Source organism: Narcine bancroftii, chromosome 1, assembly GCF_036971445.1.
Source record: "Narcine bancroftii isolate sNarBan1 chromosome 1, sNarBan1.hap1, whole genome shotgun sequence".
NCBI lineage: Eukaryota > Metazoa > Chordata > Chondrichthyes > Torpediniformes > Narcinidae > Narcine > Narcine bancroftii.
The window spans coordinates 466,882,244-468,035,676 of NC_091469.1; the positions used below are offsets into that span (position 1 = coordinate 466,882,244).

The following is a 1,153,433-nucleotide window of genomic DNA, read 5'->3' on the forward strand; positions in this document are numbered from 1 at the left end:
AATATGAACAATAACATTATAGATAATTAACCCCACCCCCTCCCCGAAGTTTACAGATGAAGTCCAGAGCAACCCTTACTAAGCAGGGCTAAGAAGACACTTTAAGAAAATCATCCCAACGATGAGTGGTATCAACCAGCTCTTCATCCTGGGCGATACCATTTTATTCAAACAGCTGCTATGAGCAAAGCACGACCAAGGCTCTCAACTGGCTGAATATTTGCTCCCATCTTCACCACAGGTTTACTTCAGAGAAAATTACTTTTACAATTTTAAACTTATCTTTTTTTAACCTATTTTTGAAATTATTTATTTTCCTCAATTTTTTTTTCTGGTTGTTTGAGAGTGCAGTTGCTTGAATTCTGGATACCAATGGTTTCATTGTACTACTTAATCTCTCTCTCTCTCTCTCTCTCTCTCTCTCTCTCTCTCTCTCTCTCTCTCTCTCTCTCTCTCTCTCTCACTTCCTCTTCCTCTTCCAAATAATCTCTCCCTCTCTCTGTCTCTCTGCCTCATGTCCCAATGAACTCTTTGAGAGTTGCTAGCCATTTTAATTACCATCACCTTATTTTAACCCTAATCTCGATAAAGAGTCCCTATTCAAAATGTTGTCTGACCATTTCTACTTACGAATTCCTCTGGCACCTTGTTGTTTGCTTAACATTCCAGCATCCGCAGTCTTCATGTTTCTCTGAACATTTTTTCTGTTAAGGATTAAGAGGTTGTAATTAAAGGAGAAGAGGGGATGAGGGCAAAATTGAAAGTAACGGAGAAGACACAGCTGTCAGCCCTGTCAATCACGATGAAGGGAATGGCATGGTTGAGGATAAAAGAAAGCATCTCAGAAATCATTGGTATGGAAAGTTGGTGTGAGTATTGAAGCAGGCGGCCATATGGCATTAAATTTTAATGCAGAGTACTAATTAAATGTTACAGGATGGAAAGAGAAATAAAGACATAGTAAATGTACTGTTGAAAGCATTTACGGTACCAGATCTGTGAGATACAAGCAAAGCAGACAACTTCTACGAGACGGTGTCAAGCTTCTAGAATTGCCCCTGCCAGGAAAGTGGAGAACATCCATAACATTTCTGATTTGTGGATGGTTGAAACATGGAAGCAGAAATAGGAGAAGAAGTAGGCCATTCAGACATTCAAGCCATTCAGTGTGATCATGGCTGATTCTCCATTCAATACCTACTTTCTCTCTATAATTTTTATCATTTATCTCTCTACTGCCTTGTAAATATTGAATATCTTGACTTCCACCTGTGACAGAATATATAGATATGTTTTTGGGAGATAAATTAGGAAAGGTTTGTTAGAGTAGGTTACATACAAACACTTTAAAACAGATCTTATTTGAAATACTGAAGCTCTGCCCCATACTAGACATAGCGGGGCCTCAGCTTTTGCAAGAGCTTTGAAGAGTGCTCAAGAGACCACTAATGGATTGTTGTTTACAAAAGGCAACAGATGAAAGATCCCGCTGGAGCTGGAGTTTGTCTGGAAGAGAACTTGTTGTTCCAGGAGGGTCATGTGGCTTTGCAAGCAAAGAGAGAGAGACACATACACACACAGAGATCACTTGTACAGTGTTACAGCCAGCAGAAGTAGCTGGGACTGGAACAGGACAAGCTGGCAAGCTTACGGAAAGCCTATTTGAAAGAGAGCCTGGTCAAAGCCCTTGTGGTTCGTGGAAGAGGAGAGGACTGGCTGTTTAATGCTTCACTTCAAATAAGAGAAACAAAAAGGAACTCTGTGGTGACCTGAAAGAAAGAGGTTATCATCTGGAGAACCCTGAGGAGGCAAGTTTTGTCAGCAGGACACTGGAGTGGTGGAGTAAAAAAAGAATCAGTTGTGGATGCCATCGTACAACAAATCTCTCTCTGAAAACCAGCAAGAACCTTCCTGAGCGGTAACCATTTACCTTTCAAGCACCAAAGCCTGGTGAACTTTATAAATGTTAAGTTCTGTGCACAGTATAAGAATTGCCTGCAACCAGTGAACTTGGAGGACTGAGAAGTGAGATTGGACTGTGAATCAAAGAACTTTTCTGAACGTACGCACACATTACATACATGTTCACTCAGAATTAGAAGGGGGTTAAATAAGTTAATAGTGATAAGTTAAAGTTTGATTCTATTTTCATTTTTTAAAGATAATTAAAAGCAACCTTTGTTTAAATAACCATTTGTCTTGGTGAATATCTATTGCTGCTTGGTTTTGGGGTCCTCTGGGCTCATAACAAACGTCTTCTGCACTAGAGTATTCTACAGATTCACCATCAAGCAAAGAAATTTCCCCTTATACTTGTGCTGATACCATTATCTGTAATTCAATCCACCATTGTAGACTCACCAGCCAAGGGAAATATTCAATCGGTTTTCACTATCAGAATTGTATTCATTGAGATACCCTGCCTTTCTTCTGAACTCAAGTAAACACAGACATGGTTGACCCAATTTCTTCCTGGTGATAGTCCTACCATCCCTTCATTGAAGTTTATTTTTGAGGATGTAAATGGTAAAATAGTTGCTCCATAAACCAACAAATGCACTTTTATGTAAGACTAAGAAAATGATGCACAGAAGTTCATGTAGCAATCCAACTAGGTGTTCGGATATTATTGATTCCAAAATCTCTTATTTGACAGAATAAAAATGCAATAAATAAAGCTCAATTACAAAAGTTGAAAAAGGGTGGGGGCTTGGCTTTACCCAACTTCATGTTTTACTATTGGGCAATTAATATTAGACATTTTATATTCTGGATTTTTTATTCTGATAAACTTGAACATCCATTATGGGTAAATCTGGAGTTGAAATCAGTTGAGAAATTTTTGATAGTTTCTCTTTTGGGGGCTGTCCATCCTTTTTCACTTCCCAAGGTTAGTAAATTGATAGCCAATCCTATACCCAAGCACACATTACGGATAAGCTTTCAGTTCCAGAGGTTTTTTGATTTAAAAAAAATTATTCTGTCTGGTTTTATTCCATCTATTTTTTTTTAACCATACTATATGGTTACCATACTATACTATAACCACTTACAGCACAGAACAGGCCAGTTCGGCCCTACTAGTCCATGCCGTAACAAATCCCCACCCTCCTAGTCCCACTGACCAGCACCTGGTCCATACCCTTCAGTCCTTTCTATCCATGTAACTATCCAGTCTTTCCTTAAATGTAACCAATGATACCGCCTCAACCACGTCTGTCGGAAGTTCATTCCACATCGCTACCACCCTTTGCATAAAGAAATTTCCCCTCATGTTCCCCTTATAATTTTCCCCCTTCAATCTTAAACCATGCCCTCTAGTTTGAATCTCCCCCACTCTTAATTTAAAAAGCCTATCCACGTTTACTCTGTCTGTCCCTTTTAAAATCTTAAACACCTCTATCAAGTCCCCTCTCAATCTTCTACGCTCCAGAGAAAAAAGCCCCAGTCTGCACAACCTTTGCCTGCAACTCAAACCTTGAAATCCTGTCAACATTCTTGTGAACCTTCTCTGCACTCTCTCTATTTTGTTTATATCTTTCCTATAATTTGGTAACAAAAACTGTACACAGTACTCCAAATTTGGCCTCACCAATGCCTTGTACAATTTCATCATAACCTCCCTACTCTTGAATTCAATACTCCGATTTACGAAGGCCAACATTCCAAATGCCTTCTTCACCACACCATCTACCTGAGTATCAGCCTTGAGGGTACTATTTACCATCACTCCTAAATCAATTTGTTGCTCTGCACATCTCAATAGCCTACCATTTAATGCATATGACCATCTGTGAATGACTGAAATGTTTCTTTTTGGAAGGCTAAGTGTATTCTTTGTTTTTTGGATTTGTTTTTGGAAGATTATCTTATGTCCTTTGAGCAACTTTCAAACAAGCATGGTCTGCCTAATTCACATCTGCTTAGATATTTTCAAATTAGACATTTGTTTGAACACTACATTACCTCATTTTCCCTGCTACATATGGTCAGATATGGTTAATGCTATTTTTTGTTTGAACCCCTCCCAGAAGGGTTTAATAGCAATTATATATGATATGTTATTAAAATTGCCACCAGTTTGACTGATAAATTCAAAAAGGGTGTTGGAGCAGGAGCTTCAACAATATTTTTGTGCAGAAATGTGGGAAAAGATTCAAACTCATTCAATTTAAAATAGTACACAGAGTACATATGTCCAAGGACAAGGTTGGCCATATTTTTCCTAATTTTAATCCAATCTTTGATAGGTGTAATTCACAAGTGGCTTCATTGACCCGTATGTTTTGGTCCTGTCCAGTTTTGGAAAGATATCTTTGGTCTTCTTTTAGTAATTCTTGCAATTGATTTACAGCCAAGTCCCTTAACTGCTCTTTTTGGAGTTTCAAGAGCAGATGTAGGTCATTGTCCGGCTTCTACTCATCAGATGATAGCTTTTACTACCCTGATGGCGAGGAGAGCAATTTATTTTAGATGGAAGGAACCCGCTCCTCCTACTATCGTCCAATGGTTTTTGAAAACAATGGCTTGTTTGAATTTAGAAAAAATTAGAAGAGCAACATTTGATTCTTCTATTAAATTCAAAGAAACTTGGCGTCCATTCATACAATATTTTCGTATGATATAAATTCTAACGCTTTTCTTTTGGCGTTGTTGTCCCTTCCTGACATCATCAAATCTTTCTTGTGGGTGAAGACCAGGCTTCTTATGTCTGACGAATGCTATTCCAAGGTTTTCCAGTGTACTTTTTTGTTTTGTTTTTGGTTTTTATACTTATTTTTATAGATTAGTGCAGGGGGTTTTACTATAGTGTGAATCTTTGTGTCTGGGGAGATGAAGGCTATTATTTTTCATTGGTTGTTGTATATTATAATCTCATCAATCATGTATCCTTATTCTCTCTGTTCATTGTCAATTGAATGTTTCATATTATATTAAAATTCAATAAAAAGACTTAAGAAAAAAACAATCTAACTAGGTGTTCAGCTCTTAAAACCTTTTGCAATGAAGGCCAATGTGCTACTTGTCTCCTTAGTTGCTTGCTTCCCCAGCTCATTTGCATCCAATGATGGTGTACGTTGACATTCGTGTCCCTTCATACATCACCATTTTCCAGTCTCTCTCGCAAGACATCAGGCCTTGATGGCATACCTGGCAGGGTCCTGAAAATATGTGCCAACTAACTAGACTAAGTGATCATGGATATTTTCAATCTCTCATCGCCAAGTAGCCGACTGTGATGAAATGCTTTGAGAGGTTGGTCATAGCCAGAGTTAATGCGTACTCAAGTAAAGATCTGGACCCTCTGTAATTCATCTACTGTCACAGTTGCTTCACATCAGATGCAATATGACTGGCTCTGGATCACTTCTTATACAACAACAAGACTTACATTAGGCTACTCTTCATCGATCATAGCTCAGCTTTCAACACCACACTCTCATTACTGGTTAACATATCTTGGTGTCAAATACTCTGAAGATCTGTCCTGGGGCCTCCCTGTCGATGCAATCATAGAAATTACAGCACAGAAATAGGCCTCTTTGGCCCTTCTAGTCTGTGCTGAACCACTTTTTTTTTTGCTTAGTCCCAGTCCATAGTCCTCCATACCTGTCCCATCTATGTACCTGTTCAAATTCCTCTTAATGTTAAAATTGAGCCCACATTCACCACTTCAGCTGGAAGCTCATTCCACACCCCCACTAATCTGTGTGAAGAAGTTTCCCTTCATATTCCCCCCCAAACCTTTCCCTTTTCACTCTTAACCCACGTCCTCTGGTTTGTATCTTACCTATCTGTTGGGTGCTACCAGTTGCCCCAATAACCACAGAGGCAAAGACTGAGGGGAACAATAGGCTTTATTACACGAGACTGCTGGCCCGGGTCCAGGCCAGGGAAATGAGGGGAGCGAGAGGAGACTTGACATTTATGGCCTGGGTCACCGGGGAGGAGTCGAGGAGAGGATGTCATCAGGAGGGCAGGCCAGCCTGTGCCTGTAGTACATACAACCATATCATTACACTACCCTCAGTGGAAAAAGCTTATCTATGTTTATTCTGTCTATCCCCCTCATAATTTTAAATGTCTCTACCAAATCTACTCTCATTCTTCTACGCTCCAGGGAATAGAGCCTCCTAACCTGTTTAACCTTTCCCTGTAGCTCAGTTCCTGAAGTCCATCCAAGTAAATCTTCACTGCACTCTTTCTATTTTATTGACATCTTTCCTGTAGTTAGGTGACCAAAACTACACACAATACTCCAAATTTGGCCTCACACAAGTTTTATACAACTTTGCCATAACACGGGGGCGTGGCAAGACGGCGTAGAGTCTAGACGTGCAATCTCGACCTCTCCGGCCAGACTTTTAAAAACCTGTTTTTTAACCCTTTGTTTTCAAGTTTAAACTTTTTAAATTTTAGTTTAAAGTATTAAGGAATTATTATGGCCACTAATGGTAAAAAGACTAAACCTCAAGTTCATAAGAAGTTACATTTTTGAAGTGCTGAAGATTTGGGGCCTAGACGACTTGATACAGCCCCAGGCTCAATCTCTTCATTGTCTAAACCCCAAAGATTGCCTGTGGGGGCTGAAAAAAAAAACTTATTACTCACCAAATGAAGGATGGCACTGGAATTACTTGTTCTCCGGAGGAAGGTGCATGTTCCCAAGAAGTGGACCCCGATTTGGAAAGCCTTTCGATTTCAATGGAGGGAGCACGCAGGAAGACGACTCCATTGTTTGAAGTGCAACAGGTGGCATTTCAATCTGAAGAAATCGTTTTTCTTTGTAAAATGATGAAAAAACAGTGAGATAAGGGGGGAGACCAGCGGCAACTCCCTGAGGAAGTTGGAGTGCCGTCACTGGGAGTCCAGACCCGCAGTAAAACTTTTAAAATGCCTTCTGTTGAGTTGCAGCAGGAGCTGCAGTTACCTTGTTCTGCCACTATGTCAGAGAGAGCAGAGCTGAGCTTTACTGAATCACAGTGTATGCAATTAAATGAAATTATTCAAGCTGTCATAAAACCTTTGTTGACATCTCAAATGAATGAAATGGCTCAAATGAATGCTGGTATAAGTTCAGAATTAAATAGGGTTAAGACACGTGTGGATGCATCTTATGAAGAATTTTTAAAAATTCAGACTGGTTTTTTGGACTGTAAACAACTAGTGACTTCTAACACAGAAAAAGTGTTGAAGGTGAAAAAATCAATCATAGAATTTGGAGAATGTGAGAAGGAGCTAGGAAGAAAAATAGATTATTTGGAGAATCAAAGCAGAAGGAATAATATGAAAATTGTTGATTTGCCAGAAGGTATAGAAGGACAAGATCCTCTTCATTTCTTTAAAGACTGGATTCCGCCAGTATTAGGGCAAGAATTTTTCTCTGGGGGATTGGTACCGGAAAGAGCCAATAGAGCTTTAAGAAGAACACCCTCAGCTGGTCAAGCACCGAGACTGGGTAATAATTCGATGTTTGAGTTATTTGGACAGAGAAGCAATACTTCGACTTGCAGTACAAAATGTGAGACAATAACAAACCCCATTATTGATTCAGAATAGCAGAGGCTGTTTTTAACCTGATTTGAGCCAAGAGGTCATTCAACATCCACATCGATTCAATCCAGTTAAAGAAGTTTTGTGGCGTAAAGGTTATAAGTCTACTATTCGTTACACGGCAGTGTTGAAGGTGTTTTATGGAGACTATCAATTTCGGTTTTTTGAAACTGATCATGAAGCAATGATTTTTGCTGATTCGTTGCCAGATATAAGAGGACAAAGTCGTAGTCCACCATTATCTCCTAAAGAAAAATGTGGTTGTTCTGGAAATGGAAGAAATGGCAGAAATGAAAAAACGGGAATGGAAAGAGTCAACCTCCTTCTGAAATGGGATCTTCAAGATTGGAATCTTCTGGATGAAAAAAAGAATTTTCTTATTCTATTTTTTTCTTTTGTTATTATGATATTTTGATGTTATTCTTTGTTTGGCTGGGAAGGGAGAGATTTGCACTAAGTTCTTTACTAGTCATCAGCCACTGGTGGGTGATCCACACCCAATTTTTGTTTAGGGGATTTTGGGGGGGGGGGGGGGATTTTCTTTTTTTTTCTTTATTTTTATTTTTTTTTAGTTTTTAATTTGTGATTTTTTTTATTGGAGGGCCTTTATAAAAAGTTATATATATCTGAAGGAAAACAGGAAACTGGATCGATTGATTTTTTTAAATCACAGTTGAATGTACCGATATTAGAGGAAGGAGATATACAGGAGTTAGAAGAACCATTTACTGATTCGGAAATTAAAATGGCTATGATGGAAATGCCAAACGGTAAATTGGTTCGGGAATTTTTAAGGAGGGGTAAATTTTCGAGAGTAGCTTTGAATAAATTAACTTGGAAATATGAGTTGGGGGACTACGTTTACCACATTTTCAAAATTATTATGAGGCAGCCCAACTTAAATTTATTAGTTCATTGATGGATTTGGTACGGCCTCCTCGTTGGGGTAAAATTGAGATGGCAAGTATTTCTGAATTTGAAATACACCAATTTTTGTTTAGGTGAAATATAAATTTGTTACAACAATATAATGTGCCTATACTAAAACATTTAAGGAAGTTATGGATAAAGAAAAATAAAATGATAGGCTCTAGGGGTAAATTATTGGCTCCAATGTATAATAATCAACTTATTTCTTTTTCAATACATAATCAAAGTTTATTGCATTGGAGATTTAAAGGTGTGAAAAATTTGGGAGATTGTTTTAAAGAGGGCAAGTTTTTATCTTTTAATCAGATGAGGGAAGATTTTGGTATTGATAAGAATTCTTTATTTCTTTATTATAAAATTCGATATTTGGTAAAATGTATGTTTGGTAGAGATATGATTTTACCTAAAATGACTAAATTTGAGACTTTTCTTATGAAGGTACCAAAGAAGGGTTATATTTCATCTATGTATCAAATATTACAGGATGGTATGGATAAAAAGGGTTGGGATAGATCTAAAATTAAATGGGAAGCGGATATTGGTTTTATTTTTTCTGAAGATGATTGGTTAGATCTGTTATGATAGTGTAACTAGATTGATAAATGCACGTTATGCAATGATTAATTACAACTTTTCACATCAATTATATTTGACACCTGAAAAATTAAAAAAATATGATTTTCATGAATCAGATTTGTGTTTTAGATGTGGTGATACGGTTGGAACTTTTTCATGCTGTTTGGTTATGTATACATATACAATCTTTTTGGAAGAAAATTCAATCGTTTTTAGAATATTTGTATAAGATTAAAATAGTTTTATATCCAACAGTATTTTTATTGGGTAGTTTGCAACCTCTGAAAGGTTTGGGATTAGATAAATTCCAGCTTGCTTTTGTATATTTAGCTTTATCCGTAGCGAAAAAATGTATTGCTAGTACGTGGAAAGATATGAATATGATTGATATTAATAGATGGCACAATGAGATGAAATATTGTTTAATAGTGGAAAAAATTACATATGTTTTGCATGATAATTATAATTTTGTTATTAATAAGTGGCTGTTATACTCAGAATATTTACATTTCAATTTATATTGATTAGATTTTAATATGTATATTTAACTTTTTCTTTAATATTCTTTCTTTTTTCTTTTTTTATGGCTCTCTTTGGGAGAGTTGGCTGAAGGGGGGGTTCTTTTCTTTTTTTTCTATATATATATAAAAAAAGTTCATGTTTATGTTTAATTGCTGCATATGTCATATATTATTTGTTTTTTGAATGAATAAATAAAGTTTAAAAAGAAACTTTGCCATAACACCCCAACTCCTGTACTCAATACTTTGATTTATGAAGGCCAATATGCCAAAACCTTACTTTACAACCCTATCCACCTGTGACACCACTTTCAAGGAATCTGTATTCCCAAATTCCTTGGTTCTACCGCACTCCTCAGTGCCTTACCATTTACTGTGTACGTCCTTTCTCCATTTGAACTTCCAAAATGCAACACCTCACACTTTTCTGCATTAAATTCCATCTGCCATTTTTCAGCCCACTTTTCTAACTCGTTAACCTTTGAAAACCTTCTTTGCAGTCCACAATACCTCTAATCTTACGTGCCTATCAATGAGTCTTTTGAATGTCCTTATTGTATCAGCTTCCACCATGACCCCCAGCAATGCATTCCAGGTACCCACCAGTCTCTGTGCAAAAATAAAATCCTAACCTCTGACATCTACCCTAAACTTACCTTCTCACACCTTAATCCACCAATTAGCCAACAAACCCCCTACATTTACGAGGGTGGGAGGAAACCCATGCAGAGACAGAACGTAACATCTCCTTACACACAGCGGTGGATTTCATTCTGGGTCGTTGGTGTTTTAATAGCGTTACGTCCACTGTGTCGCCTGTAAAATGTTAAATACCTGCATTAAGTTACCCCTCATCATTTGTCACTCCAAGGAGAAAAGCCCTCGCTCAGTCAATCTTGCTTCATATGACATGTTCTCCAATCCAGGCAGCATCCTGATAAACCCTCCTCTTGCTCTACCTCAATTTTGCTGATGACCAATTGTAGACAGATTGGGTGAATTGGCTTTATTTATTTATTTACTATGTGTGCGATAAGAAAAATTCTCTCATCCTTTTTGTCAATGTTCTTAAATTAGTCTCTGATGCTTATCAACACTTTTGCCGATAGTAATTGTTTCTTCATTTTGTCTAGGCAACAATGATCAATTTAGGGCACATTTTGTCAAAATCCATGCAGGAAGAATGACACCTCGGTTAACAGATCAAAACGTAGCTGGTGTGTGGAGGATGACTGCTTTACACCCATAAAACACAAACAGAAAACCGGTACGAAGAGCAGGGCCATGAGCGAAATTAATTTGCTGAAACGTGAGAGGACGTAGACGCTTTCGTTTTGTCGTCAAAACACAGAAATGTTGGAGGTTCTGAACCGGACTCGCAGCATCCATAGGAGGAAAAGATATATTACCAAAGTTTCGGGTCTGTGCCCTTCCTCAAGGCATGAGTGAAAAAAGAAAGGCTGAGGGAAGAATGGGAGAGGGAAGAGTCCAGACCAACAGCCAGAAGATGTTGATTGGATTCTGACAGTCTATCCTATCTATGACTACATAACGTTATAAACTTCCATCAGATCACCCCTCATTCTCTGACTCTCCTGTTTCCCAGGGCAGGAATAACAAGCACCAGAGGGTGAAGTTTAAGGGAGACTTCAGGAGTAAGTTTCTTACCCAGAGAGTTGTGAATGCCTCGCCAGGGATGGCAGTGAAGGCTGAAACAGTAAGAGACTCCTAGACAGGGACATGAATGGAAGAAAATAGAGGGTTATGGGGTAGGAAGGATTTAGTACTTGTTTTTAACACAACATTGAGGGACGAAAGGTCTCTACTGTGCTGTAGTGTTCTACATTCTATGTTCTAAGATAAGAGGAAAGGTGAGAATTGATTTTGGCTCTGTGAAAGGAGACAGAGGGGAAAAGAGGGGAGAGAGGGGGAGAGACAAATCTGGAAGAAAGGAAATGGGTACAAAGTTGGGTGGGGGGGTTGGAGGTTATAACGAAAACCGGAGAAGATCTTGTTAATGCCATCCGGTTGGAGGGTGCCCAGATGGAAGATGAGGTGTGGTTCCTCCAATTTGCAGGGGTTCTCAGTCTGGCAGTGCACGAGTCCATGGACAGACATATCAGCAAGAGGAAATAAAATGGATGGCCACGAGGAGGAGCATGCTATTGCAGTGAACAGAGCTGAGGTGCTCAACGAAGTGATCTCCTCGTCTGTGTCCAGTCTCTCTGATGATGAGCCAGTTTCTGCTCACTGAGTGTATAGGATATTATCTGCTTCACACATGTTTATGTGAAGTAGATTTGTTGTAAATTTACTTCATCTTTAGTTGACTGCCTCTTTTATAGTGTATAAGTAAATGTTTCATGAGTGTTCCATCCAAGTTGTTTCTATTTTAATTGGTATTTACTTGTGCGCATTGTTTTAAGGAAGAAGAGAGAGAAAAAAAAATTAAATTAAAGGTGACCTAGAGGCATGAATGTCATGTTCTAATTTGTCACATGGAAGAATAGGCAGTTAATAGCCATAACTTTCTTAACATTTAGAGTAAGTACCAATTAGAACGCCTTGGGGAGAAAAGGAAAATGAAGTCAGCTTATATTTGTACTTGTGCCACATGCCCAGCTGGAGTGGCTTTGGTGAAATTCAGTGAAAAGAACATGCTTTGTTTTTGGATGTATGATACTAGAATGAAAAGGAGCTGATTCAATTGGAGATTTTTTTTAAAAAAGACATCTTCGACAATAGTTGCATTCTAAGCATTGCTTGCAAAACATAGTTTGTACCAGAAGCTAACATTAAAATTGCACCTCGGCTCTTTCCAATAGGAACTAAATTTAAAAAAAAATGCTTATTTGTAATAGTAGCAAAGTGTAGCAGGCCATCTTATACAAGACAAATTAGGGCTGATGACCTTCTGTCAGAACCTTGCGGATATACAGCTGAAATGCTAAACGTTCCCTTTTCCCTCTTTTGATGCTCCTGGAGGAGCAGCGTCAGTTTTAGTGATACTGGTTGACAGACAAATGTTGGCAAGCATGTTTGGTGAATTCCTCTGATTTTCCTCAAATACACCCACCAGAGGGAGAGTCTTTGAAGTGTCTGCCGCCTTTTGAGGCTAATGCTTCAGGTTTGGTGAGCACAGAAGTCACTGTCCTTGTGGTGGTACACCACTGGCCTACTGCAGGGGGCAACCTCTGTACCTGCTGAAGAGCATGGGGACAAGACAACACCTGGCCGGCTGCCGATCAGCCAATTTGAACAGACCAAGCCCCACCTCGTCAGGTGTCAATCACTCTCTGGGATATAAGCCTGAGCCGGGCACTTCGAAGACACTCTCAGAGTTTACAGCAGCTCAATCTCAAAGCTGGATCCGAGGAAATTTCCGTTGAATAAAGCCTGTTGTACAGTCTTTTGGTTTTGTGTGTTTGCTTCTGACTTCCTAATTGGAATGGAGGCCCTGAATGTCCTTTGACATGACCTTCCAGATACAAGGACAGATACTTTCAGAGTTAAATGATGATGCCCTCAGACTGTTTACTGTACTTTTCTCTTTGACATTATACCCTGCACTTGTGTTTTACTGTCACTCTATCACCTGCATCTTTGTTTTTGTTCATTCACATCCCGTTGTACCTAGCGGAAGCTGACTGCTGGATAGTGCACAGAACCCCTAGTTCCATTTATCTCAGTGCATGCAACAATCAGCATTTCAATTCCATGGTGTTTTCAAGTTTCTGGAGAAGGTCCTTATCACTGAGACTGCAATGGCTGGCAGAAATCTTGTAATGTCAGGCCAGTAATTTTTCACATTGAAGAAAGTGGTAGAGATTCTTCCCCTTCCCACAATGTAATTCAACTTGGTATGCAAAATGACTAATAGAAACACAGGATGTACCAACAATGCCAATCACAGAATATTTAACAAATGACACAAGGAGTTTTTGATGTGATTTCCATAACTTATTTTGTTTTAATTTAACATACAGGGTAAAAAAAAAACCGTCCTAATTCTGTGATTCTCAACCGTTTTCTTTCCACTCACATCTCAGTTTAAGTATTCCTTATGCCATAAGTGTTCTGTGATTAGTAATGGATTGCTAAACTAATATGAGTGGAAAGAAAAAGGTTTTGAAAACTCTTAATCGCACCTAATTGACTCATTATGTGCATGGTTTCATCCCTCCAAAGGAAATGGGCCAATGACAATTTTTCTCAAGCAAAATATTTCAGTAACAATTGGGTCTAGAGCACTAATTCTCAACCTTCCCTTTCCACCCACATCTCTTTCTTTGGCTTGGCTTCGCGGACGAAGATTAAATGGAGGGGTAATGTCCACGTCAGCTGCAGGCTCGTTTGTGGCTGACAAGTCCGATGCGGGACAGGCAGACACGGTTGCAGCGGTTGCAAGGGAAAATTGGTTGGTTGGGGTTGGGTGTTGGGTTTTTCCTCTTTTGTCTTTTGTCAGTGAGGTGGGCTCTGCGGTCTTCTTCAAAGGAGGATGCTGCCCGCCGAACTGTGAGGCGCCAAGATGCAGTTTGAGACGATATCAGCCCACTGGCAGTGGTCAATATGGCAGGCACCAAGAGATTTCTTTAGGCAGTTCTTGTACCTCTTCTTTGGTGCACCTCTGTCTCGGTGGCCAGTGGAGAGCTCGCCATATAACACGATCTTGGGAAGGCGATGGTCCTCCATTCTGGAGACGTGACCTACCCAGCACAGTTGGATCTTCAGCAGCGTGGATTCGATGCTGTTGGCCTCTGCCATCTCGAGTACTTCGATGTTGGTGATGAAATCGCTCCAATGAATGTTGAGGATGGAGCAGAGACAATGCTGGTGGAAGCATTCTAGGAGCCGTAGGTGATACCGGTAAGTGATTCAGAGCCGAACAGGAGTGTGGGTATGACAACGGCTCTGTATACGCTAATCTTTGTGAGGTTTTTCAGTTGGTTGTTTTTCCAGACTCTTTTGTGTAGTCTTCCAAAAGCGCTATTTGCCTTGGCAAGTCTGTTGTCTATCTCGTTGTCGATCCTTGCATCCGAAGAAATGGTGCAGCCGAGATAGGTAAACTGGTCGACTGTTTTGAGTTTTGTGTGCTCGATGGAGATGTGGGGGGGGGGGCTGGTAGTCATGGTGGGGAGCTGGCTGATGGAGGACCTCAGTTTTCTTCAGGCTGACTTCCAGGCCAAACATTTTGGAAGTTTCCGCAAAACAGGACGTCAAGCGCTGAAGAGCTGGCTCTGAATGGGCAACTAAAGCGGCATCGTCTGCAAAGAGTAGTTCACGGACAAGTTGCTCTTGTGTCTTGGTGTGAGCTTGCAGCCGCCTCAGATTGAAGAGACCCCCATCCGTGCGGTACCGGATGTAAACAGCGTCTTCATTGTTGAGGTCTTTACCACCTTAAGAAATCCCTCACTAATCATAGAGCACTAATAGCATAAGGATTACTTAAAGTGGACTGTGAATGGAAAGAAAAAGGTTGAGAACCACTGACCTAATTACTGAGTATTCTCATATTTGATAAAAATAGGAAGAGAAATACAGATTATGTGGTGTAGGGGCCTACAGCAGAAGGCTCCAGGTCAGATTCTTTGTATGAGTTAAGCTGAAGGAAGCAATGACAGGCATATGGATGAAAGAAAAATGGAGAGAGATGAGGCAGGGAGCATTTGTTTTAGGTATATACAGTATAGTTCAACACAACATCGTGGGCGTACTGTGCTGTAACGTTCTAAGATAATTAGATTGTCATACTTCGATTTTGTTTTTGCACTGTTCCTTAAATGGTGCTTGTTAATTCAACTCCATTCTTTTTCTTTGAAAACCAAATACTGCACTACTTTCCCAACTGCACTCAATCCTTGTGTTCATCTGTATGCTGAGTTTTAATCTTTGTAGGATCAGGACTCAGTGCAAAGGGAATCTGAATGGTAGCAAAAATACCAAAGTCCTGAGTCATCCCCTGCTGACAATATTTGCTCTGTAAGCAGTTATTTTTCTTTAAAATATTTTGATTGATATTTACAATAGAAAAGTGAACAATACAATTATGAAATGTGCTACAAGACCAAGAAGGTAAAAAAGTCACAAAAATGATCATAAGATTCCAAAGCACAATCATGATATAAAATAGAATTATAAAAAAACAAAGCAAATTACATTTCAAAACCCCTTCCCCTAAACAAGGTTGAAGATTAATGTTTATAAATCAAAGTGGCACAATCCTAGAGAGGGACAACACATTAACATCAAATCTTAATTAAATCTCCATGAACAGGCCCCATATCATTTGGAATTTAATATTTGAATCATTGATTGCATATCTAATTTTTTTCCAAATTTAAACATTATGTCCCTTAGTCATTGTGCACATATAGGTGGGGTATTATCTTTCCACTTAATCAAAATTGCGTGTCTGGCCATCAACATAGTAAAAGATAAAATATGGCATTGAATTGGAGTTAGTAACACATCATCTCTTCAGAATGTTCTAAAAGAACAATTAAAGAATTAGGTTCCAATGTTAAATTAATGTTTGAAAAATTTCTTTCCAAAAATTTTCTAAGTTGGGGCATGTCCAGAATATATGAATTAACACCTGTTATACATTTAGCATATTGAGGATTTATGTCAGAATAAAAACTAGACAATTAAACTTTAGACATATGTGCTCTATGAACCACTTTGAATTGCAACAGACAATAATGAACACAAACGGATGTAATGTTAATCAGTTTGAAAACAGAGTCCCAAACCTCATTGGACAGCAAAAAGTTCAAATCCCGCTCCCAGGCATTCTTAAATTTTATTAACGGATCTTGACTTGGACGACCCAATTTGTCATAAATAAGAGATATTAAGCCTTTAAAGGGAGGTTTAGTCCATAAAAAGTATCAAGGATATTCACCTTGGGAGTCCCAGGAAAATCAGGAAAGTAAGTTTGAACGAAGTGCATAATTTGTAAATATCTAAAAATACGAGCTTTGGGTAAGTTAAATTTTACAACCAATTGTTCAAAAGATGCAATGAAAAGGTCTTTAAAACATTTAATACCCAATGTGTGCCAGTCATTGAAAGGAGAGTCTTTCAAAGAAGGTTGAAAAAGGTGAATGGATGTAATAGGTCTGGCAAGAGAAAAACTCTAAAATCCAAAAAAAAACCTTCTAAATTTTACCCACATTCTCAAACTACGTTTAATGAGCGTGTTTCCAGTTAATTTGTATAAAGAAGAGGATAGAGAAGACCCAAGAATTGCCAACATGGAAATATTCTTATTGAGATTTTATCCCATTTCTACCCATGTTGGGCAGTCAACTCGGTTATCAAATTGTAACAAAAGAATCAGGATAGGGTCCATTGACCGCCCAGTCATGGAATCTTGAAATTAGGAAATGCCAAACCACCATTCTTTTTAGATTTTGAAGATGAATTTTAATTAAGTGGGGGCATTTTCCTTACCATATGTAAGAAGATATAAGCAAATCAAGCAAAACAAAAAAAAAAGATTTAGGAATAAAAATTGGTATAGATTAGAAAAGATAAAAAAATGTAGGTAGAATATTCATTTTAATAGAATTAATACAACCAACCCATATCAATAGATAAAGGTGTCCATCTTGTTAAAGATAATTTAACATGTTTAAGTAGAATTTTTTTTCCCTAAAAAGATGTTCATATATCTTCGTAATTGTAATATTGTGATAAGTAAATTGATCTCTCACAATCTTAAAAAGGAAAAGTTCACTCTTATGTGGATTCAACTTGTACCCTGAAAACTGATGAAATTGAAATAGCGAAGATAGTATGAATGGTAAAGAAGAATCTGGATTAGATATAAAAAAGCAAAAGATAATCTGCAAAAAATTCAATAGCCTTCCTGTAAATCCCTGAAAAATCTCTGCACTCACAAAAGGCAATTGCTAATGGTCCATTACTTGAAGGACCATTACTTAAGTCCTTTAAGTAATGGACTTAAAGGACAGCCTTGACAAGTACTCCAGTGAAGATTTAATTAGTAATAATTGAAGTAGTAGGACATAAATATAATAATTTAATCCGTTTAATAAAACGTGGTTCAAAATTAAAATTTTCCTGGATTGCAAATAAATAACCCCATTCTACCCAATCAAACACTTACTCTGCATCTAACAAAAGAACACATTCAGGGAAAAGAGTGGGGGGTAAATATAAAATGTCCAATAAATGATGTATGAATAATGATTTTTAATGAAGCCAGTCTGATCTTCAAAAATAATTAATGGTAATAATTACCATTCTGTGGGCCACACTTTAGCCAAGATCTTCATATCAAAATTCAGTAAAGAAATTGGCCTGTAGGAAGAACATTCAAGTGGATATTTCCCCTTTTTCACAATGTGAAATGCAAGCTTCATTAAAAGATGATGGAAGATTGCCCTGTTTAAATGAGTTAGTAAACACAGAACTTAATTGGGGCACAAGCAATTTAGAAAAAGAGATTTACCTGACTGTAATGAAGAAATAGCAAAAAGTATTTCCTCTTGTGAAATAGGTTCCTCCAGACTCATACGATTATTCTGAGAAAGTATGAGAATATTTAAGCAGTCCAAAAAATCCATCATTAAACTATCAATCGTGTAAGTAGTTCTAACTAGCCATCTATTTAACTGTGCAACTACCACAGCAAGCAACTATTCTACCACTGACAAGCATGAGTTAAATGGGAGGGGGGAGGGAGAAAAGAAACAATTTAAGGAAAAAACTAAATTAATCCTGGAAAGGGATCAATCTTTAAAACCAGTACAGTTCTCTACTCCCCAAATTACTAGTTTTCATGTTCACAAGATCACAAGTCAAAGGAACAGAATCAGGCCACTAGGCCCATCGAGTCTGTTCTGTAAATCTACACTAAGATACTCTACACTAGTTCCAATTTCCGGCCTTTCACCCCATATCCCTTGATGGCCTCATTAATGAGATACTTGTCTATTTCTTGTTTAAATACTCCCAGTGATCTGGCTTCCACTGCTGTATGCGGCAGAGAGTTCCACAGATCCACGACCCTCTGGCTAAAGAAGTTCTTTCTAATCTCAGTTTTATATGGATAACCTCTCATTTTCAGAATATGACCCCTTGTCCTTGATTCACCCACCAAGGGAAACATCTTACCCACATCCACCCTATCTAAACCTTTCAAAATATGAAAAGCCTCTATGAGATCTCCTCTCATTCTCCTCTACTCCAATTAATACAACCCAAGAGCTGTCAAATGCTCCTCATACATTAGCCCTTGCATTCCGGGAATCATCCTAGTAAACCTCCTCTGCACCCTCTCCAACAACATCACATCCTTTCTAAGATAGGGGGCATAAAACTGCACACAATACTCCAAATGAGGCCTCCACAGTGCCCCATAGAGTGTCATCAACACATCTTTATTCTTGTACACTATTCCTTTTGAAATGAATGCCAACATAGTTTTATTCCACCAGTGCTTTGAGGCAACAGATAAAATGAATGCTCATACTTAATTTCCCAGAATAGACAAATCAAGAATTAGAGGACAGGTTTAAGGTGAGAGGGAAGAGATTTAAGAGGAACCTGAAGGGTCATTTTTTTTCACCCAGATGGTTCCATGTCTGGAATGAGCTACCAGAGGAAGCTGCTGAAGTGCCATTACAATGTTCAAATGATACCTGGATAGGAGTTTGGACAGGAAGGACTGAAAAGGAAATGGTCCAACAGTAAGAAAATGTGAATATTAACTTGGTTGGCATGGAAGAGTTGGGCTGAAGGGCCTGTTCCATGTTATATGACTCTATGCCTCTGTTGTTTGCTCCATGCTATCTGAAAATGTAATCTATTAAGATTGAAGGGATAGAAAGATGGATTTTTTTTAAATTGGGGAGATGACACATTGCTGTGGTACAGAGAGATTTGGGTATTCAGGTACATGAAATGCAATGCTAATGTGCAAATACACCAATTCTCTTTAAAGAAAAGTTGGCAGCGCTGCCGGTGCTGTTATCATGGCTGTGCTGCAGCTAATGTGAACCCCAGGAGACCAGAGATTCAGCCCTTCTCCGAAGGATTCAACCACACAGATGGCTCCATACAGGTGTTAAACAGCCTGTTAAATGAGCAGTGTTTTTAAACTAAGATCCTGCATCTATGGATGTCTGTGCTCAGGCGGCACCTGTGTTCAGCAGCGGCCATGAAGGGTTGCAGACACAGGGGGAGCAGTGGACCAGCATATGGCACAAGAAATGGGGAGAACAGCCCACACCCCATTTAGAGGGAGAAGCAGAGGAAACGACCCGAGAGGTCAGTTAAAATGGTGGCTGACCAGCGTGGGGCTCAGTAATTGAAGGACCCACACAGGCTACGGGCTGCACAGGCTGTGGGCTGCTGGGGATTGGCTCATGGGAACCAGGTGTTGGAACCAGGATTCAAGAAGGTGCTGAGGAAAGAGGAAACTTGGTTAGAACTTTGTCAGAATAGTTTGACTAATACAATATAATTTTTTGCATCAATTATATGTTACTCCACAGAAATTAAATGGATTAAATTCTAATTTTTCAGATAAATGTTTTAGGTGTAATAAAGAAATAGATACTTTTTACATTCTACTTGGGAATATTCAAAACTAAGTCTCTTTTGGATAGAATTTGGTTTATTTTTGGAAAGAGTTACAAAAGTTAAGTTTCCTTAAGACCCAAATATTTTTTTACTTGGAAATATTATTGATATAGAATTGAAATTGAAGTTAAATAAATATCAAAAAAGAATTTATTAAAATAGCTCTAGTGGTAGCTAGAAAATGTGTGGCAGCAACTTCAAAATCAGCTGTGTATTTGGGAATGGGTAGATGGCAGACTGAAATAGAGAGTTGTAAACCATTTGAAAAGATTACATATAATTTACGTAATAAATGTGACATTTTTCAAAAGATTTGGAAACCATATTTTCAAACTGTATTTGCAATCACCCAACCTAAATCTTCCGACTCCAAAAATTAAGATATGTTTGATTTAATTTGATAGTTTTAATAGTCTTAACATAACATAACATAACATAACAATTTACAGCACGGAAACAGGCCATTAGGCCCTTCTAGTCCGCACCGAACCAAACACCCCTCTCTAGTCCCACCTCCCTGCACAATGCCCATAACCCTCCATCTTCTTCTCATCCGTATACCTGTCCAACCTTTTCTTAAATAATACAATTGACTCCGCCGCCACTATTTCTCCCGGAAGCTCATTCCACACGGCTACCACTCTCTGAGTAAAGAAGTTCCCCCTCATGTTACCTCTAAACCTCTGCCCCTTAATTCTTAACTCATGTTCTCTTGTTTTAATCTTTCCTCCTCTTAACGGAAATAGTCTATCCACATCCACTCTGTCTATCCCTTTCATAATCTTAAATACTTCTATCAAATCCCCTCTCAACCTTCTACGCTCCAAAGAATAAAGACCTAATCTGTCCAATCTCTCCCTATACTCTAGATGCTTAAACCCAGGTAACATTCTGATCAACCTTCTCTGCACTCTCTCCACTCTGTTTATATCCTTCCTATAATTAGGCGACCAGAACTGCACACAGAACTCCAAATTAGGCCACACCAACGTCTTATACAATCTCAACATCACCTCCCAACTCCTATATTCCATGCAATGATTGATAAAGGCCAGCATAATAAAAGCCTTCTTCACCACCCTATTCACGTGAGTTTCTACCTTCAGGGAACGATGTACCGTTACTCCTAAATCTTTCTGCTCTTCTGTATTCATCAATGCTCTCCCATTTACCACGTATGTCCTGTTCTGATTCTTCTTACCAAAATGAAAATGATTTTACTTAAATAATATCTTCTTTCTTTCTCTTTTTTCTTTTCTATGGAGCTGATTTTATTTGGGGGTGGGGGGGGGGGAGAATGGGCTTTAAATCTTTTAAATCATCATGTATTAATCTTTGTTGTTTTGAACCAGACAATTTATGTATGTTTTTAATGCATCTGTGGAAATTTAAATAAAACTTTTTAAAAAAAGGTGCTGAGGGCAAGAAGGGCTCCCGAAGGGCCTTGGGTGCTGAAAGCTTCCTGATGATATTAGAGGTTTGGATCTGGAACACGGGTTGCCGATGTATCATGCAGGTACATGTGCGGCTGCAGAAGCTGCGGGAGCATTGGAGGTGAATAACAGACACTCAGTGACTCTGGAAGAACTCTCTTTTGCTTCCTTTTCTCTCAGAGTTGCAATGATGCTGAAGTTCGCTGGCCTACAGTTACCCACCACTTTCCTACAGTCTCTTTTCAACAGTGGCATAATATTTGCAGTCTTTCAATTTGCCAGGACATGTTCAGAACCCAGGTAATTTTGGGAAAATTATCACCAATGTCTCTACTACAACTTGTGCCATTTTTATTTTCAGTTTCCTGGGGTGGGTTCCATCAAGATGAGGACTCGTATCTAGCATTAGTTTTTCACCACTACCACTACCTCTCTAGTAATTGTACTGAGGTTCTCATCACCCATTCCATCCATAACATCAAGCTTGGGCATGTTGGACCTGTCTCCACCATGAAGACTGACACAAAGCAGTTGTTCAATGTTGTGTGTGGAAGAAATGTGTCTCTCTGCCTGTCTAGAATGTGTGTCTTGCAGGTGGTCACATGTCCTCCCTGTCTAAAACTAATTCAGAAGTCACATCACATGTCAATCAAGTTTGGACTCTGGTCACCCATGAGCGCACACCTTGCCATTGGGTAATTTAAATCACCAATGATCATTATTGGCTAGAAGCACAGATTAGTAATGTATAAAACATTGATGTATTGCTCGCTCTCGCGCTTTCTCTCTCGCTCTCTCACTCCCCCCCCCTCTCTCTCTCCCTCTCCCCCCCACCTCGCCCCCATGGTCCAAGCCCCAGACATCAATCCATGCCAGGATGCTACTGTGGAAATCACTGGAAGTGTGGTGGGTAAGGTGTGCACTATTCTGAAGCTGAGCCGTGGTATTGCAATTGATCAATACTTGCAGAGAGCTGCACCCCCATTGGTAAGGGAAGCAGGTGTGCGTAAGGGTCCTTCTTTGTAGTGTATGAGCGGGTTGAGTATAGGTTTACCATTGTCAGAGTCCAACTGAAGTCCAAGGTGAATGTCTATATAGTCGCTTAAGTGAAATAGTGATCGAGTACTGCTTAACATTCTCCCATTTGTTTCCCATGTGTTAATTAAAGTTACATGTGATTGTAACCCTTGTGTCCTGATTTGCCTCTCTGTGAACCCACCGAACCTGATACTCTTCTCAACTTTTTTATCTGTTTTTGTATTTTGTGTTAGTTTACTTTCATAATCTATCTTCCCTTTATTCCTTGCTTAATGGTTCTTCTGAGGCGGCATGCCACTAGGCAGGCGAACCAACCCTGCTTGTAATCCACGCAGTGGGGCAGCCAGCCAAAATAGCGACGTCGGGGGTTTCCCTTCTTCTCAGCACCAGGTTTAGAAGCCCGCGCCGGGGGACCACGTGATGCCCGAGTGGCATCGGTGCCCCATGACTGGCAGTTCTCAGCCAGTATAAGTCCAGTCCGGCAGCCAGCAATAAACCAGTTTTCTGCTCACTGAGCTCAACCCGTCTGGTTGTGTGTTCTTTCAGTAGCAGTGTAGCTGCCGCTACACTTTGTCGCTTTTTAATTCATCCCAATCTTCCAGTTTTGCATTAATCATGGCAACTTTGCATGCTTGAGCTTTTATTTTTTTAGAAAATGTTAATGATATACCACAATAGTAGGCCCTTCTGGCCCACAAAACCTGTGTCACCCAATTAACCTAACAACCCCACATGTTTTTTTAAAGGATGGAAGGAAATTGAGTGCTTGGAGAAATTGCATGCAGGTCATTGGGAGGAAGTACCAGTGCTGGATTCAAGCCCGGGTTCACTAACCATGCCACCCTTCAGTTGATGCATACCTTTATTTCCTTAGTTATCCAAGGTTGGCACTCTGCACCTTTTCTGTCCTTGTTCTTAATTGGAATAAAGGTTTGGCTAAGAACTTAAAAAAAAATCTCTTTGAAAGCCTTCCAGTGTTCCTCAACTGACCCACAATACAAGGCAGAGTACATCGTCCAACCTAATCTATTGCATTCAGTGTGGCCTCCTCCACATCAGTGAGAACAAATGCAATTTGGGTGAACTGCTTTTTTGGGTGACCATTATGCTCCGTTTGTGGGTCTTCACTTAAGCTTCCTGTAGCCAACCATTTTAATTCACCCAGCCACTCCTGCAATGTCATGTCTGTCCTCAACCTCATCCATTGTCAGGGCGAGGCCAAACATAAACTTGAGGAGTAACACAGCCTTCAACCTAGTGACATGAACATTGATTTTTCTCATTTTGGCCGACACTCCCAGTCCAAACCAGCCAACTCCTCCCTCATCCCTTTATGGTCTTCTTTCTTTTGGCATAATATACTGGTTTTAGGTCAAACTATTGCACCTTCTGTTTGTATGAGAAATTCAGTCACAGTATGATCATTCTTTCTGTATTGATTTCTAACTATAAAGATATTAATTTTACTGGTCTATTTTAATGGGACATATTCACAGGACAAAATAGATTATTTCCTTTTAGCTTAAGAAGGCTATCACAGATACATTCATTCTATGAACTCCTCCTCAAGACTGTCTTGACCAATTTGATTTGCCCAATCATATGATGTTCCATTCTTACATGCATCCAATATAGATGCACAAGTTTGTTGCATGTGGCACTGACATGTTATTATTTGGTGGCCTTTTGACGAAATCTACCAGTGGTTTTTATTTTTCCCTTTATTATTCCTAACCTCTACCCAGATGGATTCAATATTCTCCTCCTTAGATCTTGTAAAGTCGCTTACAATTGCCCAGATCTCATCCATAAATAAGAGCACTAACCCATCTCCATTACTTTCCTACCTACCTACCATTGGATGTTTAGTTGTCAACCATCTCTACCCTGAAACCACTAAACCATACCCCTTAGTACAGATTGGTGTCACAAGTTTATTGACCGTTTTTCAAATACTATCGGGATTCATTGTCCTTTGAGAATCGAATAATCTTTGTATCTTTTGCATTTGATTTTTCTGTGCACCACTGTTACCTTTCTTTTTTGCTGTGTTGTTTGCATTGCTTCTCCCTGCCTTGCTGCCACATCCCTTATCTATCAGCCACATTAGTTTAAATCCTCCCCAACAACAAACAATCTCCCTAGGACATTTATCCAGGACCTTCCCAGATGAAGACTGACTTGTTTGTTTTGATCCCACCTGTCCCAGAATAGCATGGATTGGCATGTGGAATTATGACATTGTGGCCATTGGTAAAAATTAGTTGCTGGAGGGGCAGGACTGGCAGCTTAATGTTCCAGGCTTCTGTTCTTTAGATACAATAGAATGGGGTGGGGGGAATGAAAGAGGAAGGAGTGGCATTGCTTGTCAGGGAAAATATCACAGTTGTGCTCAAGCAGGAAAGACTAGAGGGCTCATCTACTGAGGCTATATGGGTGGAGCTGAGAAACAGGAAAGGTATGACTACACTCATGGGGTTGTATTATAGACCATCCAAAAATGAGTGAGAATTGGAGGAGCAAATCTGTAGAGAGATAGCAGACAGCTGCAGGAAACATAGTTTTTGAGAGTAGATTTTAATATTCCACATATTGACAGGGACTCCTATACTGTAAAAGGGCTGGATGACTTGGAGTTGGTCAAACGTGTTCAGGAAAGTTTTCTAAATCAATATATAGAGGTACCAACAAGAGAGATTGCAATACTGAATTTCCTATTAGGCAACAAGACAGGCCAAGTGACAGAAATATGTGTGGAGGAATATTTTGGGTCCAGTGATCATAATGCCATTAGTTCCAAGTTAATTATGGAGAAGGATAGGTCTGGGACTTAAGGAGTATTAAAAATGCAAGAAAAACCTCAAGAAAGAAATCAGGAAGGCTAAAAGAACTGAAAATAAATATAGGAGTTGGGATGTTATGGTAAAGCTGTAAAGGACATTGGTGAGGCCAAATTTGGAGTACTGTGTGCAGTTTTAGTCACCTCAAGACAGGAAAGATATCAATAAGATAGAAAGAATGCAGAGAAGATTTACTGGGATGTTGCCTGGACTTCAGGAACTGAATTATAAGGAAAGGTTAAACACGTTAGGACTTTATTCCCTGGAGCATGGAAGAATGAGAGGAGATTTGATATAGTTATTTAAAAGAGTATTTAACAGGGGTTCTACAGCTCACAGAAAATCGCCATGGGGCGCCTGCACCATTTTGGTTTGACACCACCAAGTTCAGGAACAGCTGCTACTTCTCCACTATCAGACTCCTCAACAACAAACTCAATCAGGGACTCATTAAAGGACTCCTGCTTGTGCACTTTATTGATTTATTTTAATTCTCTGTATTGCACAGTCATTTTGTTTGCATTCGTTACCTGTTTACAGTTCTTTATTTGTTTACATCTATACGTTGTGTACAGTTTTTTTTTGTTGCACGACCATTAAGTGATGATTCTGCCTTGTCTGCATAAGAGAATCTCAGGGTTGTATGTGATGTCATGTACGTACTCTGACAATAAATCTGAAAATCTGAATCTGAGGTATTTAAAATTATGAGGGGGATAAACAGAATAAATATAGGTAAAGGCTTTTTCCTCTGAGGGTAGATAAGATATAAACCAGAGGACATGGGTTAAGAGTGAAAGCAGAAAAGTTTAGGGGGAACATGAGGGGAATGTCTTCTCACAGAGTGGTGGAGTGTGGAACAAGCTACCCACTGAAATGATGAATGTGGGAGCAATTTTAACATTTAAGAAGAATTTGAATATCCACAACATTCTCAGCATCGTAGATGCTCCGAAGTGAATCCATATGCAGTTCTAGGGTCATCAAGCAGTCTGTCAGGAGCTGCAGCAACTGGGCACACTTCCTGCACACATCTTCATCAGGATCACTGGCAGCATCCCTGAGTTCCCATGTTGCATGGAAAGTGCTTAATTAAGAAAGGTTGAACAAGCTAGTCCAATACTGACTAAAGGTGAAAGGAATGAGATGACATCTTATTGAAAGATTAGGTTTGGATGTGGATGTTCATGGGATGTTTCCTTCCATGGGTATACATAATATTCAGAGGACATTCATTCATAATTCATTTCAAACAGAAAGGAATTTCCCTCTGGTTGTGAATTGCTTCAATTCTCTGCACCAGTGGTTTTCAAACTTTTTCTTTCCATTCACATATCACCTTAAGTAAACCCTTACTAATCACAGAGAATATATGGTATAGGGATTATTTAAGGTGGTATGTGAGTGGAAAGAAAAAGTTTGAAAACCAGTGCTCTACACCAAAGCACCTTAGAGAAGGAGTCATTCAAAGCTGTGACGAACAGATTTTTGGTTTGTTGAGAAATTGAGGGTTCTTGGGAGAAGGGGGGCAAGTGGGTCTGAGGCCAAGATATTAGAATCTATTATAAAAGAATAAATAACAGAAATAATTGTATCATATCAAGTCAGCATAGATTTCTGAAGGGAAAATCATGCTTGACTAAATCTTCTGAAATTTTTCAAAGATGTGACAAGGAGGGTGGACATGGGAGAGCCAGTGGATGTAGTGTACTTGGACTTTCAGAAGGCTTTTGATAAGGTCCCATATCGGAGATTAGTAGGCAAAATCAGAGAGCATGATGGTGACATGGATAAAAAATTGGGTGACAGACAGGAAACAAAGAGTTGAGGTTAACAGGTCACTTTTGGAATGGCAGGATGTGACAAGTGGGGTCCCACAGGGCTCAGTGCTGGGTCCTCAGTTGTTTATCATATATATTAATGATTTAGATAAGGGGATTATAAATAACATTAGCAAATTTGCAGATGACACGAAACTGGGTGGCAGTGTGAAGTGTGGGGAGGATGTTAGGAAAACACAGGGGGACTTGGACAGGTTGGGTGCATGGAAGATGCAGTTTAATGTGGATAAATGTGAGGTTATCCAATTTGGTGACAGGAACAGGAAGGCAGATTATTATTTAAATGGAGTCAAGTTAGTGAGTGGACAAGTGCACATAATCTAGATGTAATTGTACATCAGTCACTAAAAGCTAGCATGCAGGCTCAACAAGCTGTGAAAAAGGCAAATGGCATGTTGGCCTTCATAAAAAGGGGAATAGAGTATAAGAGCAAAATGTTCTTCTGCAGTTGTACAGGGCTCTGGTGAGACCACACCTGGAGTATTGTGTCCAGTTCTGGTCTCCTAATTTGAGGAAGGATGTTCTCACTATTGAGGGAGTGCAGCGTGGATTCATAAGGTTAGTTCCTGGGATGGCGGGATTGACATATGCTGAAAGGTTGGATAAACTGGGGATGTATATGTCGGAATTTAGAAGGATGAGGGGAGATATGATAGAGGTATATAAGATTATTAAGGGATTAGACATGATAGAAACTGATTACATGTTCCCGATTTTGAGGGAGATTAGGACTAGAGGGCATAGTTTAAGAAAACAGGGAAGGCCCTTTAGGACAGAGATGATCATTTTTTTTTACTCAGAGAGTTGTTGGTCTGTGAATGCTTTGCAGCAGAGGGTGGTAGAGGCGGATTCTCTGGATAGTTCAAATAGGAGTTAGATAAGGTTCTTGTGGACAGGGGAATTAAGGGTTATGGGGGAAGGCAGGGACAGGGTATTGATGATGGAAGATCAGCCATGATCTAATGAATGGTAGTGCTGGCTTGATGGGCAGAATGGCCTGCTCCAGCACCTATTGCCTATTGCCTATTGTCAATCATTAGGTGCAACTTACAACTGTTCCTTTTTGGCTGTTTAAACAGGAAGCTAGGAAAGGAAATTTGAATGGTCTCCTTCACCCTTGACCTGGAAATTATATTCCTTGATTGAGCATCATGTAGGATGGTGCTGAATAACCATTGTAAAAACTCGTGAGATAAATGCTACAACAAACTGCAAAGGTATGCCTGCACTTTAACATCCCACTATGATTGGGAACATATCAGTCATAAATGCATTGTAACTAAGCTGTTGGTTCAAGGTAATCCGGATGATATTTATTTGTCTTCCTGAAGATGGCTGTATTTTCTTTTGTATGTCAGTCAGACACAATCTTCATTTGAATAGTGTATGATATCTTCTGGAATCACCAGGGCCGGAATGGTCCCAGTTCAAGGCCTCAACCTATGCGGTGACAGCAAGAGGCTCAAAATGGTTCTTGGCACCCTTGTGTTTGGGAGTTCCAGACCCTCGCTCTGGAGAGCAGGCATGGGTGGACAGCAGCCAAGTCTGGGAGAAGGCTCGACTGTGATGTGTGATTTGCCATTCCTCAGTGCCAAGACTTGTACATGAACAAAGTGCCAAAAGGCAATCAGTGGGCATAGAGCCAAAGTGGCAGAGTAAGGCCATAAAGAAGGATCCCAAAACTGGAGGCATCACTCCAGGTGTGATGTCACCAATGCTGTGTGCAGGCTTTGTTTACTTTAATTCCCTCTCCATTTCAGAGATTTTGCAGGCAATGGCAATGCATTTTCAGCCACTCTACTGGGATCAGTCAAAATGAGGTGGGGATTGAGCAAAGAGTCATCGATGAAGGCTCGATTCAGATACTTATTGGCCTAAATTTTAACTGCCAATGTGTTTCTGATGAGAAATTGAATTAACATCTCAGCTCTAGACTGAGGCCCAGATCATTTAATCTTGTTTAAATTCCACTACATGAATTATTACTACTGATTAAAAAAATATTAGTTTAGGAGGAAAGAGGGTCTGGGATTCCAAACATCAAATGAGGAGTCATCAGAGGGAGTAAAGAACGACATTAATTTACCCACCTGAATTCTCGCTAGAGGCTTGAACCTAAATCTAGAGGCATCAGTAATCTTTTCTACTCCTGTTTTGCAGCATTGTTTTTTTAATATAATTTTTTATTCAGTACTTCACCTTGAACCACATCAGTAACAATATATACACATATTCAGTATTAAAATATACACAGTGACATTTTCATTTTCCACTCCTTCCCTTCCCTCCCCACTCTCTATAACTTAAAGCAGGAGATGAGAGAAGGAAAAAGAAATAAATAAATAAACGATAGAAGAACACAAAAAAGAAAAAGAAATTGTGTCATTCAATATTTCATATTTAATTATTTTCATACTTGTAACTTGTCATGTCAAGAGATGGAAGTCTGAAATTGGCGGTATGGTACCCAAATTTGTTCAAATAGAGCATATTTATCTTTTAGATATTGTAGGTAATTTTTTTCTAATGAATACACTTGTTCATTTCTATGTACCATTGTTGTATATTTAAGGTTGCTTCCATTTTCCAAGTTATCATTATGCACTTTTTTGCTGCTGTGAACACAGACATAATAAATCTTTTTTGAACCCTGTCTAATCTTAGACCTAATTCTTTATCTTTTATGTTGTTTAACAGGAGGATTTTTAATATTCTATTTTTCATAATTCTATTTAATATTAAGTCTAAATCCTCCCAAAATGTTTTCACTTCTGTACATGTCCAAATTGAATGTATTGTTGTTCCACTTTCTTGTTTACAATGGAAGCATTGTCTGATACTGTTGGATTCCATTCTTTTAACTTTTGAGGTGTAACATAGAGTCTATGGAGCCAATTGTATTGATTCATATGAAACCAAGTATTTATTGTATTAATCATGGTCCCTGCACATAATTCCTTCCATGTTTCATTCTTTATTTGTATATTTAAATCTTTTCCCCATCCTTGTTTGGGTTTATATATTGCTTCATCGTTTTCCTTGTATTGCAATTTGCTCTACATGTTTGTGATTTTAAAAATCCTGTCATAGTGTTTGTAATTAGGTATTCACAGCAGCTACTCTCAGGTAATCTTAGACTAGTTCCCAAATTTTCTTTAATATGTTTTCAAATGATGATATGACTTGGCTTGAAAATATATTGATCCTGGTATTCCACTGAGGGAAGTGAGGGTGATAGAAGTGACTTGAAGGAAATGTTCTCACAATGAAAAGAATGGACTCAGTGGAATTTCTTGTGTATTTTTATTGAATGACAACATTGTTTGACTGGTTTAATGTATCCTAGATTTTGTACTTTAAATGGATGGGAGGGGGGAGGTAGGGAGGGAGGGATGGGAGGAGGGGGGGGGGGTGGAGAAAATGGCACTGTATATGTGTGAAAAGGAGAAAGTGTGTATCATGGTTAATGTGATTTATGGTGTGAAAAATAAAAAATAAAAAAATAAAAAAAAAGGAAATGTTCTCACAAAGAGAAGGATGCAACATTTAACTTGTAAACATCTTAGAGTGTTGGAAAATATAAATGAGATGACAATAGAAGATGAATTAGAAACAAGTATGTATCCATTTCAAATCCATTGCATGAAGTAGCATTTATCTGAGGGAATTACAATGTTCATAAAGAAAACTAGGAATTTATTTGGGTCAGAAGTAGTGACGATTGAGGCCTTGTGTCTGATAGGCAGTGAATAAGATATGATGGCATAATATCAGGAAGTCAACCTATGAAGACCCCTACTTCTAGAACCAATGCATGATTATTTTCACTGACTCCTCCTCTTTAAGGAGCATTAGGTGTGGTGGTACACCACCTGCCTACTGCAGGGGGCACTCTCTGTACCTGCAGGAGTGTACCACCGGCCTACTGCAGGGGGCACTCTCTGTACCTGCAGGAGTGTACCACCGGCCTACTGCAGGGGGCACTCTCTGTACCTGCAGGAGTGTACCACCGGCCTACTGCAGGGGGAAACCTCTGTACCTGCAGGAGTGTACCACCGGCCTACTGCAGGGGGCACTCTCTGTACCTGCAGGAGTGTACCACCGGCCTACTGCAGGGGGCACTCTCTGTACCTGCAGGAGTGTACCACCGGCCTACTGCAGGGGCACTCTCTGTACCTGCAGGAGTGTACCACCGGCCTACTGCAGGGGGCACTCTCTGTACCTGCAGGAGTGTGCCACCGGCCTACTGCAGGGTGCATTCTCTGTACCTGCAGGAGTGTACCACCGGCCTACTGCAGGGGGCACTCTCTGTACCTGCAGGAGTGTACCACCGGCCTACTGCAGGGGGCACTCTCTGTACCTGCAGGAGTGTACCACCGGCCTACTGCAGGGGGCACTCTCTGTACCTGCAGGAGTGTACCACCGGCCTACTGCAGGGGGCACTCTCTGTACCTGCAGGAGTGTACCACCGGCCTACTGCAGGGGGCACTCTCTGTACCTGCAGGAGTGTACCACCGGCCTACTGCAGGGGGCACTCTCTGTACCTGCAGGAGTGTACCACCGGCCTACTGCAGGGGCACTCTCTGTACCTGCAGGAGTGTACCACCGGCCTACTGCAGGGGGCACTCTCTGTACCTGCAGGAGTGTGCCACCGGCCTACTGCAGGGTGCATTCTCTGTACCTGCAGGAGTGTACCACCGGCCTACTGCAGGGGGCACTCTCTGTACCTGCAGGAGTGTACCACCGGCCTACTGCAGGGGGCACTCTCTGTACCTGCAGGAGTGTACCACCGGCCTACTGCAGGGGGCACTCTCTGTACCTGCAGGAGTGTACCACCGGCCTACTGCAGGGGGCACTCTCTGTACCTGCAGGAGTGTACCACCGGCCTACTGCAGGGGGCACTCTCTGTACCTGCAGGAGTGTACCACCGGCCTACTGCAGGGGGCACTCTCTGTACCTGCAGGAGTGTACCACCGGCCTACTGCAGGGGGCACTCTCTGTACCTGCAGGAGTGTACCACCGGCCTACTGCAGGGGGCACTCTCTGTACCTGCAGGTGTGTAAGGGGACAGGACAACACCTGGCCGGCTGTCAATCAGTCGGCCTGAATGGATCAAGCCCCACCCAGTCGGGTGTCAATCACGCTCCGGGATATAAGCCTGCGCCGGTCTCCCGAAGTCTCATTCAGAGTTACTGCAGCTACAGCCAGCCTGGCTCTGTGGAAATCTTTGTGGATTAAAGCCAGTTGTACAGTTTTTACCTTGTGTGTGTCTGATTCTGGCTAACAGCACAACACATTAGGTTTCTTTGATCTTCTAAAAAGCAGCAATGTTATATCCCTTACTACCATCTTCCTTTCTCAATGGGTGTCCATGGAGTCTTGTAGCATGGAAACAGGCCTGTGTTCAGGAAGGGATCAATCACCTCTCCAGACTAATCCCATTTCCAGTGAATAGCCTGTAACCTACTATATCTTGGTGCTCCAAGACATAGTGGCTCATTTGATATTTCTGAAATACCTGAGAACAGCTGCCTCCAGTGCCATCAAAAACAGTGCATGAGTAAAACACGAAAGTCTGCGGACACCGTGGATGAAGTAAAAACACAATGCTGAGAAACTCAGTAGGTCAAACAGTGTCCTTTATATAGCAAAAATAAAAACACATAAACGACGTTTTGGGCTGAGCCCTTCATCAAGGTGTGGAAAAATGTTGGTAGGCATCTGATTAAAGGGATAGGGGAAGGTGTGGTCAAGCCCAAAACATTGGTTATGTGTTTTTATCTTTGCTATATGAAGGTCACTGTTTGACCTGCTGAGTTTCTCCAGCACTATGTTTTTACAGAAACAGATTAGTTGGGGTGAAAATAATTCTTCCTCAAATGCTTTCTAAATCCCCTATCCGTGATCTTAAAACAATTCCCTTGATGGGAGGAATATGGAGGCCTATAGTCCAGGTGTAAGTTGATGTGATTTGGCAGAATAGATGGGCCAAATGGCTTGTTTCTGCACTGTAGTGTTCTATGGAAAGAAAGTGCCCTTAAATTTGACAGGTCTTCTACCTACTTTCACCTCAGAATATCACCTATGTCTACTTTAACTCAGTTGACCACATTGACCACAATAGCCTCTTTTAAACTGCAGCACCTAGGATCCAGGTGCAATTACTGGGGCAAAAGTGCCGAAAGCACATTTTAAATTGCAGGGGGATCTACCCATTAAATCACCAACCTGTCCCCACAATGATGCATCACGAACTGACTGGAAGTACTGTTGGATGTTCAGATGCTGGTTGCCTGGTGACACGCACGCAAGTGCTGCTGTCACTGGCATAAGCCAGTCGGCCATTTTCATTTTCAAATTACCTGTGGACGCGAACTGGGTTCCATGACTACCTCCGAGGTAGGTCAGGGACCAGGTTGGATTCCAACAGGGTTGACCGAGTCAGACCCTTTCTAGCTGCCACATAACTGGGGCACTAACTGGGCAAATTGCCTGGTTCATCCCATTTTACATGGCAGTTTGAAAGGGCCTACTGTTTCTTCTAGACTTGACTGTTTGCAAACTCTGAAGTCCTGGTCCTCCACGTTTTGTTTATTTAGCTTTATTCGAAACTCTGCTCACTACATCCTAGCTCCTGCCAATCCTGTTGGTGGTAGTTCACATTGGCATTTTGGAGTTCTAAAAGGAATAAGATGGGAGGGTTGGGGGGTGGGGGAACAGGAACCCAAGGATTAACTTTTTTTTACACAGAGACTGGTGATGGGATGGGCTGCTGGAGGAGGTGGGGGTTTTTAAATATTTTATTTAAATTTCATACAAGTATAATATCTCAATACAGAATTGTCTTTCATACATCTCCAAACAGTAATACATAATATTTTATACCCCAACCCCTCCCACACTGTCCCCCCAAATAATAACTCCAAAACACAAAAAGAGAGAAACATAGAAAAAAAAGCATACCAAGTAAAAGTAAGTGGAAAGAAAAATACGTCTGGTCACTAAAGTTGCACTAAATTTAATCAAATTTTGCCTCTACGGTATTGAACACAAGCACCAAGGAGCTGATACAGTTTTTGAGGTTTAGGGGATAATTTCATAATGTAATCCCTACAATATGTAAATATGGGCACTAGATTTTTAAGAAATTATCGTATTTATTTCTTAAATCATATGTAATTTTTTTCAAGAGGTATGCAACCATGTATTTCAGTATGCCATCTATCCATTCCCAAATGCAAATGTTTTCGATGACACTGCAATCCATTTTCTTGCAACTGCCAGTGCAATTCTCACAAATCCCTTTTGAAACATGTTAAGTTTTAATTTTGGCCTAATCCCTGATATATTACCTAATAAGAAAAGCATTGGATCTTGAGGAAATTTAACTTTAGTGACCCGTTCCAAAAATCCTCCCAGTTCTGCCCAAAAAGGAAAAAAAGGTACCTATCTCTTTGATTACACCTGAAACATATATCTGATAAATCTGATTTCAGTCTATTTAATTCCTGTGGAGTAGGATATAATTGATATAAAAAAAATTATATTGAACCAATCTGTATTTAAAAGGAATAGGATGGGAGGGTGCGGGGTGGAGGGGGGGGGGTGAGCGCGGAGGAACAGGAACCTGAGGGTTAACTTTTTTTTACACAAAGTGGTGATGGGATGGGCTGCTGGAGGAGGTGGTTGAGGCAAGTGATATTCCAACATTTAAGAAAACAAATTGGATAATTCATGGATAGGGTGGGTTGAGAGAGATATGGGCCAAACATAGACACCAAACTAGTGTGGGTGGAGTAATTTGGTCAGGATGGGAAAGTTGGTCTTGGGGGACTGTTTCTTCACGGCATGACTCTTTTAGTCCAAGTTGTTGATATTAAACATCATTTCTAGCATATTCTGCTTATTCTTCTTGTCTGTTCACCTTCCCACGGAGATTAGCGTGGGATCATAAATTGTAACTGCATTACTATTGGGGTCCTGCCGAAAATTACTGCCTCCTGCTTTAGAACACCTTTAGTTGCATCCTTCCATAGAGAGTTGCTGTTCTTTATTGCCGCTCATTGTTTTCTGTGTCAGTTTTCAATCCTCTTAGATAATTATACAATCCTGATTAACCTTGAATAAGAAATAATATTAAATGTCTTCTTAAAATCCAAGTTAGTTACTATTTACTACATTTCCCTTCTCAGGGTGATTTAACTCCTGAATGAATTCCAGTTAATTTTTAAAATTTTATTTTAGAAATATAGAAATATAGAAGATAGGAGCAGGAGTAGGTCATTCGGCCCATCGAAACTGCTCCGCCAATCAGTGAGATCATGGCTGATCTTAAAGTTCAGTACTCCGTCCCCGCCTTCTCTCTATAACCCCTAATTCCCTTATACTGAAGAAATATATCTAATTCCCTCTTAAATATATTCAATGAACCTGCCTCTACTTCCCTCTGTGGCAATGAATTCCACAGATTCACCACCTTCTGGGTAAAGAAATTCCTCCTCATCTCGGTCCGAAATGGTTTGCCTATTATCCTCGAACCATGGCCCCGGGTTCTGGACTCCCCCACCATTGGAAACATCCCTTCCACATCCATTCTGTCCAGTCCTGCCAGAATTTTATATGTCTCTATGAGATCCCCTTTCAATCTTCTAAACTCCAGCGAGTACAATCCCAAATTGAGCAATCTTTCCTCATAAGTCATTCCTGCCATTCCAGGTATCAGCCTGGTGAATCGCCTCTGCACTCCCTCCATTGCAAGAACATCCTTCCTTAGATAAGGCGACCAAAACTGCACACAATACTCCAGGTGTGGTCTCACCAAGGCTGTGCACAGCTACAGTAAGGTATCCTTATTCCTATACTCAAACCCTCTTGATATGAAGGCCAATATACCATTTGCCTTTTTAACTGCCTGCTGTACCTGCATAGTCGCCTTCAGAGACTGGTGCACAAGAACCCCTAGGTCTCTCTGCACTTCCCCATCTCCCAACCTATTGCCATACAAATAGTAATCTGTCCTCCAGTTTGTATTACCAAAGTGGATAACCTCACATTTATCCACATTGTAGTGCATTTGCCGTGTATCTGCCCAGTTCCCCAATTTATCCAAATCACACTGGAGCTTCCTGACCCCCTCTTCAGTGCACACAACCCCTCCTAGCTTAGTGTCGACTGCAAATTTGGAGATAATACATCCAATCCCCTCATCTGGATCATTAATGTAAATTGTGAACAGCTGGGGTCCCAGTACAGATCCCTGTGGCACCCCACTGGTCACCGCCTGCCACTCAGAAAATGAGCCGTTTATTCAAACTCTCTGTCTTCTATCTGCCAGCCAGTTCTCAATCCACATCAATACCTTGCCCCCAATCCCATGAGCCTTGATTTTGCATGCCAGTCATTTATGTGGGACCTTATCGAAGGCCTTTTGGAAGTCCAGGTACACCACATCCACTGGCTCTCCCCCATCTATTTTACCTGTCACCATCTCAAAGAATTCCAATAGATTTGTCAAGCACGATTTACCTTTTGTTGACTCTGTCCGATCCCTTCTCTGCTAGTCATATGCTCCGCTATTACATCCTTAATAATGGATTGCATCATTTTGCCCACTACTGATGTAGGGCTCACTGGTCCATAATTCCCCGCTTTTTTTCTACCCCCCTTTTTAAATAGTGGGGTAACATTAGCTACCCTCCAATCGATGGGTACTGATCCTGAGTCTATCAAGTTCTGGAAAATAATTCTTAAAGCATCTGCTATCTGAATGTCCACTTGTAATTTATTGGCCTTCAATCCCATCAATTTCCCCAAGACCATGTCCTTAGAGATACTGATTTCTTTCAGTTCTTCCCTTGCATTAGTCTCTATGTTTCCCAACATCCTTGGGAGGTTATTTGTATCCTCTCTTGTAAAAACAGAACTAAAGTAAGAATTTAATTGGTCTGCCATTTCCTTATTCCCCATTATATATTCCCCTGATTCCGACTGCAAGGGACCTACTCTGGATTTCACCAATCTTTTCCTCTTGACATATCTATAAAAGCTTTTGCAGTTGGTTTTTATGTTTGCCGCAAGCTTACTTTCGTAATTTATTTTTGCCCTCTTGATTAATCCCTTTGTCCTCTTTTGCTGCATCTTGAACTGTTCCCAGTCTTCGGATTTGGCACTTTTTTTGGCCAATTGATATGCTCTCTCTTTGGACCTAATGCTGTCTCTAATTTCCCTTGTTATCCACAGTTGAGTCACCTTTTTTGGTTTATTTTTATGCCAAACTGGTATAAACGATTTCTGCAATTCTTCCATTAAATCTGTGAATGCTTTCCATTGTCTATCCACCGTCAATGCCCCTATAAACACCACCCAACCAATCTTACTCAACTCCCGTCTCATACCATCATAATTCCCTTTATTTAAATTCAGGACCTTAGTCTCGGTTTTAATTTCTTCACTCTCCATGTCCAGTGAGAATTCGATCATATTGTGATCGCTCCTACCCAAAGGGCCTCGTACAACAAGATTGTTGATTAGCCCCTTTTCATTGCATAATACCCAGTCTAAAATGGCCTGCTCCCGAGTTGGTTCCTCGACATATTGGTCTAGATAACCGTTCCGTAAACATTCAAGGAATTCCTCCTCCTCAGTATTTTTACTAATTTGGCTAGTCCAATCTATATGTAAATTAAAGTCTCCCATGATGACAGCTGTTCCCCTATTGCATGCTTCTCTAATTTCTCTTTTTATGCCTTCCCTCACCTCTACATTACTATTTGGAGGCCTATATACAACCCCCACTAATGTTTTCCGCCCCTTGCTATTCCTCAGTTCTACCCATATAGATACTGCATCTTCTGAGTTAATATCCTTCCTGTCAATTGTGTCGGTCCCTTCTCTCACCATCAATGCTACCGCACCCCCTTTTCTTTCTTGCCGATCCCTCCTAAATATTGTATACCCCTGAATGTTAACTTCCCAGGCTTGCCTACCTTGCAGCCATCTTTCTATACTCCCAATCAAATCGTATTTGTTTGTCTCAATTTCCACAGCCAATTCATCTACCTTGTTCTGAATGCTTCTTGCATTAAGATATAAAGCCTTCAGATTTGTGTTTTTGGAAATTGGATTGGCTGCACTCGCTGTTAGCTGTCCACTCTGGATGTATATTTGAAAGAATTTGTAGAAAACCATCAGGTATTTTATTCACAATGAATTCTGTGAAATGATTTGCAACAATTAGATTCACACCCTGCATTAAATATTTTTAAAAAATATTTAAGCAACATGTTTAGTTTTTCAGACATTATGACAGTAATTAGGGAGTTCAGAGTTAAGATTATCACAGCCTTTAAGGAGATATGAAGAATATTAGAAAATGAAAATACATATTGAATTTTCATTTCTTAATTTAATTCTTTTTGAATATATTGGTCACAGATTGCATGATGAATGTGGCTTGTATTCCCAGTCCAGTGACCTGAGAACACAAATTCTGGATGTCACCCAAGTGTTGGATTAAATTGTGCTGGAAACACTCAGGAGATCAAGTAGCGTCCATGTATATGGAAGCTTGGAGGTGACTTAATAGAAGTGTACATAATTATGAGAGGCATTAATAGAGTAGACAGACAGCACCTTCTTCCCCAGGGTGACTATTGCCAATACTAGAAGATATCCATTGAAGTTGATTGGAGGAAAGTTAAGGGGGAGATAGCAGAGATTTTACTCAGAGTGGTGGGTACCTGCAATGTTTTTGACGGGGGGTGGGGAGTGGTGGTGGCGAGATGGCAGTGGATACAATAATGACATTTAAAAGACTTAGATAGGCCATGAATGTAGGGAACATAGAGGCTTAAATGTGTGAGGTAGGGAAGGGAGAAGATTTATAGTGGCATTTGTTTCAAGAGGAATAGGAGAGCAGAGATGTGATGTTAAGGCTTTATATGGCATTGTGTGACCTCAGCTGGAGTATTGTGAGCTGTTTTGGGCTCCTCATTTAAGAAAAAATGTGCTGACATTGGAGAGGGTTCAATGGAGTTTCACTTGTAAGATTCCAAGAATTATTTGAGGAGTGTTTAACGGCTCTTGGCCTGTATTCATTGGAATTTAGGAGAATGAGGAGGGAATCTCATTGAAATATTTCAAATGTTGAAAGGCACGGACAGAGTAAATGTATAAGGTTGTTTCCCATGGTGGGAGAGTCTGGGACAAGAGGACACAACTTCAGGATTGAAGGGCATCAGCTTAAAACAAAGATATGTAGGAATTTCTTCAGCCAGAGGGTTGTAAATCTGTCAAATTTGCTGCCACAGACAGTTGTGGAGGTCAAGTCATTTGAGACAGAGATTGAAAAGTTCTCAATTAGCTGGGGCCTCAAAGGTTACACAGAGAAGGCTGGGCAGTGGGCCTGAGTGAGAAAATGGATCAGCTCATGATTGAATGGTGGGGCAGACTTGTTGGGCTGAATAGCCTACTTCTACTCCTAAGTCTTATGGTCTTATATTGGTCGGCACAACTTCTTGGACTGATGGGCCTGCAATGTGCTGTACTGTTTTTTGTTGCATGTTCTCTAAGCTCAACCGGACTAGCCATATAAGTACCATGGATCAGAGGTGAGTATTGTGCAGTGTATGACTTAACTCCTGAGACATTTCCCGAATCTTCTCTGTTTACCTAGATGAGCACAGTTTGTGCAACTCTGAGGAAGCTCAACACCATGGAGGATAAGGGCAGCAGGCACATGGGATCCCCACCTGCATCAGCAACTCAACCAAGTCCAACCCTATGATGTCATGAGCAAGAAAGCATAAAACCAATTCTACTTCCTCAGGAGTTTGAGAAAATTCAGCATTTTCCCAATGTCTCTTACCAATTTTTATAGATGTATCCTGTCTAGGTGTATCACAGCTTGGCGTGGGAACTACTAGAACCATCAAACCATGGAACATTACAGCACAGAAATAGGCCCTTTGGCCTTTCTAGTCTGTGCCACTATTTTTCTGCACCTAATCCATAATCCTCCATACCACTCCCATTTCTGTTCCTGTCCAAATTCTGCTTAAAAGTGAAAATTATCCCACATTCATCACTTTAACTGGCTGCTTGTTTGACACTCACACCATTCTCTACATGAAGAAGTTCTTCCTAAACCTTTTCCCTTTTATCCTTAACCCATGTCTTCTGGTTTGTACTCTGCCAAAGATCACAAAAAACTGAAGAGATCTATGAGTACAGCTGAGTATGTCATGCAAACCAACCTCCATCAACTTTGTCTTTGGTTCCCACTGGCTTGGCAAAGCTTCCGATTATGTTGAAGGGTCCATCTCACCCTGGCCACACTCTCTTCTCCCCACTTTCTCTCAGGCAGAAGATCCGTGATCTTGAAAATACAGAACTCCAGATTCAAGGACTGTTTCTTTCTTGCTGTAATCAGGCTATTAATTGACCTCATTGTTAAAAGATTACACCCCTGCACAATTTAACTGAACTTTTTCTCTCTATTCTGCATTTTATTTTGTAACTCTTTATCATGCATGTTTTGACTGACTGCAATACTATACCAGACTCTATATAGCACTACCTACTTAACTTAAGCACAGGTTGACTGACCTGGATAGTATGTAAAATTAAGATTTTCACTGTATCTTGGTGAGCATGACAATAAACAATACAATTCAACTAAATATAAATATGATGGAGGTAGAACAGAGATTTTCTTTTGGAGCTGTGGACTGACAAGTTTCCAGGCCCTGACAAACTCTGCCCGTCTGCTTTTTTTGCTCATAGCTTGACGAAGGGCTCAGGCCAGACATGTTGGTTAACCTTGACTTCTTATAAATGCTGTGTGGCCTGCTGAGTTTCTCCACATCATCTGCAGACTTTTCTGTTAAAAATGACCTTAAGGTCTTAAAATAAATGATTAATGAAATTTAATTTTCCAAAATTCAGGCAAATTAAGTTATGTTGAAAAAGTGAGGAAGGCAGAAAGCAGGAAACTACAGGTGAATAAATTTGACCCCTGTCAGAGGGAAATATTAGCAGATACTAGAACTTTTTATAGTTTAAAAATAAGTAAAGGCGGACATTGAAAATACAAAACTCCAGATTCAAGTGGTGAAGCGGCTCTCTCCACCTCCACCATGAAAGCAATGCCACTGAAAGCGGCTGCGAAGGGGTGGGCTGATGAAAAAATCCCATGTGCTGTAATATTATGTTGTGCAGGAGATCTGCCTGAGCCCCAAGACTGCTTGAACAGATCTCCAGCAGCGCTCTTACCTGCTCTTCGGTCACCATTATGGATGACATTAAGGCGATGGGCGGCACTACTGCACCACTTGCCCCACCTCCCTTAGCTCTGGAAGATGGCTCCTGATGCTGCTCAGTAAGAAAGCAACGCTGGATCAGCCTTGGAGGCCTTCTCCATTAAAAGGTAAATTCAATTTTTTTTCTTTTCATTGAACTGCCTTCATGCAGGCATTGAAAAGGCCTATTGTTAAAGACATTATAGTGGAATCGCCTCAAAAAAAAGATCATGAGGAAAAGACATGTTTTTGTGAAAGGGTAATCATATATGCAGAAACAATTAATGTTGAGAATGAAATCCAATCAAGAGTTATTGTGGAAATAAAAGCCCAATATGCAAAAGGTAATGTATTGAACTGAATATAAGATTGACAGATGAATAGGAAATATACCTGATGAATGGTTGTTTGAGGTTGTATGACCTGCTGAGTTTCTCCAGCACGTTTATGTATTGTGATGGGAAACAGAATCAGCATAAATGGATTCACAAGATGCAAGGAGTAGTGTGCTGTGGGAAATATCAGAGTTGGGACCTCAACGTCTTGTAATTTATCTAAATGACAGATGAAGGCGTCAAAGGTACGGTTGCCATATTTGCAGATGACACAAAGAAGGAGCCAGTTGGCCTCATCGTGCTCAGTATTCATATTTTGTATGTTTGCAAGATTCAGAACTATTTATTAGGACACTGAAATATCTGCAAAAATTTTGCTTTCTTAGATGATAAGAATGAAGGAATTGTGAACATATTAAATCATTACTTTCATTGCACTCTATTGGGTTTCTTTGCATATGTTGTATCAAGAGATTTCTCCAGGCAAGTTGTTAAAACACATAAAAATGGCAAGATGAATGGCCTCACTGCTCTGAACATCAAATTTAATATTTTCTCCCAAAGACATCTTAAAGCACCATGAGGCAAAATTTAACAGAGATAATTATAAACGTGTTGAAATCTCAAAATATTCCTTGGTTTCATTGTTTTAGATGAGGTAGAAAGGATGTGAAATAGGCAGAGGTGTTGCATTATTAATCAAGGAGAGTGTCAAAGATTTACTCAGAGAGGACATAATGATGGGCTCATCTATTGAGGCAGTGTGGGTAGAGATGATAAATAAGGCCATCACTTTCTTTTTTTAAAAATTTTTTTATTTTTCACACCATAAATCACATTAGCCATGCTACACACTTTTTCTTTTTCACACATATACAGTGACTTTTTCTCCCCCCCCTCCCTCCTCCCAAGCCACCCCCCCCACCCCCCCCCTCCCATCCATTTTAGGTATACAATCTAGGTTACATTAAACCAGTCAGATAATGTTGTCATTCAACAAAAATACACCAGAAATTCTACTGAGTCCATTCTTTTCTTTCCTTCTCCTTCCATCAACTTAGGTAATGATTGTCCCCGGTAGGTTTTCGCTATTGTATTTAATGTAAGGCTCCCATATTTGTTCGAATATTTCAATATTATTTCTTAAACTATATGTAATTTTTTCTAATGGAATACATTTATTCATTTCTATATACCATTGTTGTATTTTCAGATTATCTTCCAATTTCCAGGTTGACATAATACATTTTTTTGCTACGGCTAGGGCTATCTTAACAAATCTTTTTTGTGCATCCTCCAAATCAATTCCAAATTCTTTGTTTTTTATGTTACTTAGAAGAAAGATCTCTGGATTCTTTGGTATATTGTTTTCTGTTATTTTATTTAATATCTGATTGAGATCTTCCCAAAATTCTTCTACTTTCTCACATGTCCAGATTGCATGAATTGTTGTTCCCATTTCTTTTTTACATCGAAAACATCTATCAGATACTGTTGGGTCCCATTTATTTAACTTTTGAGGTGTAATGTATAGTCTGTGTAGCCAGTTATATTGTATCATACGTAGCCTCGTATTTATTGTATTTCTCATCGTTCCAGAACATAATTTCTCCCATGTTTCCTTTTTTATCTTTATATTTAAATCTTGTTCCCATTTTTGTTTAGTTTTACCATTTGTTTCCTCATTCTCTTTTACTTGCAGTTTAATATGCATATTTGTTATAAATCTTTTGATTAACATTGTACCTGTAATCACATATTCAAGGTTACTTCCCTCTGGCAAACTCAAATTGCTTCCTAATTTATCTTTCAAGTAGGATCTCAGTTGGTAATATGCCAGCGCTGTATCTCCAGTTATATTGTACTTATCTCTCATTTGTTCAAAGGATAAGAATCTACTTCCTGAAAAACAATCCTCTATTCTTTTAATCCCTTTTTTTCCCCATTCTCTAAAGGACAGGTTATCTATTGTAAAAGGGAGTAACTTATTTTGCGTCAATATTAGTTTTGGTAATTGATAATTTGTTTTATTTCTTTCTACATGAATCTTCTTCCAAATATTGAGGAGATGATGTAATACTGGAGAAGTTCTATGTTGTATCAATTTTTCATCCCATTTATATAATATGTGTTCAGGTATCTTTTCCCCTATTTTATCTAATTCTAATCTCGTCCAGTCTGGTTTTTCCCTTGTTTGATAAAAATCTGATAGGTATCTTAATTGTGCGGCTCTATAATAATTTTTAAAGTTTGGCAATTGTAAGCCTCCTTGTTTATACCATTCTGTTAATTTATCCAGTGCTATCCTCGGTTTCCCCCCTCTCCATAAAAATTTCCTTATTATTTTCTTTAACTCTTTGAAGAATTTTTCTGTCAGTTGTATTGGCAATGCCTGAAATAAGTATAATATCCTTGGAAAAATGTTCATTTTAATACAGTTTATCCTTCCTATTAGTGTTAGTGGTAGATCTTTCCAATGTTCTAAATCGTCCTGTAATTTTTTCATTAGTGGATAATAATTGAGTTTGTATAATTGGCCGAGATTTTTGTTTATTTGTACACCTAGGTATCTTATTGCCTGCATTTGCCATCTAAATGGAGATTCCTTCTTAAATTTTGAGAAATCCGCATTATTCATAGGCATTGCTTCACTTTTATTTACGTTTATCTTGTAACCCGACACTTCTCCATATTCCTTCAATTTCTTATATAATTCTTTTATTGATAGTTCTGGTTCTGTTAAGTACACTATAACATCATCCGCAAATAGACTGATTTTATATTCCTTGTGTTTTTATTTTTATTCCTTTTATATTATTATCTATTCTTATCAATTCTGCTAGTGGTTCTATAGCTAACGCAAACAATAAAGGTGATAGTGGGCATCCCTGCCGCGTTGACCTGCTTAAGTTAAATTGTTTTGATACATGTCCATTTACTGTCACTTTCGCTAACGGTCCCTTATATAATGCTTTAATCCAATTAATATACTTCTCCGGTAAACTGAATTTTTGCAATACTTTGAACAAATAATTCCATTCTACTCTGTCGAAGGCCTTCTCTGCGTCTAAAGCAACTGCTACTGCAGGTGCTTTATTTCCTTCTACTGCATGAATTAAGTTAATAAATTTACAAATATTGTCTGTTGTGAGTCTTTTTTTGATAAATCCAGTTTGGTCTAATTTTACCATTTTCGGTACCTGCTCTGCTAATCTGTTTGCTAATAGTTTAGCTATTATCTTATAATCTGTGTTTAGTAAAGATATTGGTCTATATGACGCTGGTGAGAGTGGATCTTTCCCTTGTTTTAGTATTACTGTAATTATTGCTGTTTTACATGAATCTGGTAAGCTTTGTGTTTCATCAATCTGGTTGATTACATCCAGGAGGGGCGGAATTAATAAGTCTTTAAATGTTTTGTAGAATTCTATTGGGAGTCCATCCTCTCCTGGTGTCTTATTATTTGGTAATTTTTTTATTATCTCTTGTATTTCTACTGTTCCAAATGGTTCTATTAATTTATTTTGTTCCTCTATTTGTAGTTTTGGTAGTTCAATTTTAGTCAAAAATTCATCTATTTTCCCTTCTTTCCCTTCGTTTTCAGTTCGGTATAATTGTTCATAGAATTCTCTAAAGTTTTCCTTAATTTCTTTTGGATTATATGTAATTTGTTTGTCTTTTTTCCTTGATGCCAATACCATTTTCTTAGCTTGTTCTGTCTTAAGCTGCCATGCTAGGATTTTGTGCATTTTTTCACCCAGTTCATAATATTTCTGTTTTGTCTTCATTATATTCTTCTCTACCTTATATGTTTGTAATGTTTCATATTTTATTTTTTTATCCGCCAATTCTCTTCTTTTAGTTGTATCTTCCTTCATTGCTAATTTTTTTTCTATATTTACTATTTCCCTTTCCAACTGCTCTGTTTCCTGATTATAGTCCTTCTTCATCTTGGTTACATAACTTATTATTTGCCCTCTAATGAATGCTTTCATTGCATCCCATAGTATAAACTTATCTTCCATTGATTCCGTATTTATTTCAAAATACATTTTTAATTGTTTTTCAATAAATTCTCTAAAATCCTGCCTTTTAAGTAGCATGGGGTTTAATCTCCATCTATACATTCTTGGAGGGATGTTCTCTAGCTTTACTGTCAATATTAAGGGTGAATGGTCCGATAGTATTCTAGCTTTATGTTCTGTTTTTCTTACTCTATCTTGCATACTAGCTGATAACAAAAAAAGGTCTATTCTTGAGTATGTTTTATGTCTAGCCGAGTAATATGAATATTCCTTTTCTTTTGGGTTTTGTTTCCTCCATATATCCAAAAGTTGCATTTCTTACATTGATTTAATTATGAATTTGGTTACTTTGTTCTTTCTGTTAATTTTTTTCCCAGTTTTATCCATATTTGAATCCAAATTCAGGTTGAAATCTCCTCCTATTAGTATGTTCCCTTGCATATTAGCTACCTTCAAAAAGATATCTTGCATAAACTTTTGATCTTCTTCATTAGGTGAGTATACATTAAGTAGATTCCAAAACTCCGAATATATCTGACATTTTATCATTACATATCTCCCTGCTGGATCTATTATTTCCTCTTCTATTTTAAATGGCGCATTTTTACTAATTAATATAGCCACTCCTCTTGCTTTTGAATTATACGATGCTGCTGTTACATGTCCTACCCAATCTCTCTTTAATTTCTTGTGCTCCAATTCAGTTAAGTGTGTTTCTTGGACAAATGCTATATCAATTTTTTATTTTTTCAGTAAATTTAGCAGTTTCTTCCTTTTAATTTGGTTATGTATTCCATTAATATTTAAAGTCATATAGTTCAACGTAGCCATTTTATACTTTGTTTATCTTCCCTTTCCGTTTTTCCATCATTACCTTTCCTCCTTTTCCATTTCTGTTTTCTTATTTTAAACCCTTTATAAGACAACATTCCTAAAACATCAAACATTTTCCTTATTCTCCTATTTATAACTTCTTTAGCCCCAATCTCCCCTTCCCCTCCTGAGTTGTCCTTTATCCCTTTTCGGACAACCACATCTCCCCTCTTCATTTGGGTTTGCGAATTCACTCGCAAGCGTCAACTGATTTTGCAGTGACCGCTATTCCCCCCCACCCAGCCCCCCCCGAAAAGATTTCACTTTTCATATGTAACAAAGGTCACTCTTTTAATTCCCTCCTTATTCTCTCTATTCCATTACCTTCCCTTATTAATTCTTGTCTATACTATCTATATTTTCCTCTAAGTACCGATACATTCACGTATGCACATTATACCTATACACTCTTATACCTCTTTACCCACATACATATCATTCGTGATTATTTTTACTCTCATTACACGTCTTCATCTCTCCGTCTATTTTGTAGTTGTTCTGCAAATTTTCGTGCTTCTTCTGGATCCGAGAATAGTCTGTTTTGTTTTCCTGGAATAAAAATTTTCAATACCGCTGGATGCTTTAGTATAAATTTATACCCTTTCTTCCATAAAATCGCCTTTGCTGTATTGAACTCCTTTCTCTTCTTTAGGAGTTCAAAACTTATATCTGGATAAATGAAGATTTTTTGCCCTTTATACTCCAGTGGCTTGTTGCCCTCTCTTACTTTTTCCATTGTCTTCTCCAGTACCTTTTCTCTTGTAGTATATCTTAGGAATTTTACTACAATAGATCTTGGTTTTTGTTGTGGTTGTGGTTTAGGGGCCAATGCTCTATGTGCCCTTTCTATTTCCATTTCTTGCTGTAGTTCTGGAGATCCTAGGGTCTTAGGGATCCATTCTTTTATAAACTCCCTCATATTCTTGCCTTCTTCATCTTCCTTAAGGCCCACTATCTTTATGTTATTTCTTCTGTTATAATTTTCCATTATATCTATTTTCTGAGCTAACAGTTCTTGTGTCTCTATAACTTTTTTATTAGATTCCTCTAATTTCTTTTTTAAGTCTTCTACCTCCATTTCTGCTGCTACTGCCCGCTCTTCCATCTTGTCCATTTTCTTTCCCATTTCTGTTAAGGTCATCTCCATTTTATTTATTTTCTCTTCTGTGTTGTTTATTCTTTTTCTTAAATCCTTAAATTCCTGTGTTTGCCATTCTTTAAATGACTCCATGTATCCTTTAACAAGAGAAAGTATATCCTTTATCTTGCCTTTCCCTTCTTCTTCTATTTCATTGTATTCTTCCTCTTCTTCTTCCTCTGGGTTGGCCATCTGTTGTTTCTTTGTTGCCCTTTTCTTCTCTTCTTTCTTGTTTCCATTGTCTTCTGTGGTCTCTTCTTGCTGCAGGTGTTCTGCAGCTGTCGTTGCCGGCTGTGGAGATCGACTCCCCAGCTGGTCCCCCCTCCCGTCGGTGTGTTTTTTTTCATGCGCGGTTGCACACTTTTACTCGGCTCAGCGAGCCATTTTTGTAGTCCAATTTCTACCGACCTGAGGGAGCGGGTTTCTCTCTCCACCGTGGGCCTCTTCGAACAGGTAAGGCCTTCTCCTTCTTCCTCCGTTGTCTTCTCTTCCTCTCTTCTTACCGTTGATTTTGATTTTTCTTTTTTTGTCGCCATCTTCTTTCCACCTTTATACTCACTTTTCTTTAACTTTTATTTCTGTGCCTTTGTGTTTTCCTTTGTTTTTTCCGACTTTTCTGGAGAGGGCTGGAGTTCACCGTCCGGCCACTACTCCATCACGTGACTCCTCCTCGGCCATCACTTTCATAGGGTTATACCATAGGCCTCCCAAAAGACACAGGGAGGTGTCCGATAATGGAAAGTTTCAAAAGCCACAGGATTGTCATTGTGGCAGATTTCCATTACCCCAAAATTGACTGGCATGTTGTTAGTCCAGAGGCTTAGATATGGCAGAATTTGTCAAGTGCATCCTGGAGAGTTTACTGAAACCGCATGTAGATAGCTCAACCAAAAAGGCCAGGGGTGTGTGGGGGTGGGGGGGGAGGGTGCAGTGTCATCATAGAACTTGTATCGGCAAATGAATCTGGCTAGGTAATGGGAGATTATTTGGGGGACCTTTTGTGAAAAGTGATCATTCTCCTCAAGTTTCAGGATAGCTATGGTCAAGGATAAGCTTGGGTTTTGTAGAAAAGTACTAAATTGGGGAAGGGCAAATTGTGACATGATAGGAGAGGGGCTATGGAGAGTTGATTGGGAGCAGATGTTATCAGGCAAGCCCACATCTGACATGGCAATTGTTTAAGGATCAACTAATTAGAGTCTAGGACCAGCATGTTCTGGATGGATGGATAGAATAAGTAAATAGCAAGGTAAGAAAACATTCGATGATGAAAATTGTTGTGAATGAAGTCCAGAAGGAAAAGGAAGCGCATATAATATTCAGGAGACTACAATCAGGCAGGCACCTGGAGGAAAGCCAAAAGGGTCCATGAGATGTCCATGGTGAGCAGGATTAAAGAAAATCCCAAGACATTTTATACTTTGTTTAAAAAAAAGAGGATTTTAATGGAGAGAATAGAAAAACTCATGGATAAAGGAGGGAATTTGTGCTTGGAATCAGAGGAAGATGTAACTAAATGACTACTTTGCATCAGTATTTACCAAGGTTAGGACAGAGAAAGGGAGCATAATATGGAGAATGCTCATGTATTAGACATTTTGAAATAAAAAAGAAGTGCTATTGAGACTTTTGAGGAGGATTAACGTGGATAAGATCTCTGGGCACGGGAGACGTATCTGCTGTTTATTGAAAGAGTCAAGTGAAGGGATTGCTGGTGACAGGAGAGGTCCCAGAGGACTGGAGAGGGGCTAATTTTGTACCTTTGTTCAAGATGAGCCAAAAAGGATAATCCAGGAAATAATAGGCTATTAAGCCTTCAGCAGTGGTAGGGAAACTATTGGAAATGAAACTAAATGATAGGAGTTAAACACATTTGGAAAGTTATGGTCAGTTTAGAGACAGTCACCATGCCTTTGTGAGAGACCAATCAGGTTTTATTGATTTGATTGTGTTTTTTTGAGACATCACAAAGATGGATGATGAGCGTAGAGCAGTGGATGTTGTTTCCACAGACTTCATAAAGCATTTGACAAGGTCCTTCATGGCTGCCTGATTCAGAAGGTTCAGATGCATGAGATCTATGGTGAGTTGATGATTCAGATACAAAGTAGGCTGGGTCACAGGAAACAGAGAACAGTGGTGGAAATATGGAGACCCATGATCCATGATGTCCTTTGGGGATAGATGTTGGAATCCCTGTTGTTTATGATAGACAAAAATGACTTGGATGAAAAGGTAGATGGATGGGTAAGTAAGTTTATAGATGATACAAAAATTGATGGAGTTGTTGCAAGTGTAGAGGGCTATCAAAAACATAGACCAGTTACAGGTAGCAGTAGAGAAATGGCAAATAGCATTTGATCTGGTCAAGTGTCAGAAATATTAGAGAAATGTATATAGTTAATAGAAGGAATCGTAAAATTTTGAAGTTCTGATGTTGAATCAATGCGGCATGTGTTAATATGGCATTTTTATTGATGAGACCAAAGGCTTGTTCTTGTCCACCTGTCTAGGTTTGGATTTGAAAATTCATAATTTTTTGGGGAATATTTTATTTTATTTTTGATTTGACTCACACAAATCCAAACAATCAATACAATCTCTCTCAACAATGGTATATAACATAGAGTCTGGGGTTTTTTTTCCCTCTTTCCCTCTGCCCCCCCCCCCACCCCCCCCCATACCCTAATACTACAAGAAAAAGATTATACAAATTAAACAAACACAAAAAAAATTATCGGTAAAGAAACAAACCCTTAAAGGAACATAAGAAAAACCCTAAGTAACCGGAAATAAAAAAAAAGATAAGGAACAAAATACAAGAGCACGTCATCTACGCCACGACCCACCTTATCGATCTCAATCGTTCCACGACAGGCACGGATTATTGCCTTTATTTTATTCAGACAGGGCATAATTATATCTGCATACCAATGTGTTGCAGATAGGGTTTCCATACCCTCACAAATGTGTCATATTTCTTCCTTAAATTGTACGTGATTTTCTCCAGGGGAATGGAACTCTGCATTTCCGCATTCCATTGTGTAATTTGAATTTTCTTAATTGAGAGTATCCAGCTGTCTGGCAAATGGTGCTGACAGGTAAGTCTCAGTTTACAAACCACTTGATTTACGAATTTATGCTTAACTCCATTGACTTTGAGAACTAAGTGTCTTTGATTTATGATTATATATTTTCACTATAACTAATAGCTGTTCACTGTAATAAAATACACATAATTTATTTTACCCAGCCTTTTTTGGTTTACAAAACTTCATTGTACAGGACATTTTTTCAGGAATGCAACCTTTATGTAAAGCAGGGAATGGCTCCATTCTTTTCCAAGAATAATTTTGCACCAACCTCCACCCATTCTAAAGGTCAGTTTCACAACTCCAATGGCTCTGAAACTTTTAATTTTCCCAGTTTGTCGGGACTGGATCCTTTTGTAAATTCAAATGGTCAATAGCACAAAGTATAATGGAGAATGTTTAGGGACCACTTGCACGGGGTTCTGGATAGGTTTGTCTGATTCAGAGAGGGAAAAGATGACAGGATAACAGACACATGGTTGGCAAAAAAGGTGAGACAGCTAGGAAGAAGGAAGAAGGAAGTGTACAGAATGTTTAGGAAGCAAAAGGACAGGAAAGAGCTCAAAGATTTATATGGTAGCCAGGAAGAAACTTAAGAAAGGATTTAGGAGAGCTAGAAAAGAGCATGATTGGCAAGTAGGATTAAGGAAAACCCTGAGGTATTCCATGCAAATGTGAAGAAAAAAAGGATAAGGAGAGTGAAGGTGGGGTTGCTTAAGGATAAAGGAGGCAACAAACTGTATGCCTGGAGGCAGAAGAGGTAGACAACCTAAATGAATACTTTGCTTCAGTGTTCACCAGAGAGAGAGAGAGAGCGGCCTTGGTCAATTGTAAAGTCAGTATGGAAAAAGCTTATGTGCTGAACCATGTTGACGTTGAGAATGTGCTGGATCTTCTTGAAAAGATTAGGATTGATAAATACCCAGGACTGGATGAGATATACCCAGGTTACTACAGGAACTGAGGGAAGAGATTGCTGAGGCTTTGTGTCCTCCCTGGCGACATTGGAGGATCAGGGAGTGGCAAATGTAGTTCCCTTGTTTAAAAAGGTTAATAGGGAAAATTCTTGGAATTACAGATAGTGAGTTAGATCAGTGATGGGGAAACTATTGGAGAGGATTATTATGGATAGGATTTACCAGCATTTAGAGCACACATGTGAAACTCAGGTCCGCGGGCAAAATTTGGCCCATGATATAATTATATTTGGCCCGCAAGATCATATCAAATATGTATTAGAGCTGGCCCGCTGGCTGCCGCGCCAGTATAGCGCATGCACAGCTAATACTACAAATCCCAGAATGCTTTGCAAATGCGTTGACGCCGGCCCGTCAGCCCGCTAATCGCCCCCACCTCCTCTCTTTCCTTTCATTAGCACCTGCGACCTGTCACTGAACTCACATGTAATAAACCCCTTACGAAAAATGGCCAAACGAAAGACAGAAAACAGACCTTTCAAGACAGGTGGGAGGAAAACTCTGACCCCAGAGTTTGATGAACTTGCATCTAAGAAGAGATGCCAAGTATCTGGTTTAGACCCAGGTGCATCAGAGTAAATCACAGTGTAGCAAGCTAAGCTTGGATTCATATTTTCTTTGGTTAACTTTGGACTGTTCATAGTTGAAAGATTGGATTTTCATTGAAGCAAGTTGTTATTTTTTTGACTTGTTGGCTTGTGAAAAAAAACATTTAAAAGGAGCTTAAAGGCTATAGAGAAATATTATTTATTGAATATTTTATTTCTCATTTGTTAATGCTTCTTCCGGAAAGGGTTTAACCAAAACTATTATTAAACATTTATTTTAATAAGAAAAAGTTTAACATTACATATGTTGAAAGAAAAGAAAACATGCAGATGTTATTGAAAATTTTCAATAAATATTTAGTTTGGCCCACGACTTAGTCCAAGTTTTTAATTTTGGCCCTCTGTGAATTTGAGTTTGACACCCCTGATTTAGAGAATGATAGTCTTGGGCATAGTAGGGATGGTGTTGTGAGGGGTATGTCCAGCCTCATGAGCCTAATTGAGTGTTTTGAGGAAGAGTGACAGATTATCTTGTATTTTGCATTGTAAATGGACATGTTTTAAAGGTGATAAATTGGGGCAGGTTTTTAGTGTAGATCACATACAAACACTTCAGAACAGATCTCATTTAAAATACTAGAGCTCTGCTCAAGCCAGACAGGCCCGGCTCCGAGTACCTTTGCAAAAACTTTGAGGAGTGCCCAAGAGGCTTCATTAATAGATTGTTGTTTTGAAAAGCAACAGATGAAAGAACTCGGAAGATTACGACCAGAGCAGCAGGCTGTCAGAGTGCAATTTGCTGTTCTAAGAGGGTCATGTGGTTTTGCAAGCAGAGAAAGTCAAACAGGCTGTTTCTTTTGGAGTGAGAGAAAGAGAGAGAGAGAAAGAGAGAAAGAGCAAGAACTGAGTTGTACAGTGCTAGAGTTCAGCAGCAACAGTTGGTACTGGAACAGGACAAGCTGGCAAGCTTGTGGAAAACCTCATTTTGAAGCCTGGTCGAAGCCCTTATGGTCCATACAAAAGTAGAGGACTGGCTGCCTAATGTTTCTCTTGAAATAAGAGAAACAAAAAGGAACTCTATGGTGACCTAAAAGAAAGAGGTTATCATCTGGAAAAGCCTCATGGGGCAAGTTTCTTCAGCAAGACACTGATGTGGCTGATTAAAAAGGATCAGTTTGTGTCCAGCAAACATCAAATCTCTCTCTGAAAACTGACAAGAACCTTCATGAGCAGTAACCATTTAACTTTCAAGCACCAAAGCCTGGTGAACTTCTGAACTTACAAACACATTACATATACATGTGCTTAGAATTAGAAGGGGGGTTAAATTAGGTTAAGTAAGTTAATAGTAATAAGTTAGAGTTTGATCCTGTTTTCATGTTTAAAGATAATTAAAAGCAACTTTTGTTTAAGTAACCATTTGTCTTGGTTTGCTGCTGGGCTTTGGGGTGCTCTGGGCTCGTAACAAGTTCATCTGAATAAATGTTAAATGATGCATTTTGGAAGGTCAAACTTGAAAGCTAAGTACATGGTTAACGGCACAATTCTTCACAGTTGTAAGAATAAAAGGGTCCAAATTCATAGATCTCTCAAAGCTACCATACAGGTTGATAATATAGCTAAGAAGGCTTTTGGTATACTAGCCATATTCATCAGGGGATTGAGGTGAAGAGTCATGAGGCAATGTTGCTGCTCTATAAAACTCTGGTTAAACCACACTTGGAATATTGTGTTCAATTCTGATTGCCTCCCTACTGGAAGGATGTGGAAACTATACACAAAGTGGAGAAGAGATTTACCAGAAGGCAGTCTAGATTGAGGAAGATGTCTTTTGAGGCAAGGTTACAGAGCTAGAGTGAAGAAGGGTAAGAGGTGACTTAATAGAGATCTAAGAGTTTAGGGGAGACGAAAGTGGCAAGATTTTATTTTACACCGTGAGTAGTGGGTGTCTGGAATGCATTGCCAGGGGTGGTGGTCAAGGCTGGTGCAAAAGGGACATTTAAAAAACTTTTAAACGCATAGATGCAAGAAAAATAGAGGGTTAAGGATGTGAGGTGGAGAAGGTTTAGTTTGTTGAGTAGATTTATATAGGTCAGCACAATATCGTGGATAGAAGGCCTGTAATTATTCTGTGGTATTCTATGTACTAATCTCCTCCTGGAACCTTTGAGCTCCGTGCAACTCACACCGCCTCTTAACGTGGACAGATACCTTCAAGCCTTTGGGTCAAAATCTGGAACTTACAAATTGACAGTGGTGACACAGTGAAACAGGATGGTGAAAAAAGGTATTTGGTACGCTTGTCTTCGTTGGTCAGGGTATTCAGGTTGTGACAGAATATGTTATATTTTATATGGTATATAGATATGTTTTAAAGGAGATAAATTGTGGCAGGTTTTTTAGTTTAGGTTACATACAGATACAAAGACCAAAACAGATCTCATTTAAAATGCTGGAGCTCTGCTCAAGACAAACAGTGCCTTTGCACAAACTTTGAAGAATGCCTCTAAGGACTTCACAAGTAGGTGTTAATTGGACATACTGTGGAGTAATGGATTATTGTTTTGGAAAGCAACAGATGAATGAACTCAGAAGATTAGGTCCAGAGCCGCATTCTGTCTGAGTGCAGCTTGCTGTTGTAAGAAGGTCATGTAGTTTTCTCTCTGTGAGAGAGAGATTTCAGTGCTCCAGTTCTACAGCAGCAGCAGCTGGGACTGGAACAGGACAAGCTGACAAGCTTGTGACAAACCCCATTTTGAAGATGAGCTGTGAGTTGTTAGTTCAGCCTGGTCAAAGCCCTTGTGGTCTACACAAGAGGAGAGGACTGCCTGTATACTGTTTCACTTGAAATAAGGGAAAGAAAAAGGAACTCTGTGGTGACCTGAAAGAAAGAGGTTACCATCTGGAAAACCCTAATGGGCCAAGTTTCTTCAGCAAGACACTGAAGATAAAAAGGGATCAGTTGTGGGTATCCAATGAGCAAGAAATCTCTCTTTGAAAGCCAACAAAAATCTTCCTGAGCAGTAACCATTTACTTTTCAAGCACGAAAGCCTGATGAAATTCATAAATATAAAATTCTATGCACAGTATAAGAATTGCCTGAAAATAGTGAATTTGGAGGAGTGAGAAGTGAGTTTGGACTACGAATGAAATAACTTTTCTAAACTTACACATTATATACATGTGCACTTAGAATTAGAAGGGGGTTAAGTTAGGTTAGTTAAGTAAATATAATAAGTTAAACTTTGATCCTGTTTCCATGTTTAAAGATAATTAAAAGCAACGTTTGCTAAAGTCTTGTCTTGGAGAATATCTATTGCTGCTGGGTTTTGGGATCCTCTGGGCTCTTAACAAGGTTAAGAGTTGGGACATCATGTTATAACTGTACAGGGTGTCTGTGTAGTTTTCATTACTAAGTAAAAGCAGTGTCGTTAAGTTGAAAAAGATGCTGAAAACATTCAGGAAGATGCTGCCAGGACGAGAGTTATAAAAGGTTAATCAGGCTGGGACCTGTCTCTCTGGAGTGTAGGAGACTGATTTGAATTGAATTGAGTTGTAATTGTAACATGAACTGAGATACAGAATAACAACTTTGTTATACAAGCTATCCAGGCAAATCCACCTATATGGAGTCATTGATTCATTTAAGTGAACCTCTGGAATTCTCTACTTATGAACCTGGTGGTGGCCAGATCATTGGATATTTTCATGGTGGAGTTTTGAAAGAACAGTGGATTATGGGGTAACTTGCGCAGAAGAGATTAGGGAAGAGCAGATCAACTAAGATCATACTGTTGAGGAGCCTGGTGTGTTGTGTTCTTGTGTATGGTGTCAAGTACTGTAAGTTTTGATTGGATTACTTCTCATTCATCTGAATCAGTGGTTTTCAAACTTCCCCTCCCCCCACCTAAACTCAGATTCTACCTTAACCAATCCCTATGCCTTAAGTGCTCTGTGATTAGTAATGGATTGCTTACTAATATGAGTGGAAAGGAAAAAGGTTTTGAAAACTCTTTTAAACGTTCTTAATTGACTTGTTATGTGCATGGTTTCATAACTCCAAAGGAAATGGACCAATGACAATTTTTCTTTTTTTAAAAAAAACCTTTATTTATTTGAAGAAACATTAATAGTAATACAAAATGCATTCCATAAAGAAAAAAAGAAAATTTTACATGAATATATATTTAAAATTAATTTTAAAAAGAAAAAAAAGAGAAAAAAATCAAATCCCCACCCCCCACCCCATCAGCCAGCTCTCTTAAGGAGAGCTAAAAATATATAAACAGAAATTAAAAATATATAATAAATCAAAATATATCTAAATGCATATATTCCAAATATGGTAACCATTTATTAACAAATAAAGAATAATTGTCATGCAGATTATACGTAATTTTTTCCATAACAATACAAGCTTTCAATTCATTATGCCATCGCATTATATTAATCACTATATTATCTTTCCATGTACTTGCTACACATTTTCGAGCTACAGACAATGCTAAATATATACATTCAATTTGAAATTTATCCAACCCTAATCCCCTTAAAGGAATCATATAACCCATTAAAAAAATAGAAGGATCTAATGGTAACTTAAAATTATATAATTTTTCCAAAATTAACTTAATTTCATGCCAAAATGGTTGTACATGCACACAAGACCAAACAACATGTAAAAAAGTTCCAGTACATACATCACATCTAAAACAAGAATCCAAATTACTAAAAGCATATTTTTTCAATTTCTCTGGTGTTAAATACAACTGATGTAGAAAGTTATAATTAACCATTCCATACCACACATTCGTCAATTTAGTTACACTATCAGGACACGTATCTGCCCAGTTGTCTTCAGGAAAAACAAAAGCTAAATAATTTTCCCATTTAAGCTTAGATGCCTCCCATTCCATCTTATACATATTGTCTTGTAATACTTGGTACATAACAGAAATATAACCCCTTTTTGGTATAGAAGAAATCAATACAGGTAAAATCATCTCTCGACCAATTGATTGAAAGAAAGAATCTGTCCTTCTACAAAACAATCCTGTAATGTTTTTATACCCTTAGAATCTCAACTCTTTAAATGACTATTAAACATTGAAAAAGAAATAAGCTGATTATTATATAATGGAGTTAAAATTGACAATTTACCTTTTGATCCTAAAATCTTATTTTTTTAATCCATAGTTTTAATAGATGTTTTAATATCAGCATATTATATTCCCTCAACAAATTTACATTTCATCGAAATATAAATTGATACACCTCGACTTCAGAAATACAGGCCATCTCAACTTTAGCTCAACTTGGGGGATGGTCCAAATCCATCAATCTACTAATAAATTTCAACTGGGCTGCTTCATAATAATTTTGAAAATGAGGTATTTGAAGCCCACCTAACACATATTTCCAAGTAAGTTTATTTAATGCTACCCGTGGTAGTTTACCTTTCCATAAATTTCTCTTGTAACTTTATTTAAATCCTGAAAGAAACTCTTTGAAAGAGAACACGGTATTGATTGAAATAAATATTGAATATGAGGAAAAATATTCCTCTTAATACAATTAACTCAACCAATTAAAGTTAACGGAAGATCTTTCCACTTAATTAAATCTGCTTTAATCTTTTTAAATAATGGAACATAATTTAACTTATATAAAGATTGATACTCAGTATTCACAATTATTCTTAAATATTTAATTTTATCAGACCATTTCTGTTTTATAATTTTTTATACTCTGAATAATCTCCTTCTCCGACTGGTAAAATTTCACTCTTATCCCAATTAATTTTATATCGAGATAATGTTCCATATTGTAATAAACATTCCCGTAAATGTGGCAATGATTGTTCTGGGCTTGTTAAATATATCAAAACATCATCTGCAAACAAATTAATCTTATACTCTTCATCCATAACTCACATCCCTCTTATGTGTTCATTCTGCCTTATTGTATGAGCTAACAGTTCAATAGCCAATGCAAACAGAGCTGGTGACAATGGACAACCTTGTCGAGTTGAACGCATCAATTTAAACAATGATGAAACTTAACCATTTGTCACCACCCTGGCAGTCGGGTTCTTATATAAAGCTTTAACCCAACCAATAAAAAAAGGGCCAAATTTAAACTTCTCCAATACTTTAAGTAAAAAATCCCATTCGACCCTATCAAAGCCATTTTCTGCATCAAGCGCAACCACCATTGGATGGTTGGGCTGGTGTCGATATACATTGACCAAATTAATCAATCAAAGAATATTATCTGAAGCATTTCTATTTTTAATAAAACCTGTTTGATCAACATGTATCAATTTAGATAAATATTTAGCAAATCGATTTGCTAACACTTTTGCTATTATTTTATAATCAACATTTAATAAAGAAATAGGTCTATATGAAGACAATGACAATTTTTCTCATGCAAAATATTTCAGTAACAATTGGGTCTAGAGCAGTGGTTCTCAACTTCCCTTCCCACTCACATAACACCTTAAGCAATTCCTTACTAATTACAGAGCACTTATGTCATAGGGATTGCTTATGGTGGAATGTGAGTTTTAGGGGGCAGTTTGAAAACCACTGATCTAAAGCAACATCTTCAGATTGAACTCTTCCCAGAGGATAATCCTCAGTTTCATTAACGAATGTGGGAACATCTTTCACATTCCATCTGTTGCAAAAACACGTATTTCTTTGACTAGAAAGATTAAACTATTCAACAGTATTCCAGACAGAGGCTCACTTGGGCCCAGAGCAAACATAAAGCAGGCAGCACCATCAATTCTTCTCTTAATAAAATATCACGATGAAGTCAGTTATACGCTTCCTCTCATTTTACGTATCCCTACCTTCTGAATTTACAGTGATGCATGGTAATTCCGACTGTCAAGACGGCAGGAATATCATTTTAGATTAATACCTTATTTGTTAAAGCTGATATTCAGTTATGAAAATCATTAATTTCCAAATCCAAGCCACCATCTCTCAAGTTGCCAATTTCTCAGAAAGAAGGATATGCTTGATTCTGAATGACTTAAAAACTCTACTAGAACCATCATTGATGAGGGTAGTGATAGGTAAAGGCCTGGGATTCTTAATCTGACACTTGCATGAAAGACCATCTAATTCAATGCAAAAACTGACCAATGCAGATGAAATGTGTAGTTGGGAAACGCAAGAACTGCAGGTGCTGAAATCTTGAGAGAACAAAGAGAAACTGAGGAGACTCAATGAGTCAGGTGGCATCCATGGAGAGGATGGTTGGTCCATGCTTAGAGCCAGGACTGCTTCTGGGTGCTGTTTGATTCACCGAGTCCCTCCAGCTTCTCTTTCTTCACTGAAATGTGCATTTTCTTTCTGGGATCCAAGTCTCCACCACAGTTCTGTTTTATCATGAGAATGAAAAATGATGGATTGATAACAAAGGACAACTTTTGAAGGATATGCAAACTGGATTTCTGTATATATCAAATGTCCAAAAATTTCATAATGTCATGAAAATACAATAAGTCATATAATTTTCAAATTTATATTACATTTGTTTGAGAACAGAGGAGGCAATAAAAAAATAAGATGCAATGGTAAAATGTGGAGAAAAAAACACGTGATCATCTCTGCAGCCTCCATCAGTCATGGCTGACTATGGGTACTGCTCCTCTAGTAACTGGGGTGGCCTTTTCAGAGCACAAGCCAGGGCAGAGTTGATATAGAGATCCGTCTTTGGCCCATGCACTGGGACCCCTCCCGCTCCACTCTAATGACAGGTCCAAAGGAATGACGAAAGTCGATACAGTTTGGTGCCAGCAACATTGCAGGAGTTGTGGTGCTGGGTGCAGCAGTCATTCTCCAGATTTTTCCTCGGGGTTTACTTTGTCTTGGGTAAACTTATACCTCTAATTTTGTTCATTTTAGATTGATCACAGTGTTTGAGCTACCGAAAGAAAATAGACACACACACCGAGAGCAGTTCAGTTTATACAAATGTTTATTACTAATTCAAAAGCTGATTTCACACTACAATATGCAAGCCCTTCCCAACTATACTTATCAACGCTTGGACTGGTCCCAACTGCCGAAGCGAGGCAACGACTGCACACTTGTAGTAGGTTGTCAGGGCGCAGGTAGCAGCTTCTCCACCTCCCCCGACCGGGACGTTGCTCGGGCTCTGGCTGTTCTTCCTTCTTGACAAGGGGTGTTCCCACCCCTCGGAGAGTCTAAACTTCAGCAGCAGGACCACAGGCTTATATACCCCAAAAACAATTAATCATGCGCCTACTCCTTCTAATATTTGTCAGTCAAAATCAAAACTGAACATTACATTCTATAATTTAGAAGATTAATTATTATGGAACCAGGATGTTATAATTTCCTGGTTTATCTCGTAGATACAAAGACTTATTAAAACTTCTCGAGCAAGACAGGTTGTGACCAATTCGTCAATTTCAGAGTGTTGCATTTGACAACTGCTTTCCCTGGGCCTCACAGTGGAATTCCATTTCAAAGTGTATCTTCAGATAAGTCCCCATGGCTGAGTTTAATTACATCTGCTAGTTCTGAAAGTAAGGTGACCTGTGTGTGGACCCTGTGTCGTCAGTTCCACATAAGCAAAAAGCATCTGGGTACATGGTTTTAATCCTCCATTACAACTTCCAAATTCTTTCCCGTAAGCGTGTATAGCTACAAGGCAGAGAAGGTTTGAAATCGGAGTTTTCCCTCTCCTAGATGAGTTACCAACTGCCTGGAGCAACTGGTTCCAAGGCATCAGTGGCCTGCCTTTGCCCCTTTTGCTGTCACTGAGAACAGCTCTGCTGGGCAATAAAAACTATGCCACCTGTGAAGGCCAGGAGTTGGACTTAGCTGCCAGAGGCTGTTTGAGAAGCACACGGTGAAGAGCATCTGTGCAGCAGTGGGAACTCATCCCCACTACCCGACCACCTTTAAGAGCCTTCTGATCATAGAGATTATTTACATATTTTCTTCCCCTTGACATTACTCACTAAAGGAAAAAGGTCACCTTCTAATAAGTTTCGTTGACAATGCCAAAGTTTGAAAGTTAAGAGTTTTTTAAAAATCAGGGATGAATAAGTGTATTGGTTTTCAGAAGCTGTGGAACTAACTCTGACCATAGGTGGAAGAAACATTAATTATGCACAGATCATCAAGAAATTCAGGTGAAAATGATTTGTGGAAGTTATTCTGCATTCACTGCAATGAAGAAGTCAATGTAATGGGCTGGTATTCAAGTTTATTTGGGCAATAACTCAAAACGAGTAATTCTGAACTTGCTTAGGCTGTCAGTTAGAATGCTTTATACATTATTGTGCAATCTATTTTCAAAAGGATTTTGATAAATTGGTGAAGCTTTATAAAAAGGGTAATAGATGAGTCCAGGATTTGTGTCTGAAAGCTGCAATGGAAGGCTCAAAAAGTGAATAATTACTGCTAAGGAATAAAACTGGAAAAAAAAACCCATAATCTTGGATCCTTAAGTGATCCAAAGATAGCATTCTGTAGGAATGAAATTAGAGGGAATGATTATGAAATTTACTCTTGGAAGACTTTTTTAAAGATGATTTACAGATTTGACATTTATTCCTTATCTCTAATTCCTTGTGAGAAGTTTGAATCTGAGTACTCTCCAAAATGGAGAACTGACCAAGTATTATGAGGCTTGGCTACATTCCAGTTTTTTTGTCTCAGACAGAACTGATCACCTGGGCCTCCCTTATCATCACTCTACCCATGTTAGCTGTTGAATTGCTGAGATACAGTGCAAAAAACTTTGCGATCCAGGCAAGTCAATTCAAACTCGAGTTCAACAGGGAGGGCAAAAATAAAACAGAAAGGCAGAGCTTAGAGCTGTGATGAGGTAGGGCAGTGGTTCTCAACCTTATTTTTCCCCACTCATATACCACCTGAATTAATTCCTTACTAACCATAGAGCACCTGTGATATCTGGCTGGGAAAGGCATACAATGTATGTAATCAATTGTTACTATTATTGATCAATGAGGATGAACTGGAAAAGGGCATAACAGGAGATATTTTCTTTTATAATGTGGAAAAGTTATCTGGAACACACACGGCTTCTTCCCATCAATAACTTGTCAGCATATAAAAAATAATTACTGTAGATAATAAAATTTAGCACTTAAAACAGATCTAGCTCCCATGCATTCCATGACCTTACTCAGTAATCAGTGTTTTGCAAATCAAAATGGTTTCAACTATTTAGTCTTCCAAAGGCAGAAGAATCATTGCGATTCTGCATTTATTTTATGAAGATCACCTTGATGTCATTGTACTCTTTTAAAGGCAAGCCTTGAAATGGCATTTCATGCACAGATTCATTCACACAGAGTTGAAGGTAGTAAATGTAACCCCACTTTTTTAAGAAAGAGAGGAACTCTGACCAGTTAGTCTGTTACAAGCCCAGAGGACCCCAAAACCCAGCAGCAATTGATATTCACCAAGACAAATGGTTATTTAAACAAAAGTTGCTTTTTATTATCTTTAAACATGAAAACAGGACCAAACTTTATCTTATCACTATTAACTTAACTAAATCCCCTTCTAATTTTAAGTGAATGTGTGTGTAAGTTTAGAAAAATTCTTTAGTTCACAGTTCAATCTCACTTCTCATTCCTCCAAGTTCACTGGTTCCAGGAAATTCTTACACTGTGCACAGAATTTAACATTGATGAAGTTCACCAGGCTTTGGTGCTTGAAAAGTAAATGGTTATCACTCAGGAAGGTTCTTGTTGGTTTTCAGAGAGAGCTTTGTTGCTCGTTGGACACAAACTGATTCCTTCCAATCAGCTACTTCAGTGTCTTGCCGAAGAACTTGCCCCATCAGGGCTCTAGATGATAACCTCTTTCTTTCAGGTCACCACAGAGTTCCTTTTTCTTTCCCTTATTTCAAGTGAAACATTAGGCAGCTTCTTGCATGAGCCACAAGGGCTTTGACCAGGCTGCACTAAGCACTCACAACCTGTCTTCCAAATGGGGTTTTTCCACAAGCTTGCCAGCTTGTCCTGTTCCAGTCCAAGGTGCTGCTGCTGAACTGCAACCTGCAGAACTGATCTCTTCTCTGTCAGAGAAAAAGCTGTTCAACTCTCACTTCTTGCAAAAAACCATATGACCCTCTTAGAACAGCAAGCTGCACTCCAGACAGCCTGTAGCTCTGAACTACTCCTCTGATCTTTCTCATCTGTTGCTTTTCAAAACAACAATCCATTAGTGAAGTCTCTTGGGCACTCCCCAAAGTTTTTGAAAAGGCCCCCAGGAGCCATCCTATATGGCTTGAGCAGTGCTTCAGTATTTTAAATGAGATCCGTTTTGAGGTGTTTGTATGTGACCTACACTAAAAAAAAACCTGCCCCAATTTATATCCCAAAAACATACAAACACAACATAATCTGTCACAAGTCTTATATCAGCGGTAGAAAAATGCAGGAATCTGTTAAGCAAGTGGCATCAGCGCTTCAGAAAATCATAGGGTTGAACAGAGTTGAGGTGGATTTATGAAAAGAATATATCGTGTTTGAAAGATCGGTTTGAGTTTTGTGAGGTTATTGTTGGTAGAGTAGATGAGAGGGAGCCTATGGATGTGTGGATAGAAGATTGGTTAATGTACATAAAACAAACAGGAATAAATGGTCATTTTTAGGTTGGGAGAGTGTGACTAGTGAGGTGTAAGAGCAAATCAAGGCATCTGGCTTTCATCAACGATTTCAATGAAGGGATTAAGTCTTATAGAATAAAATTGAAAATATGGCACCCTTAAGACAATGAGGAACTAGAATGGCAGATTTTACACTCTGGTGAGTTTAAAGATATAATGGGAAACAGGGCCCTGGTCATTTTAAATGAAGCACGGGAAATGTGTCCTAAACAAGTCTAAAGGCCACAAAAGTGATGGTGCTGGGGTGTGTTTAAAGGGAGCATGGGAAACAAAGTGAATTCAAAGGAGCATGGGAAACAAGGCCCCAGTGAGTCAAATGCCCGGCAAAAGGAGACCAAATCGTTGGAGTTTTACCGTGTGGCCACAGCTGCTGATTGGATGATACAATGGTAGATCATGGTAACGCCAATGGTAAGGGAGATGCAGAGAGATTTTAGAGAGATAGAACAGGCAGTATGGAAGCATGAGGCATGGAATGTGGATAGATGTGAACCCACCTACTGGGTGGATAAATAGGTGCTCTTTTTTCAAATGGTGAGAGATTCAAAGTGCTGGACTTCAGAGGGACCTTCATCCATCCCGTTTTGATAAAATTTCTGTGGGAAGAATTTGAAAAACAAATGGTGTGCCGACATTTTTCTTTGGCTTGGCTTCGCGGACGAAGATTTATGGAGTGGGTAAAAGTCCACGTCAGCTGCAGGCTCGTTGGTGGCTGACAAGTCCGATGCGGGACAGGCAGACACGGTTGCAGCGGCTGCAGGGGAAAATTGGTGGGTTGGGGTTGGGTGTTGAGTTTTTCCTCCTTTGCCTTTTGTCAGTGAGGTGGGCTCTGCGGTCTTCTTCAAAGGAGGTTGCTGCCCGCCGAACTGTGAGGCGCCAAGATGCACAGTTGGAGGCGAGATCAGCCCACTGGTGGTGGTCAATGGGGCAGGCACCAAGAGATTTCTTTAGGCAGTCCTTGTACCTTTTCTTTGCTGCACCTCTGTCACGGTGGCCAGTGGAGAGCTCGCCATATAACACGATATTGGGAAGGCGATGGTCCTCCATTCTGGAGATGTGACCCACCCAGCGCAGCTGGATCTTCAGCAGCGCCGACATTTATTGCAAGAGTATATGACTACTAAATTAAAGGGGCCATACTGCAATTACATTGGACCTTGGAAAGACCACACATGGAACTTTGTGTACAAATCTGAGCTCCCTAACCAAAGAACAATAAATTATGATGGAGGGCATAAAATAAGGGTTTACCAAATTAGTTCCTGGGGATGATAGCGGAGTATGTTGTCTTTTATGCTGTTGACAGTTTAGAAAAGTCAAAGATAATCTTAATAAAACATAAATCTTAAGGCTTTGACAAGAGAAATAGAGGGATGATATTTCCCTTGGCTGGGGTTTCAAAATAATAGCTCTGCAGGATAGTTGAGAACATATTTGCTAAGTATGTAAAATACAGAGATTGAAAGGATATTAATGATATCAAGGGATATGGGGTTAATGGGGAAAATTGGCAGTCCTGAAGTTCAAGCCTGGAACATCAACTGTTTTTTACTTTCTATGGATGCTGTGTGACCTGCTGAGTTTCTCCAACACTTCTGTGTATTGCACTTGACCCCAGCATCTGCAGATTTTCATCTTTAACTCTGGCAATATTTACTACATAACCATAGAACATGACAGCACAGAAAACAGGCTATTCAGCCCCTCTAGTCTTTGCTGACCATCATCTCCCTAGTCCCACTGGCCTGCCCCCATTCCATAACCCTCCAGGCCCCTCCCATCCAATTTAATCCTAAAACACACGATTGAGCCCGCATTCACCACATCAGGTGGCAACTCATTCCACACTCCCACCACTCTCTGAGTGAAGAACTTCCCTCTAATGTTCCCCCCTAAACCTTTCTCCCTTTCACCCTAAAACTATGACCTCTTGTATTTATCTCCTCCAATCTCATTGGAAAAAGCCTACTCGCCTCCATTCTGTCTTTACCTCTCATAATCTTGTAAACCTCAATCAAATCTCAAGAACATAAAATCAATTTATTTGCTGCTGATGTTCTGATATATCTGACAGCACAAATTAACTCATTACTAAAACTGCAGTCCAAATTGGAAGATTTTGGGATTATATCAGTTATAAGGTCAATTGGGATAAGAGCGGTTATGCCACTTATGGCTGGGAATTTTAAACAAATTAAGAGAAATTCTCGATTTAAGTGGCAGCTCAATGGGATTAAATATTTAGATATTAAGGTAGATAACACCCTGCAGAATTTATATAAATTGAATGATCTCCTCTTGCTTTGTAAAATTGAGGATGATTGTAGTGGCTACTATACTAAAGAAATACAAATACATGTCAGAGTAGTCAACTCAAGATTGGGTTATTAAAGCTTTACAAGCAGCTTTTATTCCCTGCCTGCCCCGGGCTCCACGGGACAAGGTGAGACTTTGTTAAGGGATGGCTGCTGGTCCATGGAACCAGCACATTTAAATTGAAACTTGTTAATGTCCTGTGCCTTTCTGGAGGGGACCCAGCTGATCAACGTGCCCGTCCCTCAGCACTCAGTACTGCTAGCATGCCAGCCCTTAGGTAAGTCTGTGCACTGCACTGATGGTGGGGGTTCGCATTATCACGCTGAGCGCCCGCTCGGCCCGCTACACAGCCGCTACATGATCTTAATAGATTGATAACCCTCCTAATAACTTTGGTTGGAAAGGTCAAATGTATTAAAATGAAGGTGCTGCCTAGAGTACAATATTTTGTTTTAAAGTTTTAAACCTTAATAAATGTATCGGGAAGTTTTTGTGGAGAGGTAAGCCTTCCAGAGTTAACTTGGAATTATGAATTGGGAGGATTAATGCTCCCGGATTTCAAAAAAAATATTTTTGGGGAACCCAATTGAAGTTTGTCATCTCCCTCTTCGATGGAGGAGACAAGTCTTCATGGGTAAAATTGGAGTTGCATAAGGTTTGTGAGAGGGTAGCAGAAAACCTTACATATAAATGGAATTTTAAATTATTATCTGGCCTGAAAGAATCCCCCCTATGAAAGCATATAATTACAATATTGAATAAAATTAATGGTCAAATTGGGGACAAGGGGGGGTGTCTTTCACCTAAAACACCCCTGGATCATTAATGGATATATTAATTCCATTAACGATTAATAATCAATCCTGGACACTTGGTCCCAGAGAGGGGTGAAGTGTACTGAGGATTGTTATGAGCAGGGACAATTTATGACATTTGAGCAAATTAGGAATAAATATGAAGTTTTAAATATATATTTTTCTGCTATCTTTAGTTAAAATCTTATTTAAGGGACAAATTGGGTCCAACACCAACTTACCACAATGTAGCAAAATGGAGACTTTGGTTCAAAAGGGAGCATAAAAAAATTTATTTCAAAAATGTATTCCTTACTTCAGGCAGGAACCCCTAACCCTAAACAAGGGCTTGATAAGACAAAGGTGAGAATCAGATTTGGGTATAGAAATTTATCTATTTTGCTGGCCTGACTAATATAAGGTATTAGCTGGTGCAATGTAACTTCTTGCATCAGCTATACCTGACTCTACAAAAGTTACATAAATTGAAATCAGAAATATCAGACCAATGTTTTCGATGTGGTCAAGAAATAGGTGTATTCAACCTGGTCATGCCCTAAAGTGAGGCCTTTCTGGGAAGATTTGGATAATCTCCTGGGGAAAACAAAAATGACTGGAATTCAATACTCTCAGGCACCTGAATTATTTTTATTGGGGAATTTAGAAGATGTAAGGCCTAAAATGAGGCTGTCCAAATATCAATTAAAATTCATTTGGTAACCTTGTACTGCTGTCATAAATCTCATTGTATAACTTGTACAATGACAATAAAAAGCTATTTGATTTGATTTGATTTTGATTTGGGCCAGGAAATGCACTTGGAAATCTGATTCCCAACTAGGTTTAGCCCCGCTGGAAGATAGAAATTCACAATTGTGTTCCCCTGGAGAGGAATACCTATAACCTCAGAGACAGGTATGATGTATTTTCAAGAATATGAATTTCATACCCAAAGTTCATCATGGTAAATTTTTAACAATTCCCCCCTCCTGTCTCTTCCCCCAGTGCTCGCAGCACTGAGGACCCGAGATGTCAGGTTATTTGTCCTTTGATGGGAATGGGGTTTATCCTATGTGACAGATCATGTTTATATTTTATATTGTATATAGAAATGTTTTAAAAGGAGATAAATTGTGACAGGTTTTTTGGTGTAGGTCACAAAAAGATACAAACACTTCAACACAGATCTCATTTAAAATGCCAGATCTCTGCTCAAGCCAGACAGTTCACGCTCTGACTGCCTTTGCAAAGACTGAAGAATGAGAGAGAGAGAGAGAGAGAGAGAGAGAGAGAGAGAATTCAGTTCTACAGTTCTACAGTTCAGCAGCAGCAGCTGGGACTGGAATAGGACAAGCTGGCAAGCTTGTGGAAAAACTTCTCTTAGTTCAGCCTGGTCAAAGCCCTTGTGGTCCATACAAGAGGAGATGGCTGGCTGTATAATGTTTCACTTGAAATAGGGGAACAAGTTTAAAGGCAGTAAAAGTAATGGTGCTGGGGTGTGTTTAAAGGGAGCATGGGAAACAAAACAGTGACCTGAAAGAAAGAGGTTATCATCTGGAGAACCCTGATGGGGCAAGTTTCTTCGGCAAGACACCGAAGTGGCTGATAAAAAGGGATCAGTTGTGGGTATCCAATGAGCAAGAAATCTCTCTTTGAAAGCCAACAAGAACCTTCCTGAGTGGTAACCATTTATGTTTCAAGAACCAAAGCCTGGTGAAATTCATAAATGTTAAATTCTGTGCACAGTATAAGAATTGCCTGTTACCGGTGAACTTGGAGGAGTGAGAAGTGACATTGGACTTTGAATCAAAGAACTTTTCTGAACTTACACACACATTACATACAAGTTGCGATTAGAATTAGAAGGGGGTTAAGTTAAAGTTTGATCCTGTTTTCTTGTTTAAAGATAATTAAAAGTAACTTTTGTTTAAGCAACCAGTTGTCTTGGTGAGTTTCTATTGCTGCTGGGTTTTGTGGTCCTCTGGGCCCATAACACCTTGGTGAAGCTAATCTTTTCTTTTTCTTATTCTTTCTCTTTTCTTACTTTTTCTTCTTGTTTCTTGGGGGGAGGGTTCCTCTTATTTTGTTCTTCTTCCTCTCTATCATCTTTTTATTATCTTTTTCTCCCTTTGGTTCAACGTTGAATTTGCATATTTGTTGAATTATTATGATCTTTCTTTATAATAATTGAATCACATGTTAACTCTTTTTTCTCACTTTCTTTAATTTCGACATGCAGATCGATATTTGCATTATTTTGTAAATATTATGGATGTCGATGTTTTACTTTTTGATTATTCTTTGTTTTGACTGCAAGTTGATTGAAAATTGTCAAATTATAAAAAAAACCTCTATGAAATCTCCCCTCATTCTTCTTCGCTCCGAGGAATAAAGTCCCGACCTGTTTAATCTTTCCCTATAACTCAACTCCTGAAGACCTGGCAACAATCTAATAAATCTCTGCATTCTTTCTCACTTCTTCTATCGCAAAATTCACCGAATAACTTCCAGAAGTTATGCTCAGGTTTTCATCTGTGGGAACTAAAAATTCTTTTTGTCCAGTTTTCATCTTCTGTTGTTGTTAAACTGTGTATTTCATTTTGTTTTTGTTTCTTTTGTCTAATGATTCCAGTTAAAAAGAATATCCAGAGACTGAAGCTGATCTCTGTCACTTACATTCATGAACAGAGCAATAAAGTTCCACTGCTTTAATTTCAATTCTGCAGAGATAATGTCGAAGGATTTGCAACAGGAAGTGCCAAATAGATGCTCAGTCTCATCTTTCTCCTGAGATCCCCACCATCACAGAAGCCAGTTTCCAGTCAATCCAATTCACTTCACAATTGCTAAAAAAAATAAGAGCAGGAACAAAATACTGAACATTTGTGCTCCAGAACTATTTGTAGTCACGCTGCTCCTGTACACTCATAACATTGGCACATACCCAACAAAAACTGGACAAGTCCAACCTAGTTGAATGCTGTCTAATCAGATTCATCTCAATCATCAAAGTGTTAGAAGCTGTTGTTGGCAGGGCTATGAAGTGACACCTGCTCACCAATAATTCACTCACTGATAAAACTGTGTAATGGACATCAAGAGAAAAACACTCACACAAAGAAAGATGGTTGTGGTTGTCAGTTATTCATCTTAGCCCCAGGACATCACTGCAGGTGCTCCTCAGCGCTGTGTCCAAGACCCATCAATTCTTTAGCTGCTTCATCATGGATGTTGGATGTAGATGTTATCTACATGGACTACCATCAGGCCTTTGACAAGGTCCCGCATGGGAGATTTGTCAGGAAGGTATTCGTGGTGAGCTCATAAACTGGATTCGACATTGAAGAATCCAAAGAGTGGTAGTGGATGATTGCTTCTCAGACTGGAGGTCTGTAAGTAGTGGTGTGCCTCAAGGATAGGTGATGGATGCATTGCTGTTTGTCATCCATATCGATGATCCAGATGATATTGTGGTCAATAGGATCACCAAGTTTGCAGGTGACACAAAGATTGGAGATGCAGTGGACAGTGAGGAAGGGTTTCAAAGCTTGCAGAGGGATCTGGACCATCTGGAAAAATGGGTCATAAAATGGTAGATGGAATTTAATGCTGACAAGGGTGAGGTTTTGCATTTTGGAAAGACAAACCAAGGTAGGACACACATGGTAAAGGGTAGGGCACTGAGGAGAGCAGTAGAAAGAGCAATATGGGAATTCACATGAATAATTCCCTGAAATTGGCATCGCAGGTACATAGGATTAAAAATAAAGTTTTTGACACATTGGCATTCATAAAAGTATTGAGTATAGGATTCGGATGTTATGATAAAGTTGTATAAGATACTGGTGAGGTCAAATTTGGAGTATTATGCGCAGTTTTGTTCACCTAACTATAGCAAAGATTGTAGCAGCTACTACGGTAGAGCTACTAAAGTAATACAAACACACATGCCAGATTAGTAAACTCAAAACTGACTTTATTCCGGTTTTACAATGTTCTTTTGTACCACGCATGTCCCGGGCTCCACGGGACAAGGCGGGGCATTGCTATTGGAATGCTTTCAATCCACAGGACCGGCAGGTTTAAATTGATCCTTGCGAATGTCTTGCGCCTTCCGGCAGGATACTCAGCAGGACAATGTGCCATTCTCCAGCACGCAGTACCGCTCTGTTAGGTGAGTATTCACCTGTATGTTTATTTGTTCTGCAGCCCGCAGAACCATGCCGGTGACAGTTCGCGACACCGCGCTGCGTGCTCGCTCGGCCCGCTACACTGCCGCTACAAGATATCAATAAATTTGAAAAGTCCAGAGAAGATTTACCAGGATGTTGCCAGGACTTGAGAACATGAGTTAAGGGAAAAGTTAAACAGGTTAGGACTTCATTCCCTGGAGTGTTGAAGAATGAGGGGAGATCTGAGAGGTATACAAAATTATGATGGGTATAGATCGATTAAATGCAAGTAGGCTTTTCCTCTGACCTTAGGAGAGATAAGAACCACAGGACATGGGTTAATGGTGAAAAAGGAGAAGTTTAGGGGAATATTAGTGGGAATTTCTTCACACTGTGTGTGGGAGATTGGAACAAGCTGCCAGCTGAAATGATGAATCTGGGCTTATTTTAACATTTAAGTAAAATTTGGGAATGATATGGAGGATTATGGACTGGATGCAGGAGAATAGAACTAACCAGTTTGGCATAATAGTTTGGCATAGTCTAGAAGGGTTGAAGGGCCTGTTTTCTTGTGCTGAAATGTTCTACGGTTCTATCAATTATCTCCCTCCTATCATAAGGTCAGAATTGGTGAGTTTTGCAAATGATGGCTCAATGTGCAGTTCAGTTCACAACCTCATTGTAAATAAAACAACCCACACCTGCATGCAGCAAAACAGACCCCATATTCAGCCATGGTCTGATAAGTGACAAGTAACATCTGAGCTTCAAAAATACCATGCAAAGGGGTGAAGGAAAATGGAAGCAGTAGAGCAGTCATGGATTTAGAGAACTCCCCATAGTGAGGATATAAAGGATTAAAAAAAACAGATAGAATCCCATAGAAATTGGCAGGATATGGACAGGGGTCAAACAAAATAGAGAAAATAGGAGAAAAAAATCAAGGAAAATAGAGAGAAAAAAAAAATCATCTTATAGAGAGGAGGAGGAGACCGATGCCAGGCCAACCCAAAGGTTGAAAACAATGACATGGGCACCCAAACGAAGGAACATCCTTCAGTAAGAGAGTTTGTTGGAGAAGGACAGCCTGGGGGAGACTGACCCAGGATACCGTTGAGAAAGGGCCGTGACCGAGGTAGCAGGAGCGTTATTGGGTGCAACGTGACCGGAGGCCCAAGGCCGGGGGAGCTGGGTTGGCACCGAAGTGCAGGTGACGTCAGCCCCTGTGGGTCGGCCGTCAAGAGACAAGCTTGCTGGAGGAGGCGAGCAAGGACCACCTGGGTGGGACTGACTCAGGGCATCAGGAAAGGGCCACGACTGAGGCAGCAGGAGCACTGTCGGGGGTAACACAAGCAGTGGCCCGAGGTTGGGGGAGCCCAGCCGGCACCGAGGGCAGCAGAGGGAAAGACCCTGTGGGGTGATTAAAAAAAAGGGACTTACCTGGTAGTGCTGCTCCATCCAGCGGGCATGAAGAGGTCGGGTCCGAGGGCGTTCGAGGTGTCAGGCTTGGTAGACTTCAGGAACAGAGAGAAAGTGGCGGGAAAGTTGGGTAGCTGGGCAGCCTGGAGGCAGAAAGTGAGGTGGAGGAGGACGAAGAAGGTGAAGATCGAGGGGGGTTAAAAAAAAAATAATACAGGGAGGTGAAAGGCAGAGAAAGGATGCCTTTTGGAAAAGAAATGCTGGAGGCCATTGGCCAAATTAAAAAAAACTTGGTGGCAGGGCTGGGGTCAATGAAAGAAAGATTGGATAAATTAACAGATAGGTATCAGAAACAGAAGAGAGACTTGAGAGGGTGGAAGAAAGGTTGGATAAGAGGGAAAATGAAAGGGATGTGTGGAAGATGGACAGGGTAAGGATGTGGAAGTAGATAGATACCTTAAAAACCTCAGCAGGTGGAATAATGTAATGATTGCGAGGGTTAAGGAGGCTACGGAGGGGAGAGACATGGCGGAGTTCCTGAAAATGTGGATCCCAGATATACTGGGGACGGAACAAATTGGAAATAATCTAAGAATAGAAAGGGCCCAGTGGTCTCTCGCCCCCCTCCCCCCCACCAACCCTGGGGCCAAATCAAAGACAATGTTCCATCCTGGTGAAACTCCTTTGCTGCATTTACAGGCAGTGGTGGTGGGAGTGATTGGGGGGGAGGGGTCCGGCAGAATATGAGGGGGAGAAGGTTTTATTCTACCTGGACATATTGAACCGCTCGAAGGAATCTGACCCAGTAAAAAGGAGTCTTAAACAAAAAGAGATTGAGTTTACCCTCCTTCACCCAGTAACACTGAAGATATTGAGGATGGGAGGGGAAAGAAAGTTTTATTAAGGACCCAAGGGAGGCAATGGGCTTCGTAAGAACCCTGCCACCGTTTTGGTATTAAATGTAAATGTAAATAAGGGGAAAAGAGGGAATCAGGGTAATATTGTATTTTTCAACCATGGCGGGGTGGGGGGGGGGGAAGCTTTTTTTTTCCATAGTTATTGTTTAAAGATTAATGTATATTTCAAGTAAAGAATGAATAGGAGGAGCTCTAGTTAAGGGTGGGAAGACCAAGCAGTAGATGCCGGGATGGATAAAGGTAAACCAGGAGGTGGGAGGGATGGTTTGAGGGTATTTAATGTACTTCTTTAAATTGTTTTTTTTAGTTTGCTGAAGTTTTGTTTCAAACATGGACGGCTGCATCAGGAGTGGGTGGAAAACAAAAGGAACGAATGATAAGTATCAAAGGACAAGAAGGAGGGGAAAACCCTAAGGTAATGGAATAGATTAAGTCTCCCCCTTTAAAAAAAATTATGAAAGAAAAGGAATAAAATAACACGATAAGGCGGGGAGTGTGAATACAGGAAATGGACCAAGCACAGAGGACGCGCTTTTCTTTTCCTTTCTGGTTCTTTTTTGGAGGCGTATTCATTGTTATTTATTTTTTCTTTTTTGGGTTATGGTACGGGTTGTAGGCCCCCATGATGACAGGTCTGGTGCGATCAATGACCACTCGCAGACACGAAGCAAGTAGTCAAAGGCCTTATTAATCAGAAAACCTTGGCACGTTTCTACATGCTGCTGGCTCATGTCCAAAGCAGGCATGGAGGGAGGAGACTAGGGCTCCTGGCCTTTATTAGGGATCTTATGGTGAGGAGCTACAGGTATGGAAGTGGGCCAGCCTGACCAGTCCAGCGAGGTCATGCCTGCAGTACTGTGTTCAACCACAACTGGTGTTGAGATAAACTTTTCAAGTTTATCTGTAGCTATGGACGGGAGGGGGTGGGAATAAATACAGTCTGTGTTTGTGTGGTGTGTAAAATAAAATAAAAATTAAAAAAAATACACACACACACACACACACACACACACACACACTTATATGGATGTTGGAAAGATTTAACTGTTTGTTGAATTCTGTGAGTCTATAAAAATCAAAAATAAAATATAATACCATGCAAAGACCAACTTTAACAAGAGAGAGTCTGACAACCTATCCACGACATTCATTGGCATTATCTTCTCTGAGTTGTCCACCATCATCATCTTGGGGATTACCTTTGGCCAGAAACTCAATTGGACCAGCATGGCATAGAACAGGTGTGCCTCTTGACACCCCAACATCTACATGACAGGATCAAGATGGAATACTCTCCACTGAATGATTGCTGCTCCAACGACTTGCAAAAAGCTCAACAACACTATCCTGGACAAATTAAACTATATCAAAGATGGTACCTGTTCAATGCCATACCCAGGCATGGAAACCTCTGTAGAAAGCTATTAACACAAATATTGCAAGAGGTGCTGTGTAAGCATCCTGCTCATTTGTTCTTTCTATCCCTGGTTAACATAAGACAGATTTAAGGGACTGTACAATATATTCCACTTCCACTTAAATGGAATTAAATTTCCATACAATGAAAATAAAATATCTAAAGTCTGGCAAATAGTAAGGAAATCAACAGTAATTTAAGAATTTCCAACAGAGCAGGAATAATTTTATAAAGAGGCTGGTAGAAACAGGACTCTCAAAATACAAATAGATTGAAGTTCAATGGTATTTGAATAGTTAAGTGAAAATGACTGGTGACATTGCTGAAGTGGCAATGATATAAGACTTCAGAAAACTGAAGGTTCAAGGTGACATCTGTGAAAGGGTGCAATAAAGGAGGCACTTGTCTGAAATGATGCCACTAACTGTATCCGCAACTTGGGTGGTAATCACCTAAGACAATTGTCTTATAGGCTTGATGCTTGCAGAGAATCAGTTGTGCCATCTGTTATGATATCTGTAGCCAATTTGCAGTTTTATTTCTATTGTGTACTTCATCATCTTTCTGTTTTTGTTTTCACTATTCTGACTTTAGTTCCTTCCGAGTCTAACAATTATTTTCACCATGACCCTGATCTTGCCTTTAATGTTGCAGGCCTATTGGAATCTTCCCCATATCAATGCCCCAAATCAGTTTCAAAGAGTGAAATATTTTTGAAATGTAGATTTTCCACAAGAAATTTCTACACAGAGATTCCCATAAGTCTTAATCCAGGTTTGAAGTACTCTAGTTCCTGGAAATCTGAAATAAGATTTTTTAAAAAAACAATCAAATTAGCAGCATCTGTAGAGCAGGAAGAAAACTTCAATACTTTCACCTGAATTGGGAAAAGTTAGAACAAGTTTTAAGGTAGATAGAAGGGAGAAAGAAAGAAAGATCTGTCACAGGGTTAAAGGAAGGAGAAATTGAATGGAAAAACTGGTGATGGAGGGATGTAAGAGGAAAGTAAAATCTTGGAAGAATAACAAAAGAAAATTAAAAATGCTGATGCTGGAAATATAAAGTAAATACACAAAGTACCGTAAACACTCAGCAGGTCAGACAACATCTGTGAAAGTCAAAATTAGTTAATAGTTTACGGTGAGGATTCTTCATTAGAACTGTTTCTCTTTCCACAGATGCTACTTAGCTTGCAGCATGTTTCCTGTATTTTCCTGTCCTACAGGCCACAATCAGTGAGGATTAGTGACAGAACATCCTCCACCATCATTCTCAAAACTAGGGCCCCACGAGGCTCTGCATCCAGTCCATCCCTGTGCACTGTGACTCTGTGCTAAACACTGCTCCAAATCCATCTATAAATTTGTGGATGACTCCTTCGTCATGGGCAGGATCTCAAACGACGACAAGTCGGAAGGTAGAAGGATAGAGGGTCTGGCGGCTTGCTGCCAGGACAACAACCTCTTCCTCAACGTCAGGAATCAGAACTTATTGTCATGAACCACTGACAAAATTCATTGTTTTGTGGCACAGTGCAAACATTTCAATAAACCACATTTCAAAATAAACAAGAATAGTGCAAGAAAAAGATAAAGTGAGGTAGTGGTTGTGGTTCAGAAATTAGATGACAGAGGGGAAGAAGCTTGTGCCGCTGAGTGCCCGTCAAAACCAAGACATTGGTCATAGGCTTCCAGAAAAGGAGTGAAGGTCACTGCCCTGACTGCATCAATGGAGCTGAGGTGGAAATGCGAGACAGTGCCTGAGGGTAGACATCTCCAGCAACCTGGTTAAGCCATGCTGATGTGATGGGCAAGAAAGCGTATTCAGAAGTCTGAAGAAATTTGACATGCCACCTGCATCGCTCAGCAACAAATACACCATTGAAAGTATCCTGTCAAGGTGTATCACTGGATCATTTCCTTTACTTGCCTGTTAACAGCAGCTGTTCTGAGAAATCATGTGTACAAAGGGATTTCTCCTGGGTTATCTTAATACATGTCTGCTTAGATATCATCTGTTAAATTTAATTTTCAAAGGGAATGCTTCAGCCTAAAAAAGAAGACATATTTGTAATCTGATGTTCAATTTAGCTAAAATAAAAGCAGAAAATGCTGCGAATACTCAACACATTAGACAACCTGTGTGGAGGGAGAAACAGAATCAATGTTTTGGGGCAGATAATCTTTCATCATAAGAAATTGTGAATGCTGAAAATGTGACATGCAAAATGTTTGGAAATTGATCATTATTTAACACTAATTGTTCAGTCTAGAAATGTATAATGCAACTACATGGACGATGTGTTGTTCCTCAAGCTGGGCATTGAGCTTTATTGGTCCAACTCACTCAGCTTTTTCACATGCCACAAGTGTCAGATCGATGACCTTTCATCCATTTATCGACCCTTCATCCAAGAGATTCAGGAAGCATCTGAGGAAATTAATCTGGTTAATGTTGTTAGTGGAGCTATAAACATTATGAGACTTTATACATTTAAGGATTTATCCATTTGAAGATAAAATTGATGGGAAGGCATTTATTATCACAGATGATAGAACCATAGAACAATTACAGCACAGAAACAAGCCACCTCGGTACTTCTAGTCTGTGCTGAACCATTTTTTCCCCTCCTAGTCCCACTGACCTGCACCCAGCCCATAGCCCTCCATACCCCTCCCATCCATGTACCTGTCCAAATTCTTCTTAAATGTTAAAATCGAGCCTGCATTTACCACTTCAGCTGTAAGCTCGTTCCACACTCCCACCACTCTCTGAGTGAAGATGTTCCCACTAAGATTTCTGCCAAACTTTTCACCTTTCACCCTAAAGCCGTGTCCTCTGATGCTTATCTCTCTCAATCTAAGTGGAAAGAGTCCTCTCGCTTTTAATCTATTCCCCTCATAACTTGTAAACCTCTATCACATCTCTCATCATTCTTCTACACACTCAGGAACAAAGTCCCAACCTGTTTAATCAAATCCTCTCTGCACTCTTTCGATCTTACTGATATCCTTTCTGTACTTTGGCAACCAGAACTGCTCACAATACTCCACATTTGGCCTCACCAACCTCACCATAACGTCCTAACTCCTGTATTCAATACTTTGATTTATGAAGGCCAATATGCCTAAAGCTCTCTTTACAACCCTGTCCACCTGCGACACACTTTCAGGGAATTATCTATCTATAATTCCCAGACCCCTTTGTTCCTCTGCACTTCTCAGTGCTCCACCTTATACTATGTATGTCCTACCTTGGTTTGTCCTTCCAAAATGCCACACCTCACACTTGTCTGCATTAAATTCCTCTGCCATTTTCTAGCCAATTTTTTCCAGTTGGATCAGATCCCTCTGCAAGCCTTCCTCACTGTGCACCATCTACAAATTTGCCGATGATATCGCGGTTGTGGATTGTATAAATGAAGGGGATGAGTCAGCGTACAGGAGGGAGATTGAAAACTTGACTGAATGGTGGACCAACAACAACCTTGCACTCAATATCACCATAACTAAGGAAGCTGATTGTTGACTTCAGGAAAGGAAAGCCAGAGGTATGCAATCCAGTGATCACTGGGGGAATCTAAGGTGGAGAGGGTGAGCAAATTTAGCTTCTTGGGAATCACTATTTCGGAGAATCTTTCCTGGACCCAACACACCAATGGCATCATGAAGAAAGCACGTCAGCACCTCTACTTCCTCAGGAGTTTGCGGAGGTTTGGTATGACATCAAAAACCCTGGCAAACTTTTATAGATATATGTGTGGTGGAAAGTGGGCTGACCGGCGGCATCACAGTCTGGTATGAGAACACCAATACCCCTGAGCATAAAGCCGTCCAAAAGGTAGTGGACACAGCCCAGGACATTACAGGCAAAACTCTCCCCATTATTGAGTACATCTACAGGGAACACTGCTGTCAGAGGGAAGCAGCAGTCATCGAAGACCCACACCACCCAGTGTTTGCTCTGTTCTCACTGCTGCCATGAGGAAAGAGGTATAGGTGCCACAAGATTCATACCACCAGGTTCAGAAACAGTTGCTACCCCTACACCATTAGACTCCTCAACAACAAACTCAATCAAGGACTCATTTAAAGACTCTTACTCGTGCACTTCATTGATTTTCTCTGCTCTCCCTGTATTGCAGTTTTTTTTACATTCGATATCTGTTTACAGTTTTTTTTTTGTTTACACGTGTTATGCTGTGTACAGTTTATTTTTTTGCACTACCAATTAGTGGCAATTCTGCCACACCCACAGGATAAAGGAATCTCAGGGTTGCATGTGAATGTGATGTATCTATTCTGACAATAAATCTGAAATCTGTCCACAACGCCTTCAATCTTAGTGTCATCAGCAGACTTGCTGATCCAATTTCCCACATAATCATCTGGATCACTGATACAGACAACAAACAACAATGAGGAAAACCACTAATCACAGGCCTCCAGTCTGAGAAGCAATCGTCCACTACCACTCTCTGTCTCCTCCCATTCAGCCAATTTCGAATCATTTTTACAACCTCTCCAGGGATATCTAGTCTTAACCTTCTGAACTAACCTCTGTACTATCATTAATCAGTCCCTGGCTGTCCAAATATGTGTATATCCTATCTCTCAGAACACCCTCTAATAATTTACTCTCTTTATAACCCTACCCACCTGTTAAACCACTTTCAGGGAATTGTGTATCTATATTCCCAGATCCCTTTGTTCTGCCACATTCCTCAGTGCCCTACCAATTTCTGTGTATGTTCTTTCTTGGTTTGTCCTTCCAAAATGCAACACCTCACACTTTCTGCATTAAACTCCATCTGCCATTTTTTGGCCCATTTTATCAGCTGGTCCAGACCCATTTGCAAGCTTTGAAACCATTTTTTTGCTGTCTACGATACCTCCAATTTTAGTGCATCTGCAAATTTGCTGATCCAATTTACCACATTATCATCTAGATCATTGATATAGTGGTCACAGTACTGATCCCTGAGGCACACCACTAGCCACAGGCTTCTAATCTGAGGAGCAGTCTTCCACCACTACTCTCTGGCTTCTCCCATCCAGCCATTGTCAAATCCAGGTACTACTTCACCATGAATACCTGACATCTGAACCTTCCTGACTAACCTCCCATGTGGGACCTTGTCAAAGACTTAACTAAAGCCCATGTAGTCAACATCCACAGCCTTTCCTTTGTCACCTTTCCTGGTAACCTCCTCAAAAAACTCTATAAGATTGGTTAAACATGACCTACCATGTACAAAGCCATGCTGAATATCCCTAATCAGTACCTGGCTATCCAAATAACTGTATATCCAATCTCTTAGAACACCTTCCATAATTTACCTACCACTGACATCAGGCTCACCAGTCTAGAATTTCTAGGATTATTTTTGGAGCCTTTTTTAAACAATGGAAGCCCATTTTAAATATTTCTGCCAAAGCCCCTGCAATTTCTACACTAGCCTCCCTCAAGGTCTAAGGGAATATCTGGTCAGGCCTTAGGGATTTATTCATCCTTATTTGCTTTAAGACAGCAAGCACTTCCTCCTCTTTAATCTCTCTAGGTTCCATAACCTCACTGCTTACTTTCCTTCCTTCCCACGAATCTGTGCCACTTCCTGAGTGAATACTGATGAAAAACAAAATTTAAGATCTCCCCCATCTCTTTTGGCTTCATATGAAGCTGACTTGTCTCCGAGGGGAATAATTTTGTCCCTTACTGTCCTTTTAATATACCTGTAGAAACCCTTAGGATTTTCTTCACATTGTCTGCCAATGTCTTCTTTTAGCCTTCCATATTTCTTCCTTGAGGTTTTTTTTTTGCATTTTTATACATGTCAGGTACCTCATTTGCTCCATGTTGCCTAATCCTCTTTTGTTCCAAACCATATCCCGAATATTCCTCAAAAATCAAGGTTCCCTCAGCCATCTAACCTTGCCTTTGATCCTGACAGGAACATTCAGAACTGCCCTCAAACTAGCAAGCTTGATGGACCATTGAAAGAGTTCTGAGTCAATGGTAGTGGCCAGTTTGGGATCACTTAAAGGCCAAACCAAGACAGGAATGCAGATTTTGAAGTCTGTAGGATATTAGTGAACAAAAAAGGATTTGAATGACAACTTAATAAGCTTGTCTTGATTAAAAATATAATTCTAAACAAAACTCCAGATTTCGTTAAATGAATTTTAAATTATCCATCTATCTGACTCACACTCTCTTCTTCAAATGAATAGTGCAGGTCTCCGAATTTCTCATACTGTACCTAATCACAATGGTTATTAGACTTGTCGCACCCGGCTAGATGGTTTTCTCATTCTTTGGTGATCAGAAATAACAGGCACGTTCAATTACGAGTTTCCAAGTAAACCTTTCAGTTTATCACATAACAGATTTGGAATGAAATTTAAAAATTTTTTCGATTTAAATAGTATTTAGACATACAGCACAGTAACAGGCCCTTTTTGGCCCACAACCCCCTTGCTGCCCAATTACACCCAATTGACCTACAACCCCTTGTATGTTTTGAATAGGAGGACCTGGAGGAAACCCATGCAGACACAGGGAGAACGTGTAAACTCCTTACAGACAGTGCAGGATTTGAAACCCTGGTTTCGATCTCTGGTGCTGTAACAGTGTGGCTCTAACCGTGCCACCTAGTAAAAGGTGATTTTTTTAAAAAAAAATTGGAATTTTATTTTACAATTTTGAATTACAGTTTATTGTCTTATTGTTCTTAAAGTATCTTTGCAAGTGTTGATGTCACCCCTAGATCATTAGCAGGATTTTCTTCAGTTATTCCTCTGTTCTCTCATTTTTACAGCTGTACAAGTTCCAATTTATATTACAAGCTATTAACGACCACTTTCTGCAGGGAAGCTAAAATCTAGGTTAGAATTTCAGTGCTGTTGTGTGGATGTAATTGGATGTTACCCAGATTATGTCTGCATGGGTACCAAAAGTTCCTACAGTCCTATGTTGGCTACTTTATGAAGCCCACTATGTTCTTGTGCATTTGAACGACCAGACCAGGCTGTGATCCAGTTGAGTATACCTCTAAAACTGTACCTAAGAAGTTTGATAAAAGTATTCGGTAATGTACCAAATCTGCTCAGAAAATATTAGCATTGGTGTGCCTTCTTGATAGTTTGCCTTGATGTGCTGGTAACAGGAGCAATCTTCTGATTATATGGACTCCAAGAAACTTGCAGGTACTAATCCTCTGTCCCAATGACATGGGCATGTGCATGGTCCCTCATTCTTTCAAATACCTGTAGTTTATTTATTTTATGACCTTTCAATAATGATATAAAACAGTTCATGTATTTTTTTATTACAACACAAATCTGATTACTTTTTTTGAAGAGGACGGAGCAGTAGACATCTCCATGGTCATTAGCCAGGCTTTTGCCAAGGCTCTGCATGGTTGACTGTCCAGACATTGAAATCACGTGGGATCCAGAGTAATCTTGCTCGTCGGATACAAAATTAACATGGTGGGATTAGTCACGTAGTGGTAGTGAATGGTTGCTTATCAGATTGAAAGCCTGTGACCAGTGGTATGCCTGATGCTTCAGGGCTGGGTTTGGGGCTGTTTGTCATATGCAGTGCCCTCCATAATGTTTGGGACAAAGACATTTATCAATGATAAATGTGAATGGATGTAACATGATTGGCAAAATTGTGGATGACACCAACATCGGTAGTGTGCTGGACATGGAAAACTGTCTTGATTAACTGTGAAAGTGGGCAAAAGAATGCTAGATGGAATGTAACTTGACAAGTGTATGGTGATGCGTTTTGGGAAGAACAATCAGGGCAAGACTTGCACTGTAAATGGTTAGGCCCTAGGAAGCGTTGGAGAATAGAAACCTAGGGGTACAAGTAGGAAGTTCCCTGAAAGAGGTAAAGTGGTGAAGAAAGCATATTGCATGCCTGCTTTCATCTAGCAGGGCATGAGTACAAGAGTTAAGACCTATATAAAAGTACTCCTTGATCAATGTTCTCACCCTTCATAATCACTCAGGATGGGCCCCTGGCATGCAGGTGAGTTATTGAGTAATGGGAGATTAAAGCAAGATTAGTGTTTGATTATAGTAAGTGGTGCTTGATGGTCACCAATGGGCCAAAGGGCCAGTTTTCATACTGTGTGAAATTGTTCCTTCTCATCAAGATCTTTCTGGTCAAGTGATTATGCAGCTCATTGTGGCAAGTCAATCTTCCACCAGCTTGATATGCCCTGCATGGAATGCTGTCAGACATTTTCCCTAGATTAAGAATGAGGCCTGCAAGTTGTTCAGCTCCACTCTCTGATGTAGCAGACAACCTCATCCTCTCCCACCCACCACACGATCGCAGTCGGGGATCCTTTCTCCCTGGAGCATGTGTGTGCTTGTGATCAGGAGTTTTCGGCCCTGATTAATTCACATCCACACATATACAGTCAAAGTCAAAACACAAAATGCTGGAGCAGCTCAGCAGGTCAAACGTAACCGATGTTTCGGGGTTGAGCCCTTCATCAAAAGTACGCAGTTGAAAGTCAGCTATTTTAACATAAAGGAGATTCTTACACGGTCAAAACAAGTTTCAAAACTCCACACAAAAACATTAGCCTAAATTAACAGATTTGGGGACTCTTCAGGATCTGTGGTAGTTTGCTTTGCACGAAGGAGCCTGCTGTCCCTCTGAGGCAACCGACAGCATAGGACGTCCAAAGGCGAGATGAGAAACCAAAGTGCTAATTTTTAACAAATAAGAGTAGAAACAATTTGGAATTGAAACTAACATTCAAACACTGATATAGTAAAACCCTTGGTATTCAGAATTCAAGCAACCGGCAAAAGAAATCAAGGACAATAAATTTAAAAATTAAAATAAATAAGAATAAAATAGGTTAAAAAAAATGTTTAAAATTGTAAAAGTAGATGTTCTCCGAAATAACACGTGAACCTTTGGCGAAGATGGGAGCCAGCGGGGTGCCTTGGTTGTGCTTTGCTTGTAGCCGCTATTTGAATAAAGTTATGTGAAAAAGCAATGGCGTCGCCCATGTTGCTCATTGTTGGGTGACTCTCTTATCCCTGCTTAGTAAGAGTTGCCCTGGTCAGAGGCTTTATCTGTAAACTTGGAGAAAGGTGGGGGGGGGGGGGGGGAGGGTTTGTCTTTCAGGCAGCTGCAGGGAGAGGGAGGAGCCTGCAAATTCAGCGAAGGTAAAATGTTTTCAAAGAATGTGACTGAAAATAAAGTAAAATGCTTTAAGGTTTATGTGTTCATGCAAGTGAAATTTGTTCAGTGTAAGTACAGTATAATATTTTTGTCTGCTAAACTGTTTACTCGTAATGCAGGAAATGTAAGAATAAGTCTCAAACAACTGGAAAATACACTTATCCAGCATTTACCAATCCCCACAGGTACCGGATACCAGGGGTTTTACTGTACTTTTAAAAAATCTATTCACTCGTCTTGTGCTTCCATATTGTTGCACTTCCTTTCCCTGTCTTCTTGTGCACTTTCCATGTTCATTTGCAGACAAGGTGCTCTTCTATCTTCCCCACCACCATATGTCACTTGGCTTACATTCACACAAACCATGTTAATTTAACTCTTTCATTATTTATTTTCTCTCACTTTTTTTTAAACCCCCAAACCAAGGAGTTGATTGTGGACTTCAAGAGGGAATCAGGAGAACATGAGGGGTCAGCAGTGGAGAAGGTCAAGAACTTCAGATTTCTGGGTGTTCACATCTCTGAGGATCTGTCCTGGGGCCGCCATGTCAATGCAATCACAAAGAAGGCCCACCAGAGTCTATACTTCATGAGGAGTTTGAGGGAGGTATGCCACCAAAGATGCTTGAAAATTTCTACAGGTGGACTCAGGAAAAGAAGAAAACTCCAGAGAGTTGTGAACTTGGCCAGGGCAGACTTCACTCTGTCATGGACATCTACAAGAGGTGGTGTCTTAAGAAAGCAGTCTTTACCCTCAAGGTCCCTCACCACCCAGGCCACTCTGGTAAAAGGTACAGGAGCCTGAAGGTGAGCACACAGCAGCCTAAGGACAGCTTCTGTTATCAGATTCCTGAATGGGCAAAGAACCACAGGCACGGCCTCACTTTCTCTTATTTTGTTGCACTATTTATATTTGAAATTTATAGCAATTTTTGCACTGTTAATTGTGCTGCAAAACAACACGTTTCGTGACATGTTTATTACAAATTCTGATCTTTCTCTCTTAGTGTTCATTCTCTTCCCATAAGAGTTAACTTTCCCTTTGTTACTGGGAAATTGAACCTTTTTTCCACCCCCCCCACCCCCCTCTCTGAAGTGCTCTGCTCCTCCATGGAGAATCATCCAGATTTCTCATCGACGTTTCATGTTCACAAGTCTAGGTTTTTCTGTATCATGCAGGCACTTAGTATTTTTTTTTATCTCCTTTTGTTCGTATCTCACACATTTAAAAAAACTCAGAAAATATCCTGTACACATTACACGTGTACATTTATTATTCAGTTGCTCTGTAGGGATACTAGAACACTAGCCACCACACTTTTGGTTGAAGGCCTCCGAGACCTTAAGAAAAGGTGACTTCTAAATCAATGAACAATTCATTCTCAGCCAGCATGTCTCCCTGTAATTTCAGAGCCTTTGTTTGAAAAGTGCCCCTTTTTTTTGTTATTAGCAAACAATCTGCTCTCACAACTGTTGTTTCATTTCCCAACTTGCATATACCATATAAATTTGTTTCCAGATTCACCATTGTTTTGGGGTGACATATAATGGATTTCCTTTCCACAGGTGCATTGATGACTTGGCCCCTCGCAAACGCAGATACCACTGCATTTTATCCCCTTCCCCTACCAGCCCCTCACATTGAGCTTTGCCTCTGCTCACGATGACATTTGTATCGTTCTCCCGGATACATTGTATCAGTCACAGTACCTGGGGTGGGGAGGGAGTTGCATTTGTATCGTTCTCCCGGATACATTGTATCAGTCACAGTACCTGGGGTGGGGAGGGGAGGTTGCATTTGTATCATTCTCCTGGATACATTGTATCAGTCACAGTACCTGGGGTGGGGAGGGGGTTGCATTTGTATCATTCTCCCGGAAACATTGTATCAGTCACAGTACCTGGGGTGGGGAGGGGGTTGCATTTGTATCGTTCTCCCAGATACATTGTATCAGTCACAGTACCTGGGGTGGGGAGGGGGTTGCATTTGTATCATTCTCCCGGATACATTGTATCAGTCACAGTACCTGGGGTGGGGAGGGGAGGTTGCATTTGTATCATTCTCCCGGATACATTGTATCAGTCACAGTACCTGGGGTGGGGAGGGGGTTGCATTTGTATCGTTCTCCCGGATACATTGTATCAGTCACAGTACCTGGGGTGGGGAGGGGATTGCATTTGTATCGTTCTCCCGGCTACATTGTATCAGTCACAGTACCTGGGGTGGGGAGGGGAGGTTGCATTTGTATCGTTCTCCCGGATACATTGTATCAGTCACAGTACCTGGGGTGGGGAGGGGGTTGCATTTGTATCGTTCTCCCGGATACATTGTATCAGTCACAGTACCTGGGGTGGGGAGGGGGTTGCATTTGTATCGTTCTCCCGGATACATTGTATCAGTCACAGTACCTGGGGTGGGGAGGGGATTGCATTTGTATCGTTCTCCCGGCTACATTGTATCAGTCACAGTACCTGGGGTGGGGAGGGGAGGTTGCATTTGTATCGTTCTCCCGGCTACATTGTATCAGTCACAGTACCTGGGGTGGGGAGAAGGGATGCATTTGCACGGTTTCCTCGCGGCTCGCACTTTGCAACTCCTCGCTCACTCGCCCCCTCTCGCGGCGGCCTGACTCCCCGCGCGCGCGACGTGAGCGCGCCCGGCTTTCCGCCCGCGCGTGCAGCGCTGCCCTAAGGAGCGCGCGGGCGTCTCTCTCTCTCTCTCTCACACACACACACACACACACACACACACGACAGAGCTGGAGCAGACATGGCGGTGGCGTGAAGTGGTGGAGATTCCCCTCGCTCCCCCCCCTCCCCCTTTACGAGCACCCCTCCCCTTCTGCACCAGATCATGCATCTCCTCGACCTCGGTGCAAAGTGCTGAAGTGTGGCTTCGACACTCGGACACAAAGAGGGAGAATGGCGGATCGCAGCCTTGATAGTCTAGCTCTTCCTCTCGAGGTGAGGGCGAAGCTGGCCGAGCTGGATTTGGAATTATCCGAAGGTAAAAGCTGATATCCCCCCACCTCCCTCACCCCCCTCACCCCCCTCCCCTCCCTCATGGGGCTTCTCTCCTTTGCTACCTCCTCTGTCTCATTCTCCCTGTCTTATCTTGTGTTGAGTGCTCACACCTTCACTCCAACCCCCTCCCCCCCCCCCCCTCTCCACGATATATTAATGATCAACCGTGTTGCCTTTCAGCTGAAGCTGTGACACTTCACTGAAGGCGAAGGAGGTGAAAAAATAATGTTGGGGCTGGGCTTTGCTCTGCTCCTCGGCTAACGGTTTTACTGCAAGAGGTGGAGAGATGCTCCTCTGATTTGCTGTTGTGAGGGCTGTTATTTCAACTGATTTGTGAAAGGGGGAGAAGTCATGATCAGCTTTTTTGTTTAAGAAAGAAATGCAACCCGTCGCGTCAATTCGTGTTGTTTTCAGTGGGTGGAAATGATGAACGAACCTCAATTTATCCGCCAAACTTAAAGATGAAAAAAATGCATTTGACACGAGAGGCGTGTGTGTTGTGGGAGACACAAAGAGATGGACGGATCAGGACTAGATCCCAGTTCGTGCATGGATGGCAGACGGTGCAGTTTGACTGTAATATCAAGAGACCGAGTGATAGAAAGTGGGAAGAGAATTCGTGCCACTTTGAGGACGATCTGGGATTGTGCTGCATTTCATGCTGGCCGGTCTGGGAACCTCAGCAAATTGCAAGCAGGGTCGTGCTTTTCAAATTAAAACGGGGGCTCTCGTTTGCTGTGAGATCGAGTAGCTTGGACCCGAAACCCATGGGGGTGGGGGTGTGGGGGGGGGGGGTGACTTCTCCGTCCATTGAAAAGATTCCCCGGTTCCAATCCGACGCCCGTTCAGACTTGTCGATCTCGAGTTTCTGTGCTCCTCGTTGGAGACGGTTCTCTTTCCCCAGGCTGAAGGCAGGTTCATCTTTTCCAGGAAGAGCCGGCCTTCCTCCCCTCCCGTGGCTTTGTGCAGCCTTCCCAGACAGGAATGAAGAGAACCCAAGAGCCGGCGGCAGAGGAGCTTCGGGGAATTGTTGGGTTCAAACTGGCGGCGCTGGGCTGACCGATCCAGTTGAACCCTTCGTCTGCTTTCTTCTCCCCCGATCCGGCTCTGCCCCACTCGCCCCGTCCTCTGTCCCACTCGCCCCGTCCTCTGTCCCACTCGCCCCGTCCTCTGTCCCACTCGCCCCGTCCTCTGTCCCACTCGCCCCGTCCTCTGTCCCACTCGCCCCGTCCTCTGTCCCACTCGCCCCGTCCCCTGCCCCACTCGCCCGTCCCCTGCCCCACTCGCCCCGTCCCCTGCCCCCACTCGCCCCGTCCCCTGCCCCCACTCGCCCCGTCCCCTGCCCCCACTCGCCCCGTCCCCTGCCCCCACTCGCCCCGTCCCCTGCCCCCACTCGCCCCGTCCCCTGCCCCACTCGCCCCGTCCCCTGCCCCCACTCGCCCCGTCCCCTGCCCCCACTCGCCCCGTCCCCTGCCCCCACTCGCCCCGTCCCCTGCCCCCACTCGCCCCGTCCCCTGCCCCCACTCGCCCCGTCCCCTGCCCCCACTCGCCCCGTCCCCTGCCCCCACTCGCCCCGTCCCCTGCCCCACTCGCCCCGTCCCCTGCCCCACTCGCCCCGTCCCCTGCCCCACTCGCCCCGTCCCCTGCCCCACTCGCCCCGTCCCCTGCCCCCACTCGCCCGTCCCCTGCCCCACTCGCCCCGTCTTCTGCCCCACTCGCCCTGTCTTCTGCCCCAACTTTTCTGCAAAGCGCATTTTAAAACAAAAAGTCCTGTTGGCTCATTTTTCCATCAACCAACTGCATGTGTTTTTGTCAGCGGTGAGATCCAGGAAAGAGAGTCCAAGCCAGAAACACTGGCCAGAGTCTAAACTTCGCAAAAGTCTTAACGTGTCGGATGCTTCCCCCCCCCCCATTGAAATGCTCCATTCCTGGAAACTTGACGCCTGTGCGCGACTTGACCGCGTCGCTTTCGGTAACTTTTTGGAAAAAGCAGTTTTCCGCTTCAGCCCATTTATGGATTGTGTGGTCTTGGCAACGCATTGGTTGGAGCCGTCCCAACCTTTTGCAACTGAACGGTCTGTGCAGCGCAAGGAGGATCCCAAATGTCGTGGGGGTTTTGTTGCTGTGGCAGACGCAAGTAATCATGTGGCTGACCTGAAGTCGTAGCGTGTGTGGAGCCTGCCAGCTGACTGTTTGAAATCGACCCAGTGTGACTTCCACACTACCTGAACGCTGTAGCGATGAAATTTATGCCACAGCGGGCCTTATGTAGCCTGATCACATCACGTTCACAACTAACAGATGTTAACAACGATTTTTCTTTCCTTATTTTGCATTCGAAATCAATTTACTGTCACCTCTCCATTTGAAGTGAATTTAATCCTTTTTTCCCCAATTAAAAACAGGCTATGCTTTGGCGGGCAAGCAGGCAATGTAACTTCTTGTGTATCTGCTCCCATCAATTAGTATGTATTTTTATAAAAAAAGACGACTAGAAGGATAGGCAGCAGTTCTGGTACTGATCAAAGGTCACAATAAATTACTGACAGGAGTAAAACCGTTCAAAAGTCTCTTCCCACACTTAGTTCCATATCCATGCATTTCCATCCCTTGCGTTAATTTCTATTTACACCGTTGCCGCCGCTGTGGCACATTGTTGTTTGAGGGGCTTCCCATCGGTTTCAGTCCCTCAGTACACGGTGACAGAAGGACTCCAGACCCTGGTCCTTCCCCACAGCGCCCTTGAGTTAGCTGTGCCAAACCTCAGTGCATACCCCACCCAGCGCATTGCTACAGTTGGGAATGGACCAGTAGGCAGCAATGCTGCCCCTGCATCTCCAGTGCTGAAAGACCACTTTGATGTCTCTCATTGAGTTGATGGTCTTCCACCAGTTCTGACTCTGTGCGTGTTCTTGGGAACAGCCCGTAAATCAGAGCCCTGTGTCACAGCTCTGCTGGGGATGAACCTTGACAAGGACCCTTGCATCCTTCTTCACTCCACCTCGTCCCACCAGCGCTATGACAACTTGCATTGTGTGCATTGCTCCAGTTGCAGAGGAAGGATATGACCAGGAAGGCTCCTCTCATGCCAGCCAGGTCAGGTCCAGGTCCTTTTATGTGAGCCCAGGCCATGAGGCATTTTGCCAGATGACCTGGACAGTCTGCTCCGGGAATCACCCCACTGTGTTCATCGAATTCTCATCTCACGGTGTCTGCACAATGTTCTGTGCTGACCACTGCAGGATGGCCTTGTGGTCAAATATGTTTGGAAAAACTTTTCCATGAAGGATAGATGGTGTGGCACAGTCCAACTGACTGGGGCATTGCATGGCAACGGGGGCAGGTCCACAACACCTCGGACAGGTAGAACCTCAGCACATTAGCGGCATTTTGTGCACTTGTACTTTGGTTCCACACACAGCCTGATGCATCCATACATCAGGATGACTGCATGAGGGTACACCCTTACTCCTGTTGTTTGGCAACAAGTACTTGGTGACCCTTCAGACCCTTTCCATCATGGATTTCCACATGAACAAGACTGCTCTGGTGACTGCTAGGGCATAGGTGTGGGGAAATGGGCCACACTGGGCCATGTACAGCAGTACCTGATGACCAGATTCTTCCCTGTTATTGAGAGGGAGCACCATGCCCACAGACCAATTTTCTGGTGGACCTTGATGTTCTGCTTTGACCACATTTTGTTGCACGCCTTGGCCTTTCCAAGCATGATCCCCAACACCTTCAGGTAGATGGATCCCAATGCAGACTCAAAATGGCTACAGATGATGATCAATTTGCAGACTGATCATGTGTGTGATCAGAAGATGGCAATGTCAACCATGTATAGGGAGACCTTGACTCAAGTGTCTCTGCTTCCTGGCAACATCACTCCTCTTATGGCTTTGTCCTTCCTGATGGATTCAGCAAAGGGTTCTATGCAGCACACAAATAAGACTGGAGAGAGCAGGCAACCCTGCCTGGTTCCAGAGCAGATGAGGAAGATATCTGTTTCTCACCCATTAATGTGGCCTGCATTACATATGTCCATTTAGAACAGTTTAATCCAATCTCAGAGTCCCTCCTCAAAGCCCAGTTTGGAGAGCATGTCAATCATTTACCTGTGTGATATTCGGTCAAAAGGCTTCTCCTGATCTAAACTGACCAGGCAGATGTCCACACCTTCTCCTGGACATAGGAATGGTATCTCTGAGCATTACAAGGCAGTCAGAGAAAAGAGGGTTGCTAGTGGGACTAGGTAAAGTTATGCATTGCCTTTCTAAATTGTTGCTTAACCAGAAAAAAAATCTTTCACATTATCCCCTTTAATAGGGTATCGGGGGGGTGGGGGGGGGGGAGGTGGAATGGAATCACTGTCAGGAGATGGAGGACAAATGGAAAAATTACAGTGTTGTCAAATTTAGATTTCTGTCTTCTCACATTTATAGGTTACCATCCACAGATGTGACATTAATATTTTGGAGGATTGTCTATACTGATCATATTAGAGTGATTGCATTAGTTCACAACCTAAATTATTTACTTCTCATGTAACCACAGTGATTTATGAATGATCTGAAATGATTAGGATGGTGGGATTTCTGGTTTTGGTCCTGAGGAGTGAGAGCAATTGACAATATAGGCGCACTTCACCGCATTTGCTTTTCTAGGATAGGAAGTGCTACTTGCTGTTGCAACATCTAGCCTTATCCCAGGTCCAATGAGGGGGAGAAACTGCTGAGAATATACAGTAACAGTCCAGAAATGTGGACCAAACGAGAATCTGGTCTTATCAAACTTTTAAAATATAGTGGGCTTTTGTGTGCATGCGTAAGTGCCACAGATGCATGGAACTCACAGAAATGAACAAATAATTTTTTTTTGTACTTTGCATTTTATATAGAAAAAAAACTATTAAACTATCAAAATCTACTGGTTCATCTCTTCATTCTCCTTAAATTTTAATTTTGAAAGTGCTGCCCGAGAAACCAGAAAATTTGAAAATCGGGACCGACCTAATCGCCAAGCAGTCTGGATTTTAAGACTTTTACTGTATATATTAAAATGGATAAGGGACAGACTTCTTTTGGAGAAGTTCTTTGAGTTTTTTTTTCATTGTATTTTGTTCTTTGCAGAAAAATTACTTTGATATATTTATTGTCCCATGGTTGTTTGAATCACCTTTGATAATTTATTTCAAAACAATTAATCTGGATATAGTTGGGTTTAGTTTCCTCCTGCAAAAACCTGGGTTTCAAACGGGATTAAATTTCAAATGTTAAAAGACCATTTTTAGTTATTACACTAGAATGATTAAGCTGTTTATCACTTAGACCGCTGAAGGGATAGTTTTGTAGTGGCTCGTCGTTCACTTTGAACCACTTCACACAATGGAGTATCCAGGTGGTGCATAAGAATCATTAAATCATTCACCCCAAATCTGCCAATGTCAATTACTCCCCCATGTTTCTGCCTCCTGCTCTCTCATTTTCAAAGATTGCTTCATGTTCTTGATGTCATAAAACATTCTCAGAACTTTTATGATTAAGAAGGTCATAAACTGAATCTCTGCCCTGTTCAATACACCGGAGAAGGTCATGGTTACCTTGACCTTCATGTCAAGCTCAGGCTCCAAACTTTGGTTACCCTTTACTTCCTACAGATATTGCCTGATCTGCTGAGTTTCTCAGCACTTCTGTTAATTTTTCCCTCAACCACAGAGTCTGCAGGCTTTTCTGCCCTGTGCTTTTAAAATCAACTTTTGTCAAATTGATGACGGACAAGTAAACTTCAGCAGATTCTAAAATCTTTGAAGAAAGGAGGGGGAAAATACTACATGGTTTTGATCCTGCTGCCCTCTTTCTTATTTTTTATATCACTCATCCCCGTTGTAGCTTCATTCATTTACTGGGTTGCCTAGCTTTTCATACTGGAAACCTCCATAAAACCATTTAACCTGGACGTACACTCGACTCACCTGTACCCATTGTGCTTATTGATCAATCTTGGCTTTTCATCCTCCCAGTTTAAGATTCCCATTGAAATTCAAGCCCCCCACCCTCCCTCCACTGGTCCAGCTCTGCAAGCTCCAACGACCTCAGAGCTGACAAGGAGTCAGAGAACACAATCCTTGTCCATTGGTAACTTGCCTTCCTCAGTCTTGAGCCTTGTAGCTTTGCACATTATTTATTATTGATTATTTACCGTATTTCACAATCAGTTTGTTTGCATTTTTTGTTGCTGCATATATATTTTGATAGATTTTTTTGCTCTACTGAAAGGTAAAAATTCTGCCTGGCCTGCAGGAAAAAGAATCTTAGGGTTGTATGTGATGTCATGTTTGTACATTGACAATAAATCTGAACTTTGGACATCACCTTTTCCTCCTTTCCTAAAATCCTGGGTTGAATAACACTCTGAAACATAAATATCTGCAGATAGGAGTAAAAGCATTTCATTTCCCCATACTGTTCCCTTTCTGACATGTCTATCCATGGTCTCCTGCACTGCCAGATTGAGACCACCTGCAAATTGGAGGAACATCACCTCATCTTCTGTCTGGGCATCTTCAATCAGAAGGCATTCACATCAACCTCCAGTTTCCGTTAGGATCCACCACCCCACCCCCCCCCCCCCCACCTTTCTTCTTCTCCCTGTTGCCTTTTCCCCAGCTCTCTCTCTCTTGCTCTCTCTTCCCTTTTCCATCTGCCTCCTTTCACAGGGCCAAGATCAATTCTGACTTTTCCTCTTATCATATCAATTAACATCTTTTGATGGTCTGGATTTCTTCCCCTGCCAGTCTACAGCCTTTATTCTGACACTTTCCTGTTCTTTGCTTATACCTTGAAGAAGGGTTCGGGTCCAAAAGTAATATAGCTACCTCCCATGGATGCTGTGAGACCGAATGAGAATCAAACTCAGACCGAGCTTTAGTCACCTCTCTGGATGTCTACTTCTTGGTCCTATTGTCCTTGACTGTGATGGGCCTTCATTCATGTCTGTATTTCAACAACCATGCAATTTCCACGTAACTGATGTCTGAATGAAGATCGAATTATGATTTGATTTTGATGCAACAAATGACCAGCAATCACTAGTTCAACGTTACCAAAGAGTTGAGAAAGGTTGTCGAGTCAGAGACCTTCATCATCTATTGTCATCATCAGAGGAGATGAGAATAATAATGGAGTGAAATCTGCCCAAAGTGATTTCATTTTAAAATCTTGTAATGTTTTTTTTTAAACACTGCTCTCTAGGGATTGCCATTGGTTACTGGCTGGATAATTATGATCATGTAGTGACTCCCCTGAACTCTGTTGGTTTGGGAAGTTAATATAAAGAATAAACCCATTAATTCAACTGAGACGTGCCATTGACAAAATACTTCAGATCATTCATTTTGGCATGACATAATTGCAATTTAAAGTTCATTAGTACTGCGCAATCAATGCAAATCAGTTCAATTCTGGACAGGACCTTGAATTTCATTAAGCAACTTTCTTAAATTTTAGTTGCAAAAAAGAAAAACGTGTTAGACAGCTCAATTTCGAGGAAGGGAAAGGGACCAAAAGGCGTTAGCAAATTTGTACACAATCAGAGCAAATCCTTTTCTTGAAAAATGTAGTTAACACAAGATTGGATTGTTCAAGCAATGAACATTTGTAAACTATTTTCACAGTGTTGAAGATTTCTAAGAGTCCACGCAATAAGTAAACATGATATTCAATCCTAAAGAGGACCTTCATTTATTTATTAAAACACAATCGGTCCTGTGGGAGCTGGGGCGAACCTGTGGGAGCTGAAAGGTTTTGGCTGCTCTCCACTTAAACAAGCTGATCCGAGATGCGTGTGTAGCTGGTTTCAGATCTAATCACATGCGACAGAGACTCCTAGAAAAGGGTGATCAGAGCCTGCAGAGGGTCGTGGGCCTGGCCATACCACTTGAAACAGCACAACAAAATGCAGGCATCTCCTCTGGCAATGCGGCCGCTGCACGGAGACCACAGGTGCCGCCATTTTGGGATGCAGTATCCCAAGTCACCACCATCGAGCACCCGAAGTGCCACTTCTGAGGCCATGCGGTGTCCATGTATGAGCTACCCAGCCAGAGATGCGACTTGTTCTGGCTGTGGGAAGATGGGGCACTATAGAAGGGTATGTAGGTCCAAACCCTCCTCCAGCAGTACCTGTGGTTGGCAGCTGCCACCTTCTTGGACCGCGTCACTTCTGGCTCCACTTCTGGTCAGGGAGGATGGTTTGGTGGGACTATGGGGACAACAACCTGGGACGGCATCACTTCTGTCGGTGAGGAACAGCACTGCATGCATGACATGGGGGCCGCTATCTTGGAGTGTGTCATCGAGCCAGTACAGTAGCAGTGAACTTGACAGTGACCAGACATTGGCTTCAATCATCCTGGACCAGAAGAGTCTGCATAGTTAGCCAGCTCTATGATGGACATTGAGGTAAAAGGTCGCATTACAAACTGCCTGCTTGATACTGGTAGCATGGAGACCTTCATATACCCGGTCACAGTATGGCGCCACTCCCTCGCAGTGACCCCAGCTAAGAGCAAAGCCTTTTTGGCATTCAGATCCCACTCAACCGAGATCCACGGCAGCTGCACCGTGACATTGACTCCGCGTGGCATTTAATTCAAAAACTTTAAACTCCTCATTATGCTACAACTCTGTGCACCGGTCATATTGGGACTGGAATTTCAGTGCCAACACGAGTTCCTAATGGAATATAATGGACCTCGCCCCTCCCTTACGGTCAAAATGACCAAATTTTAAACCACTTGCCCTCCTTGATGAACACGGCCAATCGGCATCCTGAAACTTGCACATTGCACACAACCTGTGGTTTGTCCACCCTCTGCTTCCCACCATTGCCCTGTTCATGAACCTCACCCCTGACTGCAAGCCTGTCGCCACCAAAAGCAGGTGATACAGCCCTGGGGATGACTTTTGGCTGAAGGGTTTATAGAACCTAGCACCAGTCCCTGGAGAGCATATGTGGTAATGGTAAAGAATGGGGACAATCACTGCATGGCCATAGACTACAGCAAGACCATCAAGCAATTCACCAAACTGGAAGCCTACCCACTCCCCTGCATAGCTGATTTGCCCAGTGCTGGGTCTTCTCAACCATCGACTTTAAATCAGCATACTGCCGGCTCCCGATCTGCCCGGAGGACAGCCAATACACGGTAATTGAGGCAGGTGGCCACCTCTACCACTTCCTCTGGGTCCCCTTTGGGTTCACCATTGGGGTTTTCAACTTCCAGAGGGTGATGGATGATCACGGGTTAAAGGCAACGTTCCCCTATCTGGACAACGTAACCATCTGTGGCCATGACTAGCAGGATCATGACGCCAACCTACAAAAATTTCTCCAGATGGACTAAAAGCTCAACCTCACGAATAACCAGAAGAAATGCATGTTCTGCACTTCACATCTGGCTTTATTCAGTTGCGTACTGGAGAATGAAGTCATTGGGCCCGACTCTGATTGTACGTGACCCCTGCTAGAACTCCGACTGCTCCACAGCCTCAAGGCCCTGAAAAAATGTTTGGGGTTGTTCTCCTATTACATCCAGTGGGTCCCTAATTATGCAGATAAGGCCAACCTCCTGGTGAAAACAACCAAAAATTTCCCCCATTGACAAGCCCAAGCAGCCTTCACATGAATCCAGGATGACATCGCCAGAGCGACGATACACACTGTGGACAAATCCATCCCTTTCTAGGTGGAGAGTGATGTGTCTGACTTTGCCTTGACTGCCACAGTTAACCTGGCGGGCAGGCCCATGGCATTTTTTTCCTGAACCCTCAAGGGCCAGAACTCTGGCACTCGGCCATTGAGAAAGAGTCCCAGGCCATTTTGGAAGCTGTATGCCACTAGAGGCACTACTGGCTGGCAAACCATTCACCCTGCTGACTGACCAATGTGCAGCCACTTTTATGTTTAATAACAAACAGTGGGGACAAATCAAGAATGACAAGATCCTAAGGTGGAGAATTGAACTATTCACCTACAACTATGAGATCTTGGTCTGGCCTGGGAAGCTCAACGAGCCCCCTAATGCACTGTCCCGGGGACATGTGCCAATGCACAGATAGACTGCCCCCAAGCCCTCCACAACAACCTCTGCAATCTTGGGATCGCCAGACTCTACCACTTCATTAGAGCTTGCAACCTTCCTTACTCAGTCGAGGACATCAAGGAACTGCCTGGTTTGTGTGGAGTGCAAACTGCAATTTTACTGGCCGGAAGAAGGACTTCAAGGGCCCCCTACCCCCCAACCAACTTCTCAATGTCGGTGATGAGTACTCATGTTTCTCGTTCGCCATCCCCTGCCCAGACATGACCATGGCCATGGTCATCAGATACCCCTGCTATATTCTTTATAGGTCCTCCTTTATGAGGGACGAGTACCTGCTGGCAAAGGATATAGCCATGAGCAGGACTATCAGCTACAACCCTCGAGAGAACAGCCAGGTGGAGAAGGAAAATGGCATCTTTTGGAGGGCAGTCCTCCCATCCCTCAGGTCGAAAGGTCTGGCTGTTTCCCAGTGGCAAGATCCACTCAGAGGCTCTCCACGCTACCAGATCCCTCCTCTGTACCGCTACAAAAGCTACCCCGCATGGAAGGCTGTTTTCTTCCCCAGGAAGTCGGCATTTGGGACCATGCTGCTGTTTTGGCTGACGACCTCAGGGTCCGTTCTGCTCTGGAGACATACCAGGAACCATAAGACTGATCCCCTGGATGAGAAGGTCCACGCGAACCCCAGTATGCTTACATGGTGTACCAGAATGGATGGACTGTTTCCTGGTGCATGCTGGAACTCCCTCGATTGACCAACCAGAACCCCCCGCCCCTCCACGACTACCGGTGACACAATTGGGTACCAAATCCAACCTGGGGCCCTGCCCCAACCACAGATTGAATGACCCACACCTTCCCCCTTCCCCCCTGACCCTATTAACTCTTTTCAGCCACCAGAGACCCAGCCTGTCATGCAAAACACTGCTCAGGAGCCAACAGCTGAACCATAGCCGGCAGACAAGACAACCAGGCAGGCTGAACCTGTAATGGACTTTGATCGTGGTGCACACAATAAACACGTTGACATGATGGAGTGATTAAACGGCTTTAATTACCAAAAACCTGTGCATTACTGATACACTGCTTGGCCAGGTTCTAGGTACAAGTGCAAGAGGGGGCAAGTCCGGGCACGCCAGCCTTTATTGGGAAAATCCAGGGAGGATCCAAGGGAGGGAGTTAGGGAAGATCAGGGAGGTTCGGACTGGCCAGTCCATACATCTATGCAAATGTCTTTCTCCACAGATCCACTTCACCCACCGGACTCAGTTTTTAAAAAAAGAAGAGATGAATGTGGTGGAACCACCATGTAACTGCTATGCTGTCTAATACGAATGTATTGTATGGGCTGGCTCACCCCTGTACCTGTAACTCCTCTCCTGAGAATTCCCATAGAGGCGGTTACGCCCAAAACCCCTACCTCAGTATCTCCCTCAGAAATGGGCCAGCACCACGAGAGACATGTCTGCAGTTTATGTGATTAAAGCTTGTACTCTGACGCGAGTCATTGATCATCAATCTCTGTGATCGATGGACGAGGTTTGTGGAAACAATCGAGTTAAACACGACCATCTGTAGACACCATATTGAAGTAAAAAACACAACGCTGGAGAAACTCAGCATGTCAAATATTACTTCATATTTCTTCTTTTCTTTGGCTTGGCTTCGCGGACGAAGATTTATGGAGGGGTATGTCCACGTCTGCTGCAGGCTCGTTGGTGACTGACAAGTCCGATGCGGGTCAGGCAGACACGGTTGCAGTGGTTGCAAGGGAAAATTGGTTGGTTGGGGTTGGGTGTTGGGTTTTTCCTTCTTTGTCTTTTGTCAGTGAGGTGGGCTCTGCGGTCTTCTTCAAAGGAGGTTGCTGCCCGCCGAACTGTGAGGTGCCAAGATGCATGGTTGGAGGCGATATCAGCCCACTGGCGGTGGTCAATGTGGCAGGCACCAAGAGATTTCTTTACCGTGATGTAGGGCTCAAGCCCAAAACATTGGTTATGTATTTTTATCTTTGCTACATAAAATACAGTTTGACCTGCTGAATTTCTCCAGCATTGTGTTTTCACTTTGTTCCTGCTCCTAATTTGTATATTCGTATTTGAAAGTAGTGTTTTGCATATTTGTTAGTCTCAGCAGCTGCCTATCCCCTGTAGAGTCTAGGTGTGAACTGTAACCTGTAATTTGTTTAGGCCAGCCATTTTGTGGTCGTCTTGAGTTTTCTTTATTGTGGTGTTAAACTTAACATCAGGATGGTTCAGAATCAGGGGGAATAAAAGGGGCAAGGAGTGGCATTGCTATTGAGGGATAGCACCACAGATGCAAAAGGTGATTGTGTTCTGAATCAATAGGCCCTTTCATGCAGCGAAAAAGCCTGACTGTAAAGGCAGAGATTATCCGCCCTTGTGTCAGGAGATTTGCCTCTATGTCCTGTGGCTGGCTCCAAGGCGCCAACTGCAATTCCTCTTGGGGAAGGATCATTGGTCACCCTGCATGAACGTAGTGTCGCTGCAAGTGGCTGGCTAGGGACGGCCTGATGAAGTTGCGATGACGTTGTCAGCTGGCTAACCATCTCTCTCTCCCACCCACTCACCCCTCTCCCTCCATGACCCCCTCAGGGCAGGGGAGCTGGTGGGATCCATCAGGTTGGGTGGGGGAGGTGTGGACTGGGACCCGTCAGGGCTGGGGGGGGGAGCCTGCAGGGGTCGACAGGGCAGGGCAGCCGGTGCATGGTGTGACAGCCTTGCGAGCTGCTCTTGCACCTCACTGGGCTACTTGGGCCTTAACGCCGCTCGTCAGCAGCTCAAAACGCAGCAGAGCAATGGCCATAATCCCCCCCCCACACAGAGCAGTTCCAGCTGTATGGGGAATTATGGATAGGGAAGATGGCCATTTGCTCTCCCGCGTATTTATGACAGGAGGCACCATGGCCTCAGTCGCCCCACCTCCATCGGCTCCAGAGGGCACTATGAGGCACTGCTCAACATAAATGTGAAGCAAGGATTGCATAGGCACCCCAATAGCCTCCAAACTGCCGAGGAGTTTGAAGATTTTGGAAAAGTGTAAAGAAAAATGAGATTGTTGTCATGGGCGAATTCAACTTCCCAAATATTGACTGACACCTTCTCAGTGATAGAGGGGGATGGAGCAAAGTTTGTTTTGTTTGTCCAGGAAGGATTTCTGAGACTAAAGGAGAACAGTCCAATTAGAGGAGTGGCCTTACTGGACCTAGTACTGTCCAATGAACATGATCAGGTGACAGACCCCTCGGTGGGTGAGCATTTTGGAGACGTGATCACAACTCCCTGACCTTGAACATTGTCATTGACAAGGATAGGAGTGTGCAATATTGTTTAAAAGGGAAATGCTCATTACGATGGGATTAGGCAGGAAGTTGGGAGTGTAAATTAGGAACAGATGTTCTTGGGGAAACGCACAGCAGTCTTATGAAAGGTAGTTAGGAACCACTTGCATGGCGTTCTGGATAGGCTTATCTCACAGAGACAAGGAAAGGATGATAGGGTAAAAGAACCATGGTTGACAGGAGAGTGGAACAGTTAGTCAAATTTAAATGTAGACATACAGCATGGTAACAGGCCCTTTCAGCCCACAAACCTGTGCTGCTCAATTACACCCAATTGACATTCTACCCTCGTTATGTTTTGAATGGTGGGAAGAAACTGGGGCACCTGGAGGAAACCCACACAGACATAGGGAGAACATACAAACTCCTTACAGACAGGGCCAGATTCACTGGCGCTGTAACAAGGTTGGGCTAACCGCTATGCTAACCCCGCCGACCCAATATACTTAAGGCTTTGGAGGCAAAAATCAGACTGGGATCATGAGAATTATATTTAGCCAGGAAGGGATCCATGGAAACCTAGCAATGTGGATTTGGACATGGCTTACACACAGAAAGCAAAAGATGGTAGCAGATGGAGCTAATTTTTTTCTGGAGGTCGGTGAGTGGTGGTGTGGAGCAGGGATCTGTTCTTTGTGGTTTTAATAATGACCTGGGTGAAGAAGTGGAAAGGATATAGGAAGGATAAAGGGTTGGGTAGAGAAGTGAAAAATGGAATTCCATCCGGAAATGTGTGAAATGATTAACTTTGGATATTTGAACGTGAAGGTGAAGTTCATGGTTAAAGGCAGGATTCTTAAATGTGTGGAGGAATACAGGCCTCTTGGGGTCCAAGTTCATAGATCTGTCAAGGTTGCTATGCAAGTTAATGAGATTGTAACTGGGTGTATGACATGCTGGCCTTTATCAGCTGGGGGATTGATTTCGAGATCTGCAAGGAAACATTGCAGCTCTACTAAAATCTGATTTGACCACACCAGAAAGGTTGAGTGTTTTGGGGGTTTTCTCTTTGAACGACAGAGGATGAGTGGTGGCTTAATAGAAGTGTATAAATTTTCACTGCATATGTACATTGTACACTGTATATTGCAATAAATTCTAATATTATGAGTTAAGAGTATTGTGTTTGGTTCTTGTTGCCTTGTTATAGGAAGGATGTGGAAGCTATGGAGAGGGTGCAGAGGAGACTTACCAGGATGCTGCCTTGATGAGAGAGCATAACATGAAGAAAGGTTGAGAGAGCAAGGGCTATTTTCTTTGGAAGAATGGAGGATGAGAGGTGACTTAATAGATTATGTGAAGCATAGATAGGGTGACAGCCAGCACCTTTTTTCCCAGGAAGGCAATGTCCAATACCAGAGGATATCCATTTAAGGTGAATGGAGGAAGGTTTATTACCACAGAATGGTGGGTGGCTGGAGTGCATTGCTGGGTGCACTGGGGAGGATGACCCATTAAGTGCGTTTAAAAGACTTTTGGGTAGGCACAGTTGCAAGAAAAATTGAGTGTAATAGGCTGTAACTGAGGGAAGGGTTTACACTTTTATGCCTTGCACTACAATCACAGTATCTGTAGACTTTCCTGTTTAATTTAGATAGGAGTGGAGTAGGTTTTTATAGGTTAGCACAATGTGGGCTGATGGGCCTATACTATGTAGTAATGTTCCCTGTATTCTTTTGTAATAACCAAAGTTTTTTAATAAAGGCCTGGAATTAAGATATTCCCCTGGAAAATGAGCTTTTGTGCACTTTGTATCACACAGGCCTGCATACTGTGAAGGGGTTTCTTTTCTCTGGATAATCCATACATGTTGAGCTAGATTTCTTCTGTACCTAGGCTTACTGGAAATGAGTGCAAGTTCACAGGTTCTAAAATGATGTCTGAAGCCACGCAGGAGACTGTAGATGCTGGAATTTGATTCCAGACACTGTCCGCTGGAAGAACTTGGAGTCAAACTGCATCAGTGGGAGAAAAGGTTGAAGTTTCGAACCAAAACTTTTTCTCCCACTGATGCTGCTTGACCCCAAGTTCTTCCAGCAGATTGTGTTTGTCAAAAATGATGGCTACTCCCATACCAGTGATTAGAAATGTAATTACAAGGTCATTATATATTTTAATTAAAGCGGGAGCAATCTCTTTTTTAAAAGTTATAAATTAATATTTTTGTGCCTTGCGTGTTTTCCAGAAATGTCGTTCTTCAAATTTTGTGGCAGTTCAGTGTAAGGAATTAAATTTCCATCATTTTTAACACAATATGTAATTATACTTCATCTGAAGTGATGTGAGCTGAAATTCATTGTGATGCCTCGACCTGTAAATAAATATTACTTGCTAATTCATTTAATTTTCTGTTTGGCAGTCTGAATCCATTCTTGAAAATCACCTAATACTTAAGATCTTTTGTGTTTTTGCAAATCTTTCAAGGCCTAAATAAGTCTTCATTGTAAAGAATTTGAGCTGTTATTTAAAGGATTATCAGAAATAAGTTCATCTATTTTGAGCAATTTTTTTTTGGAAAACAACTTGCATTTTTAACTTCGGTATGATGCTGCCTTCATCCTGTCCAGTTTAATCTGTCATCTCTGAATGCCCTGACCAAACATTTGATATGGATGCTGGATACAGGTTGCTCTTGATATCTGCTTTGAGGGTTTTATTTTTTGTGAGGCAGTCACATTAGTTAATTTTAATCCTGGGCCAGTAGCATCTCATTCCCATAGAGGTTGGGGAAATTGAACACATGGAATTGGTTTGCACTATTTCCTGAATAGAAACAGGAAGCTGCAGAATTTTGTGATTCTTGATGTTGGCGATGAGGTTGGGGCGTGGGTGTGCAGTAGTGGATTGGAGAGGGAGAGAGTCAGTCGCAAGAAGCAGGTGGACGTCAGCATTATTTACTTGATACAACTTTAAACAGGATGCTCTGATTTTCTGCACAGTGTATTTTTCAAATCCTTAAGTTCCTGATTAAACAGTTGGATGAAAACTTTGACCACCATATGGTGCAATTTGCAGCTGATTTTTTGTTTTGGTCAGTTCGTAATTTTTTTCAGTTATGGAATTTGACAAAAATAGGTATTTCTGATTTTAAAAAAAATCAGGTAAATGTATCAACATTCAGTTGCAATAATAAATCGAAATTTGTCACCATATTAATATCTGGGTGTTTGAAGATGCCCGTTGCTGTCTGCATTTTTCCTAATTCAGGGTTACAACAGTCGTGAATGGTTATTTTGATGTTCGCAAACAAATGCAATCAGTAGACCTTTTTACACTGAAAAGCCACATTATTGCTGTATACACGACCCCACTCTGGAAGCCGGCTTGCTTGTTCACACAAAACTGATAAAATCTGGCTTCATGAATCCAATACACTCCACCGCTGAGACTACCTTACCTTGGGGATCGAAGCTGCCCAATCAGCCTTCGATGCTTTCACACACTTGAAAGGGGAATAAAACATGCCTTTCAAGTGCTGTGTAAAAGGGGCTATTAAGTCATGTGCATAGAGTTTCAGAAGTTGCATTCTTACAGCAAGAAGGATGGTTGGCATTATAAACTGAGTTGGCATTGCCAACTGAGTTACAATGGAAAACAAAACATCAATTAGTTCGAAGCAAGGGCAGAATGATAGCGTCATTGTGGGGGTTCATTCAGGAGACCTGATGGCTGTGGGGAAGAAACTGTCTTTAAGCCTGTTGACAGAAATAAAAGTCTAGGCTTAAAGTGAAAAAAAATGCTGTAGAAACTCAGCAGGTCAAACAGTGTACTTTATGTAGCAAATGTAAAGATACATAACCAACATTTCAGGATTCTGCCCTCCATCAAGGCCTCATGCAGTAATAGAGATCCCTTTGCCTCATCCTCTCCAGCTTTCCTTTGGTGAATTGTAAAAGATGGAGTAACTTAGATATGGGACAGAAAAAAAACCCAGAAATTTCTGCAGAACATATTTTGTAATAATCTGTTTGTTTCGAGCATTAAGATTCAGTGAATAAGTATCTGACTCCTTATCAATCCACATGTTGTATTATTGAAAGTGGTTATAACAAATTAATGTTGCAGTTCAATCCAGTTTGTTCTTGTGCATCCAACAGATCTATTGACAGAGCAACAATGCTGAAGCTGCCTCTGGCAAACCAAACCTTAATTTACATACAAATAAATTGGAGAAGTGTGTGGATATCCTTCCTCTACTTGTGATCAAGGGAGAACTGCATTGTGAATTATTTACCACTTAATTGATCTGTGTGCTGCATGCATATTTTTGTTTGTAACTGAAGACACAACTAACTTTAAACAGTCTCTGTTATGGTTTTATTCAATTTTTCTTCTACTGGAGATTTTCCATAATTTCAGTCATTGCTTGGATGTCATCTTTCAGTTTTAATGGATAAGCAGTTAGTTTTGAGAAACCTTAAAGTGCATTGAATTTGTGTAAAAAAAAAGGTGAAGAAACTACTGATTTGTCTTGGAGACCACTGTTGGCAACATACCTTGCAAAATAGACCGCAATATAATTTTAAACAATTTTTTGGTGTTTTCTGTTCACAAATAAAATGAAGTTGGATAAAGTTCATGACTAGAATGCTTTTATGTGGTCTGCACGCCCGTGTAAACTGTGTTGGTAGAAGATAGAGGAAGAAAGGGATAATATGTTTGTGTGTTCCATATGGCTGTCTAGTTTATCACGCATATTAGAAATCGCTGTGTCTGAAAGGCCTGCTGAGTAAGACGTTGGCAACATCTGCTAGTATTGTGGGGCATTGGCCTGCATTGGGTTTTCTCTATGTGGAAGCAAGACAGGGATTTCAGTTTTTAATCAAAGGGAAAGTATTCCATTTTGTTCTTGTTTGAAGATTATGCCTTGATTTGATGGTTGTTCAGTGTAGTGCTGATGTATGATGAGCTGAAACGATTGAATAAACAGTTTTACAAGGATCAGCGAACCTGGCAGGAATGAGTTTGAAATGTGATCCCTGAGTTGGGCACTTGGCTGTGCTGATTTGGTTATGGGAGAGCTCTGGAGCCGCACCTTAATCTGCTTTTGAAGGTGTGAAGGTCGAATGAAAATGAAGCTGAATGTTTGCTGTCAAATTAAATGGCTGTGTTCCAAGATGCAAGTTTTCTCCCTTAATCCCTGTAGCATTTTGGTGGCGTGTGTGTGTGTGTGTGTGTGTGTGTGTGTGTGTGTGTGTGTGTGTGTGTGTGTGTGTGTATGTGCATGTGTGTCTGTGTATATGTTGTGTATGTATGTATGTCTGTGTGTGGAGTGTTACAAGTCCAGAGGGCCCCAAAACCCAGCAGCAATAGAAATTCACCAAGATAAATGATTACTTTAAAAAAAAAGTTGCTTTTAATTTCTTTAAACATAAAACCAGCATCAAATTTTAACATTACTATTAACTTCTTCTTCTTTGGCTTGGCTTCGCGGACGAAGATTTATGGAGGGGGTAAAAAGTCCACGTCAGCTGCAGGCTCGTTTGTGGCTGACCAGTCCGATGCGGGACAGGCAGACACGATTGCAGCGGTTGCAAGGGAAAATTGGTTGGTTGGGGTTGGGTGTTGGGTTTTTCCTCCTTTGCCTTTTGTCAGTGAGGTGGGCTCTGCGGTCTTCTTCAAAGGAGGCTGCTGCCCGCCAAACTGTGAGGCGCCAAGATGCACGGTATTAACTTAACCTCCTTCTAATTCTATGAGTACGTGTATGTAATGTGTGTATGTTCAGGAAAGTTCTTTGATTCACAGTCCAATCTCATTTCTCACTCTTCCAAGTTCACCAGTATCAGACAATTCTTATACTGTGTACAGAATTTAACGTTTATGAATTGCACCAGGCTCTGGTGTTTACAGGTAAATGGTTACCACTCAGGAAGGTTCTTGTTGGTTTCAGAGAGAGATACTTGTTGCTCGTTGGACATACACAAACTGATTCCCTCCGATCAGACACTTCAGTGTCTTGCTGAAAAATCTTGCCTTATCATGGGTTTTCAAATGATAACCTCTTCTTCCAGGTCACCACAGAGTTCCTCTTGTTTCCCTTATTTCAGGAGAAACACTCTAGCCAGCCATTTCCTCTTGTAAGGACTATAAAGAGTTTGAACAGGCTGAACTCAGAACTCACAACCTGTCTTCAAAATGGGGTTTTCCACAAGCCTGCTGGCTTGTCATGTTACAGCTTCCAAAAGCCACTGCAGAATTGTCCTCCCTCTCTCCAAGATAAATCCTGTTTGATTTTTTCTATCTCTGTGTGTCAAAAACCAGAACTCCTTTCAGGGCTCTAAACCCAATCTTTGAAAGATCTTATCAGCACTTGAGCCCAGACTCCTCCATTTGCACCTGCTTTTGAAAATTCCTTTCAAAGCGGCCCCATTGTCTTTTGTAAAGCCACTGGTGCCTGTATGACTGACTTCAGCCAAGCTCTTACATTTTAAATGAGATGTGAAGTGTTACTCTGTTTGTGGTGACCTACACTAAACCCCCCCCCCCACCCCAATCTATCTCTTTTAAAAACATATTTATATATAATAAAAATATAATATGACCCATAACAGGAGTGTAAATGTCTGTGAGTGTGAGATGTAGCTTGTGTGTATTGTGCATGTGAGTGTATGCTACAGCGCATGTGTGTGTGATGGGAGATGTAGCATGTGGGAGGTGTGTGTGTAGATGTAGTGTGTGTGTGAGAGAGAGATGGAGCTTATTCAATGTGTTCTTTTTTGTACCAGTAGATCATGTGGCAATTAACAATTCGTCAAATGAATGGTTTCCTATATGACAGAAATATCTAACTTCTATTTCCCTTGAGCTATTGAACAGGGCAAAAATATCCCAAGTGATTGCATATTTGATTTCATCTGCACTGACTGTCTGAAAATAACCTCCTGTCACCTTTGTGACATGGCAATCACTGCATTTCAAAAGAAATTCATTGGATATAATTTATAAACTTTTTGCTTTTTTTTCCCCTTGTGCTCATTCAGATTACTGTGAAAGATTCTTAGTGTTTCTGTGTATGGAACAGTACACCATAGGTGAGATTTGGCTCTTTTGCATTGGATCCGAATTGTTTGGGGCATGTTATTAATAGTCCTCAAAGTTTAAAAATTGGCATTGCTTTCTTGAGTTAATGCAAAACAGAATATTGTGGATAATATAAATGTAAATAATTTTAATTCATATTTTAGAATATGGCAGTCACTTTTAAAGACGGAATTTGTTGCATGTCCTTAGTTGCCCTTTCATAATCATGGTCCTTTTGATCAAGGTTCTCCCAGGTGCCCAACTCAGGTATCACATTTCAAACTCTATTCCTGCCAGGCTCGCGGATCCTTGTAAAACTGTTTATTCACTGGTTTCAGCTCATCATACATCAGCACTACACTGAACAGTCGTCAAATCAAGGCAAAATGGAATACTTTCCCTTTGATTAAAAACTGAAATTTGGGTGGAAAACTGCACTCTGTCAACCAAATGGTGATGAAAGAATGGAGATATCTTGCAACTGGATGCAATGTGACTTGTACAAGTTGTGCTTCTTGGTGGAGACATCAGGGGTTTGAGAAGACTGGGTAATGGCAGTAACACCTGAGCCATTGCAATTCACTGGCTGTGCAGGCAACGAATGAATGATGGATGCAGTCCCAACCAACAGTTGTTAAAATCAGTTGAAGTTGGATAAATTCAGCAAAGTCGCATAGCACCTATCGGGGGGGGTAAAAAAATCCCCACCAGCTGATGCATTCATGACATTCTCTTAGAGCTCGTGCTACAGGCTTGTTGGAAGGTCATTGACCTGAAATGCTAACAACTGGTTCTTTGCAGCTCTCTCTTCAGATGCTACCTGACCGGCTTAATGTTCAGCACCATTTTGCTTTTATACCTTCCTGTTTATACTTCAATAACACCACGTTCCACAGAATCAGTCTTCACATCGTGTTTACTCCAAAGATGGCAATAAAATAGACAATGTGAAAAAAAAGATGCAATTAAAAGAAATCCTCAAGGCTTATAAACTAAATAACTAAATAAAATGGACCAAAACAGAGGTGGTTTCTGCTGCTTGCTTTATGTGGCTGCCTTTTATGGATTTTAACCTATCACTTCTTAATGTACAACAATTAATTGTAACAACTTATTGGACTGAAGTGGTTAGGACACAAATGCAGTTCCTTTCTCATTATAAATTGCACAAGGTGTTTGAACTGTCGCCTGTGTCAGATTGTTGAGTGCTTTCTCAGTAAATATATTTAAGACAAGGTTGGATAGATTTCTACACAGTAAGGAAATTAAAGGATATGGGGCAAAGGCAGGTAGGTGGAGATGAGCCTATTATCAGATCAGTCATGATCACGTTGAATGGCAGGGAGAGTCAGCAGGTCAAACCGTATCCTTATGTAGTCAAGGGCTCAAGCCCGAAACATCAGGTATGTATTATCTCTGCCGTTGCTACATAAAGGACATTGTTTAACCTGCCGAGTCTCTCCAGCATTGTGTGTTTTTACCGCAACCACTGTGTCCACAGAATTCTGTGCTTTACGTTGAATGGCAGAGCAGGATCAATAGGCCGGATGGACTATTCCTGCTCTTATTTCTTCTGTTCTTGAGAGTGAAAGTGATATATAATTAGTCTTGCAGACTTTTCGAAAGATTTGCACAGATCTGAAGGTCATTTGACCCACTTTACCCATCGACATTACCAGAGGTTGACCCTGTCTTGATCCCAGCAAAACTTTAGAGTAGCTGGTTCAGAACCAGGTCTGCCTCTCCATATGAAATCTGCATGTATAAACAGCGGGTAATCATTAAATATGAATTTGGGAATCCACATTGATTGCATTTAGGTGCATTGCAATGGCCATGCAATTTCCTTTTGTAATTTGTACTTGTTTGTAGGGAAAAAAAGATGGGAGCTTTTTAAATCTGCAAATGAAATTCTATTTTTGGAAAACAGATTATCAAGCCACATTTCTCCATGATTTCATATGTGAGTCATTGATCATAAACCAGGCATTTTAAAAAATTTCAATAAAAATAACTTTTTCTCTCTATCATTTGATTACATGCATTCGGTTGCCAATCCTCAAGGCTTTTGGGGGCTGGGTGTTTCACAGTGATTTAAATGCTGTGAAAATGCCTTATTGTTGGATTGGTAGAAAACTACTTTGTGATTGCTTTTTTGTTGTTGTTCTTCCACTCACCTTCTTCCAATGTCAACTTCAAAGAGAATGGATTGAATTAAAGATTGAAGTTTTTGTGAGAAGATCTTGTGTATGCAAGATCAAATTTGGAAGTAATAGAACTTCATACAATCATAAATGTGCAACTGAAATTATACTTTCACTTGAACTGTCGTCATAATAATTATGACAAAGAAACAGTGGATAATCTGATGTTGAATGAAAGCTTGCGGCTAACATTGAAAGTTAATTTGCCAGATTTAAGAACTGGAACTTGCTTATTTGTCACAAAATACCTAGAACAGTGGTTAGCACGATGCCGTTACAGAGGGAACGGCCTGGGTTCAAATTCGGCGCTGTCTGCAAGGAATTTCTACTTTCTTCCCTTGTCTGTGTTGGCTTCCTCCCACCCTCCAAAACATACTGGGGCTGTAGGCCAATTGGGAGTAATTGGTCAGCACAGGCACGATGGGTACTGTGCTGCATCCCTACATTTTTAAATTTAAAATTGATACAATGAGAAGGGCGTACTATGTTATCCCAACATGCATACAGCCATGTAAAGAACACAGTTTGCAAAGGGTAGGATTACAGTGAAAGGAAGATCAACACATACAAAGACCCCATTTCTCTTTTGAGAATACGAGTTTAATATTTCTTTCTGCCTTTCAACACTGCTCAAAGTTATTAATGGAGCTGCTCATCAACTGAATATAGTTGGTATTTTAGCACTGATTTAAACTTGGTGAGAAGTTTTTGAAATTAATTTCACAGGTTGTAGGTGGTGCTGGCAAGGCAAGCATTCATTGCCATATGCTGCAGAATACTCAGCCCCCTGACCTGTTCTGCAAGATATCTCCATTTGGTTCAGTCAAATTTCTAATGCCACCCAAATGTATTTCTTCCAATCCCATTTTCCCCTCCCCCCCACCACTTCAGCTCCACTGCATGCTCAACCTGATAGATTGGTCTTAAAATCTTTAGATTGTCAAAAGGGACTGGTTAAAATTTCAAGCACTTGTGATCATTAAGGGTCTGGGACTCATGACATGAATATTATGATTGACTTATCAGCATAAGACTGGATGTTATCTTGGTCTTATTGTATATAGACATAGTCTGTTTCGTCTTCAGGGTGAATTTTTGAATGCAAAAGCACTGGACAACAGACTCATCTATAAGTATAGAGATTGCACTTGCGCTTATATAATAATGAGTAGACTAGAAATAATCGTTTGGCCATGAATTAGTTTTGGATATAAAAGATGTGATTGGTGCGATGCAAGTGAAATGTTTCTTTCATTCTTTTTCCAAACTAGTTACTTTGTGAAGTAATACAATAGAGAGTGGTGGTGGGGCGGGGGTTTAGTTCACAGACTGTGGATAACCGATGTTGATTCTTTTGTGAAGCTAACTGTTTTGCCCTTGCAAAGCACTGTCATTTTTCAATGTCTTCCCTCAACTCTCTATCCAGTTCACCTTTTAATTTTCTTTCATATGTATGCAGTGTTAGGTATATTGAAAACTAGTAAACACAAATACAGGTACATAATCTTTTATCCGAAATTCTGAAAACCGAAACCTCCGAAAACCAAACCTTTTTTCCATGGATGTTGTCTGCACACCAAAGCTTACGTTTGTCACCAAACATGACCTGACATGACCCACCCTTGTCTAGCTCCTACCAGTCAGACGTGCCGGAAGCCTGAGGTCCCCGCTTCTGGCCAGGAGCTCAAAGTGATTTCTTTGATGCAGATGACCACCGGTCACCGACACATCCCCACTGCTGTCGCCGGTCCCGACTACAGTCTCCGTTCCTGCCCGGAGCTTGACGTCCCTAGTCCTGCTGGGAGCCCGCGGTCCCCGCTCTTGCCCGGGAACCTGATGACCACTGGAAGAAGCCTTTAAGAAGGATTCCATCCTGAAGACGAGGGTCACCATATTTTCAGGAGTCTACCTTAATTTAAGCCATCTTATGTTTGAAGTTTTACTGTAAATAAAAAGTATGGTAGTAATTTTAGGGGCTATCTTTATCTCACTCCATTTACCACCCCCCTCCCCCCCCCCGTTCAGTGCCACTATAACCACTCCCCCCAATCCAGAGTCCCTTCTTTCTATTTGGACTGTGTCTTTTTTTTAATGCGAATCTGAAATCAACACAATTATTTAAGGTACTGCTGTTTTACTCTTATTCTATTATCAGAAAAATCCCAAATTCTGAAAAGGGTTTCGGATAAAAGATTATATACCTGTATTTAAAATAATTGCTTTGTTCTTCTTAATGGCATTGCAGTTTAGCAATTCTGTCAGTTTGTCCTGACACATTTGAAGGATTAGCATTAACCCAACTTTCTCTCCTTGCATCAGTTCCAAATGTGTACCATTTAAATTATGTTGTTCTTCATATTTCCTTACAATTTTTGTTTTGACTTTTTGTCTTGAATAAAAACAAAATACCATTCAGTGGGCCTGACGAGATTTATTGATTTTTGTTTCATATTTTCAGGACTTGCATTTTAAAAAAAAATGTTTTCTGTTTAAACATTTTGCCACCTCACTGCTCAGTTAACCCCATTATTACCTGCACATGCAGTGATTTTTCAAGGTGTGCCAATAAGAAATATAGTCTTGATTTGTACAGGCTATGAGTGTACAATTTACGGACAACTCGTATTTACGAACGGACTACAGCAGTTTGTTGGCTTGAGGAAGGAGAACGCGATCCGCAGTTTTAAGTCAGATCATGGTTATTTACCCTTGTAACCTTGCCTCCCAAGCGTAAATCCGATGCAAGAAAAGCTCTGTACAAACCTCCCTTGATGTCTCCTTCAAGAAATTTGACCAGCTGACGCTAAATAAGAATCATATGTACCTGTTCTGACTTACCTGCAAATTCGACTTAAAGACAGACTTAGGAATGGATCTCGATCGTAACCCAGGGACTGGCTGTATTTTCAATTTAACCATGCATTGAGCCTTGTCACACTGAGTGGGAATGGAAGATGATAAGAGATCTGTTTTGTAATCCAAGCAGAATCATTAAGTTTTGTATTTTATGTACCAAAGAATTTTCTAAATTATGTTCCCTTTAGAATAATGAATTTCCTGTTTAGGAAATTCATTGTTCTTGTGATATAAAATCCTGGAAGTGAAATCCTTCCTCCTCTTAATCCCATCATTTTTTCTGAATGAATAGGGAGGCTGAACCATTGAGGCTCAATTTAGAGTTAGTGCAACGCTGTTAATGCGCCAGTAACCCAGGTTCGAATCCAGCACTGTTTATATGGAGTTTGTACATTCTCTCATGTCTGTGTGGCTTTCCTCTCACCTTTCAAAGCCTATGGGGCTTTTAGGTTCATTGGGGTATTTCGATAGCACAGGCTTGTGGCTGGAAGGGGCTGTTTCAATGCTATATGTCTGAATTTTAATAAATGTAATATTTTGAGATGGATTTCTTTTCGTCTGAAGTTGACGCAGAGCTGTGAGAAAGTCAACATTTATGTACACGGGTATAAATCATTCAAAATAATTTTCCCAAGCTGGATTTCTCATCTAAAGCCTCATAAAGGGCCTGAATCCGAAAAGTACTTGGTAAAGTAAGGTTTAAGAAATAGTAGTGGGGCTCATGCAACTAGCTTGTAGAGCACATATTTTTATTGATATGACCCCATCATCACTCATCAGCTTCTACAGATCTTTCATGGAGAGTATCCTATCAGGATGCATTGCTCCATGCTCCACTGAAGATCACAGAAGCTGTAGAGAGTTGTGAATAACACTCGGACCATCACACAAACCTCCCTTCCCTCCATCAATTCCATCTACATCACCTGATGCTTCAGAAAAGCAGGTAATATACTGAAGGACTCTCCTCTTCCTCCTCCCCTCACAACTAAGATTCTAGGTTGTGAAATCTCACATCCGCAGATTCAAGGGGAGTTTTTCCTCATACTGTCAGACGACTGAATCAACCTCACATTTGATAAAACAATGCTGCCCTTATACCATTCAAACTGACCCTTCATTGCTGTATTTGAGTATGGATATCATGCAGAACAAACCTTTTCACTGTACTTTGGCACATTTGACGATGAATTTAAATTTTACCTATTGTTTAGTCACCCTTTGCTATCAGTAGGGTAAGGTGAAAACCTTCATTTAGCAAAGTCTGCCTCATCCACTGTCCGTGACGCTATGTCAGTGTGTTGCTAATCATGGAAATGCATTCTTTCTGTCACGGCAAAATAAATTATACTGTGGATTAATTCTATTTATGGAGCTAATCTTTGGAGTTAATGGGAAACTGCTCAACCCAGGTAACCGCATTTCAGAACCAAGGTCACCACAACCTCAGTAGTCCAGCTGGAGTGTGCAAATGTCACTTGCATTACATCGTCAAGCTTGTTCACTGAAGTATACAAGAGCATGGATCACACACTTCAATGTCCCCAGGACAATGGTCTTCTGCCATCCTGCCCCAACCTTCGTGTTGCTCTCTGATTATTAAAAACTCATGGCGAGACTCTTCTCGCATCGGAACCACCTCATTTCACATTGACTTGATGGAAAATTCACCATTGGATTTCATGCACTTGTACAGCCTTTGGTCAATTGAGGAAAACAATATTGAAAGATTAAGTCACCAAACTTGTTATCGATGGGCAGCAATCTCTGGCGTCTTGTATGCTTCTTGAACTGCCTGGTCCAAGTGCCTTAATACGCTAATATTTCTCCACAAAATCCTTAAAGTTCTCTGGAAGGATAAGATTCCTGGGAAAATTCTCTGAGTGTGTCCTCTCCCAGTCCACTGTTCTTGGCACGGAGGCTCAAATTATGCCCAGTCAGTTCTGTTGGTCAGGCATGTCAACTCCTGAGCCATACAGTCCATTCTGAGCTCTGCCATGGGAAAAGGTTGTCAGAAAGCAGTGTAATATCAGAACAACACGTGTTTTGTGCATTCCAAGAGAAAAGCAAATAGCAAATAAATTTTTATCAAGATATCATACAGATATGCACACCGTTAACCTTGCTTATCTTTCTGCAGTTCCTTGAGAAAGGAGATTTATTGCAGCTACAACAGGGGATCAAAACTCCAGGATATTATTCGACTGTTGAAGTAAATAAATAAGGTGCAGCACATTGCATTGAGATCTTCCAATTTTAGTTCTCTGCCATTCTAACTTTTGCTCTGTAACATGTCTTTTCCACTAAAAAAAAACGCTGCATTTTTTTCCCAAGGGCTGCTTGATAAATAAAGAACAAGTTTGATGTTGCTATGTGAAAATAAATTCTTCCAAGCATCTCGGCTAACTGCCTGATTACATAGTTTGTAATCACATCCATCATTCTGCATCTAAAATATATGACTCAAATGAACAGAATCAAATTAATATATTAATTAAAAAAATTCTTCTAAGACTGCTCTGCAATGAATGTACATCACATCCTTGCAGCCCATGATCATGGGTTCTCCTGGACTTCAGGCATTTGATATCCCTTTTCCAAAATGGGCTTGATGTTTCAGTTAGGTACCTCTGTTTATACCTAAATTATAACACTCCTCATTTTATACTTGACACTGTGATGTAACCCCAAAGCCTGTTTTATTTCTGAATGGTCTCATTACTGAGGAACTTGGACTTGGATTTGATTAGCTGGGGTACTCCCCTCCTTTTCCTTCCCCCTCTGCCCTCCTTCCTCCTCCCACGTTGAAAATGTGAAAGATATCTGTGTATGAATTATTTTAAGGTGGGCTTGTAGCCACGCGCTACTCGAAAGAAGACAAACACCGTGTAGTGAGGTTAAGCTGAGTTTTATTAGGGATCAGGCCCAACTTTTATACTTGCACTGTTCCCGCCGTGGCCCCCACCCTCCCCCCTTGGCTGATGTCACAACATGCATAACAAGAGCGGGTTTCCCCACACGTGGGCACTTTTCTGCATAGCAATGCCCTTCTTCCCTGCGTGCTGTCCCTGTCTGTTGGCTGCGCAGCAAGGCCAGTGCCATTTTGGGGTCGCTGGCCTTTAAGCGGCCCTTGCTGTTCATCCGCCAGTTCACTTGTTGCATGGGCTGCTGGCCTTTGGTTACACTTGCCGCCCAGAGCGCCAGCTTGATTGCCGCGGCGGCAGACCGCAACAGGTTGGCCATTGCATAGCACCTATCACGATAACAAGAATGTCAAAGTTGACTTGTGTATGTTGCACACATGCATACATTGCTGTCCAAGGCAATCAGTGTAGATATTTTGATTGTATTTATCAGTATTCATGATTTTTCCATAAAATAGATATTATTTGAAAAATTCTTTGATAGTAATTTCTGGAAAAGAAAGTAAAAACCAAATTTCAAGAGATTATATACTTATAATTTCAGCCTTGAAATTAATGAGCTCCCAATCAAGGGAATTGAGCCATGGTGAACTTACCAAATAACACATTGTGCTCTGCCACTTATCATTACTGTGTCAAAAACCTAGAACCTTTAGGGCCTTGGTGGGTGTGGGGGTGGGGCCTTTAGCACTCGCACTCGGCCGGCGACATCACATGCATCAGACTTCACTCCATCGAGGATATGTACATCAATATGAGGCGGTGTCTTAAAAAAGCAGCCTCTATCCTCAAAGACCCCCACCACCCAGGCCATGCTTTCTTCACTCTGCTTCTTTTCTTTGGCCTGGCTTCGCGGATGAAGATTTATGGAGGGGTATGTCCACGTCTGCTGCAGGCTCGTTGGTGACTGACAAGTCCGATGCGGGACAGGCAGGCATGGTTGCAGTGGTTGCAAGGGAAAATTGGTTGGTTGGGGTTAGGTGTTGGCTTTTTCCTCCTTTGTCTTTTGTCAATGAGGTGATCTCTGCAGTCTTCTTCAAAGGAGGTTTCTGCCCGCCGAACTGTGAGGCGCCAAGATGCACGGTTGGAAGCGAGATCACCCCACTGGCGGTGGTCAAAGTGGCAGGCACCAAGAGATTTCTTTAAGCAGTCCTTGTACCTCTTCTTTGGTGCACCTCTGTCTCGGTGGCCAGTGGAGAGCTCGCCATATAACACGATCTTGGGAAGCCAATGGTCCTCCATTCTGGAGACGTGACCCAACCAGTGCAGTTGGGTCTTCAGCAGCGTGGATTCGATGCTTGCGGACTCTGCCAGCTCGAGTACTTCGATGTTGGTGATGAAGTCACTCCAATGAATGTTGAGGATGGAGCGGAGCCAGCGCTGATGGAAGTGTTCTAGGAGCTGTAGGTGATGCCGGTAGAGGACCCATGATTCGGAGCCGAACAGGAGCGTGGGTATGACAACGGCTCTGTACACGCTGATCTTTGTGTGTTTCTTCAGGTGGTTGTTTTTCCAGACTCTTTTGTGTCATCTTCCAAAGGCGCTATTTGCCTTGGCGTGTCTGTGGTCTATCTCGTTGTTGATCCTTGCATCATTTCTCTGCTACAATCGGAGAAAAGGTACAGAGGCCTAAAGACGAACACTCAATGGCATAAGGACAGCTTCTTCTCCGTTGCCATTGGATTCCTGAATAATCAATGAACCAAAGACACTGCCTTACTTTTCGTGCATTATTATTTTTATTTTTTATATAGTAACGTTGTAAGATGGTTATAATATGAATGTTTGCGCTATGACGCTGCCGCAAAACACTGAATTTCATGACTTGTTCATGACAATAAATTCCGATTCTAGACTCTTAACTATGAAGCAGTCCCACCTTGCTAGTGATGCTCGTGTACCCAAAAGGGAACACTTGTCCTGTTTTAATTACCTTTACTTAACTGCCTCTGAAATGCAGCAATATATAATATTCTCAGGGCAGGAGAACTCTCTTGCTTGAGAGAAAATAGGGTTCCTTCGCTGTGGTCAAGTTAAATTCCACGAATTGCAAGCTGATGATGTGGGCAATTAATGTTAGTGCAAGTCCAAGAGCAAATATAAATTCATCTGATAGACAGGAAATTGAATTCTAATTTGTGCCTTAGCTCTGTGTGCACATCCATACATGGAGAGTTTGGATAAGCCGCGTCTTTATTCCCTGGAGTGTTGGAGGCTAAGCGGTGACTTTGGTGAGATATAAAATCATGAGGAACGTGGACAAGAGGAAGGCTCAGTTCCCCCCCCCCCCCCCCACCATGGTCAACAACACTGGAATTCAAGGACAGAGGTTTAAAGTGAGAGGAAAGAAATTTGAGAGCAACTTGAGGGGTAACTTTTTCACTTAGCGAGTGGCCTGTATCTGGAATGACTTCTTGGATGTGCTTTCATAGGAAGCAAGAAAAGTGGGTAGAATTATGACATTCAAAAGGCGTTGGACAGATGGAAGGATAGGAAGAAAATGGACCAAGAATTGTTCAAAATTCTGTAAATCTGATTACCTTGCTCTTTCGGGGAGCTGGTTTGCTCATAAATTGGCTGCTGGATTTCATGCGCCTCACTTTGTGATTACCCTTCAATTTCTGCAAAGCCCTTCAAGAGGTACAATTGATAAACACTGGACTGTTCTTTTTAACATAATTTCTTCTTTGGTCCCACTTGCTTATTAATCTCTGAATCGAACTAACAGATCAATGCAAATAAGAATGGATAAGGAACTTGACCTTGCTGGCTAGCATTACTTCCATTTTTGAAGTTTTGGTTTGCCAGTTAATTCTTCCCTGTCAAAGTCCAGACCTCATGAATCAAACTCCATTCAAATACATCAATTTGAGTTCCATTTTCTCATGTGGAACTGTGTTTAAATTGACTGCCAGATATTGTAGCAGTCTCTTGCAAATTGCTCAAAGACAGAATAATATTTGAATCAAGCACAAGCTATTTCAAACAGCTTGTTCCATTTATTGTTCTCTTATTGGCTGTTTTTGCACTAAATTTATCTTAAGTGTGTAAATTGAGTACAGTTTAATTAAAGAATGAATTTCCTATTTCCTCTCAAATTGGAAATCGTCAAGTCTAACTTACTATTAAAGGCCACGTTAGAGGCACTGGACAAGGGACCTGATCCTATAAAAGAAATGGAAGTATGGACTTCACAAGGCCATCAGTAAAGCCAAAGGTCCTGCACAAGGCTCAAGCCCATTGGAACATTATGGACACCTGTTGACTATGACAAGGGATGTATGCCATTGTGTTGTAAAGATCATAGCCGGTTTGCATAACGTTCAACAGTGCAGCACCCCTCAACAAGCTTAATGCATTCTGTGCCCGCTTTGAACAGTGGGGCAGCAACATCTCATCTACTGCATGTGCTCCTCTGCCCATGGTAACTGATGCTTAAGCCAAGTCAGCCCTCTGGAGAAAGAACTTGAAGAAAGCAACTGGTCCAGGTTGAGCCCCAAGCTGTGACCTGAGAGCCTGTGTGGATCAGCTAGCTGGTGTATTCAGAGATCTCTTCAATCTCTCCTGTGGCAACAGGCAGTAATTCCTATTTGTTTCAAGAAGGCCACTATCATGCCAGTATCGAAAAAAAAGCACAATAACTGACTTAAAATAACCATCGTCCAGTGACATTCACCATCATAAAATGCTTTGAGAGGCTGATAATGATTCACAACAAGTCATACCTACCAACCAGACTTGACCCACTTCAACTTGCCTACCTCTCAGATAGATCAAAGGCAGATGTCATCTCCCTGGCGCTCCCACGCACCTGGATGGTGTTCAATAATAACAACTCTGCCTTCAACAACAGAGTCCCAGATAAACTCATCGCAACACATTGAGATCTTGACCTTAATATCACCCTCTGCAACTGGAACCTCGACTTCCTGTCTAACAGTCCGCAACAAGTGAAGGTGAGTAACATCATCTCCTCTACAATCATATTCAACACTGGCATGCTGCAAGGATGTGTACTCAACCCCTTGTGCTCCCTATACACCCATGACCACAGCCAAATACTGTTCCAGCTCCAAGTTTGCTGATGGCACTACAGTCATGGACTGAACATCAATTAAAGATGAGACAGAACACAGAAGAAGATCGAGAGACCAGTGGCTTGGTACCAAGATAACCTCGCTCTCATTTGCTATGTAGGTTATTTATCTTTGTGCGTGAACTGACTTGAGAAGGTTTCTGCTGTTAACCCTGCGGAGAAATCATAGTACTTGTATTTGATTCAATTGGCCACAGTTGGGTTTGATGTCAATAGATTAAGAAAGGAGGAGGAGTCACGTGATGGAGTAGGGGCCGGTAGGAGAATACCAGCCCTCTCCAGAAAAGAAGAAAAAAAGTGAAGGAAACACAAAACCCCAGATACACAAAACACAACAAATAAAAGATAAAGGTGTGGAGAAAAGAAAGAAAATGGCACCTAAGAAAGAAAAACCAAAAACAACGGGAAAAAAAGGAAAGACGCCGGAAGAGAAAGGAGAAGGCCTTACCTGCACGAAGAAGCAGGGATCCGCCGTGGACAGAGGAGCCTGCTCCCCGAGGTTAGTGGAGATGCTGCAGGGTCGTGACCTCCCTACCGTGGGACTGCAAAAATGGCTCACTGAGCCAAACAGAGGTGCGCAATTGCGCACGTGAGGAATCGCGCATGCACAATACACACAACAAGGAAAAAGAGAACAACGATGGGAGGGGGGACCAGCTGTGGAGTGAACCTACACAGCCCGAAGAGCTGAGAGATGCCCGACAGCAGGGCTCCCAGCTGGAAGAAAAGGAAAGCAATGGGAAAGGGAGGGATTAGAAAGAAAAACAGCAGCAAGAGGCCCAATAGATAACTAACCCAGAAGAAGAGGACCAACATCAAGAAGCCATGAAAAAAAAACCCAACAAACTGAGGCAAGCAGCTCAACAAGAAAGTCAGAAGAGACACAGATACAAGGAAGAGAAGTAGAAGACACAAACCCAAGAGCAGACACAGAAGAAGAAGAAGAAGAAGAAGAAGAACACCAAACTCTGTACAGAGGAATAGAAGCTAAAGTGAATGGACATTACATAGATAAAAAAACATTTCAAGAACAAATGAAAGCATTAAAAGAATGGTTGACACTAGAATTTAGTGAAATGTAAAGAAAAATGAAAAGTACAGAAGAAAAAATGAGTAGAATAGAGCTGGTCATAACAGATGTAGGGAAAGGATTAGAAAATGTGGAAGAATGTGTAATGGCTGTAGAACGACTTAAAAAGAAAATTGGAAGGAAGTGACAAAAAAGTTAAAGAAACACAGGAGCTGTTAGCTCAGAAGATGGATATAATGGAAAACTATAATAGGTGAAACAATATAAAGATAGTGGGCCTAAAGGCAAAAATATGAAAGGTTTTATAAAAGAGTGGATCCCAAAAGTCCTGGGAATGCCAGAAATGCAGGAAGGAATGGAAATAGAAAGGGCACACAGAACACTAGCCCCGAAACAACAGTCAAAACAAAAACCAAGATCCGTTTTAGTAAAATTTCTGAGATACACTACAAGAGAAAATATATTGGAGAAGACAATGAATAAAATTAGAGAAGACGAAACACCACTGGAGTACAAAGGTCAAAAATAAAAATTTCTACCCAGACAAAAGTTTTGAACTCCTAAAGAAGAGGAAGGAGTTTAACACAGCAAAATTGATCCTATGGAAAAAAGGCTATAAATTTGTTAAGATATCCAGTGGTGCTTTAAATAGTTATCCCGGGGGAGCAAAACAGACTGTTCTCGGATCCGGAGAAAGCACGAGAATTTGCAGAATGCCTGCAGGACAGAAAGAGAGATGAAGAGATGTAACAAGAACAAAGAACGATGACAAACAACATATAAAGATGTAAAAATAATGTATAAGTAAGAACTAAAGGAGGGAAGAAAAGGGAAGTAAGGGAGAAGGGGGGGAAAGAGGAGGGGGATAAAAAAGAAAAAGAAGAAAAGAGGGGGAGCTTTGTTTTAATGTGAAGATAAAAGTCTTCTGGAGGGGGTTTGGTGGGAGAGAATAAGAGTCACTGCAAAATCAGTTGACACTTGCGAATGAGTTCGCAGTCCAAATGGAGAGGGGAGTTGTGGTTGCCCAGCAAGGGATAAGAGGCAACTCAGAGGAGGGGTGGGGGGCTACTTGAGGTTAAGGGAATTTTAGATGTGGGAGTGGTTGAAGTATTTTATGTTTTAGAAGTGTTGTCATACATTGAGTTCAAAAAAGGAAAACTGAGAAATGAAAATGGGGAAGAGGGGGATGGTGGTGGTGAGGAAGCAGAAATGAGATGTAAACAGAATATGAGATGGCCATGTTGAACTATATGAATATAAATATTAATGGAATACATAACCAAATCAAAAGAAAGAGGCTATTAAATTTACTGAAAAAAGAAAAAAAATAGATATAGCATTCGTGCAGGAAATGCATCTAACTGAAGTGGAACATAATAAATTAAGACGAGACTGGGTAGGGCACGTAATGGCAGCATCATATCATTCAAAAGCCAGAGGTTTAGCTATATTAATCAATAAAAATGTACCAATCAAAATAGAGGAGGAAATAATAGATCCAGCAGGGAGATATGTAATGATAACATGTCAGATATATTCAGAAATCTGGAATTTGGTCAATATATATATGCACCTAATGAAGAGGATCAAAAGTTTATGCAAGATATGTTTTTGAAGATTGTAGATACGCAGGGGAATATATTGATAGGAGGGGACTTTAACCTTAATTTGGATTCAAAGATAGATACAACTGGGCAAAAGACTAGCAGAAAGAACAAAGTAGCCAAATTTATGGTTAAATCAATGCAGGAAATGCAACTTTTGGATATATGGAGGAGACAACACCCAAAGGAGAAGGAATACTCAGATTATTCGAGTAGACATAAAACATACTCAAGGATTGATATGTTCTTGTTGTCAGCCCATATCCAAGGGAGAGTTAGGAAAATGGAATATAAAGCTAGATTGTTATCTGATCACTCACGCCTTTTATTAGCAAAAGAACTGGAGGACATCCCACCAAGAACATATAGATGGAGATTAAACTCCATGGTACTTAAAAGACAGGAAGTTAGAGAATTTATTGAACGCCAAATTAAAAAGTACTTTGAAATAAATACGGAATCAGTGAAAGACAAATTTATATTATGGGATGCAATGAAAGCCTTCATCAGAGGGCAGATAATAAGTTATGTAACAAAGATGAAAAAAGACTACAATCGGGAAATAGAACAGCTGGAAAGGGAAATAGTAAGTACAGAAAAAGAACGAGCAACAAGGGAAGATATAACAAAAAGAAGAGAATTGGTGGACAAAAAAAAACTGAAACATTACAAACATACAAGGTGGAGAAGAACATAATGAAAATAAAGCAGAAATATTGTGAGCTAGGAGAAAAAATGCACAAAATACTAGCCTGGCAACTTAAAACAGAACAAGCTAAAAGAACGGTATTGGCATCAAGGAAAAAGGACAAACAAATTACATATAACCCAACAGAGATCAATGAAAACTTCAAGGAATTCTACGACCAATTATACCTAACTGAGAATGAAGGGAAAGAAGACAAAATAGATGAGTTTTTAGCTAAATTTGAACTACCGAAATTGCAAGAAGAGGAGTAAAACAAATTGATAAAACCATTTGAAATAGAGGAAATGCAGGATATATTAAAAAAAGCTACTGAACAATAAAATGCCTGGAGAGGACGGACTCCCAATAGAATTCTATAAAACATTTAAAGAGTTATTAATTCCTCCTCTCCTGGAAGTAATGAACCAGATAGAAGAAACACAAAACTTGCCAGATTCATGAAAGACAGCAATATTAGAGTAATACCAAAGACGGGGAAAGATCCACTAACACCAGTATCATATAGACCAATATCTCTACTTAACTCAGATTATAAGATAATAGCAAAACTATTAGCAAACAGATTGGCTGACTGTGTACCAAAAATAGTAAAACAAGATCAAACTGGATTTATTAAGAAAAGATGAACAATGGACAATGTCTGTAAGTTCTTTAACTTAATCTATGCAGTACAAGGAAATAAAATACCAACAGTGGCTGTTGCTTTAGATGCAGAGAAAGCCTTTGACAGGGTAGAATGGAATTATTTATTCAAACTATTTCAGAGGTTAAACCTACCAGAGAAATATATTAATTGGATTAAAGCATTATATAAAGGACAAATGGCGAAGGTGACAGTAAATGGATATATATCAAATCAATTTAAATTAAGTAGGTGAACTAGGCAGGGATGTCCACTATCTCCCTCACTGTTCGGTTTAGTTAAAAAACCATTGGCACAACTGATAAGAACAGAAAATAAAATAAAAGGGATAAAAAGAAAAGAGAAGGAATATAAAATCAGTTTATTTGCAGATGACATCATAGTATACTTAACAGAACCAGAAATATCATTAAAAGAATTACATAAGAAATTGAAGGAATATGGAGAAATATCAATGCAAATAAAAGTGAACCGATGCCAATGAATAATGTGGATTACACAGAGTTTAGAAAAGAATCACCATTTAAATGGCAAACACAAGCAATCCAATACCTAGGTATTAGATTAGATAATCTAGGCCATCTATACAAGTTAAATTATCAGCCATTAATTAAGAAATTACAAGATGACTTAGAACATTGGAAAGATTTACCACTAACACTGATAGGAAGGGTAAATTGCATTAAAATGAATGTCTTCCCAAAGATACAATACCTATTTCAATCGTTACCAATTTCCTTAAATTCTTCAATGAACTAAAGAGAATAATAAGGAAATTCTTATGGAAAGGGGGGAAACTGAGGATAGCACTAGATAAATTAACAGATTGGTACAAACAAGGTGGTTGGCAGCTACCAAACTTTAAAAATTATTATAGAGCAGCACAATTAAGATATCTATCAGATTTTTATCAAACAAGGGAAAAACCAGATTGGACCAAGAAAGAGCTAGATAAAATAGGGGAGAAGGTACCAGAACATATACTTTATAAATGGGATGAAAAACTGGTGCAATATAGAAGTTCACCAGTACTGCACCATTTACTCAATATTTGGAAGAAGATTCATGTAGAAAGGAAAAAAAACAAATTGCCAACTACCAAAATTATGATTGACGCAAAATCAACTAATCCCTTTTACGATACATAACCTTTCCTTTAGAGAATGGGAGAGAAAAGGAATTAAAAGAATAGAAAACAGTTTTTTGGGAAATAATTTATTATCATTTGAACAAATGAAGTATAAATATGGAATAACTCATGGTACAATGTTTGCATACCATCAACTGAAAACCTACTTAAAGGACAAATTGGGAAGCAGACTGAGGTTACCAGAAGGAAGCAGCTTTGAATGTGTGATTACAGACACAATGATAATTAAAAGATTTATAATGAACATGTACATCAAGCTGCAAGAGAAAGAAAATGATGAAATAAGCTATAAACCCAAACAAAAGTGGAAAAAGATCTAAACATAAAGATAAAAAATGAAATATGGGATAAGTTATGCACCGGAACTATGAGAAATATAATAAACACGAGGTTACGCATGATACAATATAATTGGTTACACAGGCTATATACCATGCCCCAAAAGTTAAATAAATGGGACCCAACAGTATCAGACAGATGTTTTCACTGTAAGAAGGAAACAGGAACAACAGTACATGCAATTTGGGCATGTGAGAAAGTGAAAAAGTTTTGGGAAGATCTAAATCAGATATTAAAGAAAATCACAAAAAGATTTTTCTTCTAAGTAATGTAAGAAGTAAAGAATTAGGCCTTAAACTGGATGAAGCACAAAAACGATTTATAATGATAGCCTTAGCTGTAGCAAAAAAATATATAATGCCAACTTGGAAATCGGAAGAGAGCCTGAGAGTACAGCAATGGCACATGGAAATGAATAAGTGTATTCCATTGGAAAAAATAACATATAATTTAAAATATAAAGTCACATTATTTGAACAAATTTGGGAACTGTACATGGAACACAACAGAGAAGGCCTACCGCAGACCTCCACCCCCTAAAATGATAGAATGAGAAGAAGACGGAATGAACTGACCCAGTGTGTAAAAGTAGATGACACAATTTACTTGTTTATTTTCATTGTGTGATGACATTGTTTAATAGGTTTATTGTATTGTATATGTTGAATGTTTAATGGGTTTGGAGGGGGTGGGAAGGAAGGGAGGACAGAAAAAAGGGGAGAAAATGACACTGTGTATATTCAAGAGGGAAATGTTTGTGTGTATTTTGATTAATATGGTTCAAAGTGTGAAAAATTAAAAATAAAAAGATTAAGAATGGAATAAGCAGTTTTGTCAATGTGGAAGACTGATGAAGAAACGTGGTCTAGTTGTCATGTCAGGATTTCCCTACATGTGGTCAGGAATCTGGTTATCATTTGATGGAATTTTGCAACAGAAACACTGATAATTGCTTTGGCAATAGCTAGAAAATGTATTGCAATAACTTGAAAGTCAGATATAAATTTGAGAATAGAGAGATGACATGCAGAAGTTCAGAGTTGCATACCATTTTAAAAAATTACATAATTTAAGAGATAAATATATTTTGCAAAGTATGGAAACCACATTTACAAAGTGTGGGTATGAATATTTAAATGAAACTCTGACATTCCCTTTCTCCGAAAATAGATCTCTGTATACTATCAGAAGTTTTATAGTATGGAGTGTTTCAGTAGAGGGTCTCTTGTCTGATATCTTTTCACTCTTCTTTCTTTTTCCTTTGTGGGGGTTGTAATGGATTTTTAATATTACAAAATAATTGAAGTTTTTGTTGTTTTAAAATTCATAAATAAATTTTAAAAAGAGAAACACTTGTAGCTGGCTACCATGAGCTAGGGCTCTGCGGAGCCTATAGCGCAGGAGAGGTTATAGCTGTATGTGGGTTTGCTCAGAAAGAACACGCTATTTCCAGAAAGAATGACACGAACTCCAGTTGAGTGCAGTTAACACTGAGCTTGGCCAATTGCGAGCCTCGTGCAGCTTGCTGGATCGTCGCGTTCGCCCTTCATTTTGTGAGGCACCTCGAGGGGGCTGTGAGGGGCCGCCACACACTGGTCATTTTGTTTAGACACATCCAATTTGATTTACAAAAAAGTATTTAGTTTGGTAATTGAAACAAAATTTTCTTTTAAAAAAAATCTTATTTAGTAATCACGATAAATCATACAATAAAAATAAAACATAATACACACTTGATATTTTACCCCTTACAACCCTAACCCACACAACCCCTCCAAAGGAAGAAAAGAAAAAAAGGAAAGGAAGAAGAGATCAATTAACATATCACTCTTCAATTATTTGCCATGGATCGGAGCAGCATCATCAATGCGTGGGAAGAAGATTAATAATTCAACCCCATATATTCCAAATGCAGGCTCCAGGTTTTAACAAAAAAGGAATAATTATTACATAAATTATATGTTATCTTTTCCAACGGAATACAAGATCTCATTTCTAAATGCCATCTATACTCAAATTAGTCTCATTTTTCCAAGTAATTGCCAAACATTTTCTTGCCACAGCTAGAGTCAATCTCAAAAAAGCAATTTGAAATTTATTTAATTTTAACTCCAAGCTCAATTTCTTAATATAACCTAATAAAAACACCAAAGGGTCAAGTGAAATTTTCAATTTAAAAATAGCTTCTTAACAGGTCCTTAAATCTACCCCAAAAAGGATTAATATTGAATTATCTCAGATTGACAAGAAGATGGATCAGTTTATTTATAGATGGAATTCTCAATTATTAAATAATTATAATTTGCCTGTGTTGAAACATTTAATGTAATTATGGAATAAAAGGAATTAAATTATAGGTAAAATTTTGGATAAAACTCCTTTGTTTCAAAATTTTCTTTTTAAACATTTTTTAAAAATACTCTTTTAAACACGTGTCACATCATGCATTAAGTGAAATATTGCAACCTGGAATACTTTGAATTGGTCTTCTTACAGTGGTGTTTACAAGCTTCCTGGGAGCCTCTGATGTTCTGATTTCTTCACAATTACCTATTTTTAAATTGCTCTTTCTCTGCTTGCTGGGTGGAAACATATTTTTTAAATTAATGAGTCATGCCTGCCCACGCTGCAAGATACCTTGCCATGTCTGGAGCATTTGAAGCTCCCAGCCCAGTGAAGATGGAAGTGTAAGAAAAAAGAATAATGTTCCTTGGATTTCCTGTAGAGAAATTGTGGGTGTTTATTGCTGCCCCCTTCATCAATGAAACTGATGGTGAAGCATTTTCATTCAAACTTCACATTTGACTTTAAATTCCTCCTCTGTACCCTGTTAAGAATAATAAATTCTGTCTTTAGTTATGGGAAATTCCACCACCAGTTTCTAGTTGATGAACCCATTCCCCTTTAGCTTTCAACCTACCCTTCCCCTGATTTCATCCCTCACGACCACATTTGTTTTTCACCGTTGCCCTTGATGGCTTGCTGCAGCCTGATGTGAATGCGAAACTTATTTTCTCATGAAGAAGAAATCATGGGTTAATTACCAAGTTATGTTAGCAGGATCCACAATTCAGAAATACACATCAGGTAGATTTTAAATTTAGCCAGAAATACACATCAGGTAGAAGATTTTAAATTTAGACATATAGCAAAGGGGACAGGCCCTTTTGGCCTATGAGCCTGTGCCACCCAATTGATCTACAACCCCAGTATGTTTTCAAGGGTGGGAGGAAACCCACGCAGACACAGAGAGAGCCTACAAACTCCTTACAGACAGTGCCAGATTCGAACACTTTAACAGTGTTGTGCTAACCACTGTTATGTGAGAGACATGTCTGGGACTGGAGCAATGTTCTCTTTCTTGGAGAAATATGGAGTTTGCCAAAGGTAACCAGGTCCAGTAATTCTGTATGTACTGTAAGAAAAATAGGGGGCTATGGGTGTGAGGTAGGGAAAAAATAGATTTTTGTGGAGCAGGTTGGCACAACATCAAGGGCTGAAGGGCCTTTACTATGCTGTAATCTTCTATAATTCAGCAGGTCAAGCTGCATCTGGGGAAAGAAGCAGATCTAATGTTTGTGCCTGAAAACCCTTCATCAAAACTGCAAAATAAAGAGTAAACAAAAGATGGTTTTGAGGTCTGGAGACCTGAGTGAGGCCAGATTAAGTAAATTAATGGGGGCAGTTAGATGGTGATGATGTGGGTTTTTTTTACTATATATTTATTATGTGGTGTATTCAAAGGATTAGGCTGCACTAATGGAAAGAAAAAAAAGTGAAGCCATTATCACAGATGGATGATCTGAAATGGACAATTCTGATGCAGCCAAATCATTTTTAAAATAAATTCATTCACAGGAAATGGGTTTCACAAGCTGAGCCCACCTTTAAGTGCCATTCTCAAATTGGCAGTGAGCTGCCTTTATTTTTTTTAAATTTAGAGATACAGCACGGTAACAGGCCCTTCACGCCCACAAGCTCCTGTTTTCCAAATAGCCCCATGTGACCAATTAACAGACTAACCCCTGAATGTTTTTGGAATGTGGGAGGAAACCGGAGCACCCATGGAAGCCCATGCAGCTATTTACAAACCTGACCTTATGGACAGCGGCAGATTCAAAATCAGGTCGTTGATGCTGTAAAAGCGTTGTGTTATCCATGCCGTCCTTGAGGTGTGGGATATGCTAACAGTGCTGTTAGAGAGGGTGATCCAGGGTTTTGACGCAGTGATGATGAAGGAACAGAGTTGTGCTTCCAAGTCAGGACAGTGTGTCGCTTAGAGAACAACAGCCAGGTGGTGGTGCTCCCATGTTTTTGTTGCCCATTACCTTCTTGCTGGTAGGGATTATAGGTTATGAAAAAGGCAGCCCGGTGCTCTGATTGTTGGAAGTTAGGGCCAGCACATTTGTTCCTGATGACTGCACCTGCCAAAGGTGCATCCAGCTGTAGCTCCTGACAAACCGAGTTAGGGAACTGGAGCTGGATGAACTTCAGATCTTGTGGGGGGGGGGGGGGGGTGGGGGGTAGAGGTAGCGATAGACAAGAGTTTCAGGGAGAAAGTCACCCCTATAAGTCAGGACACAGATAACTGGGTGGCTGTCAGGAGAAGAGGCAGAAACAGCAGAGAGCACCCCTGTGGCCATTCCCCTCGACAAGTATACTATTTTAGATAATGGTGGGGAGGATAATCTACCTGGGACAAGTCAAGGTAGTTACATCTCCAGTGCAGAGGCTGGCCCCCCCAGCTCAGAATGGAAGAGGGGAAAAAAGGAGAGCTACTGCTATTGGGGATTCATTGGTTAGGAGAGCAGATAGAGGAGGTTCTGTGAACAAGATCGAGGCTCCCATATGGTATGTTCCTGCCAGGAGTCAGGCTCAGGGACGTCTCTGATCAAGTTCATAGCATTCTAGAGGGGGAGGGTGAGCAGCCGGATGTCGTGGTTTATGTGGGGACTAATGACATAGATAGGAGTAGAGATGAGGTCTTGAAGAAGGAATATAAGGTATTAGGAAGGAAGTTAAAGAGCAGGACCTCTAGGGTGGTAATCTTTGGGCTGCTGCCTGTGCCACACACCAGAGAGGGTAGATATAGGAAGTTGTGGCAGATGAATGTGTAGAGTTGGTTCCAGGGCCAAGGGTTCATATTTGTGAATCATTGGGATCTCTTCTGGGGAAGGTCTGACCCCTATAAAAAAAAAAGGGCTGCACCCGAACTGGAGATGGACCAATATCCTGGTGGACAGATTTGTTAGAACTGTTGGGGAGGGTTTAAACTAGTTTGGCAGGGGGGGTGGGAATCAGAATGTGAGTAAGAAAGGACAAAAACATTATGCTAGGTGGCTCCTAATTTGGTGACGAAGGACAGACAAGGGCAAAACATAAATGTAGCCAGTTAGAGGGTTTGAAATGTGACTATTTTTATGCCAGGGGTATTAGGAATAAGGAGAATGAACCCAGAGGCATGGATCAGTATGTAGAACTATGATGATGTGAATGGTACTGAAACTTGGCTGGAGGAAGAGCAAAATTGGCTGATGCAGATGTCTGGGTTTAGGTGTTTTAAAAAGAATAGGATGGGAGGTAGAAAAGTGGGGTGGGGAGTAGCATGACTGGTCGGGGATATAGAAAGGGGGATGCTGCAGAGGGAGTGTCCGATGAGTTGGTGTGAGTGAAAGTCAGAAATAGGAAGGGAGCTAACATTGTGCTGGGAGTCATCTATGCCCTCGGGACATCGTGGAGCAGATAAGCAGGCAGAATTTGGAATGGTGCTGGAAATACAGGATTATAATTATGGGTGATTTCAATTTCCCTAATATTGACTGGCATCTATTGACTACCAGATGGATAGATGGGGCTGAATTTGTCAGATGTGTCTAAGAAGAATTCCTGACACAGTACATGGTCTGGCTGACTAGAGGTGAGGCTATACTGGAACTGGTTCTGGGGAATGAACCTGGTCGGGTGGCGGACATCTTAGTTGTGAAGCATTTTGGTGAGAGTGACCATAACTCACTTAGCTTCAACATAGCAGTAGAAAAGGATAAGAGAAAATTATGAAGGGATGAGGCAGGAACTAGCGAGAATAAATTGGAAACTTGTTTGAGGGTGAAAGCACAGAGGTAATATAGAGGAAGTTTAGGGACCACTTGTGCAGAGTTCAGGGTAGGTTTGTCCCACTGGGACAAGGAAAAGATGATAGGAAAGGGGAACTATGGTTGGCAAAATAAGTCAAGCAACTAGTCACGAGGAAGATGGAAACATACATTGGATATAAGAAGCAGGAAAAAGGAAGGACTCAAGAGGTATATGGTAGCCAGGAAGGAGCTTAAAAAAGGACTTAAGAGAGCTCGAAGGGGGCATTAGAAGGCCTTGGCATATAAAAAATTAAGGAGAACAGAAGGATGATGAGAATGAAGTTGGGGCTGTTAAAGGATAAAGGAGGCAACATGTGACTGGAGGCACAGGAGGTTGGGGGTGGGTCCTAAATGACTACTTTGAGTCAGTATTCACAAGAGAAAAGGACCTTGATCAGGGTGAGGTCAAAATTGAACAATGTGGAAATTAAAGAAGTGGAAGTGTTCGATCTTCTTAAAAACTTCAAGATTGATAAGTCCTGGGGCCAGATGTGATCTACCCCAGGTTGCTGTGGGGAAGAGATAGCTGGGGCAGTAGCTATGATTTTTGAATCTTCTTTGGCTGCAGGGAAGGTGCCGGAGGATTGGAGAATGGCAAATGTCGTCCCCTTCTTTAAAAAAGGTAATAGGGAGGATCCTGGGAATTATAGACTAGTGAGTCTTACGTCAGTGGTGTGTAAATTAATGGAGAGAATTCTTAAGGACAGGATCTATTAGCATTTGGAGAGGTGTAGTCTACTCAAGGAGAGTCACCATGGCTTTGTGAAGGAAAGGTCATGCATCACAAATCTAATTGCGTTTTGTGAGGAGGTAACAAATTAAATTGATGATGGTAGGGCAGTAGATGTTGTTTATGTGGATTTTTGCAAAGCATTTGACAAGGTTCTCTATGAGAGATTCATCCAGAAAGTCATGAGGCACAGGATCAGTGGAACCTTGGCTCTGTGGATAAAAAATAGGCTCTTAGGAAGAAAGCAAAGAGTAGTAGTGGAAAGAAAATATTCTGCCTGGAGGTCAGTGTTTAGTGGAGTGCTGCAAGGATCTGTTCTGGGATCCCTGCACTTTGTGATTTCTATATATGACCTGGATGAAGAAGTGGGAGGATGGGTCAGTAAGTTTGCGGATGACACAAAGGTTTGAGGTGTTGTGGATGGAAATGAAGGTTGTCGAAAGTTATAAGAGGATATAGACAGAATGCAGAGTTGGGCAGAAAAGTGCCAGATGGAGTTCAATTTGGATAAGTGTGAAATGATGCATTTTGGAAGGACAAACCAGAAGGCTGAGTACAGGGGTTTCTTAAGAATGTGAATGATCTTGGGGTTCAAATCCATACATCCCTCAAGGTTGCCACACAGGTTTACAGGATCATTAATAAGGCCTGTGGGATGCTGGGCTTCATTAATAGGGGGATTGCATTCAGGAGTAGAGAAGTCATGATGCAACTCTGTAAATCTGTGGTAAGGCCACACTTGGAGTACTCTGTTCAGTTCTAGTCACCTCATTATAGGAAGAATGTGGAAACTATGCAGAGGGTGCAGAGAAGATTTACAAGGATGTTGCCTGGATTGGGAAACTTGTCTTATGAGGCAAGGTTAGCAGAGCTGGGACTTTTCTCCTTGGAGACATAGAAGGATGAGAAGAGACTTGATAGAGGTCTACAAGATTATGAGAGGCATAGATAGGGTGGACAGCCAGCACCTGTTTCCCAGGGCAGGATCAGCCAACACCAGAGGACATGAGTACAAAGTGAAGGAAGGGAAGTTTAGGGGAGATATCAGGGGTAAGATTTTTACACAGAGTTGTGGGTGCCTGGAATTCCTTGCCATGAATGGTGGTGGAGGATGAAACATTGGGGGAATTTTAGAGACTCTTAGACAGAAACATGGATGAAAGAAAAATAGAGGGTTTGAGGGTAGTACTTTTTTTTGGAAGGAATATATGGGTCACCTCACTGACAAAAGACAAAGGAGGAAAAACCCAACACCCAACCCCAACCAACCAATTTTCCCTTGCAACCGCTGCAACCGTGTCTGCCTGTCCCACATCGGACTTGTCAGCCACAAACGAGCCTGCAGCTGACGTGGACATTACCCCTCCATAAATCTTCATCCGCGAAGCCAAGCCAAAGATATGGGTCAGGAGAACATTGAGGGCCAAAGGGCCTTTACTGTGCTTTATTGTTCTATGTGTCAAAAGAAGCTTGGTTAAGTGCTGTATTGCATCCTGTAGATGGTACCACACCTGCCACTGTGTGTTGGTGGTGGAGTGAGTGAGTTGTGGATGGGAGGTCCATCACTTTGGGCTGCTGTGAACTGTACAGTACCCAGTATCTTGTATTGGTGAAGATGCACTCATTCCATCTCACTCCTGACTTGAGCCATTCTGAGGGTGGACAGGCTTTGGGGACTTGCGAGGTCACTTACTCATCACAGGATTTTGTAGCCTCTGACCTGCCATTGTAGCCACATTGTGTGGATGGCTACTCCAGTTTAGTTTCTCGTCATTGGTAACCTAGAATTGGAGAATTGGATCTTGAGTGTGGAAGGTTACAATGTGACCTGGCTGAAGATGAGATGCTTCTCCAGAACGTATGAGTCCTTGTCTTAAAATTTCAGGAGGCCAAAGACGCGTCAGAGTGGGAGTGGGATGAAGAATTAAAGTGAGAGCCATGAGGAAGCTCAGGGTCAGTCCTGCTCGTCAAAGAAATCAGCCAATTTTCTTTTGGATTCTTCATTGAATATGAGATTATATTGTGAAATGCTGAATACTGCATTGGAAAAAAGTGCAAGTCAATTGGCTCTTCATCTGGAATAACTGTTGGGATTCTTGGAAGGTGGATAGGGAAGAGTCGAAACCATAGGTGGTTTATTTCTTACAATTGCATGGGAGTGTCATAAAACCGGGAGTAGTCGATGGAGTCTGAAGTGCAGACCACGGGGATGAGACCCTTCAAAATGCTGAAGGGAGATCTGAGGGGAATGCGCGAATGGTGATGGTGGAGAAGACGGGCATTGCAAAGTTGACTGGTGGCCCAAGAAGGTGATGACAGGGGAACACTGTCCTTGCTCTATCCAGGAGGAGAGGGAATGAGAGTAGAGGTGCAGATGAGATGCTGTCAATTTCTCCGTCTGAAGCATTTAGTGTTTTCTTTCAGACTTCCAGTATCTGCGGTTTTCTGTAATTCTGCACCTATCCACCCTTGACCATCTCTGATAGATATACCAGTGAAGTCGTTCTTGAAATGGTAAAATTATTTGATTGATTTATATTTTACTTTTCAGTGTCTTGTCATGATTTATTTATTTCCTCATCAGTTGATTATTTCAGTGCCACTTAATGTATTATGCCTATCTATGCATAGGTTCATTCAATATTGATGGAAAGGCAAAGTGTCTAAATAGGAAAATGTTCTTAAAAAAATTATATTTATGTATACAGCACGGTAACAGGCTATTTCTGTCCACAAGCCCGTGCCGTCCAATTACACCCAATTGTCCTGCAACTCCTGGTATGTTTTGGAGGGTGGGAGGAAATCTGAGCACCTGGAGGAAACCCCTGCAGACATGGGGAGTATGTACAAACTCTTTACATACAATGAGAGATTTGAACCCTGGTCCCGATCACTGGCGGTGTTACAGTGTTGTGCTAACCGCTACACTAATCATGCCGTCCTATGGTCTGATAGAGTGAAGGAAATTAATCCAAGAAAGAATGCAAGCATGCGCAGCCTTGTGTTGTAGGCATGGTTTAAAATAGAACTATAAGTTCAGTAATTGTATGCTGTCATCTATTTAAACCGGAACATGGGTCTCTGCAAGTCTGTGAAGCCTGTTTCCCTGGAGATGTCCAACTTGAAAACCATGTACATTTTGGGCTGCATTCTATTCTATTCTTAAATTAGACACTCTCCAAGACCAGCTGCAAGGCTGTTGAATGTGCAATCTCAGGCCATGGCTGAGGCTTCTTTGAGTAGATGCAGAATGTTTAATAAATTGACCATGTGGTGCTGAGGCCTCACTCAGGGATTGTGTTGATGTCATTTGGGGCTTTGACAGAGCAGGTGACAATACTGAGTAATGACTAAAACAATTATCATATTATTCCCATTGTGGGACAAACGAGACTTCAGTATTTCTGACACAGAGTAGAATTTGTTGACTTCATAAGGGTGCAATTTTTAATGTGTCCCTGTGAAATTCTTAAACATTTCTGTGGAATTTATTTTCAAGCAGCAGAAGCCACACAAATATATGAGATGCATAATTTCCATTACTGTAAACGGAAATGCATTTTACCAGTCATAAAACTAGTTCTGTAAAGACTGAACAATATTGCAATGTCAGGTAGAAGGTTGTGTAGACATTTCTTCTCTTGGAGGGTAGTAAATCTGAATTTTTCTGCATCTGACGTTGGTGGAGGCCTGATCATTAAATATATATAAGATAGAGATGTATAAACAATTGTAGAACCGATGGTTATGGGGAACTGGCATAGCAGAGGTGTTGATCAGTCATGAGGAGTTTGGAGGCCTATCCCTGCTCTTATTTCTTTGTGTTCTTGTAACACCTGAACTCGTTGATTTACTATATGTAAGTATATATTTGTAGATTAGCAAACCTCTTACTAAATTGGCCCTTAATTTGCCCATGTTACTCAGTAAAATGGGCTATTCGAGTGGAAAGGAGGTAATGAGGTGCACTGAGCAGCAGACATCAAATGTAAAAGGAATTGTAGCAAGGACAAAGTTGAAGAATGGCAGAGAAAGAAATGAAGGCATGCAGCTGATGTGGGATATCCTCACAGGGCAGGCCACAGATTGCTCGTGTGAAAGCCTTACCTGCTGTTTGAGGCACAAGAGAATTAAAAGAACAAAATAATGCTGAAGTCAATACCATAGTAAGGAATTACATAAGATTCCTATGGGACAGAACTTTCAACTAAAGCCTTAAATACTGGGAATCTCATTCTTTTGTAACTAATATTAATTGACAAGCATGTGAAATAAGCTTATGACTTGCCTCCAGTAGTTTTGATGATTCATTATGCAGTTGGCTGTGCGAACTGTTAATATTCAGAATAAACTCTTCTGTTTCTAGGAGTAAAGATGAATCTGGCTGCTCATCCAGCTGTTTTTTTTTCTATTCTTCAGCTGTGTCCTTGGTATAATTCCGTTTGTTTGTTGTTTGTCTGAGGATGGATGTTGTAACCCAAAATGGAGGAATTTGGGGGTTTGCTTTGATTTGGATGACCATGACAATTTGGAGGTTTCTTGTGAATGCTTCATGTTTGTTTTAGTTGCTTGTAAAATGAAACCAGTTGGGCTTTAGGATGTGTACTTTCCAGTGCATGAGAAATTTGTTTCATCACCAGCCCAAACTTTCTTTCCCCCACCCCCCGCCCCCCCCCATTCTTCCGCTGCAGCAAAACATTTTATGGTCTCTATCTAATCTCACAACTCAAGATTCAACCTCAGCTACTTGCCTTTTCCTGGCCTGACATTTCTGATTTGTCAGTAGTTGACAAACCATCATATTTTACTTTGCATTTTTTTAAATCTCGAACTGTGTTACCAATCTTGAATTCCTATTTTGGTAAAGATCCTCTTTTACGAACGACTCAACATTTTATCTTTGATAAAATATGTTACATATGGGAAAATGGTTCTAATTGCAATTTTTGCTTCATTTATTTGCTTTTAACATTTGGTAGCCTGGTATGTCTAGTCCACTGCAAAATGGCTTACAAGTGTTAACAGTTGTTGAAGGGTACCACTTCAGAGTCACTGAGTTATTGGAAAGAAAATAGAAAATTGCTTTTCCTGGATATGCAAAACAAAGATCTTCATTGTAACACAGTACATGTAACAATAAAAAAATTCACTCATTCATACATTTGATCATCTCTTCTCTGCAGCCTTCATCTCATCTCTTGCTCAACAAAAAAACTGTACACAGTGAAATAGGGCACTCATGGAGTACACCAGAGATCTTTTCTTGGCCTTATAATACTGTTTATACAGTATTAATGATCTGGAAGTGAGGGGAGGGGCACAGAACATAAGGAATCGACGTTTACCATTGACAAAAAAATAAGTGGAAGGGCATGTTGTGTTAATAGTGTTGTGGCCTTGCAACAGGAGATAGATTGAGTGGATGGGTGGAAACAGCCTCTTTGGACTCCACTTGTCCATGCCGACCGAGGCATCTCCCTAATCTCACCGCACTTGCTTGTGTTTGGCCCAGATCCTTTTCAACTTTTCGTAATCATGTACCTTGCAACTGCGAAGGAGCAGATTCATTTCCAAATCCAGATGATGTATGAGTAGAAGGATAAGTTGGAGAAGATAGTCTTCCTGTGTTCTTGTTTCCAGGTGGTATGTGATGTTTAGGAGCCGATGTCAAAGAAGTTGACATTTCTGACTTGGAGTTTGCTAATGTTCGTTAAAATCTCTAAATCCATATCGTATAGTTTCATTGAAAAGATTAGTCCCTACACTACCCCACTCTGTTTCAATAAATCTATTATTTACTACTCTTGCTTAGAACATACATAGAACATTCGATGTTGTGCTAATCTATTTATTCTTACAAAAAAAGAAGTAAACCCTTTCTGTCTCATATCCTCTGATTTCCTTCCATCCACTTCTGTGTAAAAATAAACTTATCCTGATGTCTTCCCTCCCTTCACATATTTGTAAAAATAAATTTCAGAGTCAGTGAGCAGTGAGAATGTTGCCTAATCTCTCTACCGGCACCACCTACGGCTCCTAGAACGCTTCCACCAGCGTTGTCTCCGCTCCATCCTCAACATTCATTGGAGCGACTTCATCCCTAACGTCGAAGTACTCGAGATGGCAGAGGCCGACAGCATCGAATCCACGCTGCTGAAGATCAAACTGCGCTGGGTAGGTCACGTCTCCAGAATGGAGGACCGTCGCCTTCCCGAGATCGTGTTATATGGCGAGCTCTCCACTGGCCACCGAGACAGAGGTGCACCAAAGAAGAGGTACAAGGACTGCTTAAAGAAAGCTCTTGGTGCCTGCCACATTGACCACCGCCAGTGGGCTGATATCGCCTCAAACCGCGCATCTTGGCACCTCACAGTTCGGCGGGCAGCAACCTCCTTTGAAGAAGACCGCAGAGCCCACCTCACTGTCAAAAGACAAAGGAGAAAAAACCCAACACCCAACCCCAACCCACCAATTTTCCCTTGCAACCGCTGCAACCGTGCCTGCCTGTCCCGCATCGGACTTGTCAGTCACCAACGAGCCTGCAGCAGACGTGGACATACCCCTCCATAAATCTTCGTCCGTGAAGCCAAGCCAAAGAAGGAAGTATATGAAACAATACTCGCGCTCTCTGATCAGCTAGTGAAACGCTGTTACAGGGCAAGCAGCCGGGGTTCGAATTTAAATTTTGTAAGTTACAGGAATTACCTGTTTAAAGTGAACTTTCCATAATTAAGGACTACAATTCTGATTTTTTTTCAAATTACTTTATAGTTTGCATTTCTTTTTTTTTAACTGTTTATTCTTAATGCAGGTGTATTATTAAAGCATTGTAAGAGTGAGCCTTAGGCAACCGGAAAATTCGTGTATCAAGCATGTGCAATACCCGTAGGGGATCTTATTTTAATTACCCCCAACCTTTGTACAAAATGATTATTACAATGCCCATTTCTTCACTGAATTGAAACCATTTAATCCCATTTGTGAACGTATCTCTGAAAAATGGCTACCTGCTTAGTTTCCTCAAATTTAACGATTTTAACATTTAAGAAGAATTTGGACAGGTATATGGATGGAAGAGGAATGGATGGCTATGGATTGGGTGCAGGTCAATGGGACTAGGCAAAAAAAAAGGTTTCAGTACAGACTATAAAGGCTGAAGGGCCTGTTTCTTTGTTGTAATGTTCTATGGTTCTAAGTTGAGGTGACATTGTGGACACACACATTGTTAACAATTTCACTTGGGACTTCCAAACACAGACCTAATCTTAATCCTGTCACACTCTCTTCTTGGTTCTGTTGAGCTGAAGATACATAATCTTAAAAACCCAAACCGCCAGATTCAAGGAGAATTTCTTTCATGCTCTTGAATGACTATAAGACTCTTAGACATAGGAGCAGAAATATGCTATTCAGCCCACCGAGTCTGCCCCACAATTTAATCATGAGCCGATCAATATCTCTCCATAACCTTTGATGTGCTGGCTAATCAAGAACCTATCAATCTCTGCCTTAAATACACTCAATGACCTGACCTCCACAACCGTCTGTATCAACAAATTTCACAGATTTTCCACCCACTGGGTGGAGAAATTCCTCTGCTTCTCTGTCTAAGTGGATGCCCTTTAATCCTGAAGTTGTGCCCTCTTGTCCAAAACTCTTCCACCATGGGAAACAATCTTTCTACATCTACTCTATCCATGCCTTTCAACATCTGAAATTTTTCAATGAGGTCCCCCCTCATTCTCCTCGATTCCAATGAATACAGACCAAGAGCTGTCAAACGCTCTTCTATGATAACCCTTTCACTCATGGAATCACTTCGACCCCCTCACTGTACAGGATCATGCCCTTGTACAGTTTTAACTGTACTTTTCTCTGTACTCTGCATAATGATTTTGCAATACTATACCCTGCACTATTTCTGCTTATTGAAACACCATCCTCTGCAGTTTCTTTTTATGTTTTTATGTACTTGCTGTATGAGTTGATTTGCCAGGATAGCATGCAAAACAAAGATTTTTGTACCCATGTTCCCTCTAACTTTTTTGTAGACAGTTTGTGCAAAAAAAACTTATGTTGTGCAATTTTCTTTCCTGTGACAGAAGTATGTGCGCACTGAACGCTTGTGCAAATGTAAACTTGAAATTGTTTCATGTTAATTTTGACACAACCTATCTCTTATGGGTCATAAAACTGTATTGGCATGTTTAATATAATACAAGTGTAATTGAATTCTACGAAGTAATGTATTTAGTTAAGATTTTATTCTATACTTTGAACTACTTTTTTCAGTTTTTTTGTTCCATTAAATAAAACATCAACGAGTATTTCTTATTTTTATGTGATCCAATGCCCAAATAAATTAATAACACTAACATCTTTCAATTCACAAATTATTATTATTAAGGTTGCTGAAAATGGTTAAATCAAAACTCATTCAATGACAAAGCTATCCAGATGCTTAATGTGAAAATCTTCACACATAGCCCAGTTTCTGTAGGTTTAGTTGAGGTAACCATCCTTTTGTGCACACATTAATTTCCTTTTGGGCGCTGGTCTCACAGCCTAGAGGAAACAGTGCTTGGTGCCTATGACAACAAACAATTCAATTTAATCACCACACCAAAAAAAATAGCCTGATGTTAGAATTTAAATTCACTCTCCAAAAATCTATTCGGCACACTGGAAAATCTTGAAACAAGATCAATTGGTGTATGAACAATAACAAGTTTCGACAGTATGGGTAGCATCGTGGTTAGTACAACGCTGTTACAGCACCAGCAACTGTAGTGATAGAGTGCTAGTGATCCTCCTGACCACTAGAGCAAGTCGGAGACTAGTTTGTTGCAGCTAAGGAGGATTCAAAGATGGATGCCTCCACATGGTCATGAATATAGCTAATGAAATATAGTTGTTTTAAAAGAACCAAAGTTTCTTTATTGCAATAAAAGAAACATCACAGTGACCGGGTTTGAATCCAGCACTGTCTATAAGTACTGTCTATATATGTTCTCACTATGTCTGCATGAGTTTCCTTCAGGTACTCCGGTTTCCTCCCAGCCTTCAAAAAGTATGGGGGTTGTAAGTTGATTGGGGTATTTGGGCAGCATGGGGTCATGGGCCAGAAAGGCCTATTACTGTGCTCTATGACGAAAAAAAAAGTTTTCAGTTTTTTACTTTTTGTTCTTTTTCTGAATTAAGCATTTTCTTGAATTCCTGAACAATGTTCTGAATTAAAAGAAAGTGAAGGGAGGAAAGTTAGGGAAGACACAGAAAGATTTGGGTGCCTGGCATGCCTTGCTGTTGGTGGTGGTGGAGGCGGAGGCTGAAACATTAGGGGCATTTAAGAGACTCTTAGATAAGCACATGGATGAAAAAACATAGAGGGTTATGAGGTAGGGAGGGTTTAGTACTTTGGTAGAAATATATAGGTTTGGACAACATCAAGAGCTGTTACTGCACTGTTCTAAACATTTAGGATGTCGGTCTTGATCCTTGAGCCGTGCGTAAATATGACTGCAGCACTGCTTGTTGACTGTTGTGATCCGAATTAAAAACTGCTAATTCCACTGGGTTTTCTTAACAGTCAGTTTGGTATTCCCAGTAGAAAAACAAACAAGACTGGAACAATTTGTGGTGAAGAGCAATTTGAGCTGAAGCTTGTCGTTTATGATGTTAACATGAATTTGGCTCAGAAAAGTTTCATCCTCATCACAACCCACATTCCCAATTAATTAATTTCATGTCATCAGCAAACCTAGAAATGTTATCTTTTATCTTCTCAGCCAAATTGTTTCTCTGGACAGATAATAGTTACAGCCAAACTAGTTTATCTCTGCAGGGCCAATAGTTGCAGACTGCCAACTTCAGAAGGATCATGTTCACTGATCTTAAGTTTTTTAATTTTAGAGTTATAGCACAATAATGAGCCCTTCCAGCCCACGATCCTGCTCTCAAGTATTTTGTTCAGGCACCTGCCTACATTTTCCTTATTCCTTTGGTTATGTATCTATATTTCTGCTATATAAAGTTTCTCCAGCATTGTGTTTTTATTTTTAGTGGATTTCACCAACTGCATTGATCTGACGTGAAATAATTTCAGGTCACATTTTCCAGTCTTGACTGTGGATTATTAAGGAACATGAGAAAACAAACATTCTCAATGGGTTAAGGGAGACACAAGGCTTGTACCAAGAAAACTTTGGTGAAAGAAATAGAGGTGATTACGGACCCAGCAGCTGTTGGTCCTGACACAGCGATGGGACAACGAAAATCAAGATGGCTCAGAAGGTCAGAGAATGGGGATCCGAGAGGGTGAGAATGGTGGGAAAAAGAGGAGACAAGAAATACAAGGACTTTCAGAAAATATGGGGATGAGAATTTTAAAATAGAGGAATTGGACTGGAGACGATGAATGAGAAACAGTGCAAGTTGGAATGAGGACAATCTGAGCGAGTTGCATGAAACAAGTACCTTCAATGTTGTTAAACAATCCGAATAAAAGATGACAACAGACAGGGTTGGGGATTTTGGGTGAAGTGAGGAAAGTTTAAAAGAAGAGTCTCCATTTGAGGAAAAGCCAGAAATCAAATTATAGGGGAAAAGCCAGATGTTAATCAACACCAGAAGTTTCAGTTTGACAATTAAGAATATTTTACTTTGTTTGGCTGCAGGTGATTGTGGTAATGCACTGGTTTTCAGAAATACTGCCATTTATTCATCACATTTTACTTTAATAAGTTGGTAGTTAGTAGATTAACTGCATTTTATCAATGAGACCTGTTGAATGGTTATTTATTTGTGTCAGAAGTGCATACTGTTAAAGTAAATCTGGATGATCAAAAGTAGCATAAAGGAAAACTGTTAACAAAAATAGCCTTTCTTCTCTCTGCTGATTTCTAGTGAATGTTCCATTGTTTTGCAATGAAATAGGGACCCTGAGCTATTTATCGCATGAGGTACATGAGCCACGATTTCAGCTTTGAAAGCATTTCATTGTTCATTAAAACTGTTTTATTCCTCCAATCAGCGACAAAATACTCAGCTATGTATTTTTCATGCAGTAGAATCAAAAGTTCCTCAATGGTGTTCCCCAAAGTTTCCCAATGAACAGTTTAAAGCTGTTTGCATCCAGTCTTTGCAAGTCATTTCGTATTCAGTAAAAAAAATACTGAATTCCAAAATATTATTCTTATAATGTGAATAAAAATAGTGTATTTTGTAAATTTTTGTTATCAGGCTGAAAATAACTTTGATAAGTGTCAATTTCATCAAGAAAGCCTAAACTAACTCGTTACTTTCTCCCAGAGGTACTTACATTTTGGCGCATTATAAACTCTTGTTTCTTATCAAATGTTGATCTCCTTATAATGATGATAAATAAGCCCAAGGTAAATTGTCAGACCTGAATTGCAATTGTTACCATGCCTTTGGTTTGTTCTTCATTTCTATGTGTTAATTGTGAACACCATTTAAATTAAATTACAAGAATAGGATGAAATTATTTTTGTCTAAACTTGCAAAATGCACACTCTTGGGTGATGTTTGAAAATTACCATGCAAAATTGATTAATGCATAGAATTGCTTTCTTGGAAAGTGGCAAAAAGTTATTAAAGAGATACTGCTTTACGGGTCAATAGGGGAGGATAAACGGATTACTCCATCTTTTTTTGCCACCTTCCATGCTTTACTAATAATTGCAAACATTCTTGTAGATAAAAATATCTGGGACAGTAAAACCTCAGGTATCCAGCACCTATGGTCAGGATGCAAGTCAGTAGGACTAGGCATGAACTAGAAAGGCCGAAGGGCCTGATTCTGTACTGTATTGTTCTATGGTTTTCTTGAGATTGGTAGATGCCAGATATGTGTATTTTCTAGTTGCTTGAGACAAGGCCTAACTAATACACCTACATTTAGAATAAACAGTTTAAAAGATTAAAAAAAATACTGTACCTACAATGAACAAACTTCACTTGCATGATTATATGACTTAAAGCATTTTACTTTATCTTCAGCCACTTTCTCTGAAAACATTTAACCGTCGCTGCATATGAAGATTCCTCCCCCTCCACGGAGCTGCCTGAAAGGCGAACAATAATATTATAGATAATTACATCCCATACCCCAAGTTTATAAACAAAGCCTCTGACTGGGGTAACTCTTACTAAGAAGAGATAAGGAAACCCTTTAAGAGAGTCACCCCAACAGTGAGCAGCATCAACCAGCTCTTCATCCTGGGCGTCATCATTGCTGTTTCACTCAACTTTATTCAAACAGCTGCTATGAGCAAAATGCGATGAAGGCATTCTGCTGGCTGAATATTTGCTCCCTTCTTCACCAAAGGTTTATGTGTTATTTCAGAGAATATTTACTTTTAGCATTTTGAACTTGTGTAATTTTTACCTATTATTTTTCTTATTTATTTTTATTTATTTTCCTTGATTTTTTATTTTGCTGGTTACTTGAGGCTGCTGCTTGGTTGAATTGCAGATACCAGGGTTTTACTGTACATTGTAAACTGTGGCAGATTTTATGTTAAATGAAAAAGAGGCAAAACTTCAACAAAGAAAAGCACAATTTAATTAATGGTTAGAATGAACTCATTTATTCACGATTGTATTATTGTATCTTGCCAGTTAATTGAGCACTCAAAGTAGACATTGCCAACATTCAAAGACATTCACTTCGTTAAGTCAAAGCGATGTTTTAGAAATGAGTTTTGAAAAAAAAGTCTTCACAGAGTAATTGATAATCCTTTCTTCCTTTCGGAAACATGATGTAAAACATGCCAAAGCACACTATTATGCAAGTCTAGTTGATTCCATCTTCCTCTCAAATTAGAGGGTAGTTGGCAATGTTTTGATGAGTGTTGTTTTAATACTTTGAATGTAAACCTATTTATTTCTTATGATGTCCTGGTGGATTTATCCAAAGCCTCACAGATGTTGGCCTTGGTACCCCTTTATGTCAATGTGTGAAACTGGTCCATTGGAAATCAGATTAGGAAAAAAAATCTTCATATCTACATTAATGAATTAGGTCTATAAGATGCACATTCTGTTGATTCTTTCCCTTTTGGGAATAAATATGGATGTCATAGATCATATCATTAAATAAGACAGATTTACCCTTTGTTTAGATAAAGGGATTGTTTAATTTAGTCTTATTTTCTATCCATAACTATTTTGGAATATATTATGAAAAAGAGATAGACGGTTAATTTATTATGTTGATAGAATTTCATATTTTAAAAGAAATTTGTTAAATGGATAGGTTTTCTATTTATATTTAATATGTGATATGTATATGATATGACCTGTTGTTTGTTTTATTAGAAGACTTTGTATGTAGGTTTTATATGTTAAACTCAATAAATATATTTTAAAAAGAAAAGAAATCAGATTTTAGGCAGTGGTCATTGCAGCCACAACTGATTTTGTGCTCACTCAAATGGATTTTGGACTGGGTCATGTGGCAGACACCAAATACAAAGACAGCTTTTCACTGCACCTTGGTACATGACATTAAGAAATTCAGTTCAATTCTATTCAGTTGCAGCATCTGCGTGAATTATTTGAGGGGCTACCGTAACAAGGTGTCGGTGTTGTGGTTTTTTTGTGTGAGGTGGAATAGATGGTCAGATTGTGTTGCTGCATCCTTGCCCCTGAACAACCTTTTTGTAGCTTGCCCTTGTCGAAGGCTTTTTTTTGTAACTGCCTTGTGTCATTGTGAATTAGAGATACTTGAAAATAGTTCAAATAGATTTGAAATATTAAAAAAAAATTAAGCTTAAGCTGTAATTTAAAAAAAAGCAAACCCCTGCACTAGTTTTTCAGTCAAGGTCAATGTACTCGATAAGCAGGTCTCATCTCCTCACCCTAGGCCATATCGCCCCCAACTCCAGGCCTCGCCACCCCCAACCTAGTCTCATCACCCCGCAAAACCCAGCCTCATCACCACAACTCCAGCCTTGTCACCAACACCCAGCCTTATCCCCCCCCCCCCCATCGTCCCCCCACACCTAGCCTCAATACCTCCCCCTCACCCCCAGCCTTGTCTCAGATTCCTAGCCTTGTAAACTGACCTGTGATTGGTGAATGCCAGAGGATCTGTACAGAAGGATCCAGGTTTTCCTATGGGTGAATCACAAATCATTGGTATGTATTTAAGAAGGCAAATGGCATTTTAGCCTTTATTGCTAAGAGGATGGTCTTTGAAAAATCAAGGTATAGTTATAAGTGCACAGGATAATAGTGAACGGACACCTGCAATGCTCTGCACAGTTTTACTTTATAATTTAGACTTACAGCATGGTAACAGGCCCTTTGGCGCATGAGCCAATGCTGTCCAATTACACCCAATTGACCTACAACCCCTATATGTTTTGAATAGTGGGAGGAAACCAGAGCCCCTGCGGAAAATCCACGCAGACAAACTCCTGATGGAAGTGCGGGATTTGAACTCGGGTTTCAATCACTGGCACTGTAACAGCATTGCACTAATCAGTACGCTAACTGTTTGCCACCCCACATCCCATTGAATTTTCATCTTGTTACTTTAAAAAAAGGACTTAGATGTCTGAAGGCTGTTGAAAAAAGATCCTTCAGGCTAATTCTTGGGATAAATCCTTCCAAGAGAAGCAGGTTGGCCTGGGAATTTGGAAAAATGAAGGGTGATCTTACTCAGGGTGCTTGATAGGATTGAAGTTGAGATGTATTTGCTTGTGGGAAAGTCACAAAGAAGGGGTAATATTTACATGATAAGGGTTTGTTGTTTGAAACTGAAGTGCAGAAAGCATTTATTTTTAGAGGTTGCATCTGCCTATCACCCACACATTCAACCCACTGGTTCCACAATCCCTTACCCCTACAATTCCCTTCAGCCAGATGGTTCATTACCTGGTTCCTCTCATCACCTCCCTTCTCAGATTCCACAATCTGTGGCCCTCCGTGGTCTCCACTGATCACATCCTTGCACGACCACCATCTCCACGCTTCCCTCCCCCACCTGGTACCCATCACCAGCTCCTGTCTCATCCTTCTCTTCATCATTCTGTCCATCTCCCCTTTACAACCTCAGTCGTAATGAAGGGTCTTGACCTGAAACAGCAACTGTCTCTTACCCTCCATAGATGCAGCCTGACCTGCTGTGCTCCAGATACCAGCAGCTCAAATGGAAGGGCAGTTTAGTTGCTATATGTGGTAGCTTGGTATGTGTGAATTATGTTCTACAAACCAGAAACATTTAATTGATGTTAGAATTATTTGGTAATTGTGGCTGTTTAAAGCTGAGTTCACTTTGAATCTTTTACCTTCTCGTACTTTATCTTTTATTGCTCTTCTTCCCATTGCTCTGCTACCCTCCCCCTCCTGCATTCATGTCCCATCATGTCAACAAAGAAGTCAGGGAAGGATTTCACTAGATCATCTGAATCATTTCAAGGTATCTGATGTATTCTGTGTACTGTTTCAAAATAGTTATGGTTTTCCAAATCTAAAATTCATCAGCTGTCACGGATATGAAGATCTATTCCAATCAGTGTGGGAAAATTAGTGTAAAAATCCAAGGGTACATTTTTCAAGGTTGATGACTGCAAGATGGAGAGAAGATAAATAAATACAATCACAGAGCAGGACAAGAGAAGTGAAGTGATAATAGCATCTCCTCTGATTTTTCTCCTCCAACTTGTGAGCTATCCTGACTTAAATTTATTATTGGGCCAATGCTTTGAAATTCCCAAATGATCATAATTAGGAATGATTGGCGACAGAGCCCAGATCCAGAGGACCAAATGGACTACCCAGTTCTCCTCTTGGAAAAGCACTGTTGAAACTTTTTGAGCTCATATCTTTCAATGATCTGCTGATAGGTATCTATACTGATCATGTTTATATGCTTTTAAAGCAGTGTGACAGATTATGTTATATTTTATATTGTATATAGAATGTTTTAAAGGAGATAAATTGGGGCAGGTTTTTAGTGCAGGTCACATACAAACACTTCAAAGCAGATCTCATTTAAAATGCCAGAGCTCTGCTCAAGCCAGACAGTCCAGGCTCCGGGTGCCTTTGAAAAAACTTTGAAGAATGCCTATAAGCACTTTACAATTAGGTGTAAATTGGACCTGCTGTGGACTCATGAATTATTGTTTTGGAAAGCAACAGATGAACGAACTCAGAAGATTGGGTCCGGTGCCGTAGTCTGAGTGCAATTTGCTGTTCTAAGAGGGTCCTGTGGTTTTCTCTGTGTGTGTGTGTGTGTGTGTGTGTGTGTGTGTGTGTGTGTGTGTGTGTGTGCGTGTGTGTGTGTGTGTGTGTGTGTGTGTGTGTGTGTGTGTGTGTGTGTGTGTGAGAGTGGGAGAGAGAGAGAGTGAGAGAGAGAGAGAGAGAGAATACAGTTCAGCAGCAGCAGCTGGGACTGGAACAGGACAAGCTGGAAAGCTTGTGGAAAACCCCATTTGGATGACGGGTTGTGAGTGCTTCGTTCAGCCTGGTCAAATCCCTTGTGGTCCGTACAAGAGGAGAGGACTGGCTGCCTAATGTTTCACTTGATATAAGGGAAACAAAAAGGAACTCTGTGGTGACCTGAAAGAAAGAGGTTATCATCTGGAAAACCCTGATGGGGAAAGTTTCTTCGGCAAGACACTGAAGTGGCTGTTCAGAAGGAATCAGTTGTGGGTGTCCATTGAGCAACAAATCTCTCTCTGAAAACCGACGAGAACCTTCCTGAGTGGTAACCATTTACATTTCAAGCACCAAAGCCTGGTGAAATCCATAAAGGTTAAATTCTGTGCACAGGATAAGAATTGCCTGTTACCGGTGAACTTGGAGGAGTGAGAAGTGACATTGGACTGTGAAGCAAAGAACTTTTCTGAACTTACACACACATATGGTTAGAATCAGAAGGGGGTTAAGTTAGGTTAAGTTAATAGTAATAAATTAAAGTTTGATCCTGTTTTCATGGTTAAAGATAATTAAAAGCAACCTCTGTTTAAGTAACCATTTGTCTTGGTGAATTTCTATTGCTGCTGGGTTTTGGGGCCCATAACATTTGGGGCCTTGTCTTTTCTGATTGAAAATTTGAGTTTTCACAAAACCAACACTAAAAATAAGGAATCCACTGGTTCCGGTTGTTAAAGTACTAATCAATTTTGTATTCAGTTACCATGAGTAAATAATTGTGTTTCCATTTGTAGTCTTGGAAACATGGATGCTGAATGTTCGACTTGTTAATAATTGCTAGCTTTATATGGATCATTTGTCAATACCTGGGTACCAGATAACAGAACCAGGATGTGAGAGGATGCCGAGGGAGCTGAAGATCGTGCCAGAGATTGGGATCTGGACCTTAGTTTGCTGAAGGTTTGGACTGAAATCTGTGTGGCTGTAGAGCATCTGGGAGTGCTGGAGATACTCAGTGACTCTTAAGGGATTCTCCTTTGCTTCTCTTTCTCTGAATCTAAGGGGCACTGGGCAATTTTTGCTGATGGCAAATATTTGTTCACCTTATGGCAGTCTAAAGGCAATTTGGTGACATATTACACCTGTTTTATTATGACAGTAAAAGAATATTGAATCTTGAAGTTTAAAGGATACTGTTAATTTAAGGAGTTAGATTAAAGAGACGAGGCACAGTTTCTCCTGACGCTTATGTAATACTTTTAAGGTTACATTTGTGGAAGAATCCAGCATCTTTCGGAATGAATTTAATTTGCTTTTGTCCTTTTAAAGATTTTACATCTAAATAAATACCAGTTGTAGTTGCTACATGCTACATTTACAACGATTTATCATGATTTATCAGTCACGTAGTATTATGATCAACACCAGTAACAGTCTATCAAATGTATGAAATAAAATGCAATTATTGCTCCACCAACACTGCCATTTTACAGATGCTCATGCTGGGAAGATTAAGCTGCAAATTTTTGTCAAACTGCAACCTCACCCAAATTTCCTTGAATAATGTACATGAGTAGGGGATACTTGGAAGTTCCAGCTGTTCATGGTGGGGTGTGTACAATGGAACCGACTGATGTGCAGGACCCCACTTTTTGGAAGTTGCAGAGATTCTGAGTGCTGGTAAAATGTTCAAGAAGGAAAGAAATGTGTTTGTTGTATTACTTCCACATGAGGCAATGCCGTAATTATGAGCTTTTACAGTTCAAATTTCACATCACTTTGGTTTAAAATATTTTACATGCTATACTTGAAATGCTAAGCCATAAATTAACCAGAAGAATGAATATTTATCCCGGAAGTTTGAAGAGACCTGGGTAGCAGCCCTGTTCTTACAGTGGCAGAGATCCTCCCAGATTAAATCCTGACCTCCTGTGCTACGTGAGTGAAGTTTGCACATTCTCTCTGTAGTAAGCAGGTGGGTTTCTCCCCTGTTATATGCAGAATAATTTTTGTATATGAAGACATGTAGAAATGTAAAAGTTGTACAATTTATTTTAAAATTAGTCTCTATAATGCAATTTACTGTTGGAGAATACAAATGTTATATCTTAATCAGAGAATTGTTGGGTCATAGGAGGAGGTTATTCAGCCTGTCACATCGGGGCTTGGTCAGAGTAGAACAATCTTGTCAGTCCCATTCCCATGCTTATTTCCTTTGGCCCTGCAAATGATCCCTCTCAAGTGCCTCTGCCATTCCCTTCTGAAAGCACTGACTGCTTCCAGCATCCCCACTGGAAGTGCGTTCCAGATTAGAACCTTCAGGTGTTTGAAAACAAAAGTTCTTCTTGTGATTTCATTTGCACTGAGAACAGGTCCATAATCAAAACTAATCACAATTTTGTACCTGTTGATAATATTTTCTCTCAACTTATTTTGTTGTTTCAAGAACAGTCCATGCTCTCAACCTGGAACCATCATCCTGCACCCTCTTTATTCCCTCCTTGGTGACCAGAACTGGACCTCCAAGTTTGTCTTCAATGGTGTTTGTTCTTCTTCTTTTCTTCTTTGGCTTGGCTTTGCGGACAAAGATTTATGGAGGGGGTAAATGTCCACGTCAGCTGCAGGCTCGTTTGTGGCTGACAAGTCCAATGCGAGACAGGCAGACACGGTTGCAGCGGTTGCAGGGGAAAATTGGTTGGTTGGGGTTGGGTGTTGGGTTTTTCCTCCATTGCCTTTTGTCAGTGAGGTGGGCTCTGCGGTCTTCTTCAAAGGAGGTTGCTGCCCGCCAAACTGTGAGGCGCCAAGATGCACGGTTTGAGGCGATATCAGCCCACTGGCGGTGGTCAATGTGTTTGTTACAGGCTTAATATAATTTCCCATTTCTATGCATCTGTTGAAGAGTTTAACAGACTACTTTCTCCATATGCTCAGTCGCTCTCACAGATTTAGCACTTGTACACCAGATCCTCTGTTTCCATACAGAAGAGTTGAAAACTGAGGTCCTCCATCAGCCAGCTCCCCACCATGACTACCAGCTCCCCCACATCTCCATCGGGCACACAAAACTCAAAACGGCCAACCAGTTTACCTATCTCGGCTGCACCATTTCATCAGATGCAAGGATCGACATTGAGATAGACAACAGACTCGCCAAGGCAAATAGCGCCTTTGGAAGACTACACAAAAGAGTCTGGAAAAACAACCAACTGAAAAACCTCACAAAGATAAGCGTATACAGAGCCGTTGTCATACCCACACTCCTGTTCGGCTCCGAATCATGGGTCCTCTACCGGCATCAGCTCCTAGAACGCTTCCACCAGCATTGTCTCCGCTCCATCCTCAACATCCATTGGAGCGCTTTCATCCCTAATGTTGAAGTACTCGAGATGGCAGAGGTCGACAGCATCGAGTCCACGCTGCTGAAGATCCAGCTGCGCTGGGTGGGTCACGTCTCCAGAATGGAGGACCATCGCCTTCCCAAGATCGTGTTATATGGTGAGCTCTCCACTGGCCACCGTGACAGAGGTGCACCAAAGAAAAGGTACAAGGACTGCCTAAAGAAATCTCTTGGTGCCTGCCACATTGACCGCCGCCAGTGGGCTGATATCGCCTCAAACCGTGCATCTTGGCGCCTCACAGTTTGGCGGGCAGCAACCTCCTTTGAAGAAGACTGCAGAGCCCATCTCACTGACAAAAGGCAAAGGAGGAAAAACCCAACACCCAACCCCAACCAACCAATTTTCCCCTGCAGCCGCTGCAACTGTGTCTGCCTGTCCCGCATCGGACTTGTCAGCCACAAACGAGCCTGCAGCTGACGTGGACTTTTTACCCCCTCCATAAATCTTCGTCCGCGAAGCCAAGCCAAAGAAGATACAGAAGAGTGTTGGATGGTCTATATTTTCTCTCTGACAATGTGCATCAGTTCTCTATGTTGCTTCATTTGACACTTGATTCCCTGCCCTGCAAGTCTGCCATTTTGCAGTCAATTTCTGCTCCCAAAACAAACTTTGTCACAGTGAACTTGAACTCTTCTTATCCTCCAGAGTTGAACATTTAACTGAAATCTCTTTGGTCATTGGTCATCTTCGGTGGGAAGATCACAACACTCTTGTATAAGGGGAAATAATAATGGGTGGTGTATCAAAAGCAAGCCTCATTGAGCCAGTTTCTGCTCGAGTTGGAATTGTTTTTGATATAAACACATATGTTTGGCCATCCCTAAATATTTCTGTCATTATTGTTTGTCTGTGGAATAATTTCATACTCTCTCACATCCCATGAATCATAAAGGAACAGAGCTTTTATAGGGTGAATTCTGAAGCGTTGGTTAAAATGAAAGGAGGATTGGGAAGACAAAATACAGACTTACCAATTGGGCTTAAGTGACCTGTATATATGCTGTATACTCTGACCAAGGAATGTCAGTACACAGTTGTTTGTAAGGAGTCTGTATTACAGATCATTGCAGAATGGTCTTTATGGCATTTTAAATTTATAAATAAAAACACAGTTAGATTTAGTTTGTCTCTGTATATTTCTTTGTGTGGGAGGACTCAGATGGAACTTGATTCATTGAAAATTGTGAGTTACAGAAGGAAGAACGAGGAGCCGGGACAGAAATGATTGTCAACAGGAACTTAGCTGCAAACTAGATCAGTGTCTAAATCATTGTGCCTTCGATCTTACCACCTGTGCAGAACTTGGGTGTGTGGATGATGAATCTCTCTGGAGCTCAGTCTTCTTGGTGATCTTTCAATTCTTGGTGTCATCATGTTCTGATTGGCAGTGTATCTTTTCTACATCTGGCTGGGAATCAGTCTCAACCACAAACAAAATGGAATGCATTTTCTGGATAGAATTAAATCTGCTTGAGCCCATGAGCATTGAACAGTTTCTCACCCTGCCAGCAGTGAGTTGAGGCAAATTGTAATTGGTAGGCGATATAATATTTCCAGTGATAGCATTAGTGTCCTCCGAGATAACTCTCCAAAGTTTTGACAGCCACGATGAACCTATTCTCATGTTCCGCTTTCTTGCATCCCTTCGAGAAAGAGACTATCGTAGGAACCTCACTAGTGATAACATTTCAGTGAAGTTTATGGATTGATATTTTGAAATTAAATTTATGTATTATTTTAAAAGACCATCTGATTTATAATAATAAGTAGTGAAATGAACAACTTAAAGAAGCACATTCAGAGCCTGCAAAGCCTGGTACATTATCTGGTGCTCCCTTTGTGGCCTTTACATCAGAGAGACTGGTTGCAGATTGGGAGATCGTTTTGCTGAGTTCCTCCTCTCTGTTCACAACAACAGTGACATCTCAGTGGCCAACCACTTTAGTTCTGGGTCACACTCCCCGACTCTCATGTCTGCCCACGGCCCACCCTGACCACCCACAAATTGGAGGAACAACACTTTATTTTCTGTCTGGGCGTACTCCAGCCAGGTTGTAACATTGACTTTACTGCTTTCCACTAAACCTGCTTGCCTTTTCTTTCCCTTCTCCCTTTACTGTCTTTTCAGTTCTTCCACCCACCATCCCTCCTCCCCCTCATTGCTGCTGTTCCCTCCCTCCGTTCTCCACCTATCATCTCCTGCCTTTGCCACCTCCTCCCCCCCCACCCACCTTTTTTTCGGACGCCTGTTGGCATTTTTCATACCTTGATGACCTGAAACGTCGGTTCTGTATCTTAACCTTTGCTACAAATGAAGCAACATAGAGAACTGATGCACATTGTCAGAGAGAAAATATAGACCATCCAACACTCTTCTGTATGGAAACAGAGGATCTGGTGTACAAGTGCTAAATCTGTGAGTGCGACTGAGCATATGGAGAAAGTAGTCTGTTAAACTCTTCAACAGATGCATAGAAATGGGAAATTATATTAAACCTGTAACAAACACCATTGAAGACAAACTTGGAGGTCCAGTTCTGGTCACCAAGGAGGGAATAAAGAGGGTGCAGGATGATGGTTCCAGGTGGGCTTCTCCAGCATTTTGTGTTTTTACTTCAACCACGGAGTCTACAAAATTTTGTGATTTCCTTTTGGTACATTAAGTGCACAAGTTTCAGTTTGTGTGAATACAGCTACACAATTTTATTGCAGAAATGTGTTTTTTCCAAATAATTTGGAATGATTGCATCAATATTCTTTTGAAAAATTTATTTTTCACAAATAGTTTTTTGTTATCTCGAGTACTGTAATTATTCCATTTGGTTGGATAGTAAATAATTGCAGGAAATCTTCAGAGAAGCCAGGCCAGACTGCTGGGGTGGGTCAGTCAATAAATTTGGATTTTATATTGAATACATGGGGGAAATGCAGATAGATCGACCAGAGTAGCCATAGGGAGGTTCACAATAGAATCTGCGACAAGATCTCATTAGTGGAGCACTTTTGTACTTCGTCTTTGCCTGGTAGTAAGTGTGCCATTTGCTCATGGAAAGTTCCAAGATCAGACAATGATCGAGGCACCACCTTAAAATATGTATCTCCTTTAAAATCTGGGTCTGAAACATCAACCCTTGGACATTGAAGCTGTTCTTTTAGAGGAAGAAACTAAATTAAGCAAAAACAAAGCAGATGATCCCAAACTGTGCATGAATATCGAGGGTGCATTACTTATGGAGTATGTGATTTGTCATCTATTGCTTGATTGTACCAAGGATAATAGTTCATGCTGGTCCTTTTTTTGTGTGTGTCTTTTGAAATCATTGTGCCCCCCAACAAAGCTGAATAAGCAATTGGAAAGATGTTTGAAATTCAAGCAGGAAGTGCTAGAAGTACTCAGCAGGCTTAGTAGCACAGGAGGAGAGAGAAGCAGTTCATGTTTCCTGTTGATGTTTTATCATGAGACTCTCCTTATCTCTCAGCTCGAGTATTTCCATCCTTTTTTTTTAAAATTATATTTCATGTTTCCAGCATCCTTCTCTTTTGGGAAGGTTTTCTGCCCACTCGGTGAGGAATGGCTGCCTCTTTATTTTGATACTGTCAATATCTCTGCAGATCTGTCCTGGATGCAAACACAAAGAAGGCTTGCCAGCGGCTATAATTAGTGAAGAGTTTGAGTCGATTCAGTACGTCACCAAAGATTCTCGAAAACTTCTACAGGTGTAGCGTGGAGAGCATTCTGGCTGGTGGCATCGTTGTCTGGTTTGAGGATGCCAATGGTTAGGACAAGATGAAAAAACTCCAGAGGGTTGTTAACTCGTCCTGTGCCATCAGGGGCATCAGTCTTCACTCCATCAAGGACATCTACAAGAGGCGGTGCCTTAAGAAAGCAGCATCTATCCTCAAGGAACCTCACCGCCCAGGCCATGCCATCAGGAAAAAGGTACAGGAGCCTGAAGATGAGCACTCAGTGGCACAAGGACAGCTTCTTCCCCTCTCCCATCAGATTCCTGAATGAACAATGAACCCCAGAAACTGCCTCGCTTTGTCTTTTCCTTTTTCTCGCACTACTTTTATTTATTTGTAGGGTGATTTACATAGATGTTTGCACTGCCGCAAAACAACAAATTTTGTGACATGTTCCATGCTACCTGCATAGCTTCCTTTAGGGTAGTAGAATCTGACCAGTCTGAACACTGTAAGGTAAAAACATCATGAGATGGGACCGGAGAAGGAGTCACCCAGTACTAAGGAGTAACAGAATGCAGATGTGACCTTGTACACTCAAGATAAGCTTTGCACTAACAAGAATGATGTGCAGCAGGCTAACAGAGAAGGATAGCAACAGTTTATTCATTGGACAATGTCATGGTATGATCATTTACTAAGTACGTATCCTGAGGTATAAAAAAAACACCACTTGCTGATAACGGCAGAATGCGCCTTCTCCAACTAACACTGTTAGTTGCAAGTGTTACAATCCGGTAATAAAGAACAAAGAACCTTGATTTCAACTCAGTCTGGTGTCTGACTCACTCATTCATGAACAAAGCAGACCTAACAGTCGCCAACACCATTTGAAAAGCACTTTAGGCAATCTTAACATGACCGTTGTAAGTAGTATTCAATTGGCGGAGTATGGATACCATGTCTGTACTGGGTGACTGGATTTCAACAGGAAAGGTCGTATTAGGATGTTGACCTGCACGTTTCGGTTGCAAAGGTGATAAATTGCAATAACGCCTGCTGGAAGCCAAGGATGGGAGGGATGAGAGGCAAATCAGCCTCAGCTGCTAGGCTGCCCATCTGCTGCAGCATCATTTTAAACGGAGGCTGTATGTGCCTCTCCTTTCCCCCACCCCCCCCCCCCCCACCCACCACACAGGGCCACGGGGTGGGGGGGGCACAGACTGAAATCATAATTTTTTTTGTCTTTTAATGCAGTCGGTAGGAGAAAAGTACGAAAGAAACCAAGTAAACAACTGCTTTACAGGGAAGGGGGGTCCATAAAATATCAGGAGAATCTTAAGTGGGGGGGGGGGTTGCGAATAGGTGTTCTACAGAACCTGCTGATACCCTTTGCCAGGTGTGACAGGTCGAACAGAGATCCCCCCACCTCCGCCGAAAATAGGCGACGGATAATCCAAGAACCCTTTGGGGGAGGGACTAGTGGTTGTACGCGGAGTCAGTGGGAATGAAATGACTAGGCATTAACTTTTCATTTTGTTGTTAAGTTAATGGATGCTTGTGTGGTGTCTTACCCATCTCTCCATTTGGTATGACCATTCACGTGCAACAAAGGCCAAAAACAGCTGACGATGCACATGCTCAACTCTATTTTTGCACTGGCATTTTTAGATCAACAGTTTACAAAAGTGTTGCCTCAATGCAAACAATAAAATATTTAGCGATACATAAAGGAATTGGCTGTTTAAATTGAATTATGCCATTTTATACATGCTTTATTGATATTAATTAATACAGACTACTAATGAGATTGCTTTCAGTTTTTTTAGATATTGCCTTTGGATGCATTATCCTGCTTTGTCTGGTGATTTCTCAGTCCACCCTTTTAAAAGTCAATGGAGTGTGTTATGCAGTGCAGTATTCAGATGGTCGTAACCTTCTCTGTTTACATTATGTTTCAACCGTTAGTTTCGATAAGCATCGCTGTAGTTTTCTTTGCATTTGATGGATGTGAGATTAATGTCAATGGTGCCCATAATGGGCTTTGAGAATGATCTTTGCATGTTTTACCATAAGCGTAGTTTTCTACTGCACTGGTGGCCTGTTCTCAGATGAGTGAATTACACAGAACGGAGATTTGGAACTTTGAGCAATCCTTCTCCTTTATCAGTGACCCCCCAAGCAGCTCTATCAATTCAGCAATCTGTTCTTTGTCACTGATATTTATGCAACAATTGGCCTTCTTTGTAATTACATTCTTCAGGACAATGTGCCCAGTTTATTTTTTATGACTTGGCACACTGAGTTGAGGGCTTAATGAAAAGCCTTTTTATTCTTGAGTGATGGCATGTGCTTCATACTTCTTAAAAAAAATTACTTTTTAAACTGCTTGCAGCACACATCATGATACATATTCACAAACTTCATGATCTAATGAGTGTATTAGCATTTTTTGGTAGCTGCTGTGAGACAAAGCGCTCAAGTTCTGTGAACTCCTATTGAGCTGCAGTTGTTCACGATTTTAAACCTCGCCAATTTCTTTCCTTCGATTACCAGGGGTTTAATTCCACTTATAATTGAAGTTGTGTTGAAAACACAGAAAGCTACCAGATAATTTGAAACTGGTGGACAATTTGAAGCTACCATTTAGTGTAATTCCCAGAGTTTGCATCTTTTTCAAACATATTCTTTGCCTTGCAGGTAAATTCAAGTCATTTATTGTCATCTGATTGCACAAGTACAACCCGAGGAAACAGCATTCTCCGGTCCTCGGTGAAAAACATGCATGCACATACAGACAAGCAATACATATGCAGGACAAGTATTTCATCTGTGCAAATAAAGATTGTTTCATGAATACGAGAGTCTCAGATGGTTAGTGTGAGCAGTTCCTTTGGTCATTCAGCAATCTCGCTGCCCATGGGAAGAAGCAGGATGGTGCTGGCTCCAATACTACTGAATTTAGCAACAATGAACCATATATTGTTCAGGGTTCAAGATTGTTGTTCTACTGCTGTTCAGGAGAAAATCCAGGATTTGTTTAAAGCAAAAACAGCTGGAATAACTGATGAAAAATGGAATGTTTGTATTTGTATATTTATGAAGTTCCCTCATGAAGGAACTATAGTAGACTACCCAAAAATGATCTCACGGCAAGTTGAGTCCAGAAGATATCAAAGCAATATTTCAAAGAAGGGGGGGGGGTTAACCCCTATGCCTTGAGTGTTTATCTAAAGCAACACCACATGAGGATTATCTGGTCACGATCGCATTAATGTTTGTCGAAGCTCGCTCTGTATTCCCCACAATAATGACAACACTTCAAAAGCATTTCGAAAGCACCTGGGAGGGCTTCTTCTTTTCCCCTGTAATACTCCCTCTCAACCGTCTTTTGGAAGATGGATGTGTGGTGGCTGCATCGACGCAGAGTTTTTGGCTCAAATTGTCCATGCCAAGCAAGTTGTCAACCCAAGCTTGTCCCAATTGGCCAAAATCTAAACTATTCTTATCCATGTTGTAAAATGTTGCAATTATATCTATCTGTACATCTTTCTCTGGCAGCTTGTATCTCCACCACTGTGTAAAAGAAAAAAAGCCAACTCCTATAACATGTGGCCTGCAGTTTTAAAACATGGAGCATTGTAACATAGCACAGGGTCTTCAACCCTCGACGCTGTGCCGACCTTGTCTTAGACTCCCATACCCAAGAAAAAAGACTCCTGGAGAGGCCGAGAGACCAGGTAGCTGCTTGAATTAATGGGAGGGAGAGGGAGAGAATCAGAACCTTCAAGTTCCTGGGAGTCCGTATTCAAACGACCTTTTCTGGAGCCAGCGCATAGAGGCAACTCTGAAGAAGGCACATCAATTTCATAAGGAGACTGAGGAGATTTGGCACGTCATCAGGTACTCTTTCCAAATTCTGGGGAAATGATACTGGCTGTTGTATCACAGCCTGGTTTGGCAATTCAAGGGACTAGGGATGCAGAAGGCTCAGAATGTAGTAAACGTAAACAAGATCTATCACAGGCTCTGACCTCGCATCCGTTGCAGACCATCTTATTTGTGGCACTGCCTCAAGAAGGCAGCCAACGTGATAAAGGACCTCCACCAGCCTGGTCACAACCTCTTCTCAGCACTACCTTAAGGCAGAAGGTACAGATTCTTGAAAACCAGCACCTCTTGGACCAAAAACTGTTTCTTTCCCACAGGTATCAGACTCTTAAACCTCCCCTTGGTACAGTAATCGTAGACTACTCCAACAGCACCAAAGGACTGTCTGCACTCTTGCAAGTCACTTTATGTGAATAATCAACCTTACTTATTGTCTCTTTTAATTTAATTCAGTTATCTTACTCTCATATTTCTTTCTTTTCAAGTCCAGCACCTGTTCAGCTGCAGCGTGTAAGAATTTCAGGCATATGTGTACATTGTATAATGTGTATGTTCATTAATGCATCATTAACGTCAGTCCCATTCTATCCTGATCTGAGCCCTCCAATCTTGGTAATATCATTATGAATCGTGTCTGCACAATACAATGAAGCGGGATGGTACATTTTTGGACATCTGGCGAATGCGAGGTTCATCCCAGGTTGAGCACAATCTCGCTGATTATTTGTTCTGAGTTAGGATCTGTTGTTTCTTGCCCTGTATTTATCATCTGTGTGAATTATCTTTGACTTTCATGCTCTTGATGGGGGAGGGGGAAGGATTGCATCACAGCATATGTGCTACATTTGCTTAACAGTCACATTTTATAGACGTTGCTCTGTATTCTCTCTTTGGTTTGGCTTCGCGGACGAAGATTTATGGAGGGGGTAAAAGTCCACGTCAGCTGCAGGCTCGTTTGTGGCTGACAAGTCCGATGCGGGACAGGCAGACATGGTTGCAGCGGCTGCAGGGGAAAATTGGTTGGTTGGGGTTGGGTGTTGGGTTTTTCCTCCTTTGTCTTTTGTCAGTGAGGTGGGCTCTGCGGTCTTCTTCAAAGGAGGTTGCTGCCCACCAAACTGTGAGGCGCCAAGATGCACGGTTTGAGGCAAGATCAGCCCACTGGCGGTGGTCAATGGGGCAGGCACCAAGAGATTTCTTTAGGCAGTCCTTGTACCTTTTCTTTGGTGCACCTCTGTCACGGTGGCCAGTGGAGAGCTCGCCATATAACACGATCTTGGGAAGGCGATGGTCCTCCATTCTGGAGACGTGGCCCACCCAGCGCAGCTGGATCTTCAGCAGCGTGGACTGACGACCTCTGCCATCTCAAGTACTTCGACGTTAGGGATGAAAGCGCTCCAATGGATGTTGAGGATGGAGCGGAGACAACGCTGGTGGAAGCGTTCTAGGAGCCGTAGGTGATGCCGGTAGAGGACCCATGATTCGGAGCCGAACAGGAGTGTGGGTATGACAACGGCTCTGTATACGCTTATCTTTGTGAGGTTTTTCAGTTGGTTGTTTTTCCAGTCTCTTTTGTGTAGTCTTCCAAAGACGCTATTTGCCTTGGCGAGTCTGTTGTCTATCTCATTGTCGATCCTTGCATCTGATGAAATGGTGCAGCCGAGATAGGTAAACTGGTTGACCGTTTTGAGTTTTGTGTGCCCGATGGAGATGTGGGGGGGCTGGTAGTCATGGTGGGGATCTGGCTGATGGAGGACCTCAGTTTTCTTCAGGCTGACTTCCAGGCCAAACATTTTGGCAGTTTCCGCAAAGCAGGACGTCAAGCGCTGAAGAGCTGGCTCTGAATGGGCAACTAAAGCGGCATCGTCTGCAAAGAGTAGTTCACAGACAAGTTTCTCTTGTGTCTTGGTGTGAGCTTGCAGGCGCCTCAGATTGAAGAGACTGCCATCCGTGCGGTACCGGATGTAAACAGCGTTCACTAAATCAGTGTTAAATGTGCCTTACAATGAAATGTAACCATGATTAGCTACTCAGACTTGCAGCCTAGCACACTTTGAACAATGGCTGCTTTTTTTATTGCTCTACCTGTGTTGCTACTTAATCTGTAAAAGCAGAAACATAGTATTCTTTTTTATGAAAATTTTTTTTCATTTCACATATGCATTAAAAAACTTACACATAAATTTCTTTGAAAATAATGAAAAAAATTAATACATTGTAATTAAAAAAAAAATTCCCCTCCCATCCTCTCCCCTTCCCCACAACAACCCAATAGAAAAGAAAGGAAAAAAAAGAAAGAAAACATCTGGATAGTATTTATAAAAACGTACTAAAACTATCAAATAAAATCTAGCGTATCTGAATTTTCTTGATTTTAGAATTTAGAAGTCAGAAGGTTCAGGTTGGGTGATTACAATTTAACTCCTACAATTTGTTAATATGATTCCCAAATTTTTTTCAAAAATCTCAAATTTGTTACGTAAATTATATGTAATCTTTTCAAGTGGTTTGCAACGCCCTATTTCAGTCTTCCATTTACCCATTCCCAAATACACATCTGATTTCCAAGTTACTGCCACACATTTTTTGGCTACTGCTAGGGCTATTTTAACAAATTCTTTTTGATAAAAATATTTCTAAGTAAAAATAAAATTGGATCTTGGGGAAACTTAACTTTTGTAACTCTCTCCAAAAAATAAACCCACTTCTGTCCAAAAGGGTCTTAATTTTGAACACTCCCACATAGAATGTAGAACTATATCTTACTCCACAGAAATTAAATGGATATTAAATTCTAATTTTTCACATAAATGTTTAAGATGCAATAAAGAAATGGGGATTTGTTTTGATGGGAAATGCTTTTCCATAGGAATTGGGTGCTGGCACCTTTGTTGTTTGTAACATATACAGTATAATTGACTTGGATGAGAATACAGAGGATGTGTTTAATGATTGCAAATGATACCAAAACTGATGGAGTTGTAGATAAGGAAAGTTGTTTAAATGTACAGTGGGACATATCAGCTTGAAGGTTGGGCAGAATGAGACATATGAGATGGTGCCTTTTGGGAAGTTAAATTCATGATGAAAAGCGTACTGTGATTTTCAACAATTACATACATGATCAGTATGTCGATTGGCAAATATCAGTGCACGGCACTTTGGGCAATTCGGACCCTTCTTTTGTTCTTGAAGTGTTTCTTTGGCTTGGCTTCGCGGACGAAGATTAATGGAGGGGTCATGTCCACGTCAGCTGCAGGCTCGTTTGAAGTGTAATGTTGTGGTTGCTTGACATATGAGACACAAGCTGTGTTCAGCCAAACTGCTTATCTTTTGGGAACCAATCTTTTCTCTTGGTGATTTAATTTTCAACATGCATTGATGACTTTTCATGAGCTAAGTCAATGATGCGCTCTATTAATACTGGAATAAAACTACAATTTTGTCAGCAAGATCTGAGAAGTGAGTTCATGTATATTTTGTGTAACTGTCTGTGTGATATTGTGAGGGTTCAGATGTCTTCCCAGTTCTTTAATTAAATTGTTATAGAAAGTGACAGAGCAACATTTTGATTCATTGTTGCTTTAACTTTGTTCATTGTCATATATTTCAGATCCATGTTAAAGCGATTCTGCAATCTTTTTTGCAAATGGTAGTCTTGGATATAGATGTTGTAAATATGATTGGTTGATATTATTAAACCTCAGCCTCAGGCATATATGAGATTACATAGGGCATCAAGTTAACACTCAGGGTTTTAAACTTGCAATAAATGAACTTTTGTCAAACTCTAAATGGCAAACAGATAATGCAGGATGCAGGCAAAGATTGTTAAAGGTAATTTAACCATTGTGTTAATCTTTTCTTTCATGGCTATCCCTTATAGTTGAGGATGATGGCCTTTGTTCCATTGATTCTCAGAGCGAAGATACCTGTGCACATGCATGTACTTGAGGTTCCACTCCAAGAAGCACACGATGTATCATGTTAATAGTTGTGCCTGTATCAACTAGAAAGTTTAATTTTAATTTAGAGATAGAGCCATGAGCCCATGTCACCCAAATACACCCATGTGACCAATTAACCTACTAACTCTTGTACACGCTTGGAATATGTGAAGCACCCTAAAGAAACACATAGGGACAAGGGGAGAACATACATACTCCTTACAGTCAGTGCCAGATTAAAACCCGGGTCGCTGGCACTGCACTGACCACTGCACTAACTGTGCTGCCCCAAAGTTGATGTGCAAGTATCCACTTCTACCTTTTTCTGCACTGATGATTGTGTTGAATTACAAATGTGTATCCAGGATTAGTAGAATTATTGATGACCTCTGCTTCAACATTTGCTACATGGTCTGAGTTCTAATATTATGGTTTTGATGGGTCCAGAGGACCCCAAAACCCAGTAGCAATAGAACTTCACCAATACAAATTGTTATTTAAACAAAAGTTGCTTTTAATTATCTTTAAACATGAAAACAGGATCAAACTTTAACTTAACTTAACCCCCTTCTAATTCTAAGCACACGTGTATGTAATGTGTGTGCAAGTTCAGAAAAGTTCTTTGATTCACAGTCCAATCTCACTTCTCACTCCTCCAAGTCCACTGGTTGCAGGCAATTCTTATATTCTGCAGAGAATTTAACATTTATGAATTTCACCAGGCTTTGGTGCTTGAAAGGTAAATGGTTACCGCTCAGGAAGGTTCTTGTTGGTTTTCAGAGAGATTTGTTGCTTGTTGGACACACAAAACTGATTATTTCCGATCAGCCACTTCAGTGTCTTGCCAAAGAAACTTGCCCCCTCAGGGTTTTCCAGATGATAACCTCTTTCTTTCAGGTCACTACAGAGTTCCTTTTTGTTTCCCTTATTTCAAGTGAAACATTATACAGCCAGCCATCTCCTCTTGTATGGACCACGAGGGCTTTGACTAGGCTGAACTAAGAACTCAGAACAAGATGGGATTTTTTTCCACAACCTTGCCAGCTTGTCATGTTCCAGTCCCAGCTGCTGCGGCTGAACTGTAGAACTGAATTCTTTCTCTCACTCTCACTCTCTCACAGAGAAAACGGCATGACCCTCTTAGAACAGCCAACTGCACTCAGACAGGCTGCAGCACTGGGCCCAATCTCCTGAGTCCCTTCATCTGTTGCTTTCCAAAACAAAAATCCATTACACCATAGCATGTCAAAATAACACCTACTCGTGAAGTCCTTCAGCAAAGCAATTTCCATTGTTTTTACAAAGGCACTGGGAGCCTGGACTGTCTGACTTGAACAGAACTCTGGCATTTTAAATGAGATCTGTGTTGTGAAGTGTTTGTTTGTGACCTACACTTTAAAAAAAAACCACAAATTATCTCCTTTAAAACATATCTATATACAATATAAAATATAACATAATCCATCACATGGGGTTTTGCTGAATATCAGTTACACAGAAGGTCTGACCTTTAAGGATAACCTGCTCTTCTTGCTTGAACAGGACATTCCATTTCATGGGGGAGGCATGATTTTGAATTCTGCTCATCTTATTGATCCTGGTGATTGGTTTCAGTGGAAATTCCTATCTTGTTATTTGCTTGATCCTTCGATTCTCTTCACAATAGTGTTTCATGGTCTTCTACATCAAAGTATTAGTGATCTTGCAGCTCAGTTGATATCATTTGTAAGGACTTTCTGTGAAAGTACTTCCACCCTGTAACCTTCAAGGTCTGCAATTTTCAGCCCTCACTCATGATGAAACATCTATATTTAGCTCAGTTATGTAGTATTGATCCCTTTCTTCTCCTTGGTGCATCAGAACAATTGCTTCACAGTCCACGAGTTTTTGTCAATTAAAATATCATGTTTTCGATGCTGTATGGGGGTTTGACGGAAACCAGAGGTGAATGTTAATGCCATCTGGTTGGAGAGTGCCCAGATGGAAGATGAGGTGTTGTTCCTCCAATTTGTGGGTAGTTTCAGTCTGGCAGGAGACCATAGACAGACATGTCAGCAAGGGAATTGGGTGGTGAATTGGAATGGGTAGACACTGGGAGATCTCATGCCAGTAATATATCTTTACCTCCTATGGACGCTGCGAGAATGGCTGAGTTCGTCTAGCATTTCTGAGTGTTTTTACTCCTTTGCCCTTGATCATTTACGCAACCTCCCACGTCCACAAGCATAACTTAAATAATGGCTGCAACATTATAATAATATCATAATGGTCTATTATGAACTCCTGCCTACTCTGTACCTCAGCTTGTTCTCTTCTTACAAACTATAAAATATCCACAGTGTGAGCCATAAGTGAATTATTAGCTGCTCTAATAATTGAGATCATTGAGACTGTAAGTCAGATAGCACAGCCACGTCGACTGGAAACTGAGTCCTTTCCTGTAAATCAGCCACCTTCTAAAAACCTCTCTTGAAAACCAAAATATTATTGCCAGTCATTTATAGTTAGGAGCCAAGTGAGTCATTAATCCCTTTCATAAATTGTGCATCCTGCTTTTAAAGTTGGCTTCAAGGAAGTTTTACTCTGCACTAGTGGCGATCAATATATTTAGCATTTGCCACAACCTAATTGATATTCATTATTTCCCCTTGCTCCATTTTCAACATGCATGTTTGAAGCTTTAACTTGAAGTGGGTTAAAGCTTTGGGCTACTTCTTTGTCTATGTTAAGGTAGCTGCAAAGGTGATTATTGATGGATGCTTGTGGTATATGGTGAAAACTTAAGCTTATTTTAAAGAATATTGATCGCTTATTGTGTCATTTAAGTATTTGAAAATAGTTTCTCTTAAATTGAGCCACATGGTTAAGACGAGGATATCTATTGCATAAGAAGATTGCAGAGGTTAAAATTTAAAAATGTTAAAATTTAAACAAACAGACCAGTAACAGACCCTTTCAGCCCATGGACCTGTGCTTCCCATTTACAGTCAACTAACCTACAACCTCTGGAATGCTTTAAATGGTGGGAGGAAACTAGGGCTGGCAGAGGAAGCCCACGTAGACACGGGGAGATCGTACAAACTCCTTATAGACAGTGACGGATTCGAACCTGGGATGCTGGTGCTCCAACAAAGTTGTGCTAACTTGGCCAATAAAGAATAATTAATTAATCAATTTGATTGTAATTAATTAGGGTACTTGGGTGGCATGGACTAGTGGGCCAGAAGGGCCTGTTATCATGCAGTATGTCTAAACTTGATAAAAAAATGTAACAAGGAGTTTCCTTTTTTCTTGTATGGTTATTTGCAGCATTCCTACTGCCTTTTTTTTTCGGTTGTGTTGTTTTGTTTATGCAGTGAACTTTTCTCCTCTCTCACTGTGGGGATAATGGAGAATGCTGTGACCTTGAGTCGGCTTCTTTTACAGGGGTCAGGATTTCAATGACCCTGCAAAACAAAGAGTTACTCTTTCAGTTTAACTTCAGCATCCACCAGCTTTCAGGGATCAGGGTTTTTCTTGGACACTGTATTGACCTTGAAAGCTTCTAACTCAGTCGGAGTTAACAGAAGCTGAGCAAGTATTGATTGACGTGAAGTTCATAATGTTCGAAGTGCTTTAGGATTCGTCACTCTACCTAAAATAACAAAAATCTGTTTCTTCAGATCTCAGAGAAAAAATTGTACATAGTTCTGGGTTGTTTAAAAATGGAGTAAATGTGATCACCGACTTGCAGGCTGAATTGAATGGTGAAGAAGGTTTTCAGCATGTGAGCCTTTATCAGCAAGAATTGGGACATCAAAATACACTTGTACAAGTAGTTGCTGAGATCATACCTAGAGTTATGTGTGCAGGTTTTAATTGCACAGCATTTGGTAACCTGTCATTTGGCTGGAAAGGGTGCAGAAAAGATACATTGGGGTGTTACAAGGACTGGAGGATTTTGGTTTTAAGGGAGAGACTGGATTGGCTCGGACTTTTTTCTCTGCAGTATAAGTGGCTGAGGGGGGTGACCTGTATATGAAATCATTGCAGAGTAGAGACAAAGTGAACGGTCACCATTTTGCAGGATGGTGCATACTAAAACTGGAGGGCACAGGCTTAAAGTGAGAGGGGAAAGATTTAAAAGGGACCCGAGTGGTATCTTTTTCACACAGAAGTTGGGAGGCATTTGGAATGCACTTAATATATAAACGTACAGGAAAAACTAAGCAAGTCATGCAGCGTCCATATTGCATTCGACCCCAGCATCTGCAGACCTTCATGTTTAACTCCGTGTGGAATGATCTGCCTGAGGAAGCTGTCAATTACAACTTTTAAAGAGTTTTGGACAGGTACATACAGTGCATGGGTTGTAAAGAAATAGAGCAAATTGAGCCAAATACAGGTAAACAGGAATGGTTCAGGTTGACAACTTGGTCGGCATGGACAAATTGGCCCAAAGGGCCTTTTCTCATGTTGAATAAGTTCATGATTATAAATTGATGGTAATTAGTGCACATCAAACCTATTTTTCTGTGCTTTGTTTGGAATCTGTTTCCAAATATATGGAGCTCAGACAGCAAAGGGAGTCTTTTGATCTGCACCAGAGGATGCTTTAATTCTGAATTGAGTTCCATGAAATCATGTTTGCACAAAATATTGACTGATTTACAACATCACTTCATGCAGGTCAGTCCTGGGAGTGGCATGTTTCAGATGAAATTAATCCCATTGAAGTGGTTTAACTTTTAATTTTATTTAAAAGATCCTACGCAAAATATACAAAATAAACTAGGCTATGCTGATCAAGGGGGTACATTACGTTATTTTCTCTTTCATATAAAGCCAAGGTTTTAAATATGTAGTCAGAATCCACTGGATTGCAAGTCATTTGTGAAACCCTTAAATGAAGATTGAGGTTGGAGTAGTTCTGACAGTTTAACAGTTTGATTTTATTATCCAGTATTAGGCTGCATTTTGGCTTAAAATTAGTTGATGGATTCTTTTGAATGTTATGGATGAATCGTGGGGAAACAGCTGTGATGATAAGTAAATATTATGCCTTTCCTGGAAACAGAGTTGAAGAGGTGCTGGGCAAGGCAGGCACTGGCCAAGGATACTTCGATTGCAAATTGTCGCACCATTTGGTCCTTCAGTTTAATGGAAGATTCTGATATGCATATATTTTTGTTTGATTAGTCTCTGATTAACATTCATAATGGGGATCACTGATTATCGTTTTGCTTTGCAGATCATTTTTAAGTTGGAGGATCCTTTCAGAAGGTGTCAATGCATAATAATTTACATTAGGCAGGAAAAAAAGTTCAAGCATTATCAATAATTAAAATATAATATCAAAGGGAACTGTTATTGCTTTGCTTTTGAAGTAGTACAAGTATTATTCAAGAGATCTTAATATACTTTTTAACATTATTTAAAATAAAGATAACCTCTCCGAAGATTATGCTGGAAGATGGCATTGTTTTGAAATAGAATTGTACAGTAATTTCATTTTATGAAAATTGCCCAGTGGAAAATACCAATTGTTATTTTCAATCATGTAACGCCAGTAAGATTTCAACAAGGCATAACAGTAATTTGATTTAAAAAAAAATAATGAGCAGACAGCTTAAAAGGTATTAGTACATCATTTTATGGGTACTTTTTGTATTTGGAGATGCTGGTTTCAGAAAGTGTCTTGCACAAATGATTAATGTTTATTTTATTATTGCATTTGCAATTTTGCTTTGAAAAAGTGCTGACTTTGTAAGTTGCTGCATTTTGGCTTCAGAGGTCAGAAGGTTAGAGGTGTCACTTCTATAGTGTATAGATTTTGTTTCAGTTTAAGTGTATTTAAACATATTCTTACTCTTTGATCCCTCATTCAGTATTATATCTAGTACAGCCAAAACTTCTAGTCCCTCTTCTGCTAGTCCTGTTGTGAAAATGGGATGACTCCAAGGTGAATTCCTCCATTGATTTGTTGTAAGGCTAAATTAATGGTGCTGGTGCAGAATTACCTCCTCAGTTCCTGAACCACAAAATAAGATACATGCCTGCTGAGAATGATTTAAAAAAAAAGTAATTGAGCTTGAGGCCATGGTTGTATTTGTAGCTTATCAGCTGGTGGTCCTTGAGAAGGTGGTGCCGAGTGATCTCCTGAACTACTGAAATCCTCAAGGTGAATATACCCAAACTATGTTGTTAGATTAGAATAGTCAACATTTTGAATGGCAAGAACGAAGAATGCAGATTCCATTGCACTCCAAATGAGATTTTTGTGTTGGTGAGATACATAATACACCATTTTGGATAATACGTGTTTTTCGGTTCTTTGAACGCATAGTTTGTGAGGGATTTCAGCAGGAGACTTTGCATTAAATGACAGTGAATTATCTGAATCTTAAACAGAAGGTAGGAGCAGTTTGTTCAAATTAGCCTACAATGGTCTGAGTTCTCTCTCCCATTAGTCATGCATTAACTTCAATTGCCAGGCTAAGTGACTTACAGCAAAGACTAATCCTCTGTGGAAACTAGCAAAAAGCTGAATTACCGCTAATTTTTCTCCTTTTTGTGGAAGCGACTGACCTTCATACATTAATTTAACTGTTTATTCTTTTCCCACATTGTGTTGTGCTTTGCCAGAGATGTTTGAAGACCTGGACTTAAGTAGGGGTGGTGTGATGTCCAAGCAACCAGAGGTTCAATTTGTATTGGTTATCCACCAACTTTGAACTGCACAAAGGGAGCTGAGATAAAGAGATAGAAAAAAAAAGTTGGAAACCCTCAGTAGGTCAGTCAGTGACTTGAGGAGAGAATGACAGATTTAATGTTGAATAACTTTCAAAACTGGAAGAGTTGGTTAGTTTCAAGTAATACAGAAGGTATGGTTGGGATGGAAAGGCAAAGGGGAATACCTCAGAGTGAATAAGACCAGCATGGTCAAAGTTCAGAGTTCTGTTTTATTGTCAGAGTACATACATGACAAGACATCCAACTTCGAATGAGATTCTTTTTCCTGCGGGACAGACAGAATTTTTACTTATCGGTACTGTTCTCAAGAAAAGATGTGTATACAAAAGAGATAAATGTAAACAAGAAGGAAGAACAAACAAACAAACTGCAAGACAGAAAATAAATATTCAATAATGTGCAAAGAGTCCTTAAATGAGAATCTGATTGAGTTTATTGTTGGGGAGTCTGATGGTGGAGGGGTAGCAGTTGTTCCTGAACATGGTGGTATGAGTCTTGTGGCCCCTATACCTCTTTTCTGATGGCAGCAGCGAGAACAGAGCTTTTGCTAGGTGGTGTGGATCCTTGATGATTGCTTCTGCCCTCCGACAGCAGCGTTCCATGTAGATTTTCTCAGTGGTGGAGAGGGTTTTGCCGATGATGTCCTGGGCTGTGTCTAATACCTTCTGCTCAGATGTATTGGTGCCCCCATATCAGGCTGTGATGCAGCCCGTTAGCACAATTTCGACTACACATCACTAGAAGTTTGCAAAGGTTTTCGAAGACTCACTGAACCTCCGCAAACTCCTGAGGAAGTAGAGGCACTGACGTGCCTTCTTCACAATGTCATTCATGTGGTGGGTCCAGCAGAGGTCCTCCAACATAGAGACTCCCAGGAATTTAAATGGTGTTGGTGATTCTGGTGTTTACATCCAACTACCTGATAAATTAACGTGGGTAGTTAGAGAGCAAGAGAAAACAATCAAAGAAACATGTACAAGTTGTCAGAAACCGAATGGGGAATGCAGAAGTGAGACAAAAATTGAGTTCGTGCCACTGGTCAGTTCCAACGCAAACAGGTAAAGCAAATTTGTCAAATTTAATTTCTGAGTTCCAAAAACCTGCAGTGTGGTCAGATGACCTGTTCCTCACAACTTGTCAAACCCACTGGGCATTTGACAAAGAACCTCTGGGATTTTCATTCCATTTAGAAGGAAGGTCAGAGGTCATCAGCTCTAATTTTTTCAATCCAGCAGATGAAAAAGACTCAACCAATGTTACTACTTCAAGGAGAGCAGCCCTAGATTCTTCAGCCTAACTTTAACAATTGACGTTCCTTGCCCTGCCCCTGGAGCTATTCTAGTAAATCTCTTCTGCTCCCATTCTAGGCCTTTCACAATCATCTCTAGAATTGGATGCAGGTCTCCAGTTTTGGCCTAACCAGCGTTCAACACAACTCGTACCTTGGCACTGTTTCTGTTAATGAGGCCGAAGATTCTATAACCTCTCCAAATCACTTTTTCAATGCACTTCACCACTTTCAACAATTTATTCATATGCATGTTCAGATTCCTGCGTTCCCTTTAGAATTCCTTCATTTATTCTACCTTATTATTGTTTCATCTTGTTCTTTTTGACAAAATGCATCACTTCCAGGTTCTTGAGATTTAACATCAGGCAATGCACCTGGTCCAGAATACGACTGCTTTCCCCTCAACCTGTCAAGAACAGCAAGTTAAATTACACCCCTGCATCATCAATCACCCTCTTCATATTTGCATGCCCTAATGTTAATGTTTTCCTTTGGCCTTGAGAAAATAGTTGAAGTAATGGAAATGTTTTATGTTTTGATGTGAACTGCAGCAGTGATGAATTATTTTATGGGAAAAATCATTGGCGGTGTTGCATGCGCGTGCATCAAGGTGCTGAAGTGTGTATTATGATGGGATAATGACGGTGATGATCTGCTAACTGGGGCAGTGTGGAATGGAAGGGTGGTAAGAATAGATAGATACCATGCTCCAAAAGCTGTGCAGCTAAATCTTTGAAATGCTGGCTGGATATATTGGGTCAAGTCAAGTTCACCTGAATGTACAAATACAACACGACGAAACAGCATTCTCCAGTCATTGGTGCAAAGACATGCAAACACACAACCAGGCATAACACACATACATATAGAATTGTATCTGTAAAAATAAATATTGTTTTGTACAAATGAGAGCCTCAGATGGTTCGTGTGAGCAGTTCTTTTGGGCATTCAGCATTCTCACTGCCCGTGGGAAGAAGCTCCTCCTCAGCCTGGTGGTAATGGCTCTGACCCTCCTGTATCTCTTCCCCGACAGGAACAGCTGAAATATGTCGTGTGCAGGGTGGAAGTGGTCCTCAATGATTTTGTGGGCCCTCTTCATACAACTATCCCAGTAGATCACGTAGGTTGGGGAGGTGGGGGGGGGGTGGGGGGGGGGTGATCCTCTCTGCCACCTTTATGGCCCTGTGGATTGGCCTCCCATCATATGCAGCTGGAATACCATTACCTTTTGTCATTTTTCAAGAGGAGGAAAGACATTTTACAACTTTCAAGAAGTATGTTATCTTAGAAGCACTTTTCTTCTACTTTAGCAGATAGATTACAGGTTCAAAGTACTGACCCAGTTATTTCAACAGTAAAAGGGTTTGAATCACAGAGTGGTCACAGCATAGATGGAGGCCATTTCTCCCATTGTGTTCATGCTGGCAACTCTCTGGTTACACACCCTGACTCTTTCTCCGTAGCCCTTCAATTTCTTCTGTATCATGTATTTACTCCATTCCCTCTTCAATACCACAATGGAAATTGCATTCAACACGTCTGCAAGCAGTGCCTTCCAGATTTCATTGCATAAGAACATTTTTCCTCACGTTCTCTCAATTCTCTTGCACTTTAATTTATACTTGTGATCTTTAGCTCTTGACCCTCTCCTCCAAAGGGACAGTCTCTTACTATATACTCCATTCAAACCCCTCCTCATTTTGTATTTACTGGATCTTCTCCTTCTCCTTTTCTAAGAACACTGTTCCAGCCTCTTATAGAAGAGGTGTGATGGTTTCCCTTATCTCAGGAACTAGTTTCGTAAATCCTGTATACCCTCTTTGAAGGTCCATATCATTCTAAAAATGAAGCAACAAAACTGAACACAATACTTAGTCTGATCCCAGCTACAATTTTATAAAGGTTCAGCATAACTTTTATACTCCAGCCCTCAATTGACAAACCCCAAAACTGTTAAGTATTGAGATTAATGTCCAACGTTTCAAACTTATCATGTCCACATGGGAGTAAAAATTCTCTCATGCTGGGCAAGGATTATTTCATGGACACAAAAAACTGTTGATGCTAGAATCTTAAAAAAAAAAATGTCGGCCTATACCTGCTTTTTGCTCATAATTTGACAAAGGGCTCAGACTGGAAATGTTGGTGAGATCCCTTTGCTTCCTATAGATCAGGGGTGGCTAAACCTTTTTGGTTGCAGGCCAAACAATAATGAGCCTGGCAGTTTTAAACGAGTTAGATGGCAAGAGGAATGGTGTTGTTAGACCAGAAAGCGTCTGTACCATTGAAAATTAATTTTCTATCAAAATAACTATGCAATGCCACTGAAAGGTTTGACTGTTGACATTACAGTAGTTTGTTGATGTGCTCACATATTACAGTAGGCACTTCTGTTTTTGCTGCTCTTTAATGAATACAATAAAACTCTTTACTACTCTCATTCAGAAGGCAGTGCAAAATAAGAACAGGAGAAAAGATCAAGGGACAAGACAGTCCCCAACATTCCTCCACAACTCTCACTGAATGCAGCTCATGACCCAAGTGTCCACCTTAATGATTATGATGCCATGTGTTAATAGGCTATTAAAATAGCTATTAATGTTAACAGATTCCTTGCAAATCAAACAAACACACTTTCTCATGACTCTGTGAAAAAGTATTCATTTTCCCACCATGCCTGATATTTTCAGAACTCTGTTGATATTTTCTGTCTTTTCGGTTCCACCATGTTTAATCAACTGAGGTCATTTTTTTTTGACTGAGGTAAATGTTTTCATCAATGAGTGGCATTGCAACGGCTGGTCTAGTAGTTGTTCAAAATGGCAGCGACATCTAGTGTTGAAACTAAGAAGTGCAATGTACAGACAGTGCAATTTATTGTTAGAGACTATGTTCTAATGGGCTGTATTCCATTTTATTTTAAAAATTCTCCCTGGGCCAATTAAAAATGGGCAATGGGCTGCAATTGGCCCAGGGGCCGTAATTTGGCCACCTATGGACGCTGCATGAACCTGCTGAATTTCTCCAGCGCTTTTGTACATTGTGAAAAAACAAACTTATTTTGTGTAAGTACAATTACCAATGCACAAGTCCTGCCATGATTGTTGATTAAAAACAATGTTTCTACATACCAGTTTAAATAAATATAATTTCACATGTTTTTAATTTTTCTCTTGTATTTTTCTCTTTTTCTTGTTCTTCATTACAATGAGTAAGTACACCCCGGCAGCCAAATACAAGTCATGCCTTAGTCTTCGAGCCAGAAGGGAGTACATAAGAACAGAACAAGTCATCAAATTGCATTCCCTCTTTATCAAAGTTCCTTGGGCATCTTACTAAATAATGCCGTGAACCCAGCGTGCACGACTCTGTATTGTAGAATTCTCACAAGAAGACCTCCTTAGCTCCTGCTGAGTACTTGATTCTCTTTTTAAAAAAAATACACACTTCAACATTTGTCAGGGTGTGCATGGTTTCTATTTAATAACTGGTTTCCGAGCAAAATATCCCAGAAATGAGAATAAAATTGCAACCTTTTCACTGAGGTTTGGAGGTTAACCATTTTTCATGGCCTTGGAGAAAAATGAAAACTATAAAATTTGTGATGTAGAGAATTAACAGCTGGCCTGTTTTTCAATTGACTCTGCATTATTTTGAGCATTAAATGGTTAATTAGTATAGGTTTGTGATGTCATCAGAACCACACAAATTAATGGTTGCTGAATGATTAATCTGCTTTAGAAGCATTATTTCTGAATTTTTATGTGGGTGGTTGCTACTTATAATGAGAAGACATTTCTTACTGATGCTATTCAGACAATTTTCTTGACAATTTCCTTGCACTCCAAATCGATAGTGAGAGCTGTTTCACTTCCCCACAATAATTTGGACTGATGACTTAGTTTCAATGCCCCCTCATGTTCACATTATAAACCATACTTGCAGTAAAGAAGGAGGCCGACGAATAAGTTGAATGAGCTTGGGAAGGTAGTCCAGAACCATAGATTAGAATGGTACAGGAGTCATGTTGGGTTCATGCCATGTTCCAGAAGACAAATCCTCATGGTTCCATCACCCCACTCTTTCGTTGTCATTCCTGCACATTCTTTTCTCTCGAGGGACTATCAAATTCTTTCTTAAAATCCCTGTGTATCCATTTCTTCTTCTTCTTTGGCTTGGCTTCGTTGGACGAAGATTTATGGAGGGGTAATGTCCACGTCAGCTGCAGGCTCGTTGGTGACTGACAAGTCCGATGCGGGACAGGCAGACACGGTTGCAGCGGTTGCAAGGGAAAATTGGTGGGTTGGGTGTTGGGTTTTTCCTCCTTTGTCTTTTGTCAGTGAGGTAGGCTCTGCGGTCTTCTTCAAAGGAGGTTGCTGCCCGCCGAACTGTGAGGCGCCAAGATGCACGGTTGGAGGCGATATCAGCCCACTGGCGGTGGTCAATGGGGCAGGCACCAAGAGATTTCTTTAAGCCGTCTTTGTACCTCTTCTTTGGTGCACCTCTGTATTTTATTGGAGAGCTTGCCATAGAACACGATCTTGGGAAGGCGATGGTCCTCCATTCTGGAGACGTGACCTACCCTGCGCAGTTGGATCTTCAGCAGCGTGGATTCGATGCTGTCACATATACAGTATTTGTAATTAACATGTTACAAATTAAAATGCATTTTACATGGTTTTAGGGCAGATTGCACTGGGTTTTTCTTGAATAGTTACAATTTGTTAAATTAACAATGCTTCAATATGAAGTGGGTTAGACCAAAGGATCCTTCAAAAAGCTAATCAATAATTTGTGGTTTTCCTTTCTCCAGAAACAATGCGACTGAACATTATGCATCGCTTCAGATTATCCGAGAGGGCTTCACAGCTAATATATCAGTCTGAATTGTAGCTAAGGTAATACAGATAAAATAAGTCAGTCAGTTAGTGTCCAAAAAAGTTCAACAAGCAATTTTTCAGGTAAAAGTTTAAGGGATTTAAAATAAAATAAGCAGGACACCATTGCAAATTATATTGCCAAGGGATCTCTAATGTTACCTCCATGGGTTGAGAGATGATAAAATACCCATTTAAAAACAAAATCTCAGGCAAGGCTATTTGGCCCAACATGTCCATACCAGGTCAAACAGAGCTGTTGGGACTAATACCATGTTGCAATCTACATCCCTGTCAGCTGCAGCACATCTTTATACTTTGCAACAAGGTGAGGGTTTCTCCCATGAGCACATTTTCAGAAAGAGGTGGAGATTTAGAGGTATAGCACGGGAACAGGCCCTTCTGGACCATGCCCCCCGAAACAGCCATGTGATCAATTAACCTATTGACTGAATTATCTCTGGAACATGGTAGGAAACGGGAATGCCTGAAGAAAATCTACACAATCACAGTAAGAATGTACAAGCTCCTTACAGATCGCAAGGGCTCTAAGGTTCCCATTGCTTCATGAATAACTATTAGAAATTGTCAGTGACTAATTGAATGTCCCAATTTACATTATTATGTACATTTGTGACACCATCTTTAGTGTTCAACTCATTGACTATTTCGATTCATTTTTAATCCATTCATTTAACATCGCAGGCAACATCAGCATTTATTGTCCTTTAGAAGATGGTGGTGAGCTTACCTTCTCAAACCACCGCAACCATTTTGGTAAAGATGTTCCCACAGTGCTGCCAAGAAGAGAGTTCCAGGATTTAGATCCACAAGGAATGCCGATATATTTCCAAGTAATGATGGCAAAGAATTTGCAACTGGAGATTCTGTAATCCAAGGCAGCCCTGCCTCATCAGTGGCCGAGATTGCAAATTTTGAAGGTCAGAGTAACTGCAGTGCACTTTGTAGAAAGCACATACATTGTATTGAAATACAATGTTGGAAAGTGTATGGATGTACACTTTGGGAGAAGAAATAGGTGGGCAGACTATTATTTAAATGGGGAGAAAATTCAAAATTCTGAGATGCAAAGGGACTTGTGAGTCCTCGTGCAGGATACCCTAAAGGCTAACCTCTAGGTTGAATTGGTGGTGAAGAAGGCAAATGCTATGTTGGCATTCATTTCTAGAGAATAGCACATGAGAGCAGGGATGTAAACTCTATTAAGCACTGGTGAAACCTCACTTAGAGTAGTGTGTACAGTTTTGGGTGCTTCATTTAAGAATTACTGGTGTTGGAGAGGGTTCACAGATGATTTACTAGAATGATGCCAGGAATGAAAGGGTTCATATATAGAAATTATTGTCAGTCGTGGACTGAACTTGTTGCAGTACAGAAAGATGAGGGGGACCTCATAGAGGCATTTTTAAATGCTAAAATGCCTGGATAGAGTAGATGTGGCAAGGATATTTCCCATGATAGGGAATTCTAGGGCAAGAGGGCATAAATTCAGGATAAAAGGGTGTGAATTTAAAACAGAAATACAGAAAAATTTCTTTAGTCAGATGGTCATGAGTATGTAGAATTTGTTGCCACAGGTGGCTGTGGAAGCAAGGTTGTTGGGTCTATTTAAAGCAGAGATTGACAGGTATAATATTTGATTAGTCAGGGCATCAAGGGTTACGGGAAGAAAGCCGAGGAGTGGGGCTGAGTGGGAGGATGGATCAGCTCATGATAGAAGGATGGAGTAGACTTGATGGGTCAATGGGCCTCCTTCTGCTCCGATATCTTATGATCTTATGTCAATGGTGGAGGGATAACAGTGTGTTATCAGTCACATGGTCTTTCTTCTGGATGACTTTGAGTTTCTTGAGTGCTTTTGGAACTGTTCTCATCCTGTCAGTTAGAGAATATTCCATCACACTTGAGGATTGTAGGAAGGCCCTATGACTCTCACAGCAAGAGTACGCAAGTTGATTTTTTGATTCTTAGTTTCTTTGAAAAATCTTTTATTTAAAGAAACTTAATCGAGTTGACCATTGTTTGCTAGAAATACCTATAAAATGTTTTCCTCAACTGCTCTGACTCTCCAGCTTTGGGCTTCAGGTGTGCTGCTTTCTCGGGTTCCATTTTGTGGAAAATGAGGTACCTCTCAGTGAGCAGAATCCTAGAACACTGATCCACAATGCAAATTAAGAATTAGTTGTTTCATTCACTCTGGGAAAAGAACAAATGGTTCATGGAGCATTCTGAGAAAGGTTAAGTTTCAGGTGGTAAAAACATAGTGAGGGTATTCTTAAAGGCACAGCCAGACTTCCTCCATCAGTGCTTTCTATCTTAAAATTGTTTTCATCGACTCATAACCCCACTTATACTCTGCTTTTCCTTTCCACCAACCATTCTCTACTCAAGATTGAAGGGATCATGGAAACCATAAAATAAGACATTATTCTTGACCTCAGAAATTAGTCAATTGGTGCCATGCAAATGCTGAATTGTCAACGTGGCATCCCTTTGTAGATGCTAATGTGTTTGAAGCAATCCTGACAAGCAGCTTCTCAATCAGTATAAACATTCTATAAACATTAATGGGCATGCTGAAGCTAATAATTTAGGATATGTGGAGAAACACAAAAGGCGCAGGTGCCGGAGCAGACAAAGAATTGCTGGAGACACTCAGCAGGTCAGGCAGGATCCTTGGGTAGAAATGGTCAGTTACGTCTAGAGATTGACCATTTCTGCTGCTGAATACTGTTGAGTTCCTCCAGCAAATTTTTGTTTGCTCAATTTAGGATCTATGTTGATTGTGTTTTCATATCTGGAGACAGCAGGTGGAAAAGGCAGCAACACACAATCTGCTGGAGGAACGCAGGGGTTGCACAGCATCAGTGATGGGGGCGGGAGAGGGGTGGTGGGGGGAGGGGGTGGGAGAAGAGAATATTGCGACCCAGAACCCTTTATGAGGACACAGATGGGTTATGACCTGCAACATTGACCATTTTTTCTCCCACTGATGCCACTTGACCTGCTAAGTTCCTCTAGCAGATTGTGTTTGGCTTCAGATTCCAACATCTGCAGTCTCTCATGTGTATCCACGTGCAAAAAGTAGGAATCTGTTGCTTTATAAATCAGATTTAAATGGAATTAAAGTGCTCGTGAATTTGTGGGCTTGAATGGAGCTATGTAAATGAGGTTCTTCATTAAACCCTCCTCTACCATGAGGTCATTGCATTCTGTAACAGCTGCCTCTTGCAGAACTCAATCAAATAATTTTGGAACTATTACCTGTCATTATCTTCTTTGAGAGCTGAATATTATCGGATTTTAGAAACAGATTGACAGAGTGTGAGCCAAAGGCCACAATTTAAATTTTTGTCTGGATGACCTTTAACAACCAATGAAGCTTCTTTTGCAGTTTGTTGTGTTTGGAGCGAGAGATTTAAATGACAGACCTGCTATTCACTTACTACTGTCCCTCAACCTGGATAATTTCACGACCATTTAGCTTAATAAAGCAAATTGCTGCTAAATTCATTTGTATTTTCTATCATCTCGTGAAAAATCAAATACAATCCTTTCAAAATAATTATCACTCTCGTTTTGGCTGTTAACGCCATGGAGCCCTGTTATCTCACTGTTGAGTAATGCAGTCAGTCCCATTCTCCTGCCCTATCCTGAGAGTCTTGTATGTTTATTTCCTTTCAGTGCCTATACAATTTCCTTTTGAGATAGATTTCCTCCATTCCCATAGGCAGCGAGTTTTAGATGATTTCCACGTTGAGATTTTAAACAAAAAAATTATTCTTTACATTTGCCTCTTTTACTTTTGCCCATATCTTCAATATATGTCACTGGGTCTTTGACCATCAGCCACATTTTCTTCTTGCCTACTTTATCTAGACCAGCGTTTCCCAAGCTGGGTTCCACGAAAAGGCGCAGGGGTTCAGCGGAAAAAATGGGTAGTAATAACTAAGGCTTGTAATAATTGTTTTTATTTAATTTAAACCTAAATTACTTTTTACCTGTGTTTCTGAACAGCTGCCTCCACGCTAACAAAAAAAATGGCGTCTTGAAGCCTGACGTCATCACCGCAGATCTCAGGCCACAGGACGCCATTTTCAACCAATTAAACTCGGATTTCTTTTGGCGTGAGGCTGGCCACATTTTTAAAATTTAAATGACCACCTCCCCTCATCTTGCTCGCTCACTCCCTCCTCCTTTCCCTCTCTCCGAGGTTGGTGTGGGAACTAGTGATGGAATCGGTGTGGGTGCTGGAATGGTGTTGGTCAGGACGAGGACCTGCATTGATGGGGGCATCAGGGGCTACAGTATGCTTGCATTTGGGGTCACCAGCAGAGGCAACAGTGGGTCCAGCACCTGGTCGGCGGGGACAAGGTTAGCGATGAAGGTGTTGGAAGCTCGGACCTCTGGGCACCAGGGGCTGGGATGAAAACCCACGCCGGAGACATCAGGAGCTTCATTTGTGGGCAGCTGGGGCCAAGGTGGATACTCACATCAGAGGTATTGGGAGATCTGGCCTGTGGGTGGCTGGGGACGGGTCTGAAATCTGCTTCTGGAAGGTCGGTGATGATAGGCATTTGGGGTCTGGGAGGTCGGTGATATTTGTATTTGCAATTTAGTTAATATTCAGTTGAAACAAAATAATCAAATTCTGAAGAAATAGGATTTTGCAAGCACAACTTCAGATTGCTTACTGTTTAAGAAAAATAATTTAAATTAGACTCAACCATGCTCAAACCAGATGCCATTCTACTTCCGGTTGGCTTCTGGTTCGTAACTATGGGGTTCCTTGAATTCCAAGTGCTCCCCAAAAGGGTTCCGTGAGCGAAAACATTTGGGAAGCCCTGATCTAGACATTGTTACTGCCGAATCTCTGCTCAATCTCCTTTTGATCCTTGGAGGATAACTCAAGATTGTCCAGCCTCTCCTTGCAACTAAAATCCCTTGACAATGGAACCATTGTATTAAATCACTTCTGCACCCTCTCCAGCAATTTCACATCCTTCCTAAAGTATTGTTCCGTGTTCTTGTTGTTCCTTAGCAAAATCCTTGGCATTGATCGTGACTTGCTTCCTGTCTATTTCTGCAATGGTTGAAGAGATACTGGGCACCCATAATTGACAGGGACACCAAGTGGGTGATTGGGATGTTGGATGCATCTTTTTTGATTTTGAATTGAGTCTTTGCACACTTCTGATGAATGCACAGTGAAACCCCTGATATCCAGCATCTATTGAGATTGGTAGACACCAGATAAGTGTACTTTCCAGTTGCTTGAGATTTACTCTTACAATGCCTAACTACACATATGCGCCACTTAAGGCCCATTCGGGCAATGCCCGTCCACATATATATATGTCCATGGTCGTACAGGAAATAGTATACTGTATATCCAAACTGATCTGACTGCCCTTATTTTTCCCCACTGCCCTGTATTAGCCATAACTAATCCCACTGCCCTGCTCTCTCCCCACAGTCCTGTGTCGGAACCCACTCTGATCCCACTGCCCGCTCTCTACCCACAGCCCATGTCAGTCCCCTCACTGGCCCCTACTTAGAAATAAAAAGTTTATAGGTACACTACAGTATCCCATATAACTTTGCTAAGTATATAATATAGTGTTCGCACAATATCTACATCGCATAACGCCCAATTTCACAGAGGATGTCATGGACGTTAAGTGGAGAATACCTGTAATAGTAAAAAATACAATGCTGAAGGAACTGAACAGGTCAAACAGTGTCCTTCATATAGCAAAGATGAAAATGCATAACTGATGTTTCGGGCTTGAGCCCTTCATTAAGGTTGGTTAAAGGAAATGCTCATCATACCTTGATGAAGGGCTCAAGCCTGAAGTGTTGGTTATGTATTTTTATCTTTGTTATATAAAGGACACTGTTTGACCTGTCCAGTTCCTTCAACATTGCATTTTTACTTCAACCACAGTGTCTACAAACCTTCGTGTTTTATTTATGCCTAATACACCTGCATTAAGAATAAAAGACAAAAATACGCAAACTTCACTTGCATGAACAGATAAACCATAAAGCATTTTATTTTATATTTAGTTTCATTTTTTGAAAATATTCAACTGTCGCTGCATCTGCAGGATCCCCCATGAGTCCAGAATGTTCAGTTAACCTACACCCCCCGGTACGTATATGTGGGCCAAAATGGCCTGTTACCGAGCTGTATGTCTAAATTAAAAATTAAAAGGTTAGCCACCCCCGGGATAAGGTGACACTTTAAAGAGAGTCGCCCCAATGGCAAGCGGCATCAACCAGCTCTTTATCCAAGGTGATGTCACTGCTGTTTCGCACAACTTTATTTGAGCGAAGCGTGACCAAGGTGATCCTGAAAAAGGTTCTGATCAAGACCACAACTAACTGCACAGAACTACGAACACAGCTCAGGACATCAACACAAACTAAGCTCTCCTCCATCGACCCCAAACTCCTCTCCCCCATCTCAAGAGACATGCTAACATATTAAAGGACACACCTCATCCATTCGCACTCTTCCCCTCCTGCCAGGCATGTTGGAAAACGTGAACCTTCAGATTCAAGGACAGTTTTTTTTTGCTATTAACAGACTCTTGAGCAGAGTTTTCATTAGTAAAAGAAGAAACCAAGAAAATGATTGTGAACTTCAGAAGGAAGTCAAGGGGAACATGACCCAATCCTCGTCGAGGGCTCAGTAGTAGAGAGGGTCAAGAACTTTAAATTCCTGGGAGTCGACCTCTCCGAGGATCTGTCCATTTCTGTGCAATCACAAAATCTCGCTAGTGGCTATACTTTGTGAGGTATCTGAGAAGATTTAGTATGTCACCGAGGACACTCATAAACTTCTACAGGTATACTGTGGAGAGTATTCTTTATTGTTGCATCACTGCCTGGTATGGAGGCTCCAACTCTCAAGACGAGAATAAACTTCAGAGGGTTGTTAACTCGGCCTGCGGCTTCACAGGCACCAGACTGTGTTCCATGGAGGATATCTACATGAGGTGGTGTCTTAAAAAAGCAGCCTCTATCCTCAAAGACCCCCACCACCCCGGCTATGGTCTCTTCACTCTGCTACCATTGGGGAAAAGGTACAGGAGCCGAAAGACGAGCACTCAGAGGCACAAGGACGGCTTCTTCCCCGCAGCCATCAGATTCCTGAATAATCAATGAACCAAAGTCACTGCTTTCGTGCCCTATTATTTTTATATTTTTTATAATAATGTTGTAAGATTGTTAAAATATGAATACTTACACTGTGACGCTGCCTCAAAACCACCAATTTTCATGACTTGTTCATGACAGTAAACTCTGGTTTGCACAGTTTAACTGTACTTTTATCTTTAACATTTTTTTTTAAAACTTTTGTCATGTGTGACAATATACCCTGCACTTTTGTTTTATTCTTGCACAGTTGTACTCTGTGGAGAGATTGACTTGCCTGAATAGCACTCAGAAGAAAGTTTTTCATTGTCTCAGTATGCATGACAATAAACTGTTCATTAGGTGAATGCATGATGGCTGGTGCAGATGCAGTTGGCCAGAGGCCTGTTTCTATGTTCATTGTAAACTACTCAGAGGATTGTTAACATGACTAGCAGAAATTGTAAAGGAATTTAAAGTAAAGAGCATTTGTAGGCAAGGAGTCTGAGTGAGCTGAACTCAATCCAACTTGAAACCTTTGCCTGAAAACACTCTACTTGATGTATTTTCAAATAATTATTTAATATACCACTTCTTAGAGTTGCTTGGTTTCACTGATGACCCGGGTAAAATTAATTTTTCAAAGGTTCTGTTGAAGTGGGGGGAGAGCAGGGGGAAAAACATGATATTTGTTACAATCAACTCTCAGTGGGAACTCACTGCCGGACACTCCGTTTTCAACTGCTTACAGCTGACCACAGATTAGGCAGAAGTACATTCACTCATTCTCCCCAAGATAAAGGACAATGCAGGGAGATTAATGACCCACTGACATCACAAGCCAATCTAGTTAATCAAAATCAGGAACTAATTTAAAACTTCACTGGCACCAATCGATGTTATCTTGGCCAAGTCACGCACCACTTGCTTAAAAAAAAATTAAAATGTGTCTGGGAATTCCTGTGCGACAACGCTTAAAATCTAGGTGGAAAGGCCAATGCAAGACTGTGAAAGGGCTGCCTTATAGATATGTAAAACTATTAGATGGAAGTAATGCATTCCATTAAGTTATTTAAAGTGTATGCATTCTCCCTGGTTTCAGCTTTCAGATTTCATTACAACACAGGCGGAGGCCATTTGGCTGGCTCACAAAACATTCCCATCAAGCACTTTCATCCATTTATTTCCCCATGAAGTATTCTCCTGCCACCTAACCGATGGGTGTCTTACAGTGGCCAATTCATTCCTGTAGCACCACTCAAAATTATTTCTTGCTCAGTGGTTTCAATGCAGATGGCTTATTTAATAAGGAAGTAGACTGGTGGTAAATGGAAAAATTCCACTTCAATTTTTCCCCATCATGATTTAAAAAGAATTTTTTTGGAGAAATATATTAAATGGAAGTTTGTTCACTTGCCAAGAGTGATGATTTCAAAATTACTTCCTCTCTGCCACCTGTGCCAATCTGAAGCACAGATATTTCTTGATTATAGGCAAGTCTCTCAAGACCAACAGGTCACCGTCAGAAATTCAATCCAGCCCATTAATACTTTATGCATAGCCAAGATAAGATGGCAAATAGCGATAGGTTTTAAAATGGTGGTTGCTCTCTGCTGTAACAGCAAGAACTTCTCAGAGGGCAATCATTTTAATTTCACACCCCAATGCCACCCTGGCATGTTTGTCGATGGCCACATTATTGCCAAACCGAGGCCACCCCCAAATTGGAGAAACAACACCTTGTATTCCGTCTTGGCAGTCTCCATGCAGATGGCATCACTATCGCCTTTTCCAATTTCTGTTAAACTGTTCTCCTGTGTGTGTCTCTCTCTCTCTCTCTCTCTCTCTCTCTCTCTCTCTCTTCCCCCCCCCCCCCACCTATATGTATCCTTTCCTCCAGCTTCCCACCCCCTTCCCTTCCTTTTATATTGGAGAGCTGCTCTTAACGGCTCTCTGCCTTCTCCATTGGGATGGTGGTGGAGGCTGGTACATCAGTCGCGTTCAAAAGACTTGCATAGGCACCAGTAAAATGGAGAGTTATGGGCTATGAGGGAGATCAGATTAGATTCAACTTTATTGTCATTGTGCCAGTAAAATACAATTAGCATCCAACCAGATGTTTTTTAAAAAGCACTATATACAATACAAATAACTACGTGCAAATAAAAACAAGTGCATTCAACAAGCAAAGAATTATAAAAGCCCAAAAGTAACTGTCTGCTGGAGATGTAATTCGCACAGCTGAATCGAACAAGCATGCATAAAACAAGCTATTTTCCAAAATCCCGTAAGTCAATAAGCCTTGTGATACACACATGCTGCCATCTTGCCAATTTGGGAAGGGTTGATTGAGGTTTATATAGGCTGTCACAACCTAGCAGACCAAAGGATCCTTCTATATTCCATGTACTCTTCTATATTCTATCCTTGGTAAGGAGTAAACACAAAATTCTGCAGACACGGTGATCGAAGTAAAAACACAATGCTGGAGAAACTCAGCAGATCAAACAGTGTACGTTATATAGCAAAGATAAAGATACATAACCAACGTTTTGGGCTTGAGCCCTTCATAAGGCATGTCAAAACGTGGGCATGCGCCCAAACAAAATGGCGGGGGGAGGAGTACGGTCCCACAGGCAGGTGGTAACAGGTGGATAAGGGAGGGGGAGAGCACCACAAACAGAGGAGGGGTATTGGATTTGTGAATGGGGAGGTAAGGGAGGTGGTGAGCTCAAGGAAAGAAGGGAAAGGGAAGTGAGGGAGAATGGAAAATAGGCGAGTACAAACTGGAGAAGTCAATGCTTATGCCATCCAGTTTGAAATGCCCAGATGGAAAATTAATTTTTTTTTAGACATGCATCACAGTAACAGGTCATTCTGGCCCATGAGTTTGTGCTGCCCTATTACACCCAATTGATCTACAACTCCTGCTATGTTTTGAATAGTGGTAGGAAATCGGAGCACGCTGGGAAAACCCACGCAAATGTGTGGAGAATGTCCCAACTGCTGGCGCTCTAACAGTGTTGTACTAATCGCTGTGATAAGTGTTGCTTCTCCAATTTACAGGTGGTCTTGGTAGGACAGTACTTGAGGCCATGGACAGACATGTCAGTGAGGCATAGAATTTAAATGGCCACTGGGAGATTCCTGTCATTGATGTGGACAGAGCAAAAGTGCTCAGTAAAGTGAACTCCCAGTCTGTGCCTAGCCTTCCCGACATAGAGAAGGCTACAACGGATGCAGTAGATGACTTGCACAGATACACAAGGGAAGTGTTGTTTTACTTGAAAGGACTGTTTGGGGCTCTGAATTGTGGTGAGAGAGGAGGTGTGTACGCAAGTGTGGAACTTCCTGCAGCTACAGGGAAAGGTGCCAAAGGGGTGATTAATGGGAAGGGATGAATGGATGAGGGAGTAACAGAGAGAGCAGTCCCTACGGAAGGTGGAGAGGGGAAGATGTGCCTAGTGGTGGGATCATGTTGTAGGAGGCGGAAATTACGGAGGATAATGCGTTGGATGCAGAGGCTGGTAGGGTGGTAGGTGAGGACAAGGGGAATCGTGTGTTTGTTACGTCTAGCGGGACAAGGAGCCAGGGCAGATGAGCAGGAAATGGAGGAAATGTGGGCAAGGGCTGAGTTCAAGGTGGTGGAGGGGAAGCCACTTTTTTGGAAGGGGGACATTTTGGATGATCTGGACCAGAAGCCCTTATCTTGGGAACAGATACAACCGAGACAGAGAGCTTGGGAGAAAGGAATGGAATCCTTGCAGAGGACTGGGTGTGAAGAAGTATAATCGAGGTTTAATATTCTGTCGTTAATTGTTGATTTCCAACAATCTGTTGTTGCCCTTTGTAAACGCAAAAAAATTAATAAACATCCACTACCTGAAGATCGATCTTTCACATTTATAAATAGCAACAAATAAGGGATCTCAAATGAGCTTAGTCAGTCTTGGAGGATGAAACAAATCTAATGATTGTCATATTGTCAACAGCATTACCTTGCATTGATGTCTCCGAGCAACTGGTAATCCTAGTTATGAATTTGTGCAGAGTGATCTACAGTATGAGGCAAATGAAAAAATGTCTGAATTTATTTTCTTGTTTAGATACCTAAAAAAATAATTTTCATCATGACTTCAAAACCCCCCACTGATACTGGCTTTGTGTGCACTTTCAAGATAAAAGGATAATTTTGGGGTACTTCTCAACGGAGAACCGTATCTGAACTGAGTGCTTCTATACCTGGAAGATATTTGCTCCTGAATAGCGTGGCACATCATTTTCTGAACATGATGGAAATGACACGCTCTTAAATGAACTTCATTCCTCTAACTTGAGGAAATATTACAGTGTAGATGTCAGGTTGCTAAATGCTATGTGGAAGCAGAGAGAAAACGATATGGTTCAGCTGGACCAATGGTCAAATCAAGCATTCCTTCTATCTTTCTTTGCATTAGATCTTCAAACATAGAATGTAGAAATCCACAGCACAGTACAGGCCCTTTGGCCCACAATGTTGTACAACCGAATAATTTACTCTAACAACTGCCTGGAACATTGGTTATCAACCTTTTTTTCAACTCGCATATCGCCTTAAGAAAGCCCTTACTAACCACAGAGCACGAATGGGATAGGGAAAAAAAAATAGATTGAGAACCACTGGCCTAGAATTTCTCTACTGCAAAATTCTACTGCATATTGACAGATTTTTAAAATGTAACTCCGTCATTATCTGATTTAATGTGGTACGCTGAAATGTGTCCTGTATAAATTATAAGATCATATTTAGAACTACACCTGAATGTTGTTGAGGAATTGTAAATCTATGTTGTATGTTGGTTGGGTTTTCCCTGCCCAGCACACAAATATTTACCACTTCAAATGGTTTGTGCCTGAAAGCTTTTGCATTAAGTCGACTTATGTGGCTATATATAAATTCAGCTGTTTGGAATGGCTCTTCATGCCAATTGCATTGCTGACATGCATGTTTCTGCCCCAGTGAAATAGTATGGTATTTATTGTACAAAAGAATTGGTTTTGTTGCTACAACAACTGTAAACTGGCCGGCATAGTTTCAGAAATAGATAATTGCATTCCTGATGAAAATTTGCTCCTGGAAAGGGCGTCTATGTGACCAGTACTGAACAGATTTGCACGTGACCAGGGTTTTAACTAAATCTCAAGAATGTATCAGTGCTTTTAAGCTTCGCTTGATGAATTAGTGGACAATGGTTTTCATTTACCTGCCGAATTTAATATCAAGGTAGATTCTGCTCTGGTCCTTTATTTTTTAAATTTAGCATGGTAACAGGCCCGTGAGCCCGTGCCACCCAATTGACCTACAACTCCTGTACATTTTGAACGATGAGAGAAAACTGGAGCATCCAGAGGAAACCCACGCAGACACAGACAGCGCTGGATTCGAACCCTGGTCGCTGGCACTGTATCAGTATTGCGCTAATCATGTTTTCTCGGCACAGTTAAGATATTTTATTCAATGATTGTAAGTGAAGCAATTGAGAAGGTTTTATCTAGAGATTAACTCAGGTCTAAAATTGTAACTTGAGTTGACCCCCACTATTTTGAACTCAAGCTGAGCCTGAGCACCTATATTTCTTTTGAACTGTCCTAACCAACTGTCTCCAAGGGTCCCATTCCTGTCTTGAGCATGCATCTTGTGACCTTGCCTTGCAAGGCACCAGAACGAAGGCAAAATTTTAAAACTTGGTTCATTTGTAGAATCCTTTGACAAGTTTTTTTTGGTCTCTTCTTATCTCTCGGTGAATCTCATCGATTTTCTCTTTCAGAGACCTCTCATCTTTTGCCCCTTTGCACAGGAACATTTCCCACTGCCTGTCTGGATGTGCCTGGCATGATCTGGGACCAGTGATCCTTCACCCAGGAAGACTGCCAAGGTGAAGGGATTGTGACTGCAAGGTGATCCCCTAAAAGAAGTGATATGGGGGATAGTGCAGAAAATTGTTGCTGAGGTACAGGATCAGTCACCATAGCAGCACTAATGCAGCACCCACCAATCTGGGTACGAATCTGCCACCGTCTGTTAGGAGTTTGTACTTTCTCGCTGTGACCAGTGCGTTTTCCCCTTGTGCTCCAGTTACCTCTAACCTTCCAAAAGCAAATGGGGTTGGTAGATTAATTGGGCTGAACTGGAATAAACACATAAACAAATAATTGTAATGAGTAGCGAAATTGGGGTAAGGGATCACATGGCCATTTCCTGTTTTTGTCCTTGTATTTGACTCCATATTTCATGCAATTTAAGAAAGACTTGCTAAAAGAAAAATTAAAAATACATTTAATTAAAGCTATGCATTTACTTGAAACAGAGAACATGACCACACAGTACAGGCCCTATGGCCCACGATGTTGTGCTTATGTATACCATAATGATACTAAACCCTTCACTACTTTATAATCCTCTCATTTTCTTTCATCCAGGTGCCTGTCTAAGAGTCTCCTGAATGCCTATTGTTCCATTCTCCACCACCAAGGTATTCCAGGCACCTGTGTGAAAAAAATCTTACCCCTTACGTCTCCCCTAAACCTTCCCTCCTTCGCTTTGTATGGATGTCCTCTGGTGTTTGCTACTCCTGCCCTGGGGGACACAAAAAAACATGTTTTCTGTCTACCTTATCTATACCTCTCAAAATCTTGTAGACCTCTATAAAGTCACCTCTCACCCCTTATGAAAGACTTATCAGGACAGGGCATCTACTTAAAGAGAACCAGCCTGACCTAAACCTGAAAACTTGCCATCTTTTTCGTGACTTCTTTGTTTGAAATCTGTGGCCCCACCCTTTGTGTTGTTGTCACCTCCTTGTTGGACAGTAACCAGAATCGAGGGCTGCCCTTGTAAATTGATCACTTTTTAAAATCCAGGTATTGTGAATCTGTGGAACTCCTCCTCAAAGGGTATTTGAAGCAACACCTTTCGATATTTTTATGGCAAACATAAATGACTGGGAAACAAGGGGGTGAAAGATTATCAGAGGTGGTGAGGAATGAAAAGTTGAGGTTAAAATCAGACATGATCCAATTGAATGGTGTGAAGGTTTGGGAGGATGAGAAATCTGTTCCTGCTCCCAAAGTATATGTTTGTATGTACTCCATTCATTGGCATCTTTTGGAACAGTGACATAGGCATGAAGTTTACGTAGTCAAACCCGATCTAAAATAAATGACAGATTTCATGAAATCGCATTGAACTTTGAAAAATATGAAATTTGGTTAGCCTTCAATTTTAAGGGCAGCATCTGGCCACTTGGATTGCCATCGAGGGATTACTAGCGTGGAATCTAAGGGCAAAAACAGGTGATACAATGGTGAAAATCATCTGAAGAGCCGTTCACACGCTGTAGCTTGCTGGAGAAATATGTATCCTTTGGCATTGTGTATGCCTGCCAGATGTTCAGGATCGTTTGTTCAAGGGCTCTGATTTACAATTTTCATGGAAAAAAAAATGCTAATATTGTGGAATAAGATCCCTAGACCACTGCTTGGAATCTTGGAATCTCCAGTAATGAAACAGAAACATCAGTCGCTGGCTCTGTTTGCTATCAGGTTAAAAGTTCTCCTTACTCTCTTTATTCATTGTACAGTGAATAAACGATTATTTTTAAAAATCACTATTTGGCAGGCGTGAATGTCGATAAATGCATTGTTTGGTTTGATTTGGCATAGTGACTTAGTAGAAAGAATCCAATGACGGAAATAATTTTACCCACAACCTCGGATTACATGTTGGCTCCCGTAGCCTACAGTTTTGAATTGTTGGCTTGGAGAGATAAGACAATGCAGACCTTTTTGGCATCCTTTCTGGAACTCTTGGCAGACAGTCTGTATCACATTATTTCATCATCCATGTGAAGAATGTGTTATATGTTCCCAGGTGGTAGGGAACATAGATTGAAAATCGTCATGAATTGTCTAGGATTTATATATGATCCAGATGATTCACGAATAGGATTAAATGTGCTCCATTTTTTTGGTGTGTGTATTTGCTTAAATATATATTCAATAATAAAAGGGCACTTTTTTTTCTGCTCAAGTTTGCCCTGATTAAAAGAAAACATTTTTGTAAGTGGGAGTCTTTGCTCCCATTCGTGGTATGTGCAGAGGTGCCTCTCCTGTGACTTGTTCGGAACCTGAAACATGGGGTGGAGTATGGTGGAGAGATGTCCTTTGCAGCCAAATATGATGCAATTTTAATTGAGGGCATACTTGCACTCCTACAATTCAGCACCAGGTTACTGGCTTTCAACTGAACTAGAATGTTCTTGAGTAACTTTCATTGCGTAGCCAACCAAGCAAAGATTAGGAACAAAGGAGTCTTAAAACTCAAGCAAGGATTTGTCCAACCGAGATAGTGAATTGAAAGGTACATAATTTATCCGACAGGTCTGAAATTTTTAAAAAAATGATATATCGGGTGGTCATTCACGCAGAGACTGACAAGGGGATAATGTGAATTTGTCATCTTTCAAGTACATTTGAGACCATTTATCCTTCAAGAAAGCATGTAAAGGAAGTAAGAGGATCATGCGATGAAAGAAAAACCCTAAGCACCTTTCACAATATAAATGTAACGCAGAGGACATACTTCACTGGCTGTAATGTGGGAAATAAGGTGCACAGCAAAGTCCCAACAGCAGAAATGTGATTGTAACTAAATCATTTGTTTTCAGATATTAAATTATGGATAAGTATCAGCCAGAGAACTCCTATCTTTTAATCGGTAGTGCTATGGGATCTTCTACATCCCACTGAGAAAGCGGAGGGGGCCTTAGTTTAATGCCTTATTTAAAAAAAAGGCAGCTTGAATTGTGCAGCAGAGAGTTTCAAATAAGGTTTGTTCCCCAGTCTCTGGAGTAGAGTGTCAATCTATAACCTTGGGTGAAAATTGAGAACACTTCTACCGAACCATATCTTTCAAAATCTCAATGAATTGACAGAGAGTGGTAGTGGATAATGGTCTGTCAGGTTGGAGGCCGGTGACCAGTGGTGTGCCTCAAGGATCTGTATTGGGCCCATTGTTGTTCGTTATATACATTAATGATCTAGATGATGGGGTGGTGAATTGGATTAGTAAATATGCAGACGATACTAAGATAGGTGGAATAGTGGATAATGAAGAAGGTTTTCAAGGATTGCAGAGGGATTAGGGCTGCTTAGAAAAGTGGGCTGAAAAATGGCAGATGGAGTTTAATGCTGATAAGTGTGAGGTGCTTCATTTTGGTAAGAAGAATCAGAATAGGACATATGTGGTAAATGGGAGAGCATTGAGGAATACAGAGGAGCAGAAAGATTTAGGAGTAACGGTACATCGTTCCCTGAAGGTAGAAACTCACGTGAATAGGGTGGTGAAGAAGGCTTTTAGTATGCTGGCCTTTATCAATCATTGCATGGAATGTAGGAGTTGGGAGGTGATGTTGAGATTGTAGAAGACGTTGGTGCGGCCTAATTTGGAGTTCTGTGTGCAGTTCTGGTCGCCTAATTAGAGGAAGGATATAAACAGAGTGGAGAGAGTGCAGAGAAGGTTGACCAGAATGTTGCCTGGGTTTAAGCATCTGGAGTATGGGGAGAGATTGGACAGATTGGGTCTTTATTCTTTGGAGCGTAGAAGGTTGAGAGGGGATTTGATAGAAGTATTTAAGATTATGAAAGGGATAGACAGAATGGATGTGGATAGACTATTTCCGTTAAGAGGAGGAAAGATTAAAACAAGAGGACATGAGTTAAGAATTAAGGGGCAGAGGTTTAGAGGTAACATGAGGGGGAACTTCTTTACTCAGAGAGTGGTAGCTGTGTGGAATGATCTTCCGGGAGAAATAGTGGCGGCGGAGTCAATTGTATTATTTAAGAAAAGGTTGGACAGATATATGGATGAGAAGAAGATGGAGGGTTATGGGCATTGTGCAGGGAGGTGGGACTAGAAAGGGGTGTTTGGTTCGGTGCGGACTAGAAGGGCCTAATGGCCTGTTTCCGTGCTGTAATTGTTATGTTAATGCCACAGAGCTCTGTGGCCATTGAAAAACTCGATCAAAGAGACACTGGTTATTATGTATGGAAATGTATACTCGTCGATTTATGTTGACGCAGGAAACTGCAATTGCTGTAATCGGGGGCAAAAATAAAACAAACTGCAAGAGGAACTTAGCAGGTCAAGCAGCATCTGATGAGACAGAATCAAAATTTTGAGTCAAGGCTTGAAACATCAAACATTGTTTGAGAATAATGCAGACATGTGTCCTGGATTTTTTTCCCCTCTACATAAAGGGTGCTATTTAAATACAAGCAGTTAATGAATCAGTATAGAAATAGAATATATGTGGAAAGTTCCGTCTATGAGACTGGCTGTTTGGTTTCTCAGATAATCAATTGGATTAATTTATACATTGTTTATAAATGATATCTATAGTATTTGTCTCTGAAAACGTACTATAAAACCAGGTATGTCAAATGATAGGTAAAGGGACTGAAGTTTCACATTAATTTCGGATACACACTTTGTAATGTAGATCTCAAAGTCATCATGAAATTAGAAAACTCAGAAGACATAAAAGATGTGCCATGAATCCCGACTGCTCGATGAAATCTTCGGTCGATTAAGCTGTTATGGTGACTCAGGTTGTAGCACACATCTCAAGAGGTATTGATTACACTGATAACTTAATTTGGATTCGTACCCTTGGCTGGGCTTCTACATTTAATGTTCTTCAATAGACAATAAGTGGGCAGGAAACCATGTGCTGGTAATTAACCAAGTAGAAAATCCTGACCTGAGCGATGGCATTTTTCTATTTTCCTTTCTGAGTCTCTGCTCTATTTCAGGGATTTCAGTCATTGATGAATCTTGAGAATTGTGCCTCGGAGAATAGGTAATGGAGATCCAAGCAGAATATTGAAAATGCACTTTTTTCTGAGAGTAGAAAATCATTAGTCTTGATTTTGTTTTTATCATTGTTCCCACTTCTGCCATTGCCTCTTGCAGCTCACTGCAATGGTAATTTGCTGCATCTACTGCTCCCTTTGAGGCCTCCCCTTCATCGTAGTGACTGGGTGTAGACTGGGAGATTGCTTCCTTGAGCACCTCGGCTCTGTCCTTTGCAATAGAGTGCATCTCCCAGTGGCCACCCATTTCATTTCCCTGTCCCATTCCCTGGCTGACGTGTCTGTCCATGATCTCGTGAACTGCCAGACTGAGATTACCTGCAAATTGGAGGAACAACATCTTATCACTGGTCTGGGCACCTTCCAACCCATGGGTCCCACACTGTTTAGTCCATCAACCCCTTCATGGAATCCTTGATCCCTCATAGACCCCCAGGCAGGCACAAAAATAAATAAATAAATAGATTTAATGATTCACTTGACGTGCAGTTTCCATATTCATTAGCAAGGAAAATGCATATCATGTGCTTGGTGTCCCCCAGGCAGATTGGAGTTTGCCTGCTGAATCCGCCCTCATAGCTTTCAAGAAGTTAAGTGAAATGATATAAAGGTGGAGAATGTCCACCTTGACATTCATTTCTTTGTTCACAATAAAAAGGCCCATCTCTCATTCTCTCTTCCCTTTTCCCTTTGTCCTTTCACAGAGCCAAGATTAATTCTTGGCTTTCCTCTTATCCAGTTAGCACCTTATGGCTGTTAGGTCTGGACTTCCCCCTTAACCTCCAGTCTTGAATTAAAATGTATGTGTAATTTTGGCTTATACCTTGGAAGCAGGGCTCAAGCCTGAAGCTTTGGTAACATATCTTTCACCTCCTATGGATGCTACAAGGACCGGCTGTGTTTCTCCAACATTTCTCTGGATTTTCTGACAATCTCAGCGACTGCAGACTTTCATGTTTCACTCATTCCCTATACCCACCCCTCAGTGTGAAAAAGGTGGCCCTCTGGACCCTTTAAAATCTTCAACCTCTCTTCTTAAATCTACACTCTCCTAGATTCCCATGTCCTAAGAAAAAGACGATGACTATTTACATTATCTATGTACCTCATAATTTTATAAATTGCATTAAGATTTGCTTCTCTCCCACCCCCATCCCATCCCTCAGCCTCCAACAGTCCAAGCCTGTCCAGCCTCTCTTTATAATTTAAGACCACAAATCCCTGTAACATTATCTTGAATCCTTTCTGCAGGCTTTCCACTTTAATGATACCTTGCTGGTAGTTTGATGATGATAACTGCACACAATACTCCACATTTGCTCTCAGGAACATCTTGTACTGTTGTAATATGACATTTCAGCTCCTTTTCTCAGTGCCCTCACTGATGAAGGAAAGCATGCTAACCTCCATCACCACCCAGTTCCAACGGTGTCACCAATATCATGGAACTATATATCTGTATCCCTCCATCTCTGTGCTCTACAACACTGTCCAGAACTTAACCATTCATTATGCAAATTCTGCCCTATTTTAACCAACCAAAATGCAACACCTTGTCCTTGTCTGAGTTAAATTCCACCTGCCTTTCCTTGGCATACTTTCCCAGTTCATCCAGATCCTCTCCTAATCTCACTGTATTTTGGTGTCATCTACAAATTTAGCAACCATACCAGTGGCTATATTTGAACGCACGATGTTAATGTAGATGACAAACATCTACATCAGTGGACCCAGCACTGATCCCTATTGACCTCTGGTCACAGGTCTCCAATTTGAATAACAACCCTCACTATTACCCTCTGACTCCTATTCTCAATTCGGTTAGATAAATTTTTACATGATAGAGGAATTAGGGGATATGGGGAGAAGGCAGGTAGGTGGAGTTAGGTCATAAATTAGATCAGCCATGATCGTATTGAATCGCGGAGCAGCTCCTATTGTCTATTGTCTATTGATCATGTGTTCAAGAATTGAAAATAAGCAAGGCAACAGATCTTGAGTTAACATTTTCCATTATGGAAATTGTAGATCTTGAAATATTAAATCTTTGTTGCATGAATTTGTGCAATTAATTGTCATACTGAGCCATATTATGTTCTCACACTAATGCATGGACTGTAACTTAGATGAAATCCATTTATTCTGTGATAGTGTTCGGTATCAAGGGTGTAACCAGTTTTCTGTTGCCACTAATTATCATAGTTGAACAAAGAACATTGACCAAGACACCAAAGGATATCACATATCTTCCATAATTGGCGTGCATTGCTCTTAAAATTGAACTGTGATATTCTATAATTATTGGTTTAAAGTTTGGCTTCTCTAATTGTATGGCATTCTCTATGCATTGCACGGTCATAGATATATAGGGCCACACAGCACATAACAGGCCCTTTGGCCCAACTTGTCCATGCAGACCAATTTGGCATTCTGGGCTAGTCCCATTTGCCTGCATTTGGTCCATATCCTTGTAAACCCTTCCAATCCATATATCCGAATAAATGCCCTTTGAATCCCATAATAGCCTAGAGTTAATGTGAATTAAATCCACAGTCCTCTCATTCAGAGGTCAGGAAGTTTTCAAATGAATTATTGAGACAATAATGTAAAATAGAACTTGGGTTCTGAATGATGAACGTTATGTACCCTGAACAGAACCTATTGATGTGACTTGTCACCTGAGCGCACAATGATCTGTAATTTCAAACTATTTATCATTTGTACACCATGTGGTTTTGCCTAAAAAGGTTTTCTTTATCAGGAAAAAAATAATTTTATTTTACAATTGAATTTTTAAGCCAATTCCTGCCATTGAGACCCATGCCACCCAATTAACCTACAACCCCGTATGTTTTGGAGGGCAGGAGGAAAACCCACACAGGTCACGGGGAGAATGTACAGACAGCACCAGATTCGAACCCAGGTCATTGTTGTTGTAATGGTGTCACGCTGACTGCTATGCTAAACTTTTGGAAGATTCAAGTTGTGCAAAAGAAATGTGCCTTTTCTTGGATCACCTTGTGTTCTTTATCAACAGTTTTTGTCTGTGCCTTATAAAAGTATTGATGATGCAAGCATATTTTCTTACATTTAATTGAAGGCTAATTAAATTCTTCATGTTGTAGTTAAACTTCACTAGATTGCATTTGTCAGTCTGTCTGTCACATCTGTGCTGAGCATTCAAGCATCAAGTCCCTCGCTCACTTGCAGTGTTCGTAATGAAAGGCAAACGTGCAATTTTCAGTATTTTCTCTTGGCATCATTAGTTGTGACTCATTTGAGTTTAGAAGAATGAGAGGGGTTCTTATAAAAACATATAAAATTAAAGCAAGGCATAGATTAAGACAGAGGTAGGTAAGTTGTTCCCAATGATGGGGGTCATAGCCTCAAGATCCTGGGTAGTAGATTTAGAATGGAGATGAGGAGGAACTGCATTCCCCAGAGGGCAGTGAATTTATGGAATTCACTGCCCATTGAAGCAGAGGAGGTGACCTCAGTAAATATATTTTAAGACAAGCTTGGATAGATCCTTACATTGCGGGGAATTAAAGGATTTGGGGAAAAGGCAGGTAGGTGGTGATGAGCCGATCGTCAGATTAGCCATGATCTAATTGAATGGCAGAGCAGGCTCGATGGGCCGGATGGCCGACTCCTGCTCCTAATTCTTATGTTCTTATGATTGCGTTTGCATCCAAAACTTAAAGACACGGAGTTTTGCCTATAAATTTACTAGAAAGTAGCAACATTTAAAACTAATTGTACTTATCCATCAGCTGCAGAGTTTCTTAATTAAGATACTAATTTAAATAGTAATTCTGAAACCAAGGAGCTCTCCATAATTATTTATACATAAGCTTTCTTATTATTATTCCAAAGTAGTTTTGGGACAATTTGGCAGTTACTTTGTGCGCAAGATTAAGTAAACAGAAAATGAAGAAGATGGTATTGGTCGAGATGTGAAAGTCCTTAAGGAGTATTTTTTTCCTCTTGACACTATCCTCCTGCCTTCTGTCCATTACCCTTGACACCCTACGAATCAAGAACCTATCAACCATGAAACACTACAACACAGAACAAGGCCATTCAGCCCATCTAGTTGTGCTGAACTATTATTATTCTGCTGAGTCTCATTTACCTGCACCCAAACTATAGCCCTCCATAATCCTCCATTTCATGTACCTATCCAATCTTAAAAGTTGAAATCAAACCCGGCATCCACCACTTTTGCCGGCAGCTCGTTCCACACTCACCACCCTCTGAGTGAAGAAATTTTCCCTAATGTCACCCTTAAACACTTCACCTTTCACCCTTAATCCTTGTCTTATCCAACCTCAGTGGGTTGTGTCACTGAACCTCAGTCCACTAATATTGTTTCAACTTTGAGTGATCCTATCAGTATTCCTCCACTCCCCTGCAAAATATTCTCTGTCACATGTATACAGTATATCAATCCCCTCCCAAATCTCCGAAACCCACCAAAAAATAGGCTAATTAAGTTGATGGCCAGTGCATCCTTGGGATTTGCAAAGAAACCGGATCATGTGGGCAATGTAAAAATACATGGAAATGCTGGAGGAACACAACAGGTCTTGCAGCATCCATAGGAGATACAGATATATTGCTGACATTTTGGGCCCGAGTCCTCCTTCAAGGAATAAGTAAAAAAAAAGGAAATCTCAGAATAGAGACAATGCTGGCTGGGGGAAGAATCCAGACCAATGAAAGGTGTTAATTATATATGATAAGGGGAGAGGTGAGAATTGAATTTGTCTGTGTGAAGGGAGACGGAGGCAAAAGGGATCTAGTATGTGATCCCATCGCTAGACCATTACCCGCACATCTGCCTAGGCACCCTCTGCCCCCATGCGCAATAAGGATAGGATTCCTCTTGTCCTCACCTACCACCCCATCAACACATCCTCCTCCTCCATTTCCGCCATCCGCTACGTGATCCCACCACTAGACACATATTCCCCTTGCTCCCCTTTCTGCCTTCCGCAGGGATTGTTTCCTCCATAACTCCCTTGCCCCACTCCTCCCTCCCCCCAATCGTCCTCTTGATAACTACCCCTCTGTCCGCAGGAGATGCTCCAACTGTGCACCTACCTTCTCCTTCACTACCATTTGGGGCCCCAGACGGTCCTTCCAATTGAAGCAACATTTCACTTGTGAACCTGCAGGGGTTATCTACTGCATCCAATTCTCCTGTTGTCGTCTCCTCTACGTCAGAGAGACTGGACGCAGACAAGGAGATCGATTTGTTGAGCACCTTGGTACTGTCCGCTGCAATAGTGTGGATCTCCCAGTGGCCACCCATTTCAATTTCCCATCCCATGTCCTTACTGACATGTCTATCCATGGTCTCATACACTCCAAGACTGAGACCACCACAGATTGGAGGAATAACACCTCATCATTGATCTGGGCACCCTCTAACTGGATGGCATTAATATCCACTTCTCTGACTTTCATTAAAACGAATCCCCACCTCCCTCCCACCCCACTTCCTCACCTATCACCTTCCCCCAGCTTTGTCTTTTCCCTTTGTCTCCCTTCATGCAGACAAAATAAATTCTCACCTCGCCCTTATCCATTTAACACCTTTTGTTGGACTGGATTCCTCCTCTTGTCTCTATTTTGAGATTTCCTGTTTTTTGCTTATTCCTTGAAAAAGGGCTCAGCCTCAATATTTCTTTATCTCCTATGGACACTGCAAGACCGGTTGAGTTCCTCCACATTTTGCTGTGTTTTTTTACCATAATCACATTGTCTGCAGATTTTCGTGTTTCACCCTATGTGGACAATGTGAAAATATCACAAACAACAGCTAAGTTAAATGAGAAAGTACACAAAAGTGCTGGAGAAACTCAGCAGATCATGCAGTATTCATAGGAAGTAAAGGGTAACCAATGTTTTGGGCCTGAACCCTTTGTCAAGGACGACCACCTCGAAGAAATTCACCTCATCACTTGAAGGGAGTTCTGTGAGAGTCTCGCTCATTACTCCCTATCTGCAATTCCTACTGCTCTCGGTCTCTCTCTTTCCCAATCCTTTTGTTTCCTTTCCTCCAGCCCCCCATCCCCTTCCCTCTCCAGTCAGAGCATTTCAGCTTTTTTCTCTTCTACCCTTCCACCTATATCCACCCAATGACCTCTTACCCATTAGCATGTACTCGTCCCTCTTCCTCTTCTTCCCTCCTCTCCTCCCCCACCTTTTTTATTCAGGGACCTGTCTACCTTTTGCTTGTACCTTGACAAGAGCTCAGGCCTGAAACATCGGTTACCCTTTACTTCCTATAGATGGTTTTGCAACCTCCTGAGTTTCTTCAGAACTTTGATGTATTGAAAACAGCTGAGGTCAGGATTGAACCTGAGTCACTGGAGTTGTGAGGAAGCAGTATCAATTCCTATTTCTTTTTTCTGATAATTTGGAATTGGGATGATTGCTGCTGACCTGTAGGATCACAGTTAGAACATTGTTCTTTATAAGCAGATATGCATCCAATACCCAACTAACTGATCAGCTACTTGTCAATCAGTGGGCCATATTGTGATTCCATGTGGGTCTTTAAAATGCTAAATAAGGTACTTTAAATGAGATAAAGATGTGTTTCTTTTTGAGCTACATTTGACTTGAACATATTGCTCAGTCATTATCATTAGTGGGCCATGGCATGTTAGGACTGAAGCAGGTGGGCCTTAGTCCGAAAAAGGTTGAGGACCACTGGCTAGACAAATGATCTGGAAGCCTTGTGGCAGGTGGAAATGAAAACAAACATCCTTCTGGTGATCGCAAAGCTACAGAATTTTTGACAATATCCCACTAGTTCACCCATTTCCTCCGGAGAAGAAATCTGACATCGTTCTCTGATCTGGGCCTTATATGTGAGACAGCGAACCTGGTTGACTCTTTAAAATGTCCTCTGAAGTCGCCACTCTGTTCAGGGTGGGCAATAAATATTTGCATCCTGAGAAATTAATAAATAAAATAGGATGCTAATTCATGAATTTGCCATGATGTACAGTCAAAGTTATAAAAATGAGCATGTGTATCAATGTACACAAAAAAATTGAATCGTCTCATTTACTAAGTTCATCACACTATACAGGTGTGAGCAGTTGATTAGAGCTGTTGGGAGTCTTGATTTTAGTTGAAATCAGCATTCTTTTCCTTGAAGCACACAGGATAGAGTATGAAGTTTAACCCTGTGCTCGAGGAACTCACAGGCTGAGCAGCAGCAAAGGGAGAAGCAAGTTGAGGGAAGACTGAAGGGACAGCTGGGTCCCTCCTGCTCCTATCTCCTATATTTCTGTGTAACATTGAGGTGCAGGACACTAACAAATAAATTCCTTCAGTGATACAAACATAAAGAGGCACAATGGTGTTTATGGAAATAATATATTGGTTCATTTGGAAAATATGGAATATAGAACCGAACATTTGGCCCACCTCTCTGTGTTGAGCATGATGTCCAAATCAAACGAAACATCTGCTGCCTACTGCCTGTCCTCCATTCATTTCATATTCATGAGGCCGTCCAGAAGCCTCTTAAACACTGCTATTGCAAAAACTGCCAGTCCTTCACTGGCGCTGGGTTGATCTGGAACCTCATTTCGAACAGCATTGTGGATTTAGCCACACCCGAAGAACTGCAGCACTTCAAGAAGCTTGCACCTGCTCAAGGGCTACGAGCGATGGACAATTAAATCCTGGCTCACCCTATGAAGCCCACGACCTCTGAGTGAATTAAAAAAAAATACTGTAATTATCAGGCTCTTCAATTCTGAGGAACAGTGGGCCTCCCCTTTTGGTGAAGGATGAAATGCAGGATTTGTATTCAAGATTTGAGGTGAGTTGTCTGAATAAATCAGGTCAAGCGCATCTAGTGCATCAGATGGTCGGGGGAACCCTTGGACATTTCATATAACACTTTTTGCAGCGAAGGTGCTGAGGATTAGATGGACCCTTTGAATACTTTTACCGCTCACCTGCTGAGTGCAAAAGATCTCCAAAGTAGGAGCATGCCAACAATGTAATCTTCATCACTTTGTTATTATCATTCATCCTTTTCATCATTTTCATCAGGCGGGAATAGAGCAAGTGCCGAGCAGAAATGGACAGTTAGGTGGTGTGGAGCCATGACTGGTTGAGTGCATATTCTGACTCTGAGGGTATCACCAGAAAAAGATGCCTGTGGCTGTTCATACATCAGTCAAAGGCGTGGTTCATGAGGATTGGTTATACGTTTCTAAGTTATTTCAAAATAATTAAAAATTATAACTTGCTGAGTTAATGCTTTCTCATAATGATTTGGAACTTTAACAAGTGAAATCTGCCCAGCTGTTATCATGACTACAAAATTAGATTAAAAATAACTAGCACAACCTGCCCCCATAAATAGTAACTGCAATAAAGTTTTAGATTTTGACTTTTGAAATGTGTAAGTTACAAAATGCGGAGTGAACGGCAGTGCTAATATGTATCCAATCATTGATTGTTTCTTCTGCTGCGACCCAGATCACACGCCTGGTAATTTCTTCACCCTCATCAGGTGATATCCTGCTAGGGCTCTTGTGTCTCAGACCCTCCCTGAGGAATAATGAATGAGTGATTGGACACTCAGCACACGCCCCTCTACAGTGAGCTCCCTCCCCCCCATCAAATATGATTATCATGTTAAACTCCACTGTGTTACTTTCAATTATTTACTCTTTATCTTTACATTCGCAAATTTCTATGCACACATTTTGTTATCTCAACAATTTAAGAGCCAGATTTACTATGTCTAAATGAGAATCTTTAAAAAAATTAGTTTTTAATGTTGATTAACATGAAACAAAAGCCTTTTGAGAAGATAGGTTATTGGAAATATTAACATTATTTAACATAATCTCTATGCTGATATGCATATTCAGGAAATAATTATTCATAAAAGAAAAGATAACTACAGGAGGAAAATAATGCAAATCTAAATATTTGAATAATTTATTCCATATTTTCGGTCGTCAAATTCTCGATTCAGTTTTTCTCCTGCTCTCGATTAGTTTGGTAATCCATCTCTTCTTCTCCTGGATAATTGTCTCCTCTTTCCCATCGCTTACCGAGCCACTTCAAGTTTATGTCTTAATCTTTTGTCTCTTCGAATTTTCATTCGAAATGGGAAGTTGAAATTTTATGAAGAGTATTTTGAACCATATTTCTGACTTTGTTTTTGTGTCATTCAGGGAAAGATGTGTGATAGTACAGACCTATCACCAATGTATATAGTTATAGTATCTAGAGTATGTAATGACTGTGCTTACAGCGATTGGCTGAGAGCTTAGCCACGCCTACTGTCTGGACCTTAAAGGGTTGTGTCCCTAGCCAGGTCGGATCATTCCGGACTGGTCGGCCACCTGTGAAGAGCTCCTGTCTTTTGCTAATAAAAGCCTTGGTTTGGATCAACAGGTCTTTGGTTCTTTCGACGAGGTCTACAAGATGTGTTTTTTTTAGTAGCTAATGGAGCCTATCCCTCCCATACAGAAAAATAATAGAGTTTAAAATAATGAAGGACAAATATCACATCCAAACCATTGAAGATGCCTTGATTAGGTGCGTGAAAAGCATTTGTGTTCCAAGCTTCTTAGTAATTAGTGTTACAGTGAGTTAAAATGTTTATTCATTTTCTTTCATGAAATGTTCAGTTTCTTGCAGTGTCATTAAATTTCCATTCACTGGGTGAGAATAAATTTGACTGACAATTACAGTGGTCTACTGCATTAGATGATTGAATCTGGATGAAAATTAATGCTGCTTAGTTTACCATATATTAAGATGTCACCAAAGGTATCTACTGGGGAAACAAAATACCCTACAGGTTTTTCTTTATTGAATATTGCAATATAAGCACTGAACTTTCAAATGCAGTTGTGGCTTCCGAAAGCTTATTTCTGTTACAGATCTTGGAAATTCATAAGTGGTGATGATGAACTCATGGTGGGTTGCACCAACAAAATAAGCAACATTCTGAGGGAATAAAAAGACACGGGGCTAGGTGGGAATGTGGATGGAGCTCACCCATATTCTTGTTGAATGTCATGACAGATTCTTGGTTCTGTGATCTCTTGTTGGTCCTGTTCCTTCTGATCTTATGCAAAGAAAGGACGTTTGAAATATTAAATCATTTGAAATCCTGATGAGACAAGACGTGCTCTAATTTGGATTAAAGTGGATTAGTATTTTACATGACCATAATGGTCTTAAGTCTGTAAAAGAAAAAATGAAGTGGGGTACACTATTCTATTGCCTTGAATCTGTTCTACAATTCAATGAGACATTGAGCGAGTCATCTCTTTCAGTCATTGGATTTGTTTCCTTCAGCAAACTCAGGATAAAAGTGTTCGTTTCACAAAGGATTACGCAGAAGACATTTTTCTGTCTTAATGTTAAAATGTTTGCAACTCTATCCAATTTGGAGGAGTGTGAACGAAAACAAAATGAATACAGTATATAGAAATTAAATTCTACCACTCAAATTTCTTTGTGTTGCCACAATTCAGTAAATCTTACCTCATCTTATTGATTCTTAGTATCAATTCCATATAATTCTTAGAAACATCAGGGAAGAATTGGATTAAAATCATTTTTGAAAAATCAACTTTTTGTTACAAATAGAACAACAAATAGAGCACAAATGTGCCTAATTTGAATGTATTTAGGAACCAGTTTAGATCAATCTCATTTTTTAAAAACTGATTGAGCTATAAAATCATCCATTAGATTTTGAACATTTTTTTCAAAACACTGATGAATTGATTGCATCAGCGTCCAGGAGTTTAAATTTAAAAATCTAAATGATACAAAGATTATCTTGGCCTGTCGATAATTCTGCAGAGTTTATTAAACAAACTTGGCAATTTTATTTTTAAGGCCTGAGACCAAACAGCAATATATGTAGTGATACATGTATTATCTTGCATATCAATTAAAATATCATATTGAAGGCTCTTTCGTTATTCAGTTGGGAAACGGGAAGTTCATCAAATGGAGTGACATTATTATCAGCTGCATTGAGGTACATTTTGCAGTATAGGTACAGCAATAAAAACTCAGTACGAAGCGAGGACTAAGCTAATAGTCTGAACAGACCCAGGCAACGTAATTTTACCAGCTTGCAGTTCTTTCAGAAGTGTGATAATTGTGGGAAAGAAGTTGTTCTTAAATTGGGTGATATGTAATCTCTCTCTTGCGAATTTCTTCTTGACGGGAAGCGGGTGTGGCCAGGGTGGATGAATCTTTTCGTACTTTTGGTGCTTTTCCAAGGTAGTGGGGAGTGTAATAAGTCATGTGGTTTTCGTGTGATGGTCTGAGCTGCATTCACAACTTTCTGCAGCTTCTTGCGTTCTTGGGTGGAGCAGTTTCTGTATCTCACATTATGACTTACTTTTGACGGTGGATCTGTAGAAGCTGTTAAGGGATGCAGATGACATGTCGTAGAAGGTGGTTATGCCTAAGAACTTGAAGATGTCTGCTCTCTTCACCTCAGTGCTGTTGATGCAGACAATGGAGTGAACTACACCCTTCTTCCTGCTCTTTAGTCTTGCTGGCCCTGAAGGAGAAAATGTTGCCCTAGCACCAGGCTGCAAGTCCCTCTATCACCCTTCAATATTTCAACTCATCTTTGTTTGAGATCTGATTGATGACAGTGGTGTCAACTGTGAATTTGTAGATGGAGTTTGGAGCAAGATTTGGCCAGACATTAATGTGTGTATAGGGTGTATTGCATGGGGCTGAGTGTTGGGCACTGATGTTAAGTGTGATTGTGGAGGAGGTATTTTTATCAATACTCACTGATCATGGTCTGCAGGACTGGAAGGATCCAATTGTAGAGGGGGTTGCTGAGGCCAAGGTCTTGGAGTTTAAGCATGATTTTATTTGGGACTATGGTAGTGAATGCAGATTTCAAGACCAGCAGGGTAATTTTCTGCTTTTGTCTCTCTTCTTCTTTTAGTTTTGTCATACTTGTACTCTTCAGGAATTCATCTTAAAAATAAAAGGAACATGGCCCAGAATTTGCTGCCCTGACCTAAAAAAATGTTGACTGATATGAGTTGGCAGGTCTCTGTGGTGAGAGGTTCCTCTTTTCCATTTCTTCTACTTCTGAAGTTTAGATTTATTATCAGAAGACATACATGACATGACCTAAAACCTCAAGACTCTTTACTGCGGGCTAGTCAGAATTTCTACTCATCGGTAGTGAAAAGAAACCTGTACTCAAAAATAGTGCAAAAAAAAAAGATACATACACAAAAGAAAGAAATGTGAACTGCAAATACAGAAAAAAATGAAATATTCAGGAATAAATAATGTGCAAAGTAAACATCCTTTAATGAGTCTTTGAGTTGATGGTGAGGGGTAGCAACTGTTCCTGAACCAGGTGGTATGAATCCTATGGCATCTATACCTCTTTCCTGATGGCAGCAGCAAGAACAGGGCAAGTCCTGGTGTGGATCCTTGATAATTGCTGCTTCTCTCCAATGCCAGCATTCCCTGTAGATGCTCTCGATGGTGTGTAGAGTTTTTGTCTGTGATGTACTGGGTTGCGTTCACTACCACTTGCAGGGCTTTCCACTCAGAGATATTGGTGCCCCCATATCAGGCCTTAACCCACCTCACATCTGCAGAAATTTGCCACGGTTTCCAATATCATCCCAAACCTCTGCAAACTCCAGAGGAAGTAGAGGTGCTCATGTGCTTTCTTCATGATGACTTTGGTGTGTTGGGTCCAGGAAAGGTTCTCCGAGGTAATGACTCCCAGGAATTTAAATTTGCTCACCCTCTCCACCAGTGATATCTCAATGATTGTATATGTGTGATTTTCCTTTCCTAAAGTTTGCACTCAGCTCCCTGGTCTTGGTGACATTGAGTGTGAGGTGGTTGTGAGTACTCCCTTTCATTTCATTCTCCCTCCCCCATGCTGACTCACTACCACTTTTCATACAGCTGACTACTTGTGGCATCGTCTCAAATTTGTAAACGGTGTTGTTGTCTTACTGAGCCACACAGTCATTGGTGTAAAGCAAAAAGAGGAAAGGGCTAAGAACACAGCCCTGCGGTGCTCCGGTGCTGATGGAGATTGTGGAGGAGATGCTCTTGCCAATCTGCACTGTTTGGGGTCTGGAGGTGAGGAGATTCATGATCCAATTACACAATGGGATGTTGAGGCCCAAGTCTTGGAGTTTGCTGTTCAGTTTTGAGGCGATTATGTTTGCATGTGTCCAGTCATTAAGAATCCTGGAGACTTGCATCAACAGACAGACCAGTTCAGTCATTCACATTTAAGAGTGGCAGGAAGCAATAATTTAATAATTAGTGCAGAGTATGAAGTAAAACCTGGATTATACATCTCTGTTTTAGATAAAAACTGTAAAGTTGTGAATCTTTTTATTAATGCAACAGGATCTATTTCTTTTGATTCGTTATAAACATTATTTTGAGGATAATACACTTGGCTCAGCAGTAACCTGCGTAGTTAGTGCAACACTATTACAGCGGTGGCAACTCACGTTTGGACCTGGCGCTGTCTGTAAAGAGTTCGTAGCTTCTCCCTGTGTCTGTGTGGGTTTCCTCTGGGGACTTTGATTTCCTCTCACCCTTCAAAATATATGAAGATTGTAGATTATTAGATGTATTTGGTGGGGGGGATGCACGGACTTGTGGGCCATTGGGGCATATCTAAATAAAATTGTAGATTATTAGATGTATTTGGTGGGGGGGATGCACGGACTTGTGGGCCATTGGGGCATATCTAAATAAAATTGTAGATTATTAGATGTATTTGGTGGGGGGGATGCACGGACTTGTGGGCCATTGGGGCATATCTAAATAAAATTGTAGATTATTAGATGTATTTGGTGGGGGGGGGATGCACGGACTTGTGGGCCATTGGGGCATATCTAAATAAAATTGTAGATTATTAGATGTATTTGGTGGGGGGGATGCACGGACTTGTGGGCCATTGGGGCATATCTAAATAAAATTGTAGATTATTAGATGTATTTGGTGGGGGGGATGCACGGACTTGTGGGCCATTGGGGCATATCTAAATAAAATTGTAGATTATTAGATGTATTTGGTGGGGGGGATGCACGGACTTGTGGGCCATTGGGGCATATCTAAATAAAATTGTAGATTATTAGATGTATTTGGTGGGGGGGATGCACGGACTTGTGGGCCATTGGGGCATATCTAAATAAAATTGTAGATTATTAGATGTATTTGGTGGGGGGGGATGCACGGACTTGTGGGCCATTGGGGCATATCTAAATAAAATTGTAGATTATTAGATGTATTTTGTGGGGGGGATGCACGGACTTGTGGGCCATTGGGGCATATCTAAATAAAATTGTAGATTATTAGATGTATTTGGTGGGGGGGATGCACGGACTTGTGGGCCATTGGGGCATATCTAAATAAAATTGTAGATTATTAGATGTATTTGGTGGGGGGGATGCACGGACTTGTGGGCCATTGGGGCATATCTAAATAAAATTGTAGATTATTAGATGTATTTGGTGGGGGGGATGCACGGACTTGTGGGCCATTGGGGCATATCTAAATAAAATTGTAGATTATTAGATGTATTTGGTGGGGGGGATGCACGGACTTGTGGGCCATTGGGGCATATCTAAATAAAATTGTAGATTATTAGATGTATTTGGTGGGGGGGATGCACGGACTTGTGGGCCATTGGGGCATATCTAAATAAAATTGTAGATTATTAGATGTATTTGGTGGGGGGGATGCACGGACTTGTGGGCCATTGGGGCATATCTAAATAAAATTGTAGATTATTAGATGTATTTGGTGGGGGGGATGCACGGACTTGTGGGCCATTGGGGCATATCTAAATAAAATTGTAGATTATTAGATGTATTTGGTGGGGGGGATGCACGGACTTGTGGGCCATTGGGGCATATCTAAATAAAATTGCAGATTATTAGATGTATTTGGTGGGGGGGATGCACGGACTTGTGGGCCATTGGGGCATATCTAAATAAAATTGTAGATTATTAGATGTATTTGGTGGGGGGGATGCACGGACTTGTGGGCCATTGGGGCATATCTAAATAAAATTGTAGATTATTAGATGTATTTTGTGGGGGGGATGCACGGACTTGTGGGCCATTGGGGCATATCTAAATAAAATTGTAGATTATTAGATGTATTTGGTGGGGGGGATGCACGGACTTGTGGGCCATTGGGGCATATCTAAATAAAATTGTAGATTATTAGATGTATTTGGTAGGGGGGATGCACGGACTTGTGGGCCATTGGGGCATATCTAAATAAAATTGTAGATTATTAGATGTATTTGGTGGGGGGGATGCACGGACTTGTGGGCCATTGGGGCATATCTAAATAAAATTGTAGATTATTAGATGTATTTGGTGGGGGGGATGCACGGACTTGTGGGCCATTGGGGCATATCTAAATAAAATTGTAGATTATTAGATGTATTTGGTGGGGGGGATGCACGGACTTGTGGGCCATTGGGGCATATCTAAATAAAATTGTAGATTATTAGATGTATTTGGTGGGGGGGGATGCACGGACTTGTGGGCCATTGGGGCATATCTAAATAAAATTGTAGATTATTAGATGTATTTGGTGGGGGGGATGCACGGACTTGTGGGCCATTGGGGCATATCTAAATAAAATTGTAGATTATTAGATGTATTTGGTGGGGGGGGATGCACGGACTTGTGGGCCATTGGGGCATATCTAAATAAAATTGTAGATTATTAGATGTATTTGGTGGGGGGGATGCACGGACTTGTGGGCCATTGGGGCATATCTAAATAAAATTGTAGATTATTAGATGTATTTTGTGGGGGGGATGCACGGACTTGTGGGCCATTGGGGCATATCTAAATAAAATTGTAGATTATTAGTTGTATTTGGTGGGGGGGATGCACGGACTTGTGGGCCATTGGGGCATATCTAAATAAAATTGTAGATTATTAGATGTATTTGGTGGGGGGGATGCACAGACTTGTGGGCCATTGGGGCATATCTAAATAAAATTAAAATGTGTCAGTAAAATATGAGGATATTACGCAGCAATGTGTAATAATAATGTGTAAAATAATCTCAAGGTACTTTATAGCGGCCAAGAAATAGGTGTTTTTCTTCATTCAATGTGGATCTGTCCTCAGGTTAAAAGCTTTTGGTTGCAAATTAAATTGTTTTTGGAACGGATATTAAAAGTGATTTTACCTTTTGACCCATTGATGTTTTTATTAGGAGATATTAAGTCGATAGCTTTAAGATTGAGATTGACTATGCATCAAATTGAATTTTTGCGTTTGTCTCAAACGGAAGTGTTTAGCTATTACATGGAAATCGGACTCGGTTTTAGGTATGAAAAGATGGCATAATGAAATGAAAGCCTGTATTCCTTCAGAAAAAATTACATATAATTTAAGAGATAAATATTTTTTCTTTACTAAAGTATGGAGCCCTTATTTGAAAACTACTGGTGTTAAAATTTGATCTCTTGGTCCGCTCCGATGGGTGCCACCGTTCCTGCAGCCAAAAAGTTTAAATGTGATTGTAGTAGATGATAATCTCTTTTTTCTTTCTTTGTAGGTGGGGAAGGGAGGAGGGTAGTTGGGGTTGTTTTTATATAAATGACTAATCACACTATGTCTTTATTAATATGTAGTAACTAATGTTATGTTATGTGATTTTAAAATAATAAAAAAAGGTACTTTATAGCAGGAATATTTCTTAAATAAATGGATAAACATTAATTTCAATCATTGTTTCGCTGAACTTGACAGATAAAGTTCAAAGCAGTGAAACCTGGTCAGTAGACCTGAATCATCTCTTCCTCTTTCGGATTTAAACCTTACTATACCAGATCACGGACTGTCTGAGCAGCGACATGGATCCATTCCAATTTGCCTATTATAGCAACACCCCTATGGCGGATGCCATCTCACTGGCTCTACACAAAGCCCTGGAACATCTGGACAGCTAAGATGCAGATATCAGGATGCTCTTTATTGACTGCAGTTCGGCATTTAACATGATTACTCTTTCAAAACTAATCAGCAAACTCCAAGACCTGGGATTCAACACCCCACTGTGTAATTGGATCCTTGATTTCCTCACCTACAGACCATAATCAATGAGGATTGGTAAGAACACCTCCTCCACAATCTCCTTTAGTACCAGAGCACCACAGGGCTGCATTCTCAGCCCCCTGCTCTATTTGCTGTATACATATGACGGTGTGGCTCAGTTCGACAACAACACCATGGTAGTGAGTTGGATAAAAAGGGGTGATGAGTTACAGGAAGGAGATAGAAAACTTGGCTGAATGGTGCATCATCAATAACCTTGCCTGTAGGGCAAGCATAACTCAGCATCACCAAAACCAAGGAGCTGATTGTTGACTTCAGGAAGGGAAAACCAGATGTGTACAATCCACTGATCATTGTGGGATCAGAGGTGGAGAGCGTGAGCAAATTTAAGTTCTGGGCATCGTTATTTTGGAGGATATTTCCTGGACCGAACACGCTAATGGCATCATGAAGAAATCACGTCAGTGCCTCTGCTTCCTCAGGAATGTGCTGATGTTTGGTATGACATCAGAAAGGCAAATTTCTACAGACGTGTGGTGGAAAGTGTGCTGACTATTGCATCATGGTCTTGTATGGAGACACCAATACCCTTGAGTGTAAAGCCCTCCAAAAGGTAGTAGACACAGTCTAACACCACAGGCAAAACCCTCCTCACCATCAAGAACATCTATAGGTAACGCTGCCATTGGAGAGCAACAGGAATCATCAAGGATCCACACCACCCAGCACATGCTCTGTTCTCGCTGCTGCCATCAGGAAAGAGGTATAGGTGCCACAAGACTCAGACCACCAGGTTCAGGAACAGCTGCTACCCCTCCACCATCAGACTCCTCAATAACAAACTCAGATTCTCATTTAAGGTCTCTTACTTTTGCACTTTATTTTTTGTTTTTTTCCCTCTCTATATTGCACTGTCAGTGGTTTACATTTGTTTACATATGTAGACTATGTACAGTTTTTTATTTTGCATTGCCAATAAGTGCTTCACCCACAGGAAAAAGAATCTCAGGGTTGTATGTGATGTTATGTATGTACTCTGACAATAAATCTGAAACCTGAGATTGGATTTAATTTATCCAAATGAGAGTGTCACATATTTGATATTATTCCTCCCACAAATGTCGGCTTATTTAGAAAAAAAACATAGGGCAGCTGGAGTAGACCTTTAGGATTTCTTCAGAAGATTGGTCTTTCAAGATATTAGGATGGCAAGATCTAAACTGGCCTCAGTTCCACTCTTCCATCTGATCTTCAAACCTCTCAATTTCCTGAACTCTCAAAAACCTTTTCTACCTAGCTAAAGATAATAACTTTAAAATGCATTTGTATTTAATTAAAGATTTTACAATAAATTTTATTTGGCTCCATATCAGTGATTTCAAGTGATGATTCTCAGAAAGAAAATTCTGTGTGAAGGTAGCCATTAGAATCGATGTGATAATAGTGTCATTTTTATTTTAAAAAATTTCACTGACTTTAACCCACTGAAATATTGACTCCAAGGGCCATTCTTCTGAAGATTACTTTTATTTTTCATATCTTACCCCTTCTTTCATAGAATTATAGACTCATGTAAACTTTGATTGCTTTGTTCAAATGGCATTCTTCAAGAGTCTAGAATGAGTTTTTGTTGAGTTGTTGCCTCATAGTGAACATCATTATCTAGTTGTTCCCTTGCCATATTTTTTGAAACCTTCTCAAGGATACAACAGGGAAGAAGAAATGGTTCTTTTTCCTTTTATTTCTGCCCTTGATACTGCAGAATAAGATGCGGCCTGGCCAAGGTGAGCTTGTTCCCTATAAATCATGAATCAGGCCCAGTTACACAGCATGGTGTCTTTTAAGTCTAATCGATTGAATGTGGGTTGCCTTGTATATCAACACTTAATTTTACTTCCGGGCCTTCTCCAACCAGATGGCATTAACATCAATTTCTCTGATTTCTGCTTGTCTACTCTCCATTCTCCCTCCCATTCCTTTTGCTTTGTCTTCTATCTTCCAGTTCTCCATCCCCTTTCCCCTCCCCTCTAAATGTTGGTTATGTATCTTTATCTTATCTACATAGGTACACTGTTTGACCTTGGCTACATAAAATTGACTGAGTTTCTATAGCTTGCTGTGTTTTTATTCAAGCTTTTTGTTCATACCTTTATGAAGGACTCAGGCCTGAAAAGTTGGTTACCCTTTAGTTCCTATGGATGCTGCGTGACCTGTTGAGTTTCTCTAGCACTTGTGTGTCTTGCAATCTTCACCCTGTGCTTTAGATAAAATAATTTTGGTCCCATTACTGCTCTGAAATGACTAAAGCCTAATTCGTTGTAGGCATTTATTAGCTTGCATGTTTCTTGCAGTGTGGTCTGTTGCTTTGCGCCATGCTGTCAGATGTTATTTGTTTATAATGTAAATTTGAACCATTCAAGGGCTCATAATAAATCTAGCTACATATTAAATTGTGCATGGCACTGAGATGATTGCCCCTAACCAGCACAATAATGCAGTTTTGAATGTTTGGTTCCAAAAGTTTCCTGTTGATTTATGTTTTAGATCTTCTTCACCTGTCAAATAATTCAGATTGCTTTCTGTCCTGATCTGTCCTTATAAATGTCTAACTTAAAACACCCAAATGCAGTCAGCAAGGTAGGAACAGGTGCATGCAAATCACCTCAAAGGGCTGTTGCGGTCCCTGGATGGTGGCAAGGGAGGAGGTGTAGGGACAAGTTTTGCACTGCTTGCTGTTGCAGGCGGACAGTGGCAGAGGTCATGGGGAGAAGGTGGAGATGTATGGACCAGCAAATCATGGAGGGAGAGGTCCCCATTGAATGCAGAAATGATGGTGAGATCTTGATTTAGCTGCCAGAAATGATGGAAGGAAGATGCTTTCAAAAGGTACCTGATACTGAAATGCTGTTCTCTAATTCGTGAACGGTTAATGTGATGGATAGCGCATCATCTTTACAGCACCAACGATCGGGACCAAACGGTTAATGTAATGGATAGCGCATCACCTTTACAGTGCCAACGATCAGGACCAGACCAGGGTTCATGTCCCACGCTGTCTGTAAGGAGTTTGTGTGTTCTCCATGTGTCTGCGTTTGTTTTCTCCAGGGGCTCTAGTTTCATCCCACCATTCAAAACATACTGGTGATGTAGGTTAATGGGATGTAAATTGGGCGGCACAGACTCGTGGGCTGAAATGGCCTGTTTCCATGCTGTATGTAAGGTGAGAGGTGTTTAGGAACAAGGCTTTATTGAAATGCCTCATGCTTATTTATATTGTTTAGAGATTTGGTTCTGTCAATGGATTGAGCATTGTGAGAGATAAATGCAATCATTTTGAATTTTGACATTAGAATGGAGCTTATAAACATTTTTTAACATATAGAATAAATCCATGTAGAGACATTAATCGTGAATGCTGAAAATATGAATCGTACACTGATAGTTTATAACATTCTGCTTTTGCCTGGTTGATTTCATACAGAATTAAGAAACTTGACAGCTGACAAGACTCCAGATCCAGACCTACAAGGTTGGATTTGTGTCAACTGGGATTGCCATGAAGACCCCAATAATCTGTTTCAATTATTCTGTGAATGGAGAATCATGATATTCATCAGAATAATAAAATGACTGTGCAATAAAATGCATTCCACCTTGAAAAGACAGGAAAGGCATTGCTTTTTCATTTCCAGGGTCATTATCACTTGGCCTTATGCTTCCTCTTTGCTTTTCTTGCTCATTCTACTGTTACCATTACTTCATGTTTATTTAAAATTTTATTTTACTTGCTATGTCCCCTTTGACAGATTCATTGCAACTCTACAGTTTGTTGACGTCCAAATTCAACAGATGCCATTGTGTAATACAAATGCAGAACATACTTGATACATGTTTGGCCTTTTCAGAGATGCAGACGTACATTCGTGAAAGCAGTTCATGGTGCGTGTCTGAGAGACTGTCCCTGGGCAGTTACAATAATGTACTGCATCCAGTAGGGTACCATATTGAGTGACTTACAACACATTAACTGTCACTGGAATTGATGGATTCAGTTATTTCTTGCAAAGGGAGTAAAACTAGTGGTGATTGAATTGTATGATTTCAGCCCCATGGCAATCTAAGCTTGAATTTTTGGATGCAAACTTTATGATGTGACAGCAAGGCATTCTTTTGGCTTTTGGAAATGCTTGTGGAAGTAAAAGTTTTTGTGACGAATTTCACCTCTTTGTTCTAATTTTGTCAAAATTAATCATCACAAGATAGAGGAGCAGAAACAGGCCAATCGGCCCATTGAGTCTGCTCCTGCATTCCAACCTCAGATGGTCTATCCTCCCACTTGATGCCTTGTTGATTATTATTTTCCGTCTAGGTAAATCTAACAGATTGCATTGATGAGTTAAACTTATCTTGTCAGGTTATTTGATAGAAGATACACAAGAGCATACCATTTTTTTCTTAATGACAATTCCTGAATATATCAACCCTCTAACCATCCATGATTACTGCTCTGTAGGGCTTTCTCAGTCTTAATCAATATCTTATTGGCAGCAATGTCTCCAGCCTTGGGACTTCCCTCCTCCAACCCTTAGCTTTTTAAGATGTTCTTTGAAACCTTCTTCATTGACTGCTTTTCAAGGATGGCTGCAATATTTATTTTGTTCAAGTTTATGGGCCATCTGACTGTCTGTTTACAACCTGCTGAAACTGTTTCGCCAGACCACAGAACACACACAATACGCAGTGCATGGCCTTGTGGGCAGGAAGGGCCTGTATGTCCAAATTTAAAAAAAAAAGTTAAGGATATAATTTAAAATAAATAAATAAATAAATATATATATATATACAGGTGCTCTTCAACGTACCATGTAAGTTGAAAAAATGGTAAGACGAAAAAGAATAACGCACCTGCCCATTTTTTATAATTAAATTTTGAATGCCTTTATTCCACACTGAAAAATACCATTAACATACACAGCTGAAAGCACACTGGGCATGAAGAATGTCTGAAGCGTCGAACTAAAATTAATTGCTGGATGGTCGGGATGCGAGAGAGTCGTGTACCACATCACAAGTGCGGGAACAGATTGGAATTTGAAATTGAAAGTATGGATTTGAACCATCGTAACTCTGAAAAATCTAAGTCAAACTATCGTAAGTAGGGGAGCACCTGTATTTTGGAATCATTTACTCAGCTACCCAATACTGTTCATCAATTTCACAGCCTGCGTGAAGAAGCTATTTTCTAGTCCCTGATTTTGATGCTCCTGTACCTCTTCTTTAATGGGTAATGGGACAAAGATACTGATTGCTGGATGGAAAGGGTTTGAGCCCTAGTTAAGCAACATACCTGGTAAATATCATCAATAGAGGAAAGCGAGACCCCAGTGATCTACTCAGCCGTTTTGATGATCCTCTGCATTGACTTCCTGTTCGAAGCTTTACAGCGACCATACCATGCAATGCGTGCCTGAAATACCAGGACTTGTGTTGTGCCAATAGATGTTTCACTTTGCTGAAGGTGCCTTAAATAGAATTTGCTGTGTTGGAGCAAAGGTAGGTTTTCCTTATTTGCACTGTTCACCGGTGTTTGAATATCAGAAAATTACCTCACAACAGGACATTGGAATGATTAATCAGTTAAAGTGTGCATTGGGGTTGTTAAAGCTAAGTAATTGGCTGTTGGTAATATAGAGGAATTTCTGTGCAACCCAGTGGGATAACGAGAATGTACCAAATGCGGCATGAATGCGTTATTTGTTATTAAGAGAATCAGACGGCAAGGATTTGAATTGTAGGGAGAGGCTGGATAGGCTGCATCTTTACTTCCTGGCGCAGAGGAGGCTGAGTTGATCTTACAGAGATCTATAAGAGCGCACATAAAGTAAATGCACACTTTTTCTCAGGGTAGAAGATCTTAAAAATAGAGGGTTTAAATTTCAGGGGAGAGGGGAAAGATTGAAATAGAGGGTTTAAATTTAAGTGGAGAGGGGAAAGATTGAAATAGAGGGTTTAAATTTAAGGGGAGAAGGGAAAGATTGAAATAGAGGGTTTAAATTTCAGGGGAGAGGGGAAAGATTGAAATAGAGGGATTAAATTTAAGGGGAGAGGGGAAAGATTGAAATAGAGGGTTTAAATTTCAGGGGAGAGGGGAAAGATTGAAATAGAGGGATTAAATTTAAGTGGAGAGGGGAAAGATTGAAATAGAGGGTTTAAATTTAAGGGGAGAAGGGAAAGATTGAAATAGAGGGTTTAAATTTCAGGGGAGAGGGGAAAGATTGAAATAGAGGGATTAAATTTAAGGGGAGAGGGGAAAGATTGAAATAGAGGGTTTAAATTTCAGGGGAGAGGGGAAAGATTGAAATAGAGGGTTTAAATTTAAGGGGAGAGGGGAAAGATTGAAATAGAGGGTTTAAATTTAAGGGGAGAGGGGAAAGATTGAAATAGAGGGTTTAAATTTAAGGGGAGAGGGGAAAGATTGAAATAGAGGGTTTAAATTTCAGGGGAGAGGGGAAAGATTGAAATAGAGGGATTAAATTTAAGGGGAGAGGGGAAAGATTGAAATAGAGGGTTTAAATTTCAGGGGAGAGGGGAAAGATTGAAATAGAGGGATTAAATTTAAGGGGCGAGGGGAAAGATTGAAATAGAGGGTTTAAATTTCAGGGGAGAGGGGAAAGATTGAAATAGAGGGTTTAAATTTAAGGGGAGAGGGGAAAGATTGAAATAGAGGGTTTAAATTTAAGGGGAGAGGGGAAAGATTGAAATAGAGGGTTTAAATTTAAGGGGAGAGGGGAAAGATTGAAATAGAGGGTTTAAATTTCAGGGGAGAGGGGAAAGATTGAAATAGAGGGTTTAAATTTAAGGGGAGAGGGGAAAGATTGAAATAGAGGGTTTAAATTTCAGGGGAGAGGGGAAAGATTGAAATAGAGGGTTTAAATTTAAGGGGAGAGGGGAAAGATTGAAATAGAGGGTTTAAATTTAAGGGGAGAGGGGAAAGATTGAAATAGAGGGTTTAAATTTAAGGGGAGAGGGGAAAGATTGAAATAGAGGGTTTAAATTTCAGGGGAGAGGGGAAAGATTGAAATAGAGGGTTTAAATTTAAGGGGAGAGGGGAAAGATTGAAATAGAGGGTTTAAATTTAAGGGGAGAGGGGAAAGATTGAAATAGAGGGTTTAAATTTCAGGGGAGAGGGGAAAGATTGAAATAGAGGGTTTAAATTTAAGGGGAGAGGGGAAAGATTGAAATAGAGGGTTTAAATTTCAGGGGAGAGGGGAAAGATTGAAATAGAGGGTTTAAATTTAAGTGGAGAGGGGAAAGATTGAAATAGAGGGTTTAAATTTCAGGGGAGAGGGGAAAGATTGAAATAGAGGGTTTAAATTTAAGGGGAGAGGGGAAAGATTGAAATAGAGGGTTTAAATTTCAGGGGAGAGGGGAAAGATTGAAATAGAGGGTTTAAATTTAAGGGGAGAGGGGAAAGATTGAAATAGAGGGTTTAAATTTCAGGGGAGAGGGGAAAGATTGAAATAGAGGGTTTAAATTTCAGGGGAGAGGGGAAAGATTGAAATAGATGGTTTAAATTTAAGGGGAGAAGGGAACGATTGAAATAGAGGGTTTAAATTTCAGGGGAGAGGGGAAAGATTGAAATAGAGGGTTTAAATTTAAGTGGAGAGGGGAAAGATTGAAATAGAGGGTTTAAATTTCAGGGGAGAGGGGAAAGATTGAAATAGAGGGTTTAAATTTCAGGGGAGAGGGGAAAGATTGAAATAGAGGGTTTAAATTTCAGGGGAGAGGGGAAAGATTGAAATAGAGGGTTTAAATTTAAGTGGAGAGGGGAAAGATTGAAATAGAGGGTTTAAATTTCAGGGGAGAGGGGAAAGATTGAAATAGAGGGTTTAAATTTAAGTGGAGAGGGGAAAGATTGAAATAGAGGGTTTAAATTTCAGGGGAGGGGGGAAAGATTGAAATAGAGGGTTTAAATTTCTGGGGAGAGGGGAAAGATTGAAATAGAGGGTTTAAATTTAAGTGGAGAGGGGAAAGATTGAAATAGAGGGTTTAAATTTAAGTGGAGAGGGGAAAGATTGAAATAGAGGGTTTAAATTTAAGTGGAGAGGGGAAAGATTGAAATAGAGGGTTTAAATTTAAGGGGAGAAGGGAAAGATTGAAATAGAGGGTTTAAATTTCAGGGGAGAGGGGAAAGATTGAAATAGAAGGTTTAAATTTAAGGGGAGAGGGGAAAGATTGAAATAGAGGGTTTAAATTTAAGGGGAGAGGGGAAAGATTGAAATAGAGGGATAAAATTTCAGGGGAGAGGGGAAAGATTGAAATAGAGGGTTTAAATTTAAGTGGAGAGGGGAAAGATTGAAATAGAGGGTTTAAATTTAAGGGGAGAGGGGAAAGATTGAAATAGAGGGATTAAATTTAAGGGGAGAGGGGAAAGATTGAAATAGAGGGTTTAAATTTCAGGGGAGAGGGGAAAGATTGAAATAGAGGGTTTAAATTTAAGGGGATAGGGGAAAGATTGAAATAGAGGGTTTAAATTTAAGGGGAGAGGGGAAAGATTGAAATAGAGGGTTTAAATTTCAGGGGAGGGGGGAAAGATTGAAATAGAGGGTTTAAATTTCTGGGGAGAGGGGAAAGATTGAAATAGAAGGTTTAAATTTAAGTGGAGAGGGGAAAGATTGAAATAGAGGGTTTAAATTTAAGTGGAGAGGGGAAAGATTGAAATAGAGGGTTTAAATTTAAGTGGAGAGGGGAAAGATTGAAATAGAGGGTTTAAATTTAAGGGGAGAAGGGAAAGATTGAAATAGAGGGTTTAAATTTCAGGGGAGAGGGGATAGATTGAAATAGAGGGTTTAAATTTAAGGGGAGAGGGGAAAGATTGAAATAGAGGGTTTAAATTTAAGGGGAGAGGGGAAAGATTTAAAAGAGATCTGAAGGGCAACTTATTTATATCTGGAAAGAGCCGTCAGAGGAAACCATATAAGTGGGTACGATTTCAACGTTTAAAAGACATCCAGAGAGATACTTAATAATAACGAGTTTATTATCATACACATTGTGCAATGTAACAAAATTCTTAGTTGATGCAGCCTTACAGGTGAAAAAATACTCAAGCTGTAAAAAACAAATTGAATTGAAAGAGCTAATAAATCCATAAGATAAATAATAAATATTCACAGTAATTTAGTGGAATAAAAGTGACTTGCTATAGTACGGCTGTTTCTTTTGTGTGCAGATATTTGGATAGGAAGAGTTTAGAAGGATATGGTCCAAATGGAGGCAAATGTGACTAGCCCAGAATGCCAACTTAGTCAATGTGGACCAGTTGGTCTGAATTGTCTGATCATACAGTATGAATGAATGACTCTAAAAGATAAGCTATTGGGAGTGATGGTCCAGCTCGGACTGAGCAGGTACAAGTTAAGCCAAACCAGGATAGTTCGACTGATATGTTGTGTTTCTGCCACAGTCGTGTGCTTGAATCATTTTCCTGTTAACTGAATTCGGTGTCGTTTCGTCTCTGGCGTACATCTGAAGGACTTACTGCATCAAAGCACTCGTGTTATTTTGATAGCGTCTTCCTTTGCTTTGCAAGAAAAATAAGAACCTATATTGTGCTTGAAACATTCCTTTTTACTTGAATTATCAAACTTGGATGTACATTGATTCTTTGTGTAAACGTTTTTGTCGAATTACTTTGGATAGCACATTGAGGAAACACCATATGAGAGTCAACACCCTCTTTGTGGGGGGGGGGGGGGGTCATTGTATGCTGTCATTATAGGAGTATCAGAGCCAACGCTACCAGGCTGAGGAACAGCTTCTTCCTTCAGCCAGTGAGAACGCTCACACTAACGATCTGATACTCTCATATGTACAAAACAACATCTATTTTTATATAGATAAAATACTTGTCCTGCACATGTATTATTTATCTGTATATGGTGTATGTGGTTGCACGTCTAACATGTTTTGCACCGAGGACTGGAGAACGCTGTACTTGTACAATCAGTTGACAGTAAACTTAACTTGGCAGACTTGCCCACTTTCCATAACCAAAGAGGGGCTCAGATAGAGTGGACAGCCAGCACCCATTTCCTGGGGCAACAATAATAAATCCCAGAGGACATCCATTTAAGATGAGTGGAGGAAAGTTTGGGGGACATGTCAGGGATCAGTGCTGGTTGCCTTGAATGTATTGCTGGGGGTGGAGGCTGGTACAATAGGGACATTCTTGGACAGGAACATAGAGGGTATGGGTGTGAGGTAGGGAAGGTTTATATTGTAGGTCGGCTAAACGGTCTGTAATGTTTTATTTTTTTTTTAAAAGTGTTTTTAAGATATACCTGTATAATTTTCACCTCTTTCACATGCCTATGGCCATATTTGTGCAAAACTGCAGCTCGACTATGATCTAGTAAAAAATCAGCTTTGCTTTGTATTCGGTGTCTCTTGATGCACTGACTCAGTGCAGTGCATTTAACGACCTGCTGTTCCAGCCCAGCAGTCAGGCAGAAGGAGCCAAGAAAAGCAGGCCAGAATTAAAAGCATAAATAAATGATGCAAAAGCATCTCCCAGCCTGCCAGCACTCACCTCGCATAATGTGCCAGCCAGCACTCATTTAAAAATAATGTCAGCATTGAAATGGTCTGAGGTATTTTTCAGATAGCTTTTTAATGGTATGAAAGAAAGCCTCAAACAGCTGACCGAAAGAAATGAAACCTTGGAGGTGCCGACAAACCTCGTTTTTTATTTTGTCATTTTTCCCATTAGGATTCCTGAGCTGCGTTCTGACATCTTGAAAGATGATAAGTTGTTTTGAACCTTGGATATTATCATATTGGTGGTGTTCCTTTAAAACCATGAAACAAATGGAGAAAAGGTGGCGAGCAACAATTAAGTGCTGTGCGGCCTGTCGCATATGCTGGCATCTTTCACAATATTAAGCTGCCGTGTAATAACTGTTTCGTTCAAAGCCATCAACTGTCACAAGGTTTTATCACAGGCTGAATAACCTCAAGGCAATGATAATTTGCTCCGATGTATTTTCATAGGACTTGGTTATTGGGGAACGTCAACTTCCCTTATATTGACTGGCACCTTCTTGCGCAAAAAGGGTTAAGATGGGGTAGAATTTGTGAGGTGTGTCCAGAAAGGTATCCTGCCACAGTGTGTGGACAGGCCAACTGGAGGAGAGATTATGTTTTTAAGGTGGAAAGTGAGATGTTTAGGGAGAACATTCGGAGGAACATCTTCACTCAGGGTGGTGAGAGTGTGGAGCAAGCTGTCAGCTGAAGTGAATGCGGGCTCGATTTTAATATTTCAGAAAAATTTGAACAGATCATGGATGGGAGGGGAATCAGAATTTATCGTCATGAACACGTCACGAAATTTGTTCATTTGCAGGAGCATCACGGTGCATGGAGTGAAGACTGGTGCCCGCGATGGCACAGGCCGAGTTTACCACCCCCTGGAGTTTGTCCGTGTTCTGAGAGTTGGCACTTATGTATGAAACAGTGATTCAACAAACCAGAATGCTCTCCAAGCTACACCTGTTGAAGTTTTTGAGAGCCTTCAGTGACATCCCAAATCTCCTCAGACTCCTCACGAAGTATAGCTGATGAAGAGCCTTCTTCAAGATTGCATCAACATGGAGACTTCAGGACAGATCCTCGGAGACGCTGACACCCAGGAATTTGAAGATTGTGACCTCTCCACTGCTGAGCCCTGAATGAGAACTGGTTCATGTTCTCCTGACTTCATCCTGAAGTCCACAATCATCTCCTTGATTTTGCTAACAGCAAAGGCAAGGTTGTTGGTGTGACACCACACAACTAGCTGATCTATCTCCCTCCTGTATGGCTTCTCATTGCCGTTTCTGATTCTGCTGACATCTGTGGTGTCATCAGCAAATCTGTAGAGAGCATACCGTCTTGGATGTATAGTGAGCAAAGCAGTGGGCTAAGCACGTGTCCTTGAAATGCAACCATGTGGATCATAGCAAGGAGGAGACAATATTTCCAAATCGTACTGACCGTGGTCATCCAATAAGGAAGCCAAAGATTCAGTTGCAGAGGTGGGGTGCAGAGGCCCAGGGTTTGGATCTTGTTGACCAGCACTGAGGGAATAATGATGATGAAGGCTGAGCTGAGTTGCTGTATTCTCGGTGATCCAGTGCTGAGTGGAGAGCCAGTGGTATTCTGTCTGCTATAGGGCGATTATGATGATAAGCAAATTGCTGTCAGGCCAGTCCTTTGCTTAGGTATGTGTTAATCCTGGCTATGGAGGCCCATGATGGCTGTGATCTGGATGCAGATCAATGAGACGAAACAGAATAACGGTTTGACACAGACTAGATGGGGTGAAGGGACTGTTTTTGGGCTGTAGTGTTTTGTGTTAAAAGATTTAAATTTACAGAGCAGTAGAAATGAAATTGACCATTGCATTCAGAATCTTCAGTAATGGATGAAGAATAACTACAGCATGCTCTTCATTCTCGCTACTGCCATGAGGAAAGAGGTATAGATGCCACAAGATTGTACCTCCAGGATCAGGAACAGTTGCTGCCCCTCCACCATCAGACTCCAAAACAGAATTACTACGCCATGCTCTCTGTTCTCGCTACTGCCATGAGGAAAGAGGTATAGATGTCACAAGATTGTACCTCCAGGATCAGGAACAGTTACTGCCCTCCACCATCGGACTCCAAAACAGAATTAATCAGTGACTCATTTAAGGATTTACTTCACACATTATTTATTGCTGAATATTTATTTTTCTTATGTATTTGCACAGTCACTTTGCTTACATTTCTTTTTTTGTTTATATTTCTCTTTTGTATATATATATATACTTTCTCTTTTTTGAAGACTTTATTTAAAATTTTATAACATGAATACAATAAAGAATTACATTTAAAGAAAAATAGAAAAAAAATTTTAAAAAGGTATGATTACAATATTACATCAGAAAACTACACAAAATAACCCCCCCCGTTAATTGTAACATTGTAACACAAAAGAAATAGTCTAAATTAAAATTAGTCCAATCCTCCCCTCAAAATAAAGAGTGAAGAGTTAATAAAATTGACAATATTATATATGAAAAAAAATACCCACTTACAAAAAAAAGAGATAAAACTTAACCTAAAAAAATTCTAACAACAACAACAAAAAAAAATTGTCAATACTAAAATATCACACTTAAACATATATATAAATCAAACTTAAATGCATATAATTAGCAAACGGAGTCCACTTTAACTTATAAAAAGACATCTTATCCTGAATTGAAAAAGATATCCTTTCCATAGTCAAACAAAATTTCATTTCCAAATACCACTTATCTAAAGTTAGTATATTTCTATCTTTCCAAGTAAGTGCTATACATTTCTTAGCCACGACTAAAGCTAAATAAATAAATGAAATCTGATAATCCTCTAGACCTAAATCAATTAATGATTGCATGTTCCCTAATAAAAATATATCGGGATCTAATACAAGATGGATATTATATAAACTGTTAAAAACAGATTGAATACCTTTCCAAAACTGTTGCAATCGATCACAAAGCCAAACAGTATGCAAAAAAGTATAGGCCGTCTGATCACATCGAAAACAAGAATCCAACTTACTAAGACCAAATTTTTTTAATTTCTCCGGCGTTAAATATAACTGATGAATAAATTTATAATTAATCATCGCTAGACTAGCATTAATTAATTTCCGAATACTATTCTGACAAATTTCCATCCAAGCTTCTTCAGCTATTTTATGTCCTAAATCTTTTTCCCATTTCAACTTATCTTTATCCCAGTCTTTTTTACTATCAATTTCTTGTAAAATACAATACAAATCAGATATATATCCCGTTTTTGGTTTTGAAAGTACATATTCTTCAAAACTAGATTCAGGCAATAAAATCAAATGTCGACCACATAACTGTTTTACAAAAGATCTTAATTGATAATATACAAATATAGAATTTGCACTAATACCATATTTCCTTTGTAATTCGTCAAAGGAACAAAAACAACCCTCAGAAAAACAATCATATAAATTTTTTATTCCCTTCTTTTCCCATTGTTTCAAAGTGGCATTGGAGACCGTAAAAGGAACAAGTTGATTATTATATAATGGCAATCTTCCAGAATATATATTTTTATGTCCCAATTTTTAAAATTTACTTGTCCATAAATTCAATAAATGTTTCAATTTTGGCACATCATAAGTTCGTAATAAATTTTTATTCCATTGAAACAAAAACTCATGAGGAAATTTTTCTAAAATAACCGCCATTTCTATCTTTACCCAACTAGGTGGGTCGTCCATATTCATTAATGCACTAAGAAATTTGAATTGAGCTGCTTCATAATAATGCTGAAAATTCGGTAATCTTAAACCTCCAAATTGAAAATCCCACATCAATTTTCTCATTGCTACTCTCGGAAATTTTCCCTTCCATAAGAATTCTCTAATCGCTTTATATAAATCCTTAAAAAAACTTTTTTTTAAATAAAAGGAATTGATTGAAACAAATATTGTATTCTAGGAAAAATATTCATTTTTATGGTATTACTCCTCCCTAGTAAACCCAAAGGTAGATCCTTCCACCTAATCAAATCTAATTTAATCCTTTTTATTAAAGGAAAATAATTAATTGAATATAATTCTTGAAATTCTGTATTAACATTAATTCCTAAATATTTAATTTGTGTCGTCCACTTCAAATTTGTAATATTTTTATATACTGAATATTCACCTTTACAAATTGGTAAAATTTCACTTTTAGCTCAATCTACTTTGTAACCAGATAATTGGCCATAAATTTCTAAACATTCTTGAATTGCAGGTAAAGAAATATCCGGATCCACCAAATATAATAAAACATAATCAGCAAATAAATTAATCTTATATTCCTCATTCAGAACTCTCATACCTTTAACATTTTCATTTTGATGTATTAATTGTGCTAAAGGTTCAATAACTATAGCAAATAAAGCAGGTGACAACGGACATCCTTGTCTAGTAGATCTTGTCAAACTAAAAGATTCTGAAATTTGGCCATTAACAGCAATTCTAGCCTTCGGGCTATTATATAAAGCCTTTATCAACCCAATAAATGAAGAACCAAAACAACATTTCTCAAGTACTTTGAACAGAAACTTCCATTCCACTCTATCAAAAGCCTTTTCTGCATCCAATGAAACCACTATTGGATAATTTAACTGAAATTTAGATTTATTTATCAAGGTTATTTACCGTAAAATATTATCTGACGCATACCTGTTTTTTATAAATCCCGTTTGATCACCATGTATAATTTTAGGCAGATATTGAGCTAATCTATTAGCCATAATTTTAACTACAATTTTATAATCTACATTTAACAACGAAATTGGTCTATAAGAAGAAACCTGTAAAGGGTCTTTATCTTTTTTTGGTATAACCGTAATTATTGCGTTAGAACAAGACTCAGGTAATTGAAAAGTATTGTAAGTTTGTTGTAATACATCCTTATAAGTAGAAGATACATTAGCATAAAAAACTTCATAAAACTCTATAGAAAACCCATCTTCACCAGGTGCCTTTCCATTCGGCATGTCTCTTATTGCCCTTTCTATTTCATCTTCTGTAAAAGGTTTATCTAACTCTTGTCTGTCTTCTTGATTCAATTGTGGCAAGTTAATATTTTCCAAGAAAGAATCTATTGCGTCTCCAGTTACATCTTTACATTCTGAAGTATACAATTGTTTATAGAAATTACAAAATTCCTCATTAATCTCCTTTTGATTAAAAGTAATACCTGATTTCTTTCTAATCGCTGGTATAATCCTAGATAATTGTTCCTTTTTTAATTGCCATGACAAAACTTTATGAGCTTTCTCACCCCATTCATAAAACTTATGCTTAGTTCGATTCATTAAACATTCAAACCGATATGTTTGTAATTCATTATATGTAAATTTTAAATTAGTTAACTGATTCTTTTGCGTTTCGGTAGCATGTTTTTGAAATTCTTTTTCAGTAGCAGTTATCTTTTCCTCTAAGTCTTCAATATCTTTAATTCTCTCCTTCTTTACTTTAGAGGCATAACTGATAATTTGGCCTCGCAAAAAAGCTTTCATTGCATCCCATAAAACAAAATGACTAGAAACAGAATTACAGTTAATACCAATAAAAATTTCAATTTGCTGTTTTAAAAAACTAATAAATTCTGGTTTTTGCAATAGCATAGTATTAAATCTCCATCTTGAAGCTTTCTGAACATCTTGTGAACTCAAATATTCTAATAATAATAGTGAATGATCCGAAACCAATCTAGCCTTATACTCCACAGATGTAACCCTATCCTGCAAATGTGCTGATATTAAAAAATAATCAATTCTAGAAAAAGAATTATGTCGTGAGGAATAAAAAGAAAAATCTTTCTCTCTAGGATTAACTCTTCGCCAAATATCAATTAAATTCAAATCTGCCATCATATTAATCACTTGGATTGCCATCTTAGACTTTTTAATTACTCTTGGGTACTTATTCAATAAAGGCTCCAACATCACATTCAAATCTCCCCCAAACATCACATTAGAGTTCGATTGTCCAAGGAATAAAGACATATCCACAACAAAAGCTGTATCCTCAACATTAAGAGCATAAACATCAAGCAAAGTCCATGCCTCATTAAAGATTGTACAATTTAATTTTAATAATCTTCCACCATTTTTCTCTTCATTCTGTAACTGAAATGGTAGATTCTTATGTACCAAAATTGCCACACCTTTTGCCTTAGAATTAAACGAAGAATAAAAAACGTGCCCAACCCATTCACGTTTGAGTTTCAAATGTTCCTTATCTGTTAAATGAGTTTCCTGTAAAAAAGCAACATCAACTTTTAATTTTATATATACTTTCTCTTGAGTACAGTTTACAGTTACTGATAAGAAAAAATTCTTTCTGGCCTGCAGTAAATAGAATCTATTCCCCCTCCCCCTCTTCCTCTCTTCCCCTCCCTCTCTTTCCTTTCCCTACTTCCCCTCTTCCCACCTTTATGCCCTCTTCTCTCTCTTTTCTACTCATTACCCTCTTTTCCCCCTCCCACTTTTGCCTCCCCTCCCCTTTCCACTCCTCCTTTTCCACTCCCCCTTTTCCTCTCCTCCTTTTCCCCTTCCTCTTTCCCCCTCCCTTTTCCCTTTTTCTGCTCCCCCTCTTTCCCCTCCCACTCCCCTCTTCTCATCTTTTTGTCCTCTTTTCCACTCATATCCCTCCTTTTCCCCCTTTCCCTTCCCCTCCCCTTCTTTCTCCTCTCTTCCACTCATATCCCTCCTTTTCCTCCTCTCCCTTCCTCTTCCTCTCTTCCCCTCCCCTCTTCCTCCTCTTTTCCACTCATTTCCCTCCTCTTCCCCCTCCCCTTTCTCCCTTGCCACTTTTTTACCCCCTTTCTGCCCTTTCACCTCTCCATCAGTTTCTTCCTCCTTCTCTTTCCCCCTCTCCCTCCTGTAAAAGGTTTCATGAAACAAATAATGATTAGCCCTATGACAGTTCAGTTTCCCCTTAGCTTGTTGTGAAATTCTTTTGTGGTTCCTGTGAAATCCTGTCTCTTCCAAGTATCACCGCCCCACATTTCAATTGAGTGGCAGCAAGCTGCAGAGATGGCTATGGGTGCTTTGTAAATCTAAGTTGTTTTTGCTGTTGCAATTATATTGCTCATGTGAAAATGGAAATTGTCACATAGTATTCAGTTTCCACACAAGTCTTTCAATATTTGCTGGAAAGTAGGTGAGGAAACCAGGTGTAATAGAAAAAAGGAACACTTTCTATTGATGTTAAAAAAGGCTGAGGGTACCATGTAAAACAAAAGTTCAAACTCCCAGAGCTTCCCGAGAAGTGCCCCACTTTGGTGATTGTGTATGGACAGTGGATCTTTACCTCAAGTATCTTTTATATATGTATACATATCTTGAATAGCTTTTTTCACTATCGACAAGTAGAAACTCTGCCTCACCTGAGAAAAAGGAATCTCAGGTTGTATGTATGACAAGAATTCTGAACTTTGAAATTTGGCCTCACCAAAGTCGTTCATCTTCACTTCCCAACTCCAGTACTCAATACTTGGTGATGAAGAAGAAAACCATTGTCAGCTGTGAGAGACTACCTGAGATACTATCAGAGTACTGAGGTGGCTCTGACATTTCAAACACAGGTGGCGATATTTCTGGAGTCAAGGAACATGTTGGTGGAGCTGCCACAAGGCGACATAGTTAGTGTAGTGGTTAGTGCGTGATACTGCACCAGCAATCGGGTCCAGGGTTCGAATTCTGCACTGTCTGTAAGGAGCTTGGAAGTTCTCACCTTGTCTGCTTGGGTTTCCCCCGGGGGCTCTGGTTTCCTCCAACCATTCAAAAGGTACTGGGGTCTTAGGTCAGTTGGGTGTAAATGGGCTGCATGGGCTTGTGTCTTCTGCTTCTACTACTAAAAGTCTCAACAAACAGCGGAGAAAGCTGGTCTCCTGCACATTTCTCATGTTAGGCTGGAGTGCAACTTAGAGGGGATCCTGCAGGTGGTGTGATACATGCACTTCTCTTGACCTTCTTAGTACTGGAAGTCATGGGATCAGTTGGTTTGCATGTAGAAACCTAATGTCACTGTGGTGTTCAGTAAACTGGTTACCAATCTGTAGTCTCTCCTGCTTAAAGAGCATACTGTTGATCCATGTATTTGCTGAATCATAGAGCATAGAAATCTACAGCACAGTACAGGCCTAATAACTTACTCCAGCATTCACTATCTGATAGTCTCTTAAAATATCTTATTGTCCCTGCCTCCACCTTTGGTAGCAACAGCACCCATCACTCTTTGTGTGACAACCTCAAAAATCCCCCTGGACAGACTCGCAAACACCTTAAAAGTATACCCCCTCATGTTAGCCATTTCAACCCTGGAGGAAAACCCTCTAGCCATCCACACGATCAATGTTTCAGGTCACCCCTCATTCTCCATCAATCCAAGGTGAAAAGACCAAGTTTACTCAACCTAAGGCTCTATAAATATCACACTAGCTTCCCCGCCCCACCTTTAGTCACTGTTAAAAGCAAATGCATTGTTTCCGTTGAATAGCATCAATTTTTGTGGTGCTCTTTCTCTACCTTGCTTCTCTGTTGAGTCATACTGGCTACATTTCTGGGGCGTGACTAGGATATTGAACAAACTGTCAAAATATCCAACATGTCTTCCATTTATATTCCAGTGAGCTGGAGAGGTTGAAGTCAGAGCCCTCCTTCTATCCACAAACTTTTACAGATCTGTAAGCTTTTCTGCTACATGTATTATTTATACCTACATTTTAGCCAGTTGCAATTTTGTTTTACATTGATTTGCACTTTGAAATGGTTTTAAATATTTACTGGCTGCAGCGTACCCAAGACAGTTCCAGTTTTGAAGAAGAAAAAGAGAACCTCCTCCTTCCTTTGCTCTGGGTTTTCATTGCCATCACAATTTTGCACTGTCTCTCGATTTATAGCATTTTTCCATGTCTTTCACCAATGAATGGATCTCACGATGAAGACATGGGACCAGATTCCAGCATCCCTTGTCTCTTGTGTAACCCTCATGCGATGAGGACTGTTGGTTGGTTGGTCAGCTGGGTCATCAAAGAGTACATATTTAAATGATCGCAGAAAGAATGGACAAGTCGTTTTACATACAAATAAATGAATCGTCATTCAGGCAGAGGCGTACAGAGTGTGGAAATCTTTGTGACAAAGCATTCCTAATGTGCTGCCCATATGTTCTTTCATATGTTTGAATCACTGCTTGAGTAAGGAACATTAAAAGGCAAGGGAAACGTCACCTACTGGACTGAACTAATTGCTTCAGAGGAAGCAAACATCAGTGCAAATTCGACTGGCGAGAGGGCTTATTTCTTTGATGCAATGTTTTTTGATTTTATTATGGGAAAGGTTGATGCCATTAGCCTGAAAGCATCCTCAACTAACGGTGGCTATTTTCTCATGCGATTCAGGAAATATATTGCCATAGCAACGTCAGATGTAAAGTGCTTGACAGATCTTTGCTGGTGAGATGGGAAAGTTAATTGTACAGTGTGTGGGTAAATTGCTTCCTTGATTTTTTTTTGGTGGTAAATGGGAGGCAAGTGAATGTTAAGAAAAAGATAATAAATTCATATGAGAAGCTTTTCCTCTGACTGCAGGGTGTCAAACTTTTTGGCTTATTTCCCACTCTGGTATTGGATAACTTTATCCCTTTCATGTTTTTTTTAGTTCCACATTCCAATAACCTGTCATAGTGTGCTCAAGTGGCTGCATCCTTCGTACACTGATGTTCACACACAAATCTCAACAGTGCCCATAAAGGGAGACATCATACCCAAGCCCAGCGTTGAGAAATAGAAGCCGAAATAGGCCAAATGGTCTTCATATCCGGCTCCACGATTCAATAGTCTGTTTTGCCAACCAATCCCAATATCCTCTGCTTCTAGAACACTATCAATCTCAACATTCATTTACTTAGGAATTAATGATCTCCTTAGCAAGAGAAGTTCAAAGTTTGCAAGACTTGCTGTAAGAATAAATTTTCTCACATTACTCATAAATGGAGGTCAGAAAGAGAATGCTGGAAGAAATCAATGGGTCACATCCAGCATTCTGCTTTCATTCTAGATTCCAGCTTCTGCAGCCTCGCTGTCTTCTGAATGGAAACCATTTATCCCAAGAACATGCCGCAGGATACAGCCTCTCAACATTGAACCTGTTCAGTGAGATCATATCTCCTAAATTTCGAAGAGCAGGAACAGTAGTCCTCTATCTCCCATCATAGGACAATTCATGGACACTCAGTGGCAATGGGGGCGGCTCTCCTTTGCTTCTCTTTCTCTGACTCTAAGAGGTCCCAGGAAAATTATGCTGATGAGGAAATTTTGTGTAATATTACATTTTCTGTTTTATTACATGATCATTAAATGATCTTGAAAATTGAATCTTGAAGCTCCTAGTCCCAGAAGCAAAGTTGCTCTTCTTGGCCTCCAATTAAGTGCACGGTTCCATCTGATTAGAAGTTGAATCTCTGGCCAATTTCCCTGTCACTTAACCAGGAGTGGTAATTATCAGATAACCAGTGACTGTTCTTAATTCGTCAGTTTAACGACACATCTGGTAGAATTGCCGAACAGTGGGGAAGCAGAAAACTGCAGTTGATGCGTTTGTCATTTCTACTTGTTGACCTTATGTAAGAAGAGCTTTGCCAACAAAATTTCAGATACTAAAATAAATTCTAATTGATATTTAGATGCTATTATTTGCTTTTAGTTGACTATTCCATGTGTACTTTGTTAAACTGTGCAGATGAAAGAAATTGAGGTGAAAGATGTGCATTTAATTAATGTCAATGTATATTTTGGAACATTTATGGTGGAGAAGCCATGTAGGCTTTTAGCAGAAAAACACTTGCTGCCACAACTCAAATACGTCTTTAGATTTGGCAGGCAAAGTGCATTGAATCAAAGTGATTTTTCTGTCACTGCAAAACAGTATGAATAGTGCCAGTTTTTGTCGGGAAATTAATGGAATCCAAATCTAAAACAAAGATTCTGACAAAAACAATTATAGTACTGCCATTTAACTTCGAAAAGAAGTATGTTATTAGAAGCTGCAGTGCTTTCTGTTCAATGATGATGGGCGCTAAGGTACTAATTCCTAGATGAGAGCTATAATTATAATCTTGGGGCAGACTGCTCACAGGTTTATCTCTCCAAAGATGTATGGTCATAATTCAATGACTTGCCTTGATATGAGAAAGCCAAGAAGACCAAGGCAGATGTTAAAAAGCAACCTCCAACGAATGCAGAATCATGGCTGTTCGTAAAAATACAGTTTTGGATATGTGAATATTACTTGTCATATTTAAAAGTAGACACAGTGAGAAGATTTTATTACATTTGCTGAGTTATATTTTTGCTTCTGTTACTCAGAGTTTTGAAAGGGAGAGAGAAACCTCTGTCTTCCAAATCATGAAAGAGTTCTGTCCATTTTCTGGGATACCTTGTTCTCTGATTACAGAAGGATTGTTAGAGAGTCCATGGATTGTATAGTAAGTACAACACTGAGAGAGGCCACTTGGTTTTATGGATTGTGCTGAGTGTTTTGTGAAGCTGTTCAATTAGTCCTACGTCTCTGCTCATTCCCTGTAGGGCTGTAAATAATTTTCCTTCAAATATTTTCCAATTCTTTTTTTTTAATCTTAGTGTTATCTGATTAAGGCAGTGTGTTCCAGATCTTAGAACTCTCTATACAAAAGTTGTTTTCTCACGTAACCGCCTCTTCTTTTGCCAACACCTCTGGTTTTTAACCCTTCTGCTTTTGGTAAACTTCTTCATTCCCTCCATCGAAGCACAACGTTGCTGTCAAACTTCATGAAGGGCTCAAACCCAAAATGTCAGTTATGTATCTTTATCTTTGCTATATAAAGTACACTGTGTTTTTTACTTAACCGCAACTTGCTTTGCTGTAAGTACGACGATATGTCAGTATATCCACAGAACTTTGTTCCAAGTTACCATTTTAGTAAATCTCCTCTGTCCCCTCTTCAAGCCCACCCTCCCCCCTCAAAATATTTGTCAAGAATAGAGCACTGGTTCACTGAGTTGTGCTTTGGAAAATATTGAGGATGTGCATGGTGAATAAAATGAAAAGAAAGACTCTTTCTGAATTGCCTGATTTGAACCGTTTCCTTACTTTGATCATGGTAGATGTAAGTTATTATCCATCAAGTGCAGCTTCAGGAAGAATGAGCCAGAATTCTGTTCCCTTCTGAATTTGTTTTGGGACTTTCCAAGATGGGAGTCTGTGCTGATTTTCAGTGATTATTAGGTGTTCCTCAAGTTGGCTATCATGTAAGGAATATGTTTCCTACCAATATTTTGACTGTTACTTTTCTAAAGCTTGTTTTAAATGAGAGCATCTGATTAAACATTTTGTTCATGTTCACCGTTGAAAATTGGATATTCCTCAAATTCCTAATTTCAAAATTGTTGACTCTTTATGTACTTCTAGGGTAAAGAAAGGGCTTACTGGATATTCTTGTCCAAATTGAGGTTTGGAGGGAAATGGGTCAAACACTGGCAACTTGGGACTGGGTTGGGGACAACTTGGTCAAGTCGGGCTGAAGATCCCGTTTTTGTCTGTAAGTCTCTGTGGCTATGACTCTATAAAGTTCCCTTCTGCCAACATCTCAAACTCCACTAGTTGGTCAGTAAGCCTCTGCAGATCATAAATGCTGCTGATGTTCACAAACCAAATTAATGAACAAATAACATCATTTGTTGCACCAACCTCCACATCCTCTGCAATTTCGCACACCTACTGCATGTTCTCACCACCAGATGCATCTTCCCCTCTCCGCCTTCCGCAGGGACCGCTACCTCTGTGACTCACTCATGCAATCCTCCCTTCCCACCAATTTTCTTCTTGGCATCTACCCCTGTATCCGCAGGAGATGCTTCATTTACACCTGTACCCCCTCTATCACTATCATTCAGACCCCCCAAACAGTCCTTTCAAATGAAGCAAAATTTCACTTGTGAATCCGCAGGGGTCATCAACTGAATCCAGTGGTCCCGTTGTGGCCTCCTCTATATTGGAGAGACTTTGAGCACCTTAGCTCCGTCCACTGCAATAACGAGAATCTTGCTGTAGCCAACCCCTTCAATTCCCTGCTCCGTTCCCTTGCTGTCATGTCTATCTGTTGGCTCATGCACTGCCAAACCGAGACTACTCACAAATTGGAGGAACAAAACCTTATATTCTGTCTGGGCACCCTCCAACCAGATGACATTAACATCGACTTCTCCGGTTTCTGTGGCCCTCCCCCTCCCCCCAACCCTCTGTCTCCTTTCTTCCAGCTCTGCATTCACCAAGCTACCCCACTGCCCCTATCGGTTCTCAGCTTTACTTTCCTGTCCGTCTATCCATTTCCACTTATTGGTTGTTGGCCTGTGCTGCTCCCCCTGCCCCTTCTTCTCTCCTACCTCCTCGCCTTTTTTATTCAGGCGCTTCCTGCTTTAAAGTTATACCTTGCTCGAATCCATATCAAGCAGAATTAAAGCAGTTCATATAATTTTACGAACATTCAGGTGAAGCTGTGTTGGAAATGGCCTGAATGTAGATCTAATCTGTCCCATACAATGGCACTGCATAATGTATTACAACACGTACATTATCCACATTGTATTTTAGTGCATCTTGGCGCCTCACAGTTTGGCGGGCAGCAGCCTCCTTTGAAGAAGACCGCAGAGCCCACCTCACTGACAAAAGGCAAAGGAGGAAAAACCCAACACCCAACCCCAACCAACCAATTTTCCCTTGCAACCGCTGCAATCGTGTCTGCCTGTCCCGCATCGGACTGGTCAGCCACAAACGAGCCTGCAGCTGACGTGGACTTTTTACCCCCTCCATAAATCTTCGTCCGCGAAGCCAAGCCAAAGAAAGAAGATTTTAGTGTACAAAAAAGGTGGAGGTTGCAGTGTATTTTTTATAAAGTTTATTTATCTTTCTCGAGCCTACTATGTGCAAACATCTGCAAACACATCCCATGGGGAGATTGACCAAGATGAGAATGCCAAAAATCAAGACAGTGACATAGGATAAGCCCACAAATGCGTTTGTCACCCCAGCTGTGCTTGGAAGAACTGTATACATTCAATTATTCTGTATGCATTACCACATAAATTATATGGATTATAATGATCCACCCCATCCATAGTCCATATAAACTCAAGGTGGGGAGGGTTATATGAAAACACAGGTGAGAAACTGGAGTCAACTGGTGGAAAATAAATTTAGTGAGCTCATATCCATTCTCTGAGCCATCAAACTCTTCAGAATCGACTGTTTCCTGGGGATAAAAAAGAACCATCTTTTGACCCTACATTGATCTGACCTTTTACTGCTTTAATTCATAACCCATGCTAATAGAGTGACTGTACAGTAGAAGTCTGAAAATCCAGACTGCTTGCGGACTGGGTCGGACTGGATTTTCTCGATTCTCAAGCAATACTTTTAAAATTGAAATTTAAGGAGGAATAAAGAAGAGATAAACAGGTAAATTTTAATAGTTTATTCATGAGCAAATAGGGTATGCTTCATTAATCAAAATAACAAAATAAGTAGTCTTTAAAAAAAAAGTCAACAAGTGTGGTTGCTTGTTGCCGTTCTACATCTGTGGTGCTTACATACAATAACCTGCTAAATTTTAAAAGTCCGGATCCTTGGATGGTTCGAATTTCTGTCATCTGGATTTTTGGACTGCAACTGCAAGTGGAATCACACATTTCTGACTCAGAACTCGATGATTATTTAGCCCATTGCAGCTATGTTCATTGAAAAAGAGCGACTCAAATCAATAGCATCTTCCAATCCCAAGTCTAAAGCCCAGCAGCTCATATATGCGATGAGGACTTTTGCCTTTACCACCATTTCAAGCACTTCCCAGCAACTGCCTCTCCCTGCCCCATCCTCCAGTGAATTTTTTTTTCCCTGATTTCTCATTGAATTCTCTTTCATTGATGCCCTCAGGTTTTTGACATCTCTGCCATGAGAAACAAATTCTTTCAAAGTTCAGATTTGTTGTCAAAGTACCGACATGACATCACCCGAGATTAATTTTCCTGTGAGTGAGGCAGAATTACCACTTTTTGTTAGTGCAAAGAACTGACACATATACATGTAACCAAATAAAGAAATGTAAACAAACAGACCATGCAATTCCGAGAGAAAGAAAATCAATGAAGTGCAAAAGTAAGAGCCCTTAAATGAGACTCTGATTGAGTGTGTTGTTGAAGAGTCTGAGAGTGGAGGGGGAGCTGCTGTTACTGAACTTGGTGGCACCTATTCCTCTTTTCTGATGGTGGTAGCGAGGACAGAGCACGTGCTGGGTGGTGTGAATCCTTGACGATTTGCTGCTGCTCCCCAATGGAACATTCCCTGCAGGTGTTCTCAGTGGTGAGGAAGGTTTTGCCTATGATGTCTTGAGCTGTGTCTGCAACCTTTTGCAGGGCTTTACACTCAGAGGTATTGGTATCCTCATACCAGAACATGATGTAGCTGGTCAGCACACTTTCCACCTCACATCTGGAGAAATTTGCCAGGGTTTCCAATGCCAGACCAAACATCAGCAAACTCCTGAGGAAGTAGAGGCACTGATGTGCTTTCTTTACATGTTTAGTGTGTTGGGTCCAGGAAAGATCCTCCGAGATAGTGTCTCTTAACTTAAATTTGCTCTCCTTCTCCACCTTTGATCCCCCAATGATCACTGGATCGTATCCCTCTGGTTTTTCCTTCCTGAAGTCAACAATCAGCTCCTTGGAGTTGGTGACATTAGATGCGAGGTGATTGTTAATGCACCATTCAGGCAAGTTTTCATTTTCCCTCCTGTATGCTGACTTGCTGCCCCTTTTTATGCAACCCACTACTGTGATATTGTTATCGAATTTGTAAATGGTTGGCATGGGTTAGCGCAGAGGCCAGCACAGTTTAGCGTAGCAGTTAGCACAACACTGTTACAGCGCCAGTGATCAGGGTTCGAATCCTGTGCTGTCTCTAAAGAGTTTGTACATTCTCTTCATGTCTGCGTGGTTTCCTCTGGGTGCTCCAGTTTCCTCCCACCCTCTGACCAGATAGTATTAACTTCAGCTTTACCAATTTCTGTTGGAACCTTCCCTCTCTCCTTTACCCTATCCCTGTGTTTGATTTCCTCCATCTCCCCTCCCCTTACCCTTCCTCCCCTATCAGAGAGCTTACCTTTTTCCCCCTGTCACCTCAGCTTTTTTCTCTCCACCCTCCTACCTGTATCCACCTATGACCTCTTACCTATATTCCTCCCCTCTCTTCTCTCTGTCTCCCTCCCCACTCCCCCCCCCCCCTTTCTATTCAGGCAGCTGCCTGCTTCTTGCTCATACCTTGACAAAGGGCTCAGGTGCAAAATGTTGATTACCTTTTGCTGTCTATTGATGCTGTGTGACCTGCTAGGTTTCTCCAGCTCATTTGTGTATCGTATTCTCTATAGTTCTAGCACAACCTCCTGTTGAACTCCATTTGGCTGCACCTCGACTCCAGCATAACCTCTCTGCTTTTATATTATGTACAAACTTCAGTCTACCTATTTAATTGGAACAAATTGCAAACCTTGATCAGATCACCTCTAGGCCTAAGCCTCTGTAATGTTTACAACCCAAACACCTTTTGCTTTTCCTGTTGAGTACGTCATTTTAGAACATACGTTGCCTATGGCTGGTTCGTCTTAAAGCCTACATCAAGCACAACGTGAAGAGGTCAACACTGCACAGTATTCCAAGAGAGGCTGCACTAAAATTTATGTGAGGATAAAATATTAAGTCTTACAGGCAATTCTCCCATGAACCATTTATTTCATGCACTTGGATTTTTATTTTTTTTATTTGTTTATTTTTCAGGGTCTGGACATGGCTGCCATTTATTGCCTTCACCTAATTTCCCTCACCTAACTGCCCTTGAGAAAGTGTCCGTGAGCCAATGTCTTGAACCACTTGTGCCCCTCCAGCTTCCTGAATGTTCTTTCTTCTCTAAAGAGTTGTATGTGTTTTGTGCCTTCGCCCTGCCCACATAACACTGGAATTGTTCCCAACTTAAATGAGACCCCCCCCAAAAATATGGAAAAGCAACATCTGCCAGTGGTTATTGAGCATTGTTTCTTGTTCTACCCCTGCACAGCTTGGAATCGGTCCCAAATTGTGCCCAGCGAGACTTGTATTTCGGAGAGAGGCCCTCCAGCTCATGTCTTTGAATGACCTGGCAAATTCCTCCCACTCCACAGAAATACCTTTTTTTGTTCCCCCCCCTACACCGCCCCCCCCCCCCCCACCACCATTCCATCAAAGATTTTCCAGTTTTAATTTTTTTTTCTAAGTTGCTTTTGTAAGTTTGTTATTCTTTTAGCCAATGCATTCAGCTCACTACAGGCCAGATTATGCATGACCACAACACGTGGTCACATCAACGTCATAATATCAGTAAAAGCCTAATGCGTCCTCTTGGATCTCATGGAGCTTCAGGCAACGCTGTCACAGCTGTTCTGTGAAGTGGCACAATCTGTAAGTAGTTGCTTGACCTCAGGTGTGGGATCCTCATGACTGTACTGATGTCTGTTTGCTGTTGAAGTGTACTAAATGCCTATGATAATTAGAAATACACCCTGTAGCTATAAATAATTTTAAAAATTGATTCAATAATTTATTTAACAAAGCTTCTACCTGATATGAACAAAGCATTAATTAAACTAAAGAAAATGAAAGAGTTACTTGCATCTAATTTAGCTCTGTATCCCCATGTTTCCATGCCACTGAAAGAGATCACGCGACGTGCACCAGTCTTTTTGGCATCTACTGAGGGGCCAGATAAGAAGTGCATCAGGCTTGCCCACTCAAGGTTTGTGCTCTATCTCAAACCTGCAGATTCTGGAGGTGAAGCAAGCAGTTAGATACTCTGTTGTCAGCCCTCCAACAGGGTCTCTGTCACAACGTTCAAAATGAAGAGTGCCTCACCAATGGTTCTCTTCTGGAACGTCATCAGAAGGTAAGTATGTTTCACCTGTTAACCTGCTGTTTTTTTAAAAAAAGAAGTCTCATCTGCCAAATGATTCTTTTACCAAATATCTTAAATCTGACTGAAATGATCACTCCCATTTGAATTTGTTCTTGGAATTCAAAGAATGTTCATGATCTAAAGGGTGAAAGAAGAAATCTTTGTCTGCTTTCCATAGATTCATGGACATACAAATTTAGTGTCATCTGAAAACCAACTAACTATGCCACCTACAAGCTCCACCAGGTGGTTAAATATCATTGACTAACAAGAATGCACCCAGCATGGATCTCCGTAGCACACAGATCTCTAGTCTGAAAAACAACCCTCCACTACCACCCTCTGTTTCCTTCCACCAAGCCAATTTTGTATTGAATTGGTTAGTCACCGTGGATCCATGTAATCTAATCTTCCGGACCAGGTTATCATGCAATACCTTGTTAAAGGCATTTTTTTTATGGTAAAACTTTTTATTCTAGTTTCCTTTTCATGACCATTAACAAAAACACAGGAGAAAGCCAGGTGATGTTTTTGTTTCCCCTGCTTGCAAGAACAAAGCATTCTCCACTTTAAACAAACCCAAACTGTGCGCAGAGGCAAAACTGAACCAAGATACGCCTCCATCCCACATCAACCTCAATTAAATTCCTGATCTTATTTGGTACAGGAACAATTTTTTTGATTACTAATGCTTGATATCAACTAGTCTCCCTGCTTCTATGCAAAAGGCATATCTACAGTACCAACAATTAACATTTCCACCTTGATGCATTAATACACTTTTAAAAAAATCAGCCATTTCCTTTTCTACTCCACCTTACGCAGGGTGCCCTTTGTGGGAATTAACAGTGATATTTGTTTTTAGGCACAAATCTGTTAGTTTCTGGAATAGGGAAAGTGTTCCAAGGCTGCAGTGCTCCACAGCATCAAACTTGTACTGAAAGGTTTAATGAAAGACAGCACTCATGGCACTCGTGTAACTTTTTTCACAGATTTTCTCTCATTACTAACAAAGGCAAATAAACTTAAATTTCAAAGTAGCATTGATGTAAGATGCTTTCTGATTTTAAATCAAGCTCCTATAAGGTTGTGAGTCAAAGGTATTGTGGAAGTCCATTTAAACAACATCAACTCTGCTCTGCCCTCATCAATCTTCTTGATAATTCCCTCAAAAAAGAAAACTCTTTTAACTCCATGCAGCATGAGTTCCAATGCACACCACCAGGCTGACTATCCCGAATCAATGCTTGCCTTTCGAAATGCTGATAAACCCTGTGCCTTGGAATCCTCTCCAACACTGATGTAAATCACAAAATTTTGAGATTGAAGTAGAAACACAAAATGCTGGAGAAGCTCAGCAGGTCAAACAATGTCCTTTATGTAGCAAAGGGAGAGATACATATCTGACGTAACTTGAGCCCTTCACCACAAAGTATGAGAGAATGCCAGCGAGCGTCTGAACAAAAGCGATTCGGACAAAACACTGATGTTGCACTCCCCAGTCTGTAGTTCTCTGGTTTGTCCTTGCAGCTTTTCTTAAATAAAGGAACCTTCCAGTCTTCTGGTATGCCAACAGTGACCAACAATTATACAAACCTTTCTGTCAGGGTTGCTGCAATTTATTTGTTGGATTGTTTATTGTCGCATATGCCAAACTTCAGTGAAAAATGTTGCGTTGCATGCCAGCCAGACAAGTTAACCAATACTTTGAGGTAATGCAGTGATAAAACAAAAGAACAGGGTGTGATGTTACAGTGATTCCCAAGAATGCAGAGTATAATGTTATGTGGACAAGAGCAGGATATTGTTAAAGGTACAAGGCCATCACTATCATCATGTTGTTGAATGAGTTGCATTTTGTTATTGAAGGTCTGAATGGTGCAGAAATGTAGATTAAAATGTATCTTAAATCATTTTAAAAAAAATCATTAATCGTAACTACATTTCACTGAATGCAGACTCCTGTCTGGTTTTTCAGAAATGTTCACACCTGCAAAATATATACAACTCAAGTCAAAAGGGTGATTGTCTTATTTCTGTGCAAGAAGAAAAGCAATTCATGGGCTAATGGTTAACACTAAAGTTTTAACTCTGAGAGTTACTGTTGGATCTCTCAGTCAGTGGCCAAGAAAGATGACAGTCGGGAGAGGGGTGAATAGAATGAGGGGACTATCTTGTGGTTAGAGTCAAGGGTAGACTAAATGATGCAGAGGGTGTAGTCTTAGAGAAGGTGGAGTAAGGTCCTGCAGCTGAATTATCTAGAAGAGATGGGGAGAGAGGGAGAAAGAAATGGGTGCAAGAGAAGTAAAGAAAAGTCACGCTGGAATGTTGAGGTGACAAAAAACACCAAGGAAGTCCTTATCAGTGGAAAAGCAGAAAACACTGAGGGTGAAAAAACAAACAAGCTGGAGGAACACAGCAGGTCTAGCAGAATCCATGGGAGGTAGAGATATATATCTTTATATGGCCGCTGCGAAACCTGCTGGGCTCCTCCAGAACTTTCATGTTTTTACTACAATCACAGCGTCTGCAGACTTTTGTGTTTCGCGGCATTGATGGTGAGCAGGCTAAAAGAGAGATCTGATACAGGATCAAAACATCTTCAAGGGTGGCATTAGAACAGTGCAGGGCAGGCCACTTGGCCCACCTTGACTGTGCTAAACAAATTGCCCAAATTGAAGTAGAACTCTGCGGCTTGCACGTGATACATGTCCCTCAATTTCCTGCATATTCATTTCTGATTATCCAAAATGCTTGGGACCTGACCTATATCAGTTATCCGGATTTTCTTCTTCTTTGGCTTGGCTTCGCGGACGAAGATTTATGGAGGGGGTAAAAGTCCACGTCAGCTGCAGGCTCGTTTGTGGCTGACAAGTCCGATGCGGGACAGGCAGACACGGTTGCAGCGGCTGCAGGGGAAAATTGGTTGGTTGGGGTTGGGTGTTGGGTTTTTCCTCCTTTGCCTTTTGTCAGTGATCCGGATTTTAATGCAGACCAATAGCATCAACAGAACACTTGGTTTTTTAAACATGAAATAATGTTTAACTCTTACCAAAAAACATGATCAAAAAACATGCTTACAAAATTTCTGCATGACGGTTTTTTTTCCCAATGTTTCCTCCAGTCATCTGCCTCACCAACAATGGTTTTTCTCTTAGCAGCCTGTCTTTGATTCTATTCACTGACATGATTGCTTGTTCTGTTATGAATGTACGTTGCTCTAGTGCATCAATAAGTCTGTCACACATGTTCACAATGTCGCCTATAGGCTATTTTCTGCAGTGTCAACTATCTGCAGAACTTTTTGCCATTGCAGCTATATCTTTGAACAGTAAACGAGAGCTCCGTTGATTCAAAATGGCGCTAACAGCATGTCAGAGCCCCACTTGAGCATGATGGGTAAAGTTGTTTTTCAAACCCTTTTCAACTTGTGATTCCATTTCTCAGCCAAAATTTTTTTTCGGATCATTGAGAATTTTGGTAAACAGTTTTTGGATAATTGGAAACGTACGGTATCGTATCTTGCTTCCACTATGATCTCCAGCAGCCCATTTCAGCCACCTTCCATTCTCTGTGTAAGAACATTCAAGCTGTGAATTTCCTTGAAGTTTTAACCCTTTTGTTATCAAATACATGTCTTCCGGTATATGACATCCTTGGAAGCATCTATTAACCTTGCTCAACATCAACATCAAATGAGTTATTAAGTTTCTTTTTGAATATAAGAAGCAGGATTAGCTGAACAGTACCTTAAAGCTGCTTCTCCATTCAATTGGATTATAATAGTTTCCGTCAGTGCCTTGTGCATTCTTTTCATATACCAGTTGATTCCCCTGTATTTCAAATGTCTGTCAGTCTCTGGCTTCAATTTATTCATCCATTCTGTCACCAAAGGGCAGGAAACACTGAAGAGAAGCAACTCCTTCTCATTTCCTTTTTAATGGGCAAACCCTTGTTCTGCATCATCCTTTAATGAAGGGCTCAAGCCTGAAATGTGGGAAATGTATCTATCTTTGCTACATAACATACCGTGTTTGACCTGCTGCGTTTCTTCAGCATTGTGTTTTAACTTCAAACACGGTGTCTGCAGACCTTCATGTTTTAATTCTATATCAATGTCCCCTACATCAATGTCCCCTACCTCTAGGTACTCCCATTAGAGGAAATATTCTCCTTGTCAGTTTCCCTCAGAAGATCATGTTTCAGGAACATCACTTCTGAACCCCAGTGACTGAGGGAACAACCTGCTCCACCTTTGGTAATTAACAAACAGCAGATGCTAGAAATCTGAAAGAGTAATGGAGGTTGGTGGGAACACTGACTGAGTTGTAGTCTAAGAGTTGCACAACACAGAAATGGGCCTGTTAGCTCATTACATCCATGCATAACCTTGACCCTATCTAGACTAATCCCATTTACCCACATAAGGTCCTTAGCCTTTTATGCATTGGCTCTTCAAGTGCCTGTCTAATGTCTCTTAAATGTTGTGATTGTGTTTGCTTCCATCATAACATTTGGCAGCACATACCAGATATCAACCATGCTGCATGGGAAAATCATCCACCCCTGATCCCCTCTTTTCATCTTAAACCTCTGCCTCTTGCTTTAGAGACCCTGACAATGACAAAATCATTCTTAAAATCTAACCCATCAATACCTTTCATGATCTTCTGTGCTTTGGGCAGATCACACTTCAACCTCCTTCACTTTCAAAAATCAAGCCCAGCCTATCCCATATAACTAAAATTTTTCAATCCAGGCATGTCCTAGTGTATCTTCAAATCACGAACGAGAAACCACGTGTTAGGTCAGAGACCCTTGGGCAAAATTGGGATGAGAGAAAATGTTAGTTTTGAGTTGCAGAGAGATTGGGAGATGGATTGAATAAAAAATTAATTCATATATGTGGCTGTTCTTCATCGACTATAGCTCGGCCCTCAATACCATTATTCCCTTAGTGTTGGCCAAGAAGTTACAAACTCTAGGCCTCTGTAACCCCCTCTGCAACTGGATCCTTGACTTTCACATTGGAAAACCACATTCAGTATGAATTGGAATCAACATCTCTTCCTCACTAATTATCAACTCAGGCGCACCCCAAGGATGCATGCTAAGCCCACTGCTCTACTCATTATACGCCCACGACTGTGCGACCAGGCACAATTCCAATGTTATCTACAAGTTTGCTGATGACATCACAGTTGTTGGCAGAATCACCAACGGCAATGAGGAAGCGTCCAGGAGGGAGATGGATCAGCTTGTTGAATGGTGTGACGACAACAACAACCTTGCGCTCAATGTCAGCAAAACCAAGGAGATAATTGTGGACTTTAGGAGGAAGCCAGGGGAATATGACCCAGCCCTGATCGAGATCTCAGTAGTGGAGAGGGTCAAGAACCTCAAATTCCTCGGGATCTGTCCTGCATCCTCCATGTTGCAGGGCAGCGGCTCTACTTTGAGGAGATTTAGTATGTCACTGAAGTCTCTCGTAAACTCTACAGGTGTACCATGGAGAGCATTCTGGCTGATGGTATCACTGTATGGTATGGAGGCGCCAATGCTCAGGACAATAATAAACTCCAGAGGGTTGTTAACTCAGCCTGCGACATCACAGGCACCAGACTTCACTCCATCAAGGACATCTACATGAGATGGTGGCTTAAAAAAGCAGCCTCTATCCTCAAAGACCCCCACCACCCTCTTCACTCTGCTACCATTGGGAAAAAGGTACAGGAGCCTAAAGATAAGCACTGAACGGTACAAGGACAGCTTCTTCCCCACTGGCATCAGATTCCTGAATAATCAATGAACCAAAGTCACTACTTTTGTGCACTATTATTTTTATATTTTTTATAGTAATGTTGTAAAATGGTGATATGAATGTTTGCACCATGATGCTACTGTAAAAAACCGAATTTTATGACTTGCTCATGACAATAAATTCTGACTCTGAAATAACTGAGAGGGTAAGGGCAGGATTGCCCTATGGGCACATTGCAAAACAAGGAAATTAATGGGCATGGTTCTCTTTTGATCTTAAAAATCATTGATAAAGTTTGGAAAGTGTTTTCCCAAAATCTTCCTCAATTGGGGCATTCCCAAAACATATGAATCAGTGAAGCTTCAAAATTTTTACACTTCTCACAAAATGGATCAACATCTGCATAAAAACGAGATCATTTGAGTTTTGACATGTGTATTCCATGTACCACCTTAAATTGTGCCTTGCACAAACTGAGGGATCATTAATCAAACTAAGAGTAGAATACCAATAGAATGGAAGTTTTCTATGTTGGCAATTTTAGGTTCCTTTTTACCCCTTCCCTTTTCTAAATTGACATATCATCTGATAATGAGAAATAGGTTGAGAATATGGGCTCAATCTGAGGGGGGAGTCATGTGACGTGGAGGACATAGGGTGTGGGATCCTAAAGCTCCTGTGAAAATAGAAAAAAAATTAATTGAAGTAAACAGAGATTAAAATACGAAGGAAGAAGATAAGAATAGTCTATTTACTTTTTAAAATGCCTTTGAAGAAAGGAATTGTTGTTGCTGGTGCAGATGTAGGTGTTGTTCCTGGATATGAAGAGAGGCCTTTGAGGCGGAGAAATCCCAGATCTGGAGTGACAACTAAGGCCCGTCAGAGAGTTGAGTTGCTGGGAGCAGCAGCGAGTGTGACCAGCCTCTTGGCTGGCGAAGATGGCGTTGGGCAAGGACAATAGATTCTTTAAGCAAGGTCAGAGTGTTGCGTTCGAGTGAGATGATTGATTTCAGTGGTGAATTAGCAAGCGTTGTGGAACAAGGACAGACAAGATTTGGAGAGGTTGCTTCAGTCTATAAAGATGTTAAACAAGTCAAATATAAAACTCGGCTACACAAAAGGATAAAGAGAACACTGATGGTGAATAGCACCAGATGATATGGGCATTGTGGGATTATATCAAAATAATGTGGAAAGAAATAAATTATTTAAGATCTGAGGTTAATGATAGAAATGAAAAATATAACCAATTATCAACAAATATGATGAAAGTATAAGAACAACAGGATGAGGAAAATTTGGAGTCTGAAGTTAAGGAAGAAATTGTTGAGAGGAAGATAAAATTGATAAGATTGAAAATTTTTGTAGCAGAAACAACATTAAGATTTTTGTTTTTTGAGGAAGGAGAAGGAAAACACGACATGATTCATTTTCTCCAAGGATGGATACTGAAGGTTCTGGGGATACACCACAACCACAATCAAATGAGAAACTTTGCTCTATAGTAATTAAGTGTTCAAAATATCGAGACAAGGAAAAGATTTTAGCTTTAGTAGCAAAGAAAAGAATAAAGAAAAGTCCACTTCAATATCATGGTTTGAAGGTTTTCTTTTATCCAGATATTACTGCACAGCTGTTAGCTAAGAGGAGACAGTTTAATGAAGTTGGGAAAAGGGACACAAGTTTACATTACATTATCCAGTGACACTAAAGATTGTATTACCAGATGGCAAAAATAATTTTTTTATGGATTACAAACAGACATCAGATTTTGTGGAAACTTTGTCTTCTAATAGGCCGAGTAAATGAAAAGGAATTATTTGGACTGAGACAATGGACTAATAAATTAGAAACTCTGTTCTGATGTAACACCTGGGAGGTGAAGGGTACCGGAGTCCATCGAGCGCTGTTCATGGGCTCATTTGTGATGATGAGCCACAGCCCACATGATAGAGGGGGGTGGTGCTATATTCTTTAGTGCCAATAAAGGGGGTGGGGGGTGGAATATATATATACATGGAGCTACGTTGATGTTTATTTAACTTTAGAGAATTGATTCAACATGGAATTTAAATTGGACGATGGAAGAGATGTGAGATTCTTAATGCATATATGATTAATTAGGATTAATGTTAGATATATTGGAATTTAACTTTTGGCATTGATTTAAAATATAAGAGGTTCAATTGAAATTGAAAATCGCACAGAATTCTCAGACCACAGCCGTAATCAAATCAGATTTGGTGGAAACTTTGCCTTTTAATAGGCTGAGTAAATGAGAACGAATTATTTGGAATAGAGCAATGGACTAGTAAACTAGAGACCTTGTTCTGGTGTAATATTTGGAAGGTGAAGAGTGCTGGAGTCTGTCGTCCGTTGTTTGAGGGCTCATTTGTGGCAATTAGCCACATCTCGTATGGTGGGTGGGTGGGGGGGGGGCTATATTCCTTAGTGCCAGAGGACATTCTGTTATTAAATATATGTGTATGAATGGAGTTATATTGATTACACTGATGTTTTATTTTATTTTAGAGAATTGATTTAACATGGAATTTAAATTGGATGATGGAAGTGAAATGAGATTCTTAATAGATATATGATTAATTAGGATTAATATTTAAAATATAAAATTTACATATTTGGATATGTTATAATGTGTTGGTTTATGTAATCTTTATACATTTTTTTAAAATATCCACTCCATTTTTTCTTCTTTCATTTCCAGTTTTTTTTTAGGAGGTAGGGTTTAGGTCTTTTTTTCTTAGGATCTTTGGGGGTGATTGGGTGGGTTGGGGGCTTCTTTTCTACTTTCTTTTCAACTTGTAAAAGCCATGTATGACAAATCATGAATTAAATGTATGTAACATAATTGATTGTATGGCATCTATAAATAAAATTTTAGAAAAAGAGAATATGGGCTCGATTTCAACATTTTTTGGTTTTAATAGTTTTTCTCTTGCTCGCCTCATTGTAAGTAACCATTTTTTTCAGCCATCTGTTTTAGATACAAGCTTTAAGGAATGGTATAGGTTAGGCATAGATTAGGTATCAAAAGTTATAAAGATCTTTTTGTTCGAGATAACTTTGTCTCTTTTGAGCAAATGTCAGCTAAATTTAATCTTTCAAATAGACATTTTTTAAGATATTTACAAGTTAGATATTTTGTTCAGGCCAAGTGTTCTGATTTTCCTCGAATTTTAAATTCAAATATTCTTGACTTGTTTTTTAACTTATGGTTTATTCATAGAGGATTAATATCATGTGTTTATAACAACTTATTGGATTTAAAAGCAGCCTCAATGGCTGGTATTAAGAATGATTGGGAATGGGATTTGAATATAACATTTTCAGGCTACTCTAATGGAGACAATCTCTAATTATCTGCATAAGATCTTCAATTTTGTTTGTACCTAATGTGTTATGGAGTGGAAATGTTATAGCAATGCTGCTTTGGGGACCATCCACTGGGTAATATTAACAAAGAAGCATTATATCCTTCTTCCAAAATTTCCTTATTTACAAATCCATTGTGAGTATATTGTTTTGATGTCTGTGCTATATGATGATTATTTCCCTGATACAACTATTTTTGATTCCAAACTGCTTGATACAATCCAGCAGTAACAGTAACAAACCACTTGTTCTGACACTATAATTACTTCTGAAAATTTATCTTTTCTTTCAATCAGACAATGTGCGTGTTTCTACTGGGACACCTCGTATCACTCCGCATCACTGCGAATTTTTGTCCCCCGCATCGCCTCGCATCACCCTGCATCACCTCGCATCACCGCAAATTTTTGTCCCCCGCATCACCTCGTATTTTACAACTACCCGAACTGTTTCTACTGAACGATAAATACGCGGTGATGCGGGGCGATGCGGGGTGATGCGAAGTCGCGTATTTTAAGGTCACATATCAAGTTGTTTTGTTTTCCCATCCAAAATGCCCTTCACCATCATTTCCTGCCATTTTGTGATCAAGAATCACTGAAGATCAAATGTCCAGTTGATACTGTCCGACATATTCCAACGAAGAAACAAAAAAGTTATTATAACGACAGACAAGCTTGGGAAATTACTCCAATTTAATGATACACAAAGGAACAGAGGAGGCAATATGAATACAATATAGCTAGCTAGTAGGTAGCTTGTGCAGTATATAAGATAATGCACTCTATGCGCAATAAGATAATGTGCTGTGCCGGTGCGATGATCAATTGAAAAGTGCGGGCGAAAAATCAAGACTTCCGGTACAGCGCAAATTCATTACACGCTGTGTTTCTACTGAAAAATCATCCCTCATATCGACCACCTCAAAAGGTGGACGACGGAGCACCTCGCATCACCGCGCATCGGCCACTACCCGATGTGTTTCTACTGAGGAAAAATTCGAGGTGTTACCTTGCATCACCGCGCATCACCTCGCATCACCTCCCATTGCCCCGAATTTTCATCGCTCAGTAGAAACACAGCCTATTATACTTAATGCACCTAACAAAATCTCAAGCCACAGAATAGTCTGTATTTTGGTGTAATTCTGTTGAAAGTAAGTTAATAGATCTGACAAGATTCATGATTTAAATGAGTTTTGAGGCAATACTTTTTTGAAAGATTGTGGAATTGAGGGCTATGGGGAACAGGCACAGAGGAGAGGTTGATGCCGTGGGGAAGTGGCCATCAAGAGATTGGGGGGGGGGGTGCAGTTGGCCTACTCTTATTTCTGTATTTTCTTCTGGTTATGATAACTTGTTTAAATACATTAAAGCATGGGTAGCCAAACTTTTTTTGGTTGTGGGCCACTTATAGAAAAATATAAGGCGTCATGGGCCAAATAGTGTTAAACCCAGCAGTTTTCAACCATTGTCGGCTCCTTTAACAGGGCATTTAAAGCCTATACAGAGCTGATGGCAGTCAGACTGGGAAGTTGGACTCCCCGTGGGACCGCACTGGCGCCATCATTTTTTTTCTCTAACGTTCAACTTAAAATGGGCAATGGGCCGCAGTTGGCTCGGAGGCCGTAATTTGGCCATCCCTGCAGTAAGATGATCGGTTCATCAATTTTCAATGTCATTTGTGAAACAGAATGCTGGATTGCCTTTACCAGGAAATTTGAATAACTTACACTTGTATACATATTTCATTGACATTTTACCAAGGTCAGTGTGCTGGGATATTTAAAATGGATTTGGGCAGTGATGCCCTTTGTAAGTTATTTCTGTCCTTTGGAATGTGGAGAGGGTTATGTCAACTTCAAGGATGTTTCAGTTTGGGAATTTCCACCAGACAGGATGCAAACTAGCATATGTGGCCTGCTGCTTGATTAAATGTTCAGGAAGGATCCAATTTCTTCCACTCACTGACTCTTTCTTTATCTTTGATTGACATTGTAGCAAACAAAGGTCAATACCTAATCATCAGTGGACCATTTTGAAAAATAAAAAGTGAGTGCACCATGTTCTTCCCCTTCCTATTTTACTGCATGGAATGGGCTCACAGGAACTCATTGCAGTTACATTCCCATATAACCCTGTATAGCTTTTCATCGTGGACTCTTGTTTGAAAGTTGGTGAAGAGAATTTTTAAGTGTTCGTAACTTCTATTTTTTTCGGAAGAAATTGATCGGAGCAAGGTCAAATTAAGTATTGTATTTTGTTGGATTAAATTTAGTTTGGCTTTGGTGTAATATTTTCCATTGGCCCATTTGAAGCTGGAGTACCCAGATAGACAGATCATTTCAAATCTAGTGCACACTCTAATATTTGTTGCTTGGTCTTGGTGGTTTAGTGCACAAGGCAGCGTTTCAGGTTGTAGAATAACCTGGTGTGCCTTTGGAAACACAACTTATTATTACAACCGATACTTGCTTTCTCCAGAAGGGGGGAAAAATGGGTTTCTGAAAGAATTCAGGCAGCAATGGTGGAGTGAAATGGAGATTTGATGTTTTGGTTTAGGAACCCTCTAGTCTAGAGAGTCTGTCCACTAATTGCTTTTACCTATTGGCGAACAAATGGGAAACCTTATTGCTCGTGAACTTTTATGTTTTTTTTAAAGGATCTCGTTATTTCCTTTCAATGATTTAAAGCTCTTATTACAACTCCATCAATCACAGCAGGATGAATGCTTGTTATACCATTGCCCACTAGTTGCACATTTGGAGCTGGATTGGATACCTTTTTAGCATTGTGAAATCTAAGCCTCGATGAAGAATCCTCACAAAGCCAGTCTATACTTCTTCTTGGGCTTCACACCACAAAATTAGAATAAGTAGAGTGCAAAATCAGTTGTTATCCAAGGCTCACCTTCGAATGTAAATGCAGCTCATCTCTTCCATCCACTGATCTGTTCTTGGATTGATGATACTGGGACTACTTCCCGCAAGATGCGTGTAGCCATACATTGGGATTCCCCGACAATGTATCAGTCCTCTGATCATCCTCACTGAGGATAAGAGGAGCATCATGGAAATCCCATCGGCTCGAAGCAGTTCCTTAACATTAAATTCAACCAGTTAAAGTCTGGGGTAAAATGTAAATCTCTCATCCCAAAATAGTAACAAAAAGAGGTCTGTATTAATCCCATAGTATCAGCAAATAATTTGGATCCATTGAGAAATAAAGCACAGAAAAAGGCCCTTTGGCCAGTCTAGTCTGTGCTGAACTATTTTTCTGCCTAGTTCCACTGACTTGCACTTAGCCCATAGCCCTACATACCCCTCCCATCCATGTACATGTCCAAATTCTTAAATGTTAAAGTTTAAAAAAAATTTTAAATTTTTTATATATTTTTTTCTTTTTCACACTGTGAACCATAGCAACCAAAATATTTTCCTCTTAAATATACACAGTGGCATTTTCTCCCCCTTTTCCCCCCCTACCTTCCCTTCCCCTTCCCATCCCCCTCCAAACCCATTAAACATTCAACATATACAATACAATAAACCCATTAAACAATGTCATCACACAATGAAAAATAAACAAGAAAAATGTGTCATCTACTTTTACACACTGGATCAAGTCATCTTGTCTTCTTGTCATTTTAAGGGGTGGAGGCCCGAGGCAAGCCCTCTCTGTTATGTTCCATGTATGGTTCCCAAATTTGTTCAAATAATGTGACTTTATTTTTTAAATTATATGTTATTTTTTCCAATGCAATACATTTATTCATTTCCATGTACCATGGCTGTATTCTCAGGCTCTCTTCTGATTTCCAAGTTGACATTATACATTTTTTTGCTACAGCTAAGGCTATCATAATAAATCTTTTTTGCACTTCATCCAGTTTGAGGCCTATTTCTTTACTTATATTACTTAGAAGAAAGATCTCTGGATTTTTTGGTATGTTGTTTTTTGTGATTTTATTTAATACCTGATTTAGATCTTCCCAAAACATTTTCACTTTCTCACATGCCCAAATTGCATGTACTGTTGTTCCCATTTCCTTATTACAGCGAAAACATCTGTCTGATAATGTTGGATCCCATTTTTTTAACTTTTGGGGCATGATATATAACCTGTGTAACCAATTATATTGTATCATGCGTAACCTCGTGTTTATTATATTCTTCATAGTTCCAGAATAAAACTTTTCCCATGTTTCATTTTTTATCTTTATGTTTAAATCTTTTTCCCACTTTTGTTTGGGTTTATAGCTTATTTCATAATTTTCATTCTCTTGCAGCTTGATGTACATGTTCGTTATAAATCTTTTAATTATCATTGTGTCTGTAATCACATATTCAAAGCTGCTTCCTTCTGGTAATTTCAGTCTGTTTCCCAATTTATCCTTTCAGTTGATGATATGCAAACATTGTACCGTGAGTTATTCCATATTTGTACTTCAATTGTTCAAATGTTAATAAATTATTTCCCAAAAAACAATTTTCTATTCTTATAATTCCTTTTCTCTCCCATTCTCTAAAGGAAAGGTTATCTATTGTAAAAGAGATTAGTTGATTTTGTGTCAATAATAATTTTGGTATTTGATAATTTGTTTTTTTCCTTTCTAAGTGAATCTTCTTCTATATATTAAGTAAATGATGCAATACTGAGCTTTTATATCGTACCAGCTTTTCATCCCACTTATAAAGTATATGTTCCAGTACATTCTCCCCTATTTTATCCGGCTCTATCTTAATCCAATCTGGGTTTTTCCCTTGTCTGATAAAAATCTGATAAATACCTTAATTGTGCTACTCTAATAATTTTTAAACTTTGGTAACTGCAAACCACCTTGGTTGTACTTCTCTATTAATTTATCTAATGCTATCCTCGGTTTCCCCCCTTTCCATAAAAATTTCATTATTATTCTCTTTAGTTCATTAAAGAATTTCTCTGTTAAGGGAATTGGTAACGATTGAAATAAGTATTGTATCCTTGGGAAGACATTCATTTTAATGCAATTTACCCTGCCTATCAACATTAGCGGTAATTCTTTCGAATGTTCTAAGTCTTCCTGCAATTTCTTTATTAGTGGCTGATAATTTAATTTGTACAGGTGGCTTAAATTATTATCTAACCTAATACCTAGGTATCGGATTGCTTGTGTTTGCCATTTAAATGGTGATTCTTTTTAAAATTCTGTATAATCTGCATTACTAATTGGCATCGCTTCACTTTTATTTGCGTTGATCTTGTACCCCGATATTTCTCCATAGTCCTTCAATTTCTTATGTAGTTCTTTTATTGATATTTCTGGTTCTGTAAAGTATACTATGATGTCATCTGCAAATAAACTGATTTTATACTCCTTCTCCTTTATTTTCATCCCTTTTATTTTATTTTCTGTTCTTATCAGTTCTGCCAATGGTTCTATTGCTAAAGCAAACAGTGAGGGAGATAATGGACATCCCTGCCTAGTGACCTACTTAATTTAAATTGGTTCGATACATATCCATTTACTGTTACCTTCGCCAATGGTCCATTATATAATGCTTTAATCCAATTAATATATTTTTCTGGTAGATTGAACCTCTGTAATACTTTGAATAAATAATTCCATTCTATCCTGTCAAAGGCTTTTTTCTGCTTCTAAAGCAACAGCCACTGTTGGCATCTTATTTCCTTGAACTGCATGAATTAAATTAATAAATTTACAGACATTATCCGCTGTTTGCCTTTTCTTAATAAATGCAGTTTAATCTTGTTTTACTATTTTTGGTACACAGTCGGCCAATCTGTTTGCTAATAATTTTGCTATTATCTTATAATCTGAATTAAGTTGAGATATTGTTCTGTATGATGCTGGTGTTAGTGGATCTTTCCCAGTCTTTGGTATTACTGTAATTATTGCTGTCTTGCACGAATCTGGCAAGTTTTGTGTTTCTTCTATCTGGTTAATTACTTCCAGGAGAGGAGGAATTAATAACTCTTTAACTGTTTTATAGAATTCTATTGGGAATCCATCCTCTCCAGGATTGTTCGGCAGCTTTTTTAATATATCCTGTACTTCTTCTATTTCAAATGGTTTTATCAGTTTGTTTGTTCCTCTTCTTGCAATTTCGGCAGTTCAATTTTAGCTAAAAACTCTTCTATTTTATCATCTTTTCCCTCGTCCTCAGTTTGGTATAATTGTTCATAAAATTCCTTAAAGTTCTCATTAAATTATATGTAATTTGTTTGTCCTTTTTCCTTGATGCCAATACAGTTCTTTTAGCTTGTTCTGTTTTAAGTTGCCAGGCTAATGTTTTGTGTGTTTATTCTCCTAGTTCATAATACTTCTGATTTATCTTCATTATGTTCTTCTCCACCTTATACATTTATAATGTTTCATTTTTTTTTGTCTGCCAATTCTCTTCTTTTTGTTATATCATCCCTTTCTGCTAGTTCCTTTTCTGTACTTAATATCTTCCTTTCCAACTGTTCTATTTCCCGATTGTAGTCTTTTTTCATCTTAGTTACATAACTTATTATCTGCCCTCTAATGAAGGCTTTCATTGCATCCCATAATATAAATTTGTCTTTCACTGATTCCGTATTTATTTCAAAGTACATTTTAATTTGGCGTTCAATAAACTCTCTACAGTCCTGCCTTTTAAGTTGAATGGAGTTTAACCTCCATCTATATGTTCTTGGTGGGATGTTTTCCAGTTCTGTTGCTAATAACAGGGGTGAATGATCAGATAGCAATCTAGCTTTATATTCAGTTTTCCTAACTCTCCCTTGAATATGGGCCGACAACAAAAACATATCAATCCTTGAGTATGTTTTATGCCTACTCGAATAATATGAGTATTCCTTCTCTCTTGGGTGCTGCCTCCTCCATATATCCATAAGTTTCATTTCCTGCATTGATTTAACCATAAATTTGGCCACTTTATTCTTTTTGCTAGTCTTTTGTCCAGTTTCATGCAACATTGGATCCAAATTAAGGTTAAAATCCCCTCCTATCAATATATTTCCTTGCATATCTACAATCTTCAAAAAAATATCTTGCATAAACTTTTGATCCTCTTCATTAGGGGCATAAAATCACGTGCTCAGTATTTTTCATTGATGCATGTTCCCACTTGCTTCAAATAGACATCTGTCATAGCCAAGCCAAAGAAGAAGAAAGAAAAAAAGAAGTGAACCGGAGTGGACTCGAAAGGCCAATATGGCCTGTTTCTGCTCCGTAAATGGTTATATGGTTATATATTGAGCAAATTCCAAAATTCTGAATATATCTGACACTTTATCATGACATACCTGCCTGCTGGATCTATTATTTCCTCCTCTATTTTGATGGGTACATTTTTATTTATTAGTATGGTTACACCTCTAGCTTTCAAATTATATGATGCTGCCGCTATGTGCCCTACCCAGTCTCTCTTTAATTTATTATGTTCCACTTCAGTTAGATGTGTTTCCTGCACAAATGCTATGTCTATTTGTTTCCTTTTGTCAGTAAACAGCCTCTTCTGTTTAATTTGGTTATGTATTCCATTAATATTTATAGTCATATAATTCAACTTGGCCATCTCATATCCTGATTACACCTCATTTCCGCTTCCTCGCCACCACCATCCCCATTTTCCCTATTTTCATCTCTCAGTTTCCCCTTTTTAAACTCAATATATGATAACACATTTAAAACATAAAATACTTCAACAACTCCCACATCCAATATTCCCTTAGCCCCAAATGTCCACCCCCCACTCTGAGTTGCCCCTTATCGCTTGCCGGGCACCCACAACTCCTTTGTCCGTTTGGATTGCAAACCCGCTCGCAAGTGTCATCTGATTTCAGTGACGGTTATTCTCTACCACTCAACCTACCCCCAGAAAAGACATTTTTTTTACACATATAACAAAGTTCAATCTCTTTTTTCCCCCTTACTTCCTTTCTTCCCTTCTCTTTCCCTTCTTTAGTTCTTACATATACATTATTTTTACATTTTTATATATATTTTATCGTCGTTCTTCATTCTTGTTGCAACACTTCATTTCTCCTTCTGTCCTGCAGGCTTTCTGCAAATTCTCGTGCCTCCTCCGGAATCAAGAACAATCTGTTTTGCTCCCCAGGGATACATATTTTAAGCATAGCTGGATGTCTTAACATAAATTTATAACCTTTTTTTCCATAGGATCGATTTTGCTGTATTAAACCCCTTCCTCTTCTTTAAACTTATGTCTGGGTAAAAAAATATTTTTTGACTCTTGTATTCCAATGGTTTATTGTCCTCTCTAATTTTATTCCTTGCCCGCTCCAGTATATTTTCTCTTGTCGTATATCTCAAAAATTTTACTAAAATGGATCTTGGTTTTTGATGTGTCTGTGGTTTCGGGGCTAGTGTTATATGTGTCCTTTCTATTTCCATTCCTTCCTGTATTTCTGTCATTCTCAGGACCTTTGGGATCCATTCTTTTATAAATTCCTTCATATCTGTGCCTTCTTCATCTTCCTTTAGACCCACTGTTTTTATGTTGATTCGCCTACCATAATTTTCCAACATATCAATTTTCTGAGCTAACAACTCTCGTGACTCTTTAACTTTTTATCACCTTCTTCCAATTTTCTTCTTAAGTCATTCACTTCCATTTCTACTGCCGTTTCTTGTTCTTCCACATTTTCTAATCTTTTCCCTATTTCTGTCATGACCAGCTCTAATCTATTCACTTTTTCTTCTGTACTTTTAATTTTTCTTTTAATTTCACTAAATTCTAATGTCAACCATTCTTTTAATGCTCTCATTTGTTCTTGAAAAAAACTTTATCTATATTCTGTCCATCTGTTTTACCTTCTATTTTTCTGTGCAGACCTTGGTCTTCTTCCTCTTCTTCTGTGTCTGTACTTGTGTTTGTGTCTTCTTCTTCTCTTCCTTGTATCTGTGTCTCTTGTGACTTTCCTGATGAGTTGCTTATCTCACTTTGGTGGGCTTCTTCTTGCTTGGCTTCTTGCTGTTGGTCTTCTTCTGGGCTGCTCATCTGTTGGGCCTTCTGCTGGTGCTCTTCTTTCCTTTCACTCCCTTTCCTGTCACTTTCCTCTTCTTCCAGCTGAGATCCCTGGTGTCGGGCATCCCTAAGATGGTCGCGTTGTGTATGCCTGCTCCTCGGCTGAGCTCCCCTCCCGTCTGTGTTCTCCTTCTCCTTAGTAAGCGCACTGCGCACTTATGTTTGGCTCAGAGAGCCATTTTTGCAGTCCAGCGTTCGGAGGGGTCGCGACTCTGCAGTGTCGTCACCAACTTCGGAGAACGGGCTCTCTTCGCCACGGCGACTCCCTGTTTCCTCATGCAGATAACGCCTTCTCCTTTCTTTTCCGGCATATTTTCTTCTTTTTTTTCCCATTGTTTTTACTTTTTCCTTCTTGGGTGCCATTTTCTTTCTTTTCTCTACAACTTTATCTTTTATTTGTTATGTTTTATATTTCTTGAACTTTGTATTTTCTTCACTTTATTTCTTCATTTTTGGAGAGGGTATTCCCCTACCAGCCATTACTCCATCACGTGACTCCTAATGTTAAAGTTGAGCCCGCATTCACCACACTCATTCCCACTCTCTGTGTGAAGAAGTTCCCTCTAATGTTCCCCCTAAACTTTTCCTCTTTCACCCTTTAACCCATGTCCTCTGGTTTGAATCTCACCTACCTCAGTAGAAAAAGCCTCCCTACATTTACTCTGTATATACCCCTCATAATTTTAAACACCTCTATCAAATCTCCCCTCATTCTTCTACGCTTCAGTGAATAAAGTCCTAACTGTGTATTTTGGCTAAATATAGGCTATTCACACAAGTCATAACATATTTCAACACCCCACTCTACCTTATACAGAGCAGAATCTATGTAAAGGACTCAATGAACACTTGCAAGTGGAACAGATAGATGAAAGCAGCAAAATTTATCCTGCAAAACACAGAACCAAGCTCATTGGTTATATTCTTTGCTTTAGTTTTGTAGATAGACTCTAGATATTTTACTCTTTAAATCTAAGTTGATGCTGTTATCAACTAATTTTCTCTACATAACCAGTCTCAATGAGTTATGGCTGGCCAGTTCTTGGGCAAGGTGGACAAGGAGACTCTCCCAACAATTCCACTCCAGCCTTGGTGTCTCTGATGCAGCTACAGTCGGAAAAGATTGTCAAAGTTGGTTGATGTGCCTCATCTTGTTGATAATTAAATAAATTTGGAAGGAAAAATAAATTTTTTAAAGATTTAAATGTTTGGCTTGAACTTGTAAAGATCAATTCAATGTGTCCATCTTACAGTTGTTTTAAAGTTTTACCTATGCTTTCATTATTTATTTTTTCAGATGAAATCTAAACAATTGTTTAGTGATGAGGAATATTAATCTTTGACATTTGAGTTTTGGACTCGACCTTTCTTATTTGAAATAGATACAGAGTGCCTCATGGCAGTAGAATTAGTAGACCAGAAAATGAGAAATCACAGTTCCATTCTCTTTACCTTCAGATTGTTCATTTCTGGATTTTTTTTTCCTGGAAATTGATGTCATCAACACTTGAGTTACGTTTGAAAAAAAGTGTTACAATTCACTATGTGGAGTAGATGGATTGGAGCCATGTTGTGGCAGGAATGTAATGGTTTAATGCTGACCATGTGTGTGTTCGTAAAAAAATCGAAACTAGCTTGGATTATTTTAGATAAACTCTTCACTCTGTTTAAATGAATAAAACTAGAATTAAACTTCTAGTTGTAAAGTTTATTTGGAGTAGTCTTGGAGACTCACAAAATTTATTGCCGTGGAATAAATCAGCATGTTTTGGAAAACACCGACATGCAGATAATGTGTCACCCGAATGTAGAATTTGTTCCTCCTCTGCTATTCTTCCAAAAGACTCAGCATTGAAATCAATATCTTTTGGATGTACGTGGATCGGAGGGATATGGATGTCTGGGTGCGGATCAGAATAATATTCGTTCAGCATGAACTAGACAGGCCAAAGGGCTTGTTTCTTTGCTGTAATATTCTTTTGGATTGCTGAATTCACATATTTTGCCAATAATTAACCAGCCGAAACGCATTTTCAGTGCAGTTGATGTTTTACATAATCATGATGTCCTAACTATGGTTAAACAGGTCCCACTCCAGTCTCCAATTTCAGCTAATTTAATTCTTTGCCTCTCTCGTTTTGTTTTCCTTCAGCACATCTTTCCTTCCTGCTTTTCATTTTGCCTTCTTTGTATGATTGAATTAACTATTCCAATTAATACTACCTGGTTTTGATATGATTGGAGTCAGTCAGGAATCGTTTGACTGGTTGAAGAGCAATACTGATTCTTTGTCAGCTCGTCTTGTCAGGATGGCGTGGAACCTCAAGCCTCTCAGACTCCTGCAAAGCAAGTGGTGTTCTTGACCTTCAACCTTATGAGGCACTGCATTATTTGTAAAACAAGATGAGAGCAATTGATATGATGGCTGGCAGGAAGAAATATAGATCCCACAATGGTCAAATTTATAAAGAAGTAGATGGAGGTAGAATTGGGACATAGAACAGCACAGCACTCCGGCCCATGATCTCAGCCCGTGATATGAAGCCAAATTAAACTAAATCCCTGTTGCTTGCATATATTACACATCACCCGACTGTATTCCCTTCACATTCATATGTCTATTTAGAAACCACTTCATCTTTACCGGGCCTATTTCAGATAAACGATATTTTCGGCGAACCAGTCATTTTTAAAAACAGCCCAGTAGCAACAGCAAATTACTTGTAACAGTTTTTAAACAGCAAACAAACAACACGGGAAGGCTTTTTAAGCATTAAAATAATGTTTAATTCTCACCAAAAAAAAACCCAACCTGAACAAAATAAGATAAATCCAACATCAAAAACTTGAAATTCTACTCGGAGGTTTCTCCAAAATTCCAAACGTTTTTCAACTTGCAATGTCAGTTTGGCTCCAAAAAAACATTGAATAACTGAGGATTTCTGATTGTTTAGGAAATCCTCATTTATTCAAAATTATTTGGAGACTAAATGACATCATCTCGACATTTTTTGGATGAATGAGAATTTCTGATTTTTCTGAAATCCTCAATTATCAGAAAAAAATTTCAGAGCCAAACAGACGTCATTTCCAGGTGCAAAACATCTTTGGATAACTGAGGGTTTCAGATAATCCAATTTTGGATAATTTGAGTTGTACTGCTCTTCCATTTCTACCCTGCCAGCCTGTTTTAGGCACCAACCACTCTCTGAATAAAAAAAATACTTGCGTTGCACTTTTCCCCCATTCATTTTAAACACGTATTTGACATCTTTACCCTGGGAAAGATTCTGTCTGCATAACTTTTTTTTTCATTGACTCTCATAATTTTATAAACCTATCAGGTCTTCCCTCAGTCTCCAATGTTCCAAATAAAACAAACTCAGTTTGTCCAACCTCTCCTTGTAAATCCTACCCTCTAATCTATGGAGCTTCCTGGTAGATTTCTTCTGCGCCCTTTCCAAAGCCTCCACTTCCTTCCTGTAATCAGGTGACCAAAATTGCACTCAATACTACAAGTGCAGCCTAACAAAAGTTTTGTATATTTGCAACATTATTCATACTTATTCCCCCCACCAATGAAGGCAAGCATACCTTACACCTTCTTTAGTGCTTTATCAACATGCATGGGATCTGTGAAATGGACTCCTGGATCCCTTTGCACGTTAATGCTGTTGAGAATTCTGCATATACTTTCCCCTGACATTGGACTTCCCAAAATGCAAAGCCTTATGCTTGTGCTCCCTCTTCACAAATAGTTGTTGTTACATTGGATAAGAAGCTCAAAACAAGATGTTTACCATATAAATGCATGAATATGGAGAAGGAGAGTCTTAATGAGACCCATGAAAATCAGTGATGCCCATTGAGCAGTGTAAATAATATCTATAAACTGGAAATGGTTTTCAGTAATGCAATGGTCTGTGACCTTAATACTTCATTGTCTTTTGTTATTGCTTGTACAACTATTGCAGCAACACCAAATTCAAAGCCACTTTCTCTCCAGTGAAAGGCACACTTTGTTGTTTCATATTTTTATTAGAAACATTTTCCTTCTTCTCTTCCACTTACCTCTCCTGTGGCAATGCTGCTGGGGTTAGGAGGGATATGAACCAAACACAGGCAAAAGGGGCCGCTCAATTAGGTATCGAACCATAGAACACTACAGCACAGGGAAGAGGCCATTCGGCCCTTCTAGCCTGTGCCAAAGCATCATTCCACTAATCCACTGACCTGCACCCATTCCATAATCCTCCAGTCCTCTCTCCTCCATGTACCTATCTAATTTATTCTTAAAACTTAAGAGTGAGCCAGCATCTTGCCAACATGGATGAGTTGGGCTGAAGGGCCTGTTTCTGAGACGTATTACCCCATGATTAATCACACTGGGAGAATGAAACCAGTTTTCAACAAACTTCAGCAATTTTAGAAGAATTTTTAACACACTCTTACATTCCCTTGGGTTTGTAACTGAATAGTGAGGCATGGATCGAATGGATTTCATTAATTGTGTTCCGGTTTCTCTTGTTTTCTTCATCTCTAAATCCCTTAAAGAAAAATCCCTCAAACTTCATGTGTTATCACTTAAACTTATTGAGTTCATTGCCCAGTGAAATACAGCATCTGCTGATTTTCTTGTTTAATCTCATTACTGAAGAAGCTATTTTGTCTTCGTTTTTTACTGGTCACGTGACTGCTCAATAAACATATTATGGAGTCATATAGTCTCACAGTATTTAAACAGCCCAACAGGCCTGGCTTGTCCACATTAGGCCCATACCCCTCTACTCCCCCATCCATGTAGTAATCCAAGTGTTTCTTAAAGGAAGCTAATGTACCTGTCTCCACCACTTTGTCTGGCAGCTCATTCCACATGCCACCATCCTCTGAGTGAAGAACTGGCCCCTCAGATTTCTTCAAAATCCCACCCCCCTCATCTGAGGGTTCCTCTTCTACACAAGGAAACAAACTACCACTATTCATCTTATCTATTCCCCTCCAGATTTTATAGACCTCTGTAAGATCCCTCTCGGCCTCTTGCACTCCAAGGAAAACAGTCGTAAATTTTCTTTCCTCTCAATATAACTTAACTTCCCTATTCCTGGCAACAAATTTGTAAACCTCTTCTGCACCCTTTCCAACTTTATAATATCCAATTGTGGCCTCACCAAGGCCTCACTAATAACATCCTAACAGTTAGATTCAGTGGCCTGACTGATGAAGGCAAGCACCCCATGCGTCTCTTTGCTACTCTAATGGTGCAGCCATTGCTATGTATTTGCATCCCAGGCCCCGCTGCTCCATAAGACACTTTTGGGCACTGCCAAGTAAATTCTGCCCTGGTTTGACTTAACCAAATGCAGCACCTCATCCAATCTGCAACCTGTTGCAAACCCAGGTAACCTTCTTCACTGTCCATTGTGGCACATACTTATGTAAAAAAGCAAGGGTCCATAATAAAACTGAGGAGCAGAATTAGGCCATTTAGCCCATTGTGTCTGCTTTGCCATTTAATTCCTAGCTGATGTATTTTTCCTTTCAACCCTCTAAAAGACTAAACCTTGAGGCACTTCACTTCACTTCCTTCAGTCAGGAAGACTGTCTGCCACAACCACTCACTAACTCCTATCACTGAACCAATTTTATATCCAGTTAGTTATCTGGCCTCCTATTCTATGTGCTCTAATGTTCCATATCAACCTACCATATAAGACCTTCTCAATGCTTCAGTAAAATCCATATCACAAGATCACAAGATATAGGAGCAGAAGTAGGCCATTTGGCCCATCGAGTCTGTTTCAGAATATGATCATGAACTGATCCATACTCCCACTCAGCCCCACTCCCTGCTTTTTCCCTGTAACCCTTGATGCCTTGACTAATCATTTAGTCAAGGTTTACCTTAAATACACCCAATGACCTTGGTTCCCCAGCTGCCTAACTGTTAAATTAATTTTTTTAGTATCCCTATATTTTAAATTGTTACCCTTTTATCCTGTAGTTGTTCCCTCTTGTCCTAGACTCCCTACCATGGGAAACGTCCATGCCACATCTACTCTGTCCAGGCCCCCTGTGCTCTAATTGTCAATCCCAGAACTGACAAATGTTGCTCATGTGCACCCTTACGAACCCTTTCGTTCCTGGTATAATTGCAGTAAATCTTCTCTGAACCCTCTCTGATGCCAGCACGTCTTTTCTCAATTAAGGCGCCAAAAACTGTGTGTGCATGCACGTGAATATAGATACATATATAGCTACTTTCTATATATATATAAATAAATACACGTGTGTGTGTGTGTGTGTGTGTGTGTGTGTGTGTGTGTGTGTGTGTGTGTGTGTGTGTGTGTGTGTGTGTGTAACCAGATGTCTTCTCTTTGGCTTGGCTTCACGGATGAAGATTTATGGAGGGGTATGTTCACGTCTGCTGCAGGCTCGTTGGTGGCTGACAAGTCCGATGCGGGACAGGCAGGCACGGTTGCAGCGGTTGCAGGGGAAAATTGGTGGGTTGGGGTTGGGTGTTGGGTTTTTCCTCCTTTGTCTTTTGTCAGTGAGGTGGGCTCTGCGGTCTTCTTCAAAGGAGGTTGCTGCCCGCCGAACTGTGAGGCGCCAAGATGCACGGTTTGAGGCAAGATCAGCCCACTGGTGGTGGTCAATGTGGCAGGCACAAGCTCACACCAAGACACAAGAGCAACTTGTCCGTGAACTACTCTTTGCAGACGATGCTGCTTTAGTTGCCCATTCAAGCATATGTATGACACACACATATAATATGTGTATGTGTGTGAGTATATACAGTACAACTCCAATTATCTGAAATTGGATTCTCTGAAATCTTCATTTATCCAAAATTTTTTGGAGCCGAACTGACCTCATAAGTTGAAAAAAAATTCACCCAACATGAAATTAGAACGACGATTGTCCTCATTTCAGGTAACTCCCTCCCCTCTCTCTTTCCATTTCTTCTTTACCTTCCCCTTTTGACTTTTTTTTCCGACTCTTCCTCTCAAATTGCCTGCTGCTGTCTCCCAGCCACAAGTGGTTGGAAGAATCCCTTGTCCTGGTGTCAATAAGGAGAGAGGCCTCCCGGGCAAGAGCGGGACCTCACACTCAGTGGTGTTCCCTCTCCTTCCCTCTCTCCCTCCCTCCTCAGGGATGCTTCCTGGGCTGGTGGAACACTGACAGGTGTGTCAGTGGGCTCCCCAGTCACTGGAGCCCCTGAAGCCAGAGTCCCAACTCTGAATCCTCCCCTCGGCCTACTTCCCTGGTGTGTGTGTGTGTGTGTGTGTGTGTGTGTGTGTGTGTGTGTGTGTGTGTGTGTGTGTGTGTGTGTGTGTGTGTGTGTGTGTGTGTGTGTGTGTGTGTGTGTGTGTGTGTGTGTGGTGAGCCGAGTGGAGGATTCAGAGGTAGGACTCTGGCATCAGGGGCTCCGGTGACCAGGGAGACAGGAGCCCGTTAGCACACCTGTGAGTCTTCCACCAGCCCAGGAAGCATCCCCGGGGATCATGTCAGGGATTGACAGCAGTGGATGGGAGGTCTCAGTGATCGGCGGCGGAGGTTGGGTTCGTCATGGTTATCAACAGCGGCCAGCAATTATTTTGGTGAGAATTAAACATTATTCTAATGCTTAAAAAGCCTTTTATCAATGTTTAAACATTGATACAAGTGATTTGGTGTTGCTACTGCACCGTTTTTAAAAAATGACCCGTTCTCCGAAAAAAAACATAGGTGCGGTCCCGACCATTTCGGATAATCGGAGTTGTACTCTACATGTGTATCAATTACATCACTGGGATTCGAGAGGATGCTGAGGGCAAAGAGAGTTCCTGAAGGGCCCTGGGCGCTGAAGGCACCCTCATCATGTTATAGGTTGGGATCTGGGCTTGGGTTGCCAATGGTTTGAACTGAACTCTTGCACAGGTGCAGAGGCTGTAGGATAATTGGAGGCAAGTGCACAGACTCTCGGTAACTCTGGGGGTACTCTTTGGCTTCTCTTTCTCATTTTCTCTGACTGTAATAGGCACTGGGCAATGCTAACGGTGAATGTTTGTCTGCCTTATGGCATAATGTTATATTTCTGTTTTGTTACATGATTAATGGTCTTGCCCACGTCTATCCTGTTTGTCACCTCTTCATGAGACACTTTTTTCCACACTGACACTATCTCTCATGCTGGCCCTCTTTAATTTTCCCACGGCCACCCATATGTTGACAGATTCTACCTCTCAGAATCGTACCACTGATGTTAGAGTAACAGGGTTATAGACACTCAGATTATTTTTACAGCCCTTTTAAAATAAGAATTAAAATATAAAAAAAAGTAAAAATTAAAATTAAATAGCACTGCATTTGCCACGCTCCCCATCTCCTCTGATCCATAAATGGACCTTTTCTTTCCCTCATTAACTTTTTGTCCTTAATATCCATAAAATCTTACTGGATTCTCTTGCACTGGCTGCATAGGCCAACTCGAAGCTTCTTTTAGCCCTCATTTCCTGCTCCATTATTCTCCGCTAGCCCTAGCATTCTCTCAAATCTGTCCGTCTGTATCTGATATATGCCTTATTTTTCGTTTTGATCTATGGCCTCTGAATCTTTTATTCAGGGTTTTATGCCATTCCTGCTCTTTACCCAACTGGGAACAAATGCACCCTGGACCCTCCTTATCACACTCTTGAATGCCTGCCATTTAGCATTCATGCTTTTCTTCTCTCAAGATTGAGACTGGTCAACTATTACTAACTCCTGTCTAAATTACGTTAAAATTGGCCTTGCCCCAGTTTGGGATTCCGAGATATTAACATACTAGAGCTGTTGAGCACTCTAGTTTAAGCAGTTGTTTTCCTGTAGCAAGCATTAATTTTGGTTATTGATGCGATACTTCTTCTTTTCTGTTCTAAACCTGACACCAGCCAAAAAAATCTTGCTCACAATCACACCTGTCCCCTTTCAATTGTACTTTGGTTCCTTTTTTTGTTTGTCAGCCAGTCACTTGGTTGTTTCCTCTTATTCTCTGTTTTCAGCAGAAAATCAAACAAAGAACTCACATTCTAATTTTCCAGGCCGTAGCACGTAATAAAATACTTAACAACCACTGAAGTACGTTTTGAAGTGCTTATCACTTCTTGTGATTATGGGGAACCACTGAGGAAATTTATGCAGAGCAAGGTTCCACATAAAGCCATGAGGAAAGTTGCCAGATGGTCTTTGCCAAGGTTTTAGTTTTGGAAGGCCGTGTTGGCTAGTGTATTTAGTGTTAGATGATCTATTACTACCACTTGAGAGAGCAAGCAGCCTATGCCTTGGTTAAATTCATATTAACACAGATTCCCGATAACAATTTTCTTGGCATTATACAGGATTATCAACTTTGATTGTGTGATCATTTCCAGAGTAATATTTGGAGCTGTGTTCATTCAAAAGATACAAGCCAAATCTTTCACTACAATTAAGTAATGCATAAGGGTTAGAACATAGAAAAATACAGTACAGGACCCAGACACTCTGTCCCATATCTGTACTGAACACGATGCCCAGTTTAAACTTAAACTTTGCTGCTTGCACATGATACATATCCTTCTATTCCCTGCATATTCATGTGTACATCTAGAAGCCTCTTAAATACTACTATTGTATTTGCTTCCACCACTACTTCTGGCAACTTGCTCCAAGCACTCAATGTAAAACTTTCCCCACACATTTCCTTTAAATTCCCTGACACCTTACATACAGGTTCTCATATTGACCTTGGAAAGAAGATTCTGACTATCTTACATCATAGACCAGCAGAAAAAGATATTCACCAAGACAATGGTATCTTCAAAACAATGATTTTTATTAATAATATAATTTTTTTTATTTATCTCTAAACTTGACCCCCAATTATGTGCAAATGTGTGTGTGTTTGGCAGATCCCAAACCTTTACAGTTCAGGCATGATTCTGAGAAGTCAATTTCAAAGTTCAGACTTGTAAATCTTTTGTGTTGCAACTTAGAACCTTTAAACTGTTGTTCAAAAATAATTATGGAGTAGGTGAGACTTCTCAAAAGTCATGAATTCTTTCGTAGAGTTGCTTTCAGAGAAATGTTTCTTCACATGAATGATTTTTCCATAATTCCCCTCTCTTGCTTGTAGGTCACAGAACTTGTCATTTCCATGAGAATTTCACAAACCCAGGCAAGGGTTTCAGATGAAATGACCATTGCAGTGGCCACAGTAGCACTGCTCTCTTAACAAAGAGCGACTCTCAAAGTAGCCATCTTTTCCGAAGCCACTTTGATTCTGTGTTCCTCCCTTGACAACACAATAGCAGTCCTTCCTCACCGAATGTTACTGCATTTCTGTTTTCACATGACTCTGGTTTGATACTAAAGACTGATTTTCAAGTGACCCAAATCATATGATTTGCTTGAGCAATACCGCTTTATTTTTATTTTTTTCCCAAATGCACGAGTCATTATGGAAAATGCCCTCCTGTTTAAACAGGTGTCTTTCTTAGCAAACATTCCATTGTTCCAGCTTTTCAATTGAACTGGTTTTATGACCCTGACGCCTTTGCCTCTGGGTTTCAAATGTGTGTGTCTTTGTGTTTCCCTGACCAACCCACAAAGCAATTTTACTAAATATATTTATAATAACCTAAAGATTAATAATAGCGTAATTCTGTAATACCTCTCATAATTTTATAAACTTTCATCGTCACCCCTCAGCCTCCGAACTTTCGGAGAAAATGAGCCAAGTTTATCCAAACTCTCCTTGCAGTTGATTCCTTCTAATCCGAACAACATCCTGTGAAATCTTTTCTCTGGCCTTTCCACAGCCTCCACATTCCTTTCTATAATGGGGCAATTGGAATTGCATGCAATATTTTCAAGATCAGCCTAACCAAAGTTTAATATAGCTGATTCTTAACTAACCGTTTCACGTCCCTTTTTAGGTATGTATTTAAAATATAACACAGTCATAAATTGTGACTAATATGACCTTGGGTGATTGGAAAATGGTGGTGTACTTCCTAATATTTCAGTTTGGTTCCAATTTATTTTTATTATAATTCATAAATTTTAAATATCACAGGATTCAGTTAAATTTAAAGTCTATAATTTTCCCTTCCTCTGAATCGCATATAAATATCTTTAATTTAAAATTATTATGGACTGGCTACTTTGGTCAAAGTAACACAATTTCACTGTTGGTGCTCCAATTCCTCATCTGTATTCTACCCCACCATCTTTATCTCATATTTACACCAATGGCATCTTCTTCCCTGGGATGAGCAGAAATGTTTCACGTTTCTGCATTGACCTCATATTGACCTTGGAAAGAAGATTCTGACTATCTACCTATCAATGCCTCTCTTACATCATAGACCAGCAGCAAAAGATATTCACCAAGACGTCTTCAAGTCATCTGGTTTCAGATTTGAACCTCATGGACATCTGCAGAGCTTGATGCAGAGTCCAAAGTATGACTCTAAAAACTGATTACATAATCAAATTTGATAACCAGATATGGTGCCAGAAAAATCCTATATTGTTATCAAGAATCAGCATCTATTTTGCAGCCTACACTTATAAATACAGAAATTTCTTTGTAACCAAGGCATGCTTTTGCAATCAGGGTTGGGTTAAGGATAATTTGGAATAGTTTCAATATTCAAGATAGGTTTTCTTTATTCTCAAAAAAACTCATTTGGCACATGTTCTAGATTATCATTTACCTACTCATTGCATATATCTCTAAAAGTGGAATTAAGGATGATTGAAATAACTGTTAATATGAAGTAACAGAGACATAAAGTCATACATTGGTGAATCAGACTCTTCAATCTAACTCACCCATGGCAACCAAGTTGTCTACATAAACATTGGCCTTCACTTGAGCTGTATCTCTCTAAACTTGGCCTAAGAATGGGAATAAAGGGACCTTTTCTGGCTGGCTGATACTTTTAACATCGTATATAAATGATTTCGTTAATGGAATTGATGACTTTGGCCAAGTTGGCAGATGATATGAAGATAGGTGGAGGGGCTTGTAGTTAGGGTGGCCATCCAAAGGAGGTCATGGTCATAGGTTACTATATATATTCCTTCGGCATACAAGTCATCATGAATCCCAAAAAGATCTCTCAAAAAATGGGGGTCGACTTATAAGTCGAATATACTTTTGAGTCCTTAAATTCAGCTCAAAATCCAATTTCCACTGATCTGGCGTATAAGTCGACCCTTGAAAAACCAAAAAAAAAACCCCGACTGCAACAGGTTTTCATTGAGACTTTTAATTTATTGTTGTAAGGTGGTTTATATGTTCCTCTTCGGCTTGGCTTCGCGGACGAAGATTTATGGAGGGGTAATGTCCACGTCAGCTGCAGGCTCGTTTATGGCTGACAAGTCCGATGCGGGACAGGCAGACACGGTTGCAGCGGTTGCAAGGGAAAGTTGGTTGGTTGGGGTTGGGTGTTGGGTTTTTCCTCCTTTGTCTTTTGTCAGTGAGGTGGGCTCTGCGGTCTTAAACAACGTATTTTGCGACATGTTCATGACAATATATTCTGATTCTGATACTTGCTGCGTGTTGATTGAGAAATGTACTGCTCTTCTATTTTTTATATGCAATCTTTTAATTTTCATTGCACGTTACAAATGCAAAACTAAAGTTGCGAGTTAATAGCTGGCATGGACAGATTTTCACTGCCTTGTGTTTTAGAATGGTTGAATTTCAATTTATGGACCCTGAGAGTTAAAAAGCCTCGATGCATTGTGAAGAAAAGGAAACCAGAGAACATTATTTATGGGGTTATTTAAATACTTTGTGTTTATAACATACATATTAGTTTTAACATGGTTTAGCTTTTGATTTTTTTTGCAACTCTGTTCAGCAAACCTTTTATACTGAAGTTGGGGTATGACAATCAAGCAGTTAGCTTAAAGCTTGTAATTTATTAAATCCTCTTATATATGACATTTTGTTTGATAACCTTATTTTTGAACAATATGACAAATAGAATTTTGGAGTTTACGAAAACAGGTCTTCAAAGTTTTGCTTTCCTAATAATTACAGGCTATTGTTGACTGCATTGAAAGAACTTCAGAAATGACACGGTGTTTCCTAGTTTAACCTGAAAAACATTTTTTTAAAAACCCATCAGCTTGTTACCTTAAAGATTAAAGGTAGATTTGATTTCAGAAAGGACAATTCTATGTCACAATAATAATAATTGTTGTGAGAAATATTGCTTAATTTATGCACATTTTGTACAACTCTTTAATTGCCACTGTCCAAAGCTGCAGATGGAACTATCTCGGTGATAGCATTATGGAATTATTATTGAAAACTGTGGTCAGGAAGTTCCTTCGCATCACTTCCTTTTTTTTGTGTGAGGCTGCAGGGCAGAGTGGACTGGCAGATCCAACAGATTTAAAAAGAAGCATTTGAAATTGTTATTCTTTGTTCACATGTGATTGACTCCATTTACTATTAAAGCAATAATCCGAAGAAATGGTTGCAACAGAACTTTGTCTACTGCAGGAAGTGATGCAATGGAATTTCCTAGGCATGGCTGCGAAGAAGAAAGGCATAATGGCATCGCCCTAGTATCCAAACATCCCAGTGAGCTGCACGTAATTACTGACACCACCTTTCTTCAACTAGGTACAAAACCTAACTATAATGGTGAGTAACCCTTCACCACATCCACAGTTACAAGTAGGGTAGAATTGTCCTTCAGTGCCTACCTCTGTTCTTCATTTGTTTTCCGTTGTTTTTGTTTGTGGATTGTGAGCATTTGCTTGAAATGTACCTCACCCGAACCGTTGTTGTTTCCATCTTATTGTCTTTGTGTGGCTCTTGCATTAACATTCATAATTGAGAAAGCATTTCCACAATCATCATTGTTTCATGTTCTTTATCTCCAAAATGCATGCTCTATTTATGTTGTGATATACATGTTGGTCAAATTAAAATTAAATCTTCAACCTTCTGCGAAGAAAATAATTGGAATTGCCAAAACTCTGTTACTTGTTGATTTCTGTTGACTGGTTATTCACCTGGTTTATACCAATGTGTTGATGGAAATGACCGCCTTTTGGAGACCCTTCATGTTGTCATGTGGCACTACTATTGAGCTAGATGGAATAGATATAATAGATATGCCAACTGAAAACTGAGCATCCAGGAGGCGTGTTCCACTGCATCAGGTAACCTAAGAACTTGGTACAGCTTTTTGCAGATAAGGTAAAAGAGCAGCAATTGATCAGTGAAGAATAAAGTCATGCAGAACCAGTTTTACCTAAACATGAGATGCCAAGCCGGTGAAGTTGAAACTCAGGACTACATGCAACAACGAGCAACAGAAGCAACTCAGCTTTCTCACAACCAACAAAGATCAAAGCTCTGTTGTGAATGGCAATAGTCAATCAAATATCTTGGCCAGAGAATGCTGAAAGAATTATGGAGTGCCATGTGTGAGTGCCAAAGAAAAGGTTGAAACATTTGCAGCATTTCTCAACTGGAAGAGAATGACCTCAGCCAATTTTATTCTCTTCAAGTGAAATCAAGAAATCACGGAGAGCTGTGACCACAGTGAAGGCAAGGGGTCAGACAGAATTTGCACTGCATTGCCTGCACTCTGAAATGAACCATTCCTCCAAGCTTAGCTGATCCAACACAGTTATAGAACTGGCATCTATCCAACAGTGAGGAAGATTGCCCAATGCCACTCATGAAGCTTGACACAGCCATTCGTATCCACAAACTATGGCTGTCAAGTGTCATCCACAAGATATTATAGAAAGTAAAGACCTCCCGATCCTGTGCTGGAATAACTGAGACCATATGCAAATTGGTGGAGCAACACCTCGTATTCCATTTGGGCACCCTCCAAACCGCATGGCATTAACATCGACTTCTCTGGTTTCCATCAGCCCTACTATCCGAATGCCTCCTTTCCTTTTGCTCTCTCTCTCTCTCTCTCTCTCTCTCTCTTTCTCTCTCTCTCTCTTCCCTTTTTCCTCTCTCCTTCCCCCCCCCAGCTCTGCATTCACAGAGCCACCAAACAAATTCTCACCTTACCTCTCTCCTGTTTCCTGTCCATATCCAATTAGTATCTTTTGACTGTTGGTCTGTACTCCTCCCTCTGCCCTTTATTTTAATTCTGGGCTTGCCTACTCATACCTTGAAGAAGGGCTCAGTCCTAAAATGTCAATTATATATCTTTACCTTCTAGGGAAGCTGTGAGACCTGCTGAGTTCTTCCAGCATTTCTTTGTTTTTACTCCAGATCCTGTGGCCGCTACTACCAAGGCAGGCAAAGGGAGTGTGACAGCATCACCTGCAAGTTCCCCTTCAAGCCACATTCCACCCTTAGTTGGAACTAAATCAGGGAAAGACATTGGAACTCCTGTCCAGTCTTGTGGGAGAACTTTCACCAGACCTACTCCAATCATACACTATGAGTGCTTATCACCTCCTCCTTATGGTTAAGGTCCTGATCAATAAAACAATTTTGTTATCACTTTAAAATGATATTTACAGTAATGCACATTTAATGCACGAGTGTTTCAAAAGTGTTCATGACAATCTCCGAGCTGATGCAGCCTCAAAGCTACCTCACGTGTTACTGCTCTGACATATAATGATTGGAAAAGAGTAAATAAAAGATGAGTGATTCTCAATTTCTATTATGAGTAGCGGGAGGGAGAGTTCTCCCTCTTGTTCCATTTTGGTCTCGCTCTTTGTCCTCTGTGTCAAAGTTCTCAATGTCCAATTTGTCTCAGTGATGAAGTCATAACCAGCTTCAGAGTGAGCGGTGTTGTGTCTTCTCATCTTGTGGACAAGATGTTTTTTTGTTCTATAACATAACAATTACAGCACGGAAACAGGCCATTAGGCCCTTCTAGTCCGCACCGAACCAAACACCCCTCTCTAGTCCCACCTCCCTGCACAATGCCCATAACCCTCCATCTTCTTCTCATCCATAGACCTGTCCAACCTTTTCTTAAATAATACAATTGACTCCGCCGCCACTATTTCTCCCGGAAGATGATTCCACACAGCTACCACTCTCTGAGTCAAGAAGTTCCCCCTCATGTTACCTCTAAACCTCTGCCCCTTAATTCTTAACTCATGTCCTCTTGTTTTAATCTTTCCTCCTCTTAACGGAAATAGTCTATCCACATCCACTCTGTCTATCCCTTTCATAATCTTAAATCCTTCTATCAAATCCCCTCTCAACCTTCTACGCTCCAAAGAATAAAGACCTAATCTCTCCAATCTCTCCCTAGACTCTAGATGCTTAAACCCAGGCAACATTCTGGGAAACCTTCTCTGCACTCTATGTTTGATCAATCAGCAGCTAACTAGAGGGAAGCCATAAGAAACCTTAAGTCTGATGCTGGAGTTTCGGGTAATAGTGAAATTGAGAATTTAGGCGCTCATTTCTCATGACAACTTTTATAACTGATGCATAACTAAACCTAAACTTACATTAATCTCACATTGTGGAACAGCAGGGCGACTTTTTGGACTTTCCAAATACAATTGGATTGGTGTTATACACTGTAGTTCTCAAACTACAAAAATAAAGATAATATACTTGCAGTGGACCACCAATGACAAACCAATGACAGGGCTGGTGAACTTGACCTTCTTCTCAAACCACCAACAAGATTTTTGTTTAATTTTGGTGGACATTCTTTGAGAATTTTTTTTGTTGTCAAATTAACAGCCTTGTTTTACAAATTACTTGTTTACTACATCAGTCGTATTCATTGCTGCCACAAACCTCAAGTCATGAGAAATGCTAATTGAGGTTGTAGCAACATAGTAAAATTACTGGCTGAGAATGCAGAAGACTCAAGCAAGGGATTTAAATGTAAATGGCATCTGGACAAACAAAAAAGGCTTCATAATGAGGATTTTAAAAATTATCGTTCACAAATGTCCTTCTGGAAGAGTGATCTCATATTCTTGCCAAGTCTGGCCTGTATGCGACTCTGGTCTCTCACCACATTAGTAGACTCATAGCTTCCCTATAAATTATTTTATGAGTTCAAGGGTCAATAAATGTTGGCTTTGCTGGTGACCACCATATTCTGAAGATGAATAAAACAGAAAAAAACCTCTAAGCTGCAAAATTGAAAGTTGAAGTCACCATTATTGTCAGTCGTGGACTGAACTTGTTGCAGTATAGAAAGATGAGGGGGACCTCATAGAGGCATTTTTAAATGGTAAAATGCCTGGATAGAGTAGATGTGTCAAGGATATTTCCCATGATAGGGAATTCTAGGGCAAGAGGGCATAAATTCAGGATAAAAGGGTGTGAATTTAAAACAGAGATACAGAAAAATTTCTTTAGTCAGATGGTCATGAGTATGTAGAATTTGTTGCCACAGGTGGCTGTGGAAGCAAGGTTGTTGGGTCTATTTAAAGCAGAGATTGACAGGTATAGTATTTGATTAGTCAGGGCATCAAGGGGATTACGGGAAGAAAGCCGAGGAGTGGGGCTGAGTGGGAGGATGGATCAGCTCATGATAGAAGGATGGAGCAGACTTGATGGGTCAATGGGCCTCCTTCTGCTCCTATATCTTATGATCTTATGATTACTGATTTATTCTTCCCAACCATCATTGATGCTGCGTTAACAATTGATGAGCAGGAGGAACTTGCAAAATGCACCTTTCTTGGGTTAAAGTTTTTTTTTTGGTCAGGATGTCAAAGATAAACTGAGTTTACAGCACCATATCTCATAATTGATTTAACTTAGTAATGGGAACAGTTATTGCCTCCCCGTGCATGAAAATTAATGGTCAGCATGATTCCTCTGGTACAGAAGGCAGGATAGAATTGCAGCCAGTTTTTGTCCCTATAATTGTTGCCAGCTAGCTAGTCAATCTGCTTTGAGTGGACGGAATGTATGGGATGCCCTTTCTAATAACGACTGAAATTCAAATTCGTGGAGCCGACAAGAAGACAGGTTAGAGAAACACAAGAACTGCACACACTGGAGTCTTGAGCTTACAATGAGAGGATGGAGGTCAATGTTATGGGTCATGGCCCCTTTATCCAGACTGGATGCCTTTATCGAGTCTTGATCATGGTCCCAATCCAAAATATTGACTGACCATTTCTCTCTATGGATAATGCCTCAAACACTGTTTCTCCATCCTGCTTGGATTTTGAAAGGTTGTTGACTTTGTAGAGTGATGTTTAAAATTGCCCACGATGTAAGTTTCTCATACCACGTAAACTATCAGACAAAATGTATATCCCAAGAGCATTTGCAAATCAAAATAGTTAAATGGAAGGTATGGGCACTATTAATTAATTGGTCGTTGAGAAGGAATTAGTGCGTCTCTCTCGACGATTCAAGGAGATGGAGGCAGCACTTTAATGGACAATACAAAAGCATGGAGAGTGCAAATAATACGGAATGCTACAAAACTCATTAAAACACATCAGAAATGTTGCATAGTACATATAGTACATATTTGACTGAATGTGCAAAGTAAGTTGTAGAGGTCAGCAGTTAAACAAGTAGATGTGGACAGCATGAAAACAGGACCTTTGGCCCACCAAGTCTATGCCAACCATCACCTGCCCATTTGTACTATTCCCAATCTTTCATTCTCCCCTCCTCCTCATCAGATCGCTCCAGATTTTGCCTCTCACCTATAAACGGGTGACAATTTGCATGGCAAATTGACCCGCCAACCTACATGCTTTTGGAAACTGGAGCAGCAGGAGAAAGCTCACGTAGTCACAGATGAGCATGCAAACTCCACTCAGGCAGCCCCCAGGTTGAACCCAGCTCTCTGTCCTTGTAAGGCAGCAGCTCACCTAGTGGAACCAGTGTGTTGCCCTAATTAAATGTGCTCCAGCGAGGTGGGTGACTGCCCAGCCTGAGTTGGAAGGATGGGGGAAGCTTGATTCAAGCTGGAATATCGCTCAGCAAGAAGTTGTGGTTATTGTGTCCCTGAATGAAGGAATCAACAATAGTTGTAAAAATCTAACTCAAAGTGGTCTGCAGATCATTATAGAAAGAGGGACAGGAATGGTATGTATGACACAGGATAGAAAAGATGCAAAAGAACAAATTTAAACTGTGGCGAGAATCTAAAACACAAAAGCCTGTAGATGCTCTGATTGTAGAAGAACACAGAAATGCTGGAGGAGCACAGCAAGCCTCACTGTGTCCATAGGAGGTAAAGATTTATAACCAATGTTTTGGGCTTAAAGGAGGAGAACTTCTTCTGGGTAGGCTCAGTTCCCAAAACATCAGTAATATATCTTTACCCCCTGTGGAAGCTGTGAGACCTGCTGAATTCCTCCAGTATTTCTGTGATTTTACAATGAATTGAAATTATCCAGCAACATCTCTGGAAAGAAAAGAAAAAAAAATCATTGGGGTTCTGTGCAGAGCCTTAATGGTTGCCGCACACCCAGTGAGATGATAATTGAGTTTACATTGTTGGAACACTGCAAGAGGACAGATTGGGAGTGGGTCAGAGAATTAAAGCAATGGAACTCTAGGGTAAATAATGTCAAGTGAGTGAAAACAGTGCAAAATAATCACCCAATCTGTACAGCACCCCACAAATGCAGTGCGAGTGAGCTGCTACTTCACCTAGAAGGACAGATTCAGTACCCAAATGGTAGGAAAGGAAGAGATAAAATGGTAACACTTTCCAATCCATCACTAGATGCATTGGAAAGTGTTAAGAAAAGATGGAGATAGAGGAACCACCCACAGCATTGCAGAGCGACGGAGAGTCCTTTGGGAATATCAACAGTTGTTCATGGACTGGGTTGGCAGGCAGGTCCGGTGGTTTAATCCATTGAATGAAGATAGATTCATGAAGGAATGATCCTCAACCCATTGTAAAGATCGGGAGGGTGGTAAGGCCTCACTTTGAGTGCTATGCAATTTTGGTTCTTTAACCAAAAAGAAGACCTGGAAGATCTATAGGAAGCAGTACAAAGGAGGTTCACCAAGCTAATACCTTGGTGATAGAACATAGAACATGTCCATGTCTAGAACATAGAAGGTAGGTCCTATTATCAAATAATTTTAGCCTGTATTCCTTGTAGTTTAGAAGAATTTAAACATTTCAGATCTTAAGGGTGCTTGACAAGCTAGATGTTGGGATGCTTTCCGTAGTAAGACAGTCTTGAACGAGATGTCATTTAAAGTACCATATATACTCGGGTAAAAGTCGAATTTTCTGGACGATTTTTAATGTTAAATATATGGGGTTGACTGTAACATGGATACTACTTTTGACGGGCTGAATTTCAATCTTAAATCCAAAATACCATATCAGTGGCAGGAGTCCAAATGATCTCTAAATGAATTTTTAAAAAAACAGTGAATTAATGGTAAAATACAGAGGGAGAGGTCACGTCCCTCAGGCAGATGCTGATCTGTGGTGCTTTGAGGTGTGGTGACATTGGTAATTGGTTGTGAATTTCAAACTTGCACAACCATTGCACTCTCTCACCTGCACATCCATCCAGTGAAATTGCATCTCACTCACCAGCACCACCCCACCCGCACCACCCCGTTACACACCCACATCCAAAAAGCATTTCCCTCTCGTTCTAAGGGTGATCCGCACTTCCCTCACTGGTTTCACCATCGACAGTAAAGATCCTGTGAGGACGTCCATTTGGAAGCAGATGGGCTTTTAAAGGATAGAAAATGAAACTATCGACATCAAACAGAATTACTAACAACATGCAGTTGTATGCAAACTGCATTTCCTCGTAGTACTTTGTTATACCCTGAAACGGAATGATTTAGAGGATAAAACATAATGATAAAAAATGGTAAGAATTCCCAAGCACTCATATAACCACATAAGCATATAACCATATACAGCACAGAACAGGCCAGTTTGGCCCTACTAGTCCATGCCGGAACAAATCCCCACCCTCCTAGTCCCACTGACCAGCACCTGGTCCATACCCCTCCAATCCTCTTCCCTCCATGTAATTATCCAGTCTTTCCTTAAATGTAAATAACGTCCTTGCTTCAACCACCTCTGCCGAAAGCTTATTCCACATCCCAACCACCCTTTGCGTGAAGAAATTTCCCCTCATGTTCCCCTTATAATTTTCCCCTTTCAATCTCAAACCATGGCCTCTGGTTTTAATGTCCCCCACTCTTAATTGTAAAAGCCTATCCATGTTGACTCTCTGTCCCTTTTAAAATCTTGAACACCTCCATCAAATCCCCCCTCAATCTTCTACGCTACAGAGAAGAAAGCCCCAGGCTGCTCAACCTTTCTCTGTAACTCAAACCTTGACATCCTGTCAACATTCTCGTGAACCTTCTCTGCACTCTCTCTATTTTGTCTCCAAATAGTTCAGTCATCCTAAACCATTCATTTCCTCATCGTACCATTTATGTACAGGTACTTGCAACTGTGATCTGTTTTCGGTGAAGAACTAAGCTCGAATTTTACATAAGATAAATGGAAAATACAAGAGTTGTTTTGGCCTAAAATCGAGGGTTGACTTTTACACGAATATATATGTCGCAGAGAATTTTTTTTCTCTCATGGAGGGCAGTGAATCTCTGGGAGTCTGCCCTGACAGATGATGGAACTGGATTATCAGTAGTAAATCACAAAATTCTCTAGACTCTGTGGTTAAAGTAAAAAAAAACAAAAATGCTGGAGAAGTTCAGCAGGTCAAACGGTGTCCTTTATTGTAGCAACAGCATTAAAATACAGAACTAACTTTTCGGGCTTGAGTCCTTAATCGAAGTAAGAGAAAACGCTGGCAAGCGTTTGAGCAATCCGAACTGGATTATCAGATGTATTTACAGTTGGAGGTGGATAAATATTTCATAGGTCAAGGAATTTGAGGATTTGGAGTTGATGCCTGCCTTGATCAAATTGAATGTTTGATAGCATTGAAGGGCGTCATGCCCACCTTCTCCTATTTACTTGTCGTCTTGTGCTTTTCTGTTGATTGTGGAAGCTGATGAGGGGAAGGTGATCGCACCCTTGATCGAACTGAGGGGGAAAAGGTTTAAGAGAAGGTGTGGGGAATAGATGAGACATGGTTGAAAGCTCCCTATAGAATGAAAGATTGGAAACCTAGTGAAAGGGAAAAGGAAGGCATCTCATAGGTTCATATAATTTTGCTATCAGAGCAGATATGGTAGGGATGTTCTGGGTCATAGAATGGTTTCTGCAAGAAACCAAGAAGGAGAGATAGCTGGGACAGGCTGTGGACTTATAATGGCTATTAGAAGGCTAGCAAACCAGTGCCCTGAAATGGGATTGAAATGTCAAGAAAAGAAAGGGAAGCTTCTCATATTGACCACATGAATATGGAAGAAAGCGAGAAATTTGCAGCTGGAAGTATGAATTTTTTGAGTTCCATACAAATGAAGGAAGCAGAACTGATGTAATCATCAATGTAGCAGAAGGAGCATAGAAGGAGGAGCTTAATTTGTTTCAGGCTTCCAGTAGCTGCAGTGATTTGCTCCAACTAATGTTTCATGAGCTCCGTGTAAATACATGATTGAAATGCTCAGAACTCCTGAACACTATTTCACATTTGTAGCCTTAACTGAGTGGTTCTCAACCTTTTTCTTTCTACTCACTATACCATCAGTGCTCTGTGATTAGTAAGGATTTGCTTAAGGTGGTAAGTGAGTAGGAAGGGAAGGTTGAGAATCACTGCTCTAGACCCAATTGTTACTGAAATATTTTGCTTGAGAAAAATTGTCATTGGCCCATTTCCTTTGGAGTTATGAAACGGTGCACATGATGAGTCAATTAGGTACGATTAAAAAAGTGGTTTTCAAACTTTTTCTTTCCACCCACATAACACCTTAAGCAATCCCTTACTAATTACAGAGCACCTGTGGCCTAGGGAATACTTAAATTGGTATGTGAGTGGAAAGAGAAAGGTTGAAAACCACTGCCCATGAGCCCATGCTGCCTCAATTACACACCATTGATCCACACCCCAGGTTCATTTTTAACATATGAACTCCTTACAGACAGCGTGGGATTCAAACCCCAGTACAAATCGCTGGCACTGTAACAGTGTTGTTCTGACCTCTACTCTAACCGTGCCGTACATAAGTATTTGGAACTGAACTCAACAAATTGTATCTTCATGAGAATATGGAATAAGATTAGATTCTGAATGAGAGAGTGACCATTACGCAAACAGATCTCCCCTCTATCATCTCTATCTTCATCTCCCACTGCCTCAGGAAAGTAGTCAGCATATTAAAGGACACATCTTACCTTGGTCATACTCCCTTCTCCTCCCTCCTGTCAGGCAGAAAATACCTCAATTTGAAAACGCTCTGATTCCTTTCCCGTTCTTACCTTAAGTAAGATCTTGTATTGGTAAAAAGATGAGGCCTTGTCCTGTTTAATGGTACTTTATCCCTTGATACCATATCCTACACTTTGGTCTTACGTGGCACTAGGAGCCACGAGGGAATGCAGATTCAGGGGGTACAGTGGATTGGCACAGGGCACCTAAAAACCTAAAATCGGAAGACCATCCCACCCCCCCCTCCCCATTGACAACATGAAGCAGAGGAGATTCCCCCACAGGGTGATGACCATAGCAACAAACCAGTGAAGTGTTAGAGGGTGAAGGATCCTACGTAATGGTGACCACGGCAGCAGACCAGGGAGGGGCTCAGTAGCTGAAGGACCCACACAGACTGCAGGCGGTCAGCGACTGCGGTTGAAGGACTCACTAGACCAGGATTCATAAGGATTCTGTGGGCAAGAAGGGCTCCGGGGGGAGGGGGGGCCTCGGGTGCTGAAGACTTCCTGATCACATCGGAGGTCTGGATCTGGAGTCGGGTTGCCGATGGATCGAAAGTGGTCTGTGCAGTTGCAGAGGCTGCAGGAGCACTGGAGGCATACCCACGGACATTCAGTGTCTGAAGTGACCCCCTTTTACTACTCTTTCTCTCCTACTGTGAAGGAGGCTGGGCAGAACTAATGGCAACACTTCGTTTGCCTTCCAGCAGGCAGAAGGAAATTTCTTAAGGTATTACCTCCAGGTCCTGACAGGATTTTCTCCAGGACCTTGAGAGAAGTTAGTGAGGAAATAGTGGAGGCTCTGGCAGTGATTTTTCAAATGTCATTGGAGACGGGTATAGTGCTTGAGGATTGGCGTGTTGCGCATGTGGTTGCTTTGTTTAAAAAGGGTTCGAGGAGCAAGCCTAGCAATGATCAGCCTGTAAGTTTGACGTCTGTGGTAGGTAAATTGATGGAAAGCATTCTTTGAGATAGTATATATAAGTATATGGAGGGACAGGGTCTGATCAGGGACACTCAACATGGATTTGTGCGTGGAAGGTCATGTTTGACCAATCTTGTTGAATTTTTTGAAGAGGTGTCTAGGAATGTTGATGAGGGTAGAGCAGTGGATGGTGTCTATATGGACTTCAGTAAGGCCTTCGATAAGATTACGCATGGGAGGTTAGTTAGGAAGGCTAAGTCCTTGGGTATTAATTTGGAGATAGTCAAATGGATTCAACAGTGGCTGGAAGGAAGGTGCCAGAGAGTAGTAGTAGATAATTGTTTATCAGAATGGAGCCCGGTGACAAGTGGTGTACCTCAGGGTTCGGTATTGGGACCATTGCTGTTTGTCATATATATTAATGATCTGGATGATGGGGTGGTAAATTGGATTAGTAAATATGCAGATGATACTAAAATAGGGGAAATTGTGGATGATGAAGAGGGTTTTCAAAGATGGCAGAGGGATTTAAACTGCTTAGAGTAGTGGGCAGAAAGATGGCAGATGGAGTTTAATGCTGATAAGTGTGAGGTGCTTCATTTTGGAAAGAATAATCAAAGCAAGACATAGGTGGTAAATAGGAGGGCATTGAAGAATTTAGTGGAGCAGAAAGATCTAGGAATAATGGTGCATGGTTCCCTGAAGGTAGGAGCGCATGTGGATAGGGTGGTGAAGAAGGCCTTTAGTATGCTTGCCTATATAAATCAGTGCATAGAATATAGGACTTGAGAAGTAATGATGAAACTGTATAAGGCATTGGTGAGGCCAAATTTAGAGTACTGTGTGCAGTTCTGGTCGCTGATTTATAGGAAGGATATTAACAAGATAGAGGGAGTGCAGAGAAGATTTACAAAAATGTTGCCTGGGTTTCAGCATCCGGAATACAAGGAGAGATTGAGCAAATTAGGTCTTTATTCCTTGGAACGTAGAAGGCTGAGAGGGGATTTGATAGAGGTGTTTAAGATAATGAGAGGGATAGATAGAGTTGATGTGGAAAGGCTTTTCCCATTGAGAGTAGGAGAGATGGATACAAGAGGTCATGGGTTGATGGGCAAAGGTTTAGGAGTAACATGAGAGGGAACTTTACTCAGAGAGTGGTTACTGTGTGGAATGGACTTCTGGGGAAAGGTGGTGGAGGCAGGGTCAGTTTTGTCATTTAAGAAAGAGTTGGATGAGTATATGGATGGGAGGGAGATAGAGGGATATGGGCAGAGTACTGGTAAGTGGGATTAGAGGAGGGTACTGGGATCAGTGTGGACTAGAAGTCCAAATGGGCCTGTTTCCGTGCTGTAATTGTTTTATGGTTTATATGGTTTATTACATTTTCTATATTATTACATGACATGACAATAGAGGAATCTTGAATCTTAAATCTTATTTTATCACCATCTCCCACACATTTGTTTTTACTTTTGCAGTACCCGTGGAATTAAATCTAGGTTGACTTGGTTGGATAGCACAAAAAACAAAGCTTTTCACTATATCTCAATACATGTGACAATTCAATTTATTTTAAGGCTGGAATTGTGGAAATATGGACTAATCATATCTGGCAAGGAATAATGAATTAAAATCGTAGGCTTATTGAGTTTAATTGGGCGGCACAGGTTCATGGGCCGAAATAGCTTGTTACCGTGCTTTATGTTGAAATTTAAATTTAAAATGGAGCAGGGAAGAATCAATTTCCCACAAACTATAGTGGTAATATTCATCCTGGATCCCTTTTCTCATGTCTAAAGGAAATTGTGACTCTCTTTTTACACCTTGTGATATTCTGAAGATGACTGCATTTTTTGGCAGTCAACATCTTGACAGATTTATCCTTGACCAAGTGCAAGGGAACAGCAAAAATGAATGATAGACAGTGTAAATGGCTATGGAGTTTCCAGAGAATACTTCCAGTCCAAACAGATAGGGCTGATTCATGAGTGTGTAAACAGACAATACCCTGGAATGAGCAAAACATGACGGCCTTTAGATCGAGCAAAAAGAAATCAGAGCAAAATTTTCTTGTCCTGACCAACATTTATCTTTCAGCAAACAGCTCCACAACAGGTATTTCATCCATTTACCTATCAGAAGATCCATTGATGCTATTTCTGTATGAACGATTTATTTCACTGCAAGTGCAGTTATTAAATGGTTATAAACAGCTTTGGGTGAAACATGAAAGTCTGCCAACGCTATGATTGTTGTAAAAACACCAAAATGCTGGAGGAACTCAGCCGGTCTTTCAGCGTCCATAGGAGACAAAGATATATTTCCGACGTTTCGAGCCGAAGCCCTTCTTCAAGGATTAAACAGAAGCAAGGAATATTATGAAAAGTTTTGGGATGCCTTAAAAATGTGTCAGGTGTCAAAAAATTGCAATGATTTTTTTTGTAGCAGAGGTCATTTCACGGTTTAGTCTCAGCATCTGTCAAGGGATGGATCAGGGTTTTTTTTGGTCTATTGCGACTCTCTGGAGATAGACAGGTTTATCCCCTGAACAGTCATTGGGTCATTTTTTTTTTTTTGTTTTGCTGAAGAACTGTTTCTTTCTTACTTGAAGACAGGGGAATCATTTACTTTTGCTGGGTATGTGGATCTCTGTATGGATTTTGTGGAACCCAAAGATTTGAGCTGTCAGAGTACATGATGCTCTGATATATGCACACTGGTCTTTCAGGAGTGCTTGTCAGTAACTGTGGCAATACTTAGAATCTGAATTCTACTCCCTCAACTGTCTCTGCAGGAAGCATCAATATTATATTTATGACTGGAGAAAATGGGCTGGTTAGTGCTTGATCAGCACAAGTTTTGCATTTTCCATCTCCTCTCCCCTCTGCAAATGAAGTTCCCTTATGGCAATAATCTGTGTCGCCTCATGGAACAAATAAGATACAGATCGCCTGGCTTTGACCATCCGTCAACCAATTGTACACACTTGGTGCGCCAGAAGTGTGGACTTTGGACAAATGACATATGAAGCTGCGACAATTATTAATTTTCCCATTTGCTATTGATAGATTTTTGTTAACCAAAAGGAATTAAAGATATAAATAAATTAAATTAATTTTAAAAATTAAATAAATTAAAGATATCAATAAATAAAGATAGAAACAGGCTAGAAGGGCTGAAGGGACCTTTTTGTTCTATAGTTCTATGGAGTAATGTCACAGGTCATGTGTGATTTCATTTAATGGTGGAATAGATTCAAGGAGCAAAGTGTTGATTTCCTTTCTCTATTAGAATGTGTGCCATTAAGCCTGAAAAGACTTTACTGGGTAAATAATCTGTTTTGTCACCTCAGTTTTTCATTGAAGTTGGCCCCATATTTTGTTTAATAATTCTATGGTCAATTTAAACCATCTGCTTTTTCTAGTTACCCAAAACCCAACATTTGTATGTTATTTTACTGTGGAAATCAGAATCCACAAAGCAGTCTTAGTAAAAATCAGCTGATGAATACTGGGGTTAATCAGGAACGTGTGATTGTAGTGCAACACAGAAAAGTGGTGGAGAAATGTAACAGGTCATGCAGCATCTATAGGAAGTAAAAGGTAAGCAACGTTTTGGATCAGAACCCTTCATTAAGATATGAGCAAAAGCAGGTAGGCGCTGGAATAAAAAGGTGAGGGCAGGAGAGGAGGACGCAGAGGGCAGAGGGATGGGTACAGACTAACAGGTAGGAGGTTATAGGGGATTATGGGTGGGAGGGAGGGTAGAAGAAAAAAGGCTGAGGTGATAGGGAGAGGGGGTAGCTCTTTGAATGGAGAGGGAAGGTTGTGGGGAGAGGTATAGGAAAAGAGAGTGATGGGAAAGGGGTTTAATGGAAACTGGAGAAGTCGATGATAATGTTGGAGAGTGTCCAGGAGGAAAATAAAGGTGTTGTTTCCCCAACTTGCGAGTAGCCTCGGTTTGGCAGTGGATGAGGTAGACATGGATAGACTTGTCAGTGTGGGAATGATGTGTGGAATTAAAATAGTTGGCCACTGGGGCATTGCTGTTATTGCAGCAGATATATACTGGGAAAGGTGCTCGTGTGCATATTTTAAAATGTTCCAATTTATTTTTAGTCAATTAAGCAGCATATTTGTACTATGCATGCAATTATCTTGGAAATGCTTACCAACTGGTATCTAGCAAACTAGAACACCACACCATATATTTCTCCTTCTTATCTTCTGCTTCCTTGCTTGTTTGTTTTCTTCCATCCTTAGCCAAAAGCCCCTCAACACAAGGTATCCATTTTGCCAAGATCTTAAAATGAGACTGGTAACTCTGCTTTGTAAATGGCCAATTTCTTAGTTGAAGTTCTTCACTATGTGAAAGGTAGTAAATTTAATGTCATTTTGTCCAACGGCGACGGAAAAGAAGGTGGTTGTCAGGCAGAAGGAGGTTTTTTTTAATGGAAAGGAAGGCTTCTCTTGCCTTTTTTTAATGAACTATGCTCTAAAGAATCTGAGTTTGTGCTTCTTCCACATTTCAATAAATGATATCCACACAAGAACTAACAGGAGTGTAATTTGTTAGGACCAAATAAATAGGAATTAGATTATTGTAAACATGAAAAAATATTACATTGAAATTGTAGGAAAAATTTAATGAAACATGAAATGAGAATTGTACAGATAACTCATTTTACTTGTGATTGATATATGGGATTTTTGCTATATCTCTATCAACTCTTTAGGGTAAAACTTATTTATGAAGCTTTTCTCACTTTGAGAAAAATGGTGCCAGTTTCCACTCATCACACATTTTGTATTTTCTTTAATGCTTTCGTATCTTTATCCTAGATTGTTAAAGCCTTGGAACACCACTTGTTAACAGGATTTGTCAGTATTTATTATGTGTTCAAAATATGGTTTCAAAATAGCCAGTAGTTATAAAGATCTCACTTCCCTTAAGAGATCGCAGCAAAATAAAAATATGAATATTACTTGAATGGAGAGTCATGATTAGCTCAACGCTGTTGCAATGCCAGTGACTCTGGTTCGAATCTGACGCCGTCTATATGGAGTTTGTATGTTCTCCCTGCAACTGTGGACTCCGAAGATCAGGTTATTGGGCGGTATTAAGGACTCAGTTGAGAATCTGAATGATTACACCAGGGCTGTCACAGACTTTATCAAAAGAGCTGTGGATGAGTATGTCCCCATTGAGAGTTTTCCCCAACCAGAAGCCCTGGATGAAAAATGAAATCCGGAACCTGCCACAAGCCACAGGCATTTAAGTCTGGAGATCCAGAGCAATACAAAAGGAGCAAGTATGACCTGCGAAAATCTATCTCCCAGGCAAAGTGGAAACAAGGGACACCCGACTTCTGTGGCAGGGCCTAAATGCCATAACATGCTACCAAACCAAATCTGGTGAAGTAGCAGAGGAAAAAACTTCGCCCCTGGAGGAACTGAATGCCTTCTATGCGTGATTTAACGACAGCAACAGTGAAGAACCACCCCTCCACATACCCTCGTTCCTTGATGACCCCATCCTGTCCATACCTGAGGATGATGTGCTTGCTGCTTTCAAGAGAGTGAATTCGAGGAAACCATCCGCCCAAATGGAATACTTGGCCGAATATTAAACTTATCAATGTATTCACAGATGCCTTCAATATCTCAATCCAGCAATGTGTGGTATCCACCTGTTTTCAAACAGGCATCAATCATACTGGTGCCCAAGAAAAGTGTAGTAATCTGCCTTAATGACCATCAACCATTAGTACTTACATCAACAGTGATGAAGTGTTTTAAAAAGCTGGTGTTGAAGCAGATCAGGTCCTGTCTGAGTGGTGACATGGATACATTCCAGCTCACCTATCATAGCAGCCATCTCACTGGCTCTACACAAAGCCCTGGAACACCTGGACAGTAAAGATGCATTGATCAGGATGCTCTTTATCGACTAAAGTTTGGCATTTCACACCATCATCTCCGCAAAACTGATCAGCAAATTCTACACCCCACTGTGTAATTGACTCATGGATTTCCTCACCTCCAGACCATAATCAGTGAAGATTGGTAAGACCATCTCCTGCACAATCTCCAACAGTACCGGAGCAGCACAGGGCTGCATTCTTAGCCCCCTACTCTACTCACTTTACACCTATGTCTGTGTAGCTCAGCACAACAATAATACCATCTATAAATTTGTCAACAAAACCATGGTAGTGGAAGGGGATGAGTCAGCCTACAGGAGGGAATTTAAAATTTGGCTAATGGTGCACCAATAACAACCTTGTACTCAATGTTACCAAAATCAAGGAGCTGATTGTTGACTTCAGGAAGGGAAAGCCAGGGGTGTACAATCCAGTGACCATTGGGGGATCAGAGGTGGAGAGGGTGAGCAAATTGAAGTTCTTGGGAATCACTATCTTGGAGGATTTTCCTGGACTCAAAACACGAATGGGCATCATGAAGAAATCATGTCAGTGCCTCTACTTCCTTATGAGTTTGTGTAGGTTTTGTATCACAGCAAAAGACCTGGCAAATTTCTACAGAGGAGCATTGGAAAGTGTATTGACCAGTTGCATCATGGTCTGGTGTGGGGAATTCCAATACCCCTGAGTATAAAGCCCTCCAACAGCTCAGGACATCACAGGCACACACTATCAAGGACATCTATGGGGAACATTGCCATCAGAGAGCAGCAGCATCCAGGATCCACACCTCCCAGCATATGCTCTGTTCTTGCTGCTGCCATCAGGAAAGAGGTATTGGTGCCAGAAGACTCACACTACCAGGTTCAGGAACAGCTGCTCTCCCGCCGCCATCAGACTCCTCAACGACAAACTCAATCAGGGACTCATTTAAGGACTTTTACTTGTGCACTTGTGCACTTCATTGATCTTTTAAATTCTCTCTGTATTGTAGTCAGATTGTTTACATTTGTTTTCCATTTATGGTTTATAATTTGTTTACATGTGTACATTTTTTTTTTGCACTATCAATAAGTGGTAAATCTGGCTCACCCGAAGAAAAAAAAGAATCTCAGGGTTATATGTGACATCATGTATGTAGTCTGACAATAAACCTGAAATCTAATTTACCACCTGGAGAACTAAAAGCCTCGAGGGATATGCAAGTGGTGTGGCAAAACAAAAAAGCTAGGGTGAAAGTTGTTATTTGCACTGATTTTCACGTTATTTTTCTATTCCATCATTGTACAAATATCATGCACAGAAGGACCTGGACAAAAGAGCCTTGTTCATTGTAAACCCATGGATTTTTGTTAACATGATGCAAAAGACTGATAATGTCCAGGTAACAATTTTTAACTCAAAACACCACTTTATTTATGGGCAAGGGTGCTCTAAGTATGTTTGTGGCTAACCACCTGCAGTGTTATGGTCTGTCAAGAAATTTCAAAGGTTTACAATATCAAGATAGCCAAAGATTATATCAGTTCACCTTGCCAAGGTGTAACCCAGGCAACAGTGATGGGTGTATGAAGGAAATTGTGGCATTACTCCTGTTGGTTTATGAAGAAAAATGTACAAGAAGGCACTGTAGAGTGGGAAACTTAGTTGATGAAATAAAATGGGATAACGTGGAAGAATTATTGGAAGCTCATGGCCAAGAGCTTACAAATGGAAGCATGTTGGGTTGAACAAGAGACTTCATAAGAGGTACAAGAAGTCATAACATAGCAGCAATACCACTGAAACTGCTGAGCGTGAAAAGGCTTTAGGAGGTATTCTTCTATATCAAGAAAATGATTGGTATCTTAAAAGGTACTGACCCCAATATGCGATGCAGCATGAGATATTGCTGCAAAATGCAAATAAAGTGCTTTGCCATGAAGAGCTTTATCAGAAGATTTCAGCTGTAAAAACTTCTGGGAACCATGCACCTGAACACTTTTTACATGGGACTGAAAAGATAACCAAGGGAGTTGAATTTTAAAAACGTGGCTTGAGAAAAGTGGCATGGTTTTAATAGAATGAATGATTTGCTTGTGATGTGCAGGTTTTAATGTGATGATACCCAAGAGTTTTTGGATTCTAGGCTGAAAGAATAAAAAATGCATTTAAGATAAATAAGTGAGAACGTCTTCATTATTAGGGTTTCAGTGCGTCAAAAGAACTACTGAATTTGACCACTTGTGGCCAATTCTTTAGTTTCTGAATAAACCTACTGTTTGATGCATTTTTTTTGTTATAATGCAAACAACATGAGGAAAACCTTGCAGTTTTTGGTTGACACAGTCAGGCATTTTGATCCCAGGAGTCCTGTGTAACAGGCAATATTTAGTATAGTTGGATATATGTTCTGAAAGTGTATTGTCATATACATAAGTACAATGCACTGAAATTCTGACTTGCAACAAGACTCATATAAATAACATTTCAATAATATGCCATGAGACAGAAAAATGGTAATAAATATAAAAGGTTAGATGAGTAAATATTCACAGTTGCAAGTCAGAATTTGTGCAAAACAAGGTGATGTTTCAGTTGTGCAGACAGATCTGTTGGTGGTCCTGGAGTAGTGGATGGAAGGTTCAAGAGCCTGATAGCTGTTGGATTTTGACTGAGAGGTGCTCATTCCTCAGGCTTATTTGTTTACCTTCTGGCTGCAGGTAGCAGTGAGAAGAGGTTGTGACCAAGATGATGGGGGTCCTTTATGATGTTGGCTGCCTTCTTGAAGCTGTTTTCAGTGGGTGGAAGGTCAGTGCCTGCAGTGGATTTTCTGCAGCTTTCTATGACACTTGTTTCTAAACCAGGCTACGAACGAGTCAGCCACTTTCCACAGTACACCCGTAAAATGTAGTATTCATTAAAGGCTGAATCTTCTCAGGTATCTTAAAGGTACTACAGTGACTGAGGAAGAAGAGGAACATACCTTATTGGAATTCATCCAGGAGGAGGAGCTTGCAGTTAAAGGAGGTGGATCTCAAAAAGTGGAAGTGGAATCTGGAATGGATTCAGTAAATCAGTGTACCGGTGCAGACTCGAAAGGCCAACATGGCCTGTTTCCGCTCCGTAAATGGTTATATGGTTATATGGTTATAGAGGTGCTGGTGTGCCCTCTACATGGTTGCCTTGATGTGCTGCCTCCGGAAAGGTCAGAGTTGATTTTGCATTTGCTTCATACAACCAGGGTCATTGAAAATATTTTTTGGCATATTAAATTTTACCTTAAATTATCTGTTTTGTTTGATAAACTTTAAATTTATGCGGACCATTATCAGATGGTAGTTATAGCCTCATCTAATCTTTGACGTATTGGTGCAAATTCCTCAGCATAAATGTCAAGGAATTTGGCAAGTTTCTGCTCCACTAACAGGCGACAAAGAGGCTAGTGTTGGAATGCAGCTGGGAAACTGCTGGTGAAGTTTGGCTGGCAAGTGTGGGATTTCCATATCGATGTCGGGGAACTGGAGTTGCTGATGTTAATGGCTGGAGATGGCGGCATTTTGGCTGGCTATTCCTAGTAAGTTCTAGCTCCATTATTTTAACCAAGATTGACAGCAATGTTACGTATATTGTGCTCTTCAGACAGAAGAATGACACAACGTTGAACACTTCATTACAGTGAAAAGATAATTGGATCTTTAAACATGAATTACATATTTGAAGTCAATAGCATATTAGTGCTCGGGAGAAGTGCACTAGGTGTCTTTTGGATTGCTTTACAATGTGGGAAATCGATGGCTTTGTAGGCTGAATGCACATTTCATGTTGACTTGAAGAAAAGATCCTTATAGGAATTGTCAGCACTAATTAAGGGAAAAAAAAGTTGGTTTTTGAGCAGAGACTTCTTCAGCAGGTCACTTTGAGTGATTCAGCTTTTTAAGTTTTTATGTTCTAACAGAGGGTCTTCAACCCTCTTCCTCTTTCCACAAAAATACACTACACTCTGACCTGCTGAATGTTTACAACAGTTTCTGTTTTTAATTCCAGCCTGGACAGTTGCAACTTGAAAAGCTCCATGTAAAATCAAATTTGCTGTTTTTTTCCAGGGACATACTTAGGCAAGAAGCCAGAGTATTTAAGTAATGATGGTAGAGCCAAGGTTTAGAGAACCATGAGCATGTACACAAAGTTCGCTACCCTTAACTGAACTGTGTTTCCCACCCCATTGTCCAGACAGTTTTATTCAGCTTAAAGTTATCAATCTCCATTGATGACCCTGTGCTTCCTGTTAGAGTGCAGACTAGAAAACCATCATTTGGTGGGCAGTATTCCTGGCTGACTCAGATATCTGATCTTTTGATCCTGTGCCTTTGAGCAAGTTCAAAGTTACAGGTGCAGAATCATTGCTAATCTCTCAAATCTGCTTCTCCTTGGATTTGGACTGGTCATTCTCAAAGGGGACCATACGGCCCACCCCTGGGGTCCACAGCACATTTAAGGGGAGGGCCATGGACTGAAATTTTAAATTGTTTAAAAGCTGGTAGGAGACAAGTGTGGAATAAACCAACTAAATAACTGTTTCACCGGGAAAGTTGGCCCCATAAACTTTGAGCAGAGTCCTAAGGGGGCCATAACCAAAATAAGGTTGAGAAAATAAGGTTGTTTCTCAAATTTGCGGTCTCACACTAACTCACAGCTGCCATTCTGCAAGTTTTAGCGTGCAAGAACTGTATCTCTTCTCAAGTTTGATGTCTAATTTCTGAACTTGCTGGCATTCAGGATGGTGCTTATTTCGTTAGAATACATCACGACACCCAGCTACTGCTTTCCTGGTCTGTTGCTCAGATTTTAATGTAACTTTGTTGAGTTTACAAGTTCAGCTGCCAAACTTGCAACATGAATACTGGTTTGACTTGTTCATTGTAAAAACACAACGCTGGCGAAACAGCTGGTCAAACAGTGTAATTTATATAGCAAAGATAAAGATACATAGCCAACATTTTGGGCTTGAGCTCTTTATCAAGGTGTGGCGGTACGCCATTAGGCAGGTGAACTGGCCCGTCTTGTCACGCACGCAGCAGGGCAGCTGGCCAAAATGGCGCCGTCGGGGGTTTCCTCCCGACCTCGGCACCGGGCACGGAAGCCTGTGCTTGGCGACCCACGTGACACCCCGGTGACGTCGGAGCCCCCCAGCGTGGTTCTCAGCCAGGTCCGGGCTGGAAGTATAAGACCAGCCAGACATCCTGCAATAAATTAGTTTTGCTCACTGAACTCAACCCATCTGTTTGTGTGATCCTTCAGTTAGCAGTGTAGCCGCCGCTACAATTGGTGACCCCGACAGGTTCAAGCATCTTTGAACTCGACATGAATGACCCTTCGATCAATGCTATAGCCATCAAGCTTCCTGACTTCTGGGTTCAGGAGCTGGAGACCTGGTTCACCCATGCAGAGGCTCAGTTTCACCCCCACCAGATTTCATCGGATTTGACCAAGTTCTACCATGTGGTCGCCACCCTGGACCAGGTCACCGCCAAATGAGTGCTGCACCTTGTTCAGCACCCACCCACGGAAGATAGGTATGGGACCATCAAGCGGGTGCTTACCAGCTCCCTCGGCCTCTCCAGGCACCAGCATGCCGCTTGTATGCTGCGCCTCGATGCTTTGGGGACAGAACTCCAATCGAGTTGATGGACGAAATGCACGCGCTCATGGGTGATCACACCAACTGCCCACTCTTCGAGCGCATCTTCCTCGACCATCAGCCTGAAGACATCCGGCGATTGCTGTCCCAGAAGAGCTTCGTTGACCCTAGGAAGGTCACTCAAAAGGCTCAGGAGCTATGGCTCGAATGATTCCCGGAGGGCTCAGCAGTCCAGCAGGTTACGAGTCACGGGCATGACCATGCCAAGCCCTCCTTTTGTGCTGCGGTGGAACACCAGGCCCCTGCTGGGGCCTCAAAGAGCATAGCCAGAAGCAAGCCATCCACTTCAGGCCTCTGCTTCTTCCACCAGCGCTGGGGAGCCAAGGCTCAGAAGTGTCGTCAGCCCTGCTCGTTCCAGGGAAACAAGCAGGCCGGCTGCTGTTAATGGCTGCGGTGGCAGGCCAACAACACAGCCTTCTCTACCTGTAGGATTCAGTCAGCGGCTGATGCTTCCTCGTCGACACTGGGGCCCAGATCAGTGCCACAGCCTTCGAGTCCTGGAACCGGCCTCGAGAACCTCCCCTTTGTGCAGCCAATTCAACGGAGATCCGAACGTATGGAAACAAGACTGACCACTTCCAGATCGGCCAGCGGAAGTTCTCGTGGAGGTTCACCATTTCGTCCCTCCTAACCGCCATCCTGGGTGTCAACTTCCTCCTCACCCACGGACTCCTGGTCGACATTTGAGGTAGGTGACTGGTAGATGCCTGTACCTTCCAATCCATTCGCCTCAACACCTCCCGCACAGAGCAGATGCAGATGGCCACGGTCAGCACGCCCAAGGACGAGTTTCAGCGTATCCTGGACGAGTTCCCGTCCCTCCTCAAGCCGCAGTTCTCCGCTGTCTTACCACACCACGGGGAGTTTGATTACATCCCCACACAAGGTCCGCTGGTCCATGCCAAGGCATGCCGCTCCCGCCGGATAAGCTCCAGATAGCAAAGGAAGAGTCCTCACATCTGCAGGAGCTGGGGATCATTCGATGCTTTGACAGTCCTTGGGTCTCACCACTCCACCTGGTCCCGAAAGCTTCCGGCGGCTGGTGCCCCTCCGTAGATTATCGACAGCTTAACGACACGACAGTACCTGACCGTTACCTGATCCCTCACATCCAGTTTACGGCCAACCTGCATGGCACGAGAGTATTCTCCAAAGTCGACCTGGTGCGCAGGTATCATCAAATCCCGGTGCAAGCCGAGGACATACCCAAAACGGTCATCATCACCTCCTTCAGCTTGTTCGAGTTCCTATGCATGCCATTCGGCCTCAACAACACTGCCCAGACCTTCCAGCACCTCATGGACACAGTGGGCAGGGATTTGAATTTTGTATTCATTTACCTGGACCATATCCTTGTTGCTAGCAGAGACTGGGCACAACACAAGTCTCACCTGCACACCCTCTTCTTCCGACTGGCCGACTTCAGCCTAATGATCAATCCGACTAAATGCCAGTTCGGGAAAGAGTCCATGCAGTTCCTGGGCCATACCATAATGGCCAAATGAGCTTCCCCTGCCACTATGAAGGTCGCTGCAGTCAGGGAATTCCCACACCCGGACAACCTCAAGGAGCTACAGGAGTTCGCGGGTATGGTCAATTTCTATAACCGCTTCATTGGAGGTGCTGCGCGCATCATGTAGCTGCTCTTCGCCCTCATCGTGGCCAAAGACAAGCCACTTGCCTGGACTCCAGAGGCCAGCAGGGCATTTGAAGCTATGAAAGTTGCCCTTGCGAAGGCTACCCTCCCCATCCACCCACGCACCGACCTGCATATGGTGCTCTCCATCGATCCCTCTGCCACAGCCGTCGGTGCCGTCCTGGAGCAGCAGGTGAACAGACAGTGGAAACCACTGGCATTCTTTAGCCGACTTCTTTGCCCACCAGACCACAAATATAATGCTTTTGACCGTGAGTTGCTGGGCATGTACCTGGCAGTGCGTCATTTCCGCTATTTCTTGGAGGGGAGTCCTTTCACCATTTTACCGACCACAAACCCCTCACTCAGGAGCTCAGTATGGCAAGAGATCCCAGGTCGGCCCACCAACAGCGTCACCTCTCCTTCGTGTCGGAGTTCACCACCGACATTCGGCACAAGGCGGGGAAAAACAACATGATCGCTGACACACACTCTCATGATTGGCCATTTGCGTGATGACACCTGGCCTCGACTTTGACCAGCTCGCCCGGGACCAGAAGGCATCACAGGCCTGCGGAACCAGGACCTCCCGACTCCTCACGGTGAGGGCACCGTCCTGTGCGATGTCTCCATGGACATCCCGTATCCAGTGGTCCCCCAGCAGTGGCGCAGGCAAGTCTTGCACCATATCCATGACCTTTCCCACCCGTCCATCAGGTCCACGGTCCACATGGTGGCAGAATGTTTCATCTGGCACGGGCTTCGGAAGCAGATTGCGGACTGGGCCAGAACCTGCACCCATTGCCAGCTTTCCAAGGTACACAGGCACACCAGAGCATCCGTACAAGTTTTGAACACATCCGGGAATGGTGCAGCCACATACATGTGGACATCGTCGGACCCTTACCCATTTCCCGAGGTAACCGTTACCTTTTCACAGTATACTGCACCACTCGTTGGCCCGAGGCGATCCTGATGCCAGATGCCTCCACGGACTCCTGCTCTCGAGTCCTTTTGAATGGATGGGTTGCCTGGTTCGGCGTCCCGAACCATCTCACCAGTGATCGGGGCGCTCAGTTCACCTCTGCGCTCTGGGTACAGCTTGCCAACAGGCTGGGGATCGAACTACATCACACCACAGGTCAATGGGCTAGTTGAGCGATTACACCGCCACCTTAAGTCGGCACTGATGGCCCGCCTCACCGGCCCTGATTAGGTGAACAAGCTGCCTTGGGTGCTCCTGGGCATCTGCTTGACACCAAAGGAAGACATACAGGCGTCATCAGCTGAGCTGGTCTATGGTGCACCGCTAGCCCTACCCGGTGAGTTCGTCAGCATACCTCACAACCCCCAGCAGTCACCGCAGTCTGTTTCCATGCCTCCGGCCCAGTTGGACTCCTTCACACCCCCACGCTGCCCAGACACGGCACATGGGCCTCTTACGTCCCCAGTGAGCTGCATTCCGCAGAGTATGTTTTTATCAGGCGGGGCCTGTCCACAGCACCTCTACAAAGACAATACAAAGTCGTCCAGCGTTCAGGATCCACTTTCACACTGGACATCGATGGTAAGAGGGATCTGTTTACGGTGGACAGGTTAAAGCCAGCCCACCTCGACCTTACCCAGCCAGTAGTTGTGGCCCAACCCAAGAAGCCGGGCCACCCGGCAAAAAAGGACATTGGCGCCAGTTCTGGGGGGAGGGGCTGTGTGGCGGTACACCATTAGGCAGGTGAACTGGCCCCACTTGCCATTAGGCAGGGCAGCCGGCCAAAATGGCGCCGTCAGGGGTTTCCTCCCGACCTCGGCACCGGGCTCAGAAGCCCGTGCTTTGCAACCCACGGTGACATCGGGGCCCCCCAGCGTGGTTCTCAGCCAGGTCCGGGCTGGGAGTATAAGACCAGCCAGGCAGCCTGCAATAAATCAGTTTTGCTCACTGAACTCAACCCATCTGGTTGTGCGACCCTTCAGTGGCAGTGTAGCCGCCGCTACAAAGGTATGATTGTCTGACTGGTTCATTAGCTGTTTCCAGGTTTATTCAACATTATTGTTTTGTCATTTAATAAAACAGAAAATGTGATAATACATGAAATTTCCATTAATCTACCATTAGGCAGACAAAGATTTGCTATCAGCAAAAATTGTCCAGCACCTTATAGTCACAGAAAGAGAAGCAAAAGAGAGTGTTTCCCTTCCACCCTCCGTGGTCACTTCTGCAGCCTCTGCAGCCACACATCCTTCAGTCCAAACCATCGGCAACCCAAGCTCCAGATGCACACCTCTGACATGATCAGGAAACCCGGTTTTGATACCTAGTACCCCCCCTCAGCCAGTCTCCAGTAGTCCACAGACTGGTCTGAGCCCTTTGACTGCAATCGCCAGCATGAAGTTCCTCGCTTCAAGTTACTAACAGCCTGTGTGTTATTCAGCCTCAGAGCCACTTGCTGTGGTCAGCCCCGTGGGTCGTCTCTTCTGCTTCCCTTTCTCAAAAACAAAGGTTTGAATTCCACGCCAAAAATCCACCTGCGGGAGGAACTCCACCAGTGAGAGGAAAAGGAATTTGCTGACATTTTGGGTCAAAGCCCTTCATCAAGCATGTTTTATGCTCTGACTCCCAATATCTGTAGGTCTCTTATGTCTCGAGTTTTGTGCTCCTGGGCCAAAGTATATTTCCCTGCCACAACTGCATCTGGTAGAGTCCCCACCCTTTAAATGGCCCCGTTTTCTGCTGCAGTAGTCTATTCTCCCTAACTTGTTGATCTTTAGCTACATAGTACTTCCATCAATGTGTCTTCTAACACTGCTTCTGGATGTGGGCTGTTTTCTCAGGCAAACTAATCCATAACTTGGGGCACATGGCCTTATGTTGACCATTGAGGACCCTTTCCACCTCGCACACAGCATCTTTCAGCTGCTTCCATCGGGAAAACGTTACAGGAGCTTCAGAGCCAGGCTGGGAAACAATTTCTTCCCACAGGTAATGGAAATGCTGAACGACCAAAAGAACTACTCACATTAACCATCCAAGACTCTCATTTTCCAAAACAGTATTTATTTATTGTCATATGCAAATACTTAACCTGCATGTGTATTATTTATGTGTATGTGTATTATGTCTGGTTGTGTGTCTGCAGGTTTTTCACGGAGGACCGGAGAACGGTCTTTTGTCAGGTTGTACTCGTGCAATCAGATCACGATAAACTTGACATTTAGAATGAAAGTTAAAAAATTTATTTGTTCAGAGGTTGATTAGTCTTTGAAATTCTCAATCACATAACACTGTTATTGCTCAATCTGTACACTCAAGATCAGGAGGAAATGTGATTTTGATGTAGAGGATTACCCATGTCTATTGTGACACAAGGTTATGATACCACAGGGCCAACCTCTAATTATGTTGTTATGGATATCCATTTCCCTGTCCACCTATCTCCAAATCTGGGGCATGTCTTGATATATGCTGCTTGGGGAATCAGCCATCACCATTAACCTATCTCTGAACCTCTGATACGAACTATCAATTCAATTTTGTAGCCTCTTTTCTTTTTCCTAATGACCCAGACTTTGGAATCACTGTCAGAACTTAGGATTTGATCTTAGAGATGGCTGCCCACAAAGATCTAGCATTGTCTTGGTGTGGATTTCTCCTCTTTTGATGCTGTTCTAAGAAGCTAGGAATGCAGCTTCTGTGATATTTTTAAGCGGTCAATCAATTTTTTGATTCAGAGAGTAAACCAAGAGGCAAATATACCCTGAGCAATTTTTAGCTGAATCGTAAAAATATTTAACAGGGTGCTAAGTCAATATTGGAATGCACACACGTGATTAAGGTGGAGACTGAAACACCATCAAGCCTTTGCCCACCAATGTATCTATGGATATCTTCAACATATCTCTCCAGCAGGGCATTGTACCCACCTGTTTCAAACAGGTGTCAATCGTACCAGTGCCCAAGAAGAGGGATGTAACCTACCTAAATGACCATTGACCAGTAGCTCCCACATCCACAGTGATGGGGTTTTGGAAGCCTGGTGGTGTAGCATATCAGCTCCTGTCTGAGCGGCAACATGGATATGTTCCAATTTGCCTATCGTAGAGACAGGTCTACAGTGAATACTATCTCACTGACTCTACACAAAGCCCTGGAGCACCTGAACAGCAAAAATACATACATCAGGATGCTTTTTATCGACTATAGTTTGGCATTTATCACCATCATCCCTTCAAAACTGATTATAAAATTCTAAGACCTGGGACTCAACACTCAGGTAATTGGATACTGTGTAATTGGATCATGGATTTCCTCATCGCCACACCATAATCAGTGAGGATTGGTAAGAACTTCTCGTCCACAATACCGGAGCACCACAGAGCAGCGTTTTGTATCCCCTCTGCTCTACTCGCTGTATATCTATGACTATGTGGCTCAGTTCGACAGCAGCACCATCTACAAATTTCTTGACGATACCATGGTAGTGGGTTGGATAAAGAAGAGTGATGAGTCAACATATGGGAGGGAGATTGAAAACTTGGCTGAATGGTGCACCAACAACAACCTTGCACTCAATGTCACCAAAACAAAGGTTGACTTCAGGAAGGGAAAAGCAGAGATGTATGGTCCAATGATCATTGGGAAATCAGAGGTGAAGATGGTGAGCAAATTTAAGTTCCTGGGAATTATTATCTTGGAGGATCTTTCCTGGACCCAACATGCCAATGGCATCGTGAAGAAAGCACATCAGCACCTCTACTTCCTCAGGAGTTCGCGGAGGTTTGGTATGACACCAAAAACCCTGGCAAATTTTGACAAATGTGTCCTGGAAAGTGCATTGACTGGCTGCATCTTGGTCTGGTATGGGGACACCACTACTCCTCATTTTAAAGCCATGCAAAAGGTAGTGGACACAGCCCAAGACATCACAGGCAAAACCCTCCCCACCACTGAGAACATCTATGGGAAACGCTAACATCAGAGAGCAGCAGCAATCATCAAGGATCCACACACTCTGATCTCACTGCTGCCATCAGGAAAGAGGTCTAGGTGCCACAAGACTCACACCACCAGGTTCAGGAACAGCTGCTACCCCTCCACCATCAGACTCCTCAACGACAAACTCAATCAGAGTCTCTTACTTTTGCACTTTATTGTTTGTTTTTATTTCCTCTCTGCACTGCAGTCAGTTGTTTACATTTTATTTGTTTACATGCGTACATTGGGCGCCCTTTTTTTGTGTACTAACATAAAGTGGTAATTCTGCCTGGCCCACAGGAAAAAGAATCTCAGGGTCATGTATGTACTCTGATAATAATACAAAATCTAAAATCTATGGGTCAGGGGTGCGGTTGAACCTTTACACCACCTATAGGCCAGGAGTAATGTTGAATGCTGTCCACATGGCTGGACGAGTGCAGCTACAAACAGATCTGACGTCATCCAGGATAATTCAGTCTGCTTGAATTGCTCCTCACTCATCACCCTAAAATTTAATTTCTTCTACCACTCCTCGCCAAAGCTATTCCAAACCCACGAAGTGAAAAACGAAAGTCTGCAGATGCTGCGAGTAGAGGAACTGTGACACTGACCGAGTTCCTCCAGCATTTATGTGTGTTTTTATTCCAAACCTGTAATGCTCACAAGGAAGAATTCAAAAGATGTATTATCCTCTGGGTTAAGAAATTTCTCCTCATCTTGGTTTGACTGGCCAACTCCTTATTTTGAGTCCTGATTCTAGATCCATCAACCCTGAAGATGCCCTGGCAGGTCACGATAAAGGTTTCCAAGCTGAAGTATTTGCTGACCATTTCTCTCTCTAGAAGCTGCCTGACATTATTCCAGCATCTGTGGTTTTTGTGTTTCTCTACCCTGTCAAAAAGTACATTTCAATGAGCTTATCTCTGATTCTGCTAAAACCATCCCCAACAATCACTCTGGTAAAACTCGAACTACCTGCCCCAGTTTATATTGGAAGAATCAAGATGTCTTTTTGAAATCAAGTAGAAACAGGTTTACCTTAAAGAAGGGCTCAGGCCCAAAATGTTGGTTATATGTTTTTACCTCCTCTTGCTGCTGTAAGACCTGTTGAGTTTCAGTATTTTGTTGTTTTTAATAGATGCTGCCAGGACAGTCGAAACTGTAAGTTGAAAAGAAAAGCTCAGAAAGAATGCTTATTAATCTTTATTAGAGTTGACAGCAAATGCAGTTTGGTTAAGTATAGAGTCTGCAAGCATCGAGTCCACGCTGCTGAAGACCCAACCGCGCTGGGTGGGTCACGTCTCCAGAATGGAGGACCATTGCCTTCCCAAGATCGTGTTCTATGGCGAGCTCTCCACTGGCCACCGAGACAGAGGTGCACCAAAGAAGAGGTACAAGGACTGCTTAAAGAAATCTCTTGAACTCCTGCCCCATTGACCACCACCAGTGGACTGATCTCGCCTCCAATCGTGCATCTTGGCGCCTCACAGTTCGGCGGGCAGCAACCTCCTTTGAAGAAGACCGCAGAGCCCACCTCACTGACAAAAGACAAAGGAGGAAAAACCCAACACCCAACCCCAACCCACCAATTTTCCCTTGCAACCGCTGCAACCGTGCCTGCCTGTCCCACATCAGACTTGTCAGTCACCAACGAGCCTGCAGCAGACGTGGACATTACCCTTCAATAAATATTCGTCCGCGAAGCCAAGCCAAAGAAGTGAACATTGGGTACTCGCTTCTGATTCTCCAGGCCTTGGCTCGACTGTCATTACTGAACTCAATTAAAACATATTTGTTTAAAACATTTACATTGCTTAAAAATATTATTTTTCTTCATCTAGTTAAAGATGGGGCAGCTAAGTAGATCCACTACCTCATAACGCAAGAGACCCAGGCTTAATGCTGACCTCTGCTGTTGTCTGTGCATGCTCTTCCTGTGATTGTGTGGGTTTCCTAAGAGTGCTCTGGCTTCCTCCCACATCCCAATCATATGGTGGATGACAGTTTAATTGGCTGCTGTTAATTGCAAGTGGATGGTTGAATGTGGGGCGTGCTGATGAGAGTGTGAGTGTAGCCGAGGGTCAGTGTGGACTGAGTGGGCCTGTTGTTGCGCTGCATGACTTTGTCTCAGGTTGCTCAAGATCTTCTAAAAAGCACTGATTACTGCTGGATATTTTCTGTCCATCAGATTAGACCCGTTTCTCTCTTCTCGTTTTCTGTAACGACATAAAGATTCCCCCATTACTCATCGACTCTTGATTACTTGTTTATTCCTCACTGCTGTTATAGCAGTGTTTTTCCCAAAGGTGTTCAATAAATTTCATGTAATCTTACCTTCCTGTTCCCAATCATCATCACATTTAATTTACGTTACTGCTCTTCAGTTCTTTTTGGGGAAGCTGTTGCTCCTGTGCAGCACTCGTAACACTCTACGTCTCTAATTGTCAGATTAGATTGCTGTCCATTCTTTAAGTTCATGAAAATACAGAATAAACTAGATTTTTAGCGGAATGGGAACCAGAGTGCCAGAGCAGTGGAGGAGGGCAAAGATGATGTGAAAATTGCATGCACCATTAGAGGTCAATGGCTTGTACGTGGGGGATATCCTCTCACGTGCATCTATTTTCAGGCACATCTATTTCAATGTAATGAGTATCGGAGGAAAGACAGATGAGTTTAGAGCGTGGATTGACACGTGGAGTTATGACATTGCGGCTATGAGCAAAACTTGGTTGCAGGAGGGGCAGGACTGGCAGCTCAAGGTTCCAGGCTTCTGTTGCTTTAGATGCGATAGAAATGGGGGGAATGAAAGGCATTGCTCGTCAGGGAAAATATCAGAGCTGAGCTCAGGCTGGGCAAACCAGAGGGCTTGTCTACTGATGCTATATGGGTGGAGCTGAGGAACAAGAAAGGTATGACCATGCTCATGAGATATTATAGACTATTGTTCCGTTGTTTAAAAAAGGCTCCAAAAGTGACCCTGTAAATTATAGGCAGGTGAGCCTGACATCAGTAGTAGGTAAATTATTGGAAGGTGTTCAATGAATTTGGATAAACCAGTGGTTTTCATACTTTTTCTTTCCACTCACATTCCACCTTAAGTAATCCCTATGTCATAGGTCAGGGGTGGGCAACCTACGTCCCGCGGACCAGATCCAGCCTGTGATCTAAATTTATCTGGCCCACAGCTCAATATTTGTCTGATCACCCTCAGCCACTCCAACATACACTGTTCGCCGCACTAAATTGTCAGCCTTTGTCATCTGTGGCCCCAGGGTCTATGCGCATGGATTAAACATCCCTCAGTAAAGAAAATACTTTGAGGCTATATAAATGGTCCCTGTTCCTTCAGGTCATGAACTGGGCAGTGAAATTACTGCGTTCACATGGAATGTTCGCAGAATGTTCACTGAAGTCTCTCCACGTCGTTATAACCAGGAAATGATCATCAACCGCCTCACTTTCCGGGAAATAACTCACCCTGGTGCTCCCGTGAACATGCTTCGCCTTCAGGAGAAACCTGAGACAAGCTGTGCATCAATGGCCAGCTGTCCTGCTCTTGGTTCTAGGTCACTCACCCACTGGGGAATGTGGAGCTGGGCGACCAATGGGGTGAATATTTTGGAGCGCTCCTCCTCTCCCCTCCCCTAAGCTGCCACCACCCATCCCCTGCTTCCCGCTCCCCTGAGCCACTCTCTCTCTCTACCAGCTCTCCTGAGCCACTCTCTATCTCCCTGCTCCTCTGATCCGCTCTCTCTCTCCCTGCTCCCCGATCTGCTCTCTCTCTCTCTCTCTCTCTCTCTCTCTCTCTCTCTCCCTCTCCCCTCTCCCCTGAGTTGCCCTCTCTCCCAGCTCCCTCTCCCTGCTTCCCTGAGTCGTCGTTTCACCCCCCCCCCCCACACCCGGCTCCCCAATCCGCCCTCCCTGCTCCCCAAGCTGCTCAAAAAGGCGCAAAGCCAGATGTGGGACACTGCGACGTTCCTTCATCCGACACTAACTGCAAGTGAAACTCATTTAGTACAAAGCAAATTTCGTTCACTGCAATTCATTCACATCCTCGTAGTTCAAAACACAGAGAAATTAAATAAAAGCGGGAGATCTGGATCAAAGGCAGAAGTTGAGAGGAATACGCAGTAGCTTCTGCTGAGAAAGTTTTCAATGAAAATAATTGTTTCTGATTAATTTTAAAACTCCTGAACAACTTGATGAATTATTTAACAGCAATCAAGTTTAAATGACAGTTTGAAGCTCTCCAAACGCATGTCTGAAATATTTATATCCAGCAAGGGATGGTTTTATCACTTCTGCGACGTAGCTCGTTTTATCAGTGCTAAGACGGATAGCACAACTCCTTGAGATGATGTCTTGCTATTGGCATCGACAACTATGCCACCCAAATGCTTTCAAACAACAGACAAAATCAAGTTTCGCACTGATTGAGCTGCTGTCTGTTGTGGAGTTAGTTATTTTGTAATATTGAGATTAATTTTTCTCCTTTTTGACATTTATGTTTTTTTAATGACTAACTCATGACTATTAGTGCATTTCCAGATACCTTCCCTGACCCGAAATGTAGTTGTTTGGAAGCGTTTTGGTTGATCTCTTTGCTTGAACATTTTCTGTGGAGTTTTTTGATAAATTATCATCAGTTATGATCATACATTGTACATTACATACTTCAAGCAGAGACAATCGAAAACTTTAAATTACATAATGTCTGTGTTTCAGTATTTATTTCATTTATGGTAGCATGAGGGGAGCCCGCCATTCAACCACTGACACACCATCCAGGCCAAGCACGGTAAAAGATTGCCTGCCTCTGCCATAGATGCTCTGTGATTAGTAAGGATTTGCTTAAGGTGGTCTGTGAGTGGGAAGGGAAGGTTGAAAACCACTGCTCTAGACCCAACTGTTACTGAAATATTTTGCTTGATTATAAATTGTCATTGGCCCATTTCCTTTGGAGTTATGAAACCGTACACATAACGAGTCAATTAAATATGATTAAAACAGTGGTTTTCAAACTTTTTCTTTCCACTCACAGACCACCTTAAGTAATTCCTTCCTAATCACAGAGCACATATGGCATAGGGATTACTTAAGGAGGTCTGTGAGTGGAAAGAAAAAGTTTGATAAAACACTAGGATAAACAATTATTTGGATAGTCAGAAACTGGCTATGGAAGAGGTTACCAGGAAAGTTGACAAAGCAAAGGCTGTGGATGTTGTAATTTAGTAACACCTTTGATAAGGTCCCTCATGGGAGGTTAGTCAGGAAGGTTCAGAGGCAAGGCATTCTTGGTGAAGTAATACTTCGAGAGGCTAGTCATGGAGCATATCAAGGATTCCCAGCTGCCCCTTACTGGACCCTCTGCAGTTTTTGTACTGTCCCAACCGATCTAAAGACGACGCCATTGCCACCACACTTCACCTACCCCTCACCCACCTGGAAAATAAAGACTCGTATGCTTGAATGCTGTTCATGGACTTCAGCTCAGCATTCAACACAATCATACCGCAACACCTGATTAGGAAGTTGAACCTGGTGGACTTAAACACCTTTCTCTGTAACTGGATCGTCAACTTCAGTCCTGATCGGAAACAGCATGTCCAACACCATCACACTGAGCACGAGGGCCCCCCAAGACTGCATGCTCAGCCCACTGCTGTTTACCTTGCTGACCCATGACTGTGCAGCGAGATACAGATACAGTTCTAATCACATCAAATTCGTTAACGTCACAACGCTGGTGGGGCTCATCAGCAAGAACGATGAGTCAACTTACAGAGAACTGACGGACTGGTGCAGAGACAACAACCTACACCTGAACATCAACAAGACAAAGGAGATGGTGGTCAACTTTAGGAGAGCCTGGGTGGACCACTCTCTGCTGACCATCGATGGTTCCACCATTGAGGTAGTCAAGAGCACCAATTTCCTTGGCATGCATCTGACGGAGGATCTCTCCTGGTCCTACAACACTAGATCCATTGCCAAGGATGGCCCAACAATGCCTTTTACTTCCTGTGGAGGTTGAGGAAAGTTCAGCTTCCACTCTCCACCCTCACTACATTCTACAGGGGATGCATTGAGAGCATCCTATGTAACTTCCTGAACGCCTGATTCGGGAACTAGACCATCTCAGAACGCAAGTCCCTGAACCATAGTAAAGACTGCTGAGGGGATTATTGGAATCTCTCTGCCTGCCATGATGGACATTTATAATGGCTGTTGTTTGCGAAAAGCCATAAACATCATGAAGGACTCCACACACCCCTCCCACAATCTTTTCTCCCTCCTGCCATTCAGAAAGAGGTTTTGAAGAGTTTGGACCCTCATGATCAGATTGTTAAACAGTTTTTTCCCCCAAGCCATGAGGCTTCTGAACTCTGGGAACACAGGGCTAGCATATGTAACCTTGATATTTAATATGTTATTTATGATGTGTTATTTATAAAAAAAGTTTGAGGTAATTTATCCATGTAAATAGCCAGCTCCATGGTCTGGTTTTCACTGTACACTACAAGATTTATGGCATGAATGACAAATAAACAAACGAGACTTGACTTGAAATGGATTCGACACTGGGTGGATGCGAGATGCCAGAGAGTGGTGATGGATGATTGCTTCTCAGCCTGGAAGCCTGTGACAAGTTGTGTGCCTCATGAATCGGTACTGGGACCATTGTTGTTTGTCATCTATATCAATGATCTGGATGATAATGTGGTAAATTAATGTGATAATCTGCAGAAAGTTTGCAGATGACACTAGATTGGAGGCGTTGCGGACAGTGAAGAAGTTTTTCAAAGTTTGCAGAGGGATCTAGACCAGCTGGAAAAATGGGCTGAAAAATGGCAGATGAAGTTTAATGCAGACAAACATGAGGTGTTGATTTTGGAAGGAAAATCCAAGAAAAGACAGAGACGGCAAATGTTAGGGCACTGAGAAGAGCACTAGAACAGAGGGATCTGGGAATACAGATACATAATTCCCTGAAAGTGGCATCACAATGAATAGGGTTGTAAAGAGAGCTTTTAGCATATTGGCCTTCATAAATCAAAGTACTGAGTATAGGAGTTGGGAGGTTATGGTAAAGTTGTATTAGACTTGGGTGAGGCCAAATTTGGAATATTGTTTGCAGGTTTGGTAATTTTACTATAAGAAAGATATCAACAAGATAGAAAGAGTGCAGAGAAAATTTACTAGGATGTTGCCTGGACTTCAGGAACTGGGTTACAGGGAAAGATTAAACTTTATTCCCTGGAGAGTAGAAGAATGAGGGGAGATTTGATCAAGGTATTTAAAATTATGAGGAGGATGGACAGAGTAAATGTAGATGAGCATTTTCCACTAGGGTTGGTGAGATAAAAACCAGAGGACATGGGTTAAAAGTGAAAGGGGAAAAGTTTAGGGGAAACATTAGGGGGAGTTTCTTCACACAGAGAGTGGAGGGAGTGTGGAATGAGCTGCCTGCTGAGGTGGCGAATATGGGCTCAATTTTAACATTTAAGAATTTGGACAGGTACATGGTTGGGAGAGGTATGGACTGGGTACAGGTTATTGGGACTAGGGAAATAAAATGTGCTGGCATTGACTAGAAGCCCTGAAGGGGCCTGTTTCTGTGCTGTAATGTTCCATGGTTCTATGGTTCTAAGAACTTTGCTTCATAGTTTAGAACAGATAGCTACTAGTGCAAAATGACAAGCCAGTTGCTGCCAGTATAGCCTGTAAAATGGTTGACAGTTTGATTTTTAATGACTATTATTTTTCAAGTAGTAAAATCCTTATTTTCATCTGACTTAACACTCAGCTAGTTCCTTGCGCTGCTCTTCCTTTGAAACCATGTACTATCTCCATTCTGAGAACAAATAGTGCAAGTTGTTCTTTTACCTTGCACAATTGAGAGAAGGATTTGGGTTTCAGAGAGTGATAAAGCTGACATCTGACTTTGATCTGATTAGGTGGCACCTTTCTGTCATGAGATTTTGGACACCCTTTTATGCCAGGGCTTGTTCACAAAAGCCTCTAATATTTTTCCAAGGCTATAGCAATTGTATGAAGGAAGAAAAACTGAATTCTTCTTTAATATTTCGCCCAATATGTCACAAGTAAAAGTTGGTTACATAAGGAAGCAGCCCTTGTCTAAAACTACTCTTTCTGAGGAACAAAGTTATTTTCAGTGGAGTGACCATTCAGTTGGAGGTTGAGCATATTTTGCATTTGACTACTTTGTTCAATGCCCATGTTGATCATAAACCATGCCAATATAATTATAGGCATTGTTCAGTGTTTGAAATGTTTGTAAATTACTTCCAAAATGTGAGAGTGGAAACAAACTATATTTCTTGCATTTATTCTTATAATGATCCAGTGAAATGGCTTCCAAAATTTTGTTTAGTGAGTTTTGGAAAATGAAGTTCCTAGTCCCAGATAAGGAAGGTTGGCATCTCAGTAGTAAGATGGTCCAAACTGCAGGGTAGCAAATGAAGTACTTTTAAATGATCATAACTATTGATGAAATGGGCCAGTCACTGTAGGCATACCATGGTCCCATCACAAGCAATAGGGAAATGACCAGATAAAGTATTTTGATAGAAGAAGGATGTCATAGCTCAAAGCTTAATTCTGTTTCTCCATCTGCAGATGCTACCTGACTTGCTCAGTTTTCTCCACTTCCCAGCAGTTTAATTTTTTGATTTTCCAGGTGTTTTGATGAAGTTAAGTGAGGGACTTGTCCAATAGTGCAATGGTATCTTTTCTGTCCACAACAGGGCCCTCATTAAGGTCTGAAATACAGTCAGTTTCAAAACAGGTTCTGATAGGAGATTTCTATTTTATTTTGTGATTGAGATGGAATGAAAACATTTTGCTAAAATGTAGATTCAGTGTCTCTTGACCTGGAAACTAGCATGGAACCACAACAACAGCATAATGCAAAATCTTATTCTACTTGGATTATTTCTCATAGAGAGGATGTTAAATAAAATAAAATAAATTCAAATTTGGTCATATGAGCAACACATTTATGTGCTAAAAAGATGAGGATTGTCTTCAGAAGTTAACATCAGGAGATCATTAAATTAGAGTTGAATTAGTGCAAGAGCATCGTATTTTGATGGTTTATTTTAAAATCCTGAGACACAAGATGGCAGAACCTATGCTCGGCAGTGCCTTTGAGGGGTTGCAGACTCTGGGGAAGCAGAGGACTGGTGCAGTGCATCAGGAAACAGGGAGAAAGCCTCTGTTTGAAAAGGAGAAGCAGAGGAGAAGACCCACGGGGCAGTGACCACGACAGCAGACCAGTGAGGGGCTTTAAGGCTGAAGAATACAGCAGGCTGTTGGCAACTCAAGGCAAGGAACCTGCACAGGCTATGGATTTCTGGTGACTGAGGACAAAGGAATCAAATCAGGCTGCAGACTGCTGGAGAGTGGCTGAGGGTGTACCAGGTATTGGAAGTGGGGTGCAAGAGGATGCCGAGGGTGCTGAAGGCTTCCTGATGGTATCGGAGGTTAGATCTGGAGCTCGGGTTCCTGAGATTTGGACTGGGTTCTGTGTGGCTGTGGAGGCTGGGGGAGTACTGGAGGTGAATTCATGGACACTCAGTGATTGTCTTTCCCTGACTGTAATGGACTCCGGGCAATTTCTGCTGATGGTGAACCTTTGTGTGCCTTATGGTAGACTAAAGTTAATTTTCTATAATATTACACCTGTTTAATGACATGACCATAAAGGAATTTTGAATCTGACCAATGAAAGGTCCATTTAACTATGTTCACGACGATGAGTAGAGCAGTTCCTATACCTAAGCTGTGATACATCTGGATAAAATACATTCGATGGCACATCTTTCATCATGGGTAAGAGGCCTCAGAGACATCCCAAATTTCCGGAGGCTTCTGAAAAAGTAGAGTCATAAAGTAAACATTCCACCCTGACGACATCCTGGTGAATCACCTTTCACCACAGATGCTGCCTGATCTGCGAACTTCTGGCTTTTCCATTTTTAATTCGCTTAAATGGTTAGCTTTATGTCAGAAAGAACCCATTAACTTGCCTTGTGGCTTGACCATTGCATCAAGATAGCAAATTTAGAAATTAGATATCATGTGGGGGATAAAAACTCTTTTTGAAGTGCAGAAGAACATCAAAACGATGAGGTTTTCCCAGATAATTCAGAGCTTCTGGCCTGTATTAAAAGAATTCATGTGGTTAGCTCTGAGAGCTTCCAGCATGGTTCAGACTTCCAGTATTTGCAGCGTCTTGATTTGCAATTATGTGGTATCAGATACTGGAAATTATTAATGGCCTTGCAGAGGTATAGCAGTATATGTCAGCCAATGTATCCAAATATCACTATAGGTTTATTCCATACTTTCTTAATCGTGTCTTATACACATGACACAGGAGAAGGTCATTTGGCCCAAAGGGGCTATATAACCAGAGAAATCTGCAGCAAAGAAACAGGCCTTTCAGCCCATCTATTCTGTGCCAAACTATTATCCTATCGATGCACCCAGACCATTGCCATCTATATCCCTCCAATCCATGTTGGCTCCTAGCACAGCAAATCCATCAGTTCCAATCCCCTTCTCCTTCTATTCTTGTACCCCTGCAATTTATTCTCTATCATAACTAACTAGTCTTTGGTTCTTTTTGCCATTAACCTACAAGGAAGTACAAACTAGAGATTATAGCTTTAATATAAGAGGGGGAATAGTTTAGAGGAGATGCAAGACATAGAGCGCATAGGTCCAGAAATGCACTGTTGGGAGAGAGGGTCTGGTGAATGCGGATAATTTAGACAGGCTCATGAAGTTGCAGGAAATGGAGGGCTATGAATCATGTGCAGATAGATGGGATGGTTAGCACAGACTGTAGGCTGAATGGCCTTTTCTGAGCTGTCTTGCTCCATAGCTGCCAATTAATCAACTAGCATGTCTCAAGGATACTGGAGGGAACTGGGGCAAATGAGGAAAATCAAAGCAGGCAAGGTAAGTACAGTACATACAAATTTCCCAACCCCTGGTTCTGGAGCCGTGAGCCAGGAAAGTGAACTGTTATCTCACCAACCCACCCACAACTCTGCATTAAAAGGCATTTTGCACTCAACCACCCTGCTGTTGACAGAATTTCAAACAACTTAACATTCAGAGTACTTGAGACATCAACGAGGTACAAATTTCAATTGTATACATAACCTATAAACCATTGATTCCAAAACCTAACTGCTCAGCATAATTTGTCGAGAAAATATTTTCATTTCACTTGTACGAAGCCTGCTACTTTTTGAAAGTGAAACCATCTCACTAATTACATCACCCCCTTGTGAAGTAAAAGTCAATTGGTATCGATTTTAATACACAAACAAAATCAAAAGCTGCAACTTTCTCCAGAAACCTTTGAGGCAAAATTATCCACAAGAGTTTTTTTTCATTCTTTTCCAACCGTTGCAATGTTCTTCAACCACTTCAACTTCATCCACATTTGCTACTCATGAGGTCACTAATTCCATCTATTTATTTTTTTATTTTAATTTTATTGTAACAATTCCTTTCAGCCCACGTTTATTTTAATTTTATTTTAACATCACCGTAGCAATCCCTTTCAGCTCACGAGCCCGTGCCGCCCAATTTCACTCAAATGACTAACAACTCCTGGTACGTTTTGAACGGTGGGAGGAAACTGAAGGAAACCCACGCAGACATGGGGAGAACAAACAAACTCCTTGCAGAAAGCATGGGATTCGAACCCAACTCCTAGCTGCTAGCACTGTTACAGTGTTGAGCTAACTGTGCCACCTTTAATCCATTTGATTTTTTTTTCTCTTTAGATATTTACAAAATAGAGATGATCTCCTGATGTTAGCTTCTGAAGACAATCCTCATCTTTTTTAGCACATAAATGTGTTGCTCATATGACCAAATTTGAATTAATTTTATTTTATTTAACATCCTCTCTATGATAAATAATCCCAGTAGAATAAGATTTTGCATTATGCTGTTACTGTGGTTCCATGCTGGTTAATTATAACTGAAGGAACTGAGCAGGTTGAGGAGGATCAGTGGGAGAAAAAAGAATGATTGATGTTTCAGGTTGGAATAGACTGAGAGTGCAGAGGGGAGATGGCCTGTGCAATGAGGACAGATTGGGGGATTGGACAGGTAACAGTGGGGGAAGTGGTCAATCGGAGGGGTGAAGGATGACAGACAGATGGGGAGGCAGATGCAGTTGATTGGCAAGTACAGACAAAAGGTAAGGGAACTAAGAGGAAAAAAAAGGGTTAGGAAAATGAAGATGAGTTGTACTGGATACGGTTGGAGATGGACAGAGGGTGTGATGGTGGTATTAGGGTGATTGTATGGGTCGTAAATAGGGGACCACCTGTATTTAATTGTCGACATAGAAATGGTGGGCTGAAGGGCCTGTTCCTATGAGTCCATGAACAATACAGTTGGCCTTTCAGTTTAATAAGCTTTCATCAGCACGCTTGCATGTCAGAATCACTTGCAGCTTCACATGGAAAATTGTTCCTTCCCAGAGGTGAGAATAAAAGCAGCACAGCCTCTGGACTAAAGTGAGTTGTTCAGGGTAGAGATGAAAGTTCAGGAGGAGCCCTGTTTTAAACAGAGGAAAAGAACTTTGTCCACAGGGAGGTTAGTTTGGGGAGAGTGATCGGGTCAGGGGTGGTTTGTTGATGACATTTGTGTGGAATCCAGGTACATCAGAAGTGTGCTGCAAAGCCTGAAGTCGTGGGAGAGGTGGAGCCATGGGACAAGGACTAAGGAATAATGAGGTGGGCAGTGGTGGATCTGGAGGGGAAGAAGGCTTCAGTTTGAAGTGTTCCTTCTTGATAATACCTGTTTTTGCAACACAGAACATTACAACACAGTACAGGCCCTTCAGCCCATGATGTTGTGATGACCTATGTTGTGATGAGGTTGTGATAACAACCTCAAAAAAGGAAACCCTCTCTACCTCATCACCCTCTATTTTTCTTTCATTCATCTGCCCACCTTAAAGTTTCTTAAATATGCCTTTGTCATCACTTTACCTCAGATCTGTTGGTGAGTTTAAGCTCCATGTTTATTGGTTCTTGCAACCTTTTGGAGAGAGAGTTCTAGCTTTTCTCCATTGATACAGTGGAGGATGGAATCAGATTTTATTGCCTAGAAACATCATGAAATTGGTTTTGTGGCAGTATTAGAGTGCAAATATTTAAAAAAAATCACATTTCAAAATAAATAAAATAGTGCAAGAAAAAGGAGATTTATTTTAGTGATAGAACCAGTTGCAGAATTGATTTGATTTGATCCTGATATTAAAGAATTTAAAGTTAATCAAGAGCAATATAAAATTAATTTATTTGCTGAAAATATTTTGATCTTCTTGACAGAACCCTTAAGTTCATTACATAAATTATACTTAAGGCTGGAGGAATATAGGAAAGTATCAAGTTACAAAGTAAATTGGGATAAAAGTAAAATTATGGCCTTTACTCAGTGTCGACAAGATACTCAATTTAAATGGCTGATGAATGGAATAAAATATTTAGGGATACAGGTAAATAATAAATTAAACAATTTATATAAACTTAATTATTTACCTTTACTTAAGAAAATTAGAGAAGATTTGAACAAGTGGAAGATACTCCCAATGACATTATTGTGTAGGGTCAATTGTGTTAAAATGAATATATTTCCTAGAGTACAATACTTATTTCAAATATTACCAATAATGATACAACAAAAGTTTTTTTAAGAGTTAAATAAATATGTAAGAAACTTTTTTTGTAAGAGTAAGATGTCAAGAACTTCTTTAGATAAACTAACATGAAAGTTTGAATTAGGAGGTTTATAGTTACCAACTACTATAAGGCAGCTCATACATGGTTTCTTATTTAATTTTTTAATGAGGGAGGAAAGCCAGCATGGATTAAAATAGAAATTGATAAAATAGGAGAGAGAATATAAGAAGACTTTATATATAAATGGGAATCGAAATTGATATCTGGAAAGAGGGAAAAACCTTTGTTGAAACACTTAATTAACATCTGGAATAAGGTAAACAATGAAATTGGAATGGGGAGGGGGTTGTCCTGCCTTTGATACAAAATTGACTTATTCTATTCTCAATGGATAATTAATTTTTAAACATTTGGTCTCAGAAAGGAATTAGATATATAGAAGATTGTTACAAAAGAAGAAATTTAATGTCATTTGAACAATTAAAATAGAAATATTGGATGAAAAACAAATGCACTTTTTTGTTATTATCAGTTAAGGGCTTATCTAAGAGATAAACTGGGTTTAACAAAGTTATTTCTGAAATGTGGTGATGTGGAAATGCTGATAAGTAATAGACATATAAAGAAATTTATTTCAACTATGTACACTTTATTGCAGAATGGGATTCCCAAACAGGGGATACATAGGTCCAGTCAGTGATGGGAGACAGATTTAAATATTAACATTGATGAACAAAACTGGTCAGAGTTATGTCGAGATAGTATGACAACCACTATAAATGTTAGATACAGATTAGTTCAATATAATTTTTTGCATCAATTATATCTCACACCACAGATGTTAAATAGATTGAAATCAGATTTATCAGATGAATGTTTTGGATGTGGTCAGGCAGTAGCTACTTTTTTACATTCTACTTGGTCGTGTCCTAAAGTGTGGCCCTTTTGGATAGATTTAGTGATTTTTTTTAGAACAGGTTATGGGAATTAAATTCCCACAGAACCCAATGTTATTTTTATTAGGTAATATTGAAGGGATAAGACCAAAATTGAAAATATCTATATATCAAAAGAATTTGTAAAGATGGCCTTGGCAGTAGCAAGAAAATGTATAGCAGTAACATGGAAATCAGACACCCATGTAGGTATGGAGGGATGGAACACAGAAATACATAGCTGTGTCCCTCTTGAGAAAATTACTTATAATCTAAGAAATAAATATGATGTATTTTTGAAAATTTGGCACCCATATTTACAAACTCCGGGAATTAATTTATAGTTGCTTCCCCTAAACATCGAATCTCGTTAACCTCCTTAGAAGTATTAAAAGATACAAATGGTCAGAGCCATGTAGTGAGGAGTGTCCTCTGGCAACCAAGTTTCTATCCTTGCTTTTATTACTTTTCCTTATCTTTCTTTTTTTATGTTTTTTCTTATTTCTTCCTTTCGTTTCTTTTCCTGGGATTTTGTTTCTGAGGGGAGGGGGTTAGGGTTTTATACCATCATGTATAATGGACTTGATATTAATACTTTTCTACATTTGCTTTTGATTACATGCATGGAAAAAATTTTGAATAAAATTTTCAAAACACAAAGAAAGGCAAAAAGTATGGTAGTGTTTTTGGTTCATTGCTCATTCAGGAATCTGATGGCAGAGGGGAAGAAATTGTCCTTGTGCTGCTGAGTGTTCGTCTTCAGACTCCTGTACCTTTTTCCCAATGATAGCAGAGTGAAGAGGGCAATGCCTTGGTGGTGGGGGTCTTCGAGGATAGAGTCTCCTTATTTAAGATTGCCTTTTGTAGACGTCTTCGATGGAGTGAGGACTGGCACCCATGATGTCGCAGGACTAGATAACAACCCTCGGAGTTTTCTCCAGTCCTGAGCACTGCTACCTCCATACCAGCCAGTAGGCCTATTCCCACTGCCGGGTAAAATGTCCCCAGGCCACCCTCTCCCCAGGCCACCCTCTCCCTGCAGTCTGAATCAGTAAATTGCCGAGCAGGGGAAGCGTCTAGACGTCAGCGTTTGCGTGCTGAGTCACTTCTTGCATGCCTGCAACAGCCTGTCATCATTTCAGCGGGTACTGTTAGTGCAGAGAGAGGGAGAGGGGTGCAAGTCTGTGTAATAATGAATGGCAGCGGATATACAATTAATTGTTAAAGGCTTGTGGATATGCAATTATGAGTGTGATAAAATGTATAGTGAAATAAAGGAAGAAGTATGTGGGAGAGGTGTTTGTACATTCGGTTTGTGAATTGATTTACTCAATTTATTTCAGCATACATGCATTAGTTTTATTGATTTTTGTGAAAGCCCCCTCTGCCATGACTGTGCGATCTGACTTCTGATAGGACTTCCTGTGAGTGTGTAATGTGTCACTCATTATGTCATCGCTAGGGGCGGGACCAACCCCCCCCCCAAAAAAAATTGCCGGGGAGGGAAAATTACAGAGAATTTGGACCATGGTGTGAAAGGCCCCGGAGGTCCTCCCCAGGAATTTCACCCGAGTCCGAATAGGGTCACCGCTTACCCGTGGTGTGAAAAGGGCTAGTGATGCAACCAATCAGAATACTGTCCAAGGAACAGTCTGATTTCACTCTTAAAATCATTAACTCAGACTGTATTTTGAGATTTCACTCAAAGTTCACCTCCTTCCCCACGGTCTCTGTGTACGTCTGATGCACGGCCTCAGGGTTCTTCTTACCATCCTGAATCAGCCTCCTCCACTTTGAACAGTTACAGGCCAGGGCTTTCTAGGAGTTGTTCCCCTTTTTCAAGGAAGGTTTGAGTAAATTAAAATGTCTTAATGCAGGAACTCTTAAGTTATGATCTGGTACTTTATCTGAGATCCAGGATTCACTACTTTTTAAACTTGTAATCTGCTGGGGGGATTTTATAGAAACATATAAAATTCTTAAGGGTTTAGACAGACTAGACGCAGGTAGGTTGTTTCCAATGCTGGGAAAAACTAGAACCGGGGTTACAGTTTAAAGTTAAGGGGGAAGTTTTTTAGGACTGAGATAAGGAAAAATTTCTTCTCTCAGAGAGTGGTGGATCTGTGGAATTCTTTGCCACAGGAAGGAGTTGAGGCCGGTTCCTTGTCAATATTTAAGAGTAAGTTAGATTTGACCCTTGTGGCTAAGGGGATCAGGGGGTATGGGGAGAAGGCAGGAACCAGGTACAAATCAGCCATGATCATATTGAACAGCAGTGTAGGCTTGAAGGTCCAAATGGCCTACTCCTGCACCTATTTTCTATGTTTATATGACGTTTCTATTTTTGCATTCAGAAGATTTGGATGAGAATTGAAATTCTATTTGAATAGAATGGTTGGAAACAATCCATTCATTGGCTACTTTATGTCACAAATGTTTTGAATATTGTGGACCTGAAGGAGTTGTCTGTTTATACACATAGTAATGAGATGAGTACTTTGCTTATCCGTGGCGTGGACTAAATATTGTGACCCCAGAGGACTCCCTGCTCTTCTGCAAACATAGCTTTTCTCTGAGCTGAAGCAGACAAGGGTTTAGCTTTTGGAGAAACAAGGGGCTGGTCACTGCTGCAGTGTATCAGTTGTAGCTTGTCAGCAGCTTGAAGTACGTGAGAACCAGTAAATGTTTAGTTTGAATTTGCCACCCAGAGCAGTGCCAAGGCAATGACAAAGTTTGAAAAAATAAATGCAGCTTGTTAAAATTCTGGAAATAGCAAGTCAATCAACAAATGTAGCAGGGCAAGGCATGTGACTGATTATCAACACATTTGTGGGTATATAACATGATGGGTGTTCAGTAGGAACTCTTTCCTGCATCAGAGATAGAACAACAGGATGTACGGTAGATTTAGAGTAGGGATAAGAGATTTACAGAGGATTTGAAGATGATCTTTTTCACTAGTAGAGAGGTGAATACCTGAAATGCACCAAGGAAGCAGTCACTCAGCATTTAAAAAGTATTGAGGTGAGCACTTGAATCGTCTATGGTTAGAAGGCCATGGTGGAAGATGGAATTAGAATTCAAGGTTCTTTTTATTGTCAAGTAATAAACAGAAATGTAATAGTGCGCACAATTACCTTAAGTCTACTGTATGGCAGATAGAGTTGCCTTTTGCATTACCTGGTTCCCATTACAGTCAGAGAAAGAGAAGCAAAAGAATGTCGTTCAGAGTTGCTGAGTGTCCATGGATTCACCTCCACTGCTCTACAGCACACAGGCACCAGTTCAATTCAAACCATCGGCAACCTGAGCTCCAGGTCCAAATGTCCGACACAATCAGGAAGCCTTCGGGAGTTCTTCTTACCCTCAGCACCCACTTAAATCCCGGTTCTGATATTCAGGATTAATGAATAGGAATGGGTGTACAGGCGGGCAAAGAAATTGCGGACTGAATGGCCTGTTTCCACGTTTATGACTCTGACTTCATCACAATCTTTTTTTTTTGTTGTGTTTACTTAACAATCCTGAGTACTGGAGTGAGTTGTTGCAAAGGTGGAGAACTGCAAAAGTCATTACCTTCTGCACTGATCTAAGCCTGGATTGTTGTCTACATTAATCAGTTGTTGCTATTGGCATCAAAGGAACTTTACCTCCAATGCAACATCCCATTAGGCCAGTTGAAATGGCTGCTTGAACCTTGTAACTGTTCTTCAGATCTGTCCAATTCTATCGTTGCACCGGTGAACTGCAACCTTCTTCCAACCCTGTAGATTATTACTGGAGTATGTATTTAGATGGAGCTGGAAATACAGGGGCAGAAGTTGATAACTTCTCCCAGCACCCTAGAATAAGATGGAGTAAAGCACGAAAGTCTGAAGCCACAGTGATTAAAGTAAAAACACAATGCTGGAGAAACTCAGCAGATCACACAGCATACTTTGTATAGCAAAGATAAAGGTACATAACCAACATTTCAGGCTTGAGCCCTTCATCAGGGTATGAGGAAAATGTAAGCAGGTGTCTGAATAAAATGGTGGGGGAGGGGCAGGGGAGGAGCAATGGCCCACAGACAGGAGGTTATAGGTGGATAAGGGAGGGGTAGCTGTGAATAGAGAGGGAAGTGGGTGGGGAGCTGGAAGAAAGGGAACAGAGGGACAGGGAAGAGAGGGAGCGCAGGGAGTAGTCTATCAGAAACTGATGTTGATGCCATCCGGTTGGAGAGTGCCAAGACAGAATATTAGGTGTTGTTCCTTCAATTTTCAGATGTTACATTTTCTCACTGAAGAGTGGCCAAAGGAAGAACAAAACAAGGGTTGGAAGTGCAGCTTTTTGATTTATGGTAGAAGGTTCTGATATTCGTTGGCTCTCCTACACAGAGTAGACTACTAAGCTAATTACTAAGGACGTGTCTTCAGTTATCGAGGAATTACACGGAAGGATAAGGATTTCAGCAATCATGCTCTGAAATGTGACCCCAGCCCAAATGCCATCCCATTTCCTTGGATGTTTGTTTACCATTATCCACCTTTATTCCCACTATGATCTTTTCAGGTCTTCCTCTGTCCTGCATTTCTCTCAGTTTGGAGCTCACTGACTCTACTGCTACTTCAAAATTTTCTGTTTCCCGCCCGGTCACTTCACAATGACATTTTTCATTGCTCGTTAACACCCCCCCCCCACCCCAAAAGATCACTTTCCTTTTGTCTTTTTTTAAAAATTTCGATTTCAAAGGTTTGAAATCCAAAAGGTTAGTGTCTCTTTTGAAGCAGTTGCTGTCAGTCTGTTGAGCATTTTGTGCCTTTTCTGCTTTTAAGTTTGTGCGCTCATTAAACTTCTGTTTGGCAAAGTCTTTTTCCTTCAGCTTGGAGCTCCACAGTATGCTGATTCTATTGACAGGGAAATCAGTTCTATTGCTGTGCTTTTTAAAAATAAAACATCATCACAAGAAGCCCTGTACACTCTGAAGGGCACTTGCATTTTCTATCTCCTGCCTCTTATCCCATCAAATCCATGTGATTGCAGCCTGAAACAGGAGTCTGAGTAAATGTCACTCATCGTTGGTTTGAGGTGAACTTCTCACTCTGTTCTCCTTTCTCCTTTAAAACTGGGTGGAGGGGCCAGTGGTGGAGGATGCTGTGATCATTACTGTATATACTCGTCCAATAGTTGAGTTTTGGGGACCAATTTTTAAGGTAAAATCTAGGGGGTTGACTATTACATGCATGCTACTTTTGACCATGGTTAAGTACCTGTGAGGCATTTGGAGCTCGGATGGCTGGGACTGGGTGGTAAGTTCGTGTTCGGGACATCGGGCGGCCAGAGCCAAGGCGAGAGACGGCGGTCGGGGCGTTGGGACCTCTGGTTGCCAGGCAGCCAGGACCTAGGCGAGAGAGAGCGGTCAGGGCATTGGGAACTCCGGTGGGTGAGTGGCCGTGGCCTGGGAAAGAGACAGCAGTTGGGGCATTGGGAGCAACATTGAGCGTGCAGCCAGGGCAAAAAACAGGGGCAGACTTTTACGCACAATACATGGAAAATACCACATTTTTGGGCCCAAAATAGGGGGTAAACTTTTACACGGTATCGACTCTTACACATGTATATACAGTACCAGTGTTGACATGACACTGAAGGAGATGGATAAATTGACAAAGTAAGGCATCAAACCTTAGTTGTCCTCTATATTTATTGAATTTCTTCAAATGCAAATGTTTTCCTAGCTGATCTCCAATAACCAAATTCAGTACCAGCCGGATAGCAAGAAATTGGAAGGAAATGCCAGAATTAAGAGAACCGAATCTGATTTTTTTTTATCTGAACGCAGTTTGAACATCTTCCTCTCATGAATGGACTTCATGTCGCTGTTTTTGTTGAACTGATGAGGTTAACACAGAAATTTTAATTTTGGTAATTCACATCAAACTACAGGCAATAAATACAGTACTGGAGCTTCTTGCCCACAAACAATTATAATCAAGTCAAATAAGACTTGAGAATCTGAGTAAAAATATTGAATAAGAACTACAGTAAAACCTCTGGAATCCGGCACATAAGGGGGTTGGTAGATGCTGGATAATTAGTTTTCCAGTTGCTTGAGGCTCATTCTTAGAATGGTTAACTAATACACCTGCTTTAAGAATAAGCAGTTGAAAAGTCAAAAATGCTATACTGAACAAACTTCACCTGCATGATTACATAAACCTTAAAACATTTTACTTTATTTTCAGTCGCATTCTTCAAAAACATTTAACTGCATGTGCACGCTCTTTCCCTCCCCCCTCCCCCCCCTGCACAGAGCCACCTGATAGATGAACAATAACATTTAGATAATTATCCCCCCTTCTGTTTATGGATATATTTAACAATATACTCAAAAAGATAAAAATACTTACTAAGCAGGAATAAGGAGACACTTTAAGAGAGTTACCCCAGTGGTGGGCAACATCAACCATCTCTTCATCCTGGGTAACACCATTTTATTTAAACAGCTGCTATGAGCAAAGCGCGACTAAGGTACCCCGCTGGCTGAATATTTGCTCCCATCTTCACCAAAGGTTTACGTGTGACTTCAGAGAACATTGACTTTTACAATTTTAAACTTTGAATAAATAAGAATAACCAAAAATAATTAGTCTATTTATTTATTTTCTCTCTTATTTTTTTTTGCCGGTTGCTTGAGGTGGCCAGTTGCTTGAATTCCAGATAACTTTATCTGAATTATGAGTGACTTTATAATTTTCACAATAATTAACCAGGAGTTTGCTTCTTCCTGTTGCAGTAACTTGTATGAAAACAGGAATGGAGGGTGTTTCGTCTGTTGTGCTGGAAGTAGTTAATCATTTGTGATGATCTCGTTTTGCCATTCCAAAAATAAACTTTCCTTTCAGTTCTGTTGGCAAGCCCAGCGGGCATTTTCTTGAGAGAAGAGCTTTCTCAGAAGAGAAGTGTAGCTATAAAGGAGTTGTTTTTGTATTATTGATTGAGATAGACTCCATTTTAAGATCGATTATTGCTTGTGTGGATTCACTCACACACCCTCGGCATACTTAGGAAGTAGGTTTACATCCTCCCATGTGATTTATGCAGTAGAGAAAGTATATCTTTGACAAGGCCTGAAGCTTCCTCACAGGAAGAGAAGGTTAATCGGAAGTGAGGCTATTCCCAAGCTTCTCTTATACAAGAAAAAAATATCAAGAATAGGAAATTCTCAACACATTTGTTAACATTATGTCAGAACTAGATCTGATAAAGAATCCGTGCTCAAAACATTTAGTCATCTTTTCTGTGGTAGATTCTGAAACCTGTTGATTTTCTGTCTTTTAAATTCTTCTTTTGTTTCACTAGAATCCAATTACAACCAGGCTAATTCAAACAACTTCTTTGATTTTTGACCAAGTGATGCCTTTGTCTGTTAGGAGAAACATGACAAATAAGAGTTTCTTTCAAATTTGAGAACAGATTTGAAAGATTGTCCTGAATATGTTGATATTTGAGGATCTGCAGAGTATTTTTTTCTGACCAAAATTTTTGATGAGAAATGAAAGGCGGATTCAATGTTGGCATTCATGGCAAGAGCAGGGATGTGTTGTTGAGGCTTTAATAGGCACTGGCGAGGCCTCACTTGGAGTATGGGTTACAGTTTAGGGCTCCTTATTTAGGAGAGAATCTTGTGGATTTGGAGAGGGTTCGGAAGAATGATTTCTAGAATTACGGGATTAACATGAATAACATTTGATGGCTTTTGGACAGTACTCTTTGGAGTTCATAAGAATGCGGGGGGACCTTATAGAAGCATTTTGAATGTTGAAAGGCCTGGGCAAAATAGATGTGGTCATTGTTTCCCATGGTAGGGGAGTCAAGGACAAGAAGGCACAACTTCAGGATTGAAGGGCACCCATTTAAAGCGGAAATGCAGAGAAATTTCATTTGAGAGAGAGTAGTGGAACCTCCAGAACCACAGGTGGTTCTGGAGGCCATTGTTGGGTGTATTTAAGGCAAAGATTGATAGAAGAATCGAGGTATCAAAGGTTATGGGGAGAAGGCAGGGAGTTCATGATGGAATGGTGGAGCAGACTTGATGGGCCTACATTATATCTGCATGCATATCTTCACAATGAGAGAGTGTGAATGGAGCTTGATTTAGTGTTGACCTGCCGGTCAGTAAGTTAGTTTTGTCAAGACTTTGGAATTTTAAAGCTGAAAATGAGTCAAAAGACAAATTAACAAGTTGGCTTTCAATTTACTGAAACATTAAAAAGAGGTGAGGTCTTCATTGAATTGCCCAGAAATAGGCCCCTCTGTGTCCATAATGCCAATCTAACTGATCCTATCTGCCTGGCCGTGATTTAAATTCCCCCCTAATCTTTTCTGAAACAAAGGAATAACTCAGTGTATTTTCCAGTCTTTTGGGACCTCCTCCATGGTTTTAGTGGAGTCTAATTCTCATTTAGCCTGGTGGATAACCTGCATCAGAGCTAGCACATTGTCTCAGTGGAAACTTTCCCGTTCAGCACAATTGCAATGTGAACTATTGTGATCTTCTTCTTTGCACCAACTTATGGAGTCATAGAGAGCTGGAAATTATGTAATAGGCCTTTCAGCCCAACTCATCTGTGCCGACCAATTTGATATTCTGCAGTCGTCCCATTTGCTTGCATTTTGGTCCTTATCCTTCTGAGTCCATTCTATCCACATCTGTCCAAAGTTTAGATCATTAAATATTTTGAACTGCTGATGGAATCTTTAGCTTGTTGTCCACATTTAAGAAAATGTTAGCAGAAAATAATTTGATGAAGCTTGGTCAAGTAATTTCATATAATCTCTTAGAACTCATTGTTTTCCACACTGGGAAAATAGAATTGTGTTGTTTGAGAATATCTGAAGTTTGGACAAAGTATATCTAAATCTTTCACATGCTTTTCTTATAAAATGTGAAATTATGAAAGCAATGTTGTAGCATTGGTCATAATTTGGCTTTTTTTTCAGTATATATATGTACCTAAAAGATGTTTTAGTTGTGCCGAAAAATGGACATTTGGGCAATGGCATCACTATGTTTGGTGCTCATAGTGAAATTCCCCACCACCCCCCCCCGCCCACTCTTTTCCTTTAATTATCACTTCATTCTCAAAAGAGTTAGTGATCTAGGTTCACAAATATTATTTACCATAATTTTGTATACCATAAAATTTGACAAAAGCAGTGACTATATAAACACCAGCAGCTTGTAATGCATGCAAATGAAACCACGTGATTCGAAGCATCACTGTAATTGGGTAAAAATGACAGTTCTGACCAGAGCGCATTAGAAGGTGCAAAAGGTAAATTAGCATAGAGGTTTAGCCTTGTAAGTATATTGATACCTATAAGATGAGCTTACAAAAAAATGTTTTTGTTGTTCTAACAACCTACAGGGATATTAAAAATATATTTCTCTGAAACACTGGACAAACTTTTATAGACAGTCATTTTGGTGGCACCTGATGCTGTCCGCACCCCTCCCCCAGTAATGCCAGTGCATTTGGCTCAACTCATTTGTGTTCCACAAAAGTCTCCCGCACCCATCCCCCCAACTTTATCTCCTTCAATTAGTACTATGATCCTGCGACAAAACACCAAATTTCATGAATTGTTCAGGACAATAAATTCTGATTCTGATCTTGTATGGGTGGCATGGTTAACGAACTGTACTGCTATCATAGCGCCAGTGACCCGGGTTCGAATCCAGCACTGTCTGGAAGGAGGTTGTATTTTCTCTCCATAACCGCATGGCTGCTCCCAGTTTCCTACAGGCTGGAAGGGACCTGTTCCTTTTGTAATGGATAAATATTGGGAGAATTTGATAAGATTTAGAGTAGATTACATACATACACACATTTTTAAACAGATCTTATTTGAAATACTGAAGAATTCATATTCAGTAACATTGCAGGATTTGGAGACATGCACATTTCACAAGTAGGTGCTAATTGAAATGATGTCATGAAATGAATGACCATTGTTTGGAGGAGACAAACTGGCTGTTAAAAAGTACTTACAGTGTGCTCACAGAAAGGTCACTCCTGGGTTTTGTTTATCTAAGACAACAGCTTGACCAAGGAGAAGAACTCCTGTTGTTTGCTGAAGAAGGTGGGGGTTTTGCAAGCAAGAGAGCCACGTGGGCTTTCTGGCAGTCTCAGTTGGAGAGAGAGAGGGAGAGAACACAAGCCCTCTCAGCTAGCGTGTGTGACACTGAAAAGAGACTGAACAGTCATGGCTGAAACAAGCCAGGAAGAGCTGGTTGGAAAAAGAAAGTTCCAGAGCAGTGGATGGCTGGAAGTGCGATCTGTCTGATGTTTCTCTTGGAATAAGTGGAACAGAAAGGAACTCTGGGATAGCCTCAAGAAAGAGATTACCATCTGGAAAACCCTGATGGAGCAAGTTTCATCAGCGAGACATTGAGGTGGTTAATTGTGGTACCTCAGTTGTGGAAATCCTAGAACAAGAAATCTCTCTCTGCAAACCCTGAGCAGTAAACATTTACCTTTCGAGCACCAAAGCCTGGTGAACTTTATACATGTTAAATTCTGTGCACAATATAAAAATTGCCTGCATCTAGAGAACTTGGAAGAAGGAGAAGTGAGATTGAACTGTGAACCAAAGAACTTTTCTTAAATTTGCACACACATTACGTACATGTGCGCTTAGAATTAGAAGGGGGTTAATTTGGGTTAGTTAAGTATAGAGATAAGTTAAAGTTTGATTCTGTTTTCATATTTAATTTTGATTAAAGACAACTTCTGTTTAAGTAAATACTTGTCTTGGTGAATGTCTATTGCTGCTGGGATTTGGGGTCCTTTGGGCTCGTAACACTTTGCTGTATGACTAATTCAACAAAACAAAATTGCAAGTCATATTCCGCAGCTTGTTCGATGACCATCATGCTTATGTATTTAGAGTTTGGAGAGAATAATCTATGAGAGATTCATCATAAGGATTCTTCTACCCTGATAATAGTTTTAGCCTACTTATCTGAGGAAAGATATGACAGTCCATCAGACTGATTTCAGGGTTTCAGAAAAGATTAGGGGGAATTTAAATCATGGCCAGGCAGATAGGATCAGTTTGATTGGCACTATGGACACAGAGGGGCCTATTTCAGGACAATTCAATGAAGACCTCAACATCTTCTTAATGTTTCAGTAAAGTGAAAGCCAACTTGTTAATTTGACTTTTGACACATTTTCTGGCTCTTTGGCCCACAAAGTCTGCATTGAACATGACACGATGTATATACAGTTGATCAGAGTTGGTCTAGAATAATGACATAGGAGCAGGGATCTGCCATCCAGCCCATCAAGCCTGTTCCGCCATTCAATGAGATCATGGCTGATCTGATGATCGGCTCATCTCCACCCGCCTGCCTTATCCCAATATCCTTTAATTTCCCCTAGTAAGAGAGATGAGGTCAACTACATTTGTGTTCACTGGAGCATAGAAAAAGAAAGGGAATTTAATTGAAACTTACCAAATTCTGACATCAGCAACTATTTTGACATGGAAAATCTGGTTCTAATTCTTCTGAGCTTGATCATTTGCCATCTTAATGCAGTGAGTAGGACTGATGCTTACAGGAATGCAGAGTTTATTGAATCGTGATATTATTTAAAATGAGATGATGATGGGGCACAGAAGGAAGGATTGGGGACTTCATCTGCCCGTCATAGCCGTTAAATTCTTTCCAAATATTAAACCAATGTATGTCCTCATGCTGTAACTGAACAAAAAACATAGAACGTGGACAAGTGCAGCACAGGAGCAGGGCTCTTTGGCCCACAAAGTCTGCATTGAACATGACAGGATATACATACAGTTGATCAGACTGACTTTTGAGCTGGTCTAGAATAAGGACATAGGAGCAGGAATCTGCCATTCAGCCCATCAAAGCCTGTTCTGCCATTCAATGAGATCATGGCTGATCTGATGATCGGCTTATCTCCACCCGTCTGCCTTATCCCAATATCCTTTAATTTCCCCTAGTAAGAGAGATGAGGTCAACTGTATTTGAGTTCACTAGATCTTAGGAAAATGAGAGGGAATCTAATAGACTCCTACAAAATTCTGACATGGTGGGACAGGTTAGATGCAAGAAGAATGTTACTAGTGGTCAGAGTGCCCAGAACCAGGGATAAAGAATAATTAATAAATGATGCCATTCCAGAGTGAGTGGTGAATATGTGAATTCTCTCCCATCGATAGTACTGTAGTTAATTTTTTGGGGCTAGAGGATCAAAGAATTTGGTGAGAAAGCTGGTGGATATTTCCAGTATTCTGCATCTATTTAATTTGGGGAGAAAGCTGGTGGATATTTCCAGTATTCTGCATTTATTTAATTTGGGGAGAAAGCTGGTGGATATTTCCAGTATTCTGCATCTATTTAATTTGGGGAGAAAGCTAGTGGATATTTCCAGTATTCTGCATCTATTTAATTTGGGGAGAAAGCTGGTGGATATTTCCAGTGTTCTGCATCTATTTAATTTGGGGAGAAAGCTGGTGGATATTTCCAGTATTCTGCATCTATTTAATTTGGTGAGAAAGCTGGTGGATATTTCCAGTATTCTGCATCTATTTAATTTGGGGAGAAAGCTGGTGGATATTTCCAGTATTCTGCATCTATTTAATTTGGGGAGAAAGCTGGTGGATATTTCCAGTATTCTGCATCTATTTAATTTGGGGAGAAAGCTGGTGGATATTTCCAGTGTTCTGTATCTATTTAATTTGGGGAGAAAGCTGGTGGATATTTCCAGTATTCTGCATCTATTTAATTTGGGGAGAAAGCTGGTGGATATTTCCAGTATTCTGCATCTATTTAATTTGGGGAGAAAGCTGGTGGATATTTCCAGTATTCTGCATCTATTTAATTTGGGGAGAAAGCTGGTGGATATTTCCAGTATTCTGCATCTATTTAATTTGGGGAGAAAGCTGGTGGATATTTCCAGTATTCTGCATCTTCTTCTTTGGCTTGGCTTCGCGGACGAAGGTTTATGGAGGGGGTAAAAAGTCCACGTCAGCTGCAGGCTCGTTTGTGGCTGACAAGTCCGATGCGGGACAGGCAGACACGGTTGCAGCGGTTGCAGGGAAAAATTGGTGGGTTGGGGTTGGGTGTTGGGTTTTTCCTCCTTTGCCTTTTGTCAGTGAGGTGGGCTCTGCGGTCTTCTTCAAAGGAGGTTGCTGCCCGCCAAACTGTGAGGCGCCAAGATGCACGGTTTGAGGCATTACCAGGCCACTGGCGGTGGTCAATGTGGCAGGCACCAAGTGATTTCTTTAGGCAGTCCTTGTACCTTTTCTTTGGTGCACCTCTGTCACGGTGGCCAGTGGAGAGCTCACCATATAACACGATCTTGGGAAGGCGATGGTCCTCCATTCTGGAGACGTAACCCATCCAGCGCAGCTGGATCTTCAGCAGCGTGGACTCGATGCTGTCGACCTCTGCCATCTCGAGTACTTCGACGTTAGGGATGAAAGCGCTCCAATGGATGTTGAGGATGGAGCGGAGACAACGCTGGTGGAAACGTTCTAGGAGCCGTAGGTGGTGCCGGTAGAGGACCCATGATTCGGAGCCGAACAGGAGTGTGGGTATGACAACGGCTCTGTATACGCTTATCTTTGTGAGGTTTTTCAGTTGGTTGTTTTTCCAGACTCTTTTGTGTAGTCTTCCAAAGGCGCTATTTGCCTTGGCGAGTCTGTTGTCTATCTCATTGTCGATCCTTGCATCTGATGAAATGGTGCAGCTGAGATAGGTAAACTGGTTGACCGCTTTGAGTTTTGTGTGCCCGATGGAGATGTGGGGGGGCTGGTAGTCATGCATCTATTTAATTTGGGGAGAAAGCTGGTGGATATTTCCAGTATTCTGCATCTATTTAATTTGGGGAGAAAGCTGGTGGATATTTCCAGTATTCTGCATCTATTTAATTTGGGGAGAAAGCTGGTGGATATTTCCAGTATTCTGCATCTATTTAATTTGGGGAGAAAGCTGGTGGATATTTCCAGTATTCTGCATCTATTTAATTTGGTGAGAAAGCTGGTGGATATTTCCAGTATTCTGCATCTATTTAATTTGGGGAGAAAGCTGGTGGATATTTCTAGTATTCTGCATCTATTTTCCATGAGCAATTTTCATGATTTTTCCCTCTGGAGAAACGTCCTGATACTGTGTGACAGAATGGAACTGCTCTCTGAGTCTCTGGGCCTGTTTACATAATAGATTACAATGTAATCTGATTGTATTTTTATATCTATCTTCAGATTGCTCTCTTTCCTTTTCGGTTAGAGTACACTATTTTCAACCATCCCCCTCCACTGGTAGGTCTTAGCCATGTGGCGGTTGTAAAAACCTCTGGTGTATATAGCCTCAGATTGAGAATTGTGGGGGTAAACAGCACTGTCCTTACATCTTAGGATTCTGAATTAGGATACAAATTCACAACCCAGTAAAATGAAAAGATTAATATCTAAATCACTTTGTTTTCTGAATACAAATATCAACCAAATATTTAAATGTTTGTGCAACTGAGATTGCAGAAGACTTTTGATTGTGCTTTGATAAGATGAGCATACAGAGGTGCCGGTTCCTAAACAGCTGTTAAGTGAGCGAGCATTTATGTTGGCAGATTTTTACTACCAAGTATTAACTTCTTATAATATATATATACAGAATTGTGAGAAACATTTAGGAAGCCAGACAGCATCTGTGGAATGAGAGAAAAAAAATCATGCCTTAGATCATCTTCGTCCTCATGTCAGAATTGGTAAAGAGAGAAAAACAAGTGGTGTTTTGCAGCAACAAAGAAGGGGGGATGGTGCAGTTTGATAGAATGAGACTAAATGAATTAATTGGGTAGTTAAAGTAGCTTTGAGGAATGCAATCTACTTGTTCGTCTTCTGATTTTTTTGCTGTAGCAGATAGCTTTGATGATCAAAGCTTAAAAAAAAGTTATTTTTTGTTCTTTCCCTTCAAGGCACCGCAGCCATGCTTCATGTGCACCCTGTGATTAAAAAAAACTGCAGTCAAGAAGGTTTCGTTCCATGCACCTGTGAGGTCCTTCAGTCATTTAATGGTCGCTTGGAGTGACTGGCAGTGACTGCAGCACAGAACGAGTGTTTGCGATAAATCATCCTTGATGTCACCCTGTTACTTTCACAAGACCAATTGTGACATTGAAGCAGAAGTTTAAAGCCTGTTCTACATCAAATACTATTTATGGGGCACCCACTGGGAACTGATTGTTAGGAATTTCATATTTACAGTTTCATACAGTATGCAAATTAGAGCTCTAAATAACAAGGCATGGGCAGTACTGTCAGAAAAGAAAGATTTTAAGGTCACTCATTGGATTTAACCAGGTTACGTTAAATTCCCTTGCTGTTCAAGGATTGGGTGTTTATATTAGCTGCTAGATTTGATACAATTCTGTCCAATGATATTAGCTCAGAGCCTCTTGAGGGGTCTAGTGATTTCACATTCTCTGGAACTACCTTTGTCATTGTACAATATTCAGTCTAAAACAATCCTCTTGTATCAGCTGACCTGATGGAAGAATATTAAATTTGCGAGGCATTGGTAGGGTAGATGGAACTATAGAACTAGATAACATTACAGTACATCTAGTCTTTATTAAACTGTTATTTTGTCTAATTCCATCGACCTGCAGCTGTACCATAGGCCTCCATATCCCTCCCATCTATATATCTAAGCAAATTAATCTAAAATGTTGACATTGAACCCGCATCCACCACTTCCGCTTGCAGCTCGTTCCACACTTTGCCATCCTTTCCGTGAGGAAGTTCCCTCTAATGTTCCCCTTAAACATCTCACTTTTTACCCTAACTCTATGTTCTCCAGTTCTTGTCTCACCCAACCTGAGTGGAAAAAGCTTGCTTGCATTTGCCCTAAAAATGCTCCTCATAATTTTCATATGACTCGATCAAATCTCCTCTCATTTTCTTCTGCTCAAGAGTAAAGTCCTTATTTATTCATCCTTTCCCTGTAAACTCAGCTCCTGAAGTCCCAGCAACATCCTTGTAAATTGTCTCTGCACTTCTTCAGTAGGTGACCAAAACTGCTCACGCTGACTATCTAATGTCCTGTACAACTTTAACATTACATTCCAACACCTGTACTTGATATTTTAATTTATGAAGGCCAATTTGCCAAAAGCTGTCTTTACTACCTTATTTGCGTGTGACACCACTTTCAGGGAATTATGTACTTATATTCCCAGATCTCTCTGTTCTGCTGCTCTCTACAGTGCCCTGCTGTTTACCATGTAAGTCTTACTCTGGTTAGTTCTCCCAAGGAATACACCTCACACTTATCCACATTAAATTTCATCTGCCATTTTGCAGTCCATTTTTCCAGCTGATCCAGTTCCTACTTCAAGCTTTGAAAGCTTTCTTCACTGTCGACTACACCTACATTCTTAGTGTCTATTGCAAAATTGCTGATCCAATTTACCACATTATCATCCAGATTGTTGATAATAGATAACAAACAACTATGGACCCAGCACTGAACCTTGAGACACACAGCCAGTCACAGACCTCCAGTCAGAAGGCATTTTTACACAGAGATCCTGCAATATTGCCATAAAGAGGGCTTGTCATTAAGCCGGCTTTGCTTGTTTACGCAGAACCAAACAACACCACATAATGCTGGTCCAGTGTATCATTTTACACAGCAAGCCAGCATTCCAGGAGTAAAAGAGGCGGGACGTGTAACACAACAGCATCGGCGTCTAGTGTGACATATAACATAATGTATTTGACAGCATGTTAGACCCACCTTTTTCCCCAAAAAATGGCTCCAAAATATCCCCCAGGTCTGATATGCAAAGTTAAAATTAGGGTGATTATGGTGAGTAACGCAGACAGTGATCACCGTCGCTGTCACATTTGTGGCCCGAAATGTGAAATTAATGAAACATTAAACACAAGTTTTATCAGGTAAACTTCTCAGTGGCTTTATTCTCCTGTTTCCTTTGTTCTCCTGCTTGTGTTCTTATCTCTCTCTCATACCACGTGACTTCCGGTACATCTCATACATATTCATTATCATGACATCCCTCCTTTAATCAGAAATAAACTTTACCTTCACTTACCAATATCCCTCGGAAACAAACAAACATCGTAACTAATGGTAATACTATAACTCAACTACATAAAATTTACTTCCTACAGCACTCATACATGCACTTTATGATATAAGATTAAATACTGTCCCAAAGTTCTTATTAAAACTATGGCACAAAGTCTTCATATCGTTTGGGCGCTTTCCGGTTTCGTTTCGGCCTGCCTGCGATATTGTCGTCGCTTCTCGGTTGTTCACTCTCAGCGTCGGAAATACTGCTCGCCACGGCTTCGGGTGTTTCTGGCGCTCTAGTCACTTCTTCAGGAGTGCTGGTAACTGCCTCTGGAACATCATCAGGTCTCTCTGTTTCAGCATCTCGTATTGGCCTTCCAACCTCTTCGCTCGATGTATCTCTGGACTGGTACCTTTTTACACCTGATACATTTCTCTTATACAGGACTCCAGTCGGAGACTTGACTGTCACCATACTGCCACTTCTGGATACGACAGTATAGGGTTGATGGTAATAAGGTGTGTCTAGCTTACCACCAGTTTCATGCCTCATTAGAACATTATCTCCTGGCATGATGTCTGAGTACTTGGCTCCACGTTTCGAATCTGTGTACAGCTTTGCTGCACCTTTCTTTTCAGCATCGTGGTCCCTCATCTCCTGGTCGTCTCGGATTTCCTTTATTTCTGGCATTTTTGTGCGGATTTTTCTCCCAAAAAATGCTTCTGCAGGACTTTTTCCAGTGGTTGCATGAGGTGTTGCTCGATAGACAGCCACATAAGATAGCAATGCTTCTCGCCAATTTTGTCCTTCTGCGTATGCAATCCTCAATCATTTTTCAATGGATTGATTATGTCTCTCTACTTCCCCGTTGGCTTGCGGCCATTTCGGAGTTACTTTATGATGGTGGATACCTGTGGTCCTCATGTATTCCGCAAATGTCTCTGAAATGAATTGTGGACCATTGTCAGAGTATAATGTAACAGGTAATCCATATCTTGCGAATATCTCTGCTAACGCTTGTATTGTTTTTTCAGTGGTTGTGGACTTCAACACCACGTACTCATAGTATCTGCTGTTGTAATCTATCACTACCATAATTGATTCACCCGTCGGTAAAGGTCCAAGAAAATCAACAGCTACGTCGATCCATGGTCCTGTCGGGAGTTGCATACTCCGGATCGGTTCTGGCGGATTACTCCTACTTGTGATTTGACATCCGTGACAAGTTTTAACAAATTTCTCTGCGTCTTTATCATAACCTGGCCACCATACCTTGGTCCTGAGGTTTTGCTTGGTACCAACAATATCTAGGTGTCCTTCATGCGCTAAGGATACGATCTTCGGTCTCAATCTTTGTGGTATCACCAATCTGCAACCTCTTAATACACACTGTCCGATTCAACAAAGTTCGTCTCTAATGGGAATGTAAGCCTTGTGAGTACACTTGTCCCATTGTCCACTCTGTATGCATTCTCTTACTTCCATGAGTTCTGGATCACGTTCGGATTCTCTCTCGACTTCCTTCGTAGTCACAGCTTTCGGTGTCGCCTGAATAGCTACGAAGCGTACAAAGCTCTCTGTTTCTGTTCCCAATTCTGACTTGGATTGTGGACCACCATCCTTCACCAATCTGGACAGCGGATCAGCAATGTTTGTTTTCCCTGGAATGTGGATTACTTTATATTTGTAGGGTTGTAGTCTGAGTACCCATCTCTCTATTCTGGCACATGGTTTGGATCTAGGTGCATAGATCACCTCTAATGGCTTATGATCTGTGATGAGTTCATATTCAATGCCGTATAAATGCAGAGAACAAAACAAAGGACTCTACATCACCTTTGTTGACCTCACCAAAGCCTTCGACACCGTGAGCAGGAAAGGGCTTTGGCAAATACTAGAGCGCATCGGATGTCCCCCAAAGTTCCTCAACATGATTATCCAACTGCACGAAAACCAACAAGGTCGGGTCAGATACAGCAATGAGCTCTCTGAACCCTTCTCCATTAACAATGGCGTGAAGCAAGGCTGTGTTCTCGCACCAACCCTCTTTTCAATCTTCTTCAGCATGATGCTGAACCAAGCCATGAAAGACCCCAACAATGAAGATGCTGTTTACATCCGGTACCGCACGGATGGCAGTCTCTTCAATCTGAGGCGCCTGCAAGCTCACACCAAGACACAAGAGAAACTTGTCCGTGAACTACTCTTTGCAGACGATGCCGCTTTAGTTGCCAATTCAGAGCCAGCTCTTCAGCGCTTGACGTCATGCTTTGCGGAAACTGCCAAAATGTTTGGCCTGGAAGTCAGCCTGAAGAAAACTGAGGTCCTCCATCAGCCAGCTCCCCACCATGACTACCATCCCCCCCACATCTCCATCGGGCACACAAAACTCAAAACGGTCAACCAGTTTACCTATCTCGGCTGCACCATTTCATCAGATGCAAGGATCGACAATGAGATAGACAACAGACTCGCCAAGGCAAATAGCGCCTTTGGAAGACTACACAAAAGAGTCTGGAAAAACAACCAACTGAAAAACCTCACAAAGATAAGCGTATACAGAGCTGTTGTCATACCCACACTCCTGTTCGGCTCCGAATCATGGGTCCTCTACCGGCACCACCTACGGCTCCTAGAATGCTTCCACCAGCGTTGTCTCCGCTCCATCCTCAACATCCATTGGAGCGCTTTCATCCCTAACGTCGAAGTACTCGAGATGGCAGAGGTCGACAGCATCGAGTCCACGCTGCTGAAGATCCAGCTGCGCTGGATGGGTCACGTCTCCAGAATGGAGGACCATCGCCTTCCCAAGTTCGTGTTATATGGCGAGCTCTCCACTGGCCACCGTGACAGAGGTGTACCAAAGAAAAGGTACAAGGACTGCCTAAAGAAATCTCTTGGTGCCTGCCACATTGACCACCGCCAGTGGGCTGATAACGCCTCAAACCGTGCATCTTGGCGCCTCACAGTTTGGCGGGCAGCAACCTCCTTTGAAGAAGACCGCAGAGCCCACCTCACTGACAAAAGGCAAAGGAGGAAAAACCCAACACCCAACCCCAACTAACCAATTTTCCCCTGCAACCGCTGCAACCGTGTCTGCCTGTCCCGCATCGGACTTGTCAGCCACAAACGAGCCTGCAGCTGACGTGGACTTTTTACCCCTTCCATAAATCTTCGTCCGCGAAGCCAAGCCAAAGAAGATAAATATGCATGGAACCTCTCACAGGCCCATACAAGTCCGAGTGCTTCTTTCTCTGTCTGAGAGTATCTTCTCTCCACATCTGATAATGATCTGCTGGCATAGGCAATGATTCTTGGTCCTCCAAGATGCATCTGGACCAACACGGCTCCTAAACCAACTGGGCTGGCATCCGCTATGACTTTGGTTGATGCCGCCGGATCGTAATATCCAAGAGTTTTTGCATCTGTCAGGCTTTGCTTCAGCGCTGTGAACGCTTTCTTCTGCTCAGATCCAAAATGAAATGGTACACCTTTCCTGGTTAGTTTCCTTAGTGGTTCTGTCACTGTAGCGAAATTAGGAATGAACTTTGCACAAAAATTGACCAATCCCAGGAAACTCCTCACCTCTGTTGCGTTCTGAGGTGCACGTGCCTCTGCAATAGCTTTCACCTTGGCCTCTGCAGGGTTTAGTCCTTCCCGTGTAAGACTGTGTCCCATGAAGTCCATTTCTGACACACCAAACTGGCACTTGTTTCCATTCACGGTAAGGCCTGCCTCCTGTAGTCTAGATAGTACACGCCTCAACCGTTTGTCATGCTCTTCCTTTGTTGGTGCATGGACTATGATGTCGTCAGAAATGTTGGCAACTCCAGGAATGCCTTGAATAAATCGATGGATTTCATACTGGTAGATCTCCGAAGCTGCATTAATTCCAAATGATAGTCTCTTGTAACGATACAATCCACAGTGAGTCATAAATGTTGTTACATCTCGGGATCCTGGATCCAGCTCTAATTGATGATAGCCCCATTTCAGATCAATTTTTGAGAATACCTTGCTGGTAGTTAGTTCTTGAAGTATTTCCTCCACTGTTGGTATAGGATGTCGTTCTCTAATTATAGCTTCATTGGCCATTCTCATGTCAACACATAGTCTTATGTCACCCTTTGGTTTGGGCACAATCACTATGGGACTGACCCATTGTGTCGAATGTTCCACCGGTTCAATAATGTCTTGTTCGATCAATTCTTTAATTTTGGCTTCGACTTTCCCACGAAGTCCAAACGGTGTTCGGCGCATTGGTTGTGCCTTGGGTTTGACTGTTTCATCTACCGCTAGCTTCAATTGTCGACCTTTCAGCTTTCCTACTCCTTGGAAGACTGCGGGGAATTCTTGCTGCATATCCTCGTATGACTGAATTGAATTGACACAAGCTCCAATATGAAGTATTGCCAGGTCTTGCGTTGTGCTTCTACTCAGCAATGGTTCTCCCCTCTCTTCTATGACCATAAACTCTGCTTCGGTGTACTTATCTCCAGCTTCAACAGTTGCAGTAAAACATCCAATGGTCTGCAATGGCTTGGTTGCTGTGTATGGATACAGTTTCTTGGAACACTTCTTTGAGGTACAGATGATCTTTTTCCTTTTCAACTTCTCCCATAAATGTCGATCAATCACATTACTGTCACTGCCTGAATCTACAATGACCTGCACTGTCACTCCACCAATGATCACTGGGACCTTCTCATGATGTATTTCATTCAACGTAAGTTTGTAACAACTCTGTTCCTCCTGGGTATCATCATCGTCACCGTCTATCTGGCAAATGGTATCTTTCTTTCCAGGATACTTTCCTTTCCCCTAGGCTTTGCCTTTGGAAGTTGTACTCTTCCTCTTATGGTCTGCATTGGACTTGCTTTTGCACTTCTTTGAAAAAAGTGGTCCTTACCTCCACACTTTCTGCAAACTTTGCCTTTGGCCGGACAATATGGGTTTTTTCCAAAGTGACCTCGGTTTCCACATCGATAACACTCCATGTCCTGTGTCGACGTATATCTTGGCTGATTATGGCGATGTGAGAGCCTCTTAATTTGCTGGCTTGAGTTGTCTTTCAGGGTCATGGTATGAAATTGTCCTTCAACAGCCTCTAATGCAGCAGCAATGGTTAAAGCATCGGTGAGTTCCAACTCACTCCCTCTTTCCAGTTTATCTGATCTGCAGTGCTGTACGACTTGATCCAATAATTGGTTGTCCAAATCAGCTGGCATGTAATTGCATCCAACAGCTAGCTGGCGTAGTCTCGTCACGTACTGAGCAATTGTCTGGCCATCTTCTTGTCTCGTTCTCCGAAACAAATGGCGTTGAAATGTAGCATTCGGTGTCACTACATAGTGTGCATTTATTGCATCTACCGCTTTCCGGTACTCATCCTTTCTTCCAGTATTCAAAAGTGTCTTAAATGTTTCCCGAACTGCAGGTCCAGCAGTGAAAAGAAGTAACGCCCTTCTCTGCGCTTTTTGTTCAACTGTACCGGTATCTAGAAATAGGCCACGACTGTCGGCGTAGGATTCAAATTCTTCCAGCCATGCCTTCCACTTCACACTTACAGTACTTGCATCACCCGTTGGGTCAAAATGAGCAATTCCACTATGCGTTAGAAAGTTACCGTCTGCACCAGCCGTGAGGAAATATTCCAGCCCCAAAAGAACTAAGACAAAGAGAAAATTCTTATCACCTTGAAGTTGTGTGTAATCCTCTGTAATCTTGTTTAGTCTTTAATTTTCTTCAAGCTTCTTTCATCCTCGTCGCCAATGTCACATTTGTGGCCCGAAATGTGAAGTTAATGAAACATTAAACACAAGTTTTATCAGGTAAACTTCTCAGTGGCTTTATTCTCCCGTTTCCTTTGTTCTCCTGCTTGTGTTCTTATCTCTCTCTCTCATACCACGTGACTTCCGGTACATCTTATACATATTCATTATCATGACAGTCGCTAAATGGCTCACATTGGAGGCTGGCGGCAGGCTGGTGGCAGGAGTGGGGTGGTGGGATCAATGTGGGGCCTGGTGGCGGGAGGCTCTCCCAGTGGCCCGCTATTGGTCTCCGCACTGGTCATTGTTGTGTTGAGAAAGTGTCAAGTTCAAGAGAGATGAGTCTGGACACAAGGTTTGCAATCAATGTAACTTTTATTAACACCCAACAATTAATAGAAGAGCATGGGAAAGTCGCAGCAGGAATAATACACAGGCACGCAATTTATAAAAAATCATGGGTAAATTGTTACGGGAAACAAACTGGGGAGAACATTAAACAGTACATAATTATTAATTCACACAGGCATTGCAGACATTCGCACTCTAAGCAGGGGTTCTACACACCAGCCCTGAACTCTGATCGTTGGGAGGTGGCTGTAGTACACACAGTACCTGCAGGGGTATATGCACCATCCTTGACCCCTGATCATTGGGAGTGACGGCTCTACTGCATATATCGATGTATAACAATTTGATCTATAGCAATACTACGGTTCAGCTTCAGTGCAGTACGTACCTTACCCGTGACCATTCTAAGTGACTTCCACAGTAATGACCTGGTATGGCGCGATGTCCGGGCCTATCACCACGAGGGGGGAGTTCTTATATGTCCGTGGGACTTGTATGCTGTCAAAAACGGTACACATTCACATAGTTTCTCATCCTGGTCTTGGGATGCCGGATTGCCCTTTTTACACAGACATCGATTTGGCATTGTGACTACCTCTGTTGCCGGCTTAAAGGTGGGACTGTGATGACCCCCCACCACCCCCATTCCATGTTCGAACTTTTTACTCAGAAAGCGTGACATAATAAAGGTGCAATATTCTTGCACTGATGAGTAAAAAGGGCTAGAGAAGCAATCGCCCACTACCACTGTCTGGCTTCTCCCTCAAAGCCAACATTTTATCAAACTAAACTGCCTCATCATGAATACCAAGCTACTTCAACTTTTTTAATCAACCCTTTATGTGAGACATTCTCTTTTTTTTTAATTTTTTTTATTTTTCACACCATAAACCACATTGACCATGATACATACATTTTCCTTTTCAAATATATACAGTGTCATTTTCTCCCCCCCTCCCTCCTCCCATCCCACCCTCCCTACCTCCCCCCATTCATTTAAAGTACAAAATCTAAGATACATTAAACCAGTCAAACAATGTTGCCACTCAATAAAAATAAACAAGAAATTCCACTGAGTCAATTCTTTTCATTTCCTTCTCCTTTCGTTAATTTAGGTGGTAAATGTCCCCGGTAGGTTTTCTCTATTGTGTTTCATGTATGGCTCCCATATTTGCTCAAATATTTCAATATTATTTCTTAAACTATATGTTATTTTTTCTAATGGAATACATTTATTCATTTCTATATACCATTGTTGTATTCTCAAATTATCTTCCAATTTCCAGGTTGACTACATTTTTTTGCTACGGCTAGAGCTATCTTAACAAATCTTTTTTGTGCACCATCCAAATCAAGTCCAAATTCTTTGTTTTTTATGTTACTTAGGAGGAAGATCTCTGGGTTTTTTGGTATATTGTTTTCTGTAATTTTATTTAATATCTGGTTTAGATCTTCCCAAAATTTTTCTACTTTCTCACATGTCCAGATTGCATGAATTGTTGTTCCCATTTCTTTTTTACAACGAAAACATCTGTCAGATACTGTTGGGTCCCATTTATTTAACTTTTGAGGTGTAATGTATAGCCTGTGTATCCAGTTATATTGTATCATACGTAACCTCGTATTTATTGTATTTCTCATAGTTCCAGAGCATAACTTCTCCCATGTTTCCTTTTTTATCTTTATATTTAAATCTTGTTCCCATTTTTGTTTAGTTTTACCATTTGTTTCCTCATTCTCCTTTTCTTGCAGTTTAATATACATATTTGTTATAAATCTTTTGATTATCATTGTATCTGTAATCACATATTCAAAGTTACTTCCCTCTGGCAATCTCAGACTACTTCCTAATTTGTCCTTCAAGTAGGATCTCAATTGGTAATATGCCAGCACTGTCTCTTGAGTTATATTGTATTTATCTTTCATTTGTTCAAAGGATAATAATCTATTTCCTGAAAAACAATTTTCTATTCTTTTGATCCCTTTTTTCCCCCATTCTCTAAAGGAAAGGTTATCTATTGTAAAAGGGAGTAACTGATTTTGCGTCATTATTAGTTTTGGTAATTGGTAATTTGTTTTATTCCTTTCTACATGAATCTTCTTCCAAATATTGAGCAGATGATGTAATACTGGAGAACTCCTACGTTGTACCAATTTTTCATCCCATTTATATAATATGTGTTCAGGTATCTTTTCCCCTTTTTTATCTAGTTCTAATCTAGTCCAATCTGGCTTTTCCCTTGTTTGGTAAAATTCTGATAGGTATCTTAATTGTGCGGCTCTATAATAATTTTTAAAGTTTGGCAGTTGTAAGCCTCCTTGTTTATACCATTCTGTTAATTTATCTAGTGCTATCCTCGGTTTCCCCCCTTTCCATAAAAATTTCCTTATTATTTTCTTTAACTCTTTGAAGAAATTCTCTGTCAAGTGTATTGGCAATGCCTGAAATAGGTATAATATCCTTGGGAAAATGTTCATTTTAATACAGTTTATGCTTCCTATTAGTGTTAATGGTAAATCTTTCCAATGCTCTAAATCGCCCTGTAATTTTTCATTAGTGGATAATAATTGAGTTTATATAGATGGCCGAGATTTTTATTTATTTGTATACCTAGGTATCTTATTGCTTGCATTTGCCATCTGAATGGTGATTCCTTCTTAAATTTTGAGAAATCCGCATTATTCATAGGCATTGCTTCACTTTTATTTACGTTAATCTTTTAACCCGACACTTCTCCATATTCTTTCAATTTCTTATATAATTCTTTTATTGATAGTTCTGGTTCTGTTAAGTATACTATAACATCATCTGCAAATAAACTGATTTTATATTCCTTGTCTTTTATTTTTATCCCTTTTATATTATTTTCTGTTCTTATCAATTCTGCTAGTGGTTCTATAGCTAACGCGAACAATAAGGGTGATAGTGGGCATCCCTGCCTTGTTGATCTGCTTAAGTTAAATTGCTTTGATATATATCCATTTATTGTCACTTTCGCCAATGGCCCCTTATCTAATGCTTTAATCCAATTAATATACTTCTCTGGTAAACTGAATTTTTGCAATACTTTGAATAAATAATTCCATTCTACTCTGTCAAAGGCCTTCTCTGCATCTAAAGCAACTGCTACTGTTGGCGCTTTACTCCCTTCTACTGCATGAATTAAGTTAATAAATTTACAAATATTGTCTGTTGTGCGTCTTTTTTTAATAAATCCAGTTTGGTCTAGATTTACCATTTTAGGTACGTAATCTGCTAATCTGTTTGCTAATAGTTTAGCTATTATCTTATAATCTGTGTTAAGTAATGATATTGGTCTATATGACGCTGGTGCGAGTGGATCTTTCCCTTGCTTTGGTATTACTGTAATTATTGCTGTTTTACATGAATCTGGTAAGCTTTGTGTTTTGTCAGTCTGGTTGATTACTTCCAGGAGGGGAGGAATTAATAAATCTTTAAATGTTTTATAGAATTCTATTGGGAATCCATCCTCTCCTGGTGTTTTATTATTTGGTAGTTTTTTTTATTATCTCTTGTATTTCTACTATTTCAAATGGTTCTGTTAATTTATTTTGTTCCTCTATTTGTAATTTTGGTAGTTCAATTTTAGTTAAAAATTCATCTATTTTCCCTTCTTTCCCTTCGTTTTCAGTTTGGTATAATTGTTCATAGAATTCTCTAAAGTTTTCATTGATCTCCGTTGGATTATATGTGATTTGTTTGTCTTTTTTCCTTGATGCCAATACCATTTTCTTAGCTTGTTCTGTCTTAAGCTGCCATGCTAGAATTTTGTGTGTTTTTTCCCCTAGTTCATAATATTTCTGTTTTGTCTTCATTATATTCTTCTCCACCTTATATGTTTGTAGTGTTTCATATTTTATTTTTTTATCTGCCAATTCTCTTCTTTTAGTTGTATCTTCCTTCATTGCTAATTCTTTTTCTATATTTACTATTTCCCTTTCCAACTGGTCTGTTTCCTGATTATAGTCCTTCTTCATCTTGGTTACATAACCTATTATTTGCCCTCTAATGAACGCTTTCATTGCATCCCATAGTATAAAATTATCTTTCACTGATTCCGTATTTATTTCAAAGTACATTTTAATTTGTCTTTCAATGAATTCTCTAAAATCCTGCCTTTTAAGTAGCATGGAGTTTAATCTCCATCTATACATTCTTGGAGGGATGTCCTCTAACTCTATTGTCAATATCAAGGGTGAATGGTCCGATAATATTCTAGCTTTATATTCTGTTTTTCTTATTCTATCTTGCATACGAGCTGATAACAGAAATAGGTCTATTCTTGAGTATGTTTTATGTCTACCCGAATAATATGAATATACCTTTTCCTTTGGGTGTTGTTTCCTCCATATATCCAAAAGTTGCATTTCTTGCATCGATTTAATTATAAATTTGGTTACTTTGTTCTTTCTGTTAATTTTTTTCCAGTTTTATCCATATTTGAATCCAAATTAAGGTTGAAATCCCCTCCTATTAATATGTTCCCTTGCGTATCTGCTACCTTCAAAAAAAATCTTGCATAAACTTTTGATCTTCTTCGTTAGGTGAATATACATTGAGTAGATTCCGAAACTCCGAATATATCTGAGATTTTATCATTACATATCTCCCTGCTGGATCTATTATTTCCTCTTCTATTTTAATTGGTACATTTTTATCTCTAATATAGCTACTCCTCTTGCTTTTGAATTATACGACGCTGCTGTTACATGTCCTACCCAATCTCTCTTTAATTTCTTGTGCTCCAATTCAGTTAAATGTGTTTCTTGCACAAATGCTATATCAATTTTTTGTTTTTTCTGTAAATTTAGCAGTTTCTTTCTTTTGATTTGGTTATGTATTCCGTTAATATTTAAAGTCATATAGTTCAACGTAGCCATTGCATACTTTGTTTATCTTCCCTTTCCGTTTCTCCATCATTACCTCTCCTTCTTATCCATTTCTGCTTTCTTGTTTTGAACACTTTATAAGACAACATTTCTAAAACATCAAACATTTTCCTTATTCTCCTATTTAAAACTTCTTTAACCCCATTCTCCCCTCCCCCTCCTGAGTTGCCCTTTATCCCTTGTCGGGCAACCACATCTCCCCTCTCCATTCAGATTTGCGAATTCACTCGCAAACGTCAACTGATTTTGCAGTGACCGTAACTCCTCCCCACCCAGCCCCCCTGGAAAAGATTTCAATTTTCATATGTAACAAAGGTCACTCTTTTAATTCCCTCCTTATTCCCTCTATTCCCTTTCATTCCCTTATTAATTCTTATCTATACTCTATATATTTTCCTCTAAATACAGATACATTCATGTATACACACATATACATCTATATACACACACATATATATATATATATATATATATATATACCCACATACACACATACATATAGTTCGTGGTCATTTTTACTCTCATTACATGTCTTCATCTCTCTGCTTGTTTTGTAGTTGTTCTGCAAATTTTCGTGCTTCCTCTGGATCCGAGAATAGTCTGTTTTGTTGCCCTGGAATAACTATTTTAAGTACCGCTGGGTACTTTAACATAAATTTATATCCTTTTTTCCATAAGATCGTTTTTGCTGTATTGAACTCCTTCCTCTTCTTCAGGAGTTCAAAACTTATGTCTGGATAGAAAAAATTTTTTTGACCTTTGTATTCCAGTGGCTTTTGTCTTCTCTTATTTTCTTCATTGCTTTCTCCAATATATTTTCTCTTGTTGTATATCTTAAAAATTTTACTAAAATGGATCTTGGTTTTTGCTGCGGTTGTGGTTTCGGGGCTAATGTTCTATGTGCCCTCTCTATTTCCATTTCTTCCTGTAATTCTGGTCTTCCTAGGACCCTGGGTATCCAATCTTTTATAAATTCTCTCATATTCTTGCCTTCTTCATCTTCCTTAAGGCCCACTATCTTTATATTATTTCTTCTATTATAGTTTTCCATTATATCTATCTTCTGAGCTAACAGCTCATGTGCCTCTTTAACTTTTTTATTAGATTCTTCTAATTTCTCTTTTAAGTCCTCTACTTCCATTTCTACGATTATTTCTCGTTTTTCCAAATTATCCACTCTTTTTCCTATCTCTGATATGACCATTTCTATTTTATTCATTTTTTCTTCTGCATTCTTAATTCTTCTTTTTATCTCATTAAATTCTTGTAATTGCCATTCTTTCACTGATTCCATATATTCTTTAAAAAAAGATATATCCATTGTCTTGCCTTTCCCTTCTTCCATTTCTTTCTGTTCTTCTTCTTCTTCTTCCTCTGGGTTGAACCTCTGTTGTTTCCTTGTTTTCTTTTTACCCTCTTCTTTCTTGTTGTCATTATTTTCCATGTTCTGCACCTGCTGCTGTGTTGCAGGTGTCTCTCTCAGCTGTGGAGATCGACTCCGCAGCTGTTCCCCCCTCCCGTCAGTGTGTTTTTTTTCATGCGCATGCGCGGTTGCGCACTTTTACTCGGCTCTGTGAGCCATTTTTGTAGTCCCGAGCCCGGGACTTCCACTGACCTAGGGAGCAGGCTTCTCTTTCCGCGGCGGGCCTCCTCGAACAGGTAAGGCCTTCACCTTCTTCTTCCGACGTTCTTTCTTCTTCTCTTCTTCCCGTTGTTTTCGACTTTTCTCTCTTCGCTGCCATTTTCTTCTCACCTTTATTTTTACTTTGTTTTAAATTTTAATCTTGTACCTTTGTGTTCTGTGCGTTTTTTTTTAACTTTTCCGGAGAGGGCTGGAATTCCCTGACCGGCCACTACTCCATCACGTGACTCCTGTCTGTGAGACATTCTCAAAGACCTTACTAAAGTCCACGTGGACATCCCTTCTGCCTTTCCTTCATGAACTTTCTGGTATCCTCAAAACAATCCAAGCTCCAATTATTGGAGGCAATCCAACAGAGATTAACTACCCTAAATTCTATTAGGAGAGGCTAAACAAGATAGAAGAATAAAGGCTGATCATTTTAAAACTGGTAAAATTCTACGGTGGAATGACAAGAGAAAAACAAGAATTGTGGATGTTGGAATCTTATAACGGTATAACAATTACAATATGGAAACAGGCCATTTTGGCCCCTCTAGTCCGCACTGATTTAAGTGATCTCCTCTAGTCCCACTTACCCGCTCCCTGTCCATAACCCTCCAATCCCCTCCCATCCATGGACTCATCCAATCTTCTCTTAAATGACAAAATTGACCCTGCTGCAGCACCTCCTCCAGAAGGTCATTTCACTCAGCCACCACTCGTCTGCTGCCACGCGATATGCCGGCCCGATCTTCGCAATTGCAGGCCGTCACAGAACCTTAGTTAATTTAATTGTTACATATTATCACAGAAAATCTCATCTTGAATATTATTTCTTACTATTTGCAATGGGTTAGTGTTCTTGGGGAATGCTCACATAGATTTTTCCATCTCTTGATCATTCATATATGCTTAATTCCTCTCATGTTACTAGCTATCTTGAGCAAACAAAAAGTAAGTTCCAGCTTGAGGGACTCAGCAGGTTAGGCAGTATATTAATTGTTTGCAATTGTATGGCACTACCAGTAACCACAAAGAGTAGGTTGAGGAAACAATAGGCTTTAATACACAGAAGAACCTTGCTGGCTCAGATCCCAGGATAGGAATGGTTGCAAGGGAAGGTGGCTTGATCTTTATGGCCCTGACCACGGGGGAGGAGTTATAGGGTGAGTCATCTGTGGGCCGGCCAGCTCCATATATCGAACAGACAATGATAACTATATACAATGGAGGAAACATATCACCATGCAGTATATTTAGTTAATGGTTGAGAGCGTTTTTTTAACCGTGAACAACATGCTTGCATGTTAGTTTTAGGAAAAGAAGGGTAGTGTTTTTGTTGCATGGTTTGTTATTAAAGTTATGCAATTACTGCTTCATACAATAAAAAACAATTTTATATGACATTGTGAAAATGATGCATATTAGTTGCTGTTTCTTTCTCGATTAAATCACTTCATTTGGGAAGCAATGATTGCAAAACAAAATAAGATAAAATCTCTCTAGATCTTTGCATGATTAACAGCAGCTTTGTTAAATACTGCTGTGCCAATTTAGCAAATTCATGGCATGCTATTTCTTGAACTTAAATGTATTGGATTTGATCTGGAGTGCATTAAAGAGTTGCAGTTGTTTATCCTTGTTTGAATATTGAACCTTTCTTTCCTTGGCTTGGCTTCGCGGACGAAGATTTATGGAGGGGTAAATGTCCACGTCAGCTGCAGGCTCGTTTGTGGTTGACAAGTCCGATGCGGGACAGGCAGGCACGGTTGCAGCGGTTGCAAGGGAAAATTGGTTGGTTGAGGTTGGGTGTTGGGTTTTTCCTCCTTTGTCTTTTGTCAGTGAGGTGGGCTCTGCGGTCTTCTTCAAAGGAGGTTGCTGCCCGCCGAACTGTGAGGCGCCAAGATGCATGGTTTGAAGCGATATCAGCCCACTGGCGGTGGTCAATATGGCAGGCATCAAGAGCTTTCTTTAGGCAGTCCTTGTACCTCTTCTTTGGTGCACCTCTGTCACGGTGGCCAGTGGAGAGCTCACCATATAACATGATCTTGGGAAGGCGATGGTCCTCCATTCTGGAGACGTGACCTACCCAGCGCAGTTGGATCTTCAGCAGCATGGACTCGATGTTGTCGGCCTCTGCCATCTCGAGTACTTCGATGTCGGAGATGAAGTCGCTCCAATGAATGTTGAGGATGGAGCGGAGACAATGCTGGTGGAAGCGTTCTAGGAGCCGTAGGTGATGCCGGTAGAGGACCCATGATTCGGAGCCGAACAGGAGTGTGGGTATGACAACGGCTCTGTATACGCTAATATTGAACCAATTCTGTAGTAAACACAGAAGTCTTCAGACACTGTGGTTGAAGAACAAAACACAATGCTGGAGAAACTCAGCGTACTTTAAGTACCAGAGATAAAGCAACATAACCATTGTTTTGAGCTTGAGCTCTTCATCAAGGTATGGACGAAACAGAACCAGTTCTGGAATGTTTCATTAATAAGCACATGAAAGTATGATGAAATTGAACATTGAATTTCTTATGTGAAAGAGAATATTTTATCGAATCAGACACCACCAATCTAGTTGCAGCCTTCCCGTTTCTCTTTGTTCCTTTTTCCTCCACCATTATCACCAGGAAGTACAGTACATTTCCGATTATCTGAAAACCACTTTACTGAAATTCTCACTGATCTGCCAAAATTTTTTACCTACCATGCTCAAGTGGGACTCTGGCGCGCTGTTAGCACCATTTTGAATCCAACGAAGGTCACGCGTAAGAATTAAACTTTATTTCATGCTTGAAAATCATTCCCTTGTTCTTTGTTGCTGTTTTAACCACTGATACAAGTATTATTGCTGATTCTACTGTGCTGGGGTCGGATCGGGGACCTCGGGCTCCCCGGCAGGTTCGGTGTCAGCGGTGGGGAGGTGTCGGGATCAGCGCTGGCCAATATGAGTATTCTGCTTCTTAAACTGGCCTGCTTAAAGCCATTTCTCAGATATCCAGAAAATGCAGTTAACCGATATACGTCCGATCCTGAGCATATTGGAGAATTGGAAACATACTGTATATCTAATTTATATTTTGAGATTATTTTGCTCTTTGAAGTTCTTTGATTATTCATTCCACAAGAATATTTCATGAATAAATCATCCTTTTCTGACTTCCTATTATTCAATGAACTATAGCCGACCACTACAAAGAAACCCACACACACAGTGTGGCAGGTTAAACTCTCTCAGTTTATTCGGGCTGTAAAGGCTGCTTTTATACTGTTCAAGTTCCTGCCATTTTTGCTGATTGACTGAGTCATCCATATCAATAACAATAGCAGGCGGGAACGTCCATGCATATGAATGCCCTTCTTCCTCATCCTGTTTCTGCTGAGTTAGCTGGGGAGCTTGACCAACGCCATTTTAAGGCTGTTGGTCTGATGCTGCCCCAGCTTCTACCCCCGCCGGTTCGTTGTCCTGGGAGTCACTTTAGCGATCTCTGTCCGCGTCTGCTGCCGCGCGATGTGGCGGCCCGATCTCCGCAATTGTGGGCCGCCACAGAACTTCAGTTAATTGAATTGTTTCATATTATCACAGAAAATCTCATCTTGAATATTATTTCTTACTATTTCCAATGGGTCAGTGTTCTTGGGGAATGCTCACATTAATTTTTTCCATCTCTTGATCATTCATATGTGCTTAATTCCATGAGCAGTTTTGCCTCCATTGGACCTGGGGTGGCACAGTGGTTAAGTGCATTGTTATTACAGTGCCAGCGACCCGGGTTCAAATCCAATCCTGTGCATAAGGAGTTTGTTCTTTCTCCCAATGTTTTGTGGGTTTCTTTTGGGTGTTCCGGTTTCCTTCCAACCTTCAAAAATGTAGGGGGGGGGGCGGGGGGTTGTAAGTTAATTGGGTGTAATTGGGCGGCAAGTGTTTGTAGGCCAGGAGGGCCTGTTACCTTGCTGTATGTCTAAATTTAAATTTCTTAGATATAAGAAGGCAAATTGAATTAAATTGTTTATTGTCATTTGTACTGAGATACAATTGAAAAGAAAACTTTGTTTTGGATGGTATCCAGGCAAGTCAACCCATATTGAAGTACAACACAAAATAAAACAAAAGTGCAGAGCATAGTGTTACAGTGATAAGGTATAGTTAGTGAGATTGAGCAATCATCCATGACTGGTGAGAGGTCAGTTCAAGGGTCTGATAACAACAGGAAAATGTCCTTGAATCTGGTGGTGCATGTTCTGCTCAATGAGCGGAAGGAGAATAGCATGTGACCCGAATGGGATGGGCCCATTAATGTGTTAGGTGCTTTCCTGAGTCAACAGGAAGTGGAGATGGAATCAAAGGAGGGGTGCCTGGTTTGCATGGTGACCTGAGCGGCTATCACAGGTTTCTGCAATTCCTTGTGATCTTAGGCAGTGCAATTCTAATAGCAAGTTGTAGGGCAATCATGTAGAATACATTGTATGGTGCATCTTTAAAAAAAATATTGATAACGGACATTGGGAAACCTGCTGAACTTCCTTAGGTTTCTGAATTGATCCACTGTGTAATGTCTTGTGAGGAGCTTGAATCATACCTGATATCACAAAAAGTGGGTGATATTTACAAAATATTCCTTTGAAGTTTCCAGGGAAATATCTACAGTAAAATAGATGCCCGCACATCTATCTCGAGGATTTCAGAAATAAAAACAACAGAACAAAGATCATGGAATGAAACAGAATTATTAGGTCATTGGGGAAATTGCAAAGAAATGACTAAATTTTTTGCTTAAGGAATTCACTGAGTCATAAAAGAAATGATGACATTTACTTCCCTCAAGTTTTAACGACTTCAGAACTCCCCTTTGCCCATCTTCCACTCACCACCACAATGTTGGCGCTATGACCTTAATGTAGGGAGACCTGCTTGCCAGGCTGTTGCTAATCTGAAAGAGCTGCAGTTTCTAACCCCTGATCAAAGAAAGGGTGTGTTTGTCATTGGAGGGAGGGCAGCAAATGTTTATCAGACTGATTCCTACAATGGCAGAACTGCTTTAGTCGGACAGATTAGGTTTACATTTAAATTTTAGACACATGCAGCATGGTAACAGGTCCTTCTACCCATGCTGCCCAATCACGCCCAATTGACCCACAACCCTGGTACGTTTTGAATGGTCGGAGGAAACTGGAGCACCTGGAAGAGCCCACGCAGACGTGGGGAGTACATATAAACTCCTTACAGACAGTGACAGATTCAAATCCCAGTCACGGCACTGTAACAGTGTTGCGCTAACTGCTACGCCAATCGTGCCGCTCTGATGGGCAGCGTTTGTATTTGCTGCATTTTAGAAGAACAAGGAGGGATCTCATTGTGTTCAGACAACAAGATGATATTTCCCATGGTCGTGGTGCCTAAAAAACACTGTGGCACAATTTAAGGATGGGGCAAGACATTTAGTAGTGAGATAAGATCATTCTACATTTCAAAAGGCATCAGGCAGTGTGGGGAGAGGGTGGAACTAAAGTATTCAGATAGATGACCAGCCAGTATTGTATTGATTGTCTATTTTTCATCAGTGGTTTTAGATATTTTAGTTACCGTGCAATGCGAATGCAAGTTACCTTCGAAAGCTACAGAAAAGCAATTAAGCTGAAATATAGAACAAGAAATGTATCTAAATCACAAGATTACTCAGAAGACGATCACATGGTGATCAAGAAATACTTTTCAATTAATCATTCCTGCTGTCTTTCATGTGCCTTTAAGGCTTTATGGCAATTTATATTTGAGAAAGCATTTATAATTAACATGAAAAATTGTTGAAATCTATGAGCTATTCAGAAGATGACTCCAGTCACATGCCAAGGCATTTCCACTGACCAAAAAGCTCCCTGAGATGATGTATTTTTGAACAGCAGTGATGTTGTTTTCTCTTCCTGTTTATCTTGTCACCCAAATCACCATTTCAAGGAGTCTCAAGGAATGTCAGTTATTATGGAGGTTTAACCCAGCAAAATGTTTTTTTAAATGAAAACAAATTGCTGGAAATACCTGGCAGGCCAGACAACATCTGTGGAATGAAACAAAGTTAACACGTCAGATTGAAGATCCTAGATCAGAACTGAAAAAGAGAAAAAAGCAAGTTAGATTCAGGATGCAGGTGAGGGATGGCTCAGACAAAGGGAATATTTGTGTTAGGGTGAGACCAAGGTTGCCGTTGGGATAAGTTGTAAGTCATTCATCTATGATATTGGCATCACCCATCTCCCCACTATTTGTAATTCATTGCACTTATTTATTTGTATCATTATTCCTTAACTGCCCCAATTAACATACTACTTACCCCAATGGTAAGTGAATTTTAATTATCAAAGCTATATGACACAGTTGTAGCTGTCTTATTGCCTTGCCATTGTTCCTTGTCATCTTGCCAACCACCTCCCCTTCCAACTCTTTTTAAAAGCACTTTCACCCTCTCCCTGGCCTCTAGCCTGTAGCTCTCTGGCCACTATTTCATAACATTAGAGTCTTTTCCTCATTGGAACACTCAGATGAAAATCAATTCTCTTTACCAATCACCAACAGAACATTAACCAGGTGAGCATTGGAAAACGGTGCAATAGCATGGAAGGGCTGGATAGAAACAAAATCTGTGGTGTGATGGGCTAGATGTTGTGGTTATAGGTCTTAAGCTCCCAATTTGATTCCTAGCTCCTGATATTTCTCCAAAAAATAATCTTTAGCCTTTACATTTTAATGTGGGTCATACCCCTTCCTCTCCAATATCCTATCCAACCAATTTGAGTTGGTTCTCACCTTGGCACCAATGTGCCATGTTCTGTTGTGAAAGGATGCTATATGCCCCTCCAATTCATGAATCCTTCGCAAGTCAGATACCCTTCCTCTTTCTCCTTCTTCTTCCTCTTAACTTCCCTTCATCCATCCCATACTTTGTAAAGCTTTCTGTTCTGAGATGCCATGGTCAGAATTATTGATAGTGCCCATTACATGCTGCCTGTTGGTTAGTTATTTTCTCCATGCCTCTGTTCTCTGTCTCAGTTATTACATTAGTTTGTTCATTGTCATTTATAGCGTCCCTCTTCAGATCTTGGATGGTGGTATTTTATTAGGTTTACAAAAATAGTCCCGTATTCATCACTTCCTATTTGTCAGAGCCTCTCAAACTCACTCCAGTTCATTTATTTACTTAGTGTTGTATTAGTCTTGGCAGCATTAAACAAACTTTAAATGATTTACTGCCTCAAGCTTACATAGAATAAAGCATGAACAAGACAAAAATCAACAGCTCCTTGCCATTCTCCAGTGAAATCTTGCTCATTCTTAATTCCTTGTCAACAACTGTGTGATTCAGGATTCCTTTATGGTCACATAATGAAACAGGTAGTAAAATTACACAAAATTTGCTTTCGTCTGCCATAGACATTTTCTCCATCAGCAGAAATTGCCAGGTGCCTCTTACAGTCAGAGAAAGAGAAGCAAAAGGGAGTCCGCCCCCCCAGTCACTGTCCCCGTGGATTCTCCTCCAGTGCTCCCACAGCCTCCGCAGCCACACAGAGCTTCAGTCCAAACCACCGACCACCCGAGCTCCTGATCTGAGCCTCCAGCATGCCTTCCTCATCCTCGGCAACCTTTTGCAGTCCAGTTCCAATACCTGGTACCCTTCAACCAATCTCCAGCAGTTTGTAACCTGATGCAAGTCCTTTGACTGCAGTTGCCCTCAGCCTGTGTGGGTTCCTCCTACAGTCTGTGTGTCCTTCAGTCTCAAAGCCCCTCACTGGTCTGCAACCGTGGTTACCATCCCGTGGGTCATCTCCTCTGGCCTCCCCAGTTTCCGGTGCACCATGCCAGTCTTCTGCTCCCCTGGAGTTTGCAACCCCTCGAGGATGTTGCTGACATAGGCGCTGCCATTCTGGGGCCAGACCCTGCGTTGGCAGGATAAACCGCCGTTGGCTCCTTTCACAGGATGTTTAAAGCCTGTATGGAGCCGTAGGTTGTTGGACTGGGCAGTCGAACCCGCCACTCCTTACTCTCTGCAGTTCTGCACCTGTGGCAGCACTGCCTTGGCAACAGCTTTGGCAGCTCCACAGTTTTTACTCTGTGTATCTTTTTGTAGGATATGAATTTATCCAAAATAGGCTGCTTATTCAACCACTAGGAGCACAATGTCATAATGAACGTCATATTCTGCAATAGTTACTGTACTAGAGATCCAGTTAAGTATGATTTCAAATCAAAGGCAGTTACCTGGAAAGTTAAGATTCAGTCAGTTAAATCTGGATCGATACAGCTAGCACCAGTTTTACTTCTGATTATTGTAAAAAACCTAACCGATTCACTGATCAGGGAAAGAAATTGAATATTCTTGTATGCTTCCATCGACATAAAATCCATGATCAAACTTAAACGGCCTTCTGCTGATCCAATCCTTGAAATGGCTCAGCATGCCACTCGTAGAACCATAGAACAATTACAGCACATAAACAGGCCACCTCTAGTTTGTGCTGGACCATTTTTTTCCCTAGTCCCACTGACCTGCACCCAACCCATTGCCCTCCATACCTCTCCCATTCATGTACATGTCCAAATTCTTCTTAAACTGTCAACTCAGTTGGAGTTGACCCCATTATGCTCAAAAAGATGAGTTACTGCCACTTCCTAAGGGAAGACAGGGAATGGGCATTAAATACTTAGCTTTCCAGTTAAGAAATTCATTTGGTGGATTTCAGAAGTCAATTTGGTCATCATGTGGCATTCCTATTTTATTCTCAAGGTAAGGTTTCCCTTTTGAATTTTTTAGCGGGGAAAGGATTAATGTCGGAGTTATAGATCCAAGAACTTTTTGCCAAAGGATATAAGTTGGTGAACTTGCTCAGATAAGTGACATCCAAAAGAGAAATGAAATGATTGTACGAGTGTCATATAGTAAATATTATGCCTTTTATACATAATGCATGGAATATATGAAGTACCGTTGGCTGATGTGGTGTCAAGTGAGGGCAGGTTTTCTGGCTAAGCAGAAGAGGGATGCACTTTAATGGCACTTTGACAGTATGAGTACAGCTGGGAGCCAGATAGTAGACTTCCCACTCAACCCCATGGAGAATGCTCAAGGCACGGGAACGTTTTCTTTAAAAGAAGCTAACACATATTCCGTTCCTTTTCTTAATATTGATTGAGTAACCCATTATTCCATTTGAGCTGGTTTCCATAAAGTAAATTGAAGCAGATTGAGGTTTGCTGATTGCAACATAGTTTATCTGCAGGAAAGGAACATGCCTCCGTACAAAAGTTTCCCTCTGTGATGTGACTGGAAATATAAACATTGTTATGTTATTGAAGTGATCTCACCAGTATACTCTTAAGTCCCATTGTTAACTAGTCAAATGTTTTGAGCTTTGATCATTTTGTAACAGTGGATATACAATAAATCTTTTGTTGGGGAAGGAAAAAAATCCACTTTTCAGAATGGAAATTTCAGTTTCGCTGTGAGGGTTTAGTAGACATCAGAATCCGTAGGGAACTCTGTCATTAATTTCAGTTTCTCTACCACGTAGAAGTAAACGGGTGCCCAAAGGCGCAGCTGCATTGTTTACATTTGAATCTCAAAAAAATAGTTTTGGTTAACTTTAAATTTAAAAACTAATGCATTGGGTCACCTGGTTACTGTTCAGAAGCAGTGATCAGAATTGTGCTCACTGTGATCCACAATTTTGAAGAGGACGCCATCTAGATACCCCAGCCTTCCAGCGATGCAACCTCCTGGACATCTAACCTGTTCCAAGACAGGAACGTATTGAGTTTCTGACTCTGCCACCCATTTACTCTGTGGAGTCTACATTTCCTGCTGTGAAATTGTGGAGATTTATCTCTGATTGTATGCCAGTTAGCTTGGTGAGGGATTCAATGGGTATTGGACCATAGAACTCCAAAGCACAGAAACAGGCCCATTAAGTGACTGAGGGCAGGAATGTTGAGCAACCGCCAGTCTTAGCATGCTCTAGTTCCATCGAAGGCTACAGTGCAAAACAAGTCATTCGGCCCATCTAGCCTGTGCCAAACTATCAAACTTTAATGACGATTGTGTCTGCTTATGGAGACCGCTTAACACTCCACATGTGGATTGTGAGATTCATCTGTTGCTTAAAAGATCAGATATAAGAACATCTAGCAATCTATAATATGACAGCGTAGTCCGCTTGGTTATAAAATGCATCATGCCTTTCGGGTGATAACGCCAATTGCAGTCGAGTACGTTTCACAGCACCCCATATTTCACTCTGTCTTGGGTTTGACTGATGTTGATCTAAAGTTCTGGAATTTCTATTCCTGGCATAGGGCAAACTTAAATGCACACTGGCCTGAGAGACATTTGAGTTCAATAACACTGAAGTAAATTGAAACACTGTATTTAGTAAGCTTGAAACATGAGAGAAAGGCAAAATATTTTCCTGTGGTAAAATTGTTCAATAAAGACAACAGGAAATTGTTGGGGTTCTCCTTCCATACCTAGGCTAAATTAGTAGAACTTGAAGCATGTTTTGTGTTTTTTCAATTCCTTGGATTCTACATTTGGCATCAATGTATACTGTTCTACCTTTTAGCATTGGTGCCAAATGCCTGCAGGCTGAGTGATGATGAAGATTGTTAAGGCGGTGGAGTGGCATAGCTGGTACTGTTCCTCTCAACTCTAGCGTCACAAATTTCTATTTGTATGTTCTACATTTACTCCCACATCCAAAGCATGTGCAGGAGAGTAGCTTAATTGATAACTATGTTAGTAGCATTTCTGGTGGTGGTGGTGGGGTGGTTGTGGTGGAGTAGGCAATGGCGTCAGTACTGTTGATGTCACCTGGTACGGTAACTTATGGAGTCACCCCCCCACCCCCAACATGGACCTCCTCCTATACCAGACCAAACTAATCCTTAGTAATGTTTTTTGTACATTATTCATAAATCGTAATTCCCATATATCACTGAATGTAATGGCAATAGTAGAGAGATAAACAACTAGCAAAATTAAAATTACACCTCAAATTTACAATATCATTATGCACAGTCGAAAAGTTTTTACATGTAGCTACTACTTCATTCTCAAAAATGTTATTGATCTAGGTTCACAAATACTAATTACAACAATATTGTAGCTACAACACCAGAAAATTTGACAAAAGCAGCGAACTAATACAACACTAGCAGCCACGAAAAAAACAGCATCTGCTTGTAGCGTGAGCAGACGAAGACACATGATTCAAAGCATCGTTATCATTGGATAATAATTAAAAGATTCAAAAAGAAAATTAGGATAGAGTTTTAGACTTGTAGGTATTTATTGATAGATGTAAGATAGGCTTACAAAAAATGTTATAAATAACTACCGGGACATTTTTATTAAAAAGTTACATTTCTGCTGAAACACTGCACAAAAATTTTATAGACATTCCTTTTGGTGTCACCTCCTCCAATGGTGTCACCCGGTGTGGTCCGCACCCCCGTGCACCCCTCGAGTGGCTCCAGTGCGAGTAGGAGTGTGGAGATGAATGTGGCAAATATAAAATGCTGTTAGTGTAAATAAATGTTTGACCATCGAGAGGACTGAGATGGCTGAAAGATGGATTTGCGAAGTATGGCTCTTACTTAAATATTGGAAGACTGTTGGAGTGAAGAAATAATGTAGTGATATCTGTTCTGTACTTTTGCAGGGGTAAATGTTTTTTGTTATGGAAGTGATTTGAAGTTGTGAATAATACTGTTTTGAAATAATTTTGTTTTTTAAATATTTGAGCACGAAGTTTAGGTTAGTGTCATGGTTAATGCAAAACTGTTGGGAGTGACAACAACACGGTTTCAAATCTGCCACTGTCTGTATGTTCTCCTCATGCCCGCTGGATTTACTCTGGGTCCTCCCATGTTCTAAAGATAATTGATCACACGGATGTATTTGGGTGGTGAGGGCTCATGAGCCTGAAGGTTCCTGTGCTGTATCTCTAAATTAAATTTAAAAAATGATCAAATTTTGATTTGTATTGAGTTATAACTGATTTAGCTGGCTCAAAATTTGGATGCATTTAACAAAGAGGATCATTTCTAGATTCATAAATCATGATTGAGTGGTCAAAGGTTCCTTTAATTGTCACATAATATTATTAAAATGCAATATATATGACATACTTCAACATATGTCTTCCATGAGGCAAAGAAAGTGTCATTATGAGCATTGCCAGCCACCCCCTAACAATAGGATAGTTGGCCCAGCAACTAGGGATTGGCTGTAAAAGATGGTATAAGTGCACACAAGTAATTGGTTCAGTTATTAACACAGAAAGGTCAATCGGTCAATTTTAAACTTGAGCACTTCTTGCCTATTTGTATAATTTAATTTCCGCCCTTGAGGTATAATATTCTATTTTTCAGTTTGATTTTTAAAAAAATATTTTTTTAAAACAATGTTAAAGCTGTTTGGCAAGGAGAAAAAATGAATTCCTGATCAAAGGAATAAATGAGCTTATTAGTCAACACTTCTGCATTCAAATCAGAGATTCTGAAAATAATTCATAAAAGGTCCCCACAGTGCTTGAAAATTTAAATTCAAATCGGAAATTGAGATAAATTTAAACATGACGTAACAACACGTAGCCATTGAGCGTGAGTAGCCGGAGCAACGTCCTTCCATCTGAGCAACACTGCCCAACTGGCCATAGAAGTAAAACCTAATACATGCAAATCAGATGCTGTTAGAGTTATGCCACTCTCTCCAACAATTCCAAACAAGGCAGTTAAAGGATTAGGCTTAAAATTTACTTTTAAAAAGTACAAAAAAAGTTTGAAATACTTCATTCCAGTATTTCTCAAGACTCTGGTGTATTTATGCTTTCTTCTAATATGTTTCAATGGTAATAAATCGTGCACATTCCTTTAGGCATTCAAAACATACATCTAATCACGTAAAAATGTAAATTGTCATTCCATGTATCTCATTAAAGTTCTTCATCCAATATAACAGCACTGCTGCTGGTCTGAGCAGAGCAAGGTATGAAAAACTGTTTTGGATGAAGATCAAACAATGGCATCCTTTATCATTTGGGGTTTTAAAACTTGGCTGCTGCTTTATAGTCATTTTCGGTTGTGTTTTCACAAATGGGAGAGATGTCTTCTGTTACTTGGGGCTGCTTTAATGGTCTCAGATCATAAATCGAGGAAATCCTCCTTGGCATTGTTCCTTTCAGCATGGCTAACAGTAATGTTGCAGCATTTGGGTTGCCTTTGATTCTGAGCACATGCAACATTTTGCTCGAGTCTTTTTATTTTGAGAAAATTAGAGTGCAGGGTTGAAGGAGAAAACTTGAAGTATATGCTAAGGCCCACGAGAGGAGGTTTGAGTGTTCAAGTGGTATCAAATTAAGCGTCACATCACAGAAGCATTTGAGACATTGTTAAACATATGTCGTGCATTTTTTTTTGCTACTCTCAGTCATAAACTTTAAAATATTTTGTGAACAATTCTTGTCAAACAAATAATTCTAAAACAATTGTCTTGTGAATTAGTGAACTAGTAGCAACCATGAAGCTTAAATTCATGGTTTATCATAAGAACTGATTACTTTTACATAATTTATGACAAGAAATACTCTATGACTTAAATAGAACTTAATACATTAATATTAATGACCTGTAAAATGTTAATTCTCTGCACAATTAGGGGCTTGGTGAAGGCACAAGACGCAAAGATGGCAGGGTTTATCATTGAATAAAATAGGTCAGTTCTTACATCACCTTTGCGACTTGAATTTAGACATAAAAGATTTCAGCATTTAATGATGAGATTCAAGTGACTTTCTTTCTTTCTGTCTCGCAAGCTGGCATCCAGATCTGGTGTGCATGAGAGGGAGTCAGTGTCTTGGGTAAATTATACCTCTCATTTTGTTCGTTTTAGATTGGTCAGTGTTTGAGCTACTGAAAGAAAATAGACACCCACACCGAGAGCAGTTCAGTTTATACAAGGCTTTATTACTACTAAATCTAAAGCTGAATTCACGCTACAATATGCAAGCCCTGAGCACATGCAACATTTTGCTCGAGTCTTTTTATTTTGAAAATTTAAATTCAAATCGGAAATTGAGATAAATTTAAACATGACGTAACATCACGTAGCCATTGAGCGTGAGTAGCCGGAGCAACGTCCTTCCATCTGAGCAACACTGCCCAACTGGCCATAGAAGTAAAACCTAATACATGCAAATCAGATGCTGTTATCAACGCCTGGACTGGTCCCAACTGCCGAAGCGAGGCAACGACTGCACACATGTAATAGGTTGTCTGGGCGCCGGTAGCAGCTTCTCCACCTCCCCGGACGGACCGGGACATTGGTTTGGAATCTTGAAGTTCTTCTTCTTCTTGCTGAGAGATGTTTCCACCTCTTGGAGAGTCTCAAACTTCAGCAGTGGGACCATGGCTTATATTACTCAAAAGTTGTTTACTTCAGATCTTATCTCTTTGAACAAATGATTTAATTATCTTCAAGGTCTCCTGACAGTCTGCGACCAACAAAAGACAACTGCATCTCTTGGCCTCATGGTGGAAGTTGGATAATGTCTACTGATTCATATGCATCCCTGGGCCTCATAGTGTAAATTTTTTCTTTGGCTTGGCTTCGCAGACGAAGATTTATGGAGAGGTAATGTCCACGTCAGCTGCAGGCTCGTTTGTGGCTGACAAGTCCGATGTGGGACAGGCAGACATGGTTGCAGCGGTTGCAATGGAAAATTGGTTGGTTGGGGTTGGGTGTTGGGTTTTTCCTCCTTTGTCTTTTGTCAGTGAGGTGGGCTCTGCGGTCTTTTTCAAAGGAGGTTGCTGCCCACTGAACTGTGAGGCGCCAAGATGCATGGTTTGAGACGATATCAGCCCACTGGCGGTGGTCAATGTGGCAGGCATGAGGAGATTTCTTTAGGCAGTCCTTGCACCTCTTCTTTGGTGCACCTCTGTCACGGTGGCCAGTGGAGAGCTCGCCATATAACACGATCTTGGGAAGGCGATGGACCTCCATTCTGGAGACGTGACCTGCCCAGCGCAGTTGGATCTTCAGCAGTGTGGATTCGATGCTCTCGGCCTCTGCCATCTCGAGTACTTCGATGTTAGGGATGAATTCGCTTTAGAGTCTTCCTATTCAACTGCATCCTGGGCCCCATGGTGGAATTTAGATTATGTCTTCTGATGCAATTGCATCCCTTCTTTCATCAGCTGGTCTAAATCCTCCATTACAGTCAGTGAGCAGGGTTGCTTTCATCATCAAGATGCCAGGCCACAACATGTAGTTCTGTGGTATTGGCAATTGCTGCAAAATTACAATTTAGATTAGATGTTTGACTATTAGTTACAGTCATCATGAAACTACCAGATTGGGGTAAAAGGCCCTCTGACTGACCAATGTTTTTCAAGGACTGAAATCTGACATCCTTACACAGGTGTTATAATTTTGATGGCGGATTTGACAGTATGCTGATTCTTTGTGTCAGTGATGCTTATAAGCCTGTGAATGAATAAACAAAAAAAAAGAAATTAAATTCCTGGTATTTATTTGTGAAATAGCCAATTGAACCACTTTAATAGCAGGTCTCCGTTAAAGAAATCTGAGAAGATTTTAGTTGGTTTCACCAGAGAATGGGTCATTGGAAAGGAATGGGAGGATTTTATTTTCTGTACCTCAGTTAAATAATTCCAGTTTACTTTTTTTGCTTGGACTGTTTACCCTGGTGGTGGTGGGGGGTGGGGGGGGTGGGGAGAGGTTGAGGGAACAGGTGTGTAGGTGGAGCTGAGTCCATAGCCAGGTTAGCTGTGATCATATTGAATGGCAGAGCAGACTCGACAGGGTAGATGGCGTTGATTCTTGCTCCTATTTCTTACGTTCTAAGTGCCAGACTGAAGATAAGGGGTTAAGTTATTAACAGTAAAAGCAATAATGCTGGAGAATCTCAGAAGGTCAAAGACTGTACATTGCAGAGTGAAGGTAAAGATACATAACCAACATTTCAGGCTTGAGCCCTTCATCAAGGTGTGAGGTAAATGTAGGCAGGCGCCTGAACAAAATGGTGGGGGAAAGGACAGTCCGACAGCAGGTGGTAATAGGTGAACAAGGCTCTGTGAATGGAGAAGGAAAGGGGTGGAGAGCTGGAGGAGATAAGTCGGAGGGATGGGGAAGAGAGGGAGAATGGGAAGTAGGCTTGCAGAAATCGGAGAAGTTGACGCGAATGCCATCTGGTTGGAGAGTGCCCATATGGAACATTAGAAGTTACTCTTCCAATTTATGAGTAGCCCTGGTTTAACAGGACATGAGGCCATAGACAGACATGTCAGCATGGGAGTGGGGCGCAGAATTGAAATGGTTGGCCACTGGGAGATAAAGTGCACCGTATGACCTGCGGAGTTCCTCCAGCATTGTTGTCTTACACGATGTCTGCTGACTTAATTTATTAACAAGTCAGATTTAAATAGCTTTGGTATTTTTTGATTCTTCTTTGGCTTGGCTTCGCAGACGAAGATTTACGGAGGGGTAAATGTCCACGTCAGCTGCAGGCTCGTTTGTGGCTGACAAGTCCGATGCGGGACAGGCAGACACGGTTGCAGCGGTTGCAGGGGAAAATTGGTGGGTTGGGGTTGGGTGTTGGGTTTTTCCTCCTTTGTCTTTTGACATAATAATAAAAAACATGGAAATCACAAGCACAGTTTTGTTGTTCTGCTGTTTGGAAGTCTGGATGCTTTGTCTCCAGAGTGTGCCAGATACCTGCAGGTGGCCTAAGGGCGTGTGTCTGTATTCACAGCAATCCCTTCATGCAGAAAAAAAGTTGTAAATCTCTGATGTAAAGAAATATTTTTTCAGGGTCTGCTTCCAAAACTGGAGAATGCTGAGATTCCATTCCATTCCACACATTTTGGAACTTTTGGATGGGTTTTTCTTTTGTGGTACTGTGAAAATTTATGATGTCGTGAACTTTTTTTTCCTCCCCCAGTGGTCATTATAATGGAGTTGGAGTGGAATGTTCAAACTGAGGCTTGCCCTGGACCCAGCCTGCTATGCAATTTCCAACACAGCAACACTTTTTTAGAACAGGAAATGAGCACTTCACATCCTTTTCAAGCCTGCAACATGATGCTACTTATTCTGGATAAACCCAGTGATGGAGATGAATACATTCACCAATAATTATGCCACTGAGTTCTCAACAGAGTTGAAAGTTTAGTCAGTGACCTGTGAGTGTGGCGATATCAATACTTGTTTTCAGCATCCTTGATCAAATAGTTGAAAGCCAGAAGGAATTTGAAATCCCATTTTTATCCTTGGCTGTCTGGTAACAATAGAATTCCTCTAGAGTCAAAAATTGATTTTTAAAATTTAGTCACGAATAATTGAATCATTTGACCATCAAGTTTTGTTTTTATTTTGGATTATTCTGACACCTGGCAATGCAAACCTGGGCTATTGGTTCAGAAGTAAGCTGTCAAATTTTTATTCATTGAGAAATTGAAACCAAAACTGCTGATGTTCTAATTCTGAGATTAAAAACAGAACATGTTGGAAATACACAGAAAGTTGGGCAGCACCATGGAGAGAGAAACAGTTAATGAAGAGAGAGAGAGAGAGAGAGAGAGAGAGAGAGAGAGAGAGAGAGAGAGGGGGGGGGGGAGAGAGAGAGAGAGAGAGAGAGAGAGAGAGAGAGAGAGAGAGAGAACATGTTATTCACTGAGCATCTTTAAAAGTGAATAATTCACCAGGCCGAGTCACAGCACAAGCATCAAGCTATGGTGCCCATGTCCCCACCTGATCTGTCAAAACTCCATCATCCTGAGCTGCCATCTCAGTGGAATCAAACCCACACAAGGGGGTTGACACTTAACTACTGAGCCATTTAGTTTTGACAGACCACAACAAGAAATCGTTAAGCAGGGTGTATAAATCTTCTTACAAATGTGTAGGGCGAATTTTTTTTCCCATTGCTAACAACCATAGACTCAAAAAAGTTACATTCATGGAATTGAGCCTTTTAGACATTAACCCAAACACTTCTGCAATTATATTAAAAGCACAACGCTGGAGAAACTCAGCAGGTCAAACAGTGTACTTTTTATAGCAAAGATAAAGATATATAACCAACGTTTTGGGCTTGAGCCCTTCATCATGATATGAGCAAAATGTAGACAGCACCCCAAATAAAATGGTGGGGGTGGGAGTGGCAGGGGAGGAGTGCAGTCTTACAGGCAGAAGGTAACGGGTGGATAAGGGAAGATCACATCAGAAAACAGGAAGAGGGGGGATGGCTCTGTGAGTGGAGAGGGAAGGGGGTGGAGAGCTGGAGGAGTGAAAACAAGAGGTATCAGGAAGAAAGGGAGAACGGGGAGTGGGCTAGCAGAAACCGAAAAGTCAATGTTAATGCCATTCGGCTGAAGAGTACCAAAATGGAAAATTCTAAGCTGAGTTTCTCCTGCATCGTCTTTTTACTTCTATCTTAGTGTCTGTAGGCTTGCGTATTTCTCTCTTCTCTCTTCTCTCTTCTACTATTATCAATACAGGTCATATACTCGGGGGGGGGGGGTGGGGCAATGGGGGCAGTGACTTTAAATGTCCTTGACTCCAGGGATGACTCCAACTCTTTCAACTTGCCTCTGGTAGTGCATGCATCAAGAGCATGTTCTGCATGGTGGACGTGTCCATTCCAAGTTACTACTGACCTAGTTGTCTGAGTCCTTGAAGACTTGGCTGCCGCCCTGGGCTTATGAAGGAGCTAAGAGAGTTCCATCAATTTACCTGTCAAGAAATGCATCTGAACATGATAGACTGGAGACAAAGTCCTATCTTCATGCTAAATATGCCATCCCTTGTGGATTTTCACAGAACTGCTGCTCAAAAGAGCAAGATCCTCAGCAGACCGCTCATCTGTATAGGTTTTTTTTTTCTTTGGCTTGGCTTCGCGGACGAAGATTTATGGAGAGGGTAAAAAGTCCACGTCAGCTGCAGGCTCGTTTGTGGCTGACAAGTCCGATGTGGGACAGGCAGACACGATTGCAGCGGTTGCAGGGGAAAATTGGTTGGTTGGGGTTGGGTGTTGGGTTTTTCCTCCTTTGCCTTTTGTCAGTGAGGTGGGCTCTGCGGTCTTTTTCAAAGGAGGTTGCTGCCCGCCAAACTGTGAGGCGCCAAGATGCACGGTTTGAGGCGTTATCAGCCCACTGGCGGTGGTCAATGTGGCAGGCACCAAGAGATTTCTTTAGGCAGTCCTTGTACCTTTTCTTTGGTGCACCTCTGTCACGGTGGCCAGTGGAGAGCTCGCCATATAACACGATCTTGGGAAGGCGATGGTCCTCCATTCTGGAGACGTGACCCATCCAGCACAGCTGGATCTTCAGCAGCGTGGACTCGATGCTGTCGACCTCTGCCATCTCGAGTACTTCGACGTTAGGGATGTAAGCGCTCCAATGGATGTTGAGGATGGAGCGGAGACAACGCTGGTGGAAGCGTTCTAGGAGCCGTAGGTGGTGCCGGTAGAGGACCCATGATTCGGAGCCGAACAGGAGTGTGGGTATGACAACGGCTCTGTATACGCTTATCTTTGTGAGGTTTTTCAGTTGGTTGTTTTTCCAGACTCTTTTGTGTAGTCTTCCAAAGGCGCTATTTGCCTTGGCGAGTCTGTTGTCTATCTCATTGTCGATCCTTGCATCTGATGAAATGGTGCAGCCGAGATAGGTAAACTGGTTGACCGTTTTGAGTTTTGTGTGCCCGATGGAGATGTGGGGGGGCTGGTAATCATGGTGGGGAGATGGCTGATGGAGGACCTCAGTTTTCTTCAGGCTGACTTCCAGGCCAAACATTTTGGCAGTTTCCGCAAAGCAGGACATCTCTGAACCCTTCTCCATTAACAATGGCGTGAAGCAAGGCTGTGTTCTCGCACCAACCCTCTGTATAGGTGCAGTGGGATTATATCGGTCAGGAATTCATGCTTTGGTATGTTTCTCACACTATTAAAATGGGTCACCATCCCCAGCTCAGATTACACACTACCTGTATCATATGGAGCCAAAAGTAAGGCACTGATCAGTTGAACCTTCAAAATAGGAATGTTTACAAGTTTTGAAGAGTAGATATTGCATGCAAAAGCTAGAGAACTCAGCAGTCACACAATACATCAGACAAGTGCCATGTAGATTCTTGACCCCAAGGTTCATTCAATGAACTATCCCCATGAATTTAGATCTATCTGCTCCAAGTTACTGATGTCTCAGTTAAGTTCTTAATGTTCTCTTTCTAACAGAATCTTCCCTCTGTCTTTGTTTGAAAGAAAACAAACCCAGCCTGACCACTCTTTTCCTTATCCTTTTGACTTGGCAACATCATTAAAAAAATCTTGAAACCTCTGTGGTGACATGACCACCAGCCTACTGCAGGGGGCGATCTCTGTACCTGCAGAAGGACCACCGAGGGGCTGACTCCTCCTGGCCGGCTGTCAATCAGCCGACCCGAATATAAGCCTGAGCCGGCCCCTCCCGAGCCAGTCACTTGGGAGCCACCACAGTTGAAACTGGTGTGTACAGACTTTTAGCAGAATAAAGCACGTAGTACAGTGTTTTGTGTCTGCTTGCTGCTACCGCAGCGCGTCACAACCTGCAGCAAAAAAATTGTAAAATTATTGTCTTAGTGTCTGTTATTTACTATCCGTCGTGTGCTGGGGATGCATTTAATCTGGGTTCAATGATGTTTTCAATGTTTAAAGACAGTCTCCTACATTTCTCTTTGTCTTCACTAAAGCTGTTCCCCAATGCATATTTGCTAAGTCATAACTCAGTCAGGATAATTGGCGTTGGCCCAAGTTGAAACTGTTATTCTGGGTCAGTTTCTCTCCCGAAAGAACCTGAGTAAATGTGCCATTGGTGAGAATACACTTACAGCACAAATCTGAGGCCAATCAGCTGAGCTTCAACAGCTTGTGAAGCCAGTGGCCCAGGCCCCAGCATTTTCAGTTGCTTCAGGAATAATCCTCACTTTATTCATCAGGTTAGAAATCAGGATGTTTTCTGATTATAGAATAATTTCATCACTGTCTTCATTGTCCGACAAAATCGACTCCATGGTACCTTATTGAGACTAAGCCAGTCCCTTGACAACCTTGGCATCAAGCATGGCTATGACTAATGAACATCCAGACTCCTGACGAGTGAAATGCTTCGGAGAACCTCTTTGTGTGGTTCAACGGGAAGTTGGCTTGATTGAAGTTCAGGTGACAGCACTGTTTTACCACTTTGTTCTAGTTCTGCAGTGAATTTAGTAAATCATAAGAAGCCTTCGTCCACCATAGTCAAGGTGAATGTGGTGAAAACTACGTCCTTTTCTGAATCTGTAATTCTTCTGACTCAATGTTTTCATTGGGCAATAATGATCATGCTAAAAATTTGGGATACATGTGCTTAGCAAAATGGATAGACAAGGATTACTGAGCATCGAATGACTCATGACAGTAGAGAATTTTAAGAATCCATCCGAGAAGAAATAAAATGGTTACAGATTGGGTAATGATGTGCCTGCCAGTACGAAAAGCTCTATGAGTTTATAAATGACATGGAAATATTGTACATGCATGAAAGTCTGTTTCCAGTATATCATCATTTGTGACGAGGCTATTTGAAAATTATACAGCACATTCTCCATTTATATTTACAGCAGTTCTGTTTCTTTTACTCCTGTAATAGAATAGCATATGCCTGGTTTACAGTTTACTGGAATGAGATGAGACTAGGGGAGAAAGGGTGTCCATGCACTGCTGCCGACCTGTCAGCATTTCAGGCAGACGTGGATAGCAGAACCATGCAGACACAAAGAAAGGCAGCTCTTTGGCCTCCAGTTCTTTGAAAGGCATCTTAAATTGGTCTCACTCCCTAATTCTTTCCTTTTCCCTCTACAAATCTTTTCTTTTCAGACAGTTTGCAAATTCCCTTAAACTTACTGTTAGAAATGTTGATATAATGTAGCATATTCCCATTGAATATAGTATGCTATAATAGAACATTACAGCACAGTACAGGTCATTCGGCCCTTAATGTTGTGCTATTCCTACCAAAAAATACTAAACCCTGCCTACATCATAACCCTCTATTTTTCTTTCATCCTCGTGCCTGTCTAAGAATCTCTTCAATGCCACTAATGTCACTACCTCCGCCTCTGGCAAGGCATTCCAGGCACCCACAACTCTATGTGTAAAAAAAAAGCTAACCCCCGATGTCTCCCCTAAACTTTCCACCATTCACTTTGGTCAGAATACTATTGAATATGTTATGCATTAGTTTTTTTAAAAAAAAGGTTGATAACATAGAGGTATAAGAAATAGGAGCAGGAGTTGGCCATCCAGCCCATTAGCCTGCTTCGTCATTCATGGCTCATCTCCACCTACCTGCCTTTTCCCCCATATCCATTAATTTCCCAACTTGGTAAAAATCTATCCAACCTTGTCTTAAATATGTTTCTTATCCCTCCTCTGCACATTTGATCAGTAATCTTTAGTCAGAGTTCCCTGGTTACCAACTCTTCTGACAAAGATTTTCCCTTGATCATCTGAAATTTTCCAGTATATTCAATCCTACAGTTAGCTCTTCCAGTTTCTACTGTATTTTGAAATGAAACTGAAGTGCCTCATTGCATGGAGACTGACCAACATCCCAACCAGCCCACTGGTGATCCCCTTCCATGTGAGCAAATGGTTCCAATTAGGGCTGTAGAATGGTTTAAAAAAATTATAATCTCATGAACCAAAATGGAATATCGAAATATTTGGATGGCACTGATCTCTATAGTTGCCATGAAGTTGTAATCCCAGAAGGTTAATTGTATCTGCAACGCACATCATTGATAAATGTGTTTATTGTACAGTAAAACCACTGTTATCTGGAATTCAAGTAACTGGAAAAAAATCGAGGAAGATAAATTGGTACAAAATACAGAAATTTAAAATTGTCTTGCTTCGTCATTAGATTGCTAATCCATGCAAGAAGCAAATCTCAAACAACCAAGTTCACTTATCCGGCATCTACCAATCAAGGTGCCGGATACCAAGGATTTTTACTGTATTTAGCTACATGTACTGTAAACCTTTGTTAAACCTGGATATAAAATGGGCTTGCTCGCAGAAGGCAGAGAGTGGTTGCAGATGGTTCGTATTCTGCCTGGAGGTCCGTGACCTGTGCTGTTCCAGAGTAATCATTTCTGGGACCCCTCCTCTTTGTGATTTTTATATATTACCTGGATGAGGAAGCAGAGGGGTGGGCTATAAGTTTGTCAATGACACACGAGTTGGAGATTTTGTGAATAGTCTGGACTGGTGCCAGAGATTGCAAAGATTGATAGAATGTAGAGCTGGGTTGAGAAGTAGCAGATGGAGTTTAACCCAGAAAAGTGTGAGGTGGTCATTTCGATTGGTGAAATTTGAAGGCAGAATACAAAGTTAATGGGGGGACCCTGAGCAGTGTGGACGAACTGAGAGTCATTAGGGTCCGCGTCCATAGGACACTCAAAGCTGTTGCACAGGTTGATAGTGTTGTTAGGAAGGCATATGGTGTGCTGGTCTTCATTCAAGAACCATGAGGTATTGTTACAGCTACATAAGACCTTGGTTAAGCCCCTCTTGGAGTATGGTGTTCAGTTCTGGCCACGTCATTACAGGAAAGATATGGCTGCTAGAGAGAGAGTGCAGAGGAGATTTATAAAGACACTACCCAGAATTGGAGAGCATGTCTTATGAGGATAGGTTGAATGAACTTGCTCTTTTCTCCTTGGAGTGGCAGAGAATGAGAGGTGACTTGATAAAGGTTTACCAGATGATGAGAGGCATTGATCGTGTGGCTGGCCAGAAGCTTTTTCTTAAGGGTTGAAATTGGCTAACACAAGGGGGCGTAGTTTTAGGGTGCTTGGGAGTAAGAACAAGTGGACGTAAGTTCCTTACACAGAGCGCTGCCAGCAACACTGGTGGAAGCAGGTCACAACAACATCTTTTCAGAGATTATTAGAAAGATACATAGAACAGAAAAAAAATAAAGAGTTATACGGAAGGGAAATTCTAGGCAGTTGTTGAGTAAATTATTATGTTAGTACAACACTGTGGGCGGAAAGGCCTGCACTGTGCTATGTTCTATGTTATTCCTGTACCCACTCATATAACCATATAACCATATACAGAGCGGAAACCGGCCAGGTTGACCTTTTGAGTCCGCACCGGTTCACTAGAACAACTCCACTAGCTCAAACCACCCGCTCTCCGCCAATAACCCTCCAACCCCCTCTCCTCCAGGTACACATCCAACCTTCTCTTAAATGTCAGAATGGACCCTGCCACGACTATTTCATTCGGAAGATCATTCCATTCTGCCACCACTACAACATTTTTACAGTTAGCTGCAGTGAAAAAATCCCATCATGATAATCTGCAAGTTCACACATTAAAACAAACTCCTTCTTTACCTTAAAGTCAAAACCTTCTATTATTCTTTATTCTCGTTCAATCTAAAAACTTCTTATTTCATGTTTTGGTCCTGCACCCTTTAGGCAACTTTGTTTTCCCCTTTTCTGTCTTAACCTATCCCATTTCCAAATTAAATTAAGCCTCCTCCCTATTCCTATTCCACACCATGAGCGACAACCCCCCCTCCTCCCCCCCCTGCCCACCACCCCTTCAAGAAGAGTCCATCCCTTGCCCCACTGCTGCTGCCTTGCTGTGAAACAACTCGGTCACTTTCCAGCTTGCGTGCTCAGGATGTCTTTTATTGGATGTGAATTAACATGGCTGCAATAGTATTCAAGCAGTATTCTCAGGGGGTTTCCCCTTCTGTTAATGGCTTCACTCTTGTGCCATGCTGTATTTTTCTCTCCATGCCTCCCTGTCACACTGCATCATGAACAATCCATGCAGTGAGTCAAGGCTCATCGCCTGCGATACATCAACCATTTGTTCTTTTTAAAGCAATACTTTTCACTTGAACGCATGCAATTAACAGGTTAAAAGTTAATCTAAATTAATGTATTATTATTACTGAGTAATCATTATCTTTTGACATTTACTCCCAATGTTACATCCTTTCAGCTGCTTTTCTTTTGTTCATGCATCCAACCAAATCTTGACAATTCCACCTTGACCATTTATAGCAGAAGTGAAATCTTTACATCCTTGCCGTCCCACATACAGTAAATAATTTTGCCCTGTCATCTGCTCCAGCACACTTTCCTTTAAACTTGTATCTAATGCTCTGTGATCTTGACCCCTCAGCTGCTGGAGATCATCAGCCTCAATTGATCCTCCCACAACCCTTCTTCTTCATGTTAAATGTCCACATAACCATCCACATAACAGAATCCAGGCTTTCTCAGAGGTGTCAGTGGCTTTTATTTATGGGATCCACTTGGATTCGAAACCTTTATTGTTTGATAAAAAAAAATGCAGGGCAGAAATGTCAGTGGGCTTTTCATGTATTGGTGACTGAGGAGTTTTACATTTGACCTATTCAAGGCTTTATGCCACAACCACATCGAAACACATTTGCTCAAGTTGCATTCCACCTCCATTTTAGCATCAATTTCAAGTTTTAAAAATAATATGCTTTTTAGAGCCCATACATTGCAGGGATGGTTCTAAACAGATTTTGTACCTAAAATTCTGCATCATTGCATTGAATCTATTGAGCATTTTAACATAAGGGGAAGAGTGTAATCTTTAAAAAGTACAGCTGAAACATTTGTTGGCATTGTCAATTGTATACGTGCAAATGGGATCTGTTTTCCAATATTTACCCTAATCTTTTCCCATTTCCCTTTTTGAATATTGCTGTTAACAGGTGTTCCAATTAATGCAATGGCCAAAATATAGTAAAAAATCAACACAGTTTATACTGACAGCATTTTATTGACTCAAACTTGTGATCTTTTTTCACATTATAATTTACAAAGATTCTTCTGTTATAAGCCACAAGGAGTGCTAAATTCCAGGTTTTGTTTTACGGTTGTCAGTCTTCCATTTGATAATTTAGGCACTAAGAAAATTTGGGTGGCCATTTCCTAAGTACTGTCTTGCCTTGTTTCCCCACCACCATCAGGGTTATTAACATAAAGGTCAGTTGTTTGCTGCTCCGTAAACTGCATTGATATTTATTTTCCACACCAATTAGTTGCTCCATCTATTTCTATAAAAGGTGAATTATGTTATAAATTAAAATCAGCATACTGGCAATGTTGGTGAAGAAGAAACAGTGTAAATGTTATAAATCTGTGATCTTTCAGGATCTAAAATGTTAATTTTATGTATCACTCCACTGAAGCGGTCCTGATGCGTATTTCCAGTATTTTCTTTATGTTTCAGATTTCTAGCAGTTTGCTTTTCAAATACCGCAACAGTTCATTGCATGTTTTTGATGTCAAGCCAGAATAGATTGTTGTTCAATTTTCTTCATAATGCCAGCCTTAACAGATAAAGGAAATCTCCCAATATCAAACAGAAATCATTACATAGTATATAACAATGTTCATAGTTAACAAGCTACTAACCCATGTATATAGGGCTTGAGGCATTTTGAAGTTTGTCCTCAGTTGCTCATTATAATCTTGCAAAATAGTCAAGTCAATTGAATTTTGGAAATTGAGTACAACACATCGCTGCATAGTGTGGATGAATTCCTGCCCACATGTACTTATATAAAGGAAACAGAGCAATAATCTATCACGTTTCTGAGTGCTGTGAAGTCATCTTACACACACAATGCAGCTAAGATCTTCAATGTAGATTGTGGGTGGTGAACCTACTCTGTCCTGTGTCTGTGATATTTTCCATTACTTCCTGAGACCACCAACAGTGGCAGGTCTCAGAAGATAGCCAATCCCTCTGCAGAAGGTTTCAGCCAAAGAATGATGGACTTCTCTTTCAAGAGAGAATTGGGTTAATTCTGGAAGGAAAGTAAATGACAAACAAGACTGTGGATAAAGAGCAATGGGTGGGACAGAGAACCAGCACACATGCAAACCTTAATGACCTGCTCCTTTGCTTTTATCTTTTCTGACGCAAAACTAAATGTTGGTTATAGAACCATGATTAAATGATACATGCCTGGCAGCCAGACATGATAAAATGCTCAGATCCTGAATTAAAACATACAGGCCCTGTGATCATTTGGCTCCAGGGCTGATTCTGCCACTAAGACAAATTGGATCAGGGAAGTTGTAAATGTAAGAGCTCCCTCCAATGGTACAAAGCACATGCTTCAGTGCCCTTCTTTGCTTCATGTCTTTGTCATCTTTATCAGTGCTTTTGCAGGTCCATAAATAGATCATATTGCTAAGTGAAATAGGAAGTCTATTTAGTGGGGAAAAAAAAAGCAATCTGGTGGAGGAACTCAGCAGGTCGTGCAGCACCAGTAGCGGAAAAAGTATTGTCGATGTTTTGGGTTGGAACGTTTCACCAAGTGACCCTTCCTTTCCCCATAATGCTGGTCGACTGCATTCCTCTGGCAGGTTGTTTTTGCCTCAGGATCCAGCCTCTGCAAACTCATGTCTCTCTCGTTCATTTAGTACCTTTGAATGTCTTTAGTTACAATATTTCTAACTTTAACTTTAGGCGCATTTCTTGGGACATCCTGCTTTACGGTTTTGTGCATCAGATTGTTCGAGATGTATAAGAGAAAAACAGTGGCTTTATGTACATACTGCCTCACATCATCTCAAGGAATCCCAAAGTACTTTAGAGTAGATCAAGAGCTTTCAATACAATAATAACAATTTGATCTCTGCAGGATCCCACAGTCTGCAACCACATTCTCTATGTTCACTGACTGATCATTATTGACCAGGACAAAGGAGGACCTACCTGCCTTTTCAATTAAGTTAAGTATACTTGAGGGAACAGTCATCTACTTAGTGATTCATCTGAATGAAAGTCAGTGCTTCCAAAAACGTGACACCACCTTGTTGGTTCTCTAGACTGTCAATCTAGACAGTATGCAGTCTTCAGACTCTGCTCTGTTTTAGTCATTTAAGCAGACTGTCTATTTTTTAAACTGAAATAAAATTTTAAAAGATGGACCCTGATTATGTGAAACACTGGAGTGTTGTTTATATTACAAATTTGGAAGGGGAAAAAAATTAAACCGCGTTCTTAAAAGGTTTCAGTGCTTGATATTGTATGGTGCTTTCAGGGTAGTTTTGTTTTGTAAATATTCTACTCATCACTGCAAAAGAATGTCACAGGCTTGGAACCACACACCCTGCTCACTTGAGGTGCCATAGTTCAAATCACAAGCTGGATGCAAAGTGTAGGTTGACAATCTTGACTCTGTATCTTTGTGTCTGTATCAAAGAAACTCTGTTGTAAGATTGTCCAATTTCTAATACCACTTATCCTATTTTTGTCACATTTATTTCCTGTTTCTTTCCAATGAATGCTGAATCAGGGGCAGTGTTGAGATTTAGATTCAGGCTCATTATAATTTAGATTAAGGTTGGACACCCTCAATGCAAATTGGATTGTACATGAAAACCTTTTTGAGCAAACATGGCAGTTGATTTCAACGCAGCAAGGGCTCAGAAACAGTAACCGAATGAGGAAAAATAGTGGCCGAAGCTCAAATATTTGCTGCTTGTCTTGGAATAATGCCCTTTGATGTTTTCTGGCCATTTGACGATTTCAAGGGATGGTTTAAAAGACAGAAACAGTGTCAAATTTCTTCAGTCCTGGGCTAAAATGCCAGCATTTTCGATGTGCTATATTCTTGGAGCAATGCATGGGTAAGCGTGCAGTTAACTGCCAAGCTAGCATTGGGATATAAGAAATTAAGGAGGATATTTAGAACCATACAACACAGAAAACAGGCCATTTGGCCCTTCTAGTCTGGGCCAAAAACATCATACTGCTAGTTCCACTGACCTGCACCCATTCCATTACCCTCCGGACCTCTCCCATCCATGTATCTAACCAGATTATTTTTTTAAGCATAATTTGGAAAATTTTGATTCATAAAAGTAGAAAATAGGGGAGAAAGTGGAAATTATTGTGGCAAATGGACAAGAAGAACCTGGAATGGAGCTGGGAAAGTGAGAGAAAGGATGGATAAAGGGTAAGACTTGGGGTGAGCACATAGGTACAATAAAATCCAGACTGCTCGGGGATTGGGTCGGTCTGGATTTTTGGATTTTCTGGATCCTTGGACAGTACTTTTAAAATTCAAATTTAAGTAGAATAAAGAAGAGATGAACAGGTACATTTTGATAGATTATTAATGAAACATTTTTTATATAAAATACAAAATATAAAATAAATATTTTTCTTACATTTCTGCAACTTCCTCAGGGTCACTTGCTTCAGCTGTGTATCTGTGGCACTTACCCATGCATGCAAAAGCCTGCTTAATTTTTAAAGGTTGAGAGTTTTGAGAAGTCTGGATTCTGGCGTGGTCCAGATTTCTGCCGTCTGGATTTTTGGACTTTTACTGTAGTTGTGAATGCAATGTAATCTCCCTCCATCATCTCTATTTTTACCCTCTACTGCTTTTGAAAAGCAATTAATGTATTAAAGAACACATCCCATCCCAGTCACACTCTCTTCTCCCAACTCTCTTCATGTGAAGACCCATGAGCTTGAATGTGTACAACTCCAGATTTAAGGGCAGTTTCATTTCCACTGTTGTCAGACTCTTGAATAGACCTTCGATTTGTAAAAGATTCTTCCTTGCACTAATAAACTATATCTTTTCTATTTAACACTACATAATTCACTTTTGTTTTATTGTAACACTATCTCCTTTGTTTTTATTCTTCCACTACCTGTTGTACAATGCAAGGTGGATACCATGCAAAACAAAGCTTTGCACTGTGCCTTGGAACTTGTGACGAATAAACAATTCAATTCATATCAATTTAATTGGTGGCAGAGTCCAGGTGCCACTATTTAAATTCATTTTACTAATACTATTTTTAGTTAGAGAATAAAATCACTAGGAAACCTTTCAGACTGTGACCATTGTATTAACTCCTTAATTGAGATATTGGCCAAGGAGATAACCTTGAGTCAGTTGGTACACAATGTCACAGTTCAGTTACAGAAGTAAACCAGTCAATCTATTGAGTTTGTAGTGGCTCTCATTGCCAGAGTAATTCAACCAGTCTAACTTCCCTAGAGCTGAAAAAAATTACAGTCTGCTGGAGGGAACTCAGCAGGTCAAGCAACATCACTGGGAGAAAAAGAATGATTGACATTTCAGTTGGAACCCTGCATCAAGCCATTCATTAAGAGTTCCGATCCAAGACGTCGATAATGCTGTATCGACCTGCTGATTTCCACCAGCAGATTGATTTTTTGCTCCAGACGCTAACATCTGCAGTCTCCCGTGTGACTTCAGTCTCACTTCCCTGCAAATTATTTCAGCTCTGTTTTGAACACAGCAGTTCAGTTTGGCTCCATTAGTCTGGCCCTTACCAGTCTGGCTCCGTCAGTCTGGCCCTTACCAGTCTGGCTCCGCCAATCTGGCCCTTACCAGTCTGGCTCTGCTAGTCTGGTTCTGCTAGTCTGGCTCCACTAGTCTGACTCCACTAGTCTAGCTCCATCAGTTCAACTTTGGTCTTTTCTTTGGGGTCCTCTTTGCCAATACTCTTGGTTTGAGGAATGGCCATTGAGCTAATGGAACAGTTTCTTTCCATCTGCTTTGTGGGTGAGTTTCATGATTTTATATTTTACTATCTGATCGACTCACACCCTTCTCTTTTCCACAACCAGAACCTTTTGAATCTATCCACATGACAAAAGGCTCTGAAAATCTTTTTGGCCTCCTCTTTAAAGCCTTTGCATCCTTTCTGAAATGCAGCGCTTGCAACTGGGCACGATCTCCAGGTGTAGCCAATTACAAAGATTCATCATTACTTCCTTTGCTTAGGATCTGTTAGGCTTTGCATTTTTACTGACCGATGTACACGTGTCCACCAGAGAGCTCTTGAATTGTGCCGTGCAGTTTACATTGCTCCTCCTTCATTCTTCCCACCAAAATGTAACAACTCACATTTTTTTGCATTAAATTTTGCCTGATGTCAATGCACCCATTCAATTTGCCTCATCCATACCTCCTGGAAGTCCTTCCTCCTTTCTGTGCTCTTCATCATGCCTCTAGGTTTAGCGTTGCCTGGAATTTTGCAGAATTGATCGAAAATTGGCAGAGGGTGATAGTGGAAGGTTGTTTTTTTCCACACTGGAGGCCTGTGACCAGTAGGGTGCCACAGTGTTGAGTGCTGGTTCCATTGGTGTTTCATAATCTATATCAGCGTCTTGGTGAATGCCAGTCTCTAGGTTTAGCATTTTCTGGAATTTGGCACTCTGTACACCCATATCCAGGTCAGTCATGTACGTTAAGAAAAGCCGCGATCCTTGCACTGACTACTTGGGAAACTGCGCTGTACACTTCCCTCCAGAACAAGCAACAGCAGTTCGCTATTCTTCATCTGTTACCTGTCGCTTTGGCAATTTTATATCCAGTTTGCAGACCCTTTATTTCCAATGGCTTCAGCCTTCATGATAAAGTACCTCATGTGGCACCTTTTCGAACATAGTTTCCATGATTGTATTATCCACATCACCCACATTAGTTCATCCCAAAGTTCTAATCATTTTTTTTAGACATACAGGTCATTTCAGTCCACGAGACCCTACCACCCAATTAACCTAAAGCCCATGGTACATTTTGAAAAGTGGGAGGAAACTGGAGCCTCTGGAGGAAACCCATGCAAACACAGGGAGAACATGCAAACTCCTTACAGACAGCATGGGATTCTAGCCCTGGTCCTGAATGCTGGTGCTGTAACAGCGTTGCGCTAAAAACGATGCCATCCATGCCACCCAACTGCTATGCTATCTGTGCCACCCATTAATACATTTGCCAGTTATAATATGTCTTGAAGAAATCCACAGTGGCTTTCTGACCCGTTTGTAACATCTGTAGTTGCCAACTCCTTAGGTACCACTCCTGAGCTATTAGATGTTTTATGCCTTTCTTCACAGCAAATTCCCTGGTATCAACCCTGTAACAACAAGTCAGAGGTCATAGACACATGGAGTTGCACAGTACAGAAACAGGCCTTTTAGCAGAACTTGTCCTGTAGACACATGGAGTTGCACAGTACAGAAACAGGCCTTTTAGCAGGACTTGTCCTGTCGACCAAACTGGTGTTGAGAGACAAGTGGCTACGTGAGGTGGGCATTTGGTCACAGTTCAATTATCATCTTATGGAATGCAGAGCAGGTTTGAGGAGCTAACTTTGCTTGTTGTTCATGTGTGCCTTTTCATTTTGATGATAGATTTTCTTTCCTATGTATTCGAGTGGTGAGTGAACCTTAGACTGGACTCCAGGTGAGCCATACATAAAGAAAACATTTTTTCTACTGTAACTTCATAATTCTTTGATTACTCATCCCTCATTTCTTTGAATGATAATAATATATTTCAATGAGAAATGGGCAGAATGTCCACTGAGGAAAGATTTGACTGGAATATAGAAGGAATGAGCTGTGGTGACTTGGTTGGACCATGTAAGATTTTGATGAGGTGTGACATGGTAATTGTTGAGAAGATGGAGAGGGTGGGCAAATCTAAAAATACAGGTGCAGAAGAAAAACTTTCAAATGTCAGATTCTGGAATCTTGAGCAAACAATGAGCTGCTAGAGGAACTCAACAGGTCAGGCAGTATCCATGGGTAGAAATGGTCAGTCATTGTTTTGGGTTGGCATCCTTTATCGAGACCAAAGTAAAAGGTAACTTTTCATACATGAAGGAGGAGAAAGGTTGAGAGGCTAAAAGGGTATTGGGCAGAAGGTGGGAGAGGTGGAGAGATGGGACGAGGGATTGTTGGGAATGCGGGACAGGGGAATTTGGAGAGAACTAGAAATTAGTGTTTAATAATAATGGGGATACGTTTAAAGTTTGTGAAAATATTTCTCTGAGGGTCATGCCCATGAAACTCACTTTCTCAAAGAGCACTGGAAGTCTTTAAAGGTATTTAAGGCAGAGATGGATAAATACTGGAACTTTATAAAGAAGGGGGGAGGTGAAATGTTACTGAAGCAGGTAAGAATACTGAGTTGAGGTTGCAATCTTATTGATCTTATTTAATGATAGAATCAGCTCAAGGTTCCTTGTTCTTCATTGGTGTGTAATCTAGTTTTCCATTTGTTATAGAACATAAAACAGTGCCACACAGTATTCTACTTTGACCCACAGCATTGAGATGACCTATACAAATCCACTCCATGAACAAGTTAATAATAAAATTTAACTGGTAAAATAGACACTATTTTCCTCTTCCTGTAATGGATCATGGCAGAATAGAGCATGAATTCGCAATTGGATTCTGGTAAATCTGAGTAAATTGCAATTTTTTTTTACCGTGGTCACTACTAGTGTTTAAATGCTGTTCCTGTTCTATTTACAGGATAACTTACTGTGGAGATGTTAAAGCACTACTGTAGAATGTTACAGTCTATTGCAATAATTCACACTGAAACTCAATAATCAGCCTGTATAAACAATCTGCTTGGTGACGAATCTCACACAAGTGCTGCACTCTACAATTCGCACCTTGTACATTTTTAAAATTCCTGTTGCCCTTCCCCCCCCCACCCTTATGCAAGGGCCAAGATGTTACAGACATTTCAGTGTCATCCGCAAACTTGCTACCATATATACTCGTGTAATAGTCGAACCCCGTGTAATAGTCAAATCCCCCCCCGCCCACTTTTGGCCCAAAAATCACATATTTTCTGTATGACCCGACCGCCCACCCATCCAAGCTCCTAGCGCCCCGAACCCTCACCTCAACCGGTCGCCAATCCGAGCTCCTGATGCCCCAACCATGGCTCATCACCCTGACTGCCCGCTCACTGAAGTTCCCGACAACCCAATGTGGACTCTTGCCTGCCCATTGGAGCTCCTGACTCCCCAATTATAGACTCTCTTTGGCTCTGGCCACCTGTCCACATTATAGAACCAGAGAATATTACAACACAGAAAACAGGCTAATCAGCCCGTCTAGTATGTGTCAAACTATTATTGTACCTTGTTGCACTGACTTGCACTCATTCCTTATCCCTCCATATCTCTCCCATTCATGTAACTGCCCAGTTTTTCTTAAATGTGTAAATAGACCCCACATTCTCAAAAACATTGATATAGATGACAAAAACCAATGGAACTAGGACTGAACACTGTGGCACACTAAAAGTTATCAGTCTCCAGTCTGGAAAACAACTTTCCACTATCCATTCTGTGATCTCACCTTGGATCCCAAGTTTTCTAAGCCTGCAGCAGATTGTTCAGGACCTTATTGAATGACCTTGATGAAATCCATTCTGCCCTCGTTAACCTTTTTAGTCGCATCTTCAAAAAAACAATCAGATTTGTGAGATACGACTGCCCATTTACAAAAAAATTCAATGTCATTTTCAAAAGAAATAGTTGCAAAAGTCAGACGGATTATGATTTCACACACACATCCAGCCACACACATACAGACAAATAATACATATGCAGGTAAAGAATTATATCTAGAATAAATAAATGTTGTTTCATGAATATGGGAGTCTTAGATAGTTAGTGTGAGCAGTTCCTTTGGTCATTCAACATTCTCACTGCCCATGGGAAGAAGCTGTTCCTCAGCTTGGTGGTGATATTTCTGTATTCTCTTTCCTGACAGGAGAAGCTGAAAGATACTGTGTGAAGGGTGAAAGGTGTCCTCAATGAATATGTAACAATGATCCCAATAGATCATGTCGAGATAGGATGAGGGGAGGGGGTTGAGGTAGTGACTTTAAAAATATTGGTTTAAAATTCACATTTTCATTTATTTCGGTATGTTACTGAAGATTCGGAAACTTCTACTGGTGTTCCATGGAGAGCATTTTGTCTGGTTGCATCACTGTCTGGTACGGAGGTGCCAACACTCAGGACCAGAAAAAACTCCAGAGGGTTGTTAACTCAGCCGGCAATATCATGGCACCAGCCTTCACTCCATCGAGGACATCTACAAGAGGTGGTGTCTTAAGAAAGCAGCCTCTATACCCAGGCCAAACCCTCCTCACTCAGCTACCATCAGGAAAAGGGTACAGGAGCTTGAAGACGAGCACTCAGCGGCACAAGGACAGGTTCTTCCCCGCTGCCATCATGTTCCTGAATGATCATTGAACCTTGTTTTGACTTTTTCTCTTTAATGCACTATTTTTATTTATTTTGTAAGGTAGTTTATATAATATCTGCGCTGTGATGCTGCCACAGAACAACAAACGTCGTGACGTATTCATGAGAATAAATTCTGATTCTGATATTTTTCGAAGACTGTGCAAGTGAATACTGCTGAAATCTGGGCTGCAGACTTCGGGCTCCTTGAGAGTGGGACTTTAATGGAGTGCCGAGCTCAGCGTCTGAGTTGTGTTGCTTATTCTTGCCTTGAGTGGAGCACAAACTCTGTTTCAGACAAGTTTACTTGTGGGCTGCATTTCCTACTTGATTGATGGTGAATGACTGAAGTAATATTTGATTAACTGAGGAGCATTTTCCCCATACCTGTCACCCCTGCCCTGCCCTTGACACCCCTGCCCTTGACACCTTTCCCCATTCTAAAGGCTCTGAGTATTCGAGTGAAGTTTCATGCATCCTGGCAGATGCTGGTATCTTGCCTAGGAAGCAATTCCTAATTAGCATGCTGAGGCATGAAGTATTGGCCAACTATTTTCATTTGACAGCAAGTGAGGGAGTTTAATCTAATTGCAACCTCAGTTGATCTCTCCACTGAGCAATCACTTGTGGAAATTTGTTGAAGGTTAATTTCTTTCTGCCTGTGTGAGGACAAAACCAATGGTTATGCCCAACTCTCAACATTCTGTTCACTTCATCCTTCATCTGTTATGACTGAAATAAATGATCAAAGAATTATGATCCTAATTCAGAACCTGAAAGTCAGTACCATAAGACTGGGCCTAAGATGGTTGAACTTCTTTTACCAGCTTCATTTTTTTTTCCTCTCCAAAGATTTTTAAGTTTTCCAAGAGGAGAAATCACTATTGAAGCTTTTGACTTTGTTGCTCAGCCGATTGTTTCGGGTTGGGGCATCAACTCCATCCTGCGGCATTTTAAAAAAAAAATTAAATTTTCAGGATCCGGTCATTGATGGCGAGGTCAGCATTTATTACACCTTCAGAAGGTGGTGCTGGGTGGTCACCTTGAACCGCTGCAGCCCTTCTGGAGGAGATGCACTCAAGGTCGGAGATGACGCTCCAGAATTTAGACACGGTGACGAGATCAGGATGGAGAGAGGTTGGTCATGTTTCCACAGGCCTGCTGCCTCTGCTTTCCTTGGTGGTGGAGGCACAAGTTCTAGGGTTCTATCTGCAGTACCTTGTGCAGAAAAGGATTGCATGGGGTCAATGGCCTGAATGGTCTCTTTTTGTGTTGTTCCACAAATAAGGAAGAAATGAAAGATCATCGACATGCCGTTCTCTCTAAGTGTTAAAAACTTAATGACCTCTGTCGCTCCTTTTTCTTCAAAGGTAGTCTGCGTGCCAGAGTTCCATCTTGACCTCTGGTGGCGTGCTGCGTCATGCTGCTGACATGGCTGGATCTTGCTGTGACTATGACCTTTTCACATTCCTTTCTCAGCCACAGGAAAACAGTTGCATCAATGCAGGCATTTTCTCCAAGCGCCTGTTAATTTATATACTGGGTAGTGAATAATTTTCATGTGTAAAAAGTGGAACTGAAATGCTGTTGATGCTTTAGATCTGATCCCTACTCCTGCAGTCTGATCTGCTGAGTGTCTTTAGCATTTTATAGAACACTGGAAGATATTCACAGCTACATCAGCTGACGTTAAATGCAAGATGAGGGGTTCAAGTTTATTATCATCTGACTGTATATATATAACCAGACAAAACAATGTTTCTCCAGACCATGGTGCTCACACATATACATAATTCCTTTCAGCACAGCACATAATAATCACATACATTTGCATAAATATAAAATAAAATAAATATGCATAAATATTCTGGAATAATTCACTCAATTTCGTTGACAAGAGACCCAAAGTGACAAGATTCCATCCATCAGTCTCACAGCCTACGGGAAGAAGCTATTTCCCAGCCTGGCAGTCCTGATTTTGATACTCCTAATGGTAGTGGATCAAAGATACTGTGTGATGGGTGGTAGCAATCGTCAATAATTCTTTGAGTTCAATTTAAGCAATGCTCCTGGTGAATGTTGCCAAGAGAAGAAAGGGAGACCCCAGTGATGTTCTCGGCCATTTTGATGCAGCTGGACAAGGCGTCCTCACTTGCGCTCCTGTAAAATGTTGTCAAGGTGGGGGCTGGTAGCCTTGCCCCCTTCAACCACTGCTGTGCCTTCCTCACTAATATGGAGATGTTAAAATAATGGAAAGGTCATCCATTATTTGCATGCCAAAAAACTTTCTACTATCAACTCGCTCCATAACTGAGCCATTGACGTGCAGTGGACCTTTTCTCTCCTAAGTCCACAATTATCTCCTTTGTCTTGTATTGTCTTGGGTTGTACTCACACCATTTGTCGAGCCTCCTAACCTCCTCTCTGTAAGCTAACTCATTATTGTTGCTGATGAGGCCAACTACTAATTATATCATCCACAAACTTGATGATTCTGTTCGATTTGAATCTGGCAGAGCACTCATGAGTTAGCAGCATGAACAGTAGCGGGGTGAACACAAAGCCCCAAGGTGTGTCAGTGTTCAGCATGAAGGTGTGGTGCACTGTTAGCCAGAATCAGACACACTTAAGGTAAAGACTGAACAACAGGCTTTAATCCACAAAGACTTCCACAGAGCCAGGCTGGCTGTGGCTGCAACAACTCTGAGTGAGGCCTTGGGAGGCCGGCGCAGGCTTATATCCCGGAGGGTGATTGACACCCGACTGGGTGGGGCTTGATCCCTTCAGGCCGACTGATTAACAGCCGGCCAGGTGTTGTCCTGTCCCCTTACACTCCTGCAGGTACAGAGAGTGCCCCCTGCAGTAGGCCGGTGGTACACTCCTGCAGGTACAGATAGTGCCCCCTGCAGTAGGCCGGTGGTACACTCCTGCAGGTACAGAGAGTGCCCCCTGCAGTAGGCCGATGGTACACTCCTGCAGGTACAGAGAGTGCCCCCTGCAGTAGGCCGATGGTACACTCCTGCAGGTACAGAGAGTGCCCTGTGCAGTAGGCCGGTGGTACACTCCTGCAGGTACAGAGAGTGCCCCCTGCAGTAGGCCGGTGGTACACTCCTGCAGGTACAGAGAGTGCCCCCTGCAGTAGGCCAATGGTACACTCCTCCAGGTACAGAGATTGCCCCCTGCAGTAGGCCAGTGGTGTACACATTCACCCCCTTCTTTAAAATTGTCACGGGATGGGGGGGCAGTAACAAGGAATCGCACCCACTAAGTACATACAATATGTACAGGTTGAGATGATTCGGCAGGCGCTGGGGTCTCTGTGACCATTGTAGGACTGGCTCCTGGTCACTAGTCAGAGGGGAAGTGGGGGGGGATGGCAGCAGGGGTGTGTGTGGCTGGTGTGGTGTTGTGCAGAGGGGTGGCCAAGGGGACCGGGGTCGAAGTATGTGGGTCGTATTGGATGGATGGAGGGGTGGGTTCGTCTCCTAAGGCTGAAGCGGGCCCCTGGTGGTCAAGGAGGCCCTGTGTGCCCCATAGCTGCCTGGGGACGGGGATATATGCCCAGTCAACGTCATCCTGGGTTGGAGGGTGGCATGGTGTGGTAGGTGCTCCTGCTGGTGCCAGGTCCCCGGTTGAGATGGTGTCCTCCCTGCCACTGCCGAACCTAACGTAAGCGTAGTTATGGTTTGCATGAAGGAGGAAAACCTGCTCCACCAGGGCTTCGGCCTTGTGTGTCCATACATGCTTATGCAGAAACACCAGTCCTGGGGACGTGAGCCTTGCTAGGAGGGACATTCCAGTTGCTGACCACCTGGGGAATGAGAACTGTAATTTGTGAAGGGTCTCATTGGTAGCCATGCACAGCAGTGACCGAATGGCATGGAGCATCTCAGGCAAGGCGTCCTGCCAGAACTCAACGGCTCACCCTTTTGTCCTGAGAGCTAGGAGGACTGCCTTCCAGACCCCCCCATTCTCGCGTTCCACTTGCCCGTTGCCTCTTGGGTTATAGCTTGTCGTGCGACTGGTCATGATGCCCCTCGCCATCAGGTACTGGCGCAGCTCGTTGCTCATGAAACTAGAACCCCGGTCACTGTGGATGAAGGTGGGGTAGCCAAACATGGTGAAAATGCCCCCCCCCCAAGGCCCTGATGACGGTGGCCGTGGAGGTGTCCAGTCAAGGGATGGCGAAAGGGAAGTGTGAGTACTTGTCCACTACCATGAGGAAGTAGATGTTTCGGTTTGTGGAAGGCAGGGGCCCTTTGAAGTCCTCGCCGAGATGCTCGAAAGGCCGAGTAGCCTTTAAAACGTGGGCCTGGGGGGGGGCAGAAGAAACAAGGTTTACACTCCGCACAGACTCGACAGGCCTCGGTCATGTCCCTGCCATCCCTGATGGTGTATGGCAGATTTCGGGATTTAACGAAATGGTACAACAGGGTGACGCCTGGATGGCAGAGGGACTCATGTAATGCCTGCAACCTGTCGTCATACATAGAAGCGCAGGTGCGAGAGAGGGGATCAGGGGAGTCGTTAAACTTCCCTGGGCGGTACTGGATGTCGTAGCTGTAGGTTGCCAGCTCGACTCTCCAGCGCAGGATCTTGTCTTTCTTGATCTTGCTCTTGTGGGTAGTGTTAAACATGAACACCACGGTCTGCTGGTCCATGAGGAGTATGAATCTCCTGCTGGCCAGGTAGTGGCGCCAGTGGCGGACCGCTTCCACAATTGCCTGGGCCTCCTTTTCAATGGTGGAGTGTCCTAGCTCGGAGCCATGGAGGGTCCTGGAGAAGAAGGTGATGGGGCACCTCCCCCTTGGTTGAGGGTAGTAGCGAGAGCCACCTCGGAGGCATTGCTCTCCTCCTAGAAGGGGGAGTCCTCATCTACAGCCTGCATCGTGGCATCCGCGATGTCTTTCCTGATGCGGGTGAAGGCTTCCTGCGCCTCAGGTGGGCGGGCCTTATCCGAGAAGTGAGGGACCCATTGCGAGTAATACGAAAGCAGGCCGAGGCACCTGTGGAGGGCCTTTAGCGTGGGGAGGAGGGATAACTCCAATAATGGGCGCATCCCTTCTGGATCTGGGCTGACGACTCCATGGGCCACGATGTTCCTCAGGATGGCGAGGCGGGTGGTGCTAAGCACACACTTCTCCTTGTTGTAAGTGAGGTTCAGCTCTGTGGCTGTCTGGAGGAATTTTTCCAGGTTAGCATCGTGGTCCTGCTGGTCACGGCAGCAGATAGTGATGTTATCCAGATATGGGAACGTCGCCTTCAACTTGTGCCGGTCTATCATGTGATCCATCTCCTGCTGGAAGACGGAGACCCCGTTCGAGACCCCAAAAGGAACCCGGCAGAACTGGTACAGGCACCCATTAACCTCAAAGGCGGTGTAGGGCTTGTCTTTTGGGTGGATAGGAATTTGGTTATTCGCCGACTTCAGGTCAATCGTGGAGAAAACCTGGTAGCAGGCAATCTAATTGATCATCTCGGCGATCCTTGGCAGTAGGTAGGTATCCAGCTGGGTGTACCGATTAATGGTCTGGCTGTAATCCATGACCATCCTCGGCTTATTTCCCCCTTTGACCACCAGGACGGGCTCTCCAAAGGCTGTTACTGGGCTCTATAACACCTTCCGCCAGGTGTCGCTGCACCTCCACCTTGATGAAGTCCCTGTCTGCAGCACAATAGCACCTACTTCCAGCGGCATTGGCTTGCAGCCTAGCACAAAGTTGTCCGGGGCTGGGAGGTTGAAGTGCTGTGCAATGTGAGTGGAGGTTGGGGCCCCCCGAAGGCAAGGGTGACACACTGCAGGTGGCACTGGAAATCCATGCCCAGAAGGAGTGGTGCGCAGAGTTTGGGCATGACTAGGAGCCTGAATCCTGTGTAAATCTCCCCTCCCACTGTTATTTCTAATGAGCAGCACCCAAGGGTACCAACAGTTTTAACCTTGTTGGCGAGGGGAATCGAGCAGGTGGTAGGGTGGACCTTTAACCTTAGGGAGTGGGCCATGCTCGGGTGAATGAAGCTCTCGGTACTGCCAATGTCCAACAGGCACTTTGTTACCTGCCTGTTGACTCGCATGTCCATCATCGAGCGCCCAAGATCATGGGGAATGTCCCTGGTCAGTGTGGTGGCAGCCAGGACCATTTCGGAGTCGGAGTCGTCGCTATCTGGAGGGATGGGGAGTGTCGATAGGGCAGCCCTTGTCATCGCCTGTGTTGACCATGTCGCATCGGACATGAAGTGCAGCGTGCTGTAGCCGATGGCCTCCGGAGGCATGGGGACCGTCGGTAGGGTGGCCTGGTCATTGCCCGTGTTGACCACGTTGCCGTTGGTCACTGGGTGCGGTGTGCAGCAGCTGATGGCACCCGGAGGCGTGGGGAGCGTTGGTAGGGTGGCCTGGTCATCGTGTCCATGTTGACCATGTAGTTCTCAACAATGTCGGGGGCCCTCCGTGTTGGGTGCTGCCTGGCTCAAGATGGCAGCGGCATGTGGGGAGCTGCTGCGTGGATGGCTTCCTTCGCCAGCAATGTTCGCTGCGCCGGGGGAAGTGATGTCATCACGGCTGGCTGCAGTGACGTCGTTACATCAGCCGGAAGTGATGTCACACCGTGAGCCGGACATGATGTCACTGTAATTCTCAGTGAGGGCGAGGGCTTGTGCAGATGCTCCGGGCACATGCTGTGACAGTTGCTGGCGGGGTCGGATGTTGTGGGGTCTAAGTCGGGGAAGGCGGAAGTCGTCGCGGGGTCAGTGGCGCTGCCTGGCTTGCGCACGTGGGGAGGTCTGATGGGTAGGTAGGGAGGTCATAGAGGGCCACTGAGCTGCCGGCAGGTTTAGAGAGGCACACTTTTGCAAAGTGACCTTTCTTGCCGCATCAGGAACAATACTGGTTCCTAGCTGGGCAGTTTTGGCACAATCATCGATCTGACCCACACCAGGACTTACAGTACTTACATGGGCACTGGGCATCTGCCGCAGCGACGTTCTTCTCCCCAGCTCGGCCTGAGGCTGCAGCTGCAGTGTAAGAGGGCCATGAGGGAGCCTGGGGGAACCCGGAATCAAAGGCTTCGAATTGCAGGTCTGCTGCTTCCAGGGTTTGGACCTCTTCCACAGTCCTGATTAGGACATAGATGTTGTCTTCCAGCAGCTTCTGCCGGATGGCCCTCGAGTGTAGCCCTCGGATGAAGGTGTCCTGGATCAGCCTCTCGACCTCCTCTACACCTACCCCGGGTTCAGCCAGACACGGTCAGGCCAACTCTTGCAAGTGTCCCAGGTAAGACTCAACTGTCTCTCTGGGTTGCTGGGCTCAGGTGTTGAGGAGGTACCTTACACAGACCACATTCATGGGGGGCTTGTACAAGTTCTCAAGAGTGTCCATTGCGCTCTTGTACTTGGAGCAGCCTTTGGTTACCTGGAAGGCGCGGGGACCCTGCTTTGACCGCAGTAGGACCAACCTCTTCTGATCGGAGTCCAGGATGTTGCCCTCATATGCCTCAGTGATTGTCTCGACCGTGTGCTGCCAGGTCTCGGAGAGTGTCTGGGCTTCCGGGTGGCATGGGTCGACCTCGAGGCTCCCTGCGCACAGGAGTTTTTCCATGGCAGCCGTGGGAAAATTTTGTGGGTTAAATTGTGGTGCGCTGTTAGACAGAGTCAGATACACACAAGGTAAAGACTGGACAACAGGCTTTAATCCACAAAGACTTCCACAGAGCCAGGCTGGCTGTGGCTGCAGCAACTCTGTGTGAGGCCTTGGATTGACACCTGACCGGGTGGGGCTTGATCCCTTCAGGCTGACTGATTGACAGCCGGCCAGGTGTTGTCCTGTCCCTTTACACTCCTGCAGGTACAGAGGTTTCCTCCTGCAGTAGGCCGGTGGTGTATCACCATAGAAAGGCCTTGAGATTTTGCTGCCAATCTGGACTGAATGGTCTTTTGGCCAAGAACTTCAAGATCCTGTTTCATTTGTATCGAGTAAAATTTGTTCAGATTGCTTTGGCGATAGCTAGAAAATATATGGCTATAAACTTGGAAATCTGATATTGATTTGGGAATGGACAGATGGCATGCAGACGTTCGGAGTTGATTTCCACTTGTGAAAATTACTTATACTTTAAGAGATAAATATCATTTTTTGTGAAATATGGAGCCCATATTTACAAACTGTTGGTATTAAAATTTAAATGAATCTCGAACATTCCCTTTCTCCTATGGGTCTCGATGAATATATATATATGTAAAGTTTAAAGGTATTAGAAAGTGAAGTGCCTCTGTTGTGGTTTTCTTGTCCCTTTTCTTTTCTCTTTAGTTTGTAGGGGGTTGGGGGAGATTTAGAGGTGGTTTTTCTTTCTTTTGTTTTTTTTGCTTTCTTTTTTTATATACAAAATACCACATGTATTTGGATTGTTTGAAATATTGTGATATGCTTGTTAAATGGTTTTATATTAAATAAAATATTTTAAAAATCCCATGTTCGTGACTCAGCAAAAGATAGCGCCATTTTAAGATCTATTTGTTTATTGCAAGGTGAACAAACCTGGTGGTAGAGTTTATAACAAATTTATAATTTGTTCCACTCTGATTCCACATGGTAGTTTCATGCTGAGTTCCTCCAACAAGCTGAATTTAAAAATTGATGTTTGACAGGCATCCAGTATATTGCATCTTAAAAAAGCAATAAAATGTTTTGAATCAATGTTAGAAATGTTTGTTTTTGTGTATGTGTGTTTGTGTTTTGCCCAAAATACTGTTTGGAAATCGTTAATGAAATGAAATGTGCTGATTTGACGAACATAACTAAATTCATTTTTAGAGTCACATTTTTATTGATTACATAGGTTGGTCAGGCATATAAACGAGATAGACAACAGACTCGCCAAGGCAAATAGCGCCTTTGGAAGACGACACAAAAGAGTCTGGAAAAACAACCAACTGAAAAACCTCACAAAGATAAGCGTATACAGAGCCGTTGTCATACTCACACTCCTGTTCGGCTCCGAATCATGGGTCCTCTACCGGCATCACCTACGGCTCCTAGAACACTTCCATCAGCGCTGTCTCCGCTCCATCCTCAACATCCATTGGAGTGCTTTCATCCCTAACGTCGAAGTGCTCAAGATGGCAGAGGTCAACAGCATCGAGTCCACGCTGCTGAAGATCCAGCTGCGCTGGGTGGGTCACGTCTCCAGAATGGAGGACCATCGCCTTCCCAAGATCGTGTTATAGGGTGAGCTTTCCACTGGCCACCGCGACAGAGGTGCACCAAAGAAGAGGTACAAGGACTGCCTAAAGAAATCTCTTGGTGCCTGCCCCATTGACCACCGCCAGTGGGCTGATCTCGCCTCAAACCGTGCATCTTGGCGCCTCACAGTTTGGCGGGCAGCAACCTCCTTTGAAGAAGACCGCAGAGCCCACCTCACTGACAAAAGGCAAAGGAGGAAAAACCCAACACCCAACCCCAACCAACCAATTTTCCCCTGCAGCCGCTGCAACCGTGTCTGCCTGTCCCGCACCGGCTTGTCAGCCACAAACGAGCCTGCGGCTGACGTGGACTTTTTACCCCCTCCATAAATCTTCGTCCGCGAAGCCAAGCCAAAGAAAAAAGAAGAAAGGAAGAAAACTTTTAAAAAACCTGCTTCAAATTAAAGATATAATTTTAAAATCATTACTATTGGCCAGAGTTTCAGATAAAACACTAAATCTTCATTTACTGCGGATAATTAAGAAGCTAACACTTTTGCTACAGACTATAACTAGTTACTAGGATCATGTTGCCACCTAATTATGTAGCTTTACCTTGGTGTCTGCCGTTAGGTAAATGAAAAAGTTTGCATTTACATTATATAACTCTTTCATATTATCAAATGTAAGAAAATTGTTTACTCATTAATAAAGTACATTTGAAGTTTAGTCTCTATTGCAATGCAAACATTTCTGATTCAGCAATGATGTAAAAAGTCAGAAAAAGGTGTTGTTTATTAAATAATATTTTGAACAATTAATATTCATAATCATACTACCTTTTATGTTTATTATCTCTTTTTAATTTGATATATACGAAGGCAGTTGTTTTTCTTTATGAAGTACCTGTTCGGCTGCATCAAGTAAGAATTTTGGAACAATATACAGGACAAGGCAACAAACCTATCATTATTAACATTATCATTCTCATGAAAAAAGAGGAGCTGGAGTAGGCCTCATACCAGTCAGGAACCATTTTGTCCAACCTAATCTACTGCATACTGCAATCTAGTGCATCCTCCTGTACATCAGTGAGACCAAACCCAAATTGGGTGACCACTTCGCCCAACACCTGTTTGAGGGTCCAAACCCATGCTTCCCATCACCATCACCAACCATTTCATCTCACCCAACCTTTCCCACATGGCACAACTGTCCTCAGTTCCATCCATTATAAAAAAAATTTCATTTAGAAGATCAACACTTCATATTTCTCTTGGACAGTCTTAAATCTAACGCAGCACGAACATTAATTTTCTAATTTTACGTAACCTCTACTCTCATCCGATTCTTGTACTTTATTTTATCCTTCTTCTCTCTTAACTTTTCTCTCCGCCCCCAACCCCCATCACCAATCTTTTGAATCATTTCTCACTCAACTTGTCTCTCCACTTCTCACACCTTCTGTCTGAATCCCTATCACTTCTGGGCCCTTCCCCCAGCTTTCTTCCCTCTTTTATGTATGTGATTTTACCTATTTTATCTTGTCTCGATAAAGGGTTCAGACCTGAAATGTTGACTGACCATTTCTATACAAAGATGCTGTTTGACCTGCTGAGTTCCTTAGCAATTCATTCTCTGCTCAGGGAATGCCACATGCTCCGCTTACAGAGGGTTTCATTTTGTCCTTCACATCTCTGTTACCTGATTTTGATTTTGTTGCAGTTCCACGGTTAGTGCAGCAGTTGGCATAACACTATTGCAGTTCCAGGAACCTGGGTTTGAATCTAGCACCATCTGTAAGCAGTTTGTACGTACTCCCTATGACCATATGGGTTTCTTCCGTGAACTCCAGTTTCTCCCATCCTCTAAAAAAACATACGGGATTTATAGGTTAATTGGTGTATTTGGGCAGTAAGGCTTTTGTGGGCTAGAGGGCCTGTTACTGTTCTGTATCTTTAAGAGAATATAGTATTAATAAAATCACTAGATTGCCATTAAATCCCTTCTGGCTCACTTGCTCACCTTTGGGGTATGGGTAAAAATTTAGGTGATGGGTCAGCACGGTCAGTGTAGCAGTTTATGCAACGCTGTTACAGCGTCAGCAATTGGGATTGGGGTTGGAATTCTGCAGTGTCTGTGAGGAGTTTGTACATTTTCCCCATGTCTGCGTGGGTTTTCCCCGGGGGCTCCTGTTTCCTCCCAATGTTCAAAACATACCGGGGTTGTAGGTTAATTGGGTGTAATTGGATGACTTGTGGGCCGAAAAAGCCTGTTGTCATGCTGTATGTCTAAATTTTTTTTAAATCACATTGAATGGCGGAACAGGTTTGAAGAGCTGAAAGGTCTACTTCTGTTTCTAAATCTATTCTTGGCCAATCTACTCATCTGCGCCTCTAAACCAACTGCACCCTCAGCTCAGGATGATCAAGGAATGGATGATATATGCTAATATTTAAACATGTTTGTAAAGCAAATCTATACAGCAAAATAAATTACTTAAGTTGAATCCACTGATGATTTTATCATGAGTCCAGTAAAGTCACAGGACATCATATATTTTTAGGATCTAACATCTTGAATAAATTCTTTATTAAGTATAATGTTCTGACATTAATGTTAGTAAACAGCCACTGTGAGAAATGTTTTTTTTTCCTTCATGCATCGTTAAAAAGCTCCAAAAATTCATGTTACTTTATGTATGAACATAAGAAATAGGAGCAGGAGCAGGCCAGTTGGCCCCTTGACTCTATCCATCAAAGTCATGGGTGATCTTATCTTGTACCCAGTGTTTTTCCACAGGCTCTCATTTCCACTGTAGTTTAAATATTTGTTTCTTTCCGCCTTCAATACGTTTTATATAAACCTGCCGTGTTCCTCATCTTAATGGCTTCACAAGGCAGAGGAAAAGATTTAAAAATGAACTGAGGGGCGACTGGTGGCACACTGGTGGCAGATAACTGGTACCAGAGGACGCTAGAGGTGATTCAACTTTTAGTTGTTAGGAAAGGTTTGGAAGAATATGTTTAAATGAAGACAAATGGGACTAGTTTGGATGGACAACTTGATTGGGGTGGGCTGGAAGGGCCTGTTTCCATTAATAGCTCTGTTACTATTCTATATTATGTTTTAAATCACTTTGCAGGTAATAATTTTATGTGTTGCTTTTGTTGTAATGTTGGAAAACACCAAGTTTTTTGCATTTTGTTTAAAAATTGTGGACAAACAATTCATTGTCCTGATTCAACTCTCCCCCACCCTCCTCTCATGGAAGAAAGATGTTTCAAACTAAAACTCATGAAAAACATTGTTGGACCTCAGACTTAGATATGATGTGGCCTCACCTCTGATAGCTTCACTAATAAATAGTACCTTAAAGCAAGTGACATTATCATCTGATGACTGAATACTCTAGATTTGGTTTTTTTTATTAAATGGGATTAGAAAACATTTATCATCATTTAGAGTTTTGCCTTCCAAGATTCAGTTTATTCATAATGGGCTCTATGGTTTATGACCACTGAACTAATCATCGGGCATTTTTATTACTTGAGCTTTCCTGAGATTTTTACAAGTGCTTTGGGGATCATATTCTGCAATTCCATTTATTTTTTTTCCATGACCGTCATAAATCAGAAACCTTGGTAATAACTACGAAAATTGAAATAAGTGGCATGATGTTTTCCATGGTGAATGAAGTACAAAAACAAGCCTTTAATTTTGGACAAAATACGTACTGTAAGCTGCTCTAAATAGTTTGCAGTGGTGCTGCCTCCTGCACCCATGCAGAACTTGACAATTTCATTAACATCACTGCCAACTTCCACCCGGCCCTCAAATTTACCTGGACTCCTTCTGTCTGACACCTCTCTCCACTTCCTTGACTTCCCTGCCTCCATCATAGGGGATAAACTATTGAAGACATCTATTACAAGCACTGACTCTCACAGATACCTGGATTAGAACCAGAGAACACTACAGCACAGAAATAGGCCCTTTGGCCCTTCTAGGCTGCACTGCCCTATTATTCTGCCAAGTCCCACTGACTTGTACCCACACCATATCCCTCCCATTCATGTACTTGACCAAATTTTTATTCAATGTCAAAATTATCCCTTGAAAGTCCGCCACCTCCTTCTGAAAATTCCCCCACTTCTGCTGCATCTTTTCCCAGATGAGGCATAGGTTTAAAGTAAGAGGAAAGATTTAAAAATGACATGTCATCTTCTTCCTGGATAGCCTTAAACCTAATGGCATGAACATTGATTTTTCTCATTCTAGTCCATCTGAACCCACTATTCCCAACTCTATTTTACCTACTCCTTTACTTACTTACTTCGTCCACCACAACTTTTCTTCACCCCCCCCCCCCCAACTCGTCTTCGTGTCCTATCCCTCTATCTGCTCTCCACCGCCACATCTGTCCCATCAACGCTGGGCTTCTCTCAGTTTCTTTCCCCCCATTTATATTTGTAATACCATCCCTTCCCTTTTATCTTGAGAAAGGGTATTGGCCCGAACTGTTGAATGACTATTAATATCTATGTATGGATGCTGTCTGACCTGCTGAGTTTCTCCAGCAATTCTGCCTTTGCTCTAGCAGCTGCAGCTTTTGTGTTTCCCAAATAATTTATTGTTTGAAGATGGTGTTGCAGGCCAAACCTGAAGAAGCTCCAATAATGCTAAATCTTTGGAGTGGCCAAATCAAATAAGCATAGAACTTAGAAAAATACATCACAGTATGGGCCCTTCGGCTCAGGATGTGGTGTCGTCCTATACATACCTACCTACCTACCCTTCCCCACCTCAGATCTCTCTACTTTTATTTCATTATTGTGCCTGTCTCTTAAATGCCCCTATTGTTCTAGCATCCACCACTACTCCTGGAAATAGTTCTTATTTTCTTTTTTTTTTGCTAGGAATATATGAGTCGGTACAACATCATCGGTCAAGGGGCCTGCACTGTGCTATAATTTTCTATGCTTGATGTTCTTGCCTCATAAGATATATTTTGCAATCCAGGTAACAAACATCCTGGCAAATCTCCTCTGCACCCTCTCCATAGCTTCCACATCTTTCCTGTAATGAGGTGACCAGAACTGAACACAATATTGTAAGTGCGATCTCACCAGAGATCAACAGTTTATAGAGCTGCAACATTTCCTCACGACTCCTGACCTCAATCCCTCATGACTCCTGACCTCAATCCCCCAATTAACTAAGCCCAGCATACCATAAGCCTTCTTAACTGTCCAATAAACCTGTGCAGCAACCTTGAGAGATTTGGACCCAATGTTAAGTATCCCACCATTAATCATGTGCTCTGCTTTTGTTCGGCCTTCCAAAATGCATCACCTCACACTTAACCGGATTGAATTTCATCTCCACTTTTCTGCCCAAATCTGCATCCTTTCTGTAATCTGTTGAAATATACGACAGCCTTCAACACTATCCAAAGCACCTTTAAACTTCGTATCATCTGCAAACTTACTGATCCATCCCTCTACTTTTCACCCAAGTGATTTATAAACATGATAAAGAGCAGGGGCCACAGAATAGATCCCCACAGAACTCCTCTAGTCGCTGACCTCCAGGCAGAATACTTTCCATCCACTACTGCTCTCTGCCTTCTATAGGCAAGCCAATTCTGTATCCACACAGCCAAGATTCCATGGATCCCATGCCTTGTGACTTTCCAAATGAGTCTCCCCTCAGGGACCTTGTCAAATGCTGTACTAAAATCCATGTACAGCACATCTACTTCCCTACCTTCATCAATTACTTTTGTTATTTCCTCAAAAAATTGTCAAGTTCAATGCAAGAACTGTATATACTGGGGATTAGAGAGAAGGCGGAAGGACTCAACAGTTCAGGCAGCAACGTGGAGAGAAATAGACATTGAATATTTCAGATTGGGATCCTTTTATGACCATTTCTGTCATTGTGAAGGCAGAAAAAATGATTGAGAATTTGGGTCATGACTCAGCATCAGGACCGAGAATGTAGAGGAACCTGTTTTGCAGGCTCATACTGGAATAACCTCCTATCGACAGCTAATCAGGCCATAACGTGATTTTCCTCGTGTAATTCCAGGTGTGAGTCAGAACTCCAGAGATTGAACAAGAATTTTGAATGGAATTGAATTGTTTGTCACATATATCGAGATATACTGTAAAACATTGTTTTGCGTGCTATCCAGCCAAGAAAATCTCCATGTAGTATTGTGGGTAGCATGACAATAAAAATATAGAGTTACAATAAAACAAATGTGCAGGGGAAGGTATCGGACCGGAAGTCAATATAGAGGATCATGAAAATGGCTGAGATCACTGGGGTCTCACTTTTCTCTATTGATGACATTTACCAGGAGAGGCCAAAGAATTATTGAGGACTCTTTCACTCATCACACAGTATCTTTGACTGACTACCATCAAGACGGCATTTGTTTGCTGGGAACTAGCTTCTTTCTGCAGGCCATGTGATTGTTGAACAGGATCCTGTATCTGAGTAAATCATCCCAAAATATTTATTTTAAATTATATCTTCATGAGATATATAATTATTATATTCTGTATATTGCGTCTGTACGTGTGTGTGTTGTGGTTGGTAGAAGGGCTGTTTCATCTGGTTGACCATGTACAGTCAGATTAAACTTGAATTTAAACATAAAAAGTAGAGTTACATTGAGAGATTAGTCTGAGACTATACATATCGAAGGATGTAAAATTATGAAACAATAGATAAAATAGAAGCAGAGAGGTTGTTTCCACTGGTAGGTGACACAAGGGACATAGCCTCAAGATTCGAGAGAGAAGATTTAAAATAGTGATGATTTTTCTCTCAGAGAGTTACAAATCTGTGGAATTCTCTGCCCAGTGAAGCAGTAGATTGTGCCCCATTATATGTATTTAAAGCAAGTGGAATTTTGAGATTTTTGAATAGGACAATTAAAGGTTATGGAAAATAGACAGCTTAGTGGAACTGAATCCAAGGGTAAATCAGCTGTGGATCCTATTGAATAATGGAGCTGGCTCAATAGAGCAAATGACCCACCGTAAATACTCGTGCAATAGTCATTTTTGGACAAATTTTTTTGGGTTAAATTTGAGGGGTAGTCAGCTTTTACATGAGTCATACTTTTGACTGCATTAAGTACCCGCGTCGTTCAAGGTGTCAGTAGCTCGGGTGGCCCAGGCCTAGGAGAAAGTCTGTGGCCAGAGTGTCGGGATCTCTGGTGGGCAGGCAGCTGGGGAAAGGGTCAGCGGTCAGGGCATAGTGTGTGGGCGGACAGGTGAGGATCAGTGGTCGGAGTATCGGGAGCTCAGATGGGCAGGCGTTTGGGGCATTGGGAGCTCGGATGGGCGAGTGGCTGAGGCAGGAGTTCACATTGAGGGCATTGTGTGCTCTGACGGACAGTTAGCCAAGGCGAGGTTTCGTGGTCAGGGCATCAGGAGCGTGGATGGGTGGGCAATCAGGGCCAAAAATAGTGGGGGGGAGGGTTGACTTTCACATGGGTCATACGGAAAACACCATTTTTGGGCCAATGAAGTGGGGGATTAGACTATAACATGGGACCACCTATCACAGGAGTATATATGGTAATCTAGTTCATGTTCTTATGTAAATAGTGCAAGGCATCATTTTATACTAATTCTATAATTCTGAGGGACTGGGAAGAATAATAAGCAGGTATATATGACAGGCAATTTCTTATTGCACTGTCTATGTATTTGTTCAATTCCTGACTGTAAGGTTGTTACTGTGTTTCACTGTTCATAATATCAGCCACCTTAACTCCCACCTTCTACCCTTTCTTGTATGATCGGAGCACAATGTGGCTCTTTAGCCTGAGATCAACTATTTAAACCGATAGAAAGATCGGTTAATTCTTTAAGGCTACATTTACCTGCTTATGAGAAAAAGCAGAAGTCAAATGGTCTTTCATGTAACATCCGCCACTCAATCAGATCAAGCGCTACTTCTTTTTGCATGTTTGCCATAAACCCTTTACCCCACAGTTAAATAGCTATCTATTTCAGCCTGGAATATATTAAATGACCCTCCCTCTGTTGCTATCTGGCGTGGAGATTTCCTAAGATTCATTACCCTCCGAAAGAATAAATTCCTCCTCGTCTCCAAAAAAAATGGTGAACTGCAAAACTTTGTCATCTAGTCTTTTTTTAAAATTTAAACATGAAGCACGGTAACTGGCCCTCCTGGCCCCTGAGGTCGTGCCACCCAAATACCCCAATCAACCTAAAACCCCTGTACATTTTTGAAAGGGGAGGAGGAAACCGGAGCACTGGAGGAAACTCACACAGACATGGGGGGAATGCACAAACTCCTTACAAGACAGCCCTGGATTCAAACCTGGGTTGCTGACATTGCAATAGTGTCGTGGTAACTGCTGAGCTAAACGTATTGCCCTTAAGTTAACCATGCTACCCTTGTGCTAACTTACGCCCTTTAGATTTTCTCAACACACATCACGTAGATGAAAAATTAAGGAGAAATGTTTTTGTTTTCCCTTACTAAAAGAGGTAAAACAATTTTCCTTTGTCATGTAACCAGAAACATGACTTAGCTGGCAATGCCATTTGATAAATATTGCAAAAAGGTTTCCAAAGAAAGTAGATTATTTAACTCTCCAATTTATCATATCTATGTGCAGTCACAGAAAATTAGTGGAAACTGTTGTGAGGTTATAATTTCCAGTAGCCCTGTGGAGATAATGGGGTAATTTCACTAGTATATCCCAAATAGCTTCAATAAAAACATTCATGGATACTATTGAAAACTTCAGACGCAGGCATGGTTTTTGATTCTAAAGCAGCTATCTGTGGTTCAATAATCAATGACAAAAAACTGCTTCATAAATAACTTGTGAAGAATTCTGAAGATCCATTACCAACCTCTCGTTAGAATTTTTGGGGGTTAATTATGAGTTGATCCCTCTTTATTAATTAACGACATTAAGATCAAAGAAAGTATGCCTTTTGAGTGTTATTCTGATTCCTTGTTCAAAATAAAGCGTCTGTTTTTGGAATCGAAAGTAGTCAGCTTCATAAATAATTATCACTTCATTCAAAAAAAGGATTTCCCCATGGCAAATTGTCTTGAGATTAATTTCATTAATGAATGGCAGAGTTATTCCTGAGCAGAAATTCTCTTGCAATGCTTAGAGACTTGCATGTGTAATGTAGATAAGGCCAATGGTAAATTTGCTGTTCTGATTTTTTTTTGAATCCTTATTAGTCACACACTATTAGGTCTGATACTCCATTTCAACTTAGGCAATGCTAAGTTGGTTCCGCATTTAATTTCACATTTTCCTGTCTGCTCATTTTTCTGTTGCATTTTGCAGCCAATTTTGCCCCACTACCACTTCAAATTCTTCATTTTCTGTTCTGCTTCCATTTTGCGAAAGCAATTCAATTATTCAAACTTATGCATTTCACTGTTTAGGTACATTACAGTTGATGTGGCATTGGATGCCAGTTCTTGATGCCTGCTTTACAATAGTCCTGAAAATTTGAATGCATCATATGACTTTGGTTCTCTTGTAAGTGGAACTATGACAAGGCTGTACTTGCCAGGTGACCAGAGTTCACCTGTCAGTGTCTAAGCTGGTCTCATTACCATTGAACTTTGTATCTTTAACTTCAAGGACGATACCTTATAAGTCGGTGTACAAGACGACTCTGTATTAGATGACCCCCCCCCCCCAGGACTTCTGCTTCCAATTTAGATTTTGAGCTACACTCGCTGCATAAGACTACCCCAAGTCTAGTACTTACCGCTGTCTAGTGGAGTGAAGACCCAATAAAGGTTTAAATGTTATTTGCATATTTAAAAAAAACACTGGAGGCTCTTTTAACAGGCCATTTAATGCCTGAACAGAGCCGACGGCAGTTCACATTGTACACTTGCTGTGGGGGAGCTTTGAGACTTTGCCGTCAAGGTTTGGATTGTATCCTTGATGTATAAGATGACCCCTGGTTTTGGGGTGACATTTTTAAGTTTCATCTCATCTTATACCTGGCTCAATATATTATATATATATATATATATATATATATATATATATAACATAACATAACATAACATAACAATTACAGCACGGAAACAGGCCATTAGGCCCTTCTAGTCCGCACCGAACCAAACACCCCTTTCTAATCCCACCTCCCTGCACAATGCCCATAACCCTCCATCTTCTTCTCATCCATATACCTGTCCAACCTTTTCTTAAATAATACAATTGACTCCGCCGCCACTATTTCTCCCGGAAGATCATTCCACACAGCTACCACTCTCTGAGTAAAGAAGTTCCCCCTCATGTTACCTCTAAACCTCTGCCCCTTAATTCTTAACTCATGTCCTCTTGTTTTAAACTTTCCTCCTCTTAACGGAAATAGTCTATCCACATCCATTCTGTCTATCCCTTTCATAATCTTAAATACTTCTATCAAATCCCCTCTCAACCTTCTACGCTCCAAAGAATAAAGACCCAATCTGTCCAATCTCTCCCCATACTCCAGATGCTTAAACCCAGGCAACATTCTGGTAAACCTTCTCTGCACTCTCTCCACTCTGTTTATATCCTTCCTATAATTAGGCGACCAGAACTGCACACAGAACTCCAAATTAGGCCGTACCAACGTCTTATACAATCTCAACATCACCTCCCAACTCCTATATTCCATTCAATGATTGATAAAGGCCAGCATACTAAAAGCCTTCTTCACCACCCTATTCACGTGAGTTTCTACCTTCAGGGAACGATGTACCGTCACTCCTAAATCTTTCTGCTCTTCTGTATTCCTCAATGCTCTCCCATTTACCACATGTCCTATTCTGATTCTTCTTACCAAAATGAAGCACCTCACACTTATCAGCATTAAATTCCATCTGCCATTTTTCAGCCCACTTTTCTAAGCAGCCCAAATCCCTCTGCAATCCTTGAAAACCTTCTTCATTATCCACTATTCCACCTATCTTAGTATCGTCTGCATATTTACTAATCCAATTCACCACCCCATCATCTAGATCATTAATGTATATAACGAACAACAATGGGCCCAATACAGATCCTTGAGGCACACCACTGGTCACCGGCCTCCAACCTGACAGGCAATTATCCACTACCACTCTCTGGCCTCTCCCTTTCAGCCAATGTTCAATCCATTTGACTATCTCAAAATTTATACCTAAAGACTGCACCTTCCTAACTAACCTTCCATGTGGTACCTTATCGAAGGCCTTACTGAAGTCCATATAGACAACATCCACTGCGCTACCCTCATCCACATTCCTAGTCACCTCTTCAAAAAATTCAATCAGATTGGTCAAACATGACCTTCCTCCCACAAATCCATGTTGAGTGCTCCTGATCAGACCCTGTCTATCCAGATGTTTATAAGTACTATCTCTAAGAATTTTCTCCATTAATTTACCTACCACAGACGTCAAACTTACAGGCCGATAGTTGCCAGGCTTCCTCCTTGAACCCTTTTTAAATAACGGAACCACATGCGCAATGCGCCAATCTTCCGGCACTATCCCCATATCTAATGACATTTGAAAAATTACCGCCAGAGCCTCTGCTATTTCCTCCTTCACTTCTCTCAATGTCCTGGGGAAGATCCCGTCTGGTCCCGGAGACTTATCCACCTTTATATTCTTCAAAAGCCTTAAAACTACACCTTTTGTAATCTCTATATTCCCCATATTTACCCAATTTGCTTTTTTTATCCCACATCTCCCAATATCCTTCTCCTTAGTGAATACCGAAGAAAAGAAACTGTTCAATATCTCCCCCATTTCTCTAGGTTCCACACACAGTTTTCCACTCTGATTTTCTAAGGGACCAATTTTGTCTCTAGCTTTCCTCTTACCATTAACATATTTGTAGAACTCTTTTGGATTAGTTTTCACCCTGCTTGCCATAGTTTTCTCGTACCTTCTTTTAGCTTTCCTAATTCCTCTCTTCTGATTCCTCTTACATTCAATGTATCTTTCAAACATCTCCTTAACTCCATGCTTCTTATATCTAATGTACGCCTCCCTTTTTTTTCGAACCAAGTTTCCAATATTCCTTGAAAACCACGGCTCTCTCAAACCTTTTGCTCCTCCTTTTAACCTAACAGGAACATAAAGCTTTTGCACTCTCAAAATCTGATCTTTAAAAGACTTCCATCTCTCTACTACATCCTGCCCATAAAACAAATTGTCCCAATGCACACCCTGCAAGTCCTTTCGCATCTCCTCAAATCTAGCTTTTCCCCAATCAAAAACCTCAATCCTTGGCCCTGATTTCTCTCTTTCCATAATGACATTGAAGCTGATGGCATTATGATCACTGGACCCGAAGTGCTCGCCAACACTAACCTCCGTCACTTGACCCATCCCATTTGCCAACAGTAGATCTAACACTGCTCCTTCTCTGGTCGGCACCTCTACATATTGTTGTAAAAAACTATCTTGCACACATTTCACAAACTCTAACCCATCCATTCCTTTCACAGAATGTGTTTCCCAATCTATATGTGGAAAATTAAAATCTCCCATAATTACAACCCTGTGCTTATCACAAATATCTACTATCTCCCTACAGATTTGCTCCTCTAGGTCTCGGTCCCCTCCGGGTGGTCTATAATACACCCCTACAAGTGTAACCTCTCCTTTCCTACTCCTCAGTTCCACCCAAATAGCCTCCGTGGATGTGCCCTCTAATCTATCCTTCCTAGGCACCGCTGTAATATTTTCCCTGACAAGCAATGCAACCCCACCTCCTCTTGCCCCTCCGACTCTATCACACCTAAAACAACGAAACCCAGGGATATTCAGTTGCCAATCACATCCCTCCTGCAACCATGTCTCACTAATCGCTACATATATATATGTACATACATATATATATATACATACATATATATATGTATGTATATTTTAGCTCTTTTAAACAGATTGCATTCTGTTTTATGAGCATGACCTAAGGAATGGGACTAGATGGGGTTTATAAACATCTGATTTTTTTTTGACATGATGCAGCAATTTTACCCCACCACCCACTTCTGCACAAAGATCACTACTCTCGGTGTTCTTTCTGAATAAATTCTGCTCTACATTGAGCTGATTTTTGGCTGCCACTGCTGTTTCAAATCGAGCTATCAGCTGTTGACTGTATGCACATGCATGGCACATTTCTGAGCTGCCACCTTGCATGGAGGTGAGTACGGAAATAGCTGGATCAATCAAATTAACCTAGCCGGGACCCAGCCGCCATTAATAATCATAATGTTATTTAAAAGCATGCTCTTGGCTGATTCAGCCAATGCTAATACATCTCTCTTTCCTCTATTGATGACATTCACCAGGAGTGTCACTTAAATAAGGCTCAAAGAATTATTGGGAATCTCTCTATCTTTGACCAACAACCATCAGGAAGGAGGTACAGTAGCATCAAAATCAGGAAAGCAGGGTTGGGAAACAGCTTCTTCTTGTAGGCTGTGAGATTGGTGAATGTATCCTGTAACCTTAGACCACAAAGATCAGCGTGTACAGAGCCGTTGTCATACCCACACTCCTGTTCGGCTCCGAATCATGGGTCCTCTACTGGCATCACCTACGGCTCCTACAACGCTTCCATCAGCGCTGTCTCCGCTCCATCCTCAACATTCATTGGAATGACTTCATCACCAACATCGAAGTACTCGAGCTGGCAGAGTCCGCAAGCATAGAATCCATGCTGCTGAAGACCCAACTGCGCTGGTTGGGTCACGTCTCCAGAATGGAGGACCATCGCCTTCCCAAGATCGTGTTATATGGCGAGCTCTCCACTGGCCACCGAGACAGGGGTGCACCAAAGAAGAGGTACAAGGACTGCCTAAAGAAATCTCTTGGTGCCTGCACCATTGACCACTGCCAGTGGGCTGATATCACCTCGAACCGTGCATCTTGGCCCCTCACAGTTCGGCGGGCAGCAACCTCCTTTGAAGAAGACCGCAGAGCCCACCTCACTGACAAAAGACAAAGGAGGAAAACCCCAACACCCAACCCCAACCAACCAATTTTCCATTGCAACCGCTACAACCGTGTCTGCCTGTCCCGCATCGGACTTGTCAGCCACAAACGAGCCTGCAGCTGACGTGGCCATTACCCCTCCATAAATCTTCGTCCACGAAGCCAAGCCAAAGAAGAGACCTCTTATAAATTAAACAAGTAAATTATTCCAAAATATAGAACCATAAAGCACTACTGCACAGAAACAGGCCCATTTGGCCCTTCAAGTCTGTACTGAGCCATTTTGTTTTTTGCTTAGTCCCACTGACCTGCCTCCAGCCCATAGCCCTCCATACCTCTCCCATCTATGTACCTGTTGAAATTCTTCCTTAAGGTTAAAATTGAGCCCATATTCACCACCTCAGCTGAAAGCTCGTTCCACACTACCACCACTCTCTGTGTGAAGATGTTCCCCCTCATGTTTCCCCTAAACTTTTCCCCTTTCATTCTTAACCTTTGTCCTCTAGTTTGTATCTCACCTACCCTAAGTGGAAAAAAGCCTATCTACATTTACTCTGTCTGTTCCCTTCTATCAAATCTCCCCTCATTCTTCTATTCTCCAGGGAATTAAGTCCTAGCCTGTTAACCTTTCCCTGTAACTCAGTTCCTCAAGTCCAGGCAACATCCTAGTAAATCTTCTCTGCACTCTTTCCATCTTATTGATATCTTTCCTGGAGTTAGGTGAGCAAAGCTTCACACAATTCTCCAAATTTGGCCTCTCCAGTGTCTTATAAAACTTTACCATAACATCCCAACTCCTATATTCAATCCTTTGATATATGAAGGCCAATAAGCCAAAAGCTCTCTTTATAACCCTATCCACCTGTGATGCCTCTTTCAGGGAAATGTGTATCTGTATTCACAGATCCCTCTGTTCTACTGTACTCCTTAGTAGCCTACCATTCACTGTGCAAGTCCTTTCTTGGTTTGTCCTGCCAAAATGCAACACCTCACACTTGTCTGCATTAAATTCCATCTGTCATTTTTCAGCCCATTTTTCCAGCTGGTCCAGGTCCCTCTGAAAACTTTGAAAACCTCCTTTGCAGTCCACATCGCCTCATGTCTTAGTGTCATATGCAAACTTTCTGATCCAATTTACCACATTATCATCCAGATCATTGATATAGATGACAAGCAACAATGGTCCCAGCACTGATGCCTGAGGCACATCACTAGTCACAGGCCTCCAGTCTGAGAAGCTAATCATCTACCACTAATCTCTGGCTTCTCCAGCCATTGTCAGACCCAGTTCACTACTACACCATGAATACCTAGTGTCTGAACCTTCCTGACTAACCTCCCATGTGGGACCTTGCCAAAAGCCTTTCTAAAGTCCATGTAGGCAACATCCACAACCTTTCCTTCATCAGTTTTCCTGGTAACCTCAAAAAGCTGTACAAGATTGGTTAAACATGACCCACCATGCTCAAAACCATGTTGACTACCCCTAATTAGTTTCTGGCTATTCAAATTATTGTATCTCTGATCTCTAAGAACAGTTTCCAATAATTTACCTACTACTGACATCAGGCTCACTGGCCTATAATTTCCAGGGTTACTTATGGACCCTTTTTTAAACAACGGAACGATGTAAGCTACCCTCCAGCACCTCACCCTTGGCTAAGGACATTTTAAGTATTTCTGTCAGAGCCCCTTCAATTTCTACAATCATTTATTCATATTTACTTTATATCTTGATATATATGCATACAAGTGTTTATCCTTTTAACGAGATCCTTGGGACCAGACACTTCTCGGTATTCGGAATATTCAGGATTATGGAATTAAAATGGCGGCGGTACAGATTTGCGCACAACATAAGCCCATTTTATGGAACAATGCAACATTGAAGCTGGATTAATGAGCAATGACCATTTTTGTTACCCACAATCCCCCACACAGCTGGAAGAACTCTGGGAAATCCAGAGCAGTTCCAGATGCCTGGGGATTATGTGTAATGAAGACGGCAATTGATTGTGCATTAAAACCAAAAGAGGCTCACACCGCTGGGCTCCGCCACACTCTTGTCTGCTTCTTTTAGGCCTGGCTTGGCTGCTGTTTGGCTGCTTCCCATAATCTCAGCTGCCAGGGGCTTCCCATCACCTGCTCCTCCCTCAAGCCTGGCTCGTGCTGCTGCTCGGACCCAGTGTCCCCTTGGCTTCTCTCCCTCCGCCACCACCTTCTCCTTGGCGCCAGCTCGCTTCTCCCCTCCTTCCTCTCAGGCCCTGATGGCTCAGTGGGCTCTGACTCTCCTTGCCCCTGCTGGGCCTCCACGCTCTTCAAGCCGCGTTTTCTCTTCACTCTCTTCCTGCTCGCCGCCTGAGCCACATTCTCTCCTTGCTCTCTCTAGAACACCTGAAAATATACTGTATAATCAGGTTTTAAAAATTCTGTTTTCGGAGGTTTTAGTTTTTTTGAAATAATGGATAAGGACGTGTGTGTGTGTGTGTGTGTGTGTTTGTGTGTGTGTGTGTGTGTGTGTGTGTGTGTGTGTGTGTGTGTGTGTGTGTGTGTGTGTGTGTGTGTGTGTGTGTGTGTGTGCATGTGTGTAAAGGTCTGCATAACATTGTGGGCTAAAGGGCATGTACGTAATTCTCTCTATATATACAGGTTTTGCCTCTTTAGGCTAAGGCTAGGAGAAGGCAACTCTTACTTCAAATCCCTGGGCTTGCCTCGCCCAGCCATCAGTACCTGGAAAGGGCCCCAGCTATGGGCAAATAGCCCATGTCAATCTGGCAGCAGGGGCTGGCAGCTTTGACAGAGTGTGGGAAACAGTTTCCATAGTGGTCTGCAGCAGCAAACTTAATGGGCAAAGGATGCGTAATGTTACGTTCCCAAAGGACCCCAAAACCCAGCAGCAATAGATATTCACCAAGACAAGTAGTTTTTGAAACAAAAGTTGTTTTTAATCAACTTTAAACATGAAAACCTTAACTTATCTCTCTACTTAACTAACTCAAATTAACCCCCTTCTAATGCTAACCGCACGTGTATGTAATGTGTGTGCAAATTTAAGAAAAAGTTCTTTGGTTCACTTTTCAATCTCACTTCTTTTTCTTCCAAATTCTCTCGATGCAGGCAATTCTTATACTGTGCACAGAATTTAACATGTATAAAGTTCACCACGCTTTGGTGCTCGAAAGGTTAATGTTTATCGCTCAGGAAAGTTCTTGTAGGGTTTGCAGAGAGAGATTTGTTGTTCCAGGATTTCCACAACTGAGGTACCACCATTAGTCACCTCAATGTCTCACTGATGAAATTTGCCCCATCAGGGTTTTCCAGATGGTAACGTCTTTCTTTCAGGCCACCACAGAGTTCCTTTCTGTTCCACTTATTCCAAGAGAAACACCAGACAGATAGCACTTTCAGCCATCTAGAACTTTCTGTTTCCAGCCAGCTCTTCCTGGATTGCACTGTTCAGCTGCTTTTCAGTGTCACACAGTCTGGCTTAGAGGGCTTGTGTTCTCTCTCTCTCTCTCTCTCTCTCTCTCTCTCTCTCTCTCTCTCTTCTCTCACTTGCAAAACTCCCATCTTCTTCAGCAAACAACAGGAGTTCTTCTCCTTGGTCAAAATGTTGTCTTAGATAAACAAAACCCAGGAGTGACCTTTCTGTGAGCACACTGTAAGTACTTTTTAACAGCCAGTTTGTCTCCTACAAACAATGGTCTTTCATTTCATGACATAATTTCAATTAGCACCTACTTGTGAAATGTGCATCACATTCTCCAGAGATCCTGCAATGTTACTGAATATGAATTCTTTAGTATATCAAATAAGATCTGTTTTAAAAATGTTTGTATGTATGTAACCTACTCTAAATCTTACCAAATCTCCCAAGTATTTATAATCCATTACAGTAAGGACAACGGCCAGTGAGCACGGTCTTGAAACAGATCACTGCAGGGCAATCTTGCGTCACTCTGACTGTCGTGCCTCGCTCTCCACCAGGCTCAGTGGCATGGGACCCCGAGGGAGGCATTTGTCCTGGGCAAGCACTCACCTCCAATTCCTTACCAGTACCGGCACACGGTGCCTAAAGCTGAAAAGCTACAAGGCACCGTGTTCATCTTTGCTTGCGAAGGGATGGGCCATGGATGGCATATACAGAGAGAATATAGTGTGTTATTAATATATACACATAGAGAGAGAGAGAGAGAGAGAGAGAAAATAGTGTGTAACTAATATATATACTGAGAGAGAGAATATAGTGTGTTACTAATATATATATATACAATTCCATTGATTCACCACCCTCTGGCTAAAGAAATTTCTCCTAGCAAGTATACAATAAATGAGTGTCCAATCTATTAAACACAAATCCATCCAGAGATGCCAGATATTTGTGAGAAGCCCCTGTAAAATCTTCTCCCCATCTGTTTTTGTCTTGCTCAGGGACCTCTGTGAGTGATGGCTGGTGTGCAGCCTGTTTAAAATATTCTGATTAAACTGCTTTCAGGTGTTGAAAATTTTTTTTAAATGCTGATGCTGGAATTCTGAAATATGAACAAGTATTTGTGGAAAGATTCAGCAGGTCTGGCAGCATCTGTTAAAAAGGAATGAGAGTAAAGAGGACACAAGGACCTGCAGATGTTGGAATCTTTGGCAAAAAAACTAACACTGGTGGACCTCAGCGGGATGGGCAGAGTGAGCCAGGTGGGGGGGGGGGAGGGGTGGGTGGGAGGAATGGGTGGACCTGGCGACAGATGCAGGTGGGTGGTAGGACAAAGCAGACAAGAGAATGGGTCCAAATGGGCTGAGGGGAGGCTGAAGGTGGAGACAGAGGCTGGAGAGTGATCGGCAGTAGCACAAAGGCTGCAGGTGCTTGAGGGTGATAAGTAAGGAAGGTGACCTTTAACGGAGAGTAGTGCGGATGGAACCAGATGAGAGAGGGGATTTGGTGGGCATTTGGGTCATAGTTGGATAGAATCAGAAGGAAGTAAATGGGTTATTCATTGGCACAGACAACTGTGGTGGTTGTTATTTGATATATTTAAAGCAGAGCTTGATAGTTCTTGATTAGTAAGAGCATCAATGGCTATGGGAAGAAGACAGGAGAATAAGGTTTAAAGGAAAAATACATTGATTCGAATGGCAGAGCAGACTCAATGGGCCATGGTGAAGGGGCTGGAGGAGGAAGTATGGGAAAGGGACAAAAATAGAGGCCAGACAGTGATTTGGAAGGAGAGAGAAGTGGGAACACAGGAGATTCAAGGTCAATGGTCAACAGAGTCAACTTTGGAGGTTGAAGACTTTTTGATCTGTTTCTCTTTATGCAGATGCTTGATCTGTTGAGTTTTCTTTTTAGGATTTGGGAAAGTCACAGAGATGACTTTCCCCCTCTTCTTTGATGTAATACCATTGGTTCTGTTGTATCCTCTAAAAGGTCCCTCGGTTATGGCTTCACATGAAAGAAACACTTTAATAAGGGAGCTCTCCCTCATTAGTGCACTAGCGGATAACCTTGCTTTATGTCTCTGGATTGGGGCTTACAACTGTAACCTTTTGACAGTTCAGCGGGCAGCAACCTCCTTTGAAGACCGCAGAGCCCACCTCACTGACAAAAGACAAAGGAGGAAAAACCCAACACCCAACCCTAACCAACCAATTTTCCCTTGCATCCGCTGCAACCGTGCCTGCCTGTCCCGCATCAGACTTGTTAGTCACCAACGAGCCTGCCACGGACGTGGACATACCCCGCCATAAATCTTTGTCTGCGAAGCCAAGCCAAAGAAAAAGAAAGAAGGGGCTTACAACTGCAACCTTTTGACACAAAGACAAGAATGGCAGCAGTTTTGTTAGAGCTGACTCTGTCAGCAGCAAGCTGAATCTTTTACAGCCCCTTTAAAATGCTTTGGAAGAAGAATTTCAGTGCAGTTCACTGTCTCTTCTCTCTCTCCCCATATTCTCCCTGCTCTTCCACCTCTTCCAGGAATGAAAACTTTTAAAAAATAAGAGATAAAGTGGTTGGAATTGATTCATGAAATGTTATACATAGTGTTAGCTATGAATTCAATTCCTTCTTTAACCATGGACTTATTCGCTGCTACCTTCCAATTGGAAATGCATTAACTATTCTTTAAGAAAACTATAATCTCCCAATATCCCATCTCTTTCCATTCCTGGAGCCTATTGAAACCCCTGCGCCTATTCCTGTCTATCCCAACATACATTAATGATTTGGAAGAGTGCAGCATATGTAGGTTTGGTGGTGACACTAAATTAAGTGCAGAGGGTAGAGAGAATCTGCAGAGAGCTATAGATAGGTTAATGAATGGGCAAAAGTTGGCAATGGAGTACAATGTTGGTAATTGTGAGGTCATCCACAGACAATCAAACTATTACTTAAATAGTGAATGATTGTGAAGAATGACTTGGGAGTAGTTGTGTATGAATCACAAAAAAATTGTTTTCCAGTGGAACAGGTAATCAAGAAGGCAAATGGAAATTTGGCTTTCATTGCTAAAGGGACTAAAATTCAGAGGAGGAAGGTTCTGCTGCCACTGTACGGGGTACTGGTGAGACTGCTCTGGGAATGTTGTGTGCAGTTGTTGTCTCTTTACCTGAGAAAAGATGGACTGACTTTGGAGGTGGCACAGAGGAAGTTCACCACATTGATTCCAGAGATGGAAGGGATTAGCCTCTGAGGATAGATTGAGTTGCCTGGGGGTGTGATCCCTGGAAATCAGAAGAATGAGAAGGGATCTAATAGAGACATATAACCTTATCAAAAGTTAGAGGAAAGAAAGTGGTTTCCACTGGAAGATAAGACTAGAACTAGAGCACATCATTTCAAGATTCGAGGAAATGGTGGAAATGAGGAGCAACTACTTTTCTCAGAGAGTGGTGAATCTGTGGATTCAGTGGAGGCTACCTCATTAAATATATTTAAAATGCAGAGAGATGTTTGCAAAGCAGGAATCAAGGGTTATGGGGAAATGTAGGTAGGTGGGAGCTGAGTCCATGACCAGATCAGCCATGCTCTTAGTCAATGCAGGTACAGTCTCAATGAGCCAAATGGCCTAGTCTTATTCCTATTTATGTTTTTGAAAAGGCTTTAATTCCTTACCAAATACTTTGATGTATTTTAATTGTTGTTGAAAAATGTTTGGAGATTAAAGATCAATGTTTGATAAATATTGTTTGAAAAAATTGATCTTGAAATCAATGACAAATCTTGCCTTGAAAAATTGTCAGAAAAGTTTATATTTTATCAGTTTAATAATCTGCAGTAAAGTTCTCTGCCCCCTCTGTGTCTCAATTCATGTTTCCTGTTAGGAAAAAGATTTGCAATCCAATATAAATCTTTCAGAACCTGAGTCACAAACTGCGGAAGCACTGGTGAACGATTTGCCATTTCTCTATTATTGATGAATTGTGCACTGCATGTTAAATAAATGTACAGAAAAATCCTCAGAATCCAGCACCTACAGGGATTATGGATCTCAGATAGGTGAATATTCCAGTTTCCTGAGACTCCCTCTTACAAAGCCTAACTAATACACTTATATTAAGAATGTACAGTTTAAAAGACAAAAGACAGTGCAAAATGTAAAATTATTTGGAAAAGAAAATCAGTATTGTAGAGTTTATGTAAAGTTCATTTTAATCAGGTAATTCCTGTAGCTTACAAAATTTAATTTTAAATTCGAACCCCAGTCACTGGTGGCTAAAACAGTGTTGCTCTAACTGCTACACTAACCACGTCATCATCATATTAACCCTCCCTCCCGCAAGTTTACAGATAAAGCATCATTAATATACCTAATTCTAACAATGATAGAGACTCTTACTAGACAGAGATAGGGAGACACTTTGGGAGAGTCGTCCCAGCAGAGAATGGCATCGGTCGCTTTTCATCCATTTTAATCAAACACAACTTTATCAAAACTTTATTCAAACAGCTCCTGCCTGCGGGGCATGACCGGGGCGCTCCGCTGGCTAAATGTTTGCTCCCATCTTCACCAAAAGGTTGTGTGTTGCTTTGGAGAACATTTATTTTTATGTAAAAATTTATTTATTTATTTCCTCAATTTTTTTAATTGCCTGTTGCTTGAATTCCAGGTACCAGGGATTTTACTGTATTTCCTATTTTTGAATATTTTATTTCTATTTTCACACAAGCTTGTACAGCCATATACAGTGTCCTGCCAACAATGCCAGTTCACATTCAAATATACATCTATTCATTTTTCTTTATTTCTATATATAAGCCCGTGTCTCTACCAACCCCCCCTCCCTCCCCCTCACATAAAACAAGATGACTCACTCACACTTCGACCACAACAAAACTTTAAACACTAGGAAAATAAATAATAAGGGACAGGGATTGTTGCAGTTCAGTGGGCGGCCTTTGGACCGATATTCATTCCTAACTTTCCTTGATCGAGATCAGTGTGAGGGAGAGGAAGCCGCAGCAAGGAACAGGGAAACCAATCACTGCCATGTGCCTATGTAGTGCACGTATGGCTGCCAGATCCTACGAGAGGTACTGTATTTGTTTCTCAGGTTATAAGTTATTTTCTCCAGGGGAACACAGCTCTGCATTTCCTTGTTTCATCGTTCGATACTAAGACTAGATTCGGACTTCCAAGTTGATGCAATACAATGCCACTTACAATGCGATTAATGCAAATTGGATTTGAAATTTGGACAGCTTCATTGTAAGCCTTATGTACATTATGTTTCCCAGCAGGAACAACTCTGGCTCCTGCAGGAATTGTTTACCTATGATGTTCTCCAGGTCTTGGCCTAGTTCTTCCCAAAAGGGCCTCACCTTGGTACATGATCAGGTTGTGTGCACGAATGTCCCAGTTGCCATGCCACATCTGAAGCATTGGTTTGAGAGTTCTGGTTTTTACCTGTTTATTTTCTGTGGCATTAGATATAGCTGGTGCAAGAAATTATACTGCACCAACCTTTACCTTGCATTGATGACCGTGGTCATGCTGTCCTGGCATAACTTCGATTAGCATCCTTCATCAATTAAAATACCCAAGTCCCACTCCAATCTTTCCCTCAATCTATGGAGGCTCAGTTTGGGTCCACCTGACTGGAGCAGGAAATACATTGCAGAAATGAATTTCTTTCCACTCCCCCTTCGACTGATGGTCTCTATGGCACTGCACAGAGGCGGGGCCATACGTGGACCCAATACGTCCCGTAAAAAAATCTTATTTGAAGATAACAGTGGAATGTCTGATTTGACAAATCATATTTATTTTTCAGTTGCTCAAACGACATTAATTGCTCCTGTTCATAACAGTCCTCTATCCACCTGATCCCATTACGGTGCCAGGCGTCCAGCATCTTGTTGCTTACCATTAATGGTATTAATTTATTTGGAGTCAGGGGCATTTTTGGAGACAGCCCCACTTTGATTTTCAAATATTGGTTAATTTTGTTCCAGATATTAATCACTTGTTTTAATGTGGGGCTGCCCTTCTTTCCTGACAGCAATTTAGTGTCCTACTTAATAATAAAGTCCTCTGCTATCCTCTAGCCCACCAGGTGCAGATCAATTTGTGCCCAGGATGATACACTTCCTCCCTGTATCTCGACTGGGCTGCCCATTAATATTTTTTAAAGTCTGGCATCCTCAATCTGCCTAGACTGTAGTCCCATGTTAATTTTTCCATAGAGACCCATGCCACCTTACCATTCCAGAGAAACATTCTGACCTTGTGTAGCAGCTGTTTAAAGAAACCCCGGGGTAACAGCACTGGAAAAGATACTGGAATCTTGACAACACATTCATTATGATGCAGTTAACCCTGCCCACTAATGTTATGGGCAGGGGCATCCACCTATTTAAATCCTCCTCGACTCTCTCCAGCAAGGAGGCATAATTTAACTTGTATAAATTGTTCAAGTTTCCATCAGTATTAACTCCTAGGTATTTGATCCCCTCCTGTGGCCACTTTAAATTACCATTTTCTTTAAGTTGGTTATAATTCCCTTCAGTGAGTGGCATCACCTCACTTTTTCCCCCAATTGATCTTATACCTGGAGAGTTTCTCATTGTCCTCCAATACCACTTGCAGTCGAGGCAAAAAAAGTCACAGGGTCTGTCAGATATATCAGCACGTCATCAGCAAATAACTTGATTTTATGCTCCTCCTGGCCAACTCCATAACCTTTAATGTCTGGATTCTGGCGAATGGCCTCAGCCAGTGGTTCCATCGCTAGCACAAAGAGAGCCGATGACAGTGGGCACTATTGTCTACTAGATCTGGTAAGTAGAAAAGCTGAAGAGATTTGTCCATTAGTCATAACTTTTCCCTTGGGTGCATGATATAGCACCCTAATCCAATTTCGAAAAATTGGCCCTAACCCTACCTTCTTCAGCACTTTAAATACAAATTCCCACTCCAGCCTATCAAAAGCCTTCTCTACATCCAAGAAAACACCCAATCCCTTCTCATTTCTAATTTGTGCCAGATGCATTACATTCAACAGTCTTTCAATGTTACCCGCTGCTTGCCTCTCCTGCACAAAGCCTGCCTGGTCTTTATTTATTAATTTCATTAAATGCAATGGCAATCAGTTTGCCAGGGCCTTGGCAAGGATCTTATAATCAGTATTCAGCGGGGAAATTGGTCTATAAGAAGAAGGCAAAAGCGGATCTTTACCCTTCTTTAAGATCGTCATAACAATCACCATTGTGAAAGATTCTGGGAGGGTCCGTGTTTCCTTTGCCTGGTGCATTTCCTCCATGTATAGAGGCATTAGTCAATCCTTAAATTCTTGATAGAACTCAGGTGGGAATCTGTCCTCCTTTGGAGACTTGCCAGCTTGTAGTACACTCAATGCTTTCTCCAGCTCTTCCTCTGTAAGAGAAAGGTCTAGTCCTTCTTGTTCCGCCAGGTTTAAATTTGGGAGATCTAATCTGGCCAGAAACTCATCCAATCATTTAGAATCCCCAGCCAATTCAGATTTATACAGTCTTTCATAAAATTCTCTGAAGGTCTCATTAATTTCCTTTGGTTTTTACAAGATCTGGCCATTCCCTGTTTGTACTGCATTGATTGTTCTAGAGGCTTGTTCTGCCCTTAATTGCCAGGCGAGGACATTGTGAGCTCTTTCCCCCAACTCGAAATACTTTTGCCCCAATCTTGTAAGGACCTTCTCCATACTATACGTCTGAAGAGTATTGTATTCCAATTTCTTGTTGGTAAGAGCTCTATAGTGGTCCTCGGAGTCTGATTTCTGAAAATCCTTCTCTACTTGGGTAATGTGTTTTTCCAATTCCTCCACCTCCCTCATATAATTTTTATTGCCTGTCTTTGTGTATCCAATTGTCTGGCCCCTCAAGTATGCTTTAAGGGTGTCCGACAAGAGGAATTTATCTGTAGTAGAGGGGCAGTTGGTCTCACAAAACAGGGCTATTTCGGCTCTTAATGAAACTACAAAACTCCGCCTTTTACAACAACAGAGTGTTAAGACGCCACCTGAATGTTGTGTCCTGCTTATCTGGCATTTCTTTAGTCAAAACCAGGGGGGAATGGTCTGAGAGAAGCCTTTCCCCGTACTCGGCTTCCATGATCCTACACTTTATATGGGCTGAAGCCAGAAAAAAAATCTATTCTAGAGTAGGAATAATGTTGCTTTGAGAAAAACGAATAATCTCTTTCTCTTGGATGCCTTTTCCTCCACGTATCTACCAAATTGAGCTCTCTCATGTAGTCAATGGTGGCTTTTGCCGCTCTAGTCCTAGTTATTCGTTTAGTGGATTTATCCAGCACCGGATCCAGACATAGGTTAAAGTCACACACCATTAGAATATTTTAATTTACCTCTGCCAATCGTAGGGAAATGTCCTGTATAAATTTTTCATCATCATAACTGGGGGTGTAGACATTCACTAGGGTCCAGGATTCTGAATATATCTGACAGTGCACTATAACGAATCTTCCCATTTTGTCTGTAATCACCCTCTGCACCTGCACTGGAACACTTATCCCCACTATAATTGCTATCTCCCCTTGCCTTTGAACCAAATGAGGAGGATATGATCTGATGCTCCTGCTCTGTTAAATGCAACTCTTGGAGGAAGGCCAGCTCTATCCCCATCTTTTTAAGGTGTGCCGAAACCCTTTTATCCTTCACCAACCCGTTTAAGCCGTTAACTTTGAAAGTAGCATTCTTTACACTTTGAGCCATTACACCAGGCCTCCCTCCCTAAATGTTTTCCCTCCATCTCCACTGCCACACCCCCGCAGACCTCATCTCTTACCATTTGCCTGTTGCTCCACTCAATCCAAGCTGTGACAGGCCTTGGGAAAAAAAATGCCACAAATACATTTGCCCACAAAACCAAAACATACACACCCATTCACAATCATACCCCTCCAAATAATAAAAGGGAACACATACCCCTCAGACATCATACACAAGTCTCAGCCATCCTCCGCTCACAGCTCTGGTGGTCACTCTCCTCCTCTCGCCGCAATTACCCCTTACCATGTGGTCACCACGACGCTCCATTCTCACCCACAGCACCCTCCACCCGTCCAGTCCCTGAACCCCCCAAACACTTGCATCTTTTTTTGAAATCAGAAAACAGCCAAAAGCCCATTCTTTATATAACACAGAAATCCTCCAAATCTATCAGTTTTAATAATTTTTAATTCTTGATACCCCTTTTATTCTTTTTCACTTGGTCCTCTATTTAGTGCCAGCAGAGTATTTATAAACTGATGCGCTTTCTCCTTTTCTGTAAAAAATTTCCTATCCCCCTTGGCAACAGGATGACGTAGAATACAATCATAGCCCTTTTGCTTTGCCGCTCGCTTAACCGGTTCAAAGTCTTTCTGCTTCTTGAGCAGAGCTGCACTAATATCTGCATAAAAGAACATTTTCGACCTCCTGTACTCCAAGGGAGAACCCCTCTGAATTGCTCCTTTTGCCCACGGGCCTAATATTTTCTCACGATCTTGAAAATATTTTAACTCTATAAGAATCGACCGGGCTCTTTGTCCCAGTCCTGGCTTAGGGATTGGGGTTCTAAAGGCTCTTTTGATTTTAATGGGGGTTCCTAGTGCCTCCTTTCCTAGTGCTTCAGGGATCTATTTAGTTAGGAACTCTGCAAGATTTAGTTAGGAACTCTGCAAGATTCCCTCCCCTCAGAGTCTTCTTTCACTCCCACTATTTTAATGTTGCAGTGTTTTGCGAAGTTCTCCAGGAAGTCCAGCTTCCCCCATACCTCATCTCTTTCTTTAAGGAGGCCTTTATTTTCTCGCTCCATTATGGCAATTCAATCCTCCCCTGCCCCCAATCTCTCCTCTACCTCTGTCACCCTCTCTGTTATATTCACCAGGGCGCCCTCCATCCTGTCTAATTTTTCTGACATGTCTCTGGCTCTTCTGTCCACTACCTTCTTGAACCTATTTTCCATTTGGGTCAGAGTCTCCGGGCCCTCCTCCTCCCTTTTCTGTTGCAGCCCCGTCTTCCAGCTTCTCCTAACCTCAAGGCTGTGTCCCTTGCACACCTGACCACCGCCATTGCCGCCAACATGTTCGCCCTGCAGACCCTCGTCTGACTCGGCGGCCCTCGTGATCGCTGTCCCTGTCAACCTCCTCCGCATCCTCATTGGAGCTTGAGCTCACATTGGCTCCACTCGAGCCTGCCGACCGCTGCTTGGCGCGCGAACCCGCGAGCTGCGAGGGAGAGGCAGTTGTCCCCCCTCGCACCCACTCACCCACTCCAAGGCTTTTACTGCCCTCACTGCCGCTCGGGACCGTTCCTCCACTCTGGCCTGCGGAACTCCCATTGATGCTGCGGTCGGTGGGGGTGGGGTTGCGTCATCCTTGATGGCTCCCGGGTCAGCACCGCCATTACTCCCGACAAGAGACCCCTCCACTTGCCTTGGATCGTTGTCCGGGTGCCCATTTCTTTGCGGTCTTCTTGTTTTCTGAAGCTTCCTCATCCTCTTCTTGTATTCAGACAGGATTTTTTCTCTTTAATGCTGTTTTCTGGTCTAGGTCTGGGAGCTCTTAGGATCTACAACCTCCTAGACTCTCACCATCATGTGACCTCAGAGTCCTTGTCATAAAGTGAATGGTGATGTTCTGTAACGTTGTGTTGACAGTATTAGTTTTCATTTCTTTCCCTGCATGTCTTTGCTTTAGTTGGAACTTTTTTTTTCCCTTTGACACCTACTACCCGATGCTTGTTTGACTGGATGTGAAGGTGTTGAGATTAACTCACGAATGCTGGTATTTTTCAACTTCACCTTTCTTTCAAGCTGGCCAGCTTGGAAACCTTTCCCACTGAGAAAATGTGCAACATTGCACAACATGTAGCTCTCGGACTGAAAATTTAAATTAGGAAGGGCTAGTTGGGGAGATCCTCTTTGGTGTCCTGGATGATCCCATAAAGAGATTAAGATTCAAAATTTAATGTCTAAATTTGTCACAATTACCGAGCACCTTGAGGACAGTGGTTATAATGGGTTATCTCTAATCTTCAAACAGCTGTGTAAAGAGTACAATGATCGAGTAAAGGAATACATTAAAGAAATTGGTTTTAAGTATAAAATATATCTTTGAAGTGAAATATTTCTGCTGTATGTTGATCTTTATGGTTTTTCATTCAGCACTGCAGGAGTTTATGCCACAAATTTCACTGTACATTGGATGTAGAAGCTATAATCCCATCAGATTAAACCATTGTGTTTGTGTGAGATCCCAAACTGAATGCTCTGCCCCATCATCTGTTCTCTTTCTCTCTTTACTGGAAGCAATAATCTATTTTTTTCCTTAAAATATGCAAGTGATCTCAGCCACAACTGTACCCTGTCAAGAATCCTCCAATCTAAAAACACCCCACTGACAATTTTCCCATCACTCCCCTTATTTCTGTGAAGCATTGTTTAAATAATTGCGACTACCATTGATGACCAAATTGGGGAAATTCAGGCCCAGATCAATCTGACTATAGGTTGGAGTACAGTCTTCTGCTACTATTGAGTCCTGACCCTCATATACTGTACCTGGAAAGGGACAGCATGGACTTCTCCAGATTTTGTAGTTCCACTGTTTAATGAGCTACAGCAGTGAATCAGATTAGACCTGGCACAAGAACAGTGACCCCACTGAAATGAAAGTGAATAAGCAGGTGGCCACAGAATGCCAGTGCAATCTATTATTTGATTTAAGGTGGTAATTTGAGATTGCAATGGGATATAGATGAACTGGGAGAGTGGGCTAAGAAATGGCAAATGGAATTTAACTCATAAAGTGTGAGGTGTTGCACTTTGGTATGTTAAACCAGGGCAGTAATTGCATAGTGAATGGTCAGGCCCTGTAAAGTGGTGCAGAATAGAGAGATTTGGGAGTACAGGTACATAGCTCCATGAAAGTGGCGACATAGGGAGACAAAAGCATCATGAAGGCATTTGGCATGCTTGCATTCATTAGTTAGGGCACAGAGTACAGGAGCAGGGACATCATGTTGCAACCAGCTTTTTTCTTTGGTGCAAAGAAGGATGAGATACTTAATAGAGGTATATAAGATGATCAGAGACATAGATAGGGTAGACAACCAGCACCTTCTTTCCAGGGCAACGATAGCAAGTACTAGAGAACAACAGTTTGGTGCAAAGTTTAGGGGAGACATCAGAAGCAAGGTTTTTTTTACACAGAGAGTACTGGATGTCTGGAGTGCATTACCGGGGGGGGGGGGGGGGGGGCGGGTAGGTGGGTTTGGAAACTGGTACAATTGGACATTTCAAATATTCTGAGGTACGCACATGGATGTAAGAAAAATAGAGGGTCTTGAGTGTGTGGTAGGGAAGGGCTCAATTGTTGTGGTGTAGGTTTACAGTATATAGGCCTATATAGTTGTAGGCCTAAGGCCCTGTTCTATGGACTGTAGTAAACAGTGAGATCATATACAGATTATTGTGTATAACTCTGGTCACCTAGCTATTGGAAAGATGACATCAAGCTGGCAAGCATACAGAAAGAAAATCATAATAATGTTACCAGGACTGGCAGGCCCAAATTAGGAGAGGCTGGAGATGCTGGGACTTTTCTCCTAGAAGCTTTGGAGGCCTGAAGTCATGATGGTCATAGATAAGGTCTTTTCATGGTCTTTTCCCCAGGATTGGGGAATCTAAAACTATAGGACAGAGATTTATAGTGAGAGAAAAAAAGATTTACAAGGAATTTGAGGCGCGCAGAGGGTGATGGGTCTATTGAACAAGCTGCTAGTGATGGAGGCAGGTTTAAATCTAATTTTTAATTTTAAAATTTAGACATTCAGCATGGTAACAGGCCCTTTTGACCCATGAGTCCATGCCACCCACCTACACTCAATTGACCTACAACCCTGAAATGTTTCGAACAGTGGGAGGAAGCAGGAGCCCCCATGCAGACACAGGGAGAACATATAAACTCCTTACAGACAGCATGGGATTCGAACTTCTGTCCATATCACTAGTGCTGTAACAGCATTGAGCTAAATGCTACACCAACCGTACCGCCCTGTACAGTAATGTACAGTAGAAGTCCAAAAATTCGCACCACCTGAGAATGCAATCTTTTCGAAAACTCTCAAACTTTTTAAATTAGCACACTTTTGTGTGTGTGTGTGTGTGTGTGTGTGTGTGTGCATGAGGGTGATCTTTAGTCAGAGAGTGGTGGGTGTGTGGAACAGCTTCTGGATGAAGTGGTGGAGGCAGGCTTGATATTAGTTGGATATGTATATAGATGGGAAAGGAATGGAGAGTTACGGGTTGACTGTAGATCATTGGGGTTAGGTAGGAGAAGGTGTTTCGGCATGGACTAGAAATGCCAAGTTGGTCTGTTTCTGTGCTGTAATTGTTATATGATTCATTATTCTGATTCATGATTGAGGATTCATGAATTGTACTCAACCCCAGCATCTGCAGACTTTCTTCGTTAACTGGATCTGGGGGTTTCAGCCTTTGGTATTTTACTTTTTTACACAGGCAGCATTTCTGATAACTCCTTGACAATTTCTTGTTCTACAGTGGAGCTTGGTGGTGCAAAATATTGCCGGATGATTTTACACATAAATCTGAGAAAAAAAGATTTTAAATGCAAAGTTGTTCTAATTGGTGTTTCACTTGGCTGTTTTCCCCAAAGAAACATCATGCACAAATTATTCTTCTCCTTTTATAGCCATAAAATATTATGCACCTGACAAAATTGATATTAGTTTAGGTGCTATTTAGAATTACCTTCACAAGAATAGATCAACGCTTTGGAATTGAATCTAGGTGCCATGATTAAAATGTTTCCAGCTGATTCCAGCATAGGTGGTGTGGTTCTCAGTCAGGAGGGAGAATTCAAGCTGGAGGAAGACATTGACAGACTGGTTGCTAGAACAAAAATGTTGCAAATGGAACATAATCCAGAGATGTATGAGGTAATATATTTGGATTGATTAAAAAAATAGCTTTGGAATGCAAAAATATAACCATGGTAGTCGAATGTTAGTCAAACATTAAGAGGTGAAGAACAATTCCTGAATCTTTGAGTTAAATCTCACATATTTCCTGAAGGTAACAGGAAAATAAGGTGTTTAAGGAGGACTCATGAAATACTTTATTTTATTGGTTGCAATGCAGAATATCAGCATAGGAAGGTCGTACTAGAATTGTACACAACATTAATTAGTCTACAGGTGGAGTACTAAGTGTATTTTATGGGAAAGATGAGAAAGCGTATCAGAAGGCACTGATGAGATGTATTGGGGCATTGCCATTTAATCACACAAAGAGTTCAACAAGGAAAAGTGGAAGGGAGAGGTAATTGAAAAGCAGAATATCATTCTCATCTTGGACAGAAAAGTCACATTTCTCTTTGCAGAGGAGATAATACCTGGAGATTATGAATATAAGATCATTGTTGGATGGATCAGGGAGGGTGGAGTAAACATTTTTTCACCAAAGAAAGGATGGAGGTCTTGCATTTACTTCCTGAAAATTTAGTGGAGATATGCTCATACATGTGAAAAGTAAATGAACATAAAGTGCTGTAATCTTCAAGGCTATTGGCTCAGTGCTGGGTCATGTGATCAGCATTCAGATAGACCTCGACTTAAGATGTCCCGACTTTTGATATTTCAAAGTTGCGATTCTGTACTTTTCAGTTTCAAGCTATGATGTTTCCCTGCACTTGCGATATGCGGCGCAGGGATGCAATTACACTACTCTCTCACAATGCTGGGCACTTGCTGCATAGGGCGAGGGTAACGTTCAGCATATTCTTTCAGTCACGCGTGGACTGTACAGTACTTTACAGAAAACCAGCCATCATGTAAAATTTGCATCGTGTCAAATTTGCATCACATCAAATTGTGTTGTAATAAAGGTTTTCGCGTTTAAATTATATTTAAATTTTACAAAACAATAGAATGCAGTATTTGTTTCAACTTACGATGATTTCAACTTTTGATGCACGTCCCAGAATGGAACCCTATTGTAAGTTGGGGTCTACCTGTAAATAGATCTATTTTTAGCTACCATTGGAAAAGATTGTCTAACTGCAGTCTAACCTTCAATGCCAGTGACTAACATTCTGGATTTTACGATTCTGAATTCCATACTCCAGAACTTTTTGAAGGAAAGTATTTACTTGAGACAAACTCTGTCAGGAAGCTTATGGTTGCCTACGTTTTATCGACGTGTGGAACTGTGGTGAGGAATCTTGAAGTCTGATCAACTATTTGAGCAGCAAGCAATCTATTAATCTTCATTCAGGTAGAAAGCTGCAAGGTGGAGAAAAGATGGGGAAGTAACTTTAAATATATAAAGTGGAATATTGGCCTCCTCATTCGAACGTTTGCATGCTCTTTCAATGTTTTCAGCTTTGAACCATCTTTAAATAATATAAAGTGGAATATTGGCCTCCTCATTCGAACGTTTGCATGCTCTTTCAATGTTTTCAGCTTTGAACCATCTTTTTTGCAATGTGTCTTGCTGACAGCAGGCTGAGTAAAATTGATCTCCAGGTGATTGACAGCTTCTTTTTCTCACTGTCCCTGTAAATTATTCAAAATTAATTTTGGGGGATTTTCTGTTTGTGTCGTTGGCAAGCCAGCTTCATCTCCTGTCCCACTTAGTCCTTAAAAAGGAACTGAATAATTGGGTGTGTCATTTCAGAGAATGTTTGAATGACATTCAGATCAGACCAATTAAGGGTAGAAGATAAGTGCTCTGTGATTAAGGTGGTATGTGTGTGGGAAGAGAAGGTTGAGAATCACTGCTCCAGACCCAATTGTTACTGAAATATTTTGCTTGAGGAAAATTGTCATTGGCCCATTTCCTTTGGAGTGATGAAACCGTGCACATAACGAGTCAATGAGGTACGATTAAAACAGTGGTTTTCAAACTATCTTTCCACTCACATCCCACCTTAAGCAATCCCTTACTAATCACAGTGAATTTATGGCATAGGGATTGCTTAAGGTGGCATGTGAGTTTAGGGGGGCAGTTTGAAAACCACTGCTTTAAAGAATTAAAAGTTAAGATGACCTGCAACTCTTTGCAATTTCTTCTTGACATTTCCTTGTTAGATTGTATATCCGCTGTAGATTGAACTTGTGATGAGCTCACTATGAGCCATAGCACTGGAAATCAAAGCGGTGATCCTGAAGAAGTCTCATTAATTGTTTTCTCTGGAGGTGATGACTAACACTTCTTCAGTTGATGTCACGATTGCAATGCAGCCCCCGGACAGTCATATTATTACCTTTGATGACAAAAGAACTTTTCCCTTTGTTTGCAGATATGCTTTAATTCACGTGGCAGCAATATCCCTTTAACTCAGAGGTAAACTTGAAAGCCTAAGGACTTTACTGACATGATGCAGAAGTCAGAGAACTTAGAAGATTATAGCACATTATAGGCCCTGTGGCCCACGATGTTGTGCCAATCCATATATCCCTACCCAAAACAAAACTAAGGTCACTGGGTGCTCAGTGGAATAAATAGTTTGACATGAACTAGATGGGCCAAAGGGGCTGTTTCTTTCCTGCAGTCTTCCATAGTTCTGAGAAAACCATTCATGCCATCTGGTCTATGCCAAATCCCAGTGGGGTTATCCATTCAGTTTTATTTATCTCCTAAGTCCTTATGCAGTGCCTCAATCTGAACTAAGGACAATTCCTTCGCCTCCACAGATGATGTTTGTCTCTTTAGGTTCCTCCAGCAGTTTGTTTTTGCTCCAGTCTCTTTTGACCTCTTGCTATAGTCATTCAACTGCTTCCCTCTGGATCAACTGGATTGTTTTTACCACTTAACTACACAAAGGGGTAACAATTAGCCAATCAACATGTCTATTTTCCAGCAGTGGTCAATTCTACTCTGAATTAAACAATAATTGACAATGGATTTGAGATTTTACTCATGTAAAATCTCTAATTTTGACACCAAAATTTAGTATAGAAACTGTAAACATTTTCATTACTTTGAGTATTGCTACCTGTTTGAAAGAGAATTGAAGAGAAGGGTTTACATAGAAAACATATTGCTACCATTCAATTGGAGAATACTGACCAGCAACAGACTGAATATTTTCAAGTTAAGTCAAGTCACCTTTATTTTCGTTCATACCTTGCTCTCATGGTAAAGACGAGACAGTGTTTCTCCAGGACCATGGAGCATATTTACTGGTACATAAATGTAAGTTAGAATAGAAGTTAAACACATTAAAATATTAAAACATATATAGTAAAAGTCCACAGAACACTATCCACAAATGTTCTGGGAATTCAGGAGTCTGATGACTTGGGGGAAAACATTGTTGTCCAATCTGGATGCAAGGGCCCGAGTGCAGAAGAGGGAACAGTTTACATGAGGGGGTTGGTGGAGTCCTTCACAATGTTTATTGCCTTTCGCCTGCATTGAGTCGTGTAAATGTCCTTCATGGTAGGAAGAGAGCCCCCAGTGATCTTTTCCACGGACTTCAAGATCCTCTGCACGGTCTTGTGGTCGTCGGAGGTGCAGCTTCCAATCAGGTGGTGATACAGTTGCACGGGATGCTCTCAATTCATCCTCTATAGAATGTAGTGAGGATGGAGGGTGGGAGATGAACTTACCTTACCCTTCACAGGAAGTAAAGGTACTGCTGGGCTTTTTTGGCTATGGAGCTTGTGTTAAGAGACCAGGTGAGATTTTCTGCCAAGTGTACTTCAAGGAACTTGATACTCTTGATGACCTCAGTGGTGGAGACATCAATGGTCAGGGGAGCATGGTCACCCCAACCCCCCCCCCCACCCCCCGCCTGGGCCCTCCTGAAGCTGACAACCATCTCTTTTGTTTTTTTTTAACGTTCAGATACAGGTTGTTGGCTCTGCACCAGAGAATTTTGTTCCTAATGATGGGAGACCCAAGACCATGAATGAGCTTCAGGGCATTAAGTATCTCAAGCCGTTTGAAGACATCCATTCAAGGAAGATAGATGGACAGAGGGGTCATAGAGCATCATGCTGAACAGCACAGGAACAGGCCCTTCAGCCCATAATGTGCTTACTGAACATGATGCCAAATTAAGCCAAATCTCTTCTTTCTGCACCAGATCAACATTACTCCATTTCTTGCAGTTCATGTGTCTATCCAAAAGTATCCTAAACACTGCAGTTGTATCTGTTTCCACCACTATCCTTGGCACTCTGTTTAAAAAAACCTCTTTTAAGGCCTCCTTTCCCCCAACTTAAGGTGAAAGGTAAATGTTCCATTTTTGTCATGTAACATACATGAAATTCTTTAACTTTTGTCTACCATAAGGCAGACAGAGAGTCACCACTTTGTTACAGCACCAGCGACCTGAATTCGAATCAGGCACTTTCTGCAAGGAGTTTGTTCCGGCTCTCCATGTCTATGTGAGTTTCCTCCCACCCTTCAAGATGTATGGTGGCGGGGGGTCAATTGGGTGTAATTGGGCAACATGTGCTCATGGTCTTGAAGGGCTTGTTACTGTGCTGTACGTCTAAAATTTAAAAAAAATTCAGGTGAGCAGCGATTGGAACAGTGCAAGAACAGATATTGGACATAGGCTTTACAAATAAGAAGCACATTGTGTTACAAACCTTTATACACAGATGATGCGGAAGTCATTGCTTATTTTTTATTGCCTGGAAGAAGTGGTTGTACACCTTGTTGCAGATCGTATGATACTGGGGCTCCCTCATTGATGAACAGACCTTTGTACTTTGTCCTGATAATGACAAAGTGGTGATTTTCATTCAGGTTATCATGGTCTGAAATGGTGGTGTTTCTATGACATCATGTTTATTGTCTGTAATCGCATGGAAAGCAGGAATATCTGAAATATTTGAATGTTGAAGGAATCCCATCAATTCTTTAAGATTTCATTGCTTTGTTGGTGACACTTTCTCAGATGTAAATTTTGTCCTGGAGAGTTTCCCTGGTGATGGCAGCTTCAACGCTCAAGAAACCTGGTGTCCATCAGGATGAGGCTATCTGCATTATTGCTGGCTTAACCATACGCTGACTGCTTGCTGTTTATTGTGCTATGGTTCGAGAGACTATTATTTACTGCATGCATTACAGTTGCCAAAGTTTCTTCGATAGCACCTCTCAGATGCATGACACCCACTACTCAAGGGACATCACCCAAGTTCACTGCCAAGTATATATTACTTGGACATGTTTAATTGTTCTTGCGTTGCCAGACTCCTGAAACTCCCTATCCCACAGTATCGTTTGAGTACCTTCACCAAATTTGGAGGGAAACTGCCCTTTATCACAAAGCCACTGTGGGATGGGCAGTTAATGCTGGTTTTCACAGAGTTGCCCATATCTTAAAGGGAAACAAGAATGCCTGCAGAGACTGTGATCGTAGTTTATAGACAAAAGTGCTGGAGAAACTCACCATAGCCTGTTTTTTTGAATTAATTTAAATAAAAATCATCACAGCAGGCCCTTTCAGCCCACGATTCACCCAAATACCCCAATTGACCTACAACCCCTGTACGTTTTGAAGGGTAGGAAAACACCAGGGCACCTTGATGAAATCCATGCAGACACAGGAAGAACAGGCAAGCTCCTTACAGACAGCGCCGGATTTGAACCTGGGAGCTTCTGCCGTAATAGCGTTGCACTAACTTTGCAGCCCTTTATTGTTTAAAAAAAATGAAGGTTCCAGTGTATTATGTATAATGTTGGGGAATATCTTTTTGGCCTATCAGTTACAACTGAACTGATAAATCATCTGCATCAGAAGTGAAGACTTTATTGCATTCAAAGGCAGAAATCCGCTGCATCATTAACGACAAGGATAAGAGTTTATTGTCACACGCATTGTACAATGTACATCTTCCCAAAATATTTACTTGATGCAACCGAACAGGTAATTGTAAAGAAAAACTAGAATAACAAACTAATTGAATTAAATTAGAAGGGACAATAAATAGACTATTTAGATCATAAAAATAATGCAATAAAGCAATAAAGTGACTTGCAATAGGTGCAGCAAGTCCTTGATTAGTGTAGCAAGGTCTGACAGCTGTTGAAAAGAAACTGTTCTTGAACCTAGAGGTGCTGGTTTTCAGGCTTTTGTACCTTCTGCCTTAAGTTAGCGGAGAGAAGAGGTTGTAATCTGGGTGATTTTGGCCATTTATAATGTTGGCTGCCATCTCGAGGCAACGCCCCACGTAGATGTCTGCAATGCCGGTGATGGGCCTCGCAACATTTGCTACCTTTTGCATTCTTGTGCACTTGAATTGCCAAATCAGTCAGTATACTTCCCACAAGCCAAATCTACTCAGACTTCTTCGAGAATAAAAGAGTTGATGTGCCTTTGTCACGGTTACCTCAATGTGCTGGGTCTGGGGAAGGTCTTCTTCCCAGAATCCTGAAGGTTCTGACTCTCTCCACCTCCTTCCCATCAATGTGGACAGGTGGATGGTCCATTGGCCTCTCCCTCCTAATATCAACAATAAGGTCCTTAGTCTTGGTGACATTCACAGCAAGATTATTGTTCTGGTACCACCCAGCCAGGTCCTTGATTTCCATCTTGCAGTCCGACTCGTCACTTCCAGTTATTTGGCCAGCAATGGTGGTGTTATCAGCGAATTGGTCGATTGAGTTGGACCTGAACTTGGCTGTATAGTCACGGGTGTACAAGGAATAGAGTAGGGGACTAAGTACGCAGCTTTGGGTTGCCCCTATGTTGATGGCTCAAGTGGAAGAGATGATCAAGCACATTTACCGAGTGTTTCAATCGGCATTTCACTATTTGTGAATGATCCAATGCACAGCAATTTGCAAATCATCACGCCTGGCGAAGCCTTGAGAACAAGTTCTTATCTGCCGATTATCATTGAAAAATCTTTTTAGAATTTATTCCAGATCTTTAATTCTAATGAAATACTGTCCGCACATTACCTTGAGGGTAATTAACTTGAATTTCCACATCGCCATGTTAGAATTGAATGTTTCCCATAAAATTGAGCGCTAAACATTCGGAATCTGACTTCTAAGGGCAGCGTCATGGTCGAGTAAAGAATTCCATCTGGAAAAGAGAATGGCAGCTGCCAAAGGGAGGTGTACATGTGTCACCATGAATGGAAATATGAGACTAGCAGATGTTGGCTGGAAATAGGATGTTAATATTGTCAATGATGGTATTGAACAAGGTGTGGAGCTCCTGGGTAAGGAACTTGCATTGAGATATATATCCTTGCAGAATTTACACAATAACAATTTCAAGAATTCATTATCATCATGTGTATAATGCCCAAAATTTGTTGACTTTTTTTTACCACAAAGGGCACAAAAAGAAGGGCCCCCTAGCCTGATGACCCCACCAATAGAAGAGAAGCAAATGAGAGTCAAACAGGAAATCTGAAGACACGAGTTGAGAGCAATACACAAACGTGCTGGAGAAGCTCAGCAGGTCAAGCGACACCTTTAGGAAGTAAAGGGTAACCAATGTTTCGGGCCTGGGCCCTTCATCAAGATATGAGCAAAAAAAAAGGCAGAATGACAAGGGGAGGGGGTGGTGGAAGAAGAGAAGAGTAGGGAGGAACAGGCAGGGGGAGGAGGAGTACAGACTAACAGGTAAGAGGCCATAGATGGATACAGATGGGAGGGTAGAAGAGAACAGAGCTGAGATGATGAGGGGAAAGATAATGCTTTGACGGGAGAGGGAGGGGAGTGGGGAGCTGTAGGAAGGGAGAAGAGGGGAAGTGGAAGACTCAGGGAGGCATTGAGTGGAAATTGGAGAAGTCAATGCCATTTGGTTGGAGAGTGCTCAGATGGGAAATAAGAAAGCAAATGAAAGTCCTTTCAGAGCATGATAGTACAGATTCTATCACCAGTGTATCTATGTACAGATTGTAGTATAGGATGACTGTGATTGGCTGAGAGTGTAGCCACACCTACTGGCAGGTCTTAAAGGATTGCTCCTAGCCACACCAGGTCATTCTTGACTGGTCGACCTACTTGTGATATGCTCCAGTCCTCTAGTTAATAAAAGCCTTGGTTTGGATCAACAAGTCTTTGGTTTTTTCGACGCGCTCTACACAGAGACACTAAATTTTTGTGGATTTGCTTCTTGCGCCTCTGTGTGGCCTACTCATGGTTCCAGTGGTGAACCCGGGCACCTCTGATACGATTAGGGAGCTGTCAGTACTTGATTGCCATAAGCACTTTCACGACTCCCAGTCCCGATAGCTGGTTTCATGAGGCAGTCTCCGGCAGCCTAGTATAGTCCTTCAGCCTCAGAGCCCCTCACTAGTCCATTGCCTGTAGGGTCATCTCCCAGACTTCTCTTTCTCAGCAGAAGCTGTTCTCCCATTCTGGCACCCTGCACTGGTCCACTAATCTAGAGCCCGTAACTCTTGCAGCCTACTGCCAAGCATGGGTGTCGCCATGTTGGATACAGATCTCTTAGGTTTAAATAAAAACCTCCCCTGGCCCCTTCTACAGGCCATTTGAAATCTGCACAGGGCTGTCAGCATAATGACTGGGCTGTAGGACCCTATGGACAGGCTGTAGGACCCTAAGGAGGACTGCTGTGTGTCCGCTCTCAGCTCTCCTGGGTCTCCACCTGCTGCAGCAGCGCTGCCTTTCACCAAATTTATTCAAGTATTAATTGTCAGCTACATCTGTAAATCTAACCTAGATAAGTAGTTTAATTTATAAAAATAAATCTAGGGTTGAATCAAAAAAACGATGGCCAATAATATTGTGAAACTCTCCACCATGGAACCTTTGAATTGCCTTACTCTTGCTTTGAATTGGAAGAAGCAAAGGAGGAAATAATTGGTTGCAGCCTTGTGCAATAAAAGCAAATATTGAAAGAGCAGGAAGAGACTAGGAAAACTACCAAATGGATATCAAGCCTGTGTCCATGACCATGAAGCCTCGAAGGCAGAAAGATAATGGTGACACTGAATTGTCGATTGTATGGATTGAGTGAGGCACAGCCGACAAATCAGGGGGATTGAGTTGAAGCATTATAAAATACTCATTATCATAATTAACTGCAGTATTGTTTATAATCTTGTTCGCTTTAGGAAATTCTTGTGAGTAGGAGAAAAAATGTTGGAATGATTCCAGTGAGGAGAGATTTCAGCTAGCTGACTGGAGAAGATGGCATTGTTCTTCAAGGAACAAAGGAGATTGACAGGAGATTTGATAAAGTAGTGCTAGATCAAGATGTAGTAAATAGAGAGGCTATTTCCATTAGCAGATAGTTCAGTCGCTAGGGAACAAAGTGATGGGCTAAAGCTGTAAGAGAGTTTGAAGAGGTTATTATCCTAAACTTGCTGCTTGTTGGTGGGATGTAGGTGCAATCGATCAGGGCTTTCAGAAAGGAATTGGCTAGGTCCTTGATGGAAAATAATGCACATAATAGTTAATAGTAGGAGATTGGAGTTAACTGGGTTGCTTTATTAAGGGTAAAATGGCAGTCTCCTGTGCGGTTAGAAAACATGCATGACGAAATTGCCTGTGGAGAAATTAAAATAAGTGGTTTGTAGAAAAAGCAGTCAGTCACCAGTGATACCTGCCAGAAAATGTGCCTCCAACATAACAATTTTGGCATCAAATGCATTAAAAAAAACATTTTATTTGTTCAAAAATATGAGTTAAAATGTTAAAATTGAATGACTGCATCTTCGTTAAAAGGCTTGTAAACGGTTAAAATTAATTCCTGTTTAAAGAACTTCTCGTGGATGTTTTACCTGCCGTACTACCAAGCTCTAATCCTTAGCGGTATCTGGTATACTGTAGATATTGCTGTTACTATGGACATTGTTTCTGAACTTGACCCGAGCATGATTTTAGCAAAATATAAGCTTGTTAAAATAAATGTTGCGAATTTCTTATTATGTTTTGGTAGTCTTTGGATGTTTGAAGTATCAACCAAGACTATTTGAGATGCTTTAAATCAAATTTCACCTCTAGAATTTTTGGGAACAGTATGTGCACAGACTTGGAAATGAGCTGAAACAAAAAGCAGAAAATGATGGAAATATTCATCTGGTGCCCCGGTTCCTTCCCATATCCCAATGGCTAATCAACAGGGAAGTTGATGGGCATGTAACAAAGACGAGGTGACACGGAAATAGTAAGAGTGGATACAAGATAGAAACAGGCCCTTTGGCTCACCACACCTCTGCTGTCATGCCTGTCTCTACTAATGCCTTCATTAATTCATTATCTCTCTATGCTTAGTTCATTCAAGAACCTGTCCAGGTGCCACTAAAAGGTTGTTACTCTTCCTGCCTTCACCATCTCTACTAACTCATTCCAAATACCAATGAGTCTTTGTGTAAAAAAATAATTACACTTCAGATCACCTTTAATTCTTGCCCCTCTCACCTTAAATCTATGCCTGTTAGTTTCAGATACCCTTATCACAGGGGAGAGATTTTGGCTATTTGTAATATGCCTCAATTACTTCACCTCTCTGCCTCCTTTGTTCCAGGGAAAACAGATGCAAATCTCTTCTTATAAGTCAAGCACTCTAATCCAGTCTGCACTCTCTCTCTCTTGAGCTTTATGATCTCCATAGGAATAGCAAAAGTACTGTAAGAAAGTCCAAATATCAGGAAGACCAAGGAACTGACAATAGACTTTGGGAAGAGAGGTGCAGCTGGCCCTGGCCTGCATCAATGGTGCAGAGGTGGAGATGGCCAGACATTATCACAGCATGGCAGGTGAACAACTCCTCCAAAGATTGCAGGAAACTGCAGAAAATTGTGATCATGGTGCAGTCAAACCTCATTTCCCTTTCTCAAGTCCATCCATATTCCCACTACCTTTGAAAAGCAAACCAATATATTGAGTCCAAACTCAATTCACCCCTTGCTGGGAAGATTTATGAGTGTAAAGTCTAATTAAATTGGTGAGAGCATAGGTGGAATCTAATGTAAAAAAAAACTGTGAGACCATACATTTATCCATTTTGAGATGTAAAATTAGGACAAAAGGCAGTGTTTCTAACATGGTGAAAGATTAAAATTGTTGGGATTCAGAGAGACTTGGATGGCTTTCTATATCAACTGCTGGAAGTTATTGTCTACCTAATATGTACACTAAGAGGCCTTGTCTCTTTGCAAGACAAACCTGGAAGGCTAGACTGTAGCTCTGGACTGCTTTATAGATAAGGTCACCGGGATGACCCCTGATGACCTAGTGGTGTAATTACATATCACCACAGTTATAGGAAGGCAAATGATACTTTGGGATTTATTCTTTGAGGCTTTGAATGTAGGTAAAGATGGTTTACTGCAATTATATAGGTCTGACCTCATCTGGAATGTTATACACAAGTCTGGTCCTCCTTCCTAACGAATGATAAACTTGTAATGGAGATTTCAGAAGGATTCTAGTGAGAGAGGGATGGCCATGCAAGGAGAGTAAAGCCGACTGAGTTTTACTCACCAGAGTTTAGATGAATATGATCATATTGAAAAATACAAAGTTATTCTTTACAGGGCTTGAATTTGACAGAAGTCGAGTTGATGTTTCCTCTCACTGGAGAATCTAGAACCAGGAGTGAGCATCTCAAGGTAAGGGATTGGCAGTATTGTAAAAAAGTAAAAACACAATGCTGGAGAAACTCGGCAGGTCAAACAGTGTCCTTTATCTAGCAAAGAGAAAGATACAGAACTGATAATGTCTTTGCTAGATAAAGGACACTGTTTGACCTGCCGAGTTTCTCCAGCATTGTGTTTTTACTTCAACCAAGCACTGTAGAGTGTCTGTAGAGTTTCCTGTTTTACTGGCTGGCAGAATGATAATGAATCTTTAAAATTCTCCATCTGAGAAGACTCTGGAGGTTGAGTCACCGGGTATATTCACCGAGATTGATAGATTTATAGATCTTAGGAGAAAGGATATGGGATCAATGCAAGAGAGTAGTGGTTAGATAAAAGATGGACCATACCCATTGGTGTAGCAATCATGAGGGACTGAATGGCCTACTCCTAATTCTTAAAGAAGAAAGTTAATTTGACAGAATATTTGACAAAGGAGAATGATATAGACAGTGATAGAGAACATAATGAGGAGAATCCTCATGCTAGATTGTATTTGAGATCAAGAAAGAAATTATGTTGAGTCTTTTGAGGAGAATTAAGATGGACAAATCCCCTGGCCTGATGGAACATGGTCACAGTGAACAGATTGCTAAAGATCTTCACATCCTCAACAGTGTAAAAAGGATCCCAGATGACTGAAGAATGGTGAATGTTGTAAGTTTGTTCCAGATAGGAAAAGAAGAAAAGAAAGTGAAAGGGCCAGTAAGCCTCTCGTCAATGGTAGGGAAACTATTGGAAACGATGCTTGGTGATAAGGACATGCATATTTGGAAAGTTATGGTCAGGTTTGGGACAGTCAACATGGCTTTGTGAGGGGCAGGTCTTGTCTGACCAATTTAATTGAGTTTTGAGGAGGTAATAAAGATGGTAGATGAGGATGATGTACACATGGACTTTCATGAAGAGTTTGGCAAGGTCCCACATGGTAGACTGATTCAGAAGGTGCAGATGCATGGCATTCATGGTGAATTGATGCTTTGGATATGAAATTGGCTGGCTCATTGAAGACAGAGAGTAATTGTGGAAGGGTGTTATTCGGGCTAGAAGCCTGTGACCAGTGGTGTTCTGCAGGAATTGGTAATGCTACCTGTTATTTGTGATATATACAAGTGACTTGGATAAAGAAGTATGTAGGCGGGTTGTTAAGTTTGCCGATGATTGGTGGAGTTCTGGACAATGGAGAGAGCTTTCAAGAATGCAACAGGATTTAAGATCATTTACAGATATGGTGAAAGAAGTAGCAGATAGAGTTTAATCTGGAGAAATGTGAGGTGTTGCTCTTTGGGAGGTCAATTCTATGGGGCATGGTTCTTAAAAGCATTGATTGGTAAAGATGGGGCATTGAATCTAAAAGTAATGTTGCAGCTCTCTTTAATGTAAGCATGAAATCTGAAGATTCTCGGGTCTAATACAGTACTCAAAAGTTTAGGACAAACTTAGTAGGCCAGGTAGCATTCATAGAATGCCACAGGCAATCTATATTTCGGGCACGAGGCCTTCATCAGCAGTGCTTTGCTCTAGCTCCGCAGCCGCTTCCCTTCTTTTACCTGTCAGCAAGCCATCTGTCTCAGCATCCTGCCCCCTCCTGCTATCACTTCTTGGATTCTTTCTCTTCTTCTCCTTCCACCCCCCACCTCCCCTATCGCCCACTGGCCTGTGTGCTTCACCCATCCTCTCCTATCCACCTTTCCATTTGGGCACCCATCTGATAGGAACCAGGATAATAGTGATTTTCTTTGTGTAGCTAGAAACTTCAGATTGTAATAGGGAGAAATGTGCTGTGGAAAGTATACAGACTTCTTTTTATCATTGTCTGGTCTGTTAACTTCAGTGCCCAGGGACACAGAAGGCTTCAGAAAGGGTTAAACGTAGCCCGAACCAGTCACGGGCACCGACCTCCCATTCCATTGAAGTCATTCATGTGTAATGCTGCCTCAAGAATACAGGCAGTATCATAAAGGATCTCCATCACCCTGGTCACAATTTCTTCTTGCTGTTGTATTCAGGCAAAAATCAGTTTCAAGAACAGTGTTTATCCAACAGCTATCAGGCCTCTGAACCTCCGCATTATAACCCTAACGCTTACACTCACCATAGACTCATCCAGAAGCTCCAAATGATCTGTTTGCACTATTGAAATTTCCCTTTGTCACTGCAGCAAGTAAGAATTTTGGTGCATTTGTACATTGTGCTTGTGAAGAGTTAATTATCGAGTTAATCAAGAAAATCTGCAGATGCTGGGATCGACTGCAATACATGAAAGGGCTGGAAAAATTCTCATTCTCATTGACACTGAGTTGTTCCTCCTTGTCATGTGGAATACCTTGAGTTGGCTTAAGATGAGCTTCTGGAATTTTTGACACGATATAACCACAGAAGCTGAGAGTTTATACTTTGGCTGTTAATTTCCCAACACTGCTGAGTTTCATCCCATGAACTTCTAAATTGCCAATCATTAAAGATAGATTCCCATCACAGACTAGATAGGATGGATAGGAGAGTGAGGACTATAATTTAATTCTTCCAGGAGTAAAAACACAAAATGCTGGAGAAGCTCGGCAGGTCCAACGGTGTCCTTTATGTAGCAACGGTAGAAATACATAACTGACGTTTCGGCTTTGAGCCTTTCATCAAGCTAAGAGATAATGCTGGCAGATGTCCGAACAAAAGATGGGGAGGGAGCGGATGGTAAAGACAGGAGGTGATAAGTGGAGAAAGGAGGGAGGGGACAGCAGCAATTGATGAGCAGGGGTGGCTGGGTGGATAAGGGGGAAAGAAGGGAAGAACTGGAAAAACTGAAAAGGGGGAGGGGAAAGAAGGCGAGCAAGTTTAGCAGAAAGCAGAGAAGGCATCTGGCTGGAGAGTGCCCAGTCGGAAAATAAAGTGTTGTTCCTCCAATCTGCAGGTGGTCAGGGTGGGATAGTACACAAGGCCATGGACCGACATGTTTGTGCGGGAGAGTGACTCAGAATTGAAATGGTTGGCTACAGAAGGTCGCTGTTGTTGTGGACGGAGTAGAGGTGCTAAGCGAAGTGATCTCCTAATCTGCGACCAGTCTCTCCGATGTGAAGAAGGTCACAAAGGGAGCACCAGATGCAGTAAATAACCCATTACCCACCCAACCATCCCTCCTCCCCCTAATCGCTGCTGTTCCCTCCCTCCTTTCTCCACCTATCACCTCCTGCCTTTATCACCCCCACCCCCCCCCACCCCACCTTTTTGTTCGGAAGCCTGCTGGCATTTTCTCATACTTTGATGAAGGGCTCAAGCCCAAAACGTCGGTTCTGTATCTTTCCCTTTGCTACATAAAGGACGCTGTTTAATCTGTTGAGCTTCTCCAGCATTTTGTGTTTTTACTTCATCCATGGTGTCTACAGATTTTTGTGATTTACTTCATTTTTTCAAGTAGAGGATATTGACAGAAAAAAAAACTGATGCACTGGGGAATTAAATGGTCAGAAATAACTAGTTTAACTAGCAGCTAGATCATAATGCAGATTGTATTTCTATTTTAAATCTTGCAACATCAAAAGATTTTTAAAAATGCATATTTGCTTTGTTTTTTGTACACTGTTCAAGTAAAGTTCGTGACATCAACCTGGAGGCTCCAGGACAGATCCTCCGAGATGTTGACACCTAGGAATTTGAAGTTCTTGACCCTTTCCACTACTGAGCCCTCGATGAGGACTGGGTCATGTTCCCCTGACTTCCTCCTGAAGTCCTCGATCATCTCCTTGGTTTTGCTGACATGGTGCGCACGTTTGATGTCATCACACCATTCAACGAGCTGATCTATCTCCCTCCCGTACACTTCCTCATTGCCGTTTGTGATTCTGCCGACAACTGTGGTGTCATCAGCTAAGATGTAGATGGTATTGGAATTGTGCTTGGCCACACAGTCATAGGTGCATAACGAAGATGTGATGGGGAGAAGGGAGACCCAAGTGATCTTTCTTTGCCATTTTTATAGTCCTGTGAATTGACCTTTGATTAATAACATAAACATTCAGGATTTTATTTTGTACACTCCTTATTTTTCTCTATGTTGTAGGTTATATTCAAATGATTTTATGCTCAGAATTCAGTTGCATCCAGCCAATTCAGCTTGGGTGTGATAAAATATTAGTTTGAAATAATTTGCAAATGATTCTTGGTTAGAAGTCTTTTTGTGGAAAATTTGGAATTGCTTCTGTATGGTTGATGAACTTTAAACTTGCTTGGCACTTATAGACAGTGCAATCAGACAGACCACGTGCAAAAAAAAAAGCTGCTTCAGCAAGTTGGTCTAAAAGCCCATTTGGTAAATGTGTGTTCTGTCGTATTATAGTGCTGAGCAAGGAATGCTTCAAGTTCTTAGTTAATTAGCTTTAGGCAGAGTTATGTCGCTGATTTGAGATCGACAGGGTTCTGTTCTGTATCGCAAGACACTTTTGAAATCACTGAGTAAATTGTACCTGGTCAGATGGTTCTTTTGTTTAAGAAATGTGTATTCACGTAAAGATAAGTAAAGCTAATGTGATCACATGTTGTGTTATATACTGACTGAAATGGCCTCTGTTGAACCTAGGGTGACTCAAGGTCAAATCAGGACAGCTCAATTTATAATGATGGCTGCTTTCAATGTACCCTGCGTGAAAGGTAACCAGCCTGTGGTTTTCCAGAGGTCGAATGATGACCAGGAATATTAAATCTCCTGAATTTCCAGCCCAGATCTTCCTCGTTTATGTTTTTGCTTAATTGTATTTCTGGAAAAATAATTTCTGAAGAGTTATTTGCAAGTCCATCAAATACATTTCCAAAAGTTGGCCGTCGGCAGCTTCAGTATATGCGAGTCTGCAGCGTTTCTCAGCTGTGTAGCAATTATCAGAGTGAATCAGGATGGAAGTGGATTTGTTTAATGTGACCATATTTTATGCCGCCATAAGATGGCTATCTTCACAGAGTATTACGGCAGTCTTGAATACAGGCAGATATTGATTTCTGAGATCAGGTACAATTACCTTATTTTGACCAACAGTTGATCATGAAAATCAAAGCAGATGTGGCAGGAATTCATTGTTTTGTCTTCGTCTGGATGGAATATGCAAGTCTGCTATTTTCTTGACCTATGGCCATGCCCAATAGAATATACCCTCATGCAATTCTGGCTTGAATCATATTCAATGGAGCTTTCTATAGGAAAGCAACAGTGGCACACAAGAACTTGGCCACGTTGATCATAGTACAAATGTATAAACAATTATTTACCTCATTGTCGGTTGTGCTTGGAGCCTGTTCAGATTAGTACATGCAGGAATTTTTTTTTTAACTGAAGGATCATTTTGCTAAATTGAAATTTCAGATCATTTGGATGAAAAGCACTTAATCTTCGGTCGTGTTCCCCACTAATGAAGGGATCAAAGTGTATTGCATTCACTTTCACAAAGTGCACCGAGTGCTTGCTCCCTGTGTGAGTGTCTTCAAATTACTCAAATGCTTCGATTGCATGGGCAGTACACAAGCTGGTTGCATGGTGGCTTGAATCCTTTACTGCATATTATTGCCCTTTTATAGCAAATATCCAAGACAAATTGCCTGTTATGTTTGAATGACAACAACAGCGACAGTAAAAGTGGAATATCAAAAGCTCATGGGCATTTAATTATAGTGTGATTCATGCTATAACTATGAATTGCAAAGGTGATTTTATTGATACTTTAAAATTATATTTTTGCAGTGTACCCAATATGCTTTAGAAGAATAATTTACTTGATTATTGGATCCATCTGGTCCCATAGTAGAAACTAACCTAAGCTCTTGTCAAGTGAAAATCCTTGTACAAAGTATAACAAGTAACAAAACATCCTTGGTTTCTGAAACCCATTGTCAACTGGAATTAATTATGCGTATACTTTCACCTGGATAAAAATATGAAGTGGTGCTTCTTTCACAATGCTGAATCAGGCCTTTCTGGCGCATGAGCCAGCTGCACCCAAATATGACCCTATGATTAATCAATCTACCGTATGTCTTTGGAGCGTGGAAGCAACCCGGAGGAACCTCATGCGAACACGGGAGAACCAACAGTCTTTCAGGCAGCCGTGAATTCGAACCTGGGACGCTGGCATTGTGGAAGCGATGAACTAACTCTGCTGCCCATGGTGACCAGAACTGCACACAATACCACTTTATGTATTGGCAATTCATTGCTCATCCAGGTACCTCTTTAAAGTTGCGAGAATACCCTCCTCCACCATCTTCTCAGGCCTGGGTGAAAACGCTTCTCCATACTACCCTTCCTAATTTGTATCAGGACCCATTTCACCTCCCCCCCCCCCCTTTCCTCCAAGGAAAACAAACTGAGTCCATCCAGTCCTCCTCAGAACTGAAATGTTCTATTCCTGACAATGGGTAAATCTCCTTTGCACCCTTTCTAATGTACTATATCTTTTCCGAACAGTATTGAGATTGCCTTAGCTTGGTCCCACCAAAGTGTTCACTGATGAAACTGACATCGTCTGTTCCTTCTTCACCATTCTATCTACCTCTGCTGCCACTTTTAGTTGTCTATCATTATCTCTTCACTATCAACAATACCACTCAGTTTTGTGTTATTTGTAAACTTGCTTGTGTTTTCTCCTTATTTCTGTACAGATGATTTTGATAAATAGCAAAGGTCCTTATACCCATCTCTGTTGTAGACTTCTCATACCTTGACAAAGGGCTCAAGCCTGAAACGTCGGATAAGTATTTTTACCTTTGCTCTAACACCTAATAACCTGAATATGCCTGGAATTGCCTGATCTCGGAAGCTAAGCAGGCACAGGACTGGTCAGTATTACCTGAATATGCCTGGAATTGCCTGATCTCGGAAGCTAAGCAGGCACAGGACTGGTCAGTATTACCTGAATACGCCTGGGATTGCCTGATCTCGGAAGCTAAGCGGGCACAGGACTGGTCAGTATTACCTGAATATGCCTGGGATTGCCTGATCTTGGAAGCTAAGCAGGCACAGGACTGGTCAGTATTTGGAGGGGAGACCACCTAGGAACTCCAGGTGCTGTAGGTTTCTGAAAGGGGCGCTGGACAAAATGGCGACTTTGGGTCTGCCTTACGGTAGACAAAAGTTAAAGAATTTCATGTATGTTACATTCTAAATGTAGTATTACATGACAATAATGGAACCTTTACACTTTTAAAGGGCACTGTTTGTCTTTGTATTTTTACTTCAACTACAGCGTCTACAGATTTTTGTGCTTTACTTTGTTGTGGACCGCTGGCCTTCAGTCTTCAGTCACAAAAACATTCTCCCCTCCATCACTTTCTGACTCCTTTTTCAAAACCAGCTCCGGATCCAGTTTACCAAATTTGCTTCAGGTCCCAGGTGATGTAACCTTTTGGATCATCCTTCCAACTGAGGCCCTGTCAAAGGGCTTCCTGATGTCGATGTCGACAAATCAACTTAATTTTCCTCATAATTTGTTATTTGTTCAAAAAACAACTCCATTAAAACAATCAGACAGGATTTCACACCAGCATATACGGCTCCTAGAACGCTTCCACCAGCGTTGTCTCCGCTCCATCCTCAACATCCATTGGAGCGCTTACATCCCTAACGTCGAAGTACTCGAGATGGCAGAGGTCGACAGCATCGAGTCCACGCTGCTGAAGATCCAGCTGCGCTGGATGGGTCACGTCTCCAGAATGGAGGACCATCGCCTTCCCAAGATCGTGTTATATGGCGAGCTCTCCACTGGCCACCATGACAGAGGTGCACCAAAGAAAAGGTACAAGGACTGCCTAAAGAAATCTCTTGGTGCCTGCCACATTGACCACCGCCAGTGGGCTGATAACGCCTCAAACCGTGCATCTTGGCGCCTCACAGTTTGGCGGGCAGCAACCTCCTTTGAAGAAGACCGCAGAGCCCACCTCACTGACAAAAGGCAAAGGAGGAAAAACCCAACACCCAATCCCAACCAACCAATTTTCCCCTGCAACCGCTGCAATCGTGTCTGCCTGTCCCGCATCGGACTTGTCAGCCATAAACGAGCCTGCAGCTGACGTGGACTTTTTACCCCCTCCATAAATCTTCGTCCGCGAAGCCAAGCCAAAGAAAAAAAAATTTATGCTGACTGACCTTAATCAACTACTTCTTTCCAAGTGTAAATTAAACCTATCCTTCAGGAGTTTCCCAGTAACCTACTGCCCTACCACTGGCAGTTTGTTTCATCTTGTGGGAGGCAGTTCATGAGGTTTGCTCCCAAATTGTACCTTGAAAAGTGAAGCTTCATATTTTTATCAAATTTATTTATAAAGAGATTTAATTATAGATTTTTATTGCTTCAGAAAAACAATGCTAATGCCATTGGAACATTAACATATCAATTTAACCTATTGTTTTTAAACTCAACAAATTGCACATAAACAAGAAATGTCTGTTAGTTCAGTGGGCCCAATTAACTCAAAACTCCTATATCACTCCATGTTGTTTGTGATAAGGACATCACTTATTTTGTAAATTCAATTCCTTTGAAGTCTTACTCAACCTGCACTTTACATTTAGTGATTTGTGCACAAGGGCATCCAGATATCTCTGAGCGTCAACAATTTTCAGTCATTCCCTCATTTAAAATGAATACTTAGACCTCTCTTCATTTATTTACATTCTCATTTGCAAATTTTAATTCAATTTAAATGCATTCATGATCTTTTTAATCTAAAGCTCTTATTACTTTTTTTTCTTCTCTTTACTATTGATCGTTTTGCACTTTACACTTGCCATCACCTAATGGGCAATTAGAGATTATCCAACAAAAGGCATCTATCCTAACAAGGTCCATGATGCACATTAAAACACCATCCCAATAGAAATATACAGGTCCTTACAGCCCACCTCATCCATGTCAAACATTTACACTAATCCCATTTGCCCTCATTAAGCCCATCCACTGCAACAACCCTATTCAAGTACCTGTCAAAATGCTTTTGGAATTGTATCGGCCTCTAACATTTTGTCTAGCACCTCATTCTAAATAACCACCACAATATGTGGAGAAATTTTCCCTTCAGATCTTATTTTAATTTCTCCCCTCCTTAAATCTGTGCCCTCTAGTTCTAGACTCTCTTGACCTGGGGGAAAATGGCTGACTGTTTAGATCCTTGGACCCTCTCATGAATAAATAAACTCCTCAATAAGGTCACCCCCCCCCCCCCCCCCCACCCCCCAGCCTCCTGCATCACAGTGAGAATAACCCCAGGTTATCAAATCTTTTCTTAAAACTTGAGCCCTCCATTCCAAGTAACATCCTGGTGAATAATTTTTCAATTCTTACCAAAATTCACAAAGACAGTAACAGAGGTAGGTAATAGTTGTCTTGCATGACCAAGACCTGCATTTATTTGTCATGCACGCGCCAGATAATGTGCTTCAGTGGCTGGATTGTGAGCCATTTTAGAGCAGTAAAAACAGACAAAAATGCCGGAGGAACTCAGCTCAACTCTCAGCATCCACAGGAGGGAAAGATATATTACCGATGTTTCGGGCCTGAGCCAAAAGAGCAGGCATTGATGCCATCCTTACCAGCTTAACTAATCATAATCCCAGCAACACTGATTCTTTCTCACAGTGCAGCATGCCTCTTCCAAGTAAACATCAGTTACATGAAAACAAAGCACGTCATGCACTATTTGTGGAAGGAGAAGCCATTATATTTAAAATGCAAGGCCCCCCATCAGAAATTTTCATCTAAATGTTTACTGCAATCTTTCAGCAACAAAAGATTATTTTTAATCCTTCAGAGCTTTTTAAACATGATTTTACAAATGCAAATATCCCGTATATAATACTAAGTTATAATTTGTCTATTAACTGTCCTGAAAATGGGCTGTATTAATCAAAACTGTTGTCGTTCCCTTTGTGTGTGAAAGTTTGAACTTATTAAATTAAATTTAAAAATAAATTTAGACATACAATGTGGTAACAGGCCCTTTCGGCCCAAGAGCCCTTACCACTCAATTAAGAAGGATGGGAAGAAACCGGAACCTCCCGGGAAAAACCCACGCAGACATGATATTCAAACCCCAGTCCCGATCGCTGGTGATGTAACAGTGTTGCACTAACCACTAGGTAAATTGAAACCAGACAAAATAAACAGATAATTTTCAGTTTTGGAGATGCCACAGGAATCAACACAGGAGCATCAAGTCTGCACGATCTATGTTAAAATTTTTAACAAAGAGACCAAGCAAATTAGATCAGCCATGATCGTATTGAATGGCGGAGCAGGCTCGATGGGCCATTTTTGGCCTACTCCTGTTTCTACTTCCTATGTTCCTAATGTGTCCGAGTTTATTGACGATAGTAAGCTAGGTGATAGTGCAAGGTGAAAAAGAAGATGCAGAGATTTGTGAAATTATGGACATAAAATGGGGTGGGGTCGTTGCAGACAGAGTACAATATGAAGGCATGTGAGGTCACCCAGTTCTTTGGAAATAATCAATTAAACCAAAGAATTTATTTTAAAATTTGCAAATGAGAACTTAAATGGTCTTAAGTGAATGCCTGGAAGACCTTCAATTTTAGGAAATTCCTGCTGCAAGCAATCTGCCCCAGGAATGGCACAGAGCTTGTTAATCATTATTAACTTTTCTTGAAAGGCTTTTGTGTGTGCTACCCCCCATTTGACCTTGAGAGGATGGTGATGCTGTAGACCCATGATGCTGTTCGGCAGGGAGTTCCACAATTTTGGGCAGCAATAATAAAGGAGTGGTGATGTGCAATGAGTCAAGGCGCGTGTGAAACCAGTTTGGGGGTGGGGGGATATTCCTGTGCACCTGCTACCTTTATTATTTATGGTGGAAGCGCTCACAAGTTCAGGATGTGCTGCAAGAGAGGTCTCGTATTAGCGCCTTGGTGATAATATGGACTGTGCTGTGGTGTACCAGTGATGGTTAGTTTGCTAATCAGGAGTGCTTCAGAGGGGCATGGTGTGATGTCATAGAGAGAAGACATGGAAAACACCTCCCCCCGGCAGAACTTTTAAAAACCCATGTAAAAGTTTTTAAATGATCTTAAAAATTGTTGATTGTATTGCTGAAGTACTCTACTAGCAACTATGAGAAAAACTAAGAGTCAAACTGCAGAAAAAAACAGCTACTAAGCAATTAACTACAACGGAGGAATCTCGGCCTACTCTACCAATGCAGCCTGCCGACTTGATTTCTCTTCAACCTCGACTGCAAGAGGAGTGCTTTATCCAGGACATTGCCGAGTTCTTGAGTGTTGTTGGAGCTGCACAGGGATCAGTTTCAATCATGCCGCTGTGGTGGGTGTCAGGACCTGAGACATTCATTGAAGGGATACCCAACCTCTGACCTCATCTTAAACAAGAAAATCTGCAGATGTAGACTTAAAATGAGGCTGTCTAAGCACCAATGAGAGTTTCTTAAAATTGCATTGGCAGTGGTCTGGAAATGTATTGCAGTTATCTGGAAGTCTGATTCTTTTTTGGAAATAGCCCGTTGGAAGACTGAAATGCACATTTGTGTTCCCCTGGAGAAAATCACTTACAATTTAAGGAATAAGTACAACATGTTTTTGCAGATATGGGAACCTTACCTATAAAGTGTAGGGATGAATACGTAATAAATAAGCAATTTATTTATTTTCCTTCCCTTCATTTTTCTTCCTTTTATTGAGATCTGGACAAAAATAATTGCCCCCGCCCCCCCTCCCCACCCCCAGACCTCGACAGCTACTTTGTTCTCTTTTCCTTTTTCCTTAACTTTATTTATTTCTTTTATTTATTTTTTCTTTTTTGTCTCTTTCCTTTTTCTTCATATATTTATGGTTTTGTTGGGGGAGGGGGTTGGGGAGAATAGGGTCTATATTTGGAACATGTATCGATGATTAATTTACATTTAATTATTCAGTTGTGATGGTAATTTTGGTACTGTTTGTTGATAAGATATTGAAAAAAAGAAAATATGCAGATGCTGGTACATAAACGTGCTGATGATACTCAGCAGGTCACACAGCATCCATATGGAGTCATCAACAGTTTGGTCCTTATAGCCATGGCGGGTCCAGTTGAGCTTCCTATTGATAGCAACCCATTGTTGATCATGAGACACAGTAAAGCCTTGAAAATTAGGAGTCATTGTTTGAAGTGTGCCTTATTTAAATGAGAGCATTGTGGATTCAAGCTTCACTCCAGGAGAACATAACCCAAGCTGGGTCAGTGCAAAATTTTTCTTATAAATATAATTTTTTATCTCTCACACTGTGAACCACATCAACCAAAATACAAACAAACATTTCCCTCTTAAATATACACAGTGGCATTTTCTCTCCCTTTTTTCCCCCCTAGCTTCCCTCCCACTTCCAAAACCAATAAACATTCAACATAAAACCATTAAACGATGTCATCACACAATGAAAATAAACAAGAAAAATGTGTCATCAACTTTTACACACTGGATCAGGTCATTTTGTCTTCTTATCATTTTAGGGGGTGGAGGTCCGAGGCAAGCCCTCTCGGTTGCGTTCCATGTATGGTTCCCAAATTTGTTCAAATAATGTGACTTTATTTTTTTAATTATATGTTATTTTTTCCAATGGAATACATTTATTCATTTTCATGTACCATTGTTGTACTCTCAGGCTCTCTTCTGATTTCCAAGTTGACATTATAGATTTTTTTTGCTGCAGCTAAGGCTATCATAATAAATCTTTTTTTTGTGCTTCATCCAGTTTGAGGCCTAATTCTTTACTTCTTATATTACTTAGAAGAAAGATCTCTAGATTTTTTGGTATATTGTCATAGAAACATAAATCATAGAAACATAGAAAATAGGTGTAGGAGTAGGCCATTTGGCCCTTCAAGCCTACACCGCCATTCATTTTGATCATGGCTGATCATCCACTCAGTACCCGGTTCCAGCTCTCTCTCCATACCCCCTGATCCCCCTAGTCAAAAGTACTAAATTTAACTCTCTCTTAAATATAGCTATGGAACTGGCCTCAATCACTTCCTGTGGCAGAGAATTCCATAAATTCACCACCCTCTGAGTGAAAATTCTTCCTCATCTCAGTCCTAAAGAATTTCCCCTTTATCCTTAAACTGTGACGCCTGGTTTTAGACTTGCTCAACATTGGAAACAATCTTCCTGCTTCTAGCCTGTCAATTCCCCTAAGAATTTTGAACGTTTCTATTAAATCTCCTCTTAATCATCTAAACTCCAGCGAGTACAAGCCCAGTCGTTCTAGCCTTTCTTCATATGCAAGTCCCGTCATCCCTGGTATCAATCTGGTAAACCTTTTCTGGACTCTCTCCATGGCAATGATGTCCTTCCTCAGATAAGGAGACCAAAACTGAACACAATACTCCAGGTGAGGTTTCACCAAGGCCCTATACAACTCGAATCCTCTTGATATGAACGCCAACATACCATTCGCCTTTTTTACTGCTTGCTGCACCTGAATGCCCACTTTTAATGACTGATGCACAGCGACACCGAGGTCTCTGCATCATTATTGTTTTTCGTGATTTTATTTAATATCTGATTTAGATCTTCCCAAAACTTTTTCACTTTCTCACATGCCCAAATTGCATGTACTGTTGTTCCCATTTCCTTCTTACAGTGAAAACATCTATCGGATACTGTTGGATCGCATTTATTTAACTTTTGGGGCATGATATATAGCCTTTGTAACCAATTATACTATATCATGTGTAACCTTGTATTTATTGTATTCTTCATAGTTCCAGAATATAACTTTTCCCATGTTTCATTTTTTTATCTTTATGTTTAAATCCTTTTCCCACTTTTCCCACTTGGGTTTATAGCTTATTTCATAATTTTCCTTCTCTTGCAGCTTGATGTACATGTTCGTTATAAATCTTTTAATTATCATTGTGTCTGTAATCACATATTCAAAGCTGCTTCCTTCTGGTAATCTCAGTCTGTTTCCCAATTTATCCTTTAAGTAGGCTTTCAGTTGATGGTATGCAAACATTGTACTATGAGTTATTCCATATTTGTACCTCAATTGTTCAAATGTTAATAAATTATTTTCCAAAAAACAATTTTCTATTCTTTTAATTCCTTTTCTCTCCCATTCTCTAAAGGAAAGGTTATCTATTGTTAAAGAGATTAGTTGATTTTGCGTCAATAATAATTTTGGTATTTGATCATTTGTTTTTTTTCCTTTCTAAGTGAATCTTCCATATATTGAGTAAATGATGCAATACTGGTGAGCTTTTATATCGTACCAGTTTTTCATCCCTCTTATAAAATATATGTTCCGGTACTTTCTCCCCTATTTTACCCAGCTCTATCTTAATCCAATCTGGTTTTCCCCTTGTCTGATAAAAATCTGATAAATACCTTAATTGTGCTGCTCTATAATAATTTTTAAAGTTTGGTAACTGTAAACCACCTTGGTTGTACCTCTCTGTTAATTTATCTTATGCTATCCTCGGTTTCCCCCCTTTCCACAAAAATTTCCTTATTATTCTCTTTAGTTCATTAAAGAATTTCTCTGTTAAGGGAATTGTTAATGATTGAAATAAGTATTGTATCCTTGGGAAAACATTCACTTTAATGCAATTTACCCTTCCTACCAACATTAGGGATAATTCTTTCCAATGTTCTAAGTCTTCCTGCAATTTCTTTATTAGTGGCTGATAATTTAATTTGTACAAGTGGCTTAAATTATTATCTAACCTAATATCTAGGTATCAGATTGCTTGTGTTTGCCATTTAAATGGTGATTCTTTTTTAAATTCTGTATAATCCGTATTACTCACTGGCATCACTTCACTTTTATTTGTGTTGATTTTGTACACCCATATTTCTCCATACTCCATCAATTTCTTATGTAGTTCTTTTATTGATATTTCTGGTTCAGTTAAGTATACTATGATGTCATCTGCAAATAAACTTATTTTATACCCTTCTCCTTTATTTTTATCCCTTTTATTTTATTTTCTGCTCTTATCAGTTCTGCCAATGGTTCAATTGCTAAAGCGAACAGTGAGGGAGATAATGGACATCCCTGCCTAGTTGACCTACTTAATTTAAATTGGTTCGATACATATCCATTTACTGTTACCTGCCTAGTTGACCTATTAATTTAAATTGGTTCGATACATATCCATTTACTCTGACCTTCGTCAATGGTCCATTATATAATGCTTTAATCCAATTAATATATATTTTTGGTAGATTGAACCTCTGTAATACTTTGAATAAATAATTCCATTCTACCCTGTCAAAGGATTTTTCTGCGTCTAAAGCAACAGCCACTGTTGGCTTCCTAGTTCCTTGAACTGCATGAATTAAATTAGTAAATTTACAGACATTATCCACTGTTCGTCTTTCCTTAATAAATCCAGTTTGATTTTCTTTTACTATTTTTGGTACACAGTCGGCCAATCTGTTTGCTAATAATTTTGCTATTATCTTATAATTGAATTATGTAGAGATATTGGTCTATATGATGCTGGTGTTAGTGGATCTTTCCCTCTCATTATTGCTGTCTTACATGAATCTGGAAAGTTTTGTGTTTCTTCTATCTGGTTCATTACTTCCAGGAGAGGAGGAATTAATAACTCTTTAACTGTATTATAGAATTCTATTGGGAATCCATCCTCTTCAGGCATTTTATTGTTCGGCAGGTTTTTTAATATATCCTGTACTTCCTCTATTTCAAATGGCTTTATCAGTTTGTTTTGACCTCTTGCAATTTCGGCAGTTCAGTTTTAGCTAAAAACTCTTTTATTTTTATCATCTTTCCCCTCGTTCTCAGTTTGGTATAACTGTTCATAAAATTCCTTAAAGTCTTCATTAATCTCCATTGGATTATATGTAATTTGTTTGTCCTTTTTCCTTGATGTCAATACAGTTCTTTTAGCTTGTTCTGTTTTAAGTTGCCAGGCTAATATTTTGTGTGCTTTTTCTCCGAGTTCATAATACATTTGCTTTATTTTCATTATGTTCTTCACCATCTTTTACGTTTGTAATGTTTCATATTTTATTTTTTTGCCACCAATTCTCCTCTTTTTGTTATATCATCCCTTGTTGCTAGTTCCTTTTCTGTACTTACTATTTCCCTTTCCAACTGTTCTATTTCCCGATTGTAGTCCTTTTTCATCTTAGTTACATAACTTATTATCTGCCCTCTAATGAAGGCTTTCATTGCATCCCATAATATAAATTTGTCTTTCACTGATTCCATATTTATTTCAAAGTACATTTTAATTTGGCGTTCAATAAACTCTCCAAATTCCTGCCTTTTAAGTAATATCGAGTGTAACCTCCATCTATATGTTCTTGGTGGGATGTCCTCCAATTCTATTGCTAATAACAGGGGTGAATGATCAGATACTAATTTAGGTTTATATTCAGTTTTCCTATCTCTCCCTTGAATATGGGCCGACAACAAAAACATATCAATCCTTGAGTATGTTTTATGTCTACTCGAATAATATGAATATTCCTTCTCCCTTGGGTGCTGCCTCCTCCATATATCTAGAAGTTTCAATTCCTGCATTGATTTAACCATAAATGTGGCCACTTTGTTCTTTCTGCTATTTTTCTGTCCAGTTTTATCCAACTTTGTGTCTAAATTATGGTTAAAATCCCCTCCTATCAATATATTCCCCTATGTATCTACAATCTTCAAAAAAATTATCTTGCATAAACTTTTGATCCTCTTCATTAGGTGCATATATATTGAGCAAATTCCAAAATTCTGAATATATCTGACACTTTTTCATTACATACCTCCCTGCTGGATCTATTATTTCCTCCTCTTTTGATTGGTACATTTTTATTAATTAATATAGCTACACCTCTGGCTTTTGAATTATATGACGCTGCTGCTACGTGCCCGACCCAGTCTCTCTTTAATTTATTATGTTCCACTTCCGTTAGATGCATTTCCTGCACAAATGCTATGTTTATTTTTTTTTCAGTAAATTTAATAGCCTCTTTTGTTTAATTTGGTTATGTATTCCATTAATAATTATAGTCATATAATTCAACATGGCCATTTCATATCCTGTTTACACCTCATTTCCTCTTCCTAACCACCACCATCCCCCTTTTCCCCATTTTCATCTCTCAGTTTTCCCTTTTTAAACTCAATGTATGACAACACATTTAAAACATAAAATACTTCAACAACTCCCACTTCCAGTCTTCCCTTTTACTCTATTGGTTGAAGAGTTCAAAACTTATGTCTGGGTAAAAAAATATTTTTTGACCCTTGTATTCCAATGGTTTATTGTCTTCTCTAATTTTATTCCTTGCCCGCTCTAGTATATTTTCTCTTGTAGCATATCTCAAAAATTTTACTAAAACGGATCTTGGTTTTTGATGTGTCTGTGGTTTCGGAGCTAGTGTTCTGTGTGCCCTTTCTATTTCCATTCCTTCCTGTATTTCTGTCATCCCAGGACCTTTGGGATCCATTCTTTTATAAATTCCTTCATATCTGCGCTGCCTTCATCTTCCTTTAGGCCCACTATCTTTATATTGTTTCGCCTACTATAGTTTTCCATTATATCAATTTTCTGAGCTAACAACTCCTGTGACTCTTTAACTTTTTATCATTTTCTTTCAATTTTCTTCTTAAATCATTCACTTCCATTTCTACAGCCGTTTCTCGTTCTTCCACATTTTCTAATCTTTTCCCTATTTCTGTCATGACCAGCTCTAATCTATTCACTTTTTCTTCTGTACTTTTAATTTTTCTTTTAATTTCACTAAATTCTAATGTCAACTATTCTTTTAATGCTCTCATTTGTTCTTGAAATTTTTTTCAATCTATATTCTGACCATTTGTTTTACCTTCTATTTCTCTGTGCAGATCTTGGTCTTCTTCTTCCTCTTCTTCTGTGTCTGCACCTGTGTTTTTGTCTTCTTCTTCTCTTCCTTGTATCTGTGTCTCTTCTGACTTTCCTGATGAGTTGCTTGTCTCACTTTGCTGGGCTTCTTCTTGCTTGTCTTCTTGCTGTTGGTCCTTTTCTTCTGGGCTACTCATCTGTTGGGCCTCCTGCTGGTGCTCTTCTTACCTTTCGCTCCCTTTCCTGTCACTTTCCTCTTCTTCCAGCTAAGATCCCTGGTGTCGGGCATCCCTCAGCTGGTTGCGTTGTGTTTTGCTGCTCCTCTGCTGAGCCCCCCTCCAGTCGGTGTTCTCCTTCTCCTTAGTAAGCGCACTGCACAGTTTTGTTTGGCTCAGAGAGCCATTTTTGCAGTCCAGCGGTTGGGTGGTCGCGACTCTGTGGGGTCATCACCAACCTCGGAGAACGGGCTCTCTTCTCCACGATGGCTCCCTGTTTCTTCATTCAGATAAGGCCTTCTCCTTTCCCAGCATCTTTTCTTCTTTTTTTCCCATTGTTTTTACTTTTTCCTTCTTGTGTGCCATTTTCTTTCTTTTCTCTACAACTTTATCTTTTATTTGTTATGTTTTGTATTTCTTGAACTTTGTATTTTCTTCACTTTATTTCTTCTTTTCTGGAGAGGGCTGGTATTCCCCTACCAGCCACTACTCCATCACGTGACTCCAGGTCAGTGCAGAATTGAAGGCATCTACATGAGGTAAGACGTGGCCTTCGAGCTGTGATAATGAACCAGATGTCCCTTCTGAGCTCACAGGTGGTAGGAGGATATTTTTTGCTGAAGTTGTGGCCAATGTTTATTGCTCAAACAAAATAAAAACAAGGTAATGATTTGTCAGATTGCTATTTCTGGGTTAAGACTGTGGATAAATTGGTTTCCGTATTTCTCACGCTACAATGATAACTGTAGATCCAAAGTACTCCCTTGATGTCAAGTCCATAGTGTTCCCCAGACCTGGGATGGTAGATCTGACTTGTGAAGAAATATTGGCTCGTATTTGCTGGTGTTTAAATGATTGAGAAGGGATCTCATAGAAACAGACAAAGTTCTTATTGAACTGGACATGGTAGATGCAAGAAGTATATTTTTGTTGTTGGTGGAGAGTCTATGACCAGCCTCAGGGTAAAGGATAATCTATTTAAAATTGAGATGCAGAGAAATTTCTTCACTGAGTGTGGTGAATTGTTGAATTCTCTACCACAAAAAGCAGCTCAAGCCACATTGTAAAATACAACCAAGGACAAGTTGAATGTTGTTCTCGAAGCTTGAGAGATCAAGGAATTTGGGGAGAAACCTGGAATAGGCTATTGAATTGGGATGCTTGGCTATGATCCTGTTCCCCCAGATCAAGGCACACTCCTGTCTCCCTCCTCCTTTCAGGGTGAAGGCTAAAACATGTGAAAACAGAAACCAACAGGTTTTTCCTGCAGCCGTCTGGCTCCTGAATGAGCCCCATAACAGCAGTAGCACGCAAAATGGTGGAGGAACTAAGCAGGTCAGGTAGGCAATAGATGGTCAACATTTCAGGGCAAAACTCTTCATCAGGAGGACAAGGAGTTTTAGCCCCAAGAAGTTGACCATCTTTTGGCCTCTCGAGATGCTGACTGACCAATTAAGTTCCTCTAGCATCTATAGTCTCATTTGTGAACCCTATAACAGTATATTCATGCTGTCCTGGTTTTGTGCTATCTGATCTTTCTTTTCACTATGATCTTGTAACTCGTGCTCTTTACACAGCTATATGAATGTTAGGGATAGCCTGTGAGTTCGCAAAAGAACCCTTTCACTGTATAACAATCAAATTGCACAAAGAGCAGAGCATTACAGCCTTTCAGCTCACAATGTTGTGGCAGCCCATATAAACCTACTCCATGACCAAGAAGGTCTTACTCCTTACCTCACAGTCCATTATCCCCCATTTTCCTTGCATCTATATGCATATCAAAGAGTCTCTTAAATGTCCCTTTTGGATCATTCTCAACCACTATTCCCTGTAATGGTGGGTGTGTGGGTGTGTGTGTGTGTGTGTGTGTGTGTGTGTGTGTGTGTGTGTGTGTGTGTGTGTGTGTGTGTGTGTGTGTGTGTGTGTGTGTGGGGGGGGGTGTGGGGGGGGTGTGTGTGTGTGGGGGGGAAGGTGGGGAATAAAAAAAACTTACCTCTGACAATTCCTCTAAACTTACCCCCCCTCACCTTAAATGGATGTACTCTGGAATTGGTCATCTCCACCTTGAGAAAAAGGCGGTGCTGTCCACCTTTTCTATGCCCCTCAAAACCTTGATCAGGTCGCCTCTCACCCTCAGTCTTTCCAAAGAGAAGAACTGTTGATCACTCACCGTTCCTCATAAAACATGTTCTCCAATCCAGGCTGCATCCTGGGCAATTTATATTGTCACGACAATCAACCACAAAGGGCTAAATGGCCTACTTCTACTGTTTCTGTGGTTGTGTCAGCCATTATATACATCCAGATGGCACCTTTAATTCAGCCTCTGCTAACAGGAGCCACCAACCAATGACCTGCTGTGCTTCTGGGTTAGTTGTGAGGGTTTCTTTGCCTTCTTGTACTACTTAAAAACCAGATTGACTAAGTCCGTGATAATTCCCTCGCAGTTGATTCATTACAAATAATAAACTCATGTCACCTTGTATTTATGTTTGTCTCTGGATTTGTGTGGATTAGGATTTTTGTGTAATGAAGATCAATATAAAGCCCCTGGAGACTGCCTGGAACACTGCTTCCTCAAACAGAGAACTCAACAATTTTACAATGAAGAGCTAACTATTAAATTAGCTTAAAATTGGTTAAAATATGTGGAATATGATTCTTTCTGTAAAGCTCCTGTATTTGGAAACCAAACATGCAAAGGTTATTGTTGTCGGGCTGTGGTGATAATTAAATTTAATCAACATTTCCGTTTAGGTAGTATGAAGTATTCTTTTGTTCATTACGAATGTTCTTTGAGAACTGAAACTGTTCACAATACAAATGGTTAAAATGTATTGCATGTTTGTAATAGAACAGCCCTTTCCTGACGATGATATAATTTGAGAATAGGAGTAATTACAAGCTAATAACAATTATTGGTTGTAATTATAGAAGTAACAATTTTGTCATGGAGAGTATGGATTTAACGGTGATCACATCAAAATACTGGAAATTAATTTTTGTTTTTCGAACAAGGCATGAGAATAGATGGAACTTTAGTTTTCAAAATGAGTAATTCGAATTATTAGCGGGGGGCTGCTAAAGGATAAAGGAGGCAACATGTGCCTGGAGGCGAAGGAGATTGCTTCAGTATTCACAAGAGAAAAAGACCTTCATCGGGGTGAAGTCGGAATAGAAGAGGCTTGTGTCCTGGACGATGTTGAGATTAAGGTAGTGTTGGATCTTCTTAAAAAGATTAAGATTGATAAGTCCTTGGGGCTGGATGTGATAGGTTTTGCTGTGGAGAGTGAGGGAAGAGATAGCTGGGGCAGTGGCCTCTTTAGCCACTGGGGAGGTGCTACAGGATTGGAGAATGGCAAATAGAGCCCCCTTGTTTAAAAAAGGTAATGGGAGAATACTGGGAATTATAGACAGACGAGTCTTATGTCAGTGGTGTGCAAACTATTTTGGAAAGGATTCTTAAGGATAGGATCTATAAGTATTTGGAGAAGTACAGTCTACTCAAGGATAGTCAGCATGACTTTGTGAAGGGACGATCGTGTCTCATGAGCCTAATTGAGTTTTTTTGAGGAGGTAGATGTGGTCTCTATGTGGTCTATATGGATTTTAATAAGGCATTTGACAAGGTCCCCCATGAGAGACTCATTCAGAAAGTCATGAGGCACGGGATCTATGGAACCTTGGCGGTGTGGATTAAAAAAAAATTGGCTTTCATGTAGAAAGCAGAGAGGTCAGTGATGAGTGAAGTTCTACAGGGATCTGTTCTGGGATCCCTGCTCTTTGTGATTTTTATAAATGACCCAAATGAAGAGGTGGAAGAATGGGTAAGTAACTTTGGATGATACGAAGGTTAGAGGAGTTGTGGATGGTGCTGAAGGTTGTCGTAGGTCACAAAAAGTAGATAGAATGCAGAGTTGGGCAGAAAAGTGACAGTTGGAGTTCAATGTTAGAGTCAAGTTATGTAAGACATTGGTGAGACCATATTTGGAGTATTGTGTGCAGTTTTGGTCTCCACAAGTCTAGGGGGAACCTGAGGGGGAATTTCTTCACAAAGAGAGTGGTGGGAGTGTGGAACGAGCTTCCTACTGAAGTGGTGAATGCAGGCTTAATTTTAACATTTAAGACTTTGAACAGGTACATGGATGGGAGGGGTATGGGGGCTAGGGGAAAAAAGAAGGTTCAGCATGGATTAGAAGGGCCAAAGGGGCCTGCTTCTGTGCTGTAGTGACCTGGATGAGGAGGCAGAAGGAAGAGTCAATAAGTTTGCGGATGACACGAAGATTGGAGGAGTTGTGGTGGAGTTGAAGGTTGTCGAAGACTACAAGAAAACAGGATGCAGAGTTGGGCAGAAAAGTGGCAGATGGAGTTCAATCCAGATAAGTATGAGGTGATGCATTTTGGAAGGACAAACCAGAAGGCTGAGTACAGGGAAACTGGTCAGTTACTTTAGTGTGTGGATGAACAAAGGGATCTTGAGGTCCATATCTACACATTCCTCAAGGTTGTCACACAGGTTGATAGGATAGTTAAGATAGTTAAGGGGTGTTGGGCTTTATTAATAGGGGGATTGAGTTCAAGAGTGAAAAGGTCATGTTGCAACTCTACAAATTTCTGGTGAGACCACACTTAGAGAATTGTATTCAGTTCTGGTCACCTCATTATAGGAAGGATGTGGAAGCTATGGAGAAGGTGCAGAGAAGATTTACCAGGATGTTGCCTGGATTGGAAAATGTCTTATGAGGCAAGGTTAGCAGAGCTGGGACATTGAATTTTCTAGCTGTAGGTAGTGAAGGGAGTTTGGAGATGTTCAAAAATGATCTTCTCCCCATGGAAAAATCATCACACACTAAAGGACATGAGGGCAAGTAAATTTTAAGGGATGTGTGTGGGGCAAATATTTTACATAGAGAGTGGTAGGTGCCTGGAATGGGTTGCCAGGAGTCGTAGTGGAAGCAGATACAAACATTTTTTTTTCTGGTTTGGACGTCATGTTCGGCATAGACACTTAGGCCAAAGGACAGACGAAATGTATAATTCTAAAAGTAATTGGAGAATGTTACAGGATTATCAGAGAAATTTTTTCTCCATCAGTACCAGTGACATTGACATCTTCCATGTGAAACAGAAAACTGCCTGTGATCTGTTGCATCAGGATTGTTTCTCACCCCGCCTTTTCACTATGAATTTGTGAATTGTCCAATATTGACAATGGATCTTGTTTTAGGCTCAAGAGTAAACAAAGATGGAGGGGTTCTGCAAATCAGGCAGCATTGACGGAAAGAAACGGGGAGTTGACATTTCAGGTGAGGACCCTATTTCAAGACCCCTTTCTCTTGGCTCCAAATTCCAGCAATTTGCAGTAAAGGAACAGATATTTCTGGCTTCTTTTGTTTCCTCACAGCCTGGTTATTTGGCATCTTGTGCAGAGTTACTGAAAAGAACCTGAAACAAAGATCTGGCTCCAGGGTGTGGCAGAATGCTGGTAAATTGCAGCGAGGGAAGAGAATGTATAAATCAACTCTTCTTCCCTTCCTTCATCTCTGTCTTATGCATTAATAATCTCAGGAGCAGTGATCAGTATCACACAACATTTTTATCTGATCATTTTTTTCCCCATAGGGTGGGAATATACTGACATTTTCTTTTGAGAGGCACTGCTCTTGTCAATGCATCATTTCTGTCAGGACCTTCTGCATTTTATTGAAAAATAAAAGCAGAAATATAATGAATTCAATCTAAACTTTTTTTTGTAGTGTATAACTTCTTTCTTCTTCTTTGGCTTGGCTTCGCGGACGAAGATTTATGGAAGGGTATGTCCACGTCTGCTGCAGGCTCGTTGGTGACTGACAAGTCCGATGCTGGACAGGCAGGCACGGTTGCAGCGGTTGCAAGGGAAAATTGGTTGGTTGGGGTTGGGTGTTGGGACTTTCTCCTTTGTCTTTTGTCAGTGAGATGGGCTATGCGGTCTTCTTCAAAGGAGGTTGCTGCCCGCCGAACTGTGAGGCGCCAAGATGCACGGTTGGAGGCGATATCAGCCCATTAGCGGTGGTCAATGTGGCAGGCACCAAGAGATTTCTTTAAGCAGTCCTTGTACCTCTTCTTTGGTGCACCTCTGTCTCGGTGGCCAGTGGAGAGCTCGCCATATAACATGATCTTGGGAAGGCGATGGTCCTCCATTCTGGAGACGTGACCCACCCAGCACAGTTGGGTCTTCAGCAGCATGGATTCAATGCTTGCGGACTCTGCCAGCTCGAGTACTTCGATGTTAGTGATGAAGTCATTCCAATGAATGTTGAGGATGGAGTGGAGACAACGCTGGTGGAAGCGTTCTAGGAGCCGTAGGTGATGCCGGTAGAGGACCCATGATTCGGAGCCAAACAGGAGCATGGGTATGACAACAGCTCTGTACACGCTGATCTTTGTGTGTTTCTTCAGGTGGTTGTTTTTCCTGACTCTTTTGTGTAGTCTTCCAAAGGCGCTATTTGCCTTGGCGAGTCTGTTGTCTCTCTTTGTCGATCCTTGCATCAAATGAAATGGTGTAGCCGAGGTAGGTAAACTGGTTGACCGTTTTGAGTTCTGTGTGCCTGATGGAGATGTGGGGGGGTGGGGTGGTAGTCATGGTGGTGAGCTGGCTGATGAAAGACCTCAGTTTTCTTCAGGCTGACATTTTGGCAGTTTCCACAAAACAGGACGTCATGCGCTGGAGAGCTGGCTCTGAATGGGCAACTAAAGCGGCATCGTCTGCAAAGAGTAATTCACGGACAAGTTGCTCTTGTGTCTTGGTGTGAGCTTGCAGGCGCCTCAGATTAAAGAGAGTGCCATCCGTGCGGTACCGGATGGAAACAGCGTCTTCATTGTTGAGGTCTTAATTTTCCACACAAACTGGCTAGGAAAGGGTTTATGAGAATGTTCTCACAGGTTGCTTCTCCTCAGTTAATTTGCATCCATGATGTGTCAAGAGTGGCTAAATCATCTGCAGTAAACTGAGTGTTTCTTGTATATCTATTGTAATTAAGTTTTAGCATTCACGGTGGCATAACGGATGAATTATCTTGAGTAATGATCTTGAGACATAAATTCAAATATCACTATGGCACCTGGGAAATTTAAATGCAGTTAATGAAATAATAAAAAAATCTGGAACTGAAATATCCATAATAATGGAAACAAAACCTTTGAGTTATCATAAAAACACATCTGGATCATTAATGGCCTCTTGGGATAGAGCAGTCCTTAAGCTGTTCATGCCTATATGTGACTTCATATCTTCTCGATCAGCAATGATGTTAACTCTTAACTGGCCCGTGGAAAGTCTGGCAGCTGATTCAATTGTACGAAATCACCCAAGGGCAATTAAGTGCTGGTTAATAAATTTTGGCCTTGCCATTGATGCTCACATCATGTATGTGAATAATAAACTAAATGACCAGTTACTCTTTCAGCTTGGCTTCTGCATTTTTTTGGACCATACTTGATCGTACAGTGGATTTTAAGGTTTCTTCTTTAAAACATAATAGTGAAAAGGAATAGAAGTTGCAAATGGAAGTTCATTAGCTGTGTCTGTGTTGGACTAGGGGATTATTCCCTTTGGACCTGTTTTAGCTGTAGATAGAATTAGAGATGTAACTAACTTAGTACTGTACATTTGGGTGTCTAAGTCAACCCCCATTTCTCAGGCTCATCTTAAGTGTTTTATGGTTTATCTGGCGCATAAATCTACTCCAATTTTCTGTATGCCCATTGACCGGCATATAAGTTGACCCCAAAGATCGCGATGCCTGAGATGGGCCGATGACTGGCATACAAGTTGACCTCCAAAGATCACAATGCCTGAGATGGACCATTGACCAACATATATGTCGACCGTGGATTGATCTGCTGGGCATTGGCTGGAGATGATTACTATCATGGAGGGTCCATCGACAGAACAAAACCCACAACAAAAATATGAAACAAGTTTTAAGTTGAAAGTGATAGAAAGGGCCAAGAAAACCAACAACTGGGCTGCTTCGAGAAAATTTGATGTATATGAGAAGTTGGTAAGAGACTGGAGGAAGAAAGAAGGGACTTTAAGAAAAATACCAAAAAGGCAATGTTCATTGACGTAGTGCCAGTTGATGAAGGAGACAAAGACGATGCAGTCAAATAATATTCATGTCTTTTATTAGCAGAAACTCATGGTACAATAATGAAAGACAATGGGTGCATATACAGTTATATTCAAGGGGAGTGTCCTTAACAGTAGAGATAATGCACAGCCAATGTTAGTACAGCAAGGCTCGCCAAAGGGGAGACAGGCAGCTTGGCAGACATTCACCAGAATTGAGAAAAGGGATCGCTCGTTGGCCAGAGTTGGAAAATCACATTGCAGAATGGGTATGTGAGCAGAGGCAAGACTGCTACATAGTCACCTGAAATAAAGTAAGAACATTTGCACCGCAGTGGGAAAAGTCGCGCCCAGACCTCAGTGATGATCTTGAAACAGAAAAAATCTGGTATTACGGCAAAAGTCAAAAATTGCACAGAAACTACCAAAAGATCTTGATCATAAAGTTGTAAGTTTTCACCAGTTTATTATAGAAACACCAGTTTACATTGGCAAATATCAGAAACATGGACGAAACCTCCCATGAATTTCGACATGATAGCCAATAGAGCAGTGGAATGGAAAGGTGTTAAAACTGTGCAAACTAGAAGTACAGGTCATGAAATGACCAGGTGAACCGTGGTGTTGTCGTGCATGGTCAACAGGATAAAGTTAAGACCCTCAGTAATCTTCAAATGCAAAAGCAAATGGAAAATGAAATTCCCTGCAGGTATTTTTGTACATTGTCATGAAAAAGGATGGACTAAAAGTAGATTAGCACTACGTAATACTTACATGGCAATTATCCTGGGTGGTTTGACGTCTATGTGGCAACCTCTTGAACAAGCTATTCAAAGACCATTTGTGCAAGGAATGGAATACATGGATGTCGAGTGCAGAAAACTCGTTTAAAAAAGGTGGGGCAATGGGTGCTACATCTCTTGATGTGCTGTGTAACTTCATGCTCAAGACATGGGACAAAGTTAAATTAGAAACTGTGATAAAGATGATTTATTGTGGGACACTGATGACGAAGTTGAAACCGCCTCATCAGACACAGACTGGGACCCATATGATGACCATTTAAATGGATGTTCTTTCTGCCATCCTTGCCTCAGACAACAATAGGGAGAGTGATTTTGAAGGGTTCTAAATGTGTTGTTGTTTTCAATAAAAATCTCAATAAGAAATAATGTCACAGTCGGGTTTTTTTTCAGTTTTTCAAGGATTGGCATACACCGACCGAATCTGCTTTTCATGGGTTGACTTATACACTGAATTGGTTTTTCATAGGTTGACTTGTATGCCAGATCAGCGCAGATTGGATTTTGAGCTGAATTTAAGGCCTCAAAAGTATATCAAGTGTATAAGACGACCCCTCCATATTTTTAGAGATTTTTATGTGGTATGTATTTATTTCATTCCAGCCTTGTGAAATTACTCAGAACAAATAGTAGGTATGAAGTAGTGTTTTCAAAAATCTGTCTGATGCTTTATTACATTCATCATTAAATGTTAATCAGTACTGCTGACAATTACATTTTTAGTTTAAATGAAAGTTGAATTTACTTAATATGCTTTTGAGTTCATATTGAATATTGATATGACTTTGATACTTAGCCAGGAGAACATTGAAGTCTTTTTGAATGAAGTAGATGACTAATTATCCTTGTTTTATTTCCTTCTAACTTCGAATTGAGCCGTAGCTCTCATTGTGATGGCATAATGATGGATATTTTCAACAGGATTCAATGTATTTTTACCACCCTTAAGAGACTGGCAAGCCACCTCTGATGTTTATCAGCTTCTCTTGTATCCATCTGTGGACAGCTGGTTATGTGTTGATGTAGAAACTGGAATGGATCTTTTGTTCTCCGCTGTTGATTAACATAGAAACATAGAAGATAGGAGCAGGATTCGACCCTTCGAGCCTGCTCCGCCATTCAACGAGATCATGGCTGATCTTAAAGTTCAGTACCCCGTCCCCGCCTTCTCTCCGTAACCTTTAATACCCTTATACTGAAGAAATATATCCAATTCCCTCTTAAATATATTTAATGAACCTGCCTCTACTGCCCTCTGTGGCAATGAATTCCACAGATTCACCACCCTCTGGGTCAAGAAATTCCTCCTCATCTCGGTCCTAAATGGTTTGCCTATTATCCTCAAACCATGGCCCCGGGTTCTGGATTTTCCCATCCTTGGATTCACACTTCTGGCTTTGATAAATGCTATTGCAGGACAAGGTGGTAGAGATTTCTCCCTTTCACATGGCGGGAGAATTTACTTTTTTGACAGCAATCTTTAAATGTGTTGTACTACTGACAATAAATGGCAGACTGGGCTCTCTTGTTCAATAGGTTTGCAATTCCCAAAGAAATTCCTGGGAATTTTTGCAAGCTTGAAAATTAAGAGCAGGAATTGGCTCCAACGGTCCCTCTGTTATTCAGTAGGATCAGGGATCTGAATTTCCTCCATCCACAATCTCTCACCATTTTAATATGAAGAATAGATCTGATTTGGCTTTGAAATATTCAAAGGCTCTTGATACAATGAGAGAAAATTTGGCATCACCTTTGTCTTAACTGGCAAATTAAAGAATGCCTGTAGTTCTGGATTCTCGCTCAGGAGGAAATCTCCTGGTCCACCCTATGAAGACCTTCAGGATTATGTTTATTTGAATAAAACCACTTCCTTTTCCTCTGAACTCTAGTGGATTCAAGCTAAGCTTATTATTCAATATGTCATACTAATGAGGGCTTTGTCCTTTCACTGAACCTATCCATATCCATTTGCATCCTCCTTATGCCCTCTTCCCTTTTTCCCTCGCTGCCTTTCATGGCATCATTATCAAATATAACAATCATATTTTCAATTCCCCCAGACAAGTTATTTGTATTAATGTTGAAATTTGAGGCTTCAACAATAATCCCCGTAGAACCCCACTCCTGACATCTTCTTGGTTCCAGCGTTGCATAGTCTTCAACGTGAGTGCTTTGACAATCTAATTTTCATGTGGCCTGTTGTCTTCTTGGGTATAAACCACGTTTATCTTAACCAACCATGCAAGATGGAGAATTTGGATGCTAAGACCCAGGACAATTGTGTTCTTATTGGCGCTATTGAACACATAAGGAGCTAAAATGGAAAGGATTTCCACAACTATGGTATTTGATATAGGGATAACGGCCTTCTGTTCTTGAGATCGTTCCCATTAGGATGATTTGATCATTAATTAGATCAGCACTTCAAAGATTACAAATAATGAACAAAATCAAATTTCAACAATTGCAGTATTTTCTATGTTTTTAGTTGGAGGCAAACATGTAGAAGGATCTTCATTGCTTTCTGGCTGATAATTCTCGAACCAAACTCATCGTTCCTTTGGCTGTTGACCAGTATTGTCTCGTCACCTGTCTGCAGTTAGACACAGAGCTCACAAGGACTTCTCACTAACGCTTGTATCTCATTGGCAGAGACGTTGCCCAGTCGCGGCAACTCGGGAGACCAAAAAATGGTTTGTGCTCTCGCCAAGGCGGCACCAGGGCGACGTCCGAGACATCTCTGAGACGTCTCCGCGACGTCTCCAGACAAGGTTACAACCAATTCGGCTGGAAGTCGCGGAGACGTCTCCCCAGTTGTGAACAAAATTAGTCTCCGCGACATCGTCGCAAGTGATGGAGACGTTGCGGAGACGTCTCCGAGACCTGCTGGAGACTGGAAAAAGTCTCCAAAGAAATTGAGCATGTTTGAATTTCCCACGTCTCCCCAGAGACCCGGCTAGTCTCCTCAACCAGCGGGGGACTCGAGTCGCCACCAGGTCGCCACCTAGTCTCCAGGCCAATGAGAAAGGCCCTTTAATGGGACTGATGAAAGGTCATTGACCTGAAACTTTAATTATTTCCCTCCACAGATTCTGCCTGCCATTTTCAGGATTTTCTGGGTTTTCTTTTCCTGTTTCTCTTTATTTTTGCTTTGCCAACCTCTATTCTGAACATCTTCACAGATGTGTTTAATTATGAATCACCAAGTTCGGAGTTTGCCTGCTTTAACAAATACTCAACTTACTCTGAAGATGATGTGGAGGAGCATTCAACGCATTTCTCTTTTCGTTGCCTCTTGTCTCCCCACCTCCTCACCTGGCCGCCCAGCCACCACTCTTGCCCTTTCAGTTTTCTTTCCCTGGGTTTCAATGGAATATCACCATTGCTTCGTTTTGATCTTGGATCAGTATGGTACCATTCTCTCCTGTTTTTCTAATCTACAGAAATATCAGTTAATTCTTCTCCCTTGTCACATGGCCTTTGGTGTAACGTAAAATTTTGCTTGTTTACTAACAGAGGCCTTTGCTCATGTGGTATTGAATGCTTCTGTGGAGAAGAAGCATAGCTAGTGGAGTCATAACATCCTTTCATTTATTGTACCTGTCAACATATTAGACAGTAATTTGTACTGTAAAAATGTCACCCCAAAACCAGGGTTCATCTTGTATGCCAAGTATAAAATCTGAACCTTAATATTCTGTGGATTGAGTGTCCCCCATGGCTGTAGAGAATAGCATAAAACATACTCATAACTCCTACTGTCCAACTGCTAAATATTCGTCTACCAAAACTAGCATTTGAGAAGCTGGATTAATAGTGAAGTTATATTAAAACAATAAAAATGCATTATAAACCTGTCTAACATCTCTTAAAATAACAGCACACCAAACAAAGCTAATAGCATATACCAGTCACCATTTGCAACAGCTGGCAAGCAGCCACATCTCAGCGCTCCTCTGTGGGGTCCAACTGGCCATCAGCTCTGTACAGGCTTTAAATGATCTGTTAAAGGAGGCCACAGTGATTTATTTTAAAATATGATAATAACATTTAAGCCTTTACCGGGTAATTTGCTTTTAAAATATTTTGACATCATCCCTCCACTTGTCCGTGGGATGTTTGCTAAAGGACTATCGGGGCGGTAAGTTCTCTTTCTTTTTCAATCTTTTCATTAACATTTCACAATATACATAGCATAAGGAGAAGAGAAATTACACAATTAAAATGGTTCGTCCAAGTCCACATAGTAGAAATGTCATATATAAATTCCAAAGAGTAAAAATGTGACAATTTAGAAATAATTCTCCTAACAAAATAAAATAATATAAAAAAAACAACTGAGCGTCCTATCCTGAGAATCTGTCGAATAGTTTAAAACATATCCGGTCCACATCTAGAAACACAGCAAGAATTATATTACTTCTGGAAAGGAAGAGTTAATTCACAGAATATGAATCAATGAAAGTAATCAATAAGTGGTTTCCATGTTTCTTCAAATTTAGTATTTGTAGGCAGTCAGCTGTCAGCAGCAAGTGCCAGGTATGTGCTTGTGTGTCACCTTTAGTATCAAATGCCTTGGAGGCATTTTCCCCATTCTCCCCCCCTCCCCCAGATAATTATGGTAATAAAAAGCATTGATTGAATTGTAACTATTTCCTGTGTAAGCACTCTCTATACGAAACCTACTTTTGCAGCTAATGCATGGCCAGCATCTTAGTCATGGTCTTTCTGTGAGTGCTTAGTGGACCATTGATGGCGGAGATCAAGCCCAATCCACAGATGGCCTTCTGACAGCTCTTGCTGTTAAGAACCATGTCCCAAACTACTTCCCTTTTGAATGAGTTCCAGATCTCTTGACAAAACTTGGAAATCTTGAGGTAAAAAGTTGCAAAGGGGATATGAAGAGAGGAAAGTAAGAGGGTCTGTAGTAAGAGAAAAATATAGGAAAAACCAAATGATGGAAAGGGTGAAGGTGAAAGAGGATAGTAATGGAAAAATTGAAGAAACAAAAAAGGGATCAAGAATTACTAGAGCAAAATGATATGCATGTTGAAAATTGCAAGTGCTAGTTATTGAACTCCATGTTCTAGAAGATTCCATTATGCCTTTTCAGAAGATGAATTGAATTAGTTTATTATCACTTGTATTGAGATGCAAAGTGCAGGATATAAAGAAAAGTACAGTTGAAACAGTGCATTATTTTTTTCATCGTTGGGAGGTCCATATAATCTGCAGGGGAAAAACTGTTCTTGTATTTGGAGGTTCATTTTTTTCGTGATTCTTTTGCCATTGGAAGGGAGGAGAAGAGAGATGAATGAGATCCAGTTTACATTGGCATCTTGTTATTATGGCATAGGTGCAGATACAACTTGGAATCGCTGTAAGTGCAAGTATTATAGCCAACTATGGTCTTCTTTTCTTCTTTGGCTTGGCTTCGCGGACGAAGATTTATGGAGGGGGTAAAAAGTCCACGTCAGCTGCAGGCTCGTTTGTGGCTGACCAGTCCGATGCGGGACAGGCAGACACGATTGCAGCGGTTGCAAGGGAAAATTGGTGGGTTGGGGTTGGGTGTTGGGTTTTTCCTCCTTTGCCTTTTGTCAGTGAGGTGGGCTCTGCGGTCTTCTTCAAAGGAGGTTCTGCCCGCCAAACTGTGAGGCGCCAAGATGCACGGTTTGAGGCGTTATCAGCCCACTGGTGGTGGTCAATGTGGCAGGCACCAAGAGATTTCTTTAGGCAGTCCTTGTACCTTTTCTTTGGTGCACCTCAGTCACGGTGGCCAGTGGAGAGCTCGCCCAACTATGGTACACTGCGGATAACTGGCGGTTTATTTTTTACCCAATCATTATAAGACAGAATGATTTAGCTGAGCAGAAAAGTCTACAGGCCAACGATGGGAAATGGGATTAGTATAGATCTGTATGAAGGCAGACTCAGAAATGATGACCTTAGGGACTGTTTCTGTGCTATATTGCTTTATGACTCAATATAATAGTTGAATCTACTAATGAAAGCAAAAATTGAATTTAAATATAGCTCTTGTTTTATATACTTGTAAAAATAAAAGTAATGTGTGCCACTATGAATCGTGAAAGGTTAGCTATTTTTGTTTTGGAAATTTCTTTTTCTCATTCATACTACTTGAATATACAGTGAAATCCCTGCTGTCCAGAATTCAAGCAAGCGGCAGCCTAAAGAAACAGAATGAGTTAAAAGCAGTTTAAAATTGGCATGCCTCACCATTAGTTCTCCATTCACGCAGCACGCAGTCACAAGCATCCAGAAAATGCACTTATCTGGCATCTACCAATTCCCATAGGAGATGAATACCAGGGGTTTTTACTGGACATGCATCTGACACTGACAGCTGTCATAAAATGTTACCCACCTTTTTGTTATCAAGACAGGCTCTTGTGAGCAATGCAGTCACGATTATCCCCAGAGTGTTCCCACATGTGAGATGCTGAAGGAAAATCTTGTTGAGGCCTTGTTATCTTGATGTATATAACACACACAAGCCGTCATTACTGTAATCAGCTAATTGGAATTAACTCAAGTGTTTACTTTATTTTCTTACTGCAGAAAAAAATAGACAACTTCGGATCATGAAAATAAAAGACGGAACTATAAATCAGGTTGCACAAATTAAACTAACAAATGGAAATCAATGAAACACTGAGGTTGTTCTTTACCTGAAACTAGTGATGTTCTGGATATAGTCTGCATCCTCTTCAGACATGTCACATATGCAGTTTTGAAGATTTCTTGTTCCTTAGAACTTAGTTGAGAGATTTGATTCAAAATTAATTTTCAATGTGGGGAAATTGGAGAAAACGTATGAGAATTTTGAGATAATTCCTGGAATTTTATTGAGGTTGCTTCATCATCTTCTCAAACTCCATTTTAGTTATCTTCTGATATGTACGATTTTAACACGGACATTTGGCGAGGCTTTGCACTTATGACAAGTTGTGGAATTGAGTCGCAGTCACACTAAGAGAATGCCTTTATTATCTTATCATTATAACTCTCCTTTCTCAAAGTGGAAGATTTCTAGCTGGCTTTCATCAGTAACAGCTGCCCCATCATGCTTTCAGCTCCATTTGATAATAAGCATTTAAGTACCTTGTATTGTTTGACCTGAACCATTGACTCGTAGCTGATGAGGCACGAGATTTTTCTCACACCCAAGAAATCATTTTCTATCCTCAGAATCTTTTGCAATGCAAAATATTCAACAAAAAATTGTTTGAACTTTAACTGTCCACTTTAATAATGCTATTTAAAGAGTCAGCCAATTATATGAGACATTTGTTTCTCTTCAACCAGTGGAATTAGTTTCCCTCTATCCGCCTTAACCGTTGTTCTTAGCACAATGAACATTTTAAATAAATTTCTTTTAGGGAACACAAAATACCACACTAATTTAAACAAATGCAAATGCTGCAAGTCTGAAAAGGGAGCAGAAGCTATAAATGTCAGCATGGACCACTTCAACTACTAGTTTATTTTTGATATACTTTTTACACTACCAGAAGCCATACTTTGAATTTTTTGTGAAACCCAGAAAATATTTGGGTCAACTCAACTTAGTTTAATTCAAATAATGAAGGCTTGCATGTGTTATAAGTTATGTTTTAAGAAGATACGCTTTAGTTCAGAAGGAGCAATGGGTCATTGAGACAAAAGGTTCTTAGCATAGAATGTAAAAGAAAAATTGGCACTGGTGCTCCAGATTGGTATGTCCCAGACTCAAAAATATGCAGGCCACCTGGAAAGCAGTATTGTATTTTTCCATCTAAAAGTTCCAAATGATTATTTATCACTGAGAAAATGTTCCCTCTCCCATTTATTTATAATCTTGGACATAATACATTTGAATAAAGCACAGCAATATAATTTCATAACTAGTGAAACACAAAGTCTGCAGATTCTTTGATTGCAGTAAAAACTCAAAAATGCTGGAGGAACTCAGCACATCCCGCAACCAACATTTCAGGCGTGGGATCTTCTTCAAGGTATAGGACTGGAGAGTAAAGAACTGAGGAAGAACTATGAATGGGTTATAAAATCACATGGTTCACTTGAGGATTGAGTTCTTGCATGTTAAGTATAAAGCACTGAATTATAAGAACATTGTGAGATCTCTCAATTATTAATTCTTATTTGATGTCACGGAATTGAAAACTTATTAAAAAAAACCATAGAGAATAATTTGTATTCAGAATGTGAGAAAAAGCCAATATGTTTTCTCTTTCTTAATGTGGAAGCACATAGCGTATTTTTCATATTTTGGTAAATGAAAGTTCCAAAGGGGAGAATCAGTTTCTTCTACTGCTGCTCAGTTTCTACCAATTACAACAATTTTCACCTTTGCATTTGTAAAATTGTTTGGCCCATTTAACTTTAGAAAAGTGCAGCAGCCCTGAAGGACGTACAACTGAGTAAATGGCATATAGATTGTATGCATTATTTTTACTTAGTGGAAGTGCTTTTAAATTTTTGGATACCTAAACTGATTAGGTGCCTGCTATGTTCAATATCTGCTGTGTCTGAGTGATGAACATGAAGAAAGGCCAATTAGTTATTGATCCTGTGAATAAGAATTTTACCTTCATGTATCAGAATTAATCTGCCTGTGTTAACAATGGAACAGAAGAATTTGGAGAATTATTTGACCATTTGGGCCATTCAAGTCGTCAGTGACATTCAGCAAGATTATGGTTGATGAGGTACCTCAGCACTATTTTCATCATTATAACCATATCCCTGGATTTCCTTACCACCCAGATCAAAGAAAAGAGAGTTCCTAAGATTCACCACATGCCTGATAATATTTCTCTCATTTCAGATCTAAGTAGCCCATCACTTGCTCTCTGCCAGTTTTAGCCTCTGCTGGGAGATGTCCTGTGTATTCATATCCTGCCGAGCCCTTTAACAGATTTTGTGTGTCTCAATATGGTCATCACTTATTCTTATAAACTCCAAGGAATTGAATCCGAGCCTATTCAACTGTTTGTGTGAGAGCTGCTCTGGTCTTGTGGACCTCCTCTGCAGCAAGTATATCCAATTCACAGACATCATGACACCATGTTCTACACCTTCAAGATGAATTTTAGATTCACTCCATACATTTACTAAATGATTTAGTGTAAAAAGTAGTTTGTAATTATTGTTCTTTAAATGTCTTTAATATAAAATTTGAATAGAATATATTTAATATACCTTAAATTAAAAACAAAGCTGAAAGGTTTCAGTTAGTTAGATGATGGAGGATAATAGTTGTCCTTTGGTTAGTTCTTAGACATAACTTAAACTGATGGGTTTGTTGAACACGACACTGATTAATTTAGTAAATATATTTGGAGGAGGGTGGTTTGTGTGTGATATTAACACAAATCCCCCACCCGCTGCTCTTCACCCCCTCCATCGAATTCCAGCTCAAACTTGTATCTGGTTCCAGATCCCTATTCTCCTCAGCTCACCTCCCCACTTCTTACAATTGTAGATCCTCATCACGTTAATTCCAGGCAACATTCTCCAGGCACCCCTCTTCCCTGAGCAAGTTGTGGCCAATTTGAGGTTTTCCAGAGCTGGTAGAGGAAAAGTCATTCTGCAAGCTTGCTCATATAAGGCCTTTTCAAATAACAGTATTTTTAAATATAATGATACAACACAATAGAAGGCCCTTCTGGTCCATGAAACCCATGCCACCCAATTAACCCTGTATATTTTGGAAGGTGAGAAGAAACCAGAGCACCCGAGAAAGCCGACACAGATCATGGGTGAACGTGCAAACTCCTTACAGACAGCGGCAAATATGAACCTGGGTTGCTGGCACTGTAATTGCGTGGCACAAACCGCTATACTAATTGTGCCATCCTGAGCATGTAGCATAATAGATCTTTGAGGCTGCAGATGAACTCAAAGTAAAATTGACGAAGAGCTCTCTAATTACATAGAAGAATTTCTGACCCTTTCCTCCAGCAAGATAACAGTGCAATTTCATGCCATAAGTATAGCTTCTACATGAATATAAACCATTGAAGATTAGAGGTGACATTTTGTGCATGGCACATTGATGCTTCAACATTGCAAGGGTGAAATCTATGTATGTGGGGAGTTTACAGTAAGTGTTCGCTTGTTCAAAACACAATGATCTAAGCAATATTTTCACACATTGTATCAACTTTGGCTGGTAAGCCACATACCTTAATTGAGCCTAAGCAAATTTACTTTTATCTGTTCAATTTGACCAGAGGTCACTAAATGCTAATCAAATCTGAGATGGAAATGCAGATCAGGGAATATTTCCAGACAAAATATTATTTCTTGTAAGCACTGAAGTGATGGAGTTTTGTTGAAGGACAGACCTTGCTTTGTTTGGAATGTTTTGTGCAATAGGCTATGGAGCCAGCATGCTGAATGTGCTTTACAAATCCACTATCCCTGCCAACACGATATCTTTTCTGCAGTTCATTTGCCAAGACAAGGTTGTGAATGTTCTAGTGAACCACATAGGATGTGATGAGGAACGTTCCTGCAGGGCACTGCCAAAAATACTACTGATGCGGTTAATAGCATTCAAAACCTTGTGACTCCATCTGAAACCAACTTCACCATTGTATTTTGCTGAAGTGATTTTATTCTCGCAGTCATCAGTCAGCCAAATAATATTGATTTTCGGTCTTTGAGATGAGGAAACAATAAACTTTTGGAAATGATTGGAAGCAAAGAGTAGCCATTGTGGTGAGTGAAGAATTCCTTGGGATGAAAGCAAATTGATAAAGGGATTGCAATTGAGAAAGGTATTCAGTTAATTTCATGAATAAGGCGAGTTAACTTATAACCATATAACCATATAGCAATATAACAGTTTATGGCATGGAAACAGGCCATCTTGACCCTTCAAGTCCACGCCTGTTCACTAAACAACTCCACTAGATCGCCCGGCCTATTCTCCACCCATAACCCTCCAACTCCCTCTTATCCATGTATATATCCAGCCTCCTCTTAAATGCCTCAACTATTTCCACCGGAAGATTATTCCATTTAGCCACCACTCTCTGAGTGAAGAAGCATCCTCTAATGTTTCTCCTAAAATTTTGCCCCCTTACCCTCAACTTGTGTCCTGTTGTTTCAACCTACCCTGCTCTCAGGGGGAAGAGTCTACTTGCATCTAGTCTATCTATTCCCTTCATAATTGTAAACACTTCTATGAAATCCCCTCTCAATCATCTACATTCCATTGAATAAAGTCCTAGCCTCTTCAATCTTTCTCTGTACTCTGGGTATTTTAAGCCAGGCAACATCCTTGTAAATCTTCTCTGCACCCTCTCCACCTTATCTATATCCTTCCTATAATTTTGAGACCAGAACTGAACACAATACTCCAAACCTGACCTCACCAATGCCTTAAACAGTCGCAGCATTACTTCCCAGCTTCTATACTCTATGCTATGATTTATGAAGGCTAACGTACCAAATGCCTTCTTAACCACATCATAACTCCAAGACCTCTTTGTTCTTGTGCATTCCCCAATGTCCTCTCATTTACTACCTATGTTCTATTTTGATTATTTTTTTTCTGAAATTAAGCACCTCGCACTTCTCAACATTAAATTCCATCTGCCATTTTTCAGCCCAATTTTCCAGACAAACGAAATCCCTCTGTAATCTCTGAAAAACTTCCTTGCTATTCACCACTCCCCCTATTTTCGTATTGTCTGCATATTTACTTACCCAGTTAACCACCCCATCATCCAAATCATTAATATAAATTATGAACAGCAGGGAGCCTATGTTAGGTCTGCTTTGTTCATGAATGAGTGAGACAAACACCAGGCTGAGTCGAAATCAGGGTTCTTTGTTCTTTATTACCGGATTGTAACACTTGCGACTAAACATGTTAGTCGGAGAATGCATTCTGCCGTTATCAGCAAAATGGTGATTTTTTATACCCTTGGATACATGCTTAGAACATCATCATATCATTACTTGTCCAATGACTAAAACTGTTGCTATCCTTTCCCTGCTAGCTTCCTGCCTCTCAATCCATCAATGTCTCTCTTATCTTGTAAGTACAAGGATGCATTCACATCTTGTTACTGCCCCGTACATTCCCATCTCATGATGTTTTACCTAACAGGAGTACAAGGACACCTCCCCTTCTTGTTACAGCCTTGTACAGGGTAACTCCCTACACATTCCCATCTCATGATGTTTTACCTTACAATCCCTCCTTTGTCCTCTTTAGAAGACAATCTCGCCCTGACTATGCTACCACCGCGTTACATTAGTTCGCCTATTATTGCCAAGCTCTATACGGGTTCTGTTCACACCTAGTACTGATCCTTGAGGCACGCCGCTCATCACAGGCTTCCATCCTGATAGACAATTGTCCACCATGACTCTCTCCTCCAGCCACCTCTGAACCCATCTTACTATTTCTCTATTAATCCCTAGTGACTGAACCTTCCTTACTAACCATTCATGTGGAACCTTATCAAAAGTTTTGCTAAAATCCAGATAGACTACATCAACTGTCCTACCTTCATCCACCTTTCTTGTCACTTCTTCGAAAGACTCAACAAGGTTCGTCAAACATGACTTCCCCTTCACAAACCCATGCTGGGTGCTCCTGGTCAATCTCTGCCTATCCAGATATTTATACACATCATCTCTAAGAATACCCTCCATAACTTTCCCTACCACTGAAGTCAAGCTTACAGGGCTATAATTACTTGGCCGACACCTCGTGCCTTTTTTAAACAATGGAACTACATTAGCAACCCTCCAATCCCACTGCACTACACCCTCCTCCAGTGATCGTTGAAAAATCACTGACAGGGCCTCCGCTATTTGCTCCCTGGCCTCCCTTAACATCCTGGGGAAAATCCCATCAGGACCAGGAGACATCCACTTTTACTGACCCTAGAAGCTCCAAACCCTCTCTTTACTAATCCCTATCTTTTCCATAACTAAGCCATTTGCCTCACTTATCTCACATAGTCCAATGTCCTTTTCCTTTGTAATCACAGGTGAGAAAAAATCGTGAGGTTGTAATTTGTTTTCTGTCCAAATGTGCTAATCATCCAATTGCTGGCCAAAATAGTGCTTTTAATTTTTTTAAATTTTAATTAAAATTTTTTAATTTAAACATTCAAATTTAGAAGGGGTGCCTGGAATGCATTGCCAGGGGTGGTAGAGGAGGCTTGTGGAACAACAGGGGCATTTAAGAGACTCTTAGCAGATGGATAAAAGAAAAACAGAGGGTAATGAGGTAGGGAGGATTTAGTTTTTTTTGGGGGGGTAATGGTATATAGGTCGGCACAACATCAAGGGCTGAAGGGCCCTTGTTATGTTCTATATTCTACACAGCATGGTAACAGCATCTGGAGAAAAACCATGCAGCTCACGGGGTGAATGTACAAAATTTTTACAGACAGCAACAAGTTCAAACCCAGCTCACTGGCACTTCAGTAGTGTTGCACTGAACAGTATGCTGCCCTAAATACACATAGAGAAGGACTCAGGCCTGAAACACTGGTTATGTATCTTTATCTCCTATGGATGCTGCATGAGTTCCTCCCGCATTTTTGTGTAATACTTACAAAAGCTTTTCTGTTAATACTTTAGAGAATGTTGCAAAATAGAAAATAAAATGAGAATAAAGCATTTTCTTATTTTGTATTTTAATATATTCAAACTTCTTCATTGTGCTCTGACCAATTCAATTTCAATGCAAATTATAGTTAAAAACCCTGGTATCTGACACATATGGGAATTGGTAGATGCTGAATAAGTGTATTTTCCACTTACTTGAGATTGCATGGTTGTATGGATTGGCAAACTAATGGCGAGACATACCATTTTTAAAGCTCCATATTTTTTACCTACAGTATTTATTTTCTGCTATTGCTTGAATTGGATACCAGGAGTTTCACTGTGAAATGTATTTGTTATAAAAAACAGAATGTTGGAAGAACTCGGAGGCTCAAACAACACCTGTGGAGGCCAAAAGTCATTCACTTGATCCAATGAATGTGTGCTGCCTGTCACAAAAATCCCTATCAATTCCATTCCACCACCTATTTGCTGCAACCTACTTTCTCTTACATGTCCAACTACTCTCCCTCAGTCTACACCAGGAATAATTTGCAGTGATCATTTCACCTACCAGCCTTCGGACTGTGGAAGTAAGCTAGAGCCCCCGTGGGAAACCCGCTTGGCCATGTTAAGAACATCCAGATTTGACAGGTGGACATTTATCCACCTTTCAGGTCCATTAAAGGGTGACTAACCCTTCAAACAACTAATCCTCCCATCCCACCCCTCAGAGCCCTGATCCAACCCCACCTACTTAGTTATGTAATGTAGATATACAGCACAGTAACATGCCCTTCCGACCACAAGTCATGCTGCCCAAATACCCCAATTAATTTATGACCCTGGTATGTTTTGAAGGGTGAGTGGAAACCGGAACACTTGGAGAAAACCCACTCAGACATGGGAAGAATGTCTAAACTCGTTACAGACAGTGCCAGATTCAAACCTGGGTCACTGGCGCTGTATTGTGCTATTGTGATGCCAGGGGTGGCCAAATCACAGCTCACAAGCCAAGCACGGCTTTTTGACATATCATGTGCGGCTCACGGAAAGACCGTATAAGCTGATCTGTGAAACCTAAAATTTTCATCTTAAAAATGGTCGTCCTATACAAAGGGTCTAAAATTCTTCCCTTGAAGATGAAGTTGCAACACCGCCGCCATCTTCCTGCCGTCTCTGATGGAATTTCATGCATGCCCAGTTAGTTATTTGTGAAGTTTCAGCGCTCCTCCGAGGGGTCCAACCACCCCACTGTTGTCTGCTCTGAACAACCTTTAAACAGCCTGTTACAGGAGCCGACAGTGGCTTATTTTAAAATATCCAAATAAAATTTAAACCTTTGTTATTTAAATATTGCGATTTGCTTTTAATAGCATCTACTGGTCTGTGCCAAATGAGAGATTTGTCTTATACAAAGGGTATCACTCAAAACCAACATTTTAGGTGGAAATTCTGGGGTTTGCATATACAATGGCATAAATGGTATGTTGGCTGTGTCATGAATTGTACGAGCCACTGCTCACAATGGGAGTTTTAGTGGGTGTGGCTTGCATTCACGTGATTGTTGGGGCTCTCAAACATCTGAAGTTGATCGTATGTGGCTGTAACATTAATCAAGTTTGGCCACCCTTGCGCTATGCTAACTGTGCCACCCATTATGATCTGATCTAACAGCTTGAAACCAAAGCTGCAGGCCAAATGCCAAATCAAGATCCACTTGCCAGTGGGAAGCACAAGGCCATAATGAGGAGACTATACTGTCTCTTTTGTCTTCAAGATGCAACTTCTGGCGGACACTTGAGCACAACTCAGTAATGTTCTTTTTCAAGATTAGGTAACTCAACATCGACTAATGATATAATTTGGAAACTTTCTCATCTGATATTGGAATAATTTCCCTTATTGTTAGGATATCATAAAAAAATTTCCAGAGAGTATAATTGCTGTTATGTCTGTTGGTCTTGACTCTATTTGGCAACACTGACACTTTTTCTTCAATTAAAATTGTAACCCCTGGAAGCGTACTGGTTAAATGATTGACCTGATAAATGAAATGATCACAGGATTGGATCAGAAAGATGAGTTGGGCAAGGAGCAAAGCTTAAACTCTAAGCAGTTAATATTGGAATGAAAAGTCACCATCAATAATAATGATCATGTTCTTTAGCAAAATAAATCTGCAGTGTCATCCAGTCTTGCTATTAATGACACTTAATGTAGATGCCTCTGCTCTCTTCTGAAATGGCCCATCTTGTCAGTCAGCTCAAAGGGCAATTAAAGACCAGCATTAAATGTTGTCCTAATCCAGGAGATTGATACCCCATGAATAAATAAAAATAAAAATAACCTTGTAAAATTGTGTTCACTTTAGTCTCATTCCAATCCCAATGTCCTGCAGGAGGATGTCAGCACAGGCTGACCTGCAGGCAGCAGATTGTACAGAAAGAAGCACAGGCAAAAGCTTTTAGTCTGTGCCTCATTACCTTTCAGTAACTGATGACACGCTGAACGTTGAACGGTCTGAGCAGAGAAAGATGTAGTACTTAGAAGCAAGTAAAAACACAGGCACTCAGTGAATATGACCTTTAAGAAAAAAAAATTGTCATTTATTTCTGATGACTTCTGGTCTTTAACAGAATCTGTGCTGAAGGCTATGTACTTAAAATGCCATTTTGAATAACACAAAAGGAAATCTTTTGACCCTTGTTTATTTTTTGATCCTGCCTCCTTTATCTCATTTCCTTGCCTTTTCCCAACACCCTTTATATTCTTCCTTTTCAATTATTAATCTAATTCCCACTTAGATAATGCTGTGTTTTGGAGCAGGAATGGCCTTCCCAATGACATGTCAAAAATAAACAAATGTTGTAGCATGCACGTTACCGTTGTAAGGTAAAACATCATGAGATGGGAATGTGTAGGGAGTTACCCTGTACAGGGCAGTAACAAGAAGGGGAGGTGTCCTTGTACTCCTGTTAGGTAAAACATCATGAGATGGGAATGTGCAGGGCTGTAACAAGATGTGAATGCATCCTTGTACTTACAAGATAAGAGAGACATTGATGGATTGAGAGGCAGGAAGCTAGCAGGGAAAGGATAGCAACAGTTTTAGTCATTGGACAAGTAATGATATGATGATGTTCTAAGCATGTATCCAAGGGTATAAAAAATCACCATTTTGCTGATAACGGCAGAATGCATTCTCCGACTAACATGGTTAGTCGCAAGTGTTACAATCCGGTAATAAAGAACAAAGAACCCTGATTTCGACTCAGCCTGGTGTTTGTCTCACTCATTCATGAACAAAGCAGACCTAACACCGTGAAGTGTGGAAAGAAGGCGAGTCAAAGTGGAAGACTGATTTATTTCACTGGCTGCTCTGCTTATATTCACCCATTGATGCTGACGTCAGGAGTGACATCACGGCAGCGCCGATGTCCGACTGGGCGGCGTTCCCACCGTTGCTCACCCTTTCCCACCGTGCAGGGTTACCTGGGATGAAGGTCATTGGCCCCCGCGGGGTCTGCACAGATGCTGCATTTGTCAGCCATTTTGTGTACCAGTTTGCGTCCCAGCTGCTATAATGTGTTAAAAAGTTCAGTGTTGAGCTTCTACAAAAGAAAACATTCTGAGTTTGTTCTTGCTGTTTGATAATCCTTCATCTTTGTTTTTTTTTGTGATCAGGACAGCAAAACCAAAATTTTATTTTTTTTATTTCTGTATGAGAATGTTTTGTAATGTCAAATCTGTTGAAGCAGCCTTAAATTGTCATTTTTGGAGGGGCGGGGAGGAGGGGGGAACCACCCTTAATAGTCAGGATTTTATCATGGCATGGTTAGCCCAGAGGTTAGTACAGTTGCATAGCGGTTAGCACCAGTGACCCAGGTTCAAATCCAGAGCTATCTGCAAGTAGTTTGTACATTCTCCCTATTCTCCCTATGTCTGCGTGGGAGGGGGAGGAGTTCAGACCAACCTTTAACAGAGCCATAATCAGCTCTCACCTCTCCTCTTAACATAGCCAATTAACACTTTTTGCCTGTTGGTGTGTATTCCTCTCCCTCCCATTCTTTCCCCACTTCTCTCAATTGTCTTTAATTCAGATGCCTGTCTGCTTTTTTCTTATGCCTTGAAGAAGGCCTCAGGCCTGAAATGTCGGTAATATATCTTTACCTCCTTTGGATGCTGAGACACCGGATGATTTCCTCCAGTATTTCTGTGTGTTAAAGGAAAACTTCCCTCTATTTAGTTCATCCAAACCAGTGTGGTCTTGTACACATCTATTCAATCTCTGCTCAACTTTCTTTGCCCCGGAGAAGTGTGCTTATAGAGGTAGAACACACCATCTGGGAGTCCTTAGAGATCAATATATGGCTTTACCCTGAAAGGCTGACCATTCTTTTTCTCCCATTGATGCTGCTCGAACTATTGAGTTCTTCCAGCAGATTGTGTTTAACTTTGGATACAAGCCTCTACAGTCCCCTGTCTGTCTCCAGAATAGATTTCAAGATGTTTTCACTCGTGGAAGGATCTGATGTACAGGTACATAGCTTCAAGAGAAGGGTCCCGACATTTAAAACCATGATTATGTGGAAATGTTTTTCTCACAGAGAGTGCGGTATCTCAGAAATTTTTCACATCAAGAGAGCAGTGGAGACTTGCTCATTAGATGTGTTTAAAGAAGAGGCAGTTAATCGATTAAAGATTGGTGTATTGGATGCTATAAGTGTTCTGGCAGTGGCTTCGGGTTGATCAGCCAAGATAAGATGGAATGGTGGGACAGGCTGCTAAATAATGAGCACCTTCTCTGTAGTGTGGATTATGGAACATCATGTGGAACCTAGTGGGAATTTGGAGGGTCACGCGACCTCTCCGTCTGGAATGTAGTTGGATGTCGCATCACCCGTGACTGGGTTCTACTTTATTACTGTATTTGTAGGAGTGAGCAATTGCTCGTATCAGTAGTGTTACGTCCAATGTGACTAATTATACTGTGTTTTGTGATTGAGATTATTAGTGTGTGTCATCCCTGTTGCAATCCCCTTACGAATGTATTTTAATAAAGATCCTTCCTGTGTTGAAACTCATTGCTCTTTGAGCCCACTGAGCTTTTCCCTTCCTACACATGTTCCTATTTCTTGTGTTCTCATATTTGTTATACAGACTTCTGGGCAGGTGAACATGGAATATTGACAGGAGCTTTTGGCAAAGCAATCACTGATTGATCTGTTGTCACTCATGAATCCCTCTCTTTTAACCGTATGCCTATTTAATGTAATTTAGTTTAGGTATGTAGCTGAATAACAGGCCCTTTCAGCCCATGAGTCCCTGCCGCCCCAAACTCACCAAGTAACCTTCAATCCCCTTAAGTTTTTGAAGGGTGAGAGGAAACCTATGAAGATATGAGCAGAACGTATAAACTCCTTACAGACAGCACCTGGTTCTAGCAAGGTGATAGGGTCCTGTTCCTGCATTTTAGACCCTGCATTCTTTCTTAATTTGAAATGCGTACTCCCCGATTAATTACTTCCGTCACTTCTGATTTAATTCAATTTTATGAGCAAATTTTCTTTCATCATAAAATTTGCAGAGTCCTTTTTGTTCAGAAGATTGTTTATTTGTCATTTCAGATATCAGAAAATATGCTGGCTGACTGTAGCCCAGGCTGAGATTGGATGTTCTGCTCCTGTATATTGGTCTAGCTCTTTCTCAGAAGAAAATGCTAAATATAAATTTCTATTGGATTTTTGATGCTTTGTAAAGCATTTGAGAATACCAGAGTGGTGTTTTTATTAGAAAGTGTGATCAGTCAATTACTCGTATTCATTGAAAGTCTAAGTGCCCTTTTGCCAAATTTGATGTGAATGGATTTTGTGAGCGACGTGAAATCCAGCTGCAAACATTAATTTCTGAACAGTTCTGAGTGGGGTGGAATGCCTTTGGAAAAGGAGTGACTGACTAGGTTAGTGTGGAATGAGAGGATTAAGTTCAATAGCATCTTTGCATAAAAAACATTGCCCCCTAGAAAGAGGGGGCATCACCTTAATGTGCCAAATAGGCTCTTTCTAGGGGGCAATGTTTCTATGCAAAGATGCTATTGAACTTAATCCTCTTGTTCCACACTGACCTGGTCAGAGCATGTGCTGGGTGGTGTGGATCCTTGATAATTACTGCTGCTCTCTGACAGCAGTGTCCCCCATAGATGTTCTCGATGGTAGGGAGGGTGATGTCCTGGGCTGTGCCCACAACCTTTTGTTGGGCTTTATGCACAGTGGTATTGGTGACGATGCAGCTGGATCAGCAAAATTCCAGCAGAAACATTTCAACTCGCATCCTAAGGTGTTGACTTTTCTGAACTGTTTCAAATAATGCATTTAGGTTGACATAAAAATTGCATAAAAGGATCTTTACCATTTTAAAAAATACAATTTTTATTGCCTATTGTTTAGTGCATTAATGGTTATTGGGGTGTGATTTCTAAGGTTGGGATCAAATGAGCGTAAGGCATGATTTTGAAAGTTTTCATTTCTTGGGATGGTGCCTTCTGCTTTGCACCACGATCTGGTGACCAGAAAGTAGTTTCACTTATTTATTCGCTCACACCACATGGATGGTGTTCGTCAGGCCAGCATTTATTGCGCTTAATTACAGCTAGCTGTCCCTGAGCTGGTGAGGAAAGAGTTCAGTGAGAATCAGAGTCTTGGTTCAGTAACGGATAGGAGCTTTGTTCTCTGAACCATCAGTCCAGGACTCTGGATACTCTTTGACATTCCTCACTGCTCATGCACACAAACTCAGCAGTGGTGGAATAAGAATTATTGCAGGAAGGTTCTGGATCATATCATTCCAAGTATTGTACATTGTTAATTTTTTTGTGATAAAAGGTGTATATGATGAGCTATAATGCAAATTGAATAATAATCAGAAAATTATTGTCTTTTTCATTTCAAAATTGATGAGAAAATAATGCCTTTCATTCAATAGTTTTATCTTTGATCTGTAACATTTTGAAAGCTTATGGCTAATGAGTTTTTATTTAACTGTTGCATCTGTGCAGCCTAGAACTGAGAGCATTGAACAGCATAGCTCTTTGGCCCTTGATGTCTGCATTAAACAGGATGCCAAATTAAACAAAATCTCTTTTGTCTGCACCTGATACATCTCCCTCTATTCCCTGTATTTTTATGTGTCTATCTAAAATCCTCTTGAACACTACTATTGTATCTGCTTTCATGCTGGACTGACAGCCCATTCCAGTCACCTACCACTCTTTGTCTCTTAAAAAAAACTTATCCTACACAGTTCCTTTCAACTTTACCCCCATCACCATAAATGACAATTTTATCCTGGGAACAAGAGTCTTGACTAAATCCCCTTCCACACTTGGAAGTATTCCCAGGAATCAAATGCCAATCGGCCTTTAATGTGCCCAGTGTGAAAGCAAAATCAGCTCAACTCTGGCGTCAGATGATGTCATCTCACGCCAGGGATTGTAGACCTCGACCCCAATGCAATCCCCAGCGTCTGCAGATCCTGGTGTTACAATCAGGCAAGTGTGAAATGGGTAGTTGCATTGTGGGATTGGAATGACCCATGTTTTTGTGAGAATGCCGGAAGAAAAGATTAAAATGAAGGTATAAACTTTGCCATGGGAAAGTTGCAATGGGAACGAGAGGGAGAGAGGAAATAAATAGCAATAAACAGCTATAGCAAACAATTTATAAAGACTATGGGGAAAAAAGCAATGGTGGACCTGACTTCCCAGAATGCTGTGCGGCATAGACACCCCTCTGTGAATGTTCCATACATGCAGCCCTTTCTCTGCCGCATGGCATTCTAGGAGGTCAAGTCTGCCATCGCTTTTTCATACAGTATTTATAAATTGTACACTACAGCGCTACCAACATTCCCACCCTGTTTAAAAATTATCCACTATTGCTCGCACTTTCTCATGGTCCCTTATAAAAGTTTATATAGGTCGGCACAACAACAACAGGGCCTGAAGGGCTCATACTGTTCTGTACATAAAGCTTAATTATGTTATAATCAGGCATGATTAATTTTGTTCAAATATACGATCATAATACATTGATCAGGATTTAGGGCAGGTCCACCATAGCTTGAACCGTTATGACATCACCAGTAGAAAGTAGAACAGTCCTACCCCCGGGGATGGCTCCTTGCAAGTGTGAAAGCATTCAGTGTCCCAGTTTGGAATGGTCGAGTGTGAAAAGCCAAACCCCCATTCCTCTCCAGGACACTGAACAGCCAATTTAGTGGGATGCAAGTGTGAAAGGGGCTTTACACAGTCGATGCCTCTAATAACTTTTATAAACTTCTATCAGGACTCCTCTCGCCCTCCAGAGAAAACAACTCAAGTCTGTCCAAACTCTCCCCATCGTTCACGCTCTTCTAAACCAAGCAGTATCCTGGTAATGTCTTCTCCAGCCTTATCAAAGCCTCCACATTCATCCTGTAATTGCACATTATACTCCATGTGCAGTCTCATTAAAGTTTTATGCAGCTACGACATGACTTCCTTACTCTAATACTCAGTGCCTCACCAATGAAGGCAAGCAAGCCCTACACCTTTTTTACATCTCCATTTATTTGCATGGGCACTTTCAGGAAGCTAATGCAACATAAAATATTTGATACTTCTTTTCCTATATATGGTAAAAGTAGGAGTTATTGAGTCAGATGTATTTATGCTGATCAAGTTGCTTATCTGAGCTAGTCCCACTTACCTGTGCTTGGTCCTTATCCTTTTAATTCTTCCCTATCCACATATCTGTCCAAATGTCTTTGAAATGTTGTAATTGTACCCACCTCTACCACTTCCTATGGCAACTGATTCCACATAGGTGGTGGGGAGTGGGGCGGGCAACCGACAGACGGACAGCCAGGGTGGAGGGATGAAGCGGGCGGGCAAGCGACCGACAGACTGGGAGGGGAATCTTACTCTTACTCCTGTGAGTGTGTAATGCGTCATTGGTTGGTTGCGGGACGTTCCCCAACCCCCCCCTCCACCCACCACCCGAAATTGCCAGAGAGGGCAAATTCCCGGGAATTTGGACAGCAGCATGAAAGGCCCAGGAGGTCCTGCATTCCCAGGAATTTCACGGGGTCCAAATAGGGTCACCACTCTGCTGGCGGCATGAAAAGGCCTATTATGTCACGTTTTTTGGTCTCAGTGCCCTTTCCGATGAGGGCAAGCGTGCCAAATCACTTCTTCACCACCCTATCTATCTATGTTGCCATTTTCATGGAACAGTGTGCCCTTAGGTCTTTCTGCAAATCCCAATGGAATTCTTTGTTGAGTAGAACATAGAAATATTACAGCACAATACTGGCCCTTCGGCCCACATATTTATTCTGAACATGTCCCTAGCTTAGAAATTACTAGGCTTTCCTATAGCCCTCCATTTTTCTATCCTTTATGTATTTATCCAAAAGTCTCTTAAAGGACCCTAACATATCCACCTCCACTACTGTTGCCGGCAGCCCATTCCATGCACCCACCACGCACTGTTTAAAAAAACTTACCCCTGACTTCTCCTCTGTACCTACTCCCAGCACCTTAAACCCGTGTCCTCTTGTGGCAACCATTTCAGCCCTGGGAAAAAGCCTCTGACTATCTACACAATCAATGCCTCTCATAATCTTAAACACTTCTATCAGGTCACCTCTCATCCTCTGTTGCCCCAAGGTGAAAAGGCTGAGTTCACTCAACCTGTTTTCATAAGGCATTCTCACTAAACCAGGCAACAAATCTCCCTTGCACCCTTTCTATGGCTTCCACATTCTTGCAGTAGTGAGGTGACCAGAATTGCGCACAGTACTCCAAGTGGGGTCTGACTAGGGTCCTGTATAGTTACAACATCACCTCTTGGCTCCTAAATTCAATTTCATGATTAATGAAGGCCAACACACCATATGTCTTCTTAACCACAGAATCAACCTTCGCAGCTGCTTTGAGTGCCCTCTGGACTCAGACCCCAAGATCCCTCTGATCCTCCACACTGCCAATAGTCTTATCATTAACATTATATTCTGCCATCATATTTGACCTACCAAAATGAACCACTTCACCCTTATCTGGGTTGAACTCCATCTGCCACTTCTCAGCCTAGTTTTGCATCCCTATCAATGAGTAATCACAGATGATTTGGCAATTAAAAACTGGCAGTCTCCAGAAGTTTGGGTCTGGTGAAGAAAATTTTTCTGTTTTGTGTTAATTTAAGATAGGAAATGTTAAATCTTGCCTATTATTGTATGACTGGATGAAACCAAACTCATGTGCATAATTTGATTACAAATCATTTTAATGGAGCTTAGCCTGATAGGTGTGTCGAGGTTTGATTTATATTGGGTTCCACGGTGGACTTATGACATGTGAGGTATTTTCCGCTGAGCAGTGAGGAGGAAGGGTCCGTGTCTCGTCACTGCAGAATTCATTTGGTTCTGAAGTAAGATTATTAAGATGAAAGCTCCAAGAAACATTGATATCTGCCCCATAAACAATGATATCGAGACATGTGTGCCTGAAAGTTTAGTGCATAGATGAGCTGGATAGTGTGAACCTTTAGCTAGTGATTCTGCATCGAGTCCACGCTGCTGAAGATCCAGCTGCGCTGGATGGGTCACGTCTCCAGAATGGAGGACCATCGCCTTCCCAAGATCGTGTTATATGGCGAGCTCTCCACTGGCCACCGTGACTGAGGTGCACCAAAGAAAAGGTACAAGGACTGCCTAAAGAAATCTCTTGGTGCCTGCCACATTGACCACCGCCAGTGGGCTGATAACGCCTCAAACCGTGCATCTTGGCGCCTCACAGTTTGGCGGGCAGCAACCTCCTTTGAAGAAGACCGCAGAGCCCACCTCACTGACAAAAGGCAAAGGAGGAAAAACCCAACACCCAACCCCAACCAACCAATTTTCCCCTGCAACCGCTGCAACCGTGTCTGCCTGTCCCGCATCGGACTTGTCAGCCACAAACGAGCCTGCAGCTGACGTGGACTTTTTACCCCCTCCATAAATCTTCGTCCGCGAAGCCAAGCCAAAGAAAGAGAGAGATTATTTTCACTTGACCTCTGATTTCTGCATCTGACCTATTAAAATTAGAAGCAAGCTGCAATCAGCTTTATATCCAGAGGTAATACATACAAACATCCTGAGTTGAGTGACCAGGTATAGCTGCGTAAATGTATTGTTATTTATACTGTAGTTTCCATATTTTTCTTCATTACATTTTCTTGCACTTTTTTAAATGCCTTAAATCATTGGGAAGTAAATAAAATAATTTAGAAAGTGGTAGTTCTGAGCAGGAGTCTCAGGCTGCATTCTCCTGGGACCTAATTTAGACATACAGCACAGTAACAGGCCTTTTCAGCCCAGGACCCCATGCCGCCCAATTAACCTACAACTCCCGTACATTTTGAAGGGTGGAAGGAAACCGGAAAAAAACCCACACAGATACAGGTAGAATGTGCAAACTCCTTAAAGACAGCATGGGATTTGAACCCCAGGCCCAATCACTTGCGCTGTAACCGTGTGGCGCTAACCGCTATGCTAACTGTACTAATTTTGACTAGTCAAATGGATATCAGAATCAGTAATTATTGTCATGAACATGTATCACAAAAGTCATTGTTTTGTGGCAGCTTTACTGTGCATTACAGTTGCAAAGATAGTTATAAATTACTTCTCTATAAACACACTATTTTTAAAAAAAATTGGCGCAAAAGAGGAGTAAATAGAGAGGTAGTGTCTGTTGGTTCATTGTCCAGTCCAGGGAAGAAGCTGTTCTTGTACCGTTGGATGTTCGTCTTCAGGCTCCTGTAAACTCCTTCCTGATGGTATACAGCAAACAGGCTTCGTGGCAGAACTCCGCTTAGAAAATTAACCAGCATATTCTTACAGCTACCATCAGAACCAGTGTTTCATTTTCATTTCAGCTTTCAATATTAAATGATTGAATTGTAAAATCTCTTGAATCTATGGATTATTATATTCTTGTAATCAAATGGCCTCACAACCACAAATGGTCAGGGAACATACGCAGTTAAAGATGGCAGGTCTCTTGAAAGCATTAATGTGGAGGGATATCAATAGCTTATTGGCCACACAGTAAATAGGGTGGTAAAGAAGGCGCATTATAAGCCTGCCTTCATTGGGCAGGGCATTGAGTACAAAAGAAAGAAGGTAATTTTGCAGCTACACAAAACTACACTTGGCAGACTGTGCAAATCTGATCACCCCATTGCAAGAAGGATGTGGAGGAAAGGATACAAAAGAGAAATATTCGGATTTAAACACAAGCTGCTGTGGGAAGTCAGTAGGCCGAGCAGCAACTGGTTTAGAGGGGTTGAGCAACAAGGAGAAGTTTAACAAATTTAGATTGTTTCCTGTGGAGTTTTGGAGGCTAGAGCAAAAGCATCAAATACTAAAAGAAATCTGGAGGGGGTAAATTTAAAGTAGATATGCAGGGCCAATATTTTACATAGGGGGTACTTGGAACAGACTGCCTGGAGCAGAGCTAGCAGCAGGTCAACATTTAAAAGGCTACTAGATAGACACAAGAATATGAAGGAAATGGAGGTATATAAATCATGTACAACCAGAAGAGTTTTAATTTGATTTGGACACCATACTTGCCACAGACAGGAGGCCTGTGGGGCCTATTCCTGTGCTGTTCTGTTCTTTGTTCTACGTTGTATGTTACCTTAAAAGCTAAGTGTTTCCATGGTTTAAAAAAAAATACATTGGATGAGTATAGGAATGGGCCACAGTTTTCGCTGGATAATTCAGATTTTTTTTTAAAAAAACGTCAGATCTCTATTTTTGAATGAATCTGCTTATTGAAGAATAAATCGTTCTGTGGACGCATGGAATGATATATTTGGACACAAATTTAACTTTTAAAAAATTGCCTACTTAATTACTACAAACTGAAATTAAAGAAAAATATTGTAAATGTGTATTATTGGTTATAAGAAAAGGCCAAGTTTACCATTTGGGGAAAGTTTCTTTCTGAAACATAGTCAGACTGAAAAAGGTCTTTGCTCACAATGTTACCCTGTATTTCTTGTTCTTTCTTTTCTGATGGTGATGGAAAGGCCTTCTATTTTTAGAGCTTCCATCTTTACTAAATTGAAATGATTGGACTTGGTAGATAATTCATTTTGACAGCAATTACAAGCCCATAGCCAATGCATAATTCATTGTTGATTGCTTTAATGAAAGTGCCTGCGATATTCTACTGGTGCGCAGCCAGCAAGGATTTAAGTCATGAGTCCTTGACCAGTCCCACAGTGAAACAAATTGCACCAGATTTTATAAAACAAAATGATCACTTACGTAGCTAAGGATTTCAAAAGTCTATGACCCAAGCTGCCCTGAATTTGGTGCAGAGCATCTGTTGTGATGGCAACGTATCCATTTCTGGTGTAGAAATTTATTCTGGGCGTTCCCATTCAATAATGGCTTGTTTTCTTTATTTGCAGGAGACATCACACAGAAAGGGTATGAAAAGAAGAAATCCAAACTTCTTGGGGCGTACCTGCCGCAACCTCCAGGTATGTTGTCACATATGGGGGAGAAAAAACCCTTATCTGTTCAACTGCACAACAAAATTAAATGTAAAATAAATAGTACCTTACCCTGCTATTATAGGTTGAATTTGCAAAGGTCTCAGTTCAATGGTTGTTGGGTGTGTGGTGATTTTAAAAGTAGGTTTAAAGCTTCTTTGCACCACAAAATGATTTCAGATTTATTGTCAGAGTACATACATGACCTCACATGTTACCCTGAGATTATTTTTCCTATGGGCGTGGCACAATTACCACTTTGGGAGTCACTATCTGGACCCTGCACACCAATGGCATCACGAAGAAAGCACGTCAGTGTCTCTACTTCCTCAAGAGTTTGCGGAGGTTTGGTATGACATGAAAAACTCTGGCAAACTTCTATAGATGTGTGGCAGAAAGTGAGTTGACCTGCTGCATCATGGTCTGGTATAGGAACACCAATACCCCTGAGTGTAAAACTACACAACATACACACGTTAACAAATAAAGGACTATAAATGGATAATGAATGTAAACAAACTTACTACTTTGCTATACAGAAGGAATTGAAAGAAATCAATGAAGTACAATGAGTCCCTGATTGAGTTTGTTGTTGAGGAGTCTGATGGTAGAGGGGTAGCAACTGTTCCTGAACCTGGTGGTGTGAGTCTGTGGCACCTAGACCTCTTTCCTGATGGCAGCAGTGAGAACAGAGCATGTAGTGGATAATAGTTTCCTGTATTCTTGATAGTGGAGTGGGTTATGCCTGTGATGTCCTGGGCTGCGTCCACTACCTTTTGGAGGGCTTTACACTCAGGGGTATTGGTGTTCCCATACCAGACCATGATGCAGCAGGTCAACTCACTTTCTGCCACACATCTATAGAAATTTGCCAGAGTTTTTCATGTCATACCAAACCACCGCAAACTCTTGAGGAAGTAGAGGCACTGGCGTGCTTTCTTCGTGATGCCATTGGTGTGCAGGGTCCAGATAGTGACTCCCAAGAACTTAAATTTTCTCACCCTCTCCACATCTGATCCCCCAATGATCACTGGATTATGCACCTCTGGCATTCCCTTACTGAAGTCAACAATCAGCTCCTTGGTTTTGGTGACATTGAGTGCACGGTTGTTGTTGGTGCACCATTCAGCCAAATTTTCAATCTCCCTCCAATATGCTGACTCATCACCTTTCTTTATTCAATCCACTACTGTGGTATCATCAGTAAATTTATAGATGGTGTTATTGTCGTACCGAGCTACACAGTCGTAGGTGTAAAGTGAGTAGAGCAGGGGGCTAAGAATGTGGCCCTGTGGTGCTCCGGTACTGATGGAGATGGTGTAGGAGAAGTTTTTACCAATCTTCACTGATTGTGGTCTGGAGGTGAGGAAATATATGATCCAATTACATAGTTGAGTTCAGGTCTTGGAGTTTGCTGATCAGTATTAAGGGGATGATGATACTTAAATGATTTGAGATTATAATTTATAAGTGTTGTTCAATCATCCAATCATTGTGGATTAATAGGGAATGCTTAATTAACTGTTAATTATTTGAACATAAGCATAAGAAAACTGAAGACGAGTAGATAATTTGTTTCACCTCCCCACCTGCTGTGCCTGTTTCCCATTCAGATTATGACTAAACTTCTACCTTAGTGCTACTTTCAAGTCAAGATTATTGTCACTTGATTGCACAAGCACAACTTCTGGTTCTCGGTGCCAAACTCGCAGGCACGCAACCAGACATAACACACTTACAGACAAGTAATGCATATGCAGGACAAGTATCCTATATACAAATAAATAAATAAAGATTGTTTCATGAATATGAGAGTATCGAGTGATTAACGTGAGCAGTTCCTTCGGCTGTTAAACATTCTCACTGTCTGCACAAGCCTCACCTCTTAATTCCCTTTATATCTAAAAACCCAGAAACATGCTCAGCTGTGACAAAATTGACCAAGCCAGCACCATAACAAAAAAAAAGCTTTGATTTGCTCAATGACCTCATTGTGTTATGTCATAGACATTTTGCAGGGATTTCATATTCTAATAAATCTTCCATGATTCAAGTGAGATTTGCAAATTTTCTGATGATGAAGCTGTTGAGGTCAGTCAATGGCAGGATAAATTAAGTACCAGATGCTACAAACAGGAAATTATAGTGGCTTTCCAAAGGCTTTCAAAGATATCCCCATTGTGAAGCACTCCATTATCTTTGGTTACCACATCAGTGGGCCAAGCCATAGTCCACCAGCTGGCTTGCTTTAAGCACCATGAGTAAGTTAGGGACTTATTGCAACGTCTCTCCTCCTTAAGCCTTCAAGCCTCTTTAGAATGTGTAAAGTCCACACCCTGTGTGTGCTTGAATGCCCAGAATATATCTTGTTGAGTACATCTACATACCACTCATTGAGATGAACACTATCCAAAATGTAGGAATTTACCTGATCTTACTGGTTACAATGGGAGGAATTCACATGGGGTTATTTTAATAGCTGCTTCCTTCCTTATACCCTATGCCACTAAGGTGGGGGGTGGGGGGGGTCAGAGCAGCAGTATAGTAGAAGCAGAGTCTCATCAGCCATGCCCTCGTCACTACAATGGCTATGCCATTTCAAGAAGAATGGTCACCACCTCTACCGTTGACCATCAATGATGGGCAGAATAAGTACCGTGTCGTTGTTCATGAATTCCTGGACGTGATCAAATAATCGATTGGATTTACAAATTGCTCTTATTTCTACTGAGGGTAGGGGAGAAACAAACCAGAGGATGTGAGTTAAGCATGAAAGGGGAGAAATTTAAGGGGAACATTAGAGGGAATATCTTCACGCAGAGAGCGGTGGGTGTGTGGAACGATCTTCCAGCTGAAGTGGTGAATGTGGGCTCAATTTTAACATTGAAGGAAAATTTGGATAGGTACATGGTTGAGAGTGGTCTGGAGGGCAGGTCACTGGGATCAGGCCACTGAGATCAGGCAGAGTAAAAGTTCAGCACTGACTAGAAGGGCTGAAGGACCTGTTTCTGTGCTGTAATATTCTATGGTTCTATATTCTGATTTGTAGTGATGGTCCTCATTTAAGGTGAAACTCCTTCCATGGGACTGTGATCTACCATACAAGAAACATGGAAACCGTCAACTGCATCAGTGCTGTTTAACTCTGCTGTGCCTACTTTTCACCATCAGTATTCTGTGGGAGAATTACAACTGTTTGGGCCAAATGTTATCAATAGAATTTACAATGCAGAAGCAAACAGTTAACCCAAATGAACTTGCATGTGCTCATATTTCTTGTCCCACTTTCCTTCTCCTCACCCCATCTCTGTTAACCTCTTTTCTGTACTTATCCCCCTTCTTCTTCAATCCATCTGCACCACTTGCCTCAGCTATTCCACATGGAAGCAAGGAAGGCGTTCTAAATACTGGCCAAACCAAGGCCACCTGTAAATTGGAGGAGCAACACCTAATATTGCATCTAGGCATTCTCCAACTGGATGGGCTTAACATCGATCTCCGGTTTCTTCTAGACTCTCTTCCCCAGGCCCCCGTTTTCTTTCCTCCAGCTCTTCACCTTATTCTCTCTCCATTCACAGAGCCATCCTCCTTCCCCTCCCCTGTTTCCTGGTGAGCCCTCCCTCCCTTATCCACCGCTTTCCCCACTATTTTATTCAGTCACCCACCTCCAATTTCCTCATCCCTTCATGAAGGGCTTAGGCCTGAAACATTGGTTATATATCTTTATCTTCGCTATATAGTACCCAGTTTAGCCTGCTGAGTTTCTCCAGCTTTGTATTTTAACTTCTAAATATTTCTGTTGATCTTTTTCCATCAGCTACAATAATTTAATAATGAAAACAATTTTTTCTGCACTTTATTGTCCTTTGAAGGTGCAGACTTTTTGACAGTGATCAAGTACGAGATACTGCTACCCTTTATCTCAAACACTTGGGATTACTGGCCATCAATCAAAGGCAGGGAAGTTGAGTTCTGAAGGCAAAAGTATCAGGAGTTACAATTAGCAACAATATTTCATTATCTTTAGATTCAAGTTTGTGAATAAATGGGCACAGTTAGCTCACCCTATCAGTGCAACTAATTATATTTAAGATGAAAACTATTTTTTAATGATAACAGTAGCATTCTCCATGTAGAACTATAAATAATTATGATAAGCTTGGTGTGTGGAATTTAGTTTGCAAATGATTGTCAGCAAATCACCAAGTTCTCTTATCTTATTCACTTCGTCAATATTGCAGTAAATAGTTCCAAAGTTGACAAAAGACAAAGGAGGAAAAACCCAGCACCCAACCCCAACCAACCAATTTTCCCTTGCAACCGCTGCAACCGTGCCTGCCTGTCCCGCATCGGACTTGTCAGTCACCAACGAGCCTGCAGCAGACGTGGACATACCCCTCCATAAATCTTCGTCCGCGAAGCCAAGCCAAAGAAGTTCCAAAGTAATTGCTCCTTTTTGTGTAGTGAATCAAGCCCTATAACCTGAACTCCTTAAATGTGGGTTGATTTCAAAATTTCTATTTTATATGCCATTACAGATGTCTAGCCATTAATTCTTCATGTCCCCAGTCAACACTTTCACTGCTAAACATTTATTTTGCTCCAGGATATGTATTTTGTACCTTGATTCCCATTGGCACAAATTATTAGAGTATGTATTTTCCTGCCTTTTATTCTTCTTCCTTGCTTTTGGCCATGACAGCACCTTAATTTTAAAGATTTCTGATGGGTGTCACAATATGTTCCAGACATGTGCATTCAAACCACACAGTATTGGTCGAGAATAGATATCCAGAAATTGGTTCAATCTGAAAAATAATTTAAGCAAGACAAGAGCCAGTGAAAACAATTGACAATCTTATCTGCAATTATTAAAAATTGTTGAAGTGTTCCAGGTTAAGGAGACATCAAATTGAAAGTAGAATAAGGATCTCGCCATGAATCTCTGTGAAAAGAATGCGGACTGGAATGTTAATTGGATCAGAAAATTTGCAGATGGCACAAAGATTGAAGACGTGGACAGTGTGGAAGGTTTTCAAAGCTTGCAGAGGGATCTGAACCAGTTGGAAAAATAGGCTGAAAAATGGCAGATCGAATGTAATATATGTTGCATTTTGGAAAGACAAGCCAAGAAAAGACATACTCGGTAGGGCACTGAGGAGTGTGCTAGAACAGAGGGATCTGGGAATATAGAGCCACAGGTAGATTGGGTTGTAAAGAGAGCTTTTGGCATCTTGGCCTTCATAAATCAAAGTATTGAGTATAGGAGTTGGGATGTTATGGTAAAGTTGTATAAGACATTGGTGAGGCCAAATTTGGAGTATTGTGTACAGTTTTGGTCACCTAACTGCAGGAAAGATATCAATATGATAGAAAGAGTGCAGAGAAGATTCACTAGAATGTTGCCTGGACTTCAGGAACTGAGTTACGGGGAAAGGTTAAAATGGTTAGGACTTTATTCCGTGGAGCGTAGAAGAATGAGAGGAGATTTGATCAAGGTATTTAAAATTATGAGGGGTATAGACAGAGTAAATGTAGGTAGGTTTTTTTCACTGAGGGTAGGCAAGATACAAACCAGACAACTTGTGTCAAGGGTGAAAGGGGAAGAGTTTAGGGGGAACATTAGGGAACCTTCTTCACTCAGAAAATGGTGGAAGTGTGGATCGAGCTGCCATCTGAAACATAGAACAATACAGCACAAAATCAGGCTGCTTTGGCCCTTCTATTCTGGGTTGAACCATTTTTCTCCTCATCCCACTGACCTGCACCAGTCCATAGCTATCCATATCTCTCCCACCTATGTACCTGTTCAAATTAATGTTAAATGTTAAAATTGAGCCTGCATTCATTACCTCAGTTGGCAGCTCATTCCCTACTCTTTGTGTGAAGATGTTCCCCTAAACTTTTCCCCTTCCACTCTTAACCTACATTTTCTAGTTTCTATCTTACCTCTCTTCAATAGAGAAAGCGTATCAGCATTTACTCCTTCTATCCCCCTCATAATTTTAAATACTTCTATCAAATCTCTCCTCATTCTTCTACACTCCAGGAAATAAAGTTCTAATTTGTTTAACCTTTCCCTATAACTCAGTTCCTGAAATCCAGACAACTTCCTAGTATATCTTCTCTTTCCATCTTATTGATATATTTCCTGTAGTTAGATAACCAAAACTACACATAATACTCCACATTTCACCACACCAATGTCTTATACAATTTTACCATAACACCCCAACTCCAATACTCAACACTTTGATTTATGAAGGCCAATATGCCAAAAGCTCTCTTTACAACCCTATCCACCTGTGATGCCACTTTCAGGAAATTATGTATCTGTATTCCCAGATCCCTCTGTTCTCATTGCCCTCTCATTCTCCATCTATGTCCTTCTTGGTTTGTCCTTCTAAAATGCAACACCTCACACTTGTCCATATTAAATTCTAACTGGCATTTTCAGCCCATTTTTCCAACTGGACCAGATCCCTCTGCAAGCTTTGAAAACCTTCTTTGCAGTCCACAACGTCTCCAATCTTAATGTCATCTGGAAACTTGCTGATCCAGATCATTGATAAAGATGACAAACAACGATGGTCCTAGCACCAATTCCTGAGGCACACCACTAGCCACAGGCCTCCAGACTGAGGAGCAATCATCCACCATTACTCTCTGGCTTCTCCCATCCAGCCATTGTTAGATCCAGTTCACTGCTTCACCAAATCTAGTGTCTGATCCCTCCTGACTAACCTCCCAAGTGGGACCTTGACAAAGGTCAATGTAAACATCATCCACAGCCTTTCCTTCATCAACATTCCTGGTAACCTCCTTAAAACACTATACAAGATTGATTAAACATGACCTACTATGCGCAAAGCCATGTTGACTATCCCTAATCAGTTTCTGGCTATCCAAACAATTGTATCTCTGATCTCTTAGAACACCTTCCAATAATGTATCTACTACTGACAGCAAGCTTACTGGCCTATAATTACCAGAGTTATTTTTGGAGTCTTTTTTAATTAACAGAACAACGTGAGCTACCCTCCAATCCTCCAGCACCAGACCTGTGGCTCAGGACATTTTAAATATTTCTGCAAGAGCCCCTGCAATTTCTACACTAGTCTCCCTCAAGGGCCGAAGGAATATCTTGTCCAGCCCTTAGGATTTATCCATCCTTATTTGCTTTAAGATGGCAAGCACCTCCTCCTCTTTAATCTGAATAGCTTCCATGACCTTACTGCTTGTTTTCCTTACCTCCCACAACTCTGTGCCTGTTTCCTGAGTTAATAATGATGAAGAAAAAAACAATTAAGATCTCCCCCATCTCTTTTGGCTCCATACAAAGCTGACCACTCTGATCTTCAAGGGGATCAATTTTGACCTCTACTCTTAATATACCTGTAGAAACCCTTAGGAATTTCATTCACGTTGTCTGCCAAAGCAAACTCATGTCTTTTTTTTAAGCTTTCCTGATTTCTTTCTTGAGGTTTTCCTTGCATTTTTATTCTCCTCAAGAACCTAATTTGCTCCTTGTTGCCTTTACCTGTTATACAACTCTCTCTTCTTCTGAAACAGGTCCCCAATATTCATCAATAGCCAAGGTTCCCTATGCCTGTGAACCTTGCCTTTGATCCTGACAGGAACATACAAACTCTGCATTCTTTGAAGGTTCTCCACTTACTTCGTACATCCTTGCTGGGAAACAACATATCCTAATGCATGCATTCTAGAGCCTTTTTCATTTCCTCAAAATTAGCCTTTCTCCAATTTAGAATCTCAACCTGAGGCCTAGACCTATCCTTCTCCATAATTAACAAAGCTCATGGCATTATGATCACTGGACCCAATATGTTCCCATACACTACAGTACTTCTGTCACCTGTTCTGTCTTGTTCCCTCATAGGAGATCCAGTATTGCATTCTCTCTAGTTGGTACCTCTATATATTGATTTAGAAAACTTTCCTGAACACATATGACAAACTCCAACCCATCCAACCCTTTTACAGTTTGGGAGTCCCAGTCAACTTTATGTTTACTACAGCTATCTGCTATCTCTCTACAGATTTGCTCCTCCAATTCTCATTGACTATTGGGCGGTATATAATACTACCCCATGAGTGTGATCATACATATCCCACTCCTCAGCTCCACCCATATAGCCTCAGTATATGAGCCCTCAATATCTGGTCTGCCCTGCCTGAGCACAGCTGTAATATTTCCGTTGACGAGCAATGCCCTTTCATTTCCCCCACCACCCTCCCACTCTAATTCATCTAAAGCAATAGAAGCCCGGAACATTGAGCTGCCAGTCCTGCCCCTTCTGAGGATGAGGGATTTTATTTACATAGATAGATTGAAGAAATTGGGGTTGTTCTCAGAACAAGGGATTTTATGACTAAATCTAATAGAGGTATTTACAAATTATGGACAAGAGTGGGGAGAGATAAACTGGTTCTACTGATGTGAGATTCAAGAACTAGTCACCACTACATCAAGGTGATTGGCAAAAGATCCAAAAGTGATACCATGAGGGTGTTTTAAGCATTAAATCATTAGGAACTGAAATACAATGGGACTGATAAGAGAACAATACACAAAAGTGTTGGAGTAATGGAGGAATTAAGGAAGCCATGAAAAGTAAAAGGTTGTCGATGATGTAGGCCTGAATTGCGGCAGAATTACCTGAATCATTTAAGAGAGTTGGATAGGTACCAGAAAAGAGAACCTGGAGAGCTCTTTGGAAATGAATGGGGAGCAGGACCAGTTTATATGCCGAGAAAATGGACTCAACAGACCAAATATGACAATTATTTTTCTGGATGAGCAGACAATCTGAAAAAAAGCCACCATCTACTCCACTGGGCCCCTGAAATCAGGTTGGAAAGTTTCTTCAAAAATCAAATATTTAGCTTATTCTGAATTTAAAACTATTACAAAATTAAGGTAGACAAGTAAAATTAAATATTTAGCTGTGTTTATGGATACTAATTATCAATCATTATATCTATTAAATTATGTACCTATATGCAGACAGATTAAAGCAGATTTGATTAAGTGGAAAGATCTTCCATTAAGTTTAATTGTATTAAAATGAATATTTTTCCTCGAATTCAATATTTATTTCAGTCAATACCTTGTTTACTTTCTAAGGGCTTTTTTCAAGATTTGGATAAAGCAGTGCAAGAGTTTCTATAGAAAGGTAAATTAGATCGAGTGGTGTTGCATAGACTTACATGGAAGTATGCATTGGGTGGACTACAATGACCACATTTTCAAAACTATTATGAAGCGGCCCAGTTGAATTTTGTTAGTTGATTGATGGATTTAGATCAGCCTCCTAGCTGGGCTAAAGTGAAGATGGCATATATTTCTAGGGTTGAGATACATGAATTTATATTTTGTTGGAATTTGATTTTGTTACTTCATATGATATGCCAATATTGAAACATTTGTTAAAGATTTGGATTTACAAAAACAGGGTGTTAGGGTTGAAAGATAAATTATCAATTTTAACTCCATTGTATAATATTCAGCTTATTCCTTTTTCAATGTTTAATAATCATTTAAAAATTTGGGATTCTAAAGGTATAAAGACAATAAAAGATTGTTTTGTAGAGGGGCAATTTCTTTTAATCAATTAAGAGAAAGATTTGATATACCTGTAAATTCTTTGTTTGTGTATTATCAACTTAGAGCTTTGATAAAAGATAATTATGGTAGAGAGATGATTTTACCTACTTTGTCAAGATTTGAATCTTTGATTTCCTCTATACCGAAAAAGGGTTATATTTCAGTTATGTATAATTTGTTACAAGATAGTATGGATAAGTCAGATTGGGAGAAATCTAAACTTAAATGGGAGAGTGATTTAGTATTTATTTTTCCCGAAGATGATTGGGTGACTATGTGTCAGGACAATGTAATTAAATTGACTAATGTAAGATATAGAATGGTTAATTATATTTTTTTCCATCAATTATATGTGAGCTGAAAAAGCTAAAAAAATATGGGGTTAGTAATTCAGATTCTTGTTTTAGATGTGGCTCATGTATTGGAACTTTTCTACATGCCGTTTGGACGTGTTAAAGTTCAATCATTTTGGCAAGGAATTAAAGTAGTTTTGGAAAATTATATAATTTTATATTACCATTAGATCCAACAATTTTTTTATTGGGAAATTTGTACTCGTTAAGGGGAATGGGATTGGACAAAATTCAAATTGCTTTTGTACGTTTGGTGTTATCAGTAACGCATAAATGTGTTGCTAGTACTTGGAAAGATGATACTGAGATTAATATATCACGCTGGCACAATGAATTGAAAGTATGCATTGTTATGGAAAAAATTACTTATAATTTACATGATAATTATTCTTCTTTAGTTAGTAAGTGGTCTCTGTCACATTTGTGGCCCAAAATGTGAAGTTAATAAAACATTAAACACAAGTTTTATCAGGTAAACTTCTCAGTGGCTTTATTTTCCCGTTTCCTTTGTTCTCCTGCTGTGTTCTTATCTCTCTTTCTCATACCACATGACTTCCGGTACATCTCATACATATTCATTATCATGACATCCCTCCTTTAATCAGAAATAAACTTTACCTTCACTTACCAATATCCCTCGGAAACATACAAACATCGTAACTAATGGTAATGCTATGACTCAACTACATAAAATTTACCTCCTACAGCACTCATACATGCACTTTATGATATAAGATTAAATACTGTCCCAAAGTTCTTATTAAAACTATGGCACAAAGTCTTCGTATCGTTTGGGCACTTTCCGGTTTCGTTTCGGCCTGCCTGCGATATTGTCGTCGCTTCTCGGTTGTTCACTCTCGGCGTCGGAAATACTGCTCGCCACGGCTTCGGGTGTTTCTGGTGCTCTAGTCACTTCATCAGGAGTGCTGGTAACTGCCTCTGGAACATCATCAGGTCTCTCTGTTTCAGCATCTCGTATTGACCTTTCAACCTCTTCGCTCGATGTATCTCTGGACTGGTACCTTTTTACACCTGATATATTTCTCTTATACAGGACTCCAGTTGGAGACTTGACTGTCACCATACTGCCACTTCTGGATACGACAGTATAGGGTTGATGGTAATAAGGTGTGTCTAGCTTACCACCTGTTTCATGCCTCACTAGAACATTATCTCCTAGCATGATGTCTGAGTACTTGGCTCCACGTTTCGAATCTGTGTACAGCTTTGCTGCACCTTTCTTTTCAGCATCGTGGTCCCTCATCTCCTGGTCGTCTCGGATTTCCTTTATTTCTGGCATTTTTGTGCGGATTTTTCTCCCAAAAAAATGCTTCTGCAGGACTTTTTCCAGTGGTTGCATGAGGCGTTGCTCGATAGACAGCCACATAAGATAGCAGGACCTTACTGCTTGTTTTCCTTACCTCCCAATGCTTCTCGCCAATTTTGTCCTTCTGCGTGTGCAATCCTCAATCGTTTTTCAATGGACTGATTTTGTCTCTCTACTTTTCCGTTGGCTTGTGGCCATTTCGGAGTTACTTTATGATGGTGGATACCTGTGGTCCTCATGTATTCCGCAAATGTCTCTGAAATGAATTGTGGACCATTGTCAGAGTATAATGTAAAGGTAATCCATATCTTGCGAATATCTCTGCTAATGCTTGTATTTCAGTGGTTGTGGACTTCAACACCACGTACTCATAGTATCTGCTGTAGTAATCTATCACTACCATAATTGATTCACCCGTCGGTAAAGGTCCAAGAAAATCAACAGCTACGTCGATCCATGGTCCTGTCGGGAGTTGCGTACTCCGGATCGGTTCTGGCGGATTATTCCTACTTGTGATTTGACATCCGTGACAAGTTTTAACAAATTTCTCTGCGTCTTTATCACAACCTGGCCACCATACCTTGGTCCTGAGGTTTTGCTTGGTACCAACAATGCCTAGGTGTCCTTCATGCGCTAAGGATACGATCTTCGGTCTCAATCTTTGCGGTATCACCAATCTGCAACCTCTTAATACACAGTGTCCGATGCAACAAAGTTCGTCTCTAATGGGAATGTAAGCCTTGTGAGTACACTTGTCCCATTGTCCACTCTGTATGCATTCTCTTACTTCCATGAGTTCTGGATCATGTCCGGATTCTCTCTCGACTTCCTTTGTAGTCACAGCTTTCGGTGTCGCCTGAATAGCTACGAAGTGTACAAAGCTTTCTGTTTCTGTTCCCAATTCTGACTTGGATTGTGGACCACCATCCTTCACCAATCTGGACAGCGGATCTGCAATATTTGCTTTCCCTGCAATGTGGATTACTTTATATTTGTAGGGTTGTAGTCTGAGTACCCATCTCTCTATTCTGGCACATGGTTTGGATCTAGGTGCATAGATCACCTCTAATGGCTTATGATCTGTGATGAGTTCAAATTCAATGCCGTATAAATATGCATGGAACCTCTCACAGGCCCATACAAGTCCGAGTGCTTCTTTCTCTGTCTGAGAGTATCTTCTTTCCACATCTGATAACGATCTGCTGGCATAGGCAATGATTCTTGGTCCTCCATCATGCATCTGGACCAACACGGCTCCTAAACCAACCGGGCTGGCATCTGCTATGACTTTGGTTGATGCCGCCGGATCATAATATCCAAGAGTTTTTGCATCTGTCAGGCTTTGCTTCAGCGCTGTGAACGCTCTCTTCTGCTCAGATCCAAAATGAAATGGTACTCCGTTCCTGGTTAGTTTCCTTAGTGGTTCTGCCACTGTAGCGAAATTAGGAATGAACTTTGCAGAAAAATTGACCAATCCCAGGAAACTCCTCACCTCTGTTGCGTTCTGAGGTGCACGTGCCTCTGCAATAGCTTTCACCTTGGCCTCTGCAGGGTTTAGTCCTTTCCGTGTAAGTCTGTGTCCCATGAAGTCCATTTCTGACAGACCGAACTGGCACTTGTTTCCATTCACGGTCAGGCCTGCCTCCTGTAGTCTAGATAGTACACGCCTCAACCGTTTGTCATGCTCTTCCTTCGTTGGTGCATGGACTATGATGTCGTCAGAAATGTTGGCAACTCCATGAATGCTTTGAATCACTTGATGGATTTCATACTGGTAGATCTCCGAAGCTGCATTAATTCCAAATGATAGTCTCTTGTAACGATACAATCCACAGTGAGTCACAAATGTTGTTACATCTCGGGAACCTGGATCCATCTCTAATTGATGATAGCCCCATTTCAGATCAATTTTTGAGAATACCTTGCTGGTAGTTAGTTCTTGAAGTATTTCCTCCATTGTTGGTATAGGGTGTCGTTCTCTAATTATAGCTTCATTGGCCATTCTCATGTCAACACATAGTCTTATGTCACCCTTTGGTTTGAGCACAATCACTACGGGACTGACCCATTGTGTCGAATGTTCCACCGGTTCAATAATGTCTTGTTCGATCAATTCTTTAATTTTGGCTTCGACTTTCCCACGAAGTCCAAACGGAGTTCGGCGCATTGGTTGTGCCTTGGGTTTGACCGTTTCATCTACCGCTGGCTTCAATTGTCGACCTTTCAGCTTTCCTACTCCTTGGAAGACTGTGGGGAATTCTTACTTCATATCCTCGTATGACTGAATTAAATTGACACAAGCTCCAATATGAAGTAATGGTTCTCCCCTCTCTTCTATGACCATAAACTCTGCTTCGGTGTACTTATCTCCAGCTTCAACAGTTGCAGTAAAACATCCAATGGTCTGCAATGGCTTGGTTGCTGTGTATGGATACAGTTTCTTGGAACACTTCTTTGAGGTACAGATGATCTTTTTCCTTTTCAACTTCTCCCATAAATGTCGATCAATCACATTACTGTCACTGCCTGAGTCTACAATGACCTGCACTGTCACTCCACCAATGATCACTGGGACCTTCTCTTGATGTACTTCATTCAACGTAAATTGGTAACAACTCTGTTCCTCCTGGGTATCATCATCGTCACCGTCTATCTGGCGAATGGTATCTTTCTTTCCAGGATACTTTCCTTTCCCCCAGGCTTTGCCTTTGGAAGTTGTACTCTTCCTCTTCTGGTCTGCATTGGACTTGCTTTTGCACTTCTTTGCAAAGTGGTCCTTGCCTCCACACTTTCTGCAAACTTTGCCTTTGGCCGGGCAATATGGGTCTTTTCCAAAGTGACCTCGGTTTCCACATCGATAACACTCCACGTCCTGTGTCAACGTATATCTTGGCTGATTATGGCGATGTGAGAGCCTCTTAATTTGCTGGCTTGAGTTGTCTTTCAGGGTCATGGTATGAAATTGCCCTTCAACAGCCTCTAATGCAGCAGCAATGGTTAAAGCGTCGGTGAGTTCCAACTCACTCCCTCTTTCCAGTAGACGTCTTCTGAGTTTATCTGATCTGCAGTGCTGTACGACTTGATCCAATAATTGGTTGTCCAAATCAGCTGGCATGTAATTGCATCCAACAGCTAGCTGGCGTAGTCTCGTCACGTACTGAGCAATTGTCTGGCCATCTTCTTGTCTCGTTCTCCGAAACAAATGGCGTTGAAATGTAGCATTCAGTGTCACTACATAGTGTGCATTTAATGCATCTACCACTTTCCGGTACTCATCCTTTCTTCCAGTATTCAAAAGTGTCTTAAATGTTTCCCGAACTGCAGGTACCGCAGTGTAAAGAAGTAACGCCCTTCTCTGCTCTTTTTGTTCAACTGTACCGGTATCTAGAAATAGGCCACGACTGTCGGCGTAGGATTCAAATTCTTCCAGCCATGCCTTCCACTTCACACTTACAGTGCTTGCATCACCCGTTGGGTCAAAATGAGCAATTCCACTATGTGTTAGAAAGTCACCGTCTGCCCCAGCCATGAGGAAATATTCCAGCCCCAAAAGTACTGAGCCACAGAGAAAATTCTTATCACCTTGAAGTCGTCTGTAATCCTCTGTAATCTTGTTTAGTCTTTAATTTTCTTCAAGCTTCTTTCATCCTCATCGCCAATGTCACATTTGTGGCCCAAAATGTGAAGTTAATAAAACATTAAACACAAGTTTTATCAGGTAAACTTCTCAGTGGCTTTATTTTCCCGTTTCCTTTGTTCTCCTGCTTGTGTTCTTATCTCTCTCTCTCATACCACGTGACTTCCGGTACATCTCATACATATTCATTATCATGACAGTCTCCATATTTGAAGTATATGCATTTAGATATACTTTGAAATGTTATTAACATTTATTATATTTTCTTTATGTAGATATAAAAATTTTTGTTGCTCCCCTTAAGGGAGTTGGCTGAAGAGGTGGGAGGGTGGGGTGGATGTTAATGTAAAATCTTTTTTTTTAATTATTTCTATATTGTATGTTATGTTCTTTTACTATCTTTTAAATAAAGTTTGAAAAAAATCAAATATTTATCCCAGTCAGTTATATTAAAAGCGATACATATCCACCTCATCACCATCTTTTTTGCCTCTGCAGAAATCATTCGAATGACTTTCATTCATTGAGTTTCATGCTCCCATGTGTCATGAATTCAGTGCTATTGATTGGGAATGAATTTCTCAGTGCTACGATGTACCTGCCCATTTTTACATCGGTCGATAGTTTAGGCTAGGTTTTAAAGACTAATTTAGAGTCACAACAAAGCAGAAGAACGAAATGGATAATTATTTATTGATTATTTGGGCCTTTATTTTTAATCCCACATGGAGACACCTGGACTTTACCAAACTCTTTATATAGTTTTCAAAGCTACATTGCACACATGATCTGCTGCACCTGTGCCCCCAAAAGCTCAGAGTCTGTAACTTTTGGTCAAGGTTATGCTGTGAATGTGAATTGTGGAGTCTAATCAATACTTTGCAGCAGTGTTTGAAGATGCTTTTTGTTTTTGCTCTGGATAATTTGCAATTTTTCTCTTGCATTTTGTTCACCAGGTGCATGTTGAATATTATTTCTATGGCTCTGTACCTAAAATTTTATTTTATGACTGTGATTTCAAAACATAAGTGGTCATTAATTTGACCTTAGACAAAATAAACAGAACACTATTTTTAATGCCATGATTTATGGCAATGCAATAATCCACCATTCAGGGATACCAATGAAAAATAAACAAGTGCATTGTGTAATTGATGTCAGAAAGGAATTTCCTTTAATCTATATCAGGGTTTGCTGTTGGTTGTGTCGAGTTCCTTGTCTGGCTATAATTAATTATCCAGAATTAAGCTGATTTTGTGAGGCTTTTTTTCTTTCCCTTGAGTTCCTCCCTCACATTTTTGATAGTTATTTAATAAGGTGCTGTATAAGAGGTTACTCCACAGAATAAGAGCTCATAGGATTGAGGATAATGTATAACTAAAGATGGATGATAGTGTTATGAGCCCTGAGCACCCCAAAACCCAGCAGCAACAGAAATTCACCAAGAAAACTGGTTACTTAAACAAAAGTTGTTTTTAATTATCTTTAAACATGAAAACAGGATCAAACTCTAACTTATTACTATTAACGTACTTAACCTAACTTAATCCCCTTCTAATTCTAAGCACACATGTATGTAATGTGTATGTGTAAGTTTAGAAAAGTTCTTTGTTTCACAGTCCAATCTCACTTCTCACTCCTCCAAGTTTACTGGTTGCAGGCAATTATTATACTGTGCACAGACTTGAACATTTATGAAGTTCACCAGGCTTTGGTGCTTGAAAAGTAAATGGTTACTGCTCAGGAAAGTTCTTGTCAGTTTTCAGAGAGATTTGAAACTGATTCCTTCTAATCAGCCACATCAATGTCTTGCCAAAGAAACTTGCCCCATCAGGGTTTTCCAGATGATAACCTCTTTCTTTCAGGTCACCACAGTGTTCCTTTTTGTTTTGATTATTTCAAGTGAAACATTACGCAGCCAGTCTTCTTCTCTTGTATAGACCACAAGGGCATTGACCAGGCTGAACTAAGCACTCACAACCTGTCTTCAAAATGGGGTTTTTCCACAAGCTTGCCAGCTTGTCCTGTTCCAGTCCCAGCTGTTGCTGCTGAACTCTAGGACTGTAGAACTCCAGAACTGAATTCTCTCTCTTTTCTCTCTCTCTCTCTCTCTCTCTCTTTTCCAGAGAAAAGCCTGTTTGACTCTCTGTGATTGCAAAACCACATGACCCTCTTTGAACAGCAAACTGCACTCAGACAGCCTTTGGATCTGAACCTAATTCTCCAAGTTCTTTAATCTATTGCTTTTCAAAACAACAATCATGAGTGAAGTCTCTATAAGCACTCCCCAAAGCTTTTGCAAAAGCACTTGGAGCCGGAATGTCTGGCTTGAGCAGAGCTCCAGCATTTTAAATGAGATCTGTTCTAAAGTGTGACCTACACTAAAAAAAACACACCACAATTTATCTCCTTTAAAACATATAAAATAAATATAAAATACACAAACAATATAAAATACACCATAATCTGTCAGAATAGTTGAGGCAGAACAAAAACAAAACTTGCACATAAATTTGTGTCACTTTCTATTTGGCAAACTCTAAATAGTTGACTGTATTGGGAATGAGTGCCCAATCTTAAGTATTTATGGTTTTGTGGCACAATCAATGACCACCCGCAGACACAAAGCAAGTAGTCAAAGGCTTTATTAATCAGAAAACTGTGGCATGCCTCTACATGTTGCTAGTTCACGTCCAAGGCAGCTATGAAGGAGTTGATTAGGGCTCTCAGCCTTTATTAGGGATCTTACAGGGACAGAAGGCAGCCCAACCTCCCTAGTTGAGTGAGGTCATGCCTGCAGTACCGCGTTCCACCACAAGTGTATTTTAATGACTTGGCAGAAAACACTATTTCCCAATTGTAAATGATAAATGTTAGGGCACTATGGAATGTTGATGAACAGAGAGGTCTAGAGATTCACATTCATGATTATTCCAAAGTGGCAACACAGGTTGATGAACTGAAGAAAAAGGCATGTGGATGGGGAGAATATAAGAATCATGGCTTAATGTTGTATACCACAAGTTAGACCGCATTTGGAGCATTGTGTGCATTTTAAAAAACTATTCTCTGATAGCCTGTTGGCATTATCAATTCCCCGAGGATGTTTACAATGAGAGCATGGAGTCGTCATTCCTTGTGTTGTCAGAAAAAGAACTGAAGATGAGTCACATGTTGAACACGTAGAACCATGAATATGAAAAAGAATTACCAGAGGTTTGTGTTGGTAAATTGAGAAGAGACAAGATGCAACAAATAAAATTCTGAGGTGTTTATACAGGATGGGCCTGGAGGGGATGATTAAACTTGTGGAAGAGTTTGGAATTAAGGGTCACTTTTTAAAAATAAGATTTCACTTGTATATGGTAGAGATGTAGTATAGTTGATCTCCAGAACTCTCTTTCTCCAGCAGCAGCGGAAGCCATCTTTCAACATTTTTAAGGCAGAAGTGAATGAGATAAACAAGGCAATGAAAGGTTACTGCTTGGGGACAGGACTCTTATATGAAGATTACTGTTCGATCAGGCATAAATAGTGGACCAGTCTTGAGGGACAGAGTGGCCTGCTCCTGATTTTGGATACATTGGTGAAGAAATGATAAAGATTTGGAGGAAGTTATATCCATTGCCAGAAATGCGGAGTGATTTCACCAAAGGTACCATCCTGACCATGGAAATAGCTAAGCCAGCCATTCCAACAAGTCCCTGTTGATTTTAGTCACAAAGGGATCTCATGAGGGCATACACAAACTTGATTGAAATCTGACATGTGGGTCTTTGTATGAGTGGTGTCCCACCAAGAAGAGAGAAACATTTTTAGCTGAGTGCTGGAGTTAGTCATCAGACCCATGAGATTCATTAATGGGAGCTCAGTGAAGTAATTAGTAAAGGGATTGAGTTTAGATCCAGAGTTATGTCAGAATTGTCTGTCACAGTGTATTGTTTACAGTAAGAGTCATCCCTGTAGAGTCTGAGGTAATGTATGATGTATCCATTCCTGGCATCAGTGCAGAGTTACAAATCAAACAGCAAGAGTGAGTTAAGAGGTAGTAAGTTATCCAGTTCCGGCAAGGAATACATCAAAATCAAGTACACAATTGAGATTAAAGACTGAATCTGTGATGATTCAGTGTAACTCTCAAAACTCTTTCTGCAGTGTGAGCTATTTGTATATTGTCATGTAAATAAGAAACAAGATTTGGAGGCCAATTATGTCATCTTTCTGTTTGTGTTATGGAGTCATTCAATTCTACAGCAATGGAAACAGACTGACCCCCCCCAAGTTGCCTACTGATGTTAGTCCTATTTATAGTCTTAAAGTCATGGAGTTTTACAACATGGAAACAGACCCTTTGGCCCAATTTATCCATGCAAACCAAGCTAGTCCCATTGCCTGCCTTCAGCCCATGTTCCTCTAAGCTTAAACCACCTGTTTAAATGTCTTTTAAATACTACAGTTGTATCTGCATCTCCCACTTCCTCTGGCAACTCAGCCTCTGTGCGAAAAGGTGCTCCTCTTTTAAATCTTTTCCTTCACTCCTCAAATCCACACCCTCTAATTTTAGACTCCTCTAGTCCAGGAGAGGGATGATGACTATTTAGGTTCTCTATGTCCCTCATGATTTAAAAAAAACTCTATAGGTTCCCCCCTCAGCTTCCCACACTCCAGGGAGAAAAGCTCCAGGAACAACTTATGACTCAGGCTTGCCAATCCTTTTATAAACCTCTTCTGCACCTTTTTCAGCTTAATGACAATGAATCAGATGTATGTACAGCCCACCACATCCATGCCAACTGTGTTCTACACTAACCCCATTTGCCCTCATTAGATTTGTATACCTCTATTTATTTGCTAGCTAAGCATCTGTCCAAATGCTTTTTAAATGTTGTAATAGTATCTGCCTTAACTATACCTCTGGCAGCTAGTTCCAAACATTCACCACGAAATACTTCCTCTCTCACCAGAAGCCTGACCTCTAGTCTAAACTGCCCTGCTCCGGGAGAAAGATTCTCTCTATTCTATTTGTACTCATCTTGATTTTATAAACCTTCATAAAGTCACCCCTCAGCCTCCTGCACATCAGTGAAATTAAACCTAGCTTACTCAATCTCTTCTTCCAGCCTTCCTTCCTTTCAGCTCTCCATTTCAAGCAACATCCTGTTGAATCTCTTTTCTACTCTCTCCATTGCTACCCCATCCTTTCTGTAATGTGGCGACCAGCTCTGCACACAATATTTAAAGTGCGGTCTAACCAATGTTTTGAACAATGAGTTGGAATAAAAGCTCTTGCTTGAAGCTGCTGTGTCCTGTTAAGGTTATTGTAAATAGACTGGCAGAACTCTAGCATTATCCAAGGTCCATCTTTGGAATATTTGAATGCTGGCCCTGCAGGAAGCTGCTCAGTTGCCCTGATGTATCAACACCAGGTCTACCAGGGGTGCAGTGTCAACTGTTGTTAAACAAGAAGATCTTCAGCAAAAGTGTTGGAGAAACTCTGCAGGTCAAGCAGCAGTTGATGTTATGGGCCTGAACCCTTTGTCAGAAAACTGCCAAATCAAGTTCAAGTTTATTATCATGTAACTGTACAATCAAACAAAATATTCTTCCACATCAAGATGTACACATGTAAATACATAATACACAGTACATAATAATCACATATACATGGAAAGATATGAAAGTGTATGAATATTTTGAATAATTTAATTGTTTGATTTAAGAGAGAATCTGCAGATGCTTGGGTCTAATGCAAACCACAAATGTACTGCAAAACTCAGCAGGCCAATCAAGCAGCATCCATGGGAACTAAAAGGCAGTCGACATTTTGGGCCTGAATGATTCACTGTCTCTTATTGTGAGGAAGCTGCTGCTCGACTTTAGATGTTCTTGAAAATGTAGAACTCATGTCCATCCGTCTAATTTTAATGAGGATTGAACTGAAAATTGCATGGGTAAAAATTGAACAGTAGTGACTGTGGATTTTCTATTTTAACAGGAGTGGAGGCATCCCTGCCACAAGAACGACGAACACCCGTCACACCATCCTCCTCCTCCAGATACCACCGGCGTCGGTCATCAGGATCACGAGATGAGCGGTACCGATCAGGTCAGCAATCAGTGCAACCATCTCTCTTCCTGCATGAGCGACCAGTTTTATACTTCCTTCTGAATATTTCCTTTACACTTGTGGAATCAGCCAGATTTGTCAGGGCTGTCATCGAGTCTTGAGTCATACAGCACGGAACAGGCCCTTCAGCCCAACTCATCCATGTCAACCAGGATGGCATTCTGGACTTGTCTCACGTCCTTACAAACCCTTCTTATCCATATATCTGTCCAAATATCATTGGATTATTATAATTGTTCTTTAACTTGTAGAAGCGATTCTTGCTTCCCTCCCAACCTTCACCACAATGTGCTTCCTCCAAAATATTTGCCTTTTAGCCAGCATTAACTGCTCATGAGCACTGATGCTCTGGCAATAAATCCATTTACTTGTTTTCAAAATGCCAGTGCACAGTGTTATTGTCTTATGCTTTCACAACTTGCAAAAACTATTTGCTTATTAAAACAAATGATCCAATTCAAGCTTCAGAAATTCTGACAGCGTTAATAGTGACATCAAATATTAAAGCATTGCAGCCAAATCACATGTACGACAAATTATCATGTCAAAGATACATTTTATGGTAATCTTCATTAACTGTATGTTTCCCTTAATTTATGTTAGAAGTACTGAAATTCTGCATGTCTTTCTTCTCTATATCACCATGCGTCCCAGTCACCACTCACTTACTCCACATTGGAGCTTAAACACTGGGGCCTTCTAAACACTTTTCTTTCCTTGGGGTCTCTTTCCTGAGCTTTTCTGCCGTGACTGATGTCATCCCTCAGGTTGTTTTTCTCACCTCGATTGAATTGGGATTTTTCGTAGTTCATTACTTCTTCATTTACTACCACATCATTAATATTGCAATTAAACACCGAATAAAAATGGTTGAGCATGAAGGATGGCTTCATAGAAACATTGCAACAAAGGATGCCTTATACATGTTTCCTAATTAGGACTTGTGATTTAGAAACAACTTGATGACGATTGGACCCTTGCAATAATTAGTGCTCCGCACAAACTGTAGTGTGCTTGACCAAATTATGTTTCGCATTTAGCATTCCCATGAGAAAGGAACACATTCTAATGGTATAATTCATCTGAAAATTTTATTGCAAGTAAAGCAAAAGTACGACCATATCTCGTTAGTGCAGATCTGAATCCTATAATTTTTGACTGTGAGGAATGCTTTTTATATGTTTAAATGTTATGTAAATTATTGTTTCTGCTTACCTTGTGCCTCTCTTTTTATGGAAAAGTTATTAATTAAAAATCAGTTAATTATAGATATAATGAGCTAACTTATATCATGGGACAACTAACTGAGGAATAGGCTGTAAGGAGAAGCAGTCGAAGGCCAGTGGGTCCTCAAATGTGAATACCATCCAATGGGATTGAGCTGATCTTCCACCTCAGACATTTATTTTCCTGCCCTGTCCCATGTGCCTGCTCCTTAGTGTGAGATGGCATCGTCTGGTCCAAAACTCCTCAGCTGCAGGAACCATCTGCCTTGTTAAGCCCTGAGAACATTTTGCAAGTTTCAGTGAGATTGCTTCTCATTCTTTGCAATCAAACTCAGAGAATCCAGGCCTAGTCTCTTCAATATCTGCTCATGAACCAATCTAGTGAATCAGCGCTGGGCTCCCTCAGTGGCAAGTATATTATTTTCAGTCAAGGAAACCAAAATTGTCTGCAGAGCCCCAGGTAGGGTCTCAGTCTTGTGTTTGAAGACCTTACCTCGTGCACTGAAATCCTTTTGCATTGAACAGCAATTCCATTTGCTTCCTGAATGCCTGCTGTACTTGCATTTTAGTTTCCTGTGATTTGTGCACAAGGACACCCAGACCCCTTTGAACATCAGCATTTATAAAAATAATGTTCAACGTACAAAAAAAATCTGATATTTCACTCTATTGAAATGTTTACGAACTTGACTACGGAACAAAAAACACAAGTGGAGGAATTAAAGCTCATTCCTTGAGTTAACGTTGCAAAGAATTATGATGCTGGGATCACCACATTGTTTAGAATTTACTCATATAATGCAGGCTCAGAAATCAAATTCACTATTTCAAATTGCAATACCAACAAACTGGTGTGTATACCACAAATATTTGAAGAAAAACTCAAAACCCTGTGAAAGTCCCCCCCCCCCCCTCTTATTTTGGGCCCAAAAATCTGATATTTTAATTTCTCACCTTGGCCCTGACTGCCCGCAGGCCAGATCACCCAGCTCCTACAATGCAGTCTCATGCCTCAGCCACCCACCTATCGGAACTCCCGCTGCCTCGGACGACGCAGATGCTTACCACAGTCAAAAGTAGTAACCCATGTAATTGTTGACCCCATAAATTTAATATTAAAAATGGTCCACAGAACTAGACTTTTACACGAGTATATACGTTAATTAGGACAGGGACAGTTGAGAAACAAAAGGGAAAGATGAGAAGGAATTTCGGAAGGGCATGCCATTGGTAAATTAACCTCAGCAGTGACAAATGAGGGTGCAACTATTGGTAGGAGGCATAAGGGTACATAATCTTTCAACAATACAAGAACAGAGTACAGACTAACACATCAATAAAGTTATTATGAATGATTAATTCCTGAAGCAAAAGAATTTAAAAAGCCAGAAACGTGTTAACAAATGAAAGCTTGCTTGAACACAGGGGTGTCATGAACAATACTGGCCTTAGCAATACAAGAAAAATATACAGACATCATGTAGACATAAAAGCTTCCATTAAAATGATCAAGGTTCTTTTTAACAGGAAAAACTGTACAGGCTGAATGCAAATCTTTTATATATTGAACTTAACCTCAGCATCTGCAGATTTTCTTGAGGTATTTTTTCTAGAAGCCAAAGTTTGCAAAAAAGTGTTGATGCAGATGGTATGTTATTGTTGCAACCAAGGCAGAAGAGCTTCAAAGAAGTGGGCGTATTTTGGAGAATTGGAAATGGGAGATATTTGCAAAGTTTGGAAACTGCTTTTTTTCTGATCGAATATCTCCCAGGAAAGGTTTTATGTGGCACGTTTTAGTACAGAGAGTGCTAGGTGCCTGGAACGTGCTGCCGGGAGAAGTGATGCCAGGAGATTGCAGCATTCAAGTGGCATTTATTCCGCCACGTGAACAGGCAGGGAATAGGGGAATATAGATGGGATCGTGATCAGTGCAGACTTCATGGGTAAAAAGAATTGTTCCTGGGCTGTACTCTTCGATGTTCAAAGGGGAAGTAGAGAGAGCAAAAAAAACCTGTGATACTGAATGATACAAGTGGCAATGGTGAAGACTTGTTCATAACAACTAGTCCATTTGGAGGAGGTGTAAGTAGGAGATAAATGAGGAGAAAGGAATGAGTGAGTGAAAATGGTCACAACAGTGAAATACAGGAGACTGTAGCTGGAAATCTGAAATAAAAATTAAGGTCAGGCGGCATCTGTGAAGAAACAGTCGGTAACCTTTCTACAGAACTAATTATCTGAATTTGTTGTTGTCAGTGAATCCTGAGGTCTGTAATGTGGCAAGTTGAAAGATGAGATACTGTTCCATGAAGTCACCTTGGGCTCAATTAGCCGACGTTAGTGGAACAGGAAAGGTGAACTGGAAATTAATGAAAAACAGTTGCTCAGTCACTCTTGCAGTTTGACTTGATGTGTTGCAAGAGTACATACGTGACATTGTATACAATCCTACGACACTCTTTCCTGAGGTCAAGTCAGAATTATCACTTCTTGGCATGCAAAAAAAACTGTACTTATCATACACATGTAAATAAATAAAGAAATGTAAACAAACTGCAATATAGAGGGAAAAAAATCAATAAAGTAAGAGTCCTTAAACGAGCCCATGATTGAGTTTGTCATTGAGGAGTCTGATGGTGGAGGGGTAGCAGCTGTTCCTGAACCTGATGGTGTGAATCTTTCCCGATGGTAGCAGCGAGAACTGAGCATATACTGGGTGGTGTGATGACGGCTGCTGCTCTCTGACGGTAGTGTTCCCTGTGGATGTTCTCGATAGTGGGGAGAGCTTTTCCTGTGATGTCCTGGGCTGCGTCCACTATCTTTTATCGGGCTTTGCACTCGGGGGTATTGGTGTCCCCATACCAGACTGTGATGCAGTTGAGTCAGCACATATTCCACCACTAATTCGCCTTTCATTTCTCTAATGTGGAGGAGACCCCATTATTAACACTGAATGCAGCAAAATAGATCGGCAAAAGTGCAAGTGAATTCTGTTTCACTTGGAGGGCATCTTTAGCCCCTTTTACACAGAGCTTGAAAGCTGGGTTTTATCTGCCTTTCGAGCTATGTGTAAAAGAATCGCAAGGTGGATTGGGGGAATCTAGTCTCAGAGGTGGAGCATACTTGACTTATGGAATTGGCTCTTTCAGTTCTCTATGAACATGCAAACCAGCTTCCTGAGACAGGTCATATCCACGGGAATAGCTCAGCTTTGCAGTATAAAAGGGGCTTTTGATTCCAATGATTGCAGGGGGGGAAAGAAGTAGATGTTACATCCTCTACAGGTCAAACTGTGACTGCTTTTCTTCAGTTCACGCCAGTTAGGAATGGGCAATAAATATTGACATTTCCAGTGACGTGCACACTCTCCGCATAGAAAATAGGAAAATAAATATCATTTTGACTGAAATATTGCAAGTGGAGGGAAAAAATGTAGATTGATATGCTATCAATCCTCGCCTTTGGTAAATGGAGATGGTTCATTATTTTACAAATATTATTAATATTCAATAAGCTGATCACAATTGCACTCTCCCATGGGGTCAATTGTTTGGGGCTTAAACTTAAATCCTCAGACTGTGAATTGAACATCTTTTTATTGATCTGAGTTGAGAAAGCAAAATCCTCTTGAACGATGGGGATAAAAACTTTGTCAGCGATGAAAAAGATAGTGTGCAGCATTGGGGTAATATCCCTGAGTTGCGACAAAAAGCACTTTCCAAATTTTTAAAATTTAGACACCAGCACGTTTACAGGCCCTTCCGGCCTATGAGCCTGTACTGCCAAAATACACCAATTAACCAAAATAACCCTACATATTTTGAAGGGTGGGAGAAAACCGAAGCACCCAGAGGAAACCCACGCAGACAGGGAGAACGTACAAACTCGTTGCAGACAGCACCAGATTCGAACCTGGTTGCTGGCACTCTGACACTATTGCAGTAGCCGCTACACTAACTGTGCTGGCCTTGCTGCCCTTGGATGCTTTCCTTTTGCTTTTTAATTTTCTTGGGAAGTATAAGCCAGTAATGGTTCATTACCAAGTATAAGCCAGTAATGGGACTGGGCTAATGGGCTGCCTTTTAGGTTTTGGTTGGTGAAGGTGGACTCGGTGAGTGGTACAAACAACATTGAGTCCCAAATTACATCACAACCTGGAGAACCTGCTGGAGTTGAAGGTTGCAACTAAAGCTTCGGATCAGTTTTGCAAAAACACTGCATCTGTCACTAAATAAAATTTAGTGTTATTGTGCCACTTTCAAATACTGTATGACTAGGCATGTAATATAATCATAGAATTTTACAACGTGGAAACAGGCCCTTCAGTCCATCTTGCCCATCCCAACCCATGTTTGGCCCATATCCCTCTGAACCTTTCCTATCCATAAATGGAAAAATAATTAAACAATGATGGAATGAAAGGGAAGGTTTGCCTCACGCCTGTCTTTGTCAGCAAGAGTATCTGCCTAATTTTAAATTAGACGATTAATGTTGTGTTATAATTATTGGGGGGGTTAATTTGTGTAGTTTAATGATGTAGTATTCTATTTTTTATTATTTTATTTTTTATTATTTCTTTAAATGTAATTTTTATTTTATTCATGTCATAAAATTTTAAATAAAGTTTAAAAAAAAAGGAATACATAACAAAAAAAAAGCAAGAGTATCTGCATCTTCAGGATAAAGTGACAATTTTTTTTAATGTAATCGTTTAAACTCCACTAGCACATTGGAATCTGACTGCATGAAGACTACTTAATTACATGATGTTGCTCTAACAATTTATAAATGAGCTGCATGCCTTTAGCGTCTGATTTTGGTTCAAAAGTAGATGTTACGTAAATTTAGTTATTAGTCAGTTTTCATGAACGTACCCTTCTTTTTGCAGACGTGCATACAGAGGCAGTTCAAGCTGCTCTTGCCAAACACAAAGAGAGAAAAATGGCTGTTCCCATGCCATCGAAACGACGCTCATTGGTGGTGCAAACATCAATGGATGCCTACACACCTCCAGGTAAAGCAAGATATTTTTAATACATTGAATTATGATTCAGATTTTTGTGGTTCCTACCTTTAGAATATTTAGTAAAATTATCTCCTAGAAATCACTTATTATTGGAAGAGTGTTTGAAGACTAGAAAGGTGATTAATACTCTTATTTTAAAGAGTGGCAAAGGTAAAACAAGAGTGGCAAAAGTCTGCAGACACCATGGTTGAAGCAAAAACACAATGCTGGAGAAACTCAGTAGGTCAAACAATGTCCTTTATATTTTGCAAAGATAAAGATGCATAACCAATGTTTCAGGTTTGAGCCCTTCATCAAACATAGGCAGGCGCCCGAACAAAATGGTGGGGGAGGGGCAGGGGAAGAGCACATCCCAAAGGCAAGAGGTAATAATAAATAGGTGGATAAGCAAGGGAGGGCACACCATCAAACAATGGAAAGCTCTGTGAATGGAAGGGAAAGGGGTGGAGAGCTGGAGGAAAGTAGAAAGGGAAGGGAGGAAGGATGGAGAGTAGGTTAGCAGAAACCAGAAAGGTTGTTGTTAATGCCATCAGGTTGAAGAGTGTTCAGACGGGAAATCAAATGTTGCTCCTCCAATTTATGGGTGGTCTTGGTGGGGCAGTACATGAGGCCATGGACAGACATGTCAGAATGGGAGCATGGGAGTGGGGTATCTTTGACAAGATACTGATGTGGCTGATTAAAAGGGATTAGTTTGTGTCCAACGAACAACAAATCTCTCTCTGAAAACCGACAAGGACCTTCCTGAGTGGTAACCATTTACCTTTCAAACACCAAAGCCTGTTAAATTCTGTTCACAGTATTAATTGCCTGCAACCAGTGAACTTGGAGGAATGAGAAGTGAGATTGGACTATGAATTAAAGAACTTTTCTAAACTTACTCACACATTACCTACTCATGCGCTTAGAATTAGAAGGGGGTTAAGTAAGTTAATAGTAATAAGTTAGAGTTTGATCCTGTTTTCATGTTTAAAGATAATTAAAAGCAACTTTTGTTTAAGTAACCATTTGTCTTGGTGAATATCTATTGCTGCTGGGTTTTGGGGTCCTCTGGAATTGTAACAATAGTTACATACTTAGGAGGAAGAAGAGACATGCTCAAAGTTGACCATCATTGAAGACAAATTGATTGAAATTAATTCATCAACAATTCCATTATTTAGTATAATAATATCTGCAGATAGTTTGAGATAAACACGCTAAACTGTGGTCCATCCTGGTCCTAGATATCTCAAGGGACCCACCATATATAGTTGCAGAATAGAAGCTGATACCCTACATTGTAGCAATGCTTGTAACATTGTAAGATTTCTTAATTAAAATGTTCTAAGAACATCCATCACACTCCAAAAGTGCAAAAGAAAGAAACAAAGGCAATTAGATTATGTCATTACTCATTCATTAGCTGATAAAATAAAGTTGAGTGGCTTGGAGAAGAAATGTTACAGCAATTAGACTTCCTAACCTTGGGCACAGATTAATCTTAAAATTATGTTATAGTTTCTTTCAGTCATGAGTAAAGCAAAATACTTAATTGACTGTGACCAATAACAAATGAGGTCCGTAATATAGTGTGCAATTTTCTCATCCCAGTGATGGCCAAATATTAGCGCCGGTCATAATTTGGACTTCTCCAGGTGCTGATGTTCCAGTGACACATTCCAGTCTATGTTTGCTGGAAGTTCAATGCAGATCACCATCACCACTGTGTGCCCACGGCTGACATACAGCCAAAGCACTGGGGTGCCGAACAGAATGGAAAACCACCTTATTTAATGTTTCTACCAAATTCCAGGAGATCAGGAGCTTCTCAATTTGTGCAAGAAGAAAAAAAAAACCCCACCTTTTCTCTTTGATTATTTTCTCCAGCATCTTGCCTCTATTGCACTTCCTTGACTGGAGTTCCCTGCCTTCTGCCTTTCTTTTTGAACAAAGGAGTCACATTGGCCGTTTTCCAACCTTATGGAGGCCTGCTGGAGTTTAGCGAGTTATGAAAAATCTTAATATGAAAGAAGTCTCACACTGCCTGAAGCTGCTTTCAAATCCCCGTGAGCAATCCTTTGGGTCCTTGCAATCTCTCTGTATTTATCCTGTTGAGTTTCTAACCTCTCCCATTCCTCCCACCTCACCTTCCAAAATAGTCCACATGGTCTTTGGAAAAAAAAAATTTACCACCTCGAAAGATTCACCTCCCCATTGCAGTGAATTCTGGAGATTCACCATGGTCTGCCAGAAGAAATTCCAAATTTTAAATGAGCATTCTCTTTTAACTCATTCATGGCCCTTCCATTTGTGGAAACATTTTTATCATCTGTTCATTCCTGTTCCCATAGTGCTTGATTGATTTGTCTGGATAGCACACAACACAAAGCTTATCATTGTATCATGTATGCATGAAAATAAACAATTCAATTCAATAAGATCACCTCCCATCTAAAGTCCCACTTCTTTATCTGTTCATGATGAACCAATGTTCTCATCACAGGAATTAGCCTAATGCAAGTTCCCGATTTTGATGTTTCAAAAAATGAGTCACATGAACCAGTGCTAAGAATCAGGTCTAACAGCATTGAAACACTGCCATGTTAAACAAAGACTTTAATGAAATGAAGGATGCAATATTGGCCATGGAGGAAGTAACAGATGATGATGCATTTTTTCAATAAGCCACAATCTGCCTGTGTGACTCACATCATGAAAGAAGAACAGGAAGTTCTTCTCACCCTCCGGCTATGAGTTCAACCAACACAACAAGACACTAAATATCCAGTAATACATCCATTTACATGTAAAGAGCTTATCAGTGTGTAAATTTTGCAACGCACAATAATTTTTCTTTCAGCAGCGACCAAATTTCCGAATGGTTGATTGAGAAGCACTTTAGTTCATCCTGGGGATGTGGTACAAGTTCCTTTACTGATAAGACCACAAACAGTTCGTAAAACCCGAAAGAAGTATCCCATCTTAAATTATATTTCCAGTTTTTACATGGAGTTACGAGGTTTGCTTTACTAGTGGATGTTGAGTGACTAAAGTATTGGTTCCCATTATTCTTCAGCAATCCAGTTGATTATTCTTGATATCCATGACACGACAGCCACTTGCTAAAAACATATTGTTGCTGATAAGGTGCGAAAGATTAGGGTCAGGGTTGGTTCTGCCTCCACTGGTTTAACCAGCTGCTGTTCATCACTGAACAGATGGGATCTCTGCCTTCATGCACCTCCTCAATTGCTTCAAGAATTAGGAGGATAAAACACAGGATTCTGTTGGCACCATGGTTAAGTGAAAAAATACACAAATGCTGAAGAAACTCAACAGGTCAAACAGTGCCTTTACGTAGCAAAGATACATCACCAACGCTTCGGGCTTGAGCCCTTCATCAAGGTGTGGGGTTAAAAGAGAGATGTCTGAATAAAAGGGGGGAGGGGAGATGTTGAGGGTGGGAGATGATAGGTGGGGGGGGGGGGGATGGACTGCAGAAAATGCAGGGAGGAGTCTAGACTAGGTGGAGAGAAAAAAGAGAAAATAGGAACTGGAATAACTATTTAAAGGGATAAAGGAGGGTAAAGCAAGCTGATTAGTAGAATGCAATGAACTCAATGTTCATGCCCTGGGTTTGGGTGGGGGGGGGGGGGCGTGGTGGTTAGCGAGTGCCCAGAAGTAAAAATGAAGTGTTGTTCCTCTAATCTGCGGGTGGTCAGGGTGGGGTAGTGTGTGAGGCCATGGACAAACATGTGAGCTAGGGAGTGTGACTCAGAATTGAAATGGTTGGCTACAGGGAGGTCGCTTTTGTTGCGGATGGAGAGTAGATGCTGAGTGAAGTGATCTCCTAAAGGTTACTTTTGTTGCGGATGGAGAGGAGGTACTGGGCGAAGTGATCTCCTTTTCTGGATCTCTCTGTCTCCATTTCAGGAGACAGACTCTCCAATGACATTTATTACAAACTCTCTATCTCCCACAACTACCTGGACTACACATCCTCACACCCTGTCCCCTGCAAGGATTCCATCCCCTTCTTTCAATTTCTCCATCTCTACAGTATCTGCTCCCAAGATGAGGTTTTCTAGTCCAGAGCTTCTGAAACATCTACCTTCTTCCACAAAAGTGGCTTCCCCTCCACCACTACTAATGGCCCTCACCCACATCTCCTCCAATCCCCACTCATCTGCCCTAGCCCCCCCACCCCAAGAAACAATAATCATACATAATCTTCACCTAGCACCTCACCAGCCTCCGTATCCAACACATTATCCGCTGGAATTTCCGGTACTTACTACAGGACCCCATCACCAGACACACTTTTCCTTCTTCTCCCCTCTCAGCCTTCCGTAGAGACAACTCACTCCATGACTCCCTTGTGCACTCTTCCCTCCCCAACCATTGCTCCCTCCTGGCACCTTCCACTGTGGTCGTAGGAGGTGTAATGCCTGCACCCACACCTCCTCCCTCACCATGATCTGAGATCCCAAACAGAACTTTCAGGTTAAGCAACACTTCACCTGTACCTCCAAAGAACTCATTTATTGCATCTGGTGCACCCTCTGTGATCTTCTCTACATCAGAGGGACGGGGCACAGATTAGGAGATCGCTTCGCCCAGCATCTCCTCTCTGTCTGCAACAAAAGTGACCTCCTCATAGCCAATCATTTCAATTCTGAGTCACACTCTCAAGCTCACATGTCTGTCCATGGCCTTTCACACTACCCCACCCTGACCACCTCATTTTTTATCTGGGCATCCTCCAATCCCAGTGCATGAACATAGAGTTCACTGCATTCTACTAATCAGCTTGCTTTTTCCCCCTCCTCCCCTTTAACTAGTCATTCCAGTTCCTACCTTCTTTCTCTCTCCACCTAGCCTAGACTCCTCCCCCACCCACCTATCATCTTCCACCTTCACCACCCCCCCCCCCCCCGCGTTCCCCCTTTTGTTGGGACATCTCTCAAGTTCCACCACACCTTGATGGAGAGCAGAAGCCCGAAGCATTGGTGATGTATCTTTACCTTTTGCAACATATCTCTTAGGTATACTGTGACCACTGAGTTTCTCCATCATTTGTGTGTTTTTTCAAGAATTAGGAATATCAGTACACAGAAGAAAACGTTGCATTTTCATTAAAGTGCAAATGTTAAACCTGGCTACGTTTTTACCCATAGCTTGATGGCCAATATCCAGGATAGTTAAAATGACAATAGAATACTGGAACTATTCCACATTATTGCCCAAGCCTAGTTTCCCTTTGAGAAGGTGACATTGTGGCACCTTCCAGAATGACTGCAGTATTTTGTTTGAAGGTAATCCAACAATATTGTTAGGCCAGGAATTGCAAAATTTAGACCACTGAAGGAATTTCAGAAGAATTTTCTGTCAAAAGAGTTCCATGTTTTCCCCTGTGCCTGCTGCCTCGGTTTGAGCATTGTGGTGAAGGGGACCTAGGGTGAGGAGCATCAGGTACATTTTGGAGATACTGTACGTTGCCATTGGTGGAGGGATGCAAGTTCAGTGCTGTTGTTGGGATGTCAATCAAGTAGGCTACCTTTTTCCTGGATGATATCAAGTTTCTTGAGTGGTGGGAGAATTTTGTTTAGCCAGGTTAGTGGAGATGATCTTGCAGATTGTGGAAAAGCTTTTAGGAATACTGTAATCTGCTGCTGGTTGAGTTTCGAGTCCAGCGTTCCTCCTCCATCACTCCCGAACGAAGTTGTTATGGAAAACTTGGACTCTAGCAACTACGATATTTCAATTGAAATGTTAACCCTCTGAAAGGAAAGTGAAATGGAGTGTGTAGGTTTTGCATTTTAACAAGTCATCTGCATTCTTTTCTGTATGAACATTAATGATCATGTTTATTTTTCTATATATGGGCAGCATGGTTGCCGTAGTGGTTAGCGCAACACCTTTACAGCGCCAGCGATCAGGACTCGACCTGGGTTCGAATCCCACGCTGTCTGTAAGGAGTTTGTGCATTCTACAGGGTTTTCTCCTGTGGCTCTGGTTTCCTCCCACCCTTCCAAAACATACCGGGGTATAGTAAAATGGGTGGCACAGACTCCGAGAGCCGACTGGGCCTGTTACAGTGCTGTACGTCTACATTTAAAATTTAAATATCGTACAAATGTTCAGAAATCCTTACTTGCTGCAGCCGAACACCTACTTTGTAAAAGAAAAATCACCAAACAACTAAAATCATCTACAATATGATATTTAATTGAATTAAAAAGAGACAATAAATTTTAAAAAAACTTAGTCCAAGATAAATCCAGCAAACTCACCTTTCGTGGAGCAGCCATGCATGTAGGGAAAATTGTGCTTGGGTAGCAACATTACACCTTCAGAGTTACTAGGTACGACTTTATATGGGATCTATAATGGTAAATTGCTTGAAACTAAATTGTCTCCATCAACATGTTCAAATGAGCCAGTTTCAGGACCAGATCTGGGAACAACTGCGTTACATTTGATCCGGTTCACTGCAGTGATTAAACTTGGAAACGTAATTGCCATCAATTCCTGTGTGGATTATGAATTGAGGCTAAGATGATTTTGTAAACTTATTCGGGGAGAGTCAAATACACACTTCTTGCCTTGGCTCTGGAGTGCTCATAACAAGAAAAAAAAAACATATTTGTGTTCTTAATGCTATAGATTTTTTTTCTCTGTTTAACATAATCCAAACCTAAATGTTTTTAAGTTCCTAAAATCTGTGGAACTTTTGAAAGTATTGGAAGGAGAGTACATTTTGAAAGTTCAAACTATGTTTCAGTACACCAGTTTCTGTACGACCTCTTATAACTATTTCTTATTTGGTTTTATTTGTAGTGATCCAGTGCCCTCAAGGATTAATCAGAGGAGCAAGAAGACTAAATACTGAACTGATTAAGAAATGTGAGCACTTTAGAGAGGAACTAATTAACCCACACCCTGGTGTTCTCCTCCCACACACAGGCACCTATCCATCTGGTATTCTTCTCCCTTTGTTCTCCTCCCCCCCCCCCCCACCACCACGACAGCCCCTCCGGCTCCATCTTCTTTTCGGCCTGTCCCACCTGATATTACCTATCAGCCTCTGGTCAACCCCACCCCTGGCCCACGTGGTTCAATCTGCTCATCATCCCATTGATCCCACCTACCAGCTATCAGCATCTGTCTCCCCCGCACCATCTGGTTCCCTCTGATCATCGCCCCCTTCTCCATCAGCTTATCAATCTGTATCCCACTCTCCCATCCCCCTGCCCTGTACTGTTGTATATAGGCATTTTTTTCTTGTCCCAGTCATTCCTGATGCAGGGTCGCAACCCAAAACATCAACTTGTACCTTTTGCCTCCACGGATGCCGATTGACCTGCTGAGTTCTTCCAGCATTCTGTTTTTTGTTCCAGATTTCGGCATCTGCAGGCTCTTTTGTCTACATACCTAACCCAATGTATTAATGTTTCTTTTAACTTCCTCTAGATACCTCTTCAGGGTCAGAAGACGAGGGATCAGGGCAAGGTGACTCCCAAGGAACTCCATCCTCCAGCCAAGGCAGTCTGAACATGGAGCACTGGATAAGTCGAGCAATCCATGGCTCCACAACATCGTCCACCAACTCTTCCTCTTCCACACAGAGTGGCGGAAGTGGTGCTGCGAATGCACTGGCTGATGTCATGACACAAACCCGCATCGGTTGGTACAATATCTTTAGCTGTCCTTGTTTATTAATCATAGAGGCCATTTGCTACCATATTTAATGCACAGCTTTCAAAAGCAACTTGGATAACAAGTGTTCACATTTTCAAGTTGAGGCCTTATAAGGCACTGGTGAGACCTCATTTGGAGTATTTTGAGCAGTTTTTGGCTTCTCATTTAAGAAGGGATGTGCTTGTGCTGACATTGGAGAGAGTTCAGAGGAGGTTCACAAGGATTATTTTGGGAGCGAAAGGGTTATCATTATGAGAAACATTTGACGACCCTTGGCCTGAATTCATTGGAATTTAGGAGAATGAGGAGGATCTCACTGAAATATTTCAACTGTGGAATGGCACGGGCAGAGCAGATATTGAAAGGTTGTTTCCCATGGTGGGGAGAGTCTAGGTCAAGAGAGCACAACTTCTAGATTGAAGGGTTGCCATTTAGAACAGAGGTGCTGAGGATTTTTTTAAAGCCAGAGGGTAGTAAATCTGTGGGTGTATTTAAAAAAAAGATCACTGAGTGCATTTAAGGCAGAGATAGATAGGCTCTTGATTCGCCAGGTTATGCAGAGAGGGCTGGACAGTGGGGCTGAGAGGGAAAATGGATCAGCTCATGATTAACTAAATGGTGGGGCAGACTCGATGGGCGGAATGTCCTATTTCTGCTTCTATGTCTTATGGTCTTGTTCAAATTTATTATTGTCTGATCGTACATATACAACTTTGAACCATGATGCACAAACCACATAATAATCACATATAAAGATATAATTTAAAATAAATATATATAAATATTTTAGGATGATTTTCATGGTTACAGGATACTGTCCATCAATCTCACAACCTGCAGGAAGAAGCTATTTCCCAGCCTGACAGTCCTGAGTTTGATGATCCTGTACCTCCTCCTTGATGGGAGTGAGTCAGAGATACTGTGAGCTGGATGAAAAGGGTCATCTATAATTTTTTGGGCCTACCTGCTTAAACAATGCTTCTGGTAAATGTTTGTGAATAGAGGAAAGTAAGACCCCAGAGGTCTTCTCGACCATTTTGATGATTCTCTCTATTGACTTCCTGTCTGATCCTTTACAGCGACCATATCGTGCAGCCAGACAGGACACCCTCAATTGTGCTCCTGTATAATATTGTCAAGATGGGGGGCAGTAACCTTGCCCCTCTCATCTGCTTTTCTAAGCATATTTAAATGAGGAGAAAACTTGTCAAGATGTTATTGTTGAAGTTGAACATTTTAGAAACAGGCCATTGGGTCCATCGCATCTGTGCCCATCATTATAACCATCTCTAGTAATGCACTTGCCTGCATTAATTCTCTATGCCTTGCTCATTCAAGAACCTGTCCAGATGCCTCTTAAATGTTGTTGCTATTCCTGCTGCCTCTACCTCCTGTGCCACTTCATTCCAGATACCAGCAATTCTTTGTGTGGAACATTTGCCACTGAGATAATCCTCCCTCTCATTTAAGCCTCTGCTTTCTAGTGTTAGATATCTCAGCAATAGGAAACAGACGGTAGATATCTCAGCAATAGGAAACAGACGGTAGGTATCCCAGCAATAGGAAACAGACGGTAGGTATCCCAGCAATAGGAAACAGACGGTAGGTATCCCAGCAATAGGAAACAGACGGTAGGTATCCCAGCAATAGGAAACAGACGGTAGGTATCCCAGCAATAGGAAACAGACGGTAGGTATCCCAGCAATAGGAAACAGACGGTAGGTATCCCAGCAATAGGAAACAGACGGTAGGTATCCCAGCAATAGGAAACAGACGGTGGGTATCCCAGCAATAGGAAACAGACGGTGGATATCCCAGCAATAGGAAACAGACGGTGGATATCCCAGCAATAGGAAACAGACGGTGGATATCCCAGCAATAGGAAACAGACGGTGGATATCCCAGCAATAGGAAACAGACGGTGGATATCCCAGCAATAGGAAACAGACGGTGGATATCCCAGCAATAGGAAACAGACGGTGGATATCCCAGCAATAGGAAACAGACGGTGGATATCCCAGCAATAGGAAACAGACGGTGGATATCCCAGCAATAGGAAACAGACGGTGGATATCCCAGCAATAGGAAACAGACGGTGGATATCCCAGCAATAGGAAACAGACGGTGGATATCCCAGCAATAGGAAACAGACGGTGGATATCCCAGCAATAGGAAACAGACGGTGGATATCCCAGCAATAGGAAACAGGCGGTGGATATCCCAGCAATAGGAAACAGGCGGTGGATATCCCAGCAATAGGAAACAGGCGGTGGATATCCCAGCAATAGGAAACAGGCGGTGGATATCCCAGCAATAGGAAACAGGCGGTGGATATCCCAGCAATAGGAAACAGGCGGTGGATATCCCAGCAATAGGAAACAGGCGGTGGATATCCCAGCAATAGGAAACAGGCGGTAGATATCCCAGCAATAGGAAACAGGCGGTAGATATCCCAGCAATAGGAAACAGGCGGTAGATATCCCAGCAATAGGAAACAGGCGGTAGATATCCCAGCAATAGGAAACAGGCGGTAGATATCCCAGCAATAGGAAACAGGCGGTAGATATCCCAGCAATAGGAAACAGGCGGTAGATATCCCAGCAATAGGAAACATGCGGTAGATATCCCAGCAATAGGAAACAGGCGGTAGATATCTCAGCAATAGGAAACAGGCGGTAGATATCTCAGCAATAGGAAACAGACGGTTGATATCTCAGCAATAGGAAACAGACGGTAGATATCTCAGTAATAGGAAACAGACTCCAGCTGTTCGCTCTGTGTATGCTTTTCATATATTTATATTCCTGTATGTTATCACCTTTGAGTCTCTTTCACTTCAGAAAAAAAAACACCCAATCTATGAAATCTTTCCTTGCAACTCAACCCCTTGAAATCCAGGAAACATACTTCTGAATATTTTCTGCCCCCCTCCCTCGCTTAATCACATCCCTTCCGTTGTGTGATGACCAAACCCATATCTAATATTCCAGAGCTGCGTCACTGTGGTTTTGGACATTTGTAAAGTCACATCCCATTTTGTTGCACTCATTGCTCTGGCTGATAAAGGGTAAAGTCAAGGTTCCATTATTGTTATGTGATACGTCATTTAGAATGTAACATAAATGAAATTCTTTGGAGTTTGTCTACCGTAAGGCTGACAGAGAGTCATCACTTTGTCCAGCGCTCCTCACAGCAATCAACAGCAACTACTGTTTCTCCCCTCAAAGTACTGACCAGGCCTGAACCTGCTTAGCTTCCGAGATCAGACAATCTCACGCGTATTCAGGCTATGGGGTTTCTGTCATTCAGGCTATTAGAAGTCAATCACCATCACCACTGTCTACCTGTGGCACCTCTTTCAGGGAAATACGACCCCAGATCTCTGTTCAATAACGCTCCCCAGGAGGAGTCACGTGATGGAGTAGTGGCTGGTCGGGTGGAACCAGCCCTCTCCAGAGGAAAAAAAAAAGTGTGAAAAAACAGAGCTCAATAAACATAAAATACAGGAAGAGAAAGATAAAGTTACAGAGAAGAGACAGAAGATGGCCCCCAAAAGAGAAAATGTAAGAATAACAGAGAAAAGGGAAGAATGAAAAATCACTGGAGAAGAAAGAGGAAGGCCTTACCTGCACGTCGGAGCAGAGAGCCACCGTGGAGAGGAGCTGCCGATCTCCGGTGTTGGTGAGTCCCCAGAGGAGCGGTGTCCTCCCGACCGGCGGACTTCAAGAATGGCTCTCAGAGCCAAGAAGAGGTGCGCAGGCGCAGTGTACAAGTAAAAGAAAAGGTTAATGCCGACGGGAGGGGAACTCAGCTGAGGAGCGGCCAGCTGAGAGACGCCCAGAATCAGGGCGTTCGGCTGGGGGAAGTAAAGAAGAAAGAAAAGAAGAATGGTGAGAAAGAGAATGAAGGGCTGGAAGAGGGTGAGTGGGAACGGGGCGACTGATAGGAGGACAACCTGCGGCAGGAGACCCAGCAGCGGGTCGGCCTGCAGCGGGAGGCCCAACAACAGGAGACACACCAGCTGGAGGCCCAGCAAGGATACAGAAGCAGCTCACCAGAGAAGGATGAAGATACAAAGATACAGAGAAGCGAAGAAAATGATACAGACATAGATACAGACACAGAAGAAGAGGAGGAAGAAGACCAAGAATTTCAAAGGAAAGAAGAAGGCAAAATAGAAGGACAAAGTTTAGATAAAGCCTTTTTCGAAGAACAAATGAGGTCATTAAAAGAATGGATATCATTAGAATTTAGTTCAATCAAAAGAAAAATGAAAAGAGCTGAAGACAGAATGCAAAGGTTAGAGATGGTCATGACTGAAATAGGGAAAAGAGTAGAAAATGTGGAGGAATGAGAAGCTGCTGTAGAAATGGAGATAAATGATTTAAGAGGGAAGTTGGAAGAGAGCAAAAAAAAAATTAAAGAGACACAAGATTTATTGTCTCAAAAAATTGAACTATTGTAAAACAACAGTAGGTGAAACAGCATAAAAATAGTGGGCCTGAAAGAAGGCAAAGAAGGGTTAGATATGAAGGAATTTATAAAAGGATGGATTCTGAAGGTGTTGGGAATGACAGACTCACATGAAGAAATAGAAATCGAAAGGGTGCATAGAGCACTAGTACCGAAACCACCACCATATCAAAAACCGAGATCCATATTGGTAAAATTTCTAAGATATACGACAAGAGAAAACATACTGGAGCAGGCAAGAAAGAAGGTTAGAGAAGACAATAAGCCATTGGAATATAAGGGACAGAAAAATATTTTTTTACCCGGACATAAGCTTCGAACTTTTAAAGAAGAGGAAGGAATTCAACACAGAGAAAACAATCTTATGGAAGAAAGGTTATAATTTTATATTAAGATATTCAGCGGTACTCAAAGTATTCATTCCTGGGGAATGGAATAGAATGTTCTCGGACCCAAAGAAAGCCCAAGAATTTGCTGAACATTTGCAGGACAGGAGAAGAGAGGAGGAGGAGTGACAAGAAGGATGACCAGCAAGAAAATATACAAAAATATGTAAAAATATAAAGAAAAGATAATGTATATATAAAGATTTAAAGATGGATAAGTGAAGGGGAAGAAGAAAAAAAAGAGAGAGCTTTGTTATAAGTATAGGAAAATAGTTTTCTTTTGGGGGTGCTGGGGGTGGGAGAATAAGGTCTCTGTGAAATCGGTTGACGCTTGCAAATAAGTTTGCAAACCGAATGGAAAGAGGAGTTGTGGTTGCTGTCAAGGGATAGGAGGCTATCCAAGGAGGGGAGGTTCATTTGGGCTTAAAGGGTTATTGCTTGTGGGGATTGTTGGGGTATTTCATGTCTTAAAAGTGTTGTCATATATTCAGATTAAAAAGGAAAACTTAAAAAACAGTAATGGAAAAAAGGGATGGAGGTGGCGAAGAGGCGGAAAAGAAGTGAAAATAAAGATATAAGATGACCACATTGGACTAAATGACTATAAACATTAATGGAATATATAACCAAGTTTAAGTGTATCCCATTGGAAAAAAAAATCACATATAATTTAAAAGACAAAGTTACGAAGATTGAAAAAACCTGGTAACCATATATGGAACATAACAGAAAGAGCAGGCCTCGGACCACCACCACCTAAACGATCAGATTTAATGTGAGTAAGTGGATGACACGTCTTTTTTGTTTGTATTCCTTTTGCATAAAGATATTGTTTTATTGTATTTTATATGTCCAATATTTACTATTTTTGGAGGGGGGTGGGAAGGGGGAAGGGAGGGATGGAGAAAAAAAAGAGAAAATATCACTGTGTATATTTAAAGAGATGCATCTGTAAATATATTGGTTGATATGGTTCATAGCGCGATAAATAAAGAATTACAAAAAAAATAACGCTCCCCAGGACCCTGACATTCTTTCTATATGTTTAACCTCGATTCACGTCCAAATTAAATTCCATATTTTCTTACTTTCCCAGTTGATCTATATTCCATGTAACCTTAGACAACCTTGTTCACTATCTACTTTACCACCAATGTTAGTGTTATCGTCAGTGTAAGAAGCTATGCTAACTAATCCCTAATCAGTCCTCACCCCACCAAGTACAAAAAAATCCATCTTTCAGTATCCCTTGCAAGAATTTTCCAACCTGTCATGTAAAGCTCAACAGCCTGTAGTTCCTTTGCATATCCCTGGTGCTCTTCGTCATAGAATGATAGACTCATCTTAAGTTAAGGCAGAATATTAGACACCCGCGTCTTCTCATACTGTGGCTATTGATCATCCAGGATGTCACCTGTGGCTTATGAATAAATATTAATGAATATTTCATATTAATAAGGCTTTAGTTCAGTCTTTCGATGCTGACTTTTATCAGAAGTTTCCCAAAACTGCAAATATTCTGCTGCACGCATGTTTTACGATAACCGTGTGAAAATCAAAAACAATTTACTCGGCAGTCTAGGTTGCATCTGTGGGAAGAGAAACCAGGTAAAACTTTCAGTTCAGACACCCTTTGTAAGAATCAAGGAGACAAAAGAATCTTGTAAAGCTGTGGGGATGGTGTCTCAAATGGGATAAAACCACGGTGTCCATGGGGTTAAGCTGTCAACAATGTTATCTGGCCAATGAATGAGAGGATGAAAACATAGACAGCCAATGCCAGGAGGTATAGCAAACACCAGAGGACATCTGTACAAATTGAAGGGAGGAAAGTTAAGGGGAGACATCAGGGGTAGGTTTTTTTTTCCACACAGAGAGTCGCGAGTGCCTGGAATACCTTGTCTGGGGTGGTGGCGGGAGGCTGAAACATTACGGGCATTTAAGAGTCTCTTAGATAGACACATGGATGAAAGAAAAATATGGGGTTATGAGATAAGAAGGGTTTTGGTAGGAATGTGTAGGTCAGCACAACATTGAGGGCTGAAGGACCTGTATTGTGCTGTAGTGTTCTAACATAAAAAGACTGTGGGCAAAAGTATGTCGGAGTTGTGAAATGCAGAGCAGGAGGATCTGCCCATCAGGTCAGATTGGGAATGCCCTCTATTCCTAGAGGGAGGTGGGGGGGGGGAGCAAACAAGCTGAGTCAGTATCACAGATGGGCAACTGATTCAGAGAAATCAAGTTAGCTGTAGTTGTACAATTCAGTACCGAGTCCAGACGGCTACAATGTGCCCAGGGGAACGACGAGCATGTAGCCACCTTCTGGACTCGATATTGAATTCAACAGCTTCAGGCAACTTGATTTCTCTGTTATCAGTCATCCATCTGTGATACTGGTTCAGCTCGTTTCTTTTGTTCTTTTCTCTCAAAGTGGAGGACTTGCCCATCTTCACTGGCCAAACATGCCTTCAAACATTATATTTAACAACACCAAGATTGTTTTCTCTATATTCTCACCCTCAAATGACCAGCTACCGTATTTGACGACATATAAGACCCATTTCTATTCCCAAAAATTGGCTCAAAAATATCCCATAGGTCTTACATGCAAAGTTGAAATTATGGTGATAATGGTGAGTAACACCAACACTGATCATTGTTGCTGCGCGACTTGGTATCGGGGAGGAGGGATCCCCTGCTGTCTGCCCGGTATTGCCACGATGGATGCTGAGCAGGTCGTTGGCTACTCACCCAGCTTCAAGAAGCCCACGGAGGTGCTGTGGCTGTCCAGGAAGCGGGCCCGCAGCTTCGCCGGGCACCTTCCCTGAGTTGACCCATGCCTCCGCTGCTCACTTCCCCCAGTGAAAAGGCAAACTACGGTGGCCCCCGCCAGCAGCACGAGAGGTGTAGGAGGAACCCGTTTGCCAACACTGCCAACAACTGCAGGTGGCTTGTGGGGACCCCTGGCCCTGGGGCTTGGCTGCCTGCTGAGAGAAGCTGCACTGCAAAGTGAGTGAGAATTAATTAAAAATATTCTGCTTACCTGTAAATACACTAAAAAAAAATTCTTTGTATTTCCTGCTGTAATGGGATCTTATACTCCCATGGGTCATATACACCGTCAAATACAATAATCTGGTTTTCACTTTCAGCCTATCAGAGATATCCCTTCCCCCACCTTCCCTCCAGCTTCTGTTGTCTCCTTCCCAGACCCTAATGAAATGTGTTCAACCTGAAATATTAACTCTTTTTCTCTTCCCACGGATGTGGCCTGAAGTGATGAGTATTTATGGCAGTTTGTTTTTATTAGACATAGAACATGACAGCACTGTATAGGCCCTTTGTCCTCGATGTTGTGCCGACCTATATATTCCTACCAAAACAAAAAAGAAACCCTGTAGTAAAACACGAAAATCTGCAGACCTCGTGGTTGAAGTGAAAATACAATGGTGGAGAAACTCAATAGGTCAAAGTGTCCTTTATATAGCAAAAGTAAAAACTAAACCCTGCCTACCTCATAATCCTCTATTTTACTTTCATCCATGTGCCAGTCTAAGAGTTTCTTAAAAGCCCCTAATGTTTCAGCTTCCACCACCACCCCTGTCAAGACATTCCAGCCACCCACAACTCTGAGTAAAAAAAACTTGCCCCTAATCATTTCTCCCTTCACTTTGTAGAAATGTCCCTTGGTGTTTGCTATTCCATACCTGAAAAAAAGGTGCTGGATGTTCATCTCTCATAATCTTGTAGACCTTTATTAATTCTCCTTTCATCCTTCTTTGCTCCAAAGAGAAAAGTCTCAGTTCTACTAACCTTGCTTCATGAAACATTTTCCAATCCAGATAACATCCTGGTAAATCTCCTCTGCACCCTCTCCATTCCTTCCACATCTTTCCTATAATGAGGTGACCTGAACTGAACACAATACTCTCAGTGTGGTCTCTTGGTTTAGAATAAGTTTGTGAATCTTGATATATTTTGTAAAATGCACAAGGAAGTACAAAAGCATAAACTGTGTTCCCGTTGGAAACTGGCATTTTGGTCCATCTTGCCTGCGCTGACCAAAACGTCTCTGCCATCCTAGTCGAACCTACTTACATTTGACCCATATCCCTCGAAAAATATATATCTGTCCAAACTTTTCTTAATCATTGCAATGATACCTTCACTCAATCACCTCCTCCGGGAGTCTGTACCACATACCCACCACCCTCTGTTTAATAGCAAAAGTCACTCCTCACGCTCTCATTAAATCTCTCCCCCTCACCTGAAACCTAGGTCCTCTGGTTACAATTCCCTTCCTCTGGGCAAAGGACTTTCTGCTTTCACCCGATCTATTCCTTGCATGATTTTGTATATCTCTATGAGATCACCCCTCATCCCCATGAAAGTAAGGAATAAAACCTAGTCTGCTTAATTTCTCCCTATACTCAGCAGCCCCACCCCCTCATCCCAAGTCTTGGTACCACCTTTGTAAATCTACTCTCCATCTCTCCAGCTTGACAACATCTTTCCAACAACATGGTGACCAAAAATGAAAACAATACTCCTCAACATCTTATGTGACTGCCACATGACCTTCCAATAACTATTCTCATGAGGGCCAAAGTGCTGAGTCCCTCTATCTACCTGTGACTCCACTTTCAAGGTTCTAAGTGCCTGTACTTCTGGGTCCCCTCTGCTCTACATCATGCCCCAGATCCCTACCATTCACTGTTTGGGTTCTTCTCCTGTTGGACCTCACAAAATACGACATCTCATTTCTCTGTATTCAATTCTGTCAACTATTCCTATGCCCACTTGCCCAACTGATCAATATCTGATGCAATCTTTGGCATCCATTTTCATTATAGATAACACAAAGCAATGGGCCCCGCACTGTACACTGTGATACATAATGAGCTACAGGCCTTAAGGCTGAAAAATAACTTTCCATTATCATCCTCTGCTTTTGTCTGTGAAGCCAATATTCTCTCTATTCTGCTGTATACCTTGGATCCCGTGCAATCTGATTGTCCAGAGCAGCCTACCATGTGGAACCTTATCAAATGCCTTGCTCAAATGCATATATACATTTACAGCTCAACCCCCCCCATCAACCTCCGTGGTCACATCTTCAATAAACTCATTTTTATGAGACGTGACCTCCTACTTAAAAAAACCACGCTGACTATTCCCTAATCAGCCTTTGTCCATCTAAGTGCACGCACATCTTCTCCCCAGAATACTCTCTTGTTCCTTACCAACTACAGTGGTCAGGCTGACTGGTCTGTAGCTTGCAGGCTTTTCCCTGCAGTCCTTCTTCAATAAAGGCACAATATTTTCCACCTTCCAGTCTTCTAGCCCCTCATCTGGTGCTTTTTAATGATGATTTGAAAATCGTTGCCAGGGAAGTTTGTAAAAATACAACATTTTCAAGCAAGAAAACAGATAGGAAAGGAAAAGGTAAATTTGAAAGTATTCCTCTGGCAGTACTGTACCAAACCATCTCAGGAACTATCAGGAACTTCTGCAAAGGCTGGACAGAGTATCTATATGTGAGTTAATAAGGTGCACCAACACTTTCCTGATTCTAATTACATAGTGATTTTGTATCCACCTTGGAACACTCCACATTGAAAGGAAGTTGCTGTTGTCCCCACAATTTTGTTTCTTGGGTACAAGATGATCAAATAACAATCACGTAGCCAATCTGTAATTTTTCTTATGGCAAAACGTGTGAAATAAAAATGCAAAATGTATGTTTATATTCAAAAAATTACGCCTTGGAAGAACAATTAATAGCTGGAATATTCTGATAGAAAATGAAATTGGACTAAATGTAAAATATATTCCGGTAATTATACCTGTTTCCTAGGGTGAGAACAACAACCACTAGAGGACATGTGTAAAAGATCAAGGGAGGGAAGTATAGGGGAGATAGCAGGGGTATTTCTTTTACACAGATAGTTGTCGAGGCCTGGAATGCCTTGCTACGAGTGGTGGTAGAGGTTGAAACATTAGGGGCCTTTAAAAGACTATTAGATAGGCACATGGACGAAAGTAGAGGGTTATAGGGTCGGGAGGGTTTAGCACTTTTATATGGTTCAGCAAAACACGGAGGGCCAAAGGGCCTGTACAGTGCTGTAACGTTTAAATGCTTAATGTTTTGTAAAAAAATTATATTTTGCTTTGAATGTTCCTATATTAATTGTTTGATGTTTCACTTGAAGAGATATCGCTAATCGTGAACTAAAAAAAACCACGTGTACAAATTTTGTGTATTTGTGCACATAACAAGAAACAAATGGCAGCACAGTTAGCGGTTTAGGAGTTTAAATGTTCTCCCCGTGTTTGCGTGGGTTTCCTCTGGGTGCTCGGGTTTCCTCCCACCATTCATGGTGTACGTCAATTGGTTGTATTTGGCGGCACGGGCTAGTGGGTCGAAAGCCTGTATATCTTTTTTTAAATATTTTTATTGATTTTAATAAAGAACACACCAAAACAAGTTGTAATTCTATATGGACAGTTACACAAACTTAAAAAGGCATTCAGAATGACAAAACATACATGAATTGTAAATCATATCCATAATTCATATTTTATATATATCTTTTTATAAAAAACACTCTAATAACACAAAAAAGATAGAGAAGAAAATAGTAAAGGAGAAAAACTCAAACCTCTAACCTAACCGTGTTACCAGATACTCTATGTGATTAGTATTAAAAGAAAAACGAACGTAGAAAAAAAAGTAAATAAAAAGAACATAGAAAAGATACAAGTCAGATAATATAATTACATTGAAGTGAAATTATAATGTAAGGAAGTGAGTCATAAATGACCCCCATAACTTCTGGAATCTTGTATCTGAATTATTAATTGAATAATGATTCTTTTCCATGTTCAAACAAGACATGATGTCACGCAACCACTGATTTTGAGTAGGCCGCATCCTTCCATTTAAGTAAAATCTCACGCCTCACCAACAGAGAGGCAAAAGAAACAGCGTGATTCTGAACCAGAGACAAAGAAGAATCATTCCCTCCCATTAAACCAAAGGGGGCCACCAAAGGATTCGGTGTTAAATCTATATTAATATTTTTTGATGAAGTATGGAAAACCGCTTACCAGTATTTTTCTACATTAGGAAAGTCCAGAACATATGAATGAATGACACTTCTCTGCTCTTACACTTGTCACACTAGGGGCTCACATCGGAATAAAAGCAAGACAATGTGCTCTGAGTACTACTTTAAATTTTAAAATGGAGAACACAAAACAAAGAGCTATTAGCCAACTTAGTAACCAAAAAGGCTGTTTATCTGTATGTCTAAATTTAAATTGCACCCTTGAAAAACCAAATCCAAACCTTAAAGTCAGAACATGCTGCATTGTTGGCTTTCAGATCAGGGTTTTGGATGAGTTGAGATGTGGAAATTTGTTTCTCCAATGAGTAGGATTAGAGTTGTCAGACCTAGACAGCCAGAGACTTGTTTGTGTTGGGTAGGGTTGCACAAAATGCGCATAAAAGCAGTGTTACACATTTCTGCTCAAGACCAGAAGTACATGATCTGAATATTCCACCGGTGTTTTGATAAATTGGATTTGATACATTCCACACTGAAATCATTCCAGCCAGAGTAATTGAATGAAAAGGTCATGGAGATGATCTGTTTGTTTAAGTCAGGGACAAGGTGAAAAAAAATCTGGAAATCCTTATTGAAGGAAAATGAACAGATGGCAATAGTTCTGTTCTTTTTTTTTCCCCTGAAAATAATGTTTAATTAAAGGCTTGCTCATTTAAGTGATTTTTTTTAGGTTGAGAGTTCTAGCCACAAAATTAAATAGGAATTGAGATGGGTCTCATGATAAGTTGAAATTGTTATATCTTTAATAATTTATTTGATAAAATCACTGTACCCATCTTAAGGATTGCTTAACACATGATTTTAAGCATCAGATGAAAAAAAGTGGCTACACTGTTGCCCATCTTTAAAGAGTTCATCTGGTTTATTAGAAGTTAGATGTCATGAGACTTTTAGTTCAATTAATGACATACTGTACATTAAAAATAATGTCATAGCATCAATGCCTGGCAGTACAGCTACCAAGTAGTCTATTTGCCCTCAACTTTCCTGTGGCCCTGCAAATTATTATCTCGGAAGAATTATTCAATTTCCTTTGGAAAATCTTGACCGAACCTGTTTCCATTGCTATTCCAGGCATGAAGTTTCAGATGCTAACTCTATGCAGAGAAGATTTTTTGCATTGCTAACCAAACCGCCTTCCTCCCACACTTAGATCTTCATACCCCTCATTTTTAATCTCGACTCTTTGTTTCTTGCATTATCCACTAATGCACTGTCTAAACCCATCGTGATTTTGCAGGTCTATCAAATCTCTCAAATTGCTTCCTGACAAAACACTCAGCCTTTATTTTCTCAGCTGCTAATGTAGAAAATAAAACACAATAATAAAGTTGGCATTCAACTGGAGATCTGGCTGAACATGGATGAAATGAAGTTTTATAAAATCATTTTAAATTTAGACGTACAGCACAGTTACACTGTTTTGGTCCATGGCTCCATGCCGCCCAATTTACACCCAATTAACCTACACCTTCGGTACATTTTGAGTGGAGCCCCTGGGGAAAACCCACGCAGAGCAGATATGGGGAAAACGTACAAACTCCTTACAGCCAAAGGAAGTTTCGAACTCCAGTTCCGATCGCTGGCACTGTAATGGCATTGCACTAGCTGTTATGCCAACTTTGCTGCCCCAAATCATGATGGATATAGATAAGGTACACTCATCCTTTTTTCCAGAGTACTGAGATCTAAAACTAGAGGGCACCGATTTAAGGACAAAGGGAAAGAATTTAGAGGCTCACCTTCTTCACACAAAGGGCAGTTGGTTAATGAGGGAGTGGTGGAATTCATAGAATTTTATAAAATAGGTGCAGGACAAGACCATTCAGTCTTTTGAGCCTGTTTCATCATTCAATAGGATCATGACTGACCATGCAGCTTCATGCTTTCTCTCCATATCCCTCGATCCCTTTAGCCATAAGGGCCACATCCAACTCCCCTTTGAAAATATCTAATGAACTGCCACCAACAGGTTCACAACTCTCTGAGTAAAAAAAGAATTTCCTCATCTCAGTCCTAAAATGGTTACTCCTTATCCTCAGACTGTGACCCCTTGTACTGAACTGTCTTCCTGCATGCAACTTGTCTAGTCCTGTCAGAATTTTAGGTCTCAATGAAATCCCCTCTCATTCTTCTAAATTCCAATGAGTATTACCCTAGTCTATGCAGTCTTTCTTCCTTACATTGTCATGTTCAAAATACATTTAGACAGGTTCATGGATAAGAAAGGTTTAGAGGACTATGAACCAAATGCAGGCAAATGGGACGAGCTTGGTCAGCATGGACAAGATGGGCTGAAGGGCCTGTTTCCCTGTTGTAGATCTCTATGACTCTTCGCAAGAATGAGACTATTCATGATGTTGATGAGTGGAACTCTCAGCGAGTATATCAGAAGACACTGATAATAGATTCTTGGGGCTTTGAAAGATATCAGAGAGAGGATTGTGATGGATATAATCACAATTATTCAATTCACAAGCATTTGGACAGTTTCCAGTGCCTCAAGCTTGTTCAGGAAAGGAAAGAAGGATGATTTGTTCCACCACTTCCCAAGTTGCTTAAAACCTAAAAGAAAAAAATGCACAATGATGGAAGCAATGAACAGCCTATACAACATATGGCTAACAGAATTAACAGAATTAACAGAACTAACAGAATTAACAGGTCAGATTGTGCAGATGGTTAGGTGAAAGTTACCGGCTCACTCAGTGCTTGTGTCAGCAATGTCTGGACCTGCAGACTGGATTGTGGAATTACAGAATGCAGGGGAGGTAGATGCTCTGATCCGAGATTTATCATTCAGCCCAGGGCCTCTTATAATTGAGTGGATACAGTATGTCTGACTCAGCTTGATTCCATTGCATTAAGAAGTGTTTTATTATTATTATTATTCATGGTAATATGCCAATTAATTAACAACATTTGATTGTTTTTATGTGGTTGTTCTGTTTTTTAAAAATTATTGTAATATTTTTCTAACTGCCCCTGAATTTCTCTGATCTGCAGAGACATTTAGAAACAGTGCAAGGTCTTGAGTCAGCACAAGCTGACAGGAGGCGGTCAGTGTGGGCTGAAAGTGGGGCTGCATTGAGCACTGCCTTAGGCCTGGTTACTGCACCAATGAAGCCCTACACTCAGTAGAAACCACATGCCCAGCTAAGGTTGGCGTGGCCACAGAGGTATCACCCAGTGGTGAGCTGGCTGTCCGATGTGATCTGGCCCATTGAGCCCAGGACCAGCTCATTTCTGATTACTTTTTAAGACCAAACTATTTCTGATTTCTAGCATCTGCAGTTTTTAATTTGATTTCATGTAGTTTACTGTCACCGAGCAAACTCATAAACATGGAATTATGAAATACCTCAAGATAAATTCTTAAATAACACAGATGCAATCTACCATGTGTGTAACGATTTTACAATTTGCTGTTTAAAGAGAATAGTAAAGATATCAGAAAGAGGAGTGGGGGAGGTCATCTGGTGTCTTGAGCCTGCTCTGCCATGCAACAAATACATGGCTGATCTCGTCTTGGACTCAATTCTACTTACCTGCCAGTTCCCCATCACCCTTAATTCACTTGTTATTTAAAATTCTACCTATTTGTGTCTCAAGTAGATTTAATGAGGTAGCCTCTACTGTTTCCTTGGCCAGAGAATTACACAGAGTCACTATTCTCTGGGAGAAACAATTTCTCCTCATGGCTGCTTTAAGTCAAGTTTCGATTTATTTCTCGCAAATTGAGGAGTTCAGTGAGGAGTGTTCTTCTGCAAACAGATGAACAGGCTATCTCTAACATTCTACATAGAGGGCAGAATTCCAGAGTATTGATTTGCAATTATAAAGAAATCAATTAACACCAAGGGCGCCAAGATAACACTGTTGTGGGGTTCTTTCATGAACCTGATGGCTGCAGGCAAGAAGCTGACTCTTAGCCTTCACATGCTTGAGCCTACTTCTTGATGGGAGGAGGGAGAGGGGAGTGTGGTTGGGGTGTGCTGAGTGTTTCAGGATGTCAGCTGCCTTTCCTAGGCAATGGGAGGTGCAAACGGAGTCCATGGATGGGAGAAAATTTTGTGTTATGTTGTGAGCTGCATTCACTGCCTTCTGTAGCTTCTGACAGTCATGGTCAAGCAGCCTGTGACCTGCTACGTTTCTCCAGCACTTTTGTGTATTTCATTTTGAAAGGCAAGGCTGATGTGGCATTGACTTTCTGTGTGGAAAATCATGCTCCACAAATTTATTTGAGCTTTTTGAATAGTTGACCAAGACAATTGAGAAGGCAAGGGCTACAGACTTTGAGTGCATGGGATTTAGCAAGGCCTATGATGAGGTTCCACACGGTAGGCTGGTCCAGAAGATTAGTTCACATGTGATCCCGGACAAGCTGGATAATTGGATTCAAGGTTGGCTTGACAGAAGTGGTGGTAGTGAAGGGATGTTTTTCACACTGTAGGCCTGTGCCACAGGGATCAGTGCTGGGACCATTGCCTCTGTTTATGATCTGGATGAGACTATACTTGGCATCATTAGTAAGTTTGCAGATGACATTAAAATTGATTTTAGACCAACAATGAGGAAGGTTATCCAAGATTGCAAGAGGATCTTGATGAACGGAGTCAGAGTGCTGTAGGAACAGCAGATGGAGCTTAAATCAAAGTGAGAAATGTAGCATTTTGGTCAATCAAAGCAGGGCATGACTTACACAATAAATAATACGGTACTGGGAAATGACATAGAACAGAAAGACCTCAGGGAACAGGTACATAGTTACACAGATCAACAAGGTGGTGAAGAAGTTTGACAAATGTGCCTTCATTGGTCAGGCCACTGAATTCCAGAGTTGAGACCTTATGTAACATCTATGCAAGATGTTGGTAAAGACACATTTGGAATACTGTATACAGTTCTGGTCGCCGAGCTGTTAGAAGGATGTCGTTGAACTGGAAAGGATGCAAAAATTATTCGTGAGGATTTTACAGGGGAGGGAGGGCTTAAATTATAACTAAAATTAGAGGGCAGAGGTTTATGTTGAGGGAGAAATTATTTAAAAGTGATCCATAGGGCAATTTTTTTTGCACAGTGCGTTGATGGAATGAGCTCCTTGAGGAAGTGAACGATCAAAAGTACAATCGAAACATTTGAAAGACATTTAGACCAGTACGTGGGTAGGAAATGGTCAGATAAATATTGGCTCAGCACAGTCAGATTAGACGCACTTATCTGGGCCACCTGTTTGGCGTGGATAAATTGGGTAAAAGGTCTGCTTCTGTGTGGTATGTTTCTAATTATTTTCTTTTTTTATATATCAAATTTACATCTTGGCATGTGGCTAATCGGAGAGATTTTAAGGTTGTCAATTAAAATCGTTTTTTTCTTTGACTTTAACTCTGTTAGAAAACCACTCCGCACCTCCAGATATCACCACTTACACAACAGAACACTCAATACAAGTGGAACGACCACAAGGCTCAACACCAAGAACTGTCCCAAAGTATGGCAATGCTGAGCTAATGGAAACTGGTGATGGTAAGTTCCATCCTAATGGCTTGGTTCATACTGTACACAATCATTACTCATCAGTTAACAGATATCAAAAATGTTTTCCATAAGTGATTCTGAATTTCAAATGAAATATGTCGACATGGTCAAGTGCTTGAACCAGTATGAATAATTATTATAACTTCAAACTTCCATTTATGTTAATAATAAATGTAATTTTGTGATGGTAAGGACAGTTTTAATCAATTGATTATCCAACTAAGTGGCCATCCATTATTAGAACTTTTTATTATAAGTGAAAATCTTAGAAAAATGCTTATGTAAAAAAAGTATAGTTGCAATGAATCTGGATCCATTTAGAAATGATCCATCAGTCATCATCGTGGCTAACCCTCGTAGTCGAGGATGATGGCCTTCCTTGATCCACAGAGTGAAGACGTCTGTGTATTTGTTTAACGTGTACTTGATGTTGCACTCTAAGACGCACACGAATCTTCACAAATAACCAACTAATTCCAATGGCATGGAATCCACAATGATTGGAACTGATGGATTGATTGCAGCCTTTGTCCAGCTTCACAGCTGTTGAGTTCAGAGTAACTTCCTCTGCCTGTTCCACCATTGAGGTCTTGGTTGGATTGTTCTTTTCAGGGACCTCACCCTTGACCTTACCCCCATGGGTGACCCCACCAGGAGCATAGCTCCAGACAGCATCACTCTTGGGATATCAGGACCACACAACCTTCTCCACCACGACAAGGTGGCAATCCATGGAGAAGCAGATCAGTAGAGGCTAGATCCTGGTGCACACTTATCAACTAAGCATTTATGCCACAAAAAGCTATTGATTTGAGTTACTGATCGCTGCCTGGAGGTGACAAACATGTGGAGATATGCAACAAATCTTTGCACATCTTTCTAACCAGTTTTGGAAGTTCTTGGATAAATTCTTCCTACTTCCTGTTGTGAATGTTTGTGGTGCGTGATAAGGGAAAGAGAGAAAGAATAGATGACTACAACATAGGTTGCGGGTCAGAGGTCTTACTGTCAGGAGAAGAAGATGGGTGACCTTCTTCATCTACTGTGAAGGAGGCTTTTTCAGTCAGTGAGAAGGTAAGATCACACAACAATGCAGAAATCAGCAAAGTGTGATTTGGAGATGAACTGGAAGTTGAAATGCTCCTATCTGCCTTCTTTCTCTTGGTGGTACTGAGTTTTGAAAGGAGTTTTTTTTCCCCCTTTTGCTGATGTCTTTATTCGTAAATAAGATTTTATTTCTTAATTAACTGTTGTGCTGGGATTTCTTGTGCAGGTATAATGAAAGTTCATACCTATTGATGTACCAATTTTCTAAATTAATTTGATAGCCTAATTTCCTGCCAGTCTCATCGATACAACCACAATGTAAAATGGATTGAAATAATTTGTCCTTGATGAAAGGAGGAAGATGTAAAGTTCAATTCATTTAACCTGTTTGGAAACATTCAGTTAGGGAATCTTTAGCATTTGTGAAGTGATTCTGGTGGCGTGGAATATATTTAAAATATTTCATTCTGGCTTGTGCCTTGTCGATGGTTGAAAGGCTTTGGGAAGCCAAGATATGAGTTGCTTGCCACAGCAAACATCATACAGGATGCAGATTTTATAGCCACAGCATTTATGTGCTTGGTGCATGAGCCAAAAAAGTGAGCAGGCAACTTCAGCAAGCAGTTGAGAAGGCAAACAATATTTTGGCCTTCATTGTTAAGGGACTGGAGTTTAAAAATGGGGGAGATTTGTTGTAATTGTACAGCTTCAGCTAGAATACCATGTACAATGAACAGATAGTTTGGGCCTGTATTCTTGGAGTTTTAAAAAATGAGAGGGGATCTTATTCAAACATACGAGATCATAAGGGATGATAGATGTTGGGATGGTTTCATACTGGGAGAGTCTCATACATGGGGACATAAGACAAAGGAGTGGAATTAGGCCATTCAGCCCATTGTCAGCCCCACCATTTCATCATGGCTGATTTACTATTCTTTTGTAACCCCATTCTCCTGCCTTCTTCCCATAACACTTGATTCTCTTCTTATTCAAGAGCTTATCTATCTCTATCTTAAATATATTAAATAACTTAGCCTCCAGGCTGCAGCAAGAAATTCCAGAGATTCCTCACCATCTCTGTTTGAAAGGGACATTTTTGTATTCTGAGGCTATATGCCCTCTTGGTTGCATACTCTCCTACCACAGGACGCATCCACCCCACATAAGTTAAGGGGCATGTCACTGAAAATTGAGGTGCCTAGTAATTTCTTCTCACAGAGGGTGTTGAACCTCTGGAATTCTCTGCTCTAGTGGATGGTGAAAGCTTGATCTTTATAATTATTTAAAATGGAGATGGATAAATAATGGATAGATTGAGGAATAGAGCAATATGGAGAAATGACACAGAAGAGGATGGGATTGTTCAGCCATTCTTTAAGGGAGGTAAGTGACAGGAAACTGTAGGTCAGTTGCTTGACTTCAGTGGTAGTCGAGATTCTATTAAGAATGGAGTGATGGGGGGAGTCATGTGATGGAGTAGTGGCCGGTAGGGGAACTCCAACCCTCTCCAGAAAAGTTAAAAAAAGATAGAGAAAAAGCAAAGGCACAAACTTAAAAACCAAAACAAAGTGAAAGTAAAAGTGTGAAGAAAATGGCAGCGAAGAAAGAAAATCCAAAAACAACGGGAAGAAAAGAAGAAGGAAAGACGTCGGAAGAAGAAGGTGAAGGCCTTACCTGTCCGAAGAGGCCCGCCGCGGAGAGAGAGGCCCGCTCCCACAGGTCAGTGGAGGTCCCGGGCTCGGGACTACAAAAATGGCTCGCAGAGCTGAGTAAAAGTGCGCAACCGCGCATGCGCGAGGAGTCACGCATGCGCGATGCGCATGAAAAAAAAAGAATGGAGTGATGGTACAATAGGCTGAAATCAGCATGCTTTCCTTCAGGAGGAATCATGCCTGTCATATCTGTTGAAAACAACAAGCAGGACAGACAAAGGTTGTTTATTTGGATTTTCAGAGGATTTTCAGAAGGCCTTTGACAAGATTCCACATATAAGGCTGATAAATGAGACAGAAGTGTATTGTATAATGGAAAAGTTACTCCTGTGTCTTGAAGATTGACTGACTGGCAGAAGACAGAGGCTGGGAATAAAGATGGTCTTTTCTGGCTGGCTGGCAGTGACCTGTGGCTGGGGTCAGTGTTGGGTCCAGAAATTTTCACATTGTAGGTAAATGATTTAGATTAGTGGTTTTCAAACTGTCCTCCAAACTCACATTCCCCTTAAGCAATCCCTATGCCATCAGTGCTCTGTGATTAGTAAGGGATTGTTTAAGGTGGTATGTGAGTGGGAAGCGAAAGTTGAGAACCATTGCTCTAGACCCAATTGCAGCATAGACTATTTTTTAAATGAAGAGAACATTCAGAAAACAGAGTCCAAAGTAACTTGGAGTCCTTGTGCAGGATTCCTAAAAGGTTAACTTACAGGTGACTCGGTGATAAAATTTTTAAAAATGCAATTTTAGGATTCATTTTCAGAAGATTAGAATATAAAAGCATTGATTTAATGTTGAGCCTTTATAAGGTGTTGGTCAAATCACATTTGGAGTATTTGGGTATACAGCCACGGTTACGGGCCATTTCGGCCCACGAGCCCGTGCCGTCCAATACACCCTATTAACCGACATCCCCATTACACTTTGAACAATGGGAAGAACCTGGAGTTCCTGGAGGAAACCTACGCAGAGATGGGCGGAACGCACAACTCCTTACGAGATTGATCTGGGGATGAGAGGTTGACAGACAACAAGAGTTTGATGGCTCTGGGTCTGTACTCACTGGAATTTAGAGGGATCTCATTGAAATCCCATTTATTGAAAAGATGGATAGATTGGCACGGAGAAGATGTTTACAGTAGTGAGAGGGTGAAGGACCAGAGGGCACAGCCTCAGACAAAAAGGATATCTCTTTAAAACAGAGATGAGGATAAATTTCTTCAGTCAGAGGGTGGTAAATCTGTGGAATTCGTTGTGGAGATCAAGTCATCGACTAGATTTAAAGCAGAGGGTGATAGACTCTTGATTAGTAAGGGTGTCAAAAGTATGGGGAGGAATCAGAAAAATGGAGTTGAAAGGAAGAATAGATTAGCCATGATTCAAATACAGCGCAGACTTGGTGGGCCAAATGACCTAATTCTGTTCCTATCCTTTATGATCTCATTAAGTGTCAGGACAGCTCCGAAGGACCTGGCAGTCTCAGCCTGCTCCTGTTTTCACATGTTCTTGGCTTCAATTATATTCTGGCTGCCAAGGAGTTTACCAGTGGTAAAATATCAAAAATGGATGTTGAAAATCTCTAATTGCCTGATATTTTTGTAGCAGTTTGCTAATGGCCACTTATCAGTCCATTAGCCAAATCTTGCCACAGGCAGCAATGAACTCCTTGAGTTCCTGAACAGTTAGTAATAGAATTTAAAATTGTGCCATTAACTGTATACAAACCCATTGTGGATCATAGGGTCAAATGGAGGTCATTGTTTAATCAGCTTAAGATTGTTGGTCCAAGAGAAATCCTATGAGGGTCCCCTATAGTCATGCGTTAGGGTTGGCCTGTTTAATGACCAATAACTTTACTACAAGGTATAATCCAACCTATCTCACTGATGCGTAATTGACTTCTATTTTATCATGGCCCCTTCTCATCACAATCTATCAAGCATGGCCTTGATGTTAAGGGCATTCACTTTCACCTCACCAGGAGAACTTGGTTTCATGTTTAATGTATTAATGGGATGTGGACATTGCAGACAGAATTTATTACTTATGCATGATTTGCCTTACACTGAGCGGTTGGTTTGACCTTCTTAGATTCAGTTGAAAAAGAAAGACACAAAGAGGACATATAAAGCCACTTTCAGGTGAATATCCCAACGTAAAGGCGCCTAAGATACCTGAATGCGGCTGTTGGGAGGCCACCTGAAAGTGGAGAACCCTTGCCCAAGGAGTACTTACCCAACCCTCCTCAGGTAGGTGTATTCCCCACTTCCGAGCGCTCCCCCTAGGCACCTGAAAGCGGGTGGGACTATGGCCACAGTTGACAGGAGCCGGCGTTTGCTCTGCGGCACCTCTCCCCACTGCGGACCTTTCAGGTGCCAGAACAGCACTTTCAGCGCTGCCACCTGAATGTCGCTTTGCACACACCCGCACCCAGCTCCAGAGCCACATTCTCCCAGCTATTCCACCTGAAAGCGGCTTAAGAGAGAATAAGATGTGTGGCTAAAGGGGAAAAGGGAAAGGTCTGATGAGGTTGCTAAGCTTAGTTGTGCAAGGGTCCAATGAGATGATGGCTGTAATAACAAAGGGTCAACCTCATTACTTCAGACCAGGTAACTACAGTGAGTTTCTTTCCCTGAAGGACAATCCAAATAATAAACCGAATAATTTTGTTGGGATGATCCAGTGTTTTCTCATCTGATACCAGCTTTTAATTTCTCATATTAATTTAATATAACTGAATGGATTATGTTAGGCATTATAGCTACTCTGCTGTCATGTCCTGCTGTATGTTCAGGTGGGAAAATAATAGATGGGTGTGAACATAGAACATGAAACATAGACCAGTTCAGCACCAAAACAGGCCCTTCAGCTCACGATGTCTGTGCTGACCATGATGCCAATTTGAACTACACCCATCTGCCTGCCGTGGTATATAAACTTCTACTCCCTGCCCGTTTACGTGCATGTGTAACTGCTTTTAGAATGTTGCTATCATATCTGCTTTTACCACCTTCCAGGCTCCTGTTAATCTCTATGTATAAAAAAAAAACTTGCCTTGTAAATTTCCTTCAAACATCCCTTCTTTCACCTGAAGCCAGTGTCATTGAGTGGGCAGTCATCATCGGAGTGGATTGAGTCAGAGTGGTAAAGCTTTGGCTCACAGGCTTCGGTGATTGGAGAAAGAAGCTGATTGGAGAAAGAGAGGTCAGGTGACCTGAAGACCAGCTGCAGTTAGGATTTAAAAAGTGGCAAGACAGCAGCTAGAAGCTGATTGGAGAAAGAAACTGAGTATCACTATAAAAAGTGAGGGACACTCATGGGGTTGTATTATAGACAGCCCAATAGTCAGCAAGAATTGGAGGGGCAAATCTGTAGAGAGATGGAAGTCAGCTACAGGAAACATAAGGTTGTGATAGTAGGAAATTTCAATTTTCCACATATTGACTTGGACTCCCATATTGTAAAATAGTTGGATGGCTTGGAGTTTGTCAAATTTGTTCTGGAAAGTTTTCTAAATAAATATATAGAGGTACCAACTAGAGAAAGTGCAAGACTGGATATCCTTTCAGGCAACAAGACAGGACAGGTGAAAGATGTATGTGAAGGGGAACATTTTGGGTCCAGTTATCATAATGCCATTAGTTTCAAGTTAATTGTGGAGAAGTATAGGTCTGGAGCTTGGTTTGATATTATAAATTGGAGAAAGGCTAATTCTGAGGAAATGAGAAAGGATCCAGAATATATGGATGGGGACAAGCTGTTTCCAGACAAGAATATGCAAGATAAGTGGAGAACTTTCAAAGGTGAAATTTTGAGAGTACAGAGTTTGTATATTCCTGTCAGGATTAAAGGCAAGGTTACCAGGCATTGGGAACCTTAGTTTTTGAGGGACACTGGGGATCCGGTTTGAAAGAAGAGAGAGTTGTATAGCAGGTATGCACAACACAGAGCAAATGGGGTACTTGAGGAGTATAAAAATGCAAGAAAAACCTTAAAAAAGAATTCAAAGACAATTCAAGACAGAGCAAACATCGAGAACGATTCATGCAACTAAGAATGATTCAAATTTAATTTCTTATAAACTTCAAGAAATTAATAATAATTTTAAACAATTTTACTTCACGTCGCATCAAGCAGAGTCTTTAAAAGATGACAATAAAATAGATAATTTTGTATCTCAAATTAATTTACCTAAATTAAATTTGAATGATTAAAGTGAGTTGACTGCTCCTTTCATGTTAATAGAGGTTAGAGATGTACCAAGTTGTTTACAAAGTAATAAGTCTCCGGGAGAGGATGGTTTTCTGCCCGAACTTTATGAAGAGTTTAAGGATTTCTTAATTCCTCCAATTATGGAAGTATTAAGTCAGGTGGATGAAACACATATTTTACCAGAATCCTTTAAAATAGCAATAATAACAGTGATTCTGTGAAAAGATAGAGATCATTTAAAGCCAGCTTCATATAGACCTATATATTTGTTAAATGCAGATTATAAAATAGTCGTAAAAATATTAGCAAACAGGTTGGCAAAATATTTACTGAAATTAATGAATATGGATAAAACTGGATTTGTTTTTTTTTAAAAAAAAAGGAAGTCAGCAGGTAATGTGAGCAGATTGATGAGGTTAATTCATTTGGCACAGAAAAGAGGAGATATAAGTGTTCTGCCATATTTCACATGAGGAAGAGTTCCATCCAGATTTAAAAAAACATGAAAAAGAAGTTTGAATGAATTAATTCACATATAAACAAACTACATTGTTGGATATGGTCATCCTGTTTCTGAGATTTGTTGTATTTGATTCCATGAGAAGCAACCATTATTCAGACAGACGGAGATGCACAATCAATGGACAGCTGGCTGATGTTCATTATTTTAAATTCGCTTCACTTTAAATGGATAAGGCAGGAGAGGATGTGGCCAAACACTGCCAAGAGTTTGTTCTGCCATTGGTTCATATTTACAGTATGTTGATTTGAAGGTGTGAGGGACTCTTCAAGGCCTGTCGCATTGGTAACCCTTAACTCCATTATTGTTTTCATTGAGAATGATAATTCCTCTTGCCACTCTCCTAGTTTCTTTTTCTCTCTTTTTTACTTTTCTTTCTATATTTAGCCTAGGGTTGGTGAGTGGGGAAGGTGGGAGGGATGAAGGTTTTATTTTTATCACCACAGTGGGCTCTGCACCAACTCCTGTTGCACATTGCTGGTTATAGGCCTAAAATCAGAAACGATTGAAGCTTCATAGGTTGCCCAGGTATTGGCAAAGACCTTGCAGGTCTAATGTTCTGTGTAAAGTGAAGAACAAAACATTCTTGTTTTCATTGATACTCTCTTCCAATGGTAGACTTTTAATTTATGTGATTATACTCAATTGCAGAATGTATGTTTGAAGATTTGAACATGCTTTTTTGTATTGCATGTTGCACTGAGGAGTTGGTGTGAGATATCGGGCCTTGATTCACCCCCCCCCCCCCCCTCAGCTGTCTCTAATTTCACCCTGTGCATCTCATCTAACATTCCTTTTCTTCTCTTGCCTCTCTCTCCAAGTGAGAACTGGCAATCAACTGTCTCCACTTCCTTGTCTGTCTGCCAGGATTCAAGCCTCCCTGATTCACCAATCTCCCTCCTGCCTTTTGTCCAATCCCTCCCACCCCGTCGTTGTGAATTGGGTATCCTCTTCTCAGCTCTTTCCATCTTGAAGGGTTCTGACTTGAAACACCGATAACTCTTTTTCTCCCACTCATGCTACTCAGTTCGCTGAGTTCCTCCAGCAGATCAATATTTTCTCCAGATTCTAGTATCTGCCATCTGTGGTGGGAAAAGTTATCAGTGTCCATGTTGACCAAATGATGGCAGCAGGAAACATATCAGACCACACGAGAAAAAACGTGATGGTGAACTAGATCCAGAGGTGGAAAAAGAACCATGTACTGAAACAAAAGTAAAGCATAAAAATCTGCAGACACTGTGGTTGAAGTAAAAAACAATACTGGAGAAACTCAGCTGGTCAAACAGGTAATGTTGCAAAGATAAAAAATACATAACCAAAGTTTTACGCTTCAACACTTCGTCAAGGTACATTACCTTAATGAAGGGCTCAAGCCCGAAACGTTGGTTATATATTTTTATCTTTGCAACATAAAGTAAACTGTTTGACCTGAGTTTCTCCAGTATTGTGTTTTTACATGTACTGAAACATCTTCTCAAAATGAAAAAAACGTGTTATAATTCTATCTAAATAAGGCTTGTGAACATATAATCCAATAACATTATTGCATGTGGGAACTGAACACGTCCCTTGTACTTAATCTGCCCTAAATTTATCCTCCATGTTTTGAGGATCTTCATATCTCTTGGTTCTATTTATAGTTGTTTAGGATTTCTTTTGCACAATTGCTATAAAGTTATCTTTTATGACTGTCACTAAGTTACAGTCTTGCCATTAATAAACAACAGCATAGCATTAAATTCATAATAAGTTGTCAATACCCATTGACCTGACTGTGAGATGGAAGTTGCATCTTGTACTCATCATTAGTACGCTCCAGGAAATTTGTTTCCCCAAACAAATAGTAACTGAGAACACTTTTTATCTCCCCCAGGATTATTAATGTTTTGCATAATAATCTAATTGATATGCACAGAGAGCCATGCAACTACAAGAAATTGATCAGAAGTGCGAACTGAGTTGAAATTTGTTGTTGACTTACACATGAATCATTCAGATCCCTTAAGGTTTTCCATCAGTGTTTATTAAAAAAAAATAATTTGGTACTAATGCCTGGTATATGCTACAATTGCCTGCTGTTTAATTTTAATATAAATACCACTATTGCCAATATTTTGTAATGCTTAACCAACAATGTTTTTTTTTAAACTGCAAAGGAATTAATGTTTGGCTTCCTTGGACTGCTTTAAATTATCAAGTATTTCTTTGCATGGGGATTAGTGGGATACCAGTACTTCAGTTTAGCCCACCTCAGTGACAGAAGGCAAAGGAGGAAAAACCCAACCCACCAATTTTCCCGTGCAACCGTGCCTGCCTGTCCCGCATCGGACTTGTCAGTCACCAACGAGCCTGCAGCTGACGTGGACATTACCCCTCCATAAATCTTTGTCCGCGAAGCCAAGCCAAAGAAAGAGGAAGGAAGTTTATCATAGACATTACAAGAAAGATCCACGCACACTTTGCAAGACGTTAATAGTCATTGTTATTTTAAACAAATAGTTTGAATAAAGATTTGATGCTGATTTTTTTTTATTGTTGATATCCTTGGAGCACAGAGACTTAAATCCCAGCATTCACAATCATTGCTGGCTCAGCACTATTTAATTTCTGCCCTTTAGAGATCCTCCTGTCTTAAGTTTCTTTAAAAAGTGGTCAGACTAATTATCCACATGCTGGAGGAACTCAGCAAGTTGAGAGTGTTTGTAAGGTGGGGAAAATGAATGGTCAGTGTTTGGGGCTGAGACTCTGCGTCAGGGCTGTGAATGGAGAGGGGAGATCACAACAAGGAAAGGGGGAGGGATGAGACAGGGGTTGGCAGGTGATAGGTGGAAAAAAGATGGGCGAAGGGTGATGGGAATTTTATCCTTGGCATGAAAATGATCTAAAGTGCCTTGAATTTGTCCCCCTAGAGGAGAAACTCTGGACCCATAAGCAACAGGCGTGAAAGTGGCAAATTCACTAGGTTGGAATTGGCACATCCATTTGCACCTATGTGTTAACTTAATGTCATCAGATGAGTGTAGATATTCCCTGAGATTTATCAGAGGCATGGAAGTCAGTTTGCCCTCATACAAATATGTGGATGGACAACAGAAGAGGTCTGGCATGATAAGCCCATCATGGTACAATTTTACAAAACTGAATATAGTTAGAATTTATTCTCTTAAACTAAAAAAGAAAGAGTGCAAGAAAGTTGTTGCTTTTTTCAGCAGCGGGCCCTCTGTATTGTCAGTATCCAACATTCAACACTAATGTTCCCCTGGATGATGAATGATGTAAGCATTCAATAGCCCCAGCTCCTTTGGAGAGTAGTTCTGCTGGAGATACTTCACTGCTGTTTCCCCAATAGCAGCCTTCAAAGGGGTTTGAATAAATAGTTGAAGGGGAGTGTTTTCCCCGTTAAATGTTAACTTCATTGTGAGATGGAAGTTGCATTTTGGAAATACTTGAAGGAGAATGTTTTCCCCTTCAAGTATTTATCTAAAACTTTTTTGAAGGCCATTGTATACTTGATATCCAGCATCGCATCATAAAATTCATTCCAAAATCACAGTAATTTACTGTCACAAGAATTTTTTTTCTGACATTTCCCCTAATATTGAAAATCATCTTAATTTTATTCCCTTTTGTTATTGACATGGGTCAGAAATTCACTTTGTTAAAATTAACAGAGGCCATAAACCCCTTTATTATGTTGCCAGCAAGTTGCAGCGAAAATTGGAGAGAAATAACTCCAACAGGAGGAAGGCAGCATTACCATGAAGATGACTTGTCATTCGGTCAATAGATTACTGGGGGAAATTAATTTAGTTAATTTTAATTCAGTACAGTAACAGGCCCATGAGCTCGTGCTACCCAAAAAGGGAATTAGAGAATAAATGAAACAAAAGCGACGAGATGTCACTTGATTAGGCATGAAAAGAGGGATATGGATCAAGTGATGCCAAAAGAAGTTTAATTTATTTTGGCATCATTCAGCACAGACATCGGGGGCTGTAGGGCCTGTTCATGTGCAATATTGCTGCATGATCCATGAGTCAATTAGAGAGAAAGAATGCAGACAGAGGAACAGAAAAGGCTGAGCAGATCATGTTTAAGCTTCGTAAAAATGCAAGGGGCCTAAAGTGAGTAGAAAATGTGAAATTTATTGAATATAGACCAAGATCAAAGGTTGAAGATAAGGAGAAGGGGTTTGAGGAAGATTATTTTTTCACCGAGAGGGTGGTTGAAATGGGAAATGGTGTGCCTGAGAAGGGAGGCAGGGAATTGCACAATATTCAAGATGTAGCGGACATGTAGCGGGCCAAGCGGGTGCACAGCACGGCAACACAAACTGTCGCCAGCGTGGTTCTGCAGGCGTGCGGAACCATAATACGGACATCTGCGTACTCACCTGATGGACTGCACGCAAGAGATACCAAGTGCCAAGGAACGACACATTGAGCCATTGAGTCTCCTACCAGAAGGCGCAGGACACTTACAAGGCTAGATTTAAACCTGTCGGTCGGTCCTGTGGATCGGCAGCAATCTTGTAGTGATGTCCCACCTTGTCTGGTGGAGCCTGGGACATGCAGAATATAAAAGAAACCTGTAGACCCTGAATAAATCAGTCTTCAGTTGACTAGTTGGCTGTTTTTTGTATTATTTCAGTAGCTCTACTGTAGCAGCCACTACAATTGGTGACCCCGACTGCAAGATTCAGCCAAAGCCTGAGACTACAGTCACAGCAAACGTGGTAGATGGATATCCAATTTCAACATTTAAGAGAAATGTGGATAGTTACATAGGTGTGACGTGCTATGGTCTGGGTGCAGGTCAATGGGACTAGGTGGAATAATGGTTTGGCACTGACTAGAAGGGACAAAGGACCTCTTTCCGCACTTCATTATTCTATGGTTCTATAATCACTATTATCCTGATAGCAGAGAAGGTTGAATGCTTGAGAATGGGATGAGCATGGATAGATCAGATCAGATACTATTTATTGTCATGTAATAAAATAATAATGAAATATTACACATAATTGCATACAGTCTACCATTGGACAAAGATTCAGCATTTGCATTACCCAGCACCCATTACAGTGAGAGAAGGAGAAGCCAAAGGGAGTCCCCTCAGAGTCACTGAGTGTCTGTGGATTTGCCTCCAGCGCTCCTGCAGCCGCTGCAGCCGAACAAGATTCTAGTTCAGTTCAAACAATCGGCAACAAGATCCAAATCTCTGATACAATGAGGTGCAAATCTTGGGGATTAAGACAGCCCTTAGGCCCTTCTTGCCCTCAGAACCCTCTCAAATCCGAGTTTTGATACCTGATGAGTCGGTCTCCAGGGGCCTGCAGCCTGTGTCGGTTCCTCACCTGCAAGTCACCAACAGCTTGCCGCCTGTGGGTGTCCTTCAGCCGGAAAAGCCCTCACTGGTCCACCACCTTGGTTGCCATCCTTGGGGTCATCTCCTCTGCTTCTTCTTCTCAGCAGGGAGTGTCCTCCCTGTTACTAGTGCCCTGTGCCAGTCCTTTGCTTTCCCAGAATCTGCAATCCCTTGTGGCCACTGCTGAACACAGGTGTCACCATCTTGAACCCAGACCCCGTGGTCACAGGATTTTAAATAAAACCGTCTATTCCTTTAGGTGTGGGCGCAAGTGTGGCACCTCCTGCGGCCACAGGGGAAGGGTCTGAGGGGGAAATCGGTGGGGAGGGATGAGTGCACAAGGTAGCCATGGAAGGCAGAGAGGGGAAGATGTCTCTGGTGGTGGGATCCTGTTGTAAGTGCTAGATATTCTGGCGGATAATATGTTAGATGCAGATGCTGGTGGGGTGATAGGTGAGGACCAGGGGGACACTACATTTGTTGCACCTGGAGGCAGAGGGTTCCAGGGCAGATGAGCAAGAAATGGAGGAGATGCAGGTTGGGGCTGAGTTGATGGTGGTGGAGGGGAAGCCATGTTTGTGGAAGAAGGCAGGCATTTCAGAAGATTGGGACTGGAAGACCTCATCTTGGGAACAGATGCAGCAGAGACGGAGAAATTGAGAGAAGGGGATAGAATCCTTGTAGGGAACAGGGTATGAGGAAGTGTAGTCCAGGTAGTTGTGGGAGTTGATGGATTTGTAATGTATGTCAGTAGACAGCTTGTCTACAAGGTGAGTTTGAGATCGGGGTGGAAGTTTGCCACAAAGTGGATGAAGTTGACAAGCCCATTGCAGATGCACGAGGCAGCCCTGATATAGTCATCGATATACCGGAGGAAGAGTTGGGAGGTTTTATTTGTGTAGGCTTGTAACATGGATTGCTCCACAAAGCCTACAAACAGACAGGCATGGCTGGGACCCATATGGGGAACCATGGCTACTCCTTTGACGTGGAGGAAGTGAGATGAGTAAAAGGAGAAGTTTAAAGTAAGGACATGTTCTGCCAGTCGGAGGAGGGTAGTGGTGGAGGTGACTGGTTGGGTCTTTGATCCAGGAAGAAGTGAAGTGCTTTAAGACCTTCTATATAGGGAATTGAGGTATAAAGGGATTGGACAGGCATCATGAAGATAAGGCGGGCCCAGCTTGGGGAATCTGAAGTAATTGAAGGATGCTTGTAACGCACCTTGTACCTTCTCACAACAGTAGAAATGAGAGTATAGCTACTCTCTGATGGCAGCGCTCCCTGTAGATATTCTCAATGGTGAAGAGGGTTTTGCCTGTGATATCCTAGAAGGGTTTTCTCCGTATCTTAGTACCTTTTGCAGGGCTTTGGTTTGTATAATGAACATGATGTCTTATTCCATAGGTGTAATGCTCATAACTATAGTATGATTATGTATTGATAGGGATTTTGTTTATAATGCAAATTTATGTTGATCCTGATTGTATGGAAATAAAAAGATGGAAAAGCTGCCTATGTATTAAAAATCCCCTTCTTCCCTGGACACACTCTCTGCCCTCCCTTTCACTCAGGCAGAAGCAACATGAGCTTGAAAACATAAACCTCCAGAATCAAGGACTTTTACTTCCTGTTGTTAGCAACTCTTACATGAGTATCTCATTAGTAAAAGATCATGCCCTTGCAATGTTTTAAATGTACAGCCACTCCCCAACTTACGACCTTCTCGACTTATGTCTATCTGCACGTTTGACCGAATTTTAAAAAATATATGTAAGAAAAAAATATAAAATTTAAGCAGTTTATGTTGTATTGGAGTTCGGTTGGCACATGCGCAAGAGTTAAGCACCCTGACGATATTGAATTCGCGCCCTTGATTTTCACGCATAGGCTAAGCGAACTCCAATACCCAAACTCCCCACGCATGAGCCAACCAAACTCCAATACCCAAACCCACCACGCATGCACCAACTGAACTCCAATACACAAACCCACCACGCATGCACCAACTGAACTCCAATACCCAAACCCACCACGCATGCACCAACTGAACTCCAATACACAAACCCATTGCGCATGTGCCAACTAAACTCTGATACGCAAACTCACTGCTCATGTGCCATCCGAGCTCCAATACCCAAAACCACTGTGCGTGCACTAACCGAAGACACGAACGCACGCACAGGAATCAAGATGGCCACGCCAGCCTATGAACCCTGGAATGCCGACTAAAAAGGTAAGTATGCACATTTTGGCTCTTACATACCCTGTAATCCCTGTTATAGTTGATCAAATACAGCAAAAATCTATGATGAAGAAAATATTTGATTAAAAAAGTTTACTTTAAGACCTCTGTACTCTAAGTGCGTGGGCAAAATTCCCACTTAAATCCATTCCGAGATACGTCCGATCCTTTGGTCCCAATGAACTACCTGTACTCTTCACGTTGTTGTTTTAACATTACAACCTGTACTTTTTGATTTACTGTAACACAACACCCTGCAGTTTTTGACTTACTGTAACACTACATCCTGCACATTTTTATTATTGCACCACCTGCTGTACTTACATATGTGCTGACTTGCCTAGATAGCACGCAAAACAGATTTCTTCTTACTCTCAGTACATGTGATAATAAACAAGTCAAGTCAGTTCAAAGACAATGCAATAACTGCTTCCAATGACAATGCTTTCAATGAACTGGTATCAGCATAGATTTAACTGCTTGAATTTGCTTTTTGAGAAGCACAAATACCAGCTTTCTTCTACCTTTTATCGAAAAGAAACTATTTCCAAAATAGAACTGCTCAGGAAGTTCTGTCTTAATGTTTTTAAGCTTCTGCACGGTTTGGTAGGTGCTGCTGAGGACTGGACCATTCCAAGGTGCAGGGATGGATTGAAGGCTGGTTCAGCTATAGTAAGGCCTTTGTGGAAAGGACCTGATTCCTCTGAACTCTGAGGGGCTAGTGAATGTATGGAAAAAAACTGTGCTAATTTTATTGTATTTCTTGTATTTTCTTTGATTTAACAACAGAAGACCGTGATCCTTAATAACTCAATTAATGTCTCAAATTCTGTCACGCAGGAGTACCAGTCAGCAGCCGAGTCTCCGCAAAGATCCAACAACTTGTGAACACCTTGAAACGGCCAAAGCGCCCACCATTACGGGAATTCTTTGTTGATGATTTTGAAGAATTATTGGAAGGTAAGGGCAGTCTCTTCAGCACTTGGTATCTCAATCTGCCAGTGGCATGAAAAACAGACGATTCTAAACTTCTCATGCACTGAGATTAATGAAGTTAAAGTACGTTGGAAGGTGAGTGTTGTGACAGAATATGTTGTGTTTTATATTGTATATAGATGCAATTTTGGGAGATAAAGTGTGGCAGGGTGTTTTAGTGCAGGTCACATACGAACACTTCAAAACAGATCTCATTTAAAATACTGCAGCTCTGCTCAAGCCAGACAGGCCAGCTCCGAATACCTTCGCAAAAGTTTTGGGGAGTGCCCAAGGGACTTCACTAATGGATTGTTGTTTTGAAAAGCAACAGATGAAAGAACTCGGAGCCGCAGTCTGTCTGAGGGCAGGTTACTATTCTAAGAGGGTTATGTGGTTTTGCAAGCAGAGAGAGTAAAACAGGCTTTTCTCTGGGAGTGAGAGAGAGAATTCAGTTCAGCAGCAGCAGCTGGGACTGGAATAGGACAAGCTGGCAAGCTTGTGGGAAAACCCCATTTTGAAGGTGGGTTGTGAGTGCTTCGATAAGCCTGGTCAAAGTCCTTGTGGTTCATACAAGAGGAGAGGGCTGGCTGCCTAATGTTTCACTTGAAATAGGTGAAACAAAAAGGAACTCTGTGGTGACCTGAAAGAAAGAGGTTATCATCCGGGCAAGTTTCTTCGGCAAAACACTGATGTGGCTGATTAAAAGGGATGAGTTTGTGTCCAGGAACAACAAATCTCTCTCTAAAAACCGGCAAGATCCTTCCTGAGCGGTAACCATTTACCTTTCAAGCTCCAAAGCCTGGTGAACTTTATAAATGTTAAATTCTGTGCACAGTATAAGAATTGCCTACAACCAGTGAACTTGGAGGAGTGAGAAGTGAGATTGGACTATGAATCAAAGAACTTTTCTGAACTTACATACACATTACATACACTTGCACTTAGAATTAGAAGGGGGTTAAGTTAAGTTAATAGTGATAAGTTAGAGTGTGATCCTGTTTCCATGTTTAAAGATAATTAAAAGCAACATTTGTATAAGTAAGCATTTGCCATGGTGAATATCTATTGCTGCTGGGTTTTGGGGTTCCCTGGGCTCATAACAATGTTCCAGTCCTATTCCATGCCTGGTCCTTCACCCTGAGCTCACTGAGTGTCTTTGGCTCTCAGTATCATGTTAACTAAAACATGGTACTGAGAGCCAAAGGTGATTAGCACAAGCTTTGCTTCCTTTGTGGTCTATTTGCCCATCCATATTTAACAACCTGTAGACTGATTTGAGAGCCAGGGAGATGGCTTCAGCCATGGACCTGTTTTGGCTGGTAGCCAAATCAAAATTATGCAATTTATTTGTATCTATCTCTCTATTTTGGATGTTTCATTCCATGAAAGTGAATGGTTATGTGGAGTTGCAGCAGGTTCCATGGGCAGATTTCCCAGTGTAACAGCTAGGAAATTACAGATGTTCCCACTCCACCACTGAGCTCCTGTGTCAGTGATGACACTAATAACGCTGATGAATTTTGCAGAAATTCCTAGATTTGGTTCAAGTTCTGAATTCTAACTTCAAACTTTTCTTGTAGTTCAACAGCCAGACCCTAACCAGCCAAGACCAGAGGGAGCCCAGATGTTGGCCATCCGGGGAGAACAGCTTGGTGTCGTAACCAATTGGCCCCCTTCCTTGGAGGCAGCTCTTCAGCGATGGGGTACCATCTCTCCGAAAGCACCATGCCTGACAACCATGGACACGAATGGAAAACCGCTTTACATTCTTACATATGGTACAGAGATCATTTTAGTCTCGCCCTTTTTGTTCCTTGCAAATAAAAACACTGCAAATGCTATAAATTTAAACTTTTAAATAGAAAATGCAGGACCATGCCAGTGAACCAATTTGCTTGGCATGGTCAAGTTGGGTCAAAGGGCTTGTTCCATGCTCTACAACTCTAAGACTCTGACACTAAACTGGTCAAGGCTGATGGGTGTCATAGAGTCTCTGAAACTCTGTTTCTCTTCTGTTTCACGCAGAAGAAGCCAGACCTGATGAGGGTTTCCTGTTCTTTTTATTGCCTGTTTCATTATCAGAACAAAAAAAAATCTTGAGGTGAATTTTATCTTCAGTGGGGAATGATCAGTTTGCCCGATGACATTGAAGAGTTCAAACTTCTACAAATGTTATTAACATAGTTCTGGATAGGATTTTGGCAAGGTGATGTTACTCAGAGTGTAAATTTTTCATTTTAGCTATGACAGGTGATTAATTATTAATATCAATTCTTCTTTATGATGAATTGTTATCAAAAGGGAGAATTCACGTAAAAACCATTTAGTATTTGATATAATGGATCAGGTTTTGCACACCACTCAAGTTCCACTTAAAATGAACATTGACAAGAATCTTATTTTTATGATTTGTGAGAATTTGAATAACGTTCAAATCAAATTTGTAAAGGCACATGCTACATTATCAACACAGTTGCTTAGCATTGCTATTTCCGGATTTAGCCTTTCTTTCATTCTTATGGCCTTGATGTAGAGATAGAATCTTAATTAAACATCATAGCATCGGTCATTAGTAAACATGACAATGGATCCTAGAACAAAAGTTTCCTGCCGATGTTCTTTGCCTATAATTATTTAATGATTGTCTAAGAATTAGTTTTCAGAAACCATAATATGTCGAAGTTGTGGTGTCTCATGCTCTCCCTCAGTTGGCTCAAGCCCCTTCATTTGTGCAGAGATCCGCAAGATTTAGTCTACAAATTATGAAGCAGTAATAATGCTAGTCAGTCTAACCATTTGAAGGTGGCCTGATTATTTTCAGCAGGTGGATAAGACTTAAAACGCCTGTGTTCTTGTCCAGCGGGTATGCATCGCAGTAAGGTAGCACTCAGCTCCATGTCTAGTCGAGTGAGAGTGAGTGTTCCACTGGAGGCTGCCACCCATTCATCAGTCAGCTTTCCTTACATCTTACGAGATGGAATCCTTCTTTAGGAGCCGAGGGGTAAGATATTTAATTTTGGGTGGGCAGAGAGGCAAAACTTTATTTTATCCCCACAGTAGGCAGTTGGAAGGAACAAGTTTGACAGCAAACTTTTGTGAAAGTCCCTGCAAGCTGTCAGAATCTAAACCAAAGATGGGTTCAAAAGGGTGTTCAGAGTGACTAAAACAAATTTCACTCAGGGGGAAAAATAGTGAACCATCACCTCTTTTCTAAGCCTGGAATTAACAGTTTGAATCAAGTTTTGGCCTGAATTTGCTCTAAGCCACCAATGTGACACCACAACAGGTTTATCCATTGACTGAAATGTAACCTATCCACAAGAAATTTAATTGCTTTTTTTGATTAAGTACATTTACATTCAAAACGTTCAGATGACATTTAAATTAAGCAAGGAATGTGAATTCTGATTCCACTGTTCTATTTGATACAGTTAAACTATTGCTCTTTCATATTAAATTCATCGCCATTGTGCACTGGTGGTGATTTTTTTTGGAGGTGAGATATTGCAGGTCAACCATTTTTATGAGGCTATAGACAGTAATCCTGGAAATCTTCTGTTTTATTTGAAATCAGATAAGTGAACTAATCTTTAGGTATCAAATGAAAACTTTCTTCCTTCCCGATTTTCAATTCTGTTTCTGTGGAATGTGGGCAAATATGAGATTTTCTTTGGTGTACAATTGATATCAAATTATTTACAGCTATTTCTAGACTTGCCAATGGATGAAGCAATCACTATGTCATGGTAAGAGAATATCAACTGGAGTGTGCAGAGTTGATGCAAGGAAGAATTTAAATTCGTCATGATCCTATATTTGTGATTTTGATTTCTTGAGTGATCTCGCCTTCTTTCTGAATTCTCTTCCATGTTTTTACTAAAAAATGTATTCATTTTTATGCAGTCATTCAATTAAAATTGCTGTAAATTATTCATTAGTGAAAGGTTTTCCAGAGGATGCACAGTGGGTTTAATTTAAGGCTTTCTATTGTTGATTTCAAATATGTAGCCAGATATTGAATTAAATTTTAAAAGAAAATTCAAATGTGTTTCATCATTATGTAAGTAACATTTACCTATTTGGAGAAACTGTAATTTTTTTCCCCTCTGAGAGCTGTCAGGTTTTGCTGCATTGGCCAAATCTCACTACAAGGTTGGAATGCTGAGTTTAAGTGCAAGAAAAATATGCTCTAAAGTGGTGTTGTTTTGTAAATCAACAGAAGAAGGTAATTGTACAACATTAACCTGTAAATGTCATAAGTGACATATATTTATTGGCTTCCGTTTTGAGAATTCAATGTGATGTATTACATGCAATGTGATTCATTGCAGTCTCCTATAACCTTACAAATAGCAAGTGTGCTTCAGTGATAAATGTGCAAGGAAGGCAAAGATCACTTGGTAGGATCCTGTTTTGGAATCTGTTCAGGCTTCTTGTAAAATCATAGCATTAGCCTGCCAATAACATAGGATGGTCTTCTTTGGCTTGGCTTCGCAGATGAAGATTTATGGAGGGGGTAAATGTCCACGTCAGCTGCAGGCTCGTTTGTGGCTGACAAGTCTGATGCGGGACAGGCAGACACAGTTGCAGCGGTTGCAGGGGAAAATTGGTGGGTTGGGGTTGGGTGTTGGGTTTTTCCTCCTTTGTCTTTTGTCAGTGAGGTGGGCTCTGCGGTCTTCTTCAAAGGAGGTTGCGGCCCGCCGAACTGTGAGGCGCCAAGATGCACGGTTTGAGGCGATTTCAGCCCACTGGCGGTGGTCAATGTGGATTATAGTGTTATCAGACTATTCAACGTGAAGTAGCTCACGTCAGGATGGGAAAAGGTGAGGCACTGAATTGAACTAGAAGCTCATGTTGAATGCAAGATTTCTTTAGAATGAAAGACTAGATACAGTTTTTTTTCATAATTTGACCAAAGTAGTTGCATTGAGACAGGTATGATGGACACTTGTCTCTTTGTAGTTAGGCAAAGTTTCCAGCGCTTATCAAAATTCTCTCTCTACTAGTCAATGAAGTTTCCAATTGAAGTAGTAAGAACAAGGGTTTACAAAAGGTGCCAGAAACCTGTCATCTGGGGCTGTAATTTATCAATAAGCAACAGAAATGTTGAAGGAAAGAGGTAGAGGTGTTTGAAATAATGAAGTTTAAATAAAATAGCAGAAGCATTTTCCAGTGGCAGTAGAGTGAGGATAGGATGCAGACCAAGTAATTATCAAAAGATCAAGAGGTGAGATGCTCAGCACTTCTACGGATAAATCTATAGCAACATAAATTGTTTGGTAATTCCCCTGTCATTCAAGAGTGTTAACCAAATTGACTGAGAATAATTTTATGAAAATAATCAATATGCAACGATGACCCATGCATTTTAATTTTTTTTTTGAGAAATCAAGTGCTTTTGTTAGGAGAAATTTTTTCTTTCCCCACACTTCAAATCAAGCAGCATATTGTGTGCAGTTTTGGTCACCTAGCCACACGAACAGGATCATTAACCTGAAAAAAGTGCAGAAAAGATTTACGAGAATGTTACGAGGACTGTGTGGGATTTTCCCAGGTACTCTGGGTTCTGCCCATCCTTCAAAAAAAAGTACAGCATTGGTAGGTGTGGTGATATGATTATATGCACTGGCTGGCCCGCCCTCCTGCCTTAGCTCCTCCCTTAGTCCTGTCCATGTGACCCCAGGCCATAAAGGTCCCCTCTCCTCTCCGCTCATTTTCCTAGCCTGGACCCGGGACAGCAGTCTCCAGCTCAATAAAGCCTATCATTCCCCTCAGTCTTCTGTCTGTGTCATTATTGGGACTACCGATAGTGCCCAACAGTAGGTTAATTGGGTGACCAGGTTTCAATGACTGGAATCGGCTTTCTATCATGTTTTGTAAATAATACATTTAAATTCAGTTTAAGTTTATGTTTAACATTATACCTTTTACAGTGAGAGGGTGCTTCTGCAAGGAGTCTGACAGGTAAATGGTAACGTTCATGCAGGCATACAAAGTAGAAGAGCATAAATTGAAAAGGATAGAGTATCATTTGGTACAAAGCACAAGCAGAAGGAGAACACTATTGTGGAGTTCATTCAGGAGCTTGATCGCGATGGGAAGTAACAATTTAAGCCGGTCGGTGCATGCTTTCACGCTCTTGAGCCTTCTTCCCGATGGGAAGAGGGTGAAGAGAATGTGTGTGGGATATGATAGGTTTTTCAGTATGTTGGCCGCCTTTCCTTGGCAGCAAGGGATAGCAACCTCTCCCTCAATGTCAGCAAGACTAAAGCACTCATTATAGACTTTGAGAGGAGACAGAAGCTCCTTCCCTCATCCACATCAATGGTGTTGAGGTGGAGATAGTATTCAGCTTTAAGTTCCTAAGGGATAAACATTTCCAGGGACTTATTCTGGTTAAACTACATTGATGCAATAACCAGGAAAGTGTGCCAACACCTATACTTCCTCAGAAGCGTGTCACCAGCATTCCTTAACAACTTCTACAGGTGCACCACTGAAAGCATCTCATTTGGGTCCATCACTGCACAGTACAGAAGCTGCTCTAACCAAGACCTCATGGAACAGAAGAGGATTTTGAATGTGGCTTGGGCCATCACACATATACCCTTCCCCTTCATCGACTCCATCTATAACTCGCACTGCCTTGAAAAAGCAGCCAAAATGCTAAAAAACTCTTCCAACCACAGGCACATTTCACCACTCCCCCCCTACCTACTGCCCCCACCACTCCAGACACTTCACTCCTCCTCCCATCAAGAAGATTTATGTGTGTGAGATTAAACAATCCTGCCATTATCAGAGTCTCAAATGAACCTCACAATAGTAAAATAAGGCCACCTTTGCTCTGTACCATTTGATCTCTCCCTGCATTTACATACTGTGTCTTTCTTGTACTATGTATGAGATATCTAATTGGCCCATGCTCAAAACAACCTTTCATTGCATTTTGGTACAAGTGATGTGAGACCATGTAGGGGAGGGAGGTCTACATGGAATTCACTACCTTCTGCAGCAGCTTCTGATCTTGAGCGCATCCCACCATGATGGTGCACCTGGTGAAGTTGTTGCGGGACAAGGGGGACATGCCGAGCTTCCTCAATTGTCTATGAAAGAGACATCGGGGTCCTTTCTTGACCCACATCAGGTCATTGGAGATATTTGCTTCCAAGAAATTGAAACAATCTAATTTTTCCAGTTTAGTGCCTTTTATGTGGTCAGGATTGTGATCTCCATCCCACGTCCTGAAGTCAATGATCATCTCCTTCATCCTCTTGGCATTTAGAAGGAGGTTGTTAACATGGCACCACTAGACTTTCAATCTCCTTTATGTATTCCACTTCATCATTATTTGATATGCGACCTTCGACAGTTTTGTCATTAGTGAATTTGAAGATGGGGTTGGAACAGTATTTGACTGTACAGACAAGAGTGTTCAGGGAGTCTGTTGGTCAAGAAGTTAAGGATCTAGTTGCGGAGGGAGGTGCTGAAGCCTGGATCCCAAGTTCCCTGAACTTTCCCTCTCTCTCTTTTAAAAGCCTCCCACAGGATGTTATTTTAAAATATGACTGATAATTGTCCTGGCATATTTTGTTTCAGAACTTAAGTAAGTGGTTCAATTTCACACCATGCCACATGAGCCCTTGGAAGCACCCACAATCGATTTTACACTTCAATTCAATTGTACACCACAATAATAAGTACACTAAACGAATGAGTTTCTGCACTAATCTCTTTCCCCAAACACTTAACTCCTATTTTTTTACTGGTCTGATTGCAGAGGTGAAATTTGATAATTGTCATGGAATAGCATTGATTTTGAATGAAGTACAGATAATGATAATTGTTGTTTTGAAAGGTCATTTCTGTCAATTTTCAGGCTCATGCATTATTGACCAGGTTAATTGATTTGTTCATTTTGTTTTCATTGAGTTGCAAAAAAAGCAGCATAGCAAATTATTTATTAATCAAAAGAATAGCTATGGGTCCTTGCATAATTCCTTTTCGTTGGCTATGTGGAGTAATCCATGCTGAAAACCAACAAAGCCAAGGCTCCTCAATTCTTACTCCATTACATTTATGACTACATTGGTGCTGCCCCAAAGGATGGAAGTGTTGTGGATAGTGTAGAAGATTGTTGTAGATAACAGAATATAGACAGGATGCAGAGTTGGGCAGAGAAGTGGCAGCTGAAGTTCAGTCTGGATAAGCATAAATTGATGCATGTTGGAAGGCCAATCTCAAAGGCAGAGTACATGGTTAATGCCACAATTCTTAACAGTGTGGAAAAACAGAGGGACCTTGGGGTCAAAATTCATAGATCTCTCAAGGTTGCTGTAAAGGTTAATAGGGTAGTTGAGAAGACTTATGGTATTCTGGCCTTCATTGGTCTGAGAATTGAGTTCATGAGCCATGAGGCAATGTTGCAGCTCTATAAAATTCTGGTTAGACCACACAGAATATTGTGTTTAGTTATGATCGCCTCATTACAGGAAGGTTGTGGAAACTTTGGAGAGGGTGCTGAGGAGATCTACCAGGATGTTGCCTGGATTGGAGAATATGTCTTATGAGGCAAGGTTATCAGGCTTTTCTCCTTGGAGTGAAGAATAGATATAATAGAGGCCAACAAGTTATGAGAGGCATAGAGAGGGTGGAAAGCCAACACTCTTCTCCCGGGGTAACAATAAAAAATATCGGAGGACATCTGTTTAAGATCAGGAGAGGAACATTTAGGGGAGATGTCAGGTGAAGGTTTCAGTAGCTGATAAACAAAGGATATGCACCTATAGGCAATTAAACACACCTTGCTTTCTTCATTCATTCACGTGAAGAAGACATCTACGTTTGGCATAGTAGTTAACGCAGCACCTTCACAGCATTCAGGCACGGGGTTTGATTCTGTACTGTTTGTAAGGAGTTTGTACATTCTCCCCTGTGTCTGCTTGGGTTTTCCCTGGGGCTTCGGTTTCCTTCCACCGTTCAAAACGTACTGGGGGTGTAGGTTAATTGGGCATCACGGGCTCGAGGGCCAAAATGGCTTTTTACTGTGCTATGTGTCTAAATTTAAAATTTTTAATTTAAATATTAAGATTTTTAAAAAATTATCAAGGATTACTGCTGCGAATGGACACTGTACAAGAAAAACAGTTAATTTTCTGCAAGGTTTATTTTCTGTTGTTAAATTTCAGGATGAAGGAGGGAGTCCATTGTGTGCATTGGCAGACTCTGAGGCGATGAGTATGGCCTTTTCACACTCTTATGCAGCACCATTTGAATTGGTTAAATCTAAAGTTATACACGATCTAGTTGGAAAGATTCCTACACTGTGTGATATGTGCTTTGCTTGTATTCTGTTATTTCTAGTTTCCAGAGTATATATATGTAGCCCTGGGAATTAAAAAAACCCAGTATCAGTATATTGAGAGGGCAAAATATTCTCATCCAGTTCAGGGCTTGGAAGGGGTATGATGAGATGTCCAAAGGAGATTCATTTGGGAAATTCCTGGGATAGGAGAGTTGTCCCATCTATAAAGGCTATACAGTTTGGGTCGGAGTTTCGAAGGTTGAGGGGTGATCTTATTGAAACCCACAAGATTATAAGGAAGCTTAACAGGTTGGAATAGTTTTCACTATATTATGAAAGTCACAAACAAGAGGGTCCTTGTTCCAAGATAAACAGTCATTCTTTTAAAACTGAGAACATTTAGGAATCTCTTATCTCAGAGGTGGAAATTGATAAATATTTGCAAGACATTTATGGTGAAGAGAGAAAAGGAGAGAGGTCAAGAAAGATCATCCACCATCAGATTGGGCGGGGCAGAGTAATCCTGCACTTACTTTTCATGTTCTTGTTCGATCTCTTTATTCACATATATAATATTCTCATGATACATTGGAGATCCTTTCTCTACTCCTGTTGCATGATCTGTCGAGTGTTCATGCTTTTGTTTAGTGTTGAATTTTTAATGTGAACTATAATTCCATTTTAGTATTCTCTCTTAGTTTTTTCCTACCTGGTGTGGCATGGATTTGACCTCTATTGAGTCACAGGAAAAAGCATAAAATGCTTATTGTGTCTAACCCCGTTGGTAATCAATGATTGCTTCTTCCCATCAGGGAAGCTGTGGACAAGGAGTATGAAAGTGGCCTACAACATCTTGCATAAACTGGGAACCAAACAGGAACCGATGGTCAGGCCTGGAGATAGGGTGAGAATGCTGCTCCAGTGTAACTGAGTTAACAGTGCAGTTTCAAGTTTTCATATGTCACTTTTTCACTTCAGTTGTTTTGTATTTTCTGCCATGTTCAAAGAATGGTATCACCATATTCAAGCAATGTAGTCTTAAGCTTGGAAGAGGGGGGAAATTTAAGATTGACCTGTGGTGATAAGAGAATAGGGAGGGAGCTGGTGAACATTGATTGTGTCAGAAAATTGGAAGGAAAAGCACATGACCAAATAAAGATAAATGAAAGGAAATAAAAATGAGAACATGGCTATGTCAAATCTTTATCCAGGGAAACCCTGGTATCTGGCACTTATGGGGATGGGTAGATGCTGGATATGCAAGTTTTCTGGTTGCTTAAGACTGTGCGTTTCATGAATGGAGAGCTAATGGGGATACAAGCCAATTTTAAACATCTGTATTTATAACTCATTTATTTTCTGCCATTTTTCTTGCTGGTTGCTTGAGGTTGCCATCTTCTTGAATTCTGGATAACGTGGATTTTATTGTACTTTAAATTTACTTAATTCAATTTTGATTTCAAGATTTTAGTGATAGCAACATTTATATATGTTTTTCAATTTATTAAAACTGAATAGTTTAGAGTGGCTGTTTTTCTGATTGGCATTTGCTGTTAGAGGTTCATCATCTCAGTCCTTGGAATTTCTAAGGGAAGCAACTTAGTCTTAACTATTTACAACAACTCCCCTCCATCAAAATGCCAAAGATAGGAGTGCTTGTGATTGCACGGCACTGTGGCCACTTGCATTTTCTCAGTTAGAGGCATTCCAGACTTGTGGAGTAAGACCGAGAAGATGTCCAGGTTTGGCCTGATGTGTTGTTTCCATACCCTTCCCACTCAATTACTGTTTTCGATAAAACAGGGTGAGCCCTGTCTCTTTGATATTTAGTTAATTCTTTTAAGTCCTTTACTATCAACATTCCGGAATCACCATTGGGCAGAATTCTCAGCAGGTTTATGGACTTACAGCATATTAATTCTGATTGTTCTGTGATGAGAAGCCTCTGACATTTTGTCAAAGCTGTCCCATATCTCCAAGAACTGCCGTGAGGACTGCAACTCTCACAACGGTCAAACTTGACACCATTACAGGGCCTTTTTTTGACAGTACCACCTAAAACATTCAGTTCATCCATAATTCCATACCATCCTCCAAAGTCTCTCTCTATAGGATGCCGTGCATAATTTCTGCATGTTCCTGCACCTCCACCACACAGAAGGTCAAGAGCAGTGCATGCATTTGAATACATCATTTCGACGCAGCTCATTATGCTGATAGGTATCCTTTCGTGTCATCGCACAACACTCTGCCTGATAGGAGCACCGAAAAATATTTTGTTGACCAATTTTTAGGGTCAAATTCATGGGGGTCGTCTATTACATGCATACTAATTTTAACCCTGGTGAGTACCTGCATCATTTGAGGCATTGAGAGCTCAGAGCGGCAGGGGGGCAGATGGCCAGCAGCAGGTGGCAAGACTGCGTTTGGGGCATCAGGAGTTTGGATGTTGAGCTGGCGAGGGGACCAACCGGGCAGTTAGTTCATGTTTGAGGTGTCAAGAGCTTGGATGAGCAGGTGGACAGGGCCTGGGTGAGAGTCTACATTTGAGGAGTCAGAAGCTCGGATGGGCAGGCGGCCAGAGCCACAAAAAAAGGGGTCGACTTTTACAAGCATTATATGGAAAATACCATATTTTTGAGCCAAAAATAGGAGGTTGACTTTGGGCTGAGCTGGGCTGAGAATAATTTTCCCATGTTGGGTATGGAATCTTGTTCTCTGGTATCTGACCAACAATTATCAGTTAATACCACTTAAAAAAAAATCATTTGAGCATTAATCATATCCCTTGACCCCAAACAATAAAACTCAGGAGAATTTCAGTTCAGCTCTCCCATTTTTGAATATATTTCTGTACAAATACTTTCCAAGTCATTTTCTCATCACAAGCATGTGGTTGGTTACGTGGGAGAAATCGATAATTTCGTACCAGACGTGTCTACATTGTGGATCTTCCTCTTTTGCAATATTTTTAAAGCTCCATTTATTGCTTGCCTTCAGGTAGCTCTTGTTTTTCCGAACAATGATCCTGCTGCTTTTATGGTCGCTTTTTATGGTTGCCTCTTGGCGGAGGTCGTTCCTGTTCCAATTGAAGTGCCCCTTACAAGAAAGGTAAGTTTTTTTTTCCTTGTAAATCTCTGTGATTCTAACTAATTCTTTAATCTTCACAATAGAAGCTCAGATTTTTTTAAAATTATCTCAGTCACTATTCACTAGCGTGTCACTTCCAACCAATGAAGTGATCTGGACTAAGTCACTTTTGACGTCACCATTGCTCCTACCCCTCTTGTTTACCAAAATTGTAGGCAGGTGAATTGATTAAAAATACCTGCAAGGGAAAAAATAAACTGCTTAACCTTTTGAGTATGGATTCCTTGTCAGAATTAGAGAAGAATAAAAACAAAGCATCTATTAAGTTGAATTGATCAAATGAAGGGGTGGTGTTCAGGAAGTTAGGAGGAAAGAAAGAATAACTGATTCACCAGAAGACAAAGAGATTCTGCTGAGAGTAATGACAATTGCTGGAAGATGTATGAAAATCAACAAGGCATGAAATCAGGGATGATGGCTGAAGAGGAGAAACTGTTGAAGCGTGAAATGTAAAATCAAAACAGAAATGAGAAGTTATAGCTGTCCACAAACTGAAACCAGAAAGGCCAACATGTTGAGATCAGACTGCTTCCACCAGATCCAGTGACATTGGTTTGCCTCAGCGGCTTAGTTGGGTCTTCCAATCGTTCCCTCTCGGCGATATTACTGATATCTTTTTCCAAGACCACTGACAGATTTACCATCCATCGCAAAAGTTAAATCTCTTGATTCTGGGGGTGATTTTCTTCTCCATGAAATGAATTTGACTCAATCCCATCCTTAGGTGTGGGTGGGGGAGGGGGGGGGAATAAAAATACAGCTGTTGGAAGTCTAAAGAAAAATATGGACGGTACGATTAGCGCAACACTGTAACAGAGCCAGTGGCCAGGGTTCAAATCTAGCTGTGCATGTAAGGATTTTGGACGTTCTCCCCGTGTCTGCGTGGGCTTCCTCCCGGTGCTTTGGTTTCCTCCCACCCTTCAAAGCATGCTGGAGAGGGGGAGGTTGTAGATTAATTGGGTGTAATATGGCAACGCGCGCTTGATGGCTGAAAGAGCCCGTTATTGTGCTGTATGTGTAAAATTTAAATTTAAAATATGAAAAGCGTGAAACAGCAGACCAGTCAGTTTCCGTGGGTGGGAAAAAATTGAGAAGTTCACCTGTGGACTCTTTATTAGAAAGTTAATCTGACTGAGATTCCGTTCCTGAAGAATTGAATCATCCATTCTTTGCAAACCTGCAGTCTTAACTGAATAAATTTGAATTAGGTAAACCATGAGGAAAATTTCTATGGATATTGTCAGTTATTGGTTAGATGAGATGATATTGCATTGCATTAAATTAGCACCTTTAGTGTCCAGATTATAAAAGGAATTTACCAATGAAGTATTCACTAACCATATTAGCCTTTTAAATAAACTACACCCTCTGCACTTTAGGAATTTTGTGACACTTTCTGTGTTATATTAAATATTTTGCTTTAGAGATTTTAATGTAATCACTTTTTTTAATCTAAAAGAAGAGTTAAAAAATACTTAAAATTTTAAGACCAAAAGACAGGAACAGAATTATGATTAATTTATGCCTCCTGATCAAACTGAAGCATTATTACATCCGGTTCCTGACAGAAGTTCAGGGAAGCATTTTGGAGCTCTCAGCCAGGCTATTCAACTGGAAATAAGAGTTCTTCTAATAGTCCCTATTCTTAAAGACATGGGAAAGAGGAAATGGCATCTAGGATAGTTGTGGACAATTCGTACTGTAGAACTATCAAAAAGCATGTGATATTTGCTCCATCTAGACTAATTTAATAGACAATTTATTTTAAGATCAGTGTTTGAACAGGGATAAGTTCTCTATATAGGCGGGCAACCTCTTGGGGAGGATCCATAGGGACCAGAACATTCCAGCATTTGGTGAAGCAAAGTCTTCTCCAGGGTGGTCAGCATAGCTTTGTGAGGGGCAGGTCATGCCACATGGGCCCAGTTGGATTTTTCAAGGAGGCGACAAAAGACATTGATGAGTGGTGGATATGGAGTTTGGATTTGAAATTAGCTTTCCTGCACCAAGTAGAGGGTGGTAGTATCCTGCTTGGAGTTTGGTGACAAGTGGCGTTCTGCCGTAAGGTAATTTTGCAGGTTCAGAAAACTATAGTGAGATCATATTTGGAGAATTGCATTCAATTCTGGTCACCTCATTACAGGAAAGATGTGGAAGGTTTAGAGAGGGTTCAGAGGAGATTTACCAAGATAAGAGAACTTTATGACCGTGCTATAGGTTTTTTTCTTTTGAGCAACGAAGGATGAGAGGTGACACTAGTGGAAAAGATTATAAGAGGCTCAGATAGGGTGGACAGCCAACACCTTCTTCTGGGGCAACAATAGCAAACGCCAAAGGACATCTATTTAAGGTGAGTGGAGGAAAGTTTAGGGGAGTTGTCTGAGGTGGAGGTTTTGTTCCACAGAGAGTAGTGGGTTTTTAAAAGGCTCAGGCACATGGTTGTAAGAAAAAATAGAGGGTTTGGGGTGTGAGGTAGGGAAGGGTTAGATTGTTGTGGAGTAGATTTATATAGATCAGCACAACATCATGGGGTGAAGGGCCTGTGCAGTGCCCATTACGTTCTATAATGAACCAACTATAACATTTATTGTCACGTGTACTGAGATGCATTGAAAAGCCTTTGTTTTTTATGCTCTTCAGGCAAGTCAGTCTGTGCATCGTAATCCAAGAATAATACATGTGTTGCAACAAAGTGCAGGCTATAGCATTAAAGAGAAAGGTATCTCGCTTAACAGCACAAGGCATCATCTTATACCAAAGGAAGGTCTGTTCAAGGGTGTTATAACAAAATAAACTGTCTGATGGGTTGAGGATTGGCAGCCTTGAAATTAAATTTAGTTGTGCATTTTAGGGATCTTGATAATGTTGGAGAAGAGCTATGGGAGAAGTAAGCAATTCTAATGAATGTGTGCAAGGAGCAACTCACAAAAAGTCACCACACTCCAGTACTATTTTGGTTAACCTTTCTCCGTATGTGTAATGGAAATGAACTTCCATAGAAGTTAACATCAACCAACACTTCCAGCTAGGATTACATAATTAAAGGTAGCATAATAAAGTTCTGCATATGGCAACATTTTGTTTGTGGATGGAGCATATTCTAATGTAGTGTTAAAAGGGGAGATTCCTCTTTTATTTGTTTGCTCTTTATAAATGTAAAAATTATTTATTCCAGGTATAGCCTGTTAGTACGTCTGAAAGCTTGGTCTTACATTAGTCACGAAAGTAGCCAAGTGGCCATTCTTGCTGTGTGAGACCAAGGTATGTTGGGAGGGAATACCTGAGGCCGATGTTTTCAGACTGAGTCCCTGCATCTCATAAAAGGGTTTCAGTAAGTAATTGTATAAATACTTGTTCCTGTATGGAGCAGGCAGGGGCGTGGAATTTGGACATGGGGAGGAGAACTTTTCTCATTTTGTGCATCATTTTGGGAGAAATTTCTCCCTGTGCTCTCCACTATCTTGTCTCACTGACTCTCTTAATTAGCTGAAATGAGTGGGTGTTTAAAAGGTGGCCAAGGACATTAGCCTGTGAATTATGCAGTGATTGGCAGAAAATGGGGGCGTGTTAGAGGAGATCAAGAACATGTCCTGCAACCTGGGATTTTGACATGACTAATTAATGCTGAAAGAAAAGTATCTTAAAATAAAATTGGTTTGAATCACAATACCAACTCAGGTAATAGTTTGTAACAAAATATAGATCCTGAGGCTCCAGATTTTTAACACAGATAGTACTTTTTTTAAAAACTATTTCTCCGTTCCAAGTTGTAGCATTCAAAATTAGAGCATTTTTTATCCTGAGCATTGTTTTTCATTTGAGGCAGGCATTTGTTTACTTGATTTTAGACTGTTTGCATGAAGAGAATGATAATAGATAGTTCTGATTTGCACTTGCTGTGAAAATGTGGAAAGAAACTAGCTGCTGTGGTGTTACTCTTTTGCTTTGCGATATTATGACTACATTCTGTTATTTGTGAAAAATGAATCTCCCACTTGTTAAACAACTGATCCTTCGAAGACAGGACCACAAGTACACACCATCTGTTATCCACATATTGCTAAAGTCCCATAGGCATAATGATGTTACAAATGCCTTATTAACTTATTTAATGTAAGATGATTTCAAGAATTTATTTTTAATTGTAGCATAGAATCCTTTTAACAATTGCACATCCTGTGTTAGTCCCCGAACAGAAGCCTTTTTTACTTGCTGTATGTGTTTACCAATTGCCGTGAGCAACTCTCACAATTTTGCTTTTATTATTACAGCTTATTTAATGATGTAAGCTGCTTCAATGCACTCCTCCTGTTTTGCCTGGCCCTCTGTAGTCTTCTACTGTCACCGCTACCCAGACAATCTGAGTGCTCTTGATGGGCTCAGTCAATATGCTCTCAGTCGATGCACACACAAATTGTGAATAGCTTCAGGAGAGAAGCAACAAAAGCTAGAGATTTTCAAGACCTCCATTCCTCAAAAGATGTTTCAGAAGGAGAAATGAAGGGAAAAAAACTGCCTCAAAAGTATACTCAATGGAACATGTGTCAGGAAAATGTATAGATCAGTAAACATTGAAAGAATTGGAAGCCTTGTAGGATGAGCTTTTAATGATTTTTTTGCTGTTCATGGATTCTTCCAAATTTGGGAATAAAAATCTAGATGACCTGGATATAAATGGAGGTTTCCATTAACTAATTTTAGATTGCAGATTAATATTAAAATTAAGTGGAGAATTTTAGAGAAAATTCAAGAGAAAAGGATGCCCCAGTGATTTAAAGAAGAGTGGAGATACTGGGTGGTGAAAAGCATTGGAAATTGACCTCTGAAGGAGACCTGGGAGCCTGAACAATCTGGATTGGTTGAACAACCTTTTTCCAATTTCAACATTCATGTGTTACCAAAATTTCTCCAGCTACCCAAGTATTATATAGGTTCAAAACTACACCTCTGCCCATTATTTGCAAATAAAGTTTATTGCAATTATTCTTTCTTTCTTTTCAAAATATTTTATTGAGTTTAACATAACAATCTAAAAACAAATTATTTATAAAGGAAGGCAAAATAATAACATATACGTTACAAAATTAAAGTAAATACATATTTTAAATTCCATCCCTATTATCAAACGTGATTATCAATTAAAATAATTATACATATAAATCAATTAAATCTTCTTCTTTCTTTGGCTTGGCTTCGCGGACGAAGATTTATGGAGGGGTAATGTCCACGTCAGCTGCAGGCTCGTTTGTGGCTGACAAGTCCGATGCGGGACAGGCAGACATGATTGCAGCAGTTGCAGGGGAAAATTGGTTGGTTGGGGTTGGGTGTTGGGTTTTTCCTCCTTTGTCTCTATTATAAATCACATTATAATAAGATCTAAAAAAAGGTATATTATACAGGATAATTATAATCAAACCAACACATTATCTAAAAGAAAGAAAAACCCAAAACTAATACTAATCTAGCCCCTCCCTTTAACAAGGTTACCAAAAAAATATGAAGATGGATCAAGTCGTGACCTCCAGAAGACGGACGGATCACCCCTGGAGCATTCAAATCCTCTAAAAGTGGCAGTTATGAAAATATTTCAATAAATGGGCTTCATTCCTTTTCAAACTGAAACTTTTTAAAAATCTTTAATACTGTACCTAATTTTCTCTAAACTTAAATCTGTCATTACATCACGTGGCCACCGTGCATGAGTTGGTGAGAGTTCCTCCGTCCATTTCATTTCTGGTTATCAACGTACAAAAAAACTAAAACTTTCTCTTGAGATGCTGATAAAAGTTTATCCATTTCACATGAAAAACCAAATAGTGCAGTTAAAGGGCAGTGATCTAATTTAAGCTTAAAAATAGATGATAAAGAATTTAAAATATTCTGCCAATATCTTTCTAATTTACGACTTTCCCAAAATATATGAATCAGTGAGGCTTCAAAAATTTTACACTTTTCAAAAAATGGATCAAAATCCACATAGAAATGGGATAATTTAAGTTGTATGTATTCTATGTATCACTTTAAAGGAATTGTTCTGACATTCAATGTTGATACTCATATCTTTCAACACAAAATACTGCTTCATGCGTGTATCTGTTCCCACCACCCAGGCCAAACTCAGTTTCCATTGTGCTCCCATATTTACTTTGTCTTGTTCTTTTTTTTCAACTGATTTTTATTTGTTAATTCTTCTTTCCCACAAGGTGTTGATTAATCTTCATTCCATTAGTGGTGTAAGGAAGAAGAGATTTATGAATGTTAAAGATGATATCAGGTGATTGGCAGCTCAATAGAGAGACAAGGATTTTGGTTTGTTCAGGGCATAAAAATGTACAAGTGTTTGATGGCTACTTGGCGTTTACTCACTGGAGTTTAAAAAGATGAGGGGGGATCTAACTGAAACCTACTGAATACTGAAAGAGCTGGATAGAGTGAATGTGGAGATGTTTCCAGTAGCGTGAAAGTCAAGGACAAGTAGGCACAAACTCAGAATAAAAGAATGGCCCTTTGGAACAGAGATGGGGAAAAAAATCTTCAGCCAGAGGGGTGGTGAACTTGTGGGACTCATGGCCACAGAGAGAGGTTGATAGATTCTTGATCAGTGAAGGTGCCAATGGTTATGGAGAGAAGATGGGGAAAAGGTGTTGAAATGACAACCCATGATTCGAATGGTGGGGGAGACTCGATGGGTTAAATGGCTTGATTCTGCTCCTATCATCTTGCCTCTTTGGTTGTGATGTTGTCAGTGGGAGTAGTTAGAGCATCAACTCCACTGGCAAACTGGCATCTGAATGAAAGCATGTATGTGGCATGGTGAAAACAGCAGGTGAGTGAGTTCAGAGTTCGACCCTTTCACTGGTCCATGATCACTCTCTTGTGAATACCGGAAGAAAAGAGTGACTGAACTGCTGCAGTCAGATGATCCAAAAATCAGCATCACATTGATAATGTGATCTTGCTTATCCAAATTGTCACCTGTTGCTGGGCTTGGTGCAAGAAATGGGAGATTAGAAACCAGGGCATCCTGAAATAAGACTCAGTGATGACAATCAGAAGCTTTTGTTCCATCATTCTGCTTGACTCTGTAATCCAAAGTGGATACAATTGTGCCATTGTAAAGCAGTCATCAAGGCCACTGATTCAAATATTGAGCACATTCTGAACATGTTGAGACCTTGGCTTTCACAGTGGGCTGGGATGCAGAAATGCAAGATCTTCAAAATGGCATTGAAGTGGGGAAGACCAAATTGATTAAAATTCACACTTGACTTAGTATTTACATTTTTTACTCCCTTTAAAAAAGATCCTTTGTCCTGAGCAATGATACATCTCTTCTTCCTTGCACTGGCATCACCTTTCCATTTTTCCCATAATTCCTCACATGTTCAATTTTATTCCCAGAGGTCTTGGATAAAGATTCTCTTGCCCATCCTCAATCCCAGCACTATTCAAGTACTGAAGTGGCCAAGTGAGCTCAGTTGCGCACCTAAATTATTTGCTTCCAGACCTCATAACCCACTTTTGATTGTGCCATCTCTGGCCTCAAACTCCAAGATCATTTGTCACAGCTCCCTTCTTGTCCTCTGTTTTCTTCAGCTTCTCTCCCAGTCTTATTTCACTTCACCCTTCCCAATATGCAACTAAAACAGTTCAATAAAGGCTTTCTGATGTTGACCCAAAACATGAAACCCTATCAACTACCCAACACACAGACCTTGAACATGAATCTTCCAATCTACTGGTTTATGTTGTATAAAAAGAAGAAAAGAGGCAAACAGCCTTTAACTTGCAATGCATTTTAACCTTCTTGGTGCACACATACACTCATTCTTAGAGAATTTGATCCAAGCTCGATAAATACTTCCACAGAACAGTGTAATGAAACCCACAATTTAATGTATTCAGTCACCATGAGTCAGTGGCCCTGATAATTTATTGTGCATTACAGGAGATAAAACAGCGTTTCCTTCGACTCACCGTGAGCAACACCATGGGAGATCTACTAGCTTTAATAATAAAAATGGTATGTGTGTGCACATTTCTTGTCTGTCATGTCACACTTTGTTTTTCAATTATTAGCAAATTATTTAAATCAAACATCGTGCAGCTAATTGACATGTTCATATCTTGTTTTGTTGGAACAAAAATACTTCAATATTTTGCGAAGGAAAGTACCTTAGCCACAAAAACTGTTCCAGTATTTTGCAATGTAGAATGTCTCTTTCTCATGATTTAAAATATGATTTAAATGTTTTCTAAATTACAAATGAAAACCAAATATATCACACGTTGTCACGTTCCAACAAGTGAGGTTCTGGTTTTAACCTACTGACCTTATCAGAACAGTGGAGTGGTTCTGGAGACACAAGAGATTTAAAAGGATGGGATCTAGAGCAAAAGGCAATCTGCTTGATGAACTCAATGGGTTGAGCAGCTTCAGCAGGAGTTTTGACCCAAAACGTCCCGCTGCGTTCTTCCAGTCTTCCAGAAGACGATGTTGTTACTCTATTCCGGAAGTGGTTCTGAAATGAAAGTGTTGAACTCAGTGGATGAAGAAACAATTCAGGAAGATGAGAGCATCTTTTTTGATCCTCAGCTGGTGGTGTGGGGACTGCAGATAAGCCGATTTGCTATTGGATTTTTTTGAGGCAGGCCTAAACTGAATATTTCTAGGGCTAATAATCTAATGGTAATTGTTTCCAAATTATTAGGGATTTTTCATGAGGAACTTCCATTGCATGGAGGGACTAGAGAAATTGGAATAATATTCATTCAGGCAGAGAAAATTGAAAGGGTTTTTTTTAAATTTAGACTTACAGCATGGTAACAGACAATGTTCCCTCTAATTTTTAGTAGTCAATGTGCAAACATCTTATGTTGTGCAAATTTATTTCCTGTGACAAAAGTATGTGCGCACTGAATGCTTGTGCAAATGTAAACTTGAAATTGTTTCAAGATCATTTTGTGGCATAAAACTGTATATAATACAAGTATGATTAACTATAGTACAGTACAGAACACACACAGCTTGGAGGGAACTGGTAACCGGCCATTTCAGCCCACAAGCCCATGCTGCCCAATTACGCCCAATCAATCTGCAACCCCCGGTACATTTCAAATGATGGATGAAACTGGAGCCCCAGGGAAAACCCACGCAGATACAGGTAGAATGTAGCAACTCCTTATAGACAGCGCTGAATTCAAACCTGTAACAAAGTCATACTAACTGTGCCACCCTTTATTCAAGAGATGTTTAAATCTGTTTTGATAGAATAGATAAAGTGATACACTTTTTACTGTCAACAAAGTTGAAGTTTATTGTCTTGTATGCTAAAGTTCATTGAGAAAGTTAATTTTGTGAGCAGTCCAGCTGATCAACTCATATATTACAGCAGTTGCAAAAGACACAGTACTGGGTGCAGAATTAGAGTTACAGTAGCCCCTTTCACACTTGCAAGTGGTCCCAGGAATTAACAGCCAATTCGCCTAAAAAGGATCCAGTGTGAAACAAAAATCTTCTTAATGCCAGTGTGGTATAATGTCATCTCACGCTGGGGATAGACGGCCTCAACCCCTAGTGCAATTCCGACATCTGCAATCAGACAAGTGTAGAATGGGCAATTGCATTCTAGGATATAAATTTGACTGCAGGATCGTGAAGGAAGAAAAGATTAAAATGAAGGTATAAACTTTACCATGGAAAAGTCACAGTGGGAGAGAGAGAGGAAAGTGCCACCAATAAATAGCAATAGTGGACAATTTATAAACAGTGTGGGGAAGTTGGTAGTTCTATCAAGCAAAATTTATGAAGACTGTGGTGCACTGTTAGCCAGAATCAGATACACACAAAGATAAAGACTGTACAACAGGCTTTAATCTACAATGACTTCCACAGAGCCAGGCTGGCTGTGGCTGCAGCAACTCTGAGTGAGGCCTTGGGAGGCCGGCGCAGGCTTATATCCCAGAGGGTGATTGATACCCGACCGGGTGGGGCTTGATCCATTCAAGCTAACTGATTGACAGCCGGCCAGGTGTTGTCCTGTCCCCTTACACTCCTGCAGGTACAGAGGTTTCCCCCTGCAGTAGGCCGGTGGTGTACCACCACAAAGACCGTGGGAAAAAGTGATGGCAGATTTGCCCTCCCAGAATTCTGTGCAGCAGATGAACTCCTCCATGAGAGCTCCATGCATGCAGCCGTACAAACAGCCCTTTCTCTGCCACACAGAATTCTGGGAGGGCAGGTCCACATTCGCTTTTTCCCATGGTCTTTATAAATTGTGCGCAATAGCACTACCAACTTTCCCACGCTGTATAAAATTTGTTCGCTATTGCTATTGATTGCTAGCTCTTTCCCATGGTCCCTTATAAAGGTTTATATAGGTTGGCACCACAACAACAGAGACTGAAGGGCTCATTCTGTGCTGTACTTAAAGCTTAATTATGTAATAATTAGGCATGATTAATTTTGTTCAAATATAAGATCATAATACATTAATCAAGATTTAGGGCAGGTCCACCATTGTTAGATGTGTCATGACGTCACTGGTAGAAAGTAGAACAGTCCTAACTCTGGGGATGGCTCCTTGCAAGTGTGAATGTGTGCATTGTCCCAGTTAAGAGTAGTGAAGTGTGAACAGCAAAAACACCATTCCTATCCTGGGATGTTGAACAGCCAATTTAGTGGGACACAAGTGTAAAAGGGCCTAGAGAGAGCCAAGGCAACATAATTTTGCTGATGTGAGGTTCATTCAGTAGTCTGTATAATGGGAAATAAACTGTCCTTGAATCTGGAGATGCATCATCTCAACTCATAGAACATAGAACATTACAGCACAGTACAGGCCCTTTGGCCCTCTGTGTATTCCTACCAAAAAAAATCCTAAATCCTTCCTACCTTGTAACCCTCTATTTTTCTTTCATCCATCTGTCAAAGAGTCTCTAAAATGCCCCTTCTGTTTCAGCCTCCTCTCCCACCCCTGACAAGGCATTCCAGTCACCCACAACTCTGGGTAAAAAAACATACCCCTGATATCTCCCCTAAACTTCCCTCACCCCCTTCACTTTGAACATATTGTCCTCTGGCATTTCCTACTCCCCTGTGGAAAAAATGCTGGCTGTGAACCTTATCTATGCCTCTCATAATCTTGTCGACCTCTATTAAGTCACCTCTCATCCTTCTTTGCTCTAAAGAGAAAAGTCCTAGTTCTGCTAACTTTGCCTCATTAAGACTTGTTTTCCAATGCAGGCAACATCCTGGTGAATCTCCTCTGCACCCTCTCCACAGCTTCCACATCCTTCCTATAATGAGGTGACCAAAACTGAACACAATATTCAAAGTATGGTTTCACTAGAGATATGACCTCTCAAGTCTGAAACTTAATTCCCTACTAATGAAGCCCTGCATCCCATGGGCCTTCTTAGCTATCCTAAAAGCCTGTGCGGACACCTTGAGGATGTATGGATTAAAACCCCAAGGTCCCTCTGATCTCCCACACTGTTATGTATCTGACCATTAACACTTTAACCAGCCTTCTGGTTTCTCCTTCCAAAATTTATCACCTCACACTTATCCAGATGGAACTCCCATCTGCCACTTTTCTGCCCAACCTCTGCCTGTCCTTATCATATTGTATCCTCCGACAAAATTTTATATAATCCACAAACTTCCCATCCTTCCGCTTCTTCATGCAGGTTATTTATAAAAGAAATTGGGAACAGATTTGAGGCTTCCAAAACAAAGTCAATTCCTATGGAACTCCACCAGTCACTGACCTCCAGGGAGAAAACTTTCCGTCCACTACTACTCTGTGCTTTGTACATCCAAGCAAATTCTGAAACCACACAGTCAAGATTCCATGAATCTTCTTCCCGATAGGAGGAGGATGGGTGTTGATAGGGTGAGATGAGTCTTTAATTATATCGGCTACACCCTTTCAGAGGTAGAACGAAAGTGCAGATATAGGGGAGGGGGTATGTGTAATGGTCTCAGCCGTGTTCACAACTCACCACAGTTTCTTGTGGTCTTGTGTTGAGCAGCTTGCATTCCACATATTGATGCATTCAGACAGGATACTTTCAGCGGTGCCTCTGTAGAAGTAGTTGAGGGACAGAGGTGAAATTCTGAATTTTTTCAGGCACCAATGAAAGGAGAAACCAGTTAATGTTCCAGTGGGTTTCTCTTTCCACAGATGCTACTTGACTGACTTGAGTTCTTCCAGAATATACAGATTCCAGTTCCTGCCATTTTATTTAGTTTCGTTTGGTTAAGCAAATTAAGGAGATTTAGAGCGGCACAGTTGGCGTAGTGGTAAGTTCAACGCCTTCACAGCGCCAGCAATTGGGACCTGGGTTCAAAGCCCATGGTTGTCTGTAAGGAGTTTGTACATTCTCCCTGTGTCTGCGTAGGTTTTCCCTGGGGGCTCCAGTTTCCTTCCACCATTCGAAACGTACCAAGGGTGTAGGTTAATTGGGTGGCTCAGACTTGTGGGCCAAAATGGCCTGTTACGGTGCTGTATGTCTGAATTTTAAAACCTTATTTTAAGAGTGACTGTCTAGATAATGAATATCTGCAGATATATAAATGCACTTTGAGATTATATTCAGCAAGATCTCTCATGTATCTTTTATAGTGTAATGTAATTACGTAGCTGAAAGATTTGCTGTAATTTGGAACCTGTGGCTGAAATGCAGAAAAAGAGGCAGTTGCTCATTGTAATGTTGATCTCAGTATAAGAACTTAACTTAGATCTCAGCACAGAGAGCACAATCTCCATAAATCCTAAAGGAATGCAAACAATTCAGATTATGACGAGATACTTCAGAAAGATGCAGAATGACAGAATGCAGAGATAGGAAGAATGCAATTGAATGTGGTAAAAACCACAAAGAAATGGAAAATGCACGTCTTTCCAAGTCATTGATGAACCAGAGGTTCAGGGAAATAAAATGATTTACAGCAAAATCAATAGAACCAATGTACTTTGGGATTTATGAATGTAATAAAACGAGAGAGTTGAAGCAATCCAAGTTGGTGTTTACGTTTCTTGTCATTAATAGCCTAAATCCCACCCAAACAGATTTTTTCCAACTCCTGCCACCTAATTAACCTGTTCTTACCATTCACCCTCATAACAGCAATAGAAGGCTGCTTGATAACAGGAAGTCGCAGTATATTGCAAGCCCAGCAATTTGAATTTCACTCCTATGGCCACTGCCTTGCAACCTTAAGGGTCAAAGTGGAAGAAGCCTGTGTACTGCTTTCTGCCCTGATATCCCAGTACATTGGCCCTTGGTCTTGATTCTCAGACTCCGGAAATACAACTCTTCAGAAATGTGATTCCTGCAATTAAATCACTGTTATTTCTTCCATTGAGAATGAATAGTTCCTTTTGTTTATGGAAATGTAAAAAAAGCTTGTCATCATGAATCCATATAGCAGCTCCTGTATAATCTCAACATCCTATGGGTTTCGTGGCTCTGAATCTTTTTCACTATTATTGTAAGAACCATCATTTAGTTGGACAGAATAACAGTAGTACACTCTTCATTGAAAGGAGCCGTTCTTGTTAAATAGTAATGTTTGAGACAACAAAGCATCATACGGCATACCAAAAGGTGCACCCAGTTACATTGCTTCTCCTTTCTGAAATAAAATGATTAACCAATGCACACATCAGTAGCATGCCATCTGTTAAATGTTCGCATACATGCACAACAATAAACTTGACCTGTTGTGAATTAATTCTTGGTCTTCTCGTCTCTTCAGTAAATGCCATACTCAACGTCCCGGTAGGGATCGCCTTCAGATTCCTGTAAATCAACCTTCGTGCACAAATCATGGTCATTTAACCAGGCATTGTGTTTTATAATCGTTGAAATGATGTAATTACCTGAAAATCTGCAGAACGGCAGGTTTTCCAAATCTGAAATAAAATGGGCCAGAACACTCCATCTAGGGAGAGAGAGAGAAAAAAAATTAACATTTCAGGTTGAGGACTCATTGGGAAAGTGAGAAAACAAGATACTGTCTGACCAGGTGTGTAAATCCAACATTTCATGTTTTTTTTTATTTAAAACTTTATTTTTTTGCAGTGGATCCTTATATCCAAAGTATCAGGTGTCCTGTTGCTGCAAGTACCATCACTCAGGTTAGACAGATCAAAATTTATTGAAGGCAACCATTCTCAGACTAAGTCACAGCACCTGGTATAACAATGTATATAAATTCTCATTACATGGTACACTAACATTCTGTAATTAAAATTGGACAGAATGTACCATCTTAGACTACATGTGGATTCATGATTACATTTTAATACTAACCTCCTGTACCTCTGGCATTGCAATAGTTTTAATTTATAGGATTATGCATTTAATGTGCTGCTTTAAGTATCTTGTCCGTCTGAACCCTTCTGAAATGTCTTTGCTTTTATTAACATTCAGCTGCACTCCATTTTGCTCTGAAAAAGTAATGTAATTGCTCAAGCCAGTGTTTAAAGTAGTCTTAACAAGCCAGGCAATTCTATAACCTTTCTACAAAAGAATATTGAAACTGCGGAGAACATGGACTGCACAGATTCCACAAGACAATGGCAGAGATGGAAAACTGTTCAAAACAAGAGACTTGAGATTGTATGACTATTTCCACTGGAGCAGAGATTTAACATGGGTTATAAGAAATGTGCGATGCAAGTGTATTGAAAGATGGACTGCATTAAGCCAGGCAACAGTTAGGGAAGATCACTGCATTTCTCAAAGGAAAATTTGATCAATATTTGGAGTGGCAGCATTTTCAGGAAGGTTCAGATAAAAAGATGGCAGGACTAGTTTTTAATTTGTTTGGGAAGGAGCAGATAGAACAATTGAACTCTTTGATCCTCTGTACCAAACTATTTATTCCACCTGGCCCCAGCAACCTGTACCTTCCATATCCCTCCAATCCTTGTACCTATCCAATCTTCTCTAAAATGTCAAAATTGAACCCCACATCCCTCACCTCCACTGGCAGCTCCTTCCACACTCTCACCACCCCCTGAGTGAAGAAGTTCCTCCCAATGTTCCCTTAAACCAGTGATTCTCAACCTTTTTCTTTCCATTCACATACCACTTTAAGTAATCCCTATGCCATTGGTGCTCTGTGATTAGTAAGGGATTGCTTAAGGTGATGTGTGAATGGGAAGGGAAGGTTGTGAAACACTGCTCTAGACCCAATTGTTACTGAAATATTTTGCTTGATAAAAATTGTCATTGGCCCATTTCCTTTGGAGTTATGAAACCGTGCTCATAATGAGTCAATCAGGTACGATTAAAACAGTATTTTTCAAACTTTTTTTTCAACCACATACCATGTTAAGAAATCCCTTACTAATCACAGAGCACCAATGGCATAGGGAATACTTAAAGTGGTATGTGAGTGGAAAGAAAAAGGTTGAGAACAACTGCCTTGAACATTTCACCTTTCACTCTAAATCCGTCCTCCAGTTCCTGTCTCACCAAACCTCAGTGGAAGCATTTACCCTATCTAAACCCCTCATAATTTGTACACTTACATCAAATCTCCCCACAATCTTCTTCGTTCCAGGAAATAAGTCCTAACCTGTTTAACCTTTCCCTGTAACTTGGTTTCTCAAGTTCCAACAACATCCTCATAAATACTCTCTACACTCTTTCAATCTTATTGATATCTTTCCTATACTTTGGTGACCAAGACTGTATATAATACTCCAAATTTGGTCTTATTATTGTCTTGTACAACATCACCACAGAATACCCAATTCCTGTTCTCAATAATTTGATTTAAGAAGGCCAGTGTGCCAAAAAATTTCTTTATGACTCAATCGACATGTAATACTACTTTAATGGAATTATGCATCTATTTACCATATATGTCCTACCCAGGTTAGTGCTCCCAAAGTGCAATGCCTCACAATTTTCCGCCTTAAATTCCATCTGCCATTTTGCAGCCCAATTTACCAGCTGATCCAGATCCCACTGCAAGCTTTGAAGACCTTTGTCACTGTCCACTACACCTCTGTTCTTAATGTCATTGGCAAACTTGCTGATTCAATTTACCTCTTAAACATCCAGATCATTGATATGAATCACAAACCAACACTACTCAGCACTTGACACAAGTCTTCACCCACAAAGCCAAGTCTAATTCAGATAATAAAGCAAGTGCTCCTGTGTTGTTTCGTTCCTTGGTTTAGTCACTTAGACTTTCTCTGCTCTGTTGAAAGGATATTGAGCTACCTTTAGAGAGGAAATAATATTGAGCCTATAGAATCTTTTCACTGTTTTAAACAAGTTTGGATGTACAATTCCTTTCTTGATTATCAGTATATACAGTGAAAGATTAAGGTCTCAGGATAAGTTCTATTAAAACACATTCCTCCATATAGGGATCAAGTTGTAAAATGCCAAACTGCTTGGCTTAAAAAAATACGTAGAACAACAGAAGTTTCCAACTTAATAGGAAGGGTACACAAAGCAAACAATTCTTTCTTTAAAATAAGTTGAAGGTATAATGTTCTTGACAACTTGTCTGTAATTTGCTTTAAAGTGCATTCACCTTTCGGTTTTACAAGGAGAAGGTCCTTTAATCATGTTCAAATTAGTAGGAAGAAGGAAACTCATCACGAATAAGATTGTGAAATCTGCCTCCTGAATCTAAAAATGTGGTAATGAAGACCTTGATTGCATTGAGATTATTCAGTAGTTAATCAGTCTGATTCAACCAAATAATTACATTGGTGGATGCAGTTCTTGTACATGTTAGAAATATATTAAACTGCATGAAACGCAAAATAGTTGGAGCAAAGTTCCTGCAATTTGTGATAATTTTAGGCTCATCGTTTTCTTAATGTTCATCCATGATAGACGGCATACCCAAAGTATCTGAATATTTGTTCACAATTCTTATTAGTCTCAGTCAGATTGAATTCAAGTTTGCCCAAGTTAATTCTCATTTTGGGGAATGAAATGGTTTATCAGATTCCTTCCTATTAAGTGCATCTCCAAAAGACACGTACCTCAGTGAATTGCCCTCTTTTGGGTGTTTTGGAGTGGGATCTTCCTGGTGTGGCTATCCTCTCAACTCATTACCTAACTTCCCTCATACATGTGGTTTTGCCACAATGTAAACACTGTCTGCTAGAAACTACTTAGCTCAGCATACTAATGTGTATGGATATGGATTTCACAGTACTTCCCTGAATTGTCAGCAATTTAAAAAAAAAATTCAAACGTAGAAGCTGATTCCGGTCATTTAAACCCATGTCACCCAATTACAACCAAATTAACCAACAACCCTATATGTTTGGGAGGGTGGGAAAAGCCACGCAGACGCAGCTGGATTTGAACCGATTTGCCAGCGCTGTAATAGCATCATGTTAATCGTGCCGCCCAGTAACATAACCAGGTCAAACAATGGCAGAAATATATTGCCTGCATGAAAGGGAGGATGTGATAGCAATATTCAGTTAAGAATTAATTTATTTGTTAGAGGAATAGGCTGTGGTCTGCAGAATAACCAACTGAGTGAAGAACCACAGAGGCTTGCAGTCCTAACCTGGAGACCCAGGTCTAGTAGTGAGTGAATTGAATGCATTGCATCAAAGTAGAGTTAATTGACTTCATAGTAATTAGGGAGATTACATCCCTCCTTGAATGTACCTACCATCTCTATTCCTGAGCATGAGTGAATGTAGTAAAATAGATTGAAACCTCTTCCTAATTTCTTCCTTATAGTCTTCTGAAGTCAGAAGGCTTTGCTTTCTGTTATTGGAGTAACAGGACATCTGCTCATTGAAGATCTTGGATACATCATGGTACTTTCATAATCCAGGAGTCCACAATGCCAGATTTCATAAAACAGATCAATGTACCACCCGGACCACCTGGCTGTGCCCCCCCCCCACCCCACCCCTGCATGAATGGATATGTCACAGTGGGGACCGACTTTACAAGGGTGATTGTGTTCCTGCTTGGGATATCCAAATGTATCCTCACCAGAAGCCATGGATGAACCAAGATATCCACAACTAGCTGACGAACAGATCTGTGGCGTACAGATCAGGTGATTCAGAGAGGTACAGGAAGGGCAGCTACAACAGCTAGAAGGTCATTACGGACACCAAGAGACAAACCCGGACCAGGTTGGAGTCGCAAAGGAAGAAACTATGTGGTAAATGGCAGGACACCCAGGAGCTTTGATGTCCAGAGAGATATTTGGGTGCAAGTCCTTAACTCCCTGAAAATGGCAACACAAGTAGATAGGGTAGTAAAGAAGACAAATGATATTACTTGCCTTCAATAACTGGACCATTGAGTAAAAAAATCAGGAAGATGTTGTAGTTTTATGAGTTGGAGAGTTAAAAACTCACAGAAATTCTGGAGGAACTCATTACGTCTCACATTTGTCCATAGGAGGTAAAGCTATGTTACCAATATATTGGGCCAGAGCCCTTCTTCAAGGTATAAGCAAAGAAAAGGAAGGCATCAGAATAAAACTGTAGACTGGCAAGGAGAGGATTCCCTGTTTGATTCCCTTACTGACATGTCTGTCCATGGTCTCATGCTCTGCCAGACTGAGACCACCTGCAAATTGGAGGAACAACACATTATCTTCCTTCTGGGAACCTTCCAACAGGATGGCATTAACATTGACCTCCAGTTTCAGTTAACCCTCCCCCCTTCTTCTTCCCCCGTTGCCTTTCCCCCAATGCACTTTTTCTCTCTCTCTCTTTCCTTTTCCCTGTGTCTCCTTTTACAGAGCCAAAATTAATTCTCACCTCTGCTCTTAATATATCCAATTGTTGGTCTGGACTCCTCCCCTACCAGCCATCAGTTCTTCCTGTTCTTTGCTTATACCTTGAAGAAGGGTTCAAGCCCAAGATGTCGGTAATATATCTTTACCTCCTATGGATGCTACAAGACCTTGTCAGTTTGGATGTGTGTTGAGGATTACGTGGTGTTCTGGTTACCGCATTACAAGAAGGATGTGGAAGCTTTGGAGAGGATGCAGGAGTGGTTCTCCGCGACGTGGCCTGAATTAGAGAGTGTTAGCTGCAGGGCCAGTTCCTGTGCTGTACTGACTGATTCATGTTCTATTCCTGCCTCCTGCCCCATCTGTGAAACATTTTACAGATCCCATATTGGCCTCATTAGTCACCTTAGAAGGCACAACACAGGAGTAGAAGCGTCACCCTCTATTCCAGAGGACTGCCTGAGAAGAAGATTACACAGAGGTTTATTCTTTATTTACTGCCCACCAGGTTATTCTCCGTCAATCATTTTTCAGAATACATTGGCAAGTTATGCCAAGGCATAAACCACCTGGGAATTCTGTGCACAATCCTCATTTAAATTCAATTCATCCTATTGACCACAGCATAAAACTGCATTACTCTTTGAGTCAGGCAATATATTTGATGATGTTTTTATCTTGACCTCCCACAAGGTCTTCCCAAAGTGAGCTGAGTTTGTGATAGACTGCAACAATCATCCTGGTGGGGAGATTACTTTAAACTCAGGAAGGTGCTCATCTCAGTGAAGCTGCTATTTGCAGCTTTCCTCTTCTATTGGCGAGATATAGTTTGGGTGAAAGGAGGCAAACGGATTTACTTCGTGGCTTTCAGGGTAGGCATTGTGCTTCTCTTAATAGATAAAAACTGAAAAAGGTGGAAATACTCAGGAGATCAGGCAGCAAGAGAACAGAATTTTTTAAAAATCACAAATCTGAAAGATTAACTCCATTTCTCTCAATTGCTGTTAGAGTGGCTGTTTTTAATTTCTGATTTCCGGCATCTAATTGCTTTTCAACCAGACTTCCTTACCTGAACTGACATAACTGTACTCCAGCTCTACACCACAGCATTGTTCACTGATATTCAAATTAGTGCAGCAAACTGTTCAGTCACATCTCCTAAATTTCTTTATTCACTCTCAAGTAATCAGGCACAGTTTGGGTGATGAGGATTGTGCACAGAATTCCCAGGTGGTTTATGCCTTGGCATAACTTGCCTATGTTTTCTGAAAAATGATTGACAGAGAATAACCTGGCGGGCAGTAAATAAAGAATAAACCTCTGTGTAGTCTTCTTCTCAGGCAGTCCTCTGGAACAGAGGGTGACGCTTCTACTGTGTTGTGCGTTCTAAAGTGACTTATATGTTATATGTTAATGAGGTCAATATGGGATCTGTAGAATGTTTCACAGATGGGGCAGGAGGCAGGAATAGAACATGGATCAGTACAGCAGTGGATCTGGCCCTGTAGCTAACACTCTCTAAATCAGGCCACGTCGCCGAGAACCACTCCTGCACCCTCTCCAAAGCTTCCATATTGTTCTTGTAATGCGGTAACCAGAACACCACATAATCCTTAACACACATCCAAACTGACATGGCTTAACCAACTCATAAGAAATGAAACAGCAAAGTCTGCAGACACTGTGATTGTAGCTAAAACACACAGAAATGTTGGAGGAACTCAGCCGGTCTTGTAGCATCCATAGGAGGTAAAGATATATTCCTGATGTTTCGGGCCTGAGCCCTTCCTCATGTTATGAGTGAAAAAAGATAAGCGTCTGAATTAAAAGGCTGGGAAAAGAAAGGGGGAAGAATATGGGGGGTGGGTGGGGGAGGAGGAAAACAGACCAGCAGACGAAAGGTGTTAATGGATATGAAAGGAGGAAAGGTGAAAATTAATGGCTCTGTGAAAAGAGACAGAAGGAAAAGGGAAGAGAGTGAGAGCTAGAGGATAGGAGATGGGGAAGAAGATGGCAGGGGAAGGGGGGAGAGGGAAGAAGATGAGGAGAGGGGGAGTACAGGAGTCCAGCTTCCACTATGTCAATGCATACCGGCTTTTACCTACCTTACAAGAAACCAGAAATTCCGATATCTGTGGTATCCTTCTCTGTGCGTGGTTTGACTCTGAAGCTGGTGGACTGGTGGCTGCAATCGGGATACAGAACATGGCTACAAAGTCAACAGTAGAAACGCCTATTGATCTTGATGGTTGCTGGCCTTTGTCAAAGGGCATTCTGCGTGTGGCGAATCCATGGGTTTATTCAACTGGTTTTAGTCTACTTTTGTCCAGAGCAAGAGAAAGCAATTGAAAGATTATGGTTAGATATGGAACTGCTTGGCCCTTAATGTCAAGTGTCCTTCAAAATGAGCTTCAAGAGGCATGGTGAATCATTGCAGTGGGCTGAAGAATGCCACACTTGGGTATTTGCAAAGGATTTTCCTCACAGAGCTGATTCGCTTAACCTTCATGCTGTGAGGAAGAGAAGTTCAGGAGGTCAGGTTCTGAATGGTAGCGATTGAGCATTGGTAATATTTGTAAGTTCATGGAAGCTTTCCCTGCAGTACATTGTACATTCAGCACACCATCCCACTGAACCACCAGTTCAAACAACAGTACTTCCAGCTAACGATCTGTGAATCAGCAAAGTGGAAATAAATCTATCAGAGGCCATGTTGCCACTCCGGATTTGCTCTGTATTGAAAGCAAGGGCCACCATGAAAGTGTCAGTGGGTTAGTGGTAGATTCCCATGACAATATTCTTCTATAGGAAGGAATCAGCCAAGGCACTCATTAGTCAATCCTCATTAATGCATGATTATCAAAATATAAAGTGCCAACGAGTTTGTGACTTTCATTTTGTTTACATCATAATTGTGTGAATTGTATTAAGTTAAATTGCAGTGCTTCTAGTGTAAACCATGTACTTTCACTGAGGCACATCAGGCTACGGCCTTTTAAATTTTCATCTTTGAAAATTTGAAATTCAACACAGGACAAACTTTTCTTTTACCATTTCCCACCAGGACGCTGGAAGCCAACAAATTGGTTTTCTTTTGGGAAGTTGTGGGGTTACCGTGGCATTAACCAGCGATGCTTGTCATAAAGGTTTGCCGAAAAGTCCAACAGGCGAGATCCTGCAGTTTAAAGGTAACAGGCATTCGTGTCTTTTATCTTCATGTTCACTTTTACCCAGTTGGTCACATTTTGTTGGGATTAACTTCTTTGTAAAATCTCATTTCAAATATTCCAAAATATTACCTACAATGTTATGAATAGTGAATTTTACTTTTTTTTGATGTTTGACAGCAGTTTCCCCACAGAATAACTGCTATTCATCACAGGAACAAGTCCAACTCATCCAAGCTGACCAAGTGGGCTAGCTATCTGACCTGGTCCCATTTGACAGTATTTGCCCTCTAAACTACTGGTTCTCAACCATTTTCTTTCTACCCACAATCCCTTACTAATCACAGAGCACCTATGGCATAATGAATACTTAAGGTGGTACATGAGTGAAAAGAAAAAGGTTGAGAACCACTGCTCTAAACTATTCATATCCACGTACTTGTCAAAATGTCTTTCAGATGTCATAATTGTACCTGGCTCTACTGCTTCCTTTGGCAGTTCATTTCATATTCAAACCATCATCTGCCTGAAAAAAGTTGCCTCTTCGACCCCTTTTAAGCTACCCCTCCACCATCAGACTCTTCAATAATAAACTCAATCAGAGACTCATTTAGAGACTCTTATTTTTGTACTTCATTTTTTTCCCTCCCTGTATTACACAGTCAATTGTTTACATTTCTCTATTTGTTTACATGTGTGTACTGTGTACAGTTTTTTTACACTACCAATAAGTGGTAATTCGGCCTCACCCGCAGGAAAAAGAATCTCAGGGCTGTTTGCGATATCATGTATGTACTCTGACAATAAATCTGAAATAATGTCAAAATCCTGTAACCTTAAGGCTCCCCTATCCTTAAAAGAATGACTATTCACCTTATCTATTCCCCTCATGATTTTATATATCTCCATAAGTGCATCTTATTTTAAAAAAATGGCATTTAATAACTTCATTTCTGGAAAAAGAAATAAAAGGAGATTTTTAACCAAATTTGACAATCCATGCTAAATGCAAACAAAGACGTTTAATTCTACAATTTGAATTTTATGATATTATGTGATTACTATTTACATTTTCATCAATTTACTTTTAACAAATATTAACTCATTTAAACAATTTACTGCTAATATGGTACTTGGATGAGTATTTAGAGTGTTTAATTTCCACACTGACAGGTATGGATTATAATAGTGTAATGGATTTGAAATTAGTCCTTTCACCGATGGAGACAATCAGCAAATCTATTCTAAACGAATGGGATCAAAATATCTTCTTTGGCTGGAGGAATTGTAAACAAAGCTAACATTAGCGTTTTCAGTTCCAGTTATTTGCAAATCCAGCAGTGTCTATAATTGGAAAGAAATTGACAACCTTATTCAGAAGCTGAGAGGATTGGCTAACATTAGACATTAAGGTAGCGTTATCAGCATGTGAATGTAGCACTTATTGAGATGGAATAACACGAGTTTTACTTTGCTAATAAACAATGCTAAACCTGGGTTCCAAGTACTTAATTGCATTGTTATTCTTTTCTATGTTTGTGTGAAATCGATTTCTGCACTTACTTGATTGCATTTTAAAAATCCAACAAAATGATCAAATGTCTTTGTCTTGGTTCAATTTCTTATACCAATGATCTGTATTGGCAACAATTAAAAAAAAACTGAGGTCTGAATTGGATATGTTGGACATCATTGCCTTAGTGAATAAGATATGATAGTATTTCCCACAAATTGATACGTACTGTATATATTTTGTTTCACAATAGAAAACTAATAATCAAAAGTTGCATGCCATGTGCTTTAATATTACTGAATGGCTACGTAAACCTTGATGCACTGAAATTTTGAGAAGGATGGATGGAGGAAAAAAGAGTATTAAAGTCAAAAAGAAAATATATTTGGCAAGCTCTTCCCATATTAAACATGCCAGTATTCACAGAATTCAATTTTTCAACATACTGTCTATGGAATGAAGTGTGGATGTGTGTTCATTTACGTCAAACCAGGTCTTTTCAAATGATTTGTTGAATTTTCTAAGTGCCCAGAATCTGGAAAAAATAGAGCATTTAAAAAATGGAAAGAAGTATATTTGCCGCAAGAATTTCCACCAGTTCCAGTGGGATCCAACTGCCAGTATTATCTTCCTCTCCTCCTCACCCTTTCTGCAAGTACCACACTCTTTGACTCCCTGGTCCACTCCCCTCCACCCCTCTCTGTCCCCTGAAACTTTCCCCTGAATCTGCAGGAAGTACAACACATGTCCCTTCACCTCCTCCCTCACCACCATCCAGCAAACTACACGGTTCTTCCATGTGAGACAGAGGATCGTGAGCACCTCCTTCAACCTTGTCTGTTATATTTGATGCTCTCGATGTAGCCTCCTTTACTTCATCAAGATGAAGTGGCAATGAGGTGGCCAATTTGTAGAGCATCTTGCCAGCTTGAGCTTCCATTGGCATGTCATTTTAACCATATTCCCATACAAACATGGCTATTCTTGGCTATCTCCAGTGCTACACAGACATACTGAAGATAAGGGTGCATAGGGTTGGGGGTTGATGTATTTAGCATGGATAGAGGATTGGTTAACAATGGAAAGCAAGATTTGGGTACAGAGGTGGTTGGCAACCAGTGGTGAGTGGTGTGCCACAGGGGCTGGTGCTGGACCTGCATCTGCTCATGATAAACATAAATGATCTGGAAGAGGGAGCAGAGTGTAGTGTATCCAAGTTGAGTGAAAAAGCTAAATGCACAGAGGATGGAGAGTGTCTGCAGAGAGATATAGATAGGTTAAGTGAGTAGCTAAGGAATTGGCAGATGGGGTACAATGTTGATAAATGTGAGGTTCACCATGTTGATTTCAGAGATGAAGGGGTGAGCCTATGAGGAGAGATAGAGTCACCTGGGACTGTACTCACTGAAATTTAGAAGAGTGAGAAGGGATCTTATAGAAACATAAAATTATGAAATTCGTAGATTAGACAGAGGTAGTGACGTTGTTTCCAATGGTGGGGAAGACCAGAACGAAGGGACGTAGCCTCAAGATTCAGGGTAGTAACGAGGAGGAACTGGTTTTTCCAGGGGGTGGTGAATATGTGGAATTTATTGCCCATTGAAGTAGTGGAGGTGTCCTCAGTAAATATATCAAATACCAGAGGTCATCTATTTAAGGTGAGTGAAGGAAAGTTTAGGGGAGTTGTCTGAGGTGTGTTTTATTTTCCCACAGAGAGTAATGGGTTTTTTTTAAAGAGACAGGCACATGGTTGTAAGAAAAATAGAGGGTTTTGGGTGTGAAGAAGGGGAGGGTTAGATTGTTGTGGAGTAGATTTATATGGTCAGCACCACATGGTGGGCTGAAGGGCCTGTACTGTGCTCATTACATTCTATAATAAGCCAACAAGATTGGATAGAATTTTACATGGTAGGGGAACTAAGGGATATGGGGAAAAGGCAGATAGATGGAGATGAGCCCTGATCTCATTGAATGGCAGAGTAGGCTCGATGGCCGACTCCTACTCATGTTCTTATGTTCTTACACTGAAGCCAAATGCAAAGTAGAAGAACTACACCACATATTCCACTACGGCTGACACCCTAATGGTATCAGTATTGAATTTTATAATTTCAGGTAACCCCAGCCCCAAGTGTTCCTCTCCCACTCCCACCAATCCACCCTCTGTTCAATTTTCTAACTCTCCTCCCTCATTAACAAGACACCAGCATCTCCGACTTGCTTCCATTTACCCATCTTCCACTTATCAATACTCTTGGGTTTCTTCTTTCTTCTCCCTCCTGTATCTTCATCTGCACCTTGTTCCCTCCCTCATCCAGTACCACCTATCATCTTCCAGGTTTGCCTTTGCCCCATCCGGTTCCATCTGCCCCTCCTGGTTCCATTGGCTCCATCTACCTGGTATCCTCTTCCCCCTTTATCTGGTTCTACCTGTCATTTACCAGCCTTGCCCCACTCCCCTTGCTCTCATTTCTATAATCTGGCTATCATCCCTCTGCACCTTCAGTCCTGATGTTGAGTCTCATCCTGAAACATTGATCATTCCCTTAACTCAACGGATGTGAATGATCCAAAGAGTTCCTCCAGCAGTTTTTTTTTTCTCTCCAGATCCCATCATCTGCCATTTGTGTGTCTCAGTTAGAGAATCCCAGCATCTTAATCCATAATGTCTAAGCATCAAGGATGGTTGTAACTTAAATCTCATTAATGACTTGTGTTAATCAGTGAGTTCAGATTTATTGTCAGAGAACATGCATGACATCACACACAACCCTGATATTCTTTTACCGGCAATCGAAGCAGAATTACCACTTATTGGTAGTGCAAAAAAAAGCTGACACAATGTGTAGATTTAAACAAATTTTTAAAATGTAAACAAACTGACTCTGCAATACAGAGAGGAAAATAAATCAATAAAGTGCACAAGTAAGAGTCCTTAAAAGAGTCCCTGATTGAATTTGTTATTGAGGAGTCTGATGGTGGAGGGGTAGCAGCTGTTCCTGAACCTGGTGCTGAAAGTCTGGTGGCACCTACACCTCTTTCCTGATGGCAGCAGTGAGAACAGAGTGTGTATTGGGTGATGTGAATCCTTGATGACTGCTGCTGCTTTCCGATGGCAGCGTTCCCCATAGATGTTCTCGATAGTGGGGAGGGTTTCGCCTGTGACGTCCTGGGCTGTGTCCACTACCTGTTTTGTGCTTCCTCACTTGACAGAGCAAAGCTCATTTTGAAAAAGGTTGACCTGAAATTGCATTTTGTCGTTTTAATGTAGGCTGGCCACGGTTGCTGTGGTTTGTAACAGAATCTAAACACCTGTCTAAACCTCCACGGGACTGGTTCCCTCACATCAAGGATGCAAACAATGACACTGCATACATTGAGGTGAGGAGATCTGAATTCAAGTAAAATTGCTTTGTGACCTAATGAATGTCAATCATAACTTCCTTTTGTATGATTCTTTAAGATTTTCAAAGATGCTCATAAAAGTAAAGGTTTATACCTTTTTTTTCATTAGATAGGAACCTTATGCTGGTGATTGGGATACATTTAATGTATAAGATGTAGTTTTAATAGATGCTTGGTTGAGCCAATTTTGTCTTACATTCTCAGTGTGTAAGCACACAGTCCAAAACACCCACAGATGTCACTCAGAATTTTCAGTCAATCATTTTGATTATATTTTGGCAAACAGACAAAAGGGGGGGTGGGGGAGCAGTCAAGTTTGCTGAGTTTTAATTATGTTTTCCTGGCTGCATTTGGGGATGTTAAATAAAGCAAGCCTTTTTGATAGGTGTACAGAGAATTCATTAGACTGTACATTGGTATAATATCATGTGGGCAGCTTTACTCTCAATTGGGTGTCTTCACCTAAGCAAGGTGGAATTACTCAGAGTTTCTTGTACTCTTGTTCCATAACTTCAACAAGAGTATCCTGCCAGTAACTCTGAAGCAAGTGAGAAAATCCCCCTTGTCTAACATCTTCCAGGTTTGCTGCATCAACACAGGCAACCCTCCTGTTATGCAAGGGTTCCACTCCTGAGAACCAACCTTTTTGTACACCAGAAGCAAAAAAATTAATGAGAGTCGATTAACATGAACATTTATTTATTGTCTTTGCCTGTGCAGTTAGTGTCAGAATCCAATGGCTGGTTTCAATGACCTTAAAGTATTAATGTTTGTTAGTGTCAATAGAAGACATTGCCTTGTCAGGTTCTCAAAGCAAATCTATGAAGTGGACTCTCACTGCTAACTGGTGCCTGCATTCTTAAAGACCATTGTGTCTGTTTGATTACTGTGGGGAGGTTATATGTAAAGAGTTTTTTGATGGTGACAAGTTATGTTTTGAATTAACTAGCAGACATCCTTATTGCATAACTCCTGAAGATGTTTACATTTCTGTAATTAACTTTACCCTCTTGAAAGATTCTTTACAAATATAGAGGAGAACTTGCGTCAAGTTGAACTTCCACGAGAAGGTTGTTTCACCAAGAGAGACTAAATAGTTTGGTCCTGTATTCCTTGGAGTTTAGAAGAACAAGGTGTGGCATTATTCAAGCATGTAAGATCCAAAGTATACTTGACAGGGTAAATGTTAGGATTGTTAGGATGTATTTTTGCAAGTAAGAGATTCTCAACAAGGATAGGTGGCCAGTCATTTAAAATGGAAGTACATTGAAATTTCTTCTGGTAGTGAATCTCTGGAATTCTTTGCCCTGGCAGTTGGTGAAAGCTGCTTCTTTGAAGTGTTTAAAGTGGAGGTAGATATATATTTCATTGACCAAGAAATAGAGGGGTGTGGAGAAGAGGTCCTAAAGAAGCTATGATCCGGTTAAATAGAGCGGCATGCTTGAAGGTCACAATGAACTATTTCTGTTCGTATTTTCATGTATTCTTATAAATTTTATGCAAAATAATTAGTCTGTCTTATTTCAAGGTCTGAAATAGCTTTGTAATCAGGGGAGTAAAATTATATCAGCCAGATACGAGTGCATTTCTAAATTGTATGCGAGTAAAGAGATCATAGAATGTTATTTCAAGAGAAAATCAGATGTGGTGATCACGAATATCTATTAGGAGTTCATTTACATCTCAAAATTCAATGGTAGTAGTTTAGAGTTTTATTGTAAAAAAAACAATTGCTAAAATGTTTTTGAATTACTATAATCTTTGAAGCATAAAAGTAGTTTGGAATCAAGAGTTGATTATTTGTGTTGAGTGTTTTAAATCGACTACATTTTACTCTGGTTCCACTTTATACTTCTACAAAAATAACCCCCACTTACAGAACAATTTTAAAATGCAAAAAATTCTACAGGATTTCAAAGAAAATTAAGTCATGTATTGTTTCATTGGTTCACTGTCTTTGACTGGTAATGCATTATAAATATGTCAAAAGATAGAAATTAGAATTTTAGTTCAATTCAATTTGTGAAGTAACACAATTTTGTTCAATACTCTTGGAATCATATAAAACAAAATCACGATTTGTGTAACAAAAATAAAAAATCTCATTTTAAGCAAGATATTATTAATACATATCTGGAGTAATGAAGAAGAATGTGCCAACATCATAGCAAATTGGGTTGAAATGCTTCAATGGACTTATTGGAGAAGTCCAAGCCCTTTAGATGTCAAAAACAAAATAACCGGTTGCAAACACTGTTCCCTCTAAGGTGTGCATGTGCGCAAATGATTTGCAACCAGAACAAAGGAAATTAATGTGCTCATGAAAGGTTAGTTACCTAGAATAATGCAGTAAAATCTTAAATAAATACGTTACTTCATAGAATGCAATCATACTTGAATTATATTAAAACATGCCAGTACAGTTTTATTAGCACGAGGGATGGGCCGTGCCAAAATGATCTTGAAACTATTTCAAGTTTACATTTGCACAAGCATTCAGTGCGCACATGCTTTTGTCATAGGGGAAAAAATTTGCATAACATATGATTTTTGCGCACACTGACTTCTAAAAATTAGAGAGAACATTGGTTGCGAAATACATTGCACTGAGTGAGTGCCCCCAACTCCATCACTGTCTATGGTCTGTTTTTATTGTTAGTATAAGACATGTAAGGATGGCAGCGTACTCGGTGTCACTGTGACCAGAATTGCACTCCTGACCCATTGTCAGGCTCTGACTCAAGCATGTGCATATACAGAAGGTAAGGCTATCTTTCCTCTTACTTAGAGCAAGTAAAACATGGGCTGCAATGTAATGTTGTTCTGAATAATGAGACACTGATGCCTTGCAGTGAAATTTAGGCGAGCATGAGTTGATGACTGCATAGAAATGGAAGGTACGGGTGGGTGGTGGAGTGGGGATGAAAGACCAAATTAAATCCACACTCGATTCTAGAGGAGATAGCACTTATTGAATTAAATAAACTGCAAACCATTAACAAACATAACTCCCTTATCTATTTTCTGAATGATGAATGTGAAGGAATTACTATAATTCTAACATTATCTTTTACTAATGTGGGTTTTTATGTTCACATCGGCATTGTAATGGGTGCTGATAATGTTAGGATGTTAATATTATAGTCAAATGAGTAATTTCCAGCAGTTTTGAAAATTAGTTAATTGGAACCATAAATTATTAGCATCAGTGCAGGTTGATTTTAAACCAATAACGAATAGGAAATCTAAGCCACATGGTCTCACTTCAGAGTTTAGCACCCTCCCTCTTCCCCTCCTCCCCAGCCCCTCTTATAGGTGAGATATTACGATTCGCATTGTAGTTGCTTTCCAAAATTCTGCTGCCTTTTTCAGAATAAAATTCACGCCTTGTCATAGGATTCAGCGGTGTGTAATTTTGTGATTTCTCATTTCATTTTTCATATTTATGAAGCCATTCGGTCTATCAGTGTTTTACTGACTCACACAGCAATCCCATTCCCACACCTTTCTCTAGAACCAATTCTCTCTAATGTGCCCCCTCATTGTCCTGTCACCAACTGCTTCTCAATAATTTGCTATTTAGAGTCACCAATTAGCCTATCAACCTGTTAAAATGGACCTGAGATTGCTTGATAAACAAACACAAATACAGCTGCAAAATGTTTTAAAATTAGCTTTGCAAAACTCGGAAACGCTGTTACAACAAGAAGCACTGCTGATGCAGCTAATCCTACCACAAGGGAGTCTGCCTCATGGCTCCTAGGTTGAATATTTATAGAGATACATTCCAGAACATTGGAACAGACTTTTCCATACATGTTTCTTAGAATTCTCTGGGGATTCGTGAATCAGGGCTGTGTCCCTTACCCAATGGTTATTAGTCTTTTACTCTCTTTGCCAAATATGGAGTTGTTGTTATTCTACGTCATCAGCTTTAACCGTGCTGAGTCACGAATGTTCTCTGCCCAACTATTTTGGTAATGACTTTGAAACTTGCATTCTCAAACCAGCATGAGAACATGAGGGGGAAATAGAGGATCTGGAGGAAATCTACATGTTCATTGGAAGAACGTGTAACCTGAACACTGCACTGGCATTAAGTTCGATTGTGGGTTGCTGAGGCTATAACCCGCAATATAACACAAATGTTACTGCTTGAATTAGAAGGAAAGCCAAACAAACTGGGACTTCTCATCGAGGAGGAGCATAAGATGCTGAGAGGTGATTTTATAAAGATTTATAAAATCTCGAGGGGCACAAATAAGGTAAATATTCATGTGTCAAACTAGAAGACGTAGGTTTAAGGTGAGAGTGGGGTGGGAGTCACCTTTTCACAGAGGGTGGTGGGTATATGGAATGAGCTGCCAGAAGCAATGGTAGATACAGTTGTAAAAGACATTTAGACATGCAGGAAATAGAGGGAGATGGACATAAAGCAGGCAAATAAGTCCAGCTTGGGCAACTTGGTTGGCATGGACAAGTTGTGCCAAAGAGCCTGTTTCCATGCATTAAAACTGCAGCAGGAGCCCTACGCCATGTCATCCTCCTGAGTATCTTTACATCGAGATAATTAAACACTAAAATGGTTACTGTAATCTTGCTGCTCCTGATGTGTCAATAGATGGCCAATCAAACTTGCTCATTTGAAGTTTGTTTTGGTGATTTACATTCTGTAAACGCCCACTGGAATTCAGGAAGTGACCACAAGAGCCACCTTCATGTCACCGTATTAAACCAAAACCTAAATTGTTCTTTATTAATAATTAGTGATTAACAAAAAAATACTTGTATGCAAATAGAACAGAAAGATACACTGACACTAAGCTTGCCTTGGTGATGATCTTTTTATTTTTAAAATTAATACCCTCCAAAACAAATCCAAACTGCTCCAAATTATTCAAAAAGCAAGATGGAAGTCAAGATGGAAATCCATCTTTGTTAATAATGCTCAGGAAGTATAGTCAGAAGGTTTTTAACAAATGCATTGCAAACTCTATCCAGGAAATAAAAAAACTATAGAATACTAGGAAAAATTTTGCGTAAAAGCTGGTGTTGTGAAATATCATCCCTTGATTGTCATGAGCCAAAATGTTTTCTTCAGTGACTGGTGTGTGAACCGCAGTCAGTCACACATGAAAACTGCAGTCAGTAACTCATGAGACAGGAGTTATGCGAATAACATAGGCTTTTATTAGCAAGAACATCTACGAGGCTATTCCCTCTCTGAGCTGAGAGTAGTGGACTGGAACACTTATGTGCAAGCAAGGGGGCTACTTCCCCCTAGTTAGCCTATAGCACCGGTCCTCCATACCAGCTAGCAGAGAGCAACTACAAGTAGCTACGTACTACATACCTGCTTGCAATACAGGGATCACCACAAGGTGTGTACTGCCTTTTATTGTGGTTGAGTTAGACAGTTCTGTTGGTGAGGCTGGAAAGCCTTTGCCTTCATTCCAGACAAATAAGGTAAACACATGTAATTGTGTGGATGTGTGTTCAGTGTCCATTCTTTTTTATCTATCAATGGATGCACAAGAAACAGCAGAACAAGAGCTGAGGTACATTTATTTGGTTGTAAACAGACCAGCAATGCTTCCTATCACTCCAATCACTACATATGCGTCAACCAGCAAATAGCTATGAGTCTGAAACCACATCTGCCTTCAGGAAAGAATGTGCTTGAGGGGAACATTGGAGGAAGTAATTAATACATTAAGTGACATTTGGATTTGAAATGAAATATATTCTATTTTTTATTCTCTTCAGAAGCTTTACTTTAGTTGAGATAGTCTTATCTTTCTTAAACAGCGGAGACCATTGTGAATGTATTGGATTTTAAGAAAGATGTTGGCTTGTGGCATGGTATTCTTACGGTAAGTTTTTATTACACACATGCATATACATACAGCAGATCAGAACGCCATGTTATCTTTGTATTGAAGGCTGTGGGTTTCATTTGATTAATAATTAATTTTACACAAAACACTGCAGCACAGAAGCAGGCCCTTTGGCCTACCTAGTACATACTGAACTATTATTCTGCCTGGTCCCGTTGACCTGAACCCGGACAATAGCCCTCCATACCCTTCCCATTGATGTACCTATCCATCATAAGAACGAATGTGCTTGAGCAGGAGAAGGTTCTTTGGTCCAGCCACCCAGGGACCAACACAACTTTTCTGTTTTTCTCTCTTTCCTCTTCAATCTCACCACTTCAGAATCGCCTCAGTGAAGTTTTGGAATGAAGGATTGCTTGCTCTGGGCCTGTGAATGCAGCTACTGACATCCCATCAGATCCTCACATTAGAGCTGCCTTTGCACATTTTCATTTCTGTCATCTTCTCCCTGCCTGTCAATGGTCCTGAATAAAACATATTTTTTCTCTCTTGTGTAAGATGCACTGAAATTTTAATTTCACCTTTAAAACCTCACAACAGTGTGTTCATGCTGCCCTTGCTATGCACTCATTGCCATCATCTTCCTGTATGTCACTGGTCCTGAATAAATCATTTTCCTGTGATTTTTCACCTAAGTATAAGGCGGACTGAAGTTTTAAATTAACCTTCAAATGTTCACCTTTAAAACCTCACAACAACACTCTGATGCAGCCCTTGCTTTGTATGACTTAATCTGTAACATCAATTTGCGTAATTGTGCTCTTGCTCGTTGTACAGCTTTATGCATGTCAGTTATTTTTTAAATTTTATTTTAATTTAGAGATAGAGCACGGTGACAGGCCCTTCCGGCCCACAAGCCCATGCTGCCCAAATGCACCCATCTGCTAATCCTGAATGTCTTTGGAATGTAGGAGGAAACCAGAGCACCCGGAGGAAACCCACTCAGTTATGGGGAGAACCTACAAACTCCTTTTCAGGCAACCCTGTAACCACGTTGTGCGAACAGTTATCTCGGCGGATTGTACACAAAAGGACTCTTCTCACTGAACCACATAGATTGTGACAATAAATTTGAACTTGAAAAGGGCAGCTCAGTTAGTGTCATGGTTAGAGCAATGCTGTTATAGCGCCAGCAACCCGGATTTGAATCTTGCGCTGTCTATTAGGAGTTTGTATGTTCTCCCCATGTCTGCTTGGGTTTCCTCAGGGTGCTCTAGCTTTCTCCCACTCTTCAAAATGTACAGGGGCTATATGCTATTGGGTGTAATTGGGCATCACAGACTCATGGGCTAAAAAGGCCTGTTACTGTTACATTTATGTTCAGCAATAAAAATAGCAAGGTGGGTTCAATGGGCCAAATTTCCTGCTCTTCTGCAGGTTATTTTCCATCTATCTCAAATTGGATTTGACTTTACCAAAGCTAGTCACTTAAAATCTTTGTCAACAAGCTCACCAACTATCGGATTAAGTCTGAAACAGCCCTTGCTATTGCTGTTATAAAGTATTACATCCGCGCATTAGATTTTATCTTTTAGTGAAACAACTAAATTTGAGTTAAGTTGTGCGCAGTAGAAATTCAAAGTAACATGAATGGAAAGAGAATTAAGCCAAACATTGAGTGGGTAGTTTCCAAAAAGGTTTCCCGAAACGATTAGTCTGAAAATGAGAAAAATAAACTTTAGAAGATGCAAGATGTGTTGCCTAGTGTTTAAGCACTTCACAAAATGTGGGTTTCACATTGTTTTTATGGAGAAAGAGTTCTATGTAAATATAGATATTTACTTGTGTTTTTTTATAGAGAAAACAAGGCTAACAAATAACTAAGAACAATACAAATCTTCAGTGAACCCACTTGTGATAGGTTCAATAATGATGTCCATATTGACCCACTGCACAGAGTTGTTCAGAAGGTTTGCTTGCCAAACACTGTCAGGTCCTTTACTACTCACAGTTACACCATTCATGTATCTTGTGTTCTCAAATTGTGTACAGAATTTAATGTAGCGTTAATGAAAACAAAATTGGGAAGTTGTAGCTTGACTTCTGTAAGTTTTAGATGTGGTTTGAATATCGTAAAGCAAAATAACAAATGCAGGTCTAGAAATCTGAAACAAAAACTGAAATTGCTGGCTAGTCGGGCAGTATTTGTGGAGCGGTAAAAGCAGCTAATATTTAGGTCATGACTTTTAATCTATTTAGCATAGTTAAATGTTAGTGGAGTAGACTGGGGAGAACAGAGTAGATTTGTAAGGTTGGAAACTAAGGAAGACAAAGTGATTGAACAGAGCTTGTTCTTTGGACCAAGACTCCCATCACAAAACATGGGCCATTATCTCCCAGTCACTGGCCTTATTTACTCGAGAGATATTCCCTCCATAGCCACCAATCCTACACTACACACTTCTACCTCCTCCCCGAAAACCAGGAATGTCCTGATACACCTATTGATTCTACCTGCTCTTGTCCCACAAAACTTACAGTAAAGCTCTATTAATCTGGTATATCTGGGACATTGATGGTAGTGGAATAGCAAGCCTTTTGAATCATTTCATTTGAGTTTGTTAATATTCCAATGCATCTGTATTTCACCTTTTGTTAGGTGTTGCACAGTAATGATTCTATGAAATTTCATGGTTTTAAAGGGAGCATGGGAAACAGAACCATGAGAAGTTAGGCCATGGACAAATGGAAGGGGAAACTGGGACTCTGGCAGTGGATAGGGTGTGTGGGATCAGGGTCCCAGGAGGTGGATGGGATGCGGGATCCTGGGACCCAGCAAATGGACAGGATGTGGGATCCAGGCCCCTGGCAAGTGGCCAGAATGTGGGATCCATGGCCCCAGAAAGTGGATGGGATGTGGGATCTGGGCTCTGACAAGTGGACAGGATGTGTGAGATCTAGTGTCCTGGAAAGTGGATGGTATGTGGTATCCAGGGCCCCAACAAGTGGACAGGGTGTGGGATACAGGGCCACGACAAGCGGACGAGGACCACTGAAACCGGGGCCTAGCGAGTAGAAGGGGATCACAGGAATGGTGATCGAATAGCCAGCAAGTGGAGGGTGGAAACCAAGTATGGTGAGTTGATTGGAAGAGTGGGAATCAGGGCCCTAGGATGTGGATTGGGTGTGTGGGAACCAGGGCCCTAGTGAGTGAATTAGGAGTGTGGAAACCAAGTCCCATGTTGTGGATTGGACGTATGGGAACCAGGGTCTGGTGAGTGGATTGGGAGTGTGGGAACTAAGGCCCAGGGTGTGGATTGGAAGTGTAAGAACCAAGGCCTCAGGGAGTTGACTGGGAGTGTACGAAGCAGGGCCCAGGTGTGTATTGGGTGTGTGGGAACCAACGCCCAGCGGTGTGGATTGGGAGTGTAAGAATCAATGCCCCAGGGAGTGGATTGGGAGTGTGGGAACCAAGGGCCCAGAGAGTGGATTGGGAGTGTGGGAACCAAGGGCCCAGAGAGTGGATTATGAGGACGGAATCATTACCTGAGCAAGATACTGAACCTTTTGATATTTCTCAATGATTGGATGTTGAATTGTCAGAATTTCTCTGTAAATACTCCCTCTTTTATTTTTTTCCTTCATGTCTTGTCCAGTTTCTTCCAGTCCTCTCCAATGCCCTCTGCCTCACCAACAGTTTACAATTTCCTGGTTCCAACCAACTCATTTTTACTTTGGATATCTAATGCCTTTGCACCTCTACCCCACATTAGTATGTCAAGAGTCCCCTTCACTCTCCCTCAAGTCCCAATCAGTACCTTCCAACACCAGGTTCCTTTGCCTGGACAAATTAAATCTTTTATTGAGCAACTTATTTTCTCACACCATACTCTCTCCAAGTCAAAGGCATAGCTTTGAGAACAATGCCTGTCTCTGTGCGATGATTTCAGTCCTTCCTTTCCTCTCTGTTTGCTTCTGCTTCCTGCACAGTTTTCTTCAGTTTCCACCGAATCACAGTCATTCTCTCTCCTTTCAATCCGTCATGAAACACGTTTGTTTTCTAATTTTCTCCCCAGTTCTTATTAATTTGAAGCGTTAACTTTTTCTCTCTTTCCAGAGATGGTCCCTGACCAATGTCCAACTTTTACAGTTTTTATCCTGGAAAAATAATACTTTTACAGTATGTCACTTCAAAAATCTAGTTGGTGAGAGATCTTCATTAAATGGGCCTTAATGGACTTTAAGTTAGTCTCTAATATTCAGTGGAAGTTAGTTGTAGTATTCAAATCTAACAATGTAATAGATATCAGATTTATTGTCATGGCATCACACACAACCCTGATATTCCTTTTTAATAAAGCCAAGAATAAACCAAGAAGAATAAAGGGCATTAGAATGATTGAACTTTTTTTTATCTGGGACCTTGTAGTGAAATAGTTATATAGGTAATCAAATTTGAAATATGTCACAGCTATCAATAAAATATCACAATTTAGAGTTGGATTGGTCTGTTTAAACATTCTAGTGCTGGTTGAATTTCCAAGAACTTACAATTTCTCAAAAGAAGGTTGGTTTAATTGTGAAAGAATGTTTAATGAGATTGAAATGAAGTACTATTTTTGACTGAATTATTTTCTTACCATGTTTTGCTGTGTCCCTCAGAGTGTAATGAACATGATGCATGTGATCAGTATCCCATATTCATTAATGAAGGTGAATCCTCTATCGTGGATACAAAAAGTCTATGCATATAAGGGTAAGTGCGGAAGGATTCTTTAAAGATAATCAATTATTTAAGATTGAACCAGATTGAATGTTAGTCCTGATTTCACCTTCAAAGCGCCTTCTATGAAAGCTTTGAATGTTAATATATATTTTTAAAAGAAATCTGTGCTCAGATTTGAGTTTTATTTTATAAAGAAGAGTGAGTGGAGAGGATGATGCATTCCTTTCTCTGTAATTTCAGCAAAAGTGGCTTGCGTGAAGTCCAGGGACATGCATTGGGCCTTGGTCGCACACAGAGATCAGCGAGACATCAACCTCACCTCGCTGCGGATGTTAATTGTAGCAGATGGAGCCAACCCTTGTAAGTAGCTGCCTGTCTTAAAACCCCTGCTGATTTAAAGCAAAAGGCATTGTATATAGCTTTCAAAGCTTCAAACCCAATGTAATATTTATAGCACTGTGAAAAATGTTTTTAAGTGTAATTCAGGACAATCGCCGAAGTCTGGCAGTGTGATCACCTTCCGCGGAAATACAAGATGGCAACAAAGTATTGTACCTGGCGGTGGAAATCTTCGGCTCTGCAGAATTAATGCAAAGTAAAACCTTTGGACCTCGGGCTCCTCACCCAAGTTCTGTTTTATTTTGTTGACTTATAAAGTAACAATGAACATGTCCAGCAAACAAAGAAAAGCCAGAGGGTCTCAGTGGGTCAGGCAGCATCTATGGAGAGAAATGGACAGTCCATGTTTAAAGTCGGAATGCTTTTTTGAGTCTAAGGTGGAAATGGGAGATAGCAGGCATAAAATTTTGGCCTGGTTGACGTAAAAATCAACGGCATATGCATAGAATTTTACAATTTCAGGAACCCCCTCCCCCCACCCCAGCCTGCTCTGACTCAATTGTTCTAACCCATTTTTTCCATACTCCTTCCATCCCAGAGGTCTTCTGTCCTACCACTCCACCTCTCCCATCTTCATTTGTCTAGAGTCCTATTACCTCTTGCTCTCTCCCTGGCCTTCCCCTGCTTTCTATTCACCCCCCACCTTCCTACCTTAAAACTATAGAAAGGACTCAGACTTAAAATGTGGACTGTTCATCCCTCTCTATGGACATTGTCAGACCTGCAGTCTTTTTGTGATCTGAAGGAGTTTACAAGGGGCAGCATCAGTGGTACCTCTCTGGTCTTTTCAGTTGTCTCTGACACATCCAGAAGGGTTGGCTCATTCTCATTTAGTGGACTTCAAGCTTTGATTGTTGGACACTCTTTACTTCATTCGGCTAGTGAATCAGAGGTTTGTTTGAGTACTTGCCTACCTTTTGCTCATACCTTGGGGCTCAAGCCCAAAACATTGTGTCTTTATCTTTTCTATATAAAATACGCTGTTTGACCTGCTGATTTTCTCCAGCATGGTGCTTTTACTGCTGAGGATTTCTTTGTTCCTGTCACAAAGAGAAGCTGCCTCGATATTGATGGTTATCTTTATCTGGTGTCTCAGGATCAGAATTTATTGTCAAGAGCACGTGTCCCGAAATTTGTTGTTTTGCATCAGCTGTACAGGTGCAAAGATTGCTATAAATTACTTTTTAAAAAAAAAATATATTAATGCAAAAGAAGAGGTGTCTGAGGTTCAGAAATCTGAGGGTAGAGGGAAGAAGCCGTTTTTGTGCCATTGGGTGTTTGTCTTCCTGTACCTCTTTCCTGATGGTAGTAGTGAGAAGAGGGCACGGCCTGGGTGGTGAGGGTCTTTGATGATAGAGGCTGCTCTCTTGAGACACTGCCTCTTGTAGATGCCTCCTGTGGAGAAAAAGGAGTACGAGGGTACAGTATATGGTGTTTTTGGATGCAATGCACAAACGGCTGGAGAAACACAGCAGCCATGGAAGAAATGACCTGCTAAGTCTCTCTGGCATGTTAGCATACTGAACTTGACCACAGCATCAGTAGAGTTTCTTGTTTAACTCTATGATCTTTTTGGGCTTCGAAAAGATCTTTGATTAGGTGCCACACAAGAAGGTATTAAGCAAAATTATAGCATGTGGGATTCATGTTCACATGCTAAGAATGAAAAACAGCAAGAATAAATCAACAATTTTTGTATAGGTTGTCCCTCTCTTATCCGGTTCTCTGTGGTCCAGCAACTCCTATGATCCAGCACAAACTCGGCGGGTCTCGAATCCCGGTCCCAATCGCTGGCACTGTAAAGGCATTGCACAAACCGCTGCGCTAACCGTGCCACCCACTTAGTTATAAGTATGTATTGCTGGTATGATTTGACATCTCCTTTAAAAATACTCATGTTATCTCGGCATTCTTCAATCAAATTATAAATTGGTGTGTATAATACTTGAACCCCGGTCCCGATTGCTGGCGATGTAAAGGTGTTGCACTAACCACTACATTAACTGTGCTGCGCACGGTATTATTTCCTGTTTTAAGCTTTGTTCTACCTTTAATATGCTTACATAGGGGTTATTTCTGTTTTGTGGCGAGAAACACTTGTTAGAATTTTTTTTAATTAAAAAAATTGAATCAAAACTGAGTTACAAAGATCACAGTCCACATTCCACATCTCATCATTGACTGAGGTGATGAGCAACTGAAGATCATTCACGCCAGATGTACGCGTCTGCACCCTGCCCTAAACGTTCTTGAGTCCCGACTGAAATCCCTCCCCCCCACCTGGTATGTAAATCCATCGCGCATGCACGAGTGCCAACTGACACCTGCGCACAAGAAGAAACATGGATGCGCGCAGCGTTCGGACCCCGGGACGCTGCAAATTAACAGGTAAGTGTGTGGTCCCATCACCTCACGACGCCTTTGCAGATTCTGCCCCTTAAACTGCACTTCATTAGGGGGTGTAGGGCCTACACCCCCAAATGGAGGACAAATTAACATTCAGTTTGAGGTGGTGCCAGACGGAGGACAGAGTCCTCAAATGCCAGACTGTCCAGCCTAAGTCCAGACATGTAGCCACCCTAGTTACAATCACATGTAATGTTAATGAACACATAGGAGAGAAATGGGATAACGTCAAACAGTATTCGATTAGTATAATTCTTAACGATATAGACATTCACATCAGACCTCAGTTGAAACCAGTGGCTGCCTATACTCTACACAGACAGGGACTTTCACACACACACACACACACACACACACACACACACACACACACACACACACACACCCACACACCCACACACCCACACACCCACACACCCACACCCACCCCCACACACCCATACACACACACACACCCACCCACCCCCACCCACCCACCCACCCACCCACCCCCACCCACACACACACCCACCTACCCCCACACACCCACCCCCACACACCCATACACACACACCCACCCACCCACCCACACATCCACCCACACATCCACCCACACACACACACACCCCCACCCACCCACACACACACACCCACCCACCCCCACACACACCCACCCACCCCCACACACACCCACCCACCCCCACACACACCCACCCACCCCCACACACACCCACCCACCCCCACACACACCCACCCACCCACCCCCACCCATACACACACACACCCACCCCCACACACACACCCACCCCCACACACCCACACACACACACACATCCACCCACACACACCCACCCCCACACACACACAGCCACCCACACACCCACCCCCACACCCACCCCCACACCCACACCCACCCACCCCCACTCACCCACCCACCCACCCACCCACCCACACTTCCCTGCACCAACAGGAGTGCAGCCTTCTGCACTATCACCGTAATATGGCTTAGCTTCAGTGTAGAGCAAACTTTACCGGCCACACGTCCAGGGATGTCCACAGTAGCGACCGGGCATGGAGTGATGTCCAAGGCAGAGAAGAAGAAATGTGTTATGCATCGATGTTTTATATAGTTCTGATCTGGGCACCTCGCCAATAATGACCCAAGGTGATTTAAATGAGCCAATGGCATGGTGTGCACTAATGGGTGGCAGGAGTCCAACCTTGATTGACAGGTGATGTGACTTCCAAATAAGTTTCAGGCAGGGAGGACACATGACTACCCACAATCCACAATATTCCAGACAGGCAGGGAGGTGTCATTTTTCTTCACAATCCACATATAATAGTGCCAAGTCGGTAATGCAGATAGTAATATGTTTTTTTTTAATTCCACTTTCTGTGGTTTGGTTGATGCAGGGAGCCTGATAGCATTTCTCTTAAACTTGGAGATGCTGGACATCAGGCTTCTGAACCTTTCTGCTTGAATTCAAAAAAAGTTGTTGTCATGGGGGCCTCTGGGGAATTCTGTGCAAATTTTAATTACCTGTAAATTATATGCAGTTGCTCTGCATCAAATTTTCCTCTAGCAATCAAGAGAAATACAACAGGTCTCTCACAATGTGATTTATTTTGCTGCATGAATTGTCAAATTTATTCTAATGTTTTGAACATTTTACTCCTTAGGGTCTATTTCTTCCTGTGATGCTTTCTTGAATGTTTTCCAAAGCAAAGGATTGCGACCTGAAGTAATCTGTCCTTGTGCCAGTTCACCTGAAGCTCTTACTGTAGCTATCCGGAGGTATGTCATTGCATTGTTCAATAGTTTAAATAGAAAGTAAATTTTAGCATCTCAGTTGTTATTTTGGTGACCAGCCATTGCATGTTAAATCTATGGCTTTCAATTCACAATCCAATATAGATATTAGCAATGTTGGTTCATTATTCATCATGTTACTTTGCAGGCCAGCAGCAATAAAAATTCACAAAGAGACTAATATTTTAAAACAATATATTTATTAATAACTACTAAGAATATAACATCTTACTTAAATTTACCACAATTATGCATGAATATACTTATGTATATGTGTGTGGAATACACAAACCATTACAGCATCCGGTGTTAAAAATCAGTCTTTTAAACTGATGTTCAGAAATAATTGCAAAGGAGGTGAGACTGAATGATCAGTCTGCCAAAAAAACTCATGAACCCTTGTCGAGTTGCTTCCAGAAAAATGTTCTTTTATGCAAATAGTTGTCACAACTCCCCTGCTCCTTGCATAGGAGAAACAAAATGTGTGACTTCCACTTCCTTTATCCAGATATGGGTAAATCCAAATGACCATTGCAATGGTTACGGTGGTTTAATAATTCACCTGACACAGAGAATCACCCATTTCACACAAAGTCACTTCACCTCTGTATTTTCAGATGGATAGGTGATCGATACTTAAATGCTGTTTCTTTAAGTGTCCCAATTACATGACTCATCATCACATTTTGTAATATCTAAAATAGAACTGTGATCAGGCTTATTCGTGTGCACTGCTTATTCTTTGAAAACTGATGTTTGTAGCTCTGTTATTTATTTATTTTTATGCAGTTCACTTATCACTGGGATCAGGAGGAACACTGTCCTGTTTTTTTTTAATTTACCATGGACTAGGTTTTTAAAAATAAGTCCTAATTAGAAATGTTGGTGTATTTGGCAACCCTTCATCGTTTAGGTAGTGACCAATTAGTTCCTTGTTGTAATCTGTACAGCACTTTGGTCAATGTGAGTTGTTTTAAGTGTGCTATATAATTAAACAAAACTAAACTAAACATAACTCTGTAAGTGTTCCATCTGCTTTTCCCCGTATAACCAACCATTGTTCTTTTGTCTTAGTTGAGAGCATCACTTTGTTTATAGTTTGGACCCATGCATTTTGTAAATGTTGTAAAATCTGTGAATGTTTGAAGCCTGCACCAACCCCCAAAGTGTGTCAGTCACTAAATAAAACAGGAGCTTGTAATAATCATTTTAATATTTCCCATACACATCCTACCTCACCATACATCGTCTTTCTGGCTACAGGAATGCACAGCAGATGGCTGCACAACTTTGATGAATCCCTCAGCAGAGGAAGATGTATTTCACACTTCTCGGTATTAACCAATGTGGTGTTGAACAAAATGGAAAGCTCAGCCTCGCTTTCTTAAAGACGAGAAACAATCCCTTTGCACGTCATTTGGATAAGTTAACATTTGTTACTCAGTATTCTAAAAATAAAAATCAAAAGTAGGACCTTCTTATTGTGCTAAATAGAATAATTCCTTGGAAAAAGAATTAAACTATTTCACTGATCTGGACCCTGTAGAACAGATATTAGACTTGCTGTCTCACATTTCCCGTGTCCCAGGTCAAATCCTGACTTCTGGTGCTGTCTGTGTGGAGTTTGCACATTCTTCCTGTGTCAGAATTGTTTGGTCTCCTACCACATCCAATGACATGTGAATTTATAGGTTAAATTATTGTGCAGGCAGGTGATAGAATCTGAAGAGAGTTGACGGGACCATGCAGTAAATAATGAATTTACTGTCGGTTGAATTAAAGTGGATGCTGATTTGGCCAGTGGTCTGACGAGCCTGATCTATGAATCCAGAAAACCATTCATCCAGTCTAGAGACACAGTCACTGATGGCTGCACTGGGACACTAAATTATTCTTTGGGATTTTTAATTTAAGACTTGTGTATTAGACATCACAGCCACCAAATTAACCTTTCTCTTTCTTTGTACAGAAATTTACCAAACTTAATCAATCTTTGCACTATCAATCACCCACTATCTATCACTCTTCACAACTTGTTCATATATAAAGCTTCCTTAGAAAGTATGTTCAATACAGTAAAATTCCCATTATCCAGAATTCAAGCAACTGGCAGCCTCAAGCAACCGGCAAAAAAAATTGCAGAAAATAAATAGGTGGAAGTTTAATATTGGCACCCCTTGTGATCAGTTTGCCAGTCATGGAACACACAGTCTCAAACAATTGGAAAATGTGCTTATCTGCCATCTACCAAATCTCCACACTGGACACAGGGGGTTTTACTGTTTTTTTCCCCCATTAAGTTTCAAGTGTGTTTTAGGCCTACAGATGATACCAACCAACCTCCAGGCCGTGGTGTTCTCTCCATGCATGGTCTGAGCTATGGGGTGATAAGAGTGGACTCTGAAGAAAAGCTCTCAGTTCTGACTGTACAAGACGTTGGAATGGTAATGCCTGGAGGTATGTATGGCTTGATGGAATACATTTATTAACTCAACGTAGGGATTCAGCTAATCAGCCTTAAATGTGCTGTGTTATGTTTGTCAAAAATATTTCAGTAAATTATTAAAATGCCTCAAGGAATTATTAAAGACATCTTTAGAACAGTCAGTGAGCATGATCCAATGTATCAGCAATGGTTTAGGAAAATGATGTCTGTAGATGCATTTCCACGTTAATTGTGTTTAATAGTTGGATGATGGATAGAGAAGATGTTTAATTGTATAGTTAAATTAATTATCACATTATGTGAGTATGACACGATCATATTTGTGATGTGGAAGCCCTTGATTGCTATTTACAGAATTTAAAACTTAATTTCTTCATACACACTTATCTTACAAATGCCCAAGTGAGCATTCTAAACAAAAAAGGCAGATTTTATTCAAATTAATTTTTTACAAGATACGGTTTTGTTTATTTTTGCATATTGCCACAAGGAATAAAATTAAAGTAACAATGTTCCACCTGATATCTGCAGGGAAATAGGGAGTTATGACACCACCAGAAGTGGCCACTTAGCTCAACCAGTTCAGGTAACAGACATAGATCCACAGAGCACAGAAACAGGCCTGATGCTGCTCAGCGAGAACCTGATCCCATTCTCCAGCTCTCAGCCAGTGGCTTTCAATTGCATGGTGCATCATAAACTCAACAAAATGATTCATTTATTGTCATGCAATAAAGCAAGTGTAATATTACACAAAATTGACTTTAGTCTGCCGTAAGACAGACAAAAACTCACAATCCACAGAAATTACCCGTCAGAGAAAGAGAAGCAACAGAGAAAGCCCCCAGTTGTCACCGGGTGTCCATGGATTCACCTCCAGTGCTCCCTCAGCCTCTGCAACCACACAGACTCCAGTCCAAATCATTGGTAACCTGAGCTCCAGATCCGAACCTCTGACACGATCAGGAGCCCTTCCCGCCCTCGGCACCCTCTCGGCATTCCGGTTACAATACCTGGTACCCATTCAGCCAGTCTTGAGCCATTCCCCAGCAGCCTGCAACCTGGTGTGAGTCCCGCCCGCAGCCAGGAGCCTGCTTGGGTTCTTCGCCTTGAGTCACCAACAGGCCGCAGCTTCCTTATTGTGAAAGCACCTCCCTCTACCATACCCAAATTGTGTCTTTTTCACAATTGGTACCTATTTTCATTAAAAGCAAACTTGCAATCCACCATGGCCTCTGTAACCCCTCGCTTCATGTTATTTCTCACAACTTGCTGTAATCGATGAAATTATCCTGGATAATACCCCCATCCATCCTTCTTTCAAGTTGTAGTCCAATGTCAAGTGTATCATACACCTCAAGATATAGTGATAAAGTTAGTCTTGCAAGCAGTCCAGCTAGACAGCAAGTGCGGTAAAGTACAGATGTGCAGAGTTACACAGCGATATCAGTTGGTTCAGAGCAAAGGCAACACAATTTTGCTATTAGATGTCTGTTCTTTCTATTGCATCAACTAATTTGTCTCTAGATCATGCTTCTTGTGTCAAATATTTCTTAGAATATATTGGACCTCTCTGAAAATGTCAGGGTCTGAGATTTTTAGTTTGTGCAGTGCACAGATGTGCATGTTATTAAATTTCATATACATCTGAAGTCATCCAGCCGAACAGACCAATAGTGAACTCTCCTTCTTACATGGCCCTCCTGTTATCTGTGCTACCAGGTAGCCACCTCTTCTTGAGTGCCTTTCATTTATTTATTGCATGCACTAGCACCCCCTCCCCAATTTATTCCAGTTTTAGATGGGGTTGAATATTTTAGGTGGATGAGATCTATTCCAGATATCCACCAATACTGTGGTACTTTATTTTTTTAATTTTGGATTGAACTCTGGCACAACATACTCTTTAAAATAGAGCAGGGCTTTTTCTTTTCCCCTGCCCCCAGCCAGCAGATGCCTCTTGCATAGTGTCCGACTCCAAAGGGATCACATGCACCATGAGATTTCACCAATTTGTGCTTAGATTCTTGCGTAGACTTAGACTAGATATGTCTTGGAGACTTAATCAATGCAATTATTTGGGTATCCTCCAGTTCATTAGTGTCCATTTGAAGTTCATTAATGTCCTGTTGATGTCCATTTGAAGGTACAATGCCTCAAGTAATCTCAGTTTTCTATCTATGTACCAGCAGTTGTTTGCAGTGACAAAAGAACGGTTTTGTGTTTATATAAAAAGGTTTCAAATTACAGAGGAATATTTATTTAACCCTATTTCACTAATAACAGCTTTATGTTAGCAGAATGGTAGTCACGTTCCTTTTTTCCTTATTGCTAATATATCAATGTTCATTATCTCAATTTGTCTGCACCTGAAATCAACTCAGAAGCTCATTTGTTTAATTTCTTTATCCTCCTTCTGGTCCAGCTGTTACACATTCATTTATTTTCCTGTCTCAGTTGTTACTTTCAAGTCAAGTCAAGTTTATTGTCATCTGACTGCCCAAGTACAACCTGACGAAACAGGTTCCTCAGATTTCAGATTTATTGTCCAGAGTACATACATGACATCACATACAACACTGAGATTACTTTTTACTGCGGGCACAGTAGAATTACCACTAATAGTAGTGCAAAAATTAACTGAACACAGTGTGAACATGTAAACAATCAAAAGAACTGTAAACAGATAACGAATGCAAACAAACTGACTGTGCAATAAAGGGAGAGCAAAGAAAATCAATAAAGTGCACAGGTAAGAGTCCTTAAATGAGTCCCTGATTGAATTTGTTGTTTAGGCCTCTGATGGTGGAGGGGTAGCAGCTGTTCCTGAACCTGGTGGTGCGAGTCTTGTGGCACCTATACCTTTTTCCTGATGGCAGTAGTGAGAACAGAGCATGTGGTGGGTGGTCAGGGACTTTGATGATTGCTGCTGCTCTCCGACAGCAGAGTTCCCCGTAGATGTACTCAATAGTGGGGAGGGTTTTGCCTATAATGTGTCCACTACCTTTTGGAGAGCTTTATGCTAAGGGGAATTGGTGTTCCCATATCAGACCACGATGCAGCCGGTCAAAACACGCTAGTGCAAAACATGCGGATACACAACCAGACATACAGACGAACAACACATATGCTGGACAAGTATTTACACACACACACACACATTCCCCGACAGGAGCAGCTGAAAAATGCTGAGTGCAGGGTGGAAAGGTTCTTCAATGATTTTGCGTGCTCTCTTCAGACAACAATTCTGGTAGATTATGTCGATGGGGTAGGGGAGAGGGAGGGGAGATTTCAATGATCCTCTCTGCCACTTTTACAGTCCTGTGGAGTGACCTCCAATTAATTGTGGCACATTCTACATTATTTGTCACTGCCTTCCTGAGACAAATCTCTTTGATGAAGGGCTCAAGCCCGAAATGTCGGTTCTGTACCTTTCCCTTATTTTACATAAAGGACACTGACCTGTTGTGCTTCTCCAGCATTTTGTGTTTTTACTTCAACCACGGAGTCTACGAATTTTGTGATTTACTTTAGACAGATCTCTCAGTTATTTCACAAGGTATTTTATATTTACATTAAAAACAAGAGAATAACCATGGAAATGATAGGACCACTCAAGGACAAAGGAGGGATTTTATTCTTGGAGCCTGAGGAATTAACTAAAAGTACTAAATGAGTACTTTGTATCAGTATTCACCAAGGAGAAGGACAAAAAAAGGATAGAGTAGATGTAAAAAGTTTGTTTCCAATGGTGCAAGATTCGGGCAAGAGGGCACAATTTAGGATTGAAGGGTGTCCACTTAAAGCAGAGATGTGGACGAATTTCTTCTGCCATAGGGTGGTAAATCTGTAGAATTTGTAACTGTCTGTGGAGAAGTTGTTTGGTGTATGTTAGGGAAAGATTAATAGGTTCTTGATTATCCTGGGAATCAAAGGTTATGGGGAGAAGGACGGGCAGTGAGCGGGAAATTGGATAAGTTTATGATTAAATGGTGGGGCAGACTTGATGGGCTGAATAGCTTATTTCTGTTCCTATTTCATATGGCTAAAGAAATCCATCCGCATCTCTGTTCTAAGTGGGCACCCTTAAATCCTGAAGTTATGCCCTCTTGTCCTAGTCTCTAACCATGGGAAACTACCTTTTTACATCTTCTCTGTCCATGTTTCTCAACATTTGAAATATTTCAGTGAGATCCCCCTCATTCTCCATGTGAATTTGCAAATGCACACCACCAGATTCAAATATAAATAAAAACACAATGCTGGAGAAATTCAGCAGGTCAAACAGTGTACTTTATATAGCAAAATTAAAGATGCATTAACCATTGTTTCGGATCTGAGCCCTTCATCAAGGTATGAGCAGGCATCAGAATAAAATATAATTACCAATCCCTTGTTTTGCATTTGACAGAAGTGGGATTATCCACATATTCAGTAGAAGTGAAAATACACGTATTTAAAAGATCTGTTGAATTAATGTTAACAATCCGTATGCTTTTCTGCAGGGGTGATGTGCGTTGTAAGACCAGAAGGAATCCCATTGCTCTGTAGAACTGATGAAATCGGTGAGCTCTGTGTGTGTTCCATTGCTGCGGGTACATCCTATTATGGTCTATCAGGGATGACAAAGAACACCTTTGAGGTACGTGCGTCTTCTTTTGCTTTCTCCGGGGAAGAAACTTTTTGCTCTGATACTCGTGGCAATCAATTTGATGGGTCATCCTGCCTGATGCCGGTCTGGTGGTGGGGTGATGGTCAACCCACTTGGTGTTGGTCTGGTAGTCATGGGAATGGACATCTTGCCTGGTGTTAGTCTGATGGTCATGGTGTTGGAGATCTTGCCTGGTGCTGGTGTGATGGGCATGGTGATGATCAGCTCACCTGGTGTTGGTCTGGTGCTCATAGTGATGGACAGCCTTTATTGCCTAGTGTTGGTCGGCTGGTCATGGTGATAGACATCTTGCCTGGTATTGGACTGGCAATCATGGTGTTGACATCCTAGATCTGGATGTTGCCAGGTGTTGATCTGGATTCACACACAGGTACTGCCTCATCTGGACTGGGGGATCAGTGGGCCAGAGCGCTATTGGCCCAGTGTTGTTAGGTTGAAGAGAGACTTGGGGAAGACATCAGACAGCCTGATGGGTGAGAAGGGGCATTGGTCCATTGGGCCAAGAGAGGCATGGTCTTCAAGGCTGTAAAATTTGGATGTATGATCATTTTAGTGGGGATTAAGCTGGAGAAGAAAATAGATCTGTAAATGTATCTCCTTTGCAGTTTTCTTCCCCTCTTTCTCTTGCCTTCTGAAAGAGATTCCAAATTCAAGACTGTAAATGGTTTCCACCTTAAAACATTGCTGGAATTACATGAGTGTTTGACACTTGTCTGGATTAAATTTCATGAGCCGTTTCTCAGCTCACATCTCCAACTGGTCTATAACTGGCCAAACCCTCAACATCCTGCCTCACTATCCACAATTCCAGCAAATTTTGTGTTTTCTTCAAACTTATTAAACATCCCAGTGACATTTTTGTCCAGGTTGAACACTAGTGATCACAGATGTTCAGTCAGAATAGCACCCCCCCCCTACCACCAACCCCTCTCTTCTTTGGGCAAACTAATTTTGAATCCACTCAACCAAGTTTCCATATGCCGTGATCTACCACCAGGAACCTTGTCAAATCTTTCAGTAATTTAATAGTATCATGTCAATAACATCCACTGCCCTATTCTCTCATCAACCACTTTTGTCATCTCCTCAAAACACTCAATTAAGTTTGCAAGGCATGGCCTCTCCCACACAAGCTCTGCGGATGTGGATTAAAATCTCAGCATTGTCACTCTTCACACAGCATCACTCACCTCACATTTCAACGGCCTTTGAACATGAAGTAGTTCACTCCAGCTCCCTTCACTTTTGTTGGAAACACCAGTGATCTGTTTGCAGTGATAAAGAGTATCAGTCACCTGTGGCCTGTGTGCCACATTATCAATTAGCTTGCCCCCCACCCCCCCCTCCCACCGGGGAACGGAAGGTGATCGGTCCAGTTCATCATATGGGTTGGGCCGAAGATGTACCACAGAGCATTGTCAATTCCTTCCCAGCCCTTCTCCTGTGCTTTCTCTCCCTTTCATAGCTGCCTTATCTGTGACCTCTATGAGAATTTGTTGAATGCTGATGAACTTCCCAGCCTTCAGTCGATCAGTGGCTGGCGATGAGCTATGCACAAAGGTTTTCATGGGAATTACTAAGCCTCTGCTTCAATGTATGAACATTTGTACCACACTGGAGCATATTTATTTTTTAAATATTTTAGGAAAATTTGTTCTGAAGATGGGAATGTTACACAGCAAGTGTTTTGTGGTTCAGAAGTGTCTCATGACTCATTAGTTCAGCATCTCCATGTGACCAATTTTTTGTATCTTAAAATTATTTCAATATAATTCAGAAGCATTTTGGTTATACGAGCAGATTGTTTTAATTCAAGATCAAGAATGCATCAATTGTTATGTGCGCAATATACACACAAATCATTTTCCTCTTTCCTGCTTAAAGCACACAAAGGTGCAGGTATCATTAGACTGGCCATTTCTTCCCGAGGGTGTGAGGTAAACTTTATCTCTCGGCCTTGTTTCCAAAGATCAACATCTTTTATTCAACAAGCTGCAGGTGCTTGATATTTGGAATTAAAAACAGAAATCCATCAAGAACTGGATCCTCTGTGGAAGGGACTATCTCAACAGGGTATGTCTGCGCTATACTGCCCTCCAGTGGACCTACCCTCCAATGGACCCTCTGCTGCCCTCCAAAGGCCATTCTCTGCCGCCCGCCAGAGGCTGCTCTCTGCCGCCCTCCAGAGGTACTTCTGCCGTCCTCCAGAGGCCACTCTTTGCTGTCCTCCAGAGCCCACTGTCTATGACCCTCCAGTGGTTGCGATCATTTGCCCTACTCTCCAGAAGCTGCCCTCTGCTGCACTCCAGAGCTTGCTCTTTGCTTTTCAAGGATCACCCTCTTCAATCCTCCAGAGACTCTCCTTTGCCCTTCAGAGGCTGCCCATTGATAATTTGAATTAGATTCTTAAAAAGAATTTGAATATTGTTTCAATTGTAACCATCCTTCCTCTTGGTACTTCTTCATAAATGTTAATTGTATAATTTCTTTTCTGTTTGAAGTATTTTAAATTTTATCTGTATTATTAATAATTCTCCCCTTCCTCCACTACCTACCCCTTTTAATTCCTGCTCAAGATGTTCCCCATGATGAGCTCAGGAGCTCCTGTCAGTGAATACCCATTTGTCCGAACTGGGCTGCTGGGTTTCGTTGGCCCTGGTGGAATGGTCTTTGTGGTGGGAAAAATGGATGGTCTGATGGTTGTTAGTGGGCGGCGACACAATGCAGATGACATCGTGGCAACAGCGCTTGCAGTTGAACCAATGAAGTTCGTCTACAGAGGAAGGTCTGTGTTTGGCTTATATTACATAAAGCTTCTGAGTTGGCCCTGTAAAATGTTTCATGTTGAGACTGAATTCTGAATGGTAGTATCCATTGTGCTGTGCACAGAAGTTGAACTAAACGTATTGATGATTATGAACAATGGGTTCATAAATGTGAAATGTCTTAAGTTTAATTACTTCTCAAAATTTTAGAAAAATCAAATGCCTGGAAATTCACTAACAGCCTGATACTTATGCTTTAGTATAATGCATCTGTGGGTTTCTCGCCTGGAATGCGATGGGGTAACTATTTCAGGATCAACTTGCTCTCTCTCTCTGAGAGGTGGCACAGTTGGCATCGGTGAGAGTGCATCAATAAAACAAAATTAACAAAACTAAAATTAACAATTAACAAAACTGTTGTAGAAGCACACAAGGTCAGCAATATCCATAGGAAGGAAAGGAATCAATTTGTTAATGGAGGGTCAATTGGGAGGCATAGGCTTGTGGGCTGTAATGGCCTGTTACCAATGCTCTATGTCTAATTTTTTTTTAATTAAAAATTGAAACTCTATCTTGTAACTTTCTTCACTGTCCAATGGGCCACCAGCATTAGTGTCATCTGCAAACTTGTAACCATACAACTACTTACTCATCTATATCATTTGGACAGCAATAAAGGACCCAACTCTGGTCCCTATAACACATCACTGAGCCCATACCTCTAATCTGGAAAGCCACCATTATCTTCCACTCTCTACCATCCTTCACCCCTGCTGAATGGCATTAACATTGACCTCTGATTTCTCCTAGCCTCCTTCCCATTCTCCTTCTCTTTCCCATCCCTTTGCCTTCTTTCCTTCAGCTCCATTCCCTTTCTATTCACAGAGTCATCCATCCTCCCCCAGCTTGCTGGTGTGCCCTCCTTCCCTTATCCACTGATTACCTCCTGCTAGTGGCCTGTGTGCCTCACCATGCTCCTCCCCCCCACCCACCATTTTCTTCAGGCACCTACCTGCATTTTGCTCACACCTTGATGAAGGGCTCAAGCCTGAAACGTTGGTTATGTATCTTTATCTTTGCTATATAAACTACACTGTTTGACCAGCTGAGTTTCTCCAGCATTGTGTTTTTACTTCAACCACGGTGTCTGAATACTTCTGTGTTTTATTTTTGCCTTCTACAACCAAGCCATCTTGTTGGCTAGCTCATCCTGGTTTGTGTACAATCTTATGGACCAACCAATCATGCAGGGTCTGGACAACGTTCTTGCCAAAATCCACACAGACAATGTCTACTGTCTTGCTCGTCAATTCTCTTTGCCACCACCTCAAATAATCAATCAAAATGATGAATTAGCAAGAAAGAACAAAAAAAAGTTTGTCCTGTAAAAGTATAGAATTCCAACTGAGTTTTTATTTGGCTGTTTATTTATTATCTTTCAGGAACTGTTCATGTTTTTTCCTGTTAAAAATTCTCAACATTATTTAAATGTTCAACTTTGAAAATTATATATTAACTGGTTAAAATTCACTAACAAGGGAAAGAGCAGTCTTTATAGGGATCCTTATAAAATAATCGTGAAACAATCACTATCTTAAATGTTTGGACAATTTGAGTAAGGGTTTATGGTGGGTCATTATGCCTGATGTAAAGCCATACGTTTGAATATTGATTCACGTGAAATTATGTGGGCACACAGGCCCACTGGCAGGAGGTAATCAGTGGATAAGGGAGGGAGGGCACACCAGCAAGCTGGGGGAGGATGGATGACTCTGTGAATAGAAAGGGAATGGAGCTGAAGGAAAGAAGGTAAAGGGATGGGAAGGAGAGGGAGAATGGGGAGGAGGCTAGGAGAAATCAGAGAGTGGCTTTCCAGATTGGAGGTATGAAATTATGGTCAACTCGATGAAGGGCTCAACCACAACCAGAAGCTGAAGAGATGTGCTCAGTTTATGATGCAGAGTGAATGAGGACTCATTTTGAATTAAGCAACTGATGTTGGATTACACTTTGGAACTTTCCAGTGGTTAATTTGATTGTGATCTTTGTCTTGTTAACAGAATAGCTGTGTTTTCCATCAATGTCTTGCATGATGAGAGGATCGTAATCATTGCTGAACAGCGACCAGATTCTACTGAGGAGGACAGCTTTCAGTGGATGAGTAGAGTCCTTCAGGTAAAGGCGGATCATCAGAATTACATTTGAATGAAGCATGGCAAATAAGTTGCTAACATTTGACAGCTGGTTGAGAGACGTCTTTGGGTTGAAATTGTGCACATGACTGAAAGGTATTCCTTTTATTGTTGTGTCCAGTCTGTGCGTGTGAGATTGGCTGAGGGCAGGTTTGGACTTGGTGGAGAGGGCCTCATTGTGCAAAGTAACTGACTAATCAGATGAGACACCAAGCAATGTAAAGGCTGGTGGAATTTTGCACCAGTATGAATCGCCATGTTCACATCGAGGGAGAAAATTAAATGCAAGAAGTAAAATAAGTGTTTCCTTTATCACAGTTATATTTTTGCATTGGGTGTTGAGTGGAATCCTTTCTAAACTTGGACATTGTTGATCATCTTTCATTTGCATCAGCATTGCATTCAGAGGAGATTTTCGCCTTCCACTTGCTAGGGCAAATGTTTCATCAACAAGATGACCTTTTGGTGTATTTTTTCTTCTTTGGCTTGGCTTCGCAGACGAAGATTTATGGAGGGGGTAAAAAGTCCACGTCAGCTGCAGGCTCGTTTGTGGCTGACAAGTCCGATGCGGGACAGGCAGACACGGTTGCAGCGGTTGCAGGGGAAAATTGGTGGGTTGGGGTTGGGTGTTGGGTTTTTCCTCCTTTGCCTTTTGTCAGTGAGGTGGGCTCTGCGGTCTTCTTCAAAGGAGGTTCTGCCCGCAAAACTGTGAGGCGCCAAGATGCACGGTTTGAGGCGTTATCAGCCCACTGGCGGTGGTCAATGTGGCAGGCACCAAGAGATTTCTTTAGGCAGTCCTTGTACCTTTTCTTTGGTGCACCTTTGGTGTATATATGCTGTAAATATCACTAACTCAGATTGGCCAGCGGAAACCATGCCTTTCACAGAAAAATCTGACCACCATAATTGAGATTTACAGCTATCATGTTGTCAACGTGCTATTTTATCATCTGACGGAGAAACTTAATGTCTTGTGCTCTTTAATCATGCATCTTAATTAGCTCACTTTAATCAAAGAAATACTCGTGCAACTAAACAATGATAGAAATAAATGTGAAAGTAAGCCAAATATATTTTCCTCTTGATCCTTCTGTGCGGATTTCATTCAAGTCTATTGATAATGCATGGAGTATAGTTTTATTTTTGACTTGGCAAGAAGGAAAGTGATTGAAATGAGTTCTTTCAATAATCATTTTTTTTAAGGCAATCGATGGTATTCATCAAGTAGGGGTTTACTGTTTGGCTCTGGTACCAGCTAATACTCTTCCCAAAACCCCACTGGGTGGTATACACCTGTCTGAAACCAAACAGTGCTTCTTGGAAGGTTCTCTCCATCCATGCAATGTGTTAATGTGTCCACACACCTGCGTGACAAATCTGCCCAAGCCCAGGCAGAAACAACCAGGTAAAGACCTTTGCTTTCCTAAACTCAATGCGAAATTATATGCTATGAAATAATTAAATAACGGAAGATCATTTTCTTCATTTTAATAGCACCAGGCTAAACAAATGAAATATTGCTGAGTTGAATTTCGTAATATGATTATATGCACAAAGCATTTTGACAAAATTCTCTTGACATGAAGGATGCAGATTTACTGCAGTTTGTCTTTTGATGGTCACTTTTTGTTGAAGTGGTTTCTCTGGGATTTTATGCACCTTGCAGAGATCGGTCCTGCTTCTGTAATGGTGGGTAATCTGGTATCAGGAAAAAGAATCGCCCAGGCCAGTGGCAGGGATCTAGGGCAGATTGAAGATAACGACCAAGGTAGAAAGGTGAGTCGTCCTAAGAGCTTCAGCACCCTTCAAACAGACTATCTTGTGAAAAGTCTTGACTTCAATGCAGAAATGAAATGAATAAAGCTCCAGATTTTAATATTGGTAAATGAGCCGAAATCTGCAGCCCTTGTCGTTATGATACTGCCGTGGGAATGGACAGGGTGTTGGGTGGTGGGGAGACGTGGGTGGGGATGAAGGTTTAATGTGAGATTGCATGATGAAGTGATGTTGATAGGGTTAAGGGCTCCGCGGGGAGAATGGGAGTGATTACTGTGGGAATTGGATGTTGTGTGGCACCATGAGTGATGCTGGTGGGGAAGGAGCAAGGTGTAAGGGTGAATATAGGCTGTATCATACCCTTCTAGTATTATAACAATCCCAGCAGAACAATTGTAGAAGTCAACAGTCCTGGCTCTGCAGTGAAGGACCTCTCAGTATGATTATTCCTTTTATGTGACAGACATATTTCAACAACAATTCCTGTCAGTTTAGAAAATTACTTTAAATTTGGTATTCTGATAACTAATCTGGGTAGATACAGTTTTAACACCCAGTAATGGTTTTAATTTAAAGTCAAACTGATTTTTTTATCACATGTTTTGGCCCTTAAGGAGCATTTAAACAAAAATAGGTTGCAATATTATGAGTGTACAATAAGCACCTAGTCTACTGATGGACAGAAAATTTTGGAGATTAGACAAAGAAATGGCAGATGGTGTACAAGTGGTAGAGCTCCAGTATTATTTTCTAGAATCTTTCGCACACCCTTTCAAGTTTAATGATACCAATGGTGGGGTTTTTCCTGGTGCATTAGAATGTCCCGAACTAAATTAGCTGAATTTACCAAATTGTCTGTACGACTGCACTGATGGAATTGGTCATGCAGTGAAGATTTGAGGTAAGCTATAAGATCATAACATATAGGAGCAGAAATAGGCTATTCAGCCCATCGAGTCTGCTCTGCCATTCAATCATGAGCTGATCCATTTCCCCACTCAGGCCCACTGCCCGGCCTTCTCCCTCTGATGCACTGGCTAATCAAGAACCTATCAATCTCTGTCTTAAATACACCCAATGACCTGACCTCCGCAACTACCTGTGGCAACAAACTATCTACAGATTTACCACCCTCTGGCTGAAAAAACTCCTACGCATTTCTGTTCTAAGTGGACACCCTTCAATCCTGAAGTTGTGTCCTCTTGTCATAGACTGTCCCACCATGGGAAACAACCTTTCTGCATCTACTCTGTCCATAACTTTCATCATTCAAAATGTTTTTTTATGAGATTCTCCCTTCATTCTCCTAAATTTCAATGAATATAGGCCAAGAGTTTCAAACACTCCTCATATAATGATCCTTTTATTTCCTGAATCATCCCTCCTTTCAACCATCTCCAATGTCAGCACATCTTTTCTTAAATGAGGATCCCAAAACAGCTCACAATACTCCATGAGGTCTCACCAGCGCCATATAAAACTTCAACATCACATCCTTGCTTTTATAATCTATTCCTCTTTGCTTTACAGATTTACAAATTTTAAATTATAGGGCATTTACCTTCATTCATCAAACTTTTTCCATGGTTATTTATAAAATGAATCGATTAATCAAGTTATATTTCAAAACCAACACAGTTTATTTTTATGTACTCTTCATATCCTCATGCCATTCTATTTTTAAGCCAATTATTGCTGTGTTCCTGTTTTAGTTTATGTTTCTGGCTGAAGTTCTACAATGGCGTGCACAAACTACTCCTGACCATGTGCTTTTCACACTACTGAACTCTAGGGTAAGTTTCTCATTGATTAGCTAACTCCTAATGAGTTCTGGGTACAGGTTGAAGGGGCCACTGATTGTGGAGGTGGAGGTCGAGGAATTGAAAGGAGAGGAAAAATGGGAAGCATGCAGAATCAAGACTTGGCTGCCCAGTTTACTGTGGACTGATTTGGTCCATGTGAAAGACCATAAACACGGGTGAGAAAGTGAGTGGAACTGAGAGCTTTTTAAACCTACAAATATTGAGCAACCCAATAGTTGACCAAGGCTTTCAAGGCTATGAATGGATTTTTTTTAGGGAAGATTTAGAGAGGATATTTCCAAAGAAAGAGACCAGAACCAATATAAAATGGAAGAACAATCCAAATGAAGATTCTCCACTAAGAGAACATGGAACTCAGTGCAGCAAGACATTGAGAAGAAATGTGCAAGCAGATATAGAGAGGCTGGAGATGCACAAGAGAGAGAAAAGAACAGCTGAAGAGGTTTGGGAGGATGCCCAAGCAGAACAAAATTTAGATTTTGGACTAAGTGTTCTTGGGCAGAAAATATTAATTCTAAAATTTATTGCTATTTCTATAATTAGCTCACTATAGGTAATAATTACCTCATTATCGAGAATAAATCCTTTTCTTCCATACATAAAAGATAAGTGGATTCTCATGGACAAATTTTCAGGTTAATATCCAAGGTGAATCATAAAGCTGGAAGTGAATGCAGTTCCTAATTCTTGAACCATCCAAAATTTCCATTAAGGTAATCATTGAACTGTGAATGAAGTCATCACAATTCACTTTTTCATTTTTGTTAACCAGGGAACAATAGCCAATTCTTTAACATGCCTTCAGCTGCATAAACGAGCAGAAAAAATAGCAGTTATGTTGATGGAAAGAGGACACCTGCAGGATGGAGATCATGTGGCTTTGGTTTATCCACCAGGTAGAGTCCGTTCATAATTTTTGCTTAAACTCTTAAACCTCTCTTGTGGTAAATGAGACAAAATTAATTTAAATGTAGACATACAGCACGGAAACAGGCCATTTACAGCTGGTGCTGTAAAGGCGTTGCGCTAACCGCTACGCCAACCATGCCGAGCCTGATTAATCAGAATTCTGTGTATCTCATCAGCTAAACATAATAAATTTAATTTTTTGATGGTTTAGGTGGCTTTTAGAGGCAAGCTTGCAACTTAGTTTGCTGTGAAGTCTCTGCTGCACTAACATGGGGATCTTTAATTTAAAATGCAGATGCTGAGTTGAAAAATATTTTGTCCTTCATGCAGGAATAGACTTAATTGCAGCATTTTATGGATGCCTGTATGCAGGTTGTGTGCCAATAACTGTTCGACCTCCACATCCACAGAATGTATCTACCACGTTACCCACAGTGAAGATGATAGTGGAGGTAAGTGAAGACTTAGTGTTCTGGTATGATCTGCATTTGAATTTGCACCCACTCCTTCCTCCTGTATGATTTATTTTTGACTCAAGTTGCAGCTACTCTCTGTTTTACCATACAATGTTTATAAAACAATGCTATAGTAACTTCCGAAACAGTGAAGGCTAAATTCAGTCAAAATGAATGCAAGATTTTATACTGGAACCTAAATGAACTCCGTTTAAGCATGTCCCTTCAGTGGCAAATATTCATGTTTTTGATGGTTTATTCTACTGTAATGTAAGAGAGGTCAGAATTGTTTGTGAGATCGATGATACTCTTATAAATGGGAACTTGATGGTCAGGAAGGAACCGACATTCCCAGATAACTAAATAAACTTTATATCATCACTCTTTATTGAAGTTGCTGCAATTGAATTGTCTTTCATTATGTCTTTGGTATGTGCATTGCAAATCAACAAACTCAGAGTTACAAGCTGCTTATCAGAGTCCCGAAATGAACTATGTAATGGGGGGTTCGCAATCCAGAGGCGCAAGATCAAATTCCAGCAGAATACATTGCGAAACTGATTTCAATAAATGTGTGAGTTAAGCTTAGAAAATAGCATTAAACCTGATAAGTTCATGACATCTTCCAGTATAAAGGTTCTGTGGCCTGTTTGAGTCCTCATGAATTCTGTTTCTCTCTTCACAGATGCTTCCACCCAGCTGTATATTTTCAGCATTTCCTGTTTTAGTTTCCAGCATCTGCAATTTCTTGCTTTTAATTATTACTCCATTTGTTGCAGTGGTGTGCCTTTCCATATTGCTCAACTCGCTTCACTTTCTGTGTCTCGAAAGCACAGAAATGCTGGAGGAGCTCAGCAGGTCTAGCTGCGTCCATAGGAGGTAAAGATAAATAACCGATGCTTTGGGCTTGAGTCCTTCTTCACGGTACCTTGAAGAAAGGCTCAGGCCCAAAACATCGCTTACACATCTTCACCTCCAATGGACACTGTGAGATCTGCTGAGCTCCTCCAGCATTTCTGTGTATTTACCACAGTCACAGCATCTGCAGAGTTTTGTGTTTCACTCCACTTTCTTGGTTTATTTGTTCATGTCCTCCCCTTTCAAAATATATTGAAAATATGACTATTTTAAAAAATTTGATCTCATATGAGGAAAGTATTATTTACTGTTATTTTTGGAATCAAGTATAAAATGTTCATATAGTGTTGCCCAGGCCACAGAATTGCTACGCCAGGGGACATCAATGAACCTGCCAGTTTAGCTCGCAAATGATCAGATTTATTGAAAGCAGTTTCAAAGATTGCAATGATAGAATATGATCTCATTTCTCCAGATGGCTAAAGCTGCACCATTCACACACATTTACCGACCAACAGCATTCATGAGTATTACAGATCCTAACAGGGAAATATTTACAAAACAAAAATTTAGTCACCATTATCAAGCTCATATTAGGACTGGAGGAATCCATTCTCTGTAAGTAGCTGGAAATTTTTAGGTCTGTTTGCCTGCTCAAAATGTACAACCCGGTGACCCAGTAGAAAATTATTTTAGTACTGAAAAGTGGGATCAAGTGATTTGAATGAATAATGATGTTCAGGGTTTGTTCAGCACTTGGAAGCATGGTAACTGGAAACCTACTTAATTAACCATGGTGACTTATGTAATTCATGTAATTTTCTCATTATTTATCTCTGACCTTGAGATTATGAGTCCATATTAATTCTTGTCCATTGGACACATTGCTTTATCAACTTTAGATAGTACATTATCTTCCATTGTTTCAAGGCAATGCATTGTGGTTCATTTACAATAATGGACATGTCTTTGACACTCCCTTCTAAAGTAAAGGAACTCATGTCATTTTGGAAAAGTAGAGAAACAGTTTGGGGCGGCACAGTTGGCGTGGTGGTTAGTGTAACACCTTTACAGCGCCAACGATCAGGATTGGGGTTCAAATCCTGCATTGTCTGTAAGAAGTTTGTGCATTTTCCCCGTGTCTGTTTTCTATGAGGGTTCCAGTTTCTTCCCACCATTTGAAACGTACCAGAGGTGTAGGTTAATGGGGTGTAAATTGGGCGATACAGATTCGTGGGCCAAAATGGCCTTATACCGTGCTCTATGTCTAAATTCTTTTTTTAAAAACTCATGGCTCTACAATGAGTGTGCTGTGCACCGTTATTATTTAAGTAAATAATTGCAATTATACTGCACTTTTCATTGCTTTGAAATATCCCAAGGACTATGCAGCCACCCAGAGTAGTTATTGTCATAATATAGGACATGCACAAGCCAATATCTGTAGAGCAAGCAGGAACAAGGTGGGGCAGTCAGCCTCTTGAGCCTCCTCCCCATCTTAATGAAGTTACACCTGACTCCACAGTGTCCACCTTTTCCCTCTACCCCTTCATACCCAGTGGTGGTAACCAAATATCTCCTCCGTGTGGCCATTCATCAAACTTAGTTCATTAATGTTGCTGTGAAACTTGCTGAGACATTTTATAATATAGATTGTGTTATGCTGATCTATTCCACAACAATGTACTTTTTCTCTATCTCACATCCATAACCCTCTATTTTTCTAACATCCATGTGCCTGTCTAAGAGTCTTTTGAATATCCCTATTGTACCAGCCTCCACCACTACCCCCGGCAATGCATTCCAGGCACCAACCAGTCTCTGAGTAAAAAGACTTACGTAACTCTCTCATCTTCCCTAAAGTTTTCTCCGCTCACCTTAAATCTGATGTGCTCTAATGTTTGCTGTTGTCAGCCCAGGAAAAAGGTCCTGGCTGTCCACCCAATCTAAGCCCCTCATAATCTAAAATACCTCTATTAAGTTATTGTAAGAGATGTTGGCTGAGAAATAAATATTTGGCATAGTCGAATATTGTTGTGAGTGAGGAAACAGGTTTGATAGGCAAGGACTCTGAACACAGTTTTGATGTAGGGAAGGATTTTATTTACAGAAGGCAACCGATGCAGAGTGCACACACACACACACACACACACACACACACACACACACACACACACACACACACACACACACACACACACACACACACACACACACACACACACACACACAATGAACTGGTACATACAATGATCAGGGAAAGATCACTACAATGCCCCACCACCCCTTGACTCAGTGCAGGCATGGCTCTATGCTACAAGGGACACTAATGAAACATTCCCAACCCTTTTAACAGTGCACATCTTACCAACAGTGTCTCTAGCACCCTTCCACATTTCTAGGCCTGGAGTGAAGCAGGGTGGTCCCAAGCTGGCAAAGAGAGAGAACAAAGAACACATGGCACCTTTATAGTGCTAGAGGGACAAGCCCACATCATTTACTGGGGGCCAATAGCTCTGTGGCAGGAGGGTTAATCTAATTACAATAGGCAATGGCCTAAGGCCAAGTACAGGCAGGCTGGAGAGTGCAGTCCAGGTAATTTACATGTGTCCAACGGCAAGGTGTTCACGGCAAGGTGGAGCGTAACCAAACCTTGATTGGCAGCTGGTGTGTCCTCCAACACAGTAGGGGGCAGTGCTGTCAAGTGACAGCTGCAACCCTTCCCAATACAAATATATTTGTCATAAATTCTCCCTAGCTATTCTTCAAAGTAAGAGATGTTATGGATAGGATGGGAGATGAGGACCTCGATACAATTGCTACCACTCAAGAGGGAGTGTTGAGCAAAGTCGTGGAGCTAAAGGTAGATCAGCCCCCTGCTCCAGACGGAATACATCCCAGGATACTGAAAGAAATGGGGGAAGTTCTAGAAGAGACATTTGTGATAATTTGCCAATATTCTCTGGGCTCTGGGCAGGTCCAGCAGATTAGAAGACAGTGAATGTCACACCAATGTTTAAAAAAGGATGTAAGCAAAAGACAGGTAATCTTTTTCTTTCCACTCACATAACTCTTTAAATATTCCCTATGCCATAGGTGCTCAGTGATTAGTAAGGGATTGCTTAAGTGGTATGTGGGTGGAAAGAAACATTTGAAAACCACTGTTTTAATCATACCTAATTGACTCGTTATGTGCATGGTTTCATAACTCCAAAGGAAATGGGCCAATGGTAATTTTTCTCAATCAAAATATTTCAGTAACAACTGGGTCTAGTGCAGTGATTCTCAACCTTCCCTTCCCACTTGCATACCATTTTAAGCAATTACTTACTAATCACAGAGCACTGATGGCATAGGGATGTGAGTGGGAAAAAAAGGTTGAGAACTACTGAATTAGCTTAATGTCTTTAGTAGAGAAATGCTTGAAGCTATCATTAAGGAAGTAATAATGAGACATCTGAATAGAAATTGTTTGTCATGGGTAAATCTGGAATTGAAATCAGTCAAGAAATTTTCAATAGTTTCTCTATTGGGAGTTGCCATTATTTTTTCACTTTCCAAGGTTAGTAAATTGATAACCAATCCTATACCCAAGCACACATTACGGATATGGTTTCAGTTCCTGAGGTTCTTTGATTTAAAAAATTTTACTCTGTCTGGTTTTATTCCATCTAATTCTTTTTTTCAATCATCTGTGAATGACCGAACTTTTTCTTTTTGGAAGGCTAAGTGGATTCTTTGTTATCGGGATTTGTTTTTGGAACATTATCTAATGTCCTTTGAGCAACTTTCAAACAAGCATGGTCTACCTAATTTACATCTGTTTAGATATTTTCAAATTAGACATTTTTTTGAACACTACATTACCTAATTTTCCCTGCTACATCAGTCAGATATGGTTAATGCTATTTTTTGTTTGAACCCCTCCTAGAAGGGTTTAATAGCAATTATATATGATGTTATTAAAATTGCCACCAGTTTGACTGGGACCAGGAACTTCAACAATCTTTTTGTGCAGAGACATGGGAAAAGATTCTTAGTTAATACCTCATCAATGTTTGCTCAACACCTCCTTGTTCAATTTAAAGTAGTACACAGAGTGCATATGTCTAAGGTCAAAGTTGGCTGTATTTTTCCTAATTTTAATCCAATCTGTAGCAAGTGTCATTCACAAGTCGCTTCATTGACCTATATGTTTTGGTCCTGTCCAGTTTTGGAAAGATATCTTTGGTCCTCTTTCAGTAATTCTTGCAATTGATTTACAGCCAAATACCTTAACTGCTCTTTTTGGAGTTTCAAGAGCAGATGTAGGTCATTGTCTGGTTTCTGCTCATTGGATAACCACCCTGATGGCTGAGATTTTGTAATCAAGTCTCTTGAGTAGAATTCATGTCCACAACCTTCAGGTTGTTTCTGCGGATCTATAACAAAAAAACAAACATTCATTGTACCACTTTAAAATAATTTTACAACTTAACAGTTTAATTGAGAGAATCTGTGTGAGTGCACCATTGTAGGTTATAAACTCCTTGAATATAAACTGCTAGGTAGTTCTCTGTTGTTAGCTTCTCTGCTCTTTCAATGTGGAAATAAAGCCCCCATTAATTGTGCTGGTACAAGGTTCATTTTCTCCCTGGGTGTTTACGCCACAGGTCCACTACAGGGAGAAGGGAGGGAAAGACATTTTTTAAAAATACAGTATCCAACCCGCACATAAAGGTGAACGATTGTTTCAATTACATTAGCGTTGACAAAAGAAAATACTTTGTCAAAATTTGTATCATGGATTTAAGAGGAGGATGTGCATTATAGACAATGAGACCTGCTCTGCTTTACCCTTTTTGTATACAAGGCAGAAAGACTCAAGTATTATTTGCAAGGAATAAAATGTGAGGTTTCATTAAATTTTAATGATCTGTCTTTCTCTTTTGAAAATCCAATTTATATTAAATTGGGCAACATATTAAGACATTATTACCACCTTAAACAATTAATTCATACTGTGTGCTCTTTTTTTTATATAAAAGTAGTTCTTTACCACACATAAAAAAAATCTCCAGCATACTGGAAAGAGAGTTCATGAGGTACATCAAAATAAAGTCAGAACAGAAACAGTCCATGCTGACCTCTGCTCTTTTACACATATTCCATTTCCCCACATTAAGAACCATATCCTCCCGTGTCTTGCCTAATCAAGTGTGTGATCAAGTGTGTGAAATCTCATAGCTGTATCTGATTCCACCGCCTCCTCTAGCAGCATGTTCCAGATATCAACCTCTCTCTATGTTTATAAAAAATGTATCCCTCATATCTCCTTTAAAGCTCCATCCTTTCACCTTTAACTTCCACCCTCTTCCATTTGATACCTCTATCCCGTGGAAAAAATATATTTTGACTATCTACTTTCTCAATGTCTCTCATAATCTTATGTATGCCAACAGTTCTAACTCAGCCTCAAAAGCCCATCCATTTCCATCATTCCCCATAATTAAAGTCTGCCAACATCCCGTTGAATCTTCTCTGCATTCTTTCCAGCCCAATCACATCCTTCCTATAATGTGGCCAAAACTCTACACAACCTAACCAGAAGATTGCAAGGTATAATTGAGTTTCATAAAAACATGGGAAATGGGAGTCAATGCAGGCCGTTCAACCTGCTGAGCCTTCTCCAATAAGATCAGGTGAATCATCTACCTGAAACATCCTGCCCTGTCCCTCTACCCCTGATTCCTTCAGTATCCAAAAATCGATTGATCTGTGATTTGAATGCAAGCAATCTCTGCACTGCACAACAAATGTTTTCAAAATGATTGCTTCCTGAAAAAATAATTGGAGATTATGATAGACAAGTTCAAAATGAACCATAAAGATAATTTCAGATTTGCTGAAGGAAGTTGGAGAAACACTAAATTAACTTTTTTAAAATTTAGCCTGTTTAATCACCTAACGATGCTGGCACTTTGCGTTAGTTCAACTGACTGGAAAATGTTTTTGCTGCTGAATTTAGTTTGTACTCAGCATCTGATGCCTCTCATATCAGAGTCCAACAATTGTCGGCCGGCATCAATGGATTCCAGTTGCCCTGACGCCACTGTTCCATGGTCACAATAATTCTGCTGAAACCTTTCACCATGTTTCTAGTCAAGTCAACTTTATTTATCGTTCATAACATGCTCACACGGTAGGACGAGAAAGCGTTTCTTCAGGACCACGGAGCATATTTACATAGATATAAGTTAGGCAAACAGTTGCATTGCAATATTAAAATATTAAGACGTAGACACTGAAAGTCCACGGCGCACTATGCAAATCTGTATTGGGAGTTCAGGAGGCTGTTGGCTTGGGAAAAAAGCTGTTTCCCACTCTGGGCGTCAGGGCCTGAGTGCTTCCATACCTTCTGCCAGATGGCAGAAGGAGAACAGTTTACATGCAGGGTGGTTGAAGTCTTCCACAATGTTTATTGATTTTTGCATGCATTGAGTGTAGTAGAAGCTCTTCATGCTAGGAAGAGGTTCCCCATTGGTCTTTTCTGCTGACCTCACTATCCTCTGCAGTGTCTTGCAGTCGGTGGTACAGCTTCCAAATCAGGCAGTGAGACAGTTGCACAGGATGCTCTCAATACATCCTCTGATCAAGTCCAAGTGCAAATGCAGAAAATGACACGCTGCTCTTCATGGTTTTATATGCTTGGTAGACTTAAAATATGACAGGAAATCACCAAAATACGTTATAATCTTTAAAACAGTATGTGATAGTAAACTTTTCTAAGTTTTCGTGATCAGCACCCTAAATTCAATAAAATTAAACCCAAAACTATTTTGGAAGCAAAATCCTTGTTGTCCATTGTTATCCACAGCCTGCCAGAGTTGAGATTTCCAGATTCATCCCCTGTGCAAAGAAGATTTGCTAATTTCAGTCCAACCCCTTTATTTGACACTGTGAACCCTAGGTCTAGACTCCCCAGGTAAAAGAAAAACCCTACCCTGTACCAACTTTGTTGAAGCTTTCAGTCAATGCTCATTGTTCTAAACTCTAGGGAATAGAACCAAGCCTACTCACCCTTCCCTCAATGACAATGAGATCCTCCCTTGTCCTTATAAACTTTGGTGAACACAGGGCCAAAGCCATCAAAGACTCCTTGTGCATTAACTTGCTCATCCCTAGGGTCATTTTCGTTAAGTTCCCATGGACCATCTCTGCAGCAAGCATATCATCCCTCAGATATGGGACCAAAACTGCTCTCAGTATTCCATACGTGTTTGACTAACACCTTCAGCATCACATATTTTGCTTTTATATTCCAGTCCTCTTGAAATTATTGTTAACAATACATTTGTCTTCCTTATTACCAATTCAAACTAAAAATTACACTGTAGGGAATACTGCTCTAGGAAGCCTAAGTCCTTTTAGACCTCTGCTTTCTGAAATTGCTCTTGATTTAGAAAGAAGTCTACACCTTCTACTAAAGTGCATGACCATATGCTGTTCTCCATCTGCCACGTGTTTGCCCATTCTCCCAACCTATCTGAGCCCCTTTGCAAACTTTCTGCTTCCTCAATACTATTTGCCCCTCCACCTATCTTCATGTCATCTGCAAATCTGGCCACAGTCGTCAATTCTGTTATCTAAATTATTTACAAACGATATGAAAAGTAGTGGATCCAACACCAACCTCTGCGGAATACCACGTCACTGGAAGCCAGCAAGAAATTGACCTTTTATTCCATTCTGTGCCTTCTGCCAGTTAGCCAATTTTCTATCCACACTAATACCTTTCCTGTAACTCCAGGAGCTCCTATCTTATTTATTATCTCATGTGTAGCACCTTATCAAAGGCCTAGTGAAAATCCAAATAAACTGACTTTCCTTTGTCCACCCTGCTCATTACTTCCTAAAAAAATGCCAACAGTATTGTCAAACAAGATCTCAACCATGCTGACTTCGGATTATTTTATCTTGTGGTTTCAAGTTCTTCAAAACCTCATCCTAACAATGGATTCTAGAATCTTGGTTCCCACTGAATTCAGGCTGACCAGCCTATAGTTTCCTGTCTTTTGTCCTTGCTCTCCTTAAAGAGTGAGTGACATTTGCGATATTCCATTTCTGGTATGGGGACACCAATATCCCTGAGTGGAAAGTCCTGCAAAAGGTAATGGACACAGCCCAGGACATCACAGGCAAAACCCTCCCCACCATTGAGAAGATCTACAGGGAACACTGCCATCAGAGAGCAGCAGTATCAAGGATCCACATCGCCAGACACATGCTTTATTCTCTGTGCTACCATCATGAAAGAGGTATAGATGCCACAAGACACACACCACCAGATTCAGTAACAGCTGCTACCCCTCCACCATCAGATTCCTGAACAATAAACTCAATTAAGGACTCTTACTTCCGCACTATTTTTCTTCTCTCTATATTACAGTTTTCTTACAATTCTTTTTGTTTACATGTATACTATCTTCTTGAGTACAGTGTTTGCACTACAATAAGCAGTAATTCTGCCTCGCCTGCAAGAAAAGGAATCTCAGGATTGTATGTGTTATAATGTATGTACTCTGACAATAAATCTGAACTTTGAACTTTAAGCTCTAGAACCATACCCAACTCCAGTGATTCTTATAAGTTGTGTTCACAATTTCTTCAGCTACCTCTTTCAGAACCCTGGGGTGTAGTTCATCTGGTCCAGGTGACTTATCCACCTTAAGCTCCCCAAGCACATTCTTCTTAGTGACTGCACTCACTTTTGCCTCCTGACTCTCTCGAATTTGTGGGACATCGCTAGTGTCTTCCACAGTGAAGATTGATGCTAAATACCAATTCGGTTCATCTGTCATTTCTTTGTTCCCCATGACCACTTCTCCAGTGTAATTTTCCTTATATATGTTCACCTTCATATTTTCATTTTCTTCCCCCCCTTGTTGATTTTTTTTTTTGGTTGTCTTATGGTTTCGTTTATTTATTTAGCACATTAAAAACAACTCATGTTGACCAAAGTGCTGTACAGATCAAAGAGACATCCAACTAGGCACTATTTAAAGTACAGAATAAAACGAAGAGGAGAGGTTTTTTAAAATCCTACAGCTTCCCACTAATTTTGCAAGACTTTAAGCCACCTCTTGGTTTTGCCTTTATTTTCCTTGTCAGCCATCATTGCCTGTCCCTCTGTTTAGAATGCTCCTTCCTCTTTGGGATGAACTCATCCTATGTTTTCTGAATTATTCCCAGAAGCACCTGCATTGCCATTCCTGTCTTCCTTCCTGGGGTCTTCTTCCTATGGACTTTGGCCAGCTCCACTCTCATGCCACCATAGTTACGTGGACTCATTTGTTACATGGGCAGATCTGGCGTTAGTTTCTCCCTTTTTTTTTAGCTATTCAGCACATTAACAGGCCCTTTTGGTCCATGAGCCTGTGCTGTCCAATTAACCTACAACCTCTGCTCTCACACTGTAGATTCTGATTCTGATTACCATCTCCTAAGGGTTCCTTGACTTTAAACTCCCTAATCAAGTCCGGTTCATTGTACAGCACTGAATTCAGAAATGCATTTTCCCTTGTGGGCTCCTCCACAGGCAGCTCTAAAAAGACATCTTGTGGGCATTTTTCACAAATTTCTCTACTTGGGATTCAGAGTTGACCTGATTTTTACAGTCCTCTATGGCCACCACAACATTGCCTCTATTACGCACCTTCTGTAACTCCTGTTGTAATTTGCACCCTTCATCTTAGTTGCTAGTTGGAGCTGAATGTAAATCCCATCAGGGCCTTGTTAAATTTTAAATTTAGACATACAGCACAGTAACAGGCCCTTTTGGCCTACAAGCCCACCCAATTACACCCAATTAACCTAGAACGTTTTGAACAGTGGGTGGAAACCAGAGTACCCGGGGAGAACATACCAACTCCTTACGGTGCAGGATTCAAACCCCGGTCCCGATCACTGGTGCTGTAACAGCGTTGCACTAACCATAATGGTAACCACGCCGGCCTTTCAATTTCTCAGCTCTTAGCAGTTTTTTAATTTACCCTTCAGTGCATGTGGATAGCAGGTTATCTGGGGAGTGGGGGAGTTATTAGTGGACATGTGAGAGAGAGGAGATTGCAGGAAAATAAGTTTTTGGGATGGACTAATGGAAATGATCTGAAAGACACTGTGGACTCAATGGGTCAAATAGCAACCAGCTTTTCTGCTACTCAGCAAGATTGAGACTTATCTGATTTTGGATAAGACTCCATTTTCCTTCCTACTTCCTTTAACCCTTAATTCTACTCTAGTCGTATATTAAAAGAGTTTTACAGTACAGAAGCCAGCCTTTCAACCTAACTTGACAGTGCCAAACAAGTTGCCTACCAACCTTGTCCCATTTGCAAGTCCAATATCTATGAGAAATAGAGATCTTCCAAGTTGCTTACAATATGTTCATCTTCATCGACTTGCATACAAAGGCATTGAGGTGCCTTTAGAAATCAATGTTTCCAGTCTTTCACCATTTCAAAAAATTAAATATTTCTGTTGTTTACTAAAGTGTATTTTTTCATAGGGTGCTCTGTCTTCCACATTGTTACCTCCATATCCCCTTAAAGCCTCTTTGTATCTCCACCACTCACATTCCTGCTTGTTGTATCATCAGTAAATGTTACATTTGGTCATCTTAGCCAAATTATTGTGAATGATTGAGGTCCAAACACTTATCCCTGTGATTCTCCACTCATCACACTGCAAAGGACCCTGTTCATTTCCACTCTTTATTTCCCATCTGTTAATCAACTTTCAATCTGAGCTGATGTACTGCTCCAATTTCATGTTTACTCAGGTTCTTTTATGGGAGCTTATTAATAGCCTCTGAGAATCCAAATGCACCACACCCACTGGTTCCTTCATCTACTCTGTTAGCTATGTCTTCAGAGAACTCTATGGTGGAAGTGTTGTAAACAATACATTTTTTCATATTCTCATATGACATAGAAGAAATTCATTTTGGCCATCAAGTCTATGCTGGCTCAAAATGCAATCCCATCAATTACAATTGAACTGAATTGTTTATTGCCAAGTGTACTGAGATAAAGTGAAAAGCTTTGTTTTGCCTATGCAAGTCAACCAATAATTAAGTAAGCAGGTAGGTCAATAATGAAACAAAAGTTCAGGGTGTAATGTTACTAGAAGTTAAAGAATAGGTACAGTACATAGAAAAAGTACTGAGTATAGAGAAAAGTATCATTAAAACAGTACAAGGGCATTAATCTTTTACCAATGAGAGGATGGTGTAAGAGCCTGATAACAGCAGGAATAATGTTCATCCATTTGTTTCCCTCTAATCAGCTCACTCTCACGTGCCCATCAATTTCACCCTGATTCTTCTTCCCACCTGTTCCACTGTTAATTTCCAGGGTCACTTACCCCACATCTCTCGGATGTGTGAGGAAGCCAAATTACCCGGGTCACAGGAAGAGCATGAAGACTCAACATGGAAAGCACTATGGGATTGGGGGAGAGTTGTAGGTGTCAGGATCAAACTTGAGTCACTGGTAATGTGCTGCAGTGTCGTACTGCATAATGACACACAATTATTGCTAAACCTTTAAACTTAATTGGGTTTGGAATTGATGATGCAATGATTCAGATTGAAATTTTGAAGCATTATTCATCACAATTGTAATTTTTCTCCAACCTCATGTATATTGATAAGAAAACTTAAATAAACATCAAAATACTCCCTCATCTTCAGGTGGGCCGTTTTGCCATCACATTGCGTTCGTCCAGAGTGGGAGCCTGTCAAATAAATTTGCTGATGACGGATGGCTGGGGATTATGCTTCAGCTGTGTCATTACTCTTGTTTACACCCTGGCAGGGAAGAGGCTAAAGAAATTAATCACTGAAATGGAATATTTTTGCGAGTTATGACTTCTTAAAGTCCTTAATTCAATGAAATGTAGCTCTTCACCTAGAATCCTTTAAAAATGGATGCATCCTGAATCCTCCTCTCCTCCTCGGTAAGATTGCGGATTATCAGATCTTGACCTCATCGTTATTTTCCTTTTTATGTCCTGCAACCCTCAATCCTCCTCTAGCCATAGAGTTTTACAGCACGGAGTCTGGCCCTTCAGCCCAATATCTGTTCCAACCGTAGTTTGTCCCATTTGCAAATCGCAAATCCACTAATTTTAGCCTTGAAGATAGTCAGTGATGCTACTTCTACAGCCCTCTGGGGTAAAATGTTTAATGGCTCACAAGCCTTTGAAAGGAAAAATTCATCTTCATCCTTCATCCCAGTTTTAAGTGGAAGAATATCTTATTCCAGTCCCAGAAAGAATGACAGGTTATGTAGCATGGAGTTATACAGCACAAAAATAGGACTTAGGCACATCTGCCTTTATACCTTTGCCTACATTTGGACCATGTCCTTTACACTTTGCTTTTTTAAATGTCTATTTATATGCCTCTTGCATGCGTTGATTGCATCTCATTCCAGAATTTCTCTTTGGGACTCTCTACCCAAGAAGTGTGTGGAGGCACTTCTGAAACAGAAGCTAAAGAGCTCTTGGAGGAATTGAGCGATCGGAGGGCAGGGATTTACACCTGCCCAGAGATCTTGATGAATGGCAGAGTGGGCTCAAAGTGCTGGTGGCCTGTTCATCTCCTCTCTCTTATGTTTCCTGACCCCTGGTTCCAGGTTGCCTCTGTGGAGAAACACTCTCCCACCATCTATCCTTCTCAATTGGGAGAGATTGGATAGGCTGAGTCTTTATTCCCTGGAGGTTTATAAAATAATGATGGACAAATCTTTTCCCAACATAGATGATTCAAGAACTAAAGGGCACAAGTTTAAAGCGAGAGTGGAGAGATGTATTCATAATGAAGTAGTAAACTGGATTCAACATTGGCTATTACGGGCTGGTTGCTTCTCAGACTGGGGGTCTGTGACTCATGGTGTTCTTCAGGGATCAGTTCTGGGACCATTGTTGTTTGTCATCAATATCAATAATCTGGATGATAATGTGGTAAATTGGATCAGCAAGTTTGCAGGTGGCACTGAGATTAGAGCCGTTGTGAACAGTGAGGAAAGCTTTCGAAGCTTACAGAGGGATCTGAACCAGTTGGACAAATGGGCTGAAAAATGGCAGATGGAATTTAATGCAGACAAGTATGAAATGTTGCATTTTGAAAGGGCAAACCAAGGTAGGACATACACATAAATGGCAGGGCACTGAGGAGTGTGGAAAACTGAGGGATCTGGGAATAAGATGCATAATTCCCTGAAGGTGGCATCACAGGTAGAGAGCTTTTAGCACATTGGCCTTCATAAATCAAAGTATTGAGTATCGGAGTTGGGATGTTATGGTAAAATTGTAGAAGACGTTAGTGAGGGCAAATTCAGAGTATTGTGTGCAGCTTTGGTGGTCTAACTACAGGAAAGATATCAATAAAATTGAAAAAATGTATAGAAGATTTACTAGGATGTTGCCAGGACTTCAGGCCCTGAATTACGGGTAAGGTTTAACTGTTTAGGTCTGTATTCATTGGAGTGTAGAAGAATGAGGGGAGATTTGTTAGAGATATACAAAATTATGATGGGTACAGCTAGAGTAAATGCATGTAGGCGTTTTCCACTGAGGTAAAGTGAGATACAAACCAGAGCGCATGGGTTAAGGGTGAAAGGGGAAAAGTTGACGGGGAGCATTGGGGGAATTTCTTCATAGAGTAGTAGGAGTGTGGAGTGAGCTACCAGATCAAGTGATGAATGGGCACAATTTTAACATTTAAGAAAAATTTGGGCAAGTACATGGATAGAAGGGGTGTGGAGGGCTATGGACTGGGAGCAGGTCATCAGGACTAGACAAAATTATGGTTCAACAAAGACTTGAAGGTCTGAAAGGCCTGTTTCCTGTGCTGTAATGTTCTGTGGTTCGATGTAAGGGAGACCTGAGAGGCAACGTGCTCACTCAGAGGGTAGTCAGAATATGGAAGGAGTTACTTCCAGAGAAAGTAGTGGGGTGAATACAGTTGTTACATTTAAAAGGAAAGATGGAAATGGATCAGAACCAGGGTCGACTGGACAATTTGGCTGGCATTGACAATTTGAACTGAGGAGTGTGCTTTATGTGCTATAAAACTCGATGTCTATTTGTCCTCTTGCCCTAAAGATTCATTACCAACTAATGCCATTTTGAATGCTGGAATTAAGTATCCTCCACTAATGCTGCCTGATAGTGTATTCCACATTCTTAGCACTTCAGATTTTCTTCATGTCCCTTGTTCCGATGTCTCAATTCCCTTAATGCAGGGTTCTCAGTTCTTGGCCCCTCTGTCGATGGAATCCATTTTTCTCTGTCTCCTCCATTCATGATTTTCAAACATCTGCCCATCCTCATCTCTTCCTATCCTAACTCTATTTTACCCTAACCCACCCATTGGGAACCCACCTAATTTTGTACTGCTTTCATTAAATTCCACCTGATTTTCATTCCCTCCTCAAGTGGGCTGGAAGTTACCCCTGCATATATATCTGGTTGAATAGAATATTCTGCAGGGATTTTAATATGTATTTTAATTGCTATAACAATTTGCAGTGAAGCTTCTGAGGTTGGTCCAATATATTCTGAATAGTAGTTCAGGTTTTTTTGGGGGGAATTCAAAATGCCATGATGATAATGATGAGGGATTACTGTCATATACATGAGACAACATACAGATGCATGGAAATTCTTACTTGCTGCAGCTTGCAGGCCAACCACAATGGTGTAAATTAAATTACAACAATAGGTCAAAATTAAAAAAAATAAATAATAAACATTAAATGATAGCTAAATCAATATTTGTAGTTTCAATTAATGCAAGAAAAAAATTGCCCTATTGAAATTTCAGACAGTTGAGCCACTTAGAATGAGGATAATAAGAGCTTGGAATTTTATGTATGGTATAAGTGTCCACAGAACTCTCTGACTGTATTTTTTTTAAGTGGATCAAGAAGTGCTCTAGAGAAGGAAACCTACTCCAGTCAGGCTCAAAGCACAGAACTGCTGGAGGAACTCAGCCGGTCTCGCAGCATCCATAGAAAGTAAAGATATGTTACCGACGTTATGGCCTGAACCTTTCCTCCAGCATTTCTACTACAATCACGGAGTCTGCAGACTTTCATGTTTGACTCCGTAAGTGATTCTACTCCTCAACACACATGTTGCTGAGTCAAATACTCTCTGAAACTACAAGATGCATCGACATTGCAACAATCAGGGAGGAGCATTAAACCTTAATGCTTGTTGATTTTTTTCTTTCTTTTTAAAAATGTTTTTAATGATATTTTTCAAGATCAGAGAAAAAAGAGTTGACAATAATGATCTCAAGTACACTGAAATAGTACATAACAAAAAAGGAACAAAAATAAATAAATTTCATTGATTTCTTTTAAACCTAATTGAAATCATATTAATTTAATCTTTAATATTGATTGAAGGATTTATTTTTGGATACAAATCTTTGTAAGTTGAACCATCCTCAAAGGACCTGTTGACCTGCTGAGTTTCTCCAGCATTGTATTTTTACCATATTAATTTTCTCTGCAAGTTGCTTACTGATCAGAGCCATTGTTTTACAGGTCAGCCGATCAGCATGCGTTATGACATCCCAGTTCATTGTAAAACTTCTAAGGTCCAGAGAAGCAGGGGCAGCTGTTGATGTAAGAACGTGGCCTCCTGTTTTAGACACAGGTAGGAAATGTGACTTCAAAAACTAAGTGCAAAAGGGAGAAATGCACTCTCTTCCATGTTTGGTAGGTTGCTTTCAACTTATTAACCTGATTTTATGGGCTTCTATTGGGTGGGGGGGGGGGGGGGGTGGAGTCCAATTCCTGTCGCATAAGCATTCAGTGATGCATTTTAAACAAAGCAGAGTTTAAACTGTAATTTTTTTTAAATATAGAAACTTGGCTAATGGATGTTACATACCAGAGAGCAGCAATAGAAGGTAGTCCAGATCATGTTATATTTAAAATAATATTTTAAATTTTAAATTAACAATGATATTATACCTCATCAAATTTATTTTCCTTTACCTAAACTTAACAAACCTTATCTACACTTACCTTACTTAACCCCCAACTATGTGCGAATAAGCTGGTGCCACCACACAATTCTCAAAAGGCAGTTTAAAGAAGTTCAGTTTCAGAATATCAGTGATGACACATAGGCTCGATATTGATGCGACATTCAGGCCTTAGATGGAGGCGACAAGCAGGCTTCAGATGAAATTAGCAGTTCATGAAGTGGATGAAAGAGACTGGTGGGGGGGGGGGGGTGACGGAATGTTTATAAGTCACAAAACCCTTGTTGAGGACCTTCCAGTGAAATGTCCATTTTAGACGAGTACCAACGAAAACTCCCTTCTTCTTTTGCATAAGGGGCATGAAGCAAGTGATGCTCACATAGCTTCCAGAACCCTTTTTTGTGGGTCAGCTGAATTCAAGTGACCCTGAACCTGGTCACTATCTAAGTGCAGTATTTCATCTGCCTTCAGAACCCTTCCTGTGGGTCAACTGAACAAAAGTGACCTTCACTCTTTTGATCACAGAGTGGTCTTCTCATTCCTCTATAACAGAGAGGAGGAAATCAGACAGATTGTCTATAACCACACATGAGGCCAATCCAGCACAGTAGTTCTTCCAAGAGTTCCTTGCTCCTGTGCTGTCCCCTTAAAATAGCCCCTGAGCAAAGGTTTGTACACAGCCTTAATCTGTTGCTGACATGGTCTTAGCACCTGGGTTTCTCTCTCTCTGCAAGATGTATTCAATTTAGGATCATGTTGTTTTCAAACTGCCATCATTTAAACAGTCAATCCAAAACCATCGTACTCAGAAAAGAGAGTTCATTCTCGAAGTCGCAGTGTCTTGGAAAGACAGCTAATGGATCTGAGCGCTTCTTAATTATTCAAGAACAATGGAGTATTTGCTTTATTAAAAATTGAAGTATCTAAGTACTTAATAAGAACTGCTGAGGAATCCATCTGTTTTTAAATAACAGAGATGAGGTCAGAGATTGTTATAGATATAGAGATGTTTTGAAAAAGGAACAGATTTTTGGTAGAAATAAAACCAATAGTCGTGGTTTCCAAGAATTTGGACTGACCTCTTTGATAATGTAACTGTCACATGATTTGGAGAAATATATTTTCAAATTCAAACATTTTTGGATCATTTCAGTTTGGAGAGTACAGAAGTCAAAACCCTGTGACACACAAAGGGAATGGAACCTTGTGAAAGATAGGGTTGAATTACAATAACCAGAATAGGTGTGTGTTACTCCTGGGGAAAGGAGAACCCAGAATAAGTGCCTCTTGCAATAAGGAAGACCACTTTGCTGTCTCTTTGGAAAAGAGGACAGAATTCTATTGGGTCCATTTTTGTATGGTCACTTCATTTAACCCTTGTCTGGGTTTGTGAATTCATCATGAAAGATAATAGCCACATTCGTTGTCTCTTTGAAAAGAGGGCAGATTCTTTGTGTGGAAAACAAATTCCAAAATCTTCAGTAAAAAGAAGATTTGATTCTGAGAAGACAGGAATTGTTTTCTCCTTTTCACAGGAGATACATTGTTGGCTCAAACGATGGTCACTTCTATTTAAAGAATATCTTTCCAGACATCTTATCAAAAGAATTGTAAGTAAAGAGGCCTGAAGATAAGATGTTTAAAAGCGCTTTGTAATTGTTTCTGAAATGAGAATTTAAGATCTTCAAGCAAGTATAAAATGATGCTGAAGTTTTAAAAATTCACTTTTCAGAGTGAAACTTTAATTACTCACACACACACACACACACACACACACACACACACACACACACACACACACACACACACACACACACACACACACACACACACACACACACACACACACACGTATTTTACATTTACACATAATGGGGTTAAATTTAAAGTTAATTTTAGATATAAGTAAGAAATGTTATGTTAGTGATAGTTTAATTAAAAACTATTATTTTGAATTTTCCATTATCTGGTGAATTTTCTTTTGCTGTTCCTGTGTTTGGGCTAACAAAGTCCCTTTAGTCCCAAACAAAAAAAATGAAAAGGGTTGTTAGTTAGACCTGTGATTTCTGGTATCAGTGCTGTGCAATCGGGACATATACTATGGTGCAGCAAGAAACCTGCTGCCTCCCTGTTCCAATGACCAGATTTGGTCCAGTGGTGTCTGCGCTGAGTTTGCGTATTCTCCATTATCTTGTGGGTTTCCCTGAATGCCTCTGCTTTCCTCTTACATCCCCCTGGATCCACTGGTCAATTAATTGGCTCCTGTGAATCATTTGTAATGTAGATGAGTGGCCCGAGAGCCATGGGATACCAATGGGATTCTGGGAAAAATAAGTTAAATGGAATTAATCAAGGAACAAGATTGATGGGGATTCTCCAATGGTCAATATAGATTCAGTGGGATGATGAGCCTCCTTCTCTCTCATCTTGAAATAAAAAGAACACATAGAACATTATAGCACAGTACAGGCCTTTTGGCCTACGATGCTGTGCCTATCCATATATACCTACCAAAAAAAAATTAAACCGTCCCTACCTCATAATACTCTATTTTTCTTTCATCCATCAGCCTATCTAATAGTCTCTGTAATTACCCTATTGTTCCAGCCTCCAACACCACCCCTGGCAATGCATTCCAGGCACCCACAACTCTGTGTAAATAACTTATCCCCAATGTCTCCCCTGATATTTCCTCCTTTCACTTTGTACAGATGTCCTCTGGGAAAAAGGTGCTGTATCTACCTTACCTATGCTTCTTCAGACCTTGTAGACCTCTATTAGACCAATATTCCAAGGTGAAAAGCCCTAGCTCTGCTAACTTTGCCCTCATAAGACATTTTCCAATCCCGATAAATCTCATCTGCTTCCACATCCTTCCAGTAATGAGGTGACCAGAACTGAACACAATAGTCTCACCAGAGATTTATAGAGCTGCAACATTACCTCATGACTCTTAAAGTCAATCCTCCGATTAATGAAGCCCAAGGATGAAGGAATAAAATAAAAGAATGAAAGAAAAATTGAGGGCAACTCAAGGTTTAGCTTCTAAAGGCTAAATGTGGCCTTAGTCACGCTGTCCAGCAACTAGATGCTCCAAAGGAAACTACCGCCTGTGTGGGCCAGACCCTGTTCTGACCTTTGCACATGTATGCCCAATCAAGAAGAGCTGAATGGAATTGTTTATTGTCACATGGACCAGGATACAGTTAAAAAAAAAGCTTTGCTTTGTATTATATCCAGGGATGTCAACCTGCAATCTGCAGGTGGGACTGCTGCACCCCCACCCACCCACCTAACCCCACCCATACATTGCCTCCACTGCGGGGTACACCACTGGAACCAAAATTGTTGAGAAAGGGTGATGTCACCAGTGATGGTGGCCCCATTAGAATAGGGTGCTAACTCTATGGAAAACTAGGTGGCTGTATTATTTAACTTCAATTCTTTTGCATATTTGTTGGTATCTTAAGGTATTTATAACTTATATTTTTAATTGAACCATGGAACACTTCAGCACAGAAACAGGCCTTTTGTCCATCAAGTCCTTACCAAAATATTATCTGCCTAATACCATTGACCTGCACTCCATACTTCTCTCATCCATGTACCTCTCTAAATGTTTGCTAAATACCGGTTCACCACTTCAGATGGCAGCTCATTCCACTCTCACTACTCTCTGCGTGAAGAAATTCCTTCTAATGTTCCCTTTAAACATTTCACCTTTCACCTAAGGCCATGTCCTTCACTCACCTCACTTCAGAGGAAATATCTGCTTGCATTTACTCTATCTCCACCCTGTATAATTTTGTGTACCTCTATCAAATCTCCCCTCAGTCTCTGCACTCCAGGGAATAAAATGTTAACCGTTTTGTCCTTACCCTGCAACTCAGCTCCTCAAGTCACTGATGAATCCCACCTTCCCTTCACCCCCAATCACCCCCCTCCTCTTCTCAATTCCCTCACACCTCTCCCAACTCCTCATTCCCCTCTATTCATCTTAGCTCACTATTTTTCCACTCCCCTCACCTTACCCTTCATCTGCTCACCCTTTCCCCAACTCCCTGATACTTTCAACTCTCCACTTCCCCCTCCAACCCCTCAACCTTCCACATCCCCCTCTGACCTCAACCCTCTACCTTCTTCTCTGTTCCCCTCAATCCTCCACCTTTCCCTCTGACCCCTTCAACCATCCACCTCCCCATTCTGACCACAATTCTCTGTATCTCCCCTATGGCCCCCTCAACCCTCTGAACCCTCAATCCTCTGCCTCCCCACTCTGATCCTCTCAACCCTCTGCATCTCCCCTCTGACCCCCTCAGCTTTCCACCTCCCCCTCTGACCCCCTCAACCCTCCATCTCCCACTTCTGACCACTTCAACCCTCTACATCAATCCAACCCTCATTCCTCTGATCTCTCCATCCACCGACCTCCTACCCTAACCCTTGCCATGTCTTCACTATCCCCCTTGACCTTCCTCTCTCTGAGATGAAGCATTCTGTCCTCAGTAGAAGCCTTAGCTTCATCTCCCTTCAGCTACATCTTAACGAGTTCTGCACACGCCACGATGCTGAGCTCTTCTTCTGCTGCCTCCATCTCCAAGCCTACTTCCTCAACCAGGATTTTCCACCTCCAATTGAAGACTCCTTTCCCTGCCTCAAGCCTTCTTCCTCCTCTTGGACACTTCGTCCTGGCTTTCTACCTGCTCTGGATCTTTATATTTCCAACTGCTACCAAGGCATTAAGTGTCGCAACTTCATCACTGCATTGACCAATTCCAATCTCACCCCCTCAGAGCACACTGCCCTCTCCCACATCAATCTCAACCTCACTGTTAAAACCACAAACAAGGGTGGTGCTGTTGGAGTCTCTAGCATATTGACCTCTCACTTGCTGAGACCAGACTCCAGCTCTCAAGGAATCTGCTCTTACTTACTCCTTGAAATGGACCCCATCAAAAAACATCAAGCCACCATCTCCCACTCCATCACTGACCTCATCATTTCCCATTATCTCTCTTCCATGACCTCCAACCTTAATGTTTCCCAATCCCGTACCAGCTGATTCACCTTCAACCCAAGATCCAAAAACCCAACTGCTGCAGAAGACCCATGCTCATGCACTTCAAAATTGGTATCATTATACCTTGACTCCATTTACCCCCACCTCTCTGGCCCAGTCTCTTCCCACTTAATCTGGGGCACCCCACATCATTTCAATAATTTTCACTTGTACGGGTTGGTCCGCATCATTTTCACCATGTCCAGTGCCTGTATACTTCTGTCCCCCATCAAGAAGATCTCAAGAATTTTTACTTCTTCCTGGATAACAGACCTAACCAGTCCCCCTTCCACCCCGACAGGCCAAACTTGTACTCATCCTCAATAACATCTCAGCTATTCCTATCTTTTTGTTGGATATGTGGAACAAATCGTCCTGCAAGCCTACATAGACAAGGCTCCTCAGCTCTTTCTCCATTAGGTTATTAATTACATTGGTGATGCCTCCTGCACCCATGATAAGCTCGTCAAAGTTATCCACTTTGTTTCCAGCTTCCAACCTGACCTCAAATTCATTTGGTCCTAACTTTCTTCCTTTTATTAATCTCACTGTCTCCATTTTGGTAGTCAAATTATCTACTGACATCATCTATAAACCCGTTAGCTCCCACAGTTACACTAACCACACCTTTTCCCACCCCATCTCCTGTATGGTTTCTATTCCTTTCTCTCAATTCCTCTGCCTCCACTGCACCTGCTCCCAGGATGAGGTATTCCATTCCAGGACATCTGAGATGTTCTCTTTCAGAAAATGTGGCACCCCCTTCATTACCATTAACTCTGCATCAACTTTAGTTCTCGTACGTCTACCCTGGTCTCTTCTCTTCCCCCAGGTGCAACAATGACAGGGTTGACCTCATCCTCACCTACCACCCCAGCAGCCTCCAAATCCAATGTATCATTCTCCACAATTTCCATCTCCCACAACGGGATCCTTCCACGAATCCCTTGTCCACTCTTCCCTTACCACCCATCACCTTTCTGTGACAGTAAAAAGTGCTACATTTGCCCCTATATCTCCCTCTTACTGCCATTTGGGGATTCAAGCACTCCTTCCAAGTCAAGCAACACCATGTGTCAATTTTCAGGTGTAATCTACTGCATCCAGTGCTCCTGATGCAGTCTCCTCTACAATTGGTAGACTGGAGCAGATGGGGGAATCTCTTCATTGAACACCTTCAGTGATTCATCACTGCAACACTAAGGAACCACTTCAATTGAACACTGACATGTCTGTCCATGAGGCCACTTGTAAATTGGAAAGAACTATACCTTAAATTCCTTCTTGACAATTTTCAATCAGGCAGCATCAATATTGACTTTCCAATTTCTTTTAACCATTCGCCATGTTTCTCTCTTTCCCTCATCCCTATGTCACCCTACCTCTAGCTCCCGACCCCCTTGTCATCTATCAGAGAGGTCCTTCTCTCAGCCCTCGGCCCCTATCACCTCCGAGCTCCATTCTCTTCCTTCTCCCACCTATATCCATTTATCACCTGCCAGCCTCAAGTTTCTGCCCATCCCTTTCCTCCCCCATCTTCTTCAGGCACAAAGCAGTGACTGCCTTTCATTTTCAATGTTTGCTGCGTGACCTGCTGAGTTTTTCCGGCACCTTTATGTCCTTGCACATGGAGCCAGGTGGAGGGAGGGAAGATGAAAGGTGGAGACAGCTGATGGATGGAGGATGAGAACGCGAAGGTTAATGGTACTGGAATTGGAATTGAAATAAAGGGGAGAATGGGAACCATTCAAAAAGAGATGAAGGCAGATGGAACCAGATGGGAGAGAGGCAAATAAATGTGTGATTGGGGGCTAGAGGGGATGGGAAAGGGATAACATTAATTGAACAAATTGATGAATCAACATCTTATAATGCAGATTTCATCTTTAACTACGCTGATATATGTATTTTACTTAAAACTCTGCAAATTGGCAGCTGCTTGCTGTGCTTTGTTATAACTGGTTTGAACAGAAATTGTATGTGAAGTTTTCTTTACAGCTTCATTGTGCTTCATGTGCAACATTAACTAAATCTTAATTGTTGACTTTAAAAGGAGAATGAGACACTCCAGCAGTCCTGAGATATTTCAAGGTTCATTATTGTAAAGCGTTTAATCACAGGGTAGGAAGATTTAATGAATAGACAGAGAAAACTGCAAATTATTGATATTTCTAACCTTTGCACCTTGCCATTTCCAATCATATGGAGAAGTAAATCTCTTTTTATCTCTTAATATACCAACAAGGAATGAAACTGTAAGTAAAGGTTAACATAATGCAATTCCGTATCATTGGGATTTATGCAATTTGGTGTTTTTTATAACTGCACAGCAAAATGTTGATTTTGACATTTTGTTCTTTTTATAACTTTTATGGTAATAAAATGTCAAGAGGATATGATTTATTTCCATGCGAGAAATTTTAAAGCCCACTAGTCTGTTGGGAAAATATTGGGAGGAATTTCGTTAGTAGTCCATGGAGACAAAGACATTATATTTTATTTAATGATTTCTTAAATATTGGATGAAATCCACTGGCTTCTGATGCACAATTGAAATCCTAACATGATACAACTTTTCATTGCTTCGGTGATGGGAAAGTTACTGGAAGGTATTCTGATAAAAAGTGGACGTAATTGGATTTGGAAAGGTGAGGACTGATTAGAGATAGTTAGCATGGCCTTGTACGTGGGAATGCATGCTTTTCTTTTAAGAGATGACCAGGAGGTAGAGAGACAGATGTTGTTTACATAGACTTTAGCAATGCTTTTGATCAGGTTCCCCATGATAGGATGGTATAGGTTACATGGGATCCAGGGTGAGCTAGCCAATTGGATCCAAAAGTGGCTTGGTGGTAGGAGTCAAAGGATGATGATGGAGAGTTGTTTTTCAAATTTGAGGCCTGAGACTAGTGATGTGCCATGGAGGACAATGCTGAATACCCTGTTCTTCAATATATATGTCAACAATTTGAACGAGAATGTAAGTGATATGACCATGGTTAGTGAGTTTGCGGATTACACCAAAACTGGTGCTCTAGCGGACAATAAAGAAGGTTGTTTAAGGTTGCAACAGGATCTGGATGAACTGTGTAAGTGAACAATGGAATGGCAGATGTAATTTAATCCAGACAAGTATGGTGATGTGTTTTTAGGGCAGAACATAAGAATATAATAAAAACATAAGAAGTTGGAACAGGAGTATTGATTGATGGAGAGAGTAATGACATCTGAGCTGCATGTATTAGCAGTGTTCCTCAGGTTGCGGCAGTGAATCCTACCAGGTAGCAGAGTATATAGACTCCTTCCTGAATTCCCTGGCAATGTTGCTCAGATGGAGGGACATTACCCCATCTAATCATGCTCACTGGTTGCATGACATCATGTCTTGTTTAAATTTAGAGAAGATTAGATGCTCATGTCCATTATCACCAGCTCTATTTATTTTAGTGATAGAATCACATGCAGAATTTATCCCATTTGATCCTGATATTAATGCATTTAATCAAGAGGAATATAAAATTAATTGCTCACGATGTTTAGATCTACTTGACGGAACCAATAGATTTGTTACGTAAATTATACTTAAGACTGGAGGAATATGGGAAAGTATCAGGTGACAAAGTAAATTGGGATAAATTATGCCCTTGACTATGGGAGATTACACTTAGTGTCAACAAGATTACTCAATTTAAATGGCCAATGAATGGAATCAAATATTTATAGATGCAGATAGATAATAGATAATTTTTATAAATTGAATTACTTTAATTAAGAAAATTGGAGAAGATTTGAACAAGTAGAAGATGCTGCCAATAACATTATTGCGTAGGGTTAACTGTGTTAAAATGTATATATTTTGTATCGGCCCGCGCACGGAGACATGAACCAGCCCACAAAATGGCCAGCGACTACTGTATGACACCGGCCGTCATCCCAGGTGGCCTCCACACGGCAGGAAGACAGGGAACTCTGGTGAGAGCACCAGCCAATCCAAGGTCAGCACTCCGATGATGCAGAGCCCTGATGTCAACTGCAGGGACCCATATAAACAGAGCTGCCAATGCAATAAATCAGTCATCAATTTTGACTCCTCATGTATGTGTCTTTCTTCCATACTCATTGTAGCTTGCACGCTACAGTGGTGACCCCATCTACCCTAATCAGCAAGATGCTTACTTTAACCGAGGGTCTCAAGCCTTGCCTGCGCTTTGATCAGATCTTTCTGGTGCAGTTGCCTGAGGATATACAGCTCTTGCTCACAGACAGGGTCTTCAGTGACCCTTGGAGTGTTGCCACCCGGGCAGATATGCTCTGGAGAACAAAGAAGAAGACCAGCAACATCGTTAGACCATATCAGCAAGCCCCACAAACAACCGCAATGAGATCAAGGGCAGCAAAGAGGCAAATGAACATCCCGAGACAGCTCTGCTACTACCATCAGTGATGGGATGCAGAGGCCGTCGATGCCGCCCACCCTGCGGGTTTCTGGGAAATGTCCAGACCAACCGTCGTCGATGGCTGCGGTGGTTGGCCCCTGTGATACCCTCCTCACTGTTGGGCATGCATTTCCTGTTCAACACCAGCACCGAGATAAGCATCCTACCCCCTGTAGGCCTCGACACCCGCAGCTACAAGCAGGACCCAACACTGAGGGCAGCTAACAGCTCCTGCATTCAAGGCAGCCTTGATGGTTTGACTGAAAGGTCCCAACTGGGTGGATGAACTGCCTTGGGTCCTGTGTATCTGTACTGCACCAAAGGGGGACTTCAGTGGCTCAGCGGTGGAGATAGTCTATGATATCATCCCCGGTGAGTTCCTGGCCCCTGATAAATGCCTGGACGACCCCATGACGAACCTTGAGAGCCTGCAGCGGAAGATGGGGTCCTTGGTCTCGCGGCAACCCCCACCACACAGCCAGCCCAAGCATAGTGGCCCAAAGGACCTAAAGTCTTTCCAGTACGTGTTTATGAAGAGGATCACACACAGACCACCATTGCAATTACTCTATGAGGGGCCCTACAAGTTCATTGGAGACAATGGTTCCATCTTCATCCTTGATGTCAGCGGTAAGAAGGAAACCTTTACTGTCAACTGCCTAAAACCAACATATCTGGTCTGTAACCAGCCGGTATCCAGTCTGACCCCACGACGCAGGGGCAAGTCACCAAAGGCTATGGAAAATGGCCCAGTTGCCAGTTCTTGGGGGGGAATTGTGTCCATGCACGGAGACAGGAACCGGCCTGTAAAATGGCCGATGAGCACAACAACCGCGCGGACTGGAAACCAGCTGTCATCACAATGACTTCTGCATGGCTGGAAGATGAGGAACTCTGGTGAGAATTCCGGCCAACCCAAGGTCAACCATCCGATGACACAGGGCCCTGATGTCAGCGCATATAAGCAGAGCTGCTAATGCAATAAATCATTCTTCGACTTTGACTCCTCGTGCGTGTGTCTTCCTTCCACACGTATATGCTACAATATTTCCTAGAGTACAATACTTACTTCACAGATTACCAATAGTGATGCCACAAACGTTTTTTCAAGATTTAATTAAATATATAGCAAACTTTCTTTGGAAGGGTAAGGTGTCAAGAGTTTCTTCAAATAAACTGACCTGGAAGTTTGAGTTAGGATGTTTACAGTTACCAAAGTTTAAAAATTATTATGGCAGCTTAAATGAGAATTCTTGTTTCATTTTCATTGATGAGGAAGAAAAGCCAGGTTGGATTGAAATAGAAATTGATAAAATAGGAGAGAGAATATCGGAAGACTTTATATAAATGGGAATTGTAATTTATATCTGGGGAGAGGGAAGCCCTTTGTTGAAACATTTGATTAATATCTGGAATAAGGTAAACAACAAAATTGGAATGGGGTTGGGTGGGGGGGGAAGGCTGTCCTGCCTAAAATGCCTTTGATACAAAATCGATTTATTCCATTCTCATTGGATAATCAATGTTTAAACATTTGGTCTCACAAAGGAATTAGATATATAAAAGATTGTTACAAAGGAAGAAATTTAATGTCATTTGAACAATTAAAAAATAAATATGGGATACAAAATAATATACTGTTTTATTATTTTCAATTAAGGGCTTATTTCAGAGATAAACTGGGTCCAACAATGTTATTACCAGATTAATCAGACTATTGTTTTAGATGTGGTGACATTGCAGGATCTTTTATACATTCAGCATGGTCTTGTCCTAATGTGAGGACATTTTGAATGACTATAGGTAACTTTTTGGGACAAGTTACAGAAGTTATTTTTCCACTAAATCCTGATATAATTTTACTATGAAATATCTTCTTTGGCTTGGCTTCGCGGACGAAGATTTATGGAGGGGTATGTCCATGTCTGCTGCAGGCTCGTTGGTGACTGACAAGTCTGATGCGGAACAGACGGGCATGGTTGCAGCGGTTGCAAGGGAAAATTGGTTGGTTGCGGTTGGGTGTTGGGTTTTTCCTCCTTTGTCTTTTGTCAGTGAGGTGGGCTCTGCGGTCTTCTTCAAAGGAGGTTGCTGCCTGCCGAACTGTGAGGCGCCAAGATGCACGGTTGGAGGCGATATCAGCCCACTGGCGGTGGTCAGTGTGGCAGGCACCAAGAGATTTCTTTAAGCAGTCCTTGTACCTCTTCTTTGGTGCACCTCTGTCTTGGTGGCCAGTGGAGAGCTCCCCATATAACATGATCTTGGGAAGGCGATGGTCCTCCATTCTGGAGACGTGACCCACCCAGTGCAGTTGGGTCTTCAGCAGCATGGATTCGATGCTTGCGGACTCTGCCAGCTCGAGTAGATGTTGGTGATGAAGTCACTCCAATGAATGTTGAGGATGGAGCGGAGACAGCGCTGATGGAAGCATTCTAGGAGCCGTAGGTGATGCCGGTAGAGGACCCATGATTCAGAGCCGAACGTGGGTATGACAACAGCTCTGTACACACTGATCTTTGTGTGTTTCCTCAGGTGGTTGTTTTTCAAGACTTTTGTGTAGTCTTCCAAAGGCTCTATTTGCCTTGGCGAGTCTGTTGTCTCTCTTTGTCGATCCTTGCATCAGATGAAATGGTGCAGCCGAGGTAGGTAAACTGGTTGACCGTTTTGAGTTCTGTGTGCCCGATGGAGATGTGGGGGGGCTGGTAGTCATGGTGGGGAGCTGGCTGATGGAGGACTTCAGTTTTCTTCAGGCTGACTTCCAGGCCAAGCATTTTGGCAGTTTCCGCAAAACAGGACGTCAAGCGCTGGAGAGCTGGCTCTGAATGGGCAACTAAATCGGCATCGTCTGCAAAGAGTAGTTCACGGACAAGTTGCTCTTGTGTCTTGGTGTGAGCTTGCAGGCGCCTCAGATTGAAGAGACTGCCATCCGTGCGGTACCGGATGTAAACAGCGTCTTCATTGTTGAGGTCTTTCATGGCTTGTTTCAGCATCATGCTGAAGAAGATAGTAAAGAGGGTTGGTGCGAGGATGCAGCCTTGATTCACGCCGTTGTCAATGGAGAAGGGTTTGGAGAGCTCATTGCTGTATCTGACCCGACCTTGATGGTTTTCATGCAGTTGGATAACCATGTTGTGGAACTTGGGGGTGCATCCGAGGCACTCTAGTATTTGCCAAAGCCCTTTCCTGCTCACGGTGTTGAAGGCTTTAGTGAGGTCAACAAAGGTGATGTAGAGTCCTTTGTTTTGTTCTCTGCACTTTTCTTGGAGCTGTCTGAGGGCAAAGACCATGTCAGTAGTTCCTCTGTTTGCGCGAAAGCCACACTATGATTCTGGGAGGACATTTTCGGCGACACTATTAAGAAGAATCCTAGCAAAGATTTTGCCTGCAATGGAGAGCAGCGTGATTCCCCTGCAGTTTAAGCAGTCTGATTTCTCACCTCTGTTTTTGTACAGGGTGATGATGATGGCATCACAAAGGTCCTGAGGCAGCTTTCCTTGGTCCCAGCAGAGCATGAAAAACTCGTGCAGTTTGGTATTCAGAGTTTTGCCACCAGCCTTCCAAACCTCTGTGGGGATTCCATCCATACCTGCTGCTTTGCCACTTTTCAGTTGTTCATTTGCCTTATATGTCTCTTCCTGGGTAAGGACCTCATCCAGTTTTAGACTCAAGGGCTGTTGAAGGAGCTGGGGCAGGGCGGATTCTTGGACTGAGCGGTTGGCACTGAAAAGAGATTGGAAGTGTTCTGACCATCGATTAAGGATGGAGATCTTGTCGCTGAGGAGGACTTCGCCGTATGAGCTGCGCAGAGGGCTTTGGACTTGGGGTGAGGGGCCGTACACAGCCTTTAGAACCTCGTAAAAACCCCTGAAATCGCCAATGTCGGCGCTAAGTTGGGTTCATTTGGCGAGGCTAGTCCACCACTCATTTTGGATCTCCCGGAGTTTGCGCTGAAGATGGCTGCATGCGAGACGGAAGGCTCGTTTTTTCTCTGGCCAGGAAGGCTTTGCAAGGTGCGCCTGGTGGGCAGATCGCTTCTTTGCCAGCAGCTCCTGGATTTCCTGGTTGTTTTCGTCAAATCAGTCCTTGTTTTTCCTGGAGGACCTCTTCAGTGGATTGCAGTATGGCCATTTTCAGCTGATCCCAGAGGGTTTCAGGAGACGTGTCCGTGAAGCTGTTTGCATCCTCGAGCTTTGCTTGGAGGTTTGCCTGAGGGTTTCCTCTCACTTCGTCTGACTTCAAGTTTCCAACATTGAACCTTTTTCTGGGGGCTCCACTGTTCTTAAACTTTGGCTTGAAGTGAAGGTTGAGCTTGCAGCGAACTAGCCGGTGGTCAGTGTGGCATTCTGCACTGGGCATGACCCTGGTCTGGAGCACATTTCGTTTGTCTCTTCCTCACACCAGAACATAGTCCAGGAGGTGCCAGTGTTTGGATCGGGGATGCTTCCAGGTAGTCTTCAGGCTGTCTCTCTGCTGGAAAAGGGTGTTAGTAATGACAAGCCACTGTTCTGCACAGAACTCCAACAGGAGGTGCCTGTTGTCATTGCACTTGCCGACACCATGCTTGCCAAGGATTCCTGGCCACGTTTCTGAGTCTTTGCCGACGCGATTGTTGAAGTCGCCAAGGATGACAACCTTGTCGGCTGTATGGGTGCATTGGATGAGGTTGCGCAGATCAGTGTAGAACTTGTCCTTTTCTGCTGGTTCCTCCTGAAGGGTTGGAGCATAGACACTGATGTGAGTGATGTGTCAATTGTTTTGAAGGGAGAGTCGCATGGACATGATCCGGTCAGAGTGGCCTGTCGGGAGGTTTTCGAGTTTGGAGGCAATGGAGTTCTTGATCATGAAGCCAACACCAGATAGGCGTCGTTCAGCCTGAGGCTTGCCAGACCAGCAGAGTGTGTAGCCCGCGGCGTGTTCTTGGAGGCTGCCTACATCTGCAAGGAGGACTTCGCTGAGAGCGGCTAAGTCGATGACGAGTCTGAGGAGTTCATGTGCGATAAGGGCAAACCGACGTTCAGGTCGGTGGCTGTCAGCCTTGTCTAGCATGGTTCTGATGTTCCAGCATGCTAGCTTGAGTTTGTGTGCATCTTTTGAGGGGGAGGATGTGGACATGTCCTCGGGCCTGCGCAAAGGAGCTTTTAGGTGGAGTGCAGTGTGCGCAGTACTGGCCCCACCCTTTACACCCATGGTTCGTGTGCTGTGGCTAAGCAAGCTGGGACGTGGCAGCGAGATCCTTGGGTCGTAGGTTTTATATCAGAGTGTCCTTCTCAGAGAAGGACACTATGAAATATAGAAGGTACAAATCCTAAATTGAAATTATCAATTTATCAGATGGAATTTGTTAAATTAGCATTAGCGGGAATAAGAAAATATATTGCAATTACTTGGAAATCGGATACATATTTAACTCTGCCAGGTGGCATGCTCAAATTCAAATTTATATTCATTTGGAAAAAAATACTTATAATTTAGGAAACAAATATTCACTCAAGTAATGGGATTAATTTGTAGTGATTTCCTTTTTATCCCTCTAGCCCTGCAGAATTCTCCTCTGTATGTTAGAACTGATGAGTTGTAAAGCACAACATCTCTCTCTGCATTCCAAAGATTCTTTTTTACTTTCTCTTATCTTCTTGTATTTTTATACCTATAATTTTTTTTTACATTTTCAAAATTTGTATCTTGGCTTTTCTTTGTGGGGAGGTTGGGTGGGTGGGAGGGGTTTGGGGGTAGGCTGAAAATCCAAAATATATATGTAATCAATTTGTTCTTTTTTGATATCTGTTCTATTATAATAATTGTAGTGACTGCATGTAAATTAAATTAAATATTTTTTTAAAATTGTATTATTACTGAAATGTGGGGATGTGGAAATGCTGATATGATATAAACATATAAAGAAATTTATGTACACCTTATTGCAGAAGGGGACTCCATAGGACCAGACAGTGATGGGAAACAGATTTAAATATTAATATTAATGAAGAAAACTGGTCAGAGTTATATTGAAATAGTATGACAAACACTATGAATGTTATATACAGATTATTTCAATATCATTTTTTACATCAATTATATCTCACACCACAGAATTTAAATGGATTGAAATCAAATTTATCAGACTGTATTTTGGATGTGGTCAGGTGATAGGAACCTTTTTACATTCAACTTGGTCCTGTCCTAAAATGATACCCTTTTGGACAAATTTGACAATTTTTTTTAGAACAGGTTACAGGAATTAAATTCCCACAGAACACAATGTTATTTTTATTAGGAAATATTGAAGGGAGAAGGCCAAAACTGAAAATATCTATATATCAAAAATAATTTCTTAAGATTGATTTGGCAATAGCAAGAAAATGTATAGCAGTAACATGGAAATCAGACACCAATCTAGGTATGGAGAGATGGAACACAGAAATACATAGATGTGTTCCTCTTGAGAAGATTACTTACAATCTGAGAAATAAACATGATGTATTTTTGAAAATGTGGCACCCTGTATTTAAAAATTGTGGGAATTAATTTATTGATGTCTTCCCTAAACATCAAATCTTGTTAATCTCCTTAGAAGTATTATAACATACAAATGGTCAGAGCTGTGTGGTGAGGGTGTCCTCTGGCAACCAAGTTTCTATCCTTGCTTTTCTTACTTCTCCTTATCTATCTTTTTTCTGTGCATTTTTTCTTATTTCTTCCTTCTTCTTTTCTTGAGGTTTTGTTTAGGGGAGGGTTGTGGGGCTGGGGTTTTATATCATCATTTACAATGGATCTGATACTAATATTTTGACTACTGTATGCTGCATTTGGCTATGATTACATGTATGGAAAAAAATTCAAATAAAATTTTCTAAAGAAAAAATTAGATGCTCAATTTCTGATTTGAATTCAAATTTTCAAACACAGTGGGGACCCTTTTTGATTTTCTTTTATAATCTTTGATTTGTTATGAACATAGAAGTGTTGACTAATGAGGTAATTTATCTCTCTGATGAGAATTCTGTCTTCCTTTTTTTTTGGCCAAACAGCTTCTTTCTTGGTAGTAAGTTTAGATTTTACTTATAATAAAATATCAATACAATGTAATCTGTTTGATTAAAATGTGGAGTACCTTGGATGAAATTATATGATAATAAGTGTAATGAATATTTTTTGAATTTTAACATATTCACTCTGTATTTTTGGATGTGAAATTTCAATGTTAATAAAAATATTGAAAAAGAAAAGGAGTATCGATTGAGCCTCCCCCATTAATCAATTTGAGTTTTCTGGTGACTGACCTTTGGGCGAGTGTAAAACAACTTTTCATTCTGTACTCTTTGTAAAGCCTCTCAGAATTTTAAGCCTCCCTAGTCAAGTTTAAACTTGAAGAAGGCAAATGATATTTTAGTTTTCATTGCAAGAGGTTTGGAATACTGGATCAAGAATATCTAGGTGCCAGATTGTAGGGCATTGGTGAGATCACATCTGGAACATTGCGAGCAGTTTTGGTTTCCTTTTCTAAGAAAGGATATGCCTGCCATGGCAGGAGCAGAGGTTCAGCCGGGGATGCCGGATTACAAAATGAGAAGAGATTGATGGGCTAGTTCTGTTGCATAAAGATTAGAAGTTAGAAGATTGAGAGAGGATCTCTTTGAAAGGTATAAAATTCTGGCAGGGTTATATGGACTAGAAGTGGGGACACTATTTCCTCAGGCTTTGGAGTCGAGAACAATGGTTTTCAAACCTTTTCTTTCCACTAACATACCACCTTAAGTAATTCCTATGCCATAGGTGCTCTGTGATTAGGAAGGATTACTTAAGGTGGTATGTGAGTGGGGGAAAAAAGGTTGAGAACCACTGCTCTAGACTCAATTGATACTGAAATATTTTGCTTGAGAAAAATTGTTATTGGCCCATTTCCTTTGGAGTTATGAAACCTTGCACATGACGAGTCAATTAGGTACGATTAAAACAGTGGTTTTCAATGTTTTTCTTTCCACTCACATACCACCTTAAGCAATCCCTTATTGATCACAGAGCACCTATGGCATAGGGATTACTTAAAGTGGTACGAGAGTGGAAATAAAAAGTTTGAAAGCCACTGGTCTAGAATGAGGATCAGAATAATTGTAACATAAGATAAAAGTCACTTAACAATGAGATGAGGAATGAAATTTCTTCACTTGGGAGATGGTGAACCTGGGGAATTCTCAATCTCAGAAGGTGAAGAAGGCCAAGATGCTGAATATATTTAAAATTGAGGTCAATTGATTTGTAGACACAAAAGACATCAGTGGGTAATATGGATTTGGCGTTGAGAGGGAGTCAGCCATGTTTGTATAAGATGGCCTACTCCGACATTTTTTTATATTTCTGTTAAGTCTGTCACTAGCCTAAATGCCATAAAGTATGAATTTCTCTTGATTGGGTTTTGTAACTCGGGATCTACATATTGTTGCATAGAGGATTACCAAGGTAGTCTTTTGTAATTTAGAGAGCATGATTTTTGATGTCAAAGGGAAACACAAGTGTGGAATGTTGTAATGCTTGGTGGTAAGCTTACCTATTGACTACATATGTACAAAAATTCATTCAGATCCTTAAGTGCATTCATTTCCTTTCAGATGATTTGCCAAAGAGGCGGCCTTCCCAAATTTACAAACCCTCAAACCCCGACACTTTGGCCTACCTTGATTTTAGTGTATCTACAACAGGAATGCTCGCAGGGGTGAAGGTAAGATAGCAGAGAAGCATTTGTCTCCTGTCTCATGAGTCTTTGTCGAACTAAAAACTCACCTGCTTTTTCCTGCACATCTTGTTTCCATCTCAAATTAAAAATCATATTTGAAATAGACTAAGTAAACAATAGATATAGATCTGGGTAACTTTGAAACTTCTGTCCATTTGAGGGCAATTATCTGAAGTAAATATCTGGCTGTGACATTCTGCACCACGGAAGAAAGAGTAAGCCACAGGACTTGTACCTGTACCTCGATGCACTGCCAGCCTGACGTCAGCTGTCTCAGAGAGAGACATTACTACTAACAGGAATCCATGCAAATACTCAGGGTTATTTTCTGAACTAAGGTTGCAGCAAGCTTAACATTCAATTAATTGTTATACCATGGCTGGTTTGTACATTGAACATTACAGCACAACACAGATCTTATAGCCATGGTGTTGTGCCAACCTATTGGAAACCTACTCCACAACAACCTAATTTTTCCCAATCTCAATCTCATTACTCTCTCTCTTCTTGCATCCACTTTGGGAGTTAATGACACTGAATGAGGACAACGGGGTGAAAGTATTGACGTGTAATAACTCCCTTACTTTATTCTCAGATATATGCCCTGACTTGGATTTGAGTGGAGAAGTAAGAATATATTGAACATTGTAAATTAAGTATCATTTTGTGTCATTCATCAGCCTCTTTCAAGTGCAACAAAATAAGATTTCTTTCAAACCATTGTGATTTTTGTTTTTACTCATTTGATGAGCCATTTAAAATCAGCCTGCCATTTTAAGGCATTGTCACAGCCATTTATCATTGGATGATGTTGTTTTCTCTGCTTATTATTGGTGGTTGTTTGTCTTCTTCTTACCAGAAGTAACATTTATTGAGGAATAGATCCTGTAAGAATGATTTCCTTCTCCTTGAATCATCTTGATTCTGTCACAATTAAACCAAAATCAGACAGATCATGGTGTAGAAGCCGGGCAGGAAATGGGTTTGTGTTGGAAATGTCTGCATAGACAACTGTAAACCTGTTGAATTAAAAATTAAAAATAGAGAGCAAAATTATTAAAAATCAGTTATAAAATTTTAAACATTCTTCTCCCAGTTATTCTGCAGAAGGAAATCCTAACACTTCGTTAATAACCCAACCACTTCACAATTAAACAAAATATTTGCCTCAGGAGTTTGATTTGGGCTATTAAGTACTAATAAGACTGTTACCAACCCAAGCATTGACATGGTGGCCTTGATAATCTGCTGAATAAAATGTTATGAAATGGATTTTCCATCAGTATTGCAAGGAGAGCATGAATATGGTATTGATATAGTTCAGCCGTGAATAAATTGAATGGCAGAGCAGACTTGCGGCTTCTAATTGCTTCTCCTCCGATGTTTATATGCGTTGCAAGACAAGGGCATTTTTTTAAATCAATGAAACGTGGCATTTCGCTGCTGAAAATAATTCTACATATAAAAAGGCAAATGGGAAATATAAAATTATTTTTTAAATGGCTCAGTCTGCAAAATCATATTAAAAAATTTAAATTGATAAATCTGCTGAAGGAATTTTTAACGTGGTGTTCCATCTTTAGATGGTGGCAATGATAACTTTCGGCTTAACAATCTGTATTTTATTTGGGAGTACATGGGATTTGTATGTTAAGAACACAGATCTACCTAAAAGCCTTGCTGGTAACATTGTAAACACTGTATTTCCTTGGCATTTTGTCATCATTCTTTAGTGTCTGTGCTGAGGTGCATATCTGTAACATATGAATGTTTTCCCCTATTTATTTGTCAAATGGAATAAATGCTTATTTTAAATCTCATGAACTGCAATGTTCCTCCAATTGTTTGGTTGGTACATTTTGTTGTGTGGTGTGGATTGAAATCACACAGTCAGGAATGTCTCAATGTGATCCCTGTTCTGTGCTGAGTTGTTTTTCACCCATAAAAGTTGCCTGCTGTTTCCATGAGTTTTAAAACTGATGAAAGTAAAATTGTGATTGTAGATTCTGGTCCTGATAGCTATCCAGTGACTTCTGCTGCAAAGTTTGTGGTTTACACAGGTGAACACATGATGCGGATCAGTTGGAAAGCACCTACGGTTGAATGATCTGTAAATATTTACAATCTGTGTTCATTTTAATAAATATCTATGGTGTATTTATGCATGTGAAACAGTGGCCAACATCAGCTATCTCTTTTGGTAAGAGAGAAGGAATAAAAGGGAAGGGGTTTGTGCAGAAATGTATTTTTGAGTGAACTGTTGCATCAGTTTCCAGGATTCGTATGAAGATGGAACAATGTCACAGCTTCCATTAATCAAAATATCTTTAAAAACAGCAAAGCATTGAGCGATTTTTGAATGTGTGCAGGAAGTGGAATCAAACACACTAGTTTCTCTGGACCAACCAACTGTTGGAATGTGACATTGTTCTTGCAACATGATACTTTGGGGGGGTGGGGGGGAATGTAATTTTTCTTTTGTATTATTGAACCTGCTCTTTAATGCTATTTATTTTTGTCTGTGGGTAAATTCAAGTTGTTTTTTGCAAAATTATCTTTCTTATCTCTATGTTTAAATCCTGTATCTGATTAATTTTTGCCTGTGCAATGGAGCAGTTTCCAAGATTTATGGATGAACAAAAATTGCAAATTATAAAAAAATGTAACATGTATAGAAATTTATTTTTTATTATTTTGACCATGTATGTGTAAATTGTTGGCTGTATGCTAATACTCCACTTGATTAGCAAATATTCCAAGCCAGGCAGATGAACTGAAAGTCACTTTCGATTTTGAGATTGTGCTTGAAATATTTTTTTTGGTCGACTCCAGAATTGAGTGAGTATGGCCTGTCATCACAATTCGGCACTAAATTGACATTAATTAACCACTAATTAATGGTGGTTAAATATCACAATGGGTCCCAAGGAATACCATTTAAGCAGAATACAGAATGCACCGGCCAAACAAAATTTTGCTGCTGTAACAAGTTGCTTATGAAGAAAGATCCTCCATTTAGTTTGCGCATGGAGAAAAAAAAAACCTATAACATGTCCCTTTATGCATAATTTTCAAGTATAATCACTGGATAGCTGCTTCTATCAACAATTTGCCCCTAGATAATAGTTAAGATTCCCAATAGTGGCAGATTAGATTATTTCCTTTTGGTTCACAAAAATGCAAAATGGTGCATATTGACCACTGTGCAATTTAATATGGATACTATTTGCAAAATATACATTCCTGTGTAATTCATAAAAAGTGCAAGATCATGGTATTTTCTGCCCTCTGACTAAATAACGATATTTTCTTTCGTTTTTTGAATATTTTGACCTTGTACAGACTCAATTTTTTTTAAATTCAACAATCAATATAACCTTTTTCAACACTCATAGAACATAGTGTCTGTGTTTTATTGTTTCCCCCTCCCCCACTCCATTGCCCCCAGACACATAACCATACCGATTATACATTATACAAATACAAGTGGGGTTCAGAGCCCCCGGTAAAAACCTAAAAAAAAGGATTATTTTCTTGATTTATCGCTTTGCGATGCTAAACGATTCAAGGCTTTTAGGTCATGCTTTAAGATATTTGAAGATAAGTGTCTGAAAATATCTTCTTCAAGCTTATAACCTTGATCTGGCCAAATCTTTCCAAATCAAGCTTTAGATTTGCCCATGTTCTATTTACGTTTAAAGTGATCAAATTTTAACAGACCAAAACTTAAGTATCACTTTTATTTGGCCAAATGCAAGAAATTATAGTTCTGTTGTATTAAGTATGCCAGCGATCCAAAGACAATGTTATGTAGAATGACAGCAGGAGTTGTTCTAGTTATTAATCTTTATCACAATTCTAGAAATTCAGCCCGGAGTGCAAGAGCAGACAGTGACAGATCAGTGAAGGACTCTCTCCATTCATTGCCAGAAAGAGCACTAAGTGCATTGAGTCAAATAGCCTCCATTTTGCGCTCACTAGTTTAGACCAAGACTGAATTCTCAGAGGATTCTGTCACAGTTAGCTCATGTGACTTTCATTCCTCATCATTGGACTGGATTCATGCACAAGCTTGCAGAGTTGAGCGGTCGCTTTCTTGATTATTATTTTGTATTTCAAGCAGGGTTCTTGGCATGGTTTATAATTAAAGGCGTGTTTATTTTAATTAACCATAAAGATCCTCAAGTTGTTCGTTAGCAGTGAGGCAACTTTTTTAAAATCATTCCCATAGCTCCTTGCCAAATTAATTCACAGCACAAAACTACTGGAGAAAGATTGCAGTATTCTTATTGCACTGAGGAGGAGAATGGAAAGGATTCCATTGTTCAATTTTTTTTAAAAAAAAACAGTCTGTTCTCTAATGAGAGGATGGAATAATTTGGCCTGTGTAGATCTCCACTGACACAGATTATCATACATCGGTCACTTTACATGGAGCCAAACTTGAGGAGTGTGGGAAAAATAGCCCTCTCAGTCAAAGTAAAGCGAGTTCACTAAACTTAACAGTTCTTTCTCTCCTAGGGGAAATCTGAAGTATGAATGTTGGTAAAGAAATCTGGGATTAAAATGGGTTGTCCCACTTGAGATATTTAACCTTTTTCATTGCAGCTGGAAACAGTTCCATTGTGTAAAATGTAATGGCTTTCTTATGTGCAGACTACTAAGGATTCTTAGTTTGAATTAAATGTAGAAAAACTACTGCTGGGAGGTTGAAGACTCTTACACAGGAGCACCTGGCATATATACACAAGCCTTGCCCTCTATTTCCATCAATCAGTTCACTCATAATGTGAGTCCTTTGATAGACCTGTTGCTATTTTAATTCATGAAAGCCGTCTCTCCTACTATATGAATGTTAGTCAAGCCTTCAAAGATCTGTTTCAGTCCCTAAACTTGATTTTGGATGATTTATGATTTCATATTATTTGGATTTTGTGAATTTAATGTATTTTCTATTGTTAACGTTAAAGTAATTGAAAATCATTTTATTCTTCATTGATAAACTGGTTTAAATGTCTTCAAATATGTACCGTTTTGATGTTCCAGTTCTAATTACAATATTTCAGATTAATGAAAGCTCAAAATAATCGTAAAACTGGGTCTCTGTTCAATATTTGAAATATTGTCCGGGAATTTTAAAATTAAGAAATGACAATCTTTAAGATCGCTCTTTTCATTTCAGTATCTCAAAGGGTGTTAAAAATGAATACTTTCTAGAACATCTTATCACATTGTAATTTGGTTCTATACAGATTATCACTGTTACGTAGCATGTAAAACTAAATTTCCTCAAGCTGTACATCTTGGTACTGGTTTATTATTCAGGGCGCATACCAATATTGGTACAAATTATAAAATTAACTCCTAAAAATTACAAAACGCAGTATAATCTGTACATCACTTAAATATATTTAAGTTATGCATGTTTAAGGGAGATCAAAAGTAAATCTTTTTTAATAAAATAGCTTAATTTACAAAAGTAGCTTTAAAAGGCCAACCGGTTCGATTTTATTTCTCTGTCAGCCCATGGGCAAAATCGGAGAGTGGGCTTACGAGTTGCCATCAAAAGCAGGGAGCTGACAGAGTGAGCGTAGCTGGTGGCTGACGCCAGTCTACTGTGGGATTGATGGGCACTTTGGGCCACTTAGTGTGCATGCTCAATCCTATGACCTGTAATAGTCCATTTGTAGGGTAATCAGATTTGTTGAGAAAGACCATAAATCCTGATGACAGTCCCAATCTGTTTGATATAACAGTAAGCATGATATTTGTAAATCAGTTATTCCTGAAGGAAATAAAGCAGTTTAATAAAAGGAATAAAATGTTAATTGTGTATAAACATTTGGACTGTGCTGTACTTCTGAAATTGTCTAAACTTGGTGTGTGCTAGAATAGCGTCAAAACAGATTTGGGGGAAATTGTCAGTTGTAGAGGAAGAACTTTTATAAAGGTGTTGGGAGTTTCTAATGAGTTGGCTTCCTTTTCCTGGCAGATGTCCCATGCAGCAACCAGTGCCTTGTGTCGATCAATTAAGCTGCAATGTGAGCTCTACCCATCCCGAGAAGTAGCCATCTGCTTGGACCCCTATTGTGGACTTGGATTTGTTCTTTGGTGCCTCTGCAGGTATTGTACACACTTTTATTCATTCGGTAAAGATTCCCAGTCACCACAGTGGTAAAATTAATAGTCAAAGGTATAATGAACCTCATTGGTTTGTCACCATTCGTGTATTGGAGGCCTGTTTAGCTCAGTGGAAATGGTAGATTTAAGTTAGTTGGTTGAAAGATGAGAGCTCCTCTCTTTTGGACAAGTACATTCTTCCAGAATAGTCCTGGGTATAATTTTTTTTGCTGGCTTTGTTCCCAGCCCTTCTCTGTGCCAGTGTAGTGGGTGTGTGGAATTCTATATTTGAAAGCTTGGTGGGAACAGAACTCCTCACAACATTAAAACAAAATCTGGCTTAATGGTCAAAATGGCCTTTAGTTGAAGGACCAGAAACCAGGGGCAGTCACAAATGTAGTCCATTTAGAATGGCATGAAGGGCCAAATAACCTCTATTGGTGCCGTAGAGTTGAATTGAATGTAAGGAGGGGCTCACAAAATAGTCACCACGCGAGGGTGAACCTCTCCAGAAGTGCTTTCCACTTGGTGCACTTAGCCTTCCTAATCATCAAAAGTGCTGTAAAATCACAAAGTGCTAGAGGAGCAGCAGGAGGTAAAAATGTTTCGGACATGAGCCCTTCTTTAAAGTAAAAAAGCTTTATAATTCAGGCTTTTTACTTATACCTTGAAGAAGTGCTCAAGCCTGAAATGTTAGTCTATATCTTTACCTTCTATGGATGCTGTGAGACCTGCTGAGTTCCTCCATTATTTTCGTGTTTTCGCCACAATCATCAGAAATGATTCAGATGCCTGACTGGAACTTCTGGGGCAGTCCTACCCAATGACTGGGCTTCTGCTGGGACTTCCATCTCATTTGCTTTTGGCTGCAATCCTGGTGGGCAGGCACCAACTGCTGCATCTTTCAATCCTGGCTCCTGTTCTCCCAGCTGCCCCTACCCCTCTACCCATCTCTCAGATGAGCAAATCTGCCTATTGACTCTGGACCAGGTTAAATTTAGCACAAGTGAAGTGGCCTATTAAAACAAATGGGAGATAGAAAAGCAGCAGAATTTGTTCAATTCAACTCTTCATTTAAGTATTTTAATGTGTATATGATTTAAATTTTTTTAAAGTAGATCCTGAGTGATATTTGAAGAGCAGGGATGGCTTTGATGTCTGGTAAGTTGAAGTTGAAGGCTCAATGGTTGTCAAAGCCCTCCCGTGAAAGCATTCAAATGCCTGCCCTGAGATATGGGCCCTAGTTCGCTCCATGACGCTATAACAGGCTGAGTGTCAGGTCTCCCAGCAAAGACTCCAAAGGGGCACGCTGGAAGATATTGCGCATTCCATAGTCTGGCGATCAGTAATTTCAGGACAATGGAAAATCTGTCCTTTTGTTATTTTTGCTCTTTCTGACATCCTCAAGGGATGTGTATTTAACCAAATGCAGTTATATTTCTCACCATCAACTACATTTGATTTGACAGGTAACATGCAGCCTTACAGGATCATTACTAAACGCTGGTCTTTGCTAGCTGGCACATCCAAACAAGTTGTATGACACTCGTGGGAGGTAACTTAATTATCCCAGAGATATCGACAGTTGGAACTCGCAGGTTATAAAGTTCATAATGGCAAAATGTCAGACACTGTTGATCCTACTGACTTTTGCTCCATATTTAATCTTACACATACACATAGGTTGGTTGAGAGCAATTAATTTCAAGTTTAAAGGCAAGTTACTGAATCACAGGATCAACAGAGAACAGGAGGCCACTCAGTCCATGAAATCCATGCCAGTTCCTTGCAGGGCAGTCACTCAATCCCATTCGCCACAGACCTGTAGCTCCTTTTATCTTCAAATATTTATCCAATTGCTGTTGGAAAGGTACAATTGAATCTGTCTCCACTACACTCCAGGGCACTGCATTCCAAATCATAACTACTCCCTGTGTAAATACCGAAGTATTGTGTTGTGTAAACTTTTATCAATATTTCCAAAATAATCTCCTCTCCTTCATGGTTCCTTTTCTATTGGGTGCAGATTTTCTCCATGTACCTTTTCTAACCCTCTTTAGGTTTTGTATGCCTCTGTTAAATATGTTCTAACCTCCAAGGACTAGAGAACCAAATTCTCTAATCAGCTTTCAGAAATGAAATAAGTTGTTCACTGAATTGTACTAAAGAGTTTTTTTTTCTGCAGGCATCCTCTGGCCTTGGTATCTTTCCTAAATTCAGTGAGCCAGGATAGAACGTAGGACTCCATTTAGGTTGTGGCAAGTGTTTTGCCCTTGCCCTTGTGCCTTCTATCTTTGCTTCTGAAGTCTAAGATTCCATTTGCTCCCTTAACCTGCCTAGCCCTGAATGACTCAAGCCAGCCTGTCAATTTCTTCTTGGAGATGGGAAATCATAGGTTCAATGACAGGTGGAGGCCATCCTCTCTCCCTCACCACCATTCAGGGCCCCAAATAGTCCTTTCACGTGCCTATCTGCAGAGGTCATCTAATACATCTGGTGCTCCCTTTGTAGTCTCCTCTACATCGGAAAGGCTGGGCGCAGTCTGGGAGATCGCTTTGTTGAGATCCTCGGCTCTGTTCACCACAATAGTGTGAATCTCCCAGTGGCCACCCATTTCAATTCCTTGACCCATTTCCCTGCTGACATGTCTGTCCTTTGTCTCTTGCACTGCCAGATTGAGGCCATCTGCAAATTGGACGAACATCACCTCATCTTTGTCTGGGCAACTCTCCAACTACATCAACTTCTCCAGTTTCTGTTAAATCCCTGCTTTTTTTTCCCTCTATTACCTTCCCCCCACCACCCCCCCCCCAAGCTCTCCCTCTCCCTTTCTTCCTTTATCCCCTCTGTCTCCTTTCACAGAGTCAAAATAAAATTCTCTCCTCTCCTTTTATCATATCTAATTGATACCTTTTGTTGGTCTGGACTCCTCCCCCAGCCAGTCTCATGTTTCTTTATTTAGCTTCCTGTCCTCTACTTATTTCCTTGAAGAAGGGCTCAGGTCCGAAACATAGGTAATAACATCTTTATCTTCTATGGAACTGTGAGACCAGATGAGTTTATCCAACATTTCTGTGTGTTTTTACTAAAATCACAGCATCTGCAGACTTTCATGTTTCACTGAGGCAATTGGAAACACTCCTGCCTCTCATCCTGGATTTAGCAGGTTGAACAATCATCCCAAAAATTCATCAAATAATGTAGGCTGACACTGCAATATCATACTCAGGAAGCAACAGCTCTAGAGCAGGGGTGGCCAACCTTTTAAATTTACATTTTTAATTTAGACGTACAGCACAGTAACAGGCTATTTCAGCCCATGTTTCCATGACGCCCAATTAACCTACACTCTTGGTACGTACACATGGCCTGAAATGGCCTGTCACCATGCTGTATGTCTAAATTAAAGATTAAAAATTAAAAGGTTGGCTGCCCCTGCTTTAGAGAACACAGGACACAAAATCTCTATTTACTAATTCAGATATAAAAGGTTCCATAGTTTTATCAAATGAGAACAAAGTTCTTCAAATTAACAATCTCTTTTCAACTACTCCAGCAGCCAAAGATGCCACATAAAAGCAAGACATTTTCCCTCATCCCCAGAGGGGAATGCATTTCCTGTTACACATGCAGCGTGTATGTCTCCCATTTCCTGCCTGTTAAAAAAGGGCAGATCAAATTGTCTCTGGCACCTATCAAGTCTTGAATCAGCAATGTTGAAATCATACATCATTGCATATCTGCATTTTTAAACTGGCGTTTTCTGACCCATCCCCAAATATAGGGAGCCAACATTTGAAACAGCAGTGTTTCCTTTTCATGCTCTGTGTTTACTGAGCAAAGTAAATTTATTTACCTACAAGCCCATGCTGCCCAATTGACACCCAATTAACCAACACCCCTGGAATGTTTCAAATGAGGGGAGGAATCCGGAGCCCCCGAAGAAAACGCACACAGACAAGGGCAGAACCTACAAACTCCTTAAAGTGCGGGATTCAAATCCCGGCCACGATTGCTGGTACTGTAAAGGCGTTGCGCTAACCGCTATGCCAACAGTACCGCCCCTACACCAACTGTGCCACCCCTACACCAACCATGCTGCTCCAATGTACAATTTCAATGTTGTTGACTCATGATTTAACAGCTATCAGAGACAATTTGATCTTCCCCTTTTTACAAGTGAAATATTTTGTTCCTTTAAATTTGCACAAACTCATGGCTAATACCCTGAACCATCTTGTTTGGCATTTAATTGAAGAAGCCTAAAAAAACTATCCATTTTAATCATCTTTCCAATGTCTTTTAAATTCATCTGATCAAAAGGGCAGACCCAAAGGAGCGCCATATTTAATAAAGCATTATTCTCTGAAGGCTATTATTTACTGACAGTCCCAGACGGATTGAAAATGCATGTAAATGACAGGTAGCCGAGTTAGTTTTAGGCAAACCACTCACATGCAAGTTAGTTTTAGGCAAACCACTCACATGCAGTCCAACCCCCTAAACTATTGAGAGGTTTCTTTTTTTAATTGATCTCAGCACCAACCATCTGTGATGCACAGGAATAATATTGCCGAGCTTTGATATTTTAATGCTGTCCAGCCTAATGAAGCAGATGCATGCAAATTGATTTAGCTTATTTGATTTACCTTTTTTTTAAAAATATGCTGTTTTTATATCTAATCCTTTTGTTGTTTAATTTGTGGCATCAGTTCCATTTATAGATATTGAATTTAATCATTTTGAAACCTATGCAAAGCCAAGAAACTAATGACTCATGTGTTCCTGAATCAAGTGCTCCTTGATCTGGGGGTTAGTGCTTTTCATTTTCCTGACTTTTAAATGCAAACAGACATTCTCTGCGAGCAATGCTGAAGATCGCCAAGAATATGTTTGCAATAAATTAATTGTTCCCAACTGAGTTTCTGACAATCCAGTGGATTGGTTGTTTAAAAACACAGAAGTACTAGTTATCAGAAAATTTATCAGTGCATTCTAATAATATCTTAATTTGAACAGCAAACCAACTGTTGCTGCCAGCAAGTAACCTACATTCAATGAGATCTGAGCTGCTCTTTTACCTCAACATCACTTTCTGGCACTTCAAGATCCTTTTATTGTCATGTAGTGGTACAGACACATGTAATATGACACAAAATTGCCTTCTGCCTGTCGTGAGACAGACAAAGAGGTACCATTAGTGTCGCTTGGTACCCCTTACAATACGAGAGAAACAAAAGCAAAAGAAAGTCCCCTTCAGAGACACTGACTACCCGTGTATTCGACTCCTGTGCTCCAGCAGCCTCTGCAGCTACATAGACTCCTGTTCAATTAATTGGCAACCTGAGCTCCAGATCCGAAGCCTTCAGGGCACAAGGCCCTCTGGAAACCCTTCTTCCCTTCCACGCCCTTTCAAATCCCTGTTCTCATAACTGGCTCCTGTGTGGGCCCTGCGACCGCAAGTCACTGATCGTCTGCAGGTTGTGTGGGTCCCCGTTTCCCCCCCACCCCCCACCTGGCTGCTGAGCCCCTCGCTGGTCCACTGCCCTGGTCACTTTCCCTGTAGGATCAGCTCTTCTGCTTCTCAACACTGCTGCTCCCTGGAGTCAGCCACCCCTCGTGGCTGCTCTGCTGACCACAGACGTCACCAATTTGGACACAGACCTCTGCAATTGTAGGATTTCACTTACAAACACCATCAGCTATTTTAACAGGCTGTTTAAAGCCTGTACAGAGCCACTGGTTGAACCTTTTGGAGCAGTGCTGTATCTCCACACCACTCCATCATCGCCCCCACAACTCTTGGCCCAAATGCCTTGGTTCCCTTATTATCTGTTGCTTTCCAGTTTCAAGAACCGAATGGATGGTGCAGCAGATATGTTTGTTTGATCCTGGCCCCAGGTACTGCTGCCTGTTTTCCCTGTGACTGGGTGGGTGCCTGTCCATCACAGATGCTGCAGATTCCTCTCATGGCTGGTTAATTGGCTACTGTAAATTACCCTCGTACACATCAGTGGCAGGAGAACTGAGGAGAGGGGGAGTTAATGGCCATGTGAGAAAGAATAGGTCACGGGAAATCGAATGGGGGGGGGAGGAGTGATTGATGCAATTGTTCTGAGAGCCAGCGTCGACTTCCTCAGCTGAATGGCCTTCTGTGTTGTGTGGAGGGAAAAAAAATGAGTCTCTCAGGTGGCGAGTTGTTGAGATTCACAACCTTCTGAATATTGTACTTTCTTTCCAACTTTTTTGAATAGCTGGCCCCTTATTGTGTGACTACCCAGCCAGGGGAGGAATCACCTCTGCATCTACAAATGTGAGATGTACATAAGGAGCTTTGAAAGAGTATAAGTAGGTTAAATAAGTGAGCAAGAAGTTGGCAGACCTGTGTAAGGTGGGAAAATGTGAGATTATCCACTTTGGAAGATAGATTAGAAAGGCAAATCATCATTTAATTTTGAATCTACAAACTGTCTCAGTACAAAGGAATCCATGCAATTAAAAAAATTGGCACGCAGGAAGATAGCAGTAATTCGGGATGGAAATGGAAAATTGCCCTTTATTACAAGCATATATGAAAGGAATTTGTGATGCAAGTTTCTGGGTGCTGGTACGACATGTGTAACTGTGCTGCATGGTCCCCCTTATCTATTGCATTTGCTGCAATTGCAAGTTCACCAGGTTGATTACTGAGATGATAGGTTGATGTGGGAAAATATGTTGCGCAGATATGAAATCTCAAACCCCAACTCAGTGGCACCTGCTAGTTCCAGCCTCCCAAATCAGAATTATTAATTTAATCTAACACAGCTTTCTGTCCATTACTGAATACTCATCCATGCTAAAGTATTAATCTGGATATGAAGCGATCTTGATTTGTTAAGTGTTCACAACTGAAATGTTGCTTAACCTAGAAGGCCTGTTTGGGACCCTGAAAAGTGGTGGGGGGAGAAGGTGTAAGTGCAAGAGCAGCATTTCTTGCAGTAACAGTGGGTACTTAGGGGGCGAGGGAGAAGGGATGAGTGGGCGAGGGAGTCGTGGAGGGAACAAACTTGAAGGGGAACATTTCCCTTATTTGCCAATTAGGGAAACAATTAATTAGTTTTTGTCACCAGCCAATCTCTCCAATTACATGTGCCATACTATTCATTGCAATTGACAATACTTGAAATATTTTCAGAAAATTCATGCAGATGGTCCCCTCAAGATCTCTTGTATCACTGGGCATGTCAATGAACATTGTAAAGTTGTCCTCAGCCCTCTGCATGTTAGGACTTCTGTGCGAAACTCTGTGAGCTGCAGAGCCATGTCCAGCTCCACTAATTAGGAAGATACCTGACTATGTGGATTGGGAACAAGGCTGACAGGTGCAATTCCTGGAAATTCTGCTGTCTCGCTAGTTTCAGACAAATCAGTGCTGTACCTCCAGAAGAGAAAGAGCAGCAGCACTTTGTCACTTGAAGGAATTGGGTCTATGGGATTTGGAGGCTCTCAGAGATCATCAGGATGAAGGATAGAGGTGATGGAGAATCTCATCAAGGCATCACCCTCGCACCTCGCAAATGGAGAATTTCCCCAGAACCATGATCTATGAACGTGAGAAGCCACTCGGTTTAATACTTGTACATAGGAGAGAGCCTTAGTATCCACCTTTTATTTATCATCCGTGGGAGCATTCATGCCTCTGTTTTTTACCCAGATGGTGAGGACTGGTTGTAAATTTCCCCAATACCCTTTGAATTTCTGAAATATTAATTAAATTAGTAAAACATGACTGAGCCTAAAAGAAGAATTTGCATTTATCCTGCACCTCTGTATATCCCACTTCAAAGAATAACGTTACACCAGTAAAGTTGTTCTTTGAAGTAGCCACAATTGAAATGTTTGAAGTAGCAGCTATGAGCAATGGCATTATACAGCACCTAGCTGTAGTATGTATCTCTGACCATGCTAAAGTCCAGGTCTCTCTTTTTTTTCTCACAGTGTCTACTCAGGGCATCAATCCATCCTCATCCCACCTTCAGAACTGGAGATAAACCCCTCGCTTTGGCTTCTTGCTGTCAGTCAGTATAAAGTCCGAGACACTTTCTGCTCCTACTCTGTCATGGAACTCTGCACGAAGGGGCTTGGCTCGCAAACTGAATCACTCAAGGTTAATGACTTTTTTACATTTCTGTTACTGCTAATCTTCAATGTTAGTGTTAACTCGGCAGGTGCGTTCAAACATTGGAGGTCTCCTTTCAAACTTTGTCTAACTGTGGTGTGATCTGGAGTACATTATATCTAGAAACAGTAGAAATGAACTTGAAAGTCATTAAAGTTTGGAAAGTAGAGTGAGAAAAAGTCAGAAAGCATTATGTTGGCATCAATTACTCCTCTAAATTAAAGTGCTATCTAATTTCTAACTTTCTGAAAGATCATAATTTATTCACGGTTACAATTCATGAATCGTGGAGAACCACACAATGAGCAACATTGTAGTAAATATTGGTGAAACATATCATGTTAACTGAAAGTTAACAAAAGGCTTTTGTAAGAACAATTTATGTTCAGACACCACCTTCCACTCCTCAGAACTAAAATGAGTCGAGTCTTCTTTGTCACAGAGTCTATGAAGGGGATGAATAGTTGGGGGCAGAGGGTTTGTAATAGAAGGGTACTATAACAGGGAGTGCAATTACTGGATTGATCACCTGTGTTCTGGACTTGATTCAGAAATGAATTTCAATCCCACAACAGGGAATTTAAATTCAACCTAACTAAATAAATAAGGAATTACCAAAAAAAGGATTCCAGATTGGTGTTTGAAAAATCCGTCTCATTCACTGGTGTCCGTCAGGGAAGGAAATCTGCCTTTTAGCTCCTCTGGATTGGCCAAAAGTAGTTGACTTTTAATTACAATTTTAGACAGAGGACAGTGGGTATGTAAAGATAGCTGCCAGAGCAAGTTGGAGAGACTGGTACAACCACAATGCGTGAAAGACATTCAAACAAGAACATGGATTGGAAAAATTTAGAGGGATATGGGACAAACACAGGCAAATGGGACTAGCTTAGATGGACAACTTGATCGACATGGACAAGTTGGGCTGAAGAGCCTGTTTCTATTCTATAAAATTCCTATAACCCTGTGACTACTTCAATTCAGGGCCAATTGGGAATGGACAATTCATGCTGGCATTTCCAGTGATGGGCACATTCTGGACAAAAATAAAATGCCACCACTCTGACACCAGTGAAGAAGTACTACACGTAATAGAGAGCAAAATTCAGGTGGAAAACTTTCTGAACAATAATGTGTGAATATCCACCAATGAAAAGACATGACCAAGTATAGCTCGTGGCCACACTCACACACCCCTGAGGAGCAAACATCGACTCCTCTGATTTCTTTTTGGCCCCCTCCCTTGTCTCACTCTTTTTCCTCATCCCTTTCCTCCAGCTTCCCACTCCCTTCTCTCTCCATTCAGAGAGCTATTCCCTCCCCCCATCACATCCCAGCGATTTTTTTTTTTTTGCCTTTGCCCTCCCACCCATATCCTCCTTTGACCTCTTGCCTGTGGGCCTGTACTCCTTCCCCACCCCACCACCATTTTATTCAGATGCTGACCTGCTTTTTGCTCATACCTTGACGAAGGGCTATTGCCCAAAGCATTGGCTATGATTCCTTGCCCGTATAGAACGCTGCATGACCTGCAGAGCTCCTCCACCACTTTTGTGTATTTACCAATTTCATCCCTTGGGTTCATATTCCACCTGCTGAATCAAAATTGCTGGCTTTTGGTTGAGACGATGCTCGCAAAAATACATTTCTTTTCAAAAGAATTAAATTGAATCTTCTGCGGTCCACTTGTTCTTGCGAAGAATGCTGTTAAATGATGCGGGGAAGTAAAGTGATGTGATTAGGTTTTGGGAAATTGTGAGCATAAATATTTGCATGAAAACTAAAACAGGGACAAGTCAACAGTTTCTTTGTAAATGTCCTGTAAAGTTCGACTTCGCAACTTTGCCACCTGCCCTTTGAAAACTTTTCTGAAACAATAGGTAAGTCACAAAAGCTCGACAAGTTGATGAAATTGATTTAAAAAATACATTTTTAAGGGACAGTTGTAACAAAACGTGCATTGTGAAAATTATTCCTGTCGGAATTTTAGGAATAAGTTATCAGAAGCAATCATTTTCACTTCCTTTCAAATGAACACATGCCTTTTGAATAGTTTAGTCTTGGAATGAGATGCGCTAAGAGTTGGTTGGTGGAAAAGATTCATCATTCAACTAATAATTCAGATACAAGATTCCAGAAGTTACGGGGGTCATTTATAACTCACTATCTTATAATTTTACTCCAACATAATTAAATTGTGTAACTCATATCTTTTCCACATTCTTATCATTGACTTGCTTTTCTACGTTTATTTTTCTTTTAAAACTAGTCGTATATAGCATCTGGGCAACCCGGTTAGGCAGGGGGATTGAATTTTTCTCCTTTACTATTTTCTTCTCATTTAAAATATGAATTATGGAAATGATTTACAAATCATGTATGTTTTTATCATACTAAATGCCTTATTAAGTTTGTGTAACTGTTCATATCATCTTATTGAATTGCATCTTTTTTGGTGTAAGTTCTTTATTAATATCAATAAAATATTTTAAAAAGAAAAATAATCAGTTGGTTAGAACTGCTGAATTTTTAAATTTGGATTGTTTATTGTCATGTGATAAAAGTTGTCTTCTGTCGAGGCAAATCATACTCCACATAGTCGTGTAAGAATAAACACCAGAAGTGTGGTGGATAGTGTGACAATAAAACAGAAGCATAGAACAGGGGTGGGCGACTGTTGTTTAAAAACTCACATCCCACCTTAAGCAATCCCTATGCCATCAGTGCTCTGTGATTAGTAAGAGATTGCTTAAGGTGGTCTGTGAATGCAAAGAAAAAGGTTTGAAAACCACTGTTTTAATCATATCTAATTGACTCGTATGTGCACGGTTTCCTAACTCCAAAGGAAATGACAATTTTTCTCAAGCAAAATATTTCTGTGACAATTGAGTCTCAAGCAGTGATTCTCAACCTTCCCTTCCCGCTTACGTACCACTTTACATAATCCCTTACTAATCACAGAGCATAGAGATTACTTAAAGTGGGATGTGAGTGCAAAAAAAAAAGGTTGCCAGAGTACAGTGTCTCTTAAGATAAACATGAAAGGAGTGGCATTGAAGAGAAAATATAATTAAACATGCAAGGCTCCATCTCTTACCAATGACAGATTGGAAAAAGATTCTAGAATGATCATAGAAAATTTATCATACAGAAGAGGCCATTTGATTCAGTGCTGGTCAAAAAGGAAAAACTCATCCTCTGTCGTATCTGTTCCCAAGATGAGGTCTTCCAGTCCAGATCATCCGAACTGTCCTCCTCCTCACAAAACCATGGCTTCCCCTCCACCACCATCAAATCAGCCCTTACCCGCATTTTTCCATTTCCATTTCCCGCTCATCTGCCCATGCACAACAAACACAGGATTCCCCTTATCCTCACCTACCACCCCACCAGCCTCCACATCAAACACATTTTCCTCCCTAATTTGCACCACCTCCGAAGTAATCCCACCACCAGACACATCTTTCCCCTCTCCTTACCTCTCTGCCTTTCAAAGGGACCACTCCCTCTGTGACTCTCTCGACCAATCATCCCTTCCCATTAATCTCCCCCTTGACACCTTCCCCTGTGGCTGCAGGAAGTTTCATTCTTGCACCCACACCTCCTCCCTCACCACCAATCGGTGCCCTGAATAATCCTTTCAAGTGAAACAATACTTCACTTGTGTATCTGCGGGAGTGATCTACTGCATCCGGTTCTCCCAGTGTGGCCATCTCTACAATGGAGAGACTTGATGCAACCTGGCACCTTTGCTCTGACTCCCTCAGTGACAGGGATCTCCCATGCCCAACCATTTCAATTGTGCACTCCACTCCTGCATTGACATGTCTGTCCATGGCCTCATGTGCTGTCATACCAAGACCACCCATAAATTGGAGGAGCAGCACTTCATTTTCCGTTTGGCCACTCTCCAGGCCAGTGGCATTAATATCGACTTCTCTGGTTTCTGCTAGCCCTCCCTCCCTTCTCATTCCCTCTGTTTTCTTCCTCCAACTCTCCATCCCCTTCTGTCTCTATCCACAGAGCCTTCCCTCCTCCCCCTGCTTGCTGATGTGCCCTCCCTCCCTTATCCACCAATTATCTCCTGTCTGTGGACCCGGGCTCCTCCCCCTGCCTCTACCCCACCATTTTGTTTGGACACTTGCTTACATTTTGTCATACCTTGCTTAAGCTTGAAATATTGGTTATGTATCTTTACCTTTGCTGTTTAACCTGCTGAATTTCTCCAGTATTGTGTTTTTATTTTTATTTTAACTCGTCCTAATCCAAGTAATATTTGAATGTCTCTACCACCCTTTCACTCTCTGATCATTTTACTTAAATTCTGTACCCACTGGTTCTTGATCCTTCAAGGATCCTTGGGTCTATCTTGTTATCTCTGACTACTCAGTCTCCCCTGTGCCTCCTCTGTAAACCTAATAATTTATTTTGAGAGGCAGAATTCCCAGCAAACACACTAAGATATCAATGCATTGCACAAAAGATGCTGGGGAAACTCTGCAGGTTACGCAGTGTCCATGGGGAGCAAAGGTCAGTCGAGGTTTCGGCCCTGAGCCCTTCTTTTCCAGGAAGTAAGTTTGGATGATCACATGGTCGTAGAGCTTGAGAGCAGTGGGGATAACAGAGCGGGGTTCATGGAACTTCCGACAAAGAGAGGATGAAACCCTCCAGGGTAGGCATTGTTCAAAGATGCTGTAGTGAAAAAGCCAAATGGAGGTAAACAAAAAAAACACACAGATACTGGGGTCTAATGCAGTGCACTGGAGAAACTCAGTAGGCCATGGCAGTCAATATAGAGAACTGTGACTTTAAAAGTTATTGTATGGTTAGATATCTTCATATTATTATCCTTTAATTAATTGTATTTTCTATGTTTAGACCAGGGGATTGGACTTGTCTCGTGTACGGACCTGTGTCATTGTTGCAGAAGAGCGCCCTCGAATAGCGCTTACCCAATCTTTTTCTAAGTTATTTAAAGACTTGAACCTTAACCCAAGAGCAGTTAGCACATCATTTGGCTGCAGAGTGAATCTTGCAATATGCCTTCAGGTAGGGATCTATCCTTTTAAAAGCTGTTACTATGAATTAAAATGATGGAAATTAATTTTATCACCACTTGGTTGACTTTTCAGATGTTTAAGTTTCTCCACTGCTTCTGTTTGTTTCTCTCACTGTGACATCCAGCTTTATGCTTCTCTGTGAAACTGCAGTTTTTAAAACGTATGACATTTCCAGAATTGTTCATTCACGATTTGATAGGACTGTCGAGTCTTGTCGATGGGATTTTTCTTTCAGTTCTGATGTAGCAGTTTATATGCATTTGGTAAGAGCTTGGCAGAGGCTGTTTCCAATGTATCAAAGACAAATAAATTAGCACGTGGCGTGTTCATATTAGAGGCAATGACCCTGTTTCAAAGGACCGCCTACAAATTGTTTCTATGTTATTGCTAAGAAATAAATAGGAATGTTTCTGGTTGCATGTCTAATGCATTTTAGTTGCTGTCGAATCCCTTGAGGAAGATGACCCAAATAAAATGCTCAAAGTCAAAGGGAGGCTATGACTTAGTTAAAAAAAAATGAATGCGGTTATTGAAATCACAGTCCACATTTTGGGTGGAAATGTATATATTTTTTGCTATCCAGCTATTGATTTATTACTGGATCTGTCAGCCACTGTATGATGTGATAGAATTTTTTCCTATATGCATACAATATACAGATAATTCCTTCTTGCTGCAGATTCGCAGGTGCATTGGTCACAGCAGTTTGGATTTTGAGGTCAGTGGCATGCAGCACTGTACTCAAAAAGCACCACCCTGAAACATCTGAGAGACTGTAGGTCCTGGGACCTGGAGCAAAAAACAATCTGCGAGAGTGACACAACGGGCCGAGCAGCATCCATGGGAGACAAGAAGAACTGTCAGTGTTTCAGGTCGGAACCCTTCATCAGATCCTGGCGCCAACCATTCCTTTTTCTCCCACGGATGCTGCTTGACTGGCTGAGTTTGTCCATCCTGATGTCATTGTAGGATTGATTTAGACTCCAGCAGCAGTGATGTCATCATGCAAACTCAGTCGTATTCTCACTTCAACCCAAGTTTATTGTCATCCGATCGCACAAGTGCAGCCCAACAAAACAGTGTTCTCCGGTCCTCAGTGCAAAACACACAGCCATAACATACATTAAAGGCAAGCAAAACGTATGTAGGACAAGTATTCTCACATACAAATAAATAAATAAACCATGAATATGAGGGTCTTGGAGGGTGAGTGTGAGCAGTTCCTTTGGTCGTTCAGCATTCTCACTGCCCGTGGGAGAAAATTGTTCCTCAGCCTGGTCGTGCTAGCTCTGATACTTCTGTGTCTCTTTCCTGACAGAGGAAGCTAAAGAAATACTGTGTGCAGGGTGTAATGTTCTTTGTTAACCCCAACACAAACCATACTAACTATACATAATAAGCCCTCGCTTTTTCAAATGCATGTAACTCCTGTCCTTTGCCTTCCTCTGATGTTGTTCTCAGCAACCTATAATTTGTCCCGTTTCCCCTTCTTAGACCAAGGAACAGCTTTGTATTATCTTTAGTCTTCTGGCATCTTGCCCGTGGCTAAAGAGGCTGCAAAGATCTCTGTCAAAGCCCCAGAATTTGTCATTTGGTCTTCCTTCAGTATCTTGGGATAGATCCCATCAGGCTCTGGGGTCAATGTTTTGTCAAGATGTGCCAACATCTCTTTCTTTGTATTAACAACATCCTGTAGAATATTAACATCACTCTCCCAAGTCTCACCATCCATGTTCTTTTCCTCGGTGAACACAGGCACAGTTTACTCAATCTCTCCCCATGGCAAATGTTCCATCCCTAGAACCATTAGACATACTGTACTATGGTGGAGTGACTGAGAATCACTGGCAATGACCTCTGGATTTCCGCATTTAACTGTCGTTTGCTGTCAGATTACCTATTATAACGTAGAGCATTAATTTCGTCACCTTTGTTTTCATCATAACTTTTGGGCCATGGTTCTGTCACATAAGGGATACATGTTAATGTATTTGCAATGAGTTAATGTATTTGCAACGAATCCATCGTGAACCAAGTTTGGTCACTTAATCTTTCTCAGATCAGTGCAATTTTTAATGAAAAATATGAGTTTTAAATTCAGAAGCTTTGTGTGAATCTGACTTTCTCATTTCACTTTGCAGAAGCGATAGGTTAATTTTCTGTGGTGCTCTGATGGATATCTGGTCCTTACTTGATTCAAATATTGCAATTTTGATTCACTATAACCTACATTTCTGAAACCCCAAATCCCTGCCAATCACATTCCCAAAAATGCACTCAACTCAAATTACATTGGGAGATGCAATCTCTAGCCCTTTTTCCACTGGCAACCCAGTTAGTGCAGTGTCTCGGGATCGGAAGCCACTTGTGCAGTTTCCACTGGGCCACCTTCAACCAGGGCATTGACTGCTTTTCCACTGAACACGCTCATCCTCGGGGATCAGAGAATCTACCTTCAAATGGAATGGAATGGATGGAAATTGTGGTCAGCATTAGCTGATGCCAGGGATATGAGTAGGGACAGAGGTCATCAATCCTCTGGGTGATTCGGCGTCATTTGACGCCGGCGTGCTGATTGTTTTCCTTTTCCACTGGACCCTTAACCTGTTGATTCCCAGTTAATTGCCAGTGGAAAAGGGGCTTCTGTCTGTTATGTGAGACAGGTAAAGGAAAATAAATAATAAGTGAACAGGAGGGCCCTGGAGAAGAGATTTAAAATATTTACTTTGGTCTCTGCCTCTATGCGTGATGTATAATATTTTGCAGTGTTGGATAGGAATGATTAAGAGGGAAACTATTCCAAATGTGTGGGAAGTATGATTCTCGACACTATTCTGAAATTCAGTATTCAAGCATTTTAAATTTAAATCTTTTTAAATTTAGACACAGCAGTGAAACAGGCCATTTCAGCCCACAAGTCCATGCTGCCCAATTTACACCCAATTAAACGTGCACACCTGGTACGTTTTGAACGGTGGGAGGAAACCAGAGCCCCTGGAGAAAACCCACACAGACACAGGAAGAATGTACAAGCTCCTCACAGACAGCACGGGATTCGAATCCCGGCCTTGATCACTGGCACTGCAAAGGCATGGCGCTAACCGTTGCAACAACTGTGGTGCCCCAAACGTTCTGCACAACATTATTCCTTCAAATATTTCTCTGAAGCAGCAAATTGAAATATTGAACAAAATATGTTTATGCTGTGGAAAATAACTAAAAGTATTTTGATGTGGAGGAAAAGCAACCTGTTTTAATTTAACAATAGGAGCTATATTAGTCTTCTCAGCTTGTTTAACTGTAAGGAAGTCTGGGAATAATATTTGCATTTGATATTTTATCAGGGTAACCCTTTGCTCTCCAATTGTAGCCAACACACAGAACTTAAAGCACTGTATTCAATTCATCGCAGAAAGAATCTTTATTTTTGTGCCTTTGCATGTTGCACAGCGTATCTGAAAATAACAAGATAAATACAACAGATCTACATCTGTAACATATCATAAATTCATTACTTCTGTAATTAAAAATAGACCTGTTTATAATTTATCTTTCAACCAAGTTTAAATAAAGAGATGAATAATGTGGTTGTTCCACTAGTATGTTTTGAAGGGTGGGAGGATCCAGAGGCCCCAGCGAAAACCCACGTACACATGGGGAGAACGTATAAACTCCTTACAGACAGACAGTGCAGGATTCGAACCCTGGTCCCGATTATTGGCACTGTAAAGGCGTTGTGCTAACTGCTACGCCAACCAAGCAACCCCTTATGGTGAATCAAAATGCAATGAGTATGCAGAGAAAAATGAACTGTGTGTCTGGGGGGGGGGGGGGGGAGGCCCATCCTCAGTTCACCTTTTCACCTGGCCCCCTGTCTTTCACCTCCCCTTCTCTTTTTCATAGTAGCTCGCCAATGAAAACGTCAACATTACCTTCCCTGCACACCTCCACCTCCCCTCACAGATGCTGCTCAGCTCAATGAATCCCTTCAGTGGTTTGCTTCTTGCTCCAGATTCCAGCATCTACAACCTCTTATGCCTCCATGTACACAGGAAAAGTGGAACTCATTATTTGGATATTATTTTCCTCTTCCTCGCTAATGTTATTATTTGTTAACAAGGAAGAAATAAATGACAGAATGGGATGCAAGGCTGCAATAAGGTCCAAGAGGTTTGTCTGGTGCATTAACACAGCAGCTTGGGTGCTTTGGATCAATGTTCCGAATGCTACGTTAGTGCCACTCTGCATGTGAGATTATGAGGTGAACAGTTCTGTCTGTAATAAAGAAACCAGCCCACAAAATAGGCTTCCTGGTGCCAATCTCGCTTTTTCTGACGCCATTTGTAATCGGGCATGGCACTTAATGGATCCATGGCATCTAGCAGAGTGTGGCATGAAATTGACGGAGAACTAATGTCAAGAGTTGACAAATGAGGAAATAAAAAAGTTCTGCTGAAATATGAAAGTCTGCAAACGCTGTGATTGTTGTGTGACAGAATATAGATATGTTTTTGGGAGATAAATTGGGGAAGGGTTTTTAGTGTAGGTCTCATGCAAACACTTTAAAACTGATCTTATTTAAAATACTGCAGCTCTGATCATGTTGGACATAGCGGGGTCGACAGTCTTTGCAAAAGCTTTGGAGAGTGCCCAAGAGACTTCACTAATGGATTGTTGTTTGCAAAAAGGCAACAAATGAAAGAACTTGTCGGAACCGCAGATTGTCTGGAAGGGAACTCGTTGTTCTAAGAGGGTCATGTGGTTTTGCAAGCAGAGAGAGTCAAACAGGCTTTCTCTCTGAGAGAGAGAGAGAGAGAGAGAGATCAGTTCTACAGTTTTACAGTCAGCAGCAGCAGCTGGGACTGGAACAGGACAAGCTGGCAAGTTTGTGAAAAACCCCATTGTGAAGACTGGTTTTGAGTGCTTAGTTCAGCCTGGTCAAAGCCCTTGTGGTTCATGCAAGAGGAGAGGACTGGCTGCCTAATGTTTCACTTGAACTAAGGGAATCAAAAAGGAACTCTGTGGTGACTTGAAAGAAAGAGATTATCATCTGGAGAACCCAGATGTGGGAAGTTTCTTTGGCACAACACTGAAGTGGCTGGTTAAAAGGAATCAGTTGTGGGTGTCCAGCGAACAACAAATCTCTCTCTGAAAACTGACAAGAACCTTCCTGAGTGGCTACCATTTACCTTTCAAAATGCTGGAGGAACTCAGGCCCGAAATGTCATATCTCTAACTCTTATGGACATTGTGAGTCCTGCTGAGTTCCTTCAGCATTTCATGTGAATAATATATCCAACAAAAATGTTTACAAAATTATGCATTGTTGAAATAAATGCTCTAAGAGAATGAAACTCCACACATATCAGTTTATGAGAGTTGTGTCATTGTTAAATGATGGTGGCTAAGCATGTCCTCAGATACCATGAGAGCAGAGGGAAGGGTGAGGTTTTAAGAAGCAGTAGTCGGTACTGAGAACCTGTCACATTTCTGCAGCAAATCAGTGGGAGTGGAGAATAAAAGGCAGGCAGGGTCCGGCAGAGTGGCCTTCTTTGGAGAAGCTGCTTTGGCAGAGCCCGTGCACAAGATGCAACTGTAGTGATAGAGGGGAAGTGCAAAGGCTTTGGCAAAGAGAGCTGAGGAGAAAAACAGAAGTTTTCTTTTTACCCTTAATCTTTAGACAGTTTGGTCGGGATGGCAGTCAGGGCTGAGGTATGTTCATCCTGAAGGATGTGGGAAATCAGGGAAACTTCCAGTGTCTCTGTTATTTACACCTGCGGGAAAAGCTTTTAGCTGCAGCTCTTTATTGGCTGAGTCAGGGAATGGGAGCTGGAGTTTGGACAAACTCAGGATCATTCAGCAGGCCAAGAGGATTATACATAGGCTGTGGTGGCACCAAGGTGCAGGCTGCAGGTAATTGGGAGATCTCAAGAAAAAGTAAAGGGAGTAGCCAGACAGTGCCGACTTGCCCTGTGGCATTCCCCTTGGGATTAATAATTGTACCTGCTACTTGAGTATACTAATGAATACAAATAATCCCCAACTTGCAATCTATGTGACTTAGGTCAATCTGCACAAACGACAGGATTTTTTTTATATAAGGAAAAATATAAAATGTACACAGTTTATGTTATATTTGACAAACTGTTACAGGGACACAGGGCATGTAAGAGCCAAACGTGCATACTTACTTTGTTAGTTGGCACCAACCGAACTCCAACATGTGAACCCACTGTGCATGCACCAACTGAAGGCTTGCACATGCACGCAGGAATCGAGATGGCCGCGCCCAGTCTATGGACCCCGGGATGCCAACTAACAAAGTAAGTGCGCACATTTTGGCTCTTACATGCCCTGTGTCCCTGTAACAGTTTTGTCAAGTACAACATTTGATTAAACGGTTTGCTTTAAGATTTTGGTACTCAACATGCACGGGCAAAATTCCTACTTAGGTCCATTTTGAGATACGACCAATCCTTCAGTCCCAATTATAATCATAAATCGGGGACTACCTGTACTCAAGTAGCTGGGTGTACTACTTTTTTACTATGGAGTGGTGACCTAGAAGATGATAACAGCATCAATAAAAACATAAAGCATGGGAAACTCAGCAGGTCAAACAGCATACTATATATAGCAAAGATAAAGATACATTGTGGGCTTGAGGCCTTCATCAAGATAACAGCATCAGCCAGGGCAATGGCACAATAGACAGCTCTAAGCCTCGGCAAGCAAGGGTGAAGCCAGGTAGAGTGGTAGGAATCAGGTGCGTGGATAGATATTTCTGCAGCCACAAGTGAATCTCCAGGATGGCATGTTGCCTCCCTGGGGCCAGGGTCAAGGATGTCTAATGTCTCTGAATGGATTTTAAAAAAATGTGAGATGCCAGAGATTGTGGTCCATATTCTTCTTTTTTTCTTCTTTGGCTTGGCTTCGCAGACGAAGATTAATGGAGGGGTAATGTCCACGTCAGCTGCTCGTTTGTGGCAATGACAGAGACAGGAAGGGGAATGCGTCCCACAGAATGATTTTAGAGAGCTAGCTTGCAAGTTAGAAAGGAGGAATTCCAGGAGTTGTAATCTCAGATACAGCAGGGGAATAGGCCTTTCGGCCCACCTGTCTGCACTGAATATGATGTCCAAATTAAACTAAGACTTTGTTTAGACATACAGCATGGTAACAGGCCATTTTGGCCCACCAGTCCACGCTGTCTAATTGACACCCCATTAACCTACACTGCTGGCACATTTTGAATGGTGGAGGAAACCGAAGACCCCTGAGGAAACCCACACAGACATGGGGAGAGCATACAAACTCCTTACAGACGGCGCGGGATTCAAAGCCCGGTTCGTTCCCAATCGCTGGTGCTGTAAAGGTGTTGCACTAACTGCTACCCTTGCTTGTACTTGATCCGTTCCCTGAATATTTGAGTGTCCATTTGGAAATCGCTTAAATGCTGTTATTATATTTGATTCCATCACTAATCCTGGCAGCCAGTTCCTGGCACCTACAGTTTAAAAAAAAACTTGCCACGCACATCTCTAAACGACCCCAACCCACCCCACATCTTCTAGTATATTATTTTCTTTTTTACCTAGGCAAAAGATTCTGACTGTCCATCCTGTCTAATTCTAAAAGCTCTGCAATGCTCCAGAGAAAACAACCCAAGTTTGTCTGACCTCAGACTAGTTTGTCTGACCTCAGACTAGTTTGTCTGACCTCTCCTTATAGCTCTTACCCTTTAATCCAGACAACATCCCGGTAAATCACTTCTGTACCTTTACCATTGCCTCCACATCCTTCCCGTAGTGGGGAGATCAGAATTGGACTGCTGCCTGAACAAAGTCTTCAGTGGCTACAATATGACTTTGCTTTTATACTGAATGCCCTGCCCAGTGATGGCAAACATACCTTACACCTTTACTCACCACCCCAACTACCTGTGTGGCCACCTTCAAGGAGCTCTGGTTCTGAACTCTTGGATCCCTCTGCTTATTGGTGCTTCTTAGAGACCTGCAGGTATGATTGAGGCATTTAAGAGGCTTCGAGAAAAACACATGACTATGCAGGAACTAGAGAGATTTGTATCATGTGCAAGCAGTGGAGTTTTAGTTTAGATGGAGTCTGATGATCAGTGCAGAGATCGTGGGCTGAAGGGTCTGTTCCTTTGTATGTTCTACACACTGTTGCAGCTCATTCAGCAAGGTTCAACATGTTAGACAATCACTCTTTTTAGGCAGCGTACTGCAAAGGATTTGCCACAGCAGTTCCAGATGTATTCATCTGTAAGGACTGAGACATTTCTTGAGAATTTTGGAAAGCATGTAGTTGAAAGGCTTTGTTAAGTGATTCCCTTGTGTTTCCTCCTGTATTCTGCCTCCTGTTAGCCATGATTTGAACAGCACAGAAAGAAGCCCTTCAGCTGATAGAGTCTGTGCTGACCATGATGCCAATTTCAACTAATCCCATCTGCCTGCTGATGTTCCATCCCCTGCCTCTTTGCCTGGCTGTATAAATTCCTCTTAAACATTGCTCTTGTATTTACTTCTGCCACCTCACCTGGTCGCATGTTCCAGCCACATACTCTGAGTAAAAAATAAATTGACTCATCCATCTCCTTTCAAATTTCCCTCTTGAATCTTCTCCCTCTGACATACGAGATTTTCAGCCTCTGGAAAGAGATTCTATCTACACTATCTTTGGTATCCACTTTTGTCCAATCTCTCCTTATAACTAATATTCTGTAACCTGGCAACATCCTAACCAGGATATCATGCCCCAGATCTTGACAGACCTCATCACTCTTCCTTCCTGATAGAACATACAAACTCCTTACAGACATCGTGGGATTCGAACTCCCCGTCCCAATTGCTGGGGCTGTAAAGGCATTGTGCTAACTGCTACGCCAACTGTGCCACCCCAAATGCTTCACTAAAATCCATGTAAACAGTGTCCATCATTGTCTATTATTGTCCGTCACAGAGTCTATTATCATTCATAGTTCATCACCTCCACAAAAAGCTCCGTCCAGTTTAGAAGACATATCCCGATCTGAACAAAACCAAAATCACTGTCCCTTATAGTTCAGGAGTCCCAGTCCCAAGAATCTCCTTCAGTAATTTCCCTTTCACTGACTTAAGACTCACTGGTCTATATTTTCTGCTTTGTCTCTCGTGCTCATTTTAAACAAAGGAAAAACATTGACTGTACTTCACTCCTCTGGGACTTTGCTTGTGACTGAAGAGGAAGCAAAGATTTCTGCCTCTGTTTAGGCTGTCTTTCTCATGGGAGGATGGTCATAACAGATAATCAAACAAAGTTTTATCCATATAATATCTTTAAATTAAATACATGCTTCACCCTTGCATGTATGAGCAACTGAAAGACTCCAAATATGCTTTCCAAATCAATGCATTAACATGAGGCCGAACATGGGAGATAAAAAATGATCCCAGACGCACTGATTTTAATACACAGTATTTCTTCAACAGTTTTGTCAGTCGTCCTGGGAAACTTTTGTGTATCCCACAATGCCCAAAGCCTGAGTGATTGCTGCCGAAGGGACTGTCAGCGTTATGTGCCTTACTGAGTTTTTAAGATTGATCTTTTCAGAATTGAAGAGGCAACTGTGTGAGTTCAAGGAAATGAAAGGGAGTGATCACTGATGAAAAATGCTATCATTCTGTGTATTTTTGCAACCCTGTGGTTTACCAAATTCCATGCTGCTACCTTGTTTATACTTTATTATTACAGTTGAAAGCATTTTTCCCATTGCTTTATTTCGGAGTGAGCAATTGTACAGGGGTTATTATAGCACAATATGAATTCTTCCACGGGCTGCATATTCATTCCTGTGACTGTGTTGCTCTGTCAATCACAAATTAATATTGTAAAAACACTTCATAGCAGGACCAATTAGCATCTTTGTGTACAAAACTATGTCCACAAGTAGCAATATGTTTCCATGCTTTCTTTCTCCGCAATATCCTCTCTCAGAATACTATGCAGAATTAGCTTCTTCTTGTGACCGTTGCAGCTCCTTGCATTTTTCCTCTTTAATCATCTTAGATCCTCATAACTTTACACACCTGAACTAAGTATCCTCTCAATTTTTCCACACAAAGTTCCACCTTGACAAATCTTTTGTCATTGTTGGTATTTTTTGGCCACAGCCCCATAAATCTCATTTGTACTGTTACGAGCCCAGAGGACCCCAAAACCCAGCAGCAATAGATATTCACCAAGACAAATGGTTACTTCAACAAAAGTTGCTTTTAATTATCTTTCAAAATGAAAATAGAAACCAAATTTTACTTATATATTATTATTAACTTACTTAACTTAACGTAACCTAACCCCCTTCTAATTCTAAGCGCACGTGTGTGTAATGTGTGTGGTAAATTTAGAAAAGTTCTTTGGTTTGCAGACCAATCTCACTTCTCATTCTTCCGAATTCACTGGTTGCAGGCAATGTGCACAGAATTTAACATGTATAAAGTTCACCAGGCTTTGGTGCTTGAAAGGTAAATGGTTACCGCTCAGGAAGTTTCTTGTAGGTTTGGAAGAGAGAGATGTGTTGTTCCAGGGCATCCACAACCGAGGTACTTCCCTCAGTCACCTCAGTGTCTCGCTGATGAAACTTGCCCCATCAGGGTTCTCCAGATGATAACCTCTTTCTTTCAAGTTACTACAGAGTTCCTTTCTGTTTCTCTTATTCCAAGTGAAACATTAGACAGCTAGTCTTCTAGCCATTTTCCACTCTGGAGTTTCTGTTTCAGTTCCAGCAAGCTTCTGCTGCTTATCACAGCTTTCTCTCTATCTCTCATGCACCCTCTGACCCTCAGTCAGAGACTGCTTTCTCCCCCTGCTGGCAAAAACCACCTGACTGTCTCCATCAAACAATAGGAGTCTTCTGGTTCATCTGTTGTTTTTAGGTAAACAGGAACCCGTCAGTGACCTCTCTGAGCACTCTTGTGGAAAGCCATCATGTCTCTGCTGTTGCTTCTGCACAGAAGACTAGGGTATAAACTTAAAGAGCACGGTATAGGAGGGATGGTATTAAGGTGGATAGAGAATGGGTTGAGGGACAGGAAGCAAAGAGTAGGAATAAATGGGTTCTTTTCAGAATGGCAGCCAGTGACTAGTGGGGTACCACAGGGCTCGTTGCTGGGGCCACAGTTGTTTACAATATATATCAATGACTTAGATATGGGAATAGATAGCAGTATCTCGAAATTTACAGACGATACGAAGTTGGGTGGCAGGGTTAGCTGTGTGGAGGATGCTAGAAGAGTGCAGGGTGATTTGGACAAGTTAGGCGAGTGGGCCAGGACATGGCAGATGCAGTATAATGAGGATAAATATGAGGTTATCCACTTTGCAGGTAAGAACAGGAAAGAGGATTATTATTTAAATGGTATCTGTTTAGGAAAAGGGAAGATGCAGCGAGACTTGGGGGTTGAAAGTGGTCATGGAAGTGCAGCAGGCAGTGAGGAGGGCGAATGGTATGTTGATGTTCATAGTGAGAGGATTTGAGTACAAGAGTAGGTAGATCCTGCTGCAGTCGTACAGGGCCTTGGTGAGACCACACCTGAGGTTTTGGCCGCTTTATCTGAGGAAGGGTATCCTTGCCTTGGAGGGGGTGCAGAGAAGGTTCACTAGGCTGATACCGGGGATGGAGGGGCCCGCATATGAAGAAAGGTTGGATAGACTAGGCTTTATTCTCAGGAATTTAGAAGATTGAGGGGGGGATCTTATAAAATCCTTAAAGGCTTAGACAGACCAGACACGGAAAAGTTGTTTTCAATGCTGGGAAAAACCAGAACCAGGGGCCATAGTTTAAGGATAAGGGGGAAGTTTTTTAAGACTGAGATGAGGAAAAATTTCTTCTCTCAGACAGGGGTAAATGTGTAGAATTATTTTCCACAGGAAGTAGTTGAGGCCAGTTCCCTGTCAATATTTAAGTGTAGGTTAGATTTGGCCCTTGCGACCAAGGGGATTAGAGGGTATGGGGAGAATGCAGGAACCGGGTACTGATCGGTCACGATCATAATGAATGGTGGTGTAGGCTTGAAGGGCCAAATGCCTACTTCTACACCTATTTTCTATATTTCTATGCTTTAAAGACAATAGTCAGTCCAATTAACACCTACTTGTGAAGTCCATAGGCATTCTTCAAAGTTTCTGTAAAGTCACTCTGGATATGAATTCTCCAGTAATTCAAATAAGATCTGCTTGAAAGTTTTTGTATGTAACCTACTCTAACTTTTCCCAATTTATCTCCCAAAAATATTTCTATATATTCTATCAAAGTACCTTCTCCAAAACATTGGCTCTCTTGTGCTGTGTGACTAGAATTGGGCACATTTCCCAAGGGTCCACCAATGATGTTCCAGTTCCAGTACAACTTCCTTGAGCCTCAGGACAGAAAGAAAAATATCCAAAATTCCTTTTTAACCTTTTCGATCAGTTTTACCACTTAAAGGGATTCAAGGGCATAAATTCCAAAGACCCATTTCTGTGTTGTATGATTCCTGATCCTACGCTACCCTCGGTCCTCCCATTTGATTGGGGAACCTACCTCTCTCAATCTTCCCTTTTTCCCTTTGAGGTGAATTGAAAATTAAAAGAAAATTGTTATTTTTTTTAAAAAAGGACTAAAACTGAAACAAAAAAACTTGCCCATCTGATACAGCCCATTCTTCCCCTCTTGATCCTCTTGAACATTAATATTCCAGCATGTGACAAACATTTATCTTGGCTGTCAAATTAAACTGTCAGTGGAAGTTACACAAATTTCCCTCCCCTCCACTATACTAGGTAGCTTGTGACAACTAAACTTAAACTAAACTAAAATTAGTTTACTTCAACTCTCTGTACTTTGGAGTAGCATTAAAAGAATAAAGAAATAAAGAAACCCTCCTGCTTATGTAACCTAATTTCTTTTTAATGATTGACAGCAGTTACAGATCATGTGACTGCATGTGATAAAATCTCAGTGAAGCCCATTCTTTGCATTCCGAATAATATGTAGGACTTCTCTTATATTTAATGGAGGTACAGCATGAAACATCTGTCTATCCCATATTTCCAATATTCAGCATGTTCATCCAATTTGACCAGCTATTTTGATGAGAACATATAATATATTTCCAGTAAGAAATAGGAGCAGGATTCGGCCATCTGGCCCATCATAGTTGATCTGGCCATGGACTCGGCTCCATCTACTTGCCTTTTCCAATAACCTTTTAGTTCTCCTGCTATGCAAAAATCTATACAATTATGTCTTAAAGCCTCCATTGGCAGGGTAATCCATAGATTCACAACTCTCTGGGAAAACTAGTTGCTCCTTTATTCTCATGATTAATACATTTTAGTCCATGTGTTTGCCGATTTATTTTGGGATCAACTTTTAAAATTTCATTCTCATTTCCAAACTGCTGTATGGGTCCTACGTGTCCACATTTCCAACATCTTCTCTGGCTAACACTCTCCGAGATATCTGAAATTCCTCAATTGTAAGCTGTTGAGCACTCCCAAATCTAATTGTTCCACCTTCAACTGTCAAGGCTTTTAGCTCTTTCCGCTGCAATGACATGGACCTCCCAGTGGCCAACACCCATTCCGCACACCATTCCCACACCGACATGTCTATCTGTGGCCTCGTGCACTGCCTAACCGCGGCCGCCCACAAATTGGAGGAACAACACCTAATATTCTGACTGGGCATTCTCCAACCAGGCATCATTCATATTGCCCTCCAATTTCTCTTAACCTAATCCCATGTCTCCCTCTTTCCCTATCCCTGTGATCCTTTCCTCCAAAATCCCCACCCCTTTCCCTCCCTCTCCTATCAGAGAGTGATCCTCTCCCAATCAAATTTAAATTTTAAATTTAGACATAGAGCCATGGTAACAGACTTTTCCGGCTCACAAGATCGTGCTGACCAATTACACCTATTATGTAGCAGTTGGCAGCAATAGAAATTAGTTTTATATTTGAAATAATATTTTAAAATTATTAATAAATAATAATATAACATTTTATCGAATTTATCTACACGTATCAAAATTACTTACACTTAACCCTCAAATATGCGCGAATGTACGTGCGTATGTGTGTGGGTGTGAGTGGAATGCCTTTGCCACCACAGCTCAGGCCTAATTCTAGAAAAGCAGTTCAAAGTTCAGCCTCAGAAAATCCAATGTTGACAAATAGGCTTTAGGTGGATGTGACACGCAGGGTTTAGATGGATGAGACCGGCAAGGTTCAGATGGATGAGACACGCAGTGTTTAGGTGGATGAGACACGCAGGGTTTAGGTGGATGAGACACACAGGGTTCAGATGGATGAGACTGGCAGGGTTCAGATGGATGAGACACGCAATGTTTGGGTGGATGAGACACGCAGGGTTTAGGTGGATGAGACACGCAGGGTTTAGATGGATGAGACACACAGGGTTTAGGTGGATGAGACATACAGGGTTCAGATGGATGAGACTGGCAGGGTTCAGATGGATGAGACACTCAGTGTTTAGGTGGATGAGACACACAGGGTTAGGTGGCTGAGACACGCAGGGTTTAGGTGGATGAGACACACAGGGTTTAGATGGATGAGACACGCAGTGTTTAGGTGGATGAGACACACAGGGTTTAGGTGGCTGAGACACGCAGGGTTTAGGTGGATGAGACACGCAGGGTTTAGGTGGATGAGACACGCAGGGTTTAGATGGATGAGACACACAGGGTTTAGGTGGATGAGACACACAGGGTTCAGATGGATGAGACTGGCAGGGTTCAGATGGATGAGACACGCAGTGTTTAGGTGGATGAGACACGCAGGGTTTAGATGGATGAGACTGGCAGGATTCAGATGGATGAGACACGCAGTGTTTAGGTGGATGAGACGCACAGGGTTTAGGTGGCTGAGACACGCAGGGTTTAGGTGGATGAGACGCACAGGGTTTAGTTGGCTGAGACACGTAGGGTTTAGGTCGATGAGACACGCAGGTTTTAGATGGATGCAAAGAAATTCACAGCATGTATGTCTAAAGTTAAATTGTCTTGTTTTTATTCAGATATAAATCTTCTATGTAAAAAATGTAAAATTGGTGAGGGTTCTTTGATTCACATGTTCTGGGCTTGCTCTAGTTTAGAAAAATTTTGGTAAGATATCTTTTCAACATTATCTGTGGTTCTTAAATTCAAATTAGAACCTTGCTCTTTAATTGCTCTACTTGGATTATTTCAGGATGTCGATGTTTTACTGACCCCCAACTCAAAACTGAATTTTATCTTTTACTTCATTGTTAGCCATAGATGCAATTTTGATTAAATGGAAAGACAACACTCCACCTACACACACACACAATGATTAAATGATATTATGTCTTGTTTAAGTTTAGAAAAAAATTAGATATGCCAATAAAGAGTCAAATATTAACTTCCAAAAGATGTGGGGCCCATTTATAACTATTATCATAACCTAAAGAATTAGGGTTGTTCTGAAGCCTTGGGGCTGTGCTGGCCATCTCCAGGTAGTTGTCACTTGATTCCAACATGTTAGCTTTTACTTAATGGTAGGGGTTCTGAAAAAATAGAAAACGTTTTAAAGTTCGCAAAGCAGGTGTGAGAGACCAGCAAATAATGTTAATTAACTCACAAAATCCTTATCGAGATGCTTCCAGACCAATGTCCTTTTCAGACAAGTGGCAGCTAAAACTCCCCTCTTCTTTGGTGTAGGGGACACGAAACGAGTGATGCACATAAAGCTTCCAAAACCCTTTGTGGGTCAGCCATTCACAGCGACCTTCACTTTCTTGGTCACAGAGTGGTATTCTCATTCCCCTATTACAGGGAGAAATCAGGCAAATTGTCTATCAGCACACAAGGCCAAATTCAGTACAAGAGCTCTGTTCCACACCACTGCTTCCTCAAAATGGCCCCTGAGCAAATTGTGTATTGTGTCTTGAATCTGTTGGTCACATGGTCTCTGCACTTGGGTTTTCCAGGGCCCCTTCCTCTCTCTTCAGATATATCCAGTTTAGGAACACGCTGTCGTCAGCCTGTCTGTCATACCACAGTCAAACTCCAAAATCTGTTCTCTTAAAGTGACAGTCCCACTCAATTGAAAATGAACTGTGAGCACATAATGCACCCAATTAATCTGTGACCCCCCCCACCCCAGTATGTTTTGAAGGGTGGGAGGATACTGGAGACATGAGATGAAACACATGCAGACACAGGGAAAATGTACAAACTTCTTACAGGCAGCTCCAGATTCTAACTCGGTTTCTGGTGCTGTAACAGCTTTGAGCTAATTGCTACACTAACCATGCCACCCACTTCTCACTTTATTTGCTTCTACATCGCATCTGTATCCATGTCCCTATGCCCCTTTCTTCCTCCTCCTCCCCCCTTCTCCTGCCTTTCTATTCAAGGTACAGGCCTGAAGCATTGGTTACCCTTTACTTCCTGTGGACGCTGAGTGACCTGCTGAGTTTCTCCAGCACGTTCGTGTATTGTATTCGACCCCAGCATCTGCAGACTTTCTTGTTTCTTTGGCTCTGAATTCTCTCCCCAAATGTCTTATTCTCTTCTCCTGTAAGAAAGGTTGAGAGAGGCTAGCACACCTGTTTGACCAAGCTTCTAGCCAACTGCACTAATATTTCCTTGTGACTTTTCAACATTTGATTGATAAAATCAAACATCACAGAACATTTTGCTCTCTTATATGTGATATGAGTCCATTGTTAATATATCAACACCATGACTTTTTTTTTAATTGTACTGGTAGTTTTTGCCCGTGCTTTTATTTTCAAGTACAGTAAAACCCCTGTTATCCGGAATTCAAGCAACCAGCAAAAATAAATTGTGGGAAATGAATAGGTAAAAAAATACCAAAGTTTAAAATTGGCGTATGTCACCGTTAATTCACCAGTCATGCAAAATGCAATCTCAAGCATCCGGAAAATTCACAACCGGCATCTCCTGATCCCCATTAGTGTCAGATATCAGGGGGTTTACTGAAACCAATATTTTAAGGTTTCCTTTCTTCACAAATTCTTATCATAGCTATTTAATTCATTCATGATGTTGTTCTGTGAATTTCTCACAAACCTATGAATAACATTTGAAGGTAGGCTACTTCTATCGTGTTATATGGCGAGCTCTCCACTGGCCACCGTGACAGAGGTGCACCAAAGAAAAGGTACAAGGACTGCCTAAAGAAATCTCTTGGTGCCTGCCACATTGACCACCGCCAGTGGGCTGATAATGCCTCAAACCGTGCATCTTGGCGCCTCACAGTTTGGCGGGCAGCAACCTCCTTTGAAGAAGACCGCAGAGCCTACCTCACTGACAAAAGGCAAAGGAGGAAAAACCCAACACCCAACCCCAACCAACCAATTTTCCCCTGCAACCGCTGCAACCGTGTCTGCCTGTCCCGCATCGGACTTGTCAGCCACAAACGAGCCTGCAGCTGACGTGGACTTTTTACCCCCTCCATAAATCTTCGTCCGCGAAGCCAAGCCAAAGACTTCCCAGCCCACTCTCCAGGTTATGAGTATTCAAGTTTGTCGTCATATCGATGAGACCAATGTATAGATGCACTAAAATTCTTAGAGCAGCCATACAGGTGCATTAGATGCACGTCAGCAGTAGTATAAATTAAAATTACCGCAACATGTCATCAGACAGAAAATGAAATCATAAATATGTAAGGATAAGTGTATATACAGTAAAACCCCAGTATCCAGCAGCTATGGGAATTGGTCGATTCCGGTAAGTGAATTTTATGGATGCTTCAGGTTGTGTGGTTGGTGAACTAACAGTGAATTGTGCCACGCTTCCATATTTTTTACCTATTTTTCACATTTCTTGCTGGTTGTGTGAGGCTGCAAGTGGCTTGAATTCTGGATAACAAGGGTTTTACTGTATCGCTGCTTAGTAGTGACACAAGGTGTAAGGTTCTCTGAATGGGAAACTTGTTCCAAAATCCATCCAGTCATCTTAATTAGAAAGGTGTCCTGCTGCTCAGAAAGTCCTGTTTTCATCTGTTGAAGCACAGATGAAAATTTTACTCGGGAGAATAACATGATCAAATTTGCCACATCTATCCTTCAGCTACTGAAAAAATGTTGCAATCTTCCACCATTCATTGATGATCATGAAGGTTAATGATTGCAACATGAGAAAACCATGAATAAAAGCAGATGAGGCCATTGAGTTTGCAGCCCTGTGTAAAACATATGGGAGGCTAGGTAAATTCCAATGGCTGGTGATTATTTGGATATATTCATAATTACCATTATTCTCTTCACTTGCACCATCTAGTTGCCCTGGCCCGTTCATTCACTGTTATGACAGGCATAAAGAGTTGGTTTAATTTCCTGGAATAATTGAAAAGGAAGTTTCATCATCTTTTCACTGATCAAAAGCATTGTACATACAATAAGTGAGATGAACCTGCTGATTATTAAAGCTTTCATTGCCGTGTTTGACCATTGTCATCAAGCTCCACAAAATGATGATATCTAGCCCCAGAGGAAAATGAATTAATTGGAAACAGATTGAAAGCATCAACTCTCTGTCAGATATGTATTTACTTCTAAACTTGGGCATTTGAGGAAAAAGACTGATTTGAAAGCTCTGCAATGGAGATTTTTAGATTAGATGTATTTATTGTCATCATGTGTACTGAGTTACAGGGAAAAAGATTTCTATTGCATGCCATTTAAAGGCTAACAAAGAGTCACTATTGTGCAAAACAAGAGACAAGTAATGAAGGAAAGTCCCTGAATCAAATTGCAGGCCCAGAATGCCAACTTGTTTGGCATGGACGACTTGGGTTGAGGTCCTTTTCTGTGCTATACGACTCTACAAGACAGTGAGTGGTCACAGGAACATACCGCCCCTTCCGATGTGCTCTGATATCCCCGGAAGTCGAGCTCAAGCCCCATCTCAGTCACACCCCATGATCCTGATACCTGGAAACGACCTGTCAAGAGGCCTCCAGCCTCCAAGCTCAAGGTGGAGTCGGTCTTGTCCACCCGCCTTCTCTTTGCCAGGGACTGTCAGAAGCAGCAATCCTTCGGCTTGTCCCCGGGTGACCGGCTCCGTCGCTGTGGACCACTTTTCAGACCTCCTGCTGCCGCTGCAGTGGTTGCAATTTACCATTGCCTCCCACTTAATCAATCCATCCTGAGCCTCTGCTACAGTCACAACCGCCCGTTGTAAATAAAATGAATCTGATGTTAAAATAGTAAGTCACGGAAACTCACAGCAGCAGGATCTGTGGAGAGAGAAAGCAAGTAAGCATTATGCGTCGATGACCCCTCGTGGAATTGATTCCAACGATGGCTGATCCCTCCTTTCTTTTCTTAAATTATACACCATCTTCCTTTTTCTTTTCTGAAAGTAAGCTGATGTTCTGGTGAAAACTGTACAGAAGTCAGTTAATGCCCTGAATTCAGGAGGACCATCAGTCAACTCTTGGAGTCCAGGAAGGCTGTAGATGCTGGGATCAAGAGCAAAAAGCAAACTACTGGGGGAACTCAATGGGTCAGATAGCATCCAGGGAGCGAAACGGACACTCAGTGTTTCGGTCTCAACCCTGGATCAGAATCTTTTAAAAAGGTGATGTTAGAAGCCTGTAAAAATTGTATTTTGTGTCCTGGTTAGTACATATTGAACAGTACAGCACAGGAACAAACCCTTTGTGCTGAATATGATACCTAACTTAAACTAACTTTCTGCTGGTAGCATGTGATATATATCCCTCTATTCATGTACCTATGTAGGAGCCTCCTAAATATCTACTTCCACCAGTACTCCTGGCAGCCCATTCCAGACACTTCACTCTATGTAAAAGACTTGCCCCACACATTTCACCTGAACTCCCCCCACTCTGGTATATAACATTTTTAACCAGAAGAAAGCATCCTGACTGTCTCCCTGGTGCTCTATGAACAAACACTTGGGCTTTTAATATCTTAGTGTGTGCTGAATTCAAGAGCAAATAAGACATTGGGTAGGTCACAGCAGCTTTTGTTTGTGAATTTGATGCTGTTTATATATTCCATTCTCATAAATTGTCATATTTTACTATTCTATAAATTATAAAAGTTATCTATAAATCTTTAGCTAGATGTAGATGTTGCCAGAAGCCCACCTTGTCCTTCAAATTGTGAGTTGTGTTTGCTTGGCCTCTTCGGCCCCAGATAGGTCAGGCCACCTAAAGCTGGCAGATTTCCCTCAATAAAGTATACAAGTAAACCAGATGGTTTTTTTAAGATTTTGGCAGTTTGGAGGTCATTAGCTTTTTAATGTCTCCAGATCATTAGTCTGGGTCTGCAGTCAATTTCTCAAGCAATTTAACCACTCTGCTACCAAATTCCTTATCACGTGTTCAAAATGTTGTCTTACATCATACTGCAGAAGGTAAAATAGGAATCTCCTTATGCTGCCTGCTCATGTTTAAATGGAGTATATTCTTCATCAAAGTGCTGTAGCACCAGCTCAATATGATTGCTAAAGATGGGATGGGCTGAGAAACTGAATGAGTTTCCCACAAAGCCCAAATGGTAAGCAAATGATATATGAAACAAAGGTATTGATAAAGTAGAGAACTACTGCAGCCGTATTGGACATTAGGGTTTGCAACTTACCCATTTGTGAATGTTACAGTGAAATTCATAAATTTCCTTTTTATCCTGTCCTTTCTTAAATTGTACCAAATTGAGATTTGAGAAGGTACTAGCATCTTCCAATTAAAATTCAAAATGTTGTGATGGACCCTACAGGGAGCTATGTAATGGTACATCGTCAAATATATTTTGAATTGTGGGCTGTCTTAAATTTGTATGTTTCAAATATTGATGATGAGAAATTTATGCAAGAAACATTTCTTTTAATAGGAGACTTTAATTTCTGTTTAGATCCATTGTTGGATAGATCTATTCAAGTAGTGACAAGAACAAAAGCAGCAAAAGCCACATTGGTCTTAATGAGAGATTTAAGTTGAATAGATGTATGGAGGAGGGTTCATCCTAGAGGGAAAGATTATTCATTTTATTTGAGTAGGCGGGACTCTTCTTCTAGAATTGATCTATTTCTAATTTCAGCACAAATGCAAACTAGGATTCTTGAAGCTGATTATAAAGCAAGGATCTTATCTGATCATTCACCTTTATTAATAACGATTGAAATACCTGATAAAGATAAAATGATTTATCGATGGAGATTGAATTCATTATTATTGAAAAGGAAAGATTTTTGTGAGTTTGTTAGAACACAAATTCGGACATTTTACGATATAAATTTGACCTCTGTAAATGATAAATTTATTATATGGGATGCTTTGAATGCACATATAAAAGGTCAAATTATGTTTTACTTTTACATTTAAAAGGGAGTACATAAGAGAGACTGATCAATTAGAAAGAGAAATATCAATTTTGGAAAAGGATCTTCAAAAGCAGGGTTCTGAAGATAAGCGTAGGCAATTAATTAATTTTAAAAATTCACTATAAGACATTACAACTTACAGAACAGAGAAAGCAATTACAAGAACAAAAAAGATATTATGAATTAGGTGAAAGATCACATAAATTACTTGCTTGGCAATTAAAAACAACAAATCATGAGAACAATTATTGCAATTAAAAAGGACACTAATGTTATTACTTATAGGCCTCAAGAAATAAATGAATCCTTTAAGAATTTTTATTCAAAATTGTATAGCTCGTAATCTTTAAAAGACAAAAATAAAATATCTTAGATAGATATTTATCACAGTTAACTTTGCCTAGATTAGGTTTTAGAAGAGCAAACTGAATTCAGTGGTCTCTTTACTCAGTTAGAGGTGAGGGAGGCTATGAGTTCATTAAAAAGTAGTAAATCTCCAGGAGAGGATGGATTCTGACCTGAATTTTATAAAGAATTTAAATATTCATTAATTCATATCTTTATGGAAGTATTAGATCAGGCTTCGGAAACCCATGCTCTCCCAGAATCATTTTCAATGGCAATAATTACAGTGTAAACCAAAAAAAAACAGAGACCCTTTTAAAGCCTTCATATAACAGTTTACAGCATGGAAACAGGCCATATCGACCCTTCAAGTCCGCACTGGTTCACTTGAACAAATCCACTAGTTCCCCCCTCCCACTCTCCGCCCATAATCCTCCAACCCCCTCATATCCATGTGCACATCCAACCTTCTCTTAAACAACAGAAAGGACCCTGCCACAATGATCTCCTCTGGAAGATCATTCCATTCTGCCACCACTCTCTGAGTGAAGAAGCATCCTCTAGCATTTCTCCTAAAGTTTTGGCTCCCTTACCCTTAACTTATTCCCTTTTGTTCCAACCTCCCCTGCCCTCAGTGGAAAAAGTCTACTCACATCTAGTCCATCTATTCCCTTCATAATTTTAAATAGCTATATCAAATCCCCTCTTAACTGTCTACATTTCAATGAATGAAGTCCCAGTCTCCTTAGTCTTTCTCTGTACTCTAGATGTTGTAAGCCAGGCAACATCCTTGTAAATCTCTGCACCCTCTCCATCTTATCTATAACTTTCCTATAATTTGGAGACCAGAACTGAACACAATACTCCCAACCTGGCTTCACCAATGCCTTAAACAGTCGCAGCATCACTTCCCAGCTCCTATACTCTATGCTATGATTTATAAAGGCCAGCATGCCATATGCCTTCTTAACCACACTGTCCACCTTCCATAACTCCAAGATCCCTCTGTTCCTCTGCATACCTCAATGCCCTCCCCTTAACTGCATATAGATATAGATTAATTCCGTATAATTTTTTTACATCAGTTGTATCTTACACCATAAAAATTGAATAGATTGAAATCAGTCTCATCAGACCAATGTTTTAGATGTGGTGAGCATATAGGAACTTGATTACATTAAACTTGATCTTGTCCCAAGGTAAGATCTTTTTGGGTGCATTTAAGAAACTTTCTGGAACAAGTTAGAAGTGTTGTATTTCCGCAAAACCCAGATTTATTTTTATTAGGTAACATTGAAGGAACAGGACCTCAATTAGAATTTGATAAAGTTGCATTAGCAGTGGCAAGGAAATGTAATGCAGTTACTTGGAAATCAGATCCACATTTCGATATGGCAAGATGGAATGCTGAAATTCAAAATTGTATTCCTTTGGAAAAATTACATGTAATTTGAGAAATAACTATGCTATGTTTTTACAAATATGGTGCCTTAAATATTAGGTTTAATTTATAATGTTGCGCTTCCCGTGCCTCTGGACCTGTGAGAATCTCCTCTGAATTGTATTGAAGGGTTTTGTTTAAATATGTGTGTTAGGCGACATCCCTCTGTGAATCCTGAAAGTTTCTTTCCTTTCTTTCACTTTATATAACTATATTATATCTTTATATTAATTATTTTGAAGGTGGAGGTGTTGGCGTGGGGGTTTGGGGGGGGGGAATATATACCATCATGTACATAGTTTTAGTTTATTTTGACATATATGGAGAAAATGTTAAAAAAAAGAGAGATGCTAAAATCTGCTTCCATATTCCCTAATGTCTGTTATTCTTCAGTGGTTAAATTATTAAAGCCGTAAAATTACTTGTGATAGGGTTCCCCAAAAGCAAGGGTTTTTGAAATTAGTTTATGGTTTATTGGACGATTGAATATTCATGTCATTCTTACACACCTACATCTGGCAATCACCCTATCTTCTGCTCAGTTGACTTTTTTGTCGATTTTGATTACTTGTTCTAATGAATGAACTAAATGTTGATGACATATGGTTCAGCTGTATTCCTACGAAGAAGTCTTATGTAATTCGCCCCACGTTATTGGTGCTTACGATGAACTGTTTCCCTCTATTTGATTACAAACGGCATTTAGAACCTTGGAAATACCCAAAGTACACAATAGAATGCATTCACTTCCAGCAAATGGTTGGGTGAAGACCTAGTTGTGATGTAACTTACTCTTGTTCTAATTAAGATATTAGGTTGGCTTAATGAGTATGGAATGTCTGCCCTTTATTATATCCATTTGATGCAAATGAAAAACTGAGCTGTTGCCATGTGCTCCTTGCACATTACACGTGTCCTCTGAACGGTCTGTTGTACTGGTGAAGCCCACTGCTTGCGCCAAAGTCCAAAAGCTCAAGTCTGTTGATGTTTACTGCATTATTTGCCCGCAGATAATTTCTTTTGTCAGCGTGTAATTTTGGCATCGTTTTTCTAGTTTGTTCATGGCCAATTGAAAACTTTGCATGAATATTTAATTATGAATGAACCAACCGTGGATACTTTGAAATATTGAATAGATATTTCAACCTTTAAAACCAAATATTAGAAATGGTGCTGTGGTAAACCAGTGTTACACCGTGATTGGCTGCTATCAACTGGACACGGGACCGATCCTACTCATAGCCCCTTGCATGCCACCCTTTTCCTTTTGCCCTAATCAGTCAAGGAGGTGAATGATGGTTGGATAGAGTTCCAGTCTCTAGCTAGTAAAAGCCTGATTGTTCCACTACTCAACCTTTTGAGAATTATTGATGGTACCTCAGGTGCCTTTGATATATTTGCATTGAAGATTTAGCAAAAAGCCATTATTGACAATATTGTTGTACTGAAGTTTTCATCTTGCTTGATTCTGAAGAAAGACCCTGGTCTTTTGGAGTGCTCATTTCCTAACCACTTTATCCTGTTGATTCCAGGGTACATCGGGACCTGATCCCACGACTGTTTATGTGGATATGAGAGCACTGAGGCACGACAGGTAATTGAAGCAATCATCATCATAGATTTTGATGAGGCATTAAAATTTTCCCACAGTATTGAAAAGTTGACATCTGACTAATATAGACATGTTAAGGCAGCTGAGTGTTATATAACAGTTTCAAAAAGACATAACTGGCCAAGGGTAAATACATATGAAGTGAAAAATTTTGCCATCTGCATAGCATGCAAGGGAATTTAAAGAAATGAAGCTCCCTAACATTTATTTATTTTAAAGCTTATCATTTCTGACAAACTTCAGGGAATGGATCATCACTTGCTTTGGCATCTGCGTAAGATAGAATGCGATAGTGTTGCCGGATTTATTGCAGCACTGTGTTTATTTGTGTACTTGTTCTTTTATCACAGCAATGCTTTTTTTTTAGTGTTATTGCTTTTTGCCCAGCATGCCAATATTCTCACATATTGTAGCACTATTGAGTTTTGCTGTGATCTGGTTTGTAGCCACTTATTTCTGCTACACCCAATGTTTTGCAGGTTGCTATTCATTGTTTCTAGTAGGCCAAATGCAAACTTTAGAGCAGGTCAACACTGGACATAATTTAATACCAGCATCACAAAAGGGGCAGATTATTGCGCTATGAATGTGTTTAATTGCATGTTTGGTATTTCTTGCCCAAAGCGATTGAGAGAAAGCTAACAGATGTAGGGAAGTTCCACTATTGATCAGGGAGAATATCACAGCTTGACATCCTGGCTGTTGTCTGGAACAGAGACTATTAGCCAAGAGGAGAGGCGAGACCAACATGTCTGTCTTTTTAGCCCCCTGTTCTACTCACTTTACACCTGCAGCTGTGTGGCTCCATACAACAATCACACCAATCTACAGCAGTGAGGTTATGGATCATGCACAGATTACAGAGGAGGAGGTGCTTGCTGATTTGGGGAAAAAAAGGAGTGTATAAATCCCCAAGACTTGACAAGACATTCTCCTGTTGTCTCCTCTACATCAGAGAGATTAGGCTCAGATTGGTAGATCGCTTTGTTGAGCACCTGAGCTCTGTGCGCCACAACAGCATGAATCTCCCAGTGGCCACCCATTTCAATTGCTCGTCCCATTCCTTTGCCGACATTTCTGTCCATGGACTCATGTACTGCCAGATGGAGATGACCTGAAAATTGGAGGAACAAAGCATATTCTATCTGGGCACCTTCTAACCGGATGGCATTAACATCGACCTCATCCTTCCCCCCCCACCATCTTCGTCTCCATGTCTCCTTTCCTCCAGTTCTCTCTTTCTCTCTCTCTCTCTCTCTCACTCTCTCCCCCTTTCCTTTTCCCTATGTCTCCTTTCGCAGAGCCAAAATCAATTCTCTTATATCCAATTAACACCAGTATTGGTCTAGATTCCTCCCCCTCCCATTCTTCCACCTTTCTCAGTCTTTATTGAGATGCCTGCCTGCTTTTTGCTTATACTTTGAAGAAGGGCTCTGGCCCGAAACGTCAGTGATATATCTTTACCTCCTATACCAGACTGGCCGAACTCCTCCAGCATTTACTGTGTTTTTACTACAATCACAGTTTATGCAGAGTTCCATGTTTCACTCCAAGATATTCCCTCGGATCTTGAGCAAGGCTAGTACAGAAACTGCAGGGACTCTAGCAGAGGTATTTAAAACATTCTCAGCCATGGTGAGGTATTGGAAGATAGTTTTGTTGTTTAAGAAAGGTTCTGAGAATAATCCAGGAAATTATAGGCTGGTGAGTCTGACATCAGTAGTAAGTTATTTATTTAAAGGTTTTATAAGAGATCAGATGTACAAGTATTTGGATAAACACGGACAGATTAGAGATAGTCCACATGGCTTTATGTGTGGTAGGTCGTGTCTGACCAATCTTATAGAGATTTTTGAAGAGGTTACCAGGAATGTTGAAGGAAAAGCCATGGAATAGTGTCTCCTTGGACTTAATAAAGTCCTTTGACAAGGTCCCACATGGGAAGTTGGTCAAGAAGGTCCAATTGCTCTGTATTCAGGATGAGGTAGTAAATTGGATTCGACATTGGCTGGAGGAGAAGCGAGAGTGGTAGGAGTGTTTTGAAGAAGGCTTACTTGGAAAAGTAACATAAAATGTTTGGTAGCTTGATTGTTGCAGGCTGGTAAATATCAGTCAGTCATAAGGTTGACAGATAAAAATTGATCTACATGAAGGATCATTTCTGACAACCACTGGCAAAAGTGGGCAGCATGGTTAGGATAGTGGTTAGTGCAATGTCTGTACAGCATGAGCAGTCAGAGCCAGATTTCGAATCCCGTGCTGTCCCTAAGGCGTTTGTATGTTCTCCCCGTCTGCATGGGTTTTCCCCAGGGGCTCTGGTTTCCTCCCACCTTACACCAGGGATTAACTGGGTGTAAATTGGGCAGCAAGGACTCATGGGCTGAAATGGCCTGTTACGGTACTGTATGCTGAAAAAAATTAAATTGACAGGAACAGTTATTCACAGAGAGGTTTGTTTTAATTTGTGACTTGGACATTTTAAATTACTTTCCATTTCCAGGAATCCACAGCAAAAATTAATCCATATTGCAACAAAAGCAGTAGTCAGTAGGAGGTAAGGTATTGGAAAGTGGTTTTGAGATCGGGTATGCAAGAATTTGGATAGCCAGGAACTGATTATGGATAGTCAGCATGACTTTGTGTGTGGTAGGTCATGTTTAATCAATCTTACAGATACCTTCAAGGAGATTGTGAGGCGAGTTGATGAAAGAAAGGCTCTGGGTGTTGTCTACATGGATTAGTAAGGCCCTTGTCAAGGTTCCACAATGTTAGTCAGAGAAGTTCAGACCCTCGGTGTTCATGGGGAGGTAATCAACTGGATTTGTCATTGGCTAACCCAGGAGAAGCCAGATACTGGTAATGGGTAATTACTTCTCAGACTGGAGGCCTGTGACGAGTGGTGTGGCTTAGGGATCGGTGCTGGGTCCATTGCTGTCACCTGTATCAATGATCTGGATGATAATGTGATAAATTGGATCAGCAAGTTTGCCTGTTTCTGTACTATAGTGTTCTATGTCATAGACTGTTCAAATAATAGCTTGAAACAGACTAGATGGTCCGGAGGTTCTATTTCAGTGTTCTGATATTCTTTTTCATTTTCCATTGAGATGAATGAAGCCAGTATATTTTCTTCTGGTTGGCTCTTTTAAACCTGTGTCCAATTATTTAAAATTAGGTTAGTCACAGGTTGTGGACTATATGTTTTCATTAAAATGCTGTCTTTGTGGTGTAACTTACAAAACTGTGTTGGGTTACTCTCTTCAATATGTTAAGGAGTGACCTACTGGTTCACAGATGTTTTTACACTTCATTGTAGAATTTGAGTAATAATTTGAACCATAAACTCACAAATCAGTAAAGTAGTCCAGTGTTTTGGCAGAATTGACAACTCTGTTTTTAAAGGGTTACTTTAAGAAGCTGTTGATACAAACTAACAACACTTCTAATTATTTTTGGGACTAAAGGGACTTTGTTAGCACTAACACAGGAACAGCAATGGAAAATTCACCAGACCATGGTAAATTTGAAATAATGTTTTTTTTAAATAAACTATTAACAACATAACATTTCTTACTTACTTACTACACGTACTTACTCTAAATTTAACCCCACTGTGCAAGTGTGTGTGTGTGTGTGTGTGTGTGTGTGTGTGTGTGTGTGTGTGTGTGTGTGTGTGTGTGTGTGTGTGTGTATACGCGCGTGCACTAATAATTAAAGTCCCATTCTGAAAAGTCAATCTTGAAAAGTTCAGTATCATTTTAGTCTTGCTTGAAGGTCTTAAATGCTCAGTAAAATAATTATAAAGTGCTTTTAAACATCATATTTCAAGCCTCTTTACTCACAATGTGGCTATTTTCTTCCATGATTAAGTCACAAACCAAGCAAGGGTTAAACAAAGTGACCAAACAAAAATGGACCCTGCAGAAATCTGTCTTTTGTTCCAAAGAGACAGTGAAGTGGTCTTCCTTATTTCAAAAGCCACTGTTTCTATGTTCCCCTTTTCCCAGGAGTAACACACAATAAATAGCACCAATTCTGGTTACTATAACTCAACCCTGTCTTTCACAAGGTTTCAACCCCTGTGTGTCACATGGTTTTGACTTTTGTCAACTCCAAACTGAACTCTTTGTCTCTCATTTTGATATTATGTTTCTTCCATTTCTCATGGTACATGACATAATTTCTGTCTTCGAAGCTCATAAGGTGTTTTGACACAATGTGCCAAAAGGATTTAAATTCACCTACGTCTCCGAGAAGTCTGCTTTCCTCAGAACTAAAATGGCCGTGCTTCTGAAATAAGACCCCTTGTTTTCAATATCTCAAGAATCACCATAAATCCTTTTCATCTTCTTGACTTTGAGATAGAAGGCAGAAGCCAGTTTCAGATGAAAATGGATGCTGATTGAACCTTGTGTGCTAAAATGCTAATCTTTGTGCCCCTGTAACCACCCACAACTAATTTACTAAGAATACATCTACTTAGACATTTATATATATGAGAAATATAGTTTAACATTAAACTAAAGATTAACACAAATCCATTACACTGTCATTTGTGTTGACTATTTTCAACAAATATTTTTGACAGGAAAGGACTACCAAAAGCATAACCTTCGATGGATGCTTCTGTGATTATAAACCACAGCTGATATGTTCAGATTGAATTTAACTTGTTTGTTCTTGTGTTTAATTATTGATTGGAAAAAGTGATTAATGAAATCAGTACTGTTTTGAAGAAATAGCTTTCTGTACAGAATAAGGTCTCCTGATTGGAGTGAAATTGATATTGTCATTTGTTGTATTGACTCAGTGACAAGTAAACACTTAGGAATGGATGGATTAAATGAGTTAAAGTACTTAGTTGAAATTTAGTTAAAATTGAGGAGTTCAATGTGTACCACAGGGGAACCAGTAGAGAATTCAATAATGCAATAACTTTAATAACAATTTATTTATTTCCTGAGTCTGAATCAAAAGAGAAATTCTGGTCAGACTGCATCTCAAGAATCAAGATTCTTTTATTATCATATAATACAAACAGTGCAATATTACACAGAATTTGCTTTTGCCAGCTATAAGGCAGACAGATTCACCATCAGCAGAAATTGCCCGAGGTGCCTCTCTCAGTCAGAGAAAGGGAAGCAAAAGAGAGCCCCCAAGCGTCCGTGGATTCGCTTCCAATGCTTCCGCAGCCCCCACATCCACCCAGGGTCCAGTCCAAGCATCAACAGCCCGAGCACCAGATCTGAACCTCCAACACAATCAGGAAACCATCCGCACCCTCGGCACCCTCTCACATCCTGTTTCCAATACCTGGTACCCCTTCAGCCAGGCTCAAGCCAGTCTCCAGCAGTCCTCCAGCTCTAGAAAGAGAAACAATGTTCAAATTTTAATTTAATGGTCCTCCGTGAAAACCATATTTTCTATTTTATTCCAGATTTCCAGCATTTTGTCTTTATAATAAATCATTTCCTATGATCAGGAGTTTTTGTATGAGATGGTACAGCATGCATATTCATAAGTAAGGAGTAGGATTGCCATGGAACAATGTTAATCAGAAATTATTTGCAAAGCAGATATTATCCTTTTATAAATCAATATTATGATTTGAATAATTCATAGAATTTGAATAATTCATATTATTTGAATAATTTGTATTCAGATTTCAAAAGGAATTTGCACAGAGACTCATGGAGATCTTTCAAACCCAAGAGGAATAGGTATCATGGAAAATGTTTAAAGTGTAAAGAAAATTCGATACACCAATTACAAAGATGGCCACATCGTTAATAGTTTAGACAGAAATGGATGATGATTACATTTAAACAAAGGGGCCGAACTATGAAAATTACGTTTCCGATTAATCGAAAACCTATCTACCGAAATTCCGAATATAAAAGTTTTTTCAGGTGAGACATGACGTCACATTTTGAAAAAAAAGTTGAAAAAAAATTACCCACTGTCCTCACGTGGAACTTCAGGGAATCAATTTTACAAAGGAGACATTCGTCCACAGGAAAGGATATCACTGACTAGTTATTTATAAAGTGTCATTTTTTGCCATGAATTGAATATTGCGCTCTCTCCCCACTTGCCCGCCCACATTGCACTCTCTCCCTGGTCACCTGCCTGAGCTGCTCTCTCTGTCAAATACCCTTTCAGCGGCATTGCTGAAATTCTGCTGGAGGAGAATCCCTGTGCAATCTCCTACCACTTACAGGTGAGGTGAGGCCTTGGGCTCCCGGGCAAGAGCAGAGACCCTGGGCAGGATTGGCCACAGCAGTGGGGAGGTGTCAGGGATCGGCGTCAGCCGATACAAGCATGCTCCTGATGCGACTGGACTGCTTAAGAGAAAATTCCCGAATATCCAAAAAATCCACTTAACCGAGATAGGTCTGGTCCCAAGCATTTTGGATAATCGGAAACCTACTGTGATAAGCAAATATGAAATCATCCTCTCCCAATTGTGAAAAGCTAGAAACAACAAGGGTCCAAGGAAAAAATCTATATGTAAATCAATACAGTATCCGAATCAAGTGTGGAATAAGTCATAAACTGAATTAAATGTATTTTGAGTAATATCAAAGGATGGGGCTCATCAAAGCCCTAGTTAGACCCTCCCAAGAGGATTCAAATAGTTTTAGACCATAAAACAATAAGTTATAAGAGAAGACCATTCATCCCAGCAGCCCCGCTCTGCCTTTCTATCAGGTCTCTCTGCAGCCTCATGACCTGCCACTCCACCTATCTTTGTTTCATCTGCAAACTTAGTTTTGGGCTCCACATCTTGAGAAAGAGGCACTGATCTGGGAGGGCTCTCACCGTGTATTTACCAGATGCCATTTATGTAAATGCCAATGTCATTCTTGTTCTTTGCATGAATGTTTTCAATATTAGCTGGTATAATAAGATTGAAGTTTTATTTTTCATGTTCAGCACACGAAATGTGGTTGTGGCAATTGGCGGTATATCTGATATTTTGCATCACAGTCTGATGCAGAAATCTGTTTAAGTGCCAGTTCTCTGAGCAGTCATCAGCTTAGACCCATAGAAACCTAGAACAATATAGCACAGAAACAGGCCTTTCATCCCTTCTAGTTGGTGCCAAAGTAATATTCTACCTAGCCCCACCAAACTGTACCATGACCATAGCCCTACATACCCCTCCAATCATGTACCTGTTCAAATTATTTAGAAAAATTAAAATTGAGCTGACATTCACCTCTTCAGCTGGCAGCTCATTCCACACTCCCACCACTCTCTGAGAGAAGATATTCCCCCTAATGATCCTTCTGAACCTTTCCCCTTTCTCCCTTAACCTATGTCCTCTGGTTTGTATCTCACCTCTCCTCAGTGGAAAAAGCCTATCATATTTACTCTGTCTTGAGATGCTTGATAATTTTAAATACCTCTATCAAATCTCCTCTCATTCTTCCATGCTCCATGGAATAAAGTCCTAACCTGTTTAATCTCTCCCTGTAACTCAGTTCCTGAAGTCCAGGCAACATCTGAATAAATCTTCTCTGCACTCTTTCAATCTTATTGACAACCTTCCTGTAGTTAGATGACCTAAACTGCATTCAATACTCCCAAGTCTTGTAGAATTTTACCATAATATTCCAACTACAGGTACACAATCCTTTATCCGGACATCTAAACTCCGGAAAGATCCAAAAACTGGCAAGTGGGGAGAGAGACGGCAGTGCAAGTTGGGTGGGCGAGAGGGAGAAACCAGCAGCGTGAGTTGGGTGGGTGAGAGACTGACAGCACGAGTGGACGGGCGAGAGACCGACAGCACAAGTCGGTGGGGGGCGGGGGGGAGACGACAGAGCGACTGGAAGGGGGTGGATACGGCAGCACAATTCAGCTGGGCTTAAATCTGGCTTTCCGAAATCCATAAAAATCCGAAATTTGGAACACATGGTCCCCCAAGGGTTCCGGATAAAGGATTGTGTACCTGTACTCTACTCAATATTTTGATTTATGAAGGCCAGTATGCCAAAAGCTCTCTTTGCAATGCTATCTACCTGCGACTCCACTTTCAGGGAATTGTGTCTGTATTCCCAGATCCTTCCATTCTACCACACTCTTCAGTGCCCTACCATTTACCATCTATGTCCTTTCTTGGTTTGTCCTTAAATTCCATGGCTATTTTTCAGCCCATTTTTACAGCTAATACAGATCTCTCTACAAGATTTGAAAACCTTCCAACAATGCCTCCTATCTTTGTGTATTCTGTGAACTTGCTCATCCAATTTATCACATTATCATCGAGATCCTTGTCTGAGAAGCAACCATCCACTACCATTCTCAGGGTATCCTGTGTATCCAATGTTGAATTCAGTTGACTACCTCCCCATGAATACCTAGGGTCTGAACCTTTCTGACTAACCTCCCATGTGAGACCTTGTCAAAGTCCATGTTGACAACATCCACAGCCTTTTCTTTATCAATTTTCCTGGTAACCTCCTTGAAGAAAATCTATGTTTGGTTAAACATGATCAACCACGCACAAAGCCACGTTGACTCTCCCTCATCAATTCCTGGCTATCCAAATTCTTGCATACCCGATCCCAAAGACCACCTTCCAATAACTTACCTCCTACTGACTACTGCTTTTGTTGCAATATGGATTAACTTTTGCTGCGGATTCCTGGAAATGGAAAATAATTTAAATTGTTGAAGTCACAAATAAAACAAACCACTCCGTAAATAACTGTTCTTGTCAGTTTAATTTTTTTAGGCATATACCAGGCCATTATGGCCCAAGAGTCTGTGCCGCCCAATTTGCCTATGTTATGTTTTGAACAGTGGGAGGAAACTGGAGCTCCCATGCAGATAGGGGGAAGTAAGTACAAATTCTTTACAGACAGTGCAGGATTCGAACCCTGGACCCAACTGGTGGTGCTGTAAAGGCATTGCGCTAACCACTATCCTAACCATGCTGCCCATTTTTGCCAGTGGTTGTCAGAAATTATCCTTCATGTAGCTCAATTTTCAACCTTATGACTGACTGATACTTGCCAGCCTGCAGCAATCAAGCTTCTAAATGTTTTACATTACCTTTCCAAGCAAGGCCTTTTTCAAACTATATTTGGTTGCTTTGTACAGTAGCAGTATATTCCCATCAATACCCGATCCACTTAATGATCTACTTATTTATTAATTTGGTCTCAACATTGGCTACACTGTCTTACAATAAAACATGTCAGTAGAAGGAAGAAGAAACGTGTGCACTGGCGCTCAGCGTTGGTGCAGAATAACCCTGTTATTCAACATGAGTCCTACATGGAAAAGGCAGTCAACAGGGAGTGGAGTGGGGTAAAGGACAGCACGGATCACTCTTCACTCTTATGTTTTTCTTTGTATAATATCTCCTTGACCTTTCTCATTGCTGCCCATCCATTATAAATATCTTGCTTCCACATCTTTCATCAATCAGGGTTGCATAACAGTGTCCTCTGGGTTTTGTGTACTGAGCTCTTATCTGATGTTTTATTTATTTTTTTGGTTTATTTGCATATTTTACTGCTTCAGTTAAAAAAAAACTTATGTTTGCGCATAGGTTATTGATGTTGTACTCTTGCAAGGATTCTCGTGATCTCCGACCCGAGATCAGGCTTTGCACATGACCTACCCCATGTATTGTCGGTTCACGACCAAAGAAATTATATAGGTGCTCAGCAGGGCTCATAACAAAACCTGTCCCTGGGTGGGTTCCCCAGGAAGTGAATGGCCATCCATGGGATGGGTGCCGCCAGATCTCAGTGCAACTCCACAAACCTACCACTGGTAGGATGAGACCTGGGCCACGGAAGAGGACGCAGCACAGAGCAGGATGAAGGAGGTCAGGAGCAGTATCCAAGACTGGCCACGTCACAGTGGCGAAGGGAAAGACAGGACTTGAAATGAGATCACTGTTGGTTCATGATTCACCCCAAAAGAAAAACTATTATCATGACAGAAGTTTAGAAGACGTCCAGGTTACATATAATCCAGTAAAAATGATAATACTGTACATGGACTGACCTTCACAATGATCGATACCCCTGTGGAGTCAATTCTGCTGACAAAATGAGCCAGGAGGTCAACTAAATCCCGAGAGACCCAGCTAGTGGGTTCAGTCAATCATGACGGACACGGGGTTTGGTGAACGATGACAGGCAGGGATTACTTGGATCATAAGGGACACGGGCAGTTGGTCCAGGGAATCATGAGTGCTCCAGACAGTGGATCCACTGGATGACAAGAGATCAAGACAGTGTATGTAGTGGATCATGAGCATCTCAGTGAGTGTATGTAGGAGATCACGAGGGACCAAGGCAGAGGGTGAGGTGAATCATGAGGGACCGGGGCTCTGAGTTCAGTGAACCAGGAGGGACCTTGGCATTGGGTGAGGTAAATCATGAAGGACCGAGGCAGCAGTTCCAATTAATCAAGAGGGACATGGGCAATTGAAGAAGGAAGGACCTAGCAGTGCTGATGTGAAATGAGAGGCATTTGTGGAGTGACCTCCACATTCTCAGAATGTTTGGAGGCATAACACTACCAGTAGCTTTTAAGGATGTGTAATGCAGGAAAAGCAGCCACAAATCTGTGACAGCAAATTCCATAAGCAGTAGAATAATGATCTGATAATATATTTACCTGCTGAAACATGGATAGCTCCCTGCTGTTCTTCAGAATAATCCCATCAATTGGCATTACGTCCTCCCAAAAAAAACAAATTGGCTGTGCATTGAACGTGCCCATCCGATTACAGAGAGTTAACATTTCAGATTCAAGGCCCTTCGTCAAAAGTTAAGTATTTAAGCAGGTTGTATCTGGGCTATCGGAAAATGTTCAAGCCGGTGCCACTCGAGTTGATTGGACAATTTCAAACCAATGATATCGGCAAGGGGTAACAAAAAATATTTTTCTCTTCAATATTTTTTTATTAGTTTCGCCAAGCCAAAGAAAGATTAAATAATCACATCTAATAATAAAAATAGTGCTCAGACCCACGTTACATTGAAAAGAAGTTAAATCAAAACCTAAAAAACACGACTAATTGTCAACCCCCTCCTTTCAGAGGGTACTGGCTAAACATAAACCGTCCTCTTCCTGATAAAGAAAAGGAAGGTCATCAGTGGGGTCAAACACCAAAGGTTAATGAATCTTACAAATTTTGGAAATAATTAAGAAAAGAACCCCATAAAGAAACAAAGTTAAGATTCAGCGAAAAAATATTTTTTATCTGTTCTTTGTTCTTTTCTGATTCAGCAGTGAGAGGTTTTTGCACACAAGAGACACTGCACATAAATGCAGGTGGAAAGCAAAACTACCTTATTGCGATTAAATAGAGGTGTAAGGAAAACTACTCAGTAAGTGCTTCAATAAAACACTGAAAGAAAACGCTTAATCTACTTATCAATAATGGGAATCCCAAGAAAGGCATGTTTTTCCCTCTCTTTTTCTTTCTTTCTCTCTTCTCTCTCTTTTCACCTCTCCCTCTTTCCCCTCTCTTACCTTCACCCCCTCTCCCTCTCAAGTCCAGGCTTGTTTAAAGATTTAAAATTAATTCCGCGATTATGGAATGGCATGGTGGACTCAATGGGCTGAATGGCCTAATCCCTCCCCACCACCTATGACTTCTGATCTTATGGGTGCCTGGGTGATTAGGAAGGCAAGTGGTGATGGAGCCTTTCCTTTCCCACAGTTGCATGGGGAAGTACCATGAGAAGGCATGTGGTGGGTGAAGGCAGGGTGCAAAAATAACAGACCTGAAACGTTAGTGTCTTTTAGTCAGCAATGTTGGAAAAATCTGTGGAAAAATTTAACATAAATTAACATAATTACTCACCTGTGGTCGTTTACACTGCACCCCTTAAATTCATGTGCACATTACATGGAGCAAAGTGGCCTGAGTCATCAGCTGGACGTCAAATTCATGTGGTGAGTTTTGCAGTGCGATTTAGACTGCAGGCTTCCCCCAAAAATTAGTAGGGGTCCTGCAGGATAAATCGCGGCGCAGGAATTAACTAAAAAAAATTCCTGCACTTTCCTTTTTAGACTGCCTATGTAACGGCAAATTGCGTTGATTGTGCCGCTACGTGCCAGCAGTCTAAAAAATCCTATTGATGTTGACTGAAATTTTGGAAATGATCCACAGGTTCAGTTATCTACAAGGATCCCACCTCTTAACAAGCAGAGTAGGTTCCAGGGAAACATGAATGTCACCGGTGAACAGAATGATTGAACGGTTTGGAAAGAAGCAACCAATTTCCAAAGGTGGAAGGAAATTAACTGATCATCTTTTCATAAACCTTATCTAAACTGCAGTTTGCACTTTAAAGATCAATATCAACAAAAAAAACCTAGACAGACAAGCTGTTCTAAAAAGTCTGTCCTACTGGAACAAATCATTTATATAAAATTTGGGAGTCAAGGTTTTAAATGATTGCTACTGTTTAAATTGCATGGATCACTGGAAGACAAAGTACTGTTATTGATGCATGCAACTGCACAGAGTCTAATTGAAATGTATTTATGGAATTGGTATGTCAATTGATTAGTTTAATGCCTATTGAGGGCCTACAATTGTCTGGTACATTTAACAATTAACAGAACCATTTCAAAAATTATTGCAGTTGATCCAAATGGATTTAAATTTTCGGCATGCATAGCACAAATCTGAATTGTAATTGAATGCATGTCTGCAGTGGTGAAATGGCAGTAAAAATAATGGGCAATCAAATAGTAATCGACGAGGATATAAATTATACCTAATAGTTAGCAAATGAAGTTTCTTTTAAATTCTTGTTTCCATTATTCATGGAGTGCGGAGTGGGAAATTGTCAGCCAAGGATGATTGTTGCAGATTGTAGAGTTATTATTTCTAAAACAATTTAACAAGAATGCAACTTACTGCAACTGTGGTCAAAAATAGTACGAGGATAAACCTAACATAATAAAGGGAGACCTAGGGGTTGATAATTAACAGCACAGCAGCAGTTGCTGCCATTTCCTTTCTTTGGTTCCTTCTGTCGACTTCGAAGTAACAACAGATCATATAAACATACTTCGGGAGAAACCGGTTAAGATAGTCTTAAATATTTGTGAGAATATAGTCTCTTGTACAACATGGTCTTGGCTATTATACAAGTCAACAAGTTATACCCTCTGTTGGTTACAGGGTCCGATTAGTGGAAAGAGGATCACCTCACAGTCTACCGCTCATGGAGTCCGGAAAAGTAAGTACCATATTCTTCTTTGCAAAGATAGATTTAAGAATAAGAAATAAATATTCAAGTGGTGGCAGTGAAATGTGTGTGTTGAAATTTCCAGGAAAGCATTCTGAAATGTATGCTCAGCAGGGTGAAGGCTCAGTGTGCTAAAAAGGTCAAATTTGGTAGAAAGAAACCTTAAAATGAAGGGAAATACTTCTGCCTCAACTTCAAAGAAATATGCAGTACTGCATTACGATATCATTTTGAATGCCAGCCAATTTTGTGCTCGAGATTACCAGCTGAGTTTATTTTATGAAGTTTGATCATGTCGGCAAGGAACTAAAATGAAACTAGTTAAAATGAACATCTTGTGAGAGTTGTGCTGTTGGCGATGCTCAGTCGGGTTCAGCCAGAGGGGAGAGATATGTGAATTGGCCGTTTCTTCCCTCAATGTTCAATGAGAACATCCTTGTTGTTTAGTTGTCTCAAAGATGAGCTTCTTCCATTGGAATTTCTCCCCTGAGGGGGGGTGTTGTCCTCTGATGGAGTGCATGCCTGTCATAATTCAACAGTGGGGGCAGAATGTGAACCATAGCACATAGCGATTAGCATAAGGTTATTACAGCACAGTGACCCGGGTTCAAATCCAGCGTTGTCTGTAAGGAGTTTGTATGTTCTCCCCATGTCTGCATAGGTTTCCTTCCACATTCCAAACATGCGCAGGGATAGTAGAATAATTAGTCACATAGGTGTATTTGGCCGGCATGAGCTTGTGGGCCAGAAGGGCCCGTTAGCCTTGGTTTGTCATGTTGGTGTGGGAATAAAAATGGTGAGCCATCTTATTGCAATGAACAGATCAAAGATGCTCAAAGAAACAGTCTCCCAGTCTGCATTCAGTCTCTTGGATGTAGAGAAGGCCACAACAGGAGCCCCAGATACAAAAGGCGACCCCTGCAGATTCACAAGTGGTGCTGCTTCACTTGGAAGGACTGTTTGAGGCCCCAAATTTTGGTGAGGGAGGAGGTGTGAGTGCATGTAGCATTTCAGAAGGTCAGAATGAGATGTCAAAAAGGAGGAAGAAGGTTTAAGGTGGGAGAAGGAGTCTTCAGTTGGGAGGTGGAGAATCCTGGTTGAAGAAGTAGGTGTGGTGATGGAGACAACAGAAGAAGAGTTTGGTATCGTGGTGTGGGTGAGAGGGATGAAGGTGAAGCCTCGACTGAGGACAGACGATTCCGTATCAGAGAGGGGGAGGTCAGAGGAGATAGTAAAGACCCAGCAAGGTTTCGAATGGGGGTCAGTGGTGTGGAGGTGGAGAAGATCAGAGCAGGAAGGTGGGAGGGGATAATAAAGACCCGGTCTATTCTTTTCTCACAATTCTTCCACCTCCATCACATCTGTTCCCAGGATGAGGTCTTCCATTCCTGAACATCCAAAATATCCTTCTTCTAAAAAAATATGTGATTTTCCCTCTACTGCCATCAGCTCAGCCCTTCCTCACATCGATATTTCCTGCACATCTGCCCAAGCCTCCTCTACCCCTAAATGCAACAAGCACAGGATTTCCTTTGTCCTCACCTACCACCCACCCGCCTCCTAATCCAACATTTCATCCTCCACAATTCCTACCACTTACAATATAACCCCACCACCAGACACATCTTCCCCCTCCTCTCTCCACTTTCCACAGGGACCACTCCCTCCATGACCCCCTCATCCATTCACCCCCTTCCCACTAATTGTCCCCTCGCTACCTACCCCTGTGACCGCAAGAAATGTTACACCTCCTCCCTAACCACCATTCGGGGCCCTAAACAGTCCCTTCCCTGTGTAGCAACATTTTGAATGTGAATCTGCTCATCTACCATATCCAGTGCTCCCGTTGTGGTCTCCTCTACATCAGAGATTCTGGATGCAAACTGAGAGATTATTTCATTGAGAACCTTCACTCTGTCCACTACAATAACAGGCCACACCATTTAAATTCCACACACCATTCTCACACCAACATGTCTATTCATGACCTCATACAGTGCCAAACCTACAAAATGGAGGAACAACACCTCCTATTCCATCTGTGCACTCTCCAACCAGATGGCATTAACATGAAGTAAATCAGTAATAAATCACGGAATGTAGGCACCATGATTGAAGTAAAAACTCAAAATGCTGGAGAACATTAACTTTTCCAGTTTCCAATAAACATGTCTCCAGAGTGTTTCTCTTTTCCGATCTCTCGCTCTCTCGCTCTCTCCCTCCCTCTCTCTCTCTCCCTCCCTCCCTCTCTCTCTCTCTCTCTCTCTTCTTTCTCCACCCCTTCCTTCCCTCTCCATTCAGGAAGCTACCCACCCCCCATCACCTCCTTTTTTTTTCTTATCTACCCTCCTACCCATATCCACCTATGACCTCTTACCTGCTGGCCTCCCCCTCTTCCTGCCCCTTCCTCCTTCCCTCTTCTTTCCCCTGATCTTTTTATTCAGCACTTGCGGGTTGGTGGAGCAGTTCCACTGACACTTAAAAGCAGCCCTGATGGCCCAGCTCAAGGAGTCCAACTGAACTGCCTTGGGTCCTTCTGAGGATACACACCGCACTGAAAGAGGACTTTAATGTCTCCCCAGCAGAAATGGTCTATGGTGCACCCCTGGCAATCCCGGGGGAGTTCATGGCCACCACCAAGAATCCGGAAACCCCCCACGGTTGCACTGAAACAGCTGAGGGAAAGACTGGGTACCCTAGCTCCTCCACTGACCCCGCCACATGGCCAGCTCAAATCTTTCGTCCCCAAGGAGTTGCACACCTGTGAATATGTCTTTGTGCACCCTTCCAATGGCTATAAGAGGGGCTGTACGGAGTCATCAGGCACAATGTGCCAGCGTGTGTATTGGACATTGCCGGCAAAGAGGAAACCTTCACCCTCGACCGCCTGAAACCAACCCATGTAGACATTAGCCAGCCAATCGAGACTTAGACCCTGTGATGCAGAGGTCGGCCGCCCAAAGTGGCAACGCACACTCCGATCACCGATTCTGGGGGAGGGGGCCGTGTAGCGACCCATGAACGGAGTCACGACCGGGCTCACAAAATGGCTGGCGAATGCGGCAGTCGCAAGGGCACGGCAGGAAAAAGCGGGTAACGGCAGGAATGCCAGCCATTCGGAGGCCGGCACTGCAATTCTGTCACTCCTGTCGACAGCGGCAGGGAGTGAATATAAACAGAGTAATAAATTAGTCTTCGACCTCGACTCTGTGTGTGTGTGTGTGTGTGTGTGTGTGTGTGTGTGTGTGTGTGTGTGTGTGTGTGTGTGTGTGATTCTTACTCCACGCTTTGTGTAGCTCACAGGCTACAACCCTTTACTTTCCGTAGATGCTGAGCGACCTGCTGAGTTTCTCCAGCGCTTTCGTGTATTGTGCCCCAACCGTTGTGTTCAATGCCCCAATTGATAAAGGCAAGCATCCAAACTGCTCTCTTCACTCTTCTGTCTACCTTTGCTGTCACCTTTAAAGAGCTATGTACCTGCACCTCTCAGTCTCTCTCCTTCCTCCCGCTCTTTAGGGCAGCCATTCTCAGCGGGGGGCACTCAGTGGTGTAGCTAGTGGGGGGGAGCGGGGAGCAAAAGAGTGGTGTCCTGGATACAGAGGCTGGTGGGGTGGACGGTAAGGTCCAAGGGAAAGGTATCTCTGTCTGTGTGGTGGGGGGGGGGGGGGGGGGGTGGGAAGCAGGGTGAGAGCATACTCTGGGAGGCAGTGAGATCATTGGTAGATAGTTTGTTTCCTGAGATGGAGACAAAGATCCAGAAAAAGGGAGAGAAGCGTCAGAAATAGTCCGGGTGAATTTGAGGGCATGGGTGAAGTTAGTCATGAAGTTGATAAAATGGATGGGTTCCAGGAGGAAGGAAGGGTGGGGAGGAAGTCCAGACAAGGGAATCTTGGAGAGATTTGCATTTCACAGGAATCCGCTCCATCCTTATCTACTTTTTGCAAGGAGACTCCCTAATCCACTCTTCCCTCCCCACCCAACTTTCCACATCTCCCCTTAGGGACTTAATTCTGTAACTACAAGAGTTGTCCCTACATCTCCTCCTTCAACTCTAGTCAAAGCCACAAACCGACCTCCTAGGTGAAGCAGAGCAACACATGCACATGTCCAACCCAATCTGCACATTGCTGAGACCAAACTGAGCTGGGCAGCTACTTTGCCGAATGCTCATGTACTGTTTGTGAGTCTATACTCGAGCCTCCTACGGGCAACCATTTTAACTCCCCCAACCATTCCTACACAGATATATCTGTCCTCAGCCTCATGCCTTTTCAGAGTGAGGCCAAACGTAAACTTGAGGAACAGTGCATCATATTCCTTCTGGTCAACCTTAAACCTAATGAAATGAACATTGATTTTTCCAATTTTATGCAACCCCTCCCCTTCTGTCTTTTTTTTAACCTACTTCTGTATTTACTTTATTCCTCTTTCTAACTCCCATCCTCTACAATCTCTCTCAATAGCTCAAGCCCTTCAGTCCCAGTGACATTCTGGAGAATATTTGGGACACTTACTAAACAAGTGTCATTTTGGCAAATACCAAGGAGACAAGAATGTCTCTCACTTACCTTGGATTTATGCCTCATCCGGACCCCCTTGGGAACTATACAATGTGTCACCAATTGGCCTCGATTGTTCCAATGAGAGTGTTGAACAGGCTTAAAGTCATTGCCCTGTTGATGTTACTATGAGTTCTTTTGTTCAATAAAGCAATGGTCATTTAATTTAAAAGACAATATTCGAGAAACACTCAGGCAGCATCTGTGGAAAGAGAAACATTCCAGTTTACAGAACTGGGGGGGAAAAAATAAGTAAAATCTCTGCTATCCAGCACCTATGGGAATTGGTAGATGCCGAATGTTTATTTTCCGGTTGCTTGAGCCTTATTCTTGCAATGCCTAATGAATACACCTGTATTAAGAATAAACAGTTTAAAAGACAAAAATAAGACTTCACTTGCATGAATATATAAACATTTAACTATCACTGTATCTAGAGGTTCTTCCCTCTCCATGATGCTGCCCAAAAGATGAACAATAACATTATAGATAATTATCCCCCACCCCACCCTGCAAGTTTACAGATAAAGCCAAAGCCAAAACTAAAGAGCTGATTGTTGAGCAGGAAGGGAAAGCCACAGGTATACAATCCAGTGATCATTGGGAGATCAGAGGTGGAGCAAATTTAATTCTTGAGAATCACTATCTCGGAGGATCTTTTATGGACCCAACACACCAATGGCATAGAGAAGAAAGCACGTCAGCCTCTACTTCCTCAGGAGTTTGCGGAGGTTTGGTATGACATCAGAAACTCTTGCAAATTTCTAGAGAGGTGTGGTGGAAAGTGTGCTGACCAGCTGCATCACAGTCTGGTACGGAAACACCAATACCCCTGAGAAGAAAACCCTGCAAAAGGTAGTGGACACAGCCCAGGACATCACAGGCAAAACCCTTCCCACTATTGGGTACATCTACAGCGAACAATGCTGTCGGAGAGCAGTAGCAATCGTCAAAGACCCACACCACCCAGCACACTCTCTGTTCTTGTTGCTGCCATCAGGAAAGAGGTAAAGATGCCATAAGACTCACCCCACCAGGTTCAGGAAGAGCTGCTACCCTCCACCATCAGAGTCCTCAACGGCAAAGAAGGACTCTTATTTGTGCACTTTATTAATTTTCTTTTGATCTCTCTGTATTGCACAGTCAGTTTGTTTACATTCATTATCTCGACAGTTCTTTTTTTGTTTACATGTATTGTGCTGTGTACAATTTACCTTTTGCACTACCAATTAGTGGTAATTCTGCCATGCCCGCAGGATGAAAGAATCTCAGGGTTGTTTGTGATATCATGTATGTATTCTGACAATAAATCTGAAATCTGAAAACCTCTGACTAGGGCGATTCTTACTAAGCAGGGATAAGAAGACACTGTAAGGGAATCACCCCAATGTCAACCGGCATCTGCAGCCCTTCATCCAGGCAACGCCACTGTTGTTTAACATAACTTTATTCAAACAGCTGCTATGAGCAAAGCATGTCCAAGGCGCTCCGCTGGCTGAATATTTGCTCCCATCTTTACTAAAGGTTTATGTATTACTTCAGAGAACATTTACTTATACAATTTCAATCTTGCATATTTTTACCTATTATTTCATTTTTACCTATTTAGTTTATTTTATTCTTAATTATTTTAATTTTCCTCAATTTATTTAAATGTTCCTCAATTTTTTTTTTGCTGGTTGTTTCAGGCTGCCAGTTGCTTGAATTCTGGATACCATGGGCTTTACTGTTGTTTAAGCTGCAACTGCATTTAGGGTCTGGAACATAAAATGAACTGACTTTTCCCCTGTTCCAGTTCAGATGAAGGATCTTTAACCCGAAAGGGTTACAGTTTAATGTTCACTGACTTCCACCTTTTCCTTCAGATTTCCATCGTCTATGGTAGTTTTTTAAATTTTTTTTATTTTCCTTTATCGGTTTAAATTGCCTGTTGTCCTCCAGCATCACGGGGAATGATACTGATAAATGATGCCTGATGTCTTAGTTGATATCACTATAATAATTGGACTCTGCGTCTTCATCCAGATACTGAACACAGGGCAGGATTCTTCCCACAGTAACACCTGATAGACAACATTGTGGAATAAATAAAGACTCAGGCTTTGGAATTGTGAGATGACCTCTGTAAAGTAAACCAAAATGGTCTAGAGATTATCTTGTATCTCACTGGCCACAAGGATGGATCATATTGCCAAACGTACAGGGTTGGTCAGTTCATTGGATGTAATTTGGTGGTACGGGTGTCAATGGCCAGAATTGGCTTCTACCATATTGTAAATAAATTTTAAATTTAAATCTAAACAATAAAACCCTCAAATAAACCTTGGTGAATGTAACTGCAATCAAAAAGAAATCCTCATTCTTGTCTTCAGGCACGTGGGGATTCCTTTGTTACCAAATATCATCTTGTAGATTGATAGCTAAACATTTGAAGGGGTCCTTTGTTTGTGGTGTCCGAGGTTCAGCCTGAAGAAACAACTGGCAGGGAGCCGTTGAAGACAAGCTGGTTCCCAAAAGAGACAATGACATGAGATAGAAGACATAAAGAAGATTAGGTAAAATACAGCAAAGGAAGTGGTGTGAGTGCCTGAGAAAGTCCCTGTGTATGTTGGACATTGGGCGATCATTTCCAGAAATAATAGACAATGAAGAGAACATTGGAAGTGAATGAGGTGAGTAAGATGAGTGATGGAGGGTCAGTGACTGGAGGATCTATCTCAAGGTACAATGCTGACGAAATTCAGAACACACTTCTTCGAGACATCTTGTCTCGAGCTACAGCAGTAGTAACATAGAATTTACATAGAACATTATAACAGAGTACAGGCCCTTCAGCCTATGATGTTGTCCCAACACATATACACCTACCAAAATAAAACACTAAATCTTCCTCCCTCTGAACCATCTATTTTTCTTTCATCCATGTGTTTACCTTCTTCTTTGGCTTGGCTTTGCGGACGAAGATTTATGGAGGGGGTAAAAGTCCACGTCAGCTGCAGGCTCGTTTGTGGCTGACAAGTCCGATGCGGGACAGGCAGACACGGTTGCAGCGGCTTCAGGGGAAAATTGGTTGGTTGGGGTTGGGTGTTGGGTTTTTCCTCCTTTGCCTTTTGTCAGTGAGGTGGGCTCTGCGGTCTTCTTCAAAGGAGGTTGCTGCCCGCCAAACTGTGAGGCGCCAAGATGCACGGTTTGAGGCGAGATCAGCCCACTGGCGGTGGTCAATGGGGCAGGCACCAAGAGATTTCTTTAGGCAGTCCTTGTACCTTTTCTTTGGTGCACCTCTGTCACGGTGGCCAGTGGAGAGCTCGCCATATAACACGATCTTGGGAAGGCGATGGTCCTCCATTCTGGAGACGTGACCCACCCAGCGCAGCTGGATCTTCAGCAGCGTGGACTCGATGCTGTCGACCTCTGCCATCTCGAGTACTTCGACGTTAGGGATGAAAGCGCTCCAATGGATGTTGAAGATGGAGCGGAGACAACGCTGGTGGAAGCGTTCTAGGAGCCGTAGGTGATGCCGGTAGAGGACCCATGATTCGGAGCTGAACAGGAGTGTGGGTATGACAACGGCTCTGTATACGCTTATCTTTGTGAGGTTTTTCAGTTGGTTGTTTTTCCAGACTCTTTTGTGTAGTCTTCCAAAGGCGCTATTTGCCTTGGCGAGTCTGTTGTCTATCTCATTGTCGATCCTTGCATCTGATGAAATGGTGCAGCCGAGATAGGTAAACTGGTTGACCGTTTTGAGTTTTGTGTGCCCGATGGAGATGTAGGGGGGCTGGTAGTCATGGTGGGGAGCTGGCTGATGGAGGACCTCAGTTTTCTTCAGGCTGACTTCCAGGCCAAACATTTTGGCAGTTTCCGCAAAGCAGGACGTCAAGCGCTGAAGAGCTGGCTCTGAATGGGCAACTAAAGCAGCATCGTCTGCAAAGAGTAGTTCACGGACAAGTTTCTCTTGTGTCTTGGTGTGAGCTTGCAGGCGCCTCAGATTGAAGAGACTGCCATCCGTGCGGTACCGGATGTAAACAGCGTCTTCATTGTTGGGGTCTTTCATGGCTTGGTTCAGCATCATGCTGAAGAAGATTGAAAAGAGGGTTGGTGCGAGAACACAGCCTTGCTTCACGCCATTGTTAATGGAGAAGGGTTCAGAGAGCTCATTGCTGTATCTGACCCGACCTTGTTGGTTTTCGTGCAGTTGGATAATCATGTTGAGGAACTTTGGGGGACATCCGATGCGCTCTAGTATTTGCCAAAGCCCTTTCCTGCTGCCAGTGGGCTGATAACGCCTCAAACCGTGCATCTTGGCGCCTCACAGTTTGGCGGGCAGCAACCTCCTTTGAAGAAGACTGCAGAGCCCACCTCACTGACAAAAGGCAAAGGAGGAAAAACCCAACACCCAACCCCAACCAACCAATTTTCCCTTGCAACCGCTGCAATCGTGTCTGCCTGTCCCGCTCGGACTTGTCAGCCACAAACGAGCCTGCAGCTGACGTGGACTTTTTACCCCCTCCATAAATCTTCGTCCACGAAGCCAAGCCAAAGATATCTTTTTTTTTTTTTTTTTTTTAATTTTTTATTTTTCACACCATAAATCACAATAGCCATGATATACACTTTTTCTTTTCCACACATTTACAGTGACTTTTTCTCCCTCCCCCCTCCCTCCTCCCAAGCCACCCCCCCATCCCCCCCCCCTCTCATCCATTTTAGGTATACAATCTAGGTTGCATTAATTCAGTTAGACAATGTTGTCATTCAACAAAAATACACCAGAAATTCTACTGAGTCCATTCTTTTCTTTTCTTCTCCTTCCATCAACTTAGGTAATGTTTGTTCCCGGTAGGTTTTCGCTATTGTATTTAATGTAAGGCTCCCATACTTGTTCGAATATTTCAATATTATTTCTTAAACTATATGTTATTTTTTCTAATGGAATACATTTATTCATTTCTATATACCATTGTTGTATTTTCAAATTATCTTCCAATTTCCAGGTTGACATAATACATTTTTTTGCTACGGCTAGGGCTATCTTAACAAATCTTTTTTGTGCATCCTCCAAGTCAATTCCAAATTCTTTATTTTTTATGTTACTTAGGAGAAAGATCTCTGGATTCTTTGGTATATTGTTTTCTGTTATTTTATTTAATATCTGATTGAGATCATCCCAAAATTTTTCTACTCTCTCACATGTCCAGATTGCATGAATTGTTGTTCCCCTTTCTTTTTTACATCGAAAACATCTATCAGATACTGTTGGGTCCCATTTATTTAACTTTTGCGGTGTAATGTATAGTCTGTGTAACCAATTATATTGTATCATACGCAGCCTCGTATTTATTGTATTTCTCATCGTTCCAGAGCATAACTTCTCCCATGTTTCCTTTTTTATCTTTATATTTAAATCTTGTTCCCATTTTTGTTTAGTTTTACCATTTGTTTCCTCATTTTCCTTTTCTTGCAGTTTAATATACATATTTTTTATAAATCTTTTGATTAACATTGTATCTGTAATCACATATTCAAGGTTACTTCCCTCTGGTAAACTCAAGTTGCTTCCTAATTTATCTTTCAAGTAGGATCTCAGTTGGTAATATGCCAGCGCTGTATCTCCAGTTATATTGTACTTATCTCTCATTTGTTCAAAGGATAAGAATCTACTTCCTGAAAAACAATTTTCTATTCTTTTAATCCCTTTTTTTTCCCATTTTCTAAAGGCAAGGTTGTCTATTGTAAAAGGGAGTAACTTATTTTGCGTCAATATTAGTTTTGGTATTTGGTAATTTATTTTATTTCTTTCTACATGAATCTTCTTCCATATATTGAGGAGATGGTGTAATACTGGAGAAGTTCTATGTTGTACCAATTTTTCGTCCCATTTATATAATATGTGTTCAGGTATCTTTTCCCCTATTTTATCTAATTCTAGTCTCGTCCAGTCTGGTTTTTCCCTTGTTTGATAAAAATCTGATAGGTACCTTAATTGTGCAAGCCAAAGATATCTTTATGACAAACTGCAACAGATACTCTTAACTGGCAGATCATATAGTTCAAGTAAGAACATACAAATGTTTCTCATTACACTGAAATTCACCTTACAGGGTATAAATTAATTTCCATTACAGTGAGGAAGAAAATTACTTGATATTAATGTGAAAGCACTTTTTTTTTGACATACAGCACGTTAAGAGGTCCTTCCAGCCCACGAATCCCTGCCGCCCAATTACACTCAATTAACCCATGTGGTGATACATCCACCAGTCTACTGCAGGGGGCGATCTCTGCACCTGGCCGGCTGTCAATCAGCTGACCTGAACAGACCACCTAAGCGGCTGACTCCACCCGGCTGGCTATCAATCAGCCGACCTGAGCCAGCCCCTCCTGAGCCAGTCAAACAGGGAGCCACCAAGGCATGAATTGGTGTTCAGACTTTTACTGGAATAAAGACTGTTGTACAATCTTTCAAGTTTTGTGCTTGCTTGCTCAGCTGGATTTGAACCTGGGTCGTTTGCTCTGCAACTGCGTTGCGCTAACCGCTGTGCTAATCGTGCCACCCTAGTTGTTGCCTGGATAGGAAAATATGTCTTCTGTGGCGAGGTTAGCTTTTCTCTTGGACCGAAGAAGGATGAGGGGTGACTTAATAGAGGTTTACAAGATTATGAGAGGCATTGATAAGGTATACAGACAGCATTTATTTTTCCCCAGGGCAGGAACAGCAAACGCCAGAGGACATCTGTACAAAGTGAAGGGAGGAAAATTTAGGGGAGACATCCTCTTTTTACACAGAGAGTTGTGGGTGCCTGGAATGCCCTGCCAGGGGTGCTGGTCAGGGCTGCAACAATAGGGGCATTTAACAGCCCCTAAGGCTAGAGCTGGATGAGGTCCTCACCCAGGATGAGACATATAAGGCAATCGAACAACTGAAAAGTGGCAAAGCAGCAGGTATGGATGGAATCCCCCCAGAGGTCTGGAAGGCTGGCGGCAAAACTCTGCATGCCAAATTGCATGAGTTTTTCAAGCTTTGTTGGGACCAAGGAAAACTGCCTCAGGACCTTCGTGATGCCACCATCATCACCCTGTACAAAAACAAAGGTGAGAAATCAGACTGCTCAAACTACAGGGGAATCACGCTGCTCTCCATTGCAGGCAAAATCTTCGCTAGGATTCTACTAAATAGAATAATACCTAGTGTCGCCGAGAATATTCTCCCAGAATCACAGTGCGGCTTTCGCGCAAACAGAGGAACTACTGACATGGTCTTTGCCCTCAGACAGCTCCAAGAAAAGTGCAGAGAACAAAACAAAGGACTCTACATCACCTTTGTTGACCTCACCAAAGCCTTCGACACCATGAGCAGGAAAGGGCTTTGGCAAATACTAGAGCGCATCGGATGTCCCCCAAAGTTCCTCAACATGATTATCCAACTGCACGAAAACCAACAAGGTCGGGTCAGATACAGCAATGAGCTCTCTGAACCCTTCTCCATTAACAATGGCGTGAAGCAAGGCTGTGTTCTCGCACCAACCCTCTTTTCAATCTTCTTCAGCATGATGCTGAACCAAGCCATGAAAGACCCCAACATAAAGATATAAAGCGATGAGAAACGTACAGAGATGGCCAGAAATTTGAGGGAAGAGGCATGTGCAGATTCTTAAGAACTTGGATTTTTATTTGAGAGCCCTGAAATTGACCTTTAAGGGTGTGACCAGTAATGATGACATACCATTGTCATTGCAGTCAGGTTTTTATCCTAAGAATTTTCCACGTGTAAACAGTTAATCGTGCCAGGTTGCTTCAGGAAGCTCTGCTCATAATCAAGCATGTGTGAAATGTACAATAAAGAAAAAAGGGTGTGGACTGACGTTGCTTCCTGTATACTTTCTTATAGATCCTGCCTGGAGTGAGAATAATTATTGCCAACCCTGAAACAAAAGGACCCCTAGGGGACTCACACCTTGGTGAGGTGAATTATCCACTATTTATTTTCCAGTTAAAAGCTGTTTTCTTGGTGATGCGATTCAGATAACGTTCAGAATGGTTCAGGTAATGTTGGGCCTGTGAAAACTCTTTGCTATCCACTCTGAATCAGTTAATGAAGAAGTCTGCAGATGCTGGAGAGCTGGAATAATATATTTAAAAAGTTGCTGGAGGAACTCAACAGGTCAGGCAGCATCCATGGAAAGGTCTAGGCAGTCTAGGTTTCAGACCTGAGCCCTTCATCAGGAAGAGCTCAGGCCTGGAACGTCGACTGCCCACTGCTTTCCTTAGGCGCTGCTTGACCTACTGAGTTCCTCCAGCAACTTTTGTTCTGTATTGTTCTTAATGAGTTAATGTATTTTTACTATCACAGCAAACTTCTGAGAAAGATGGGTTCGCAGCTGTGAGGGATTATCCATGTTTTGGTGGATTTCACATGTGTGACATCATATGGTTTCTCTCGTCTTTCCACATGCTCCGTACCAACATTCAGTGCCTCGAGCCAGAGGTTTATAAAATGATGAAAGGGTAGACAGTCAGAATCTTTTTTTCCCCAGGGTAAGACTGTGTTACATACAGAGGACATGTATTTAAGGTGAACAAGGGAGAGTTGAAAGGAAATGGGGAGGCAAATTTTGTTGGAATGGGTTGCCAGATGTATTAATGGAAACAGATGCAATATTAGTGTTTAACAAGCTGTAAGATAGACTCATGAATATGCATGGTTTTAATTTGGGCATCATGTCCAGTGCAGCCAAAGATGATCTATGTCCTAATGTCAAGAGTAGCCTCAGCCACTTTGTTCATTTGAGTTCCTTCATTTTACCAGATAATCGTGATTTGGAATCTTGCTCAACTAATCTCACTCTTTTTGTTCACTGAGGTTTCCTCATTTACTGTTCATTTTAAATTTCACAATTGAGTTAGATTTTCTGGTTCCACTTGTGTTTATTTTAATTACTTTTAAATGAATAAAAAGAAAACTTCACTTCTACCATGCCTTATATGTGAGCCATCAAGGTGATTCCAATTGTTATGTGGCAAGGTAATTGTGTCCAGCAAGTTCCTATTAAATATAGCGCAAGGGCAGAATATTCTGTCTTGCTATTTTGCTGTATTGTCCAGGAAATCACAGTTAACTCCTCTACTGCTGTTCAAAAGGGAGCTACGGGTATTTTTCTATTCAGCGGAGCTGCACAGCAAGGGCTTCAGTCTGTTATCTCATTCACAAGAGAGCACCTTCCCTCCTTGCCATGCCTGTCAGCCTAAGATGAAGTCTCTGGAGTAGGTTTTGATCTAGAAGCAAAAGTGCCCCCAACAAAACCCTGATGGTGTCAATAAAATTAGATCCCAAGCCTCAAAGCAAAGTACTAACTACACAGTTGCATCCACCTCTTGGAATACATGTGGCTTTCTCCCCGGCAGGACTGAATTTTTTTCTTGTGTCTTTAATGTTTCATAACAAATGTAAGAGCTGCATCTCTCCTGAGAGTAAAAACACAGAAATGCTGGACAAACTTGGCAGATCTTGCAGTGCCCATAAAGATATATTACCAACGTTTCGAGTCTGAGCCCTTCTTCAAGGTAATACTTTTGCCTCCTACGAGTTCTTCCAGCATTTCCGTGTTTTTACTACAGTCTCAGTGTCTGATTTTCCTGTTTCACTCTCTGCTTAAAGTACTTGGGACATTCCTGTAAATTGGGGTTTCTGTTTCATGAATAAAAACCTCATTGGACAATGTGGATTTTGTGTGACAGTGTAGAGGTGACATGCTCAATGATATACTCCTCAGTGAAAAACTCATGCTTCAATTTATTGTCATTGTAATAAAACAGGAAATTGCTTTTGCCTGCCGTAAGGCAGACAGATTCGCCATCGGCAGAAATTGCCTGAAGCGCCTCTTACAGTCAAGAGAAAGAGAAGCAAAAGAGAGTCCCCCCAGAGTAACCGATTGTCCATGGATTCACCTCCGGTGCCTCTGCAGCCACACAGAGTCCAATCCAAACCAAACTACTGGCAACCCAAACTCCAGATCTGAACCTCTGACACATTCAGGAACCCCCCCCCCCTGCCCCCCGCCCAGTGCCGTCGGCCCCCCTTCGCATCCAGGTGGTACCCTGTCAGCCAGCTGCGAGCCAGTCTCCAGCAATCCGCAGCCCAGCGCGAGTCCCCCGACGGCAGTCTCTGCTGGAATATGAAACCAATTTCATTCGAAGAATGAGCAAGCCTCCTGCCAATCTCGTGTTTTTTTCCCGTATGCTCACTGATTTTTCTTTCATTTGCATTTTACATGGAACATTATGGTACAGTACAGTCCCTTCAGCCCACAATGCTGGATCAATCTATATAAACCTACTTGACAACAGAGTAATTTTTCTCTCCATCACACCCACACCCCTCTATTTTTCTTGCATCCATGTACCTAAGAGTCTTTTGAATGTCCCTATATTAAATCAGCCTCCACCATCATTCCTGGCAATGCATTCCAGGCACCCACCACTCTCAGAGTTCAAAAAAACTTACCTGTGATATTTCCCCTAAACTTTCTTCCACTCACCTTAAGCAGATGTACCCTGGTGTTTGCTGTTGTCGCCCCAGGAAGAAGTTGTTGGCTGTCCATGATGTCTAAGCCCCTCATAGTCTTGTATACCCCTAAGAAGTCACCTCCGATCCAGTGTTGCTCCAAAGAGAAACACCCGAGCTCTGTCAACCTTGCCTTGTTCCTCCTTTGGTTCCTGCCACCTTCTCCTACCTTCTCTGTAAACATTAATAAGCATGCTATTTATTGATACTAAATGCATTACGGGGATTGTACAGCAGATCACATAAGCAGTATTTTGCTGGATAGATTCACATCTTTTTCCCACCGGAACAGATTTGGGTTCACAGTGCGCATAATGCGAGTGGATATTTCACCGTTTATGGAGACGAATCACTTCAGTCAGATCATTTCAACTCCCGTCTGAGCTTTGGTGATACTCAAACTGTATGGGCCCGAACAGGTTACTTGGGATTCCTTAGACGGACGGATCTTACTGATGCTAATGGAGGTAAGTGCCAGCGAGAACGACCAGACTTTAGGAGAAATTCATCACCTTTTCCTTTATTATCAAAGAGCCATTGAGTTGTACAGCACAGAAAGGCCCAGCATGTCTGTGCTGAGCTTTATGCCCATCTATAGTAATCCCATTTACCTACATTAAGTCGGTGCCTTGATGAAATGTGTCTTAAATGTAGTGATTGTATCCAAATCCACCACCTACCCTGGCAGCAAGTTCTTGCATAAAAAACACCCAAACTTTCCCCTTTAAACCCCCTTTCTCTCATCAGGACCCCGTGTTCTTTTGTTTGTTGATCCTCTACCACAGAGAAAGGCTCTGGATGTCCATTCTGTGTAGGCCTTAGAATTTTATGTCCACCTATCAGGTCACTCCCTGTCCATCCGGTGCTTCCCTCCTAATGGTAACCATCCCCAATGAAAGGAAGCTTTACCAGTTTACCTTAACATTCAGAAGTCATCTATTTCATAAGGATCATTAATAATGAATAGGGTTAACTGACCAGCCGTACAAAAAATGGCGCTGCATTAGAACATATAAGAAATAAGAGCAGGAGTAGGGCATCTGGCCTGTTGAACCTGCTCCAATATTCATTGAGATTATGGCTGATCTGATGAAACGCTCATCTCCACCTACTCATTTCTGCCTTTTCCCCATATCCCTTAATTCCCTTAATATGTAAAAATCTCTCCAACCTTGCCTTAAATATATTTATTGAGGTGGCCTCCACTGCTTCAAGGATAGGTCAGAGGTTGCTTTGCAGTGAGTGACCTCCTGCTTCCCCACGGCCTGTCTAGCCCCTGAAGGGCCAATTCCAGAGTGGGTGCTTGCATGACTCCAACTCCAGTAGCACTCAGGAAGTGAGCACACACCTCATCAACCAGATTAAATCTCCAGTGCAACATTGGCTGAGTCCTACATCATCTATAGGACAAACTATCATACTTTGCTGAGAGAATTTTGACAGCATGTCACATGCTCACAACTGACACACAGAATGGCAAATGCAGCTCAGTGCAGCCACTTCCACTTCACATGCCACCATGACGTGGGAATAGTTTGCAGTTCTATTACAAATGAAGTATCTCCACCATGGCACTTGCAATAGTTCAAGGGGAATTATCCATAGAACCCTTTGACCTACCTAGTCTGTGCTAAACTATTATCCTGCTTTGTTACAGTGACCTGCATCCGGACCCCTGCCATCCATGTACATATCCAAATTTTTCTTAAATCTTAAAATTGAGCCTGTATTCACCACCTCAGCTGGCAGCTTGTTCCACGCTCCCACCACTCTCTGCATGAAGAAGTTCCCCTAATGTTCCCTTTAAACAGCTACTCGCAACATTATTCTCTGTGTACATAAAACTGACGGAATTGTTTCAAAATGAGTTTGATGAAATCCATGATTTATACATTTTTAGAACGCCATGATGCATTGTATGTTGTGGGTGCGTTAGATGAAGCGATGGAGTTGCGAGGAATGAGATATCATCCCATTGACATTGAAACATCTGTGATTCGTGCACACAAGAGCATTACTGAGTGGTAGGTGTCACTCAGCTGTACAAGCATTCTCTCTTTTACACTTTGACCTATTGCTGTGAGTCATGAAGTTGATTTGAACATCACCTAATGCAATGAGTTCTATTGAGATGTTAACTTTTTGTTGATATTTCATGTTAATTCATGTGGTCAGAACATTCTCCAATGGGCGAAGAGAATCCAGTTATCTTCAATTGCAGTGGCATAGATTTTCCTGCAAAATGTGATCTGTAGATTGAGAATTCAGTTCTCTCAGTCCTAAGAGCTCCTGATTCTGCTAATAAATTATTTTTTTTAAGTTGGCTGAACTTCTGAAGGCATTAACCTATACAGTGTTAAACCAAGAGCTGGGACATGACAATAACCTAAGGAGCTGAATTTCTGATGGGCCAGTTAGCCATACACTACTGTAGTTCTTTACAATACAAACCCTCCTTTGTGGAAAGTAAGATGATTCAAGATCCTGTATATGTGAATATGTCATTTAAAATGTGTGTGGGACAGTAAGTACAGAGATCATGGTGACGGAAGAATCAAGGAAGCCAATGACTAGGTGCTTAAGTAGAATGGATGTACATAGGAGCAATCACCTATTTCATTGCTCTCCATTTATACTGTGGCAGGAGACCTGGTCTCAGCACATCTCTGAATGACGTGAAGAAGCCGAAAGTAACAGCATATATAAAATGTGCCCAAGCCTTTGCAATGTACCATGTAGGTTGAGAGGAAAGATGTCAGGATGAAGAAACTGGCTATGGGAAGAGGGATTCTTACTGCCACATAATTCAAGTTCAAGTTTAGTGCCACATTATACTTGGCACAGTGAGAAGAGTTAAAGACTTAGGGTAATGTGAAGAGGGAAAAACTGTTCGCTTACGAATTAATACGAGAAAAGTTATCCATTTCAAATTAGCACATGAATGAAGATAGAGATTGGGGAAATGTTCTTCATATCATTGAAGCAAGGTATTATGAGAAGTACCAGCATTTGAATCCAATGAGGGTTAAAAGGAAAGATTGGGATGTGTTTTAGCTGGTTCCAGTACGGAGCTGGCACAGAGCATGAACATTTGAGGTGGACTCTGAAATAACATGGGGATAGCTTTCTTAATCTGGCAGCCAAACAAATACATTTCCAATATCATTAAACTATGTTGTTATTTCCTTCTTTTCAGTAGGCCAGATAGTCCCCAACTTGTCAGTGTAGCAATGAAAGTCCAAAGACCATTGGCCAAGGTTGGCGCATGATGGAGATCTGACAGTCTGAGGCTAGCAGGCCATAAGCCACACACTGCGGCTTATTACCGGGCATTGGCAATCTGGTGGGAACGGCAGAGCTGCTTGACCACGAATTAAGTCAAAGAGGAAGAGGGTAGACTGAAGTGAAATCTTGCAACTAAAACTAAACTGGAAAATTATTCAAATCTATTCAAACGTGGCTTGGTGGTTCTGTTCAAAATCGGGATTAGATCAGGCTATCGGTACGCTGAAGAAATGCTGTTACTTCTTGCAAGAGTCATAGAGTCACTCAGCATGGAAACAGGCTCTTTGGCCTCACCTACCCACACTGACCAGAAGTTATCCCACCCACAGTGATCCTACCTGCTTGCATTTGGCCCATATCCCTGTAACCCTATCCTATCTGTGCATCTAAATGTTTCTTTTCAATTTCAATAGTACCTGCCTCAATCACCTCCTGCAGCAGCCCATTCCATACATTCACCACCCTCTCCCTCTATGTAAAGAAATGATCCCTCAGGTTCCTATTAAATCTTTCACCCCCTCTCCTTAAACCTGTGACCTCAGGCAAACTCCACTGGGCAGAAGACTCTCTGTGTTCACCTGATTTATTCCTCTCTTGATTTTGTACACCTCTCTGAACTCACCGTCATCCTCCTGCACTTTGAGGAATAAAGCCATAACCAGCTCAACCTTTCCCTATAGCTGGGGGGGAGTCACATGATGGAGTAGTGGCCGGTAGGGGAATACAAGTCCTCTCCAGAAAAGAAATAAAGTGAAGAAAATACAAAGTTCAAGAAATACAAAATATAACGTATAAAAGATAAAGTTGTAGAGAAAAGAAAGAAAATGGCACCCAAAAAGGAAAAAAATAAAAATAACGGGAAAAAAAGAAGAAAAGATGCCAGAAGAGAAAGGAGAAGGCCTTACCTGCATGAAGAAACAGGGAGCCATCGTGGAGAAGAGAGCCTGTTCTCCGAGGTTGGTGTCGGCCCCGCAGATTTGCGACCCCCGCCCCCCCCAACCACTGGACTGCAAAAATGGCTCTCTGAGCCAAACAAAAATGTGTAACTACGCTTACTGAGGAGAAGGAGAACACTGATGGGAGGGGGCTCAGCAGAGGAGCGGGCAAACACAACGCGACCAGCTGAGGGATGCCCGACACCAGGGCTCTCAGCTGGAAGAGGAAAGTGACAGGAAAGGGAGTGAAAGGAAAGAAGAGCAGCAGCAGGAGGCCCAATGGATGAGTAGTCCAGAAGAAGAGAACCAACAGCAAGAAGCCAAGCAAGAAGAAGCCCAGCAAAGAGAGACAAGCAACTCATCAGGAAAGTCAGAAGAGACACAGATACAAGGAAGAGAAGAAGAAGACACAAGCACAGGTACAGACACAGAAGAAGAGGAAGAAAAAGACCAAGATCTGCACAGAAAAATAGAAGGTAAAACAGATGGACAGAATATAGATAAAGTTTTTTTTCAAGAACAAATGAGAGCATTAAATGAATGGTTGACATTAGAATTTAGTGAAATTAAAAGAAAAATGAAAAGTACAGAAGATAAAGTGAATAGATTAGAGCTGGACATGACAGAAATAGGGAAAAGATTAGAAAATGTGGAAGAATGAGAAACGGCTGTAGAAATGGAAGTGAATGATTTAAGAAGAAAATTGGAAGAAAGTGATAAAAAAGTTAAAGAGTCACAAGAGATGTTAGCTCAGAAAATTGATATAATGGAAAACTATAGTAGGCGAAACAATATAAAGATGAAGAAGGCACAGATATGAAGGAATTTATAAAAGAATGGATCCCAACGGTCCTGGGAATGACAGAAATACAGGAAGGAATGGAAGTAGAAAGGACACACAGGAAACTAGCTCCAAAACCACAGACACATCAAAAACCAAGATCCGTTTTAGTAAAATTTTTGAGATTATACGACAAGAGAAAATATACTGGAGCGGGCAAGGAATAAAATTAGAGAAGACAATAAACCATTGGAATACAAGGGTCAAAAAATATTTTTTTACCCAGACATAAGTTTTGAACTCTTAAAGAAGAGGAAGGGGTTTAATACAGCAAAATCGATCCTATGGAAAAAAGGTTATAAATTTATGATAAGACATCCAGCTGTGCTTAAAATATTTATCCCTGGGGAGCAAAACAGACTGTTCTCGGATCCGGAGGAAGCACGAGAATTTGCAGAACACCTGCAGGACAGAAGGAGAGATGAAGAGTTGTAACAAGAATGAAGAATGACGATAAAACATATATATAAAGATGTAAAAATAATGTATATGTAAGAACTAAAGAAGGGGAAGAGAAGGGAAGAAAGGAAGTAAGGGGAAAAAAAGGAGGGTGAACTTTGTTATATGTGTAAAAAAAGTCTTTTCTGGGGAGGGTTGGGTGGGAGAGAATAACCATCACTGCAAAATCAGTTGATGCTTGCGAGTGGGTTCGCAATCCAAATGGAGAGGGGAGTTGTGGTTGCCCGACAAGGGGCATCTCAGAGAGGGGGGGGAACATTTGGGGCTAAGGGAATATTGGATGTGGGAGTTGTTGAAGTATTTTATGTTTTAAATGTGTTGTCATACATTGAGTTTAAAAAGGGAAAACTGAGAGATGGAAATGGGGAAAATGGGGATGGTGGTGGTGAGGAAGCAGAAATGAAGTGTAAACAGGATGGCCATGTTGAATTATATGACTATAAATATTAATGGAATACATAACCAAATTAAATGGAAGAGGCTATTAAATTTACTGAAAAAAGCAAAAATAGACATAGCATTTGTGCAGGAAATGTATCTAACGGAAGTGGAACATAATAAATTAAAGAGAGACTGGGTCGGGCACGTAGCAGCAGCATCATATAATTCAAAAGCCAGAGGTGTAGCTATATTAATTAATAAAAATGTACCAATCAAAAGAGGAGGAAATAATAGATCCAGCAGGGAGGTATGTAATGATAAAGTGTCAGATATATTCAGAATTTGGAATTTGCTCAATATATGTGCACCTAATGAAGAGGATCAAAAGTTTATGCAAGATATTTTTTTGAAGAATATAGATACGCAAGGGAATATATTGATAGGAGGGGATTTTAACCTTAATTTGGATCCAATGTTGGATAAAACTGGACAAAAGTCAAGCAAAAAGAATAAAGTGGCCAAATTTATGGTTAAATCAATGCAGGAAATGAAACTTATGGATATATGGAGGAGACAGCACCCAAGAGAGAAGGAATACTCATATTATTCGAGTAGGCATAAAACATATTCAAGGATTGATAGGTTTTTGTTTGTCGGCCCATATTCAAGGGAGAGTTAGGAAAACTGAATATAAAGCTAGATTGCTATCTGATCATTAAAGCTATCTGGGGGACATCCCACCAAGAACATATAGATGGAGATTAAACTCCATGCTATTTAAAAGGAAGGATTGTAGAGAGTTTATTGAACGCCAAATTAAAACGTACTTTGAAATAAATACGGAATCAGTGAAAGACAAATTTATATTATGGGATGCAATGAAAGCCTTCATCAGAGGGCAGGTAATAAGTTATGTAACAAAGATGAAAAAGGACTACAATCGGGAAATAGAACAGTTGGAAAGGGAGATATTAAGTACAGAAAAGGAACTAGCAGAAAGGGATGATATAACAAAAAGAAGAGAATTGGCAGACAAAAAAAAATGAAACATTATAAATGTATAAGGTGGAGAAGAACATAATGAAAATAAAGCAAAAGTATTATGAACTAGGAGAAAAAACACACAAAATATTAGCTTGGCAACTTAAAACAGAACAAGCTAAAAGAACTGTATTGGCGTCAAGGACAAACAAATTACATATAATCCAATGGAGATTAATGAAAACTTTAAGGAATTTTATGAACAGTTATACCAAACTGAGAACGAGGGGAAAGATGATAAAATAGAAGAGTTTTTAGCTAAAATTGAACTGCCGAAATTGCAAGAAGAGGTCAAAACAAACTGATAAAACCATTTGAAATAGAGGAAGTACAGGATATATTAAAAAAGCTGCCGAACAATAAAACGCCTGGAGAGGATGGATTCCCAATAGAATTCTATAAAACATTTAAAGTGTTATTAATTCCTCCTCTCCTGGAAGTAATGAACCAGATAGAAGAAACACAAAACTTGCTAGATTCATGTAAGTCAGCAATAATTTTTTTCTTTGGCTTGGCTTCGCGGACGAAGATTTATGGAGGGGGTAAAAAGTCCACGTCAGCTGCAGGCTCGTTTGTGGCTGACAAGTCCGATGCGGGACAGGCAGACACGATTGCAGCGGTTGCAAGGGAAAATTGGTTGGTTGGGGTTGGGTGTTGGGTTTTTCCTCCTTTGCCTTTTGTCAGTGAGGTGGGCTCTGCGGTCTTCTTCAAAGGAGGTTGCTGCCCGCCAAACTGTGAGGCGCCAAGATGCACGGTTTGAGGCGTTATCAGCCCACTGGCGGTGGTCAATGTGGCAGGCACCAAGAGATTTCTTTAGGCAGTCCTTGTACCTTTTCTTTGGTGCACCTCTGTCACGGTGGCCAGTGGAGAGCTCGCCATATAACACGATCTTGGGAAGGCGATGGTCCTCCATTCTGGAGACGTGACCCATCCAGCGCAGCTGGATCTTCAGCAGCATGGACTCGATGCTGTCGACCTCTGCCATCGACGGGGAAAGATCCACTAACACCAGCATCATATAGACCAATATCTCTACTTAATTCAGATTATAAGATAATAGCAAAATTATTAGCAAACAGATTGGCTGACTGTTTTACCAAAAATAGTAAAACAAGATCAAACTGGATTTATTAAGAAAAGACGAACAGCGGATAATGTCTGTAAATTTATTAATTTAATTCATGCAGTTCAAGGAAATAAGAAGCTAACAGTGGCTGTTGCTTTAAACACTGAAAAAGACTTTGACAGGGTAGAATGGAATTATTTATCAATATATTACAGAGGTTCAATCTACCAGAAAATATATTAATTGGATTAAAGCATTATATAATGGACTATTGGCAAAGGTAACAGTAAATGGATATGTATCGAACCAATTTAAATTAAGTAGGTCACTAGGCAGGGATGTCCATTATCTCCCTCACTGTTTGCTTTAGCAATAGAACCATTGGCAGAACTGATAAGAACAAAAAATAAAATAAAAGGGATAAAAATAAAGGAGAAGGAGTATAAAATCAGTTTATTTGCAGATGACATCATAGTATACTTAACAAAACCAGAAATATCAATAAAAGAACTACATAAGAAATTGATGGCGTATGGAGAAATATCGGGGTACAAGATCAACGCAAATAAAAGTGAAGTGATGCCAATGAGTAATGCGGATTATATAGAATTTAAAAAAGAATCACCATTTAAATGGCAAACACAAGCAATCCGATACCTAGGTATTAGGTTAGATAATAATTTAAGTCATTTGTACAAATTAAATTATCAGCTACTAATAAAGAAATTGCAGGAAGACTTAGAACATTGGAAAGAATTATCGCTAACGTTGATAGGAAGGGTAAATTGCATTAAAATGAATGTCTTCCCAAGGATACAATACTTATTTCAATCGTTACCAATTCCCTTAACAGAGAAATTCTTTAATGAACTAAAGAGAATAATAAGAAAATTTTTGTGGAAAAGGGGGAAACCGAGGATAGCGTTAGATAAATTAGCAGAGAGATACAACCAAGGTGGTTTGCAGTTACCAAACTTTAAAAATTATTATAGAGCAGCACAATTAAGGTAATCCCTTTTACAATAGATAACCTTTCCTTTAGAGAATGGAGAGAAAAAGAATTAAAAGAATAGGAAAATTGTTCTTTGGGAAAATAATTTATTAACATTTGAACAATTGAAGTACAAATATGGAATAACTCATGATACAATGTTTGCATACCATCAACTGAAAGCCTATTTAAAGGATAATTGGGAAACAAACAGATTACCAGAAGGAAGCAGCTTTGAATATGTGATTACAGACACAATGATAATTAAAAGATTTATAACGAACATGTACATCAAGCTGCAAGAGAAGGAAAATGATGAAATTAGCTATAAACCCAAACAAAAGTGGGAAAAGGATTTAAACATAAAGATAAAAAATGAAACATGGGAAAAGTTATGTTCTGGAACTATGAAGAACATAATAAACACAAGGTTACGCATGATAGAGTATAATTGGTTGCACAGGTTATATATCATGCCCCAAAAGTTAAAAAAAATGGGATCCAACATTATCAGATAGATGTTTTCGCTGTAAGAAGGAAATGGGAACAACAGTACATGCAATTTTGGAAGATCTAAATCAGATATTAAATAAAATCACAAAAAACAACATACCAAAAAATCCAGAGTTCTTTCTTCTAAGTAATAAAGAAGTAAGGAATTAGGCCTCAAACTGAATGAAGTGCAAAAAAGATTTATTATGATAGCCTTAGCTGTAGCAAAAAAATGTATAATGTCAACTTGGAAATCGGAAGAGAGCCTGAGAATACAGCCATGGTACATGGAAATGAATAAATATATTCCATTGGAAAAAATAACATATAATTTAAAAAATAAAGAAACATTATTTGAACAAATTTGGGAACCATACACGGAACATAACAGAGAGGGCCTACAGTGAACCTTCACCCCCTAAAATGATAATAAGACAAAATGACTTGATCCAGTGTGTAAAAGGAGATGACACATTTTTCTTGTTTATTTTTCATTGTGTGATGACATTGTTTAATGGTTTTATTGTATTGTATATGTTGAATGTTTATTGGTTTTGGAGGGGGGTGGGAAGGTGGGAGGGAAGGTAGGGGGGAAAAGGGAAGAAAATGCCACTGTGTATATTTAAGAGGGAAATGTTTGTATGTAATTTGGTTGATATGGTTCACAGTGTGAAAAATAAAAAATTATTTAAAAAAAACCTCTTCCTATAGCTTAGCCCACACCCCCCCCCCCACCACCCCTCCCCGCGTCCTGGCCACAGCCTTGTAAACCTCTGCATCCTTTCCAGCCTGACAATAACACGGTGACCAAAATTGAACACAAGGGCAAGCATTCGCTTCTGGTGGAATTGGATCATGAATACAAGATAAATACCTATTGAAAATATTTGTTGAATTAAAATTATAATCTTTAAGTAAACCACTGTGCTACCTCTTCCTCATTTCTCTCTTGGTTTTCTTCCAGTGCTGTGTTTACCTGGACTAATCTTTTGGTGGTGGTTGTGGAACTGGATGGATCAGAACAAGAAGCTTTGGACCTGGTTCCCCTGGTCACTAATGTGGTTCTGGAGGAACATTACCTTATTGTAGGAGTTGTAGTTGTGGTTGACGTCGGAGTGATCCCTATAAACTCTCGCGGAGAAAAGCAACGCATGCATCTAAGGGATGGGTTTTTGGCAGACCAACTTGATCCCATCTATGTGGCCTACAACATGTAGCCTCTTGTTCAAGGCTTCCATTGACTCTGTGTATGTAGATATGTAAAAAGAATTCTTGGTGTTCACCACAAAGGTGCAGAAACTAAGAGACAAATGGTTGCTCCAGAGGGGGACTTTCTGCATTGTGACTCGTCACAAAGATGTGAAACTATTCCTTTGTATATCAAAGACACAGCCCTTTGAAGGTCAAAATCCCGTCACGGAATCTATTTCTTGCTTGTTGGTTGATTAACTGCTTTTAAAGTAAGTGTACTATCTGCGCTCCGTATTTTTAAGTTCTATCAGCTGAACTTGCTTACATTTTTTAATCTGCCCTCTAAGGGGGTGCTTTTTATGTATTCACATACTGTGGCAAAAGCAAGTATTTTAGGTTGTCGATTCTTGAGATTTGGTCAAAAATTGTCAAAAAGTTATAAACAAGGAACCTTCTACCTAGAAATGACAGACTGAAGATATTTTGTCCCTCCTTTTTTTTCTTGTATGTCTGGTATTTGACATTAAGAGGTACAAGCGTTAACATCTTCCCTCTTGGCACCTTAAGCGTTGTAACCAAGTTGCGGGCTCCCTCTCAAAGCAGGGCTTGGGAAAAACCTGAAGGGGCAATCAGGAGGTGTCTTCTACCTAACCATAGTGTTGGTCGTTACAGGTGCACCTAGTACAAGCGTTCAAATATGGTTCCTTGCCCTAATGATTATCATTATACTACAAAAAAAAAGGAGAAAAATGCTGAGTAACTTCATATCGTGTAATTATGTACAAAACAGTTTTAATTTATTTTGTTCTTTAGAAGTATATTAAGAGAGAGACATTTGAGAATGTTTTACTCTTTTAAATGTTTGCTATTAAGAAGCAAAGTGTTGCATTATTTCATGTGGATCGCTTCACATCTGCACACTATATTCGAGGTAACTCTTCAGATCTACAGTTTTACCAATGGAAGAAATATTGAAAATGCAGTAATTCTTACTTGCATGGTGTCCCAGTTTTTAAATGAACATAAGGTTGTGTTATTCACTCAGTCCACCTCAGAGGTGCAGTATCTCAGCACGTGACGTAACGTACGCAAGCACTATCCATCTGAAGATAAAGTTTGTGAAAAGATCTGTGGACATCTTTATGCTTGTGAATTAACTGAAGTTAAAAGTGCACTAAAAATATTTAAAAAAAAAACAATAAAAAAATTGTATTGTGCCAGATTGGCTGGTGTTCATTAATAACTTTGTGTTCGCATGTGCACAACATACACTGACGGTTGTTAGACTCTCCACACGTGGCAGGTTAAACAGAGTAGAATCTGCGGTTTTTCAGGATGTGCGCATACTGAATAACCGAGTGTGCTTCAGATTCCAAACTGACAGCTATTTATGATGGGTTTAAACTTTTTACCGTTGCACATCGAGTTTATGGTAAGACTTTTCTGAACCTGTTCATGGGTTCCTAAAGAAAAATAAATAAATCACAAAATAACTAGTTGCAAAAGAGTAAACTTTTTAATGAAGGGTTATAAGAAACTAATGTACAGTGATACTTGTTTTTTTTAACAGTTAAAATCTCTCAAACAATACTTACAATGTCAGGTACCTTTTCCACTTCCCCCCACCCCCCGTAAGATGCAGTTTGCATTCCAATCGGTGGCTGGTAACCTTTCCTTTATTGCATTTTGGTATGACGCCATACTCCATTGTAGGTCATTTGCCATTTTGTCAGGATCACAAGATATAGGAGCAGCCCATTGATTCTGCTCCAAACCTCCTCCTGCATGTTGAGTCAGAGGACTGAGTCTCGCCTACTGTCGCGTTCTCTGAGCTCTTCAAAATATTGCTGGTTCTAATTAACTGGTAAGAGGTGCTTCGATAATGTGACAGAGCCACAGCATTTTAAAATGTTTATTCAAGTCTTAAATTGTGCTGTGGTAGCAGTACTGCAGAAACATGACAGAAGATTCACTTCTGGAGAGTGGCGGGCAACTTGGAGCTGCTGAGTTGGGTATGAAAAATAGAATACTGCCTTAATGAGTAACTGAGTCCTAAGACTCGGACTGCTCTCCACAGTATGAAAATGGTGTTTGCCATTATTGGACAATAAGAAGTAGGTATGGTAAAACTGTTCCCAGTTCCCCACCACACCCCCCCCACGCCCCCCCCCCCGAACAAAATCCAGTATTTTGGGTAATGTTGCCTTTTGTTAGGTTTATCATCTTTTTGATGCCAGGTTCGTGGTGTCCTCTGCTACCTGCCATTTGTAAAGAGAGTCTAACATTTACTATTTGTAGTGAAGTAGGTTTCTTGTTTTGTTGTGAGTGGAAGAAGCAACCATCCAGAGTCCTACCGGACTCAGCAATAAAGAAGGCTTGTCCCGTATTAGAACATTTTCTATAGATTAAACCATGCGTTAGAATGTATAAAAACTGCTTGTCTTGTGACCTAGTTGCTTTGAAGTCAAAGAAAATCATGTAATCAATTGATGCACATGCACAAAATGGAAGGTACATGAAGATCACATATTATCAAAAACAGGATCAGATTTTCTCACGGTGCTTGTTATTATTATCTTGCTTGACACTTGACCCAAGGGAGGACTGTCCCCCCCTAACAGTTGAATGTTAGCAGCGTTCAGTCATTTAGTCTAGTGACTGGTAGAGAATGTCATGTACTTAACCGATCACAATGGATTTTACTGTGCGGAGGACAGCAATCTTTCTTGTATGTTAAACCACCAGTACGCTTTGTACATCTGTGATAACGCCTGTTTTATATTCAAATGAACAAATAAAAGCTTTTATTTTTGTTGCCCTGAAAGCAATTCATCGTCTTCATTCAACAGTCTAAATTTTCTCGTAATGGGCTTGATTAGTTTACACTCTTCTACCCTTCAATTTGCTTTTTCAAGATTAGAAATTTCCTTTGCCCAGCAGAGTTCTAATGGTTATTGTTTTGCATGAATGCAAGGAGAAGGAAAATGACTATTTTTAGAAATTATGCTCCATAAAATAAAAGTTGGCATCGTTTACAAATTTTCCCTTGCAACCGCTGCAACCGTGTCTGCCTGTCCCGCATCGGACTTGTCAGCCACAAACGAGCCTGCAGCTGACGTGGACTTCACCCCTGCATAAATTTTCGTCCGCGAAGCCAAGCCAAAGAAAGAATATAATGGAAAATCACAGATTGGTTTTCAAAGCTAATACCTAAAATGCCTGATCCTCCAAATATTTACCCAACCCATTACTAATTTTTATCCACCCTACCTTACTGTTAGTTGATTTATATATAATGCAGTTAAATTTGAATTGTTCACCCACTTTCTTCTTATAAGCTTGTTTCTGCTGTCTGATTCTAAATGTTATGTGAATTGAACATTTATCAGGGCAAATTGTAGATTGTCATCAAATTTTGTTCCATAACTGGAAAAGGTATTATATAAATGCAAAATATAGTTCCTTAATTTATCTGTTCCACTATGTAACTTAAATAGTGCTACCAATATCTTCTCTGAGTTAGGAGAAAGCAGAAGTACTTTTCATTGTTTGGACATTTTAAGAAACATCTGGATGTGGTTTGCCATTTACAGAAGGGATTCTGATGACTAGGTATCCCTGCTATAAAACAATGAGAAAAATGCTTATTATCTTCAATCAAAATTGTGCCTACACACTCTTCCAGGCTGGGCACAGACTGCTAGTGTTTGAATTATTCCCCTCCGCCCCCTCCCCTTCCCTCAGCTGCAGATATCTTACTAGAATGTTGTGCTGGTTTCAATAAATGATCCATAGCTCCCTCAGATCTTTCGCATGAGGTTGTTTTAATTTAATTCCCATTCTATGGCATCAAGTGCATGTGCTTATCATCTCATATTTCTGGATTCCCTTTAATACTTAACATTGCTGAATTCTCTTGAATTAAACTTCTCTGAAGACTTGGTCAAGACATTTGTCCAAACTGGTGTTTAGACTACAAATGGTAACAGCCCCAGCACTGAGAGGAACAGATGCATTCTCAGTCAAACTCTCCATCCCATTTTTACTTGTTTAATACAAATCAGAATTCCCTACTATAGTTTTCTGCATTACCCCCGCAGCCTTTGTTAAGGTTTTCTGTAGGTCCAGCTACCTTGCAGGGCACTGTCTGGACATGAGTGATTGATTTTACAAAGCTGTTTTCAAATCCCCTTCTGAATTTAATCTTGGGTAGTGCCTTTTAATTTCCTATCACTGGCCATCAACTGGGAGATTTCTATGTTAGTATGTCCTCCATTCAAGGTGCTGGGAAGACTGATTGATAATCCCCTGAGCACAGTTTTCGTTCAGTATAGCACAGGAACAGGTCCTCCAACCCACAATGCCTGCACCAACAAGATTCCAAATTAAACTAAATATCTTCTCTACGTGATCCCTACCACATCCCTTCCTGCAAAATCATTTGTCCATCTAAAAGCCTCTTAAACACGAGTTGTGTCTGCCCATTCCAGGGACCTTCCTCGCTGCGTGAAGAAGCTTGCCTGCACCTCTTTAAATTTCCACTCTCGCCTTCAATTCATGTCCTCTAGTACCTTTATATTTGTATATTTGCTCTCAATAATTCACCACCTTACTTGATGATCTTTCTCACCTTCAATTTTCAGCTGAATTTACAGAAATAATCAACATTTTTCAGTATTCCTTCAATCCTGACAATTTCAGATTTTAAGAAACTGGTCAGGATTATTATAAAGTAGGAAACAAAAGTATTCCTCAAACCATCTGCAACCAATAAATTGTTTTAACCATAGTACATTACAGCACAGAAACACGCCCTTAGGCCCTTCTAGTCTGTGCCAAATTATTATTCGGCCCAGTCTCACTGACCTGCACTTGGAACATATCCCTCCATACCTTTCCCATCCATGTACCTGTCCAAACTTGTCCTAAATTTCAAAATTAAGCCCGCATTCACAATTCAGCTGGCAGCTCATTCCACACTCCCACCGCTCTCTGCATGAAAAAGTTCCCCCTAATTTTCCCCCTTTCACCCTTAATCTATATCCTCTAGTTTTTACTCTTACCTACCCTCAGTGGAAAAAGCTTACGTGCATTTACTCTATTAATACCCATCATTATTTTGTATACCTCTATCAAAACTCCCCTCATTCTTCTGCGCTCTTGGGAACAAAGCCCTTACCTGTTTAACCTTCCCTTGTAACTCAATTCTTCAAGTCCTGGCAACATCCTTGTAAATCTCCTCTGCACTCTTTCAATCTTAATGATGTCCTTCCTATAGTTAGGTGAGCAAAACTACTCACAATCCTCCAAATTTGGCCTCACCAATGTCTTGTACAACTTTACCATAACATCCCAACTCCAATACTCAATACTCTGATTCATGAAGCCCAATGTGCCATCAGCTCTCGTTATGGCCCCATCTTACCTGTGACGCCACTTTCAGGGAATTATGTATCTGCGTTCCTAGATCCCTCTGTTCTACTACACTCCTCAGTGCCCTACTGTTTACTGCATATGTCCTTCCTTGGCTTGTCCTTTCAAAATGCATCAACTGACATTTGTCTGAATTAACTTCCATCTGCCATTTTGACGCCTATTGTTCCGATCCCTCCGGAAGCTTTGAAAGCCTTCACCACTGTCCACAACACCTTCCCTTTAACTTGAAGTGTAAGGTTAAAAAAAAAATTCACATATCTATTAGAGTCAATTATTTATTGTCATTGGATAGGTTTTGAACATGCACATGAACCACACTGGTATGTCTCTTACTGTGAGAAACTGATGATTAGATGCATTAGAAAGCAATGAGTCATTCACGGTTGGCCAGTCAAACTGAGGAAAGGCAGGAGTTTCCCTTCCCTGAAGGAGAGTGAGCCCGTTTGATTTTGACTGTAACGAGAGCAGCTTGCAATTAACATATTTTTGACTTAATACATGAATAGTCAAATTGTTCAATTCTATTTCACATCCTGTCATTCATTTGAATAGTCAACTTGTGGATGCTGGTCCAGTCTCATGTAATGAGATGTTTTCATGTCAGCAACACTTAGAAGATGTCAGTTTTATTTTACCTTTGTAAACTCTATTTTCAGAACTGAAACTGTACAATTTTTGAAATACTTTGTCTTTTTTTTTAATAAATAAAAGCTACTCATTGGAACGTTGTGTGCCATTGTCTTTTAAAATCGCCCACCTTTCCTCATACAGATACCGACTTCATCATTGACTGGGCTCGTTTCCTTGAGCACTAACCCAGTTATTTGGAACCAACATTGGACAGCTCTTCAAAATCCATCCACTGAATCAATTTTAACCATTTGCTTTAACTTAAATTTGTGGAGCTCTTTGATTCTATGACTGTGCGGAGAGAGGCCTGTTGGTCCAACTCCATGGAAACCAAGTTGGCCAGCTGAACTGTCCCCATTCATCTGCATGAGGTCCATGGCCTTCTAACATGTTCCTTTCCAGGTGACTTTTCAGTGTTGTAATTATCCCCACTTCCACCACTTCCTCTAGTGACCTAAATGTACCCCACTTTGTGTGGAAAAAGTTGCAACTTTAAAATCTTTCCTCCCTCACCTCAAACCTTTGCCCTCTAGTTTGACACTCTCCTACCTGGGGGAATAAACGATCAATAGTCACCTTATCCACATCCTTCATGAGGTCCTCCTCCTCGGCTTCCTACATTCTAGAGGAAGAAGACCTAGCTTATCAAGACTCTCCTTATAACTCAAGCCTTCCAGACAGTGGCAATAATAACTCATTGATCTTGCTTTGCTCTCTTTCCAGTTTAATGACATCTTTCCTGGAGCAAGCTGACCAGAACTGCACACAACATCCAAGTACGGCCTGACCATTGACTTGCACAAGTGTAATCAGGTATCCCCAATCCTGTACTCGATGCCCTGACCAGTGAAAATAAGCAGACCATATATCTTCTTCACCATCCTGTCTACCTGTTGCTACCAACAGGGAACAACGTACTAGTACCCCAAGGGTTCTCTGCTCAATCTTTCTCTTGGCTCCATGCTCAGATGTTGCATAGTGCACCTGCATGTTGGAGTGCTGTCTCATTATTCTTTTTCTCATACTACATGAGGTACATCGTGTGTGATTTCCCTTTTCTGCCCCATTTGCCCTAGCAATAATTTCTTCTTGCCCACCCACTCCGATGCCAAATGCCCAGGCTGTGTGTCCTGTCTTCTTCCTGCCCCTTAGTAGTATACAACATTGGCTTTCATGTGTTCTCTTACTTACCCCTCCAACAGGACCACACCAAAACACACCAAACCTCTGCATCACGCTCCATCTCCGAATTCATCACTTGGGGTCACCTCCCTGACATGGCCTTCAACTTATTGTTTCTCAACCCCACACCACCTCACCCCCTCACCCCCTCACCCCCCCCCCCCCCCGCCCGCCCCATGGCCTGTTTCTACCTCTTACCTAAGATCCACAAACCCAATTGTGCCAGCAGACCCATCGTGCGAATTGGTATTCACTTCCTGCGACTCAGTTTTTCCCCCTTGGTCGTCTCTCCCCACCTACATCCAGGATTTGAAAGGACAAGCCCTCCATCACTTCAATAACTTCCTTTCCCTGAACTCGATCACCTTGTGTTTACCATGGACATCCAATCACTATACACCTCCATCTCCTCAACAAAGGCCTCAAAGCCCTTTGTTTCTCTCTGGACAATAGACCTCTCTGGCTTTCATCAAAACCCCCACCACCCTCACTTCATCTCCCAGCTCTGTCTCTCTCCCCTTTCCCTTTTGCACAAACATAAATCAATTCTTACCTCTCCCCTTATCATATCCAATTAACACTTTCTGTCGGTCTGGATTCTTTCCCCAGCCAGTATCATTTCTATTCAGAGATCTCCTGCTTTTAGCTCATTCTGTTTATTCCTTAAAAAAGAGCTCAGGCCCGAAATGTCAAATCTTTGCCTCCTCTGGACACTGAAAGACCGGCTGAGATCCTCCAGCATTTTGGTGTGTTTTTACTACAATCACAGCGTCTGCATTCTTTCGTGACTCACTCAGTCCCCCTCCACCACCACCCTGCTCCAGCTGGCAGAACTTCCTCACCCTCAATAACTTCTCGTTTGACTCATCCCACTTTCTCCAGGTTAAAGGGGTAGCCAGGGGTACCTGCATGGGCCCCAGCTATACCTGCCTTTTTGTTGGCTACGTGGAGCAATCCAAGCTACAAGCCTCCACAGGCCCCTCAACTCTCCTTCCGCTACATCGCCGACTATTTTAGTACTGCCTCTTGAACACATGATGATCTCAACTTCATCCACCTTGCTGCCAACTTCCTGACTCACCTCCCATGTGGGATCTTACCTCACACATCTCTAGTAACTTTAGTCCATCTCTAGCAACACTTCTCTGGCTTCCATTAACCCCCCACCCCCCTTCCCCTGTCACCTTTCCCCCAGCTCTCTTTCTCTCTCTCTCTTTTCCCTTTTCCCTGTCTCCATTCACAGAGCCAAAAATCAGTTTTCATTTCTCCTCTTATCATGTCCTTCTGTTGGCCTGGACTCCTCCCCAACCATTCTGACACCTTCTTGTTCTTTGGTTTTCCTTGAAGCAGGGCTCAGTCCCGAAACGTTCATAATATATCATGACCTCCTCCAGATGCTGTGAGACAGACTGAGCTCCTCCAGCATTTCTGTGTGTATTAACTACAATCACAGCATTGCAGACTTTTGTGTTTCACATGTGCCCACTAAGAACTGGTTCCACCTTCATGCACTTCAGAACCTACAGCAACTCCTCAACTGCAATACTGACTGTTTTCAAGACACTACCACTGTTGCCCCAAGTTCCCCCACAGTGAAAACAGATCATGTTAGAGAATTGTTAGAATCAGGAATAGTTCCAGAGAACTAGAAAATTAGAAATGTTACTTCACTCTTTAAGAAGGGAGAGAAGTAAAAGGAAATTAGAGACCTCTTCATCTAACGTCAGTGGTTGGTCAGATTCTAGAGTCCATTATTAAAGATGAGGTTTTGGTGTTGAGTCAGTAGCCCATTTTCCACTGGCACCCTGTCCCAGGAATTAACTGGGAATTTGCTGAGACAGGGTTCAGTGGAAAAGGAACATTGTCCTAACTCTGGCATCAAATGACGTAATTTCACGCCGAAGATTAACCACCTCTACCCCTACTCATATCCCTGGCGTTTGCTGACGACGCCGGTGAGCTGATAAAACCAGTGGAAAGGGGACAGCAGAAAGTCACCCGTTTCCAATTGAAGGTAGAACACTCTGAGATGTGCTGTGTTCAGTGGAAAAGAAATTAGTGTCTCAGTTAAAGGTGGCCCAGTGGAAACAGCACAAAGGGTTTCCTATCCTGGGGCATTGCACAGCCAATTAATTGGGATGGCAGTGAAAAAGGGGCTAGGGACTCTCAAGGAGTGTCAATGGATCCAATTTATTTGGATTTTCAGGCTTTTGACAAGGTGCCACACTTAAAGCTGCTAAACACGACAGGAAAGGTACTCATGTGCATAGAAGATTGGCTGATTGGCAAAAGGCCATGTGTGGGAATCAAGGAGTTGATGTTGTGGCAGCTACTTTTCACGTTGTACGTAAATGATTTAGATGATAGAATTGATGCTTTTCTGGCCAAGTTTGTGGATGATAATAAAATGGGTGAAGGGGCAGGTTGTGCTGAAGATGGAGAGAGTCTGCAGAATGTCACAAAATGTGGCAGATTGGAATACAGCGAAGGGAAGTGTATGGTCATGTACTTTGGCAAAAGGAATAAAGAACTAGTCTATCAGAAAGTGGAAGTGCAAATGGTCTAGGGAGTCCTAGTGCAGAATTCCTGAAAGGTTAATGTGCAGGTTGAGTTTGTAGTATGGAAGGCAAATGCAATGTCAGCATTCTTTGCAAGTAGACCAGAACACAGTATATAAGCAATGATGAAGTGATGAGGCCCTTCATAATGTTTGGGACAATGTCAATTTTTTTCCTTTATTTGCTCCTGAGCTCCACAGTTGTAAATTTGTAATCAAACAATTCATATAAAATTAAAGTGCACATTCTAGGTTTTGTTCAAGGTTATTTGTATACTTTTTGGTTTGACCATGTTGAAATTACAGCACTTGATATACCATATAACCATATAACAATTACAGTACAGAAACAGGCCATCTCAGCCCCTCTAATCCGTACCGATTTAAGTGATCTCCTCTAGTCCCACTTTCCTGCACCTTACCCATAACCCTCCAATCCCCTCACATCCATGCACCTATCCAACTTTTCCTTAAATGACAAAATCGACCCAGCGGCAACCACCTCTTCCGGAAGGTCATTCCACTCAGCCACCACTCTCTGAGTGAAGAAGCCCCCTCTCATGTTAAACTTCTAAACTTTTGCCCCATAACCCTTAACTCATGACCCCTCGTTCCAATCTCGCCTATCCTCAAGGGGAAGAGCCTATTCACATCTACTCTATCAATCCCCCTCATAATTTTAAATATCTCTATCAAATCCCCCCTCAACCTTCTATGTTCAATCTTTCTCCGTATTCGAGATACTGCAATCCAGGCAACATTTTAGTAAATCTCCTCTGCACCCTCTCTACCTTACTGATATCCTTCCTATAATTTGGACACCAGAACTGTACACAGGATTCCAAATATGGCCTCACCAATGCCTTGAACAGACTCAATATCACCTCCCAGCACCTATATTCTATGCTTTGATTTATAAAGGCCAGCATAACAAAAGCCTTCTCTACCACTCTATCCACATGAGAATCCACTTTTGAGAACGATGAACCATTATTCCAAGTTCTCTCTTTTCCTCTGTATTCCTCAATGCCCTTCCCTTCACTGCATATGTCCTGTTTTGATTATTCTTCCCAAAGTGAAGCAACTCACACTTATCAGTATTACACTCCATTTGCCATCTTTCACCCCACTCTTCTAAGCAGTCCAAATCCTTTTGCAGTCCCCGAAAGCCATCTTCACTATCCACAACACCCGCTATTTCAGGGTCCCATAATGTTTGGGACATTTGGCCTCTCAGGAGTATGTGCTTCATTGGTGCAGGTATAAGGGAGTTAGGCTTGCTTTTGATCACCTTTGGCGGCTGTAGTTGCCATTTTTCAATATGTGGGCCAGAGTTGTGCCCAATGAAAGTCAGGGATAGCAAGATGAGGCTGAAAAACAATAAAACTGTAAGAGATATCACCCAAACCTCAGGATGACCATAATCAACTGTTTGAATCATCATTAAGAAGAAAATGTGTACTGGTACTGGTGAGTTCAGTAATCGGAAAGGGGTTACAGATTGGCAAAAAATATTTGAAAACCTGCAGAATTCTGAAAAAAAGTTATTGTGGACAGATAGACCAAGATTAACCTGTGTTAGTGATGGCAAGAGCAAAGTGTGGAGGCATAAAGGAATTGTCCAAGATCCAAAGCAGACCACCTTTGCGATGGTTTGCATCTTGCAGTCCTCACAAACACCTGTGAAGCCAAATGTCTCAAATATTATGGTGCCTTGAAACGAGGGGATTATGTATAAAAAGTGCTGTAATTTCTACATGGTTGAACCAAAATATATACAAACAACCTTGAATAAAATCTGGAATGTGCATTTTAATTACATGTGAATTGTTTCTTGGCAAATTTAAAATTGTGGGGTAAGTAAAGGAAATAAATGTGCTGTATATTTCTGCAGATAGGTTGACCTCCCCCACACCCCCCCCACCTTTTTTAGCCTCATTTTAATAGTTTTATGGTATATCCAGCGTATGTGAACCCCCATTTCTTGGGCCATCCTGGCCTCCTGGGAAAACCCCAAAAAAATTTAAAACACCCCAATTGAAGTATCAAAGTTGTAAATTAAGGAAGCAACAAAAAAACCTTGTCCTATCAGACAGCAGCGGCGACGGCCCACGGAAATGGAAGGGCGACATCGTGCTCCCGGCGGGAGGAGGAACCTCAGCCTACCAGGCAGGAGTGGCAACAGTGACCTCAGGGTCCCGGTAGGAGCAGTTATGGCAGCGCCCAGTGGCGGGGAGGTGTTGGGGAGCAGCAACGCCAGCGGTGGAGAAGTGCTTCTAGCATCGACTCATACACTGAATCAACATCAATCTGGATTTTTTTGGTGAATTCAATGTCTCAATAGTATTTCCGGTGTGCAAGTTGACCCCCTCCCGAGAATTTTTTAGGGTTTCACAACTCGACCTGTACGCTGAAATTATACGATATCTTTGTCCCAAGTGTTATGGAGGGCACTGTAAGGCATTGGTCTGTCTACATTTGAAGTATGGTGAGCAATTTTGAGCCCCATATCCAAGAATGGATGTGCTGGCGTTGGAGAGGGTCCAGAGGATGTTTATAATAATGATCCTGGAGATGACAAGGTTGAGAATGGCTGTTTTCAAACAGTGATGAGGTGACAGTTTTTCAGCCAGAGGGTGCCATCCCGCAAAATTCATTGCCGCAGTCGACTGTGGTGGCCACATCATTGGGTAGATTTGATGCAGAGGTTGATGGATCCTTGAAGGGTCTCAAAGGTTGTGGGAAAAGGCAGGAGAAAGAGAATGAGTGGAAAATTACATCCGCCATGATTTGAAGGGCTTAATTCTGCTCTAACATCTCATAGTCTTGAACAATCAGTATGTGGGTTAACATCACCAAAATCATCATATTTTCTTCACATAGCTGCACCCTCCTTATTTTCTGATTAATTCCAGGACCTGCAGATACCACATTGCAACTTTCCAAGGCATCCTCATCATTTATTACCTCCATTTCGGATATAAACCACACCTCCTTGCCCTTTTTTGCCTCTCCTTTCAAAAGATTGAATGCAGATTAAACTTGCTTTCTCCCTAACAGCGGCCAAAGACATTGGGGATCTTGTCTGCATCCATCTAATGTGTAGACAACAGTTATGTTAATTGACCTACATCAAATTAGGCACCAGACATCTTTAGCTACTTTGCATGACTGTGAGAGAGAAATGTTGCAGACTGGCTATTTTGTTACTTAGTGCATTAATCATCCTTTTGTCTTGTTTGTTCCGTTAGTAACTAATTGGTGGATGTATGTCTTGGTCCTTACAGTACTAAGTTAGAGTCGATGTTAACACATGCTGGCCTTTATAAATCATAGCATAGAATATAGGAGCTTGGAGGTGATGTTGAGACTATTTAAAGCATTGGTGAGGCCAAATTTGGAGTATTGAGTGCAATTCTGGTCTCCAAATTATAGGAAGGATATAGATAAGGTAGAGAGGGTCCAAAGAAGGTTTACAAAAGTGTTGCCCGGATTGCAGTATCTTGAATACGGAGAAAGATTGAGTAGACTGGGACTTTATTCATTGGAGCGTAGAAGGTTGAGAGAGGATTTGATAGAGGTATTTAAAATTATGAAGAGAATAGGTAGAGTAGATGTGAATAGGCTCTTTCCCCTGAGGGTAGGGGAGATTGGAGCAAGGGGTCATAAGTTAAGGGTTAGGGGACAAAACTTTAGGAGTAATATAAGAGAATGCATCTTCACTCAGAGATTGGAAGTAGTTGCGGCAGGGTCAATTCTGTCATTTAAGAGGTTAGATGAATACATGGATGTGAGGGGGTTGGAGGGTTATGGGCAAGGGAGTGGGTAGGTGGAACTAATGGAGTTTCACATAAATCGGTGCGGACTAGAAGGACATGAATGCATGGATTTCCTCTGGGTTCTCCAGTTTCCTCCTACCCTCTAAAAATGTATGGGATTTGTAGGTTAAATGCTGTATTTTGGAGGCACGTCTCATAGGTCGGGAGGGCCTACTCCGTGCTGTATCCCGAAAAATTAAAAAAATAATAATTTTGAGTGTCTGAATTTTTTGTCCTCACAAGCTTATAGCTTATTTATTTATATGAATAATTTCATCTCAACGTAGGTACTTGATGGTTTTGTCGGTCGAGGTATGGTCCCCCTGTAAATATGAAATTCTAAGAAACCACTTGTCTGCACCAAAATACAGAAGGAAATAGCAGTTCGTGCAGCGCCAGCGACCCGGGTTTGAACTCAGCACTGTCTGTCAGGAGTTCATATATCATGTCCACGTGGGTTTCTGACCAAGTTCCAAAGTCATACAGGGTTAGTGGGCTAATTAGTCACATGGGTGTATTTGGGCAGTGCAGGGCATGGGCTGGAAGGTCATCACTGTGCTGAATATCTAAATAACTGTGAAATCGTAACTTCACAAATTTGGGTTCAACCTGCTGTTTTCTTTATTCTTTAAGCTCAGAGTTTTGACACACTCCATCGAGAGAATTACCCAGGAGAGTCTCCCATCTGAATGTCTGCTTGAGTTGTTTGATTTAGTTTCTGTTTTTCATGCACGATGCCTACATAATAATATCATAACTATATATAACTAACTAGACCACAGGATTGGCAATTCCACTGCACAGTGCGTGTTAGAATCCCCAAAGTCAAAAGGGTTTCATTTCAATTACCCTGCCTGTCACATAGGATCTTATTCAATTCATTTTGCTTTGCTGGTTCAGTATCTTGGAATGGAAGTGAAATTCCTTGGGCATTGAGATTCTCAAATCGCAAAGAAATTACTGGCATTTTTCTTATATTTCACCTCATCTGAAAATGTTTGTCTCATTGAGAATAATGCTTAGAATACAATAACCCTAAGTTTCTTCAAGGGTGACTATTTTAATATTCTGCGTCTAGAGACAATGCTATACTCGGGTAATCTAACACTGTGGTGACAGTCACTGCTGTTGGTTAGAATACTAGTGCCCTCTAGTGTCAAGGCATGGCTTACTCCCAAAGAAAAGTAAATCAAGAAAATCTGTAGACACCGTGGTTGAGGTAAAAATAAACAATGCTGGAGAAACTCAACTGGTTCAACAGTTTCCTTTAAGTAGCAAAGGTAAAAATACATAACTGATATTTTGGGCCTGAGCCCTTCATCAAAGTAATGGAAGAATGTCTGCAGGAGTCCAAACAAAACCGGGATGTGTGTGGGGGGGGGTCAAAGCTAGGAGAAGGGAGGGAGGGGACTGCAGTGATCGGGGGGGGCGGAGGGATGGCTAGGTGAGTGTGGCGTGAATAAAAGCTCACACGACTGGAGGGAGAACACACGTTTTTATTAGCTTATAACAAAGGGTAGGGTCTTACAATGGTCTTCAGTAGGGCTCAGGGTTTAGGCGGGAAACCTGGGGGCGGAGCCAGCCATCAGTACAAGCCATCACCAGTGAATCCCAGTTCACTGCATTCACCCTTTCCTGCAGAATTAGGGTCTGTGGATGAAGGCAGAGAACACAGATTCAGCAAGAAAAAAAATCAAAATATATACAATTATTTAGATTTAAACGATCTGGGGGGTCTGGAAATCCTGCAGGAGTGCCTCAGCACTGGTGGGCCCTGGGATCCTTGGTCTCCTGGTCCCCTTGTAGGGGAGGTACAGTGGATGGTAGGGTCTCCAGTTCTATGACGGAGGGGATGACTCTTCTTCCTGAGGCCCCAAATGGACGTGGTGAAAAAAGAGTTCTGGAACTCGTGGGTCATCTGAGGCAATGGATACTCTGTTCCGGCAGGTGCCAGGTCCCTGATAGAGACGGTGTCTTCCCTGCCATCCGGTTACTCCACAAACATGGGGTTGGCATGGAGTAGTCTCACCCCCTCTACCAGGGTGTTGGTCTTGCTTCTCCTCTCGTGCTTCTTAGAAGAACCGGACCTGGTGTGGTGAGCCAGGTTAGGAGTGTGGCTCCCAATGCTGATCTTTAAATAAAAGCTCATGAGGAGTCGCATTGGTCTCTGTACATAGTGACTGAATGGATTGCAGTGCTATTGGTAGGACATCCTGCCAGTGTGAGCTGAGAGCCCTCTTGACTTGAAAGCCAATTTGACAGCTTTCCAATCCATGGCATTATCTTTCTCCACCTGCCCGTTCCCCCAGGGGTTGTAGCTAGTAGTCCTGCTGGGTGCGATACCCCTTGCCAGCAGGTACTGACATAGCTCCTCACTCATAAATGGTGAGCCCCAATTGTTATGGATATAGCTGGGATACCCGAACAGGGTGAAAATAGAATCTAGGGCCTTGATTACTGATGAGGAAGAGATGTCTGGACATGGAGGCGAACGGGAAGTGGGACTACTCATCAATGAGGGAGGGAAAAAATTTATTCCTGTTCGTGGAAGGGAGAGGTCCCTTAAAAATGACACTGAGCTGTTTGAAGGGCCGGGATAACTTAATCAGGTGAGCATTCACGGGGCGGTAGAAGTGCGGCTTGCACTCTGCACAGACCTGGCTGGATCTGGTCATTTCCCTGGCATTTTCCATGGAGTAGGGCACATTGTGCGCCATGACAAAGTGAGCCATACGGGTAAACCCCTGGATGGCAGAGTTCATTATGCAGAGACCGCTGTTGGCCAGTGTGTGCAGAGGCACAGCTTCCTCTGGATAAGGCAAATCGATGGTCATTAAGGGCTCCTGGCCATTAGACAATGTCATTATTATAGGTGAAGAGTTTTATCCTCCACCTAGCAATCTTGTCATTCTTGATTTTTCCCCTCTTGACATTGAACATGAATGCGACCGAGCGAAGGTCAATGAGGAGCTTTCCACTTGGAAAGGTGCATTGTTGTCCACCGCGTGCATGACGGCTTTCACAATGTGGCTTCAGACATAGGTAAGAGTCATTTGGGCTTCAGCCGAGAGGGGAAAGGTAATGGAATATGAGAAAAACCCCAGGCATTTCCTCAAAGCTTTCATGGTCCAACAGCTCTAACAGGGGGTGTATCCTGTCAGGGTCAGGGCCAATAATACCATTCTCCACCATATAGCCCAGGATAGCCAGTCATTTAGACCTGAACACACACTTGTCAGAGTTATAAGTGAGGTTCAGGGTTTTCGGCGCATGGAGAAAGCTCTGAAGGTTGACATTATGTTCCTCCAAGGTGTGGCCACAGATGGTGACATTATCGAGGTAAGAGAAGGTAGCTTTCAACCTGTACTCATCCACCATCCTGTCCATCTGCCTCTGGAAGATAGAAACCCCATTGTTAATACCGAAAGAGACCCTCCAGAATTGATAGAGACAACCATTTGCCTCAAATACAGTATAGGGACAGTCCTCGGAACGGATTGGCAGCTGGTGATAAGCAGCCTTCAAGATGATGGTCGAATAGACCTGATACTGCGCAATATCATTCACCATGTCTGAAATTCAAGGGAGGGGGTATGTGAGACAATTAATTGTTTGGCTATAGTCAATTACTAGCCTGGACTTATTTTCCCTTTTTATTACCACCATTTCCGCTCTCCACAGGCTAGTATTAGGTTCAATGATTTTCTCATTAAGCAGGCGTTGAGTCTTTGATTACCGCCTGCTCTTCGTAGCAATCAGCTTGCAATCCAGAGACAGATTTGGGGAGAGAGGTGTGGAGATGCTGCATATGGGCTCCGATTTTAATGGCCCTCCGTCCTGAACCATTTTGGGAGGGGGGGGGGGATCCAGAATTCTCCAAGGTCAAGCTTTTAAGGTGACATAAGAAGTCAAGACCCAAAAGTACCAGAGCACATAAATCATTAAACACATACAACCGAAATTTACAAAATAGCCCCCCACCCCTTCAAAGGACAATGTTCTTGGATATGAGTAGAATGCGAATGAGACGCTAGAAATATATAGTAATTGGAAGGATACCATTTAAGTTGGTATTCCCGAATAGTCTGAGAGTCTATGAAACTTTCTATAGAGCTAGTGTTAATTAAGCATCTAGTTGAGTGCCTGTTTACCTTGACAGTCACCATAGAGTTGCTGAGTTGATGTGGTCTGCCTTGCATCCAGAACCATCGATGCTAGGACCCTAGAGACTCAAGTAGCCTCCTCCTTCCTGATGGACTGGCAGGCAAGATGGTGTCGACCTTGTGGGATGGCAAGATGGCCGCCCTTCTTCCTCTGATGATGATAGCACTAAATTTGAATCAAGGCAAAATGGCCGCCAAGACTTTTTTCCAACTGCCACCCTCCTTCGGCAAGTAGGGCAGCAGGCAGGCTCTGGCGAGCTTGGGGCTGGAGCTGTGCAGGTTGTGGATTTCCCAGGGGTTCCCAGGCAGACCCTTGCCCAGTATCCCCGCTTACCACAGCTGCAGCAGATGGAGTCCTTAGTCGGGCATCGAGAGTGGAGATGCTGGCTTCTACCACAGAAGAAGCACTCCCTAGGGTGGGAGTTCTCCCTTTCATGGGAGGCAACTGCCGTTAGGGCAGGGGTAACGGGGACTGTCAGTCCTGGTAAGGGTTCACTGGGAGTGCGTTGTTGTTGGGTTCGTGACTTGGCCAGTTCAACATGGCTGTCCAAGTCTTGCTTACCCGATCCGAATAGTCGCTGCCTCACGACTAGGGTGTCCTGGATCTGCTCTTCCTTACGAACACGGCCAGTAGCCATTTCATACTGGCACTTCTTGGCAAGAGTCCACAGGTCAAGCAGATAGTCGTTGATGGTAGATGTAGAGCGAGTCGATGCCTCGCTACAACCTCATTTTGCGACTTCAGGTACCGAGCCTTCAAAGCCTTAATGGCAGTGTCAAAGGTTGCACAGTCCCAAATGACTGCATACCCTTTAGTCCCTACCCTGGAAACGAGGGCTGACCTTCTGAGTTCATCCGTGTTGAACACGTCCTTGGTCGGATTCAGGTAGGCCTGGAAGCAGTCCAGCCAGTAAGCAAACTCCTTGGCGGCATCTGAGAGGTACAGAAGGTCAAGCAGGAGCAGACTTGGCTTCAACAGCACCTCCATCTTCTTGTTGTAAGCTAATAAAATAGTGGTGTGAATAAAAGCTCTCACAACTGGAGGGAGAACACACGCTTTTATTAGATTATAACAAAGGGTAGGGTCTTACAATGGTTTTCAGTAGGGCTCAGGATTTAGATGGGAATCCTGGGTCATAAATAGATAGATGCGGCAAAGAGAGAATTGATTATGTCTGTGCAAAAGGAGACAGGAAAAAGGGAGAGAGACAGAGAACTGGGGGACAAAGTGAGATGGGGGGAGAAAGCCAGAAAATTCATTAATTCCATCTGCCCTCTTATTCCTGGAAGAAGGGAAAGATGTGAGTCGGTCTTGGGTACAACAATTAATGAAAATTGGTAGGAAGACATGTCTGAATAGTAAAACAGGGATAGTCAATGCCAGATACATGCTGGTACAGTACAATTTCTTGCATCGGTTATACCTCACACCGCAAAAAAATCACATAAATCAAAATCAGAAATTTCGGAAACGTGCTTTAGATGTGGGGTAGAAGTAGGAACCTTGGTTCACTCCATCTGGCTATATATGAAGGTAAGAGCCTTCTGGGTAGATCTAGGGGACATTCTGAAAAAATTTACAAAAGTGGACTTTCCACAGGATCCGGAACTATTCCTTCTGGCAGAAATTGCTGAGGTGCAGTTTAGACTATCCAAGCTCCAAATTCAATTTGTAACGGTCACTCCTTCAGTAGCCAGGAAGTGTAAAGCGACTCACTTTAAGTCCGACTCACAATGTAACATTGCACAATGGAATATGGAAATGCAGAGTTGCATTCCCCTGGAGAAGATTACTTATAACTTGAGGAAGAACTATGGCAGCTGTCTCTGAGGCACATACATGAGCAGATATGATTTATATCCACCAGCACTCTCCCCCGCTCCCCCCCCCCCCGAAGTAATGAGGTAAGAAACAAACTGTCCCACCGGGTAAACAAAGGAGAGAGTGAATTGGGGTTTTGGCACAGATAACGGAGTGTTTTCATTTTTTAGTTTTATTTTTAATATTTATCCTTTACCCCAGTGGTTCTCAACCTTTTTCTTTCCACTCACATCCCACTTTAAGTAATCCTTATGCCATCGATGCTCTGATTAGTAAGGGATTGCTTAAGGTAATATGTGAGTGAAAAGAAAAAGTTTAAAACCCACTCATTTAATCGTACCTAATTGACTCGTTATGTGCGTGGTTTCATAACTCCAAAGCAAACGGGCCAATGACAATTTTTCTCAAGCAAAATATTTCAGTAAAAATTGGATCTAGAGCAGTGATTCTCAACCACATCCCACCTTTAGCCATCGCTTACTAATCACAGAGCACCAATGGCATAGGAATTACTTAAAGTGAGATGTGAGTGAATAAAAAACAGTTGAGAGCCACTGCTTTACCTTTTACAGTTTATTTAACAGCCGGGGTTCTTGAACTTTGAGGAAGGTTGTGGATCCTGATGGTGTTGGGCTGTTCTTCTTATGCAATTGTGTGTTTGTATAAGTAGGGGGTGGGGGGGGGGGTGGTGGAGGGAACAAGAGGAGGGGAGGGAAAAATACTGGACTCTGTAAATTATATTACGTGGCAAGAAAATGTTTTATATTGTTGGTTTGCATTTGCACGAGGCTTTGAAAATAAAATATTCAGGAAAAAAAAGGGCTCAGGCTCAAAACATCAGCAATATATCTTAGTCTCCAATGGACGCTGAAAGGCCAGCTGAGGTCCTCCAGCATTTCAGTGTTTTTACTTCAATCACAGCACCTGCAGACTTTCTGGATTCACTAAGAGCGCGTGGAGAAGGATGCAAGGGCCCTTGTCACAGTTCATCCACAGCAAGGTAGACGAGCTTAGAGCATGGACAGATACTTGGGGTCATGATATTGTGGCAATTAGTGAGACCTGGCTACAAGAGGGGCAGGACTGGTAACTTAACGTTCCAGGATACATTTGTTTTAGATGTGATAGATCAGGGGGTAAAAAAAAGGGGAGGAGTTGCTCTGCTTGTTAAGGAGGACATTACTGCCGTGAGGGGGCAAGATGGTCTGGAGGGATCGTCCAGTGAGGCTGTTTGGGTGGAATTGAGGGGTGAAGGAGGCATGAGGGTGCTAATAGGGGTGTATTACAGACCACCAAATGGGTCAAGAAAACTAGAGGAACAAATGTGTAGAGAGATAACGTATATGTGTGAGAATCATAAGGTAGTGATCATGGGAGATTTTAACTTCCCTCACATTGATTGGGATACCCATACAGTTAGAGGGCTGAGTTCGTTAAATGTGTTCAAGATTGTTTTCTGAATCAATTAGTAAAAGAACCGACACAGGACAGTGTAATACTGGATCTCCTGTTAGGGCATGAGATAGGTCAGGTATCAGATATTAATGTTGGAGATCCAATTGGGTCTAGTGATCATAATTCTGTTAGTTTTAAGTTAGTTTTAGGGAGGAGCAATGAGGGGCCTAAAGTTGAGGTTCTGGATTGGAGAAGAGCAAATTTCGAAGGAATAAGAAGGGATTTGTGGAGTATTGAGTGGGACAGGATATTTTCAGGTGAGGGTGTATATGAGAAATGGAGGATATTCAAAAAAGAAATTTTGAGGGAATAGAGTAGTTATGTCCCAGTGAGGATCAAAGGAAAGGCTGGGAGGCTTGGTTTTCGAAGAATATTGGAAATTTGGTGAAGAGAAAAAGGGAGGTGTACAAGAGGTATAAAGAACAGAGAGCTGACAATTTGAAGGAGGACTACAAGGAGTGTAGAAGGAATCTTAAGAAAGAAATTAGAAAGGCCAAAAAAAGCACGAAGAGGCTTTGGCAGACAGAGTAAAAATAAATCCAAAGGGTTTCTATAAGTACATTAAAAGTAAAAGATTAGTGAGGGATAAAATTGGACCCCTTGTAGATAGTGAGGGTAGGCTGAGTGAGAAGTCAGAGGAAATGGGGGAAATTTTGAATGATTTCTTTGCCTTGGTATTCACTAGGGAAAAAAAATATTGAACCAGTTGAGGTAAAGAAAAATAGTGGGGAGGTCATGAAGCATATAAGAATAACCGAGGAGGTAGTGATGGCTGTGTTGAAAAAGATAAAGGTGGATAAATCTCCGGGGCCGGACAAAATATTCCCAAGGACACTCAGGGAGGTTAGGGCCAAAGGATTGGAGGGTGGCGCATGTGGATCCGCTGTTTAAGAAAGGGTCTAAATGTAAACCTGGGAATTATAGGCCCGTGAGTCTGACGTCTGTGGTGGGCAAGTTGATGGAAAGTGTTCTGAGGGATGGTATTTACAATTATTTGGAGGTACAGGGATTGCTAGGGAGTAATCAGCATGGTTTTGTCAGGGGTAGATCATGCTTGACAAACCTGATTGAGTTTTTCGAGGGGGTTACATAAAAGGTTGATGAAGGGAAAGCTGTGGATGTTGTCTATTTAGACTTTAGTAAAGCTTTTGAAAAAGATCCCCACAGGAGGTTAGGAAAAAAGGTGGAGGCATTAGGTATAAATGAGGAGGTAGTGAAATGGATTCAGCAATGGTTGGATGGGAGGTGTCAGGGAGTAGTGGTAGAAAATTGCTTGTCCAACTGGAGGCCAGTGACTAGTGGAGTTCCTCAGGGATCGGTCCTCGGTCCACTATTGTTTGTTATATATATTAATGATCTGGAAGTAGGGGTGGAGAATTGGATAAGCAAGTTTGCGGATGATACAAAGATTGGTGGTGTTGTGGACAGTGAGGAAGATTACCGTAGATTAAAAGGTGATTTAGGATGGCTGGAGGTGTGGGCTGAGAAATGGCTGATGGAATTTAATACAGATAAGTGTGAGGTGTTTCATTTTGGAAAGGCAAATCTAAATAGTTCATATGCATTAAGTGGTAGGCTATTGAGATGTGCAGAGCAACAAAGGGATTTAGGAGTTGTGGTAAATTTCACCCTCAGGGCTGATACTCAGGTAGATGGTGTGGTGAAGAAGGCATTTGGAATGTTGGCCTTCATAAATCGGAGTAGGGAGATTATGATGAAATTGTACAAGGCATTGGTGAGGCCAAATTTGGAGTACTGTGTACAGTTTTGGTCACCAAATTATAGGAAAGATATAAACAAAATAGAGAGAGTGCAGAGAAGGTTCACGAGAATGTTGACAGGATTTCAGGGTCTGAGTTACAGGGAAAGGTTGTGCAGACTGAGGCTTTTTTCTCTGGAGCGTAGAAGATTGAGAGGGGACTTGATAGAGGTGTTTAAGATTTTAAAAGGGACAGACAGAGTAAACGTGGATAGGCTTTTTTAATTAAGAATGGGGGAGATTCAAACTAGAGGGCATGGTTTAAGATTAAAGGGGGAAAATTATAAGGGGAACATGAGGGGAAATTTCTTTACGGTGGGGATGTGGAATGAGCTTCCGACAGACGTGGTCGAGGCGGGATCATTGGTTACATTTAACGAAAGACTAGATAGTTACATGGATAGGAGAGGACTGGAGGGGCATGAACCGGGAGCTGGTCAGTGGGACTAGGAGGGTGGGGATTTGTTACGGCATGGACTAGTAGGACTGAACTGGCCTGTTCCGTGCTGTAAGTGGTTATATGGTTATATGGTTATAGCAGCAGCGAGGCAGAGGACTCCCTGGTTTATGGGCTATTCCCAGGGATGTCCACAGAGTCAGGCACCCTGAACTGCTGGAAGGCCATCAACTCTGTGAAAGAAGCACTTTGGTCTGTCTGAAGTTGGTCTTTCAGCACACAGATGTCCGTGTGGGAATGTTCCCAACTGGCACATTTCAGGCTGCAGAAGAATGCGGTGAGGGACTCGATAAGGCTTAGTTCAATCAACAAGATGGTGTTGTGGGGAAGGACCACAGTCTGGAGTCCCTCCGCTACTGGGCATTGAGAGGCTGAGACAGAGCGGGAGCCCCTCAAACAGCAATGAGCACAGTGGTGGTAGAGAAATGAATGCAACAATGTACAGGGATAAAAATGTATGGATATAGAACTAAGGATGGGAAGAAACATTTGAACTTACAAGTATTTATTGTGAACAAAGTCTATTTTGGGGGAAAAATGCTGCCAGACTTCTATTCAAACCATTGGCAGTCCAAGCTCCAGGCCCAAACCTCCAATATGATCAGGAAGCCTTCAGTGCCCCATTTCCTTTGGGAGCCCTTCATGCCTTTGGCACCCTTTTGAACACCGGTTCCCATAAGCCAGTCTCCAGCAGCCGCAGCCTGTGCAAGGGGGCAACTGCTTGCCCCAGTGTAGGCTCCTTCAGCCCCTTGCTGGTCTGCTGCTATGGTCACCTCTATTTAGGGTCATTTCCCATGCTTCTCCTCCCTAACAGGGATGGTTCTCCCTATTTCTGAAGCCCTAAACTGACCCACTGCTCCCTTGGAGTCTGCATCCCCTTGATGTACGATGCCCAGCACAGGCACCAGCATCTTGCGTGCACCCAGTGGTTGCAGGATTTTAATTTTTAAAAACCACTGTTGGCTCCTTTAACAGGCCATTTGAAGCCTGAATGGAATCATCATTTTGGGATAGGGCAGTTGGACCCCGCAGAGCAGCGTTGAGTCGCAATCTTGCATTATCTCAGGTCCTCACCAGAACCACCATTTTTTTTAGTCTGCTCTCACTTTCAGTGGTGTCTGCTATTTTACACCATCTAGTAAATATTCTCATCATATTAGGGCTATGCTTGCAGCTTTATTTGGAGTCTTGATGACAATGACAGCACAGTTGCACCTTGCTCTATTGTCACTGACTCTCAGTTTTAGATTCCCTTGGTTTCTTTCAGCTCACCAGTTTTGTTTCCAGTGATTATCCCTTCAGAGTTATGATCGTGACAAATCTGTAAAAGGATAAATATTTAACTACGATTGACCAGACCACCAGAAAAAGTGGAGCACTTTCAAACTCCAGACTGGGAAATGTGCAAATAGACAGAAGGAGCCCTTGTAATCAGAATGAAATGACATTAGGAAAGCAAATGGCATGTTGGCCTGATGATAGGTTTGGACCCAAAACATTGGTTACCCTTTGCTTCCTATCGATGCTGCGTGATCTGCTGAGTTTCTCCAGCGTGTTTTGTGTATTGCTCTCAACCCCAGCATCTGCAGACTTCCTTGTTTAACTCCACTTTAAAACAAGGAAGCTTCAATTCTAAAAATAAATGTGAACTGCCACAATTGAACAGTGTTATGGATTATATTAGTATGGTTATTATAAATATGTCTTTAAGAGAGATAGATTGTGGGGGTTTAATGTAGGTCACTTCACAAACAGAGTAACACCACAAAAGACATCTCATTTAAAATGCAAGAGCTTTGCTGAAGCTAGATGTTGACTTTGCAGAGACAATGGAACTGCTTTGGAAAGAACTTCAAAAGGAGGTGCAAATTGGAACAGAGTCCGGGCTCAATCTTTCAAACATTAGGTTTGGAGGCTTGGGGGAGGTATTTGGTTTTTACAAGCAGAGAGAGGAAAAAACAAACAGGATTCTTCTCTCAAAGAGAGAGAGAGAAGTCAGTTCTACAGTGGCAGTTGAGGCTGCAACATGGCAAGCTGGCAGGCTTGTTGAATGACTCTATTTTGAAGATGGGTTGTGAGTTCTGAGTTCAGCCTGTTCAAAATCTTTATAGTCCTTACAAGAGGAAATGGCTGGCTAGAGTGTTTCTCCTGAAATAAGGGAAACAAGAGGAACTCTGTGATGACCTGAAAGAAGAGGTTATCATTTGGAAAACCCATGATGGGGCAAGATTCTTCAGCAAGTCGGAGCAGTTGGAGTCATCGCAGTAGTCAGAGCCGTCGAGTGGAGGAGGGGCGTGGGGTGACTGACGCCAAGGTAAGTGCTTAAATACCAGTTAATTGGTAAAGAGCCAGTAAAAGGGAGTTAATTGGCCAATAAGGGTTAATTAGTAGAGGGCCAATAAAAGGTTGGTTGGGTCAAGGAATGGCCAGCGAGTGAGTGGCCTGGTGAAGGAGTGGGGCTTGCGAGGCTGGCCCGCAGAGGCTGAGGAAAGCAATTGCTGCAACCAAGGTAAGGGGAGAAGTCTAGTCAACGGTATTATTCAACGCTAATGGAGTCAGCTAGGGATGTGGATTGTTCCAGCTGTGCGATGTGGGAAATCTGGGATGCTATACTTGTCCCAGACAACCTCATCTGCAGGAAGTACATTTAACTTTGGTTCCTTACTGACTGAGTTCAGCAACTGGAACTGGATGAATTGAGGGTTATTCAGGAGGCTGAGGTAGTCATAGAGAGGAATTACAGAGAGGTAGTCACCCCAAATAGGCAGGATGCAGATAGATGGGTGACTGTCAGAGAAGGTAAAAGGAAGGGACCAGTAATGCAGAGTACCCCTGTAGATGTTCCTACCTCCAATATGTATGCTGTTTTGGATACTGCTGGTGTGGACAATCTACCAGGGACGAGTCGAGGCAAAGAGATTGACTCCTCGGCTCAGAAGGGAAGGGCTGAGAAGAGGAGAACATTAGCAATAGGGGATTCGTTGGTTAAGAGGGCAGACAGGAAGTTTGCTGGAATGCATAGAGACTTCTGGATGGTATATTGCCTCCCAGGTGCCAGGGTCAGGGATGTCTTAAATTGTCTCAGCAGCATTCTGAAAGGGGAGGGAGAGCAGTCAGATGTTGAGGTCCCCAATGACATAGATGGAGGTAGACACGAGGTCCTTGAGGGAATGTAGTGAGTTAGGTAGAAAGTTAAAAGACAGGACCTCAAAGGTGATAATCTCCAGATTGCTACCTGTGCCACGCGCTAGTCAGCATACAAATAGGAAGTTATGGCAGGTGAATGGGTGGCTAAAAGGTTGGTGTAGGGGCCAGGGCTTTAGATTCCTAGATCATTGGGATTGGTTCTGGGGAAGGTCAGACCTCTATAAAAAGGATGGACTGAACCTAAACTGGAAAGGGACCAATATCCTGGCAGGAGGGTTTTCTAGAGCCATTGGGGAGGGTTTAAACCAGCTTCGCAGGGGGAGGGAAATTGTAATGAGAGCAAAGAGAATGGGATGGCAGTGAGACAGATGTAGAAATTAATAGTAAAGAGGTGGTCAATAACAAAATAAAGGAAAGGCAGGTGAGCAGACAGGAAAAAGATGTTCAACAGGAATGCAGCACAAACAACATCGATAATGGCATATGGACACTTAACTTAAAAGCAAAGTAGATGACCTGGTCACTCAGATTCAACTAAAGAGGTATGACATTGTGGCCATTACTGAAACAGACGATTAGGAGCTCAATATCCGAGGATACACAGTCTATAGGAAAGATATGCAAGAGGGTAGAGGTGGAGGGGTAGCTCTGGTGATAAATAATGTCATTAAATCATTAGAAAGAAGGGACATAGGGTCCAAAGCAGTAGAATCAATATGAGTTGAATTAAGAAATGCCAAGGGCAAAAAGATTATATTGGCAGTTATATACAGGCCCCCAAGCATCAGCTGGGAAGTGGACTATGAGATACAGACAGAAATACAAAGGGAATGCTGCAAAGATAATATCAAAGTAATTGTGGGAGATTTTATCGTGGCAGGGGATTGGAAAGGATAGGAATTTACTGGATCGTAGGAGAGTGAATTTGTAGAGATCTAAAGAGATGGATTTTTTGAACAGCTTGTTGAGAAGCCCACCAAGGGATCCACAGTTCTCGATTGAGTCATGTGCAATGAACCAGAGGTCGTTAGGGAGTTAAAGATCTTAGAACCTCTAGGAAGCAGTGACCATAATATGGTCGAATTCAATTTCAAATTTGATAAAGATGTATCAATTTTTTAGTGGAATAAAGGAAATTATGGTGGTATGTGGAAAGAACTGGATCAGGTCGACTGGAAAAGCAAACTAGTCGGTGGAACAGAGCAGGATTGGAAGATATTTTTAAAAGGCAAATACAGGACCTGTATATACAGGACATTTTCCTATGATTGGCACAGGGGAATGAAAATATTCTAATGGGGGTGACTTTATGTCTGGATCCAGTGCTGGATAACTCCACAAAATGGATAACTAAGACCAGGGCAGCGAATACCACCACTGACTGCATAAGGGAGCTGAATTTGATAGATGCATGGCAGAGAAGGCATTCAAGAGAGGGATTACTCATTTTACTCAAAGGAACATGACTCCTACTCTAGAATAGATTTTTTTCTGGCTTCAGCCCATTGGGAATGTAGGATCATGGAAGCCAAGTAAGGGGCAAGGCTTCTCTCAGACTATTAACCCTTGGTTTTGACTATAGATATGTCAGATAAGTAGGACATAGCATACGGGTGGTGCCTTAACACTTTGCTGTTGAAAAAGCCAGAGTTTTGTGGTTTTATAAGACCTCAAATAGCCATGTTCTGTGAGGACAACTATCCCTCTACTCCAGATAAATTTCTTCTGTGGGACACTCTTAAGGTGTACTTGAGGGGCCAGATAATTGGGTACACAAAGACAGTCAAGAAAAATTATATGAGGGAGGTGGAGGAATTGGAAAAGGGCATTACCCAATTAGAGAAGGATTTTCAGGAATCAGGCTTGGGGGACCATTATAGAGCTCTCACAAACAAGAAAATAGAATATAATAAGCTTCAGATGTAATAGTATGGAGAAGACTATTATGAGGTCAAGACAAAAGTATTACAAGTTGGGGAAGAAAGCATACAAGGTCCTCGCTTGGCAATTGGGGGCAGACAAGCCGCTAGAATAATTAATGCAATATAAATGGAGAATGGCCAAGTCTCATGTAAACCAAAGGAAATTAATGAGACCAAAAGGGAATTCTATGAAGGACTGTAAAAATCTGAGTTGACTGGGATTCCCAATCAAATGGATGACTTCCTGGCCAGATTAGATCTCCCACACCTGAATCCTGAGGAACAGGCAGGATTAGATCTTCCTTTTACAGGGGAAGAGTTGGGTGAAGTATTAAGTACGTTATATGCAGGCAAGTCTCTGGGGGAGGACAGATTCCCACCCGAGTTCTATCAAGAATTTAAGGCCTTATATAGAGGTGATAGACCAGGCTAGAGAAACATGGACCCTTCCGGAATCTTTCACAATGGCGATTGTTATGACGATTTTGAAGAAGGGTAAAGATCCACTCAAGCCCTCTTATAGGCAAATTTCCCTGCTGAATACTGATTACAAGATTCTAGCCAAAGCCCTGGCAAACAGATTAGTGTTGCATTTGCCAAAATTGATAAACAAAACTAGGTAGGCTTTGTGCAGGAGAGACAAGCAATGGAAAATATTGGCAGACTGTTGAATGTAATGCATCTGGCACAATCTAGAAATGAGAGGGGATTGTTCATTTCCTTAGATGTAGGGAAGGCTTTTGATAGATTGGAGTGGGAATTTTTATTTAAGGTGCTGGAGATGGCGGGGTTGGGACCAACTTTTCAAAATTGGATCAGGATGCTATACCATGTGCCTATGCGAAAGTTCTAACCAATGGGCAGGTTTCTTCAGCCTTCCCACTTTCAAGATCCAGTAGACAAGGGTGTCCATTGTCACTGTCTCTCATTGTGCTGGTAATGGAACCTCTTGCGAAGGCCGTTCATTAGGATCCAGACAGTAAAGGTTGTAGAGTGCGCCAGGAGGAGCACAAAATTTACTTATTTGCTGATGACGTACTGATATATCTGACAGACCCTGTGATTTCTCTGCCTTGACTGCATGTGGTACTGGAGGGCTATGGGAAACTTTCTGGTTACAAGTTCAATTTGGAAAAGAGCGACGCGATGCTACTCACCGAGGGTAATTATAGTCAATTTAAAGAAAATAGTAATTTAAAGTGGCCGCAGGAGGGGATCAAATACCTAGGAGTTAATATTGATGGTAACTTGAATAATCTATACAAGTTAAACAATGCCCCTTTGCTGGAGAGAGTCGAGGAGGACCTAAAGAGGTGGATGTCCCTGCCCATAACATTGGTAGGCAATGAATGTGTTGCCAAGATTTCAGTATCTTTTTCAAACATTGCCTGTGCTGTTACCCCAGGGTTTCTTTAAACAGCTGCTATACAAGGTCAGAATGTTTCTCTGGAATGATAAGGTGGCAAGTGTCTCTGTGGAAAAATTAACATGGGACTACAATCTAGGTAGATTAAGAATGCCAGACTTCAAAAAATATTATTGGGCAGCTCAGTTGAGATACATCGCCTCTTTTTTTCAGGGAGGAGATGTACCATCCTAGGCACAAATTGATCTGCATTTGGTGGACAAGAAGATAGCAGAGGATTTCATTTACAAATGGGATGCCAGGGGGGCGTGGCAAGATGGCGTAAGGATCAGACGTGCCTTCCAGTCCTCTCCTGACTCTATCTTATTGTTTTGTCTAGAAATGCCCGTTAAAATTCTTTAAAAGTTTAGATAATTTCAGTGCTGTTAATTTAACTTATGATGGTACAATTGATGGAAAAGAGCAAAAAAAAAACGACAACAGATCATCAAAAAACTACATTTTCCAAAAGTTCAAGTTTTGGAGCCTACCTACAGGAAAGACACTGGGACTCAGCGTGAAATGGATCCCAGGAGAGAGGTACAGTGTTCGGATGTAGAGCTGTATGTTACATCGGTAGAGCCCCCTAAAGAGGGCGCCAAACAGCCTTTAGAACAAAGAGTTACTCAAAGGCATTTGTCAACTGTAGAGTTGGCGCTGCAAACTGCATCTCTTGAGATAAAAGAAACTATACAACTTGATGTACTGGGAGAACTTAATACATTATGGATTGGGGAAAACCCCAGCCAGTGTCCTCCAGTTATTGCTGGAGAGGCTGTGGCTGGGGTTTCCACATGCAGTCATACTACAAGGAAGGCAACCAGAATGAAGGAAGGAACAGAAGATCCTTTGGTTATGCAGAAGAATCAGGAATCTGTTGAGCCAAAATCTCTTCCAATTGAAAAGATTTTTGTGAATATTGAATCTAAATTATCTTATACAATGCAGGGATTATCCAAGATTATGTCTGAACTTGGTACTAGGTTTAATACTCTGGTGAAAATACATTCTCAACAGATGGCTGAGTTTGGAGCTTTTAAGCTTGAAGTGAGAGATAAATTTAATTCGTGTGAAGAAGATATAGACGAAATACGGGATCAAGTTTTTGATGTGACCAAAATGGTCGAAGACTTACAAACTCAAAATAAAAATTTGGTGAAAAAGATTGATTATTTGGAAAACCAATCCAGATGGAACAATATAAAGATTATTGGTTTGCCAGAAGGTATGGAGGGACCAGACCCAAGAAAATTTTTTACTGAATGGATTCCGCAGGTGCTGGGTCAAGAACATTTCCCGGAAGGTATAATACTGGAACGTGCTCACAGAGCCTTGCGTAGAAGACCTATTTCAGGTCAAAGTCCAAGACCTGTTTTGGTTCATTGCTTGAATTATTACGACAGAGAAATAATTTTACGAGTGCCTATTAGAAATGCACAACAGAGAAAATCACCCTTGATGATTCAAAATAATCAAGTTTTCTTCTATGTGGATTTGAGTCAAGAAGTTATGTTCCAATGACGGGAATTCAATCCTGCTAAAGAGTTGTTGTGGAAGAAAGGTTACAAGGCAACCTTTAGATATCCAGCTGTTTTGAAGGTTTTTCAAGATGGTTGCCAACCAAAGTTCTTTGATTCTCCAAAGGAAGCTATAGCATTTGCTCAAGAGCTGCCAATTACTCAATTTCAACAGAGACATAGTCCACCGCGATCTCTAAGGAGACAAGAGATGGAAGAAAAGAGCCGTGCTCCAAGAAGGAATGGTTGTAATGGTGATTCGGCAGTTGGAGGTGATTAAAAGAAGAGTTGTCCTTTTTTTTCTAATGTTTTTTTTTAAAAAAAGGATATTAAATAATGATGATGTTAGTTTAAGATGAAGTGAAAGTTGGGGGAGAGAACTGGATAGGCACTATTTCCTGAAAGTCATCTGCTACATGTGAGTTATTTCACACCCATTTTTTTTTGGGAGTTACCGCATTGCGCGGTTTAGACGGGAGGGGGTATTTTTAACCTCCTACCCATTTTTTTTTGTATTATTAAATTAAAGAGTGAAGGGTTTTTTTTTGTTTAAATATAAAAAAAAGCATAAGAAAGTATTTGATTGTTTAAAAAACTAAAAATTGATGTGGTTGTTTTTGTAAAGTTTATTCAGTAGATAAGGAATATCTGACATTTAAATGTGAATGGGATGGATAAGTTTTTTAAATATTTTTTCTTTAACTTTAAGGTGAAAGGAGTGGTAATTCTGGTGTATATTATTTTGCTATTTTAGTTATAGAACGAAGGGAATTATAGATTTCGTTGTAGATGTGTTTTTATTATTTGGATATCTGAATTTTAACGTAATGATTGGGAATATTTAAATGTGGTATTGGAGCTTTTATTGGATAACTATTCAAGAGCAAAAGGGAAAAATGGTGGAAGAGTACTAAAATTGAATTGTACAATGCTTAATGAGGTTTGAATTTTGTTTTAAGATGGTGGTTTATGTGACTAATATGATGATAGATGTGAAGTTAGTTGATATTTGGTGAAGGTTTATTTCTATAGAGAAAGTTTTTTTTTCATCTTTTTTTTCATGCTACAATTTTTTTAAGAATTGATTATTGTTTAAGAATTTTTGATAGACAATGTTACTAACTTTACTAATTTTTTATATTAAGTTTGAGTTAAATATATGTTTCATCTTAACTCCGTTTGTTAAATATATGCATTTAAGTTTGATTTAAATGTTTTTTAATTCTGATATCTTAGTATTAATTACTTTTCTTTTTGTTAGTATTTTAATCGGTTATGTTTTTGTTTTTTTTTGTAAGTGGGTTTTTTTCCTCACATATATTATTAACTTTATTAATTCTTCACTCTTTATTTTGGGGGGAAATGGGGGGTTGGACTAATTTGAGTTGGGTTATTAATGTGTAATAATTATTGGGGAGGGTATAGTTTATTTAGATTACTGATACTGTATTGTAATTTTATTATTTTATTCTTAATTTTTTTTTAATGTAATCCTATATGTTATTCATGTTATAAAATCTTAAATAAAGTTAAAAAAAAACAAATGGGATGCCAAATTGCTGTCAGGGAAGAAGGGCAGCCCCATACTAAAACAAATGATTAGTAAATGGACCAAAATTAACCAGTATCTGAATGCTCAAGTGGAGCTGAACCATAAACACCTGACTCCTAATAAGTTAATACCATTAACGGTAGGTAACAATATCCTGGACACTTGGCACTGTAATGGCATCAGGTGCATAGAGGACTGTTACAAGCAGGAGCAATTAATGTCATTTGAGCAGCTAAAAAATAAATATGCTTTGCCAAATCAGACATTCCACTGCTATCTTCAAATTAGGTCTTTCCTACAGGACATATGGGTCCAAATAAGGCCCTACCTCGATGCAGTAACATAGATTTGAAGGAGGAGTAGTAAAAAGTTTATTTTAGCAATGTATTACCTGTTTCAGTTGGAGGGATCCAAACTGGGCCTTCATAGGTCGAGGGAAAGATGGGAGTTGGACTTGGGCATTGCAATTGATGAGAGATGATGGTCCAACTTAAGTCGGGAAAGCATCAATGCAAGATACAGGCTGGTGCAGTATAATGTTTTGCACCAGCTGTATCTAACGCTGCAGAAAATAAACTGGTCAAAACCAGAACTCTCGGACCAATGCTTCAGATATGGTGTTGTGATTGGAATGTTCATGCATGCAACCTGGTCATGGACCGAGGTGAGGCCCTTTTGGGTAGATCTAGGCCAAGTCTTGGAGAAAATTATAGGCTAGCGATTCCCACAGGACCCAGAGTTGTTCCTGCCGGGAAATATAATGGGCATAAGGCTTACAATGAAGCTGTCAAAATTTCAAATCCAATTTGTGTTAATCACATTGGCAGTGGCCAGGAAGTGCATTGCAGCAACTTAGAAGTCCGACTCTAGTCATAGTATCAAATGATGGAACAAGGAAATGCAGAGCTCAGTTCCCCTGGAGAAAATAACTTATAACCTGAGAAACAAATACGGTACCTTTCGTAAGATCTGGCAGCCACACATGCACTACATAGGTGCATGGCGGTGATTGGTTTCCCCATTCCTTGTTGCGGCTTCCTCTCCCTCACACTGATCCCGATCAAGGAAAGTCAGGTTGAATATCCGCCCAGAGGCCGCCAATTGAGCTGCGACAATCCCTGTCCCTTATTTATTATTTATTTAGCATTAAAGTTTTATTATTGTCAGTCAAAGTGTGACAGAGTGTGGGAGGGGGTGTTGGTAGATTCACGGGCTTGTATATATAGTCATAAAGAGAATGAATACATGTATATTTGAATGTGAACTTCCATTGTTGTCAGGACACTGTATATGGCTGTACAAACTTGTGTGAAAATATAAATAAAATATTCAAAAAAAAAGGAGTGGAACCTATTCGCTTCTTCCAGGAATGGTTACCCAAGGTTTTGGGTGAGTGTGGTGAATGTCTGCCAAGCTGCCTGTCTCCCCCCTCTGGTGAGCCTTGCTGTACTAACATTGGCTGTGCATTATCTCTACTGTTAAGGACACTCCCCTTGGATATAACTGTATATGCACCTATTGTCTTTCATTATTGTACCATGAGTTTCTGCAAAGAAAAGCCATGATTATCGTTTGACCACATCGTCTTTGTCTGCTTCATCAACTGGCACTTCAGTGAGGAAATGTTGGAACACATATCGAAATCGAGAGTTACATAGGTCCCTCATCAGACCGAAAGCCACGTTCTGTATTGATAAAATGTTTAAGATATCAAGGCAGGGGAAAAAATATTGAGTGCAGCAGTGAAGGAAGCAAAAGCAAGAGGGGGACCGCTTGAAGCCAAGAGAGGCAAAGTACTTTTTTACCCAGATACAAGTGTGATGTGACTGAAATGTAGAAGGGATTAATTATTCAGTTGGGGAGAAGTGTTCCTACACATCTTCTTCCTATGCCATCTTGCCACGCCCCCCCATTCTGAGTGTATTCTGTACAAACTATAATATATAATCTAATTAAAAAAAAAATCACTTTGGCAAGAAGGATATAACTCTGTGCTGCGCCATCCAGCAACTTTGAAGTTCACAATGCTGGGTGATGAAAAAAGATTTTTTTTTCAGATCTTAAATATGCAATAGATTTTGTGAACAAACTGCCAGAACTTAAAGTCAGACATGGTGTAATTACTTTAATAAATGTTTTCTTTTATGTCTCTCTTGCAAATAAAATAATTAATTATTATTATTTTGGGAATACTCCAGGGGTTAAGGACAGTGGGGACCTGATTTATTTCACATCATGTGTGTTTATGTGTTTTTTGCCACAACCAGAAGGGGCAGTGTTGTAAATTCTATTATCAATTCTAAAGGTGAGATTTTTTTAAAAATATCTTGTATTCTTTTTATTTCCATTTTGTTACTTATTTCTTTCTTTAATTGGGATTGTGGAGACTGCATGTTTTACCCCAGAAGAAAAGGATCGATGGTTCTATGGGGAGGGGAGGAGCATTGGAGGAGGGAGTAAATAATTTTTACTTGATGAATCTCTGAGATGAGTAATGCAGTGAAATTTATTAGTTTTAATGTTGATGGCTTGAATAGTCCAGTGAAAAGAAAGATAATGCTAACACATATATTAAAAAAAGGCATTGACCTGGTCTTCCTCCAAGAAACTCACTTAATTGAAAAAGAACAAAAATTAAAAAGAGACCGGATTGGTCAGGTCATTGCTTCTTCGTTTAACTCAAAAATGGAGTAGTGATTTTGATATGGAAAAACCTTCTAGTTAGAGTAGAAGATATGGTTATAGACTCTGCAGGGAGGTATGTATATGGTATACTGTCAGATATACTCAAGAATACACTCAGAATGGGGGGCTTGGCAAGATGGCATAGGAAGAAGATGTGTAGAAACACTTCTCCCCAACTGAATAATTAATCCCCGAATTATAAAGACATTTACCACTTTTAAAACTTTTTAAGAAGTGGCTTAAGCTTTGTCTATAGCAATAATGAAGAAAACAAGAGGTCAACTAGTGAAGAAATGAACTTTTACACATACAGAAAGTACAGAAGAATTGAGGCCTACCTTCCAGAAAGATCCATGAGAGTCGATTGGAGAGACCCCGAAACAACAGAGGATCCTATAGACCAGTGGTTCCAAACCTTTTACTTTCTACTCACATACCACTTTAAGTAATCCCTATGCCATAAATGTTCTGTGATTAGTAAGGGATTGCTTAAGGTGGTATGTGAGTGGGAAGGGAGGTTGAGAATCACTGCTCTAGACCCAAATGTTACTGAAATATTTTGCCTGAGAAAAATTGTCATTGGCCCATTTCCTTTGGAGTTATGAAGCCGTGCACACAACGAGTCAATTAAATACGATTAAAACAGTGAATTTCAAACTTTTTCTTTCCACCAACATACCACCTTAAGCAATCACTTGTTAATCATAGAACACTTATGACATAGAGAATACTTAAAGTGGTATGTGAGTGGAAAGTAAAAGGTTGAGAACCACTGCTATAGACAAAGCTTAGGATTACACTGGCACCCTCCTTGCGTTTGGGGATGTAAGATGGTGCCAGTGCGGTGAATCCCTCTATGGAGTGGGGGGTGCGAGCACGAGACCTGATGCACTTCCCAATGAGGCCGGGGACCGCAAAAATGAGTGCCCCAACCAAGAACGCAAGTGCTTGTGCATGGCCAGCAGCGTAGCTACGACTAGCGCAGCGTTGGAGGATGTTCGCCTCCCCACCTCGGCAGAATTGGGCATGCGCGAAGACTCACACAGGCGCACCACTCTCTACCAGGTCCGGGGGGGGGGGGGGGTCCCAAACATGCAGCCAGGTCGCCTAGGCCAAAAAACAAGCAGGAGAAGAGGAAGAAGAAAATCCTGTGATGCTTTAAGAGGAGGAAGTGATTATTACAGAAGCAGCAAGAATTATGGAAGGTAGGCCACAAAGGTTTAAAACTGTTCCTTTACAGATTTATAGAACTTCTGCTGGAGATGAACCTGCTAACCCTTTATTGGAAGATATTGTTATGTGAATGGATAATATGGCAGTTCAAGTGAGTCAAGGTTTTTTAGGTGTCAATGCCCAATTTGTTGATATGAAGGGGAAATTGAACAATATATATGAAGAGGTTTCTGCAGTTAAAATGTATGTTAACAAATGTTTGAGAGCTGTGGATACAGTACAAGTTTAAGAAGATTGAGCAGGCTGTAATGATAAAGTGGAGAGATATACTGAACGGATGGACTATGTTAAACATTACTGGCTAGGACATTCAGAAAAAAGAATTCCTGAAGAAGATTGATTCGTTGGAAAATCAGAGTTGGCCTAACAATATTAAGATAGTAGGTCTACCAGAAGATATTGAAGGAACGGACCCTGTAAAATTTTTCCGGAAAGGATTCCAGAAACATTGGGTGAAGAGGCCTTCCTAGATGGATTGGAATTAGACCGAGCACAGAGAGCGATAAGGAAAAAACCTGCCCCAGGTCAACCTCCATGGGCAATTCTCATTTGATGCCTGCAGTATCAAGATCGAGACACGATATTGCGTCTGGCAGTACAAAAAGTTGTCAAAATCAGAGTTCTTTGATGATTCACGGCAATAGGGTTCTTTTTAATGCCGATTTGAGTCAAGATGTAATTAGGAGACGTAAGGAATTAAATCCTACAAAAGCAGTTCTGGGGAAGGAGGGGTATAGATTTGCTTTTAAGATACCTGGCTGATTTGAAGGAGTTTTATGGAAACTTTCAGGCTCAATTTTTTTGAAAATGAGAGCGAAGCTTTAACCTTTGCTAATTCCTTGCCCGATAATCAGACAAGTTCTGAGTTGCAGAAACAGTTGTAGCTGCAGGTTTATCTGAAGAACGGGAATGGGAACGGAGAGGCGGCACCAGAAACTCACCAATTGATTAATATAGGAGATAATCAAGCTGATCATGGAATGGAATCGGTGGGCTGAATTTCTTTCTGAGGAGATCGGTTGGGGGGGGGGGGGGGGGGGGGGTGGGGGGACGACTCTGAAACTTCTGAAGTCATCTGCCACTAGTGGTTTTGACCACACCTGGTCTATAGAGGGGGACCACTAAGGTGTTTTAAAAAAATTTTTTTAGTTTAGTGAGTTTAATTTTTTTTAAGTTTAGTTTGTAGTGTTTTAAAGGGTTTTTTTTAAGGAGCTTTTTAATTTTACAAGTGTTGGCTGTGTTGGGTGCAACTCCAAGGGGAAAAAAAAGTAATTTGAATTTTGCAACATTTAATGTTAAAGGGCTTAATCATCCGATAAAAAGGGAGTACTGGATATTAAAAAGATGAAGGTTGATATTGCTTTTCTACAAGAGACTCATTTGACTGAGAAAGAACATTTGAAGTTGAAACGTGATGGGGTAGGTCATGTCATTGCATCATCTTTTAACTCTAAGGCTGAGGGGTAGCTATTTTAATACATAAAAAGTTGCCCTTTACACTGAAATCGTTCTCTGCCAACGTAGGTAAAATATTGACGGTTAATTGTAAAAAAATTTCAGAAGCTTGGACTTTTATGAATGTGTATGGTCCAAATGAGGACGCTGAAGAATTTAGAACTGAAACGTTTTTGAATTTGAATCAAGCAAATGAGAACATTTTAGTAGAAGGGGATTTTAATTGTTGTTTGGATCCATTATTGGACAAATATCCAAAAAAAAACTAAAATGGCTAAAAGAAAAGCTGTATTAATGAAAGATTTGAATTTGGTAGCAATTTGGAGACGATTAAATCTGACTGAGAAAGATTTTTCATTTCATTCTGCACATCTTTTTCTAGAATTGATTTATTTTTGGTATCGGCGCAATTGCAAGGTAGAATTACTCAAGTTGAAAAGGATTTTGTCCAATCATTCTTTGCTATTAATCTCTTGTACTCGTCCTGAGGTGGTCGATAATGCTTATCATTGGAGAGTTAATGTTATTTTTAAAAACCCCTGAATTATGATTGCGACCAAATTTCATTTTTTCTGCAATCAAATGAGGACTCAGTACCAAGTAAGTTTATTTTATGGGACACTTTAAAAGCATATTTGAGGGGCCAGATCATTAGTTATTCAGCAAAAATTAAGAAGCAGTATTTGGTAGAGAGTCAGAATTTAGAGAAAGAGATAGAGGTATTAGAGAAGAAATTTCAAAGGTACTCGACAGAGGATAAGGCTGTTATCTAGACTGAAATTACATAATACTTTGCAAACTTATAAATATGAAAAAATGATTCAAAGATCGAAGCAACGTTATTATGCGTTAGGACAGAGGGCCCATAAAGTTTTGGCTTGGCAGTTAAAGTCCGAACAGGCTTCAAAGACAATAAATGCAGTCAGGAGAAACTCGTCGATTACATATAAACCCCAGGAGATTAATGATGAACTTTGTATTTTATCAGGATTTATATACTTCTGGGGTGATTCATGATAATGAACGGATTGAATCTTTCTTGGCTAATTTAAACTTACCTTTTTTGAAAGTGAAAGATGTAAATGAATTAGATAGATTTTTTTAACCAAGTTGGAGCTTAAGGAGGTATTGCAAACTATGCCTAGTGGGAAATCTCCAGGAGAAGCATTTACAATGGGGTTTTATAAAGAATTTTATGATCTATTACTTCAGGTATTTACGGATGTGCTTAAACAAGCTGCAAAACCGGGTTTGTTTCCGGAGTCTTTTTCTAGGGCATTAATTAGTTATTCCAAAGAAGGACAGAGATCCTTTAAAAGTCACCTCATATAGATCAATTTCTTTACTGAATTTGGATTATAAAATTGTAGCAAAGATATAGCTAATAGACTGGCTAAATATTTACCACAATTAGTACATGTAGAGCAAGCAGGCTTTATTAAGAATGGGTATTCAGCCGACATTACCAAATTGATTACAATAATTGATGCATCAAGATAGCATCTCAACTAACCAATGAAAGTAGCACTAGATGCGGAAAAAGCTTTTGATCGTGTTGAGTGGAATTTTTTATTTAAAGTATTAAAGATTTAGATTTGGACGACTCTTTACTGGTGGGGTGAACTTTTTAAACAAATCATTCCGCACAGGTGGTGACAAATGGACTGGTGTCACCTGCATTTAATTTCTCTAGATCAACTAGACAGGGCTGCCCATTGTCACCAGCCTTATTTGCATTGGTTATAGAACCACTGACTCAGGTAATTAGACACGATGTTTATATTAAGGGAATTAAAGTTGGTGAGGAAGAATATAAAATTAATCTGTTTGGAGATGCTGTGTTGATATATTTAACACACCCTAGAAATTCTTTGGGGCTGCTTCAAAATTTGTTGAATCAATATGGAGAAATGCCTGGTTATAAAGTTAATTGGGATACAAGAGTGAGATATTACCAATATCAGATGAAGATTATTCAGATTGTAAACAGTTTACGAAGTTTAGATGTCTAATAAAATTAAATATCTAGGTGTAACGGTAGATTATCAAAATTTATATCATGTACCTTTATTAAATAAGATTAGGTTTGACTTGAACAGATGGAAGGATTTACCCCTAACTTTGATAGGGAGAGTAAATTGTATTAAAATGAATATATTTCCTCGTATTCAATATCTTTTACAATCTATTCCAAGTTTTATACCACATTTTTTTAAGGAATTAAATATGGCAGTACGATTGTTTTTATGGAAAAGTAAATTGTCGAGAGTTTCTTTGCAGAATTTAACATGGAGATATGAGCTGGGTGGACTTCATCTATCAAATTTTCAGAATTATTATGAAGCAGCACAATTAAAATTTATTAATAGGATGTTTGATATCGACCAACCTCCAATATGGGCTAAAGTTGAATTGGCTCAGATTTTCAAATATAATATACATCAATTTATATATAAATTGAATCATTCTTTACAAAAATCTAAATTGCCAGTATTGAGACATTAATGGAGACCTGGTGTAAAATGGGTCAAATCATAGGAACTAAAGGTAAAATTTCAGCTAAGACACCGTTATATCAGAATAATTCCTTTTTCACTTAATAACCCCAAATTGAAAGCTTGGGAATTGAAAGGTATTAAGTTGGTGGAGGATTGTTTTGAAGCCGGTATGTTTCTTTCTTTTATTAGACAGAAAAATTTGGGTTATCATCAAGCTCTTTATTTGCTTATTATCAAGTTCAGGCATTACTGACAGAACATTTTGGACAGGACTTAGTTTTACCTGGACAAACTAAATTTGAGATTGTTGATAATGGGAAGAAAGGGACCATTTCTAAAATGTATGTGTTGTTACAAGAAAAGATGGTTAAGGTTGACAAACAAAATGAAGGACAAATGGGAGGACTTATTTATTACATTCTCAGGAGGAATGGATGAATATCAGTGTAGACAGTGTCACAAAATTAATGTGAGATATAGTTTAGTTGATTATAATTTTTTTTTACACCAGTTGTATTCAACTCCTGAGAAGTTGAAAAATTACAGTTTTAGTTCTTCGGATTTGTGCTTTCTTTGTGGAAGACAGCTTCTTATGTTCAGTGTGGACATGTGAAAAAGTTAAAGCTTTTTGGGGAAAAATTATTAAGTTTTTGGAAGATTTGTTCAAGAGTGAATTGCAACTTGATCCGTTACTGTGGTTAATGGGTTATACTAATACATTAATGACAAGTTTACGATTGGATAAATTCCAAATTGTATTTATACGCCTGGGGTTAGCTGTAGTGAGAAAATGTATTGCTGTTACATCGAAGAATGATGTTGAACATACAAAGATGGTATAATGAACTAAAATCATGTCTCTATTTAAAGATAACATAATTTACAGAATTAATTATTCTTTTTTTATTAAAATGTGGACTTTATATTTGAAATGCATGGGTTTAGATATAAAGTAAATGTTTTTTTGCACACTACACAGCAACTGATAATTATCTGAAATATGTATTTTGCTCTGATATGGGGAGGTAGTAGGGGTATAATTTTCTTTTTAAGTTTTTTTGTATGTATTTTTAAAAATTATAAATAAAATTTTTCAAAAAGACAATAAATGTAAGATACAGAGTGGTACAATTTTTTGCACGAGTGATATCTCATGCCACAATTAAATAAATTAAAATCAGATATTTCGGATCAATGCTTTACATGCAGTGAGGAGAACCTTTTTACATTCAACCTAGTCATGTCAAGGTGAGGCCCTTCTGGGTGGATCGAAGGAATCTCCTGGAACAAATTATAGGAATTCAATTTTCACAAAACTCAGAACTGTTTTCACTGGGGAATATTGTGGGCAATAATTACCTAAAATGAGGCTGTTCAAATATCAAAGAGAATTTGTCAAAATCAAATCGTTGGCAGTGGCCAAGAAATGTGTAGCTGTTACTTGGAAGTAACACTCATCTTGGATAGCTTGTTGGAATGCAGAAATGCATTGTTGTGTTCCCCCTTGTCATACTTATTTCTTTGGTTTTAGCTAAACATGTTTTTAAAAATATGGCAGCAATTTTTACAAAATGTGCAAATCTTCCCCCCCCCCCCCAAGACCGGAATCAACATCATCTCAAGATCTAGGTAAGTCATGGAAATTTAAAGGCTGTGCAGTTGACAACAGATCCCCAACAATTCCTCTTTCTTTGGGATTTTTTCCTAATTTTCTCCTTTCTTTGGCAGGGTGGGGGAATGAGGGGTGATAGTCATCACGTATTTCATTTCTGTATTTGAAATTTTTTTGCTGATTGCATGTTTGGCTTTAAAAAATGTAAGTAAAATATTTTTTTAAAAAAAGAATTGCTGAAGGACCCTCATTAGTAAAAGATGATCCCTTGCTCTGTTGGTTTGACAGGATAGTACCTAAAACTGGATTTAGCTGCAGTACAAAATCTGGAGGAACTCTGTGGTCAATCAGCAGTGAGAGAAGAATGGTCGGTATTTTGGGCCAAAGCCCTTCATCTAGACTCGAATCATGATGATGGGTTTCAGCCCAAAATGTCAACCAGTACTTTTCACCCACTGATGCTGCTCGACCTGCTGAGTTCCTCCAGCGGACTGAGATCCCAGCATCTGCAGTCTCTTGTCTTTAAAAAAAACTGTACTTGGCAATAAACACAATTAAATCAGTTCAATTCACCTCAGAACTCAAAACCAGGAAGGAGGCAAAGCATGTTGATCAAATACCATTTAAGACAATACCCTTAACAATTAGTTAAACTGGAAGAAACTTCTTTAATAGAATGAATAAAATCCATCAGATAAGAGGGATTACTGGACAAGCTTATTACTGAAGAATTCACTGAAGAACAAATTACTAGCAAAAGATTAGTATTTTTATGTACAATTATAATAACACATTTGTAATGGAAGTGATGCAAAAATTTAAAATATCCATGTTAAAATATATTCCTTTGCAAATTTCAAGTCAGCATATTTGAGTTGTAACTTTTATTTACAGCTACCTTGGTGCTATGAACTTTAAAAACTTTGTCAATGGAAACCTTCACTGCAAAAATGCCATTTGCTATTTTTGGTGGTTCTGACTAGGAGGTAGAAACAAACATTCAGAGCATTATGTTTAAACAAAAATTGCAGGAAATTCAATGGCAATCTGTGGAGATGGAAAGAGTTAATGTTTCAAATCAACAATTTTTCAGTTTCAAATAATCTGTACCTTCAGAAATGTTTTGGCTATAATGCAGTGGTTTAAAATTATTAAAAGGAGCAGAATGGACATCAGTGAGAAACTTAAACACAAAAATTACAATGTTGCTTCAGAAGAGGGTGCAATTTCTCTTGAAGTACAGGTTGAGTACCCCTTATCCGAAATGCATGGGACCAGAAGTTGGATTTTAGAATGTGTTTAGGGTAACTAAGCAGCATAGTGTAGCATCAACGGAATTGCTGTATCAGCCATTAAACAACTAACAAATATCAGCAGGCTTTCAGTCTCCATCTACAATGCAGTGTTTTGATCAAAAGATAATAGTACACTGTATTTTTTTCCCCAATGCATTAATGGTGCAGATCCTGTTACTCTCAACATGGCATTTTAGATGGAGATGAATTTTAGATTTCACATGAAAATAATGTTTTGTACTTACCAAAAAAAAATCTCTGCTTGCAAAAGAAGATAAATGCAGCACCAAATTCTAGAAATTCTGCTGGACGGCTTTTTAAATCTTTACTCCAGAGTCATCTGCCACATTTTGGTCTGGGCTGATGATGGCTGGTAACAAACTGGTGCCAACAGAGCGTCAGAGCCCCATACGGGTAAGTGAGGTCAGGTGTGGAAATTTCCCCTTGTGGCATCATGTCACCACTCAAAATGTTTCAGATTTTGGATCATTTTTGATTTTTGGATAAGGGGTTCTCAAGTTCTATTTCAAATAGTATACATTGTGTAAAAATGGGAAATTATAGTTTAAAAAAAATCATATTCTTTCATGTTGGGAATACCTAAATAAAGCTGTTGCAAGGTTAATAAATGGTTTTGAAATGGCTACGACAGCTTTGTAAAAAAAAATCCATGAAGCGATTTTATGTCGAGATGGTTAAGACTTTTGTACAACGCTTTGCAAGGCTTGCACTACAATATTACAACTTGTATGGATTTGTATCTTAATTAGATATTAACTGAAGTAGACCCACCTCTTCAGATGGGAAGACGACATTGTATCGATCCTTGCCAATTATTTTTTATTTTGTATATAAATAAACACCAAAAGTTAAACATTCAAAGTACATCTCTGAAATACATTTATTGCCCAATGTAAACACAGATGATTTAATATATTGCCAGTAAGAAAAACTTACGAAAAAGCCCAGAATTTGCCATGTCCTAACTGAACTGTTATGTATGCCACACTAAAATGAATAAATGTGCAGAGTTGCTAAACCTTACATGATGGAGTTACAAATGGCAACTATATTTAGTGATGAATGGATTTTAACGCATCTAAAACAATCCAGTGCAGGTCAATTTAGTGATAATTTAAAACAAAATCAGGCCACAGTCATGTTTAACAGAGTGTTTATAAATTGAAGGTGCAATGGTGTCACCAAGACATGAAAACAGAACAGTCAAAGTTACACGTGTCTTACTTTCATGCAGCTACTAGTAAAAGGTTTAAACAGCCTTTGGAATGATTCTATATTTAAATTATTTTCCATTTTCTGCAATACCACAAAACATTTACTGGTATATGTTTTGTACCAGACACTCAGCAAGGTACAGACCCACCACAATCACAATGCCTCTTATTAATGGGTTGACATGCAGTTACGTAATTCTGTCTAAGGTGACAAGGACTGTAAGCAAACAGGCAGCAATAGCTAAATACAATCCAAAAATCTAATAGCTGCTGAGAAAACGAAGTGCTTCATTTTATTTTATACAATTCAACCGCGAGACAGACGAGCGCACAGATATTCAGTGAACACTGGTGCAGAAAGCAAAATTTACTGTAATTTTTCTGTTCATACCTACTGGTAAATAAAGGTAGTATTTGGCAATTTTACATGCGTGTGGACTTATTTGGGTTAGGAAATAAAAGAAATGTGCAAATTACAAAATCAGAACTAAATGTTCATTCCATCTCTAAGGTCCAGCTCATTAGAAATCCCATTTCCCTGCTTTAATACATGATCAACATTCATTTTTTTTTAATAAAAGTAGCATATGTAAGAAAAATATAAAAAAGCAGAGTTGGGAAATATTAACAGTTATTTTTTTTTAAAGCAGGTTTTTTACCTGCTATGTCAACCCTGTCCCGAAGTACTGATCATATGACCACCGATGTAAAAGAATTAAAAACACACACAAAAACGGTATCTGGTTACAAGTAAAATAGGCCATCTTGGTTTGGCTCTCTGATTATAGTGGGTGGGCTGGGAGAAACTAAGATTGTAGATTAAAATGCTGGTGCAAATGGAAAGCAAGATTCACAGAAACATGGTTCTGAAATAAAACCAGGACGGTCTGTGAAAATGAAACTGTTCCTTAGTATGGCTCTTGAGAAGGAGAAAGTTTTCATCTTTTCCGACGACAGGTTCGTTTATGCTCGGCGTGCCAGTGCTCTTGCTGGCATTTGATTGAGCAGTAGGAGGTGTTCCAGCAGCAGTGGTACATGGCTTCTTCCTCACAATTGTAGCACTAGAGAGAAGGAAAAGACAGCATCACTTACAGTGCCTGGTGCATTTCAGACACGCTTATGAAAAATAGCTCAACTCTTTGTACTCTGTGAAGTAACATGACATTTCGATCCATTCTATGACAACGTAATTTGATCAATTTTAAAGAAAAGAAATTTCTTTGCATTCTGATTGTCCATTTATATTATGTTGTAAGTGATCAGGACATTAAAAATATTAAACCAAACTCAACAATAAAATGGGATAGTACTTTACAGGAAAATAGTCCGTCGTCTGCTACGAAGAAACTAATACACTCACAGTATGGGAGCTCTGACTTTATTGAGGCTGAAAATACTCTTTAAATACAATTGGAGTTCCCACTGTTTGGTTAATTGGCTGACATCAGCCACATGAATAACAACAACGGGATTCCTGCCCGAGGGAACATTTTTGCATATGAATACCCTTCTTCCCCAGCCTGGTGCTGCTCTGTTAGCTGGGCAGCCTGGCCAGCTCCATTTTAGGGCTGCTGGTCTTGTACTGCCCCAGCTCGCTATGCTAGGGGTGGCATTAGTGAGTTATGCCGCTGTTTATTACCGCGCGTTTTGCTGGCCCGATCTCCGCGGTTGCAGCCCGCCACATGACCCTCTTCCCCCCCCCCCCACCCCCCCAGAACCGGTGCTATAGTTCATAGAGTCCGTGGATGCAATCCCCAAGGTCTTTGGCGGTCTGGCATCTCCACAGGTTGTGCTGGGACCGTGTGTGCCGGCTTGAGCCTGTCTGCAATGAGAGCCTCTGGTTTGCAATTGATGTCCAGTTCGAAGGTGGCCTCGTTGTTCTGGACAACTCGGAAGGGGCCTTCGTAGGGCTTTTGTTGCGGTGGTCAGTGTAACCCTCTGTGCACAAACACGTACTCACAGTCTTTGAGGTCTTTGGAGATGATGAACTTGGCTTGCCCATGTCTGGAGGGTGGGGTCGGAGCCAGGTTACAGACCTTTGCCTGCAGCCTGTCCAGGAAGGTCCTCCCGTTGACCCCTGGTCAGTGGGGACGAAATCCCCAGGGACCTTGAGTGGAGTTCCATACACGAGCTCAGAGGAGGATGTGTGGAGGTCTTCTTTTGGTGCTGTACGAATGTCCAGCAGTGCCCGCAGCAGATGGTCCACCCAGTTGGGGCCCTTGAGTATGGTCATAAGGGTGGCCTTGAGGTGCCTATGGAAGTCCTCCACCATCGTGTTGGACTGCGGGTGGTATGGTGTTTCACTATCCATCGCTGGGTTTAGATTCCATCTAAACCGTCGGGGTCACCAATTGTAGCCATCTGCTACGAAGAAACACACACACTCGCAGTGTGGGAGGTTAAGCTTTGACTTTATTGAGGCTAGAAATTCTCCTTTTATACAGTTGGAGTTCCCACTGTTTGGTTGATTAGCTGACATCAGCCACATGAATAACAACAACGAGATTCTCGCTCACGGGAACATTCTTGCATATGAATACCCTTCTTCCCCAGCCTGGTGTTGCTCTGTTAGCAGGGCCACCTGGCCAGCGCCATTTTAGGGCTGCTGGACTGGCATTGCCCCAGCTTCCAACCGCGCTGGTTCGCTATGCTTGGGGTAGCGTTAGTGAGTTACGCTGCTGTTTATTACCGTGGGTTGCGCCGGCCTAATCTCCTTGGTTGCACGCTGCCACACAATTTGATAACACCACTAATGCTGCTTCCTTAGCAGAGAGCATTTACAAGTTTGCCATGTCAGTATCCAAAGCAAATTTCCCAAGTGCATTTGGAGATACAAATGTCTTCAGATGAAGTTACAAACTCGAGAGCTTCAGCTATTCCACTAAGTTTTTCCCCAGCGTCAAACGTTTATAAAGTATAAAGTTTTACATCCAGTGAAATTCCTTAGTCAAGTTTAGTGTCATCTGATTGTACTAGTATAACCTGACGAAACAGCGTTCTCTGGTCCGTGGTGCAAAACATGTGGATGCACAATCAGACATAACACACATACAGATAAACAATATAAGTATTTCATCTATACAATAAATATTATTTCATGAATCTGAGAGTCTCAGATGGTTAGTGCGAGCAGTTCCTTTGGTCGTTCAGCATTCTCACTGCTCCTGGGGAAGAAGCTGTTCCTCGGCCTGGTGACGCTGGCTCTTGATCCTCCTGCATCTTTCCTCTGACAGGAGCAGCTGAAAGATACTGTGTGCAGGGTGGAAGGAGTTCTCTATGATTTTGCACATCCTCTTCAGACAATGATCCTAGTCCATCATGTCAATGGGGGGGGGGGGGGGGGGCGGGAAAGAGGGGTGGGTGGAGGAATAAGACTTCAGTGTTCCTCTCGGCCTCTCTTATGGTCCATTTCTCTGCAGCAACCGTCCCTCACTGTGATGCAACTGGCCAGGCTCCTGTAGAAGGTTGACATAAATGTTGGCCAGTAGCCTTGCCCTCTTCAGTCTTCTCAGGAGGTGCAGTCATTGCTGCACCTTCCTGACTTGAGGAGATGTTGAGTGCCCATGATAAGTCACTAGTTAAGTGAACTTCAAGGAACTTGGTGCCTCCACTCTCTACTGCAGAGATGTTGATGTGTAGTGGAGGGTGGTCGTTCCTGGTCCTCCTGATGTCTGCGATCATCATCTTGTCCAAACTGAAGCTCCAGTTGTTATTCTCACACCATTTCCACCTCTTCCCTGTAAGTGGGATTTATTGTTGCTGATGAGGCCAACGACTGTTGTGTCGTCTGCAAACTTGATGAGACTGTTGAATCTGGATCGGGCGATGCAGTTGTGGGCCAATAGTGTGAACTGTAGCAGGCTGAGTACACATCCCTGAGGTGCGTCGGTGCTAAAGAGCCCAGTTTCAGACATCGAGGTTAACTTTAAGAATTTCTTATGTAATCCAATCTGAAAGGCACCTCTCTAATTGAGAATTGTTCCAACAGCTATCAGACTCTTGAATGATCCTCTTGGTACATTAATCTTGGGCTGTCTGCAAGTCAAATGTTTGAACTTGGATTACTGTGAATATTTTATTTATTATCTCCTAATTTAATTCAGTTTATTATTATAGTTTTTCCTCTACAAATACCTGCTCAGCTGCAACAAGAATTCTGGTGCATACATACATTGTGTAATGTGTACAACAATAAAACCCATCACCTAATAGACTGAATACATCTCAGGTTGTTTGATCTTGCAAGCTAAGCAGGCTCAGGACTAGTCATAGAAACATAGAAGATAGGAGCAGGAGTAGGTCATTCAACCCTTCGAGCCTGCTCCGCCATTCAACGAGATCATGGCTGATCTTAAAGTTCAGTACCCCGTCCCCGCCTTCTCTCCGTCACCTTTAATACCCTTATACTGAAGAAATATATCTAATTCCCTCTTAAATATATTTAATGAACCTGCCTCTACTGCCCTCTGTGGCAATGAATTCCACAGATTCACCACCCTCTGGGTATAGAAATTCCTCCTCATCTCGGTCCTAAATGGTTTGCCTATTATCCTCAAACCATGGCCCAGGGTTCTGGATTTTCCCATCCTTGGAAACATCCCATCTGCATCCATTCTGTCCAGTTTTATATGTCTCTATGACATCCCCTCTCAATCTTCTAAACTCCAGCGAGTACAATCCCATTTTGCGCAATCTTTCCTCATAAGTCATTCCTGACATTCCAGGTATCAGCCTGGTGAATTACCTCTGCACTCCCTCCATTGCAAGAACATCCTTCCTTAGATAAGGTGACCAAAACTGCACACAATACTCCAGGTATGGTCTCACCAAGGCCCTGTACAGCTGCAGTAAGGCATCCTTGTTCCTATACTCAAACCCTCTTGATATGAAGGCCAACATACCATTTGCCTTTTTAACCGCCTGCTGTACCTGCATGCTCGCCTTCAGAGAGTACCCCTAGGTCTCTCTGCACTTCCCCATCTCTTAATCTATTGCCATTCAAATAGTAATCTGCCCTCCGTTTTGTATTACCAAAGTGGATAACCTCACATTTATCCACATTGTTGTGCATTTGCCATGGATCTGCCCAGTCCCTCAATTTATCCAAATCACACTGGAGCTTCCTGACCCCCTCTTCCGTGCACACAACCCCACCTAGCTTAGTATCATCTGCAAATTTGGAGATATTACATCCAATCCCCTCATCCAGATCATTAATGTAAATTGTGAACAGCTGGGGTCCCAGTACAGATCCCTGTGGCACCCCACTGGTCACCGCCTGCCACTCAGAAAACGAGCCATTTATCCCAACTCTCTGTCTTCTACCTGCCAGCCAGTTCTCAATCCACATCAATACTTTGCCCCTAATCCCATGAGCCTTGATTTTGGAAGCCATTCATTTATGCGGGACCTTATTGAAGGCCTTTTGGAAGTCCAGGTATTCCACATCCACTGGCTCTCCCCCATCTATTTTACCTGTCACCATCTCAAAGAATTCCAATAGATTTGTCAAGCACGATTTACCTTTTGTAAATCCATGTTGACTCTGTCCGATCCCTTCTCTGCTAGACATTAGCTACCCTCCAATCCATGGGTACTGATCCTGAGTCTATCGAGACTGTACTTGGAGGGGAGACCAGCTAGGTTGCTGAAGGGGCACTGGACAAAGTGGTGACTCTGCCTTCCTTATGGTAGACAAAGCTTAAAGAATTTCATGTATATTACATGTGACAATAATGGAACCTTTACCATCGTAAAAGGCTTCAATGTAGTTGTCGAAAACTGTCAAGGTGCAAGCCACAATATTACCCCTAGAGGGCCCTGATGCACAAGTTACAAGTCTACCGAAGGAAAATTTTCTGTAGTATGGTAGATGATCAAGTAACTGCTCTGCTTGTCATGCCTGGTCACAAGTGCTACATGTGACTGAAGTTGGTATTATGCATATTTTTTAAAGTAACATTCCATTTACTGCATTGTTGTGGAGTTGCCCTGTTATTGAAAATATTGGTAGCTTTCCCACTCTAAACATGCACACTGCCTTGTGTTCTGTTCACAAAGCATCTGCTCTCCCAACTCTGCATGCTTTGACTGATGGTTGTCTTGTCTACTCAAGTCTCGGTTGAGCACGACACCCCTCTTCCAATTTTATTCATGAATATTCAAATTTCAATTCACCCATTCAAGCGATTTCTTGAGTAGTAACTAATTTGGAAAGCTGGTGAAACTGAAGCCCTGCGCGAAGATTCTCTTTACTTAATTACCATCTTTTGCGATATTGCTAAAAACACTTTGCCAAACATAATAAAAATGCTCTGCTTCCTCAGGAGTTTGCGGAGGAGCTAGTGGAGTTGTTCAAGTGAACCGGTACGGACTTGAAGGGCCGACATGGCTTGTTTCTGTGCTGTAAACGGTTATATGGTCATAATGGTAGTTCTATAATTGGCCAGTTACAGCTGACGTGGAGAACAGCAAACCTATATTTTTCCTTTTTTATATTGCACCATTAGTGTTCTCAGCACACCAAAATATTTTGTAGTCAATTTTCAAGAGCGGTCTCATTTATTGCAGGCAAATGTGCTGTATCATTTCTACACACTGCAAGTTCAACAAATAGTAGGATGTAATGATTGTTTTATTAATGTGGACTCAGATTTTTAAAAAATCTATTCTTCAATTCATCTCATAGGATCTCTTGCATGTACCTTAGGAGATATCATAGAAGTTAAACACACAGAAGGATCAGTCAGTCAAATTCATGTTGAATAAAAATCCCTTTTCCCTTCCAGCAAATGATCCCACAAGTGCCCTCCTAATTTCTTTTTCAAAGCCACCGCTGACCAGATCCCACAAATTGTGATTCATAAGCACTTGCTATACAAAACAAATTCTTCACAAGACCCCACTTTTATCGTTCATTTTAAAATCTGTGTCCTGCTCAATGAACTGCCTGCTAATGGGAACAACTTTTCTCTACTTCCCCATCAAAGCAAAGGTATCAATATCCTTTACCACCCACAAACAGAATATCAGTATCTTGAGTTTTTCGAGGAGGTTACTAAAAAGGTTGATATGGGGAAGGCAGTAGATGTTGTCTATTTGGACTTTAGTCAGGCTTTTGACAAGGTTCCCCATAAGAGGTTAGTATGGAAGATGGAAGCATTAGGTGTAAATTATAAGTAGTGAAATGGATTCAACAATGGTTGGATGGGAGATGCCAGAGAGTAGTTGTGGAAAATTGTTTGTTGAATTGAAGGCCAGTGACGAGTGGGGTGCCTCAGGGATCGGTACTGGGTCCATTATTGTTTGTCATATATATTAACAATCTAGATCAGGGGTGTCAAACTCAAATTAACGGAGGGCCAAAATTAAAAACTTGGACTAAGTCGAGGGCCGAACTAAATATTTATTGAAAATTTTCAACAACATCTGCATGTTTTCTCTTCTTTCAACATATGTAATGTTAAACTTTTTCTTATTAAAATAAATGTTTAATAATAGTTTTGGATAAACTCTTTCATTGTCATTGGCCCATTTCCTTTAGCGTCTGAAACCGTGCACATGACGAGTCAATGAGGGATGATTAAAGCAGTGGTCTTCAAACTTTTTCTTTCCACCCACAGACCACCTTAAGCAATCCCTTACTAATCACAGAGCACCAATGGCACAGGGACGCGAGTGGAAAGAAAAAGGTTGAGAACTGTTGTATTGTGGTAACTCCACATCTGATTAGGTTAATTGTTAGGCAAGTGGTCAGAGAAGTACCCCCCCCACCCCAAGAAAGGCTTAAATCACAGGAACAAAATAAGCTTCCGTCTCACTGCTCCCAATCTTACACACAGTCTTGATGTGGAATGTAGGGTCGCAGCTCTAATTTCACCCGAGTTCAGGTGCTGTCTGTGTGGAGTTTGTACGCTCTCCCCTTGTCTTGGACCAACAGGTCGGTCGCCTGAGGAAGGCACCCGAACCCCCCGTTGAAACGCCGGCGTCTGGGTCGGTGGAGGAATTGGCTGAGAAGAGTGCGTTGCTCCCACCCCCCTCCCATGGTTGGAGAGGGATTAAACTGCGATCTCACGGCGCCGGGCTCGTCTCCAACAAAAGGAGCGGGAGGCAGGGTCCGCCGCGCACGGAGTGAGGGGGAAGGCATCGCCAACAAGACGTTCAGTCTGGCATCGCCGCTGAAGCGCAGACCCAGCGAGGATGGTCCCCAACTCCAGCCGCGTCTGTGGGTCCGGGAGCCGGGTGGGCTGAGTGCGGCGCTCTGATCCCCGGGATTCAGAACTCTGAGATCCCTCCACACCTCCGGCGTCTTCATTTTTACCTTCAGTGTGCATGCAAAATACTGGCGCGGCGGCCAGCGGGCCAACTCTAATATATATTTAATCTGATCTTGCGGGCCAAATATAATTTGGCCCGTGGGCCAGAGTTTGACATGTGTGATCTAGATGATAGGGTGGCAAATTGGATTAGTAAATTTGCAGTGAGGAAGATTATCAAAGTTTAAATACTGATAAATGTGAGGTGCTACATTGTGGTAGGACTAATCAAAATAGGTCACACACATTAAATGGTACACAATTGAGGAGTGCAGTGGAACAAAGAGATTTTGGAGTCATGGTACATAATTCCCTGAAAGTTGAAACATGTGGATAGTGTGGTGAAGAAGGCTTTTAATATGTCGGCTTTCATAAATCAGAGTATTGAATACAGGAGTTGGGATGTTATGTTGAAATTGTACAAGGCATTGGTGAGGTCAAATTTGGAATATTGTGTGCAATTTTGGTCGTCAATTACAGGAAAGAGATAAGCAGAATAGAGAGAGTGCTGAGATTTACGAGAATGTTGCCGAGGTTTCAGGGTTTGAGTAGGCTGGGACTTTATTCCCTGAAGCGTAGAAGATTGAGGGGCGATTTGATAGAGCATTCAAAATTATATGGGAGACAGATAGAGTCACTGTGGATAGGCTTTTTCCATTGAGAGTGGGGGAGATTCAAACAAGAGGACATGGATTGAGAGTGAAAGGGATAAAGTTTAGGGGAAACATGAGGGGGAATTTCTTCATGCAGATTGTAGTGGGGGTGTGGAATGAACTTCCAGCAGAGGTGGTAGAAGCGAGATTGATGTTAATATTGAAGGAAAAGTTGGATAGGTACATGGACAGGAGATGTGGAGGGTTGTGGGCTGAATGCAGGTCAGTGGGACTAGGTGGGAAAAGATGTTCAGCATGGACTAGTAGGGCCGAACTGACCTGTTTCTGTGCTGTAAATGGTTATATGAAATGGACGCAAGTCGGAATTTTGCCCGCACGCATAGAGTACCAAAGTTTTAAAGCAAACTTTTTAAATCATATCTTTTTATTATTGCAGATTTGATGATATCGAGATCAACCTTAGCTGATTTTTCCAAATTCTGGTCCAAACATACATCCCAGTTGGCTTCCCAGGGTCCTTGGGCTGGGTGTGGCCATCTTGATTCCTCTGTGCATGCGCAAGTCTTCGGTTGGCGCACAAGCGATGGATTCGTGTATTGGAGTTCCATTAGCGCATGCGTGAGAGCTAAGCACCCTAACGATATTGAATTAGTGCCTTTAACTCTCGCACATGCGCCAACCCACTGTGCATGCGCCAACTGAAGACTCGCATATGTGCACAGATATCATGATGGCTGCACCCAGCCCAAGGACATTGACTAACAAGATAAGTATGCATATTTTGGCTCTTGTATGCCCTGTATCCCTGTCATAGTTTGTCAAATAAATCATAAACCGCATAAATTTTATATAAATTTAGTTTATAATATAAAAATAAATTCAGTTATATGTGCAGATGGACAAAAGGTGCATAGGTTGCAAATCAGGGGAGTACCTGTGCTTGTAACTAAAACTACTCGAGATAATCTTATTTGCACCAGTCCTAAAACTTTCACATCCTTCCTCATTTGGATTGGTTGTTTTATGATGATTCAGTGCAATTTCCCCATTTTCCCATTAAGCATTCCAGAATTCCATATTCCTTCCAAACTGCAAGCTCAGAATGGTCTGCAACTATTTTAGATTTTATGTACACCTGCACCAAAATCCTTCTGTTCCTTCAAAACTCTGACATTTAATCTGCATCCCGTTCCACTCTTTCCACCAGTACATCATCTTGCATTTCCATTTCATCTGCCCTTATCTGGCCAGGTCCCCATGTGCTTGACAACATGATGGAAATGAACAATGATTTGAAAGGTGGGGTCTCAAATGGCACACTCACTCAAATCAAAAAATATTCATAGATCAGTGCAGCACAAGAATGTGTCCTTCAACCCACAAGATCTGTGCCAACCATGATGCCAAATTACACTAATCATGTCTGTCAGCAGACGATGCTTCTTAAATGTCACCATCACATCTACTTCCAACACTTACCCTATGCACCATATCCCAGGCACCTTGGGTTAAAAAACAAACTTGCCTTACACATCTCCTATAAACTTTCCCTCTCACTTGAAAACTTACGGTGTACAAGACATTGGTAGGCCCTATTAGGAGAATTGCGTTCAGTTTTGGTCATGGTCCAGATATTGTCAAACAGGAGAGGGTACGGAGGATATTTATGAGAATGTTGTTATGACTCAGGAGCCTGAGCTTTAGGAAGAGGATGAGCAGGCTAGGACTTCATTGCTGTAACACAGGAGGATGGGTTGGGGCGGTAGGGTCGGTGATCTCACAGAGGTGCACAAAATCATGACTGGAGTAGATCAGGTGAAGAGTAGGGGAATCAATAACCAGAGTGCTTAGGTTTAAGTTGGGAGGGGTAAGGGAAAGAGGAGGTTTAACGGGAATCTTGGGTATTTTTCTAATTAGAGGGTGATGGGTAGATGGAATGGGCTGCTGGAGGTGGTTGAGGCAGCATGATTGCAATGTTTAAGAATAAAAAATTGGACAGACTCATGGATAGGATGAGTTCAGAGTGATATAGGCTCACTGCAGACAGATGGGACTAGTGTGAGTGGAACATTTTGGTCAGCATGGGCAAGTTGGGCTGAAGGGCCTATATTGATGGATTGGTGAAAGGGAGGATGCAACAGTAGAAGTCCTAAAACCCAGATGCCAGAAGTCCGGACCTCCCAAGGAACCAGACTTCGCGAAAACTCTCAGACTTTTAAAATTTAGCTGGCTTTTGTGCGCTTGTGTGCATGCATAAGCGCCACAGATACATAGCGCCAACAAGCAACCACGCAGCAGATGCAACACAAGTCATAGAAATTAACAAATAAAGTTTTCTACTTTGTCTTTTATATGAAAATGTTTTGTTAATAACCCAAAAATTTAAAAAATTGTATAAAACAACTTCTGCTTTTATTTGCATACTGTATTTTCTTTTATAATGCTTATTTTTCAAAATAAGTTCAAGCATTATACACACTTGTTCTGAAGTGAAAGAAATTTACATTTTTTGTCAAGTGCTGACTATTTTTCTTTCAAAGTGCTCGTTTTGACAAATGAAGCATGCTGTATTTGCTTCCGAACAAACTATCAAAATGTACCTGCTCATCTCTTCTTTATTCCTCCTTAAATTTTGTAAGTTTAAAAGTAATGCCTGAGAATCCAGAAAACTCAGACCAACCCAATCCATGAGCAGTCTGGAATTTTGGACTTCTACTGAAGTTGAATTCTGATAAATGTGAGGTGTTGCATTTTGGAAGAACTGACAAGACTAAGAAAGACTGTACACATGGCAAGGTCCAATTGAGTATCGAGGAACAGAGAACAATGGTGTGCAAGTCCATTGGACATGGCATTGCAGACAGATAACATGCTGAAGATACTGGTCTTCATTAGTCAAGCCAATGAAGTCATGCTTCAAACTTTGAAAGATACTGATCAGATCTCCGCTGGAGAACTGGATGCATTTCTGGTTACTACACTTTGGGAATTATGTGAAGGGTCTAGAGAGAATATTCAGCAGGATGTTGCCTGGAATAGTGTTTCAGTCATCATCAGGGAAGACTGGAGAGGCTAGGGTATGCTTTTTCAAGAGCAAAGGAGGTTAAGAGGTTACTGCTTGGGGTATGCAAAATTATGAGGGGTATAGATAAGGTTAGACTGCTGGAAACTTTTCCCCTTACAGGTGAATAAAATTAGATGACACAGCTTTAGGGTCAGGAGCAAGAGATGGAGAAAATCTGAGGGGTCTTTTTTTCCACTCCCAGAGAATGGCAAGTACTGGAATGCATTGCTGGATGGAAGCCAAATTGCTGACAACATCTAAATATCTGGACAAGGATGAGCATTGTTCTGGCACACAGGGCAAGAAGCCAAGTGCTAGAAGATGGGAATAATATGGAAGGAGCAATACTGATCAATGCATCCATGGTGGACTAAGAAGTCTGTTTCCATGACCTATGACAATTATATGCTTCAATTGTACCTGAATTTAGAAAGTATTTCAACCGCTGTGTAGTGATAGATATTTAGACCATTGGACAATGTGGCAGACAAGCATTTTGCTGGATCCTGAAATGCATCAATGGACTGCTGGACCCAACTAGGCAAGTGGAGAGTACACGATGGGCCTTCAAAGTAATGGTGACCATGTTATTGGATGACCACGTCTCCCCTATTTAACCCAGCAGCTCTTCTAGTATCCACATTTGTTAATCAATTTGTTGTTTCAAAAGAAGACGGTGCTCTAAATACTTAACAGGTCAGGCAGGGCCAATTGATCATTTCAGGTCAATGACTCTCCATGAAAACTGGTAGTTTCTAAAAAAAAATTAAAAGGGATTGGATACATTTCTTGAATTATGCAGCTACATTTATAAATCTACCTACAACCAGTGTGAAATAAAATTCAAGTAGCATTTGCTGCGCATTAAAAAGATCCTTTTACCAATGAAAATAGAGGAATATTTGAATCACAGTCTGTACATCAAGCACAGTTTCGAGATTGTCCACTGCATCAATAGATTCAGTTCTACCATCACGTCTTTCAGATCATTTTCTTACATTTTAGTGGCATCCTCACCTGGATCAAAACGTTTTCATGTTTCACTCCAGATTTTTGGACAAAACTAGCGCCGTGTTGCACTATGAGTGATTTAGTCTTTGGCTTTGATGTTTTAAAAAAACATTCAGGTTGACATAGAATACTATATGGTCCTATTTCAAAAAGGAGCAGTACCAATATCCTGGTGTTCCTATCACATTTATTTCCCATTGAATATCACAAAAATAGATCAGTTGACCATTATCAGAATGCTCATTGTAAGGAAGAACATGAAAGGTGCTTCAAAGATAGACATCAGTTTTACTTCCTTTTACTTACCCACTGTTTCTTTTTGGTCTGCGAGATGAACTGCTTATGCTGTGTGGCCAGTTTTTTGATCTCTTCCATGAATTCCTCTTTGCACTTTTCCTTCACTTGCTTACATTTTCTGTCCATCTCGGCCTGCATGTTGACAACAGCTTTGTTCACTGCTTGACGCTTCTCCTCCTCCATTTCACTGCGCAGCTGCACACAGACAATTTAAGAAGCAAATTCGTGCAAGTTCAAGAGTTTTCCTCTTTTAAAAAGCTGTTCAACTCTAACACCTCACCACACCAGTTCACACTTCAATCCCCAAATTTATAATACATGAACGTTGGAGAAACTCAGCAGGACCATGCAGCATCAATAGGAAGCAAAGGGTAACCATTTCAGGTCTGAGCCCTTCATTAATATAGTCAATATGAAAAGATCATTGTTAGGAAAGATTACAGAAGGAAAAATTAAAGATATTTTTTTTTAAAGTAGTATAAAAATATTGAATTTTAAAAATTGAATAGTCTTTGATGGATTTAAAGTCAAGTTGGAGTAAATGTCTGAAGTATTTTCATCAAAATACTCAGACAAGCAAATCTTAAAATTTTAGCTACTGTAGAATTTTTTGGAATCTGTAAGGAAATTTTAGAAAGTTAAATTTGATTTAGAACTTAGTGTTAAAAGCACTGAATTATTGTTGCTAGAAGCCAGTATTGATTTTTTAAAAATTCACGCACCAGCTGAAAGTCCACTGGTCCAATCTTATTACCTTATGTCCAATGTCCTTACAAACAGCTCCCAAATTTCTTAACGCAGTACTTTGTATACATTTCCCATTATCTCCATTAGGATAAAAGCAAAAAAAGGGACAACATGAATGTCATTTGGGCCTAGTTATTTCTTTCAGCATCTCATTCCAATTTAAAAGACTCTCAAATATAACCACGTTTGCTCAATTCTCCAAATATTTCGCTTGTCAATGGCCTAAACTGAAGTATCACTCATTTTCAGTTCTTTGCTTATGGAAGTAACAATGTTTATTGAGTTATATCGAACATGTATACAAGAGTTACATTACATTCATGTATTTCCAAATGTATAAGAAAAAGAACATTAGCGTTTAACAAATATATATTATCCATAAATTTTTTTCCTCTTGTAAAACCAAAAGAAAAAAAATTTTTATTACAAAATCCCCTCTAACTAATCTAAAAAGAAGGACAGGGCCATCCATTCTGAGAGTAAAGTAGGAAAACAAAGGGTTTACTGGTTAAAACCACATTTACCGTAAGGAATTCGATAATGATTCTTAAACTATATGGAAATGTTGAATAAACGGTTGCCAAATTTCTTCAAATTTAAAAGATGTTATCAAATGTCTGACTCCTCATTTTCTCCAAACTTCAACATGAAATGACAGCAGAGAGTCATTGAAGTAGAGTTGGTGGGTAAGGATCCTTCCATTTCAGAAATATGACTTTTCTCGCTGTGCGGAAACAGTTCAGTCTCCGCTGGTAAATTCCAAAAATACATGAAACTACCTGATAGAATATACAAATGTTTTCCAGACGGTCTCTCATGGCGCCATCATTAGTTAGTCATATTAACGCAATTCAAAATGATAATTTTACCAAAGCTTTTAAATACTTTTCAAACAGAGCCTTCCTTCGTCCCTCAAATATTATTTGACAAGGTAGACTCTAAGATATTTTCTTACATTTGGAATAATAGAAATCCTAGATTGAGCAAACTTTAATTGCAGAAACAAAAGAAAAACGGAGGAATGACTTTCCCTAATTTTAGATTTTATTATTGGGCTAATAACATCTGATAGATGACCTTTTGGATTTATTATTCAGATGTATATGAAGGTCCTTTATGGGTTAATTTGAAGGGGAATTCAGTAAGAGGGTACTTGTTGGCCTCATTGCTGGGAGTTCCTCTACCCTTTGTGTTATTCAAAATTAATAGACGAGATCTTAACCCAGTTCTTAAGCATACAATAAGGATTTGGTTCCAGTTTCATAAATTTTTTGGGTTTAATAATTGTTTTATCTAGTAAAATACATCTTAATTTCTTTTTTAAAGCATCATTGATTGATTAGGCATTTTCAACGTGGAAAATTAAAGGAGTAATAACCTTTTCAGAGGAGACTGCTTATGTCTTTCAATCAGTTAGCAGACAAATAAGATTTGAGTGAGGCACAATTTTTTAGGTATTTGCAAATTAGAGACTTCCAAACTATCCTCCTTACCCAATAAGAGAGATACCGCTTTTCAGGTGTATCTAATTAAAAAAGGGTTAATAGCTACAATTAGCTACAATAGCTACTGCCCGGCCCCGGTCCGGGCAGTATGGACCGACCTAAGAGGGGAGGCAGACCCCTCCAGCCCGGGTAAGAAACCTGCATAGGAGAAGGCCACTCCGATATAAAACCTACGACCCAAGGACCTCGCTGCCACGTCCCAGCTCGCTTGGCCACGGCACACGAACCATGGGTGTAAAGGGTGGGGCCAGTACTGCGCGCACTGCACTCCACCTAAAAGCTCCTTTGCGCAGGCCCGAGGACAGGTCCACGTCCTCCCCCTCCACGTCCTCCCCCTCAAAAGATGCTCACAAACTCAAGCTAGCATGCTGGAACATCAGAACCATGCTAGACAAGGCTGACAGCCACCGACCTGAACGTTGGTCTGCCCTCATTGCACATGAACTCCTCAGACTTGACATCGACATAGCCACTCTCAGTGAAGTCCGCCTGGCAGATGTAGGCAGCCTCCAAGAACGCGGCGTGGGCTACACACTCTACTGGTCTGGTGAGCCTTCGGATGAACGACGCCTATCTGGTGTAGGCTTCATGGTCAAGAACTTCATTGCTTCCAAACTCGAAAACCTCCCGACAGGCCACTCGGACCGAATCATGTCCATGCGACTCCCCCTTCAAAACAAGCGTTGCATCACCCTCATCAGTGTCTATGCTTCAACCCTCCAGGCGGAACCAGCAGAAAAGGACAAGTTCTACACTGACCTGCGCAACCTCATCCAACGCACCCCTACAGCTGACAAGGTTGTCATCCTTGGCGACTTCAACGCTCGCGTCGGCAAAGACTCAGAAATCTGGCCAGGAATCCTGGGCAAGCATGGCGTCGGCAAGTGCAACGACAATGGGCGCCTCCTGTTGGAGCTCTGCGCAGAACAGCGGCTTGTCATTACAAACATCCTTTTTCAGCAGAGGGACAGCCTTAAGACTACCTGGATGCAACCCGATCCAAACACTGGCACCTCCTGGACTACATCCTGGTGCGAGAAAGTGACAAACGAGATGTGCTCCACACCAGGGTCATGCCCAGCGCGGAATGCCACACTGACCACCGGCTGGTTCGCTGCAAGCTCAACCTTCACTTCAAGCCAAAGCCCAGGAACAGTAAAGCCCCCAGAAAGAGGTTCAATGTTGGAAACCTGCAGTCAGACGAAGCGAGAGGAAACTTCCAGGCAAACCTCAAAGCAAAGCTCGACGATGCAATCCGCCTCACGGACCCGTCCCCTGAAACCCTCTGGGATCAGTTGAAGACTACCATACTGCAATCCACTGAAGAGGTACTGGGCTTCTCCTCCAGGAAAAACAAGGACTGGTTCGACAAAAACAGCCAGGAAATCCAGGAGCTGCTGGCAAATAAGCGAGCTGCCCACCAGGCTCACCTTACAAAGCCGTCCTGTCCAGAGAAGAAACAAGCCTTCCGTCGCGCATGCAGCCATCTTCAGTGCAAACTCCGGGAGATCCAAAATGAGTGGTGGACTAGCCTCGCCAAGTGAACCCAGCTCAGCGCGGACATTGGCGACTTCAGGGGTTTCTACGAGGCTCTAAAGGCTGTGTACGGCCCCTCACCCCAAGTCCAAAGCCCGCTGCGCAGCTCAGATGGCAAAGTCCTCCTCAGCGACAAGATCTCCATCCTCAACCGATGGTCAGAACACTTCCAATCTCTTTTCAGTGCCAACCGCTCAGTCCAAGATTCCGCCCTGCTCCAGCTCCCTCAACAGTCCCTAAGGCTAGAGCTGGATGAGGTCCTCACCCAGGATGAGACATATAAGGCAATCGAACAACTGAAAAGTGGCAAAGCAGCAGGTATGGATGGAATCCCCCCAGAGGTCTGGAAGGCTGGCGGCAAAACTTTGCATGTCAAACTGCATGAGTTTTTCAAGCTTTGTTGGGATCAAGGAAAACTGCCTCAGGACCTTCGTGATGCCACCATCATCACCCTGTACAAAAACAAAGGCGAGAAATCAGACTGCTCAAACTACAGGGGAATCACGCTGCTCTCCATTGCAGGCAAAATCTTCGCTAGGATTCTCCTAAATAGAATAATACCTAATGTCGCAGAGAATATTCTCCCAGAATCACAGTGCGGCTTTCGCGCAAACAGAGGAACTACTGACATGGTCTTTGCCCTCAGACAGCTCCAAGAAAAGTGCAGAGAACAAAACAAAGGACTCTACATCACCTTTGTTGACCTCACCAAAGCCTTCGACACCGTGAGCAGGAAAGGGCTTTGGCAAATACTAGAGCGCATCGGATGCCCCCCAAAGTTCCTCAACATGATTATCCAACTGCACGAAAACCAACAAGGTCGGGTCAGATACAGCAATGAGCTCTCTGAACCCTTCTCCATTAACAATGGTGTGAAGCAAGGCTGTGTTCTTGCACCAACCCTCTTTTCAATCTTCTTCAGCATGATGCTGAACCAAGCCATGAAAGACCTCAACAATGAAGACGCTGTTTACATCCGGTACCGCACGGATGGCAGTCTCTTCAATCTGAGGCGCCTGCAAGCTCACACCAAGACACAAGAGAAACTTGTCCGTGAACTACTCTTTGCAGACGATGCCGCTTTAGTTGCCCATTCAGAGCCAGCTCTTCAGCGCTTGACGTCCTGTTTTGCAGAAACTGCCAAAATGTTTGGCCTGGAAGTCAGCCTGAAGAAAACTGAGGTCCTCCATCAGCCAGCTCCCCACCATGACTACCAGCCCCCCCACATCTCCATCGGGCACACAAAACTCAAAACAGTCAACCAGTTTACCTATCTCGGCTGCACCATTTCATCAGATGCAAGGATCGACAATGAGATAGACAACAGACTCGCCAAGGCAAATAGCGCCTTTGGAAGACTACACAAAAGAGTCTGGAAAAACAACCAACTGAAAAACCTCACAAAGATAAGCGTATACAGAGCCGTTGTCATACCCACACTCCTGTTCGGCTCCGAATCATGGGTCCTCTACCGGCATCACCTACGGCTCCTAGAACGCTTCCACCAGCGTTGTCTTCGCTCCATCCTCAACATTCATTGGAGCGCTTTCATCCCTAACGTCGAAGTACTCGAGATGGCAGAGGTCGACAGCATCGAGTCCACGCTGCTGAAGATCCAGCTGCGCTGGGTGGGTTACGTCTCCAGAATGGAGGACCATCGCCTTCCCAAGATCGTGTTATATGGCGAGCTCTCCACTGGCCACCGTGACAGAGGTACACCAAAGAAAAGATACAAGGACTGCCTAAAGAAATCTCTTGGTGCCTGCCACATTGACCACCGCCAGTGGGCTGATATCGCCTCAAACCGTGCATCTTGGCGCCTCACAGTTTGGCGGGCAGCAACCTCCTTTGAAGAAGACCGCAGAGCCCACCTCACTGACAAAAGGCAAAGGAGGAAAAACCCAACACCCAACCCCAACCAACCAATTTTCCCTTGCAACCGCTGCAGCCGTGTCTGCCTGTCCCGCATCGGACTTGTCAGCCACAAACGAGCCTGCAGCTGACGTGGACATTTACCCCCTCCATAAATCTTCGTCCGTGAAGCCAAGCCAAAGAAGATAATTGGTTACTTAACTTGCGACCGACATCCAACAATAAAAGTTGCTTGGGAATTAGAATTCCAAGAATTGCTTCCGGACCATCAATGGGATCATATTTTTCGACTAGTAAATACTTATCAATTTGTGGCCATCATTCCTCGATTCAGTTCAGGGTGTGCATTGGGCACACATGTCTATAGATAAGTCGGCTTGTATTTTTCCCAATGTACACTCTACTTGTGATAGGTGCAAAGTTGAGGTAGCCACTAACTCCTATGTTCTGGAAAGGTGTCTTTGAAACTCTAAAAGTTCTAGGATTAGTGGTAACAAGGTCTTGGCACATTTTATTCAAATAAATCTCTTGACAGATTACATGTATATCTGCCGAAGTTGGAAACCAATTAAAAGTGTAAAAAGATATGGTGTGGTCCAGCAATATCCACCAAAACTAAAGAGGTAACAATTTTTTTGGAGGAGCAATGAGGTGGGGCAGGTAAGGACGCATTTTGAACTTAAAAACTGATGGAAGATATCAAGGATTCAGCTACACAACTTTCAATTCTCTACTCCCCTCCACCTCCCCCATGATATTTGAAGTTCAATGATTTTAATGGCACATTTGATGCTAAACATTTCAATACTCTGAAGGTTTCAGTTTGCCACACAAAATTTTAAGAATTTTCAAATGAAATAGAATCTTTGAGACCAAAAAAATAGTCTGTACCTTTTCGAGTGCTTCTCTCACAACACGCTCAGTTTCCCTTTTGTGCTCTGCTTTCATACGGTCTTTAAAATCATTAAATATTTTGGTGTACTTTTCATGGCACATATTTTGACAGGGGATGTCATTGTTAGTCTGGGTGCTCCGATGTAACATTCTTGGAGAGGAGGCACTTGTCTTCTTTGTTTGCGTTGCAATCGAAATTTTCTCCGGTTGGGGTGGCACTGGGGGTATTTCTTGGCTGGAACTAACAGCCTCAATTTCAGGTTCTGGCTCCTAAAACCAGAAGAAATCATATCAGTAATATTTTACATATTTTTGAGTACACACTTTTGTTGACAAAATTCATTAGTGCATGCATGGAGAAATTTTTTTTTTTAAAAGTGAGGAATGTTCTATTTTGATGGTTAAATTACTGGTCCTGCAATCCTGAGATCTGGATGGATTATTGACAAACCAAGTTCAAATCACAACCTCAGTGCCACTTTCCTGCACTAATGTCATTAATATCCAAAAATCTGCCCATGTTCAGCAATCAAGTCTCCATGCCCTCCTAGATAAGGAATTTTAAAATTTCACTACCTTCTGAATGAAGAAACTTATTCAACTTTTGGAATTAATCACAAAGGTGTTACAGGCTTAATGCAATTTAATGTATACTAATTGTGTTGATGTATTTTATGTACCTGTTTGGTTGCAGAAAATAATTTCAGTCCATCTATATATTGTACAGCAAAACCCCAGTAGCCCAGCACTTATGTGGATTTGTGAATGTTCTGGTTGCTTGTTGCATGATTGGCAAACTGCCTGGGACACTAATTTTAAACTTTCATATTTTATTACTTATTATTTTCCCTAATATTTTGCCCATTGCTTGAGATTGCTGGTTGCTTGAATTCCTGATGACAGGGATTTTGTTGTACTCATGTTTATGACAATAAATTCATTACTCATGCAGGAATGTACCTCAGAGGAAAAACCGACCAATAGAAACAGGGCTTTCGGCCCTCTATGCCAATGATGGCCATCAGGTACCCATCCATGTAAGACATTTCAAGTATTCATCTAATACTTAATAAAAACATTCCTGCCTTCAGTGCCTCTACAGGCCATGTGTTCCAGATTTCAATCACCATCTCGGAATGACAAAGCAGGCATGAAGGATGGTTCCACTTCATATGCTCGTGATCCAAGGAGATACACCTCAAAGTTATCCCTGTTCCTCCACTCATCCTCTTCCCATTTTCGGGTACCTCCTTGCTTTGCTCTAATCCCTTAAATGCATTGCCTCCTTGCTAATTTTCTGTCCAAATGACCAGATCATTTATGTCTTCCCTCATTATCACCAACCATACAGCCATTTGTTTTCTAGTCCGTAAGCTTTTTTATTCTGATGAAAACCAAGAACTGAGTTCTGTAGAAGCCTTCTGGTAATCTTCTACTGAAAAACACTTAACAAGGAAACTAGGATTTCAGATAAAATATCTCTTTTGGAAAATCTGAGGAGATAAACAGGGAAATACTTTCTCATCCATCCCGAATTATCCTTATCTCAAAACTGAACACTTATTTCAGTCACCTTCAGCCAGGAGAATCACCCGTGTCTACTATGTCAAACTCTGTGTTTTAAAAAAAAATGAGGTAAAGTGGATAGATACATAGATAGGAGATAGCCCTTTTAAATAAAATTTCATGCAGACAAAAAGAATTGTGGAGAGGAGATTACAATCGAATCAAATGGTTAAGCATGGTTGAAGGACAAGTGGCCCCTAAGTCAATGAAGATTTTGTTTTCTGAACATCTTTGGGTGTATTTTATGGATTTTGGGCTGCTGATCAAAAAAATTCCTATGATGTACCGTTTTGTAGACATAACCTATTTTTATAACTTCCTGTCATATTTTACTTTAAGCATCCAAAACCACGAAGTGCAACATGAAAAATCCAATGTCTGCATTCGCACTTGGACGTCTTCCCTGCTTATCTTGGTGCAGTTGGTGATGAACCTGGGGAAAGGTTTCATCAGGACATCACCACCCATGCTACCTGACTATTATTGGACAATGACACGAGAGGCATCAAAATGCTGAGTATAAATGAAAATTAGCTGCAAAACATTCTTAGGTAGCAGTTGAACTAACGCAACATGCGCATCATTATGAGATTAAACATGCTAAATTCAATAAAAGTTTATTTACTCTTTCTCCAACTTCCTACGTGATACAGCAAATCTGAAATTATCTTTGTATTCAGCTTGAAGTTGTCTATCATAATCTCAAATACTTTTACAGGAAGAAACCCCTTTGAAAAAAATCTGTTATCTAGTGTAATTGGTATACTTCTTTGTCTTCTAAACATTGAGCATGGGTCAGTCTGCTTAACTTCTCATTGGAGCTGCATTCAAGGAATAAATGTGGTGAGTCATTGCTACACTCACTAGCTTAAGAAAATCACTCCTTAGGTGGAGGAATCAGGCACGATATTCTTGGTGCAGTCTCAGCTAGATAATAGATAATAGTAGGTAATGTCTTTAACCTTGCATTCATACGCTCTTGCAATAAAGATCAACATATCATTGTCTTGTTAAATGCCTGTTGTACCTGTACATCAGCGTTGATTCTTGTAAAAGATACCAAAATTGGGCTACTTATTTGGGGGAAGAGGTTTTTAAAAAAAAATGTTTTCCATCAAAATAGACCTCAATTTTTTTTCTCAACATTTCATCTGCAATATTCCTGCCACTTCACTTAGCTCCGCTGGGCAAAGAATGCTTTAATTGACTGGGACATTGTCACGTCAAGTCAACTTTATTGACATATGATTGTACAAGTGCAAGCTGACGAGACCGCATTCACTGGTCCTCAGTGCAAAACACGCAGACATGCAACCAGATATATCTCATACAGACAAACTACATATGCAGGACAATTATTTCATCTACACAAATAAATAATAATTTTTCATGGCTATGAGATACTTTGTGGATTAGCACTAAGTAGCATATCAATATAAACAATATGGAGAATTCTGTATATCTTTGTCAATACAAGCTCAATGCTGCACTTTAAAAAGAATGAACATGGAACAAAATGGGGGGATAAAAATAATAAAGTCAGGATACAATGGGAAAACTGCACAAGATCTTCATTCATAAGATGACAATTGGAGTACTTTATAGTTTCAAATTCTCATGAATAATAGTGTGGCAATAAAATGCTAACAGAACAATCCATGAGGGTGTGACCTGAGGTGTCATCATTAAAAAGTAAGATTTGAAAATTATGGCTGTCATTTTAGAGCAGAGGAGATTATGAGTAATTTGATAGCAGGTTTGGAATGAGTCTTTAGATAGAAACAGATCACTTCCAGTGTTTTAAGAATCTAAGTTATAAAAAGATACATGATTAAATGCAAGATTTAGGCAAAAGAAAAGACTCCATTCAAAAACTTGGAAAAATTACTATAATAGAAACTTGTAAAGTGTCAACCAAAGTAACTTGTTGAAGAAGAGATCACTGCAGTTAAGCTCATTTAGAAAATTGGAAGGGGCTGTCGGGGAGTAAACTATAAGGATGGGTGATAAGGCACATGCAAGGGGTGGTGGAAAGAATATGCAGTTACAAAGCTAAGGCCATTACTTGCCTTGAAGATCAAGACCACTACAGACCACTTTATTTGAAAAGTTTATGCTGTAATTTCAATACAATTCAATGCAACTGATTTTCAATCTTTAGGTTTTTTTTAAAAAGAAATGTATTTGGTTTGGGGGAAAAAAACTTAATAATAGTCCCAAGATACTGTAATTCTGGCTAAAGTGAAAATGCAGCTTCCCAAATTATTATAGTTTTAATTAATCTTACTTCATCTTTGGCGTCTGAGTGCTGACTACGTCTGGACTTCTTGCTCTTGGGTTCTTGTGTGCTCTTCTGCTACAAGTATAATAAATATTATTTGAAGCCAATAAATGTTGAAAAGCAGTCACAGCAATAAAAAATATTCTGCAGTACACATTTTTAAACTGATTTCTGATCACAGTGAAACAATATTCAAAGTAAACAATTATAAATCTTATAATTGTCAATTTTTTTCTTCAGAAGCATATTATTCACAATGTGAAGTAAAATTTTGTTTTATGATCATCCAAATACATGCATCTTTTGCAGAACGGATTATGAACTTAAAATTGCTGAATTGTGTATTTAAAGAAACCTAAATTTACAACACAAATGTCATTACAATTGCCATTTCAAATTTATACTGTCACGTCTGAAGTGTTTTCAAGTTACAATAAAATGTCATTGTAAGTTAAATATGCTGTATTTCTCTGTGGCCAATATTACAAGAAATTTTACTTTATAGTTTTAAGTACCTGCAAGAAGCTTAAACTTTATGTAAATGCTATTGATTTTCAAATTTCTACAGATAAATATAAATACCAGTGGTACTGGAATACTGGAGTGTGTTAATTTTTTTAACAAAATGATTATACAAGTACATAATTGTGGCTGTTATGAGTTTGAGGTAACATTGGGTCTGTCAATGTAGCTATGACACACGCCAGCTAATTTAAATCTGAAGGCTATGCTCCTTTGATCTGGGACAAAGTTACTCCAAGAGGTGAAGTTCATTACTGCTTCACAAGAAGGATCATTTGGGTCATTGGGATGCTGGAAGGGGAACAAGTAAAAGGGAAGGCATTGAATAATCTACAGTTGCAAACTAAAAAGTCATGAGTAATCGATTAGCTGCTGTTAATGGATTGATTGAACCAGGTGTGCTGTGGAGCAAAGGAAAAATGTGTCTGGTGGTGAAATCCCATTGAAAATACAGTAAATTAGAGGATGATCGATTGAATGTGGAAACAGGTGGGAAGGAACGTGAAGACAGCGGGAATTCTATTTTGGCTCTGGCTAAAAGAGGGATTGAGAGCTGAAGAGCAAAAAAAACTGAGAAAGAGTCAAGAGCCCCTGTCAACTCTGGTAGAGAGGAAACAACTGTTAAAGGAAAATAGAAGACATTACAAAAGCACTGATGAGGGAAATTACAGAGTTAATCGAACAAGAGACCCAAAAAATTGATCGTTCTTAAAGATAGCAGGGTAGAAGGTAGTGACGGCCACGAGTCAGTTGATTGGGCACTAATCAAGAATTCAGCTGAGAATCTGAATGATTATACCAGGACCGTTTCAGGTTTGATCAAAGCAGCTGTGGCTAAAGTAAATTGTTCAGGGATTTTCTAAACAAGAAACCCTGGATAAACAATTAAACCTAGAACCTGTTGAGAACCAGATTAAAGGCATTCATGTCTGGAGATCCAGAAGACGACACAAGCAGGTATGTCTTACAGAAAGCTATCCTCTGGGCAAAATTGAAATTCCAGATGAAAATGGAAACAGCACAGATTACCCAACAGCTGCGGCAGGGCCAAAATGACATAACCACATGCTACAAAACCAAATAGGGTGCAATAGGAAGCAGCAAAGCTTCACTCCCAGATGGGTTTGATGTCTTCCACGCCTGATTTTTCCACCAGAAAAGGGAAGAACTGCATACCACCATGTCCCCTGATGATGCCCTACTATCAGTATCAGTCCCTTCAGGAGAACATCTGGTCTAGACAATGTACCCAGCCAAATACTGAAAACCTGTGCTGACCAATTAGTCAAAGTATCTATGATGCCACAGTAGTGGGCTGCATAAAAAGGGGCAATGAGTCAGCACGCAGGAAAGAGAATGAAAATTTGATTGAATGGTGTACTAACAACAACTTCTCACTCAATGTCACCAAAACCAAAGAGACAATGGTAGAGTTTAGGAAGCGAAAATCAGAGGTGCATGATACAGACATCACTGAGGGAAATCACCATCTCAGAAGACTTTTCCTGCACCCAACATACTAATGTCATTGTGAAGAAAGTATGTCAGCATCTCTAATTCCTTAAGATGTTGTGGAGGTTCGGTATGACATCAGAAACTTTAGAAAAGTTCTATGGACGTGTAGTGGAAAGAATGCTGACCGGCTACATCATCGACTGGTATGGGGGCACCAAGACCTCTGAGCTGAAAGCCCTGCAAAAGGTAGTGGACACAGGCAAAACTCTCTTCACCATCGAGAAAATCTACGTGGAAGGGTACCATCAGAGAAAAGCAGCAATCAAGGATCCTCACCACCCAGGACATGCTGTGCTCTCATTACTGCCATCAGGGAAGATCCACAAGACTCACACCATCAGGTTCAGGAACACTTCCTATTCCTCCACCATCAATCTTTTAAACAACACTCAAACAGAGACTCATTTAAGGACTCTCACTTTGCACATTATTTATTACTGATTTTTTTTAAGTAGTGCACATTTTGTTTACATTTCTTTCTTTGTTTACATTTCTCTCCTTTGTATATGTATCCTTCAAAAGTACAGTTTACAGTAGCTGATAAGTAGAAATTCTTCTTGGCCCACAGTAAACAGAATTGTAGGGTTGTACACGATGTCATGCATGTACTCTGACAATAAATTTGAACTTTGGTATAGTGGAAGTGCTTGTGGGTTTATAATCTGCTCCCCAAGAAGGAGAGACATCAAAGGGAAGTGTGAGATGCGGATATGCAAACATGACAAAGTGAAAATTGGCAAGACAACTAACTAAATCCTTGTAAAAAAAACTTTTTCACTTTGAAACAGCAACTGATGAAAAAAATTAGTGGTACACAAGCTGTTTGTAATGGAATGGAATGGAATGAAGTTTAATGCCTTCATTCTCGGCAAAGTTCATGATTCAATTTGTCATGTAATAAAGATCGTGTAATATGACATGGAATTTGTTTTCATCTGCTGTAAGACAGATTCACCATCAGAAGAAATTGCCTGAAGTGCCTTTTACAGTTAGAGATGCAAAAGAGTTCCGTGGATTCACCTCCAGAGCTTCCACAGCCCCCTCAGCCAGAGTCCAGACCAAACCATTAGCAGCCCAAGCTCCAGCCCTGAACATCAGACATGATCAGGAATCCTTCAGTGCTCGCACCTCTCGCAACCCAGTTCCAATACTTAGTTCCTTTAGCCAATCTCCAGCAGTCTGCAGCCTGGTGTGAATCCTTTGACCGCAGTCGCCAGCAGCGTGCTCCCTGTGTATTTTAGCAATCACAGAGCACCTCACTGGTCCACCGCCTAGGTCACTGTCCTATTGGTCATCTCTGCTTCTCTGCGTGGGGGGAGGGGGTCTCCCCATTTTCTGGTGCCCTTCACCAGTTCTCCATTTTCCTGGAGTCTGGAACCCATGGTTGCTGCTGCCGGTCATGGGTTGCAGTATTTTTTTTAAAAAACAGTCAGCTCCATTTACAAAGCCATTCAAAGCCTGTAACAAGCTGATGGCAGTTGGATTGGGCAGTTGGAATCCGTGGGAGTGCTGTGTCTCCGCTTCCCACTCTCTACAGGTCAGCACTACAGGTCAGCACCACTGGCATTGCTGCCATTTTAGTGTTTTGCCCACAATCAGATAGCCAACATAGTCCGACTGGCAGGCAAGTGAGTGCAGAAATTAAAATCAGTCCAATGGCAAGACAAGCAAGTGCAGAAACTGAAATCAGTCCGGTGGCAAGACAAGTGCAGTAACTGAAATCAGTCCGGTGGCAAGACAAGTGCAGAAACTGAAATCAGTCCGGTGGCAAGACAAGTGCAGAAACTGAAATCAGTCCAATGGCAAAACAAGCAAGTGCAGAAACTAAAATCAGCCCGATGGCACAGTCCGATGGCAAGACAAGCGAGTTCAGAAATTGAACTCAGTCCAATGGCAAGACAAGCGAGTGCAGAAACTAAAATCAGTCCGACAGCAAGACGAGAGTGCAGAAACTTAAATCAGTCTGACAGCAAGACGAGAGTGCAGAAACTTAAATCAGTCCGACAGCAAGACAAGCGGGTGCAGAAAATGAAATTAGTCCGATGGCAAAGCAAGTGCAGAAACTGAAATCAGTCCAATGGCAAGGCAAGCAAATGCAGAAATTGAAATCAGTCCGATTGCAAGAGAAGCAAATGCAGAAACTGAAATCAGTCCGATTGCAAGACAAGCAAGTGCAGAAACTGAAATCAGTCCAATGGCAAGGCAAGCAAGGGCAGAAATTGAAATCAGTCCGATGGCAAGACAAGCAAATGCAGAAACTGAAATCAGTCCAATGGCAAGGCAAGCAAGGGCAGAAATTGAAATCAGTTCGATGGCAAGACAAGCAAATGCAGAAACTGAAATCAGTCCAATGGCAAGGCAAGCAAGGGCAGAAATTGAAATCAGTTCGATGGCAAGAAAAGCAAGTGCAGAAATTGAAATCAGTCCAATGGCAAGACAAGCGAGTGCAGAAACTAAAATCAGTCCGACAGCAAGACAAGCGAGTGCAGAAACTTAAATCAGTCTGGCATCATGGAAACAATGAAAAGTCAAGAAAAATGGTAGATAGGCAAAGCCAAGCATTGTTAAGATCTGCAAAATCCTATCACAATTCAATGACATGCCCAAGGGCAACATAGATTACCGGGCAGGGGGAAGGGAAAACACCGTGAGGTGATCAGTGGATGCAAATGATGGATTCCTGGAAATCTTGAGATGAAGCGGGAGTTCCTCGTGGCTGTGCTCTGACCATGGCGGTTGGTAAGAGTAAAGCCAGAGGCAATATCACAGGGGTAAATAGTGGAGGAGAAAATAGAGGATAGCAATATAGAACTTTAAGACAAAAACATCGAGGTATAGACTCATTTCTTTGAGAATGATCAGAAAATAGTTGTGCATCATTTTACAATTAAACAATGCAGAAAAATACTTAATCTTATCCTACTTAATAGAAGTTATTGCTAAGTCATTGCAGATAAATAAAACACCACAAAACAATTTATTAAATTATTTTTAAATTGAACTGATATGGAACAAGTAGTCAGCAATTGCCTAAAGGACACGAGTCAATCAGATGGTTGATAAATCTGGCAACTTTTTTGTTCCTTTTTTTAATTCCAAGCAAAATTAATTTAGCTCACATGCATCAGCAGTATTTGAATCCCACCGCTTCTATCAATTTTATTTGTCCTCTTTCGAGGACAGTGAAATTAAATTGTACTACAGTGCCACAGCCAGTAATATTGATGCCAAATTGTTACCCATTCATGTAGTTCTTGTATTAGCAAGTTTCAATCCAACCAGCCCCTGATAATGATGCCCATTCATTCTGGCACAAAGCAATCTATTCTAAACTTTCTTCTCCTTAACCAGAAAGCAGAGGCCTGTATTGGTGTAACACACTATTGGATAAAACCATCCTTCTGAATCAAACCTGGACTTCTAAGTTGACTCCAAATCAGTTTGCAACCAGAAACATTAGATAAATTTAAAGAGGAACTTAAACCCTTAAGAATGCTCCCAAATAAAATGGACCATATTGAAAAACAGCCAAGTTGACCTTACATGCTAAACATACCTGTTCATTACTTGTGGAAGAGATGCTGGACTCCGCTTCTTCATCCATTTTATCCTCTGCTTTACTCTTCCAGAACCTCCCTTCACGGACAAAACGCTGGTGCAATTCAAGCTCATCGCAGGCTTTCTTCCAGCCAAGACTCCGTTTCACTGCTAGCTGATGAACATTAACACAAATATCCTGGATATTCTCTGATGGAATCCATGCCCTGCAGCCAAAAAGTTCATCTCTCAATTAATCTACAAGGCTAACAATTTAGCAAGTACAGCATTTTTAGCTACTACAGTTCTTAAATTTAATTAAGTGAAGGAAACTTCCTGCTGCAGCTCAAAATGACAGCATAATATCTATGCCAATGGCTTGTTAAGTGGCAAGAATCAGACATCAGTCATCATTACTCCACAGGGAGTAATGAACGAGAAATGAGCAAAAAAAATCTAAATTCACCCACAGCTGCACAATGGCCCTTCTAGTGGACAATTAAAAACAAATAAGCACCTTCAACTAATTGATGGATAATAAATGGTATGCAGGCAAAGAAATTGTTCAGTCACCATCGCCATAGTGCAAATTCAGAATGAACAGCTGACGAATATATTCTGAAAAAAACTATAAATGGCCAAAGATCAGATTATAAAAAGAAACAACTTTACCCCTATTTACATCTCATGTTATTTGGAAGTACTGCTACAAATTTATATCCCCAAATATAACACAGGGTGCCAATCCAACTCTGCCTAGCTTTTGAACCTAAAAGTCAACAACCCTAGTAATGCTTCAGGACAACAGCAATTTTATTTTGAAGACTGGACAATAAGATGTAGTTGACACAAGTTTTTACCTGGGGAAAAGTTGTGTCAAAAAAAATATTTCTAGAAAATCTAAAAATATGCCAAGGACATACCTTAGACATTATTCATGGACTATAACACCAGCAAACTCATCTCAAACTTCAGGATCTAGGCTTCAGTGACCCTCTCTGCAACTGGATCCTGGAATTCCTATCTAATTGACTGTAATCAATGAAAATGGGAACCTTCCCTTCCTTCATGATAACACTCAACACCAGTGCTCCTCAAAGATCCCTCAATCTCCCTTCTATGAATACTCAATATCTGCCAACATCACCACAGTAGAGCGGCATAGTTGGCGTAATGGTGAGCACATGCCTTTCCAGTGCCAGCGATCAGGACCAGGATTCAAATCCCGCGCTGTCTGTAAGGAGTTTGTATGTTCTCCCTGTGTCTGCATGGGTTTTCTGCGGGAACTCTGGTTTCCTCCCACTGTTCGAAGCATACCGGGAGTGTAGGTCAATTGCATGCAAATTGGGCAGCACAGACTTGTGGGCCGAAATGGCCTGTTACCATGCTGTACACCTAAATTTAAGTAATAGTGGGCAGTGTATCAAATCATGAGTTTGAATACAGGAAAGAGACATAAGGCATGGTACCAAGATAACCTCTCAGTGTCAATGAACAACGATGATCACCGACTTCAGGACAGGGGGAGAGATCTCACCCCTGTCCATATTAATGGAGTTTAAGTTAAAACACAACATTAGTTCTTAGGAATAAATTTGTTCAATGGCCTGACACAACAATCAAGAAAGCACACCCATGCCTCTACCTTCTTAGAAGATGAAGGAAGTTCAGCATGCCTCCCTTGACCCTCAACAACTTGTACAGATATACCACTGCAAGCATTCGTACTGGTTGCATCACAGCATTATGGGATTTCCTCTAATTGAGATCAAAAGGGACTCTTTCTCCTAACATGAGGAGCACCAGGGAATGCTCATTGAAACTTTATGTTTGCCTTACGGCAGTCAAATGTTAAGGTATATCACATATATTACATTTTTAATGTATTGCTGCGTGACAGTAAAAAGAGCCTTTGAAGAAACTACAGAAGGTCATGAATTCAGCTCAGAACAATGGAAATTTCTCTAGTGTTCTCTTGCTAATTGATCTTCCTTTTCACTGTTATCCTATATTCTGAAAACTGTGCTCAATAAACAGCTTAATGTAATGCTCGATAACCTGTTTGCAGAACAACCCTTCTCACTATAGGAGGTATTTTGAGACAAAAACACAAACTGATGTAAAAAAATACTTGGAGTGGTGAAGTCAAGAGTTATTTGGGCTTTACCTAGATTTTAGTCAATTGGAAAAAGTGAAAATTAGCAGCGTTTTTCTCAAAATTTCACGAAGATACAAAACGATGTGGCTTTAAAAATCATTAGATCTTCATCCCACTCAGTCATACAGCATGCAAACAGACCCTTTGGCCCAACATTCATGATGACCAAATAGTGCCACCTGCCTACATTTGGCCCATATTTCTCTAAACCTATCCAATCCACATACCAGTATCTGACCATTCTTTTTTTTAAATAGCTTCTGGTTGTGGATTCCCTACTCTGGACAAAATACACTCTGCATTCATCTATTCCTCTCATGACTTTGTACACCTCTGAGATCACTCTCATCCACCTGTGCTCTGAGAATAAAGCCTTAGCCTGCACTCTCCCAACCTCAAACTCTCTCGAGTCCTGCCCCTTTCCAGCATAACAACAGCTTCCCTCCAGCAAAGCAACCAAAATGGAGCACGACACCCCAGATGGATCTTATACAATTGCAATTTCCACACTCAGTTAAAGCCATCTTAACTACCTGTGGCACCTTTCACGCCACTTTCAAGGTACTATTTACCTGTACTCCTTGATCACTCTGCTCTACAACACTTCCCAGATCTCTACAATTCACTGGAGGTTCTACTCATGTTGCACCTCCAAAAGAAAATGCAGCACCTGACGATTCTCTGTCTTAAATTTCTTATTCCCATCTGCCCAACTGATCAAGATCCTGCTGCAATCATTGGCAACTGTCATCACCACCTTCAGTATCATCTGCGACCTTGCTAATCATGCCAGGCACATTTCATTTAAATCACTGATATAGATAACAAAATGCAACAGGTCCAGCACCAAACACTGTGGCATACCACTGCTCATAGGCCTCCAGCCTGAAAAAAAACACCTCTCCACCATCACCCTCTGCTTTTTTCCATTAACCTATGGAAGAGATCGTGCATCCTGGATGCTATGTTGCCTCCTTGGTGCCAGAGTCCAAGCTAGCGCAGATCGAGGGAGGGAGGGTGAGCAACCAGATGCCGTGGTGCATACAAGGACCAATGACAGAGGTAAGGGTGAGGAGGTCCTGCAAAGAGGGTTATAGGTTGAAAGACATGACCTCCAGGGTTTGTGATCTCAGAATTGCTACTTGGGCCATATTCTAGTGAGGTTAGAAATAAGAGGATAATGCAGCTTTAATGTGGCTAAAGACATGGTACAGAAGGGAGGGCTTCAGATTTCTGGATCATTAGGGTCTCTTCCAGGGAAGGTGAGACCTGATCTAATGGGACAGTTTGCATATGAACTGGAGGGGACTAATATCCTTGCGGTAAGGTATGCTAGAGCTGCTCCAGTGGGTTTAAACTGGATTTGCAGGGGATGGGAACCAGCGTGCCAAAGCAGATAGAGGAGTGGAGGTGGCAAATGAATATTAAAATTGCATGCACCATTAGAAGTTAATGGGTTGAATGGGGTGTAAATGTTCTCAGGTGCATCTATTTCAATGCAAGGAGTATTGTAGGATAGGCAGACAAGCCTAGAGCACGGATTGGCATATGAAATTATGACATTGTGGCCAATAGTGAACCATAGTTGCAGGAGGGACAGGACGGGCAGCTCAATGTTCCAGGGTTACTTTAGATACTATAGAACTGGTGGTGGTGGGGGAGAGAAATTAAAGGGGGAGAAATGGCATTCCTTGTCAGGGAAAATATCACAGTTGTGCTCAGGCAGGACAGACCAGAGGACCAGAGGGTGATGGTGGAGAGGTGTTTTTTTTTCAGGCTGGAGGCCTATGAGCAGTGGTATGCCACAGTGTTCGGTGCTGGACCTGTTGCATTTTGTTATCTATATCAATGATTTAAATGAAATGTGCCTGGCATGATTAGCAAGGTCGCAGATGATACTGAAGGTGATCCAGAAATCTGAAGCCCTCCCTTCTGTACCATGTCTTTAGCCACATTAAAGCTGAGGAACAGAAAAGGTATTACCATGATCATGGGGTTGTATTATAGACTGCCCAATAGTCAATGAGAATTGGAAGAGCTAATCTGTAGAGTTAGCAGACAGCTGCAGGAAACATAAGATTGTGATAGTAGGAGATTTTAACTTTCCACATATTGACTGGGACTCCCATACTGTAAAAGGGCTGGATGGGTTGGAGTTTGTCAAATGTGTTCAAGAAAGTTTTCTAAATCAATATATAGCGGTACCAACAAGAGAGAATGCAATACTAGATTTCATATTAGGGAATGAGACAGGACAGGTGACAGAAGTATGGGTAGGAGAACATTTTGGGTCCAGTGATTATAATGCCATTAGTTTCAAATTAATTATGGAGAAGGATCAGTCTGGGCCTCAGGTTGAGATTCCAAATTGGAGAAAGGCCAATTTTGAGGAAATGAGAAAGGATCTAGAATACATGGATTGAAATAAATTGTTTTTGGGCAAGGATGTGCGAGGTCAGTGGAGAACCTTCACAGGTGAAATATTGAGAGTACAGAGTTTGCATGTTCCTGTCAGTATTAAAGGAAAGGTTAGCAGGTATAAGGAACCTGGTATTCAAGGGAATTCAGAGATCTGATTCAGAAGAATAGAAAGATGTATAGCAGGTATAGACAACATGGAACAAATGAGGTACTTGAGGAGTATAAAAATGTAAGAAAACCCTCAAGAAAGAAATCAGGAAGGTTAAAGGAAGACACGAGGATGCTTTGGCAGACAATATGAACGAAAATCCTAAGGGTTTCCTACAGGTATATTAAGAGCAAAAGGATAGACAGGGACAAAATTGGTCCCCTTGAAGATCAGAGTGGTCGGCTTTGTATGGAGCCAAAACATATGGGTGAGCTCTTAAATGTTTTTTTTTTCCATCAGTATTTATTCAGGAAATGGGCAGAGAGTTGTAGGAAAGAAAACAAGCAGCGAGGTCATGGAATCTATACAGATTAAAGAGGAGAAAATGCTTACTGCCTTAAAGCAAATAAGTATGAATAAATCCTCAGGGCCTGACAAGATATTCCCTCAGACCTTGAGGGAGGCTAGAGTAAAAATTGCAGGGGCTCTGGCAGAAATATTTGAAATGTCCTTAGCCACGGGTCTGGTACCGAAGGAATGGAGGGTAGTGCACATTGTTCTGTTGTTTTAAAAAAGACTCCAAAAGTAACCCTGGAAATTATAGGCAAATTATTGGAAGATTTTCTAAGAGATCAGATATACAATTGTTTGGATATCCAGGAACTGATTAGTGATAGTCAACATGTCTTTGTGCATAGTAGGTCATGTTTAAACAATCTTAAAGAGTACCAGGAATGTTGATGAAGGAAAGGCTGTGGATGTTGTCTACATGGACTTTAGTAAGGCCTTTGACAAAGTTGCACATGGGAGGTTAGTCAGGAAGGTTCAAACGTAGGTATTCATTGTAAAGTAGTGAACTACTTCACCACTACAATATCTGGATGGGAGAAACCAGAGAGTAGTGGTAGATGATTCTTTTTCAGAATGGAAACCTGTGACTAGTCATGTGCCTCAGGGATTGATGCAGGGACCATTGTTGTTTGTCATTTATATCAATGATCTGGATGATAAAGTGGTAAAGTGGATCAGCAAGTTTGCACATGACACTCAGATTGGAGGCGTTGTGGACAGCAAAGAAGATTTTCAAAACTTGCAGAGGGATCTGGACCAGCTGGAAAAATGGGCTGAAAATGCCAGTTGGAATTTAATATGGACAAGTGTGGGGTGTTGCATTTTAGAAGATCAAACCAAGAAGGATCTGAGAATACAGATATATAGTTCCCTAAAGCGGTGTCACAGTAAAAAAAAAGAGAGCTTTTGCCATATTGGCCATCATAAATCAAAGGATTGAGTACAGGAATTGGAAGTTGTACATGGGTGAGGACAAATTTGGAGTTTTGTGTGCCATTTTGGTCACCTAACGACAGGAAAGATCCCAATAAGACAGAAAATTTGCAGAGAAGATTTACTTGGATATTGCCCAGACTTGAGGTACTGAGTTACAGGGAAATGTTAAATAGGTTGGGACTTTATTCCCTGAAGCATAGAAGTATGTGGGCAATTTGAAAAGGAATTTAAAATGATGGTGGGATAGACAGAGTAAATGTGGAAAGGCTTTTTCCACTAAGGGTAGGTAAGATACAAACCTGAGAACATGGATTAAGGGTGAAAGGGGAAACGTTTTGGGGAACATGAGGGGGAAGTTCTTCACAGAGAGTGGTGAGAGTGTGGAACCAGCTGCAGGCTCAATTTTAACATTTAAGAAGTATTTGGACAGGTACATGGATGGGAGAGGAATTGAGTGAAACACGAAAGTCTGCAGATGCTGTGATTGTCATAAAAACACAACGAAATGCTGGAGGAACTCAGCCAGTCTTTTCAGCATCTCTAGGAGACAAAGAGTATTCAGGTCAAGCAAGATCTATGGAGTGCAGAAATATAGAAAATGCTTCAGACTGAGTAAATGTTAAAAATCCAATCTATTTCAAGTTGCAGAGAAGGCATTTAAAATTAGAAAGCATAGGTTTAAGGTGAGAGGGGAAAGATTTACAAGGGACCAGAGGAGAAATCCCATCATCTTCCAACCCCCACCCCCCCCACCCACAACAGAGGGTTGTGAATATATGGAATAAGTTGCCAGAGAAAGTGGTAGTTTCCAAGAACATTTGGACAGCTTCATGGATGGGAAATGTTTAGCTAGACAGATATGGGTCAAATGCAGGCAAATGGGATGAGCTCAAGCAACATGGCTAGCATGGAGAAGTTGGGCTCTACACCTCAAAAATAAAATGAAGTTTATTGGGAAGTTAGTTGGAAATCATGTCTAATCACTTGGAAAATGTGGCACAAACTCCAGAGTATGCCTGATTATCTGAATTTCACTGCAATTCTCAGAAGGTTAGGAGTATCTATGGAGAGAAGGAAAAGAGAGTTAACATTTCAGAGCTCATGAAGGATGACTGACTTGAATCATCTGCTGAGTATTTCCACCAATTTGTTTTTACTGTTAATACCTGTGATGAGATAATGATCAACAGATCGAAATGTCACGTGGTAGTAGAAGCCTGCTGAGAAAGGATGAAGGCTTGTTAAATGCTACAGATCTATTTGGTTATTTAGAATCATTCTTTTAGAATACATTTAGAGATACAACATGATAACAAGCCCTTCCAGCCCACAAGCCAATGCTGCTCAAATACATCAATGAACCTACAAACCCATTATGTTTTTGGAGGGTGGAAGGAAACCGTAGCACCCGGAGGAGACCCTTGCGGTCATGAGCTCCTTACAGACAGTGCCAGATTCGAACTCGGCTCACTGGCATTGCAATAGCATTGAACTAACCGCTATGCTAACTGTGCCGCCCTAATGTTGTAAATGAGAACGGAGGAGAAAGATTCTACACTAAATACAGGTAATACAAGAATGTGGAGTAACTGAATGGCAATTTATATATATTGCTTCACAAAAATAACTAATTTCCAATCATGCCATTTGATTCCAATTTGTAGGCTCAAAGACATGAGTGCAAACATTGAAGCAGACTCTCCAGTGCAATAGTGCTATGCTTCCAGAATGTATTACACTCCCATATAAACCCCAACATTTCACGTTATTACTCTGAAGAGCAAGTGACAGGGTCCAAGTCAGCATTAATCCCTTAATTACCAAATAAAATAGTCATCATTAATACCACATCACTATTTGAGGGAGATTGCCAAGTATGCCATGTAATTGAACACAAATACATAATACAAATGACTACATTTCACAAATACGTCATTTGACTGCAAGTTTTAGACATGCAAAGAAATGCACAAGGTAAATTCTAAAATAGAACTTTTCAAAAGGTGATACCAATATAGTGAATGGCTCCAACGAATCTCCCAACAATTGTGTTTGAGAAAGCAGAGCAGCGCTAGAAGCAGACTTGTGCGGTTTTACAAATCAACAAAAATGTAGCAAGCATTCAATGATAATTACAAATAAATAAATAACTCTTGTCCAGTTGCATTTCATGGCAAAAATTCCAATGATAATCTTGTGATTAAAATCCAGAACTGTCCAATGCGGGCCACTGGATTTAATTGGGAGGCCTGTTAAATTAGGTTCAACCACCATCAGGTCCATGTAGAATTCTTATTGCCTATAGCTTCAATATGCAGGACAAAGTATTAAGAAAATTTAGTTTCCTTTCAATTTTGCCTGTTTGTGTATTTTATATATAAATAACATCCCACCAAAGTGAAAATTATTCACTAGAATGAACTTTGTATGCTCCGAGGGCAATGAAAACACCAGTCAACATTGTTCTTCATTGTACTTGAAACGTGTTAAAGCACCAAATTCATATTTACCAAGTAATCTAATGTTATCAGGTATTTACCACTTTGGAATGATCTAATGCAACAGATTACATTCCCAAATAGTGCAAATCGCGTCCAAAGGAGAAATGGAATGCTTTGTTTTGTAGGGCAATATAATGCCTACCTACATAGTCATCTGATGCTTTGTGTGATGAAATTAAATGACAGAACTCAGTCTAATCATTACATATTAATTATAATCAGCACTTTGTCAAAAAGTGGCAAATTATTATGAAGAGACCAACCAGATGCATCTGCCATAATGCCGCACAGTTTAGGATTTGCATGCAAACAAAAAGTTTTAATGTTAATGGCTGATCGTTACTGGTGATTCCCCAATTCTATTCAGATGGTGGATTAGAACATTGGTTGCATCCGGATCTACCACAATTCCCCGGCACAAAGAGGGGGCAATCTTGCCAGCTGAATCCAAAGACCAGGTTATAAACAGGTGGACCTGATATAGCAAGACTAACAACTTCAGTGAAGAACAACAGCTAGAAGAAACCCAGATAAAGCATTTTAACAGCTTAAATTTTTTTAAACAATTTCAATGTTTTTAAACAATTTCAATCCTTTGTAAATGTTTTACGAAACAAATGCAAAATTAAACTGGCGCAATGATGAACAGTTTTTGCACACTGATATTTCTGAATTCCACAGTACTGTGGCATGACAAATGACTAGGACAGGAGTTGTGTGCATCAGGTAAAACAAATCCCTGGGGCCACAAAGTTCCTCACCTTTTAGACTTGGGACAGGATTCATCAGCCAGTTGACTTGGTTTGTACATACAGGAAATTTAAGATAATTTACTATCAGAATGTAGGGACATCTCTATGGTTCAGTATCTGGCTTTACTGAGCCCCAGTTCCTATGCCATCATGCTTATTTTCCCTTTAAACTCCAGGTTCCTGGGAAATTATTGACACTACTGCAATGCTTCACATGTGAAAACAACCCTTATTACAAGTCTCCTGAATTAATGGAATTGCACTGTATTACATTCCGGTAAGCAGACTGCTTGCCACAGGCTACAAGCCTGATGGCCTTTGGTGGGAACTATAACTGATTTCTCAAGGTTAATAACCTTGAGGGCAGTTTATCAATGGAATCTCACAGCTGGAAATTACTTTCTCTTGATGTCATTCTTTGTCATTAAAAATGTCAAGCAGTGCCACTAGCACTAATTATTCACAAATACATTGCTCTGTAAATGAGGACATTGCTTTACAAGAAGATTCCAGATGCCTGCCAAACAACACAGTAAAAAAAAATTTGGAAAATAGGGAAGGAATGAGTCAGAGTAGATGGAGCCAGCTGGGGGAACCAGCCGTGTAATCCACATGGTTGGAACTTTATGTCAAAGTACAGTAGGTTTGATTGAACTATTTAAGTCAATGGTCATAATATTTCTAGCAGTACTACAAAGTAGAAACAGGCACATTTTAAACAATATTTTATTTGCATCACCAATATCCATTTTCAGTCCAAATGTGCGATGAAGATGCGCTTCATTCCCAAATTTAAATATAGGTTGGTTATGATAATGAAATCTAAACAATGCTGTATCACATTACTGTCATGAACTAACAACCCTCTTAATTTTGTTAGTGACTAGAGCAAGGGTGGTCAACCTTTTAATTTTACATTTTTAATTTAGACATACAGCACAGTAACAGGCCATTTCAGCCTATATGTCCGTGGTGCCCAATTAACACATGACCTGAAATGGCCTATTACTGTGCTATATGTCTAAATGAACAGCAATAGAAAATTCGCCAATGGTAAATTCAAAATTTCTTTCTTAATCTCTACCTTAAAACTCTAAATTTAACCCCACTAAGCACAAATGTAATTATGTGTGTGTGCTTAAGTCCCAAAACTCAGAAAAGTCTACTTTTAAAACTTCTTTATTTTAGTCTTGCGCGAAAGTCTTAAATTTTCAGTTCAGAAATAATTATAAATCATGCTTAAATATCATATCTTTAGACCTCTAAATTATTTCAATGAGTTATCCTTCAGAGATACCTTCATACAGAGTGACCATCTTTTGGGCACAAATGAGAAGTGGGTTTCCTTATTTAAAAGCTGCTTTAAGTTATATCTCCTGTGAATAGGATAATACAAATCCTGTCTTTCCAGGTCAAATCTTCTTCTCTTAAATGAAGACTTTGGAATCTGTTTTCCAACTGATGAAACTACCCGCTTATCTTAAAGAGACAGTCAGATGTAGGCTTCACTTTTGAAATCTACTTATTCTGTGTTCCCCTTTTATTCGGAGTAACATAGGCAGCTCTTTTCCTATCTGCAGGAAATATTGCTGCTTTCAGTCCTGTCTGACCTAGACAGTGAGTTTCCTTAAACTGACCTGTCTCAGATTTCAATAATATATTTTTGGCAAATCTCTCATGTCACATGTTATGTGGCATCATTTCTGTCTTTGAAGTTCATAAGGTCTTTTCACACTGTAAACTTACTTACAGGATCAAAGTAATTAACTTTGTTTGATGGTTCTCTTCTGATTCTGGGCTGTCTGCCCACATGGACACAAAATGGCTGTATGTTTACACAGGTACTTCTGAGATAATACCTATTGTTTTCAGTATCTCAAAAGCCATCATAAATCCTTTCATCTCTTTGGCTTCATCTGCAGAAGCAGCCATTCCGTCTTTCAAACTGGCTTCTGTCTTCCATCTCAAAGAACCACATGTGTTTAAAATACTAATATGTTGCCTTTGTGCCTCTGTAACCACCCAAAAATATTTAAACCATATTTATAAGAAATATAGCGTAACATTAACCTAAATATTAATATTTACACAGATCCATTACAATTACTATTACAATATTCTAATATATTTTTGCACATTTTAATCCAATGAAGCAGTTTAACATGTTAGGTACTGCAGTTCTGTCAACACAAGTTCTAAAATATTCAGTGATTCGGATCACAATGAGGAATAATTTGTTTCTTTTTCTATTTTAACTGAAATTCTCAGTTTCACCACCTGAAGTCATAACAATTATAATTGACAGGTTACTATAAAATTGAGGATCTTCAGTTGCTTCCTCCAACTTCACACCTCCCCACAATTAAGAGAAAAACAATTATTCAACAATACAAGGTCCTTTTTAAAGGATATAACCAATTATATCATAGCAAAATCAATGTCCATTACTTTGCAAATCTACCTGATACAGTAGATAATCAACTTCAGTCCCAGCGAGGACAACTTCTCCACCAGCCTCTGGGGAATGATTGTATTAAACACCAAGCTGGAGTCAATGAAGAGCAACCTGGCACGAGTTATCGTTCTCCAGATGGGCCAGATCGGAGTGAAGCGACAAGGCTATATTGACATCTGTGGAACGGTTTATTCTATAGGCACATTGAAATGGATCCAGAATCTCTGGAAGGTGTGCTTTGATGTGTTCCATCACCAGACGCTCAAAGCATTTCATAATGGTGAAGGTCAGTGCCACAGGGCGGTGGTCATTGAGGCCTGTTATTGATACCCTCTTGGGTACCAGGATGATGGTGGCTGTCTTGAACCCTGCAGGAACAATGGACTGCTGCAGTGAGGAGTTGAATATGTCCATGAAGACCTCTGTCAATCGGTCTGTGCAGTCCTTCAAAACCCAACCAGGTATGTTGTCTGGTCCTGCCGCCTTGTGTGAGCACACCTTGCATTGGGTTCTCCTCACCTCAGCTGCGGCTTTGCGGAGGGCTAATTTATCAAGGGGCACGGAGCTTTCTTTGGCATCATCCCAGTCTTCTCATCAAACCATGCATAGGTCTTCATTCTGTCTGGAAGGGAGGCATCATCATTTGCAAGGTTGACGTGATCCGCAATGGTCTTGATCCCTTGCCACATGCCGTCAGTGTTGCTCAGCTGTCTGTGGACCTTCTGTGTGTACCCTTGCTTTGCTTTCCGTATTACACAGGAGAGTTCAGCTCTGGCTGATCTTGGTGCCATCCTATATTCATGATCTCTGAGAAGGGCCTGGACCTCTGCATCCAACCATGGTTTCTGGTTATCCCTGGTTGTGAAGCTTTTGATCTCAGTGACAGTCTGAATGCATTTGCTGATGGAGCCGGTCATTGAGCTTGTGTACTCCTTCCTCGAAGTTTACATGACTTTTGTAAGTGGCTGCTTCTCTGAAGCAGGTCCAGTCTGTGGTCTCAAAGCAGCCTTGCAGTGCTGTTATGCTCCCCACTCTCCCACCCACCCCACACCCCACCCCCCATCCCTGGCCACATTCTGGTCTTCTGCGAACTGACCTAGTTTCCTTTGCCAACGGTCTGTACGCTGGGGTTAGGAGGACAGATATGTGATTTGAGTAACTACGGTGGGGATGGGGTGCAGCCTCAAACGCAACAAGGACATTGGTATACACCTGATCCAAGGTGGTCTGGTGGTGAAGTTCACATGCTGTTAAAACAAGTAAGACCGTTTTCATGTTGGCATGATTGAAATCACCAGCAAAAATCAAGGCACTGTCAGGGTAAGAAGTCTGGGTTTTGCAGATGGCACCATAAAGTTCCTTCATGGCTTCACCCTCATTAGCCGAAGGTGGAACATAGACTACGACAATCAGCACGGCCGAAAATTCCCTGGGCAGGTAGAAAGGTCTGCATTTCACCAGGAGGTAACAATCTCTGCTAACCAGACGGTCTTCACAACAGACACATTGGTGTACCAGTTCTTGCTGATGTAAATTCACAGTCCACCCCCTTTTTGTTTTCTTTTGAAAAAATATACATAGTAACATTTTAAATATACAATAAATTAAACTTTTTCTCACAACACAACAAAAAAAGTCCCTCCCTCCAAGTATATAGAGTACTGTTGGAGAAACTACATTTTTGTACATGCAATAGTTACTTTTATGCCTTTTTATTACTGTATCTGGGCCCCTATGTGGTCCACGAATAGCTGCCAGACCTTTACAAAAGTGTCATATTTATTCTTTGTTATATGTTATAGGTATACAGCTGTTCATTTCCACAGTTCATTGTGCTATAAGTAGAGGGGAGTCGGACTTCCAAGTGATTGCTATACATTTTTTGCTACCACCAGTACTACTTTTATAAATTAGATTTGATATTTGTCACTTATTTCCATGAAATTACCTAATAAATATAGGTCCGGGTCACCAGTGAAGGCCAGTTTTGTTATCCTGGTTAATATTTCTGGGATTTCTTGCCAAAATGGCCTCACTTTCATGCACGACCACGTGGCATGTAAAAGAGTTCCTGTCTCAGTCTCACATCTGAAACACATCTCTGAAATTTCGGCTTTTGATCTGTGCAAGTTTTGTGGGGTAAAGTATAATTGGTGTATAACAATTAGACTGAACCAGTCCATATCTTGTATTTATAATTGATGTCATGCTGTCCTTACACAATCTGATCAGTTTCTTTCTTGAATCAACACACCCAAGTCCAACTCCCATCTTTCCCTTGACCTCCGCCACCATGGTTTTGCACTTTCGCTCTGGAGAGCATAGTACATTTTTGTTATAAATTTGGGTGTATTCGCCATCCAGACCATTTGTTCAGTTTCATTAATTTAAGGTGGGATCAATGTTGGTTCCCATTTTTCTCTTAAGAACAACTTAAGCCGGAGAAAATAGAAGGTGGTCCCACTGGCCTCTCCGTATTTGTCTCTTAATTGTTCAAAGGACACAAGTTCCTTCTGTGTTACAGCTCTTAATATATCTTATACATTTGTCATACCTCAAATTTAATATTCCATTGTCCATGTTCATAGGCAGTAACACATTTTTACACATTGGTGCTTTTACTGATATCCCCACTTTTTTTTTCTTATACATTAATTTCTTGCCATGTTCTAATAGTATGTATTAGAATGGGGTTATTCAACTTTTTCTCTCGTGATTTGACACTCCATTTATAGATAAAGTCCTCTGCTTCCTCCACCTCAAGTGCATTCCCTTTTAACCCACGACGGGGTTGAATTGTCTTCAGTGAAGAAGGCTGCGAGAAATTTAGCCTGTGCAGCTAGTAATATTTTTTGAAATCTGTAAGTCTAAGTCCTCCCAGCCCATAGTCCCATGTCAGTTTTTCCAATGCAATTCTTGGTACATTATTATTCCATAGGAACTGTCTAAAATGTTTGTTTAGTAGCTTAAAAAAAATTTAGGTTACAGAATAGGCATCATTTTCATTTTAATGCAGTTAACCCTTCCCACCAAATTAATCGGTAAGTCTCTCCATTTCTGTAGGTCTCTTTCTATCTACCCAAGAAGAAAAACAATTTATTTTGTACAGATTTTGCAAATTATTGTCAGTTGCTATCCCAAGATATTTTATTCCATTCATCTTCCATTTGACTTTATTTCCTTTTTGGTATCTTTCATATTCTAAATTTATTAATGACATCATCTTTTATCCATATTTATTTTGTCGCTTGATATTCTTCCCTATTTTTCTAGTGTAATTTTTCCAAAGATTTTGCCCGTTCTGATAGGTACAATAGCACATCATTACTGAATAGACTGATTTTGTGTTCTTCTTGCCTGATTTTGAAGTCCTTTATATCCAGATCCCTTGTTATCCCTGTCGTTCAATTGCTAAAATAAAAAGTGTTGGGGACAGGGGGCATCCCTGTCTGCTCGATCTACTGTCCGCCAGCATCTGATAATTTATTATCTTAGCTTGTGGTTTATGGTATAAAGTTTTTATCCAATTTATAAATGTTCTGCTTATACCAAATTTTTCCAGTGTTTTAAATAAAAAGGGCCATTCCAAACAGTCAAATGCTTTTTCTACATCTAGGGAGACTGTAATACTTAGATTTTGTTCAGATTTTGCTGTATTCTATTAAATAATAGTCCTAGACTATTTGAGGAATGCCTTCCTTTAACAAATCCATCTTGGTCTGTATGCATCAGTTTTGGCAAGTATTGTCCTAATCTATTTGCCAATTATTTCGCTTGTATCTTAGATAAGAGGCATTTAATAGGGGCATTGGTTTGCATGATGAAAGTTTTTTGTGGGCCCTATTCGTTTTTGGTAACACTGTAATAAATGTGGTTGAGAATGACTCCAGGATGATCTGTGTTTCCACAGCTGGTCCAGGACATCCATTAAAAGGGGCATTAATAATTTTTTGAATTGTCTATAAAAATCAAGTGATAATCCATCCTCTCCCATTGATTTATTAGCCTGAAGAGTGCCCAGGGCCTTTTCGATTTCTATCCTTGTGAAGGGAGTATCTAATTTATCATTTTTCTCCCTTTCTTCCAGCCTTGGAAATACAACGTTCACCAAAATACTTCCATCTAATTCTCAACTCCTAGTAATTCTGATTCGTATAGATTTGTGTAATATTATCTGTGTCATTAATTTATTTTTGCTTATATACTAGAGTATCTGTTTTTATAGCATTTACTATTCTTGATGAGTCTTCTGTTTTAATCTGCCAAGCTAAAATTTTGTGAGCATGTTCACACAACTCATAGTATTGTTGTTTAGCTTTTAATATAACTTTTTCTGTCCTATATATTTGTATTGTATTATATCTTAGCTTTTTATTCTCCAGTAATCTGTATTCTTCTTGTAGTTCTGTTCTTTGATATTTTTTTCTAATTTGTTACTGTCCTTCTCCAAACTGTTTACTTTTGCCATATGTACCCTTTTAAGATTCTTTGTATAGGATATAATTTGTCCCCTTAAATATGCCTTAAGTGTGTCCCATATCAGGAAACTAATTAGTAGAAGGCAGATTTGTTTCACAAAATATTTCTATCTGTCTCTTTATAAATCCGCAAAAGTCTATTCTTTTAAGCAATGTAGTATTGAGACACCATCTGTATACATTCTCCTGCATTTCCATTATTGCCATAGCTATAATGCTCACTAGATATTTTGTTTTTATCACTCTACTTTTTAACTGGGTGGAGATTAAAAATAAGTTAATACTTGTATGTGAGTCGTGCACTCTTGAGTAAAAAGAGTAGTCTTTCTCTGTGGGATTTAATTGCCTCCATACATCGATAAGATTTAGATCTTTGTGGTTTTTGCTGCTTTCGCCCTCGTTATTATTCTTTTTGATTTATCTAGTATTGGGTTCAAGCAGAAATTAAAGTCTCTTCCAACTAATATATTTTGTCTTCCTTCTGCTGTTTTTAAGAAGATATCCTTCATAAAGGCATTACATAACTTCCAGCTTGATCAATTGAGTTATTTTCCACTAACAATGATGTATTTTTATTAATTAGAATAGCCACCCCTCTTGCCTTTGAACCAAAGGAAGATAATATTATTTGACCCACCCATCCTCTTTTTAATTTATCATTTTCAATTTGGTAGGATAGGTTTCCTACAAAAAGATTAAATCCACTTAATTTCTTTAAGTATGTCAAGACCTTCTTCCTCTTCACCGCCCCATTAATATTAAGACTAATTAACTTTAGTGTTTTATCCATACCATTTTTCATACAAACATTGTAGAACAATAATATCTTTCCAATTTTCGAAATACTCTCGTAACATTTCCCTATAAAAAGACATTTCCAACACATATATTTCCCCTTTAAGAAGCACACACAACCCTAGCTCTGGTGGTGATGTTGACAATGGTACCCGGAAACCCAGAAGAAACCCCCCTCCCCCCAGCGCGATCTTTCCCTCCAAGTCAGAGTTCCCACCTTGCTGCTTTCCTTACCACTTTTCTGTCTTCTCAGAGCTCTCCATATAAAACCATATTTTTTTTTCTTTTAACAGTGAAAACAAGATGGTCAGTACTATTAGTATAAATAAAAAGATACGTCTTTCAGTTAGACCCATTTTGAAATGGTCTTTTCAGTCCTTTCAGCTGGCAACTTTAACCTTTTCACAATTTCCTTAAAAATTTTTCCACTTCTTTATTCTTGAAAATTCATTGATTACCTTCTGAGACATTCACCTTCAGCATTGCTGGATAAATCATTGAATATTTAAAGTTTTTTAGATCGCAGTTGTCTTTTCATCTCACCAAATTCCTTTCTTTGTTTGACCAAGGCAGGACTGAAGTCCTGGAAAAACATTACTTTTACATTTGTCCACTACTAATGGACCATTATTATTTTTTGAATATTCATATGCTGTTCACAAGATCACCTCTCTCTCCTGGTAACTTAAAAGTCTTACCAGGACCGGTCATAGTCACTGTTCCCTGGTTCTTCTGGGTCCAAGGGTCTGGTGAGCCCTTTCAATTTGCAGCTTTGCATTTAACTTATTTTGTCCCAGCATTTGTGGGATCCATGTTTCAAAGAAACTAACTGCGTCTTTTCCCTCGATTCCTTCTCTCAGTCCAATGACTCTTACATTGTTTGTCTGCTGAAATTTTCCATATGGTTGATCTTGTCCATCAGTCCTTTCTTTTCTGTGTCCCATGTTTTTGCTTTTTCTTCCAGTCTGTCTGTCTTTTGATTTGTCCAGCTCAGCCTCTGAATGAATCGTTCATTCAAGTCTTCCACAACTTTAATTTCCATGACCTTTCCTGATTTATCCCTCATCACTGATTCCCTACTCGAAAAACGACTGCATAAAGTTTCCATCATGTTCAAGATGGTGGCTATATCTCGGGCCAACCCCCCAGCTCTGCTGGGTTCACCCAGTCCAAGAGCCCCTGGTGAGTCACTCCTTATCAGGTTTCCACTTAATGTTTCTGACTGAGCTGTTATTTCTTCAGTTTTTGTTTTCGGTTGCCTTGGTTGTTTAGCACTAGTTTTATCCATTTTTGGCAATAAAAGTCTGTTTTTTGAGCTTTTAGACCATCTTTTTAATACTTTTTGTGGAGAGCTCTTTCAAAACACCTGCTCAGATCATTAGCATGGCTACACCCCCCCCCCCACCCCCACCCCCCCAGTCCCCCTCCTCGAGTCTGGCCAAAAGCAGCAGTGTCTCTATCTGTCCTGAAGGAGATATGGCCATCCAGCTGGATCACTGACTCTGGAATGGTGTCCGGGAGCCACGTTCCTGTAATCACCTGATTGAGCACAGCAGTCCTGCAGTTCTCTCTGGTTCAGATGCAGCCTCAGGTCATCCATTTTATTCACCCACAATCTTCCATTTGAGAGCAAGATCGTTAGGAACACAAATCTCAGTCTAACCCTGATGCCAACCCATTTTCCACTCTTCTGCCTTCTCCAGCACCACTTCTGATAATCTCCCACACATCTTGCATGATCCATTCCGCAGTTTGCAGCAGTCTGTGTTCCCTGCTTCAGTAGGTTCAGCCAGAAGGCCCTTCCTATGTTGTATAGCTCTATGACCGTGACACACCAGTCTGTGGCTTTTGGGATCCACTTTACATTATCCGGCATTCTATGCTTTTCTCTCTTTGCACTTTTCCTCCCACCTTTTAACATTGTTTTGCTCTAATTTAAATGATTAATCTGACATGTCAGAGACTGCTCTTTGGTTTCACCCTCTTCATCCAAGTACCCCTGGTTCTATGACTATTTTAAAATTTAGACATACAGCAGAGTAACGGATCCTTACGGCTTATAAGCCTGTGCCACCAAATCAGTCCAAATAGACTGACAATCCTGACATGTTTCTGGAACTGTATCACCCAGAGTAAACCCAGGCAGACACGGGGAGAAAGTATAAACTCTTTACGGGAGCTTGCAAGCTCCATTTTAAATTAAGATATCTTTGGGTGTTTGCCAAAACTAGCAATCAATTTCCACGAGCAAATAACAAGCTCAAGTACAGACATAAAACAGACTGCATAAAACATTACATCCAACTTTTAGATTGACAGAAGAGAGCATGAGCAGGTTCCAAAGAGAGGTGGCACCAGGTGCTGATGGACACAGCATTTGATGCAACGCTGCATCTCTTCCAGTTGGAGATCCAGCTCAACAGAGTTTTGCTACTAATCTGGAGTTAATACTTCAATCTACACGCTTAACTTGTCAGAATTAAAATTCTTGTCATGAAGTTAATCCTTATAGTAATCAAGGTCACAAGTACAGTTTAAATCATTTCTGTGTTTCTTACAACCATTGGGAACATTGAATAAATAATTCTACACATCACTCTGTATTTAGCTACGAGATATGACCAATCCATTCTTAGATCGCACAGCAGGTGATTTTTCAGTCTGAATAACCTAGGAAGCTAAGGAGTGCAGAGAAGATTTACTAGAATGTTGCCAGGTCTTCAGGGGTTGAGTTACAGGGAAAGATCAAACAGGTTAGGACTTAATTCTTTGGAGCGTAGAGAGTGAGGGGAGATTTGATAAGTGGTTTACAAAATTATAACCATATAATTACAGTACAGAAACAGGTCATCTCGGCCCCTCTAGTCCACACCGATTTAAGAGAACTACCCACCTACCCACTCCCTGTCCATAACCCTCCAATCCCTTCACATCCATGCACTCATCCAACCTTCTCTTAAATGACAAAATTGTCCCTGCTGCAACTACCTCTTCCAGAAGGTCATTCCACTCAGCCACCACTCTCTGAGTGAAGAAGTTTCCCCTCATGTTACTTCTAAAAGTTTGCCCCCTAACCCTTAACTTATGACCCCCTCATTCCAATCTCATCTACCCTCAAGGGGAAGAGCCTATTCACATCTACTCTGTCTATCCCCCTCATAATTTTATATACCTCTATTAAATCCACATCCCCCTCAACCTTCTACCCTCCAATGTATAAAGACGCAGTCTACTCAATCTTTCTTTGTATTCTAGATACTGCAACTCTGGCAACATTTTTTTAGTATATCTTCTCTGCACCCTCTCTACCTTATTGATAACCGTCCTATAATTTGGTGACCAGAACTGTACACAGTACTCCAAATTTGGCCTCACCAATGCCTTGAACAGTCTTACATCACCTTCCAGCTCCAATATTCAATGCTTTGATTTATAAAGGTCAGCATACCAAAAGCCTTCTTTACATGAGAATCCACTTTCAAAGAACGATGAACCGTTATTCCAAGATCTCCCTGTTACTCTGCATTCCTCAATGCCCTCCCCTTCACTGCATTTGCCCTGTTTTGATTATTCTTCCCAAAGTGAAGCACCTCCCATTTATCGATATTAAACTCCATCTGTCATCTTTCAGCCCACTCATCTAAGCAGTCCAAATCCGTCTGCAGTCCCCAAAAACCATCTTCACTATCCACTATTTTTGTATTGTCCGCATATTTACTAAACCAATTTACCACTTCATCATCCAAATCATTAATGTAAATGACAAACAACAAGGGACCCAATACCGATCCCTGAGGTACACTGCTTGTCACCAGCCTCCAGTCTGACAGACAGTTATCCACCATGACTCTCTGGCATCTACCTTCTAGCCACCATTGAACCCATCTGACTATCTCAACATTAAGCCTAAACTTTCCTTACCAACTTTCCATGTGGAACCTTATCAAAGGCCTTACTGAAATCCATATAGACTACATCAACTGCTCTACCCTCATTGTCTTTCCTTGTCACCTCCTCAAAAAAATTCAACAAGATTTGTCAAACATAACCTTCCCCTCACAAACCCATGTTGGATGTCCCTGATCAGTCCCTGTCCCTCTAGATACTTATACATATTATTTCTAAGAATCCTTTACCAATCACTAACAATAATTGCTGGTACTACACCTGGAGCTCTTTTGAATAGGCTATTTCCACTTAGATTAGAAGAGATAAATGTGAGAGGACATGAGTTTAGGGTGAATGGATCAGGTTTGGGGGTACTTTTTCACTCAGTAAGTGATGGGAGTTTGAAACTGTCATCTGACATGGTAAATGTGGGCTCACTTAAGTTTTAAGAATAAATTTTAATGCAAGAAGCATAGTGAACAAGGTAGATGAGCTTAGAGCATGGACAGATACTTGGGGTCATGATTTTGTGGCAATTAGTGAGATCTGGCTACAGGAGAGGCAGGACTGGCAACTTAATATTCCAGGATACATTTGTTTTAGATGTGATAGAGCAGGGGGTAAAAAAGGGGGAGGAGTTGCTCTGCTTGTTAAGGAGGGCATTACTGCTGTGATGGACTAGAGGGGCCGAGATGTGGTCTGGAGGGATCGTCCAGTGAGGCTGTTTGGGTGGAATTGAGGGGTGAAGGAGGCATGAGGGTGCTAATAGGGGTGTATTACAGACCACCAAATGGGCCAAGAAAATTAGAGGAACAAATTTGTAGGGAGATAACGTATATGTGTGAGAATCATAAGGTAGTGATCATGGGAAATTTTAACTTCCCTCACATTGATTGGGATACCCATACAGTTAGAGGGCTGGATGGGCTAGAGTTCGTTAAATGTGTTCAAGATTGTTTTCTAAATCAATTAGTAGAAGAACCGACTCGGGACGGTGTAATACTAAATCTCCTGTTAGGGAATGAGCTGGGTCAGGTATTCGACATTATTGTGGGAGAACAAATTGGGTCTAATGATCATAACTCTGTTAGTTTTCGGGTAGTTTTAGGGAAGAGCAAGGAGGGGCCTAAAGTTGAGGTTCTTGATTGGAGAAGAGCAAATTTCGAAGGAATAAGAAGGGATTTGGGGAGTATTGAGTGGGACAGGATATTTTCAGGTAAGGATATAAATGAAAAATGGAGGATATTCAAAAAAGAAATTTTGCGGGTACAGAGTACATATGTCCCAGTGAGGATCAAAGGAAAGGCTGGAAGTCATAGGGAGGCTTGGTTTTCGAGGAATATTGGAAATTTGGTTAGGAGAAAAAGGGAGGTGTACAAGAGGTATAAAGAGCAGGGAGCTGAGAGTTTGAAGGAGGTCTACAAGGAGTGTAGAAGGTATCTTAAGAAAGAAATTAGAAAGGCCAATAAAAGGCACAAAGAGGCTTTGGCAGACAGAGTAAAAATAAATCCAAAGGGTTTCTTTAGGTACATTAAAAGTAAAAGATTAGTGAGGGATAAAATTGGTCCCCTTGTAGATAGCGAGGGTAGGCTGAGTGAGAAGTCAGAGATGGGGGAAATTTTGAATTATTTCTTTGCCTCGGTATTCACTAGGGAAAAAAATATTGAACCAATTGAAGTAAAGAAAAATAGTGGGGAGGTCATGAAGCATATAAGGATAACCGAGGAGGTAGTGATGGCTGTGTTGAAAAAGATAAAGGTGGATAAATCTCCGGGGCCGGACAAAATATTCCCAAGGACACTCAGGGAGGCTAGTGGACAGATAGTGGGGCCATTAACAGAGATATTTAGGATGTCACTGGTCACGTGGGTAATGCCAAACGATTGGAGGGTGGCGCATGTGGTTCCGCTGTTTAAGAAAGGGTCCAAATGTAAACCTGGGAATTATAGTCCCGTGAGTCTGACGTCTGTGGTGGATAAGTTGATGGAAAGTGTTCTGAGGGATGGTATTTACAAATATTTGGAGCTACAGGGATTGATAGGGAGTAATCAGCATGGTTTTGTCAGGGGTAGATCATGCTTGACAAACCTGATTTGAGTTTTTCGAGGGGGTTACAAAAAAGGTCGATGAAGGGAAAGCTGTGGATGTTGTCTATTTAGACTTTAGAAAAGCTTTTGACAAAGTTCCCCACAGGAGGTTAGGAAAAAAGGAGGAGGCATTAGGAATAAATAACGAGGTAGTGCAATGAATTCAGCAATGGTTGGATGGGATGTGTCAGAGAGTAGTGGTGGAAAATTGTTTGTCCACTTGCAGGCCGGTGACTAGTCGAGTTCCTCAGGGATCGGTCCTGGGTCCATTATTGTTTGTTATATATATTAACGATCTGGAAGTAGGGGTGGAGAATTTGATAAGCAAGTTTGCGGATGATACAAAGATTGGTGGTGCTGTGGACAGTGAGGAAGATTACCGTAGATTAAAAGGTGATTTAGGAAGGCTGGAGGTGTGGGCTGAGAAATGGCTGATGGAATTTAATACAGATAAGTGTGAGGTGTTTCATTTTGGAAAGGCAAATCTAAATAGGTCATATGCATTAAATGGTAGGCTATTGAGATGTGCAGAGCAACAAAGGGATTTAGGAGTGGTGGTAAATAGTACCCTCAAGGCTGATACTCAGGTAGATGGTGTGGTGAAGAAGGCATTTGGAATGTTGGCCTTCATAAATCGGAGTATTGAATTCAAGAGTAGGGAGGTTATGATGAAATTGTACAAGGCATTGGTGAGGCCAAATTTGGAGTACTGTGTACAGTTTTGGTCACCAAATTATAGGAAAGATATAAACAAAATAGAGAGAGTACAGAGAAGGTTCACAAGAATGTTGACTGGATTTCAAGGTTTGAGTTATAGGAAAAGGTTGTGCAGACTAGGGCTTTTTTCTCTGGAGCTTAGAAGATTGAGAGGGGACTTGATAGAGGTGTTTAAGATTTTAAAAGGGACAGACAGAGTAAATGTGGATAGGCTTTTTCAATTAAGAGTGGGGGAGATTGAAACTAGAGGGCATGGTTTAAGATTGAAGGGAGAAAATTATAAAGGGTACATGAGGGGAAATTTCTTTACGCAAAGGATGGTAGGGATGTGGAATGAGCTTCCGGCAGACGTGGTCGAGGCGGGATCATTGGTTACATTTAAGGATAGACTGGATCGTTACATGGAGAGGAGAGGATTGGAAGGGTATGGACCGGGTGCTGGTCAGTGGGACTAGGAGGGTGGGGATTTGTTACGGCATGGACTAGTAGGGCTGAACTGGCCTGTTCTGTGCTGTAAGTGGTTATATGGTTATATGGAGAGGTCTGGAGGGTTATGGACTGGGTGCAGGTCAATGGAACTAGCAGACTATTTTGCCACAGACTAGAAGGGCCAAATGGCCTGTTTTCTGTGCTGTAGTGTTTTATGGTAGAGTTTTTAACATTTAAGGGACATTTGAACATATATACCAATAGGAAAGATTTAGAAAGCTTTTTAACATTCAATGTTATTACATTCAGTGTTCCTGAATGAGGTCATGCACCAAGACAGACAATTTGCTCATCATAGATTTATCTGCTTCTAGTGGGTAAATCATTCAGTTCAAATTTAAATATTCGATTTTGAAGCCTTTTTTTTTAAAAAAAAAGAATAGTTTGTTCAATTTTGTCTTAAAGATTTTAAGAAATGCACAGATTAATGTGCTCCAAACTGACAATTATTCTGAAACAGATGGAGGAAGGAAGAATCACAGCAAGTTAGCAACAAATGGTCAGAAATGCACACTGGTGACTTTCTCTTGCTTCTACCATATCAGAGCAATGAATTTCTTGGTCAGGCAATAAAACAATACTAATGGAAATAGCTTGATTTTTCTTTTGTTCAATAAAATTAAGTCTGAGGAGGAATGGTATCCGTTACACTTTTTTTAATACAGTTAAGGAAACTTATAAGGTGACAAATTAATAATGCAGTAACTCAAAATGGAGCAGCAGGATCTGGAATGGGCCAGGGCTAGTGTCACTTTGGAAGGCCACAGAGATCATGTGAATGAGGAGAATGACCATCCTTAACCACCCACCTGCCCCATTACCAAGACCTGCTCCACTCATGGTAGAGTCCACCTATCCCACAGAGGACCTTTCAGTCACAGAACTGGAAAAGAAGCATGTCATGCTTGAGCCCAAAAGATTACACAAGGAATATATGAATTCACATCATAACTCAGTGGGGTTAGGTTGCATCTGTGGGGAGAGAAACACTGCTACATTACAGGTCAAAGATCCTTCCGACCTGTTGAATATTTCCAGCATTTCCTGGTTTTATTTCAAATTTTCAACATTTGCATTTTTTAAAAAAATGTGTACTGTTTTGGTCATAATTTAGTCTCACTACAACTAGCTATTGGGCAGATCCAGGGAAGCAGGGATTGGCATTCAGATACAAAAAGGTGAGTAATGTGAAAATCTGAAATTATGCAGATTTAGGAGGCATAATTAGACTATTCGACACTGTGTCTGGTCCACCATTCAGATCATGGTTAATGTATTTTTCTTTTCAATCCCATTCTCCACCCTTCTCCCCATAACTTTTGACATCCTGATCCGCAAAGATCATCTTAATAGCTTAAAAAATAAAATGTTGCTGAAACCATCGGAATAGATTATTTAATTTGCTTAACTTTGATTTAAAACTACAAAATCCAAAGTAAAAATATCGTACCTTTGATGGTGATGTCCAAAGAAACGTACGTCTACCTGATTGTCTTGACGTTGCATAACTTTGGCAGGCCAAAAACCAAACCCCTTCATCCGTGCCCAAACCAGCTCATGATTGGGAACCTAAATTAAAACCAAAAAAATCAACAACATTTTTTAAAAATTTACAAATACAGCACTGCCACATGTCTTTCTGGCCCATGAGCCCAGACCACCCAAATACACTAATTAATCTACAAACCCCAGGGCAGAAAAAAAAGCTAAAAGAAATTTTAAAATCAGAGAATTGCAAGATATTACATTTAGTCAAATTCATGTAAGCAGAGAAGCAGAAGACCTTTACACTAATCACACATTAATTCCAATATAAATTCCTCCATATTCTTATTAAGACTATAATTGTACTCCTCACCTACAGAAATGCAAAGGAATATACAATAAACAGCTGAGTGGGTTGGAGGAACGGAAAAACCTTGGCATGCAAACTGAAAGACGGCAAGATGGACTACGATAGTTAAAAAAGACATGTTGAATGCTGTTTTTTATTAACCAAAAATACGAACAGTAAAGTTAGGCTAGAACTGGACATAATTCTAGATAGAGTACAGCTTGAGTACTGCATGTAGTTCTACAGTGAAACTATAAATTTACTGGCAAGTGGGTAGATTTACAAAGATTAGTGCGAGGACCGTAAACTGTAGCATGAAGGAAGATTTTATGAGCGGAGTTGATTTCTTTGCAAGATGTGGCTGAGGGAAAACAAATTAAATGCATTTAAAAAAAGGTTTATTGGTAGAAGGACTGTGGGTGCAGAGATAAAGATAAAGAGAATAAAATTAAGAAAAATATTCACTCGAAAAGTGGTAGCACATTGGAATTCTAATTGAAAAGGTGGTAGAGCCAAAAAAAAGCCTCAATTTAAAATGTGAACTTGAAGAACCATAGCTTGCATACTGCAGACCTAATGCTGGAAGGTGAAATTAAGCAGCACAGCTCTTTTTGGCTGGCACAGACGTGGGTCAAATTGATGTCCTTAAATGCTATAAATTCTCTATGATGATGCTATGATATATAAATTATTGGGAAAAATTACTTCAAAACATTGCAAAGTATATAAGGAACATTCCTAAATGAGATATATTAAAATTCAATTGATGCATTTTATTAAGCTCTGGAAATTCTTATCTGTACGGTTGGCTATTAGGGTACATATTAAAATAATCTAACAACTTTCTAAAATTTCAATTGATAATTCTTATTAATGTCAGTGGATTTATACAAAAAGGTGAATAACCATTGGCTTAGAGGTGAAAAGTTTTTCACTCTGAGTGAAATAGATACAAATATTTACAGCAATTTTCCAGTGGGAGCCCAAAGAATAATGAGAGCTTTAACTTGTAATTCACAATGAAACAACATATCAGCATAATGCTGGTTTCAACCCTGGATCTGTATCTAAATTCAGCTCAAGAAAACAGAAATAAAGGCAACTATTTGCAGTATGGCATGTACATAATCAATTTGAATGCTTTTTATTAGCTGATAACATGGAATGAAAAAATATATAGTTACACACACACACACACAAATTGTACTCTTATTTAAAATAGTCATGACATAAAATAAATCGACGATCCTACACTACTGGAGCAGCTTTTACCATCTCTGGGTGCAAGACAGACTCTATAGCAGTGTAGAATAAATCAAAATTGTGTTTACCATCACATAGTTCAACATTACAAAAATTATTCATGCTCCAATCCTAATTGCTCATGATGCAAACCATTTAAAAGTAGTTGTTAATCAACTTACACAGGGATAGCAGAACCAGTTTTCTGGTCGTGCATTTGATAAGTAGAAACAGTTCTTGCAAAGTTGAAGTTCTGCTAACTGAAAAATTAAACGGATATTAGCATCAGGCAGCTTGGAATCACTTCAAATTTGATATTTGCTTATAATATTCTAAAACTGAATTAACTATTTATAAAAGTTGTCTAATAATAAAACAGTAAAACAAACCCATCCCCTCCCCTCTCCCCCAACAGATCCCTAAAGGGAAGCATTAAAAGTAAACAAAAACATTCAGTGATTTACAATATTACTAAATTCATATTCTTCATATATGGTGTCCACATCTTAAACAAAAAAATCATAATTATTAAGTAAATTATATATGATTTTTTCCACATAGATACACGACTTCAACTCATGATACCATTGAACTACATTTAACTCCACTTCATCTTTCCGAGACGTGGCAATACATTTACGAGCAACTGCCAATGTTAGATGAATAAACGCTCCCTGAAACTTATCCAATCCCAAGTCCACTAACGGAGTAAAATAACCTAACAAAAGCAATGTTTGAATCTAAAGGGAATTGAATTTTAAACAAATTTTGATGAAAAATCCCAATTTTAAACCAGAAAGGATGAACTTTATCAGACAAAATCTATGTTGAGTGAGAGTTTTGATGAAAAGTTCCAAACCTGATAAGTCAAACCTCTATCCTCCTTTATGGATGTTGTTGTTTATTGAATATTTCCTGCATTTTATATATTTTCATTATATTTCCTTTTTTTTTTGCATTAATGGTTTCAACATCCAAACATATACAAGAATATTTTTACTATAGTATAAGAAAGCTGCAGGAAAGCCTCTCAGTTATTATAATTTTTTGTGGGTAAGATCTATTCCTCAAGAATTATATTTTTATAAGAACTCCTCCAAGCTTCAAAATAATTTTGATAATTCAATATTATTAAATAAAAGCAAAATTCAGCAACATGTTAAGCCTTTTTTCTACACGAACATACACTAGTTCAATCTTCATATGTTTATGGCTGTGACAGGTCAGGATTAAACATACATTATCAACTAGTCAGTGCATTAGAATGTTGCATTACAATTTTCTGCCTGAACTATCTTTGTGACTCAGCCTTGAGCCCCAGAAAGCTGGCAGATAAGGTTTAACCTTCAGTGTTGGGTTAACTTCAACTTGGCAACAATGAAAACAGAAGATAATTTTAGACTGCAGGTGCAAAATGGCAATCTGAACACAAATGCAATATTAAGTGGCATCATTTGAATTTCTAGCATTAACCCTCTGGGGTTCAGCTGGAATCCAAATGTCTGATCTTGCATTAGTTTTAGTTAAGTTAAAGAGATGAGTGTTGGAGAAGCATACAACCACTCACCCAAATTCAATGTGTGCTGCATGCACCTTAAAATGGCTCTTGAATAATCAAAACAATTCCCTTCACTGCAGCCTGACAATGAAGTGCAGATGAGTATTTTAATTTTAAAAAATCAGTTCGAAAATATTTTTACATTGGCATAGCACCAATGGATCCAGGTTTTGTGGCCACGTGCCCAAGCCAGATATTGGTCAAAGTAGTGCTACTAAGTTTTGCCAAGAAATCTTCGTATTTTATCGCTTACCTCATGACAAGTGTCTTTGAACAGAGCCCTGGCTACTTCTGCCTGGTCACTATCAGCTGCCAAGTTTAAAAAAAATGTAATTATACCGTTCATAGTAACATAATGCAGTATTTTTTTTAAATTAAGTAGGTCAAATGATCAAAAGAAATCATTCAAAAAAAAAAGATACAGACCAAAGGCAGCATCTTGCCTTAAGAGTCACAAGAAATAGGTCATGAGATCAGAACATATTTTTGGCCAACATTAATTGTGGAACCAAAATGTTATTCAGTTGGCATTCTTGTCTACTCTGAGCTTACAGGAAACATCCAATTTGTTGAAAAGCTCTCCTGGTGTCCTGGCTAACATTTCTCCTTTAGGAGCAAATTGGCCATTATGGTTCCTAACACTACAAATATTGACTATATATTAAAGTGCTCATCACCTCTAAAGAATGTTACATAGTATTTTTCCTTCTTTTAATCTGCACATAAAATAAACCAAGAGAATCTAAGGATGCAAGCATATGAGGAGACTAAAGGGAATTGAAAAACTCAAAGAACCAAAATACTTTCCAGTAGAAAATTAATGGGCATAAGAGCTTTAATAAATGTGGCTGCATATGGAATATAGTTGGCAAATAAAATTCATTAGGTCTGAAACAGGAATGTACTGTGATATTTATAAATGACCTCGATGACGAAGTGGAAGGATGGGTAAGTATGGGGATGATACAAAGATTGGAGATGACAATAGAGTTGAAAGCAGGTTACAAAAGTATGCAGATTTCAACAGAAGAGTGGCAGATTTGAGTTCAATCCAGATTAGTGAAAGGTGATGCATTTTGAAAGGTCAAACCTGAAGGCTGATTACAGAGTTAATGGTCAGATACTTAACAGTGTGGAAGAACAGAGGGACCAGATCCATACATCTCTTAAAGTTGCAGAGCAGGTTGATAGGATAGTTAAGAAGGCCAATTGGATGTTGAGCTTCATTAGTGGGAAATTGATTTCAAAAGTCAAGAGGACAGAAGTCCACAAATCTCTGTTGAGACTATTGTGTTCAGTTCTGATCCCCTCATTATAGGAAGGATGTGAAAGCTATGGGGAAGGTACAGAAGATGTTGTCTGGATTGCAAAATGCCTTATGAGGCAAGGTTAGCAGAGCTTACGCTTTTCTCTTTGGAGTGTAGAAGAATGAGAGGTGACTTAATAGAGTACAAGATTCTGAGAGACATATATAAGATAAACAGCCAGCATCTTTTTCCCAGGGCAGGAGTAGTAAACACCAGAGGACATCTGTACAAAGTGAAGGGAGAAAAGTTTTGGGCAGATATTAGGGACAAGGTTTTTTTTGGATACAAAGAGTTGTGGGTGCCTGGAATACCTTGCCAGGGGTGGTGATGGATATTGACACATTTTGGGCATTTAAGAAAATCTCACACAAGCATATGAATGAAGGAAAAATAGAGGACTACGAGGTAGGAAGCACTAAAGAAGATTAGTTAATCTAATTCAAGGCACAGAAGTAGCTCAAAGGTACCTAATCCCTGACTGTCTCTGCCTTTTCAATTGGAAATAAAATAAAATAATGGAGACAGAAGAGACTACAGATGCTGGAATCGAGAGGAAATAAACTGTTGGAGGAACTCGACACGTCAAGCAGCATCCATGAAGGCAAAAGGATGGTCAACATTTCAGCCCAGTTCTCAATCCAAAATGATGACCATGCTGCTTTGCCTTCTGAGTTCCTCCAGCAGTTTGAGGTTTACTCTCAACACAAGCTATCTGAAGTGAGATTTTCCAAAAGATGAATTTTTCGCTCAATAGTAAATACTCAATACTGTATTATACTGCATAAATGATTCATTTATTTTTCACAAAAAATATACCACACATTTGACAAAGAAACAATAGTGGAAAATGAATTGCTGAAATCAAAATAAAATTTTCACTTTCTTCAGACTCCTCCAGATGGGATAGCAGCGGTGTGATTTCCCAAAGGTTATTCAAGCATAATTACTAAAACAGCAGGTGGCAGGAATTGGCCTTCATTTCAAGATTAATCAAATGCAAGAGCAGGAATGTGATGTTGAGGCTTTATAAGGCATTAGTAAGACCTAACTTGGAGTATTATGATCAGTTTTGGGCTCCTCATTTAAGAACAGATACACTGATGTTGGAGGGGAAGTTCACAAGGATGATTCTGAGAATGAAAGAGTGATCATGAGGAGTATTTGACAGCTCTTAGTCTGTATTCGTTGGAGTTTAGGAGAATGAGGGGGTTCTAATTGAAACATTTCAAATATAGAAAGGTGTGGACAGAGTAGAAAAGTTATTTCATATGGTGGGAGAATCTAGGACAAAAGGGTATAATTTCAGGATCAAAGGGCATCTGCTTTGAACAGAGATGTCGAGGAATTTCTAAAGGGTGGTGAATCTGTGAAATTTCTTCCCACAGGCAGTTGTGGAGGTCAGGCCATTAGCTGTATTTAAAGCAGAGATTGATAGGTTCTCGATTAGCCAAAGCACCAAAGGTTATTGGGAGAAGTCTGAGTGGTGGGGCTGAGTGGGAAAATGGAAGGGTAGACTCAGTGGGCTGAATAGCCTATTTCTGCTCTTGTCTTATGGACTAAAGACAATTCCCCTTTTCCTGCATGAGCTTTATCTATTTGTTTGCATTTTTTTAAAATTCCTTCCCTAATAATAGTGAGCAGGCATGAAAAGGAACGTCTCTCCTTGGTCGAGAAGGTCGAGACTCCTCAGTTCACCTTATTGGAATTGATTTTCAGTATGAATTGACTCCTGGAGTAATAACTATTTTGTGAAATTAGAAGATCACCATAATAAATAATTATTAGTATTATATTAAAAATATTTAAGAATCTCACCACCATAGAAAAGTATGGTATTGTGAAGGAGCAACTGGGCATCGGCTTTAAACTCATCAAAACTTTTGTATTTGTTTTCATTCAACTTCTGGAAAAGAAAAGTGAATAATTTTTAAGACATAATTTGAGCACTAGAACACCACTGATTTAGCATGGCTAAAGCAAGTTAAAACAGGTTTATTGTAAAGGGATTTGACTGCAAATTTTATTGATATTTTGGGAAAATGCATTTATTCCTAAATTTCAACTTCACAGCAATGCATTGAGCTTTCCCGCTTAGTACAATTTTAGAATCCATTTTAGTTTCTGTTATGTTGTTAGGGTGCAGAACTGAGCCACACAAACCAAAATTCCAATGATATCTACCCAATACAAGAGGGTATAATCTAGTTCACACTGTTCCTATGCTGACCTTTCAAGAAAATTTGTTTTATATCACTTCCATACAACTTTGAATATATTTTTGTTCAGGGAGAAAATTATTCAGAAAATATAAAAAGGCTGGAAATACTAAGCAGGTCGCATCCATGTCAAGTCAAAGACCTCGTCAGAAGTACAACATACAGATTCACCAAAATTCTTGCTGCACCAACTAAATAGTGAAAATTCAATTACCATAACATTCCAAGCAGAAAAAGATAAACAGCAAATGATAAGACAAGTAAACACTGTACAGAACATCATATAGCACAACTAGTGTATAAGATGACCCCAGAATTTCCATCTAAAATGTTGGTTTGGATTGATTCTCTAAATAACGCACCCCACCCCCCCAACTCCGCCCCAAATCTGGCACTTACCGCTGACCAGTAGATGCTGTTAAAAGTAAATCACAATATTTTAATTCCAAATGATCATTAAATGTTACTTGGATATCTAAAAATAAACCACTGTTGGCACCCATAACAGTCCATTTAAAGTCTGTACAGAACCAACAGCAGTTGGACCAGGGAGCTGTATCCCACAAATGAGCACTTAAACTTCATAAATAACTAACAGGGCATGTGCAAGATTCCAGAGGAGCTGGCAGGAAGGTGGCAGTGGTGTTGTGACTTTGTCGTCACGGTAAGAATTTTAGATCCTTTATATAGGACAACTCAATTTTTAAATGAAAATTTTAAGTTTTATAGTTCATCCTATACAATGGTATAAAGGGTATTTACTGAAACAGAAAAAGAAAAGTGAAGCTTCAATTGTGCAACAGATCTTTTGATGATCCTAGAGTACTTTATGGTTTGGGAAAAATAGAGATATTCAACAGCCTGACTGCTTTTGGATAAGAACTGTTTTTAAACCTGGAGGTCCTGGACTTCAGGTTTATCTTCTGCCTTATGGTAGCAGCAAGAGGAGGATGTGACCACAGTGATGGATGTTGTTTATGAAGTTGGCTGCCTTCTTGATGTTTTCAATAGATGGGAGGTCTACACCACTGATGGACTTGCCTAGGTTTGCCAATTTTTTTTGTTTAAGAAGAAAAGGCATATTGCACAGAAACAGGCCCTTTTTGGCCCACGAGCTCATGCTGCCCAATTAGACTCAATTGATCTACAACAGTACACTTTTTTGAAAGGTGGGACGAAACCAGAGCACCCAGAGGAAACCCACATGGATACAGGGAGAACATACAAACTCCATATACACAGCGATAGATTTGAACCCGAGTCGCTAATGCTGTAATCTTCTTTGGCTTGGCTTCGCGGACGAAGATTTATGGAGGGGGTAAAAGTCCACGTCAGCTGCAGACTCGTTTGTGGCTGACAAGTCCGATGCGGACACGGTTGCAGGGGAAAATTGGTTGGTTGGGGTTGGGTTTTTCCTCCTTTGCCTTTTGTCAGTGAGGTGGGCTCTGCGGTCTTCTTCAAAGGAGGTTGCTGCCCGCCAAACTGTGAGGCGCCAAGATGCACGGTTTGAGGCGATATCAGCCCACTGGCGGTGGCCAATGTGGCAGGCACCAAGAGATTTCTTTAGGCAGTCCTTGTACCTTTTCTTTGGTGCACCTCTGTCGCGGTGGCCAGTGGAGAGCTCGCCATATAACACGATCTTGGGAAGGTGATGGTCCTCCATTCTGGAGACGTGACCCACCCAGCGCAGCTGGATCTTCAGCAGCGTGGACTCGATGCTGTCGACCTCTGCCATCTCGAGTACTTCGCTAACCACTACACTAATGGTGCCCATCTCTGTAGCCTTCTACGTCCCTGGGCGTTACCAAATCAGGCTATGATGATGTGTTTTGTTTATTGTTACATTTCTTGATTGCAAATGTTAACTTGACACGACTTTCTCCCCGATTTTTTAGTCATTATACTAACCATAGTACACATGCAGGTTCAATAATCTGACCACATGCTAAATCTCCTCAAAAATCAACAGTGGTGTGCCCAGTTCACGTTACCCATTTTTTTCTGACAAATACTATAATGTCCTCAGTTTCTTGACCTCTGCAACTAGAATCAGTTTTTCCTTCCTTACTTCACAATTCTGAGTATATATTATATCTCCCTTTCATCTATTTTACTTTAAGGAGTAAACCCATATTCCATAATTTCACCATTGTAGCCGCCCCCTAACCGGGACGCCACCCATGCACAAGATGGCCGATGAACACGGTGACCATGATGTCCCAGGTGACAACTTGCATGGCGGGAAGCAACAAGCAACAGCAGGAACGCCGACCAATCCGAGGCTGGCCCTGCCGTGACATCACTCCTGCCATCAGCAGCAGGAAGAGAATATAAGCCAAGTTGCCAGTGCAATAATCCAATTTTTGACTTCAACTTCTTGAGTGTGATGGAGCTGCAAGAATTCACTGGTATGATTAATTTTTAATCATCGTTCCATACCGGCAGCGGCCTGCATCATGCGCTCCTGTTCGCTCTCATGGCAGGGAATGATAAAGTCATTACCTAGGACAATAAGGCCTTGGAGGGTTTTCAGAAGGCTAAGGACGCACTGGCCAACGCCATCCTTTTGGTACATCCTGGACCAGGAGGTGCCAACAGCTCTTACAGTAGCTGCCTCCAGCACAGCGGTAGGAGGCATACTGGAGCAATTCTTTAGCAGGCACCTCTGGCCACCCAAACACAAATACGTCAATTTTGACAGTGAACTATTGGCAATGTACCTGGCAGTCAGGCATTTTTTGGAAGATGGACAATGCAGGGTCTTCATGAAACATTAACCTTTGCCTTCCATAAAGTGCCAGACCCATGGTTGGCTAGGCAGCAGCGACACCTCCCATATGTGTCCGAGTTCACCATGGTCATTCAACACATTGCAGTGACCAATTCACTGTCATGCCCTGCAATCCAGTCCATCCAAGCCCTGTCCCAGGGAACAAACTATTCAGCCCTTGCCAAGGCACAGCAAGAAGACCCTGAGATCCCAGTATACAGGATGGCAGTTTCCAGGCTCAGGTTGGAAGATGTTGCCATCGGCCCTGGTAATCAAGACACTCTTCTGCAACGTCTCCACCGGCAAACCTCACCCCATCGTGCTGGCAGCATGGAGTCAGCAGGTCTTCAACGTGGTGCACAACTTGGTGCACCCAGCCATTAGAACTTCTGTCAAAATGGTGGCCAGTAGGGTCATCTGGCACAGCCTCCAGAAAATGGTCAGTCAGTGGGCCAAGACCTGCATGCTCTGCCAGATGTCCAAAGTGCAGACATACATCTAGTCACCCCCTCCTTGACTTTCGAGTCAGCGCGACGTAGGTTCAGCCATGTCCACATTGACAAAGTAGGGCTGCTACCGGTCTCCCGCTGGACGAGATACCTCCTTACTATAACTGACCGCTCCACGAGGTGGCTGGAAGATGTCCCGCTGGCCGAAAGAACCACAGAGACATGCGCCAGGGCACTGATTAAAGCCTGGGTGTCAAGATTTGGAGTCACGGAACACAAGACCCGATAGAGCTATACTGTTTTCTTCGGGATTCTTGCTGGGAACCCAGCTTAACTACACCATGACATATCACCCTCAGGCGAATGAGTTGGTGGAGAGGTTCAGCAGGCACCTAAAGGCAGCCTTGATGGCTTGCCTCAAGGGACCAAACTGGGCAGATGAGCTACCCTGGGTCTTCCTGGGGATCTGCACTGCACCGAAAGACTTCAGCGACTCAACAGCCGAGATTGTGTATGGCGCGCCTTTGGTGATACCAGGGGAGTTCTTGGCCACCGCCAAGGACCCAGAGGATCTGACGGCCTCATTGACAAAGCTGATAGAAAGACTGGGTATTCTAGAACCTCCGCTGCATAGCCATAGCCGGGGGGGAGGGGGGGGGGGGTGGGGTGGTCGGGAGACCAAACACCTCTGCAACGACTGTATGAGGGGCTATACAAAATAATCAGACACATCAGGTTGACGTGTGCTGGATAATGGTGGTAAGGAAGAAACTTTCACCATCAACCGCTCCAAGCCAGCACAACTGGACATAAACCAATCTTGTGACACAGAGGTAGGCCAATGAAAGCGGAAAATAGCACTCCGATCGCTGGTTATGGGGGGGTGCCATGAAGCAACCTGCTAACCAGGCCGTGACCCAGTACACAAGATTGACGGCGAACACAGCAATCGTGCGGACCCCACGGGGGCCAACGACCTTCATTCCAGGTGACAAACCGTACAGCGGGAACGCCGACAAATCTAAGGTCAGAGCTGCCATAACGTCACACCTGTTGTCAGCAGCAGGGAGAGAATACAAGCCGAGATGCCAGTGCAATAAACTAGTCTTCGACTTCTTGGGTGTGTATCATTCTTTTCACACGTCGTGGAATTGCTCATGCTACACAATATTAATTAGGCCTTTGTTTCACATTTATATTATTCAAAATAGCTAGGCAATTCTAACAATACATTTCATCCAACTGTAGTCATTCTTTACGCACCTCCTGTATGGTGGCAACATCTATAGGCGTGTACACCAATCTTCTGTACATTGGATGCTTACTTTCTTTTCCCTTTTTACCAAGCTCTGTGGCCTGCAAAAATAATTAGTAACCGAGTTAAAAATTCAAAATACGATCTGAGTTTCAAAATGTAGGAAATTTACTATTCAACAATTGAAAGTACAGAATCAAAAGCCAATATACACAGCAAATATGCAAAGCATTAACAAATGGTTGAGTTTTGATCTTTGTAAATGAGAAGCATGTTGAAACAGTAGAGTTCATAATACCAACAATTCCATATGGTATCCAACTTTCCAACTCTAAAAAGAATTGTCTGGCCCACATGACTTTAAAAATACACGCAAAGGGCAAAGGGAATCCTCAATTCCTCAAAATTGGGAAATAATATCATGTAGTTTGAACTTTGAAGGGGCTGGAAGTGTAAAAAAACAGAAAGTTCAGTGAAAACACAGGAGGTTGAACAGATCCTTTGGCCAAAGACACTTTTTCCCGCACAGATGCCACTTGATCTGACGAGTGTTTCCAGCATTTGTTCTGTGTTTTGTTTTATTATTAGTTCTTGATTGCTAATGTTTACTTGACATGACCTTCTCCTCAATTTTTCAGTCAACTATAGGTGCTTGTGACTGAACCTTGGAATAAATCGAGTACGGACCATAAATAAGGCACACAGCTGATAGACACCTGTCTATGGCTGGCACTTGATACACATTCAAGACTGTTTGTTGATGTATCGAATAACCAAACAACAGTGGCAACCTCTGATGAATTCAACAATATAATGTAATACAGGAGCCCCTGGAAATGGCGTCTGCCACCAGCCAAGCTTTGTCTCCTTTTTTAACTAGTGCGCTTTGCGGGGACTCACACATGCACAATAGCGTCATGGTGAGTACAATGGCTGCAGCAGGTGCAGACAGTCAATAGAAGCGGCTGTCTACAAAGACTCGTAAAAACAGGCAAACAGCAAATCAGCCCAATTATTATTGTCACACAAATGGTCTCTCTTTGGCTTGGCTTCGCGGACGAAGATTTATGGAGGGGGTAAAAAGTCCACGTCAGCTGCAGGCTCGTTTGTGGCTGACCAGTCCGATGCGGGACAGGCAGACACGATTGCAGCGGTTGCAAGGGAAAATTGGTTGGTTGGGGTTGGGTGTTGGGTTTTTCCTCCTTTGCCTTTTGTCAGTGAGGTGGGCTCTGCGGTCTTCTTCAAAGGAGGCTGCTGCCCGCCAAACTGTGAGGCGCCAAGATGCACGGTTTGAGGCGTTATCAGCCCACTGGCGGTGGTCAATGTGGCAGGCACCAAGAGATTTCTTTAGGCAGTCCTTGTACCTTTTCTTTGGTGCACCTCTGTCACGGTGGCCAGTGGAGAGCTCGCCATATAATACGATCTTGGGAAGGCGATGGTCCTCCATTCTGGAGACGTGACCCATCCAGCGCAGCTGGATCTTCAGCAGCGTGGACTCGATGCTGTCGACCTCTGCCATCTCGAGTACCTCGACGTTAGGGGTGTGAGCGCTCCAATGGATGTTGAGGATGGAGCGGAGACAACGCTGGTGGAAGCGTTCTAGGAGCCGTAGGTGGTGCCGGTAGAGGACCCATGATTCGGAGCCGAACAGGAGTGTGGGTATGACAACGGCTCTGTATACGCTTATCTTTGTGAGGTTTTTCAGTTGGTTGTTTTTCCAGACTCTTTTGTGTAGTCTTCCAAAGGCGCTATTTGCCTTGGCGAGTCTGTTGTCTATCTCATTGTCGATCCTTGCATCTGATGAAATGGTGCAGCCGAGATAGGTAAACTGGTTGACCGTTTTGAGTTTTGTGTGCCCGATGGAGATGTGGGGGGGCTGGTAGTCATGGTGGGGAGCTGGCTGATGGAGGACCTCAGTTTTCTTCAGGCTGACTTCCAGGCCAAACATTTTGGCAGTTTCCGCAAAGCAGGACGTCAAGCGCTGAAGAGCTGGCTCTGAATGGGCAACTAAAGCGGCATCATCTGCAAAGAGTAGTTCACGGACAAGTTTCTCTTGTGTCTTGGTGTGAGCTTGCAGGCGCCTCAGATTGAAGAGACTGCCATCCGTGCGGTACCGGATGTAAACAGCGTCTTCATTGTTGGGGTCTTTCATGGCTTGGTTCAGCATCATGCTGAAGAAGATTGAAAAGAGGGTTGGTGCGAGAACACAGCCTTGCTTCACGCCATTGTTAATGGAGAAGGGTTCAGAGAGCTCATTGCTGTATCTGACCCGACCTTGTTGGTTTTCGTGCAGTTGGATAATCATGTTGAGGAACTTTGGGGGACATCCGATGCGCTCTAGTATTTGCCAAAGCCCTTTCCTGCTCACGGTGTCGAAGGCTTTGGTGAGGTCAACAAAGGTGATGTAGAGTCCTTTGTTTTGTTCTCTGCACTTTTCTTGGAGCTGTCTGAGGGCAAAGACCGCACTGTGATTCTGGGAGAATATTCTCGGCGACACTAGGTCTTCAGCATGATGCTGAACCAAGCCATGAAAGACCCCAACAATGAAGACGCTGTTTACATCCGGTACCGCACGGATGGCAGTCTCTTCAATCTGAGGCGCCTGCAAGCTCACACCAAGACACAAGAGAAACTTGTCCGTGAACTACTCTTTGCAGATGATGCCGCTTTAGTTGCCCATTCAGAGCCAGCTCTTCAGCGCTTGACGTCCTGCTTTGCGGAAACTGCCAAAATGTTTGGCCTGGAAGTCAGCCTGAAGAAAACTGAGGTCCTCCATCAGCCAGCTCCCCACCATGACTACCAGCCCCCCCACATCTCCATCGGGCACACAAAACTCAAAACGGTCAACCAGTTTACCTATCTCGGCTGCACCATTTCATCAGATGCAAGGATCGACAATGAGATAGACAACAGACTCGCCAAGGCAAATAGCGCCTTTGGAAGACTACACAAAAGAGTCTGGAAAAACAACCAACTGAAAAACCTCACAAAGATAAGCGTATACAGAGCCGTTGTCATACCCACACTCCTGTTCGGCTCCGAATCATGGGTCCTCTACCGGCACCACCTACGGCTCCTAGAACGCTTCCACCAGCGTTGTCTCCGCTCCATCCTCAACATCCATTGGAGCGCTCACACCCCTAACGTCGAGGTACTCGAGATGGCAGAGGTCGACAGCATCGAGTCCACGCTGCTGAAGATCCAGCTGCGCTGGATGGGTCACGTCTCCAGAATGGAGGACCATCGCCTTCCCAAGATCGTATTATATGGCGAGCTCTCCACTGGCCACCGTGACAGAGGTGCACCAAAGAAAAGGTACAAGGACTGCCTAAAGAAATCTCTTGGTGCCTGCCACATTGACCACCGCCAGTGGGCTGATAACGCCTCAAACCGTGCATCTTGGCGCCTCACAGTTTGGCGGGCAGCAGCCTCCTTTGAAGAAGACCGCAGAGCCCACCTCACTGACAAAAGGCAAAGGAGGAAAAACCCAACACCCAACCCCAACCAACCAATTTTCCCTTGCAACCGCTGCAATCGTGTCTGCCTGTCCCGCATCGGACTGGTCAGCCACAAACGAGCCTGCAGCTGACGTGGACTTTTTACCCCCTCCATAAATCTTCGTCCGCGAAGCCAAGCCAAAGAAAAAAAGAATCCTAGCGAAGATTTTGCCTGCAATGGAGAGCAACGTGATTCCCCTGTAGTTTGAGCAGTCTGATTTCTCGCCTTTGTTTTTGTACAGGGTGATGATGGTGGCATCACGAAGATCCTGAGGCAGTTTACCTTGGTCCCAACAAAGCTTGAAAAACTCATGCAGTTTGGCATGCAGAGTTTTGCCGCCAGCCTTCCAGACTTCTGGGGGGATTCCATCCATACCTGCTGCTTTGCCACTTTTCAGTTGTTCGATTGCCTTATATGTCTCATCCAGGGTGGGAACCTCATCCAGCTCTAGCCTTAGGGGCTGTTGAGGGAGCTGGAGCAGGGCGGAATCTTGGACTGAGCGGTTGGTACTGAAAAGAGATTGGAAGTGTTCTGACCATCGGTTGAGGATGGAGATCTTGTCGCTGAGGAGGACTTTGCCGTCTGAGCTGCGCAGCGGGCTTTGGACTTGGGGTGAGGGGCCGTACACAGCCTTTAGAGCCTCGTAGAAACCCCTGAAGTCGCCAATGTCCGCGCTGAGCTGTGTTCGTTTGGCGAGGCTAGTCCACCACTCATTTTGGATCTCCCGGAGTTTGCGCTGAAGATGGCTGCATGCGCGACGGAAGGCTTGTTTTTTCTCTGGACAGGACGGCTTTGTAAGGTGAGCCTGGTGGGCAGCTCGCTTCTTTGCCAGCAGCTCCTGGATTTCCTGGCTGTTTTCGTCAAACCAGTCCTTGTTTTTCCTGGAGGAGAAGCCCAGTACCTCTTCAGTGGATTGCAGTATGGTAGTCTTCAACTGATCACAAATGGTAGCTTGGTTTGAAATATCTCGACTTGGTAAGTAGTGGAATTTCCTGCTCTAAGTAGTTTTTGATTATATGCCCCTTTACGCATTCCTATTCTAAACAAGATAATACGCAGACATTACTTGTTATTTCACAGGAAGACAGAGACCCGATGACTCAATCCATCACAGTGGAGGACTGGCATTGTGGAATCAATATAGAATTTAAGTCAGACCTTAATCAATATTCCTTAAAACATCAGAAGTGTCCTACTAACACCAATGTATTCTAATCAATAAAGCTACCAGCAGTAATCCAAACAATATTTTAACTAAAATAATATTCATTTAAGACAATTAGCTCCAGGAATCAATACAACTTGTAGCTCAACTTCCTAAAAATCCACAATGGTTGTGGATAACCCACCCCCATATCGAAATCATTTAACTTGCTTGGAAAAGTAAAGAGACATCATTCAAGTTCATTTAATATTCAACATTTATCCATTTGAAAAGAGCAAATGAAAATACACTAATTGTTATGCCTTACTGTCTTAGATTCCCTTACTCTGGGAAACAGAGTACCTTATCAAAACACGTCATGATTTTATAGACCTCAATAAGATTCCCTCTCAATACCCTACTCTCTAAGGAAAACAGGCTAGCTTTTCCCATCTCTCACGATAACAACTTCCATAATCCTGACAATAATTTCATAAACCTCTTCTGTACCCTCACCAACTTTTCCATAGCTGGATAACCCAAACTGCACACAATATTTCAAGTGTGGCCTCACCAATATCCTGTATAACTTCAATATGATGACCCAATACTTGTATTCAATGACCCATGAAGACAAGCCAAACGATTTCACCATTCTTCACTCATTAACACATGATGCAATCTTTAAAAGCTGTACTCTGAGATCATTTTATTTCATGGCACCCTTTAGGCATTGCCTTTAACAGAACAAGTCCTAAGCTGGTTCTATTTGTTAAACTTCAGAGTTGAACTGCAGCTGTCATTCCTTGGCCTAGTTCATCATCTGATTTAGGTCCTGCTGTAAACCCAGGTGACCTTTTTCACTGTCCACTGTCGCACATTCTTTTTGGTGTCATTGGCAAACTTACTTACTTTCTCTACATCAGAAAGACTGGGAGATCGTTTCGTTGAGCACCTTCACTCTGTCTGCATCAATGACAGGGATCTCCCAGTGGCCAACCATTTAAATTCTGCGCCCCACTCATGCGCTGTCATGTCTGTCCATGGTCAAATATTGTCAAACCAGGGCCACCCATAAATTGGAGGAACAACACCCACTGGATGGCATTAACATCAACTTTTCTGGTTTCTGCTAGCCCTCTCCCTGTTCTCCCCCATCCCGGTCTTCTTTCCTCCAGCTCTCCACCCTTCCTTCTCCATTCACAGAGCAATCCTTTCCCCCCGTTTGCTGGTGTGCCTTCCCTCCCTCTACCATTTTGTTCTGACACCTGCCCACATTTTGCTCATACCTTAATGAAGGGCTTAAGCCCAAAACGTTGGTTGTGTATCTTTATCTTTGCTAAATAAAGTATGCGGTTTGATCTGCTGAGTTTCTCCAGGATTGTTTATACTTCAATCATGGTGCCTGTAGACTTCTATGTTTTACACCTTACCACAAACATCCTTGTCTAAATTATGCATGTACAATTATGAAAAGAAGTCCTATTTCTGGCCATTGTCCTCCAGTCTAAAAGGAAAACTGTCCTCTATGGCCATTCTCTGATTGTGATCAACGTTGAGATCTAGTGATGTACACAAAAATGCTGGAGAAACTCAGCATCCATAGAAAGCAAGAGGCAGTTGACACTTCAGGCCAGAGTTTCAGGTGAGTTTAGGGAGGGGGGGGTCCACAGGCTAGCAGTTAGATACAGGTGTGAGGGCAAAAAAGACCTGAAAAGTGATGGGAGAGTCAGCGAAGGGCTAAAAAAGATAGCTCTCCAGTAGCGGGAAGGAGCTTGGGACTTCGAGGAAAGGAGACAAAGCGTTGAGGGTGTTAACAAATTTTGGAGGTTTTTTTTAAATTATTTTATTTAAAGTCAAAATATATATAAATTAATAAAATCATATCACCTTATTTAAAACTTAATTAAATACATGTTGATTTATATTAAAAAATATAAATAAACCTTATCTCAACCCCAACTAATCCTTCCCTCCCAACCCCTACTTAAACAAAATCTAAATTACTAAAATATATAATAAACATAGTTATAATATTGTATTGGATTGCTTCAAAAGATGGTCAAAGATCCAAAAAATATTTCCCTAAAAAAAACATTGGGGACACATGGCAAGATAGTGTAGAACAAAGACGTGGGATCTGTTTCTCCCTGGCAGGACTAATTAATGCCCGAATTATAACAACTGTTTAAGTTAAAAAGTCTATTAGACAAATTATTAAGTGTTGGGGTTGCAAGAAACGAAGAAAGGAAGAGGTCAGAAGCAAAAGAAATTATTTATTAAGTTTGTGGGAAAAAGTGAAAAATCTGGGCCTACCGAACAGATGGAGCACCAGGATCAATTAAGAATGGAACCCAAATCCCAGAGGACATCCCCAGAGGAACTTGGAAGAAGATCGACCTCTCCAAGGATCCAGTCGACGAAAGATGACGCTGACGGTCAGGACGCCCGCAGGCCCTATGGGCATGCACTCGACATCGCGTTTCTGCGAAGTGCTGGACCAGTTCCGTGCTGCAGGGGGACCTGCTCCACGTTGGGCTGAGGAGGTCGGCCTGACGTGGACTAGGGTGCAGACCCGCAGCAGAGCGGCCAGAGAGAATGTTTTAATATCAGGAGATGAAGAACAAGTGCAATATTTGGATGAAGAGGACCAGGAACTGTTGCTGATGGCAGCTGAAGCAATGGAAGGTAGGCCCAGAACTACAAAAATGGCTTCTCCTTTTAAATCTGCTATTTCACCTACTTTAACAAATCCTACACCTGGACCTGACGTGGTTACAATGTTTGAAGAGTTAACAAAGCAGAATGAAAATATTATGACCTATATAACTACTGGCTTTCATAATATTGATGAACAACTTGTTGAAGTGAAAGGCAAAATATCTGACGTGTTTGGAGAAATTGCTGCTATGAAAGGGGTCCTTAATAAATGTTTGATTGCAGTAGACGAAGTACAGAAAAGATGCAAGAATGTTGAAGACAAAATGGATCAAGTGGAAGAATCAGTGTCTGGATGGGATATGCAGAAGAATATGTTTATACAAAAGATTGACTCATTGGAAAACCAAAGTCGATGGAATAATGTCAAAATAGTTGGACTTCCGGAAGATATTGAAGGACAGGATCCTATGAAATTTTTTCGTAAATGGATTCCAGAAATATTGGGGATGGAATCATTTCCGGATGGACTGGAATTGGAAAGGGCTCATCGAGCGTTAAGAAGGAAACCTTTTCTGGAACAACCTCCAAGAGCAGTTTTAATTAGAAGTTTAAGATACCAGGATCGGGAGACTATTTTATGTCTTGCTGTACAGAAAGCTTGTTTTGATCAGAATCCAATACTAATTCAAGGCAGTAGAGTTTTTTTTAATGCGGATTTAAGTCAGGAGGTTAAGCAAGGAGTTTAATAAAGCTAAGACGGTGTTGTGGAGGAAAGGTTATAGATCAATATTTAGATATCCAGTGGTGTTGAAAGTGTTTTATGGGCCATCTCAGTATCAATTTTTTGTAAAAGCTCAGGATGCTTTAACTTTTGCTAATTCTTTACCAGATAACAAGTTGAGTTTCGATCTTTCTAAGAAGCCAGCAATCAATATTTCCAAAGTTAAGAATGGAAATGGGAGTGAACTGCAGAAGATGGAGATTGTGCAATTAAGTGACATGGCAGAAGATACTACAAATCAATCTGGACAACAAGTTTATGAATTAATTTTTTTTGGAAGTCCGGCCGGGGAGGGGTAGATGACTTTGCTGAATTCGAAGTTATCTGTCACTAGTGGTACTGACCACACCCAGTTGACGGGGGGAGGGGGGGTACTGCTTTGCAGTTTTTTTTGGGGGGAGGAGGTTTTTTTTTCCTTTTCTCTAAATATTAATTTTAATTTAGACTTTGTAAGGAAGGGAGGGGGGTTTCTTTTCTTTCCTTTTCTGTGTGAGGGGGGTTTCTTTTTTTTTAGTACATCTAGAGGGATAGCTGACTTTTGGTGTAAGAGTTGACTGTGTTAAGTGCCACTCTATAGCAACCTCCTTTGAAGAAGACCACAGAGCCCACCTCACTGACAAAAGGCAAAGGAGGAAAAACCCAACACCCAACCCCAACCAACCAATTTTCCCCTGCAACCGCTGCAACCGTGTCTGCCTGTCCCACATCAAACTTGTCAGCCACAAACGAGCCTGCAGCTGACGTGGACATTTACCCCCTCCATAAATCTTCGTCCGCGAAGCCAAGCCAAAGATAGGAGATAATGAATAACTTGAATTTTGGGACTTTTAATGTTAAGGGGTAAAATCATCCGATAAAACTGTAACGTATACTGGATTATATTAAAAAGTTGAAGGTGGATATAGCATTTTTGCAAGAAACTCATTTGACAGAGAAGGAATATTTGAAATTGAAAAGAGATTGGGTCGGACATGTGAATGCTTCATCTTTTAACTCTAAAGCCAAAGGAGTAGCTATTTTGATAAATAAAAAAGTACCATTAATTTGGAGCTGGTAGAGTCTTAATGGTGAATTGCGAAATATTCTCGGAAGCTTAGACTTTGATGAATGTTTATGCACCGAATGAGTATGATGAAACATTTATTACAGTCACCTTTTTAAATTTAAACCAATCAAATGGGAATATTTTGGTAGGAGGGAATTTTAATTGCTGTTTTGATCCTTTGTTGGATAAATCTCCAAAAATTGTGAAGTGAATTAAAATGGCAAAGAGAATAAATGAGGTGATGAAAGATTTAAATTTAGTGGAAATATGGAAGAAATTGAATCCTACTGAAAAAGATTTTACTTTTTATTCTGCATGGCATAATTCATTTTCTAGAATTGATTTATTTTTAGTTTCAGCCCAGTTGCAAAGTAGATTTACACATGCTGAGTATAAAAGTAGAACATTGTCTGATCACTTGTTATTGTTAACTTCTTGTTCAGGCACCGAGAAGGTAGGAAATACTTATCATTGGAGATTTAATAAGATGCTATTAAAAAAGCCTGAATTTATTAAATACATTAGAGAACAAATTACTTTTTATTTACAAATGAATGAAGATTCAGTTCAGAGTAAATTCGTTTTATGGGATGCATATTTGAGAGGTCAGATTATTAGTTATACAGCAAAAGTTAAAAAAACTATATTTGATTGAGTCAAAATTTGGGAAAAGAAATTGAAATTTTAGAGAAAGAATTCCAGAAGAATTCTACTGAAGATAATAGGATACAATTATCTAAATTAAAATTTCATTATAATACTTTGCAATCTTATAAGTGTGAAGAAATGATTCAAAGATCGAAGCAACGTTATTTTGAGTTAGGTGAAAGAGCACAAAGTTTTGGCTTGGCAATTGAAAACTGAACAAGCATCAAGAATGATTAATGCAATTAGGAAAAATTCAGAGTTTACTTATAAACCACAGGAAATTAATGAGGAATTTAAAAATTTTATAGTGATGTTTATACATCTGAAAGTAGGCTGAATACTGAGCAGATTGATTCGTTTTTGGCAAATTTAGATTTACCATCATTGAGTGCGAAGGATATTAAGGATTTAGATAGCTCTTTTACAGAATTATAGGGATCTTTTAAAAGTGTCTTCTTATCGACCAATATCGTTATTAAATGTGGACTACAAGATTGTGGCGAAAGAACTGGCTAATTGATTAGCTAATCATTTGCCAAATTTAGTACATGTTGATCAGGCTGGTTTTATAAAAGGTAGATATTCTGTTGATATTATCACTAAACTGATTTCAATAATTAATGTTGCGAGACAGCAAGTTAATCAACCAATGATAGTAGCGTTAGATGCGAAAAAAGCTTTTGATAGGGTCGAGTGGAACTTTTTGTTAACAGTTTTAGAAAAATTTAATTTTGGACTGCTCTTCACTACTTGGGTTAAAGCTTTATACATTAATCCTTCTGCAAAAATAATGACAAATGGACAGATTTCATCTGCTTTTACGTTATCTCGATCAACTAGACATGGTTGTCCCCTTTCACCAGCACTGTTTGCTTTGGTATTAGAACCTCTGGCTCAAGCTATAAGACAAAATTTTGATATTAAAGGTATTAAAATAGGTGAACCAGAGTATCAGATTAATTTGTTTGCTGATGATGTGTTGATATATTTAACATATCCCAAAGAATCTTTGAAAGTGTTGCAGAATTCATTAAATCAATATGGTATACTTTCAGGATATAAAGTTAATTGGGGAAAAAAGTGAAATATTGCCTATATCGGATGAAGATTATTCTGATTGCAGACAGACTACTAAATTTAGATGGTCTAATAAAATTAAATATTTAGGAGTTATAGTTAATAGCGAATATAAGGACCTATATAATTTGAATTATATATCGTTGTTAAATAAGATTTAAGCTGACTTACAGAAGTGGAAAGATTTGCCATTAACTTTAATTGAATCTTGGAATAACAGTAATCGATGCCCTTGAAAAGGATTCTGGAAACAAACCAGTTTCAGTTGCCAGTTTCAAAACTGCCGTATATACCAGAAACAACAAATCATTAAATTCTTTATAAAATCCCATTGTAAACCCATCTTTTCCAGGAGACTTTCCTCCCAATATTAATTGTAATGTCAACGAAATGTCATATGCTATTGAAATAATCTTTTAAGCATTCCATCAACAACTAACTGTTCTAAATCTGTAGGATCTTTTAAAACCATACATGATCCTAATTTCTCTCTTAAATAAGCTCTTAAGTGAAAGTAACAAAAAAGTGTATTATGTGGAATATCATATTTAATTTTTAACTGATCAAATTACATCAATCTATAATTTTCATGATAATCCCCTATTTCAGAAATACCTTTAATATTCCAAATATTTTAAAAAGGATAATCTTTTGAAAAAATTATGAGGATTAATTAATGGTGTTTTTAACGACAAAAGATATCCATCATTTTCTAACTTAACTTTATTCCAAACATTAATCAAACATTTCAATAATGGAGCATCTCTGCAAGTAGTCATTACCCTTGAATCCCATTTATAAATAAATTCCTCAGGTACAGATTCTCTAATGGTATTTAATTCAATTTCCACCTATGAAGGTTCAATTTTCTTGAATAAAGAAACAAGACACATTAATTATGCTGCTTTATAATCATGCTTAAATTTAGGAATCTGTAATGCACCTAATTCATATTTCCATGTTAATTTTTCTAATGATATTCTTGGCATTTTACCTTTCCAAAGGAATTTCCTAACTTGTTTATTTCAATCCTGAATTTTTTTTTGAGGTATACAGATTGGTAAAGTCTAAAATAAATATTGAATTCTTGGGAAAATATTCATTTTAATACAATTAACCTTTCCAATTAAAGATATAGGTATATTTGTCCACTTTTTAAAATCTTCACTCATTTTCTGGAATAATGGAATATAATTTAATTTATATAAATTTTTCAAATTATTATCTGTACGTATTTCTAAATATTTAATCCCAGTATCAGTCCACTTAAATTGAATGTCTTTTTGATGTTGTGAATAATTACCCTGTAATAATTCCATTATCTCACTTTTATCCCTTTTTATTTTATAACCTGAAACTCTTCCATAATCTATCAATTGTTTATAAAGTCTACGTAATGATGATTGTGGTTGAGTTAAATTTACCCCTCCTCTAGCTTTAGAATTAAATTAAATAAGAACTACTTGATCTACCCAATCTCTTTTCAATTTTAGGTGTTCTTTTTCAGTTAAATGAGTCTCTTGTTAAAAAAAGCAATATTCTAATCCCAATTTCTTAATATAAGACAGAATTTTCTTTCTTTTTATTGTTCCATTAAAATCTTAATTGCTTCATTCATTTTGCTTATTTATAAAATTCCTTTTCATCATTCCTTTCCAGGAAGAATTCCCACAAAATAATTTGAGCCTGAGTATCATCACCTGCAATTCAAAAACAGTAAAATTATTCAAATTGAATACAACATACTTAATTATGAAAGAAACAGAAAGAAAAAAACCCAAAAATTCCTCCCCAACAAGTGCTGGAAAAACCAGCACCACCTCCCTCCATTTTACAGCTCATGGCCAAGCCATGAAAACATATGCAACCACCAGAAATCAACTTAACACATCCCCAGACCCCCGCGGGGGAAAAAAAGCCCCTTGATTTAATCAACAATTTCATTGGAAAAAAAGAACTCTTCATCCATCAGGGTAAAAAAAAAAGGTTAACCCCACCCCCGGTATATTAAATTCATTGCAACAAATCAGTTACTCAAATTTTAGACAAACTCTGAGCATATTCTTCAGCTTGAACATAATTTGTAAAAAATATATTCTGTTGACCTGGTACAAATATTTTCAAAGTGGCAAGATAACGCAACCTAAATCTGTAACGTTTATCATATAAAATTTTCTTAACTGAATTAAATTCTCTCCTTTTCTTTAATAAATTTTGTCTCAAATCTGAATTAAAAAAAGATCTCAACCCCTTCATAGTTCAAAGGTCCATATTCATTAGCTCTCCTCATTGCCAAACCTAGAAGTCTCTCTCTATCCTGGTAGTTCAAAAATCTAAACATATTAGATCAGGGTCTCTGGCTTGGGCCTAGCTTTGGTCTCAGAGCTCTATGAGCTCTCTCAATTAAAATCTGGTCTTCAAAATGTTTCTTTCCAACTATCTTCGGTATCCATTCTTGAAAAAAAAAGAATCACATCTTCTCCTTCTACACTTTTGGACAATCCCACTATTTTAACATTATTCCTTCATCGAGATCAAACTAGTTGTCGTCTCTTCAGATGTATCAGATCTCTCTTCAATATGTTGCACTTCCTCTCGAACATCTTCAACCTTACTTTCCAACTTAGCCACTCTTTGTGAAACGTTATTCATCACCTTTAATGCACGATGCAGTTTTAGTTTTTCCTCCAGTGCCATCTTTACGGGTCGCCGTGTAGAAGGCTCCGGAGGAAGGTCCCTCTCCTAGGTCCTCGCTGGTGGATCCAGAGAAAACTTCAGCGGCCTGCTTCGTCGCTACGGTAGACCCAGCTTTTTTTTCTTCTTCTCTTCAGACTTTTTAGTTGGAGTTAATTTCAGCATCTTTTCCTTTTTAGGTGACATCTTCTTTCTTCTGTGGAACACTTTATATTAACTTTTTTTAAAAAGTATTTTTAAGTATTTTTTTAAGTATTTTTAAGTATTTTAAGTATTTTTAAGTATTTTTTTAAAGAAAAACTTTTCTTAATAAGCATTTTTTAAATTATTCCCATGGGAGTCGTAAGGGTTCTTTCTGCTCCTCACGGCATCATGTGACGTTTCCCCCCAAATTCTGGAGGTCAATATTGATACTGTCCACTAGGAGACTGCCAAGATGAAGTACAAGATGTTGTTCCCCCTATTTACAAGTGGCCTCGACTTGGCAATACACACCTTCCATTACAACCAACCATGCTAAACCATATCAAACATTTTATTAAAATCCATGTAAATAACAAACCCCTTGCCTTCATCTACCCTGTCACCTTTTCAAAATTTTTTAAAATCAAGTTGGTGAAACAATTTTCCAGGCAAAAATCCATGTTGGCTCTCCCTTCCCCTCCACATTCAAATGCTGATAAATTCTACCTCTCAGATTCCTCTCCAGCAGTTTCCCTACTACTGATGTCAGATATACATGTCTGCAATTATCCAGATTATCCTTACTACCCTTTTAAATAAGAGCACTACATTTGCCATCCTCCAGAACTTTCCTGTCCTCAGCGAAGAATTTAAAATGCCTATCAAGGCGCCAAAGTTTATTTTCTGCCTGGCACAATTTTCTGGTATGCCCCTGGTCTGGACCCAGAAGATTATCTACTTTGCGGACAGACAGCAAACAACTTTTCAATAATGAAGCAAATATTCCCTCCGCCATCTTTCAATACCTCCCTCTCTTCCTACTTACCCTACAAATCAGTAAGCATCTTTACAAAATATTTAAGATCTTTCCCATCTCACAGGTGCCTGTCCAGATCTTCAAGGGAACTTATTCTTTTCATTGTAACCATTTTGTTCTTGGCATACACAAAATCTTTTTGGATTCTCCTTAACATTGTCTCCCAGAGTCAACACAAAACCTCTTTTAGCCCCCCCTTATCTCTTTCTTCACAGCAATTTCGGTACACATTTGATCCTCTAACTTCCAGTGACTGTTTGGCGGCTTAGAGTATGCACCCATCAAATTGATTTTCAGTTCCTGATTTCCTGACCCATGCTGCCTCACATGCCAGGTCTCCACCAATATCCTCTCTAAAGTTTGTGATACCTCCTGTGACTAATAATCCAACTCCTCCTCAATCCCCCTTCACTATTCCTATGATACCCCAGAACATTGAACTGCCAGTCCTGGTCCTCCTTTAACCATATTTCTGTTATGACTGCAACATCCCATTGTTCCATACCGATCCACACCTCAAGGTCATCCATTTTCTCCATCATGCGTCTTGCATAAAAGTTTACCAGTCTTACTTCTGCTCTGGTCTGCCACTATTCTGTTCTGCTTCAACACCCTCGTCCCTCTTCATGTTAACCTTTCCAGTCCATCTCTCTCCACTTTGAATTCCATCCCCATCAGTCTAATTGAAAGCCTCCTGGGTGAATCTGTGAAATCTCCCTACCAGAATTTTGGTTCCTCCTTTAGCTCAGCACATCTCTGCCCGAGAAGAAATCCTCAATTGTTTACAAATATGAAATCCTCTCTCCTTCACCAGCTGCTCAGCCACGCGCTCATGCACTCTATTGTCCTATTCCTACTCTCAATGGCCCGTGACACTGGCAGTAATAGAGAGATTACCATCTTGGAGGCCCAACTTTTTAAACTTCTTCATAACTCCCTATATTCGCTTTGCAGGATTTCATTCCATTCCCTTCCTTCATCATTGGTAACAACGTGCAGCATACGACTTCTGGCTTCTTGCCTCCTTTTCAAGCAGGATGTGGATCCTGACATACCTGAATCCAGGCACAATCACACACTTATACCAACAGGAAATAACATCAAAAAGCACTGTCCCTTCACTGCTGACTGCAAAATATAGGCCAACACCAACTTTGGTGCAAGAAAAATCAATTCTCATCTTTCATGTGCATAAATGAGACTTGGGGACTTGCAAAAATATAAAACCATTTGATGCAATTCCACTTGTGCAACATTTTCAAGAAAAATGCCAGAGCAACAGCTGGGTCAATCAACAATTCAGTACATCTGAAATCTTTCCATACTAAACTGCAAATTTAAAAAAAAACTATATTAATAAACATGTGGAAATATAAAGAGATGGTTGGAACTAAGCACACTACAGCATTCAAAGAACTGTTGGTTGCTTGGCAACAGGTCAGAATTTTTTTTGGAAAATTACTATATTTTGAGATCTTAACAGAACAATCAAGATTACTGCAAAACAGTTCTATTTTCCTGCACTAACCCATCACTCTCAACTCCCTTGATATGCAACGATCTATCAATCTTGGTTTAATGAGCTCAATAACAATCATCACAGCTCTCAAGGGTATACAATTAGAGATTCACTATAGTTTCTGTGAAGAAATGTATTATTTGGTTCTGAGTGGCTACTCATTTCTGAAACTTCTGGTTCTGGACTCAGCCAGGGAAAACATCCTTCTCACATCCATTATTGACTCTTGTGAGAATTTTTAAAAGTTCCAATGAGATCATCCTTCATTTTTCAAGACCTTGGAAAATACAGGTCTGTAGCGGCAGCTACTAACTCAAACACACCACAGGACGCTGAGGGGTTTCAGTTGAACTGATTTATTTGAACTTTGCGCGCACCCTTTAAGGGCAGCGTGAGCTCCGCCCCGCGCTGGTGGTGACGTCATCATGTTTGTCTGAGGTGCCCGCTGTGGCCTGAGCCACAAGGCACTGAGATACCCCTGAAGGTGCCATCTTCCCATGGTTGCACCGCCGGCGTGGTGATACAAACGAGGGCCGGTTCGCCACAAGAGATGTTGCCACCACAGGTCAATCCATTTACTCCCTCTTCACTTAGAAAATCTCCACTGTTTCTCCTCTAAAGCAAGCAAATCTTTTTTAGGCAATGAGACCAGAAAGGTCCACAATACTCCAAGTTTTGTATTCATTAAAGACATACAATTCTTGTAAGGTGACCAAAATACCATTTTGGTTCTTATTCACTTGATGCAACACCGTGCTCAAGGACAGTCAGGAGTCTAAACAAATCCCGTGTAAAAAATTTTTGCTTTGATGTGCCAAAGACAATATCAGTTTGCCAAAGTAAATTCCATTTGCTTGACAGTATCCTCTTGAAGATTCTTTACATCCTCCCCCAGCACACAATCTCAAATAGTTTTACATCAGCAAACTTGAAAATAGGACATTTGGTTCCTTCAGTCAAAAAAATTAATATAGATTGTAATCAGCTGAATCCCAAGCAGCAACCCCCATGGCACTCCACTAGGTATGGCTTGAGAGAGATTTGTTCATTCCCACCTTTTGCTTTTCTGTTAACCAATTCGCAATTCATGCCAACATAGTACAGTAAAACCCGTGGAACCCAGCACCTACGGTGATTGGTAGTTGCCAGATAAATGAATTTTCTGGTTGGCTGAGATTGTGTTCTGTGGTTTGGCGAATTAATGGCAAGGCATGCCAATTTTAAGCCAACTATTTTTTACTGATTTATTTTCCACGATTTTTTTGCCTGTTGCTTGATTTTACTGGTTCCCAAATCCTACTTGCTCCAACCTTTTTAACCAATCTCCTGAATATTGTTGAAACCAACTTGAAAATCTAAATACAACCACGTCAGTGCTACAATCAAGAAATCTTACCAATGACTCTACTTTCTCAGAACTCAAATTCAGCACATCCCTGAGATTTCTCACCAATTTTACAGATGCATCCCATCTAAATTACAGTTGGCAAGGGAACTGCTTTGCCCAAGGCTGTAGGAAATTGCAGAGTTGCAAGCTCAGGCCATACGCCAAACAGCCTCAGAAAAGTTGACACCTATCATTCCCTTTCCAAAGGGAAGATACCTGAGCTTGAAGACACAAACCTCCAGATTCAAGGACAGTTTCTTTACTTCTGTTATTGGACCTTTCCTCAACAAAATGCTGCCCCAGCATTTATTTACTGTAATTTTCTCTAGTCTTTGTAATACTAGCCTTCATTCTGTAACGAGACATCCTTCATTTTCATTATTGCATTACCTGTGGTACTTAAGTATGCACTGACTTGCCTGGAGAATATGCAGTTTTCTACTGTTTCTTTACAAGAATAAACAATCCAATCAACTCTACTGGGAATAACTCAAAGAAACGCTTTAGGAAAGATCATTTCTCTTTCATACATCAACGTCCACTCTCCAGTTCCCCACTTCTTTTGGAGGTGTTTAACAGCCTTCAAAATAGATTCACATTTCCTATTTTTCTTGTGGGGCCAGTGGGTTCCCATTATTTTCCTTTCATCCTTTGCTCTTAAATAACAGGGTTACATTTGCTACCCTCTGCTCTTCTGGAACAATTTTAAAACAAACTATAGAACTCTGGAAGAGAAGTGCAGAGTGGACAGCCAGCACCTTTTTCTCAGGGCATTAATAGCCCAAATCCAGAGGACACCTGTTTCAGGTGAGTGAGTGGAGGAAAGCTTTGCGGATTTGTCAGAGGAAGGTTTTTCTTTACACAGAGAGGTGGATGCCTAGAACGCACTGCCTGTAGTGGTAATAAAAGATGATGCAATAGACACATTTAAAAGGGTCTTGGACAGACACATGAATGTAAGAGAAAAAGAGTGTTATGTGCTGTGAGGGAGGTTTATATAAATCGGCACAAAATTGTGGGCTGAGGGGCATATAATATGCTGTGCTATTCCAAGCTCTACTATAACCATTGCATTCACTATCTCTATAATCTCTGGGATTCAGAGCATTACATCTTGGAGATACGTTTTTAGGTCTCACCAATTTCTCTATATTATTAAAATACTAATGATCTTACAATGTAAATTTCTAATATTCTTGTAAAGGGATTTTTAATGCAACTTATAACGTAATCATGATGAATAGAAAATACCTGTCAAACAAAATCACAATGGACTTGGTAAACATGCTTTTTACTCCACAGGACCCTGCTCACTTAAAAACGAATACTCACCCTCTCCTTCATGCGAGAAACAATGTAACCCAAATATCGGCCCATAGCCTGTTTGGTTGTATTCTTCTTTTTCATGCTCTATTATGATGAAAAATTAAATTAGTAAAGAATTACCCACCAACTAACCTATTTAATAATAAACTAAATAATGTCAAAGCTCTGTCAACTGAATGAATTCTGTCCCTCAAAAGGCATGGCAGCAAATAGCATACACAACATATTATTCAAGGTGTAAAAAACAAATTCATTCCAAAAAGTCAATTTAAATGAGTCAGAAACCAAAGTGGGACAGGAGTTGAACACTTGATATTAGAAGAAATTCTTTCTGGTTTACTAAACAGCCACCCACAACAAAAGCAATGATATAGTATTTTATTAATTTCAAGACTTGCTTTGGCTTTGACATTACAAATATATTGTATCAATGACAAAATGTATATTATATGTCAAAATTCCACTGCTCACTGTATCTCACACAGGTATCATTTATCGACTACCCACATAATCAACAATGGCTTCCAGCATCTTCTAGGCCCTCAATTCCACGTTCCTTGTCTACATTCCCCACTCATTTTGCTTGATCATATAAACAGCCTCATCATCATCCATCTGCACTCTGGTGCATCCTTCCCAAAGCCTGCTTTCCCATCTCTCTCTTTACTTTTCAAATTCTAGCTTTATGCTCGTGTCGTATCATTAAAAAAGCCAATAGAGTAGGGTGGCCAGACGTCCAGTGCCACCTCGAGCCTGATGTTAATTCTTAATGGAGGACAAATTAAGGTGCAGAAACCTTAGAAAGGGCAAGAGAGGGGGCACTTACCTGTTAAGTGTGGAGTCCTGGGGTCCACTGGCTGTGCGTGGCCATGTTTCTTCTTACACACTTGCACAATGGATTGATTACCGGGGCCGGCTTATGCATGCGCGGTGGGCAAGTTTATTGGGGCGATTGGCAGCGCTTCGATGTCAAGTGGAGTCATGGCAGGCTTTGAGGGTGAGTGAGGCTCCATATTTATTTATACTGTATGAATGTATGCATTGTATATAATATGCAGATTGACAAATCATTGAATAGAAAAAGGGGTCTAGCAGAAAATCACTGATTTATGTTGAAATAGCTAGGTTTTTGCTGGATTTATATAGGCAAAAATAAAGTTTTGTTAGAATTTTTATTAAAAATAACCACAGTGACCATCTGTTTGCATTTATTGTTTTTGCAATACAATTTATATTTTATTTTTAAAATAATAAATTTTTTGTGAGGAAGATTACCGTAGATTAAAAGGTGATTTAGGAAGGCTGGAGGTGTGGGCTGAGAAATAGCTGATGGAATTTAATACAGATAAGTGTGAGGTGTTACATTTTGGAAAGGCAAATCTAAATAGGTCATATGCATTAAATGGTAGGCTATTGAGATGTGCAGAGCAACAAAGGGATTTAGGAGTGGTGGTAAATAGTACCCTCAAGGCTGATACTCAGGTAGATGGTGTGGTGAAGAAGGCATTTGGAACGTTGGCCTTCATAAATCAGAGTATTGAATTCAAGAGTAGGGAGGTTATGATTAAATTGTACAAGGCATTGGTGAGGCCAAATTTGGAGTATTGTGTACAGTTTGGTCACCAAATTATAGGAAAGATATAAACAAAATAGAGAGAGTGCAGAGAAGGTTCACAAGAATGTTGACAGGATTTCAAGGTTTGAGTTACAGGGAAAGGTTGTGCAGACTGGGGCTTTTTTCTTTGGAGCTTAGAAGATTGAGAGGGGACTTGATAGAGGTGTTTTAGATTTTAAAAGGGACAGACAGACTAAACGTGGATAGGCTTTTTCAATTAAGAGTAGGGGAGATTCAAACTAGAGGGCATGGTTTAAGATTGAAGGAGGAAAATTATAAGGGGAACATGAGGGGAAATTTCTTTACACAGAGGGTGGTGGGGATGTGGAATGAGTTTCCGACAGACGTGGTCGAGGCGGGATCATTGGTTACATTTAAGGAAAGACTAGATAGTTACATGTATAGGAGAGGACTGGAGGGGTATGGACCGGGTGCTGGTCAGTGGCACTAGGAGGGTGGGGATTTGTTATGGCATGGACTAGTAGGGCCGAACTGGCCTGTTCTGTGCTGTAAGTGGTTATATGGTTAAACGGTGTGTGTACGCGCAATGTGTGTTTATATATTACAAGATATATATTATGGTAAGTCGGTAACCTATGACTTTGACCTTTTATAGGCCCCCCCAAAATGAGTTATTGTGCCCCCCCCCCAACCTGCTGCACTAGCATCACAACATGATATAAGGATGCCCTCCCACCCCCCCCCATCCCGGTGAGAAAGTATTCGAACATCAGTTTGTTCCCCAACTCTCCCCCCCCCCCCCCCCCCCCATCCCTGTGTTACCCTAATGCTCCTCTATTAGACTTCGACCCTGCATGTCCTCCTATTTGGAAATGGCCGCCTTACATTAGAACCACGGAGTCCACGCTGGGTCTCAACCTCAATGCCCCAGATTTTGATGTAAACCTTATGCACTCACATGCCCAATCAACTCTATCTTTGATTCTCTTAGTACAAACCTACATCAAGGATTATTTTCAATAATCTCTTTAGGATCTCAGAGGAACTGAAGCACATGGGAGAAGTTGACATGATCATTGAGAAAAAGATGCAAACTCCATATAAATCGCAATGGAGGTCAGAAATGAACTCACTATACTTCTGACACACCAACTCAATCTGTTACACTACAAGGCCAACCACATTTAAGACTGCCTTTAAAAAGACTGCCAAAAGTTAATCCCATGGCACAGGTCTGTGGGTTGAAAGGGTTGTTACCATGCTTCAAAAAGAGTGATAGGTGCCTGGAACATATTGGCAGGCAAGGTGGTGAATGCTGGTATAATAGAAATATATAAAAGATTCTTAGATAGGAACATGGATGCAAGGAAAATAAGAAAGCTAAAGAGATTTGAAACCGGAATAGGTTTACAACATTGTGAGCTGAAGGTCCCATACTGTGAGGTACTGTTCTACATTCCAATTCCACGTCATACCATTATAAAACTGGCAAAGCTGCCAGAGCTGCTGTCATCTCGCGGTTTTAACCATCTATCTCTGTGCAATGTACAAACTCCAGCCGTTAAAGAGTTTTTTCCCCTTGATGTCCATTTACTGAAAAGCCACATGCTGAAAATCTATAATAAATAGAGAAAATGTTGGGGGGGGGGGGGGGGGTGGAAGACAGGCAAGCAAAGATTATTTCAGATCCTGGACAATTCATTGAAACTAAGGAAGAGTGAAAATAAGGGACAGTTTAGAGGAGGTGGGGGTGGAGGGAGTCCTTGAAGGGAAGTCAAGGATTTTCAAGTTCCATCTTGCCTCCTAAAAGAGTTCCAGTCTGCACTCTCAGCTCCTGCATCTTTATTGCATTTGTTCCAATGTTGAGCCTTATCGCACAATTCTCTGCATTGAACAGATCATCTGTGGTATCCTCCATCATCTCCAACTATATTCTACTTACAGACACCTATTGCCCTTCTCTGTCCTTCAGCATTTCAAATGTATCGCTGCCTGGTCTTCACTTCTGTGTTGCTTTATTGCTCCCACTAACATGTTGCTTTCTCATGGAACCTAAAGAGTTGCAATACCAGTCCTCACATCTTCCTTTCCCAATCAGGAAGAGGACCCATACAGCCAGTGCTCACGGTATGGCTCCCTTTATATTAGAGAAACAACATACAGTCTGGATGATTGCTTTGCAGAGAACTGCACTCTGTCTGTGGGACTGACCTTGAGCTTTCAGCTGCCTGCCTCTTGAATTCACCACCAAAATGAGGTCATGGTCATAGCTCATTATAACCACACTGTGTGTTTGCATTTTGTTGTTTTTACATTATGGTTTAACTTTCATAATTTTGTTTTGAAACACATTGTAGATGGTAATCGATGACCATGTCATCCTTTTTGGAATTTGGAAATTGCTATCCTACCACTAACTCCCTCTCTGACAAATTTGTGGCCTGCTGCACTATTACACCAAGGCCCCAACACAAGGTTGAGGAAAAGCACTTAAATTATTTTGTTCATCTTTTCTCTGAGCAGAGGACACGATGACTAAATTGCTGGGAAGATCATCCTGCTACTCCCACATGTTTTTGATTAGATTCATTTAATCAAATTCATTGGAGATAAATTGACAACAATGTTATTTTGTCAAAGTTAACCTGGTTTTTACTCTTTCAGAGATGTCCTCCTTCACCCTCCCTGCAGCCTTATTAGCTCCTTTCCAGTTCTGATGAAGAGTCATTGACATGACTTGGTTGCTCTTCCCCACAGATCCAGCCTAACCTGATAAATATTTTCTTTTTTTACATTTGCTGTATTACAGAATTATGTTATTATTAATATTTCTGATAAAAATATATATTTCTTAGTAGTTACTGGGTGGGTTTGGACAGGGAAAGACACATCAGAAATTCATGTTAGCAGATAAGAAAGGTCTTCCAGAGACAAAGTGCCTGCTATTCAAGTCAAGCAAAAGCCATTAAAGCCTCATCATTGTTCAGTTGAAAGCCATAAAACTAGGATTGTTCCATGGAAATACTGAAAACAATGAAACTTTGCTGAAGAAACACCTGTGTAAACAAAGTCATTTGCTTCATGACCTGTGGAGACAAGTTGAAGACCACTGCCATGAGTTGTGTTTTTAAACTTAAGAGCCAGTGGCGATGGGACACGTCAAGAAGGCATCTTTAATATTGCTTCATCTGAAGTCAAATGTAGTAACCTTCAATCAGGTACTGTTCTGCGTTCTCCCTTTGACAGGGAAGGAAGACAGAAACAGTGGCTTCGAAAGATAGGGCCACTTCGACTGCCTCTTTGTCAAGAGAAGGTACTTCTGCACGTCCACTTGAAATGGTCACTTGGATGGGTTTGTGAAATCATCCTGGAAATCAAAAATTCCGCAACCTCCATACAAGAGAGGGAAATTGAAAAGAAAAATCATTCGTGTGAAGAAATATTTCTCTGAAAGCAAATCTACAAGAATTCTTGAGTTTTAGAACTTTTGAACAGCAGTTTAAAGACTGAGTTTCAACACAAAAGATTTCTAAGACTGAATTTTAAATCTGAATAATCTCTTCAGAATTGTGCCTAAACATTAATGGTTTGGAATCTGCCACACACACACACTATATAATAGATACATATAGTGGGGTTAAGTTTCGAATCAAATAAGATTTCATATTATTAATAAAAATTATTGTTTTGAAGATACCATTGTCTTGGTGAATTTCTGTTGCTGCTGGTCTATGTCATAACACCTGCATCTGTTTTTAAAATTTTCACTATAATTTGTTCTATACAAGGCTGTTTGTAATCTAATGCTGCAGCAGCAGGTCTACAGCAGATAACATCTCACTGGCTCTACACAAAGCTCTGGAACACTTGTTCAGTAAAGATGCTCTGTATCAATTACAATTCAGCATTCAACACCATTATCCCCTCAATGACAGAAGGAGAAGACAACAAAATGAACTGGCTCAGTATATAAAAGTAAAAGACAAAAATTTCTTATTTAATTTTATTAAGTGACGACATTGTTTAACGGGTTTAATGTATCTTATAGATTGAACTTTGAATAAATGGGAAGGGGGGGAGAGGGAGGGAGGTAAGGGAGGGGGGAAAAAGGGGACAAAATGACACTGTATATATTCAAGGGAAAAATGTCTATGTATTTTGGTCAGTATGGTTTATTGTGTGAAAAATAAAAAATTAAAAAAACAAAACAAAACTGATCAGCAAACTCCAAGACCTGGGACTCAACACTCCACAGTATAATTAGATCCTCACTTCCAGACCATAATCAATAAGGATTAGCAAGAACATCTCCTCCACAATCTCCATCAGCACTGAAGCACCATTGAGCTGTGTTCTTAGCCCCCTGATCTACTCACTTTACACCTATGACTATTTGGCTCGGTACAATAATACCATCAACAAATATGCTGACGATAACACAACAGTGAGTTGTATAAAGGGGACATACAGTCAGCCCAATGAGGGAGAATGAAAACTTGGCTGAATGGTGCACCAACCACCTCCAAAACCAAAGAGCTAATTTGTGGACTTTAGGAGGAGAAAACCAGAAGTAGATGATCCAGTGATTATGGGGGGGTAGAAAGGGTGAGCAAATTTAAATTCCTGTGAGTCACTATTTTGGAGGACCTTTCTTGGACCCAACACATGAATGTCATCGTGAAGAAAGCATGTCGCAGCCTCTACTTTCTCAGGAGTTTTTAAGATGCTTGTTATGACTGAAAACTGTGGCAAACTTTACAGATGTATAGTGGAAAGTGTGCTGACCAGCTGCTTCATGGTCTGGTATTTTGGCACTAATATTTCTGAGCAGAAAGCCCTGCAAAAGTTAGTGGACACAGCCCAGTACATCTCAAGTAAAACTCTCCCCGTTGGAGCGCAACAACAATTATTAAGGATCCACATAACCCAGGACATGTTCTGTTCTCGCAGCTGCCTTCAGGAAAGTGGTACAGTTACTACAAGACTTGTACCACCAGGTTCAGGAATAGTTGTTATCCCTCTACAACCAAGACTCCTAAACAATAAATTCAGACTCATTTAAGGACTCTTACTTTGTACATCATTCATTATCGAATATTCATTTTCTGTACTGCAGTTTGTTTCCACTGTCTTTGCAGAAGAACCCTTTGCACTTAGGTAGTTTGTGACAAATAAACTTGATGAATTACTTTCAATGTTTACATCAGGACTAGCATTTGGTACTTGCCATCTCTTCTCTTTTGCTTTCACTTATATTATGCCTCATTACTGAACTATCTTGAACACTGTATGCAGAATATTGAACACACATTGAACTACATTCTCTGGTCTCTGACATTCCACATGATTAATTATACACATAGCTCAGCAATTTTGTTCAATGTGCTTCATGAGTTCATACCTAAACTCTTTTAGATCTTTTTGTACCCTTTGTTTGTTTCTCTTCAAAAACCTCCCATTTCTTGTTCTGGTTTGATAAATCTCTGCCAACTTTAAAAACTTTCCCAGACTAAATGTTACCTTTCTTTGCTTAACCCATGTTAATTTATTTTGAAATTCCCCTTGCAGCAATCACTACGGCTTGCCTCAAAGACATTCATCCTAAATATGGTAGCAGTGTAATTTGATCCCATTGGAGAACAGAATATTAACTAATTCAAGTATATGACGTGCAGAAATAAAATTTCATGTCAACACAAATTATACCCATTTTCAAAATTATAATGGCACTCAAGAAATTCAAAACATTGCATTGGAATGCATTGCAGTGACTTGGAAAAGGGATTCACATTTAGGAAAGGGAAGATAAAATGCAGAAATACAAAAGTTGTATCCCTTTAGAGAAAATTACATATAATTTGAGAAATAAACATCATATATTTTTGTGAATTTGAGACCCTTATTTGCAAATATTAGATATAAATATGTAGAGATGATCTTCCAATCTCTTGAGTCATGTGTTAACCTTCTTCCTTAACGTGAAATGACTGTAGAAGATTCCAAAGTGTTGAAATACGGTTCTCCAGGCAATCCAAGATACCTTGCTATTTATTTCTTCTTTCTTTTTAATACTTTTTTCTTTCTATTACTATATATGACCTTTTGTGTGTGTGCGTGCGTGCGTGCGTGCGTGCGTGCGTGCGTGCGTGCGTGCGTGCGTGCGTATATATATATAAAAAAAATATGAAAATATATATTATATGAACATATATATATTATATTAAAGTATATATACAAGGTGGGGATGAGTTGGGGATTGGAGGAAAGGAGAGGGGATTATAACCATGTAATGATCAAAATTCTCTTCAATTTAAACACTCAAATCTATTGTATAATGATTTATTAATTACATGTATGGAAAAACTTTTAAAAATTCAGAACAATTATCCTGCCAGTTCCCTAGATAATGAGAATCTCTGGTTATATCATCTTTGTGTTAGGCAGTTGGAAAATATAGAACTGAAAATAGGTTTGCATCCCCTCGCATTAACCTCAGCTACTTGTCCCAACACATTCTCTGAGCAAGTCAGAGTTCTTTTAGAAGCTACAAAGCAAGCCATTTTTACAGAATTAATATTATTTACAAGCTATTAAATTTAATTGAAACAAAAATCCATAACTTATTTGCATAAATATCATGAGAATTGGGAACTCTACCAATGCAAACTTCCTAAATATGCTGCAAATACCCCTTTAAAAACTTTGGATTATAAATGGTTTTACTCACTCTGCACACTTGGCACTGCCAATGCGAACTGCTATCTTGAGGTCGGAATTCATCAGGTAGACATTTTGGGTGATACACGCGGAAGCAGGAATCACAAGTCAGGACCTCTCCTGCCATGTGACACTCCATACAATACCAATCATGGTTTTCTGAATTCCAATCCTGCAATGGAAAGTGCAATTTACATTAAACCAAGCTAAAACAAATACAATACCAAAAAAAAAATTCTAAGTGAACAGAGTTACTTGGGTAGAGGATGGAAGTCAGGGGTAATATTGACCATAATGCTAATTGCAAAATAATGTTGGTTTCCTTTAATGGATTTCAAGTCACTATGCAAGAAAACACATTTCACATGCTGTCACTAAAATCACATTAGCACCAAAATAATAATTATATTCTTCAGTCTGGAACAGTTTACCACTCATACTCTAACAATGCTTGGCCCTTTATAGCACATATGCTGAACAATGTAGCATGAACATGCAAGAAAAAAATTTGACTTCTCTCATCAAGTTATTAGAAATGCAGAAAAACGGTTTGGAGATAGTTAAGACTGCAGGATGTTGGAGAAAAATTAGGCAATTCGTCCCATCGGGTCTGCTCTGCCATTCAAATGACGTTTTCTTCTCAACCCCACTTTTCTGCCTTCTTCCCGTGACTTTTGAGACCTGTCTACTCAAGAACCTATCAACCTCCAGTTTAAATATACTCAATGACTTGACCTCCACAAAAGTCTGTAACAACAAATTCCACAGATTCGCCAACCTCTGGCTGAAAATATTTTTCGTCATCTCTGCTCAAAGGGACTTCTTTTTACTCTGGTCCTAGACATGCCAATCCTGAAAATATCTCCACATCCATCCTTTTTAATATTCGGTAGGTTCCAATGAGATTCCCTCATCTTTCTAAACTCCAGTGAGTACAGGTCCAGAGCCAAATGCTCTTCATATTTTAATCCTATCACCCCTGTAATCATTATTATAATCCTTTGGATGTCCTCCAATCCCAGCACATCATTCCTTAGAAATGGGGCCAAAAAGTTCACTATTCTCCAAATATGGTCTGATTAATTATCTTATAAATCCTCAGCATTACATCCTTGCTTTTATATTCTCATCCTCTTGAAATTAATGCTAAAATTACATTTGCATTTTCTTATTACCAGCTCAATCTATAAATTAATCTTTAGTGAACTGTGCACTAGGATTCCTTAATCCCTTTGGACTGCCAGTTTCTAAATTATCTCCCTATTTTAAAAATAGTTTGTGCCACTTTGCCCAGTTGCTTAATCTGTCCAAGTCCCACTGCAGACCCCCATTTCCTCAACACTACTGACCCCTCCATCCATCTTCACATCATCTACAAACTTGACCACAAAAGCTAACAACTCCATCATCCAAGTCATCTATATATAAAAAGTGCCACCAACATCAATCCCTGCAAAACACGACATGTTAAAACTATCCTATTAAAAATCCTATTATACATCTTTGCCACCAATAAAAAGCTGCCCGATTTGATGAGTATTTCCAGCAATATTTTTATTTTTCCAGAAATGACAGCTATTTTCTTTCTTTGTTTGTGTAGGAGAATATTTTGGGTCCAGTGATCATAATGCAATTAGTTTCAAGTTAATTATGGTGAAGATAAGTCTGGGCTTCAGGTTGAGATTCTAAATTGGAGAAAGGCTAATTTTGAGGAAATGAGAAAGGATCCAGAATATATGGATGGGGACAAGTGGTTTTCAGGCAAGGATGTGCGAGGTAAATGGAGGACTTTCAAAGGTGAAATTTTGAGAGTACAGAGTTTGTATGTTCCTGTCAGGATTAAAGGCAAGGTAAGCAGGCATTGGGAACCCTGGTTTTCAAGGGAAATTGGGGATCTGGTTCATAAGAAGAGATATGTATATCAGGTATAGGCAACATGGAGCAAATGAGGTACTTAAGTATAAAAATTGCAAGAAAAACCTCAAGAAAGATATCAGAAAGGCAAAAAAAGAGATACGAGGTTGCATTAGCAGATAATGTGAAGGAAAATCTCAAGGGTTTCTACAGGTATATTATGTGCAAAAGTATAGTGAGGGACAAAAATCGGTTCCCTTTAAGATCAGATTGGTTGGCTTTGTATGGAGTCAAAAGAGATGGGGAGATGTTAAATGTTCATGGAACCTATACAGATTAAAGAAGAGGAAGTGTTTTCTGTCTTAAAGCAAAGGGTAGATAAATTCTCAGGGCCTGACAAAATATTCCCTTGGACTTTGAAGATGGCTAGTATAAAAATTGCAGGGGGTCTGGCAGAAATATTTAAAATGTCCTTAGCCACAGGTGTGGTGCCAGAGGATTGGAGGATAGCTCATGTTGTTCCTTTGTTTTAAAAAAAGGCTCCAAAAGTAACCCTGATGTAAAGTAGGTAAGTTATTGAAAGGAGATTGGATATACAATAATTTGGATAGCCAGAAACTGATTAGGGATAATCAACATGGTTTTGTGCACAGTAGGTCGTGTTTAACCAATCTTGTAGAGTTTCTTTGAGGTTACCAGAAAAGTCGACTTAGAAAAGGCTACAGATGCCGTCGACTTTACTAAAGCCTTTGACAAGTCCCACATGGGAGGTTTGTCAGAAAGATTCAGACGCTAGGTGAAGTAGTGAACTAGATTCGACAATAGTTGGATGGGAGAATCCAGAAAGTAATGGTGGATGATTGCTTTGCATACTGGAGGCCTGTGACTTGTAGTGTGCCTCAGTGATCAGGGCTGGGACCATTGTTGTTATCATCTATATCAATGATCTGGATGATAATGAGGTAAATTGGATCATCGTGTTTGCAGATGACACTACGTTATGGACAGTGAGGAAGGTTTTCAAAGCTTGCATATAGTTCTGGACCAGCTAGAAAAATAAGACTGAAAAATTGTAGATGGTATTTAATGCAGACAAGTGTGAAGTGTTGGATTTTTGGGGAACAAACCAAGAAAGGACGTAGATGGTGAATGGTTGGGCACTGACGAGTGTAGTAGAACAGAGGGACCTGGCAATACAGAAACATAATTCCCTGAATGTGGCATCACAGGTGAATAAGGTTGCAAAAGAGACCTTCATAAATCAAAGTATTGAGTACAGGAGTTGGGATGTTATGATAAAGTTGTACAAGACATTGGTGAGACCAAATTTGGAGTATTGTGTGTAGTTTTGGTCACCTAATTACAGGAAAGATGTGAATAAGATAGAAAGCTGAGAAAAGATTTACTTGGTTGTTGCCCAGGCTTCAAAAATAGAGTTACAGGAAAGGTTCAACAGGTTAGGACTTTATTCCTTGGAGTGTAGAAGAACAAAGGGAGATTTGATGGAAGTATTTAAAATTATGAAGGGTATAGACAGAGTAAATAGATAGGTTTTTTCCACTGAGGGTGGGTGAGATACAAACCAGAGGACCTGGGTTAAAAGTGAAAGAGGAAAAGTTTAGGGGGTACTTTAGGGGGAACTTCTTCATACAGAGAATGGTGGAAGTGTGGAACGAGCTGCCAGCTGAAGTGGTGAATGTGGGCTCAATTTGGACATGATCATAAAAGGGTGAGATATGGATGGCTATGGAGTCAGTGGGACTAGCCAAAAATAAAAATGGTTCGGCACAGACTAGAATGGCCAAGAGGCCTGTTTGTGTGCTGTAGTGTTCTATGAATAAACAGCATATTAAGAGTATATGTTAGTCACTTTCCTTTGTTGAGAGCTCTCCAAAGCATATGGTTCTGTGTGTAGAACTTTGCTCATTAGCTTCCTGAGTTGACATCTTTAAAGGGCAATGTACTTCCATCCCAAGGTCCCTTTGCTCTTCTTTATGAACTTTGCTCTTCTTTATGAACTTGTGGTTAGTAGAGCAAATCCTGCCAATAATCCATATGTCCAAATACGGCACTTTGCTCTTTTCAGAGTTGAACTGTATCTGCCAATCATTAGCCCATTTCCCCCATTTGATCTCGATCCTATAGGAAGCCTTCACTTTAGTACACATTTTCATATCATCAACAAACTTACATTGCCAAATATTTCTTGTCCAAATCACGAATACAAACAGCAAGGCTCCTCATACTGAATCCTAAGGCACTCCATTGATCACAGTCCTCGTCTGGATAAACTGCCCATTTCAACCACTAACTGTTGTCATCAAGCCAATTTTTAAAAAAAATTCTGTTGTTCTACTACCCTGTTCCTTAACTTCCATTCCAACCCATAAGGTTGGACTTTATCAAATGCTTTACTAAAATCCATATAGATAACTTCACCTGTCTTGCTCTCATTTATCCTCTTTATCAGCTCTTCAAATATTCTATCAAGTTCTTGAGACCATTTACTACAAACAAATCCATGTTGGCTCTGTTTAATTTTCCCCTGGCCATCCAAATGTTGACAGATTCTATCTTTCAAAATCTTCTCTGCAGTTTCCCTATCACTGATGTCAAAATAATAGGCCTGCCATTATCTGGCATTCTTTTTATAAATAACAGCCCCGTGTTTGCACTCTTCCAGAAATGTCCTCAGCAAGAAGTTAAAAATGATTGTCATGGCCCAAATATGGCCTTCCTACAAATTTCTGTGATGTACCTGGTCGGGTCCCAGAGGTATGCACTGATACGATCTGAGACTGCTGACATGTCTTCACTATTGATGCACCCATTGTAGGTGCTATGTTTAGTTATCTCCCTTAAGTCCAACTCCTGTTCATCTTGCTTCAGAGCAAAGGCATTCACAAAATATTAATGTATAACCTTCCTCTTCTCCTCTAGCGCATACATATAAAACTCCACCGCCATCCTTGAGGAGAATGGTTCTTTCTCTCATGGCTCTTTTGTTACTATACTCAAAATCTTTTTGGATTCTCCCTTTCACTCTTTGCCAAATCCATTTCAATCTCTTTCAGCCCTTCTTATTTCTCCCTTAGCTATGACTCTACATTCCTTACACTCTTCAAGGGATGCTCATGGATCTGTCTGCCTGTATCCAATATATGCCTGTTTCTTTCTGATTGTGCCTCTATTTCTCTTGCTAATCAAGGTTTATCTTGCCATTATTGTTCTTTATCCTACTGGGAGATGTATTCTTTGATGGACCTCTACACTGTCCAAAATTCTACAAATCTGTGTAATCCCCAAATTTACTAACCCAATCGCCTACACCCAGCATGTTTCCTCCTTTGCTCTTGAGAAGTCCTATTCCATCTCTATTTATTCTAATTTTGAAACACCAGTACAAAATGCTTGATTCTCTTAAATCTGACTCATCAAGAACATTTCATGGCTTCTTTTGGTTTTCCTAATCCCCTGCTTAAACTCTTCTCTGTAATTTTAATTATTCCTCCATAGCTCATTCTGAATTTTGCATCCTAAACCTTGCATATGCTTTTTTTTTCTGATTAAATTCATGACCTTTCCATTGCCATCCCTACACTTTCTCCATACTGAAACCTGGATTCTAATTAGCTAGTCCATGCCAATTTCAGACTTGCCTCATCACAGCTGCTCCTAACTCTCGTCTAATAATGTCACAATTTGCCATTCACCAATTTAGTACTCAGATGTATAAAATTATGAGTTGGGTTGCGAGTTGAGTTTGTTGCTTGAAAGAGTGGGTGTGGAAATTCTCATGCAGCTGGATAAGAATACAACAAAAAAAAAATTCTGATCCAATAGCTCCATTTTAGCTGGCATGCATTATGTGGGTCAAATAGCCGCCCGCCTTCAATGTCATAAACGTTCCAATGAATCCAAGCTGCAGTCATACTACACCAAGTGCAAAAGTCAAGCAGCATCCAACTATTTCTTGAGAATGGCTCATATCCCTTATTTCTGGGGCACATTTAGTGAAATAAGGGAATTGTTCAGGTAGCACCTTGGTTGGCATGGACAAGTTGGGCCAAAAGATGGTTTCCATACACCACAAAGCTGACTAACGATCAACATGCAAACTTAAAGCAAGTCTAATAGGAAAGAACAGAACATTTCTAATTCAAAATGATAAATAATTTAGCATTCTTTCTACAAATTCATTTTTTAACATTGGGAAACACATTTAATAGGCTAGAACTGGTTAAAAAAAAAATCTACCATTAAGTATAATCAATCTTAGTCAAATATCTTAAATGCAAATTGTATTGATGCCGACTTTGATTCTTATGAGAATTTTTAGAGCTATATTGATGTAAGGGAGATTTTAAGAATAAAACCAGTTGAAAAGCAGATACCTGTGCCCAATGCCGAAATTATATTATTTACCTGCAGCATGTGCAAATTTGAAAAGAGTTACAAAGCCATGGCCATATCTGGTTTTAAAAAACATGAAAAAAAAAGAATTCTCTTTAATCTGGACTCCATTCATTAAACAATAGGTATTACCAATTAGTCTGAACTACCTGAACATGGCTTTTTCTGCACCTCAACTAGCCAGGCAGCAGCTACCCATTCTAGAAAATTGGCTCATCACAAGAAAGACTTCTCTCAAAAACTTAATGAAACAGAAATTATACTTAGATTTGGCCTTTTAAATATTATTTTCTTTCAAAGCCAATAAACCAACAAAATGGACTTCAAAAGGCATTGAGATATGTCATGCAACTTTTAGGCCCTATCAGTGTCAAACAACTTCTTATTTGGAGACAAGTGTAACAATATTTAAAGCTGCAGTATACTACAATAAATATTTCTGCAAAAAAGTTTTTTCCCAAATACACCAAAAAGGCATTTATGAAACATACTTTCATGTTTTATTAAATGATAAATTTAGGCCAAATTTCCTGAAGTTATTTATTGCAAGTTGAATATTTATAGAAGTTGTCTTGAACACTGAAAACCGTGAGTTTCCAAGGATGTGCCTACAGCACTAGTGACCAATCTTGCAGGCTTACTTGGGTTGTAAAATCACATACGACTGCACAGGATGATGCACTTCAGATGACCTAAAGAGAGTAGGCACAGTCTAAGTAAACATTCAGAACCATTTCTGTGTTATTGTACTTGTCCATTTTACACCAGATCATGGTTTCATAATTCATGCTCCTCCAAAAGAGGATTCTTAACCACACAATTATACTGTAATATAATGCAGCTTTACTGTTCTTTACAGTTCTGATAGAATTTTACATCCTTTCAAGCAACAGTGTTCCTTTTCTTGATATATAATTCTTTTGGGTTCTATAAGCCACTCTGAACTCAAGCAGCCAATAATAATGCTTACAATCTCATCCCCAGGTAGCCAATATCCTTCTTGTTCGATGCCTGCCTTTGAACCCTTACAGCCCACTGTCAATGTTTCAACAATCAGGCCGTCTTTTACCGCAAGACCCAGCTGCCGATTGGCGTCCTTTGGATGCATACTGTGAAGACGAGACATGAACCTATGGGAGAAACCAGAGAGAACAGCATAATCACTTAAATCAAAGTGGACTATTTCCTAGAAATAAACTAATGTATGATCATTTCTTTGAAGAAGTTAATATTTATGTTCTGTAGATGCATTTTCTTTTTTTTTTAAACTTTATTTTGAGGTGGCAACATGGCAGACTACATAATAAAGTAAGAACATGTTACAGAGCTCCAATTGTACTTTAGTTCATTTGCAAATACCAAATGTAATTATTTCTCAACAATGACTGTATAAGGCCATAAGACATAGGAGCAGAAATAGGCTACTCAGCCCATCACTTCTGCCCCACCATTCAATTATGAACTGACCCATTTTCCCAGTCAGACTCACTGCCCTGCCTTCTCCCCATAACCTTTGATGTTCTGACAAATCAAGAACCTATCAATTTCTACCTTAAATACACCCAACAACTAGGCCTTTACAACCGCCTGTGACGGTTCACCACCCTCTGGCTAAAGAAATTCCTCCACATCTATTCTAAGTGGACGCTCTTCAATCCCGAAGTTGTGCCCTCTTGTACAAGACTGTTCCACCATGGGGGAAAAATCTTTCTACATCTATTGTCCATATCTTTCAGCATTAAAAATGTTTCATTGAGATTCTACCCCACACCCCCCCCCCCACCAATGCTCATAAGTTCCACCAAGTACAGGCTAAGAGCCATCAAACATTCTTCATGATAACTTTTTCATTGCCAGAATCATCCCTGTTAACCTCCCCTGAACCCTCTCTAACTTCAGCACACCCTTTCTTAAATGAGGGGCTCAAAACTGATCACAATATTCCAAGTAAGGTCTCACTAGTGCCCCATAATGCCTCAATATCACATCCTGCTCTTATATTCTTTTCCTCTTGAAATTAATGCCACCATTGCTTTTGCCTTCTTCCACCACCAAATCAACCCACAAGTTTACTTTCAGGGTATCCTGCATGAAGGGTCCTTGGCATTTGAAAATGTTCAATTTTTTCCCCAATTTAAAAAATAGTTTGCCCATCTATTTTTTTCCTCCTGAAGTGCATGATCATGCAATTTCCAACAATTCTATTTCATTGGGAAGAGAAGTGGCAATTCTCCTAAACTAAGTCCTTCAGCAGCCTCTAGTTTCCCCAACATGACCTGATCCTCCATCTACCTTCATATCGTCTGCAAACTTGGCCACAAAGCCATTCATTTCACAATCTAAATCATTAATATACAACACCTGTGGAACACTACTACCAATTGGCAGCCACCAGAATATGATCCCTGTATTTCAACTCTGCTTCCTGCCAATCAGCCAATGCTCTATTCACGCTAATGTTTCCTGTTATACCATGGAATCTCATCCTGTTAAGTAGCTTCATGTGTGGCACCTTGGCAAAGGCATTCTGAAAATCCAAATACACATTTATTTCCTCTCCTTTACCTAGCTTGCATGCCACTTCTTCAAAGAATTCCAATGGGTTTGTCAAGCAAGATCTTCCTTCAAGGAAACCATGCTGCTATCTTGTCTTGTACCTCCAAGTACTCAGGAACCTCATCCTTGACAATTGTCTCCAACATCAAGCTAATTGGTCTATAATTTCCTTTCTGCTGCCTCCATCCCTTCATGAATAGTGGGATGACAGTGGCCATTTTCCAGTCCTCTGTGGCCATGCCAGAATCTATTGATTCCAATGTCACCATAATCTCTGCAGCTACTTCTTTCAGAACCCAAGGGTGCAATCCATCTAGTTTGGGAGACTTATCTACCTTAAGACGATTCAACTTTCTGAGAACCTTCTCCCTTGAACTAGTAACTACACTTGCTTCCCTTTTCTGATGTACTTGGACTTTGGGCACAACGCTAATGTGCAATTCCACAGTTAAAACTGCCCCACGCCCCCATGCAACCCTCCCAGCTGGAGCCCCAACCCACGATCCTGAACACAAACCGGGCCTCACACCCCCGAGGCAGCCTCTGGGCTACAAACTGAGCCACACACCTCAGGACCCCATCTCAGGCTGCAAATCCAGTCTCCTCTGGCCCCACCGCCTGGCAGCACACCTCACTTACATTTTGAAACCCGGCCCACATTCCACAATGTGCGTATCACAAACTGGACCACAAGGACTATTAAGAGTTTTTTTCAAAAGAACCAGAAACGACAGTAATACACCATTTAAATGTTCAGATCCATTGTAAAAATATTTGAATATATGTATGACAAAACCACTTATTTTTAACATTAACTCAGGCAGAACGCGCAAATTAAAAGTTTATGATCTTTTCTTTGGCTTGGCTTCGCGGACGAAGATTTATGGAGGGGTAATGTCCACGTCAGCTGCAGGCTCGTCTGTGGATGACAAGTCCAATGTGGGACAGGCAGACACGGTTGCAGCGGTTGCAAGGGAAAATTGGTCGGTTGGGGTTGGGTGTTGGGTTTTTCCTCCTTTGAGTTTATGATAAACATAAAGCTTAACTTTGCATTTTACTCAGTTGCAATAATTATCCTGAATCTAAAATCATGAGATGAAGGCTCTTTATAAGATGAAGGCTCTTTATAGGGTCTTGAGCAGAATATAAAGAAATTATTGTCATATACATTGCACAATGTACCAATGCATTGAAATTCTTACTGAACAGGTATTTTGTAAAATCCAAATTAAAATAATACTTCATTGAATTAAAAAGATACATGCAATACAAAAAAAAGTAGATAACAAATATTCAATTATCCTTGTGCAAAAAAAGTGACTTAGAAATAATGTAGACAATCTTTTTGTAGTGTCTATCTAGGTTGGGTAGTATGGGGTGTCTAGGAGGGGGTAACACCTCTAGTAGAGAGGGCTGCCCTGCCCTTTTCGGCCAGCTCATCCACCTTTGGTCTGAACCTGATGCTCAGCTCTTGTCTGTGGCTCCAAGTAGCTGTAGCAGGCGCAGCAGCCACACCCAAGCAAAGTGTCTTGACAGATGGGCTAAACCAGGAGAGGGAGCAGATGGGTCTTTGACTCTTGGTGAGGTAGGGGATCAGTCTATCCCATGTGAAATCTGGCCCTGGCAGATGGAGTGGGAGAGCGCAATTAGTGGTCCATCGGTCAAGAAGGCAGGCCCAGCAGGTGTTGTGGAGCGCTAAGAACATGAAAGACATTTACACATCCTGGTCTTTCATTTCAGCAAGAGAGCTCTCCATCCGCAAAAGTTCTCTGTGCCACTGGATCAAGGTCTCATCTACCAAGAGGGTGGGATCGCCCCTGTGCAATGGCTGTTCCACTTAAAACTCCATCACGCACAGGTTTCAGTTGTGGGATTCATCAAGTCCTGAAGTGATGGGGGAGTAGCAAAGCAACAGATGAAGATAACCACTGGCAGTTCTGGTCACAAACCTGCACGTAGGTGTCTTTTTGTCCAGTGGTCGTTTGTCTCTGTACCCGGGCAGCAGGGAGGTCCGGCAGCATCCAGGGTGTCTGGGCAGTCCTTTTTGGGACAGCAATGCCCACCATCACATGACAGAGAGGGTTAGAAAAGATACTACAAACATTGCCTGCCCCACAAATGCATCTGACTAGCTAACTGCGGCTGGCAGAACATCTCTTCAGCGATCGACATACAAGAAAAATAAATCAAAGAAAGCACATTTTTGGAGCATGGAAGGTCCACACCTTGCTGGATAGAGAGGCGAACAGAACCATAGCGGCTAAACTTTGCTGTTATCATATTGACATCGCTGCACTCAGTGAGACTAGGCTTGCAGACAAGGTTTCATTACAGGAAGCAGCGAGTAGATATGTTCTTTTGGAAAGGAAAACCACCTTCTAACAATAAGATCCACAGAATAGGTTTGCAATCAAAACTGCTCTGCTGAAGAGCTTCCCTACCCTATTCACTGGAATCGATGAATGTATCATGAAGTTCCACTTCCCTCTAAGAAGTCCTAGCTTAACACCACTGTCAGTATCTATGCACCAACTCTTGTCAGTTCAGACGAAGACAAGGAAAGTTTCTACAAGGTCTTGGGCCAGACTATTTGGACAACCCCTGCCATTGACAAATTCATCATCTTGGGTGATTTCAATGCTAAGGTGGAGATAGATAGTGACAATTGGGACGGAATTCTTGGGAGACAGGCAGTGGGAGAACCAAACAGTAATGGCCTGCTGCTTCGGAGTAAGTGTGCCGAGCCCAATCTGTGCATCACTAACACAATGTTCAGACTTGCCAACAAGTACAAAACAACTTGGATGCATCCTAGGTCCAAACACTGGCACCTACTTTACTATGTCATAGAACACTAACATGACCTCCAAGAAGTCACCATCACCTGGGCCATGCGAGGTACTGAGTGTTGGACTGGTTTGGTCGGTCCTCAACCTGCACATAGCCCCTCTGCATCGAAAATAATCAAAGACTGTCCGAGTGTCATTCAACATCAGCAAACTGCAAGATCCAGGTAAAGTCCAATGTTTTAAAGATGTACTCAATGAAAAACTCTCCAGTAATTCACCGCTTGTGAGAACCTGTTCTGAAAAGAGGAAGCAGTTCAAAGATGTTGTCATGCAGATTGCAACATCTAAACTTGGAATGAAAACCTGAGTGCCAAGATTGGTTTGATGGAAACCACGAGACCATTTCAGCTGCTCTTAGGGCCAAGAACAAGATTGGCAAAATGACCCAAAGAAAGTCAAGTTTAAACATCTACAGTCCAAAGTACAGATGGAACTGCGAGAAATGAAGAACAAGTGGTGGTAGGGAAAAGCTGAGCAGGTGGAACGCTCTGCAGACATGCAGGCCACCAGAGAGTTTTTCAGCAACATAAATTTAGTTTATGGTCCTTCTAAATCAGGATGCTTCCCCTTGCTGGCATCAGATGGGTCCAGCCTGATCAAAGAGCAGGAAGGTTTGAAAAACGTCTGGATTGAATACTTTTCCAACCTACTCAATAGGCCGTCCACAGTCGATCCTGATGTCATACAGCATATCCCTCAGCAGCCAGTCCTGGATGACCTAGACCTGTCGTCCTCTACTGATGAGATCAATAGAGCGACCTTGCAGATGAATTCAAATAAAGCAACAAAGTAGGATGGTATTTCTGCCGAGATCTACAAAGCTCTAAACTCAAAACACCATTACAGGCATTCCAAGACATCTGGATCACAAAGGAGAAGTCTGATGAGTTCCATGATGCCCTCATCGTGGCTCTCTACTAAAATAAGGGAAGCCAATCAAACTGCGGAAACTACAGGGGTATCTCACTACTGTCCATTGCAAGATTTTCACCCACATCCTCCTGAACAGACTTGTCACTGTCTCAGAAAGAAATTTCCCTAGGTGCAGTGCGACTTTCGGCCAGAACGGAGAACAGTGGACATGATATTTGCTGAGATAAGTTCAGGAGAAGTGCATCGAGCAGAACAAGCCTCTACTTTGTCTTCATTGACCTGACAAAGGCATTTGACACTGTAAAAGGGGAGGCTCTCTGGATCATCCTGAGACATTATAGATGCCTACGGAAATTTGTAAAAATGATTCAGATGCTCCATGACGGTATGACAGGACAGGCCTTCTGCATTTGTTATTTCTAATGGGGTGGAGCAGGGTTGTGTAGTAGCCCCAGTTTTGTTCAATCTATTCACTTGAATGTTGTTACGTGCTGTCCAAGGTGTGGAGGATGGAGTGTACATCAGCCGAATGGTCGGCTCTCTCTTTTACCTTCGCTGCTTGTACGCATGGACGAAGAGCCTCTACACAATCATTCAAGAAACACTTTTTGCTGATGACTGTGCTCTTTTGGCGCACAAAGGTAGTGATCTACAGTTAATGCTGAACAAATTCTTAGACGATGCTATGCTCTGTGGCCTGACCATCAACTTAAACAAGACTGAAGTACTCCATCGGTCCGTGCCAAACACCAACAGCATAGAACCAAAAATCACAGTTGACGACACCCAGCTGACAAATGTAAACAACTTCAAATATTTGGGGAGCATCATCTCGAGTGATGGATCAGCTGAGGTTGTGTACCAGAGTGCTCAAGCAACACAATGGACAAAGATCTCCACAAAGGTGAAAGTCTACAGACTTTGGTCATCCCTTCTGGGCTCTATATTGACGTCACATCAACCAACTGGAGAAATTCCTCATGGGCGCTATCCGTTTCATCCTTGGCATCCATTGGCAAGACCGTGTCTCCAACCTGGAGGTCTTGAGTCACGCAAGTCTACCAGCATTGATTCCCTGATCATCAAAGCCAGTTGCAGTGGGTGGGAGACTTCATCAGAATGGATGACCACCATATGCTTCGTCAGCTGCTCTATTATGAACTGAAGACCACAGAGACCTCACGATTGTCCACGGAGCTCTATAAAGATTCTATGAAGGAAACCCTACGCTACTATGGCATCCAACCAAGAGAACTAGAAGCTGTGGCTGCTGACAGATCTCATTGGTGGGCCCTGTGTGATGACGTCTACGCCAGTTTTGGAAGACGGGCGCTGCCAAAAACTGAAGGAAAACCTTGAATGGCATCACAAAGCAGCAGCCATAGTTATTACAAAAACGGACTTCCAGTGCCCCCCATTGTGCGAGACTGGGATACGTGTCGACAGATGAACTACGCAACGTGTCTTCTTCGAACCAAAGGACATTGAATAATTTATCTAGGTTGATAGACATTGAGGAGTAATGCAGAGGTGGGAACAATCAACTTAAAAGTTAGTGACAGCTTGTCTTGAATATCCTGCAGGATGAATACCTATGTCACTAATATATATCTTTCTGCTCCATAGAAAATTAGCCACCAAGTTTCTTTAATAGGAAAAATTATGCCACCTTATCCCTCTTATGTCATTTAACAAGAAGACATCAAAAGCATGTTCTCATCTCTCTGCAACAACATTTCACACTTAACATCAGGAATCCCCTACCTAGTATCCTTCCAGTCAATGCAGTCTCTGGAGAATAAAATTGAAGACCCAAGGGTAAGATGGTTGTGCCAGCAGGACATGCCGAATTGCTGTGTACTTTGCTTCAGAGACAAGGCTAACCAATTCCCCAGGCTCGCCCCTTCAACTTAGTTTCTCCCTAAATCCCACAGACCAAACAGCACCCCCAGTACAGAGGCAGCGGTGCCTATTTCATGGTCAACTCTTCATGACCCTCAAATGTGGCAATCCTTCTCAGAGCGGTTTCCCTCATCTGGAGCTGAAGAGCTGGCCATTCCACCACCCGATGGAAAGCACCGCCATTGTCCTGACTGTAGTCCACATCACTCCACGGTAAGACATCAAACTAGCAATGGAAGAAATGGAAACAATTCAGCAGAAGTAACCACACAAAACTTGAGAACAATGCCTTCTTAGTTATCGGTGGCGACTTCAATCAGGCTAGCTTAAAGAAAGTACTCTCTATCTGCCACCCAGCGCATCTCTTGCAACAACAGAGGATTAAACTCTTGACCACTGGTACACTACCATCAAGGATGCCTACCATTTCATTACACATCTGCAGTTTGTAAATTTAGACCACCATGCTGTGCTTCTCTTTTCTGCCTACAGAAACTTTAGAGCATGGAATTAGTCATAGTGTACAGAAGGAGCCTCCTGTCTAGATCGGTGGACTGGGCAACATTCAAGGATTCAGAATGAATATGTCAGTGATTATCAATTTTATCATGAAAGATTTTCACAAGCACTAACTGGGTGTATCATAATCAGAAGGAATAGATGAACCGGATGTCATTCACCCTCAAAAAGGACAAATGAAGATAATTGGGCCTAGAACACTATCCTGAGGAACTTCCTGCAGAGATGTCCTACAGCTACGATAATTGACCTCCAACTACCTCAACCATCTGCCATTGTACTAGATACAATTCCAACCAGTGGAAAGTTTTCCCCAATTCCCAGCAATCAGGGCATTTCAATGCTATTTCTCAAATGCTGCCTTGATGTCAAGGACTGTTTTTAGCTCTTTGAACTCAAGGTGACGTGCCAACCTGAAGAAGTCTCTAATGAAGCATCACCAGCACAAGAGCGGAGGAGCCACATATTCGACCATCGCGATACCACCAGGAAAAACGCTTACCAAGCCATACCACGACTGCATTTCGGCAAGTCTGATCACCTGGTCATACTTCTGCTCACGGCATACAGAGACAGAGAGGAATACAGCACAAGTGGCGAAAATGGCAAATATACAGACCAGGGAAGCGGAAGAGCACTTGAAGGATTGCTTTGGATTGGTGGACTGGACCATACCGACTTCTTCAAACCAGAAGCCTAACTAGTTCAGGTACAACCTGTGGAAGGCTATCTCTGCAACAAAGAGGCAATTCTGGAGGAAGCTAGAGATAGATAGATACATGCTGACTGTGGCAGAGAGTGCAGGCCATTATATCCTACAAAGCGAGGGTGAACACTATAGATGGTTGTGATGTTTCATTACCTGATGAACTGAACATCATCTATGCCTGCTTTGAGAAGGGAAACCCAACAGTGCCATCAAGAATCGCTGCAAAGGCCAAGAACCTGTCTTAGGCCAACGTCAGAACATCATTCACGAGGGTGGATCCTCGCAAGGCATCAGGCCCTGATGGCATACCTGGCAGGGTACTGAAACTCTGTGCCAACCAATTAGCCAGAGTGTTGATGGACATTTTTAATCTCTCACTGCTGCAGTCAGAGATTCCCATCTGCTTCAAAAGGGCATTCATCACATCCCAGTGCCCAAGAAGAGCTGTGTGAGCTGCCTCAATGACTTTCACCCAGTAGCACTAACGTCTACTTGTCATGAAATGCTTTGAGGGGTTGTTCGTGGCCAGAATTAACAAGTACTTGAGCAAAGACCTGGACTCACTGCAATTCGCCTATTGTCAAAATTGTTCCGCAACAGACACAATATCGTTGGCTCTCCGCTCAGCTCTGGATCACTAAGAAAACAGCAATTCATACGTACGGCTACTCCTCATTGACTACAGCTCAGCCTTTTATGCCCTCAGTGCTGGTCAACAAGCTCCAAATCCTGGATCTCTGCACCCACCTCTGCAACTGGATCCTCGACTTCTTCATTGAATGACCACAGTCAGTACGAATTGGAAGCAACATCCTCTCCTGACAATCAACACAGGTGCACCTCAAGGCTGCACTGCTCTTCTCACTATTACACCCATGTCTGTGTGGCCAGGCACAATTCTAATGTTATCTACAAATTTGCCCTGGACACCATAGTCCAGCAGAATGACAACCGGCAATGATTATGCGTATAGGAGGGAGCTGGTGGAGTGGTGTCACACCAACAACCTTGCACGCAACATTAGCAAAACCAAGACAAATGTCGACTTAGTCAGGAGAACACAAACCTGTCCTTAGAGGGCTCAGCAGTGGACTTAAAATTCTTGGGTGTCAACCTCTCCGAGGACCTATTCCAGAGTCTCCATGTCAAATACAGCCAGTGGCTGTACTTTGTGATGAGTTGAGGAGATTCATTATCTCACCGAAGACTCTCGAAAACCTCTGCACGTATACCATGGGAGAGCATTCTGACTGGTTGCATTACTGACTGGTACATGGGTGTCAATGGTCAGGACAAAACTCCAGGGGGTTGCAACTCGGCCTGCGACATCATAGGCACCAGTTTTCACTCCTATCGACGATACTTACAAGAGGCGGTATCTTAAGGAAGCAGTCTCTATCCTTAAGGACCCCCACCACCCAGGCCACGTCCTTGCCCTCTTCACTCTGCTAGCATCAGGAAAAAGGGATAGGAGCCTGAAGCAGCACAAGGACAGCTTCTTTCCCTCTGCCATCAGATTCCTGAATGAGCCATGAACCACAGGCACTGCCTTCCTTTGACCTTTTAATGAACTATTTTTAAAATTGTATTTTGTATGGCGTTTTATATAAACGCTTGTACTGTGATGCTGTCGCAAAACAATGAATTTCGTGGCATGTTCATGTCAATAAATTCTGATTGGACAAGACTAATGGGTCAGAGGCTGTGCACCTTTAGCAAAACCCAAACTGAATTTCTGTGAGCAGATATTGCTAGCCAGTTCTACAAGGTAGCAATAGCATTTCTACCTTATATTCTATTTGCCAGATCTTTGCCTAGTTAATCTATCTCTCTGATCTATTCATACCCTAATTTCCTGCCATATTGTGTCATCGGCAAAATTAGTACTACATCTTTAAACCCTCTCATAGTTAATGGACTATTTTAGGCAGTCTAAATAAAATTGGGATAAGTAAAGAGGGGAAAGAAGAGAGCAGTCACCCTTTGAAGAATTGACTGAAATGGAAACAATTCAGCAGAACCAATCACACAAAATTTGAGAACAAGTTTGCTGAAAAGTGAATGGAAGCCAGAGAACAAATAATTTGACAATCTGTGCTAAGTTGCAAAATTATGTCTGGAAATGGCAGAGCCAGATTTCTGACCATGGAGGAAAAAAACAGGGTGGGGTTCAGTGATAAATGGAAATATGGGCATGGTGAGATTAGAGTTCACCAAAATTGGCGAGGAAGTCAATACTAAGCACTTATGGGGGAAAAGCACTTGAGAAAATAAAGACAAAAATTACATCCATTTGCAAAAATTTCCTGCTTGTATCACATCTATTGGAGAAGGTAACCATTTATCCTCACATCTGGAATGCTGATAGGTGGAGAAAATGTGACGGTTTAATGACTAGAAGGAGTACGATTCAATGAAATCTTTAACAATTTCTTGAATGAAAGATTCATTCTCCACTTCACTCCCTCACCCCAACACCACTATTCCTCCCCACCCACCACGTCCATCTTCCAAACTAAGGGGCTAGAATTAGTTGTCAACATCTTAGCGGCAGAATGTGGCCATCTTAAATAAGGAGGAACGCATGAAATGGATACGACTTGAATTTACCAACTTTACGCAGGTCTCGAAAATTTTTAATTTTCTTGTGATATGGGGAATGAGCAATTCAGTACAAGTTATTGTTGATACTTGAACAAATATGAAGGGGGAAGGTAGATATCTCACCTGATAAAGCATGCAACATCAGAAGACATTTTAACTATGCATTTACACACCTATTCTCAGAATAGGGAAGACATTCTCCACTACATCTTAAAGAGGCAGTGTTATAAGAAAGCAGCCTATCTTCAAGGACTCCCATACCCAGGCCTTTCACCCTCTTCACACTGCTACTATCGGGAAATGCATTATTTTTGAAATGCAATTTACAGCAATATTTGTACTGTAATGCTGCCGCAAAACAAAAAATTTCTTGAAATGTTCATGCCAATAAATTCTGATTCAGATTTATAAGTCTCTGCAACATGCCATAAATTGCTTTCAAAAGAACTGGAGGAATTAAAAAGATTAGAAATGCACACTTTTGCCCTCCTACCCCCAACTGTGGTCGACCCCTACCTTGAAAGGCCTTTAATTTTTTTTCCCTTTCCATTTGCTTTTGCTTGCTTATATAAATAGATTCAGCCCATTGATTTTCTTAATGTGAATAAAATAATAAAGGGGTAATATAGATAGCTTTATAGGAAATCTGAGCTGTACTTAATATAAAATTTAAGGTAGATCGTAACAGCTGTTTAAACATATTATGTCCTCTACTTTATAAACTTTAAGAACATAAAACATTGGACCCCAGCTGTATTATTATTTCACTATCACCTTCAAGAATGCAAAAGATTTGCTAGTTATATAATATAGCAACTTCAGTTACATGAAGAAATTTTGCTATCCTGAGAGCAGTAAATTTTATGGGGGGGGGGGGTCTCAGAGAGTTAACATTAAATCATAAAAACCTCAACAGTCAATGAAAGAATTTCCAGTAGGGTCAAGATACAGAATACAAATTTCAGATTAAAGAAAATAGGATTTAAATAAAAAGTGATCTGCAATGCATCGCCTAAAAGAGGAATAGAAAATAATTCTGTTATAACATTTGAAATTGAACTGAATAATTATGGATGGAAAATAAATTGAAATTTTATTGATAGAAGATGGGGGTGCTGTCACATGCTTTCTGTAGTTAGATTGTTATCTCATTCTCCTTGGGAGTCAGATTGTGGATTCCAATTCCAATCCAGAATCAAACTTAATATACCAATGCTTTGAGAGAAAGCTACACAGCAGGTGTCGCCTTTCAAACTAGGCTCATTACATGGATGTTGAAGTGCCATTAAAAAAAAACCCTGACATTCTGGCTGATATTTATCCCCCCAAAAACCTGAAAAATATTATCTTCTCATGGTCATATTGCTGTTTGTAAGGATTTGCAGCATGTAAATTTGTCACTGCATTTCCTACATAACAGGAATCATCAAAATTATTCCACTGGCTGAAGAGCAGTTGTGGTACACGCAGGGAAGATAAAGCACTACATAAACAACATTCAGTTCTCAGTCCCCAAATATACACCTCCTTCATTCTTGCACAGTAAGATTTTGTTCCAAAGAAACTTCATGAATCTAACAAAACTGCTTCCTTGCCAAACTTTTGGTATTAAGATCTTTTAAATGAATGTGCAAAAGGTGGAGTCCAAGTAGTTAAGTAAATGGGGGTGTCTGAAAGGTGGTGTCCAAGCAGTTAAGTAAATGGGAGTGTCTGAAAGGTGGTGTCCAAGCAGTTAAGTAAATGGGAGTGTCTGAAAGGTGGTCTCCAAGCAGTTAAGTAAATGGGAGTGTCTGAAAGGTGGTGTCCAAGCAGTTAAGTAAATGGGAGTGTCTGAAAGCTGAAATGAGTAGATATTATCCAAGGTACATTTTAAATAGATTTGAACTCTAGTCAGACACAAAGAGTTTGTTTTAATTTAGACATACAGCATGGATGAAGAGTCCATGCAGCCCAAATATCCCAAAATAACCTACAACTTCCTTATGTTTTTGAGGATGGGAGGAAACTTGAGCAAAGGAGGAAACCCACGCAGACACGGGGAAAACACAAACCCTTCACATACAGCACTGGATTAGAATCTTTAGCACTGGTAACAGTGTTGTAATAACTGCTACACTAACTATTCCAAACAGGATTTTCATGCGAGACGAATGAAGTTCACAATTTAGTAATAGATTAAAGATATAGTGCCTTGTTCTTTATGTTAATAGCTGGAAGTTAGAAGTTTTTAAACCTTTTTCCATTGTTTCATAGTTTCAGGTTAATTAGCTCTTTTGCTTTGGGCAAAAGAAATGCAGTGGAGTTTTCATACAATTTTTTTGGAAACTGTCCAATAGGGTATAACTGTCAAAGATCAGGAGTAACCAATGCTTGTTAAGTTCTGGCAAAATAACTGTCAAATAGGTTTAACCTTGTTGGATTAAGGATATGTTGTATTTGCATTCAGATTGGTGCTTTTAATTTATAAATGGATATGCCACTTCATTCTTTAAGAATTAAATTGAAGGCCAGAAATTCTAATCTCTTGGATTTTTGTACTCGACTTGAGTTCAGACAGAAATATTATTTTGAATTCTTGGTGCATTAATTTTTCTAATCTTTCAAATCAGCCAGTTTAGTTTACCTCAAAGGCTGCTAGATGTCGGACCTCAATACTCCAGCATTTGAACATCTCCCTACTCCTTGGAATTTGCTTGGAATGCTCATTTTCACTGACTTCGTAAAAGATCCCACGTTTATAAAGGTAAAATACCATTCCAAGGTCTGGTTGAGATTGGGTTTGGGAAAGGAGTCCTACAGAACAGAGACACGTGATCCTCAAGATGGAGTTAAGAGGCAAGATTGCAACATACTGGAAACCAGGTCAGTGTGGTGACTGCAACAATAAGTTGGAAGTGTTCATGAAAGTTTGTAAATGAACTGATTTTCAATTCCATAATCGGAGACAGTAGACAGATACATTTGCAGAATTTAGTCATTACATTGCAGCAAGCAGAAGGTAGTGGAGAGAGCATTCTCAGAATCAGAATTTATTGTCATCAACAAGTCACGAAATTCAGTGTTTTAGTTTATTTGTATTGTATTTGTAGAAGATTATTATATGTAATTTGCAAAATTTAAAATAAAGTTTACAAAAAAAACAAAATTTGGTTTTTTGTCACAACATTCATACAAAACCACTTTTACAACAATAATTATTTTTTTAAAATGCTCGACAAGTAAGGAAGTGTCTTTGGTTCATTGATTATTCAGGAATCTAATGACAGCGAGAAGAAGCCGTCCTTGTGTCGCTGACTGCTGCTCGGCTTTAGGGCTGGTGCCTGTGATGTTATAGGCCTAGTTAACAACCCTCTGGAGTTTATTCTTGTTCTGAAAGTTCGCACCTTCATACCAGGCAGTGATGCAACCAGCCAGATTGCTTTCCACGGTATACCTATAGAAGTTTGAGAGTCTTCGGTGACATACCGAATCTCCTCAAGCACCTCACAAAGTATAGCCGCTGGTGAGCCTTCTTCGTGATTGCATTGACATGGAGGCTCCAGGACAGATCCTCTGAGATGTTGACACCCAGGAATTTGAAGTTCTCGACCATCTCCACTACTGAGCCCTCGATGAGGACTGGGTCGTGTTTTCCTGACTTCCTCCTGAAGTCCACAATCATCTCCTTGACTTTGCTAACGTTGAGCACAATATTAGTGGCTTGACACCACTCAACGAGCTGATCTATCTCCCTCCTGTGTGCTTCCTCATTGCTGTTTGTGATTCTGTCTAATAAAAGTAAATCTGTCTGGGGTTTTTTTTTTTGTTGCTCAATCTTTCCAAGAACTATTTTAAAAAGTTTTAAGACATACTTTGTTATCCTGTCCAAATTTGCAATTTGTTTCTGATTTCGGATGACTTCAATAGCATTCCAGAGCCGCTGGACCACTTGCGAGTCTGATAGTCTCCGTTTTGTTAGTCGAGCCATGGTCTTATCTAGTCAGTGAGCTGCATCAAAAGAATAAAAACAACAGGGTTAATCAAGAGTAGTGGCATTAAGCTAAAACCCTGCTCATTTATTCAGTTGCAGAAGGCTAAAATTCTGATTTTGACTGTGATTGGCTTTAATGAGGTTTAAAAATTTTGGCTGCAAATTGAATGCCAACAATTGTCACATTCAAGAAAGTGTGAAGCCAGGGACAAGTGATCTATTAAAAAAAGTAAAATCTAATATTTGGCCATGGAGGTTTTGCCACAAAATACTAAGGACTTGTTCACAGCCTCTGCAAAGAAAAAATTGCAAATTTAAAATCTTACATGTGCCTCTACTAGAAACCAATCATTTATAATTACAACTTTGGACAAAACATATAGCTTACAAAGTTACTATCAGCATAAATGGCAGTTGCTGGAACTCCGATTTTCACCATCACTCCCAAGTTTTCACCTGCACTATTCAATACAAACTGCATTAAATTCCTGGTGCACACACCCATGTCAATTCAACAGGCAAGAAGCCAGAGGAAATTTGGCCCATCATTTGCATCCCTTCATTTCTACAGATGTACAATTGGAAGCAAAATATCAGGGTTCATCACTACGTGGTATGGGAACTGCTCTGCTCAACACCACAAGATGCAGAATGTGGTGAAGACAGTTCAGTCCATCATACACACCTCTCCGTGCACTCACACACTCAACAACTTCTGCAACCTTCATAAAGCAGCCAACATATTTTCCCACCCAATCCATTCTCTCTTCAATTCCCGAACATAGGAAATAGGAACAGGAGTAGGCCAAAAATGGCCCATCGAGCCTGCTCCGCCATTCAATACGATCATGGCTGATCTAATTTATGACCTAACTCCACCTACCTGCCTTCTCCCCATATCCCCTAATTCCTCTATTATGTAAAAATTTATCTAACCAAATTTTAAATATGTTTAATGAGGCAGCCTCAACCACTTCACTGGTTAGACAATTCCAAACATAAAAATATTTGTGAGTATGAAATCATGCACCACTAGATTTAAAGACAATTTCTTCCCTACCGGACTCCTGAATGAACCACAAATTTGTTAAATTATGTTGCCTTTGCACCATCTGATCTCTAAATCCGCACTTATTTTTGAATTGTGTTTTTACTTGCTGTTCTATGTACAAGATGTCTGCTCACAAAACAACTTCTATCATTACATTTCTCAGAGAATTGTTCTGCTTTTGGCCTATAGAAAAGTCCATCTGAACATTAACAGTGTTTAAAATGCGACAGAATATCCTTCAGCTCTTCCAAGTTACAATAATCAATATAGTATGACACAAATTAGGACACGTGTCAAAAATATACCTCTTTGAACAAGTTTTAGAGTGCAACACAAAGGAGAAAACTGGAAAAGTATATGAAAGGAGATTCTAAAGCTTAGACAATGGAAGCCAAGATTAAAACTGGTTACTTGATGACAAAACTGAACTGCATTTATTCCAAGTAGGATTGCCCTGTCAATGTAGGTTATTGCAGATGTCCACGTGATTCACCTGAATTTTATTTAATGTACAAATTGCCAGAAAATTCTTTTCACAGCTCACTTCCCCTCTTGTTTTATATTGTCAAACATGTTCAGCCTTTCCGAAACAAGACCAATCACCTGAAACACCTGCTCTCCTCTCCAGAGAGGTTGCCTGACCTGCTGTACATCTCTACTATTTTTCTTTATTTTATTTTCCCTCCTCCTGCAGAAATTTTGATTTTATGATTGGTTGCTTTTTCATTAAAATAGGTTGTAACCATCTGAAGTCTGGTCAGCACAGCATCTGGGGCTCAAGGACCCGAAATGCATTGACCTGTAGGCTTTCCAATAGCAATTGCTTGTCAATCGGAAAAAGACTTATTCCACTCGTGTTTTTTTGACCATTAGCTAATGCTTATTAATATATCACTCAGTTGCATCAATTTCAATTTTGCGGCACTTCAAATTACTTCTGAAAATCAAATACATAATTTTACACAGGACAATTTTGCAAATTACACTTACAAAAACTGATGGAATAGATGATGATTTTCATCTCAAAATCATGTTGATGAAGCCCAATGGAATTTTTAAGGGCTCTTCTTCCATCTCCCCAAAATTCAACTAGATTGTAACAATTTCAATACAAGCCTGGCATGAGAATAAAACTTTTCTAAATCAGTACAAAGATGGATTAGATCTTTCCTTACTCATTTTGTAAAATAAACAGACAAATAACAAATCAATAAAATCAAAAAGAACCCTTCACCTCTCAAGTAAAATCTGGATCAACTAATGCGGCAAATCAAAAAGAAAATCACCTTGGAATTGGTTCCTAGTATACAATAAATACACTAAATAATAATGGCTGGTTTCAATTCATGCCAACAAGTATCCCAAAAGTAAAACATTACAGATTTTGCCAGAAAATTTAAAGAACATGCTGCAAATATCTGGTCAGGCAGGACATGTGAAGGCAAATAATTACAGTAAAATACACTAAAATTACAGGAAAGCCTAATCCAAACCTTGGTCTCATAATATTGCAATTACAATACTTGACTCACTTCATGTTGTTTCAAAATATCTCAAGTCATCCAGGTGTGACAGTATATAGATATGTTTTTGGGAGATAAATTTGGTTAGGTTTTTTTTAAGTGAGGGTCACATACAAACACTTTAAAACAGATGCTATTTAAAATACTGGAGCTCTGCTCATACTAGACATGTCGGCTCCAGAGCCTTTGCAGAAGCTTTGGAGAGTGCCCAAGAGACTTCACTAATGGATTGTTGTTTACAAAAAGGTAACAGATGAAAGAACATGTTGGAGCTGCATTCTGTCTGGAGTGGAACTTGCTGTTCTAGGAGGGTCATGTGGTTTTGCAAGCAGAGAGAGTCAAACAGGCTCTGTGAGTGTGTGTTTGTGTGTGTGTGTGTGTGTGTGTGTGTTAGTGTGAGAGAGAGAGAGCGAGAGAGAGAGAGAGCGAGAGAGAGAGAGCGAGAGAGAGAGAGAGAGAGAGAGAGCGAGAGAGAGAGCGAGAGAACGAGAGATCAGTTATACAGTCAGCAGCAGCAGCTGGGATTGAAACAGGACAAGCTGGCAAACTTGTGGAAAACCCCATTTGGAAGATGGGTTGTGAGTGCTCGGTTCAGCCTGGCCAAAGCCCTCATCGTTCATGCAAGAGGAGAGGACTGGTTGCCTAATATTTGACTTGAAATAAGAGAAACAAAAAGGAACTCTGTGGTGACCTAAAAGAAAGAGGTTATCATCTGGAAAACCCTGATGGGGCAAGACACTAAAAGTAGCTGATTAAAGAGAAATCAATTGTGGGTGTCCAGCATACAACAAATCTCTCTCTGAAAACCGACAAGAACCTCCCTGAGTGGTAACTTTTCAAGCACCAAAGCCTGATGAACTTTATAAATGCTAAATTCTGTGCACAGTATAAGAATTGCCAGCAACCAGTGAACTTGGAGATGTGTTAAGAGAGAATGGACTGTGAATCAAAGAACCTTTCTGAACTTACACACACATTACATACATGTGCGCTTAGAATTAGAAGGGGGTTAAGTTAGGTTAGTTAAGTCAATAGTGATAAGATAAAGTGTGATTCTGTTTTCATGTTTAAAGATAATTAAAAGCAACTTTTGTTTAAGTAACCATTTGTCTTGGTGAATATCTATTGCTGCTAGGTTTTGGGGTCCTCTGGGCTTGTAACAGTGGACTGAGTCAGAGTGGAAAGGCTTTGGCTCAATGGGCTTCAACGAATAGGGACTGGCGTGATAGTGCAGTATGGGCTACCTTATTCGAGGAACAGGTAGATGCAGGTTTTATATATTTTGTTAGAAACCGTGGAAATGGCAGCCTAAAACAGGGGAATTCTCCTCACGCAGAAAGGGAAACCAGCTGTAACCCTGATGACATCATCTGCGATAAGTGCATCTAGCTCCAACTCTTGACGAACCAAGTTAAGGAATCGGAGCTGGAGTTAGATGAATTCTGGATCATTCGGGAGGCAGAGGTTAGTATAGACAGAAGTTGGAGCCACTATCACACCTAGCAGGCAAGAGGAAGGTCGGGAGTGACAGTCAGGAGAGGGAAAGAGAACATGCAGCCACTGCAGAGCACCCCTATGGCCATTTCCCTCAATAGCGAGTATATAATTTTGGTTACAGTTTTGGGGGGGGGGGGGAGTACCCAAGACCTACCAGGGACAAGCCATGGAGATTGTCTCTGGCACAGAGCTTGGTTCTATCGCTAAAGGAAGGGAAGAGAAAGAGTGAGCTAGGGGATTCCATAGTTAGGGGAACAGATAAGAGGGTCAGTGGAAAGGATTGAAAAACAGGATGCTATGTTGCCTCCCTGGTGCCATGGCATTCAGGAGGGAGGGTGAGGTGAGCAGTCACATACCATGGCTCACACAGGGATCAATGACATGGGTATCAAGAGTGTGAGGAGGTCGTACAAGGAGGGCTCAGGGAGTTGTGCTAATGTTGAAGGGTACAACCTCTAGGGTTGAGAGCTCAGGATTGCTATCCATGCACAAGGCAGTGAGGTTAGAAATAGGACGATAATCCACCTTAACATGTGGCTAAAGACATAGTACAGGAGAGAGGACTTCAGGTTTCTGGATTATTGGGACTCTCTTCAGGGAAGGTAGGACCTGTTCCGACAGGACAGTTTGCAGCTGAACTGGAGGGCTACCAATATCCTTGAGGGAAGGTTTGCCCATGATGCTCCAAAGGGGTTTCAACTAGATTTGCAGGGGAATGGGAACAAATCAGCAGGTATGGATGGAATCCCCCCCCCAGAGGTCTGGAAGGCTGGCGGCAAAACTCTGCATGTCAAACTGCATGAGTTTTTCAAGCTTTGTTGGGACCAAGGAAAACTGCTCAGGACCTTCGTGATGCCACCATCATCACCCTGTCTGTCAGTTAATCTCCCGCTATTAACATCCAATCATCTTCACCCAAACGTGTTTATCGGCCAATATATAGATGATACCCTCCTGCAACACATCAAGCAGCTGTGGAAAGGTATCAATTAAATAGATCAAAGACAGGCTTCAGAGTTAAGCAAGATTTAATTACATCATGATTTTAAAAGTCTTTCTTTAAAATAAACCTTACTTTGTTAAATCTTCAGTGGATGAGTCTGGGCAATTAACATTGATAAAAGGCAGTGCCCTTGCCAGAATATTCTGTTTATCGAATACCATGGGACTCAGAGATATATCCAAGATCAAAATTTAGAATTTTGGCATTTTGTGTGTACCAAATTCCGATGCTCGCTTTAAATTGTGTGTGTTCTTTTATTGCCGCTATTACAACCCCGTAGTTCCGCACAGGACACAATTTGGTGTCGGTTTATAGAGAATGAGGAAGGCTTGTTAGTTGCAGTTAATCTTTTATATGGATTTTTGCATTCTGGAGAGAGTTCTACAAGAGCATCTCTCAACCTTTGCGTCCTTAAACCTGATAAACAGAAACCCACAGAAATTCTGTCATAAATTATCATTGATCAACAGCAAAGGATACATCAATAGGGAGCAATGTGCCGAGATTATCCTCATGAAAACAAACCAACAACTGCTGTGGATAACAATTAAAGTTTTTTTTTCCATTATTTTCATGTAGTGCTGCTACAAGCCGTGACTATGTCCACAGTCCACAGGAGCCGGCGTTCTCTCGGACGCGGCTCTCCTTTAGTCGGCACGTTAAGGTAACAGAAAGGCATCTTCTTCGCGGCCATCTGAACATCACATCTGCACTCCCCCAGCCGCGTCTGCTGATGCATTATCAGTGTCCGAGCACCTGAAAGCGGCTCAAAATACACCCAATGACCTGGCCTCCACAACTGCTTGTGGCAAATTTCAGATTTACCACCTTCTGGCCTACCCGTCATCTCAACACTACCTGCTCCTCCACCTACCTCATGTCATTTGCAAACTTTGCCACAAATCCATTCATTCTCTAATCCCAATCATTGATATACAACTTTTAAAAAAAGCAGCTCCAACAAAGACCCCTGTGGAACACCACTAGCAGCTGGCAGCCAACCAGAATATGATCCTGCATTCAGACTGCTTCCCGCCAATCAGCCAATGCTCTACCCATGCTTGTATATTTTCTTTTATACCATGGGATCTTGTTCTTTTTAATTTAGTCCCTTGTTGCTCAAATTTCCTTAGTAGAACCCCTTTCTTCATTCCACCCATGTTGTTAGTACCTCCATAATCACGACTGGATCTTTCCCCTCCCTCAATATTGCCTTCAGTACTCTCAATTATTCTGCAAAGAAATAAATGTGCCCCTGACGATACTATCCCCAATCCCCTACATTTATCTTTGCTCCCTCTTTTTTTAAATTTTTTAAAAATTTTTCACGATATGAACAATACTGACCAAAATAAACACAAACATTTCCCTCTTGAATATACACAGTGTCATTTTCTCCCCTTTTCCCCCCACCCTCCCTCCCCACTCACTCAACATTCAACATATGATACATTAAACAATGTCATCACACAATGAAAATAAACAAGAAATTTGTGTCTTCTACTTTTACATACTGGGTCAGTTCATTTTGTCTTCTTCTCCTTCTGTCATTTTAGGCGGTGGAGGTCCGCAGTAAGACTTCTCTGTTGTGTTCCTGTATGGTTCCCAAATTTGTTCAAACACTGTGATGTTATTTCATAAATTATGTTATTTTTATGTACCATTGCTGTATTCTCAGGCTATCTTCTAATTTCCAGGTTGACATAATACATTTTTTTGCTACAGCTAGGGCTATCATAATAAATCTTTTTTGTGCTCCATCCAAATCGAGTCCAAGTTCTTTACTTCTTATATTACTTAGAAGATCGATCTCTGGATTTTTTGGTATGTTGCTTTTTGTGATTTTATTTAATACCTGGTTTAGATCTTCCCAAAACTTTTCCACTTTCTCACATGCCCAAATTGCATGTACTGTTGTTCCCGTTTCCTTCTTACAGCGAAAACATCTGTCTGATACTGTTGGGTCCCATTTATTTAACTTTTGGGGCGTGGTGTATAGCCTGTGTAACCAATTATATTGTATCATGCGTAACCTCGTGTTTATTGTATTTCTCATAATTCCGGAGCATAGCTTTTCCCATGTTTCATTCTTTATCTTTGTTTAGATCTTGTTCCCATTTTTTTGGGGGTTTACAGCTTGTTTCCTCGTTCTCTTTCTCTTGCAGTTTGATGTACATGTTTGTTATAAATCTTTTAATTATCATTGTGTCTGTAATCACATATTCAAAATTGCTTCCTTCTGGTAACCTCAGCCTGCTTCCCAATTTGTCCTTCAAGTAGGTTTTCAGTTGATGGTATGCAAACATTGTACCATGAGTTATACCATATTTGTCCTTCATTTGTTCAAAAGATAATAAATTATTTCCCAAAACACAATTTTCTGTTCTTTGATCCATTTTCTCTCCCATTCTCTAAAGGAAAGGTTATCTATTGTGAAAGGGATTAGTTGATTTTGTGTCAATATTAGTTTTGGTAGTTGATAATTTCTTTTATTCCTTTCTACATGAATCTTCTTCCAAATGTTGAGCAGATGGTGCAGTACTGGTGAATTCCTATGTTGCACCAGCTTTTCATCCCACTTATATAGTATATGTTCAGGTACCTTCTCCTCTATTTTATCTAGCTCTAATCTGGTCCAATCTGGTTTTTCACTTGTTTGATAAAAATCTGATAGGTATCTTAATTGTGCTGCTCTATACTAATTCTTAAAGTTTGGTAGCTGTAAGGCTCCTTGTTTGTACCATTCTGTTAATTTATCTAGCACTATCCTCGGTTTCCCACCTTTCCATAAGAATTTCCTTATTATTTTCTTTAGCTCCTTGAAGAATTTCTGTTAGGTGAATTGGTAACGATTGAAATAGTATTATATCCTTGGGAAGATATTCAATTTAATACAATTTACCCTTCCTATCAGAGTTAGTGGTAAGTCTTTCCAATGTTCTAAGTCGTCTTGTAATTTCTTCATTGATGGCTGATAATTTAGTTTATATAGATGGCCGAGATTATTATCTAGTTGTATACCTAGGTATCGATTTGCTTGTGTTTGCCATCTAAATGGTGATTCTTTCTTAAACTTTGTGAAATCCGCATTATTCATTGGCATTGCTTCACTTTTATTTCCGTTGATCTTGTACCCCAATACTTCTCCATATTCTTTCAATTTCTTATGCAATTCTTATATTGATATTTCTGGTTCTGTTAAGTATACTGTGACGTCATCTGCAAATAGACTGATTTTATATTCCTTCTCTTTTATTCTTATCTCTCTTATTTTATTTTCTGTTCTTATCAGGTCTGCCAGTGGTTCTATAGCTAACGCGAACACTGAGGGAGATAGTAGACATCCCTGCCTAGTTGATCTGCTTAATTTAAATTGGTTTGATATATATCCATTTACTGTCACCTTCGCCAATGGTCCCTTATATAATGCTTTAATCCAATTAATATATTTCTCTGGTAGGTTGAATCTCTACTACTTTGAATAAATAATTCCATTCTACTCTGTCAAAGGCTTTCTCTGCATCTAAGGTAACTGCCACTGTTGACATTTTGTTTCCTTGTACTGCATGGATTAAGTTAATGAACTTACAGATATTGTCCGTTGTTCGTCTTTTCTAAATAAATCCAGTTTGATCTCGTTTTACTATTTTTGGTACACAGTCGGCCAATCTGTTTGCTAATAGTTTAGCTATTATCTTATAATCTGTGTTAAGTAGAGATAATGGTCTATACGATGCTGGTGTTAGTGGATCTTTCCCCGTCTTTGGTATTACTGTAATTATTGCTGTTTTGCATGAATCTGGCATGTTTTGTGTTTCTTCAATCTGGTTCATTACTTCCAGGAGAGGAGGAATTAATAAGTCTTTAAATGTTTTATAGAATTCTATTGGGAGTCCATCCTCTCCTGGCGTTTTATTGTTCAGTAGTTTTTTTAAAATATATCCTGTATTTCTTCTATTTCAAATGGTTTTATTAATTTATTTTGCTCCTCTTCTTGCAATTTCGGCAGTTCAATTTTACCTGGAAGCTCATCTATTTTGTCTTCTTTCCCTTCGTTCTCAGTTCGATATAGTTGCTCTTAGAATTCCTTGAAGTTTTCATTGATCTTCGTTGGGTTATATGTAATTTGTTTGTCCTTTTTCCTTGATGCCAATACCGTTCTTTTAGTTTGTTCTGTCTTAAGCTGCCAAGCTAGTATTTTGTGCGCTTTTTCTCCTAGCTCATAATACTTCTGCTTTGTCTTCATTATGTTCTTCTCCACCTTGTATGTTTGTAGTGTTTCATATTTTATTTTTTTGTCCGCCCATTCTCTTCTTTTTGTTGTATCTTCCCGCTGTTCCATTTCCTGATTGTAGTCCTTCTTCATCTTAGTTACATAACTTATTATCTGCCCTCTGATGAACGCTTTCATTGCATCCCATAGTATAAACTTATCTTTCACTGATTCCGTATTTATTTCAAAGTACATTTTAATTTGTCCCTCAATTAATTCTCTAAAATCCTGTCCTTTGAGTAGCATGGAGTTTAATCTCCATCTATACATTCTCAGTGGGATGTCCTCCAGCTCTATTGCTAATAACAGGGGTGAGTGATCCGATAACAATCTAGCTTTATATTCTGTTTTCCTAACTCTCCCTTGGATGTGGGCTCACAACAGGAACAGGTCTATCCTTGAATATGCTTTATGTCTATCTGAATAATATGAGTATTCCTTCTCCTTTGGGTGTTGTCTTCTCCATATATCCAAAAGTTGCATTTCCTGCATCGATTTAACCATAAATTTGGTTACTTTGTTCTTTCTGCTAGTCTTTTTTCCAGTTTTATCCATCTTTGAGTCCAAATTAAGGTTAAAGTCCCCTCCTATCAGTATATTCCCCTGCGTATCTGCAATCTTCAAAAAGATATCTTGCATAAAGTTTTGATCCTCTTCATTAGGTGCATATACATTGAGCAAATTCCAAAATTCTGAATATATCTGACACTTTATCATTACATACCTCCCTGCTGGATCTATTATTTCCTCCTCTATTTTGATTGCTACATTTTTATTGATTAATATAGCCACACCTCTGGCTTTTGAATTATATGATGCTGCCGTTACGTGCCCGACCCAGTCTCTCCTTAATTTCTTGTGTTCCACTTCCGTTAGATGTGTTTCTTGCACGAATGCTATATCAATTTTTTATTTCTTCAGTAAATTTAATAGCCTCTTCCTTTTGATTTGGGTATGTATTCCGTTAATATTTATAGTCATATGGTTCGACATGGCCATTTCATACTTTGTTTACCTTTCATTTCCACTTCCTCATCACCACCTTCCCTCCTTATCCATTTCTGTTTTCTTTTTTGAACACACTGTAAGACAACACTTCTAAAACATTAAATATTTCCTCTATTCCCACATCTAAAATTCCCTTAACCTCAAATATCACCCCCCCCCCCCCTGAGTTGCCCCTTGTCCCTTGCCGGGCAACCACATCTCCCCTTTCCATTTGGATTGCGAACCCACTCACAAGCGTCAACTGATTTTGCAGTGACTGTTATTCTCTCCCACCCAACCCCCTCCAGAAAAGACTTTTATCTTCACATATAACAAAGCTCACCCTCTTAATTCCCCCCTTACTTCCTTTCTTCCTCTTCTTAGTTCTTACTTATATATTATTTTTCTTCTTTATATGAAGTTTGTTGTCATTCTTGTTCTTGTTACATCTCTTCATCTCTCTGTCTGTTTTGCAGACGTTCTGGCTGTTTCTCGTTCTTCCACTTTGTCTACTCTTTTCCCTATTTCTGTCATGACCATCTCTCATGCTTTCTCCGGATCCGAGAACAGTCTGCTTTGCTGCCCCGGGATAATTATTTTAAGCACCGCTGGATATCTTAACATAAATTTATAGCCTTTCTTCCATAGGATCGATTTTGCTGTGTTAAACTCCTTCCTCTTCTTCAGGAGCTCAAAACTTATGTCTGGTTAGAAAAAAAAATTTTGACCTTTGTATTCCAGTGGCTTTTTATCTTCTCTCATTTTTTTCATTGCCTTCTCCAATATATTTTTCTCTTGTCGTATAACTTAGGAATTTTACTAGAATGGATCTTGGTTTTTGTTGTGGCTGTGGTTTTGGGGTTAATGTTCTGTGTGCCCTTTCTATTTCCATTCCTTCCTGCATTTCTGGCATTCCTCGGACCCTGGGGATCCATTCTTTTATAAATTCTTTCATATCTTTGCCTTCTTCATCTTCCTTAAGGCCCACTATCTTTATATTGTTTCTCCTATTATAGTTTTCCATTATATCTATCTTCTGAGCTAACAGCTCCTGTGTTTCTTTAACTTTATCAGATTCTTCTAATTTCCTTTTTAAGTCATCCACTTCCATTTCTATGGCTGTTTCTCGTTCTTCCACTTTGTCTACTCTTTTCCCTATTTCTGTCATGACCATCTCTAATCTACTCACTTTTTCTTCTGTACCTTTTATTCTTCTTTTTATTTCACTAAATTCTCGTGTCAGCCATTCTTTTAATGCTTCCATATATTCTTGAAAACATTTTTTATCCATGTACTGTCCATTCCCTCCATCTTCTATTTCTCTGTGCAGAGCTTGATGCTCTCTCCCTCCTCTTCCCCTGTGTCCGCTCCAGCACCTGTGTTCTCTACCTCTCTTCCTTTTATCTGTGTCTCTGACTTTCTTGTTGGGCTGTTTATCTCAGTTTGGTGGGTATTTTTTTATTTATTAATGGTGTCTTAATTTTGTCCTCTTCCTCTGGACTGGTCATCTGCTGAGTCTCTGATTTCCTTTTTTCATTCTCCTCCCTCTCATTCCCATTATTTTCTGTATCTTCCCGCTGGGAGCCCTGCTGTCGGGTCTTTCACAGCTGTTAAAGCTGTGGAGTTCCACTCCACAGCTGGTCCCCCCTTCCGTCAGTGTTGTCTTTGTCATGCGCATCACGCATGCGCGATTCCTCAAGCCTGCACAGTTGTGCACCTCTATTTGGCTCCGTGAGCCATCCTTGTAGTCCTGCGTTTGGTGGGTCACGACCCTTCGGGGTTTCCAGTGACCTCATGGAGTGGGCTCCTCTTTCCACGGCGGGTCCCTGCTTCTTCGTACAGGTAAGGCCTTCACCTTTCTCTTCCGACGTCTTTCCTTCCTGTTGTTTTTGGCTTTTTTTTCTTTGGTGCCATTTCCTCCACACCTTTTTTTTGTTGTGGTTTGTGTGTCTGTGGCTTTGCTTTTTCTTTACTTTTTTCCTTCTTTTCTGGAGAGGGCTGGTATTCTCCTACTGGGCACTACTCCATCACGTGACTCCTCCATCTTTGCTCCCTTTATGAATGGCTCTTTAAGCCACAGTGCCATAATCTGGAATCTGATCCTTCCTACAGCAGCCCCTCCACTTCACTGAGAGAGCAACACATCTAACCTGTCAGACGGGCTCATGGGCTGAGGACTCTCCAGCACCACCTCTTGACAAGTCCAAAAATCAGGGGGAGGAAAAGAGGCAGAACTAATGGTTAAAAACAAACAATGCTAGCGTATGCTTTTGAGAGAGGGGAGGGGATCAAAGTGAACAAAAGGCCGGTTGCAGAACATTGCGGAAATTTGAAATAGTCTTTGGTACAAACACCCTGTGAAATCAGACAAGAGTGCAGTGTTGCATTTTGGTAGGCAGGATCACACAGCTGTCTTCAGCCTTCCCTTCCTGAAACCCTCAAACTCTTTGGTCTTGATAGTGAGAGCAAAATTGTTGTTATGGCACCATCCAACCAGATTCTTGATTTTTATCCTATATTCTTGATTTCCTGTTATATTACAATTGTAAGAAGTAATGGTGAAATCAGAGTACTGTATAGTTTTGAATCGCTCAAGTTGTAGCTAGTTCCTTCAGGGTTTACCAGAATGCACTTTATGGAGGAAGTTAGAGGTTGGTCTGTACTCTGGAGGTCAGAACAAGACAATTACAACAATATTCAGAGGGTTTGACACCTTAAATGATGAGAGGACATTTTCCCTTAGAGCATCTAAGATCAGAGGACAACAGCTGTTTTTTTTTCTTAGAGCGGAGGTCTATGACAAGTTGTGTGTGGTGAGAATCTGTGCTGGGTCCACTGTTCATTTATATAAACAACCTGGATGACAATACAGGTTGTATGGCTAATAGCTTTGACCAATACTGGAATTGGAGGTACAATGGGGAATGCTATTCAAGATTATTATCTTGATCTACTGAATCCGTGAGCAGAAGATTGGCAGATGTTAATTCTGATGAGCAGAAGGTGTCGTGTTTTAGCAAGTCAAACCAGGGCAGATGTACACACTAAATAGTAGGGCCCTGTGGAATGTTGTAAAGCAGAATGAGGAGGAGTACAGGTGCCTAACTCATTGAAAATGGCAATTCAATAAAACCAAAGGTGTTTGGCACACTTTGAATTCATCAGTCAGGTGATTGAGTATTTATTGGTGTTGGTACGTTACAACTGTATTACACATTGGAATTTTCTATGCATTTCTGGCCACCTTAATATTGGAGATGCAAACTTGAAGTATTCCTGATGTACTACAATTTCCATGAGAAGCACAGTTCCACCTTACTGCACTGTCAGAGATCTTACCTGTCCTTCAACACATTTTTGCCCAGTCTTCTTGCTGAAGCTTCCTGAGCCCAAGTTTTAGGACGTTTACAGCACTTCATCACTAGAAATGCCACTTCCAAACTGCTCAGTTCTATCTACTCTTTTTATCGTGTCATTCTTCAAAGATCTAAGGCCTCTGAACTGCCTTCAGTCATTAGCTCAAACTAAATATGGGCAATCTGAACAGTTAAGATTCCAGCATCAATAATCGCCATGTTCCGGCTCATCACCCACTCGTTGTCTCCAACTTCATCCTCCCCTGCCCCTCAATTTGTCTCACCTGACCTTTTTCTAACCATACAAATCACCAGTATATCTCCCAACTTCCCTCCACCTCCATCCTTCACCCTCAGTCCTATCACCTCCTGGCTCTTCTCACTTTATATGTGCTATTTTCCCTCTCCACTCAGTCCAGATGCAGGATCTTCCTAATGACTATTCCTCTTCCCACTGCCCTAAGATGTTGCTCAACCTCCCGATTGTGTTTTGCTCTCAGGTGCAAGGTCCATAGCTTGCAATGAGATTTTCTTTTAAATACTGCCAGCATCTTTTAAAAAAAAACGTGTCAACCACAAGTGTGGTAAAATACCAACTCAAATCATGAGGATTCAAAAGTTAAATCAGTAAAACACAAGTCTGCAAAATAGGTCTTATTACTCACTTCCCATATCTACCTGCTCCATTACCAATACACCGAGGATACTTCAATAACTGTGACTTCCAATGCAGTATTTTCCAGAAGGATAAAAGCAGTGCATCTATGACACTGCTATCACACCAATGTTCATTCAAGCCACATTAACACCTTGGCAGAGTTTAAGAATCAAGCATCATCAAGCCAATATCCTGGAATTCTTCACCAGAAAGGAGAATATGGACAGCTTTCACTGCAAGCACGACAGCAGTTTCAGGTTACTTTCTGATATAATCTAAGAGAATCTAGAAGTGGGCAATTATGAGCAAAATGAAAATACAATTCTGCACAAATTTATAGCTTTGGTCGACAAAAAAAGTCTACTTCACTATAGCCTTAGTCCAATATAAACCTAATGTGAACTAAAAAAGGACATCTAATTAACTTGATAGAAAAGCACTCAGGTCAGGAAGAAAAATGTCAGGCAGAGGTGCAATTGGTGCGAAAAGTTTTTTTTCCCCCATAGATGCCCAGCCAACAGGCCAAGTCTTTCAGCATTTTCTGGTTCAGATTTCCAGCAAAGCCATTAATCTCTGCATGAGGGCAAATGACAACGAATCTAAAAATTATCACTCAGTTGTTTGGAGTTTCCAGTCCTGCAACTTAATCAGGATTCTTTCACAATAATTCTAACCATACCTTCAATCCATCTACCAATATGAGTTATCACCTGCAACGCAGAAATTATTTGGTATTAATCACATTTTAAAGATAGAAACAATTCAAGAATGGCGGAATATTTTTTTAAAGAAACTCCAAACTGTAAATAGCAAGTGGTTTAAAAACCATCTACAGCCTGCTGCAAGATCCTCATGATACAAATATTAAAGAAAGGTCACCGGAAATAGAAGGGTGGCAAAGAGACCAGTATGAGCTTTTGTCATATGTGGGGCTCAGCTTTCCTGATTACACAGCACTGCAGGCATGACAGATGATTGTTCACTTGCATAGTTTTCCAAAATGCCAAAGACCTGTGGTACGATGAAAACACAAATTCAGGGACTTGAACTAAAGGAAACAGCTGTGGTTAGTGGACACCAATGAGCAGAGAAACACTACATTGTTCTTCTCTTCCTGTTGTTGGTAATCCAGACACTATCTTTTGATTGCTATTGCATTTGACTTCACATCATTGCTAAGCACTCTTGTGGCTTTTTTTAAATAATTGGGTTTTAATCCTGCAAATGTAAATAGCAAGGCTGGAATGGAGTTTACTGCTACTGGAATAGTACATTCTAGGCTTTCAAAAGGTCATGCAATTTCAGAATTTTATAAACTGATTGAATAGTACATCCAATCAAAACATCCGCAAGTTTGCAGTGACCTGGAGCATATGTTTTTGTAAATGTCAAAGGCTCAAAAACAAATTGTTATCAAGTTTCAACATTCAGAAATTTCCAGATGCAGCTTAACTGTGATGAGGCATGGCACCCAAATTTACTTACCACAACTTCCCAAGCAAGGAGAATGACGAATGTACAAAACTGGTCAAATTTACTCACTCATGAATTAGCTTCAAATTCCAGGTTCAATCCCTGCTCAAACGAGTCAAAAGATTTCAAGTAGGACTACAGCTTAAGTGCTGCAAGTACACAAGTTCAATCACAGGCACAGACGAGGTTAGCTGAATTCAGCTGCAAGGCCACGCTCAACTCTAGAGGATAAAGCCACATGCTCACTAACCAAATTACTGCTGGCTCATCAATTCAGATGAACCAAAGCATTACCATAGCAGTTAGTGCAACAATATTACAGCACCAGTGATCCAAGTTCAAATCCTGAACTGAGTTTTTAAGTTCTCTCCATGACCCGAGTTTTACCCTGGGTAGTCCAGTTTCCTCCCACCCTCCAAAAACACATGGATGTTAATTGAGCAGAAAAGGTTTCAATGGCTAGGATCTGCTTCTACTGTATTGTAAATAAATTTAAAACGTTAACTTAACTACTGAATCCCAAGCAAAATGGGTCCATTGCAATTCTGCAGAGCTCCACCTAACAGTATTAGGCAGTGGTGATGGATCTTGCACCCAAAACTTTCTCAGAGATGCTACCCAACTTGCTGAGTGCTTGCAGCATTTTAGGTTTTTAATTTCAGCTAAAGATAGGAGATGGGTCCACAAGCATCTTCTCATTACAGGGACCACCATTTGACTGCTAAAGTCTGAAATATCCACCACAATATTCACCCAGGAGTCAAGAATTATCCATTGTATCCACCTTCAGATAACACCACTGTTAAGTCAGTCCAGCCAACTCACTTCACTCCATAAAATTTCTAGAAACAAAGGCTCGAAAACCAAACAAGACTGTGGTTGAAGGTCAATCCTCCCAGTCCCATCACTGCAAGAATTCCAAGGACAGTCTCCTAAGACTAAATCTACGTCAATGACCTCCCCTCAATCATAAGTCAAGAAGGATCGAATCGATGCATGTTCTGGGGTTTAGATGTTTCAAAAGGGATAAGGAGGGAGGAGGGAGGAAGGGAGGGAGTGGCATTGCTGATCAAAGATGGTATTACAGCTGCAGAAAGGGCAGCTGTGTGGGGGGACTGACTACCAAGTCATTGTGGGTGGAAGTCAGAAACAGGAAGGTTGAGAAAGAGGAAGTGCTGGATAGAATATAGAACACTATAGCACAGTACATGCCTTTCGGCCCTCAATGTTGTGCCGAACCATATATTCCTTAAAAGTACTAAACCCTCTGTACCTCATAAGCCTTATTTTAATTCCATCCATGTGTCTTAAAAGTCTATTAAATGCCCCTAATGTTTCAGCCTCCACCACCACCCCTAGCAAGGCATTCCAGGCACCCACAACTGTGTAGAAAGTCTTACCCCTGATGCCTCCTCTAAACTTCCCTCCTTCAATTTACTTTGTACACGTCCTCAGGTGTTTACTATTCTTGCCCTGAGAAAAAGGCACTGGCTGTCCACCCTATCTATGCCTCTCATAATCTTGTAGACCTATTAAGTCACCAAAGGATATTAAAATTTTTCGATTGATATGCCCCTGGATCCACATGTTACATACCCAAGGTTACAGAAAGCAAAGTAAAAGACAGGTGCTACATTGGTGATGATCTTTGTGTTCTCCCCGGCCAAAGGAAAGGTACTAGATGATTAATCAATATTGCTGCTATTTTCAAAATGACTACAAGGCATATGAGAGCTGCAAAAATGGTTAAAAAGGAGGAAGAAACAGCTACTCCATCTGCAGACTCCACTTCTGAACGAACACACATGGGAAATGATCTAAATGGTAAAAGAGAGTCATTGAGAAATTAAATCTTTCACAGTCGATATCAGCAATTGATGAACGCCTGGGTTCTGTGGAGGAAGATTTAAACAGTTAACGAGCGTGTTGACAAATTAGAAGCTCTTTGTTCTGAACTGTCTACCAACAATTTCAAATTAGCTTTGAAAGTGGTTGAATCAGAGAGAAGCAGACACCAAAATATATGAATCTTAGGCTTAAAAAAAAAACACAGAATGGGCCAGCTGATAGACTTCTTTTTAGAAGTGCTTTGGGGGAAAATTGGTTGTATTCTTTGTTAATGGATGGGATAATGTTCTTGTTTGATATGATTTAGTAAGTGTTTTCTTTATTTTTTCTATTTCAGATTAATTGTTTTTTATTGGCATGAAAGATTTAATTAGAATATATTAATGTTATCTTATGTTGATTTTAATTTCCTACTTTACTCATTTTATCAATAACACAAGTTTTGCACTTAGTTTAATACCTGACTATAGGAAAAATAGAGTTAACATTAAAATAATGTACATGCACATAGTTCATTATACGTGTGGGAAATCTTAATCTAACCATGTATAGGTTTTGAACAATTGCTTTACCAGGCCTGCAAAGTTCTATTGGTCTTTATATTTTTTTACTATTAATGGTCTAGAATTATTTGAATGCTTGTTGTTTTTGAATTTGTATTTGTGAATTTAATGCGTTTTTTTATTTTATTGCTGACCATGGGAAAGGGAGACGTGAACTTAATACGCATGCAATACTGCAAACCTTTTTTTCCCACTTTGAAAAAAACTACTAAGGACTACAACCATGTCTGGAAAAATTATTAATAATTATTCTTTTAAAATAAGGAGCTATATTTAAAATCTTCACAAGAGTTTAAAATGTATTTTTTGACCCTGTTGCTGCTTTGTTTGGCAAAGTTCGGAGCTAGGGTGTTTGGTTGTCTATGTTTAAAGAGCTTGGTTTGCAAGGTTGATATGACTTCAAGTTGTGTGTCTGCTGTGCTATCGCAAGAACTGAAGCTGGCTGCTTGGAGGTTGGTGACAGACTATGCCTGATTTTGTTCATAACATTAATTAAAAGTATGGTTAATCTTATCAGAGTTATCTCTTGGAATGTCAAAGGTTTGAATAGCCCTAATAAATGTGTTTATCCATGTCAACATTTAAAAGCGGAGATTTTTTTAAAGAAACTCATCTGAAACTGTGATAATTCCCAACTTTGTCAAAGTAGAAAATGCAATGTTTCCATTCTTCTAATGTTAAAGTTAAGGAAGTCTCTATTTTAATCAATCATAATATCAGATAATTATGGTCGATACATTATTGTTACAGCCAAACTAGATAATACAAGTCATTTTTGTTAATGAATACACCCCAAATATTGATGATGCAGATTTTTTGAATGTTTTTCTCTCAGATTTGTTGGATTTAAGATTTTACTCACTGGTGTTGGGTGGAGACTTCAATCATTCGTTACATAGTTCTCTTGCCCTTCATATCCCAAATCTGCTACTTTGAGTAAATCCGCTTCTGTAATTCATTCTTTCCTTACAAATTTTGGTATATCACATGTCTAGCATTTTTTCACCTCAATAGAAGAGTACTCCTTTTCTAATGTGCATCATTCTTACTCTTCCATTGATTTTTTTTTAATAGATAATCAATTGATTTCATTGACCAATCTGGAAACCTTTTGGCAAAAAGGAATTGCTGCTGAGACAAATTACTAACATTTGAATGGATGATGGTACTGTTGCTACAGAGCATTCTAAAGTAAATGATACATTTAGAGTATTGTATTTGCAATTGTACACCTCTGAATCTAATAATAATACTGTAATGATGGATTTTTTGAACCACTTAAATATTTCCCTGTTTTCTCAGAATAATAGGAGGAGCTTATTTCCCAAGAGGAAATAATTTTTGCGATTTCCTCATGACAGTCAGATAAATCTCCAGGACTTGATAGGCATCCTGTGGAATTTTTTTTTAAATCTTTTTCTAAATTGCTTCTGCCACAGTTAAGTTCTGTGTTTAATGATTCAGTTAGACAGGGCAATCTTCGATCATATTTTAAAGAACCTTACATTTATTGCAAAAAAAGGGAAAGATCCACTTGAGTGTTCTTATAGGCCAATTTCTTTACTGAATGTTGATATGAAGATCTTGGCTAAAGTGTTGCCCACAGACTGAGAATATATTATTAACTATTTCTGAAGATCAGACTGGTTTTATTAAAAAGTATTTTAATAAACATCATTTATTGAACGTTTTATATTTATCCTGTAGCACTGCTAAAGGCAGAGCTGCTGAAATAAATGCCGTCCACACCAAGTAAACCAGTAACTGCCATTTATTTAAAACATGCACGATCCTTTTTAGGGGAGGCAACAGGCTCATGGGAATTACATCATAATGCTGCTGTGATGCCTGGCCATTCTCCTTGCAACACGCTCCTGCAGCCTGGAACCTCTGCGCAGTGGGGGGAAAGCCCCTGTACCCTTCCGCACTGGCTTGTGTGCTACGGTGATTTGGCCCGTCATGTGCGGGGTTGACTCAGCAGACTACGCCACCCATCCATAGAATTGCAGTCTCTTTGGGTGAGGTTTGGGAGACTCTCTTTGGGCAGGCACCCCTGGCACCGTAGTGTCGGAGCAGGGAAAGGCTCTGAACAGTCCAAACTGACCCCTAATGTTCCTCCTAAACCTCTCTCCCCTTCAGCTTAAAATTATGACCTCTTGTATTTATCTCCCCAAATCTAAGTGGAAAAAGTCTATTCACATCCACTCTGCCTATACCTCTCAATCTTGTAAACCTTGACCAAATCTCCCCTCATTGTTCTATGCTCCAAGGAATAAAGTCCTAACCTGTTTAATCTTTCCCTGTAACTCAACCCCTGAAGACCCAGCAACATTCTAGTAAATATTCTCTGCACTCTTTCAATCTTATTGCTAGTTAGGTGCCCAGAACTGCACAGAATATTCCAAATTTGGTCTTACCAATGTCTTAAACTACTTTAACATCCCAACGTTTATACGTAATACTTTGATTTATAAAGACTATGCAACGCCACCTTCAGGGAACAAGGTATCTGCCCTCTTAGATCCTTCTGCTCCTCTGCATTCTTCAGTGTCTTATTATTTACTGTACATTTCCTACCTTGGTTTTCCCTTCCAAAATGCATCGCTTCACACTTGTCTGCATTAAACTCCATCTGCCACTTTCTGGCCCATTCTCCTAGATGGTCCAGATCCCTCTACATGCTTTTCCTCACTGTCCACAGCGCCTCCTATCTTTGTATCATTGGCAAACTTGTTGATCCAATTCACAACATTATCATCCAGATCATTAAGATGTCTACAACAAACAACAATGGTCCCAACAGAGATCCCTGAGGCACACCACTGGTCACAGGTCTCCAATCAGAGAAGCAACTATCCACTACCACCCTCTTCCTTCTCACACACAGTCAATTTTGAATCCAGTTTATCACCTTTCCTTGAATACCTAATGTCATAACCTTGTGAACTAATATCCCATGTGGGACCTTGTCAAAGGCTTTACTAAAATCCATGTGAACAACATCCACAGCCTTTCCTCCATCCACCTTCCTGCTAACCTCCTCAAAACAAAACTCCACAACATGACCCACCGTGCACAAAGCCATGCTGATTATCCTTTATCAGCCCATGACTGTCCAAATACTTATATATATATCGTGTCTCTCAATGGCTTGTGTGCACACCCTTTGGCACACTCCTTCCAATAACATACCTACTACTGATGTCAAGCTCACTGGCCTATAATTACCTGACTTATTTTTGGGTCCTTTTTTAAACACCTGGATAACATGAGTGAGCTACCCTCCAGTCCTCTGGCAACCTTGCCTGTAGCTAAGGATATTTTGAATACATCAGCCAGGGGCCCTGAAATTTCTACATTAGTCTCCATCATGGTCCAAGGGAATATCATATCTGGCCCAGGTGATTTATTTACCTTTATTCGCTGTAAGTCAGCAAGCACCTCTTTTCTCCTTAATCTCCATCTGTTCCATGATGCTTCTGTTGGTTTCCCTTCCTTCCTTATCCACTATGCCAGTTTCCTGAGTAAATACTGAAGCAAAAGATATCTCCCCCATTTCTTGAGGCTCCTCACAAATGACCACACTGATCCTTTAGTGGACCAATTTTGGCCCTTATTATCCTTTTACTGTTAATATACTTATAGAACCCCTTTGGGTTTACCTTCATATTATCTGCCAGAGCAACCTTGTCTTTTTACCTTCTTGATTTCTTTTGAGTATTTTTACTTTTTTTGTACTCTTCACAAGTACCTCATGAACTCCTTATTATCTATACTTGCTATACATCTCCCTCTTTTTCTTAACCAGATCACCAATATCCCTAAAAGCCAGGGTTACATATACCTACTAACTTTGCCTTTAATCCTAACAGGAACATGCAAATTTTGCACTCTCAAAATTTCACCCTTGAAGGCCATCCACTTTCCTAACACACCCTTGCCAAAAAACAACATATCCCAATCCATTCCTCCCAAATCCTTTCTCATTTCCATAAAATGTGCCTTCCTCCAATTTAAAATATTAATATGATGACTGGACTTATCCTTTTCCATAACTTGAAGCTAATGACATTATGGTCACTGGACCCAAAATGTTCACCTACACACACCTGACCTGGCTTATTTCCTAAAAGAACAATTATTACATCCTTTCTAGTTGGTATCCCTATGTATTGAATTAGAAAATTTTCTTGAACACATCTCACAAACTCCAAGCCATCCATTCTTTTACAGTATGGGATTCCCAGTCAATATTTGGTAAGTTAAAATTCCCTTCTATCACAATGTTCTGCTTCCTACATCAGTCTGCTATCTCTCTGCAGATTTGCTCCTCCAAATCTCTGACTATTGGGTGGTCTATAATACAACCCTATCAGTGTGGTCATAATTTTTCCATTTCTCAACTCCACCCATACAACCTCTGTAGACAAGCCCTCCTGGCTGTTCTGACTTCGTACAACTGAGATTTTCCCGAACAATGTCACTTTCCCCCTCCCCACCCCCCACGTGTCAATCCATGCCCTAAGCTCATCAGTCTTACTAACAATAATCCCTGCATTAAAATAAATACACCTGAGAACATTTCTATCACATACAAACCTTTGATTTTTGTCTATACGTGCTATCCTCGCATGACCTCCTTCCTACTAATTGCTCTAATATACTGGTTTCCCTCCCACTGCAAATCTAGTTTAAACTCATCAGCATTTCAGTTCAGATGCAATCCATCCTGTCGGTACAGAACCCATCTTCCCTGGTACACAGCTCAGCGATCTAGAAACTTGAAGCCCTCCCTCCTACACCATGTTTTCAGCCACATGCTAAGCTGGCTTATCTTCCTATTACTAACCTCTCCAGCAGGTGGCATGCTGAACTCTTCTTTCAGGACCTCCTCATCCTTTCTACCTTTGTCACTGGTCTCTATATGGGCCATGACATCTGGCTGATCACCCTCCCATCTAAGAATGTCCTGAGCTCGATACGAGATATCCCATTTCCTGGCATCAGGGAGACAACATACCATCCGAGATTCATGATCTCCTTTCATCTAACTTCCTAACTATGGAATTCCCCTATCACTACAGCCTAGCTCTTTTTCCCCCTTCCTTTCTTAGCCACAGCACTAGACTCCAATCCAGAAACCTGTTTGCATTGGCTTGTATCCGATAAGTCATCCCCCTCAACAGTATTCAAAGCGACATACTTGTTTTTCATGGGGATGCCTACTGGGTAGCCCTCCTCCCTCTCCTAACTATAACCCAACTACCCTCTACCTGTCTCCTAGATGTAATAGTCTCCCTGTAACTCCTATCACACCCTCTGCCTCCAAAGTTTATCCATTGCCTGTTCCAAAGCCTCAACAAGGCTTGTCAGGTGCATCAGCTGGTTACACTTCCTACATTTGTAATCATCAGGAAAATTATCGACTTTCACATTTATTGTAAAATATCAATGAAAAATATTTTTTTTTAAAAAAGATAGTGCAGAAAGTTGTTATAGGTTACAACAAATAGAGATAGGTTGCAGAATTGGACAGAGGAGTGACAGATGGTGTTCAATCTGGACAAGTGTGAAGTCATGCACTTTTGAAGGCAGAATATGTGGGTCAAGGCAGGATTCTTAACCATGTGGAGGAATAGAGGGAGCGAGTGGTCCAAGTCCTCAAGGTTTTCATGCATGTTGATGAGGTAGTTAAGGCAACATATGGTGTTGGCCTTCAGTAGTCAGGGGATGGAGTTCAAGAGCTGCAAGCTAATGTAACTCTACAAAACTCTGGTTAGAACACACTTGGGAGTATTTCATTCTGTTCTGGTCAGCTCATTACATGAATGATGTTGAAGCTTTAGTGAGGGTGCAGAGGAGATTTAGCAGGATGAGGCCTGGATTTTAGAACATATTATGAAGCAAGTTGACAGAGATTTTCTTTTTGGACTGAAGGATAAGAGGTATTATGAAAGGCAAAGAACAGGTGGACAACCAGCAAGCATCTTTTTTCCCCAGGGAGACAAGAGCAAATACCAGAGGTCTTTTATTTAAGATGAGCGGAGGGAATTTCAGGGGAGACTGAGGCAAATTATTGTTTTTTTTTAAATAGTGGTGGGTGCCTGGAATTTAATGCCAGGGGTGGTGTTGGAAGCTGGATTAATGGGACATTTAAAAGACTTGTGGATGCAAGAAGAAAAAAAAGAGGATTATGGAGAGGTAGGGAATTATTGCATTGTTGTGAGGTATATTTACATTGCTTAGCATAATATTGTGGCCCAAACAGCATGTACTGTAATATAATGTATGTTCTAAGTAGGGATGTTCACTCATGACTGCATATCCATTTACTACCACTCAGCTATTCTTGTATGTAGCAAAACCTAAACATTAATGCAGTGATCTTCACCATGAAGAACTTAGTCACCCATCCTTGATGTGAAATATCCTATCCCTGTCCATCAATATCAAGGGCAAGAGAAAGCACCAATTGTGGTTACCATTAGTGAAAAACATGGCACTAGCTCTTAAAAAAATAAATTTGTGTTCTTTAGTGCTAAAATATTTGGGCAGAAGACAGAAGCCTGGCACTTTCAGGTTCAAAAAAAAACTTCCCCCTCCCCCCTCAAGCACAACACCTACCAGGCTATTGAATCTCTCTGTACAACCCTGACTAACCACAAAGTATTTAAAGCCCCTTTCACACTTGCATCCCACTAAATTGGCCATTCAGTGTCCTGGGTTAGGAATGGGGGTTTGGCTTTTCAAACTCGACCACTCTTAACTGGGACACTTTCACACTTGCAAGGAGCCATCTCCGGGGGTAGAACTGTTCTATCTTCTACTGGTGACGTCATAATGCATTGAGTGATGGTGAACCTGCCCTAAATCCTGATCAATATATTATGATCTTATATTTGAACAAAATTAATCATGCATAATTATAACATAATTAAGCTTTATGTACAGCACAGTATGAGCCCTTCAGTCTCTGTTGTTGTGCCGATCTATACAAACTTTTATAAGGGACTGTGGGAAAGTCATAAGAGGTCAATTTTTAAGCAGGGTAGGAAAGTTGGTAGCACTATAGCGTACAATTTAAACAGCGTGCGAAAGTTGGTAGCACTATAGCGTACAAGTTAAACAGCATGTGAAAATTGGTAGCACTATAGCGTACAATTTAAACAGCGTGCAAAAGTTGGTAGCACTATAGCGTACAATTTAAACAGCGTGCGAAAGTTGGTAGCACTATAGCGTACAATTTAAACAGCGTGCGAAAGTTGGTAGCACTATAGCGTACAATTTAAACAGCGTGCGAAAGTTGGTAGCACTATAGCGTACAATTTAAACAGCGTGCGAAAGTTGGTAGCACTATAGCGTACAATTTAAACAGCGTGCGAAAGTTGGTAGCACTATAGCGTACAATTTAAACAGCGTGCGAAAGTTGGTAGCACTATAGCGTACAATTTAAACAGCGTGTGAAAGTTGGTAGCACTATAGCGTACAATTTAAACAGCGTGCGAAAGTTGGTAGCACTACTGCGTACAATTTATAGATACAGTCATAAAAAGAGATGGTGGACCTGCCCTCCCAAAATTCCATGAGGTAGAGAAAGGGCCGTATGCTTGGCTGCATACATGAAACATTCATAGAGGGGTTTCTCTGCCGCACATCATTCTGGGAAGTCAGGTCCACCATTACTTTATTACCCACGGTCTTTACAAATTGTGTGCTATAGCACTACCAATTTTCCTAAGCTGTTTAAAAATTGTCCACTATTGGTATTTATTTGCTATTTCTCTCCCTCAATGCGACTTTCCCCCTCAGGGTTTTCGGATAATAACCTTTTTCTTTCAGGGCACCACAGAGTTCCTTTTTGTTTCTCTTATTTCAAGTGAAAGATTAGGCAGCCAGTTCTCTCCTCTTGCATGAACCACAAGGGCTATGACCAGGCTGAACTAAGCACTCACAACCCTTCTTCAAAATGGGGTTTTTCCACAAGCTTTCCAGCTTGTCCTGTTTCAGTCGCTGCAGCTGCTGTTGACTGTAACACTGCAAAACTGATCTCTCTCTATAGCTACTTTCAGGTGGTCACAGTACCTGACTGTGAAGCCGTCTATTGTACTCCAATGCGGCTGCCGGGTGGCCACCTGAACGTGGAGAACCCTGCCAGGAGGAGTGCCTACCTAACCCTCCTCCCGTAGGTATAATCACTGGCTCCAAGAATCCCCCGTGGCAGCTGAAAGCAGCAGTGGCTGCCAAGGGGTGGGTTGATGACGTCACAGTGATGTCGTCAGCCATCGGCTCTGGCCTGTATTATACTGCAGGTTAACAATATCAGTGGAACTGTTAAAAGATCAAAGATAATCAAGATTTCCATTGATTTTTTATATATATATATAAACACACAGCACACTTATATTTGCAAGTTAAACAAGAAAGTGTGCAGATGCAATATTACTTTGAAGCTTTAATTTTAACGCATTAGTATTTGATGGAGGTGCTGAATGGAACTGGGGACGTGTAGTTGAAACAAAAAACCTGGCCACAATAATACATTCTGTGCCCAAAGGGAGCCCGAGCCTGGTGCTTCTCTGCTTCTCGATCACTTGTCAGAATTAAATTTGTAATTTTTCACAAGACTTGATCTTCCACTTTCCTTGCTTTTGGAGGCAAGTTTGAAATCAGGGGGTGGGGGGGAGGGGGGGGGGGGAAAGGAGAGAAGACAAGTGGGTCACTGCTCCCCGGAATACCTGGATTCAAGATTGGAACAGCCACAGCTTTCCCGCAGAGGTTAAAACACATGCGCACAGGAAATATGATCCTGATATTAAATACTCAATTTCACCCACTTTCCCTGGTATATGGTAAGTAAGCGGCGTGTACTGGGGGCGAGAGGAAAGGTCTCCTCGTCAGCCGAGTATGGTTCGCCTCAAACTTCCTCTCAGGGTAGAGTGATCCCAACAACTAGACCAAGTCCGTGCTGGGGTAAACTGAGAGAACACATGACAGTTTCCAATCACTGTCAAGACCTGGTTGTTGGAAGAAATTAAACTTTTATTATTTAGTTCATCTTAAAGGTTATAATTTCTTCTTGAATGCTTTTTGATTGCTTACATGCAAAAAAAAAATTACATTTCTTTCAACAAAGTTATCATCTGTCCCGGGTGTTAGTGATTATGAAAGGAAATGTTTGAGTGACAGGCACTTAGCGATGCCCATCACTGATGCACAGCGGTGGGTCAGGGCAGCCAGCCACTGTGCCGTCCCGGGTGGTTTTCACAGCTGAGGGCTCATATTTTTATTTCTCAACGAACTCATCCAAATCTGTCTCGCCTGTCTTCCTATCTAGTCATTCTCAGCTTTCCTTCGTGGGCTTAAGAACAGCTACAATTTTGTCTCCAGCCTCTTACCCATCCCTTTTGGGAGATGGCTTTAGGAGGCTTCTCAGCCTTGACACGCTGCAAGTGACGTCAAGGCAGCGTGGGCGGGTCTAGGCCACAGTCCCGAGGAGCCGACATTCACTTGGACGTGGCTATCAGCTGGCACATTCAGGTAACAGAAAGGCGTCCTCTCTACGGCCACCTGAACGTGCCAGCTGCACTCCCCCAGCCGCGACTGCCGGTGAATGTTCTACCAACCGAGCACCTGAAAGTGGCTTATGAGAAAAAGCTGTTTGACTCCCTGCTTGCAAAAAGCAAGATGCAGCTCCGAACTACTCCTCCAATCTCTTTCATCTGTTGCTTTTCAAAACAACAATCCATTAGTGAAGTCTCTTGGGCACTCCCCAAAGTTTTTCCAGTCCTCCAGGAGCTGCCCTGTCTGGCTTGAGCAGAGCTCCAGTATTTTAAATGAGATCCGTTTTGAAGTATTTGTATGTGACCTACACTAAAAAACCTGCCCCAATTTATCTCCCAAAAACATATCGAGATACAAACAACATCATCTGTCACACTGCACTCGCAGAAAAACTTGGGTCATTTCAATCCCACAATCCAATTATCCTTTTCACATTTGCCTGATTGCAACGCCAGTGTCTGCAGATGCCAGGGATTGTACTAGGGGTCGAGGCAATCAATCCCTTGTGTAAGATGATGTCATCTGACAACAACCGGCATTGAGCTGATTTTGCTTTCACACTTGCCACTTTAAAGGCCGATTGGCATTTGATTCCTGGGATCACTTGCAAGTTTGAAAGGGGCTTAAGGGACATCAAAATATCAGTTTGCACTAAAACTTTTTGCACAAATTGCAACTGTGAATTTTATATTTATTTTTCTGTCCCATTGCACAAGAAATTAGTATTAGAGTTTGTTGATGCATCTTGCAGCAGCAAGAATTTGACTGCATCTACACATTGTACCTTCTGAAAAACGTTCTTTTTCACTTAGTTCTGCATTTGTATAATATACAGAAACAAGATCAATGATAAGAATAGTACAAGGATCAGTGTTGGGACAGGGGTAGGTATCAATCATGTGACACAATGTATATAAAATAAAGCTGGGCTTCTGCTGCAGGACTACTGTAGCCTGATAGCAAAGAAAAAAAGTCTGAACAGGTTGCTAGATTGAACCCATTAATTTCCTAAAGCTGTTTAGGTTTACTTATGTGATCAATGTAGAAGGTTTCTTCTTCACCATAAAAGCATATTCAAAGCAGCAAAAACTTTGCAAGAAAAAAATTACTCCAAAGATTTACAATTCTGAAAGAAGTCTCAAGATTTTTTTTCTATATTGAACATACTGGGTAATTCCAAAATGGCATTTTTTAAAATGTACATCTCAAAATAAGAGAATGAATAAAATTAAATTTATTCTCCAAAAGAGAAATAAACTTCTACTTTAAACAGTAGATGATGCAGTTAAATGTTATTTCCTACTTTATTTTTGTTACTGTTGCCAATCCTGCACAAGCTATAAACGCTTCCTCCTTTGGTGCACAATTAACCACAAAATTATTCCCCCTCAAGTCTGTCAATGTGCCATTTAGTTTTTTTTTAAAAAACAAAGATCTAATCTAGCAATTTGAAAATAACCTCCAGCATGTTCTGTGACAGAGTATATAAATATGTTTTTGGGAGATAAATTGGGAAAAGTTTGTTAGAGTAGGTTACATACAAACACTTTAAAACAGATCTTATTTCAAATACTGGAGCCCTGCCCCATGCTAGACATGTCGGGGCATCAGATCTTTTGCAAGAACTTTAAAGAGTGCTCAAGAAACTTCACTAATGGATTGTTGTTGGATTAAAAGGCAACAGATGAAAGATCTTGCTACAGCCGCAGATTGTCTGGAAGAGAATTGTTGTTCTAGGAGAGTCATGTGGTTTTGCAAGCAGAGAGAGATATCATTCTATAGTGTTACAATCAGCAGAAGCAGCTGGGACTGGAACAGGACAAGCTGCCAAGCTTGTGGAAAGCCTTTTGGAAGATGGCCTGGTCAAAGCTCTTGTGGTTCATGCAAGAGGAGAGGTCTAGCTGTAATGTTTCACTTGGAATAAGGAAAACAAAAAGGAACTCTGTGATGACCTGAAAGAAAGAGGTTATCATCTGGAGAACCTTGATGGGGCAAGTTTCATCAGCAAGACAGAGGTGTCTGATGGAAGTACATCAGTTGTGGATGTCCTGAAACAACAAATCTCTCTCTGAAAACTGACAAGAACCTTCGGAAACCATTTACCTTTCAAGCACCAAAGCCTGGTGAACTTTATAAATGTTAAATTCTGTGCACATTATAAGAATTGCCCACAACCAGTGAACTTAGAAGAATGAGAAGTGAGTTTGGACTGAACCAAAGAACTTTTCTGAACTTACACACACATTACATACATGTGCATTTAGAATTCGAATGGCGTTAGGTTAGGTTAAGTAAGTCAATAGAGATGTTAAAGTTTGATTCTATTTTCATGTTTAAAGATAAATTAAAAGCAATTTTGTTTAAGTAACCATTTGTCTTGGTGAATTTCTATTGCTGCTGGGTTTTGGGGACCTCTGGGCTCGTAACAGTTCTTAAAACATCCCTCCAGATTTCAAACGACATCCAAATCATGAAAAGAAATATTAGCTAATGCAGTACAAAGTTTGCAAACATTATCATAACTTGATCAAAGCTTAAAAATTGGTTAATAAAAGCATAAAAGTTTAGAAAATAACTCATGCAAATTACACTAAAATCGTGAAGTTGCTGAAGGAAGAAATAAAGTGGGAAATATAATAGTGTAGCGGGCCAAGCAACCACATCGTTAGACGGGCCGAATTGCTGCCCCAGTCAGTTAGTACAAGATGGCGCAGGCCCCCTTCCCTTCTCAGGAGAAGCCCGCATTTTTCAACATGCGTTACCTGGAAGATGCCACCACTTCCTGGTTGCACATTGCTGGACAGGCAGTGACACCTCAATGCGCTGACGTCACTCCCATAGACCAGCGTGCCCCAAACAGGAAGTGGGTCCTCCCCTAAAAACAGGGCGAGAGATTCAAATAAAGTCAGTTTCTGGTTCACCCTCGTGTTGTGTGGATGTACTTCATTTCAGTAGTGTTGCCGTTAGAATCCGCAACAGTGGTGACCCTGAATGCTCGAACGTCATTGGAACCCATCTTGAATGCAACAAAATGCAGGATGATGCTACCTCTACAGGCGCAACAACTACAACCAACGCTGTGCGGCTGTATTTGACTCTTCTCAGTCAACCAGCCCAGGAACTGGTTACAACTGGCCGAGTCACAGTTCCAGGTCAGACGCATTGTCTCGGAGGACACCAAGTTCTGGTATGTCATCAGCACCCTGGACGCTGCTACTGCACGAAAGTAAGCCCTTTCATGGAAAATCCTCAAATGGAGCGCAAGTAGCAACAATTCCGGCGTTTCATCCTCGATTCCCTGGAACTCAGCTGGTACAAGTGCGCTGTTCGCATCCTGAACAAGCAAGGCCTGGGAGATAGAAAACCTTCTGAGCTCACGCACGAAATGGTGGTTTTAGTGGATGGGCACACAAACTGCTTCTCGTTGAGGCCCCGTTCCTCTCCAAGCTACTGGTGGCATGTTTCCTCGGCAATATCAGACATGGACTTCAGTGCCCCACACCTGGTAGCCAAGGAAGCAGAAAGACTTTTCCGCACCCCATAGCAGAGCTCAATACACGTACAACCGATCTACACTGTTAGTGCTTCCAGTTTAGCCCTTGTACCAGGGGATTCCCCTCCGTCGGTTCTGTCAGCAGTAGCCACAACCCAAATGCAATGCAACAAGCAATCGGAGCGATTACTGTTTCTACCACTGCAAATGGGATCGCAACGCCCAGCTGTATGTCCCTTGATGCTCATACCCCAATACCAAGTCGAGCGCAGCGACAGGAAACTAACAGTCCAGCCACCGACAGTGGCCTTGGCAGTTGGCACACAAAGGCCTCCTCTACCTAAGGGACCAGCAGACAAGGAGGGATTTCAGAGTCGACACGGGTGCAGAGATAAGCCTCACCCCACCAACGAATTTCGAGCTCAAGCACAATCCCAAAGGCCTCCACTACAGGAAGCCAACGGCTCCTCCATTCCAAGTTACAGGACCCTTCTGGTCACAATCCATGCTGTGGGAACTGTTTTCTGTTGGAAGTGTCTGATTGCATCTGTTGGGCAAGACCTATTTGGAGCCGATTTCTTCTGGGCACACAAGCTCCTGGTAGACAGGAACTGTGCCGCTTGGTCAATGCTACCACGTTCATCATACACCCTCATGTTACGGCAACATTCCTTTGTCATTGGGCATCCACACTCCAGATCACAATGAATATGCCCTTTTACTGGCCAAGTATCCATCACTATTGGCGCCCAATTTCCACGACGCTAAACCAGCACATGACGTGGAGCACCACACTGAAACCAATTCACCACCAGTGTATACACAGGCATGGCACCTCCTCAAAGCCAAGACCAAGTTTGCTGCAATGGTCCAGAAGAACTCCAGCAGTTGGCTTCCGAGTGGCAACTACAGATGACTCAATGATGTCACAGTTCCAAATAGATAACCCATCCCACACGTTCAAGACTTCACAACACGGCTCCAGAGTTGGCAAATTTTCTCGAAACTGGACCTCATCAAGGGGTACCATCAGATTCCGGTGCATCCTAACGATGTCCTGAAAACAGCCATTATTACAGCTTTCGGCCTTTGAGTTCCTCCAGAAACCTTTTGGATTAAAGAATGCAGCCCAGACGTTTCAGTGTCTCATGGGTATGACTGGCATCCAAGTCTATCTGGATGACATCCTCATCATCAGCCCTGATGCCAGCATGCACACAACTCGCCTTTGACAGGTTGCAGGAGTTTGGACTCCAGGTGAACCTGGCTAAATGCCAATTCAGCCTGGAAACAATTGATTTCCTTGGACATTGTATCACCCACAAGGGTGTCACACCGCTGCCAGATAAGATAGACACCATCCAGTGATTCCCCAGGGCGAGTACCATTAAAGACCTACAGAAATTCCTAGGGATGGTCAACCTTTATCATTGTTTCCTCCCGAGAACAGCCACCCTCATGTAACCCCTATTTGACCTCATCAAACTCAGCGACATGGCACTCCAGTGGACACACACAACTGTTGAAGCAGAGGCCACATCTTTGGCTCACCCTAACTCTTCCTCTCCCCAGCCCTTACAACTGACGCATCGGACAGAGCGATCGGCACTGTGCTTGAGCAATGAATCGATGAAAAGTGGTGCCCCCTAGCCTTCTTCAACAAACATTTCCAGACACTAGAACTCAAATACAGCACGTTTGACCGTGAGCTGTTGGCCCTGTACCTGGCAATACAACATTTCTGGTACATGTTAGAAGGGTTTTTGTCACCTACACAGATCACAAGTCACTAACTCAAGCACTCAGCAAGGTCTCAGACCCATGGTCAACGAGGCAACAAAGGCACCACTCCTAAATTTCTGAGTTTACTACATATATTCACCATGTCGCAGGCAAGTCTAACATTGTGGCTGACACTCTGTGCAGACCAGCCATCTCCACTATCTCAGGAGGATTTGATGTTGTTCAATTGGCCAAAGACCAGGCAGAGGATGCTGACATCCAGGCCTACAAGACTGCCATCACCAGCCTGAAGGTTAGTGATTTCTGTCCTTCACCAAGGAGCCCGACTTTACTGTGCAACGTATCCACAGGCTTCCCCAGACCCATCTTTCCTGCAACCTGGCAATGGGCAGGTGTTCAACCAAATTCATGGCTTGTCACATCCTTTGATCAAGTCCGCGGTCTGCCTGCTGTCCGACAAGTTTGTGTGGCACGGTCTCCGGCGTGATGTACCTTTATGTGCTAAGACTTGCTTGGAGGATTTGGGAACATTTTTGGAGCAAATTACAAGTATTGTTTTCCCACAAAATCCAGATTTATTTTTTATTGGGAAACATTGAAGGAACGCAACCTAAATTTATTAATTCACCAAGTTAAGTTCGTTAAAATTGCTTTAACAGTGGCAAGACCGTGCATTGCAGTTACCTGGAAACTGGACGTGTATTTAGGTATGGAGAGATGGCATTCTGAGATGTGGAGCTGTATTCCTTCAGAGAAAAAACTTGTAATTTACAAAATAAATATTCTTTCTTTTGCAGATTTAGAGCCCATATATGCAAATGTATGAATAAATATGTACGAAATGTTCTTCCGTCCTCCTAAGTCCTGCATAAATCACCTTCCTTAAGTGACAAAACATATAAATACTATGAAACCAGTGTGAGAAACTTTCCTCAGTGTAATCCAGAACAATATTCTCTTGTTTCGATCTTTCTTTTGTATATTAGTTATTTACATAATTACTGCATTGTATTACATATTCTGTAGTGGGAGGGGGTATGGGTAGGGGTGAGGGGTTTAAATAACATGCAATTATTGTTTTTAAACTTTAAGTACTGTTCTTACAATCTATATAATTACATGGTTGAAATTTTTTTTAAATGGGATTGGGTGATTTAATGTTGGCCTCTTTCCTGAGGCAGCAGGAAGTGTAAAACACATGATTTCTTCAGTTGTTCATGGTTTGTGAAACCACAGCATCTCCAAAGGACTATCAGGTAGAATATCTAGAGTAATCGGGTATTAGGTTTCACACCGTTAATGGCTGCAAAATCTTGCTCTTGATCAGTAAGTGGACACAAGTATTGATTGCACAATAAGTATTCAAAGTTTTAGACATCTTAATCATTCTGCAAACTTTCACTAAAAAACAGTCTGAGCAAGATCAACTCAAATAATTTTCCCATACTCCCATTTACACCACTAGAAAAGTAGGTTTTCCCCCTTTCGAGTGAAGAATGGTTAAGTTGGGTAAAACACATTGAACAAAAGCAACAAAGTAATTAAAAAAACTGCTGGAAGAATTCCACAAGTTAAGCAACATCTGGACATGTTGCAGGATCTTGACCCAAATAAATCCTTCCTCCCTTTCCCAAACAGATACTGCTTAACCCAAGCAACTTGCAATCTGGAGTTTCTCCAGCTGATTGTATTGCTCCAGATTTCACCATCTGTAGTTTTGTACATCTAACAGCTACAAAGCTTATTAGTACAAATCAAAGACCTTGAGATCAAAGGCAACATAAAATGATCACCTGATTACTGAGATTGCAGTGCAACAAATATTGAATCTTTAATCAGGTCTACCTTAAATCATTTAATTTTCTCACCTTTTCATTTTCTTACTTTGCAAATTGTTAACAGATTCACTTCCAAATGACAGGATAGTGTTCTCAAATATTTCTGCTTGCCATCTTCTAACTAAATGTTCATCAGCCAAGCCAACCTTAGTTATGGAGTAGAATGGTTTGATTTGGTGAGACTCCCAGACTGATTTTACTGCACATTTGGAATGATCACAACTATTTAAATTAGAATTCGTGATCTCAATTTCTTGATGATTTACTGAAATATTTTATTTTTAAGCAGCAAGGTCCATCCTCTACAAAATAACGACAATGGCCACAATGTGCAATTTGACTCGAGGCACACAACAAGAAATCCATCAGAACCATCATGCTTCTTCTCAAATTACTGCCATTACATCTCACCATGGGGGACAACTTCTTTACATTTTATCTGAAAGGTACATCTCCAACGATATTGTGCTTCACTGAACTTAATGTCTCTGCTTTGCTGAAGAGCCAAGAAAGCCATTTGAACCCACAGGTGTATGATGAGGCATTTCCAAAACAGTCCACTGAAAACTATGCAACTAATATTTTTTCATATTGTATCTTCATAAAGGGCTCAGCCTGAAATGTTAGTTATGTATCTTTATCTTTGCTACACGAAGTACGCTGTTTGACCAGCTGAGTTTCTCCAGCATTGTGTTTTTACTTCAACCACGGTGTCTGCAAACCTTTGTGTTTTACAACGAATATTGGAAAAAGTTAAGTTACCATTTAGAGAAAGATAAGATAGAAGGATCTTAATCTGCCAGAATCAGTTCTTTCCAACTCATCAGTGGATTTTGCCTTTCTAATTGTCAGAATTTCACAACTAATTTTTTTAAATCATCTTAAATCTGCTGGCATTTAATCATCCAAAAATCAGTTAAATCCACTATAAATGCCTAGTTCCAGTCATCAAAGACTATAGATATTACAACACAAGATACCATCCAGTTCAGATCTCTGAAACTGGTCCCATTTCTCATTAGAGTCAAAGTTTGGCTCTACTTGTCCAGGGTATGAATGTGAGATTGGATTAGGTTATTGTTGAGTATGTTTATATTGGTCAGCACAATATTGGCTGAAGGGCCTGTACTATGTAATATTCTATGTTCCAAGGCTTTTTTCAGTGGCACCTTGTCCCAGGAATTCACAGCCAATATTCTACTTAAGGGTACAGAGGGAAAGCAAATCAAATCATGCCAGCCTTGACTTCTACTCACATCCCTGGTATCAGCTGACACCAGTGTGCCGATTAACTCAGTGGAAAAAAAAAGGACAAGTTGCATCCCAGGATAAAAATGTAGACAGTAGACTCTCTTATCCCCGGGGATGTCTTGTGGTCAATGTGAAAGCAAGGAGTGTCCCAGTTAAAAAAAAGTGACCCAGTGGGTACAGTAAATATGGCTTCTTTAACCAGGACATGAATGGCCAATTAACTGGGATGCCAGTGAAAAAAGGGCTCGTGTCACCTGTGCTTTATTTGAAAGTCATCACACCACTTTCAGTTTAATATACAAAATATTGTCAGTGGGCTGAAGGATTTTATATGCTGTTTGGATCTGACAAACCACAACTTCTCTCCCTCATATCATTTGCATTCTCTTTCTCATTAAGTATACAAGTCTCTTAAATGATATAGACTCAGTGCCAAAATTTTCCAGGTTTCAATTTTTCATTTTTATTCTTCTTGCCTGTATCATGTCAACATGTTGATTTTAACAATTCACCAACCACAATAAACTACTTTGATTTCCCTTTGCAAAGTCTTTCAGATTCCTGTTGCTTCTTCATGTACCATTCAACACAACCAATTTTAGAATCTTGCATAACCCGAGGAAATCAAACTTCATTGAATCCTTTCAATGACAGCATCCTGATTTCAGTCAGAAGGTAACAAGTTCGTCCCATTCAAATATTATAGGATTCCATTCACACAACTTAAAAATAGCTTAATTTTACAGAGGTGATAATTAAATGAACTTATGCAGATTAAAGGTACAAACCAGTACCAGTCTGACCCCAGAGACGGAATAATTGGAGGGAGACAACTCTGAAATGGAACCTTTCCACAACAGTGTGGGATGTGTAGATTAAACATCATAAACAGAACAAACCAGAGAGAAGCAACCTTCCTTAAATAAAGTAACAACAACTCCAATGATCCAAAATCAGATTCTCTGAAATCCTCATTTATCCAAAAATTTTTGGGCACCAAACTGACCCCTCAGGTTGAAAAAAAATTCACTCGACATGAAATTAAAATGAAGATTGTCCCTCCCTTCTCTTTCAATTTCTTCTTTACCTTCCTATATTGACTTTTCTCCAACTCTCCCTCTCAAACCGCGTGCCGCAAGCAGTCGGAAGAATCCTTTGTCGTAGTGTCATCAGGAAGAGTGGTCTCCCGAGCAAGAGCAGGACCTCTGGCTCAGTAGCGTTCCCTCCCCTTCCAGACACACCAGAGCTCCCAATTCCAACTCCAAACCCTCCCCTTGGCCAACTACCACACTGACTCTTCAGTGTGCGTGTGGGGTAGCCTAGGGGAGGATTCGGAGTCTGGACTTGCGCATCAGGAGCTTCGGTGACTGGGGCAGGATCCTACTGACTCGTCAGTCAGTGTTCCACCGGCCCAGGAATGCTTGCTCCCTGGGGATCAGAGGCAGTGGTGGGGATGCGTCAGGGATCAGCTGCAGCAGTTAGGAGGTCTTGATGATTGGCTGCTGCGTTGCAGCCAGGATTTTTTTTGGTGAGAATTAAACATTATTTTAATGCTTAAAAAGCCTTTCTTTGTTGTTTGTTGTTGTCCACACAAATTTGTCTGGTCTTTCAAGAAGATCACAACTGATCTTATTTATTCCTGCCTACTCCAATAACCCTTTACACTCCTGAAGACTATTGATGCCTGTCTGCCTTAAATCTAAATTCTCACAAAAGAGTTGACTAGCTTTTCATAACTGTCAATACCACTTCAGGATTGCTTCAATTTGTCCAAAGCAAGCTGTCTGTGTGAATGCCTCTACACCCTAGAATTTTAATATACAAAAAGGAGATACTGTACATAGTAGGTACTCAATGTTCTTTAAGTAGCAAAGATATATAACCCATGTTTAGGGCATGAGCCCTTTGCTAGGGTATGAGCAAAAGCAGATGCCTGAATAAATTAGAGGGGGGAGGGGTTGGAAAGGGGGTTTAAAATTGACAAAAGTAAAAGTAACCAAGATTCATCATGATAAACAGGGTTTCTAGCATCTCTTCCCCTCCCCCCTCCCCCCCCCCCCCCGCCCCCGCCCGTACCCATGAGAATTAGATGTCGGATATGCAAATTTTCTCAATTGATTGAAACACACTCTCACAGTGCCCAACCAATACACCTGCACCTGCATTAAGAATAAAAAGTTTAAAAGATAAAGGACAGTGCAAAATGTTAAGTGATGGGGGGGGGGGGGGGGGGGGGGAAATCAGTATTGTTGTCCTTAATTATGTGAAGTTTACTTTAATCAGATTAATTCCTATAATTTACAAAATTTAAATTCAAAACCCGGGTATTGGCACTGCAAGTGTTACACTAACTACACTGGCAACATAATTACCCCCCCCCCCCCCCCAGTTTAAAGATTAAGCCTTACTTATGTACTTAATATTAATAAAGTAAAAAGTTATTAGGCAGGGATAGGGAGGCAATTTGGGAGAGTCACCATCAGCCACCACTTCATCCTGGGTGTCGCCCTTTTATTCAAACACAACTTTATTGAAACTTTATTCAAACAGCAGCTGTGGCAAGGCATGACCAGGGAACTCCACTGGCTTAACATTTGCTCTCAAGGGTCTGTCTGTTGCTCTATGTGTTTATATAAATAAATAGATAAATTTCTTTCTATCTGTTTATTTATTTATTTATTTTGCTTGTTGGTTGTGCAGTCAATTGCTTGAATTCCAGATACAGAGAGGGGATTTTACTGCATCTCCCATACCAACCTGTCTTAATTTTTTTTTTAAATGTTACAACTGTACCTGCTTCCATCACCTCCTCTGGCAACTTGCTCAATATTCCTATCATTTTTTTTTTAAAAAAGGGGCGAAATTAACGTCCATCAGGTTCTTTTTAAACTTTTTCCCTCTCACCTCAAATCTATGCCTTTCCATTTTAGAAACCCCTACCTTGGGCAACAAATTATTTGTATCTTATCAATGCCTCTCGTGATTTTAAAAATTTCTACCAGGTCTCCCCTCAGCCTCCCACACACAAGGGAGAACAGTTCCACACTGTCCAGCCTCTATACAATTGCACCAGTCTCAGTAATATTCTCAAGAATTTTTAATTTCGACAAAGCACTGTAACAGGTGATTTCAGTCCACGAATCCATACCATCCAAGATACACCCGAGATACATCCCCGGTACGTTTGGAATGGTGGGAGGAAACCCGGGGAAAACCCACTTAGATACGGGGAGAACAGACACCGTGGGATTTTAAACCCGGTCCTGATTGCTGGCACTGTAAAGGTGTTGCGCTAACTGTTACACAAACCAGTGCCCACATTGTCTGCACCCTTTCTGTTTAAAAGTCATTTTACCTGCAGCTGAAGGAGCACATCACCACACAATACTACAAGTATGGTCTAACTATCTTGCAATTGTAATAAAATGTCCCTTCTGTACTCACTCTCATATCCAATAGCATTTACAAGCCAAGCCCATTCAATATTTCAAGACAACTTGTTCATTCTTATTTACGATTTGGTAAACGTGAAATTTTTTTTAAACACCAATATCATTCCTTAAATAAAGAGGCCAATACTGTACTGGCCCATTCAATAAGATCATGGCTGATCTATCTGTGAACTCCTCTCCATCTAGCTTTTTCCCATAATCCTTTATTCCCCTATTACACAAAGATCTGTCTTAAATACATTTAAAAAAGGTAGCCTCAACTGCTCTCTTGGATAGAGAATTCCACAGATTTGTTATTCTAGGAAAAGCAATTCCTCTTCATCAGTTCTTCCTTATCAGCCCCAAATCTACCCCTCTTGAATCATGAGGCTACATCCCCAAATCCTAGTCTCACCGACAAGTGGAAACATTTCTGCCTTTATCTCATCCTTTTCCTTTTTTAAATAAAAAACATTTTTATCAGATTTATTAGTTATTTTTATTATTATTTTAATACACATTTTTCTGAATTCCACCACGTATTCAAATTCAAACTCTCTCATCTCTGGAGTTAACCTGGTGACACTTCTCTACACTGCCACCAAAGACAGTTTTCTCAGAGAGACCAGAACTGTATACAGTACTCCAGGTGCGCTGCCTCAGAAGTACCCTATACAGTTACAGCAGAATTCAATCCCTCAAGCAACATTCCATCTTCCTTCTCTACTTGTCACTCCTGCAAATCAACTTTTTGAAATTCATAAACAAATACTCAGCACAACACCTTAATGTAATCTTCTACAATTAAATACTCGATCTATTTTGCTTTCAAAGTGGATGACCTCTCACTTTCCAACGTGGTACTGTCCCAACCTTGCTTACTCATCTTTACATCATCTGAATAATTTGCTTTCTCCACTCAACTTGGTATCATCCAATGCCTCAAAATATTCAAAAGAAAATTGTTCATTTCTTGCCCACCTTAATGACAATGTTATTGAAGCAGAGCTATTTTGTGAAATAAAACATGAAATTAACTGACTGTCAGTGACAAATTAACAGAGTGCCTTATTCAGCTGGGAAAACCAGTGCTCAATCTTTATTCCAAAAATAGAGACAAAATGTTGAAAGTCATATGGCATAAAATACAGCCCAGTTTGTCCATGCTGAATAATATGTCCTGCTGCTTTAGTCCCAGGCCCCTCCCACGCATGTAGTTATCCAAGTGAAACTAACCAACTCATCTCCTCCACTTTGTCATGAAGCGCTCCCCCCTCACATCTCTACCCCTTAACTTTGTAGTTACAGTTTTTTTCCCCCTTAGATTCTCCAGCTCTAGGAGACAAACTTTCATTGTACATCTTACCTCTGCCCTTCATGATTTTAATCAACCCAACAAGATCAAATCTCAATCCTCAACACAAAGGAAAGCAGGTTTATTTTTTTTCTTGGTCTCTCATGATGACTTATCTTCCTCAAGCCTAGCAATTTCATAAACCTCTTCGGTAGCTTTTCCAACTTTACAATAATCTAGCTAGGTGACCTAAACGACAAACAATAATCCAACTGAGACGTCAACAATGTCTTGTACAACTTTGCATGACATTCAATGACTCTCTTTAGGGGACTGCTGTTGTCAAAGTCCTGTTCTCATTTGATTTACCCAAATGCAACACCTTGCACTGCTCAAGAGTTGAGCTGCATCTGGCATTGCTTAGCCAGTTCCCCATCTGATCGAGATCCATTTGCAAAAACCAGAAACGCCATTTCATTGTCCATCTTAGCACCTAATTTCAGGTCATTGGCAAACTCACCTTGCACAAACATTCATCTCCAAATCAATTATGTACATTAGAAAAAGCAAGAGTCCTCACACCAATATCCAAGGCACTCTACTAATTATGGCCCTCCAGTCTTTTAAAAACTCCTTGACCATCACCAATTCTGATCACTAAGCCTATTTTATCCTCTCATCTCATGTGCCATGCCAATCTACCTTATGGGACCTTATTTTACTAAAATCCACGCAAGTATCCACGCAAGTATCCACGCAAGTATCCACGCAAGTATCCACGCAAGTATCCACGCAAGTATCCACGCAAGTATCCACGCAAGTATCCACGCAAGTATCCACGCAAGTATCCACGCAAGTATCCACGCAAGTATCCACGCAAGTATCCACGCAAGTATCCACGCAAGTATCCACGCAAGTATCCACGCAAGTATCCACGCAAGTATCCACGCAAGTATCCACGCAAGTATCCACGCAAGTATCCACGCAAGTATCCACGCAAGTATCCACGCAAGTATCCACGCAAGTATCCACGCAAGTATCCACGCAAGTATCCACGCAAGTATCCACGCAAGTATCCACGCAAGTATCCACGCAAGTATCCACTGCCTTGCCCTCCTCCATCCTGTCATCTCTTCAAAATCATTTCATCAAGTTCATGAGCCTATTTCCCCAGACACTCATCTCCTTAATTTTCCCCAGCCATCCAAATATTGATGAGATTCTGTTACGAGCCCAGAGGACCCCAAAACCGAGCAGCAATAGATATTCACCAAGACAAATGGTTATTAAAAAAGTTGCTTTTAATTGTCTTTAAACATGAAAACGAGATCAAATTTTATTATCACCATCAACTTAACTAACCCCCTTCTAATTCTAAGTGCACGTGTATGCAGTTCTTTGATTCACAGTCCAATCTCACTTCTCATTCCTCCAAGTTCACTGGTTGCAGGCAATTCTTATACTGTGCACAGAATTTAACATTTATAAAGTTCACCAGGCTTTGGTGCTTGAAAGGTAAATAAATGGTTACTGCTCAGAAAGGTTCTTGTCTGTTTTCAGAGAGAGATTTGTTGTTCCAGGACATCCACAAAATGATTTACTTCCATCAGTCACTTCAGTGTCTTGCAGAAGAAAATTGACCCCCAGGGTTCTTCAGATGATAACCTCTTTCTTTCAGGTCACCAGAGTTCCTTTTTGTTTCCCTTATTCCAAGTGAAACATTAGACAGCCAGTCCTCTCCTCTTGCATGAACCACAAGGGCTTTGCCCAGGCTGAACCAAGCACTCACAACCCATCTTCCAAATGGGGTTTTCCACAAGTTTGCCAGCTTGTCCTGTTCCAGTCCCAGCTGCTGCTGCTGACTGTAAAACTGATCTCTGTCTGTCTCTCACACACACACACACACACACACACACACACACACACACACACACACACACACAAAGCCTGTTTGACTTTCTCTGCTTGAAAATCACATGACTCTCTAAGAACAGCAAGTTCCCCTCCAGACAATCTGTGGCTCCGACAAGCTCTCATCTGTTGCTTTTTGTAAACAACAATCCATTAGTGAAGCCTTTTGGGCACTCTCCTAAGCTTCTGCAAAGGCTCTGAGGCTGATATGTCTAGCATTAGCAGAGCTCCAGTATTTTCAATAAGATCTATTTTCAAGTGTTTGTATGTGATGTACACTAAGAAACCTGCCCCAATGTATCTCCCAAAAACATATCTATATTCTGTTACAATTCCCTCTCAGAATCCTCTTCAGCAGTTTTTCCACCATTTGCATCAGAACAACAGGTCTGGAGTTACTCAGATTATCCTGCCAGCAATTTTAAAGTAATTTGCCATCCTCCATAACTGCTGTACTTAGCAATGAATTAAAATGTGTCAAATACCCCCAATTTCCCTCTGCCATCCACAATATTCTGAAATGCACCCAGAGATCTATTCACACTGATAACACCTTTACTTCTAATGCCCTAGATGATCTTTAGTTATCTTCTTCACATCCCACTGCTGCATATCCTGCTCCACATTAAACACATTCTTTTTAAGATCTTTCCAATCTCCTTTGCTTCTACACAGACACATCTCCTGATCCTCAAGAGGCCCAATTATATTCTCATGCCTCTTCTGTTCTGATACAAAATATTTTTGATTTCTTTTGCACCATCTGCCAAAGGGACCTCTAAACCCTTATTCCGTTCTTCACTATGCTATAATATGCTAATACTCCTCCAGGGATTCCCTCAAACCCACTTGCTTGTGCCAGACTCGGGGGGGGGGGGGTCCTCCTCAAACACACCTGCTTGCGCCAGACTCCTGGCTCTCCTCAAACCTTCCTGCTTGTGCCAGACTCCAGGGATTCACTCAACCCATCTGCTTGTGCCAGACTCCAGGCATTCCCTCAAACCCATCTGCTTGTGCCAAACTCAAGGGATTCCCTCAAACCTTTCTTCTTGTATCTGATGTGCCTCTTCTCACCTGCGCCTCTCTATTTCCAATCAGAGTTTCTTTAACCTTGCCATTCCTGCTCTTTACCCTACTGGGAACATGCCAGTCTTGGGCCTTCTTTATCACACTTTTAAAAGCCTCATTTGGGAGTCATGCTCTTACTTTCCAAGATTTGCATCCAGTCAACTATTTGCTAACTCCTGCCTAATCATATTGAAATTGGCACTGCCCCAATTTAGGATTCCAACTTGAGGACCAGCCTTTTCCATAAATATCTTAAGCTACCAGAATTGTGGTTGTCGGACCCAAATTGTTCCCTTACCCCAGTTACCTGACCAGGATTATTCCCCAGTACAAGGTCCAATATTGCTCCTTCCCCAGTGGGCTTATTTATCGACATTGCTGTAGAAAGCTCGCCTGGATACAAGTTCACCCTGCAAATCCCTTAAGACTTTGGTATCCCCAGTCAATGTTAAGGATGTTAGAATCACCTACTATAAACAGTTACTTTTATTACCCCCCCCACCCCCTCTCCCAGACACCACTCTCTCTACATTTTGGATTCTCTTTCTCCTATGTCACAAATTTTTTCCACCCACCCCCCCCCACCCCCGATTCATTTTAACACATCAATATACAACTATGACATAGAGGGGATGCAATCACCTATAAGAAATAAAACTATGCAATACTTCATTAAACACAGCATTTATTACAAGCCCCAAAACATAACATGTTCAATGAAATGAAATTAATGACCATATAAAACGTCATACTCCATGTGAAGCACCAAGTACGACCATACTTCCGGTGACGTAGCTGCTAAAGTCACAACTTCTACAACCAGGGTTCAACTTTGTGAGGTTTGCATGTTCTCCATGTGACAGTAGGTACTTTAGATTCTTCCCACATCCTAAAGAGTGCAGGCTGGTGGGTGAATAACTGCAAGCTCTTCTTCATCTGTAGATGAGTGGTAGAATCTAGGATCAGCTTATGGGAATCAGAATAAAATTGGTCAGAGAAGGATAAAAGGTTTTTTTTAAAATGGGCACTTGATGGCTGGAGCAGACTTAGTTTAATGTCACTTTATACATCTGTTACTAATACTAGTAATTGGTTTTCTGACCTAGAGATTTATTTCGTCATCAATAATGGAGACAGCCATTTGTCTGACCAAGTTTTTAAACCAGTTCTTTTAAACATCAATACTCATTCTCCCTCATTTATCCAAATCTCTTGAAAGTTACTAACAAATCAATCTACCTTTCAACATGTATTCTAAATACCAACCAGTTTCTGTTTAAAAAGTTTTCCTCAAGGTTTCCCCAGGTTTTGATTAATTGGTCAAAATCTGCATGTTCTGGTAACTTTGCTTACATAGAATTAGAAAGTAAAAGAAAACTATCAACCCATAACTTTTTAAAACAACTGAAATTTCCTCTGCTGCTCCAAAGAAAACAAGCCAAACTTCTGTACATGCTGCTGTGACACCAAATTCCCAGAAACATTCTGGGAATTCCTACTCATATCTTTCCCAAGCATCACATACTTCACTATATCTGATGACTGTACTCGCACCAAAGCAAATTCAAAATTGAATCAATGGGCAACTGGACTAATAGCGTTTTAACACTACGATTCTATCAAGTTAGTGTTTTATTGGTTTAGAGTATCCTTGTTTCTCTCACTACAAAGCCCATGGCCATTCGACTTTTGTTCATAAATGGCCTTTAGTTCTTCAAGATTACATTGAACAGTGTTGTGAGTCAGACGTCCTACTCTGGCATGGCAATTTACATCACTCGTAACACGTTAAAAAGACTTTCAATCCTTGCGGGGAAAAAATGTACTTCATAAATTGTTTTAAAACAATTTCCAATTTCCAATTCTAGATTCTACCAAAAAAAGTCCACCCTATCAGACCTCTCAGGATCCAGTTTCAAGCAAGTATCCCCCACCTTCCAAACTGCTACCAATATAAGTAAAAACACGATGCTGGAGAAACTCAGCAAGTGTGTCCTTTATATAGCAAAGATAAAAATACATAACTGATGTCTTGGGCTTGAGCCCTTCATCAAGTTATGGGAAAATGTCAGCAGGCATGAAAGAGTAGGATGAGGCGTAATCGCAAAGGCAGGAAGTATTAGGTGGAAAAGGGAGGGAGGGGACAAAGATGACCAAGGTGAGGTGCAATGGGTAGGTGAATAGGAGAGAAGGTTTGCACAAACCTGAAAAGTTGGTGTTAATGCAATCTGGCTGGAGAGTGCCCAGATGGAAAAATCAGGTGTTGTTCCTCCCATTTGCGGGTGGTCATGGTGGGATAGTGCACAAGGACATGGACAGACATGTGAGTATGGGATGTCTCTGTCAATGCAGACAAAGCAAAGGTATTCAGTGAAGCGATCTCAGTCGCTCTGATGTAGAGAAGGATACAAAGGTAGCACAGAATGCAGTAAATCAATCCTGCGAATACACAAGAGAAGCGTTGCTTCACTTAAAAGGCCTGTTTGGAGCCCCAGACTATGGTGAAGGAGGAGGTGCAGGCGAAAGTGTGCCACCTCTTGGAGCCACAAGAGAAGGTGCGATTGGTGGGGAGGGATGAGTGCACGAGGGAGTCATGGAGGGAGCAGTCCCTACGGAAGGTAGAGAAGGGAAGATGTGTCTGGTAGTGGGATCCTGTTGTAAGTGCTGGAAATTCCAGAAGATAATTTATTGGATGCGGAGGCTGGTGGGGTGGAAGGTGAAAACAAGGGGGATTCTATGTTTGTTGCATCTGGGGGAGGAGGGGAAGCCATGCTCGTGGAAGGCGGCAGACATGATAATGGTGGAGAGAAGCCTCCATTTCTTCCTCAATTTCCTACTCATCTGCCCTGGCCCCATCTGCCCCTAGACACAACAAACACAGAATCCCCTTATCCTCACCTACTATCCCACCAGCTTCCTCATCCAACACATTATTCTCTGGAATTACCGACATTTACAATGGGATCCCACTACCAGACATTTTCCCCTCTCTGCCTTCCAAGGGACTGTTTCCTCTGCGACTCCCTCATGCACTCATCCTTCCCCACGAATCACCCCTTCATGCTCCGGCACCTTCGCCTGCAACAGCAGGAGGTGCCATTCATGCCCACACCTCCTCTCTCAACACAGTCCGGGTCCCCAAAAAGACGTTTCAAGTGAAGCATCACTTCATTTGTGTATTTGCAGAATTGATTTACTGCATCCAGTGCTCCCTTTCTCTATACTGCAGAGACTGGGTGCAAATTGGGAGATCGCTTCGCTAAGCACCTTCACTTCATCGGCATCTGTGATAGAGACCTCCCAATATTCAAACATTTTCGTTCTGTGCCTCACTCCCATGTTTGTTCATGGCCTTATGTAGCATCCCACCAAGAGCACCCATAAATTGGAGGAAAAATACCCGATTTTCCCTCTGGGCACTCTCCAGCCAGATGGCATTAACATTGAATTTTTCCAGTTTCTGCTAACCTGCTCTACTCCTCCTCTTCTTTCCCCCCCCCACCCCCAACACTGTTGTTTGGATGCCTACCAACACTTTTCTATACCTTGATGAAGGGCTCAAGCCCAAAACATCGGTTATGTATTTTTACCTTTGCTGTATAAAGTACTCCTCAGCGTCAAGATCTCCATCCTCAACCGATGGTCAGAACACTTCCAATCTCTTTTCAGTGCCAACCGCTCAGTCCAAGAATCCGCCCTGCTCCAGCTCCCTCAACAGCCCTTACGGCTAGAGCTGGATGAGGTCCTCACCCGGGAAGAGTCATATAAGGCAATTGAACAACTGAAAAGTGGCAAAGCAGCAGGTATGGATGGAATCCCCCCAGAAGTCTGGAAGGCTGGCGGCAAAACTCTGCACGCCAAACTGCATGAGTTTTTCAAGCTTTGTTGGGACCAAGGTAAACTGCCTCAGGATCTTCGTGATGCCACCATCATCACCCTGTACAAAAACAAAGGCGAGAAATCAGACTGCTCAAACTACAAGGGAATCACGTTGCTCTCCATTGCAGGCAAAATCTTCGCTAGGATTCTACTAAATAGAATAATACCTAGTGTCGCCGAGAATATTCTCCCAGAATCACAGTGCGGCTTTCGCGCAAACAGAGGAACTACTGACATGGTCTTTGCCCTCAGACAGCTCCAAGAAAAGTGCAGAGAACAAAACAAAGGACTCTACATCACCTTTGTTGACCTCACCAAAGCCTTCGACACCGTGAGTAGGAAAGGGCTTTGGCAAATACTAGAGCGTCTCGGATGCCCCCCAAAGTTCCTCAACGTGGTTATCCAACTGCACGAAAACCAACAAGATCGGGTCAGTTACAGCAATGAGCTCTCTGAACCCTTCTCCATTAAAAATGGTGTGAAGCAAGGCTGCGTTCTCGCACCAACCCCCTTTTCAATCTTCTTCAGCATGATGCTGAAACAAGCCATGAAAGACCTCAACAATGAAGACGCTGTTTACATCCGGTACCGCACGGATGGCAGTCTCTTCAATCCGAGGCGCCTGCAAGCTCACACCAAGACACAAGAGCAACTTGTCCGTGAACTACTCTTTGCAGACGATGTCGCTTTAGTTACCCATTCAGAGCCAGCTCTTCAGCGCTTGACGTCCTGTTTTGCGGAAACTGCCAAAATGTTTGGCCTGGAAGTCAGCCTGAAGAAAACTGAGGTCCTCCATCAGCCAGCTCCCCCACATCTCCATCGGGCACACAAAACTCTAAACAGTCAACCAGTTTACCTATCTCGGCTGCACCATTTCATCAGATGCAAGGATTGACAATGAGATAGACAACAGACTCGCCAAGACAAATAGCACCTTTGGAAGACTACACAAGAGAGTCTGGAAAAACAACCAACTGAAAATCGTCACAAAGATTAGCGTATACAGAGCCGTTGTCATACCCACACTCCTGTTCGGCTCCGAATCATGGGTCCTCTACCGGCATCACCTACGGCTCCTAGAACGCTTCCACCAGCGTTGTCTCCGCTTCATCCTCAACATTCATTGGAGCGACTTCATCCCTAACATCGAAGTACTCGAGATGGCAGAGGCCGACAGCATCGAATCCACGCTGCTGAAGATCCAACTGTGCGCTGGGTAGGTCACGTCTCCAAAATGGAGGACCATTGCCTTCCCAAGATCGTGTTATATGGCGAGCTCTCCACTGGCCACCGAGACAGAGGTGCACCACAGAAGAGGTACAAGGACTGCCTAAAGAAAGCTCTTGGTGCCTGCCACATTGACCACTGCCAGTGGGCTGATATCGCCTCAAACCATGCATCTTGGCGCCTCACAGTTCGGCAGGCAGCAACCTCCTTTGAAGAAGACCGCAGAGCCCACCTAACTGTCAAAAGACAAAGGAGGAAAAACCCAACACCCAAACCAAACCCACCAATTTTCCCTTGCAACCGCTGCAATTGTGTCTGCCTGTCCCGCATCGGACTTGTCAGCCACAAACGAGCCTGCAGCTGACGTGTACTTTACCCCTCCATAAATCTTCGTCCGCAAAGCCAAAGAAAAGAAGACGTTTAGCAACACCTTGATTTTACTCACAAGATGACCCACTTTTACAGGTACCAGTTTACTGATAGTTTTGCATGTAGCATTATTTCTGTGCACAAAGTTTACACCATGGAACAAAACAGGTGTCAATTTGTCAAAAACTATTTCAACCTCAATTAGATACATGTCAGATATTAAATGGAGAGCAGGAGGAAGTCCAGTAAATCATGTGCACTATCCAGAAAACCTTCATGATGCTGATATTAAAAAAAAAACATGCTGATCACTGCTTGGTCATTTTTTTTTAAATTAGACATACAGCACGGTAAGAGACCATTTCGGCCCAGGTGTGCCGCCCAATTAATCTACACCATAAATCTCCCCCCACCCCCCGCCCAACGGTCCGAATGGTGCAAGGAAACTGGAGCCCCTGGAGAAAAACCAATGATGCAGACACGGGGAGAACGTGCAAACTCCTTATAGGCAGCGTGGGATTCGAAAACCAGTCTCAATCGCTGGTGCTGTAATGCAAGCTCACACCAAGACACAAGAGAAACTTGTCCGTGAACTACTCTTTGCAGACGATGCCGCTTTAGTTGCCCATTCAGAGCCAGCTCTTCAGCGCTTGACGTCCTGCTTTGCGGAAACTGCCAAAATGTTTGGCCTGGAAGTCAGCCTGAAGAAAACTGAGGTCCTCCATCAGCCAGCTCCCCACCATGATTACCAGCCCCCCCACATCTCCATCGGGCACACAAAACTCAAAACGGTCAACCAGTTTACCTATCTCGGCTGCACCATTTCATCAGATGCAAGGATCGACAATGAGATAGACAACTGACTCGCCAAGGCAAATAGCGCCTTTGGAAGACTACACAAAAGAGTCTGGAAAAACAACCAACTGAAAAACCTCACAGAGATAAGTGTATACAGAGCCGTTGTCATACCCACACTCCTGTTCGGCTCCGAATCATGGGTCCTCTACTGGCACCACCTACAGCTCCTAGAACGCTTCCACCAGCGTTGTCTCCGCTCCATCCTCAACATCCATTGGAGCGCTTACATCCCTAACGTCGAAGTACTCGAGATGGCAGAGGTCGACAGCATCGAGTCCACGCTGCTGAAGATCCAGCTGCGCTGGATGGGTCACGTCTCCAGAATGGAGGACCATCGCCTTCCCAAGATCGTGTTATATGGCGAGCTCTCCACTGGCCACCGTGACAGAGGTGCACCAAAGAAAAGGTACAAGGACTGCCTAAAGAAATCTCTTGGTGCCTGCCACATTGACCACCGCCAGTGGGCTGATATCGCCTCAAACCGTGCATCTTGGCACCTCACAGTTTGGCGGGCAGCAACCTCCTTTGAAGAACCACTAAGCTAATTGTTAAGCCACGCTTAACAATTAACAATTAACAAATTATAACAAAAGGAACGAGTAAATGTTCAAGTTTTTAGTACTGATAAATACTGCACTGCATTAAAACAATTGTACTGGAGAGCAGCCTTTTTTCAGTTATGCCCCCCTCCCCCTGCCCAGGACGATGCTTATGGGCCCCCTTACCTCCGAAGCAGTCAGGTTTTGCTTTCTTCTACACACCTCTCCTACAGACTACCCAAAAACCAAAAATATTTACAGTAGAACTCAGAATATCCGAAATGGTCAGGACCGTTCTCTGAGAACCAGTCTTTTTTTTTTAAAAACAGAGCAGTAGCAACAGCAAATCACTTGTAACCAGTGTTTAAGCAACAACAAACAAGTTAAGGCTTTTGAAGCATTAAAATAATGTTTAATTCTCACCAAGTGCTGGCCACTGCTGATCACTAACACCTCCCTACTGAGGCTCCGCTTGTGTCGGGAGCCCAAGGGTCCTGCTCCTGCCTGGGAACTTGAGATCACTGCTATTGCCACCAGGAGCCCTGATGTCTCCGGTCAGTTCGACTCAGAAAAGATTTTGGATAAATGAGGATTTCTGAGAATCGGAGTTGCACTGTACGTACGTGGTGCTAACTCTGATATTTACTCTTTCCCAAAAGGAGCAGTTGTGCCAGGGTGGAAGGGGTCTCACGGATTTTGTGCAGTCTCTTCAGATAACAATCCCAGTAGATCACATGCAGGAAGGGGGAAATGAGGGGTTTAGATAGACTCCAGTGATGCTCTCTACCACTCATGGTCCATGGTCCTGTAAACTGACCTCCAATCCATTTCTCTGCAGCAACTGTAGCACACTGCAATGCAGCCAACCAGGATGCTCTTGATAGACCTCCTACAGAAGGTTGACAGTAGCCTTTCCTGCTTCAGTCTTCTCAGGATATGCGGTCACTTTTGCGCCTTCCTAACTAGTGAGGAGATAGGTCACTAGTTAAGTGAATTCCAAGGTACTTGGTCCTCTCGACTATAGAGCTTTTGTGTAGTGAAGATGGTCTTAGTCCTCCTGAAGTCCACAATCATCTCCTTCATCTTGTCCACTTTACTCTCACACCATATCACAAGATTTTCCACCTCATAGTGTGATTCATCATTGTTGCTGAGGCCAACTACTGTGGTCATTTGCACACTTGTTGACACTATTGGAGTTGGATCTGGCGATGTAATAGCGTGAACAGGAGTGGGTGAGTACATAACCCTAAGGTGCACCAGTTCTCAGTGTCACTGCTTGACATCCTGCTACCAACCCAGACTGACTGTAGTCTTTCTGTTAAGATGTCCAGAATCCAGTTACAGAGAGGGGATGTTGAGTCCCAGTGAGGACATCTTCTCCACCAGCCTCTGGAAAATGATAATATTAAAAACAGAGCTGAAATCAATGAACAGCAGCCAGGCATATGAGGTGTCATTCTCCACAGGTGGATCCAGATGGAGAGAAGAGACAAGGCTATAGCATCATCCTGGAATGCAATGTTGACTTGTGATCAGTTATTTGTCTTTATCCCTTGCCACATATGCCTCATGTCATACAGTTGTCTGTAGATCTTCAGTGCATTAGCCAGAACATCTCCACAATCTCCATCAGCACCAGAGCCCCACAGGGATGGGTAGTTAACTCCCTGTTCTTCTTGCTTTATACCCAAGACTGCGTGACGCAGAACACCAACATTTACAAATTTGCCGATGATACCAGTGGTGGGCTGTACAAAAAGGGGCAATGAGTCGACATACGGGGGGGGGGGGGGGGGAGTTGAAAACTTGGCTGAATGCTGTACTAACAATCTCACATTCAATGTCACCAAAACTTGATGCTGTGGGTAGACTTTAGGATGGGAAAACCAAAGGTATACATGATTCAGTGATCATTGTGTTTGGTTGGCGGGGAGGGGGGGGGGGGGGAAAGGGGGGAAAGAAGAGGAGGGGAGGAAAAAAAGAGGTGGAGGGTGAGCAAATTTAATTTAATGGGACTCACTATCTTGCAGGACCTTTCCTGGATCCAACATACCAACGTCATTGTGAAGAAATCACGCCAGCACCTCTACTTCAGTATGATATCGGAAACCCTGGCAAACTTCTACTGATGTTTGGAGGAAAGTGTGCTGACCAGCAGAATCATGAACTGGTATGGGGTGGGGCAGGGGTGGGGGTACCAATACCTCTGAGCGGAAAGCCCTTCAAAAAGGTAGTGGACACAGCACAGTACATCACAGGCAAGGCCCTCCATACCATTGAGAGCACCTACAGCATCGGACAGCAGCAGCAATCAAGGATCCACACCACCCAGGACATGCTGTGTTCTCGCTGCTGCCATCAGGAAAGTATTACAGCTGCCACAAGACTCATACCACCAGTTCAGGAACAGCTGCTACCCCTCCACCATCAGACTCCATACTCAAACAGAGACACATCTTACTTTGCACATTATTTATTACTGAATATTTTTTTATTTATTGCAGTTTGTTCACGTTTCTCTCTTTTCTATGTGTATCTTTCTTCTTGGGTTCAGTTCATAGTTACCGAATAGTAGAAATTCTGTCTGGCTTGCAAGAATCTTAAGGTTGTACATGATGTCATGTATGTACTGACAAATTTGAACACTGGTGCAATCAGTCCAATTAGACATTGAACAGTACATAACAGGCACCCTTCCCAACCTCCACCCTTAATCCCTTTTTGCATCTTTTACTGAACCATTCATCCTCCATGTGATTTTTTTCCCCCCCAGTCTTCACAACCCCACCAACCACTAAACTTTTTCTACTCTTCTTCCAGTACAAAGAACTGTATATTTTTTTAAAAATCAGCTCAGTGGTATATAAAATAAAATTGGTGATTTAGTTATTGGACACCACACAGGTGGGTACATAAAGGACACTATAATAAATTATTTATTCAATGGTTCTAACAATTTTTATTGTAATATCTAATACAAACTTTTAAAGGCAATAACAATTCTCAAATGAGAAGCAGATTTAACAATTGAGACTGAATACACAAACTCAAGTAGCAAGAATGTGAAGCAGGGTTAAAGGACTTGGTATCTGAAGCCTCCCAGTACAGTTCAATATTATTATGGATGATTGCCTCAGGCAACTTTGTGCTAGTTTGCCAATCCTTCTCAATTGCCCAATCTTTCAAAAACATCTTCAATGATGAGGCCTCCCAAACAAACTGGATTAGAGAATTTCATCGCCTCACGACCCTCTGCAAGAAATTCCTATGCAACTCAATTTTACCTCGCAACAATGGTCCTCAAAATTTAGCGGAAAATCTCAACATCGACCTCATTTTGCTTTCTTAAGGCCTTAATTCCAAAGAATGGAAATCTAATTTCATTTGGCTAATCATGATACAACATTCAAGCCAACAATTAGCCTCAATTCTCTTTCTGACTGCTTTTAAATCTAGACTAGGCAAGGGGAAGAATTCCAGAGATTAGGACCTTGACAGATGATGTCAGGGCTGGCAAGAGGATACAATTAAAATTTAGGATACTGGACAGGCAATTAAAAAGAGTGCAAAAAAAGTTAGATTTGGAGAGGGGCAAATCCATGAAAATTGAGGAACAGCTTAATTGGGACCTAAGATTAGGCAACAAATGCAGTAATAGGTGAACAGGACACTAAGATAGGATTTGGGCTGCAATGCAAGTTAATGAAGAGCAGAACTTCAGCAGGTAACCAGAAATCCCCGAATAACCCATCGGAAACAAAATCAAACATTCAGAGATGTATTTGTACACCATCCAAGATAACCAGAAAACAGTCTATGAAAAAGTGTTTCAGGATTCAAGGACATTTCAAATATAGTGGCCAAAATGTAAATTTGAATATGGAACATTCCAAAAAGTGTACTTAAAACCATAGATATAGTACAAGCAATTTGGGTCTAGGGAATGATATTCTTAGCAAACTGCTGCAACCCATCAAATACAACATCTCCATCCATAAAAACAAAGTTGCAGTATGAAAAAATATTACTGTAATAGTACTTTTCTGACTTGCTTGTGATCAGACAACCAGTAATTAAAAGTGGTCACCCAAAATGCAGGCCGAGTTAAAAAAAAGTACATTCAGTGTGTACTTGGGAATGCAATGGATTAGGATACAAAATCAACAATCCACTTAATTGCTGTCAAAAGTCAGGTCACAGAGAAGTCCCTGACTCAAAATTGTTTAACAAAAGTCTGCTCCAAATTTCTACAGAAAAAATACTCAATATTTCCACAAAAGAGCAATGGTAACCAATTAAAATGAATAATTATAGAAATAAACCAGGAAGAACCAACTTCAACAGTCTTTGATGATCTCAAACTGCCAAAGTTCATTACAGCCAATGAAGCACTTGACATATAGTCACTAGTATATAGGAATCATCCAATTTGAGAGCAGTGTCACCACCATCAGATAATCTGTGCCACAACACAGCGCAATGCAGCAATCTCTTCCTGGAGTGTTAGCTTCAAATTCACTTTGCTTTAGCTTATTTTGATCAGTTTAGTGTATCAAATTAAAGGTCAACAATGCTGTGAAATCTCACCCAGAGTCCAGTTATATTAACTGCCACTGAGGCAAAATAAACCCAAAGGGAATAAAATTTATTAATGTCACATTCACTTCAGGCAGATTCAATACCAGAGTCAAAACCAAAGTGATTTAAACTTGGTTACGCTTGGGTATAATGGGCACCTTGTCAGCAACAGCGAGTTACAGTCGTAACACTTCACAAAAGAACTACACCTCACAGGACTTCTTGGCACAAACAGCTACACAGCTGTCTTTAGCACAGTGTGCCTTGGGCACTGCTTGTCATTTCTGATTTCTTCTGTTCGAATTTTAATCACATATTTGAATTAATCTCTTAGTGATTCAAATGTGAAAATTCTTGTTTGGAGTTCCCAAAATAAATTAGCAAGAAAACAAGGTCACAAATTTCTTTCCATTTCAATTATTATTGATTCAAATTAGGCCAAAAACCAAGTGGGGTCTTGTGTTACTTCAGAAGCAAATCACCATGGTGAGACAAGGTGATCTTATCAGAAGGTTTAATTATTAGCTGTGGATTTGTTCACATCCTGTTGCCTTGGTTAATTTCCACTACTCTCTAACCTTACCACTTTCACAGACACAAAATAAAAACACTACAACTGTTAATCACGAGGTAATTTGCAATGATGGCTCTTAGCCTCCTGCTGGTTTACTGACATCGTGAACTCTGGATAAAATAGGATTTTTTTTTCAACAGTCCTATACATTTCTACTTGTCAGTTGGAATAATCTCCTTTGAATGCCTGCAGACATTTTACTTGAGGAATATATATTACTTAGCACACAAGGGCACTTGTTAGGTATAAATGGCCTGCACATAGCAAGACTAATGTTTTGTTTGGAGCAGACAGTTTAAAACACAATGTCTTCCCTTCTCCCACAATCCTAGAGATTTTAAAGCTCAAACGTATAATATTCCAACTTAATTTTCATCATCGCAAAACAATGCATGAAGAGATTACTGCTACTCAAAATTAAACTGTGCCTAGTTTTCACTTATAAACATTGAAAATGACTTCAAATTAATAATGTTTTCAATAAAATTGAGGGATTACAGATCATGTGCAGGCAGAGGAGATTTAGTTCAGTTTAGCTTCATATTCAGACATTGTGGCCCTGAGGGCCCATTTCTGTGCTGCATTCTTTATGTTCCAAATGCCTAGACCATCAAATCAAAACTCCGGTAACAAGTTTAGAAAAATTGAGTCTAGTCCCTGGAAGTTCTTGAAAGCAAGAAGCTGTTGAGGCCACAAACCTGAAATAAACAATTCTTAGGTCAGGTCACAATTATGAATTCAATACCTCAGGTCACTGACCTTTCAGTATAACTGAGAAAACATGTTTGATTTCCAACTCAAGTTGTAGACGAGGATTGGAAATGGACTGGGTTGTGAAAGGTAAAGAACAAAGGAATGTTCTATCTGTCCCTCCCCTTCACTGCAGCTCAAAACTCGCGTGATTTCCAACTTTTCACGTCTGTTAAAAGATCAATCCAAAACAATGATCTCTTCAAGGAGATGTTGCCCTGAGTATTTCAAGTATTTTTGCTTCTACAGGAAGTCATGGATCTGCTCTGGCCGTACTATTTTTAGAAATCAACCAGTACAAAAGCTAACCAATTGCATCCTCACACCTTGTGATTGAAATTGCAAATGATCATGCATAATTTTTTTTTTTAAATCACATTTGGCCTCAGGCGAAATGCCAAAAGACAGGATGGTTTATGTCTTGATGTTATTTAAAAATGGAGGCAAGGATAAGATAAAGGGACAGCTGTCCAGTGAACCTGACGTCAGTAGTGGGAAAGTTGGTAGAGGAGATTCTGAGGGACATGATCCAGCAATTATGGCGAGGTCTGATTAGCTATCTTTAGCATGGCCTTGTGTGCGAAAGATCATGTCTCACAAATCTGAGATTTTTATGAAGAAGTGACCAAAAGCATTGACAAGGGCAGGGCAGTGGCTTTGTCCACATGGCCTTTGGCAAGGCCCCAAATGGTCAAATCAAATGGAATGGATTCCTCCCCCAGCAGGCATTGTCTGATTTCTGAGACTTCCTGCTTCTGGCTCATTCTTCTTATAGACAATAGGAGCTGGAGTAGGCCCTTCGGCCCGTCGAGCCAGCACCGCCATTTTACAGATCATGGCTGATCACTACCATCAGTACCCCTTTCCAGCCTTATCCCCATAACCCTCCAAAACATCAACAATAAATCTGCTTTTTTGATGCTGAAAAGACCACCGAGTTCTTCCAGCATTTCTTTTTTTTTAAATAAAATCACAGGGCCTGCAGACTTTCGTGTTTTACTCAAATCAAATGGGATCCTAGGTAAGCTAGTTAGTTGAATTCAAAATTGATTTGGTGACCTTGCATTTATTAAGTGAATGTTCCTAATCTTTTCCCCAGGCGGCAATTCTGAAACTGGAGAACATAGATTTAAGAGGGATCCGCGGGGCAACTTTTTCCAGATTTTATTTAATATCTGGAATAACCTCGCAGAAGGAAAGGGATAAAAGATTCATTAAAAACTTCCAATATTACACAACACTGCCTTTACTTTTTGCATTTGTATTTTACAGATGTCTGACGAGTTAAACCAGATACTTTACATTTAATGAATCTTAATCCTAACCATAAATGAGTACACAGCTCCTAAATTTCCTCCAATTTTGCATCCAGAAAAGCTGTGCACAAGCCAATTATTTCAACATTTTATGAAGTAACCAAAAAAGTATTCAATGAATACATCCACCCTCGGACCCAACTTGTTTTTTTTTACAACTCCAGTTGTTCACAAAAATTATAACCAGATTTTCAGGAACGGCAGAAAATAATCATTTTACTGAAGTTTTGTTTTGATGCAATGGTGAGATTTGCACTTTTACTTGAAGTAGGAGTTTGTCTTGTACTGGCAGAAATAGAAATTGGATCAAAATCCAAAAACTTTTGATCACAGGTTAACAAGATTCTTAAGCATTCATGCCTGAAAAAGTTGAAATTTTAATCTTCATATTTGATGCTCAGATCCAATATTGTAAAATCACTTGCCTTTTTCTTCAAGAAGGTTGGCAGGAAATTTTCAGGGTAGTTTTAATGACACAAGCACAATTTCAGATTCATCCTCAGTCTTTGCTAAATAATCTGAATATTCTCTTCATTTCTATTTTATTTCAGGTTGCTATTAATGTTAATAATAAATGTTTCAGTTCTAGTACTGCCTTGTGTGGCTCACCAGGCCAATTAAAGTAAGAAAAATAAAATCATTAAATCACTCATGTACTCCAAGCAACGCGTCTATTTAGATGAGGGCAGCATGGTCTGCGTAGCAGCTAGCACCACGCTATTACAGCTCCGACAATCCAGGTTCAAATCTAGCACTGCGTGCAAGGAGTTTGTACATTCACCCTGTGTTTATGTATCGTGCTGCTTGTCAAAATTTACAAAAAAAAAAATTATATTAACTGATGACATGCTCCTTCCAAGCAGATACTAGAAATCCCACAGCACCATTTTTAAGAATATGGCTAATTATTATTGTCACTTTTTTCCCTCTGTTGTGGTACAAGTCAAATATTATCAACTAATATCTAAAGAGTTAATCTGGCCAATCTCTGTTGTTAGTGGAAATACAACATTGCTACATCACCTCTACATTTTGAAAGTACAGGTATACCCCACTTTACAAAACTAGAGCGTTCCTATGGAATCTTTCATAAGCCAAAATGGCGAAAAGCAAAGTTTTTTGAACACTCCCTAATCTACCAAATCATACATAAAACCCAAGACTAAAATTTATTAAAAACAGGATATAAAGTAGAAAAAATGTATGTGCAATGTATTTAGGCTGAGTCTTTGGAGGTTGGGATGGTGGGACGTACAGAAGACTGGGATGTAGTAGGAGAGAGGAAGAGGATCATCTATTGACAACTCATCGTAGTTCCCAGCCTCTATAACGGATTGCTGCATTTGAAACATTTTTTCGTAAAAACGTAGTTTCTTCTTAAAAGCGAATATGTGCAAAGCGAATATTCGTAAAGCAGGGTATACCTGTACTTCACAGACTGAAGAAGCTTTGGAATATGGAGATCAAGAAATGTGCAAGAGAAATGAAAGTCTTTATGCCAAAAAGGTAAAAGAAACCCTTTGAATCATGCGGAGAAAAAGTCTACAAAACTTTGTATTCAAAAAAGAATAAATAGGCCATGTACAATTGCACCTGAATTTCCAGATTTAAAGGTAACAAATACAGATGAGGGGCAAGTGGAGTTGGTCAATGTCACAAAAGTAGTGATAGGAACTCTTAGTACAGGTATTCCCTAACTTAAGACCGTAATTAGGACCTAAAGATCGGTTGTATCTCGAAATGGATGCAAGTCAGAATTTTGCCCGCATGCATGGAGTACCAAAGTCTGAAATCAAACATTTTAAATCAAATGTTGTATTTGACAAACTATAACAGGGATACAGGGCAACTAAGAGTCAAAACATACGTACTTTGTTAGTCGGCATCCCAGGGTCCATAGCTGGGCGTGGCCATCTTGATTCCTGTGCACATGCACGAGTTTTGTTGGCACATGCACGAGTTTTGTTGGCACATGCACGAGTTTTGTTGGCACATGCACGAGTTTTGTTGGCACATGCACGAGTTTTGTTGGCACATGCACGAGTTTTGTTGGCACATGCACGAGTTTTGTTGGCACATGCACGAGTTTTGTTGGCACATGCACGAGTTTTGTTGGCACATGCACGAGTTTTGTTGGCACATGCACGAGTTTTGTTGGCACATGCACGAGTTTTGTTGGCACATGCACGAGTTTTGTTGGCACATGCACGAGTTTTGTTGGCACATGCACGAGTTTTGTTGGCACATGCACGAGTTTTGTTGGCACATGCACGAGTTTTGTTGGCACATGCACGAGTTTTGTTGGCACATGCACGAGTTTTGTTGGCACATGCACGAGTTTTGTTGGCACATGCACGAGTTTTGTTGGCACATGCACGAGTTTTGTTGGCACATGCACGAGTTTTGTTGGCACATGCACGAGTTTTGTTGGCACATGCACGAGTTTTGTTGGCACATGCACGAGTTTTGTTGGCACATGCACGAGTTTTGTTGGCACATGCACGAGTTTTGTTGGCACATGCACGAGTTTTGTTGGCACATGCACGAGTTTTGTTGGCACATGCACGAGTTTTGTTGGCACATGCACGAGTTTTGTTGGCACATGCACGAGTTTTGTTGGCACATGCACGAGTTTTGTTGGCACATGCACGAGTTTTGTTGGCACATGCACGAGTTTTGTTGGCACATGCACGAGTTTTGTTGGCACATGCACGAGTTTTGTTGGCACATGCACGAGTTTTGTTGGCACATGCACGAGTTTTGTTGGCACATGCACGAGTTTTGTTGGCACATGCACGAGTTTTGTTGGCACATGCACGAGTTTTGTTGGCACATGCACGAGTTTTGTTGGCACATGCACGAGTTTTGTTGGCACATGCACGAGTTTTGTTGGCACATGCACGAGTTTTGTTGGCACATGCACGAGTTTTGTTGGCACATGCACGAGTTTTGTTGGCACATGCACGAGTTTTGTTGGCACATGCACGAGTTTTGTTGGCACATGCACGAGTTTTGTTGGCACATGCACGAGTTTTGTTGGCACATGCACGAGTTTTGTTGGCACATGCACGAGTTTTGTTGGCACATGCACGAGTTTTGTTGGCACATGCACGAGTTTTGTTGGCACATGCACGAGTTTTGTTGGCACATGCACGAGTTTTGTTGGCACATGCACGAGTTTTGTTGGCACATGCACGAGTTTTGTTGGCACATGCACGAGTTTTGTTGGCACATGCACGAGTTTTGTTGGCACATGCACGAGTTTTGTTGGCACATGCACGAGTTTTGTTGGCACATGCACGAGTTTTGTTGGCACATGCACGAGTTTTGTTGGCACTGGCACATGCACGAGTTTTGTTGGCACATGCACGAGTTTTGTTGGCACATGCACGAGTTTTGTTGGCACATGCACGAGTTTTGTTGGCACATGCACGAGTTTTGTTGGCACATGCACGAGTTTTGTTGGCACATGCACGGTGGGTTCATGTATAGGAGTTTTGTTGGCGCATGCATGAGAGTCAGGTCCTCTGATGATATTGAATTTGCGCCCTGGACTCTCGCGCACGCGCACAGGAATCAAGATGGCCACACTCAGCCGATGGAACCCAGGATGCCGACTAATATAGTACGCACATTTTGGCTCTCACATGCCTTGTATCCCTATTATAGTTGTCAAATACAACAAACTGCGTAAACTTCTATTTTTTCTTATATATACATTTTCTCAAAATTTGGTCGCAAGAGCGGATGGATGCAAGTCATATAGGTTGCAAGACGGGGAGTATCTGTATAGCATGTAGGTCTCAACTCACCACATCCAACTTAACAACAAGAATTCAAGCAACTTAAATTTAACTATTATAGTGGGGCACTAACCGGGTCACAACTTGGCACACAAAATGGCCAACGAACACAGTGACTGCTCAAACCCCATAGGGGCCAATGACCTTCATCCCATATGACCACCTGCACAGCAGGAAATGAGCAACAGCGGGAACGCCGCCAAATCGTAGATCGGTGCTGCCGTGACGTCACTCGTCAGCAGTAGGGAGAGAATATAAGCAGAGCTGCCAGTCCAATAAAATCAGTCTTCAACTCCTCGTGTTTGTGTCTTCTTTCCACACATTGTGGTAATGCGCACGCAACATTGATGACCCCAGATGGACACCAAGATGACGGATCAAGCAGCTCTTCATGCAGTTTCATTGAAGCTGCCAACTTTCTGGGTGTCACACGTGTGGTACGAACAGGGTGAGGCCCAGTTCCAACTTCAACAGAGCAACGGCAACAACACACGTTGGTACGACATGGTGGGCTCAATTGACAAAGAAATGGCAGCAACGGTCATCGACTTCCTACAGCAGCCTCCAGATCAACACAAATACAATGACCTCAAGGACCTATTAGCCCGCATTTTTGAGCTCTCACAGCCTGATTGATGCATATGGATGGTTTGGTGGATAGGGTCCCATCTGCCCTCATGAACAAAATGCTTGCCCTTGCTGAGGGGCTCAGGCCTTGCCTGTTCTTCAAGCAGATTTTCCTGGAGCAGCTGCCCGAGGAGATCAGACTATTTCTCGCCAATGAGGACTTCAACAATCCCAGGAAAGTCACAGCCCGGGTGAACGTGCTCTGGAGAGCAAAGAAAGAAAATGGCGCTTTGGAGGAGCAGATCACTAGGCCCTGCACACAGCCTGCAACAAGATCATGGCAAAAAGAGAGGCAAGTGGACCCCCCTAACCCAACAGTATTGCTACTATCATGAACAACATTTCAGGGAAACACCATAGCCGTCATTAATGGCTGTGGCTGTTGGCCAACGTGACAGCCTCCTCCAAGTGTAGGACTGCCAGGAAGGCACTTCCTTGTGGACACCAGCACAGAAATAAGTGTCCTTCCACCCGGCAGCAGGAGGGCCGGCAGCAGGAGGGCCGGCAGCAGGAGGGCCGGCAGCAGGAGGGCCGGCAGCAGGAGGGCCGGCAGCAGGAGGGCCGGCAGCAGGAGGGCCGGCAGCAGGAGGGCCGGCAGCAGGAGGGCCGGCAGCAGGAGGGCCGGCAGCAGGAGGGCCGGCAGCAGGAGGGCCGGCAGCAGGAGGGCCGGCAGCAGGAGGGCCGGCAGCAGGAGGGCCGGCAGCAGGAGGGCCGGCAGCAGGAGGGCCGGCAGCAGGAGGGCCGGCAGCAGGAGGGCCGGCAGCAGGAGGGCCGGCAGCAGGAGGGCCGGCAGCAGGAGGGCCGGCAGCAGGAGGGCCGGCAGCAGGAGGGCCGGCAGCAGGAGGGCCGGCAGCAGGAGGGCCGGCAGCAGGAGGGCCGGCAGCAGGAGGGCCGGCAGCAGGAGGGCCGGCAGCAGGAGGGCCGGCAGCAGGAGGGCCGGCAGCAGGAGGGCCGGCAGCAGGAGGGCCGGCAGCAGGAGGGCCGGCAGCAGGAGGGCCGGCAGCAGGAGGGCCGGCAGCAGGAGGGCCGGCAGCAGGAGGGCCGGCAGCAGGAGGGCCGGCAGCAGGAGGGCCGGCAGCAGGAGGGCCGGCAGCAGGAGGGCCGGCAGCAGGAGGGCCGGCAGCAGGAGGGCCGGCAGCAGGAGGGCCGGCAGCAGGAGGGCCGGCAGCAGGAGGGCCGGCAGCAGGAGGGCCGGCAGCAGGAGGGCCGGCAGCAGGAGGGCCGGCAGCAGGAGGGCCGGCAGCAGGAGGGCCGGCAGCAGGAGGGCCGGCAGCAGGAGGGCCGGCAGCAGGAGGGCCGGCAGCAGGAGGGCCGGCAGCAGGAGGGCCGGCAGCAGGAGGGCCGGCAGCAGGAGGGCCGGCAGCAGGAGGGCCGGCAGCAGGAGGGCCGGCAGCAGGAGGGCCGGCAGCAGGAGGGCCGGCAGCAGGAGGGCCGGCAGCAGGAGGGCCGGCAGCAGGAGGGCCGGCAGCAGGAGGGCCGGCAGCAGGAGGGCCGGCAGCAGGAGGGCCGGCAGCAGGAGGGCCGGCAGCAGGAGGGCCGGCAGCAGGAGGGCCGGCAGCAGGAGGGCCGGCAGCAGGAGGGCCGGCAGCAGGAGGGCCGGCAGCAGGAGGGCCGGCAGCAGGAGGGCCGGCAGCAGGAGGGCCGGCAGCAGGAGGGCCGGCAGCAGGAGGGCCGGCAGCAGGAGGGCCGGCAGCAGGAGGGCCGGCAGCAGGAGGGCCGGCAGCAGGAGGGCCGGCAGCAGGAGGGCCGGCAGCAGGAGGGCCGGCAGCAGGAGGGCCGGCAGCAGGAGGGCCGGCAGCAGGAGGGCCGGCAGCAGGAGGGCCGGCAGCAGGAGGGCCGGCAGCAGGAGGGCCGGCAGCAGGAGGGCCGGCAGCAGGAGGGCCGGCAGCAGGAGGGCCGGCAGCAGGAGGGCCGGCAGCAGGAGGGCCGGCAGCAGGAGGGCCGGCAGCAGGAGGGCCGGCAGCAGGAGGGCCGGCAGCAGGAGGGCCGGCAGCAGGAGGGCCGGCAGCAGGAGGGCCGGCAGCAGGAGGGCCGGCAGCAGGAGGGCCGGCAGCAGGAGGCCCGGCAGCAGGAGGCCCGGCAGCAGGAGGCCCGGCAGCAGGAGGCCCGGCAGCAGGAGGCCCCGCAGCAGGAGGCCCGGCAGCAGGCAGCAGGAGGCCCGGCAGCAGGCAGCAGGAGGCCCGGCAGCAGGCAGCAGGAGGCCCCGCAGCAGGCAGCAGGAGGCCCCGCAGCAGGCAGCAGGAGGCCCCGCAGCAGGCAGCAGGAGGCCCCGCAGCAGGCAGCAGGAGGCCCCGCAGCAGGCAGCAGGAGGCCCCGCAGCAGGCAGCAGGAGGCCCCGCAGCAGGCAGCAGGAGGCCCCGCAGCAGGCAGCAGGAGGCCCCGCAGCAGGCAGCAGGAGGCCCCGCAGCAGGCAGCAGGAGGCCCCGCAGCAGGCAGCAGGAGGCCCCGCAGCAGGCAGCAGGAGGCCCCGCAGCAGGCAGCAGGAGGCCCCGCAGCAGGCAGCAGGAGGCCCCGCAGCAGGCAGCAGGAGGCCCCGCAGCAGGCAGCAGGAGGCCCCGCAGCAGGCAGCAGGAGGCCCAGCAAGGATACAGAAGCAGGATGAAAATACAGAGAAGAGAATAAGACAACACAGACATAGAAGAGGAGGAAGAAGACCAAGAATTTCAAAGGAAAGAAGAAGGTAATATAGGACAAAGTTTAGATAAAGCCTGTTTTGAAGAACAAATGAGGTCATTAAAAGAATAACTATCATTAGAATTTAGTTCAATCAGAAGAAAAATGAAAAGAGCTGAAGACAGAATGCAAAGGTTAGAGTTAGTCATGACTGAAATAGGGAAAAGAGTAGAAAATGTGGAGGAATGAGAAGCTGCTGTAGAAATGGAGATAAATTATTTAAGAGGGAAGTTGGAACAGAGCAAAAAAAATTAAAGAGACAAGATTTATGGTCACAAAAAATTGACGTATTGGGAAACTACATTAGGTGAAACAACATAAAAATAGTGGGCCTGAAAGAAGGGAAAGAAGGGTCAGATATGAAGGAATTTATAAAAGGATGGATCCCAAAGGTGTTGGGAATGACAGATTCACATGAAGAAATAGAAATCGAAAGGGGGCATAGAGCACGAGTCGCGAAACCGCCATCACATCAAAAACTGAGATCCATATTGGTAAAACTTCTAAGATATATGACAAGAGAGAACATACTGGAACAGGCAAGAAAGAAGGTTAGAGAAGACAATAAGCCGTTGGAATATAAGGGCCAAAAAATATTTTTTTTTACCCGGACATAAGCTTCGAACTTTTAAAGGAGACGAAGGAATTCAACACGGCGAAAACAATCTTATGGAAGAAAGGTTATAACTTTATCTTAAGACATCCAGTAGTACTCAAAGTATTTATTCCTGGGGAATGGAATAGACTGTTCTCGGACCCAAAGAAAACCCAAGAATTTGCTGAACATTTGCGGGACAGAAGAGAGGAGGAGGAGGAGTGACAAAAAGGAAGACCGGCAAGAAAATATACAAAATATATAAAAATATAAAGTAAAGATAATGTATATATAAAGATTTAAAGATGGATAAGAGAAGGGGGAAGAAGGGGGGGGAAAAAGTGCTTTGTTATATGTATAGGAAAATAGTGTTCTCTGGGGGGGGGGGGGGGAATAATGGTCACTGCGAAATCGGTTGCCGCTTGCGAGTAAGTTCGCAAACCAAATGAAAAGGGGAGCTGTGGTTGCCGTCAAGGGACAAGGGACAACTCACGGAGGGGGGTATATCTGGGGTTAAAGGATTATTAATTGTGGGATTGTTGGGGTATTTCATGTCTTAAGTGCATTGTAATATATTGAGATTAAAAAGGAAGACTTTAAAAACAGTAATGGAAAAAAGGGGATGGAGGTGGTGAAGAGGCGGAAAAAAGAAGTGAAAATAAAGATATAAGATGGCATGTTGGACTATATGACTATAAACATTATTGGAATATATAACCAAATTTAAGTGTATCCCATTGGAGAAAATAAAATCACATGTAATTTAAAAGCCAAAGTTACAATGTTTCAAAAACCCTGAGAACCATATATGGAACATAACAGAAAGAGCAGGCCTCAGACCACCACCACCTAAAATGATAAGAAGATAAGTAGATGACATGTCTTTTTTGTTTGTATTCCTTTTGTATAAAGATATTGTTTTATTGTATTTTATATGTTCAATATTTACTGTTTTTGGAGGGGGATGGGAAGGGGGGAGGGAGGGATGGTGGAAAAAAAGAGAAAATGTCACTGTGTATATTTAAAGAGATGCATCTGTAAGTATATTGGTTGATATGGTTCATAGTGCGATAAAGAATTACAAAAAAAAGGTTGGGAAGGGGCAGGAGAATGGGTCTGGTGGATTATTCTGGTGGCCTGGCTCAAATTTGATGGTGCAAATGGTCACATTCCATGCTGTGAATATTTTGATTGTCGTTCAAGTCTCAATAAAGCAGTACAGGTGCAGTACAATTTTATTAATTTTTTTTTTAAAAAAGGCACCCCCCACCAAGACTTTCAAGCCAGCGCAACATAGATTCAACCACATCCACGTTGACATCGTAAGGACGCTGCTAGTCTTCGGAGGGGAAAGATATCTCCTCACCATCATTGACCGCTCCACGAAGTGGCTGACGGCAGCCCCCCCCCCGGCCGACACAACCATTGAGTCCTGTGCTAGGGCACTGATTAACACCTGGGTGTTGAGTTCGGGAATCTCACTCCACCATACCACAGCTTACCATCATCAGCCCAAAGTGTTGGTGGAGCAGTTCCACAGGCACCTCAAGGGGCCGAAATGAGCAGGTGAATTACCCTGGGTGCTCGTGGGGATCTGCACCACACTGAAAGAGGACTAACACCTCTACAGTCGAGATGGTATACGGCGCACCATTGGTGATATCAAGGGGAGTTCATGACCACTGCCAAAAACCAAGAGGACCCCACAGCGTCATTGACTAAGCTGAGGAGAAAAACTGGGCGCTTTAGCACCTCCGCCGCACAGCCAGGCCAAAGCCTATGTCTCCAAAGACTTAAAAGAACTGTGAGTACATTTTCGTTTAGAGGGGGCCCACACCAAACACCTCTGCAACGGCCGCATGAGGGGCCATATAAAGTAAATCAGACACAACAGGTCGACGTGTGGTGGTTATCGGCAGTAAGGAAGAGACTTTCTCTATTGACCACCTCAAACAACACCTGGACGTTAGCCAACCGGTCGGTCTCCGTGCAGCCCCATGACACAGAAGGCCATTGAAAGCAGCAAACAGTGCTCCAATCACTGGTTCTGGGAAGGGGGAAATCATGTAATGGCCTGCTAACCAGGTCGCAATCTGGCACATAAAATGGCCATCAAACACAGCGACCACGCAGACCCCACGGGGGCCAACGACCTTCATCCCAGGTGACCACCTGCATGACAGGAAACAACGAGCAACGGCAGGATCGCTGTCCAATCGGAGATTGGCGCTGCTGTGATGTCACTCCTATCAGCAGAGCTGCCGGTGCAATAAATGAGTCCTCGGCCACACTTTGCACGCGCGACTCTATTCCAAAGGATCTTTCACCATGTTAAAATTGTCACACCTATTTCTGTCTTTTGTAAATAGTGACATTTAGCAAAGCATCCAAATCACAATTGCACATGAACATTATCTAATTGGAGGAAAAGGTCAATGCCAAATGATATTTAAGGCAAAGCACAAAATTCTAAACTTGGGCAAGGCTTTTTTGTCATTAAAAGCTCCACAACTTGTGAGTATCAATTAAAGTCAAACTACAAAGGGCCGGCAGATTTGGAAGGAGAGGATTGTGAAGAGAAGAAATGATTTCCTTCTGACAAGGTCCATCTGCACAACACAATGCAATTCATCTCTATAAAGGATAAAGTACCCCAAAGGGACATTCAACTCACTTGCCCATTTCTGGTGTATCCATTGAACTTTAAAAAAAAATAGATTTGTATTACACTTTCTGATTGGTTACTATTTTGCTTTCAAATAATTTCTACAAAAGGAATAAAGGTATAATTGATTTTACTGGGTAAATAAAGTTGCTTATTTTGAAGGACAGATTCTATTGGCAAAAATTTAGTAATCCCTCCACACTTAAGAACGTCAAGTGTTTTATTAGTAGACAGCTGCACAAAAGCATAAAATTGCTCATTTAGGATAGATTTACCACCTCTTGGTCATAGTACAACAACAATGAAATTCAAAGCAATAATTTCTCAAGGAAATCTGAATGGCTTGTTTTTGAGAAAAATATTCTTTGTCAATTCCATTTTGAATTTAAAAATACAAATTGGAAATTACTTTTAATCATTAGGGTTTACACATAATTTACAGTAATCTTAATTCACTTTTAAATACTTCCAATTTTTGTACTTTGGCAACTGTTTTACAGTGGAAACTATTCCAAAAGTGAACACAGACAGGGCAATAAAACCACTAGTGTGTACACCCACTGTTGTGCTGAGAAGCTGGGAGCCAGAACTTTTCCACTCCCTGCTGTGCTGTAAATCAGTACCCATTTAAGGGCCTCCTATTAATTATGTGCATGTGACCCAAGTTTCATTGCTGAATAAAATAAATCTTACTTTTGTTCCATGACGCCTCATAGCATTTATTCTAGGCTTTCCGCACTGGAGTCATTATAATTTAATCGGATACATTCCCTCACTTTCACCTGCCACTGATTCTTTAATAAACAAGTAGCCTTTCTCTTCCAGCTGACATTTCAAGAGTCACGTCTTCTGTACACAGTGGCAGAAGCTATATCTTATCAGACTTTCTCTCTGCCTTAGATGTGTCAAAACTTAAATGTGGCAAGAGAGAGAAAAAAAATATGCCCAGGAAAATCCAAAATGTAAATGATTTTCAGTGGACAAATCAAGGAAGAAACAAATCTCTTTCCAGTTTAAAATCAGAACATCTTTTCAGCCATCCACGATTCAGTTTAATTTTCCATTATTCACAGAAATAAAGGGAAGTGCCAGAAGTTTAGACAGGAAAGGTGAGTGAGAAGCAAAGAAAACCATTAATAAACATGCTCTGATGGAAGTCCAAGTTCAGAAGCTACAAGTGATATGCAACATTCAGCACCTCAGAAGAGGTCACTGACCACAAGCATAAGTAAACAGGATAGAGAGAGCAAGTTATGCAGGCCACAAACAGACTCAACACAAATCTAACAATTCAAACTGGGTCAGGGGGGGTTAACTTGTGCTCTTCCTTCGAGGACACTGCATCATTCAAAAAATAGTGAAGTCAGCATCAGGCATCCGAAATTGGAGCATGCCCTAAGATTAGTAAACCATATTTTAAAACAAAATGGTAGGCCAACCTAAGCAATTTATGCATAAATGATCTGTAATTGCAGGGAGAAGTTACCATGTCAAAATTATAAATTGTGGACAAAAAAAGACATTCAGAAAATAGTGCAAGTCAATGGACATTGTTCAGAAGTAGCTTTTGCCCCAAAGCCCACTGATAAATGCTTCCTAAAATTATAAATTCAATTCAAAAACAAGCTCAACATTAGTTCACCAAAATGCAAAAATCAGTTAACCAGCAGAATTCTACTAGCAAAGCTAAGGATGACAATGAAGATATAGTTATCCCATGAATAAACCAAGGCATTAATTTATATTAAAGTATCAGATTTCCATTATTAACAGTGAAAGTAAAAGTTACATTTTTCAGGCTCAAAATGTGTGCTGAATGACAACTCACGGTGTACAGAAGTAAACTATTTGACCTGATTCATCTATGCCAGTCAAGATGTCCCTCAATCCTAATCCCATTTTCCTGCATTTAGCCATAGATCTATTCTTTTCCATCCATGTATCAATCAATACGTTTTTCTCAACACTATTGATTATGCCTGCCCCTAATTTCAGATCAATACATCGTGAGCAGGACAAGGATTCAATTCAGGAGCAAGTCATTCCACAGAACTAGAATGTAGAAGAGTAACTGCACATTTTATGTAACAAAATCTGTTGCAAACAGCTAAATATTTCACCACACCATTTGTGCCTTTTTTCCCTCCCTACCTCCCATTTTGGCAGCTTGCCCTTTACATCTGTGTGTACCTTTACATCTCCTTTAAAACTTTTCCTTTCTAGTTTTGGTATTTTTCCAGTGATTGGAGGAAATCTGTCAACATAGATATAGAGGTCTAAATCTACATATAAACATCTCCAAGATTACCCCTCATCTTTTGTACTCCTGTAAGAGCCACCCCAACCTAGCTGATCTCACTTGCTTGGAGCCCTGCATTCCAGGCATTCTAGTGAATCCCTTCCACGCTATTTCAACCACATCGTTCCTGTGGTGCAATGTCCAATACTTCAAATGCAGTCTGATCAATTTTTGGAACATTTTATTGTGCTTTTATGCATAGAAAAAAAAATGGAGAAAAGAATCAAAGTGACACAAAATATGTACCGCTAGATTTAGCAATGAACAGTTTTACCAATGGACAAATAGAGGACAAAATTGAATCTGATTATGCAATACAAGCATCTGAGAAGCATATAATGGAGAAAAAAGATACAAGTCGACAGCAAATCTTAGGTTACAGAAGGTGTAATTGAAGATTTTTTTTTAAAGTCTGAGAATGACAGAATGACCAAGATCAGTATCCTTATTGATTCCTGTCATTTTTCACATCTGCAAACAATTTCAATTATCTCATTACTTTAAAAAAAATTGCATCAAGAGTCATCAGATTCTCAGAAGCTTTAATGTCCTTAATCCACTCACAGGTATCCTGAGTTAATTCAGTCTTCAGACACTTGTAAAGGTGCAGGATGAGTTACAAGCACCATCAAGCTTTGAAACAATTGGACAGTCCAGCTACCACAGGAATGGAAAGAAAACAAAGCAGTGCCCGAATAGTGCAGATGGGGAGCTGAAAGGGAAAGAGAAACTCCATATTCAAGAGGACTTCAGAAACAGGGAGAAAGAATTACTATTGCATCTATCCCAAAGGGGTCACCACACCCCAGGCTGGAATTACTCTTCTCAGCAGAGCTGCCTCACACCAAAGGATTATCCAAACATGTCAAAGTGCGGATATTTGCTAAATTCTCATGCAAAAATGCCAGGTGGCAGTACAGAGTCCAGGATAAGAGTCACTGAGCTAAAAAGACCTGATAAATTGCCGAGATACAACATGCCTGAAATTCTACCCACCAAAACCAACCACCTTAGTTGGTTGCTATTACAGATAAAGTCAAAACCCAAATTTATCAGCAATCTGCATTTAAATAGCAAAGTATTTCAGAACTGTACCCTGAACACTGATGCCAAGCCAAATAAAGGTGACAGGTAACTAAGCAAATGTTGGGTAGAGCCTCAGTCACACACTGGAAAAATGCGATTGAAAGGTTAAGCAACAAAATTTCAGAGTTTAAGGCTCTAGAGTTCTGAAAGCATGACTGTTAATAATTTTTTTTAAATTCTGCAACGGCAGAGTCTGCGCACAAGGTGGAGGCAATACGATCAGCAGCAGAACAGGGGGTTGCAGAGGACTGGCACAGGGCACCAGAAAACAGGGAGAACATCCCCTGTTTGAGAAGCAAAGGAGACAACCCATGGGTGATGACCACAGCAGACCAGAAAATGATTCTGCAGCTGTAGAACACGCAGGCAGCCACAGTTGGTGACTTGAGGAGAGGAACCCATTATTAGCAATTACAGTCATGGGATTCACACCAGGAGCAGACTGCTGGAGACTACCTGAAGAAGTACCAGGTATTGGAACCAGGATGCATGGTGAAGGAGTACCAGGTATTGGAACCAGGATGCATGGTGAAGGAGTACCAGGTATTGGAACCAGGATGCGTGGCTGCCGAGGGCACTGAAGGGTTCCTGATTACGTCAGAAGTTTGGAGCTCAGGCTGCTAATGGTGTGGACTTGAGTCTGTGTGGCAGTGGCAGCACTGAAGGTGAATCCACGGACAATTGGTGATTGTGAAGGGACTCTCTCTGGATTTCTTTCTCTGGCTGCAAGAGGCACTTCAAGCGATTTCTGACCATGGCAAATCTTTCTGCCCTATTGCAGACAAAAGCAAATTCCATGTAATATAGTAGTTTTTATTATAAGATAATAAAGGAATCTTGAGTAGAAGAGTCAGCTAATAGAAATGGAATTTTGTTTTAAAGACTGCAGGCTAAAAATTAACACACAATAGCAAGAATCAAGATCCTGAAAGATCCTAAACTGGCAGAGGAAAAATAAAATAGATTGGAAAACAGTTTAGGTGTATGGAGTGGATTAAAATACAGTCAGATCTTGAGCCAATTAACAGAAAATGACACGCTCAGCCAAAATAGTCATTCATGAATGACAACAAAAAGCATGATGAGACAAGACAGAAAAAGTAAAACACAATGGATTGGAAATCACAGTTACACAAGAGTGGCCAGGAAACAAGATGGAATCATCGGAAGGGAAAAACTTTTTGGGCATCTGAACAGCCTGTGATCTCGGAAAAGTACACCTCGTCTAGAACTGGCCACTCGCCTGACAAATGCAGAACTGGGCAGGAGTGAAGAAAGGTGTCAAATGATGGCAGATTCACCGGCTGATTGCGCACAGATCCACGAAGGGGGTCAGGGGCTGAGTGGGCATCAACACATGTTCTCAGGAGCTGCGGCCAAAGGGAAAAGCGGAGATTGGAGAGAGAAGGGGCAAATCAAATGCTAACGCATAGGTAACCAAAATAAGCACGCTAGATTAGCTATTAGCAACAAGTAAAACAGTAGCCAGGGCTTCAAAGCTCGCAGGCGTGACAGACAGACTTCCATTAAATTTATGGGACACAGTACACACATCGGGAACAGAAGGTTGCATTTTAATTGCAATAGACGTGTCTGACAGTATTAAATGCAGTTGTAAATGTAACACATGCGAAACAGTTTGTCCAAACGCATTACTCCATCCTCGAAGCAGCCTTTAAGTGATGGGGAAATTACTAACATCTCGTGGGTTGGGGTTGGGGGACGGGTGGGGGGTGGGAGTTGGGCAGTGGGGCGGATGGGGTGGGGGTGGGGGGTGGGGGGTGGGGGGGTGGGAGTTGGGGGGGCGCGGGAGTTGGGGGGGCGCGGGAGTTGGGGGGGCGCGGGAGTTGGGGGGGCGCGGGAGTTGGGTGGGGGTGGGGGGGCGGGAGTTGGGGGGGTGGGAGTTGGGGGGGTGGGAGTTGGGGGGGTGGGAGTTGGGGGGGTGGGAGTTGGGGGGGTGGGAGTTGGGGGGGGTGGGAGTTGGGGGGGTGGGAGTTGGGGGGGTGGGGGGTGGGAGTTGGGGGGGTGGGAGTTGGGGGGGTGGGAGTTGGGGGGGGTGGGAGATGGGGGGGGTGGGAGTTGGGGGGGTGGGAGTTGGGGGGGTGGGAGTTGGGGGGGTGGGAGTTGGGGGGGTGGGAGTTGGGGGGGTGGGGGGTGGGAGTTGGGGGGATGGGAGTTGGGGGGGGTGGGAGTTGGGGGGGGTGGGAGTTGGGGGGGGTGGGAGTTGGGGGGGGTGGGAGTTGGGGGGGTGGGGGGTGGGAGTTGGGGGGGTGGGGGGTGGGAGTTGGGAGTTGGAGGGGTGGGAGTTGGGAGTTGGAGGGGTGGGAGTTGGGAGTTGGGGGGGTGGGAGTTGGGGGGGGTAGGGAAGAACGCCTCGTGTGCTCTCCGTGCCTGCCTCCCCCGACCCCTCACTTCGGTTGGGCTGAAGCGATTGGTTTTAGCTTTGATCCAACTCTCTGGTGAAGGGGCCGTGGTCCCGGGTACAGCCCCGGCTCCCTGTGACCCCCCCCCCCCACTCAACTCCCTCAGAAGAGCACTGCGGGCGGCGACCACCGCCTCCCCACCATTAACCGCCCGTTAACCGATCTGGGGGGTGGGGGGGGGGCGAATTAAAAAAAAAAATCCGCCGCACCGACACTAAAGTGAAACGAATAAAACAAAGAGGGGAGGGAGGCCTAGGCACCGGCACCGGCCTCTCCCCGCCACCCAACCCGACCAAGCCCCCGGGTCGACGGTGACCCGGGAGGCGAGGCTCCGGCTCCTGGGGTTTCGCCGCCATATTCGCCGCACGGAGTCGCTCCGCCGCCCCTCACCTGCCGTCACTCGCGCGCCCGCCGCGCTCCGCTGCCCCTCCGCCGGCGACACCGGGGGTCGACGGGAAGCGCCCGGCTCGATCTGGCGGGGCTGGCGACCGCTTCACTTTCACGGGCTCGGCCCACGTTCCACATAAACACCGAAGGCTCCGCTCCGCGACGGCCGGCGCCCTCCGCAGGCCACGTCCGCGCTCAGCAACCTGCCGACAAACCGAGCCGTCCACCAATCCCACCACGCCAGTGTGACCTCTCCACCAATCCGATCACGCCAGTGTGACCTCTCCACCAATCCGATCACGCCAGTGTGACCTCTCCACCAATCCGAGCTCCTCCTCTAGACGGAACCGCCTCTAATGAATTTCCTCCTCCAATCCAAACATACCTCCAACCAGACATTCCTCCAATCCCTCATCCTCCAATCCAGACATTTCTCCAATCTAGACATTCTTCCAATCCCTCATCTTCCAATCCAAAACTGCTTCCAATCCAAACATTCCTCCAACCAGACATTCCTCCAATCCCTCATCCTCCAATCCAGACATTTCTCCAATCTAGACATTCTTCCAATCCCTCATCTTCCAATCCAAAACTGCTTCCAATCCAAACATTCCTCTAACCAGACATTCCTCCAATCCCTAATCCTCCAATCTAACACTGCCTCCAGACCAGACATTCCTCCAATCTATATTCCTCCAATCCGTATTCCTCCAATCGAAATATTCTTCCAATCCAGACGTTTCTCCAATCCAAACATTCCTCCATCATGTCACTTTAATCTGATCCTGCCTCCAAAGCGTTCACTTTAACCGACCTCGGTCTTTTGCCTTTACTCTAACCGCCCCCTCTTTTAATCCATGAATAACAATCACTGTAATCCAATTTTCAATTTTTTTTGCCAAGAAGAAGATACTTTAACAGATTCTCTCTATGTAAAATCATCTACATGGACTACCAATGATCTCCTGGACCATCCAGGGCAAGTACCAGATGCCTTCTAATGAAAAAGTCCCCGCTATTAGGGCACAAAACAGGCTTAGAGGTGCCACAAGGTCTGTCCTGGTGCATCTCACCTTCTAACGCTGATGTTTTCCCCATCAATACATTTTAGGAACTAGTCAGAGGAAAGTTATTAGACATTATTGGTCAACCAGTTTACCTATCTCGGCTGCACCATTTCATCAGATGCAAGGATCGACAACGAGATAGACAACAGACTCTCCAAGGCAAATAGCGCCTTTGGAAGACTACACAAAAGAGTCTGGAAAAACAACCAACTGATAAACCTCACAAAGATTAGCGTATACAGAGCCGTTGTCATACCCACACTCCTGTTCGGCTCCGAATCATGGATCCTCTATCGGCATCACCTACGGCTCCTAGAATGCTTCCACCAGCGTTGTCTCCGCTCCATCCTCAAAATTCATTGGAGCAACTTCATCCCTAACATCGAAGTACTCGAGATGGCAGAGGCCGACAGCATCGAGTCCACGCTGCTGAAGATCCAGCTGCGCTGGGTGGGTCACGTCTCCAGAATGGAGGGCCATCGCCTTCCCAAGATCGTGTTATATGGCGAGCTCTCCACTGGCCACCGTGACAGAGGTGCACCAAAGAAGAGGTACAAGGACTGCCTAAAGAAATCTCTTGGTGCCTGCCACATTGACCACCGCCAGTGGGCTGATATCGCCTCAAACCGTGCATCTTGGCGCCTCACAGTTCGGCGGGCAGCAACCTCCTTTGTAGAAGACCGCAGAGCTGACAAAAGACAAAGGAGGAAAACCCAACACCCAACCCCAACCAACCAATTTTCCCCTGCAACCGTGTCTGCCTGTCCCGCATCGGACTTGTCAGCCACAATCGAGCCTGCAGCTGACGTGGACTTTTACCCCCTCCATAAATCTTCGTCCGCGAAGCCAAGTCAAAGATTGGAAAATATATTCTGAGTCTTGATGAAGACTTCTTGCACAGAAATTTCCCGGAACTGATCCAGCTTGATTTACTGAGTTCCTCAGCAGATTATTTGTTGCTTATTAGATTTAACTATTTGTTGACTTAGGAATGTTTGGGATTATTTAATTTTGTGCTTAACTGTTGTCTCATTTACCTAAGACTGAACCAATCCACAGCAATGAGGGAGAATTCAGATTTGAGCTGAACCTTTTCATTGTAGTCACAGGTGGAAGACTTCTTAAGGTTGGCCTCTGCCATTCTGTGCTCAAAAGAGATAAAACAGGAAAAGGCTTAGTTAATAATCAATCTTGCAAGGAACAGTTGTGCTAAAATTGGTCCCATTTGTAATGCTTTTTCATGGTCGAATTGCTTGTCGTCTCTTACTTGTGTATGAAAAATAATGCCTTTTAAATTCTAATGAAGGATATGAGGTGCCTTTAAAATGGTAACCCAGCATAAACTGATAACTCAAAAAAGGAATTGGAAATAAATGGATCCTAGATTTCCCAGCTCCAGACCGTAATCAGTGAGAATTAGTAAGAATATCTCCTCCACAATCTCCAACAGTACCGGAGCCCCACAGACTGCGTTCTTAGCCCCCTGTATTACTTCAGATTTCAGATTTCAGGTTTATTGTCAGAGTACATACATGTCATCACATACAGCCCTGAGATTCCTTTATCCTGCAGGTACAGCAGAACTACCACTAATTGGTAGGGCAAAACTAAACTGCACACAGCGGGAAACATGTAAACAAGCTAAGAACTGTAAACAGATAATGACTATAAATAAAATGACCGGGCAATACAGAGAGAACAAAAAGAAAATCAATAAAATGCACAAGAAAGAATCCTTAAATGCATATCTGATTGAGTTTGTCATTGAGGAGTCTGATAGTGAAGGAGCAGCAGCTGTTCCTGAACCTGGTGGTGTGAGTCTTGAGGCACCTATACTGCTTTTCTGATGGCAGCAGCAAGAACAGAGGGAGCGCTGGGTGGTGAGGGTACTTGCTATACACCTATGATAGTGTGGCTTGGTACGACAACAGTACCATCTACAAATTCGCTGATGATACCATGGTAGTGAAGAAAGCACTTCAGGGTCTCTACTTTCTCAGGAGTTTGCAGAGACTTGGCAAGGAAACAGAAGCCCTAGCAAATTTCTGCAGGCGTGTGGTGAGAAGTGTGCTGACCGGCTGCATCAAAGTCTGGTTTGGGGACGCCAAAACCCCTGAGTTTAAAGCCCTGCAAAAGCAAGTGGGCGCAGTTCAGGACAGCACAGGCAAAATCCTCCCACCATTGAGAACATCTAGGGTACGCTGCTGTCGGAGTACAGCAGCAATCATCAAAAATCCATGCCATCCAGCTGCTGGTAAGGATCATAACCTGAGTTACAATTGTTTGTCTTCACTGATCAGTGTTTTCCATATGTCAATCAATGCTTTTTGCTTTTGTAGTTCCAGCTTCACAGATGTGTATGTGGGTTGGCCTGATCACACCCATGATGCTTGAGTTCTCGCCATCTTGCCCACTTACAGAAAGGAATGAGGATGCAGGCAGGTATCTCTTCCCACAGGAAGTTAAGTCAATATGCCCCACACTACAGTGAAGCTTGCAACATATACACAAAAAGGTTGTAAGTGTGTGAAAAAGCCTAAAGTGGTTTATATATGTACAGGCCTAAGGAGGGGATGACTGGGGGTCAGGTTTGATTCTTGCATGGTTCAATGGCCACAGGAGGACATGGGTGCACTGGCTGGTTGTGCTATCAGAGGTTGCATGAGATACCTATACATCTGCATGGCTCTGCAGGTATCCAAGACCATTAATGGAGTGGAAATCCCTGCAAATTTGATTGAAGACCTTGCATACCCACTCAGCAATTGGCTGATGAAGGGGTTCACACACTACCATGCGCTCGATCGATGGAAGCAAAAATTCATCCTCTGTGGAGGATGCTTGTGGAGAATGCTTTTGGATGTCTCAGAGGTTGCTGGAAGAGCTTGGCCAAACAACTTGATATTAGTACCACTTTTGTATCTGACATTGTTATTGCCTGCTGAGCACTGCATAATATATGTGAGATTAACAAGGAGCACTTCTTGCCAGAGTGGATCAGTGAGGTAGCGGATCTCCCCACTTTATCGGAGTGCAACAGCGCGGGGTCACCAGGCTACCCATGAGGTTATTATGTCCATTCTGTGAACATATCAGACAACCAACTTAGGCTTTTTTTTTATTGAGTTTAACAAAAACCCTTTACACAAGATATACTAATGATAACATAAATCAAATGATATCATATACATAATCACGTATCAATTGTAAATTAGAAGTATAACCCTAATTATTACATATTTCTTTCAGGACATCAAATTCTATACTTATAATAATTAAATAATTAAATCATAACTCGTACTATGACCAAAAATAATATTGAATACAAAAATTATACAATTATACCCGTAAAATTCCCTTATATTAGATATTTTATACTTCTCTGATGTGATCATGTTGTTCTGTGATTCTGTAGGGCTTAGGTTTTTAAATAAAATTTTATATTGAAAGTTTATACCACATTTAACAAAGTTGTGCACCAGAAATATGTAAATGAAGTAGAACAACAAATTTGAAGATATGAATAAAGATTTAAAACGCTTATAAAAGTTAACAAGGCAACAAAACTATTGTTGATAATAACAATTATCAACAAATAAAGAACTTTCAACAAACAATAAACTAAATTTCTTTTTCTAATAAGAGAAGGAGTGGGGAGGTAAGAGGAGAGTTAAAAGAATCGTCTCCTTCAGCCAGCGTGGAATAATTTGGTGCTATGGGGGCAGGATCGTAAATTAGATGGTCCATTGAACCAGGAAGATGATGGAGGAAGGAGGGCAGATTGTGGAAGACGGTGTGTTGAGAGTGGAGGGAGATGAGCAGATGGTGTAGGAAGGAGGGCTGATGGTGGAGAGAGGAGGCTGGAGGGAAGAGGAGGGAGGATAGTGGAGGGAGGTGAGCAGATGGTGTAGGGAGACGGGAGGAGGGAGGAGGCTGGAGGGAAGAGGAAGGAGGCTGGAGGCCTGCAGGAGCACTAAGCATGGAGATCAGGACCATCATTAGGCCTGTCGGGGCCTGCATCTCCTGATGAATGTTGGAGATCATCCGCGCGAAACTGTCCTTGATTCTCTGGCGCTCCCGCCGGTCAGCCTCCCGTTCTTGCCTCTCCATCTCTAGGTAGCAACACACTATCCTCTCCTCCTGCTCTGCTTGCCTCTCCTGATGCAGGCAGTCATGCTGCAAGTCATCACTGACGATCGCCCACAGCATTCCCCTGATCTCCGCGGTGACCTCCTGCATCAGGGTTGGCTTCTTCCTCTTCTTCTTCCTCTCGGTTCCTGGAGAGCAATGGAATGTATGGATGAAATTAGAAAGATGGCACTTCATGGGCAAGCACTCACAAGACACAATTAGAAAAATAGGATAGATACGCAATGCAGTTCTTACCTGGCTGTTGAGTCAGTGGTGCAGCCGCAGATGAGGTACTGGGGCCAGTCAAGGTACTGGGGACATATGCAATACTGGGGCCAGATAAGGTACTGGAGCTAGTTGTGGTACTGTGGGCAGATGAGGAACTGGGGGCAGATAAGGTACTGGGGACAGATGAGGTACTGGGGACAGATGCAGTACTGGGGGAGTTGGTCTCCTTGGTTGGTTCCAAGATGGTTGAAGGCACCGGCAAGTCTATGGGAGTGCTCTCACTAGGCTCCATGTTTGAGATCTGGGAATCGAGTTTGCTGACCAGCTGGAAACCCAGATCCAGTAGGAGAGGTCATAGTATGGCCAGTCCAGCCAGTCCCTCCCACCTCTAACATTGTGATCAACAACCTGAAGAAATTTCCCTCAAAGACTCTTCAGTTTATTGATCACCTGGAGCTAGTGCTGGGCAAACCCCATGTCCCTGAGCCTGGAGGCGATCCTCATATAACAGGGCCATCTTTAATGGTGCCTGTTATACATTTTAAGGTCTCCTCCTCAGCCTTGAGGAGAGGAGCTTCCGCACCTCCCGATCCCCCCAGTTTGAGACCATATTTAAAAACTAGAAAAGTACTTGCTCCCTGCCCTGCATCTCAACTCTTGCAACCTGACTCATCACGCGGTCGCACGCAAGGACATCGTCAGCTTATCACTAATGGGACCCAGGTCGCCCGCTCACACTGAAGCCAAAATGACTCGGCTGTTAATTCACAAGTCAATTTGGACCCCCTCCCCCAACATCGTGTTCACTCTGCCAGGTGATCTCATAAAATGCCGGTTAATCATTGGGTTCAAGTGCCAGTGTGAAAGGGACTTCAGGGTTGTGGTCCATACAAGGGGAGATGGTGGGCTGTGCAGTGTTTCGCCTGAGATAAAGGAAACACTGTGATGATCTGAAAAAAAGAGGTTATCATCTGGGAAACCCTGATGGGACAAGTTTCTTCGGCAAGACACTGAAATGGCTGATCAGAAGGAATCAGTTTGTGTCCAATGAGCAACAAATCTCTCTCTGACAATAAATCTTAAATCTGAAGGAACAAAATTAGATTTTTCCCATTCTTTAATGAGCTCTAGGATTTACTCATTTCAATTTCAAATGGAACACTGTAATACATTAAAACTGGGAAACGTAGAACTTCACTTTATTTTCCTGACAAAGTATTTTAAAACACCAAGAAGAGTTTCATGTGGTTGTTGGTTTAAAATTAACCCCGCACTAACTCGAGTTGCTTTTGACATTCTCCCCGAGGGTAAAGCGCCGAAAGCAAATAACTATAGCTGTGAAAAATAAAGTGTTTGACTTCCAGAGTTCTCGTTGTTGCAGCGAGATTGCTAACTGCTCTTGTTAATAGTTGCTGTCATCAGGTTGTGGGGGAGCAGGTGCAGGGTTCCTCAGGGGAGACCAAATTCAAAAGGTGAACATTCATTTCCAAGCGAAGATGCATTTTCTTGTGGACACCTGATCAAGCCGTGGCGCAAGTGGGGCCAGCAGGCTGCCAGCTATTTCTTTTAACACACTGGGGACAAATTTGCCCTGAGTGGTGCGTGAAGAATGAAGTGTAGAGTTACAGACAAGGAGGAAGTTGAGTTAAGAGTGTCTCAGCAGGAGAATGTCAAGACAATGGAAGGCCGATTGTATGCGGGGTGGGGGAGGTGGGCTGCAGAGATGAGGAGGCGAGCATTTCAAACTTCTGGTCAATTACATCAGAATTGGAGAAAATAAAACAGGAGAATGCAAGAGTTGAATGACTGCTTGAAGGCTCTACTCCCTCTCCCACCCCCACCCCCACCCCAGTCAGGAGGAAGAAACATGAGTCTGAAAGATGGTCCCTCCGGATTCAAAATAGTTTATTTCCTGCTGTTATCTTACTCTTTGATGGACCTCCCATCATGATGCCTTGCGCTATTTAACTGTAGTAAGGTTGCAAGAGGTCTATAGGTATTTGAAGACTGGAACAATCCACAAGATGCTGGAGGAAATAAATGGGTCAGGGAGCAATAGATAGTCGACATTTCGGGCCAAAACCTCTTCATTGGGTAGAGTAAGAGCCACATACATAAAATGTTGAGGGGATAGGAGGAAGGAAGAAGAAGAGGTTGGAGACTGAAGGAATTCCCACATGTCTGCCCATGGTCTAATGTACTATTAGGTTGAGGCCTCATGCAAATTAGAGAATTATATTCCATCTTGGCAGTCTCCAACCAGATGACATCAATATTGACCTCCAATTTCTAGTAGTCCCCATCATTGTTCCCCCCCCTCCGCCCCCGCCGCCTCACCATTTCCCACATTCCTCTCCACTTGCTTTTCCTTATCTCTCTGGCCCCATTCCTCCCTACCTGCCTGTCACCCACACCTTTCTTCCTTCAAACCCCCCCCCCCCCCCCGCCCTCCCAACACAAGGTGCATCTTTCTCAGCCCAACACCACTTCCCCAATGACCTCTTAACTCCTTTCCTCTCACCTGTTATCTGCCAGTCTGGAATTAAACAAGAAAATCTGCGGGCCTATGTGATTGTAGTTCAATACACAAAAGTGTTGGAGAAACTCAGCAGGGCACGCAGTGTCCTTTATGCGGCAAAGACATGCAACTAATGTTTCGGGCCTGAGCCCTAAATTACGTATCTTTGCCACATAAAGGACGCTGTGCACCCTGCTGTGTTTCTCCAGCGAGCCCTAAACATTAATTTTGCAAATCTTTTTGCTGCATAATGGGCTGGTACCACGTGACTCTGCTGGGTTTCTCCAATAGTTTTGTGTATTGATCTGCCAGCCTGTGCTCCTCTCTCTCACTCTTACCCCACCCTTTTACTCAGACGTCCGCCCGTCTCTTGCTATTCAGGACGAAGGGTTTTTGGCCCAAAACTATTGCTTTCCTCAGGTGCTGCCTCACCCTCTGTACCGCGTGGGTTATAGCTGGAGGTCCTGTTTGAAGCGATACCAACTCCAGAAGGTACTATTGCAGCTCTGAATGAGGACCCCCTATCACTGTGGATGGTATTGGGGTACCCGAAAATGGCGAAGATACTGTGAAGGGCCTGTATCACTGAGGTGGCAATGGTATCTGGGCAGGGCACAGCGAATGGGAAGCGGGAGTACTCGTCGATGGCCTAAGGATGTAGTTATTATGGTGGTCGACGGTAGGGGCCCCTTAAAGTCTACGCTAAGATGCTCGAAGGGGCGGGTGGCTTTGATAACGTGGGAGTTCCCCGGATGGAAGAAGTGGGGCTTGCATTCAGCGCACACCGAACAGGCTCGGGTCATGGAGCGAATCTCCTCGACTGTGTAGGGTAGGTTGCGTGCCTTCACAAAGTGGGCAAACCTAGTGACCCCTGGATGACAGAGCGCCTCATGGAGTTTCTGTAGTCTGTCCATCTGTACGCTGGCGCTCGTCCCCCCGGAGAGCGAGTCAGGCGGGTCATTGAGCTTAACAGGCTGGTATAGGATGTCATAGTTAAAGGTGGAGAGTTCAATTCTCCATCTGGCAATTTTGTCGTTTTTTATCTTACCTCACTGAGTGTTGCTGAACATGAAGGAGACCGCGCGTTGATCAGTCAACAGTGTAAAGCGTCTCCAATGACGCACCGCTTCAACTATGGCCTGGGCCTCCTTCTTGACCGAGGAGTGTCTACTCTCTGGACCCTGGAGGGTTCTGGAGAAGAAGGCTACAGGCCGACCGGCTTGGTTCAAGGTGGCTGCCAGGGCGAAGTCGGATGCATCGCTCTCAACTTGAAACGGGACAGACTCATTGATCGCGTGCAACATTGCAGCGGCGATGTCGGATTTGATTCGATTGAAATCCGCTCTGGCTTCGGTCAAGAGGGGAAAGGAGGTGGTCTTGATAAGAGGACGTGCCTTGTCAGCGTAGTGTGTAACCCATTGGGCGTAATATGAGAAAAAGCCCAGGCAACGTTTGAGCACTTTCTAGGTATGGAGGGGGGGGGGGGGGCGGTAAGTCCATTAGGGGACGCATGCGGTCAGGATCTGGCATCACTACCCCGTTCTCCACCACGCAACCTAGAATCGCAAGTCTTGTGGTCCGGAAGACACACTTGTCAAAATTGTAGGTCAGGTTCAGCCAACGGGCAGTTTGAAGAAATTTGTCTAGGTTGGCGTCGTGGTCCTGTGCATCATGGCCACAGATGGTGACATTGTCCAGATACGGGAAGGTAGTGGTTAGCCCGTTCTGGTCCACCATCCGGTCCATTTCCCGCTGGAAGACCGCGACACCATTCGTGACCCCGAATGGTACCCTGAGAAATTGATACAGCCGCCCAGTCGCTTCGAAGGCCGTGAAATGGTCGATCCTCACAGCGGTGGTAGGCCGAACGTAGATCAATGGTGGAGAATATGCGGTATTGGGTGATCTGGTTCACCACATCCATGATGCTTGGCAGGGGGTACGCATCCAGGAGCGTGAAGCAGTTAATGGTCTGGCTATAGTCGACCACCATCCGCAGCTTTTCTCCGTTCTTGACAACCACCACTTGGGCTCTCCAGGGACTTGAACTGGGTTCGTGATGCCCTCATCCAGCAATCTAAGCACCTCACTCCTAATGAATTGCCTGTTTTCGTAACTATATTGCCGACTTTTGGTGGCCACAGGCTTCCAGCCAGGGGTGAGGTTTGCGAAGAGTGCTGGCGGGGCAATCCGGAGTGTGGATAAGCCACAGGAGTGGCCCCGGGGCACGGGGGCGGGTTGCTCGGGTGCTTCAGGGGTGAGACGATGGCAGACCGAGAGGGGGGCGTGGGGTCCCCCAAAGTGTAGGGACACTGTTCGAAACTGACACTGAAAGTCTAATCCCAGCAACACTGGGGCGCACAATTGGGGAGGATGAATAATTTGAAGTGGGTGACCGTTACGCCCTGTAGTTCCAGCGTGGTGATGCAATACCCCTTTATCCCAGTCGAGTGTGACCTCGTCGCTAATGAGATCCTCTGGGTAGTGGGGATAATGTCAAGTCCGTAACGGAGGGCCAGATCTGGCCGGATAAAACTATCAGTTGACCCAGAGTCAAATAAGCAATTGGTGTAGTGTCCATGCACTTTAATCAGATCCATTGCTTTAGTGAGGGGATGAGAGCATTGCTGATTTAGTGTTATAGAAGCAGCCACTGATCCTGTTGACAGGGGAGTTCCACGTGTTGACGTCACGCAACGGGATGTCATCATAGACGCAGTCAGCGCTGGAGGAGCAGGTTGGAGGTAATCCCGGAGGTGCTGTTATGGCGGCGTTATCTATCAAAAATTCTTAAACAATAATCAATTCTTAAAAAAAATTTTAGCATGAAAAAAAATGAAAAAAAATTTCTCTATAGAGATAAACCTTCACCAAATATCAACTAACTTCACATCTATCATCATATTAGTCACATAGACCACCATCTTAAAGCAAAATTCAAACCTCATTAAGCATTGTACAATTCAATTTTAGTACTCTTCCATCATTTTTCCCTTTTACTCTTGAATAGTTATCCAATAAAAGCTCCAATACCACATTTAAATATCCCCAATCATTACGTTAAAATTCAGATATCCAAATAATAAAAACACATCTACAACAAAATCTATATCTTCAACAAATGGAGCATAAACCACAAACATAATTCAAGCCTCATTAAGAATTGTACAATTCAATTTATAACTTTCACCATTATTCCCTTCGTTCTATAACTAAAATAGCAAAATAATATACACCAGAATTACCACTCCTTACACCTTAAAGTTAAAGAAAAAATATTTTAAAAAAACTTATCCATCCCATTCACATTTAAATTTCAAATATTCCTTATCTACTGAATAAACTTTACAAAAAAAACCACATCAATTTTTAGTTTTTTAAACAATCAAATACTTTCTTATGCTTTTTTTTTATATTTAAACAAAAAAAAAACCCTTCACTCTTTAATCTAATAATACAAAAAAAAGGAAAAAAAAAACGGGTAGGAGGTTTAAAATACCCCCTCCCGTCTAAACTGCGCAATGAGGTAACTCCCCCCCAAAAAAATGGGTGTGAGATAACTCACGCATAGCAGATGACTTTCAGGAAATAGTGCCTATCCAGTTCTCTCCCCCAACTCTCACTTCATCTTAAACTAACATCATCATTATTTAATATCCCTTTTTTTAAAAAAAAAATTAGAAAAAAAAAGGACAACTCTTCTTTTAATCAGCTCCAACTGCTGAGTCACCATTACAACCATTCCTTCTTGGAGCATGGCTCTTTTCTTCCATCTCTTGTCTCCTTAGAGATCACGGCGGACTATGTCTCTGTTGAAACTGAGTAATTGGCAGCTCTTGAGCAAATGCTATAGCTTCCTTTGGAGAATCAAAGAACTTTGGTTGGTAACCATCTTGGAAAACCTTCAAAACAGCTGGATATCTAAAGGTTGCCTTGTAACCTTTCTTCCGCAACAACTCTTTAGCAGGATTGAATTAACGTCGTTGGAACATAACTTCTTGACTCAAATCCGCATAGAAGAAAATTCGATTATTTTGAATCATCAAGGGTGATTTTCTCTGTTGTACATTTCTAATAGCCACTCGTAAAATTATTTCTCTGTCGTAATAATTCAAGCAACGAACCAAAACATGTCTTGGACTTTGACCTGAAATAGGTCTTCTACGCAAGGCTCTGTGAGCACGTTCCAGTATTATACCGGGAAGGAGAGTTTGAATAGGATAGTGGCGGTTGGGCTTCACACGAGGCACTGTGTTTGCCGGCGGCCATTTTAGACCTACAGACTGCAGCAAAGTGGCCCTTTTTAAGGCACTTCTGGCACCTGGCTTTTCTTGCTGGGCACTGGGACCTGCTGTGCTTGTCCCTCCCGCAGAAATAACATTTTGGGTTCGCAGGGGGCAGTGTAAGAGCAGCCAACAGGCTGTCAGTATATCAGAGGGTGGTAGGGTAGAAGGGCACTCTACTCACATCAGAACATGGGGTCCAGTCCCTAGAAAACTCTTTGACTTTAAGGCTGCATCCTCCATTGTGATTGCAATCCGGGCCACGTCCTTTAGTTTTTCTACCCCTTGCTCGAGCAAGCGCAGCCTCACTTCGTTCGATCGGAGCCCGGCCACATAGGCATCCCGGGCGAGATCGTTTGTGATCTCGGCAGCAGTTTTGTCCACACAGTTACAGTCCTTGCCCAATGCCTTTACTACTTGTAAATATGCCCTGCTAGACTTGCCGGGCTGTTGCTTCCTCGACGCAAGCACGAGCCGGGCATGAACTCTATTCATTGGGTGATCGGGCAGTTCTTTCAGTACCTTTATGGCTGTGGTCTCATCCTGGATGTTGTCGTAGACTCTCAAGGACACCATAGACAGCAATGCTGTTAGATGCTGGTTATCCTCCTCCACCTCAATGAATCTCAGGAAGTTTTCAAAGTTCAACAGCCAGAACTTAAAGGCTTTGAAGGCTGTAGCTGACTGTGAGTCGATGTCAAGTTTTTCTGGCTGAGTCAGACGCTCCATCCCTTTTTAAAAAAAAATTCTTTTTGCTAATAAAATTGTAGAGCTCGTCGAAAGAACCAAAGACTTGTTGATCCAAACCAAGGCTTTTATTAGCAAAAGACAGGAGCTCTTCATAGGTGGCCGACCAGTCCGGAATGATCCGACCTGGCTAGGGACACAACCCTTTAAGGCCCAGACAGTAGGTGTGGCTAAGCTCTCAGCCAATCTCTGTAAGCACAGTCATTACACTCTAGATACTGTAACTATATACATTGGTGATAGGTCTGTACTATCACACCCTCTGAATCCCTCCACTATTTACCTGCAGTTTTGTTCTCTGCGACATTATTGCTTTTATTCCTGTATTAGCTTTTGTGCTACATATAGGTTGACTTGCCTCAATACACATGATACTAATCAATTCAACTCAATAAAAGTTTGGCATTTTACAATAGCCATTCTCTTGTTTATACAAACTGGCCTAATCTGGAATGAGGACATAGTAAACTTCTAGTTGTACCTGAAGGTCTAGTTTACTTTTTCTGGGGCTGAAATGGCTAACCTAAGGGGCATTAGTTTTAAGGTGCTTGGGAGTAAGTACAGGTGAGATTTAAGTGGTAAGTGGGTAAATATTTTACACATGGTGGGTGCATGGATTGCACTGCCAGCAACAATAGTGGATGTAGTTGCAATTGGATCTTTTAAGAGACTGTTAGATAGGTACATAGAACAGAGAAAAATGGAGGGCTATACAGAAGGGAAATTCTAGACAGTTGTTAGAGTAGGTTATTATATTGGAACAACACTGTGGGCTGAATGGCCTGTACTGTGCTGTAGATTTCTATGTTCTATGTTCCTTGTTTTTATCTCTGTGAATTACAGACATTGCCTTCAATATCGCCGTCAATATGCATTTGTTTATTTCAGAATTCATTCAGTTGGGTTAAACATCAAATGTCCTTGCTTATTGCTACTTATGTGCAGCAGGACATCTTGAGGTGATTTACAGAACAAAGAGAAAAGATGATTAATGAGGAAAGAATTTGAAGCAGAACTGAGACATGATTGAAGTTTTTAAAGGTTTTCAGAGGCAGAGAACCCCCCACCCTCCATTTCAGTATAATGTCAGCAACATATGCTAAAAGAGGGTTGTCTTTATTTTCATTCCTTTATTACATGCTCCCATTTCATTGCATTGTTGCGAACTAACAACCCTTTTAATTTAGTTAGGGACAAAAGGGACCTTGTTAGCACTAACAAAGGAATAGCAATGGAAAATTCACCAGACAATGGTAAATTCCAAATAATAATTTTTATTAAACTATTAATAACATAACATTTCTCATGAATCGCTAAACTTTACTCTAAATTTAACCACACTATGCGCAAATGTAAATGTGTGTGCATTGTGAGTTTTTTTAAGTGTAGGTCACAAACAAACACAAACAATTCACTGCACAGATCTCATTTAAAATGGCAAGGCTCCCAGTGTCTTTGGAAATTGCTTTGCTGAAGGACTTCACAACTAGGTGTTAATTGGACGTGCTGTGGAGTAACGGATTATTTTGGAAAGCACCAGATTGGGTCCGGTGCTGCAGTCTGTCTGAGTGCAGTTTGCTGTTCTAAGAAGATCATGTGGTTTTCTCAGAGAGAAAGAGAGAGAGAGATCAGTTCTACAGTTCAGCAGCAGCAGCTGGCTCTGGAACAGGACAAGCTGGCAAGCTTGTGGAAAAACCCCATTTGGAAGACAGGTTGTGAGTGCTCAGTGCAGCTTGGTCAAAGCCCTTGTGGGCCATACGAGAGGAGATGGCTGGGTGTGTGGTGTTTCGCCTGAGATAAGGGAAACAGAAAAGGAACTCTGTGGTGACCTGAAAGAAAGAGGTTATCATCTGGAAAACGCTGATGGGACAAGTTTCTTCGGCAAGACTCTGAAGTGGCTGATCGGAAAAAATCAGTTTGTGTCCAACAAGCAACAAAACTGTCTCTGAAATCCGAAAAGAATCTTTCTGAGCAGTAACCATTTTACGTTTAAGCACCAAAGCTTGGTGAAGATTCATAAATGTTAAATTCTGTGCACAGTTTAAGAATTGCCTGCAACCAATGAACTTGGAGGAGTGAGAAGTGAGATTAGACTGTGAATCAAAGAGCTTTTCTGAACTTATACACACATTACATACACGTGCACTTAGAATTAGAAGGGGATAAGTTAGGTTAAGTAAATAGTAATAAGTTAAAGTTTGATCCTGTTTTTGTGTTTAAAGAAAATTAAAAGTAACTTTTGTTTAAGTAACCATTTGTCTTGGTGAATTTCTATTGCTGCTGGGTTTTGGGGTCCTCTGGGCCAGTAACAGCATAAAATCCCAAACTCTGAAAAGTCCATTTTAAAACTTCAGCATCATTTTAGTCTTGCTTGAAGATCATAAATTTTCAGTTCAGAAATAATTATAAAGCACTTTTAAACACCAGGCATCTTTAAACTCACAATTCTTTCAATGAATTATCATTGAGAGATATTCTTCAAGCAGAAGTGACCATCTTCTGGCCACATATGTATAGCATGTGAATAGGATAATATAAATCCTGTCTTTCCAGGGCCAAATTTTATTTTGAACGAAGACTTTGGAATCTATTTTCCAAACAATGAAATTGCCCTCTTTATCTTAAAGGATAGTCAGATGTCGGCTTCTCTTTCAAAATCTACTTATTCTGTGCTCCCTTTTTATTAGGAGTGACACCTATTATGGTTATTGTAATTCAACCCTGTCTTCCACAAGGTTCCAACTCTTGTGTGAGTCACAGGGTTTTGAGTTCTGAAAACTAATCCAAAAATGTCTGAATTAAATAATATTTTTCCAAATCATGTGACAGTTACATCATCAACAAACCACATGACTATCAGTTTTATTTCTACAAATATTCTGTTCCCTTTTCCAAATCATTCCATATCCATAACAACCTCTGACCTCATCTCTGTCCAAGAGGATTGTGGTTTAGTTTAAAAACTGATGGCTTCCTTCACCAGTTCTTGTTGAGAACTTACGTACTTAATTTTTAATAAAGAAAACACTCCATTGTCTTGAATAATTTAGACCCACCAGATCTATTAGCTCTGTCTTTCTAGACACTGCGACTTCAAGAATGAACTCTCTTCTCTGAATACAATGGTTCTCTGCAAATGTGCTGTGACCTGTGTGCATAACCCTGGTAACCAACCCACAACTAACCTAAGACATATTTATAAGAAATATAACAACATTAACCTAAATATTAATATTAAAACAGATCCATTACAGTCACTTTAAGGGTTAACAAACTGAGGGCAAGTATAAGCTGTGACCATTCACAACTATGGAGAGAACTGAGTTGGCAACAATCAGGTACCGACTGTGCCAAGGGTTTATCCTCTGGAGGAAGTGAAGGAAAAGTTGTTGCTTTTATCAGATGTGGAGAGGCTTGCAAGTGAAACTTTTAAAGGAACAACACACTTGGTGATTAGGGGCCATTTTAAAGGAACAGCACTTTCGAGCAGCATCCATCTGAAGGATCATTGTGCTGGAGTGGTTCGGTGTGGTAATGGACGATTTGTTTGTTTCTCTCTGTCAGGAGAAATTTTGATCCCTACTGTGACCATAAGAAAGGCCACTTTGAAAGGGAATTAGTAAATCCCACCATGATCAAAGGAAAGGACACTTTGACTGACCCATATTTGGGTATTGGAAGCAAGAAAATACTTCATTTACATTGTGGTAATTGTGATGGTCATTTTGGACTGACCTGCATCTGGGTTCTGGGAATATTGTGAAAGTGTGATGGCGCATTCGCTCATGGAGAACTGGCCCCGCGTGTAACGCCACGTGGCGGGGCAGCCATGGGAAGATGGCAGTGTCAAGGTTTTCTCCCTGCCTCAAGTCTCCTGCCCAACGTGCGCCTGGGGCAGCGATTATGATGTCACAATGCACGAGGTGACTGAGCTCATCCTGCCCTTAAAAGGGCGCACGCTGAATTTGAATAAAAGCAGTCATTAACGGCTTTCATTGTGGTGGCTGAGTCTTTCTTGGCCGTGTCCAGCACTACATTGGTGACCTCGATGAGCCCAGACGCCTCTCTGATCTCAAGAACATGAATCCGGCGAAGATTAATGCCGATGCCATCAAACTGCCCCCCTTCTGGACCCATCGCCCACGTACGTGGTTCAAGCTGTGGGAAGCGCAGTTTCAACTGAGGAACATTTCAGCAGATGCCACGATGTTCTACCACATCTTGAGCGTGCTGGACAAAGAAACGTCAGCCAGGGTGGACAATCTAATACACAACCCACCGGCCGAGGGTACCTGCACCTCGATGGGCTTGGGGACTGCACACCATCAGCCCTAATGGACAAGATGCTGGTGCTAGCGGAGGATCACAAACCTTGTTTCTTATTCCGTCAGATCTTCCTCGAGCAGATGCCCGGGGACATCCAACTATTCTTGGCGGATGAGGACTTCACGGATCCACGCCAAGTCGCAGCCCAAGTGGACACCCTCTGGCACACCAAGAGGGAGAATGAAGCAGCCCTCAGTCAGGTTGCACAACCAAGAGCCAGCCGGCCGCAACACTCTTCCAAACACAAGCCGGGGGACCACCATTCCACCTGGTGCTTTTACCATCAGCGCTGGGGAGCACAAGCGTGCCAACAACCATGTGACTACCAGGGGAAATGACCCAGCTAGCCACTGTTGATGGCTGCGACGGCTGGCCACGTGGACAGCCTCCTTCACATTACCAACAAGTCCACCGGCTGACATTTCCTAGTGGACACAGGAGTGGAACTGAGCGTCCTGCCTCCCACCGCCCTCGAGACATGCACCCAATCTCATGGTCCCACCCTGCAGGCACCCAAAGGTTCCGCCATCAAGACCTTTGGTACCCGCAGGGTACAGATCCAGATCGTGAAAGAGAAATTCGACTGGAAGTTTGTGTTAGCCTCAGTGGGCACTGCGTTGTTAGGGGCCAACTTCCTGAGGGCACACGGACTGTTGGTCGACATGAAGGGCAAGAGGCTGGTCAATGCTCACACCTTCCATTCGGTGCGCTTGGCTGCCACGAATGCCTGCAGGCCCAAAATCGCCACCATCTCCATTTCCAGGGATGAGTATTCCATGAGTTCCCATTATCCTTCAACCACGATTCAGTGCCACCTTACCCCAGCACAGGGTATACTATCATATCTCCATGCAGGGCCAAGCTTAGATGAATTCCATCCAAGAAGCTGCAGCTGGCAAAGGAGGAGTTTTCCCAGCTGCAGGAGGTGGGGACCGTCCATCGCTTGGACAGTGCCTGGACATCCCCTCTCCACGTGGTCCCCAAATCCTCCAGGGGGCGTTTGAATGACGCAACCACACCAGACAGGTACCCGGTTCCACATATTCAAGACTTCTCGGTAAATCTCCACGGCGCGCAAGTCTTCTCCAAGGTCAATCTGGTGCGGGGATATCATCAGATCCCGGTCCAACCTGAGGACATTGACAAGATGGTGATTATCATCCCCTTTGGCCTCTTTGAATTCCTGTGTATTCCTTTTGGCCTCAAGAACGTGGCCCAGACTTTTCAGCGCCTCATGGATGCAGTGGGTAGGGACTTGGACTTTGTGTTTATCTACCTGGACGATATCCTTATCGCCAGCCGCACACACAAGGAGCCCACCTCCGTACCCTGTTTGCCCGACTGACGGAGTTTGGGCTCACAGTCAACGTGGCCAAATGCCAGTTCGGCAAGCAGATGCTGCAGTTCCTGGAGCACACCATCTCGGCAGCAGGTGCTGCCCCAGCACCAGAGAAGGTCATGGCTGTCCAGCGGTTCCCCAAGCCAACCACCCTCAAGGGCCTGTGGGAGTTCGTGGGGATGGTGATTTTTTTTCATCAGTTCATCCCTGACACTGACCACACCATGCAACTGCTGTTCTCGTTGATCGCCGCTAAGGAGAAAGTCGTGAACTGGTTGGAGGAGGCAGAAACTGCTTTTGCCACGACAAAGGAGGCTCTCGCTAACGCAACTCTATTGATGCACCCACGCCTGGAGGCACACACGACGCTCTTGGTCGACGGCTCAGCCACTGCGGTAGGTGGCATACCCGAGCAGTGGCTCAACGGCAAACAGCTGCGCCCACCAGAGCTCAAGTACAGCGCTTTCGACCGAGAGCTCCTGGCGCTGTACATGGCCATCCGGCGCATTCGATACTTTCTGGAGGGCAGGCCCTTCACGGTGTTCACATACCACAAGCCCCTCACATAGGCACTCACGATGGCCAAAGATCCGTGGTCGGCTCGCCAGCAATGCCACCTCTCCTAAGTGTCGGAGTTCACCACCGACATCTGGCACAGAGCAGGCAAAGATAACATTGTGGTGGATGTGCTCTCTCGTCCAGCAATCAATGCTCTTGCATCCGGCCTTGACTACACACAGTTGGCACAGGCCCAGAAGCTGGACACAGAGACGCAGGCTTTCCAGACTGCCATCTCTGGCCTCGAGCTCTAGGACATTCAATTACCCAACAGCCTGGACATGCTGCTCTGCGACATCTCCGCCAGCTTGCAGCGCCCGATAGTCCCACTGCAGTGGAGATCGAGGGTTTTCAACTTAGTCCACGACCTAGCCCACTCCTCGGTAAAGACTTCAGTGCGAATGGTGGCAGAGTAGTTTTTGTGGCACAGGCTCAAAAAGGAGGCGGCTGAGATGGCGAGGAACTGCACCAGGTGCCAGGCCTCCAAGGTCCACTGGCATACGCAAGCCCCAATCCAGCAATTCGACCCGGTGGTGTGGAGATTTCAGCACATCCACGTTGACATCGTAGGGCGCCTGCCAGTGTCCAGAGAAGTGCCCTACCTTCTCACAATAGTCGATTGGACCATGAGATGGCCAGAGGCCATTCCCATCAAAGTGGCTTCTGCAGAGACGTGCGCCAGGAACCTAGTCAGTCATTGGATTGCTATGTTTGAAGTTCAAGCACACATCACCAGTGACAGGGCACCCAGTTCACCTCCACGCTCTGGGCACAGCTGGCTAACCTCCTGGCGGTTAAACTCCACCACACCACAGCCTACCACCAGCAAGCAAATGGTTTGGTGGAGAGGTTTCATCGTATTATGAAATCCACCCTCATGACTTGCCTCACCGGCCCAGGCTGGGGAGATTAACTGCCCTGGGTCCTCCTCGCCATCAGAACAGCACTCAAGGAGGACCTACAGGTGTTTTCTGTGAGACAGGTCTACGGTGCGCCGCTCTCGCTGTCCAGTGAGTTCTTTGACTAGGAGCCTGACGTTACTTCGAGTACGCGAAACTTTTGGCAGATCTCTGTAAGAAACTATCCTCGCTAGCCCCCCCCCCCGCCTCCCTCGCATCATGATGCCTAGCCGACACATCGTCCCAAGAGCTGGACTCGGCGGAATTCGTATTTTTTCGGCGCGACCCACATATGGTACCTTTACAATGCTCGTATGAAGGTCCATATAAGGTCCTCCAGCGGTCCGGCAGGACTTTCACTTTGGACATAGGGGGTAAAGACGAACTTTTCACCTTGGACTGTTTGAAGGCGGCTCACTTAGACCTATCACGGCCGGAGCAGACGGTCATGTCCAAACGCCGGGGCTGCCTGCCCAAGTGGCGGGATGCATAGCCGGTTCTGGGGGGGGGAGGGGGTGGTTGTGTGGTGGTGCACTCTCTCATGGCGAATCAGCCCTGCATGTAACACCACATGGCAGGGAAGCCATGAGAAGATGGCGCTGTCAAGGTTTTCTCCCTGCCTCAAGTCTCCTGCCCAGCGCGCGCCTAGGGCAGCGATTATGATGTCACAATGCACGAGGTGACTGAGCTCATCCTGCCCTTAAAAGGGCGCGCGCTGAATTTGAATAAAAATAGCAATTAACAGCTTTCAATGTGATGGCTGAGTCTTTCTTGGCCGTATCCAGCAATACAAAAGTCACTTATTTTGTATCCCCTATGAAAGGAAAAAGGGAGTTGGGACAACCACTCGTCTGAAAGGACATAAATTTTGGAAGCAACACCATAAGGATTCATGAGTTTTCAACAGTTTGGTTGCTCGGTCTCACCCACCTCATTCGTAATCACGTCTTTCCCTTAGTTTAAGAGTCTTCATGTCAACACTGGATTTCTAAGACTGACTTTGAAATAACTTTCTAGAATTGTGCCTAAGCTGTAATGGTTTTGGATATCACATAGTTGGGGGTTAAGTTTAGGTACGTTTAGATAAGTTAGATAAGGTGTTATATTTATTAGAACTTATTATAAAAATATTGCTTTAAAAATAACACTATCTTGGCAAATTTCTATTGCTGCTGTTCTGTGATATAATACCTTGCAGGTACAACCACATGTAAATGCCTCGAATTCGCCTTCCTTTGAATATCATGGAGGAAATTAGCAGTGGATGGATCTACTTCACAATGTGCTTAAGTTCTCCAGATCATTTTCCTTCTGCCATTCTGCTGGCAATATTTTTAAAGTTTAAAAGGAAATGGTAAGGTGTGAATTTTTTTGAATAGGAGTGATAACTGCCCCATTAATTGCTGGAGGAGAGGAGGGAGGGGGAGGGGTATTAATTTTTAGCTCTTCTATAAAAGCCACTTTGTTCAGGATGATGCTGTCAACCCAGCAACCTATTTGCTGCCCTGGACAAATAACATGGCTATAAATCATCTCTTTTGAGGTAATCACTAAGTACAATTGAATCTTTTAAACTCAAAGTTACTGCTTAGTAGTTTCACATGAATAAAAGCCTGTAGAATTATCTGAACTTTTCAAGTAGAGTAAATAGACAGGAATAGAATCAAGAGATTTCCTCACTTCATCTGTCTGTGGGACATATCTCAGAAGAAATTAAAATGCAAAGGACTTCAGGCCAAGCATCCAGGATATTTCGAATGCCCAAACTTTCTGTTACTTCTGGCAAATTGTTATCCACAGAGCGGGCAAACAGATGCGTTAAATTCATTAACATCAATGGAAAGAAAATGGCTGATTAATGGTACATTTCTTTTGCATGTTGATAAGCTCATCAATGACTTCATAGGCTGAGTGAGGAATGATAGGCTTTAATACACATTAGATTTCAACTGGCCCAACTCCATGTGCTCGAATGAATCGAAGGGGATAGGGAGGTCGACCTTTATGGCCAGGTCATGGGGGAAGGGTTAAAGGGGATCAAGTCATCAGTGGGCTGGCCAGCCACTTATACACAAGTCAGCACAGAACAGTATATACATATATACATATCACTACATTCACCCCCTCTTTAGAAACAAAACTCAGTCCTAAAGGTTCAGCGGGTCAGGAGGCTTCCTCTACCTCTGTGACCTACGCAGCTCCGCCAGTGAAGTACTGATCGGCTCCATTGCTGGTTGGGTGTCTTGAGGTGGGTGGGGGCAAGGGTTTCGCTGTAGGGGGTGGGGTTTGGTTGTCTGTGGGACCGGTCGTGGTGGTCAGCTCGGCTGGGCGAGGGTCCCAGGCATGTGGTGTGGGTGCCCGGGAGATGTCGCTAGCCTACACCAAGTCCCTGTAGGGGACAATATGTGTGTGTAGGTGGTGGTTGAGCCTGGGAGTGGGTGGGTGTCTTCAGCACGCACCAGATGCCGGTCAGGGACAGTGTCGTTATGGCTGTCAGGGTACTGGATGTATGCATATTGTAGATTTGCGTGCAGGAGCTGCCCCTCTTCCACCAACAGGTTGGTCTTATGACCCCTCGCGTGCTTCCTCAGCAGGACGGGTCCCGGAGATGAGAGCTAGTGCGGCAGAGTGGTTTCGGTTGCCGACCTCCTGGGGAAAGAAAACATGCGTTCATGAGGGGTCATATTTTTGGCAATGCATAGGAGAGATTGAATGGCATTGAGTGCCTCTGGCAGGACTTCTTGCCAGTGAGACACCAGTAGGCCTTTTGACTTAAGGGTCAGGAGGATCGTCTTCCAAATGGTGGTGTTTTCTCGTTCCACCTGGCCATTTCTTCTGGGGTTATAGCTCGTAGTCCTACTAGTGGCTATGCCTCAAGCCAACAGGTACTGCTACAGCAGTACATTAAGGGAATAGATATTCCTATTGGTCAAGGGCAGGGGTCGAAAGGGTGTGTGGTCTTGATGAGGTGGGCCTTGTCGGGCCTGAAGAACTGCAGTTTATATTCCGCACAGACCCGACAGTGTCTGGTCAGAGTCCTGACGTCCTCAGTGGAGTACGGGAGGTTCTGGGCTTTTATGAAGTGGAACAACCTCGTGACTCCGGGATGGCAGAGGTCAACGTGGAGGGACTGGTGGCAGTCGAGATGTGCGCTGGCGCACGTCCCCTAGGATAGGGCATCTGGGGAATCCTTGAGTTTGCCTGTCCGGTACAGGATATCATAGTTATAGGTGGAGAGTTCGATTCTCCACCTCAAGATTTTATCATTTTTGATTTCACCCTGCAGTTTTGTGTTAAACATGAAGGCGACAGCCCATTGGTTCAACAGCAGGGTGAATCTTTTCCCTGCCAGGTAGTGACGCCAGTGGCACACGGCCTCAACAATTGCCTGTGCCTCCTTCTCGACTGAGGAGTACCGTGTCTCGGGGCTGTGGAAGGTGTGGGAAAAAAATGCTGCTGGTCTGCCAGCCTGGTTGAGAGTGATGGCCAGTGTGAAGTCAGAGGCATCGCTCTCCACCTGGAATGGGATAGATTCATCCACAGCATGTATCATGGCTTTCGCGATGTCTCCTTTGATTTGGTCGAATGCCGCCCGGGCTTCTGCTGATCAGGGGAAGTTTGTGAACCTTACTAAGTGGTAGGCCTTATCGGCATAATTGGGCACCCACTGGGCATAGTAAGAAATGAATCCCAGGCACCATTTCAGCACCTTGAGGTTGTGTGCTATCAGGAGCTCCATAAGAGGACGCATGCAGTTGGGGTCGGGGAGGCAATGACACCATGTGTCACGACGCACCCAAGAACGACTAGGCGAGTGGTACTAAACACACACTTCTCCTTGTTATAAGTCAAATTAAGGAACTTGGCTATGAGGAGAAATTTTGCCAGGTTTGTGTCATGGTTCTGCTGGTCATGGCCGCAGATGGTGACATTGTCAAGGTAGGGGGAACGTCGCTGTCAGTTTATGCCTGTCTACCATCCAATCCATCTCCATTTGGCATACTGAGACCCTGTTGGTGACTCCAAAGGGCACCCTGAAGAAGATGGTATATTTGAGATCCCCCAGGCGAAGAGGGAGTTGCTGGTATGCCGACTTCAGGTCAGTTGTGGAGTATTCTTTGTTCTGGGCTATTTTATTAACTGTATCGGCTATCCGGAGGAGGGTGTAAGCATCAAGTTAAGTGAAGGGGTTGACCGTCTGGCTGTAATCGATCACCATGTGGGTTTTGCTCCCGCCCCTGACTTGGGCTCTCCACAGGCTCGAACTAAGAGTTATGATCCCCTCTGCCAGGAGTCGATGCACCTCGGACTTTATAAATGCCCTGTCTTCGGAGCTATACCGTCTGCTTTTCGTCGTGATGGGCCTGCAGTCCATGGTAATATTCTCAAATAATGACAGAGGGGAAAAGCAGAGGGTGGAGAGGCCACAGGCGGGGCCAGTGGCTGGGGGAGGGGGCTGTGAGTCGGGGGTTGTGTACCATTATGGGTAGTTGTAGTTCACTGAACACCATTGTTACACTCTTAAACTGGCTCAGTAAGTCAAGGCCCAGGGGTATCGGCGCACAGAGCTGTAGCATCACATGTAAATGAAAGTTATAACATTCACCCCCCACTGTTAATGAAGCTACACAGTACCCCCGTATCTCAGCGGATTGGTCCTTTGTGGCCATAGAGATGGTGCTGTTTGTGGGTTTGACAGAGAGTTTCTGGGCAGTGTCCAGGTGAATAAAGCTCTCTGTGCTTCCACTGTCAAATAGGCAGTTCATTCTTTTCCCGTTTACCTCGATCTCCAACATTGAGTGGGCGATCAGATGAGGGCTGCCCTGGTTCAGAGTCACGGAGGCCAGGATCGGGTTGTTATCGCTGTCAGAGGGAAGGCCCAAACGGTAAGATGGAGGCTTCCATGTTGACCACACTGTCACCTCGGTGGAAGAAGGAGGACGTGACGTCATCCGGGCAGCGGAAGGCGGAGGTGATATCATCCAGGATGGGAGAGGAGACGCTAGGTAAGATAACGACTCATAAGTCATGCACGCGGTGGAGCTGTTCAGGCCCGGATGTAATGTCAGTGCCGCACTGCTCACTCGAGAGAGTTTAAACTTACAGAAATGCTGGTAGTGTTCCTTCTTCCCTGTAGAGCTCGTCGAAAGAACCAAAGACTTGTTGATCCAAACCAAGGCTTTTATTAGCAAAAGACAGGAGCTCTTCACAGGTGGCCAACCAGTCCAGAATGATCTGACCTGGCTAGGGACACAACCCTTTAAGGCCCAGACAGTAAGCGTGGCTAAGCTCTCAGCCAATCGCTGTAAGCACAGTCATTACACGCTAGATACTGTAACTATATACATTGGTGATAGGTCTGTACTATCACATTCCCACATCCCGAACAGATCACTTCCTTAGCCGGGCAGAGTTGTTGGGAATGCCTCTGCTGGCTGCAGAAGTGACATCTCGGGTGGCCAACCGCTGCGGCGGTGGCAGTGGGGTCGTGGCTCACTATCACGGAGCAGTCTGCGATGCCGGGTTCAACATGGCGGCACCCACAGTCTGCACATGGAGGTCCCATTCTTACTGGCGATCTTGTCAGCGTTGCATTGGGCCGAGTCAAGTGTCCTGGCAAGCTAGAAGGCTCACTTCAGGGGCAGCTTGTCCTCCTCGAGCAGTCGCTGACGAATGTAGTCAGACCTCACACCAGCCACGCAGGTATCTCGGACCAGCTCCTCCACACACTAGGCTATGGGCATGGGAGGCTGTAGCAGTGCCCCAGCAGTCTCTCCCCTGGTCATACAATGCTCGGAGGAACCCGTCCATGGACTCATCGGATTGCTGTCTCCTCAAGGCCAGCCGGTACCATGAGTACACTTTGTTCACCTGGGACGGTAAAGATTGTGGAGTTCAGCCATAGGTCGTGCAGTTCCGGATCACCAGGTACTCTTGGTGGTCCACTCTAGCTTGCAGGACCTTGAGTTTCTTCTTATCAGAGTCCATTTCGAGGAAGTTTGTGAAGCAAGCAATCCACTGCTCGTACCGTTCAGCAATTCTGATTGATTTCAAGTCAGTTGGATCTCAGCAGCTTGTCCATCCCATGTGGAAAATTAAAGTGTATTAAATTGATCTGCATCACCAATGACTCCAAAAACTGAGTGAGGAACAATAGGCTTTAATACACATTAGATTTCAACTGGCCCAACACCATGTGCTCGAATGAATGGAATGGGGTAGAGAGTTCGACCTTTACGGCCAGGTCACAGGGGGAGGGGAACAGGAGATTGAGTCATCAGTGGATGGGCCAGGCACTTATACACAGAATGGCACAGAACAGTATATACATATCACCACATATGTCTTACATGGACAATGTAAAGTCAAGTTAAGTCAAGTCTCCTTTTTTAATCGTTCATACCATGTCCACACGGTAAAGACAAGATAGCATTTCTCTAGGACCACAGAGCATATTTACATAAATATAAGTTAGAAGTGAATTTAAACTCATTAAGATATTAAGATGAATACAGAAACAATCCACAATTCCATAGCCACAAATTTTCTGGGAATGCAGGAGTCTGATGGCTTTGGGGGAAAAAGCTGTTGCCCAATCTGGACGTAAGGGCCCAAGTGCTGCAGTACCTCCTACCAGAAGGGAGAACAGGTTACATGAGGGGTGTGTGGAGTCCTTCACAATGATTGTGGCCTTTCGCCTGCATCGAATGTTGTAGATGACCTTCATGGTAAGAAGAGGACCCCCAACGATCTTTTCCGCTGACTTCACTATCCTCTCCAGGATCTTGCAGTTCAAGGAGGTACAGCTTCCAAACCAAGTGGTGATGCAGTTGCACAGGATGCTCTCAATACATCCTTTATAGAATGTAGTGAGGATAGAGAGTTGGAGATGAACTTTCCTCAGCCTTCACATGAAGTAGAGGCGCTGCTGGGCTTTCTTGACAATGGAGCTTGTGTTAAGGGACCAGGTGAGGTTCTTCACCAAGTGCACTCCAAGGAACTTGAATCTCTTGACAACCTCCATGTTGAAGCTGTCAATGGTCCCCCCGGTCCTCTTGAAGTCGACAACCATCTCTTTTCATTTTTTAACATTCAGATTCAGGTTGTTGGCTTTGCACCAGTCCACTAGCAACTGCATCTCATCTCTGTACGCTGACTTGTCATTGTTACTGATCATGCCCACCACGGTCATGCCGTCAGCAAACTTGATGATGTGGTTCGAGCTGTGAACAGTCATGGGTCAGCAGAGTGAACAGCAGTGAACTAAGCACACAACCCTGGGGGGCCCCCGTGATCAGTGTAATAGTCTTGGAGATGCCCTTCTGGACTGTCAGAGATCTCCCCGACAGGAAATCGAGAATCCAATTGCAGAGGGAGGTGTTTAGACCCAGCAGTCTCAACTTCCAGGTACCGAGGTATGATTGTGTTGAATGCCAAACTGAAGACAATAAACAGCATTCGAACATACGAGTCCTTATTTTCCAGGTGGGTGAGGGCTAAATGGAGGACGGCGGTGATGGCATCATCCATAGAGTGGTTGGGTCAGTATGCGAACTGCAGGGGGGGGCCAATAATAGGTGCGGCAGGAGTTTAATGTGCCCTGTGATGAGCCTTTCGAAACACTCCATGGCGATGGACATGAGGCAGGACACAGGTGACTTTTTCGGCACAGGAACATGTTGGCGGCTTTGAAGCACGTTGGGACCATGGCACTTCCTAGGGAGACATTAAACATGTAAGTGAGAACATCTGCTAGCTGAGCCACACATCCCCAGAGCACTCTGCCGGGAATGTTATCCAGTCCAGCAGGTTTCCATGGGTTGACCTTGCCTTGCTCTCTTCACTGCAAGACACAGCACCTGGTCATTTGGAGGAGAGGCGGTCTTCTTCACTGTAGCATCATATTTCGCCTCAAAGTGCAATTAGATGTTGTTGAGAGTGTCTGGGAGGGAGGCATCACCAGCACAGGCAGATGGTGTAGTCTTGTGGTTGATGACATCTTGGATGCCCTTCCACATGTGTTTTATGTCCTTGCTGTCCAAGAAGTGACTTTGAATGCATTGGGCACGTTCATGATTTGCTTCCCTGATGGTTCTTGCAATAGCAAAGACAGATCTACCATCAGAAGCAGGGAAAATACGACAATGATAAGAATGAGCAGAACTCAAGTTCAATTTCATTGTCACATGCACCAAGATGTAATGATAAAGTTTGTTTTGCAAGCAGTCCAGCTATACATCTCATATGTAGTAGAGCAAATAAGACAGGGTACAGAAGTGCAAAGGTACAGAGAGAGATCAATTGGGACAGAGCAACAGAGCATAATTTTACTTGTGCGAAGATACTGTTAACTGACAGGAAAGAAACTATTCTTGAATTGGAGGATCATAAGAAAGGCAGAGAGGATCACTCAGACCTCCCTCCCACTCACTGATGTGATCTACCAGGTTCACTGACTGCAAGGGGGCACGTGAAATTGTTACAGACCACTTCCACCCTGCACACAGCATCCTTCAGGTACTCCCATTGGGGAAGGGATATAGGAGTGTCTCACCACCAGGCTGAGGAACAGCTTCTTCCCACAGGTAGTGAGAGTGCTAAACAACCAAAGGAACTGTTCACACTGACCATCCAAAACTCTCATACAGGTACACAGTCCTTTATCCGGACATCTAAAATCTGGAAAGCTCCAAAATCCCGCATTTTTTCCTGGTGCTGGTACAGCAGAGGGAGAGAGACAGCACCGCGACTAGGTTGGCCGTGGTGGGAGGTGAAATGGCAGCACGACTCGGGTGGACAAGTAGGGGGGGAGAGAGAGACGGCAGCGTGACTCGGGTGAGTGAAGGGGCAGAGAGATGGCAGCATGACTTGGGTGGGTGGGGGGAGAGAGACGGCAGCGCGACTCGGGTGAGTGAAGGGGCAGAGAGATGGCAGTATGACTTGGGCGGGCGGGGGGAGAGAGACGGCAGCGCGACTCGGGCGGGTGAGGGGGAGAGAGACGGCAGGGCAACTGGAAGGGGCTGGATACGGCAGCGCCATTTGGGTGGGCTTAAATCTGGGGCAGCTGACTTCTGTTCTGAAATCCGGAGAAATCTGAAATTCGAAACACACTGCCCCCCAAGGGTTCCGGATAAAGGATTGCGTACCTGTATTTCCAAAACAGTATTTATTTATTTGTCTGCATGGATGAATATTTCTCCAACATCTGTATTGTCTATTTGTCTGTTATGTCTGGTTGTGTTTTGCACTGAGGACCAGAGAATGCTGTTTCGTCAGATTGTACTTGTCGTGCAATTGGATGAGAATAAACTTGAATTGAATCTGGAGGTGTGTGATCTCACTTGTGAATCTTCCCAACAAAAAAAGAGGTGAAGAGAGTGTGGCGAGAGTGGGGTGAGCCTTTTACAGTAGAAGTCCAAAAATCCGGATGCCAGAAATCCAGACCACCCGAGAATCCAAAAACTCTCAAACTTTTTTAAATTTAGCAGGCCTTTGTGTGCGAACATTTGTCAGTGCCACAGATGCACAGTGGCAACAAGGGGCCACGAAGGTATGTCATGGTTATAAAAAATTGAATAAAATAATTTCTGCTTTCATTTGTATACTGTATTTTTCTTTTACAATGTTCATTTTTAACATAATTTCAAGCATTACATCCTCTTTTTTCATAGTGAAAAAATATTATGTTTACATTTTTGTCATGTTGACTTTAGTTTTACTTTAAAAATCTTTTGAAGTATGTTGCATTTGCTAATGAATAAATGATCAAAATGGACCTGTTCACCTCTTCTTTATTCCTCCTAAAATTTGAATTTTAACAATACTGCCCGAGAATCTGAAAATCCAGGCCGACCCAATCCCCGAGTAGTCCCGATTTTAGGACTGTATTATGTTGGCTGCTTTCCCAAGGCAGTGGAATTATAGATGGAGTCAGTGGAGGGGAGGGGTGTATGTGTGATGAACTGACAAAGATATGGGGAGCAGCTCTCTACATGAATTTTAATTATTTCCAATGGCTCTTGTTTCCTGTGAAGGACACATAATGATAGTGTGTTTTGTGTGGTTGGCACTAATGGAAATCAGGGTTCACATTTTGAACAACTCTCCGCAGCTGTTCATTTTCAAGACAATTGGGCCACAGTATGAATCTCTATGACACTAGAGACACTATTCAAGAAGCTCCATGTTGAACTTAGATTTCCACTTTGTGTGTGGCTTTCCTTATTGTTGATTTATTGGTTGAGTTCTGTGGAACGCCTCAGATATCATTTTAATCTGGTTAGTCTGGTTTCAAACCGCCTCAAAATACGGAAAGTTTGAAACGATCTAAAACTTGACCACACCTCATGGTTGGTACCGTAAAATTAACTTTTGAACTTAAATCCTTTACTGACTAATCTTCCACTTACAATAGGAGGGTCTTCCTATGTTGGAGTGTGCAACAAAACATCCATATTTTAATTTCTTCCCTACATGGTCGTTGTCTTCAGGTGGTATAAGACGCTGCCAGAATTTGAAAAACAGATGGTTAATCTGTTTACTAGGTCCCTGGAGTAGCTTGACATTATATAATTAGATTTCAGTTCTAATAGAACTATAGAACCATAATAAACTTCATTTTGTATCTTAGGCTAAAATAATACATCTGCAGTAATCCTTACTGTTCCTTCATAATGAAACAATATAAAAACCATTGTTAAGATGGCTACAATAAATCCAAGTGAATAGTGAAATGATTTCAACATATTACATCTGTTATAACGATCCAGGGCTTTACAATATTTTCAATTCTACTTTTTTAGCCAACTGAACAATAATGATGGTTCCATCAGTTCTACAAATTAAAAGTCATATAAAATTAACAATTCAAATTGCAATTTAGTTGGTTGTGCTTAATGATCAAAGAAAGTTAAGAGATCATTCATTCAAAGCAGTTTAAATGGTAGCAATAGAATCCTTGCACATCACTGTTGATGAATGTCACGTGCCATCACAGTAAAATAGCTCTATTTCCCCTGTGGTAAACTTTGTGAGCATTTTTTTGTGTTATTTTATTAATATCACAAAATCCTGACCTTAAGATTAAGTCAAATTCTGGTTGATCAAATAGAATAAATGACATTGATGTACCAAAGGTCATTGAACTGCATATTTAGAGTTCTCTGAAATGGTGACACCAGTGGATAGATATTAAGACAACTGGCATCCTAGGCTTCAGATGCCAAGGTATGATATGGGTTAATATGATAATTAGGACATTATCTTGCATTGTATAAAACATTGTTCAGTCTGCACTTAGAACACTGTGTTCAGTTCAGGTCACCACGCTACAGGAAGGATGTGGTAACAAGAGAGAGATTGCAGAAGAGATTCACTAAGATGTTGCCTGGACTGGAGGGCTGTTGTTATATAGAGAACAGAGAGAACTGAGTTTATTCTATTTTTTTAAATATGAAACACCACGAATTTTCGTGAACAGGGGCCATGCTAATTTCCTCTGTATCGTTCCAATTTTAGTATATGTGTTGCTGAAGCGAGCACAGAGTTTACTCTTAATGGAATGTAGGATGCTGAGAGGTGATTTTATATAGATTTATAAAAGATGACATAAATGAGGGGTGGCATGGTTAACATAGTGCCAAGAACTGGGGTTCGAATCCAGCACTGTCTGTAAGGAATTTGTACATTCTCCCCATGTCTACATGGGTTTCCTCCCACCTTTCAAAGACTCACCAGGTTTGTAGGTTAATTGGGTGTAAATGGGCAGCATGGGCTCATGGGCTGAAAGGGCCTGCAACCGTGCTGTGCGTCTAAATTTAAAATTTAAATAAGGAAGATAGTCAGAATCCTTTATCTGGAGTAGAGAAGTTTAGAGCTAAATCTAAATGTTAAAGCTAATGGAGTTATGGTAGAAAGAAGAAATTTAAAGGAAATCTGAAGGACAAGTTTTTTTCACATAGATGGTGGTGAATATCTGGAACAAGCTCCCAGAGGGTGTGGTGATGACAGATGTAATTTTAGTGCTTCAAAGGCATTTGGGCAGGTACTTGGATAGAAAAGGGATAGAGATGTATTGGCTTAATATCAACCAATGGGATTCGCATGGATAGGTTTAATGGTGATGTGGACAAGGTGGGTCAAAAGGCCCTGCTTCTATCTGTATGATTCTCCGATTCTGCTATGAATCAAAGTCAGAGTGGAGTAGGAAACAGATGTACAAATGCTTATTCATATGAAGCTCCTTTCTGAGGTATTTTTACAAATGTGTTAATCTCTTTGAAAGTGATTAATGAAATATGCTGCCAGGCACAGACTCAGCACTGTGCTTGAAATCTTGTGTCCAATTCAGAATGCTAAATGTTCCTACTCTGAAGATATAGACAGTATCTAGGCCTATATAGTTCACTGTGGTTCGGTCGACTAAGAGGAACTCCAAAGCAATTTTGAAGACGAACAGTAGTTAGCTAACATTCAACTGTTAACAAATATAATGAAAAGGGCAGCATGGTTAGGTTAGTTTTCTGCTGTGTTTCCCAACATCAAAATGAAATTTAGCTTGTCATCAGATACTCTATTAAACATCGACAGGTGCATTGTGGAAAGGGTACTGACTGGTTGCATTACAGCCTGGTTTGGTAATTCAAGTGCCCAGGAATGCAGAAGGAACCTGTGATGTATTTTGCTGCAGAAGGTACCCAGTTTCGATAAAGTGCAGACCTCCATGTGAAGCGCTGCCTCAAGAAGGCAGCCACCATCATAAAGGACCTGTTCACCTCTTCTCACTGCAGAAAGTAGGGGAGCCTGAAAATCAGCACCTCAACGTTCAAGAACAGTTTCTTTTCAACTCCTTGAACCTTACACCAGTCATAATGGCTGCTCCGACAGCACAAAAGAACTGTCTGCACTATTGCAAATCATTGTTTTTGCACTAGGATTACTATGAATATTATCATCTATCATATATTTATTGTCGTTAACTTTTGCTACACAGTAAAACCCCTGTATCCGGCACCTAAGGGTAGTTGCCGGATAAGTGAATTTGCTGGTTGCTTGAGATTATGTGTTGTGTGGATTGGTGAATTGACTGCCGGGGACGTCAATTTTAAACCTTCGTATTTTTTTACCTATTCATTTTCGACAATTTCATTGCCAATTGCTTGAATTCCTAGTCTTTTTTTTTTACAAATACCTATTCAGCAGGTAAGAATTTTGATGTAATTGTACATGATACAATGTATATGACAATAAACCCATTCTCATAATAATTATTGTCACATTTCAAGCCTACAAATGTTAAATAAAACAAAAATGGTGAAAATACTTAGTGGGGCAGGCAGGTATCTAGAGTAAAACGAAATCAACCAACAAGCTATCATCAGATCATGTTTCTGGATCTGAAGTGCTTTGAGTATTCTGAGGTCAATGCAAATTATGTCCCCCTTTTTTTTCTGAGCAGCAATGAACAAAACAAGATCAGATACTTAGGAGCTATGATCCAAGGAAGGATTTAGTTTTAGAATAATTTGAATAAATCAAGGGAGAAAATATTACACACCCTGAACTCTAGACATGAGAGTGTACCACAAAGGCAAGTTTTCTAAACTATTATTGCTTTGGTGCAAGGTTTAGTGTACATTTACTGATAGGTTTCTGCGACATTTCTAAATGCTTCTCTATTCCTTACTGTGTAAAATACGTCACTGTGTTTAAACAAATGGAGAATATTTGAAGGACAGAGTTCCTTTGGAAAACCACACACATAGGGAAGTAGCATTTCTTTCTTGAAGCTGTAAGATTATTGAATCGTCTTTTTTTTAGTATATTATTATTTTTTTCAAAAATTATACATAGTAACATTTTAAATATACAATATATTAAACTTTTTCTCACTAACACAACGAACAAAAACAAAGCAGTCCCTTTCTCCTTCCCTTCCATACGCCGTCAGAGCTTACATATGTTTTAAGTATATCGAGAACAGTTGGGGAAACTACATTTTTTATTATATAATAGTTACTTTTATACCCTTTTTTATTACAGTATCTGGGCCGGGTATTGCTGCCAGACCTTTACAAAGGTATCATATTGTTAAACGTGATTTTTTTCCCCCCATGGGTATACAGCTGTTCATTTCCGCAGTCCATCGTGCTATGAGTAGAGTTGGACTTCCAAGCATTATTGAATCATCTATAAAAATGCAACAAAGTGATGTTTCATCATGAATAGGCCAATAGCATCAGAAAATATTTAAAGTATTTAATTTATCAACTCTATGCTACTTCCTCCTTCGGTGACTGTATGGCTGGTGCAAAAATGGAAGCCTAGCCTAGTACTTGAAAGGCTAAAATAGCCCTGAACATAAAGCCGGGTGGAATCAGTTTATGTTCCAGGCAGCACCAATTAAATTTCAGCAACTGTATTAGTGACATGAAGGATGGGATTTATTAAGTAAATCCTGCAAAAATTCATCACATAGAAATTAGTAATAGCTCCACAAAGCCCTTCGTTCTTGCAGCTGAATCCCTGGTGGCTCTGGATACTTACAGTGCTAGAAGAAATGTTTGATTTTTAGCAGCCGGAGTTGCAATCTGCTTTGTGTTTTATATGTTAATATGTGCAGAAACTGTATTTCTTGCCAGGGTAGGAGTGTCATCTGAAGAAGTGGAGCGTGAAAAGGACAGCAAGGTGTTAGCTGAGCTGTGCTTTATAAGCATCAATATGAGAGATGACAAGGAGTACAGTTCCCATACCTAGTAATACATTATAAATCATATTAATATATTTTTTCCGGCTTCTCTGCTGCCATGGATATTTTGAGCTGCCTTTTTCTTCTCATAGCAGCACATCATACCTTATTTCATTAGAATGACACTGAACATTCCACTTAGGGCCTTTGATGGGTCTTCCAACGATTTAAAAATAAATTAGACAGACAGCACGGGTGACAGGCCCTTTCTGGTCCGCGAGCCCATGCCACCCAATTGACCTACAACCCCGGTACATTTTGAAGGGTGAGAGGATGGAGACAATGGGGAGAACGTAAAACTCCTCACAGACGGCACCGGATTCGAACCTGGGTGGCCAGCGCTGTAAAAGCGCTGAGGTGACCACTGCGTTAACCGTGCCGCCGCAAATTTATAAGCTAACTTTGGATTACACATTCGGAGATCCACTCTGGAGGGCGCATGTTAAATTAAATCCCATGTCATTTTTACGTTACCCAAGTAAAATTCAGAGATAGAATAATTTGGAGAATAAACTAAAGATGCAGCAGCGACAATGTTTGATCGAGGCAAAGTGGGAATGAATGGACCTATCAGTTATGATGCCCACACTGCAGTAAGATTTTGCACATCTTACAAAACAATGTAAATACACCTCTCACATCATTTTCCAGATAAAAAAGATCTGCTGCTTTTATTGGCAGAAGTTGTTATCATTTCCGTTTCTTCATCCTCAAATTGACTCTGCTTTCTTCGAATGTTGGCTTTATTTGTTGTACAATAGACAAGTAGCTGTCAGTCATACACCTCACCGTAACTCCTACATATTGCCAGCCACAATGTTGTTGATAAATATGCTAAATATGTTTGTTTTTTTGTATTCTGCTTCTTTACATTCTTCCAGGCCAATTTTGCTCCTTTATTTGCCCCATCCCACCCTCTTTCACCCATCATCCCATTTTAGAACAGGCCATCATGTTGTGCTGACCTATATATATACATCAAGTCAAGCCAACTTTATTTAATATTTATACCATGCTCACACAGAAGGGTGAGGTAACGTTTCTCCAGGACCACGGAGCATATTTACAAAAATATAAGTTAAGAAAGCATTTAACACATTAAAATATTAAGGTATTAAAATGTATATACTGAAAGTGCATGGTACACTATTCACATCTGTCTGTACTGGGAGTTCAGGACCCTGATGCTTTGGTGAAAAAAGCTGTTTCCCACTCTGAACGTAAGGGTCCAAGTGCTTTGGTACCTCCTGCCAGATGTCAGAAGGGAGAACAGTTTACATGTGGGATATGTGGAGTCTTTCACAATGTTTATTGCTTTCTGCCTGCATCAAGTGTAGTAGATGTTCTTCATGCTACGAAAAGGTTCCCCAATGGCCTTTTCTGCTGACTTAACTCTCCTCTGCAGGGTCCAGCGACCTGAGGTGGTACAGCTTCCAAACCAGGCGGTGATACAGTTCCATAGGATGCTCTCAATAGATCCTCTGTAGAATGTAGTGAGGATGGAGGGTGGGAGATGAACTTTCCTCAGCCTTTGCAGGTAGTCAAGGTGCTGTTGGGCTTTCTTGGCTATGGAGCTGGTGTTAAGGGACCAGGTGAGGTTCTCTGCCAGATGCACTCCGAGGAACTTGATACTCTTGACGACCTCAATGGTGGAGCCATCAATGGTCAGGGGAGCATGATTTCCCTGGGCCCTCCTGAAGTCGTCACCATCTCTTTTGTTTTATTAACATTCAGTGCAGGTTGTTTGCTCTGCAACAGTTTGTTAATATCTGCACTTCATCTCTGTATGCTGCCTTCTTGTTCTTAGTGATCAGGCCCACCACAGTCGTGTTATCAGTCAACTTGATGATGTGGTTTGAACTGTGTTTAGCTGCACAGACTTGGGTCAGCAGAGTGAAAAGGAGTGGACTAAGCACGCAGCCCTGGGGTCCCCCGTGGTGCCATTACTCATCCGGACTGCTTGAGGTTTCCCCAACAGGAAGTTGAGAATCCAATTGCAGAGGGAGACCCAGCAGGCCCAACTTCCTTATCAGGTACTGAGGTATGATTGTGGGCCGAACTGAAGTCAATAAACAGCACTCGAACATTCGAGTCCAAATTTTTCAGCTGGGTGAGGGCTAGATGAAGGGCAGTGGTGATGGCATCATCCATAGAGTGGTTGTATCTATATGTGAACTTCAGGGGGGTCCAGTGACGGGGGCAGCAGGTGCTTGATCTGCCCCGTGACGAGCCTCTTGAAGAACTTCATGATGTTGGACATGAGTGCGACAAGGCGGTAGTCATTGGCACAAGGACAATGGTGGTGGCTTTCAAGCATGTAAAGACCGCAGTGATACTCATGGAGATGTTAAAGATGTTGGTGAAAACATCTACTAGTTGAGCCGCACATCCCCTGAGGACACTGTCAGGAATGTTATCCGGTCCAGCAGCTTTCCTTGGGTGGACTTTGCCCAATTTTCTCTTCACATCAGCCACTTTAAGACACAACAGCTGATAGTTTGGAGGAGGGGTGGTCTTCTCCGCTGCCACAATGTTTTTTACCTCAAACTGAGCATAGACGTTGTTCAGTTCATCTGGGAGGGATACATTACCAGCATATGTAGATGGAGTGAACTTGTGGTTAGGGATATCTTGGATCCCCTTCCACATGCATCAATGCTGTCCAGGAAATTACTGTGAATGTGTGATATGCCATAGACATGGACCAGACAAGTGTTATTACTGATACTGGGCTTTTGTTAACAGACTATAACCACCACTAAACTGGCCAGTAGGAAAGCATCTCCATCTGGTATACCAGTAGGGTGGAGTATCTTTACAGCCATAGTCAATAGCATGCGGTCAGTATAATAGCACCTTCCCCCCCCCCCCCCCCCATTATATCATCACAAGGTGCTGGGTCTGCACACACTTCAACTCCCTAATGGTCTTAGACAGCTTGGCTTTTGCCATCGCTGGGGCTGCCTTGTCAGCTATTCCTGATCCTGGTGGTGTGAGTCTTGTGGCACCTATACCTCTTTCCTGATGGCAGCAGCGAAAACAGAGCATGTGCTGGCTGGTGAGGGTCTTTGATGATGACTGTTCCCTGTAGATGTACTCAGTAGTGGGGAGGGTTTTGCCTGTGATGTCCCGGGCTGTATCCACTACCTTTTGGAGGGCTTTATGCTCAGGGGTATTACTGTTGCCATACCCGACTGTGACGTAGCTGGTCACCACATTTTCCACACCTCTGTAGAAATTTGCCTGGGTTTCTAGTATCAGACTAAACCTTTGCAAACTCCTGAGAAAGTACAGATGCTGAAGTGCTTTCTTCATGATGCCATTGGTGTGCTGGGTCCAGGAAAGATCCTCCGAGATATTGATACCCAAGAACTTAAATGTGCTCACCCTCTCCACCTCTGATCCCCCTAGTGATTACTGGATTGTACACCTCTGGTTTTCCTTTCCTGAAGTCAACAATCAGCTCCTTAGTTTTGGTGACATTGAGTGTGAGGTTGTTGTTTTTGCACCATTCAGCCCAGTTTTCAGTCTCCCTCCTGTACGCTGACTCATCCCCTTCCTTTATACAACCCACTACCATGGTATCATCGGCAAATTTGGAGATGATGTTATTGTCATACTGAGCTACACAGTCGTAGGTGTAAAGTGAGTAGAGCAGGGAATTAGAACACAGAATCAGAATTTATTGTTATGAGCAAGTTATGAAACTCAGTGTTTGCAGCAGCCAGATAGCTTAACCAGCTTGCAACATTACTGTAAAAAATTAAAATTGAAGTGCACGAAAAGTGTCTTTGGTTTATTGATCATTCTGGAATCTAATGGCAGCGGGGAAGAAGCTGTCCTTGTGCCACTGAGTGCTCGTCTTAAGGCTCCTGTACCTCTTTCCTGATGGTAGCAAAGTGAAAAGGGCATGGCCTGGGTGGTGAGGGAGGGGGGGGTCTTTGAGGATAGAGGCTGCTTTCTTAAGACACTACTTTTTGTAGACGTCCTCGATGGAGTGAAGTCTGGTGCCTGTGATGTCGTAGGTTGATTTAACAACCCTCTGGAGTTTATTCTTGTCCTGAGAGTTGGTGTCTCCAATGCCAGGCAGTTTTGTTTTGAGCTGAAGAACATCCCTACTGTTGTGCGTGAGGAAACAGGTTTGGTAGGTCTCAAAGGCAAGCACTTTGATGTACGGAAGGATTTTATTTACAGAAGGCAAGTCACACACACACACGCACACACACACACTCACACACACACACATGCACAAACACACACACACACACACACACACACACACACACACACACACACACACACACACACACACTTAATGAATTGGTAGAATCAATAATCAGGGAAAAATCACTATGATCCCCCACCACCCCTCGACTCAGTGCAGGCATGAATCTAGTCTACAAGGGACACAAATTAAACACTCCCAACCCTTTTAACACTGCACATCTTAGCAACAGTGTCTCTAGCACCCTTCCACATTTCTAGGCCTGGAGTGAAGCAGGGTGGTCCCAAGCTAGCAAAGAGAGAGAACAAAGAACACATGGCACCTTTATAGTGCTGGAGGGACAAGCCCACATCATTTACTGGGGGTCAATAGCTCAGTGGCAGGAGGGTTAATCTAATTACAACAACCAATGGCCCATGGTCAAGTACAGACGGGCTGGAGAGTGCAGTCCAGGTAATTTACATGACACCAACAGCAAGATGTGTACTAATGGGTGGGGCAGAACCAATCCTTGATTGGAAGCAGGTGTCTTCCGACTATGTAAGGGGCAGTGCTGTCACATGACAGCCACAACCCTTCCCAATACAATCCACCCCTCGGAGGTCACACCACTCACCAATCATGAGGCAATCAATATCTATGTATGTTACAAGTCAGAACATGCTTAAAAAAAGTACTGATCAAGTGGGTCAATATATTCACTAGTGCCGTCTGAATGCTGGGCAAGGCACATTCAATGACAACACTTCATCAGCCCCACACCCGGGACCAGACAGGGTCAGGGTGCTGTGGGAGCTGCTCCCCAGTGTCAGAGGGGAGGGTAGAAAAAAGAATTTGTTTAGTCATCAACTCCTATGCCTGGTGTCTCTGGCTTAGTTGACAAATGTGAGCACCCTTACCGCCAACGTCTGTGAGCAGGCAGTGCAAGGACATCCATCAGGTGCCAGAGCCCTCTCTTGGCTTGTGCATCCCGTGCCTTGGCCTCATGCTTGAGCATTCCCCAGGTACAGAGCCCAGAGGCCATGGTGAGGCAGGGGCAGGCCAGCAGGTATACATCCAGGGTGTACCTGGGGTGCCTGTATTTCTGGGCTGACGTTTGACACCAGGATGCCATTTCTGCTCACGTTCCCAAGTGCCTGTGTTGGATCTCTGTAACGATAGGCAGGAGGAGTCAGGACAGAAAGTTAGCCAATTTAGTGGTTTTAAATAAAGGGTCCCACAGCCGTCACCCCATGAGGTGTTTTTCTGTTAATGGGAGTTTCTGGGGTGATGCCGTCATTGTGAAACGAACGACATACAATGTTTCTTACCAAGGCCAACACACAAACTGTAATTGCATCCACACTGCAATTATGTATCTATAAATTGTATGTTCGGTTTCACTGAGTGTGCTGAGAGACATTATGCATCATAAAAAAAACGACAGCTAAGCGTGCCATTTAAAAAAAGTTAAAGGCTTGATATGATAGTTTCCATAGTAACAGCTTCTCTCATGCTGAGATGTTTTTGCATAATTCATGATGAACTGTCTTGTTGGTCAGTCGTCCGTTCGGTGTCGCTGTCCAGGTGCTCGCAAATTCATAAGCAAACCTGAGGAAAGTGTTGGCCGATGTCCCGGTGTCAAATGGGTTGTAGTGGGTGGTGGCACCAGGCGGAGATTTTGTCCAGAAGATTAGCAGGACTCTGCACCCTTTGGATCTTCTGCCAGTGATTCCATTCAGCACCTGCCTTACTGGCTGAGATCTGTAATTTAAAAGGAAGGCAATCCTTGTTCAACAGCCTGTTGTTCTAGTCCCCGTAGGAATAGACCCTATAGGACGGTTCAAAGAGTGTGATAAGGTGCGATATGTTCTGCTGCCAATACCTTAGGAGGCCCACGAAGCTCTGCGTGTCTGTTTTATTTGAGGGGATGGCAAAATTCAAAGTTTCATTCTTGGCAGTCTCAGAAATATCTCTTTGGCCTGAGCACCATTATAGTCCCAGAAACAGGACATTCTGGTTGGGGCACTTCACCTTTTCAATATTAATGAGACAGCCACCCCCCCCCCCCCCTCTCCTGAGGGAGATTAACATGTGACACCTCTGCGAGAGGTTGGATAGGTTTATACATTGCAGCAGCAGATTAAACTGTGGAATGTAACTTGTCTCTTGTCCCAAGTAACTGCAAATTGCTCTTGTGAGTTGAAATAGAGAGGAGAGAAAATAAAGCATTCTTGTTGCAGGGTCTATACTGTGGGCTACACACAATCTTGGAGGGGGGTGGGGGGACAACAACTGGTTCCCCTTTGCCTGTCCCATCTACAACGTTCAACCTTGAACATAAACTTGCCCCTGTTAGTATAAAAGGATTGTTCCTTTAAAACATTGATCCCTAGAATGCATTCCTGTAACAAGAATATGTGGCCTCAGGTTCCTCAGGGCAGGAGTGGGCAAGGGAAAAAATGTGCCGGGGGCCCTGGCCTTCATCCTATAGGAGGAAGGTGGGGATTTGCCACCCCATAGGTGAGGATTCTTTCTGGTGCAGATAGGACAGTTCCTGTTTCAGCAGGTCTCTGAGCTCAGCCTTGAGGGCAGGAGAGACTGTTTCAAGTGGGGGAGTAGCAGAGACAGTGTTAGTGTTGGCAGGGGCAGCCTTAGGCTTTATCCCAGGGTGGTTGTAGGTTTTTCGCTGGCCTTTTCTCCCCCCACTGTGATAGTACAGATCTATCACCAATGTACATAGTATATATAGTTACTGTATCTAGACTGTGCTTACAGCGATTGGCTGAGAGCTAAGCCACGCCTATTGTCTGGGCTTTAAAGGGTTGTGTCCCTAGCCAGGTCGGATCATTCCGGACTGGTCGGCCACCTGTGAAGAGCTCCTGTCTTTTGCTAATAAAAGCCTTGGTTTTGATCAACAAGTCTTTGATTCTTTCGACGAGCTCTACACCCACAAAGCACCTTCCACAGGGCGTAAAAGGCAGACGTCGGGATCCCGTCTATGTTGGCTCGGTCAAGTCCTGTGCGCAGCAGATCCACAAACAGCTGCCTGCATGTAAAGTGGGGAGGGAATCTATTTCTGGTCCTCATTGCTGCCCTTCAGACCTGGATGGATGCCCCACACTAGCCCTTCCAGGAGGGTGATGGCATCCCGCACAGTCTTCCCATTAGCCGGTGCCATGAGGGGAAGAACCACTGATTTAAGGTCAGGGGCTGCAGGTTACGAGGTGCCCCACGAGTGCTCCAGTCACCCTTGTATTTTCAATAAAATTTTGGTTGATAGCCCCCTTGTAAATCCCTTTGATCAGCACCCTCTCTCTAATAACCTTGATGCCCTCACTGACGGTGCCCCATGTGGACACCTGTGTAGATCCCACTCCAGGAGGGTGGGGTACCAGACCCTTACCACAGTCACCACTCAATCCCATTCCTGGACCTCTGGCTGTGGTTAATCCTCTGCTGATCAGAGAGGCTTCCCCAGGGTGCTCACATCTTGGTGGGCAAGGCCCAAATTGGGGGCCCTTTCATCCCACAGCTGGAGCAGCCATGCAGACAGGTGCTCGTCCGGTCGCTGATGATACCATTCTGTTAGCTGGGTTATCTCTTTTTGGGAGAAGTCATGCACTTCAGTAAACTCGGAGTGGCCTCCTTCAGCGTGGGGAACATCCCCCTCTCCCCCTCCCCCCTCCCTGTGCTGGGTCCGGGACTGCATAGTGTCAGGTTGCATGTGCAGGGGTTCGTTTTGGGAGAGGGAGAAGTGGCTGTGGGGTTTGGGCTTTAGCTCCTCCTCACCCCCATCTTGCCAGATGTCCCCATACCCCAGCCACGCATCTAGCTTGTTGCCCTACTGGATCAGGGTTCAGACTTTCACTGGGTCCGGCTGCCAGCCAGACCTATGGGCAGCCTGCACCTGCCTGAGCCTGCAGGCAACTTCAGTTCACGTGGCCTCGAGATTGCTGGGTCAAGTCTGGGCAGCCTGTGCTGCCTCCTGCAGCGTGCAGCAGCGCTGCCTGAGCTCCACTCCTCTAACTCCCTGTCCTTCTAGTTGCATTGCTCAGACCAGTCCACTGGCAGCATGCTGGCCAGGAACTCAAATCCCTCCCTCTCGTCTATCCACCTAGGAATCCTATCCTCAGTGCCTGCACTGGCTTTTTGCCCCTGTTCCAGAACATTTCCCCACACCTGTGTCCAGCCAAGACCCCTGAGACCCTGTTTGCTGCGCCAATTGTTGTGAGTGAGGAAATGGGTTTTGTATATCTAAAAGGCAAGGACTCTGAACACAGTTTTAATGTAGGGAAGGATTCTATATACAGAAGGCAACTGATGTAGAGCCACACACACAATGAACTGGTACATACAATGATCAGGGGAAAATTGCTACGATGCCCCAGCACCTCTTGATTCAGTGGTCTATGCTACAAGGGACACAAATTAAACACTCCCAACCCTTTTAACAGTGCACATCTTTCTCCAGCATCCTTCCTCATTTCTAGGCCTGGAGTGAAGAAGGGTGGTCCCAAACTGGCAAAGAGAGAGAACAAAGAGAACATGACACCTTTATAGTGCTAGAGGGACAAGCCCACATCATTTACTGGGAGCCAATAGCTCAGTGGCAGGAGGGTTAATCTAATTACAATAGGCAATGGGCCAAGGCCAAGTATAGACAGGCTGGGGAGTGCAGTCCAGATCAGGGGAACAGAGGGTCAGAGCAGTGTCCAGGGAGTATGGCCACCTAGCTAGGAATAAAAAAGATAACAAAGGTAGGATGGAGATTAGGGTAGAAGGTAAAAAAGAGAATATATGTGAGGGTCATTCTCTGAGATGCATATATTTTAATGCAAGAAGCATAGTGAACAAGGTAGATGAGCTGAGAGCATGGATAGATACTTGGGATCACGATATTGTGGCAATTAGTGAGACCTGGCTACAGGAGGGGCAGGACTGGCAACTTAATATTCCAGGATACATTTGTTTTAGATGTGATAGATCAGGAGGTAAAAAAGGAGGAGGAGTTGCTCTGCTTGTTAAGGAGGACATTACTGCTGTGAGGTGGCAGGATGGTATGGAGGGATCGACCAGTGAGGCTGTTTGGGTGGAATTGAGGGGTGGAGGAGGCAAGACAGTGCCTTTAGGGGTGTATTACAGACCACCAAATGGGCCAAGAAAATTAGAGGAACAAATTTGTAGGGAGATAACGTATATTTGTGAAAATCATAAGGTAGTGATCATGGGAGATTTTAACTTCCCACACATTGATTGGGATACCCATACGGTTAGAGGGCTGGATGGGGTGGAGTTCGTTAAATGTGTTCAGGATTGATTTCTAAATCAGTTAGTAGAAGAACCGACTCGGGATGGTGTAATACTGGATCTCCTGTTAGGGAACGAGCTAGGTCAGGTAGCGGACATTAATGTTGGAGAACCAATTGGATCTAGTGATCATAATTCTGTTAGTTTTAGGGTAGTTTTAGGGAAGAGCAAGGAGAGGCCTAAAGTTGAGGTTTTGAATTGGAAAAGAGCAAATTTCGAAGGAATAAGAAGGGATTTGGGGAGTATTGAGTGGGACAGGATATTTTCAGGTTAGGATGTTAATGAAAAATGGAGGATATTCAAAAAAGAAATTTTGAGGGTACAGAGTAGTTATGTCCCAGTCTGGATCAAAGGAAAGGCTGGAAGTCATAGGTAGGCTTGGTTTTCGAGGAATATTGGAAATTTGGTTAGGAGAAAAAGGGAGGTGTACAAGAGGTATAAAGAGCAGGGAGCTGAGAAGTTGAAGGAGGACTACAAGAGTGTAGAAGGAATCTTAAGAAATAAATTAGAAAGGCCAAAAAAAGGCATGAAGAGGCTTTGGCAGACAGAGTAAAAATAAATCCAAAGGATTTCTATAAGTACATTAAAAGTAAAAGATTAGTGAGAGATAAAATTGGACCCCTTGTAGATAGCGAGGGTAGGCTGAGTGAGAAGTCTGAGGAAATGGGGGAAATTTTGAATGATTTCTTTGCCTCGGTATTCACTAGGGAAAAAAATGTTGAACCAGTTGAAGTAAAGAAAAATAGTGGGGAGGTCATGAAGCATATAAGGATAACCGAGGAGGTAGTGATGGCTGTGTTAAAAATGATAAAGGTGGATAAATCTCCCGGACCGGACAAAATATTCCCTAGGACACTCAGAGATGCTAGTGGACAGTTAGTGGGGCCATTAACAGAGATATTTAGAATGTCACTGGCCACAGGGGTAGTACCAAAGGATTGGAGGGTGGCGCATGTGGTTCCTCTGTTTAAGAAAGGGTCCAAATGCAAACCTGGGAATTATAGGCCTGTAAGTCTGACGTCTATGGTGGGCAAGTTGGTGGAAAGTGTTCTGAGGGATGCTATTTACAAATTTTTGGAGGTACAGGGATTGATAGGGAGTAATCAGCATGGTTTTGTCAGGGGTAGATCATGCTTGACAAACCTGATTGAGTTCTTCGAGGGGGTTACAAAAAAGGTTGATGAAGGGAAAGCTGTGGATGTTGTCTATTTGGACTTTAGTAAAGCTTTTGACAAAGTTCCCCACAGGAGGTTAGGAAAAAAGATGGAGGCATTAGGTATAAATAAGGAGGTAGTGAAATGGATTCAGCAGTGGTTGATTGGGAGGTGTCAGAGAGTAGTGGTAGAAAATTGTTTGTCCACTTGGAGGCCGGTGACTAGTCGAGTTCCTCAGGGTTCGGTCCTGGGTCCACTATTATTTGTTATATATATTAACGATCTGGATGTAGGGGTGGAGAATTGGATAAGCAAATTTGGGGATGACACAAAGATTGATGGTGTTGTGGACAGTGAGGTAGATTACCATAGATTAAAAGGTGATTTAGGAAGGCTGGAGGTGTGGGCTGAGAAATGGCTGATGGAATTTAATACAGATAAATGTGAGGTGCTACGTTTTGGAAAGGCAAATTTAAATAGGTCATATACATTGAATGGTAGACAATTGAGGAGTGCAGAGCAACAAAGGGATTTAGGAGTTATGGTAAATAGTACCCTCAAGGCTGATACTCAGGTAGATGGTGTGGTGAAGAAGGCATTTGGAATGTTGGCCTTCATAAATTGGAGTATTGAATTCAAGAGTAGGGAGGTTATAATGAAATTGTACAAGGCATTGGTGAGGCCAAATTTGGAGTACTGTGTACAGTTTTGGTCACCAAATTATAGGAAAGATATAAACAAAATAGAGAGAGTGCAGAGAAGGTTCACGAGAATGTTGACAGGATTTCAGGGTCTGAGTTACAGGGAAAGGTTGTGCAGACTGGGGCTTTTTTCTCTGGAGCGTAGAAGATTGAGAGGGGACTTGATAGAGGTGTTTAAGATTTTAAAAGGGACAGACAGAGTAAATGTGGATAGGCTTTTTCAATTAAGAAAGGGGGAGATTCAAACTAAAGGACATGGTTTAAGATTGAAGGGGGAAAATTATAAGGGGAACATGAGGGGAAATTTCTTTATGCAGAGGGTGGTGGGGATGTGGAATGAGCTTCCGGCAGACGTGGTCGATGCGGGATCATTGGTTACATTTAAGGTTACATGGATAGGAGGAGACTAGAGGGGTATGGACCGGGTGCTGGTCAGTGGGACTAGGAGGGTGGGGATTTGCTACAGCATGGACTAGGAGGGCCGAACTGGCCTGTTCTGTACTGTAAGTGGTTGTATGGTTATATGGTTATTTACACAGCAAGATGTGCACTAATGCGTGGGGTGGAACCAAACCTTAATTGGAAGCTAGTGTGTCCTCCAACTAGGTATGGGGCAGTGCTGTCACATGACAGCCACAACCCTTCCCAATACACCTGCCCTACCCACTGGATTCAATGAACGTATCACAAAGTTCCATTTCCCTCTTAATAAATCCCAGCTTAACACCACTGTCAGTATCTATGCACCAACTCTTGTCAGTTGAGACGAAGACAAGGAAAGTTTTTACAAGGTCTTGGACCAGACTATTCGGACAACCCCTGCCATTGACAAATTCATCATCTTGGGTGACTTCAATGCTAGGATGGGGATAGATAGTGACAATTGGGACTGAATTCTTGGAAGACATGCAGTGGGAGAACCAAACAGTAATGGCCTGCTGCTTCGGAGTAAGTGTGCCGAGCCCAATCTGTGCATCACTAACACGATGTTCAGACTTGCCAACAAGTACAAAACAACTTGGATGCATCCTAGGTCCAAACACTGGCACCTACTTTACTATGTCATAGAAGACTAATGTGACCTCCAAGAAGTCACCATCACCTGGGCCATGCGAGGTACAGAGTGTTGGACAGATTACAGGCTGGTTTGGTCGGTCCTCAACCTGCACATAGCCCCTCTGCATCGAAAATAATCAAAGACTGTCTGAATGTCATTCAACATCAGCAAACTGCAAGATCCAGGTAAAGTCCAATGTTTTAAAAATGTACTCAATGAAAAACTCTCCAGTAATTCACTGCTTGTGGGAACCTGTTCTGAAAAGTGGAAGCAGTTCAAAGATGTTGCCATGCAGATTGCAACATCTATACTCGGAATGAAAACCCAAGTGCATCAAGATTGATTTGATGAAAGCCACGAGACCATTTCAGCTGCTCTTAGGGCTAAGAACAAGATTGGCAAAATGACCAGTCATCTGACTCAAAGAAGGACAAGTTTAAATATCTACAGTCCATAGTACAGACGGAACTGCGAGAAAGTGGTGGCAGAGAAAAGCTGAGCAGATGGAATACTATGCAGACATGCATGCCACCAAAGAGTTTTTCAGCGCCATAAATTCAGTTTACGGTCCTTCTTGCTGTCATCAGATGTGTCAAAGACCAGGGAGGTTTGAAAACTGCTGGGCTGAATACTTTTCCAACCTACTCAATAGGGCGTCCACAGTTGATCCTGATGTCTTACAGCATACCCCTCAGCAGCCAAAATAAAGCAACAAGGTAGGATGGTATTTCTGCCGAGTTCTAGAAAGCTCTAAACTCAAAACACCGTTACAGGCGTTCCAAGACATTCTGGAAGACATCTAGATCACAGAGGAGATGCCTGATGACTTCCATGATGCCCTCATGTGGCACTCTACCAAAATAAGGGAAGACAATCAAACTGCAGAACCTATAGGGGTATTTCACTGCTTTCGATTGCAGGCAAGATTTTCACCCACATCCTCCTGAACAGACTTGTCACTGTCTCAGAAATAAATCTCCCTAGGTGCAGTGCGACTTTCAGCCAGAACGGAGAACGGTGGATATGATATTTGCAGTGAGACAAGTTCAGGAGAAGTGCATTGAGCAGAACAAGCTTCTTTACTTTGTCTTCATTGACCTGACAAAGGCATTTGACACTGTAAAAGGGGAGGCTCTCTGGATCATCCTGAGACATTATAGATGCCCAAGGAAATTTGTAAAAATGATTCAGATGCTCCATGACAGAATGACAGGACAGGCCTTCTGCATTTGCTATTTCTAATGGGGTGGATCAGGGTTGTGTACTAGCCCTAGTCTTTTTCAATTTGTTCTTCCCTTGAATGTTATCTCATGCTGTCCAAGGTGTGGAGGAGGGAGTGTACATCAGGTACCGAATGGACGGCTTTTTCTTTGACTTGCCACTTGAACACACAGACGAAGTTCCTCTACTCAGTCATTCGAGAAACACTTTTTGCTGATGACTGTGTGCACTTGGCGCATAAAGATAGTGACCTACAGTTAACGCTGAACAAATTCTCAGATGCTGCTATGCTCTTTGGCCTGACCATCAACCTAAACAAGACTGAAGTACTCCATTGGTCCGTGCCAAACACCAACAGAATAGAACCAAAAATCATTGTCGACGACACCCAGCTGACAAATATTTGGGGAGCATTATCTCGAGTGATGGATCAGCAAGGCCAGCCAGGCTCTACGGAGGCTGTGTACCAGAGTGCTCAATTAACTCAACGTCCGCATCGCCTCAAAGATAAAACTCTACAGAGCTGTGGTCATCCCTTCTCTCCTATATGGATGTGAGACCTGGACCCTGTACCAACATCAGATCAAACAACTGGAGAAATTCCACATGTGCATCATCTGTTCCATCCTTGGCATCTGTTGACTAGACTGTTCCACCAACCTGGAAGACTTGGGATGCACAACGTCCACCAGCATTGAGTCCCTGATAATCAGAACCCAGATGCGGCGGGTGGGACACATCATCAGAATGGACGACCACCGTATGCCTCGCCAGCTGCTTTATAGTGAACTGAAGACCGGAAGAAGGCCTCAAGATTGTCCATGCAAGCGCTATGAAGGCACTGTGAAAGAAACCCTATGCCCCTGTGGCATCCAGCCAAGAGAACTAGAAGCTGCAGCTGACAGATTCTGCTGGTGGGCCCTGTGTTATGAAACCTACACCAGTTCTGAAGACAGGCTCTGCCAAAAACTGATGAAAAACCGTGAACGACATCACAAAGCAGCAGCCACGGTTATTACAAAAACGGTCTTTTAGTGCCCCGATTGTGTAAGACTTTGCATTTCCAGACTGGGACTGCAAAGTCACCTTTGTGTTCACAGATGAACTGCACAACAATGTCTTTTTCAAACTGAAGGACAACCAATATCAGGCAGTGATGCAACCAGGAAAATGCTCCTGTTTCCTGTGATGCTCCGTTACTGATGGAGATTGTGGAGAAGTTCTTACCAATTTTCACTGATTGTAGTCTGGAGGTGAGGAAATCCATGATCCCAATACGCAGTGGGGTGTTAACTCTCAGGTCTTGGAGTTTGCTGATCAGTTTTGAGGGGATAATGTTGTTAAATATTGAACTGTAGCTGATAAAGAGCATCCTGATATATGCATCTTTGCTGTCCCGGTGTTTAAGGGCTCTGTGTAGAGCCAGTGAGATGACATCAGCTGTAGACCTGTTTCGACGACAGGCGAACACTGCACTCTTCTTAGGCACCAGTATTATTGACACCTGTTTGAAACAGGTGGGTTCCACGCCCTGCTGGAATGAGATATTGAACATATCCGTGAATACCATGTTGGTCAAAACAGATTTTTAATACTCAGACAGGTACTCCAGATGTTTTCCTTGGATTCACTCTCCTGAAGGCAGCATACATCATCCTCAGATAAGGACAAGATGGAATCATCAGGGGGCGTGAGGGAGTGGAGAGGTGGTTCTTCGCTCTTAATGTCATCCACTCGGGCATAGAAGCGATTGAGTACCTCGGGGAGAGAAGCTTTGCCATCTGCTACTTTACTGGTTTTGGTTTTGTAACAAGTTATGGCATATTGGCCTTAACTGTTACAAACGAAATCCTTCCTGTAATGTGGTAACTAGAACTGAGCACAATACTCTTAAGTATGGTCTCACCAGAGATTTATAGAGATGCAACATCACCTCATGACTCCTGAACTCAATCCCCCAATTAATGAAGCCCAGCATCCCATAGGCCTTCTTAACTACCTATCAAGCTGTGAAGCAATTTGGACCCACTTACAAAAGGTAAATCGTGCTTGACAAATCTATTGGAATTCTTTGAGATGGTGACAGGTAAAATAGATGGGGGAGAGCCAGTGGATGTGGTGTACCTGGACTTCCAAAAGGCCTTCGATAAGGTCCCGCATAAACGACTGGCTTCCAAAATCAAGGCTCATGGGATTGGGGGCAAAGTATTGATGTGGATTGAGAACTGGCTGGCAGGTAGAAGACAGAGAGTTGGGATAAATGGCTCGTTTTCTGAGTGGCAGGCGGTGACCAGTGGGGTGCCACAGGGATCTGTACTGGGACCCCAGCTGTTCACAATTTACATTAATGATCTGGATGAGGGGATTGGATGTAATATCTCCAAATTTGCAGGTGACACTAAGCTAGGAGGGGGGGGAAGAGGGGGTCAGAAAGCTCCAGTGTGATTTGGATAAATTGAGGGACTGGGCAGATACATGGCAAATGCACTTCAATGTGGATAAATGTGAGGTTATCCACTTTGGTAATACAAACCGGAGGGCAGATTACTATTTGAATGGCAATAGATTAAGAGATGGGGAAGTGCAGAGAGACATAGGGGTACTTGTACACCAGTCTCTGAAGGCGAGCATGCAGGTACAGCAGGCGGTTAAAAAGGCAAATGGTATGTTGGCCTTCATATCAAGAGCGTTTGAGTATAGGAACAAGGATACCTTACTGCAGCTGTACAGGGCCTTGGTGAGACCACACTTGGAGTATTGTGTGCAGTTTTGGTCACCTTATCTAAGGAAGGATGTTCTTGCAATGGAGGGAGTGCAGAGGCGATTCACCAGGCTGATACCTTGAATGGCAGGAATGACTTATGAGGAAAGATTGCGCAAATTGGGATTGTACTCGCTGGAGTTTAGAAGATTGAGAGGGGATCTCATAGGGACCTATAAAATTCTGGTAGGACTGGACAGAATGGATGCAGATGGGAATTTTCCAAGGATGGGAAAATCCAGAACCCGGGGCCATGGTTTGAGGATAATAGGCAAACCATTTAGGATCGAGATGAGGAGGAATTTCTTGACCCAGAGGGTGGTGAATCTGTGGAATTCATTGCCACAGAGGGCAGTCGAGGCAGGTTCATTAAATATATTTAAGAGGGAATTAGATATATTTCTTCAGTATAAGGGTATTAAAGGTTACGGAGAGAAGGCGGGGACGGGGTACGGAACTTTAAGATCAGCCATGATCTCGTTGAATGGTGGAGCAGGCTCGAAGGGTCGAATGACCTACTCCTGCTCCTATCTTCTATGTTTCTATGTTTCTAGGTTTACTGTACCATCAAGAATGACCTTCAAAAATGCATCTCCTCACAGATCAAGACAATCATCGAGGCACACGAGGGCGACATCCTGGACTCTGATTGGAAGAGGTTGGTCTTACTCCAGTTAAAGCTGGGTCGTCGCGCCTTCCAGGTAACTAAAGGCTGCTCCACATACAAGAGTGCAATGGACACTCTTGAGAACTTGTACAAGACCCCCATAAATATGGTCTGAGCAAGGTCCCTCCTCAATACCTGAGCCCAGCAACCCAGGGAGACGGCTGAGTCTTATCTGGGACACTTGCGAGAGTTAGCCTGACTGTGTCTGGCTGAACCCAGGGTAGGTGTATAGGAGGTCGAAAGGCTAATCCGGGACGCTTTCATCCAAGGGCTACGCTCGAGGGCCATCCGGCAGAAGCTGCTGGAAGACAACATCTATGCCCTAACCAGGTCTGTGGAAGTGGTCCAAACCCTGGAAGCAGCAGCCCTGCATGTTGAAGACTTCGATTCCAGGTTCCCCCAGGCAACCTCATGGCCCTCTCACACTGCAGCTGCAGCCCCAGGCCGAGCTGGGGAGGAGAACGTCAATGCGGCAGGCGCCCAGCACCCTTGTAAGTACTGTGGGTCCTGGTGTGAGTTAGATCGACGATTGTGCCAAAACTGCCCAGCTAGGAACCAGTATTGTTCCCGATGCGGCAAGAAAGGCCACTTTGCAAAAGTGTGCCTCTCTAAACCTGCCGGCAGGTCAGCGGCCCTCTATGACCTCCCCACCTACCCCACATACACCCACACATGTGCATGCCAGGCAGCGCCATTGTCCCCACGACGACTTCCCCCTTCCCCGACTTCAACCGTGCAACATCTGGCCCCACCAGCAACCGTCACAACATGTGGCCAGAGCATCTGCACCAGCCCCTGCCCTCGCCGGCGCTGCTCACTGAGAACTACAGTGACGTCACTTCCGGCTCACGGCATGACATCACTTCGGGCTGACATGACGACGTCACTGCTACCAACTGCGATGATGTCACTTCCCCCAGCACAGCGGACACGGGTAGGGAAGGAGGCCAGCCACGCAGTATCCTCCTATGTGCCGCCGCCATCTTGGACCAAGCAGCGCCTGACACGGAGGGCCACTGACGATGTTGAGAACGACGTGGTCAACACGGGTGATTACCAGACCGCCCTAATGACGCTCCCCACACCTCCGGAGGCCATTGGCTACCGCATGCTGCACCTCACAACCGATGTCGACATGGTCAACATGGGCGATGACCAGACCACCCTATCGCCGCTCTCCATCCCTCTGGATAGCAACAACTCCAACTCCAAGATGGTTCTGGCCGCCACCATGCTGACCAAGGACATCCCGCACGATCTTGGGCGCTTGATGATGGACGTGCGAGTCAACAGGCAGGTAACAAAGTGCCTGTTGGACAGTGGCAGCACTGAGAGCTTCATTCACCCGAGCTTGGCCCACTCTCTAAGGTTAAAGGTCCACCCCATCACCTGCTCAATTGCCCTCGATGCCAAGGATAAGACTGTTGGATCCTTGGGTTTGATCGATATAATGGTGGGAGGGGAGACTTACACAGGATTCAGGCTCCTGGTCATGTCCAAACTCTGCGCACCACTCCTCCTGGGCCTGGATTTCCAGTGCCACCTGCAGAGTGTCTCCCTTACCGTTGGGGGGCCCCAACCTCCACTCACATTGCACAGCATGTCAACCTACCAGCCCCGGCCAACCTGCGGCTTCTCCACACTGCGCATCACCCCACCGGTGCTCTTTCCACATCTTGCGCTAGGCTGCAAGCTGATCGCTGCCAGAAGAAGGCATTATTGCGCTGCAGACAGGGACTTCATTAAGGCAGAAGTGCGGCGACTCCTGGCGGAAGGCGTTGTAGAGCCCAGTAACAGCCCTTGGAGAGCCCAAGTCCTGGTGGTCAAAGGGGGAAGTAAGCCAAGGATGGTCGTGGATTACAGCCAGACCATTAATCGGTAAACCCAGCTGGATGCCTACCCCCTGCCAAGGATCGCTGACATGGTCAATGAGATAGCCCGCTACCGGGTTTTCTACACGATTGACCTGAAGTCGGCGTATCACCAAATCCCTATCCACCCGAAGGACAAGCCTTACACCACCTTTGAGGTGGATAGACGCCTGTACCAGTTCCGCCGAGTTCCTTTTGGGGCCATGAATGGGGTCTCCGTCTTCCAGTGGGAAATGGATAACATGGTAGACCGGCACAACCTGAAGGCGATGTACCCAAATCTGGATAACGTCACTATCTGTGGCTGTGACCAGCAGGACCACGATGGTAACCTGGAAAAATTCCTCCAGACAGCCGCAGAGCTGAGCTGAACCTCACTTACAACAAGGAGAAGTGTGTGTTCAGCACCACTCGCCTCGCCATCCTGAGGTATATTGTGGCCCATGGAGTCATCGGCCCAGATCCAGAAAGGATGCGCCCATTAATGGAGTTACCCCTCCCCCCTACACTAAAGGCCCTCCGCAGGTGCCTGGGCCTGTTCTTGTATTACTCGCAGTGGGTCCCTCACTTGTCGGACGAGGTCCGCCCTCTGGCTCAAGCTTCAAATTTTCCCTCCCACCTGAGGCGCAGGCAGCCTTCACCCGTATCAGGCAAGACATTGCGGACACCATGATGCCGGCTGTGAATGAGGACTCCCCCTTCCAGAGGGAGAGCAATGCCTCCGAGGTGGCTCTCATTGCTACCCTTAACCAACGGGGGCGCCCCATCGGCTTCTTCTCCAGGACCCTCCAAGGCTCCGAGCTAGGGCATTCCGCCATTGAAAAGGAGACTTAGGTGATTGTGGAAGCAGTCCACCACTGGCGCCACTACCTAGCCGGCAGGAGATTCATGCTCCTCACAGACCAGCGGGCCGTGGCATTCATGTTTAACATTACCCACAAGAGCAAGATAAAGAATGACACGATCCTGTGCTGGAGACTCAAGCTGACAACCTACAGCTACGGCATCCAGTACCACCCCGGGAAGTTTATCGACTCCCCTGATGCCCTCTCTTGGACCTGCGCGTCTATGCATGATGACAGGTTGAAGCCATTACATGGGTCCCTCTGCCATCCGGACGTCATCCGGTTGTATCATTTCGTTAAGTCACGAAAACTGTCATACACCATCAGGGACGTCAGGGACATGACTGAGGCCTGCCGGGTCTGTGCAGAGTGTAAACCCCACTTCTTACGCCCCCTCCTCCCCCAGGCCCATGTTGTAAAGGCTACTCGGCCTTTTGAGCATCTCGGCATGGACTTCAAAGGGTTCCTGCCTTCCACGAACCGAAACATCTACTTCCTCACGATAGTGGATGAGTACTCATGCTTCCCTTTTGTCACCTCTTGTCCGGACACCTCCACGGCCACCATCATCAGGGCCTTGGGGCAGATTTTCACCATGTTTGGCTACCCCACCTTCATCCACAGCGACCAGGGGTCTAGTTTCATGAGCGATGAGCTGCACCAGTACCTGACGGCGAGAAGCATCGCGACCAGTCCAACGACAAGCTATAACCCGAGAGGCAATGGGCAAGTGGAACGCGAGAATGGGGTGGTCTGGAAGGCCGTCCTCCTGGCTCTCAGGTCAAAAGGGTGGGCCGTTGAGTACTGGCAGGATGCCCTGCCCTAGGCGCTCCATGCCATTCGGTCACTGCTGTGTATGGCTACCAACGAGACCCCTCATGAACGCCTGTTCTCGTTCCCCAGGAGGTCGGTGACTGGAATGTCACTCCCAGTATGGCTCACATCCCCGGGACCGGTGCTTCTGTGTAAGCATGTAAGGACACACAAGGCTGAATCCCTGGTAGAGCAGGTTTTCCTCCTTCACGCAAATCATAACTTTGCTTATGTTAGGTTTGGCAATGGCAGGGAGGACACCATCTCAACCAGGGATCTGGCACATTCAGGTGCACCTACCACACCATGCCACCCTGCAACCCAGGACGACGCTGACTGGGCATACATCCACATCCCCAGGCAGCTATGGGGCACACAGGGCCTCCTTGACCACCAGGGGTCTGCTTCAGCTTTAGGAGATGAACCCGCCCCCCCACCCATCCAATACTACCTGCATACTTTGACCCCGGCCCCCCTGGCCATCCCTCTGCGCGGCACCACACCAGCCACACACACCCCTGCCACTAGCACCCTCACTTCCCCTCTGACCAGTGACCAGGAGCCAGTCCTACGATGGTCACAGAGACTCCGAGTGGCCGCCGAATCATCTCAACCTGTAAATATTGTATGTACATAGTGGGTGCGATTCCTTGTTACTGCCCTCCCCCCCCAGGACAATTTTAAAGAAGGGGGTAAATGTGGTGGTACACCACTGGCCTACTGCAGGGGGCAACCTCTGTACCTGCAGGAGTGTAAGGGGACAAGACAACACCTGGGCGGCTGTTAATCAGTCGGCCTGAATGGATCAAGCTCCACCCAGTCGGGTGTCAATCACCCTCCGGGATATAAGCCTGCGCCGGCCTCCCGAGGTCTCACTCAGAGTTGCTGCACCCACAGCCAGCCTGGCTCTGTGGATGTCTTTGTGGATAAAAGCCTGTTGTACAGTCTTTACATTGTGTGTGTCTGATTCTGGCTAACAGCGCACCACACCCATACCTCTGCTTCCTCTACACTGTAATTGAATTTCTGTTTTATACTCGTTTTCCTTAGCCTTTCTTCTGATCGTAACATCTGCTCATCTCTAATTATTCTTTATTCTTTTTCTGAAGCATTCCTTTGAGGTTGAGATTGATTATTCAAGTTCTGATGAAGCATCATTTTTTTTTTAACCCCTTCTCCATAGGTGATCTCTGACAGGTTAAGTATTTCCGACATTTATTTGTTTTTATATCAGATTTCGAACATTCATATCACTTAGCTTTTGCGAATAATTTTTAAATCTATGGGTTTATGGGAACCATTGCCCTTAACATAACAAATTGTCAAGATGCTCACCAGACATCCATCTTGAGCAAGCAATGAAAATCTGGACGGACTCGATGGGTCAGATAGCATTCATGGGTAGAAATGATAATGCCTTTTGGAGAGAAGAGAATTCAGAGTAATACGATAGAAAAACACATAAACTGTCCTACACCCTCTCACCTCTCGGGCCCTCCCTTTGCACATTTAATTTCACCTATTCTATCTTTGTGTTGATGAAAGGTTCAGGTCCAAAAGGTTGACAGATAATTTCTACCCATGGGTGCTATCTGATCTACTGAGCTCTTCCAGAAGTTCTTTATTTGATACTGGAATGTTGAGCAAACAATGAAGGGATTCCAGGAATCAATAAAGCAAAATTTCATTTATTTGAATCTTGGGATGGCAGAAGCCATTATGGCTTCATTCTGAATCATAGACTCGTTCCTTACCCACCTACTTCAACTTCCTTCCCGGCAACTGTGTGAGCCCAAACGAGGTTGCAAATTTGGTATCACATTTAATCCTGAGTTTAACTGGAACCTTGTAATTGTGCCATCACAAAGAGAGCTTATTTGCTCCTCTATATTAGTGTCTGACTCCGCTCATTTAAAACAGAAACTCACTTTGTTATTCTTTCCTCTGGGCAGGGTCAGATTAATGTAGGAGCAAAAGAAGCATATGCTATGGGCTCCGGACTTTCAAGGGCCCCCGCATTTATGTACTATGAATTATGAGAAACATTTTTGTTTTCTTCTTTGTGCAGCTACTCTGATAGTCTGCATTAATAACCCCAATTAAATAGCGCTAGATAAATTAACAGAATGGTACAAACAAGGGGCCTTACAGCTACCAAACTTTAAGAAATATTATAGAGCAGCACAATTAAGATACCTATCAGATTTTTTATCAAACAAGGGAAAAATCAGATTGGACCAGATTAGAACTAGATAAAATAAGGGAGAAGGTACCTGAACGTATACTCTATAAGTGGGATGAAAAGCTGGTGCAACATAGGAATTCACCAGTACTGCACCATCTGCTCAACATTTGGAAGAAGATTCACGTAGAAAGGAATAAAACAAATTATCAACTACCAAATTTAATATTGACGCAGTCAACTAATCCCTTTCACAATAGATAACCTTTCCTTTAGAGAATGGGAGAGAAAAGGGATCAAAAGAATAGAAAATTGTTTTTTGGGAAATATATTATTATCTTTTGAACAAATGAAGGACAAATATGGTATAACTCACGGTACAATGTTTGCATACCACCAACCGAAAACCTACTTGAAGGACAAATTGGGAAGCAGACTGAGGTTATCAGAAGGAAGCAATTTTGAATATGTGATTACAGACACAATGATAATTTAAAAATTTATAACAAACATGTTCATCAAACTGCAAGAGAAAGAGAATGAGGAAACAAGCTGTAAACCTAAACAAAAATGGGAACAAGATCTAAACATAAAGATAAAGAATGAAACATGGGAAAAGCTATGCTCCGGATCTATGAGAAATACAATAAACACGAGGTTATGCACGATACAATATAATTGGTTACACAGGCTATACATCACACCCCAAAAGTTAAATAAATGGGACCCAACAGTATCAGACAGATGTTTTCACTGTAAGAAGGAAACGGGAACAACAATACATGCAATTTGGGCATGTGAGAAAGTGGAAAAGTTTTGGGAAGATCTAAACCAGGTATTAAATAAAATCACAAAAAGCAAGATACCAAAAAAACCAGAGATCTTTCTTCTAAGTAATATAAGAAGTAAAGAACTTGGACTCGATTTGGATGGAGCACAAAAAAGATTTATTATGATAGCCTTAGCTGTAGCAAAAAAATGTATTATGTCAACCTGGAAATTAGAAGATAGCCTGAGAATACAGCAATGGTACATGGAAATGAATAAATGTATTCCATTGGAAAAAACAACATATAATTTTAGAAATAACATCACAGTATTTGAACAAATTTGGGAACCGTGCATGGAACACAACAGAGAAGTCCTACCGCGGACCTCCACCCCCTAAAATGACAGAAGGAGAAGACGAAATGAACTGACCCAGTATGCAAAAGTAGATGACACAAATTTCTTGTTTATTTTCATTGTGTGATGACATTGTTTAATGGGTTTAATGTATCATATAGGTTGAACATTGAGTGAATGGGGGGGGGGGTGAAGGAGGGAGGGAAGGGAGGGGGAAAAAGGGGAGAAAATGACACTGTATATTCAAGAGGGAAATGTTTGTGTGTATTTTGGTTAGTATGGTTCATAGTGTGAAAAATAAAAAATTAAAAAAAAACCCCGATTAAATTTAAGTTTGGCAATTTTAGCCAATTATCACCTTTAATCAGGGTTATTAACACAGACTCTCAGTGTGGTATCTCATAGCCGCTCAGGCTGCACAATTTGTGCAGCGGCTATGAGATTCCACACTGAGAGTCTGTGTTAATAACCAATTAAAGGGATAAAAGGGTAAAATGGGAGATTATGGGTAACGAAGATGGCCATTGATCCTACATTGAGCCAGCTGCCAGCTGTCACCACCTCCACAGCCACTGTCAGTAAGTTTTGTTTTAACAAAATGTGCAAGTAAGTTTTAACAGGGGAGGGGAGTGGGTGCAATTTCAGTGCAAGTGTTACTTCAGTGTAAGAGTAAGTACAAAATCTGTAAGTAAGTTTTAATCGGGGAGAGGGATGAATTTTCAGTAAGCCCTTTCAAGCTGCCTTGTAAAATGGGGTTAACCAGGCAATCCCGGTTAGCGCCCCACTCACAAGGCAGCTTGAAAGGATCTGACCCAGTCACCATGCTCCTAAATCATCCCTGCCCTACCTCGTAGGTTGTCAGGGAGCCCAGTTAAACTTACCTAGGTTGTGTCCACCGATGGCTTGAAAACTAAAATGGCAGACCCGATTATTCCAGAGTCATCAGTGCTTGCGTGCGTGCGTTGCCGGACACTGAGTTGGAAATTTAATGGGGCGATCTCCCAGCGGGTTAAAAGGTGCTGGGAGCACCTTTATTTCTTTTCTTTGGCTTGGCTTCGGGGACGAAGATTTTTGGAGGGGTATGTTCACATCTGCTGCAGGCTCGTTGGTGACTGACAAATCCGATGCGGGACAGGCAGGCATGGTTGCAGCGGTTGCAAGGAAAAATTGGTTGGTTGGGGTTGGGTGTTTGGTTTTTCCTCCTTTGTCTTTTGTCAGTGAGGTGGGCTCTGCAGTCTTCTTCAAAGGAGGTTGCTGCCCGCCGAATGGTGAGGCGCCAAGATGCATGGATTGAGGCGATATCAGCCCACTGGCAGGCCACTGACCCATTAAGCACACCTGGGTCCCAGGAGGGCTACCCAGGTGTGGCAGTCAATGGGGCAGGCACCAAGAGATTTCTTTAAGCAGTCCTTGTACCTCTTCTTTGGTACACCTCTGTCTCGGTGGCCAGTGGAGAGCTCGCTATAGAACACGATCTTGGGAAGGCGATGGTCCTTCATTCTGGAGACGTGACCCACCCAACGCAGTTGGGTCTTCAGCAGCATGGATTCGATGCTTGCGGACTCTGCCAGCTCGAGTACTTCGATGTTGGTGATGAAGTCATTGTTTGTCTGGAAGTCAGCCTGAAGAAAACTGAGGTCCTCCATCAGCCAGCTCCCCACCATGACCACCAGCCACCCCCACATCTCCATTGGGCACACAGAACTCAAAACGGTCAACCAGTTTATCTACCTCGGCTGCACCATTTCATCTGATACAAGGATCGACAAAGAGATAGACAAAAGACTCGTCAAGGCAAATAACGCTTTTGGAAGACTACACAAAAGAGTCTGGAAAAACAACCACCTGAAGAAACACACAAAGATCAGCGTGTACAGAGCCGTTGTCATACCCACACTCCTGTTCGGCTCTAAATCATGGGTTCTCTACCGGCATCACCTACGGCTCCGAGAACGCTTCCATCAGCGCTGTCTCCGCTCCATCCTCAACATTCATTGGAATGACTTCATCACCAACGTTGAATGGGAGCACCTATGACCCATTAAACACACCTGGGTCCCAGGAGGGCTACCCAGGTGTGGCAGTTGAAAAGCACCTAGTGTTTGCTATAGGCGCTATGTTCCCAAGATACGTCACTGGTAATCCTAGTGATCTGAAAAATCTAGCATCATTTTGTGAAGAGTAATTAAGACTATTTCAAACTAACCAAAACGGACATGCAGGGTCAGCATTAGAAACACTCTCGGAGGGAGGGGGATCCTGCAGTCACACTTCCCTCTCTCATTGTGCATGCGCCAGTTGGCACTACTTAGGGCCCCTTTAAAATAAATGTTACTTAATCCGGCACTGCCTCTGGGCATGACTATTCTAACGATCTTTTGAATGGCCATTCCAGTTCTGCATCTTTTACAACATAAGATCATTCAGAACCATGCTGCCAATGTTCAACTCATACCAGGTCCAATTTATTTGTTCTTCTTTATGCTGGAGGACCTACAGAGTTTCAATTATAGTAAGGTAACCCCTGTTACCTGGAATTCAAGCAACCGGCAAAAACAAATTGAATGAAAAAAAATATTTAAATAAAAGTTTAAAATTGTAAATGTTCTCTAAGTAACACATAAACCCTTGGTGAAGATGGGAGCAAATATTCAGCCAGCAGGGGGCCTTGGTCGTGGTTTGCTCGTAGCAACTGTTTGAATAAAGTTTGAATAAAAGGGCTTCTTCCAAGATGAAGAGCTGTTGATGCCACTCACGTTTGGGGAGACTTTCTTAAAGTGCCTCTTTATCCCTGCTTAGTAAGAGTCTTTATTTATATATGATTCAATATGTTAGTAAGGGTTTACCTGTAAACTTGGGTGGGGGAGGGGGAGGGTTAATCATCTATAATGTTATTGTTCATCTTTTGGGCGGCTCCGAGGAGGGGGAAGAACTTGCTGATTCAGTGATGATTAAAGGTTTACAACAAAATGTGACTGAAAATAAAGTAAAATGATTTAAGGTTTATATATTCATGAAGTTTGTTCAATGTAAGTACAGTATTTTGTTATATCTTTTAAATTGTTTATTCTTAATGCAGGTTTATTCATTAGGCATCGTAAGAATGAGTGTCAAGGAACTGGGAAACTCACTTATCCAGCATCTACCAATCCCCGTAGGTGTTGGATACTAGGGTCTTACTGTACTAGATTTAGAGCATCATTCGGCATAAAAAAAGGGCTGCTTTCAGCCCACTGAGTCTGTGGTGATAAATAAGCACTTGTCTGCATTAATCCTACTCTAATCCCAGTTCATTCTTTCCATATTCCCATCAAAACCTCCAACTCTCCAATGCACTGCCATCAATTTACAGTGACCCATTAAATTACCTCTAACTTTCCAAAGAAAGTTGGAGCAAAAAAAGCACCCAGAGGAAACCAAAATATACACAGGGAGACCATTCAAAATCCAACCATACAGTACCTAACAACAGCATCAAAACCCCAATCACAGGAGATGTGAGGTAATAACTCCACCATCTGCCCCATTGTGCTGAGCTTAGAAAGTTTAAAGTTGCATCCTAATTTTCAGATCGTGCCATGGCCTCACTGCACTCTCCTCATATGGCATAATCATAAAAATATTTGCCGTTCTTCAATTTTGTCATCATTAAATTCAGTTGTCCAACTGCTGTTTAGTTTGCGAAGACCAAAGTTTCAGAATTTTCACCATGCTTCATCATCATTTTACCATCTCTTAAAACCGAGATACTTTGGATGGATTTCTCCCAATTCTAAGGAGGGAGGGTGAGCAGCCAGATGTCGTGGTCAATGTAGGGACCAATGACACGGATAGAGAGAGTTTAGGGAGTTAGGTGCAAAGTTGAAGCATAGGACCTCCGGGGAGGTAATCTCAGGATTGCTACCTGCGCCATGTGCTAGTGGGGCTAGAAACAGGAAGATAACGCAGCCAAACACGTGGCTAAAGAGATGGTGCAGGAGGGAGGGCTTCATGTTTCTGGATCATTGGGCTCTATTCCAGGGAAGGTGGGATCTGTTCCGACAGGATGGTTTGCATCTGAAGAGGAGGGGGACTAGCATCCTTGCGGGTAGGCTTGCTAGTGCTTCTCCAGTGGGTGTAGGGTTAAACTAGATTGGCAGAGTGATAGAGCAGATAGTGAGGTTGAGGACAGTAAGGGTCATGCAAGGACTGCATGTAAAGACAGAAAACAGAGGTTTTTACACGATAGAAATGATCTCAGGTGTATCTATTTCAATACAAGGAGTATTGTTGGTGAGGCAGGTGAGTTAGGGCATGAATTTGCATGTGGGATTATGACATTATTGCTATTAGTGAGACTTGGTTGCAGGAGGGGCAGGACTCACAGCTCAATGTTCCAGGGTTCTGATGTTTTAGACGTGATAGACGGGGAGGATGAAATGAAGAGGAGTGGCATTGCTAGTCAGGGAAAATATCACAGCTGTGCTTAGACAGGACAGCACTAGGAACTCGCCTACAGAGGCCATATGGGTGGAGCTGAGGAACAGGAAAGGTATGAGTACACCTATAGGCTTGTATCATAGACCGCCCAATAGTCTGACAGAATTGGAGGTGCAATTCTGTCGGGACATAGCAGACCATTTTAAGAAACAGAAAGTTGTGGCAATAGGAGATTTTAACTTTCTGCATGTTGAATGGGACTCCCATGCTGTAAAAGGGCTGGATGGCTTGGAGTTTGTCAAATGTGTGCAGGAAAGTTTTCTAAATCAATATGTAGAGGTACCAACGAGAGAGGATGCAACACTTGATCTCCTATTAGGGAACCAGGCAGGTCAGGTGGCAGAAGTCAGTGTAGGTGAGCATTTTGAATTTAGTGACCATAATGTCATTAGTTTCAAGTTACTATGGATAAAGATAGGTCTGGTCCTAGAGTTGAGGTTCTAAATTGGAGAAAGCTAATTTTGTTGAAATGAGAAAGGATCTCAGAAGAGTCTAATGGAATAAACTGTTTTCTGGCAAGGATGTGTCCGACAAGTGGAAGGGCTTCAAAAGCGAGATTTTGAGGGACCAGAGTTTGCATATTCACACCAGGATTAAAGGCAAGATTAACAGACGTAGGGAACCTTGGTTTTCAAGGGATATTGGTGATATGATTAAGAAGAAGTAGAGAGAGGTGTATAACTGGTATAGGCAACAAGGAGCAAATGAGGTACTTGCAGAGTGTAGAAAATGTAAGAGAATAATAAAGAAGGAATTCAGGAAGGTAAAAAAAAAGGCATAAGGGTGCTTTGGCAGAAAATGTGAAGGTAAATTTGAAGGGTTTCTATAAGTATATTAAGAGCAAGGGACAAAATTGGTACCCTAGAGGATCAGAGTGGACATCTATGTGTGGAACCTCTCGAGATTGGGGAGATCTTAAACAGTTTTTTTTGCATCAGTATTTACTCAGGAAACTGGTATGGTGGATAAGGAAGGAAGGGAAACAAGCAGTAAGTGGTGTGGATTAAAGAGGAGGAGGTACTTGCTGCCTTACAGTGAATAAAGGTAGATACATCCCCCAGGCCTGAGAAGATATTCCCTCCGACCTTTAGGGAGATTAGTGTAGAAATTGCAGGGGCACTGGCAGAAAAATTTCAAATATCATTAGCCATGGGTGAGATGCCAGAGGACTGGAGGGTAGGTGATGTTGTTTAGATCCTTAAGGTGACCACTTCATGTCAGCAAGGATGATAATGATTGGCAGTTGAGATGATGGGGAAAGGCTGGGTGGAACAGAACTTTGAAAAAAAAATTATAGTTTATTAAGGATGGAGACTGGTAGGTGGACTGTTAAATCTGGATCTGAGGGCCAGAGAAGTTTCAAAGGTTAAATCAGTAGGTAAATGGATAGAGGTTTAAAATCAGTCAATGGGCAGTCTCCATCTTAGACTATGACCAATACAAATGTTGGAGGACAGAGCTTTAGGGAAAGTGAGGAAGACGAAGAGGTGGGGGATCATGGAGGAAAGGAGGAGACAGGAGAGAAAGGAGAGGGAGGAAACCGAGTGAATGAAGTTAAGAAGGAGGGGGACTGAGAGAGAAATGCTGAGGCAGGAAGTTACAAGAAGAGGCAGTAGACAGAGGAGGAGGGAAGCTGAAAGAGGCAGGAAATAAGGGTGCATGTGCTTAAAGGATGTGTGTGTGTGTGTGTGTGTGTGTGTGTGTGTGTGTGTGTGTGTGTGTGTGTGTGTGTGTGTGTGTGTGTGTGTGTGTGTGTGTGTGTGTGAGAGAGAGAGAGAGAGAGAGAGAGAGAGGGTGTGGGTGTGTGTGAGGTATCAGTTCAGCAAAGCCTAGTCTTCAGTTGTCTTGGATCCCTTTGTCATAAGACTTCATTCTGTCCACTCCATGTGGTATCTGGTGTAAACTGCCCACCTCATGTTAAAAGAATCTATAGGAAGGATCTTCAACACACAGGCATCTGAGGATGATGGGGAACTGGCAGAGAGGAGTTGAGGCCTGTATCAATTTTCACCCTTCCTCTTATCATATTCCTTTTAGCTTTCGGTCTGGACTCCTCCCCTTCCATTCTTCCCTCTTCCCTCTCCAGTCTTTATCCAGGTTCTTTGCTCATACTTTGAAGAAGGATTCAGGCCCGAAACATCGATAAGATATACTTCCTATTGATCCTATGAGACCGGCTGAGTTCCTCCAACATTTCTGTGCGTTTTTACCACATTCACAGCATCTGCAGGCCAGTATTGTTTCATGCCAGTATTGTTCAGCCCTGGTCAAGTTCAATAGCAGGGCAGGCTTGATGAGCCTTGTGGTTTACTTCTGTCCTCACTTGTTTTGGAGTAGAAGTAGATCATCTTTCATTCCGAGGGATTTCCTTTGGGGTAAACTTACTACAGAATGCAATGGAGCTTATCTCCTATTGGCTACTTGAATTCCAGAGATTCCAGGTTTCTGTGATTGCTGGCAAAGCAAGTATTTATTGCATCTTCCTTAATGTTCTGGGGATGGTATTGGTTATTGAATTTCTACAAAGCTTATGGCAATAAATTTCATTATAATATAAACATTTCTAACCTACTTCATTGGAGAGAGTTGGATCTTACCCCACTGTCTTGGAATACAGATACTTAATACTTTAATGAACCCATGTTTAGGATTAAAGTTTCAATTACACCAATTGATAAACCAATTAACCTACAACCCCTGTATGTTTTTGGAGGGTGGGAGGAAACTGGAGAAAGCCCCACAAGCATGAGGAGAAGGTACAAACTCCTTATGGACAACGCCGGATTAGAATCTGGGTCGCTGGTGCTATAATAGCGTTGCTCTTACAGCTACACTAACCATGTTGCCAGTAATTCCCAAAGCTCTATCAGGCTCTCATTGAAAATATCTTGTTTTGTCAGGAAACACCTGTCTGGGTTGACATAGTCATTGATGCCTAAGAAAAGCTGACTCCCTGAAATTCCATCACTCAGTGGCCTCGTCCTTAGGAGGTGTGGACACACACACACACACACACACACACACACACACACACACACACACACACACACACACACACACACACACACACACACACACACACACACACACACACACACACACACACACACACACACACACACACACACACACAGATTAAATGCCAGAAACCATAGTTGAAAAAGTTTAAACTGAGAGGAAATGAGGCAGTTTGATAGATGAGATAGTGAAGAGGAAGGTGGACCTAAAATGCCGAATCTATGAAAGGATGAGCCAGTTTGTGAGACACATCACCAAATAGTTTTCCTTGAGGAAGAAGAGCTCAGGCTGGAAACATGGGCAATGTATCTTTACCTCCTATGCTCTCTGCCTTTCTCTCTGATATTGCTTTACCTTGCCATTCCTTCAGCTTCTGTCTCAGGGACTGCATTAGCAGCCAGACGGCCCTCCACATTCTCTGAGTCACATAAATATGGTCACTTTCTTTAATTTAATTGAACTTCATCCAATCATTTTCCATGTCAAAGAAGTTAAATCAACACTGAAGGAGAGTATTTGGACCATCATGTGAATGCCAGCTCTCAAACAAAGTAATCCTTTCCCACTCGCCCGTTCTTTCTCCATGGTTGTACAAATTTTCTCCATAATTTATTTATCTGATTCCTTTTTCAAAGCCACTACAGAATCTTCCTCCCCCAAGTCTTCAGGCAGTGCATTTCTGATTCCAACTGTACGTTACTGTGAAAAAAGTAGATGAGGATAATCTAATTATTATGGTTTATGTGGATTTTTCCGTGAGGCATTACAAAACAAGCTAATCACTTCATTCCATCAGCCTGTCTGTCACCAGACAATCTATCACCATAATTCACAGTGTTGGCTAATTTTGTGCTATCCATAATTTTTTATTCATGGCACTTTATTCTCCTTTATTTCAAATCTGGTCCTCAACCTGTCGAAACCTGAGGTCAAATAAAGTCAACACTCTGAGGTTGAGTTCAAATATGCTCAGTCTTTATTCCACCATTACTGTTTTTTTACTCCCTCGTGGTCCTGTGCAACATTCCAGCCATTACAATCGATAACCAATCTATATTATCCTGCAAGACATTATAGTCGATAACCAAACTATATTATTTATCACTACGACATCCCTCCCTTATCAAAGAATAGGATCATCAAATAAATGAATAATGCATAAACTACTTTTAAACCAGTCATCTTTCGATACTGATGATTTTCAATACCAATATCAGCATCAATTTCTAAATCATATATTTTCCTGGATGATTTACAAAACACATTGTGGACTTCGTCCTGGTGTTGTCCGGCCCGCTTCTGGACTGCTGACCGTGATGTCCTGCTCAGTTTGTCTCTCGCCTTGATGCTGGTTTCCGGTAGTTTCTCCTTCCAGTTGGTGCATTCCAGGCCCATCAAGCTGGTCATCTCGGCTTTGCTCTCTCGCAGTTTCCTCTGGCATCGACATTACTGGAATGTTGCGACGATAATACTTTTTCACATATGATGTGTTTCTGTCATAAGTAACACCTTCTGGTGACTGGACCATCACCTGGTTTCCTTCTCTGGACTCCACAATATATGGTTGGGGAATAAATGGTGTGTCCATTTTATTCTGATTTTCTTTCCTCACCAGTACCTCATTCCCTGGTATCACATCTGGAGGTCTGGCATTCCTTTTCATGTCTGCATACAGTTTTGTTGCCCCTTTTCTTTCACCATCATGCTCTTCCACTTCCTGGTCATTCTCTATGTCAACAACCAGTGGTATTTTGGTTCTGATCTTTCTTCCGAACAAGAGTTCTGCTGGACTTTTTCCTGTAGTACAATGTGGTGTCGCTCTGTATGCTGCTACGCAGGTCAAAAGAGCTTCTTTCCAGTCCTTGCCTTCTGCTTGAGCAATTCTCATTCTTTTCTCCAGCGACATTCAGCTTCTCCATTGGCCTGTGGCCATTTTGGTGTAATGCCTTCTGTTGGTGTTTAAAAGCTACTTGGTTTCACATTAACTTGCCATTAATTGGCCCAGTGCAATTTGCTCACTCTTTTGCTTTTATGCTATCTTTGATTTCCCTCGTCAGCAACGGTTGCCTCGCCCTCCCTTTCGAATGATACTTCTTCCTTGGGTTGAATTGACTCATACTTCGGATGCACCTTCTACAAGGTAATGAAGAAGACAAATGCTAGAGGGATTAAATTTAAGAGCAGGGAGGTTCTGCAGAAATGGTCAGGGTGCCTCGAGTATGGTATTGAATTTTGGACTCAACTTGGGAAAGGATATACTGGTTTGGAGGCAGCATAGAGGAGATTCACTAGGTTGAAATGAGGTTAGTTTATGAGAAATTGAGTAACCTCGGACTATACTCAGTGGAGTTTAGAAGGATTAGGGAGAGACCTTTCAGAAACATAAAATTATGAAAAGAATAGTTAGTGTAGAAATAGGAAGATTGTTTCTATTGGGATATGATACAAGAATTAGGGGACATCGCTTCAAGATTTGAGGGAGCAGAAATAGGACAGAGATAAGGAGGGGACTGCTTTTCCCAAAGAGTAGTGATCTATGGAATTCTCTGCTCAAGGGAATAGTAGAGGCTGCCTTATTGAATGTATTTAAAATACAAATAGATTGATTTTTATTGAATTGGGGAGTAAAAGGGATCAGGCAGGAAAGTGGAGCTGAGTCCAGGACCAGATCAGGCCATAATCTTACTGAATGGCGGAGCAGGCCAATAGGCCAATGACCTCCTCCTGCTCCTATTTCTCATGTTCATCATGAAGACATTTACAAAATGCTCATTTTGTGTCTCAACTCTGATCTCAATATCCATGTACCAGTTCCTATTTCGTCCTTAATGGAACTTAATGCTTTTTATGTGCTGTTATGTACCAGACAGCAACAATAGAAATGAGCCCCAATAGTGTTATATTTAAAATATTTTAAATTATTTATAAACAAATAATATAACATTTTATCTAATTTATCTAACTTATCTAAACTTATCCCCGAACTATGCAGAATATACTTGTGTGTGTGTGTGTGTGTGTGTGTGTGTGTGTGTGTGTGTGTGTGTGTGTGTGTGTGTGTGTGTGTGTGTGTGTGTGTGTGTGTGTGTGTGTGTGTGTGTGTGTGTGTGTGTGTGTGTGTGGAATACCTCAAGTCACTACAGCTCAAGGCACAATTCTCGAAAATCAGTTCAAAATTTTGTCTCAGAAGTTCAGTTTTGACTCATAGGCTTGAAATTGATGTGACATGCAGGCTTTAGATGGGTGCAACACGCAGGCTTTAAATGGATGAGAAGCAGTTCATGAAGTGAATGGGAGAAACCGGGGATGACAGAATGTTTATTAACTCACAATCCAAATGCACTATTTCTTCTGCTTCCAGAGCCTTTTCCATGGGTCAGCTGATCAAAGCGACCTTCACTTTTTGTTCACAGGATGTGATTCTCATTATATCCCCTATAACCTGGAGAAACCAGACGAGGCCACAGTCAGCCTTCAAAGGATGCTTCTCCAAGTACTGATTCCTCAAAATGGCCATAATCATTCCTCTATAACATGGGGAAATCAGACAGATTGTCTATAACCACACATGAAGCCACATTCAGTATTGTATTACATCCAAGTGCACGGCTCCACAGCACTGCTTCCTCAAAATGGCCTTACTAATTCTCCTATAACACAGAGAAATTGGACAAATTGTCTATCATCACACGAGGCCACCTTAGCACAGCATCCCTTCAAAAGATGTTTCTTTTAGTCCTGCTCCCTTAAAATGGCCCCTGAGCAAAACTGGGTACTCAGTCTTGAATCTGTTGGTCACATGGTCTCTGCACCTGGGTTTTCCCAGGGCCCCTTCCTCTCTCTTCAGATATATCCAATTTAAGAACACGCTGACTTCAGCCAGTTCACTGTCACTCTCTTAAAGCAGGGGTCCCAAAACATTTTAAACCATCGACCCCCTTCATGGAATACTTGATCCCTCATCGACCCCCAGGGATGGAATCCTGGTGGTGGATGGGGGTGGGGGCGGGGGTGTTGGTGCTGGACAAGGGGGAGGGGCATTACCAAAGGTACAAAGAAAACATATTTCTTTCTTCTACGCTCAGTGCGACTTCCCATTTGCTCTCCACTTATTCAAAGACCAAAACCAAATACAATATGGCAGCCATCAAGGCCCGCTCTCGCGAAAGGTTGGACACCACTGCCATAGGTGTTATTTCCATTGATCCGCCCCTGCTTTCTACCACAAAGGTTCAATCGAAATCTCCCCTCCCCCCAGCATTATCGACCCTCCTTTCGACCCCCTGCCATTTATTGGCCTCTTGGATCAACTCCCAGAGGGCGATATTGAGCATTTTGGAGACGAGTGCCTTAAAGTGACAGTCCCACACAAATTAAAATGAATGGAAAAATGGGAGCACGCAATAATGCCCTTAGAACATATATTGTATGACGTTCCATTAACTTTGGTAGCAAATCTTTTTCAAATGCTTTTCTTATCTTTTTTATATTCCCTCTGATTCTTTGTAATTGGCCTGATTCTCTATGGTATTTACAACCCTGTACTTGTCATACATAGACTTAGTAATTTCATATTCTTTTGTCTCTTTTTTGTTATCTAACATTCTGGATCTATTCATTTTTGTTTCTCCCCCCACCCCTCACATATTCTATTGTAGTTTTGTTTGCCAACATTTGGTTCCAAATGGCCTGTTACCATGCTGTATGTCTAAATTTTTTTCAAAAATTTGTAATTAATCTGGGACAGATCTATTCTTATGCCATTGAAATTAGCCACCTTCCAACTCAATAGTTCTGCTTAGGATAGGTCAGTGTTTTAAATGTAATTTTCAAAAAAATTTAAATTTAGACACAAAGCCCAGTAAAAGGCCGTTTCTGCCCATGCGTCAATGTCGCCTAATTTAGACACAATTTGTCTACTCCCCTGGTAGGTTTCGAACGGTGGAGGAAACCGGACCCCCCTGGGGAAACCCCACACAGACACGGGGAGAAGGTCCAAACTCCTTATAGACAGCGAGGGATTCAAACCCTGGTCCTGATCGCTGGCAATGGTGTTGTACTAACCGCTTTGCCAACCGTGCTGCCCGTTTCTCACTCATTTTTTTCCCCACTCACCAACCACCTTAATAATGGGATCCTATGCCACAGGTGCTCTGTGGTTAGTCGAGGAATACTTAAGGTGGTACGCGAGTGAAAAATAAAAGGCTGAGAACCACTGACTTAGAGCATTGTGTTCAGTTCCAGTCACCCCATTATAGGAAGGATGTAGTAACTTTGGCGAGGGCACAGAGAAAATTTAACAGGATTGAAGAACATTTTATGAAGAAAGGCTGACCAAATTAAGGCTTTTCACTTTGGAGTGACGAAGAATGAGAGGTGACTTAACAGAGGGATACAGGATTATGAGGGGCTGAGCACCTTTTCCCCAGGGTGACAATAGCAAATACCAGAGGACATCTGTTTAAGGTGAGTAGAGAAAAATTTTGGGGAGACATCAGAGGTCGGTCTTTTACAATAGGGACATTTAACAGGCTCTTAGGCATATGAATGTAAGAAAAATAGAGGGGTGTGTTTAGAAAGGATTAGATTGACGTGGAATAGGTTAATGTTATGACCATTTTCTCACAAATGTGAATCGATGCATTCAATCCATCAGATTCACTAGAACCAAATCTAGTAATACCCTTTTCCTCATTGAATCAGAAACTCTAGACAATTAATATAGACACATTTTATAAACTCCTCATTGTTACTTTCAAATTTAGAAAATTAAAATTCTCTATTATACCTTCCCTGTAGCATTTGCACTTCTCAGTAACATAACTGCACATTGCTCCTCTCAGTATCTCTCTCTCTTGTCAAGTGATTTATAGAATAAACCTAGCAGTGTCGCATTACAACCGTTTCTTAGCTCCATCCAAACAGATTCTATCTTTGGATAACTCAGTGGAATGAAAATGGAACAGCAATCAACGAGAATGAAGGGGTCTTGCAAAGTTTTACGAAGGTAGGTGGAAAGCGATGACGGGTTTTTGAGAGGGGAACAGGGTCTGAAGAAAGGAATCTATTTACAACATGAGCAAGAATGGATGTCAGGAATCTAAATGTTGGCAAAACAAAATAAATACTTTCATTCCAACAGTCTGAGCTGAATCCAGCACCTAAGTTACAAAACAAATGTAAAGGCATTTTTAGTGTCTATAAAAGGAGAGTGAGAACGGTGAAAATTTGAGAAGCACAACATAAATGTATGATTTTTAATATTTTCCATATTTTTATATCACATTAAATGTATTTGTATTGCTATGTTTCCAAGTCCGACCCTTAAGCAACCAGTCAAAAGTCAAATAGAAAGATATAGGGTCCTGCTGCAATTCGTTGCTGGGCAGACCTTTCGCAATAGGAAGATAAACTCAAATTGCATAATTAATCCATTTGTCTTGATAACATTTTTCTCTTTTTTACAGGTTCCCTGAACTGGACCATCCAAGCTTCCTTTCATGACTTCCTATTTGTAGAGGTCTAAGTGGTCCATTAGTCTTGCAAAGTCTCCATAGTTTTACCCTTGTGTTGTTTCCAACTTATTGAGATGTAGGCATGGTCCAAGCAAACACAATGGCATTATATAAAAGTTAAACAACTGCATTTCCCAAGACATGGTAATGGAAGATGTGTTAATAATTCCTGAGTTAACTTGCTATGCAGTCACTTGACTTAATGATCCTTTTGCCTACAGATAAGATCTCAGGCTCAGTTCCCTTGTAGTTGATGTATAACTAGCAAATCTCTTCACTGGGTCTGAGCACGTGAATTAAGACCCTTTTTCCAAATTCTTTTCCAAGAGTCACCTTCTCCCCAACTATACACTGACACAGTGTATCGTTTCACAATTGTTTGTGGACCCTGAATTGAAAAGTAGGCAGAATGAAATTGGCCAACAACTATGCAGTTTTGGAAGATAATAATTAAACATTTAAGGGATCATAAATGTTCACCTACCAGATGACAACACCTGTTTCTGATTTTTGTTTTTTTGAACCAAGTGCCCATTCAGCTGAAGCAAGTGAGAATTTTGGTGCATTAAATACAGGAACCTTGTACAATGTATATGACAATAAACACACCATCATTTAGAAATACACTGGAATGAAAGGAGCATTTTCTAATAGAAACATTCTTTGGAAAAATCTCTCATATGAAAATGGAGGAGTACAGAATTAAATGGCCTGTGAGTCATTAGATTTTGGACTTGCCCATATCCGAGACATCTCCTTGCATTATCCTCCTTACAGTTTAACAAGCTTTTTTATCCTGACAATTCTGACAGAAGGGCCTTGGCCTGAATGGTAACTCTTGCTCTTACCACAGATACAGCTTTACCTGCTGTGAATTTCTAGCATTTTCTGTTTTTATTAAAATTTTATATTTCCAGCATCAGTAGTTTATTTTTAACTTGGTCAAATCTGACAGGAATGTAAAGCAGTTTCACAGGGAGCATGTGATAGGTTTCTTTTTCGCATGGATATCAGCGAAGAATGGAGTCAGGACAGGCAGAGGAAGCACATGACATCAGTCAGTGGTGCAGTAATCTAGCTGGGCAATGTGTTTATTTGTTGCATATGGTAAGATTGGTAGCTGACAGGGGTGGGTTGAGGATAGTCCGAGATTGCAATCACTGGTGAGGAGATTGATGATTGGAGTGAAGGTCAGTGAGTGAGAAGGGTCAAGCTTTGCCATTTGTGTGGGTAAGGGTCACTGATGAAGATGGAGTAGGGTGGAGTACCTGAGGAGGCGATACCTTTTAAAGGGGTCCATCCTAGTTCCCAATAAATGTGGTGAACTGGGTGAACTGCACATTTCATTAATCTGGCTCCACCCTGTCCTGTGACTGGACTCATGGCTCCTCCCTCTTGACCCAGTATAATGGCCCCAACACCATAACCCGTCCCTAGAACCGGCGGACAGTCAGTTGTTCTGCTGCAGCTGGGGCCATTGATTCATCCTGGTCCTCCAGTGTTGTTTCGACCTGCTGGGGATGTGGAGGCTCGACTAGGGTGACTTGGGCAGGGGTGGGGCTAGGGTGGCATGGTATGGAGTATGTGTCCATGAGAGGGGAGGGTGCTGTTTGGTGGGTATGCTCCTCTGGTGTTCCCATACGCGCAAGGTCCCAGATGGAGACAGCCAGGTAGGCCACGTACATGTATTGAGAGTTTGCATGGAGGAGCGGAACCCTTTTGACCAGTGGGTCAGGTTAATGGCCCCTTACATGCTTCTTTAGAAGAGTGGCCCTTGGGACATCAACCGGGATGGCAGGGTGGTCCCTGATGTGGACTTCCTGGAGAAGGAGAAAATTTGTTTGCAAGGGGTAGATTGGTGGCAGTACATAGCAGCGACCTGATTGTGAGGAGCACCTCGGGAAGGTCCTCCTGCCAGTGAGAGATAGGCAGCCCTCAGTCTTAAGGGTAAGAAGGATGGTCTTCCACCTGGCCATTCTCCTGGGGTTTATAACTATTGGTCCTGCTGGTGACGATACCTCTGGCCAGCAGGTATTGGCGCAGCTCATCACTCATGAACAAGGACACCATGGTCGCTGTGGACATATGACAGGTGCCCGAATAGGGTGAACAAGTTGTGCAGTTGACTGAGGTGGTGGTCATATCTGGGCAAGGGATGGAAAGGAGAAAGTGTGAATACTCATCGATGACCATGAGGAAATACACGTTATGATTGGTGGAGGGGAGGGTGCCCTTGAAATTAATACTCAGGCATTCAAATGCTTTCACTAGGTGCACCCTATCTGGTTGGTAGAAGTACGATTTGCACTCCGTGTAGACCCAGCAGTCCCTGGGAATGTCTCTGACCACACTGCCTCAACTATTGCCTGAGCCTTCTTCTTGATGGAGGAGTGTCGGATTTCAGGGCCCTGGAGGATATGGCAGAACAAGTCACAGGCCAACCTCCCTGGATCAGGATGGCGGTCAGGGTGAAATCGGACGCATCGCTCTTGACCTGAAACCGGGCAGATTCATCCACCACATACGTTGTAGCTTTAGCAATGTCCTCTTTTATCTGACTGAAGGCTTAGGGGGAAGGATGTGGACTTGATAAGGGGGTGGGCTTTGAGGGGGAGCTCTAGCAGGGGGCGCATGTGGTGGGGGTCAGGGCCAATAACTCAATTTTCCACAATACAGCCAAGGATCGTCAGGTGGGTAGGGCAGTAAACACATTTATCCCTGTTGTAGTGGAGGTTTAGGCATTTGGCTGTTGTGAGGGATTTCTGGAGTTTGGCATCATGATCTTGCAGGTCATGGCTGCAGATCGTGACATCCAGGTAGGGGAAGGTGGCATGGAGAAATTTTGGTCCACCATCCAGTCTATCTCCAGCTAGAAGATGGGGACACCGTTGGTAACACTGAAGGGGACCCTGAGAAAATGGTAGAGGTGGATATCTGCCTTGAATGTAGTCATCCGGATGGATGGGGAGCTGGTGGTAGGCAGATTTCAGATCAATTGTGGAAAAGAGGGAGGGCGCACGCATCCAGCGGTGTATAGTTGTTAATAGTCTGGCTGCAATCAATAATCATCCTGTGTTTACCCCCACCCTTGATCTCCACCACTTGGGCCTTCCACGGGCTGGTACTGGGCTCAATGATCCCCTCATTCAGGAGTCGCTGGACCTCCACTTTAATAAATGCCCTGTCCCCTTCACTGTATCGCCCGCTTTTTCTAGTGACTGGCTTACAGTTAGAGGTGATGTTTGTGAACAGTGGTGGGGGATGGATACGGAGACCGTGTGCCAGTTGGGCCTGCGAGGGAAGGGGGCAATGGGGGGGGGGGGGCGGCATACTGACAAACTGTGGGTTGCCGAAGATGAAGGGTAGGGGGAAGGGGGCCATCGTATTGCATTGTGACACTCTTGAGGTGGCACAGAAAGTTCAACCCCAGCAGCACTGGTGTGCAGAGCTGCAGTATGATGAAGAGTTTAAAGTTCCTGTATGTCATGCCCCACACAATCAGCGTCATGAGTGGGACTTTGAGGCCAGGGCGACTTTATAGCTTACTGGCTTTTCTTTAAGGGAATAACGTTGCACTGTATCGGGGTTGATAAAACTCAGTGCTCTCGCTATCAAAACGGCATCTTGTCACCTGATCATTGATTGAGATGTCCATCATAAGACCGCGAGAGTTGATGTGAACTTTTTTGGTCCAGTGCCACGTTGCATCACAGTCTGGGAGCATAATGGTGGCACCCAAACAATGACGTGGTTATCCCCAGAAGTTGGCAGCATCCAAAATGATACCTCATGTTGTGGCGTGATCATCCCTGGAACTTGATGGCAGCTAAGATGGTGGCTCCCATGCTGCATACGCAGCAGCGCTGGGACTGGAAGGTGGCTGCGATCGACATACCTGCGCATAGTCCCCCCTTCTTTCCGCAGTTTGTTGGGCAATGTTTTTGGGGCTGCTTTGGTTGGCTACAAAAGTAGCACTTTGGGTGCTCCTGGGAGACTGTGGCTGTGGTGGATTCGCTCGTTGAACATGGTAGCGGGCTGTTGGTCTGTGGATCCGAGTCCCAAGACGGCGGCCCCCGTGCGGACTCCGCAACATTCGTTGAGTATGTTTACATATTATGGAGGGTAATCTGCAGCGATTTCACGAGGTTGATCGTCCCTCAAGTCTAACTTACTCTGCTGGAGTAGCCACTGGTGCATGTAGTCCAACCTGAAGTCTGCGACGTAGACGTCCTGGATCATGCCCTCCATGTTTTGGTGTCCATCACCAACTGGCAGTTGCACACTAGTGCGATTCTATGCAGGGCTTGAAGGAACTCGTCGCCTGATTCACCTGGTCACTGTCTGCAGGTAGCCAGCATGCGCCTGACATATGCCTCATTTACTTTCTCCCTGTACTAGTCCTTGAGTATGTTCATTGCCTCCATGTACATGGAGGCATCCCTGATCATCGGGAACACGCGATGTCTGACCCGGGAGAAGAGTAGGTGCAGCTTGTTTGCATCCATGGCAACGCCGCCGGTGGAGTCTTTCTGTAGAAAGACCTCAAAACAGAATAGTTAGAATCCAAAGCAGTTTGAGGCTCTGGCGATTGTGGGTCGAGCTCCAGCTTATCAGGCTGCAAGAGTTGTTCCATCTTCGAAAAAAAATTGGAAATAAAATTGATGCCCTATCGATAACTCAAAAGACTAGAGTTGTGGAAGCATAAACTTTTATTTATAATAAACTTGAAGGTAATTCTATGCTGCGACCCAGGCTTTCTGGGAAGGGGTTATGGTGTTGGAGCCTTTATTCAGCGTCAAGAGGGAGGAGCCACGGGTCCAGTCACAGGACGGGGTAGAGCCAGATTAATGAGTGTACAGGAGTTCACCAAATTAATGTCCTTGTACAGGTACAAGATCCTTTATCCGGAATCCTTGGGGAACAGTGTGTTCCAAATTTCAGATTTTTCTAGATTTCGGAAAGCCCACCTGAATTGTGATGCCTATCCACCCCAATCCCCTTCCAGTCGCCCAGCCGCCTCCCCCAACCGCCGGTCCCTCGGCCATCCGGATGTCTCCCCCGACTGCCGGTCCCTCGGCCGCCCGGCCGCCTCCCCCAACCATGGTCCCTCAGCCGTCTCCCCCGACTGCTGGCCCCTTGGCTGCCTGGACGTCTCTCCCAACTGCCGGTCCTTCGGCTGCCCGGCAGTGTCCCCCGACTGCCATCCCTCGGCCGCCTCCCCCGACCACCGTCCCTCGGATGCCCGGATGTCTCCCCTGGCCGCTGGTCTCTCGGCTGCCCGGCAGTCTCGCCCAACCACCGGTCCCTCGGCTGCCCAGCCGCCTCCCCCAACCGCTGTCCATTGGCTGTCTCCCCCAACCGTGGTCCCTCAGTTGCCTCCCCCGACCGCAGTCCCTCGGCCGCCTCCCCCGATTGTCGGTCCCTTGGCTGCCCGGCCACCTCCCCGGACCGCTGGTCCACACTTGCCAGATTTTGGAGCTTTCTGGATTTTAGTACCTGTAGTGGTTCAAGAAATGTAGTCATGCAGAGATAGGCTTAAGTGAACCACCCTCTGAATGATTAGCCTAGAGGTTGCTCTAGTCATGCATAAACATGTGGAAATTATAACAATGAGATCATTGATTGTACTGATAATACCACAGTAATATTCATCATGGGAGTGGGATTCAAATCCAGTCGAGCTGACTGTGCTAAAAGACTGTTCGTTTGTTTGATTGGCGTGAAATCAGCCTGGTGGTCTCAGATGAGACCCTAGTAGGCAAGGGCTACATTCATTTTCTCAATTCTTTTCTATTTCAGCCTAGTTTAATCAGATACCTTGAAGTGGTGTGTGGAGCAAAGAGGTTACTGAGTAAGGCATATTTCCTCTCTTGGGAGGGTTTGATGAAGAGATATGCCCTGAAGTACAGTCTATTCCACCTTTGAAGATGTTGTTGGGTTGATAAGCACAGTACAATTCAAAGTACAACATGTGCATGTCTGATTGATTGCCTAATCCAAAGTCACGAGTCTTTCAGTAGAACATGATAGGCTGAAGAGTTCAAGGTGTGTATGCTCATTTCATGTTAACTCAATAAGACCAGTCCATAAATTGAACTCCTGAATTGACCAAGGCTAATTTTAATGAGAGAAGCTGTTAGCAGTTAAAGGGACATTGGTTGTCAGAGTGAAGGGCAAGGCTGGCGGGATTAGGGAACCCTGGTTGGAGGATTATAGAGGCTCTGGTCAGGAATGAAAAGAAGGCATATGTCAGGTTGAATCTTTAAAGTAGGATACTTTTAAGTAGCACCGTAAAACCCCTATTATCTGTAATTCAAGCTACCAGCAAAATAATCACGGAAAATAAATAGGTAAAAAATACATACATTTAAAATTGGCGCACCTCACTGTCAGTTTGACAATCACACAACACGCAATCTCAAGCAACCAGAAAATACACTTATCTGGCTTCTACCAATTCCCACAGGTGCTGAGACCAGGGGTTTTGCTGTATAAGGGATGTACCAGTGAAATCAGGGTGGGAAAAAAAGAACATGAGATAGTTTTAGTAAATTAAATAATCCTGAGATTTTCTAATTATATTAAGAGTGAATGGACAACTAGGCAGAGCATAACTCTGCTCAACGATCAGTTTGGCGATCTTTGTTTGGAACCATAGGAGATGGGTAAGGTTTCAAATATCTATGTATTGTGGGAAAGTCATGGAAGGTAGTGAGTTCTGTGAAGAGAATAGTGAGATGCTAAAACACATCCACTTTACAAATGAGGAGATGTTAATGGTTTTAATTAGTGACCTATTGTGGACACATCGCATCTCCCCACTTATTACAGCAACTACACTTCCTGAGAAGACTGAAGCGGGCAAGGCTACCAGTCACCATTATAACAACCTCTATTAGAACTCTGTTGGAAGTGTCCTGGTTGACTGCCTTAGAGTGTGGTACAGTTGCTGCAGAGAAATGGATCGGAGATCAGTCCACAGGACCATGAGTGGATCGCTGGAGTCTTCCTCCCCCACCCCTTCCCCCTCCCTCCTTTCCTCCCATCGACGTGATCTACCAGGAACATTGCACAAAATCCATTCTGCATACAGCATCTTTTAATCGCTCCCATTGGGAAAGAGATACAGAAGTAACAAAGCCAGCACCAGCAGGATGAGGAACAACTTCTTCCCACAGGCAATGAGAATGCTGAACGACCAAAGGGAACTGCTCACACTGACCATCCGAGAATCTCATATGCATGAAACAATATTTATTTATTTGTATAGACTAAATACTTGTCCTTATGTATTGTTTGTCTGTATGTGTGTTATGTCTGCTGTATGTCTGCGTGTTTTGCATGAGGAATGGAGAATGCTGTCTCATCAGGTTGTACTTGTAGATGACAATAAACTTGACTTGCATTGTTTTGACGACTTTAAAGGCATAAAGGTGAATAAATATCTGGGACCTGACCAGTGTATCCTGGGAACTGTGGGAAGCCAGGAAGAAATTACTGAGGCCCTGGCAGAGATACTTGTATCATCTTTAGCCATGGGTGTGGTTCTGGAAGATTGTAGGTTGACTAACATTAGGCTTTTATTTGGGAAGGGGTGCAAGGGAACCTTAGGCCAGTGAGCCTAATATCAGTGATGGGGATGTTACTGGAGAGGATTCTGAGAAAGATTTCACCTAGATTTGGAAAGACAAGGACTGATTATCACAGTCAAAATGGGTTTGTGTGTAGGAAATCGTGTCTCACAAATTTAAATGAATTTTTGAAAAATGGCCACAAGAATGGTGAGGGCAAGGTCTCAAGAAGGAGGTTGGACTGGAAGGTCAGATTGAATGGGATCCAGGGTGAACTGGTCAATTAAGTACAGAATTGATTTGCTGGGTTGAGTGTTGTTTGAAGGCCTGTGACTTGTTGGGTGCCAAAAAGATCAGTGCTTGGTCCACTGCTGTTTTTCACCTGTATTAATGATTTGGGTAAGAATGTAGGTTATGGTCAGTAAGCTTTTAGATAACACCTAAAACTGATGGTATTATGGGCAGTGAAGAAAGTTACCTAAGATTAAAAACTGGATCTACATCAACTAGGAAAACTAGGCCAAGCAATGATAGATAGACTTTAACTCAGACAAGTGCAAAGTACATTTTGGGATGTCAGCTCAGGGTGAGACACACAAAGCCCTTGGAGAATGTTGTAGGATAGAGAGACCTCAGGTTAGAAGTACATAGTTTCCTGTAAGTGCTAACACAAGATATACTGCCTCTGGAATATTATATGCAATTCCTGTTGCTAAGTTATAGGAAGGATGTTATTTAGCTAGATAGGGTGCAGAAAGGATTCCTGAGAAAGTTGCCAGGACTGAACGGCTTGAGTAAGAACTAGAGATGATAAAGGATGGGACACTTTTCCCTGGAGCAACGGAGGCTGAGGGGGTTACCTTATAGAGTAAAGCCCTGAGGGACATTGGTGGAGTCTAAAACTAGGGGCCAAAGATTTAAGGTAAGGGGAAAAGATTTAAAGAGAATTTGAGGGTCAAAATTATAGGAGCTGATAGAGGAAGTGTCAGAGATTGGTAAATATTTTAAAGTAGTTTAAACTGCTCATGGATATGAAAAATTTAGGGGAATATAGGGCAGACAAAGGCAAATGGGATTAGTTTCTAGGAAGGCTATTTTACTGGCATGGATGATTGGATTGAAGGCCTATTTCCTTGCCGTATATCTGTATGATTCTCTGACTGTGAGATCATGTTCTCTCTTTCATGTTTCCTAATAATGATTATAAATAGTGAAGCTGCACTCTAAAATTATTACAAAAATGCAGAACCTTCAAGGCTTACTGATTTCTTGATTTTAGTTTTATTTGAGTTTAAATCTTACTAAGCTAATCATTTGGGTGCTTTAGATGTGCATCGTGTTCTTTGGCGAGCTCTCCACTGGCCAGCAAGACAGAGGTGCACCAAAGAAGAGGCCTAAAGAAATCTCTTGGTGCCTGCCCCATTGACCACCGCCAGTGGGCTGATATCGCCTCCAACCGTGCATCTTAGCGCCTCACAGTTCGGCGGGCAGCAATCTCCTTTGAAGAAGACCGCAGAGCCCACCTCACTGACAAAAGACAAAGGAGGAAAACCCAACACTCAACCGCAACCCATCAATTTTCCCCTGCCCCCGCTGCAACCGTGTCTGCCTGTCCCGCATCGGACTTGTCAGCCACAAACGAGCCTGCAGCTGACGTGGACATTTACCCCTCCATAAATCTTCGTCCGCGAAGCCAAGCCAAAGATAGTACAGTATAGTACTGTACAGTATAATCATTGGTATCAATGTAAGTTGTCCCATGATTTAATATAAGTTGTTGTGCCATAATTTAATTGCAAAACCAAAAATGGTACATTTTTTGTTGATTGCAATAAATTTATTAATTGGTTCAGATCTAAACACTGAATGTGTTAATCCAATAGAGCAATATGTCTTGGACACCAATTACACACGAATCAATGATAATAATATAATTTATCATTTTAAACCAGCAATTAAAGAGCTTTAAGTGATTTTCCAATTGTTGTAACCACTCTAGAACATTTATTAATTTAGTCAAGTTTTTACCAGAGGGAGGCTTTGTCCACATAATTAGGGACTCATTGTGCATGATATGAAAAGAACCTTTTCAGGGCCTTGAGACTATGGGGAAGTGGGAGCTCCAGTAGGGGGTGTATACACTCAGGGTTGGGTCCAATTGCTCCATTCTCCACCACGTACCCTAGTAAAGCCAGACACGAAGTGTGGAACACACATTTTTCTGGTTATACGTGAGGTTTATGGTTTTAGCTGACTGGAGGAATTTTTGCAGGCTAGCATGGCCATGGATGGTCATGTTGTCCAGCTAGGAAATGATCATCCATCATCATTTGGGCCATCTCCCTCTGGAAGACCAAAACTCCAATTGTGACTCCAAAGGGGACCCTGAGGAAATGATAAAGGTGGCCATCTGCCCCAAACCCTGAGTATGGGATCTCCTCTGAGTGGATTGGGAGCTGCTGATAGGCAGACTTGAGGTCGATGGTGGAGATGACCTGATACTAGGTACTCTTTCACCATGTCAACTCTGCGGGGAAGTGGGTAGGCGTCTAAGAGAGTGAACAGGTTGATGGTCTGGCTGTACTCTATGACCATCCTGTGCTTCTCTCCATTCTTTACCACCACTACTTTTGCTCTCCAAGGGCTGGTGCTGGGCTCTGTGATGCCCTTGGCCATGAGTTGTTTAACCTCCACCTTAATAAAGGCTCTGCCCTTGGGGCTGTATCACCTGCTTTTAGTTCCCACAGGCTTACAGTTGGAAGTGAGGTTTTTGAACAATGGGGAGAGGGAACGGTGGGACCTGAAGGATGGTCAGACAGGGAGACAGGCAGGTGGTTTAAAAGTTGGTTATTACAGACTGTGAGGGAGGGGTGGGGGCATCATATTCCATCAGAACGCTTTTAAGTTGGCACTGAAAGTCTAGCCCCAGTATGACCGGTGCACAGATTTGTGGCATAACGAGCAATTTAAAATTCTTGTACTTGGTGCCCCCCATGGTTAGAGTTACTACCATGAATTTTGATTGAATGGGATTTGGTGGCCAACGAGATTTTACGCTGGACTGGGGTCACTGTGAAGGAGCAGTGCTGTACAGTGGCCGGATGTATAAAGCTTTTGGTGCTTCCCACGTCAAACAAGCAGTTGGTAATGTAGCCGTTTACCTCAATGTCCATGGTGGACCTTGCTAATTTTTTTAAAAAATTTTTTATTTTTCACACCATAAATCACATTAGTCATGATACACACTTTTTCCTTTTCACACATATACAGTGACATTTTCTACCCCCCCCACTCCTCCCAACCCACCCCCCACCCCCCATCCCATCCATTTAAGGCATACAATCTAGGATACATTAAACCAGTCAGACAATGTTGTCACTCAACAAAAATACACCAGAAATTCTACTGAGTCCATTCTTTTCTTTCCTTCTCCTTCCATCAACTTAGGTAATGATTGTCCCCGGTAGGTTTTCGCTATTGTATTTAATGTAAGGCTCCCATATTTGTTCGAATATTTCAATATTATTTCTTAAACTATATGTTATTTTTTCTAATGGAATACATTTATTCATTTCTATATACCATTGTTGTATTTTCAAATTATCTTCCAATTTCCAGGTTGACATAATACATTTTTTTGCTACGGCTAGAGCTATCTTAACAAATCTTTTGTGCATCCTCCAAATCAATTCCAAATTCTTTGTTTTTTATGTTACTTAGGAGAAAGATCTCTGGATTCTTTGGTATATTGTTTTCTGTTATTTTATTTAATATCTGATTGAGATCTTCCCAAAATTTTTCTACTTTCTCACATGTCCAGATTGCATGAATTGTTGTTCCCATTTCTTTTTTACATCGAAAACATCTATCAGATACTGATGGGTCCCATTTATTTAACTTTTGAGGTGTAATGTATAGTCTGTGTATCCAGTTATATTGTATCATACGTAGCCTCGTATTTATTGTATTTCTCATCGTTCCAGAACATAATTTCTCCCATGTTTCCTTTTTTATCTTTATATTTAAATCTTGTTCCCATTTTTGTTTAGTTTTACCATTTGTTTCCTCATTCTCCTTTTCTTGCAGTTTAATATACATATTTGTTATAAATCTTTTGATTATCATTGTATCTGTAATCACATATTCAAGGTTACTTGCCTCTGGCAAACTCAAACTGCTTCCTAATTTATCCTTCAAGTAGGATCTCAATTGGTAATATGCCAGCGCTGTATCTTGAGTTATATTGTACTTATCTTTCATTTGTTCAAAGGATAAGAATCTATTTCCTGAAAAACAATTTTCTATTCTTTTAATCCCTTTTTTTTCCCCATTCTCTAAAGGAAAGGTTATCTATTGTAAAAGGGAGTAACTTGTTTTGCGTCAGTATTAGTTTTGGTAATTGATAATTTGTTTTATTTCTTTCTACATGAATCTTCTTCCAAATATTGAGGAGAACTTCTATGTTGTACCAATTTTTCATCCCATTTATATAATATGTGTTCAGGTATCTTTTCCCCTATTTTATCTAATTCTAATCTCGTCCAGTCTGCTTTTTCCCTTGTTTGATAAAAATCTGATAGGTATCTTAATTGTGCGGCTCTATAATAATTTTTAAAGTTTGGCAGTTGTAAGCCTCCTTGTTTATACCATTTTGTTAATTTATCGAGTGCTATCCTCGGTTTCCCCCCCTCCATAAAGATTTCCTTATTATTTTCTTCAACTCCTTGAAGAATTTTTCTGTCAGTTGTATTGGCAATGCCTGAAATAAGTATAATATCCTTGGAAAAATGTTCATTTTAATACAGTTTATCCTTCCTATTAGTGTTAGTGGTAAATCTTTCCAATGCTCTAAATCGTCCTGTAATTTTTTCATTAGTGGATAATAATTGAGTTTATATAGTTGGCCGAGATTTTTGTTTATTTGTACACCTAGGTATCTTATTGCCTGCATTTGCCATCTAAATGGAGATTCCTTCTTAAATTTTGAGAAATCCGCATTATTCATAGGCATTGCTTCACTTTTATTTACGTTTATCTTGTAACCCGACACTTCTCCATATTCCTTCAATTTCTTATATAATTCTTTTATTGATAGTTCTGGTTCTGTTAAGTACACTATAACATCATCCGCAAATAGACTGATTTTATATTCCTTGTCTTTTATTTTTATTCCTTTTATATTATTATCTATTCTTATCAATTCTGCTAGTGGTTCTATAGCTAATGCAAACAATAAAGGTGATAGTGGGCATCCCTGCCGCGTTGACCTGCTTAAGTTAAATTGCTTTGATACATGCCCATTTACTGTCACTTTCGCTAACGGTCCCTTATATAATGCTTTAATCCAATTAATATACTTCTCCGGTAAACTGAATTTTTGCAATACTTTGAACAAATAATTCCATTCTACTCTGTCAAAGGCCTTCTCTGCGTCTAAAGCAACTGCTACTGTAGGTGCTTTATTTCCTTCTACTGCATGAATTAAGTTAATAAATTTACAAATATTGTCTGTTGTGCGTCTTTTTTTGATAAATCCAGTTTGGTCTAAATTTACCATTTTCGGTACATGCTCTGCTAATCTGTTTGCTAATAGTTTAGCTATTATCTTTTAATCTGTGTTTAGTAAAGATATTGGTCTATATGACGCTGGTGAGAGTGGATCTTTCCCTTGCTTTAGTATTACTGTAATTATTTCTGTTTTACATGAATCTGGTAAGCTTTGTGTTTCATCAATCTGGTTGATTACATCCAGGAGGGGCGGAATTAATAAGTCTTTAAATGTTTTGTAGAATTCTATTGGGAATCCATCCTCTCCTGGTGTCTTATTATTTGGTAATTTTTTTATTATCTCTTGTATTTCTACTATTCCAAATGGTTCTGTTAATTTATTTTGTTCCTCTATTTGTAGTTTTGGTAGTTCAATTTTAGTCAGAAATTCATCTATTTTCCCTTCTTTTCCTTCGTTTTCAGTTCGGTATAATTGTTCATAGAATTCTCTAAAGTTTTCCTTAATTTCTTTTGGATTATATGTAATTTGTTTGTCTTTTTTCCTTGATGCCAATACCATTTTCTTAGCTTGTTCTGTCTTAAGCTGCCATGCTAGGATTTTGTGTGTTTTTTCACCCAGTTCATAATATTTCTGTTTTGTCTTCATTATGTTCTTCTCCACCTTATATGTTTGTAGTGTTTCATATTTTATTTTTTTTATCCGCCAATTCTCTTCTTTTAGTTGTATCTTCCTTCATTGCCAATTTTTTTTCTATATTTACCATTTCCCTTTCCAACTGCTCTGTTTCCTGATTATAGTCCTTCTTCATCTTGGTTACATAACTTATTATTTGCCCTCTAATGAATGCTTTCATTGCATCCCATAGTATAAACTTATCTTCCACTGATTCCGTATTTATTTCAAAATAGATTTTTATTTGTTTTTCAATAAATTCTCTAAAATCCTGCCTTTTAAGTAACATGGGGTTTAATCTCCATCTATACATTCTTAGAGGGATGTCCTCTAACTTTACTGTCAATATTAAGTATAGTATTCTAGCTTTATATTCTGTTTTTCTTACTCTATCTTGCATACTAGCAGATAACAAAAATAGGTCTATTCTTGAGTATGTTTTATGTCTAGCCGAGTAATATGAATATTCCTTTTCTTTTGGGTGTTGTTTCCTCCATATATCCAAAAGTTGCATTTCTTCCATTGATTTAATTATAAATTTGGTTACTTTGTTCTTTCTGTTAATTTTTTTCCCAGTTTTGTCCATATTTGAATCCAAATTCAGGTTGAAATCCCCTCCTATTAATATGTTCCTATTAATATGTTGCGTATCTGCTACCTTCATAAAGATATCTTGCATAAACTTTTGATCTTCTTCGTTAGGTGAATATACATTGAGTAGATTCCAAAACTCCGAATATATCTGAGATTTTATCATTACATATCTCCCTGCTGGATCTATTATTTCCTCTTCTATTTTAAATGGCACATTTTTACTAATTAATATAGCCACTCCTCTTGCTTTTGAATTATACGATGCTGCTGTTACATGTCCTACCCAATCTCTCTTTAATTTCTTGTGCTCCAATTCAGTTAAGTGTGTTTCTTGCACAAATGCTATATCAATTTTTTCTTTTTTCAGTAAATTTAGCAGTTTCTTCCTTTTAATTTGGTTATGTATTCCATTAATATTTAAAGTCATATAGTTCAACGTAGCCATTTTATACTTTGTTTATCTTCCCTTTCCGTTTTTCCATCATTACCTTTCCTCCTTTTCCATTTCTGTTTTCTTATTTTAAACCCTTTATAAGACAACATTCCTATAACATCAAACATTTTCCTTATTCTCCTATTTAAAACTTCTTTAGCCCCAATCTCCCCTTCCCCTCCTGAGTTGTCCTTTATCCCTTGTCGGACAACCACATCTCCCCTCTCCATTTGGGTTTGCGAATTCACTCGCAAGCGTCAGCTGATTTTGCAGTGACCGCAACTCCTCCCCACCCAGCCCCCCCAGAAAAGATTTCACTTTTCATATGTAACAAAGGTCACTCTTTTAGTTCCCTCCTTATTCCCTCTATTCCATTTCCTTCCCTTATTAATTTTTGTCTATACTATCTATATTTTTCTCTAAATACGGATACATTCACGTATGCACATTATACATATACACACTTATACCTCTTTACCCACATACATATAAATCATGGTCATTTTTACTCTCATTACACGTCTTCATCCCTCAGTCTATTTTGTAATTGTTCTGCAAATTTTCGTGCTTCTTCTGGATCCGAGAATAGTCTGTTTTGTTGTCCTGGAATAAATATTTTCAATACCGCTGGATGCTTTATTATAAATTTATACCCTTTCTTCCATAAAATCGCCTTTGCTGTATTGAACTCCTTTCTCTTCTTTAGGAGTTCAAAACTTATATCTGGATAAATGAAGATTTTTTGCCCTTTGTACTCCAGTGGCTTGTTGCCCTCTCTTACTTTTTCCATTGTCTTCTCCAGTACCTTTTCTCTTGTAGTATATCTTAGGAATTTTACTAAAATAGATCTTGGTTTTTGTTGTGGTTGTGGTTTAAAGGCCCTTTCTATTTCCATTTCTTGCTGTAGTTCTGGACATCCTAGGTTCCTAGGGATCCAATCTTTTATAAACTCTCTCATATTCTTGCCTTCTTCATCTTCCTTAAGGCCCACTATCTTTGTTATTTCTTCTGTTATAATTTTCCATTATATTTATTTTCTGAGCTAACAGTTCTTGTGTCTCTATAACTTTTTATTAGATTCCTCTAATTTCTTTTTTAAGTCCTCTACCTCCATTTCTACTGCTGCTTCCCGCTCTTCCATCTTGTCCATTTTCTTTCCCATTTCTGTTAAGGTCGTATCTATTTTATTCATTTTCTCTTCTGTGTTATTTATTCTTCTTCTTAAATCATTAAATTCCTGTGTTTGCCATTCTTTAAATGACTCCATGTATTCTTTAATAAGAGAAAGTATATCCTTTATCTTGCCTTTCCCTTCTTCTTCTATTTCACTGTACTCTTCCTCTTCCTCTTCTTCTTCCTCTGGGTTGGCCATCTGTTGTTTCTTTGTTGCCCTTTTCTTCTCTTCTTTCTTGTTTTCAATGTCTTCTGTGTTCTCTTCTTGCTGCAGGTGTTCTGCAGCTGTCGTTGCCGGCTGTGGAGATCGACTCCCCAGCTGGTCCCCCCTCCCGTCGGTGTGTTTTTTTTCATGCGCGGTTGCGCACTTTTACTCGGCTCAACGAGCCATTTTTGTAGTCCACTTTCTACCGACCTGAGGGAGCGGGTTTCTCTCTCCACCACGGACCTCTTCGAACAGGTAAGGCCTTTTCCTTCTTCCTCCGTTGTCTTCTCTTCCTCTCTTCTTACCGTTGCTTTCGATTTTTCTTTTTTTGTCGCCATCTTCTTTCCACCTTTATACTCACTTTTCTTTAACTTTTATTTCTGAGCCTTTGTGTTTTCATTTGTTTTTTTTGACTTTTCTGGAGAGGGCTGGAGTTCACCGTCCGGTCACTACTCCATCACGTGACTCCCTGGACCTTGCTAATTGACGTAGGGTGCTCTGGTCCAGAACAATAAATACCAGTGTCAGCTCATTGACCGACTCACTGCTGTTGTATGTGTGCATTGATGTCCCCCCAAAGATGGCTGCCCCCATGTTCGCACACAGACGCTGCTGAAAGTGAAGCCAGAAGTGACACTGACCCAAGCCGTCGTCTCCGGGTTCCTGCTGCATTGTTCTCCACGGCCGGTAGTGGAGCCGGAATGACATGGTCCAAGATGGTGATGGCTGCTCTCCGCACACAGCACTGCATGGGGAAGGTCTGGACCTACGTATCTTTGTGTTGTGTCCTTTTCTTCGATAGCTGAAGCAGGTTGTGTTTCTGGCTGGACAGTTCTTCCACAGTGGTTTCATCTGGCCACAGTAATAGCACTTTGAGTGCTCGGTGATAGCTGCTGTTGTTTGGGACATCGCGTCCAATGATGGCAGTGCCCATGCTCCCCTCGCGGCAGCTGCGTTGCCAGAGCAACAAGCCTCTGTGCTCTGTTGAGCTGTTTCTAGTGACTTGGTGAGATTGACCATGTCCCGTAGGGTCCGAGCGTCCTTCTCTAGGAGGCTTTAGCTGATATGATCGGAGCTGAAGCCAGTCACACAGGTGTCCCTGATCAGCTTCTCCTGGTAGACGGCTGCTGTAACGTCGATGCAGCCTCAGGCCTGCCCCAGCTCTGGCAAGGCCCGAATGCATTCATCAACGGACTCACCAGGTTCTTGTTGATGGCTGTCCAGGAGGTATCTGGCATAGATCATGTTCTTCTGGGCCCAGTACTGCTTTTTGCAGGAGCCCCCTAGCGACTGAGAAAATGTGACAGTCCCTGATCAACTGGAAAACTTGGGGACCAACCTATGCCAACAGCAGGTCTCTCTTGTCAACGTCTTCCTGAATATTGTGTCATCTTATAAAAACGTTCAGGCAGTGCAGCCACTGGTCGAATTTTACGGAGGTCTCTGGATCCTTAGGGTCAGTTTCCAGCTTCTCCGCTCGAAATTTATAGTAACTAATTTGTAGTGCTATCAATTGGACCTGACAGACTAGAAGTCGAGATTAGAAGTCTTTAATCGTTGTAAACTTACAGGCATCTCTTACACACTGTTGGCCTGATTCCAAGGCAGTACTGAGGGAGGGGATTGGGTGGTACCACCTTTATTAGGAATCCTGAGGGGGAGGAGTTACAGTATCAAGGGCGGGCCAACCAGTATAATGCATGTATTACAGTTCCACCTCGGTCATGATGGAGTTTTGGCTTTAAACATTGACCATTCTTTTTTCTCCCACGAACCATAAACTTCCCCCAGCAGATTGAGTTTAACAAATTCAAACTCTGCTGCTTGTTCGTGACAGATATTCCTCCATTTCCTTCATATTCATGTGTCTCATCTAGAAGTATTTAAATGGTAACTAATGTGTCTGCTTCCCCACCACAACTCCTGGGAGCCCATTCCAGATTTTCTGTATAAATGAAAATGCCATGCACATTTCCCTTAATCTCCCCAACCTTAAACACATGTTCAATACTATGGGTTTACACACTACCATTCATATGGGCAACATTATAAAGGATTTCCATTGCCATGATCCTACTCTCTTCAGAAGGACAGAAGGTAAGAAGCCCAAGATCTGGCACTTCTTTGTTCAAGAATAGTTTAAACCTTCCCCAAGTACCCTAACCATAACACAATTCCACAAACAAGAACCTGTCTGCTCTATTGTAAAGCCACATTTTTTTTAACAATAACTGCTTCTATAAATATTTATCTGTCCTTTTATATTTATAATCTTATTTTATGTTGCATGGTAATTTAATTTATACTTATTGTTTTTTTTTTACTTACCTGTGTAGCGGCAGCAGAAAACAATTTCAGTGTTTTGGTATATTGTATTTTATATAACCATATAACCATTTACAGAGCAGAAACAGGCCATGTCAGCCTTTCGAGTCTGCACCGGTTCACTAGAACAACTCCACTAGCTCAAGCCTCCTGCTCTCCGCCAATAACTCTCCAACTCTTTTACCTCCATGTACACATCCAACCTTCTCTTAAATGATAGAAGGGACTCTGACGCAACTATCTCATTCAGAAGATCATTCCATTCTGCCACCACTCGCTGAGCGAAAAGCCACCTCTAATATTTCTCCTAGTTTTGCCCCCTTACCCTTAACTCATGGCCTCTTGTTCCAACCTCCCCTGCCCTCAGGGGAAAGAGTCTATTTATGTCTAGTCTATCAATTCCTTTCATAATTTTAAATACCTCGATCAAGTCCCCTCTCAGTCGTCTACATTCCAATGAATAAAGTCCCAGTTTCCTTAATCTCTCCCTGTAATCCAGATGCTGTAAGCCAGGCAACATCCTTGTAAACCTCCTATGCACCCTCTCCACCTTATCTATATCCTTTCTATAATTTGGAGACCAGAATTGAGCACAGTACTCAAAACCTGGCCTCGCCAATGCCTTAAACAGCTGCAGCATCACCTCCCAGCTCCTATATTCTATACTATGATTTATGAAGGCCAGCATACCATATGCCTTCTTAATCACACTGTCTACATGGGAATCCACCTTCAGTGATCTCTGTACCATAACCCCCAGGTCCCTCTGCTCCTCTGCGTGCCTCAATGCCCACCTCTTAACTGTATATGTCCTATTCTGGTTATTTTTACCGAAATGCAACACTTGTCTACATTGAATTCCATCTGCCATCTTTCAGCCCGCTCTTCCAAACAAACCAAATCCTTCTTTAATCCAAGAAAATCTACCTCACTATCCACCACTCCCCTTATTTATGTATCATCCGCATATTTGCTTACCCAATAAACTCAGAATGATTGTCATGAACGTGGGAGCAAACATTTCTGTAAACCACATTTCAAAATTAATAAAATAGTTCAAGAAAAAGACAAAGTATCTGCGGTTCACTGTTCATTCAAGAATCTGATGGCAGAGGGGAAGAAGGTGACCTTGTGCTGCTGAGGGCTCGTCTTCAGGCTCCTGTACCTTTTACCCAATAGTAGCAGAGAGAAGAGGGCATGGTCTGGGTGGTGGGGTCCTTTAGGATAAAGGCTGGTTTCTTAAGGCACCACCTCTTGTAGATGTCCTTGATGGAATGAGGACTAGTGCCCATGATGCCATAAACTCTCATTAAAATTTATTACCAATACAGGTCAGATGCTGGTTGTACACACAATCGAAGTAGGAGCACATATGTAATGCTGCTCAATACCATTATAAATGCAACATTTATTTCTATTTATTAAAGGTAGTTTATAAATTTGTTTATTTTAATTGGACTTTCAGGCTTTCTATTTTCCCATGGTCAAGTCAGGTCAACTTTATTTATCATTTATACCATGCTCACACGGTAGGACAAGATAGCGGTTCTCCAGGACCACGGAGCATATTTCCATAGATATAAATTAGGAAAGCAGTTAACACATTAAGATATTAAGATGTATACACTGAAAGTGCATGGCGCATGAAGCACATCTGTACTGGGAGTTTAGGAGCCTGATGTATTGGGGTAAAAAGCTATTTCCCACTTTGGACACAATGGCCCAAGTGTTACGGTACCTCCTGCCAGATGGCAGAAAGAAAAGCAGTTTACATGGGGTGTGTGGAGTCTTTCACAATGTTCATTGCTTTCGGCCTGCATCAAGTGTGGTAAATGTCCTTCATGCTAGGAAGGATCTTTTCCACTGACTTCACTATCCTCTACAGGGTCTTGTGCCCCGAGGTGGTACAGCTTCCAACCCAGGCAGTGATACCGTTGCACAGGATGCTCTCAATACAACCTCCATAGAATGTAGTGAGGATGGAGGGTGGGAGATGAACTCTCCTCAACTTTCCACTCACATATTATTCCCTATGCCATAAGTGCTCTGTGATTAGTTAGGGATTACTTAAGGTGGTGTGTGGGTGGAAAGAAATAGTTTGAAAACCACTGTTTTAATCGTAGCTAATTGGCTCGGTATGTGCACGGTTTCATAACTCCAAAGGAAATCGGCCAATGACAATTTTTCTCAAGCAAAATATTTCAGGAACAATTGGGTCCAGAGCAATGGTTCTCATCCTTCCTTTCCCACTCACACACCACTTAAGCAATCTCTAACTAATCACAGAACACTGATGGCATAGGGATTACTTAAAATGGTATGAGAGTGGAAAGGAAAAGGTTGAGAACAACTGTGATAGATGATCTATTACATCAATGTCTGACTCCTTTTGCTGGTATGTTTTTAACACACTCTCATCCATTTTACTCAAAATTGATTTCTTAGAATCTAAGTATCATGTTCTGGCCTTGAAATTACTGTTGAAAATCATAACAGATAGATATTTAGCATTTTTGTTTGGAATGCTTATCTCTAACATTTTAGTGGAATGTCAATCCACTTAAATTAAGTAAAAGTAAAGAAATGTGATGTGTAAACCAACTCTGATATCATCAGTAGTAATTTTCAGCTTCATTCATATTCTGTGCAGAATAAATATTTCTTCAATTTCACCTGTACTTTTAAATTCAGATTTGATTCAGTGGTTTGAATTAATTTACCTCGAAATTGATTGCAAAAAGTTTAAAAGAATCAGTCCACACAATCTAATTTCAATTTTACTTGGAGTAAATTACATTAGTGATCTTTTTTGGGTGACATTGCAGCCGTCATAAAATTGGACGTGGTACTCTGGTTGGTTACGAAAACCATCACTCTTCATGCAATGTTGACTTCTCTCTAGCCTGACCTATATTGGAAGTTGCACGAACCGGAACTCAAAGCTACAACCAGAAACTGTCTAGGAGCACAAGATGGTAACAATCATGTAAAGGGATGCTCTGGTGATGCTACCAATGGTGAGGAAGGCAGTCTAAGGTTACAAAATGGTTGGATAAATGGGTAAGAAAGCAGATGGAAATTTAATCCTGATAAGGGAAGGTAATGCATTTGGAGTGTAAAAAGGACTCTAATATTAAATGCATACCATAAATGATGGGGTCCAAGAGAGTATTGAGGAACAAAGGGACCTTGGTGTATGAATCAAAAGGTCGCTAAAAGTGTGGTAAAGAATGCTGACAAGATGCTTGCCTTCATTATCCAGGACATAGAATTCATGAAGGGGAAAATTATGGCAAAGCCTTCCAAAACATTGGTTAGACGACAGCTGGAATATTGCATGCAGTTCTGGTGGTCACACTATCAGAAGAATGTCTTCTTTCTTTGGCTTGGCTTCGCGGACGAAGATTTATGGAGGGGTAATGTCCACGTCAGCTGCAGGCTCGTTTGTGGCTGACAAGTCCGATGCGGGACAGGCAGACACGGTTGCAGCGGTTTCAAGGGAAAATTGGTGGGTTGGGGTTGGGTGTTGGGTTTTTCCTCCTTTGTCTTTTGTCAGTGAGGTGGGCTCTGCGGTCTTCTTCAAAGGAGGTTGCTGCCCGCCGAACTGTGAGGTGCCAAGATGCACGGTTTGAGGCGAGATCAGCCCACTGGCGGTGGTCAATGTGGCAGGCACCAAAAGCTTTCTTTAGGCAGTCCTTGTACCTTTTCTTTGGTGCACCTCTGTCACGGTGGCCAGTGGAGAGCTCGCCATATAACACGATCTTGGGAAGGGGATGGTCCTCCATTCTGGAGACGTGACCCATCCAGCGCAGTTGGATCTTCAGCAGTTCATACAGAAAGCAACATGCAGTCACCATTTTGGGCTGGAACCCTTCATCAGTCGTTCAAACAATCAGTCAAGAAGATAGTGAGGACCTCTGGCTAGCTATTGGATGGATTAGCAGCAGTAGTTAAATTCTCCTGTTTTTTAAATATTTCTTCTATTCATTTCCAACGTTTCAACCAAAGCGCTTTATACTTTGGCCCCTTGTTACTTATCATTGGTCATTATTTTAAAATGACTAGGAGGAGGGGCTGGAGAAAATGGCAGAAATGAGGAAGAGACGGCTGCTCTGACTATGGACCCTATTTCTGATTTTTAAAATCAAGCATACATAAGAGATAAGTGAAACGGTAAAAGGAAGTCAATGTGAAGTCGAATCTACACTTGAAAAGGTTTTGGAATCATTATCAGAAATTGATGTACATCTGGGATCTGTGGAATGAGACTTAGAAGCAGTGTGGGCAAATTAGAAGAACTCTGCTCCGGACTGTCCATTAACAACCTTAAATTGACTTTGAAAGCTGTGACTTGGAGAGCAGAAGCAGAAGCCAATATATACGAATATAGGCATGGCTGAAAGTATTGAAACTGGCAAACTGACCAACTTCTTTTCAGAGATTCTTTTGGACGTTTTTAGAAAGGAGTTCTTCCAAGCCTGAGCTAGACAGAGGTTCATCGCTCTTTGATTCCCAAGCCACCTCAGCGGGACATGGCGACATTCGATTATTTTGCAGTTTCTTCGCTACCCAATAATAGATATTGTAATTCATGAAGCCCGTCGGAAAAGAACTCTTCAAGATCGAGAACAACAGATCAGATTTGTAGATGATCTTTGTCCTGAAGTGATGAGTCTGTGTATAGGATATAAAGAAGCGATGGCTGAACTGTGCAAGAAAAGTTTCAAGCCTGCTTTGTAATACCCAGCACACCTCCGAATCATACCCTTCGATGGTCACAAGAAGTTTTTGAATTTGGTAGAAGAAGCACGAAGATTCTTGGAAGATTTTCCTTTGACATCAAGTCTTGCATGAATTGTTATTTGGTGTCTGAAGCTTTTTGTTTTATTTTCTTGATTGGTTAAAGTTCAGCTGCTCTCTCCCTTTTGTTAATTGGAAGGGATAATGTACTTGTTTGGTTTATAGTTATGTCAGTTTGTTTCCCCTTCTATTAATTTTAAAACACTTCAATTATTTTTTCTTGGATGTGAGTACTAAGTTGAATACATGAATTTTATTTTAATAATAATGACCTGTATTCGCTACCTTAGTTACTTAGTAATAGCGCATGAAATATATGTGCTTATGTGCTCAGGTTATTAGATAACCGTGGGAAATAAGGCTAATGGTTATAATAATATATACATGTATAGTCCAGGTTATGTGTGGGAATCTTTAAAGTTAGCCATATGTGTGTTTTGGCTATTTGTTCTACTGAGCCTGCCTGCAAATTTAAATTTGAAGAAGGCGGATATTTATATAGTCATTGCTCTTTTATTATTAATGGCACCCTTTTTTATTATTTCAGATATTTATTTCTTAGAAACACGAGTCATCAATGTGTTAAGTGTGGATTTTATTCTACAGCCAAACATGTGGTAAAGGGTGAATGAATACAATTTATGGGCATGCATTAGGGACATGAGTGTGAATCATTAATGTAAATTATTTGACTCTTACTTTGGTTGTAGCTTTAAATTTAAATCTGTTTATATTATTAATAATAACTTTTTTGTTAAAACAAGGCATAAGTAAAAGTTACAGCAGAATAATTTTGGGGTTGAATGTCTTTCTTTCAGCTCATGCTGTTTCAGACAGCCCATTCCAATTCTGATTGGGAAGGAGGGTGGGTATTTTGGTTTAAGGCATTGGATTTATTAGGTTGTTATGGCTTTAGGTTCTGTGTAAGCTGTGTTACTGCACGGCTTCAAGGTGGCAACCTGGAATTTGGTGATAATTTGTGCTAGGTTTTCTTCATAGAATTAATTAAAAACCATGAATAATCTTATCAAACTTCTTACTTCTTAAACCATTCTCATGAATGGTTTAAACAACCCAATTAAGCGAAGGAAAGTCTTTGCACATATTAAAGAAATGAGATCAGAGAATATTTTCTAACAAGAAACCCATATTCAGAGCTGTGATAATTCTCCACTTATGTCAAAATAGAGAGGGCAACTCTTTCATTCCTCCTTCAATGCTGAAGCCAGGGGGGTCTCTATTTTAATTAATTAAAACATCCCTTTAATGCACCATAATGATATCAGATAAAAATAGTCATTACATTATCATTACAGGAAAATTATATAATAAAATGGTTGTTTCTGCGAATGTATATGCCCTAAACATGATGCTGGATTTCCTGAAAGTTTTTTATAGTTCTACCAGATTTAAGTCTTCACTCATTGGTGCTGGGGGGAGACTTTAATTGTTAGTTTATATCATTCATCCTCTAAACTTGCAAATCTGCTTCTGTAATTAATTCTTTCTATCAAACTTTGGTATCTCAGATGTATGGAGTTTTTTTTTAACCCCAATAGGAGAGAGTATTTTTTTTCTTCTGTTCATCATACTTACTCATGGATTGATTTTTAAAAATAGATAATCAATTGATATCATTGACCTGAGTATGTGAATATCAGAGTATAGTGATTTCTGACCCATGCTCCTGCTATTTTGTTTATGAATTTTCCAGATCTCCCTCCTACAAATAGGCACTGGCATTTTAACTTGACTCTTTCCTTCATCACAAATTCTTCTTCAAGAATTTCTACTTTGATTGTATGGGACAATTTGAAAGCTTATCTTAGAGGACAAATTATTTTTTATACTGTTAATATAAAAAAAACTAATAAAGAAAGATTAGATTTAGTTAATCAGATCAAGCAATTAGATCAACAGTATGCATGTTAAAAATCTGGAATTATATAAAAGGAAAGTTGAACATCATCTTTTAAAGAGCAAACGTCAGTTTTATATTCATGATGAAAAATCTGGCAAGCTCTTGGCCAATCAGTTGAAGAGACAAATTACTAAGATCTGGATAGATGATGATAATATTATCACAGACCATTCTAAAATAAATGATACATTCAGGGAATTCTATAGCTCTGAGTCTATTAATGATAAGAGTTTAATGATGGTCTTTTTTTCGACAGCTTAAATATTTGAAGTGCCAGTTGATGAAGTAGACAAAGACGATGTGGTCGAACAATAATCATGGCTTTTGTTAGCAGAAACTCATGGTACAATAATGAAAGACAATAGATGCATATAGAGTTATATCCAAGTGGAGTGTCCTTAACAGTAGAGATAACGCACAGCCCAATGTTAGTACAGCAAGGCTCGCCAGAGGGGAGACAGGCAGCTTGGCAGACATTCACCACAATCTTCCCCCGGCAGAAGAAAGGTTAAAATCAAAAGGACAGGTGTTAGGAAAGACTGAACCAAGCGATACATGGATACCATGTTTGGCATTGAGAATACTCTAACAGCCAAAATACACTAGTATCTAGCAAGCAATCAAAATATAATGAGATGTTTTATGAATGTGTCAGCCTATCAGGTTGTTTACGAATTTTGGTGCTTCTTCTCAAAACAGGTGGTTCCTTTGCAACACTGGGAACTGGTACAGTTCCTGGGTCTGTAGTGTGAGAAGGACTGACTTCTGGACCCGCTCCAGAATCGCCAGCGTGAGGCAGTGGAGCCTCAGCATGGCCATCTGAAAGCTTACTAGGGGTCACAGGCTGGTGGGGGGGGGGGGGGTGAACGCAATCTCTCAGGCTCACATTGAGTAGGGGTGTGAGGAAAGGGCGAACCAGGCGAGGCCAGATCTCTTAGGTGTAAGTGCAGACGATGCCGCTTTAGTTGCCCATTCAGAGCCAGCTCTTCAGCGCTTGACGTCCTGCTTTGCGGAAACTGCCAAAATGTTTGGCCTGGAAGTCAGCCTGAAGAAAACTGAGGTCCTCCATCAGCCAGCTCCCCACCATGACTACCAGCCCCCCCCCCCACATCTCCATCGGGCACACAAAACTCAAAACGGTCAACCAGTTTACCTATCTCGGCTGCACCATTTCATCAGATGCAAGGATCGACAATGAGATAGACAACAGACTCGCCAAGGCAAATAGTGCCTTTGGAAGACTACACAAAAGAGTCTGGAAAAACAACCAACTGAAAAACCTCACAAAGATAAGCGTATACAGTGCCGTTGTCATACCCACACTCCTGTTCGACTCCGAATCATGGGTCCTCTACCGGCATCACCTACGGCTCCTAGAACGCTTCCACCAGCATTGTCTCCGCTCCATCCTCAACATCCATTGGAGCGCTTTCATCCCTAACGTCGAAGTACTCGAGATGGCAGAGGTCGACAGCATCGAGTCCACGCTGCTGAAGATCCAGCTGCGCTGGATGGGTCACGTCTCCAGAATGGAGGACCATCGCCTTCCCAAGATCATGTTATATGGCGAGCTCTCCACTGGCCACCGTGACAGAGGTGCACCAAAGAAAAGGTACAAGGACTGCCTAAAGAAATCTCTTGGTGCCTGCCACATTGACCACCGCCAGTGGGCTGATATCGCCTCAAACCGTGCATCTTGGCGCCTCACAGTTTGGCGGGCAGCAACCTCCTTTGAAGAAGACCGCAGAGCCCACCTCACTGACAAAAGGCAAAGGAGGAAAAACCCAACACCCAACCCCACCCAACCAATTTTCCCCTGCAGCCGCTGCAACCGTGTCTGCCTGTCCCGCATCGGACTTGTCAGCCACAAACGAGCCTGCAGCTGACGTGGACTTTTTACCCCCTCCATAAATCTTCGTCCGCGAAGCCAAGCCAAAGACAAGAAAGAAGTGTCAGTACTCCCGTCTGGCAATTTAACATGAGCGTAGTTGGAGTTGGTATGCAGTAGCTGGACTGGTTGGACTAGGGGGGTCTGTTTTACACGCCCGAGCATGGCTCTTCAGCAGCACGGTTCCAGGCTCAAACAGGCTGGCCAGACAATCACAGTTCCTGATTTCCTAGGAAAGGCAAACACACGTTCATGAGGTGTTTGATTTGTTGCAGTACACAATAATGACTGTGTACTGACAATAACCACAACAGCAGTGCAAGTATAAGACAGCTTTAATGAACTAATATGTACACTAAAAGGTCTTGTCTCTCTGCAAGACAAACCTGGTAGGCTAGACTGTAGTTCGGACTGCTTTATGTACAAGGTCACTGGGATGACCCCTGGTGACCTAGTGGTGTAATTACATATCACCACAGACTGAATAGAATGTAGTGCCTCAGGGAGCACCTCCTGCCACCTGGTAACAGGGTAACCATATGTTTTTAAAGCAAGATTAACAGTCTTCCAGACTGTAGCATTAGCCCTTTCGACTGCGCATTGCCCTGGTGGTTGTAGCTCATGGTAAGGCTGGTGGCAATCCCCTTCTATAGCAGGGCTCGCCACATTTCAGCGCTCATGAATGCTGAGCTCCTATTGGTATGAATGTAATTGGGAAAACCAAAAATGCTGAAAATTCTGTCAAGTGACTTTATGACAGACGCTGACGAGACGTTATGGCAGCGTATCACAAAGGGAAACCTGGAATATTCATCAATTACAGTAAGGAAATATATATTTTTGTTGTTGGAAGGTAATGGCCCTTTAAAATCTAAGTTAATCCTCTCAAAAGGTCAGGTTGCCTTGATGAGAGTGGCCTCTGGAGCTTTGAAGTATTGCGTTTGCATTCTGCACAAACAGGACAGCTTTTAGTCAGTTTCCTGACTTCTTCCAGAGAGTAAGGAAGGTTGTTAGCCTTTATGTAGTGGAAGAATCTTGTGACTCCTGGGTGGCACAGTCTGCTATGGATCTCTTTTAGCCCCTCCAGCTGAGCACCAGCAGCAGATCGTGACAATGCGTCAGAGGGATCATTTAACCTGCCCGGTCTGTACTGGATCTCATAATTATAAGTTGAGAGTTCTATTCGCCAGCGTGCCATCTTATCGTTCTTGATTTGACTTTTGTGTTTACTACTGAACATGTAAGCTACAGATTTCTGATCTGTGACAAGAGTAAATTTTCTGTCAGCTAGGAAGTATCTCCAGTAGCGAAAAGCTTCAATAATAGCCTGGGCTTCTTTTTCAATGGCAGGATGTTTAAGTTCAGGTCCGCGTAACGTGCGGGAGAAGAATGCCACAGGCCTGTCCTTTTGATTAAGGGTTCCTGCCGAGGCACAATCTGAGGCATCAGTTTCCACTTGGAATGGGACATCCTCATCAATGGACGAGAGTGCGGCTTTGGCAATATCAGCTTTAATTCTCTCGAAAGCCTTCAAGGCCATTGGAGAGAGAGGAAAAGATTTAGTGTCAAACAGAGAGTGTACCTTCGTGGCGTAGTCCCGAACCCATTTGCAGTAGTAGGAAAAGAATCCCATACACCTTTTAAGGGTTTTTGCTGAGTCTGGGGGTGGTAACTTCTTAAGGGGGGCCATTCTTTCCGGGTCGGGGCGAATTTCGCTCTTGCAGACAATGTAGCCCAGAATGGGTAGCTCTGTTGTGTTGAACACACATTTGCCTTTGTTAAATGTAAGGTTGAGTTCTTTAATTGTTGCTAAAAATTTCTTTAAGTTGTTGTCGTGCTCAGCTTGTGTTTTCCCACAGATAGTGACGTTATCCAGATAGGGAAACGTACCCTGTAACTCATATGTCCTAACAATCTTATCTACTTCCCTCTGAAGCACAGACACACCATTAGTAACCCAAAAAGGTACCCTTTTAAACTGGTATAACCCCCCCATCAGCCACAAAAGCTGTATAGGGCCTTTCCCTTTTCTTAATAGGGATTTGGTAGTAAGCTGCTTTGAGGTCAATAGTGGAGTACACTTTGTATTGCACTATCTGATTAATCATTTCATTGATGCATGGCAGGTCGTAGACATCCAGGTTAGTGTAACGGTTGATTGGCTGTAGTCAATAGCCAGTCGTCTCTTAGGGTGATTTTTCATGATGTTAGAAATAGAAGTACCTTTAAAGAAATTGCTCGAGACAAAAATTGAGAACAAAGAATATTTATTTTACAACAATGCAAAGTTGGGTGCTTCCCCTTACCCTGGGAATACACACATACACTGGGGCTCACCCGACTTTTATACAGTTGATTTCAGTATAGGAATACCCTCCCCCTTATATTCTTCTGCTTCCTGCTGGAGAGGTTTGGCATTAGGCAATCCTTCCTGCGTTTCAGTATACTTGGAGGACCAGGGGGTATCCTGTCGGTGTCCCTTCATGTTATTGTCCTTATTCACACCTTCCTGATTCTCGGGGCTACAGTCTCTTGGTATGCAGAGTTGGCTCATCCTGTCTAGGGTTGGCTAATTTAATATGTATAAATCTGTGTAAGGTTAGCTAATAGATATGTAGGACTTGGTACTTCTGTCCAGGGTTAGGAGACCCTTATCTGATCCAGACTACCTCAACTTCCTACATTCTATTGTTCCTTACCACTCCTTATCTTAATCTTATGGTGGCTCTTGTCACAAAGACTAGAAGATTCTTATGTTAATCGTGCTGACTCTGCTTTCCTGCATCCTAATCTCCAAGCTCATCCTGTTTGTACTGGTTACAGCCATTAACTGATGTATGAATTTTAGTTTCCTTCATGTTCATAATTTTAGATCAGTTTTCCCATCTCTCACAATGACTACCACTTGGGCCTGCCACGGACTATTACTAGGTTCAATTACTTCCTCTTTAAGCAGTCTCTGGGTCTCTGCTTTGATAAACTCACGATCCTCTTTGCTGTAAGAACGGGTCTTTGTGGCAATTGGCTGACACTCAAGGGATAAATCATTGAAAGGGGAAGGAGCTTTGATCTTTAATGCGGACAGACCGCAGTAACTAGCGCTGGGGATGGTAAGTGTGGGTAGTGGTTCACCAAAATTTAACACTATCCTGTTCATCTGGGATTGAATATCTAACCCCAGTAACACAGGGATGCAGAGCTCCAGCATAATAAAGAGCCAAACATCAGCAAGACAATGTGCCTGCAAATTTAAAGTAACTTTACACTTGTCCCATACATTTTTTGTAAGTTCACGACATGCCATCGATATCTTTCACTTCGCTGGATATCTCCGCAAATTTAAGGCTCTGGCAACTTTCTCATGGATGTAGGTGTCAGTATTCCCCAAGTCTATTAGACAATCAAGAATTTCACCATTTGCCTCCCCCTTCATAGTCAACCGTTCCAGTCCGTAACATCCCCCAAGCTTTACAGTCAATTGAGCTATCACAGGGGATCTCACCTCAACATCACTTGAAGTCAATTCAACCTGCTTGTCTGAAGATTTCCCCTTTTCACAGTTGTCTTCCATTCCTGCAGCTCCAGGATGCATTTTCTTGGTGCTTCTCTTCTTCTTCTTATCAGTGGGATTACTTTTCGCCTTACAAGCTTTAGCGAAGTGGCTGAGTCTCCCACAAAAGCTGCAGGTGGCAAATTGAGCTGGGCACTTCTGTCTGGAGTGCCAGATATTATCACAGAAGTAGCATTTTTCAGGGTTTGCCCTTTTCTTTACTTCGGGGTTCCAGCACTCCTGGATGTTTCCTTTTCAGTTTCTAGCATTTCACTGGACTGCATGGCACTTCTCAGTGTTTTGGCTAGAGTGTTGGAATATAGGGGTTAAAACATTATGAAAGAAATGATTAATTAATAATTTTATATTTACTGCATGGTTCAGGGAAAAAGAGGAATGTGATTAAGTGGCAATCACAGCATGGAGCAAAGTTGGCTGAGCAAAATTGTCTGCTCCCAAATACAGGGAGAGGAAATGCATAAAACAATTTAGGAGGAATTCAAACTGAAGGAGGTGGGGAGTAGCACAGGAGACACAGGCCAGACCAGAACAAAGAATGGCCTACAAGAAACAAAGGGAATGGAAAACCAGTCTAGGAGGAAGATTAAGGCAGGAGGAGGTGTTAAAGAGAACAACAGAAATTGGCCAGACAGGGACAGAATGGTGATTAGAAATATCTGGGGATGAATTAATTTCTGATCCAATCAACAGGATAGTCTGGCTTGGAGGATTAAGATGGGAGTGCTACACCCCAGATATCTGCAAAACAGGAGATGACTTGTGATAACCCTTATGCAAAAAGATCTAGCAAAGGAAGACAACTTTTGTTCTGTATGATAATGAAATCTAGCAAAAGAAGCCAACTTTTGTTCTGTATGATAAGGTTGATCTATATAAACTGAGCCAACTGGACAATAGGGGTCAGTCTTGGGGAGTAGCTCACTGTGCAGGTGACCTATGAACTAATGAGTGACCCAGAGCTCTGTTAAGTTTTATTCTTGTGCTGTGTAATAAATTGACTGTTGAACCGAATACCTTCTCCTATCACTTCATTCAAAGAACACGCTGGACTCAGACTACACATAGACTAAATTAAGAGTAAGGTAAAGCCAGAGTCCGACAAGAGTGATTGCCCGGTCATAGGTTAAGGGCACCGGCTCCAGCAGCCTCTGTAGGATGTAACTGGAGTCAATCCCATTGATGAAAGCATCCAGCTTCAAGGCATTGCGGTGTTGTTGCACATTGACTGCCCTGACATCACATTCATTTGCCAGTGAGTCGAGGGCCAGTGCATAGGCAGCATCACTTTCCCCGGGTTTCTGGCGTCTAGTCAGCAACTGGTATCGAGCAAGCACCACATTCCGTGTCTAAGCAGTCAGACGTTCCCGGGCTATAGCCAAAGTGGTAGCTCCTTGCGTTACAGCGAAAGGGACCTCACCCAGCAGAGAGTTCAGGTGGCCCCACTGTGTTGCCTCATCGACCACGTTGTTTCGAGCCATGTAGTAATCGAAACAAGCAATCCAGTGGTTGAAAATTTCTCTGGCCCTCGGGGCAGACTGGTTGATTATCAGCTGCTTTGGCTTGAGGGCTGCATCCATTTCTGCTAATAAAATTGAAGTGCCAGTTGATGAAGTAGACAAAGACGATGCGGTCGAACAATAACCATGGCTTTTATTAGCAGAAACTCATGGTACAATAATGAAAGACAATAGGTGCATACACAGTTATACCCAAGGGGAGTGTCCTTAACAGTAGAGGTAATGCACAGCCAAGGTTAGTACAGCAAGGCTCGCCAGTGGGGAGACAGCCGGCTTGTCAGACATTCACCACAATATTCCCATGCTTTCTCTGAACAATCATTTGAGTTTGGAAGAACCTGTTTCACAAGATGAAATAATTTTTGCTATCACTTCATTACAGTTAGGTAAACCTCCAGGGCTGGATGTGTATCGTGTAGAGTTTTTCAAAATCCTTTTCTAAATTGCTCATACCCCAATTAAGATCTGTGTTAACTGATTCATTTAAAAAGGGGAATTTTCCTTTATCTTTTAATGAAGCTTATATATCCCTCATAGCAAAAAAGGAAAAAGATCCAGCGGAATATTTTTCCTACAGGGCAATTTTTTTATTGAATGTTGACATGAAGATCTTGGATAAGGTTTTGGCTCATAGGCTGGAGAACATTTTACATTCAATTATTGTGGAAGATTAGACTGGTTTTATTAAAAGTCATTATTCTTCTTTTAATATACATAGTTTATTGGATATTTTGTATTCACCTTCCACTGTAGTCATGGAATGTGTTAGGAACATAGGAACATAGGAAGTAGGAACAGGAGTAGGCCAAAAATGGCCCATCGAGCCTGCTCCGCCATTCAATACGATCATGGCTGATCTAATTTATGACCTAACTCCACCTACCTTCCTTCTCCCCATATCCCCTAATTCCTCTATCATGTAAAAATTTATCTAACCGAATTTTAAATATGTTTAGTGAGGCAGCCTCAACCACTTCCCTGGTTAGAGAATTCCAAACATTCACTACTCTCTGGGAAAAACTATTTTTCAACATCTCTGTCCTAAATCCACTCCCCCGAATCTTGAGACTGTGTCCTCTCATTTTAGTTTCCCCGACCAGCTCAAAAAACCTTCCTACATCTATCCTATCCATACCCTTCATAATCCTATATGTTTCTATGAGATCTCCTCTCATTCTTCTGAACTCGAGCGAATACAATCCTAGATGATTTAATCTTTCATCATAAGTCAACCCCTTCATCCCAGGGATCAACCTAGTAAACCTCCTCTGGACCGTCTCCAAAGCCAGTATATCCTTCCTCAAATATGGAGACCAGAACTGGACACAGTACTCCAGATGCGGTCTCACCAGTACCTTATAGAGTTGCAACATTACCTCCCTATTCCTGAATTCAATTTTAACTGTTCTCTAGTTAGAAGCAGAGAAAGTATTCAACCAGGTGGAGTGGGATTATCTATTTACAATCATGGAAAATTTTAATTTTGGACCATGGATTAAATTACTATATTCATGTCCTACTCCTTCAATTCTTACTAACTCCCAACAATCAAAACCTTTCATTCGCCAATGAGGTACCCGTCAAGACTGTCCTTTAAGTCCATTACTTTTTGCATTTCGCAAGTGCAGGGAACTGAACATAAAGTTGCCCTTTATGCAATGACTTCTGCTTTTCATATTAAACCCTGATGCTTCTTTATCTTCCATACTATCTTAACTTTCTCAATTTAGTCAGTTTTCAGGGTATAAGTTAAAATTTCTCTACTTTACTTAAACATGTAAAACTGTCTTTAACAAAATGGTCTCCTTTATCCATCTCTTTGATTGGTCATGTTAATTCTATTAAAATGAATATTCCTGTTCGGCTCCGAATCATGGGTCCTCTACCGGCACCACCTACAGCTCCTAGAACGCTTCCACCAGCGTTGTCTCCGCTCCATCCTCAACATCCATTGGAGCGCTTTCATCCCTAACGTCGAAGTACTCGAGATGGCAGAGGTCGACAGCATTGAGTCCACGCTGCTGAAGATCCAGCTGCGCTGGATGGGTCACGTCTCCAGAATGGAGGACCATCGCCTTCCCAAGATCGTGTTATATGGCGAGCTCTCCACTGGCCACCGTGACAGAGGTGCACCAAAGAAAAGGTACAAGGACTGCCTAAAGAAATCTCTTGGTGCCTGCCACATTGACCACCGCCAGTGGGCTGATAACGCCTCAAACCGTGCATCTTGGCGCCTCACAGTTTGGCGGGCAGCAACCTCCTTTGAAGAAGACTGCAGAGCCCACCTCACTGACAAAAGGCAAAGGAGGAAAAACCCAACACCCAACCCCAACCAACCAATTTTTCCCTGCAACCGCTGCAACCGTGTCTGCCTGTCCTGCATCGGACTTGTCAGCCACAAACGAGCCTGCAGCTGACGTGGACTTTTTACCCCCTCCATAAATCTTCGTCCGCGAAGCCAAGCCAAAGAAAATGACAAGTTGACTGGTCTAAGACAGGCCCATTTAGTCCCAATTAAAAATGCCTTGGAGCAGGATTTGAACCCAATGAGGTGTGGGACTATTTTCAAACTGTCTCTGTGTGCTCACCACTGTCTGCTGCAATTCAAAGTGGTTCATGGGGCCCACATGTCTAAACTTGAAGTCTCTCGTTTTTACCCAGATGTAAATCCTGTTGTGAAAAATGCAAAATAGGTGATGCTTCTTTAATCCATATGTTGTGAATATGACCCAGTTTGTAAAAATATTGGGAAAAGTTTTTCAAACATTATCGGTGATTCTCAATTAAAAACTAGAACCAAATCACTTAGTTGCTTTGTTTGAAACTTTTGGCGAAGACAATGTTTTACTAACTCCAATTAAATGTCACATTTTGTCTTTTACTTTGTTGCTGGCCAGACATGGTATTTTGATTAAGTGGAAAGATAATACCCCTCCTATTCATGCACAATGTCCTTTTGGAAAAAATTAGATAACAAAAACATAAGAAATAGGAGCAGGATTCGGCCATCAGGCCGGTCGAGCCTGTTCCGCCATTCAATAAGATCATGGGTGATCTGATCATTGACTCAACTCCACCTACCTGCCTTTTCCCCATATCCCTTAATTCCTATTTTATGTAAAAAAATCTATCTAACTGAACCTTAAATATTATTAATGAAGTCACCTCAACTACTTCCCTGGCAGAGAATTCCACAGATTCATGACTCTCTGGGAAAAACAGTTTTTCCTCATCCCTGTCTTAAATCTACTCCCCTGAATCTTGAGGCTGTGTCCCCTAGTTCTGGTCTCACCTACCAGTGAAAATTATTTTCCTGCCTTTATTTTATCTATCCCTTTCAGAATTTTATATGTTTCTATAAGATCTCCTCTCATTCTTCTGAATTCGAGTGAGTATAATCCCAGGCGATTTAGTCTCTCCTTGTAGGTTAACTCTCTCATCTCCGGGATCAACCTGGTGAACCTCCTCTGGACTGCCTCCAAGGCCAGTGTATCCTTCCTCAAATATGAAGACCAGAACTGCAATTAATGATTCAAACATTAGATTCCAAATGTTATGGGGCCCGTTCATGGACTATTACCATAATCTCTAGGTTCAGTGTTAATATAGAACTTTGGCACTGTATTGTTCCACTTCAGAGGGAGCTACTTTGTTTCATCAACATTAACATTCAACAGGAAGTCACGTGATGGAGTAGTGACCGGTAAGAAAATACCAGCCCTCTCCAGAAAAGTTTTAAAAAAGTAAAGGAAAAACAAAGCTACAAACACAGAAACCATAACAAATTAAAAATAAAAGTGCAGAGAAAATGGCAGCAAAGAAAGAAAAATAAAAAACAATGGGAAGAAAAGAAGAAGGAAAGATGTCAGAAGAGAAAGGTGAAGGCCTTACCTATATGAGGAGGCCCACTGTGGAGAGAGAAGCCCGCTCCCTGAGGTCAGTGGAAACCCTGAACGCAGAACTACAAAAATGGCTCACGGAGCCAAACAAAAGTGCGCAACCGCGCATGCGCGACAAAAACAACACCGATGGGAGGGGGGACCAGCTGAGGAGTCAATCTCCACAGCTGAAACAGACAAGAATAACATGACAGCAAGGCTCCCAACAGGAAAACATAGAAAATAACGGGAACAAGAAGGAAGAGAATAAAAAAAGGAAATCAGAGAAACAGCAGATGACCAACCCAGAGGAAGACGACCAACACCAAGACACCATTAATAAAAATAAAAACAAAAATACCCAACAAACTGAGATAAACAACCCAACAAGAAAGTCAGAGGAGACAGATGTAAAGGACACAGATCCTGGAGCGGACTCAGAAGAAGAGGAGGGAGAACATCAAACTCTACACAGAGAAATGGAAGATGAAGGGAAGGGACAGTACATGGATAAAAAATTCTTTAAAGAATATATGGAAGCAGTAAAAGAATGGCTGACACAAGAATTCAGTGAAATAAAAAGAAGAATAAAAGGTACAGAAGAAAAAGTGAATAGATTAGAGATGGTCATGACGGAAATAGGGAAAAGAGTAGAGAAGGTGGAAGAACGAGAAACAGCCATAAAAATGGAGGTAGATTACTTAAAAAAGACATTAGAAGAATCTGATAAAAAAGTTAAAGAGACACAAGAGCTGTTAGCTCAGAAGATGGATATAATAGAAAACTATAATAGAAGAAACAATATAAAGATAGTGGGCCTTAAGGAAGATGAAGAAGGCAAAAATATGAAAGAATTTATAAAAGAATGGATCCGCAGAGTCCTAGGAAGACCAGAATTACAGGAAGGAATGGAAATAGAAAGGGCACACAGAACATTAGCCCCTAAACCACAACCACAACAAAAACCAAGATCCATTCTAGTAAAATTCCTAAGTTATACGACAAGAGAAAATATATTGGAGAAAGCAATGAGGAAAATAAAAGACAAAAAGCCACTGGAATACAAAGGTAAAAAAAAACTTTCTATCCAGATATAAGTTTTCAACTCCTGAAGAAGAGGAAGGAGTTTAATGCAGCAAAAACGACCCTATGGAAAAAAGGTAATAAATTTATGTTAAAATATCCAGCGGTGCTTAAAATAGTTATCCCGGAGCAGCAAAACAGACTATTCTCGGATCCGGAAAAAGCACGAAAATTTGCAGAACAACTACAAAACAGACAGAGAGATGAAGAGATGTAACAAGAACAAAAATGACAACGAACTATATATGAAGAAGAAGAATAAATTATAAGTAAGAACTAAGAAGAGAAAGAAAGGGAAGAAAGGAAGTAAGGAGGGAATTAAGAGAGTGAACTTTGTTATATATGAAGATTAAACTCTTTTCTGGGGGGCTAGGTGGGGAAGAATAACAGTCACTGCGAAATCAGTTGACGCTTGTGAGCGGGTTCGCAAATCCAAATGGAAAGGGGAGATGTGGTTGCTCGACAAGGGACAAAGGGCAACTCAGAGAGGGGAGGGACTATTGGGGTTAAGGGAATTTTAGATGTGGGAATAGTGGAAATATTTTATGTTTTAGAAATGTTGTCTTACAATGTGTTCAAAAAAAGAAAACAGAAATGGATAAGAAGGGAAGGTGGTGATGAGGAACCGGAAAGGAAAGATAAACAAAGTATGAAATGGCCATGTTGAACTATATGACTAAATATTAATGGAATACATAACCAAATCAAAAGGAAGAAGCTGTTAAATTTACTGAAGAAAGAAAAAATTGATATAGCATTCGTGCAAGAAACACATCTAACTGAAGTGGAACACAAGAAATTAAAGAGAGACTGGGTCGGGCACATAACGGCAGCATCATATAATTCAAAAGCAAGAGGAGTAGCTATATTAATCAATAAAAATGTACCAATCAAAATAGAAGAGGAAATAATAGATCCAGCAGGGAGGTATGTAATGATAAAATGTCAGATATATTCAGAATTTTGGAATTTACTCAATGTATACGCACCTAATGAAGAAGATCAAAAATTTATGCAAGATATCTTTTTGAAGATTGCAGATACGCAAGGGAATATACTAATAGGAGGGGATTTTAACATTAATTTGGACTCAAACATGGATAAAACTGGAAAAAAGACTAATAGAAAGAACAAAGTAATCAAATTTATAATTAAATCGATGCAGGAAATGCAACTTTTGGATATATGGAGGAAACAACACACAAAGAAAAAGGAATATTCATATTATTCGAGTAGACATAAAACATACTCAAGGATAGACCTATTCCTGTTATCAGCCCACATTCAAGGAAGAGTAAAGAAAATGGAATATAAAGCTAGATTGTTATCAGATCACTCACTCCTGTAATTGGCAATAGAGCTAGAGGACATCCCACCAAGAATGTATAGATAGAGATTAAACTCAATGCTACTTAAAAGACAGGATTTTAGAGAATTAATTGAGCGACAAATTAAAATGTACTTTGAAATAAATACGGAATCAGTGAAAAATAAATATATACTATGGGACGCAATGAAAGCATTCATCAGAGGACAGATAAGTTATGTAACTAAGATGAAGAAGGACTACAATTGAGAAATAGAACAGTTGGAAAGGGAAATAACAAATACAGAAAAACAATTAGCAATAAAGGAAGATACAACTAAAAGAGAATTGACAGACAAGAAAATAAAATATGAAACACTACAAACATATAAGGTGGAGAAGAACATAATGAAGACAAAACAGAAATATTATGAGCTAGGAGAAAAAACGCACAAAATACTAGCGTGGCAGCTTAAGACAGAACAAACTAAAAGAACGGTATTGGCATCAAGGAAAAAGGACAAACAAATTATATATAACCCAATGGAGATCAACGGAAACTTCAGGGAATTCTACGAACAATTATATCAAACTGAAAACGAAGGGAAAGAAGACAAAATAAATGAATTTCTAACTAAAATTGAACTACCGAAATTACAGAGGAGCAAAATAAATTAATAAAACCATTTGAAATAGAAGAAATACGGGAGATACTAAAAAAAATACCGAACAATAAAACACCGGGAGAGGATGGACTCCCAATAGAATTCTATAAAACATTCAAAGACTTATTAATTCCTCCTTTCCTGGAAGTAATGAACCAGATTGAAAAAACACAAAACATACCAGAATCATGCAAAACAGCAATAATTACAATAATACCAAAGACGGGGAAAGATCCACTAACACCAGCATTGTATAGACCAATATCTCTACTTAACACAGATTATAAGATAATAGCTAAACTATTAGCAAACAGATTAGCCGACTGTGTACCAAAAATAGTAAAACTAGACCAAATTTGATTTATTAAAAAAAGACGAACAACGGACAATATCTGTAAATTCATTAATTTAATCCATGCAGTACAAGGAAACAAAATTCCAACAGTAGTGGTTGCTTTAGACACAGAGAAAGCCTTTGACAGAGTAGAATGGAATTATTTATTCAAAGTACTACAAAAATTCAACCTACCAGAGAAATATATTAATTGGATTAAACCATTATATAAGGGACCATTGGCGAAAGTGACAGTAAATGGATATATATCAAACCAATTTAAATTAAGCAGATCAACAAGGCAGGGTTGTCCACTATCTGCCTAACTGTTCGCGTTAGCTATAGAACCACTAGCAGAACTGGTAAGAACAGAAAATAAAATACAAGGGATAAAAATAAAAGAGAAGGAATATAAAATCAGTCTATTTGCAGATGACGTTATAATATACTTAAGAGAACCAGAAATATCAATAAAAGAATTACATAACAAATTGAAAGAATATGGAGAAGTATCAGGGTACAAGATCAACGCAAATAAAAGTGAGGCAATGCCAATGAATAATGCGGATTTCACAAAGTTTAAGGAAGAATCACCATTTAGATGGCAAACACAAGCAATTCGATACCTAGGTATACAACTAAATAATAATCTCAGCCATCTATATAAACTAAATTATCAGCCATTAATGAAAAAAATTACAAGACGACTTAGAGCACTGGAAAGACTTACCACTAACACTGATAGGAAGGATAAACTGTATTAAAATGAACATCTTCCCAAGGATACAATACCTATTTCAATCATTACCAACTCACCTAACAGAGAAATTCTTCAAGGAGCTAAAGAAAATAATAAGGAAATTCTTATGGAAAGGGGGGAAACTGAGGATAGCACTAGATAAATTAACAGAATGGTACAAACAAGGAGGCTTACAACTACCAAACTTTAAGAATTATTATAGAGCAGTACAATTAAGATACCTATCAGATTTTTATTAATCAAGGGAAAAACCAGATTGCACCAGATTAGAGCTAGATAAAATAGGGGAGAAGATACCTGAGCATATACTCTATAAGTGGGATGAAAAATTGATGCAACGTAGGAATTCACCAGTATTACACCATCTGCTCAACATTTGGAAGAAGATTCACGTAGAAAGGAATAAAAGAAATGATCAACTACCAAAACTAATATTGACATAAAATCAACTAATCCCTTTCACAATAAATAACACTTCCTTCAGAGAATGGGAGAGAAAAGGGATCAAAAGAATAGAAGATTGTTTTTCGGGAAATAAATTATTATCTTTTGAACAAATGAAGGACAAATATAGTATAACTCACGATACAATGTTTGCATACCACTAACTGAAAACCTCCTTGAAGGACAAATTGGGAAACAGTCTGAGGTTACCAGAAGGAAGAAATTTTGAATATATGATTACAGACACAATGATAATTAAAAAATTTATAACAAACATGTACATCAAACTGCAAGAAAAGGAGAACGAGGAAACAAACTGTAAACCTAAACAAAAATGGGAACAAGATCTAAACATAAAGATAAAGAATGAAACATGGGAAAAGCTATGCTCTGGAACCATGAGAAATACAATAAACACGAGGTTATGCATGATACAATATAATTGGTTACACAGGCTGTACATCACACCCCAAAAGTTAAATAAATAGGACCCAACAGTATCAGACAGATGTTTTCACTGTAAAAAGGAAACAGGAACAACAATACATGCAATTTGGACATGTGAGAAAGTGAAAACATTTTGGGAAGATCTAAACCAGATATTAAATAAAATCACTAAAAGCAATATACCAAAAAACCCAGAGATCTTCCTTCTAAGTAATATAAGAAATAAAGAATTTGGACTCGATTTGGATGGAGCACAAAAAAGATTTATTATGATAGCCTTAGCTGTAGCAAAAAAATGTATTATGTCAACCTGGAAATTAGAAGACAACTTGAGAATACAACAATGGTACATAGAAATAAATAAATGTATTCCATTAGAAAAAAAATTACATATAATTTAAGAAATAACATCACAATATTCGAACAAATATGGAAACCATACATGAAATACAATAGAGAAATCCTACCACGGACCTCCAACACCTAAAATGACAGAAGGAGAAGACAACGAAATGAACTGACTCAGTATATAAAAGTAAAAGATAAAAATTTCTTGTTTATTTTATTAAGTGACGACATTGTTTAACGGATTTAATGTATCTTATAGATTGAACTTTGAATAAATGGGAAGGGGGAGAGGGAGGGAGGGAGGGAAGGGAGGGGGGAAAAGGGGAGAAAATGACACTGTATATATTCAAGAGAAAAATGTCTATGTATTTTGGTCAATATGGTTTATTGTGTAAAAAATAAAAAAATTAACATTAACATTCAACTTTGCTTAGGGTCAGGGGCTTGAAAATTTTTAATTTATCATGTCCATTGTTTATTATTATGACTGTGCTTTGGGAATTCATATGTCTGATTATTCTCGCAATGATTTTTAAATTTTTTTTTTCTGTAGCACATTCCATAATTGTTCTGTGCAACCTTAATCACTGCTGAAAATCAATGTAAGTATTTTAAAAAGAAGGTAGGGAGAAAGGGGAGGAGTGCAGGCTTGGGGGTGATAGGCAGATGAGAGGGGAAGAAGAGAAAGGAGCTGTATGATGAAAAGGGAGAGGGAAGGGGGTTGAGAAAGAAGTTCTCTGATAGGAGAAAGAAAGGGAAGGAGGTGGGGAGCTGGAAAAAGGAAGGTGTGGGTGACAAGCAGGGGAAAGAGAAGGAAAAGAAAGGAGTCAAGGGATGATGGAAAGCATGAGATTGGGGAAGGGGTTACTGAAAATTGGAGAAGTTAATATTGATGTCATCTGGTTGGAAACTGCTGAGATGGAATATAGTTTGTTGTTCCTCCAAGATATGTATGGCCTCAGCTTGGCAGTACATGAAATCATGAACAGACAATGTGACAATGGTATGTGGAAATCAGGTGGTTGGCCACTGGGAGGTCCTTGCTGTTGTAGCAGAGTGAAGGTGTTCAATGAAACAGTTCCACAGTCTATGTCCAGTCTTGCTAATGTAGAGGAGTCTGCATTAGAAGCACCAGATGACCCCAACATATTCTCATGTGAGGTGTTGCTTTCCTTGGAAGGATTGTTTGGGGCACAGTGGTGAGAGAGGAGGTGTATGTGGAAATGTGGCATTTCTTACAGTCACAGGGGTAGGTAACAGGGGGAGGGGGGCGATTGGTGGGAAGGGATGAGTGGTTGAGGGAGACGTGAAGAGAGCCTACACGTGGTCCATATCCATCCATTCCCTGCCTGTTCATGTGAGTATATTTTGATGTTTGATTATTGGCATTGACATGGTGAGCCGAAGAACCAGTTACTGTCCTGTAGGATTCTACAACCCTCTCATCCTTTGGGTTATAGTAACACCTTTGGCAGGACTTTCTTGCTGTGTGCATCAGTGTGGGAGAGACTGACCACTCAAGATGAGTTATGGATCTCAACGCAATCTTAGAGGGAACTATTCACATAGAGTTGTCAGTGATGATCCATTCTACCTGATGATCTCTGCAGAAGAGTGCATGTACAAAGTTAGATTTACCAAGGCTGCAATCACTAAGATCTGCACAAAGTGAAGGGAGGAGAGTTTAGGGGAGTCATCAGGGGCATGTTTTTTTAAACACAGAGAGTTGTGGGTGCCTGGAATGACTTGCCAGGGGTGATGGTGGAGGCTGAAATATTAGGGGCATTTAATAGACTCTTAGATGGGCACATGGATGAAAGAATAATAAAGGGTTACGAGGTAGGGAAGGTTTAGGTTTCTTTTGGTAGAAATATATAGGTCGGCACAACATTGAAGGCTGAAAGTCCTGTACTGTGCTGTTCTGTGTTCTATATCAATAAATGAAAAACATTTGGCATGTTCTCTACGGAGTTCAAGGTGATGTTGACTCTCAATGAATCGTTCCAAGTAACTACAACAGATCTCTGGCATTTCCTCAACTTAATGCACAGGGGAGGTCAATGAAAAGCTGCACAAATGAGCAAATTATTTACCTTCTTTGATTTCAGTGTGTAGTTAGTGGGAACTTGGATGATGGGATTTGCAGCATTGTTGGTTTCTCAGCGCAGGCAGCCATCGACCATACACTAATGTTCTGCCCAAGTATAGGGGTGGATATAAGAGCCATGAAAGTTTTGGAAAGCTACAGTCAATGGTGCACATTGGTTCAAATCTCCCGATCATTTCAGTATGGAGATTTTCTTGGAGGATCCTCCAAGGGTATGCAAGCAGCATGAGAGAGATTATTAAGTGTCATCATATTTATGTATTTTGTAATATCTGGACTGTGGAGAGAGCCACATAGTTTGCTTTAGAAACTCAAATTAGATTTTATTATTCCAATCCAAGAGTGTCCTGCAACATGTGTCAGGCAGATGTGGAGACTTTATTGTCATATGGAACATACTGAACACACTTGTCAATGGAAGGCAGCTGCTGGTGTCGGGGGAAATACAGAGCGAGGAGCATGTAATGAGACTCAGAACCTAAGGTCCTCTGGGGAAACAGGAGAATAACAGGAACAAGAGGATCTAAAAGGAAAAGGAAGCCATTTCAGATGTGTGCCAGTTCAGCATTCACTGCTTCAACTAGTAGATGAGATGAAGAGGTGGCTCAAAGAACCATAGAACATTACACCACAGAAAGCAAGCCTTCGACCCTTCTAGTCTGTGCTGAACTATTTCTTTGCCCAGTCTCACTGACCTGCATCAAGATCCTATCCCTCCACACCCTTACCATCCAGATACCTGTCAATTTTTTTTCTTAAATGTTAAAATTGAACTGGCATTCACCACTTTTGGTGGCAGCTCATTCCACACTCACACCACCCTCTGTGTGAAGAAGATTCCCCTAATGTTCCCCCTGAACTTCTCCCCTTTCACTGTTAACTCATGTCCTCTGGTTTGTATCTCACCCAACCTCAGTGGAAAAACCTACTTGCTTTTACCCTCTCTATACCCATCATAATTAGATTAGATTTAGATTTCAGATTTATTGTCAGAGTACATACATGGCATCAAACACAGCCCTGAGTTTCTTTCTCCTGCAGGTGAAGCAGAATTACCACTTATTTGTAATACAAAAAAATGTACACAAAAAATGTATACAATGTACACATATAAACAAATAAAGGAATGTAAACAGATAAAGATGTGTGAACAAACTGACTGTGCAATACAGAGTGAATAAAAATAATCAATAAAGTGCAAAAGTAAGAGTCCTTAAATTAGTTCTTGATTGAGTTTGTTGTTGAGGGGTCTGGTGGTGGAGGGGTCGCAGCTGTTCCTGTACCTGGTGGTGCGAGTCTTGTGGCCCATCTACCTCTTTCCTGATGGCAGCAGCAAGAACGGAGCATGTGCTGGGTGTAGTGGATCTTTGATGATTGCTGCTGCTCTCTGCCACCAGCAGCATTCCCTGTAGATGTTCTCGATGGTGGGGAGGGTTTTGCCTGTGATGTTCTGGGCTGTGTCTATTATCTTTTGCACGGATTTATATTCAGGGGTATTGGTGTTCCCATACCAGACCATGATGCAGCTGGTCAGCAAACCTTCCACCACACCTCTGTAGAAATTTGCCAGGGTTTCTGGTGTCATACCAAACCTTTGCATACTCCTGAGGATGTAGAGGTGCTGACGTGCTTTCTTCACGATGCCACTAGAATGTTGGGTCTAGGAAAGATCCTCTGAGATAGTGACTCCCAAGAACTTAAATGTGCTCACCCTCTCCACCTCTGAACCCCCATTGATCACCCCAATGTATACCTCTGGTTTTCCCTTCCTGAAGTCAACAATCAGCTCCTTGGTCTTGGTGACATTGAGTGCAAGGTAGTTGTGGGTGCACCATTCAGCCAAGTTTTCAATTTCCCTGACTCATCACCTTTTTTTTAAATACAACCCACGTGGTATCATCGGCAAATTTGTAGATGGTTTTATTGCCAGACAGAACCACATAGTTGTAGGTGTAAAGTGAGTAGAGCAGAAGGGTAAGTATGCAGCCATGTGGTGTTCCGGCACTGATGGAGATTGTGGAGGAGAAGTTCTTACTGATCGTCATTGATTGTAGTCCATAGGTGAGGAAATCCATGATCCAATTACACAGTGAGGTGTTGAGTTGCAGGTCTTGGAGTTTGCTGATCAGTTTTGAGGAGATGATGGTGTTAAATGTCAAACTGTAATCAATAAAGAGCATCCAGATGAATGCATTTTTACTGTCCCGGTGTTCAGTGTTAGGGTTAATTTCGTATATCTCTATCAGATCTCTCCTCATTCTTCTACATTCCACAGAATAAAGTCCTAACCTGTTTAACCTTTGCCTTGCTCAACTAACTCAGTTAGATGGGCAAGGGCACTTCCCGATAGAGAAGTAATTTTTCAGGTGGAATCTATAAAATCATCGTTCGGTTTCCTTCAACATGATGAGGTGCTGAATTCAACACTGGCATTTTAGTGTCTTTCTCTGAAAATCAGGCAGCTCTCTCACTCTTCCCTGAAAAACTCTCTTCTTTGTTGCAATTCATGGTGCTCTGAGGAAAGTGCAGTTAAGAACACATTGGCAATGCATAAACTTAACTGGAGCGGTGTCATTTAAACATAATCCCATCAGATCCTGATTTAATGTTTATAATATCCTAAGTACTGTTTGAAATCACTTCTTTGTTACTTTTGTGATTGTTTTGTAGATAATCCCTTTTGGCATTGGTGCCAAAGACATTGACTGAGGTCAACAAGGCATGAGTACCAATGTGGCCAAATCATGCAAAGGCTTTTTAAATTACCCACACATTTCAATCCTCCATTGCTAGCAACTGCTGAATTAGATTGGCTTCTGAAGACTGATTACTTCCAGAGGTAACCAATTTGATGCTTAATGGAGAACAGGGCAAGGAATGGAGATGAAGAAAGCAATTTTGGTAAAGCCAGCATTTTTACCCATCTCCAAATGCTCCCCAGAAGATGGTGGTGAGGCATTTTTTATAATATTTCTGGTGTGGGTACTCCCATGTGTGCTGTTGGGTGAGGAGCTCCAAGAGCTTGACCCTGTGATTATGAACGATCAGCAATATATTCCAAATCTGGAGTGTGCCTTGTAGAGAAATCTGTAATTATTGTATTCCAATGCAACGGTCCTTCTCGGTGGAGAGATTGGACGTTGGGGGATTCATCGGTGTTCTTATCTGGTACCTTCATTTCCCTCATCTGCTGCAATCTTGGCCAGAAACATCTCCACACACTTCACTGAAGAGGAAAATTGTTGGTATTTTTCAAGCCACCTGCAATCTTAACCCCACTATCCTTAATCAGAAAATAAACTGGTGCCCGTAGATCTTGCATTCTTGGAAGATTCTGCCAATCAGTCAATGCTAAATATAATTTGTAATTTTTTAAATTTGCATTTTAATTTTTAAAATTTTAAAGGTTTATTTTTAAATTTTATATTTAGACATACAGCATGGTAATAGGCCTTTACGGCCCTTGAGCTTGTGCTGTCCAATCACACCCAATTGATCTACAACCCCCTGTACTTTTTGAATATTTATTACATATTTATTGGCTCTTATTTCAATTCAATTAGTTTACTACTGTAGTTTTTCTTTATACGTAACTGTTTGGCTGAAGCAAGTAAGAATTTCTGGCATATGTTCATTGTAGAATGTTTAAGATAATAAATACATGATCATTATCAAAATGGTCACTGGTCAATTCAAAATATTTGTTTCCAGCAAAAAAAAACATCTATCCGGATCAACAAAAACAAGAAGACTTGACTATATTGGAACTGTTTTTGTTTCTTCTTCTTGGAAAGAGAACCTTAGGTACAAGATAGTTCCAAATAAGTCAAAGAAAACTTTTTAGCCAGAGAGCGGCCAGCATGTGAAATTCATTACCACATATTGTGGTCCAAGTTTCTACTTGACATGAGACCATCGAGCATATTTACTAAGTACGCCACGGCCTTTTCAGAGAGTGAGATAACTTCAACATTATGCATTACAATGACTGATGGGATCCAGAGTGAATGAATAGTTTGGATTCAGAATTGACATTCATTTACTAGTTGTGGAAGGAGGTCATTCTGGCCAGCAGTCCATCAGACTCCTCAACAGCAAACTCAATCAGGGACTCATTTAAGGACTCTTACTTTTGTATTATATTGATGCTTTTTCTCTCTGCATTGCAGTTTGTGGACATTTCTTTATTTGTTTACATGTGTACTTTGAGTACAGTTTTTTTTTTGCATTTCTGATGAGTGGTAATTCTGCCTCTCCCTGAGGAAAAAGAATCTGAAGGGTGGTATGCGATGCCACGTATGTACACTGACAATAGATTTGAACTTTTAATAGCGTTGTGCTAATAGCAGCACTAACCATGCTGTTTGACTCAGTAGAATGGTATCAAGATAGGTAGTGAGGATCTTCATGAAGGGGATCCCAACAGTCTCCTGAAGTAATCTCTGTCATCACTTCACAAAAAAAAAGACTTGTGGGGGAAAAAGTTAGATGACTCCAAGAGGGAAAAGATGGCTTTTCTTTCCCCTCCACTTCAATCTGTGGAACGTTTTGGGAAGTGCAAGTTTGGACGGGGGTCACCTTGTCTGTAGTGACCACCTGGGAATACAGGATGGCCCCTATCTTTAATACTAGGTTAGCCTGAGAATGGAGCCTGCATCTCAACATTTACGAGTATGGAAAAAAAATGGAGGCACTGCTGGAGCTCCTGTAATTGCAGTGCTGCCACGGCTGTGGACCTGGGAGAGCAAGGAACAGAGACACAGCATTGTTCTGCAGCGTATTTCTGCCTGGTCCTGATGGCAACTGATCTATAAATGCTTTAAAGGAACTGATGGTGTTCTTTTTAATGCTCTGCAACCACGGAGGTCAGTGGCCAAGAAGGCAGTGCCTGTGCTGGATAGGGTACCACATGGAATTGCAGTCAGTGGTGGGGGGAGGTGGTGGGTGGCACAGGGCATCAGAAATGGAAAGAAACCCCCGCACCCCCACACACACTTCTGTTGGGATGGAAAAGCATGGGAGACGACTCAACAAGATGACAGCAGATCAGTAAGGGGCTCAGTGGCTGAAGGACCTACACAGACTGTAGGCAGTTGGCAATGTGGTGGACTCACACAGGCTACGGGCTGCTGGAGACTGGTTCATGGGAACCAGGTATCAGAACCAGGATTCGAGAGGATGCTAAGGACAAGAAGGGGACCCAAAGGGCCTGGGGCTCTGAAGGCTTCCTGATCATATTGGAGTTTTGAACCTGGAGCTTGGGCTCCCAATGGTTTCAACAGGAGTTTGTGCAGCTGGTGGCGAATTCATGGACACTTGGTCTCTCTAAAGGGACTCTTCCTCTTACCGTTGGGGGTGCTGGGCAATGCTCATGGGGACTATTTGTTTGCCTTGCAGCAGACAGAAGTTCAAGTACATCATGCATATCACATTTTTGTGTCTTATTACATGACAGTAAAAGGAACCTTGATATAGACAAAGGGTTATCATATAAGGAGCGTTTGATGCCTCTGGCTCAGTTCTTGCTGGAGTTTAGAACAATGCAGGAGGATCTCATTGAAACCTATCGAATACTGAAAGGCCTAGATAGCGTGGGCCTGGAGAGGATGTTTCCTATGGTTGGGTGATCTGGGACAAGAGGGAACAGCCTCAGAATATTAAAAAAAATTCCTTTAGAACAGAGATGAAGAAGAATTTATTTATCCAAAGCGTGGCAAATCTGTAGAAATCATAGCTGCAGACTACAGTGAAGGCCACATCATTGTGTGTATTTAAGACAGAGATAGATAAATTCTTGATAGAATGGGGATCAAGGGTTACAGGAAGAAAGCAGGAGATTGGGGTAGTTTGTAAAGAACAACCATGATGGAATGGGGGTGTGGTGCACTGTTAGACAGAATCAAACATACACAAGGTAAAGACTGAACAACAGGCTTTAATCCACAAAAACCTCCACAGAGCCAGGCTGGCTGTGGCTGCAGCAACTCAGTGTGAGGCCTCGGGAGGACAGCACAGGCTTATATCCTGGAGAGTGATTGACATGTGACCGGGTGGGGCTTGATCCATTCAGGCTGACTGATTGGCAGCCGGCCAACTGTTGTCCTGTCCCCTTACACTCCTGCAGGTACAGAGGTTGCCCCCTGCAGTAGGCAGGTGGTGTACCACCACAGGGGCAAAGACTCGATGGGCTGAATGGCCTAATTCCACTCCTATATCTTGTGGTCTAGAGGAGCCATTCTCAACCTTTTTTCAGCTATGCCCCCCCCCCCCCCACAAGACTCTGCTCAAAGTTTGTGGGCCTCCTTCCCTGTGAAACAGTCAGGTTTTGTTGGTTTCTTCCATACTTTTCTCCAACTGCATAAAAAAACCAACCAAACTATTTACATTACACGAGCTGAAAAGAAAACAAGGCTTTTTCTTAAATGTGCTGTAGTGCCTGTTGAGAATAGCTGGACTAAAGAGGGGAAAACTGTAGGTGCTGGTGGAGCGGTCAAGAACCAAAGGACATAGAAGGGGCTAGCTGAAGAACTGTGGGCCCGTGGAACAGTTTTTAATGACAGGATCTGGAATAATCTGCTGGGGGTCAGGGGCAGAGGGCAGCTTCAATCATAGCATTTGGACGGAAGCTTTAAGAATATCTGAAAGAAAACGATTTACAGGGGTATCAGGGGAATGGTGGCTCCATGGAGCCAAATATGACTTAATGAGCTGAGTGGCCTCTTCTCATTATTCTATCATTCTGATAATATTTCTTGCCTTTTTCTGTCTCTATCACACAGGACACTTATTGCAACAGTTCAAGTAAGGTTAGAATAAACTGTTGTGAATCACAGGGAAACCCCCCCCCCCTCCCCCAGAAATTTAAAGTGGAAAGTGACACAGTAGGTAACCTTTTTCACGAGAATGGAAGAACACAAGAGCAGGAGTGGGCAACTGCCCTGAGTTTCAATATACGATCATGGCTGATCTCTGCTGGCATCACATCCTCTTCTGCACTAGATCCAAGTAGCCTTCAATTTCTTGGTCTTTCAAATATTTATCCATCTCCACATTAAATACACCTTATGTCCTACCTTCCACCACAACCTTCAGGAGCCAGAGGATTCAAAGATTCACCACACTCTTGAGTATAAATATCTGCACATGTCAAATGTAAGTGATCTTGTTTTGCAACTGTTCCTCTTGTTCAAGACTCTCCCATGTGAAAACATCCTAAGATCTACCTCGTCGACCCTCCCTAGGAGCTTGCATGTTGGCATTAGTCTACCTTCATACTTATAAACTCATCTTTATAAGCACCTCTGTAAATGCTTGTCAAAAAATTAGGTGAGCAGGGTAGAGCTGTTAAAAGAACTGGAGAAGGTGGGGGAGGGAGGAAAGGAGAAAAACGTCAATAGATTCAGAAACTTGAGATACAAGAAGGGCTGGTTCAGCTGCAAAGTCTCTAATGGGAAGGATATTAAATGCTGGCCAAACCAGTGAGAGCTGCAGTCACAGTTAATACAAGTAAGTTGGCAAATATTGGAGGATGCAAAGACATGGGAAAAGTCTAGTAAAACAAATTCCAGAAAGACAAAGAGGTCAATTGGCACACGATTGTTATACATCCCCTATACAAACAAGGTCCGCAATGACTGGGCAAATTGTGTATTAAATTGGCTTGGCGTGGCCACAGAAAATTGAGGGGTGTGGGCTTTTTAAGTGGAAGTCTGTGTCCAGTGATGTTCCGCAGAGGTCAGAGCTGGGAACTTTTGTTCATAATACGAATGATCGCGTTGGATGAAAACATAAATGGCCTGATTAGCAACTTGACAGGAAACATTAAATTGGCAGAGTTGCGGCCAGTGAGGATGGTTGCCAAAGGATTCAGCTTGGTAAGAAAAATAGAGGGTTATGGGCGTGGTTGGAAACATTAGATGTTTGTGGAGTAGGTTTTAAAAGGTCGACACCACATCATGGTCAAAGGGGCTGTTCTATGCTGCAATGCTTTACGATATAGATCAGTTCGAAATATGAAGCAGAAAAATAGCAAGTGGAATGGAATCCAAATAAGTGCAAGGTGCCCAACATTGGGAGGTAACCTGTGAGAGGGAAGTATACAGTAAAAGTCAGGACACTAATGAGCGTTGCTCTACCGAGGGATCCTGGGGTGCAAAACGATAGGTCTGTGAGTGGCAACACATGTAGAATGACTGGTTAAATGATGGTATGATATACCATGAAATAGGCAAATTTTGTGGACCAATTTTTAGAGGAAAATTTAGGGGGGACGAGTCAAATATGACACACATATTACCATGGTAAGTACTTGCATCATTCCAGACATCAGGGGCTCAGATGGACAGACAGCTGGGGCCTAGCTGAGAGTCCGCGCTCAAGGCGTCAGGAGCGCCAGAGGGTGGGAAACTGGGGCCAAAAATATGTGGGTTGACTTTTACATGCAATAAATGGAAAATAACCGATTTTTTGGGCCAAATATACCTTTCCATGGTATCAACTATGACACACAGTACTTGCTTTTAATGCTCAGGGCATTGAGTATCGAAGTTGGGAAGCCATGTTCCATCTGAATAAAATCATGGGTTAGACCATATTTGTGGTGTTGTAGCTTCTAGCTGACACATTAGAAGAAGGATGTGGAGGCTTTTGAGAGGCTTCAGAAGAGGTTTACCAGTATCTTGGGTGTTTTGCTGTGTATAAGGGGAGGTTAGACAAACATGGAGCATTTTCAGAGAACATCTTCAGAGACTGAAGGACAACCTGATAGATGTTTACAAAATTTGAGAAGAAGTATTTAAATAGGGTAGAGAGAATTTTTTTTTTCCAGTGCAAATGTCAACTACTTTTTTTTGAATATTTTATTTATAAAAGAAAAGCAATAACCACAGTTACACAAAAGAAGTAAAAATGTCAAATACATTAAGTCATAGATTTAAGGTGAGAGGAAGAAAGTTTAAAGGAAAATTGCAGTGTTTTTTGTTGAAGAGTACGGAAGAGGCCTGCAACATGATTCAATAGCAACACTGTCAGAAAGACCTTACCTGTCCTGATCTGAACCTCTCCTCAGCTCCCTTTACCACTTTCCCCTCAACCTCAGCTCCCTTTACCACTTTCCCCTCTACCTCAGCTCCCTTTACCACTTTCCCCTCAACCTCTGCTACCTTGCTGGAGCTACTCTCCTTTTATTGGCTGCTGTGCCCCCAAAGAGCCAATCACAGATTAGCTCTTCCTCCTCAAAGCACTGGTTCAACTGCTCACTGGATTCCCTGCTGTTGTGATCATTTAGTGGTAAACACTATTTTTAGGCCTGTACATCCCTGTGGGGCTAGAGCCATTGCTAAATGTAGCATGGAAATTTCCTTCTCCGCGAGCACATGTGATGAGTGATGCTGAGAAAGAGAGATGTGCTAATCCTCTAAAATAAGGACAAGTAATACTAATATTAACCATTTTTTTCAAGGACAGCAGATATCTAATATATAAACTGTTATCCTGAACTGCTGGCCCTTCCTCAGTATCTCCATAATGGTCTTTGGAAAAGTAATAGAGTTGTTGGATTAACATGATTAATGGAAGTCTGATGAACTGAATGGCCTCTTCCTTTGGTGCCTTGTTTACTTCAGCAAATCTTTGAGGACAATAGATTTGCTTTATGGGCCTTCCTTCTGATAAACAACAAAACTAATGTTTTAAATTGAATGCTATAAAACAACCACCTGAAGAAACACACAAAGATCAGCGTGTACAGAGCCATTGTCATACCCACGCTCCTGTTCGGCTCCGAATCATGGGTCCTCTACCGGCATCACCTATGGCTCCTAGAACGCTTCCATCAGCGCTGTCTCCGCTCCATCCTCAATATTCATTGGAGTGACTTCATCACCAACATCGAAGTACTCGAGCTGGCAGAGTCCACAAGCATCGAATCCACGCTGCTGAAGACCCAACTGCGCTGGGTGGGTCACATCTCCAGAATGGAGGACCATCGCCTTCCCAAGATCATGTTCTATGGCGAGCTCTCCACTGGCCACCGAGACAGAGGTGCACCAAAGAAGAGGTACAAGGACTGCCTAAAGAAATCTCTTGGTTCCTGCCACATTGACCACCACCAGTGGGCTGATATCGCCTCAAACCGTGCATCTTGGCACCTCACATTTCAGTGGGCAGCAACCTCCTTTGAAGAAGACTGCAGAGCCCACCTCACTGACAAAAGGCAAAGGAGGAAAAACCCAACACCCAACCCCAACCAACCAATTTTCCCTTGCAATCGCTGCAATCGTGTCTGCCTGTCCCGCATCGGACTTGTCAGCCACAAACGAGCCTGCAGCTGACGTGGACATTACCCCTCCATAAATCTTCATCCGCGAAGCCAAGCCAAAGAAAAGAAGAATAAAATTCCATGAAAAAAATCATTCGCTGATATGTTGTGAAATAATCAGAATCAGAATTTATTGTCATGAACATGTCACAAAATTTATTGTTTTGATGCAACAAACATTTATATAAACCATCTTAAAAATAAATAAAATTTGTGCAAGTAAGGCAGTGTCTGTGGTTCATTATTCATTCAGGAATCTGATGGCAGCGGGGAAGAAGCTGTCCTTATGAAGCTTAGTGCTCATCATCAGGCTCCTCTACCTTTTTTCCCGATGGTGGCAGAGTGAAGAGGGCATGGCCTAGTTGGTTGGGTCCTTGAGGATAGAGGCTGCTTTCTTAAGCCATTGCCTCTTATAGAGGTCCTCGATGGAGTGAAGACTGGTGCCTGTGATGTCGTAGGCCAAGTTAACAACCCTTTGCAGTATTTTTCTTGTCCTGAGCATTGGCATCTCCATATTAGTCCAGAATGATCTCCGCAGAACATTGGAAGAAGTTTTCAAGAGACTTCGGTGACATACCGAATCTCGTAAAACTTCTCATAATAAATAGCCACGGGCGAGCCTTCTTCGTGATTGAAGCTCCAGGATAGATCCTTGGAGAATGAGTTGAAAATGGTGGCCTGAGCAGAGAAAAATGATCAATGTACAACTTGAGATCTGGATCGAGGCGAGCAGTGGTGATTGGCATGGCAAATCTGTAACGAATGAAAGTTGAATAAACATTTAAATTTGGCTTGTATTGCTGTTCCTTGGACTTATTACGTCGGGTCCTGTGATTGGCTTTGCTTTTTTCAATATAACAATTTGTATATACAAACTGCTTTTAATATTTAATAGGCCAAAGGACTTTTTTTTAACAACAAATTGCTTTTGTACAGATAACGATAACTGCCATGTGTAGGTGTTGTTGCCACAGACAATGAATGAGCCTTCATGGCACTTACCAATTCATGTTTCATACTTTTGTTTTCCCAAGGCACAATGGTGCTCATTAAATGCAGGGTTGACGATTGCAAAGTTAATTACTTGAAATGGCTATTTAAACATTTATATGCGTGCTGTATGGTGTGTTATTAATCATTTGGATCAAAGTGCTCGGGGAGTACATTTATGATCAAAGTTAAAGAACAACTTGCATTTACATCATGGTTTCATGAATTCAGCATGTCACAAAGCACCATAGCTGATGAAGTAATTTTGAAGCGTAGCTGTAATGTATGGAAAAACACCAGGGAATTTTAGCACAGCAAATGCCCATTAAAAATAAAGTACAAACACCAAATAATCAGCATTAGTGATGTGGCATCTAAGAAAATTATTCAACAGAACCCATAAGATCATTGAGTAAGGGCCCCAAGTTGTTTTGCATCCAAGGTACACGTTATGGTTCATGTGGAAAGGATATGATGAGACGTAGCTCAACAGCCTAGGCAAAGGAGAAACTTTAAAGGCTGTCCCTTGCAGAGATCTCCAGGAAGTCACAGGAAATCCTGTAGGGTTATATTTATACAGCTGAAGAGAGTGGCCCAACTGAGAAGGTAGATTACAGAACATAATGAGAATGTAAATGGAAAATGTGGCTTAAAATGACGACCGGAAGTGAAAAGGGATGAGCCTTGGAATACATTCCTTTCTGATAAGAAGCTCCTTACTTGGTCGAGTGATGTGAGTGGTGCGAGACTAACTGACTATAAGGAGCGGTCCCTTCGAATGTTCTAAAAACTAGAAATAAGAAATGATAAATTCAGCGATTTTGTAAGCCATGAGCCAGTAGTCTCTTTTGTAGTAAGCTCGCAGATTGTGACTGTGTCTCCTGCTGTAACTGAGTTTTTACACTTTGCAAAGTAATTAAAAGTTTGTTTTTGCAGCTGTATTTGTGTTTGCTTTGGAGCACCTCAGGTCCACTTTAACTCATCATGCCATTGATGCGTGTGCATTGCTAGTTCCATGGAAGTTGGAATTGATAACACACATTCCTCATCCTGAGGTCCTTGCCAAACATGTTGGGTTGCAGAGCGTAGCAGTCACTGCTGCCTTTTGGGTGGTGGATGCGCCACCTGTGATATGCAGTGGGGTAAAGGCATGGTGGGCAACCATTTTACCACAATAGACAGAAAGACTCAATAAAGTTTCTACTTTATTTTCAATGGGCATTTGCTATGCTAAAAAATTCCCTGGTGTTTTTCCGTACATGACAGCACCAACTACGCTTCAAAAGTACTTCATCAGCTATGGTGCTTTGTAACATGCTGAATTCATGAAACCATGATGTAAATGCAAGTTGATCATAAATGGCAGGAGTCTTGGAAGAACTCAAACCTCCAACTCATCTCACCGAGCAAGGACCTTTGGCTCATTGCTCCAATAAAGAGTTAAGCAGAGGCCAGGTCAAATACAAGATGAAAGTTTAAAGTAAATGGTACCTTAGGAGCATTGAGGTGGCAGAGGGTGCAAGTCCAAAGCTCCCTTAAACTGGCAACTCAAGTAGATAGCCTGCTCAGGAAGGCAGATGGCACACTTGCCTTCATCAGTCAGGGTGTTAAATTTGGCTAGTCAAGTGCAGCTGTATTACAGTTAGGATGGTTAGGCCACATTTAGAGTATTATGTGCAGTTCTGGTCACCACGTGACAGTAAGAATGTGGAGATCTTGGGGAGGGTCCTGAAGAGGTTTCACCAGGATGTTGACTGGATGAGAGATATTAGTTGGGTACATGTGGAATGTTTGCACTGGAGTGTCACAGGCTGAGGAGGAAACTGGTAGAACTAATGGAGCTATACAGCACAGAAACAGGCCCTTCATGCAACTTGTCCACACCAACCAAGTTGTCCATCTTAGCGAGTGCCCTTTGCCTGCATTTGATACTTGTGCCTACTGTGATGAAGTGCTTTGAGAGGTTGGTTATTGGAGCAAATCACTTCTTGTCTCAGGAAGGACCCACTTCAAGTCACAATTCACGTCAATGGTAGAGGTCATCTCATTGGCCCTCCACTCTGTATTAGACCACCTGGACCACAAGACCACCTACATCAGGTGATCGTTCATTGACTACAGCTCAACATTCAGCGCCATCATACGAGCAAAACCTGTGATCAAACTGAGGATCTGGGACCTTGTTCATCCGTGTACAACTGGATCCTCAACTTCCTCATCAGTAAACTCCTATCAACGTGGATTAGCAACATCATCCCCTCCTCCTCAATGACCATTGAAATGGCATCTCAAGCTGCATGCTTAGTCCCCTACAATCATAAATGCATAGCCAAGTTCACCTCCAAAGCAACTTATACAGCTGCTGACAACACTGTCATTGCTGGATGAATAACAGGAAATGATGAATCACAATTCCGAGTGGAGATTAAAAATCCATTGGGGGATGGTGGAACAGGAACAATGATCTTGTTCTCAGCTTCACCAAGAACAAGGAACTTATTGGATCTTGGGATGTGAAGGCTGAGGAATGGTGCATTGATGGGACAGGGGTGGAGAAGGTTAGTACCTACAAGTTCCTGGGGAGTCCATACACTGGAGAACTTCTCCTGGAGCCAGCACATTAAGGGAGCTGAAGAAAGCACACTTACATCACTACTTTCGAAGAAGTCCGAGGAGATTTAGCATGCTGTCAAATGACCCATCAACCTTACTGGTTACATCCCGGCCTGGTTTGGTAATTTAAGTACTGAGGAATGCAGAAAGCTGAAGAAAGTCGCAAACACAGCCAAGTCCATCACTGGCCCCGAACTCCCATCCATTGAAGACATCTGAACGAGGCACTGCCCCGAGAAGACAGCCAAAATCATAAAGGACCCCCATCACCCTGGTCAAAACCTTTTCTCGCCCCTACTTTTGGGAAGAAAGCTGAAGTCCAGCACCTCGAGGTTCATAATTAGTTTTTATCCAATGGATTAAAAAATGAAAACACAACACTGGAGATACTCAGCAGGTCATCAGTGCTCTTTATGTAACAAAGATAAAGATACATCACCAACATTTCGGGCTTGAACCCTTCATCATGTAGGCAGTTGTCCAAAGAAAATGGGGAGGGGTTAGGGGCAGGGGGAGGATCATAGGCCCACAGAATGGAGGTAATTGCTGAAGCCCAAAACACTGCTTATGGATCTTCATCTTTGCACTATAATGTGCACTGTTTGACCTGCTAAGTTTTTCCAGCGACGTGTTTTACTTCAACCACAATGACTGCAGATTTTCATGTTTTGCTTGTGTCCAATTGCTATCAGGCTCTTGAACCTCTCCTTACTACCCTAACCAGAAACTATTTCAAGACCACAATAGAAATTGTCTACAGTTTCAATATTTTGCTTACTGAACTTTTTTTTCCCCCTTGCACTAACTGTAACTATAAATATTTATTATCTACCTTTATGTTTATTATCTCTTTCCACACTGAAGCAATTTAAGGTATTCTATTGCAGCATATATTTTTAATAAAAGTGCCTGCTTGGCTACAGCAAGAAAGAATTTTGGTGCATATGTAAATTGTACTCATGTTTATGACAATAAACCCATTATCATTAACATTTCCTATCAACGATTCTAACTAAATATCTTGTAACTGTTATAACTGTACCCATCTTTAATGTTTGCTTTGCCGACTCATTCCATATACACACCACTCACAATGTGAAAAAGGTGCACTTCTAAATCTTTCCCCTCTCACCTCAAATCCTTCCCCCCAGTTTTAGATTCCTCCACTGAGGAAAAAGATTCTGACTAATTACCTTGCCTAAATCCTTCCTTTGATCCAGAGAGAGAGAGAGAGAGAGAAAGAGACAGGGATACCAGACATTCAATTGGTTAATGCAGGTGTCAGACATGAGTACAGAATGGTATCACCAAGGTTTAAGTTTGAAGTGACTTGATTAAAGTTAAGAAAATATATTAAAGGGCGAAATTAAATCTGCAAGACACGACCCAAACTCTGGAATTTCTGCATCTCTATTTCTCTCCATTCGTTTAAGATGTTTCTAACTTAGGCCTACACCTTTCAAGAGTAAAGTTAGAAATTATTTCCATACAAAGAAGATTTTTTTTTTCATCTTGGAGATCTCTTCCATAAATGCCAATTGATGCTAGATCTTTTTTTAAAAAAAATGTACACCTACAGCCCGGTTACAGGCCCTTTTGGCTCACGAGTCTGTGCTGCCCATTAACTCCCAATTGACCTGATACCCTCGATACATTTTGGAGGGTGGGAGGAAATTGGAGCACCCAGAGAAAACCCATGCAGGCGTGGGGAGAAGGTACAAATTCCTTACAGACAGTGCGGGATTCGAACCCTTCTCCCAATCGTTGACGCTGTAACAGCATTGCACTAACTGCTACACAAACAGTACTGCCCAATCCTTAATTTTAAACAATATTTTTTAAAATTAAACCTATTAAAGAAAAGAGTGGGCTTATGGACTTCGGCTGAAGGTTAGTCACTACCACTGTGGCTGGGCAGGCTCAGTGGATATATGGACTGATCCTATTTCCAAGTACCTGGGCTAACCAAAACGTGCAACTTCTAGGTCTTCAGAGCTGCTGTGTATTTATAGCTGCAATTGAGCAGCCACCTGCAGCTCGAGTGGGCTCTTTCAGAAAGACTGAATGCATGTCTCCAATTTAAAAATTCACCCATGTGTACAAATTGGTCCATGGTGTTGTCCCTCCTGTCCTGAAGTTTACAACCTTCAGGCAACTCTCAACTAGCTCCAACTCCTTCACTCCACCAGTCCATCAAGTCTGTGACCCACAGTCTGGAATATCTTGCCTAAATCATTCTGCTTCTCTACTTCTCTCCCTTCTTTTAAGATTGCTTAAGGGGTACCCACCGTTTAATTTTTAATTTAGATACACAGCATGGCCATTTTGTTGAATTAACCTACAGCCCCAGTACATACTCTTGGCCGAAATGGCCTGTTACCATGCTCTGCGTCTAAATGAAAAATTAAAAGGTTAGTTACCCCTGCAACCATCTTCTTGACTGGGCCTCCCATCATTTCAGTTGTGAAAATGTTGTTTGCTGGGCCCTTCTGTAAAAGGTTATGGAATATTTGTATTTAAAGTATTAGATAAATGCACATCGTTAGTAGCAGCCACAACTTTGGAAGGTCATGAATCCAGAGCCAGAGAGCTTTCACCTGGTGAAGTGAATAGAACTGTTTCAAGAGGCAGCTAACTCTACCCAGTCACTGCTCCAAAGGGAAAGAGAGCTGAAGAGGAGAATTTCCTTATAGAGTGGGAAACTGATACATCATTATGAATTTTATTAAATCTCTGACAACACACAGGGAAAACTTTAAACTACATGCCATTCTTCTCTCCAATCTCGACTGAATAGCCACATATATTGCTTGGAAAGTTAATATTTTACTAGCCCTTTTCTCTCAATTCCTTAAAGTCACGGCTTTAAAGGAAATAGTCAGTTGTGTTTCATGATCCATGAAATAGAGATAACCTGTATAAACTTTGTGTGTGATGACACAATGTGTTGCAAAATTGGAAAATTCCTGCTCATTAATGAACAGACTGAAAGGGCTTGCTTAACAATCGTTTTGCTTATTGTTCCTTTCCAGTTTGCACCATCAGTTTGAGTGTAAATATAGATGAGTTGCCAGACAGAGAGAGAGAAAAAAATCTTAAGAACTGTAAGCACATTGACGAGACTGCAGTTGGAGCATGGTATGCAGTGTGGTCCCCACGCTACAGGAAGCAGGTAATTAAACTGGAGAGGTGCAGAAAAGGGTGCTGGGACAGGAGTTCGAATCCCACACTGTCTGTAAGGAGTTTGTACATTCTCCCTGTGCCTGCGTGGGCTTTCTCTGGGAGCTCCGGTTTCCTTCCACCCTTCAAAATGTACCAGGTTTGTAGGTCAATTGGGTGTAATTGGGCAGCATGGAGTCACGGGCCAAAAGGGACCATTACCATTGTACTACCAATCAACCACAATCAGGCTGAGAATTGTGATTAATAGGCTTTAATCAGCTTAAAGTGTCAGCACAGCTTGCATATTGTTGGTCTGGTACTGAGGAAGGGGTTTGGGTGTGACAGCATTTATGAGGATATCTGGGAGGGAGGAGTCACAGGTTCAGGGGGCAGACCAGCCCATACAGCACATACATGTATATGTGTATGTAGCAGACGTGTAGCAGGCTGAGCGGGCGCACAGCATGGTATCACAAACTGTCGCCGGCGCGGTTCTGCGGGTGTGTGGAACCATAATATGGAAGTCTGCATACTCAACCCACGGACTGCATGTGAGGTATACTGAGTGCCAAGGAATGGCACGTTGAGCTGTTGAGTCTCCTGCTGTAAGGCACGGGACACTTACAAGGCTAAAGTTAAACCTGCCGGTCCCGTGGATCGTCAGCAATCTCATAGTGACGTCCCATCTTGTCCCGTGGAGCCCGGGACATGCAGTATAGAAAAGAAGCCTGTAAACCCTGAATAAATCAGTCTTGAGTTGACTAGTCTGGTGTATGTTTTTGTATTACTTCAGTAGCTCTACAGTGTGTGTGTGTGTGTGTGTGTGTGTGTGTGTGTGTGTGTGTGTGTGTGTGTGTGTGTGTGTGTGTGTGTGTGTGTGTGTGTGTGTGTGTGTGTGTGTGAAATTGAAAAATTAAAAAAATATAAAAATGCAGAAGATTTGCAAGGATGTCGACAAGACTGGAGGGCTTGAGTTACAAGGAGAAATCGATAGGCTGGGTTTGTTTTCCCTGGGGCAAATGAGGCTGAGGGAGGAAACACTGGTGGGGTGGATGGTCACAGAGTTCTCCCAGGGTGGGGAAGGCTGGACTTAGAGGGAATAGGTTTAAGGTGTGAGGAGACACATTTGAAGGGAAACTGAGAAACAAATTTTTCCACATATCTGGAAGTGGGTATAATTACAAGGTTTACACACCATTTGGACAGATACATGGATAGGAAATAATTAGAGGGAATTGGGCAATACATAGGCAGTTGGGACCAACTCAGGTAGGTACCTTGGTTAGCATGGAGATTGGGCTGAAGGGTGCATAACTCAGTGTCTTTATGACTCTATGAGATGTTTAACACCAAGGGTAACATGGTGGTATTGCTTTGCATTCCAGAGATCTGTCTGTAATTAGCACATTGTATTCACAGCCATATATATTTCCTTTGAATGCTCTGGATTAATCTGATATCACAAAGACAGGTTAATTGACAACTATAAGTTACACAAGTTACACGTTAGTGGTGTTTAATGGGAACAGGAATGAAAGGATGGAATGAGAGGGGATCTTATAGAAATGTATAAAATTATGAAAGGAATAGATAAGGTAGGGATAGGTACATCTTTTTCCACTAATAGGTGAGATGAGAATTAAGGGGCACTGCCTCAAGGTTTAGGATAGTATATTTGTTGCAGTCATCGGGAGCGGTGCCGGCCACTACTAATGATGTAAGCGACTTGATGCGCGGGGATAATAGCGCGCATGCGTGGGTGTGTTAAATGTCAGTATAAGGGTGATGAATCTCAAATGCAGGAGGAGGAGGCAATGGACCAATGAGAAGGTCAGAGGAATTTAGCTGGGTGGTGTTTGGGGAGCTGAAGAATACAATGTTGGACCTGGTAATTAATAAAGAGAAAGTTGATTTCATGGTGAGCTGAAATAAATGAATGAGTGTATTCTTTATTTGTTTGTAAGCTGTGGTAAATCAATGCTGATACTGGTTTAGGACGGAGATGAGGAGGAATTGCTTTTCTCAGAAAGTGGTGAATCTATGGAATTTTCTCTATCTGGAAATCTCAGTAAACATATTTAAGAGAAGATTGAATAAGGTTTTACATAGTAGGGAAATTGAGGAATATGGGAAAAAGCAGGTAGCTGGAGAGAAGCCAATCATGAAATTAGCCATGTTCTCTCATGTTCTCCCACACCTTGATGAAGGGCTTACGCCCGAAACATTGGTGATGATTCTTTACCTTTGCTACATAAAGGCACTGTTGGACCTGCTGAGTTTCTCCAGCATTTTGTGTTTTTTCACTTAACCACGGAATCCTGTGTTTTACCCCCATTCGATTAGCCATGATCTTTTTTGAATGTCGGAGCAGGCTCAACTGGCCCTATTCCTGCTCCTATTTCTTATGTTCTTATGACAGGTGCAAGAGTGGAGCAGGAGGAAATGGGGAGAGGGACTAATGGGATTTCTCTGCTAGTAGGCCTCACGGACCCAATGTTATGTTATAGGGAGCTGGATGAGGTGACAAAATTGTCATTTTCTCTTTATTTTAAATTTAGGCATACAGCATGGTAACAGGCCATTTCGGCCAATTTCTGCATGCCCAATTTACACCCAATTTACACCCCCAATACATTTTGAACGGTGAGAGAAAGTGGGAGTCCCCAGGAAAAACCCATGCAACACCAACTGTGGCCTAATCATGTAGGTATGTTCAAGGATACAGTAGATGCTACATCATTAAATTTATTTAAGACACTTTTGAACAGCACGTTTGGCATAGCGGTTAGCGCAATGCCTTTACAGCACCAGCAATTGGGACTGGACAGGGGTTCGAATTCATTGCTGTCTGTAAGGAGTTTGTACGTTATCTCCGTGTCTGTGTGGGTTTTCACCGAAGGCTCTGGTTTCCTCGCACCATTATCCTGGAGTTGTAGATTAATGGGGTGTAAATTGGGCGGCATGGACTCGTGGCCAAAATGTCTTGTTACTGTGCTATCAGTCTAAATTAAAAAAAATAAAATTGAGATAAATATTTGCATAGTAGGGGAATTAAGGATTATGGGGGAAAAGGCAGGTAGGTGGAACTTATTGAAGGGCAGATTAGACACGATATTTCAGATGGCTGACTCCTGTTCCGATGTCTTATGTTCTTATACCTTCTCCCACTCTGTTCAGATATTTATACCTTAAAGTATTTGTTACAGCCATGAAGGTCTGAGTACATTTTTTGATAAAGGACAGAGAAGCAGATTGATATTTAACATGAAACAAAATGGGGTGACGTGGCTAGGTTAGCACGATGCTGTTATAGTGCCAATTTTAATCCGGCACTGTCTGTAAGGAGTTTGCACATTTACCTGAGCGTGTGGGTTTCCAACGGGCAGTCCTGTTTCCTCCCACCCTTCAAAATATTTTTGATCAATTGGGTGTAATTAAATGGCACCGTCTCATGGGCTGGAAGGGCCTGTATGTCTAAACTTCTTTAAAAAGAAAGCATGATTGAGTTTCATTCAGTAATGCAGTGCCAATTTTACTGCTTGAGGTGAGGGCCATTTCTGTTACCATTGTGCATTGTTTTAATATCGATATAGATGTGTGCCTGGAACAGGTGATTGATTTTCTGTATCTGAGAGGGGCCCGATGCCCATTTTGGAACTGTTGTCTGAGATCTGCTAGCCTTACTTCAGCCAGAAATGTGCCTCATGTCCTCAGTCAGAAAGATACACTGGGACTAACAGAGGTCAGGGGAGTTGGCCAGCATTAAGGGCTGGATTAGAAGAATACCTACCACAACAAGAGTGTTTCTTTCGCCGATGACAAAGTGCACATTTTAAGGTGAAATTGGGCATTAACATTAGAAGAAAATGGGAAATTCTAAGGAATATATTGGTCGACTACGTCAGTTAGGCCCTCTGAACGTCAATTGTTTTAGCAGCTTGGATACAGAACAGATTTTAGATCCAACCCTAATTAGCAGATTGTGAATCTAAGCACGGCTGCAACATAGAATAATGAAATATGATGATAAAAAATAACAATCAAATCTAAACTGTTAAGGCATCTCAACAGAGGATATCCTGTGATTTCATTCAACCACATTTTAGAGGAACACTTCCATATTTACAAGAGGGAACTTAAAAGTGACCTTATGCAATTGTTCACAATGTGTAGCTGAGAGCCAGTCGTTCTCTCAGAAAGTATAAAATTACATGTATTTCTTCCAATGGAATTCTTGCATAAGTCGCCATGGTGGAGACCAGGGGGATTTTGGTTCTGCAACACCTTGCATCTTACGGTAAATAAAAATTGTTTTTTTTAATCTTAAGACAATAGAAAATAGCAGAGAATATCTGTTGAAGGTGTGAGGATGTAAGTTGAGGGGAGATGCCAGAGTTAAGTGACTTACACACAGTGGTTGGTACCTGGAATGCATAGTGGGGGGTGGTGGGGGTGGCTGGTACAATGGGGACGTTCAAAAGACTCTTCTATTGGTTGAAAGATGTATGAAAAGTGGACAATTATGGATTTGAGATAGGGTAGGATTAGGTTGTTATGGGGTATGTTTACATAGATCGGGACAACTAGATGGGGAGGGGGAGGGTCGGGAGAGACCTTTATAGTGCTGTAATGGTTTATGTTCTATAAAACTTCAGTTGAAAAGATTTAACCTGGAAAAAAAAAACCTGTCTGTGTTAACTTGTGTTCTGCTCATTTTTAAGGATTGCTTTTAAGTTGACCCAGAATCAGAATGAGAATTTCTTGTCGTGAACAACTCACGAAATTCAATGTTTTGCCTATCATCAAAGAGCAAACATTCAGATTATAGCCATCTTACAGATGTCCGCGGGGAAGAAGCTGACCTCGTGCCGCTGAGTGCTCGTCTTTAGGCTCCTGTCCCTTTTCCCCGATGGTTGCAGAGTGAAGAGGGCCTGGCCTGGTTGGTGGGGGGTCCTTGAGAATAGAGGCTGCTTTTTTAAGAATCCGTCTCATGGCGATGTCCTTGATGGAGTGAAGTCTGGTGCCTGTGATGTCACAGGCCGAGTTAACAACCCTCTGGAGTTTATCCTTGTCCTGAGAGTTGGAGCCTCCATGCAACCAGCCAAAATGCTCTCCACGGTACACCTGTAGAAGTTTTAGAGAGTCTTCAGTGACGTTCCGAATCTCCTCAGACACTTCACAAATTATAGCCGCTGGCGAGTCTTCTTTGTAATTGCATCAACGTGGAGGCTCCAGAACAGATCCTCGGAGATGTTGACACCCAGGAATTTGAAGTTCTTGACCTTCTCCACTACTGAGTTCTCGATGAGGACTGGATCTTGCTCCACCTGACTTCCTCCTGAAGTCCACAATCATCTCCTTGGTTTTGAGCGCAAGGTTGTTGTGGTTACACCATTCAACAAGCTGATCCATCTCCCTCCTGTACGCTTCCTCATTGCCGTTTGTGATTCTGTCAACAACTGTGGTGCCATTGCCAAACCTGTAGAATGTGCAAAAAGTAACAAATGGGCAAAGGTTGAAAGTCATGGGACTGCCAGCAGTAGCAGTGGAGCAGAGTAAGGAAGAGGTGTGGGGGGGGGGGGGGTAGAAGAGGGTGTATGTGCACTTGGGGGAGGGGTGGGAGAAGTGATTGTCAGCAGTGGGGCAGGGAAGAAGGTGGAAAAAGGCTGTTGCACGTACTGGATAAGCCACAAATTCCTCATTTCCTGAATACCGGAGAAAGAATGTCCAAAATCCATGGTGACCAGTTGTCGGGTTCATGCTGTAAATCAAAAGTGGCTGAATATTGTTTCATCTCAAGTCAGGAATGATAAACCATATATTCTCAACGAATCGCAGTTGAAGTTGTTGGATACCAGTCTACACAAACAGACTTGAAGTGAAGCAACAGCACGTTTTCTTCGGTCCTCCTAAATCTGTTGCCAGTTGACCAAGTTCACTCCTCACGTGTTAATTGAAGTACGTTGAGCTCACTGGTAATAATTTCTGTGCCTTAGCTACAAACCCCCTCCTCTCGACAAAACAATTCCAATACTGCCTTTGTCAATTTTGCCCTTGTAAATTTTGACTTTTCCAAGCATTGCTGCCTGGATCCTGGCTCAAACCTCATCCAGTTCCTGTTCAACTATATTGGCTGTCGATCCCACCGCAGCTTATATCCTTCTGATTTTCAAACATTTCAGTGGGTTTGTTTTAGGAACTCTCCTCTGGACCAACACAATCTATTGACAAAGACCACAAATCGCACTGTGTAAAAGCAGAGGGGCAAGGTTTAAGGTAAAAGAGAATGAAGGGAGAACACACAAAATGCTGGAGGAACCCGGCCGCGGGTCAGCCAGTATCCTTGGAAAGCAATAGTCAACGTTTCGAGAGCCTTCATCAGGAACAGCAAGAAAATGTTTAGTGGGGACGTAAGGGAGAAACTTTTCACCCAGAAGGTTGCTGGAATCTGGAGCACATTATGAGTGCAAGCAGGTACTCTCACAACATTTAAGATAAACTCACTTGAATCACCAAGGTATAGTTGATTACAGACCAAGTGCTGGTCAATAGGATTCATATGGATGAGTACTTAAAGGCTGAGATGAGATCTAGTGGTATAATTCCATATAGTATGTCTCCTTTTCTGGATTATCTGCTTATCCCCAATCTTCATCACTCCTCTACTGGTGCTTTCACTCCTCTGGGACCTGAGCACTGGTCTCCTTTTCCTTAATGCCTGTACCTCTCTTCTGCACCCTCCTCCTTTAGACATAAGATCTATCCTGTTGAATAAGACCCATCCCTGTAAATCTTTGGCCTTGCACTCTGTATTGTGTAACAACGCTCCTGCAAAGCACTACATGCCATTTTTAAAATTACGTTACAGGCACATCAAAAAGGTAAATTGTTGTTGATTGCAACTATAGATGACAAAAGAAATCTGAAAATCTACACTCTTGGGTAATCAGAGTACAAAAGCTGCAATGCTGGAGATCAAAATTGAAAAATTCAGGGATTACCTGTCAAGGCAGGTAGCATCTGTGAAGAAAATGAGACGGAATGATTTTCTCCCACATTCCAAAAACGTATAGGGTCAGGGGGATAATTGTTCAGGTGGGTGCAATTGGGCGGGCTGGGCTTGTGGGTTCGAAGAGCTGTTATCACACTGTATCTGTAAATTAAAAATTTTAAAATTAAAAGTTAAAATTTCAATAGATAAGATCAATCTGAAACATTAATCTGAAACTGACTTGCTTAATATCCCCAGGATTTTCATTTTTAAAATGTTCTTCTCATGAACAATTTGTTTCCAAGATTGTGACTGAAACCTACTCCATTTATCCTCCTCCTCCTCCCCCTCATCCATCCCCATCCCCCTCTCTTCGCTTCCCTCTCTCATCTGCTCCCTAAAACTTCTGGTATTGCCACAACATAGTGCATTTAGGTGATAGGGTCATGCCTTGATCAGGGCCAGAAAATCTATGAACTTCTATTGAGTTCAAGGGTGAGGTGTTGCACGTTGGTCATATGTGAGTGGAATGTATACAATCAATGATAGGGCTCTTAAAAACATCGACGTGGAGAGGGATCTGGGGGCCCAGATCCACTCTTTGAAAGTGGCGATGTAAGTAGACAGGATGGTGAAGAAGGCATATGGAATACTTGTCTTCATTGGGTATAAAAGTAAAATGTTGCAGCTATGTAAAATTTTGGTGAGATTGCAATTGGAATACATTGTGCAATGTTGGTCATCCAGTTCCAGGAAGAATGAGGAGGATTTGGAAAGGGTACAGAAAAGTTTTAATTTTAATTTTTAAAGTGCACATTAGAAGTTGATTTCACCCATTTAAAACCGTGCTGTGAAACACAAAAGTCTGCCGATGGTAGTAAAAACAGAGATGCTGGAGGCATCTTGAAGAAGGGCTCAGGCCTAAAATGTCAGAAATCTTCACCTCCAATGGGCACTGGGAGACCTACTGAGTTCCTTCAGCATTTCTGTGTTGAAAACTGTACTGCTCAATTACACCCAAATAATTCTACAGCCATGTATGTTTTGGAGGGTGGGAGAAAAAAACCCCAGAGCACCCAGGACAAATCCATACAAACATCTTCCAGATAGTGGCACTGTAGTAACGTCGGACTAATTGCGGCATTAACCTTGGTGCAATGATGCTGTTTTGTATGAATTATGAGGAGAGACTGGGTTGTTTGTCAATGGAATGCAGGAAGCCTGATCGAGATGTGTAAAATCATTGTTACGCTGGACAATCAAAATCTTTTCCCCAGGGCAAAAGTGTCACGTACCAGAGGACATGTGTTTAATGTGAAGGGAAGGATGTGAGGGGCAAATATTTTACACAGACTGTCTGGAATGGGCTATCAGGTTTAATGTTGGAAGCACACATGATAGTGTGGCGACCCACTTACCAGCATGCGAATTGGCTCCCAAAATAGCAGACGTGCTGTGGAAAGTGCGAGAAATTGACTTGCGTCGAACATAGCTGATTACCTCACTGATGATGTCACTTCCTGCCCAGCATGTAAGCCTGGAGGTGTCAGTCTTGCACTGTCTCCACAGTGTATACATCGACTTCCCCGCATATACATCAACTCCACATGTGCACAGCGATTCCACAATGTGTACACCAACATTTATAATAGCTCATGATAGAATATTTTGCTACATTGGTGACCCTGACAGTCCAAATGATTTTTGGACCCCAACATTGAAAATTTTTCTTCGATGCATGCCATGGCTCTGAAACAGCCAATGTTTTGGAGTTCACAACCACGTGTAAGGTTTGACCAAGCAGAAGCCCAATTCCAGTTGGGGCAGATAACATTTGATTTCACGCGGTACTACTGTGTAGTAAGTGCCCTGGATCAAGAGACGGCCTGCCGAGTTTCTGACTTTCTGCAGCAATCTCCAGAGGAGGACAAGAATATGGCGCTCAAGACTCTGTCCATCCACACCTTTGGCCTCTCACAACATGAGGGAGTGGCCCATTTACTTCACAAGGATGGTTTGAGAGACAGGACACTTTCCACACTCATGAATGAAGTGCTGGCACCAGCAGAAGGGCATGGGCCCTGCCTCACATTCAAGCAGGCCTTCTTGGAGCAGTTGCCAGAAGATACCCACATGCTGCTGGCCGATGAGGATATCAGTGACCCATGGAGAGTTGCAGCCCTTGCTGACATTCTGTGGCAGGATAAGCATGAAAGTGTGACGTCCGTAGGACAGGTCACCAGATGCCGCACAGACTTTCCATCGTTTAATGGACAGAGTGGGACGTGATCTCAACTTTACCTTCACATGCCTAGATGACATACTTATCACAAGCCACAATTGTCAGGAACATTCGTCCCACCTGTGCAAGCTTTTCAATTGTTTGAATGAGTTTGGGTTGACCATCAATCTGGCCAAGTGTCAATTCGGGTTAGTGACCATCGACTTTCTGGGCCAGAGAATCGGCAAATCTGGGCAAAGCCACTACCAGCAAAGGATGAGGTGACCCGGGCCTTCGCTAAGCCCAGCACAGTTAAAGGCCTCCAGGAGTTTATTGGATGGTGAATTTTAATCACCGGTTTCTACAATCAGCGGCTCGCATCATGCCCCCCCTCTTCACCCTGATGTCAGCTAAGGCAAGGGATGCCACTTGGGATGAAGAATCGTCGGCAACATTCGAGAATGCCAAGGAAGCACTGGCTAATGCTGCATTGCTGGTCCACTCAAGAATGGATGTACCGACAGCCATGACAGTGGATGCTTCCAGTATGGCAGTGGGAGGGATGCTTGAACAGTACATCAATGGGGTTTGAAACCCATTGGCTTTCTTTAGCAAACCACCGGAACTTAAGTACAGTGCTTTTGATTGAGAATTGTTGGCGTGGTACCTAGCAATCAGGCATTTCAGGTATTTACTAGAAGGCAGCCCACAAGCCACTTACATTTGCCTTCACTAAGGTATCAGATCCATGGTCGGCTCGTCAACAGAGACATTTATCATATATTTCTGAGTTCATGATGGCCATCGAACACATCTCAGGAAAGTCAAAGCAGTGGCAGATGCATTGGAGAGATACAAGAGTTTTCATCAAAGTTACTCATAAGTCTGATAGAAGTCATACATAAACCATAAAATATAATTAGGCAATGCAGTAATTTTAGGGCAGCATGGTTGGCGTAGCAGTCAGCGCAACACCTTTACAGTGCCAGTGATTGGGACCGCACATGCTCTCCGTGTCTGTGAAGGTTTTCTCTGGATACTCTGGTTTCCTCCTACCCTTCAAAAACATACCGGAGTGTAGGTTAATGGGGTGTAATTAGGGTGGCTCGGAGTCATAGGGCCAAACTGACCTGTATGTCTAAATTAAAAATATTTAAGTCAGTAAATAATTATCAATATCTTTTACCAACTACTCAGGTCCTGTTTGCCTAGTTGGCAAAATTTTCTTTATGAAACCAATTTTTTCTGTGGTTGTGTGTGTCTGGAATGGTTGACACATTATTGGCCCATTGTATTTATTTATTTCTGTATGTCAGTTTGTTTGCATTTCTCTCTTTGTATGTATAGTTCTTCTCGAGTTCAGTCTACAGTTATGCACTAGTAGAAATTCTGCCTGGCCCACAGGAAAAAGAATCTCAGGGTTATATGTGATGTGTCTGACAATAAATCTAAATTTTGGACTTTGACTTTGAGGATAATTAGACATGCCTCACTATCCATAAGAGTAGAAGATTGTTTTGGAGCATTAAGATTTCAAAGTGCTGCATTTTGGAAAGGCAAATTTAAATAGGTCATATACATTGAATGGTAGACAATTGAGGAGTGCAGAGCAACAAAGGGATTTAGGAGTTATGGTAAATAGTACCCTCAAGGCCGATACTCAGGTAGATGGTGTGGTGAAGAAGGCATTTGGAATGTTGGCCTTCATAAATCGGAGTATTGAATTCAAGATTAGGGAGGTTATGATGAAATTGTACAAGGCATTGGTGAGGCCAAATTTGGAGTACTGTGTACAGTTTTGGTCACCAAATTATAGGAAAGATATAAACAAAATAGAGAGAGTGCAGAGAAGGTTCACGAGAATGTTGACAGGATTTCAGGGTCTGAGTTACAGGGAAAGGTTATGCAGACTGGGGCTTTTTTCTCTGGAGCGTAGAAGATTGAGAGGGGACTTGATAGAGGTGTTTAAGATTTTAAAAGGGACAGACAGAGTAAATGTGGATAGGCTTTTTCAATTAAGAAAGGGGGAGATTCAAACTAGAGGACATGGTTTAAGATTGAAGGGGGAAAATTATAAGGGGAACATGAGGGGAAATTTCTTTACGCAGAGGGTGGTGGGGATGTGGAATGAGCTTCCGGCAGACGTGGTCGAGGCGGGATCATTAGTTACATTTAAGGAAAGACTGGATCGTTACATGGATAGGAGGGGACTAGAGGGGTATGGACCGGGTGCTGATCAGTGGGACTAGGAGGGTAGGGATTTGCTACGGCATGGACTAGTAGGACCGAACTGGCCTGTTCTGTGCTGTAAGTGGTTATATGGTTATAAAGGGAATCAAATTCTCAGCAAAGGTCTCCTAGTTAACCGTTCAATGAAGATAATGTTCTAATTACTACTGTTAGTACAGAAAGATGACTTACACATTTTGGAAGAAGCACTGAAGCAACTTTGCTATCGATGTGAAATTGAAACCTTCTAAGCGTGCCTTTTTAGAGGTGAAAATGGTGTACATGCACTCCAGGTAAATAATAGGGTACTGAAAAGAGTGGCAGAGTTATTGTAATGCTATTGTCAAGCCAGTGATCCAGGTTTGAATCTGGTGCTGTCTGTGAGGAGTTTGTACGTTCTCCCCATGGGTTTCAATTTCCTCCCATCCTCCAAAACATACAAGGCTGGTAGATTAATTGGGTGTAATTGGGTGGCATGGGTTTCATGGGAAGGAAGGGCCTTCTACTGTACTCTATCTGAACATTTTAAAAAGAATTAAACAATTTAAAAGTAGAGCTTTTGGGGGGGATCTGAGGAGGAAGTTTCTCACCTGAAGGTAGTTGGAATCTGGAGCGCACTGTCCGAGTGGGCCATTGTAATAGGTTCACTGTGCAATACAGAGATAAAAAAACAATGAAGTGCAAAAGGAAGAGTGCTTAAATGAGTCCCTGATTGAGTCTGTTGTTGAGGAGTCTGGCAGTGGAGGGGCAGCGGCTGTTCCTGAACTTGCTGGTGAGAGTCTTGTGGCCCTGGGACCTCTTTCCTGATGGTAGCAGGAAATGACTTTTCTGAATTCATTTTAAAGATCGTTGACCAAATCTGCTGGCTATTTCCCTTGCCAAATATTTGCCACATTTCAAGCATCCTCTTTTTCTATTTCAAGTTCCCAACATCTGTAGATTTTTGCTTTTAAGTGTTTCCAGAATTTTCTGTTTTATGTTGCGAATGAATTAAATGATAAAAGTCCGTAATGATATCATCATGTGTCTAGGTGACAATAAAAAAACATGCTAGGCTGTCTAAATGTTAGTCTAAAGTGTCCCTGTTTACTTTGAAGATCCCATGTCATGTGAATATTGTTGTGATTAGATCTTAACCAAAGGCGCTATTTGCCTTGGCGAGTCTGTTGTCTATCTCGTTGTTGATCCTTGCATCCGATGAAATGGTGCAGCCGAGATAGGTAAACTGGTTGACCGTTTTGAGTTTTGTGTGCCCGATGGAGATGTGGGGAGGCTGGTAGTCATGGTGGGGAGCTGGCTGATGGAGGACCTCAGTTTTCTTCAGGCTGACTTCCAGGTCAAACATTTTGGCAGTTTCCGCAAAAGAGTCTGGAAAAACAGCCAACTGAAAAACCTCACAAAGATTAGCGTATACAGAGCCGTTGTCATACCCACACTCCTGTTCGGCTCCGAATCATGGGTCCTTTACCGGCATCACCTACGGCTCCTAGAACGCTTCCACCAGCATTGTCTCCGCTCCATCCTCAACATTCATTGGAGCGACTTCATCTCCAACATTGAAGTACTCGAGATGGCAGAGGCCGACAGCATCGAATCCACGCTGCTGAAGATCAAACTGCGATGGGTAGGTCGCGTCTCCTGAATGGAGGACCATCGCCTTCCCAAGATCGTGTTATATGGCGAGCTCTCCACTGGCCACCGAGACAGAGGTGCACCAAAGAAAAGGTACAAGGACTGCCTAAAGAAAGCTCTTGGTGCCTGCCACATTGACCACCGCCAGTGGGCTGATGTCACCTCAAACCGTGCATCTTGGCGCCTCACAGTTCGGCGGGCAGCAACCTCCTTTGAAGAAGACCGCAGAGCCCACCTCACTGTGAAAAGACAAAGGAGGAAAAACCCAACACCCAACCCCAACCAACCAATTTTCCCCTGCAACCGCTGCAACCGTGTCTGCCTGTCCCGCATCGGACTTGTCAGCCACAAACGAGCCTGCAGCTGACGTGGACTTTTTACCCCCTCCATAAATCTTTGTCCGTGAAGCCAAGCCAAAGAAAAGAAGATCTTAACCTCAGTCCTATCATGATCCAAGGACTACTCAACAGCGTCTTGAAAGAGGACTCACAGAGTGGGACCCAAGCCCTCGCTAGGAATCTGCCTCAGGTAAATCCTCTTTTGAGGTCAGTGATATGAATCTCCCTCTGAAATTTGCAATCATTATTCAAATTATCTCCCCCACCGTCTGTCCCATTGCATTGACGTGACATGACATCAAGCCCCTCTTGTCCACTGTCACTCCCCCATCACAATCCTCACCTGATGTTTATAAAAACCTAAGCTCCTCCACACATAACTGATTTTGCCGTCCAACTCCCCCCTCCCCCCACCCCCATCCCCTCATCTCCAATAATTATTGGCAGTTGACTCTCTTGCTACAGATTAATACTCAAAAGTTCTGGAGAAGTTCAGCAGGTCACACAGCATTTTTTATGGGTTAGGGTATATACTTATGTAATAGTTGACCTCATTAAATGTTGACCCCCCCCACCTTTATTAGCCCAAAAATCGTGGTTTCCTATCCGACTGCGAACCCTCACTCCGGCCGCCAAGCCATCAAGGTTCCCAATACCCTGACCACTCACCCATCCCCAACCCTGATGCTCCAACCATGGACCCTCGCCCCCGCCGCCCGCCCCTGGAGCCCCGACTGTGGACCCTCTCCCTGGCCACTTGTCCACTAGAGCTTCGACGCCCCAGCTACAGACTCTCTCCTTGTCCCACAGCTGCCTGTCTGTTATATATGGATTGTGGAGAACTATGTGGCCTCACTGTCTGTTTGGAATATTGTTGAATGCAGATGGTCATGTGACCTCCCTGTCTGAAACTTATATGGAAGTTGTATCACCTGCTGTTGTTTGGGTTTGTATGGGTCCTACAGGTTAAGAACCAAACCAAAGTTGAGGTACAAAGCACACGTTTATTTCAGGGATGCAAACGGGACAACAAGGTCGATATATTAGGCAAACCGCTACACACACACATACAATACGCAGGGGGTAAATAGACACTTCAGATAACGAGTGAGAAACCATCAGAAACTGGGGGAAATTACATGAACATACACATTCAACAGTCAGGATCAAGGAGATACTACCTGCCCCCACCCCTTGACCGTTATGGACACGGCTCTTGCTACCTGACCTTGATATTTACACCAACACAGTGTGAAAGGTGCTACTTACGTGCCACAAGGAGTCCAAAGAGGCACATGGTCCTTTATAGTTCTGCAGGCAGTACTGGGGGGTGGGGGGGCAATCACTCGGGGCAGTCTGGGCTCCATTGGCTGCTGTGGCCAATGGCTCGAAGCCAAGTGCAAGGGCTCAGCCGGGGTGATTCACATGGGCCAATTAGGTCAGGGCTGAATCTGGGCGGGCTGCCTGAACTGCAGCACCTGGTGTTTTAGGTGGGTCAATCACAAGGGTCACCTTGATGGCTTGGGGTGAGTTTTTGACCTTGATTGACAGGCAGTGTGGCCTCTGAACAGGAGCGCAGAGGCGCCACCAGGTGGTGGATGCTGCCACTTCATTACACCTGCTAATCAAGGTTGGACTCTGGCCTCCTATTAGTGCACACCTTGCTGTTCGCTCATTTAAATTACCTACGGTCATTATTGGCTCGACACTCAGCTAAGAACCGTATAAAACATCAATGCATTGCACATTTCTTTCTCTCTGCCTTTTTGTCCAAGCCCCGAACATCACTTTACGACAGGTCACTACTGTGGCTTAAGCTGAGTCGTAGTACTGTGATAGACCAGTCCTTGCAGGGAGCCAGACTCTTGCAGGAGTGTGTTTGAAAGTCTCTGTCTGTGAGTGTGTTCACACGTGGGAGCATGCAGAAGATAGGCGGCCACTGGTATCAGAGTCCAACCTGCGCCCGATGTGAATGTCTATATAGTTGTTTAGTCGTAGTTAACTATCGTTTGACGTCTTCCCCTGTTTGTCTCCTGTGTGTTCAGTAAAGTTATCTTCCAAACATAACACTGCCCATCCAAACTCCCAATGTAGATAACGACCACAGTCAAAACTATGATTTGAGTAAAAGTCAACCCCCCCCCTCAAATGTGACACAAAAATTTGGTCTAAAAAAACGTGACTATTACATGAGTATATACAGTAACCAACGTCTTGATGAAGGTCTCAGGCCTGTATCCTTGGTTATATGTCTTTGCCATAATGAACGCTCCAAGACCTGTTGGGTCTCTCCAGCACTTTGTGTATTAAACCACAATCACGTGTCTGCAGTCTTTCTTATTTAACTCTTTTCAAACAGAGGCTTGTTGTTTACAACTTTGTTTAAGGGAAATAAGCTGAGGTACAGATTAGCCATATTTGACAATCATGGGTTGATTGGGCTGTTGCTTTCTTCACTTCCAATGGGGACCTGAGGGGCATCTTCTTCACACAGAAAGTGGAGGGTATATGGAACGAGCTGCCAGAGGATATTCTAGAATTAGGGACAATTATTACGTTGAAGGGATATTTAGGTAGGTTATTAATAGGAAGGGTTTAGAGGGAGATGGGCTGAATGCAGGCAAATGGAAGTATGGTGGTTGACTTGGTGAGGTTATATTGCAGGGCGTGTTTCCATGCTGAAGAACCTCATGACTCAATATCTAAGCTGATTGATGATAACTATGTGGCAATATAACCACCAGCCTACTGCAGGGGGCGATCTCTGTACCTGCAGGAAGACCACCTAAGGGCTAACTCCACTTGGCCGGCTGTCAATCAGCTGACCTGAATGGATCCCCTAGGGGGCTGACTCGACCTGGCCGGCTGTCAATCAGCTGACCTGAATAGACCCCCTAGGGGGCTGACTCCACCTGGCCAGCAGTCAATCAGCCGACCCGAATATAGAGCTGGCCCCTCCTGAGCCAGTCACACGGGGAGCCACCAAGGCTTGAACTGGTGTTCAGACTTTTACTGGAATAAAGCCTGTTGGACAGCTTTTTTCTGAATTTGTGCTTGTTTGCTGCTACCTCAGCTCACCACCATCGAGTTGGCTGTTTTCCTCTGGTTTATACTGTTCTGTGTTATTCAGTTTTTGTCACACGATTAATGACTTGAAGGAAGTGTATTTCTCTGATGAATATGGCTGTATTTTGATAACAATTAGAACAGAAAATGGTTTAAACGTGCATTTATCAGCAGTTTCCTCTCACAGATGTTGATGGATGCCACGTGTTTCCAGTATTTTCTGTTCCTATTTCAAATTTCCAATGCTTTGCTTCTAAACTGCATCTCAGCAGGTCCAGGATTGTTCATTTGAAGTAATGACCCACGATCATTAGTTGCATGGTTAGCATGGCGGTTCGGATCCAGAGCTGTATGTCAGGAGTTTGTACTTCCTCTCCGAATCTGCGTGGGTTTCCTTTGGGTGCTCTGGTTTTCTTTCTCCCGCTCTTCAAGATGGACGGGGCTGAAGAAGACGAAATGAACTGACCCAGTGTGTAAAAGTAGATGACACAATTTTCTTATTTATTTTCATTGTGTGATGACATTGTTTAATGGGTTTATTGTATTGTATATGTTGAATGTTTAGTGGGTAGGGAGGGGGGTGGGAAGGAGGGAGGGAAGGGAGGGGGAAAAAGGGGATAAAATTACACTGTGTATATTCAAGGGGGAAATGTTTGTGTGTATTTTGGTTAATATGGTTCATAGTGTGAAAAAGTTTTAAAAAATTAAAAATGAAGAGCGTTCAGAGGAGTTTCACAAGGCTGATTCCGTAAATGAAAGGATTATACGAGGAGCTTTTGACAGATATTGGCCTGTACTCGTTAGAATTTATGGGAATGATGGGGGAGTGGGGGGGGGGGTGTGGTCTTACTGAAACATTTCGAATGATGAAAGGCATGGACAGGGTTGATGTAAATAGGAAGTTTGCCTTGGTTGGAGAGTGTACGACAAGAGGATAAACTTTAGCATTGAAGAACAGAGATGGTGAGGAATTTCTTCAGCCACAGATTGGTTAAACTGTGGAATGTGTTGCCACAGGCAGTTGTGGAGGCCAGGTCATTGGGTGTATTTAAAGTAGAGATAGATAGGTTCTTAATTAGCTCGAGCAGCGAGGCTGAATGGGAAAATTGATCCTTTTATAATTAAATGGCGGGGCAAAATTGATGGACTAAATAGCCTGGTTCTGCTCCTATGTCTTATGGTCACTGTCCTTGTCTGCCAGTTGAGGAATGTCCTTTGATATCAACAGTTCAGCGTTAGTTACAGAACCCAGAACAGTTTTTTACTGGGGAATTTTGTGGGTGTAATATCAAACAGAATTTGTCAAAATTACATTGGTAGTGGCCAGGAAATGTATAGCGGTTATTTGGAAGTCTGATTCCAATCTAGGTATAGCTCGTTGGAATGCCGAAATGCGCAGAGGTATTCCCCTTCAGCAGATGACCTATAACCTAAGAAACAAATATGGCATGTTTTTAAAAACGTGACAGTCATATTTACCAAATGTGGGTGCAAATCTTTAGATCTCCTCGCCCCCCCTCCCTTTCCTCAACACCTGATTCAACGTCCCCTCGAGATCTAGGTAAATCATGGAAATTTGAAGCCTTTCGAGTACACAACAGATCCCCAACAATTCCCCTCTCTCTCTCTTTCTTTCTTTCTTTCTTTCTTTCTTTCTTTCTTTCTTTCTTTCTTTCTTTCTTTCTTTCTTTCTTTCTTTCTTTCTTTCTTTCTTTCTTTCTTTCTTTCTTTCTTTCTTTCTTTCTTTCTTTCTTTCTTTCTTTCTTTCTTTCTTTCTTTCTTTCTTTCTTTCTTTCTTTCTTTCTTTCTTTCTTTCTTTCTTTCTTTCTTTCTTTCTTTCTTTCTTTCTTTCTTTCTTTCTTTCTTTCTTTCTTTCTTTCTTTCTTTCTCTCTCTCTCTCTCTCTCTCTTTATTTTGTTTAATTTCTTTCTCTCCGTCTTTCTTTTTCTTTTACCTTCTTTTTTCCTTGGGATTTCTTCTTTTTTCTTTTCCTTTCTTTGGGAGGGTCGGGGTGGGTGGGATGAAGGATTATAATCTTCATGTATCAGGGATCATGAGATCATTTCTGTATTTGAAATATTCTTTTTATTGTTGTTGATTGCATGTTTGGCTTAAAAATGTAAACAAAATATTTTTAAAAATTTCAAAAAACAGATGTACAGGGCTGGAGATTAATTTGGGCTTAAATGGCCAGAATCAGCTTCAACTGTGCTGTAAATTTATATTTAATCAAGGGCCCCATTCTCGAATCAATGACTCTTTATCTTGCCACGGATACCACCTAACCTGTTGAGTGTTTCCAGCATTTTCTAATCTCGTGGGAGAATGGGGTCAATTTTTAAAAAAAGTATCAAGATGTAAAACTATTCAGTGCAGGACATCTTAAAGACAATGTTTGGGATATTATTATCTAGGGATACATGAATTCATTAATAACACCCTATCTACATCATAAGTTCCATGAGTCAGTCCTGTTTGTACTTGTTCTAAAGTACTGCTTTATCTTTTCAAATATTTTAAGCTTTTTGTAGTAATTAAATGTTTCAAGATGTCAGTCTCAAAATTGGACTTCCCTTGTTGGGTAAGAGATGACTGAAATGGATCTTAATTCTGTTGACAAACCTATGCCTTGGCGCCCTGTGTCAGGTTGTCCCTGCCCCAGTCCTTGGATCCTATGCCATGTATATATCCCACACCCACATATCCCATTCTCTTGCTCTATCCCTTTTTGCTATCTCCCTCCCACTCATTTTGTGACTCCCTCTTCCACAATTCTGACTTCCTTCCCTGTGTGTCCCAATCTCTCCCCTGTCGCTGTTCCAACGACTAAATCTGAAGATGCTAAATAACAGAGCCCTCTATGTTCTTCATGGATGGGGATTCCACAGATTTACAGTCATCATAGGGAGACATTTCTCACAGTCTCCATAGCCTTGAACAGTCTACGAACCTCTTTGAACAACAGGTTGAAATGTTAACTTCATCAATGGAAATTATTTTATGACTTTTTACGACTTTGAAACTGTCTTTTGATTTGGCTGTTTAAATTGAGAAAAGGTCACATTATTTCCAAATATTTCAATTTATTTAATGCCACGGCCCAGCAACTCCATATTGAACAAAGTGGGGTGCCCAAACTGAATGAATCATATATAGTCCAGTAAAGACTTTGTAAGGATTACATTTGCAACTTTCAGCCCTTTCCTATTTGTCCTTCTAACTTTAGTAATATTTAATGATTTGTGTCTTAAACACTTTCCTTTCTCTCTTTGAATCTTACCATTGAATGTTCTTCACTCTCTTCGCCACAATTACCCATATTTACAATGTAGCCACTTTAACAAATCTTTATCTTGGTCCCTTGAACTCTACGCTTTCATCAATGTGGTGTTTTGAGTATTAGTCAGAGTTGTACAGCACAGAAACAGGCCCTTCAGCCCATCTTATCCATGCTGACCAAGTGTTTGGCAACATTTGACCCATTTCCTTCAAACCCCTCCTTGTCCATGCACCTGTTCTTTGAAAATGATCTTTTATGTTACAATTATACCCATTCTTACCACTTGGTCTCATTCCATCTCTCACCACCCTCTGTGTGAAAATGTGCTCTTCAGGTCCCTTTTAAACCTTTCCCCTCTCACCATAAATCATTGCCCTCTAGTTTTAGATTATAGAATACAGTAGAAGCAAATTTTAATGACATTACATCATGAAATTTGTTGCTTTGCGACAGCGTTAAAGGTGTAAATATTGCTATAAATATTTTTTTTAAATAAATTAATTAAAAAGAAGAGAAAGTGAGGTAGTGTTTGTGGTTCCTTGTCCATTCTGAAATCTGATGGAGGAGGGGAAGAAGCTGTTTTTGTACCGCTAGGTGTTTGTGTTCAGGCTCCTGTACCTCCTTCCTGATGGCAGTAGTGTAAAGAGGGCATGGCCTGGGTGGTGAAGTTCCTGGAGGAGTGAGGCTGCTTTGTTAAGACATCACCTCTTGTTGATGACCTCAGCGGAGTGAAGACTGATGGCGCTGGCCAAGTTCATAACTCTCTGTAGTATTTTCTTGTCCTCAGGATTAGCACCTCCATAGATGACAGCGATGTAACTCGTCAGAATGCTCTCCATACTACAGCTGTGGAAACTTGTATGAGTCTTCAGTGACAGACCAAATCAGCCCAAACTTGGTCAACATCATGGGCCAAAGGGCTTGTATTGTGCTCTAATGTTCTATGTTCTACCCTGGGAAAAAGACTGACTATTTACCCTATCTATGTGCCTGATGATTTTATATATCTCTATTGAGGATCTCCCTCAACCGCCTATACTTGGAGGTAGTTCTAGCCTATCCAGCCTCTTCTTACAATTTCAAAACTATCAGTCCTGGTAATATTCTCATGAATCGTTTTGGCACCTTTTCCAGCTTAACTAATGAACTAATTAGCTATTGAACAAATTCATTTCAAGTTTGCTGATTTTTATGAATGAAACCAACACAATTGGTGCAAGCTACTAAAAGTTATAAAGTGAAATGGTATACTGAAGGGATGTTGGCCTTCACAGCCGGAGGGATGGAATTTAGAAGCAGGGAGATTCTGCTGCAACTGTACAGGGTCCTGGTGAAGCTGCACCTGGAAATACCCTCTAATCCAGCACCCTCTCCAAAAGCTCCACATCTTTCCTGTAATGCGTTGTCTAGTACTGCACACAATACGCCAAGTGTGGCCTAGCCAAAGCTTTATACAGCTGCGGTGCGATCTGCCAGCTTTTATGCTCACACGTTTGTTTTTCGGTCGATCCACACATTGGGATCATTTATATCAACACAAGAGAGGAGAGGAGAGGAATTCCCCCTGTATTCTGCTCAATGCTTATCAAAATAAATAAAACCATAATATTTACTTCTTACCAAATTGCGTTGTGTGGGTCTCTGGGCCTCTACTATTCCTCAACGGGGTGTGCATTTCCTACATTAAAATAATAAGTGGACTTTAAGTAAGATATAACTGACTGCAAAGCACTTATTAATGCCCTGAGATCACTCACATTTTTAATGGGCCACCTTATCCACCCAAGGCATTTCTTTCTTGCTTTCTTCTGATAGAATGAGGTGCAATTATTGGCAGAGTTTTCAAGCATCTAGAACGTAGGCTCTTACAAAGCATTAAAAAAAATCTCACTGACAGACAGAATTTAAAACATTTTTGGAAAAAAAAAGTGTTTGCTCCTGCTAAGCTTTGTGATATTCCAGATCTCTGCTTGGTTGTGTTTATCCAAGCCAGAAATTCCAATTGACAATTTTAATTGGATTAAAAAAACCCTGTAATATGTTACAGATGGTGCATTTCTTTTTGCCCAGCTTACTGACTTTTGTTCTTCCTCTCCTGTGATTTTAATGCTCATGGCGAGAGTTGGATGGTGTAATCGATCTCCATTGGTCTTCTGTCTGGGTAGCTTCTGCGGTGCTGATGCAGTGCTGACAAGCCCTGATCTCCCTGCATCTTGTCTGTGATTGGCTCCACGCCTCTGAGTAGACAGGAGAGGAGCAGCTTTGTACAGAGACAGGAGGTGCGATGCAGTTAATTCTGTTTGTTAATGGAAAACAGGAAATTAAACGAAAGCAGGGAAAGTTGGAAAAAAAAACTGTGAGTCAGGCAGGATCTACAGAGAGAGAGGAGAGAGAGAGAGAGAGAGAGAGAGAGAGAGAGAGAGAGAGAGAGAGAGAGAGAGAGAGAGAGAGAGAACAGAATACCCCCCATATTCGCAGGGGATATGTTCCAAGACACCTAGTGGATGCCTGAAACACTATATATACTATGTTTTTTCATATGCATACATACCTATGACAAAATTTAATTTATAAATTAGGCACAATATGAGATTAACAACAATAACTAATAATAAAATAGAACAAATATAATAATATCAAAAAAAGGATTACTTGAACACAAGCACTGCAGTACCACAACAGTCAACCTGATAACCGAGATGGCTACTAAGTGACTAATGGGCAGGAAGCATGTAGAGCGTGGATTTGGACAAAGGGATGATTGACCACCCAGGCAGGACAGCACGAGATTTCATTATGCTACTCAGAAGGGCGAGTAATTTAAATCTTATAAATTGTTTATTTCTGGAGGTTTCCATTTAATATTTTTGGAACGTGGTTGACCATGGGTAACTGAAACCACGGAAAAAGAAGCAGCGGATGGCGGGGGTGGGGGGGGGGGGGGGGGTGGGGGGCACTGTATGCTGAAGCTGTGAGATATAAAATTCTGCAGATGCTGGAAATCGGAAAGAAAATATCCAGCAGCATCTGTTAAGAGAGAAAGACAAAATGAACATTGTAACAAATCAACTCTGATATCAATTGGAAAGGCTGGTTACTTGAAATATTTGCATTCAGTAAAAACACAATGGTGGAGAAACTCAGCAGGTCAAACAAGGTACTTTAAAGAGCAAAGATAAAGATAAAATGTGTACTGATGGTGTCTCAATACTATAGTGTTTTAAAAGAACAGACTTCTGTGAATTTATAATGAGAAATATAGAAATATTTTGTGAAATAAATCTGCTGTCTACCAATAATCGTTTTCTGATATGGGACACACTTAAAGCATATTTAAGGGGAAAAATTATATCTTATTCTAAGAATCTTAAGAGGGAACATATGGCAGAAGTAAACAGTTTGGAGAATTATATTAAAGAATTTGAAAAAATAATCAAAGAACAGGACTACAAGAAGAATACAGATTACTGGAGAATAAAAAGCTAAAGATATAATACAATATAAACTTATAGGACAGAAAAATATATATTAAAACTAAACAACAGTACTATAGGTGAACAGGCGAACAGTTTTAGCTTGGCAGATTAAAAGAAAGGAGTCAAAAGAATGATAAATGCTAGAAAACAGACACAGACACTATTTTTTAAGCAAAAAGAAATTAATGTCATTTCTAGACAATATTACATGAAATTATATAAAGAAGAATTAACCATATAACCACTTACAGCACAGAAACAGGCCAGTTCGGCCCTACTAGTCCGAACATCTTCTCCTATCTAGTCCCATAACCCTCCACATCTCTCCCGTCCATGTACCTATCCAACCTTTCCTTGAATATAAACATCAATCTCGCTTCTACCACCTCTGCTGGAAGTTCATTCCATAGCCCCAGCACCCTCTGCATGAAGAAATCCCCCCTCATATTTCCTCTAAACTTTTCGCCTTTTACTCTCAATCCATGCTGTCTTGTTTGTATCTCCCGCACTCACAATAATAAAAGCCTGTCCACATCAACTTTACTTTTCCCATTTCTAATTTTGAATACCTCTATCAAAAAACCCTTCAACTCTCTTTTACTCTCCAGGGAATAAAGTCCCAGCCTGTATGATGCACTGTGGTGACAGTAAGCAGACACAAGATTTGAAAGACTGAACAACAAGCTTTATTCTACTTAAACTTTTCTGCTGAAGTTAGCTGCAGCTCCGTGTGACTGATCTGGAGGGGCCGGATTTGGCTTATATCCTGATGGATGATTGGCAGCCAACTCAGGTTGGCTGATTGACAGTCTGCTGGCGTGGTCTGTCCTCCAGTGATCTTCCTGCAGGTACACAGGTTGCCCCTCTGCAGTAGGCTAGTGGTGTATCACCACAGGCTGCTCAACCTTTCCCTGTAACTCAAACCCCAGCAACATTCTCTTAAACCTCCTCTGCACTTTCTCTATACTGTTTATATCCTTTCTCTAATTTGGCAATCATAACTGAACACAGTATTCCAAATTTGGCCTCAGCAATGCCTTATATAACTTCAACGTAACATTCCAACTCCTGTATTCAATACCCTGATTTATGAAAGCCAACATATTAAATACCTTCTTCACCACCCTATCTACATGTGATTCAACTTTCAGGCAATTATGTACCATGACTCCTAAATCCCTTTGTTCCACTGTGCTCCTCAATTGTCTTCCATTTATTTTGATTAGTCCTATCAAAATGTAGAACTTCACATTTATCAGTATTAAACTCCAGCTGCCATCTTTCAGCCCACTCTTCTAACTGTCCTATATCACCCTGTAAGCTTTGATAATCTTCCTCACTGTCCACAATACTGCCACCCTTTGTATCATCTGCAAATTTACTAATCTAATTTGCCACCCTATCATCTAGATTTTTAATATATATGACGAACAGCATTGGACCTAGTACTGATCCATGAGACACTCCACTTGACACCGGCCTTCAATTCGACAAACAATTTTCCACCACTACTCTCTGGCTCTCCCCTCCAACCATTGCCAAATTCATTTCAATATTTCATCATTAATACCCAATCTTTCACCTTCCTTTCTAACCTCTTATGCGGAACCTTGTCAAAAGCCTTACTAAAGTCCAAATAGACAACATCCACTGACTTTCCCTCATCAACAGTTTTAGTAACCTCCTCGAAAAACTCTATAAGATTTGTTAAACATGATCTACTACATACAAAACCATGCTGACTACTCATTCCCCGTCTTTCCAAATAGATGTATTTTCCATCTCTAAGAACACTTTCCATTAATTTACCCACCACTGACATCAGACTTACAGGCTTATAATTACCAGGTTGACTTTTGGATTCTTTTTTGAACAGCGGAACGACATGACCCACCCTCCAGTCCTCCGGCACTTACCCTGTGACCAGTGACATTTTAAATATTTTTGTCAACGCCCCTACTATTTGTTCACTAACCTCTCTTAGGGTCCTAGGGAATATTTTGTCAGGACCTGGAGATTTATCCACCTTGATCTTTTTTAATGCAGCCGACACTACCTCCTCATTAATTCTTAAAATATCTATGAGCTCCTTACCATATTTCTTAACTTCATCTGGCTCAATATTCTTTTAAATACTGAAGAAAAAAAATTGTTTAATATTTCTTCCATCTCAGACTTCTCACAGAGCCTATCCCCCTCATCTTCAAAGGGTCCATTTTTCTTTTACTTTTAATGTACCTATAGAAACCCTTTGGATTTATTTTTTACTTTTCCTGCCAAAGCAGTTTCATATCTCCTTTTAGCCTTACAAATTCCTTAAGATTTTTTTTACATTCTTTATATTCCTCATGTAATTCACCTGCTGTTTATACCTGTTGTACACATCCATCTTTCTCCAAAACAAGTTCCAAATATCTTTTGAAAACCAAGGCTCCCAACAGTTTCTAACCTTTCCTTTAATCCTCATTGGTCATCCCAACTCTGCGCTCTCAGAACTTCTCCTTTGAATATCCTCCATTTATCTGCTACATTCTTCCCTGAAAGTATCTTATCCTAATCCACACCCTCCAAATCATTTCTCATCCCTTCAAAATTTGTTTTCTTCCAATCAAGAATCTCAACCTTTGGACCACCTCTATTCTTTTCCAATACTAGCCTAAAACTAATAGTGTTGTGATCACTAGATCCAAAGTGTACCTCAACACAAACCTCTGTCATCTGACCTATCTTGTTTCCTAATAAGGAGATCCAATACTGCCCCTTCTTGAGTTGGTTCTTCTATGTATTGATTAAGAAAGCTTTCCTGAACACGCTTAACAAACTCTACCCCATCCAGCCCCCTGACTGTATGGGTGTTCCAGTAAATGTTTGGAAAGTTGAAATCTCCCATAACTACCAGCTTATGTTTATTACACATATATGCAATCTCCTTACAAATTTGCTCCTCTAATTCCCTCAGCCAATCCAGTGCTCTATATTATACCCCCTTTAATATTTACATGCCTCTGTCATTCCTCAATTCTACTGAAATAGCCTCGCTGGATGATCCCATCAAACCATTCTCCCACAACACTGCTGTAATGTTCTCTCTAATAAGCAATGCAACTCCTCCACCTTTTATCCCCCCTGTTCTATCATGTCTAAAACAACAGAATCCTGGAATATTTAACTGCCAAACATGGCCTTGTGCAACCAAATTTCACTGATAGCTACTAGGAGATGAGAATGAAATGGAAGAATTTTTGTTGAATGTCGAACTTCCAAAAATAGAAGAAAGAGAAAGGATAGAATTAGATACTCCCTTCACATGGGAAGAAATCGAAAAGGCCTTGGTCAACTGACAGGCTAATATCACTGAGGGAGGATGGATTTCCACCTGCATTTTATAGACAATTCAATAAATTATTAATGGCCCTATTAATGGATATCTTGGTTCAAACAATGGAAACAAGAATCCTCTCAGAATCATTCTCAGCCTTGATTATGACAATGTTACCAGAAAAGTATAGGGACTCACTAAAAACTTTGTCATACAGACCAATATCCCTGTTAAATGCTGATTATCAGATACTAGCACAATTATTGGCTAATAGGCTAAGACAAATACTTGCCAAAACAGACACATACAGACCAAGGTGGATTTGTTAAAGGAAGGGATTCCTCAAATAGTCTATGAAGATTATTTAATATAATACACATGGCTAAATCTGAATGAAATCCAAGTATTGAAGTCTCTCTGGAAGCAGAAAAAGCTTTTGACCATTAGGAATGGCCCTTTTTATTTAAAACACCGCAAACATTTGGTATAGGGAGAACATTTATAAATTAGATAAAAATTTTATACCATAAACCGCAAGCTAAAATAATAACAAGTAATCAGATGTGGACGGTGTTCCCCTTGAGTAGATCGAGCAGACAGGGATGCCCCCCTGTCTCCAATGCTTTTTATTTTAGCAATAAAACCACTGACAGATATAATAAGAAGAGATCTGGATATAAATGACTTCAAAGTCAGGCAAGAAGAACACAAAATCAGTCTATTCGCTAATGATGTGCTGTTAAACCTATCAGAACCGGCAAAATCTTTGGAAAAATTACACTAGAAAAATAGGGAAGAATATCAGGCTACAAAATAAATATGGATAAAAGTTAGATGATGCCATTAACAAATTTAGAATTTGAAAGATACCAAAAAGGAAGTGAATTTAAATGGAAGATGGATGGAATAAAATATCTTGGCACAGCAACTGACAATAACTTGCAAAATCTGTACAAACTAAATTATGTTCTTCTTCTTGGGAAGATAGAAAGAGACCTACAGAAATGGGAAGGGTTAACTGGGTCAAAATGAAAGTGATGCCAAGACTGCAATACCTTTTTCAATCGTTGCCTATTCTGTTATCTAAAAACATTTTTTTAGCTACTATGCAACCATATTAGACAGTTCCTATGGAATAACAAGGTACTAAGAATTTCAATGGAAAAACTGACATGGATCTGCGGGCTGGGAGGACTTAAGAGTCATAGATTTCAAAAAAATATTACCTAGCTGCACAGGTTAGATTTCTCACACTTTCATCACTGAAGACAACTCCCCATCTTGGGTTCAAATGGGAATGTACTCAATGGATGAGGGGGAAAAAAAGACTTTATCTCTAAATGGAGTGTCAAATCACTAAAGAAAAAGATGGATAATCCCATTTTAATATATATGATTAGAATGTGGCAAGAAATTAATGAATGTATAGGAAAACAAATAGGGATTGTAGCAGCAGCTGAGGGGCAGGAATTCATGCTTGAATCACCTCTGTGATTCCAGCTGACCATGCGTCCTGGGGATATGTGCTAAGATGGCACCAGACCCCCTTCATCTTGGGGTTGAAATCAGTAGATTGGGGAATGCGTTGGGAGCATTTTGACGTCATTTCCAGTTTTGGAACGGCCGAACCAGAAGTGATATAAAAGTTGCCTGTAAAACTGATTAAAGTAGTTTTTTGCTGACCGCAACTCGAGACAGATGTTTTGTTTTCAGCTCTACTGCTTAAGGCACCACATTGGTGACCCCAATGTTTCAGACATCTCTGAACCCCACATAGTGACAGATGAACCAACTATGAATGGTGTTGACATTAAATTCTCAACGTCCTGGCCATACAGACCACGTGCATAGTTCATCCAGGCAGAGGCACAATTCCACCTCCACAATATTACCACCAATGGTACAGAGTTTTGGCATGCCGTCGGAGTGTTAGATGAGGTGTCGGCCACTAAAGTCAAACTGTTCCTGAGTGACCCTCCAGCAGAAGGTCAGAACGAGGCATTTAAGGCCCACCTCCTCCGAATTTTCTCAGTGACTGAGCTGGAAATAGGGACGCACCTCCTCCATCTAGATAAACTTGGGAATAGGTCCCCCTTTGAGTTAAGGACAGAAATGTTAGTGCTAGCTGATGGACACTCCAAGTGCCTGATGTTCAAAGCCGCCTTTTTACAGCGCTTCCCCCACGAAATCACCTTGTTCCTGTCCAACACAGATTTCTCTGAACCTCACACAGCACCAGCCAAGGCCCACAGGGTTCCAAAGCCCTCTGTTCCATCAGCCAACAGAGCGACTACCTGGCCCACCTCGGCAACCGTCCAAAAACCCAGAAAGGCAGGAGGACCCAAAGGCCAGCAACAAGATGGGTGGTGTTTCTACCACAGACATTCACAACCTCACAAGATCACAAGTCAAAGGAACAGAATCAGGCCACTAGGCCCATCGAGTCTGTTCCGTAAATCTACACTAAGCTATTCTGCACTAGTTCCAATTTCCAGCCTTTTCCCCAAATCCCTTGATGCCCTCATTAATGAGATACTTGTCTATTTCTTGTTTAAATACTCCCAGTGATCTGGCTTCCACTGCTATATGCGGCAGTGAGTTCCACAGATCCATGACCCTCTGGCTAAAGAAGTTCGTCCTAATCTCTGTTTTATATGGATAACCTCTAATTTTCAGACTATGACTCCTTGTCCTTGATTCATCCAACAAGGGAAACATCTTACCCGGATCCACCCTATCTAAACCTTTCAAAATATGAAATTCCTCCATGAGATCTCTTCTCATTCTCCTATACATCAATGAATACAACCCAAGAGCTGCCAAACACTCCTCATATGTTAGCCTTTGCATTCCGGGAATCATCCTAGTAAATTTCCTCTGCACCCTCTCCAACAACATCACATCCTTTCTAAACTGCACACAGAGCTCCAAATGAGGTCTCACCAGTACCCAATAGAGCCTCATCAACACCTCTTTACTCTTATACACTATTCTTCTTGAAATGAATGCCAACATAGCATTCACTTTCTTCACTACCAATCCCACCTGGTCATTAACTTTTAGGTTTCTCTGCACGAGGACACCCAGGTCCCTTTGCACATCCGAGGTCTGAATTTGCACATCCAAGGTCACCCCATCCAAATAGTATTCTGCCTGTTTATTTCCACTGCCAAAATGTCTAACTGTACATTTCTCTATGTAAAATCTTATCTGCCATAATTTTGCCCAGTCTCCTAATCTGTCTATATCCTTCCGCAACTTTATGGTTTCTACTACACTTCCTACTCCGCCATCTATCTTGATGTTATCTGCAAATTTGGCCACAAAACCATTCATACCACAATCCAAATCGTTAATATAAATTGTGAACAGCAGCGGCACCAATACCGATCCCTGCGGAACACCACTAGTTATAGGCAGCCATCCAGAATGGGAACCCTTAATTTCAATTCTTTGCTTCCTGGCTATCAGCCACTTTTCTATCCAGTTTAATAACTTTCCTGTAATTCCATGGGCAGTCACCTTATTTAGCAGCCTAATATGCAGCACCTTATCAAAAGCCTTTTGAAAATCTAAATAGATGACATCCACAGCCTCTCCTTTGTCTATCCTACTAGAGATTTCTTCAAAAAACTCTAGTAGGTTGGTCAGGCAGGATCTACCCTTTAAAGTTTGGGCTACAAGCTGGCCATTGCATTCCACCATGTACCTACTTGGCCGACAACCAGGGAAATGGCACCACCAGCTGCCAGTAATGACCACAGCAGTTGGCAAACACACAGGCCTCTTCTGTGCCTTCAACTCGATCTCCGGATGAAGATTTTTGGTCGACAGGGAGCCGCACACAGCAGCCTGCCACCTAAAGCCTTTGAATGGGAAACATGGGTCAAGCAATTCAACCTCCTTGTGGCAAGTGGAATGCCTATACCCAGCTACGGTACCAGGTCAGTCTGTTTATTACTGGGGACTCGGTTTACCGGTGGGATTTCACTATCGCAGCCATACACTAACCGATCCTAGGCTAAGATGGTGAGGGACTACCTTCATCTTGGGGTCGAAGTCAACAGATTAGGAAATGCATCGAGAGCGTTGTGACGTCACTTCTGGTTTCAGGACAGCCAAACCAGAAGTGACATAAAAGTTGCTTGTAAAACTGATTAAAGTAGTTTCTTTGCTGACCGCTACTTGAGTCAGACATTTTGTTTGCAGGTCTACTGCTTAAGGTGCCACAGGGATATCAATAAAAGCACCATTGTGTAAAAATGCACCATGAACAGAGGTAATAGAATATTAAATTTGTGGTCAGACAAAGGCATAAGATATATTAAGGACTGTTACACGGAAGGAACTCTTACGTCCTTTGAACAATTACAACACAAATATGGAGTGGCCAATGGGACCTTCTTCTGTTTTCTCCGGCTTAGATTGTTCCTAAGAGAAAGATGGGGACCAACGTTGACCCCACCCAAAATCAGTGAAACTGGATGAATGGTCTGGATGGGGAATGCATCCAAATTTATAACCAAAATGTACTATGCTCTCCAGAGCGAAAGTGAAAAACCAGGGTGGCAGAGGTAAAGGGAAAGATGGGAATCAGACTTGGGTGAGGTAATTTCAGAAAGAAGCTGGTCAGATTGTGTAAGGACAGCATGACATCAATTATAAATTCAAGATATGGACTGGTTCAGTATAATTTTTTACACCAATTATATTTTATCCCAAAAAACTTACACAGATCAAAAGCTGAACTATCAGAGATGTGTTTCAGATGTGGGACTGAGACAGGAACTTTTTTATATGCCATGTGGTCGTGCATGAAGGTGAGGCCATTTTGTCAAGAAATTGCAGAAAAATTAACCAGAATAACAGGAGTGGCCTGCACAGGTGACCCAGGTAATTTCATGGAATGAGCCCAAGGGACTCTAAAACCCAGCAGCAATAGATATTCACCACGACAAACAGTTATTTAAACAAAAGTTATTTTTAATTAACTTTAAACATAAAAATACAATCAAACTTTAACTTATCTCTATTTACTTAACTAACCCAAATTAACTCCCTTCTAATTCTAAGCGCACATGTATGATGTGTGTGTAAATTTAAGAAAAGTTCTTTGGTTCACAGTTCAATCTCACTTCTCCTTCTTCCAAGTTCTCTGCTTGCAGGCAATTCTTACACTGTGCACAGAATTTAACATGTATATAGTTCACCAGGCTTTGGTGCTTGAAAGGTAAATGTTTTCCGCTCAGGAAGGTTCTTGTAGGGTTTGCAGAGAGAGATTTGTTGTTCCAGGATTTCCACAACTGAGGTACCACCATAAGTCACCTCAATGTCTTGTTGATGAAACTTGCTCCATCAGGGTTCTCCAGATGATAACCTCTTTCTTTCAGTCTACTACAGAATTCCTTTCTGTTCCACTTATTCCAAGAGAAACATCAGACAGATAGCACTTTCAGCCATCCGCCACTCTGGAGCTTTCAGTTTCCAATCAGCTTTTCCTGGCTTGTTTCAGCCGTGACTGTTCAGTCTCTTTCACTGTCATACACACACTGGCTGAGAGAGCTTGTTGAGATTGTTTTATCGCTCTTTCTCACTCTCTCTCTTCAACAGAGACTGCTAGAAAACCCATGAGACTCTTTCACTTGCAAAAGCCCCCACCTTCTTCAGCAAACAACAGGAGTTATCCTTCTGCACCCATCTGTTGTCTTAGATAAACAAAACCTCATTGACCTTTGAGGGAGCACCTTGTAGTTATTCAACCATCCAGCCTGTCTCCAATCCAAACAATATCTATTCATTACATGACATCAATTAGCACCGACTTGTGAAATGTGCATATCATTCTCCATTGTTTCTGTAAAGTTCACTGAATATGAGTCCTACAGTTTTTCAAATAAGATCTGTTTTAAAATGTGTGTATGTATGTATGTAACCTACGCTAATCTTACCAAATTTTCCCAAATATATATTCCATTATATAAATGACAAATATCAAATCTTATTTATAAAAATAGCACTGGCGGTAGCAAAAAAATGTATAGCAATCACTTGGACTGACTCCCTCTATTTATAGCACAATGAACTGTGGAAATTAACAACTGTATACCTATAAGATATAACAAAAAATAAATATGAGACTTTTGTAAAGGTCTGGTAGCCATTCGTGGACCACATAGGGGCCCAGATACAGAAATAAAAAAGATAAAAAAAGAGGTTATAAAAGTAACTATCATATATATATATATATATATACACACACAATATATATATACAAAAACGTACTTTCCCCAACTGTACTCTATATACTTAAAATACATGTAAGCTTTGATGGTGAACAGATCTGTGTATGTGTGTTGGTGAGGGGGGTGGGGTGGGGGATGGGAGGGACTGTTTTGTTTGTTGTCTTTGTAACAAAAAGTTTAATATATTGTGTATTTAAAATGTTACTGTGGTGGTGTGAGCAGTGAGAGAGACACAACCACCATGTTGAGGGCCATTAACGACTGTTTTTATTCACATTCAGCACGCCCCTTTAAGGGCAGCAGGAGCTCAGTCACCTGGTGCATCGTGACATCATAATCCCTGCCCAGGATGGGCGCTGGAAGGGATGCTGGAGTCGGAGAGAAACCTCTCCCCATGGCTGCCCCGCCATTTGGCGATACAAGTGGGGCCGGTTCCACATCCCTGGTTAGAATTTGATAATGTTCCCTCTTTATATTGGCATTCAGGGCTTTTGGATCCATGCACACATGTAGGTCACCATTCTTCTTTTTGACACACACCATTTAATTCATTTATTCTGTGAGCTCCTATACATTCTTTATTATCCCTAGAGGATGTGCATCACCACATTACTATGTATATTTTTGAAAAAATATCAAAATAAAATATTTTTAAAAATCAAGGATAAAGATACATAATTTTAATAATAGAGGGTTAGTAATAATCTTTACCATTAGACAGTCAGAGACAGGTTGCTGCAGTTAGAAGCATATTCAGAATTGTTGCCTTCACAAGGACATGTGTACTAATAAAGTATAGTAGTTATAAAAGAACCCAACTTTCTTTATTACAATAAAAGAAATATCACATGGCACCAGGAGTGGAAAAAACACCAGGAATGTGAAAAGTGAGAATCAGTCGATAGCAGCAGAAAGAATGGAGAGTGTAAAGACTCCAGACACTGTAAATTGGACTGGAAATGTCGACCATGAGTGGAGGTTGTTCAAACAATAATTTATGCTCTATTGAGCCATTTGAATCAATAGAAAACTGGATGCATGGAAAATTTCACTGCTAGTTACCATGGCAGGAACTCAAGCACTAGAGGCTTTCAACATGTTTGTTTGTGCCGAGGAAGAAGTCAAAGTTATCAAGATGTTTGATGAATGCTGTTCACCAAAGAAAAATGAAAAGTTTGAGAGGTATGTTTTTTACATGCACATGCAGCTGCAGGCAGAAATTTTCAATAGTTTCTTATGGACAAAACGAAAAACCAGAACATGTAATTATGCATCGCTGCAAGATTCAATGATCCATGATCAAATTGTGTTCAGAATTAGTGATAAGGAAGTGAGAAAGGGGTTGCTACAAGAGACTGAGCTTACCTTAGCTGGAGCTGTGAAGATGTGTCACGCAAGTGCATTAGCTCTGCAACACTCAAAAATGACTGTTGAGAATGTAAAGCCAGTGAAAACAAAGGCATCACTATTGCCACAGGATCTGGACACACACATAAACAGAGAATGAGACATAGGAAACAACAAAAAGATGGAGAGACATTGAATTGTAAATAATGTGGTACTCAACATGCACCAAAACAATGCCAAGCCGATGGAAGAGTCTGTAATAAAGGCAAAGGGCAGAATTACTAAGCAAAGCAATGTTTTTCCAAAGGAAATAAAACAGAAGTGAAAGTGTGTACACTATAGAAGAAACTGTTCTCTCTGATACATTCTTCATTGGCATAGGAGTGCAGAAAGATTATAAACCAACAGATACTGAACAGCCAAGCGTGAACAGAGTTCAGAAGGACGTGGACTGTGTCAATATATGTATATGGAGCAGATATTCCTTTCAAGCTGGACACAGGGGTAAAAGACAATTTAATGTGTGAACATGACATCAGGGCAATAAAGCTATACATCCATTCAAATCCAGTTCAGCTTAAAGCCTACAATGGACAGCGCATTGAAACGAAAGGTACATGTAAACTCAAGGTGAAAGTTAAAGATAAAGAGCACCACCTCAGATTCACAGTAGTCCCAGATAGACACGAGTTACTGCTTGGTGACAAAGCATGTGAAAATTTAAGCCGATGCATAGAAAAGCGTAAAGGAAATATTGGATCAATTTCCAGACACCTTCAAGGGGCTTGGTGTTCTACCATTCACCTATAAAATAGAGTTAATGGAGGACATACAGCCAGTAGTGCATGCCCCAAGGCAGGTTCCAGTACCACTAAATGAAAAGCTCAAGCAGGAACTTGACCAAATGATGGCACTAGGGATAATAAAGTATAGGAGCTCACAGAATAAGTGAATTCAATGGTGTGTGTCAAAAAGAAGAACAGTGACCTATACGTGTGCATGGACCCAAAAGCCCTGAATGCCAATATAAAGAGGGAACATTATCAAATTTCAACCAGGAATGAAATTACAAGTGAGATGGCCGGTGTAAATTTTTTCACTAAATTGGATGCAACGATAACTACACGAAGATGGCACAAAATACTGTACATTCAATACAACGTTTGGCCAATACTACTGTTGAAGGAAGCGTTTTGGAATTTCCTCAGCTCTGCAAGTGTTCCACAGAACAATGAGCACATCATAGAAGGCAGAAATGGGGTACGTGTGTTCATGGATGACATGATCCTATGGGGATTCACACAAGAACAACACAACTAGAGGCTCATCAAAGTGCTACAACACACCCAGAAATATGGATTAAAATTAAACAGAGAAAAATATCAGTCCGGTGTGAAGGAAGTCACCTTTCTAGGAGATAAACTGTTGGAGGCAGGTGTGGAGCCAGACAAGAGCAAGGTGAAAGCAACACCAGAGACAAAAAAGGCATATTGAGAGTGCTGGTAAATTCATGCCAAACCTATCTTCCAAAGCAATGTACCTAAGGAAGTTGTTATAGGACCAATGTGAATTCAAATGGACAGCCAACCACGAGGAAGAATGGGGATGACTGAAGTCAATTCTAACTACAGAACCAATACTTTTGATGTTCTTTGATTCATCCAAAGGATGAAAATATCTATGGATGCTTGATAAGATGGAGTAGGTGCCGTACTACTTCAGGCTGTGGGAGAAGATTGGAGACCAATAGCATACTCATCAAGGATGATGATAACATCTGAATGTCAATGTGCATAGATCAAGAAGGAGTGTCTAGGTCTGGTCTATGGACTTGAGAAATTCCACAGTTATGTGTATGGCCTACCAACATTCATGGCAGAGACAGACCACAAGCCATTAAAAGCAACAATCAAGAAAAATCTCAGTGAAACTTCACTGCGAATCCAAAGGCTGATGATGAAGCTACAACGATTTGGCTTTGAATTAATGTACACAAAAGGGAAACTTATTGTGCTGTCTGATGCATTATCCAGGGCAATGACACAGAGTGAAACACACAATGAGAGTTCCACAGAGACAGATGTGATTCTACCATATGAACCTGATCACTGAATCTCTTCCCATATATGACATGAAGTCCAAGCAGATCACAGCTGAAACAGAAAAGGACACAGTTCTACAGAAGGTCATCAAGAATCTGAATGAAGGGTGGCCTAGTCAGCCATACTATAATATCAGAGCTGAGCTAGTGTTGTCAATGGGCTTCTACTCAGACAGAGCAGAATTGTCATTCCTCAATCACTGCAACAAGAGATGCTGAAAAGGGTCCACAAGGGGCACCTTGGAATGAAAAATGCAAGAGGAGGGCCAAAACTGTTGTTTATTGACTAGGGATAAATGGTGACATTGAATGGTTTCAAGCTGTGAGACCTGTTTCCAACATCATGCAAAGCAGTAAAAGAAGCACTGATCATAACCATGGCAAAAAGTTGGGATTGATCTGTTCCATATGGATTGTAAGAATTACTCATTGGTTATTGACTATCTATCGAACTATTTGGAGATTGCGCTGCTTCCTAACGTGTCTGCTGCTTATGTGAACAAATGTACGAAATGTACGAATTTGATTTTTGCAAGATATGGAATTCCTTAAATTGTCTGCAGTGACAATGGACCATGCTACAGCTGTAGAGAATTCCAGGGCTTTGCAGAAGAGTATGATTTTCAACATGTAACTTCAAGTCCTCTGCATCCCTAATCAAACAGTAAAGCAGAGAAAGGAGTTCACACAGTTAAACAGTCGCTCAAGAAAGCACTAGACAATGGCTCGGATCTGTATCTAGCTCTATTGAGTTACCAAGCTTCACCACTTGAACATGGTATGTCACCTGCTGAGCTCCTGATGAGACATGGACTATGCACCACACTACCCTACTCTGCAGACTAAAAGAAGAACAGAGATGTCGAACAGAAACAAAGGCACCTGCAAAAGAGACAAACAGCAAACTATGAGAAGTCAGCAAGAAGCTTAGGGCCACTGGCACAATATGACACAGTGAGACTCAGTGATTTCCACATTTGGGACAAGAAGGCCACTGATCTGGAGGAAGTAAATCCAAGATCCTACACTGTCAGAACAGAGGATGCTCAAATATTGAGGAGGAATCGAAAGAGCCTGCTGAAAACGCAGGACAGACAAATGCAGAAGATCCAGCCTGCATAACAACAGAGCAAACATCACCATTGTTAGACAGAGGTGAACTAGCAGAGTTGACACAATCACTGTGTTAAGAAGTTCTACACGTTATCAAAGCACCTCCCAGACTGAATCTCTAAAAGGTAAAGAACTGCACACCTAAATAGTTTGTGTTGAACTTTAAATTGAAATGAATACTTTATTAGTGTGCCATTTTGTTAGATTAAACATCTCAAAGGAAAGGGGGTGTAATGATAGAGTGCAAGTGATAAACCTGACTTCTAGAGGGAGTTGGAGATGAGCTGTTGCAGCTAGGAGTAGATTCAAAATGGATGCCTCCATGAGGTCATGTGTACTATAGCTAATAAGGTATAGTTGTTATAAAAGAACCCAAGTTTCTTTATTACAAAAAAGAAACATCACAATAATTGATTTTTTAGGCTTGAGCTAATCAAGGTATGAGCAAAATGTACACAGGCACCTGAACAAAGTGGTGGTGGATGGAAGGGCAAGGGAGGAGAACAGTCCCACAGAAAGGAGGTAATATGTGGTTAAGAGAAGGAGGGCTCACCAGCAAGTGGAGGGGGTGGGTGCAGGTTGGGGGTGGGGGTGGGGGGAAGGATGTTCAATCATGGTGTCTGCAGATTTTCATGTTTTACACTTGCTGTGTTCAGTGTTGCCTTGCTCATACATGTCTAAATGGACAAAGATATATAGTCCTCTCATCTGCATTGGATTCATGGGAAAATGTAAGAGGTCAAAGTGAGAGAGGTCAGGTAGAACGGGATGGAAAATTAAAGTGATAGGCAATTGGAAACTCAGGCTGAATGGAGGTGTTCTGCGTTTAGTTTCACTACTGCTAAAGAATTTGCAGCATGAGGACTGTGACTACATTTCAAAATGCAAAGTGTATCACCACTTCTTCTGGAAGGAACGTTTGAGTGATAAAAGTGGAAATATTGCCTCTCCTATGGTTAAATGGAAAGGTCCATATGAAGACGGTGGAAATCAACAGGTGAACTAGAGACTTTCGGAGGGAACCAGGCCTTCAGAATGCTGGAAGGGAAAGAGAAGCAGAAGATGGTGATGGTGGTCATATTGAAGCCGGCGGAGATAATGATGGAAGACCAGACACAAGGCATGGTTGGTTTGAGATCTTTTTTTTGTTTTACAGCTCTCCCTGAGAAGGTTTAAATTCCCCATTGATTATTAGGTCACCAAAACGCCCAAGGGGACATTTTAATTCAACTTGCATTGGTTGATTGTCAATTTCTCACCCTTTCTTTGCCATTGAAGTACACCAGTCCTTTTAGTGGTACCGCATTTGTCGGGGGCCAACTTTCCTAAAGTACCTTGGCAGTTTGGCTGCCTTGGTGTAGTCAAGCAAGCACCTCCCAGCATATAAAGGAATATCAAATAATTCCCCTAGCCTCCCATCCCTCTCCCCCTTCTCCAAAAGCTAAATGATACCTTGTTGTAGTACGCTGGTGGTGGGGGTTGGGGGGGGGGGTGAGGGGGTGGAATAGACAGAACCAGCACTAACAGCTCCAAACTCAAGATAGCTAGACACGACAAGCTGGCAACTTGACACTACAACATAGTGACTCTGCTGAGAAGCCCTGGCCTACTTAATGTGAATGTCATGAAGTAGTACGTACTCCAAATGTCATGACGCCAGGTCACCTGTTGTTTGTCTATATCTAGCCTGACAGCTCATCAATAAATTACTTTTTCACTCTTCTCTGGCTGAAACCTGAGGTGTGGTCTCGTTATTCATCTTATTTCAACTTGATGGCATTTGTCCACAATTTACATCTTGGCGCCTCACAGTTTGGCGGGCAGCAACCTCCTTTGAAGAAGACCGCAGAGCCTACCTCACTGACAAAAGGCAAAGGAGGAAAAACCCAACACCCATCCCCAACCAACCAATTTTCCCCTGCAACCGCTGCAATCGTGTCTGCCTGTCCCGCATCGGACTTGTCAGCCACAAACGAGTCTGCAGCTGACGTGGACTTTTTACCCCCTCCATAAATCTTCGTCCGCGAAGCCAAGCCAAAGAAGAAGACATCTGCCACATTGGTGACCCCAACAAGAGTCTAACCGTAGTTAGACCCAGCAAACTTTCTCTTTGCAAGCCTAAGCAACGACTGCAACATTTCTGCAAAACACAGCTTGCTTGCCACAAACTGGTCAACCGTAGATGTTACGAACAATTTCAACAGGACATCAATCAAGCAAGAGGACAGCGCTTCCCTACATGTTTGACTGAACACACACCAGATTTGGAAAGTCAA

At 41.3% G+C, this 1,153,433-nt stretch overlaps 4 protein-coding genes and 1 pseudogene across 13 annotated transcripts; 1 reads left to right on the top strand and 4 right to left on the bottom strand.

The window, feature by feature from the left end:
* The first annotated feature begins 87,280 nt into the window (after positions 1-87,280).
* Positions 87,281-748,514, top strand: LOC138751857 (disco-interacting protein 2 homolog C). 7 transcript variants are annotated; one of them, XM_069914705.1, is made up of 40 exons: positions 87,282-87,584; positions 487,183-487,254; positions 508,207-508,317; positions 514,453-514,578; positions 521,413-521,478; positions 522,046-522,258; positions 539,657-539,788; positions 555,744-555,863; positions 557,459-557,656; positions 565,995-566,086; positions 568,183-568,293; positions 576,281-576,355; positions 590,163-590,286; positions 595,050-595,159; positions 597,843-597,945; positions 600,992-601,056; positions 605,683-605,776; positions 605,987-606,106; positions 610,214-610,328; positions 612,661-612,800; positions 617,295-617,431; positions 620,038-620,246; positions 622,287-622,401; positions 623,622-623,823; positions 624,085-624,194; positions 625,907-625,987; positions 626,790-626,913; positions 627,257-627,378; positions 643,839-643,950; positions 662,383-662,492; positions 667,198-667,296; positions 668,500-668,630; positions 676,608-676,776; positions 681,667-681,837; positions 706,571-706,632; positions 719,825-719,882; positions 732,336-732,410; positions 735,301-735,475; positions 736,909-737,032; positions 745,464-748,514. In XM_069914705.1, exons 1-40 carry the CDS (start codon positions 87,500-87,502, stop codon positions 745,714-745,716), a joined length of 4,911 nt encoding a protein of 1,636 aa, XP_069770806.1. In that variant the 5' UTR covers positions 87,282-87,499; the 3' UTR covers positions 745,717-748,514. The 7 variants fall into 7 exon arrangements, with proteins under 7 accessions (XP_069770810.1, XP_069770806.1, XP_069770809.1 ...); XM_069914709.1 differs by lacking the exon at positions 681,667-681,837 and having other exon boundaries at positions 87,281-87,584; XM_069914708.1 differs by lacking the exon at positions 667,198-667,296.
* Positions 748,515-790,447: 41,933 nt separating this feature from the next.
* On the bottom strand, positions 790,448-980,616 carry zmynd11 (zinc finger, MYND-type containing 11). Of its 4 annotated transcripts, none has more exons than XM_069914713.1 (15): positions 980,407-980,616; positions 905,812-905,947; positions 890,919-891,078; positions 883,692-883,853; positions 875,395-875,472; positions 856,617-856,709; positions 851,734-851,821; positions 848,865-848,920; positions 847,236-847,313; positions 845,428-845,546; positions 819,821-820,028; positions 814,234-814,299; positions 810,378-810,650; positions 803,836-804,021; positions 790,448-791,586 (listed from the first exon to the last, which is right to left on the bottom strand). In XM_069914713.1, the coding sequence occupies exons 2-15, from the start codon at positions 905,925-905,927 to the stop codon at positions 791,464-791,466; spliced, it is 1,806 nt and encodes a 601-aa protein (XP_069770814.1). In that variant the 5' UTR covers positions 905,928-905,947; positions 980,407-980,616; the 3' UTR covers positions 790,448-791,463. The 4 variants fall into 4 exon arrangements, with proteins under 4 accessions (XP_069770814.1, XP_069770813.1, XP_069770815.1 ...); XM_069914712.1 differs by having other exon boundaries at positions 814,234-814,302; XM_069914714.1 differs by lacking the exon at positions 905,812-905,947 and having other exon boundaries at positions 814,234-814,302.
* On the bottom strand, positions 968,642-970,911 carry LOC138761148 (keratin-associated protein 16-1). Its single transcript, XM_069932873.1, has 2 exons — positions 970,483-970,911; positions 968,642-970,441 (listed from the first exon to the last, which is right to left on the bottom strand). Exons 1-2 carry the CDS (start codon positions 970,909-970,911, stop codon positions 968,642-968,644), a joined length of 2,229 nt encoding a protein of 742 aa, XP_069788974.1.
* Positions 980,617-984,776: 4,160 nt separating the features above from the next.
* On the bottom strand, positions 984,777-989,757 carry LOC138753795 (uncharacterized). The gene is made up of 2 exons (XM_069917219.1): positions 989,396-989,757; positions 984,777-985,747 (listed from the first exon to the last, which is right to left on the bottom strand). Exon 2 carries the CDS (start codon positions 985,707-985,709, stop codon positions 985,092-985,094), a length of 618 nt encoding a protein of 205 aa, XP_069773320.1. The 5' UTR covers positions 985,710-985,747; positions 989,396-989,757; the 3' UTR covers positions 984,777-985,091.
* A 22,187-nt stretch (positions 989,758-1,011,944) lies between these two features.
* Positions 1,011,945-1,012,040, bottom strand: LOC138752155 (U6 spliceosomal RNA; annotated as a pseudogene).
* Positions 1,012,041-1,153,433: the final 141,393 nt, after the last annotated feature.

Coding starts and splice junctions, on each gene's coding strand:
- LOC138751857 (XM_069914705.1), top strand. CDS start 87,500: ATGGCGGATCGCAGCCTTGATAGTCTAGCTCTTCCTCTCGAGGTGAGG. Junction 539,789..555,743: donor GCTAATGGAAACTGGTGATG/GTAAGTTCCATC, acceptor TCTGTCACGCAG/GAGTACCAGTCAGCAGCCGA. Junction 605,777..605,986: donor AAAAGTCTATGCATATAAGG/GTAAGTGCGGAA, acceptor CTGTAATTTCAG/CAAAAGTGGCTTGCGTGAAG.
- LOC138753795 (XM_069917219.1), bottom strand. CDS start 985,709: ATGCAGGAGGTCACCGCGGAGATCAGGGGAATGCTGTGGGCGATCGTC.
- zmynd11 (XM_069914712.1), bottom strand. CDS start 905,927: ATGGCTCGACTAACAAAACGGAGACTATCAGACTCGCAAGTGGTCCAG. Junction 891,079..905,811: donor AATTTGGACAGGATAACAAA/GTATGTCTTAAA, acceptor TTTCTCCCATAG/GTTCATGTCTCGTCTTCACA. Junction 851,822..856,616: donor ATGTTGCCACCATACAGGAG/GTGCGTAAAGAA, acceptor TTTCTTTTCCAG/AAGTTGAATGAAAACAAATA.
- LOC138761148 (XM_069932873.1), bottom strand. CDS start 970,911: ATGTCTGTGTTGTCTTATTCTCTTCTCTGTATTTTCATCCTGCTTCTG. Junction 970,442..970,482: donor GGGGCCTCCTGCTGCCTGCT/GCGGGGCCTCCT, acceptor CTCCTGCTGCCT/GCTGCCGGGCCTCCTGCTGC.